Source organism: Colletes latitarsis, chromosome 10 (genome assembly GCF_051014445.1).
Source record: "Colletes latitarsis isolate SP2378_abdomen chromosome 10, iyColLati1, whole genome shotgun sequence".
NCBI lineage: Eukaryota > Metazoa > Arthropoda > Insecta > Hymenoptera > Colletidae > Colletes > Colletes latitarsis.
The window spans coordinates 8,809,796-9,963,228 of NC_135143.1; the positions used below are offsets into that span (position 1 = coordinate 8,809,796).

A 1,153,433-nucleotide genomic window follows, 5' to 3' on the forward strand; every position below is an offset into this window, starting at 1 on the left:
ATTGTTTAATACGTTCGGTGATATCCGAATGTCTCGAGGGGTTGAAATCTTTTAAAGCGACCGAAACGTTCCCCAATCTTTTCCAACATTTTCCAGAGTGAACAGAGACTTTATATTTCAATAATGTAAATTATCTATCCGTGTTCATTGATTGCTTGCGATGGAAAAACAGATTATTATCCTATTGTATCGCTTCGATTCGTAAATAGTTTCTTCATTTATTCAGTTGACTCGTTGATAGGAGTCGGTAAACATGTGATAGCCAATAATATCAATTCACAGAATATGGTGCTTGAAGCGTGATCAATAATGGTGAATTGCTATTCTAATATGGAGATGGTTGATATGTATTTTATGTATGACTGTGCTAATAGAAACGCTTTGTATCGTTTATGCGATTAAATATCCAAGACATATAATACTATTCTACAAATTTCCAAAAATCTTTCACAAACATCTAGTTATTTGTTGGTATTTATTAAGTCTATATTACTCAGGCCAAAAATTCGTTTTTATTTTGGATGGTTTAAATTACGTGGACGTCACACATAATTTAGCATGGATACAAACCCCTGATTACTCCCGATTATCCAACAATAGCGATGTTTTGTCAATGGGTTCATGCAAAATGTACTGAAAATCTGGTCTTTGTGGCTGACATTTAATTTACTAATAAATCTGGATTTACCAAAGATGGCATTGTGAATGTTCATTAGACCTTTGTACGAACAAATGGAAAGCTCGATGCCTATTATTGTATCGGAACATCAACATCGATTTTCTCTGAATGCCTGCATGGCTGTTTTAGGCGACTGGTTGATAGAATCATCTATTCCTCCGAACATACTAACAGATATATGCTATTTCCCAATGCAGTATTTTCCAAAGTCGAGATAATGTGGTGTCGTACAATCCAAGAAGGGCACAAAAGAAAATGAGAAAAATGAGAAAAAATAACCACATCAATCATCGAAGTTTAACGACTGCATAAATATATTACGTGTCTCGCCCTTAGATGAGTTTTCCAATGAAATTTTCAATGATTAATGTTATTTCCGGTATCGAAGCTTCGATTTAAAAATATCTAAAAATTTGATGATGTTTTTACGCTCCGTATTTAAATTTTGGCCTCGAGTTACTGTTTCCATATATAATGGAAACGATTTTCCTCGCATCTTTATCTCACAGAATCGATAGTTTGGACACTAATTAATGTGGCGTTGATCTTGAGACACTCTGCGTGTTTTTATAGAGGCCTACAATGGCCTCCGTGTCGAGAGATCTTTCCTTTCAGGGGGTTCCAAGCAAAGGAGGCGCGCCATTGTTGTGTTACAATGTCTTTTTACATATGAAATAAGTATCTACATGTGTCACATTTTGCTGTGATCGTACCAACAACGCATAATTCACGACGTCATCGTTTTTACGTCGTCGGTTGAGGATCTTTACTATCGTTCGCGCGACAGCCATTTAGCGTATACATGTAAATACATTCGCAAGCAATATATTAATATTTCATCGTGTAACAGAATATTCTTGCATAAGTCCAAGTAGGATTGATTATCCCTTTCTTGTATGAAATTTCACCGTCGATATCGACATATATTCATATATTCGATACATACATATATTCATTAGAATATAAAATAATGCAAGTGGCTATCTTATAATTCAGGATTTTATCTACAGCATTCTCGTGTTCTTGAATTATAATTTCAAATAACTATGTGATATATAAACTTATATGCGGTTTGAACAAACTATATGGTTTTTTTATTTGGGAAAAAATTAATTTCAAACACAGTGTAGCGTTTTATAGTATTGTTTTAGCATTTTATATTAAGTTTCACGAGTTTATTTTAATATATTTGAGTGATTGGATGTTAGTACTATGACGACACTTCCCATGTTCGCCAGCAGAGGGCTGCGCTCTCTCGCAAGCGCTCGACCAACCACCTATTTCTACATACACACTCCTCGACTGTTATAGATTCGCAGAACGTAAAGGAATCAGTAGCCACCGATCGCTCATTTATTTCCAACGTCGGTGTATTACATTTGGCACGGTTTAATAGTTGGGCTGCCCGGTGAATGCATACAAAGAGCATGGGTTGCCGACGTCCATATCCCCCCCCCCCCCCCCACGTATATCATTTATATCTCGGTTCCTCGTATCGCTTTAACGAACCTGTCCGCGGTGAAATAATTTTGAGCCGTTCCTCTTGTAAACGGGGGTTTCGCATTTCCTTCCGAGTGGAAACGATTTGACAGCACGCCGTGAAAATCTAGCATCGATGCCCGCCGCGGTGTAATAGATTATCGATACGGCGCGTCATTATTTACGAGCACGATCGGCCCCCCGATATTATTATTCGTAATTGTATTTACGAGTGGTAATAATAAGTCATAGATGGACTGCAACTGCCAGTAATTAGAGTGCAACCAATTCCAGGACGCTCGATCGCAACAAATTTTCCGCGCCCGCGCCGTCCGCTAATTACTTTCGTAGACGTCGTTACGTGGAAAATAATTGGGACGATCAAGATTGGGCGGATACGGACCTCGAAATTCGGGATAGTCCGATCGATCGTCCTGGGGTATGGAATTTCACGCACGCAAGTTCCTTTGTACGTGGATCTTCCGACATGTACCGAGCAATCGATACAATTACAGTTATCAAGGGCCAATTATCGTTATCATTTAAAGCATTGACTCGCGAGTACGCGTTACGTCCGTTGAATTTTTTCTTTCGTCGTTGCTTCGTACCGGTACGCACCGGTCTCGAAAATTATAAATAAAAAGCGTGTATCGTTGCTTTCGCAAGCTCTCGTGGTTTTGTGACTTTTTAAAAAACTATTGGTCGAATCGCTCGCCTTTGTGTCGTCGAACTTCGTTAATACGTTTTAATTTTTGGGTACGGGACACGGTAATGGTCTTGGAAACATTTTTTCTGAATTATTGAATTTGTGAACAGAAATAGAGATTGCAATAATTTTTAATTAAAAATATTGAATGAGAAGAAACCCTATACTTTATATTACCAGAGTCGATTGTTCAGGTAAGAACAATTGGAACTTTTACCCTATTATAGTCTGAAGACATTGCTCCATCGAATTATTATTAATACTTATTTTCTGCATTGTAACATTTATTATTGAATATAAAATTTAAAAATGTAAACGTACTGTGCATCAGGATTCCATGGAATTGTAACAAAAAATTAAAGAAATTTTATAGTGACGATGTTTGATTGGGTTTGTTGGAAAATTAGATGGGATGTGTCAAATAACAGAATTGAGATTTTTAACAGAATTCAATGTTTGAAATATTGTTTAAGTTGTAGTACAAAGTTTGGCACAAGCTTGTGGATTGACCTAATGTTTGTATCGTCCAAGTTCGATGTATCTCACGTTTTTTATCAAGTAAATGGAATTCGATGAACATGTTTGACAAAAGCAGTTTTTCCATTCGGTTAGGAATCGTTATTTATCGAACTGTATGGATTACAGTAAAACTATTGGAAACGTGTTAGAGGCGTGATACGTGTAAGTCCGTTTTGTCCGACGGACAACGCCGCCTAGTAACGGCATTGTCGCTTGAAAATTGCACCAAAGGCGATGCCGGTAGGAACCAGGCATCCAGGAGCACGGATGCATTAAACTAGCGAACTTGCGACAGTCGTGACAAATGGCTCTCGAGGCCATTCGCGTGAGTATACTAACATCATAATGAAACTCATTCTACCGAAACCGTCGCGCTGCATAATTAGAGTTCTTTGTAGCATCACGTCGCGCAATCATTCTTAAACTATCGCGAACTATTTGCGGTGATTCGCAGCAGCTCGCCGATGAAGAAGCGAAACGCGTCGGAATGTATTGGAACGTTTCAGTAATTCACAATTAGTAATAGTCGAATGTAACCAGGTCACACGTGACTGATAACGTCAACACGAAGCCTATTTACACTTTTCCAGATGTGAGGAACACATGCCTAACTCGCGACACGCGAACCATTATGTCTTATTATACAACATATCGCGAGGCAAGGAATTGAGTTAAATGTTATTTTTGCGTTTGCTTCATTGTTTTTGAAATGATTTTGAACTGATTTCTAGGACTATTCTTTCGCTATAAAAATTTCTCAAAAAATTAATGGTACTATTATTCGTATTTTTTTATAAAAATGTATTATATTTCTATTTCATCTTAAGTATGTAAGAGTTTATTTTTATGTCTATTTTCGTACTTTGAAGACTTTGCTTAAAGAGACAGAGAAGCTATCTAGAATGTCATTCAAAGCAGCGCATTCTGCTATAAATACAAAGGCATTATGATTAATGCTTCTTTTTACGTGGATGTCTTAAACTAATTCAACAGACTTATTAACCGAGATTTAACCAGTATCTGGACAAATTGTATATGCATCTTTTTAAAACTTTCATCAAGTTCCATACTGATAGAGACGGGAGTTATTGTTATTTAATATAATACAGTTATATTATAATAATATTCCTACACGCTGTGCGTCTGACTTTGGTCGAAATAAATCTGTCAATCTAAAAAGGTACATTGAATTATTCGCTTGAATTCAATATCCCGCGCCTTAAATTCAAAATTCATCGATACAAATACGCATAAGCTCGCCATAAATTTCAATTTATACATATCCACAATGTCAAAATATTTTATGATGAAAATTGTTGGAAATAACGAGCAGGTATGTGCCGATTTTCCCTACGCCATTTATCGTGGCATCAACGATTTATGCAAATAAATGTTATGTAAATGAATGCAATTGATATTAATTCAATTTAATTATTAGAGTACACAGTGGTGATATTTCAATATTAATAAAATTACTAAATGAAACAACCTGGGATCAAAAGACACGACACATTACATGGACACGTTCAGCGGAGCCAGGTAACAGCGCAGTCTATGCATGAAATGTGTGACTATCGAAGTGTTAACTGTATTTGCGAGTAATTAGTGATCCTAGTCGCGACAATTATAATTAAATGGAACGGTTTGATACGGCAATATCAATTTCAAATGTAAATGTATCGACGGTATCGAATCACGTCTCAGTTCCATTACTAGTTAATCTTCTGCGGTGAGTGCGTGTTGAACGATAGATACTCCAGTGGTCTATCGTGAATCTAAAGTGTTGTACTGCTGAGTACGCGGCCACCTATTAAAATTATATTACTGTCGCCGTTACAAATATCGTCTTCGTCGAATACTTCATGAAAAAATACAAGCAAAAAAGATAATAAGATAGATTAATGATATATGAACATGTAAATAAACATTTGCGAATATGTCATATTACGTATCTGATGTCTTCAAAGTATTGCAGTAGTCAAGTTTAAACTCTGATATATATTTGTTAGAAGCGTTATTTCTAATTATTCCAATATTTGATCAGTAAATTATCGTATACAAAAGCTGAACCTAACTGCTTTGAAAGCGCGAACTCAAAGAGCAGGACTGACGCTAGCTCGTTGTAGCGATCGCGAGACAATTATTCGCTTAATCTAACACGGGGAAGGTTTCGTGCATGTACCGAACTAGTTAACAATGTTGGTTATATTACGAGAATCCGAACGTGGATTATTACAAATTGCACAGAAGTCGTAGAAGCTTACTTTGTAGTCGTATTGATTAATTTTCATTCTAACGCGGCAAACCTTCACCCTTCTTGGCCAGGTAGAGTACTTGGTAATTATTCAGAATAGACTGCAACAAATTCGATGATTTTCAAATATGTTATAGAACTCGATATTCTAATCAAGTTTTTCTAATACATACAACCCCCGTTCGGCTTTAGTTTCCGAGATATTTGCAAATATTTGGTCGGTACTAGTTGAGTTATGACTATAGCAATGATTCTTAAAATGAGCCCCAGACATGATTTGTAAATTGAACATTTTTATTCTTTCCAATTTGTGGGATAGTTTAGTTTATGTCGGATATTTTATGGTCGAAGCAAAAGTCATATAAATACGTTCCAATAATAAAACTGTTCGAATTTTTTAATGTTTCCAACGATCACGATAAATCACTAGACATCTTAATTGAACAAAAGGTAATGTAAAATTTTCTTTAACTCTGTCTAATGATAGAATTTGGAACGAAATTGTAAAAATTGTATATGATCGGTCACGCTTGGTATGTGCCAGTTTAGTGTGGTTTGGAATCAATAAAGAATACAAGATCAGCGCTGAATTATTCAGAATCAGTTGTTATTGATTTGGGCGTATCGCTAGTAACATATTTGAAATTCTGCAACATTCAGTTTTGCAGAACCTTACGAAGACGTCAAAGAAATTTCCCAAAAGTTTCAAAAATAGTAAAAGTAAGAAAGATGAAGTGGAACTGATATTTAATTCGGAACAATGATGTATATTTAAATTTGTAATATTGATTTGATTAAAAATGCATTTAAACAGGTTATACCATGGTTTCAATTCGTTCAATACGTGTTCTTTTTTAGGATCCTTTTTATTTTAAAAATTCTCGCGATCTATTATACGCATCTATCACGAAATGTGATGAAAGAAGAACTATTTTACGTGTCATTATAAACGTATGCATTTTCAGTGTCGAAGTTTAGTATGTAAAACAAATTTAAATATACGGAAGTCACGATTTATTCACGTCGACGTTGTGACATTGAATTTCTTGCTTATCTTAAGTCTGTGTGATCTTCATATGTATGTACGCGCGCAGAACTTATTAATTAAAACGAGTTCCTGGCTATTATAAAGGTAAATTAAACCAATATAGTTCCATTGAATTTAAACAAAAACACTCTGGGAAATTGGTTATAATTAACTATGAAATATAAAATTTATATCGATCTGTCAACAGTTTATTATATATGTTCAATTTACGAATTACATTTGGGGCTTATTTCAAGAATCATTACTGTATTAGATTGCTATTTTTGAAATATTTTCAAGCGTTCCTACATACTTTTTTTTTACTGTTCACTTGGTAAGACAACCAGCTTATAGATAAGATATATATATATATAGATTCATTTCAAGCATCATTATTGAAGTTTTTACAAAGTTGTCCCCGTTCGTTGGGAGGAGATTTACGGTTCAACGTTCCGTTTCGAAGCGCAATTACCAAAAATCGTATCGAAAGGGGTTAGAATTGCAGGTCCCCGGTTGCGATCGACGTGTCCGACGGGGTCAGAAATCGTAATCGAACGGCGCGTTGCCGCGCGGGGCGCAACCCCAACGGCGTGTCACGTTGCGATAGCGAGTGGAAAGTGAACGACGCGGTACGTCGCGGCGCGACTCAGCAAGGCAGAAGAGACAGAGGAAACGAAACGAACGAGAAGCCAGAGGGGGTGGCGAGCGTCGGTGGCGCCTCCAAGTACCGTTGGTGGGGGATCGTGGCAGCAGGGGGCGGACAGACGCGTCGCGGCGAACCCGTCTCTCCTCAGTCGACGTCAAGCCGTCGCGACGCGTGCGTATTCTCTTTTGCCGGTTTCACGAAACTCATGAGACTCGCGTGTCCCTCGCAGCGTGACTCGTCGTCCGTGTTCGGCCACCTGTTCGCTCCAGGAAGTTGACCGGGAGCACCGCGAACAATCGGTACCCCCGGTCCGCGTGCATCGTTCCCATTGCACCCGGGTGCGATCGCGATTTTTCATTCAGTTCGCGCGTGACAATATCGCCGCGGGAACAGCACGCCTTGTACCCGCAGTTCCAGTGAATATGTTCGTCGTCGGCTAACTGAAACCAGTGCACGATCGGTGTATGTCTGTTACGAGGAAAATCATCCGAGTGTGAGGAGTCTGTGCCCCTCGTGGTAACGCCACTGAGGAAGTCTCTCGGTGATTATCAGTGCGAATACATCTTTGGATTATGACCGTTGGGTAGGTATTAAACCTGTAAACATATTACACGTTCGAGAGTCCGAGAGGTTGAAGTCGTTCGTGTTTGGATCGGTTTGTTGATCGTGAAGTGCGCGATGCCTCGGAGAGTGTTAGCGCGCTAGCGGAGCCAAAGTATCGTTTATTCGAGGAAAACGGTCAGATTCGCACGTTCCACATCGTGCAACGTTAACTAAAACGTTCGTATATATACACCAAGTGACATTCGTGCGACCCTCGAAACGCAAATCGAAGCTGGAGCAATAACTTGGATTAACGTTTGGGTAAACAACGGTTCGCTTTCCTTGACATTGGATTGGATAGAATATTCGAGGAACTTTCTGCCTTTCGAGGATCAGCTACGTTGACCGATCTTCGGTTAAGGATTCCTCGAGAGATCAATATTTCAACAGTTTTCGTTCGACGGTCGTGGAAGCGAAATGCTTTGGTTCCGACTCGAAGATATTCTCGTGGAAATTTAAACTGATCATCGGGCAACGAACGTCGAAGGTACCTCTTACGTTCAGATTACGTTACGATTACGGAGCAGATCCAGAATATCTTCGGGCAAGGAGCCGTGTCGAGTTTGCCACGGCGTGTACGCGGTCCTCGAACAAACGGTTTCGGTTTGCAGAAATTAACGCGAACCGATGTCGAGTCGTTGAATAAACAATAGGGGAACGGAAACCGTCCTCAGCGCCCGTAGCTACCCGAAGATGTCTAACGGCTGTGACCATTATATTACAATCCATCCGTGTAATACGCATTAATGATCACGGGTCTGAAACGCATAATGATCGCCGAGCAACTGTTTGCATTGACATCGACGTTGGCCTCCTCACCTTGACGTTGTTACGGACTTTCGCAATTTAACCCGCCAATGTGCCGCGTCGTGTGTCACATGTGCGCCGTAGTTTTATTGCTCCAGCTTTTCGATATCAATTCGTGCAACGTTAATTATCGATCTCCCCCCAACGTTTAATATCGACCAGCCGCGTCCGTAAACGACTCGAGCGACGCAGTTTAACGTATTACGTGATATTGGACCAGTTATCGGTATTATTAGATCGCGCGAGTACCGCTGATTCCGAACATTTCTGACAGAGACGTCGTTGGTAAGGTTTGTCAACGTTTTGCGTCGCGTCGAACTTCGTTGTCTCGTCGTTTTGTGTCATTTGGCAACACGCATGTCGGTCTCGTTAGCCTTGTTCTTCTTGCGCCATATCGATCGCGCGATATCGTTCATGCAAGATTTATAGGAAACGATCGTCTTCGGGCGTACAGGGTGTCCAGTTGAGAAACGGGTCACCTTAATATCCGGAGATATTTTAAGTACGACGGTACGTTCTTTTGTTCGAAGTTACGCGTATTATCTATCGAAGAGCTCTACTATTCGAAGGTTGTATTATACGAACATAACTTGTCCTTGTGGAATAACACTCACCCTATCGAGACGTTCTTCTAGTGGTTTGAACTAATTCCGATCGACAGAATTTCGTGTTCGCGTCTAATAATAGTATCCAAGTACGTCCCCGATGGATTACCTATCGAAACGGAACAAAAAATAATTCATAAATTTAAAAATAATACGCTAGAGCGACTCGTACAGTCTATCGTAAACTTCTTTTCGAAACCTTGGAATGAATTATTCTTTCATTCATATTCTTCTTTAATTGCCTCGTCACGACTCCGATCTTATGTCGTTGGTATGTGTGAAATATCAGTTCCAAGTTGAACGATAAAACTGATGTATGCATGCAACATGTGTTCAAACTGTACGACGGTTATGTACACTTGTAAGTTTTCTTTTCGGTTGTCTTGGTCGAACGTTTTCGACAATGTACAACGTGCAAACAGTTTTTACGTAAATTGTATTCTACGGTGACCCGAAAAAACCGAAACGTTCAAATTCTATTTGTTCTTCTCTTCGATGACAGTGAAATATCTTTAAAAGAAATTAAGGTGATGAGATATTTGCGAATGTAGGAAGATTGCAAAGTTTCGACCACGTCACACATTTCTAACTTTTTTAAAGAAATACTTAAGGAGGAAAATGAAAATTTAAATTTTATTTATTAAATAGAAATAGTTATCGTAGCTTATAATACTATAGACCACACATATTCGATCGATAATAAATTATAATTTGAATGTCATAAATATTGACACTGTATACTTTTAAAACTTATACAAGTTGGTGATTCCTTCTGACCAGAAAAGTGATTTCTTTCTTCGTTATATCTCCACAGTTGTTATTAATTAGTGTATTATTGCTTGCAATCCGCGGTTCAAGGCGAAACGCTAAACAGTAGATATTAATAAATACATTCGTCGTGAAATGTAAAATTCTTACTTTTTCCGATACGTATAGTAATTTAAACGATTATTAACGGTACCACGCATTTCGATTTTTGAAAACAGACTATTTTTCAATTTTCGACATTTTCAAGTATGAAACTTTTATTCGATTCAAACTCTTCCTCGTGTATAATATTATATTTTGGTAATCTCTAAGTTTCCAGCGAGTTTTTAAATAAAACTATAATGTAATAATGCAGTTCTACTTTGTAAAACGATTGTCTTTCACAAATCAACTATCCGTTCCAATATTATACGAGTTTTTTAATATTCATGAGAAGATGACCCAGAAATTGTTCTATATTCGTGAAGGTCTAATTCAAATCGATTTAATTCATTCGATTGGAAATTGCAGAAACAATCAAATTGTAAAAACTTACATAGATATTTTATACAGGATATTTATTGATATGTGCAATTAAACATCCCATAGACACATATTATTAGACTGCGAATGAAATAGGCGCTTTATAGAGGGTTGTCTAAACCCCTAAATATAATGATTCGTATCTTACTTTAAGTATTTCCTATATTTTTGCATATTAAATGCATTCTGCAGTTTTTTGAGAATTGGAATTTCCTATAAATGCATAGACATCCGCAGTCTACATACTATACATACTAAATTTGGCTGTAGGTTTTCTATAAATTAGGGAAAGAATATACATTACATATACGTTAAAGAAGATTTCAGAATTTAAGGAACGATCTAATTAGTCGAAAAATTACCCTTCAGAATCGAAACAGATTTCCGATTTCGATTTGCTTTCACCTGTCTGTTTTGTGCTGCGAGTGAACAACTAATTAATTTCGTTATACTCGTATGTTACGTCTATAAAGTACCAAATAACTTTGCAGTTATGTTACTTCTCAGCATCCAGTTCATAATTCATAGTTTCGAAATAAACACAAAGGTAGTTTCCAGATAACGTTCCTCTTTGACGAAACGTAAAATTTCTACCTCATTCACAATACATATAATATATGATTGACACGACACTTCACTGATCTAAAAAAAAAAATGAATTCTCAAGATCAGACGTGGAAGAAAATAAATCTAGGAGCGTCGAATTTTAACGAGGCTCTAAAAATAAGTTCTATGCCAAATCGTGGGTAGTTTGCGATCGTCTATAAACAATTTTCGGGGTTTAAAAGAAATATAGAAACTACTACAAACAATCGAGAGCAAAGATTTGTTGATTGGGTACGCGATGCGCGTGGAACGAAGAAACTAGAACGGTATCACGCCTATATAGTTGAATGAAGAGCCACTCGGTGAAAACGCGACTCTGTTCGTCTTTGTCCCAATCGGCACGTCCGTTGACGGGGCACGTGAGCCTCGTGCCAAAATCAGGGAACGAGAGAGACCCGAAGAAATCGGCATCGTGGAATCTATCGCGCGGCCAGGACGATGTAGTTCCCGGGTGTTCCCGATGGCGAGAAACGATACGGCAAAGTGGAACCGAATTGTCTTTCGCGGGAGCTTTCGACCGAGCACGGTCGGGTAACCCGGGGAGGCCAGAAAAGCTACGACGTGCTTTCGACGCCACCGGTCCTCGAAGACACGCCGTTTTTCCCTGCTTTGCAGTGCCGGGCACGAACTCGACGAGGTTTCTGTATTAGTGAAACAGCGCGAGAAACAAGCGCCTGGGCTGACTCTTGCAGCCCATTTCCTATATCTCCTTTCTTTCGAGTCCCTTCGCGTGCGAGCTTTCCTTTCGAGTTCGCCCGTGGCTCGTTATCGCGAAGCACCCGCTCTAAGTCATCGAATGGCCGAAACGTGGTCTCGTTGTTTTCGTTACATACGTATTGGCGAACTTCAATCCCGCAGCTTGTCCCTAATTAGAGCATTTCACAGCGCCCGAGCACTTTATTTAGACTAGGCAACGTCACCAAGGTCTTGTTTCATAATTCTTATCAGACGTCCGTTATTCAGTTGCCAATAACGATTGCGTACGTACATCCAGAATCGACCCGTGGAAGCGATCGAAGCGGCACGGACTTCGTAGATTACATTCGATCAGCAATATAAATCCTTCGACGTCGTTTAAGGAGAGATTCTTGCGTAACCTTTTTAATTTTTTTCGTGAAGAATTAAAAGTTCTGTTGTACTGGACTTTTAGGAACACGAAGAGAGACCCTTAAACTATATGAAAATATCTTATTAGTCCATTTTTTATTACCTTTTATTAAATATGGTGTACATAGAGATCAGAACCTAACTAACGAAAAATTTGTTTAAAGATGGTGAAATCTATTTTAAACAAAATTTTGTTTTCGGTATAAAAATTTTATATTTAACTACTATTTAATAGAAAATAATAAAAAAATTACAAGGTTACGTCTCGTATTTGGGAAAAGATAGGGCAAGCAGGAAAAAGCTGAACGATAACGTCTATCTTTCTACGATTTTATTTTCTTCTGCGTAAAAATGTACCGAGATACAATGTTTAAAAAAATCAATATTTTGTCGGATGTCTCGTACTCCAGATAAGTTGTACGTTCCGTGGAATATATTTTACGTATTGACTGTAAATATGTACTCGCGGTCAACAACAGTCGACCTCTCGAGAGCAGAAACTTTAATTGTCAACAAGATTCGCTCAGTTACTAGCAGTTTATCGCCGCGGCAAGTTAAAATTCGGTTTATCAAACGTGCGAGATATCTCACGAAATATTGATTTTTTTGAACATTATACCTTCTCAGGAATTGATACCAGTAAAAATATATACCGTTTAACTTTCTCCTTCAGAGTTTTTCTCTTATCAAATTCGAGGTATAAACCAATTGCGTGACTCATTGTGGTTTTCTTTCAAAGTAAAACTGAAAAGTTGTGTGTTTTACATTTTACTTTGTTAAAGAAGCGATTAAATCGGTTTTGTTGGAGTCGAATTTCTCAGGGACGACGAAATTGTAAAAACAACAAATATTAAACGAAACGTATTTTGATAGCGAATCAAATACTGCATTAATCATTGCTTCAACAGATGCGGTATTCCGTTGAAGAAAATGTAAATGCATGCATATACGTAATGTTATTCAATTTCTGTTTATTTATACTCGCGTCAATACACTTCGGTTCTGATAATAAGATCATCGTACAGTAAAGTAGCAAGGTTGAGTTGTACAAAATCGGTTACTCGTTCAAATCTGGCATCCATCCCAGGCTGTATCGAGACACTACACTACATGAATCCAAATCATATTACTTATGATGCAATAAAATTTACGACGCTCTTAGAGTTAAATATATTTTTTAACGATTGGAAGAAATACGGAAAATGATGTGTCATTCTTATTGAAAAGTTATGTTTCGTCACTCTTAATTGCAATTTGATTGTAGCAATCTGAAATACATCACTGCGATAAATATGAGAAACGTATCTCACGAATAAGAATTTGTTTATTTTCCGACTGAAGTATAACATTTAACACTGATACGACTAGATATAAACATTGTTGGCGATATGATTTAAATCTAGCGGAATCGTTTGGAAATAACATTTATGAATGAGGGGATATAGATTGATAATATCAATATATTATATACAGGGTGGGGCAGTAACTATTAGCACCTCAGATATCTTGGAAACTATAAATTTCACAGAAATATTTGCTAAAATAAATTGTACAGTACGAAGGGTGCTATTGGGTGGCGATAATAGTTTTTTTGCAGGTGGAGGTACTTCGGACATTTGAAGGTCACCTGCATTTTTTTAAATGGATCGGTATGTTTTTGCTTCCGTATTACGATAGAGGATCTTAAAACTAGTTCAACGACCTATTACACAAGGTCATTGAAGGTCATAGAAAGTAGAGAAAGGCGATAATACTTACGGTTTTGGTAGTAAATGAAACATGTTTATAGTAGATGTTCGAAATGATGACCATTACTGTCAATGCACCGTTGGATTCTTTTTACGATTGATTGACTTGCAAGTCTTACAGCGTCAGAACTTATTGATGCACAGGCTGCAATAATTCGCTGTTGCATATCGTGAGATGTAGTTGGTACTTCTTTGTACACTTTCTCTTTCAGTGTTCCCCACAGAAAGAAATCTAAAGGTGTTATGTCTGGTGAACGAGCTGGCCACGATATTGGACCGCCGCGTCCAATCTAACGATTTCGAAATTTTTCATCGAGTTCCCTTCGCGCAATCGATGAATAATGTGCTGGGCATCCATCATGTTGATACCACATGGTTTGTCGTGTAAATAAAAGTAACTCTTCTAGAAAAAGACCCAATGTATCCTTAATAAAATTAGCATATACGTTGCCATTCAAATTTCCATTGATAAAATAAGGTCCAATAATTTTATCACCTATGATACCGCACCATACATTCACAGACCATTGTTTTTGATGTTCAACCTATCGCAGCCAATGTGGATTTTCCGCTGCCCATAAATGCATGTTATGCAAATTAACATTCCCGTGATTTGTGAATGTTGCTTCATCAGTAAATAAGACGGTATTAAAAAAAAGCTCATTGTTTTGAATCTGACGTATAGCCCATCGACAAAACTCAACGCGATTCATGAAGTCGTTCCCATGCAATTCTTGGTGAAGACTAACGTGATACGGATGAAATTTGTGACGGTGCAAAATACGCAAAGTACGCTCCTCCTACTAATGCCAAATTCGCGTTCAATTTGTCGCGAACTAATATGAGAATTTCTAGACACACTAGCGAGCACACCGATTTCTATTTTTTTGTTAATTACTCGTTTCTGGCGTTCACTTTTACGAACACTTAAACTACCGGTTTGCCTAAGTTTATCATACACATTTTTAAATATTTGACGCGAAGGCTGAGACCGATGTGGATATCGTTCAGCATACAAGTTTTTCGCCCTTGCAGAATTTTGTTGGCATTCGCCATAAATAAGAAGCATATCAACCTGCTCTTCAACCGGATACATCGTGCCGGATTGACCGATTTATCGATACTAATCTTATGATGTTTATCTTAGTCTGCAAACTATTAAAGTGTCCTTCAAGCAGTGTTTATTCTCAGTGAAGTAAACGGTAAGCATTACGCATTCCTCTACTGTTGACAATACGTATGTTTCATTTACTACCAAAACCGTAAGTATTATCGCCTTTCTCTACTTTCTATGACCTTCAATGACCTTGTGTAATAGGTCGTTGAACTCGATTTAAGATCCTCTATCGTGATACGGAAGCAAAAACATACCGATCCATTTAAAAAAATGCATGTGACCTTCAAATGTCCGAAGTACCTCCACCTGCAAAAAAACTATTATCGCTACCCAATAGCGCCCTTCGTACTGTGCAATTTACTTTAGCAAACATTTCTGTGAAACTTATAGTTTCCAAGATATCTGAGGTGCTAATAGTTACTGCCCCACCCTGTATATATATTATATAGATAATTTTCATAATTTGTAGAGCACGTAATCACTCGTTATGGAGTATCGACAGATTTAATTTTACAGTGCATTTAACAAACACACTAACCATCAGTGTTTTTATCATTCATGCCGCTACATATTTATCAAGGCGAATTTAGAAAGGAATATTCTGCAACGTGTAAATAGTTCGCGATATACGTGTCATTTTTTACGATGACGATTATGCTGTCATTGAACTACAAGACTACAGTTGACATAAGAAAATAAGATTTATACAAACTAACTATTCTATACGAGACCGAACCTTATGTTGTCGAGAAGGATTTTCCTCTCGACAATTATGCAACACAAAAAATGTAATTATACTCTAATGATACGTCAGCGTCATCGTCATGATAATACATAACACCTAGAAAAACGTGTTTCTCGATTTGTATTTAATTCAAGGTTTTACAGTGATACTTAAATAACGAAATTTTTAAACCTGAGCCACCACAGCTGGAAAAATATCTATCTACTATTTTCGACTGCTCTACGAGTCTACGAAATTTCTTTCGAATCAGAGCCAGGCTGTCCGCGTCATTTCCTCATTAGTGCAATATTTAACACATTTTTAACTGGCCCAATTTATCATTTTCTGTTAATTTTACATCGTGGAGTCTGCATTTTACTCGGTAATATCTTGCTTAGCGTGGCTTTGAATTAAAAAACAAGGTTTGTTGAAATATTCCACAATAATTCAGCGCTTGATGAATGCGTGAATAAGCGATCCGAGCAAAAAAGAACAAAAATATGCGGCTACATCCAAAAAAAATTTCATTTGCATTTTTCATGAGCACCGTTTTATTTATGAAAAGAGCGATGCCACAGAAACATGTACAATCCTTTTCACGATATAACATGTCTCGATTGTGTGACACAGCCTATACAACAGATTACAGCATATGCATTACACTTTGATAAAATATATTACTCTATACCTACTCCCATAAATGATAAATCCTTTCTTTTCCCATATTTTAAAATAAATTATTCTAGAACTAATAATATTATGAACTCCAGCCATAGGAACATTAAAACTAATGAAAATAGTTTAGATAAAAACACAGTATTTGCGAAGGAAGTACCGAATATATCTTTTATCGAAATAAATTACGTACAAATTCACAAAAGCTTATAATGGCCATCTTCTCGCGCGATTGGTTTCTACTTCCGGATTAATCTATCGATGTTCTATAAAATTCATTGCCACGGTTTGGGTTAGGTTACGATTGCGTCGATGGTAATACTGTTCCGAGTTGTTTAATACTGTCGGGAGACGGTGTGTCGTAGAATAACGAAACAGCGTCGTCTTGCAGAAGTAATTCCAAATGTGCAAATACTCGTTCGAAGCAGCGCGTATCGGTATCGGATAGACGCCCATTCTGAAACCACGTGCGCAAACAATCGAGCGTAGAAACGTTTCTTGAATGCTTGGATGAAAACTAGAAGGCATGACCTATTTCGAACATTGAAAAACAGTCTCGCTTATTACGCGGCGAGTCTCTGTCCCGTTTATGTCAATATTAATTAAAATGTGCCTCCCGACTCTTTCTCCATCGATTCTATTCGCGGCTGTGTATATTTCCCATCCTTTTCACGTTTGAAGTCCCTTTCCCTACCGGCCATCCTGCTCGTGGCACCGTCTTTTTTTCTCGAACGTGCCACGAAGGCATATGAAAACGCTTTTCCGTGCGCACGTGCCTGCCAGCCGTTCGACATACGCCGATCGGAGCATTTACTCGCATACGTGGCCGCACGTTCGTCTCGAATTATGAATACGTTCGCCACTAGACGATGAAAAAGTTTTAGCGCCTCGGACGTACGTATTTCGATGCTGTTTTCGCTATTAAATGGCAAATAATATAAAGTTATCGTAGAATCTTTATCGTTCCAACCGATAAAAACGCAAAGTCTAACTAAATTAACTCTAAATTATAGTATCATGGAGAATCGTGAGAATCATTTGGAAAATCATGGATAATTTTTTAATCGAAACGTGCGTGGTCTCTGTCGTGGCTTTAAAAGATCCCTGGTCGATATAAAACAGGTGAACTCCGAGAAATCAAATATTTTCTGGCAATTTAACGCATGGGCGTAGGATCGGTGTATTTCCACAGCGTGTCAATGCATCAATCGTTCGAAAACAAATTCGTGATGTAACGCAACGAATGGACTAGAAATCATCAATAAATGTGGAGTGTGTGCAGTAGAGAGAGTGATAGAGAGAGAGGAGGGAAACTAACGGGTGTAAGAAAGGTAGAGAGAAGTAGCCGTGATTCATAGCCGACGAAAGAACAGCGTGTAAAGTACGATAACGCACGTAGGTACGTCTGGCTCGGTTCCAAGACGGGTCGCGATCAAATCGAAGGTTTACAAGAAACGCTGACCGGTCTATAATCAAACGCGTAACGCTGATATCCAATCGTACCGCGATTCGAATAAAAAAGATCGTTAAAGCGAGTCGTTACGTTCGTGGTATGCAGATGTAAACGCGTGTCGTATCGACTCCGCGGTAACATTATTTTGAGTTTCGCGCGGCCTCTATTTATACAGCAAAGGCGCACTTGAAAAAACAATAGCGCTATCTGAAAGCAAATTCTGAATACGAGCCAATAATGTGTATCGACGCGCCGTGTGTGCGAGCGCAATTGCATCGATACTAAAATTGGTCGCAAATATCGGCATTGAGAAAACGCTTTGTATTGGCTGTTTTATTGGAATGACCTTTGGTCGATCACGTTTCGAAGAGTTTGCGACGATGGTAGAGTAATTGGGTATTCTTACTCGGCGTGGAAAACCAGTGGGATTTATAGGATGGCCCACCAGAAACGGACCGAGCTTTTGCACTTTGGTCAGTTTTTTATTAGCGAGTCAATTTTTTTGATTATACTAAACATTCGAAATGTTCGTATTTACATTTACAACGTATCACGTTGTATTTATTTCGATCGATAAACGAAAATTGAAGATTTTCTAGAGGGATGCAACTCCATTTTTTACTCGTGATATAGTTTTCAAAAAAATCTGCATCATTTGGTGCAAGTTCCATGCAAATCCGATAATAAATGAACGACTTATTTGAAGTTGTAATTTTTTTATCGGATTAGCAACGAAAGAATTTTTCTTTGATACTATTTTGTTTTTTTATTTGTCGTGGTAATTCCGACCACCAAATATCTTGACAAAATTAGGATCGCATTTTAGCACGGGTACGTATACTATATCTAGTCAGAATTGTTTCTGTTATAACATTGGCCGTTGGAAATACCCGCGCAGCTGGTCAGAATTTCTCCATTTTCGCGTTTATTACAATTTTCATTGTGATAATTTCGACGACCCACGTGCCTCCTTTAAAGTTAACCGAACACTTTTCATTCGTAATATATTGTTCCTGCAGGTCCAATCCACATTTGTGGCAATTACAATGGCAGGGCTTTTTCAAAGGGTTACTAATTAAAAATTTAATTTCAATTTTTGTAAAGTGGTTCCAACAACCCCAAGCTACCGTAACGAGGATGTTTCAGTTGATGAATAATGTGGCAACAGAATAAAATGAAATTACAACAAAAGATTATTTTTGATACTTTATGATCCAAAGTAAGTCGTGCTTAGTCTCGTTTAAATATTACTTCGCAAAAATGTTATACGTTTTGCAAAGCAGACCAACAATAGGAAATTTCTATTGTTTCTGTTTTATTGTCGTGTGAAAGAAATGAATTTTTATATTCTAGTCTATAATACTCCCTTTAAAGCGGTACACGTCTCTCTGTCTCACATCATACTCCAATTAACCTATCAGTCATACGGATTTTCCTCGCGTCACGCAAATCGCGTGCTATTCTTAGCCCGTAATACTCTCTAGTTTTTGCTCTCTCTCTCTCTCTTTATCACTCATCTTCTAACTCCCAGATACATAAATATATTCAAAAATATTGTTCCTCTTAACAAACTGGCGACTAACAAAGTTCTATTAATGTCCAGCGATCCGTTCATTAGAGAAATAAATTTATTACTTTATGCCTATTATGCTATTATTAGTCAGATTATTTTTAAATTGTAATAAAGTTATATCTTTGCATAAATGATCCTCTCACTTAAAATTTTTCTGTTAATACCCTCTAATGAACGCATTTGAATGGTGATTCGCTTAAACCGTTTCTGACAGTTCTGATAAGCCAGCGTTCCTCCCTGTATGAATTAATCCCAACATGTGGTCAGGTCTGAGGTCAAAGTTCACTGAATTTCGCCTTACCGACGAGTCTTCCATTAACCCAGAAGGAAACGGTAAAAAATGCCCGATGCAAAGGTTACTTCGTCGCTGTGTAATAGAAAGAAATCCCCCGTTTATTATATCTTAACGAATTCAATCGGGCAGTTCTCGGGGTTCATTTTCATAATTACCGACGCGAGTACGAGTTGAAAACTGAACCTTTGTAGCACGCGGCTCGCGATAACGTAAAGTTTTATGGTGCCTTGCAGAGGTCCTGCCGGAGTAAATTTCTGGCGTCGTCGGTTATCGCTAACTGGCAAAAACCCGGTTTAAACGTTGTTTAAGGCAACATGGGAACCGGTGCGTACCAGAAGGGCCAGAAACGACGGTTAGGGAGAAGACTGTAGAAAATTAGTTAATTAGTTTTCCCTGGCTCGATGAATGGGGCGGTCCGTGTCTCGGCATGGATTTTAATGCGGTCATTTCCATACAGGGGTTACGGCGTTGTAAGCTAGAGTAATAGGACTCTCAATATAGTCGAAATGTAATTATCAATTTCGATGAGAACAATACATCGTTCGCCTCCAATTCCATGGCTTCGACGGGGCTCTTCGGTTGTATGTAATTCGATAGGAAAGTAGTTGCGGGGCTTCGATATTCAAGAAACAGCTATCAGTTGTTGGATCACTATTGTAGAATTCTCTGTTTCATCCGTTTCTGATGTACAATTAATTCAATAATATTTGATAAATAATGTTAGTTCGTTTATAAATTCTTAACGCGTTCACAGCTGTCCATTCGACTTGTTATATTTGTCCAGGTTCAAATTCGATTATGGTATTTCTACGTTTGTAATTACTTGTTATAATTTTCGAATGCAAATGTATGAAACAGTTGTTAATTAAATAATTGGTGTAATTAGTATAGATAATTAGGAAGGCCAAGGTCGATTTGAAATAATTATAATTGTTGAATAAGAGAATTTTTCGTTGGGTGGTGTGGTATAATTCCCTTATAAAAACGATCCCGAAATCGTTAACCTGGTCTCCATAATAAAAATATAACTGGAAACGTTAACGAATGTTAGGAAAATTTTATTTTATATATATATACATGTACTTGACAATTCTTATTACGTATACTTTATCAAGATCGTATTGTGAAATGCAGAGGAATTTTTTTTGTTCCATTCATAGTTAATATTCCGAACCTGCATCTATGCCAATGTCGCTCACTATGGTTGTATCTTATTCTGTCTTGACGTGATTCGTTCACGACCTTCGTCACGCGATAGAATTGTAGTTGCGATCGTCTCTGCCAATAATGACAAGAGTAGACATGATATGAGTAGAGTCTAGATCAATTTAGCCAACAAGTCACCTCTGTACGATATACTATTCGCCGCAAATTAACACGTGCTCTATTCTTTTTGACACATTTAGAGACGCGTGGAAAGTATAACATTTAATTGTATCGTGACGTTGCAATAATTCGTTGGAAAGTGTGAATTAAGTAAGATGATAACAGAGATAATGCAACGACGAGGCACTGAAAACAGATATTTATAGTTGAATAGGTATTTGATACAAGTTTTTAACTTTTAAAGACAGTTAGAAATTTGCAAATTTTTCATTAATACCATTTTAACAATTTATATAGTACCAATTATGTTTCATCCTGTAGTCCAAACTTGATTTCATTATCGTACTAAACGCGTTACGATTTATCGATCGCCACTGATGTTTCATATTACGTTTGATTAATACAGTAATTTCCCCCTTTTCCCCGTTCTCCTTCCATCGCGTTGCGAACCTATTCGAAGCTACAAATTATAAGTTATAAATCGATGTAAAACTTATTAATTAATTTGGGGAACGAAGATTTCATTTAATATTCAAATACGAGGGACCACGTTGAATGTTTCCTCTGTAATAATGTAATGTTCGATTGTTCGATGTTCATGAAATATTTTGTAACCGTTTAAATCGAACGCGAATATTATTCGCGCGTCGTTATCCTTTATGACCTTTCGCTTGGTAAATTGTATTTTGGAAAGTTCGATCGGGTGCCAATATGAAGTACAACGGCGTTTCCGTGTTTTGAGCGAAATTTTATGTCGCGTCGAACGAATATGCAAATATGATCAGAATATAATAAAACAATTTGAATTTCTCATCGAAACTAATTACGTAAAGTTTTCACGATTGTACTAATTAAAATATATTTTCTTTTAATATCGATGCTTTTAGATAGTAAAAGGTCATAGTTAACAAAATCAGACGTACATTACTAATTACACAAGTTTAACCCTTTGCACTCGAAAGGCGACTCTCAGTCGCCGCTTAGTATTCTATAGCAACTCAAGGTGTCAGTATCGTTAATCCTCCGAGTTTGTAAAAGAGCAAAGAAAGGAAAATTTTCCTTTTCTATTTGGAATTCTACAAATTACCGATCGACCGAGTACCAGGTGATTTTCGATACGTTCGTGACCGGAGACTCCGACAATGATATTCGATTGAATAGAAAGCTTCGCGTAATCTTTACCGGGTCGAAGAAGAATCGCGAAGTTTATTCCGACAGAACCAATTAAGGAACAAGGCGTGAAATTATATATTTTTGTTACACTTGCCTCGATAAAATACCTTTTTATAAAATACCGAACGATGGAAAAAACAGCCTCAATTTACTTTAGAATTTCTAACATACTTTTCGTTAACCTGCTGCTCCAAAGTTATAGACCACAGCTCCCCTTTATTCGAATTTATACAACTTCACAATGGTATGTATAATACAGTGAGGAGCAAAACTGAATACACATACGACATTTTAACAAAAATAATTTTTTACTCAGTATTTACATGTAGAATACAAAAGAAACGAAATACTTAATATTATCTATAATCTTTCGGCTTTTAAAAACAAATTTAGTATTTGTGATATCATTATTATTTCGCTTCGCACAATTTATATATTAATATATATTAATAAAAATTATTTTTGTTAAAATGTCGTATGTGTGTTTAGTTTTGCTCCTTATTGTATATAATCGATAGTCAAATATTGTGAGTTACATTAAATATAAAACCGCACGAATTTTCGGACCAACCTAATGTAGTATTTAATATTCTTCATAAACAAACACGAACAAATAATTTAACCTAGTATTTTGAGAAAGTTCCTGGACGAACATACCGAGTTGCCAGTTACTTAGAATATAAAAGTTTTCGAGTGCAAAGGGTTAGTAGGGAAACAAACAGGAACAAACTTATTGTTTAACCTAGTATTTTGGGAAAGTTCACCCCTTGGACAGTACATCGAGTTGCTAGTTACCTACGATAAGAAAGCTTCCAAGTGTAAAGGTTACACTAGTACTTAATGTTCCTCTAAATAAACAAGAAGAAACTTATTATTCCGGCTAGTATTTTAAGGAAGTTGGGCGCGAGTGAAATGCAACACGAATAGGATTTCGACGAAAGGAGGCGAAAAGAATGGAAACGCGGGAAGGAAAGTGGAAATTTCCAGTGCACATCGGCACGCTCGAATCGCTGAAGGTGCTGAAAAATGAAGGGGTGTGTATTGCGGGAGGCAAACCGGTGGTGGTGGGTTGCGGTGTGGCTGCGCGCAAATCCTGTCGCCGATGTCTGACTACAAACGCGGGCAAACCACTTGGTTTCCCACGCAAAAGTGCTTACGTTGCTTCGATGGAGAACGTTCCGGGAGGGGGGAGGGGGGGGGGGGGAACGGAGAGCAACGCGGGAGCAGCGAGTTTTTGAGTCTTCTCTGCAGTTCTTTTTTGCTTCCACGGTTTTCGGCCTTTCAACTCGCGAACGAGCAAACGAAACCGAAACTCGGTGCCTCTTTGTTTTCCACGCGAAAGCGCTCGTTATGGCGTTCCGTTGCCGCCCGCGGAACCGTTATTGTTACTAATTTCGTTCCGCCTCTTTCAATTTCAATTTTCGCCGGAGTAATTATACAACCCGAGCTGGGGCAACGGTAAGATTCCAGGCGCCAAGGAGTTCGCCTCGGAAATTCGTTTCTCTTCGAACGAAACGGGAGCATGTCAACCGCGCGCTACGCGATTATAAACGTAATACTATCGCGGAAATTTCCGAATAATGCTTCGAATCGCGGTAGCAGCCGCGCTTGATATTTCGTTACGTATGCGACCGTCTCGGGTTCTCACGCGGAACTGCTTACGAAGCTTCCACCGACACGCGAAACAACGTCTGTCCTCGCGAATTCTATTCTGTGTTTCCTGTCGTAGAATGTCGCGCACGTGCAAACCGTCGTTCCAAAAGGGTTGACGGTAACTTCGACTACGGTTTCCGTCTATTGAAATGAAGAAAAAGAAAAACGATTTGTAGAACACGTTACTTCCCTTTCGAAATACGATACAATTCCGTTTTGTCGAAATTACTTCTTACATTTTTCTATCTGTCGTTTATATATATTTATATATGAATTGTAGCTTTATATTTCATTGCCATAGTATTATAATCTAATATACAGGGTGTTCGGCCATATCTGGAAAAAATTTCAATGGGAGATTATAGAGGCCAAAATAAGACGAAAATCAACAATATCAATTTCTTGATTGAGGCTTCGTTAAAAATTCATTAAAAATTAAATTAAAAGATCTCAAATCATTCTAAAAAAATTATTTTTGGTTGCAGGGGTCAATTATAATCATTTTTTGGTGAATAAACATTCAAGAAAAAAATTTCTAATCAAAAATGTAATTTTTGTGCCCGAAAATTTCATGCAAAATGTTTAAATCACCATAACTTCTGAACGGATTGGACGATTTTAATGTTTCAAACGACAAACGACGCGTATTTTGGCGCAGAATATGTAGACATTCTAAAAACTATTCGATAAGTTGTTCCTTAACTCCGTAAAGTAACAAAAACCTCATAAAAATGGTCGATCTTCAAATGGCCATAACTCCTACAAGAGTGAACATATCTCATTAAAATTTATCCTGGAAATAGAGCTCGTGGATAACTACAAAAAAGTATTAGACAACATTTCCGTGCGGCGTCAAACAAATTTATTAAAGATGAAAAACGAATTTTTAAGAAAAATCGACAAGGGGGGTGGGTAGGTGCTTAAATTTTTCGACGAAAAAAAAATCAAATCGTTCTGAAAAAATTATTTTCGGTTTCAGGGATCAATTACAATCATTTTTGGCGAATAGACATACCCTTGAAATCCTACCCAGTTTCGAAAAAAAAATTCGAGTAGGTACTGCAATTTTTAGACGAAATTAAAAAATTTCAAATCATACTAAAAAAATTATATTTAGTTAGAGGGGTCAATTACAATCATTTGTGGTCAATAGACATACCCCGAAATTCCTACGCGTTTTCGAGAAAAAAATTCCTTACCGAAAATATAATTTCTGGCCAGAAATGTCTGCCCGAATTTTCATGCGAATCTTTAAAACGTCATAACTTCTGAACGGATTGGACGATTTTAATGTTCAAAAAGCCAAACGCCGCGTATTTTAGTGTAGAATATGTAGAAATCGCAAAAATATTCGAAAAGTTGGTCTCTTACCTCGCAAAATGAGAAAACCCCCATAAAAATGGTCCAATTTTCAAACAGTCATAACTCCTACAATTGTGAATATATTTCAATGAAACTTTTTTCCGAAGTAGAGCTCATGGGTACCTACAAGAAAGTATTAGACAACTTTTCTCTAGGGTGTCAAACAAAATTACTAAAAATGAAAAATGAATTTTTAAGAAAAATCGACAGGGGTAGGTGCCTAAATTTTTCGACGAAAAAAAAAATTTCAAATCGTTCTAAAAAAATTATTTTCCGTTGCGAGGGTCAATTACACTCACTTTTGGTCATTAGACATACCCCCGAAATCCTAACAACTTTCGAGAAAAAAATTCATTACCGGAAATATAATCTGTGGCCAAAAATAGTTGTAAAACTTTTGCGACAATCATATTATAACATTGAGTATCTATATAAAGTGACTTTAGTCGAACAACGACGTTTATTAAAAACGAAGTTCAAAATGTAGACTAAAAGTATTTCATGTAAAACTCTTCGGCGAATATCAAATTTGAAACTTAATTAAGACTTTTTGCAATTTTTATATAGATTTGTATAAAGTTTTTGTTGGTCCTTGTTTTTCTATGCATTACGAATTAAGGGTTGACAACGAATGTAAAAGGAAACCACGTTTTCTATCATTTAAATAGCTCTTGTAGCCGTAATGATTGTTGAGATATTCTCTCTCCATGTAAACGAGTTGCAACAGTGACGTTTAGAATAAATATCGAAAGTCTGCCGATAAGACGCAAAATTACGAATGCAAAAATGAATAGAAGTAGTTCAAAATTAGTTTTCTCGAAGACGAAACCTTGTGGAACAAATATTTTACACTCTCATCTGTATAGTATCCAGGAAAATTTGGTTACGTCGATGATGGAATTCTGAAAATAAAAATTCCAGTTTGCCATTTACGAGACGGTTACAATGAACGTGTAATCTTGTTCTTTAGTGTCGTGAATTAGTACCGTATTATGTGATACAGAACTTCTTAGAGGCCGCTTGTTGGTTGTAAAACGAATCGTGTAGGAAGACGATCATGGCCGAGCGAAACGAATCTAAACTCCCATTCGTATATTCGCTCTGTCTAACCGGCAGCAGGAGTCTCTAAAAATATCATTGTTACAATATGCAACGGATGTGGATTATAAACGAGGTTGCGAGCAGATAAATCTTGAAACTATACATCGCTCGGTCGAACAATGGCCGCTCGATCATCCACATTTTTATTATTTTTTTTATTTACGTTTTTATTGCACGAACGTACGAGTAAGGTTGCTCGAATATAAAAGTGAATAAAACAAGAAACACGTAAGTGCGTAAAAGATAAAGTTCAGTTATTAAAATCTATTCTGAAACATTTTATTCCTGTTAACTTTTAAATTTCCTTTTAGTGTAAATATGAAAGTACTCTATTTCTGAATACGATAAATAAATGTACGTAACTTTGCTTCCACAAGGCTATAACATTATTATATATACGATTTAATTTGTCTTTTTATCGGTTACAATAATTGAACCGTCTCAAAAATAACATTTGTTCTTTTCGGATGATGTTTACCTCTGACATGTTTCTTGGTGTCGATACAATTGGCATATTTGAGTTGAGATACTTGAGTCAGATGAAACGCGACATTCGCGGACGTTTTATAATTTCTGTCCAAAGTATCGGATGGAGAAGGGGATGAAAAAGCACCGAGTGGCGCACGAAGAACAAGAAACGGGGCCGAGCCGCTGAAGAAAGAGAGTCGCATTCGTGTTAACCTAATCACCGGCGCACGTGCAACTGCTAGGGTGTAGCGTCGCATTTTCCACAGACCATTGGCTCTGCTCTAAATGCATGCTGTGCACGGGAAATGCTCAAAGTCGCCGGCGAGTGTAATAACATTTCCATTCGTTCTGAAAAAAAGGAAGGGGAACAAAAAGAAAAAGAGAAAATTCTTCCTTGCAGCGGCTCGAATTTGAAAAGGAATATTACGTTTTCATTCGACGCGTTGCATTTAGTATGCGCAAAGGCATTTCCTTGCAAGATTCCACTCTAAAAATGCCATACGATGTTGGATATTTGGTTCAAAGGTTTTTCTTTTTCTATCCGCTTCGTGCAGCGACGCGCGTCTATGGTTCGAATTGTCGAGTTAACGTTTTTAGTTCGTAAACCGTTGCATTGAAGCGAGACCCGGCGAAGTAGTATTTTCTCTGTACATTACGGAAGCATTCGAGCACGCTTATGGCTTGAAACTTTAATAATATACGTAAATGTAAAAATTATTAACGACCTTACGAAAGATTTCTTTTTGTCATTTTTTTTTTAAGCAAAGTCATGCACTTATCTACGAGTCACATTGTAATTTGTCCTTTTGATACCATTCCTCCACAGTCGCTTCCCAAGGAATTAGTACAATGTTTAATCCAAATACGATGCATGACGTACAAGTGCATAGAATAATTAAAGCAAGCGGTAATAATGCAGTCTGAACAATGTGTACGAATGTGCTTGGTACAAACACTCGCTTGACATTATTAAATGGAAGAAACCAGTCACGTTGCTAAATATAAGCATACAATTGCTTAATGTCATTATTCCTTTCTGTTTGCATCTTGCATCGTGTACGTAGTTTGGTAGCGTTGTTATAATCCTACATTAAGTAGAATTATAAGGGTGTATCAAAACACGTGGACTGAATTTTGTAGGGAAGAATCGCCATGAATAGGACACTTCTATTTAAGACAAAATAACAAAAAAGCTAATGGGTCCCTTCTATGTTTACCTACTTTACATTAATCTTTTAAAAAAGTGCATTTTGTCCCATTCATTGTATTAAATGGGATAGTATAATAAAATAAATTCACAGGAAATTAAAATGTTAGGCATAAGTAGGGTGCTTCAGTTTAGAATTATGCTCGTCAATATTTAAAGCATATATCAAAACACAATGAAGCATTTAACAAAGTAAAATTTATACAGATATAGGTTTGATTATGAATATATAATAAAACCTCGATTTATTCGAGCTGTCTGCTTCCCGATTAAGACAGTTAATCGAGGTTCTACTGTACGTACAACTAAATATGTTTCCGTTCCATTAATAATACTATTTTTCGGATAGAACGAACAATATAATATAATTTTTTAGTTTGCCTTAGTAGCTATCATATCGATACGTGTGTTTCTTTGATGTTCGACGACCAAGTGCACATAATACGAGATACACTCGCTCATGGTGTATCGTGTTCACTCTCTTCATTGCACTATTTATGCATGGCTGAATTTCAGCACGAAATGCTAAAGGTCGACAACCCGAGCAGCTGTGATCTCGATTTCGTTGCAGTTATCCGAACATTACCGAATTTGCGCACTATGCATATTTAACGCGTCTACGCAAAGTATATTAAAACATCTGTAATAAAAAAATGTTCTATTTGACCTCGTAACCCAGGTTACAGAAGTTTTTGTACTTCGATCGTTCTAAGAGTCCTCGCGGAAGCCCTTTCTGGAAAAGGACTCTCCAAGAGATCGTCTTGAGCTGCGAAAACTTTTAACCTTTTAAGCGCGGATTTAAATACCCTACTGTAAGCACAGCTGGACGGAATTTTAATTTTACGTACACGGTCAAATAAAAAAAATTATAATGAAAAATTCACGCAACAGAAAAAAATTGGGTCGCCAAACGAGTAAAATGAGCGGGAACACTGTTCTACATAAATCATATTTTCGAGTGGAACGTCCCTCGATAATTTATTTAACTTGTAATCCCTCCTGAACTCGTTCCAACCGATCGCAGTGGATGTTCGCAGTAATAGTTCTTCTCACTTTTAAAAACTCGTGATGGATGATTCCTGCGAATAGTCGTCTGTAGATAACCGAAGATGAGATTTCTTGTTATATGCGTGCACGATTCATTTTTCATCGCGTGTTATAATTGTAAAAACGAGGAGATCGTATCGCGGTTCATTGCAATTCGATGTGGCGAACAAAATTTCTGGCAACGGAGTAAAATAATGTTGTTCGAGAAAAAACGTATATTCCATGGTTTATTAAAGTATTCTGCTTTGTGTTGGCTTCCCGAGGTTGAAGTAGCGAAGACTGACGTTATATTTTAGATACAAGCTCTTTAGTATTTGGCTTCAATGAAGTCTTAGTAAGTTATGCACTATTGTTTAGAAATGTATCTTTCGACTTCTGCTTTCAATTTTATTTATACTGGTTCTAAAGAAAAAATCTGCAAAGCTTGGATGAATTGGTTTGAATTGCAAATTACAATTACCGTAACTGTTGCAACCTTATATTTTTACATAGAATATTATCTTTATTTTTGAACTACTGAAGAAAGTTACGGCTACGATATTTTTTAAACGTTTTCCAAAAGAGCAAAATGGTTGCCACGCGAGGAGGAAGTGATCGATTTGGCATGAAATGCCTTGGATCGTACAAATAGAAATGCCATCTCTTTGCTTGGTAATCAAAGATTCCGCGAATATACATACGCTTTCAGTCTCCGAACGAACGAAAATTTCCTATAACAAGGCAAATAAGATAAATACCGAGCGAAGTCATCGCGAAGAAGAGGGAAGACGGTGTATAAAACTGAGTGAAACAGACGACAGGGAGGAAGGGTCGAGTCTCGAGTGCTCTTTTACTTCGGTAGGAATATTCGAAGCGAGAGACCTATGTAAACCTATCCAGACCTGCGTATTGCGCGACCTATGTACTTATGCGCCCTTCAGCTTGCGATCGGTTCTCTCTTTGCGTCCCGTTTCTGCGGTGATCTCGACAGAAATCAACGACAAGTGCATAAACACATCCCAAGTTACCCTATCTTTCGAAAATATTTTCAGACTGAAGCAATAAAACGATAAAAAAATACATTTATCCTATAATTCAGTGGTTTTTAAAGTGTCATTCCTCCGTGGAAGTTGCAAAATATATTTTCATGAATATTTTTTAAAGCGAACGCTACGTTCAACATTTCAGTTCTCTTTCGTAGTTTATTCAACTATATTTCAGTCGTACATTTATATTTTTCATAGAGTTTTAAATAATTGTCTGTTACTGTTATCTCGCTCTTGATGAACACTTGTTTAAAAATTGCTGGAGCTCTCAGGATGCTTTAAAACCATAAACGTGGAAAGATTCTTAATTAGCATATTTAATTACGAGATTTGACGAGAGCTAGTAATTTGTGGAACAACCTGTACAAATTATAGAAATTAAAATTTTATTAAAGTTTTGTTCACGATTTTGAATAAAAACTAAGACGATATAGAAATTTGGTCTTTCAACGCTGAGTGATTTCACCCGAGTTCCGAGTTAAAGAAATCGGAGAGAGCCGCGTGAAAAGAATTGTTCGCGGGTTTGTAAAAATACGCGAAACAATGCGAAACGAAATTGGTGTAAAAACAAATTTCACGCACAGAAATTACTCGTTCGTCATTTTCCGATCCTTTTGATGTTCATTTACGCTTTTACCGGTGCTCCATCCGAAACTTCCTGCTATTCAAAAATATACAGGTAGCATCTGTGTATGCATACCTGCGACCACATGCATGTACACGCATTGGTCGTTTTCTCTTCAACGCAGCTAATTTGTAAGCGTGTAACGAACATGCGTCACTCCTGCTCGTTATAGCTAACAAGGGATAACGACACGGGGTCACATTTCGTTTCAAGCTGTGCTTTTTCAGAAGCAAACGTTTTCACACATAGTATTAACAACGGGTGGAGAAGTAAAATTCATTCATACACCGGTAACCGAGTATTATCATGTTTTGTTAACTTGACCATTTCCATGCTCAAGCTCTCACAGTATTAAACGATCGAATTGTCAGTGCGTTACGCGAGAAGAAACGAGAGAGAAAATTCCTTACGATAGAATCAATCGAAAGGGCAGAATAATATTTAAATTGAGAGATTTGTTAAACACGATTTATTAACCTCTGGATTCTAGAAATTGGATTTGAAAGAGTACGTATGTATTTTGTCACGTGTTTGTTAGACTTAAATATAATTTTCAAATGTATACCGAAGAGAGTTAGCGATAGATTACTCGTAGAGTATTAGTTATTTTTGCTATAACCCTGCAATAAAGAATTTTTCAGTTCATTTTACTGATAAACCCATCTATTTTGAAAAGTACTGTATGAAATATTTATTGATTCAAATGGGACATCCTGCGTATAACATTTGTTTTCTCTATTCCTTTCTATATATAGAATATATTGGCACAGTTTACTCGTTTAATTCTCGGATTTCCTGTAGTTTTGCCACGGTCCCCATTCATTGTCAGTTAAAAACGCTGCCTTTGTGTAGCTTTCTACGAATAATTGAATTCGTAACAGGCAGATATAGAAAAAGAAAAGAGAATGAATGGATTTTTAAATCCACATTGTACACGAATTTCACACGGAACGTTTTGTTCGATACGCGTTGACATATTTTTTAACGAAACAAATATAGAAACTACGTACGCGAGGCGTGCGTGTAATTTTGTGTAAAATTTCGGAACAGGATCCGATTTCTATTCCTTCTATGTTCCAGAGTGTTGTTCGCACTATTATATTAAATGCACAAACAAAATTGAAACAAAAATATTCGTTGTCGTATAAAATAGTACAGTATAGATGAAATATCTACAGGTAACATATGCATTCAGACGTGTGTTATTTCGGTAGATGGGATAGAATAATGGAACGAAAGTGTGACGAAACAGAACAATACGAGAGATACGTTACATAAGTGTTCTAGAAACATATCTTCGAATTTGCATTTTAATAAAAACGTTTTCTTAATGCGAATGTGTGTAATATCTTCTCTCAATATAATTCATTGTTCCAAAAGTCTTGCAGCAAACTGATGCAATTTTCTATCTTCGTAAATACATTAATTACAACACTTTTATAGTGCACGTCATTAATGTAATTTAAGTATGCAATAGGAAATATGCGAACCTTTTGCAAGTAATAACTTTATAATTTGTCAATTCTTACAATAAAATTTCTAATGTCTTTACATTATGTACGTAATAAAAGACAATAGTTAATTCGTCATCTCATCAAAGACGTGTTTATCAAAAATTGAGGGCAATATATCGCACTGCTAAAATCTCTAAAAACATGTCCATAGCGTGTCACAAAGAAATTAGGAAAGGCTTTTAGGGAAGAATGCTGAAACAGAATATTATAATCGTATAAAAAATGTTTATTTTTCACGTAAAACTTAGTTTTGTCGCAAACGGTAATATTATTTTCACCCGTGCTGTAAATTGCACCCCGTTCTATGTATCCTATGTAGTTATCTGTACATGAAAACCGTGCAAGTATATAACGAATCGAATCTCCGCGTAAAAAATCGCACAACAGTTATCGAAGCATGTATCGTTCGCAATTCCCGCTTTATTGCAGCATATATTCGTTTTTACATGGTCGTATTGTTTACGCAAATGAACAGAAGTCGAGTGCTCTTTGCAACGCAATGCTGGACACTCGCACATCCTGGTTCATTAACGTTTCAGCCAATATAAAATTTGTGTACGCTATATGACTGATACAAGCAACATTTAATAGAAACTGTACGAATCGTAAATATAAATATTCTTTGCTTCGTTGAGTTACATTAGAACCATCGATGTTTCGAAAGAAGCATCAGGGCGTAATTCGTTATGGGGTTCGCAAGGAGTTTCCCTGATAAATGTCTTCATCACCGAGAAAACACGAAACCATATCCCTGGTCTAAGTTTCACTTAAAAGGGGAAGTCACGAACTGTGGTCAGAATTTTCTGTTTCGTTTCTTTAAATACACGGTAGAACGCATGGAATAATTTCAGAAAGTTGCAAGAAGCGTTTCTTTTTTCGTAAAATACATTTTCCAAATCCCTGGTACTCCAATTCTGTTTCTATTTTCCAGTTTAGTTTCTTTTGTTAAAACGTCGGCGTTAAGATTCCAGAATCGTTACGTGTCCCGTTTGAGTCACACGATATCCCACGTCAATAAAAAAAAAAAACTGACAAAAGCACCGCATCGTTTGTTATTGTTTGTGTGTACTAGAAATCCGCGGCTTCGTAACGGTATATTGAGCGTCACAAGAATCGTTAACACACACAGTGGTCATCTAGTAAGCACTCGCATAATAACACAGGCCGCGCGTTGGAAGTAGAACACATTCAGCATTATCTGGCGGCAGTAATAAAATACCCTTAACCCGTTTGTACTCGGGTACTCGTGTTACGTGTGCGTAGGCGTGTACACGAATATGCCTGTGCAATTCCGTGTTACAGGCCTCCGAGGGCCGCCGTAGCCCGCCTTGGATATATTTGATGTAAACACGTATGCACCCGTGCGTCACGAGTCTTCGCATAATCCTCGGTGCATATCTCTCACCCTCTCCCTCTCTCTCTCTCTCTCCCTTAACTCGTTGAATTCCCACACGAGAGAATCGTTCTTTTATTTTGCCTTTGTCTCGTGCCGTTCCAAAACCGTTTTTTTCGCTCGCATCCATTGATATTGCCTTTGACTTTCCCCGTTCTCGCGTTTCACGAGTGGAAACTTCTTTTGATTGCGAACGTGGCTCGAATATATAAATTTCGCGTTGTTTGAATTTTGCTTACGCAACGCGAACTAATTGCGGTCCGGAAATAGTCAAGTTGTTTATTTGATGTCTGACGGCATGAATATGGAAGCGCCGTTTGTATTTATAATTTTTCAGAGCAGACGTAATAGAGAACTAGGGAGGCTTTAAAAACTCTGTCCGGTCCAAGCACACAGAATATTCCCGACGAGGCGTTTACGCAAACGTCGTTTCTTCTCGGAGTACAGTTCCTTTAGAACCATCGAGACTCGTGTAAAGAACTTCGTTTATATTTACCCTTGATGATCAATTTTTTAAATACCAGAGTGATTTCGTTCGTTAAGTTGTGAATTTTCTCTTTGGTAGTATTCTTCAACTGGATGCAAAACTTTACGTTTCCTAGATTTGCGACGAGCGATGGAAAACACACTTGAGACATCTCCGGCCAAGCGCGTTCTATGCCTCGCGTGGCACATATGAAAACGCAAACCGATACCTATGATCGGAACAAAATCAATTTGCCTTTGAAGACCGCCGAAGGGGAGCCTATACTGGTCACAGGTCGTATACGCCTCTTGTCTGCTTGTCCCGCAATCGACAATTGCGTTTGACAGCAAACAAGTGCAAACCTGTAAGCAGAGACGGGGCAAACTTTATTCACGAATATCGAATAAATATTTTTAATTTGTTCATAAACTCGTCCGTGATTAGATTCTAATTTATAAATACGTGTATGAATGAAACGTACGTGGAATTTAAATTAGATTGTAAAGAAACTTAAGTGGAAATTGTCCTTAACTTAGAAATTCAAAATGAATTACTCTGAGAATAAACTGTGTCGATAGAACTGTGACACTTCCCGCTCTCGTCGCCAGAGGGCTACGCTCAACCTGTACCTTTCTCGCAAGTACTCGACCGACTCCTATATACAGGGTGTTCGGCTACCCTTGGGAAAAGTTTTAATGGGGGATTCTAGAGGCCAAAATAAAACGAAAATCAAGAATACCAATTAAATTCAAAAATTTCAAATCGTTCTGGAAAAATTATTTTCGTTTGCGGGGGTCAATTACAATATTTTTTGGTGAATAGACATACCCCCGAAATCCTGCGCATTTTCGAGAAAAAAATTCGGAACGGGCGGAACTTTAAACGTTAATAGCTTTTTAACAAAGCCTCCATCAACAAATTGGTATTCTTGATTTTCGTCTTATTTTGGCTTCTAGAATCCCCCATTAAAATTTTTCCCAGAGGTGGCCGAACACCCTGTATACACTCTCTAGCTTGTTTCTACAACAATAACAAATGATTTGCCCTCGTACATAGAAGCTATTTAAACGATTGGTAGGTCGCGTCGCGGACTCGATTGATTTCAGAACATGGGTTTCTCCTTGCTTGGCATTAACGGTTCTAATTCCAATGGGATTAGACGCGTCTGCATACGAAGGCGAGTAGGGGACGTGCTTCTGTAGATACATCGAGAACGGATTCTTGTGCACTAGCACATGCCTTTGACGCCCGTGGCGCAGTCTATAATTATTGACAGGTCTGCGAAGCCGAAGTCCGTCCGCGAAAGTTCGTTATACGGCGGGCATGTCCTACCCGTAGGCACTTCCTGTGCACACAACATACGGGCCAGGAGACGAGGCTCCGTACGGACGTTAATTATTATCGACAGTTTCGCAAAACGAACTCTCGCCTGTCGCCCTATCGGTCGTACACACGCACCGGCGAACGCTTTACCCGGGCTGCCTTGCTACGATGGTTAATTGCATCCAACCCTGTACCACCTGACGTACAAATATATACGTGTGCGCCGAAGGTGACACACCGATCGATTCGAATCGCTCTTCGACTTTGCTGCATTGACTTTTGGTTGCTTTGCAGCCTACCTTTATTGCTGTTAATTTCATAGACGTTGTCGATGCATGGGCAGAGCCAGCCGCATGGAACTTGATCAATGAAACTATCCGTTCGACACAATTGCTTTATTATAGGCGGACGTAACGAAAAGTACACGTTTTATTACACGAAATCCGCAAAACAAGCACGTGCTTGGGGCATCGTAGAGTTCTGATACGATGAAAGGCTCGCGGAAACAAATACTACTATGTTATTATAATATCGAAGAGATCAATTTTAATTTTGAAAGTTAGATTAGGTTTGCCTAACCCAGCCCAACTCATTCTTATTGTTCTGGTAATTTTAAAGTTACTGTTTTAGAATTATATTTACGAAGCACATATATATTAGTTTCAGTCACAGAACGAATCTTACATCGATCTCTCCAGAATTTAATATCAAACATCAAACTTGATTTCCTCGAATTAATTTGTGAATGTACACGCTCGTGTTTGCCAACATGCTACGTATACTAAGCCTGCTTACCATTAGATTACCAAGGTAATATGTCAGCGTATCAATGCACGTTTCATGGGCGCGTTTCTCAAAGGAAAAAGAATTGCAAACGAAAAACGTGTGTATATCGGGATCTACTACTCCGGAAGATATACTGAATTTAATGGTATAAATAATGTACTAGGAGTATCGTGTCGTGTAAACAGTAGTCCTCTAGAATTTTCTACCGTGTCGTCGAAAATAAATCGTTTCTGACGGGACACCGTGTATATTCGTCGTCGATCGATACGCGTACCAATCGTAAGTCTATAAAAGCTGATACGAGTATATTGTTAGAACGACGACGGCTTATCGATCTTCGACCTCGAGGGATTTTTCCTTTGCATTTTTTAATGTCGCGCAGCTTTATAATGCTGCAAGAAGAAACAAAGCAACGAAAACCCGGACAAGGAAGCAAACTGGGAAGCATTTTTTCTTTTTCGAAACGTCGACGTGCTCTCGAGTTGGCGTGATTTCCAACAAGGCGGTGGAACTGGTACAAGGGTCCATGTCCGGGGCTCGTTTTCGTAAACCTTCACCGACGTCGCCAGCCAGTGAGTTTACCTTAGCGGTCGTCGATCCTACCTACCGCTTGATTTCTAGAACACCGAGGAAAGCCTTTTGCCGTTACCGTTTTCAGAGAAAACAAACGAAAATGCAACGCAGTTCGTTAAAGGGGATCGGTTCTCGTTCCGCGTTACCAATGAACATTCCCGACCAGGACGAAGAAATAGAGGACGTTCGATATAATGAATACACGGATGTTTCTTTTCTCTCTCGTTCAACATCGGATCGGTCCAATTCCGCGAAAGAAACGTCCAACGAATTCGTACTGCGTACTCGCCGGAGTCCCAATCGTCCAACTTCGATTGGAGTCTGTCCTGGAAACAATGTATTAGCTCCGATCCACTTACGATAATTACTGAAATTGAATTTTCAAGTTTCATCCGGTTGAAACAGAATTATTCCTGAGTCAATAGGTAGAGAATATGGTATCGAATTTATAGTCTTCAGAATTTACGTCCAGATATCGTTTGGTTACGATTGTTTGAAAAAAATTAAAATTACTGTTTCGACAAACGGAATTTAATGATTCGGTAACCTCGGATATTTTTCAAACTTACACGTAAATCTTTCGTTTAGTAAATTCGTGTCATGTAATTTTGTAACGCGTATTTTGCATTTTAATTGAACTTGGTACAGGCTAATCAATAGACCCCTCGAAGAAAATCCTTCCTGCACAAGTCTCAATCAGATACCCCTATTAGGAGAGTACTGAGTGAAACATAATTTACAGTTTAAATTAAGTTTATTTTTTGTTTTACTGAATGAGAAATAGAAATTCAATTGTGAAACAAATTTTTGTTAAATTTGTAAAATAATACAAGATTTTGTAATACATTGACTTTCAATGAACCCATTGTCTTTTTTGACTAACATGCTCTAATGTGTTCTGATTCTTCACTCGTTAGAAGATCAATACAGTTCTTTGTTCGATCTGCAAATGATTTTAATTATTGCCTGCGTAAACCGAATGTGACTTGTAAAGTGATATATTTCTTTATATAATTCTAGATAAAAATAAAGCAATTTCTATAAGCAAATTAAGTGTACACGTACTAAACAAATCTTGGAATACTTATTGAAAATAAAGGAAAATAAATAAACATACAAACAGAAAATCGTAAAAAGGAACAATTCGTATAAAAATATGGAAAATAATGAATTGCAGATATCGCGGAGCATTTAAATGCAGAAAAAAATAACAAAAATGGTCGATTATAAAATGGAGTGTCATTAGCAATAGTGTGATCGAACCGATAAAATGTAAACAGTATCTTAAAATAATAAACGAATAGATGAGCACGTATGCTACGGGAATAACCAGAGACAAATTTATATTTTTATATTTTTATATTTCCGTGGCGTAAAAGAATACGTCCTCGATATCAATATTCGGTCTGTCGACGTTAGAAGACACACGTACCCAACCAGTTAAGAATACAGCCACCAATAGCGGATACCTATCCCTTAATCCACTTAAGCCGCTTAATTCACGTCACATCAACATGAAATATTTACGACGCTACTAATACAAAAGTACGCGTACAAGTGCACGGCCGTATAGGTGAACGTAAGCAGCCTCTCAGGTAGAGAAGAGAGGGCATGGGAAGCCTTAGCCAAGAGTTGCTAACTCCGTCGGAGCGATATAACGAACACATGTTCCAGCGCGAGTCTACATAATCCGCAACAAGCTATAGAGACCCACACAACTCCGACTAGGATCGTCCGTGTGTTCCTACACCCTCGTAACCTTCTTTTGTCCTCCATTTCTTCCCTGCTGTCACTTTCCCTTTCCTTCTATTGATTGTCTTTTCTCTTTGCCAGTTTCTTCCTATCCGTGCAAACTACAGGCTTGTTCGTTTATAATTGCACTTTGGCCAAATTGTTCCGACGGGGTATTCCGTAGATGTTTTCTATTTATTTTCATCGTTGTTCAAACTAGGGCCAAGAATTCATCGAAATAGCCCAAGCTTGGTTCGTCTCCAAAGCGTTATCTTCCTCCGGTATAGGATTCTCGAATTAACACGAAGAGTAAATATTATTATACGGCTGGTCTACGCGCATTAAAATAATTTGCCCGACCACTATTTCGTCACAGAGGCATCTAAATGCTTTGCTAGCTGCACGTTAGTGTAGAATTTAGGGGGGAAACAGACGACGAATTCATTCCCGCAATTACCTAACAACCTTCTCCTCTAATTGCGTCGAGCTGTGTATATTGACACTGGTATCCGATCGCTAAGATCTTCTTGTTGTCATATCAGAATTGCGGATAAAATAAATTGAAATATAATTGAGGCTTGGTTCTTTCACAAGGAAGGTCTAACTTTCAAAGCATATCTGATCATTTTAGATGAATAAATAAAGAACGAAAAGAATATCGAAAGACATGGACGTGTAGAAATTTCGTCTGCTCCGGTTAACTTTAAATATCCATCCACGTTCTTTCCTCCCGCTGAAGGAACTGTGTTCGTTTCCTTCCGACACGCGTCAAATAAGGTGCTCGTTAAACAAACGCACCGGGCGTCGCACGATTCAAAGGCGGGAAACGCATTTCAATCGAAGCGTGCGCCGTGGGAGGTGGACACGCACGAACAGAGGTGCTCGCACGTGACATGCAACCTAATATATGGTACGCCCCTATGCACGAGCGGTTTCGCCTGCGAAGGGGCATCCGTCCCAAGAATCGACTTCCAATCGGGCCTAATAGCTAGAACTCGTTAACGAAATTGTTTGTACTCCGTGATTCCGTTGCTAAACAAGTCCGTTCTATCGCGGCGCGGACCACTCGAAGGCTTAGAGTCGCGTGATTACTTGCTTGCTCCTTCTACGATAAGAATGGAAGGTACACATTGCGTACAGAATTCTGATACGATCGAAAAAAGTGTGTAAATTCCAGGCAACGTGCTCCAAACGTTCGAATTATATGTACGGAGTGTTGTGTTTTGAAGTTTATTCGTAAGATATTTTTCTCTTTTACTTTCACTACGGAAAATTTACAAACTACGTCGAAATTTTTTAATTTTCTTCGGATAGGAGATAAAAGGTTCTTGAAAATGAATTTTGTTTCAAATCGATACTATAGTTAGTTCCGGAGAAAAGAATTGTTTACGAAAAAATGACATAATAATTATGTAAACACCCTGTATACAAATTTAAATTCATTTTCAATTAAATAAACAATTTATAATCCAGTTTTACCGCACACGAATTGTTCAATCAATAGAAATTGCTGAAACTTTTTTCTGTGCATAGTGTCAAAGTAAATATGAAAATAAACATAGAAGACCACATAAATAATAATAGTTGATATGGGCATCGGATAGGGGATTAAATGCCCTTTAAAATGAGCGTTTGTACGAGTCAATAGCGTTACTAGTTCCGGAGATATAATGATTTTAGTTTCGCGTCGATGCGGCGGCTAGTTCCTGAGATATAAGAGTTCGAAGCGTTTGTTTACGTTTCATTGATATCAATGAACTCGCGCGCGCGTAGATAGTAAACAGTGCGTAGTAAATTCTTGGAAATACTACGCCCGGTAGCTACTACGTGACTCGGTCGCGAGTCACGTACGAAAAAGAGAGGTCCGGCGCGACGCGTAAGACGGAGACAGTGATAGTCAAATTAAGAAAAATACCCTTTTACATAAATTACGATATCTCGAAAACGGAATGTCGGATCGACAAAAACCAAAAGCCATTTTAAAAAGGAAGCTTTGCCGCTTCTAACAGTGGCTCAATTATGAATAAAAGATTAGTAGTTTCGGAACTGCACGCGTCTAAAGTTTTAGTACTTTTAATACGCATCGTTCGACTGTTCTCTAAGACAGATATCGCGAGAGCGCGAGCGAGGTTCACGCGTAAGACGGAGACACAGCTAGTTGAATTTTAAAAAATTACACTTTCCTTTACACGACGATATCTCGGAAACGGAAAGTCGGATCAACAAAAACCAAAAGCCATTTTAAAGGGGAAGCCTTGCCACTTCTAACAGTCGTTCAACTATCGATAAAACACTAGTAATTTCGGAACTGTACGCGTGTAAAGTTTAACTATTTTTAATAGGCGTTGTTAGGCTGTTCTAAGACAGTGGAAACTGGAGATTCTCTCCATTCATTTTTGCTATACAGGGTGTTCGGCCACCCCTGGGAAAAATTTTAATGGGGGATTCTCAAGCCAAAATAAGACGAAAATCAAGAATACCAATTTGTTGATGGAGGCTTCGTTAAAAAGTTATTAACAATTAAATTCAAAAATTTCAAATCGTTCTGGAAAAATTATTTTCGGTTGCGAAGGTCAATTACAATCATTTTTTATGAATACACATATCCCCGAAATCCTACCTCCCTTCGAGAAAAAAATTCGGATAGGTGGTGAAATTTTTCGACGAAAAAAAAAATATTTAATTAATTCTAAAAAAATTATTTTCGATTCCGGGGGTCAATGGTAATCATTTTTGGTGAATAGACATACCCCCGAATTCCTACTCAGTTTCGAGAAAAAAATTCCTCACCGAAAATCTAATGTGAGGCCAAGAAATGCTTCGCTGAAATTCCATGCGAATCTTTAAAATGTCATAACTCCTGAACGGATTGGCCGATTTTAAAATTTCAAAATCCAAACAACGCGTATTTTGGTGAAGAATATGTAGAAATTACAAAAATATTGGAAAACTTGTTCCTTAATCCCGTAAAGTGAGAAAAACCCCATAAAAATGGTCCAATTTTCAAACAGCCATAACTCCTACAATTGTGAATATATTTCAATGAAACTTTTTTCTGAAGTAGAGCTCATGGGTACCTACAAAGTATTAGACAACTTTTCTGTAGGGCGTCAAACAAAATTACTAAAAATGAAAAAGGAATTTTTAAGAAAAATCGACAGGGGTGCCTAAATTTTTCGACAAAAAAAAAAAAATGTCAAATCGTTCTGAAAAAATTATTTTCAATTGCAGGGGTCAATTACGATCATTTTTTGTCATTAGACATATGCCCGAAATCTTATCCACTTTCGAGAAAAAAATTCAGTATTGGCGGAACTTTAAACGTTAATAACTTCTTAACGAAGCCACCATCAACAAATTGGTATTCTTGATTTTCGTCTTATTTTGGCCTCTAGAATCTCCCATTAAAATTTTTTCCAGGGGTGGCCGAACACCCTGTATATCTCCTATTTACCAAATTTTGTCCGTAACCTTATTTCATCTAATTTTGAAAGTAATGATTGTTCGCTTGAAATAATTAAATATTCCTGGAAATAATAGATGTGTTTCGAAAATATAAATTACGAAATAACGAAAGAAAGAAAGAATTAGTCAGCCAGAATAAATCACCTGTTGGTGTTCGCCGCGTCTGGCGATAAGGTACGCAATTTTTGTCATAAAAGGTACGTTCGGCGATATAAATCTATCGCGCGTAAAGTTGTATAAATTGCCCGCAGGAATTAACACGCGTGAAATATTCAACGAATGGTAACGGGTGAGGGTCGCGCGGTAATTCTCAGTCTTCGATTGAAATTTATCGACTGGATCGTAAGATATTTAACGCGAGCGATTCCGGTTCGAGCGGGCAGAATTTCCAGAATGAATTCTCCTAGTTTTCTCTCGCGCTCTGCTTTCCAGAGCGATGATATTTCATCTATGGCATCCGGGGACGATATTTTTCGACATTTACTTTATCATCGATGCACAAAGATATTTCTCACGTGATTTTGAATGCTGGAGTGGATGAGGGTAGATCAGTTCTTTTGTAGCATAGTATCCGGTTTCAATGGGGCGCTTTTGTAACGAGCCATCGATAGGCACGACTTTTTAATACATCGGTCCATCGATTTTTTGCTAGCCGAACAAAGCCGAGTTAGAAAGCCGTAACACTGGGACGCGTGAATCTCAGCCGAATCGGCTGGAATAAAATTCGACAGGAAGTTCGATTCTATCGAGTTACACCAGTTGAATTGCCGTTAATTTCTTTTCCGCGCGATACGTTTCAAGATATCACCGATCGTGAAACCGGTAAAACTACGAAGTCGGGCGTACAGTGAAATTTCGAGCGGTCCGATCATTAATTAAATCTAATTTGTACGGGCAGTTTGCATCGCAAAAAATACCGCTCGTCGATGTATTTGCTCGATCAACACGATATATTCACCCGTATATTGTTTTACCGTGTGTTTAACGTGGAATATTCGGATTGTTGATTGCGATAGAAAGTTTTAATTCACCGTGCATTGAAATATAACTTTCTATATAAACTGGGACACTCGAAAGAATTGTAAAACGATTATCTCGTGGTTAACTTAATAACAGCACGCGTCAAAGTTTAGTATTTAACTTTGATAAATATTAAATTTACATGAAAATATCAACAATGTTACAAGTTTAAAATGACAAGAACTTTAAAGTCATTGTTGAAAGTATGCACAGAATTAAATAAGATATCAAATTTAAATTTACATATGCATACAACGAGAAGTATAGAATTCTTTTCACGAGAGTTAATTATTTTTGAGGGTGTTCAAAGGCTTCCTTGAGCCTTTAACTTCCGGTGGCGCTGGAAGGCGCTTGACAAAACCGCTCATCGCACGCTATTGACGTCTTTAGGCGCTTTATCGATTACCGCGATGAGCACAGTTGAACGCATTTGCATAAAAAGAATAAAAGTTACGTGTGAGGGCGGTTGATCGTTGGGCACGGTATAAATAACGGAACGAATAATAACAAAACAATTTATATTTACTATGGAAGCACAGAAAGATTTTAAGATGCACGCACGCTACGGATTCTTTCAACGGACTGTTCTACTAAAGTCTTGTTGCTATGGACCGGTTTTCTGGGCCACCCTTCTTTCCCTATTTCGGCCGAACTCAGGGCGCACTTAGGTCGAGAATGCACTCTGAAAACGAACGTTACTCTAGCCAAAAGTTCCATCGCGACGACAGAGTATCGATTTTCGTCGATTACGTTAATAATATACTACATCGAACTACTAAAACTTAGATTTAACCGTATAAAAAAATGCACAACACGAAAGTCGACCACATACTGTGATATGTTTAAACGATGGAAATATGTATAAAGTAAATCTATCAATAACTGAACAAATTAAGACACCCAGGCTAAGCTTTTTATATATAATACGCAGATTGTATCATTTCTTATTAAAACAATTTTCTAGTAAATTATTTTTGTGCTTGTTACATGTCGAATAAACGAAAAGTTCAGTAGGTACAATTTGTATACTAATACATAGCAAACGAATTTTACGATTAAATAATATAAATTAGTCGAAATTGTATTCTTGCTCCACGGATATGCTTAATGATAATTAATATTGGCATCGATGGCAATGGTATTTTTTTAATTCACAGCAAGATAGGAATGTTGAAATACTACCCTGGTATTTGTTATTTGAATTTTACGTGGTATTTGAAGAATAATATTGAAAAGAAAGTTGAAGCAAATAAGAAAGCATACTTCGATGTCGAACTTAAATGAAATATTAAGAAGTCGTAGTTCGAATGACGGATGAAATTTCATTCAATATAGAACTATAAGTTGGTTGTTCGCGTCGCGTGGTTTGCATCGAAGCCTTCCCCGGTTTAAGGGTTAATTCCACCGTAGTAAAGTGTGGGATTATCGGGTCCTCGCGACCGAATCGCCATTCCACTCAACTTCCATCCATTACAGAGAGCTAAACAGGCTTCCCGCGAACGAACTGTACAGTCCGTAACGGTCCACGCGAAAATCTATATCCTCGTTATTCTCATTTTCGTCATCGTCATCCGCGTCAGTTGTTTCCACCGGCCACGGAAGTGGGTCAAACTCGAAGTAGCGGCTGCACCAAAACTCTCAATCTGCGGTGCAGACCAGGATTCGGGGTAGGCCGGCATACTTCTTCGAAAGAGGATCGTACCGACGCGTATATACCGTGACCACTTATACGGAACACGACCGATGACATAGCACGGTCACAGTAGTCACTCCATCGTGCATGCATGAGACACGATATGAATTGCAAATGGTGAACGTCGCTGAGTGGGAGAACTGGCACTACGTAATATCGGCGATGCTTGTGGAATTGGTGTCTGAACGAGTAGTTTGTTGGATCGTGTTCGCCTGCGCTGAATGTTTCGAACCCCTTAAATTCACCGAATAACTCGTAATACATCGAGTCACGAATTATCGGTCAACGGAAAAATGCAAAGTTACGCGACGACAGCCGCTTATTCTACATTTCCGCGAAACGTCTTTGCTCTGGATTTATTCGCGTTCCGGAAACATTAATATCAAAATGTTAATTCGTAGTTTATCGACGTTCCATTTTAATCGTATTATTACACAGGCTATGTAAAGATTTAGTTTTCAGCGCATTGACCGTAGATGTGATCGGCAACCTATGGCCCCGCGGGTCAGATAACGATCCACGGTGTCAAAACGATTGACCCCCTAATCGAATAAGAATGTAATCAAACATGTAACATGTCGCGCGTGAAAACGCGCCTTTGCCGAATACGCGTGGTTTGGTGGTGGGGCGCGGCCAGCCTCGCGAAATTTCGCGTTGAGCGGCTTTCTTTCGCTACGAATCCATTATCGTATCAACATCACTGTCTAAGGAAAGGAAAGGGCTCGTTGAAAGGTTTCGACACGCCCGGAAAAGGATTTTCCGCCACAGGCAGCTCCAAATCCAGCTACGTGGCCTCTGCTCCAGTAATCAAGGCCACTGCTCGCCACCTCTTTAAAGAGAGTAAAACCAATTTTATTTCTTTCACAAATTTCTTCACAAAATAAATCAGAAGTAAAACGATAAATTCAGCCTCGTGGTTCTTTTCATCTTCTTGAATAATGTTACAAACAGTGTACGTAGAATTTTGATAATCAAGGAACTAAAGTATGTTCGAGTAAATGTATGTGAGTGCAATGCGTCCAATTATTTTTGTATTGAGAAATTTTGTTCTTCAGTTTTCTTCCAAATCACATTTCGATGTAGGAATTATTATAGTACGGTTATTTTTATTTTTGTCGGAATCAATAGTTCTAAAGTTGTGACGAAGTAGGCAATCGTTATATATGGAAATGTATATTTTGCATGTATTCTTATTTGGAATTTCAAATGACTGAAACCATGGTGACCACAATACAATATCTTTTCAAAGTAACTATTAGTTAGTTATTACTATTTTACTTTGAAAAAATTAGTACATATTTCACAAATCTCATTAAACGTGCATAGGATATTTCAATTTAAAAATGTTTATATTTCTTTGCCAAAAAACGTTCGAAATGGACCTAAAAATACACGTTTTACAGTAGAATACACCCATAAATGTATAACCCAATATCAATGACGCAAGAAATCTCAATTGTAATTATTCCCAGTTTAATAACGTAATGCTATCTCTGGTTTTAAATGATATATAAACATAGACCAGAATATAGTTATGGATGAAGGGAATAGTCTTACCGAAATCGTATTCTTTAAAATCACAATGTACTCCGAGCCTCGAACTAGCTCGCGGTGGAAATTCTTGTACGTAATATTGGCGGCAGTTTGTTGAATTGGCCTCTCAACAAGTAGTGCGCTGGACCAAGTACAAATGCTGAAACGGTCAGAGTTCCCTCAGTATTTCGGTACCCGGTTCGTTTCCTTCCTGCATCTCGTCTTACATTTATCCCCCGTTCCCATTCCGGAATCCATTTCCGTAGAGTTTTACTAGCCATGGCTGGAAAAACCTCGAGAGGGGTCCGTTGAGAAAGCACCGCGAACCGAGTCCGTGCCATGTTCCTGCCGGTCTTCTCCGACGGCACCAAAACCCACAATCTACGAGCCGTACAAAAGAAACGCGCTCGGCCGTTTATGGTGTATCCAAGGACTAATTTTACGACCGAATGCCAAATATTTCCAGTCCACGCCGAGCTTATAGTTTGGGCATTGCCAAACACACACACGGTGCGTTTTGTATAATACGATACATACACTCCCGTCCATAAGTCACCGAGTGCTTGACCAACGTAGAATAAAAACGAATTGACACTGTCAACCGATGTAAATTATAAAACGAAACATTTCGTTGCAAAGAAAACGTAACCACTTATTGCACACTTTAACTACACACGAGCGTTATAAAATTTGTAGCAAAGCAGTGACTTCACAAATTTTTCTACGGTAAAAATTTTCTTTTGCGCCTCAGCAGAGGTTGCACGTACTTTGTACAACACTGATTTAAAGAATATGTTGTTTAATGCAAAATAACACGTTGGCTAGTGTTTGGTAAACGGAGTCTTCATTATATTACAATACAACGTGTTTCAGGACACGTGACATAGTCGTACAGAGTTGATTCTACGTGTAGTAGTAAATCAAAAATTTGTGGAATAAATTTTGTTCGTACGAAGCAGAGTTCTCGAGATAATTGATTCAAAAACTTTACGATTTGCGCGTAAAATTCAGTGCACGCCGGCTGAAGCGTCTGACCATTACTCATTATTTCTACTTCTGTTTGTATTTATTTTTGTAAACATTGACGATAAATTAAATTCATGAATATTGCTTGCAACTTTCTCTCAAAATAGCATGCACCGCGTATTATGAATTTAAGTTTTTTAATTTTTAACACAATATGTTGCTATTTAAAAAATTGAAATGTTTATTTTTATTTAAAGCGTAATAAATAGACTTTGTATTCATATAGGTTCATGACAGTATTACACGTATACAAATAATGTGATCTCATTTAAACTACTTTATACTTAATTGGAAATTTTTCAGAAATGATTCGAATAATATACATATGATTAAAAGTGGTTCAAAGTAGGTAGTGTCTGTACCCATTTTCATCAAGGAAACCTCGCCAAATTGTTAGTAATACTTTCAAGAAAATAGGAATGGTTCCGTTTCGTTTTTGTAGTGAAAAATTGGTACTAATTGTTGTCTATTATTGTTAGTTATTATATTGGCTTACCTATAATAACGTTACAGACCGGATAATTTGTGTTAAAAATGAGAATAAAAACATTAATTTAATTCACATTAAAAGTAGTGCTAACTTTGTACTGTGGCATCTTCGAAATCGTTTTATTTAGCATGTCATCGATTGATTACACATTTATAATTTTAATAGCCATAAATTATTAAAATTTCCCAAATTATTGCCGATCGCGATCAGAGGTGAAACGCAGCCGACGCGTAAACAATTTAAATTTAATAAAGTGATATGTCTGTATTTAAGGTGATCATATAAAACAAGCAGATTAAGTTCAATTTTATACGTTTACCGATTATTATTGAAATTATCTTACCACTGGATTCGTCCTATCAAATCATTCAATTTTTAATTGGCACCATTTCGTCTTCCTTTTGACGAAATGAATGATTAAATTTCTATTCCGAGCGAACTTCTACATGGAAAAAGCACTTTTCGACTAGTTACCAACGTTGAGCAATATATTTTGCAGTATCCAGCCACGTTATTAAATACTGAGATTCAAAATCTGAATATCAAACCAAACGGCGTATAAAATAATAATTCACTTTCTAAAACAGAATCGACACAGAGAAAATAGAACTAATTTAATATTTTTCGACGGTGGTTTCTTTAAAAGTGTTTTGATGGAGTAACGTCAGATTTTGAAATAACGTTGTATAAGAAACGCGTAGGATCCTAGAGTGTAGAGGTTATTGGCCCCGGCAATAAAACGAGCGGGCCGCAATGTAAATGATAGACAGCGAAATCTTGTTACGGAGATTTACAAGCGACGAGCGCGTTTGCATCGAAATTCGTGTAAGTGGTAATTTAAGATTAGAAAACACCGGTCCGTTGAGTAAATCATTTCTATTCTGGTATATCGATCGGCCGTAGCTACGAACCGGCCCGGCAGACTGACATAATTACCGCGAATACACCCGGTGCGGATGAAGATGTCCAAAGAGAGTTATGGTCGGAGCTGTCTGCACGCAGATCATCGTTTCAATTTACATTTTCGCGATTCGGCCACGCGCCTCCCGCCGCTCGTATATCTTCGTTCTTCCGTTAAGATTCGAGGCTGCTGTACAGCCGGCCGCGCCGGGGTCCCCTCGATTCGTGACGCCGGAAGAATGGAAAAATTATTGCCCTTCCGATAGCACGATAACACGACGAAGGTTATTACTGCGACAGAAAAGGGCGAAATGAATGGAGTCCGCGTTCCACAGGCGATGGAAGTCAAATGGTCGAAAGCCTCGGTGCTCGGTACGTGTAATGCATGCACGAAACGGAAGGCATACTTCTGTAATTGGGCCATGCTCTGCTGTTCCCCGAATTATACAAGCTGATTCACGCGACCATAATATGACTGAACTTTTTAAAATCAAAACTGATGGAAAAATATGTTGGCATTTTTTTTAAACGAACTACTCTGCCTTCTTTTACACTTGTCGAGTCATTCTGTTATTTTACGTGAGAAAATATTAGTCAAAAAATAAATAGTACACGCGATATTTCGAAAAACTGTCTTTATCAAAGACAAAGAGTATTCTAGAACGCAATTTTTTAGCGTTTCTTTGGAACTTTTGACTTAAATTTTGAATTTTTAGATTTGAATTTTTGAATTTTTAGATTTATATTTGAAGAATATATACAATTTTTTCCATACTCTTTCAAAATATCTCGTAAGCTATTTGCTTTTAGGAAAGGACGAGTCTTTTTTCCTAGCATCGTTTTTCCAACTTCGACCAGGATAAAGATACAGCTTGTCACAGTCGCGTGAATCGCCCTGTACAGTGCTAGTATATTTTCGCAACGAAAACCAGCGTGTCTATTTCGCGAGAAAATTGCACGTTCGCGGCGAGACGTGTTTGCACACGGTTGGTATTAAAATTAAGTGCATGGATATTTGTCAAAAATTCCTTATCGCAATCTTGCGCGAACGAATGATCGAACGCGATGATCAGTCAAAACATTCGTATAAATAAAAGTACGTTCTGCAAGTATAAAATACATTCAACGTTGAAGAATAAATAATTAAATAATTCTAATAAACGTAAGCATACTGTGCGTAACGATTCGACCCTTTTGAAGATACTGAAACATTTCGCGGTACCGAGATTAATCTTTGAATTAAAAATAAGTAAAACTAGAAGAGTAATGACCTCCTGCTGAATCCCGACTGTTCGCAATATTCTAGCAGTCGCGTTGCATTATTTATCCCCGTTTGTTTCGTACTGTTTCACGTTAATTTGTTCGGTTGCGATTTCCAAGCACGAACGAATTCTATGTAGGTGTTTCGAGGTAAAGCAGAAACGAAACGTATATCTGATGGGGGCAAACGGAAACCCGGCAGTCGCGTACGACTTACATCAGGCATAAAATTGAACGTCTGTAGAAAGACGAATCCCTGGTATCGGGTGGCATATACCGGATGGTATCGGGTAGAACCCTCTGTAGAAATATATCATTCGACGCAAGGGGCGAACAAATTACGCACGCCACGACCTCATAATGGTAAAAACGAATTACCATGACGAGATCAAATAGCGGTGACTGTTAAATTACATTTCGTCGAACGGATTTGTGCTATTATACTTGATACAATTGTTAACTCTCCCTTATTCGTAGCGTCTAATTTATCGTGTAGGCCTAGCGAGTTATATAAAAACATTTTTTATTCTAGTTCCTATGAATGAACAGACACGGTTGCAAAATAATGATTCTAACGTTTTTACTTTATTTCCTGAATGGAAGGACCGTAGACAAAATGAGAAACAATGACCTTTAGCTTAAAACGTGAGGAATAAAATTAGATAGAACAAATTCCTTAGTTGTTAAAAAAGAGAATAAACTGTAAGCGAATCGTAAAAGGTGTTTACTGTTGAAAGGGGGGGCGTTTACAGGCCACATACCATGCATCACATGAGGGAGCCTTATCTGGAGTATATGGGCGGATTGTGCTTGGTAGATTATCATTGGAACCACGCTATTCAACACTGTATATTTCGAGCGTGACATTTCTCTCACTCTCGTCGTCTCTCTTTTTATGTGCTGGCCTCTCTCACTGTCCCTTTCTAACAGATAACGCATGAAATCCGTTGCTAATGGCACCAGGTTTGCATCAAACGATATCGATACCGTGCTTTTATTCAAGATATACTAATATATCAATAACCATTCAACTTCTAAATGGTTTCAATTACTTTAGCAAAACGTATAAGATCAATATAAATACTTCGTTTTCCGTAGTCTGTATCGTTGCTACTTCCAATCTGTATAAATTATTAAATTCTAGTTACTTAAGTATTATGTATCTTGTAATTTGCTCAACGAATAACGTTAAAGTTTCGGAAACAAGTTCCAAACATTTACAATAATAATTCTGGTTTTTGATATAGTTATGAAACAATAGTGAATGTATTTCATTAAAATGTATTTATGAAAAAGTATTAAACAACATTTCACAGAGGGTAGATGCAGAAATTTTTTGGCGAAATTGAAAACTTTCAAATCGTTATAAAAAAATTATTTTTAATTGCAGAGGTCAATTACACTCATTTTTGGTGAATAAACATACTCCCGAAATCCTACGCATTTTCAAGAAAAAAATTATATAAATTATAACTCCAACTCTTATGTTCATTTGTGTAATCTGTTGGTAATATTGCGAGTGACACGAAAACGGTCGATGAAAAATTGGCCGAAAGAGTACATTGGATGTAAGGGGTACTCGTATACCCCGTCAGTGGTTTTGCGCGTCGCTAGGAAAGTCGGTGCTCTAACAGGAGGCGTGGATTCGCGGCGTTCATCCGCAGGAACTACGGCGTAAGAGTTGATGTAGATGCTACGAGAGGTTTCTGAAGAGGACAACGGAAGGATAGGGTGAGAGAAAAGGGAGGGCAGAGTAGATTGCTACGAAGTTAGCTGGTTAACTCGATGAAACAACGGTAGCAAGTTAGCGCGAGGAGTTGGCGTCAGTTGGCACCAGCGCGTTGCAGCTGAGGAGCTCACGGACAGGGGGACCTGGTGGGGGTGTAGACCTCGAACCAGAGGTTCTAACTATTTCATTGTTTCATAATTGAAGCATTTGCGGTTTCACCGTTATGCATATATCTATTAAAGGGGCTGAGGCGTGAAAACGCAACGTTGTCATCTCCCGAAACTTGCTTCGTTATTGAAGTAGAAAGGTAGCGTCTTATGAAGTGCGTTCCTGTACCAGGGTTGATTTCTGCGCGCGTCTCCCCTGTAACTATTGTGACGGTAAATACTATGGATTGTGACGCGTTGACGGTGTCTATGTCCTATCAAACTTTGCTAAGACAGACCCCTAAACTTTACGGACATCGGCGCGCGGTTCTTTGTTTCGATTAAAGCGTTTAACGTTATCTCATATTTCGCGAGCTGTCGGCAAAGTTTCGGACGAAGCTGAATTATGTCGCCGACTGTGCGCTTGACCTACGGACAACCTCGGTTAAAGTTGTGTTTCACCGCCAAATATTGTTCTAAACAGGTATCGTTGTCAGCGTCAACTTTTTTTTTCAATTATTTATTACCAAAGTTTTTTCTGTACCAAATATAGTCAAATATAGCATAATAGGAATATTCCATTATGCGTAGAAAAATATTGACGACCTTAAAATTGAAATAACGATGACATCGATCAACATTATTAATCACGTCAGTACCTATCGAACAGTTTCTTTATACTAGGTTGTGCAATAAATCCATTGAAGTCGACGGCGATACTTTAATATTGTATTATAAAATTTTACCGCATAACCAGACGATTAATAGCGAGAGATACTATTCACGATAAATTAAAAACGATTATGCAAAAGGAACGGTCATCATTCATATTTAGAAAAGGAGTTTTAAAAATTATTCAATTGTATTCGACAGACTTTTGCCTTGTCTGATTTTTATTTATTTCATTCGCTGAAAAATTCTCTCGACGGAAAATTCTTTAGTACCGAGGTATGCAACTCGTGATAAACGGCAATGTTATGCAACGATGCTGTGCAGGAGATTAAAAGTTACAACGTTTAAACTAAACATTCATGATTATCGAATGCAGGTTAACATTTTCATAATATTGCAAAACCCGATAGATTCTGTTTCCCTCCACGGTTTTCAATCATTCATTCAAATCGAGTACAAAACGATATATATATAGGGTGTTTGGCTACACCTGGGAAAAATTTTAATGGGGGACTGTAGAGGCCAAAATAGAACGAAAATCAAGAATACCAATTTGTTGATGGAGGCTTCGTTAAAAAGTTGTTAACGTTTAAAGTTCCGCCCGTACTGAATTTTTTTCTCAAAAATGCGCAGGATTTCGGGGATATATCTATTCACCAAAAATGATTGTAATTAATCCCTGCAACTGAAAATAATTTTTCCAGAACAATTTGAAATTTTTCTTTTTTGCTGAAAAATTTCTCACCTTCTCGAATTTTTTTATCGAAAATGTGCAGGATTTCGAGGGTATGTCTATTCACCAAAAATGATTGTATTTGACCCCCGCAACTAAAAATAATTTTTTTAGAACGATTTGAAAATTTTTTTTTTCGCCGAAAAATTTAGGCACCTACCCCTGTCGATTTTTCTTAAAAATTCGTTTTTCATTTTTAATAATTTTGTTTATCGCCTAACAGAAAAGTTGTCTAATACTTTTTTGTAGGCACCAATGAGCTCTACTTCAGAAAAAAATTTCAATGAGATACGTTTACTATTATAGGAGTTATGGCCTTTTGAAAATTGGACCACTTTTATGGGGTTTTTCTCATTTTACGGAGTCAAGGAGCAACTTTTCCAATATTTTTAGAATTTCTACATATACTTCACTAAAATATGCGTTGATTGCTTTTTGAAACATTAAAATCCTTCAATCCGTTCAGAAGTTATGATGTTTTAAAGATTCGCATGAAATTTCAGGAGAGCTTTTCTGGCCTTACACTACATTTTCGGTAAACAATTTTTGTCTCGAAAATGCGTAGAATTTTGGGGATATGTTTATTCACCAAAAATGATTGTAATTAATCCCCGCAACCGAAAATAATTTTTCCAGAACGATTTGAAATTTTTTAATTATGCCGAAAAATTCTCGAATTTTTTTCTAGAAAGTGGGTAGGATTTCGGGGGTATATCTATTCACCAAAAATGATTGCAATTGACCCCCTCAACCGAAAATAATTTTTTTAGAATTAATTAAAAATTTTTTTTTTCGTCGAAAAATTTAAGCACCTACCCCCTTGTCGATTTTTCTTAAAAGTTCGTTTTTCATTTTTAGTAATTTTGTTTGACGCCCTACAGAAAAGTTGTCTAATACTTTTTTGTAGGTACCTATGAGCTCTACTTCAGAAAAAAGTTTCATTGAAATATATTCACAATTGTAGGAGTTATGGCTGTTTGAAAATTGGATCATTTCTATGGGGTTTTTCTCATTTTACGGGGTCAAGGAACGACTTTTTGAATATTTTTGTGATTTATACATATTCTCCACCAAAATACGCGTAGTTTGCTTTTTTAAACATTAAAATCGTCCAATCTGTTCAGAAGTTATGACGTTTTAAAGATTCGCATGAAAATTCGGACAGAGATTTCTGGCCAGAAATTATATTTTCGGTGAGAAATTTTTTTCTCGAAACTGAATAGGATTTCGGGGGTATGTGTATTCACCAAAAATGATTATAATTGACCCCTGCAACCGAAAATAATTTTTTCAGAATTAATTAAAAATTCTTTTTTTCGTCGAAAAATTTAGGCACCTGTCGATTTTTCTTAAAAATTCATTTTTTATTTTTGATAAATTTGGTAGGCGTTGTATGGAAAAGTTGTTTAGTACTTTTTTATAAGTATCCGTGAGCTGTATTTCAGAAAAAAATTTGAATGAGATACGTTGACTATTGTAGAGGTTATGGCCGTTTGAAAATTGGACCACTTTTATGGGGTTTTTCTCATTTTACGGAATTAAGGAGCAACTTTTCCAATATTTTTAGAATTTCTACATATACTTCACCAAAATACGCGTTGGTTGTCGTTTGAAACATTAAAATCCTCCAATCCGTTCAGGAGTTATGACATTTTAAAGATTCGTACGAAATTTCAGGGAAGCATTTCTGGCCTCAAATTAGATTTTCGGTAAGGAATTTTTTTCTCGAAAGCATGTAAGATTTCGGGGGTTATGTCTATTCACCAAAAATGATAGTAATTGACACCTGCATCCAAAAATAATTTTTTTAGAACGATTTGAAATTTTGTAATTTAATTTTGTTAATAACTTTTTAATAAAGCCTCAATCAAGAAATTGATATTCTTGATTTTCGTCTCATTTTGATCTCCAGAATCTCCCATTAAAATTTTTCCCAAGGGTGGCCGAACACCCTGTATACGTGGTTCTAAAATCGAGCATTTATCGATTAGAGTTTTGAACGCAAGACATTTATTTATTTAGTTGCGTTTCGGCGATTCTCTCCGGTTTATTAAGATTTTATTTCACCGGTTTCGGACAATGGACGGAAATTCGAACGATAATGGAGAAAATTTTTCCGCATCGTTGGTAACGCGATGCACAGCAATAAAGTGGTCAACCAGAGAATTAGTTTGTGACACGATCGCTCGATTTATGTAAATCGGTTTAACGTCGTCGGGCATCCGTATATTTCGTATTAACGTAATACCTATTCCGCGTCGAGTTTCCGACAGATTTGCATGCATTGTTGGACGGTCAATTAAAATATTCCAGTATTTATGTTCCATCTGAACAGTTGTACGAGCTAAAGGATCTGCGTGGATTTAGGCGCGGTGAGTTAATGTGCACGGATAACTCGTCCCTCGACGTTTCGCAATGCAAATTCGTCGGTGCAAGGTTAGACACACGCTGCAGGATCCTGTTACGCGGATAACGTAGATTAACTTATGCACTCTCCGCCATCGTTGCGGTTCTCTTTATACAGGAACCGATATGCGAGTTCGATGGTCATCTACATAGTTTCGCTGCTCGGATTTGTCCAGCGATTCTTCTAGCTGATAATTCGAAATTCTATTGTCGGTGTCTTTGCAACACCAAGAAATTATAAAACATCTTTGTTACTTTTAATACATTTACTGCTACATCGTGCACGGATGAATTTTCACTAAAGAGATACAAAAATTCCCGAGATTAGATATTAAAGAAAATAAATTTTTAACGAGGCTGTAAAAATAAGTTCCATAACAAATTGTGCGGCCAAAAAAGAAGTATCGTTTCCGTGGACAATTTGAGCATTTTAAATAAGAAATGAATTATTTGGGAGATTATTCGAGATTTCAAACGATTAGTCTTTAAAAAAACATGTGTTTCGTGATATGGAATGCAGATAACAGTCAATTCGATAGTGAAAAAAAAAATACAGTTTGTTTTATTTAGAAATAAATAATGGATATTTTATTCTTTGTCATAGCGAATTTTTATCCATACATTTTTGAATTCTGAAATATTTAAAGAATCGTAGAGCGTGTTTTGTAACGAAGGTATTAAAGGAACGAGACGACACGTTCTCTTTGTTTTCCGAGTATTGTGCCCGCCAACAATATCTGCGTCAGAAGTTATAAATCACCGGTTGGTCGTGTACACGTAATACGTGGATTGTATTGAAATTCGAAATTGGAGTATGTAAATAAATCGGGCCTGTCGGGGTGTTAAAATTAACGTTGCGAACAGCTGTGTGTTTTCAATGTTGTACAGAGCATGCTCGCAACGGTTTGCAGGTATAGTTATTGGCGAGCACCGTGCCTGAGATACGTAATCACCATTGTGCACCTGACTAGACTCGGTGGAATAATTTTGCGGCGAAGATCATCTGGGTAATATAGATCCAAGGAAAGCAACGTTGCTGGTTCGTGTTTCGCGCGTGGATTTCACGATCTGAAATAAAAATGATTCGCCGTAAATAAAAATGCTGTTAAAAAAAAAAGAAAAAAATAGCAATCTAAATCACAACTATATTAAATAGAACATTTAAAGTATAAATTTCTCAAAACGCGTCGCAATTGACTTACTGGCTCCCCCGTTTGCAAGATACGAACCCTTTCGGAGTTATTATTATTTAAAAGTATTAAAAACTACCGGTCCAATCGACGAAATGTAACTGTGGATAACGATATTGAAATCGAAATTGCAGACCGATATGACCGAGCCATTTATTCAATATTTTTCGAAAAATTCAATGCACGCGTAGCGCTTTCGCTAAATGGAACGGACAGAAATTCGGAAACCGAGGCTTTTTAAACAATTTTCAGAAAGATCGACGAAGCATGTGCAGAAAATCGATAGAATTAAGATTATAAATTTTATGCTGAGACAAAAATTGTTTCTGAAACTTAAAACACTTAAAATCATTATTCGATTGACGAATTATAACAGTGGGTCGATCGAACCTAATCATTTAATCAATTATAAACTTAAAAATTTCAAACTTATTCTATATAAATAATATACCACGTTCCCTGCGTGTTTTTATATAAATTTCAACGTTCAAGATTTTAGAATATGAAGTAATTAATTCTATGACAGTTACTCTTCTTAATATTTGAGTTTTATATGAATATTGAATAAAATTTAATTCTTATTAACGTTCGAAGAATATATGTAACGAATGGATTAAATTTAAAATCTAGAAGATTATAATAATTATGAAAGCGAAGTGTAATTATTGGAAAAATGAAATTATAATACTTACGACGTAGTCGTCTGTGTTTCTTAATAAAAATTCCTTAATTTATGTATTTGACTCCGTCATAATAATTGAATTGCATACACGAGGTAAAGTGAGAGATAGACAAGGAAACAGAGTAAATCTACCGGAACTCAATAGTGGTACAAACATAGGCGACTGCGAAGCCAATTATACGTAGACGTACAGTATAATCCTGAGCAATTGTCGGCAACTGTATTGCTGGGCTATAATCTGACTACCCTGATTGCGTTCTTACGTGTCACTTGATATTAATGAGTGTTTCTAATCGATTTATTTTATAAACTGCTTGTCAATACGCAGTTGCTATTAATACTCAATGGAAACAGTGTAATTAATACAACTATATCTCAGTATCGTTCCTATCGTAATTTTCACGCATTTAAAATATTAAATAGCTGCTGTATATTGACCGAGGCATCAAAAAATTCCATAAAAAATTCATTTACTATAAAAGCTGCTTCTTGTCAAGATGGTATTTTTCAATTCATTGCATAGGTTTAAAAAAACGTGAAATTACACGAAAAAAATAGAATGTAAATTTTAAATCCTATTAACATACATACGTATAATATTATGAAACATATGTATAAGCGGTGATATGTCAGTAAGGAATACTTTTTCCTTAGCAACTTCCCATAAATAATTACATTTTCCGTCTAATTAATTTTGCACGTGTTCAAAAAAGTCATGTATGCAGCACGAAGTTATAAAACATCGATTTAGCGAGTCCCGATACAAGTTGCCTTAATATTAACGCACAATAACAATGTAAATGAGTGGTAGATTAATTTTCTAGGCTACCGATTCACGTTGTATGGTGAAGATACACAGACCAACCGCAGCACAGAATGGTTAGCGTATGATCCTAAACTATCCTCGATAGCCGAACTATGCTTGCGCCATACGCAACCAAAATGGTAGTAAACAAATGGAACTGCAACATTGATGAATTAGTATTTCCAGTCAATCGATAAATAAATAATAAACTATGGACATAGTTTAATTTTGTACACGTTCCTTTTTAAAATTAATAGCAGTCGAGCAGAGTAATAATAAAGTGGAAAATTAAATTAAATACATTCATACACAAATTACATCTATGATACACCTGACTTTAATACTCGGAATGTATTTTAGTACTGGAAATAACTAAATGTTAATTGAAATTCGTCCAAAGTACGAACACTGCTCCAACATGTGCATTTCACTTTTTGATCAAAAGTATAATTTTCCTTAATTTTGTTTACGTAAGGAATCACGGCGTGGTCCAGAACTAAATTTTGATCGTCGTACGTATAAATTTCTAACTCGTCGTAGCAAGTTAGTGGCAATAAACGGGTAAAAACGAGGAACGCGTTAACTCTGTAGCCAACTGGCCCGGAACAGCATGATCGAAGATACACAAAACGACCCTGGTGCAGAATCGTTAGCGTATAATCCTAAACTATCTTCAATAGCCATGAGCTATACTCGCTCGGTACGAAACCAAAGTGGTAGTATATGAGTATGGAAGCGACGCATTAGTGAATTAGCGTTTCCTGGCGTTGCAATCAAGGTAATGCGTCGGTACGGCACGCGCGCGGCCCCTCTTCGGCTTTCGTAGGTACACCAGAGGCATACTACCGCCTTCCCTATGAGCGATGCACCCGAGACAATTAATAATTCAACATCTTGAAGGATTCGACTCGTTTAACGGAAACGAGACCTTCGAGTGATTCTCGATTGCTCTCGGATTAATAAGCGGGTTCAGACGCTGGAACGCCTTCGCAGTCGCGAGTGTCTGCTAGCTAGGAATATATATATCAATTAAGAATCTCCTCTATCGTATAATTCTACATAAAATACGTTCCTCGAAAGATTATCGTTAGACGTTTTACGGTCGAATCCAATTTTACCAGTTTTCTTTGCTTGTTCACGCTGTAAATATAAATAAAAAGGAATAACATTTTTTTGTTCGAGGCTTAAGGGGTAAGACCACTGTAGAAACCTGAAATAAAGCGTTTTTTTGCGATTTTTTTTTAGATGGATGAAAAAATAAGAGGATAATAATATTCAAGAATGTTATTAACCATGTTGTTAAGTGTTAAAAAAAAATATTTATTTAAAAATAGTGCAAAATAACGTCGCTGGAGCCATTCTGGCGAGTCGTGTTGAATTTAAAATACGCAGTGTAACTGACACAAATTTGTGTCTGGAAAAAAACAAAAAGTTTTCTCTTAATCTACATGAATACAGCTAGAGAAATGCGTAGGGGATTTTTGAAACATTAATTTCTGTGTGATTGGCGAGCATTTTTTGGAAGATCCCCTACGTATTTCCAGATACAAATTTGCGTCAGTTACACTTCAGCGTTGTCATTTTGCACTATTTTTGAATGAATATTTTTTTTGTAACATTTAACGACATGGTTAATAACATTCTTGAATATTATTATCCTCTTACTTTTCCATCCAGCCAAAAAAAACAAATCGCAAAAGAACGCTTCATTTCAGGTTTTTACAGTAGTCTTACTCCTTAATTTAAAAAGTTGTCAGATTTGTATACGTACACGCGACTCGTGGAATTTATTTCAGAAATAAAGAACCATCGATCGATAAAGTTAATGGTTAAATATCCGTCGAAGATAAGTTTTTAGCCGGCAGGAATTATGTCGCGCGCAAAAATCATGCTTTCACACCATTGACGAAACTGGACACCAATTTCGTTCGGTGGAAAAATACGTTTCGTTTCACGTTGCGCACAACCAGACACTGATTGAATTTCGCGTTTGTCAAAATGCACAATGTAGGAATTTTTTTCCCCGCCAGGAAATTCATTTTCGCGGAATACAAATTGGTTTCAAAATTCTGAGATTCCATCAGCGAACGTTTATACAGTTAAAATTGTATATTATATTCTACAAATTAGAAGATTGAAGTTTCTAAATCTGGAAAAATAAATATCGACAAAGATCGTGAATCAATTTTAACGCGATTCGTTTGGAGTAATTGGATAACGGAGGTTCTACCGTGATTAGAAACGAACATACTGCGTAGAATCTTTCGCGGAGCTTATGAATGCCATTCATTGTTTTCGATCTCTATTCTCAGTTTTACGTAAGTATTCTCAAACTCAGGATTCATTGTTATCGCTTGTCGGTTCTGTAATCACTTTGTGCGTGTCTCGTCCATCGAACGAACAGCTCTCCGTGCGAACACCACGCGCCGAGTAAAACGCGTCAAATAATTTTACCGAGTGACGCCAGTCACGGCAATGTACATCGAACGTTCCATTGTTCCTGCTATATCGAACACTCGCGACAAAACTGTTGTTCCTCCCTCAACGTGAAATCAGTCGGGAAATTGGGTTATTCGAGTGAAAAAAAAGAACAAGTTTCATGTGTTTGGCCCTGTAACTTGATCGAGCAGCCAAGTAGTCGAACGTAATATTTAAAAATTTGGATTCTTTGTTTAAATTAAGATTAGTATATAATAGAATTCTTTCTCGCAACAAACGAACCCTCAAATCTTCCTGTTCGGCGTTTTTAGCAATTTCGTGCGAGGTTAACCCATTTTGTGGCCGACAAATCGATACTGGGCACTTGAAATAAACTGCACAATCGTATCTAATTCCACGCTTCTGTTCTTTCAAGTTCATCCCACACAATTCGGTCTCGCGGTGTATACGTCGCACGAAATGCACTCAGTCAAAGAATCGCGTCAAAGTCGACAATCGAGAAGACAGAGACGGAAGGGTAGCATCCGTAGACGCCTCTGGCACTAAGGAAGAAACAGTTTTGTCCGGTTCTTTCGTCTTCCCTTTCGGCCGTTGAAAAACCTCTGGCTGTCTCGTTAAAACTTTTTGCCACCAGCATCTTGGGAGCACTCTGATCAAAAACGGTAGGAATCGCGTCCCGTGTCGTCCTAACCCTTACCTATAAAAAATGCAACGTAAAATACGCTCTGCCGCTATATATTCCGACTTACGCGTCGAGTAACAAGTATATCCAGACACCCCTTCGTTTGATGTTTTCGCATTTTCCCTCGGTTTCTTGGGCACCGTGAATATATCAGACGCGCACCTCCACGTTTTCTGCTTGCCATCGAGTTGTTTAACCCTTTCACGTTGGGGTTTAAATGCTGAGGAATTCAGTAATTGTGCTTATCGAACGTTGGGGTGGAATAAAATATAGGGGTAGTTTTTTCTTGTATAATTCGTGACTTTTAACAGTAGGTAAAAGTTGCCTTTCATAATAGTAAACATGAAATATTTTTCAAACATCAGTTTTTGTGATTCAATTTAAAGAAATAATTTTTATTTCGCAGCCCATAGTCTTCCACTCTGAGCACCAAAAAATTCACTTTGATCGATTACTAGTTTTTACAAATTTTTAAAATTGTTAAAACTCGCTCGAAATACGTTGTAATATCGCGAAACACTGCGCCACATCCTAATTTGAATAAAATTCGAAACGTTACTGCGAAAAGTGTTCGATTTCGCGTGGAATGACCGGCTAGTTATGTTCGCAACTCGAATTCGCTTCGTTCGTTACTCGTCGTTATATTTCATTAATTAAAAAACAACTCTCGATACTTTCAAGCTCTTCACGATATTTTCTGTTGAAATATAACATTTATAATATTTTGATCCTTGTTTTTTTCAGTTCATCGATTTCGTTATACATTTTAAACGTAACGTACTGCGATGAAATGATTAAATACGTCGCTTTTGCACAGTTTTAAAATATTTATTTGAATGCTCGTTGAGTCCACAGAAATTCGATTAACTTTGTTATGCAATTTTCTGATACTTATTTACAAATTTATTGCGTAGCAGATATACGCTAATTGCGCAAAACAGAAAACAAATCCATTGTTTTCAAAGTTTTTTCGAAGCTCTTTTAATTTGCGATTGTAATTCAATTACGTCGTTATTTGTGATTACTGTAATTTAATTACACGCGACTCTGCTGCACTTTCGACTTATTTTTTTGCGAGAAATCACTCTTTGTTATTGTACCACGAATAGCAGAATATTCTGCGTATCGATTCTTCTACGATGGATGTAGTTTTTTCGGTAATAATCGTTTCTTATCTTCGTAATGATCTTGCCTCGCTACTTTCAGGTCGGCTACGGTGATGCAGCGTAGATCTTTCTCCCAGTATTCTGCAACGATTGATCCAATTTTCATGATTAATGTTTGCATAATAAATAGTAAAGACCTTGCTCATCATGAAATATGCAAGTAGCGAGGTAAGCCATAATTCTTACAATGAGATCACGGTTCAACATCCATTTTAAAGCTGACCACCAGATGACAACATTCAAACTTCGATTGTTATTTTGCATCGAGTATTCAAAACAACGTTTGAATTAATCTTCTTTGCTCGAAACTTCGTAGATTTGAAATTAATGCATCTATAGCTGGTTTGGGAAGAGAAACATGTGTTCATGACGTTCTAACGCGTAAATTAATTGCTTGCATCTGGATGATGTAGCAAAGATTGAGAAATGGGAAAGGATTTTTTGATTTATATTGTTACGAGGAACTGGCCTTTAAAAAGGATCGTAGTTTTTGTAAATATCTCGTATATTAATAACGCCAGATAATAATCGGTTTCGTACGACAATATTTCACTAGGCGATACTGCTATTCGCTTAGTGCAATTCACTCAATTTATTGTTTCATCTCGTGGATAGTTTTTCCAAGCAATTCCACAATTTCTCTACATTCGAAATTATTATACGAGATATTTATGCGTATTAAAAAATAGGAAAGAAATTACATTGGAATGGAATGTTCCTTGCAACAATATTTAAAATCTCTCCAAAATCCTTCTATATTTTATTTTTTTTATTTGCTCGCTGTTTGCTCGAAATTCAGGAGGCGAAATTGCCCCGGGAATGTCGGTTTATTACACAGCGCTTGGAGTTCCCCTTCGGGGGAGGGGGGGGGGGCAGCAGCCGGGAATTATAAGAGTAAAAATCCACGTGGTGGTTTTTCATCGTATCCCGATCATGCACGCAGTAGTTCGATCGTCTTCGTGCTTCATGTAGCGGACAGGGTGGACTTGTAATCTCCCCATTGTGTCGATTCTGCGACGCGTGTACGCAGATAGGAACGATTCGGCCACCGATTCGGCAAACTCTGGCGAATATGCGTTTCCAACATACGTTGCACACGTGACCACGCACGCGGCTTCAAATTTTCTCACTCGCGCGCGAAGTCTCTGCGTTTCTCAGGGCCGATTTTTCCAAACGACGGGTCGAGAAACGCGCACCGTGACCGTTGCGTGGCGTGACACGATTGTACCGTTCGATCAAGTTTATCCGGCGGCCATTGTGTGCGCTTTGTGGGACCTCGGTGGACTCTGTCGAGGTCCTGGATAAATCTCGCTTCGTCATCGTTTTTCCTTAACAACTCCGACAACTTATTACACAGAAGTGTCTTACGTTCGATCGTCTGATTACGTGTTCTCTATTAACCTACATCGTTTTCATTCGTTTGTTGAAATTGGAAAACGAGAAGTTCGAATAATTTTCGTTTACCGAAAATAAAATATTCTTTATTTCTTTACGTATGTAAAATACGAAGTCCAGAAGCAAGATTATATTTCTACGGATCGACTGTACATAATTTCAGAACGGTGCACATATTCTACCCCTGGAATTCCTTTCTTCTGTGGCCCGTTGCGTTCCTCAGGATCGCACCCCCGTTCCAAGATTGTCGAACACGATCGCGACGAGTTTGCAGTACACGACAGACGTAAGGGGCGCGAATATTTACATGGTGGTAGTGGCTGTAGAACACGCGGATGTCTAGGCGGGCGGGACCGAAGGGAGAAGAACCGATACACCCGAGGAGGCTGGCAGGTTCGAACATCGAAAAGTATGTAGGCGCCTCGTGTTTCCAGCGAGATGCACGGCGGAATACTCGCTCGACGTACATGTATCCACGCAAGACCGTTTCTCTGTCGTTCCCGTACACACCTGCGTTCGCGTCCAAGCGTTCACGTGCCACTCATAGTCTTCCCCGTGGGTTCCGTACGCGCGTGTTTGTACGTACACGGCACCCCGGGCGAATTCACAATGCAGAGACGTCGTTGCGCCGGCCGTGGATAGGGAAGGGCAACGACGTTCTTGTGCAGCGCGTGTTATTGGATTTGTTTGAAACTTTTCAAATTCGACCGGCGAATGTGTCCAACGCGGAACGTGCCCAAGACAGCCGAGACAATTTTTGAAGAGCACCCCCCCCCCCCCCTTCAAGCTCGCGACCGCCGCCGCAGGAATACGTCTCGAAACGTCTCCCACGACTTCTCGATATATTCTGCTGTACGAATCAGTTTCGAGGAACGCGCCACGAGTGTGTTACGTACCATCGTGCAGCCAGTGCTCCTCTCGTCGACGTTATATGCACTTATCAGAGTTTGGGATGAGATTCGGGTCAAGCGAAAAGCAACCGATGACGCCGCTACCGGCTCGTACGATCGCTTGACATTATTAACTCTTTGGGCTGATAAGTTAAATCAGGAGAAAACTATTATTTATGAAAAAATGTTGGTTGGTAATTATGTAAACACCCTGTATATAAACAATTTATAATCCAGTTTTACCGCACACGAATTGTTTAATCAATAGAAATTGCTGAAACTTTTTTGTGTGCATAATGTCAAAGTAAATATGAAAATAAACATAGAAGACAGCAAAAATTATAGTAGCTGGTATAGTCATTGGATAGAGGATGAAATGCCCTTTAAAACGAGCGTTCGAACAAGTCGATAGCTTTATTAGTTCCGGAGATATAGCGATTTTAGTTTCGCGTCGATGCGGTGGCTAGTTCCTGAGATATAAGGGTTCGAAGCGTTTGTTTACGTTTCATTGAGATCAATGAACTCTCGCGCGTGACAATAGTAAACAGTGCGTAGTAAATTCTTGGAAATACTACGACTTCCTGGTCACGTGACTGCCTCGACTCACGCGCGACAAAGAGGTCCGGCGCGACGCATCAGACGGAGACAGGGATAGTCAAATTAAGAAAAATACCCTTTTACATAAATTACGATATCTCGAAAACGGAAAGTCGGATCGACAAAAACCAAAAACCATTTTAAAGGAGAGGCCTTGCCGCATCTAAAAGTGGCTCAATTATGAATAAAATACTAGTAGTTTCGGAACTGCATGTATCTAAAGTTTGACTATTTTAAAATGGACAAAACGATAATAGGAATTTAAAAAATTACACTTTTCTTTACACGACGATATTTCGATAACGGAAAGTCGGATCAACATAAACCAAAAACCATTTGCTTGTTTCCAATAGTGGCTCAGTTATGGAAAAAAAGCACGAGTGGCTTCGGAGCTTTTTTTAAAATTCATATAAACCCTTTCGTCACTTTATTAATTAAAACAAAAGATAATTGAAGAAATATTGAGACGCGTAACGTTTCTAGTGGCTGGTTCGCGACAAAAATGTTTGCAAAGTATAATGCTTGAAAAGTGGCACTGCAGGGACAAACATCCTCCCTTAAGCTTTCAAATAACATTCTTAGTTTCTTTTCCATCGTGAGTTAATTATTGTACGCGACTTGGATGGTCGGTTAAACAAGTTGAATAGCCAGTTGGCTGCAGAAGGTTTCTCCACGTGTAGTCGTATTGACACACCTTGTGTCGACAGCACGAGGATGCTTCCAAAAGAGTCCTTTCAACTCCTAACCCGCGTTGGCTAATTCTGTCATTCTGTCCGCTTCACGTAAAAAGAAAACACTATGGAGTTCCTCTTCTCCCGGAAAAAAGAAAGCGACAAAACGAGGGGAACATTGTTTTTTAAGAATTCACGTCACAATCACCCTGGTAGTTAAGTTGGAAGTCGAAGATTAACAAATAATTTAAAGGATTAAGAATGAACTGAACAAGGAATGGAATGGAATAAATACATCTTGATTAGACCATTGAAAACGAAGGTAGCGATAAAATCAAATCATCCGTTTCATTATATTTTTATTTTAGTAAAAGTTATATACAAATTATTACTTAACACATTTAATTACACAGTTAATTACAGTACAATTAATTTTGTTTTTATTTCCTCGTTTATAGTTCAGTATTTGCGCAACAAACGTACTCGAATCGCGGAAAAGATTATTTTATCTCCTAGAGTTGTTTAATAATTTTCTAATTAAATATCGCCAGCAAAAAGATTTAAAGCCCCGTCGCTACAGTTCTCCTTTCAAATAACGGTAAACTCAGACTGATTGCATTGTTAGAAAACGTGCCATTGTTTCTCTTGAAAAGTAATTTTACATTCTTATACTTTGTTTTAAATGGCTCTGTAGTTCCGTTCATATTTCTCTCTCTTGGAGTATTTGTTTGCACAGCAACGCGAGCTGAAATGCGAATAAAAATCAGCAAAGTCTATCTCATTATCGGGCTAAGTGACTTTTGTCGTGTCAGCGAGCACTTGGTTCGCTCGATACTAAGCGTTAAAGGGGCTAGCTAGAGAATTGCAGGCTTAAAGAGCGTAAAGAAGACAGGGGAGATTATTTGCCATCGAGCGATTTAATGCGCATGATTAACGGTTACTTTTTCCCGATTGTTTTAATCTATCGTCGATGTATCTTCGACAGCGACGAAAATTGAATTTTACAACGAGCCTAAACGTCAAATAATTTCTTCATTATCTCGAGTTTGTTCTAAAAGCCACGGCAAGTAAATCAAAAATCTAGAGAAATATAATTTGTAGGCCATAATAGATGGTTTATCTTCGATCATTTTTCCCCTTGATCTTTTTTATCCTAAACATCACATTCTCTGAAAACTAAATATTGAAACTCGGGAATCTAAGTTGCTCTGTTTACAAAAATCAGAATTGAACTTCTGCTAACGTTTACGATCCGAAGACTTGGTTCTTCCGGTTGAACGTGGTTGTTAGAAACGGGAAAGTCGCGCTTTTTAATCCCGTTTACTTTCGTTCGCCCCGCTGGATAATGGAAAAGTCGAATTGTGAAAAGTAAGCAACAGGGATTCGAGAATGGGATAGGATAAAAACGAAGCTACAATTGAGCAATCTCATGATTGGAGACCTTCCGTGAGAGAGCCTGCATAAGGTCTCTGTGCTTCATATTAGGGTTGCTTGCTGTCCTGCGAGATAAATCCGTCCAACTCTCCGAGGAGCAACGCCCCGGCTGTTTATTCGCCTGCTTCTTTCTTGATTTTTCACGAAGACGCGATACGGTTCGTTCCGGCTGTCCTGTATAAACTTTACCGCAATATTGATTAACAGTCCAGTTTTACATTGTATCGGAGTTAAATCTGGCTCGAAGATTCAGTAGCCACGATAATACCTTAAAAGCCACTGTATCTCAATTTTACTACGCTTTATCGTGGAATTTCGTAATAACCGTAGCCGCCGGTCGGAATGTGCGGTCGAAACTTACCGCGGATTATTGACGATAATTCTTACATTTCGGAGAATTCGATCTAAAGTTTGAACAGTGGTTGCCGGTAGCTCAATAATACGCGGTTTTGCTTGCAGTTTGATAGTTGTAATTACTTACGGTTATGTATGTACTGGGATTTTAATCTCACGATTCCGACCCCGGCGTTGTTCGTGTTAAATTGCAATTTTACACATTTTCGGACGGCTACGATCGCTTCAATCATTTTTAAATGCGCTGCTTGGAGTCGTGAATCCATCGTTTTAACAACTTCATCGTTCGGTGGGTCGTATAATATTTCAAAGAGTTATTTTACGAAGATTAGTTGCTAAAATTGTGTACTAAATAGTGTTGGCGAAAAACGCATTTTGCGATCTTAATCGTTAAGTTATTCAGTAAAAGAATAATAATGGTGTGACGTTAAAGTCCGTGACCCCGTTTCAAACATGGTTTAAAGTGAGTTTCCTTGTGATCGCATCTCTTGCGACATTGGCTCTTTTCCATGGTACCATCGCGGTACCATTACTCGCGCTTTAGACAAATAAAAAGTCGCCAGTCATCGTTACCAAAGAGAGACCAATCTTGTTATACGGACCACGGTATTCATAATAACAAAGTGCAGTAAGATTTATTATTGTCGTAAATGCTCCCGACTTCTCTTTGTTGGCATTCCACTAGACTTTTATCGTGAAAGGGCTTTGATGTCCTATTTGATATTGTGTGTTCGGTGTTTCAAGTAAATCACCGTCCATAGTTGTGCATTATTGTAAGAAATTCCAACTATAATCAGTTCGTTATGAAAGAACCTAGAAAATGCATTACTCGTGCATAGCGGAGTTTCTTCAATGTCCATTGTATAGGCTACCTTTAAAAATACCTTTCTTAGTTAATTCCGAGTATTATAGAATTAATTTTACCGTGAGAAATACACGTAAATTAGACGCCCAATTACTTTGAGTTCTTTCGCTACTATTGCGAATTAAAAAATTTTATTTGTCGATGTATCTTCGAGAGAGTGTTACAAATAAATTCAACAATTTTTTCGATTCAAATGAAACCGATACTCATTTTTCATTATACGTTCTCCAAATGATTAAAATTGTGACAGGTTAATCAATGGTACAAATTATCACTGAAAATTATTCAGTGCATCGTTTGTACAAATTCCCTTGGATTTCTAGATTCTTTCCTATTTCTATAATAATTTATATAGATTGTATAATTATATAAATTCTGAGGATGACTCGAAATGCAGGAATCAAAATAACTTATTTGCAATTGACAATCAATTCCGATTCATCGATTTTCTAATCCCGTAAAAAATTAACGGAACACATACAGATTCACTTTTCCAGTTTCTTTCTTATTTTCAGATTGTACGATTACATGAATTCTAAAATATGATTCAAAACGTAGGAATCAGAATGGCTCATTTAACACTAAACCTATCGTTATATTTTTTGATACATTAAATAACGAGAGCATTCATCGGTTTCTTTCAGTTTCGGTTAACGCGTGTATCGTTGGTATCCAAAGCATTTTCAGCGAATACGAATCGACGGATGTGGCCACTGGAAACGCGAACGGATATAATGCCGGGTTGAAACAGGTCGGAAATAGCAATTCATCGATAACCCCCGGTCTGCTTTTCAACGTTAATCAGTAATTAATTAATCCCTGCTCGGTAGCAGCGGTGCGTTCGTCGCCAAACGTTTTTCGATGTAAGCATCCTCCGTTCCGGCTCTCCGTTCGGTCGAAAAATACGCGATCGGTGTAGAATTAGCAACGTGCACACGCGGTTTCGCTCGTGTATCGCCGCGCGATATCGCAGAATGTATTCAAGCATTATACCCTCTGGTGGCCGTTCCAATGATCGCCGGGTATCATCGGGACGCGTGGTAATACATTAGCAAAGCTGCCCTCTCCCACCGTGAAACGTGCGTTTGCATGATCGCGTGCACCGCGTTTATTTGGTTTTGTAATCACTTACGGAATCGCGACGCTAATGAAATTTATCCCCGGAATTATACGATCGCGACGTTTCGGTAATACGTTCGGTTTGTACGATATCGTTTTTTTTTTTTCTTTATACTTTTTATTTTCGCTCGACGAGGATCGTCCGGTCGATTACGCGCGTCGACGGCGTCGACGATCGTTTATATGCATTCTAAGCCGCAAATGACACGTATCGATGCGGAATCTTCCGGTCGATGACGGCCAACTCGGGCAGACGCGCGGTCGGGTATAATTGTGCTCCGCTAGTAAACCGAAAACAGTAATTCATCAACACATCCGAACGAATTGGCAGCGGACCCGTCGCTAATCACTAATTAGCCAATTAGCTCACGCAATTTTGCTAATAACGACCGCGAATATCGAGCTGATGAATGACACTGCGCACCTGCAGCTACGTTAAGGGGCATTCAGCGAGGAACGATGCTGGTCCTGGTGGCGTTTTGATTATAGCTATGCTCGTAATTAGTATTGTATCGACAAACTTACCGCCTTTCGCGGTTACGCTAATCAGGCTGATCGGTGTTTTGCACCTCGTCGACGATACTCGGAACGTCCACCGTTGGTTATTTGCCTAGGCGCGTCCACGGTTCTCCATTTTTTAATTGCGCGATCGGTAAACGTCTCAATCGCTTATGTTTGCGATTAAACGCGTTCTCAGACTTCGATGGTCTTCCCTGTTTCATTATCGTGACATGATTCACGTTTTCTCGTTCAATAAGTCCTTAGAAAATCCAAGAGTTGGTGCGCGTAGCATCGAAAACTTTTGTTTTTAGTAAGCTTCATGACTTACTAGACAGCTGTCAAATTCTCAGTTATATCCACCACACGATTTCATTCTTATTGTCCATCGAAGCAAGAAACTTTTGCTTAGTGAACGTCTCAACGTTCTGATAGGCTGAATATAAATGATTCGTGCACGCTAATTTATTTGCGAGCCCTTTGTCTCAAACGCTTTTGTTTTATTTTTTTTTTATTAAGCATTTGAAACACCTTTATATGAAAAAAGAATTTCAGTTGTTGAGGCGACATCGAGAATCTTAAATAAATGGATAAAGAATAAATTTTGGAAGATATTTCAAAAACAAAATTGACGTATCTTTTTTTGTATCGATCAGAACCATTTTAAAAGAGCGAAACGAGAGTGTAAAACTGAGGGTGCTGCAAATTGAGTTTGCTATTCTGCATAAAAACACGAAATCGATGCGTGTGAAATTAATTGGAAAATGTACCGTAAAATGAGACTTTGTTGTTCGTCGAATTTTATACGGATGTGAACAACCCTGACAAATGTTTTGTCACTCTATAAAGCCACTTCATGAATTGATACCTGAAAATGCGCAGAAAAAATATAGGTATTGCGTGGATTGCCAAGAAAACGCCTGAAAACAATGTCAGACGTTTCGTTAATTCTAACTGCGTATCAATTTTTATTTGTTCTCAACTTTTTCTATTTTAAAAAGTATTTTAATGGAATATACGAAAGAGTAAAGGGAATGAAAAGTAGTGCAATTTAGGAAGCAATGATATAACCTTCTTATTTGAAACTCTGTAGTAAGATAACAGTGGGATAACGCTTTTGACAATCGCTTAGAACTTCTAAAATAAGTTACTTTCCCGTTTCATTCTGTGTTAAGCGATCATTGTAATCTTCCATTAATTCGACTCCTCGTTCAGCGATATACTTCTATCATTTACTACTTTGATACTCTTCGTAATATCTAATGTTGTTATAAAATCGTCGTCTGTGGCCCACATTGAAAAATCTTTAAAACTGAATTATAATATTTTGTAATTAATAGTTTGTATGCCAAATTGTTCAGAAAAATCCCTTTCTAAGATTTCTAATGCAATATTTATATCGCCCTAATTTTTTAAGAGAAATGGATAGCTTGTTAAAATTATTGGAATCGTTAAAAATGATAACATAACGTTTCAGTTGTTTTGATAAGAATTTATTATTGATTTAAATTTATTAAAACGATACATGTACGTGTCTCGAATTCCTACATTTTCTTTCGGGACTCGTTTCAAATTGCTCTCAAAATAAATGTTATGCATATAGCTTGAGCCATTTATCTAGCGTGGTGAAAAGCCCCAGGGATTCTGAATGAAATGCCACGAATAGGAATTCCACTAACAAGAAAAATAAGCATTAATTCTATGAATTCTTTGTAATCTTTCCTCGGCTGCACCTCCTACAAACCCTCTAACGCAAACTCGATATTTTCCTTTACGTCCGCGATATTTGTATATACATTACAAATTTTTTTGTCAATATTGTTTGGAAAATGGAACGTTCCAACGTTTATATCCTGACTAAGACATGTAAAATTATTTTACACGCGGGATGTTGATACAGTAGATAATAAATCCCTTTCAATTATTTGCTCTAGAATTACACGCGCACCTTGAAATTGCGGCTAGTATTTGATAACGCGATATCGCATAAAACCACTTGCACTTTGTTTGCTATGTCTTATCTAGCAATAATTGAACGTCATTGGTCGTTCCTACCGTTACATAAAATTCCAAAAATTCCTAGTAACTTTTCGGACGACATCGAAGCTGAAAGTGAAATTTAAACTATGTATAGAATATTCATTTTGCCAACGTTACTCGAAACGATATGAAACGGAACAATTAATAAACAGATAAAGAACGAGGGAACAGTTTCGTGATTTTCTGTAAGAATTGCAAGGATGTAGATAAAGCGTGTCAAAACTGAAAGTCATCGCGGAGGCATAATTTTCGAGAGGGAAATTCGACGTAGGAGAAGCTGCGTAAAGTTTGCGACATAATGTTGAGTTAGGCCGTGTAAATAGGAGGCACCAGCCGAGCTAGATGGATCCCTCGTTTGTACAATACCTCTTTGTCGAGTTGCAAACGGCTGTTTCGTGCCGGCAAACAACTGTTGGTGCTTAGCTATGCAATAACAATACCACTCACCGTCTGCATTGTTATTTCTACAGGAAACTAAACTCAGTTTCTTCGTCCTTATTGAATTAATGTTTCTATTTGACACTTACTTACATCTGACGCGCTTTCGCTTCGCGTACATATGATTCTCAGCGAGGGACCTTTCTCACCGTTACTCGTTAAAAAGTTACATAATTCCCGTAACGAAACAAAATCAAATATTCTTTTTCTATTTTTCGTTAGAAAAATTTCTATTTGAATAATAGTGTTTTCAGTAGGATATTCGGATACGGTAAACTAGTGTCAGCGATAATTAAAAATATTTCGATCGAGGTATTATAGCTCCAGAAGACGAACCAGTCAGAAAATCAGTAAAACTGGATATGGACATTTTATGGGGGGGGGGGGGGGGGGGGGCGGTTATTGTTGAAGAAAATGAAAAACTTAATTCGCCTAGTCCCGGAATCCACCGCCATCTGCGAAAGATGGGAAAGAACTGCAAAACAGCTGGCTTTAGTTAGGCAGCGGAGAGTTGTGTTCCGTCAAAACAGGGCGAGGGCCATACGTAGCAAAAGAAACGTTGCAACGACCGCACTATTTCAATTGGAATACCGCGAACCGTCCACCGTAATGACCGGATATTACTATGTCAGATTGTTACTTTTTCCGATGCTTGTGAAATGGTATAAACGAAAACGAATAAAAACATTGGGCAAAGCGAAAAATCTCGTTCCTGGAAGTTTGTACAATAAAATCAAACTGTGTAAAAGGGTCGTTTAAAACATAGCAGAAATACGCAGGCAATAAATATACAATACATTGTTAAATAATCGTCAATTGGAACAATTTTATTCCAGAAAACAACTTTTTATGTTTTTACGTATAGTCCGGGCCACGATATAGGGAGGTCGTAAACTAAACTCTTGAGGGTTGGGACCGACTACTGCTGCGGCACTTAGGGCCGTACATGACATCTTGATTGAGGATGCCTTTCTGAATGTCTTTCTGTGTCCGTAACTGGCACTATTTTTTTCATTTTCTACATGCATATATTATAAGCAGGTAAATTAAGATATTCAAGACTTGAGTAAGATCTTTATATACCTGTTACGATACCTCTAAAAATGTTGACACTAGATAAAACATTTCTTCGTACGGCCCTGACTATGGTCTAAGGCCCTTAGCTGCTCGTATTTCTGTCAATTTACTTGTTTCGGGAGCTGAAACGTGTAAACTTTGACACCTACTCGAGTTTACGACCTCACTATATCGTGGCCCGGACTATACTCTACAGTTATAGAATATAAAAAAATATTTTAAATCGATAACCGTAAAGTGTCAGGAAGAATCACAATGGCTGTTACGAAAACATGAGTTCAGTTTCATTTACAAAGTAAGAACGATTTCCATTAATTTGCACACGTTAAGGACACGCGATGTATAATTTATGCCCAACCGTTTATGGTCTACGCGTCTGTTTAACACTCTTCTGCACTGGTTTAGCATCTATTGTACGCACCGCCAAGTATTTGCTTATGCTGTAAACGTCAAATATGTTTCATACCGATTCGTTCGCGTTGCGGCGTGGATCTAGCAGCGTCTCGAGGACGTCGCTCGTTGTGCAAGTCAACGGTACAAAACGTTCCAACTGTTATCTAATCTCCGATAGTCGCCCCGTGTCTTTGCCTCGTCGACTGGCGTTGGGAGTGAAGAAATATTTACTCACAACCCGTCATACCTTCCATGTGCATCCGGTTTTAGGCTAAATTCGTCGCGCCTAAATGTCCAAGTGCCTATGATATCACATTTTTTCGAAGACACTAATTTCAATTTGTCTTGACTCACGGAATCGATATTACGAACCGTTTGCTGTTTCGATATTAAATTTTTAGATGTTATGACTATTATATCAATGTCTGGAATAGTAATATTTATTTGGAATATCTTCGATAAAATAGAATGAAGCAGCCCATGCTAATTATCATATAAATATACCAAGATTCAACGTTTTAAAAAAATTAATAAAATTTACCTAAGTAATATAGAAAAATTTAATTTTTAAGTCATTGAAAAATCAAATGTAATTTGTTATTTCATTTTTCGGAGTTTCGAAAGAGTACCAATGCAAATATAACAATAAATTCGAACGTTAATATGTTAAAAATCAATACGCGTCTCTTAAAAGATTTTAATTTCAATAAATACCATTGGTCTCCCGTTAAACTTATTTACGAACTCATGAAAATAAATAACAATACGTTTAATTAAAATGTTTTTCTTTGATATTTGCATTCGATTGATTCTCTCTTTTACGTGCGTTTTAACAAATTTCAATTAAGCACCGTTACACATTCGATGTTTGTACATCGCCACTGTTACTCTCAACAGTCTTCTATCATTCAGTCATTCGTTCGCGTGTATGTTCGCGTTTCACCGTTGCTTTTTAACTGATGTATGTAATATGCATTTTAATTGATAATTCAACGTACAAAAACAGAACTTACTTTCCACCGAGCGCGTTACAATTGTTTCGTTCAAATTTTCGTTACATTTTGTTTTACAACTGCTTTTAAATTTAACGTGTACGAACTCTGGAAAGGAAAATGCACATTTAGTAAATTTGTGCACGGTACAAAATATTATTTAATTACGTTTGTTACACTTTGCTTAGACTGATTTTCTATTGCGTGTAAAATTTATACAACTTCCACGATTTTCGATTATGGCATTGCATGTTAAATTAACAAGTATTCTCTTTGCAACTGTTTGCTATTAAAATTAATACACAACTTTCGTTGACAGTTATTAAATATTACTATAAGCATAAAGATACTTGGTTTCAGGTTAACTCGCATGATATTATCGTAACTGAATATTTTATTACAGTGATCTATATAACTAATTCATTTTGAACATTATCATAGTTGTACACGGTGAACATTATGCGAGGGTTCCTTTTAAAAAATCAATTTAAAAACTTCCTCTAGTATGAGAAATATGACTTTGCGTTTACGGTTTAATAGAGTACGAAATACACTTAAAATGTAATTTATTTTATTCGCTGAAAAATTAAATTTAAACAAGCTAAACTTGCTTGCTCGAGCTCCCTAATATTTTTGATCGTATTTCGTATTTTATGGACTCTTACCAACTGCAAAATAATACAGAACAATTATCTTAAGTATCATTTGATGAATCGAGTTAACTACCACGAATGTTCAAAATAAATTTCCACGTAAACGAAACATAGTATAAAAAAGTTCCATTTCAAACGTTCGATTCAGTTTTGCACGAAGAATCGCCCTCTTTTTTTCATCGTGCCACCGTTTCGTAATTGTTTCGATAAATAGTTTGAAACACGAACGACTGCAACCCGTCCTCCGACGAACCCAAAAAAACATGTCCAAGAAACTTAAGAGTGATCCTTCCTTGCAGATGACACTCGGCATGCCGCCGTCGTAAGGTCGACATGCAGCCGTCCACGCACGTGCCCACGAAAAAATGAGCACAACCACGAACGGACGCAAGAGACATTGAAATTAATGGCGGTTCGACGGGTCTCCGTGAACGCGACGCGTGAACAGTTGCAGAAAGCGTGAACGCGCACGAGGTTGGAGTTAGCGGCTGTCGAGGAGAAATAATAATAAAAAAAAAAGGAAGCACCGTAGAAAGTCGAGCGTGTAAATTCTCCGGAGATACGGTTAAGTGGGTACGGAAGCGTGCAGCCGCCGCATTGAGCTGTTCCGGCGCGAAAACGCGCTCGTAGGATCGTGAGGGATGCGGCCCATGGGCGAAGGGTGGGGTCTGTGGGCACCGATAAGGCTTATCCGAAGATACGATGGCCGCCAACTCGGCTCTTATCGTCAGTCGTAGTGTTCAGGTGGCGTCGACGAGATCGCCGTTCGGTTTAACTTACGCTGATATTGCGGGTTCGCGTCTTTTCCACGTACGAGCATCGCGATTCGATCCTGCTGACCGAGTTCGACCGGCTGGACGAGAATTAAAGGCTGCCACGGAAGTGCCGGAGGATTTCGAGGAGGTGGCGGGACACGTTTGAGCCAGGAGGAGCACCGTAGAGAAAACAGGTTGGAGAAACGACCGTCAGGATAGGAAGGATAACGAACGATCGCTGTCGCGGAAACTGTTCGTGTCCCTCCCCTTACCCGACGCTCTAATCGTCTTGTTCTCAAAGCGTCTCGAGATTTTAATTTGACGTTTTAACGCGCGAAGTGATCAGCGGCAAAGAGAAGTCGAGGAGGATAGAGAGTAGCTGGAAGGAGCTCGTGAAACGCCGCGCGAAACCTTGGGAGCCTGCAGCACCCCGGGTGCAGAGAGGGAAGGACGAAGGGAAGAAAGCAAGCGGCGCGAAGGACAAAAGCGTTAGAGGGTAATCTGAGAGAGCAAGCCTCTCTTTCCTGAACGCTTTTACCAGCCCGCGGGCGTCGCCGTTTCCCTTCCGTTCTTCGCCGTCGCTTTCTTTCGCCTTCTTGCTTCTGGAGGCCTCCGGCTCGCGCGCTAAATTATTCGTGACCCCTTTGACACTTGACAGCGGCGGCAGTTCCGGTAATTGTATCTCTATCTTCGCGCTCCAGACCCCCCGGAGTTTGACTTTCCGCGTCCTCGCTCCATCGCGTCTCGACCGACGAAGCTCGACCCCTCGTTTGCGTTTCTTCGACTGCGGGTATCGAATCCAACCGACGCGAATATCCCAATTTTAGTCTTCGATATCTATCCGTCGCTCCACGACCGTCGCGTTACACGTATTTTCGTTGCAAGCTTCCTTGGGACGCGTTTGGGAAATCTTTCGAGCCCTGCCTCGGGTCTTCGGATGGATTACTTTCGCAGTCTAGCGTTTTTGCGTTCTAAGTTTTGTCCATTTGCGCGACAGGAGGCTGAAAGATAATAATAAACACTCTTAACGCTTTGACTCTTCACTGTGGAGCTAGAACAATTAATTCTCGAGTCGAAATGTTGAATAAATTTGAATAGGATTCGTGAATTTTAGCGAGGTTACAAAAGTAAGTAAGTAAAATCAAAGTTTTGGTCTGACAGTCAACGCGTTAAGAGGCTTTGCTACTTTAAAATTAGTTAATATGAAAAGGACGAACAGGCGAATAGTATTTCCATCAAACTGAGGGAACTTAATCTAAAGGTTCTGCATGAACGTTTTATTTTCGAATTAGAAGTAAATATTGTGCAAATAGAATAAGCATTTTAAAATTTCATTTCAATAACATTCAATATCAGCAAGGTCTCGAGCAACCCCAGAATATATTCTATTTATTATAATGATTAAGAGACGCAGGCTTAGATCCGTGAGTACCTCTTCTGTAATTTCTAATTTTTCAAATGATTAATGTAGCACATTATAAACCTTGTATCGTCGCCAGATGGATTACATAACGCTCTGTTTGATACGTGTCTACAAAACGATCAAGGAAATCTTTTAAATTGATAGTTGTCCGTCGGTAGATGAGTCGTTTAAAATATTCTCAAACAAAGGAATCGTCTAGTGAAACCTGAGAAGCACATAGATCGCGCAGTTCTACTTTACCTTATTTAACCATTTTCTTTGATGAATTATGACTGTTTGACGAGTGTGTGAAAAATTCAAATACGTTGCAAAAAGTGTAATAGATGCAAACAATATGTAGACTTTATGTCATGACAAAAGACAATCAACGCGTTTTGTGTTCTACCGAGAGTTTCAAAATTATTTAATCGAGTTAAAGCGAATCCGTGTTGTAAGAGTGTCGTGTTATAGTGGAAATTTCCGCAATTCTGTAACCGTGTTAGAGCGAAATCGTGTTGCAGAAGTACCGTGTTACACAGGGACTGGTACTCGTTTTCATTGCGTCTCAATGGTGAATTGGACGCAGAAATTCGGTCCATTAAATATTTTTTGCCTAACTGATGCGTAAATCAATAATAATCTTTAGTGCATTAGTAATCTTGTGAATCGTTAAATGACGCTCGTTATCAATTATGGCCTTGAATTTATCAGTACTTGTCGTAACAGACCTTTAGACGCGAGGTGCATCTTTGATAACAAACTTCCTTCTCCAAATCTGCAGAACCACTTTCTACAGCAATGGTTCTTAAGCTAAATATTTATATTTATTTTTGTCATATACATTACAATTACATTTATAAATATTAATATTTGTATATTTATATAATATTTATAAGTATTAATATTAATATTATACATTATACATTACAATTACATTTACAAATATTAATTTCACTCTTTCGGCTCTTTAAAATTACAATAGCTGTTAGATCTTTCAATGTTTTCACGTTATTATTGTAACCTGACTCTAAAAACTTTCAAATGTTGATCAAAATGCTACCAAGTAGTAGTTGAGATTCGAAACTCCCTATTAATTTTTGCAGAAAACGAACAACCCTTTACTGTCTAACATAAACTCTCATTTAATGGAAGGATTTAGTGGAGGAGTGGTAAATTTTATATTAATACGTCTGGTTAAAAACTGGGTCCTCCTACTTCTCATTTTAATTTGGAGGTACTACAGCATATAGGAATTTACATTGCGCATAAACAATTGGGAATCATAAATGTCCCGTCATATCATTTATTTTCAAACGAGACAACAAATTTTAATATACAAATTTCTTCGTATCGAATTTAAATAATGGTTTACAAACTGACTGAGAAATATAGTAATTTCACACGATCGATGTATATGATAATATAATATTATTTAGTAAATCAATTCTAGTCGATTTACATACACAATAATTTATTTAAAACAAAACAATAACAATATTTGCTATTTTATTATTCAAGTTTAACAAGTTCGCTTGTTCGCGTCCGGTGCGAAACTAAATTCAACGGTCCAAGTTCTTAATGTCCGAGTTTAAGAAGTACAAAGTTCGTTTAATGTTCGTCGAGAATCTAAGCAATTCTAGAATCCAAACAATTCGAGAATCCAAGCAATTCTGTTCTGTCCCTGCCTCGTAGCCAAAAAGGAACCTCCGAATCTCCCTCTTGGTGTCTCCTTGGGCCTCGTCCGGCTCAATCCGAATTTTGCACAATTTTGGATTGTGCAACGCCCACAGCTTGGTTTGTTTCATCCTACAAACCAAGATCTGCAGGACGTTGCACAACCCCTGGGTTAATTTATTACCCATTCTTGTTTTTACGGTCCTAGACCTGGCGGTCAACACGTGAGGGTTTGCGTTACATCAATTGCCGTCGAGGGTGGTCTAACCGGGGACCATTTCCAAAGAAATCTAAAACCAGCATCCGGCCAGAGCTAGTCCTTTAGAAATTACATGCAGTCCGTGGAGAATTGCGATTTCCTCAAAAACGGCACTGTTCATTGTCGACTGCAGCGGAAACCCTTCACGTGGCGGCAACAAAGATAGTATCTTTTCAATATCACCCTGAACACAACCTCAAATTAATAGACTCTACGATTCCATTTGGACAATTATTTATTTAGTATAGACTCATTCACGCTTTATAGAAAAAGATTTTCATCTTTCGTCGTGCTTTTTACGTCCCCCTTTGTTCATTACGTTTAAGCATTTCGTTCGAATTTCTTCGTGTGCTCCTTGTAAATAGCTGGGCACTCTCTTCCAGCAAGCGGGATCTTTCGCGTTCGATGCTGTTGCGAGTAAATGGTCACTCGAGCCCCGAAAAAACGTTGAAATTCTCGAGCTACGAAATGTCATCGTTCCTTATCCTCGACCCATTTTCTGGTGCTTTCACGTCTGGTAAATAACCGAGGCTTGATCGCTTCGAGCTTCTGAGGGGACAAAGGAAACTAGCCGGTGAAACTGCGCGTACAGACTGAACCGGAAGTAAGAGGAAGCTTCTCGTGCAAGAGAATGAAAGATACGATGCACGAACGAAGGTAGTAGAAAGGGCGAACGAGAAGAGTAACATTAAGGAAGATCAAGCAGTGACTCGCCTGGTTGACGTATACGAGACGAGTTTCTAATTAAACTTAAACTTTTAATTGACTCGTTGGGAAGCCGTTTCGCGCGAGAAGGTGTGCTTCCCCCCCCCCCCCCCCCCCACGTACGCGTTTCAGTTATCCACGTTTCTCCGATTTCACTTGTTCCCGGAGTATTCAGTCTTCCCAGGTTTGACCTTTCCTATCTCTCTGTTACGTCCCTTTCGTTCGAAAACTGTCCGCGGAACCTTCTTTATGGCCAGTATTAGGCAAATTTTATTCATGAATAACTAATAGACATTTTCAATCGATTCGTAAACTAACTTCCGTGTCAGTTTCATTCGTAAATTCATTTCTAAGTTAGAATCTATTAACCAGTTCTTGGAACTGGTTCAGACGTGCAAAGATATGGAAAAAAGCTAGTTTACGTATGAATTTAACGTTTTTATTCGTAATTTGAGAATTAAATTTGCGATACTAATGTTTCAGATAAAAGTTAAATAATGTCTAGAGGTACGTAATTCAATGTAAGTTTTTCCTATGACACGTACAGGTCAACTTTGTTTTTTCTAGACGCAAAACATATACAGGGTGTTCGACCACTCCTAGGAACAATTTTAATGGGAGATTCTAGAGACTAAAATAAGACGAAAATCAAGAATATAAATTTCTTGACTGAAGTTTCGTTAAAAAGTTTTTAAAAAATTAAATTAAAAAATTTCAAATCATTCTGAAAAAATTATTTTTGGTTACGGGGCTGAATTACAATCATTTTTGGCGAATACACATACCCCTGAAATCCTACCCACTTTCGAGAAAAAAATTCAAAGAGGTACTGAAATTTTTAGACGAAATTAAAAAATTTCAAATCATACTAAAAAAATTATATTTAGTTACAGGGGTCAAGTACAATAATTTTTGGTCATTATACATATCCCCGAAATCCTACGCATTTTCGAGAAAAAAATTGTTTACCGAAAATCTAATTTCAGGCCAGAAATCGTTCCCCGAATTTTCATGCGAATCTTTAAAACGTCATAACTTCTGAACGGATTGGACGATTTTAATGTTTAAAAAAGCAAACTACGCGTATTTTGGTGGAGAATATGTACAAATCATAAAAATAGTCGAAAAGTTGGTCCTTGACCCCGCAAAATAAGAAAAATCCCATAAAAATGGACCAATTTTCAAACAGCCATAACTCCTACAATTGTGAATATATTTCAATGAAACTTTTTTCTGAAGTAGAGCTCATGGGTACCTACAAAAAAGTATTAGACAACTTTTCGGTAGGGCGTCAAACAAAATTACTAAAAATGAAAAACGAATTTTTAAGAAAAATCGACCAGGGGGTAGGTGTCTAAATTTTTCGGCGAAAAAAAAATTTTTCAAATCGTTCTGAAAAAATTATTTTCGGTTGCGGGGGACAATTACGATCATTTTGGTCAATAGACATACCCCCGAAATCCTAACCATTTTCAAAAAAAAAATTCCTTATCGAAAATATAATTCAGGCCAGAAATGTCACTCCAAAATTTCGTGCGTATCTTTAAAACGTCATAACTTCTGAACGGACTGAAGGATTTTAATGTTTAAAAAAGCAAACAACGCGCATTTTAATGGAAAATATGTAGAAATCGCAAAAATATTCGGAAAGTTGGTCCTTGACCCCGCAAAATGAGAAAAACCCAATAAAAATGGTCCAATTTTCAAACAGCCATAACTCTTACAATTGTGAATGTATTTCAATGATACTTTTTTCTGAAGTTGAGCTCATGGGTACCTACAAAAAAGTATTAGACAAAATTTCCGTAGGACGTCAAAAAAATTTATCAAAAATGAAAAACGGATTTTTAAGAAAAATCGACAGGGGGTAAGTGTCTAAATTTTTCGACGAAAAAAAAAAATTTCAAATCGTTCTGAAAAAATGATTTTCGGTGGCAGAAGTCGATTACAATTATTTTTGGTCGATAGACATATCCCCGAAATCTTAACCGCTTTCTAGAAAAAAATTCGAGAAGATATAAAATTTTTCGGCAAAATTAAAAAATTTCAAATCGTTCTGGAAAAATTATTTTCGGTTGCAGAAGTCGATTACAATTATTTTTGGTCAATAGACATACTCCCGAAATCCTACTCACTTTCTAGAAAAAATTCAGTACGGGCGGAACTTTGAACGTTAATAACTTTTTAACGAAACCTCTATCAACAAATTAGTATTCTTGATTTTCGTCTTATTTTGACCTCCAGAATCTTCCATTAAAATTTTTCCCAGGAGTGGCCGAACACCCTGTATTTTCTAACGCGCTAAAGCTCGCCATTCTCTGCACAGAAGCATTACTTATGGCAGAAGGTCGTTAGTCTAAACTTTCAATATAGGAAATTAGTATTTAATATCTACTGTTATCATCCAGAATATTAAAATTAAAATATCTTCTAAATTGTTAGAAAATAAAAAAATAACGTAAAAAAACAAAGTTGAAGAACTTATATCGAATTGTGTGGTTTGAAACCATTTCATATTTGTCTGAAACATTTTTTAGTATCAACACTTCCCAAGATATTTGACTGAATTGATTTAAATTGAACACTGTGTATACACTGTTTCATCTACATATACCGAAGTCTATAACTTACAATTAATCAAATGGACGCATACCCCACCGATTTGCAGCGTTGTTTTTCTCGATAACGGAATTTATCATACAGAACAATCTGATTTTTTGTACCATGATTACTGAATCATCTTGTGTAGTACCACTTTTCACGATAAAATTTTTTTACGTATTGATCGATCTCTCGTCATTTTGTCAAAAATAAAAAAAGGGCGATATTACTTCTCAAAATTGATATTACTTTTTTGGTTTGTCCTTGTCAAAATTGCTTTACAAATTAACAAACATCTAGCATAGGATTTTATATCATGTAATAGTTATAAATTTAAGGAGATTTTTGAAACAAAGAGTAAAACTTATGTACTTCCCTAACAGTACGTCATTTTCTTTACAAGCACAACTTACACGAATATAATCGTTTGAATTTGTATCAAATATAAATGACTTAAATTTTACATACATGTATTTTTATTTTATTTCGTATTAAAAATATTGGTATGTTTAAGGATAATTACCTTCCATTGTGGTCTTCGGAGTAAAATTGAACAAAGATACAAAGGATCATGCCTTCGTACAAGTCGACGATTAAGAAAACGTAGAAATGTTCGATCGAGTATTTGTTCAGTTCTGCTAAACAAAGAGTTTAATTATCTACAAGCGTACTAATATCTTCGTTAAACAGTCGAGCAGAATAATACGATCGATAAATTTCGTATACTTGATCTATCGTATGCGCCGCGCGGTCCGATCACTAGTCTAATTTCTTGTAGTAGATTTCCAAGTAACGTTCTTACGTTTCTTTTGTTTCTTTTTCTTGTAGCAAATCAAGAAACTGCGTCGTCGGTAACTGGGATTCGACAACCTTGAGAACGTTTGTCGCCATTTTGAAATATCCTCCGGAATCGATTTTCACAGTGAACGCTCGTTAGAAACAAAACAAGTGTTCGTATGTATGCGTATTGCGTGTGCCATCGTAAATAGTGTTTGCTTGTCGCGTATCGAGGAAATATTCGGACCGAGTTCAGTGATTTTGTAGATTAACCCGCGAGAAAGAAAACGAAAAAAGTGTAGAAGCGTTTCTGAGAAAGTGCATTCTGTATTTTTCGATCCCCCGGTTAAATTTTATTCGCACGCGTACGGACGAGTTTGAGGGTTGAAACCTTCAAACCGCAAACGAAGAATAATCCTGTCTTCCTCAAGGATAAACGAGCCTGAGGAAAGGCGGCACCGCGAACCGGTCGCCAGGAGGATTCCTATGAAAATGCTTCAATCGTTGAACACTCTGGCGAGTAAAATCTCGCCAGGCTCCCCGACTGACAGCAACGCAAACAAGGTGCACATTCACAACAACAATAACAATGTTGTACATCGTCATCATCCGTATTCGAAACAGGAGAACCAGCAACCGTCGCCATCCTCGCAGTCTAGCAACGGTGATCAGAAGGAAAACACGTAAGTCCAATACTGTTTTCTATCTTCGGCTAAACATGAATGCTCGACATGCATGTTGTTTTAAACGGATCTCACAATATTGTGGAGCTCGCTGAACGCAACGGAGCAGTGGAATCTTTGTATACGAAACGACGGGACGATAAAGCAAGACAAAACGGGGCAGCAAATGAAGGAAACGTTTCACGTTTATTAATCTAACAGTGCAGTATATTTTCTGACTACGTAGGTTTACATTTCGAGGACATTTATAGTATTAACATCTTGGATTTGAAAAACACTGGTCTTATGAAACTTGTATACGATATGGTCAGTGTCGCCAATTAATTAATAATAAAAAAGATAGCAATGGTAATACATAACAGTAGGTTTCTAAAAATGTAAGTTTATTTTAAAATCATACGATGTCGATAAGAACTTTTTTTTGTAAATATTCTGCTAATTATCAGGTTCAGGAAATTTACTGCATTCTTAAATTTTTCATCGATCATACGAACCGCCACATTTTCTGCTTCGTGTCTTTCAAAATTCTAATTTTTTTAAGCAAACACTATATACGATGCTGTCGTCGATATCTGTACTCCAACGATAATCTAAATCGTACAAAAAGGTAAAAGAATCGGCTGATTCGATCGTTATATTAAAATTCAAACTCGGATTGTTCGTTTCCTGGATCGTTAAACTATCCAATCGATCTATTTCGGTATTAAGAAAATAACTGTTATCAAAGACAATTCCCTATCTCTTGCTTACGTTGTAGTATTACGATAGGATAAAACTGTAGGCGATAGAAAAGAAAATATTGTAGTGCAAAGTTGGTCAGGGTCGTGCGGTGGTCTTAGACACAACCTACAAAGGATCGCCTTAGAGTAGGCTAGTCAAAGTAAGTTCAGTTTAGAATATTTTTAGACGCTAAAGTCATGAGAGTGTTGTTCCTTTTATTAGTTTTTTTTCACGAAATTCTATTCGATGAACAAAAACTGAAGGAAATATGCGTTGAACTAGAAATATTCATAGATTACAAAATATAGAAAAAAGAAATGTATTTAATTTAAAATTGAAAATAAGTTAACGAATATATTTCTCAACTATTCTTTTCTTTTACTGAACTTCACTGAAATTGTAATATTTAAATTTGTGCTACTAATACTTTTTTTGTGTAGTGCACTCATTACGTAGTGCATTCGACTGCATACAAATAAAATATATTAGATAAAGAGGTTGATTTCTCCTTTAAAGTAAAACGTTTACCACATTATTTGGTATTTTATACAAAATAAAAAACAACGACGAGATTCGTTTTACTCGTTCATTAATAATAACGCTCGTGCAAGTTGGATGTTTGAACGTTTCGCTCTCTTTGGTTAACGAGAAAGGAGACGCCAAACTCACGCATCATTGCTAGTTGAATTGCGTTGAGCACTGTCGCGATAACAATGAAAATGTCAATTTAATGCCTGTTACGGACCACTTTCCATCTACATCGGCTACATTTTCCATTATCTCGTTATTTGTAAAATCTGAGAGTAAGGCACTTCGCTTAATTGAAAGGTTGTCCCTCGGGAATATACAAAGTGAGTGGTTTTTTTTCAGGAAAAACGTCGAGTAAATAATAGCAGCTGTGACGACGCGTTATGTAATATTTTCCAGTCAAAACGGTATTTCCGAAGTTAATTAAACATTTTTAACAAAACAGAAAAATATTAACGGGATATAAATTGCAATAGAAATGGTTTTAACAAAAAAATTGTTTTAACAGCGAATCGAAAGGAAAACTAGCATCAAATGTACCTTTATGACATAGTTTTACGAAAGAGACTTATGTCTATTAGAATTATTTGTTAATTCACCGTGTGTAAATGAATTATACGCGGAAAGTTTAAGGGATGATAGAATTTATTGAGAGACATTCTGTAATCTTAATGAATATGTGTCCGGAAAATGATAGCTTCTTGTACGATTGCAGTTGCTGTGAAATAACTGATATCGCGAGAGTTCAACGTATCAGTAACTAATAGATAACCTCGGAATAGATGTGATTCGTTACGGATTATTTCAGTCTACAACTTCGGTAGTGCTGACTTTACACGACTATTATTTCGATCGTTTACCATAAAAAACACAAGTGACTATGGAATAGGATACTTTTATTACAATTTATATTTAAACGGATTGAAATGTAGGTTTTCCAATCTGTGAGACATTGGCTTCGCGGCTAATTTCGAGTTATTTTTGCTTTGTAATCTCGGACAAAGTTTTATTGGAAAAGCCACCTTTGCCTTTCAAAGAGCATCGTATTTCGGGGTTGTACTAATCCTTCAAACACATCTTTTTGGTAGACTATAGCCCGCTTTTGACGCTTTTGTCAACGCCGTTGTCCTTGTTTGGACACTAAAGATAATCATTGGCTTCCTGGTAGTAATTTGGATAGTATAAAAAGTGCCTTGAAAAAAGCAGTTTTTTTTATTCGAACACAAGCAACGTAGAATAATTTATTCATGATGTGTGCTTCATAAAAAAGTAAAATTCTTATTTGTTTATTGCGTAATTTGTAATTTAATATAGAAATTTCTAATTGACTATGTTGTTTACAAGCTTGCATCACTGTGAAAAATGGTCATTTTTAATAATATATTTTTCTTGTTTTTATTACAATAGCTCGTTATACTTGTAACAGAATTTATGGTAGAATTAGGTACATAATCTCGTAGAGGCTCGTTCTATTCCCGAGCACGAATAACATAGGGTAAGTGATTCTTGTTGAAAGTGTAGAGGCGCCAATAACGGTGAAAGGGTTAATCTCGAAAATAGCTAAAAATCGTATCGTAAATCCCACTTACTATTCGTAGTAAAATTTATGTTATCCATTCTTCCGACAATAGCCTTTAGAACTGCACTCCGCGAGAATGGGACGTTAGTTACGCGACAAGCTTCTGTCCTTCAGAATACGGAAAGTATCGAGCACCCGTAAAACTGCAATTTATAATAAACAAAACTACCTAAATAGAAGTAACACCAAACTACTTCATGGATAGAAATAATACAGTCTAATAAACAGACTGTGGCTGTTTATGCATTTCTCGGAAATTTGAATTCTCAACAAACTATAGAATGCACTTAATGTGCAAAAATATAAGGAATACTTAAAGTAAGATACGATTTATTATATTTAGGGGTTGAGATAACGATATAAAGTAAATAAAAATATGAATTTAATAAAAATATGAATTTACGTAGAGACCCACAGACTAGTGATAAACAATATTTGGTAAAAGTAAATGAAAAGAACTCGAAGGAAAGTTTCCTTTTGTTTATAGCGAATCGCTATTGTAGCGTGCGAATACGAGTAACTGTAGTTCGTTTGTTAAAAATTACAAATGGAAGCGTTCGTATATTTTCACGCGCGTGTGGGTGTACGTATACGCCGAAACGCCGTCATGCCTCTAGAATTCTCGGTTCTTGGTCCACGGACGAGGAATTCCGCCCTTCGAATATCGCGTTTTACGTTAGGCGGGTGCATATTTTAGAGAGATCCGCGCCGTGGGGGGTAGATGAAGGAGATTGTCGAGAAAAGGTGAGAATAGGAAGGAAGAGAGAGCTAGGGAGATCTAACTGGGAAGCAATGTTGCATGGAAGAACTAGAGGGATGTCGCCCTCTCCCGCATCGAGGAATGTCGCCAAGTTATTTTAGGCTTTCACTTCCTTCCCGTTCCACGATGACTATACCACGGGCCACGTTTACGCGACGTAACGAAATAATGAAGAAGGGTATGCCGCCATATCGCGACTCTATACCTTCGTTGCACACTTACTCAACTCGTACGTAACAATTTTGTCATTTTTCAGAGTTCGTACTTAAAGTTACAGAACTTTTAAATATTATTTATTAACAATTTCTGTTGAGTTTTATTAATATTACGATTATATACCCTAGTTGGGAAGAAATTCTAGACATCATGCTATCGATAGATTCTTAGAGATAAATTCAGAATTCTCCAAACGTTAAACGTTAACTTGTAACGATATAAAATTTTTTGTTTTTCTAAATTCGCGACAATTAGATTGAACGTAAAATATAATATTATTCTGTGATTCGATTTTCAATTTTTATTTATTATCGGGGATAAATAAAAAGTTGTTTACGTTTTTAATTCGTTATTCAAGATTTTTGCCCCGTCTTTAAGTGGGATTTTTCGTCTTACAAAGTTACAGCGTGAAATTGTGTGCACAAATTCTCGGATTTTATATAAGATTCGAGTGACGCAACGATCCCCACCACTGCTTGTGTTTATTCAGAGTAAATGACCCGTCAACACGCGCGAATGACGGTCCCAGTCGAGAGTGATAAGATAAATAGACGAGATCGAATATCTTCCTACTTCATTCTATTTCTTTCTACTGCTTTCTTGTCGTTGTAACTACGTGAAATTATTATAAATGGATTTTTCGAATTTCCTCAATTTTACTAGGAATACTTTTTATCATGCGTGGTGGACATTGATAGTATTCCAAACATGGTCGTTAGTGTAGTTAATACTCTTCTACAGATATTATCAAATATACAGGGCGAAAAAGGAAATTCTCGTGTCGAATTGTTTCGTTTCAAGTATTCCTGCAATAATATTTTTTTTATTAATCTTAGATCTCTTACAATCATTTCTACTTAGAAAATTCCAAGTAAAATCGATGTCGTTACAACTTGGTTCGATAAAATTTGATTTTTTCTTAAATCATACAATGTTGGAACTCGAGTTGCATCAAGCGGAGATGCATGAATCTTGTCAGAATCATTTGTGTTCGATAGTCTCTTAATTGATTATTTTTCGCTGTATCGGGCGATTTCCCGTTTCACCGTAGGTGTTTTCTGTATTAAATAAACACGAAATTATTTTGCATCGGTACATTTTAGGCGAACACGATGTTTGTCCGTCCTTCTCCGATAGGTTAATAAACGTGCAGAATTTCGCGTTTACGTTCGATTAACGACACTGTGGCGTATTAAGTTGTCGCGTAAATTCTCCTTAATGCCTAATACCGTGGAACTCGTGGAGCCGGCTCATAGAATAATAAGATACTGCCGCAATGAGTAGTTAATTACGGGAAGTGTTACACCGCGGTCTGCAAGTTGCTTCCCGAAGCGAGCGCATAAGTTTACAAAGAGGCGCTTAACGCGTGTAGGGAGCGCGATAGGTGTAAGGGTTAAGTGATATGTACGGCCCGGGGGAGGAATTCGCTGAACAAAAGGGTCACAGCGGACCCTTAAAGGTCGTACGAGGGTCCTCTTATCTAGATTCGAATGCTTCAACCCGCCGGGGAAACTACATTGAAATTAATTTCTACTTGTCGACAAGGTGAGTTTCTATCTCCATGTCGCGGGAATGGTTCTATGGCGCCAACAGTTTGCTCCGTCATGAATTACGCAAATATTTGTTGCCGCGAACCTACACGAATTGCTTCTTACGCACCGAGTTTATCGCGTTTTCGTGACGAATCTAGATTCACCGTTGATAACAATTTTTACCGATCGATACTTCGCATTACATTGAAACAGCTCTGCGCACAAAATAAGTTTTTCTTCGAACTTTAATCGTTTCAAGCGATTTCTTTATTTTTAAAAACTTTAATACGTCGATTTATAATCTCCAGAGGCGAGATTCTACAATTTTTGTTTTCTATCAATCTCCCTTTCGCACTGTTCTATTATGTAATTATATTATACAGAGCACTCACAAAAAGTGTAACTTTATCGTTATCGTGGTTTCCTCGCAGATAAGTTGTATTTCGTGCTAATCTTAAAACGTGATTATTCCCAAAAAACAACTTAACCGGAACGATAATATTTGAGACTCTAATGTTATTAACGCTAGATTTATGGACATTGATTGCATTTATTTTTATTGAAACCCTCCACGTTGACAATTCCAATCCTTCGATTACAATATACAGTGTGTCCTCTGTTTTAACAATATTTTAGGGGAATAATCTAAATGTGAAAATAAGCAAAAAGTGTTGTATGAAGTTTGTTCGTGAATACTTTATTACAAAATTATAGGTAAATATTTAGCTCGAATATGTGCGTCAAATAATATTCGAAGTTTCATAATATAAAACGTTGCCTGTGTTTACTTCCACGATAGTTCTTGTTTTCCATTGATTCATCGTGGTCGCAGCAGTCGCTTTCCGGTTATCGAACGCAGCAGTAATATCACGCGAGTCAGTGATTTCGCGTTGTCGCGTGCAATGGAATTAAAATACCGACAATTTTCGATCTAAGAGTACGCAGATATTATACACGCGTATAAATTATTCCATATCGAGTCGATATGTTCATTTTGAAACGATATAAAAATTATTAACGATATTCATATATTACTTCATATGACATTTCATTTTTTTCAATTTTCACATCGTAGAAGACAAACGTGTTAATGAAGCAATGTGTGATTTAATATAAGGTATCGTTGTTGTTGATTATTCAATATCGAGTCGATGTGATCATTTTGAAATGATATAAAAATTATTAACGATATTCATATATTACTTCATATGACATTTTTCTTTTCAATTTTCACATTGTAGGAGACAAACGTGTTAATGAAGCAATGCGTGATTTAATATAAGGTATCGTTGTTTCGATGCACAGATATCAATGGCTACAGCGAACAAACGGTTTTACGCTAGATTAGATCATATTTTTTACTACAATGCATTTAATCGTGGATACAAGAAACGTTGCGCTCGGAACGATTTGTTGCTTACCCGCTGGAACGAAAATTAAAGCCGCGACAATGACTGAATAAGCAAGCTGAGCTTCCTTTTCCAAACTTTCGACCGAACGGAATCGCGTCGCCCATTGTTGTCCCTGTCAAAAGCAGCTACGAAAAGTTGTTAAAATCCGCGCGAAGCGGCAACAATGCAATCCCATCGGAAGTCTCTGAAAGATTTAGAGAAGCCATCCTGTGAAATCGAGACACCTAGAGGGGATCTTGGTTACATTGTCGAATTTCACGCTTTTAGTATCCTTTATATATCCGTTCATTCTTAACCTTCGAGATAAAACTGTTTTTCCCTCGATTTCTCGCCGTTTCGTTCGCCCCACTGCTTTTCAAAAAAAACTGTGATCGGTCCTTAACGCGTCGACTGTCGCATGATTCTCCCAGAAAATAAATCTAGGCAGGACACTCGAGTTTTAACGAGCCTGTAAAAGTAAGTTGACAAATCGCGGATAGTTTCCAATCGTTTAGAAAGTATCGTTTCCTACGATTCGAGGGGTTCGAACGTGGAAAAAGGGTTAGCGTGGCAACGGGGGGAGGAAAAACAAAAGGGAAACGCGAGATTCGACAATCTGGAAATGAAAGACCGTGGAGCAGGTATCGTCTGAGAAATCTGACAAATCCGACAAATCCAAATGCGAAAAATCCAAGCGAAACACGCGCTTATCCGCGCGCCGGCGGACCATCTTTGCTTCGTCTGTTCCTTTCATCCTCGAGACGTTGTTGGTGTCGGTGATCCGCGTATTTGTGGGTGGCGTGCAAGCATCGACAGTGGCACGGACGAGGCACGTACTACGTAGCCGTGATATTGTCACATGCCCCTGGTGCAAAGCTCCAAATTGTATCGTCGTCGCGTGCTGCATGTGCCACCGACGATTCTCCCACCTCGTTCGTTCGCTTTTCACCCCCATGTTTTGCCACTTTCTTACCCGACCCGACACTTATACCGACGACGACAATAATATCCGACACGCTCGAGCGATCCTTTTTCTTTTCCATCTGACGCCGTGTCGAGCTTCTATGCAGCTACGTACCGTAGACACCCTATAACACACCCCCGTTTCTCACCCTGGCGATCGAGAACTGCACGTCCGACGCTTGAGAAACGAGGAACGCGGGCTTCGACTGCGATGTCAGTTCATAATCGAAGATTCCGCGGCGAAATTTAGAAATTGCGGGGAGATCGCTGGGGGAGGGTGCTTTATTGCGACTCGGGTGCGTGGGCTGCTAGTAATTCCTCGACGATTATTGCGTTCGGGGGTTGTTTTACTTGGACCGTCACACATTCGAGTATTTGCTCCGAAAGACAATTTTGTCGAAATGATTTCGGAGAAAAACAAATTGTTGTCTCTTAATTCATAGTCTTTCATTACTACAACATGGTAAGAAATATTATTTGGACCTCCTGTTTGATGCAAGTTGACATTACTGTAATAGAACAAAATTTTTTAAACCTTTCGTTATGAAAGAATACATTTTTAAACAGCCCTGATTACATTTTGTCTGTTAAGAACAGTTTTTAAAATCTGTGCCTTCTAACACGATGAAAATTTACATCGACGTTTTATATTCAAGATTTTTAGCAAAAACAATCCATAGATAATGATGGTTAACCTTTCAGAAAACTGTTTTAAATAAATCTTAGTGTGATTTAAGTTTTACGTGAAAAAGTTAAATGAAATTTATTTCATTGCATACTTGAACCACATTAATACATTATTTAAGTTTGATTTATTACATTTATTCTTTCTGCACAATATCGTTTAATAAGTACACAATAAACATTCGATTTGCTTCTTAGAAATATTAGAATTTAAGAAAATGTCGTCCATTTTAGCAACCTTCCCCTAACTAATCCATGTCCTAAGCGAAGTTACAAACATGTTACGTTATTGTAATAAAAACAAGCTACTATATGTAATAGAATAAAGATATTATTCAAAATGGCTACCATGCGCAGTGATGCAAGCTTGCAAACGACGCGGCCAATCGATTATCGCGGCACGTACGTTCTCGAAGGTTATTTCAGAAGCTACTTTTGCCAGGGCGTTCTTAAGACTACCCAAATTTCTATAAGTAACTTTGCATTACTTCTAGAAATCTGACGTCTCCAAATCTGACCACAGTTGATCATCATCGAGTGGGTTAAAATCTGGGCTTCTAGAACGCCAGTCCTCGGCCGAAATAAACTATGAGAAATTGTTCTATGGCTACTTTTGTGTTGTTTTCGTTCCACAAGCTAGAACAAAGTTAGATCGTCGAGTTTAGAAAAGAGTCGAAATTACAAGCAGAGAAGTCACTGCTTTAACAAATATTTGGTAATTATTTTCAGAAACTTACGTCCCATGGATATTGTGGAATCTTAACCCTCCATAACCCAACGTGATTTTAAAGTCACATACCCATTACGTACATAATTTAAGTTTGATTTAATTCCATTGCCAATATGTACCAATTAAAGTATCAAAGGAAATAGTATAACCTACAAGGAATTAATACAAAATAATTATTTTGTGATATCTCACACCAGGGTGAGTACAGTTGAAAATTTGTGCTTATTAAAATATATCTTCCAATTTATATCTCGTTGTTAGTATTTATCAATGATCATACTGTATAATTTTTTTTAGAGACTAAACATAATTTGGGCTATAGAGGGTTAAGTAATCTGAGTCACATATAGTTGTTGATACATGCAGCTTTGGAGTATTTGTATTCGTTATTATTGTTTTCTGAAGAAAACTGAACCAACTCTAGACATTTACAAGCAAAAGGTAGCGTTTAAAAAGTTTATAATAATTATAAGGTATTGCTCATAAAGTTACACATTCGAAATACAGGTTACTCAGGACTCTAACTTATATAATGTATCTCGAGATTCCTGGATGAAATGTAAGTTTTTGCAAATAATTACGTTTCTTGTTCGTCGTAATTATTTCTGTTAAAATTTCGTCGATATAAAAAAATCCAATGGCATTCGTAAACATGAATTTTTCCCCGATTTTCCAAAATTACTGGGAAATGAGAAAAGTAGCCCCCTGTTCGCCGCGAGTGTACCATATCATACAGCTGACAGCTTGATGGATGAGTTTGCAAAGCAGCACACGGCCTTTACTGTTTTCTAATTTATCATGGTCCGCTTGATAACTCTTGAGTTCAGAATTGGAATTGCTTTTCCCCTACAATTTCACAAAAACCAGGTAATAGTTCGTGCATGGTGCACGTGATTTGACATCATTATTTTGTTATCTTGAAGTAAAAATAATAAAGTAGAACCAACGGTACCGCGTTATAATGTTTAAACATAACGATTTAATAGTAGACGATCTTTTTATAATTTTAAGAGATCCAGAATAATCCGAGTAACGAAATGTCAAAGTTACATCACGAACCCTTACAGAGATTCGATTCAACGATTCTATTCCCGTATCAATTTTTAAAAATAGATTTCACTCTTGTCCCTTTATATATAGTTTCCGTGTCATAGAATTTTAAGCGTTTATCAAGGTCGTGACGATCGTGATTTATCAGACTGACCGTTCTAAACGCGACGGTCTTATACTGGGTATTCGGCCATCCTTGGGAAAAATAAGACGAAAATCAAGAATGCCAATTTGTTGATTGCGACTTCGTTAAAAAGTTATTAACGTTTAAAGTTCCGCCTGTAGAACGGCAATCTGCGAACAACTGCGTACACGCGATAGTGGTTCTCACCCATGAGAAACTCTACTTCGCGACGTATTGACAGTCTTACAGTTTTCTGAGTGAGGATCACTGTCACGCGTACGCAGCTGTTCGCAGATTGCCGTTCTACAGGCGGAGCTTTAAACGTTAATAACTTTTGAACGAAGTCTCAATCAACAAATTGGCATTCTTGATTTTCGTCTTATTTTGAACTCCAGAATCTGCCATTAAAATTTTTCCTAGGGGTGGTCGAACACCCTTTATAGAATAATAAGTTTAGAAAGAGGTCTATCGACGATTCGAATAGCTCGATTACGCGGAAGTCTCGACATCATATCCAAGTTTAGCGAACGTAGGTTGGATCGATTCTTTTTTTATCTACGTTAAAGTAACTTGATTATAAACGTTTTCAATCCTACAGAAGTTAGTCGCATACGGTAATCTGGCGTCGCCACGTATGGAATATTAATCGTCATGTATAATTAAGCAACATGCACAAATGGGTATCGATCTGTGTATAAAACCGACTCCATACATTCGGCACTCCTCGCATGACGAGCCAGCGTAAGGCATAAATAAATATATATTGTCGTTTGGAAATTTTTACAGACAAATCTACGTAACTTGCCAAATAAATTACAAAATATTTTTTATAAAACGATCATGTAATTTCATAAAGTGTTTACGCGTCGTCTAAAAGTGCATGCACAAAATTACAAATCAGCAAAATTGTATAAATAAAAGTTGATGGTTGCAATTAATTGTATCTTTACAAAGAGAACGTACAGGGTGTTCGGTCACCCATAGGAAAAATTTTAATGGGAGATGCTAGAGGCCAAAATGAGACGAAAATCAAGAATACCAATTTGTTGGTTGAGGCCTCGTTAAAAAGTTATTAACGTTTAAAGTTCCATACTGACCGGAAAATTTTCCGGCGAAATTAAAAAATTTCAAAACATTCTGAAAAAATTATTTTTGGTTGCGAGGATCAATTACAATCATTTTTGGTCGACAGAAATACTCCCGAAATCCTACTCAGTTTCGAGAAAAAATTCCTTACTGAAAATATAATTTCTGGCCAGAAATGTCTGCCCGAATTTTCATGCGAATCTTTAAAACATCATAACTTCCGAACGGATTGAAGGATTTTAATGTTTAAAAAAGCAAACGACGCGCATTTTAATGGTGAATATGTACAAATTGCAAAAATATTCGGAAAGTTGATGCTTGATCCCGCAAAATAAAAAAAACCCCATAAAAATGGACCAATTTTCAAACGTCCATAACTCCCACAATAGTGAATATATTTCAATGAAACTTTTTTCTGAAGTTGAGCTCATGGGTACCTACAAAAAAGTATTAGACAAAATTTCCGTGAGACGTCAAACAAATTTATTAAAAATGAAAAACGAATTTTTAAGAAAAATCGACAGGGGGTAAGTGCCTAAATTTTTCGGCGAAACAAAATTTTTTCAAATAGTTCTGAAAAAATTATATTCGGTTGCGGGGGACAATTACAATCATTTTTGGTAAATAGACATACCCCCGAAATCCTAACCATTTTCAAGAAAAAAATTCCTTACCGAAAATATAATTTCGGGCCAGAAATATCTGCTCGAATTTTCATGCGAATCTTTAAAACATCATAACTTCCGAACGGATTGAAGGATTTTAATGTTTAAAAAAGCAAACTACGCGTATTTTGGTGGAGAATATGTACAAATCGCAAAAATATTCGAAAAGTTGGTCCTTGATCTCGCAAAATGAGAAAAACCCCATAAAAATGGTCCAATTTTCAAACAGCCATAACTCCTACAATTGTGAATATATTTCAATGAAACGTTTTTCTTAAGTAGAGCTCATTGGTACTTACAAAAAAGTATTAGACAACTTTTCTGTAGGGTATCAAACAAAATTACTAAAAATGAAAAACGAATTTTTAAGAAAAATCGACAGGGGGTAGGTGCCTAAATTTTCCGGCGAAATTGAAAAGTTTCAAATCATTCTGAAAAAATTATTTTTGGTTTGCGGGGGTCAATTTCAACCATTTTTAGCCAATAGACATACCCCCGAATTCCTACGCAGTTTTGAGAAAAAAATTCGAGTAGGTGTTGAAATTTTTCGGCGAAATTAAAAAATTTAAAATCATTCTGAAAAAATTATTTTTGGTTATGGGTGTCAATTACAATCATTTTTTATGAACACGCATACCCTCGAAATCCTACACACTTTCGAGAAAAAAATTCGCATAGGTGGACAAATTTTATTAATAACTTTTTAACGAAATCTCAATCATCAAATTGGTATTCTTGATTTTCGTCTTATTTTGGCCTCTAGAATCTTTCGTTAAAATTTTTCGCAGGTGTGGCCGAACACCCTGTATAACAAGCTCGAGTAAAGTATTTTCAACGTTCGACTATCGCTCTAGGAGTATTTGTGATATTTTTATTGGGATCTTCGTACCATTTTCAGGGATCGTGTTGGGTTTTGTAATAAGCTGACACATTCGATATAAATGTCCAAAATAAATGTATATTTAGAAGTAAGTTAAAGAAACACGCGTGTATACATAGGCGACGCGTGCTCTCCGGGAAACATATTCGGACTGAACAAAAGAAATACAAAACAATATATGTTACGCGACACCCATCGACATTAAACGCTATTGTATCGATGACCATCATCGATTCTCTAACAGGTCGAAACAATCGTTCCGCGCGACAAAAATATTTCGATTTCTTCGTTGGGAAAAGTGACTGCTTAGACGTCTAATGGGACCGTTACTTCGTCTATTAACTCGGGAGCCTACGTGCGTTTAGCATAACGATGAAAATGCTTTTAACACCTGGTAATCTGTCGAAGATAATCCTTTGAGCTCGCTGTGTCACATTGTGCGATATCGCGAGGAGAAGAGGCAGGGTGGAATAGTGGCGCAATTTGTCAGATCTATAAAGCGACCGCGAAGTAGGTAGAGCCACTGATGGATGCTCAACTTAGAAACGTAGTAATATGACTCGTAACGCATTTCCAGCGCCACCGCCATCGCCATCGTCATTGTCATTGTCATCGTGACAGCGTAAAGTCGAATAATGGACGGGACTGCATGAACTCTGCGTGTGTGCGAATGATGTTAAACGGAAACGAGACACAGATCGATATTTGACGTGGGTCTGCAATACTTAGTTTGCTGAATTTGCTCGCTGATGTTCGACGTTGCGTTTATACCTGACAGAAATATAGCTTCTATTTTAAAAATTTTCACATTAAACATTATTACATTCAGGGAATCCATATATAAATTTTAAGGTCTTCGTAAAACTTTATTTGAACCACGTGGTTCAAGTTAACTAATTTGGAACCTAACATAATGTCTCAAGCATCAAGCGCAAGGATCTCACTAAATTTAAATAATAAATAATTACTAATAATTAAAATAATGTAGAAAAATCTTTTATTAAAATTATTTTGTACTTGAATTTCAATTCTCGATTATATGTTTTGAAAATTTACTTACTGTGTTTGCTCAATAATTAATGATTTCTTCCTAAAACCTATCATTCAAGTTTCTTTAGTGAACATTTCAATTTATGAAAAGCTTAGGTGGGGCATAGCACAAAAAAGGTTGGGAAACACTGATATAAACCGTCGCAATGGAATTATAAATATTTAATTCACGACTGAAGAGTGTCGATAATGTATCTTGACAAAATAATTCTATTCCGTCGTCCAGATCAATCTTTGTTCGAAGCTATTATCCAGCCGCCAATCGCGATATAAATAAATAATCAATTTTCGCCTCGAACCGATTCTTCGAAATACTTCGTCGATGACAGTAACACGCCGCGGAGTAAAATAAAAGCGTCCGTTGTAAGAGTTTTCATAATTTGAATGGTATATGAGGAAACGGTCAGAACTTTTGCAATTACCTAACATTACAATATAGCCTATCAAACGAAGTGAAAGTTACGCCGACAAAAGAGATCTGGTGTCTCTGCTCGGTATTGTTTGCGCCCGTTTGCCGATGTTTTAGCTTCGAAATTCATTCTCAACGACGCGACGTCCCCGTTGTCGCAAGGAGTTATACGAATACTAACGCTACAACCCCCCGTCGCAAGACGAAAGGGTGACGCGGGGCGGAAGACGAAAGGAAAAGTTTCTCTCCCCCAGCGACCTACTTCTCGCGTCCATCGTGTTTTGTCGCGGACTCCCGTCTCGTGTTCGTGGGCGTTGTTTACAGCGAAGGCCCTTTTGCAAACAGGCAGGAAGGTCTTTGTGAAAGGGTGATTATAATCGAGTGCCGCTCGCTCTCTCTCTCTCTCACACACACAGCAGAGTTTTTCTTCGTCGATCGGCCTACACAGTGCTGCGAATAATTATAAACTCAAACACTTTTCCTGCTATCTTCCTGTAATATTTCCAAGAAACAACCGACACGTTCATAGTTTGACAGTAAGAACTTTCGTACGTAAACGGCATTCTGTTTTTGTAAGGTAACTGTCCCAGTAACTGGTAGTTTTCTTAATGTTGAGAAAAGAGGTTGTACGGTGTCTGTGAATTTTATAATATAATACTATTATATAACTCAGTCGATAGTAATAAAGATTAAGACTATTCGCTAAATACTAGATGAAAGGTTGAGTTTACATTTTTTCACAGCCTGAAATACAATTTTAAGAGACAATCTTTGTCGTGTGTTACGATATAAAAATACACAAACGGTTATATGGTTGGTTTCATTTAATCATGCGCCGTACGTATCTTCGTTCTTCGTGGATATAGCGCGCAGCTCATAAACCTAATCAGTAATCGAAGTATTATTGTCATCGCTCATCTACAAATTATACTGTTCTAGAGTGGATATCGATGCCGGAGTTATAAATTCTCGAATAGCTTGGGGCTGATTGCAGCGCGCCATTTTGGTTGGACGATCGTATAAAACTAAGTAGTAATCAGAGTTAGACACGATCGATTACATTTGTAATTATTGCTGGATTACGATTACGATCGTTGCTGGCTGCAATGACGTTTACGATTGTAGTCGTTGCTTCGATTACATTTCCAACTGTTATTGTTGATTGCATTTTGTCAATCTCTGGCAGCAATTATCTTTGCTTCATTTTCCTTCGACCCTTTTGTCTGTGCAAGGTAGTTACCGTGCAATGTATCTTTAGTGCCCGAGTCCCGGTGAAAAACGATCGATTTAATTGCTGCGCGGTTACACAATGGAAGAAAGTAGGTTTCTTCCCTGTCGCATGCCAACTTAATGCAACGATGGTATCCGCAAGAGCGACATTGCGCAACAATTTCATCTCTATACAGGGTGTTTCAGTAATAGTGTTACAATCGGGAAAGGGACGATTCCGTGTGAAAAACAAAATCACTTTTGTACGACATTTTGTTCTTGAAACTTTGAAAATTGGCGTGCAATAGACTACGATTAGAATATTGGAGCAGATAGGATCAGTGAATTATGAACAGACAAATTTTTAAATTTAATTATCTCGAATGCAAAGTATTTTTCAACGTATTTTTTTTTTCAAATATAATTACCACTTTCTCGATTGTATCGTGAATACTGGAATACTCTGAATAATATAGTATTCCTGGGAAAAATTTTAATGGGAGATTCTAGAGGCCAAAATAAGACGAAAATCAAGAATATTAATTTCTTGACTAAGGCTTCCTTAAAAAGTTATTAAAAAATTTCAAATCATTCTGAAAAAATTACTTTTGGTTGGAGGGGTCAATTACAATCATTTTTGGTCATTACATATACCCCCGAAATCCTACGCATTTTCAAGAAAAAAATTCCTCACCGAAAATCTAATGTGAGGCCAGAAATGCTTCCCTGAAATTCCATGCGAATCTTTAAAATGTCATAACTCCTGAACGGATTGGCCGATTTTAAAATTTCAAAATCCAAACAACGCGTATTTTGGTGAAGAATATGTAGAAATTACAAAACTATTGGAAAACTTGTTCCTTAACTCCGTAAAGTGAGAAAAACCACATAAAAATGGTCCAATTTTCAAATAGCCATAACTCCTACAATAGTGAATATATTTCAATGAAACTTTTTTCTGAAGTAGAGCTCATGGGTACCTACAAAAAAGTACTAAACAACTTTTCCGTAGGGCGTCAAACAAAATTATTAAAAATCAAAAACGAACTTTTAAGAGAAATCGACAAGGGAGTAGGTACCTAAATTTTTCGACAAAATTAAAAAATTTCAAATCGTTCTAAAAAAATTATTTTTGGTTGATTAATTCTACTCTCGTAAGGATCTATTAAATAATATAGAAACCTCGAATTGACGTTCACCTTCCAATGAAAATTAAATATTTGTATTTTCGATATTATTTTTCGTGAATATTTTATCAACCAATGAAAATGATTCGGATTATTTATCACTGTGTGTAAAATGAAGTACAATATTTCTGAAATCCTCAAGTACAGGTGCCTTCGAAAATCTTGCCAATCCAATGATAATATTTTCCCAAAGGGATATCGAAAAATATAAAAAATTGAATATTGTGTTGGTGGTTGGCACACCGATACGCGTATAGCGTCTCCTTGATGTGTCAGTCGATCGCTCTCTGTCGGTGGATCTCATTTATTTTCCTAGTTGGACGGTTCGTGAGTGTGGACTCGAAATAGATAGGATTCTATACCTCTTCAATTGACGCCGCCTGTTCCCAAATTTTCGTCAAGAAGCGCGGGTGTATAACTTTTCCAACGCCTACTTTAATCAATACTAAATTATTCTTTCGTTTGTGTGATTCTTTGCCTTCCTTCGTTCATTTTAAAAATTATATATAATTATTGTCTTATAGAGTATTTATGGTATTACGTAAAATGACAATTATTTATTAACCAAAATTAATCACTTGAAAACATCGCGTGTAGTTCTAAATACCAAAGTACTGCTACTCGAAGTTATAGTCGTTTTCAACTACGTTGGCTGAGCAAAGTTATCGTGTAGTAGCCCCCAATACATATACCTCCGTCAGTGGTCTTTCTACTGCTCGCCCCGTATTTACTCCTACAGCGTTGAATCCGCCCATTGTTTGTTTTAAAGAGAGCCAAATCAACCAAACCAGCAGCACGTCGTCTCTGTCAACCAGGAAATTAGCCTCTCAAAGAAACAAAAAAGTATCGACGTCGATTCAGATAAATTTCATTAACCGTGACAAGATCGCCAAAGGTTGTACGATACTTCTACTGTATCAAACTGCTATAGCAAAATCCAACACTTCGTGTGCGTCGATATAATAGTTTAAACGTGTTTATCCTTGTCATAGAATATCGCCAAGGTCTACTACGAGAGAATAAGAGAGCAAGTAATATAGAACGATCATAGCTGGCGGGAAAAATGTATTCCACCGACTAAAATAGTTGAAATGACTATAGTCGAGATTCAATGCTATGTAAAGAGCTTATCGACGCGATGCTAACGTAAAACAAATTTTATTATTATTTGTTTATTCTCACGATTAATCAGTCAGGCGTATACAGACGTTATGATTAAAGAAATCATAGCTTCCAAGAAAAATAAACTGGACCAAAGTTTTAGGAAGATCGATGTCATATTTGATCTACATTTTTGTACAGGACAATATATTATTGAAAAATACGAAGAATATGTTAGCAACTTGTAAACTTGAACACACGAAGCAAACAATACGTTTGAGGCTTCTCTCCTAATCTATGGCTTGAAGCGTTTATCGAATAAATAATAATACAAACGATAAAGTACGTCGTTCTGGAGAGTGTAACATACTTACGCTGTTGTAAAAAATGCATCGTTCTATAGTTTACGATTTTTTCTTCGTCTATAAATGAATCTGTTGGAACGTTCTGTGAAATATTTTATCAACTGCTTCGACTTGCTGAGAAAAAATGGCATTACCTGGGCATTCTAGTTGGCACCAATAATTAAAACTGTACATACCGTACAAACAGATGATAAGAAGTGCATATACTTCGACCTAGAGGAAGAACGTACATACGTGGTCAAACGCGCTGCAAACACGTACTAACTCATTTTATCGATCTTATATCTATTCGCCTTGCCATTTATAAATTATTTTACGTGCGACCTTAATACTTCTCTTTGCTGCTAATGTGACAATCGAGCATTTTATAATAGAACAAACCTCGTTAAAAAATTTGAATTTTCAGGGGAGGAAAAAAATGTATACACTTTAGTAACCGAATGCCTTTATTTGAAAAAAGCAAAGCGGACCCAATCTTTGAATTTTTATGACATGGGTTGGTTAGTATTCGTAATTATTTGTTTCAAATTAAAAGAAGGATTTCAAAATTGTTACATGGTACGTTTGAGATATATTATTTAATTTCGAATAATTATAATATTCAATTTAACGTAACGTTTATGAAAGAAACTATACAGGGTGTTTGGCCACCCCTGGGAAAAATTTTAATGGGAGATTCTAGAGGCCAAAATAAGACGAAAATCAAGAATACCAATTTGTTGATGAAGGCTTTCTTAAATAGTTATTAACGTTTAAAGTTCTACCCGTGCTGAATTTTTTTCTCAAAAGTGGGTAGGATTTCAGGAGTATGTCTATTGATCAAAAATGATTATAATTGACCTCTGCAACCAAAAATAATTTTTTCAGAATGATTTGAAACTTTTCAATTTCGCCGAAAAATTTAGGCACCTACCCCCTGTCGATTTTTCTTAAAAATTCGTTTTTCATTTTTAGTAATTTTGTTTGATACCCTACAGAAAAGTTGTCTAATACTTTTTTGTAAGTACCCATGAGCTCTACTTAAGAAAAAAGTTTCATTGAAATATATTCACAATTATAGGAGTCATGGCTGTTTGAAAATTGGACCATTTTTATGGGGTTTTTCTCATTTTGCGAGATCAAGGACCAACTTTTCGAATATTTCTGCGATTTGTACATATTCTTCACCAAAATACGCGTAGTTTGCTTTTTTAAACATTGAAATCGTCCAATCCGTTCAGAAGTTATGACGTTTTAAAGATTCGCATGAAAATTCGGGCAGATATTTCTGGCCCAAAATTATATTTTCGGTAAGGAATTTTTTTCTCGAAGCTGAGTAGGATTTCGGGGGTATATCTGTTGACCAAAAATGCTTGCAATTGACCCCTGTAACTAAAAATAATTTTTCCAAGACGATTCGAAAGTCTTTTTTTTTACCCGAAACTTTCAGCACTTACTCGAATTTTTTTCTCGAAAGTGGGTAGGATTTCGGAAGTGTGTGTATTCACCAAAAATGATTATAATTAACCCCCGCAACCGAAAATAATTTTTCCAGAACGATTTGAAATTTTTGAATTTAATTGTTAATAACTTTTTAACGAAGCCTCCATCAACAAATTGGTATTCTTGATTTTCGTTTTATTTTGGCCTCTAGAATCCTCTATTAAAATTTTTCCCAGGGGTGGCCGAACACCCTGTATATGTAGATTTCAATTTTGATTTTAACGAGCTACAGTTGCATCTAAATTTATTTTAAATTTTTAATAGGACAAAATAATCAAACAAAAGGAGCGTGGTTGCTGTTAAGTAATAAATTGGAAAAATTTAATTAATATCAAATAATGTACACAAATGTTTTCAAAGTGAGTCAGTAATCATCATTAGATTTTAATATCAATTGATACTAAATGATCTATACGTTGCAACAGATACGTTCGAAACTTAATGAAGGCCAATGACAAGAGAAATCATCAGTGGCACTGTCTAATGCATCATGATTAACGATAACGTCGACACATTTCGTCGTGATGTATCGTGCCGAAAGTTTTCCGCTACGCCATATTGCCTCGTAATAATACATATATGGTTTCTGCGACTGTAATCATGAATGATTGGGTCATTAGACTGCTGGTTGGTCTACCTGATGCTATTTCGATCCGTTATTTTCGTGGCTTTCAATCAGCATTCAACCCTTAGTAGGCAGGTGGTTCGGGACAAATGCAATAATCATTCTAACTCAGATTTTAAGAAGGAATTGTGCATAAAATGTTACGTATATTTTAAAATTTTTACCTAACTATCTATACCTATAATACAGTAACATAAATACAACCACATATTAACAGAGCACGTAATTTTCTATATGAACATGTGACACTACTGGCATAATTATTAATATTAATAACGTAGAAAATATATACCTAATAAAAATTTGTTTTAAAATCATCTCAAGTGCGATCAAATATATCGATGAACGCTTGAAAATTATTATCTGCGCATATACCAGTTTTGAATTTGTTCTTCGTGTGATCAGGCGATTTTTAGAATAATTTAAAATAAATGTCAAGGCAAGAAAACTGAAAGAAAATTACATTGAACCATAGTAGAGCTGTAACGTAATCGTTAAGATTGCAACCATTTATTCGGGTCAAAATGACCCCGAGCCGATTACACGTTCGCGCGGTGCTGGATAATTTATCGAATTTTAACTCGATTCGCCTCGGTGAACGGTTTTTCATTCATAAAATAATCTCGAAGAGGAAACTTTACCGAAGAGGGAAACAAAATAAAAGAAAGAATTCGATTTAATTCTCGATCGCAGCTCCTTTGGTCTTATTTTCTTCTCGTCCTTCCGATGAAATCGGGGAAGAAGTTTCTTACTTGATCAATAATGCGATTAGATCGCAGCGGGGTCGTCTTTACGCGATCCGCATCGAATTTCATCTTCGATTCTCCCGCTTTTAGTTCGGGTTCTCTTACAGCCGCCTCCGCCTGACCAGGCTGCCCGCTCGCATTAGCATGTTATTGGGCGGTTGTTTACTTCGGGTTAATTATCACCTCCGGCGTAAACGATTTGATGACAAGCGAGGAACAGAACGAAGGGAAGGGTTTGGCAACTCGATTTACCCGCTAGATTTCTCGCGAATCCGACGACAGGTTGGGCCAACGTGAAAAATGACTGTGCTTTTAGTCATAGAGAACACGACAAATTTCAACACGGAATAAATGTAAGATTTAATACTGTTTCATTGAAACGCCGATGCAACTGTTTCATTTTATGGAAACATAAAAGAAATCTATACATAGATATAAGAGTAAACACTGTATTTTAATTGAAAAGGAATATTGCTACGCTTTAAAGAATAATAAAATAAAATATTGAAGAGTTTCGTATCGGAAGGAATGCTTTAGCGAAGAGAAACAAAACGTTGGAAATAAACGCGATTTGAAAAAATATGATCTGATGTGATAGATAAATACCTTCTGAAACTTTTGTTGTAAACATTTTCTGAATTATTATCTGCCCTTGTCCAAAATCATGTACCATTATCGTCGGCATTTCGAGCTCTATGTGCGAAAGCTCATTTTAATATAGGCGGTCATTAGAGAATTCTCTTTGTAAGTCTAGTGCCGATAGAAGCACGTTTTCGGAACGAGTCAGTGGCCGCGGGCGTTCGATTCTGTCGATTCTGTCGAGTATTTTCCTATTTAACAAACGTTTATTAGAGAAACATTCTATGGACAAATGTATAGCCAATATAAAATTGCAATTAGCAAAATTATACCTTAAGTGCATATCTGTCATTTCGGTATTTGTGCAACCTACTATTCTAGTTTTACATAAAAACTACTGTGGAATTATATTATTAATGGTACGTAAGTATGTTTGTTCAGAGCAAGAGTAATAAAAATTATAGAATTTGCATGCACTACATCTGAAAATATAAACTTTCTCTTTTTAATGCTCTGACATTACGATAGTCATTACATTAAAATAAATCTTTCAATACAAAGATATTACAAGCTTTCTTTATTATAATGGAAGAAAAATAATAATATTTTTTAGAAAAAAAATTTCCAAACACCTGTAAATATTACAGAATTCTCTTAACAATTATTTTTCTGTTTGACATAGAATCTATCGAAAATGCAAACCTAATGTTTATTAGAATCGAAGTTTAACTTAAAACTTGTTTAATACGTCATATCTGAGGAAGTCAGGATTGTCAACGCAGGTTGAAAAACATTGATCTAACTAATATTTAAGAACGTTGTTCCGAGAAAGGGTTCGTAAGCTTAATTAGAGGGTTCCGTGCGAAAGAAAAGGTTAAGAACCACTGTGCTAGATTCATCTGTAAGGCCCCAGTTAGATCAACGATTTTCATGCTGCGTTTCTACCCCGAGTAAAATAGACGAATATTTTTCACGTCGCGTTTTTACGATGAACAAAATAGACTCGCGTTTCCTCGACGCTAAAATACAGAGACCTGTAGTAAAATATTAAAAAGAAAAAGATTAAGAACTGCAACGAATCGTCATTATAAATCAAATTACAAAAACGTATTACAAATGTAAGAAATCAATTGATTCGGAAGGAAGTTTTTACTTGTGAAACAGTATCATCAACTTGGAACATCTAAAATATTTATTTCAACGCGTCAATAGAAATTCTATTATAGTGGATGAAGCGTAGCATATTTTGAGTACCAGTTTGTTCAATATGAATAAGAAGTTAAGGCAGAGAACGGGATCGAATTTTCATATTCGAAACTCTCGGTAATAACGGAACGCGAAAAGTACTTAAAACTTTGGTCTAATTAAAAAATGATATAAAGTAACGATTTTGTTACGGTGCAAGTGATTTAGAGTGGCGGTATTCCAATTTATTTTCACTTTATAAAATTAAAGGAACAAGCAGATAATAAAATTATTTCTATCTCGCGATCGCACGAGGTAGAGAAAACATAGGAACATCTCAGGTAATCCCAGATGCAACACATTTTACGCTCTTGAGGCGTTGCAAATTAAATAACACAAGTAGCGTTTCAGATATTTCGGTATTTCAAATATACTTATCTCGAACGACCCATTAAAAAAATTCTCTAATAATTACTTAATTACTAGTTGTCTTAATAGAAATCCCCAATTCGACAAACGAGGATGAACGTTGGCGTGCCTGTGCCGGATCGGCAAAGTGGTCAGTTTTAATTCTGGCTGGCAGTGTCGCGTGTCCCGACGGTGTTAAAATCTGTAGAATTAAAGGACAGCTCCGTCTGAAAGTTTATTGGAAGAATGGAGAGTTATATAATTAAACGAATAAATAACGTAACAAAGCCTCTCGGCGAGGAGCGTAAAGAGAGCTCGAGTCGTTGGAGGACAGGACAGTCTCACGCTGCTCCTCTTTCAGAGACATCGCTCTGCAAATATACATACGTATATTCATTGTCACCAGCTCTCCGCTACCTCCCCCTCAGCGACTGCGCTAGTACATCCTTTTGCATTCTGTTGAAAGCGCGCGAAGCTCTGCGATCCTTGCTTTCCCCCTCTTAATTTTCTCGCCGTTATTGTTTTCGCCTTTTCTTTTGCCGCTTGATACGGACTAGAAAACAACACGATATTCGAAGAACCCGCGGGTGTCGCGTTGCACGTCCGACATATTTATGAACGAGCTTCTTAATCAAAACGGTTCTCATCGCGGTGTTCAACAATTCCAGCGATCTCCGAGTAAAATAAAATATTTCGAGCAACGTACGTACTGGCGATTGTAAATGTCCATTGATAATCTGTTACGCATAATATACAATGGGCGTAATATTTTCAAAATTATCTAAATTATTTGAAACGTTTTTGCAACATCCTGTATTGTTTAATACCTATGTATAATGATCTGAATTATTCAATTTTTCTGTTCCAGGTAAGTCATCTAAAATCGACACACGTGCTCTAAACATTTTCGAAACCTTCAAAACCGTGCTGTAGTGGTAAGTCAAAGCACACCATTCTAAACACTAAATAATCAGCAGCGATTCGGGTACGAAATTAAAATAAAATTATGAGACAACTGGCAGCGATGTAATGTTCATATCGATTGGCTTTACTTAATTTTTTTTTAATATAAAAATATAAAAGTAGTTTTGCAACTGCTTCAATATACAATCGGTACTTCTTGTGGTTTTCTTATTTTTTATAACTTGGTTTTTCGATCGAAACATCTGAAAAAATTCCAAAATATGTGCCCCAAATGTTTCCAAAATGTCTCTGAATTTTTGCACATTTATTGTATTGGATAGGACAAGAGAAACATAGTTTTCTTTATCACCCCTTTACTACCCCCGTCGAGATTTCGGGTTAAAAATTGGTAGAAAGTGTTTTCTTTCGATAAGCTATCGAACGTTCGATCGCGCGTTCAATTTAGTTTGGGGGTACTTTTGACCCCCTTATTCGGCTTCGCCTTTTTCCCTCGAAAATGCAGTAGTTTTATTCGAACGTGAAAATAAAAGGGTGGGTTGGTTGAGTCTGTTGTGCGTAAATCATTAGTTTTATCAGCCTCATCCTGTTCGTACTCCTGCTTTATCTATCGGGATAACTGGCCGTTCGTCGAAAAAGCCAACAAAAAATGTATAAAACAATGGTCGAGTCGGTGCTAGGGTCAGTTTTGTCGGATGTGCCGCACTCCCGCCGAATATAGCGGCGTAACAATAGCCCCAGTGTACATATAGCCAACTCGATCACAAATGTCCATCAAGCTAACGAGAAAATGGTGGCAATTGAAGTTTTGCATCGTCTAAATTCGTTAACAGAAGAATGAAGTGTATAATGCATCAACGTGTTTCGGATTGACGAGCAAACGCTTTTTGAAATATTAAAATAATATAAACAGAGATCTAAGAAACAATCCCATGATCTTTTGTTGTTATAAGAAAAGTCTACACAAAATTCTTGGTGGAAAATCGAATCATGAGTTTATCAGTTAAAAGTTTACGTATTAGCAACCAATTTTAATTTCTTTTAATTTCTGGACTAGGATGCTTATTACTGCATGACAACACATTGTTTGCTTTTGTTTGAACGAACATACAGTGATATTTCATTACAGCAAAGTACCAATTCTGTCGAATTCGTCGCAGTTTTCATAAAAACAGATTATAAAAATGTTTTAAAAAATATGTTTGTTCTCTTTAAGTAACCTTCTTTGTCTCGACGCATCTTAAGTGATGACGGCCAAGCTTAATCTTCTCGAAACTATGCACAATGACCTGGTTTCTTTTTAAAAGATGCCAGATGGTAAAATATAACAGCGGATTCAAGATTGAAACGAATTCTCCTCGCGAATACAATACGCCGTGAGTTGAGCTTTTTTTCGATTTCATTCTTAGTTGGAACCGGTTCAGAACTATCAATAATTGCGAAGCTGGCGGTCCACGATTTTACATTTCGTGGAAAGATTCATGGCCTCGCTTCTAGCAGTAATGTACGATCTGTCAGTAACGGATAAGAATTGAATTATTTGTAGCGTTCGAGTGGACTACGGTCAAAAAACGAGACGATCAATAATTTTCCTGCAAAGTAAGTATTTCCCAGATTCGTCGTTTGCAGTGAAATTTCGAAGTTGGAAGAAACGATTTGTGGATCGAGATTGAACGATAAATAGCTCGAGTCACGCATAAAACGTTCCGTGGAACGCGGTACAGTGTATATACGATCAGTGTCGGAGAATTCGCGTGTATGTGAACTTCTTTTCCGGAGGCTCTCGTCGAGGGCAACTCTTTGTTTAAAATGCGGTTAAAAATCCGGTCAACCGGGCAAATCCTCTTTTCTCATGGTTCGGAAATGCCGTGAGCGGAAGCACTTTGGGCGAACGTGGCCGCGGACGTCGCGGTAATTACAACCTGGAGTCATCGCGGTTTTCGACTGTACTTTTACTTACTTTGTCGCCTTTGCATAGGGTTTCTACGTTTCCTCTTCCTTTAACTTACTCCTTGATTTTAACCCAAATCGAACGAATCTTCGACGCGTTGGAAAGACAAAACTGGCATTACGCCATTTTAATGTAACACAACTGGGACAACCTGTATCTTTTTCTTAACTCTGAGATAGCACACTGTCTTTTCTCATAGGAAATATCTTGTCAAATAATTATCGCGACGTTAGAAATAAAATATAATAAAACCGTAAACGTACTATTAATTTTTGAAATTATTTTTATTCGCAAATCGTGAAAAGTTACTACGTATATTTAATTTCGTTGTATCAAATTAAGTATCAAATCTGGTGTAATCGGTAGGCATCGATACGACAGTGTCTCAATAAGTCTCAGATTGTTTGAATTCCATCGAGCGGTTTGACGCAAGAGTATCAGTTTCAAACGTAAATAGAACGATAGTATTCCAACACGTTTCGGTACTATCTCTGTGTATAATACAAATTGACGCTGTCGATTCGTGTTATGATTATAATATCAGTTACCGTAAGGAGATCGAGAGAAGTGCCAGTAGGAGTTTCTACCAGACGGACCGTCCACGTCGTGCCTATTCGCTTGAATATTTGACACCGTGTTTGTCACGTCGGGGCTAAACGACAATCGCAAACACTATCGGCCAATCGAGATAGGCAGACGCACGTCTTCTTTGACCTATTCTTCAAACACAATCACTGACGTACACCATTTGACTTCGTCGATTAAAAAACATTATTAGCATTTTTAGACATGTTACATAGCGCTCATGTATGGGACCGAAACGTTTGGTGGCTTGGGCGTTGGCCTGATCATCTAGCATGCAAACCCCCGGCCCAATTTTCATTACCTTATATGGTAATGCCCCGCCACTGTAAGGGCTCAATTTGTAGTATATAAGGGCCGCGTTTTCTCACTCTAGGAGCTCAGTTTTTCTCAAAACTTCTCGAGACGACGTTACTTTGACACTCGAAGCAAGATCGGGTTAGAATCCCCTTCGAGCAACTATTCACCCTAGCGGTTTTGATTGTGAGTGTTCATTCGACTAATCGAGGAGTAGCTCTCGCGTTCGCGCTGCGTAAAAGCCGATTTAGAACTCTCGCCGTCGTGGCAACCTAGCAATAGTACTAGTTCAAATAATCGACAATTGTACTTGAGCATCGATCAGAATATATTCAAGTAGTTATCCTCACTTGCATTATTCACATAATAGAACCCTGAACCTTATTAACAGTAAGACGAGGGGTATCTCACGAACCCGGTACACCTTTACCGCTCGAGGTAAACAGACATGATTTTTTACTAAGGAGTTAAAACAATTAATTCTCAAGACCAGATGTTAAAGAAAATAAATCTATACAGGACTCTTGAATTCTAACGAGTCTGTAAAAATAAGTCCAATAACAAATTATTGGTATGCTAGTTTCGTGGACAATTTGAGGGGTTTGATCTGGCAGTCAACGTGTTAAACTTTATAAAATGAACGTAGAAATAGTACTTAAATGCTTGAAATAGGCCATGTGCTTCTTCTTGGCGCGTTCCCCCCTCTTAAAGGTGGATCGGCCAGGACACTTGGAAAAAGGCCGTACTGTCAAGGGTGCCCTCACGACCCTGGTTTTCTGTCAGGATACAGAATTGTATTGGCTTTTGCTGTGAGCACATATAAAATATAGTTTTAGAAAGTCCACCTCGTGTCGATTTTATTAAAACGCCCGACCGCTATCTTGACCATAATAGCATCTTTCTTGCAAAAGGGAATTGTATAGTACGCGTCACGATATAGCGAGGTTGTAAACTCGAGTAGGTGTCAAAGTTTACACGTTTCAGCTCCTGAAGCAAATGAATTGACAGAAATACGAGTAGCTGAGGGCCTTAGACCATAGTTAGGGCCGTACGAAGAAATGTTTTATCTAGTGTCAACATTTTTAGAGGTATCGTAACAGGTATATAAAGATCTTACTCAAGTCTTTAATATCTTAATTTACCTGCTTATAATATACGCATGTAGAAAATGAAAAAAGATAGTGCAGTTACGGACACAGAAAGGCACCCTCAATAAAGTGCCGCAACAGTAGCCGGTCCCAACCCTCAAGAGTTTAATTACGACCTCGCTGTATCATGGCTCGGACTATACTCTATATTTAAATGTTCGAATCCAATAAAATTTGATTCTGTAGGCATTTGTATCATCCAAGAGAATTCAAACCCTTTTTTCCTGAGTAGTAAATATTTACAAAGTATAATAGCAAATCACGGAAGGATATATCGATGCAAACGAACGCCGTTTAACCAATTTGAATCGCGATTAAACATTCCTCTCGTGTCGACTAACAAGCAGGAGGGAGCAGTCGCGACGAATTTGATCGGCGAATCAATAAATTAGGCGCGATTTCAAGTTGCTCGCCGTTGGAGCAGTTTATCGGTAAACTTGGAGAGTACTTGCTAAATGCGAATCAGAAATAAACGTCGAATCAACGAACCGCTACGCACAGTGATTGTCTTGCGAATCTCAGCGCGAAGGGAAGTAAAACCGGGTACGGGAGGGGCGATGAGAGGCTCGTGGGGCGGACGGGGGGAGCTCGAGTTTTGGTAAAAGTTAAATCTAAGCAAAGTTTACGTTCGCCGGGTCGTTAAAAGTTTTAAGGGATAAAGCACTCGCTTTATTGAAAGACTCGTTACGACGGAATTTCAGGCTGGAACCGTTTTGCGATTCATACCGCGGGCGTATCTTAAAGAGAACAGAGGGCGAAAGAGAAGGAACGCGGGACTGGACGAGAGAAGGGAGCAGATTGAACGAAACTCGCGGCAGGTTTGAGAAAACGGGCTTCGAATAATGGTATTTTACCGTGGTAGAGAGAAGGGAGGGATGGCGGAGGTCTCGTGTACACAATTAAAAATCCGCGGATCCGTCAATGTGGCCCAGTTTCCGACGGGTCACGGGAGTTGTCTTTCAAACGCTGAAAACGACTAACCGAATCGAAAGCGGCGCATAAACCGAAACCGTGGTCCGAGGCAGGTATACCCGGGATCTCGAGAACCCAGCTTGCGGGCGTATAAACCGAATGCACACACTTTTACGTGCATACAAATACGCTCGAAAGCGGGTAGAAAGTATCCGGTCGGGTCAGGGTGTGCTCTGGTGTCGAATGGATCTAGGGTTTTATAGGTTACAGGATCGGGTGGAAAGAGAGGCGGTGAAGTGGCCGGAATCGAAATCCTGCTGATAACGACTAATAGAACCGACGGACGTGAATAGGTAGAACCTGGCTTCGAACACCGCACCGTGGACCGGAAACATCAAAATGTGCGAACGAACGTCGCGCGAAAATGTTCGCTAATAAGCGATTTATCGTCTCTGGGGCACATTGAACTTAGCAATTTTAAAGTTTCACCGAATAGCACGAAAGTTGTTGACAGAAATACACGAATTATTCTATTTTTATTATTGCTCACTATTGAAATTGTAGGGCTATGGGTTGTATGACTGAATTAAACAACAGTATTTAACTGTAGAATATTTAGTCATTCTGAGATCGATTTCTAAACTGTACGGTACACACACAGAATATCTTATCTTTGTATAACGAACACTCTGGGTTCATAGAACCCATGGCCAAAACAGGAAAGAAACTTTAGACTATGTCGTCGATGGAGATGATTTTTGTAACATCATGTAACGGTTAGGAAATTCAACGCGACATCACACAGTGACTAATTTCATCGATCAAGATGGACAAAATGAAAATATTAATGTTATCGAAACAGCCCCAAATCCTATAAATTTATTTCATATACACTGTAAAATGCCTAACTTCATGAAAATCGTTTGATTCCTGGATTCCTGTAGTTTTTATATGTATTTTCAGGAAGCTATGTCATATCTCGTAGTACTCTTTTCGAAATATGTCTCAGCGAAAGAGAGAATTCCGACAAGAACACGAAACTCTATTCATACATTGTTAATTATTTTGACGTCGAAAATGCTGAAGAAAAAATAGTGAAAATTGTTACAAATAAAATTATAAAGTTTTGTTATAAACTTTCTGAAAGATGCACAAGATGTAACCACACAAAAGAGAGGTTCTTGAATAATAATGCGGTATGGTTAAAAAAAGAAATAGAATTTCAAAATCCTCTATCATCATCACCATAATAATAATAATATTTATTATTATTAATATCGTCATCATTATTATTATTATATTAAGATGCGTTTATGTCATCGTTAAAAACCATAAATATATATAAAAAAAAAATAGTGACAAATAATTCATGAACATGTTTCTTAAGAAATTTGTCCATCTCGTTTAAATTGCCCACTGTGCGACACAAGTAATAGTTTTAAAATTATTCAAGAAAATTTGAAATATAAATTATTTCAGACATATTAAACTCATCTTAGTTGTTAGAAGAATGAAACGAAGTTTTGTTTTTTATCATTCGAGACTTTTTAACATCTTCAAAGGTACTTTGAAAGCTTTGCGCGGTACCTGAACCTTTTGCAGCTATCTTCGTATTTATTTTTCATTTTAAGCTTTCTCTATATTAAACCAAGTTGATTTTATATCTCCTTAAAGGGGTTGTTAATATAATGAAAAGTTATATTCGCTACCATGAATTTTTTGTTTGATTCGAACGCATAAATTAAATTTATGATTTCTATCGTATTTCTCTGTACATACGTATACTGTAATGGCGATTCACTATCATTGAAAAGAAACTTGGTTCTCATGAATTGAACCGTTTTTCCTACATTGAGATATTCAAAGGTTTATGTTTGAATAAATTAAATAGAAAATATTTGAAAAAGAAAATCATTTCGTAAATAGAAGTAAGCACAGTTGCAATAAACAACATATGGTAGAAATAAATAGAAAGAATTCATAAGAAACAGGACTATGTAAATAGAAGTAAAAATTACAAAGTAAACTTTGTGAGTAGAAATGGCACAGTGTAATAAACAACGTTTGGTAAAAATAATGAAATCCATAAAAATCAAGTTTCTTTACATTTAGAGTAAATCGCCATTATAGATCCGAAATTCTTTTAAAGAAAAACTGATGTCAAAAAATGGTTTGCAGAAAACAAAAGTAATTTCCAACTTTTGTCGATACAGTTTCCTTGTTTCTCATCGAACGATATAGGCGTATATCGATTTCGGTACACGGTAGGTCACTGTGTCCCTGTTTTCATTGCCCCGACAAAATCTAGTTCGACGCTAGCCACGAGATTCTTCCATTTATTCGTTTTGCTTACGTTCAGGCTAGAATAGGATCACGTTCGGTATTACGTGCCGATAACGTCGCGATAGGGAATATTCTTTGATATTTTGGAATCGGAGAAACGGCCATAGTTGTCTTCGATCCCCGGATCGGACGCGACAAACGAACGTCGTAATAACGAGACCGATTCTTTTTGTTCCGCGTATGGTTTAATAATTATCGCCGATATTTCACGGACGAGTGATAAAATATTACCCGATGGTCGACTATTCGCGGGCGGACGCGATAAATTGAATCGTCGAGGATTTGTCACGCGATAAAACACGCCGCGGGATCGTACGGTGATCGCTAAACACATTATTGTGACATTAATTTTACACGCGACGTCCGATACGCTGTGGGCTTTCTGCCGCTTCGGGCAACGGAATCGTGGAATTCTTGGTGTCTGCAAAAAATGCACTCATAAACCGTTAGGACTTCGCTATTTTCGGAGTTGAGATCCGTGAGTCACTCGAAACACGAGACACACGGTTATTGCGTTGAAGAACTTTCTCACTTTCTCTCTCTCTCTCTTCCCCTGCCATCGTCGAGCTCTCTAGGAGGGTATGTTTAGATTCCGGAATTTGCGTGTCATCCCTACCACCCACGCGCAAAAGTTAGCGTGCCACTGTCCCCTGGACAAGTGTCAGATTACCGGACCTTCGTTGATTTAACGCTGAAATTCAACAATGCGTTTTGCACACAGGTGTTTTCCAGTCAACTTGTAGACTCGTCGAATTATACGATAACTCGATAGTACGGTAGAACGTCGATTATCAATAATAAAAAACACATGTAATACAATTATTTCTGTAGAATACATTATTATTTCTTGCGTGAAATATCAACGGGAAGGAAGATTGCATAGAACGAGTGAATTCTTAAAGAAATTGATCAGTAAACGATAATTCTTCTTCGAACATCCTTTTGCTCCTAAAACGAATAAACGTATTTTGGTTATAAAAACTTAGCCTTTAGATATTTTCAACCTCTGAAACCTAACTGTTAATAACTCTTTTGGATGGATGTAACTTTAAAAATACATGAAGTTATATTTAACAATTAATTTCGTTTACAAAATATGCTTTAGAAAATATTTTGCCTGGAATGTTCTTTTTTTTTTAAATAGAAAATACAGATGTTACGATAAGTTAGAGTGTCTAATAATTTATGGTGATTCGCTCTGTGCGTCAGATAGGATCTTAACAAGTTGGCTATCCCAGATACGAATGTATGCTATTAAGAGTGTATAAATAGGAATATTTAATCTGTAGATCGGATAGTTTGTCAGATATATCGTGTTCGTAGAAATCTGACTCATTCGAAGAACGTTCTCTCGGACTCCATCGTTCGAACCTGTGATTGCAAATTTAATGATGAGATCAGGTTAAAAGAAGAAAGTAGAGCACTCGATTGTTTTCTGTGTCGTTAATCGATTTAAAGAAGAACGTTATATCGAGGAGAATCTTTCATTTTTAAATTTTAAATCTAATTGTCGTATCATATTTGTTTTACAGAAATCAGTTGCTTCATTTCTAAATACTGCTTGTTTGAAAGCGTACCGTAGTTTTAAATATGAAGTAATGGTTTAATTTTATAGCTCGTTCCAGGAAAAAATCTGCGGTAGAAACGGTCTTAAGTTAAAGACTTTAATTTTAGAACGAGTTTTCTTTGATTGGCTGTTACAAGTTTCGTCGTAAAGGTTCTGAAAATATATCATCGTGAAATAAATATCGTGCACGGCTGACAGGAAGTCTCGCGGGACGGAACAGGAGTTCTCCGTTCGATCAATTTTCTTTGCAAACGCGAGACTTTTTGGCTGGCAAGATTTTTATAAATTTTACAATTGTATTCAATCTATAAGAAATAATTACTTAAACCAGCATTCTTTTATGCACAGTATATGCATCTTAATGTATTATTACTAGCCGCGTGTAACATAATCTCTTCGATATTGTTGCTACCAAAATAGCGTATAAATTATTCTGTTCGATTCTATTTTATTTCCAACCAACATCGATCCGTATCGATCGTTAACCGACGACCTACATTTTAGGATAGACACGAGCCACCGAAGTTTCTGGAGCAGTCGTGCACAAAATAATATGTAAATGATGTGCAAATATCTTTTTTCCAATCACTGTTTCAATTTGTTGAGAAATTACACACAACCAAACGTACATGTAGCCTTATTTCGTACCTTACCGTTGTTTAATCATTCGATTTAGCGAGAACAAATCAATAATGAAACAGCAGTTTAGTAGTTCATACACAACATTGTTTCCTTAATATAAATCACACGTGTTGTTCGATGCGTAATCATAATGTACTTTATCTTTCGATAATAAAATAGTTTTTCCATGCTTTTCGATGCATCAAAAATTTATTCCGCGCAAGTTATAGTAACGTTAAACATTTCAAAGAACTTTTTGGACTCTCGATACTTATTTTATTTTTTCACGAATAAATAAATATTCAGTCCTCTAATACGTATTGCTTTTCGAAAAACAAAATTCTAGAAATATCTATCCTTATACAGAGTGTTCCGCCACCCCTGTGAAAAATTTTAATGGGAGATTTTAGAGGACAAAATAAGACAGAAATCAATAATACTAATTTGTTGATTGAAGCTTCGTTAAAAAGTTATTAACGTTTAAAGTTCCACCTCTAGAACGGCAATCTGCGAACACAGGCGAATTCTTTTCTCGAAAGTGGGTAGGATTTCGGGGGTATGTCTATTGACTAAAAATGGTCGAAATTAACACACGCAACCGAAAATAATTTTTTCAGAACGATTTGAAATTTTTTTTTTTCGCCGAAAAATTTGTCTACCTACTGAATTTTTTTCTCTAAAGTGGATAGGATTTCGGGGGTATGTCTATTCACCAAAAATGATTATAATTGACCCTTGTAACAGAAAATAATTTTTCCAGAAGTATTTGAAAAAATTTTTTTTCGCCAAAAAATTTAGGCACCTACCCCCTATCGATTTTTCTTAAAAATTCGTTTTTGATTTTTAATAAATTTGGTTGGCGCTCTACGGGAATTTTGTTTAATATTTTTTTGTAGGTATCCATGAGCTCTACTTCAGAAAAAAGTTTCAATGAAATATATTCAGTATCGTGGGAGTTATGGCCATTTGAAAATTGGACCACTTTTATGGAGGTTTTCTCACTTTACGGGGTCAAGGAACAACTTTTCAAATATTTTTGCTATTTGTACATATTCTTCACTAAAATACGCGTTGTTTGCTTTTTTAAACATTAAAATCCTTCAATCCGTTCAGAAGTTATGACGTTTTAAAGATACATATGAAATTTTAGAGTCACATTTCTGGTATGAAATTATATTTTCGGTAAGGAATTTTTTTCTCGAAAATGGTTACGATTTCGAGGGTATGTCTATTCATAAAAAATGATTGTAATTGGCCCTTGTAACAGGAAAAAATTTTTTTACAAAAGTATTGCAATTGACCTTTGCAACTGAAAATAATTTTTCCAGAATGATTAGAAATTTTTTAATAACTTTTTAACGAAGCCTTAGTCAAGGAATTGCTATTCTTGATATTCGTCTAGAATCTCCCATTAAAATTTTTCCCAGGTGTGGCCGAACACCTTGTATATTCTTTTGCAATTACTGTTTCAATTTATTGAAAAATTACACATAACCAAACGTACATGTAACCTTATTTCTAGACAGATGTCTAAACATTAATTAGAAATATAATCACAGAATGTGTAGCTAAAGCGTTCGGTCGATTCCGACTGTCCGTTTTGTTTTTAATTCGAGCGTCGCGACATAGGCGTGGGTGGATGTTATTCTGAAATTGACACAATCGAATCCGATCCTCCGATCCTCCGAAGTACCATAGTTTAAGAGGATATACAATTGTTTTCAAAGCAGGGGCGCGCGACACGTAACTTTAATACGCCTCGATAGATTCACGGGTTTCGCGAAAATATAAAAATCTTCGCGCCCGCGTGCGTAAAATAGCGCGTCCTCGGGGATTAAATTTTTCCGTTCTCGGAACCGTCGCATCGGTCGACTGCCGTTATAAAACGCGAAAATACAAACGTTCCTCGAGAGGCGTACACATACAATCGGCATGACGACCCCGATTTTTGCGCGAACCGTTCGAATTCTCTGTACGTCCGTCTCTATGTGCGCGATTCAACCTCCGCTCGTGTAGAATATTCTGTTTTTCCTTTTTTTTTCTTTTATTTCATGGGGCTTTTTTATCGTCCGCAAAATGGTCCCAGCGTGTCATCTCCGTCGCACACCCGCGCTTCGATCCAAAATGGGTCGAGAGGACGCAACCATTGCTATTATAACGCTGTTCGCTCGTCCCAATCATTTGTAGTTGAAGTCTGGCCAAGTTTCGATATATCACGGGGCCTCTCAATGAGGTGAAGCCAGCCAGTACGAGCTGCCAAAAGGGCGGGAGTTGTGCACCGGCTTAATTAAGAATTAATAGTTCGTTCTACCAAAACAAATTAGCGTGCTTTTACCCACGAGCCTCGACGGGGGATGGTTATTTTATCGTCTGCTAATCACGGTGTTTTTGACTCAAATCCGCGGTACCCTGGTTATCGAAAGTAAAACGATACCAAAGAAACAGGAAAAATAATACGAAAGTCGCTTTTCTTATTCTAAGAAAATATTATATCGAAACGTGTAGAACGAAATCAATTTTATTACGGTATAACTCTTTTAAACTTGTCAGTTTTTCACCATATTCATAGTCACCGAATCATGACGTTGAACATTTGACGAAACTCAATAATTTTAGAGAAACTGCTACTCATACGTTTCAAAATTATAAGGTCACGTTTTTAATAAATAATTTATACGTGTAAATTTCAATTACGCTTCTAATTTTTAATCGAATTGTAGATCAGTTCTACTTAATTTCACATCGAGTATAGATCGAAAATTTAATAATTTAACCGGAAGCCATATCATGCATGTATGCATTTCGTTCATGTTATTAATATTCCTTCAGTAATTGGAGTTAATTTTATCAAACTGAATTTTGTTCGTTGTCAATGGATTTTAGTGATACGTGGCATTCAGAAATTTTTGTTCAAACGGTCCCGTACGTTTTTAACAGAAATGTTTATGAATTGAACCAGGTTTTAACGGATTTCGTAGAACGTTGGTTGTGTTCAAAAATAACTTTATCCATGGAACGTAGTCTGTTTTCTATCATTTCTACCAAGCGTAATTGAAAAATGAATTTTTTACATATAATATAATATTTCCACGAAACGTAACTTACAAATTTTTCATTATCGGAGCTTGTACCTTTATCGGACATGTGTCAGATTATCAACGTGGAAAACGTGTGGAAAATGTAGAATTTTGTACCAAATAGCGCGTTTATAAATTAAAATCGAATGAAGCTTTTAAAACAGCACGCAATCAAGGTATCGGAAAGTTTTAACATGTTTCTTTTTTCTCTTCCGTAATCTATTTCAGTTCTTTCATTTTTCTTATGGGAGCGAGATACACTAATTCATGTCGCCATTAATGCGATAAATTTTTACCTGTCGCGTAAGATCTCGTACGCTCCCGTATCATAATAAAACCTTTACCGTGTTTCAATGTTTGCTTTACACGTTGGAGTTTAAGACTTTCAGAAGAAGACGATTTTTTGTTAAGATATCGAATAGTTAAATAGAATTATTGGTCTTAAAAGGATAGAGTAAACATTCTTTCGTATCGATTTAAGATTAATAATTATGTCCATTTTATTTTAAGACTTTTTCTCTTTTTCCCAATACCCGACTCTGCCATTTCGTGATATTCGATTGATCTTCGTTTCGTCTGACCACATTATTCGTTTCCATTGATCTGTAGTTCAGACCTTGTACTTTTTGGCAAAATTTCAACGAGCCATTCCGTTTCTGTCGGACCTACAGATTTTCGCTGTTTTTCACCACATACATATTTGCGATCGTTTAATTACTACATCTTTATCCGTGTACTTATTGAAGCTTCGCCAATTTAAATAAACTCGTACCAAGTGAGTTGTCATGTTGGAACACTTTTTCTAACATTTTAAATGCTAAGAGAAATTATTTTGTTTCCATTCCGATTTTATCGGTTTGTAATCCAAAAATTGGTATCTCTGACATCGATAGCAACTCGATGATAAAATATATTGGTACAATTATGGTTGATTAACGTTCGATGAAGCGTTTATACTTACTAGTTACCACTAACAATGATTATTTTTCAATGAATAATAGCACGTTGCATTTTACGATATTTCGAACCTTTTCACACATCGATTTCATCGCTTTAAATTTATCTTTCCGTACAAATTATATCAGTCGCGATATCGCTGTGTAGTTCACGAGTGGAAATGTTACATACTTTGTATAAAAAAAATCGACAAGCCCCGCTAACGACGCGTTCCTTCCAGGTTTTTTCTTGCTCGAACGGTGCGATACACGTGAGATTGAAGTACATGCGCCTTCTGTTGCCCAGGTTCTATAATCTGTACGCGGCTTAAGATAATCCGTGCAACAAAAAGAACACGGTTCCTCCGCGGAGATGATTAATTAAGGAAGACCGAGTCGCCGAGCGATAACGCCGCTATATAAGAAGCAATTCGTTGCAGGCGTGACACATTAAAGGCTCAATCTCCACTCTCGACCGTTTAAAGAAAAACACCCCTGGAACGTTGTTTCTCCTTTCTTCTTAGTTTCCGTGTCCCCCTTCTCGGTCGATGTGCAATTTCAGGCCGCGCGTTATATCGCGACAGTACTTTCCTATTGGCAGGACCAAACCCAGCGGCATAGTAAAACGCTCCCCCGTCGGAATGAATAACCAGAAGTAAAAGAAAGACAAATGGGAAGTGTTTGTTTTATGAAGGGGTAATCCGTGGCAGCCGTGTCGCGGGAAACCTTCAAATCCACCCCCGACAAAGCAATAAGGAGGCTGCAATCTTGGTCTCCTACGCGCTTCGTCGCGCTTTGCGGCCTTTATGCCCATACGGTCGTAAAGTTATTTTCACTCCTACGTCGCGTGCCAATTGTAGCCTCTGCGTAAACGCTATTACGCGACCGCAGTGCAATTCACCGAGGCTTGTTGCTTCGCTCGTGCGCGACAAAATTTAATTAAGGCGGTATTCGAGTCCGACACATTGGAAAGATCGATTCCTTTTATTAAAATTCATCCGTCGACAACTCGAACACGCGGCTTTCGTAATAAAACGCAGTCGATGTCGATAGATATATTAAATGCATGTTAAAATACAAATTTCCAGAAACATTTTTATCGAGAAGCAAACGAAAATGTGATTATACAGGGTGTTCAGTCACCCCTGGGAAACATTTTAATGGGAGATTCTAGAGGCCAAAATAAGACGAAAATTAAGAATACCAATTTGTTGATTGAGGCTTCTTTAAGAAGTTATTAACGTTTAAAGTTCCACCCATAGAACGGCAACGTGCGAACAGCTACTTGCGCGTGATAGTGGTTCTCACTCAGCATGAGAGACTCTACTCACTGACGTATCGACATTCTTACAGTTTTCTGAATGGGAGCCACTATCCCGCGTACGCAGCTGTTCTCCAGTTGCCGTTCTACAGGCGGAACTTTAAACTTCAATAACTTTTTAACGAAGTCTCGATCAACAAATTGCTATTCTTGATTTTCGTCTTATTTTGGCCTCTAGAATCTTCCATTAAAATTTTTCCCACGGGTGTTTACTGAAAGAAATACATACAGAAAGTATCATGCTAGTTGAGATTTTTAAATTAATCGTGCCTTGAATACAGAAACACAGGAATAAGACATACGCTGAATTCATCTGTCAGCTTGTATCCAAATGTTTCGAAGCATCCTGCATACCATTGTTTTAAGAGGAGATCAGATATCTAAACTTAAGAATCGTGCTCTAGATCCAGCAACGAGCGACGACGTGAGTTTTAAACAACTTTCAAAGTGCTTAATGCATCTATAATTATATCCGTTAGCGCGTTTCGCCGTAAATTATAATCAAGTCTCTCCGAACCGTTGTAAAATCTCTTTAAACTTCCGAGCTTACGTTAGCGACAAAGCTTTCGAGCAATTTCAATGAGTTTTAGCGACTTCGTAGGATCCGAATGGGCCCAGTGGTGCCACGATAAATTTGATTCCTTGGTATCGTACCGATACTCGTCTCTAAACGATGTTTCATCCGTATTTAGTTTCGGAAATAAAATCTCTGTGAAACCTGACCGCAGGCAAAAATTTGAATTCCGGCTCGATCCACGGTTTGGCCTCCCGCAACGACCCTCGACCTTCAAGCGGAATGCTTAAATCCCTCGCGATCTTTTGAAATGTTTCACTCGCCATCCCTCGCGAATACCCGCAACTCTTTCTCCGTCTGTTCGTTAAATGATAATATGAGACTTTACCGTCGGGTTGTGAAACACACCCATTGACTTGTAAATCACAACACGCGAAACCGAGGAGGTTGATGTCTGCATTACGATACAGCAAATACAAAGATAATTTTTTAGTCGCCGTACGGTATAAATCAATAACGAAATATCTTTCGTTATTTATTACAATACTTGTTGCTACGTCTTCGAAACAAAAGAGATAACGATACAGGCGTCCTTGACAGACCAAACGTTGAATTTGTTGATACAATATCTATTAAAGATAACGCAATACGTAACAAGAAAGATTATACCTTATATTAACGCATTGGCGATCGGTAACGACAATCTTCTCGATTATATCCAAATAAAACAAGTTTCGTTTAAATATATATTAATGTCAAAAAATAATCGCTGTTTTATTGCTCGATTTTAAAAATAATTGTATACAATTAAAATCGCTAGACAGTGGACTAAAAACTTATTTTTATATTTGCTATGCCTTAAAGACACGTTCAAAAACATCGAAGATACAAATACACCAGTAATCTGTATTTTATCCAAAGTATTCAAACGATCCAAAAGACGTTGAACGTATCAACGAATATTCTTACAAAGAAACACGAACGGACTATGGTATGTATATCGACCGGGAATAAATAAACGACGAATTAGAAAAAGGAGGTAAGCGGCGTCGGCGTCGGTATCGGTCAACGACGTAAATGTTTTGTGGACTTTTTTCTATCGAAACGACGCGGCAAAATCTCGAAGCCATTCGCAGGAAAATAAAATTAAACCGAAGGGAACAAAACAAAGAGGGACGGACACCGTTTCGCGCAAAGCACTATATTCCGGTTGCACGGACGCAATCCTCGCGGAGCTTGCGCATCGCAAACAATCCTGAGTGACATTCGCGCGAACAAAAAAGAGGAGGTGAAAAAAAAATTATTTTCACAGGTAGTTTATTGGCAGATCCAATTTCCGGATCACTGGTAGACGGTCGGCGTTGTTTGCGCGACCGATCGAATCGCGTTTTTCGCCGACCACGTGTATACGCGGATTCGTTTTACGACGGATATGAGAACCGAGTGTGCACGCGTGACCCGCCCCGACTATGAATTTTTCAAGTGCTTCTTTCTCCATAAATAATCCCGACCGAGGAGCGAGGGCCCCCGGTTTCCGAGGTTTGCGTTTGCTCTTTCTGAAAAGCTAATAAACGCAAGGGGGCGGGAAGGGGAGGAGGAGGGGGGCGAGAATTGTGTACGTCTGTTGTTTATCGGTCTGGTCCAATTTCCGGATCGCAGGTGGGTGGACGTCGTACACGCTATGATAGCGGCTCCGCTTTCACCGTAAAATACGCACGATGATATTTACGATAACGAACGCCAAGCGTTGGACGTTTGGCACGCGCGCGATACGAAATCCTGTCGCACGGAAGTGCATACGTACTGTGCATTCGCGAGATGTTGGCTAGTGGGACGGTGCATCGCTTGTGCCGCCCATCCCCACTTGCGTCGTCGTCTCCACCAATCGAACCCGCGTTCCTTTCGCTTGCCAACTTCTCGCGGACGCATAGTACATTGCAGAGCTGAAAAAATCATCAGCACGACATTGGGGCAAGAGTGGATTAAAGAGGGAACTTGTTACAAACATTTTCCAAACGGTGGTCTCTATATGGTTAACAGCATTCTTAACTTTTCGGTAATAAAAAAGCAAAATACTTGACACATATTTGACGGGACACGAAAGAAATACAGAATCAAGCAAAATTTTTTACAAATAATCTTCAAAGTATATCGGTTGTGAAAATATATAGAATAAAGTTGGTTAAGATTAATTAAAGACACAATTAACGTCTCTGTTGGCAAGGAAACAATACATATTTTCATCGTCTTGTGATCTTTTAATTCTTCGAGACTCGGTATTTGCTGTCTGGCGAACGCGGAATCGCGCGTGGCTGGAAATTCGTTCGGCGGTCGGCGATTGTTTAAAAATTCATCGACGAATCTAATTTCCGTACGAGATCGGAGTTTAATGCGCGACGTGGGTGTCCAGCTCGGGTGTAATTCGACAGGATTTCGTTTCATGGACGGATATGAGAATGGCGGCGTTTCGCGGTCGAGCACGGTTCGTCTATGGCACTTTAATTATAGTTCCTTTCGCAGGACCGCCCGCAGACTTTAACTCTACAAATCTCTATTTTCTGTCAGCGGAGACGGAACGAATTTAAACTCGCGGTAATATGAAGAGCTCGAATACGCGAATGCCAGGACGCGGAAAAGTCATTGCGCCGTATTAACTCTCCTTATCAAAATGCACGAGCGCGGTAGAACGCGATTTTCTAAAGCGTTCGCGAGCCACCCGACCGCCGGTGCAACGGCTTTGGTGGTGAGGAGGTTGGGGGAAGGTGTGCAAAAATGAGAATACTTCGAATTAAAGCGAACCCCGCTTTCCTATGTCACCGTGGAGCGCTAAATATTTGCCAGATTAACATTTCCGCGCTGTGGCTGAAGCGTTCCGAGGTCTCTATTATTTTATCCAGCGAGCAATTACGTTTGGCGCAATTTTTAATGTACCCGCGGCACGACTTTACTTCCGCTAATGTCTTTGTCCTTTATTACCGGCTTTCCCTACCCATTGCCCTTTTACGGTCTCATTGCTCGCGCGGCGCAATTATTTGCGTAACAATAGGAAACTTTTGCTCGATATTTCCTTCAAACAAGTCCATCGTCGTTCCGTGTCCGTTTTTCGCGGACCGTTTCGTAACCGTAATCGCAAACTTACGCGATTAGAAAACCTCTTCCAAAGGAAACTGCTACACGTCACGAAGAACGTAGTTTCTAGCAAAATTTTGAAGATTTTAATTAAAACCGGAAAATACAAGCAAAAATTGTCTATCCGTAATAAATGTCTCGCTTTATTCCAGCGCCGACGACACGCGCCTCGTTCAAAGTGGGATAAAGCGGCGAAACAAAATTATGCCTCAACTTTTAAGGGTGTTGTTACACAGAGGAGGTTTTAATCTTCAAAGTCATGCAGATTTCAGTTGGGTAAAAAAATTTCTTTCTGAAAACGTTTGAATTTAAAGCACTTTCCAGGGATGCAAAAACACGGTCTGACTTCAAAATGACGAAGATTCTTTTCGTTTATATTCAAGTGTCCTGATACTTATAACTAACAGTGTACTATTGTTCCGTGTCGTTCTCAGTGTATTCCGTTTATCTCGTTGGGTTTTAACTCGAAATAAAAATCGTTAGTTAGACCGGTTGCGGAGGTCGTACCAACCTTGTTGCTCGAAAGGGAGAATTACCGTACACAAATAACTCGGCTGTTCGGTCAGAGTGTTAACGATCCTCCGAGGGGGGGCGGAAAGAGCTACTCTCCGTTGAAAATAATCATTAGCGAGAGAAACATCGGGGGAAAGGGGTTGTATTTTCGACCGGTTGACGGAACCGGGAACAATTTACAAGTCAGATGTTTCCGCGATTTTATCCTCGTCACCCTGTGAATTTACATTTTTCCGATGATCGCTCGTCCGAAATGGTACAGACCGTGAACGTCTTTAGCGGCGTCGCGGTTGCAGTCGCAGGGTCTGCGCCAGACGTCGCGTCGTTCTATTGAATGTATAATTCAAATTTCGTGGTATGAATAATGTGCAATGATGCAGGCGCTGGGTGGTAGGTAGACGAGAAAAGGGTGGGGAATGGAAGATCGAGCTGCAGGAGCTGGTGGGGAGTGCAGAACTTTAGCCAGTGCTGCGAGGGTAACGCAATAAATAATAGAGGCGGGGTCGTCCGTTTCTCAGTCACCCCTCAACAACCATCTCAGCATTGAAATATTCAGAGGTTGTAATGGCCTGGAACTCGCTGCAATTCTCTGATCCACCTGTCGTTTGGCCCGCAAATTCGAGTGTTCTTTCGATTTTTGCCCCCCCCCTGATCATCCCCCGTCTAGTTAAACTGGACTGGCGCCTCCGCCTTAACGTTTTCGACTATAAAAACAACGAACAAATATATAGGGTGGCTCCACGCGTCGCTATTCTGATGAATTTTTTAAATAGAATCGCATATTTTTGATTGAGTCAGACGATGCACCTTGATATTCGTTACAAAAAAGTATTAACTTGTTCACGTTGAAAAATCATTAGTTTAGGAGATATTTTAATTTTTTTTTTTTTAGTGTGGTTATATTTTATGGTAGGTGTTGGTTTCTTTTAGATATTCCAGAGTATATTCTGTATGTATCTGTGACATCAAGACTATAGGTGATATTTTAATTTTAATTCTGTTAGGAAATCAATTTATTTTTTAACTTCTTCCATTACATCAACGATATTCAATACTTTTCTATTTAAATTGTCAACATTTGCAATGGATAGTTATCTGAGTTTTATGCTTATACCGTAAACCACGTAATATTTAACAACTTCTTGAAAATCGCCACTTAACAGGACCGTTATTACGATTTAATTCATATTTTGAAATATGATGACAGAGAATTAATTTCATACTGTTCGGGATCGCAGGAAGCAATTCACGTTCGGAGATGATGAACGAATAAACGTTTAATTTGCCAATTTCGGGCGTTTTTGCATTCATTTGGAGATAACGTCAATTTGCAGTGACAGTTATGTCGACAAGAGGATCCTGTTATAAATAGCTTAAAAGAGATCCGAACGCAGACACGTGACGATCGATAACGTTTTGCAGTAGCCATCCGCGTACGCAAAGCGGGACTTCATAGTCAAAGTTTCTTTTCAATAGTGAACTTTACGACTCTTCGCTTGCCTCAAGCGTCTACAGCCACGATTTTTCCTTTAAATTCTCGACCAACGGAACTCTCTTCCTCGGGATCAGTGGCTGCCGAACTTCCGTACGTTTGCTCAACGCTGGAGCTTAATCTCACCGAAAGGTCCTGGGAAGATGAAAATTTTTGCCCTTTCGATCGATCGTAAAATCTTGATGCAAAATTGTTGACGCCTCGGTACGATCGCAGAAGAGTTTTATCGCCGTGAAACGTTTTTCTAATCGATCGGTTCCTTGTGAGTTGCATTATTTATTTCAACTTTAGCAAGTTACCATCGAACCACAATCGTTTAAAATAGAATTATATTTAAGGTAATAATAAAGCTTTAATCATAAATATTTCAAAACCTATTTAAAAAGCGTATAATGCTACATTTTAATGAATAGAATAAGTAAATTTTGAAATATCCTCATTCTTTTTAACGATAAAATGAAAAATAAGATTCCAGGGTTGCAAGGGACGAAGCGATCCGTGTTACGTTCGATACGGATTTTTATGCGTCATTTCTAAACATGACTCGCGACGGTCAATCCATTTTCTACTTTGTAGATATTCCGTTATCAACCGTGGATTAAATATTTCAAACGTTTCATCGGAGCATGATTTTTATCGCGCACGTTCGATAGCTATTCTTCTGTCAGCTTTGATGGATATCGTTCACGAGCAACTTTTTAACCCGAGGAATTTCAATCTTGTCGCTGTCAATTCTCCTCTCACGTTATTAGTTCCTTGACTCTCCTCCCATCGTATCAGCCTTGTCATCATTTATATGCGCATTCTCTTGCGAAGGTACGCTTCTTTCATCTACATCACGGAAGAACCGAATAAAGCCAAAGAAGGAATATTAAATAGCCCAGACGTTTTTCGAACACTAAAAGTCGATGTCCCGCCAGAGTAAAAAATTTATAACAATTCGGTACAAACGACAAACATACGTGCACTAGTGATTACGTGGAGAATTCATAAGTTTTTCTTCTATATCGATTGCGCAAACGTATGCTCGCGCTTCGACTAAAAAATTTCCTGTAAATCAAGCAGGTATTTTGCAGTTTTATTCTGCTTTTACGTAATCCGATTATCCTTAAAGTTACGAAGCGGAGTTATATTTAACTATCCGTAATACGACTTTCATCCTCTAATGTTGATTCTACGTTCTACGCGGTAATAAAAAGCTACGGTCGTATTTATCGCCCTTTTTGTTTCGCGCGGAAAAATTTGGATCGATAAGCTAGGACAAAGATAGAAATCACGGGATTATTTCGTCGAAATCGGCGAATCCTACGCGCCAACGATAAGTGTCGTCGCAGTTTTGACGTTGCGGAGAAAGATGGGTTGGTTTCTATGATAAATAGACGGGCAATGACATTAATCCCAAACCTACCCACAGCGGTTTCTAGGTGACAATGATAGAACTGCCACCCCAAACCACAAGGCAGAGACATAAGCTCTCAAGATATGGCACGATCATTAAACTATTTTCCGGCAGAATCGATTTACGATTATGTACAGCCACTTTGCTTACCGTACGCGAAATTCGGTGCATGCTCATTTTTCCCTCGTAATTTACGATTTCTACCCCGTCGTTTCCCTCACGAAGTAAACATACCTATTTTGGAGTTTCAAAAAAAATAAAAACAAATAAATAGAACAAATTTCTTAATTAAATTCAGGAAATAATTAAAATATAAAAAATTATGTTTTATTAAACGTTAACGTGTCCATCTTCTAAAGAGAAAGGGAATCGAAGGAGACGATCTAATCTCGAAAAATAGTTTCATATTAATGCATTTTCTTGGGAAAAATTAAGCCGGATGCGGGACCCTCGGCGCTTGGCCCTTGTTGACTGATAACGGTTTGCGCTTTTCTCGAAACAAATGAAAATCGTGAGCTTCGGCGTTATTTACGCAAGAAGCGGGGGGAAATATAACGTTTGTGCGTAAATCAAGGGAAGCGACCCTAGTCGGAGCGGCTCTATTAACCGAATCCTTTTTTATATTACTGACTCGCGTTATTACTCGGCCATTAATGCAAGCAATTTATTATTAACGTTAGTGTAGGCTCCCATTAAGTTCGTGGAGCCGTTTTATTTAGTAAATAGAAATCCAATACTATTTACAACACTTTGAATTTATTTACAAATATTTACATATGTGTTAACAGTTTAATTTTCAATGTTTTTGGTTCGATTCTAATTTGTACCGGTTCTTGTGGTGTTCTAACTTGTAAAGTGTTATGCCCCGCGATTTTATACCTATTTAAAAATAAGTGGAGATTCGGTGTCGCCAATCAAACTTAATAGTACGACAATTTGCTTTGTACTATAAGGTACTTGCCAAATTGCTAATCAAGTAGTTTAAAACTAATATTAAACTAAATGAGGTGTACGCTAACAACACGTTGGAATTCTCAACAGTTAGTTCTCAGTGTATAGTTCTCCAATCTTTTATAGAAAGACGTTTACGTTATTATAGGATATTCTAATAAAAATCACGAACAACACAATTTCGATGTACCTAGATTTCATTCTACTTCATTCTAGATTTTTGTTCCTTGCGATCCATAGTTTGTTCCACTCATTTTTTCATTCATAATCTCGTCACGGAATTGGGGTGGTTTCAGAGTCCCGTGGAAGGGAAGCCGCCGGGGTTCGAGCATTAAATATTAATATACTAAATACGCCGTGTCCTTTTGATTCTCGAGATTCGATTTGTTCTCCAAAATTGTCTGGCGACCCGATCCTTTGGTTGTCTTGAGCGACGAGCCACGCCTTGCATAATTCAGTTTCGAAACAATTTTCTCGGTCGAGTCTCGCGGGCACGCGTTTACCTTGGCTATTAAATTCCTTCGTCGGTTGAACGCGATTTAACGCGTTACGTCAAAAGAATAAACGGATTGCTCGTTGCGCTATAGAGAGAGGGAGGGAACTCCCAGTTGTTCCATGGGTGGTCACCCTCGGTCGCCTGTACCGATGCAGCGTGGAGAGAGGAGTCGCGCGATGATCGACCGAACGGAATCAAAGCAACCAAAGTATGATTGGACCGTGGCCAGCTGGCCATATAATTGAGCATCGCGTTCCCCTCGGCTTACTCCAGTGTCTCCTATCGCCTGGCCGACACGCACGACGCGCATAAATCAGAACAATTAGTTGCACGCTCGTACTTCACCCTGCCTGCGAAAATGTCGCGACGCATTTACCACGTGTGAACTTTATGCATCTCGTCGGAGATTCGTGTTTTATGAATCGCGTATCAGTCACTTTACGATTTCTTCTTTCGTCTGGCTGTCCCTGTCCGCCTCGGTCCTTCGAAATTGATTTTCCCGTGTAAACACCTTTGCAACCATTCGTTTATAACTATAGTTGATCGATACAACGAGGATTCTATGCCATTTTTATTGTCCTTTTACGAATACATTTAATACAAAAGAAAATAAGGCAAAATGTACTGTGCAAAGCTGGAAAGTTGGCGTTTGATCATACTAAATCACGCGGTTTTTTCATGGAAACTGTGGCAGATACAACAAATTTTTTAAAATAAATAATGTACAATTTTGGGTGGACTTATTATTAGATTTAATAAATCTTGAAACTAATGCATAAATAATTTTTTATTATTAAAAATTCTATATTTTTTAATGAACCAGTTGATCTAGTTCAATATTTACTATAAATCTGCATTAAACTAATAAGATGAGAAATTATTTATTTCGAAAACAATTAATAAAATTTGAGAATCCCTAACTAAAATATTTTTTCGCATTTGTCATGTAAAAGCACTAAGAATCAAAAAATATGAAGGCCCTGCTGCAAGTTGTAAATTGTGCCTTATATCTGTGCGGTATTATCTTTCGTTTTCATTTAAATTTTTTACGTATACAGGGTGTTCGGCCACCCCTGGGAAAAATTTGAATGGGAGATTCTAGAGGCCAAAATAAGACGAAAATCAAGAGTATCAATTTCTTGACTGAGGCTTCATTAAAAAGTTATTAAAAATTAAATTAAACAATTTCAAATCATTCTGAAAAAATTATTTTTGATTGCGGAGCTCAATTGCAATTATTTTTTATGAATACACATACCTCTGATATCCTACCCACTTTCTAGAAAAAAATTTAGTACGGACTGTACTTTAAATGTTAATAACTTTTTAACGAAGTCTCCATAAACAAATTAGTATTCTTGATTTTCGTTTTGGCCTCTGGAATCTCCCATTAAAATTTTGTATAACCTGTATAGCAAACAGGTGATTCCTACATTTCTTTCGCATATATGTGAGCTATATTGGAGGCGCCATTTTGTTTTTTCTAATTATGACTTTTGATTCGTAATCAGTGACCTCGAAAACCCCTACCTAAAAATTTTTAGCTAAATTGAAGAACTCCTTCATATTTTGGCCACCTTTCCGGGATTTGGGACCACTATGCACTGGTGTGATAAATTAGTAAAAGTTAAAAATTGATTTAAAATGTTAAATTTCTTTGAGATTAGAATAAAGTGACGGAACTTATATTTAGTCAAGTTGTTCAAGCATTTGATCGTATTGAATTTTCTCGAATTTGATCAAATAATCATATGCTTGACTTGGTTTGAAGAAACGAGTTTTGTTTTGATTTAAATTTTAAGTGCCTGGATAGCTCTAAGGTAGAGACCCCGCACCTTCTCCATTCCTCAATATTTCTCGTGCTGTGTCAGTGGGGATACCTCTTCGCTTGGGTTACCTGAGGGATTCCCTCAGTCGGTTTCGGGCAGTATCGGTCGAATTTGTCGCGGTAGAATTGTTTGTGAGTGACGTGAGCAAAGGAGTATCCCTACCATCACAATACAAGGAATAGTAAGGAGTGGGGAAGGTGCGAGTCACTGCCTGGCTTCTTTGGATGGGAGCTAAAAGTGCTTGGAGATTGAGTGAAACGCGTGTGGTTCTCCTCTTGTCCTTGTGCCGTCTTGCTAAGCATCTTTCCAGCTCTGTGTGGTACATAAGTAACGCAAAGTGTAGCTACCGATACATTTACCAACCCTCTATAGTTCAAATTATGTTTGGCTCCTGAATACAATTGTACGAGATGACCATTGGTAGGTACTAATAATGAAATATAATTTGAAAAGTAAATTTTAACGAATTAAAAATTAAAGTTGATACATATTGGCAATAAGATGAAATGAAATTTCAAAGATGTAGATAATAGACGTGTGATTTCAGAGTTGCATTGATTTACAGAATGTTAAAATTTCACCTCGATTGTTTAATTACGTCTTAACATGCTTCTTACTACATATAGATTGATTTCAGAGTTGCATTGATTTACAGAGCGTTAAAAATTCACCTCAATTGTTTAATTACGTCTTAACACGCTTCTTACTACATAGATTTTGTTGAAATGCGTTATTTTGAAAACAAGTGTAACATATTTTTACATCTTAGTTTGATGCATTTTTATTTTTATTAAATTCTATTATTCTTATTTCTGATCATCTTCCATTTTATTAAAGAAATCGTTTCAACTGAGTTTAAAATAAAAGCATACAAATTTTAAATAAATACAACACATAACTCCAAGTATAAATGTTATAAACATATGTTCTCCTTTGCTACCTTGCTAACTAAATTTTTTAAAATCTTTAGTGGAGTAACGTGCCACTTTTCTCGTACGGCTTACTAAAAGTTTCCTTCATTAGTCCAAGCACTCAGGGGAATTTGCTCATCTAAAATGTACCACATATTCTCAATCGGATTAAGACTCGACGATCGCGAGGGTCCACACTCGATTCTCTAAATTCTTTTCTCGACTCTTGAAACAATGGTCTAATTATTACAAATTCCTCGCGCGAATCTAACTTGATATTCTGTTATACGAATAAGCTGGAAATAGTTATTGGTTTTTAATTTCAATTTTCGAAACGGTTAAAACGTTGGGAGTAAACAAGTGGAATGCAAACACACAATCTTGATTCAATTGTCACGGCTGCGAGTTAACTGCGTCATAATATATCTAATAGAATTAAAAGAGTCTCTCGTGTCGCTTCTTTTGCAATTTTACGCTCGAGGGCGTTAAGTGACCTGTCGCGCAAATTCGCCAGACGATGAAACTGTTATTTGACGACCTGTATCAACCTAAACCATCGTGTCTCTGTCGCGCTCGTTCCCACTGGGAATCAGACGAGTTTGCTCAGTACACGCCGAATGCGCGTACGATGTTGATCGTTTGCCAGACTACTAGAAATTATCATCCCTCGAATATACTCAGTGCATAAACGATCGTCAGCCGTACGTGCGTTTACCGATGTTACACGCCAGTGAAAATAGCTTTGGTCGGGCTGCAGTGTTTGCTGCTCTTATTTGAACGCGCATGAAATTTCTTTTACCATTTTCTTCCCTGTACCGGGAGTACCTTAAATTCTGAGGCAACTCGTCTCGTTCGTCGAGTCTTTTTCCGATTGATTTCGTTAAGAATTATTTGTAATTCGATCACTAGATTTAACGTTAAATCAAGAAACCTGAAGCTTTCGAAAATTAATAAACAGAACCGAAAAACACGAGATTTTATTATTTCTTTTACCGTACAATTAATGTTTATTATATTCAAATAAATCGTAATACCAGTAAATATTTTTTTTAATGTTTTATGAATTGGATGTGGTCTGAGTCAATATTTTTATATATTCGTTGCTCCATCTTATTATAAATTAGGTAAAATAAATTATGATAAATTCAGCCTGCATGTGTGAATACATTCGCTGGAAAATCTATAAAACTGTAAAAGTATAGAAATTAAGTTTTAAAAACTCACAATGTGAGTCACACGAAAAAGAACGATGTATCGCAAAGAATGGCGTAGAAACAGTAGTGCAAAAGGCGAAGCAGAAAACGGGGGTGTGCAGTTATGGCAGAAGCGTTAACCGATAATGTGGGAAGACGTTGTCCAATATGTGCGTTCCTATTAGTGCAGATGGAATTAGGTCACGTGGTTGTTCCGCGGCAGGTTTTGAGTGTGTATATTGGATACGAGCGACCAGAGGCAGGACGAAAGGTAGTAAGACTGGCGTGAATAATAAATATGTAGCAGAGTGGGTAACTCGCAAAAGTATTTAAAAATTTGCATCGACGAAAAACTTGAATATAATCGAAATTTTACGATTTATTTTTCATGCACGCTTCCAATATTGTGTATATAGCCTCTGCTTGCACGTTGATTGCTTCTGGCAAAAATGTTTTCGTTTGTACATTTATTATAAAAATAATAAAATTTGATTCTCTGAATTCGAAAACAACCACCAATCCTTGGAAATTACGAATAGAAAGTGTCGATGATTGTTCAACATTTATCAAATTTACAGCTCCACCTTGTATCGTCAGACTCTTCGTTATTTTCAAATATTCCTTGCTTTTTCATTCGAAGAGAGAAAGGTTCGAAGGAAAGTGCAATGGTATAAAGATCTGTCGTTTATTATTCGAACGGAATAATTCCATGAATCACGTCTGGAGCGCAGTTTCCGCGCCTTTATTTTCAGTCCGTTCAATGAAGACGTTGGATGGATATCAAGATTTCGAGACGCGCGCGGTATTCCTTTTCGTGCATATTCGAGTAATTGCAAAAGTTATCGCTGTACTCACCGGGCGACTAGAAAACGTCGGTGGCCGGCATGAAAGCACGCTGCGTTATTACCAGCCGAAATATTTCCGTCGCGACGCCACTGAGCTACGTCGGCCTGGTTACGTAATTGGCCGTAGAGAACGCGACTGCGACTGCGATCTGCCAATTTCGAGTGACGGATGACCCCGTGAACGACGACTAAAGTTAGCCTCGCTCGATAGACGCGGACAGATTTGGTCTGGGGGCAACTAGGTGGGTGGAGGGTGGTGGAGAGGAATGCAACGTGCTTCTGCCATTCGATTGGTACGCGATCTCCGGGCGTTCGATCGTTTTTCCAAAACAAATCGCCTGTTTTGACGTAATTTGTTTCGCGAAATTTTCACGTACGTTTCACCCACCGGCCGTCGCGTATTTCATTTATTAATGATAATATATCCTTCACCGTGACGTCGATCAAACACGTACGCCACCATTTTGCAGTTTTAAATATTCGCGGTCTCATATCACGATCGACTCGATGCTCCGTTTCGACAATTGCTATTTTATACTCTACTTATTTGAGGTCAGATTTTAACACTTCCGGCGATGAGTGTGCAGAGACCTTGTAATCGCATTTATGAATTATGCTCGTGGAACGCTAATAGGCATTCAACGCAAACTCTGCACTAATCGAATTAGCGTTTACAAGTGTTCGGTGCGAAGCTGAAAACTTGATTGGTCGTAGTGGATTAGTCACGCCTCTGTCGTTTATTATTGGCTGAGACGGTTGTATCTACCGCCAGATTTACTTCTATCACAGAGGTTCTATGTTGAAACGTGCCGTCAGGAGTCAAGAAAACTGTGAAAGTCGAGTCAAGACGAAACGTTAGCGTATAAATTACACGGCAGATGCAATTGGCTATCGTAGTTGCTGATCAATATAATTATAGTCAAGTGTTGATGTTTAGAGACTCGACTCGTTGAACCGAGTACACCGATAGTAGCCAACAGACACCATACGCGATATATTTATTAAATTCATCCGTGACTTTGTATCGTGATAACAGCGAGCAGTGTTGGGGGGGCAGTGTTTGCCTTCCGAGAGGCGCTTTTAGCCGGTATTGAAATAAACAAACGTTTTATAGTGGCTATGAGAAAAAACATTCAGCGAATATAAATCTTGGGAACAAGCTAGCCAGGCAATAAGTCCTGCAGAACCTGCCCATCTGTTAGAAAATCGTTCGTTCAAGAATTGTCTGGCCACTCGGCTGAAATGGAACGGTATGCCGTCACACATAAATCTCAGGCGACGTACATCATCTAATAGAACTTGCGCCAATAATTCTTGCAATTAATTATTCATGAAATTGACTTAAGATTAATCTGTTAGTTTTCCATTAGGAAAAACAAGGAGTTACCGAACATTGTACGCAACCAGTTTATTATTACTTATATTAGACTAGCTCAGTCTGTTATATGTATATCCAAAAATTATTCTCTTTGTTTAGTATAACGTTCGATAGTAGCAATACCTAAATGCAGTTGCAAATTTTAAAAGAAACTTCTAAAAATTTAGTTGCAAGGAAGTCTGTGTTGAAATAGATACTTGATCACATTCTATGTATAAAAATATTTTCATACGTGCAAATATGCAAATTGTAATGACAAGAGACAAGTTTTTTTTCTATCAAATCTAAAATGTACACTTTCGTGAAAATCGTTGGAAACTGTCGATTTTATTATACTTGCTAAACAATTTCGAAAACTGAGAAACGATGACTTAAATTCTTCTTTTATGGTCCGAAGTATACTTAAATTTAATCAAAATCCCTGACATTAAGAAAAAATTTCAAATAATCCACTGTGTTTGGAAGAATGACAAATCATTGACGAAGGGATTAAGTCGATATTCTCGTTTTTGCAACGAGATTCCAGTGTTGTTCGGTTGCGTTTCGTCTTGGAACGTCGACGCATCCACGCAATTGAACAGATTGAAGAAAATCGATAAGACCGCCAACATCTCGTGCACCCCTAAAAGTCCCATAGTAATCACGTGGCGTGAGGTGCAGTCGTTAGAAGAGCTTCGTGGTATAAGCGAAACCTGGCGAGGTGGTTCTGAAATTAGGGGGCAATTCCCCCAGTGCTTTCGGTTCAACTTCCACCGAGGGGTACCTCCTTCTACCCCGAACTACCCCCGACAACTACATGCACATGTACGCGCCAGCCAAAAGTACCAACGTCGAGACAGTCGTGTCTGTACGAATCGAATGCTAACGAGTATGAAATTACGTGTATGCCCGTCGACAGTGACCCTTGTGACAGAAATTTTAAACGCTGCACAGAAAATATGTACGACAACACGACGAGTACTACCTTGGAAAAACTAGGGAGGAAACTCGACGAACCCAGAAATCATAAAAATCTTAATATGATATTGTAAAAATATTTAACAGCATATTATTGATCCATAGAGTACTCAAAATTAACGCAAGAAATGGAATATTCCTCGTCACTGAGGGTGGAATAGAGTAACCCCTACTTATAAAAAAAAACAGACATTTTTTATCTCGGACTTTGTAAAGGCCGGGACACGCATATACAATACTGTTCGACAAAAACGGTAGACGGAATATTCTGGCGGCGAGAAAGACAGAACAATAGCGTAAAGCGAGCTTATATTATACGTTCAGCAGTTGCCAGTCGAAAGTGATCCTTATCCAGGATGATTCTAATAGCAGGAGCTATAGACGTAACGATCAACTGTGCGATAAGTCGTACGTCAAGTTGCAACGATTGTCGAATGGTGCTTGCCATTCAACATGGCTGACATGCGATAGGTTGTACTGTGCAGAAATGACTTGCTGGCAAAGGCAGACTGATTGGTCGTAGCGTAATAACGACGCCTCCACTCACGTGCATTGCCATTATTGGTTGACTCGATCGTTACTACAATTCTATCGCGTGACGAAGGATGCGAACGAAACATATCGAGACAGAGTAAGCATGGAACCATAGCGACATTGGCGTAGCCACAGGCTCGGAATATCAACTATGAATGGAACGATAAAATTCCGACAAATTCTGCGTAACAACGATTGTCAAGGATTGACAAGTTTTGTGCTTTCTATTATGTATAATAACATTTTGCACTTGGAATTGTCCTATCAACTATTTATGTTATTAGGATAAATGGGTTATGCTTTTTCGCATTTCATGAAGCAATGAAGCTTTACAGGATCGTAGAGTGATCAAAAATATTCGACACGTAGTTTATTTCGTCGTTATTTTTTGATCACCTATATCCATATTAAGGGGATGAAAATCGTTCCCAAACTAGAAATGAAAAAAAATATTGTGACTTAATATCTAAAATCTATCGGGTGTGCAGATAAAGTGAAAATTGGAGGATTACATGTTTTTCAACAACGAATCCACCTGTGCAAACAGTTTTTAAAAAAAATACCTATTTGTTTAAAAAACATATCGAATAACGAAATATTTTTGTTGGCTTACCGAGTGAAATGATAATCAATTTTTTCATCAATTTACTGTGTTTTATTTCGAAACACAAAATACAGATATGTCAGAATTTTGAACTTTTACATTGTAATATAAATAAAATTAATTGGACGAAATTAAAACAAGAACGTAAAATTTAGAGATAGCCTGCATTAAAAAAATTACGAGGTGCGATATCCTGAATTGGAGTAATTAACTTAATAATTCTGAAAAGAAAAATATTCCGGAGAATATTTAAATATTTTCGACAATGAAATTGAGAAAGATTGGACGTGTTGTGAGACGACGAAGCGCGATTTTTCAGCGCGATAACGCACGTATAGTGAAAGAGTGGTTTCGTGTAACTTAAATATTATAGAAAATGTATGAGGATGGCATTTTAGACAAATTTATGGCGGTGGAAAGCAATATAAGGAACGTTCCGGTTTTATCGCCGCTATTAAGTTACCGTGGATAAATATCAAACAATCTTGCTTACGTTCAGTAGCGAATTCAATCTTTAAAAAAGTGTTTATTATTCGTTTAACATTACATTCTATACATGCTTTTATATAAATAAATAATTAATGTGAGAAATAAAATGTATCGCCTAGAAATGAAATGAAAGAGACGTTTTTATCGATCTTTTTAAATTACCCAATGTTTATTGTCAATTACGAACAGTGATTCTTCGATTAATTTGCGATCACTTGGTTTTTACGTACGCTCTCGTCAGGCGGAATCATCGATTCCTCGTGACTGAAGCATATTTCCTTTACACCGGTGATCATTCCTGTTCCAACTGATACTACAGTCCATGTGTTTTTGCATTCATTTAGATAACAATCGTTACCAGAGACATTTTATTACAAACGATCACGAAATTCACCCCTTTTTCCGTGTATTTTCTAGCGTTTCTACCGCGTTCTTTTGCGATACAAGTACACACGCGAAAGTATATTAAAAGCTTTCTTCTGCCATTCTGATATAGCCCTCTACAGTAGTATCAGCTTAAACTTTGTTGGGAAAGTTTTTCGTTGCAAAATGAAAGGGAATTGCGATTCAGAAATTATTGACCGAAACATTTATTCGAATACTAATTGCCCTAATATCTCTGTGTATTAACGAGGCACACCTGGAGAATTCTAGAAAATTTTTTTGCCGTCTTAGAAAGAAACTTTGTCTCTAAATAACGCATCTTGTTATCTTTGGTTTTCTTAATGACGGTATTCCCGCTAAATTGATTATCTTTTTTATCCGGCGCGTAATAGCATTAGAACAAGGTCATTGAAACCCAGATAGTGTATGAGATATCGTACATTTTACGTCACAAATCCACTTTATTGCAACAAGTGTTCAAATGCTCGTTGCATTTTAAATCTCTTGGGAATACATTTTTAGAATTTTTATAACGTTCTCTGGCTATTTTCTATTTGAACAGTGATTCTTTTTTTTTTATGAGGAATCATTCCGGCTGAAGCACAAATAACGGAATACTCTGTGTAAAACAAAGAAGAAGGTACATATTACATTCGCGCCGTTGCTCTTAAAAAGAAATTACATAATGGAAAGATAGTGCTCGTTAAGTCGTCCAACCTTTCCTTTCGCCAGTTTCACTTATCTTCATTTAAAAAGGCACACTTTACTAATTTCTGAGATTAACTTTATAAGATTAAGTAACATTATAACCAACGGTTCATTAAAAATATACCAGAACTAACCAAAGCGCATTAAGAAGTATATTAATTATCTTTATCACCTATCGACTTTTTCACGAAGAAAAAAGTAGCAATAGCAATACAAAATGCTTTAATAGTTAATGAAAACATTGGTCTACAACGGTGGTGATAAATTCGTATATAAACACGGGCTAATACAAAAATGTTTCAACAACAAAAATTGTAACAATCTGCAAATATTTGCTTCAAATTATATGGTTATTTTCTTTTTAATTCAATTACAAAAATTAATACATTGAAAACTCTATTAATTCTAGGCATTAGTGTCTATCGTTATAACGGGATAAAACTAAATAAAAAATCACAAATAAATTTTTAAGAAAAATCGATAGGGGTTGGGTGCAGAAATTTTTCGGAGAAAAAAAAAATTTCAAATCGTTTTGAAAAAATTATTTTTAGCTGCGAGGGCCAATTACAATAACTTTTGGTGAATATACATACCCCCGAAATCCTATGCACTTTCGAGAAAAAAATTCTTTACCAAAAATGCAATGTCTGACAATGTCTGTCTGATTCCCCTGAAATTTTATGCGTATGTTTAAAAAATCATAATTCCTGTACGGATTGAAGGATTTTAATTTGTTAAAATGCAAACAATGCGTATTTTAGTGTAGAATATGTAAAAATTCTAAAAATGTTGGAAAAATTGTTCCTGTTATTCGGTATATTTGATTTTTCTGCATTGCCTTGACCCGAGTATGCTGGATAATCGGAATTTTACTGTACAGATTTTAAATGCTTGTTTACTCACCAAATATAGAAGTTTGAATAAAATCAAATTTCAAGTTCCTAGGGTCTTGTGGATGATATGTGGTCCCATAGCGATCGAAAATGTAGGAGAGCAGGGCAACTAAACTATTTAAGCGTACATGTAGACCATCTAAATGGAAAGTAACGATCACCAGTTACTCTGACACCGGCAACAGCTTCTCTGCGCGTTGGTATAGTCCTGACTGCGTAATCATTCAAGCGTATGTGATGCCACGTCCTGCAAGACTCGAGGCTCCCAGATAGATGATTAAATTTAAATTTGTCTTGGCCGAACAAACCTCGATCTATCATGCTCTGGCGTATCCAGCGAGGACGAGTCTTGAAAAATGAGTTTGTCATTCGAGATAGGGCGTATTAGATTCTGTCCTGCCGGATTCCCAGTTTACCGCTGCAGTCTGGCGAACTAACTTCCTGTTACAAGCCGGTGGATGAAGTTCAATCTTCCCCGGTGCATTATAATCGAATGAACGATCGGATGCGAGCTGTAATATTTCTCGGGGGAGCTTTAATTTTTCCACCGAACGACCGTAAAATGTTTATTGAAGTTTTTCGTTTCATATTCGATGAAAATTAATCGGATCGATATACGTGGAGACCGTCGTGAGGACATTAAAATTTACCTTCGACCCATTTGAAGTGGCTGGTGCGACTGTTTGATTATAACTCAACGCGATTTGTATATGTTATCTCGTAGGGTGATGAAAAGAGGCAAGGTTGTACGATAATGGATGTAATAACCATTGTTGGGGTGAACTGGGGAGAATTATCTAATTAGAGGACACTGTATTTCTGCAACAAGCATTCTATGAAATTATATTCTCTATGGAACGAAACGAAATTGTTGAATACTTTATTGTTCAGCTTATTTACTGAATATTGCAACGATCGTAAGGAAATATAATTGGTAAACGTAACATTTAATTCAAAATGTTTACGGTAGAAGTAAATATCATTATAATTGTTAAAGTTCACGTGTATATCGTGATTTCTTTAATTCAGTTTCAATTATCGAGTTCCATTGAGCAAAATCCAGAAACAATGAAATTAATATTCGAGTGCCATTGTCGTTTGCACGTTAATGCTTTGTACATAAACATAATAAGAGCTTAACGAGTTAATTATTTTGTAACGAGTCAAGACCTTGACTGTGTTTGGTAAAATCATAAAATTTATTTATTTATTTCATATATTTGTTCGCGTAATGAGGAATAATGTTTGATTTTCAGGTACTAGAAGCATTTGTTTTAGTATATCCGTTAAATCATCCACTGTTGTCGTCTGTGAACGTAATTTCTTTAAAGAAATATCTTTGCTTGTGTATTTGAAACAAACTCTCGTCCTAGGGACGATCTCCAAGAATTTTTATGCAAGGCTCACGTAAATATTCATTACACTCTCCATAGGTTGGACGTATGTCATATTACAGAAATAAAAAAACGAGATAAAATGTTCGTATCAACGATTTTGTACGGTCATATTAATTTCGTCTATGCGACTACGCCGTGATCCGTTTTCAGTTCGAGTAGCATATGGTAAACGGTCTCCGAATCGATAAGATAACAGCCGTACAGTCTTATCAGAGTTGATTACATCGAATCGCGATAAAGAATAGGTTTTTTCTTAAACACGCCGTGGGAGCGTATCAATTTTTCTGTCATTTCCGAGTTCTCGGAGAGGGGAAAGTAAATGTTTCGTTTGACGGTTCGCTATAAACGAAAACACACTTTGTTTCTCATGAATTGAGCCGTTGTTTCTAAAACAGGTCATCCATTTTTTCATACATCGAGATATCGAAGGGTTTATATTTGAGTAAATTAGAAACAAAACCTGTTGATATTTTTTAACATCTACTATTGTAAATAGAAGTAACATTTGGTAAAAATAAATGGGAAAATATTCACAGGAAAGTTTGTGTTTTCATTTGTAGCGAATCACCATTATAGTGTACGAATACGAGTGGGGACGTAATTGTGTACGTACGTCGACGTGAGTTTCATCCAGAAAGAATTTCTTGACAACCGTGAAATGATTATAGCAATTAAGGCATTGCAAGAGAGAAAGAAAGAGACCGGGCACGCCAATGTCCGCCAAACGAATTAAAGAATTTGGCCCAGCACCGTTTAGAGACGCTGAAATAGACAACGGGCAAATACCCGAGGCCCAGGGGCGTATACCAAAACATAAAATATTGGTATTATAATGTCCTAAAAATAAAAGACGCAATCACGATAATTCTTGGTACATTAAACATTACAAATACGCTGAGGAAAATTTTAGAATCTCAGATTCGAAATAAAATGTTTTAAAATTGTTATATAAACGGAAAAATAATATACCCGAATTGTATTGGTTAGTTGAAGCGGTACAATACATATTATCTTCCTTTCTGGTATAATTTGCCTCCTGATATTTTTAATATCTCAATACTTGGAATCAATAAAAATGTAAATTTGTAAAGCGATAAATATATTGTTACTGTTTTTATGTATAGTTTTTCCTGGCGTAATATCGGTATAAAAATCAAGTCTGCATTAAGTCCCTGTCCTAGGCGATCTTTTTACGTCGTTGATTGAAATTCTGAATATTGCACGCTGTATCGATCGGACGTCAACATTTTTGGCACGACGCATCGGTCGCCGGTACTATTTTCATATTTAACATCTTCGCTTTTCCACGAATCTATTAATCATTTCTCTACGCGACTTTAACGGCTAACTAATATATTTTCGTCCGTAACTGAACGGGAAAAGATTAACCGAACGCTCGACGAACGTCGCTCCGGTTGTTCGAAACTACTTTGGCACTCGAATTAAAACAAAGAATTAACAGCTCATCGCTTTGACAGCCGCTGTCGCGCGTACGTGATTTCACACTTTCGACGGTTGTCACGGTACGAGCAGCTCGTGTCAGGTTTATTTCACTTTAAGCGGCGAAAGAATCGTTCTTACTACCTAGGAAATACTGAAATTCAACAAGTTAACACTATCAAAATACTCGGGTTAACCTTTGACAGCAGAATAACATGGAAAGCTCACATAGAGAACCTCAAAAATGACTGCACCAAACGTTTAAACTTTTTGAAGGTTCTTGCAGCCAATAATTGGGGTGCTGATAAAGAAATTCTAATGAAGACATACAAAGCTACTATTAGATCAAAGTTAGATTATGGCGCAATTATATATTGCTCAGCAAAACAATCTGTTCTTAAGAAACTTGATGCAATTTACCATACAGCACTAAGAATATCTGTTGGACATAACAGTATCCCTATCCTAAGTATATTAAAGGAAGCAAATGAACCTTCTCTCAGTTTCAGAAGAAAATTACTTAGCATTTCTTATGTCATAAAATCTGCTGTCTCTCTTACCAAGCCGGTTTATCAGAATGTCTTCTCAAATCGAAATTATGCCAAATTTTTACTGCGTGTAAGTGCTCCTAAACCTCCCTATCACAAAATCCGTAGTTGTGAAAACGAACTAAATATCAAATTAGGCCACCCTAACCTCAAAAGATTACCTAAATACCCTTCCTTGGACTTTGCCTCCCCTCAAAATTCGTAATGACCTCGAGATATACAAAAAGTCGGAAACATATATATACCGATGGATCAAAATTTAATTCAGGAACGGGCTGTGCAATTTTCGCCTCTTCTTCCACCCTCAAGATCAAACTACCGACTTTCGCATCAGGATACACAGCAGAATTATTAGCAATCAGGAGAGCAGTCTAACTCGCTTATGAGGCACCGAATAAAAAAGTAGCCATCTTTACAGACTCCAAAAGTGTCTTAACATCGATTCAAAACCAGTCACACACGGATGACATGTTATGTCCATCAACAAATTGGTATTTTTGATTTTCGTCTTATTTTGGCCTCTAGAATCCCCCATTAAAATTTTCCCCAGGGGTGGCCGAACACCCTGTATAATAGAAACCCACGCCGAAGCAGTCAAGCAGAATAAAGAAATAGTATTCATATGGATTCCATTGCATGTTGGAATACAAGGTAACGACACAGTTGATGCTGCAGCTAAGGAGGCAGCCACCAGTTTAATAGCAGGAATCCAAAATCTTTTTACCATGGATGACCTTCTAAAAGAAATTAAAATGAAACTAAAAATGAAATGGGAAGAGGAATGGATATGTAAAGCTCCTTTTCATATTAAAAGATTTACTGTGAGCTTTTTTGATCAATCTACTGAAGAAAGAAAATTAATGACACCTAGAAGGGAACAAGTGATAATTACACGCATAAGGATCGGACATTCTAGAATGACTCACTCTTACTTATTGTCACGGGACCCTGTACCTATATGTGATAAGTGCTCTGAGAGAATGACAATTGAACACCTCCAAATACAACAGAACCCGTATACAACATAGTTTGGAATCTGAGCTCGAAGACAACCACGTCGGTCAAAAAATGCGGAACGCACTCTCATTTCTTAGAGAAACTGGACTTTTCAATAAACTATTATAAATACTGTTAATTGAGCCGATGTCGCTAATAACCACGTTGTTGATGCGACGTTAAACCATTAAATAAAAAAAAAAAAATCTTTCTTATTCTACGTTGGTTAACATAAGTGGAATTAATATAATTCCTTTTAAAATAAATAAATTTATTCCACATTATTCCGACTGGAATCAAGATTGTCGTTTGCCGTTATTAATTCAGTTTCTTCTTTTCTGTTTCAGGTAAGTTGTGAAAACTTAACATAGACGAGTCTACAGTTAATGTCAACAGAAATGTCTTATTTCAGGTATTTATCATAATTATTCGTAACTAACTAAGAAGTATTAGGTTATCTAATAAGCACGAAGTTTCTTTCGGTATTTAAGATAAAAGTAAACAATTCTTTCCGCTAGTTCTTTTTATTATTAGGTCAGTCCATAAGTTTAATCAGTCGGTGTAAAATGATATACACTACTGTCCATAAGTCTTGGAAAATGCAAATTAAGGTACAGATACAATTTTTCCGAAACGACTTTATTATCTCGCTCTCTTGCAGCAAAACTGTACGAGGAAACAAATTTCGAAGATAAACGTGTTTAAAATTAAAGGACTCGTGGACAATGTTGCAGAAAGTTTAGGACGGTATTAACGAAAAAATTTCCAAAATATAATTGTTATAAACATTTTGAATCGTTAGTTAACAATTTGGTAAATTCATGACATTCGTTTCCTTTATAATGCAACGAATAAATAAGTGCTAGTTTCATTTTATAATTCACATCAGTTCACACTGTTAATTTATTTTTATTCTACACTTCTTAGGCGTCGACTTATGGGCGGGGGTATATGAGGAAAAGAACAACATCGACATTTTATATTTAAAATCTTAACAGTTTACCAACCTTCAACATTTCGATATCTGCTATCGAATACTTTGGTATCGAATCGATCACATATTAACACTTTAATGGCCGCTCACAGAACATGTGTGTGATGCTACCGCTGAAGATTATTGGCCAGTACCATACTCTCCGTATGATGAATTATAACGGAATTGCACATTCGGAAATGAAATTATAACGATTTTTTACTCAAATAAGGAAGTGCGTGGATTAAAACAAATAATGGCGATCCTGCTACATCTCGCGTGGTTCGTCTCGATCCAGTGGGAAGATTAGCCGGAGGAATAAAAAAACATCAATTAGTTCAACTATCAGTAATAAAAAAGGGTGTACGAAGGGATTGTCATATTTCCTATGCGAATAAAATTACAAAACCTACATATTTTATCTGTAAGACCTGTCAAGTACCGTTACATGTAGGTAATTGCTTTAATAATTATCACACAAAGGAAAAATATTAAATTTCTTGTTAAATTGTTATTGTTTTTTGTTCTATGTGTATGTTCGCACATGTATTATTTCGTGAATTTTGATAAAGCTTTTTTAAATTAATTCTTCAAAAATATTGCCGGCCCCTGGCGACGTTTGATTACGTAGACGTGCGGCCATTAAAGTGTTAACAATAAATTTAAATTTCGTAGGGGTGAAGAAAGCAAACCGCCACTGCGCATTAATATTTGCCGTTGTGTTTGCTCGTTTCTGACGGAACCTGATAGGTATAGTCTCAATAATAACCTCGAGAGCCGTAAAAATCGTCTCGTGCTCCTTTCAGCATCGGCGATGTAGATGTAGAAATATTTCTTGATAACATTGTCGCCGCGGAATTTTTCACTCGATTGCGGGTCCCCGCCCCCGCGATTCCGCAGCTCGTCGAGTAGTCGCGCGCGGTTCGCGACGAACGGGAATAACATTACCGGTGAATAAAGAACCGAAGCTAGACGTTATAACAGCGCCCGGTAGAACCGCGCCTCCGGTTCCTTCGATGGTTCTCGGGGGAACCTTTAACGATGTTGCGGCGCGAAGAAATTCGAGTGGTTCCGGCGCTGATACACATATACACGTATACAACCGACCGTTGCAGAAATACCGAGCCAAATATGCTTTTATGAACGCGGAATGGTCTCGCGCGGCGAAGGGTATTCTTAATGCCTTTGTAAGGGCAAGTCTCCTTAGCATATATTTTCATTCCCCGTTCTTCCGATCGTCCCTTTCTTTCTTCATCTTCCACCGTATTATCGCGGTACAGCCATCGGCGGGGAAATTTTATCCGCGAACAACGAACACAAATTTTAGATTCGTTCGTAGGCTTTCGTAAATTCGCACTAGAATTCATTGACTGGTTTTGGTGTTTTGTTTCGACGGCCGAAATTAGTTTACCAATAGATGTAAAGTTGAACATTGTTTATAGAATTTCCGAAAGTATTAACACTGATTTAGAAATACAATTTCGTATTATAGTAATGTTTCTTAACCCCTTGACGTACGATTCAATTTCAAATAATTTGTCGAACGTATACTATTTAATTTTGTTTAAATTTGCTCGTACGAGGAATGGCCACGAATAAGAATAGATTTGTTTTATGAATACCTCGTGAATGTAAAAATGTGTTGATTTTAACATGCAAGACTTGATGACGAGTGGGTAGCCCCATAATTTTATAACGAGTCGGATTCGTCATTGTGGGGCAAGGGGTTAAAATAAACATCTCAGTTTGGGAGGACCAGAAGCGTTCGATTTTGGAGTCGTTCGTTTTAAGAATCGTCGTCGATAGTTAACAAATAATACCTTAGTTCATTTTTACTTTTGGCGTAAGCGCTGTCGCTGAATAGAGCGAGAACAACCGCGACGGAGTTGACAACGCGGTGAGGTCTTAATCGAATAAGCAGTTCACTGTAACACCCTTATTCCCGATGTAAACGGGTTCGCTTGTATACGTGCTAAATTTTCTCCTAGTTCACCGGCAATTCTCCACCGTGTCTTAGGTCACAACATTACACTCCCCACTCCGTCGACGCCATTTTCACCGAGAACGTAGTCCTTTAACCCTTTGAATCCGACAGCACAATGTACCGATCGAAGAACCTATACTCTGGGTCGATAGTTTGCAGTATAGTTCTGTTTACAAATTAAACTCTAACGTTTAATATATAGTAACTATGTATCTGTTAGTACTTTGATAAAACAGAGACACCTTACACGGTAATTATACTTTAATAATTATCCTCACTTTGGGTTAAAACGATAAGTAACACAATAGGCTTTCTTTTTGGTCGAACGATAATATCTGCAGCAAGCAAATCGCTTTATGGTCATTATTAATAAGGGAATCTTCTAAGGGTAGTTTCTAAAACATTATGAATGTAGTGGCTTCTATTCAAGATTGTCATCGTTCTAGAGTTCGTTTAATATATAGTAATTATGTATCTGTGGTGCTTTGATAAAACAGAGGCACCTTACACGGTAATTATACTTTAATAATTATCCTCACTTTGGGTTATGACGATAAGTAACACAGTAGGCTTTCTTTTTGGTCGAACGATAATATCTCTCAGGCATCTGCAGCAAGCAAATCGCTTTATGGTCATTATTAATAAGGAAATCATCTAAGGGTAGCTTCTAAAACATTATGAATATAGTGGCTTCTATTCAAGACTATCATCGTTCTAGAGTTCGTTTAATATATAGTAATTATGTATCTGTGGTGCTTTGATAAAACAGAGGCACCTTAAGCAATTATACTTTAATAGTTATCCTCACTTTGGGTTATAACGATAAGTAACACAGTATGCTTTCTTTTTGATCGAACGATAATATCTCACAGGCATCTGCAGCAAGCAAATCGCTTTATGGTCATTATTAATAAGGAAATCATCTAAGGGTAGCTTCTAAAACATTATGAATATAGTGGCTTCTATTCAAGACTATCATCGTTCTAGAGTTCGTTTAATATATAGTAATTATGTATCTGTGGTGCTTTGATAAAACAGAGGCACCTTAAGCAATTATACTTTAATAGTTATCCTCACTTTGGGTTATAACGATAAGTAACACAGTATGCTTTCTTTTTGATCGAACGATAATATCTCACAGGCATCTGCAGCAAGCAAATCGCTTTATGGTCATTATTAATAAGGGAATCTTCTAAGGGTAGTTTCTAAAACATTATGAATGTAGTGGCTTCAATTCAAGACTATCATCGTTCTAGAGTTCGTTTAATATATAGTAATTATGTATCTGTGGTGCTTTGATAAAACAGAGGCACCTTAAGCAATTATACTTTAATAGTTATCCTCACTTTGGATTATGACGATAAGTAACACAGTAGGCTTTCTTTTTGGTCGAACGATAATATCTATCAGGCATCTGCAGGAAGCAAATCGCTTTATGGTCATTATTAATAAGGGCATCTTCTAAGGGTAGTTTCTAAAACATTATGAATGTAGTGGCTTCAATTCAAGACTATCATCGTTCTAGAGTTCGTTTAATATATAGTAATTATGTATCTGTGGTGCTTTGATAAAACAGAGGCACCTTACACGGTAATTATACTTTAATAATTATCCTCACTTTGGGTTATGACGATAAGTAACACAGTAGGCTTTCTTTTTGGTCGAACGATAATATCTCTCAGGCATCTGCAGCAAGCAAATCGCTTTATGGTCATTATTAATAAGGGAATCTTCTAAGGGTAGCTTCTAAAACATTATGAATGTAGTGATTTCTATTCAAGATTATCATCGTTCTAGAGTTCGTTTAATATATAGTAATTATGTATCTGTTGGCATTTTGATAAAACAGAGGCACCTTACACGGTAATTATACTTTAATAGTTATCCTCACTTTGGATTATGACGATAAGTAACACAGTAGGCTTTCTTTTTGGTCGAACGATAATATCTCTCAGGCATCTGCAGCAAGCAAAACGCTTTATGGTCATTATTAATAAGGGAATCTTCTAAGGGTAGTTTCTAAAACATTATGAATGTAGTGGCTTCTATTCAAGATTATCATCGTTCTAGAGTTCGTTTAATATATAGTAATTATGTATCTGTTGTGCTTTGATAAAACAGAGGCACCTTAAGCAATTATACTTTAATAGTTATCCTCACTTTGGGTTATAACGATAAGTAACACAGTATGCTTTCTTTTTGATCGAACGATAATATCTATCAGGCATCTGCAGCAAGCAAATCGCTTTATGGTCATTATTAATAAGGGAATCTTCTAAGGGTAGCTTCTAAAACATTATGAATATAGTGATTTCTATTCAGGATTATCATCGTTTTAGAGTTCGTTCAATATATAGTAATTATGTATCTGTTGTACTTTGATAAAACAGAGGCACCTTACACGGTAATTATACTTTAATAATTATCCTCACTTTGGGTTATAACGATAAGTAACACAATAGGCTTTCTTTTTGGTCGAACGATAATATCTGCAGCAAGCAAATCGCTTTATGGTCATTATTAATAAGGGAATCTTCTAAGGGTAGCTTCTAAAACATTATGAATATAGTGATTTCTATTCAGGATTATCATCGTTCTAGAGTTCGTTCAATATATAGTAATTATGTATCTGTTGTACTTTAATAAAACAGAGGCACCTTACACGGTAATTATACTTTAATAGTTATCCTCACTTTGGATTATGACGATAAGTAACACAGTAGGCTTTCTTTTTGGTCGAACGATAATATCTCTCAGGCATCTGCAGCAAGCAAATCGCTTTATGGTCATTATTAATAAGGGAATCTTCTAAGGGTAGTTTCTAAAACATTATGAATATAGTGGCTTCTATTCAAGATTATCATCGTTCTAGAGTTCGTTTAATATATAGTAATTATGTATCTGTGGTGCTTTGATAAAACAGAGGCACCTTACACGGTAATTATACTTTAATAGTTATCCTCACTTTGGGTTATAACGATAAGTAACTCAGTAGGCTTTCTTTTTGGTCGAACGATAATATCTGCAGCAAGCAAATCGCTTTATGGTCATTATTAATAAGGGAATCTTCTAAGGGTAGCTTCTAAAACATTATGAATATAGTGGCTTCTATTCAAGATTATCATCGTTCTAGAGTTCGTTCAATATATAGTAATTATGTATCTGTGGTGCTTTGATAAAACAGAGGCACCTTAAGCATTATACTTTAATAGTTATCCTCACTTTGGATTATGACGATAAGTAACACAGTAGGCTTTCTTTTTGGTCGAACGATAATATCTATCAGGCATCTGCAGCAAGCAAATCGCTTTATGGTCATTATTAATAAGGGAATCTTCTAAGGGTATCTTCTAAAACATTATGAATATAGTGGCTTCTATTCAAGATTATCATCGTTCTAGAATTCATTGTATATTTCGTAAAATTATCGAAAATAATATTTTCAATTCAGTATGTGGTATTATTATTAAAGTCATGGAATTGAAAATAATTTTAATAAATGAAATTCTAAGCTTCAAACGCGTTGTTATTGAAAGTAGTAGTTGAAAATTGTAGTTTCCAGTACCGATCAGTCATCGACGATGTTTTCGTAATCCTTTTCAATTCCCGTTCCTTATTTATACTTTTTCGCGTTTAGAGTATCGCGATCATCGGTACGATCAAAGAATGTTTTGTTAGCGTAGGTTCCGGTACGTTTCTGGAAATTGAAATCCGCTTTGGAAAGGCGTGACGTGCGAACGCGAATATAATTCTGTTCGATTTTAATTCCCTCCCCGGTTTTTAATAACGGCCACCGGGAAGCGAAGTTTGCGGGAACTTGTTAGTTTCTCGTTATTCGTGAAAATGCAGTATTAACGATCGGGACACCTTTGTACGCGCAAAAGAACTCCCGCGGCCCGAACAATTTCGTAACAATGTGACCTGAAAAGCCCGGGCGTCGGTGCGCTGGGGCGTCGCGACGCTCGCTCGTATTACGCTATATTACGATACTGCTTATCGAAGAGCCGGCTACGACTCGTTTGAGAGGAATTTTCCAGCCTCGAGTTATCAGTGATCAAACATCGATAAAAGTCGACGCGGTGTGGTGTTGTTGATCATCGAGGCAGGCATCAAAATGACAAGTATAAATATTCTTCAGTCATAAAAGCCGTAAATTACGTAGTCGCGAATTATTCAATGCAAGACGACTAAATGTTGCGCAATATAATGTTTTCATAAGAAAAGAATTTGCGGTGGTTTTCTCGCGGTAATATAATTTACTATTCACTGGGTAGTCAGAATTTTTCTTTAGAATAATCAATGTCGTCAATTTTTAACAGAGATATCTTTTAATAGAAATTAAACGATCTATTTTACATATATAATTTATTGTTAAATTCCTTTATGCTTTACAGGGAATGCTGGGGTTTCATTTTATTTTGAGACACGTTGCACGTATTGTTTATAACCGATGCTGTTCAAATGAGCATTATTCCATTCAATATATTCTATATTCGTAGACGTTATTTATGATGGATTTATAAAGTTTATCGGACGCAATGATACTGTTAATTCGCAATTAAACAACTTTAACGAGGTATTCGATAACCTGTGATAATATAACCTTGAATCTGTATATTTGTAGCAAAATGATACTAATTAATGAATTTAGTTAGACAAGATGACAGCGTTAATTATCGATTTAAACTGTTTCGACGAGGAGTTTAATGACCCGTAATGGCATCATTTCAAATTTGTACATTTACGAAAAAGTTATATCAATTTATAAATTTGATCAGGCAAAATGATAAGCTGATCGTGCAAATTACACAAATTAAATTAATGAGATTTGTTGAGTACGATACAGACGGTAGACGGAAATATTCTAGTAGTTCGTCTAATAATAAAACAGTAATAATTTGTTGAATGAGCGTATGTTTGTATATTTGTTATCATATGTTTTAATAAAGCTTCATTTTTAAGAATCATGTTATCTTAAAATCTGATTAAACTTTGATCGAAAATCAATTCACAAGATAAATGACGATGGCTCTCTTTTGTAGATTTTTGTTGATTTTTGATACATGATATATATAAAGCCTGTATCATGAATTTTGTCCTGTAGAACATACCCTAAAAGGATTGCTATTACTGATCGAACACCCTGTATGCTTCGAGTCATTCATTGATTCAGCGTTTACATAGATATTACCATATACTATTCATAAATCCCAAGGTTGTACCATTACGTATGCCATTTTACATTATTTATGTATCTATCCTATATTCACTTTGTTATTTATAGATTAATATAATAGCCTCTCCCTTCCACCGTCCTGTACACATAATTTTGCTAAATTCAAAACGCGAAGCAAATTGAAAAATTAACATGACAAAAATACGAACATCAACGTGACATGACAATTTGTTTAAAACGGAAACAACAATATTTTAGTAAATCCGTTTCAAAGGAACACGGTATAGATTTCACGTTGACACGTGTCACCGGTATCAATTTCTAATTAATTCCCAGAGTTATGTCATTAACGTAAATTAAACGTTTCGTTTGCCGGTGCCGCTGACTCACTCTTTATTGAAAGATCGTTAAATGCTCGATGAATTATCGTTCCGGAAATTTTGTCCGACGAGTGGGGTCTGTACCGACGAAAGTGCCGCCCTAAATCATTAATGGAATATTCGGTGACCACTGGGCGGTACCAGTAAATGGCAATTACTGCTTTACGCTTCGTGGCCTGGCTCCGAGTAATTTTACTCCCTGGAAATTGGACGTGATACTATCCAACTATGTGTATACCAGCCTCGTTCGGGCATATTTACAAAAACTGCCAACGACCGACTATTTTTTTTTTCTTTTTTACTTTTCCCGTTAGTAATTGCGAAAGTAACTTCGGGACAAATCGGTTTAGAAGTAGCAGATATCCGTATGAAAAAGATTCCGTTCAAAAGTACAATACGTATTAATTTGAAATAATCCCACTTTTAGCGCGCACCTTTGAAATTTTAGCAAATTAAATATTCTTTGAACGGTTTTTTTAACGGTGTGTGGCAGCTCACAGCGTTTCGTCCTGCAAATTTCACTGTGATTTAGCTCACAGGAAGCGTATCGACACGTACGTGCGAGGTTGCATCTTTTGTCGGGGGTTGCTTTCACGGCTGCTGAATGCGCATTCATCGCCAATTTCGCGCAGAACAGTTTGCGAGGCGGGAACGCGAGGAACGACAAGTTCTGCATACTCTCCATATGCAGCGCAAAACGTGCGCCCACAAAGAGGTATTCTTGTTCTCGGTTGAATTACATTTCCAGAATTTCTAATGGCGGCCGTGGCGCGAACTTGGTCGATGCATCGCGGAAGAATCGGGGGACAAGTTGCGTAAGATGTTCTGCGTTTCACGGAATTAATTTCCTCCTCGCGACACTAACTTCTGTCGCTTACGGTTCCTGATGCTACGAGTATCGTTTAATTATTTCCAAACTATTTTCACGGTAATTTACGAGGCTCGATTCGCTCGCGAAAATTTACTTTCGTCTTCTTCTTCTTCTTCTGGTTTTCTTTTACGTCGCATCGACATCTGGGTCATTAGCGACGATTAACCCTTTGCACTTCTTTGTCGAGTTTCACTCGAAATTACAAAATAGTGTAAATACAACAGATGTTTAATCGAATTTGTTTGTTCCTCTATTCGTTCAAATTGCCCTATTTTTTAGTTAACGTAAATTTCATATAAAACACTTAAAATCGTTGGAAGCTGCTGGTAATGAAATCGAAATATAATTCGGAGTGCAAAGGGTTAACGGTGCTGCTTCTCATATTTGTATCGTTAAATTTTGTGTTATAGATTTGAGTCGCCCACGAATTTTAAAGTATCCCTTATACAGGATGTTCGGCCACACCTGAGAAAAATTTTAATGGGAGATTCTAGAGGTCAAAATAAGACAAAAATCAAGAATACTAATTTGTTGATGGAGGCTTCGTTAAAAAGATATTAACGTTTAAAGTGCCGCCCGTATTGAATTTTTTTCTAGAAAATGGGTAGGATTTCGGGGGTATGTCTATTCGCCAAAAATTGTTGTAATTGACCCACGCAACCGACAACAACTTTTCCAGAACGATTTGAAATTTTGTAATTTTGTCGAAAAATTTCATACCTTTTCGAATTTTTTTCTAGAAAGTGGGTAGGATTTCGGGGGTATGTTTATTCACCAAAAATGATTGAAATTAACCCCCGCAATCGAAAATAATTTTTCCAGAACGATTTAAAACTTTTCAATTTCGCAGAAAAATTTAGGCACCTACCCCCTGTCGATTTTTCTTAAAAATTCCTTTTTCATTTTTAGTAATTTTGTTTGACGCCCTACAGAAAAGTTGTCTAATACTTTTTTATAGGTACCCATGAGCTCTACTTCAGAAAAAAGTTTCATTGAAATATATTTACAATTGTAGGAGTTATGGTTGTTTGAAAATTGGACCATTTTTATGGGGTTTTTCTCATTTTGCGGGGTCAAGAACCAACTTTTCGAATATTTTTACGATTTGTGCATGTTCTCCGCCAAAATACGCGTAGTTTGCTTTTTTAAACATTAAAATCGTCCAATCCGTTCAGAAGTTATGACGTTTTAAAGATACGCATGAAATTTTGGAGTGACATTTCTGGCCAGAAATTATATTTTCGGTAAGGAATTTTTTTCTCGAAACTGAGTAGGATTTCGGGGGTATGTTTATTTACCAAAAATGAATGAAATTAACCCCCGCAATCGAAAATAATTTTTCCAGAACGATTTAAAACTTTTCAATTTCGCAGAAAAATTTAGGCACCTACCCCCTGTCGATTTTTCTTAAAACTTCCTTTTTCATTTTTAGTAATTTTGTTTGACGCCCTACAGAAAAGTTGTCTAATACTTTTTTATAGGTACCCATGAGCTCTACTTCAGAAAAAAGTTCCATTGAAATATATTTACAATTGTAGGAGTTATGGTTGTTTGAAAATTGGACCATTTTTATGGGGTTTTTCTCATTTTGCGGGGTCAAGAACCAACTTTTCTAATATTTTTACGATTTGTGCATATTCTCCGCCAAAATACGCGTAGTTTGCTTTTTTAAACATTAAAATCGTCCAATCCGTTCAGAAGTTATGACGTTTTAAAGATACGCACGAAATTTTAGAGTGACATTTCTGGCCTGAAATTATATTTTCAGTAAGGAATTTTTTTCTCGAAAACTCGTAGGAATTCGGTGGTGTGTCTATTGACCAAAAATGATTATAATTGACCCCTGTAACTAAATATAATTTTTTCAGTATGATTTGAAATTTTTTAATTTCGTCTAAAAATTTCAGTATCTACTCGAATTCTTTCTCGAAAGTGGGTAGAATTTCAAGGATTTGTGTGTTTACCAAAAATTATTGTAATTGAGCCTCGCAACCAAAAATAATTTTTTCAGAATGATTTGAAATTTTTTAATTTAATTTTTGAATAACTTTTTAACGAAGCTTCGGGCAAGAAATTGTTATTCTTGATTTTCGTCTTATTTTGGCTTCTTATCTTATAAACCTGTCTTTGCTAGTCGAATTCTCTGCATTTGTACAGAATGTAGTTTATTGTCAGTAGTGTGTTTCCATAGGAGCTGCAGTTTGGTGGGTCTCTTTGATAGGTGGTGTTGTTTTTTAAAATTTGTTTCCATTAATATTCCATTGCATTATTTTCCCATTATTTTATAATTGTAGTCTTTACTTTGCTTTCATATTTTACATAATATCGGAGTCTGGTGAGAAGTCTGTAATATCTGTAGAGTCGTATGGTGGATTGGAGTTAGTTTTCTCTGTAATCTATTACTTTCGTCGATTCGATGGATCAACGTCTTTTAAAAACACGTTGGGCGTGAAAGAACCTTTGCTCATGATGCTGTTCCCATCGGAGGGTCTTACTTTTCATTGCGGCTCTTGAAAACACAAGTTTCCATTAGACACCGAGCATTAGCGTCGTCGACTCGGAGATTGGGGGCGACGCGATCCTTAGAGAGGGAAGGTGGATGAAATTTGATTGCTCTTATCTTCACCCGCAGCAAGATCCGCTTGGTTATGTTTACATTGTGAAACGGTTAGACCAAGTAAAACTTTGCGAGAACGACTGAGAAACGATTACGTATAATTATAGAATCATTTTTTTGTTAAATACTTAATATCAAACTTAAAACTCGTTGCTGTTGCATTCCTTATATTTTGACGAAAGTTTCTCGACGCGAGGCTTTCGTTATCTTCGTTTTCGTTATTTTCCGTGCATTAATATTTAATAAGAGTGATTAATACGCTCGCAATAACTTGACAATTATCCCCGAATTCATTAGCGCGTTTAAAAGCGTGCTTACGAGTTAATTGCGTCGGGTTGCGTTGAATTTCGAAGGCTTGCATCATTAGTAACCAATTTCTGACGAATGACAGCGCATCCATATATTTACAATCTGGCATGATGCTTCGACGTTCGATACGTCACTCCGGGTCGAACGCTGACGGTACTCCCGGCGAGCCAGTTAAATTTAACACTAACTACGCGGTCATATAGCACGAAAACATCAATAACGCGTGTGTATCGCGCCGCTGGCTGGTTCTCGTCTCTTCAAAAGTCTCGCCTCTTGGAATTTAAATCGAAAGCTTTACGAGCTGCGAAATTTGAGCGTCGTAAAACGCGGAAGGTAACCCATTTCGAGCTTTACGATTATCGCGCTCGATATTCTGTAGAAACGTATAACAGCATCCCGAAACATCTGTAGTTTCTGAATAAGAGAAAACCGGCTGGCTGACGAGTTTCCATTCGTTGTTTCGTCTCGGAACGACTTCTGCTGTGTTCGACTTTCGAGGCCATTCCGGCTGTCTCGCGTCTTAAATTTTGTCACGTTCCAATCGGGCGAATTCTTCGATTAATTCTGAAATAAACAGAATGTTCCGTCGGGGAGTTGATTCCTCGCGGGCAAAACGAGTCGAAAACGTAGCGTCGATTTTTTCTTACGATGCATCCTTTACGAGGTAATGGCATTTGAAAATTACTGAAACACTGTTACACGATTGATAAAACACCTTGTATACCGAGTAGCAAATTCACGAACGATTTTATAATAAAAACAGTTATTTTATTTGCGAATTCATCTCGAAGAACATGTTGGAAGCAATAGAATTAATTTGAAATTTGGTCTTATATTCCCAATTTTTAATAATAAATTTTATTTATTTGAGAAAATATCAGCAGACGTTGCCTGGGCGATACGAATGGGGACCGAGTATTATGATAACATATGTAGAATTCCTAATAGTGCACGGCTATTATTGGCCTAAAAAGTGACTGTTCCAAAGCGTTTAAGTACCGAAACCTCGGAATGGACCGAAATAGACGTCGCTAAATAGTTTCACCATCCGACATTGGAGAAAAATGTTCGCATAGAGCGCGATACTGCACAATGATCGTTCTCTGTGCATTGGCGCAGGGCCAGCTAACACAAGGGAACACGTGTTCAAGATTAGCCGGCTACGACAGGTGCCACGGCTCGCAAACCTTCGACCACGTTTGCATACGCTGGCTGCGTTTGCGACCCTCCTACCGCTCACAGTTACGGAAGAGCTACTACTCGAGTCGGAATTTCTTCAAAGTTTAAAACGATTCGGGGAATTATTTTTACCGGTACCGAGTTTCCAAGAATGCCGATACACCGAATTTCTCGAGTTCTCTTGGCAATCGCGACGATGCTTGTTGTTCGTTTCGGTTCGACGGAAAAAGACGTGTTTTAATGTGTATGGCTAACAACGGTTCACTTTTTACAGACTACGCCCCTGCATCGTATTCTTTTGATTCTATTTTTTTCCCAACGTGTCATGTTTTTTGGATTCCATCGCTATTGTATCAATTTTAATTTTATACGTAGTACCTTTATTAAATAATTTTTTGGTTAATACTAAACATTTTTATCCGGTTAATGAAATAAACATTCTGATTTTAGCACATTTATTACAATGAAAAACTTTAGAGATAGTTTGACAGAACTTTGTCCATGCATTCAAATGAGAGGAAAATTATGTTTGAACATTTTAAAGTACAGTAAGGAGCAAAACTGAACACACATACGACATTTTAATAAAAATAATTTTTTATTCGATATTTGCATGCTAGAATACAAGAAAGACAAAATACTTAGTATTATCTACAATCTTCTGGCTCCTCAAAGCAAATTAAAATTTGTGATACCATTATTATTTTTTTTTTTCGTGTAGTCAGTTTTGCACCGCAACTAATTTTTAGTAAACATTTCGAATTTTGGTGCACTTGATATTTTATTCATAAACCTTTAACCTTGATAATTGCTTAAGTACATTTAGACATACTTAATACAACATTTTCGTGATACTCTGGTGTAATAGAATACCATTGTTGTCGTACTCTATGCCAAAAACCAGTTGTCGTTGCTGAGAGAGTACTATATTTATTTTCCAACTTCATTTTTAAGTATGCCCAGACATTTTCAATCGTGTTTATGTCTGGGTCTTGAGCAGGCCACTCCATGGTTTTAAATAGTTGAGTTTACAGCCAATTCTTCACGTTATTCGCACAATGCCTAGGAGCATTGTCATGTTGGAATACAACATCAACTCTGATATTGGCATATTTTCAATTGTTTCTAGTAAATTTTTTTCTAAAATATCCTTATACGTACACGGGTTCACCGTACCTTCTATTCGATGTGCTGAACCTGCACCATACGCAGTAATACACCCCCATACTGTAAGTGAACTACCGCCAAATTTCATTGTTTGCTTCAGATGACGCGGTAAAAAGAGATTCGTCTTGCTTTTTCCAGTACCAACAACGTTCATCCGATAAAATTCGATTAATTCTTGATTCGTTGTAAATAATTACTTTTTTCCATTGCTCCATATTCCAGCTTAAATGTTTTTTTGAACAATTCAGTCGGGCCTCGACATTCTTTTCTGATAGGGCTGATATTTTTTCTTCTCAATTGCTGTAAAATTGGCTTCTTTTAATGCTCTTCGAGCTGTCCACTTATTAGTTCCCTTTCCAATATCACTTTCTAATAGCTTTGCAGTCATTGATGCTGTTGTTGCAATTTATGAAGTAACATATCTTGTCAATCTTCTCTTGTCCTGACAAGATAGTAATTTTGAATGGCCTTCAAAAGATGCAGGGGCTTCATTACATTTTCTCCTTATTTTATGTACAAGTCCCGGGCTAACAGCAAATTTTCTAATAATTACTTGCATTGATAAACTCAATTTTGATTGGAAAATGATATTGTTCTTTATATCTTTAGATAATGGTTTCATGATGTTTAAATATCGCGTTAATTCGACAATCGAAAAACGTCGGTTAAATCATCGCGTGATCGAGAGAAAAACGGACCATTTCTTGTACGGTGTTGTTCCTTGTTTACGCGACATTCCAGAGGCTTCTCTGAGGCGTAATACGTTACGGGAACAATACCGCATAGAAAAACTCCGTATTTACATTCGATAACAGTTCCGCGATCGGCCCAGTAACGGTTCCAAGAGAACAGGTGTTACTACGCCGAAACGAAGAGAGGATTCAAAATTAATAAGAGACAGACAGCTTAGACCAGACAGCGCCACGAGATGAAAATTTCCCCTCCCTCGTGGCCACGGTTAAGCAGGTATGTCTCAGGGGGACTCGCTATTTGGTTCTCGACGAGAGCGGACCTCATCGTCGACCTCGTCTGAAGTCGGAGACCGATTCTCGACAAGTTAGTTTTGTCTAACCTGTCGTAGAATCATGTGAACAAAGTTGCTCGGAATTGAGACTGCAGCGGATTTAAATAATCCTGCCCTTGAGTCAAAATATTCCGGCCATACGTTTACATGCAGAAATCGGTCACCGCGACGAACGAACCATTTTGGAAAGAAACAAAATCCAACTGATTTTCTTTCCACTTCGTTCAAAAAGCAACCGATGGCTAAAAGGTACCAAATTTACACTTTTATAGTGATCGGTTACCGCCATCGGTGCTGAATAAACACGTATTGCTGTAATCAGTGGTCGTGTAGAAGTGGAAATGAAACAAAATCAGCGTGATTATCTTTCCAAAGATTTAACCCGCAATCGGTGGCTGAGCATAATCAAATTTACACTAAAATAGTGCTTGATTATCGCCACCGTTGCGACGAAGAACACGGATTGCTGTAATCAGTGGTCGTGTTCGAGAACCGAGAGAATTTCTTGATTCTCTGCTTGGCTATTGCACGGTTCAGAAACCCAATCTATAGGGCAACTTTGTTGCATTCTCCCTGGGTTGGATTCGTCGTTTTCCAGGGTCGAAACAAAAGTTTGGGATAACACCCGATAGGGGCCTTATTTGGCATTCCCTGGGTAAATATCTCGGCTGGTTTCGACCTGCTCGAACGTGGGTTCCAGATCGTCAGTGGGTACGGACACTCGACGTAGAACTACGTTCAAAGGGCACCGTGGTGTTAGAACCTTAATAATCAGTCGCTTCTGCGCAGTTAAGGCTCTGCATCACACCGGTCCCGTACGGACCAGGGAACGGCGAGGGACCGCGGAGTTGACAACCTTTGGAGCCTTACAACCTCCACTTGTTGTCCTCTCCTGCAAAAACCAAGCTTGCAGCAGTGGGAAGATCGAGATTAGAATCTCGTCTTCCCCATCTGCAATTCAACGTTTCCAAAATCTGAAACGTTGAAATAATAATACAGTCCACTAACACAGTTGTGTATCGCTGTGTAAGAATCCCGCTCCTGTTTACCGTAAACGGAAGAAGGAGCGTGTGGATTAGAGCGAGTCAGACAACGCACCGAGCGTTGTCAGGTATTAACCGCCGGATTTCGGTATTTCTTTTGATTACAGAAGACCGAGACGAGAGCCGTAGGGGCCCACGGCGGCGCAGGTTTTTTTTTCCCGAGCCATCAGCTCGGGGTTTTTTCCTGCAACTTTTTTAAATAATAAATAAATTCAATTTCAATTTTATTTCCTTCATTTTTTTTGTTTATTTTCAATGTTATTTTTGTTTAAATAAACGGCCTGTGTCCGGTGGACCAGGCGAAGGAAATTTTTAAATGTACAATTCACTTTCCCACACGATTCCAATCCCTCGAAATTCGGACACCCCGTTAAAGGGTGAGAGATCGGGTCAGGGGAGAAAACCCCCCACCAGACCGACTCGCACCTATTTTAACACATGACATCATATTGATGCGATTCTATTGCACCAGAGTATTGCGAAAATGTAATATTAAGTATGGTTAACGTATTGAAGTAATTATCCAGATATAAATGTTTATGGATGAAATATTGAGTGTACCAAAATCTGAAATGTTTACTCAAAATTAGTTGAGGTGCAAAACCGACTACACGAACAAAAATTGTACGAAGCGAAATAATAATGATATCACAAATATTAAATTTGTTTTGAAAAGTCGAAAGATTGTAGATGATACTAAGTATTTTGTTTCTTTTGTATTCTACATGCAAATATTGAATAAAAAATTATTTCTGTTAAAATGTATATGTGTTCAGTTTTGCTCCTCACTGTACATTAAAATTCTTTACGCGATATATTGCATTAATAAATTTTTAAAAGTTTCTTTCGAGAAAACGTGCAATTGATGCGAAATATTTAGAGATATTTCTGTTCGCCATAGAAATACATATGAAATAAAAAAGGTAAAAATATTGGTATAAGTACTTCGTTTCGTTCATACACGTGGAATCGAAAAATATTTTACAAATGTTTGCACGGTACTTGAAAAATGAAAAAAAAAAATAATTTCTAAATTACGATGTGTCAAGTACGACGTGTTTCACCTTGTTTTGACGTTCTCTTAACTAGATGTATATAGTCTTATAATTTTTTAAAACTATAAACGTTTGAAATTACATTAAAAGTGACTAATTTGAAAGAGTTTCTATTCGTCTGCACATTAAATAGTTTCAACGAAAAGAGTTTGAGCCCAAGCTTGAAATAATTAAGTCACGAGTCAATTTATTTGCAATGCCAATTTGATGCTTACGCTTTCTCTTAGTTTGAATTTTCTTTATCTTTATCGTTCGTCGCCAGCTCGCTTCGAAACTGATCCCCTGCCATCGGAGCAAGATCAACCAACCCGATGTTTTTAACTCGACGAAAATTCGAAGCAGAACGAGCCCGGAAGCTCCAAAGCGCGGAACGCAAAGCCTCCGAAATGGCAAACGAACTACGACCGCCTCGACTCGTAATCGTAACTCGACGTAATGCGACCCTTACGTGCATCACCTAAGACGTAGTAGCAAGCTGTAACTTACGTCAGACACTGAAGCAGGTTTTAGTTCCTGCGGTTCCTATCTATTCGTCGGTAACATCTTCCATTCATTGCTCCCGAGTTTACGAACCTTCCGCTTAATATAATTCCGTTCTCCTAATTTGTAGCTCCCGGACCGACGTGGAATTTACGATCTGAGACGATTCGAACGCGTGTCCTCGGATACATTTCAAACACGCCCGCGCGACGGATCGTTCGAAAAGATGTCGACGTTTTATATTCGCTCGGAAATTGGTTGCACGAACTCTCGCGAGGAATGTTCGTCGATAAATTAATCGGTGAAATTCTCTTAAATAAATGAATAAAAATTGTGTAAAATTTTTGGCGGTTTTTTGCAACGATATTTTAGATAATTTTCACGGTGTTTCATAAAACGAGAAAACGAATCGTAAATTCGAAATAGTCCCAAAATTGTCGCTTGTATCGCAACATACGTGTCTAACGAGACATTATTGCATCTAATAGACATTATAGAAATTTCGGCTGGCTATAATTGCCATCGTACAGTAAAGTTAACTGCAAGAACCATTTGAAAAGGCTGGTAAAAGTCTCGCAGGCTTTTTCGAACAAAAGTTGAAACAACCACAGAGAATGTAAAAAGCATACTGTATGAGTTCGACAATGAAAAACTTTAAACGTTTTCCAAGAGTCTGACTAAAATTTCTGGAAAACTACTCTTTCGATTCGAGTTTTACACAGTTATTATCGCGCGTTATCGACGCGTGTAACAAACGTAAGAAATATATGCCTTTCATGCATCGAAATCGTTCAGTACGTTGCACGAAAGACTCTACGTAGAGAACGACATTTGCATTTTAAGAGAAAAGTACAAGGAAATTGTTAGCAAGCTCTTCGAGCGATGATTCTGCACGGGCTGATTCATTAAAAAATGCAATTCTGTGTCGCATAACGATTCGAGTTTGCAATTCACAGAGTGGCGACTGCGTTGCTTGGTCGACAGTGTGGAAGGGTGGACTGCTCGAGGTAATTTCCGGAAGAAAAATATTCGTGGCAGAAGTGTAGGTGAAATCGAATCAATCTCACAGGTCGGGTTCGTTGCAACGGACGGGAAATGAAATTCAGGAGGCTTGGCTGCGAGAATGATTTGTTTCGTTATGAAATTAACTTTGATGGAGCTGGACGCGGCAAGTCTGCGGAGAGCAATGGGAAAGACGCTGAGATATTGGATCTGATTTCTGTTAGTTTTTCCATTTAATAAAATTGTTGGTTTCGCTTCGAGCTTTTCAGCTTCCGGTGACATTCGATGAAATTTGCACGCGGTCGTGTTGCGTTTTAAATCGGTTGTTCGATGCCTAACTCCAACGTATGTCACGTTCGTAAACACGTTTGCGGCAAGAATGTACACACTGTTTCTCGTAAATTATTATTCTTCGCGTGCATTTTATTTTGTACGTCAATTTTATTATTATCTTATGCAATTTTATCGTAGAATGGAGGATAACACTGTTTTTTAAGGCATTATACATTACACGCGTCGAAGCGTTTGGCTCGAAAAAAAATGTTTCTCTTGACGTCAACAACGTTCGTTTTGAAGATCGCATAATAAATTTAAAATGTATTTACAGCAACGTTTCAGAAAGTTGTGCTTTAAGTGTCTTTCATGATTTATATCGTCTTGCGCTCTGCAATGAAATGCCAGAGGAGCAGAGTAATAATAAAAGCTCGCAGAAGGAAGAAAATTCACGCGAAGAACAATAATTTACAAATTGCATTTACTCGTATACTTTCCATCTTCCTACGTCGTTCACGATTTAAAATTTATCGATATTGTTTATTTCAATTGTTAAGGCTACATTTACAATATAAATCAATCTTTAAAAAATTAACGAAAATTATGTACCGAATCATTACTCGTTATTTATGACTAAACCTACGTTGAAGTTTACTCCCGAAAACAATTTTCAAATTTTCAAAACTTTAAATACACACATTTCTCTGAGTAATACGATTCAAAATACATTATTGGTTCTTTTTGATTACCTGTATTTAAAATTATAATAAACTTTAATCAATTATTTTTATTTTAAAATAAAATGTGTGTCTTCACCAAGATTTATAAGTATAAAATGAAATTATTGTAATATCATTGTTTCCTAGAACTGTAAAAACAGATTTCCAAGAAGGATAGAAATGTCGAATTTCTCAGTAAAAATTAACCTATTTAAACAATTTCTAGGGATAAATAATGTCTCAAACGAAGATCCTCAAGGATTCACAAACTTACAATTCAACACAAATTGGACTGTTTCGCGTCTAAATCGCCATTTTCGAACACTGTGCCATGAAACTAATAACGTGTGGTTACTTTTTGCGTGAAAGAAGACGATTTGCAACCCTCGATCGTACACGCTGAAAGTGTTAATACACCCCCTTAGCGTTCGAGTCGCGAGGGACGTCGGTTGTGAATCGTAACGAGGCGCGAAATTTAAGTCGGTAAGCAAACGGGGGAGGCTAGTCGGTTACAGAACCGCGAAGTTGATCCTCCCCGAGTGCAGGGATACACTGCATTGCGGGTTTCGACGAAACACAAGCATGGTGGATGGCCGCGGTGAACGTACGCGCGCGAACCAAGGACTCCCACGTAAGTACGTCTTACGTAGGCGCGTATTACGTAACCGTGAAGGGATAACCTCCCTACCCGGGGCCTGGAAGATAGATACGTCAGTGTCTCGCTGCAAGCTGGTCGTGTTAATTACATCCCTGGCTTTCCCGCCCCCTTCCTGTCCTTCCTTCACGCTGCTATACACCGCGCAACCTACGGGGTAGTCCGTCTTAGAGGTCACTGAAACGTCGCCGGCCTGGTGGCCATACTGTAATTGGAAACCGCAAGGCACAAGCCATCGCCGCACGAGAATTCAAATCATACGACCGTTTATTAGCACCGACGCCCAGCCAGCGGACTGTTGATCGCTTGATTATTATCGGCGCACGGTATCCTCGTTTCTCACGGAATTTACATTCGATCACGATTATTTATAGAGGATCGTTTTCTCCGACAATCCTTTGGAACCCTAGTATACCACTCGATTTCGTTTGGTATAGAACGATAGTACGGAGTGTCGCTTTGATTCCGTCGTCTGGCGAGGGACGAAACGGTTCATATAGCGAAATTGTATAATACGAAGTAAATCAATTGTTTTTCTATGACCTGTGTTGGGTCTCAACAAATTGTAAGGTTCAAAGAAGCTACGTAATATAATATAAATAGTACCCTTGCAAACGAACGCGTAGTGAATTTTGTCTTTTTTTTTTGTAAATGTACAATTTTTCCGAAGCACACCGGTGCAGTTCATGGAAGACGATGGCGAGCAAGTCCGGATCGAGTCGCAGAAATATATTAAACGCGTTCACCGCTCGTTGACAATTTCGTTTTAAGACGTCATCTTGCAAACAGTTAAACTCCCAGAGCACCGGTTACCAACTTTCTCCTCCATAACGCAGAATTTCCGCGAGTTCCTGCCCAACCGAAACACAGGAGCGTTCCATTGAATCGACCAGCAGTATCTGGTTCTACGTTCCCCCGATATACAACGTCGAACGTTTTACATCGGATCGCCCCGGAGGACGCAGGTGGCCAGAAAGAATGGGTATCCCGTTTGGTCTGCACGGCAGCTCGTTTCTACGTCGGGTCACCGGGTTCACCGATCATTTTCCGCCGGTGCCTAGGTACAAATGGCATTTCTACGGCCCGTCGTTTCCGCGGAGCCCCGCCGGTGAGTAATAAAGGAAGGCCAGGGGTGCGGTAATGACGCTCAGTTCGTGTAATTACCAGTTATGCGTCGATGGTATACGACCCTGGCGTAGTGACCGGCCTGCGCGGGGCCAAAGCGAGCGTAATGTGTCACTGTCGTCGGGCCACAGTATCCGAATGGTTATCACGGACCTGAATCGGTACCCTGTACGAGAAGGTTGCTCGAGACTGTTGTACACGCGAATCCTACGAATCTGATTTACGCATCCTTCGCCAGGAACTTTCCATTCATACTTGACCACGATCGTTCAAGTCTGTTCCGCGATTTTAGTCAACGAGGTTTAGAGAAAAAAGGAAACGTAGACATTTTATTGGGTTTAAACGTTAGTATTTACAAAATGGTGGGACCAGAAATTTTTTTTTAACTCATGTTTTACGTCGTATCGACCTTCGTGTGATTAGCTTGGGACTTGGTTCTGGGTTCCCTTTTGGTGTGGTTATATTTTGTGGTAGATGTTGGTTTCTTTTAGATATTTCAGGGTATTTTCTGTATGCTACTGTGACATCAAGGCTATAGGTGATGTTATCTTGTATTTTTGTCTTTGGACGATGAATCTTCTACATTTGTATAGTAGATGGTCGTTATGATTTTGTTGCATAGGTTACAGGTTGGTGGTTCGGTTTTTTTCAGTAGGTACTCGTGTGTGAGTTTGCAGTGTCCTGTTCGTAGCCTTATCATGATCATTCGGTCTTTCCTCTTCACATTATTGGCGGGTAATGGTTGATAAAAATCTTGTGTTATTTCGTGTGTTTTTGTTTTTTTTTGGACAAGATCCATAATGTGTTCCATTCTTGTTTTGAGGCGTGATTTATTGCAACAGTAAGGTCTTGATATGGGATTTGACTTGAGGTTTGTCGTTGTTGGTAAGGTCTGTGTATAGGTGTTGAATGATTGTTATGATTTCGTGCTTGGTCGTGCTGCTGGGACCAGAAATTGATAGCTAAAGCAAGTGGGCGTTTCGAAGAATGGAGCAAATATTGGTTGAGCGAGGACGAGAGAGTATATCTAGCGTGTGAAAATATATGCGGTAAAACACTTAGTGGATGGTAGGAGGAATGGGTGAGAAAAGTAGAGGAAATAAAAAAGAAAAGAAAATTTTGATACATACATAAGGTATTTAATTTTTCTATTTTAGGTCAAGTTAAACGAATTATTTTGTACGACCAAAGATAGTTTCGCTTTACGCTACTTTTGATTCGATTCTCAAGATTCCACTATGGCGTTCTGGTAGTGCTGTCGTTTCTGTTTGCACTAAAATAGTCGGTAACAAAGGCGAATCGCCGTTCGGCAATTACACGAGCATCGGTAGTTTTGGCCTTGTTGAACTCGTGAAAAAGTACCTTGACGTACCGTAGGCTGTTTGTAGTCCTGGAGAGTAGCTTTGTTCAACGGATTAATTAAATACACGCGTTGAACTCGTTACTATACGTTCCCATTAATACGCACGGTTGAGCTTGTTACCTAAGCAACGATGTTCACGGCTCGCGGATCCTGTGGAGATGTTCGAATTACTGCAATTAGTCTAGAAAAAAAAATCTAGCGAATTTTACGTGCCGACGAATCGCGGAGAGCACTGTGTGTCCCATTTCACGCGTATCGATTTCTCGTACGGTCGTGAATTATGCGCAATCTTACCTTTCTTGTGATTTTGTCGCCATATATATATATACGAGATCTCTACTGGTATCTTGAAACGAATCGATACTCGAAAATAGAACTGTTGTTCAAGGAAAACGCGAACAAACTTAAAATAGATAGTAAAGTTTATTAATTAGCATGACAATCTTTAAAACGATGACATTTGAAAACAGTTTCTCTTCTAGCTGATATTTCGGGCTATAATATTATTCAGTAATTTTCTCGTGCCAATTTCTGTTTCTAAACCTGGAAATCTCTATCTTTGTTATTGTTTTCGAACAATTACAGCAATTATTACGCAAATGGGTGAAAAATAAGGAATCTGGTACTGCTAGCAAGGTATTATTGCTTATCCTCGACATTATTAATAACGTACAAGATCAAGAATTTATGACAAACGATCCTGACGATTCGCTAGATTAAGAATTTCTTACAAGAGCGTTTGTCAGACCGATGCTTGAAATAATGCTTAAAAAATTGCGGAGTTCTCTTTTCTCGAGCGTATGCGTGCGATCAGGATGTCTGTCGCGCCAATTACGGTGGTCGTGTCCGTCGGAAAGTCGTATGTGATAACAACGCGCCGAACTGCAGGAAATATTAAGCATTCTTGTCGTAAATTCAATGTTCAAGGAAGCAGAATCCTCGTTCGACGTGTAGACGAAGAATGCGCCGTTGGGAGTTCAGTTTTCTCCGCTATCCCTCGGTCGATACTTTGTAGAAGCGTGCTTCTGGAAGGAGTTTGTCCTGATAGAGGCAGGAAGAGCGGCGAGCTTCGCGTGTCCTTCCTGATTTATAGCTGTCGATCGAGCCAACCCTCTTCTCTCGTATACCGTTGTAGTTCCGCCAACCTGCCGGCCAGCGGTTCTCATTCGTCCCGTAAAAATATTTGCGAACTTTATATCGTCCTGTAATGAAGATAAATCGCAAAACCTGCCAACAACACGGAACGTATTTGTTACGAGCCTTGCGCGAACGCCACTTGCTACTTCATATGCTCCACTTTTCGGAACGATTCGCGATCGTTCGCGAGAAAAATATTACGCGTTCCAACGATTGCTTTATGGGAGCTCAATATCCTTTGTAAGATTCGATTAATTTAAAGCTTTGTTAGAAATTTTGATTGCCTAACCAGACGATTAATAGTGGACGAAATGATCGTTGCTCGTATTTAGAAAAGGAGTTGTTTCTCACTATAATAACGTTCGATTCCATTTAACGATGGGATTCTCACTTATTTCGTACATTAAAAAATTTGTAAACGACGAAGCAAATATGCGTGTATCTGGATTTTTTAAATAAATAAACAGATGAATTATGTTGTGACGAATGGTCGCGTCTCTGTTTACTTCTCCTTCTGGTCGAGTCGTCACGTGAGCAGAACATGTGATCATACCTGCTTGATACGAACACAAACCTGCAAACAATCATTAACCGATACATTAATGTGCATAGTTAGTACTGTAACTTCGTACTAAATTTGTTAATTTTCATCGGGTGGAAAATAAAACCCACTTGAAAACGAATTTTGTTTCAGGTCGATACTGTAGTTAGTTCCAGAGAAAATAATTATTTACGAAAAAATTGCTAGCTAGTAATTACGCAAATATCCTGTATACAAATTTAAATTAATTTTCAATTAAATAATCAATTTATAATCTAGTTTTATCGCACGCAAGTCGTTTAATCGATAAGAATTGTTGAAACTTTTTTGTGTGCATAGTGTCAAAGTAAATATGAAAATAAACATAGAAGATGGCAAAAATTATAGTAGGTGATATGTTCATTAGATGGAGGATGAAATGCCCTTTAAAATGAGCGTTTGTGAGAGTCGATAGCGTAATTAGTTCCGGAGATATAGCGATTTTAGTTTCGCGTCGATGCGGTGACTAGTTCCGGAGATATAAGGGTCCGAAGCGTTTGTTTACGTTCATTGAGATCAATGAATTCGCGCGCGTGAAAATAGTAAACAGTGCGTAGTAAATTTTTGGGAACACTACGACTTCCTGGTCACGTGACTGTCTCGACTCACGCGCGAGTGAGAGGTCCAACGCGACGCGTCAGACGGAGACAGAGATAGTCAACTTAAGAAAAATACCCTTTTATATAAATTACGATATCTCGGAAACGGAAAGTCGGATCAACAAAAAACAAAAACCATTTTAAAGAGGAAGCTTTGCCGCCGCTAACAGTGGCTTAGTTATCCATAGAACATTAGTAGTTTCAAAACTGCACGCGTGTAAAGTTTAATCATTTTTAATACTCGTTGTTAGACTGTTCTAAGTCAATACAAACTGAACCTTAATCAGAATTTGACACCAAATTTTATCCAGTTTTTCATAAAAAAGTATAAATTGTTCAACCGGTTAGATGACCGGTCGTTGTAGCTTTGATTTTAAAAGATCCTTTTATGCCCTAATGTTGGTGAAAATATTCTTAAAAAGTAATCTGTAGCATTTTAGACAAGCTGTATGTTTTACAAGAAAATGTCCCAGTGTTTTCTATTGGGATTCTAGGGGCTACTTGAGCGTTGCTATCGTTTTTAACGACTCCGGATTGACAAACGGGCCCGTTTATTCTATCGACTGGCACTCTCTTTGGCAAGAAATCAATTTCCAAATCTAGAGATTAACTTGCTCCGGCAGACAGACCGACCCTCGTGGCCGGCGCCCGAGACTGGAAATCCCCTAGTACCCTATCAGTTCCACAGTACGTAGTTATGAACACGAATAAGAAGGGTCGATCGTCTTATCGAGGGCTTCGATAGGGCGTCTTTCATCCCCTTTTGTATTACATGCCTATTGCATTACGATTTTCATCAAAATACCCAGTCGGGTTACTTCCTTCTCGGCGCGATAATGGAAAGGAAGAGGAGGGCACGACAGAGGAGAGAAATAAGTAGGGGTGGATAGGTGGTGGCTGGCGCGGGGGCAGGGGCAAACCATTCTCCTCTAATTGGCGTCGTGGGGAATACCGAGAGGGGCGGTGCATCATATTTTCTCATTAAAAGCGTTTACCCGAATGGAAAGTTCTTTTATCCCTTCGAAACGCTTCGAAAGTTCCTACTCGAGAGTTTCTAAGCATTCGACTCTCAGACATGGATGAAACTTCGCCGTGAAGTTCGCGTAAACTCGGCTCTGGTAGAACTTAACGGTGGGTGGTTATAAATAGCTCTGTCTTACACGGTATTGCTCGCGAGCAATGCCAACGAAAATTTATTGTGTAAAATCGCATCCGTGTAAGATCAAGATGATCGCTGGATACCGTTCTGTTATGACACTGAGGAATCCTGTGTCTGATCCTCTGTCAAAGTATGGTTTATCAAAACCGTCGCTTCCCTAGCGTCTTGTGTATATTGTTACCATACAACGAGACAGATGCGTTCATGGATTTTAGAAAACAATTATCAGTTACTTTGAATTCAAGATATCATTAGATTTTAGATACTGATTAGATAGATTACTTGCAATTTCTTGATCTTTACACATTCGTGTATTTAATCGTGAATTTATCAAAAAGAAGTCAAGTTTTTTGACGAAAAAAGAAGTTTATCTTCTTTAATAATAAGAAAGTTAAATTAAATCTTTTCGATTTATGTGTTTATGAAAATATTTCACTTTTTCACGAATTCTAGAACGATCAGTGCCAGAGAAACGATTGCTCCGTTACTCGAATCGTCCAGTCTTCTCGCTAATTAGGATAATAAAAATCCCGGATGCAATTACCAAAATTTTTCTATACTAATAATCTACGAAACGAGTGTTTCGAGTGTACGCCTATTATGCAGGTACGTAATAGAAATTCAGGACGAGTCGGGGCGGCTCTGTAAGAATCTTATCGTTTCCATCAAATTGTCCGGAATGTCACGTGCAGCGGTTGTAAAGGAACGTACACACGAGATCCGAGAATGTTTTATCCGAGAATTTGTCAGAACACAGATGGAAGGAGCAAGAGGAGTTTCAGTTAGGGGCTGGAGAGAAAATTTACGCGACGTGCTCGCATCCAGGAAAACGACGACGAGGGGGGGGAGTCCGCGGGCGTACGCGTTCTGCTATCTCTATGAAAGTTCCGTCATCGGCTGTCTCCTTCGTCAGTATTCATATAGGAGTCTACCAAATCAGAACTTTCCGACGGCGAACCGACGTAACGTTACTTTCAGCGTGAATAGACGATTTCGTGTTAGGAATGTAACAGAGAGAACTGCTACATTTGTTGAATACGTACCCACGCGGTGCATTTTCCAGTGAAAAGAAGGAGCTGAAACGCGCGCGGATGACACATCGGGCAACGTGTACGTTTGTAATTAAACCCTGTATAAACACGGCCCACATATTCTTGCAAGAGAATCTATTAGCACGTTTTTACGCAAGAATTTTTCGCGTCGTCTTATCTCTTCCAGCGACGACTGCGAGAGCTTTTTAACCCTTGGAAAATTCGAACGTTTCGTTTCGCCTGAAAATAACGCATACAATTAGACATCGCTAAACACAAGCGGCGTTAGATAAATCAACAGGCGAAATCCACTCGACGTACGCTTTTTATTCAAAGTTATTTGCAAGCCTCGACTCCTCCTCTCGACTCGTACGCTCGCGACACAAATAATTATTACGAGGCTTTTTGTTTGATTTTTTCACTTTGGTGTTTTCTAATGAAATTCATTTTAAAAAATATGTTCATATTTGTCGCTTGTACATGTTTCATACTAATCGCGTCGCATATCTTTAAATGTGATTAATAACACGAGGAATTAAAGAATAAGACAGTTAAGTTTTGATACCAGCGTGTCGACTGTGTTTTATTTCACAATTGCAACAATATTAATTGAATCGATGATAAAAACGAACATTTTACTTTTCCTCGATTACAGAGACGCTCTCTGCAAAAATGGCTATTGTGAACCTGCTGACTGGTTCGATCACGGTTGCGTTAACGAAAGAACATTTCTGATTATCGATCATTTCTCTCGTTAGAGCGATTGGTCCGTTCGACTCGACGCACAGTGAACAATTTAAACGATCTAGATGGACAAATTTCTTAAGAAACATGTTCATGAATTTTTTGTCACTATTTGTTTTTTTAACGATAATATAAACGCATTATAATATAATAATAATAATAATAATAATAACAACGACGACATCGACAATAACAATGATAATAACAATAACAATAATTATAATGATGATGACAATGATGACAGTAAAATAATTACAATGTATGAAATTAATTAAACATCCATTCGTCTTCGAAATAGCTATTCAAGAACCCCTCTTTTGTACGGTTACATCTTGTCCATCTTTCAGAAACTTTATAACAAAAATTTATAATTTTATTTCTAACAATTTTCAATATTTTTTCTTCAGCATTTTCGACATCAAAATAATTAACAATGTATGAATAGAATTTCGTGTTCTTGTCGGAATTCTCTCTTTCGCTGAGCCATATCTCGAAAAGAGTATTATGAGGTATGACATAGCTTCCTGAAAATACATCTAAAAACTACAGGGGCAGGTAATTGAAGAATTATTACAGAATGGAACGGAAATCAAATTGTACACTTAATTAAATTAAAAATTTCACAGAATCTTCTAGCATGATAAAGATATCTTCTTTAATAGCATGTAACAAACGTATAACAAACTAGATATAGCAAAAGTTATCACAGAACACAAAAGATATTTAATATTTGATAAATGTACAATAGCTTTCGGCTTGAATAACCTATTGGCATAAAAAACTGTCCGTATGAGTACAGTGTTATTAGCAATCAAACGATTTTCATGAAGTTAGGCATTTTACAGTGTATAAGAAATAAATTTATAAGATTTGGGGCTGTTTCGATAGCATTAATATTTTCATTTTGTCCACCACGATCTATGAAATTAGCCACTGTGCTACGGTGGGGCCTGATACGTGCGTACATTTCCACGTTAACGGATTCGTGTAAGCATCAGCGTGGAGAAGTCGACGAACTGCGCGTGACAGTTGCCCGGAGCTGTTCGAATTCGTGGCGATTCAATTCTGATGGTTGATGACTTTTGCTCCACTACCTCGGATTATATTCCACCTGCAGCTTCCGAAGTCTCTCCCCGTTCTCTTCGAAGCTTGCTTGGACGATCCTCGCCGACCGACGGCTCGAGTGCTTTCGATAAATATTCACGGACCACTCCAATCTCATCATCGGTTCTGGTGTTGGTCGAATTCTGGCTCTCTATCCGATTTTACAAGTTCTTTGATCGTCGTCGTTGTTTCGCGCCGTGGTCTCTGAACGGTCTGAAACTCGTATTAGGCTTCTATCGTAGATATTAGGAAATAATAATAATTTATTGCACTGTGTAAGTCCATTTGAGTATGAGTATAATACGGTACAGGGGAGAATAAATCAATAAGAATTCTTCAATAAGAAAACTTTTTTTAATTGACTCGGTGCAAATTGTCGTAATTGGCTATCAAAATGTTGCGATAAATACTATGTGTAAATATCGTATCAAGATTTTAAATATTTTTGATAACTTTCCTGCAATTAATTGTAACCATTGAACCAGCTAGCCAATAAGCTACCGAACAGAAATTATTTCTGTTTATCATTTTCTTTGTAACTGCTTCAAATAAACGCACCCTTTTGACGCCGAGAGGCGAATTGAAAAGTGGAATGAAAATAAGAGTACAGGAAACGAGGGAAGCATTTTTTTAATAACGGGGGACAAATTAAAAAATTTTAAGAAAGAAATGAGAATACAGTTATATTTAATATCGACAGGAGTATACATCTGACTACGATTTTCGCACAAGTAAATTTAAAGTTTCGCTACTTATAAAAAGTCAGCGAGAAGGACCAATAGGTACGTATTTTTACAAATTTTTCAATTCGTTTTGACTATTAAAAAATTACGTTTAAACACGTTCTCAAAGAAAAATAATTTTCATATTTTCATTGCAAATATCGAGAAGCTCAGTCTCACTCAATTGCCAGTAGTTATAATTTCTGGAGGAAATATTAGCAATAGTTTTCGAACAACCGTACAATTAACAATTTTAAAAATATGACATAAAAATTTTAATAAAATCTGGTTCGAGAACGTGTTCAATTTCCGTGACAAGCAAATTTTTCTAAAAACGATTACAAAATGTGGATTACAGATAGCTACAAAATACAACCAACTAGAAAATGATGGTCGCTAATCGATCAATTACCTCAAAACGAGCCACGTTCGGGGTCGAATAAACGAGAATTGATGGTTACTCGTTTCGCATGCTGGGGATACGCGTGTACAGAAGTACATTTAGCCATTCCCGTTATTGATATCGGAATCGAGACCGCTCGAAAGTCGTGGCTTATGGACGGGCGTATCATGAACGACAGATTTTTCCGTGAAAATAAAGGAAAAGGCCAGGGCTCGCTGGAGAAGGAGGCAGAGGCAGAAAACTTGGGAAAGAAAAGAAAAGCCCGAAGACTTTACACACTGCCGAATCACATATTTCCAATTCAATCTGCCTTCGCCTCCCCCAACGAACGATCGAACGAGAAACCATTATTCTTCCCCGGGCGGGTGGGAAAGCGGCGGGAAAAGAAGACCAGGTTGCGCGAGAAGAACCGAGGATGAGACGATGGGTGGGAGGGGGGGAGGGGAAAGAGGAACTGAAGAATCGCGGTCGTACGGGACCAAGGCGAAGCAGAAGAAATGGAGAGTGAATCGGATCGAAAAGAGAAAAGGTGGGGGTAGGAATGGCCCAGGAGAAAAGGTCGCCCCCGATAGCATTGTCGGGGGTGGCCTCAGTCACGAAATATTACCGGTTATTCCTGGCCCACCCTATGCGAATTCAGGGGTGCAGTCATCCACCGATAATCGTACCGGATATGTCGTAGATCTTGCTGGTAATATTTACGAGCGATTTCAACCAACCACCCCCTTCTTCCTGCCTTCTCGTTCCTTGGTCACAACTGTTCTTTTATGCTGTGGTTTTATCCCCTAGGTGTCTTAACGAGGGGAAGATCGCAGGTGTCCTTCTAGTCGCGTTTAAATATTTCGCAAGGTGATCCTTATCGAAGCTACAAAGTAGCTTAGTGTGTCTCCCATTTGTAAATAAAACAGTCTTGCTGGTTACACTGTCGTGAAAAATGTTTGTTAGGGTAGTTTTAATTTATTCGGAATTAAACGGTTCTTGGTTACACGAAAGTTTCTTTAAATGAAGTGCTTGTAATATGTTTACTCATACTAGGTGTGGAAGTTAAAACTGTTTGAATAATTCGTTCATTTTTGATGATGGTCAAAATAGCTTCGGACACATTTTGTTTGATTTCAAACATTATCGAGAAATTCTTGAATACAATGTCGATATTAATAAATGAAGAACACCTGTACTTTTGTCACAGAAATGTTACCGGTGATTATCTGTTGCTAAATGTCACGTCGAATTAAAAAATATATGATTCCAAAAAAAACATTAACATAACCTTTGTATGTTCTCTATGCATTTACTTACGAAAAAGAAATTACAGCAGATTATGCACCCTTTAAAATCATTTAATTTTTGTTTCAAACATTTTTGAAGCTATTTGAGCACGCTGTCTGTAGCAAGATATCTGTAAAAATATTCTCGTTTTTCTGTGTTCAGACTAGACCACCCCCTTAAGTATATATACACATAATGTAACTACGCCCTTTTTATCGTTAAAAATACTTTTCCTCCATTTCCAGACTACGATAAAAGAGAAAATGTGTTAGTGGTCGTAGGATCTATTTTGATTATTAGATCGTTTCGATTCTTGTCAGCCGTACTCCCCATTTTTCAAGCGTTTATACACCCTTCTTTTCGCACGAGGGATATTTCGTTTCCGAAACTACCTCCAACAACCGGCCCCGTTATTCTCTCTTCGTTGAACCATAATCTGACGATCGGACGCAACTTTTCCCGACCCTTCGAACTCTATCGAAGGCGAGTAGGAATTCCTTCATTGTCTGTGACCATCCACGATCACATGGCAATTTATAAACGATAATGCACGCTTTGGTACGAGGAATTTTTATCGCTTTCAAAGATCTTTTGCAGAAAATCGTTTACAGTTCATAAATACAGTTCACAATTGATAATACTGATTGAGCTTTCTGGCAAAAAACCATGTCTTTCAATTACTTACTTTATTTTTCTTACAAACAGTCGATCTAATAGTTAAAAAAATTTACTTCATAAATTTCTCGGCACTATGACGAGTCACACGTATACACACATGAACCGCGTTTAGTTAGCAAGAGTGCATATTATGGATTTTTTAATTACGTGTATCTCTTTTTGTAACGAAATTATTCGCCAGAGTTTCGATCAAAAATTTCTTTCGATAATTGAATTGTCCCTTCCCAAGTAATTTCCATTTCCCTCCTCTCCAGACATTCCAGTTTCTGTTACCTAACTGTTTCCGATAACCTGCGTTATTCTCTTTCTTCATTAACTCCATTCGGAATATCTACTTCTTCGTATTAGACTTCTTCCGCCGCGATTACTTTTTCCGCAACTTCTTTCGCGCGATTCAATTAAGACGTCTCCTCGCTCAAATTAAAACGTTACGCAGTTTCTTATTATTGTCATATAATTCTACCGGTCGTTGAAAACGTGCAAATATGTAAATTTAGAATGTAAATGCACCAGTTGTAAAACGAAACGTGCTGTTACAAATCCGCGTCGCTTTTCCGCTCCAGCGACGCTTCTTATTTATTCGATATCGATAACTTTTACATGTTTCCGTCGCGGAGATATCTACCGGCATTAATCAGTTGCCCTCCGCTATCTATTCTCGTTAAAATTATTTTCTTCCTTCCTTCTTGCCGACCGATCTTGGAAATGATTTACGATTCGAGTGTCCTCGACAGTCCGCATTATTCCAATGTTGAATCTCTTTCTCGTGCCTCCATATCCGCGCCACCGCCTCCTCCCCCCGGTCGGCCTCCATCACGCGATACGCCAGTTTATCAATATCATCGTGAACTCCTTTTAATAGCGATCATTAGTCCCTCAATAACCGCTGGCAGCGAGCGAACGAAATTGTCGTTTCGCGTTTCCGCGCCAGCGAACCTTCTTAAAAAATTATTCACAATCTAACTGTCCCCCGATAACTACCACTCCACTCTGTGCGCTCTTTTTTGCACGTGCAGGGCTGTTTTTTCTTCACCCCTCATCCGTACCGACGTTTTCACCCGTGCTCTTTGTTTATTTTTTCGTACTCTATCTCGATCGTACGTCGTTAAACATTTTCCTGCTATTAGCCTCCGAATATTCGTAAGGGTCGTACTTTATCGAATTGTTCTACCCCAGGGATCACGAGTCGGATTTAACCAACTTAAAATAACATCGTAGGGTTTAATAATAAATTTTTGTCACGGAAGACTAGCGAAAATTGTAATTTTGAGGTTGAAACGGATATCGTAATCAAGAGAATAATGTAATATATGAGAAGACTTCATATCTGTGAAATAGTTATCTAAAATTTTGCACAAACGATCATTAGGATTTACACATAATTGGTTCGCGTTCTATTTTTAGTTTAAAATGTTTCAAGAAATTATTAAAAAATAACTGTTCAATAAATTGATTTCACTTTTTTTTTTTGTTAGAAGAGGGTTACGTTGTAGATTTCTTTTTTAAGTTAAAATGACCAATAAATTAGCTTCCGGACGTATGTTATGAACATGGCTGCGCTCTCCGCATGATTTGAGTTTTCCCAGTAGTCCGATTTCAAAATGAATGGAATTTTATTAAATCCCATCGTATTGCTATGATCTGTCGGAGGCCGATTCGTGCATTTTAAAATCGTAACAAAATCATGCTGTTTTAAAATAGAGACTAACGTTTTGAGTAAAAATTTGCTCCTTTATTCATGAATAAAAATTTGAAACACTAAAAAATTGTTTCACAGACCGAAGATAAACTTATCAGCTATATACAGGGTGTTCGGCCACCCTTGGGAAAAATTTTAATGGGGATTCTAGAGGCCAAAATAAGACGAAAATCGAGAATACCAATTTGTTGATGGAGGCTTCGATAAAAAGTTATTAACAATTATATTCAAAAATTTCAAATCGTTCTGGAAAAATTATTTTCGGTTACAGGGGTCAATTACAATCATTTTTGGTGAATACACATACCCCCGAAATCCTAACCATTTTCGAGAAAAAAATTCATTACTGAAAATATAATGTCTGACCATAACTGACTTGCTACCCTGAAAATTTAAAAGTTTCAAATTATTCTGAAAAAATTATTTTCGGTTGCAGGAGGCAATTACAATCATTTATGGTCATTAGACATACCCTCGAAATCCTACCCACTTTCGAGAAAAAAATTCCTTACCGAAAATCTAATTAGGTGCCTAAATTTTTTCGACGAAAAAAAAAAATTCAAATCATTCTGGAAAAATTATTTTCGGTTACGGGGGTCAATTACAATCATTTTTGATGAGTAGACATACCCCTGAAATATTGTGCATTTTTTAGAAAGAAATTCAGTACGGGCGGAACTTTAAACGTTAATAACTTCTTAACAAAACCTCCATCAACAAATTGGTATTCTTGATTTTCGTCTTATTTTGGCCTCTAGAATCCCCCATTAAAATTTTTCCCAGGGGTGGCTGAACACCCTGTATACGCAAAATTTGCTGGGAAAAATATCGAAAATTGACAGTTATTGCGCAGACAGTCTTCGAAAAGTTGACAGTTTGCCGTGTGTGTTACTACAATTTTTACTATAACTTCGTCAATTCTTCAAAATTTCTCGCGAAACTTTCGCAGAGTATTCTTTACGCTACATTCAATTAAACAAGCAAACAAAATACAAACGTCTATTCGTTGTTAAATCAATAGTGTTAACAGTATCAATACCCTTAGAAAAAGTTACAGTTTCTCAAAGGAGAAAGAATTTAGTTTTCGTAAAAAGATTTATTCGAGTAATTGTTTACACAGATTTTAAAATCTTCGAAAATGTAACTTTTAGAAAAAGATTTTGCCAATTGCAATCATTTTTCTCCCTCTTTCGTATCATCAACAAGATATTTTAGATGGCCAAGGTAAATAGGCTACTCTGACTAATTATACCGATAATTTTCTCAATATATCTTTTGGTCAGACATTTTTATTGCTTTTTTTTCAGAGAAAAATTTGTCCACCCCTATTGTACAGTTCGCGTGTTCGTGTGTGTATGTTTCGGTATATTTCTGCGTATCGATCGACGATCTCGTAGCTTCGTTGTCCCCGATATCGACGTCCCGACGCAGTTTTGTGCCGGTCAACCTCACTGCCAGTAAATAAATAAGTAGGATTAGACGCTACACGTTTATTTTCGCTCGCACGCCTCGGTCGTGCGTGGTCGCGGTGCTCCGAATTTCCGACTAGTTTTCCTCCTTTCCACTCGAATTTCGCCCGGTCAGGTGACCGTTGTGTTCGAAACAGCGGGGGAGGAGTCGCGTTGCTTCCCTTGTTCTTTCAAATTGCGCTCTACGTTATGCCTGTCAGAAGAAATTTAAAAGCGACCAAGATTTTTTCTCTCGCGTTACGCGAACTTTACGAGACATTCCAGAACGCTCCTTTGTGAGGGCAGAAAATAGTAGTACAGCGATAAATAGAACTGCACGAAAAGTGGAAACGAAATTCTTAACGCGTTGTAATTACAGTTCGATCTGCTGAAATTTTCGTGACATATTTTCTGTAGAATTTTTAAAAAATAACAACGATAAGTCTGACACTTTAGTTTTCATTTCAATCAACGCCAGAATTTTTTGCAGAACTTTTGTGAGAAATTAAATTTACACCGTGGTAGAAATTTTGCTCCTACTTGTGACATTCTTTCGCGTGGCAACCTTGAATTTCATACGAGTTCAAGAACGGTTGCTCGAGCCTGGATTTAACGAATCTTCCTAAATATACTTCTTGCGCCCTTTTACAAGGTTGCACTCAATTTCTTGCAGTTCCAGTTAGTCGCTACATGCTAAACTGTACTTATTAAATCGCAAATATGCGAGCTTTTTACCGACGTAATTTCAGTTTGAAACTCTCCAGACTTCAAATTTTTCCTCCTACTTTGAAACGCATATAACGCTTGCAACATTTTTTTCTTTATCGCTAACGAGCTTTTCACTCAAATTTAACGTCAAATTATCAACGTAAATAGTACTATATACAGAGTGGTCCACGCAACTTGTGCAGCTCAGTAATTTTCAAAATATGCGTTACACGAAAAAATTTTATATGTATACAAAAGTTGCATAGTTTAAAGGAATACATTACGTAGTATATTTATTTTTCTTCTGGAGACGTTTTGATGATTTAAAGATCAACTTTGTTATTTTAAATAGAATACTATATTTTTTATATCAAAATATGGAAATATCGAATTTTGAGTAAAAAAGTATTGACCCTTATTAGCCCTAAACCTAATAACTAACGAGTAATTTTACTTTATTTCTTGATAATTTTCACTATTCTGCAGAAATCTGTGATAAGGTTGAGTCTTCAATTTGATATTACGCGAAGAAAATTGTCAAGAAATGAAGTGAAATTATTCGTTAGCTATTAGATTTAGGGCTAATAAAGGTCAATACTTTTTTACTCAGAATTCGATATTCTTCCATATTTTCATACAAAAGATATAGTATTCCATTTAAAAAAACAAAGTTGACCTTCAAATCTCAGAAATACCTCCACCTACATACACTATTACTGTATAAAAAAAGTAAATGCACTACGTAATGTACCCCTTTAAACCATACAACTTTTGTATACGAAATCGTTTCGTGCAACGCATGTTTTGGAAGTTACAGAGCTGTACATGTTGCGTGGACCACCCTGTATATGCAATAACATGCTTACTTAGTTGGTATTTAGGGACTTCTAGGGGAAAACTTATTTTCAGCAAACAAATGCCAGAAACGAATCGTGTATGATTGTGAATATTATTATTCGAATAATATTTTGCCCATTTCCGGTTCCGTATTTGAATACCAAAACTACTCGAAATTTGCTGAAACTATTCCCCGCGTTTTGAACTTTCGAACTGCACTGTTTAACTCTTTGTCGTACCGGAACTAAGCTTGCAAACATCAAGTGGTTCAAACTATTTTATATTTGAGTTTGAAATTGCACATTTATTTCGTACGGTTTTTTTTCTGTGAAATATACAGGAAATAAAAATGAAACATTCCCCATCGATTTCACAATCAATTAAAAACAATCGCTCAAACAAATCAAATGACAGATCAAAGGGAGAGAGGTTTTGTTTTCGCTATAGAATTTATCGGATACGCGAAGCATATCGGTCTTTCGTTGACTATTAGATATGCATTAATATTCATGTATGTTGATAGTTCTAACTGCGAGGTTCTTCCTGCAGGTTCAGATTTAACACGAACCGTCGGGTACACGACATTGGACCGAGCGTAACACAAATTCGTGCCGATAATGCCACTTTGCATCAGAGGGTGGCGACCAAGTTAGAGACTAACTAAATTATAGATGCAAATAGCAGAGGTTGCTTCTTACAGCGATTTAAAGGATCGAATGTTAGAATAGCTCCGAGCTGCTTAGCGAGCTATTAATTTGCACACTGAGACAATGCGAATCTTGCCGATTCTACATTATCGTCTATTATGTTTTAAAATTTAAGAAATTATTCTACAAAATGTAGAAAATTTTTAGACTTAAATTACAACTGGTATCATTTTACTGGTATCATATTAATTATTTTAATAACTATTAAGATTTAACCGCATACGCTTTAATATTCCGGTGTTTGTTAGACCTACTTTTTACTGCAAAAAAAAATCAACCCTTTTATCCCTCTAGCAGAAAGTAAAACTAACAGGGCTAGAAGTGTTTCGTAAGAAATGACGTTTAGCTCTGACAGAAATTGCAAATCGTATTGGGTCGGACAATTTAGTTAGTCCTGCATAAAATTATAAGTAAAATTCACGTTCCCCTCGTACCGGAACTGGTAGAACGTTCTCCCCGCGATATATTCCAAACGTAGACGATAAAATGATGCAAGTTTCGTTAACGGTAAAACTAGCGAAGACTTGATTGTTACGCGAAAGGAAGGAGGAGGATAAAAACTTATGGACCAAGGTTCCGAAATGCAAACAAAATCGTAAAATCGAGGGCAAACCTGTTTGAAACGATCCCTTTCAGGGGGATTCGTTGGAAATATATCTCATTGCGCACATATTGCGAAGAATAATGAATATTCAACGACAGATTGAATACGATTCTGCAAATCTTGACAGCGACGGGAATGAAAATTGGGCCGTAATTAAAAAATTGAATCGACAGAGGGGGACGATGCAGCTATCAGAAATTAAATTGCTCGTCGATGGACGGTAGATCATTAAAAAAAAAATTTCGTTCTAATTAACTGAGAATAAGTGTCACAGAAAAATTCTGTTGTTTACCAAAATATAAAAATAAATATAAGAACGATGGCCTTAAAGAATTAGTTCTACCATGTCAATATTAGACACCAAAATATTCAGATTTGAATTATATTCTACGAAAAATCAAACAAAAAGAACTTCGATACGTAATCTCGATCGTAGCAAACAAGCTCGAGTCGGAGGTCTGCGTTGAATACCTTGCGTTTTTCTCTTAATTTCCGGGAAAACGACCTCAAAAACAACCAGAATACTTGCTCGATAAGAAATTCTATTACAATGAAAAGTGTATTACTTTGCATGTTCCGTAACGCGTGGTACGTTTGATCGGAATAAGAAAATGTAACCTTCACTTCCTTACGATTTGACCCCGTGGAGTTTCTCGGTAGCTGGATTCCGAAGACGCGGGTGGAAGTTTCCGTCTTCGTCGAAATTACTATCGGATACTATTGATAGCGTCGATTTCGGTAAATCGATTTTGCGGGATGTTCAGTTCGGAGGGCAGGAACACGGCCCAGTGACTTTAGTGCCGCAAACAATCGTGCTCCAGCGCCGAGCTACCAAAGATCTTCCATGACTCTTCCTTAGCTCTCTCTCCTCGGTTTACCCTCTTTGTCTCGCGTAACCTCTCCTGCTCTCTCGATGTTGTTCCATCCAAGTTTATTGCCCGGAGATAACCCCAGTTGGCGACCCTTCCATTCTTATCGAGGATTCGCTATGCGCTATCCAAGTGCTAACTAACGAGTTGCCGCAACGTTCCAGGCTGTTTGGTCCACCCCCGAAGATATTACTTTGCCCCGGCAACATCGATCTTCTTCGAACCCTTGCCCGTCTTACCGTAAATGTTTTCAAGCCTTCTAAACACCACGGAAGCGACGATGCGTGGGCTGCTCGTTCCCTCGGAAATTTACTTGTACGTTTTGTATGTTCTGCTAATCCAGACTCCTACGAGACATACAGGAATAACGTTGTAGGCTCCCACAAGATTCGTGGAACCGTGATATTTAGTAATAGATAAGTCTAATACCTAATCACGAGGGTCGTTCAATAAGTCCTCAGAAAAAGATAGAAAAACAAATTATTTTAGGTAGATTTTTTTTTATTTTTCAACAAAATCTCCTTTTAGCTCTATACACTTTTCCAAGCGTTTCTCCAACTTTGTTAAGCCATCTAAAAAGTAAGATTTCGGAAGGTCCTCAAAATAGGCATCTGTTTAAGCGGTGACCTTGTTCGACATGAACCGTTGTCCGCCGAATGATTTTAAAAAATTTGGAAATAAAAAAAAGTCACCAAATACGGTGGATGTTGTAATAATTTGAACTTTAATTCCATGATTTTGGCCATCGAAACTGCACAGGTCTGCACCCGTATTGTTTTGATGCAAGAGGATCTTTTTCTTTTTCAAATGAGGACGTTTTTTCTTGATTTCTTCGCTCAACCGGTGCAATAACGACGCATAATGCTCTCCAGTTATTGTTTTTCCTTTTTCCAAGTAATCGGTGTAGATGATTCCGCGTGCATCCCAAAAAGCTGTGGCCATCACCTTGCCAGCCGATGTCACCGTCTTCGCCTTCTTCGGAGCCCGTTTATCTTCAAAAACCCACTGTTTTGACTGTTCCTTTGTCTCTGGAGTGTAGTGGTGTATCCACGTTTCGTCCACAGTTATTTATCGACGCAGAAACTCGTCAGGATTGCGACGAAAAAGCGCCAAAACAGCTTCAGAATCGACCACACTCTGAGAGTGTGTTAACAATTAACGTTTCAATGTTCTTATGCAACTGCATTCTGTTCTCTTAAGTGTTCTGATGTAACTTGAAGTGTCCTAACTGAAACGTTGCAATGTTCTTATGACTGTGCGTAATCTAATTGTTCAATGTTCTTCCCCGTGATTATATACTTTTGTCAAAATAAGTGGAGGTTCTATTTGACCAATCCAAACTTTGCCCATCCCTCGTGGGCCAGTCTTCCCGGCATTCAAAATCCCACCCACTGAGGGGTTGTACGGGAGTGGGCGGCCGCGGTCCCCAGGGGCTGGTATGATCCCAAAGTACGGTGTGCTTAATGACTTAATAGTACGTCAGTGTCCTTTGTAACATAAGGTACTTTCCAGATTACCAAATCAAGTAATTTAAGTGATATTAAACTAAATGACGTGTTCTATAAAATGTTGGAATTCCCAACAAATGTTGAATTGTGATTTCGATGAATTATAGGCACAAATAATACACTGCTGTACTTTAATATCGAAGTAATCGTTAAAAGATATTCATAATTATATTTCCTTATGATATTTAATACATGACTAGGCGTGTGGATTAATAACAATTAAAATTTTTGTGTATTTGCAATACAGAATTCAACCATATTTAAACTATGTTAATCTGAATTAATTGCAATAGTAAAATTAAATTAGAACGTCCACGAATGTGTCTTTTTGCATAATCGTAGATCTAATCGTCCCTGTCCAAAAAAAATCTGGAGTCCTTCTCCCGAACCATTTAATTAAAAAATAAAACAAAAATGAAATCAGTATCTTTATATTAGTTTCCAGGGGAACAGCTTGTAAAACTTTATTTGGACCACATGGTACACTATCGCTCCATTACGAAATTAACGTCACGTGTTTAGATTATTGCTCGTCACCGTATATCGTAGCAATTTGTGTCAAGTAATCTCGGTACAACCAGGCGAACGTAAATATTTCCTGTTTCTTTCCTTCAATTTATTTCTTATTTTGTTTTTATTGCCTGCAATGATTTATGTTACTTCGTTCTTACAAGGAAACCGCGGAAAGTGTTATGCTCGGATTTTAATGAAACCTCGTCGTTGGCTACGGTAGCGGCTTCGTAACCCTGCCGGGGATCGAGTCACGCTGCCGTGGTTTCTTTTCATCAGTTTTTCAATTTATAGGGAAAATAAGATTTCATAACCATTTCTTTCGCAGCGATGAATTTCCTTTCTGAGAAAAAGTCAAACTCGTTAGTGTGTTTTCCTTAACGATAATAATGTACTCCTCAAATTTTAGCGTGCGGTGTTGTCGTGGAAAACATTTGATACAACAATGCTCCGTACACCATGAACATCTAACAAGTACCGAGTAAAAAAAAAGTAATTGGAATATTAACCAAAAATGGCAAAAAACGAATGAATTTTTTTTTACTCAGAAAAATATTCAAGTAATATAATTTTTGTTAATAAAATAAAATTCTATTAAAGTAATTGTCGAGATCAAAATATTTACATGGTTACTTGGACTCTATTATATCTAATAATGAAAATTAAAGTTCGTATATTTTATATAATACTTTCGTAAGACTATTATAGACCATCAAAATTTCTCCAGTCGTGATTGTATTTAAGCTCCAGTCTCACCGGGGAAATTTCGCCGATCCATTGATTATGTTCTCGTGAAAATATAACGAATAAATATGCAAATTTCCAGTCTCCAGTAGTGGATGAAATTTTCGTGCCGAATAAACTTGTCAAGATGATTCCATTATAATTACGTTGGTTTTGTATTTACTTCGTATCACTTTGAAATTTTTACAATTAACGCTTGAAGACTGAAAATTACAATTATAATAGATATTCAAGCAGAATATCTACGATCTTAAATATTTGTACGGTACACAACGGTCGTAGCGTCGGTCTGATGCGATTAAACCGAGATACCTTATAGATGATCGCATTATCCAGTGCGCAAAGCGAAGAAAGAAATAATTCTCGTAAATTCACTTTGCAAAGACCAGAAACGCGAGCTAGGCATACGACCGACGACCCTGATGGAAAACTCTTTGGATCGTATGCACATAATTCCCAGTATCGAAGAACATCGTTGAAGCCTCGAAGGATCTAGGAAAATGACGAAGAAATAATTGCGTTATTGCTGGTGGAACTACGATATATCCGCTTGAAACGTAGTATCCTGGGTTGCTCCGAGAGATTACCGTTTCACGATGCAATTCAACGGTAATTTGCGTGCTCCTTGCAGATATCTCTCGCTTTCAGCGTATCGAATATGTTTCGGAAATGGGCGCAGAACTGCGTCATACGGTCCCTGGTAGATGGATGTAGCTCTTTGCGGGTAATTTGCGGCCTAAATGTACAGCAGCGGCCAGGCCACGCCCTCGAGGAAGATCAAACTGTTAACTAATCCCGAACTAATCGTGCGACATTAGTTTCTACACATTGAGTTTATGCAACTGGTTTTCGTCTCTTGCTGGTAACGTTCCACTCGAGGACGGCCACTGGACAATATTTATTTAACAAATCTATCGGCTCAGATCAAGAAATTGGCAAGTTAATGTGTTTTCCAATGAGAACGATAGAACTTTGAACCACGAAATAAAATGAAAACCACGCTGAATAATCGGCTGACTGTTTTATTTTAATGTACTGTGCATTTCTGGGAAGTTGACTAGTGGGACGGTACTTTGCTCGCTCCGCCCATTCCCATTCTCGTCGTACGAACCAATCAGGCCCGCGTGGACGCACAGTACGTTCGATGAAATACACATTATTTGAGGCACGAAGATAAACACAATTTTCGACGATTCTGACTGTATCTTAAAATGAGAGAGTCGACGAGAGAAAGACTAATGACATCGAGTCGCTAGTTGACAGCTGCGTTTGTCGAAATAATCTTATTGAATTTGAAAATATATCGAGTACCAACGGAGTTCGGTGTAGACGGCCAGTAGAAGTAGAAACAGTGAGTAATGGACAGACGCGTCAGCCAAATCGTAAGCAACAGAGTACCCCGCTCGGACATCGGTAGAAGTAGAAACAGTGAGTAATGGACAGACACGACAGCCAGATCATATTCAATAATCGTGTACATACCTATCCAGTACATTTTTAATTTGAAGAGCTCGTTACAAACGGGAGACTTTAATTGTTAAACACATGCTTTAGACGCATAAATAATTTGTTAAACTGTTGGAGCCCGTTCAAGATTTTCTCGTTCGTTTTCTACTGTAAATCGTCAGAGAAATTCAACTTGAAAACGAGAAAGCAGAGGGTTCGGACCTTTAAAACAATCTCAGGGAGATTATCGGACGCCTTGGACTTGCAACGATTGAAATATATTTTCTTTAATAATTAAAAATTTTCGAAATTTTTCCCCGTTACGATGCCTTTCTTTATTATAGGTCGGAGAGTAGAAAATTCTAAAAGGCAAGGGCGCTGAATTATAATTTGCAGGGGTCGCCTAATACGTCAACGCCGGGCTCTGCTCTTTCTCCTTCGTCCTTTTCCCCCCTCGTTCACCGTTCGGTGAATGGCTTAATGTACATTAGACCTGTCTGCACTTCCTGACAGCGTGAGTGTGAGGCAGACGCGATCGAACTTAGGGATACCGGGTAAACGCTATTGTCACGCACTCGTAAGTCGCCCGACGTCCTGCCGGATCGATCGGTAATTTTTACGCGGAAGCGATTAAGCTTTTTCGCGGAAGTCCAACGTCCTGACTGACATCGCGTTCCCCGAATACACTCGTGTCAGACTATTCTGCCTACACGATGTATGCAGCGTGTTTCGACAATACTCTAAAAGCGTTTGGCTTTCGATCGTCGATGTGCATCCTGTCAATCTAGAGATGGAACGCGTCATACGTGCGTCTATAGTTTCATAGAAAGAATGCTTTATTTCTGTTCTTAATTAATTTTAAGAGCATATCTTGAAACTGACGGGGTTATTTATTATCAGATTTATTAACCCCTTATATATGCATATTCCTGTAACGTTGTTTCCCGAACTCGTCACGACAAGTGGAAAATTACACGTCTAACATGTGTCGCGGTTACCGATCTCAAACAACGCCCGGCAAAGACCGCTTTTGTGACTTTTATTAAGTCGTACTTTCAGCTTATAAAGCGTTGCCAACTTACCCTGCCGGTTCTTGATGGCGCGTGAAATTGTACTCGCTTCAACCTTCTCTCGCGGAACTGAATATTTCAGGGAAGACCAATTTCCTTATCCTTCTTATTACTATGTATCGTTCTTTTAACCTATTCGGGAAACCGGGTTATTTTGTCCGAAACAAACAAAAAATTAAACCGACGAATCGATCTGTACAAGAAAATTTGTCGATATTCTTCATTAATGTGTGAACAATTATTATTAAGGATCAGGGAGTCGATTACGTTTCATTAAATATATTATGATATCATTATGTAACCATTAAAAATACAATGTATACTTTCTAGTATAAAATATGATAAAAATGAGACGTATAAATCAACGTGAAGTGAAAATTACTAAGAAAACAGAGTTCTCGATTTTATGGAAAATACGTAAACAGAAACCCGTCCTCTGTTACGCTCATGTTATTTGTTTATTTGTGTTACATATATTGCTGTTACGTCACCGGTCCAATATTGATTCTGTTGGAGGGGGATTCAATTTACCCAGCAGGATTCTATATTACCACTTTTTTCTCTATGCACACTAACAGAAGATTGGGACATTGTAACGAATACAAAATGATTTGTGAATCCTGAAATTTATCATTGTGATACAATTTGTATATATGTATTTTTTTATTTATTTTGCATCTTTGCTAGACAAGCTTTACGCGCAGAAAATAGGAACATAGTACAAGAAAAAAAAAAAACAATACTAAATGACATGTTGCAACTAAAGTGCTGTCATTTTTAATTAATATTAATTCATTAATATGTACGTCCGAATAAAACCTGGTTTTACTTGCTATTTCGTAGCTGACAGATGCGATCTAATTCCGTTTAACGCGTGTTAGATATTGTCAGTGTTTGGAATTTGCGCGTCACAATATAGTTCGACGAACTGACTGTAAACGGCGTATAATCGTCGAGATTTTGAGCATCTTCGTCGTTACGCGTGGCTGTGGTGACATTAATTTTGGTACAAATTCCGGATTATTCCGAAAGAGCGAATAACAATAACCGTTTGATTCGAGCTGACCCAGATACCGACGATTTGTGGCTATACACATGTGGCGCGATATTCTCCGATAGTTGCCACCCCCGAAAACGCACTGCCATGTGTCTTTTATCGCGAACGTTGGGAAAATGAAATTTCGCGAGCGTTCGATCGTGTTTAGGAACAGCGTAACAATACCTGTGTTGCAATCAAGTTTTTAAGTTGAGAAAATCTTTATTCCACGCACGATAAATTAACTTGAATTCTTCGCTATGTATTCGCCGGTCCACAACAATAAAAAAGCCTCAATTTTGTAATCTGAACAGATCATATAAGCTTCGTTTCACTGTTTTTCGAAACTGTGGAAAAGACTAGTTTAATTCTACCATCTAATTGTTGCTTCTTTTCTCCGAACAAGAGAATCGTAAACTTCGAAATAAATTTTCCCGAGTTTACGACCCTCTTTCGAGCACGTATTATCCAGAATGTTATTAATAATTCATGTATCCGTCTAATAAAATTAAATATTTCTTCGGGTTGTCTTAAATTTCAAGTAGTCGATTCGCATAAAACGAGATTGATCGTAAAGAGCAAATACAGTTCTCGCGAGCAGTATTTCTTTTTATGTTTTTAGCTACCCTTTTCTTGGTCTTTTGCAGAAGAATATAATACACGAAGTTAAAACGTATTGCATAATTATGAGAAACATACCGAATGTTAGAGTGGAAAATAAAATTCCAAATAAATCGCGTCGCAAAAATGTACAACTATGTATAATTATGATAAACGTACCGAAACGAAAATTTAAGCTTACGTTAAAGTTGCGAGAAAGAATTCCAACATTGCGTTAGAATTCCAGGGATTCCAGTACAAACTGACAACATGTGGTCCACATAACATACGCTGGTTTTTAACCGCGGCATTCCCAGCGTGGATTTTTCATCTGATTATCTCGAAAACTGTAATACCAATTTTAATGAGACTAACGCAAAAGCATTTTCAAGGCTCTTTCCGCGCGACTAAAACTTTGCATGTAAACAGGTTCAAAAGTTGAACGTTATTTAACAAAAACTAAACGAATACTGGAAACTGAAAAGGTAAATTCTTTTACAGGTAAACTATTAATTTTTAAAAGAAAGAAAGAATCTTCTGCATCATTGTCCCCGATAGACTTCTATAGATCTCGATTATCTCTGTTAAATAAAAATTTATTCTCACTTATATTAAGCTGGACTGAAACGTAAGAAATGAAATATTTCTCTTTCGAACGTTGTAAATAAATTATTTAACCCAGTAACATTTACTCAAAATTCGGTTACAAGCTTTTGTAAGTCACTGTTGTGCGCATCGAACCATTTATATGTATAACTCATTTTCAATAAAATGGTTGGTCGATGTGTTCCCAGTAGCAAGAGAACGTTGCTTGTATGTAATACAATTGTTCGAAATTGTATTTCTCGCTTTTAAGGGGAGAATAAAAACAATTTAATAATATTTGGCGCCGATATCGCGATGTAGTTTTGCTTTTCGAGAAACGGTCGTTTCGCGCATTTGTGACGCTTTTCGTGTTTTGAACGAACTATAACATTACGTCACAGCACTGGCTTCGAGTCGTGCCACCGCGCTTTTATCACTTCGTATTTTTCAATAAAAATGGTTCTATACAAACTTGTTCTTCGCATTTGCTAAGCTTCGGTGAATTATCATGACAGAAACGAGTTTCGTAACGCGTCAGCAGTACACGGTATAACTTCTGAGCAAAGTATTGTAGTATCGTGAATGGTTCTTGGTCGAGGCACAAATTTGAAGAAAATCTTTTAAATTGTTATATTTATAACAATGGAGTGAAAGTTAACAAGTTGATATCATTAAATGGCGATTATCTTAAACTGTTCCTTTTTTTCTATTATAAACGAGTATTCCTACATATTTAAATTATTAATATGAGTCTACTAGCGACCCAGAACGAAAGTCAATTTTTGGGGGGTGAGACGTTGGGGTTGAATTATTGATCGGTTGAATTGGGTCGATTATGTTTTAAATTCCAAAAATGTCCACTAAATGTCTAGGAGGGTATAGTACCGATCAGTATTTGGAGGTTATTGGATACCTTATGTTAATCGACATTATCCGGAACCCCAATCATTTATCTCGTAAATACGTAATTCCGTGATTCGACTAGAATATTATCGTTATTACAGGTGTCGTGACTGGCGTTGCCTCGCATATTGCTCCAAGTTAAATTTCCTTTGGATTAGAGACCGTGTGCTGCTCGGAATTTTAAATCAGACGTTATTATCTAAGAGTCGTTCGCTACCGGTGGCGCAGATGTGGCCCAAAAGTATCCTAACTCGGTTTAACATCGTAATGTTCTAAACATAAATACACACGGTGCCCCGAATTTTGTATTTAAACGGAGCGTATACGAATCAGAACCAACCCCCAAACCATGGAATATTCGATTCCATCGAGATAAACTTAATTGAAATATCATTTTCCTATTTCATTCTCACTCTTTCGATTGAATTTTTATTTAGAATTTCTCCATAAGGATATCTTTTTTCTGAGATTATCAAAACAGGTAAATTCACTAAAGAGAAAATTAAAAATATGCCTCGTTAAAAAATCCAGAAATTGACGGTATATTAATTAAGAGGTTTGGTTTTCTTTTATCCGTATAATGCATTCGTGATATTACGGGTAAGGCTTTTCGCGTCAGGTGTATTTTGAAGACTGTACGTATCAATTAAGTGTACTCAGAGTATTCGACTATATTCCATCCTCGAAACATTCTGCTCTATATTTGACGGTGGTTTGGAACTCGGACAACGCGACGTGGAATTTCCTTCAGCACCCCCGTACGTGTTAAAATTAATTACTGTTTTGCTCCTCGGAAATTGCTCAGTTTATGATACGTTTGTCTACTATTGATGACGGGAGTCACGAAAATTCTAACTTCCGAACAATAAACTCTAATTACTTTCGTAAGGGTGTTCCGCACTTCTGCCGAACACACGCCGACTGCGAAGCTAAAATCCTCCGCTTCAGAAATACCAAAGTGTCCGTAATCGTGGTATAAAGCCTGTCGGGCTGCTGGCGCTAACATCGGCCGCGTTCGTAGCAAAGTTTGACTGTAACGAGCAAAGGTTTATCCGGATGCAACTTTACCCGGGAATTAAAGTTTATTCGAATAACGTGGATAGACGATACAGAAATATTTGTTCGTTTCGCGAACGATAAAATTATCTTTTACGTATCTGCGTTGCAACGAACACGCTTAATCCATCGATGGGCAAATAATGTCACGATTCTAGTCACAATAACGACAATTTTTAGTGTTTTAGAAGAACGTCAGCTTGTAGATTCGCACGTTCCACAATCGTAACCAGAGTTATAGCCGTAGATGACCGGTTAGGTATAGGAAAAACAAAATTTAGATAAGTTGCTTAGTCAGGCACAATTTTAGTTATAGGTCGGGTCTGGAATTCCTGAATAACGGGCATACTACGACTATTTTTCGGCAGATGTTACGGATTATACTGGGTGTTCGGCCACCCCTGGGAAAAATTTTAATGCGGGATTCTAGAGGTCAAAATAAGACGAAAATCAAGAATACACATTTGTTGATGAAGGCTTCGTTAAACAGTTATTAACGTTTAAAGTTCCGACCGTACTGAATTTTTTTCTCGAAAATGCGCAAGATTTTGGGGGTATGTCTATTCACCAAAAATGATTGTAATTGATCCCCGCAACCGAAAATAATTTTTCTAAAAAGATTTGAAATTTTCTTTTTCCGTCCAAAAATTTCACACCTTCTCGAATGTTTTTCTAGAAAGTGTGTAGGATTTCGGGGGTATGTGTATTCACCAAAGATGATTGTAATTGACCCCTGCAACCAAAAATAATTTTTCCAGAATGATTTGAAACTTTTCATTTTCGCCGAAAAATTTAGGCACCTACCCCCTTTCGATTTTCCTTAAAAATTCCTTTTTCATTTTTAGTAATTTTATTTGACGCCCTACAGAAAAGTTCTCTAATACTTTTTTGTAGGTACCCATGAGCTCTACTTCAGAAAAAAGTTTCAGTGAAATATATTCACAATTGTAGGAGTTATGGCTGTTTGAAAATTGGACCATTTTTATGGGGTTTTTCTCATTTTGCGGGGTCAAGGACCAACTGTTCGAATATTTTTGCGATTTGTATATATTCTCCACCAAAATACGCGTAGTTTGCTTTTTTAAACATTAAAATCCTTCAATCCGTTCGGAAGTTATGATGTTTTAAAGATTCGCATGAAAATTCGAGCAGATATTTCTGGCCCGAAATTATATTTTCGGTAAGGAATTTTTTTCTTGAAAATGGTTAGGATTTCGGGGGTATGTGTATTCACCAAAAATGATTGTAATTGACCCCTGTAACCGAAAATAATTTTTCCAGAACGATTTGAAACTTTTCATTTTCGCCGAAAAATTTAGGCACCTACCCCCTGTCGATTTTCCTTAAAAATTCCTTTTTCATTTTTAGTAATTTTGTTTGACGCCCTTCAGAAAAGTTGTCTAATACTTTTTTGTAGGTACCCATGAGCTCTACTTCAGAAAAAAGTTTCAGTGAAATATATTCACAATTGTAGGAGTTATGGCTGTTTGAAAATTGGACCATTTTTATGGGGTTTTTCTCATTTTGCGGGGTCAAGGACCAACTGTTCGAATATTTTTGCGATTTGTACATATTCTCCACCAAAATACGCATAGTTTACTTTTTTAAACATTAAAATCGTCCAATCCGTTCAGAAGTTATGACGTTTTAAAGATTTGCATGAAAATTCGGGCAAACATTTCTAGCCAAAAATTATATTCTCGGTAAGGAATTTTTTTCTCAAAACTGAGTAGGATTTCGGGGGTATGTCTGTTGACCAAAAATGATTGTAATTGACCCCTGCAACCAAAAATAATTTTTTCAGAATGATTTGAAACTTTTCATTTTCGCCGAAAAATTTAGGCACCTACCCCCCTGTCGATTTTCCTTAAAAATTCCTTTTTCATTTTTAGTAATTTTGTTTGACGCCCTACAGAAAAGTTGTCTAATACTTTTTTGTAGGTACCCATGAGCTCTACTTCAGAAAAAAGTTTCAGTGAAATATATTCACAATTGTAGGAGTTATGGCTGTTTGAAAATTGGACCATTTTTATGGGGTTTTTCTCATTTTGCGGGGTCAAGGACCAACTGTTCGAATATTTTTGCGATTTGTACATATTCTCCACCAAAATACGCATAGTTTGCTTTTTTAAACATTAAAATCGTCCAATCCGTTCAGAAGTTATGACGTTTTAAAGATTCGCATGAAAATTCGGGCAGACATTTCTGGCCAAAAATTATATTTTCGGTAAGGAATTTTTTTCTCAAAACTGAGTAGGATTTCGGGGGTATGTCTGTTGACCAAAAATGCTTGCAACTGACCCCTGCAACAAAAAATAATTTTTCCAAGACGATTCGAAAGTCTTTTTTTCACCCAAAACTTTCAGCACTTACTCGAATTTTTTTCTCGAATGTGGATAGGATTTCGGAAGTATGTGTATTCACCAAAAATGATTGTAATTGAGCCCCCCCCAACCGAAAATAATTTTTTCAGAACGATTTGAAATTTTTTAATTTATTTTTTTAATAATTTTTTAACGAAGCCTCCATCAACAAATTAGTATTCTTGATTTTCGTCTTATTCTGGCCTCCAGAATCTTCCATTAAAATTTTTCCCAGGGGTGACCGAACACCCTGTATAATTCTCGTTAGTGTCGCGCGAGAATACACGTTTTCTGTCGTTTGACGTTTCGCGTCGCGACAGTTGGGGTACCGATGGTACACGTTATTGCACGTAGCCCTCAAAATGGTGGTGATGCGGTCACGGGTCGCAAGTTTGCGTTCCTTTCGCGTACGGGAATCCAGAGCAGCACCTGATCGGCATAAAAGCCGCGGTTCGCGATATCGCGCGCGTCTAAATGCCCCCGTGCCCGTTCGCGTATTCCAGGGGCAATGCCGGGGCCGATGATTTGCAGCCGCGCTATTCGGAATGCATATGCGAGTTATGTCTCTCGCAACGCCATTACTTATCTCGCAATCGAGCACGCGTTACGAAGCTCACCGAGTAATTGAGGTCGCGCGAACGCCGCCGTGCCGAAACTCGACGCGTATTTCTCAACTGTTGTACATCGAATTACAAACACTTTGACGCATCGTTCCGTCGGTGACCGGTCGGGCGTCGGGACGCCCACCGGGCATCGATGACGAACCCAAGGCACAGATGCGGCTCCGCGGAGCTCTACGCTACCCGCGACACAGAGGGGGGCGCCTTTGCTGATTTATGGTTGTCCTACATTAGACGCGGGCATGTATTACAAGAGCGTCAGTTAATTGGAATCGCGATTAATATAGCTGCACGCGACGCCAACGTCGCGCTGTGTCTATTGCTTCCGCGAGAATAACTTGCTGTTCCTGTCTGGCTCGTCTCTCGAAAATACTGCGGGCGAGTCTTGCCACCGCGGAAATGAGTTTCTCGTTGTTCTCCCCTCCCTCCCCCTTCTACACCAGAGACGAAAGTGTATTGGCTCTACCGGGAAGTTCCGCCCGTTTTGAAGTTATAACGAACCTCGTCGTAAGGTAGGTGTCCGTTGGCGAGGCACTTAACGGGTATAGAAAAATTAGTTTATCTTTTTATTCGGTGGCTTTTAACCTAACGTGGAGTGCAATTTTTGGCATTTGGTCATGAATACGCTGGAGGACTTATCCGGTGAAGCTTTTCCAGATGATTTAGTTTAGACGAGCCGGTTGAAAACGGTCTCTGAGAAGAGGAGCCTTTGGATTAAATTCGGTGATGAAAATGATCCGCCGTCTAGTGACTAAATTGCTAATGGATGTTTGAACGATAAACCTTTAACAAAAGGTTATACGAGTTATTCAGTATTGATTGCAATAAAGGATGTACGGTCGTCGTTTGAATATGCAAGTAGTTGGACTATTTTGTGCGTGCGTTTGGAGAACTTGTCATCTTGACTGATGTCTCATGTCTACTGACCACCAGCCCCTTCATACATTTGCCAACAATCGTCAATTGATCCTTACTAAATATTGACGATTACTTGGGTTAGCGTAAACACACCTTCTCTAGGTTCTTAGAGCGTTCGTTGGAGAGGAATGTCGCCGTGTGTTTGGCGAGATTGGTGGTAGTTGTCGACGCTGGTAAATTCCTCCAGTTGCTGACCATCCAAGTCCCTTCTTTACGACGCGTCTTGCGCCATCGAGGACGAGAGGAGTGACTTTATAGGGAGCTATAGACTGCACTTACTTTCGTTACGACGTGGTTTGATGATTTAATTACATGTTAAACGTAAATGAAAATTCTTAACCTCAAAAATAGCCTTCTTTTTACGTCAACAAATTCGTTTAATCGAAATTGAAACGTTCTATCGCGCCATTCGACTCCGAATAACGCTTATCGGCGATTCTCCGGCCTCGCTAAATATTCGCAAATGCGTCAATCGTTTAGCGTCCGAGAATTTCTAAAAGGGATCAACTTGGAAAACGGTACACGAGCCTTTTCGTTCCGAGCGATGGTTTATTTTGTCATTATACGGCGTTTGAACGAGGCCCGTTGCATGCATGTGTGTACCGGCAAAAGTACAGGTGCGCATGCAATGAAAACTCGATTGCAAGCCCCCGGATCGTCGCGATACAGGGTCACCGACGGTGGAGCACGCGGTTATTTACGGCGTGCTTCGCGTGCTTTTTGCTCTTGCTTCTATCTACCTAGCCCGATAAAATTCCCTATTTCCCTTTTTCTTTGCCTCCTCTGTTTCTGCGCTGTCGCCGAACCACGGTGGTCTGCGCGCCGCCGGAAACCACCGCGTGCCTTCGGTCTTTATTCCCCATAACTTGATACCGCGAATACGACGTCAGATTAAAAACTGATCCACGCATACATTCGTCTATTCGAGAATTGCTAGCCTATTATCTATCGTGTTTTTTAAACAATGGTATTCGAAAATTGGTCTTTCAAATTTCGAACAGTTTGTTTTGTAATTAAAGTCTGACTCGATTACCTAAACAATAAATTCATTTTATTTATTCGGTACTTTCTAATTCAACGAGAAAGAATATTGTTAATTTCGACGCCTCTGTGTTTGTTTACGAATTCGATAATCGGTACGATTAAAAAGAAAGTGCCAGAGTTAGTAATAAATGTTCGATCGTAGCGTCAGCATCAGGAGCATCTCGCGCCCTCGATTATTTACGATTCGCTTAGCATTTTTCGCGGATTCCCCGGTACATGCGATAAAGCTCGCCTCGGAGCAACGCGTTTCACTTCGAAAATCCTCGGTCGAGCGGAAACCACCGCCTTTCCCGGGCGGTCATTGTTGATAACCTGTCGAATAACCCGACGAATACATCAGCCCTTAGATTAAAACATCCACGATCGCGTCGTTTCGACCCTCCTCCACCTTTTTCTGCCTCTACGACCCCTTATTTCTGATCCTGGCGTTGCAGATTAAAACATGGAGGGCGACTTACGTTATCGAAAACCGAAAAGAGAGGAAGGACAAGATTAAACCAGGCTACCTGATAGACCAGAAATGAGAGTCAAATTGCGCTGTCGTCTATACGTACAAGGCGTCTCGGAAATAAGTAGCCAAACTCTGCGTTCACCATATCTATGTGAACACTAGATTTTAATGTTCTCATAATACATTCGCAATACACTCCGGGGCAAAAAGATAGCACACTTCCAAATTATCGTAATTTCTGTTTATTAAGCATTACAAATTCAGCTTTTTGTATGCATATATTTCAGACTGCCCTTGTTGATACATATAAATGAAATTAAACGTACCCTCCTTAATCTATCTATTTTTATTTAAAGAAATACAATCATTGATAAGATATAGAGGGACAAAATGATAGCACACTCAACGAAAAACTTGTCTTTCGCGAGTACTTAAACTTCGTGGATGACCAGAACTCTTATTTTTCCCGTAATATTCGGGATTTTTTAATGAGTTCATAATAACCTTACGATTTCTATTTACGACTTTCGATATTTGTACAATTGAATATTGTTCTTTCTTTAACATCAATATCGTATGTATTTCACATTCATTTAGCTTTTTCCACGACCCATTTTTAACACTTTACTGGGTTTTTTTGTAATCAAATAAGCACGAAGAACGGGAGGACACATCATCAACCATGTTTTACAAGGAATATTCGCTATTCAGTAACTTATACACAACTGAGAAGCGCAAATCTGCTACTTGTGCTATCATTTTGTTATTAGGAGACCTGATCGTGACAATATTTATACTTCACCGTTCCAAAGCAATGTCTATAATGACATTTTCGAATACTATTGTAATGTTTACGCAATCATGGAATCCATTGTTTTGCAAACAGGACGATCTCAGAGTTTAAAATAATTCTGACGTTTAAGCGTTACTGTATTAGTAACTGTTGATGAAATTATAACACAACTTAGCTACTTTAAACATTAAACTTTTGGTTCGAAATCGTTCACAGTAACTTCACTGACACCGTTTTAAGATATTTCAAGATAGATTTTCTCGGATCAGGGAATATACTGGACGCAGGGAAGAGAATCCCTTTTGACGAGTCAAGCTCAGTCGAATGCGTGCCATTCGTTGATAACGGATTCGGCGACAGCTCGACCATGTTTCGCGAAATCCAGAGATTTGAGCTTTTCAATTTCGGTGCGAAGCCTGGTCGGAGTTAGAAAGAAGACACTAATATGTCGACAGTTCGGAAAAGCAAATGACATCGTGATAGTGAAAAAATTCTATGTTTGTATCGTTAGTTCTCAAAATTTAATTAATTTGTATATCTGCTGCGTTATAAAAGTATTATATTCGTATTTTCTCGTGAGTTTGTCATTTTTGGAAGATCGTTTTTTCGAAATACGTTAAATTCATATTTACATACGCTTTCGAATAGTTTCAATGAAATTCATATGAAACTAAACTACATTGGGTGAAAAATAATTATTATTTTATTAAAGATCTTATTTAGAATCGACGAAATTCACATCCTCCAGTGGAAAATATAAAAAATGTTAATTTTCTGTAATACAAGAAATTATTTATTGGGTGTCTTTGTTACTCTGAACTGAAATACAAAAATTTTACAAGGGAAACAATTGTACAGATTAAAAGGCAAGGCTCTTTTTTAAACTTGATCGTGGCACGAACGAAATATAAAAATTATATGAAAAGTATATGGAACATAAAAGAATTATATAATTTAAAGTGAGTGTTTCATTTTACATGATAATTAAAATTTAAAGTAAAAAAAAATGTTGTTTCTAACAGCACTGGAAATCTTTTTTCGAGACTGGTAATTAGTTTGCGTTTCAGCAAAAAATATATAATCCATTAAGGAAAGTTTGGTGGTTTGGCTGGTCAAGGCTATAAACTTTAATGTATCTGTATCTGACGATAGGCATGCTGGGTTTACGAGAGTGCTTAGCGAACCATCCCTCTTAATCCCTCCCTCAAAGCTGCTTCAAACTTTGTATATTATAATAGTTATTTGCGAATAATAATTTTGGATGGAACATTAATTATTCTACATAGTCTGGTTCTGTTCGTAAACAGATGCTATGTAGCAAAATTCTACCCCTTTACCAGTATTACCAGTATTGTAAAATAAATCAACAGTCATAATAATAATTTAATTCATAGCGACAAAGAAAATAACATAAATTATAGTAGTTAGTTATCCAGATACTCGATCGACCTATATTATTATAAATAAAATATGCGTCAGTATCTTTCTACTTCCACACTAAGTTAAAAAAAAAGTGACATTAATGCTTCATTATGACTTAAAACAGACCACAGCACGCGTATAAAATTTTGCAATAGGAGGCATTAAATTTTCTCAAGTTTGATGAAATATCTGGTTTACTAAATTGTTCAAATACTTGATTTGGTTTGAAGAAACGAGGTTTGTCTTCGTTTGAATATCAAGTTCTCGATTGTTTCAAGTACTTGGACAATTCTACCACAGATGTCCTAGTTGGATCAGTGTCGTTCACAGTTACTTAATTAATACTGTCTCTCTGTTCGTGACAATTCCTCGACCATCGATTCTTTAATAACGGCGACTTCCGAGAAATAGTCGACGTACATCGAATTAGAACTCTGCATTCACGCCAAGCAGCTTAGTGCTGGCGCTGACTAGCTACAGAATTCCATCGAGTGAGTTTCGGCTCGTCTGTTGGAGGTCTGCCTGCCGGAAAGATAGACATTGTCTGGATGTCTGGAGATCCGGGAACCGACCTTCCGGTATGTCCGGCAGCCGAGCCTTCTGACAAGCACTGGTATGCGATCAGGTGGCACAAACGGTCTTCGAAGTGTTGCGTCGGTATGCTGATAGTTTGTACAATCTTCAGAATGATCTATCACGATACAAAAAACAAAACGATGCTTTGCAAAGAGCACCTTGTTTTCGAATTTACTCTTCAAACGATATACGTCGATCGTGTAAAAAAAAAAAACGATAGTTGCTTGTTCCATTACGTTAAACAATATTTCAAACCCATCTTTGGATCATTTTTTAATTCGCTATTTCTTTTTGCAACGATTCGATAATCATTCATTTATTTTTTTATTTCAAACATGTTTGAAGCAGTCTTAAATTTAGTTAACGATCGGACACAACGTTGGTGTAGGAATCGTTAAATACTTTTCCGTGATGCGTTCTATCGTGTTAGCTGTCAGGCCAATCCTATAAAAGAACAGTTATGCACGCAACAGCGTTTTCAACAATTAATGCACGAATGAATCATTATGACAAGCAGTCGTAGCTTTATATGCTTAATCCTGAACAGATTTGCCAGGATTTACTTTAGCATAAAAAATTATTTCCCCCTCTCATGATTCTTTATTTATATTAAATAAAGCCGTGAAATATTCTGCTAGCACTCAGTTTTCCTAGAATATTCTTTTTATAATGTGATAACAGAATAATATAAGAAAACAAAAGTGAAACAAAAACAACGTCCTTAAGTATCTATTAAGTAAAATATCGGAGATTTTTTTTATATTACATAGGAAAATCAATGTAGTTTTGGTAATAGCTTTTAACATTTTTCTTTTAAATCAAGTTCTTCCAGAAAAACTGATCGCGCGAATGTTTTTGCAACGTACAGTGCCCGAACGGCGACCGTTAATTTCGTCGTAGGTACGATCGTAATAAATCTGTCTCGAGCAACTACTTTAACAGAGATATCCAGCGTTAAATGAAGACGCAAGAAGGTAGGTTAACACCTCGTGGACTATAAAAAGTTGCGGAGAAGTACACCAAGAATTATAGAGGGTGAAACACGAGAAATGTTGTTTTCTCTGATCCCATCGACGATACCGATAAAGTTCTGTTTAATATTGTGAAATTCTCCTATTTCCGTTTTTTTTTCATTTTTTTCTGCGTTCTACCACATCCTAAAACGAATACGAAACTCCCACGAATTATTAAGGTCCGTTGTAATTAACGGTTGGTCTGCCAGTTAATTAATCGTGGTACGCGGTAAATGTATCTGGGGATTAAATCTCCGAAGAGGGCGTGGAAATACGAAAGACGTTTCTGAAACGAAGCTTCTAACGCACAATATCAAAGAACTGAACATTATAAAATATCAACCACCGAACAGAAAGAATTTGTTACAAGTTTTAAGCATTCTTTCTATATAATTCACACGCAGATTCTCACGTGAGTATCAAGGTCTTAAAATGATGAAATTCGGGAGCCCATCTCGCGTCATCTTCGCCGATAAAGATGAAACGAACAACGAACTGGGGTAACCGCAGAGTCAGAAATTTCTGGTGGGTATAAGCGTGGACGGTAATCGTATTCATAAGTATGCTTAGAGAGCCAACAGGGTACTTAGCTGCAAAAGAGCTGGAGGTGCAGGTGTTTCCGATCTCACGGCTGGTGTTGGCTCGGAGAAATGCACTGCGAGAACCACGAGCGAGGATAGCATCTATGGGCAAAGACGAGTAGACGTGTTGCAGCGAACCAATGAAAGAGAAACAAGAAAGGGCATAAAACAAAGCGGCTGCACGCCGGGGGAGAGAGAACTTAACAGTGGTTGTATAAACTAGGAAATACACTTGGCAGTACATCGCGTATACAAAGGACGAAAACGAGGGTCGACGCCCGGTCCTTGATTACCGCATAAATTAGCCTCTGTTTAGTTGTAAACGGACAGCACGGCGACCGCGTGTCCGAAACAGGGGAGGAAACGCGAATTCTAAACAGCGGAATGATGTGCATCGGTCACTATGAAAGGCGCGCCCTGTTTTTGCTAGGCACGAAGGTTACATTTATTAATGGGGTTATTCACGGATGCTTGGTGTTCCTTCGGAATGACCACCTAGCTGAGAAACTGTAGGATATACAGGGTGTTACTGGACGGGTGGTATTATCGGATAGAGGGTGATTCTACGTACGAACATAAGTCGAAAAAAAGAAATAACATTTTTTTGTTTGAAGTTTCTTTTTCGAGAAAATTGAGTTTGGAAATTATTTCAAGCTCTCACGTAGCATGATCATTTTCGTTTACACTTTCATATTCATTGTCTTCTGTAATGTTTACAGTGAGTCACAGCCGAAATTGTACACCACGTATGAAAATATGTTTCATTCGAAAAAAGAAGTTTAGGAATGATTTGGGGGAAAAATAAAGCAGACATATATTGTAAATATATCTGTATTTATTGTGTAATAATGATAAAAGAAATGAATATTTAGCATGAAAGAAATAAAGTTATAATAATACGGTGCAGAAAACATCTCACAGCTAAAATCGTACGCTATTCCCTTATCTGGTAATCCCTTCCAAGAATCGAAAAGAAACAAGAAACGTTAAACAAAAGAAGATCTCATTGTTTTAGCTTGCTAGTAAACGTGGTATTGCATCGAAGCAAGAAAATAAATCGTAATAATAGTAAAAATGCAGCAGACGACACTAGAGGTCCGAGAAATTGTTGTAAAGAACTTTCAAAATGGTAAAAGCTATCGAGAAATTGTAAAAATTATTGGTAGAAGTATTAGCACTGCTCAATACAAACGCTATAGAGAAGAAAATAGAATTACAAATAAACTAAAAATAGCACCGAACAAAAAATTTAATGCGTACGATGAGTGATGGATTCTTCTCCCTTTTCTGCACTGTATTATAGTAACTTTATTTTTTTTACGTTAAGCAGGATTCATTTCTTTTCTCATTATTACACAATAAATACAGATATTTTTCCAATAATATGACTGCCTTATTTTTTTTCAAATCATTCCTAAACTTTTTTTTTAGAATGAAACATTTTCATATACATGTATATACGATTTTGGCTGTGACTCACTGTACATTCCGTCTTCAGTAGTGCGACTACCGGCTACTTTTATGGTTAGTCTGTTTGTATCGAATTGTAATTATGTCTCGCTACAGCAATCGTGACTACGTTGACATGGTAAGTATTGTGGTGTGTGTGCGTGAACTATGAGTGGTGTGAGAGAGATAAATCCATGAGTGAGCTACGAATGTTGGAATCGAATGATTGTTTATGAAAGGGAGTCGATGTTGATGTCGACAATGTTGCGTGTGGCATAGTTCGTTTGGAAGACGCACGTGGCTGACCCTGAAAAAAAGGCAGAGTCGAGCGAGCCGTCGAAGAGTCAACACTAGAGAAGCTTGCGATAGTTGAAACGTAGTGTGTGATTTTCTTTTCCTATCTTTTCTTTATGTCATGTCTAAATAAATTCAACATCTTTTTATTACATTTCAATTTTATTTCCTACGATTTCAAAATCGTCGCCATCCAAATAAAAGGGTGATACCGAAAACAGAGCAGAGATTAATTGAGTGCGGTCCATTTCATAATTACCATAAATCTGGTGATCGTAAAAGATCTGTAAATAATAATAAACGTATTATCAACACATTTTCAAATTCGATTTTCTCGAAAACGAAGCTTCAAATGAACAAATTTTATTTCTTTTCTTTGACTTATAACGATTCGCGAAGCAAAATCCTCGACAACTCGATGGAACGTGAGAGTCGTATATACCAGATTAATTTTTCTACTTCGTGTTAAAAAAATAAAATCGAAACAATTTGTTCTTAACAATTCGGTAACGATTGTGCCTGGTAATGCCTCGCTAAATGTCGCGTCCTCCGCGTCCGTTGCTTCTCATTTGTCGACCGTAACTCATTGGTTCTCATTCTTGTGCTCCTGGGGTACACACCAGCTTGCGAGCTTGAGATTAATAGCTCAATTCCAGGAACACCCACCTACCTCGCTAAATGTCGGTCGCGTTCCCAAATCTGTGACGGTTAGCGATGCTTTATTTCGCGCGACCGAGTTATTTGTTCCCGGACTGCATTATACGGTAATGATTCTTAAAATGAACATCGCCCCCGGATCCGGCGCGTTCATTTTACGTACAGCTGAGGCGAATCGGAATTTAACGGATGATACACGTTTGTAAATAATACAACGTAGCAGGTAGCATATTTTTAATATCATTCTAAAGTTAATGTGTTCTTTAAATGCCAGTGTATGGGAATAGAAACGTTCAATTTACGAATCATTGCTATAAAGCAACGGACTGATAGTCATAATACGCGCGTTAAATGCCCGTAGGTTCGAATTGCAACGATCGCGAATGGTTCGATCTGAGAAATTGGACCGCGAAAATTCGGTCGCGGTAAAAGTCGCAAAAACAATTTCGCTTCTCCATTACGAGCGCGGGGGAGGGGGGGCTCGCTTGGTTGCCAAGTGGTCTCTCTATCATTACCTCGTATGTAATATATGCGCACGTTCAGGTATATGTGTACTCTGGAGAAGTTCGGTTGTACTAACCGTACCCGTGGACAATGTAGCTGGCGATCGGCCAACGGGTACCAACCCGACAAACCTATTCTATTGTCCATGTTATGTGTACGTCTATGCAGGCCGTATCAGATTCCTCGGTGTACGGATTTTCCCACCGGAAGAGCTTCGATCCTAAAATTTCGAAAACAGGAAGATTGCGTACCGGGGCGGCCCATTCGAGTCACCGGCTCATCCGAATGAATAGCGTCGATCGAAATTCCCCCGGCGATAGATGTTGGAAAAAGACGTCTCTTTTATTCCTACATGCAATCCTCGCCGTATTGAAGCCGAACAAAAGACCGGTTGTTCCTTTGACACCTGGACATCCGATTCCCAGTTTCTCCAATGCGTGGCAATAGGTTTCACGGAGGAAATTAAGGTTTGACTCTAGGGGCTCCTGTTTCATTAAATTGGATTTTCTCGGTGACCTCGCCAATTATTGTCGTGAAACGCCAAAGGAGCTTCCTCCATTGTTATTCGCGAATCGACTCCCGCATAGCTGAATCTGATTCTTGACGCGACCGAGGATGAAGCTTATTCACCGACGCGAGATATTTTATTCGAATGGAAATGGTTTTGAAACGTTCATGATTAAAAACGCATTACGATCGTTTCGAATCTTCGAACAATTTGTACAATAACAGAATTGAAAATTGTCGTTGCGTGTCAACGTTAAAATAAATAACAAGCTATAGCCGTGTACGTATGTGATCATTCGTGGAGGAAGAGTTTTATATGATATATTTTTCGTTTTTGGGCTTTTAATGGAGAAACTTTCGTAAACTAAATAAACCCGTCGTAGCATATTTATAGTGCAGAAAAATATTCTGTGTCAAGCTGAATTCAACACGGGTCCGCGTATAAATAAATAATTCTAATTTAATTTCTAATCTAGTCGTCGGAAATCGTGATCAACGGTGAAATAATCTTAAAAAATTTTGATCGTTGAACCTGAATTTCTGAGTGTAGGAATACTAGGTAATTCTTGTAGGTATTCGAGTTGGTTAACCAAGTAATAATATTTGTAATACGAAACTTCGGTTAAACCAGGTTCGATAGGCGTCCTGGTAAAAGGGAAATTTTACGTTACATACGCTGTCAGGGTCTATTGCACGTCGTGATATGATTCGACCGGATAATTACTGTATGTTAATTTCTCGATGAGGACGGACCAGGGGGGTGTTGATGAGGACGGGATAAGGGCGTAGGTGGGATAGGAGGCGGACGTAGCCAGACAACACGTCCGTAGCTTTTTGCGAAACGTTCCGCGGGGAACGTTTTGCGCGGCTAATAGCCTTTCACGAAGCGTAACTTTATTCGGACGTTTTTGCACAGGGCGACGGCAGTTCGTTAATTAAAATTTTGTACACGCGAATGCGGCCAATCGAATTCCATCGATGAATGAGCGTTCGCGAAATTGACCGATGATCAAACGATTGTGTACATGTGCGCTCGTCAGATATTTGACAAGGCGATCACGTCCACTCGTGAATTTTCCAATGATTTATCGTAACATCGTGTAATGAAATACCTATAATAATTGGAATACGCTATCGTGCTTCTATCTTACCTTAAAAAAACACTTTAGTTAATTCTTGGAAGGGCGTGATCTGTTCAACGGCAACTTGAAACGTGTCTGAAAGAAAATAAATTTTAAATAGAATTTGGGGTGAAAAATTTTAATACGAAGAGTACTTTTAGTCGAATACAATCGACTGATAATGGAACTCATTTTTATTACCGCGATGTTGTAGCTGATATCAAGACCAATTCTGCGATAAGTCGATCAATTTGAGCAAGTAAATCGAGTTAATAGTTACGTGAAGAATCTTGCACGTCAATTTGAAAAGTGTAGCTCCAAGATAAACGCGTTTAAATATTTAGATATATATGAATCACTTTTCACAAACTTACAGTCGTTCTGTATGAATTAATTAGTTAAAAACCATCGAGCAAACCTTCTATTTTCTCGGACAATTCCAATAAAGCTACAATTTTTCACTCCACGATCCGATCGAGATTTTTATACTGTTCGAACTAGCAGTTTTTTTTACCTCTGCAACCGCCATGTGATACAATGACCAACGAATATTTTACACTGCTGCCCAGCGACGATATCCATTGTTCGCAAATTTTTTATTATCGAACAAGAACCTTCGTTAAAAACTTTGACATTTAAAAAAAGAAAATAGAAAAAAAACGACTGTTCGAACACGAAGCCGTGATTTAGTTGTTTTGGATGTCTATTAACCGAACACTCAATATTTAAATAAAAATATTTTCCAAACTAATAATATTTTGTCACATAGTACTTTTGCGTAGGGAACGATGAGCTGTAGTATTTTAGAAAATATATAATTTCACCCAAAAAAAATAAAAATAAAACTTACGCTGTTTAACAGTTGTTCGAAATATTTTTCAGGGCTGATTTAAATATGATAAGCTGTATCTGTGTTGTGGAAGAAATTAATTTTTTGAACGCGTCGAACGTATTATCTAAATGGATTCGTGTCCCGTAAGATCCCCGGTTGAATACGTATCGTTCGATTAGTTTGACGTTTCCAATTATCGCACGCCGTCAAACGCTGACGCAATTTGTGAATTAACGAGCTGTCACGAAAGAGTTCCCGAAGTATTTCGGAGCTAGACAAGCGAACCCCTTCGTACGCGGACGCGTGCATCGCGTGTGTAAGGGAGCAGAAATGCGTGCAGGTCTGCTCTCGCGTTGAATTGATTGAAACCCGAACAGACAGGTAAATTAAGATTCAAACGGACAACACTTTCATACCTGGCCCTGACAGTCGCTTTTCATCGTTTCGGAACGAAGAATCGAACCATTTAACTTCTCTGCTTTTTAATCATGCGAATGACTGCTGACGGCATCGAAAGACGTATCGACACTGCGAACCCGTTGCCAAAACTACGTAAAACGGCTACAACGTTAATAATTTTCCAACATTTCCTCGACTCTTACCATTTCTTTGGTCGTACTATCTCTGAGAAATGTAGTTTAATTTTGAGCCACGTGCTCGATGAAGTCACGAACCATCGAAACGAATATTTCTTTTGTCTTGATATCTATAGCAAGTGATCGATAATAATAATAACAGTAGTGACTTTACAGTATAATGATAGTACCGATCGAAACGCGTGATTTGTTTTTATCTCTTGTCATCGAGATAAAGTCTATATTCCCGCGAAGGGGGGCGAATCAAAATGGTGGAAATTCTAGGAACAGTTGTTGGGAAATTGCCAAACTGCAAGGCAATATCTGTTCGCCTTTGTTCTGTGGCTATTGGCTATACGAAAATCAAGGAATTAGCTGTGAATTGAAAACGATTATTATACAGGATGTCCAAAAAGGTTGGGACCAAGCTTGCACTACGCGTTACCGAAGTGAAATAGTTGAAAGAAGATCATGTAAACTTTTGTAGGAAAATGCTTTATTGAAAAGCTATGAACTTTTAAATATATTTGTGATTTATTGTGGCAGAATGCATTTACTATTATTTCCTATACAGATGGAATATTTAGAAGAGTTCGACGATCAGAGGAATTTTTAAACGTTTCTCATAACTGAAACAATAAATCATAAATATTCTTAAAAGCTTGTATCTTTTCACGAAGTATAAGTTTGGTCCCAACATTTTTGGACAACCTGTACAGATTCTCTGCGTGTCTTCGAACAATAATAGACGTTAAGGTATCTGGCCATCGGATACATCTGTATAATCTGTTGTATCCATAAACGATAACCTATTGGAGATATCGGAAATATACATAATTAACTGCACAATGTGCTAGCTATTTTGCCCCATGTCAGATGGACAATTATATCGATAGACAGTTTTCGAATAATTTTATTTTACTGTACGTGAGCCTTAATTCTCTCGTTAACTTTTATTCAATATCTTTATTTGACAAGTGAATATCTATAATATAAGTGTGTAAGAAATAAAATGAAATTCGACCACGATTGTGTTATTAAAATTAATAAAAATATAAATCTAAACGTAAAATTTTCTATTCAGTAATTTATTTGCTTCTTTTCGTCGCTAGATTTCTATTTGTGGATATTCGATGTTCGAACCTCTCCGAAAAACGAGTAACTTTGTGCAGACTGTGTGCGCCTAGAATTTTTCAAACGATACGAAATCTATTCATAGGACACTGTCAGAACGTCGAGATTGAAGAGCAACGCATGGAACACGTTTCCTAAAAATATCTACCTTGTGAAAGTCGCCCTTACGACTATTTGGTCCAAGCCTTTGGAGAAACGACAACCGTACTTAAATCTTAATTATTTAATTAATTTCGCACACATTCGTTGGAAACTTTGCTGATACGAGGCTGCCAAATACATCGATTTAGATGGGCGGTAGAATTCGAACTCGACTATTACTAGCGCACCAACTAACCACGTCGTCGTCGTACTTGTGCTAGTTCCTGACGATCTTGTTGTTGTTGCAGTCGTGGTTGCTGATGCTACCAGCGCCGAAGGCTTATGCCGCGAAACTTGGCTTACGCGAATAAAGCCGCTTTGTTGATTCCGCCTTTAATGTCAACTTCCACGATTGTTGCATTAACAGTACAACCTAACGTGTCAATGATAAACCGATGTGGAATTATCTGGTATCAAGAATAATATCAAAGATAAAATGAATGCTTGGAAAATGTGAGACAGCTATACCCTAAAATATTAGAAAATATATTGCGTAACCATGTGATAATTTAACGTTAAATTACCTTTTCCATTTCTCGTTTTATTAATAGAAAAAAGAAGCAAAAACAAACGGACTACAAATACACTATATTTAACAGTTAACATAGTAATTGTTAGGTACAGTAAGCATCGCCAGGAGGCGCTGCAAACGCACATGTCGTGCGCCGACGCCAACGCTGCGACGGGCAGTTGACCGTACTGCGAGCCACGCGGTTATACTACAGTGCAATAGGTTATAAAGAATAAATGTATCTGTGTATTAACAATCGTGCTAAACCCTAGTTCTGTACCTTCTCATATCGCGACGAACTCAACGGTAATAAACATTTATGTATTGTTTACACGAATCTTATCACTGAGAGATACGTACTCTATTCTACGTAGTTACTGTACCCTTACATTCTCAGTTACAATCGTGGAACCTAATTAGCTAGTTGAGATTACCAAAAGCGTTTTCATTATTGCGAATAATGCAAGATGCGTATTCTGATTACATTCGGTTTCCTTTGTTTCAGGTAAGTAACCTTTGCTGTCTTCGAAGCCACGAGTTTTCGAACTTGGTCCAATTACCTCCGTAAGTGCCAAATTTCCGTACAATGTCTGTGCTTGTCTGCCGACTCTCGAGAATACTGTAGTGCCCTATTGTATGCAGAGAATCGTCCTAATGCTACGTGTCTTTAAATTGGACTGGATCCATTAGTAAGATTGACGTCAAAGTGTACAGAAAGGTATGCCAATATTAAATTTTATGTAACAAAGAATTCTTTATATTTGTTGTATCGAAAATTGTTTTCGATGAAAGTGAGTGTAAACACGATTTCATGTGTTTTGAATCGTTTCTGATTCTTTCTACTATGTGCAATAAAAAGAAGCACTTTCATTTGAGAAATAATAAGTCCTATTTTTGGGCCTATTATAAGGGTCCGCTGCTACCTCGTATCAGAACTGGTGGAAGAAACAATGGGCCAATAGAGAGGCTCCTAGTTTCTCCCACCGCTCCGCGCTCGAACCCCGGTTACAGGCGAATCTCTGATTCCGATTTTTCGCATATAACCGAGCATTATTGTTACTCGATACTCTATGCTGGTCTCGCGGGATAACCGACATTTCGTGGCGCCACTGTAATCGCGCGGCCGCGGAACAGTTTCCGCGCCGGAACAGTGATTCACGGACGACCGACAGCCGCGAAACGCACGACCAATTGAAAAAGAAGAGGCGCATTAATTTTGAATTTTTACTTGACGCCCATTGTTCCACCTAGCAATGCAGTTCGCCCTCGCGGCACGGCCATTTTACGGGCTTCACTTTGCGCCGTGTTATATTCGGTCCGCGTTGAAAAATGGATTTTATCGTTGCGCGTCGGTCAAACTCGTACAGGTCCATCCAACGATCGCGTATTCTGCGTTTGGGTAAGATTTAATAAAGCTTACACGATATCTTCGGATCAATTAAGTACAATATTAATAGTAGTATAGTAACACTATACTAAATTTCGTGGAAATTCGTTCATGGATATCGAAGTTTTTATTTGGCTACTTTTTTAAGCTAGAAAAAAGTGGTACTGAGAAAAGTTAGACACTGTGTTGCACGATTGTTCCATTGTGTATACTTCGGTGATTAATTTAATCGTGTAACGAGCTTCACCCAACGCGAATAACGATTTCGATTTTTACCTGCGCGTATCGTAAACAGAAATTCGTTAGAATTGACCCTTTCTTGGTCCTGGAGCCGTTAATACCTCCCCAAAAGTCTTTACGAGTTTCTAGATTCGCACCTTGTAAGATTATTCTTGAAACAGTCGGTACGTGTGTATTACGTACATACCCTTTAGGTTTCGCACACGTTACGACTACAGAGGCTCTAAACCTAGAGGGCTATAATACTTGGAAGGTTAACGGTGAACATAACGGCGTTATCGTATCCTTGCGACGTAAACTGAAACACGCTTTAACCATCCATTAAACTGGCACGTCTTTAACTCCCTCAACGAGCGATTTTACGCGCGTTTAGATTTCCGGCTTATCTCTTGCGCCAAAGTCGTGGTTAAGGAACGATTAGTAGGACAGTTTCCTTCGAATTTCCGTGCAAGCGTGGGGAAAAAACTTGCGGTTATCTGATCATCGGCTGAACGGAGATTCGCGTGAGGAATTGCGCTTGCGATGTCATGTCGGAACCATTTTTCATTTTCTTGAACCAGCCCTTGGACAATTTTAAGCCTCGCTCTGATACTGTTCGCGGTACACTACCTAGATTATCTCGACTAAATAGCTAGCTTGTAGCCGGTAAGAAAGTATTTGGCTAGCATGTTTTTCGAAATGTCTAACAGTTCCGTTTCGACACCTTTCAAACAAATATCTAGATTACAATTGACTCTCACAACTCCATTTTAAATATCATTCGAACGATCAATCTCTTGGTTGAATGTTGTTTGAACAATCGCGATTAAATAGTAAAAATTATATATAATACTAGCTTTTATCCGTGGCTTCGCTCGCACAGGAAATCGTTTAGTTCTCTCGGAAATTGATATTGTTTCTCCATAAAACAATGGATATTGATATTGTTTCTAATGGGCCTCAACATGCAGAAAACAATTAAAAAGACACGCTTAGGTGAAATAAGGCAACTTTAAAGCGAAATAAATGTATCAGTGAGCATTCAGACCAAGTATCAGGTAAATCTGACCACGAACAAAATATGTTCCATACAAACGTTGCGACCCCCTTTCCACCCCATTAAGGGTTGAATTTCGGAATATCCCTTCTTATTCCTTGTATACATTATAAAGGAAACCTCTGTGCAAAATATCAGCTTTTTATGTCTAAGGGCTTAGTCTGGGCGTTGAGTCAGTGAGTCACGCCTTTCATTTTATACAGGGTGATCGGCCACCACTGGGAAAAATTTTAATGGGAGATTCTAGAGGCCAAAATAAGACGAAAATCAAGAATACTAATTTGTTGATGGAGATTTCGTTAAAAAGTTATTAACAATTAAATTCAAAAATTTCAAATCGTTCTGGAAAAATTATTTTTGGTTGCAGGGGTCAATTATAAGCATTTTTGGTGAATAGACATATCCCTGAAATTCTACCCACTTTCGAGAAAAAAATTCGAGTAGGTACTGAAATTTTTAGACGAAATTAAAAAATTTCAAATCATACTACAAAAATTATATTTAGTTACAGGGAGCAATTACAATCATTTTTGGTCATTATACATACCCCCGAAATCCTAACCATTTTCGAGAAAAAAATTCCTCACCGAAAATATAATTTCTGGCCAGAAATGTTATCCCGAAATTTCGTGTGAATGTTTAAAACGTCATAACTCCTGAACGGATTCGACGATTTTAATGTTTAAAAAAGCAAACTAGGCGTAGTTTGGTGTAGAATATGTACAAATCGTAAAAATATTAGAAAAGTTGGTTCTCGACCCCGCAAAATGAGAAAAACCCCATAAAAATGGTCCAGTTTTCAAACAACCATAACTCCTACAATAGCGAATACATTTCAATGAAACTTTTTTCTGAAGTAGTGCTCATGGGTATCTACAAAAAAGTATTAGACAACTTTTCTGTAGGGTGTCAACCAAAATTACTAAAAATGAAAAACGAATTTTTAAGAAAAATCGACAGGGGGTAGGTGCCTAAATTTTTCGACAAAAAAAAAAATTTCCAATCGTTCTAAAAAAAATACTTTTGGCTGCAGGGGTTAATTACAATAATTTTTGGTCATTAGACATACTTTCAAAATCCTACTCACTTTCGAGAAAAAAATTCGAGAAGGTGTGAAATTTTTCAACGGAAAAAAAAATTTCAAATCGTTTTGGAAAAATTATTTTCGGTTGCGGGAATCAATTACAATCATTTTTGGTGAATAGACATACCCCCGTAATCTTGCGCATTTTTGAGAAAAAAATTCAGTACGGACGGAACTTCAAACGTTAATAACTTTTTAACGAATTCTCCATTAACAAATTAGTATTCTTGATTTTCGTCTTATTTTGGCCTCTAGAATCTCCCATTAAAATTTTTCCCAGGGGTGGCCGAACACCCTGTAGATTCGAACCGTCCAACAGTTCCGTTTCGACACCTTTTAAACAAATGTATAGGATACAATTGACTCTTAGAACTCCATTTTAAATATTATTCGAACGATCAATCTCTTGGTTAAATGCTGTAAAAAGGAAATAAAACGGTTTCTTATATAATCCTTGACATCCGTACGTTATATTTCATAGTGTTGTTTGTGCACGGCTGATGGAAAGTAGATGTAGATTAATTCGATGGAATTGCACAACACGCGAGTAATGAAAAATGTAGAACTAATAAGCGCTACTCTGATATTTCGTATATTGATTCTTTGATTAATGGAATTGAAATTCAACTATCCTTTCAATCGTTCGAATTGCATTCGTAGTGCGCTTTAATGCGCGTTGGGATGCGCGTTTAGAACAGACGTTTCTGTCTCCCGCACCGGTACGTACACCCAGCGAGAGTTTTATTAAATTCCGATGGCTCGTCATGGAATGAGAGAAAAAGCTTTGTGCCGTTCGCATTCCCAATGATTGATCCGCGAGCGTCATAAAAATGAAAGGCACTGTGCAAATGCCCTTCGAACTGTAAAAGAATTTATACGTTCTGCAAGAGAGTCTGGTAAACGTGACTGCCGCCACGGTGAAAAATTTACGTACCCGCATTATCGATCTATTGACGCGAACGATCAACTTAATCGTCGTCCGTACTGAAATTCGCGAACGATAATAAATGGATTTTCGTTTTCCTCTTTAACATTGTTCCCCCGTCGTGTCAACCGTACGCGAACAAAATAGAGCCTGCGAACGATAAAAATCAGAATTTCCAGGATCCAGTGGACTTGATAAAGTATTATAAAATCATGAATAGAAAGAGTTATTTAAAATTAAATTCTATTTTACAGGACGTGTTGAAAAGTGCTACAACTTTTATATTTGAATTGATTTTTTAATTACGACCTAATATCGTAAAATGTTTTATTAGTTCCCTTCTTTTTAAACGATCCCGCAGTTAATTTATTGTCTTTCGAAAATTTGTTATTTTTCTCTTGTGTTTGGGACCATTGTTTTGTCGAAAAACGTATCCCCCTCCAATCCCATTCTTTTGTGCCGAGACAAATAAATTGTTTGGCAGAATTTCAATATATTTGACTGTTGTCGATTTGCCATCGATGATAACCAGGTTTCCCACACTATACCTACTAAAACCCTCCCAGGTCATAACAGGGCTCCGTGTTTAACAACTGTTTTCGCGTATTCCCTTTTAAAACGTTTCGCATAAAAAAAAAAACAAAGAAGTCTCATAAGTAAACAAATTGTTCTATTATATCGAATATCCTTGTAAGATAAAATTTGATAAAAAAATGTTTCGTACGAAAGTTCACTCTTTTTTTATATGAAATAAGAATCTGGTTACCCTTCAAACAAGCTTGAAAGCGTTCGACAAATAAAAAATAAATAAAATAGTTGTGTTTATATTAGAGTTTATATATGTGAGATATTTAAATTTTGAATAATTATATTAACTAGATTTCTGGTGTTCAAGGCTTTTCGATAATATGTAACAAAGTGTTTTATTTTATTCGGTGCATATTTGAAGTTAGAAGCTCAGGTTTCGTTTATTTTCAATTTCCGAAATGATTAATTCTGATTAGATTGGCACGACGCGTTTAGTATCGAACGAAAGGGGAAGTAATTTTGTCGTTCGACGGGGAACGTTTCCACGCGAACGCTTTGGGCTGAGATCTCGTAATATTTCGGTGGTCCTCGCGTGTTCGCCAAAACAAACACACGGGGAAACGGGAGTTAATAGTCTTAGTCGGGGCGATATTTTTCTTGGACGGCGCTTCCATCCCGAAACGTCAAGCAGAAATACTGCAATCAAGAATTGGACTCGTCCTCGTGTTGCGGATAGCCACTTCGTTGGCGAACAAGTAACGGTGCCACTTAGCCGGGGGTGGCTTTAATGTTTGCGCGTAAGAACTTCGAGAAGGTCCCAAGTTTTAAATGCTTGCTTCGTTAATGTTTCAACTAAAACGGTCATAACTTTTCACTATGCGCGCGTCGCGGTCCGCGGCCACGGTATTTCTGGTTCCCTTTCCCGAGATAAGGTCGCCAAAAATATTCGTCTGTTAAACCCGCCGCCCTAAATCTTAACGGCGCCGTTACGCAAAGAGGAATTTCTCGGTGAAAAAAAACTTTTTTAACTGTTTAATTAAAAGAGCCTCGCGGTGCCTCTAATAAACTTTGATTGTCCGAGAAATGAAAAATTTAATTCCTTATACTGTCGATGTTAGGAGCGGCGCACAGTGGGCAATTTAAACGACTTAGATGGACAAATTTCTTAAGAAACATGTTCACGAATTTTTTATCACTATTTGTTTTTTATATATATTTACGGTTTTTAACGATAATATAAACGCATCGTAATATAATAATAATGATAATGATGACGATGATGATGATAATAATAATAATTATTATAGTTATTTTATTATTTATTATAATTATAATCATTATTATTATTATCATTGTGGTGGTGATGATGACGATGATAATAGTAAAATAATTACAATGTATGAAATTACTTAAACATCTATTCGTCTTCGGATTATTATGTAGATAAGCGAAATGTAAACTCCTAAAGACGAGGGGGCATATGAGTGTTAATTTTAAGACGTGATTAGTAAATTGAACATATAGTGGCACGTCATAGAAGATCGTCATAGAAAGACGAAAGAAAGATGGATCACCAATTTCCAAAAGATGAAGGTGACGTATCAGTGCTAGTTTTAAGATCAGAATTCCGTTTCATTCGATAGTTAGAGCGAATAAAATTGTTTTAAAATCTGAAATATGCACGCCCGTAACAAGATGCGAGGTACCAAATATCGCCGTGTATGAACGTATCTGGTGTACGAGAAATGATCGCGTGACGTTCATTTTGCGAATCATTGCTGTAACGGGTATAGGGGGCGGTAAAAGATGACAATTCTTCGGTAAAAGCACAAACAACAATTACGTTGGCGCATCTACAAGCCGCTAATGTATTAGCGAAAGCAGTGATCCGAACGATGCTAGGAGGGGGGTAAGCCTTTCGCAGGAATCTAATAGAGTTACCGTCGAGGTCCGAGGATTACTGGAAAATACGTCAGACCGGCTAGAGCCGGGGCTGCATTGCGGTGCACCCTAACACACGCAAAGCATCTATGATCCGTGTGTGTAGAAACGACGCAACGACGGAAACGTGAGGGTGGTTCGCTCGTCGGTGAGGGTTTTATCGACGGATTAGCATTGCTTTACATAGTTTCGAACGGGTTTGCATAGGTTTCAGACCACCGCCTGCCACATGCCGCAGAAGCGTGTGGAAGCTCAACGAATCTACAAACCGATTTTCAGTCGTTCTAGGCGAAATCTTGTAATCTGCCATCGAAAGCTCCGATCTACGGTGCACTTCCTTATTACGCGGCACATAACAATCGTAGTGATCTCGTCGCCTCAGGTACTATTTAAGTCACATCGGGAGTCCACGGTCTGTTATAAAATATACACAAACGCCCCAAACGATGCGGCAGATCGAAAGTGCGAACGCTTCTTCTCGTTGAATAAGTATAGGTCATTTTATTTAGATACTTATATTATTATTAAGTGGTCTTGTATGAAAAAGTTACTAAATAGTAGAAGAAATTTATTTCTAATTAAATATTGTGCTTGGAAATATTTAATTTTGAATAGATTTTACGTTGTAAATTGATTTGAAGTTTTTCTTTTTTCTTGTTTCAACCGGAATCACGGGAAAGCTGTATGAAAATTATGAATCAAATATTAAATTTAGCTATCTGGTGTTTCTCAGACCACGTGTATGCAAAAGAAACTGTGAATCGTTGTTGAAATTTAAAAGAAAATAAACGAAACGGTCTCATCGATCCATCACGATGGGTCAGCAAACTGTACTCTAAAGAAAGGCTAAGCCAAACGATATGCTCAACAGGTTCCTTCAACGTGGTGTTTCGATGGTAATTTTCAGTAATACTTGAGATGAAAAATATTGGCCATTCAGAGTCACTTTCCAGAAAAGTAGATACCAACATCTACTCGTTTTTCTAAAAAATGGCTGTAATATTTGAAAATTTTTGAACTATTAGGGTACCATAGAAAATACTCGATATTAAGTGGTAATATTATTCATAATTTTTATTATTCCGTGTAATAAATTGAATTTATTTTGGAACGAGTGATCACTAGAATAGTGATAGAATAGTAAAACGAAAATTGTTATTCTTTTCTTCTAGAAGAATTTTGATGGATGGTACAACAATAAATATAAAACTTAAACCAGTGATAACTATTTTATTTGATAAGATTTACTGGTAATCGTTAGTTGCTCTGTAACTAAGTCGGTCAAGTCCGGGTCACTAATGTGATTTACAAATGCGTTCAAGCCTATTAATAAAACTTCATAATTTAATATCCGCTTACGTTTTACGATAATCTATTATAACACAAAAACAGAAAATTTTGAAAAATCAACGTTAGGAAATTGCTTTATTTTGGATGCAAAATATATGTTTATAGTAGTAAAAGTATTCTCTTATCTTAAACCTTGTTTTCTAGGTAGGCTACGTTTACATAGGATTCAAGTAACGAACCTATCGATTCGTGCTATCTATGCATAAAAATTGCTATATTTATCCTTGTAAGAATATTATTAATAGGTTTGTTAGGATTTCTCGATGAAAATTAGTCTAAACATAACCTCGTTCGAACTATTTTCAGATATACGTAGTTGGAAGTTTTCCAGGAGTGAGTCAAATGTATAATTACAAGTAATCCGTTTGAGATCATATTTAGATACACTTTAATTAGGAATAGCTTACAAATAATTCAATAATTCTCTCCGAAAGACATAACGAATAAGTAGCTACCGTTGTTGCGCAACTTTTATTATTAATTCGGAATATATAAAAATATATAAGATATTTTTTAAATCGAACTCAACTTTTGTTCGCCACCTTTAGTTTATATTTTGAATTTTTTTAAAAAATCTATCCTATTGATATCTGACGGTACTAAAAATTATACTAATTTATTTTGATTAAAATTTATCGTACATTCGTGCAGGATAATTTATTATTCACGGCTAAAATATAAAATAAAAATTATTTGCGAACGCAGGTGGTACGCACGTAGCGCTTTAGAATAGGCCAGAAACAAAAAAAAAAACAATTCTTTCGAAATATTAATCTTCCGCTTGATGAAAGTACAATTTACACACGGCCGGTATAAATCTTCTTTTTCATTACGCTTTTAGCCCTGCCCGCTCGCAAAGATAGCCCGCTCTTAAAATATAGCGCCGACCGGTTTCAATGCGAAACGAGTCCTGGAGCAATAAATATGGAGGACAATGGATAGTAATTAGAGTGTATTTTAATAGAGGAACAATTAAGAAAGTGGGTCGCATGCGGAGTAGTTGCACGAAGTGAGAAGGGGTTGGGAAACGATTTACACTGCAAAGGAGGAGGAATGGCATGCGGGAATTTTACACGTTGGCTTTCATTACCTATCTTCAGCAGTATAATAGCGGCTCCTTTAATTAGATGTGCTGCGCGATGCTTTTGTCCCCCCAAAAAAGGGAGCAGGAAGGAAGACAGGCGAAAGAGGCGAAGAAAGGATAATTCCTTCCTTGTAATCTCAACTTTGGTCAATGAACCTACGTAACTTAAAAGGAGGAGTACTTCAGTAAATCATCGACATCGCCCGTGGGTCGATTACCAAATCTTTCGCCCGGGAATTCTTCCAAAATAGAGTTTAAAATCGATTACGGTAGAAGCTTCTTTGTTCGAACGTACCGAAACATTCTTCGGAAACGGTGTATACAGGGTGAGTCACCTAACATTTGCACCTGAAATATCTTTGTTATTTTTAAAGATACGTCAAATGTTTTCAGGACAAAATTGAATGGTACAATGGGGCTCACACGATGCCAAAGATATTTTTGTTTCTATGTCTTTTTTTTAAAGAAATGAAGGTCACCTTCGGTTTTTAAAAATAGAATCACCCTTTTTGAAACACCTACAATGACAGTCCCTTTCATTAGGAATTCAGTGACTATAATTATTCAAGGTCATTTAAGGTCACGGTCGGAGAAAATGGTGTAAGATGTAAAATATAAAAGCAGAATACCTGTATTTCACAAATGTTCAAAATGATGGCCATTTACATCGATACATTGCTGTAAATGGGCTCTGAAGAAATGTTGAACTCTGACAAGTACATCCGAGGTGATATTTGCACATGTTGTGATGATCTGCTGATGCATATCTTCAACTGTTGTTGGAGACCCCACAAAACGAAATCCAGTGGATTTAACTCAGGCGAACGTGTTGGCCATGAAACAGTACCACCTCGTCCACTCCAAAAATGAAGGTGACCTTCATTTCTTAAAAAAAAATGACATAGAAACAAAAATATTTTTGGCATCGTGTGAACCCCATTGTACCTTTAAATTTTGTCCTCAAGACATTTGACGTATCTTTAAAAACAACAAAGATATTTCAGGTGCAAATGTTAGGTGACTCACCCTGTGTATTTACAATAATAACGTCAATTTTCAGCGTCCTAGCGAATCGAACAAAAACAAAAGAACCGAAATGAGAAATAAAATTGATTGAAAAGAGGGGAACAAAAGAAGGAATAATATACAAAGGAGCAAAAAGAGAGTGACGAACGAATGAAAATATTTGAATAGAGGTGTCTCCTCCGTTTGTTTCGTCGTTCTTTCTAGCATCCTTGGAGAACACTTCGATACCAGCAGTCTCGAAGTAAATTAAGACAGAAGGGATTGAAAGTTTAATTGCATGCACCTCGACCCTCCGTTTCTTCCGGCTTCCACGCCCCCGCCGTCGTCGTCCTTCTGTCTTGCTTATCCTCGTAGTCTGTCTGGGCCAAATCAACTGAATACTTAGCACAGTCGATAGACCGAATGAATGGACTCGCCAGACGGGTCATCGAAGAAACAAAGAGGAAAATGGGAGGCAAAATATCGGCTAGACGCATAGGTCGACAACTCGGAAAAGATGAAAAGAGCCTCGCAATGGATTCACCGTGCATCCACTATAGACGTTTGTTTCGTTTTACGTTTAAAATTAATGGTAGTACGCTTTATGTGATTCGTAAGTTGTACATTTATTCTGTATGATTGAATGAGACCTGCAACGCATCTATAAGATTTTTATTACTTCGTGATTATCAAGATGTAAGAGTATTTATTTCTAAAAAAAAAATTCGACGTTCCTTATAAGTTGTAAAACAAAGTAAACACATTGCAAAGGTGTAACGAAAAATTGTAATTGTTTTAAGAAATCGTAAAGGAATTGTACACGTTTTTCTTAGTAGTCAGGATCTTCTCTAAACGGTCGAATCGAACGTGAACGCGAATTCGGGGGGAAAAGAATTAGATGAAATTCGGTGCGCGAGTCGAAAAGAGAAAGAACGAGGAGCCGATAGAGCGAATACGTAATCAGAATGAAACCAGAATTATGCAGATGTCGGATATCCGGTGTAAAAGACGGGTAGTCGGGTATTCTTCGCGTAGCCGGCCCTTTAGCCAGTAGACATCTGGGATTTCCGGAATTGAATGTAAATTACCTTTTGCTCTGTTCACGAAACGGCGATCTATCGTTAAGCTTCTGCAAATAAGACCCCTTTTTCCTGCCGTCCCGATCCCGTCTTTCTTTTTCCATCGTCTCTATCGCGTAGATAGGAGGCACTCGAGTTCCTGCGAGAGAAAACGGATACAAGTAGAGAAAAGAAATAGACGGGGGAGGAAAGGGACGACGAAATACGCAGTTTGGGAATTCGAAACGAGGGCGCCTTAAACGCGAAGAAAGAGGAGAATGGAACTTTCTTTGCCACCAATGTTCTACGATGTGTTCGCTGGTACGTTGCGTGGCAAGCTTGGAAAAGAATGCCACGGGAGGTACTCCCGTTCGATTAATGTACGAAACGACGCGAGTACAATGAAATGGATTGACGAAACGTAACTCGAAGGATAATGAAGTGTCGGAATATTTTTCACCGACGCGTCAAATAATTTACCGTTAAGCAAAGTTTCTGCAGGGCGGTTGAAAAAGAAGCAAAGGACCTGTGCACAGGTCCTGAAATAAATTCTTTTTAAATTTTTAAGCCAGAAATTTTACTACAGCTTCCATCTAGTAAATTCTATATTTTGAACGATCATAGTTCAAAGAACGTTGAAAAATTTTAAACGAAATCTGGACACGGAGAGGCAAAATACGAGCGATGGGAACAACGACGATTCGAAACGCAACTGTGGCCATTGGTTACTGCTTTCGTTTGCGGAGAATTTCCCAAATGGTGACTGAGCTTCACCCTGCGGCGAATAATACGAACGTTTCCCGTTCTCCGGGACTCTCGTGTTCGCGACTTGATCGATGATCACCGATGACGAGCAGTTTCATGTGCACCGCGTTTACATACCTGACAAATTAATTGGTAAACAACGAGCGCGCGGGATACTCGTATTTACGCAAGCGGAACTCCGCATTCTGCGTGTTACGTTCATTATTACTTGAATCTATCGTTGCACACCCTCCGTGTTTTGCGTACACGCGTGATAACCCTCGCCTTTATCCCGCGCTGTCGAAAAGACCCGAGGTTGGATCAGAATTGCTCGAACAGGCATTAGTAATGCGCCTCAGTAAATAGGAGGAACATCCATGATTCGTAAAATGAATATCGCGTTCGGGGTTGGTACGTTCGTTTTTCGAATCGTGTTAAACTTCAACAATGTACTTCAACAGTTTCATTTTTTTAAAACAATTTTATTAACCCTAACTCTTCGATGAAACGGAACTCTAATCTTATAATTAGCATTGAATTTAGAAGATCGATGATTTATCTTTCTTTCGTTCTTATTGCTTGATGCATGAGTTGAATTAACTGAATAGAATAGTGATTCTTGAAATGAATTTATGGATTGATTAAATGGATTGACATGATTATTGTAATATGTGTACTATGAATGACAAATACGAGCGCACGAGATGGATATACATTGCGAAACGTGATAATTTTGTATTAAAAAAATAAAATTAACCGTGATATTTACGAACATCGAGTATGGATGAAATATTAATTGTAGTTTAAAATTGTTTCGTTATTTTAAACGCTGAATAAAGTTCTGCCATACGAAAGGTAAATTAATAAATTCTTCGTGATATTAACTATATCGCTGCGCGTATAGCAATATTTGTAGTAATTTAATGAATTGCACTGCAACAATAATCATTCGAGTGAGCATTTATTAAAAAGCCACCAATTTTTAATAAAATTCTATTTGCGAATGAAATGATTCCTGGCAACATTTAATAAACATCTTTCGCAGGATTTAATATTTGTATTTTGCAGATGAACTCGCTGTAGAGATAATCATTTGATTCAATATTTATTGAAATGTTACTGATTCAGTCTTGTATCGAACTCCAACTTTATTAATTAAAAATATGGTCTGTAAAAGTGTGCTGCAGTCGCATACATACTCCAGTAAATTCAGTCTGTTCGTGCGCTTTCATAAATTCGTACATCTATAGAACTATATTTATATTAATTTATATAATTCCACATGAAGCAGTTTTCAATAAGTCTTCCTGACACTGTACCAACATTAACGTCTTTTTCCCCCAAAATAATTGGACCTTTCCGCATAGAAAATGTTGGATTTTTAACAAAAGCATCTAAAATTTCAATAAACAGAGAACTTTTACTTTTTTCCTCAAACAGAATACAAGACTAGTTAGAACAGGAACTTCTATTTCTCCTTTGAAAAAGCGCATGTTGTACTATCTTGACAGAGATGAAATCGATATTACAAATAGTACAAAGACCTTTTTACGTTATCAGGCTGTTTACCCAAAAAGTAATCAATTACTGCTCGGTATCAAAATGTCATCCGACGCAATTGCACCGGTATAGACGCAATATCAGTGAAATAACGGTATTATTACTAACTTAAGACAAAGAAATCTCTCGGCGTATGCAACCCTAGTCGAGAAACTGGCGAAGCATTCGAGTAATAACGGATCTCGCTTTTCGTTTCGCGGCGTGGAAGTAAGCCGAGTAATGTGAAACGGTACGGATGAAACTTTCGCCGCGCTCGAAAGCCAATTTAATCTTCGCCTTTTGGCGGCGTGTTTCCTTTTGTAATAAGTTCGCATGCTGGGGCAAAAATGCGATGACGTCGACGGGAGGAGGGACGGGAAAGAAGGAACAGTTCGGGGAAAGAAAACATCGCTGCGGGAATTACAGATCGCTGGAATTTTATTCCTTACTCGCCTATCATTTATTTCGCGTTTACCTAATCGTTCCTCTCTTTTGTGTTAAATTTTTATTCCGTCAAAACGGCAAACTGCTTACGCGAACTTCTGGTTAATAATCAATGATTTACGCGACAAAATTGTTGACAGCTGTTTCGTTAAAAGAAATACCAAATCGAGACTGTATTTCTGTTTATTGTTTACGGATCAATTTCCAAAAAAGACGAACCTTCACAATTAGCGGAAAAATATGTATAACGAGAGAGGCGCGGTCCTGGTAACACGATTTGTGAAACGAAAAATTATTTATTGATACGAACGGACGAGGTATCTGACTTTTCAGCTAAAAATCTATTCTTATATTAGTCATTTTAACTTTACTGGACATTTTATAACGTGTGAAATTAAAATAAATATGCGACAAGATAAGTTGCACGATGAAGCAAATTTTCGAGATGAACGCGTTCAAAATCGAAGAAAGATTCGTGGACGATGTTAAAAAACAATTGATTGAATTCCAACAGTAATTTAAAAAATGATCGTTAGCTAACATTTTATTAAATTCACGACAGACAATACGATTTACGTTTTCTTTATAACGAAATGTATAAACGTTTCGTTTTTATCCCATCCTCGTCAAGTGTCTGCTAACTCATGGACTGTTTATTCGATCATGGAATATAAATATTCTAAGAATATAAGAATCTGTGTACGGAATGCGTAAACGAACAAACCTGTACGGCGGTGCAGGAACGCGGCGGTAAAAGAACGTAGATTTAAGAAAGAAGAAGTTACGCGACCGTAGGAAAACCGATTCTTCTCCTCTCGACTAGTCAGGAACTCGTTTTCGTCCTCCGTCTTCCGTTTCTCGCTTTCCTTCCTGCCTTTCGACTTTTGAATTCAGCCTTGCCGTTCTTAGGTGCGTTCTCCTTTCCCTCTACGGGCGGTGAAAAGCTTACTTGCTTACTCGGAAGAGACGAGGGCGTCTTTTTTGCGTTTCTTAAACTCGGGCCGTGCTTTCCTTGCCTCAGTGCTTCAAATGGAATATCAGTTTACGCGCAAAACCTCCTCGACGTTCTTTCTTCGGGCAGGAGCTTCTCTTTTGTCCCTGAAGATAGGTGCCCACTCATGTGACCTTCCAGAAATTCTTCCGCTCGTTCGCTGGACGTCGACCTGACAGGAACTGCGGATATTTCATCGGGGCACATTTTTTAACCCCAATGTCCGTTTAATTTTATCAATGATCACCTTTGCACGAACCAAACCCCTCAAATTGTCCACAGAAACTTTGTTTTCAAACGATTGGGGAAACTAGTCTCGTTAACTAGTCCTGTCTAGTCTTGAGAATTAATTTTTGTAGCTCCTTAGTGAACAAACCGTGTCACCCATACGGCATATATTAGTAAACTTGTATACCACGTGACATAATGCAACAGTGGCGTGGAAATTCTATGCAAATTAATTTTTATTTTAACGTACGAACTTTCAAGACGATTAAGAAAATTTGTAATAAATTTATTTTCCATTCTATGGACGTAAATTTACGTTATGGAACAGTGGTCATTGACCTGTGATCTGCGGACCTCGAAGAGACCATTGATAGATATCGTAAATATTTTTTCCCGTCGGATTTAAATAAATTTTTCAATTTAATGTCGATGATACGAAAGTTCCATCGTGCCTCGTTTCTGGTTTCGAACGATTACGAGAAAGGCGTATATTTATCGGTCGTTTCGCGAATGCTTCTCGTCGTGCGTTTAATTTTTTAAGAAAGCGCGCGACACGTTGCGTTAACTGAAACGGTAATGTTTCAACAGAAATAGAGCGGCGACGGTAAAACGATCGTTAACAACTGTGTCATTCGTTAAGGTAATTCCATTTCGTCTCCCAAATGGTCGGAAATGTTAACAGTTTTTAAAACTGGCGGAGGTCGGAGAACCGAGCAGACGAAACTGGGTATACGCGCGGTAATGTTACCGCGGCCACGGTCATTCTAAAATAAATGAAGTATTAAATTCATTCTCCCTGTCCGTTGCCTGGCTGCATATTAAAATTTCTGCTTGCTCCCCCCAGAGAAAAAACGAAGAAACGAAGGAGAATTCGTGCGCCCTTCGCGCGTACTTATTCTTCTGTCAAAATAATTAAAACACTAACAAGGCGGCCGTAGTACTCGCGTAACACTGGTAATAGGTAAGCTGAGACTAGATTCTGGCTGCTATATAAAATACAACAGAGGGTACATTTAATAGAAAAGTAAAACGGTTTAATTATACAATTAATGTCTGATCGGATAATATTACTTCATGGTTAAATACGTACACACGTTTATACGATTAACGTTATTAATATTCATCTAATTTCAAATAAAATTTCCGTAACTGTGCAGGCAAGTGTATTCCCAAATGATATTTGAAAGTTTTTAAATATTTTTACTAGTCTTTAATAGCGTTTTTTCTTACGTTAAGGATAATAACTAGGTTGCAGTAGTGAAAAGTAAAGTAAAAAATTCCTCAATAAAACATCGTTTAGCAATATCGAATCTTTGGTTACTTAAAGCGTTTCATAATTTCGCTAAATAGATATTTCGAAACATTATGAAACTACCTTACGATAAATGTTTAAGTTTTTAAGATTCTAAGAAGCGTCGAGAAGGCAGTTTTTTCACAAATTCCTCTTACGTGTCAGACACTGTTTACATCTAGTATTTTCGAAGGATCGTACAAGGACGACAGAAGAAATCCGTATCTACTGTGTTTTGCTTGTATTGATAGGTACAATCAGTCCCATAAGTGTTCGTACTTACAATGTTTATGAAAGATATTTGACGAAATAAAGTGATAGGTTTAAGGACTTCGTATGAATTCACTATAAAGTTCGTTTAGACAAAGTTTTAGTAAAATACATATTCGAACGAACTTCGATCAATTTTTACGGAATCTTTTATCCGTTCAAAGTCTGTGCAAACGTCAAATCTGGAGGTCCCCGGATACTCTGACAAAACAGTATCCCATTCCAGGATTAATAGTTATTTTACTTTCTCATACGCTTGTATATGATTCCTGTCAACGCATTCTTATTCAACAGCAACACACGAACAAAATTTTAAATTAAAATAGAATGGTTGATCCCAGCATGAGCTGTAGAAGTAATTTCTAGTATATGATAATACGACGGTATAAACAGAACAAAATTTACTTTATCAAGTACGAAAACTTTTATGAATTTTTATTGTGTATTATATAGGTAAAAAATTAAAATGTTTGCTAAAGTTTTGTCTGGGTAAACTGCATATGTTACACATCTATAGTGAAAGATTTATTTAAAAATCTTAGACACATCCTTTAATTTCATGTATAAAATTCTGTGTAGAATTTAAAATCTTGTACAGACACTTAGACTATTGGATATTTACGTGCCTGGCTGTATATCGAATCGGCAAGGACGTACCTGTTTATCGCAGGAACATGCGCTCCGTTGTTAGTATCACTGTAAACGTCTAACTAAGCGGTCGCGTTTCGAATCCGAGCACTCGCGTTTGGCTCCGTTTCTCTTAATTCTCTGCTACGAAAGTATTTCTATTTTACCGCACATTACTGTTTCGTGATCGTATCTGTTTTATTTTCTTAACTATATTTGCGAAGTGATAATTCACGTTCGACAAAATCAAGAAAATAGATCTACTTTCTTTAGGTGAGTCGAAAAGCTATAAAAGGAATAATAATTGAATAAGTTCGGGCTCCTCAAATTATACTTTCCAGTACGTTGCTTTATGTTTCTATTTCTTAGAATTTAGAAACGGGGACGAAGAACTTAAGGTTTCCAGTTGATTCGTGAGATTTCCCAAGTGATTCTCTTATTGCGCAATTACGATGAAAAATAGAGATGGCGAATTTTATTGTCGTACTAGAAACTTCTTTCATGTTGGAAAACTGCGATTATCTATATAGAGTGTACCACGATTAAATGGCCAATCGGTCCCGGTATTTTCAACGAGTGGAAATAAAGGAAAGAAATCCTGTAAACCTAGTCGAATAGAACGCTTCGTTAAAAAGTTAAGAAAAATATGAAATCATAACAAACTCCATTTTAGTATGTTACATAAGTCAGTGACATTTTTCTTATGTATGATTTCACATGTATTTTCTCCGATTAGCTGTTTGATCTTGCGACAACCTGTATCTATAACTTATATATTATACATTTTCAAACTATTTAAATTATAAGAAATAGAAACATATGAAACCATATCAGAAAATACAATTATAAAATACGTGAAAAATACACATAGTGTTACTTATAATATAGACAGTGTAAAATTTAAAGTAAAGTTGTGAAAATAACCAATGATCTCTTCTATGGTTTCGAAAAAGATGCTTCTCTATTCAAATGGAATTAACTCGATCTAATAATACTGTTCTACAAAATATTATTGAATTAAAACAGAATATTTTTGCTTGCGAATATTTAAAAAATATCAAAGTTATCGATCTTGCGAGCAGTATTTATATTTGTTAACGTCGGCATAAAATATTCTACGTTTAGAAACGTTTCTGTCATCTTCGAATACAACAAATCATATTAATTATCAATCGCGAACAACTGAATAAAATATTTTTAATTTGTTTCGAAGTAAATAATATAAGCAGTGAACATAATGGGTGACTTACAATATAATGTTATCGTTGTACTGATTTTAATAAATACAAATACTACTTGCGAGACCAGTTGTTATTAAATTGTCGAGCCACTCAAAGTTTTGCTTTAAGCGTTTTGCGGCGATGAATATTAAGCGCAATGAAGTTTCGTATCGATTGCAGCAATCGTTAGAAGAGAATGCTGAAATCGAATTTCCTACTTAACTATAAATTGCCCAACATGCTGCCACTTCGGTTCGATATGTATGACAACAGTGTGCAAGAGGAAACTGGGTAAGTGTGAAAAGAGCTTCTAAATTAATTTCAACATCAAACATGATTTATTTACAGCGGTTCTGGCGACGAATAAATAGCGCCATTCGTTGGAACAAATATTAAATTAAATGCTTACGCAGAGCACTTTACTTTTCATGCAATAATATAATTATTACTTTCCCTTTGATGATTCGGCCCTTGCTGTGGTTCTTTTTAGACAACAGTTTTTTTAATAATCGACAGTCTTTCGTATTAGTTTTTACAGAATTTCCAGTTAATTTTGCATCAGCGTCCATTCATATATTGTTCACAAGTTTTTTTATTATTGGAGTTCTAAATACAAAGCTAAGAAATAAAATAAGCGTAACAAAGTTTCATCTTTTTATCCCTTAACGTAAACGGTGGAAAGATGAAGTTATACACAAATTTTACAACAACGTTTTACGTATTTATGCTTATCAAATGTTTCGCAAACGTTGCAAATGGACGTTTCGAATGAACAGTAAATGCGTGAGAACGTTCCTGGTTCTGACAACGTTGCATAAACGTCTCTGGAACGCCATAGTCGAACAGCTTAAATTATAATATTATTTCAATGTTGTCGAAAGGAAATTTTGTTTAACGAATTAAACGATTTAAACGAACCGTGTATCGAAATTCATTTTTCGAGTAATACATAATTCATTAAAATTTATTTATTGATTTATCATAAAGTTAAAGTATTATGGAGTAGCTATTTCGTAAAAAGAAAGTTTACCCCCAAAAAAGAAGGAGATAGGTTTAACGTGCCAAATTACCTTAAAGTCTATCAAACGCTTTTATTCTGTTTAAAATTTTTATTCATCTCGTTGTAAATAATGTACAAGAGCACCAGCGAACCGAAGAAACAAAGTAAATAAAAATGTATATAATTAGCGACGATCGCGACATCGTTGAACTTCCTTATCGTCGTGACTCGATTTGAGAATCGATTATACGATCGTCTTTCCCGCTCAGCTTTTTTTCCTCTGTGCTCAGCTCTTTTTAATTGGTTGCCTCTCGAAGCAGTGTCTCTGCAGTCAATTAGTGCCTTGCGTAGAGTGGTCTTCTCTCGCGATTAACGATTTTTCTGCTTTGCATTTTCCACGGGCTGCTACCTGCGACGAAGGTGCTATCTGCATTCGATAAGCAAACCAACGTTGACGATTCAAAGAACCTGCGCAATTTTATCAGAAATTGAAGTCGAAACGGTCTCGAGAGAAAGAAAGTTGAAGAATCGGTATAGTAAACGTAAGACGTTTCCTTTAGTTATAAACAATCAAAGCTTCAGCTTCGTGGATTCTGTCAAGTCAGGTTTTTAGATAATCGAAGAATCGTGTGCCGTCGACAACTTAATTGTAACTTTAACTTTAAGAAAGTTATGGTTTGGTCACTCTCTAATTACATTGGCAACGATGATACGTAATCCTTAGCGAAAAACCGCCTGTTTTGAAATATCGGTGGTTTGTACGGGCTCTAATTAACCATGAAATAATTAAAAGGATCCCAGCATAAAGATTGAATATTATATTGCAATGCATGGATAGCAGCATTAACTACATTCTCCGCTCATCGCACGCCAGGGACACGCAGGGTTGAAGCTTAACTTCGGTGTTTAATTGGTTAATTAACGAGCCAGCGGGCACAGCTCGCACTACATTAACGAACTTGTCGTCCGCCACTATGAAGTCAAGAGTGGAGATATGATATCTGCTTGATTATCTCTTATTTAACACCATTGTGTCTGGTCGGGTCGAAGGGTGATAACGAATCAGTTCCTATCCCGACAGCGATCCGGGAAGGGAAGGAACAAAATTGAGCAATAGTGCTCCGGGCACCGTGAAGATCCAGTAATTGAATTACACTCTGATAACCGCTTATCGCGAGCTGCTTTTCCGCGATCTCGCTCACGGAAAATAACTTTCGCTTATAGCTCTTTATTCATTTCATCCGATTCCTAATGAAATAATTAGTTCATTTGCCCGATCCTGTCGCCGACATCGACGGATAGAAGATTAAAATTAAAATTAAATTCCTGCCTTCTGTGTATGCCAGCCACTACCGTATTCCATAAATCCTACTCGACCTTTCATTGTTTTGATCCGGGCGCTCTTCCGTCAGTAATTACTACCGATAAAGGAAAGCTCGTTTACAGACAGCTTGCCGATTTTTAACCTTTAGCTATTATCACTGGGCCATATTTAATCCGGGAACAACAAACAGTCGATCATAATTCGCATTCTCCAGTTGTTTGTACAAATTAAGATCGTTTTATAATACTTGACAAGCAACGATAATTTTCCTAGAGATAGTGGCAACTGGTGGTAATTTTTGTATGTCTGTGTCGTATGTTTTCTATATTTGCTAAATAAATCGGCTTCGCGAACTCTGCTGGAGCCATTACTCATCCATGGAATTCATTTTAAATTTAATTTAATCGATCTGCTTCGGATTCGCTTTAAATAAACTTCCAAAGATGTTCTTGGATTAATTTTTCTAATTTAACGATCGCCGGTAGAGTAATTTCGTTCAGGAAGAAAATTTGACTTCTCAGAATATGTAACTTTGTTTAAATATTCAATTATTTAATTTACATGCCCTACACCTGTCTATCATAATGTTAATATAATATCTGTTTGGTTTGATCCAATTTCATTTTGAATTATTGAACCTCTTCAGGAACGAAATATTTTATTCAAAATAATCTCATTATTATTCCATGACATCTATGAATTTTGTGAAAATGTTTGTATTAACTAATCAACGACTTCGTACAATTTCGTCGATAAATGTAGTTGAAAAATAATATTATTTTTCAGATTTCGTGACAACGGATTCGTAAAAATTATTATTCTAAGAATTCTAATGCGGTACAAAGCTGATTCCGATAAATGTAATATTATTCATTGAAAGTTGTACCTAATACAGTGTCGTTTCTTTTCTTATATTCTATCCTTAAATGTTAAATAAAATATTACACGGTTTCGATTTTGCATCTTCTGATTATAAAATTATTTAAACGTGTCCCTGGTATTAAGTATCGCGAATAAATTAGCAGGGTAAGACACGCGTCGATAAGGAAGCAATTAGTTTTCCGGTGCACACGTGTACTCGCGAAGAGCGCAGCCGACGACACAATGGCAAAAATAATCTCTCGGAGATAAAGTTTTCAACCCCGTAGCTCAAGTGATAATACCTTGGGGGTTAAACTGTTCTGGGTGTATTCTTCGCGTGGCACATTTCGCAAGTTCGTAGCAGCGGACCCTAAAACTGCGATTTCGCGGTGAAACGATTTGAGCATACATGGTTGGCGTTAGGCAACCAAATCGCTTGTACAAAACCGTGGGGGTATACTAAACGGCTGATTCGGGAGTAATCTTGAGCTATTTCAAACCGTGCTACGCCACTCGATGGCATACGTAAGTTTTAATTGAAATATACTCTTTTTTTTATCTCGACCTTTGCGCTATGACAGCTAAAGATAGCTTCAGCTGTCGTTAACTATTATAATTTCATATTTACGCGATTTTGGCGTCTTATTTTGGCTTTTAAAATCTCTCATTAAAATTTTATATGCCGGATAATTGGACTATATCTACAAACTATATCTAAAAACAAGGAATATAATCACAGATCACTGACCAAATATTATACTTGCGGTAAAGAATTTTTTTCTCAAAAGTGCGTAGGATTTCGGGGGTATGTGTAATGACCAAAAATGATTGTAATCGACCCCTGAAACCAAAAATAATTTTTACAGAACAATTTGAATTTTTTTTTTTCGTCGAAAAATTTAGCCGCCCCCTGTCGATTTTTCTTAAAAATTCATTTTTCATTTTTAGTAATTTCGTTTGACGCCCTACAGAAAAGTTGTCTAATACTTTTTTGTAGATACCCATGAGCACTACTTCAGAAAAAAGTTTCATTGAAGTATATTCGCTATTGTAGAAGTTATGGCTGTTTGAAAATTTGACCATTTTTATGGGGTTTTTTTTATTTTGCGGGGTCAAGCATCAACTTTCCGAATATTTTTGCGATTTCTACATATTCTCCATTAAAATGCGCATTGTTTGCTTTTTTAAACATTAAAATCCTTCAATCCGTTCAGAAGTTATGACGTTTTATAGATACGCACGAAATTTTGGAGTGACATTTCTGGCCTGAAATTATATTTTCAGTAAGGAATTTTTTTCTTGGAAACTCGTAGGAATTCGGGGGTGTGTCTATTGACCAAAAATGATTATAATTGACCCCTGTAACTAAATATAATTTTTTCAGGACGATTTGAAAGTCTTTTTTTTCACCCAAAACTTTCAGCACTTACTCGAATTTTTTTCTCAAAAGTGCGTAGGATTTCGGGGGTATGTGTAATGACCAAAAATGATCGTAATTGACCCCCGCAATCGAAAATAATTTTTTCAGAACTATTTGAAAAAATTTTTTTTCGTCAAAAAATTTAGGCACCTACCCCCTGTCGATTTTTTTTAAAAATTCCTTTTTCATTTTTAATAATTTTGTTTGACGCCCTACAAAAAAGATGTCTAATACTTTTTTGTAGGTACCTATGAGCTCTACTTTAGAAAAAAGTTTCATTGAAATATATTCACAATTGAAGAAGTTATGGCTGTTTGAAAATTGGACCATTTTTATGGGGTTTTTCTCATTTTGGGGGGTCAAGGACCAACTTTTCGAATATTTTTGCGATTTCTACATATTCTCCATTAAAATACTCGTTGTTTGCTTTTTTAAACATTAAAATCATCCAATCCGTTCGGAAGTTATGACATTTTAAAGATTTGCATGAAAATTCGGGCAGATATTTGTGGCCAGAAATTATATTTTCGGTAAGGAATTTTTTTCTCGAAAACCCGTAGGATTTCGGGGGTATGTCTATTCACCAAAAATGATCGTAATTGTTCCCCGCAACCGAAAATAATTTTTTCAGATCGATTTGAAATTTTTTAATGTCGCCGAAAAATTTGTCCACCTTTTATTATAGTTATTCGGATAACCGGGTGCGGGATAATTCAAACATTACTGTACTAGTTTTCTTGATTCGTAATCAAACAATATCCTATATTTTCGCGAACGCGCGTGCCAACGATTGATGGAAAAATTAACCAACAACTGTTACAAACCAACTTCGTCATAATGTAAATTATCTGAACTCCATTACACGATAGTTCGATCGCTAGTAATTGAACCAGTTTCGTGAGTCATTGTACGTCAATTATTATTAACAGTGTCTGGTGAAATCGATCCATACCGAGCGGAATAGTCCCTGGCTGCGTTCCGTCGATGCTTTGCAAAGACGGGGGGACCGATAAAAGAAAAATTGGATCGCATTTACATCAGAATTCCTCTTGCGTGCGCAAGGTCGTTCGAGTTTCCGGTAAGCAGATCGGTAATTAAGAAGCGCCGGAGCGACCTGAAGCGTAACAGCGTCACTCGCCCCCGTTCCTGCAGGAAGAGAAGAAGGTCGAGGGTTGCGCGCGGTAAAAAGGGGAAGATCTCATCTTCGGAATCGCGAGCTTAATCGGTTTAATTAACGAAGAGCAGCGAGGCAGTGTTAGCGAGTGACCGAGGCAACCCAGGGGCCGGACAGCGCCGCGGCGCGCAAATTTAAGCTCAGCAGAAATTCTGCCCCAATTACCGATCGGTAATTGGACGCCGCCAGGCGTATCGCTCCCACGAACGAGTTCCCTGCGATTATCGAATCTTCGATCGGCGCGTTTCGAATGTCCATTGGGCCTTTTCGTCCCTGCCCGTTCGGATCGTCTCTTTGTTTTCGTACAACGGACGCGACCGACTTTCGCCACGAATTTCAAGTGGATCGTCCTAGGGGATTGTACTTGACCGATGCGCCGCAAATTGAATATCCCCGACGCGTTATTTGTCGTTATCGTACGACAACCGCCATCAACGATTCTGGGTGTCCGTGGATCGTATTATACGATTTTCGTAAACAGTAACGTCGAATTTACTCGTATGAAGTAAATATTATCGCTCGCAAAACAGCGAATCTGTAAACAAATATTTAAATCGCTGTAATTTTGTTGAAACGAAACCTTCATTGGTCGAAATGCTCATTCCTGGCAGCGATTTCGCGAGCGAATTTAATTCGAAGGGAATCTGTACTTTTCAAGTTAAGGAATTCGTCGTAATTCCTTTCTTGTCTCGTTATTAAATATTTTACTTACCAAGAAATATTGTACATCACTATTAGGCGATGTTTTTTTTATGTAAAATGCTAAATTCGCGAATATTTACTATTTCAAAACGGAGTGATTTTGTAAAATTTTAAATTTCTTTGGGTTTTTCGATTCGATATTTTTCTATAAAAGAATGTATATACCTTAGGAAAATATGTATAAATAATGGTGGCGAGTTTCGAACTAGTTTTTGTTTTATAAAATTCGAAAAATGTCATTGTTTTTTCATGTTCAAATTAGATTGTTCCTTCGAGAAACGGAAGTTGGCCAAGAATTGTTATTCCTAATGACACTCCTGTCAAATGGCAGTACAAATTAGGGACATTTTTAACGTTTCGCCAGTCTCTCAGACTTTATTAAATTACAGTTTTTTTTTTCAAAAGTAAAAGTTTTGGAATGACAGGATTTCGTGGCTAGATCGTCGGAACGTCCATGGTATTAATTCTATTGTAAAACATTTTTCGTGTCAAGATGAACGGGTTTAATTATACTTTGAACGAACAAGCAGGATGGAAAGTTTGAATTCTGTTCTACGCGGGGCACGTTACGTATTATGGACAAATTAATATCTGCCGCGCGTACGAAATGTGTTTGGGTATGTACGAGTTGCTTTGATAACTTATTTTAATTGCTATTTTATAGCGATTTGTTCCATTTGTCACCAGAGTCGAGCAAATTCTGTTCAGGAATAACAAATAATGAATAAAAATTATAGATCCGTTTGTAAGTTAGCTTGCCTGAATATCAGTTTGAAATATTTGTTAATGAATTGTAATTTACAACAGTGTACGAATAAATCTAAAACTTGTATTCGTTATTCGTGAATAAAAGTTAGACAAGACAAAAAGGCTAATATTAGGGAATTTTATTTGAATAAATTCGTTCGAGCGAAGCTACGATTTAGATTTCGTTAATCGAAAGAGATAATTACCGTATTTACAACACGCTAAGAAAACATATTTCAGTGATGTTCATATTCCCGTCACACGTTTGAGGCTGAAAAGTGCTATCTGGATATACATAGAAACGACTCTGTTCCGCGAACCAACTACGATTGTTTCCGAGTCGCTGAGTTTAAAGGCGACCGCCGACACTTGTAGTTGAAAGTGAGAAACAGAGACCGAGCGGGACACAGTTACATACTGCTTACATAATATCTCACAAGGGACACTCCCAAAGAGATAATCGACTCTTTCGATGCAACTGGAGCAATTGAAACAAAAACTATTTGCTCGAATGTCTAGGAAAGTATTAATGTAGGAAAGAAATTGAAAACTCCGTACTCTTTGATGAATTATTATATACAAGATAGATCAAATACAATCATCTAAACATACACTCACTACTACCTCTATGTTACATAGTTTTACGCTAATCACATACATATTGCTTATACAATTCAAAAGTATAGGAATCTAACAATGTTTGATATCGTTTGCATCGTAAGTTTCAAAATTCAATCAAACCAAGTATACGATTACTCAAGTAGCTTGAAGGTTTGATCAAACTTGAGAAAATTCAATCTGTTCAAATGTTTCATTTCTTATCTTTTACTAACTTGCTAGGAAACCTTTACCAACATCAAACCACCTGAAAATTTTCACGATTATTCTTGATTTTATCTAAGTTAATACTTTAATGGCCGCACGTCTACGCAGTCAAACGTTGCCAGGGGCCGGCAATATTTTTGAAGAATTAATTTAATAAAGCTTTATTAAAATTGACAAAATAATGCAACATGTGCAAACATACACATAAAACAAGAAACAATAACAATTTAACAGTACTTGACAGGTCTTACACATAAAATATGTAGGTTGTCTAATTTTATTCGCTTAGCAAACATTACAATCCCTTCGTACACCCTTTTTTATTACTGATATTTGAACTAATTGTAAAAATAAAATACCGCCGGCATTTGCTCCATAATTTACATGGTACACCATTGTAGTGTAAAATCTAAAATTAAAAACAGACAATAAAACAATAATTACCTAAGATCAAAGATGTAGCGATGAAATACGAAGCCAATAGCAATATCCACACTTGTTTACATTCATAATTCATCACACAGAGAGTGTGGTATTCTATCTATGGCTATCACACACATGTTGTGTGAGCGGCCATTAAAGTGTTAAAATCAAGTTTATTTGAATAATCAAATTTGCTTGGACGCAAACGATCAAACACTTAATTTAATTCAAACAAACATGTCCAAGCACCAATTAAGCAAGAAATATTCTGTGATCGAGTGATACACATGTAAATTTCAGAGACTCGACCTTCGACCTGTCATTCGCCATTTCCCCCACGAGCAGACCCATTATTTTTTAGCCACACGTTGTAAACGATTGCTTTCTGTTCGCGTTAAATGAAAAAGGAGCGTCTCGAAACTAATGTACCGTGGAATATCAACTCTTCTTTGGCTCCTCGTCTCTTTCATTTTCTCTGTCTCTCGATCCTCGTTCTTTAGCCGTTGCAATTAGTTTAGTGATAAGGTTTCTTCGTTGAAACGTTCCCCAGTTTGCTCCTTTCCTCCGCACAATTAGGGGAATCTTTAAGGCAGATCATTTGCAAGCCCCAATTTGCCGGGTTGATTCGGCGGAAAAAGATCGCTCTTCAGAAATCGCGACGAAAAAGGACGAGTATAGCTTCGCGAAAGAGAAATGGACGCAGATAGAGAGAGAATGGAATGTCAAAAATGGGCAGAGACGGTACCAGAAATAATACGTTCTGACGATATTGGGCCATCGAGAAGACGCCGCGACGGGTATACGTGTGCTTGTCTGTCCATGGCCGTCTGAATCTCCTGAGTCTCTTTAACGATCGAAGGAAACTCGCTGCGTTGTAAACTGCGTGCTATGATCGGGACTCGTGCGTGCTCGTTTGAACGCAGTATCGAATTTCAATGTAAATTCTGGTTTGTGAGTTTCCGGAAGCCAAGTTGAACGGCAGCCGCGTGCCCATGCGAATAGAAATCCCTTTGAGTTTTGAAACACAGAAGTTGTATTACGGGAGAAGCTCTCGCGCACGATCGTCTGACAGTGCTTTGTTGCAATCAAAATAAAGACAATTTATAGAATAACAATTATTTTATCGACTAAAATGTTTTTAATTACAAACGACGTTTATAAGTTGTCAGTAATTAGAACCAAAGTCTGTATTATTGGTAATAATGAAACGTAAAACAAAATTTTTGGTTAATCAGATGCAACTGTGAAACTGTTTCCGTTGTTTTCATTACTAATTGTACTTGAGCATTCAAGTGTTCAAGCTCAGATTACATTTTCAAATCACTTGGATACGTCTACACCTTGTTCTGTCTTCATTCGTTGACTGTTAATATTGACGTTCGATGTTTGTTTCTGTTTGTCGATTTTTTACTCCGAACAAAGTCGCGTTTGGACTTATTTTCATCAAGAAAATTTTATCGAACCGCCGGTAATATTATCGCGAAAATACAATAAAGAACTACGAAAGTTTTCAGTTTGCTTTCGTGGCTGTCATCCAATACGATCCCGGCACAGTTTTTGGCTATATCCGTGATACGCTCGCTGTTGCGCTTATTCCTAGTGTTATTTCGATTCACTTTCTACGTTGGACGATTCTCTCGTGACTGTTTCGAATTTCCTTTTTCTACCCCGGAGAAGTGGAAAACTCCAGTCCCGATTTTTTGCATATATTTGGACACTACTCCATGGTCCTCGGTGCTTTTGCATGTCTCTGCAATTCGCCAAGTAGCAGGCAAAATGGATTTAGTTGACAAAGAAATACAAGAATCTGTCGAATTTGTTTAGCGAAAATGTTACAAATCTTTAATGAACTCGATTACATTCTTACATTTTTAATCGTAAACTTTATCGAAGATCTAGTTGGTGCAAATACGAACAAATGGAAAATAAATCTGAAATAATGTATATAATACGAGGGATTCATTCTTTAGCAACAACCTTGATTATTTCTTATTTCTGTCGATAACTTGCACAAGCTACAAGAATTCAAGAAAGAATATCCATTTAATATTGTGTGCGGATAATAGGGTACAGCAATTAATAAGCTTTCGAGGAGTTCATCAGTAACTCAAACGAATCGTTAAATTTTTGCATTTATGAGACCAACGACGAGTCTATATGCGACGAGAAAAGTCATTGAGCCTTATATTAATTAAAATTACCGTCAGTCGAGACATTGGTTAACGATAAATGTCATCGAATAAGAGATCAAACGGGCCACCGGAGTTCACCATCAAGATCTTTAACGTTTCCAACTATCTGTAAGCTTTACGAAGCTATTAACGGACAGCGTTTAATGGAGGAGTCAGAGAAGTTATTTGAAAAAAGGAACAAAACGTTCTTCGAACGATTCTAATGAAGTAAAGCCTGATAGACCTAGAGAGGGAATCGACAGAAACAGAATAACGGACCGTGAGAAATATAATGAATTACGAGGGGCGCAAGAATAAAGGAAGAGTGGGTGGGACAGAGAGAGAAAGAGAGAGAGAGAAACGCACGAATAAACGAGTAAGCTGACGAACGAGTAGAACTAACACGGACAAATCAGGTTGCTTGAAGTCGACGAGGATTTTCAGTAATTTCGTAGCACCATCGGCTGCTGAACGTGCTGCTTTCCAAGCGTTTTTTTTTCCTCCCTTTCCCTCTCCCACTCTCTTCATTTTCGATGTCGTTTTTTCGTCTGTCTCCTCCAATCTTCGTTCACGCTCGTTTCACGTCCTCGTAACGAACGTATTCCGCTGATCACGAATAATTTCTTTCGAGAGTCCATTAGGGGACATTTTTCCTGCCTCCTACGCCGATCCATTTGAAACCGAAAGCCTATTAAAAAACTGTTATATCCGTCGAATATTTCCGGAGATTTAAGATGTCGCGAGCAACGACGTCATCTGGCGTGGGATGCTCTCGATTTCCACGTCGAACAATCGATTTTTGGTGAACACGCTCGTCAAGGAGTTTACACTTTCCTGATAAATGTTAATTTAGAAATAGATAAACGTATCTGCTAATTGCCTTCTATTTTATAACGACGATCGAACGTTCGCTAAACGCTTCGTACTCAAGAACATTTAAATAAATTAATTTCGAGCGTAAACCAATTAATATTTACATTTAATTGTACATATTGACCATTTCTGCTTTTCACTTAAAATCAATTACTGTTTACAATTACAATTTACTTTAAGCCGGGATCGTAACTTCAAAGCGACGCTTCTCGCGTATCAGTAAACCATTGAAACAAAATAAATACATTTACATTTTCATTATTTCTTTGTAAGATTATTATTAATATATAATCAAGGGAACCTTATCGATTCGTTGTCAGTACTCTCGTGAATAAAGGTTTCTTTAACAAATATAATAGCGAGAACGATAATCTAAAATATCTAATCTTTCCTTCGAACAATTTCTATTTTTTCGAGCGACGTAAATTCAGCGCCGATTTTAAACGTTCGGTATCGTGGAACGTTTCAGAAGTTAATCAATTTTCCAACGACCCGAATAAAGGTTGTAACATCTGAAGCACGTAATGGATGTGATATCAAGTTCCAATTACACCCTATACAATTTTTCAGTTTTATTTAAGCTGCACGTGGATCGTTCCCACGACGAAAGAGAATTCCGATCGCGGTACGCTAAAATTGATCGACGTTCGACTTAAGCTGCGCGTAATCGATCAGGTTGTATTTTTCGTGTACGATCCAGTTACTCGTTACAAGACTCTCGTGGTCCAAAACACGAAACGAGTTTCTTTCGATACGACCAGCAGTTTCTTCAACTAGTCCCCACGATTTTTCAGCCCCTTTCGATGATCTGACAAAAAGAAAAAATATTTAACGGATACAAAATTACAGTTGCTTAAATTTAAAAACAAATTGATTTTCGATAAAATATTAAGGCTACTGTTATATTTTTAAACGGAACTAGGTATTTTTGACTTCATAGTATTGTAGGCGACATTGAAAGAAATATTTGAAATTATTCGGAGGTACATAACACTAAGGTCACGCATTTCGACTAAACAAATGAACGTAAACATTACCAATGTTTTATTAATAGTATAATATTTATTCAACTTCAGGACTTAACACACAAAATAAAAAAAAATTTTATACAAAACCAAACTGAAAACACGCATGTTAAAAAGGTGCATGTAATTGGTAATTAAATTTAATGTTCGAACTGCATTCCACCTTCTGCAACACAAAATTTTTATTCTTTGTAGTAAAGTTTTATATGTAGCTTTAATTAGAGAACTTTTTAATAAATAAATTTTGTATAAATTTTCCTTTTATTTTGTGTGACAAGTTCTGTAGTTGAATAAATAAGCATTCATAATGTTTACGTTCATTTATTTACGTCCAAATGCGAGGCTTTAGTGTTATGTATAGCCGAATAATTTCAAATATCGTGGCAATCAAACAATATTACATTACTATACTCTTCTACAATACTGTGAAGTTAGAAATATAACAGTGACGTAAATTTTGTATTGAAAATTAATTTGTTTTCGAATTTAAGTAACTGCAATTTCTTGTCGGTTAAATATCGATCAACATCGATAGGAAAGGGGCTGAAAAATCGTGGAGACTGGTTGGTACCACGCCCAGTATTTTCGAAAAACGACAGAAACATGGATTTTCGTCACGAAGCTTAAGAAATACGTCTCGCCGAAAACGTTCTACGGCAGATGTTTTACCGTGCACAGGCGAGGGTAGGACAGCGCCGAAGAAAGGGTCGCTATGGACGAGTCAAGTATTTCTTCTCTTTAAAGTATTGTTTGCGAAGACGATACCACGTACGTGACGGTCCTAATGCTCGCCAGGGTTTTTCTTGTTTTTTTCGGGCGACACGGGACAGCTGCCATCGTCACGAACGCTGCCGCGAACGACGGCGTTGTATGAAAGCGAGACAGAGAACCGGTAAGTGTAGCGGCCGAGTGGAGGAGCGACGGTGTGTGGGTGGATGTAGAGTATCCACGGAACATGATGGGAACGTGCACCGGAGCCAGAGGCGGAGAAACGAGAAACGTCCGTGGTGGATGCGGGGGGAGGCAGTCGCAGAGAAAGGGGTGAAAAACTTTTGTATGCGGCTTTCGTATCACCGGACACTACACGTGACCAGCGTAATCGGCCGAGGGTTTAAAACGTGGCTGGTCCGGGTTAGCTGTACGCGCGCTATACGGGGACGCAAAATCGATGGACATTTTCGATTTTGCACGTCGACGTGCCTGACAATTCGGACCACTCCTCCCTCCTCCCTCTGGTTTGCCCCGAAGATTAGTCTCCTCGTTGGCGTCTGCTCGAAATTACTCATCGCCCCTCCGCGCACAATCGCCCACACCCACGCTCTCTTGCGATTTCCTTCGGACGAAAGGAGGAATCGTTACGGCGGGCAATTCTCTCCTCGCGCGCAAACATCAGCCGGTTCGGGTCGATCGTGGAGAAAATGAATTAGAACCGGTGTACCTCGCTAGCAACGCTGGCTTCCGATCGGGTCTGTGATTTGTTAGAAACGCTTTAGAGACTCGCGTAACGAATCAGGGATTCGAACAATAAGTTGAACTTCTGTAATTCTTTCGTCTCGAGCGGAACGTTTATTGAAAATGGGTTTTTATGCGTTCCTGAATCTCGATAAGAGCGAGTATAGCGTGACAAAATTATTGGACGCTCCAAAGTTTTCGGTGTTCTTCGGAGTTAATGGGAGATGTGTGGGGAAAATCTCTTACATTCATTTTCAATAGAAAATTTATTAAATGTTTTCAGTCCACTATATTTAATCAAAAATAAATTTGTTCTATTATTCAGTAATTTCTTTAGAAATATAAAAGCACTCTGTAAAAACATATGAAAGTTACCTTTTACGTGCAATTAATAACGCGATCACTTTCTCACCTTTTTCTGTAACTATCAATATACGTTTTGGTAATGATTACATTTTTATGATATTATTATCGCTCGTTGAATTAATTTCTTTTCCATTAATTTTAAGGGATTTTCAAATTTCGACACCCGAAGTACTAACTTGAGAATTGTTAAAGGAAAGATGTTTCAACGAAGCTCGAATGATTTTTGACGTATTAGAAGAAATAATCTGAGGGAAAGTTTAAAAAAATGCGTTCTGAAATAATAGGGGGAGGGACAAGTGAAAAAATATAAGCGTTAGTTGCAAGAATATTCACGTCAGAAACATCTTTCTGTCATTGATGTGAGTCAGTTTTTGGGATTTGACCCCTCGGGGTGTGCGACATTCGACACCCTCTATCTCGATGGTTTTGGGAACGCTTGTAGGGGTGACGAAGGTGGCTCCGGCGGTTCTCGCTTAATTTCCTGTGGCTAATGAAAGCCCATACGTGTCCCCCGACGATACACTCACCTGCAAACCCCTCCTGCTTTCGCTGTCAACATTTCTTTCATCGCTAGAAGTAAGTTTATGACAGCAGGGGAACCCTAGTTAAAGTACAGGCTTTCGTTAAAATACTTCGAGCGTTTAAAAGAAATTGAAGATCAAAATCGTGGGTTGTGGCATTGGGAAAAAATTGATTTTACAATACATTTTCTAATTATGTATTTTAATTACAAAATTGTCGATGTATTGGAATATAAGGAAGGTATATATCTATTATTTTTTAAACAGTTTACATATCAACGAATAGGAATTTGAAAGAATACCTAAAGCAAAATTTCAAGTTTCCCTTTGAATATTTGTTTTAAGGTTTAGTTTTAGCTGACCTTGTTTCCAAGATATTATTACGAGACTAAGCATAACCTCATAAATCCAAGCATTTTGATCTTTCTTGATCGAAGAACACTATACAAAGAATCCTTTGATATACGTTAAAGCTCCGGGCCATAGTCGAATGACGAAAATCTCAAAAGGAATATGCAATATTCAATTCCCTATAAGATTTCGTTGAATCCCATGATACTTACGATATATTATCACGTTAAAAAAACATACCCAACAAGAGTAACGTTCCACAAGTAAATCTCACAGACTAGAAACATTTATCAGAAAATTGCACTTGTAAGAATAAACTTTCGACCATTTTTTTCAAGATAAATAGAGAATTCGTAGTCTCCACTTTTGAGTTTTAATTTCCACGAAACGATCGATGACGTTCAATGATATTTTAATCAGATTTTTTAATCTTGTCTGGCTCGTAGTCGATAAAGTCTCGTCTCTAGAAAGGTTGATTCGATCGATAGGCTCTCTCAGTGAGAAAGGTCCAAAAGAAAACACTCTTAGAAACATTACGTTCGTGTCAAACGGATTTTCAAAATATTCGTTCGTTTCGTGACTCGGATAACGAAGAAACGAATTGTTACTCCGAGTGCAGTAACCCTCTCTGGTTGTATTGGAACCAAGGGGTGGAAACAATGTCTGTAATCTACGGATTGGTAGATTACGCTACGCAGAAGTACACTCGATGGATCATAGTCGAGCGTAAGAAATTGTTCGTTTCGTTCTGTAGCATTTGTTGTTGAATATGTTAAGGTAAACGAACTCGATGCTCGATAGGTCAGCCAGAGAATAATACGTTGCCAGGTCACACCAGTAATCGCGTGTTTCACAACACAAAGACGCTTCTATCATTATTTACTAAATATTCTATTATCGTTGTTTGGAAGCAAGCCTCGTTAACGCCTACGTAGCGCATATTCTGTTAATCTGACAAATTTTTCTGATAGTTTGGCAACTTGTATTAGTATTTTAATTCTCCTGATCACGCCCTCCCCATAGTATGCTACTGTCTGAATCCCTGCACTCTTAATTAAAGGCTCGAAATTCCACTTGTATCAATTAGTTCAAGACGGTCATTTCCCAGAGTCAATTTCTGCGAATCGGTTGATCTCTCGTCGGCTCCAAAATCATTTCTATATCGATCGAACGCTGCTAATTAATGTCTGGAATGTCAGATGTTCTTTCTCTTTTGTTTGTCACTTGGTGAAACCACGTACATCATTTTAATTAAAACGAACGGTTGTCGATCTCGTTCGCCAATTTCTTTCCTCGTTCATTGATTGATATTTTTATCTCTAACGAGTACGTTTCTTTTTGTTGCAGGTAAGTTTGTGTCAAAAGTCGATATAGCTGTAAAGACCAAAGGGCTGTAAGTACTTATAACCGTGCTATTATAGTAATATTTTAGAGAATTAACGATAATTATTAGGACTAAAGAGGTTCACGAAATTTGGACGCTCCTATTTCTTTTTGACAAAGCTATTATTAACAAAGAATTTCTATGAAACGTTGCACTAAATTCTCCTGATTTAAATAAGATAGAAAAGTTGATTAGAAGCCTCGAAACAGGTATCAAAGATTCGCAGATTTCACGAGCTAGTTTGTTGCTTTTTCTTTCGTAGATTATGCAATAACGTAATTTCGTCGTCAGCAACTGATGGAAACGGCACCGCGATCATTCCGGCCATTTCTATCAGAATCAAAGATTCGATTAGCGCTCGTATTCGGAAGTTGCCAGTTCTGCTGGACATGTTTACACAGAAACTTTGATTTCAACTTTGTAATAGCCATTCCAACTGTCATCCGAATTTTGCATCGATCGGGTGTATAAGCAAACAATAGAGTAGCGGTGTATTATACACTTTGCATCCTGACATTCGTTACGACAAAAGTTCCACCAAGCATTCTGTTGGTTCTTGGCCGATAGCAAACGTTCCTCGTAAAATTTCTCGTGCTATTAAAGGCGCGTTGTTTCGGTATTTCGCAATTTCGCGAAGCTCGTTCGACGAGAATAATTAAGAACAGTATTTCTGGCGATTGGTGCTATTACTCACTATAATAAATACCATCCTAAAGCAAGAATTTGCTTCGTCCTTAATTTCAAAAATTAAATTGCATAATTGTTCTCTCGTAACTCTCTTAAAAAAGACATTCGAAGCGTCGTAAACAAGAAAGTTATTTTTGAAAACGAGCAAAAATAAATTTAAAGCGACTCGATTTATGGTGAAACGAGGGGTAAATTACGACGGGCTACCTTTTATTATATATTCTTATATGCAAGCGTAAATCGTGTAAAAGAAAGGTAAGAGTTTATTTCGCGAAAAGAAAAATTTCTAAACGTTAAAAAACTCAGCTCGAAAACAAGCGACGGAATTTTCCTCGATGAAATTCGGTTCGCCAGTTTTAAAACATATTAATGTCGAAACTTGTAACGGTATTACACGTACGATAGTAATGCATAAAATTGCAGGATCGTACAACGCGTGTACAGGGAAATACCTTGTTCAATAGTTTCTTGAGGCGGCTAATAATCCTCTGGGGTAATAGTCCATTACGTATCCAACTCATGCAGCCCGAGCATTTAAACTGCGTGTAAATGGGTTGTCAGAGGGATCGAGGATTCCGCCAAGCTAGGTTTCTCAGGCTACGAGAATCCAGAATGGCCTCCATAGCCTCCCTGCTACTCAGTGGTCAGAGTCAATGGCCCGGCTGACAATAATGACAACGTCCTTAGACCCAATTACATTCCAAATATGCAAATTACTCCGCTTTTCACTTTTCCCTTGTATTCCTTATACGTTGGAACCGGAAACCAGACCGGGTCGCAATTACATTCGCGTTAACTCGAAACTGATTAAAACCACGAAGAACAGTTTCTAATCGTTGATAACAAAAGAACCAAGACATTAGCGGTATTTCTTTCTCGGTTATTCGGATAGCGGTGTAATTGAGACGCGTTTCGTTACTGGAACTAGGCTAAATACCCAATTGCTAAAAATCTAACATAGAATTGCAGGTGTACTTAACGTTTGGTATCGTTTCTTTTTTATAAAATGACGCAGAAACGATAATTCCAAAAGAAAAGTCGAGGTACTGAAGAGAATAGTTGAGTATATTATAAATCATCTGTATTGATTTAGATATATATTTCGTTTCTGGAGGCACAGTAATATATTTTAGAAAAATTCGATCTTTATTATCGTATTATTTTTCGTCGAAAATATTTTTTTTTTAAATAGCCTCTTTCGCCCCAATGCCTTGAGGCAAAAATAAAGGCAATTTTCAAGAATTTTTTTGGGCGTAACTGTGAAATATTTTCTGTTAAATGTTTAATGTTTTCGGAAGTACATTTCTTGAGCTACTGCTTGTAAAAATTTCGTACAAAAATATTAATTATTATAGCCGTAATAGGAACCAGCGTGAGAGGCTTCCAAAAATTTGTTAGAAACGGGCGGTCAAAGGGTCATTCCTAAAATTTCGATTTTTTCAATACGTCACAGTGGTTTCTCCTCTTAATTAAATTTGTGATTATTAATTGCTCGCGCGCGATAATGATTTCGCGTCCCGGCGAACGTCGCGCGTGGGCGTTATTTGAAGGATGTTTCGAAGGAAAATAATTACTCGGAATCGCATGAAAAAATACTGCTTACGCCGGCGTTCCTCCACGATGCGTCGACGTTCTTTTGCGACGCCTGGGACGCGAAAGGCGAGGCGCATAGCCCTCCCGACTTGTTCGCAAATGAAAAAACCGACGACAAAGGGGGCGCCCGAGCATCGCGCGCGCGCTCCGGGTCCCCCTAAAAAATTACAGGGCAGGAGTGTGCTCCTACGGCGTCTAATACGGCCGTGAATCAAAGCGAAAATGGCTCGACGAGCAAGAATGAGACCGTGGGGGGATAGGAATAAAAGGTCACGGACTACGAGGAACGTAGGTGCGAAAACTAGACGACGCAGAAGGGAAAGGAGAGAGAGAGAAAAAAAAACGGGGGAAGAAATTCGAGAAATGCAGAAGCTCCATTCTTTATTCGCCGTGTCGCGCGTCATCCATCTCGAAAGTGTCGACGGGACGCGGCTGCAGGATCGTCATCCGCGCCGCTCTCTACAATATTAAGCTCTCTTATTGATGGCCCTAGCCGCGGAACCGCTTAATGGTCGACCGATCGATTAATCGAAATTCGATACCGCGTTACGACCTATACGTGATCGAACGAATAATGCAGTTGTGCCTGGTTCACGGATGCAGTCGCAAATAATGCTCGTGGTTGTTGCGCCGTCGATTTTTTTTTTTAGCGTTTTTCCCCGCCCATTCGCTATATATGACGGTTTGGGAAATTGAAAACAAATCGTCGTCTTGACGGGAGCGAAAATACAAAAACGTTCGGATTTTTGTAGCCGTAATATCGATAAGATTGCTTTGTAACGAAAAAAAATATGGTGAATGGGAGTTCTATTTATTACGCTTCGACCATTTTTCGATATTGTCCCCTGTAAGAAAAACATTTCGTTGTTTCAGCGATTTTATAGCTCGTCGATAGTGTAAATGGATTTTTAAGATTTTCATGTCAATTTTTTAGAGTATTTTACTCTCTTGTGCAGCCATTGCTGTGATGTGATTTTAAGAATGACCAAGAATACGGAAATATAAAATCAAAGGTCACCGGTGTTTCGCAAATAAATTTTGGCGACTATGCAACTACAGTGATCAATATCAGACAGTTGGGACGCTTGCATACCGGAAACTCAAGTGGATAGGTCAGTTTGACGCTATTGAGGATCAATGGGACTGTTTTGTGGCGATGGCTGAGGGACTTCTATTGTCTCTCATGAGAAGTCGTGGGCAACGTCGAACTGGAACTATTCAGTTGGGTTTTCTATATACTTCGCCAGTGGTTTCTCTCCTAACAACAACAAAAATACTAATTGATCGATCTTATACGTTCTCCAGTGATGTCCATGACATTCGATTCTTAACTTTGGATTTTTATGCCATTTTAATTTCACATGGTTATGAATAACTGAGTGCAAACGTATCTTTGTGAATGTAAAAACATCTTGAAAATCGAAAGAAACGACGCTAAGAAGAAAACTTTTTTTTATACAATATATAAATTCATCACAACAAAATTTCAGGTCTGTTATTCATTAAAATTTGAAGAGCTTTTATGAAGAATCGAATACATCTTTGAAAACAAAGTAATTTATTTTTTATTTTAACGTGATATCGAATAGTGTATCTGTGTATCTGTAAAATTCTCTTCACTCGTAACTTATAGACGCGGTCCATTGAAATTAAAATTTATCGCAAGAAAAGTAGAAATTACAAACGCGAGAATCGAAACGAACGCTCTCGCGGAAGTAAAAATTACGGATCCCCGGCAGTCGGTTTTTCTCTATCGTCGAAAACGTTCGTACGACGCCGGGTCGGTTATCTGAAAATTTGTTTCCATCTTTCCGCGAACCGGGGAAGAGGTTATGTACAAATGAGACGGCGAACGGAATCATCGCTGAAACGATTTCTCCCTGTTTCTTCTCGTGGTCGGTTATTAAATTCATTTCTCGAGTTGATTAACGCGAGCGCCGGCAAAAACGGCTGAAATATTGGAAGGTTATATAAAAACGGAACTTCTCTCCTACCCTCGCGAGCCGTAGTTAATCCTCTTACCCCGTTGGGCAGTTAGAAAAGGGGGTGGGGGGATTGAGGGGCGGTTGGAAGCCCGGCTCGGTTCTGGACTCGTGCTATATTACGGACTTACACCGTTAAATTGATGGCCACAGTACCTACCACCACTACCATTAGCCGAAAACCCCGTGTGTTCGGAATTTACATTGACCGAGCTGCTGGAGGGTTAGCTACCAACACCCTGAAATTCCACGGGCCCCAGGAGACTTGAACGGCTACTATGCGCTGCCTACCCAATTGCGTATTTTATTACTGGTGTGATCTATATTTTATTAAAGATTTTAAATTCCGGATATACCGTGCTCGAATTCGATCATTCCCGGAGTTACCAATCGACCTTACCCGAGGTTTGAACGTCCACCGATAAAATTCGATAGATCGCCGTGTGCATAGCGAATCACTGTCCGTATCGGAATTTTAATATACTGTCTCTATTGACGAAGAATTTTTACTTATCGTTTTTAGTTTCACCTATATTCACTTATACAAAAATCACATTAAGGGGGCAGTCTCGCATAAACGTTGCAAAATTTAACCATTATTTTTTTTTAAGTAAATGTTACATCTAACGCTTTAATTCATTTTCGCAGTTTACTTAACCATCCTTTGGGAATACAAAATAAATTGTTATTATTTATTATACTAGTAATTTTACCAGTCTTTGAATCTACGGCGCCAAAAATTGACAACGAACACTTCAAGTTAATAAATTTGAATGATTCGGTAGATCTCTTTGAAAAATTTAGTAATTCTGAATATTTTTTAAAACGTTTTTATAAATAACGTTGGAATTTTCAGCCGTTGTCCTATAAAATAAAAATGTTCTATATGTATAAAATTTCAATTGGAAGTTCCATAAGAGGCTCCAATCCATTGCTTTTAGGATAAAAGCCCGTTTAATTCTTTAACGCGTTGTATTTCACTTGTTTAGTCGAAACTAATAAAAATTTTTCAAAAAAATAACACTTTAATGTCGTAGTATCATTTTCAATATAGATAACATAGTTCAAAGAGGCTTTCAGAAATTAGTGCTTTTAAATATCTGTAAAGTAAACATCTAAATTAATAAATTTTCTAAGTTAGAGATATGTTCATACTAGTTCAGCTGCGTTTACACGTTGATATACACATATGGGATGGATACATTACTAAACGAAAATTTGAGATAGAACCGGTTTCTCCCTTCGAATAATATATTTTTCTTCGATGAGTGAAATTAGAATTAATTGTCTTGTTATCCAAGATTGTTGCGTTGATATTATTGGCGATACTCGCTAAACCTGGTAAAGAAGTTAGCCATTTTATGCAGAACAGGAAAAACGGTCGAGTTTGTACAGCATTTACGAATGACTGCTAATGACATGTAACGTTTTTGTCCAAATGCTGTTCCCATTAGCTAAAACCCTCGCGGTTTTCTCACCGTGTATTTAAAGCTAAAAGCGGATAATACTTTCGCACTAATTCGTTCCATTCTGCGCATCCTGGTGAGGAAGTACGTTTTGCAACACGTTGGAAATATAGTTAATACGGCTTACAAGGGGATTACAATTTTATACAGAAAAGTCATGAACTCCGTTAAGTGTATTTCATTCTTTCCGCGTGCGTTATTTTCAAAAAATACTTAAACAAAGCAAATAAATTCGCCCGTTATATTATTTTCCTTTATCTTGGATAATTTTACTCGTACGGGAGCACGAACTAATTACATTATATTTTGTAATTATATTTATCGGGTTACCTATTCCCAACGTTTTCATATTATTTTGCATTTTTATTCCATACTAGAACGCGGCTTTGCACGCGTTGAGCTCGCTTCTGCTTTCGGTCCTTTTTATACGTTTTCTTCTAGTTGTGTCTGTGCATCGAAAATTAGTATAGAACAAAAAAAGTTTTTAAATTTACCTTTCAACAAATTACCTCATGAATGCTTTTGCCGCGGAAACAAACGTAAACGAGATAACGTACGCTTTATTTTTCGATGTTGCTGATATTTCAAGCTTAATTCTTAATTTCGTTGAGTGTGGATGATAAATCCTGATGCCTGACATAGAATAGTGGTAATTTAATCAAAATCGATTCAATAGATTTTGTGTTATAAAATTATGTAATTCGATTTAGACACCTTATTACTAACTATACATTTGATAGACAAAGTTACAAGAAACATACTCATTTAACTACTGAAGACAGATAATGGCAGATACAAATATGTATTATCTGAACGTACGTTTTATTTTTCGATGTTGCATAGCTGATATTTCAAGCTTAATCCTTAATTTCGTTGAATACTGATGATAAATCCTGGTTCCTGACATAGAACAGTGGTGGTTTAATCAAAATCAATTCAATAGATTTTATGTTACAAAATTATGCAATTCGATTTAAACACTTTATATTAACACCTGATCGACTACTGAGTTGGATTTATCGACCAAAAATATGTATTATCTGAATTTTAATCGCTCACAAGCAATTTCAAAATATATTTCTATTTCAACTTATAATTTCCAAGGGTAAGATTCTCGGATTGTCCAAATTTCGAATTTTTATTTTTCCCCCCTCGATCGAGCTCTTCCAAATCCCACGGGGTACAGGAATAAACTTCGAGTCCATCGTGTTCCTAATTAGGAATTGGAGTTTCCCCCGGTGACAAATCTGCCAGTTAAAATTAACAAAGTCTGATCGTTGCCCTTGACAGCGTTCATCCGCGTGTATCTGCCTTTAAGCGCTCGCTTCACTGCCGCGTTCTCGTTCCGCGAACTTACGTAGCCAATTTCGCAGAGGCTATGAAACTGCGCCCCGGCAACTTCTTTTAAACAAAAGCTGTTCCCAACGATGCTCAATTTACATTACGCTACACTATCCGTGCACTATCTTCGAGTACAGAGATAAGCGTGGTCCGATTTAAAATCACGAGTGTTGGGGCAACGTGGCCTCGCCCCAGCGCCTCAACTTCGTCGACGTAGCAAAGTTCTCCCACGTTCAGATTATCGCAAAATTGCCTTAGTTTAGCGTTAGTTACCCCAGAGATGGAGGCTGGCGCGATCGGTACGAAATAAAAAGCTGTACGTTGATACGAGCGTAGGAGCGCGCTTATACGCCACAAGCGACGAAAAAATTTCCTGTTACAGCGAATCGAGGATAACCGCGGTCCAATATACAGAGACGGCCGTACAAGGGCACGATAGATATAAACTTTTAAATTTATACACGCGTAGAAAAAAATATGGCAAGGACGGAACTTTGCAATCTTTGAAATCCCCGATCCTAACGTAAATTCTCGAGCAAAGGTTTCCCTGGCACTCTATTTTCTTCCGTTTCGTGTTCCGGCGGTGGTGCTGTACGAGTAAAAATAAAATTAAAATGTTTCCCGTCTCTCTACGTCCTAACGCGGCTCCATCTAATTTAATTTAACCCGTGAGCACTCGCGTGGGGGTTCTAGCGAATTTCCACCGCTGTAAAATCTTATCTCCGTCTCGTTTAACGAGTGTTTTCTCCTTCGGGCTAACTTCTTACGGCGGTGTTTACATCCTAGATCTAATTTTAAATTGTTCGAGATGTAAAAGACCTGGATAATTTGTATACATTGTGATCGACGAGCGTCTACAAGCACTACACATGGTCATTTACTTTTTGGAAGTTAAGTTAATTTTAATTTAATTACTGTCTTTATATTGTACATACTACTGCGTGTTCTTGAGTAGTTCACAATTCACACTTTCATTGTTTCGCTAGACTAGAGTGGGGAACCAATCAGACTAGCATTCCTTTCGCTAGCCAACTTCTCGCGGACGCACAGTACATTCTTGGACATCGACACCATCATTATCCATGATATCTACGGTTCGTGGTACGCCGCTAACACGCTCTAAAGACTCGAGGTCAGAATTTCGATACTGTGGACGAAGTAGCGGGAAGCAGCAGGCGGGAGGATCGTCTGGTCTGCAGTGGCAGATAGAACTTGTCGAGTAGGCGATATATCTCCGACAATTACCGTGGTAACGAGAAGAATCCGGCAAGTTTGGCCATAAATCGACAATATTTTTATGTACGAAACTTTCTACGGAACCTTGTACGTGACCTATAATATCCGTAAGAGCTCCGCAGGAGTGAGGTACCAGGGACCGTCTCTCCTCGATTTACGAGCCACTCGCTGCTCGCTATCGTCTGCTCTAGACGTTGCTTGGTCACTCCTCTTCGTGATTACCTCTGGAACTTGTCCACGTGATCGAGCTTTCAAGAGGTTTAGTAACTCGTCTAGTATGGCTATCTTGTTCCTTGGTGGTCGGCGAATCGATACAAGGATTATTTCGATGATGGGAGTTCGTAAACTTTGTCAGTCGATCGTTTTTGCGCGTTCGTAACCTCGGTTATAGCTTTCCCCGTACGTATCTCGCTTACGATAACGTATTCGCAAACGAACGGTTAATCTTTTTGTAATCTTACATCGATAAAAAAATTCCAAAAGGAGTTTTTCTTTTTCTTTGGCTCGGAGAGTAACTTATGTGATTAATTTTTGTTTAATAACTTCGAAGCGTCGTTCAAATCGAAGCCTATACATTTTTGACAGAACTGTAAATATATAATTCTATACTTAAAAAGTCAGGTTTCATTTATTTTTTACTTTTTAGAACGATGATTAATTCTGATTAGATTTACTCTGTGCATTTAGTACTAAATAATGGCGTTTCCTTGTTAGTAGACAGCCACTCCCAGTTTCTAGAAATGTCAGTGCGTCATTGTTCACTCCCTCGTAAGAAAACAGAACGTTTCCATCGAGTACTTTGTAACTAGGTAATCGACTACCAGTTAAACATACTTGTTCATACAAGGTGTTCCCGGTTTATGTAAAGGAAAACAATTTTACGTAAAGATCTTTGCTGTTTGTTAAAAACTAGTAAAACTATAGGAAGATATTATGCCAAAAAATTAGTAAACCGTGAGATTCGTTGGTTAAATTGTATTAAAACATTAGTCGTTTTTCTTTTTACGCGTTAATTCGTATCGACACACAACGGCGCTACGATCGCCACCATAGCTTCCCGCCTTTTTACACTTTCTAACCTCTCATTCAACATGGCGTAGAGATTTTATTGGATTTCGGTTATTCGTTCTGCTATTTGTACATCGAAACGTTTGGTTAAACAAGTTTCATTAATTTATCAATAACCCAACTGTATGTATTTAATCGATCCAACGGTTAAACGCAAAGAGAAAAAGAGTTCTTTTCCCCAGCGTGGTGAAATAATGTTCAATATAATATTTTCTGTCATAAGTTTGCATAAAAACGTGGAAATAATTTTTAAAGGGGTAAATTTTCAATTAACCGAGGCGATTCTTGGAGGCGCGCGCGGGCAGAAAAACTAAGCCGACAAATTACCTGCAATCGGGGAGCACGCGATGACCAAGCAAGCGTGTCGACCGGGTCCTTATCAGAAGGAGAGCGATAATCTCGCCTTAAGACCGCCCTATCTCTCAGCATCGCACTTGACTTCGCAAAAAGGCAACGAGATAACATGTTTTACGGATGGCGCGAGTAGTCCGCGATCATTAAAATTCACGGCTAAAACGAAGTTGGCTGAATCCAAGGCGGCTTAACTCCGCCGCGTTTTCAACCGACACCCATCCCTTCCGGAGATGGTTCGAGGATAAGACGGGACGTGAAAAGAGCCCAAGGAAGGAGGGACAAAGTAGAAGAAGTAGATCTTCCTCGAGGCGAGCGAAGAAGCGGTGGATGTATCGTGATTTACGGACAAACTTGCTGAGCACTGCAAACCGTCGAGCGTCTGTTCGATATCAATTTCCTATCTATCTCTGCCTCCTACCGTTCCCTTTTTACCGCCTCTCAGTTTCCACGAAAGATATCGACGAGAGGACAGAAGTGCAGTCTGATGAAAAAAGGCTACCGCCTAACTTCGGTGGTGCAGGCTGAGTTACCGAATCTGACCACCTTCGCCCTTCGGTCGTCTAGCTGAAAGTTACGACATACTTCGGTCTCTTTTAAAACTAATTCAATTATTCGGATAAACGGAAATATAGATTAGAACGATTTTGATGCGCGAGAAACACTTTCTTAAATTGAAGTTAGAATTAGATGTAACGAGACCAGGAATTTATTCGGCATTTTAGGATTTTCATTATTCAGTACCGAAATTTAATTATTTTCACGAATAGCCTACCAGTGTGCATGCAGAAATATAGCAGCAATTTTTTCTTTTTGTTTGTTTCAATGTTCGTTTAAAGTTTCGACCAAATGCCTGGTGCTTTGACTCGGCTGGGTCAGTGTACGCGTGAAAGTTACTGTGCTCGCCACTAGAGGGCCACGCTCTTGTCTCTCTCACAAGCGTTCGAACGGCGACCTATTTTTACAGATTAAAGGACAGAATCTCTCGACGATCCTGATGTCTGAATTAGGTATAGCAATCAAAGAGAAATTTGAATCATCAAATAACCCGCATAAAATCGTTTTAAACGTCCTTAAACTCGTGTTGTACAACACCACGTACCAAAAATGCGAAACTTGTGTCGAAAATTATGGTCTCGCTGCGGTCGAGAGGCGCGACGATAACAAAGGGGGGAAAAATATCGGTAATGCTCGCAAACTGTGATTTCAGCGACGCGTTGGCAGCCGATTAAACGTTGCCATTCGGTTTAGCGGCAGCAGGAAGCCGGATAGATAAAGATCCTCGACTGGAATATCTGCGGGACCAAGCTTATTTGTATGTAAATGTTGCACCACCGTCCGGAATCCATAGCACATGGTCGACGCGCACGGGCCACATGAGAATCACAACACACACCCTATAGGAAACGCTTTCACCAGGAGTTCGTTTAATACAATCGCACGAGTGTACCGTCATTACCACTTCCATCTAGCGGTAATTACTTGGCGGTAACGATTATTACAGCTGATCCAGCTCAGATACGACATTTATAATCGGATATAAGACGATGAACGCTGGGGAATCACTTAGGGGAAAACCGGTTACACTCTTTGAACAGATTTTTCAGATACGGGACGAACCGTAGCTGAAAGTTTCACCGGGTTCTGTGCGATTACATTTTAGATAAAAAGTTATTTGAAGTTCAACGGGAAATCGTGCACCGTCTTGTTTAAACAATTCCCGCGGACTACTAATTCGCAAGTATGTTTAACCCCTCTTTTACAAATGTATTTTCATTTTGTTTAAATTATTTCGTTGTATCCAGTGCTCGTTGGAATTAATAATAATACTATTATTATGAATGTATGAATGTTGAAAAAGAATTTCAAAATAGATAGCGCGATATTAGCCTCGATACCATATCTTTTAACTAAGCTAGAGTCGCGCCTGTGTGGATAAAAGAACTGGATTGTTGGGACGAACCCTAGGTAAACTCTCGTCGCCATGGGCAGCCGTGGTGAACCGTGAAACTTTCGCTGTACGTTAACTTCCATGCAAGGAAGTAAGGAATGCCAATTTCCAATCCTGTGTTTAACTTTTCAACTATCCTGCACAGCTGCCGGCTATACTTAAGAGGAGAAGGCGAGGGGCGGGTCGGGCGAAGTACAGAAGCGATAGGAAAAAGTACAGAAACGTCGCAAGGAAGTCAAGACAGCAGGGATTTCAGTCTCTATAAAAGTTGCAGGAAGATCACGGGACAAGCTTTTCCCTCTTTCGCGCGTCCGTTGCTTCTTCCTGAGGATGACGAGGCTACCGCTCAGGTGACCAATCAACCTAATGCACTGGGATTCTTACATCATTCCTCGGCCGCTGATACTTGATCCTACGTTTGCTGTTCAATTTTATGAATCACTCTGGCACTCGAATTCAGAAAACTCCGTCTATATTTTGGTCAAGGCGCATTCAGTACCAAAAAAAAATTATAAAAGAGAAAATATTGTTTTATGCAGGAGCACAATGTCGCACGCCAACTTAATTTTGTGCGAACTGATTAGGGGGATGTGCTTGGAGGCTCCAGTACGATGTATCCGCTAGATGAAGTCTTTGGTTTGTTTGTTCGTGCTCTGTGTTTTTCTCGGTGCTGTTGGTTTGATTTTTTGACTCAATCTGTGTTAACTCCGTAGTTGGTTCGGGGAGTTAATTATACAGGGTGAGTCACCTAAAATATCTTTGTTATTTTTAAAGATACATCAAATGTCTTGAGGACAAAATTGAATAGTACAATGGGGCTCACACACATGCCAAAAATATTTTTGTTTCTGTGTCATTTTTTTTAAGTAGAATCACCCATTTTGAAACACCTACAATGATAGTCCATTTGATTAGGAATTTAGTGACTATAATTATTCAAGGTCATGGAAGGTGGCGGCAACAATCTGCTCTCTGGGCCAAGGTAGCCCAAAAAGCTAACCTCGCCATGGGCGTACCCAAGGCCATGGGTGGAAGTATCGGTCGCTGATTGGTTTTACATTACTAATACGTCGGTCAATCATTTTTGCGGCGAAGTTGGTCGGTGGGAAGCGGCATGTAACGGTGGTTTTAGATCATTTTTTGCGGGCCCGGGTCAGCGCTTGGTGCTTAGATGTTTCTCGCGGTACCTGAGCTGCCATAAAGCATCTGGTACCGGTTGTCGATGTTATTGCAGGTAGTAAAGTCATAGAGCGACTGGATTTAGAGGGCCATGCAGATTTTAAGCGAATTTACTAATTAAATAGCCGCCTTAGGGGCACTAGATTGTAGGCAAAAACCTTGATTGTTTATGATAAATATGACTCTATATCCGCTGGCTTTATGAATTTACTGTTGCGCTGCAACAAATATTATCGCTTATAAAAGTTAGAACCATTAACGTACAGTATGTGGTAAGAATAGCATGGATAATCGTTTTGTTTATAGAATTTTAAGATGCATATGTCGTGCAGTGGTTTACAGAATAAAATATAGTGTGGATTAGAAATTTTCTATTACCTTGGATCGTGAGTGCTGTTACTTAGAAAACAGATTTAGTTACTTAATTCTATACGAGCGAAGATAAGGATATCATTTCCTTAATACCTATGAAAATAGACCAAAAGCGCAAAAGTTCCAGAAAGGCAATTTGCATAGATACACCCGCGACTCGCAAGTTTTAATTCCTTGTAAGAGCAGCTGCGGTGTAAAGTAATCGTTTGTAATTAGAATCAGGAAGGGGATGATTCTTCATGGATTAGAAATGCGGAATAAAATTCTCTCGTATGACCTTCTGTTATCGAGGAAAGCAACTTCGAGAGTGGGTCGAATATGCGTCCAAACCAAGTTTCCAGTTTTCTATATCTTGTGTGTAAACGAGAAGGAAATATTTGAATTTTCAATGTTTCTTATTTTGTTCGGTATGTTTGAATAATAAGATTAGTCCGAATTAAATGACACACAGAACTGTGTTCAGTTTGATTCATGCAGGTCGCGCTCCGTCGTTCGAGTTCTTTAACAGGGTAATTACCCAGCAGCGTGTAAAGTACCTCTTGTTCCTTGTTAGGAGGTGAATTGAACGTGCCACAGTTTGTAACGGGCCCATTGTGTCATCGGATTCTGGTACTCAACAAAGATACAGTAATCCGGTGGAACGAACTTGCCGCTTTGTTCTCTATTACAAACACGTTGCTTCGAATCAAAATATCTCGTAGGTTTCGTTACGAAGAAAATGATATTGCACGAATCCACATTTTGTCATGCATAAGGTGATACACTAACAAACCCTCGGAAACTAGGTCGTTACCTAAGCAGCCGTTCGTACAAATTAAATCTTCCTATAGATCAGAATATAATCTTTTTACGAGATAGGAATTTTTTATTTAGATTTGTGGATAATTCTTATCTTTAAGAAATCTTAATGTGGCGCTGCTTTGCGGCAGGTTAGAACTTGTGAGAATCTTGCAGGAGGACAGAGAAGGAAAGGAGGGGGCGAGTTTCGTCCAGACTTGCTTGTGGACTCATCAGTAAGGCTCTCTAGCAGGCCCTGCCTTAGACGACTGGGATATTCGGAAGTCGGTCGAGGAATGTTATATAGGGTGTTTGGCCACCCCTGGTAAAAATTTTAATAGCAGATTCTAGAGGCCAAAATAAGACGAAAATTAAGAACATTAATTTCTTGATGGAGGCTTCGTTTTAAAGTTATTAACGTTTAAAGTTCCGTCCGTACTGAATTTTTTCCTAGAAAGTGGTTAGGATTTCGGGGGTAAGTCTATTCATCAAAAATTATTGTAATTGACCCCCGCAACCGAAAATAATTTTTTCAGAACGATTTGAAAAATTTTTTTTTCGTCGAAAAATTTGAGCACCTACCCCCTGTCGATTTTTCTCAAAAATTCGTTTTTCATTTTTGATAATTTTATTTGACGCCCTACAGAAAAGTTGTCTAATACTTTTCTGTAGGTACCCATGAGCTCTACTTCAGAAAAAAGTTCCATTGAAATATATCCACAATTGTAGGAGTTATGACTGTTTGAAAATTGGACCATCTTTATGGGGTTTTTCTCACTTTGCGAGGTCAAGGACCAACTTCTCGAATATTTTTGCGATTTGTACATATTCTCCATTAAAATACGCGTTGTTTGCTTTTTTAAACATTAAAATCCTTCAATCCGTTCAGAAGTTATGACGTTTTATAGATTCGCACGAAATTTTGGAGTGACATTTCTGGCCTGAGATTATATTTTCGGTAAGGAATTTTTTTCTCGAAAACGCGTAGGATTTCGGGGGTATGTTTATTCACCAAAAATGATTGTAATTGACTCCTGTAACTAAATATAAATTTTTTAGTATGATTTGAAATTTTTTAATTTCGTCTAAAAATTTCAGTAGCTATTCGAATTTTTTTCTCGAAAGTGTGTAGGATTTTAGGGGTATGTGTATTCACCAAAAGTGATTATAATTGAGCCTCGCAACCAAAAATAATTTTTTCAGAATGATTTGTAATATTTTAATAACTGTTTAACGAAGCCTCAATCAACAAATTGATATTTTTGATTTTCGTCTTATATTAGCTTCCGGAATCTTTCATTAAAATTTTTGCCAGGGGTGGCGGAACACACTGTATATAGCAACCGAGAGGTCGGTCAAGCGCTTGTGAGAGCGCGACCCCTCTGGTGGCGAGCATGGGAGGCGACGGCACATTAAGTTGAAATATCTATCAAAAAGAATCGTTGACGCGTTTAATAATTCACTCCTCCGTTATATTTGCAAATTTTGACTCAATTGTTTTCCCCCATATTCTTCGTAGTATAATAAATAATTTTCACTTAAAAGAAAAATGTAAGACAATCTACCTCGGTCCAGAGAATGGAAGAATCGGTATGGGAGACCTTGCTAAACTCCGCGTCTCGAGTAAACCGAGTCAACTAAGAAACTTTATAAAATAAACATTTGATCCTCGACTTCGTGGTCGCCCTCAGACCTTAGCTGGTAGCAGAGGTAAATAAAGAAAAGCCGGAAACATAGGAAAGGCTATCGGTGCAGCGAAAGGGGAGCGGAGATATTCCGAAAATTTGGATGCATAAAGCGGTCGTCGCTTCTGCGGCAAAACGAATTTCCGCGTCCGATATTTATGCAGTGTCGTGGCGTGCCATGTTTATGGTTTTTCCTCGCGCGGAGGCAGGATGCAAAGAGCGTCGTGAAACAGGAATCCAGGGACGTTGCCGGAGAATAAACGGCCTATGAGTAGCCGAGCGTATAAATTCGAAACGTGTGACGCGTATCTTTTGTTCGTTTCGCCTTGCGAATGACAAATCGAAAGGAGTCCTGACGATACAAAAATTCTGGTCCTATCTTGCATGTTACAGGGTACATTGATTGATCGTAGAAACGACGCCCTCCAGCGAGAAATATTCGATGCATATGGATAATTATTCGCAAATATATTCGTATAAACGTGGTTAGAAAAAAGAAACATATGCTACACAATTTATTCCAAGTGTTTCTTCTTTGGATAATTTTGAATCCAAATTGGCACAACTTGTTACTTGAGAATTCTCGATGGTCGCTTCTGGTTCTATCGGGATACGCGCCAAATACGAATACTTAGTGCGTAAACAAAAACTTGTTTACTCATTTCTAATAATATTTAACGAATTGATAGGGGTAGCGTAATATTTTTAGCAGGCTCGATGATTTACGCGTGCGGTGCAATCTCAACAATTTGAATTGCCTATAATGCCGAATGGAAGGCTGATAATTTAGCGTTTTGTACACCGTTCTGCGATTTATTAATGAGATATATAACACTATGTCGGTTTATACGGGCGGTTTCGTTCACGTTGACCACATAGTGTTTGTCGGCTACCACAACGTACGTAAAGGTGATTTATTTAGCAAATAGGAAAACGTATTTGCAAACGCAATATAATTTATTTAGCGACAATGTAATATAAACACGGAATTGTTAAGGGAAGACGTTTTCTGGATTTTGTTTGTTTCAAACTGATGGACAGTTTTCTTTGAACGTCATATTATTCGAGACTTCAGGGTGATTCACATTTTATTATATTATATATTTCTAATATCGTAAAAGTACGGTTCATTAAAAAATTAATTAATTTTTCTATGGTAATTTCATGTATCAATAATCTTGAATGAAAAATATTATTATGATGAAATATGAAGTATAAATTATGTCTTTCAGACAAATGTATCCTTACACATACAGTCGTGGACAAAATTAAGTGGACAGAACATAAATTCTGAATAATCTCTATTTTCATTTATTGTGTTATAAATTTATTTGGGATGTTTAACATGAAAAATGTTTACACACAACGAAAGAATATATTTAGTATGTAAAAGTATAAATATAATGTTTCTGTTAATATTTATATGTATTTGTTTGTATGGGTGTTTTTGAGACCGTGCATTTCATTAAAGTACACTTTGTTAACTTAAATGTTCTATACAATTCTGGTTTATTAAAATTATGTTTTAAATTGCATTGATTTTTTGTTGATCATTAAACCTGTCCACTTAATTTTATCCACGACTGTAATATCGTTCATCTATCCTAAGTGATAATGTCCAATTTTGAAGAAACTTTGTAGGATAGTATTTCACGTAATATCTCGGAATCTTGAAAAGTTTTCAAGCAAAGAATACAAGTAAATTAAATAAATAATTGCTCTCAAATGGTTGAACGAATCGAACACGCCAACAAGCGAGAGATTCCTTTCGATCATTTATTTTGTTGGAAAGCTTCTTCCTAGTTGCAGACACTTTTATTGTTTTATCGATCCGTCCGATAATCGGAAGGCAATTCACTTAAACGTGTTTCATCTGGCGAAGGTCTCGTTTTTCTTTTTGTTTGAATCTTGGAAATCCTAAATCACTGACTGAGATAGATCTTTTCCAGCCTGATTCATTTCCCAGGAAGTTATCACGTCTGTGATCAGTCCCAGGCACAATCGCTCGATGTAACGATAATCTACAACGGGTAGCGTGCAACGTGATCGATTAGGATACCATCGAGTCTCCAATGTACTCGTTTTTCCTTGGCGCGCTGATAATAGAAACTGGGTTCGTAGAAACACAGCGAAAACGAAACGTTTGTTGAACTTTGTGACGTGGAATATCTTACTAAATTACGGATCGAAGCGGAGTTCAAACGCTGCTGTATCAACGCAATACTGTGTTGCATGTTTGCTAGTTCTTGGAATATTCTATACTTATTAAACACGCGACGGTGAACAATCGCGTACAATACCAGATCAAAGAACTAGTTCCTCGATTTCTTAGAAACTGACTGCTGGAAAAGTAAATTTCCTGAAATGATTTAGTTAGGAAGAAAACGGCTTTCACTATTGATTATCGAGACTCTTGATGTTTAAACGTTGTCCTGCACGATACACGGGTTTCCTTCTGAGAATTTAGTGTGATTTATACTTTTGAAATGTCAATTTTTGCCCCTTAAATGACAGGAGTTTATTTTTTAACATACGTTCAAGATTACCAGAATTTCTTCTCCTCTAATAAATAATTGCCAAAGTTTTTCACAGATATCTCAATATTATTGAAATCGATGGTGCATCGTCAAAATAATAGTCGAATTTTATTGAAAAGAATATTACCGATGATCATGCTCGCGTCTACGACATCGTTCTCTAAAAATTAGCCATTCGATTCTCTAATTACTCACAGTGTCTCCCCTACGAGTAATCAAAGGAATCACTCCCACGCTATTTGAAACGTATTGAAGCTCCCGTCGAGCAAGTAGCGTGCGTTAATTGTCAAGATCCGATCGAAAAGCTGCTTACACGACGAATCGAGTGAATGATTTGAATCTAACTGGTGTCCCACAATCGGCTTTAGGTTGTAACGAAAGAGGACTACGAGGTCATGGATTAGTAACGAGACGTCTGTAGCGCGTGATTGGTTTTCGGGGTTAACGGGAATTTTTCTACGACCTCCCCCGCCCGCGTTTCAGCGTGGCTCCGCTTCTGAACTTCGTTCCGTGGAAGAACGGACGTTCGTTTCGTGTCTAAATGGCAGTTTTGCCCCGTTGGGAAATCAGGCATTCGATGGAGCGCGTCTCGTATGCCATCGCTAATTCTATTTCTACCTATTTGCTTGCCCCTCCACCCCCGACGCTAGCGATCGCAGGCTTCTCTCGTCTTTCTCCATCGCCTTCTGATTTTCGCGTTTCGCGTGTCCGTGCACCCCACCGCCCGTCCGGCAGTTTACGCCTCCCCCGGAACACTTGTAATCAGGCTATTCAAATGAAAAGCACCAGGTTGTATCCCGGGACTCCTTGGAATCGAGAGATTTTAATTGCAGATGAACACGAAAGAATCATCGTGTCGACGGCGCTGGGAGTCTTTTATCGGCGATCAGCTCGGGTCGATTGTTTAACAAGTTTCCATTTGTTTCGTGTTTCTTGTCGTTGAAATCAAACGATTCCTTTGTAAAACCAGATATACAATGTTTCAGAGAGAAACGTGCGAATACTTCGTGCGAAGGAAAATCTATTTTGTGACGTGAGTGATCTTAGTGTGCTCTTTTTTATCGCCAAAAGGCCTGTTTTAAATGAAATCTAGTTTAAATGAATCTATTTTCTCTACAATATACTTTTTTACGAAACCTTTTCTTATATGCCTATAATATAAAGTATAATAACGTTTTTTAATGCAAGTATTGGCTCTGGCACGCTATTATTTATTTTAAGTGGTTTTAACTAATTAGAACACGGTAAGATAGACACAAAAGAAATAATATACTGCACTATAATCAATGTTTCTTCATAATAAGTAAAAATAACGTGTAGTGGTCAGACACGGTAGTCAACTAGTACTCAATCATTGATAAACAAATAATATACTGCACTATAATCAATGTTTCTTCAAAGTAAGTAGAAATAACGAGTAATGGTCAGACACGATGGTACTCGATCATTTTCGAAATCAATTTTTATCGAAAACAGAGTGCCGTATAAAACAATTTTTATTGCAGTTTGTACCATCAGTTATCAGGCATTGTGTATAGAAAATTCTATTCCTATCATAATAGGGTTTTTGCCATTGTTGATACACAGGGTGTCCCAGTACAATCGAGAGAAAAGTAGTTTTACATACAAAAAAACTAAGAAATAATTTTTTCCCCACCGAGTACGCGTGCAATAGAATATGGCTTGGTCATCGGTACGAGTAGAAATGGTGATTAATGGTCAGACGCGTCAGGAAAATCGTATTCGATCGCACGCGTACCCAACAATTACTCGAATTCAATTATCTCGAAAGCGAAGTATTGTATGGACAAATTTTATTCCACATTCTCGACTTATTTTTCTACATAGTATACAAAAATCTGTTGTTTTCCGAGACACTTACGTCTATGAATTTAAAAATAATAAAATATCGAGAATATACATCGAGATACTCGTTACTTTCGTCATTATTATAGATCAATACAAAATAAATCTGTAGGATACTTACGTAATTTAATTAAAAAGGACTCGTAGAAGCAAGAGTATCTTCGTTTACACTTCTCATTCAATATAGCCGACTCCAATGCGTAAACGCAACGTGGTATTCTGGAATACTGGACGAACTTGTCATAGAAAATAAAATAAAATATAAGATTACGGATGCAGTAAGAATATATTTTTCTCTTCTACGAGCAAAACGAGCACGATCTTCAAGAATAGCTTGATGAAATCGTCTCAACACCCGCTATCACATCGCAATAAAAAACATATAGCATTCCATTTAAAAAAATGAAGATGACCTTGAAATCTCCTCTATGCCTCCACCCACACGAAAAATGTTTATATCACAATATGTCCCCCTCTGTACTGTGCACGTTTTGTATATAACATTTTTTCATATTATTACAAATAACGGAGATATTCAAGGTGGACATAGTTATCGCCCCACCCTGTATATATCGTCAATAAATTCCAATCACGTGGCGCGTGTAATCGTTAATTCGATTTGTAGCTGTTTACTTGGCTCTCCCTCGATATCGATGCCCTTTCCCTACCCTTTGATCCTCTTTCGCCCACTCGCAATCCACCTTCTGCCTTTTTCCGTTCTCTCTTTTCGTTCTTTTCCCCTATTTCTGGCCGTTTCTCGATGCTCAGAAGCCCGCGACTGCTTGGTAGCCTCGAACTACGAAACCGGGCTTCTCGAAGGAATAAGAAAGTTCTTCTCGAAGGATTCCTATCTCGATTCCCGTTCATTTTTTTCCTTCTTTTCCTTCTGTTTTCATTAGACTACGGTTCTATTCTTCCCGGCAAATGGCGGAGCTTTTTCGCTCGCGGCTCGGCTATAAAACCACTTTCCCTGGAGATTATTGACATACCGGCCGACGGAAATTGGAGGTGTCCCCGTCGCAGCAAACGATCCATTAGGACGTAACTTTGTGTCGCGGAGGTTTATGCGCGTCCCTACGTATTATTTCTACCGCGATGTATTGACCAACGATCGGTCATTTTTCGGCGACGTCTCGTCTATCTTTAGGACAGCCTCTCCAGTACTTCCTGTGTTTACGATGACCGGAGAAACTGGATGGATTATCTGCTTCCGATGCTATATTGCTGGAAAAGTTTGTGAATCATAATACGCTACGCTCCGTTTTTGCATTTCTGATCTATAGAAAAGGAAAACATTAAAATTGACGTTTTGTCTATTGAAAAAAAAATTTATTTTTAATAGTTCTTAGCCCCAATATCCAATAATATTATTATCACTAATATCTGTCTCTTTTTGTTACAGGTAAGTTGATACAAACACATTGATATATCTGTACAGAACGAAGGGTTGTAAGTATTTCAAATTGTCCTATTATAGTAACATTATACTCACTACTCGAGTATAGAATATTAATTAAAATTACTACTTTCGTACGCATCGTCCATCAGATCCCAGTGTTAGTCTCGTGTATTCTATGCATCGATTCTTACATGATCAAATATTACTGTACATAAAGCGTTGAAAGTTGTGTTTAAGATCCGAATCTTTAAGAAAATGTGAGAAATGTTCGATCTGAAATTGTCAAACCGCCTCCTCGAGTCCGAGCCGATTGCAACGCGTTAATGAACTCCGATGTCCAACGATCGGAGGAGATATTCTTTTATACGATGGAACAACGATATCTTTCGGGTACATAAGCGTCTGCGACGCAACGAGTTCTCGAGAAGCTTAAACGAGGTAGGGACGCGGGGACAATTAATTATGTTGCGACTGTAACTAATCCCAGGAGACAATGCGGAGTCGTAGCCCTGCGTCTTCGATAACAATGCATATTGAATTCAAAGCGGAGGCAATGCCAGCAATGCCGTAGTTCCACAGCCGTTCGGGAACCGGTCGGCGAACAATGCCGTGCCACCCGCAGGTCACGAGGGTTTCGCCGCCGAGTTTCCGCGATTTCCTTGTTTTGCAAGGCTTCCAGCGAGTGTGCTCGCCGGTTCTCGGCTGTTCCGCATTACATCAGCAAGGTGCATCGAGGCGTGGCATACCGGTGTCCCGCACCTGCAACCAGTTTCATGGACCCCTCCAGACACGTACAATCGGCTATAATGGTACCAAATTTACAACGCGGTTCATATAACGATATAATCATCCGGCGACGCTTGTGTCGCGGATTGTTTCGATCTACAGTACTCGCCAATGTTCGCTACTTTTTCCCTTCGATACTGCCCGCCGGAATCATATACGTCAAAATTGCAACTGCCTTGACGAGACGAGCATTCGCGTTATCTAGAATGGATACGCGTTATTTACGAATTTATACTCATTTTCGATTAGATAAACAATCTGTAATTCAGTGTTCGTCGATAGGAACTGCTGAAACTTCTTTGGGTATGTAGAGTCAAAGTAAATGTTAAAATAAACATAGAAGACAGTATAAATAATAATAGTTGATATGCACATCGGATAGGGGATGAAATGCCCTTTAAAATGAGCGTTTGTACAAGTCGATAGCTTTATTAGTTCCGGAGATATAACGATTTCAATTTCAAGTCGATGCGGTGGCTAGTTTCGAAGATAGGGTTTGTTTACGTTTCATTGTGCGCTCGCGAGTCCATTGATCTCGCGCGCAGATAGTGCGTAGTAAATTCTTGGAAATACTACGCCGAAACTAGGTCACGACAGTCACGTACGTGGGCTAGGTCAGCACTACGCACGTCCGACAAAGAGGTCCGACGCGTTAAACGGAGACAGGAATAGTGGAAATTAAAAAAATACACTTTTCTTTACACGACGATATCTCGAGAACGGGAAGTCGGATCGACAAAATTCAAAAAGCATTTTAAAGGGGAAGCTTTACCGATTCTAACAATGCTTCAAAAATGAAAAAAGCACTAATAGTTTCGGAACTACACGCGTGTAAAGTTTTAATATTTTTAATACGAGTTGCGAGACTGCCGTAAGACGGATATCGCGGGAGCGAGAGCGAGGTCCGTGCGTAAGACGGAGACAGAGATAGTGCAAATTAGAAAAATACACTTTCCTTTACACGATGATATCTCGAGAACGGAAAGTCGGATCGACAAAATTCAAAAAGCATTTTAAAGGGGAAGCCTTACCGATTCTAACAATGCTTCAAAAATGGATAAAGCGCTAATAGTCTCGGAACTACACACGCGTGAAGTTTTAATATTTTTAATACGAGTTGCGAGACTGCCGTAAGACGGATATCGCGGGAGCGAGTGCGAGGTCCGTGCGTAAGATGGAGACAGAGATAGTGCAAGTTGAAAAAATACACTTTCCTTTACACGACGATATCTTGAGAACGGAAAGTCGGATCGACATAAACAAAAAACCACTTCAAAGAGGAAGCTTCCCCGCTTCCAACAGTGGCTTAATTATAGAAAAAACATTAGTAGTTTCGGAATTGTATGTGTCTAAAATTTTATTATTTTTAATAGCCTTCTGACAGGCTCATTCGTTATATGTACATACGTGCCAGCAAAAGTATAGTTCATCGTCGGTGTAAATAATTTAATGTTGCGACACGTTAATAACTCTAGTAAAGAAACATGACGCAAGTGATAACCAACAAGTTTCTTATCCCAACGGATGCATCAGTGACCAAGCTAAACGTCGCGTATCGCCTTAACTACGGTCCTCCGACGCAAGATTTACGTATAAAAAATACTCCTCTTGACATCCTCTTTCACAGCTATTAATTCACCGGTGTTTACGCATTTTTACTATCGTTCCGTCCGTCCAGATACAAATTGCTAGCAATTATTTATAAGCTTCGTCTCATAATTCTGTAATAATATACCACTTTGATACATACAAATATTTAAAGAAAAATGAGCCTGCCAATACTCCTTTCATCCATCGAAATTATCCATAATCGAAAATGTTCCACGGCTCAAAGAAAAATTCGTTTCTCGATAACCACGTTATCTCTTAACTACGTTTTCAATCTGCGATGAACCGTTGGTAAAGAACGATTAATACAATTCGTAATACAATGGAATTCTGAAATTCTCGCGAGCTTTTGTCCCGAGTAGTGAAATTGAAACAAGTTTTCTTCGGATTAAATTTTAACGCGGTCTTTTGTCCCTCGTTAATACATCGCCTTTTTAAAAAAAAATTCTCCAGCGCGAGGTACGATCTAAAATATAATTTTTTTTTTAAAATCCCCGTCCGTAATGGCACTTTGCTCGATTCCGATTGGGGCAACCGAGCCATTTATTAAACGCTGCTTGGAAACGGGCGTCGGAAAATTCAACGAAGGATGTGTGTATTCATTCAGTAATGCGACGTATGTTGCGCGAACGCGAGCGCGCACCGCGTTATTATGTTGGCTAGAGGCGAGGTTCTTGCGAGATTGAACGCATAAAGCTAATTAACCGACTATACAACAGTGGGTAATCCGCTGGCTGCTCTTGCGCTAGAGATAGTTTAGCGGGTGTATGGACGGGGACGGAAATAAAACGAAAACCAGAGCTAGCGAAATGGGTGGTATAGAGGTAAGTTCGAACAATAGGAAGCTCCAGTTTTGCATCCCCGTACACATGTTGATGTTTATGGCTTAAAAAGTATTACGTAGAAAATGCAGGCATCGGAGGTTGACGCATCGGCTTCGTCGTTGCAGCGCTTCGACGGCGGAAAGAATTTCAAACCTCGTACGGAATCGAAATTTCAGTCTCGGCGTTTGTTCGCGGGATATTTATCGGGGATCCGTGTATCGGAAAATTAGCAGACCGTGCCGCGAGATAAACGTATACAGGAAGTTAATTAATTGATGGCCTTGGCGCGAGAGCTGCCAGCGTGTTACCTGGTTGCAGAATATAACTGGGCAACTTTTGAACGCGGTAAGAAAAGAGAACGGGAGATGGGGGATGGGGATGGCAGAGGCCGGAGGAACCGAAACAGAGGAGCATAATGAAGATATCGTTACTCCATATTGCAAGTTTTAATATGTATTACCTTCCCCCCTAGCGTTGCTAAAGCTTTTGTGATGGCGAAGTATTAATGAAACTAGTTACGCAAATAATGGCGAGCCTCTTAATTACAGGATGGTTTTGTGCGTTGTTAGCGACGATTCGAAGTATACAAAGGGTCCCGATAATTAGGGCGATGCCGGGAATAAGGCGATTCTTCGCGCAAAAACGGTTCGAAAGTGTGGAATACGATTTTTGTACGTCGCGTTGCACGCTTATTGACGAAAGCTGGAAAGGGAAGAAGCAATTTTGGAATTCTATAAATTGCGATGATTACGTCGAGTGAACTTTCTTCGGCAGTTGTAATAATATATTATACAGTATCATAAATGTACCAACCCCTTAAAATGTAAGGAATTTGATATTTTGGAAATAAATTAAGCTATAATAGTATTTTCTATTCCTAGAGAGTAACATAAAACTAAATATTCAAAAGCAGTTCCGTTAGTTTATTGTAATTAATAACTTAAATGACGGAAATACTGTTTAATTTGTGTTTCATAAATATACCAACTGTAAACTCATTTCATTTTAAATTTTATGTACGAAAACAAAAATTTAATAATTTATTACGTCTCCACCACTACGAATTACTATTTTAGGTTTTCACATAACCATTTCTATTATACACACTAAAGTATTATAATTTTGTCATTTTACTTACTTAAATAGTATTATACATTATTTTAAAATGCCGCATCATCATAATCTGTTTCTAATCTGTCAAAATATTTAAATATTGATGGGTTGGTATATTTATGATACGCATTGTAGTACCTTTAAAAACAGCTTATATTATAACTTTCATTTCAACTGTCGTTTGCGATTTATGAACGCTTAAAAAAAGGGGGAAGGCTAGAATAAAAGATTTCCCCTTCAAAGTAAAGAAATAGCAAGAATTCTTAGGTCTGACGAACATTGGTGTAAAGTTTTATAAGAAACGAGCGATAAGTTGGGAGAAAAGGGATCGTATCGTAGAATCGAAAACGCGACAGTATCTGGTTCTGGGTGGCGTAAATTTGCATAACGCGGTTAATTCCGATTCCGTGTAAGCGAAACGGACGATAAAAGTAACAGTGATCCGTCAACTGCCGTGTCCGTTTCCGCGGCCGGTCTAAACTTGGCCTGGTGTGTTGTGCGAAATCACAGCGACGATTTGCTTATTCCTGACGCGGCGTCCTAGAATATTTTCATGACAAATATCCAGCGCTATCGGGACGAGGTCCTTTCCGTGTTTATCAACGGATATCACCCAGATCGAACCATTGAAGCGGCGAACACGATGAGTCACGTTAGCATACAACCGCAGTGCCATGTTCTCCATTAGATAGTACAATGTTGTTTTAGGTGCGACCCGAATTAAGGGTAGGTGTGCGTGACTCACGCTGCGAATAGGTAACAGGAGTTTACTTCGATGGGAAATATATTATCGTTCGCTTGAGGGGGCCACTAAGTGCTACGAACATAAGGGAACTCCATGTTTCTCCATTTAGCACCTGGAAATACAGCAGACCGCCGACGTTTGATACAGTGGTGGCCGTATGATTCCTGGATTGCTAGGCGAGTGTACAGATTCCACGCGGTGCATCATACCGTACCAAAAGGCAGACAAATCGCGTGGCAAATGGGTGGACAAGATGGTTCGCTTTCCTTCGACATTAAACGACCAACACACCCACGCGACGAAATTAGAAAAAGCTTACACCGTAATTGCTCGACGTTACGCGAAACCGTTGAATATGTTCACTTCCACGCCAGAGTTTCTACTTTCCACGGAAAACTAACGTATAAACGTATCACTTCGATTTAATTGTCTTGAATATTATTAGGTCATCCCATAAGTTCGTGCCGACTTTCGTGTATACATCGATTTATAAATGCATTTAAGCTTAGCTGATCGAGATCAGTCTAGAGAAGGTTTTCATGGGTATGAGATCGTGAAATAGTGAACACAGTGACTTCTAGCAGTGACAAATCATGGGCGAAATGCGTATCCATTTACGACATCTCATGTTATATAAATTTCGAAAAGAAAGTTCGGTAACAATTGCCACGAGAAATATATGTGTTGTTTACGGAGATAATGCACTTTCATCTCGAGCTTGTAGGAAGTGGTTTCAATATTTTAGATCTGGGAATTTTTGTTTAGAAGACGAGGAACGGTTAGAAGATAAAAATCGTGATCTTTTAAAAATACTTAGGACAACAATTCACAGGTACTTAAAAAAAATGGTGATGGCTGAACATTTGGGTGTCTTCAACGAACGATAGTGTGTATGTCATTACTTGCGCGTAACAAAAGTGAACCATTCCTTAAACTCCTGATTACTGAGGATAAAAAATGGATATTATATGAAAACTATGAACGGAAATGCAGTTGGTCCCAATGAAATCAGTCACCTCAACGTTGTGCAAAACCAGGCTTACATTCACGTAAAGTTCTCCTGTGTGTATGGTGGGATTATAAGGGAATTCTTTATTTTGAACTTTTACCTGGCGGTGATACCATTAACTCAGACAAATATTGCACTCAATTAGATAAACTAAAGGGAGCATTTGCTAAAAAACGTCCAGGTTTAGTCAATAGGAACAACGTTATCTTTCATCGCGACAACGCTAGACTGCATGTCGCGAAAAGCGTCACAAAGAAATTATTTGAATTTATTTGGGAAATTTTACCACATCCTCCATGTTTCCCAGACATTGCCCCATCTGTTCAGAGCATTACAACACTTTTTGGTCGGTAAAATTTTGAAAATATTGACATCCTCAGAAATAGCTTGCAAAACTATTTTGAAGAGAAAGAAAAGAATTTTTATCGGGACGGAATAATGGCTGTACCAAAAAAATGGGAAGAAGTCGTACAACGACTTTTCATAAAACTGAAAGGTATGTTTACAAAATTAACATATGTAACCGCTTGAAAAACAGCACGAACTTATAGGATGACCTAATATCTTTTAATCGTATATAATTTTTATCGATCGAAATCATAAAATTGAATCAAGGTAGAGGAGTATTTAAAAGGCACAAAAACGAAACACAATTTTTCTTTAATTCGTTTCGTCTTTAAATTGCCCAGTTTTCGGGCACTGAACGTTGATTCATCGACAGCTTTTAATAATATAACAATAATATTTTGTTTATCCATTCAAATTGCCATAAATTTCAGCCGAAGTTGTTTCTCTTAATATCGCCTGCAAGTTCTGCGTCTCGCCCCATCAGAATTAGAGTTAAAAGCGGTTCGGATATTTGGTGGAAACGTAGGGAAGGACGTGTCATAACTTTTGATTGTTCACAGTGAATTATTCACTGTCTGCTTGAACTAAAACTATGTGCATAATTTTGGGACTATTCGACAGCAGCGAGTATTTCTCAGGGTAGCTGACCCATGAACTGCAAAGGCTCCCTTCTATTTCTGCTGCTGTTCGTTGAGAACTAGAATAAATTTCTGTCATCGGTTGGTTGCAGCCAATCTTGGCGAGTCGTCTCGCGCATTTACTTCGAACAGGAGAAGAATTCCTTCTATCGAAATTTCGGTACGGATTTTGGTACATGGAATTTTATAATATATCGCCTGGAACATCCTTCGCATACGTGGCAATTATTCATGTTCTTCGTGGTTGTCCTAACAAAGCAAATCGTCCGACACCAAGTTTGACGAAGTCTCGCGGGGATTTGTTGAGCAGCTAAAAACAACGGCTGAAATGTAAGAAATTTATATTCATAATAAAATTTCTGTCTTTCGACGGTTAAATATCACCGTGGGATCCAATTAAAGCAGCTTTGTAACAATAGAGTAAAAAGTATAAAAGTTTTACTTTCTCGTTTCGCCAAGAATTAGTGGCGATAAGCACGCGAACTTCACGGAGTGAATTATGGCAACGGTTTGACAAAATTAACTGCATTTTGCAACTAGAATCGTCCGAGTAAATATTGGTGGAACGTTTCGATGTCGGTAAGATTTATGGGCTTGCTAAACGCGAACAATATTTATTACTCGTATAGGAAAGGTCTTGCAATTTATTTCTCGCGCGTTAAGTATTTAAAGAAACGGTTGAAACGAAGATCGAAGGGGTGAAAATTCCATGAATACAACGGGGAATATCTGCTTCAAGATGGTCTATTGAAATTAAAATGAGTTTCTCATCAAGTGCGCCAGAAGAGAGCCAACAGAGACTAAAACTAATTCCATTGTATTTCATGATTTAAAAGTAATCCCTTTGGGAAGCATTTGTGCAAAGTATTATAAAAAGGTTTTTTTTACTAGATTAAATTCCTGAAGTCAAACACGAATGGGTCATTCCATGTGAAGTCGGACACCTTTTAAGTACCATGTCAGATTTTGCTCTAATTTGAATATGTTCTAGTCTTTAGTGATATATAAACGTATCTCGAAGGATTTTTAAAAATTTTATCATATCAAATAATTTTTGTGGCGTCGTAACCAATTATCATTAGTCCAACAAACAGATGACAATACACACATTTGTTGCATATTATCAGTTGGATAATTGTCTAAACCATGGCAACTTTGTAATTATTTCGGATTGTCTCGAACATGATAGCAGTGCAGTCCATTTATAGCAAAAGAAATTAGTAAAATTTTTGAAAGAAACACATGGCACAACTATCAAGAAAATTAAATATTTTTCTGACGAAGTATCATCGCAGTACAAAAATAAATACAATTTATATAACAATAGAAGGTATAGCCGCATGGCTGTTGCAAGCACAATTTCGTAAGGTCAATTTTTAAATGTCCGTATTTTTAAAACTTGGTCCGTAAAGGAGATAGACAGGACTATTAACAGGACAGGACTATAAGATTTTTAAATATTTCCCCACTATAAAAAAATGACATCTGTTGTAAACAATTGCAAAATAAATAGTCAAAAAATTTTTTTTTTAATTGAAATAAATTTTATTCGCTACTATATATCATATACTATACAGGGTGTTCGGTCACCCCTGGGAAAAATTTTAATGGGGGATTCTAGAGGCCAAAATAAGACAAAGATCAAGAATACCAATTTGTTGATAGAGGCTTCGTTAAAAAGTTATTAACAATTAAATTCAAAAATTTCAAATCGTTCTGGAAAAATTATTTTTGGTTACGGGGGTCAATTATAATCAATTTTGGTGAATAGACATACCCCCGAAATTCTACCCACTTTCTAGGAAAAAATTCAAGAAGGTGTGAAATTTTTCGACGGGAAAAAAAAATTTCAAATCGTTTTGGAAAAATTATTTTCGGTTACGGGGGTTAATTACAATCATTTTTGGTGAATAGACATACCCCCGAAATCTTGCGCATTTTCGAGAAAAAAATTCAGTATGTGCGGAACTTTAAACGTTAAGAACTTTTTAGCGAAGCCTCCATCAACAAATTGGTATTCTTAAGTTTCGTCTTATTTTGGTCTCCAGAAGCCCCCATTAAAATTTTTCCCAGAGGTGGCGGAACACCCCGTATATATCACTCAAGACTACAACATATTCAAATTAGAGCAAAATCCGACACAGTACTCCAAAAGGTGTCCCACTTCGCATGGAATAACCCGAATTAATTAAAATGCAGACAATTTTCGCTAAAGTGCACGGGACACGATTGCTTAGGAAGGAAGAGAATGAAGCTAAGAGGATTAATCAATTTTCGGGTTACGAACGACGTGAGAATAATTCGATCTTGAAATTTTTCATCTAATTTTCTAGAAATAATTTTGTAACGCGTATAGGATACTTTCGCGTTCTAATAGGTGTCTATCTTTTACTGCGTTTCGTCGCGTATTTCAGTATCTAGTTTCTACGGCGACGAGGCGGTCTGATTAATTCTGGAACTTTCAACTGAAACGGCCAGATTCATTAATTTTTTTAATCGGCGTTTCAGTTGTAATCATCAAGTTTATTCCGTGCCGTAACGACGGGAACGAAGTTCTCATAAAATGAGCGAAATATTGCTCCGCTGTATTTAATTTGCATTTGAATTTGCTGGAAAGTTAAGTGGAACGAGCAATTACGACTTTATTCTATTTTATCGTTTCATACGATAATGCGACCATCCCCGAAGCGTTACATAAACGTCAGACGACAGTTTAAATTTCTAATCGCGTATGCCACGAAATAGTAACTTACAATATAAAATACTTTGAACGTTCGTAATATTCTTGTATTATTTTAAACGACAATTTCTCACAGAAAGGGGCGCGTATTTTCGTGAGTTTCTTTTTAACGAGTATACGCTTCAAAATTTTTATAATAATAGTTTTCCAATAAGCGATTACTACGAAATTGCGAAGTCGAAGTGTCAGGGATTTCAACTGTTCGCGAAAGTGAAATTCGAAAGATCGTATAACTCCGTTCTAGAAACTAATCTATTGTTAAACGCAAGTTCTAATTCCTCCCCTTATCAAGCCGTCTTGGAGGATTATGAGTAGAGATACAAGTATTGGTACCTACTACATAGAACGTGGAGGTATGCAAGACGGAGACATTGCACACGACCTTAATTTGAGAATTCCAGTTCACAATCCAATGATCCAATTTTGTCCCAAATTGACGTTCTCACAGGTTTACGATATGCCAATCGCTATTACAAGGCGGGAGGAGATCCCAGAGTCTTCCAGCGTTTAATTAAAATTTGTCGACTTGACGAGGATTTTTACTGATACGTAAAAGTTTTTTGGGGATTATTTTTTAACGTATAAAATTGTCTTTTGGGAAGAGCCCCTCGGAAGAGCATTAAAATTTTTAGTAGTACAACTGTAAAATCCTCCTGTCAGTCCGTCTCAGTGTCGTTAACAACGATCAAATTAAAAGTTAAAATAGCTTTCGTATCTTATAAAGAACTCGTTAATCATAAACGTCAAAATTTAAAGGAAAGATTGCAACCGAATACTTCACCCCCGCGTCATGCGAGGAAATTTCAATGCCCCTTTCCCTTTTTATCTCGATGAAGACAACAGAATGGGAGCAGCTGGTTAATCAGGCACGGTCACGTAGATGCGAGAGACAGAAAGAAGAGACGATTGTTAGTACTTGTCGTGCATAATTCAAGCAGACGCGAAATCGTTAAGGAAAAGTTTTACCATTACAAGCACGAAATGTAAAGCACGCGAACCGGGTAGGACGAGAAGACGTCGAAAGGAATGGCAGAAGGATACGGAGCCTGTCTTCTTTAAATTGTATCGCAAATTGCTGGGCCCCCCGCCGGGGCAAGAGAAGCAACCCAGCCGATAACGTTGGCAGCTGTAATGGCCTGTTACGCCGACGCATGTCGAGCCCATCAACGATGAGGACTGGATTTTTTTACTCAACTCTCTGGTTGACGTTCGTATTTTCGTCTTGAGAACTTTACGAAATTCTGTGCGTCGTCTGTCTCCAAAATTCTCTAATATCTTCGATTAAAGAATTTTTTAACGTATTTTCGTTGTACATCGAAACCAGCACCGTGTTGTTCCTTTAATTCGTGCTTTGAAATTGAATATATTTATTAGTAATACGAACAGTAATCCTGGAGAGTTATTTACATTGGTATTTTAATTTTAAACTTTTTTTACAAGGACGAGCACGTTCAATTTTACTAATTACTTCAATTTAATTTTGTTCTTTTTTAATAACAATCTTTAGAATCTTTTGAGCTTTTACATTCACGATTCCGTAATGTAATCGTGGAAAGAGTAATATTAGTTTTGCTTAAAGTTCAGAAATAGAGATCATGTTTCTCCAAGCTACCATATAGATTTGACTTCTCGAAATTTGAACTTATTAAACTTTGTAAAACTAGAAGTAACAAGACGTTCCAAGTTTGTATTCTTGTACATAAGTTTCGCGAGTAAAGTTTATCTTGTTGGCAAGACCAGTGTTTCCTTTAATTTCTGTCTTGCTGCGCTTCTCGGGACCATTTATTTAGTATCATAGACGTTTCGAACGATCGAGCAACTGTTAAAGACATTTAATTAAACAGAGTTTACGATACGTTCGAGAGTACCCAACTTTGCTTTCGGAGGGATTTATTATTTCGTGCCTGGAAAATGATCAGACCGTGAACGGGATTTTCTAAAATTTTACTTGTCGGTTCGAGTATCCGAGTTTTGAGCGATAAAAATATTTTTTGCTTCTTGTGCTCGATGTCTCGTGAAAACAGCAGCGCGAGAATTCGTTCCATTTAGAAGATGACAAGGACACTAACCGTGACGAACGATTTTAACGAGATGCCTGGTACCGTGCTCTCGAATATTAGGATGGCAACGTCAATCAGTTTAATGTTCGAGGCGCTCCACTGTGAACAATTACGCGTCGTTGTGGCTGTAAAGCCACGAGGGCAAGCTAAGAAGGGGTCGCTTAATTTGAAAGCACCGTTGATAACGACGTTGTCCCGCTTTTACCTCAGACACTTCTCCGCCTTAAACGTCGAACCCATCGTGAGATTGCCAGCTGGAAACTTAAATCCGGAATTAGAATGTCCTTCCACGAGATTCGCCAATTTACCAGCGTTCTTGACGTTGCATGTATCAATTGTCTGTCCCGGGTATCTGTAAAATTAAAGGTTACCAAACGAATTCCTCTTTTCAAGCTGATTGGGTCCCCTGATGGCTCGAAAGAGAAAAGTAACAGTTGACTCGTTGCAAGTACTCGGGATGCTAACTTCTTAAGAATAAACTATTTTTTGTAAAGGATACTGTGTTTTAGAAATAACAGTATACAATGTTTGGTCCTGTCTGTTATCCATGTTCTCGGTAATATTTGTTTACTTCGAAAGTCATATACGAGATTTTCGATTCAACTCAATTTTTCAAGCTCCACGTTAGAAAATCAATTCGATCGCAGAGCAACGAGGAAACGCGAATATCGTACCGATTGAAAATTGTACTTTCGAATAGAACACGTGAAAAATGTTGAATAAAATTTACTCGTACAACGCTTCGTTTTTGAAACAATCGATGTTGAATATTCTGTGCGATCGAATACAATTTGCCTGTCGCGTCTGTCCATTATTCGGTGTTTCTACTTGCGCCGTCCTTTAAACACGAAATACACTCAACGAATGATTTAATGTTTTAGAATGGACGAGATATATCGAAAAATAGCGTCCAGAGAAATTATAGTTTAAAAAATTTCCCCCGTCGTCGAAAACTACGGGTTCGAACTGTTTTTTGGGAAAGTGCGCCGCGAACAAAACTCGACGCAATTCCTTTTCACGTTCCTATGATCACGGGGTCTCGAAATGAACGATCGTCAAAGGAATCTCGTTCGATTTCCAACGGAAGCTTGGAAGGCTTCGAAAAAGGTTGGTACGCGTAAAGGATAGCCGAACTTTGTCAGCGCATAATCGAATGGCGAACGAAAGAGAGAAAGAGAGGCGAAAGAATCGAAGGTCCCTGCGGGCAGTAGTCACTTCTATAATATTCAATACGCTTCCTGGTACAGGTGGCTATTCATCAATTCAAATCCGCAAGTTCTACCCATTCATACAAATTCCGCGCGCGCCGCGCCGCGTCCCGCCCCGTACATTAATGGATGCAGTTTCCCTTAGGGGACCAAGCTCCGGGCAGAGGAGCCAGCCGGAAAAGGGAACATACGAACGTGGCTGGTTGCTAGTCTCGGGGAAAAGCAGGGGATGATTCGAAACGTACGGCCCGATAGGGAAATCCAGCATACGTCCAACGGTCTGCCGCGATCTTCCTCCCCCTTCTCTGTATTCTCGAGGCGATAACGTTTTCGGCTGCTTTGTCTCCACCCACCTCCAAGCGTTATCGTCGTCCCTAGGCTTTTACCTGTGCCAACTATCGGAAACCTTTCCGTTCGAAGCTTTCTCTTTGTCCAAGTTAAAGTCAATGCACCCACGATCGCGCCACTTACGTTTGCATACCGCTAATTATTTAAGGATGATTAATTTTATAAGTCTGACAGGGAAGGATCCTAACCCAGATTGTTTTCAAATCTTAGATGCGTCTGGAAGCATCGAAAAATATTCGACAAGTGTTTCTTTTATTTTTGTTTTCATATTTAGATGGTGATATCACCCCTCAAAGTTCGTAAAAAGGAATACAAAATTTCCTTTTATATTATTAGCTTGAAGAATATTAAAATGTTACGTGGAATACAACTTGATATAAAGTTAATAATCAGTTTTATAAGTTTGATTCTTTATCATCTGACAAGGATCCACCCACAGATTGTTTTGAAACCTTGCATGCGTCTGAAGGCGTCGAAAAATATTCGATAAGTACTTTTTTTTTTATTTTTTGTTTTCATATTTGGATGGTGAAATCACCCCTCTAAGTTCGTAAAAAGGAATACAAAATTTCCTTTTATTTTATTAATTTGAAGAATATTAAAATGTTACGTGAAATACAACTTGATATAAAGTTAATAATCAGTTTTATAAGTTTGATTCTTTATCATCTGACAAGGATCCACCCCCAGATTGTTTTGAAACCTTGCATGCGTTTGGAAGCATCGAAAAATATTCGGCAAGTGTTCTTTTTTAGTTTTGTTTTCATATTTGGATGGTGAAATCACCCCTCTAAGTTCGTAAAAAGGAATACAAAATTTCCTTTTATATTATTAGCTTGAAGAATATTAAAATGTTACGTGGAATACAACTTGATATAAAGTTAATAATCAGTTTTATAAGTTTGATTCTTTATCATCTGTCAAGGATCCACCCCCAGATTGTTTTGAAACCTTGCATGCGTCTGAAGGCGTCGAAAAATATTCGATAAGTACTTTTTTTTTTATTTTCTGTTTTCATATTTGGATGGTGAAATCACCCCTCAAAGTTCGTAAAAAGGAATACAAAATTTCCTTTTATTTTATTAATTTGAAGAATATTAAAATGTTACGTGAAATACAACTTGATATAAAGTTAATAATCAGTTTTACAAGTTTGATTCTTCATCATCTGACAAGGATCCACCCCCAGATTATTTTCAAACCTCGCATGCGTTTGGAAGCATCGAAAAATATTCGGCAAGTGTTTTTTTTAATTTTTATTTTCATATTTAGATGATGAAATCACCCCTCAAAGTTCGTAAAAAGGAATACAAAATTTCCTTTTATATTATTAGCATGAAGAATATTAAAATGTTACGTGGAATACAACTTGATATAAAGTTAATAATCAGTTTTACAAGTTTGATTCTTTATCATCTGACAAGGATCCACCCCCAGATTGTTTTCAAACCTTAGATGCGTCTGGAAGCATTGAAAAATATTCGACAAGTGTTTTTTTTATTTTTGTTTTCATATTTAGATGGTAATATCGCTCCTCAAAGTTCGTAAAAAGGAATACAAAATTTCCTTTTATATTATTAGCTTGAAGAATATTAAAATGTTACGTGGAATACAACTTGATATAAAGTTAATAATCAGTTTTATAAGTTTGATTCTTTATCATCTGACAAGGATCCACCCCCAGATTATTTTCAAACCTTGCATGTGTTTGGAAGCATCGAAAAATATTCGATAAGTACTTTTTTTTTTATTTTTGTTTTCATATTTAGATGGTGAAATCACCCCTCAAAGTTCGTAAAAAGGAATACAAAATTTCCTTTTATTTTATTAATTTGAAGAATATTAAAATGTTACGTGAAATACAACTTGATATAAAGTTAATAATCAGTTTTACAAGTTTGATTCTTTATCATCTGACAAGGATCCACCCCCAGATTGTTTTGAAACCTTGCATGCGTTTGGAAGCATCGAAAAATATTCGGCAAGTGTTCTTTTTTAGTTTTGTTTTCATATTTGGATGGTGAAATCACCCCTCTAAGTTCGTAAAAAGGAATACAAAATTTCCTTTTATATTATTAGCTTGAAGAATATTGGAATATTGCGTGGAACACAACTTGATATAAAGTTAATTTACGCCATAAATTACTGTATGAATGATGTTCTTGTCGTTAGTCATTCTTATCATGGGGTAGTAAATCCTTAATCGTTTAAATACTATAAAAACGCGTGAAAGAATTCATAATATTTTTAGAAACCTAACAATTAGGCATAAATTACTTCACGATGACTGAATTATTAGCTGAATGATTTCTAATCACTATAGAGGGGTAAACCCAACTCTCAATGTTCATAAGATGAGGTACAAAGGTTCCTATTGTTAGCTTGGAGAATATTATTTATTATAATATATAATATTAGAACATTGAATGGAATAAAATATGATATTTTAATTTACATCATTATTTATTATACGGTTGATGTCATCCTAATCTTTAAATACAAAAAAGCTAGAAACGTGCAAAAAATTAACAGAATTCTTAAGAAAACAACGATTAGAAAGTTTCAGGCTATTTAGTTTATTACTGATTAGAAGTATGATTATTTCTAAAAATACTAATGAAAATGCTTATAAGTGAACGGGGAAGAATATCAATAGTCTCAAGTAGTAATTCTATAAAATTAAATATTTGTACGGGTATCGTGATTTTTTTGTAATATAAAAACATAAAAAATGTGGTCGACTTAAAAAGTACTGCAACTGAAAATACATAACGAGGGAAATGTAATACCGTTTTCCTAATGATCAAATTTTGTTGAGATGTTCGTTAGGTAATTTTTAATAAAGCTACGACGCACATCCGCTCTGTTTTTTAATTAAAATATGTTAAAATTATTCTCATTTCTACCATTAACGACGAACCAGTACGAAAGCGGTTTAGTGAAGAACGGATAGATAGTGTTCGGCTGCGAATTTTTATGTTTCTCTCATTCAAAAAAAGTTTCGAACAATATTGCTATTAAAAGCATGATATTTCGTATATTTATTACAATATCGATTATACTAGTATCAGCAAGAAATAATTTAATTCGCTTCTTTTGAAATCAGTTTGCACATTCGTTCATCGAACCATTTGGATCGAGAAACAAGATAAAATCAGTTAAAACACAATACGGTCTAACACCAAGGAGATCCAAAAAAGCACATTTTCAAATATCATTAGCAGACAAACTCGATAAAATCTCGAAACGATAAAACTCGTAGAAATTCAATTCTAGTTCACCGTGGATCGCAGAGCGTTACGAGCGAAGCGAACGAACGTCTATAACTTTAAACATAAACGAAACCTTGGACGCGTTCTTTCGTTCCTCTTCGAGCGTGGTCAATTTTTCCGTGTTTTCCCTTTGGAAGGTAAAGAAATCGAAAGGTAGGTTTTGCCCCGGTACCTTCTGTTGCTGGCATTTGTGCTCGTGCTTTCCCACTTGGCTGACAGTTGAATGCTTATCCGACGCTTTCTCTTCTAAAGTAGGTCCGATCCTCGGTCGTTCCACCCTTCTCTCTTTGTACGCGTCTAAGTTTACCGTCTTTCCTTTTCTCTTTCCTCGCGTCTCTTCCGGTCCGTGCCCTTTGGCGTCTCCCCCTGCCCGTGTTCTGTGACATCTTTGATTATGAACGGGCAACGCTATACGCGACCGTCGGCCATCAAAGATCTGAATGGAGATCCGATGCTTTTGATGTGTCTCGCTTATCCAACCAAGCGCTGACCACCGTCTACCATCTTCCGCCGGACTCGCTTCCGCCAGTTCGACGTCACCGTCACCGCGTCTGTCTGTGCTTTTCGTAATTTACCCCCTGTTAATGACGAGTATCCCCCAGACCTAACCCCTGTCCATACTTTTCAATCAAGTGCGTACCCAACGAGAAACCCATTCTTCCGAACGTATCGTCGTGCTTGAAGTTTTTTAATTAAGGCTCGACCATTGTTTGCCAACAAGAACACCGATCGTCAAAGACAATCTTTCGAGACGTTCTTATATTCCACGATTTCCGCGATGTCTTCCCTCAATCATCGAGCCCTTAGAAATCGTCAAAGACCTGGAAACCGGTGGTGATTCTGATAGAAACGAACGAGACGGTTGACCAGCGTGCTTCGTCTGTCTAGACAAGGTTCGCAATCCTCTTCTTTGACGTTTCAACGAATTTCGACGAATTCGTTGTCCAAGGAGACTGTTACGCTCGTCTCGCCGTGGAGGATTTCGATTTTCCTTGGCGGAATAATTTCTAGCTTTGTATTTATGGCTCACCGAGCGGTAAGATTTAAAACAAACAGAAGAAAATAGCTTTATTGAAAAATTGCATTGAAATATAGACGTACATATGGTATTCTTGCTGGAAAAAGTTTATTTAAAAGTTCGTGAAGTCTCTTCGATTACTCTAGATCCGCGTGGCAAATAAATAATAACTGCTTAGTCTGTTGAAATAAAAATACAAGTAGAAAACCTTTTCGAAAGTTACCATTTAAGATATAAAAATATATCAACGCATTATCATCAGGCATATTTTATAAACACGTACAATTTGTCTGTGTTTAAGGTATTCCAAGAAGCATAAATTAAATTAGTGGTATCTAAGAACAAGTTGGTAAAATAATTATAGCGCAAAGGATTCGTATTTTATGCGGAAATAAATTAAAGGGAATAAAACTTTACGTAATGAAAACAACGTGATAAGTTATTAAACTTCGTTGGCTGGTCCAGTGTTAATTCAATCGAAACTTGATCAAAGCCGATTTGAAGTACGATTTAACGCGATGAAATTCAATACTGACGTAATATTTGATACAACACTCTAACCCGATGGTGCACATATTCAAATAAATATTTTATATAGATAAAAAAATAAATAAATGTTCAAACTAAAGCTGTTAAAGGTTGTATTTTTATTTGTAAGCGTATCATATTCTTATAAAATATTATTGCATCATTTGGACGAAAATACAAGTTAGATTATAATTGCAATACTTGCATAGCTTTTCAAGATTTTGTGCCGCTTGTTGTGTCGCGATTGTTTCCTTCTGCCATTTTTCCATGGTAATTACTTTCTTTTTAAAATTCGAAATTATACTGTGATAAATATTCAACTCGACGCGAAAGTAAGGAGGAATTAATTTATGAAAATTAGACTTTTATTGCCTTTTTCCGCGCAGTTGAATCTTCTGCAACGAGTACAGATGGGATAAAGTGGAATAACGATAGATATGTTGAATCATATAGATTATGAGATGAAAAACTCAAATTGTACAAAATATGTTACTTACAAAGCCATGAACTGTACGATTTGTTTGCGTGGGTTTCAGTTCCAAATCGTTAAAGTTGTTAAAATCGAAACTTTAGGGCCGAAAAGGAAAACTATGTTCACTGCCAAACGATTTACTGAAATTAAATCTTTCCAAAGAGTAATTTAAACTTAAACCGAAGAACTTCTACTACACAGATTCTTCGACTTACTTTTCAATTTCAAACACAGACGATATTACGTGTAATCGTGTGCTTTCCTTTACTGGCACAATAAAGTAAAACACTATTATTTAACTTAAACTTTCCTCTAAATCCACTCGAATTTTCCAATAAAATTGATCGCGAAGTTTCGGTTTCGTACACGTTCGAAGATTATTGAAGTTACGCGAACGATATTTACAATATCCTCGTTGCTGTTTCGATGATTGCGGAAGCACGGGCGAGCAAAAGCAAAATTAATAGCGTGAGTCTAATTCATCGATTACGCGAGAATAATTTTGTAAATTATAGAACGCGAAAACCCGAACCTTTTGCGTTTCCACGATCTTGTCTAGATGCCAATGGAACCGAGAAGTCGAATATTCGAGAAGAAGCAACGAAAATAGGCAAGCAAGGTAATCCTATGAAATCTCATAGTCAGCAGGCAGATTTCGCTGTTTCCGTCTCTGGTAGGCTCCTGTTCCTTTATCGTTCCGTGCTCATCCGTAAAATTGCACACGACTTTTCAAGATGACATGCTGTTGGAAAGTGCACGATTCGTTTATCTGCACAACATTTGTGAATCAGGGTTTTCGTATAACAAATCTGACACTTCAATTTTGGTACGATCCCGTAGTTGTTCCCTTTCCAAGCAGCGAGCTTTCCATCACGTTAACTCCTCGGACAACAGACAGCAATACTCCAAGATCCAAAATAGCTTTAGATCCGATCCTTATGTTACAATTACATTATTATATTTTAGATTTTCCAAAATGCAGTGCTCCGATTCAAATTGTAATTTTTAAATTTTCTAAAAAAATCTCGATACGTCGTTCAATAAATCCTTAGAAAAAGATAGAAAAACAAATTATTTTAGGTAGATTCTTTTTATTCTTCAAAATAATCTCCTTTTAACTCTATGTGCTTTTCCAAGCGTTTCTCCAACTTTTTTTAAGCCATCTAAAAAGTAAGATTTCAGAAGGTCCTCAAAATAGGCATCTATTTGGGCGGTTTGCCGAGTGATTTAAAAAAAACTGAAAACAAAAAGAAGTCATTGAGGTGAATACGGTGGATGTTGTAATAATTCGAACTTTAATTCCATGATTTTGGCCATCGAAACTGCACAGGTCTGCACTCGCATTGTCTCGATGAAAGAGGATCTTTTTCTTTTTCAAATGAGGACGTTTTTTCTTGATTTCTTCGCTCAACCGTTGCAATAACGACGCGTAATGCTCTCCAGTTATTGTTTCTCCTTTTTCCAAGTAATCGGTGTAGATGATTCCCAGAAAACTGTGGTCATCACCTTGTCGGCCGATTTCACCATCTTCGCCTTCAAAAACCCACTGTTTTGACTATTCTTTTGTCTCTGGAGTGTAGTGGTGTATTCACGTTTCGTTCACAGTTATTTATCGATGCAGAAACTCGTCAGGATTGCGACGAAAAAGCGTCAAAACAGCCTCAGAGTCGACCACACGATTGCGTTTATTTTGCACTGAGAGCAAACGCGGCACCCATCTTGCCGAGATTTTTTTCATATCTAATTTTTCGTGCAAAATTGAAAACAGTGTACCTTGCGATATGCCTGTGGCCTCAACTATTTCGCGTACCTTGATTCGTCGATCACTCAAAACCATATCGTGGATTTTGTCAATCATTTCGGGAGTAGTCACTTCCACTGGACGTCCCGAACGACGTTCATCATTTGTGAATATACGGCCACGTTTAAACTCATCTACCCAATTGTAAATAGTTGCAAACACAGGAGCAGATGTGCCATGAACTTCGTCCAACTCAGCTTTGATCTCTTTCGGTGTTAAGCCTCTTAAATACAAGTGTTTAATCACCGCTCGAAACTCACTTTTTCCCGTTTTTCTAAATAAGCAAAAGTTTCTTGCTTCGATGGACAATAAAAATGAAATCGCGTGGTGGATATAACTGAGAATTTGACAACTATCTAGTGAGTCATGATGCTTACCAAAAACAAAAGTTTTCGATGCTACGAGCACCAGCTCTTGGATTTTCTAAGGACTTATTGAACGACCCTCGTATCCGACGAATCAAAGAACGATCAAAATAAAATGAAAACAGTAATATAAGCGCGTATGAACTTATTATACGCTGACTGTGCGAACTGACCTGATAACTATTGTCCATGAATTGGTTTAAACTCTGGATGAATCTGGTTACAAGATTTATTTATTTCCGCGAGTTAACCGTTCAAAGCGTTACAAACGAGAGAGAAAAGAGGTGAAAAGATGGGAAGACGAAATTCAATAGTACTCGTTATGCGGTCGGACTTTCGAAACTCGACGAAGGACCGTAGAAAAGTCGCGAATGTCCGCAAAGGAAATCAAGTTACGACTCGCCATGAATATAACTTCGAGTCGTTTTCAACGAACGATTCAATATCTCCTTGACAGCTCTTTCCTCCGTATTTCAATTTTTGCGTTTCCATCTTCTATGAGAACTTGCAAACTATGTTTACGCGGCGCATACTCTGTTTTCGAGACAACGCGCAACGAGGTAGATTTCATCGAAATAAAGCACACATTATTTAATATACATAGTAATAAACGTTCGAGATAACCAAATGTTCGAAACAGTTTCAACAATATCCTTTTTAATCTGGCTCTTCGCTGCCTATTCTTTCTGAAAATACAATTTTCCATTCGCGTTTATATCGCACCATTAGTTAAACCAACGACTGTATGTTTAACAACGTTTGGATAGAAAATTGAATACAATTATTTTCGCAAGAAAAATGCGAGGGAAAAGTAAGAGGGATATTTTTGTACGTTGTTACTTATATTAAATATATCACTGTAAATTCAGTTGGTATTATTACGATATGGAAAACGACGTAAGCCGTGTACGTGGAAAAAGCTGAAACGAAATATCAGAAATGCTTTGGAGAAGGTTAAGGAAGTTAAACATGTTTTTAAAAAATACCAGCAGAAACGTGGACTGACGAAAATGCAAAATGCACTCGCGACTCCAGCTTCCAAAATTTTTTCGTCATTTTTTTTGTTAACCTAAATTTTATCTCCCGCGCCAGAAACCACCCAATTTCCGTTGAAGCTTTATTTTCGTCTCTAATCATTTTGTAGTTAGAATTTGGAGGGTGAAACTTCAGACGACGGTTTCTCTATTATGTTCGTCTGTTTTGCAAGCCCAGGAAGTTTCATTAAAATTAAAACAGTTCCCGTTAATTCGAAAGCGAAAGAAGCAATAAAATCGGAACGGGAATGCGTCTGATACCGTAAACCGTGTGTCTATTTACGAAGCGAAATAAGGGGTGGCAGTCGGTAAATAACGCGAATGATGCGAGGCTGGCAAAAGACGCGCGTCACGGGCGGAAATCAAGAGGGCGACAGAGGAGGGTGACGAAGGAAAGAGAATGGTAGTCAGGGGATCACAGGATCATGAGGCATGATTTCACGGGACAGTGGTTGGGAGAGTGTCATGCCATCGGATGCCCGTGCTGTGTGCTTCATGTATCATGTATGGAGGGTGAGAGACTTGCAGGGAAGAATGTCGCTGGAAAGGGAACGGAAACTGGGAAAAGCGTTTCCATACAGTGCGACGGAGAACACTTGATTCAAAAGCAGATGTCACATCCGAAACATGCTTTGGCCTGCGTGTCCTGCATATTTATTACGCGAAAGAATTCACTGCCTTTCGCGGTGTAAACCGTGGCGAGACGGCTGGACCAAATAAACGATTTATCTTTCGGTTCGCTCTGCCTATAAGCTCAGACATGAACAACAATCGATGTATAATCAAATTTTATTCGGAGAACAGAATCTTATTTTTCTCTCCCGATTTGCCTTGTCGTTCCCAGTTCGACGTAGATTATTAGTCTTAACCAGCGGAATAAATAATTTCGAAAGGGAAATAATGTTTCACGCAATATGCTGTATCGTAATGTGAAAGTTAGTACTTGTTAAAATAGCTACTGAAATGTTCGTTATTATACTTGCATTAATACTGTATTCCACAATTAATATAATATTTAGCGAAAACGTCTGTCTGCAGGTTAAAACCAACTTGCGCAGTTCCACCCCTAATTAAACCGACTTTGTATTACCGTAGAATATATGAAATATTTTCTCTGCGTTTATGCCTACGCACGGTGAAATACGGCACCGTATAGTTGAGTAGATTTTTTTTTTCTCATTTATAACACAATTTCCGGTACAAGAATTTAATTTCGTTAATACACCCTCTATATGCGGTGCCTCGAGCGAAAGGGAAATTCCGCGATCCGCGTTTTTAACGTCAGATTCACGGGAAATGTTCTCCGTTGATTTAATTTATTTAACCATGAAATTGTTTGTTTCCCGCGCCAATGTTCATAACCATGTAATAAACGACCGTAAATAGAGGGGAAGGAACATCCGGAAAGCAGTTAAAAAGTAAATGAAGTTGTATTTAAGGATCATCGCGAAGAAGAATTGCGAAAGTAATGGAGAAACGAGTTTATTTTTCGTCGAAGACTTTGCACCGGGAACAAAGAAAAAATTGTAGCTCGTTGATGGTTCGTTAGTGACGTCGGTTCCATGGATAAATGGCGCTTTCTACGTATTCGTACGGATTTGTACCGTAATAGCAATAGCAGTTCTGAAAATAAATCCTGTTATAACTGTCTCGAGTCTCCCTTGAGGAAAGTATTATAGCGGGCACGTGAAATATCAGCTTTGTACTATCAAACTTGAAAGGCTACGAGCTTCCTTATCGGTTTAGACGAAACAAATTTGAAAAGTTTCAGATTCTCTATCGTTACCTATACAGAAACTTCCGATATTTTACCTTGTTTACCTATCGAGTAACTTTTACTCGCGAAACTTCCTATTCCAAAACGACCAATTCGCGAAACGATACTGTTAGTTTCGGAATTAGTGTCACTAACTAATTTCTCCGTCACGTGAACCGTAATTCCTTGTGAGAAGGAGGACTAAAAGGCGCTAATCTGGGAATAGGTAGCAATGCCTCCGTGCTCGAGCATCCCGCTCTTCTCCCCCCTTCGCGAAACACGTTCACGTCAATTCCAGACACCGTATGTGCGTAAGGGAGTTGCCCTAATTCCTTAGAACTATTCCGAGTGCGATCAGCATGCAAGTGCATTTCTCTGTGTCGATCAGGCACGTCTGCATTTCCTGCGGACGCGCTCACGTGTCCGCCTGAATGCAGAGTATGCGAAAGCATGCACGAATTCTTCGCAGAAGTTTCGCATACTCGCGATATTAATCGCTATAAACAAGGTCTTAATACGCGGACGCCAGAGGATCAACCGCTTCTGGGATTTAAGACGTTCGTCTTATAACTTTGCGAGTATTCTGAGTCGATAAATCTTACGGTCGAATTTTGTCCGTGCATCGAATTCCATTTTATTCTTGGCGATGGTCCATTATGTTTTGGGGATATACAATGCAATGTCTCGACCCTGGATTAATTGATTAATAAAAAAAGAAACTTCATTCGGGGAAAATAGTTAAGAGGAAATGTTCTTACGATTAAATTTTGGAATCACGATGGCGTCAAGTACTTTGAAACAGTTGGAGTATTTGTCTCGAAATATATTTGTAAAGTCGATTTTAAATACACACAGTTCTTTTGTATATCCGTATTAATATTGTCTTACAAAATTTTGTATTAAGGATTTACGTATTAATTCTCTAATAAATACATTTTCTTGTGTTGCAGGTAAGTTCATGTCAAGAAATCGATACAATTGTTCAGAGTAGAAAGGTGCAAGTAAGTAAAACAGATATTCTAATTCTTGACTTAAACTTTCTCATCTTCGAGGTCCCAGTGTACAATGACGATGTCGAGTAACAAAGATCCAGGGGGGCAACGAGTGCGATCACCTGAAAACTGGATCCATTAATTTGTTCGGTTTCTTTCCTCTCGTCGTGATACGTAACTTCTTTATTGAGTCGTTATCGATCGTTGTTTTTCAAAAGAATGGGTCTCTCGGTTCGCTCGTTAGTAACAGATATTCGAACGGACGTAATAAAAAAAGACCATGTGCAACCAAGAAAGATTCGATCTTCGTATTTCTGGTCGTTCGAAAGACATTAGATAAATCACAATTTGTAACGAAAGTACGTATCTACGGTGACGCCTAGTTTCCACGACGATGTATCACCGGTTACTGTTACTGTAATTACTGTTACTGTCAACAGTTACTGTCAACAGTTACTGTCATATTAATATCGCGTGACGAAATATTAACATCTAATCTTGAAAATTAACGTTTTTAGTCTAGTGCTGCTAGTACATAATATTAACGAGTTCTGTGACTCTGAATACGGGGTCCTGTAAGAAAGTTTTCGGAAAATTCTGATGGGTATTAAAGTCTGATAACTCAAGCTGACAGCGTTTCCGTCCGAATCCGTTTCGCATATAAAGAGAAGCCGCGGCTTGCATCGTTCATCCACTTGCGTACGTGCAGTTTACCCATTCGGCATTCCAAACACTCAAAACTCGAGTTAATCGTTTAAGCGAGGGCGGTTACTCCGGTAGGGTAAAGCGAGGAAGAAAGGAACCAACAAGGAACAAACAGAGCAGGTTGCAGAAACAAGAAGGATGACCGCGGGAAACGAACAAATTGAAGTAGGAAAGGCAACGGTTTACCATCGGCAAACTCAACGAGCTCGCAAGTTTGCTGTTTTACCAGCGATAGAATTGGGTCGAGTTTATAGACCGACGCAATTCTACAATTGTTATACACTGGTGACGACTGGAGGGAAAAAAATGTCGACTTTTGTAACATTAAAGAAAAAGCTGTCGAAAACTTTCGAGCTTATCCTACTCGCTGAAATTGGTAAAAAGTGTTGCACGACCGCGAACTCGAAAAGTAGATTTCGTTAAATATTATTTAACGAGTTGAATCGTATTATCTACGGGACTGCTACTGTAAATAATTTTTTCAACACCGAAAAGAGAATTATACTGTCACTGAAGCGCGATACAAAGCCTATATTTTCGTTTCTGCTCGTTACATAATAACAATAACTAAAGTGACTATCACTTTTCATATATACAGGGTGTTCGGCCACCCCTGGGGAAAATTTTAATAGGGGATTCCAGAGGCCAAAATAAGACGAAAATCAAGAATACCAATTTGTTGATAAAGGCTTCGTTAAACAATTATTAACGTTTAAAGTTCCGACAATACTGAATTTTTTTCTCGAAAATGCGCAAGATTTCGGGGGTATGTCTTTTCACCAAAAATGATTGTAATTGGCCCCCGCAACCGAAAATAATTTTTTCAGAATTAATTGAAAATTTTTTTTTTCATGGAAAAATTTAGGCACCTACTCCTTGTCGATTTTTCTTAAAAATTCCTTTTTCATTTTTAGTAATTTTGTTTCACGCCCTACAGAAAAGTTGTCTAATACTTTTTTGTAGGTACCTATGAGCTCTACTTCAGAAAAACGTTTCACTGAAATATATTCACTATTGTAGGAGTTATGGCTGTTTGAAAATTGAACCATTTTTATGGCGTTTTTCTCATTTTGCGGGGTCAAGGATCAACTTTTCGAATATTTTTGCGATTTCTACATATTCTTTACCAAAATACGCGTAGTTTGCTTTTTTAAACATTAAAATCGTCCAGTCCGTTCAGAAGTTATGACGTTTTAAAGATTTGCATGAAAATTCAGTGAAACATATCACGTTATGATCAGACATGAAATTTTCGGTACGGAATTTTTTTCTCGAAACTGAGTAGGATTTCGGGGGTATGTCTGTTGACCAAAAATGCTTACAATTGGCCCCTGCAACTAAAAATAATTTTTCCAAGACGATTCGAAAGTCTTTTTTTTCACCCACAACTTTCTGCACTTACTCGAATTTTTTTCTCGAAAGTGGGTAGGATTTCGGGGGTAGGTATATTCACCAAAAATTATTGTAATTGACCCCCGCAACTGAAAATAATTTTTTTAGAACAGTTTGAAAAATTTTTTTTTCGTCGATAAATTTGGGCACCTACCCCCTGTCGATTTTTCTTAAAACTTCGTTTCTGACTTTTAGTAATTTCATTTGACGCCCTACAGAAAAGTTGTGTAATACTTTTTTGTAGGTATCCATGAGCTCTACTTCAGAAAAAAGTTTCACTGAAATATGTTCACTATTGTAGGAGTATTGGGTGTTTGAAAATTAGACAATTTTTATGAGGTTTTTCTCGTTTTACGGGGTCGAGGAGCAATTTTTCGAATATTTTTGTAATTTATACATATTCTCCATTAAAATACGCGTTGTTTGCTTTTTTAAACATTAAAATCGTCCAGTCCGTTCAGGAGTTATGACGTTTTAAAGATTCACATGAAATTTTGGGCTGACATTTCTGGCCAGAAATTATATTTTCGGGAAGGAATTTTTTTCTCGAAACTGAGTAGGATTTCGGGGATATGTCTATTGACATAAAATGCTTGCAATTGACCCCTGCAACTAAAAATAATTTTTCCAAGGACGATTTGAAAAATTTTTTATTTGCCAAAAAATTTCAGCACCTATCCGAATTTTTTTCTCGACAGTGGGTAGGATTTCAGTGACCTTACAACTCATTTTAATAAAAATTGCGATTGGTAAGACGGTTCAGACAGTACGATGTTCAGAATAAAAATAGCTGTTCGAGTTAAACGGTTTGTACAGAGATTTCGTTAGCTAAACAAAATTCTAGAAACGGTCCGTCCAATCCACTCCCCCTCCCGATTGCGTATCTGGTAATCTTTATTCATCTTGATCGTGTATACACTGCCGTATCACGGACCGAACAGTTGTCGAATCGTTCGCGCAACCGATCACGCCTCTATCCGCTAGAGAAATATTCGTTTGTTTCTAAACCATGTGGAAACAACCACTCGACAGATTCGCCCCTGTATTTTCGTCTGTGGTTCAGTTTGTATGTCTAGCCGCGTGTGTGAAAAATTTAATCATAAAACCATTGGTCTGTTTATTTTCGCAGCTGCTATTTATCCGATCGATATGCAGGATAACAATCTTGGAGCAGAATACTGTTTGCAGTTGAGATTCTTGAGGCTTTAGAATGTGCTCGTAGGATCGTGATGATCGCTTCTACGTGTACTCCATAATCGTTTGCAAATTGATTTATTTCAGTATATTAGTAGTGTTGGGAATTCCAACATTTATTAGCGAACACTTCATTTAATTTAATATTAGTTTTAAACTACTTGATTAGCAATTTGGCAAGTACCTTGTGGTATAAAGCAAATTGCCGTACTATTAAGCCGTTAAGCACCGTATTTTGGGACCATACTTGCCCCTTGGGACTTTCGAATGTCTGAGGACTGGCCTACGAGGGATGGGCAGGGGTTTGATTGGCGACACCGAATCGCCACCTATTTTTAAATAGGTATAAAATCGCGGGGCATAACACTTTACAAGTTAGAACACCACAAGAACCGGTACAAATTAGAATCGAACCAAAAACATTGAAAATTAAACTGTTAACACATATGTATATATTTGTAAATAAATTCAAAGTGTCGTAAATAGTATTGGATTTCTATTTACTAAATAAAACAGCTCCACGAACCTAGTGGGAGCCTACAAGTAGACTTCGTCAAGTATGGTTGCATCAATACTGGTTTTCATACGAGAAATGCTTGAAGAATTATTTGAAATAACCAAGTTAAGAGACTCGTACTATATTTATTAGCCCAGTCAGTCGATAGGAAATGATATTTTAAAAACGTCTAACTAAACGCTCAAATTCCAAGCGAATGTTGTCTTCTGTCGTCCAAAGTGTGCGTCATCTGCACCCTCCATCATCCCTGAGTTCTTACGAGTCGTTGACTGATCGATCGGTGGATGTTTCATCGCGTCTGATCGATGGCTCTTAACATTAACATCGGTTTTCCCGCGATAATGAAAGGTAAACAGACTAATGGTAAACGTGCAATCATCCGACAAGGGTATAACGAGATTTCTGGCCGAACCGTTAGCGCGGAGTCTTGAATGTTCGTCTGGCTGTTTTGGCTTTTAAATTTAATCGAGCCGGTAGATGCGTCGCGAGCGTTATGGAAGCCCATAGGCGACAGGCGTGAAAAAATAATTAAAATCCATCGGCGAGGCAAGGTAAAAGGGTATGGCATAAGGTGCATGACGGGTAGGAGAAGCGAGAATAAATACCCACCTAACGAGCACGGAAATTGACGGACTCGTTTGAGGGTGCTTCAACCTCCAGTACTTCCCATCGGGACGTTGGAGGTCGAGCGATACCTTTGTCCCTCGTTAAATTCCAAAAGCGACGATATTTTGTCCCTCCTTGACTCCTGCCATCTTCCGTTCTTTTCAATCTCGTTTTACTGATGACATTCTACGGGTTAAAGAAGAATAAGATCTGGAAACGTGCCACGAAATCAACATAAATGTCGCCCATCCAAAGACCACGAATTAGTAGAGTATATTCGAAATACCAATCCGCTTAAGGTAAATACTTTGAAAAATTTTCACGTAAATATCAATTTTGAGGCTTGAAATTTAATTGTGGTAGTCTCTTCTCCCTATCTCACAAGCCTAAAATTTCATGTCATGCTTTAAAACCTCGAAACGATCACAAAATTGACGCGAAAGCGTAGAATTAATGAGCAACCTTGGATATAACTCCTACAATAGTGAATATAATTCAATGAAACTTTTTTCTAAAGTACAGCTCATGGGTACCTACAGAAAAGTATTAGACAACTTTTCTGTAGGGTGTCAAACAACATTACTAAAAATGAAAAAACAATTTTTAAGAAAAATCGACAGGGGGTAGGTGCCTAAATTTTTCGAAGAAAAAAAAATTTTTAATTAATTCTGAAAAAATTATTTTCGGTTGCGGGGGTCAATTACAATCATTTTTGGTCAATAGACATACCCCCGAAATCCTACTCAGTTTCAAGAAAAAAATTCCTTACCGAAAATATAATTTCTGGCTAGAAATGTCAGCCCAAAATTTCATGCGAATCTTTAAAACGTCATAACTTCTGAACGGATTGGACGATTTTAATGTTTAAAAAAGCAAACTACGCGTATTTTGGTGGGGAATATGTACAAATCGCAAAAATATTCGAAAAGTTGGTCCTTGACCCCACAAAATGAGAAAAATCCCATAAAAATGGTCCAATTTTCAAACAGCCATAACTCCTACAATAGTGAATATAATTCAATGAAACTTTTTTCTGAAGTACAGCTCATGGGTACCTACAAAAAAGTATTAGACAACTTTTCTGTAGGGTGTCAAACAAAATTACTAAAAATGAAAAACGAATTTTTAAGAAAAATCGATAGGGGGTAGCTGCTGAAATTTTTCGGCGAAATTGAAAAGTTTCAAATCATTCTGGAAAAATTATTTTTGATTGCGGGTGTCCATTACAATCCTTTTTGGTCAATAGACATAGCCCCGAAATCCTGCGCATTTTCGATAAAAAAATTCAGTACGTGCGTAACTTTAAACGTTAATAACTTTTTAACGAAGCCTCCACCAACAAATTGATGTTCTTAATTTTGGTCCTATTTTGGCCTATAGAATCTCCCATTAAAATTTTCCCCAGGGCTGACCGTACACCCTGTATTTAACACGTTTTAACCGTTAATACAACGATCGAATACGCGCTGGAAAAAATTCGCAAATTTTCGTTTTTCCACCCCGCAGATCGAATCGGAAATGCCCTCATTATTTACGACGTTACAACGTAATAAAAGCGGCGCAAAATGTTGTTCCATAATATCGAAATATAAATCGATACACAAGTCAAACGAAACTTCGAATTTTCAGCTTTTTCGCTCGCATCGTCCAGAGATTCGCGATTATTTTTCAAAAGGATTAATTACGATAGAAGTTTCCCGATTGGATTAAACGCGCGTCCTAATACTGCATCGTGGAAACAACTTGGTCCAACGAACAGGTTAAGATTTAATCTGGAGAGTACCGGGTAACGCGACTTACTCGATAATTCCCAACAAAGGGATAAAGCTGAACCACCCTCCGGGTAGGTCAAAGAAGCCGTAGTAGGGTTCATAAAGTCTCAGGGAGCGATTCGTCTCTTACGACTAGACGCCCTGGCGTTTCATAGCCCCGTAAGAGCCACGCTGACGATCATTGCCAATCTTTCTTCTCTTTTTAATCGGGCGGGAAAGCGGCTCCGATGGCCTGGGTGATGCTTTCATTGCGCCGTGGAACGAACGAAACAAGTATCGGTGCTCGTTGCGTAGTGTCTGTCTCTCTTGGGCCACGCTATCGATTCTCGAATAAACAAATGGAGGCAAAGAAGGCAAACGGCCCACCGGGACTTCAACGACGCTTTGTTGTCTTGCCTCTTACGCGCCTCGTTTCTGACAGTGCTCGACCTACATGCTTCAACTATACGGCGACTGTGACTTTCGAACACTTAAATCATGATTTTTGGCACGTCAAGACGTGTATGATGTGTCTACAACAAGGAAGGAGTTCCAAGATTGGGTCAGTAATGTTAGAAAATAATTTACAATATATTCTACATTCGACGTATTGATTTCCCTTTCTATACATTTGAAAGAGAAGAAAATTTGAAGACGGATTAATACAGAATCAATTTGTTTAAAAAAGATAACATATAGCGGAAATGAATCCAGAATGATTTGAAACTTTTCATTTTCGCTAAAAAATTTCTGCACCTACTCGAATTTTTTTCTTGAAATTGCGTAGGATTTCGGAGGTATGTCTATTGACCAAAAATGATTGTATTTGATCTCCGCAACCGAAAATAATTTTTCCAGAACGATTTGAAATTTTTTTTTCGCCGAAAAATTTCAGGGGAATTGGACAGACATTGGTCAGACATTGTATTTTCGGTAAAGAATTTTTTTCTCGAAAGTGAAAAATGATTGTAATTGCCCCTCACGACTGAAAATAATTTTTCCAGAATGATTTGAAATTTCTTTTTTCGCCAAAAAATTTGTCCACCTTCTATTATAGTTATTCGGATAACTGAGTGCCGGATAATTTGAACACTGCTGTACCAGTTTTCTCCAGCTCCCGATAAACCATTCCTGGGGTATCTAAAATAAGAAAGGTATCCAAAAATATCGAGGAATACAAAACACCGGAAGGGGAGAGACCGCGTGAACTTGATAGCTATTCAAAATTAAATTTGATTGTGTATTTCGTATTAATAATTATGAGGAGGCATAGAGATAAATATGAAACTCGAATGAGACCACGAGCCAAGTGTGGTTTCGACGCAAGAAATGCTCAGAAATTTTTGTTTCAACCCAGTGCTTCCCACTCGTTACGGATCCAAGGGTGACGATTCACGGTAGTTATGTCGCGAAAATCATCCGAGATCGGTTCACAGATTTTCCTGGTGGTTAATAACGAATTGTGCAGCAGAGGGCGGGAGAAACAGACGCAGAACTGATTACGCACACTCAGAACGGTCGTGCCAATTAGGACACTGTAAGGACGAGAACGTTGAAGCGTAGGCGCTCTGTCCTTCGGTGTCTCCCTCGGGGTCTATTCCCGTATCCTCGCTCTCTAATTAGTCTGCCCGATAAACTCGATTACGGTGTCTCCGACCGCCCTCCTCAGACCGCTTTCCTCATATCCTCTCGCAGTGTCCATTCAACGTGATGCTCAACGATGCATGCGAAACGCTTCTTTCTTTGCGAACAAACATTCTTGTGCAGTCGTATCTTCACGGGGCCTCGACAGATCCTTGTCGCCGGTTGCATTAGGTTGCACCGTGGCGGCTACGATCTAATCTAGGCTTTTGTGTGTCGCCGTTGGAACGGTTTGTCACTGAATTCCTCGATTTCTTCGTCCTTGTCGCCTTTTTCCGAGTTTTTCCGAGTAACTTTCCCGTCTTTCTTCGTTCTCACTTTTTCCGTACACGCAGCCAATTTGTGGGATTTTTCCTCGCGGAGGGGAAAGAGAATCGACTGATTGGATTGCTGCGCCGTGATTCGAGCGCAGATCCTTTGCGTGCAGACTGCTTTAACACTAGGTTTACGGTACGCGTCAATTTGACGCATTCAGATTCCAAACTTAACGTTATAGGACTCATAAATATTATTTGTTAGCAATTTATGTTGAATTGAATTGATGTAATAATATGAATGTATCCTCTAATTAAAAGAAAAACTGCATTTTAAGTGTCCGTAAACCTAGTGTTAACCAATAATTAAGCTGTCCAGACTATCAACGAATTTCTACCGTCGTCGATTTCTAGAAACTTCGTTGGTAATATTATTATTGGTATAGTCGAGAGTCTTTGTCGTTAGTCGCGACGAAGAATAACTCGATACCGTGGAAATTAACCATGCAAGAGGAGGACTTACTGTGTACTTACGCACTCGTAATGCTGCACGTTTCCCCAAAGGGGCGAGTGAAGCGAAACGAAGTCGCGAGGCAGAATGGGTAGTTGCCTTTTATTTCGCTAATACGCCGCGTACGTTAATGGCATCGGTCGTAATTAGCGTTGAATATGTTTGCGAACGTCGAACAATTAAATTGCTGCGAGTAAAACGGCTGGCATTGCCTGTGAAATAAAAAGTCTCGTTTATACGTTCTTTAGTTGAAATGTTTGTCTGTGACTTAACAGCCTGCTCCTCGTATGCGTGACAACAATCGATCAGTAATATTGTCTTCTGCACTAATTGAACTCCGAGCGCGAATTGTTTACGCCCGTAATATTGACAAATACAAAAAAGTCGCAGAACTGTAAAAGGCAAAACGGAGAGTAATTTTAGCGTAATCATCTATTGACATTATTGCAATACGTGTTTAAGTTCTCATTGACTGGCAATCTAGCATAAAATATGGTTTTCAATTTTAATAGAGTAAAGAGAGAAATGTAAATATGAAATATTCTTTAATTTATATTTGATAATACAGGACCGACGAAACAAATTCAGAATAAACGATACAAGAACGAGGTTAGGAGAGGTTTTATTTAATGCGATGGATGTGCTTGTTTGTTCTGAAGTTGGTTCAAACTTAATCAAACTTTCATAGTTCTTCGTTCTGTCTCGCGGAAGAGAGTGCTGAGGTTCCTAAAAAGATACGTAAATTTTACTTTAGGGGAATAATACGTATTCCCGTATTGCTGTCCTCGTTCTTGTATCTGATTATATTTTTATAATCACCTTAAACCTTTTTATATAAAAATATTTTTGTCGGTTTAATTAACTTTCATGTAGTCGTAATTTTGCTAGCTTCGATGTAAATCGTAGCAATGTATTGTTTGTTGATATATAATCGTTTAAAATGAATCTTAAATCAAAGATTGAAATAATTATTGTAAGTAATAGCAAGCTTCTATCAACTATGTGCTTTTTGGTTCTTTAATTAACAAGCATTAATATGCGTTATAATAATATGAAAGAAAGTATTATATTAATTTTTATCATTTTTATAATCATTGATAAAATTAAGAAGAGCATTTTCCTGAAAAATGCAGCTTGTAAGAAATATATCTGCCGGATTTGTGAAAATCAAGGAAGCAATTTCCAGGAATGGCGTGTATATAGCAGAAGAAGACTCATGGGTAAAATGTTTGAGAAGACCTTGATATACTTGATCCTCGAGGCAGGTGAATTGTTCGCAGGCAAGAGACATTAGAGAACCGTTTTAGGAAACTCGTGAGACAATTCACCCTACGACCTTTAAAATATTGGTAAAGTTTCAAAAGTGGCGGACCTCCAAACCCATGAAACGAAACTCCCGGAGACTATTGTTCGTTGAAATAGGTAACTTCACGAAATCACCACATATATTACCAGAAACAGTAGCAAAGTGCATGGTATGGATACGTTTAACTTCACGCCATTCTGCTATCTTTTAGCTGCTTATATTGCTGTAACAATTGTTTTCTGTTTCAACGACCGGTTGAACGATTTATATTTTTTTGTAAAAAGTCGGACAAAATTTGGTATCGAATTCTGGTTAGCTACCGTAGTAAATAGGAAATATATGTATATAGCAAAGATGAAAGGAGACAATCTTCAGTGTTCACTGTCTTAGAACAGTCTATCAACGAGTATTAAAAATAGTCAAACTTTACACGCGTGCAGTTCCGAAACTACTAATGTTTTTTCCATTATTTAGACACTATTAGAAGCGGTAAAGCTTCCTCTTTGAAGTGGTTTTTGATTTATGTCAATCTGGCTTTCCGTTTTGGAGATATTGTAATTTATGTGAAGGGGTATTTTTCTTAATTTGACTATCTCTTGCCAAGGTCGTAGTGAGAGTTTATTGACCTCGCGTCGTAAACAATGAAAAGTAAACAAACGCTTCGACTTGAAACAAAAATCGTTATATCTCTGGAACTAATTACGCTATCGACTTGTACGAACGCTCGTTTTAAAGGGCATTCCATCCTCTATCCGATGACTATATCAACTATTATTATTCATGCTGTTTATTTTGAAATTTATTATATTGATTAATCGACTCGTGTGCGATAAAGCTGGATTATAAATCGTTTATTTAATTGAAAATGAATTTGTCTGGGTATACGTGAAGTGTCGGTTGTTTTCGCGTTCCGAAGGTGTATTGTCCATGGTCAATTACGTTCGTCCATTGGTCACGTCGCGCCGTGTACGACACTGGCAGCAAAATTGCATCAATCTTTCACGTTAGATGAATCCGAAGATAAATTCGGGACGATCACGCGTGTTGCGCCTATCGTGGCCCTATTGTCCGGCTTTGAACGTATTATTTAGAGTCGCGTCAGCCCATCGGAATCGCCCTAAATTACGCATTATCTCTTACGTCCCCGAGGAGACTCTCTCTGGTGCTGACTCGACCCGAAATACCATTGTCTCGCACGAGTGCCAAGATTACGCGACATGCCGTTTGTTCCTAACTAACCTATACATATACATGACCGTCGCGTCGTCAAAGGTCGCATGTGTCGGAGAATTGGATGTCGACCTACCGACTTTCTTCGGTGATTGATGACAGCGCGTCGATACTAATTATCGGGAATCTGATGCAATTACTCTTAAGATGACGGGGCAGAACGTAAATTGCTACGTGTTTACGAGAATCGCTGCACAGCGAAAGCAAACATATTGCCCGAGCCATGATTCGACGATCCACCGTTTCCATTCCGAATCGATCGTCTGGAAAATCGATGGTTCTCGAAACCGAGATTTTTACGTTTACACGTTTAGTCAAGAATTGATTTACGATTTATCTAGCCTCCCTCTTTCATACAGAACGTGCTGAATATGCTCCTAAATATTTAACTATACAAAAAAATAGAACGACGTGTAATCGTTGTGTAATTTAATGGTATTAAAAGATCAATGGGAATCGTTGTCGCGAGATCAATGGAACGAGATCAACGCGGTTAATGGTGTCTCGGGGTGAATGTCTAATTGCGAGCGGCATTTTATTTCTCGTTGCTTGGATATTCCCCTTTGTGCCGAATGGTTTGTGCCACAAACATAAAACGAGTGTCGATGCGAAACTGGCTTGTCAGGGAAAGATGAAAGAGAAGTAACTGACAAATAGAAAAGGAAGTTGCCGGATAAAGACGTAAATGCGCTCCTTTGACGCGGCTCGTCTATTGGGCCAAGTCGCCATTCCCTTTTGATTTGCTACCTTCGCCATGTTCTCCTCGAGGATTCTATCTTTCGCGTCTCAACCTTCGACCTCGTCACCGTCGTAGGTAGAAGCAACAACGTTCGCTATTACCGATAAGATAAGGATCACGATGCATGTACATTCACTCGAGCTGTAATCTCCATTGTGGCCTGATAATTGAGCGTTTTGCTGCGTCGGGAACGTATACGAGCCATTATTGTCGAGACGGTATCGGTACAGGTCGTAATTTGTTGTCGCTATGCGTCTTGAATACGATTTGAGATTTAGTACGTTCTCGTTACGTGTTGCTCCAGAGTTATTGTTTATCGATCACCAACGACGACTATTCAGGCCGAATAGGCTGGATCTCGTCGACGAAACGGGCTCTAACCCTCTTATATTCGAGACTGGGGGAGTTCCGAACATTCTTTATTTTGTAATCGATGGTTTCCGTTTAAACAAAAATATATAGAAAATTAATATTTTTAATCATAGTATGCTTGTAAGCGCGTAAGAAGATTGTAAAAATGAAAAGATTCTACTTGCAAACAGATTATCTAAATAAAAAATAATCGATGTACCAACTGAAAAGAACATTTACTTAACAGGTAACTTATGGGAATAAATATTTATTTCGATAAGTCGGTATCGAAAATCCTTGTTCCTTATTTGCGAGTAACATTCAATTTGTTCTTCATCTTGGAGAGGTGATATGGAATAAAATTTTATTCCAGTAAAATCTTTATTGAAATATTATTCGAATATTGTGAACCAAAGGAAAGTACTGAGGGGACTGGTGGTTGAAATAACAACTCCACGACTTATCCTACAATTATTAAATGTTTATTCCCGCGGGTGTGGTTGTGTAGCCACACGTAGGTTAATATTACGGAACGTCTTTAGCAGACTGGCTATGTAACACGACGACGTCTTTCACAGACAGAGCGTCTTTCTTAAAACTCCCTTCAATATATACTATTCAGAGATGACTTGTTGGCTAGGCACCTACAAACTAAACGGAGCAAGAGCAAGGAGAAAAGGTCTGCGCGCCGCCTTATTCCCACCATAGAGGCCTGCTTTGGCGTCACGTTACATAATAGTAGGGTCTCCATAACCATGAGAGATACATTTTTATTCTATTCATGGCTAGTATTTTGAGCGTTACGCCAATGCCTCTCAGTCTTGTCCTATCCTACTTTGTCCCTGTACGTTTCGTTCGCGTCCTTTGTCACGCGATGGAATTGTAGTTGTGAGCAACCCAGCCAATAACGATAGTGCGTGTGAGGTCGGGCGTCGCTATTACGCTACGGCCAATCGGCGTGCCTAGCCAACAAGTCATCACTAGACAGTACATGACCTTACCCTAATAGTAAAAGGAGAGAAAAACTGGAAAATACTTAGTGTAGGGAAAGTTTAGTTACAGCGGAAGAGAGTCGTGAAAGTCAAGAGGTTCAAGCGAAACCTTGAAGGTAAACAGGCGCCTCGTACGACTCCGGTCGCCAAGTGTTTAACAGGACGACCAGGCTCGCACGAGACCTTGGGAAAATGGAAAAATAGAAAGCTTTAAAACTATCCTTACATTCCATTCCATTCGTACCATGGCAAGGGCGTAGTGGCAATACAATGGCCGCTACAGTTCTAACGCGTTATTAACTATCGGATGCACCGACTACTCGATCCGCTTGTATTATCCTTCTTACTGAATTAACCTACTCTTTGATTAGTTAATCTACTTCCGTCTCTTTGATTTCGAAAGAGCATAACCAAGCCTAGGGGAGAAGTTTCCCAAGGGAACCACGCAGTATTGTAACGGCTGCTCTTTCCTTCTGGACTCCATCATCCGTGGTATGCTCTGTAGATCAAGATGAGAGGAACCGGTCAGCTGGAAAATCGCTTTAAACCTCCCCGGCTAATACTAACTTTCCCTTATCGTTTCGTGAAATTCCCGGATTCTTTTTCGTTTCGCATACCTATCCACTCAGGGGGTGCAGGAAGAGCTATCTCTCTTGCTAGGCCTTCGCGCGTACCAAACGATACTGCGAGCTTTCGCGATTTACCGAGCCCCGGGATTAATTGCTGATAAATTTCTTTTTCAATGAAAAGCTCCACCCCTGGGGCGCTCTCGTTTTTAGCTGTAATTAATTTCGATTAGGAAACGCAGCTCGTCGGATTCTCTCCCGCTTTCATGTTGTTCGCAGCGAACAATTAATGGGGAGGGAAAAAGTTACCGGTCTTATTTTCTAATTACACACTACGGGGCTAAAGCTTTAAGAGGGATAAGCACGTTGTTGAATCGAAAAACGAAATCACCTTTGCAATTAATTTACATTGTCATTTATTAATGTTAGAAAAATGATGTGAAGTCTGAATCTTGATATCGAGAGCCCTTCACCTTCGACCTGGAAGTAGTTTACCAGAATTTGCTTTTCTAAGATGAAATTCTCTGTACGTTCATACGTATTCGCGATCATTTTTTTACGTATGTTTGGATAAACATTTCTGCTTTCTCTGGAACGTAGTAAATACTTAATTCTGATTACCATTAAACCTACCGACACTCCATGTATACCCAGTCCAACCATGACCGGTCAAACGACCAGTATTTCTTTTTCTCTTTTACGAGGCAAGGTACTTCTAATTTTTCCATTATATGTATAGAAAGTCGTGTTTTTAAGTTTATTCGTAAGATATCCTTCCCTTTCATGTCACATATTTTTTCTTAAAGCATTGAATTCTAAGAACCTGTACAAAAATATTCAATACTTTTACTCTAAACGTTTACATCTACATCTATCTACATTAGTACATTAGTACTTTAATAGTATTAGTAAATTAATAATTTTCATTGGATAGGGGATAAAACATCTTTAAAAACAAATTTTGTTTCATAAATAATCCAGTTTCATCGCACACCAGTCGTATATAATCAACAGGAATAGCTGAAACTTGTTTGGGTATGTAGCGCCAAAGTAAATTGCAAAATAAACATAGAAGACGGTATAAATTATAATAGTTGGTATAGTCATCGGATAGAGGATGAAATGCCCTTTAAAATGAGCCTTGGAACAAGCCGATTGCGTAATTAGTTCCGGAGATATAGCGATTTTAGTTTCAAGTCGACCGCGTGGCCAGTTCCGGAAGCGCGAGGTCAATGACCGCGGCCGCGCGTGCGAATAGTAAACAGTGCGTAGTAAATTCTTGGAAATACTACGCTCGAAACTAGGTCACGACAGTCACGTTCGTGGGGTAGGTCAGCACGATGCACGCGCGAGCGAGAGGCTCAACGCGACGCGTCAGACGGAGACAGAGATAGTCCAATTAAAAAAATTATCTTTTACGTAACTTACGATATCTCGAAAACGGAAAGTCGGATCGACATGAACCAAAAACCATTTTAAAAGGGTGGCCTTGCCACTTCTAACAGTGACTTAGTTATCCATAGAACATTAGTAGTTTCGAAACTGTACGCGTAAAAAGTTTTATGATTTTTAGTACGCTTTAATAGCCTTTTCTAAGGCGAAGAGCGAAATTGAAAAAATTACCTTCTACATAAATTACGATATCTCGAAAACGAAAAATCGGATCGCGAAAAACCAAAAACCATTTTAAAGGGCAAGGTTTATCGCTTCCAACGATCGTTCAGTTATGCAGAAAACCTGAGTAGTTTCGAAACTGCGCGCGTGTAAAGTTTGACTATTTTTAATACGCATTATTAGGCTGTTCTAAGATAGTGGAAACTGTAGATTCTCCCATTTTGTCGTTGCTATACATATATTACCTATTTACATCGGAGGCTAACCAGAATTTGGTATAAAATTTTGTCCAGTAATATAAATCATTCAACCGGTCAGATGACCGATCGTGATAGGCAAGACAGACTACATATTTTTCTCAGAAAACAAACAATAAGAATAGAAGTGAATATTGTAAAAATCATTGCACGTATATTATAAGAAAAGTAGTGAAGTTAAATGACGCTAAACTAATATTGTGTGTTAGAAATTCTAAACGAGATTTTAAAAACGGTCATTTGACAAAAAAGGTCAAAGGGCATACAATTTGAGAAATAATAAAAAATACTCTTTTTCGTAAAAAGGTATAAGGAGTATAATAAATTCTATTAAAACGGTTATACAGATTGTTTAAGGGATAAATTGTTAATTACGCGAGCATCGATCGAACGGTTGGTGTAACGATCACCAACACCGACGATAAACCACCAAAAACATGAAATTATTGACGCTTGGGTGTCGCGGTATTGCGGCCATTATACCAGACGATGGCAGATAATGGACACACAAGTATGAAACAAAATTATCAACGCCGTACCGTTCCAACTTTATCTCATTAATTATTATGCACTTAACGTTGCAACGCAATGGCACAGCAGCCGCAGTTGCCGAAGAACTTTTGCCTCTGCCGTTGCATGCCGTGCTACCGACGATGACTTTTAAAGTTCGGAGATTTATAGTCGTGGCTGGTAACGGGACAAGAAAGCCCCAACCCCGAATAGCAAGGGACAGGGGGAGGGGGGAGGGGCAAGACGAAGCTCCGAAAGAGTTTGCAAGTGTCAAATCGGCGCACCACCTCACTGTTTTAACGACGAACTTCATGCAAGCACGATTTTACGGGGCAACAAAACGTTGCATCCTTGTAGCGTAAAACGCTAATGCCTTCCGTTCGTACAAGTAATACTCCACGGTAAGTTTAACTCGTCCCGACCGACTAATCGACTGCGGCGAATTTCGTATTAAAACGACGGTGTCGTTTAAAATTTCAGTCGATTAAAATAAATGTAATTAATGATAAGGAATTTTATTATTACAATCGAGTCACTGATTTTATTTCGCTTGGAAATTCTTTTGCGAGAATAAATATCTTGTAAGCAACAGTCACAGAGAAAAGGATTGTTTAGAATGAACTTAAAATTATATCGTACGAAGTATTTTACGAGTTCGTTTACGATAATTTGCAAACGATTTATTTCTGTTATTGAAGATATTATGACGATGCCAAAATGGGCACGATACGTGAATATTGAAACGCTCGGCGCAGGAATGCAGTTTGTTCCACGGACGCGGGCCAAATTGCACAAATATTTCGAAAAATAAATTCTAGGCCGTACACCGATTTACACTTATTTTGTGAAACCTAAGCAGAAAATAATAGCGTGACACAAGCGTCTTATATAGAATTCAACGTTTGTCGCCTGAGGGGGAGGGGGAGGAATTGTTTGAGTTAGGTAGAAAATAAAAAATATCCATTTTCACAAATTAGAAGCCGACCGCGCAGTACCGTACTGCGTCTTTTCACGTACGGAAGCTTGTAAAGCGGCTCTCAGGATTGAACTTTAATTAAAACAAACGGGCGTTCGCGTGTTAATACAGTCAATTCACAAGACCGTATTAAACGTATAAATAGACGTTACTTGTATTAAGCGAGAAATCTTCTTCAAGAACCGATAAGAATTATTTTTTAAAAGCTCTTTAGTTTCGTACGCTTTCCTCGAAATTCGTGGCTCGGGCATACATGAATGTTGAAAAATGGGAAAAATTCATTTCTGGATGATACGTGGTGGTTTCACTGGTAGCAGTAAACTCGAATGAAGCGACTGCAATGTTACGCCAGGCAGAAAATTATGAGGAACGTGCACAGACGGGGGACAAGATAATCCGTTTGGATGAGATTGAGGGATCCTGCAAACCGTCTCCCACATGGACGATTTCAAACGCGTGTAATCCGTACGAGGTTACTGCCTGTCGGCGAAAGTAGTGCATAAGATTTAAAAGTGTCTGCGTACGAGGGGACCGCGAATAAATATGTTCGCTGGGGTAATTAAGCGCGCAGTCTTTGGCGACGCCCAAAAAGCACGGGTGAAGTGTCCGCGTGTTCTCGTCCCGAGTATGCGAACACCGTGCGTAAAATTCAATGATAACCCTCGATTGGTAGGGTAAAATCCTTGTCACATAATTGATAGGGTGGGGTAAATTCGATTATGATCACAGGAGTAGGCAGAATACACGGTTTGTACGGCCGAATATTTCCATGGCGAATTCCAAGGGAACATCGCGACCTCGAATATTCAGAAAATTGTGAACAATCATTCTTTCTTCCAGAATTCTGGTTGTAAAAGACGAAATTATCGCTCGAAAAATATGCAGTTGTTTCTCTATCGAGGAATATCTTTTTTTATACTTACGAAACTGAGAACAGTCTATGTCTTTCGAATAGTTGTTTTTTTAGTAGCTGTTTTCGATAATCATTGGTACGCAGTTTCGATATAATCAGGAATCTTTGTAATTATTAATATTCGTAATTAAGTTATTACGAACATGGTACGAGTCAGATAATTTTGTGCGTTTTTCTTCTTTTAGGTTCACCCGTTCGAATGAAACGCTTAACGTTTAAGTAATTTTATCGCTCCTATAATAAGCTCTGTATGCGGAAGCACAGAGATCGTAAAACTGATATCGTACAAACCGATTTCAAGTACACTTCGCTAAATGAAAGTGTTTGTTACTCTGACAATTTCATAAGTATTATGCTTTCCAAAGGATGCTGTAATGCGTGTAATGGCGATAATACCGTTTAATGAAAAAGCCGTGAACCGGGTGATTACACGAGCCAATGATTATATTTTCAAATTGACATTCCGAATCCAAACGAAAGAAAATGTTTCGAACACACAATTCGGGATACAAGAACTTCTTTTTATCATTAACGAAAATTAATATATAATAGTTTTTCTTAACTAAGACAAAGTAGAAAACATGTGGTGTTACATATTAATCTAACATTTATTTATAACATCAATTAATTTATTTTTACAGTTCGTACAAGTTTGACTTTCTTGCGGTACACTTTTCATATAATTGAAAAGCGTAAAATTACAATTATCTCTACGTATTTTACTGCATGAGTTTTGCAGATATTTCATAGAATGTTTGCTGTTTGTTTCAGAATGAAGAACAACAACAATGTAGAACAGCCGGACCCCGACAATATAAAAATGTTCGTTGGCCAGGTGCCACACGACATGGATGAAAATGAGCTGAGAAAGCTGTTCGAAGAGTTCGGTCGAGTGCATCAGATAAACATCCTGCGAGATAAGATCACCGGGAATCACAGAGGTAAGTGTTCGATCAGCAATGGCCACACTTTATAAATTCATGATTCGGCTATTCTTACGGCGACTCTTCAAACGAAAGGATAATAATAATAGTAACTGAGATGGAGCAGCAAATATTTTTGGCCAGCTTCTTGTTCAGTTACGTGCTAAAGGAAATCCCAAAAAGTGCCGTTAGAAAGAAATTTTTGTGAACTTTTTTCTTAACCCATTGTGTAGTGTAGTTATTTCTTTTTTTCAAGATTAATGTTTATCACTATCTAAATGTTCTGTAAATAGAACAGTGGTACACAACGAATTAATAGGTTATTGTACAAAAGTTTCGATTATCTTCTCTTCATTAATAGTATACGAATAATTACTAATACAATGAAGACGTTCTGGTACTGTTTACATTTCGCGAAATGGATTTCTTGCGCGATTACATCATTCATTGTCAAAGAATATAGCTGTTCGTGAAACATTTGGAGGAAGACGCGTTAATTCAATTATTTGATCTTTTTCACGTTTGATAATCCTTGGTATCGCAATATTCGATAACGAACCGATTTTTCATTAGTCTCCCGCGTAACGAGAAACACTTTAATCTTGCGGCAATTCTATCAACTACACCGCTCCCGATAATCGGACAAAATTGAATTGTCTCGCGACGTTTATTTTTAATCGCTGGCCAACTTTATTCACGGAAAAATTCATCGATTCACAATTAATTCAGTACTTTCGAGTCGTCGACGTATTTATTATCACGCCGATATTCAATGATCCGCGTTGCGTGGAAGGAAAATTTAGCAGCACTCAACCATTTTCAAAATTTGATACATTTCCCTTTCGATACGTAAATCAAATTCCACTTTTATTGTTCCGTATATTACAAATAGAGACGAAACATCATCAAAATGTCACGCAAGATTACTTCTAACACACGTCATTGTCAATAAACAGTCGATTGATTAAGGTGAAACATGAAAATTGATTTTCGCGTTCGTACGGGAAAGAAGATGGCGATGAGTCCTCTGCATGCGATCGGCGAAGTTGACAGCAAAATGGCGTACGTCGCTACGACCAGCGAGAATGGATGTGGAAAGGAGGAAAGAGGAGAGGGAATGGACACCATTTACGATGGTAGAAAGGACGATAGAACGTTGCGACACGATCGTAGACCGAGATTAAACCATGCTCTGTTCGTCCGCGCCGCGTGGACATAATTCGAGAATAAAATAATTCTCGCGCTCGAGGAGAAGATTGAACGATTTCAGGAAAGTCCTGGCCCGATGATGGATCGCGACAAGGTTGTCGTGGGTGTCAAACAAGGGTATTTCATTTGCGCCTTCTGGTACGCGTTGTATCCTCTTTTTGGGCACGAAAGGAATTAGTCGTCCGTAAGAAAACTGACGGGAAATGAAATATTCGATTTACGATCGAATTTTATTTCGTACAGGTATCTGATTAAACATTCTCGATGACAAAAATGATGAATACGTCGACTGATCGAGTAATCTGACGGCGTTGAAACTAGGAAAGGAACGCGTTAAATTAACAAACTATCTATGTAGTCGGTAGATAAGGTAATTGAAAAATCGTTGAACAGCGTAAGAATAGTAACGTGAGAGTATAGAATAATCCACGCGACCTGGTTATTCTTACAGGTTGTCACACATTAACCCGGTTAACTTGGACGAAGTTAATTTTAAACGGTAGTTTAAAATTAATGATTTCGAACAACGGCTGTTTCATTGCCCGCGACTAAAAGTAATTTATCGAAAGAAATAGTTTTAATTTGGTGTATGTACAGAAATACTTTTATTATGGGTCAGATCTGTTCGTTGGAGAACAAACAGATTAATGATTACGTAATGTAGATGTAATTAACCAATCTATAAGTTATCGATACGTCGACGGTTGTTAGCAGTAGCTCCGAGCTCAGACAAAAGACGATATCGGCGTCGATAACGAATATAGGAAACAGAACTAATACAGAGTAAGGAGTGGTCAGTCTGAGGGAATAGGGAGAAAATAAGGACATATTCGTACAAGTGGCACACGCGACGATCGATGCCCAGACACTGGTGTTCGCTTGTCGAACTTCCACGGTCCTTCCTCGAGCTATTGATCGAAGAGAGAACCCGTGTCCCTTGGCCTTTTATGCTGCTACGTTGAACGTATCTACGCACCTGTGCGGTCATATACGACAAACGCTCGATATATGACCGAACTGGTCTACCGCCTAAATGGCCGGTGTTCATCCCCACCACTGACGCACCGAGAAAGCCGGGACGAGACCTCCTTTCACTTTTACTCGCCCTTTTCTACGTTCGACGGTCGACTCGGGCTGCTTTTATAATTACAATCGATCCATCTACTCCATAAACGCTCTGTGTCTCAATTTTCATTGTCCAACTTTTAAAAAGAATCTTTGGACAATAATCGGAAACGTAAAGATGGAGCTTACTGTACTACTTTGTCTTATCACGGTTCGTTCGTAAATTAATTCTGGGTTATTTAAAATAGTATTATTTAAATTTGATAATTTGCTAAAATTTTGTCAGCCTTAAAGTAAAATTAAGTTGTTACTAAAATATTGTCTATAATCAGATCTCACGTTTCATGTTTTCTCAATTGAATAATAACTGGAACAGTTACCCAAAATTTATAAATGAAGAATATACATTTATTTACAATCTGCATCTCGAGAGGCAAAAAGTCAAATATTTATCTTTGTGAATTCTAACTCGTTTAATTTCGTAAATTTTTCGAGAATCGGCGAAATTTAAATGTCTGTCTATAAAAAGTTTCATGCCTAAACTCGGTAAATACTGGCGCCTATAATAATTTACTAACGATAACAAGAAAATATTAACGAGCAAATGAACCATTCTGCTCCGACGCACGAAGTATAGTTTTAATTATTCCTCGCCGCACTAGACCATATATAGAGATACAGAGGGTTATTCTGAAAACGCAACGCAACTGCTGGGTCGCTCGTAAATCAATTATTGGTTACTATTTGGGACACAGAAAATTGCTTACAATCCGGTCTGCATTAACCGAACGCCTCATTAATTATTCACGTTCAACTTCCATATGCGCGGCGCAATGGAAATTGAATTTTGCGTGCGGATTCTAGAATTCAACTTTTCGTTTCGTTTCTCTCGCCTGTCATTTTCTTATTAGTTCAACGAATATTGCTTGCTCGATGCTAAATATTTAATTTCAATTTCTTAGTATAATCGGATGTTTTTCGTTGTAGAAGCCCTACTTGTACCTTTATTTCGTACGATTAGGTATTTAAATCTTCAAATTTCATACGGGGACATTTTGCATCTATTTTTGCAGTTTTAAATATATTCGTTGCTAATGCGTCGGAATTTTCATTAATTCTGAATAACCTCTTGTCCCGCCCTCTTAATTGACAATATCTTCTAAATTTAACTGATTTGAAACCACCTTCTTCGATAAACTATGTACCTTTGGGAGATACTATGTGTACATTTACGCATGTACTAGCTAAAGTAAGGCGGAATCACCAGGATACATAGATCAGCGTGTTCTCTTAGTAGGTTGACGTTTTGTTTGTGTTTGCCTAAAGACACCAGAAATCGCGGACGAAGTCTAGAGAACGTCTTTGCCACCTGACTTTTATTGGTCGATAGTACTTGTGTCAACCAAACTTGGTGACTTCGCTTCGAACACGAAAGTTAGATCTATCTTACAGGCCTCAGTACGATGAACTCTGGGTTCAACGGTCTCTATATTCGAACGTAAGATAGTTCGTTTGCAAATGCGACCAAACACCCATTACTGTGGCTAAGGCCTTCGATTCAGACCTGCGAACAGTGGAGGGATTAGCCTCCACAGAGTCTGGTGGCACCTGGTCGTTCGAACCTATTCTGTATTCGTTCGAAGGAATTCCCACAGGTCAGGGACAGAGGATCATGTTCTTAGTATCCAGGCGGTAAGGATCATCCCGGATACGCAGAGCAGCAGCTCCAAGCAATGAGCTTAAATCCGATCGCCACGTTCCCGTGGGAGTTAGATCTCGTCAACGCTCGTCGACCAATCGTGCTACGGCTCTCCGAGATCCATACAATGCTCGATCGACAAACATTCCTATGCTCCTTTGGGATACAGTACTCGACTCTACTAGCCACCCTGTTACACAGTAAGATAACAAGGAATAAGTGTCCTAGAAAGAAAAGAAAAGCCGGATGAACTGGGCTTAATTTAATAAGACTGAGCAGAAACTGTTCTCGTCTCCAGTTACCAGAACACCTGAAACTACCACAGAACTGTTTTAACATTTACATTAACATGACGTTACGATTGAAAATACAACATCGATTTCTGAGAGAGGCTCCACAAGGAAATGGTTGAGTATATGTACATTGTTATTGTTTAATAGTTTAATAGGGAACCGTCGAATACTACCGCGAGCCACTGTAGCCAACTCGAGTCGGGCTTCCGTTTCAGACTACCCGATCTGTTTCGGGATCCGATGGTATTTTGGGCTACCCGACTGTTTCGACCACGCAAGATGTATCGGGTTCCAACCGACTCTGTCCGACTTCTCGCGGCCTAAACCTGAGCTTCGGGTACCTGCACACACCCGGGATACTTGTATCCGTGTATTTTAATACACATCAAGGATCATAAGCTCCGCGACGCGATTCAGGGCACTGTGCATTGTGTTTACGACGTTGGTTTATATGCAGTTTCATCCTACGATCCGTTTCAAATATACGTTGCATTACGAAGCAACAATAATTACGAGCATAAATACTTTATCTATATACAAGGTGTTCGGCCACTCCTGGGAAAAATTTTAATGGAAGATTCTAGAGGCCAAAACAAGACGAAAATCGAACATACTAATTTTGTTGATGAAGGCTTCGTTCAAAAGTTATTAACGTTTAAAGTTCCACCCGTATTGAATTTTTTTCTAGAAAGTGGGTAGGATTTCGGGGGTAGGTCTATTCACCGTCGCTTTTTCTTAAAAATTTGTTTTTTATTTTTAATAATTTTGTTTGACGAGCTACGGAAAAGTTATCTAATACTTTTTTGTAGGTACCTATGGGCTCTGTTTCAGAAAAAAATTTCATTTAAATATATTCACTATTGTAGGAGTTATAGACATTTGAAAATTGGACCATTTTTATGGGGGTTTTCTCACTTTACGGTGTCAAGGAACAACTTTTTCAATATTGTCAGAATTTCTAAATATTCTCCACTAAAATACACGTGTGTATTTTTAGAAATTAAAATCCTCCAATCCGTTCAGGAGTTATGATATTTTAAATATTCGCATGAAATTTCAGGGAAGCATTTCTGGCCTGAAATTATATTTTCAGTAAAGAATTTTTTTTTCAAAAGTGGGTAGAATTTCGGGGTATGTCTATTCACCAAAACTGCTTGTAAATGACCCCTGTAACTAAATATAATTTTTTTAGTATGATTTGAAATTTTTTAATTTCGTCGAAAAATTTCAGTACCTACTCAAATTTTTTTCTAGAAAGTGAGTAGGATTTCGGAGGTAGATCTATTCACCAAAAATGATTGTAATTGACCCCCGCAACCGAAAATAATTTTTCCAGAACGATTTGAAATTTTGTTTTTTCGCCGAAAAATTTAAGCACCTACCCCCCTTGTCGATTTTTCTTAAAAATTCCTTTTTCATTTTTAGTAATTTTGTTTGACGCCCTACAGAAAAGTTGTCTAATACTTTTTTGTAGGTACCCATGAGGTCTACTTCAGAAAAAAGTTTCATTGAAATATGTTCACTATAGTAAGAATTATGGACGTTTGAAAATTGCACCATTTTTATGGGGTTTTTCTCATTTTGTGGGGTCAAGAACCAACTTTTCGAATATTTTTACGATTTGTATATATGCTACACTAAAATGCGCGTAGTTGGCTTTTTTAAACATTAAAATCGTCCCATCCATTCAGAAGTTATGACGTTGTAAAGATTCGCACAAAATTTCGGGGTAACATTTCTGGCCAGAAATAATATTTTTGGTAAAGAATTTTTTTCTCGAAAGTGGGTAGGATTTCGGGGGTATGTCTATTCACCAAAAATGATTGTAAATGACCCCTGTAACTAAATATAATTTTTTCAGAATGATTTGAAATTTTTTAATTTAATTTTGTAATAACTTTTTAATGAAGCCTCAAGAAATTGATAACTCTTGATTTTCGTCTTATTTTATGATTGAATATTAAAAAGCTGCTTCGTATTACGAAGCAATACTAACAGTGAAAAATTATTTGTCAGGATAGTATTGCTACGAGAATCTGAAAGTGTCTGTTTTTTCGAAACTCGTGATTTTGTAGAAACATCTCTATTATTTATGACATAAGCAGTTGAATGTTAGAGAATACAACCGGATACAGTTATATTTTTCTATTGTACGAATAATTATAGTACAGATTCGATAGCGACAGGTTTCTTTCTTCTCGTTCGAAATGTTTTCTGTTAGGAATAGAAAAGGTTTCGATGTACGCGTACGGACGCCAAAAGTCCAACTGTACAATTTGCGCGTTGAAATTCTGAGAACTTTCGGAACGATTAATCTAAACGAATTGTAAACGTCGGGCGCAGCTGTAAAATTGATGGTGGTCCCGAGTATCGTCGAGATGAAATTCGTTTGCCATTATGAAAATTTAACTTGATTACCTTTGACGTAATGGTAAATTAATGTCCCGCCAGCGAACACGTTTCACCTATTAGCATTTTTCAATGAATTTCTACAGAGTTATTCTTAGTCGCGTGTCAACACTCGGGACACAAGAAAGTAAATTTTCGTTTTACGTTTTGAATTTGTTTTCCAAGTTTCACTCGTAAGAAAACGAGCTCTCGTTTTGTATCGTTTCAATTTTCATCCAATTTAATATCGTTTCTCATCGCATACTAACATTCAATAACGTTCGATCGTCCCCCAAATGGGACGATTTGTGTATCGTGAGTAGCTCAATCACTTAGAAGCTTCATTTCGTACGCAACGTACGCGTCATCCGAGTTGAACGAGAATGGAAAATCGATCTCATTTAACTGCCATTACTGCCAGTGAAAGCTGTAAAGTATGACGTTAAAATAGCAGGAAATGCGACGCGACTGTGCAGGCTGGCGCTGACCAAATACCCGTTAGAGACGGTAAATATTGTAATACATGAAGTGCAGGGGCCCCACTTGGCTTCCTACAGGGAATAAAACAGCGAAAGCTCCACAAATTCTAAGTTAATTAAGTTACGCCGCCTACCTAACTCAGATTACGGTGACGAAGAGCATTTCGAGCAACAGACAAATTTCAGAAGCAATTTTTAACGAAAGTGTAATGATTGCTTATGAAATTTGTGTGTTCAGAGTCGTTCAATATTGCAGTGTCGTTTGCCAAGCTCGTTAAACTATCGATGGTTAATACCAAACGAAGCACAAATCTCAATTTCAGATTACGGTGACGAAGAGCATTTCGAGCAACAGACAAATTTCAGAAGCAATTTTTAACAAAAGTGTAATGATTGCTTATGAAATTTGTGTGTTCAGAGTCGTTCAATATTGCAGTGTCGTTTCCCAAGCTCGTTAAACTATCGATAGTTAATACCAAACGAAGCACAAATCTCAATTTCAGATTACGGTGACGAAGAGCATTTCGAGCAAGAGACAAATTTCAGAAGCAATTTTTAACGAAAGTGTAATGATTGCTTATGGAATTTGTGTGTTCAGAGTCGTTCAATATTGCAGTGTCGTTTCCCAAGCTCGTTAAACTATCGATGGTTAATACCAAACGAAGCACAAATCTCAATTTCAGATTACGGTGACGAAGAGCATTTCGAGCAAGAGACAAATTTCAGAAGCAATTTTTAACGAAAGTGTAATGATTGCTTATGGAATTTGTGTGTTCAGAGTCGTTCAATATTGCAGTGTCGTTTCCCAAGCTCGTTAAACTATCGATGGTTAATACCAAACGAAGCACAAATCTCAATTTCAGATTACGGTGACGAAGAGTATTTCGACTAAGAGACAAATTTCAGAAGCAATTTTTAACGAAAGTGTAATGATTGCTTATGAAATTTGTGTATTCAGAGTCGTTCAATATTGCAGTGTCGTTTCCCAAGCTCGTTAAACTATCGATGGTTAATACCAAACGAAGCACAAATCTCAATTTCAATTGTAAATGGAGTCGAATTTGTTGGCACTACCGAAGATTTAGATCGACTGATTTAATCGTTATTGACCTGACTTCGATCTAATTGAAATCAACGGAACAAAACGATCCTAGATCTGCGTTCACTGCAAAGCACCAGCAGTCAGGAAACTATGCTTAACAAATTAATTAATTACGCCTCGATAGCCTCGAGTGATTAAAGTATTTGGTGCTCGCTTAGCTTTGCTTGCTGGAAGAGTTATTTGCAACACGAAGCTCGCTATAATTCAGAAACAAAATCAAATAGGACGCATGTTTACGCGAACAAATTTCGTTGCTTCTGAGTAGTAGATCCTTGTCTAAAGTTGGCTCCCTGTATTACGAGGTACCTTAGTATGCTGTCGTTATAATAAACTTAGGTTCACGAGTAATTTTCGATTTTATCTCCGCTTTACAACAGTTTTACACCAAGATTTACATAATATACTTTGTGGAAATAACTCGTCTTTCTGTATTCTCAGAATATTACGCGAATAAAATTTAAAAACGCGATAACGTCCATTGTCTAGCAATCCTTATGCACAAATATTCCCTAAATGATTTATCTAGATTTTTGTGCAATCAAGACGAAACGAACACGATTAATTCCTATGTTAAACTTTCTTGCGTTATTTGATAAAATCCCCGCTGGAATATTAACTGTGCCAGAGTGTAAATGATTTTCAATTGTCGTGGCGTTTAAAATGCGAGCATAAGAGGCGGAAAAGCAACGGTTGAAGCCCCGTGTCGTCGACCACACAAATTTCTTGCCTTTGTAGTTCCACGATGCGCGTCCATAAGCCACGCTAAGGTTTCTGTTTGCGTCGAAAGCTTCTTCCGCCGATGTACTCGAGTTAACCGATGGCAGGAGAAACGAGAAAAAGCAGATCTACTACAGAAAGAAATCGAGTAATCGTGGACAAAGGTCAGACATAAAAGTCACGGGCAGGGATTCTTCGTAAAACCGTAAAAACCTCCGGGATGGAAACCGCGAAATTAACTAAAATCCCGTTTCTGCAAAAACGAGACGAGCGTCGAATTTGGTATAATTTTAACTGCGTCCAGAATATAACAGAAATTTGTAACAGGGATCGCATTCGGCTTATCGGTGTTCCGGAAAAGTGATTTGTTTTGTCTGATTGCTTCTCCCAAAGTACCGGAATTCGATACTCCGTTACTTTGTGACGCAACGACAAGAGGAAGAATCTCGATCAAACGGGGAACATTCTTGTCTTCCAGATTCCCTTGCTGGTATTCGTTTATTCTTGCAAGCAGTAAAATATTCCACGATGCGATCGACTACCGAAGAATTTCCTAATTTACAATCCCTTTCGAGTAGCTGCTTTTAACGTCTCAATACCATCATACTTCCTCAAAGTAGTTATTACATATTATTACTTTCGGGCCCGTTGGTCGCGCGAAAGCACATTGGTTTCTAGTTTCTTTCACCTTATAAACATTATTAATTTTATTATAGATTTTCGTAGAAATCGTACTTAAATATGGCATTAGAACGTCTTTCGTCTTACTTTATTTAAAAATACCATTTTACATCGATTGCAAGACTGTTGCCCACATTAAGATAAAAAAGGAATTTTTTCGAATCTCCAAAGAAGAAAATTGTTATATTTTATTTTATTTTGTGTCGCAGTTCTTTTAATTTTTGTTTTAACGTTACGAAAAATGCAGAGACATCGTTGAGTTTATAATTATTATCAGAGCTTGAAACACCCTGTAAAAAAATAATTGATCGGAAATCTATTTGATATGCGTTCCACCGGGGTGAGAAATGATCCGAGAATTCAGACACGGGGGTGAAAAAAATTGTACTAAGATTAATAAACACACGGTCAGTGTTTCGAGGGATCCGAAGGGGGAAAAATGGCAATAAATACGAGACATTAGTAGGAAAATACGCGAGCACGCGGCGGACGAAGGTTTTATTGCTACCCGGAGCACTCTACCCGAGAGACCGGAAGTTTACCTTCTCCCTTCCCGCTGCCAGTACCCGCGTTCTCCAAAATAAACGGTGTTTCACGTCACGTTATTTATGCAAGTGGTGGACACGAGATAGCTTCGAAAAGTTTCGATCTCTCGGCGGGGTTAAATCGCATTTCACGTTTCAGCTGCTCGAAAATTGTGACGTTTTCCAGACCCTCGTTTCTGAATTTCACGCTTGACAGTTTTAAATGGGGTCCGCGATGGAATTCTAAATCATATTAAACCGCGACGTGTCACTTTCCTCCGCCATAGTTTGTATACGTAGCAATCAAATCCGTATAATTCTCTTGCGTTGATCGCGCGCGTTCATTTTCGGCTCTAGTTCTTCAAAAATCGTTGCTTGTGTTTGTATACGTGAAATACATCGTAGTGCAAAATGTATTGAAAAGGGGCCCAGAAAAGGGTAAGAAATCCTTAAGCAACATGGATTTAAATAAACCCAAAATAACAATTACGGGTTCAGTAATTAATTTTCATTTAAACGAAAAAAACACCTCTAAAAACTGCATAGCTAGAATCCTAATTGAGGAGCACATTTTCAAGAAGTTGAACATTAAGGAAATATAATAATCGAAAAGTCGATTATTCCAGAGTAGAATAACCGCAATGTTCGGTAGCTCTTTAAACACGCGATTAGCTTACGGAGTTATAAAGTAATTAAAGTTGCCTATCGCGTAATTATTTTTTCCAGCGCGCTCTTCTCGATCTAGAAAGAAGTTGTTCAACTCGATTTCACGGCGGGCCGCGTAATAGTACATTATCGCGACCCTCCTGGCGAAGGTTACGAAGCAGAAAAGATCAACAGACGAAAATTTTCGGTAAACTAGCCATTGTTTAAACATCAAACGGTTAACGTCTTCATTATGGCAACGGGTTTTCGTGGAGATTCGCGCTGCCGGAACGTAAAGCGCTCGAAGCTCTTCCTGGATCGTGTATCTTGTATGGAAATTGCTCCCAGGATCCCTTCAGTTCGCCCTTCCACGACGTGTTGATCGATCTTATAGCACTCGTTGTACGGAAGTACGCTTCGTCATTAATCACGAGTCGCTATTAATCGTCTTTAAGTAGAACGACGTTTCGAGGTGCAACGGGGAGTCTTGCTCCTTTCAGCGCGAAGAAAATCTCCGCCGCCCGAACTTCGACGATCGCGGGCTGTCTCAAAATGTTCCATAGAAATCCATAGAAATCGCTTTTGGGTTATTTGTCACTTCTGTAGCCTGACACGTGTCTAGGAGTTGGTTTCAAAGATCGATGCTTTCTACCAGCCATACTAAGCTCACCGTGGATTGCTATCCGCTGTACGCTTTGCCGCGAAGGAGTCGATATAGTACAGGGCGGATAAAATCGTAATACACCCTGTATAAAAGGCAGCTTTCGATTTAACGGGTATCTTTTCTGTGTACGTAACTTAAATTACTTCGTTGGTTCGTGTTTTTTTAACAAGTCGATTCGAGACTCGTATTTCTTGATAGAACGAATTGAAATGTTGTAAGAAAGTACCAGTCGTCTATATTTTCTTTCTTTATTTTTTTAACAGAATTGTCGTCCTATATATTACGATCTCATGTTTATCACATTTTCATTCTCGTTAGTTTCTCCAAACTTTTCGTCGTCTATTCGAAATAATGTTGCAACTTGTTTGTGCTCGATGCTACTCGAAGTTCGCCAGATTTGTAGAGAAGACGAGAGCCTTTTCAAACCATGCACTCAAACGGATTAGATGGAAAACTTTAAACGAAACTGCCACATGAAACGATTGGTAAGCTGTTTTCCTGCGATACTATTGGCTGAGCACATCTGTACTCGATCAAATATACCATAATCTCTGAAAACGAATTTATTCGTTTCCCGGTTAATTATTTCTGCATCTTTGATTCCTGTTATTAATACGTGAATGATAACTATAAGCTTTAAAAACTCCCTCGAATCGTGTACCGTTCTTTTGATATTTCGAAGATAAAAATTCAAAATCAAATTCAATTGTTCGAATCGAGAAAAGTATTGGGACTTGGGAAGGAAAACTGATTTGCAAAAACCAAGACGAAAGGAACGATTTGCTTTAAAGCAAAATGGTTTGTCGGTGTAACGTATTCCTGGCAGACCTCTTTATTTTATGCGCCTTTCGGTTTCTCTCTTCGACGACTTTGATGGTTACTAAGTCGTAAACTCGGTGTCGATGCACATGCATCCGCCGCATCTATCTTTATCGATCCACGACAGTTTCGGTTTGAGATAGATTCGCGCCACCAGACACGAAACTTTATCTTTGAGGACTAACTCTCGCGTACAGTTTTGTTTTTCATGGACTAGCTTGAATAAATTCGATGCCAACGGTAACAACGACAATCTCCTTGAAAATATTACCATGAGATTGATGTTTGATTCGTATTACGTACTGATTTCAGCTCAGAACTTTATCGCAGAATTGCATTAAATACTAAAACCGACAAAACTTATAAAATTGTACGAATAAATATTACACATTCATTTCTGACAGTTTCTAGATTTTTAAAAATATGTACCAAATGGTTTGTTGTTTAAAATTTTTTCAACATCCGAACTTATTTTAGATTTTCTTGCACAAATAATTTTTCGAGGCTGAGCTGAAGTTTGAATTTTCAAATTAATCTTTGAGTATCGAAATTCTGTTAAATTTACGAATTTTTTAACAAGATATTTAATTCAGCTAATTTGATTAAACTATAAATGAAAATTTGCCGCTTATGTGCCATGGGTAGTATCAAAATTGAGGTAATCGATGTTTTATTGTATCTTAATTTCCTCCACTGTGATGAATAACGAGTTGCAAAAGTAATTGTTCGTATATTAATTATAACGCGTTCGCTGGATTTTACTGTCTACCATTCGGAATCAATATCTCTCTGTAATAATCAATATACGTGCCCGGAAGCTATTAATATTTCTTACCAGTGACTTTTATTACGAAGCAGCGAGCTATAAAAATGCACATATGTATCGTCGTTGCAATTGCATTCCCGTCCAAACGAAAACTTTCCGGCCCGTATACATTATCCCAGGTTACCTTAGCTTAAGGGAACGGTTAATCCTGTCGTTTTTATTGGACGCGAGCTCCGAGGCGTTGCGCGTATTCAAATGATATTTCTTGCTACGCCGGGCGGTAAAATCAAGCTTTCGGATGCATGCGCGAAGTTATAATAGTAAATACACTTCGAGTGATAAGTTGTTGGCGATAGCGAGTGAGTTGTTACCATTGGTAACAACTTCTTATTCGACGCAGTCGATGCAAAAACCTTCGTTTCACGGAGATGTTTTGCACATGTTCCGGAGAGAGAAACTTGTTACCAATTTGCTGCGACGTTATGAGATATCCGCTGACGATATCTACCGAGGTACAAGTTTCGCGTTACGTGCAGGCGAGTGAATTTTCTTACGTCGTGGAATAAATAAAAAAAAAAAATAAACGATAAACGGAAAAGCGAAACGTTAAAATTAGACGCTCTGCATTCGCAGTTTTACTTAAAAATATAGTATTTAGTTTCTTTCAACAGTCTCGTTTGTCTTTTTTAAACGACTCCACTTGAATTACAAGACAATAGAACTATAGACGCTACTGTATACCATTTAAGTAAAATTAATTCCATTATTTTAGGCCGGTGAAATCTCTCGAGACAAAATGGATATCATGCTGGAAGAAAATCGTGTCATGATTTGTCGAGAGTGATTGAAAACGTTTCTTTTATTTTGTACGATAAATTAATTACCCGGGGACGGTTTATTCCGCTCGACGGAACAGAGGAGAGTATATTTCATTTGGGTAAAGATAAAAGCAAGAGGATCGAAAGAGCAGAGGGCGGTTTTTCACACGCATCTTTAACCTCTTACTTTCGGCCATAGCTTAAGTCGTCGAGCGGCCAGGAAACTAAGAACGCGGAACGCGAGTAAAACGAACTGCCTTAATTTAAAGTTGCGTACGGGATTTCGTACTTTTACTTTCCAGAGTTTCCGCGACGGGAAAGGACAAGCGGGGACGCTCGCGGAGGGATAGATTGTCCCCGTTTCCCCGGGAACTCGTTACGTTTTCGTCGCAGGGAATTACGGCACTTTGACTAAAACCAGTTAAAGTCTGGGTCCCGGAGTTGCGACTAACGGGCCTTGATCCTCGTAATCTCGTAGAACTGAAGACATCTTCTTGTAGTAGTTTCATAATTTCATTGATAAATGTCTGCGTCATTTAGCGACGGGCTCGCCGGTTGAAACCACGCGCGGGCAAAGTCGTATCCGTAACTTCCTTCTGTCGAAGTTTTGGAAAAATATACCGCGATCGTTTGGAATACAAAAGGCTAGTAAGTCGACGATTCGAACGGCGATTAATGAAATTCCAATAAAAATACTTTGGTAACGAGAAAAGCCGCGAACAAGACAACTATCAATTATTAATCGTCTGCAGTTAGTCGTATATCGCTGACTTTGTTATTTGAAGCTCTATATATGTGCAAAAACTCGTTGAAATTGCTTTTGAAATTGTATAAAAATAAAAGATCACGTCCACGTCTATATTTAAATTTCTCACGCAATAAATTGTCAGAATTATTAGAACATGCCGCTTGGATCTCGGAAGAATTTAATTTTCCAACGAGACGCAGCAACGCCATGTTTCGGGTAAAACTGGAACATTTTGAATAACCGTACGTAGGAGTAAAGTTGGGTTTTTATTTGTGAAAAATAGCTGACAGAAAATTATTTTGCGATACATCGAAGTTCCGTAATTTAGCAATGAAGAGATCGAGCGATACATTTTTGTAAAGTTTAACAAAATAATCCACAGAACGCGTGATACGTAATAAAGTTGATGCAGTGCTATAGCTAGTACAAAACCCACATCGAAAGACCGGATTAACCCGCGTGGAACCAAGAAATCTTTGCAACTGCTAGGTACAGAGCTTTTCCAGGACTTTGAAGAGAAAAGAAGTTTTCAGGGATAAGGCGAAGAAAACTCGAGGAAGTAACATTAGGTGTTAGGATACGCTGAAAAATGTTTCCAAGCTGTAGTAAAGACACCACTGGAGATGAAGAAGTTAAAGACGCGAAGAATAATGCAGTAGTCGAAGAAGCAAATCTAAAGGAAAATTTAAACAGTGGATTAAATGAAGCGAGTTTCGTGTTTTCTGAAAATTTTGCCATAATTCCCAAGAGAAAACGGTTCAAATGTCAAAAGCATGGATTATCTTTTCTCTTTATCCGCATAATTAGTCATTAGCTGAAAATATCACAAGTTGCATCGTCTTTTGTTTCGTGATCTAGCTCGGTTACTAAATCGAAAAGTAACCTAGGATTGTTTTATCATCGAATATAGGATCCGACGACGGTAACCGATTTATTGTAACGTCGCGTGGATGAAAGAAGCGAAGCAATTACGCCGCATGAAAATTAAAAGTCGGTTACAACGTGTGCTCGCTAAACGTTGAATAAATATAGGGGAAAAGAGGTAACGAGTTGAACGAGTGTGTGAAGTTCTCTCGAAAGAAGTACTCTCAACGGGATAAAATGAATTGTTCTGCTGTCCAGCGCGAAGATGCAAACGCTGGCAAAAATGAACCGGAAACAACGGAACGACGACACAAATAAATATTCTGATGAAATTATACGCAACGACGAATCGTCGGTTACAATAGGCTTGTAACAAGTTCCAATATTATCTTTCATTATGAAGTACATCGGGCTCTTCCGGGCAATAAGATTTATTTCTGAATTTATTGCGGTATACTTGAAACGGTGCAGCCCTGATAAAGAATTGCTTCGATTTATCAAACGCTTTTTCATCTATTTTGTCACCGCGCGCTCGATCGAAACTCTACAACCTGGTTTGTTCGACATTCTTAGCGCGGGTACTTCTTTACCTTTGTTCTTGTTTCGACTTATCTCGCTTGAACCGGTTCCTTTATCGTCGGTATTAACTATAACTGCGCGGGTCTTTTACAAATTTTAATTTTGCTGTTCTTGAAATAAAATTTAAACGCGCAGGGATTAATTTGCCCGAAACGACTTCGAACTGATAGAAAATTGATTAATAGGAAGTATTAACATTCTTGAAAAATTATTTTACTGACCAACCAGCGAAACAAATAAAAAAAATTCACGAGCAATCGTTTTCTTTTAAACAAGAGCTTTCGGTTCCGAGCGCTTCGTTGTAGAAAAATGGCGGACTCCAGGGACGACAGAATTGACCAAACGAGCGAAGCGTCGAGTATCGAAACGTTCGAACTCGCTCTCTTTTAGCCTCGTTCGACTTGTTCGAAAAAAACGCGGGTACCAAAAACTGACTATTTTCGAGCGTTGTCCGTTTCACGGAACGGTCTTATCTGCTCGCGAGAAGCGACATGTTCCTCCGAAAATGCTGACGGCCATTATACCGCGGTGGATTTAATGAATGAACAAGCGATAGGAAAAACTTCAAAGGGCAAAAGGAGAGTGCTTGTAGGAGACGTGGGAATAGTAGAAAAGAGCGGAAGTAAAGTACGACAAAAGCTCAATCCCTTTAATGGAGACAAATCCCCCTCTGCGTACACCCTCCTGCGAAGAAGCGGCAGTAGCAGCAGACAATTTGTAAGAGTATATCCCACCTAGCCTTATATTAGTACCCAACGCTAGGGGTGGCTCCAGCGGCCAATCATCCGCAGACTTTCCGCACCTTCCTTCCTTTTCTTGCTGTCCTCCATCCACCTGCGCCTCCCATTCTTTCCCGGTTTCGTTCGTTCCTTCCAGTTCTCCGACTGCATTGCCGTAAAATCGACTGGTTCGCCCGTAACCGACGCTAGTTGCTAAAATTATAAAATTAACGACTGTCATCCATCAGCCGACATAATACCAAGTATTAAGCCAACGCGGTCTCTGAAAAACTTTTTGCTGGCCACTCGATCTTGTTTAAATCTCGCCTGCGCAAATTTCCTCGTTCTCTCGTCCCTCCTTGGGTCTGACGATCGTTTTCTCTTTTAAACCGTCTGCTTTCGACGAAAAATTCAAAAATACCGATCGTTATGTCGACGATTCTTTTATACGGTTCTTTTAAATTCAGATATATTTTTTCTTCCTTGCCCTCGAGCGGCGCTGATTAGCTAAATAAACTCGACGATATAAAAATGCGTGTGGTGTTTTTAGTTTATTCATTCGGCGAAGGTTGTTGTAGTATCGCCGGGGCTCTGAAATAAAGTTTTTAATTAAACTACGAATTCTGTACGCGCGGCATAAAGCGAGAATGAGAATGTTCGCATCGCCGTCGCAAAGTTTCGCAATGAGATTCTCATTATACGGTTGCAATTGGCTTTGAATTCTGGCTGGTGGGGTTTCGTGGGCACTCTTTGGTCTTCATTACCATCCGTTGGATATCGTTCGTTTTCGATGGATTTCCTCGGCAACTCTAACCGACGTCGGGGACACTGTGATAAATTGTGATCGAAAGAGGTGTGGTCGTAAGAAACGAATCGGGTGGAAATTTCAGCGATCCCTCGAGGTCTCGAAACCCGAAAAATAAGACGGAATTCAACTTCCTTATTCGTCAGAAACGAAATGAATCCGCGTCGGATGCGCAGAAAATTAATCAAACTTTATAGTAAAATTTAGCGTGTCCCTATTAAAGGCAAACAAAAATTGTGTAGGAAAATTTTGTCGTGTTTAATGTGGTCTGTCATCGTGCAGAGCAATTGCACTCGTTTCTCAAATGAAATTGTCATTTTGCACGTTAAAGGTACAGGTAAGGTCATCGAAAATTCAATATTTTAAGAAATATTATACGTGTGCTTTGGAGTTATATCAAACTATTTATAGAAATTTTCATCCGAGACTAATTTTCTGCCATTGTACATCAATTTTAATGCAAATCGTTGAATGCAACCATATCGTGACCATCGGTTTGGATTTTGAAATTCTTCTATCAGCTTTGTAATCGACAGCCCCAAAGAACCGTTGTGTACCAATTCTTATGCAAATTCGAGAGGATCCTGTCCTATTATGCTAGGAAAGTGGGTTTCGTATTTCGTATAGTTGGACAGCAACAAGATGCTAAATGTCGTGTCTGTTCGGTCGTCGAATAATGTTATAAAAGACGTAAAGTTGTAGCACGACTCGGATACTTCGTAGGATTCTGTCGCCGCAGAAGGTCGGAAGTTGACCTTAAGTTTAAACAAGCAGCAAGATGCTGGCGCTCGAGGTTTTAGTTTCGGACAAAGTTTTGCTCGGAAGATCCTTATTTTGGCTCATTGCGCGGAAAATAAACTAAGGAATCATTTTGCACATAGAACATCGAGTCGATGAATCATTGATCCATAATGTAAATCAGTACAAAATTGTGGTAGTTGTAAATTTGTATGGCCTTTAATTTCAGCGAACAGTACAACTTTCACACTCGTACCTTGAAATTTCATACTTTATGTTATTCAATTTCATATGAATTTTTAAAGAGACATCCAAACGTTGGAAACATTTAATAAAATGCTCGGATGGGCTAACAATTTTTGATTGAATTCTGCGACCGTATTTTCTATCTTTGCGTTCGTCGAAACGAAATTTTCAACGAAAAATAAGGAATATCGAATTATCCGTGAATATTACAGACGCCAAAGAGAGATAAATTGAAATTCTAGGGACTTAGCGAACCGCTAAAAGAGATCTCATTTTTTTTTTTTTATCGTCCGTCTGAAACGTTGCTCTACACTTCGTTACAAATCACTATGACAGAATGTTTTTATATAATATCAGAAGCTCGAGCCAGACGCGGCCCTTGCGGACTACTCGATCATCCCTCTTAATCTAACGCTAGGGGTCTAAAGGACTAAAGGTAATCAAGATAAACTACTGTCCCGGGAGAATTTGAACTTTTAGTTGGCCGGGAAGACATAGAAATAATTAATTCGTATCTTTTTCCATCTTGTCGCCGGGAGGTGTCCGTCGAATAAAGTATCCAAAGAAAGTTATCTCTCCGCGGAAATGAAGCTCGTGAAATAGACGTTTCAATTAACGTAGTTCGGCTTTTCAGATGCCAGAATATTAGAATCGGCCCCCACACCGCCATGTAAATTATTCCGATGAAATTAAAAGATACCAGAAACCCCCCGTCGTCACTTTCTCATATACATCCTCTCGCAGTGAAGTACAATTCTTGTATTTCCTGCACGGGGGAAGCTCTTTCAATTATCGGAGCGAACTAATGAATTACGATTTCGTTATTTTACGCTTCGATTTTCATCTTCCATTTTACGGGCACGCAGACTTCGGTCCCTTTTGAATATTTCCATCGATATTGAAATGAAAACTTATCTAGGTTTTGCCATTTTTATTAAACCGAAGGCGAGCTGATAGATTGTTCGCAAACCCCTATGCGATATTAATATTACTGACACTTGCTGGAACATATAATACACGAATATTTACGTTCAAGTTCACCCTAATGTAGTGTCATCGTAGGAAATTAAATTTCCTTTTTGATAGGCTACGAAAAATAAAAATAACTCGAGTTTCATTATTCTAAGTGATACGAGTCAACGATAGCCCGACAGAAGCACTTTTTCACTAGCACCACTATTTTCGTTTTTCTAATGACTGTACAAATTCTGATTAATTAAAACTGATAATGTTTTTTATATTTTGAGGAAGTAGGTTGTACTTTACAAACCGATATTGACAGTATTCTCATCGTTAGTAGACAGTTCTGTTTCAACGCGAATTACTTTAAGAGGCCTTTCTACTTTGTGGGATTTAAAAAATCTAATTTTTTTGCGTTTTCCTCTAGTATGTAGTCTCGAAAATATATCTACCAAATATTAAATTGAAATTCGGAAAACTAACGAAGTTATAGCCTGCTGAAATGTAGGACGTGAAACTTTAAAGCTGTTTTTCTCGAAACTACATTTTTCGGCACTGCGAAGACGATAACATGAAAACCATTCAAGATATCAGCATCAAATTAATACAGTATCTTTAGAACTGGTCTCTCTATGACATGAACTAGGATAATTGGGATATATGCAATACTTCTTCTTTTATTAACAAAAAAGCAACCGAATATATGAAAATATTCAGTATTTCTTCGTAAAATAGCCACCATTTTGCCAATTTTTTTTTTAAAAAATATCCTAGTTCATGCTATAACCAAACTTATGTATATTCTTTTTATCTTTAGTTTTTAAATTTCGGATAACTTGTTCGCAAGGTATCACCTACGCAGTCGGGCGCCATTCGTAAAAACTGTTGTTCGTTGATCAACAAAAACAGCGTAATCAATAGATATTATGCGTTGCAAAAATTCGTAAATATAGTTAAATATATAATAAATATATCCACAAACCCCGGAATTAATCGCTCTTTAATAGCCCGCAAAAAAAAATCATAAAGAACCATGTATTTTTGGAGTATTCAATGGAGTGACTTTAAACATATGTACTTGTAAGTTCAGCGTAATTTATCGCATGTTTATTTGAAGTTTAGTAGCCTCGAATAAACGTTTATAGAAGTGTCAGAGTGGAAACGAGCGCAAAGTTAAGCGCTTTATGGTCAAGTGAGGCTAATAGGGATTTTCGCTTAGCACTGACAGTAAATGGGGCGCGTGCGCGTTGAAAAACTTTACCACAACCACCTTTGCTATTGACTAATAAACACCGAGGCAATACCGTACCTGCAAACATAGAAAAAGTTCGATCTGATTCCCAAAATTTTAGAAGTCTGCGACTGTTTGTTAGCGTACACTGATCGACGCTATCTTGGAGGAATATACAGGGTGTTCGGCCACCCCTGTGAAAAATTTTAATGGGAGATTCTAGAGGCCAAAATAAGATGAAAATCAAGAATACCAATTTGTTGATGGAGGCTTCGTTAAGAAGTTATTAACATTTAAAGTTCCGCTAATACTGAATTTTTTTCTCGAAAGTGGGTAAGATTTCGGGGGTATGTGTATTTACCAAAAATGATTGTAATTGATCCCCGCAACCGAAAATAATTTTTTCAGAACGATTTGAAACTTTTCAATTTCGCCGAAAAATTTAGGCACCTACCCCCGGTCGATTTTTCTTAAAAATTAGTTTTCCATTTTTAGTAATTTTGTTTGACGCCCTACAGAAAAGTTGTTTATTACTTTTTTGTAGGTACCTATGGGCTCTACTTCAGAAAAAAGTTTCATTGAAATATATTCATTATTGTAGGAGTTATGGCTGTTTGAAAATTGGACCATTTTTATGGGGTTTTTTTCATTTTGCGGGGACAAGGACCAACTTTTCGAATATTTTTACGATTTGTACATATTCTCCACCAAAATACCCATAGTTTGCTTTTTTAAACATTAAAATCGTCCAATCCGTTCAGAAGTTATGACGTTTTAAATATTTGCATGAAAATTCGGGCAAACATTTCTGGCCAAAAATTATATTCTCGGTTAGGAATTTTTTTCTCGAAACTGAGTAGGATTTCGGGGGTATGTCTGTTGACCAAAAATGCTTGCAATTGACCCTTGCAATCGGAAATAATTTTTTTAGAACGATTTGAAAAATTTTTTTTTTCGCTGAGAAATTTCACCACCTATCCGAATTTTTTTCTCGAAGGAGGGTAGGATTTCGGAGATATGTGTATTCATAAAAAATGATTGTAATTGACCCCCGCAACCGAAAATAATTTTTCCAAAACGATTTGAAATTTTTTAATTTAATTGTTAATAATTTTTTAACGAAGCCTCCATCAACAAATTGGTATTCTTGATCTTCGTCTTATTTTGGCCTCTAGAATCTCCCATTAAAATTTTTCCCAGAGGTAGCCGAACACCCTGTATAAACGTTATAATTTTTTCTGGGTCTGGAAGATTAACTTAAAAAGTAACAATTTAAATATTTTAAAATTACTTGAAAATTATTGCAGTAGTATATTATTATATTATTAGATGATTCAACGTGGTAAATGGCATATTTTTAAGAATATCGTATTTCACGCTTCTCCGGTTGGGAGGGATAGAAACGTTCGATCAACGAATCGCGCCTAAAATTCGTTTTAAGAATCATTGCCGTGGTCCAGCGTTCGATCGAAACAGCGGTGTTTAACAAGAACATACCGAAAACGCAAAATTGTTTTCGTTTCTACGTCAGATTTGTGTATTTTTCGTTGTTGTTGAACATCACTATTCCGACCGGACGTTGAGCTAACAGGTCCCGCCAGTGGTAACGGATCACCGCTCGAAATGACGGAATCCAATCGAGACGGCTGATCCCGGTCGATGTGGCGGGAACTCGAAACAGCCGGGTTACGTTAAAAAAAAAAAAGAAGGATTCTACTCGAGAGAACGGGCAAACGGGATCGATGACGTAACGACCGGGCCATCAATCCTGCCCGTTGCAGAACTCTATACGAAACTAACCGCGTTTCTCTCGCCGAGCACCGCGTAACAGGTATCGCTTTTCGTTCGTGCACGCTCATTTGCCATAGAACCGATTTACCGTGACAGCCATTAAGAAGGACGGGAAGGTCCACTCACCTGAACGTCTCTATCACGAAGAAGAACGAGTGATCCGCGTCCTCGTTAATATCTGTTCGAACGTGACTCTGTTCTTCTCATTGGCCATCGATTACGCGATCTAATCTCTGTCGTTCCACGCATTTCCCCGTTATTGCCTCTTCTTTCTTGATGACACATCACGTTAATTGGCTGTTATTCCACGTAGCTCACCGTTCCAAAACGATAGCTTGCAAACACTCGATCCGTAGATCATCCGATCGCGAGACTGGTTGCGTTGTTAAATCATAAACTATTTTTCTAATCAGTATACTTTCATAAAAGTAGAGTTATTTTTATTTAAATTCCTATAAATAAAATCGTCAATATTTTTCTTAATATGATTTAACATCTGTTCGTACTTTGGGGGATAATATTTGCACTAAAAAAGAGTTATTTTCGATCAAAAATCTGGCAAGTGAAATCGCCGCTATCTCTGCAACTAGTAAGGCAGAGACTATTATATTTTCGCAAAAAGAAAGCGCGGTTATTTCCACTAAAAATATCTCATAAGTAAAATTATCGGTTGTCCGCCTTAATAGGGGCCGTAGACGCTCGGAAAGCATTATATTTCGTGTCCGTACGAAAGAATGCCGGTATAAAAATTTCGTTCACGACGTACGCTATCCAGCGGCGTGTTCCCGCTGGTGGAACGACAAGCACGGTATCCTTTTGATATTTCGGTTCGGGCTCGCGCGTGCTGTGGGACGCGCCACGAGGTTTTATGGTACGTTAGAAAATCCCTGGAAGGATTAAAGAGCTCGGGGTAAAAGAATGGAGCGCTAAACGGTGCTCGACGAGGCTGGCAGGAATTCCTAGCAGCGTCCTGCAAGAATATTTATATTCTTGGCACCTAGTTCCCGTAAATCCCTGGCCAGCAATTAAGCTTGGCCGGCCTACGGGTCTCGTTTCGTCCAGTCTCGTCTCGTCTCGTTCTCGTCTCTTGCATCCAGTTTGCAGCCTTGTAACTCTCGACGGTCGTTAACGCCGGGTTATCATTGCGCAGAGTGCCGCTAACCGGCAATGTGTTCCCCGACTTTCTCCTCTTTTGCGCGGCACCTGCAACCCCTTGCGGCAGGTTTTCTCGCAAGGCCACTCGTTAACCCCCTCCCTCGTCGCCGCGAAATGTTACCGCATTATCCTTTCGCGTTTCCACCGTCTCGAATACTCGGACTGGGAAGATCGCGTGATGTCAGATTTGGCACTGGGCACTCCCCGTTCCTAATGAAGGCCGGATATGTCCGAAAACACGTTCCTTCCTTGTTCGTAAACTCGGGACACGTGCTTGGAACGAGCTCTACTGGCGATGCGTGGTTTTCTATCGAAAATGGAGATGTATATGCAGTAAGGAACAAAACTGAACGCTTGTGCGGTATTTTAGCGAGATAGCAAGAAGTATTTCGACAGGGCGTATGTGGACAAATTTTTTGGTGAAAAAAAAATTTCAAATCGTTCTAAAAAAATTATTTTCGATTGCGGGAGTCAAATCCAATCATTTTTGTTGAATAGACCTACCCCCGAAATCCTACTCAGTTTCGAGAAAAAAATTCATTACCGAAAATTTCATGTCTGACCATAGCGTTGATATGTTTCACTGAAATTTCATGCGTATCTTTAAAACATTATAACTTCTGAACGGATTGGATGATTTTAATGTTTAAAAAAGCAAACTACGCGTATTTTGGTGAAGAATATGTAGAAATTGCAAAAATATTCGAAAAGTTCATCCTTGACACCGTAAAATAAGGAAAACCCCATAAAAATGGTCCAATTTTTGAACAGCCATAACTCCTACAATTGGGAATATATTTCAATGAAACTTTTTTCTGAAGTAGAGCTCATGGCTGCCTACAGAAAAGTATTAGACAACTTTTCTGTAGAGCGTCAAACAAATTTAATAAAAATGAAAAACCAGTTTTTAAGAAACTTCAACAGGGGGTAGCTGCTGAAATTTTTCGTCGAAAAAAAGAAATTTCGAATCGTTTTAAAAAAATTATTTTCCATTGCGGGGGTCAATTCCAATCATTTTTGTTGAATACACATACCCCCGAAATCCTATGCATTTCCTAGAAAAAAATTGCTTACCGAAAATCTAATCTGAGGCCAGAAATGCTTCCCTGAAATTTCATGCGTATCTTTAAAACATCATAACTTCTGAACGAATTGGACGATTTTAATGTTTAAAAAAGCAAACTACCCGTATTTTGGCGGAGAATATGTAGAAATCGCAAAAATATTCAAAAAGTTGGTCTTTGACCCCGCAAAATGAGAAAAACCCCATAAAAATGGTCCAATTTTCAAACGTCTATAACTCCTACAATAGTGAATATATTTAAATGAAATTTTTTTCTGAAGCCGAGTCCATAGGTACCTACAAAAAAGTATTGGATAACTTTTCCGTAGCTCGTCAAACAAAATTATTAAAAATCAAAAACGAATTTTTAAGAAACATTGACAGGAGGTAGGTGCCTAAATTTTTCGGCGAAAAAAAAAATTTTTATCCAGTATGAAAAAATTATTTTCGATTCCTGGGTTCAATTACAATCACTGTTGGTGAATAGACGTACCTCCGAAATCCTAACCATTTTGGAGAAAAAAATTCGTATAAGTGCCTAAATTTTTCAACGAAATTAAAACATTTCGAATCGTTCTAAAAAAATTATTTTCAGTTGCAGTGGTCGATTACAATAATTTTTTATCAATACACATACCCTCGAAATCCTAAGTATTTTCGAGAAAAAAATTCAGTTCGGGCGAAACTTTAAACTTCAACAACTTTTTAACGAAGCCTCCATCAACAAATTGGTATTCTTGACTTTCATCCTATTTTAGCCTCTAGAATCTCCCATTGCTATTTATCCCAGGGGTGGTCGAACACCCTGTATGTGTTTATGAGCTCGTCAAATACTGTCATTCCTTTGACATGACATACAATAGTATCGTGAATACACCTCTCCTGCATATGATACAAATACATATTTGAAATATCTCAACTGTTTAATTAAAATTAGTAATACGAGTTGCTCTGGCACGTCTGTCCACTACCCACTGTATCTACTTATACTGAAGTCCAAGTCGTACTCTATGCACTCATACGCAATGAATTTTTTAACGAGTCCTCGAATGAGAATATGTTATTCTTTACCGATTTATTTTTTCGCGTAGCATCACCCCCTATCGATATTGTGATACACCGTATATCACACCATGAATGGCTCTTTAGAAGCTTTAAATAAATTCGTCCAACTTGAAGAATTGCACGATATTACGATACACCTTGTATATCCAGATACACATCCCCTAGCGGTCTAATATCACCAGTGGTTACTCCGCAAGATGGCTTCGTTCTACTCATTAACCTCCCTCGTTTGCGTGAAATGTTTCCGAGTTGCCATCCTCCGGGACGCGAAACCTGTGTATACACTTGCGTAGAGTGACGTAAGATTTGTCACGTACGCTATGCCGACAAGTTTCGAGCAAGTTTTGTTCCGTGGTTTATACCTTCCTGTAATTTGCCGCGGAACCCGCGTCTTTATGTCGTCAGACGGGTCAACTGCTCCCTCGTTAACTTCCCACGTGCCAGTAAAACCTCGTCAAATTACCCTTCCGTGCATCGTGCGCGACCCGTACGTTTCGTGACGTTGCATTCGCCGGTTGCACCGAAAATAAAACATTTCGAAATGCCCTGCGTAGCTTCTGCGGCGGCTTTGACATCGTGGTTCCACGAAAAGAAGGCGGAGAATCGCGTATGCATTTCGAAATATCAGGCGAATAAAGTGGAGCAGATGCTCCGCGTGACTATTTCTGGAACACGAATTTCGTTTGCTCGATACCCGAAAAAATTACTTCTCTGTTTCATCCTACTAAAGAAATTGTAGAGCAACATTTTCTTTGATTTTCGTGGTATATTTATCAAACCAATTCAAATACAAGATAATTTCAAATTAAACTGTGTTACTATAACAATGGAAACGTCTACAGGCTTTACAATATAATTTCCAAATTATTCACATGTGATAAAAAATACAACAAATGTCCGGAAAATTTTTCGAAAACCGGAAACATTGGAGGAGTAGAGTCGACGTCCAATTTGTAATTAAACAGACAAGGAGGCTTTTCACCCTCCCTGTCGTCGATGCTATTGTCATTTCACGGCAGCTTTGAATCATTCTTATCCAGGTGGGAATTGCGCACGATCTCCTCCGCCATATTCCGTTAATGGAATTAAAACGCGTTAAACGATACGTGAAATCGGAGGACTTTTATCGCCTGTGCCGTTTTATCGCGCATTCAAGCGAAAAGGCTTGCATCCCGCCTCTCGGTGATAAGAAAAACGAACTCGACCATAGAACGACTTCGACACCTGCACGCTGGAAGGTGGATTTATGCTATCCGACGTAGGATGGGTCGGCGCCGGATTGCTACCAGACTGATAAAGATTCTTTTAAGCAATTCGTATGCGTATACCGTAATTCTCGCTTAAGTTTCAATAGAGTTGTCTTGCCTAAATTTGCCCCTGCTGCTCGGTGAATCTTGAACCGAGCAAAAGTTGATTGTATCAGTAAAGACGGTGAACAGGCGCAACGAGAACGAGCGAGAATAGAATAGAATAGTGTGCAGAGCAACGTAGAGTCGAAGAAAAACGTGGATTTTCTACATTTTTCTTTGTATCTTTATAATAATGGTATCGATGGATAGGTGAGGTTCGCTCGATGAAAATGAATCCGAACATGACATAAATTAGGCTTATAATCATTAAAAGACATTTCTAGTATGCGTGGAAAACTAAGTCTAAAAAAATAAATCGACTGGATTCGTCAAATTTTGAACAATGTTGAAAAAGTAGGAGATTCTGGTATATTATTAAGCATAGATGATAGCTTATCTTCTATATGATAAATAAAAGAACATATAATGTACTGTTACTAAATTAACCTAATTCCTAGAGGAAAGTTAACAGCATTTCCTAACCGAAAGTAGTTATCACGTATGCAAACATAATCTTAGTATTCATTAAGTGTTTTTAATGACACACTTCTAAAGCTCTTTAATATTCGCGTTAACGTCGCGAGCAAATAGCACGATTGTAAAAGTTTCAAACTATTCCAGCGGTTTGTAAGCGCGCTCTTGGAAAACGGTCGCGATTCTATTACCCGAATACTTCAGAAAACTACCAGGATCTTTCTTTAGAGACTTCAAATACTTTAAAAGCATTTAAATTTACGATCTTTCGAGAGACTTCTCTCCGTTTTGGTGCAGCACGTCAAAACATAAATTATGCTCGATGCTCGGCACGAAGTTGCTCTGCAAAAACAACTAAAATTCCTGCTTGCTTTACGAGTCGAACGTTTAAATATAGTGGAAAGTGTCTGATTTGCATGGAACGATATAATCAAAGATTAAAATATCTCAAATGTGACTCAGATTTGTCCGAAAAATGTTGTTTAAATTCCATCTTCATTGGAAAAATAATGCAAATCCAATGGTGCCACTTTCGTAGAGATATAATAAAGAATACGAATGTTTTGCATTTATGGTTGGCACACGGATACGCGTACTATACCGCACAGTAAGCGAACTTGCCGAGAGCATCGAGTGGTCGACTACGGATGCCTTTGTGTTTGCTGCAAATACCACCTATCGATGCATCGCCGAAATTTATTCACTGCAACAGGTGACGTCGATTGTGTTGAGAACTCAAATGTTTATAAACGTAACTCAACATTGCCCGAAAGACACGAAGCTTGAGCTCACTTTCAGCAAAAAAGTATGTCTAATTCATTGACGCTACTCTCACAAAGATATATGAAATAAGAAAATTATTTTTTAGTATGTTCTGTTTGTTCGAAAGATTAATAATCATCTAAAGAATTTTGATTATCGTTGCTATATGTTACAGAATAAATTACGAAATCATAACACTTTTCTTAATGTTGTGATTATTTTATTCGCAGAAAAGATTCAATAGGACGACGTGTTCAGAAAAAAATAAGAATACACTTACAATTCAGAGATAAAGTACAAGTATATTTTGTCATGAACCTAATAATTATTAACCTCGAATAATTGACCAAACTTGAAGTTAATATTATTATTTACACGTATTTCGAGTTTCATTTTATGTAACGTTCCGAAGGGAATCTCATTGAAAGGATCAAAATCGTTTCGAACGTGTTTCCATCTACTAAAAAAGTAGCTCCACGGTTATCACAGTTTTAACATCGAATATACATTTCTTGAAAGAATAATGTATGCATTCGGAGAAGTAAGGGGATAGTAGGTTGAGAACGAGAACAAACAAGAGGAGGGAAGAGTACACTTTAAAAACCAGACAAACATCCTCCATCCCATTTTCACTGACCCTCGAATCTATTCTTCACAAGCTCTTCTCCCGTCTGTCTTGGTTTTTTTCGCAAAGCAGAAGGTTGAAGTTGACAGATCTTATGGTAGACGCGGGCAACCCATTCTCTCCGAGTAACACACTCAATTAAATACCGGATTGCAAAAAAAAAGAACTAGCTCCAATCTTCCGTATTAATCGACCCTTACGGTGAAGTTCAAAGCAATCTATTTAGAACAGTTTCAAAATTTTCATCGTGACATATACAGCAAAAAGGAAAACGATGCTTTTGAAATTATTACACGCGATGCAACGAATAAAGCAATTCTGCAAGTATAGTATAAACGTATACGCGTTGTTGTTAGAACTATGCACTCGTGATTAGTAGAACGTTTGCAACCCATCTGCGTGGAGATCGAAAAACGTAACCGTAGTACGTATCGCGATATGATTTATCGTTTCGTGTTTCATTTACCGTCATTGGGTACATCTGATGCCAGTGATCGTTACGAGGTATTACGTTAACCCGAAGTTCCGATTCGCGTTAACAGCCATAACCAACCTCCGCTTTGATTTCAACCTCCGGTGCGTCCAGCCCTCTAGGATCGTAATAGTAACCGTAGATTCCCCGAATATGAATCATTTGTTCCCATAACAAAGCCAATTAACCACACAGATACTATTTTCTAGTTTTTACTACTATTTTCTATTTAATAGTTTTAAGACTCAGAGCTTTTAATTTAGCCATCGGCGACTCTAATGATTTCAGGTTCTAATTAAAATTTTGAAATCGAATCTGTTCCCGTTCGCCCAAATAATCAAAATTCTGTTGCATAAGTGAGAAACGAATATAACCGGGAAAATGAAGAAATAGATCGTTTTTAGACAAGGAGAATACGACTCGAAGCGGGGGAGGCCGGTTGAAAGTATTTCACGAGTCGAAACGCTCGCGTTGGAAAATTCCATGCATACGCGAGTATCGCGAAAACAACCTGCTTCGTAATAATACGAAAGCGTGCACGTTTGTGTAAAATTGTGTTTAATATCTGCCGACTCTATCGGGTCTATCGGGCGCGTAAACGGCCAAGAATATTACCTACGTTAGCGTTAAGTGCGTTTATTGAAATCAACCGTCGAACGATTAGTCGAAGCGCGCGCCATTTTCAATAATAATATTCGATATTAACAATTCGAAACACGATCATACGCGGAATTTAACCTGCTTGGTTTTGCTCGTAAAGTTTCATTGGTACGAGAATAATGAAAAGTATTTATCAAACTGTTAAACTTTATTACTCGTAACTCCACCCGGAATGCTCTAATTCCCGAAGTTTGTATGGTTTATATATTTCTAATAACGATGCCAGTAATATTGAGTTTTAAACTAAGTTTTTACGTTTCTTTGGTATATTCGTATTTAAAGTACGGTTCGAATGCAACGTTTTCTGTACCACTATGCGGAATTAGTTTTACGAAAGCTTTTTGCGTCTCGAGTACAGCTTTCTATCGAATAATATATTTGTTAAGCCCAGGTATTCTCGATGATGGAATAACACAGTTTCTTATATTTATTATAATGGTATCTTGCATATAAAATAGATAGGAATAGGGATAGTAGTTTTGATTAAATGTCATTACCTTTATTTAATGTAATGTTACATTTTACACTTAACTAAAGACCAAAATTACGTTTTGTTATTATAAAATTCTGACGTTGGAGAACCATTATTGCTCTTATCGTTGATTTATCCGTGTAAATAAGGGAATTGGTCTCGTTAGCGATGGAAATAAATAAATATTCCGTGGTTCGCGTTAAATAATTCGTAGGTTGCACGTGTCTCCCCGTTTATTCAGGTGGAATGCCACGATCGAGAGACGAGATATCGGAGCGCGTCTTCTTCGCGTTGCGGAATTGCTTTTCTGCTGTCAGTTCACAGTCCCGACGAGGAAGAAGCGGGAACAACTGGAGGTAACGACATCGTTGCGCTGTCTTGAGCAATGTACCCTGATAGAAGGGAAACGCTAAGGGTGACACCGGTCCAGGAGGACAGAAAGGAGAAGTGTTAGACGACTGGAAATAGCTTGTTGCATTCAGACGAGGATAAGCCGTGGCGGGCCCCATCTTGTTTACTTTGTAGAATGGTTCGCTGGTATTTGGCTCCGCGGCCACCCTCCTGCGAACACTGTAAACGTTTGACCCCTCGTCTCGCCGTCATTGCTTTTATTCTGCCGCTGGCCTTGCAGATGGCGCGATGAAATATGTAGAAGAATGTGTATAAGGTGGAAAACGGTCACCGTGGACGAGAAAAGTGCTGAAAATACAGAATTCTGCAGTGAAAAAAGAAACGAGCACAGCGCTGCTTTGCGTACAATAAAGAGCACTCGTTCTTTCTTTAATTGACGCGCTTCTCAGCGATCGTGCGAATATTTACACTGGCTTGAAACTCTTTTTATTTCGGTTGATTTTTCCCACACTTTATAAATATTACATCGATAATAATTTTTATTAATTATCATTATAGAATATATAGATTTTGTTTCCACGTGTTCGTCGATTCTTTATTACGGACAACATTTTATACAGATTCGATAGCTGTTTTTTTTTTTTGTGATTGTATTTAGTTTTCGTAAATAACGTTTTAGCAACAATTCTCGATTACGTATTTTTTAAATTACGCGTAACTTACATACTTATTATAAGGTAATCTGTTGCACGTTTGCAAAGCAATTCCAAATTCATGAATACGTAAATTGCGCGTGCCAATCGGTCAGTGTCGCTTGCCATAGATAAGCCTGGAAGGGAAACCGAAAAGAAAAAGTAAGAAAGTTGAGGAAACTATAATTGGAAAGTAATGGTTTGTTCGCTTCTTCGATTGAGGTAAAAATCCGTCTACTGTTCTAACTAATCTTCGATCCTTCGAAAACATTTGTCACGATCAATGTTTCGTTGCAACGTATCGCTACAAAAATCGTTTTTTCTGGTCACTCTTCCCGAGCGAAGAAAATTATAAGCGATATACCGACCTCGTGGGAATTGCAGGACAGCGGTGGTTGTCGACTTATTAAATTTACCGAGCTACAAATTCCAACCCTGGGGAGACGCTGGATTTGGGGTCCAGAGCCAACCTGTATAACCGCGTGCTCGGGGTAGACGGTATAATGTACAACTTCAAGACCACCAAATTCCCTCCTAAATACCCTGCCTAACTGGCTTACTGGCTGCAGCTAGAAGCACGGCCAGTACCAGTGCCACTGGCATCGTTGGCTCTTCGCCTTTCTCAGGCTTACCATACACACGTGTATCACTGAAGGTTTCTAGGTCCGATATTACCCCGGAAAATATCTCGTAAATACGCGGGCCAGTGTCAACCTCCATGGGGGTTTCAGGAATTTTACCATTCCCCAGAAACAATTAACGCACCGATCGCGGAATAAAAGCAACCCTTCGCTGTACTCGAGTATATTAATGGTAGAGGGGACACCAGGAATTTATACAGTTATTTCGAGTTATTCGCTGGCAAAACCGGACACAAAATATTCTTATCGTGAATATCGTTTATGGTGTTAATACGAGGCTAAAGAGATTGCTTTTAAATGCTCATAATTTTAATTTTATACTACACGTTCCAAAACTCGATTGTCGTTTCTCGCGCTCGGAAGAGGGCTACGCTCGACGTGTCTTTCTCGCAAGCGATCGACCGATCATCGAATGCCCCGAGGCTACGAGCAAATCTAACATTTTTATTCGTTATTCGCCATTCTCCAGCAGACATATGCGAACGTCAGTGTAAGAGACGCGTTCCCTTCGAGACAGTTTTACAAGAAACCGGGCAGACTCTCGCGGAGACACAAGTAGGGGGACAGGTTTCTGGACTGCCCCGAGGTTTTAAGTAACGGAATCCGCCCACTTGTGCTTTCCTTAACGAACTTCGAAGGATTCGGGGAAAAGAAAAAGGAATAACACACAGACCTTGCGGACACTGGAAGGGAGGGAAAGGTTCGAGGAAAGCGACTACCTTGCCGGGGAAGGAAAGGGAAGCGGAGGTTAAACACTGCGAAGGAGAAGGAAACGAAACGATCCCGAATACGGGCAAAGTAGAGGAGAGGAAAGAGAGGAAAGACAGCTTATCATCAAACCAGCGGAGGGCCAGAGAATAGAGAGACAATACAGTCAGCAGCAGACGCGGCAAATTGCCCGTTAATAATCCGTACCAGGGAGGATGCTGAAGGGAAGATAGGAGGGAGAGTATGGGGGGTGGTGGCTTGTGCGTCCTCCCTCTCGTTTTCGTCGAATGAAGGGTGCCGGATGAAATATTCCTCTCTGATCCGATGTAATTGCGATGTCGTGCTTGAAAATTCTCCTAGCCCTGCTCTTTTCCGCCTCACCCCTTTCTCCATCCCTTACTCTCCCTTTCCGTGTACGCGCGGACATGGCTTGTCCGTCGACTACAAAAGGGTACACTATAAAACCATGATAGTATTGGTCTGTATATCTTGCCGCAATAGCTACTGGTTTCGCTAGAATTAGATTATGTTCCGCTGGCCAGATAACTACGTAAATTAACTTTCGACGGTCTAACGATTTCTCAGAGCCGGAACCGCGAACGATGCCCCTCTGGTTTTGTATTTCCTGTGCGTACCAAACCTGTCCGAGCATTTGAAATTCAAACCAAGACGAAACTCGCTTCTTTCAAACCCAATACTCGATTATCCAAGTAGCTTGAATCGAATTTATTTGCTCAAACTTGAGATAATTCAATCTGTTCGAACGCTTGAACAACTCGATTCCATTCAAGTACCATCGTTTGAAGTCAATTTTCAAATAATATGTATATTCATTACCTATAAACTTGAGAAAATTCAATTCAAACGTAAACGCTAAACATTCAACTCGACGTTCTAGAGAGCTGTTTATTCGCGTTTACGCTCTAATTAAAATCTGCCTGTGTAAAATTGTGTCAGCAGATAATTACGTTTCAGTGGATTGATTAGATATCAAGATCGATGGTAATATGTGCGAATAATTAATAACCACTCTTATCCATACGCGAGAATTCGCTGATCAATCAATCTAATCGTAACATATTTGCTATCAATTATTTTCCGGAAATATTACGAATCATTAATGTGTGCTAATATAACACATCACGCGTTAGCCAACTAGCAATTTCGGATTCGTATAACGCATGCACTGTACTGTGCCTTTGCATTGGATATAGTATTAGTGAATAAAAAATTACAAGGAGGATGGGTACAAATAAGCTAATAAACTTTTCTGTTTTAAACTCTCAATTTCAGTTTCAAGTATTTGAATTTAAAACAAGTAGACGATAATATTATTTTCTCGTTTGAAATCAAGCAACATCAGTCTAATATATTTTTTTAAAAAGCTGTAAGTAGGCAAGCAGGCAAAACAAACATTCTTTTACAACGAACGGAACAAATTGGACGTAATAAACGTTACTTGCTCCCAGCTTGATGGGTAATTATCAAATAAAAAGTTCGATAAATGTCGGTTAGTACAAACAGTAGCTCTCGACAGATACGGAAACGAATCGATACGAAATATCGCTCTGTCGTCGTAACCTCGAATGCCAAAAAGGAGAATAACGGTTTCCCGAAGAGTTGTAGCTGTTCGCCTGAAAAAAGACGCAGACGCGTAATTAAACTTTCCTAGTTCCCCTGCCCACGACCTAACCAAGTTACACAAAAGTCCTGCTGAGTCGTGGAATGAAGAAACGCGATGGCGGAGTCTTCTCTCGAACGACATCGTTCGGCCTGAAAAATCGAGAAAGACGAGAGAAACGAGGAAAGGAGAAAGAGAGAAAGAGAGAGCAAGAGGAGCCGCTTATACTTCGTGAAAGAAGTTGCACCCTCTGAAAGCGATGGCGCAAACTTTCAACAATGTCGGGAGTCAAACCGTGAAACCTCGGAAAGTTTGCATCGCAAAGGCATGTAAACTGCAGTGATTACGTTGAAACAATTTAAAGGGAAAAGTGCCAATTTCGTTAGTATTGGGTCTGGAAATAATTTAACGAAGATCTTTATGCTCGACGGCGTCGATCCATAGCAAATTAGGTTCCTCTTGCTAACAAAAGCGACTATGTACAGTTAATAAAATCATATCTTATTCATAGTTATGGTTAAACAAGAATAAATTTCCAGTGTACATTACGATTTAACGACACATTTCCACTTTCGATATTAATAAATATTTATACGGCGTTGGAACGAAGTCAGGAATTTGTTACTCTCGTGCAGTGTATGTCATTGGCAAATGCTTTGTATTTAAAACTCGTTAAGAAAAACATTGTAAAAGTATCGACCGTTAAAGAGGAGAACACTTTGGGTGACCGTTGAAACGCGTTTGTTCGTTTTTCCGGTGACAGTCGAAAAGAGTTTTCACGGTAATCGAAAAGAAGAGAGGAACGACGCTGGCCCCGCGGAACGTCGGATGGCATTCGCAGAATTTTTCGAAATTCGTACAATTTCGTTAAAAGAGAAAGAGTGGGAGGGTTACGAGCGAAGGAGGAGATAGAGCCTTTCTATCGTGTATGCTTGAAGGAAATTCGAGCGGGAAAGTTCCTTAACTCCCCGTCCTGGAGTGGCTGTAGACTTGTGAAACTTGTTCCGCGGAATTACCTCGTAAGTCGCGGCCATTCGTGTGCGCGAGGAAGACCGGCGACCGGGAAATTTTCACGTCGACCGACCAATATGCACGTGCGCGCCCGGAATTTCGTGCGCTGCGACGAATTCCCGATCGAGCAGGCACGATCAGACGATTCCCGAGATTACGGGGCATTGCCGATGCAGACGAACCGTAAAGTTGCTTCCTGGCTGCTGCGCGAGACTCAGAACTCTAATGTTGCCGAATCCCAAAAGGCAAGGAGTTCCTGTAATTCCAAAATGGATTACTAGACATTCTATAACACGCTGTCGGGCGAAACACCCGGCCGTGGCGAGCTTAGGAATAATGCCCGAACCAGTTTCGGAACAGTTTTGCTCCTTCGATACCTTCGATATCGCCTGGAATACGTTCCTACTGAGTTAAAAGATTTGGAAAAATCCGGGAACGGCTCCCTTCGACGAATTTTGGTGCATTGCTTCTTCAGCGTGCAGAAAAATTCAATTTTTAAAAATGACATAGATTTACAGAAAGGCGAATTATTATTTAAATTAACTTTGAAAAATTTGAACGGTAATACCTGTTAATATTACCTATTTTTAAAATAGGAAGAGTCCATTGGACAGAGTTGGTCAAATTTTATTCTCAAATCAAGATGTTAAATTTGCTTGTAGACTTTTATTGGTTTAAAAATTTGTTTCGATTGATTTTAATTTATAAATTCTCCTCACGCCATCTTGAACGGCAATTTAAAGAATGTGTTTCAAGAAAAACGTATTTATATTTTCAAATCAAAATGTTAGACATGCTTATAAACTTTTATTGGTTTAAAAATTTGTTTCGATTGATTTTAATTTATAAATTCTTCTCGCGCCATCTTGAACGGCAATTTAAAGAATGTGTTTCAAGAAAAACGTGTTTATATTCTCAAATCAAGATGTTAGATTTGCTTATAAACTTTTATTGGTTTAAAAATTTGTTTCGATTGATTTTAATTTATAAATTCTCCTCGCGCCATCTTGAACGGCAATTTAAAGAATGTGTTTCAAGAAAAACGTGTTTATATTCTCAAATCATGATGTTAGACATGCTTATAAACTTTTATTGGTTTAAAAATTTGTTTCGATTGATTTTAATTTATAAATTCTCCTCACGCCATCTTGAACGACAATTTAAAGAATGTTTTTCAAGAAAAACGTGTTTATATTTTCAAATCAAGATGTTAAATTTGCTTGTAGACTTTTATTGGTTTAAAAATTTGATTCGATTGATTTTAATTTATAAATTCTCCTCACGCCATCTTGAACGGCAATTTAAAGAATGTGTTTCAAGAAAAACGTATTTATATTCTCAAATCAAAATGTTAGATATGCTTATAAACTTTTATTGGTTTAAAAATTTGTTTCGATTGATTTTAATTTATAAATTCTCCTCACGCCATCTTGAACGGCAATTTAAAGAATGTGTTTCAAGAAAAACGTGTTTAAATTCTCAAATCATGATGTTAGACATGCTTATAAACTTCTATTGGTTTAAAAATTTGTTTCGATTGATTTTAATTTATAAATTCTCCTCACGCCATCTTGAACGGCAATTTAAAGAATGTGTTTCAAGAAAAACGTATTTATATTCTCAAATCAAAATGTTAGATATGCTTATAAACTTCTATTGGTTTAAAAATATGTTTCGATTGATTTTAATTTATAAATTCTCCTCACGCCATCTTGAACGACAATTTAAAGAATGTTTTTCAAGAAAAACGTGTTTATATTCTCAAATCATGATGTTAGACATGCTTATAAACTTTTATTGGTTTAAAAATTTGTTTCGATTGATTTTAATTTATAAATTCTCCTCACGCCATCTTGAACGGTAATTTAAAGAATGTGTTTCAAGAAAAACGTGTTTATATTTTCAAATCAAGATGTTAAATTTGCTTGTAGACTTTTATTGGTTTAAAAATTTGTTTCGATTGATTTTAATTTATAAATTCTCCTCACGCCATCTTGAACGGCAATTTAAAGAATGTGTTTCAAGAAAAACGTGTTTAAAATTGGGAATTTTTAAAATTTTAATAGTTTACCTTTCAAACGTGCTTTTGACACGAGAAAAATGAGAAACGAATGTTTTGACCAGCACTGCCAGTCGACGAAATTGTCGTTGCTGCATCGTAACTCAGACGCGGAAGATTAAATGCCGGAGCGTGACGGCAAATTTGACGTAATTAAGCGCCGCCACACCTCTCGATTACGGAGTCGACTTTACGTACCTGTTTAAGGGGCCCGCGATTGTGAAAATACGCGGCGATTCGAGGCTTCACGAAATTCGGAATACCCTGACAAATCTCATTTGCCGTGAAACGTTTCCGTGCCAAGCCACGGCTTCGTCGCGGAGATATTTCTTATTGCAACCGTAACCGTGCGAACGACGTGAAATATATTAAATTGATGTTTGCTCGTAGGAGTAGTTTTGAAATCATTGTTCGATCCGGAACTCAGCGGCGCGTTTTATAAGTCGTTTATTTGAAAACCAAAAAATCGAAATGTTTTGTGTACGAACGCGTGAGGCCATTTAAACTGGACTGCCCAAGTACGCCATAGTCTCGAACAAAAGTCTCAAAAATTTAAAAAAATATAGACTCTCTCAGTTATCAGTTTTCATCAATTTTTTCGAAAACTACCTTTACAAAAAAATTTTTTTCTCTAGAACTTTTTTATTTTTATAGAAAATCTCTTAACTGTAGCCTTTCTCAAATTCTCATGGACGTTTCAAAAGTGTCGCTTACATCTTTCTAGTAGATTACACGCACTCTTTTGAGCAAATGATTTCGTCAGGAATGGAGGCAAAGGAAAAGATTTTCTTCGACAACGCTTTTTGCATTATAGGAATGTCTGTAATTAAAACGAAAAGATTCGAAATTCGTATTTTTAACGTTTGCAGAAATAAAAAATGCCTTCGTAGTGGTATTTTTCGTAAAAACTACTAGCTTTAAGGGTCTCTATTTTTAGAACAATTTCGGAAACAGCGAAATGATGACTTAAATCTTTCCCTCGTACCTATCGTCACGCAAACTGCAACGTATTTCAATTTGAACAAAATCCCTGACATCGGGGAAAAAGGTGATTGATTTGACGTGGAGTGACCTATATACAATAGTTGTGATTTTTCATATCCAAAATCGTTGGTGGTAAAACGGTTTTGATTTTTCTAAACCGTGCTAACTAATTAAATGTTACCATAAAAATTTTACACTGAAATTATGTGTGTCGTGCATAACATTTTAATCGATTACTGTTATTATTATGAAAAATGTGTTTCACTTTCTTTGTAACCAAAACGACCTAAATTCTTCGGATGAATAAAGTGTTTTGTTTTTCGAAACTGAACATGTATGTAGAATTAATATTATAATTAAATGCGATAATATGTTCTTCAATGGCAAAGAATCTATACTGAAAAGTAATAATATAGAGTGATAGTATAGAAATATCAATATTTAATATTCAAATAATAATTTTAATTCCCATACACTGTGGTGAGTTAAATTAAGAACATTTAAAAACGCGCCGGAGACAAAACTTATCCATGCTGAGAGAACTCTCGTAATTAATTCCCATACTATATATTACATTTGAGGATTTCAACTAAAAGTGGTATTATATTTCAGTAAAACTTTGTCCTCATTTTAAGCCATTGACTATTCCAATATGATATTCGAATGTTAAGAGAAATGCGCGTTTCCATCGTATTGAATAACGAAGAGCCAATAAATCCACCATTTCAAAGCATTCTGATAATATCCATTTCCATCGAAAAATTGTAATGATAACCGCGCATACTCTCATATATTAGTCAATGAATATTAAAAACTGCAAGTAGTTGTTAAAATAATATTTTAAAATATTTTATACTACTGTTGACGTTGAATTTAATAGTATAAAAATTAATTTGGAACCAAATTTTTTTCAGCTTTTGTTTTTAAATAAATTTGAATCGAGAAATTCGTATCCTAGTTCGTTCAATATTCCTCAAACAGTATGTCAGTATGTAAACGAAATGTCAAACCGGAAGCTTTATGTTAGTTCGGTACTTGGAAAAAAAAACGAACTTTTATTTTACGAGTAATATTAAATCTTCGCAATTTATGATGGAACAAATAGCTTTTGAGTATAAATAAAAAGGATTCACAATAATTAACATATATGCACTAGTGTAACTTGCTTTTAAATAATTAACATATATATTACATATTATTTAAAAAACATCAAACATACTGAGATATGTTTTTTTTTTTAAACTCAACAACGAGAGAAAGATCCAATAGCCATTTAGTGTTTAAAAGGCGAAATAATGAAGCTTAATTTAGAAATAATAAAAGGAACAAATTTTAAGCTAAAAAACAATGGTTTAGAACCGATGCTCGATTCTTTAAAAATCTAATAGCGTAATAGCTTAAAATAGAAAAATTGCACGTTAGTATGTTCGATGTAAATGTTACGGTGAAGAAGAATATAAAAGGCTTTCAGGATAACTGAATTTTCGTATCGATGAATCAGAATTTTTAATTAAAAAAGTTTCCAACGTGCAATACACTTATTATTCTTCAGCTTGTTCGAAACGAAAAACGTTGTATCGAACTTTTTTATTAAAAAGCAGATTAATGGCAAGGCAAAGAATGGATAAAAGCTTCGCAAACATAAACGTGGAATTTATTACATCGAACCGATCAAACAATGCCTTTTAAATAAGAGAAAATGCGAAATAAAATGAAATACAATTCCATGAAGGTAATTATATGCATATATCTAAAGCAAATACAATGAATTTACCAGCTTCTTCATTAAACATTTCGAGCATCTGAATTTCCCATATTAATTTTAAGTAATATTAACGTAAATTATGAATTTCAAACCAGAAATAATAATTAATTAATTTTAGTAATTCAGCATCCAATTAATTTTGATATTATTTTATAACAGCACTTGCATTTATAATACTTCGATACAACAATACAAATTCATATATACACATACATACATACACACACACGCGCGCGCGCACACGCACGCACACACGGTGACCCATTTAAATCTACCCACTCGAATATCTTCGAAGCTGTAACGCTAAAAAATATTTTCGTTTTTAAAAAGAAACTATTCATTTTTTATGTTTGTCTGTGATTGAATATGCACTTAATCAGGTATTTGACATACGAGTTTAAATGTATAGATTTTCTATTAATCTATATAAATTAACAAACAATTATCGTCAAGGAATGTCAGTACCTAATTTTAGTATCTCATATTTTACTTGCAATCAAATTTACTCGAAGTTAAGTTACAAGTTATGGTCGCCAATTAACTAGTTATACAGGGTGTCCAAAATAAGACGAAAATCAAGAATACCAATTTATTGATGGAGCCTTCGTTAAAAAGTTATTAACGTTTAAAGTTCCGCTCGTATTGAATTTTTTTCTCGAAAATGCGCAAGATTTCGGGGGTATGTCTATTCACCAAAAATGATTGTAATTGCCCCCCACAACCGAAAATAATTTTTCCAAAATGATTTGAAATTTTTTTTTTCCGTCGAAATTTCACACCTTCTTGAATTTTTTCTCGAAAGTGGATAGGATTTCGGAGGTATGTGTACTCACCAAAAATGATTGTAATTGCCCCCCACAACCGAAAATAATTTTTCCAAAATGATTTGAAATTTTTTTTTTTCGTCGAAAAATTTCACACCTTCTTGAATTTTTTTCTTGAAACTGGATAGGATTTCGGAGGTATGTATACTCACCAAAAATGATTGTAATTGACCCCCGCAACCGAAAATAATTTTTCCAGAACGATTTGAAATTTTTGAATTTAATCGTTAATAACTTTTTAAGGAAGTATTCTTGATTTTTGTCTTATTTTGGCATCTAGAATCCACCATTAAAATTTTTCCCAGGGGTGGCCGAACACCCTGCATATTGTGTACAAACTTGTACAGCGTTAGGTTAGTCGCTTCCGGCTCTAAATGAATAACTTTCGCGAAAATGTTGCAGAGCATTTAGATGGAGCGAGCATAATTAAATTGACTAGCAAACGCCCGTCAAGAGTCTCAAATGATTCATGGGTATTGTTTGCAAAAGGCAATAAACGAAGGTACCGAGAAAGAGAAAGTGAGAGAGAAATGAACGAGAGAACTGAAAGCTACATACGATTTCTGCCTTCTGTCGAGTTACCGGGCTCTCATAATGGATCGACGCCCTTTGTTTAATGGGATAAGAGGAACCGGTTCATTATTGAACAACTACTTCGGAATAAAACCCATGACTATTTCGAAAGCTTGAACCAACTACGCGAAACGAGCTGGAAGCGAAATCGACTAAGACGGTACCGCTCGTTTCTGAAAGTTACCGTCTCGACGAGAATAATTACATTTCTGTTTGGCATGCCACGTTCGAAATTACACGGATAAAACGTCAGTTTGGCGAAGAAAAATGAAACCTGGTTAACGGCCAACCCCGATACGCTCGATTAATTCGCTAATTTTCGTCGCGGGACGATCATTTCTCGCGACGTTTCATTCAACATTCGTTATTTTGAAGGATCATGCGTTTCGTCCAAACGTGGTCGAATCATAACTCATATTAGTGCCAAATAAGTCGGAGGATACTTCTTTCGAACAGCGATTTCAGCTTATCATTAGCTTAAACAACGGTGGTTATTTTAATGGAGTCACAAGACGGACAGAGAAACAATGTCTAAACAATTTTCAGCCATTTTGGCATGGTTAACCGTTTGGCGTATCTTAAGATTAATTATTGACATAGTTTGTAGTAATTTATCATTCGAAGCCATTTCGAGAAATCGCGTTCTTACGTCGTGGTTTCGATTTCATCGTATTTATATTTAGCTTTCAACCTGTAAGAAAAGAAAGTGTAATCGAGGCAAATTTTTAAAAATTTTTTCTTCGAAAGAACACGTTTCGAGTTGCTTCCTTTAAATTATCGTTGCATACTAGAATGACCAAAGGGGTGAAAATAAGTCGCGGATTTTAAATCGACGGAGGGTAAGGACCGAAAGTACAGACAAATCCAAAGGGCGATTATAATTGGGGATCGTCAGTAAATCGGCAAATTTCGCTTAACGGTAACAAAAACGAGAAAGAACCGTCGACGAGGTAGGAGAACGTCGATGTCGAGGAGAAGGGAGTAGAACCGAGGGTAATAAAATTGACGACGGCTCCTCGATTAGGTTTTCCTGGTGGTTCGAGGCGTACTTCTCACGGACGGGGAACAACTTAAATTAAGAGAGAAGAGTCCGATGCCCGGGCTCTTTTTTCGTCCGTATAAACGATCATCTTTCTGGATCATCAGGAGTCCTTGTAGCAGGTTTGCGACTCGTGACTCGTTAGAGACAGATCCTACCCTCTTTTCTTCTCCAAGGCAAGGAAAGCGAAGTCACGTTCGTCAACCGCAGCAAACGATTTCTCTTTCCTTTGAGACGTCGACCCAGTTTTCTCCTTTTGCCATTCCTTTCTTACCTCCGACGTTCTCATCTACCCTTTTCTTTAAATCTACGTTTCATTTACCCTTTTTCTCCGTGAAATCACCGCCACTCCTCCTCGTGGCATTATCCGTGCGTCTTCTTTCCCGCGTCGTCTCTGGGGTCTCGTTACTCCGAACAGGAAATGCGTTTCTTTGATAGTCGATCAAGCGTGGCAGGACCGTGTCGGCAGTTCCTCGCTCACGTCCAGATTTATTTTGCCCATACGTCGGGAGATCCGTGAGTTGTTCCACGAATCCTTTAGATTCTTAAGACGAACTTCATCTTTCGTGCAGCGAAAGCGAAATATCGACGTCAGATATTTGTGCATTACTCCCAATCACGTCTTCGTTTTAAGAATCATCGGTTCTATCATTCTTTTAACTTGTTTTCTGTAAAATTCGATTTGGATCGCGCCGTAGATAGGAATCGACGATAACGAAGAATGACCATTAACAGAATTTCGATCGGATGTCTAAGTATTCCCGACGGAGATGACAACGGTGTGGTCAACCAAGTGGAAACTGAACGTCCTCGATAATTGGGAAGATTTAAGATTTTAGATTTCTCGAGGGACAATGTCTCGCGCAGAGATCCAACTGCTCAATACGCTTCCAAGTTCACTTTGAAAATAACTCGTGGTCGTAAGATATACAGGGTGTTCGGCCACCCCTGGGAAAAATTTTAATGAAAGATTCTAGAGGCCAAAATAAGACGAAAATCAAGAATATCAATTTGTTGATAGAGGCTTTGTTAAAAGGTTATTAACAATTAAATTCAACAATTTCAAATCGCTCTGGAAAAATTATTTTCGGTTACGGGGGTCAATTACAATCATTTTTGGTGAATACACATACCTTCGAAATCCTATCCACTTTCGAGAAAAAAATTCGAGTAAGTGCTGAAAGTTTCGGGTGAAAAAAAAGACTTTCGAATCGTCTTGGAAAAATTATTTTTAGTTGCAGAGGTCAATTCCAAGCATTTTTGGTCAATAGACATACCCTCGAAATCCTACTCAGTTGCGAGAAAAAAATTTATTACCGAAAATTTCATGCCTGACCATAGCGTTGATATGTTTCACTGAAATTTCATGCGTATCTTTAAAACATCATAACTTCTGAACGGATTGGACGATTTTAATGTTTAAAAAAGCAAACTACGCGTATTTTGGCGAAGAATATGTAGAAATCGCAAAAATATTCGAAAAGTTGATCCTTGACACCGTAAAATGAGGAAAACCCCATAAAAATGGTCCAATTTTCAAACGGCCATAACTCCTACAATAGTGAATATATTTCAATGAAATTTTTCTCTGATGTAGTGCTCATGGATACTTACAAAAAAGTATTAGACAACTTTTCTGTAGAGCGTCAAACAAATTTAATAAAAATGAAAAAGGAATTTTTAAGAAAATTCAACAGGAGGTAGCTGCTGAAATTTTTCGTCAAAAAAAAGAAATTTCGAATCGTTCTAAAAAAATTATTTTCTATTGCGGGGGTCAATTCCAATCATTTTTGTTGAATACACATACCCCCGAAATCCTACGCATTTTCTAGAAAAAAATTCCTTACCGAAAATCTAATCTGAGGCCAGAAATGCTTCCCTGAAATTTCATGCGTATATTTAAAACATCATAACTTCTGAACGGATTGGACGATTTTAATGTTTAAAAAAGCAAACTACGCGTATTTTGGCGGAGAATATGTAGAAATCGCAAAAATATTCAAAAAGTTGGTCTTTGACCCCGCAAAATGAGAAAAACCCCAGAAGAAACTTTTTTCTGAAGTAGAGCTCATAGGTACCTACAAAAAAGTATTAGACAACTTTTCTGTAGGGCGTCAAACAAAATTACTAAAAATGAAAAAGGAATTTTTAAGAGAAATAGACTATGAGTAGGTGCCTAGATTTTTCGACGAAAAAAGAAATTTTTAATTAATTCTGAAAAAATTATTTTCGGTTGCGGGGGTCAATTACAATCATTTTTGGTGAATACACATACCCCCGAAATTTTGCACATTTTCGAGAAAAAAATTCAGTATTGGCGGAACTTTAAACGTTAATAACTGTTCAACGAAGCCTTTATCAACAAATTGGTATTCTTGATTTTCGGCTTATTTTGGCCTCTAGAATCCCCCATTAAAATTTTTCCCCGGGGTGGCCGAACACCCTGTATAATAATTCGATTCGAATATTTGAAAGTACTTCGTTTTGTTATACAGGATTATAACGAACAGAATACCTGTGGAAACGAGTCGTTTGGTGTAATAACTCGGGTCGATTGTGCACCAAAGTTTCAGTTGGGAATCTTTATGTGAACTTTTTCCTTGGCATTAAAGTGCAAACATGGCTGGCCGTAAGGGGTTAGGTAATTCTAGCGGTATGGAAAACAAGGCAATTTTTTAAGCTACAATGAAGAGAAAGTAAGCAGTCAATTATCCTGAGACTTTGCACTGTATTTAGGTATAACAAATATTGAAAAAAACCCTTGGCAATGTTTAAAAGATATTTATAATTAAGCCTACACAGCGCCATGTTCCCGAGCCACTTCATTTTTTGATGCCTAACTGGTGTGCAGGATTATGGTAAAATGGTTGTTGTCTACAACAAAAACCGTAATATTCCATTAATTATGATAAAAGTCCTTAGCATTGACGATGAGACATTTCAATTTGTATAAAAATGAACAATATGGCAGATATTTGAAACCTAAAATCGAATTTTATCAAAAATCAAGTTTTTATTATTAATATTTTGCAGAATTATTAGACAATTTTTAAAAAAACGGATCGTCAATGCTTAATAAATATAATAGTAAAGATAACTGTAAATTTTCAAAGCAATTGATTAATTAGAACTGGAGTAATTCTGCACACCGTTTTGTAGAACACAATTCCGAGGAAAATGCATTTAAAGTTTGATATACGCAGATGCAAGCAGATATACGTCATTGTTTAAGGCTCTAAATTTTCAGCAAAAACATTGTTCCGACACTGGGACGTTTCGCATAACGATTTTAAGGCTTCAAACTATTATTTAAGCCAAAAAACAAAATATCGAGTTTTTCAAAATTTTAGTTACCTAACCCCTTAAGAGACCAATAACTGTCCATGATTCAACGTTTATGTTTGTTCGACGCGTCGTCGCTCCCTATTGGCTTCACCCTGGGACAGAGCGTCACAGTTATTCAGATATTGTACAAGCAAATTTTAAAAGCTGTTTTGCGTTCGACTCTTACTTTCATTGCAATTTCTCGTCTTTCTTATTTTATTTTCGCTCCTGAACCGTTCGAGGCGTGTAATTCGTATATTCGACCAACTTTCTCCTTAGTTAACTGCTTATTACAAACTCCGAGAATATATCAACCGGAATGCGTATGCTTGCATGTGCCAGCCAGAATTACGTTTCCGAGAAACGGGAGTTTCTCACGGCAACTTGTAGAACTTAACTTTCTGCAAGATATTCCATTAACGCTGTTGCGAATCATTTTTCGAAAACTTCTCGTATTAATACAATTTTTGTAAACTTCAGCGCAACGAAGAGATCTCTATCGTATGTAATTTATGTCTGAATGTTATTAACAAATATCTGTTCATTTGCACGTTAACGGCTTTTATGACTTGTTCAACGACTCATACTATAAAACATAATTGTTTTATTGGGCTGTAATGTACACTGCTGCTTTTTTGTTTAAACTTTAATCCACTTCTGATATCTAATGAGGTATTGTCCAAACAACAAAAATAATTTACATTGCACTATGTTTCGTTTCTTCCTTCATGGTTCAACGCTAATTCTCATATTTATTAAATATTTTATATCACAGACACTTGTTATTTAATTAGATAGTGTTATTTTCTGCATGTTTAAAATCCACGAAGAATAATAATAATGGGATCTTCGTAATCGTGCGTTTGGTATTTAAGATTTTGCAAACTTACAAGTCTTGTTCGGCCATATATGTTCTGTTGGGATGGTGTGACGAAGATGTCCTATATGTAGTGTCGTGTTGATAGTATTAATTTTTACTACGTTATTACTCAAGGTTTTGCAATAATACTCAACTTCTTCCATAACTGTTAATATATTGCTTATCATATCTTGGTAGTTTACTTATACCATGGAAGAAAACTGTTAGTCGTTTACATTGATGCTCTGCATTCTCGTTTCCTGGCTCCGTGCCATTATGGGATAACGCTGAATAATTCTCCTCTACGCTTAGTGGTGCAAATTTATTACGTGCCTCTGTAATTTGTGTTTTCGTTTTTAAATTTTTTTAGGGTTGTAATATATCCTGTTGTTTCCTCATTTTCTTTCATATTACGTGCCAAGTATGTTTATCAGTTGCTCTTTGTAGTGAAGTTATCTTTATTGTTTCTGCGGTTCGTGTATCAGTATTGTCTAAAAATCTCATGATATCTACAAAAGTTCCCTATCTTTTTATCCTCGTCTTACAACACTCTAACAATGCGTATTAAAAATAGCGAAACTTTACACGCTTGCAGTTCCGAAGCTACTCACGTTTTTCCTATAATTAATCCAGTATTGGAAGTGGCAAAACTTCCCCTTTAAATTGGTTTTTCGTTTATGTCGATCTGACTTTCCGTTTTCGAGATATCGTCGTGTAAAGAAAAATGTATTTTTTTATTTCCACTATCACTGTCTTCGTCTTACGCGTCGGACCTCTCTCTCGCACGTGAGTCGCGACAAACGTGACCGAGTGACCTACTTACTGCGAGCACGTGCGGTCAACGACCTTGACAAGGCCGTAGTGAACGTTCATTGACCTCGCGACATAAACAAACGCTTCGAACCCTTATATCTCCGGAACTAATTACGCTGTCGACTTGTTTGAACGCTCATTTTAAAGGATATTTCATCCTCTATACGGTGACTATATCAACTATTGTTATTTATGCTGTCTTCTATGTTTATTTTGAAATTTACTTTGACGCTATGCACCTAAAGAAGTTTCAACAATTCCTACTGATTATAAATTGTTTATTTAATCGAAAATGAATTTAAATTTGCACACAAGATGTTCGCGTAATTGCTAGCCGGCATTTGTTTTCGTAAATAATGGTTTCCCAAATCAATATAGTAACAACAACGTATAATTAAACAAAGTTTTATCACGTCCCGCATTAATGACTTCGTATTCATGCTGAATCCTACGATTCGTACGAGTTTAGCATTCAATTATGTTAAATTCTTCTGCTTACTCGACATATCGCGGGATACGGAAAATTATCGTAGCCGTGCTTGAATCTCACGAAGCGTAAATATTGGTCGGTTTAGAAATTTTCCCGATGCACGGGAAGACGAACCGGAAACTAGGTCATTCGTGATAGCCAGAAAGGTGCGAGAGAAAAAGCTTGGTCGATCCTCCTTTAGGCGATATCGCTTCGACACCTTTACGGATTCATGGATCGACGACCTGCATGATCGAGAGAAAGAGAGAGAAAGATGAGAGAGGACCACAGGAAGAGAAGCTTCGAAAGCGCGTTCTGCGGAAAGGTGCAAAGAACTGGTGCTCTTGTCGGGCATTCATGCGGAGTTGCGATTTATAACCGTCCTCCGTTTCCTCGGTGGTCGATTCTGTGTTTAAGAAAAATAATAAAACAACCTTTCTCCGTCTCTTAGCCTCTCTCTGTGCCATTTTTCCTTCGGTGGTTTCTGTCGCCTCTTCCTCCGTTTCGCGGGGATAAAACCTAGCATTTGTCCTCTTCGTTCCCGGCTTTCTCCAGGCTTTCGTTCAGCATTCTACTTCGTTTGGTCCTCCTTCGGAGTTCCTTCTACCGTGATCTGTAATTCGCTCGCGTAACATCGCGGAAAGACATTGGTCGAAAACGAATCCCGGATACCATGGAACTCCGGCGACAGAGACGCGCAGGATACTGCGAATAACGTCGCAGGCAAATGCAGTTGGAACGTTCGTATTTACTACTGATTCGCTGAGCATTCGGTTCGTTGCTTTGTAACGATGACATACGCTCGTAGCGCGTGACAATATACTTTTACGTCGCAGCGTTGAATTTCTGCAGTAGATAGACGCGGGCAACGTGTATTTTTTTATTTAATTTGGAAGTAATAAAAATTAGGTGGGTTAAGCGATTCTCCTTCGTTTATGTAATATCATCGTTCGCAAAAAGCGCATCAAATTCGTTTACTTTCGACACAGTCATGCCTGCATATAAGTATACAAGCACTTCAACGAAATGACCGTGCCACGCTCGACGAAGTTTTTGCCATTGGATGTTAAGTAAATTGCTACGTGAGTCGTGCTTTTCAGGCTGTGTGTTATAAAAAATAACCTCAGTTTAAAAATTATTGGAAGTTTAATATCATCGTTTCTTTGACTCTTTTGTAATACAATAATCGAATTCGACTCTGGATTTCTAAGAGAAGTTACCACTAAAATCGTTGTATAATAATTGCTGTTTAAGTAATAGCTGTTCCTAAGCAATAGGTGGTTAAGTAAAATAAAAATTATTTTCAGTGGACAGCGAGTAATCGACGAACGAAATGTCTGAAATCAGAATGTTCGATGGCTTTCGACGGGAGTATCACTGACTTGAATTCTGACGTCGCCCCTGCAATAAATAAGAATCACTCTTGACTGCGTTTTCAAATTATATCGCTATCTCCGATGTATCTCGTCCTTGTCGTTGAATTTCTACGCCCTCAAAGGCGAAATAAGGATCCGGGAGTTGCGAAAACAGTATTGCGTGACGGGAAACGGAGGAAAAAGGTAGACGAGGACGGCGAATGAATTTCCTCGACCAAGAATGTTGCGGAGAGTGTCGTTTTACCGAAACTGCTCGAATACCAGCGAGTTTCGGAAGAAATTACATCCGCAGACTTTGCGGCGAGCGATACAATTTGAAATCGCCTACGGCGGTTCCCGAGCATCTCGTGTTTATTCTATTGACACTGTTTTTATTCCTGGTTCGTTCTTAATTTAAAAGTAGAATAGTGTTCCGTTTCTGCATAGAACAAGTAACAATGGAATCTCAAGTATTTTCGTGGGGTTTTCACGACGGGCGAAAAATATTCAAGAAAAGAGATATTTCTTCCGCGGGGTATACAATGTGATATTGGATTTCTGGTGTCGATATTGCGGTTTTCTATGTTTCAAAATTCAACCGTGTAAATTTTGCTCTTAATGTTGGCAATATACATATAATAATTGACACACGAAATAAACTTCGAACCTGTCATCGAAAATTTTACTAAAGGAAAAGCGAGGAAAGTGTAGAATGTTGTAATCAATCTTTTCGCTTCAGAAGGAAACATCCTAATTTTATTTACTTATACGTAGATGTCTTTTCCTTTAAGAATGTTTTATGTGTATTGTATGGTGTTTCGAGGGCGGAGCATGAAACTCAAGGAACGCCCCGGGGGCACAAACTCTAGCTGTGCTACTGCTACTACAGAATCATATGCATCTAACCAAGTTACAATAGTTTGCTGGTTAGTCCAGGTAATTCACGATGTCGTTGGACAAAATTACAGAGCCAACTGCTTCGCCATTAAATAAGTTACTCCTATAAGTAAGTTTATATTGCTAAATTCTTTCTGAATAATACACTCGAGAGTCATTTAAATTGGAACATGATGGTATAGCATACTACAATTTCTTACTGTTTAACTAATATTACTATTTAATCGTAAATTATACACGTTATACACAAGTTATGTACCTTCAGAAAAATTTAAACTTAAATTCAACCTTTTATTACTAAAAGATATATTGTTATTTCAAGTTTAACAAATTTTTATTATGTCACGTGCATAATACTTTGCGACGTCACCGAATATTACATATTCCTTGGAAAGTCAATTTTTTAAAAATACTGCCAAAGCACAAAAGTAAAATAAAATCGACGGAATCCTTGCAGTTTCGAAACGCTTGTGCCAAATTCGCTAAACAACGATCGAAAGTCGGTACTTTATGCTCGCGGTATAAGCTTGTTAGCGACAGCTTATTTTTAAGGGATGTCGAGGTCAATTAGCTCGACGATATTTCATTTTCGAACGATTTACGATAGGGACTTGGCCTGCGTGTGGCCCAAGAGAGATGGTCGCAAGGATACAATCCAGATGCCTGTCGTTGGCTGGTGACTCGGAGTCAGAGATGCCAGATTCAGCACCCAGTGCCCTACTCACACATACCAGATCACGCGTACGTGAGCTCGTAGAGTTTCGGAAAGTCGACAAAGGCAAACTGACACATGCCCTCTTTCTCGATTATTCCGAAGCTGCCCGAAGTAATTTCGGACTGCCTCGTGGGAGTCGAGAGAGAAAGGCTCACATTTGCCTTCTGGCTCTTAACAACTGAAATCCGACCTCCCATCTACGGCATACGATTCGGAATCTCGACTGCCCAGGTATTCTTACTTGCCTTTCCTAGAGTTCATTGCTGAACTCTGCAAATTACTCCTGGTTTCTATTTGCCTCTGATGACCTCTGATGACCAGTGCTGACAAAAGTACAGAACTCCCGACAATTGTTGACACCATACAGCGACTGTTACTGACTGTTCCTGATTACTGCTTGCCTCTGCTAGACTCTGATGACCATCGCTTATATTTCTGACAACCTATAACGATTACTACTGACTTCTGCTAACCTCTGTTGGTCTTTGCTGATCTCTGTCAGCGTGTGCTTGTCTCTGCTGAACTTTCCTGGCCTCTGCCGAACGCTACTGACCAATGCGGGTATTTCTGATAATGTATAACGATTAATACTTCCTACTGCATGCCCCTACAAGTCTCTGCGTGCCTTTGCAGGTTTCTGCTTGCCTGTGCATGCCTTTGCTGGCCTCTGCTGAACACTGCTGACCACCCCTGATGCTTCTGACATCGTATAACAATTACTACATGCTACTGTTCGCCTCTGCTGATCTCTGCTTGCCACTGCATGCCTCTGCTCGACTCTGCTGACCGCTGCTGACCACCTCTGATGATTCTGACATCGTATAACAATTACTACATGCTACTGTTCGACCCTGGTGATCTCTGCTTGCCACTGCTGGCCTCTGCTGACCACCGCTTATATTTTTGGCAACGTACAACGATTACTATGACTCCTGCCTTCCTCTGTTAACCTCTGCCAGCGTCCCCTGGCCTAAGCTGACCTCTGCTGACCGCTGCTGACCACTGCTGACCGTTGCTGACAAATTGTGACACGACGTAATATAATATAGTATGTTTATATGTATTAAAGTGTTGTATAATGTAAATTTATGGCAATAAATGATATAATTTCAAAGAATTCTATGTGTTCTCATCATTTTTACCCTTCTTCTCCTATCGAAATCATTCCCTGAATTTTTCGGCAAAAATTTTAAAGAGCTATTACGTAATGTTACGTAATATTACGTAATTCTTGCCGAAAAATTCCGGCCGCGAAATATTTTAAAGAGCTATTACGTAATGTTACGTAATGTTACGTAATATTACGTAATTCTTGCCGAAAAATTCCGGCCGGAGAAATTTTGAAGAGCTGTTACGTAATATTACGTAATATTACATAATGTTACGTAATATTACGTAATTCTTGCCGAAAAATTCCGGCCGGAGAAATTTTGAAGAGCTGTTACGTAATATTACGTAATTCTTGCCGAAAAATTCCGGCCGGAGAAATTTTGAAGAGCTGTTACGTAATATTACGTAATATTACATAATGTTACGTAATATTACGTAATTCTTGCCGAAAAATTCCGGCCGGAGTAATTTTAGAGAGCTATTACGTAATATTACATAATGTTACGTAATATTACGTAATTTTTGCCGAAAAATTTTAAAGAGCTATTACGTAATGTTACGTAATATTACGTAATTCTCAGGAATTCTTAGAAATGACGTCATTTCCGGGAATTCGCAGAAATTCCTGGCGACGGGAAATTTGGAGAGGGAAAGAGGGGTAAAAAATGATGAGAACACATAGAATTCTTTGAAATTATATCATTTATTGCCATAAATTCACATTATACAAAACTTTAATTCAATTAAACATATTATATTATAATACATCATGTCATAAGTTGTCAGTAACGGTCAGCAGTGGTCAGCGATGGTCAGGTGACGTCGGAAGATGTTGGCAGTAGCCAGTAGTAATCGTTGTACGTTGCCAGAAATATAAGTGGTAGCCAGCAGTGGTCAGCAGCGGTCAGCAGAGGCCAACGGAGGCCAGCAGAGGCATGCAGAGGCAAGTAGAGTCCTGTAGGGGCAAGCAGTAACAAGTAGTAATCGTTATACGTTGTCGGAAGCATCAGGGGTGGTCAGCTGTGGTCAGCAGAGGCTAGCAATGGCAAGCAGAGTCCAGCAGGGACAGGCAGTAGCCAGTCATAATCGTTATACGTTGTCAGAAGTAACAGGAATGGTCAGTAGCGGTCAGCTGAGTCCAGTGGAGGCAAGCAGAAGTCAGTAGTAGTCGTTATACGTTGTCAGAAATATAAGCGGTGGTCAGCAGAGGCCAGCAGAGGCTGGGAGAGGCTAACAGTAGCCAGTCGTAATCGTTATACGTTGTCAGAAGTAACAAGAGTGGTCAGCAGCGGTCAGCAGAGGCCAGCGGAGGCTGGCAGACGTCAGTAGTAATCGTTATACGTTGTCAGAAATTCCAGGAGTGGTCAGCAGCGGTCAGCAGAGGCTGGGAGAGACTAACAGTAGCCAGTCGTAATCGTTATACGTTGTCAGAAATTCCAGGAGTGGTCAGCAGCGGTCAGCAGAGGCCAGTGAAGACCTGTTGACGGGAGGTCGGATATTAGTTGTTCAAGAGCGAGAAGGGAAGTGTGAGCCTTTCTCTCTCGACTCCCACGAGACGGTCCGAACTTACTTTGGGCAGCTTCGGTGAATCGAGAAAGAGGGCATATGTCATTTTGCCTTTGTCGGGTTTCCGAAACTCCGCGAGCTCAAGTACGCGTGATCTGACATAGTGTGAGAGAGCACCTTCGCTGCTTTTCTGGCATCTCTGCTCGCAGTCATGTAGCTATCGGGCGCCATAGGATTGATTGTTTGAAAGGAAACATGGGTATGTTAGGAAAAGGCAAGCGACCCGACGTTGTTTTGCTTTAAAGAATAGGAACTCTGTTCCTCGATGATCTGGCCACGGAGTGGGAAAGGCGAGGGTGCCCTCTGGTAAGAGGACTGAGGGGGCTAGGGGGTAAAATAATAATCCAACAAGCTACCCCACAATTATTATCGTTTATTAAATACGCGAGTGTATGATGTGGGGCATACGCAGCCACACGTAGGTTAAGCTATAACTCTGCACAGTGATTACGCGTCTTCACCAGACTGGTCCTCAACAGACTGTGTATTCTTTCTTACATCACCTCCTTATATACACGCCTTACCCTAATAGCAAAGGAAGAGAAAAAGAGATAAGACAGAAAGACGGAAAAACGAAATTGGAAAATATCTAGCGTAGGAAAAGTTTAGCGAGTGAAAGAGGGTAATAAAAGTCAAGAGGCTCGCCGGGCCCGGATCGGGGTGGTCCGAGGCCCAGACGAAACCTTGAAGGAAAACAGACGCCTCGTACGGCCCTGGTCGCCAAGTGTTTAATAGGACGACCAGGCTCGCACGAGACCCTGGGAAAATGGAAAAATAGAATGCTTAAAACTAGCCTTGCATTCCATTCCCATTCATACTTTGGCCGCTACAGGACTGAGCTTGACCTCTTGGCACTTACCCGAGAACCGTCGATCAGTAAAGTTCATTTATTAGAAAATTTCTAACAGGCTAGATACATTGTGTCCAGGATGCTCGATAGTTGCGGCCAGGCAATATTATAGTCAAGCAACCGTACACTCGCACATTTGTACAGCGGTTCTGATACTGTGCAGTCGTAACTTGCCAGCGCCACAGTGGTAACGTCTTTACCTCTGGTGGGTGAAACTCATCGGATTCCTATCGAATTCCTTTTCAGCTACCTTAATCGAGTAACGACCGATACACGTGCCGGTAACTCTAATAATTGGTACTTATCCGTCGTCTAGTCGGCCACCCGAGGACCGATCAATCGACCAATCGATTTCCTATCGCTGTTCCTTTCGCGCTGATGATGCCAAGCTGGCAACGAAAATGAAACGAACACGGATATACAGAGCGGTTCTTAATTGCACGTCGATACTTGAAGTGGTAAATGTAAAACAGAAAGGGCCAGGAGCAACGTTATACGTGGATTGTTTAAATACGTCGAGCACTTTTCGAGTCACGGTCGAAGAATTAACGTTGCGATGTTTTCTGACGCGTCGCCTCAATACGATTTTAATCAAAGGAAATAATTTTAAAAATAACAAAAAGAAGCTGCGTTCGAAAGTATGATCTATAAAAATAAGGTCGAAAAATATGTTTAGTAAAGATTTGTATTACCACCACTGAACTACAACTCTTGTAAAGTCGTTCGACTGTTTTTTTCCCCCGAATCGCAGTTTCTTTCCCTCCCTTCCGCCAGTCTAGAACACTTTAACTCTTTAACTCTATTGTCGAACAAACTCTCTCGAGCTCTCACGGTGCCTCGCAGACTCTTGCCAACCGAGTGAATTTTTTTAACGAGTCGCGTCCCAATAATCCGAATATATTCATGACACGTGACTTCTTGCACCCAAAACATTCCAAAAATCTCACCAGTTATGCACTCCTCGCGCAACTGACACTCGAACCTAAACATCCACTCCATCTCTTTCGCACAATTCCAAACACCTGTCGTTCATACTCACTGTCAATCACTCGATTCTGCGTTCGAAAAGTTCGTTCACGCCTGTAATATTAAACATTCCGCGGAAGATTTCGTTACGTATATCGTCGCGGGAATTAATCACGCGAGAATTTCAAACGACATAAAAAACGATTCAATTACAAACATCGTCGATTGAATTCGTTTTTCAAGTTTCTCTCAAATAAAAAGTAGACCGTTCCACTTAAAAAAACAGATTCATCACAGGCAACTTTTGAAACTTTCTCTTCTATTGTTAAAAACAAACCCAAAAGCTATTCCTAAATATAATATATTTACAAAGCTTGTAAAAAGGATCTAATTTCTCTACCTTTCTGCGCTTCTTAGGAAACTATACACGGAGTGAAAATAAAAACGTGTGGTTTTTGCGTAAGGCCACCAGTGGGAGTCTAGTTTTGTCTATCTTTGTTCTAAAGCTGCAGAGTATATACAGGGGAAAAAAGAGATATATCTAGGACCATCGTGGCCGGCCATGTTCAACCCCGACGGCAAATTCCAGTCATTCAATCGTCACGGTGGGAGGGACTGCAATTTCCTGGCAGATAACGATTTTCCACTTGAATTATGCGCCTTTTCGATAGAGATTTTTCCCCGGCGGTGTGGTTTCGGGAACAGAATGGATCCATCGAGCGACGATCGAGCGCTGAAATTCTGCCCGTTGATAAACCCGCCCGCATATACACATACGCGATATTCAGGGAGCATAATCGAGATATGTATCTTGATGATAAACGGCCAAGTAGAAACTACGATACGAGTGAAGTGACAAGCGGAATAACAGATGTCCACGCAGAGACATCCGCCGCGCGTCTAAACCTTCCTTCCGCTTCTGCAATCGCTAAGCGATCATTATCGTTTATTGCTTTCAGAGCGTCCCTATCGTCGCGAAAGTGACGTAATTAATTGTATCGTTCTATACGCGTACACAACGCTGTTTGCGCAGATGTTATTAGTAAGCATCCGTTGGTACGTGTCTATAGATTCCTACGTTTCTCAGTCTCTCCTGGTGTTGACGGAGATTAATCCGTTTATTATGCAACAGACAATCATGAGTTAACTAAACAATAATCAAAATGATAGATGGCCCGTAAGGTGTCCATACATCGTGAAATATCGCGTAACGTTTCATCGCTCAATGGATCTCCATAGTCGGTTCTGATCTTACCGAAATCAGGATTTACTCGTAATTTTCTGTCTGAGAATTATAAGATTGCTGGTCAAAGATTCAAACTCGATCCAAACCATCTTTAAAATGCTCAGAATAAATGGACTTTAAGGGAGTATTGCTGTCTAGGCTGTCATTTCTTTGGCTTTTCTTTGTGATTTTTTTTCTAACGACAGGTAGGTTGTTTTGTACTGACATTTTGCAGAAATATTTATTCGTCTTATAGGTATGTGCAGTATTTTTCCCATCAAAAAATATTAAAAATTGCGAGAGTTATAGCTCCTTGTTTTAAAAAAACGCATTTAAACTGGCTTATATGATATTTCAAGATCTAGCAGACCGATTTACTTCAAATTTGGAGAGAATATTCAGCAGACACGCCTTTATCGCTGGAACTGGAGATTTAAAAAAATATTGAGTTTTACTATTTTTTTTAATACGCTAAAGACAAGAGAACGATTAAAAAATAGAAATTCGAAACTTGAAGCGTCGCCATTCCTTTATTTATCAGGATTTTGATTTCTCCCTAGTTTCTGCTATAACTACAATCTTCCTTATGAAGATACTTTAACCCCCTCTGTTTCAAATTATCTGGAATCCTGGAAGCCACTGAAGCACCTTTTCCAGAAGTGCCATTAAATAAGAAGTTATAATTCCCACGATTTTTAATATTTTTCCATGAAAAAAATATTGTACATGCTTGTAAAATGAATAAATACATCTACAAAGTCTCAGTACAAAACAGCCTACCTATCGTTAAAAAAAAAATCACAAAAAGGACCGTAAAATTGACAGTCTAGGCAGCAATACCTCCTTAATACGTCAATACATTTAAAAATTAATTCGTTATCGCAATCTTCGCTGTCTGACGTTATCACGATAATGCATAAATATATACCATTCGCATTTTCGTTCCATTAAAATGGAGTTTTGCCGTAGTAATGATCGTAAACTTCGCACCTCGAAGAGTATTTAAAAAATATGGAAATTGACAAAGAGCAAAGGTTAATTTCGAAGAGGTTCGCGATGCTCCGCGAAACTCCGTAGCAAAGTTTATGGGTTCTTGGTTCGCCGCTGAATAATCCACAATTAACGCGCGATTACTCAAGCCCAGGAGCATCTTAACGGGACGGCTCGTTTGCTTGCCTACGATTTCGCGGACAGGACACCTGTTTCCTGGTCCCTTCTGGCGTTGACGTCGACAGATCCGTTTATTATGCCGCACAGTTGATCATCGCCGACCCAGCAGCCAGCTGGCCGCCTTAGCGGCCTACTTGATGTACTTAGTCGCACACGTTCAGCCGTAGGAAGCCGGCCACTCGACCGGCCTCCGTAGTATGCGTGCGCGCGTTCCATGCATCCAAATTAATATCGGCGAGATTAGTGGAAGCAGTGACTAACTAACTGCCTGTTGGCAATTTGAACTACCGGAACTGGACAGCACGGGAAGAGGGGGACGAGCCGGGGGCATCGGGACAGAGAGAGGCTCTCGATTAATCTCCTTAAGAGCAGGAGAAATTGAAACTCCCAGTCGCTATTAAAGGGACCAGAAGCTTTTGTGGTTACGCGAGTTATCTTCTAGGATTCTGGGAAGCAATTTCGACCGTAACGGGGGATCGGGACCGAGCCGCGTGTTTAATATCTCCCAGATTAGCGGGCGTGTGTTCATTACGAAACTCCTCGATCGACATTGATTCGTTGGAAAAATTTTGTTCCCCACCCCCCTCCCTCTCCTGGGATGGAAAATTCATATAGGAGGAAATCCGTACGCTGGGGAGCAATAGAAGTAAATTATTTCAATATATTTTAGCGAGGTATGCTTTGAGGTTTGTACAGCAATATGCGGTCGCCACGCGAATGCGATTTAATGCAAGTATAATTTTCTAGATTTGCCGGATTTTACCATAATTTTATTACGTTTATCGTAGCATTTTGTACGGACCGTATTTCGACAAAATAAATCTTGTACTATGATTACGCAAGTATTCGAACAAACATTATTTTAGTATGTACGTTGAAATAATATTTAATTTTCACGAAAAATATACCTTTATTTCTATTAGTTTTCGGAATATGCGTCCCAACGTTCTTCGTTCACTAACATTCCCTGTTCCTGTAATGACATTCCTCCTTCGTCTCCTCTAATTGATATCAGAGGGAGAATCAACTGTAATATCTCGTTTGAAGCAGGCGTTCTCATTTTATTCATGTGGATGTCCAAAAATTCCAGAATTAAAATTCCTTCTGTTCTTAAAAAATTATATTGTTCAACATTTTTATTTATTTCGTTCTCGTTACAATCTTGATTTAAATACACACGATTTTTCATCGAAATGCTCGTAGCAATAGAGCGACTTCCACGGTCCTCATTTATTACTACGAGGTCTATACAGGGTGTTTGGCCACCCCTGGGAAAAATTTTAATGGGAGATTCTAGAGGCCAAAACAAGACGAAAAACAAGAATATCAGTTTCTTGACTGAGGCTTCGTTAAAAAGTTATGAAAAAATTAAACTAAAAAAATTTCAAATCATTCTGAAAAAATTATTTTCGGTTGCAAGTGGCAATTACAATCATTTTTGGTTATTACACATACCCCCGAAATCCTACGCATTTTCGAGAAAAAAATTCCTTACCGAAAATATAATTCCTGGCCAGAAATGCTTCCCCGAAATTTCATACGAATCTTTAAAACATCGTAACTTCTGAACGGATTGCATGATTTTAATGTTTAAAAAGGCAAATGACGCGTATTTTAATTTAGAATATGTAGAAATTCTAACAATATTGAAAAAGTTATTGCTTAACCCCGTAAAGTGAAAAAAACCCATAAAAATGGTCCAATTTTCAAATGTCTATAACTCCTACAATAGTGAATATATTTAAATGAAATTTTTTTCTGAAACAGAGCCCATGAGTATCTACAAAAAAGTATTAGACAACTTTTCTATAGGGCGTTAAACAAAATTATTAAAAATGAAAAACCATTTTTTAAGAAAATTCGACAAGGGGGTAGCTGCTGAAATTTTTCGTCAAAAAAAAGAAATTTCAAATCGTTCTGGAAAAATTATTTTCGGTTACGGGGATCATTACAATCATTTTTGGTGAGTAGACTTACCCCAAAAATCCTACCCACTTTCGAGAAAAAAATTAATAACTTTTTAACGAAGCGTCCATCAACAAATTAATATTCTTAATTTTCGTCTTATTTTGGCCTCTAGAATCTCCCATTAAAATTTTTCCCAGGGGTGGTCGAACACCCTGCATATCTAGTTTGCAGACGCGAAATACATTCCTAGGGACCCGTACAATAAACTTAAAAATGTTTTTCAAACAACGGACAGCGTTTTCAAAAAATCAACAATTTAATTGGACAGCATGTTACGGGGGATTGTGAAATTTATTGCCCGATCGTGAAAATGGCGGCGCCGGCTTGTCGTTGGGAAACTAGCAACAAATAGGAACGTCATTTTCGTAGGTTCGTTCCACCAGCATGGTAAATAATCGCGACGAGAAACAAGTAGAAGTGTTATGCGAATGCAAGGACCCAAACTCCTAAGGAATATTATCCCATGAGGGAAAACCATCTTTTACGCGTTTGGAATACCAATGATGACGTTCAAACGAATAAATTTGTATTTTGTTGCTCTCCGGCCAACAAGCCGTATCTCCATACACAAAACATTGGAACATGTATACAAAGATATTTCAAAAGTGTCTGGCTTTCAGAAATTTTTAATTATAAAGTTTGGCATCGTAACAATATTTATCTTGATGTTCGTTCTGCAATCTCGACTAGCTGTGGAAGTTCCCGTGCTCGCCACCAGAGCGATACGCTCCTCAACACCTTTCTCACAAGTACTCGATCGACCAAACCGATCAATTTGACGACATAGAAACTAATCAAGAATGGTAATTTAACGTAGAGAGTTTCATTGACAGTGTCATGGAAGTGTCAATAACATCGTAATAACTCTGTAGAGATGTTCAAAACCTACACAATATTTTCGGAGACTAATTTCATGGTTTGCAAAAGAAACTACTATCAAAATGACGTCTCAACTCTGTCTACGTTGCTCTCGTTCGGATTCACAGTTCATGAAACGATCAGGTTCGGTTACGTCTCTAAAGATAAATCGATCGAGATTTGTTTACGTAAGGCCATTTCGCTGATCCTCGAAGAAGCGGTCCACGGGCTTGGTCCCTCCACTTCTTTCCATTTCTTCGTCTGTGTAAGTAAGCTACGGGACGGATCGAGAGCTTGGAATAGTCTGATCGGTTCGGTTTTGCATTGCGCCGCTCATACATGTACCGGTGCGACACACTTCGAAAGCACTCGATACACCGACTACGATTCCAAAGACGATCTCTTCCCGTAGTTTCGTTCATTTCCACGGAGGTGTATCCCCGGGATTGGCAAGGGATCGCAATCTCGGTTTTATCACGGAAATCTCCGTGCTCTCTCCGTGTCGTCTGTTCGCGTTGCTTCTGGCTACGATCTTTGACCCGAAGAGGTTCTTCTTAGCCCGCAGCTTTCATGGACGGGCGGTCCAGGAGTCAATATAGACGCTGGCGCAGCCGAGACGATCGTATCGAAAGTTGGATCGATCGACAAATCGACTTCCTGTTCCGTCTGTGTCTACCTTTTTGATCTCTCGAGGCTGTGCCTCCCGTTGCCGCCGCGGCTGATTGCGGTAAACTCCGGGCGACATTCGTCCGGAGCTTCGAAACCGGTATAGAAACGAAGACCAAACTACTTTACAGTCCTGCTGGTCAATGAGGAGGAAACTGATTCTTGCTGATGCGGCTGATTGAGAATTTCGGGTACCCTGGGAAACTTTGTTTATCGGGAGATGCGGAAAGTACGAATTAATTGTCAACGATTCGTGGCGCTCTTGCGTTCGTAATCGTAAGAAACGTTTATTAGAGAAGCCTGGAACATGGTCCTTATCGATATTTACGATAAACGTAACAGTAATTAATTTGGAGAAAATCCGTGGATCCGAGGTTAAGAATCACTGATTGGGACCACATTCATTTTTAAAGTGGGGAAGCAACCCCTAGGAGAACGAAACATTGGAATCTCTGCTGGAGTATATTTGTCTTTCATTTTAAATGTACCGCGTATAACATTTTAAAATATTGAAACAAAACAATAATACGAAAGTAACATATCGATCGAAATTAACACATTTCATCGTGCTTACCAAGCTACGTTTTAAAAATGTTTTCGAAAAATGAACGAGCAGAATGCTATTATTAATTCGAAGATCTAATTTTTCGATACATTCACGTTTCTTCCGTAACGCAAGGAATAAGTATATGTTAATTTCGTTTCAAAGTATACGTTATTCCAGAGTGTCTATTCGTTCCACGTTTATTAAACGTTTAGTGATTTATAGACAGGATCGTGTATTTCCTGACATACACGACCCCGAAGAGATTAAAGCGACCAAGTTTTGAGAATGTTTGTGAACTCTGTACAAGGTTATCGGGTAGAACGCTTCGCCGAAACGACGATCCACTCTGAAACTCGAATCCCGATATCGATCTAGTTCCAAAACAGCTGATCATGATTGAGGGCAGGTTCCTTAGAGACTTGGCTTTGTTCTGGATCTAATCAGAGAATATACGTTGCTTGATCGGTCAAAGGTATCTCTGGCTAGACGGCACTCATGCGCATCTATATATAAACACGTAAACACCTGAACTCGATAGAATACCGATTTCACTCGTGTTTGCACCTTTCAGTAACGATGCTTCTATAACAGAGGTCAAACGCTGAAAACCGATCTAGCTGACGGTGATGGACGTGAACCTTACCTCCATTTATTATCGCCTATTAATATCGTCGAGTGTGTATCAGGATCTCGTGCAACAAAACCTGAACCGACAAATGAACATTTAGAGAGCAACACTTTAAGCAGTCGCAGAAATTTTAAAAAGCTAAAGTACATTTCTATAATTTTTTTCATCGTTTTTTTAATAACAGCCACTTATTCTAGACCCACTTTCTACATGGAAAGTTAATATTTGAACCGACCGTGCTCGCGTCCACTAGCTTCTGGCTATTTTATAAACATAAAAAATGTAATTTCGTATAAACACGAGATTCGCGTTGTTAAAAAGAAAATATGTCGGTAAATAAATGCAAGTAGAAATAAAGGATGGAAATGGCTGGATGGGGACAGAGATAAGGTGGTGAGAAACGTGAAAATAAAACGGAGAAAAATATAGGATATACGATAGAGAATCTACGTCGCTCGAGAGACGGTTGCACATACGAGTTGGACACCGAATTTATGAACGCGATCGATGGTTCGCTTTGATGATATCTCTATCGATGTCTCTGTGGACTTTGGCTCATCCTTTTCGAGCTTTCTTATCGGACGCAACGTGCACGAAGAGAAAGGGCGAGAGATAGTGGCGAAAGATGACGAGAAAAAGGCGCAGCAGAACTTATATACACGGTCGTCTAGATATGCGAAGAACGACACCAATTTACGATCCAAGACGAGTTTATGTTGTCTCTTCTCGACTCGCATTCCTGCGTTTCTCGACGACGAACGCCAACTATTCGAGCACAGAACTCAATCTCCGTCCGTTGCTTTCGCTCTATAAAATCTGTCCATTCTTGGAGTCGTTGCTGTCGTACGTGAATTATGGTCATAACGTCTTCTACGATCATCTTGTTGACAGTCGTTGAGCACTCGAAATGATTATTCGTTTCCTTCAACGAAGCATTTAATTCCAGGGATTGTCACAAATTCTTCATTGGTTTTGAAACTTTTGATTAGTCTTGAGCACTTTATAAATATTTTATTAATATTTTCTTTCAAAAATATTCTAGTGATCGTTTAAATTCTAAACTGTTTACCTTTACGAAGCCAACATAAGAGAAAATCGCAACGGAGGCTCCGTTTTAAAGTTAAAAATAATTAAAGATTCGGGTCAAATACGCTTTTCGTTCAACAAACCTGCTAACAATCCGACAGCTTTGCCGCGTAGAATAAAAATTCTTTGTACGATCATTACTCGGGACTGTGCAGGATCGTACAATGTGTGCTAGATTACGAAATTTGATTGGAGCCAATGTTTATTCATTCGGTATCGTCGAGCCGCCGTGCCGCTTTTATGTTTCGCCAACAACGACAGTCAGTAGTCGAAGGAATGGAGCGAATAAGAAAGAAAGAACGACAATCAAAGAGAAAAACAGTACGTAAAAAAGAGTTAGTGAGATTAATTCTCAAAAACAAAGGAAATCCTCTAGTTTCGAACGCGAAAAATGGCGTTTTAATTCTTCAAAAATTCCCAAAACGTGTTTTCGAACATCCCAGAGTATAATCTTAACATGTATCGAAGACTCGTTGTAGGCTCCCACAAGGTTCGTGGAGCCGTTTTATTTAGTATATAGAAACTCCACAACTATTTACAACACTTTGAATTTATTTACAAATATATACACGTGTGTTAACAATTAACGTTTCAATGTTCTTCTGACTGTGCTGTTCTGAGTTTGTTCTAACTTGTAAAAGTTCTTGGTTCTGTTCTACTTCTGGTCAATGTTATACTCCGCGATTATAGGGTGTTCGACCATCCATGGGAAAAATTTTAATGGGAAATTCTAGAGGCCAAAATCAAGAATATCAATTTTATTATTGAGGCTTCATTAAAAAGTTATTGAAAAATTAAATTAGAAAATTTCAAATGATTCTGAAAATATTATTTTTGGTTGAGAAGCTCAATTACAATCATTTTTGGTGAATCCACATACCCACGAAATCCTACCCAATTGCGAGAAAAAAATTCGAGTAGGTACTGAAACTTTTAGACGAAATTAAAAAATTTCAAATCATACTAAAAAAATTATATTTAGTTACAGGGGTCAATTACAAGCATTTGTGGTGAACAAACATATCTCTGAAATCCTACCCAATTGCGTGAAAAAATTCGAGTAGGTACTGAAACTTTTAGACGAAATTAAAAAAATTCAAATCATACTAAAAAAATTATATTTAGTTACAGGGGTCAATTACAAGCATTTTTGTTTAATAGACATATGCCAAAATCCTACGCATTTTCGAGAAAAAAATTCTATAACGAAAATCTAATGTGAGGCCAAAAATGCTTCCCTGAAATTTCATGCGAGTCTTTAAAACATCATAACTTCTGAACGGATTGCACGATTTTAATGTTTAAAAAGGCAAATGACGCGTATTTTAATTTAGAATATGTAGAAATTCTAACAATATTGAAAAAGTTATTGCTTAACCCCGTAAAGTGAGAAAAACCCCATAGAAATGGTCCAATTTTCAAATGTCTATAACTCCTACAATAGTGAATATATTTAAATGAAATTTTTTTCCGAAACAGAGCCCATGGGTATCTACAAAAAAGTATTAGACAACTTTTCTATAGGGCGTTAAACAAAATTATTAACAATGAAAAACGAATTTTTAATCAAAATCGACAAGGGGTAGGTGCCTAAATTTTTCGGCGAAAACAAAAATTTCAAATCGTTCTGAAAAAATTATTGTCGGTTGCGGGGGTCTATTACAATCATTTTTGATGAATAGACATACTCTCGAAATCTTACCCACTTTCGAGAAAAAAATTCAGTATTGGCGGAACTTTAAATGTTAGTAACTTCTTAACGAAGCCTCCATCAACAAATTGGTATTCTTGATTTTCATCTTATTTTGGCCTCTAGAAATTCCCATTAAAATTTTGGCCATTAAAATATACCTATTTCAAAATAGGTGGAGATTCTTGAGACATTCGAAATCCCATCCACTGAGGGTGGTGCAGGGGTTGGTGTCCGCGGTCCCAAGGGACAGGTATGGCTCCAAAGTAGTGTTTAATAGTATGGCAATTTGCCCTGTACCACAAGGTACCTGTTAGATTAGCAATCAAGTAATTTATACTAATATTAAACTAAATGATGTGTCCGCTAATAAAATGTTGGAATTCCCAATACTCGTCCTCCGATATAAACCATTAAATTTATAAATCTACGGAAAGAAATGGCAAATTCTAACTTCCAACCCCATTTCCAACCCTCCCCATCGTTCGTCTAGGGACTCGAGCGTTGGGAAAGCAATCAAGCCGTCAATTATTAATACGAGCTGCTCGCGAAGCGGAGCGCCGAGATATTTGCGTAAAACCGCGCGATGGTTCGAGCCCGATCCGCGGACCTCACGATCGGAAATTATCGCTAATTAGATTCATCTGAATTGTCGATCGTGCATTATCGTTTGTGCGGTTGTAAGCGCCGTTACCAGAATTATCGGGATGCCTAGTCGACTGACTGGAGCGACGAATAGCAAGCGCGGCTATCGGCCGCGAGGTGTACAGACGGTGGCGTACCGGAAGTGCGGAAAGGTACGCCGGGGGCTCTGCGAGATGCGAACATTACCTCCGCAGCATGTCGCTGCTAGATTTCCCCGCGGACTCTAATCACGCATCAGCATCGAAGTAGTAACCACGTATACCTGGGATCGACACTACGACTGTCGTATAGGTACAATAGAGTGTATCAGCGATCGTTTACCAGCGGGGAATGTCGCAGGCCTTTAGGAATTCCCTTCCTCGTTGCCACGCACGTCAATCCGGGAAACATTTGTACTCTTAAGCCGCGTTTACATTAGGCAACTTTTGATCGAACTGCCTCCGTCGATCGACCTCGAATCGCTCGATTAAAAGATTCGTCTATCGACATTTCGTTATTAAATGAGGCTCGTGTAGCGAGTAAACGTCACGAAGTAAAATTAATTTATCGTATCGATTAGTAAACGTGGTTAGGTCTGGGTTAGACCAAGATTCGCATTGAGGTAGTCTCGTCGATAGATATTTCGTTATTCAATATGGCTCCTGTAGTGCGTAAACGTCACAAAGTGAAATTAATTTGTCGTATCGGTTAATAAATGCAATTTTGGTTGAACCAGTCGTTCGATCAAAAGGTTCACATTGAGTAGTCTCGTCACAAAGTAAAATTAATTTGCTACATTAGTTAATAAATGTGGTTTCACGAAAATTAAGTAGCAGAGAACGATGCTGGGTGAGATGACATAAATTTTCTAAAAAGAAACCTCATACGCAACTAAAGCCAATTATTCACGGGAATGTATAAATCTTATAAACACTGGATTTATGCAGTCCGCCATTTTGACGAGTTTTCAAATTCCATTCGTCTTCGAGATAATCGAATTTGAAAATTTGTTGGATACGCGTGCGACTGAATACGATTTGCCTGACGCGTCTGGCCATTACTCACTATTTCTACTTGCATCGATGTCCATTCTATTCCACGCATAACCGATGGTATTTCCAATGTTGATTTTCACGAGAACAAAGTCCCACGTGGAACAAAATTTGTTCTACATTTTCGATATATTCCTTCCTAATTATACTATGATTACTGGGGGCACTCTGAATATCTATCCTTTTTCGCTGAGGTTAGATATGTGTTAGGCTCGAAACACTAAACGGTGAGAATGAATTATTTAAATTCAACCTGTTGGATTGACCATACGTCCAACGAGAAATTTCTTTATAAAAATTAATCTCTCTAGAGCTAGTTGTTAGAAGTTTTATTCCAGGACAAAGGACCAGATGTTTATAGTATAATTTCTTTTCCTCATAACTGAATAATTTTTATATATAATTTTATTAAATTAAATAGTGTGCTAGGGCGTTTGAAAAGATCGTCATATATATGTTGGATTGACGAAATAACAGCAATGCATCAATGAAATATGGTCCCTGAAGAGAGGCTGTCGTTTTCTTCCTCGGCGTCCTGCAGGACTCAATGACATTCCGATGGCTTGGCTCTGTATACAGAAAGGGCAATACATAATTCGCGCCTCGAACGACGGGCGTTTCACGCGCGGCGTGTCGCGTGAGTATAATTCGGAGTCCAATTAACGATAATTACGACGTCAATTGGGAATTCCTAATGGCGGCCGTGGCCCTGCAGGCAGCCGGCAGCCTGTTCGTTCTACTCGCTCGCCATGATTTTTGCAGACGGAGTAATTCGAAGCGCAAATTAATCTCATTCCTTAGGTTATAACGACGCGCCACTGGTAAACGCGAACGTTTTGACGCTTCTCAATAGCGCGGGTCTGACTTAAACATTCCCCAGATTCTGTTCAAGTTCGACTATTCAGAGCGATCGTACGAATTGCAACAAGCTATAGATCCTATTCTAACAAGGGAAACCTCGAGTGTGACATTTGCCGATTTTAATGAGATTTGATACGGTAATAGAACCATATCTATAATAAATATAACCAAAATTATAATCGTAGATGGTAAATTATGAGAAAAGATCTTTTGTGCACGTATTTTACATTATTACGTATAAACTTAGTACATACAGGGTGGGGCAGTAACTATTAGCACCTCAGATATCTTGGAAACTATAAGTTTCACAGAAATATTTGCTAAAGTAAATTGCACAGTACGAAGGGCGCTATTGGGTGGCGATAATAGTTTTTTTGCAGGTGGAGGTACTTCGGACATTTGAAGATCACAACCATTTTTTTAAATGGATCGGTATGTTTTTGCTTCCGTATCACGATAGAGGATCTTAAAACGAGTTCAACGACCTATTACACAAGGTCATTGAAGGTCATAGAAAGTAGAGAAAGGCGATAATACTTACGGTTTTGGTAGTAAATGAAACATGTTTATAGTAGGTGTTCGAAATGATGACCATCACTGTCAATGCACCGTTGGATTCTTTTTACGATTGATAGACTTGCAAGTCTTACAGCGTCAGAACTTATTGATGCACAGGCTGCAATAATTCGCTGTTGCATATCGTGAGATGTAGTTGGTACTTCTTTGTACACTTTTTCTTTCAGTGTTCCCCACAGAAAGAAATCTAAAGGTGTTATATCTGGTGAACGAGCTGGCCACGATATTGGACCGCCGCGTCCAATCCAACGATTTCGAAATTTTTCATCGAGTTTCCTTCGCGCAATCGATGAATAATGTGCTGGGCATCCATCATGTTGATACCACATGGTTTGTCGTGTAAATAAAGGTAACTCTTCTAGCAAAAGACCCAATGTATCCTTAATAAAATTAGCATAGACGTTGCCATTCAAATTTCCATTGATAAAATAAGGTCCAATAATTTTATCACCTATGATACCGCACTATACATTCACCGACCATTGTTTTTGATGTTCAACCTGTCGTAGCCAATGTGGATTTTCCGCTGCCCATAAATGCATGTTATGCAAATTAACATTCCCGTGATTTGTGAATGTTGCTTGATCAGTAAATAAGACGGTATTAAAAAAAAGCTCATTGTTTTGAATCTGACGTATAGCCCATCGACAAAACTCAACTCGATTCATGAAGTCGTTCCCATGCAATTCTTGGTGAAGACTAACGTGATACGGATGAAATTTGTGACGGTGCAAAATGCGAAGTACGCTCCTCCTACTAATGCCAGATTCGCGTTCAATTTGTCGCGAACTAATATGAGAATTTCTAGACACACTAGCGAGCACACCGATTCCCATTTCTTCGTTAATTACTCGTTTCTGGCGTTCACTTTTACGAACACTTAAACTACCGGTTTGCCTAAGTTTATCATACACATTTTTAAATGTTTGACGCGAAGACTGAGACCGATGTGGATATCGTTCAGCATACAAGTTTTTCGCCCTTACAGAATTTTGTTGGCATTCGCCATAAATAAGAAGCATATCAACCTGCTCTTCAAACGGATACATCGTGCCGGATTGACCGATTTATCGATACTAATCTTATGATGTTTATCTTACTCTGCAAACTATTAAAGTGTTCTTCAAGCAGTGTTTATTCTCATTGAAGTAAACGGTAAGCATTACGCATTCCTCTACTGTTGACAATACGTATGTTTCATTTACTACCAAAACCGTAAGTATTATCGCCTTTCTCTACTTTCTATGACCTTCAATGACCTTGTGTAATAGGTCGTTGAACTCGTTTTAAGATCCTCTATCGTGATACGGAAGCAAAAACATACCGATCCATTTAAAAAAATGCATGTGACCTTCAAATGTCCGAAGTACCTCCACCTGCAAAAAAACTATTATCGCCACCCAATAGCGCCCTTCGTACTGTGCAATTTACTTTAGCAAATATTTCTGTGAAACTTATAGTTTCGAAGATATCTGAGGTGCTAATAGTTACTGCCCCACCCTGTATAGAGAGTTCCTTTTGAAAACTTCATATCTAAATATCTCTGAAACAAGGGGAAGATACAATAATTACTGTCTTTAATATTAAAGCAATCATGCAATACCAAATTGTTAATTGCTATTTTAATGACTGTATTGATATTACGTTAACGAGTTAATAAAATAATTGGTTTTGGTGTCACGAACAGTTGATTCCAATTTATATAACATGTTTATTCTCTGTATAAAATTAATGCATAAGCTCAGAATTTCTAATTCGAATGTTTACGTCATTATGGCTTGGCACAGTTGTCTGAATTAGTTATTATTCGCATAGATTATAACCCATCGACACGCGGAAATACATGAATACAGCACGCTAGAGATTAATAAATTACGCATTAGCTATTTACTTCAATTTGCGTATAGTACAACCGTGTGCAATAATTATACGATTGTCTAATGCATTATCTTTATAAGCAAAAAAACGTTAATTTAACTTCCAAATAATCGATAGTTTACAATCTATAAAATCCTTTACTAACATTTAAAACCTTTCGTTTGAAAAACCATTGCTTATTTTTCCATTTCTTTTTTTTTTACATTCACTTCGAATCTTTCTGTTCTATATTAATCTAGGAAACGTAATACTTGTATCCAAAGAATTCCAAGCAGCTTCTCTTAATCCCCTCGACGTCGGATTTAGGAATTTCCTATTTTGTAAGAACATTTACGAAGAGACAAATTAAATGCATACCATCGTGAATACCTTAAGCATAAAAATGGCAGAGAAAAACAGATAGGAATTTTTAATGTAGAAGAACAAAGGTGTCGGTGTCTATATCGATCTCTCAGCGCCCTAAACTTCGTTATTGCTATCCCCCCGGATAAGTGACATAGGATTTAAAAAAAAAAAGAAAAAAGAAATGCCGAAAACTCCCCGACAAATTTGTACCTGTCTACGACGTAACGTGAACGACCTACCACTCGACAAACCTGCGAATAAATCACAGTTGCTCTGACCGCCACCCTTCACGTTCCGGTTTACCCTGGCTTTCACCCTAACACCCCATGCTACTACCCTCGGCTGCTCGCACGACAGTTCACCGCGATTCGTCAATGCTCCAAGCACTGCTTGCCTACCATTCGTCAATTTAATACCGTATAGTCGATAAACCATATATGTATAACCTGAACTTTATTCAAAGACTTAACCCTTTGATCACGTTCGCGATGTTTCCGTTGACATTGAAATTATACTAACAAGAGAGCGTCGATCACTGATTTCAATGAAATACGGCATAGTTACATGGTAAGTAACTTTTTCAAGAGCGGTCGTTCGCGTCAAAATGCAAAGAATATCTCGTAATCTATCAAAGAGTAACAACAAACGTGAAAACAAACAAAAAATTCTGAAATTTAGTATAATGTAATACGATTGTCGATGACTGTATTTTGTTTACGAAAGGAATCGTTGATACGATGACGCAGAAAGTTGGTATAGGACGAGGAAAGGGTTTGTGTTGGCACCTCGACGAATGGGGCCATTTGTAGACAGGAGCATTATAGGCTGCCCAACGAGCAACTAAAGGCAGTGTGTGGGTGGTTCGCGCGATGTGATTTAAAGGTCTATCGAGCAATGATGCCTCAAGATTAGTTATCCGCCGGAACATAATTTCCCAGCTCCTGCTGAGTCCTGAAACTCAGCGTCACATCTGAAATATTTAGTTCGTTTGTTCGTTGAACAGGAATTTTCCGTTTACAATTTCATCTCAAGGATTACTCCTCTTATTACTGACTTTGAATATCACCACTCGATTAAATGTATTTCACGTTAAATGGAACAAATAAAAAGCACGTTTTAATAAGCGAATATACAGAAGCCAAATACAGGGTGTTCGGCCACCCCTGGGAAAATTTTTAATGGGAGATTCTAGAAGCCAAAATAGGACGAAAATCAAGAATACGAATTTGAAAAGTTATTAATGTTTAAAGTTAAAGTACTGAATTTTTTTCTAGAAAGTGGGTAGGATTTCGGGATAGATCTATTCACCAAAAATTATTGTAATTGACCCGCGCAACTGAAAATAATTTTTTTGGAACGATTTGAAAAATTTTTTTTTCGTCAAAAAATTTACGTACCTACTCCCTTGTCGATTTCTCTTAAAAGTTCTTTTTTGATTTTTAGTAATTTTGTTCGATGTCCTACGGAAAAGTTGTTTAGTACTTTTTTGTAGGTACCTATGAGCTCTACTTCAAAAAAAAGTTTCATTGAAATATATTCACTATTGCAGGACTTATGGCTGTTTGAAAATTGGACCATTTTTATGGGGGTTTTCTCACTTTATGGGGTTAAGGAACACCTTTTCGAATATTTTTGTAATTTCTACATATTCTGCATGAAAATACGCGTTGTTTGCCGTTTGTAACATTAAAATCCCCTAATCCGTTCAGAAGTTATGACATTTTAAAGATACGCATGAAATTTCAGGGTAGAATTTCTGCCCTTAGATTAGATTTTTGGTAAGGAATTTTTTTCTCGAAAATGCATAGGATTTCAGGAGTATGTGTAATGACCAAAAATTATTGTAATCGACTCCTGCAACCGAAAATAATTTTTCTAGAACGATTTGAAATTTTTTAATAACTTTTTAATGAAGCCTCAGTCAAGAAATTGATATTCTTAATTTTGACCTCTAGAATCTCCCATTAAAATTTTTCCCAGGGGTGGCCGAACACCCTGTATATTTCTATTTTATAGTACCTTGTATTTCTGATAATATCACGAACGCAACGAATTCGTATTTCTCGATATTTCTTCACTCAATTAATGTTAGTGAAAAGAACGGTTACAGAGTAACTTTCTCGAGTGGAATTCGATTCCATCGAAACACCTGTCTGGTATGTCCATTAGACGTTATCGGATAAAATATCAAGTTTCTCATTTTCTTGCTTACGGGAATTCTGTTGCTTTTCTCGATCGTTATCGACGAGACGAAGGTGAAAGCACGAGCAGAAGTTCAATATCGTACCGAGCTGCGGTATTAGGTTACGTGTTTTTTAATTACACGTCCGATATCTTGTTACAAAACGAGTACAAGATGCACAGAGATTACAAGTTGCCGATGAATCAAATTATTCGTACCATAGTTATTATTGTCTATTGGAACGTATCGCGTGACGAAGATAATATCGCGAAGAAAAAATAACGTGACAATGCGATAGTTACGAAACAAAGGACGGAGATTTCTGGTGGGAATTAAACGAAGCGAACGAGTTACTTGGAGAGCTGGATAACTCGAATGTGAATATCTCATTAACACTAGGTTTACGGACACTCGTTGCGCATATTTTTATTATAATTCGCTACGTTGACAGTTGCATTAAAATGCAGTTTTTTCTTTTAATTAGAGTATACATCCATATCATTACATCAATTCAATTCAACATAAATTGCTAACAAATAATATTTAGGAGTCCTATAACGTTAAGTTTAGAATCTGAATGCGTCAAATTGACGCGTACCGTAAACCTAGTGTTAAGATCGACACTAACATTACTTGTTGACAACAACGTTCAAGTACTTTGAACAATTGATCTGTTCGTTCTCACTGTTCCTTGCTCCGCTCAATATGCGAAACATGCATTCGCTGTGAGCGTTCGCGAGCTGAGAAATTCCCAATTACGGTGTCCGTGCAATCGACTGAATTGGATTCAAAATTTTGCGAATGAAAAAATCAATAAATCCACAATTTTGTGGATTTTCTTCACCATTTCCGGTGTGGCCACTTCATTTGATCGATCACTGCGTTTAAATTCTGCCAGCCAATATTTTATTGTTGTAAATAAAGGAGCAGACTCCCTTAGAGTAGAATCTAGTTCAATTTTAATATTGGTTGAACTGAGACCTTTCAAATGAAAATATTCTATCGCATAACGATGACCAATTTTTTCCATGTTTACAAATTCACTGAGAGCATTCACTATTAATGACTGTCAAACAAATCCTAAACGATGTAGCGTCTTCAAACTTGAAACTTGAACTTTGTAAGGTTGGTACTTCCGACCACAGTCATTTTTTTTTTAAACAATAACCGCCATCTATACCTCAGGCCTGATACTTCTGGGACCACCCTCGTATCTGTTAGATCGAAAAAATTGTGTTTTGTCCAGCGTCGTCGAGTATCAAACGCTTTGTAAATATCGAGGTCGATCAGTTGACTAGAAACCGTAAACCTTTATCTAGCTTTTTCCCGTTGTGCAAAGTAGAAGCAATTTGGCTTCGGTCATTCGGGTAATGCAAGTTCCTGCTAGAATTCGAAAGTTCTCGGAGCAAACGTACACACAGCCTGGAACCGTAGACTTTCTTCGACTACGTGAACGGAACGAAAGAGGCTACTATCTATCCCCCAGCTACCTTATCCGTAAACTAAACGCGGGTGGGTTGCAGCAACCCCGCCGACTAAATCCACCCCCCGTCCTCTGCCCTCTCGCAACCGCTTGGATGGCCGCCTCGCGGAGGTAACACCGATCCAAGTCGACTGTAGATGGTATATCGGCAAAGAGAACGGGGGAACCGGTAGTAATACAACGGCGTATCGAACTTTTGGCAACTCGAAACTATCGACCAATCTGGCTTGGGCGGTGTCCAGCTGCGACAGCGAAGGGATACCCGGAAACCCCTTGATGAGCTTCCCAAGAGCGACCGGTCGGGACCAACTCTTTTCTGTATCAGACGTGTCACCCATCGGTCCAAAGTCTCACTGTCTGCCGCATCGAGCAACTTCGGTAATTTTTTTATATCGCTTTTATCGAACTTCATAAATTCTTTATAATGTACTTGTGGCGATGGAACCTGTAGTGCGTACGCAAGATAACAACAGGAAAGAAAAGGAAACGAGAAGGTAACGTTTCGTCCGGGGCTTTCTAAGTGGATATACTTGATAATCTTTCGAGAAGTGTATACAGGGTGTTCGGCCACCCCTGGGAAAAATTTTAATGCGAAATTATAGAGGCCAAAATAAGACGAAAATCAAGAATTGGACCGTCTATTTTGAAAGTGGTGTAAGTCCTTTTTTTAAAAAAAATGAGATATGATGTGATTTATGCTTAATTTAGTGTAAACTTTTTGTTTATAACTAGTTAGTATTTAATATCTTAAAAAATGTTAATGCTTTGTTCAATTTAAAATTTGCCAGTAAAAGAAATTACGTAACCATTGATTATGAAAGTGGTGTAAGTCCAATTTCCATACTTATGTTATTGCATATAGTGATACGTGTACTGGGCAAAATTGAAATTTACAAATGGCGTTGATGTGGTTGAGGGTTGTCCAGTCTTTGGAAAATAACATTGAGATAATTGATCATCAATTTTTACTCTCCGGACATTCGTATCTTCCAAACGATGCAGATTTTGGTATCATAGAAATGGCATTACGAAAAAAGAATTTCCTGGACACACCACAGGATTATTATGACGTTATAAACCAATGTAGGCGACATAATAAATTTATTTTACACGAAATGAAACGAGAGAATTTCGTTTCAACAAAAAATCTACGAAACGCAATTAAAAAACAGATAAGAAGAAACACTAATGGAGGAAAAGTAAATTGGTTGCAAATATGTTGGATGAGATTCTGCAAAACTGCACCGTATACTATTTCATATAAAACATCAATGGAGGACACAGATTTGAAGACTCTAAATTTATCATCTACATGTCGGGGAAGACCGCTAAAATTTGAAAAAATCGCCCTGGCGCCTTTGTATCACGATACCAAGCCTATTACATACGAAAAATATAAGGATATGCAGCAGCTATTACCTTATATACCTCCTGTGCATCATGAATATTTCAAAACACTGCCACATGAAGAGCATAAATAATTAATAATACCAATATCTTGTGTTAAGTTTAACAATATATAAATATAATTAACGTTCAAAATAAAAAATGCTAATCCTATTTTATTTCTTGTTATTATTTATAAACAAAATTGGATTAATATGAGATATATTTTAAGTGATATTTGTTATTTCAAAATTGAAATTAAATGATATTTACAATTGACTAATTATGAAAGTGGTGTAAGTCCATTTGCAGCCTGGAAATTGTACATTATTTTAGTTAAATTCGCCTAAAAGAAATTTATATAATTAAATTACATATTGATAAATTAGTACAAACATTCCCAGACTTCACATAATTAACCTATATTTTTTAATTGTCAGATCTGCTAACATTCAATTTTCTCGAAACAAAAGTAAATGGACTTGCACCACTTTCAAAATAAACGGTCCAATTATCAATTTCTTGACTGAGGCTTCATTAAAAAGTTATTACAAAATTAAGTTAAAAAATTTCAAATCATTCTGAAAAAATTATATTTAGTTACAGGGGTCATTTACAATCATTTTTGGTGAATAGACATATCCCTGAAATCTTATCCACTTTCGAGAAAAAAATTCGAGTAGGTACTGAAATTTTTAGACAAAATTAAAAATTTTCAAATCATATTAAAAAAATTACAGTTAGTTACAGGAGGCAATTACAATCATTTTTGGTCATTATACATACCTCCGAAATCCTACGCGTTTTCGAGAAAAAAATTGTTTACCGAAAATCTAATGTGAGGCCAGAAATGCTTCCCTGAAATTTCATGCATATCTTTAAAACGTCATAACTTCTGAACGGATTGGACGATTTTAATATTTAAAAAAGCAATCAACGCGTATTTTAGTGAGGAATATATAGAAATTCTAAAAATATTGGAGAAGTTGCTCCTTGACCCCGTAAAATGCGAAAACAACCATAAAAGTGGTCCAATTTTCAAACTTCCATAACTCCTACAATAGCGAATATATTTAAATGAAACTTTTTTCTAATGTAGTGCTCATATATACTTACAAAAAAGTATTAGACAACTTTTCTGTAGAGCGTCAAACAAATTTATTAAAAATGAAAAACCATTTTTTAAGAAAATTCGACAAGGGGGTAGCTGCTGAAATTTTTCGTCAAAAAAAAGAAATTTCAAATCGTTCTGAAAAAATTATTGTCGGTTGCGGGGGTCTATTACAATCATTTTTGGTGAATAGATGTATCCCCGAAATCCTACGCACTTTCGAAAAAAAAATTCCTTACTGAAAATTTCATGTCTGACCATCGTTTAGACGTTCTACTGAAAATTTATGTGTATGTTCAAAACGTCATAACTTCTGAACGGATGGAAGAATTTTAAAGTTTCAAAAGGCAAACAACGCGTATTTAGATCGAGAATATGTAGAAATCCTAAAAATATTCAAAAAGTTGTTCCTGAACTCCATAAAGTCAGAGAAACCTCATAAAAGTGATCCAATTTTCAAACATCCATAACTTCTACAATCGTGAATATATTTCAATAACATTTTTTTGTGAAATAGTGCCTCTGGATACCAACAAAAAAGTATTGGAAAACTTTTCTATAGAGCGTCAAATAAAATTATTAAAAATGAAAAAAGAATTAAAAAAAAAATCGACAGGGGGTAGGTGTAGAAATTTTTCGGTGAAAAAAAAAATTTTTTAATTATTCTGGAAAAGTTATTTACGGTTGCGGGAGTCAATTACAAGCATCTTTGATGAATAGACATATCACCGAAATCCTACGCACTTTCGAGAGAAAAAAATTCGAGTAGGTGTGATATTTTTCGGCGAAATTAAAAAAATTCCAAATCGTTCTAAAAAAATTATTTTCAGCCGCGGGGGTGAATTACACATATCCCCGAATTCGTACACACTGTCGAGAAAAAAAATTCTTTACCAAAAATATAATGTGTGTCCACCGGAGACTATGCTAGTTTCAAACAAGGAAAAGTTAATGTTTAAAGTGCTCGTAATTTCCATTTAAAATAATAATAAAATTAGGTCGTCAAGCCCATGAAGCGAAAACCTTTTGTACGTAGAATTCGCGGCATCTTATTAATGGCCTCATTATCGTCTTTCTAATTGTTGTCCAATCGTTACTATATTTTGACAAGCATTTCCAGATTCGTTAACACAAAATATAATTATATAACATAATGAATTGCTAGAATTAATTAAAATAGGTTTGCAGGTCAAGTACGAAACTATTATGTGGTAAATATGTAACTCGTAGTATGTGTACTTTATTTAAATAATGTGTGCACATGCAGACTGCAGAGAGTGTAATATCCCTATAAAAATAAAGAAACACTGTAACCATAGGAAGTGTTTTATTGTTATTACTTACTATTATATTCTTTATAAAATTGTTCTCTAACGAAACATTATGTTCGTCTTTTATTGCAGGATGTTGCTTCGTAACATTTTACACGAGGAAGGCAGCCCTGGACGCGCAGAATGCACTGCATAATGTCAAGACCTTTACCGGGGTAAGTAAAAGAGCCTCATCTTAAGTATGTATAGTTAACTTTCCAGTAATTTTAGTAATAACTTCCTTGTTACACTGTATTTTTGTCATAAACGCGCAAAGGAAACTAAACATTTTTACAATTTTATGTATTATTGTAAAAATTTTTAAGAAAATGAGTATTCGTCTGAGATAAAATTGTCAAAAAAATTTAGAATTGCATAGAACGTAACAGTTTTATTCGCATAGATTTTCGTCTTATTTTTATAAAAAGTAAATAATTAATTATCGAAGAAAGAATTACTCCGTAGTCCTGTCGTGTCCGTTAATCTGGAAACTATAATTATCGAAAAACAGGAAAATATCGGCGTGTGTTGAATTGAAATCAATCAACGGCTACATTCGCGTGTCCGAATAATGAATGCTTACCTAGATAATTATCCAAGTACCGATGATTCGCGTAATCGAGATATTGACCGAATAATGAATATTAATATAGTTGATCATTCGAATAAATTATTCAAATCAGCACAACCAGTCGATCAATCCTTTGACTAATCGTCGATTGCCGGAGATGAGGTGTCTGATATAACGTGAATGCTCATCATTACTTATGTATTGGCAAAGCGCATTATTAAAACCGAGATTTAAATCGATTTCTTCATTTTATTGGAATTAACTGTACTTTGGTACAAGAATTTTTAACCTCAAAGACTAGAAGTAGATATTTTATTAAAACCGCGTTTAGAAAATTATTTCAAATTTTCGAAGTATTAAAAAATTGGAAAAGATTGGGTGTGCATGAATAGGGTACAACTTAAACATCAATGTAAGTAGAACAATCAAGCAATGGTCAGACGTGCCAGACAGATCGTATTAAATCGCACACGTATCCATAAATATTAAAATTCATTTATCTATAAACCAAGTATTCCACGAAAATTTTTTAAATGTTAACGTAAATTATGTATATTCGTGTATATTAACTACAATGACGTTCCGACCATGAAAAAATATAATCTTTTCCTTTAGATACGATAGAACAGCTTATAGTAAATGTTATACGAAACTGATATCAAAGAATGTAAAATAAGAAGAACGTTATATAAATAAAGTAGTCGGGCTAAGGAAAGATAAATAAAACTTACGTATCAACGTGCGTTACGAAAAGTAACACGTTTCATTCGTCTTGCGAAAAACAGCACGTTTCATTTTGCCAAGTGAAGATGCATATTTCATCGTTTCTTACGAATATGAGCATGTTTGGTCTTCCGCCACGAAAACTAACATATACATTACCCCGTTTCGCCACGAAGAAAAATTGTAGAGGATGAGTTAATACATTTAAAAATTTTCAAGTTTTGTTAATGATTTAATCATACGTATGCTAATACGTACTTTAATTTGTCCTTGTATTTCACAAATTAAATTTGAACAAAAATATAATACATTGTACATCGGAAAATGTTTATTTGGAACAAGTTGATACTGATCTGAAACGTATCATTAACTATAAAATAAAATAAAATAAAAGTAAGAAACGCTCGTGGGATATATTTTGGCTATAAAATTTATTTAATTTTTTTTTTCTTTCGACGAATGTTCTGTGGTGAATTCAAAATTATATTCGACGTATTTTCCTATGCGCATCGTTCAGAAAATTCGTCAAATTTAATTCGATTATTTTTATACGATATTCTGTCTCTTTCCCCAGTCAGATCAGCCCATTTATAGAGGCTGAAAAAACCCCTCGCTAAAGTATTTTCCGTCACGGTCGTCATTCCGTCAATTGTCGCGACGCAACCGATGGTATCGTTGAAATTGCAGCCGTGCGATAATTACAGTTTCCCCGCGAACTTTCGATGCAATTACGAGACGTCATTACGAGCATTTAACCTACCAATTCCCTTCACCCCGTTTCCACTCTAGCTACCTGCATTTATGCTTGAATTTACGAGAATAATTATCATCGACCGAGACCCAGAGTAACTCCGTTCCCTGCTCTATGTAAAGAAGCAAACAAAGAGCAAACGAATTTTAGATCGCCAAATGAATGATAATTTCAGCCTCTGCTTTGTCCTCCAAACAGGTATCGTTCATAATAAAGCATTTTATCTCAAGTTTACGCTAATACACTTCCACAGGTAGCGTACGCAAACAATTTTCGAATAAAAATTGATTTCTCTGTTTATAAATAAGCATCGGTACGTTTAAAATTTTATAAATATAAATCTGGATGCATTTATTTATTTCTATATCCTTTTTTACGTATTTCTTTACATAATGCAGTATGTAGTAATTATTCTTTCTGCGTCCTGTAATATTTTCTCGACATATTTTCTTTCGACGAACCTTGAACCTTTCGGTTGATTTGAGCTGCGATTAGAACGAAACATCTAATACGACATTTTTTTTATTATATTATATGTATACATTGGGGGGAACCCCTTTATCATTTCCGTGTCACTTCCAACGTTATCGGTTCAGTCCGGAACACGATTTCAGCACTCTTAGCGTTTGGAATTAAGACTAAACATCGCGTGAATGTAATAAATTCGAACGCGATAAAAATTAAAATCACAGAAACAACTGCAGGGTAGAACGCTTCGATTTCGAAATACATTTATTCTATTACAAATCCAATTTAAACAGCGAGCAGACCGTTTTATCAACAACTTATTTTTTCCCTCCGACGTAATAAATTTTATTCAACTATTTACGTTTCAGAATAATAATAGATATTTATATATATTCCGCTCGTTTTTAGTAATTATTTACCTGTTATTGTAGTAACTATTTATTCGATATTAATAACTATGTTTCGATTGTCATTAACAATTATTTACTCGTAATTAATAATGCTTTGCAACGTAAAAAGCGTATCGTTAACGCGACATGGGCAAAGTAGGCAATGTTTAATTCTTTGTCGCGCAAATATTCGTGCATTAAACGTATATCGATTTGACAAGTAGTATTTAAATAAATACTAGTTTCACGCGATTCGTATTGCGCGCTGATTTGTCGAGTGACGAGAGGATGAGGCGACGAGCTTTTCTTGATCATCGTACGGCGGCGGCACTGACTGTGCTCGCCTAAACCTCGGATATTTATCGCCGCACAAATTACACCCGGGGGGATTTTACGGTATGGTGTGGGTTGCTCGCCTCGCATATTGGAGACGAACGACACGTGCGGTTTTCCCTCGTCGATCCGCCCCTTTCCTATATCTGCAACTTGGCAGAATTAGGCTTCGTAAATTGAATACGCCACGCAATCGACTGGCTACACAGAACAGATACACACATATATCACGTTTCGTGGGAATAAAGCTATAGTTAGGTTCGTTCCGTTTCGACCGAGCAAACACCACCCATGTTCTACTTATTGTTAAGGTGCATTTACATACGCCGAACGACAGCTACAACAGCCCTCGTTCGGCCAAAAAAACAAACTGAATCCCACCCTTACGAACCTTTCCACTCCTCCCTCAAAAATCACTCGATATATTTATGAAAATATTCTAGTAGGCGTGTGGCTGCATATATGTATTTTTCTGAGGCACATTACTCAAAAAATTGCATTCAATTCGTAATACCAATTTGTATTTTATTTAATACTTTTCCGTATTCTTGCGAACTTAATTAACTTTGATCAACGACGCGTCAATGTACAAATCAGGACACTTTCCTCGACCTTTTGAAGTTTTCATTATAACAATATGAGAAAATGCTGTTTAAATTGAACGCGTGAAATGTAAATAAGAAAGCGCGTTGTACACCTTTTATTACAAAATGTGTAATAAAAAATATCACCGATAATTGACTCGCGAACGTTTAGAAAGTAATTGCTTTCAACTTACAACGCCGCCTGGCAGTCGCTCAAAGCTGCATAGGGCAATGTAAAAGGAAGAAATTCGCTTTCCCTTAAATGAACTTGATTACTCGAGTACAAGGAGACGTCTTTCGGACAGACACGAAATTACAAAAAAGAACTACTATTTCCGACGTCGTGAGAAATCTAGATTTTGCAACATCATCTACGTGCCGAGCCGAAATGAAATTGCTGCCAACGAAGCATAATTGAACCGGATCGCGAGACATTTATAAAGTTTCCATTAACATCCTCTAGTTAGTAATTGGAACAAAAATAGAAGAAGTCCAGCAATACTCCGTTTGCAACAATTTTGGTTCTATTACAAACGGTATTCGTTAGCGTAATGCAACATTTTATATACATATTGAGGATCTATCGTTATGAAAGATGGAACTCAATCGCTTACATACAGAAGAAATGAATAGTTTATTGAAAAAATGTAAAAAGTATATGTTGTAAATCACACTAATCGTAACATCTGTTAGTAATGAATGTAAACTCTATGTGATGTATCACGTGACTCGTTGCGTATAGTTTAAACTGCGTTAAATAAATTTCTTTGTAATAAACCAAAAATACAACAGTATAGAACAAGAACTAACTTCAAACGGAGAAAAGCCCGGTTATAATAAGTGTCGCCAAATGGTCAGCAGATCCATGGTTTTTATGACTAATCGCAATTGAGAAATATAATAATTCAAAATATATCTATTCTCAACAATACATATAGTTGGTAATATTTGTGCATCCTTTCGTAAAACGCAGACGTGATTTGAAATTTTTCTTTCGACGCAAGAATCGAGAGTGCAAAAACGACGTGATCGCGAAATAGTAAATTTATGTTTCCTCTTCGGCGGGAATATACTCGAATTACAGGCGAATTGATATTATTCACGAGCGCGGAAGGAGTCGCGAGTAAACGCGGTTTCCCTCTTTCCCGGTTCGAAGGAGGTCGCGTGCCGTGGAAAAAAAGCGACCGAAATCCTTGCCGCTGCAAGTGACTGCACGAGGTTAATTAAGAGAGTTAAACAGTCGGAAGTCGAGGTCCTGCTCTCATCAGTCGGGTACCGGGGGAATCCGATCAGGAGCGGAGCGACTCGCGGGAAAAGAATTTCCCCGGCGAAGAAACGCGAACGTGGTCTGGAGAGCAAGAGAAAGAGAGAGAGACAGAAATAAAGACAGAATTAAAGTGAGCAAGAGAGGGTTCGAGAGCGAGAGAGAGAAGGAGAGGGTTAAAATACTCGAGGAGGAGCGCGTAGGAGGGATGAAAAAAAAAAAGGGAAAGAAAGGAAAGAGTGAATTGCAGAACGACGTTTTCGCGATGAAAAGGGTTGACTGAGTATAAGTGGCTGACTGAAAGGAGCAAGGGCCGAGAACAGGAGGGAAGAAACGTGAAAGGAGTGCGAGAATAGAACGTATAAAGCGTGAGCGAGAGGGGAGACCAGAGAGCGAGAAAAACAGAGTGAGCTTGGAGAAGTTGAAGTGGAGGAGAATAAGGAGACAAGGAGGGGCGAAATAGGGGTGGCTTGTGCATTTGAAGGAGTTTAGCTTTTCTCGTATCAGATTTCGTTTCCACGAGTAGCGTCGAGTCGAGAGGTCTGTGTTGGCTCGGAGAAATGAGTCGAGTACTCCGGGGAACCCTTGTTACCCCCTGCCACACTCGACCTCCAACCCTCGTGATTCTACGAACTCCACCCCCTGTGCCCGTCCCGCGTCGCCTCTTTTCTAGGTGCTCGAAAGTAGATTTATTTCACGGGGAAAGCGACTAGGACTTTGATTCGGCGGTTCGTTTCGACATGCTTGCTACGCGACCAAAGGAACGCGTTAATACGAGCGAGACCATTCTAAAAAACTGTCCTGCGTTCGAGCTCGATGAGACGAGGAACGTCCAGGATCCTGAATCGATACGTGTTTCCCGGTTTCTTGCAGAGAAAGATTGATAGAGGTTTATATCGAGTACGATACAATTAAGGGAAGAAACAGTGGGGTACTGCAAACAAACTTTGTGTTGATAAATTTTGAGCGAATATGTAGTCCCCGCAAGAATGAACTGTCAAATTTGCCTCTTCAAACTGCAGCAAACTTTGTGTTGATAAATTTTAAGCGAATCTAGTCCCCACAAGATCAAATTGGAATTGAAGAGAGAGAGAAAGATTGGCTGCCGCTCAAACTGTCAAATTTGCCTGTTCAAAGTCATTGCCTAAAGTCTCCTATTTCGTCTGAAAATATTATATATCTCGAAAGCAGAGACAGATTGTATAATTTACAGAATGGAAGAGAGAACACGTTCGGCACACGGTGCAGCGGAATTGGTGGGAAAGCGTTGTCGAATTTATAAATGTGTTCGGTCAGCATTGCCCTAATATTATTAAAGCACGCCTGAGACAAGAGGTATTCGAACATTGCCGAGTGATATGCAAATGGGAAAACGAAACCGTTATATGACGAACGCTGCGGCGCGATCGACCGACCGTTGAATGCGTTGTCGCAACACAAAGGGAAGCAGAAATGGAAGACTGCTTTGGAGACTGATAAAGTGTCGTTGTGCTCGCCCGGTATCATTTCCTACTATCGATCATCTGTAAATACGATGGTATTGATTTCAAACGCGACCTGTATGCAATGTACGGATATCCTAGATATGGTTATCCTACCACCGCAACGACAACAATAATAAGACAATATAGATATTGAATTTCCTAACCGTCTCATGATGTTACAAAAGTCATCTCCAGTGACGGCTGAATATGTCTAAAGTTTATTTCCTGTTTTGGCCATGGGTTCTACGAACTCATGATGTTTATTATACAAAGATTAGAGTTCGTCGCTTCTGTAGGTGAACAGCAGAGTTTAGAACCGATTTCAGACCAAACGGATCTCTAAAGCCGCGTCTCCACTGCGTCGGCATTTGTCATCTAGCACGGCTTATCAGCAAAGCCAAACATTCTGAAGACCTGCATCGTCTCGGATAACATTTTTTGAAAGGTCGAATGGCATACCGATCGACTAAACTAATATTAAATTAAATGAGGTGTACGTTAATAACATGCTGGAATTCTCACCACAGACTATAAGCAGAATTTGAAAGAAGACCTCGAGCAATAACAAAGACATCGACAAGCTTTTAATTTTCGATATACCATATGACGCCACGGTGGCGTCAGTGAGATTGTTAACGCTTGATTCATCAACAAAGATATCATCGGTATGACGTCACTGGCCTGTGTAGTGTTAACAACGATTAGCGATGACCGAATGCGTAAAATAGCCAATGGTACGGAATGATCATCGATATGTATCAACGCGTATATACCTAATTAGCAATCGAAGCTAAATCGAATGCGAACTATAAAATAATATATGATATGAAATCCCTCGTATTAGATTCAATCTATTCGAAAGTTTCCATGCAAGAGTAAAGTTTGGGAACCAGTGGTATCGAAAGCGAAAATATTTTTATTTGTCACTCTAAGAAATAAAAGTAAGAAATGTCTCGACCTTCGAGTCCTTTATTTTCTTTTTTTTTTTAGAAATATAAATCCCGAGGTGTATTAAAATTTCCGTTATTCCTAAAAGCAGAAAGGACGTTCGCTTTTTTCGCGTACCGAAAGATCATCGCTGTCTCCCCGTTACAAGTGCCTCCGTTTTAATATTCCCATTTAGCAACGTCAGGCTGCACGTTTACTCTCATACATCTCCCCGGCCGGCGTCTTAACCTCGACGATCTTGCTCGTCCAGAATTTTCCCCGGTTCCTCCCTCCGCCCTATAGAAAACCGAAGCGGAGGGAAGCAGAAGTTGCGGAGGAAGACAATAAACCGTAAGGGTAAAAGAACGGCTGGCTCGTTAATTTTATTCGCGCGAGGCTCGAGCCGGGGCCCCCGCTCGCCTCGACCATTGAAGGAAACAAAACGCAGCGAAACAACGAAGATTACTCAGCTTCCGTACCGGAGGCATTCGACGAAACGACCTATATTATACGACTTCTATACTAAGCTCCGGCGTTAAGGAAAAGGGGTAAGGACGAACGGGGGTTGGCGTGCAGAGCGATACGGGGGCGGCGCGGGCGGAGGACGCTGGAAGAAGCAAAATAAAGCGATATAGCAGGTGAAAGGATACAATGAACAGCTCTTAAAATACTATGATGCGAGGTATAATGACCTCGCCCGTCGCAAACAAGGATGCGTTCGCGTACGTATCGACAACCCTCGTCCTTCGCACGAGATAAATGCACCAACTGGTTAGCTTCGAGCATCAAAATATTATAAATATTATTGTATTATTTTTGTATTGTTTCCTCGAGCTTCAAACTTTCGATAGTACAATAGTTGTTTGACGTTTGAAATTACGGAACCGTTCTCGTCGGAAAAATGAATATCGCGGTAGAAAAAAAAAAAAATGGACATTTCGTTTGTTACGATTCAATACGTAGGATTGTGATTGGTAGGGAAGAGCGTATTTAAACAAAAATCAGAAGGAAGATTGAATATCTCGATACTCGTACCCTTATTATTACTGACGTTTCAATATTCGAAACGATCCTCAGCTCCTATTCTCCCTCTCGATCAGATCCGTGATAGAAGTGACTGAATGGGTATATGATAAAATTTATGAGTTTTAGCGGATTCAATATCTCTCTATTGAACAGAATTTCGATGAAATCAATGGCAACCCCGTTGCTGTATTCACTCGCGTGTAGTCGCTCCTCCGTGCCGGGGCGTTCCATTTTTTAATTGGGGGAGTAGCTTTATATCTATCAAAATATCAGACTTACGTGTATCTGTGTTATTCGATTTGTTTCGTTTTACGTGAAAATTGAAGTGCTTGTTTTCGTAATGTCTCAAGATTCGACAAACGCGAAACCGCGTCGATACAATTATTTTAATTGCGTTTCATCCAAAAACAAATAACTGCTTACAGTAGAAACGGTGGTCGTACGAGGTATTGACGAAGCATATTCGTTATTAAAATATTGTTTTCCCCCTTGTTTTATTTCCTGTTTATTCATGCGTCGCGCATTCATATCTTCTTTTATGAAACACGAATATATCCGTACTAAATAAATAATTGCCCAAAACAAATGCACGTAGTTTCGTTAAAAAAATAAAATCTATTAATTTGTGGTTGATTTAATTTTTATTTAATGTTATGAGAGTTCTTCTTGTCGCGTGACCGAAAGAAATGAGAAATATTTGAGAAACGTGATGCCAGACAGGGTGCGAAACTGCTCCCTCGTGACGAACAGCTGGTGCTTACACGCCCGACACGTAAAACACGGCTCATTTGCGAGTCGTATTTAACCGCGAACGCAACGACAAGTGTTATCTAAATCATTGCTCTGTTATACTATTTGCACCACACGTGTCGGACGAACAGCCTTTTTGCCTGGCCGAGGAGCAACGACACTCGTTCACCTTTCGAGCACCTACAAGACCATCTTAAGTACGGGTGGATTTTCAGCCGTCGTGCCGAAAATAAATCACGTCTCATCGTCGCGGACGTGGATCATTCTGCCTGTCTCCTTTTCTTGCGCGTCCGCGAACAGAGAGGAACCGTTGTCTCCGTTTTTCTCTCGCGCCTCGCAGAAAGAGAAGGCGGGGGTGGCAGCGGTGGACGATGCGCGGGTACGAGGCATTTGACCCACATTTTCGTTTTAAATAACGCGAGTAGTCGCGCGTTTATTCTTCGGAAAACTCGCCTACGTTTTCCACGATCGTTTGTTCCGAAAGGGAGAAAGATAGTCGAGATACGCGACGACGCTTCACGCCGAGTTTAAACGAAAAAGAGTCGCTCTTTGGCGCGAATTGAATTAATTTCAATTTTCCTCTTGGTAATACAAATCGAAATTTTTTAATATTTTATTTAATAATTCGTCACCCTTAGTTTTGTTCTACCGTTATATACTGTCGAAGGGGTGGTTCTCGATCGTACCTATAATATTAAGAGACTCTTTAAAACCTAATAGTAATGGATTTACAAAATTAGTAAAAAGGATTATATTTATTTTTTACTTATAGAATTAATGAAATGGAAGCTTCGTAGAGGGTTGTTTGAACCCCTAAGTATAATAATTGCATTCTGTAGTTCTTTAGGAATTGAAATTTCCTATGAATGCATAAATATCCGAAGTTTAATTATAGTAGTTTCGTATGTCAGACAGTAAGAAACAGAGATTCATCGTTTTACTCGATAACTATACCTTATCCAAAATACGAAACAGCAGATGGATAGTTTTGTCTTTATTTATCAACTGTTAATATTGACATTCGATCCGTTTCATCACTTAGGCATTTGCTTTTGTTTGCCGTCCCGTCTCGTTGAACAAAGTATACATAGTATGTTTCTTATTTCGCCGCGATAGCGAGCGCACGATTTACTTCTTGCTACGAGTAGTATGGGCACGGTATAGCAGCAGACGAACACGATCGCTGAAGAATAGCACGCTTAGATTTTTTGAAAACAGTAACAAAGTTATGAATCCATATATTGGTAACGAAAAGTTACAAACGGATATACTTAACCTCCGACATTTATCTTAAAAAGTTAATTCAGTCTTCCTCTAATCGTTGGCTATAAATTATTGCTGTTATGATGTTAATTTTTTAGAAACACTGGATTATTCCACTTGCATTCTATTCCATTTGGGTAAAGTCCAAACTATGAACACTGTTGCGACGTCTCTCCACGAATAACCCATTGTCTTATTCTTTACGAGTTGTTACTCGGCATCTATATTTCATTTTTAGCGACGGTGTAACTTAGAAATGGTCAGCTATTTGTTTTTCTGTTAACGCGGTTGATCGTTAAGATCACTTTGCGACGCGTAATTCGCTTGGCATCGAGGATTGAAAACAGTTTAACGACGCAAACACGAAGCATAAAAATAGAAAAAAGAAAAATTGGGAAATATGTTTGCAAAGTTTGAACTACAGACATTGGAAAGAAAATTCTTAAAATTATTTCTTTTCTCACCGAATGATTTTCCCTAACACTAAAGAAGTTTACTCTCTGTCCTTTGACCTGTCATTACGCTACACGGTGCACTAACAAAAAATAATGATCGTCATTACCACGTCCAGATAATGACTACGGACAAAGAAGCGCGAAGGGTTAGGTCAGCGAAACGGTGAATCGAACCGTCTTAAAAATCGTACGATCTTCTACGAAACCAAAATTTTGATTTCAGGAAATTTTAAACTATAAAACCTAAAATTTGTCTTGGTACTTATTTTTATAACCTCGCTAAAATTTATTTCCTTTAACATCTCAACTTGAGAATCAATTTTTAGTGACTAAACTTGTCACCCAAATAATATTTAAATTTAAACAACACTGTTTGGTCTACAATTTTTATTTTCCTAATGTACTCGAGAAGAACGTGGAGCTTGTTGGTCTCGGTGCTATCTATAATTTTACGCTTGTTACGATAAACATTGTAGTTAGGTCGGAACAGAATCGACGGTCCACCGAGATTGAAGGGTATTTTTGTCGGTCTAAATTTTATATATAATAAACTGGGTTTGGGCTTTTGCACTGCCGCCAGGAACGGTCTCTGTTCATAAATATACACGACGGTTTGTGAAACCGAGTCGAATGCACGTAGAGACACGCTCAAGTTTTCCAATTACACGACCCCGGCGTTCTCGCAGGGTGCCTTACTCGTATTCTTACGAATTGTTTGTCGGCGATCGGGCGGAAATTACGAAAGACAGGCTTTGTTTCGAAGTTTGATTGGTCGGTGCCCGCGAGAATAACAAAACACGGTAAGCAAAAGAGATATTCGATTCAATAGTCTTGATTATTGCGGCCGCGGAACACCGTGGGCCGGCAACGACGGCCGCGGACTAAATTGCGTTCCATTTCTCACTAACTTTTTCAATTTGTCGCAACTCGGCCAACTAATTACCAGTCAAAATGACTTTTGCTGCCGCCGTGGCCGACGACGACGACGAGTGACGGCCCCGCGTTCCCGACCATACGCTCCGGTATTCGGAGACTTTACGTTGCGAGACGCTCGATTATGAGAACAAAGGACAGAATCGATTTAACGATTACAAAAACGGAATTGCAGTTTGCCCTGGTGATTAACTTTGTTGCATAGGCTCGAATTAAGAGTTGGGAAAAGGGGACGAGGGGACGAAGACTAATTAGCTATTTGGAGACTCATCGTAGAAGCGTGGAAACGTATCCAAATAGTTAAGTATCGTTTTTGATAAATGATAAAACCGACGATTAAGCTTTAAATAAAAATTTAGGCAGATTGTCCAAATATTCAAAATAATTAGTGTGATCTATTTATTGAATTTCCAGTTTCAATTATTAAAAATTGCGTGAGAAATATTTTTAATATAGAGTTGTTCCTTGCGTGTGCTTTATTTGGATTGCAATGTAATGAAAATTGGAAATAAATCGACTTGTATTTGTAATATTGTGCAAGAGAAATGCAATAGACGGTTTATTCGTTCATTTACAGTGAGCAATTTATTAAATATTGTTCGTTTTATTGAAATCGACGTATGTAAATTTAGATAAATATCGACATCGAATTGAAAATTGAAGTTTTCTCCTCGTTAACGAAATAATTGCTGTAAACTACGCGCGCGAGAGTTCATTTTTCGATCGCGTAAATATATCGACGTGCCATCATCTTTCGTTAATAATAAACGATGGATTTCCATGAACAAATATACCGTTAGTTTCATGGATTTCAATTGAAAAGCGCGTATTAAGCAACGTGGATCAATACACAAATATGTTTCTTTTCACGATTCGTGGGGCGATATACAATTTCCATTGACATATTCCTGTTTGCTCGTTAATATCAACGTCACTCAAGTATAATTCAAAATTAAATGTATAAGTCTATTTTAAATTTAGACATTTTATTCGATGATGTAAAAATTTAATAAGTGACTGCATTGTCAGTATATTCTGTGGTTACAAATCAACAAAAATGATGTACAGATAAGTTTAATTTTTAATGAACTTCGGTAGAACAATATCCAATTACCTCCCGTTTTTATCTCATCAATGAAATATTTCTTTCTGTATATCACTAGCTACGAAAATCGTTCAATAAGCCCTTAGAAAAAGATAGAAAAACAAATTATTTTAGGTAGATTTTTTTTGTTATTTTTCAACATAATCTCCTTTTAGCTCTATACCCTTGTCCGCCGAGCCACTTTTTAAAATTTGGAAATAAAAACAGTCACTGGGGGCCAAATTTGGTGAATACGGTAGATATTGTAATAATTCGAACTTTAATTCCATGATTTTGTCCATCGAAACTGCACAGGAGTGCACCAGTGAATTGTTTCGATGCAAGAAGTTCCTTGTTTCAATCAACAATAAAAATGAAACCATGTGATGGATATAACTGAGATTTTCACAGCTGTTTAACGAGTCAAGATGCTTACTAAAAATAAACCATTTTCGATGCTACGAACGCCAGGTCTTGGATTTTCTAAGGGCTTATTGAACGACCCTCGTATATCCAGTCTAGAAAATTAAATCATTATTTATTATATTAGTTATCGGTCGTAGAATACGGCGCTGTAAATTTTCCAACGGTTGCTTTCGACCCAGCCTATACATTTTTCATTTGAAACGTTGAAATTCGCGGAAAATGTGATCGCGACACAGATTTGCTTTTCTTTCCGACATGGTATTCATCCTTTATTTCCGCGTGCTCGAGATGCGTTGGCCCGCTGCCTCGGAGATTTCTTTTCAGAAATAGAAGAGAGAAATGCCATTAGCCCCGCGCTATTCGTCGCGTAATCTCGTCGCTGAAGTGTCGCAAGAACGATGGAATTTCTCGGATAAATTTTGCTGAAAAAAAATGCCCGCTACGAACGGAGAGATACGAGAGCGACAATGGTAAGGCGATGCGCAATCCCACTGGCAAACGCTCGCGTGTATCTGCTGGGTGGCCGATTGCATCTTGGGAATAAAACAAAAAAGATGAAACGGTCCAGCGAGAATTAAAGCGATCGTAACGATAAAAATCGAACAACGTCGCGTTTGAAAAAGTTGATTTTAAAGCTGCTCGCGGTTATAAAAGGTGTCTGGAACGTAAATGGGAATACTAGATTGCCTAGTCTAAATATCTAATTAAAAACAGATAACTGTGTAGCTCATGGGTCCTTCGGGTAACATTTCGCCACGAAGGTGGGTCAATTTTGGCCCATATTCAAGACTCATCTTTTATTCATACGGTTCACCAATTACTCTGATACGAAATATGAAAGTAACCACGTCGAACTGATCGCTGTTGGTATTCCAAGAGAAACGATCTTCCCCCATTGACATTTCGTTGTTTGAAACGGAGATATTCTGGACGCGTTAAAACAACCGCGTCGTAGAGTGCGGTTGTATTCACTTGTGCTTTTCATTTTTACGCGATATCAATTTGATGGAGGAAAAGAGGACCGAATTGGCATCCAATCTGTTTGTCACTGCGAAAATAAGTCGGACGCGTTCAATTCTTCGTGGACAGGAAAGAAATTACGACACGGCTCGCTTTGACGGGGATATTTCGGTGACAAGTGGAAAAAAGGGGAGAAAGAGAGGTACGGGGCCAGGGATGATGGAAACGGGTAAGCGGAAGAAGGATAAGGGTGACCCATGAGAGTAGGACATCAGAGGGATGACCCGATAGCGCTCAGAGAGGAACAGGCAGAGGGCGTGTTGCCAACTGCAGTTTCGCAACGGCATTCTTCAAATCGATTCCCATTTCATTGAGAAATGTGGCACGCCGGCGAAACCACCCGCCCTTGTCGAATAGAAGCGCGAAATGGAAATGGATCGCGGGAACGCATTCTTGCGAAACGACCGGGAAGCATTTCCCCTGAAAATAAACTGCCGGATAATCGGACATAATTGCCTTTATGAAACGGAATTACGTACTTTCCGAGGACGGGGGAAAAGATATCACGGATTTTGTATTTAGTTTTATTTCGACCCCTGAAAATTTGCTGGCTCATTTCGTTCCGTCCACTGTGCCAAATGGGCGTTGACTGACCGATGTTACCACGGATTGCTACAACTACGATCCTGGACGAAAAGATAGCCTTATATTTTTTCGTATTTTCTATTATAAATCGAAGAAAAGTTATCTTGTAATATCGTAATATCTTTGAGTATACTTGTAACGCCTTAAATATCATCCGCAATATTTATTTTCTAGTTAATTTTGTTTGTGGACTGTTCCTGTTCCACCGAACTCGCACTCGGTGCTCAACGAATCGATTATACCTTGAATCAATGTTGCGTTGCAAGATTTCACCATAGTAATTTCCTTATACGCTTAATGATAGTTTAGTCTCGCACACTCTCGTCTAAAAGAAGCCTAACTCGATACACGAGCGTTTATAATTCGAGATCAGCTCGCTGTTCCGCTCGATTCTAATGTATCTCGTTCGTTGTTAGATCAAATTTCATTTATCCGTCCCGGCTAAGTGAAACGCGCTGGTTTCAATCTTTTAGCAGAGGGCAATTCTACGAGGAAAAGTGAATTGAAAACGATTGATGAAACTTGTTGAAATTACTTTTCGTTCGTGAGAAAATCGATTTTTAAAATTGTCATTGCATCGACAATAGACATTACTTAGAAATTAAATACTTTTTCGTAAAAATATCACCGATAGATCGATGACCTCAGATTATTTTTAATTGCGTGCAAAACGAAATATGTACTTCTGAATTAAACGAGTACGTATGTACCTTCGTCAAGAAGATCTCACAAATTCACTGATAATACTCTTTCGAGGATAGAATAAGTAATATGGAAAAATTGATTCGATTAACCGCGCGACACTTATAAACGAGAGGAACTGAAATTTGATCGCTCTTGTCTCTTCTCGATGCAAGGCTCGTTCAATCTTAAATTACAAAAGAAATTGCGTGCCATTTTATACTGCCATCTGAGGATAACGAAAGTGCAACGTAAGATCCTAAATCTAATGGTTAATTAATTTGTACGTGTTTCTAAAGCTGTTGGTAATCTGAATAAATTTCAATGGAAATTTTAATCACACCCTTATACAAGGTGTCCGGCCACCCTTGAGAAAAATTTTAATGGGAAATTCTAAAGACGAAAATCAAGAATATCAATTTTTTAACTGAAACTTTGTTAAAAAGTTATTACAAAATTAAATTAAAAAAATTCAAATCATTCTGAAAAAATTATTTTCGGTTGCAAGGGTCGATTATAATTATTTTTGGTCATTACACATACCCCAGAAATCCTACGCATTTTTGAGAAAAAAATTCCTTACCGAAAATATAATTTCAGGCCAGAAATGCTTCCTTGAAATTTCATGCGCATCTTTAAAACACCATAACTTCTGAACGGATTGCACGATTTTGATGTTTACAAAAGTAAACGACGCGTATTTTAGTGTAGAGTATGTGAAAGTTCTAAAAATATTCGATAAGTTGTTCCTTGACCCCCTAAAATGAGAAAACCCCCATAAAAATGGTCCAATTTTCAAACAGCTATAACTCCCATGATAGTGAATATATTTCACTGAAACTTTTTTCTGAAGTAGAGCTCATAGGTACCTACAAAAAAGTATTAGACAACTTTTCTATAGGACGTCAAATAAAATTACTAAAAATGAAAAACGAGTTTTTAAGAAAATTCGATAGGGGATAAGTGCCTGAATTTTTCGTCGAAATTAAAAAGATTTAAATCGTTCTGAAAAAATTATTTTCGGTTGCAGGGGTCAATTGCAATCATTTTTGGTGAATAAATATATCCATGAAATCCTGTGCATTTTCGAGAAAAAAATTCAGTACGGGCGGAACTTTAAACATTAATAATTTCTTAACGAAGCCTCCATCAACAAATTGGTATTCTTGGTTTTCGTCTTATTTTGTCCTGTAGAATCTTCCATTAAAATTTTTCCAAAGGTGTATATACAGTGTAAAGATTCCTGTCCAGTTACAAAATAATACTTCGCTACATTTCAATAAACACTGTTTCAAATTTACTTGGTATAATTGCAGTTCTGAAATGTCTAATCGTTTTAAAAACATCCTGCAAGCGAACTAATTACGAGTCGTCTGCTCGATGATATAATTTTAGCCAGGTTAACGCTAAATCTACCGGCACTTTATGTATACACATTCCTACGATGACCGGTCAAATAACTAGTCTTTCTTGTTCTCTTTTACGAGGCAACGTACTTCTAATTTTTCCATTATATGTATAGAAAGTTGTGTGTTTGAAGTTCATTCGTAAGATATCCTTCTCTTTTATGTCGCATATTTTCACTTAAAGCATTGAATTCTAAGAACCTGTACAAAAATATTCAATACTTTTACTCTAATCATGCATTAGTACTTTAATAGCATTAGTAAATTAGTAATTTTCAACGGATAGACGATAAAACGATCTTGAAAACGAAAAAATGACATAATAATTATGCAAACACCCTGTATACAAATTTAAATTTATTTTCAATTAAATAAACAATTTATAATCCAGTTTTACTGCACACAAGTCGTTTAATCAATAGGAATTGCTGAAACTTTTTTGTGCGCATAGTGTCAAAGTAAATGTGAAAATAAACATAGAAAACAGTAAAAATTATAGTATCTGGTATAGTCATTGGATAGAGGATGAAATACCCTTTAAAATGAGCGTTCGAACAAGTCGATAGCTTTATTAGTTCCGGAGATATAGCGATTTTAGTTTCGCGTCGATGCGGTTACTAGTTCCTGAGATATAAGAGTTCGAAGCGTTTGTTTACGTTTCATTGATAACAATGAACTCGCGCGCGCGACAATAGTAAACAGTGCGTAGTAAATTCTTGGAAATACTACGACTTCCTGGTCACGTGACTGTCTCGACTCACGCGCGACAAAGAGGTCCGGCGCGACGCGTCAGACGGAGACAGAGATAGTCAAATTAAGAAAAATACTCTTTTACATAAATTACGATATCTCGAAAACGGAAAGTCCGATCGACAAAAACCAAAAACCATTTTAAAGAGGAAGGTTTGCCGCTTCTAACGATGACTCAAATATAGATACAGCACTAGTAGTTTCGGAACAGCCCGTGTGTAAAATTTAACTATATTTGATACGCGTTATTAGACTGTTTTAAGACAGTGGAAACAGAAGATTCTCTCCTTTCGTCTTTGCTATATATTTCGTATTTACTACGGAAGTTAACCAGAATTTGGTATAAAATTTTGTCCAGTAATATAAATCATTCAACCGGTCAGATGACCGGTCGTGGTAGGCAAGACAGACTACATATTTTTCTCAGAAAACAAACAATAAGAATAGAAGTGAATATTGTAAAATTCATTGCACGTATACTATAAGAAAAGTCGTGGAGTTAAATGGCGCTAAAATAATATTGCGTGTTAGAAATTCTAAACGAAATAAGTAAAAACGGTTTAGTGTTAAGATAACATTATTATGTTTAACTTATAAATGGCTGTCAAGATTCGCGAATACATTTTATGACGCGAGCCCCGTTCAATCAAGCACGATGGCGGAGGAAGTATGTAGGAAATAAACAGATGTCAGTCACGCATAAATGATCGTAACGTGCATTCGGGCAGATGAGCGCGCACACGTGTATCAATCACCCGGGTAGTTTACCGAGTGCCGGCTTGCCAAGTAATTTAATCACTTTTAGTCCCTCGTCGGTATTCCGGAAAATCCAGTCAATCGACTGCAACCGATCCGATCGTGTTCGCCAATCGTTGCGCGTTAAATTATACCTCATAACCGTGCGCGTCGTCGTCTAATATTTCCATGGAAAATCAGAGATCGCTGTTTTTCTCGCGTCCGTTGTTTTCGATGGTTTTTCCCCCCCCCCTTGGCGAGCAACGATGCATTTTTAGAAATCGCGTTAAAAAACGAAACACGAAATAGATAGATATTACACGGTCGCTGGCGATCGCCCGCTACTTCGACGAGGATTTCGTTAACAGTGCAACAGAATTGTTTTTTTTTTGTTGCTTTTCCGCTTCGCGTGTCGTTACATTTGAGGGAACGCGATTGATCGATCGGCGACGGTCAAAGCTCGTGTTTACACCGAAATTATAACTCATAACTATTCGCATAGATATTGTTGTTTTTCGTGGTATCGGCGCTCCGTTTTTCTCCAGTTTACATTTTAACGTCGACGTGGTCGTTGAATTTTAATCGTTTTTAACGAAGAAATACGCACGAATGTACGATAAGGTTGTGGCGCTCTGCTTCACTGCGGGTTGGAACTCGTGAGAATCGTAGAAGTGAGGTTTTCTTCTAGAAGGCCCTGCCTTAGACGACTGGGATATTGGGAAGTCGGTCGAGGAATGCATACATATAGCAACCGAGGGATCGGTTGAGCGCTTGTGAGAGCGCGAACCCCTCTAGTGACGAGCATGGGAGGCGACGCCACAAGGTATAGAGGAAAAATAGATACGAAACGTATTTTGTGTTTTTCTCTGACGATCAAAAATTATTGTAATATTCTTGGAAATTTGTAACGTGGTAACATAGAATTAATATATGCCTTTTACCTTTTGTTTTTAAGTGAAATTTTAAGAAAACATTTTTTAGACGTTTGATAGTTTGTTGAAGGTTCGTATTCCACCGATATCGAGGGTTCCTCTACCCTAAAACGACATTATTCTGCGTACAAGGGCGGTACAGCTTCTTTTGTTGTCGCTTTCCTACCCGATGGTGTGCAAATTTCGTTAGGTACGCGATTCGAACATCGATGAAAATCGTGCTCCGCAATTCCCGGAGACGCAATAACGTCGATTCGTTGATACCGCGTCGGGAGTACACGGGCGTAGGACTTACGTATTTCGCCAACGTAAGCGTAGGAGTGTTCAAAGTTTCCAAAGGGGGGGAAAAGGGGGGAAGGCTAGGATACGCGGGCGAGGGTGGAAGACCGTCGACGTGGCGGAAATGAAGACGAGATCGTACGGTGGATAAGCCGGCAAAAACCCTCGAGAACTCGCTGCTACATCAATAACTGAAAAAGAACTTCTTTTCGGAAGGAGCCCGCGCCGCGGAAATTGAATAACGTCGTCGCGTTTACTGATTTCACCGGAAGCGGAGGACGTTTGCGAGTAACTCTGGACACGATAACGATGACAGTGATCAGTACGTGATAAAAATTTATGTGAATGGAGCTCTGACTCGTGCGTGAGAAATTTTTATTCTAGAGAATCTATCCGGATCCCTAGAATCGTTCTATATTGCACCCACACTTCTGTTTGAGGATGTTTGATCGTCAGAGACATTGATACGAATATCTGCAGGTTCCCTGATGAAGTTATAACATTAAGAATATAAAAGACAGTGATTATTATTAAATGATTGATGTGTAACTGGAAGTCCTAAAGGTGTTTGAGTATGTTTGAACAGCAAAGATACTGGTACGAATATCTGCGGGTTCCCTGATGAAGTTATAAAATTGAGAATATAAAAGACAGTGAATATTATTACTTGAATGATGTTTAACTTGAGGATCTAAAGCTGTTTGAGGGTGTTTGAACAGCAAAGATACTGGTCAGAATATCTTCAGGTTTCCTAATGAAATTATAAGATTAAAAATATAAAAAACATGGAATATTATTAAATGATTGATGTTTAACTGGAAGACCTAAAGGTGTTTGAGGGTGTTTGATCGTCAGACACATTGATACGAATATCTGCAGGTTCCCTGATGAAGTTATAACATTAAGAATATAAAAGACAGTGATTATTATTAAATGATTGATGTGTAACTGGAAGTCCTAAAGGTGTTTGAGTATGTTTGAACAGCAAAGATACTGGTACGAATATCTGCGGGTTCCCTGATGAAGTTATAAAATTGAGAATATAAAAGACAGTGAATATTATTCCTTGAATGATGTTTAACTTGAGGACCTAAAGCTGTTTGAGGATGTTTGAACAGCAAAGATACTGGTCAGAATATCTGCAGGTTTCCTAATGAAATTATAAGATTAAAAATATAAAAAACATGGAATATTATTAAATGATTGATGTTTAACTGGAAGACCTAGACATGTTTGAGTATGTATGATCAACAAAGATGTTGGTCAGAATGTCTACAGTTTTTCTAATGAAATTATAAGATTAAAAATATAAAAGACAGTGAATACGTTGCTTAACCCAGGCCTACAAGTGTTTGAGTACGTTTGACGGAGTATGACTCAATACGATTCTTGATTCATTACAGAACGATTTCTTTTCCTTTCTCCAAAGTAACAAGTCCCCAAGTTGAAACACCGTTTTCGAAAATAGAGAAACCCGTTTGTTATCCTAGACGCGATCAACAGGTCCCAGTTTTCAGCAGGGAACGAGTTAGCCGGGACGCTTTTAGCCACATAATCCTTAATCTGGTTTAAATCTAGCAGCGCGAAGGTGTCTCGAAATGCATTCCCGTTTGTCCAATTTCATTACGTAGCGGCTCTAATTTCCAACTGAACGCGGTCGAAAGATTGGGATTCTTCAGGGGGGAGCCGGGGCTGACCGGAAACGGAATCACCGCGGCCTCGGGTTTCCCCATCCTTTCCGTTTATCTCGAAGGCGCGAAACGGCCCCCTCCGAACTCCACGCGAGGAACTCGATTTAAAGTTGCGGCCGCTGCTTACGTATTCTCGTTTTCCCGGTCGTTTCCACGGCAAGGCCACGGGCTTCTTTATTCTCCTTAGCCCGGTCGCGTCCGGACTGCTAAAGTAGCAATTCCGCTTTCGCCCGTTCGAGCGCCGCGACTCCTCGTCGTCTCGTGACTTTTAATCACGACTCCGTTTCGAACGACCCGCCGGTCGGAGGGTAATTTTTATAATCTTCGCGGAAAAAGAAAGAATGCCCGGTCGGCAGGGTCAGGCGGAAGCGACTTTAAAGTCGCCCTGGCTGCCACGCGCTCGCATTTTAAACCGACCCACCGCCCCATCTCACGGTTGGCTATCCTCCTCCGCGTTATTCTCCCTTCTCTCTCGCTCTTCGTTCTCGCCACGAGACTCTTCAATTCCCGAACCCAACCCACCCATCCACCCGCTGTCGCTTGCCTTCTGGTCCGTGGAACTACAAAAGTGCTACTTCTCACTTTCACCGTCTGCTGACTCTGACTCCGCGACTTTTAATCCCCGCGACTCGCCTTCCCGTCCGCGAGATATGCGTACTTTTATGATATTCGAGCCCGAGGATTCGAGGACGAAAGGGCGCGAATAAAAAGGACGGATAAAGGGCGGCCAGGATGGGGAAAGGGGCTGACGGAGTTAAAAGTTACACCACCGACGGATTCCGGGGTAGGCTACGCCGTCTGAGCGAACAAGGAATGCGATTCCCGTTTAGCCGTGAGAGGGACGAAGAAAAGGCCCAGCGCGAAAGTGCAACCTTCCGAGTATTGAAATCAACGAGGAAAGTTTCGTGAAATTTATCCGCGAGCCGGGGTTCGTTCGAAGGGTCTGAGGAAAGGGAAAGTGTCGGAGCTTCAACGTTTCTCGGAAAACGAAAATGTGGTTTTCGATGTAGCTTCAAATTTTCTCGTATTCGTTTCGAGGTATTTAAGGGTTGATATTAATAGATAAAAGAAAACTATCTTAGTAAATATAAAACAGAATACGAGTGGGAGTAACTGTATGTATCACAAAATGAATATTAAGTAAATAGCACGCACAGAAGCGTATGAAAGAAATATGTTTTCTTTTTTTCAATGCACCTTAATAGATGTTTGCACGGTCAAATTTTTATTTCATCTATATTTTTTTATATCGTTTGCAATTTACGATTTACGAGCATTTAAATAAAAGTGGCTAAATTATTAGATCGGTTCAACGAATGTTCACGCAAAATTTATCAAGATTCGTATCGATCATTGTTCCCTTCCCGAGTATTATACTTGATAGCTGCTATGGAAAGCTAAATGTCGTCGAGAAGTTATTGCAGGGGGGGGGGGGGAGTCGAAACATCGGGAAGTTTCTTTTTTAGGCGAACCGATATCGCCGCGGTTCGACTTCGAGAAGATCAGTGTGTACAAAATCATGGAATCGAGCGCAATATAAAGGTACGATGCAGAAACCACTAAACCCAAACGCGAGGGTCGCGTTTAGCATATATATGAATTTCATACTGGCTCACGCCACGATACGAGAAATTCCTTTTCGTCTGGAAGATCGAGAAGATTCGCAAATAGAATATCTTGAACTTCCGCTCCTGAATATTGTACGCTCTTAAGCGAGCTATTGCTCCTATCCTTCCCTACCTTCTGACCCTCTGAACGCCGACACGCTAAAGAGCTACTTTACCGTGGGTGAATAAAAAACAAAAAAAAAAAATTTCATTGTGAATTTTTAAAACTGCGCATAACGGATTTCATTCTTTCTTGCTCGTACGAATGAAATTTCTTTTCTGTTTAACATTTTAAACGCCGCAATGTTTAATATAGCCGTGGAGAGCGGCTGCATGGAAATTAATTCTTAATTAGACGACTATCGTGTTGACACGTTCTATTTCGAATTACTTCCGACTTTATCGTGGCTGGATTTTGAAAATAGTTCTTTCGGATTCAGCACGAAGCGAAGACGGAGGAAATTGTCTCGCTTCGTACAAACTGAACCCTGGTATGGCAACAATTAATACAAATTAAAAATTTTCGTTTTTCTTGTTGTATAATAAATTCAAACTCAACATTATCCAGACTATTTGTACGTAGACGCGGTTAAGAATTTTTCAAAAATGATTCGAAGATCGTATAATTAAAAATAGTCTACATATGTATCTGTTAATTTTGAAGCAGTTTGAAATTTCAACATTTGCCTGGGCAAATATAAACGATGCAGCGAAAGGATGCAGCGAGGGTTTTACTAATCATAATAAATAAATTCTCGAGCCGCGAGTTCTATGGATTACGTAGAATAGTTTGCAATTAATTTACTCTAGGATATCAGCGCTGGGAATTTTCGACGTAAGGGATCAAGTTGGTGATTTAGGGACTGGGTCAAATTCAAGCTATTAGGCAACTATCCAAACAGCATAGTCGGCCGTGCTATTTATTATCTTGAAAAAGAGTCTTTCCGTGTCTTCATGTTCAATTTATGTCCGGGTGTAATTCTTGATGGAATACTTTTCCGTTCTTATATCGGACTGAGTTATATATTATGAATCCTTCTTTAATCATCAGAGTGGATCCATAAAATATGCAATGGACGCGAAATTTGACTCGAATCGAGGAGAATCCCCCTATTCGATATGGATAGAAATGATTTTGAAACAAATCAAATCTGACGATCTTACATCTTGAAAATACTACAAATTGATTCTTTATGTACAATAATTCAAAATTAATTTCTCCATACTCGTAAACAACTCCTGACTTTGTGTAATTCTCTCTCCCTCCCACCAGCTCCTTTCTGTATTATATCTGTTCTCGATGCGGAGTCTTCAGAGAAGAGATGTCGCGAGTAACCTATTTTCGAGAATGGCAAATGAGACCTCTGCTTTAGCTATCAGCACGTTTCCTCGTTAGCATGAGACTATCGGTAGATATCTTCAGCCGAGAATAATGATCGACAACATCCTATGTCAATGAGAACCTCATCATCGACTCTGACTGATATTGCGTTTTGCTATTTCAATGTGAATACAATCTTTCCTAGCTTTCTGTTTACACTTCGGTTATTACAACCGGTTATACACGGTGTTTGGCCACCCCTGGGAAAAATTTTAATGCAAGATTCTAGAGGCCAAAATAAAACGTAAATCAAGAATACCAATCTGTTGATCGAAGCTTCGTTAAAAAGTTATTAACGTTTAAAGTTCCGCCCGTACTGAATTTTTGTTCTCGAAAATACGCTGAATTTCATGGGTATGTGTATTCACCAAAAATGATTGTAATTGACCTCTGCAACTAAATATAATTTTTTTATTATGAATTGAAATTTTTTAATTTCATCTAAAAATTTCAGTACCTACTCGAATTTTTTTCTCGAAAGCGGGTAGGATTTCGGGATTATGTCTATTCACCAAAAATGATTATAATTGACCCCCGTAACCGAAAATAATTTTTTTAAAGCGATTTGAAATTTTCTTTTTCCGCCGAAAAATTTAGGCACCTACCCCCCGTCGATTTTTCTTAAAAATTCCTTCTTCATTTTTAGTAATTTCGTTTGAAGTCCTACAGAAAAGTTGTCTAATATTTTCTTGTAGGTACCCATAAGCTCTACATCAGAAAAAAGTTTCATTGAAATATATTCACAATTGTAGGAATTATGGCTGTTTGAAAATTGGACCATTTTTATGGGGTTTTTCTCATTTTGCGGAGTGAAGGACCAACTTTTCGAATATTTTTGCGATTTGTACATATTCTCCATCAAAATACGCGTAGTTTGCTTTTTTAAACATTAAAATCGTCCAATCCGTTCAGAAGTTATGACGTTTTAAAGATTCGCTTGAAAATTCGGGCAGACATTTCTGCCCAGAAATTATATTTTCGGTAAGGAATTTTTTTCTCGAAACTGAGTAGGATTTCGGGGGTATGTCTATTGACCAAAAATGATTGCAATTGACCCCTGCAACCGAAAATAATTTTTTCAGAACGATTTAAATCTTTTCAATTTCGCCGAAAAATTCAGGCACCTACCCCCTGTCGATTTTTCTTAAAAATTCGTTTTTGATTGTTAGTAATTTTATTTGACGTCCTATAGAAAAGTTGTCTAATACTTTTTTGTAGGTACCCATGAGCTCTACTTCAGGAAAGAGTTTCATTGCAATATATTCACTATCGTAGGAGTTATGGCTGTTTCAAAATTGAATCATTTTTATGGGGTTTTTCTCATTTTGCGGGGTCGAGGACCAATTTTTCGAATATTTTTAGAATTTCCACATATTCTACACTAAAATACGCGTCGTTTGCTTTTTTAAACATCAAAATCGTGCAATCCGTTCAGAAGTTATGATGTTTTAAATATTCGCATGAAATTTCAGGGAAGCATTTCTGGCCTGGAATTATATTTTCGGTAAGGAATTTTTTTCACGAAAATCCGTAGGATTTCTGGGGTATGTGTAATGACCAAAAATGATTGTAATCGACTCTTGCAACCGAAAATAATTTTTTTAGAACGATTTGAAAAATTTTTTCTTTGCCAAAATATTCCAGCACCTACCCGAATTTTTTTCTCGAAAGTGGGTAGGATTTCGGGGGTATATGTATTCACCATAAACGATTGTAATTGATCCCCACAACCAAAAATAATTTTTTCAGAATAATTTGACATTTTTTAATTTAATTTTTTAATAATTTTGATCGAAGCCTCGGTCAAGAAATTGATATTCTTGATTTTCATTTTATTTTGGCCTCTAGAATCTCCCATTAAAATTTTTCCCAAATGTGGCCGAACACCCTGTATAATCTCGAAAGATACCAAAGGGCAGTACTTCTTTCAAGAAAACACGACCAATTGTACCAATTCTACTTTATTCTTTTCATTACACAAAATGGATATTTGCGAAATAAGAATACGATAAAGACAATTAAAATAGATACACATCGCAAGAAAAAAAATAAAAAGAAACGCTGACTCCAACCGCGTTACTTTGCAAACAGAAATTTAATTTTCTGCGCGCATTCCTTTTGTCTCGTCCGTGGGCGCTGTAGAGTATTTCTTGTTCGAGGCTCAGGAATTTTACACAAGCAAATCGATTCGAAACAATGACACTCCTCCGCCCTTCTTCAACAGCGATTACGCGTTTGTCTCTAAAAGAATGTACGCTTTGGAATTTCCTTCCATCGCTTACGTACAAATCTTAACGGCACGATAAACTCGCAGTTTGTTCTCGAAGAGAGGTTCCTCTAAATGGGACTTGCTTTCGAGGCTGAGTGGGTCCTGTACACCCCACTCTGAGGCTTTCTATTCACGGCGTTCGATATTTTCGCTATTAAGTGTAACGTTTGCATAAAATATTTTCTAAAATCGAGCCTACCGCGTTTGTACTTTTAAATCAAATAACTGTCATACCAGAATTCCTTTTCTGTTTTTGTATTTTGCAATGCCATACGGAATAATGGAATACATTTAAACCGGAAACACTGTGTAGCAGAACGTCGTATGAAATTTGTTTTAATCAGCCCGAAGTTACATAATGAAAGAGACAATTTTCTAACGCAAAGTGGAAACGATTTTGACTGGAATGGAATGCGAAGGAATCTGTAAAATAAAACTAGAATACCTCTACGGTCGTTTTCGTACGGGTAACGCGAAAACGAGCAGTAACTACGGAAAATAGAGCCGGGTCCTTGCATATTTCAAGATGTCCCGATGGCACCCCGAACGAATTTCACATGCTCGTTCTGGTACGGCTCTAACGTGGCAGTTCCAGGATGCTCTTAATAATAAACCGCTCTTTCCTGCGCGAAATTAAACATTTCTAGTCCCGGGTAACGTTAAAATTAAATTGTTACAAACGCGCGATTAAATTATTAAGTGACCCTTTATTTTTATTTTTTCGTTTCAGATGCGACATCCGATTCAAATGAAACCGGCGGACAGTGAAAACAGAAACGGTGAGTAAAAATTCAACGGTTCATTTCGAAGAACTTTACAGTATTAATTTTTCTTTTTGCTCTGTTCTCGCATCGTAAGCGTTTCATTTAAATCTAAATTGGGTAAGCATGCTTTACGTATTCTGTGGCGTCCCAATTTCACGCGTCTGTCTAATGGAAATATAGTGTAATACCGGGGGCTGGACACAATTGAAATAACAATCACCAAGTACGAGTAATACATAATTATGTAAATGAAAGTAATAAATACATTCGTTGGAAACTACGAGTCTATGAAAATAAATTTCAAAATTTGAACGATGTGTTATATCTATTTTAGACTAAACTTACTGCGACTTTCAATTAGGGTTCATTGAAATATTGTCGTGTATTTCTGTGCAACAGTTATTTATTTAATTGCAATAAACGGGAGAGAACTTCAATGCACAGGGCGCTGAAAAAGTTTTATTGCTGTGCATTGTAAAGATAAGAGACAGGATATTATTATTATTAATATATGTAGAATACAAAGAAAAAGCTTTGGTAAATCAATTCTACTAAACTCAAACGTTTCGTTACTAACCTTTACTTTAATCTCGTACCACATATTCTGTAAAAATGAGCACACGATAAATTCATACCGCCATTATAGATACGACAGCAATACTTTAACTTTAGAATACTATTTTATTGAACATGTAAAGGTATAGAAATGAAGTGTGCGAACAATATATTCAATGCGACGCTTGTACTTTCCAGTATCGTCGTTCGAAGCTACAATTTAACTAAAGCGTATGCATGCGCTTATACACAAACAATTTACTCAACAAGTTGTTACTTGGCCCCTGCTGAAAAATTTTCAGTGGAAATTGTTTATTCATTCGTCGTTTTTCTATATATTTTTGTATTCGTTTAATTCATTATTTTTTTTAAACGTTGTTTCGTATCAACAAAAGAACGTGGACGGTAGAGTTGATTTTACTCGAACTAACAGGCTAAATTGTGCAGAGTTTTGTCGACTTTGATGCGATTTGAAATTAAATTCTGCGCACATTCATCCAACGATATCGGTATAAAATTGTCTCAGACGTTACAGCGAAACCAACCCCTTGTCTCGTTCGCGTCGTCTTCCCATTCCACCTAAGCGTTTCGCTGTCTGCGTCGTGGCAACGGCGGAGAATGCAGTTCAAAGCATGTTCATTAAGTGCTAATTAATTGGCTGAATTGAGGGATTGTCGTGATTGTGTAGTCAAAGAAGACGTAATCGAGTCGCGGAGCAACGACTGAGTGACGGTGCGGAAGTCGCGACAGGGATTGTAAGGAAAGGGCAGAAAAGGAAAATTCCCAAGACGCAGGTACTGTGCAGAGATAACTTGTTGACTAGACGGACTGATTAGCTCTAGCGTTATAACGACTTCTACTATCTCCAACGAACAAAATCGAGGCAAAGTAAAGTAGAACAATTGGCGTAGACGTAAGCTCAGAATATTAACACATTCCTAAATATTACTGAATATTTCTCCATCCGTCAGGAGCTAATTATAATCGGATATTTCACGAAATTTTATCCACGATTATTTCCCCACGGAAACAGAACTATTTAAAAAATTTCATATTATCGAGCCTCGCAATCTAAAAGCTATAGAAGTTCCAATAAAGCCACGTTAATAGTTTACAAAAAGCGTCTACTTATTTAAATCTGAAAAATATCCGAACATCGAGGTTTCAAAGTACTCGATTGTATTTCTTGCACCCAGGCTAGACGTAAAAAGAAAATCCCTCGAGAAACACGGGAACTTTTCCGTGTAATTGTAGCGGCGAAACGCGTGCAACAAAAATTAAACTACCGATTTGGAAAGGGTGCGCGAACGCAAATAAAAGCGACGCATCGGTGAAGACGAAAAACGAATGCTAATGAAATATTAACGACACCCGTCACGTGCTCGCGGTCCAGCTGGACCTGGGCTTGCGCCCATATTTTTTTTTTTTTTTTTATTCCCCTTGTTTTTACCCCCGGGTGTCCAGAAATCGTAAAGGCCATAATCGATACGCGTGACGGAAGGAAAAAAAGTTTTATTATTGATTATTTGCGCGGACCAACAAACAAAAATATGACAGAAACAAGATATTCAATTTATTATAGCACGGTCAAGAGGAGTTCGAGATGTCATGGAAATCTTTTTTGTCATTTTCGTGAACTGAAAAAATATTTGGACGCAGAACATTGTACCTGTAATTGTTCTCCAAGAAAATCTGTGAAAGAAGAATGTATGTTTTGAAAGGTTCGAGATAGAATAGCCCCTTAAATTAGCGCTCGATATCGGTTCTCTCTTTCGATACCGTCTATATTTAGGAACGTAGGAAATCACGCGCTCGGAGGTAGGATGATCGATAATTCAAGTTTATCGAGGCTGGAGTTCATTGAGATGACGTAACCGTTCTTAGCGATCTTGAGAATGGGTGGAACGTGGATGAAGCGTAACAAGCGACCGAGTATGTCGTTACTTGCAAGCGAGGAGAGCGAATCCGCGATGTCAGCCAAAATAAACAGAATGTCACGGGTATAAATAAAGCTTTCACTCTCTTCGTGACTCTCTTTGCTCTTTTTTTCGCCGAATTGACATACCCAGCGTCGTGACGGAGCTCTCTTGATGGACGAGCTTCCTGTCGGAAACTGCCGCTAAAAGCGTCCGCAAGCACGCGCGCGACTGCCATTAACAAATGTAATTGTAGGCAAATGTACAAGAATCTCTCCAATTTCAAAATTGTAATATTGAGAAAATACGATGGATGACGTTCGAATATGCCTTTTTCGTCGCGTTCTCGACGCTGTGTATAAACGACGCTAGCAAACGTACAAGATTAGGCAAAAGATTAGGCAAATGTACAAGAATCTGTCCAATTTTAAAATTGTAATATTGAGAAAATACGTGGTCAAAGCTATTCCCTTTTTTCTATGGAAATTCGCGATCCGGGAGTTTTATGTCGAATATATCATATATTTGTGCAAAACAGTGGAGCATTGTACCTTTATCGAACCTGAGTCAAAATTCTCCGTTTAAAAATCAATCAAACAAAACAAACTATATGTATAAGTCTTATAGTAAATCTATATTGCTTTAAATAAAAATATAGTAAAATAATATGGATTTGATTACCAATGGTACTGTGCACAGCTGGAAAGATGATTAGCAGGACGGGGCAGGAGGACGAGGGATACTATTGACGTTCTACGCTTTGACGTTTCTCTAGTTACCATAATTCGGTCCTTAGTGGAACGCCCTGACGTAGAAGTAGGTCTGAGTTTAATAGATGAGACCGCTGGCGGCCAATAATGAACGACGACAGAAAATGTGTGTTCATAGAAGTGTGACTAATCCATTATGGCCAATCATACCCGCATTTCCACCGCTCGTCATCTTTCCAGCTGTGCACGGTACATAATCCTTTTAAAACGTGCGTCCATCGGTCGAAAATACACGTCAGCGTAGAGAAAGTGCAGCATATTTGGAATATACAAGTATAGAGAGAACTACTAATTGTTTCATCTGTAATTTCGCAAATAATAGGGACGAATCATCTGTTGCAATTTTAATTTTTGCAATTTGCAAAATTTAAATATATCTGAATTTTAATGGATAATAGTTAGGATTATTTCGAGTTACAAAGTTTCTCTTCAATAATTTAAATATTTATTTATGTATTAGCTATTTAGCGTGGCTCGACCAAATAACAATATCGTTAGCTTTTTCCAAAGATTTCTATTTTAGTAATAATGGTTTAATAGAAGATTCGCCTTGAACTTCTCAACCGTTTGTTCGCTTTTAGTTTTTCGACTGTGCGGTTAAAATTGTAACGTACACAACACGTATCCGTGAAACGTTTCAACTGTTCGAACAAAGAGAGACACTGCTATAATTTGCAGTCTGCGTCGTCTCCTGAAGTAATCACAATTACGTCATTCTCGTGCAACGTCAAGAATTGCATTACTCACAGTTCGTGAAGATTAAGTATTATGGAAATGTTCCTAATGTAACCTATCTTACAACACGAGACGAAAACGTGGTTAATGAGAGAACGTTGCTGCGGGAAAAGCAAAATGATATCGTTTCTTAAATGCAATCTCACAGAAATAGCATTGTCAAATATTTATTCCTATTAATAAATCTCAACGAATGAAATGTAAAAATGGTAACTTCATAAATAATGCTATTTATAATAAATCAAAAGAGATGTTTCTTAACAAAAATTTCCGCATTTTGCGAATTTGTAGAAAAGTGCAACCATCTGCAACGAGTCGAACTAATACCGTGCCACAGAATGAATTCTTCTTTTGTACAAAAACAAAATAAATAATACTATTTATAATAAATTAAAAGAGATATTTCTTAACAAAAATTTCCGCATTTTGCGAATTTGTAGCAAAGTGCAACCATCTGCAGTGAGTCGAACTAATACCGTGCCACAGAATGAATTCTTCTTTTGTACAAAAACAAAAAGAATTACAAGCCACCTTGTGCTATTTTTCAAGAAAATGACTACGGAAGTAAACTCTAGTTTATCTGCCTTTTAGAGTTCATATTAAAACATCAGTATTAAACAGAAATATTACGACTCATAGAGGCTCAAAGAATGTTTTTTAATAATAGATTTTATGACTTCACTGTGCTGGCTCGTAACCTCAACCATACAAAAACGTATTATGTGGCGTTATAAGTCCATTCGTGTTTCTTTATGAGAATATTAAATACTGAAAATTCAGCATAGAACTTACGTAATTAACGATATATGATATGATCATCTGCCATCTTTTAAGTGACTTAAATATTCGTTTAGCATAAAACTCTCCGTTCCTCCTTATTGAAAAATTCAGATACACGTATATTTCCTAGTATCGGTAAATATTTGCTTTAAAAGTATGTAAGATGGGTAAATTCCTTATTTAAATTTTTTAATCTGGGGTGATTATCTGTCCAAGAAGTTTGAATAAGTCGGTATTTGTTTCTGACAAGCATGCGGTTTCCGTATAAGGAAATTCGTCAAAATCTTCGAGCTTCGCTCGATAAGATAAAGCTTATCTAGCTTGCAGTCCGCAATGGCATCAAGAAACATTCTATAATACTGTGTCCGTTCTGATATTATTCCAATACGTGAATCGATATTCTTATAATTTATTTCACTGTGGTTTATACGCCGAAGACCGAAAGCGGTATTTCACGAGCCAACAACCACCAAATTAGAGTTCTATAAACAACAGGAACTACCATCGAGAAATCGATACGCGTTGGTATAAAAGAGGTCGGGGAGAGAAAGTTTTCGAAAATATTCGGTCAATGTCCCTTCCGTTTGATTAAATTTTTCGCTGCGTTATTTTCATTCCTACGCATCGAGCATTTTTAGATCTCTTTATAAAATAAACATTTCGAACGTTTCCTCCATCAATTCCGATCCGATCAAACGTATCAACTGCTTATTTTTATTAATGGTAACTCGTAATTTCTATAAAGGTACTTAATATTTTTAATATACGAATAATACGTATGCAGTCAGATCTTCTGGGTTTCTTCTTTTCAGACTTTGAGTGTTGGTCTGCGTCTTGCGAAAGTTAAGTTGCGTTTATGTTGGGTTGTTGTGACTCTTGACGAATTCGAGCATTTCATCTTTGACTTCTTCCATTTTTAGATCACTGTGAATCTCTGAACGTGGCAGTACAGTGCCTTCAACCGCTTCAAACGTTCTCCAACTTTGATTATCTCGTCTTGGTCGATGTATCGTGGGATTTTTTAACGAAACATTCGCATTGTACCACCCAGAGGATCGTCTTGGTGACTCGCACATCTCTAAACGATCTCGATTCGATGAGAGACGATACGCGATCGTTCGTTTGAGCCTCGCGACGGGACAATCTAACCCGAACGGAGCCGCGTGGTCGGTACCAGACAAGTTTTGCGTCTTGTTTCCGAAATTAGATCCGGTGTCGGAAGATTGAGTTGTGGCCACACGAATCCCTCTTCTGTATATTGGACCAGTCTACCAGTTTGGATGAATTCAACCAGCAACACCCACATTGACCAGGAAACAGACGATCCTCAGGATCGGATGAAACGTGTCTCCAAGTGTCCTGTATTTCGGAAACTTGATTTACACTGCCGGACAAAATGATAGGACATTTCATGTATTTGTATATTTCATATAATAAAATAGGATACATGTACATGTTACTCACCCTATATATTAGATATGTCCTTTAAAGTATCTATATAGAATTGCAAGTTTGTATCTTATACACGTAAGAAATTAGAGGAAGAAGTGTAAACATGGGCTGACTTTGGTCGGTCAAATTGATAGGATGCGTGTAATATTCTCAGTTATCAAGTATTCTAGCAGTAATCTATCAGCAGTGACTAAAAGCAGACGAGCAAATCTTTCATTTATTTACAACATTTGTGCCATTAAAGTTAATATGGGTCGAGGAAAGCAATTAGATAAAAGTGAAAGCGACCGAGTTCTGTTATTGCGGTCACAAAATCAAACTATCATGAAAATTGCAATGTTATTAAATAGAAACCGTCACGTTGTGTATAACTTCTTAAAAAAATCCGAAAATCTACGGAAAACACTAAAGTACTGGCAGACCTCGTTCTACAACAGAACGCGACACACGGGCCATATTACGCGTAACTTCTAATTATAAGGGAACTGCAAGAAAAATCGCCGAAGAAGCAGGTGTTTCAGCTAATGTAAGAACTGTGCGACGTATTCTCTAAAGCAGTAAACAAATTAAACGAAAAAAAACTGAAAAGAAAACCTTCTCTAAGTGAGCAACATAAGGAAGCCTGTTTAAAGTTTGCTCACGATCATGTTTTGTGGAAAAAGAAGTGGAGAAATGTGATATTTAGTGACGAAAAGAAATTTAATTTGGACGGCCCTGATGGCTGGAATTACTATTTCCTCGATTTAAGAAAAGAACAATATTTAAGCCGTCGACAAATGGGTGGCGGAAGTATCATGGTGTGGGTTGGTATTGGATATCGCGGAAAAACTGACATAAACTTTTTATCTAACCGTGTAAACAGCAAAAAATATATTGACTTAATAGACGATTAATTAAATAAGTGGAAAGAAAAGGTGGTTTTACCATACCACAGACAAAACATTTCTGTTCAATCAATTGTATTTTTTAGTAATGTTCTATCATTTTGTCCGACTAAAATCAATATATGTCTACAATATTTACTCTAATTTCTTTTGTGTACAAGATATAAACTTTCAATTCTATATGAATACTTTGAAGGACATATCTAATGTATAGGGTGAGTAATATGTACATATATTCCACTGTGTTACACTAAATATACAAATACATAAAATGTCCTATCAGTTTGTCCGGCAGTGTACTACGAAAGTAGAGTCTCTGTAAACACCTCAGATCACGCATCCATAATAGAAGGGTTCGCAAGAAGTATATTGTAACAAGTAACAATCGATAGTGTAAAAATATATCGAGGGGGAAAATGATAGTAATAATACGCTTTTCGTCCGTAATTGCACAGAAGCGAGCCCTCCTCGCGGTCAGTTAACGCGGGAATATTGTAACTCTAATCATCGTACCACGTTTCCTATCGTATCGCGCGACTTTTGTCGAACAAACCTCCCTTCGGTTCCCACAGTTTCAAAGATATTAAAGTAGTTATCGAACCATTCCATAAATATAGGAAGATAATCCTCGTTAGACCGCTCAACATTTTCCCTGCGCAATTTTCTCTGTCTCCATTCAGAAGAAACTTCTAAATCGTTCCAATTTCTGGGATCACTTAGCGTAATCATGTTCAAGTTCCTAAACCTAAAACAGCACGCACGTTCCATCCTATCGTAGGTCTGTCGTTAACGAGACTTTATTCTAGTTTCCATCTGCTTGAATATGCATCGAGTAAGTACGGATTGTGGAAAAGTGGATCATAAGGATCAGCGGGTAAATAGAACTAACTTTCGCAAGCTCACTGTTATTCCAAATTGTTCCTATGAAGAAATCAGCGTTACCATCGACCGAAAGTTTACCTGCCGGAATATAGGACTTGGAAATTAGGTTTATCCGCATTACCTATTCGCATACATTACGAGGAGAACGATTTAAAATTTTTGTTGTACCCCGACGGCTCTCTCGGTTGTACGTTCGATCGGAAATCGTATTTCGGTTTCTTTGGAAATTATTTTATATCGATAATAAACAACTTTAAAAATAAAAATATTATTTTCCATTTGAACTATAAATTATTAGCGACATATTTTGTCAACTACTCGCGTTTTCGTTTTTGTATTTACGAAAGGATTGTGTTGGGAATTCCAATATTTATTAGCGGACCTCATTTAGTTAATATTAGTTTAAATTACTTAATTAGCAATTTGGCAAGTACCTTGTGGTACAATGCAAATTACCGTGCTATAAAGCCGTTAAAGTATTGTACTTTGGGACCATACCTGCCCCTTGGGACCGCGGACACCCACCCCTGCACCACCCTCGGTGGGTGGGATTTCGATCTCCATCTACACCTATTTGGAATAGGTATAAAATCGCGGGGCATAGGACTTTACCAGTTAAAACTGCATAAGAACACCACAAGAATCGTGACAAATTAAAATCGAACCAAGAACATTAAAACGTAAACTGTTAATACACATGTAAATATTTGTAAATAAATTCAAGTGTTGTAAATAGTATTGAACCTTCTATTTACTAAATAAAACGGCTCCACGAACCTAGTGGGAGCCTACAGATTGATAATAAGGCAAAATACGTATACGAGTATTGAACAAAACATCAAGAGAGACTGGTTGAATTCGCATAATTGGGCCAACCGATTAAAGTCGATGCTTGTATTGAGCACCCCGATCCGTTACAGATCAACAATTCGTGTCTCTGCATATATTACTGGATCACGTTCGCCATTGGGTTCGCGCGAAAAAATATTTTCGTGTCACCGTGTGTGTACGATGCGATCCAATACGGTACCAAAACGATATTATATTACCGGTTATAATTATTGTATTTGCATAAAACGCATTTCAATAGAGATGCCTGATATGCAAATTATTTGAGAACTCCTTGATTATCGTATCCTGTTAGCTTTTAACCGCAATAATATTGTTGACTAACCGGTGACAAATAAAACGATGACTTCGTTAAAAGGAAACGCGGAACTTGAAACGTAAAATAAAACTCAATCGACGGTTTCTTAATTAGTTAATCGCTGTCGTTTAACGCAAATATTTTTAGAGCATAGATAAGCGATTAAATTTAGGCAGATAGAAATATAGACAATAATGATGCAAGAAAAGAAACGTGTTCTTTGTCGCTAATTCGAATTTTCCTTTTCTTTTTGTTTCAGGTAAGTCACGAAAACGTAATATAGACGGAACCGTAATTAATTTCCAAACAAATATTTATCACAATTATTTGTCGTTGACAAAACAGTATCTTCTTAAAGTGTGCTTTTAAATCCCCGGAATAGAGATTTAATTCTTCTAAAAGAGCCCTAAATCGCTCGGATATTCTAAAGGTGTTTTGTAACTAATTATTTGAACACTTTGGATCGAAGTTATCTGTTTCGATGAAACTAAATTTAATTTTCTTACGGAATGTCAGCGAACAAATGGCTACCTGTGTGCAACGGAAGTGTGTAACATACGTTTCCGATTCGCATGGCATCTATAGGTAGCATTAACAGTAGCGTGGTCGCGCATTTCTACGATATCTGGCGATCACGGCTTCGCGGATTTTATTCGAATGCATTTGCCATTCGTTCGAGACGGAATACCAAGAAACTGTGCTGTTAGGTACTTATACAGGATGGAATACGAGAGCTGGCTACCGATTGATCTCGACAAATGTCTGCGCGATAACTTCGTAATAACAATTCCGTAAACACGTTCATCCTTATTTACAGAAACTTAATAAAAATAATTTCGTCAGAAAATAGACTTGCTAGAACAAGTATCTATTATAATCTAGAGTCGATCTATACTTCACCATAAATATTCGTCTTTCTTTTAATTAATCTATTCTACATATTACTAATAAACTACAGTAACGAAATAAGATATAAAAGGCGCGAGTTTTAAAAACTTGACCCCAAACAGTTATCCGAGTAGCGTTAAACGGTCACAATAATAAATTATTGACCCAGATATAACCCAGACCCACTTTCATAATCCTTGGCACGTATTATATAGATTCGTATAGAAAATGTATACAAGAGAAATCGCGAGAGGAACGCTCTCGCCCGTGTGTCAAACGTTCTTCTTTCGCTATTACGGTTTTCCTGGACGTTTTGTTCCAGTACCGCCGTTGGAAGCGGTTGCATTCAGAAACGAGACGCGTCATCGTGGTCTTTACAAGTGGCTTTGGCGTTGGAGAAGCAGATGTATGTACGAGCACGAGCTTTGCAACTACGGGCAGATTGGAACGCCGCCAAATATTTATACACAACGCGTCCGATAGTACGTACTCTGTTGCTCCGTCGCGCACCTGCATTATATTATAGTCGGTATTTAACGCCACCCGGATAATAAAATCATCGCTCGCCGAACCACTAAATATTTCCAACCGCTGTCCGTTGTCGGCTTGTCGGCGAAAAACGTTCCTCCTCCACTCTTCGTAAACTGTGCCCCGTAACAGAAGCAACGCGTTGCCAAATTCTATTATGTCGAAGCCGAAACGAGATTCGAGCAAATTTGTGGATCCTGAATTCTTGATTCGCTCGTCATCCGGTTCGATCATCGCCCGACGGAGGTGTCGGATCGTTTTTACATTCAAGCTCGATTCTCGTCGTCTTACTAACTCAAATATACTAACTGAAATACAGTAACGATTCTTAAAACGAACTCTAAGGTTGGTGTTCATTTTTCGTTTTTTCGTTCAGCCTTCTGTTTAGAGCAGTGTTTCCCAAAGTGGGTTCCATGAAATAAATTTAGGATTCCACGAGACAAGTTGTGATATAACATTAAAATAAGATTAGCTGCAATATTTTCATAGAAACGCATTAAAATATTAATAAACTACTATTATTCAAAACAATTACATCCTTCGCACTGAACTTGTGTTTTTTAATTAAAAACATTTCTTTGCAATTTATTACAACATTTAATATAGTTACAACGTTTTGTACGAATAAATAAAATTACATAATGATTTTTGTTTTATTTAATATCTATGGTAGTATTCTAGACACTGAGTTCATGTTATCGGTGTTTTCGTTCAAAGTCACGGACTTTGTATTGGAAACGCTATGTACACAAAAATCACTCAGATGTCAACACCGATGTCAACGCTAATATTTCTGCTTAGAAGTTTAGGTATGGCAAGGGTTCCATGATCCGTAAAAAATTTCTTAAGGGTTCCGCAAGAAAAAAAGTTTGGGAAACCCTGGTTTAGAGGAAGAGAAATGTTCAGTTTACGAATCACGTATGGGGTTCGTTTTAAGAATCGTTACAGATCGATACAAATACTTTTTCTCGCGAATTTATGTACTATTGATGCAACGAATTGAAATTTTTGTAATTCTTGGTAACGATAAGATTAAAGTCTGGAGTGAGATTTTTTCTTTGCACAACAACTCGTCAATTGTTTACGAAATCTGTATCTTCGTAACGTGTGAATGACCAAAGCTGAGATTTCGTAAGTTCGTTCTTTCTTCTCGCGATGTCCGCCTTCGTCTCGATCGATCATTGCACTTAACACGGTAGATAGGTTCCTAGAAAATGCCGTGATGTGTGAAACCGTGTTATATGAGACCCAGAACCAGTATAAAAAGGGGAGTTATGTTCCGAAAACTTATTAAAAACAAATATTGTGTATTAATTCTACATAAGCATATTATTTTAATTTAACGCAACCTTAATTTAATAAATTATAATTTTTTTATACAGGATGTTCGGCCACACCTTGGAAAAATTTTAATGGGAGATACTAGAAGCCAAAATAAGACGAAAATCAAGGATATTAAATTCTTGACTGAGGCTTCGTTAAAAAATTATTAAAAAATTAAATTAAAAAATTTCAAATCATTCTGAAAAAATTATTTTTGGTTGTGGGGGTCCGTTACAATCGTTTTTGGTGAATACACATACCCCGAAATCCTACCCACTTTCGAGAAAAAAATTTGGGTAGGTGCTGAAATTTTTTGGTGAAAAAAAAATTTTTCAAAAAGTTCTAAAAAAATGATTTTCGATTGCAGAGGTCGATTATAATCATTTTTGGTCATTACATATACCCCCGAAATCCTGCGTACTTTCGGAGAAAAAAATTCCTTACCGAAAATCTAATTTGAGGCCAGAAATGCTTTCCTGAAATTTCATGCGAATCTTTAAAACATCATAACTTCTGAACGGATTACACGATTTTAATGTTTAAAAAGGCAAACGACGCGTATTTTAGTGTAGAATATGTACATATAGCAAAAATATTCGAAAAGTTGTTCCTTCACCCCGCAAAATGAGAAAAACCCCATGAAAATGGTCGAATTTTCAAATAGCCATAACTCCTATAATTGTGGATATATTTCAATGAAACTTTTTTTGAAGTAGAGCCCATAGGTACCTACAAAACGGTATTAAACAACTTTTCTGTAGGACGTCAAGCGAAATTATTAAAAATCAAAAACGAATTTTTAAGGAAAATCGACAGGAGGTAGGTGCCTGAATTTTTCGGCGAAATTGAAAAAATTCAAAACGTTCTGAAAAAATTATTTTCAGTTGCGGGGGTCAATTACAATCATTTTTGGTGAATAGGCATACCCCCGAAATCTTGCGCTTTTTCGAGAAAGAAATTCATTACGAACGGAACTTTAAACGTGAATAACTTTTTAACGTAGCCTCGATCAACAAATTGGTGTTCTTGACTTTCGTCCTATTTTGGCCTCTAGAATCTCCCATTACAATTTTTCCCAGGGGTGGTCGGAACCCCTGTATATTTTCATGTAAAACCACTATAGTTCATTATTCCTTCGCATCATTACTTTAAGGTAATTTAGTTTTTAAATATGTTAAGCAAAAATCGTGTTATCCAGTGCTGTAGAAGTGCAGTGTTGTACAAAGGTTTTTGCAATTTTCTTGTCGTGTTATAAGATGCCGTGTTGTGGAAGGGCTACCTGTATTTGGAAATGTAGGCGTCACTTTAACGCGTAACATGATTACAAAACCTATGATGCGAATATTAATGTCCAGCCCCATATAGGACGGTAACGTTACGTATAGTCAAATCCATTCTGTAGATGCGCAACGTTATTGTCAGCATATTTGTCATTTATACGAAATACCGCGAATTCGAATGCATTATTCTCCGTTACGATCGATCACAGGGAATGCCTTTCAAGCGTAATCAATTATGTTGTGCGTGGAAAATTCATTTTGCTTAACGGTGTCGGACGGACAGCTAATTATAAATACGGGCGAACTGAAGAGGTTCATTCATAGTAATCCGTTTCAATTTTATTCGACGCAAGCTACTAATGATTCCAATTGTGTTTACTTGTTTCAAACGGATCCAATAATTCGGGAGCGTCATGTATCAACAACCGCGTTAATATAGATTGCGCTTGACACTATATTTAAACAAATTATATCATTATACGGTAAATTGATATTACGGTAAAGAGCTACATTTAATTAGTATTCGACAATATTGTGTAATTTAATCATGGACACGCGATATTCGCGTTTGAATTCGGCTCTACAAAGTCTCAAAAGGATACAAATTAAAGTTGTTATATTTATCATTGTATCTTCGCAAGAGTATTACTGATTTCTAGATGTTGCATTATATTATAAAATGAGGTTTAAAAATCTTGTAAATGTGCAGTTAGTCATATAAAAGAAGAACTCGCGTCGTTAGAATTTTTAACCATGGATTGAAATTATTGACAGAATCAAATTGCGTCGACAGTGTATAACAATATTTTAAGTATAAAGTTCCTATTATAATATTAACACGTTCGCTACCGCCATTCGGTTGGAAACCATCCATCAGAGACCACGCTGCATTTGTGATAATATCGTTCAATTTAGCGCATGCTTCCAATTATGTATAAATAAAACGTATCATTCGACAAATTGGGTATTTTGAATGTGGTGTTACAGATAATGTGACAACAGTCCATATTTGTACGGATATAAAATAGGCAATCGTTGCTGTCGTATATGTGACTGGTTTCTCGTGAGAATCGTATGCGTCACATTTAATAAGTCAAAAGGAAAACGATTTAATCAATAAGTAATCTCTTGCCACAATTACGTACTTGTCTCGTCGATTTACTAATTTCTTAACCAACAGCAAAAAATTGTTTGTCTCGATGTTTGAGCATCTTGAAAAAGTTCATTAACGCGAGGTTTCGAAACTAGAGTCGAACACTTGTTCAATCACTTTTGAACCGATCGGACCACTCATTAAAATTAGAACGACTTTATTATTAATACTGTATCGTGCAAACACCTGGAATTAAATTTCAGATGGTCTTACACTAGAAACTAGAAATCTTATCGTGGTTATCCAACAGTGCAGTTCTCGAAAAAACTTGTCATCGTTGAACGAGTTATAGAAATTACGTATACTGAAATAATTATCGAACAGTAATTTATATTGATGACAGAGATGTCAATTTATGATTCTGAAAATAACGAATCTGTTATTTAGATATTTTTTTTTATCTACGGCCGTATGTCTTTTTACTTATTGAACATACACGTACATAAAAATGATTCTATTTATTTTAATTACTCAGAACATGGACACGAATATTTTACAAGGACGAGAAATTGTACACGAACAGTATAAAGGTAAAAGAGTAAAGTTCAGTAATAAAACAGTTATTTTTAAACCCGATACTGAATAATGTTTGATATATCGGTGGTAGGAAGACGGTAGTATAAGTAAAACGTAATCTTCAAGGATAATGGCACCGGTACCATTCTACGAGTATCAGTAACGTTGATATTACATAAAATTATTTCGCGACGTCAATTTATAAATAGTTCGCGTAAATGCTATTACCCTTTATGATGACAGGGTCAGTCTAAGAATATCGAACAGTTCTGTTATACGGTGAACGTGCTTGACCCAGACATATATTTATAACATACTTTGCCCGAAAGAAGCTCAATGTACGAAGTGATCTGGTTTTCTGCTCTTAGTCGCGTTTCCTCATTCGTCGTTGCAACAAGAATAGTCTCCAAGTGCGACGAAATTCTCAATTCGCCTCCTTCAAATATAAATATGGATTCTTCGAGTGTCATATAATTATAATTACCAAAGAACGTACGCTGGTATTGTAATAAACCTATTAAAGGCTATATACGAACACGATGTGATCAAAACATGCTAACAATTCGTCTTGAATTATTTATTTATAAGGTAAACATAATCTTCTTCGAACTAACCGAATGCTGATGATTTGCACTTGTTCTAAGGAAATCTTCTGGCAAAATATCGTTAAATTTCTCGAGTAACAAAAAATCAAATTTACGATGCATGTTACTATAAATGAAAACGTATTATATATTATAATTCTATGAACGTTTACTTCCAAATACCTTCCAGGCATATTCAGCTTTTACTTTTTTTATTTTCGACGCGGCGACTCGTTCGACGTTCTGTTTATTGCGATTCGTTGCTGTATTTGGGCCAATATTTATGTATCCATAAACGTAACACTGACGACATTCCTTCGTTAAACACAGCTGCAGCAATATTTGCTTCTATTGCCACAATATTCACGACGCTATGCACCGTCTTCGGAGCTGTTTTAGCGTTGCTTCGTGAATTCGTTTAGCGATTATATTGTTTTATAACAAAACAGTTTAATCTTTAAACATCTGCGTCACCAACGCAAATATATTATATAGTGTAACTGCGTAATTTTTCTTCGTATTTATCTTAAAAAGTTGCCCACGCGTTCCATTTTTATTAAAACGAACAACACACTTCCACGTTCGTTTCATTTAACACATATACTAATGAAATTTAAAATAACATGTTCGACGTTATCATGGATATTTTCATTCAACTCCGTCGCAGTTTTTAATTTAGTAACACTGTTACATTTTTGCACATGTACTCCATTTTAGGATTTAAGGGTCTTTAGTTCTTTCTCTCTGTTCCGGTTCGTATTTGTCACAACAAGAGAAAAGTAACCCTTTTATTTAATTTGCAGAATGTATCCAGCTACGTTACAATAATCACCAAGCAAACTGACATTTTACGTGTTCCTGCTTTCCCAAAATAAAATACATTTAAGCATTAAATATTTTTCATTTTTTGTATTTCATTTTTGAACGTCAGTTACAGCCTGTGCTGGATTTCATATCCGACACAATCGGATAATAACAATGTAGACTTTGCAATGACACTTTGTAAATTTGAATGAAAATAGTAGAATGAAGAAAGATTCCTTTAAATATGTATTGATTTAAAATAATTGTATATAACCAAAATTTGATAATTAACCGTGCTTTTAAATAACATTCAAAGGCGAACCGGGCGAAAATGGCCAACAGTTGGCTCGAAATCCACGAGTTTCGTCTAGGAATTTCGTCGTGCAACAATAGAAACATGATTTAATAAAAGAAATAATCGCAGGTAACTCGAGCAACGCTTGAAATTAAGGTGATATTGTCGGCGATGGTCGGGCGCGAAGATCAAACGCATTAAGCGATCGAATCACTCGAACGAGCCTGTTAATTACTGCAATTAGTCAACAGACACGACGAAAGCACAAAATTAATTCGTCGAGTTGGAAACTGTTCCAAGGTTACAATCTGTCGTCGACACATACGAGTTATTATACATCTCAGTAACTATTTACACTACAAATTACATTTCAAAAATTTTTATTTTATTTATTCTAACCCGGAGATTAAAAATTCTTTTTCTTGGATCGTATTCGCGATATACTGGCTCGCATATAATTTTAGAATTTTATCCACAGTAGTCGTCCGCGTCAAGAATGACTAGCGCCATTAGGGCAGACGTAAACTATGATAAAATCTACCTAAAAGGTTATTACCGCTTTTACTCGAGGAATACCATACTATTTCAATGGAAAGAAGTCCCCTGAAAAGATCCTCCTCAAGAAATAAATGCGCCATGAATAATGTAACGCTCCTATGCTCGTTGTCTCCCTTCGGTGCACATCTATGCTTGAGTCGTTGCTTATCGGCGATCCGCGACTGAACGTCGATAATCGGTATCGGAATATATGCATTTCATATGCGCCGATAGCACGATTGTCAATGGCAAATATCTCTCCGTGAGTGCACGGTGGCTCGCACTCAAAACCATCCGCCATTGTCGGATCTCTGTTGTCGTATGTAAGATGCGACACATATGCAAGGTCCAATGACAAAATTCAGAGACGTCGTCCATAAATCGCGAGAGAAATAATGTACGAATTTATGATTCGATAAGACGAAGTTCCTTCTGTTAGAAACTGACTGTGATTTGTTTGACACGATCTCTCGACGGTGGAGTTATCATTGTTTTGTTAGAGATTTTTAGGGTCAGAAATAGTGCAATTATTTATTAAACTAATATCAGAGAAAAAGAATAGACCCTAGGAAACATTTGTCGGAAGTTATTCTCTAAACTTGAGTTCATTAATAATTCAAAGTGTGTTGTTACTTTCACTTTTTACGACGAACGAAGACGTTTATACCCAGCTGTTTTTTGGTTGTAACTCAAAACTCGCACTTTTATAACCTATGCGCTTTATGACTGACCTTCGATGGAGGATGACCCTAGGAGTAAGGAAACGTCCGAACTATTGCGGATAGCCGCGGGAATCTCATTTGGTTTGCGATCCGTAGATCGAATTTATTCAATCTACAAGACACCAGGATTCGTAAATACGAGGAAGAGGTGAGTCGTCGTCGTAAATTCAGGTAAAAATTTATATATCGATGGTATCCGGTAGTTTGGACGTTCCTATCGACTCGCAGAGGCGCGTCGATGCGTGGAACCTCATCGATAATGCCGTCGCTCTGATGATGACGATGTATGCGATACGTGTTTTCGTGTATAAATAATGCATCGACGGCGTCGTTCGAGAGGGACAAGCCACAAATATCCATGAAACTCCGATGGCAACGATGACCCTCGTGCCCTCCGTGAATCGACCGTAGTCGTTAATATCGCGTGTACCTGAATCCGACTCTTCTAACCCCGTTACATGACGTTAAAATGTAAAACGGGTGACTCTGTAAATACACGACACTAAGGAACAATAAGCCCAGTTACCGGGAAACGCTCCTGAAAATTCTACGATCTCTTGCGAGGTCACCGAGTATAGACGCGAGGCTTCCGATTGGCAGAACGACAGTGGCGAGTTCGCCAATCGCGATCTTCGCATACTTTACAGAAAGCGAGATTTAAATAGTACAAATAACCAGGAAGAAACTTAGAAGAAATGGACTAAGAAGCATTGGAACATCCTACGTACAGTCTGGACTTTTCGTTAATTGATTTTCACCTGTTTAAAAAATAGATATAAATGGAAGATTAATTTTATTTCTACGCCGGATACGTTGTCCCGTAATAGTTTCTTTCACGATACGCTTGTTTCGCGTGTATTCGCCCGGTTTTACCGCGGAATATTCGAAAACAGATTTTTAATGAAATTTCATTTTTTATTTTTTACCACCGGGACTTACCGCAACGACAGAGCTTTCCACGGTGCAATAATTTGTTAATAAACGTCAATTTACCGAACAGCTGCGCGCATCGTGCTTCAACGAAGAATATTTAATCGAAGAGAATTCATTTGGAAAGTAACTGGTGCCCCGCGGGGAGAGGGGTAGGAAAACTAAAAAGAGAAACACTGATCGATTTATCGATGTTTTCGTATAAACCTGAGACACACAGGCGTGGAAAACCGCCAAGTGTGTTTGTGTATATTTAACGCATCAAATGTTGAACTCGTTTCACTGGTCTCGCTGATTACAACAATGAATTAATAGTGAAATCACTGTCCGTTACATGTGTCGATGTTAATACTAATATTTGATGAATTTAATTTCTTGTATTATACCGATATTAGGATAAACTGATCGTGAATAATTCTACCGGAGGAAGTTGCTTTATTAGTTCATTGGTAATCAATGGTTTCGTTGCAAATAAATTATTTCGGTTCGTACGTGGAGATATTGGTGTAGTATATTTATGTATTAACGTCGACGCGTTTTGGGAGTGTTTTGAAGGTAGTTAGCCCCTCGCTATTTGTCGTAGAATGATTTACGACAGGACGACAGTCTGCACGTGGCTTGAAAGAATGTTATGAATGGAACCCAAGACGCTCGTGGATGGCTTTTGACTCGAGGTCGCGTATCTATCTGGCGTTGAGGGATGGTTTGTTTGAAAGAATGTATGGGAAAGTTTAAAAGAGGCACTGCTAAAGAACAACGATTCTATTTTGAAGAATCTGTCCACTTACACCAAAAACCTTTGGTAAAATCAGTCTTCGATATACTGAAATAAAATAAAGTTTACCTTTATCTCTCCATAGTGATGATTCCATCAGGAACCTAAATGGACCCATCAATTTAAGAAAATAAAACACCATGATTTACTAAAATTAAATCAGTAAATATATGACGAAGTGAAAAATGTTAACGTATGTGTAGCATTGCATTTAAAAGAAAAGTACCTGGAAACTTCCATGGAAAATCTTATTGTTATCAGAAACACCAATTACGCATAAAAATTTGATAACGTGAATAGTTTTACGTTTTATTGTACATTGTATAATTGTTCGAATATCGTTGCTAAAATTTAGCAAAAGAGAATATTTCTGAGCTCGTTGTTGGCCGCATTCATTGTCACCTTAGAGAATCGTGGCCTAAATAAATGTGTACAGCCAGTTGATAATCATTGGTGCTTATGACTCATGAGTTTCGTGTCTGTTGGCACAGAGCCTTCCTCGTAAACAAGTGCAATTATATTTCTAGCCGCGTATACATATATATTTACCATGCGCAGATAATGTCACATACGTCGCGTGTATCTATTATCGTTTATCAACGTTGAGGCATATCGTTGTAACTCAACTACGATTGTCAAAATACTATTACTCATCTTCGCCTGATATAACACGGGCTATCTTTATAATGACACATTTCGAACAATCTGATAAAATTAATTAAGCATTTCGTGCATTTAATTCTTTATACAGATATGTATGAATCGTTATAGTATAGGATATTTATAGCTACTTTATATCTCGGGACTCTATCGAAGAATTTTGTAAAACTGTTTACACATTGCTGCTCATATGTATTGGGACACTTTATCAAAACGTTATCAGTCTATGGATTATTGTCATTTAGCGAAAAGAAGGAATAATCTTTCTGGAATTATTTTCACGTCTTTAAGTTGAATTTTCTATTAATGCTGTGACGGTCACTGATGGTTGTCACTTCAAACAGCAATCTGTCTCAAAATTGTCTACAATGAAAGTACACTGATATTCACAAAATTTCAAATAACGTTACCACCACTTAGAATGCTGTGAAAAGAAACAGACACATTATCAAGTCGTTAAATATTTCTATCTTTCACATTATAATATAAACAAATATCAGGGACATCTCTTGAATTTTTAATGCTATTTGGCTGTAAAGAATTCAATGTATTGTGCAAGAGAATAGGCAAAACGCAATAAAAAGTGGTAAAGGAAACGTTAATCAGTTCACTGACCTTTATTATCAGTCTTCCAGTTTCTTAATGCGGTTTGATGACAACACGTCATACCAATGGTAAAAGAAAAATCGTGCTAAAGTACGTTAATCGTTCCTGCTATTATCAACGACACAGTGTAATCCCGAGCATGTGTAGAAACGATTCGAAAATATATAAAAATACAGGGTTCTATTAAAAAGAAAATCTCTTTTCATAGAATTCGACAATACTCCTGACAAAATGTGTCTCGATATATGGCAACGAATTTATTTGCTTATGTGACTACGACCTATCCCCACTAATTTCAGGTGCTGGTGTTGAACAAATATATAAATATTATCCAAATTATGTCGCATTTGGTCTCGTTTTAATCAGAAAAATGTGACGAATCTGTTTAAAAAATTTGTTACGAGAAAATAATAAAAAATAAAAGTTTGGCCGTTGCATCAGTATTGTCTCCCAAAGATATTCGACGCTGTATCGTATTAACCTACTCGATGACGCAGCATTGTGCAATTCTCGGAACTCCACCTGTTCAGATACATGATCACGGTCCCGATCGTTGGTCATATATCCGAGCACCACTGTTTCGAACATTTCGAGGGTTTTACGAAACTAACAATTACTTATGCAAAACGTTCCAAAGCTTGTTTAACCCTCTTGACGTACGATTTAATTCCAAATAATTTTTTAAACGCATACTACTTAATTTCGTTTAAATTTGTTCGTACGAGGAATGGCCACGAAAAAGAATAGATTTGTTTCACAAGTACCTCGTGAATGTAAAAATGTGTCAATTTTATAATTGTAAAATTTGACGAGTCAGACTCGTCATTGTATGGCAAGGGATGAAAAGCTTCGAGACTCGTACAAAATTCAAGACTATTTGAATCCGAATAACAGACTCGAAAGTTTTGAATGTTTCAAGAGTCCCAAGAATCGAACGGTTATCAGCGATCGTACGAACGGGGAAGAAGCTAAGAAAGAAACGACAGACTTATATGCGCACGCAAAACACACAAGCGGAAATTGAACGACGTTTGATGCACGGGTGGGGGGGGGGGGGCGAAGGAGGTGGCAGAGAAGTAACGGATGGAAGGAGAAGCGAAGGTAGAAAGAAGGCAGAGCGAGTAGGTTCGAACGAAAACAGAAGAGGGGGCGGTGTGGGCGCGTCGGGGGCCGCGCGGGGGGTAAAGAGGACAGTCGTAATTGCACGAAGAAGCACGAAGTGACCGAGAGGCGGTGGAGGCTTGAGGCGAACGCCGGTTCTCTCACTTGTTGAGTGTCAAGCGACGAACCGAGTCCTACCGTTCGTTCATGGTAACCGGTAGACAACGGTCGCGTGTTCTGCCGCACTATACATCGACGACACACGATTGTTTACGTGTACGTGAACGTGGACTGCGCGCGCGCGTAGGTATTCCATGACCGCGCTGGTGAAATACGTGTGTCGTAACGGTGCGCCTGGTCGATCGATCGATCGATCGATCGATAGAATTCCGTTCAGTGGTATAAAAAAGTTTTACGACGAAAGGTGAATTGTGAACAGTGCGTCGTTTATTGTTCGTCGCGCGATCGTGTACGCCTTATCATTATTGTTCACGAGCACGGTGGCCAAAAGTTCCTGGAACAGCGTACGGCATCTATTTTCGAGTGCTCGAGTCACGGTATCTTCGCGTCGGCAGTCTGTTCCCGAACGATCGCTCCGGCACGTGTATTTGTTCTAAATCGAACTGCACGCGATCGCCCGGCATCGAATCACGACAGAAACGTCGCGACGATGTTCGATCGATCGGAACGTTGACTCGCCGCGGGGATCGATGGAAGAAACATTGTTTCAGTTCGCAGAGACAGGCCGTCTTATTTCCATAGCCGATTGGGACGACCGAACGAGTCGATACGTTGCCGCTGTCAGAAACAAACCTCGTCACAGTTGCCGCCGGGCTATTGTTGTTGTCACGATTGTTTTACGCGCGCATTGCATAAGCATCGCCACCGTGATTACGTAAGATCGAGTTCTTTTGCAAGGAATAATCGTTAAATCGAACACGGAACACGCAAACGTTGTATGCACGACGATCGTAACGAAAAACGAGCGTGTTTTCCGTAAGGAGTATCGTTAGTTGTCTACGGATCGATTACAATTTTATGTGGTTTCCGTTCGTAAAGATTCTATTATTTTAGTATGCTACGAAACGCGGAAGAAACGTTCGGATCGTTCGTAATCGACCGTTTGTAATCGTTGTGGGATGCTTTTACAGTGATATTTATGAAGCTTATCGCGAGGTTTTGGCGTTCGATTCGGTAACTGGAACCACCCGCGAACCGGTTCGAATTTCCCGCGCACGGGTGCACGTGTAGTGTATCGGCGACGATGGCGATGAAGAGCCGGAAACAGTATACCGGGCCCAGCTTCGGATCAAAGAGTCATTATCCTGCAATCAGTCAGGCTTACTGGGCACCGCAGCCGCAAAATGTACCTTATTCCATCCCAGGTATCGTAACACTCGTAATTAAAATGTTACCTAAGGTAATTCGGATAATTTCAGGATTAACGCAACGCGGAAGATTGATAAATGCATAAATTTCATTTAATAACCGTTTGCGAATAAAAGAAAATCGTCGTCGATCGAACGCAAAATAATGTTTTCCCGTCGTTGAAGTCTCCACAAATATATAAAATTGAAGTTTGCAATAGAAATTATTTAAATATATTTGTTCGGAAGTTTTCACTTGTTCAAAGTTTATTTCGTTTGAAATGTATGTTGTGTAAGCCGCGTGCTATAAATAATATATAATATTATACGTTTAGTTATTATCGATTCTGTCCGCGTTCTGCAAAAGTTATAATTATCGGTAGTACTTTAGGAATTGAAAAAAAAAGTATGTTGCAACGTAACATGTGCATATAATCATTTCTTTACGATCACCTCTACCGCGAAACACGTTGCGCGTATCTTCAAAGCGCTCGCATAACGCACTTAGATTGACGTCGCTGCTGTGAGTATATATGTATACAAATTCAAGTACAGTGAAACTTACGTATTTGCAGGGGTTACCAAACTACAGACAAAGAGCCAAATTTAAGCAAATTTTATTCACACATAACGAGTATCGTAAACTAATTTCTGTGTACGTTTCATTCATAAATTCATTTATAAATTACAATCTAATAACAAATTTTTTAAACCAATATTGGGATGAACAAATGAAATTTTACTTCTAAAATATAATAAGGCAACTAATAATACAATATGGAATTATCTGAATAATATATCCGACATGTAATATTGTCTGTATACAATTACTGTTCACGTAAGAATCGTTCAAAATCCTATTACTGGTTTGGTCAAACAGATATAACAGTATTCAATGAAAGAACGACGTTCCTGGAACTTCTTTTCTTCTCGAATCGATTCTTTCATCTGTCAGGCCATTGAAAGTCAAAACAAATGTTGCTGTAACGTATAATTATTTTGTATGCAAATATTCGTCTATACTACTATTTGGGTATTGCGCATTCCCGCTTTTATCGTCGGTAGCGAATTATGTAGTACTTTCAATTTACCAAGTCATTTCGAATATCTGTTACGTGCATCTATGATCGCTTGAATAATGAAGCGTACTGATTTTACGTGCTGCCATTAAGTCCATAATTTATTGTAATATTTACGTAAGAAGAAGAAGTTGTATCGTTTTACATATTATTTTAATTTATTCCGCAGGCTCTAACCTCGGATGTAATACAATGCAAACTGCAACTTGCGGATCTTATTTCTCTCGTTGAAACTATGAAAATGATCACCGTCGACTTAAAATGTAAAGTAGTTTCTACTTTATTTAAAATTAAGTGTAAATGGCAAAAATATCAAGAAATAGTTAAAATAAAATTAAATTTCTAAAAAAAAGGGAGGATTTAATTTTCGAACAAATCTCTAGAACTCTAGAAATGGAATAACATTTAATTCGACTATCTTTTAATATCTTTTGTCCACGATTTGTAGGCACTTAAATGTAAGATTTCTTCTTTAAAGTAAAGAAGTGGCACGAACCAATTACGGTTAAATTCTTAGGTACATCTAACGAACATGCGTGTAAAGTTTCATAAAATTTGGCTTGGATTTTATTATATGGTCTGAATCTTAAAGAATAATGTCGCATATATATCCAACCCTAAAAGGAGTCGAGTAATTCCTTTCCCGTTTAAGGTATCGGCTCGTTTCTGCCTTACTATTGCACATACGTATCAGTTAAAGAAATTCATAAATCGATTGGTCAAAGTGTAGGCACGTAGACGTGCATACGAGCAAGAGTAGTTCGAAGAGCATCGTTGAATAGAATGAATAAATACATATCTGCATAAATATACGTGGCAGTGTTGCGTGTACCATCTGAGACATCACTATTAATAACGGAGGTGTTCCGATTGTGGTAATTCTATGTGTCACTTTACCTGCCAATCGGTGAACCATGTTTACGTTCAACGATCCAGCGTACAAAACGCCATGGTGGAACGGATTATTGCATTACACGAGATCTTCTTATGGTATTTACGTAATTGCGTAATGTATGCCGCGAATCGAGGGCCGTTAGAACAGATACAGGGACTCGGTGATTAATTAAAATTGATTCCCATTTAGGAATTACTTCGAATACTTCATGCAATTAGATAGGGCAGACTTTGGGGTCATTTTACTCTAACGAATACAAATTTTAGATTCGCGGAACTAACTTCCGTTCGCGAATTCGTTCGTAAATTAGAACCCATTAACGGATTTTTGAAACCGACATTTAGGCGGGCGAAGTCGTGTGCGAAAGCTGCTTAACGAGTGAGTCTAAAATTCGTATTCACCGTTAACGAATAAAATTTATCCAACTCCTGTCTAGGGTCATTTCGCTCGAAGTAATGTTTCGAATTTTGCAGAAATTCGAATATACTGTAGCCTTTAGTAATATTTCATCGTATCTTCGATGTTCAAAAAATTATTGAGACATGTTTTTTTTCAACTATTTGAATAGTATCAATTTTTTTCAAATTGTAACTGCTGGACTAGTTGTGAAAATAAACTTTTGGATGCTTATACGAAAGGTCATGAAAACATAGTCTTGCTTGTTCTTTTTACAATTGTATTATATTGTATTTATTTTTAAACCGTGGTGTAAATGTCTGGAAAAATGTGTACTGGTTCCTTAAACGTTCCTCTATAAAACACGCCGTTTCTAGCGTGGATGTATCATAATTAACATCTCAATTAGCTACTAAAGATCACGGGGTGGGTTGTTTCAGATAAGTGGCCCATGCTAAGTCGCTACGATCTAGAAAGCGAACCGCGCTCACGTTATGTTTTGTTTTAATGATATCTACAATTGAAATTAGCAGGTAGTCCATATTAACTTAAGCAATGGGTGTTTCCGGAATCGTCGATTCCGTAGAATGAAACGCTTTAACGCCGGGTACATTTTGTATCTATTTTATAGTTTCCTTTGTCATCTAACATTCTCGAGTGGCGTGACTTTACCTGACCCAAGCCTTAATAAAACAATTATTTGATATCATTCAACTTTTGTTTGAAACGTAGTTTCGAATAGCAAATAATTTATGAATTATTTAGAGTCGTCTTACGAGATTCACTCTGTATATTAACAGGAATCGTTTCAGTTGCCAGTAAACTTTTACGAAATGCGTTTCTGTTTCCTGTAAATCCGCGAATGCCTTTTGCAAGATAGTGCGATACTAGCGTAGCAATCCTTGTAACCGGAAGAATCCAATGCCAGCTAATGAAAGCTTTTCAGCTTGTGTCATTGGCAATGAGATCATTTTCGATCTTTACCGATGACTGTCGCAGGAAATTACACCGTGAAAAAAAATATGGGAAACAAATCATAATTGCGTTTAATCGATCACGATTAGAAAACATTAGCGATTGCTCAACGGAATGCAATCCGACGTAAGGGCCGATCGAGTGGAGGTGGTGAGCTTCTGCGATTAGTATAATGGACAAAATTCACAGATACGTATCATCCCATGGGGAAAAATACTGAACGTAAACTATAAATTACGAATCACATAGTAAAAGATCCTATGTTGGAACTCGGATTCCGAGTACGCTTGTGGTTAAATTAATCTAACATACGAGATTTGCCGATTTCGATTGTAAACTTCATTCAAACAACATAACATGAACGCGATACGGTCTGCTGACCACAGCTGATGCGTACGGGTCAGTTACATGAAACAGGTTATTCCGTGACCTTTAACAGCTAATTGAGATGTTAATTATGATATATCTGCGCTGGACGTTATGTATTACATAGAGGAAGTTTCAAGAAACCAGAACCAGCTTTTTTTCTCTACGTTTAAATGTCGTCTTGGGTGCCAAGATTTGCAAAATAATAATTTTCTCGTTGCACAAACAACTCTGCGGCTTAACGGGACATTTATTTCGAAAGGCTGTTCCCTATCGATAAAAAAAATTAATTCGTAAAACCTGTTTTTTGAAAAAATACGCAAAAGTTGCAAACTTCGACAAACGAATGTGCAACTATTTAAAACGTAATTTCTTGTGGACTTCATAGTTCAATCTCATAAAAAAGAAATAATCGTTTAGTATCGTTTTTCCCCCCAACAATATTTTCTATCTTTATTCGGAAGAATGTTATATCTCGTCACAGTTTCTGGAACCGATCCTACATACTCGTTTCCTTCGAGCAGTCTTTAATGTTAAACGGAGAAAAAAAAGAACACGTAAGCACCATTTTAATTACAGTTTACTTAATTAATGCGTAACCAGTTCTCATTTCACGCACGTCTATTTAGACTCGCAAGGCGAAGCCATTTAACGTATTTCACAAGTTCCTAACTGAATGTGCTACTAGGCAGCTTTGTAGTTCAAATAAGACGACGCAACGAGGACACGACTTTTCCAAGTCGCTGCGTCAACGCCACTAAGCGTTTCGAAGGTTAAATCGCTTGACCATTTTAACACGTTACTCTGAAAAGTTTAGCACTCGATAGGTAGTCGTACGAGCCATCATCGGCGTTCGATAAATAAAAAATGACTGGTCCAAAGGGTCAAGTTTTTTTAGCATTTGTCAGGAAACGAAAATTAATTTCTTTCTCTAAAACTGTTTTATTGTACTTCTAATGGTATGGGACAAAATGAATAGTAATCCTGATTATAGGAGTCGCGTTAAATCCCAAAGGAAGGAACTTTATATGATTCACGTGTACCTCTATTTTAGTAATGAAACAACGTTTAATTATTTTAAACAAAGATTTTATGTTCGATATCTTTTACGACTTATTATTACGAAATTGGTATTTTCCATTTTTCACCCAATGTCATTTTTTTAGTGGTCACGATTATTCAAATTAAAAAATACGTATGTAGTTGCTTTCAGAATGTTACAAAATTCAAGAATAAACTAAAATTAGCCAGTAGAATCGACGTAAAGCGATGCCCCGCTTATTAACTTTGTTTTGCGTTCGGATATTTGCCAAAAACATTACCGTACTCTTGGGTTTCATTAAACCGAGCAGCTGTGTTCATTTGTAACATTAATAGCCGCCATTTTGATAGAACAAATTCGAAGAGATACAAGAGTTAGCTACATTGAGAATATAAAAATGACTAACAAAGTAAAATCGAGTGACTTATATAACATTATAAAGTGATTATTATACATATATTTTACATATTTCTATTTCGGTCGTAGATTAGAAGTGCGGTTTACCAAGGTTAGCCTTCTTTGTAATAATAAGTGCCTTCGTTGCTGAAAGTTTATTTGCAATCGGCGATAAAAACATCATTGAAATTGTCATCAAAATATACGACTGTAATACTTATTATATTAATAAATGTGTCGTCAGCTTTAAACGTATTCTTCTTAACGACATGTTCACACAATAATTCCGTGTTAAGCAATTCGTACACGTACTTTAATATCAATATTAGCGTTTCATTAGTAAACCGAGGAGAGAATATGCAAAAGAAACGAAGTCCTTGAATTCTTTCGCAGTTTGTTTAAACTTCTGTGCAACGTGTTTCAGTCGTCAACCAAAGAATTAACGAGACGTCATGTAGATACATATTATTGTTGCGAACGTCACGTATCTTTAAAGAAGCAGATACATATTTCAAAGACAGTTATCCGTCAAATTCGTAGAACATGCAACGCATAAATTCATCAACGCAGTTAATTAAATTTTCTTATTTATAGAAACAATTTTTTTGACGAGTTTAAAGAGTTAAATTTTCTCGATGCAAAAGCATTTAAAACGAACTATTAAATCCTATCCAAAGAATTTCAACAGAAAGAACAAAAAACTTAATTACGTACAAAATGGAAACCAATCGTGCCAGCTAATTGCTTGACCTTTTAATAGTCATTAAAAGTGTATTAATGATGACAATAATGACTAGTAGATGATATCTGTACACGAAGCACTCACTATGACGTCTAGAGACTCCCCACATAGATTTTATAACATCACTATTTCAATTCTTCAAGCGTATCGAGGCTGGCATAGCATCGGCCATAATGTTCATACTATAAACAATTTTCTTGATAGTGGTAAGCACTCGAGTGTCGCTCTAAACCAGTGTTTCTCAATTTTTGCACAGATTTTAAATTTCATATTCATAATTTTGATAATATTTTTCATGGTCCGCGCAGTAGTTTTTGCTTTCCATTTTTCAACATCTTTCGCTCGTGACCTCCAAGCAATTAGTGTGAATGGAAGACCATAATGACCTCGATTGAGAATACCTGTTCTATACAGATTATATAATAACAAAAAATAAATCAGGACTCCAGTGTGTTGTGGCACGAAAAGGTTAACGAAACAACGACTCGAAGCACGATTCTTTTAATACTGATACGAGTTCTGGTCGATCCACTTATAGATCTTCCCTCGCGAGCGTCACATATTTTTTGTGCCATTGTTTCTCTGTCTGGCTCTTCCCGAACGATGCTGATAAAGCGAATATCGCGGATAACTTATCCATTTTTCAGGCAGCATCCGTTTGCCAGGTTCGCGAATATCCTGAGTAACGTTGGGCGGCTGGTTTCCTCGTGTGTGCGCAGGATAAGCAGTGTTAAGTTTCAGTGCAACGCGAGATGATATATTGCAGCTAATCTCTCGGAACTTGGTACGTCGAGTGAGTCATCATTAGGAAATACCAGTCACGAGCCGAAGTAATTAAACGAAATATTGATGGTACACGAGTATCGATACCCAGATAATTCTTTAGGAACATGGACACTGCCGATTATAGCTTATTATATACAATGGCTCGTTCAAGAAAATTATCCGCTACGCTCGATCGCTTAGTCGCCTTTATAAAATCCGCTGAATAAACAGCAGAAGCCTTTGTAATTGATATGGAAATATTCTTTGCTTATTATTATTAAATGCGCCAGGAAAATTAAGTGCAATGGAATAATAATGTAGGAACAATAGTATTGTACAGTGGTACTATGTACAATAAGGATGTTCACACTAAAATTTTCTTGAATGTCCTTTGCTATTTTCTATAAATTCTTTCCGTAGAATCGTTTGAAATTTTTGTCTTGCATATATCTAACTCGATATTGTTGAATACTATTTTCCCTATTTCATGCTCCATAATTTTTTATCATATTTGGAGTTTCAATGCCTTTAAGATAATTATGAATACAGTAACAGTTACTTATCAGAAATAAAGTAGATTATGCAACAATAAAGACAAACACAATGATCGAATATTTTAATAATTCGCTGCAACACGGTTTACGACCGCCACTAATAGTATTCTACTTCGAGTATCATTATCATAAATATACGATAGTGGAATCTTATCTGCAATGTCATTTGCTTTACGAGCGAAAACTATCGTCTGTTAAAAACGGCCAGGAAAAGAAACGTGCCTCGCGACAGAAAAATGCTTTAGGACACTCCTTGGAGAAGAATACGTGTAAAACAATTGGCGATGAAAGAGAGTGGACAATGGGAATAAAATCGCAAAGAATGCCAAGGGAAGAGTATACTGTAACGACTACACTTTCAAACATCCTTGACTTCCTTATAAGCTGGCACGCGGGAAGTTACATAATAAATCTTTGAGTCTGTGCGGCTAAGCAGACGGACAGGTAAATACGGCACAGCAAGAATGCTTTAGGAACACGACGATCAACGGACGGGGGGATTTTAATCCGTCTCACGATTGTGTCTGTCGAGCATCATAGACACAAAGACATTAACTCGAGCGATTACGTCGGTTAAATTGATACGTTTTTCAAGATAGCATCTCCAATTTGCTACGTTGTCGATAATAAGACAGCTTGCTAAGCGATGTTTTAGCTTCTACAGGTGCATACATACTCGAATAATGCGCGGTAATTTTATGTTAAATTCTAAGCACGTGTAATGACCGTTCACGCACTGCTCGTTCGATGCGTATTTTTATAAAACCACGTAGTCGTATGGTTTCGACTCCATCCAGTGTTTTCCAAAGTTGGCGTAGGACGGTTGGATTTCAATTTGATTTTTCTTTTAATTCGAATATAGATCAATATCGTTGTAACGATCAAATTCGATAGAAATTGCTAATAAATAATATTTACGAGTTCTATAATTCTAAGTATGATAATAGAACCTACAACGACAAATGATTCTTCGATGTGTTCTTTAAAAATCTATCTTGACAGAATTCATAGCGAAAATTACAATGCGAAACATTTTCAAATTCACGAAAAGATGCTCCAAAAGTTGGACTACCTTCATTTTGCATAATAAAACCAATCGTTACGTTGTCAACAGTTCATTGCGGGGACACCTTTCGCATCCACGTCAGGAACGACCCTGCATAAAATTGTTTCGATCGAGCGAGTCTCCTTTTTTTATTACCCTACGCTGACAACGAGTCACACGACACAGTCAACGATTAGTCGTCGAAGTTCTTTCTGTGTCGGACAAGCTTATTATTTCTCGCTTCCACTGAAAAGCAAACGAAGCGAAAAGGAGATAACACCAGCGATTCCCAGAATGCCTACTTCCTCCATTAGTAGACGCACGTCGGGACTGCATCCATAGGGGCATTACTGTACTTCTCTAATCTTTTATGACGCACCACTCTATCAAAAATTTCAACAATGGAAGATCATTTTTCCGAAAAGCATCGACACTAAATTTAGAATGTAAGGGAGAAGTGATAAATATAAAATTTTAGCTACGGCCATTTAATAGTTTCCGAGATACAAATGAAAAACTATTGTACATCTTTTAAAGCTTCACAAAGGAATAATGAAGTTCGGAAAACTTATTTTAATTAAACGTCACGAGATATGCATAACAACAAAATTGCCAGCCCGTTTGTTTTCTTCGTCGAGGGATATTTGCACTCGAAGGCGTGCATCTCCTTTTCATTTCGTTCGTTTTGTTAGAGCTTCTGTCCCGCGCATAGACGGTGGTAAACGCACAGAAACGGCGTATCGTAGACTGTAAAAAATTTTTGTTGGATTATTGTAGTCACTCGGAACGTTGAAAATATTCCATGGTGGAAAATGCATGACGCATCAACGATGCTGCACGCAATCCTTCGTTGCATTCACGCGAGTCACGAACCGGCGAAACAACAATGGACTGCGAAGGAAGAGTAAAGCAACGTCAGGTGACGCGTGTTAATGGATTGCGCAAGGAAACACCGCGGTTGCACGTTGATACCGAGCTGATTGCATGTTTCTAACGCAATTTGTAAACGATGGCAGAATACTTGTAAATTGACTTTATTAACAGACCGCGGGGACCTACAGTTTCCATGATTTCGATCATTCGACGCTTTTTAATTGCAAAGAAATATTCAATTTGAATGTGTTTGGCTACATCGGGTACTGGAATGAAAGAAGCAAGTGTTTTAGTGAAGAGCTAAAAAAATTAATTCTCAAGATTAGATAATAAATAAAAATAAATTCTATGACAAATTGTGGGTAGTTTCCAATTGTTTAAAAATAAAGTTTCGTTTTCGTGGACAATTCGAGAGGTTTGGTATGGCAGTCAACGCGTTAAACTGGAATCATCGAGCATGCATCTCGTCTTCTCTATAGTTCGATTTACCCTTTCAACGACTTCTTTTTATTCTGGACTGTGAGGAACATTGGTAGTCCTATAAACCTTTCCACGTTGAAGTTGCCAAGTCCCCAATTACCGAGTCTTCCACTAAGCTTTCGATACGCGTAATGAGATGGTCGATTTCTGTTTGGATATTTTTTCGCGTACAGACGTTTCGCTTTCACAGAATTTTCCTTGCATGGAGTATAGACGTAGATTGTATCTCGCTTTTCACTATTACTAAATTTGATCGTTACGGTTACTTGCCACGTTCTCTTTTAAGGTGAAACTAATATTCGTTCGCGTAGGAATAATTTCGGTTATATTAACCATGTTCGTAACGACTTCATTTTTATGCGGGCCAACCCTGAAAAAAATTTTAATGGGAGATTCTAGAGGCCAAAATAAGATGAAAATCTAGAATATCAATTTCTTAACTGAGGCTTCGTTAAAAAGTTATTCAGAAATTAAATTAAAAAGTTTCAAATCATTCTGGAAAAATTATTTTCGGTTGCGGGGGTCAATTACAATCATTTTTGGTCAATACACATACCCCCGAAATCCTACATACTTTCGAGAAAAAAAATTCTTTACCGAAAATATACTGCGTAGCCAGAAATGTTGCAAAATTTCATGCGTAAGAGAGAGAAATTTCAAGTTTAGAAAAGATTGACGTAGAAAATTAGAAAGTAATAGACGCGAAATTATAAAACCATAATATCATTAGTAACATTAAAAAATATAAGAAAATTAATTTTAAACTCGATTCACTCCAAAATTCATATTTGTAACATAATCTACATCCTCTGATCCCTTCGTTTCTCAAGTACACCTTATTTGGTTTATTTGTAATTATACGTCGATTCGAACATGTTATAATTAAAAGGAAGCATAGTTACTTAGACGAAGACTCGTGAAACTACTTAATAAAATCATCCTTCGAGGACCGCTCTCTTACGGTGCTGAATAACGCCGATAATCCGCACGATATTTAACGTGTTAAGCAGCGTAAAATAATTAGGGGCATCTCGTGATAATTCGCGCGGCACAGATACAAATGTTCAACAAGGCAGAAGAAACCAGTCGCGTTCGACTAAGGAAAACTTCGTTCGACGGTAATGGCCGTAAAGTTTTCAAAGTGTTGCATCGTATAAAACAATTCATTAAGAACGAAAACAGTGCCGGTTTCTTTTCGTGCACGTTGGAAGAAAAAAAATAAATTGTTTTGACGTTGGATCGTCTTTTTTGGAAGTATCTTAGCTCGTTCTGAAATACCGATTGCACGAACCGGGGGCCATTTTTCTGAAAAGTGCAACGTTACGAGCGCGAGAAAGTTAAAGCATCTTGAAAAAGGTGGCACACGCGGCGGAACGCGCGTCAGTGTGTCAGTGGACCGACTAGAAAACGAGTTTTATAACCGACATTTATTGGCATCGAAAAGTCCGACGGCGCCCTTCGATGGAATTCTGCCCGCTTTCATGTGAAAAGTCAACGGCTGGAGCAATCCACCGTTGCAACACTGAGAAATTTCGATCGACAGTTTTCCATGCCTAGAAAAGTCGTCGAAAATTTCTTTTTTTTCGGTCAAATGAAACATAGTTAATGGTATTTTATATTTATTCGGTAATAAAATCCATGTTGATAAATAGTAAGTGTGTGCCTTTAATTGCTTATATTTATGCGATGATATTGCGGTTGGTAAACATCGACCACTATTATCAATTATCGACATGAATTTAATATTCAATAAATATGGCTAAATATCGCGTGCTATTTTGGACTGCATATATAGGTAGTTAGAGGTATTACGTAAAAAATTAATTTCATGGAATACTGTTTGTCTAAGAGGTAAATAATGCAAAAAGATTTCCCACCCCTGACTCACCTTGAGTTACAATTATTGTTCTTTGTCATTAACCTGGTCTTTCCTTTTTGTTTCAGGTAAGTCACGAAAACTAAACTCAGACGAATCCATAGCTAATTACGAAAGAAATTTCTCGTCACAGGTATTTATTACAATTATTGATCGTTAACAAAAAAGCGTTAGGTTTTTTCATAAGAATGCAATTTTTACTCTGCAACCTATAAGGAATTTCGAAAACAATTATGACGCATGTACACAACTTCATTCTTTACTCGATCAGATTTCAAACAAAGAAAAATTCCAAAAACATTTTCATTACGCATTTCGTACCATTTTTATATACGGACAAGTTAGAGGTTCCAAATAAAGATAAATCTGATTTCGTATCGCGATAATCGATGATTCCCAACATTATTTTTACACCGTGTGTATTTTTGCGTATACAGCGTATTCGGCCACACCTGGGTAAAATTTTAACGGGAGATTCTAGAGGCCAAAATAAGACCAAAATCAAGAATGCTAATTTGTTGATGGAAGCTTCGTTAAATAGTTATTAACATTTAAAGTTTCGCTCGTACTGAATTTTTTTCTCGAAAATGCGCAAGATTTCGGGGGTATGTTTAATCACCAAAAATCACTGCAATTGACCCCCGCAAACGGAAATAATTTTTCCAGAACGATTTGAAATTTTTTAATTTTGTCGACAAATTTCACACCTTCTCGAATTTTTTTCTCGAAAGTGGGTAGGATTTCGAGGGCATGCCTAATGATAAAAAAAGATTGTAATTAACCCCCGCAATCGACAATAATTTTTTTAGAACGATTTGAACATTTTTTTTATCGCCGAAAAATTTCAGCACCCTGTCGATTTTTCTTAAAAATTCGTTATTCATTTTTAATAAATTTATTTGACGCTATACAGAAAAGTTGTTTAATACTTTTTTGTAGGTACCCATGGACTCTACTTCAGAAAAAAGTTTCATTTAAATATATTCATTATTTTAGGAGTTATGGCTATTTGAAAATTCTACCATTTTTATGGGGTTTTTCTCATTTTGCGGGGTGAAGGAACAACTTTCCGAATATTTTTGCTATTTCTACATATTCTTCACTAAAATACGCGTTATTTGCCGTTTGAAACATTAAAATCGTCCAATCCGTTCAGAAGTTATGACGTTTTAAAGATTCGCATGAAAATTCGGGCAGACATTTCTGGCCAGAAATTATATTTTCGGTAAGGAATTTTTTTCTCGAAACTGAGTAGGATTTCGGGGGTATGTCTGTTGACCAAAAATGCTTGTAATTGACCCCTGCAACTAAATATAATTTTTTTAGTATGATTAGAAATTTTTTAATTTTGCCCAAAAATTTCAGTACCTACTCGAATTTTTTTCTCGAAAGTGGGTAAGATTTCGGGGGTATGTTTATTGACCAAAAATGACTGTAATTGACCCCCGCAATCGCAAATAATTTTTCCAGAGCGATTTGAAATTTTTTAATTTAATTTTTAATAATTTTTTAACGAAGCCTTAATCAAGAAATTGATATTCTTGATTTTCGTCTTATTTTGGCCTCTAGAATCTCCCATTAAAATTTTTCCCAGGGGTGGCCGAACATACCTCGCCTGGAAACCTGATTCTGAAAATGCGTAGTCGCGTAACTGATCGACGGTTCTTGCGTGCGAGGAATAAAAACGCGTTGCACAAAACATCGAGTACAGAGATTGCGTAAACCTATAAGGGGTTCACCTGTTCGAAAGAATTCGCGCGCGGGCGTGTATTAGCAATTTGCACAACGGCTAACGCACAGTCGCGCCGATAAACGACTTCGAACGACGGACGCCTCTAACTTATGCCATTACGAAACGATTTTGCAAGAGGAGCGTTTGCGCCCGGCGGGGCTGACGCGCTTATGCGGCGGCCACAATAAGCGTAGTTTAAAGTCGACGAATACGATGACCCGTGCCGCGGGAATCGTCGACATCGAGAGTGCAGCCTCGAATGTCAAGGACCGAGGTCAATGTTGCAACCGCCGGTTTCAACGACCGACTTTTACAGACTCGCGCGATATAACACGAGTGAGAAACAAATTGGCGATGTCGAGGCGAGCTCGCCTCCTCGAATCTTGATTTGTACGTAACACCGCGCTCAGCTGATTGCGAACGGCCATTGGCCTTTTACTGTACCAACCCGCTTCGACGACATTACCGTGCACGTTGCACGATTTAAGAACGAATAGAACAATAGAATGTTGTTGTTCTAGCTCGAGCGTTGAAACGTACCGGTAATGGTCGAACGTTGTCACGATAGAAGCCACGTTTCGCGTCGTGCCTACTTTAATCGTTAAATTCCTATGATCGAAAAATATATTTACTTTTAATCACTGACTAAAATATGCTTGTAATTAAGTCATTGGTCAGGGGGTCACTGTATCTTACGAATACGGTAGTAAAAGTTTCGTTAAATTTGGTTTTTTTCTTTCTTTTGGTGTCCTTTCTTCAGAGGTCTCCAAGTTTTCGCGTTTGTCAAAGAAATATTATGCATTCCTGTATTATTAGTAGAATACTTATTTTTAATAACTTAATTTTTAATACTTATTTAAATAACTGTTTGGACAAAGTTTTATAGAATATTTAAGGCTTACGTATGTGTTTTTTTCCTCTGAAAGTTACTCGCACTCGATGATCGTAATGATTTTAAATCGCGTTGCATATCGTCTATGCTCGAACGTGAGAAACATTCGCTTCGGTTAATTATGTCACAGAAATGCGGTTGGTAATGAGTTACGTACACCGATATCCCGCTATTAAAATTGCTTCACCGTAAAATTTTTATCTCGTTTCTGTAAAGCGTTCTACGAAGTACCTGTGAATCGAGTGGAAGCGGAATGAATCGAGGAGAGCGTACTATCGTGTTTCCTACTTTGCATTTGACCCAGTCTCAGCTGATCATAAGTGGACGTTGGCCTCTAAACGGTCCGCAGGTGTTTCTTCGACGGAGTCCTGCGCACGTACAGGGTCGTTAACATTCCTTTTATTAACAAAGAAAGAAGGACGAACGAACGATAAAGATACGATACATTATAATAGCTGTCGTCAGGGTCGTACCAACAATTTTTATAGCTGCATCCATTCCTGCATAAAACGATCTTAACTAACCGGTCAGTCTTATGGTTTCCCTGTTATGAGACGAACAATTATTTCGAATATTTTAGAGCTCATTTTTGGGGGATATACGTTCAAAAATACTGACTTTTTGTAACTAACGAATAATCAATATATTAACGATTTGTTTTATTAATTATTATCCGTACAAATTTCTGAACAAAAGTTAGATACATTACTTAACGAACGGGGAATTCAACAGTCATTTGTTTTACAATTATAACATTATATCTTATCAAGTTCACTTGTTTACAAGTAAAAAGAGCAACGCTTAATTCTTCACATCAATCATCTAGGAAACGACGGAAGAGTGAAAACGACGACCATTTTACTAGCGAAAGGGAAAACAAGATACTACTGGCTATTATTATAGTAGTCGAGGTGTAAACGTAATCACGTATGATCTTTTTTATTACATAAGTATTATAGAAAATAATAGCAGTCGTGTTACGATGATCGATGAAGTTTTTTATTTAATATGTAGGTGACAGTGAGTGTTTCATAACAAGAGTTATCACAGAACAAAAAAAATATTTGATATTTGATAAATGTATAATAGCTTTCGGCTTGAATAACCTATTGGCATAAAAAACTGTCCGTACAATATGAATGAATACAGTGTTATTTTACCTAGCAATCAAACGATTTTCATGAAGTTAGGCATTTTACAGTATATATGAAATAAATTTATGGGATTTGGGGCTGTTTCGATAACATTAATATTTCCATTTTGTCCATCTAGATCTATGAAATTAGTTACTGTGCGGTATCGCGAAATACCATGTGGATATTCGGTGCAGCGTATCGGTCGACTTTTCAGTGATTCCAGTTTGTAGGGCACATGTAGATGTCCATCGACCGTAACAAGTTACCCGACTTTTCAGAAACGACCTGTATGCGGGACGATGGTAGAAGAGAAAGCAGAACGGTTCGCGCGCGCGTGATAAAGGTATGAATTAATACGACTGTCGCTTGGGAGTTTAAAAACGGAACAATGTCGCGGTGAATTGATACTGTCCCTGGCCAGGAAAGGAAGGTCCCGTGGCGCTAGAAATATTAAATCCCTATTAGATCAACGGCCATTACTAGCGAGTCTTCCTTATTCGCGCAAACCAGGAACAGAAAAAAGGGTCGCGGACGGGCATAAATCTCCTTATCGCGCGCCCTCGTATGACATAATCGATGAATGATGTCAACGAACGTGACAACCGTTCGCAACTGTGCGTGCACGTATACTGAATTACATATAGGATCTGCTTTCCAGAATATATTAAATCGAAAGAACTCATTATCATATTAATATTGCTCTCATAAATGCACAACGATAAATACAAGTTTGAATTTGCATTAACGTTGAGATCGAATTATTAGACACCGAACCTACCCAGGACTGGTGTCGTTGCTCTATTTTACTCGCAGTGGGTGCCATTTCGTTCACTGCTTTTAATTAGATTGCAGAATGCTAACGGTCTCTCCTTTGTTTCATGAATACGATCATTAAGAAAGTGTTCCTTCGCATAAAGTACAGTATCTCCTGTGTTCCCATCAGTTTTTCACCCTTTATTTCAGTCGTTCGGGCATCCTCGCCACACCTTCGAACTGTTAGCACCCGAGCCAGGCTCTGTTTTATCTTCAACGTTCCTCGAAACTCGACACGCGACTCACATTTCGGATTACGAAGTAATCATCGAAGCGACAAATATCAAAATTTGTTATTTCGTTATCGTGAGAGTGCTTTGCACGGAAGCGCGACGTTTTTACGGTGAAAATGGTACCAAACACGATTTCATACGAACGATTTTTGTAAATAAATTGCTCAGTTTGCTCCGTTCCAAAGAACGGGGGTACGACAGCATCATCGTTAGATATCGACCCTCTTATACACGATGTTCGGCCACCCCTGGGAAAAATTTTAATGGAAGATTTTAGAGGCCAAAATAAGACGAAAATAAAGAATATCAATTTCTTGATGGAGGCTTCGTTAAAAAGTTATTAACATTTAAAGTTTCGCTCGTACTGAATTTTTTCTCGAAAGTGCGCAAGATTTCGGGGGTATGTCTATTCACCAAAAATGACTGCAATTGACCCTCGTAAATGAAAATAATTTTTCCACAACGATTTGAAATTTTTTAATTTTGTCGACAAATTTCACACCTTCTCGAATTTTTTTCTCAAAAGTGGGTAGGATTTCGAGGGTATGCCTAATGATAAAAAATGATTGTAATTAATCCCCGCAACCGAAAATAATTTTTCCAGAACGATTTGAAATATTTTTTTTTCGCCAAAGAATTTCAGCACCTACCACCTGTCGATTTTTCTTAAAAATTCGTTATTCATTTTTAATACATTTATTTGACGCTTTACAGAAAAGTTGTTTAATACTTTTTTGTAGGTACCCGTGGGCTCTACTTCAAAAAAAAGTTTCATTTAAATATATTCACTATTGTAGGAGTTATGGCTATTTGAAAATTCGACCATTTTCATGGGGTTTTTCTCATTTTGCGGGGTGAAGGAACAACTTTTCGAATATTTTTGCGATTTGTACATATTCTCCGCCAAAATACGCGTAGTTTGCTTTTTTAAACATTAAAATCGTCCAATCCGTTCAAAAGTTATGACGTTTTAAAGATTCGCATGAAAATTCGGGCAGACATTTCTGGCCTAAAATTATATTTTTGGTAAGGAATTTTTTTCTCAAAAGTGGATAGGATTTTGAGGGTATGTATAATGACCAAAAATGCTTGTAATTGACTCCTTCACCTAAATATAATTTTTTTAGTATGATTAGAAATTTTTTAATTTCGTCCAAAAATTTCAGTACCTACTCGAATTTTTTTTTCGAAAGTGGATAAGATTTCGGGGGTTTGTCTATTGACCACTGTAATTGACCCACGTAACCGAAAATAATTTTTCCAGAATGATTTGAAATTTTTTAATTTAATTTTTTTTATAACTTTTTAACGAAGCCTCAATCAAGAAATTGATATTCTTGATGTTCGTCTTATTTTGGCCTCTAGAATTTTCCATTAAAATTTTTTCCCGGTGTGGCCGAACACCCTTTATATTAAAATACAAATGTAATATCCAATAATTTGAAATGGAACTGGCTGCAAAAGTTGGTCTAGATCGGAATTTGCATGAAAATTAAAGGTTGCAAGTAACTTGGTTTAAAAAAAAAGAAAATAAGACTTCATTTCGTTATACAAATCCCTTTAAAAAAATAAATCATCGATAGTTTCGTTTTAGCGAGATCCAGCAGCCCTTTATTTAAGAATTGAAGAAACTTTTTGGACAATCTAATTCATTAAACTTATTTTAATATTTTAAGGGAGAGTTTACGAGTTATAAATTTTCAAAAGTGATCGATCGCATTTATCAACTCAAAACTGCCATAGACAAATTTCTTGTCCAGATCCAAATTTAATGTACTGCTCGTCGAATAAAAATACCAGAATTTGAATAATAGAAATAAATTAAATTTATTAAATTAATTCTATCGACGTTTCTTTCTCGTCTGTTATTCTGATATAATTCTACACGTTTCTGGAAGTGGTGTTATCCAAAAGTCTCGTGCCTGAAGGGAATACGAGTTTTATTGACTGCGATTTCGACTTCTAATGATCGACTACCGAGCCAAGTTCATGAAGTTACATCACCATTGGCCAGGTCGTTATTTTGTCTCGCACACGCGGATGACTAATAGTAGATTGTCATCGAAGCGTACACCACGGACGGAGTCGAGAAGCATGTTTCTTACGTCATGGTGCCTTCTCGCGAAGTATTATTCACGGTTCTCTATAGTGCGTGCTTGTGCTCGTTTTTCCTGGACGGTAGGCGAGAGATATGAAACCGTCGATTGCATTACGTTATTTTTCATTGTTCCGTTTCGAGGTTGACGAGGCGTGAAGTCGTGTTTGCGACATCGCCACGGCACGGATCACTGGTGGACTGAAATTACGTTTGCGTAAAACGTTGCCATTCGCGTATGAACGGTCGAGAGTCTAATCCGGAGGCCAACTACCATTCACGATTAGCTGGGGACTGGGTCACATGCAAATCGGGAGCCAAGGCGGTGGGACCTTCCACCTGTTACTGTCATTTCGTTCCTTTTGAAATAAATCGCGTTTCCCACGTGCTCGTAAATATGTACACTTGGCAACGCGTCTTCGTAAATCGTTACTTAGTTATACTTAACTTATCGCTATAAGCAATAATTCGTAGCCATCCGCGCCTGCGTTGCATACATATTTTCCAGAATTAAGAATGTTCCGTATCGACAAGTCCACGATTACCAGAATTAAATAAAGAATATTGCAAATAGATTTTTCAGAGGACGTTCCATATCGGGAAATCCACGATTACCGAAATTAAGTAAAGACTATTAACAGGAAGTGCGAATATCATCGAGCTGAAGAACATCACTGAAAGAATATAGAATGATCGAAACGCGATAAAATTAGACCAGACAATGCAGAAACGGATATTGCAAAAATAAAACTACGGTATTAAAGTAGTCTTGAAAATATTTAGAAAATTCAACTCACGAAAAATGTACTGTCTATTTTTGTTAGCTCTTTCTAAATAAGTTATGCATAATCGTGGACCAGCCACGAACAGATCTCTAACAGCGAATCGGTTTATGTATTCAGAGACTCGCCGATTCTCTTACGAAAAGGTATCTCGCTCGGAAGCAACAGCTGCCAACGAAAAAAGTTTCGTCGAGCGAACCCCCCAGGCTTGCAAATGCCATAAATCGTCGTACGACGCGTGTGTTACTTGTAATTGCGTATAGCGGCTGTTACGTGCCATTTGCTAACGTCAGAATTTCATCAATGGCGATCATTATTGAGAAACAAGCGTCTAAGAACGATAGAACTGAATGAACCTCGTGGTCTCGACTTGACTTTACTCCATTCCCAATCTACTCCAAACATGTTGTTTATTCTTTAACATTCGCTTTTTTCACATCTATCGTTAAATACATTGAATACATTTACTTGGAAGAAAATTGAATTTGAAACTTATCGCAGATTTCGTGAATAATTCAGGCATTTTCGTTATAATTTTGTAATAAAGCTTGAAAGTTTCACCGTTAAAACATGGCAGAACCTTATACAGGGTGTTGGGCCACTCCTGGGAAAAATTTTAATGGGGGATTCTAGAGGCCAAAATAAGACGAAAAACAAGAATACCAATTTGTTGATGGAGTTAGATAAAAGTTATTAACAATTAAATTCTACAATTTCAAATTGTCCTGGAAAAATTATTTTCGGTTGCGGGGGTCAATTACAATCATTTTTGGTCATTACACATACCCTCGAGATCCTACCCACTTTCTAGAAAAAAATTCGAAAAGGTGTGAAATTTTTCGACGGGGAAAAAAAATTTTAAATCGTTTTGGAAAAATTATTTTCAGTTGCGGGGGTCAATTACAATCATTTTTGGTGAATACACATACTCCCGAAATCCTACCCACTTTCGAGAAAAAATTCAGTACGAACGGAACTTTAAACGTTAATAACTTTTTAACGAAGCTTCCATCAACAAATTGGTATTCTTGGATTTTCGTCTTATTTTGGCCTCTAGAATCCCCTATTAAAATTTTTCCCAAGGGTGGCCGAACACCCTGTATATATTCTTCTGTAAATATCTAATTATACAAAAATAGGGTTAAAATTTTGCCCTGCAGTGCGAAAGAACAATATGCTCGTGTTACGCGTCTCTGCAGGCCTGGCTCGTACGAATTCCATTCTGTTCCAATATTATGTAACCGTTACTTCACGGTGTGTGCTTAAAATTAACGAGTGTACATTTCGCATAGTCTGACGGTCGTAAAATCACAAGATATCCTTGAACATCCGTAAGAGGTGTTCGATTTCAACGTGCAAAGAACACTACGTGCACGGTTACGCAATCGGCGACTAATATAAACAACTCGTGTGTTCTCCGGAACTGGAATCGCGTTATTACAGTGAAAAATAAACCTCAAGATCGGCCAGCTGACGATCGATTATCTTAAAACCGGTATCCACTTGTTGCTTATTCTCGTACTGTATCCCCTCTCCCCCCACACACCAAGTATTAAGCCCAGTATCCACTTGTTGCATATCTTTGTATCCTATCTCCGTCGCAAATCATTTAGCGATACGATTTTTTCACGTATCATCACCACCCACAATGGCCAAATCAAACGATCCAAGCGGACAAATTTATTAAAAAAACATTTCCAACAGTTTATGGTATTTTTTAATCTTTTCTGTGCACGTTCTTTTTCTATAAGTAATTTCACACACAGTACGTGGATGTAATAATAAAGCGGAACCCAATTTGTATGAATCCGACGGGGGGCGAACGGTTCGTGTAATTTTTCGTTGAAATAATCAACGTTTACATCTAGATAAACGAATTTGATCGTACAGGATGTTCTCAAACTCGAAATACGAATGTAAAATTGTAAAACAATCAAATTTTTCCTTTAGAAGCACGCTCGTAATTTGATAAAGTTTGCACAGTAGTTCAACCTAATGAAGAAACGAGAAAATGGTTGATCGAGTCCACTTGCGTATCTTTATATCTAATTTGAAATGCAACGATGCACTGTTTACTCCGTCCACACCAATACCACGATATGCAACAAGTGAATACCGAATTTTACACGTTCGAATGCCTATTCGACTATCGCAGAAGTGAAAATATTGGTTTGAAAAACAATTGTCTATTTGTTTCTGTTATGCCAGCCGTCGCTCATAAGTTTCATCGACATTTCATTCAGAACCATATTCTAAAATTCGACGAGCGGATAAAAATATTTGTTTAGTATCGTTTTTCAGTTAAAGATCGCGAATCACCGATCGTAAAAACATCGACCATCCGTTGCATGTTATTTTCACGAAATACAGAAGCAATTTCAAACGATAATAAGGAAGTTATTGCAGTTATTAAACCTCTATCGTTCGAGCCACCAATTCACGCGCGCTTTAATTACTTCGTAATGATGTTCACGTTATGTAAGTATAATTTCAGAGTGGTACTGGACATACCGTTTCCCATTTTGTGTTTTCTTTCTGACCTTCGACGTTAATACGTAATGAAATTATAGATTCACTCGGAATAATTTATTACAACTCAGGGAAAATATATCGTAATAAATTGATATTTTTAAGCAAAATGTTACGATAAGTATATTCTTCTTTATATCGGTTGAGCTCTATCGATTTTCTTGAAAATTATAGCCAATAATATGAACTTATCGTTTCTTCGCATACTGTATACTAGATATGAAAATAGAAGCAACTGTGTTCGATTTTATCGATGTCACAGATATCGATAATGAATATTCATGCTATTAAGCTACTATATGCATTGCGCAGTCAACCCTGATTAAAAATATGAATTTATCATCCTTTCTGAATATCTCATTTATGAAATGTTATTACAGAGCTGATCATTAATTTGCATTCTGTATATATACATATTGAGCAGTAGAAACTAATATATTTTATATTAGTAAATCTCTGTTACTTTTCGTAACATTTATATCATGAACTCTGTACGAAACTTTTATTATTTTTTTTTAAATGTACTTTAAGGATCTCGTCGATGAGTATTTGTTTATAAGTAAGAAAAAAGAATATCGAAAATGTATTATCGAGATTTGAAATCAGAGTTAAACGGTGGGAATTGTAGGAAGGACCGTGTCGGTTCGCGGACCAGCTTCTTTTACGGTGGAAACGTGAAAAATTTTCGCCGTGCGCCTTTACATTTTAAGCAGACAAATTGAGAAGCACGAGGGAACTGCGTCCGCAACCGGTTCTCGGCTACACTTGCCAATCTCCGTTGCATCACGCGTGTTCATCCTTCTTCCAAAGTTGGTTTGCCGTTCGACAAAGCAACAAACATGAACGAGAGACAAGTGCATGAGGAAGACCGGTCATAAGGCAGGCTTTTCACTCGGCCCCAACAACATGCTTCGACAAACAGGTGTGTCGCGTCAAGTCACGGAACGCGAAGACGTTTCTTGGCGACCAAGCGTTCCCGCTATTTCTCTTACCCGATACTCGAAAGTATTCTCGTTCCGATGCTAGTTTGTGTCATATTTCATTTCTACGTAGAGGGCCGCGCGTTAATCCATTACGCACAATAGACCATGGTGGCTGAGTGCCGGTGAAATGTCCGTTTGATTTATTTTATGGAGAACGCTGTTCGTGATTTACGTCTTTACTGTTACTTGATAGAAACATAATGATAAAGAATAATAGAGCTCGCAATAGCCATACAGGATCGAGTAATCGACACGAGAAGTTATAAGAAGCACATAATAAAAGACAATAGAGAAACAGATAAATGTAGAAAGTACTATGTATATATCAAGTAAAACTTGCAGTAAATATATTCTCCAAAAGGTCGTGGAAAACTGCACACGTGAAATATACTGGAACAGTCCCATACTCACTGACGAAACAATAATAAATAGGATTATATAGTGAAGAATACTCCTTCAAAATCACGTACATTTTGTCTGAAACATGTTTTAGTATCATCGATTCGAAGATATTTAAACGGGGCACCCTGTATAGTGCACACGTAGTGTAAACGAACATTTAACTCTCGATTTATAAATGGAACCACGATGTAGTTAACGGCTCTTAATGCTTGATTCAGAGATGACGCCGACGGTATTCAAGAGTTTTTATACTTGCTACGGTCTGTGTTTCTATGACGCGGTTTTTGCTGTTTGATTAGCGAGCCAACTCGTGTTTGCTATTTTCAGATTAAACAAGCATATCGTTTTCGTCGACTGTTCTTTTATTGCACAAATACCGATACCTTATGACTTGACTGCCGGATGTTCATGCAAATGCACAGCTCGATAGAATAAAATTACCACAATGGGAACTTGGACTGACATTCGTATTATTATTCTGATGAAAAAATGTTTTCGACAAAAGTTACTCTCCTATCGCAACGAGTTTCAATAGTAAATATTTTCCAAGAAACCTTTTATTGCATGCAGAACTAAGATCACTTTGACTTTTTTTTAACTTCGTAACATTGGTAGCTGATGAAAAAACAAGTGACCATTTATTATACAGTAATCGTGTTACGCATGTGTTGTATTTGTTATTTGTTGTGCGTCATGTGTGTTTGACGTTTGCGTGAAACGTGTGCGTGATCACGTATCTGTGCAGATTATATGCAAAACGTGCAGGATATACGTAAAGTGTGTACAGATACGCCAAACCGAGCCGACCATTAATCGATAAATTTTTCTCCACTGCCCGATCCAATCAAAAATTCATCAGAATGAATAGTGATTAATGTTAGGCAATTATTGTAATTAATTACCTGTAACGATTGACGATAGTATTAAATGTTAATCGCTCACGACGATTAACGATCGAAAATCGAATTAATCTCAAAATTTATGAATCTAAACAATTTTATGCTTGTTCGTGTTTGCGATGAATTTGTGAAACTGTGAGTTTGATTCCCGTACCTTTTATTTTCCTCGATTTCTACGTATGTACGTTACTTTAAAAAAGATAAACCATAGAAATTTCGTTTACACTTTCTCTTGCTTATTTCCTTAAAAATATAAATTAAGTTTTGTATCGGAAATAGGATTTGACTGACACGCGACGGTTTGAAATTTGTAATAGTAGATAACAATTTCAATGTGATGATTACTGACACTTTTCACCAATGCTGGAATATTCCCAGTGGTTCTCGTCGACGCATTTTAGCTAATCCTATTCATAATGCAGAGAGACCGAGAAAAATACTAGTAGGAGTTTCTACCGGACGTATCGTTCGTGTCGACTTTTGCATCTGAATATTTGACACCACCTTTGTTACGTCGAAGTTAAGCGACAATTATAAACAGTATGACCTATTGGCCGATGACAGTCTTCTCACAGACACGCATCTGCTTTGGTTCGTTCTTGAAACACAACTACTAAGGCAGTTAACTATCCCACTGTCGAGGTACGCACGACACAGACTAGCTTCCTATCTTTGACGCCACTGGAATTTCTTCCAATCCCCCTTACATTATACAATAGCGACCATTTACTTGCGTACAAGTCGCATTTTAATTTCAAAATTATGTATATTATTCTCAAAAGTTTGTGAAACCATTTAAACTACATTATTAGACAGCTTAAACCTTCCCCTGTTACCTAACAACAAAAACTATTTCGTTTCAAGAAATGTTCGAAAATGCAACTTGAGTTAAACGCAAACATTGTATCAGCGTGTCTTGTAGCAATTCCAGCGTCCACCTTTTAAACGCGGAGACACTAATTGACATTTAAAATTGAGCAATCGCAAATACGATGTCACAGTGAGCGCGTCTATCTCTTAGCAACGAAACCCTAATTAATATTTCATTTGGACGAGTACAAAGAAGCGCGTTTGAAGGCCCTTTCGATAAGGGATATATAGGCATTTGTCGATACTTCAAAATATTCGCTCTTTTAGGAGTATCTTGTAAAGAATTATTATAAATAGAAATGAAAACATGCTATTTTGTTTGATACTTTTTATATCAATTATGTATTTTTGCATTGGACGGGTATCAGCATCCATTAAGTATTTTTAATTCATATTTGTTTTACTAATATTGGTACTCTGGTTCTATATCTTAAATAATAAATTGCAGACAATTTTACGCGTATAAAATAATTGTTTCGGTTATTAAATGATTTAAGAAAGGTTCGATTTTATTGTGTGCAATTGGAAAGCCACGAATCGCTTGTAAACTCACAAAATCTTACTAAGTAAAATTATTTGCTTGTAATTATCGGCACTTCGCTATATTTGTACTATGCGATTCCATATTTCTCAGTGCCTGCTATATAGCCGTCTGGCACAATCGTGCGGATAGGTGCACATACCACAGACGAGTGAGCTATGGCAACCTACTTACCGGCTCGGTAAGCTGCACCTACTGTCGCCTCATTATTTTATAACAGTAGTATAATATCGGTTATCCCGTTGTATAAACGAATATAAGGTATCTTCGTGACCAAATCTAACGAAAATTGCTTCATAGAATTTTTTTGACCGCTCAAAAGCAAACCTAACCCAAATCTAAGAGTCCAGTCGTAATTAGCTCGTGCCACTCTTTTCTTTCAAAGGAGAATTCAACTCCGAGGAATAATTGAATTAATAATAATACAATTTCTAGAATCTTGTGAATCCTAGCGAGAAAATATTTACATAAATCTCTTAAACCGTAAGCAATATAATTTTATTGTAAACTTTTTACGAACATTCGAAGAAACATGGTCGTTTGCATGGTCGTTTAGATACAGTTGTGCATACCGCAGGGTGGAAAGGGGGTTGAAGGTTAAAGTCATCGATACGAAATATTTCTGTCTGTTATTACCGGAGCCAGGGCTGTAAACAACGCGAGAGGTTGGCCAGAGAGGGTGTTTCCAAAGGAATATGGTTTCAATTTGTTAGTGGAGAGTGGCGGACGAACCCGATACGAAATCAGGCAACCGTTAGGATTGTTGGAAGCGAGGACGAACCTGGTGCGAGACCAGGGTAGCTTCTAGGAATGGAATCACGTGCAGACGAACCTGATGCGAAATCAGGGAGCCGCATGAGGGTGTAACTTTGTAAACGAACCCGATGCGAAATCGGAGAGTCGCTAGGATGAAATTCGCAGACAAACTCGGGCGCTAGGAGGTCGGGTGTACCTGCCGCGAAAATCAGGGAACTGCCATGAGATTGGTAAATGCACGGACGAACCTGACGCGAAATCAGGGAACCGTGGAATACAAACGGACCCAGTTCGAGATCGGGCAGTCGTTAGGTTGGAAAAAATCTCGTTTGAATAGACGGGACGCGCGAACGAACTTATACTTTGCCCAACGCATGGTAGTGCAAACAAAAGCAAACATCGAACGTCGATATTAACGTCTAGTCTCGTTGGACAAGTCTTCCAAATCATCGGGAATCACACGCAGGCTGTGGAATTCTTGAAAATCTAGCGACAAGAAACAACAGGAAGTCCCATCATTTCATTTCCTATCCAATCCTTCATTGCCATTAATTTGTCGGCAAGTACGCGCGAGAGTACGAGTTATCGTGCGCGTACTTTGCCGCAACAATCAAAGCATCGTTCGCCTAAACGGATGCGCGAGGTTAGTCTTCTAGATTATAGACACGAAATTGCTATAAAATTCTTGGGACGTTTGAATTTCTAAAAATAATGTACGTAAATAGAAGAAGTATACTCGGAAGGTATTTAATAAACTCGAAGCTTGAAATATTCGAAACAAATACACGTACCGTGTTATGCAACCAAAATTTTTATGGGTTCATCGACGACAGAATAATTGTAAGGTCCTTGTATTACGCGGTTCATCCTGTACGTCATCGAACAAGCGTTATACTTAGGTATCGGTACAAGCATACGTAGTAATTAAAAGAAGTCGCTACGAAATAATTACAATGCGAATAGTATGAACTGTGGCAATTAAAAATTTAATTAAAACCGTCGTATTCATACTCGTCATGCTTTCTTGTTATCGTGGCACGGAGGAGCTTTAAATGTATAAAAAATTCCGTTCGACGGCATCATCGGTGGTCTATTTTTGTCGAAACGCGAGTCACCGTACGGAAGACAACGTATTTTAACGCGACATGTTTGTTTTTCGATAGTTTATAAATATTTAAAGCCGATGCTTTGCTGTGTTATATTATACCATTGAATTTGAACATTACAATGCACGTCTCTCGTGCAGAACAGAAAAATAGCGAGGAGAAAGTTTCCGCGTCGAAGCGACGGAGCAAAAATTCTGTCATCAAGCGAGGGATTATTGTACCGAACAGACAATCGAACTGAACTGTTACAATTTCGCTCTAATTTTCTGATTACGTTTAAAAGTTAGTTTGAATCAACGTTCTACGATTTTCAATTCTTCTTTGTGCCCTGGTAGCACGAATAAACGGTCAACTTCGCGATGTACCATGGCTTCTTGCATGTTTCAAAGTTTTGCGGTATTCCGTGCGCACCCGGGAACATATTGCGGCGCCTATTACGCTAACGATGCAACGATTACGTCTAATTGTAAGTATGTCGAGCAATTACGCGATTATCGATATTATTCCTGGTTAACTCGACTCGGACGTACGAACAACTCTCGTCAGCGAGTTTGAATTCCACGGCAATCAACGCGACGAAAGTTCGAAAATTGTTTGAAGGTCGCCAAATTCACACGAGAGTCGTTCTAACGGAAGTTGCACAATTCCGATTGCTCTTTTTTAATCTCACGGCCGACACCGAGGAATTTGCATGCAAAAGGCCATTTATACTATCGACGAGCCGTGCGCGAGCTAAACGAAACCACTGCACCATTGAAGCGCGTATCGATAGCGTTTTATCATTATTTCTATTAGGTCATCCTAAAAGTTTTCATAGTTTTTGCTACGTCCGACTTTAATGCCAGGTATCTCAAGTATTATACAAATATGGTTGGACATATTACGTGTCGTTACAGTTCACAAGAGAAAGCAAAACGCACAAAGAAGCGCTAACTCGTACAATGGGCAAAAGCGATTATCCACCCTGTTAGTTGCAGCATCAATCAAGACGGTCGTCAGAAGACAATTTGCAATTTATGACGCGGGATTATAATTAGAAAAGTGAATTTTCGTGGGTAGCCCTGATTCGATGGCGCAAGTTCTCGTCATTCGAGACAAGGCAAGACAAGACCCGAAGATTCGAAACGAAACGAGACCCGAATCGAATCAAGATCTCAAATTATTCCCTGAAGATCCCGAATGCAAACCGAGATCTCAGTTTTCCCCGAGCATCTCGGATTTTTCGCCATCGGAATCCGTCACCGTCCACGTGACTCGAGCACACGATTATCCGTATTATCCCGAGAACACGTAATGTACACGGTGATCTCAAATTTTTCTCATGCGTTTCCAATCAGCTCGAATATTTCAAGCGATATAAATATTTCGAACAGCAACGTATTGTTGCAGCAAGTTGATTCTAATTTCAATTCTTCGTTGCATAAGATGTTTAAGAAATACATGCAAATACTTAAAGAGCTGAAATTGCACTCTAAAATAACTAAATCCTATGTATGAATGTCCTAGACACAACAGGAAAAATTAATAAATATTTTATTAGTATTGGATACGAGAGCCTATTATTTAAAATAGTACATCGAAACGAATGAATATATAAGGGACTATTTTGTGGGGTAACTTTTCGTTACTGTTCTTATTAGAAAATAGGAATTTATGTCTGCGAAGAAGTGGCAGATACACAAATTTTTTTTACTGGAATACATATTTTATATTTAACCAAGTTTCTATTCCTAATTGTGGAATATATAATTGTTCACGAAGTCCAGAACCTTGACTTTAATGGTCTTTCAAAGTCAGAATGTTCGTCCCTCGTCTTTGAGGGACTCAAAATACTAAAATAATGTTGTTCTTTGTCACTAACTTCTATGTTTTCCTTTTGTTTCAGGTAAGTCGCAACTTAACACAGATCAATCTACAGTTAATGTACAAAGAAATTTCTCGTTACAGGTATTTATCATAATTAGTTAATCTTAGATAGCTTTTACTGATATTAACGTTCTTATGCAGGTTCATAAGAATTGTACTAATTCTGCTATTTTTTAGTTTAATCACGAGAGTATCATTGTCAATAATAAATAGGAAAATGCAAATTTTGAAATCGTTCGAATCAATAAAGGCCAAACCAAAGCCACGATTTAACAGTTTTGTAATCGACTTTCCCTTGTAATTTTTATTCTTTTATCATGCTTTAAAGTGTTATCTGATATTGTGACTCATTTTCATTCCAATCGAGTTGGGAACATTTGATTCTTGAATAACTGAAATGCCCTTTTAAAAAACACTGGTGGATTATGATTTACAAATAAATTGATAAACGAAACCTAAATTAGTTTACACCGTGTAACACTCGTCGAATAACCAAATGCACGATAAGCGTTCGATATTTGTCGAATAGCCGAGCGTGTAGTGCTTTCCGTGCGTAGATTCCCGTAACAATTCAATCAGCGTGTCTCAAAGAAAGCTATAAAAGGTGAGACAGACGGGAGACCGATTAAAAGAGAAGGAAAGGAAACGTACCAAGAAGAGAGCGATAAAGAAAGCGTTGGGTTGGCAAAGTCAACCGGATGGGAGTCGAAGTACCGGATCCCATACAAATATCCAATTAACGTGTGCCGCTTATGGGTGTTCGTGTTCCCGCGGGGACGGCACAAAGTCCCAGTCGAAACTGCACTTCCTCCTTTGCTGTCTCTCATCCGCCCGATTCCCCAAACGAGACGCGCATTAATAACGTTTGAGACTACTTGGGCGATTCTTGTAACTCTATTGCGATCCAAAATTTATAGCTCCATTACTACTCTGCCCCCCACCCTCTCCCACTCCTTCAACGATCGCGAGCGCAATCGTCATGTGAATGATAATTGTGAATCGCGGTGACGACAAGGGCTTTCGCGAAATATACGGACCACCGAGAGGGAATTCAGGAAATACGCTCTTCACCTGTGTCGCTTTTGAAACAGATTTTACGAAACTACCGAGCGAAATGTAGCTGGTATCGTTATACGCAAATACTCCTGCCCAGATACGCGAACGCGAAATTGATTTATCGCGAAAAACCGTCGGCTCGAGGATTCGTTCACGCACTGCGAAAATAGTATAACTCGTTGCAACGATTACTCTGTTCCCTTTGGTTCCTCGAGTGCGAGAAACGCCAGCGGATCTAACAGAGATTCGAACGCTGGAAGGGAGAAAATTAATAAAAAAATCGCAAAACCATTGAAGAAACGACGAAAAAATAAAGGCACAAAGGAAGCACTGAAATTGAATAACACGCGTTTTTTTTTTATGGATACGTATTTCGATAGGTTCGAATAAAATTTTTGCAACTTGTTTCTCCGTTTTGTTGATTCTTCTTTTAATTTCATTACTTCTGTGGGTATGCTTTCTATCTAGATCCATACTACTTGTAAGCTGTTTTCAATGTAATAAAAGCTTATTTACTTTACATAATTCGCTGTATCTTCGTCTGAGATTATTCGATGCAATTTTACATTGCATTGGCAAATATTTGTATTTTCTTCGGGACTAGATATTCGGGACCTAAATCATCCGTGCAGATGAACGAATCAGTTCCGTAGTGCAAAAGAAATATCGTCGTGCGCGGTTATGCATTCGCATATTTATGTATCGCGCGTCACGGGCACGCATCTTCGGATCGTTGTCGAGTATCGCGAAAAGAAATACAATTCCCTTCGCGTTGAATTTGTAAAAAGGGAAACTACAAGGTCCATCGGTAGGAAAAGACATTCCGCTCACGTTCGGCTTTATGAAACGAAAATTTACAGTCACGCTCGCCGTGCAGCTGAAACGTTTCACTAATCGGAATTCGTGGCTCTCTATAAATCGCTGCCTCTCCTTGACGTCACTTCCTGCGTATTCTGTCGGCGACATACTAATGACAAACCGCATACCTGTACCCAAACCGACGCTATTTACGTTGTTCGGTCTTCGTTGAGCAACAACCGTGCAATTTTTATTTGCTACGCGCGAACTAACTTCTCCTTAAGGTTCTGCACTTTCGGCGTTATGCATTCGTGCAAACGTAATTCGCAGACGCGTGTCGGGACCGAATCGAAACGATTATTTCAGTTTGACACCACAAATACTGTGCAACGATATTATTTTTATTGTTACTTTTCCCTCCAATAAAAATTCCTTCAACGTACTGGTGCGGTGCTTACGATTAATACGAAACCGAACGTGTCGTAAGTTGGACTACAAATATTTATTGAAACGTATCGAGTAACTTATTCTGTTACGTTGCACGCATCTTCAGTTACATGTAAAATGTCAAAGGCAACGTCGAGGAATGTATGCCATTCAAGGCACAGTGTCAAGAAAGGTGTACTATTCCAGGGACAATATCAAGATATATCATTCGAGGGACAGTGTCTGCGAAGGTATGCCATTTGAGGGACAATGTCAGGGAAGGTATGCCATTCGAGGGACAATGTCAAAGGAGATACATGTTTCACCGGCAATTCTTTTTTGTGTATTAATTTATGCGAAGCGACATTGAAGAAAACGAGTTGCACTGACTTCCTTACTGAGATTGTATTATTTTGTCACCAAACAATTTTTAAAAGATTTAAACACTTCTAGATAATATATTCCCAAAACCTCTGATGTTTTTTTAAATACCTTTGTTATACAGGCTATTCGGCCACTCCTGGGAAAAATTTTAATGGGAGATTCTAGAGGCCAAAATAAGACGAAAATCAAGAATACTAATTTGTTGATGGAGGCTTCGTTAAATAGTTATTAACGTTTAAAGTTTCGCCCGTACTGAATTTTTTTCTAGAAAGTGGGTAGAATTTCGGGGGTAGGTCTATTCACCAAAAATTATTGTAATTGACCCCCGCAACCGAAAATAATTTTTCCAGAACGATTTGAAATTTTTTTTTCGCCGAAAAATTTAGGCACCTACCTCCTTGTCGATTTTTCCTAAGAATTTGTTTTTCATTTTTAATCAATTTGTTTGACGCTCTACAAAAAAGTTGTTTAATACTATTTTGTAGGTACCCATGGGCTTTGCTTCAGAAAAAATTTCAATGAAATACCTTTATTATTGTAGGAGCTATGGCCGTTTGAAAATTGGACCAGTTTTAGGAGGTTTTTCTCACTTTACGGTGTCAAGAACAACTTTTTCAATATTGTTAGAATTTTTACATATTCTCCACTAAAATACGCGTTGTTTCCATTTTGAAAAATTAAAATCTTCCAATCCATTCTGGAGTTATGACATTTTAAATATTTGTATGAAATTTCAGGGAAGCATTTCTGGCCTCATATTAGATTTTCAGTAAAGAATTTTTTTCTCGAATGTGCGTAGGAATTCGGGGTATGTCTATTCATCAAAAATCCTTGTAATTTACCCTTGTAATTAAATATAATTTTTTTAGTATGATTTGAAATTTTTTAATTTCGTCTAAAAATTTCACATCTTCTCTAATTTTTTTCTCGAAAGTGAGTAGGATTTCAGGGATATGTGTATTCATTAAAAATGATTGTAATTGAGCCCCACAACCAAAAATAATTTTCTCAGAACAATTTGAAATTTTTTAATTTAATTTTTAATAACTTTGTAACGAGGCCTCAGTCAAGAAATTGATATTCTTGATTTTCGTCTTATTTTGGCCTCTAGAATCTCCCATTAAAATTATTCCCAGGGGTGGCCGAACACCCTGTATAATTATTGACACTGGGTCATGTACTGATACATATCTCTTGTAATCTTCTCTACCAAAAGATTATTTTAACGAAAATAATACAATCTACTTGTGATATACAAAAAGCTCAGAAATTTGGTGCATACCATTCGTAATATACTGCCCTGGTGTCTTAAGCTGACTAGTTATGGATTGGTGGTACATTTACCCTACTGATAACTACGGAGGACACGTGACCCCCACACCAATCCAATGTCGACCTTTTGATAGGACAGACCTGCCCCTCCCCCTCGGTCGACTCCCACGCGGGAGGGTTTCGAAACGAGCATGCGCGAGCCCTCTTAGCTACATTGCGAGCGGGAGTCAGAAGAAGTCAAGGTCATTTCCACTACGAGACTCCTCAACCGCCTGTTCTCCCACTCCATTTCGCGGCCTCCTTCTGCTGCGTTACGTGCTTGCAGAAGAAGGCCACCACTGGCTCCGCTTCTCCTTGCCGCCGAGTATGGCATGCACGATGCTCGACGACAAGTTCCACCCAATCGTGTCAATCAGGACCCGATGCTCACCCACCCACCCTCTCTAGGATGCGTTTCACCGAGTTCTGATCACCGTTGCAATAGCGAAACTAGTTCGTTCGAAACCACTCCTTAATTTAAAGAGGAGACGGACCAACGAACTTGTCATCTTCTCCAAATGATGGGGGTGGAGGTGGGCGAACTGATTAAAGCATCTTTCGAAACATCAATGACTGTCAGAGATGCTACCTTAGTAACTCTAATTAGGACGTAGCTTTAAATCGAGACTGCGGGGAAAAGCGGCTTGCAAGACATCGTCGAACGCAAAGTTCTGCAAGAGTGATCCTAAGACAAAAAGGAACTGATTCTGCGTGAAGAAAATAAGTCAAATTTTTTCGCGCGAGGCTTTCGAGAAAATTGTTAAAAATTTATCGAGTACGCGAGCAATGGAGTTTGACTTTGGTACCAACGCAAATAGAAATAGTCAGTAATGGACAGACGCACCGGGCAAATCCACCCTGCTTTTTACTCTTCCACGATCTAAAGCTTCGTTATAATACATGTATTAGGTCATCAGCAATGTCGTCTTAATTTATTTATTGACATTATAAAATTATCCAAGATATGCTTTACGATGGCTAAAAGCCTCGTCCATTGCCTTTTTGTACTTTACAATATAAAAATGTTGAAAGTATTAAATTTCCTGCAACCTAGTTGCACCAGCTACAATGAATAATTCTTTTATATACTGTAGCAAGTAACTAATAATTTTGTCACGTAAACTGATATCGAGCCGAAAGAACTGTAACATTTTAATAATTAAACGATGGAATTAATCTCGATTCGGTAATAGCTTTTACGTAATTACGTCACGAAAAATCCTTCAAAGAAACGCGAACAAAATGGAAGGGACGTTGAAGACGGGAAAGAGCTAAAATTAAATATAGAGGAAAGAAAGGGAAGGAAAGGGTTAGTGGTCGTAAATCTACTAAGCCTAAGAAGAAGAGATTATTTTAGTTGTTATGTAATTATTAATGACTGGTTTCACCTTCTATTTTAGCGAGCGTTCTAGTCGACGTGAACCTTCTGTAATTACCGAATCCTTTGCAAAAGAATAAATCACGAGTAACAATTAACTCCCTGAAACTCTTGACGTATGATTCAATTGCAAGTAATTTTCCAAAAATATACTATTTAATTTTGATTAAATTTCTTCGTGCGTACAGTGTTCACAGAGAATAACATTCGTTTTACGAATACTTCGCAAATGTGAAAATGTATTTTAATATATGAGACTTATTTATGATGAGTGTAGCTTCCTCACAGTGAATCTTGGCATAAAGAACTTTGACGAGTCATATTCTGAGGAATGTGTGCGATGAATTGATATTTCATCGTTACTTTTAGTAATGATTCTCACAGTGTCCCAAATAATTTTATCCCTCGTATAAATTTTAGACGACAAATACTGTTCGAAGGTAATCGAGAAATTAAAATCATGTTGTCAAATTTAGAACTTCGAAATCAATGAATCTAACAATCTTTTCGCGTCTGACCAATTATTAATTTTTCATATTTAGCTCGGTTTAGGTCATCCATCTTGCTCGGTTTATATTTCGGTGGCGTGGAAGTAACAATCAGAGCAATATTCGTGCATACATACATAATCGCTTAGCTGGCGGAAACGGAGTACATAGATATATTACGCATAAGCCGAGAGCAAGGCAGTAGTTCAAATTAACACCGACTGAAATTCAGTTAGTTTGAACGTGGCCAAGCCGGGAATTGAATTAACAAAGTTAATTCTCTTTTTGGCAAACGATCGCGATATCCATGAAGCCAGAGACCAAGAATATTCCTGCTACGCCACTTTCCATCTTTGTGAATACGAAACAAGGAGTAACGCAATGAAATTCGCTGAAAACGAGTGGTTGAAACGCAGGGTCATTTCGATCGTTTCGTTAAACGTTAATTGCACGACAAAAAATGATACAAATCTAACTGTGGCCTCCTTGTGCTTAACAACGTATTAAAAGAAGAAAACAGTCGACGCCCAACGGTGTCTTTTGTTAGAAAAAAAATGCAAGGGTATCGATTACGAAGGAACTAGGGTAGCTGAGTCGAAGAGAAGAAATGCGGTTTGCGGAAACAAAGGTTAAATCAAAGAGGCCCGTTCAATCGTTTTGTTTTGTCCGTTCGATTGTCCGGGAGGCTTCTATTCCAATTTATTCGAAACGAAACGCGACCGTTTAATGAACGTATCGCGATTTGATTAGGGAAACAAATACAGTATACACGTAGAACGTAAAATTGATTTACAAACATTTGCGGGTTTTCGTGCGCGGACGCTCACCGCCGCGAGAAAAGCGCAAATGAAAAACATGAAAACATCATGCGTGGCGAGGCGTTCCGTTTGCAAACATGCTACACTGCCAGATTGTAAATTAATTGGAAAATAAATAAACCGAGAAGCGAGCGTTAAAAAATTCATCGAATAGCGGAAGGAAAACTGAACCGGTAGTTTATACGATATGAATACAAGTATTAACGCGTGTACGTAAAATAAATTTATAATTTTCCTTCAATTAAAAACTTGTAAACTATTCTAAGTAATATGCATGATCCACTTCGTTATGCATGCAAAGTGATTTACATAAACTGACCCATCGAGTCATTTTAAATAAATTTAAACGATGCAAATAAAGCAGTTTCGATAGAATGTATGTTGCGTTGAATGCTGTTAGTTCATAGGTTGAGGCTTAAAAAAGAACATAATTTAATTTTTTGTTTATTCAAATATCTAGTTCTTTTATGACTTCGATACGCCAATGAATTGTACTAATAGATCAATGCTTTATATCTTTTAGTGTAAATTATAGTGGTTGGAATATCTTTTACACAAATTTTATGTGTCACTAAACATTTCGTTCGTTATTTTACATAATTTTTACACTAATTGTTGTGTTTTTTTCCCAAGTATTTTGTAGAAGAATAATTGTTTGATTGATTTTTAGCAGTGGTCATTATTCTGTGATATTCCTGATAAAATATTGTTTTTCTTTTTTGTGTAAAGTAACGTCAGCGCTTCTAATTTAAATACCAAGTTGCTTGCCAACAGCCATTTTTCTTTTCACGTGATACTCGATATTTCGTCTCTCGCGATCGCGGCCTTTACTTTGTACCTTGACGAGCAACATTGTTGGCTTTTCGTCAAGTATTTAATTCTAATTCATACAAGAGGAGCACAATATGCTCAAGAAACAACAGATAGAATCGGAAAATGTCATAAACTACTTTAAAAAGAGATCACAGTGTTCTGCATCTGAAGGATAGATATGTATTTTCAAAAAATATTAGACTTCATAGTTCGTATCCAAGTGTGAATTAATACTTGATATCCTTGCAGAATTTTTCTTTCAATAATTGCTATCAAGATTAAAACTAAGGAAGGATTTAACTTTAATATTTTTCACTGTATTTTCACGAGATCAACGTCAATAAATTGATAATATTTTCCTGATAATGTATACAATTATACAATACAAATTTTTCATTTTTACAAATCTTTCCCTTCAATTTTTAATCGATACTTGAAATAACTATCATTTTTAGTTCCAAGAGCCGAACTATAAGCATCTGGAGTCTGTGCTGGTACTTTAATTTTTTATTTAACGTTTTGAACACAAATTCTTTGAATCCTGTTCATAATTATAAAACATTCTGAGCTCATCTTTAGCACCGAAGAATATATTTCCTACGTTATATGCGAATACCATTTCTAAATTAAATTAACGATATTCGATACATTCCGTGGCGCGTTTGACTTCCCTTACTTACGAAGTTTCGTCCTGTATCCGTGATTACGTTTCACCCTCTTCTATCGATCTGTAAATGCTGAATAAATTCCGGCTCCTCACCTTTGAGCAAAGATGAAGCCCAGACTGCTGACTGGTTCTCGCTTATCTCCGTTCGGACAATTTCGGTCCACGCCACGTCGAAAGGAACGATTCCCAGCGTCTTCGGTATTTAATAAACATTCCACGAAGCCCGCAGTATTGCCGCGATCCGATACCACGGTGGACAAAGGAATAGCAGTAATCGGAGGAAGTACCACGGGCCAAGCCAGATAACTTGCAATTTTTCTCGTCGAATGTAATTGTAAGCGGAGAGAAAGAGAGAAAGGCGAGACTTTCGTTCAATTTTCACGGTGAATCGTGAAAAATCTGATCCGACGTCAACAACGATCGTTCGGTTAGGTTACGAAACTAATTAAATCATCAACGGAGGACGAAGTTTGCATCGCAGACGATGGATACGCCCCCGCTCAAAAGTCGTGGGACACTTGCTCGTTTCGACAGACTTCGCAGAATGCACACGATTGAAAATGTATTGCTTATAAAATGTTTAATTGTTTAAATGTTTCGACTGTTTTAACTAATTTTTAAAAAACTGTTTAGGTAGTTAAATGTGTCGTTAAGTAATACACAATTTTTTTCTAGACTGAATAGTTATCGAGATATCGAGGGAAATATGTTTTTTCATCCGCAATTTTGAGGGTTGTTTTTCAGAAACACAAACAGAGCTATGGAACATTTTACAGGATGAATGGAAAAATATTGATACAGAGATGATTAATAAATTGATCTTTGGGGTACAAAAATTAGTGGAAGTATTGCACACGTTTTTCATGTTACGCGTAGTAAATTATGTTTCTAAGTTTTTATGAAATTTAATATTCCATGACTTTTGTCTTATCTATTTCTTCATGTTTTTGCAGACATTTTTCCCTGTTATATTATTATTCGCGGAACACTGCGTATATCTATGTATATTTATCTCTCTCTCTCTCTCCCTCTTTCTATATCTCGTTTTCTGATTTCTGCCTTTGATGTTTAATTTTATTTCTTTTGTTTCGGAATCCTTTGATTACAATTACTACTACATTCTTTGTATCCAATCACTGCCCATACAATTTAACACTGATTAATTTGATACATGTGCGTATCGGGAAATCTCACGCGAAAAAGGCCAACGTTCATGATCGAATCCTTTGAAAGCATTCAAGTTCAAACGTCGTTTAATACAAGAGATTCCAATTAACAATTTAAAGAATTAGTCGCCTGCTGTGTGTCGCAATGAATGTATTGCATTTCGTTAAATTCGATAGCAATATGTGAAAAGGAATAAAAGAAGAATATAAAATAGATATCGATTAAACGAGAGTTTACTATTTTCTCAAATATAATAATTTTTTCACTTCTCGAAATAAATTCGTGCAACTACGCGTAAAGTATTTTTTTTCTTTCATTCAGTATTTATATTAATAAATGAATTTTAAAACTCTCTAATGAACTTGGAATATTTAATCATAATGAATATTTAATATGGCATCCCTTTGAAGAATCACTAGTCTAAATTCTCGTTTAGACGGCTTTGGAAAATCCAAAAAATTATTTTCCACTGTTTTACATTATTATCCATAATAAATATACCGAGCAAAATTGTTAACAAATGCATTTTCTTTACATGCGTGTCAAATTTCGTTAAAAGTCGGTTGATTAATGTTGGAACTTTCAAAAACACCGTCTCGAATAGAATAGTTTTAAAAAATAATATCTAAACTAATGTTCATACAAATATACACGTTTTATTTGATTTTATTCCTGGACAATTCTCGATCGCAAAGTGATTAACAACGAAGGAAACATCCTGTACAACAGTCGTGCGTCTTTCCCCGTGAGCTTTCCACGTCGAGAGGCACACGCATGAATAATAAAGAAATATGCAAAGAGGCCTCGCTTCTTATTCGTTCGAATTGTATCAATTAAACGCGGCCAGACGGGAGACAGGAAGGTCATCGACCGCCATTAGTTTCACTCCGACAACCCCGTTTTTTTTTGCATTTGCGGCAACTTTCTCCGCGAGCTAACCGAAAGATATTTTTCCAGTAAAAAGGAATACGGGCTTGAGAGTATTAATGCAGAACGGGGGTTCCATTGCAAATGTGCATCCGTCGGAGGAAAATGCGCGCGCATGGAAACGTGTGTGAAGAGTAGATCGAACAGTGGTTTCGAGGGAAGCACGATAGAGCCTGGAAGAGCAAGAGAAGCGTAGACAGAGATATTCAGAGATGCAGCCGGCTACTTTGCGTCGCTGCAAGAGACCCTATGCGACGCTGAATTTACATAAGCGGCTTTTCTCCGGGCGAAGCTTTTCTCTTGGTCCTAAACAAATATTGACCGGGCTACCTTCGCCTCTTCTCGCCACCTGTCATCGTCAAATGGTCTTTAGCTGACCAGGCACATTATAATGTGAACAATAAACCAGAAAGACAGCGTGGCAAATAGCAATGCTCTGCCCGAGACTCCCGTCCTGCTTAGGATTAATTAAGAAATTTAGAGTATTTAGATACTCACGTACGCGATAGGTACTGCAATAGAACTCTCAGGCATCCGAACCGATAGGGACTATCCTGAACTACTGGCTTCAGTTGCGACCTGTGACACCATATTAAATAAGCTTTTTAAAACTATCTTTAGATTTAATTACATTTCTCAAACGATCTGAAACATTTACAAATCAACGACTTGATATATTTTACGTCTAGAAAAATCTTACGCCTAGTTTTTACTTTTGAGAAAAAAATTCCAGGTGTGAAATTTTTCGACAAAATTAAAAAATTTCAAATCATTCTAAAAAAATTATTTTTGGTTACAGGGGTCACTTATAATCATTTTTGGTTAATAGACATAACCCCGAAATCCTACCCACTTTTGAGAAAAAAATTCCTTACAGAAAATATAATTTCAGGCCAGAAATGCTTCCCTGAAATTTCATGCGAATCTTTAAAACATCATAACTTCTAAACGGATTGCACGATTTTGATGTTTAAAAAAGCAAACGACGCGTATTTTAGTGTAGAATATGTGAAAATTCTAAAAATAATCGAAAACTTGTTCCTTGACCCCCTAAAATGAGAAAAATCCTATAAAAATGGTCCAATCTTCAAACAACCATAACTCCCACGGTAGTGAATATATTTCAATGAAACTTTTTTCTGAAGTAGAGCTCATGGGTACCTACAGAAAAGTATTGGACAACTTTTCTGTAGGGCGTCAAATAAAATTATGAAAAATGAAAAACGAATTTTTAAGAAAAATCGATAGGTGCCTGAATTTGTCGGCGAAAATGAAAAGTATCAAATCATTCTGAAAAAATTATTTTTGGTTGTGGGGGTCAATTACAATCATTTTTGGTGAACACACATACCTCCGAAATCTTACATACTTTCGAGAAAAAAATTCTTTATCGAAAATATACTGTGTGGCCGGAAATATTTGTATAACTTTTTAAGGAAGCCTCAATCAACAAACTAGTATCCTTGATTTTCGTCTTACTTTGGCCTCTAGAATCTCCCATTAAAATTTTTCCCAGTGTTGGTCGAACACCTTGTATACATATTAAGAACTTGGAATTAGAAAGATGCAGATTTGGATACAAAGACGAGGTACAACTGTATGCTATCGTTAATTTAATCGTGACTATTATTAACCTAACAGAGATCTCTGTTTCGTTGCTACGAATATACCAGAATTACACGGCAAAATTACTATTGCTGTCGTGATCTTTTTGTTTCAGAACGCAAGCTATTCGTTGGCATGTTATCGAAGAAATTCACCGAAAACGATGTTAGGAACATGTTCAGTGTCTATGGGGCTATCGAAGAGTGCTCGGTGCTAAGGGACAGCACGGGAAAAAGTAAAGCCTGTGCCTTCGTTACCTTCGCTAGTAAACAATACGCCATCAACGCCATTAAAGCTCTTCATCACTCGCAAACGATGGAGGTCAGTAGAATTGAAACATTCTCTCGTTTATTCGCGCTGCTTATTTTTTGCAACGATTCTCGATTATTGCAACAGTACAGTTGTCCTGCGATCATCGAAATTCGTCTTTCCCAAGTAATCAGTTTACTATCTAACGGTCGTAGTAAACACGTTTAAACGGCGCCAAGCTTAAAGTGGCTCGTTTGTAGCCGATGAAATAAATAAAGAAAACTCGGAACAGCAACGAAAGGTAAAGCAACCGATACGTTGGTCAAGAAGGAGAGAAACCGAAAGAGAGAGAAAAGCATGAGATTCGTTAAGTGTACGTGGCTCGTTTCTTTTCATAGCGGTTCAATGAGGTCGTCCGACATTGGCTTGGTGCCACTATCACCGGAGGAAACGTTCGTGTATTCACAACCACGGCTATACAGTCACCCCGACTCGATAATATACCAATTTAACTCAAGCTAACCGAAACCGTGCAAAGAAAAGCCCACACCTTGATGATGCGAAACGCGCACCGAGACTTTCCATGGGTTTTTTTTCTTATCCAACTCTTTACCTTTTCTTCTTCTATCCCGCTTACTTCGTTGGTTTCCCTTTGCCCCTCGAATCGTAATTATTACATGTACTGCGTGGAGCTGAAACGATGACGAGCGGGCAGAATGCGGGTACGATTAGCCACAGTCGATTAGTCACGTCTCTACACACACGCATTTTCAGTCGTCGTTTATTCTTATGCTTTTACGGTGACTCGAAATCGATCAAGTGCTTTCCTTTGTTATACTTTCCGTTTAATCAAACTGTAATCTCTGATTATATATTTTTGAAAACGCGTTCAATATACACCTTGAGGTATTTTAATAATTAAACGATAGGCGTAATGCAGGGTGCGATGAATAATGTGACTTAACATCAAGTAACTTGAATGTTTAGTATATTCATTCTCAACTTCAATAATGACTTAAACTTTTCTGAACACTCATCATCGAATTCGGAATTTGTTTAGGCGATTTTGACACAGACTTGGATTACGTATTTTTAGACTTTTTGTGTCTATATTTGTTTGTGTGTTCCCGAAATTGAAAATATTAAAGTTAGCTTCAAACTGATCCTAATACGTTAATAAGCAAACTGTGGAAAGTAAAAGCACTCAAGGCGCTATTCTATCATTACTAATGCGAAGATTGAATACTTAGATACAAACACAAATTATAAAGTAATTATTTCTTAGTATAACATTGTTCACGATATAACGAGATCGTAAAATTAGTCCAAGCGTAAACGAACAATGTATTCGATGACAGGTAACGATCTTATCCGGTCGTATATCTATCAAAACACTCTATGTCGTTACTTTACACTTGGACCGGTTTTACGATTTTGTTATATCGTGTCCCGCACTATATTTAGGCTGCGACTCAAAGTTGTTTAAATTACGAAACGTAACAAAGGACTTCGAGCAATATAAACAAATGTTGCAACTGAAATTACATCCAAAGTTCACATTGAAAAAGAATAAAGTTTTCTGTATTTTTTTCGTACTATAATTTTCAAAATATGGAAATACACAAAGCGTCACGTTACACTCTTAGCTGATAAATTCGAAATCCAGCCCCTTTCTTGCCATTTTTCAAATAAATTTTGGCAACCGCGAACTATATGTAACACGCATCTCTAAAAAATATATAAAAATACACTTTCATATTCTCATTTTTTCCCAGGGATGTTCGTCGCCGCTGGTTGTGAAATTTGCAGATACACAGAAGGAAAAAGACCAAAAGAGGATGCACCAACTTCAGACGAATCTTTGGAATATAGCAGGAGTCAACATGACGCCGCATTACCTGACCGTTTGTACCTTTAATATTTTACCACCGACCTTTTTACTGGATATCAAAGAGCTACATTTGCATCGAGAATGAGATACTTTCCCACAAATTTATTTTCCCGGAACCTTAAGAATTGCATGCGCGCCGAGGTAAAAATTCGCGTGCACAAAAGAAAAGATTGGATCCACCTTTAAAGATCCGTTCTTTCTGTACGAGAATTTCTCCCTCTAGATGCTAGAGTCTAGCAAACAAAGCCGAATTCTGCACCACCAAATCGAGGGATTGCATAGATAAAAGATAAAGAATACGTTCCCTTTTTAGATATTAGTGTTTTAGAATATGTTTTGAAAAAAGTAAAATCGATTCAGGAACGCTTCCTTAATCTCACTCGTTGATCACATAGCTTTTTAACTCGTTACATTATAGTAATTCTCAGATTTTGTGTAAACAATCGAGTTGTTCAGACTGAATTTTCTCAAGTTCGATCAAATATTCAAACTAAAAAATGAATTTTGTTTTGGTTTGATTTTCAAATACTTGGACAGCTCTAAGTCCATACATGAAAAAACTTACGAGTTGGATTTGTTATTGTACTATAAGGAGTTGATGTCCATATTCTGTAACTTCGTTGCCATTCTCCGCAGGCTTAATTGCATTTTTTCAGCGATATCGTCGACCGACGACGAACAACGAAGGAATCATGCTCACCTAGATCTCTGTTTGTTTATTTGCAGAATGATACGCCTACTCTGGCGCCCACCTCATTGCAGTTATTGCAACAACTTCATGCAACGTCGAGTGCAGCGACTCCGGTTACAGCAGGTGCCGCTGGTGCGAACGCTCTGTCGAATGTTCAGCATCAATTATTGTTACAGCAACATCTCGGTCTCGGTGCGACGACCCCGGCACACGCAGCCGCCCCTGCAGTACCCAGTCCGCCCGAAATCAACCCTGCGAATCTTCAGAGCTTAGCAACCTTGGCATCGTTGAGTAACACCGCCGGTGAGTATGGTTCGTATCAATTTTTTTTACTTTTATGTTCGTTCTTGGTCGAATCCTTGTCAATCTTTGGACTATTCTAACTCCGTAAAAAGTGTCTTACAAATTGAATTTCCTGGAAGTTCCATTTAGAAGACGAGGGTGTCTAAAAGAAACTTCAAACTCTAACGGGCCCCAAAAGTTTACCGTGGATTCAGAGATTAAAATTTACACTTTACAACGACTGTTTGTAAAGCTTGATATAAGACCTTCTTCGCCATTTTTTTTTTACTTTGAACGAGAGCTTTATCGAGTATTTTGTGTTACGAGACAGGTGAGATTTGAAAGTTGAATATTTTTATGTACAGTTGGGCAAAGGGAGATTCTTGTTGAAGTAAGTCGAAAATAAAAGATAACATTTCTTCGTACAAGGCTTCGTTTTCGAGAAAATCGAATTCGAAAATGTATCAAGTACGCTGTAATAGAGTTCGACTTGGACATCGGCAGAAGTAAAGACAGTCAGTAATGGACAGACGCGACAGCCTAGTCATATTCAATCGCGCGTGTACCCGATGTATCTTCGAATTCGATTTTCTCAAAAACGAAACTTGGAATGAAAAAATTTTATACTTTCGTTTGGATTTATTTTTTCACGAAGAATCACCCTCTGCACCACAAACAACTGAATATCCAGTAGAATAGGTTTGTTCTAATATTCACCATCATTCAAAGTGATATTAATCTTTAAATTCATAAAGAATATCTTAATAAAATAAAAGAATCTTCAAGGAAATTCAACTTGGGAATGTGAAAGTAGAAGCAACCTTTAAAATAACCACAGGGAGATTATCGAGTGACTTCTTTTTTTCGAGTTATAATGATCCAAAGATTTACAAAAGAAATTAACAACAATATAAGCAATTCCGGACAATGTTCGATAATGGCTATATTTTATACTTGTCGCTACCTTCCATACAAACACTGCTGGATATTTTTCGATAATTTACGTAAATTTATACTCATAATTGACGCATCGCTCGCTGCTAGATACTTAATACGAAATATATTTCGTTCATTGTCTCGTTGATAGTTGCACGTTTATTTTCCGTGGATTGTAAGTTATTAAGTTGATCGTGTCGCAGTTCGTTTCGTAACATTCGTGCGCGATCATGTTTAGCCATCCCGCATATTTTCCCTAGGTTGTCTCCACGATAATAAAATTCTGTGTTTAATGGGTTCGGGAAACATGCCAGTGTAATGATAGATCGATGTGGATGCCTACCATTAGAGTTTACATTAAAACGTGTGTTTACGGCCTATTGGCGAGAAACGTATGGTTATTCGGTGACACACTAGAACTTGCACAACCGTTTCGATGGGCTATCTGCAAAACGATATATCTGTCTACGTCTATAATTTTTATTGTTTTTGATAAATCACCTGACAAGTCGTCTTGTTCCATTTCAATTGCAAACGATCCGAAGGTTAGTCGCATTAAATTACTTCTGTTGTTTCTACAGTGCAGAATATTATTTCTCAAACTTTTCTAACTGCAGCCCACTTGAAAAAAACACATTACTTAGTGGCAAACTCATAATTTCTTTTTACAATTTTTTCATAGATACTTTATGAATTAAATTCATAACCATCGAGACGATGTTTACGAAAGTATAAACTCCTCAGTTTTAAATTTATACTTTTTGGATATTCGAGGTTCTACTATGGAACAAATGTATACGTTTTATAATATTACACTATATTGTATATGAATTGGAAACGTTGCAGCGAACGCAGGCGTGTCCCCAATGAGTATGCAGAACCTCGTCACCTTAGCTGCTATGACTGGCGGAAACGGAAACCTTCAGGTGTCGCCAAACAGTGAGTAACGAAACTTTTACGTCAGCGTTATGTAGAACGCCAGTAGTGTAAAAACAATCAAAATATTATTTCATGCATTTGGTGTATCCCTTTAGATTCTGTAGATAAATGTCTTACAGTGGTGTGCTTTCGGAGAGGCTAGCTTGAACGTAAACAATTGAATTTAAATAACAGCATGCATCGACGTTTATCTTGATCGGAATTCGGTAAACGTTACGCAAATTGTAACACGCGTGCACGCGTGTGTGTATGTGTATGTGACTCGTGGCAAGAAACGTTCAATGTACATTGTACTACGATCGATTTGTTTGGTGTAACCCTAGGACGACTTCTGTCGAATTTCACTCCCGGAGATCTCGAACTAGTTGCAACAGTGGCGAAACATTGAGAAACTTTTTTAAAAAAAGAAAAATACAAATCGTTGACCTTTGGACAGTTAATATTTAAATATGACCAAATAAGTTGCGATCTAAAAATCGACATAGATCGAGACTTCAGAAGACCTTCTAGGGTCAAGATATTAATGCACGGGAAGATTAACACGATTTCGTTTGTTATTGATATTTTTGTTTAATCCGGTCGCGGGATTTAACGTCGTAGACGTTAAAGCGACGCGTCGCAGTAATCTTCAAGCAATGTCCAATATAGCACGACGAATACCTTATCTCGCGCAGAGTAATGGCTAAGCAAATTTCGACGAAGTTTACGTGCTGAATATGTAAACACGTCACTAACTCCGCTTGTTAATATCGTGAACGTGTTCTGTGTTTCAGCGTTAAGCGGACTGGCGAATTCGACAGCAGGTATGTCGCTATGTACGTGTCGCATTGCCTGGTATAGTATTAACAATTACTAAATTAATTTCGATTGTTCAACGGTTTCTAATCTTATTCACGGCTCGGTATTCTCGATTCGTCACGGGAAGAGAGAAGGAATACGCATGCAACACGGTGATGAGTATTGGAATCAATCCTGTACTTATTACGTATCTACGTATACTACTATCTGTACACGCAAACCACCTCGATGTAGGTCCACTTTTTATTCACTATAGTACGCAGCAGAACATATAAATTCAATGTTCACCTCGCAAGCCACGACGATCTCTCGTCTATACGAACATTTTGTGCTTCGATTTTTACCGTTCCATCCGCCACCAAATGATTTTATAATGGGAATTATTTTCCGGATGGTGGAGTTTGTAATTTCATTAGTGTCTGTTAGATGCTTATCTATTTCCTGCGTGGATAAATTTCTGTCATCGGGTACATCAAACGTATGCACTTTCGGAAGTCTTATAAAAAGTACCTTCCATTTAGCAGCTTTATAAATGAATCTGATGCGTCACTGTGGATGATTAGCATCGTCAATATTATTTAACCACTATTTTAGTAAAAAGGAAATGTCATTACCAGTCGCAATCGTATAGGAATGTCGATATTTTTAGTTAGCAGTGCTTAAAAGTATATAGATTTAAATTTGAATATTTACTCGACTATTCACCCCTAGCATTTTTCCGTCGATATCTCGAATTATTATCTTCATCTAATTTTATTTTAATAAAGAGTTTCCTGTTGTCGTTCGCGGCACGTATAAACACTTGTAGATTTTTGCTGACATATTTAATCTCGGTTATAATCAATTCAAGGATTTCATTATATTTAGGGGACGGATATGTTATTTCTTCGTATTACACTTCTTCGAATTTTAGCGATCAGTTCTCATCGAGTCCTCAAAATTTAATTTCTACTTGTCTCTCAATTTTATTTCTCAAATTAAAGCTTCTCGGAATGGTTACGAGGGCTGCTAACTCCTTTTTTAGGTTTCCAACCCGACTAGGGCACACTTGGGATTTACGTTGATCCGCTTGATGGCTGTTGCTGCTGGTTTGAGGTATTTTCCGTTCATAATTAGGAGTTACAGATAATACTGATGAGGCCTAATAATCAACCGTGTTCACTCGAGCTGCTTGGGCGTATGATATTAGTTTCGTTGACTACTCTGGAGACGTTGGCTATTTTAATAATTAGACGTGTTCCGGTGGGTAGATAACTGTTGCTTTTTTTATGCTTTTGGCAGACTTTAGAAATGTGCAACCTTTGAAGAATGCAGGACGTACATGTTGGTTGTAGTTTGCGCACTTTAGCGAGGCTTTGTCTGTATTTTGTGTTAATGTGCACGCTCCAGAACCATGATTTTCTGCGCACTTCGCACGACGAAACCTGAATTTGAATTTATGGCTTGCATGGCCCAAATTTTGACAGCTTCTGCATCGGAAGACAGTTCTCTTTCTTAAGTGCTACCTGTGCTGATACGCTGGCAACTTAATTTTAGAAAACAGTTCTGAAACTTTTTGGATTTTTAATATATTTTCTTCTGAAAAATCCCCTTCGATTCGTTTTAATGCAAGGGATTTAGGTTTATCGTTCTTGGTTATGTGTCTGAAATACTGTATATTGTTACGTATCGAGAATATTTTTAACTGATCCCCGAAGGTGTCCATATTATATGAGGTAACTGTATAGCTCTGACAGTCGATACTGGTCGAGACTTCCGAGTATAAACCGTGTCCTTGGAGGAAATTGTTCCTTCGCTTCGTCAACATTGCAGCCAGCCTCATCAGGGATCAAATGACACGTTGATATTGATGTGTGTCATGCGGTTTGTGTATTTAAGGTGTCTGTGCTCGTGCAATTGGTTCATTAATTATCAATCATCGAGATCGCATCAGAAGCCACTGCTTTAATCGTTCGACTGAACAATTTAAAGAAAAGTAGACATTCGGAATGTTGCAACGATCGAAACACATAGACAACAAGACAGACGAAAACAGACAAACTGCTGTTTTTTCTCAAGAAACAAAATTATAAAAATTAGAACGACTCCTCACCTCCATCAAGAATCCACAACCCTTAAAACGTATGGTTAGTAGTATACGTACACGCAAATCTGTATTCCACAACATCCTTCTCATTTTCATCATTTGTCTGTCTCTATCACTTCGTACATTTTTATTTAAATATCGTTGAAGTCATATACACTGGTAACACACGATTTAACAGACAATTACTTCGATCAAAGGATACCAAAAAAAGATCGATTTCGACCATATCGATTAACACGCTAAATTTAATTCTCGAAAATTCATGAAATTATGTAATCATAATATCCGATCCAAGTATCGTCTGATGTACTAATTCTGAAAAAAGTCGAGGTAAACTTGTTAAGAAATCACATTCGGGATCGTATACGTTTTTTTTTTTTCATGTTGAACGCACATCAGCGTTTTAATGTGCACATTGTTTTTCGTGCGTAGCTGTCCTTCTTGGAAAGACCGGAAATACAGGTGAGAAGAAATAATTGAAGCTGCAGCTCATTCAGTTCGTTAATTGCGACACATTTTCATTTATTTTTTATTTTTGTCGTTTCTTTTCATCGCTATTCGGCTACCATTCTTGTTATCCCTGTACCGTATGCACCTACGCACATGCACATATTCATCACTAATTCGATTTGTAATTACTGTTGGCCGTTTAATTAATAGTACGAAGCTCACCCAAACTTGTTCGCTATGCTTTAATCGAGCTTTAATTCGTACGTTTCATAATATTGATAGTATAACGAGTCGAAATAACGAGCAATAGGAAATCCTTCTTTACGATAGTAATTGAAAACGTTAATTTCGGTGAGCTTCGAATTACGCTTTAAATAATAAACGAGTAATAATTTCATCAGTATCTATCGAACTATATCGATGAAAAATAATGCTTTGTTTAATGGTGAACGAAAATCGATTTAACAATGCGTATTCGGTTATCGAGGATCTTTATTTCTCTTTAGAAAAATTAGTGAAACAATTTTGTTATTAACCACGATTAAATGCAGCCTTGTTGTTATTAATAATTACTAATTTTTGGTTAAATACAATTGCAAAACGTTTTGATCGTACTCAAGACATTAGAGTTCTAATTTTCTAATGGGTTTCGCAATGTCTGTGTACTCTTTTAAATGGATTGTTATATTTTTCTTTTGGCCCTGTAAAAGTACAAAAAGAACAAATCAATGTGTTCACATTAGAGTCTTTAAACAGTACTTTTTTATTTTTCGACCTATAAAGAAGAAAAGTATCGCGATCGAGAAAAATTTCAAAACATTTTTATTGGAAGAACACATACTAAAACCCTTTGATCATATGTTGACCATTAAAAAAAAAATGTTTTTTTCTATAATGTACGTATCTATTTAACCATATCTTAACCATATTTGAACGACTGAATGAATTTCAATAATCTTTTATATTTAAGCAAAATTAGTCCATACATAATAGAAAATATACCAGAATATTAATACAGGATTTAATTTAAAAAATGCAACGACACCATGAAATAACCCTAAGAAAGTAGGAAGATATATTCGATAATTAGTTTTTGTAAATATGTTTTGCAAATGCTTTCTGAAATCTGTGATACGCAAAATTACGCGTTGAATAATTTATTGTATAAGATTTACAAGAAGAACTGAGCATTTATAAAAGAAAACGTATCCTTAGTTTAATAATTAATTCTTTAAAATACGCAAAACGCTTTCTTTAACTGCAACATAAACATGCGCGCATGTACTCGCCTTATTAACAAATATAATGCCATAAAAGGTTGTAGAGATTTTTTTTGCCTTTATTTTTAAGCATCGTAGCATGACGAGTGCTATGCAGATAATTATTTTTTTAAGTTGTGTGCAGGGCCGTGCCTGGCTATTTTGGAATCCGTTTGATAAACGAATAAGAATTTTAAAGAATTAATAACATGTGTCATTTTATTGTAGAAATTCATTTAGTTGTTTAAATGTTAAAAAACATAGATACGTATATTAAAAAACAGAAAATTTTCATTTTGTAGTTAATGTATAATTAGTGGGAAGTCTTAAATGTGTTCTTTTATAAAAATACATACCAGACATACGATCAAACTGTTGTAAGAAATTTCAGAAAAAGAAACCAAAGTAAAATCTTTTTCGCGAATATATACGGACGGTAAAATATTATATTAAAGCAATTGATTTAATTTTTCTAAATTGTAAAGGCGCCTGCGCTTGTCGCGATCCGGGTTATACAACTTGTTTAATCATGAGCACGGCTGTAGAAATGATGACCGATCGTCGAATAAATGTTAATGATTGCTTTGATTTCGATTTTGAAGGGTCCACTGGAGGTAGTCTTAGTCCTGTGACGTCTCTAGCGCTCAATTCCCTAACGGGGACACCTTTGAACGGATTGCACGATTCCTTGAGCAACGCCTATTCCAGTTTGCAACAATATGCTGGTAAGTGTCTCTAACGGCAGTGCTTATTCTCGTGCAGAACGAATTGCTAAATGGCAAAGTCTATTGTTTTATTTTTGCACATCGTTCGTAAAAGTGTTGTTCTAACGAGTAACTGTGCGCCCTAAAGCTCTCATTGGAAAGACGACGGTGACCATGGAAAAGAAAGAATTACATAGTGAGTAACAAAAATGGAATGCCTGAATTTAGTTCTATACGAAACGACGGATTGTATTCTACTGTACCGTTTGCACGTTACGAATGCATCAAGATGTACGAGGGTTGTTCGATAAATAAAGACGTGTAAAGAACGACGATCTTTCAATTCAGAAAAATATCGTACATTCGACGAAGTAGAAAAATATTTTTGTTCCTAACTGCACCGCTATTATGCATCGCCTGGTCGCTGCTCGATTGCAAACGCTTCGATTATATTACGTTCATTTGATTTTGTCGCGACACTCGCTTCATCGTCATCGTACAAACTTGCCAGCAACCATAAGGTCCTTGGAAATAAATGAGCGTTTACACACATGGTCGCCAGACTTGTCGACAATGTGTAACGGATCTACGTGTCGAGCTTTCGTTAATTTATTAAATGTATGTTCTGCGAACCATCTTGCACAATTCATGAAGCTCATATGCGAAGGAACAAAGAGGAACTGGATGTCGAAATTTGTTAGAATATTACTTAATTATATAATGGTTGCATCCTGTTGTACTATTGATCGAAGCAGGTTGTTAGTTTCGTGGATCTTGGAAAGTCCATAAAATCGTGCTTTACGTTCCTTCAGGAAGACGTTTTTATAGATTAATCTTTAGGTAGTCTGCTTGCTTTGACGATGGCTGCTGTCTTCTTTTCGATTGTTTCAGTCCTCAAAGGACATAGAAAAGGAGTTTCGTTAATATTAATCGATCGTGACCCTTTTTTGTTCGACCCATTGGCTATTGATCGCATGCTCTGGTCTACGGGTCTCGAGCACGTATCATGTTATTGTGTCGAGTTTTTGCACAATTACTGACTGTCCAGTCCACTGAGATGTCCGTCTTACGTCATACGGAGCAAATTAAACTGGAAAAAGAGACGAGGACCAACCAAAAATAAAAGTTTTTGCGTTTTATCCTAGATCCGCCAGAGAATAATTCAAGCGCGTCTGTCCATTACTCGCTATTTCTACTTATTATGATAACCAAATCGTATTCTATTGCTGGCGTATGCTGTAATGAGTTTTCAAAGTTGATTTTCTCGACCTGATTCTTACTTTTTGTACTTTTTTTTATTTTTCTGATATATATTCGTATTTGTAAAAAATGCTTCATGTAAATCTCTAGCTTTTCAAAGCTAATATTAGTAAAAATTGCATCTTTATTTATGAAGTAACCCTTGCATATACGAATCCCGACTCACGAATGCGCAAATCTGTGATAAAGTAGAAACAGAAATGTGTGTAATTCGTGTTTGATATTGCAGACAATTTTACCAATAAACTGAACATATTTAACGAAACTTAAATTGTTAAATAGTGTGTATTCGATTCAAACGTATACGCTCAGCTATTTCTTAAATTGTCGAAGATGTACAGATTGGTATGTTTTCAAATTTAGTTGCACAAATTTTCAAATCGTATTTTTTCATCTTTTTTATAAAAGCATGTAAATTCATGCATGCAAATTCGATCAATTAAAACACGTGCACATACATGTTTTAACTACAGTTTTCATTAATATTTTTATACAAATGAAAATTTATTCTACTTAATGAATAAAAAGTGAGTGTTTCTGAAATTTCTACATTTATTGGCCAGGAAATGGAAACTATACGAAGTAAGAGTCTTACCGACGAGCCCAAATCGATAGTCATGCCAAATTCTATTGGCCGCTCAAGGCTACTTACTTCACAGTATGTATCGCGACAGATACGCGTACCGCTTTTACCAACTTGCCTCTCTGAAAGATAGAGAAGGTTGTATAACCAAGTAGTATGATAGGATAACACCCAAGTGGCCTTGTGCAGCCATTTAATTTAGAGCCGATTATTTTATATTCGAATCGAAATGCTATCGCTTCCATACGTGTCCATCTATATTATATCAAACATTTTTACCGGCAAATATCGAATAAATATTAAAGTAACTCTTCGAGCAATTAATTTTTACTATCGTCTCGTATCTTCGGTAGTCCAAGAAACAATAAACTCTGCATAATTAAACTAGATTTTCTTTGATCACAATTTTTAGCGATCGTAATTGACCTGACGAATGCGAATCTCGCGGAATGCGAACAGAAAGGAACGCAGTAGCTCTTTTTTAGAAGAAATAAAGAATTCGTAATGACGAACGTTGTGTTTTCAGGATTCCCTGCGTTCACGGCAGCGGCGGCCGCGGCTGCGGCGGCGGCCCAAAAGGCGAAATTCATTACCACCGATAAGCAGATAGAAGGTCCCGAGGGCTGCAACCTGTTTATTTACCATCTACCGCAGGAGTTTAACGATATCGACCTCGTATCAACGTTCCTGCCATACGGGAACGTCATCTCTGCCAAGGTCTTCATCGATAAACAATCGCAACTGAGCAAATGCTTCGGTAAGTGCATCTATTCTTAACCCTTTGCGCTCCGTAGACCTTTCTTTGATCAACTACCACACAACTCGAACACACTTTCTTACAAACTACGTAGTAAACACTCCAAGAAAACATGTATCTTTTTAATTTTGCGCTTACGTAATATTGTCCTACATAATCATTTTGTGTCCCCTTAAATAAAAATATAACCAGACATCCACGTCCATCTTCTCGAAATGTAAATCGCGAATTATTTTCAGGCTTCGTGTCGTACGACAACGCAACAAGCGCGCAAGCAGCGATCCAGGCGATGAACGGTTTCCAGATCGGCATGAAACGGCTGAAGGTCCAACTGAAACGATCCAAGGATGCATCGAAACCCTATTAGCCGACGTCGCCCACCGTTTGTAGGTAGATACCCAGGACTTCTCGAATACCACGGCTCGGATCCAACGACCCTGGTGTCCTTAATCAAAACTATGTTTACGCATTTGATAAATCGCGACATAGATCGTTGGTCGAAATGTTCCTCGATCTGGTTCATAGATCTTTTCATTCGACGGGAGTATTTAGAAGGCGTTGCTTCCAAAAGGGAAAAAAGGAAAAAAAAAAGAAAACATCTCTAGTCAAACAGTATTTTCGGTGGAGGTCGAAAGTAACAGAAGTTCGTGAAACGTGTTTCTCTTCCGCGTTTTAGACGCCGAAAAGATAACGGGTACTTGTGTTACGCGTTTCATTCGAAAACCTACATTATCCTTCGAAACAAGGCTGTGATAATCTTGAAGACTTACGTTGTCAGACTTTTTCCAAATAATTGAAAGTCATCGTCCTTTCAATGTTATTTTTTCGCTTTGCGAAAATATATACGTATCTCTTTTTTCGAGTTCACGTGTTCTTCTACTTGTTAGTCCGTCCATATATTCGGATATTTTTGTACCTAGAAAGGAGACTATCTCTTCTTCGTGTCTCGTTATGCCTGTATCTCCTGGTGATACGTGTTATTGACGCGTCTGGTCTTCGAGAACGGAATATCATTCGCTGTTAAAATAAACGTTCTGCTCTTTCTGAACGCAGTGGTGACTCAAAGCATTTCAATTTCCTTTCATTAAGTTACGACGGAGAAGAGTTGTTCTAATGCTTTTCGAATTACATTTGACTGAGCACTAGAGGAAAGTTTGCAATATATGTGTTCAATTAACATACGTAGATCGTTAAGGATAGTTTTAACGTGTATTTATTTTCTTTACGGGCAAGTGTTTCTGAATAATGTCGCCACTAATTCTGTACACGAAAAAATTACGTAGCGATATATTCTATGTACACGATATTGAAAACTATTACGAGCAACTGTTGCCAGTACTAATTATTCTTTAACTACAGATATGGAACGTTCAATCAAACGCAGGTACAAATTACTATTTATACAACACTTTTTAACTAACATGATACAGGGTGGTATAAACAAAGAAGGATTACAAATTTTCCAAAACCATTAAAAAAGGAGTATCATACCTTTTTTATGTCTCGTAATTTACTAAAATTTTTTTCATTGTCTAAATAGTGAAGGGTGAAATGATAAAGAAAATTCTGCAATTTTTTTCTTAAGTCTTATTAACACTTTGCTGATTATATAGTACTAGTGAATTATGTTCTGAGAAAATTTGTATCTCTAACTTTAATGGATTTTATAAATATATACAGACACAAAACACAATGCGTAGTATTTTCAAACTCGTGTACGAATAGAAATCTGAAAAAGGTATTCTAATTTTCGCGCACACGGTTAGAAAAAAGACTAAATATTTGTTATCGTATATGAACGAGACACCTATGTAGGATGTTCCATGAAACTGATGTACATTGTGCCATAAGGACGATTCGAGATACGGAAAAAGTGATCAGGTCCGTTTCTTAAATATGTAGATAAACTGTTCGGACACACCTTTATTTTTACAGTAATAATAAAACAACAGACACAGCTCACGGAGAAAGAGTAACAATGTAAATACAAGAATCGAAGAAAATTACGAGTAAATTTGCAACTGCATGTATATGCATTAAATGTTATGCATTGTGTTAAATGTATATGCATTAAATATGCATTCAATTTTTATTCATCGCTTGTTTGGTATACTCGATCGTTTTTATAATAAAATCTGACCTATAGTCGGATCGAAATCAACAGTCTGCTCAAATCTACCGAGTGATCATTCATGTATAATTTTTATTTCTATTTTTTGATTCATAATTTAGTGGATAGTCAATCGAGTTTAATTCGACTATAGTTTCATGGGATATCCTACGCGAGGTGTCACGATTCGCCATAAACGCATGTATTTTTTTCTTGTACAGTGTCTCAGGTCGAGCATTTTGTTTTTTCAAGTACAAAGAATCTAATACGGCCTTCAACAGAGGTCTTCGCCAGAATAAGTCTCTACTCGATCGCAATGCATCGTAGCAAAACCAATATTCGCTCGCTTGCCAGTACATGTCCTTCGATTCTCGAAGACGCAAGCCTGCCCTTAGCCCTTTACCGACCCCTCCGCTCTTTCACGCCAATGGTGTAATCAAACTTCATTTCGTTGCAACGGCTGCCAAACAAGCTTTCTGTGCTAACTTTTGTACACAAAGTGGAATTACGTACGTGAAGTTTCACTAACATTTTTACCGTAGCTGCCCTTCAGACAAAGTACAAGTAGTTTCGCTTTGAGTTTTTTCACGCAACGTAAATCGTTACGTAAACTAAACTTTCCAAGATTTGCTTCAAACTTTTTTTTTTCTTGTTTCTTGTTTAACATATTTATACACACGTATATTCATACATATATGTAACTTAAACTTCGTCGGTATTGTACGTTGTCCTACCAACAGGTAGCAATGAAAACCACAACGATCTACCTCAATATTTTATTACGATTACGCCACTTATTTTATTACATAATCACGCGAGAGTCGGTCCCTCATTTATTGTTAAAGGGACAGAACAACTTGGAACGTTCTATGTTCACAGTAATATCTAAAAGTTTGATGGTTAATTACGCTATGACGCTTCATTAGATGTTAGTACTAACATCGCCGTCTTTTTTTTTTTTTTTTTTTTTTTTTGGGATATCGTCGATCGTCGGATCACGATCAACGCCACGAGCGACTCATCGATCACGTTTTCGCGAAACGCTTCAATCGAAACATGATTTACGTGTTTGTAGTTCGATGAATCGCAATGGCGCAAACGAAGTAACAAGGATTACGAAACAAAATTATTTTAAAAACGGGAGCTGTATATTATTCTATCGATCGTTACGTTTTAAGAATCAAATCCTTGGTTGCTTCCGTTAATAAACGACGAATCGGCAAAGTACCTGCGTACACGTTGTACGGTGACGTTATATTTAAGATCCTGCAAGTATTCATAAACTCGTCCGCCGTTAATGTTCATTTTTGTGCCCAATGTGCTTGAATACACTACCGATCGTACTCGGGAGAAATCATGAAAAACGCAGGCTAATTCGGAAATTTCCGGAAAGAAAGGGGAGAGAAAAGAAAAATTTCAACGACCGTCACCGCGCACGTTTGCCCGGGGAATCCTACATATCTGGTGTGTGGTGGTGACTAACCTGTCCGTGTGTTTGTTTGTGTGCCAGCAGGTGGCCTGTGACGTTGTGACCGTGTTCTCGATCGGAGTCGCCGTGCCATGTCAGTCTCAGTCAGTCAAATCGGTCAATCGTTCGATTGATCGGTCAGTCGATCAGTCGATCACTCGATCAGTCACGACTCCTTGGTCAGCCTCTTGATCAGTCATTCTGTATCTGTCGGTGCCTATGCACAACTGCCCACCCTTTCGCTCCTTTTGCAAGAAGTAGATGCTGTTAGCTCTGCTCCTAGATGTATATATATATACATATTTATGTATGCATGTATGTATACATGTTCATATGTATATATATACATGTATATGTATGTACATATATACGTACACATACACAGATCTTTCCTTGTCCCTCATGACCATCCAAAATAAATTCCTCGAACTGTATCTATCCACCTTCGAGCTACCTCTAGGTCTTGTTTCACATGTATGCGGGCCGTTTGCACAGTCGCCATTGCTCGGTCTCTTCCAATTTACCGAGATAGATGGCACTGATTGTCGATCACCGCTATGTAATAAAGCGATAGACAGAGGAATCCCCCCTCCCCCCGATGAACGTCGGCCAGCTTAGCGGACCAAGTCGGCGCGAAAAATAAATCGAGGTGCACGAAACGGAACGAGGAATCGTCGTGGGAAAAAGAACCGATCGGTTTCGTGATATCGGGAGACCAAAGGAACGACCGGTCATCGTTCAGAGAGCCTGATGAAAAAAAGTAGCGAAGCGGATATCGGATACACCGGCCTACGAGCACTGTGTGTTTATGTTCCTCGGGGCTAAACTGTGACGCTAACTTATCTCTTTGTTTCTCTGTATGTGTGTGTGTGTGTGTATATATTACGTAGCATATGCGAACGTATGCATACCCATATATCTATGCGTGTGTATGTACGACCATGTACGTGTATGCGGCAGCCATACGATCTAAAGCTGATGAGAGGAACTAATAGTTTTTGTGTCGGGACTGTCACTGCAATCTGTCGTCGGGACTGAGGAATTGAAACGAACGAGAACAGAAAGAAACGAATCAATTTTAGATCGTAATGAATTCTTTGTGGACCTTTAGCGTAAGAGATATTCACGTACAATCACTAAGTAGCCGTTAAAAAAAGGGATAAAAGTGTACTTTGATCCGTGAAACGGAACGGTACACCCTGTATCATACGAGAACACTATCGCGCATACGTTAATTTAGCGATTAAGAATCGATCGTATCGATTTAAGTTTTGGGATCGCTATCAGCGACGCGAAGCGTCTGTTCATATGTAGATACACGCACTGACGTACCGGCTAACCGAATAATAGGGAAAGTAATAGAACAATGAAGAAAATGCTAGATTGAAACGTGTAAACGAAGCGAGGAAGAACGGTCAGTTCGATTTAATGTGTAAATTAAATGGTGTAAAGATTACCAAAAAAAGAACCAAAAAATAAAAAAAGACAAAACTTGGAACAAGGAAACAAAAGAAGAGTAGGGGAAACGATACATAAGTAGCATTTTTTAATGACTTTGTGATAACGTTGTACCGTATATAGGATTGGACTAGGGTCGCTTTTTAAAGTATGTATGATAAGCGTGGCGTATGAAACTTAACGACGGAAAATTCACGATTAAAAATTTGTCATCAGTGACATCTCGGTAGCGCGGACGCGATCATTCTCTCTTTATTTTTCATCTCGGGTATCACGGAGATACATATCGTTCATTCGTATTTTATGATCTTTGTTAGGTTCGAACCTAAACGGATGTATGCCCCTAAAAAGAACGATACCCTGTACTTTTTAGTGCACGATGGGAAAAAAAGAAAATTGGAAGAATTCAATGAAAACATTTACTCGCCGGTATGGCGATCACACGGGTGTTTAATTATATGAATTAATCTTGAATTAGTAACAAATTTTGTTGTGGTATCCGAGAAATATAATGTTTTTACGAAGTATGTGTGAAAGTATATCGAACTCTAGAAGTACTAATTTCGTTTCATCTGGCTAGTATTACATTTTTAGAAATAAAATAGAAACGGCCAGGATTTGTCTGACGACTGACAGTATTGCGAAATGTTTTAACTGTTCCACTAAGATTTATAATTTATAGTTACGGACATCTATAATCGTTGTTACTGAAACAAGATTAACTCATCGCCGTCGTTTTAGGTACTTAATTTCATTATAATCCTAAATTGAAAGACATACGATTCATGTGTAGAAGAAAAGAAGAATTTCGAGAGTCCAGAAATGATAGCTGATAAATTGAAAGTAATGTTAATCCAATGTACATATTGCTTACATTTCTGTCATCATCAGTCTGTCAAAGGTTTACCTGATGCGATACATTTTTACCGTTAATTGCAAAATAATAGTCAATAGTGTTCAATGATAGTCAAACATTACGAACTCTCCTTCTGAACAAAAGACTAAAGTATAAGATAAAGGAAAAACAGTTTGAAGGAGCAACCTCTAAACGAACAACTCTGACTTAAAAAAGAATCATTGGATCCAAAACACTGTATTTAAATTTTAAATCTATTGACTTTAACTCTCGCCCAGCCATAATTGATATCCCGCAATTGGCTGAACGAGGATCACGCATCTAAAACGATCACTTATTTTACGTTATGCAATCATGAATCGTGCTTAACCGTATTAGCAAGACAAATTTCTTTGGAAAATATAATCAAATTATTTTTTATATCAAGTTGTTCAGTGACTTCTACATAAAGGAATGTAATGTAGTAATGTTAACTAAATGTGAATTACGAAGGAACTAGAAAATGGCGTCCAACACAGGATTGCAAAAGGCAGATGACCATATTTCCTGGACAAATTTGTCTTAGTGATACAGTTAAAGAAAATCTATTAACATTAAAAATGAAAACAGCTGGTGCGTATAAGTGTTCGTAGCTGGCTCTCTTTCTAATCCATTTCCATGAATCGTCCCTTTCGTCATTTTCCTTCCCCCCTTCCTCTTCACTACCAAGGGTTTGTTCAAATTTCAATTTATAGTTATAGTTTAATTTGCTTAGAATCTGTTTCATTAAATTTCACTAAATCCGCAGATTCAGTCACCATAAGAATTAAATAAATTTGTTTCAATACAGTAACACACAATTTATATACACGCGTCAAACCAAATGAACGGAGCTACAAACGGCAACCTTTTACAAACAAGTTGTGCAGATGAGTAGTGAGATATACAGGGTGGTCAACTAGAAACATATTTCTTTATGCATTGAAAACACAACAAAAATGTTACAAATGAGTAGTTCTATGAATTGTTTCATAGGGCAGCTTAAACAATTTTTTTCAGAGTAATCGCAATTATGATCATATTTTTAAATCAAAAGCAAAACAATTGTAACACAGACTATAAATCTGAACATTCAATTTGAAGTAAATGTCAATCTGAAATATAAAAGGACATGTTCTTTGTTTGAAAAATATTGATAGCTCTGTATATCCTAACAATCATAACTTTTGATAAAAAAATTCTATTCTCGCTTCTGAAACGAATGATAATATAATTTATAATTACATGGTCTTGCTCTATAAAACTGTTAAATGTCAATTGTATGTATTGTTTTCGTGGCACCACCCTGTAAATGAATTAGACGTGGTTGTGTCGTTCTCCGTGCAAATTACCAAAGACATGTCTTTAATTAAATCGATGTACTTATACACCGTTAACGATTAATTCTCACATACACGTTCAGCCGATAACAATTAAATTGTACGAGAATCAAGCATGCGTTACATGTTCTTAAGTCTTACGCGTAAATACAAATGGAGCCTAGTCAGAAGTAACATTACGATTAATGTATCACTTTTTATGTTCGTGTCAGTTTTTCACCACATTCTTTTTGGCACGTACGTTTACATCGTTGTTTAGTGCTGCTATGTTTACTATTATTATCACAATCATTACTATTATTATTATTGTTATATCCCAATTAACCGATGATTATCGTTACCCTTATTATAATTATTGCAGTTGCTATCGCTGTTGATAGATTATTAATATTATATTATGACGTAATTATCATTGTCGCTATAATTCTTGGTGGTATTGTTATTGTAAAATTTTATTATTATTACTTTTGTATCTATTATTATTATTATCATTATTATTATTTGCAATTTATAGGAATGATGATTACGATTATCCGAATTACTGTTATTAATACTATTTTATTCAATAATTGTAACGTTACGCCATTGATTTCTATCACGATAAATGGAAACTTTATTAATTTTTACAAAACCTTCAGAGTAATTAGGCGATCGGATATGGATCACTCGTATCGATGTACTTAAATCGATTGTTCTACCTCTAAAACGTATTTGAATTACAATCCTCAACAAGAGAGATAGATTTTAAATGGTAAAAGCATTGTTTATTTTGCTTGCTCAGTTATAAGTTTTGTTCGTGTAAATAGAACGTACATGTTTTCATGTAGATGGTCCATTGAACAATTACAAATATTGGAATTGCATGTTCTGATTGAATAAAGTCAAACAAATGACGTGATCCTGTTCGTCCGTAATCATCGTAACTACCATTGCTATCGATACAGTTGTAATTTATCATTACCACTAGATTATATTTTTTTGTTTTAAATGCTAGATGTACATAATCCGTATGACCACCATGTTCGTCGGATATATATATATATCATATATATATATATATATATGTCATCCTCGCAATGTTAACAGATTATAATACTTTATTTTGCTGTTTTTTCTCTCGTAGAATTTGTTTTTTTTTGTTTTCTTTCTTTTTTTTTTATTAATTTTAGATTTCTGCGTCTAACGCATTCGTTTTCCTTGGTGCTCTTAAATGTATGATCTTCTGAGATATAACACGCTAGTTTATGTTATGAATCAACTGAAAGGCGATCGTTCGATGACACAAAATAATATGTCGCTGATGAAATCGCATGATCAGCTTGCAAAGGAATGATAGAATTTATAAATAACACGACTGACTTCAATTTAATTTACACTTACTCGTGCTTAGGCATATGAAGAAAATATGTTTATAAATTGACATCTGACGAAAGACAGACTTATACAAGACAAATACAAAAGTATTTTGTAGATTTTTTAGCTACGAGTAAATGAAAATTATGTTGGGTCGGATAGGCTCGAACGGAAGTTCATAAAGCAGAACAAAACAGTTTCAATATGTGCTTACGCGTGCGTGTTTGAAATTATTTCAAAGATATAAAAATTATATTATTATGCAAAGTTAGAGTTTATTTATGGGTTATTCGAATTATCAACCAGTCATTTTTATAGAATCGTAAACACGATTCTTCATTACTTTATTCACCGGTGAATATAGTATATACAGTGAACACACTGTTCAATGGTATAATTTCAAATAAAAATATTAAGTATCTCTGAAATAATTTTTGAACACGTTTTTGTTGGAAAGTCCTTTATTTTTTGCATGAATTTTGATAATTATTTAGGTGATACGTGGTGAAGTTGTTGTAATTGTTATTAAACGTTTTTACATACAATTTAAAAGATGTCAAAAAATGTTCTTGTATAGTCACAAATTTAAATTACGTAATTAATCTCAAATATTAACATGCTTACGCAAAAGGTCACAGTTCATCCAATTTCTTTCTTTTGCCATTATTCTACGAAAAGTATTAGTGGCCAGAGAACTTTCGATAAAGTCTTAGTTCTGTAATTTTGATCTGCAGACACTTTGTATCAAACATTTTTTCACAATTTAAATCAGAGTACCAAACAAAAACACGTAAAAAATTGTAAATTTGAAAGTTCAACATTGCCCGTACCATGGAACGATCGTCTTTAACACGTTGACTCGATTGCAATAGTTATTTCCTTTCGCGTCAAGGATCGACAAACTACGACGAAAACGATCGTGAATTAAATCAAAGAGGAACCAAATTTCATCACCAAAACGCAAAGTAATACCCTCGTGCACACTACATATAGAAAATTCGCACACGCGTGTGTCATGTGTACGTGTGTGTATGCGTGTATTATAAATATATATGTACACGCGTATATCACGCTGGGCATTACGTGTGTTTTGTGTATATGTGTATACAGATACATGTACAAAATAATCAATGTATAATTTACGTGCGCTATCGTTGTTGAACGTAATTATCCGCGTCTACTATTGTTGTGTTTAGACGGCTGCATAAAAGAAAGATTTTACTTTTTTGTTTACTTCTATATTTTGTCGCCCTTTGTTCTCTATTTTAGTGCAACCTATGACCGGCTTTGAAAGACGGTCGGCGAAACAAGATAAAGAAAAGCGATTGATTTCTAATATTTTTTTTTTTTCGTTTTCTTTTTGACGTATACTGCAATCAGCATGTGGATGGTGTACGTTTAAGTAACAATACATTGTATTTATTTTGTTCGTTTAATTTCTTGTTTGCTTTTTTATCACCGTCCATTGTTCCTCTGTCCTCTCAGTTCCTTCTGTTTTTAACTGCTGTAGCGCGATTCTTTGTGTAACGCGTAGAACAATATTCTGTGTCACCTTTATCGAGGTGCATGTTTTATGTACACCGGCGATCATTGAAATTATTGCGAGATCACGAGACACTAGCGTTAGCGTCGATGCTAGAATCCCATGACTCGAGCATTGATTAGGAGGGGGGTCTAAGGGGAGGCTACAGCCCCGAGTCTCATCTTTCAAGGGGCCTCACTTTTTCAAATACAAATATACATTTTTACATACATTTAAACAAAACGTTATATTATTTCCTAATGTTTTTTTTCAACGAATTGAATCATTTTTGAAATTTTGATTTCAACGTGTATCCATGACTAGACGGAAAAGTGAAATGTGATTTTCCTTCGAATTTGAAAGTCATTTTAAATCACATAAAATTACAAACCCACCCTGTTGCGACAATCTCCCGAAACCCGCACTACAATGAGGCTAAGCGCCCAGAGAAGACTTATATCAATAGCGTGAACGACGACCGTGATGCGATTGTGTTGATACAGTAGAACCTCGATTATTGCGATAAATCGGGGTCGAAAATTCCTGCAATAATCGAGATAAGTAGCTTCACAGATCTTACGTCCACTACTTACGGTCACCGCATAGCGTCTCCAATTTCACTTGTTGCTTAGCGATCATCCACACCACTTATAAAACATCATGCAACGAGGATGGCTTTTATGGAATAATCGAGGTTCTACTGCATATCGCTATTGGTGTATGAAAGTACAACCATGTACAAATTAATATGAATGTTTTTTAATTACGAAAAATGAACAAATAAAAAAATTTGTAAAGCTTCAACTTGCAGTTTTGAGATATCAATTGACGTATTAGTGAAAAACGACCCTTCTTACCGTAATTCTCCAAAAAATTAAAACACATCGAAAACGATTTTAAAATGTGTATCGAATCGTCTGTAAATTTCCAGCAAATTTTTTTTATTGCATTCTGTAAAAAAATAAACTTTTTTCACTGCATTCAGATTTGAAACGTACAACTTTATGTTTTCAGAAGCTGATCTATATACTTTTCGTTTTGCTGAATGATTGTAATTTGATGTGTAAACGTTAAAAATGAAATTATTTTCTGCTGGCAGACTAATCAAGAAAGGCAGAAAATTTTAAACAACGGACAATAATCAAATACAAAATAATACTGTTGGTCACAAGTTTTGATAAATTAAGAAGAACGGCTCGTGTACAAATTTCGCTAAACCTGTTATAAATAACTATAAAATATTACTCAAAAAATAGTATTTCGAGGAAGAAACGTAATCTTTATCCAGATGTATTTATTTTAAATAGACATAAGAATTTCGAAATATCGATACTATGTTTTTATTTTTATTTATAATAAATTTTTATGAAATACTCTCAAAGGTGTGGCGAATATTTCAGAGTACCAAAACATCCCACTTTAAAACCTTTATTCGACCCTATCGTGACTTCGCTACAACTTCAATGATCGATGGTGTACATTGCAATTCTCAAGTGAAAGATTAAATGCGAAAGGATCAAAGACTGCACAAACGACAGACCGATGTCATGAGAAAACTACTTGTTTTCAATTTCTAAATATTTATTTTTTAATTAACCCTTTACAAGTAAGACAATTCTGCACAACATTCTTCTAAAATGTATGTACGTTGCGTTTTTAACACTAAACCTATCACGACCTTTGTATAGCAAAGGCGAAAGGAGAGAATCTTCTGTTTCCACTGTCTTAAAACAGTCTAACAACGCGTATTAAAAATAATTAAACTTTACATGCGCGCAGTTCCGAAACTACTAGGGTTTTATTAATTATTGAACCATTGTTAGCGGCGGCAAAGCTTCCCCTTTACAATGGTTTTTTGATTTTGTCGATCCGACTTTCCGTTTCCGAGATATCGTAATTTAAATGAAGGGGTAATTTTTAAAATTCCGCTCTCCGTCTTACGAAAGCCTACTAACGCGTATTAAAAATACTAAAACTTTAGACGCGTGCAGTTCCGAAACTACTAGTATTTTATTAATTATTGAACCATTGTTAGCGGCGGCAAAGCTTCCCCTTTACAATGGTTTTTTGATTTTGTCGATCCGACTTTCCGTTTCCGAGATATCGTAATTTATGTAAAAGGGTATTTTTCTTAATTTGACTATCTCTGTCTCCGTCTGACGCGTCGCGCCGGACCTTTCTTTTTCGTACGTGACTCGTGACCGTCGTGCGTGACCTAGTTTCCGGGCGTAGTATTTCCAAGAATTTACTACGCACTGTGTACTATCTACGCGCGCGCGAATTCATTGATATCAATGAAACGTAAACAAACGCTTCGAACTCTTATATCTCATGAACTAGTCACCGCATCGACGCGAAACTAAAATCGATATATCTCCGGAACTAATAACGCTATTGACTCGTACAAACGCTCATTTTAAAGGGCATTTAATCCCCTATCCGATGACCATATCAACTATTATTATTTATGTTGTCTTCTATGTTTATTTTCATATTTACTTTGACACTATGCACAAAAAGAAAGTTTCAGCTATTCCTATTGATTAAACGACTCGTGTGCGATAAAACTAGATTATAAATTGATTATTTAATTGAAAATTAATTTAAATTTGTATACAGGATGTTTGCGTAATTACTAGCCGGCATTTTTTTGTAGATAATTGTTTTCCCTGGAACTAACTACTGATTTTTTTATTTATTCTGATGAATATTACATGCTTCGAAAATTTGACACCTTCTACAATGTCTATCCTAGTCAGTATCTCAAAAAGCAGTGAGAATATTAAAAAGATGCTTTGAGATGTAAAGAACGAATCAATTATAATTGTCATCTAGTTCCAAGGTTTCATTTTACATTTCCAAGAATTTACTATTTACTACGAGCACGTACGTCAACGATCTTAGGCTGTATTATTTTTAATAAGCTTGCTGACGTCATCAATGAAAAATAAACAAATGCTTTGAACCCTTATATTTCCGGAACCAACTATCCTAACAACTTGAAATAATTTCTTTGTGGGAAAAAAATTGAAGATAAAGAAATTTTATACAATGTATGACTAGATCACACATACAAAATACTTACAACGACATAAGTGAGAGCATAACCGCGTATTTACGGGTGTGAGTAACTCGAACACCCACTGTATATTTGTAATTACATATAACAAAATTCATAATCATCGCTTCGTTAGAAAGCGATCTATCACTTTGCGAATGAATTTTCACAAGTCAGAGATGTTATTTCTTGCAGAAACGATTATCAGCGCTCATTGACGATTTCTCGGTTAAAACGCGACGAACAGCAATTGTATCAACGTACGTTTTCTAGGGAAATGGATTTCGAATGGAAACTGAAATAAGCGAATGGAGTTGCGAAAAAGTCAAGAAGAGAGTTAAGGATGAACGGGATAACTTCGATGTACCTAACCATGTATCTCTGGAAACTTGTGTATAATTCATAGGGGGTACTGAATTCTTTGACGATCTGGATTATTGGAATCGGCATAATAAATAACACAATCTCTAGTGTACGTTTATGGGTTAAGCTATGCATCACGATGTTTAAGTATAGTAACAATATAGATTTTGTATACCGCGTGCGTGAGAATGTAGAAACGAATATAACAAATGATAGTGCGTGCGAGCGCGCGTTACAGAATTTACGTTCGACAGGTTAATAAATCGTATTTTCGAAATAAGCCGTCCTGTCTATTTTCTTTCGCATTTTACAGCCTCCTTTGTAATGAGTTTAATTTATGGTTTGAATAATCAATAAAATTTATCTTTTATTTATAAATTAATAATTTAACAATTATTGATTCAGAATGAAATTAATTTTTAACGTTACCAACAATAAGAATTAAAACTAAATGTAGCCAGAGTTACAATTTGAAAAGCAAAAGAATTTCTGTAGTTTCATTTCCTACCATAGTAAGCACTATGTTCTCTTTCTATAGCCTGTTGGTAACGTTGCGAGTGATCCGGAAATGACAATGGGGCTCCAGAGGTTACAAAAATGAACACAAGAGGAAGTGAGACAGAAAATGAAATTACAAGGGTGAAATAGAATAAGACAGCAGCGCTACCAACGATGAGAATCAAAACTAATCTAGTGAAGAAACTCTGTGTTTATGATAACCTATGCAAGGCGGATCACAGCCAATTTGCTAATATTATTTAGTTTTTAATTAATAATTGCATTACCCGGCTAAGAGTGATACGATTGTTAATTAAACGCTAAATAATATTACCCAGGTCTCACCACGAGGAGGTTGCTGCGAATGGAGACCCACCCTAGCCTCGCCCCAACCACCCTTCCTTTGGCGAGGAATTCGAATACCTATCTAAGGGAGAAGCTATCGAAAAGTTAGAAATTAGCTACAAAGGGAGAATTCTTAAAAGAACTGCCCAACAAAGAGATGAAGAACCTAACAAAATGTCAATACATGTGAGATGATACACATGTTTTCTAGAAACAAAATTCAAATGTGAAACTGCAGGTACGAACTCTGACTGATGAAGAGATCAAAAACCTAACAAAATGTTGATACATGTGAGATAATCCAGCACATGTTTTCTAGAAACGAAATTGGTATATGCAACTGCACGTACGAATTCTGACTGATGAAGAGATCGAAAACCTAACAAAATGTTGATACATGTGAGATAATCCAGCACATGTTTTTTAGAAACAAAATTGGAATGTACAACTGCACGTGCGCATCCTAATTATTAAAGTACCAATATGTACTTTATTATGAATTGTTCCTTCTTAAATGGACGCTTTCATTATGACAGTGCCTAATAAGACACTGAAGATCCAACCAAAAATGTGCAACTGTTGTACGTATGGATCTTGCATATTAGAATACTAATATGTACCTTAATATTAATCATTCATACTTAAATGTACGCACACGCTTTGGTGGTATTTAATAAAACGCTGGAGAACGCTTCTTTACCTTATAATCTATATACATTTGTACTTATATTCTAACGCAATCTGTGGAAACGAAGAAATATGAGGAAATATTTTCTTCTCGGTGTCTTCGTCAATCCCACGATGTTTTTCTAAAATATACACTCATATGCAATAAATATAACCGATATAAAACGAAGATATGACAAGATATTTTCTTTTTGGTGTCTTTGTTAATCCCACGATGATTCCCTGAAACATAAATTCAAACAATAAATAGAATTGTATGAAATATTTCTCTAAGAACGATCAAGATGGAATCCGTGTACCATTCCCAATTCCATTCTTCAATGATTATATGTATATTCTGTAACAAGAACTTGTTCAAAGGATTAATAGCTGAAATGAAAGTGTATTAATGGACACAGAAAAAAAATAATTATATACCTTCAAGATAGATAAATTACATTCCACGAGTAAAAATTGATATTAAAAAGTTTAAAAACATAAATATTACGTAATTGAAATTGAATGAAATGTTAAATTCGTCACAGTGTTAAGATAATTACCAAATAGATTGAAAATTGTATTCATTTGTTACCGTAGATTTTATTTTTCGTTTCTTTTATGAAATAAAAAAATTTTCAAGACGTATACATTGCAATAATTATATTTTACTGTATTTAAAACTAAATTACGTGTTCGTACAGAAAAAGCAATAACGAACGAAAATGTCGATTCCACGCGGAAATTAACTCCCAATATGAAATATCGAATTGCAATTTGCATACCCTTTTGATGCAAGCATTCTATTTTCCATCAATTAAAACAATGATCGCGAACAAACTTTGATTAATGCAAAGAATACAGAATATTTATAAAAAAATTCACTATTTATAAATAATAATTGGGTTGCAAAGGTTATTATATCCCGTAAAAATTATCAACTCTAATGATGAATAATTAGTGATATATATATTGGAATCATGAATTCAATCTACAATAAATTTAATCGTAATATAGCATTTTTAAATGCATCACAAATCTGTAATAAAAATACATTCACATAAATTACAGATTTTAACACGTTATGAAGAATGAAACAATTGGTCTATTTACAACAGTACTTTCAAGCAGTATTTCTTTTGAGGAATATATAAAGGAAAGATAATAATATATTTCAGATAGTTGGAATAAACGTCCACTCGTCTTAAATTCAAACAACCCGTGAGTAGACCATTCTTTCTTTCGCAACGCTAATTTATAAAATAAAAAACTATATGCGAGAGGTGCTTGTTATTCGTAAAATGAACCACACAGGGCTCCTTTATTAATTAAATCGCGTGCACCCATATTCAATCATGCGCAACACTAATTTTAATAATGATGTTGAGCCATTCAAGGCTTTGCAGAATCCCAGCTTGCTCCTTGATGATCCTGGTGCAGTGGCCAGCGTTTTGGCCAGCTTTTGGGCATCGAATCGCAACTCTAATTAATAAAAAACGCGACAAGACAAGATCGCAACGCTAATTTATAATATCAAAATTCCAATCGCGATTTATAACAATAAAAGCAATCGCGAATGATGATTATTCGCAACACTACTCTGAAAAGTAAACGCGAAAAACAATAATTCGCAACGCTAAGAGCGAGCCGATCAGTTAATTCGCAATGCTATTCTTAAATAACAATAAAAGCAATCGTGTATGGAATTCGCAACGCTACCCTGAAAAGGAAACGCGAAAAATAGGAATTCGCAACTCTACAAGCAAACGCGATTATTGTATATTCGCAACTCTATCTTTAATGGAAATATATTTATGTTTCGCAACGCTAATGCAAATCGCGTTTTGCCCAAAAATGCTGGATCGTGGTGCTGGCGGCGTCCATCGTTGATGCAAATACAGATGCAATAAATAAACTAACTACTTCAAGCTACTTCAAACTACAATAGAGTGGCACATATGGGGATGAAGTTAGACGTTTTAAATATCGCAACACTACGGGGCAACAACGCGAGAAATCAACAATCGTAACGCTAATTTATAATAGAAAAAATTCCAAACGCGACTTGTAACAATAAAAGCATCCGCAAATGGTAATTATTCGCAACACTACCCTGAAAAGCAAACGCGAAAAATAGTGATTCGCAACTCTAATTCGCAATCGCGTTTACTAATAATTCGTAACGCTATTTTTAAAACAAACGCCCGGTTCTTAGGTTTGCATAAAAACAATCGCGAATCGTGTTTATAAGCACCACTAACATATCAGCGCGATAAATATTTGTTCGCAACTCTACGAACAAACGCGAACATTGTATATTATTCGCAACTCTAACTTTAATCAGGGGCTATTGGTACATGTACATACACATGTACTGGCCACAAAATAAACTAACTACTACTAGTACTACAATTTGGGTAGAATTTGGGCTTTGAAAATATCGCAACGCTAAATAAAAAATCGCACGATTAATCAAGATCGCAACGCTAATTTATAACATGAAAATTACAAACGCGGCTGACATCCATTATACAGGGTGTGCGGCCACCCCTGGGAAAAATTTTAATGGGGGATTCTAGAGGCCAAAATAAGACGAAAATTAAGAATACCAATTTGTTGATGAAGGCTTCGTTAAAAAGTTATTAACGTTTCAAGTTCCGCCCGTACTGAATTTTTTTCTAGAAAGTGAGTAGGATTTCGGGGGTAGGTCTATTCACCAAAAATGACTGCAATTGACCCTCGTAAATGAAAATAATTTTTTTAGAACGATTCGAAAATTTTTTTTTCGCTGAAAAATTTAGGCACCTACCCCCTGTCAATTTTACTTAAAAATTCCTTTTTCATTTTTAGTAATTTTGTTTGACGTCCTACAGAAAAGTTGTCTAATACTTTTTTGTAGGTACCTATGAGCTCTACTTCAGAAAAAAGTTTCATTGAAATATATTCACAATTGTAGGAGTTATGGCTGTTTCAAAATTGGACCATTTTTATGGCGTTTTTCTCATTTTGCGGAGTCAAGGACCAACTTTTCGAATATTTTTGCAATTTCTACATATTCTCCGCCAAAATACGCGTAGTTTGCTTTTTTAAACATTAAAATCGTCCAATCCATTCAGAAGTTATGATGTTTTAAAGATACGCATGAAATTTCAGTGAAACATATCAACGCTATGGTCAGACATGAAATTTTCGGTAATGAATTTTTTTCTCGAAACTGAGTAGGATTTCGGGGATATGTCTATTGACCAAAAATACTTGCAATTGACCCCTGCAACTAAAAATAATTTTTCCAAAGCGATTCAAAAGTCTTTTTTTTCACCCAAAACTTTCAGCACTTACACGAATTTTTTTCTCGAAAGTGGATAGGATTTCGGAAGTATGTATATTCACCAAAAATCATTGTAATTGACCCCCGCAACCGAAAATAATTTTTCCAGAACGATTTGAAATTTTTGAATTTAATTGTTAATAACTTTTTAACGAAGCCTCCATCAACATATTGGTATTCTTGATTTTCGTCTTATTTTGGCCTCTAGAATCCTCTATTAAAATTTTTCCCAGGGGTGGCCGAACCGTATATAAAAGAGTAAAAAAGCAACGCGAATCGTGATTGTTCGCAACACTACCCTGAAAAGCAAACGCGAAAAATATTATTTCGCAACTCTACAAGCAATCGCGTTTATCAATAATTCGCAATGCTATTTTTAAAGCAAACATTTAGTACCTAAGTTTGCATAAAACCAATCGCGTATCGTGTCAAGTCGCAACACTACCCTGAAAAGGAAACGCGAAAAACAGTGATTCGCAACTCTATAAACAAACGCGATTATTGCATATTCGCAACTCTATGTATATCATAACCGCGAGTTGCCCTGATGGCTGGCATGTATGGTGCAATCATGTACCAGGTACATTGCTTACGTGAACCAGTCAACAGAATACAGGGGAGGGATGGCTGGCATGTATGGTGCAATCATGTACGAAGTACATGCATACGTGAGCCAGCCAGAAAAATAAACTAACTACAACTACAGACGAGTTAAGTGACAAAGTAATAACAGGAATGACTTTCCATCCTCATCCAAGGATGAAGATGAAAAGCCATTTGTTGTAGCCCACTCTTGAAACAATTTGTTAGAGCCTCTTCAGCTCATATAGAGCCTTTTCTTTCTTCGGCGGTCCTGCCGAAGCCTGAAACTTACTTAAGACTTGGCTCAAGATTTTGTGCAATACGTAGTCTTCCAACAATATACGAACTGTTGGTCGAACATACGTGGTGAATCTCGAGGGGACGAGCGTTTCGAAAGGGACCTAATCACGACCGCGAACGCGAGAGAGCGACTGTAAGAGTCGCGCGATTCGAGGAGTCGAAAATAAAGCTGAAACAAACAGCATACACCGTTTGAATCAGCAAGATTTCTACCCTCGAAATCGTAACTACAGGAACAGAACTGTCACGCGAAAACGCGCCTACCCGAGTAACTAATGTGGCAGCCCTGCCCTGACCCTACCTACTTAGATTTAGCACACATACCAGAAAGTAAGTTACCTACCTACCTAACCCTATATTTAAAAAATTGCTAAACTCAATCAAACAAACAAACACTCCACGGTTCTCATTCTTAATGTCCGGGCGCGACCTAAACTAGAGAGGACTCCCCGGGGTTCCTCCGACACCCGAACATTGCAAACATTCACACTCTAATGTACATACCAATTTCTGAAATCAGCTGACAAACGCTAATGACTATTGCGTTTTTATATTTTATACGTAAACATTTATATAGACGCGTTGATATAATATACTAGTTGATAAAATATATTTTATATATGCTCTTATGTATTTGTCTACAATTTCTTGTACCCATCTCAATTGTGTCGTCAATTTGTTGTTTCTCTACTATTTTAACGATTATTATTATCAATATTATTAATTTACTTACGTAAAATTCAAAAGCTAATATTATTAAGTATTCAAGAATTATTATAAAAATAACAAACGAAAGTTTTATATTCTTATTAGATTTCATCAAAATGTAATGTTATGAAATACAATATCATTTGTAAATTATAATGAATTGTAAAACGACGCACTTCCACATCCTAACCACACACACACATGTGAAAAGTACGTCGTGCACAGTTTACTAACCAATGTCAGCCGCTAAATGTTATTAGAAATTCTTACAAACTAAATCATCGTGCTCATTGCCTTCGCTCATGCAAGTAACACCTGGGCACGTGCATGAGTTTAGGCAACGAACACGGAAAAATTAATCTGAAAATCCTGACTAAAAAAACTGGTTAATAGCTAAACGGTATTTCGTATTTCATTTTTAGTTAAAATGACTCGGTTTGTTATGTCTGATATATCAACAACAAAAGAAGCTAATATTGAAAAGTATTATTATTCAAGAAAACTGTTATTATTTAAATTTAATTATTTAAAATGAAAGACTTTATTAAGATTTTATAATAATTTACTATGAGAATTGAAATTCATTATCGAAACAAATTTAATAAATAATTATTTAAAAAATTCAAAGTCGATTCTGTTGTCAAAGTAAATTTTTAAAATATGTAACTCGTATAAAATGCATGTTACTTTGACTCAAAAATCAACCTGTCGCGAAATGCCTTCTTGCACATTAAATACATCATACGATGTATTAATTAAGTAAATGATCAATGTTTAATAATTTATATTAATGTTCTACTCGGTCGTGTGATAAATATAATGTTTTCACATTATAATAATTCATTTTCTTCTGAATCATATAATTTATATAAAGTTAATAAAAATATTTCATATATTTTATAAAAATTGTGTTATATTTATTTGTAACATTAAGAAACGCGAGTGCAAGAAGACCCTAAATCCTGCTCTAAAAAATATAACAGTTGATGTTACTACTCACGGGTATTGAAAATACCCGCGGTCACTTAACTCGTCAAAAATATTAAGTATACAACTGGTCACCCGTGTTGATTCGGATCTTTCATCCTACAACATGGTTGGGGACCAGAGGAACAAAAACATCATGCAACTCACCAGTGGTGACTGGAAATCATCAATCATCCCTCCGTTCAGGATCAGGTTCAGAAACTGTAAGAAAAATGCAAGAAAACAATTAGAATCTATTGCTAAAATTATAAAGATTTTTAATTAAAAATTTCAAAGTATAAATTTATACTTACGTTGTTCGTTTGTGGTCCACCGCCCGATATAGTCCTCTGAATACTTCTGCTGGTTTTCAGGATCAGGTTCAGTGACTGTAAGAAAACTGTAAGAAAACAATTTGAATCTATTTTTAAAACTATAGAAATTTTTAATTAAAAATTTGAAAGTATAAATTTATACTTACATTGTTCGCTCGTGGAGCACCGCCCAATAATCCTCTTCAGTAATGCACTGACTCTAATTCCGGTAACGAAGAGTTTAAATCTCAAATTGAAAAAATAATTAATTTTATTAAGAAGTATTAAATTAGATTACCGCGACCGAAGATTTAAATCGGCGAACAAATGACTCTATTATCGCGATTCAGAAAACAAGGAGAGCCACGATGCTCTGGAAGTAATTTAATACTGCGTAGGAAACACTGCTTCTATCCTCGCGTTTGCCTAACATCGTAAGCGACAAAGTACTTGGGGTCACTTTGCCCCGAGAAACAAACTTGTTGCTACGCACAATCACTGAATCTACCGGCCGCATTGCGCGCGGCCAACAAATTTCCTGGAAAGAAAGAGCTGAAAAGAAAGAGACAGGATGGAAGAAATACAACAAGTACACCAGTGCTTTGCCTACTGGTTTTCTTTTTTCTTTTTCTTACAAGAATTCGTCAACAGAAATACTGCTTTACTTAGTACTACTGTATATATAGTTTGCAACGTAAAAGTTCAATGCCACGAAGGCGAAATATTCTCAATCAATGAGAATTTCAACGATAAAATATTACCTACAAAAATAATTAAGTGCAAGCAATTATTCAATTTATAAATATTATATCACTAAGTTTCATAGTTAGAGTTGTAAGCATGATTATGTTTACTCTATCGAACGTTAGAATATCCCGTAATTTTTATAAATATTCCGAAATTTGCAACAATTAAAGTTCGTTAGTTATTTATGCTTGAACATTTTTGCATATTTCAACTATGTAGTTTCTACGTTTTTTAAAACTTGCATCGAAAATGTATGCAAATTACAATTACATAAAGAAAGAAATATAAACAATCGATTAAATAAATAACACTTGAAAATATTCAATCGCGATCCGAATACAGTTAAATATAAACTATTTCAATGTATCGTTAATATCTACCGACGCCATTTGTGTATACTTCGATATATATCGAAGTGAATAAAAAGTCTGTTAACGATTTTCATATTTTATTTTAACAGTGGCCGATTAGAAAATTATAATCATGCTTGCAATGAATGATTTAATAAAGAAATAAAAATATATAAATATTAATATGCCCGTTAACTTTTGTTATAATTGTTTAAAGGTTACCAATATTCCCTCCAAAATTTGTTGAGTTGCCTGCCATCTGTTATGGTGTCGTTTGCGTGCCAATAAAAGTTTCCATGGCGTCGAATTTCAATCAGAGACTGGAACAGAAATAAAGTACAAATTAAATCATAATTAAATAATAATTGATAATAACGAGGAAATATCAAAAGGTTAGAAATACTTACTTCGTTGGTCGCGAAACGCCGACAGGTCTCAACACGTCTTATCACACCAATTTCTACAGCAGGAATGGCGCCCCCTCGATGTACCCACCAACGCTCGCGAATTGGGGAGGAGTTCCGTTGTCAGAATAGCTTCTATTTCGAATAGAAACGAAATAAAAATGCATCAAAGTACATGAACGATAATTATAATTGAGGAATGATTAAATCCAAACTGTATTACAAGAAATCGTGATTAAATTCAGAGAGACATGTTAATAATTAACACCGGTCGAATGTTAGAGAAAAAGCGCGAAACCCGATTCAGTTTTTACCACAATTCCGGCTCAATTTGTAGTAGAAACGTATTAATATTACACGAAAGCATCGCTAGAGAGTAAACGCGTGTAGTAATAACGATGAAATATCAACAGGTTAGAAATACGTACCTCGTTGGTAGCGAAACACCGACAGGTCTCGACACGTCTTACCACGGCAATTTGTAGAATAGTAATGGCGCCCCCTCGCTGTACCCGGCAACGCTCGCGAATTCGGTGCGGGGTGGGGGGAGTCTCCGATGTTTCCCGAAGCTTCTATTTCGAAAAGGAATTCCTCGACTTCGAATTCCAGTCAAAGACTGTAACAAAAATAAAATGCAGATTAAAGTCAAATGCATTACAGTAGGCGTATCTAATAATAATTAAACAATAATTGAACTTGAAATATGTAATATGTACAAGAAACGTAATTTCGTTTAAAGAGATACAATGAACCGACGCCGGTCAAATATCAAAGAAAACATGCGAAAAACGATTCAGTTCTTCATAATACCGATTCGATTTGAGGTAGAAATGTATTAATTCCAAACGAAATCATCTTTAGAGAGTAAACACGAGTAGTAAGAACGAGGAAAGACGAATAGGTTAGAAAGACGCACCTCGCTGGTCGCGAAACGCCGACACGTCTTGCTACGTTGATTTACAGAGTACGAATGACGACCCTTCGCTGTGTCTAGTAACGTTCGCGGTAGGGGGGAGCTGCGATATCTCGCGAAGCTTGTATTTCGGAAAGGAAGGTTGAACCACGTTTTCGAGGCATCGTTAATTCACGGAACTAAGGATGCCTCAGGTAAAAACCGCGGATACAGAAAAGAAAGTACGAAGATGCTAAGCGTGCGTACTAGATCAACGTAAATATCCTGGCTTCAGAATATAATATATAAATTAAATATAACTCACATTTTTGTCGATTTACAGTAGCAGATGACGAGATTCTTTAGTTTCACAAAGTCACATTTCTTACGCATAGGATGCGTACATGAGACGACGGATTATTTGATCACCGATCGAAGAATTTTTGGTCTCCTGACAAAACGAATGAATTTCATAAAATGATTGTAAAGTTAGAATATCGCGGATCTGTCGATATTTCCCCTTTCGTAGCACTCACCATATCTATATTACACATTTTGGAATAAATATATCTTCTATGAACACTAGTTCAATCACCAATTAAGTACTGTTTACACCATTGATTGAATAAGAGGTTGTGTTCTAACGAATCGAAATACTGACCAAGTAAAAAATCAGCTGTTTCACAGCGCGCTCTGTATTTAAGAACAATGACTATAAGAATCATATTTAACCCGTTCATCGGCGTCGGTAACGTCAGCGAACTGCCGCATTTTGTCTCTGATGCGATGTTAACAAAAATTTTGATCAAAAATTATTTACACAATTAAATTAAATTAGTTAGTTTTAAACCATATGATACATCGAGGTCTGACCCTCAAATTTAGGATCTGGGAAAGTAAACGCGAAAAATTATCATCGTTCGCAATTCTAAGTGGAACTATACAACTAATGCAAATTATTTGCAACTTTAACTAGACAAAAAAACATTGTTTTATTAAACTTTGTGTTGTTTTTCGATGATCAGTTTAATTGGTAATACTTTGTGATGTCTATGAATTAAATAAGGAATGAAAAATGATCAGCGTGGTCGAACTGAGCTTGTTTGTCTTATTTAAAGTTATGAGTTTATTTAATTTTTTACTTTCAAGTCATAGAATTCATACTGTGGCGCAGAGCAGAAATTAACTAAGCCTTGAAACCACAGTCGAGGTATACGAGTAGACCTATCATCTAATGTATTTTTTCGGCCCGATTCTCTGGGGCTCTAGAGCCCCATTACCATTTCCGTGTCACTCGCAACGTTACCAACGGATTTAGAAATGAACACAAGAGGAAGTGAGACAGAAAATGAAATTTCAGAAATTTTATTATTTTGTAACGAAATGAAAGCTGTACGGTCCATAATTGGACATTAATCGATTAATTTCATTGGAGTAATCAATCGATTAAGGTTATTTAAAAATTTCAAGATTATTAAAATACCTAAGGATGTATCTCATTGATACGTACACCGCAAATCCTCTACTTTTTATTTTAAATTGTAATACATCATTTATTCAAAAAATAACCCGGCAAAAATATATTTGCGACCCGAAATCAATGTTATTAGACCGTGCATCGGGGACCCCAGAAACTCCTCACTTCACTTTCGCACACTATGCCCAATTGCGTGTACGTGAGCTCGTAGAGTTTCGGAAGAGCCGAAAGAAACAGACTGATACTCGCTTTCCTTCTCGCTCTTGCATCGCTGATGTCGCTTGCACTTCTCGAAAGCAGGCATTCTCAAATTTTTCTCTCGAAACTGAGTAGGATTTCGGAGGTATGTCTGCTGACCAAAAATGCTTGCAATTGACCCCTGCAACTAAAAATAATTTTTCCAAGACGATTCGAAAGTCTTTTTTTTCACCCAAAACCTTCAGCACTTACTCGAATTTTTTTCTCGAAAGTGGGTAGGATTTCGGAGGTATGTGTATTCACCAAAAATGATTGCAATTGACCCCCGGAACCGAAAATAATTTTTCTGGAATTAATTAAAAATTTTTTTTTCGTCGAAAAATTTAAGCACCTACCCCCTTGTCGATTTTTCTTAAAAATTCGTTTTTGATTTTTATTCATTTTGTTTGACACCCGACAGAAAAGTTGTCTAATACTTTTTTGTAGGTACGCATGACCTCTACTTCAGAAAAAAGTTTCATTGAAATATATTCACAATTGTAGGAGTTATGGCTGTTTGAAAATTGGACCATTTTTATGGGGTTTTTCTCATTTTGCGGGGTCAAGGACCAACTTTTCGAATATTTTTGCTACTTGTACATATTCTCCATCAAAATACGCGTAATTTGCTTTTTTAAACATCAAAATCGTCCAATCCGTTCAGAAGTTATGACGTTTTAAAGATCCGCATGAAAATTCGGGCAGACATTTTTGGCCAGAAATTATATTTTCGGTAAGGAATTTTTTTCTCGAAAGTGCGTAGGATTTCGGGGGTATGTGTAATGACTAAAAATGATTGTAATTGACCCCTGGAACCGAAAATAATTTTTTCAGAACGATTTGAAATTTTTGAATTTAATTGTTAATAACTTTTTAATGAAGTCTCCATCAACAAATACTCGTATACCTGGTCTGTGGTCCTACGTTCGATTGTTATCGTGGCCCGCGTCATGCATTACGTCATAATACATGCTGAAAGCAATATGCACTTTCGTTCGAGAGGATGCTACCTTCCGATAGGTTGAACTCGATCTTGCGGAGGTCCACGTACCTCGAGGAACTAGAAAGATTGCCCCTAAGTGACGTTCGCGATGCGAGAGAAATCTGTCTTTTTGCCCGTAAAACGCGATGTCGCGATGGTAATGGTATTAATCATTGATTCGTGCGATACGAAATCTTAACAAATATTAAAATAACATTACAAGAATACCAATCGCTGGATGTAAACTCCATACAGAGTACATACTCGACGATGGTGTGAATTAAACAATTATAAATAAAACTTAGCATTGTTTAACATTCCAACGCAATAGTTTAAACAATTCTTAATAATATGTGGTATATGAATAATGAAAGGGCCCATCAGTATGCGTAAATAATAATTTTTCGCGAAATTATTTGTCCACCGGACGGGTTGAGATGGCTGACACGCGCTGTGCTCTCCCCACTCCTCCGCCACTACATTAAAGGCTCGTGTGGAGACTTACATGCCTCACTCTCGCGGGGGGGTCCAAGGGTGGTGGACTTCCTGGCTCGGTGGGTATCCCGGGATCATCCTAGGCTGACCAGTGGCGACCAGGAGGGACCAGGGCTGACCACTACTGACCAGTGCTGACCAGTGCTGACCAGTGGTGAGCATACGATGACCGATACTGATCAGTTGTTGACCAGTGGTGAGTCTTGTTTAAATATCCCCTCTCTTTCTCTTATTTTTCTGATTTGAAGCTTGCTCGTTTATTTTTGACTACCGTTTGATGAAAAATTGGGTTTGTTGAATTTATCGGTTTTCGTTTCGTTACTATGAATATTTCCAACATTTCAACATACAATGAGATATTCTATTAACTGGTTCTTCTATTATTTCGGCAATTATTGCGTTACGTTGATCATGTAAGACTCTGAAAGAAAATCATTCTGTATGGGGTATTTCCTTCGATCGTTTACTGTTTCTGTTTCCAATTCTTTCCTGAACTGGTATCTGTCTTTGTCGATTAATCTGAATTTTTATCTCGATTTTGTTTGCGAAATTGCTTTGTCGATTTCATTACTTGTGGTATTAGTTGAAACTGACTTGGCAAGATATTCCTAATTTCGTAGAATATTTTTACTGGTCAGCTAAGTTCACAAGCATCGTCTATCAATTAATCCGAATTTTTATTTTGATTTTATTTGTGAAATTGTTCTGTCGTTTAGACTGAGCGTATTTAATATATTTTGACTGACATTGTTTAATTTATTAATATTTTCACTTCCTTATCAGGTGTTAATTTTGTACATTTCTTTAGGTAGGTCTACCCATCGAGTAACATTTATTCTGTGTAGGAATATTTCAGAATTTCTTAACTTGTTCGATACATCAGCTGAACAAATTATTTCTCCATTTGTCGAGTCACAGATGGATTGGTTAGGGTTTATTAAATTTTCCTTAATATGATACTAACACAAGTAGTAGTTTTTGTTTCAGGTCAGATCTATTGTAGATCAATTCCAAGGACATCGAGGGAGGACGCTACAACCGCCGAGGGATTCAACCGCCGAGGGATTCAACCATCAAGGGATTCAATCATCGAGGGATTCAACCACAGAGGGATTCATCCGCCGAGGGACCTTTAATTCCAAGTATATTAGTCTTAAGCTTCGCCGCGAATATTAAAATTAACGTCGAAGATTTCTCTATTGTCCGTGTTGCCGCGCCCTACCAAGTAATTATTGACCAAGTAGCTTCACTTTCTCTCGTCCTCTCGTTTCCCGTTTCGATCACCACTGCTTTAATGTAGAAAGCAAGTGATCGGCTGTGTAGTTGGTCCAAAAGATATAATCGCCTTCCCTTGGTAGCTCGAGATATCAAGGGCAGTAGATTCGATCCTAAGATCTGCTGCATGGTTTAGCATCGCGTCGCGTTGCGTATCCCACGATTTAGCTTCGTCCCTTCTTAAAAGAGATAATTGCTTGGCACCACTAATTTAGAAAATAGAAGGAGTCTCGTTTTCTCCTATCTTCTGAATCTTAGTTCCGAATCTGCTAGCTCAAATTTCGACGTTAATTTTAAGTCTCTAGTGTATCCGCGTATGTGCCACGCAATTGTTTACCAACTAGCTTCTCGTTCATTCGTTCTTTCGTTTCTCGCTTCGATCACCGCTGTTTCGTAGAATGAAACACGTGATCGGCCGTCCAGTTCGTCCGAAAAATCTAGTCGCCTGTCCATGATGGATCGATTTCTAGAAGTAGAAATCAATCTACCAAGGGCAGTGTCGATTCGATCCGAAGATCTGCTGCACGGTTCAGTATCGCATCGCGTCGCGTCTCCCAGAATTTAGCTTCACCCCTCTTTTTAAACAAAACAATTGCTTGGTACAATTAAACTAGACTTAAGCTTCGACGACCATTGTACGCGTCTCCGTATGCCAAGTAATTATTTAATAAGTAGCTTCACTCGATTCGTTCTCTCGTTTCTCGCTTCGATCACCGCTGTTTCGACGAACGAAACATGTGATCGGCCGTCCAGTTGGTCCGAAAGATCTTACCGCCTTCTCTTGGTAGCTCGATTGAAGGAAAATGTTTCTTCGCTGGAAGGTGTGGAGTTTCCGTATTCTACGGAAACGCACACCTTCCAGCGGAAGTCGTTCCTGTCTCAGGTACTCTCTCTTTGTCAGACAACCCAAGTCGGGTCCTTCGGGCTCCCGGCGGGTTGCGTTGGAGAAATGGAGACCTCGATTCAGGGATGCAGCATCCATTTTTCTATAGAGATCGAGTTAGCAAGTGCAGTAGGTTCGATCCCAAAGATCCGCTGTACGGTTCAGCATCGCGCCGCGTCGCGTCTCTCACAATTTAGCTTCACTCCTCTTTAAACCAAATAATTACTTGGCATAACTAAACTAGAAGACCGGAGGGACTTGGGTTCCTTCTATCTTCTTAGTTTAGTCATTCAGATTGTAAAATTGCGAAAGGGAGATCGATGGAACTTGGATTCCATCTATCTCCCTTTGGGTCTCCACTCGCAGCAACCTCCACGTGATGAGACCTGGGTAATATTATTTAGCATTTAATTAATAATCCTTATTACTCTTAACCGGGTAATGCAATTATTAATTAAAAACTAAATAATATTAGCAAATTGGCTGCGATCTGCCTTGCATAAATTATCATAAATATAGAGTTTCTTCACTAGATTAGTTTTGATTCTCATTGATTCATCAAAGATTCTAGAGTATTGTCACAGACGAGGTATACCAGTAGATCTTTCACCCAATGTATTTTTTCGACCCATTTTTATGGAGTCTGGAACCCCCATTATCATTTTCGTGCTATTTGTAATATTACCAACAGATTTAGAAATGAATTTCAATCCCTGCATAGTCCACTCACATGTATTTATGCACACACTACAGCTGTCAGCCCATCAATACTAATTCAGTGAATAGTTTGTCAACTGACCACCATCCATGAGAAGAGGACGCTAAAATCACCCCTGAATTTTCAGGTCGGTATGGCAGTCAGATTGGGCCACGAAAGTCCATAAGGTATAAGGTCTATTCGTATACATCGTCTGTGCTTTCACCCAATGTATTTTTTCGGCCCATTTTTATGGGGCTCTAGAGCCCCATTACCATTTCTCTGTCACTCGCAACGTTACCAACAGATTTAGAAATAAATACAAGAGGAAGTGAGACAGAAAATGAATGAAATGTTTAAATAATTAATTGAAAGGTATGTATGTATCTTTTTATAGTCAGATAGAACACTTCAAATTAAAATTATAGTGAGTAACACGATTGGTATTATACCGACGATTGGAAACGTTATAAACTTCTTGATACTTCGCTGCATATATAGTATTCTTCATTATCGATGCTATGTCGAAAATTCAGATTCTGTTTCAAACATAATCCATCCGTGGTTACAATATTTATACAATATGTATTATCGTTTACTTTAATAGCATGTAAATTGCCAAGTATAGCAATTATTGCGTTTCTTTCATAACAGTTGATACGATTCGTATAATCGATAATCCTTTAGAAATGACGAATGTGGTAGTTTTATACATTCTTAGACGCGTTGAATGCTATTTTTTTTAAATAATAAAGCAATTCATTTGATCTTCGTATTTTACTAAACAATTAAATGTTGATTATTTGAAAATTCCTACAGTATTTGCAATGTATAGATAAGTATTTTTATTAAGAAAGCAGTTATCTTTTACAATTTTAGAGAAAATTTTTGGTTCACTATATATGATTATGTGACTTACAGGCCAGAAGTGGATAAAGGGTCGAGATAGGTATGGAAAATAACAGAAAGGGTGAGGGTGGGAGTTGGGTGGTGGGAGGAGACTGAAATGGTTCTCGACTGCCGTTACCAGACAAAGAAGCTTGTCAAGGTCGATGATGGACGCCTTCATGAACGACCCTACGGAGCCTCGTACATCAAATTTATTACCGCTATCCTCATTTTCATATTTCATATTTACATTTCTCGACCGCTGTAAATCAACGAATTTATGGGTAATTAGACCTTTGTGCAGTATGGGCCTTCGAACAGACTTCTCTGTTTTCATTTCTTTCCCACTTTATTCGATAAATTTGTAGCATGATATTGATAGCCTGTAGACAATGGCGTTTCACGAATTCTGTTATTTATCATTTTAAACAATCTCGATGATTTGGTCATTTATTTCAAGTATTCCTAACGGGTACTGTATGGTCCTTAGGGGTCATCTTGTATTTCTTGGAGGCTCTCGAGTCGATAAAATGTAAAAAACTAGGAAGTTTTCTGACCGATTCACGGACACTATTACCAAAATATTAAAATAATTGTATTTACAGTGGAAATGAGGTAATTCTACATTAAAAAATAAATCGAAAATATGCAGTAAAATCTTTTTCATACGTTTTCTTTTCGAAAAAATTGATTTTGATAAATTGAGTAGAACTTAACTGACGTGTCTACCTATTATTCGTTAATGTTACTTGCATTGGTGTTCTTAATACGTTGACTGCAACGTCATCCATTCATAGATGACAATGAGATTCATGAATCTCGATGTGGTCAAGAAAATAAGTAGAAGCAGACTTTCGTTAAACCGTTTCCTGTGGGCCTGTTACAAAGTTCCATTATGTTTATTAATTTTTGCGACAAAAAAGAGTTTTCGAACGTCGAATTTAGTTTTGTTTGCCGTGTGTACGTCGAATAGTGGAAACATATAGCAACAGTTAATAGGAGAAAAATCCAAATATGTATGTACATAATGATCCTTTCGCAGTCCTAAGAAGTAGACATAATGTGCGTATAGCGTATATTTACTTTAGTAGCCACCTGTTGCCGTAACCCGGTTTCTTACGTATACCAACCGGAAAGTTTTTCAACTTTCCAAGAATTTCTGAAATTCTCTCGACCTTCATGCCACGTCTGCGAAAGAACGCTCGCAAAGAGTTAACCGCGTGTAAATACTCAGGCGCGACACGAAAGAAACGTTGAAAGATAGGGTAAAATCCGAAAGGTTCATAGATTGGAGTCAGAAGTGGGCAAAATTCTCATTTGGATAACAATTTCGAACAACGAAGAAAAGCTAAACTGTTCATCTGTTAACCGTCAAGTAAAAATAAAAATTTCGATTACAGAATGAAATATTTCACAAGGAATAGATACGTTGATCTCATTGATTATTTATTATTTGAATAAAGTTTTTACTATTAATTTACTATCTATTGATGAGAGGTGCTGTTTTCCTTTAGAGTATAGAAGAATGTTCATTTTTATTTTGTTTAGAATACATTCTTTTGGAAACGAAGACTCCAACTTAAATCGATTAAACAATTTATACGGTTAATTTGTTCTGATCCGTCCAAAATCAGCACACGATCCACACTTTGTAAATCTGTGGTGTAAATTGCACGAGATTCAGCGGGTCAGCAAGAGATGACGCGGCCGTGCAATAAAATCGCGCGTCAATTTTTCGGCTGCGTATTCGTACCGATTTTAAAATTCGTTGGAACCGATATTCTTCGACTATTCTCGATTAGATATATCCCGCCATAGATCGTGTACATATTTGGAACCACCGTGTGCCGGGGAGAAGCTGCCTTCGCGTCGCGTTCCTTTTGAATAGAAATTGTGTTGCTTTCGATCGGAGTCGTTGCTCTGGCATTTGCATACAATCGCTATTGCGTTCGATTTCGTGCATGCAACGAACATCTTTCAACGAGTTCTCTTTACTCTTACGCTTTTCATACCGATCGTGGTGCATGTTAATTCGTACGTTTAATATTCCGGTATATGTATGTTACACACCCTCTGCTACTTTTGATGCGTGTAGTGGTGTATATGGATAGTATCAAAGTATCACCCGGGTAATTATTAGTTGAATGTATATTATTATCGATAAGAGAAGCTTTAAGAAATGTTAAGGTAATGGTATTATGGCGGCTTTGCTGTTACGAGGAAATAATAAGCGAGATGGCAGGAGGAAAGAAAAGGAAAGGAGAGGAGAGCGTATATATGCGAATAGGTCGGTCGAGTACTTGCTTAATATCAATTTGGAGACAGACAGTTAACAGTCTGACGTCTTCTTTTTGTCAAAAAAAAAGGAATATAATTTTTCACGACATTGTTAATATATATGTATTAATGAAATTAATTGAAAGTGTCGAGGACTGGGTTGGTATTGAAATTAGTTACGTTTATTCTAGTTGTGCAAGATTGGGTCTGATTCATTGCCATTTATTTGAATGATACTGTACGTCTCGAAAAATGTGACAAAATAGGATTTGAAAAAACATTGGACGAAAAACGATAGATGGAATAGATACATGTACATGAAGAGATAGATGCGTAAACAGGCAGATTAGACACGTATACGGATGGATAGTTAGTTGGACAGACAGACTGACAGACAGGTCGACAGACGTATAGATAGATAGATAGACGGATAGATAGATGGATAGATAGATAAATAGATAAATAGACGAATAGGTGGATAGATAGATAACCAGTGGTTAAAAGAGGAAGAAACAGTGGCATGGCGCGACGCGTCATTGGACGTGCACGCGCATTGATACCGATATTTATGCCCGCCAGTTAATCATGTCAAAGTCGTTTGATTTGTCGTTGGCTTTTATGGAGGGGAATTAAAACGTTCATTTCGCCGCAGACACTCGGCAACAGTGTGCTCGTCCTGCTAGTGTTGTTGCTGCTGCTGCTGCCGTCGCGATTGCTCTATGAATTATTTTCTGGACAACCTTTGCGCGATGTAACGAAAGGGAAGAGAGGGCTTTTTGCAAAATTACATATCTCGTTTACGTCAAAATTTCGTACACGTGACGCGGTCTGCTCCTACATTCGGATTGTCGTTACTCGCGATTTGTCAAAGGATAGGCAGATCGTAAATATACGAAGCGAATCAAAATTCATAGCACGACTAGAAATAACCAGACTTTGCAACTTGGTACGAGTCAAAATAATAATGATAACATGTCGAGTCTTAGATATCCCGTTTTAGCTAACTTTTCCCTTATAAGTGGGATGAATTACGCTTTCCGAATTATAGTTTTTGATCAAACCACGTGCCACATTTTATTTTGTTGCTATAAAAAATTATATTTTTCTTATATTTATATAAAGAACACAGTTGACTAGAAATCCTACATTTAGTTAAAAATTACAATACAATGTGAAGTTCGAAACGAAATATAAAAATAACTTTTATTCTTAACTTTCACGATAAATGTCGAATAACGAAATTTGCGTATGTACGTTAAAATTATTACTCATCCAATTACATTGCGCACGTTACGCTTTGCACGTTGAATTCTTTAGTCTCTATCTTGTATATAGTACTTTCTTGCTCGAAAACATCTTGGGAAAAGAGAGGATAGATTTGACGAAAGGCTCACGTACGCGCCATATCGGTTTGCGTATGGGTTCCAGTAATATACATAAAGGTTTATTATCTGCTATCCGTGGAAACTTGGTTGATTGTATTGCCGGACGATAACCGTATCTGTCGTTCTACAATTTTCAGACCGTATTCGATTCGATCCGATCCGGGCCGGCCCACGTTCACCATTTATAATTTGGTACACGACGTATCGGTTCGCGCGAACGTAACACAATGGATAATTTAAAAATGAACGCGTTACTTTAGTACGAGACGCGATTGCCTATTATACGTATTCGAACTCTTCCAAACTACATCGTTAACAAATAAAATACACGCGTCAGGTTTAACTTTTCAAAATAAGATTCGGGTCTCGAGAATGTATAAGTGAAATTACAAAACGATCTATTTAAATCTTAATATTGCCGTTCAGAATTATTCTAATCGCGAGCACGAAATAGACAGAAACTAATAAATATGAACGTGAATTAATATTGAAGTTGCATAATGAAGATAAATATGGTGTTCACAACACAACGCAAAAGTATAAGAAGTAACATTTATTCTTTATAATTTATGGAAAAGAATCTGTTGACTCAATAAATATGACACATATAACGAATATAAGAAAAAGCAAGTCTAAATAATGTTCTCGAGCAAACCTTTGGGTCCGAAAAGACCCAGTGGTACGACCAGGATTAAATAAAGATTTAATACGGCAAACGGGTATTGTAAAACGGCGCATCTGTGAAGGCAAGCGTTGGAGAAAGAAGAGAAAAGCAAGAATTTTCTGAACATGGACAAAGTCAGTGACAGATAGGAAGATAGGGGAGGAAGGATGGTCCCTTGCGGATCGACAGCCGTCCGTCAGCCGTGGTCGTTGGCACGGCAAGTCGAAGGAAGAAAGGTAAAAGTCGGATGGACGAAATTTCTCTCGGTCTTCTTTTTCACTCTGGCGATTGGTCTATCGAGAATTCAAGGCAAAGAGGACAAGAATGCGTGGTAAAGGGGAGAAAAGAAGAAGGTATATAGGAGAAAAGAGCGGCGGCGGCGGAAAGATGGAAGGTGGAAAAGGAGGCAGTAGCAGTCGGCATCAGCTAGGTCCGCGCACTTCTATCACGTTGGGCGAACAGGCGGACAGCTCCGAGGCGATTTGTCTTTCATTTCGGGCTAATTTATTGCGCCCAAGCATCTCCCCTTCTCTCACTCTATCTATCTCCGTCTCTATCGGTTCGTAGCGTTTCTTACTTCCTTGCATTCTACCACCTACCACTCCCGGACCTTCTTTCCTTTCTCTGTGTCTTCTTTCGTCTTTCTAGCGCTATTCTCGACTCCGCACCATTCAACCACGCCCCACCCAACTAATGTCCCACATAAAACTTGGTATCAGCGATCCTCAAACGGGGATTTACAATCCCTTCAAGCGCCGCTGTCACGATAAATCCTCCAGGGCGACGTCGATATATCTCGCGCGCGAATACTTCTGTCCCTAATGGATACCCCTCGGTACATACAACTAACGTCGAACCTGAAACCAGTCTAGATCTTTCGTATGTACATCCGTTCCATTCGACTCTACGTCCCGACCATTCTTCCCTACTTTCTATCCCGCCGCGTCGCGAGAGTGTTTTCCAAGCTTCTCCGGAATCTGCTTTCTGCTTCCTTCGCGCGTGTCAGAACTTAACGCTGGTCGGTCCGTCACCGACATATTACAAACTACAATAACGAATTCCTGATAGCTTCGTCGGTATTGCGTTCGCAACTTATCGTTTAGAGGCTTACGAAACCGTTCGTTTTCATTTCGAAGCGGCCATACTGGTGGTAACCAAGAACCAAACCATTTTTTTGGTCTGCGTTTCCCGTTTCCGTAGCCGACCAAGTGCTTAGGAAGAGGACAAGAAACTGTGGAAAAGATCTGCGTGAAAACGCATTATCCGGGTTATAACGTTAACCTATTAGGGTGCTCGTTGCCGACAGTTAATAAGAGTAAAAGCGCACGTTCGCGCAATTAAGAGCAGTAATAAGCGCCTTAAGGCCAATAAGATGTTTCCTAATGGAACTAGCTAACAGTGTTGAGCCAATTATCTACGCGAGCATTAAAACGAACGTAAAGGTCCAGCTGTACGACAAACTTTAATACGTAAGCCGAATATGTTTACCCGCTCGTTTCCGATTTCGATAAAAGGTTCACCGGCGATGATCACCCCTTGGACCCATCGTTTCCCTCTTTCACGCTTATCTTTTCTGCTTCCCAACTTTGCTTTTACCTTGCCATTTTATTTCATCATTCTCTCGCACGGAAGTTACCCTCAGAAGTTATCAAAGTTTCGAAAACCAGCTACGATGATTTCTAAATTATAAACGAGGCTGAGGAAAGCTATAGTCTTATCTTTCAAGAAGCCCAAATGTTAAAATAATTTTTCATATGGAATTATTGCACGATATTGCAATATTGCATACATGGAATTTTTATTCCTGACGTGGAACAAAATCGATTAATAACGTAGACCAAGATTATTTCACATTACATTGCTTGATAAGTTTTCAGGGAATTCTGCATCGAGGGATTCGAGCAGGGGACAGTGTCAACAAATAAGGTACGCAACCAGCATAGAACGAACAGTTCCAGAAGGTGGTGAGGATAACTTTGCAACAACTTCTTAGACAAAACTCGTGGCAACTTCTCCGGGAATGTTGTATATACGGTAGTCGACAAGAGGTTAAGGCGGATGAATTGTATTTTGTATCGTAAGCACATTACGCGAATATTATCCTTCCGTTCAGGTTGTTTTCTTCGAATAATACGTCATCGAATGTAGAAATTACATCGGCTAGTTTTCTCCGAAGGTCCACAATTAGTGGGCTAGACCTTTCGAGTAGTTTGGCTTGCAATTTTTCTAGTCGGTGTTCGGTACATTTTTTGCTACCGAAAATTCTTTTTCCCCGTTTCGTCTCAATCTTTTGCCCGCTACTGTACGTTTCGTTCTGGCCGTTTTGTTGAAACGATAACCTTTTTACGAGTATTTAGTAGCTGGGAAAGGAGAGTATACATACTTGTTGCGATCAAAGAGGGCGAAAGGCAGGAAGCGTGCGAGCGATGCGCCAACGTTGGAACGGTCGAGACGATTTGCACGGCTCGAGGCGGTTGCTTTAGCATCGGCGGACGTAGAATAGGATCGGAGCGTAATGGATGCGGACAGAGACGGACAGATAGATACGATGAAAGGGTAGAAGGAGGCAGAGAAGAGACGGGGAAAGCCTAGCGGCTTCTTGTCGAAGGCTTTCGGTGTAAGTCCTCGTTATGATTCAACGCGCCTTAAGCCGGTCTTCACGGGACCGCGAGCTTTCTGTGGCCCTTTGCCTTTCTCGACTGCGTCACTAATTCTCGCCGCAAGTTACCCTGTCCTTCTCGCATCTATTCTCGAAGCAACACGCCGAGAAATATTACACGGATCAGCTTAAATCCCGCGGACGACATCGCGTCGCATAGAAATTTTACCGTTCCGTTTCGCGCGTACGACTTCACGCAGATCGAACAGGGTTCGAAAGTTTCGAGCATTTCGATCGATTCCGATGGATTACGATGCATAGGTATCATTCCTGCAAAGCGACCGCGTTAATCGCGACGATTATTAACTTGGTAATTGCACCTGATCGTGTACGGCGTAACGCTGTACGTGATACAACGCACCGGATAGAATACACGCCATCAAGTGAAACGGTGAACAAGGTGGTTACTGTAGGTGCACGGCTGGCAAACTTTCGCACTTACAACCTGCTGGAACGGGAATGAGGGATGGATAAGTGGATACACATGTAATAATGTCATTTACGAATGTAAACAAACATCATTAAAGTTTCCTCGGTCCCGAAAGGCACCTACCACCGGACAAACGTTATATTATCTCGTGAGTTCGTCCCATTCGACATTCTCAACTTGACGAGGATCGAGTTTGTAAATAGTTAGGTTTCATTTTTTTCTGAAAATCATTCTTAAACCAATCGATAACTGGAGATGAGAAGTGAATTTTATACAATGATTTGCAGGATTTATAGTGACTAAATAATTTGAAAATATCATACTGATAAAAAGGAGAGGGAGTCGTCAAAGGAGAAGGGATTTACTTATGGGACGACCTAATAATTATTTAAACTTTGCAATTGACTGTTACGTCAGCGTACTAAACGAGAGGGACAAAAATAACGATTAACGCAAACTGGCGTAGTGTTTTGTTGTTTCAAACGATATAGAAGTTCAAGCCCCTTCGTAATAAGTTACCACAGATAGATAAAGTCTATCGCGAAATATTTGTATATGTTTGATTTAGGGTAGTGCGAAATCAGCAACGTCTGAACCGATCTAGTAGAGGGTCCATTACCGGAGGCACGAGGACAAGGAAACGGAAGAAGCACGGGAATATGTTACACGGCAGGCGATAAAGTAGTTGATCCTGTCTCGGAATTCTCCAACAAACTCCGCGCCGGGGAAAAAGACGCGAACGGAAGTCGGCTGACGAATAGATAGCCTGGTTGGCTTGGAAGGAGTCGCGGGCTCTATGCTCCGACGCGACTCTCCCCCCGTTGGCCATTTTATTTTTTTTCGTTCCCCATTCAGCCTCCGCGAGGATTTGTTTCTTCCTCTGTTCGTTCCTGCGGACTCGCAGGATCGTTTCACCCTTTAAATGGCGTTTCCGCGCACGCAGATCGCCAGTGCGTATATCTAACGTGCGACGGGACCGGTGATCGAGGCTAGGAGTAGTCGCAATCGCAATCGCATTCGTAGCCGCAGTTGCAGCGGTTGCACGGTGCGAGCTGCCCACCAGAGAGGGAGAGAGCCAGCGAGTTCGCGTTGTTTTACCGTAAGGGGTTAATTGCATTGCCAATAACAGATAATGCAACAATCAATGATTTAAGGGTGGTGGGGTTGGGAACGAGGTCGGGTACGGGGAACGGGGAATAGGGGCGAGAACTGGAATGGGAATGGGAACGTGGGAGGGGGATGGGGATGGAGATCGGGACGTGGTCGAGAATGGGAATGAGAATGACGATGGGGGATGGGGGATGGGAGTCTGGTAGTAGGTAGAGGCAGGAACATCGAAGAGCAGTGCATAGAACAGGGATAACGAATAATGTGTACGGGCAAATGGAGAGGGGATGTGGTAGCGTGGCGTTGGTGCAAAGAGGAACACAGTATGGATAATGAGTAGAGAGGAAAAGGGGTGTTCTGCAACTCGTGCGTAGAGAGTCGGTAGCACTGTCGCAGAACGGAAGGTCGTGCTTGTCCCTTTCGATCGTTCAGGTAACCAAACTCGACGTGGCCTATATGCATATTGCGACGATGCTTCGCAACCGTGTCTCGCGCTTGTGTGTCCACTCTTCGATTTAAATAGTCCCAGTAGGCTTCCGGTAGATTATCCTATCGATAATTAACGTCGCGTGCGTTCCAAAGCGGGGCGAGAGTCGAGCGTCCGTTGGTCAGCAAAGTCGAGGAAATCCAAAGGTCAACGTTGGGTATTTCGCTGTATCGGTGTTTCGATATATTTGTTCCGGTCGTGTCCCGACTTTTCTTGAGTCAGCGTCTCGTGTACCAGAGAGAGTAACGCGCGTTAGGGAATTAATATGGACAAGATTTGTTGTTATTGTGGGACAGGAGGAAAGAGAGGAACGTAGGAGAAGAGATTGGCGCAGGATGGCGGCGCGCGGAGGCTTTCTCAGGGTAGAGAACAAACCCATTACTTACTATAACTGCCGTCGGCGGGGTAGGAGGCTAACCGAGGTAGGAGTTGCTGTCAGGCATCCATCATCGCGACTAATGGCTCTACTCTCCTGCCAATAACATCCGGGTGCGCACCTCCGACCGGAAACCCCTACGGTTTAGTCGCTTTGCTGGATTTTACGTCCGACTTCTTTTCAAGTACGCGTCCTTCCGAGGATGAAAGTTGAATTAGGGTATCGAGACCGCGACTGTATAGATTTTTAACTAAAGCTTAGAAAAATATTTCTTCGTATATGGTATAGTGCTATTCTGTCTGAAGAAAAGGTCGAAGAAAGATGTTCACAATGCGTAAATTAATAATGTTCATGTGTTTTTATCTTATTCGTTGTATGAAATTTTAGTTACACGTGTGACGCTTCCTGCACTCGCCAACAGAGGGAACCATTCTGTATCATTCTCACAAGTACTCGACTGACCATTGAAAGGAAAGTAAGAAAAATCGTGCTTTTGCTGAAACCACATCACTGAGCTTTATCTCTGTCATTCGATAGAGCTTGATCGTCCTGGTCGTATTGTCCAGAAGAGCATCGAATCCACGATCGTTCACCGATCGTCGTGTTCTGAATAGGTCCGAAGACATCTAAAAGACTGACGCCGGCGACAAATGATTGTCGAAGCCCGGTCAACAATGGCATCATCCTCTTGCACTCGGTGATAGGTCACCGCTGCTCGTTGTCTCAAGGAACGGTTTCAAGTTGTGGGGGTTGAAAAGTCGGGCAGGATCGGGGTAACCGAGGGTCGTCAAAACATCGGAAAAAGTATTTATGGAATTTGAGTATCCGTCAGATTGTAATCGCGGGTAGGATTGCACGGGGAGGCGCGGTTCGATTGTTGGTAAACCAGGCACGTGGCAGAGAGTCCAGGCTGCCGCCCTGTATAACAGCAACGGTCAGATAGTTATTGCTGAGCGATTTGATAGGTGGATAATGACGAGTAATGACACGCCGCGGTGGGAATCGAAGCTACACTCCCTCGATGTGCTCCGTTTCGGTCTCGCTCGTTGCACTCGATGTAACGTAGCGTTCGCGTCGTCCGCGTCGTCCGCGGTGTACGCGCTGTTTCGCGACCATTCGTCCCTCCTATTCTTCGTTCCCTCTCGCTCGTCCGAAAGCTCCCTTTTACCTTCGCCGTTCCACGCTGTCGACCACCCAACTACCACTATCCTCCCTCGCTTTCTCTGTCGCGCACGGGCTTGCGGATGTGGACACGAGATTGCGTCATGCATATGCAGCTGCATTTGGCATCGGACTATGCCCGTCCAATCACCGCCGTGAAACTTGATTGTCGCCGATTATCCTACGTCGATCGACCTAATAAAACGCGAATATTTTCCAACATTATCGACCAGCCCCACCATCGTCGCCATTATTTATTTTTTCCCTTCTTCGATTTCGATCTTTCAGCTCTTGGTAAACTATGCTGCTCGCACGCCTCATCGAGTTCGCCAGTAACGATTCTTTACGCGCTCCTCCCTAACCCGAAACGGTATCAATTGTTCCGATAACGCGCAGACACTGTACTCGATTACCTGTCGCTAATCAACTTTATCAACGAACGCTCGTGGTCATCGACTTTGCTGGCGGAAGCGTCGACCGGCGTCGTGACAAACAACGTCCTGCCAGGGCAATGAATAGATCGGTAGATTCGGTAGAGTTAATGGAATCGCTGTAGAATCAGTGTACGCAAGGATCTCCGGCCGTGTCCAGCTGAATCAGGTTTCTTGGTTCAGGCAAATTCGTTCGACCCCGGAGAAGCCGGTAGGTTTATTTTATATACGCTGACTCGTTGCCTGGCCAGCACCTACCGACGTTTACATCATAGATACGAATGTCGCTTACGTGTACACGTAGCCAATGAAAGGACAGTGGTAACGATAGTGGCAACACTTGTGGTTCGAATTAAACATTAAAGAACTCGGAGCTTGTTTATTGTCTACGACTTTGGAAAGAGAAATTTTTGTCAATGTCTATAAACAAACGAGTAATGTAATGCGAATTCGTTGGTTGGACATACCGCTAAAGCTAGTATAGCTGTTACTGCGCAAATTAAGCAGGCGGAGGCCTCGAAAACCCTCACGCCAAGGTTCAGGTTTATTGCTTGCGCACTACTGTAACCTAGGATTCTTGGGCAGTTGCACATAGCGTACGCTAGGGTCCTGACAATGGGGCAGTTCATCTATTGTTTTGCATGCTGACTTCCAGGAATCCCAGGTCAAGACTGCCTTAGTAGAAGTGAAATTGGCGTTACTCGCGTACATTAACACACACTGTCTGAACCGTTGCATCCTCGAAACCGGGGAACCAATTATGTACAGCCACGGTTACTGCCGCTATCTAAAAACACACTACTTGGAAAAATCATCACAGATTCCATGAGATTAAAACGGACGCTAAAAAAGAAATATTCAAACGGTCAGACTTAATGGTTATTTTTCCAATTACAATATTTGCTCCTTCAAATATTTTTCGCGTCATTAACAGAAACCAAGGAACAATTTCTATAGAAATGAGCAACGGAATTATGATTTTTATCATAATAGCGTGAGACGGAGAAGGAGAGATGGAATGGCGAAACGAATAAGGGAAATCTTAAGAGAGCGTGTAGCCTCTATTCTTTTTATCCTTGCTCAGCAAATTTCGAACTAGCGCTACACGGACTTGCTCGTTTGTTATTAAAGGGGTAAATCGGCGTTGAGTCGGTGATCCAAGAAACAACGACGATAAAGACGGAATCTGGTGAAATCGCGAATCCTTCTCAACGATGGTACTCAGACCCGGTGCGAAGATTCAGCAGTTGTTATCGGGTTGCGAACGGAAGAGAGCAATACCTGTTGCATACGTCAGTGATTCTTTTCGTTCTCGTGAAAAGTTTCTTGGAGGAATGTGAGATTTTACGTTATTCGACGAAACTCTCTTTTTCGGTAACATTATATTCCCGATCCGCGAACGACGCAATGTTCAGAGAAAAGGATCGGATTCTTAACGCTTAGAATGTTAGTATTCCGTCGTTATGCATGTGGTAAGCGGATGGTCGCGCCGCGTTGGAATGACGTTGCTTTCTTCGAGTTCGAACAACAGGAGGTTAAAGAATAGTCGACGATTTCGTTGTTTGTCAATCGAACGAATCGAGATGGGACCAGATGATCGATTATCAGAAAAGGGTATCGACGCGGTGGTTGGCGAGTAATGCAGCTCTGTAAGGTGGATCAGGAACGTCGGTAGTGGGCGCCGTCGAAGCAGCGGTTATCTCGGCAATTAATATGATTGAGGAGACATCTCTCACGTCTCCGTAATATCCAGCAATGGCCCAAGTTCTGATTGCTTTCCCCGTTCCACCCACGCTTTGCTTCGCTATCTCGAATGCCATAACCCTAGCGCACTTCCTCGCTCCTTCCACGATGTTCCGAGTTAACGAAACTGAGTTACGGTACTCGACGCGCCAACTACCAGCTCCCTTTGCTTTTTCACCCTAGTTTTCGATGACACGGACTAGCTTGCTAGCGGAGCGTACCCTGACGAGGTGGCGATGAGATTCGAGAGCATCGCAAAATCTCCTGTTTCTTTTCGCTTAAAATATTTTTTACTTCTCGAACGATACCTAAATAGATCCACGGTTTGCGTGATCCACACGGGGAGAGAGACCATGAGGAGGATGGTTGGTCGCGAAAGAGGTAGGAAACGTGGAAGCAGCAGGATATAAATAGATGGAGAAGCAAGAGAGAGCGAGCATCATACTCAAAGCGGTACGTGACAAACCGGCACCAGTTCTTATCTGTCGGTCCCGTTTTCCGCCCCCGCGGTACCACGGGTTCTACGGTGTTCCCGTGATAATCCGAACGTTCCACCCTAGCCCGACGTTTGCCAGCCAACCTCTTACTCCTCTTTCCTCTTTTCCCTCTCTCGTTTCGAAACGGTAGCAGCAACGGGGCGACGCGACGGTGGCGGCAGCATCAGCGACACCGCCAGCAGGAGTAATGACAACGCCGGTGGTGGCGACGCTGGCAATGGCACCTTCGTCTCCTCCTCCGTTGCTTCGATGCTCCAGCTAGGCGTAGCCAGCCTCCGGCTGGCGTCGGTTTGTATACCTTATAACCAGTATGTGACGTTATAATCGCGATCGTGCGCTACCTACCCCTGCCTCGTCCACCCTCCTCACTCTCGCTTTGCTCTGACACCTTCACCTACTATTCTACCTCTCTCTTCCGCCTGTATTTTCCCGCGCATTCTCTACCACCACCTTACATGCACGCGTGTGTGTGTATGTGTGTCGAGAGAGAGGCAAAGGCGTAGAACGTGCCTATCTGTGCTCTTACCTCAAATATAGCCACCCCTTGTGAACGAATTCGCTTCTGTAACCGCGTCTGTATCCAAGCACCGCAGTTTGCGACTACGTCACGACTGCCTCGTAAACTCGGCAGCTTGAAATCAAACGCCTCACCCTCGGAACATCCTGACTGTAGCCGCGCTGCGATTTTGGTTACCTACACCTCGTACCTACCTAGATGCTATCCGATTCTCAGTTATTTCCGCTGTAACATCTAATGTTGTAATATAACTATTTCGAAGAAAAATGTTCACGACTTTCGGATCAAGGGATCATAGACATTAAGCTTTATCACGTTATAAAACATTTTTATTCTATGAGTCAATAGTATTTAACGTTGGGAAGCATTTTTGGCTAGAAAATCAGTCGAGCTTAGGTAACATAATCTACATTGGGATCAACGCAACTTTCATAGTATTTACAAAACGTACATACTTGAATAATAGTGTACCAACGATGCAATGTATTCCTACGAACAGTTTGAATTCCAGTAGGAAAGACCGCGATAAGGTATCGCAACGTATCTATCTTTTGTACAGACCTGTCCGATAGCAAACGGAGAAGAATATCGTTTGGGCGTCCGGACGGAACGAAGACGCTGTTTTAATCAGAAGACTTTTTCTTCTGATTAACCTCGGGAAAAGAAAAGGAAGTCAAAGACGCGACGATCCTTTGTGCTATCGAACGAACGAACGAACGAACGAACGGGGGACGTTAGATTTCCTTCTGCTCTTTTCTTTCGTACCTCGAATTGGAGATTTCGCCGCGGGTATACAAGACGGAAGCAAGCAAGGAAGCCTTCCGCAACGCGGCGTCGCGTCGTTCTTTTTTTCGACCACGCGCGGAAGAATGTTTCGTCCTAATTAGAGCACGACGGAAAAGCAAAACGCGACGAACGAACGGGAACGTTCGTGAACGTACTCGAGTCCAGCGATAGCGAAGCTTGCTTGTCAAGTGTATAAAACGATAAATAGTTGCGCCACGAGCGCGATAGACGAAAAAAAAGAGACGGTAGGCAAGTTTGCGTTGGCGACAGAACGAGAGGACGAGAGAACGAACACATGTCCGTGTCACCGTCGTCTCTCCTCCCTGAATCCTAGAATTTATGTCGGTCAGTGAATCACGTCAAAATTTGATTTGTCGATGGCTTTTATAGCGGCAAGTTATTGCGCGCGCGTTAGGTACAAATTCGGTATGGTATACGTCGACGATGTTTCAAAACATTTCCACTTTGTCGGTCGCGTTGTGTTTCCGTCGAGGAAGATCGCTCGTCGGTCGACGGTCGACGAGTTGACGTTTAAATATTTTTTCCTCTCGCCTGACCCGCGATAATCTCCCTAATTTACGCGGGCACGCACGGTCGAACGAACTGCAATTGCAATTCTCTCGCGTCGATCCGTGTTGGCCGTTCTTCGCGTTGTGTCCTGTTTTGCGCGCGAATCGGAAATCATCGTCGGATCGATTCGCGCGACGAAGTGAATTTTTAATACGCGAACGCGTATTTACCTGGAAAGTACGGACGGATTTTCGAAACGTTGCCACGACTGCAGTCAGGCGGCACCGACGGGAGATACGCATATATCAAGCGCGGGCACAACGAATATATCATTCATAATTTGTTCGGAACGGTTGATTTGTAGCCCGCGACGTGTGGCGTCGAGCTGTCCCCCCATACATGTATTCTCTCTATCTATCTTATTCATTCACACGCGTACACGTACATTTCCTCTTTACCACTCTACACTCTCTTTCTCTCGCAGGCTCTCTATATCTCCCTTTCTCTCTTTCTTCTGTCTCTAACACTCCCGCTGCCACCAAACTCCTCTCCCCCGACCGTTTGATATATCCGCGTCGGGCCACGTCACGCGACATTCTATCCCCCGTGAGTGTAGATTGAAATTAATACCCAATAATGCTTGTAAATCATTAGGGAAATGCACGAGCCGTGTTAAAACCGCGCCTCCATCCACCGGTGACGGTGGTCGTCCTACGTTTGTACAGAGTTGCTTTCGTCGATCGAGAGAGGTCGTGCAATGAAACTTCGCCGCGTCCACTCTGACCGTTTCAGTCCTGGGATTTGCATAAACGAGTTTTATGGGAAAATCGATTGAAAGCGTGATTATTTCCAGCGAAAAAAATTTCACCGTTACTTTTTCATTATTTCGGAAGAAAAAAAAAACAAGGACACAGATGGGAACGACGACGAAAGGAGGGAACACGCGCAAGGGAATCCAAGTACGTAATCTGGCGTATCGTAATGGTAAAGCCGTGGTGCTTGTCTGGTTGCTTAGGCGCTCGATGTTCAGGATCGAGTATATTACAGTTTGTACTGCAGAAGTGATATCAAGCCAATGGGCAAATACGAGTAAATCAAGATTGCCAGTGATTTGTAGCGGTCTGAACGTCTCAGCGAATTCGGATTCTGAGTTTCGTCTATCCTCGTTGTGGTGTATGTAGTTGGGTGTTTCTATCCGAAGCTAAAGGCGATGTTCCCTATCGTCGAAAGAGGGAGAAATACGGCGAGGGTTGCGCGTCGTTCGTCAAGATCTTTTTTTTTATCCGTTGTCGCGGAGGATCGCAGCACGCGCCGATCGACGCGTGTTTTTCAACGAAACATCGGCCACGGAGCAGAGGGACGATCTTGTCGACCATGTTTTCTTGCGAATCCGAATGCAAAGACTAAAAGTTCGACCAGGAGATGCGCGTAGGTGCAACAGGTGGCCCATAAAGCGTGGACGTCCGTTTATCAAGAACGAACGAGTGCATTCGCATTGACTGATGGATGTTCAGGTTCATTGTAACGGTGATGCGCGGTCCATATGCATCGACTTTAAATACGAACAACGACGTATATCGGATCGTTCGAATTTCTGTCGTCTTCGAATCACAATCGTCATATTATCCGTCTTTGCACGGGAACGTCATTATTGCGCACAGTCTCTCGAGAAAAATTGATAGGATCTACCTGTTGTCCCATCGTTTATGCGTGTTGTGGCGGCTTGCTGTATGCAGGAAGCAAATAAGCGAAGGAGCATTTCGTAGTGGACTACTCGTCGCTAAGGCAACCCTAGTAGGCCTTGAATTTATTTTTTTTATAAAATGGAGACAACAATGTAACGAGGAATCCTGAAATGTATAGAAATAGGAAAGACACGACTTAGAGAAAATAAGTGCTTACAGACTAAATATGACACTATTTGAGTACGCGTCCTAAAATAAGAAAAAGTTGTTGGACTGAACCGATTTAATAATGTGTTGAGGAGTATGTATATAGAAAAAGGTGGTCGGTCGAGTACTTGTGAGAGAGCGTAGCCCTCTGCTGGTGATTGCGGGAAGCGTCTCCCCATGCGTTGACGTTCAACTTGTCGACGAGCCGCTATTACGAAACAAATGTAAGCAGTTTGGTCGGTACAATTGGAGTAGAAGGCTCTTTTAATATATTATGCGTCGGACGATATCGGTTTAACCGTACACGCATCCGATAAGAAGTTTCTGCAATTCGTTATTCGATCGAGACGAATAATCTCGACGGGGATAAGTTTAATCGCGGCGAGGCGACGCACGGAGGTCAGGGGAAAGCAACGCCACGCAAAGGTATCTTAAGTTACGAAACGTTACATCTGGCTGAATTTACAGACAAGGTGGGCCCATCGAGGCTCTGCATCATAGTCTCGCGCCTGGCTTGTCCCACGGCGATAGTAAAAACTTTTACCCTCCTTATAATTATGGGTAATTCACGGTAATTAACGAGGCTGCTCGGAGTCACGCTGGCAATTTTCTGAGTAATATTTCTGCGACGCGATAATATCGCGTTTTCCTACGCCACCGGTTTCTCGGTAAAAGAACCTGCTTCTCGGCCGCTCGCTGTTATACACCCATTCTTTGGCTTTTCGTCGCTTTTGCATCTACTAACCCTCCGATTAAAGGTTTCCAAAACAAACTCATCGGATTCTAAGGTTGAATCGTCTCGTAAGAAACATTTCTAGCGCGTATTCGGGCACCCCGTATCGCCCAGCACGTCGAATTTTGCACGAAGGACGAACCGGAAGCGTCGAATGAATTTGCAACGAGCGCAGACAGTGTTTTCCGTAAAAAGCATCGTGGCCAACTAGATTTACGATATACGAGAGCCAGACATCGTTCGGAGAGCGCACGAACGGTTCGCGCCGCGATTACCCAAGATATTCAAAGAAATTCTCTCTCCTTTTCCGGACATATCGAATACGAGGTGCGCCCGGCAGATTTGCGAGGGATTCCGGCGAACTTTGTGGACGCACGAACAGCAATCTGCAAGGATCTTCTCTTCGAATTTATTTTATCGTTCCTGCTGGAAATGACGTTGCGTAACGAGACATAAATTCGAAAAGCCCGTGGTAAACAGGGTCGTATGTAATGCGAACGCGCCGGTTCTTCCGCAGTTACGTGGTCCGCTCGAGTTTATGGCTACGACAACGAATCGGAAGTACGAATGCAAGCGCTGTCACAAACCTGTAATTTGCTTTCAATCTTTCGTCGGAAAGCCTTGACAAATTTTCGTCCAACGAGTTTTTTTATTCCTTCGACGAGTCGCCGCGGGTATTTCACCCGCCATCTTTAAACATACTGCATACGAACGTCTAGCAGGTTGTCGCGGTTTAATCAAATACAATAATTAATTTCCTATCTCTCGACTAGTTTAGCGAACGGTTAAACATTCTCACGAAGCATTTAGCAATGCGTCAAATTGGCTAGTTACTTCCATCTTTTTCCGTTCTTTCCGGCGGTGGCTCGTCCTGCTTTGATCGTCGCATACTTACTAACGCACGTGCTGAGCTGAATTCAGCTCTTGCGGGACTTGTTCCCTCTCCGTTTTCGTCGTCTCTGTTGCTCCTTTCGGCCCGTCACGCTTGCGTTCGTGCTCATACGTGCACGGATAAATACAGACGCTGAACAGAATCGGTGTAAACGTGTGCACGCATACACCTACGAGCACGAAGCAGAGACAGACAGAGAGAGGACACCGAGTCGGTGTAGAGAGTTTACGTAGGAATGGAACGGTGGTTGAGTCGAGTGTAGGGAGACGGCGGTTGGGGGTGAGTCGTGGGGGTTGTGGGGGTGGTTGCCGGCGCTACCGGTGCTGCTCGGTATAAGCCAGTGCGCGTCAATAACCGTCCATCAGATGTAATAGCTCCCCGAGACACATCGGTTGCATTTAAATGGCTGCTTAGCCGACTCTGTCTCGACGCCGACGTGGATCTATGGAATTCCATCAAGCTCTACGGGATCCCTTATCGTCCTAACCGGGTCGTCGCGTCTCGGTCCAAGCGTTCCCGGACCCACGTTATTTTCTTTGCGCGTTCCTATGGAGTACGCTGCTTCGCGGTTGCTTCTTCTCCCTAAGGAGAAGGTAACTTGGAACGGTAAGATGGCTACCTTCTCCATGACATCTTCCACTCGTGCAAAATTTCTTTCTGATTGCCCTCCGTCCGACTGTTGCGGTACATACTAAACGTTCAGAGGTTAATTTGTTTTATCGTCTCGTAAACTGGGATTTTTTGCCAAGTACGCCAGGTACGATTGAACTAATCAGTTTTTAACTTTCAACGGTTTTTCGTCTGTTGAGACTAGTGTAACAGACTAATACCACGGCACACGAATCTATTAATAACAGTACACAACGACATATTCACTTTCTACGTGTAATGTCCAACCGATGAAACAGAATTACATACTATTTGTCATATAGTGCTCGTTCAGATATCAAAAGTTGTTATATTATACATATTTGGCGTATCGTGTATTCCTTGCGAAACGAAATGCTACAGTTACCGATTTGAAATCGTTGAGAAAACTTTTGCCTCGTTGTTGCTGAAACGAGCTTCAGCATTCTGGCATGAAGAATATTACGAGGTCTCGTAGTTGGTCTGGAACAGTCACGAAGCAAAGCGTTGGAGGAGTCAGGCTAACAGCCAGCGACACGAGCAAAGTCCGCTGACTCGGAGGTTCCTTGATTGGCTCCATCCGTGGACCTACGTGCTCGTCACAACAGTTCATTCCGAGTTAACGCACCCTCGTCGGTTCTTCACCCTCCCCGCCCGCATCCTTTCTTTTCCTCGTCTTCTTTTCCCGGAGTATCATTCTTGTTCGAAGATTCAATTTAGCGTTGCGCGATATGCTGCACCCTTGCATATTTTGAAAAATAAGCATCTTTTATTCGAAACGATTGAAATGTTTTAAAGGTTTTGCCTAGTTTTCAGTTGTAAAAATTGTATAATAGTATACTTTCAGATTTATTCGAACCTATTGGATATACGTTAAAAATGTTTTATGAAATAAGGTAATTTTATCCAACAAGAAAAAAGACTTTTGCAACTATCGCGTTCTGTGTAATACGAATGACAGAGGGACAGTTACTTTATTGTATGTATGTAGAATGTCAAGTCAATCGATCCATTTATTTTTGAAATATTACGTCAACGAAACAGAAAAATGTTGTTTAGTTAAAAGCGGCTTCAAAGTTCGATGGATGTACAGTTTTAAACTATACAGGGATTAATTTCGAATCTCAAAGCCTGATCAATTTTTCGAATTTGCCCGTAGTAATTTGCTTAATTTAATTTAATTTTGTAAAAACGCAAGAAAAATCGATGTATTTTGTTTTAAAACCAGACAGTCCCCTTAATGGAGGTATTAAGGGAGTTCGTTGCTTACGCACCCCTCGTAAATTCGGTGTTCTGATTGTTTCATTGTGGTCCTTAAAATTTTATAATTTGGACAAGCGAACGTCTGTTAATTACTTCAGTCATTTTTCAATGTTCTCATGAAATTCGTATGGTGGACCAGATAATGTTCCTCAAAGTGTAGTTCACGGTCCCCTGATAGGTGAAATGAATTTCTCCAACGCTGCGTCAGAACGACACGACCGAGCGATCTTGAATTTTTGAAAAATTTATCCAGCGACTTACAGTTTTTCTTTTAGTTGAATACAAGATTTGATTCATCACCATGTGCCATAAATGTAATTCTTCATCGAAAGTATTAAAGTTCTGACGATCGTTCAACATTTGCCAGCGAACAAAGGAACCACTCGAAGCGATTCAAATTCAGATAATAGTTTCTTTATCAATCAGGAGGGAGAGGCAAAGTACTCGTAGCTTCTTCCCCTGTATTCGCCACTGTCTTTCTTCCATTTCGGTTCGTCCTGCAAGCATTCTGTTGTCGCAACGGCACACTCTCCCTCTTTGTCGGTCCCTCTCAGGCGGTGACTTAATCCTTCGCGGGTGTCGTGGCTGCGGGGGTTAGGCGTGCTCGTTTTGCCCGCGGGATTGCTGTAGAGTAGACGGAGGTGGCGGTGACGGGGTGGCGGAGGGTAGGGGTGCGAGAGGGCAGCTACAGGCAAAAGGATCTGCATGGCGGCTCTACCGCGTCGCAAATCACTTAAACTGCGGCTGGTGGAACTACGCGAGGGCAAGCTCGACTCTCGGGAAGGAGGGGTGGTGGATAGTCGAGGGTGCAGAGGATGGAGGAGGCGTACGAGGAGAAGGGGCGGGAGGAGAAGGAGGCGGAGGTGGAGGGTGATTATAAGACCGCTCGGGGTTGCTGGCTAGCGAGGTAGTACCATCCGTTATGACTATAAATCTAAGATAACAATAACGTCCCCCTCACCTCTGGGGCTCCGTTCGTTCTCTCTCTCTCTCTCTCGCTCTCTGTCTGTCCGCCCTCTTTCCCTCCCAGATTTCTCCGTCTCTATCCTCTCCCTATTTCTCCCGTTCTTCCCCGTTCTCGCCTTCTCTCGTTTCGCGTTCTGTCCATCCTTGCGGCTCTTCGTTTCTTTGTTTCTCAGTACACCCTGACTAACCAACAGCCTAACCCCTCCCCGTCACAGGCAACTGTTTGTCCAGTAGGCATTAATACCCGTTTGCGAGCAGACTTGTTCTCTGGCCATTCTACGCACGTGTCCTCGATGTTCGTTCATGTTGCATGCGCGTCACGGTATCGACGATAATGCTTCGTTATGATTTGTTTCTCGACCTGGGACCGAGGCTAACCGGTGAAATTGTCGCAGAGTCGTGCAAACGGCCTACTTGATATTAAAATAAGATAGAACTTTTCTGGGTACCTAATGTACAGACGTTACCCTTACTTTATCGTATTAAAAAAACCGTTCAATTTATATTCGATAGGTTTATTGATGTTTTAGGAAACGAGCGAGTTATTCCGGGTGATAGAGTTAGATGGGACACTCTGTATAGGCGTTAGGCTAAACCGAACGAAACCGTGCGCGCTCGCGCTCGCGCGTATGTTTTCGTCTACGTTAAGCTCTTCGAAATTGATGCACACCAGGCGCTCGACGCGCATTTGTGCAGCGCACCTGTGAATTTATCGATATTAGCTGCAACTGCCGATACAGCTGGCGCTAACCAAATGGAACCGAATCTAGACCATCATTTCGGCAAACGTACGGAGGAAAGGAGAGTCGGAAACGAGTGCGACGTCGAAAGACGCGCGCGTGCAGCGGCGTTTCGGCGAACACCACACGCCGCGTACTCACGGCGTATTAGGTGCGGTTTAGGCGATGCGATCGTTTCCCGTGCATCGTTTCGCCACTAGCGGTAATAGTAGGCGCAACGAGATAACGATTTTGGCTTTAAACGTTTGTACGGGGCGCGCTTTTAATTGGGCTTAATGCCGTAAATAGCGAGCGCGTTAATGAAAAGTCCTCGACGCGGCATTACTACAATTCGGTACATTAAGTCGGAAAATGAAATTCGCAATCGATGACCACGCTGGACCGTCCGCGAAAGAGTAATAATGCATCGCGATAAATATGTATACGAGTTTATCGTAATAATGAGTTCACTGATTTCTGAGCCAGAGCGAGAGAGAGGACACGGTATACGATGATGGGAGCGGACGCGATTGCTCGTCCGGACGGCGACAACCAAGAGAGCAAGAAGGACGGAAACGATAGACCGTACAGGGAGTAGGCCGGTTGGGTAATGAGCGTAGGCGGAGGCGGAGAGTGGCAGTGCCAACTGGTCGGCGGAGGCGACAGCAACGGCAGGGGTAGCTAAAGTTGGTTATTTTATTGGAAATTTTAGCGAGTCCCTGTTCGAATTTGTGAATCGCGACTGTTCGATTGCTTTCAAAGGTAAATTAATATCGCGCCATGAGCACGTGCCCATCCGATGCACTGATGAGGTTAATGAGAACGGAAGTAAAGAGCCGTGGATAAATGCTACTTTGATCAGCAACTAATTGGACTCCCGGGCAAAACACTAATTGTCGATGAGCTCAAAAGCCGGGGACGAACGTAATTCGTCGAATTGATTTTGTAGAAGCAATATCTGATAATTTCGAGCGATGCCTGCACGGACAATGGTTGATCTTGGTCAGACCTCCAGGCACCGGGTGTTTGCCCGTAGCTCGCGGATCGAAACGTTTCAGCGAAATCGAATCGTACCCTCCGAGTGTCCATAAACGGGACAGAGCGTGTGCTAGACGCCGGACGCGCGGAAACCTAGTGTCTGGAAATAGCAGACACTGGTTGCAACGTATCCGTCCAGCAATAAGGGAAATCGAGGAATGAAGAGCCGTTTGGGTACATCTGCCGCTGCGTCGTCTATCACACCTGCAACCGGCTTAGCTAATACACGTATAATTACTCGTGTCTAAGATTTATTTTAATTAGCCACTATATCTTCTCCTAACGAGCTCAGCTCCGATTCACTCTACGATAGTTCGTTCTTCACTTACGTTACAACGTATGAGAGACTCGGGAGGGGCGCCAACTAAACGACAAAAAGTGACCGGTATCGTTGCTTTCGTCGTCCTGATCCATGGAAATGTTATCTTTTATCGCGGAAAATCCCGTGATCCCTATCGAAGAAACGTCCAACCGATTCTGTTCATGCTCTCGATCCATCGTCGATTACTACTATAATACAGGACAAAAGGAAATTTTTGAAAATGCAACTGAATATGACTCGATTAATGTGTTGGTTCATTACTCGTAGTACAATTCATTGTAAACAGATTATAATTTACCATCATGACTGTTTACACGAAAACAAGTAGAAATAACTAGTATTGGTCGGACATAAGCACGCGTACCGGACGAAAAAACTTATTATACATTTTCGATTTATCGTTGTATAAGATGTCCTCTTATCGGCGAATCCATTGATAGGGTTGAAACGAAACCATTCGTTTTCGCATTATTAACCCTAACATTTTCACGCTTCGAGTACAACGCCAAACTTTGGCGGTGTTTGCGAGGAGTACTTCGAGCGCAAGGGGTTAATTTTCAGCCCCACGGATCCACTAAAGCAAATAAAAAGAAAAAAAAGGAACAGAAATAAAAGATAGAAGATGGGAAGGAAACGAAGGGGATAAAGGGAAAGAGAATAGGGTAAGTTGGTGGATGCCACAACTCGCTCGCTCCATTAACTCGTTCATAGGCGATCTAACGTCGTGGCGTTGTCTCACACCCTATAAGCCGGCAGTAAATCAGTTCTAGTATCCGCCTTACCACCTTCCACCCTCGCGCTTTGCCGTTCGGGCTTCTCTAGGTTGGAAACGGTGGCGGCGAACCCGAAACTCAAGCCAAACGTACGGAACCAACATCGAGCCTGGCGTAGGGTGGTGCTAGGGACGCCGACAGTGGTGGTGTAAGATCGCTCGCGAACCCGTAATCACCGTAAACCCAAGGACTTAAACGGTTAGGATCGCGGTTCCTTTATCGCGCGGCGGCGCGTGCTCGCGCGCACACAGCAATCTGTATTAGATTTCTCGCGTAGTCGGGTGAGAACGTACGAGAGGGGAATCGGTGGTCGCCTCTAGCCTAAATCTATATTTCTACCTCCTATAACCCGTATCTGTTCATCTGCTACCACCGACTGAACCGGCGGTGGAAGCATTTCGCGTAACCTTCCCACTTGTAACGCAGCCACCCCTTTCCCTCCCTTGATCCCGTTCGTTTTCTCTCCTCCTCTTTCGTTTCCCTTCACAACTCCTGCTCTACGTACTCTCGTATCTTGCCTCCCGCGTCTCGCATCTCGCATCTAGCTCGCGCCCTCGACCTCCGACGCTTCGAACTCACCTCCGCCGACGACAAATCCTCGACGCGGCGCTCCTACGGACCAGCGCAGCACGACGGCGCGAGCACATTTTCCTGAAATACGACGTCCCCGGGAGCATAAACGCCGTTACTATTCCCACAAGTTGTAACTGGTGTTAATTATTGACTCGATACGCGTGCGTGTGTACGCGTACAGAAGCGCGTGTCGCCGAGTGTTGGTGGGCGAACGCGTACACAAGTGGAACAAGGGGAGGCGCAGAAAACACAGACCTGGGATAACCGAAGATGATTCCGTGCGTGTACGGTACGCGAACTTGAATGGAGAGGGAAGACCGCGTGCGCGGGGGTGTCAGCACAGAGAGAAGAGGAGGGTCGTCGGGTGGGCGACGAACCAGGGCAGCCGAAGTCGCGCGGGTGGTGTTATTCGCGCGATGCTGCCTGCCGATATCTGATTATCGTTTGTCTTTGCCTCGATAACGCAAATAATTAAACGTTGTCCTCGTTATTTTGTTCATTGTTCCGAGGACGATTCAACGAGATCAGACTATACCTAACGTGGGCGTTCGAGAGTCTTTTGATCGCGAGTAATACCAGAATCTCGTTCAGTGCTAAATATAGACGACAAACGATAGGTCGAACGTAACAGTATTAGAAAATAAACGGTGTGTGTTTGAGTGTATTATAAGTAGAAAGGAAAAAAAGTATGATATGATTGATTTGGATATCGAAGTATAGAATTCCTGTAAAGCTCAATGAGACAATTTTGCGGGATTTAAAAGAGAATATAATATTTTTACAGTAAAGATAGAGAACAGTGTTTATAGATAAGCAATATATAGTACATAATATAAACAGAATTGATATTGAGAATTATAACTTACAAACTGTAAACCTGATTGTTCAGTTTGAGTATTAATTAATTCATGGACGTATGAACATCAAGCGACTAACTTCTCTTTATAATTTTTTAAAAATCAAATAAGATTGATATGGAACAAGAAATAGAACGTGGAAAGTGGAAAGTAATTTTGAATGATTTGATGGAAGATCAACAGATTGAATCATTAAATTGTTCGATATATTTGTTTTGGTCGTAATTTGCGAAAACCAAGGATTGTACGGCGGAAAGGTTATCGAACTTTTGAATTTAACACCGATGGGCCGGTTCGGAAAGCAACGCGTAGACCCTGCGAAACAGCGAATAGATTTGCCCTCTGAGAATCCGCAAAAGCCGATTTCATTGGACCGATCATTGAAAGCATCTCGTCCGTCGTTTCGATTTGTTTCCCGAAAGGAAAGTCCTAAGCAGACGGACCGTGTATATGGAACAGCCTCGGTTACGCGTTTCCTGCTATCGTACGAAGCATCCGACTAAATTGAAAGTTCCGTCTGAGAGGGAAATACATTTGTAAATGAAACAGTCATGAACGTATGCCCCGGTAGCCTGCGGCTATTCAATCTAACCGGGGTACAAAGCTAATAGAAATTCTACGTCTCTCGCATAAAGGAAACCGTGAAATAAAATCGAATGTGAATCCTCTTGCACGGATTACCAATAAGTTGTACGTCCGATGGTTGGACGTTTACCGAACACCGTGTCGGCATCCGTGAAATCAACTTCCGATTCTCGGCCTTACTCGCCCCGACTGACCTCTACACGCCTCGCCTCGATGCAGCATCTTTTTCCGTATTCCATGTTCGCTATTGTTTTCATAAAACTGCCAAAATGATCGAATTTATACCTATTCCGCGAAAACGTGCGAGAACTCTTCGTGGAATTCTGCGAGTCTTCCGCATCCGAACAAACGAAACTTTTTCATCGGATATAGATACCGAAAGGCTCCAGAAAATATTGCATATTTAAAACCCGCAGTTTATAAAGCGATAACCAGTACAAAGTATAATTTCAACGCTGTGTCGCTTCTGACGCTCACGTTTTATTTTATTTTATACCTTCGGTAGCTTTTGCAGCAGGAAAACTTTGGTTCTTTCATAACATATTCCTAACAATTAACGAAAGGTAAAATGAAAACTCAAACGATAATGCATTAATGCATATATGTATCTTATTTCAATAAACTGTTTGAGCGTAACGAATATTGAAGGGAGAAAAATGTGCAACATTTTGTAGAAGCCGCTAATGCAATCAATTACTTTATGATCAAGGTGAACGCAGGAAATGAAAAAGATTACGTTGTCGGGGGTTGAATTGTTCAGTTAATATCTATTGATGAGATTGGAAAATATGGGTGGAATCATCCGGTGAGCGTAAGAAGGTGATTCAAGGGAGACAACAATCTGTAAGGTGTAACAGGGCCAGGATAATAATGCGATGCTCGCTCTGAGGATAGTGGCGTGGAATTAAGATTCCGTGGAGGAAGCTCTCGAGAATCCTCGTGGTAGACTAACACGAGCTTAAGTCCTCAAGATAATTTACCGTTCAAACGTTAACCGGGAGCCAGTTCGGTTCGCCAATCCGGAGTGTTTCTAGAAGGATTCGGAGGATGGGTTGCGAGAGGTAGGGTATAGGAGCATACAAAAGGAACGAGAGACAGAGAAAGGAGGGAGAGAGAACTGGAGCAGACGAAAGACGGTGAGTCTAGGCTGGAGAAACGAGGGATGGGAGACGAAAAGAGCGAGGAGAGTAACGTTTTCCTGGCCGTGACACTGCGACGACGACGCTTGGTTCTCGACCTTTTTACCCTCGCTGCCGGTGACATATTTCTTGATTTTCAGAACAATGCGACCATAAAGCAACGAAAGCGTGTTAAAGTGCGTGGCAAGCAAAGTATATTTACCTGGTGTGCCGTAAATAGCGGGGACGCGGAGAGCAATCAGGTCATTCGAAATGCGTGTCGCGTCCGAGCAGATTTCAGGCACGCCGCGCAGGGTCTCTCGAGTTTGACTCGAGTCGAACCGAGAAGCATCGCGAAACCTCACCGGCATTGTGAGAACCAGGAATTCGTGGCGTTCGTGGCGGTCGTTCGGGGATTTGGCAAGTAGAAGGGTCCAACATTGGCTCCTGGGTCATCCAAGTATTCCTTTTGATCGCTATCCTTTTGCCACGGGGTGTATCTCACGGACTAAAACAGAGTGCAAACCTAACGATTCTATTTGCCTTTGATGAAACGGACAACTCGGAAACGTTCTTCTTAATCGTGTCTCGCCATCGAGAGCAATACGAATACTGGCACCGTTGAAATGACGGGGGATCCGGGAACAGAAAGGAGAAAAATTGGAAGGTCAGAAGATATTGGCATGGGCGAGAAAAAAAAACGGGAAAGGGGACCGACAGACATTTATCTCTGGCCAGATCGCGGTCAATTCCGCCGGTAAGAGACTTCTGTTAGCGAAGGGATGAACCACCGCGAGATGATTATTTCGTGGCTCACTGGGATTGAATCCGCGTTGAAGAGTGCTCGACGATGCGATCGGGCCAGTCTTACGAGATCGTTTAGCTTTTTATCAGACGCAACCTTCGAACAGCGTTCCCAACATCGTTCCGATCAACGAGATTGTCATCGTTGCCGCTCAAATATTTCTCAGTACAGTTTTCGCGTTATTGTACTCGCTGTCTGTACGAAAATGATAATGAACAACGCGGCGAAAAGCACACAAGGCCGAGCGAAAGGGAAGAGAAAGCAAAGAAACTTGCAATTACAGCTGTTGAATCGGCGAGTTAAAGCGTTGGTGTTCGCGCGAGAGTTTAATCGCAATGAGAAATCGTATTTCTGGTTGGCAGAATAAAGCAGCCTGTAAGATCGAGAGACACGGTGCGATTCTATTTAGCGGTGCGTCGTTTGACGGGTTTTATTGGGGGTGCAACAGGTCGGGTTAGACTAGAGTGTGTTCTCTCACCACCATCATTAGTCAATGTCACCACCCGATGCTCTCTCTCTTTCACACACACACATACACGCACACACCCATATATAGACTGAGTTACTCTCTCTCACTTTCTCTTATATTTCTTACGCACGGTTTTTCGTGTATCCGTACGTCCGCGTACCTGACTCGTTGACCGAGTGCCTACCATTTTCCGTATCCGTTGCGATCTGTAATAATTTACGGATGAAATGTAACGGGGAAACGCGAACGACGAGAGGCGATTAAAGAGTCGAGCACCAAAGTGTAAGGATATAAAGGGATTCGCGGACGTTCCGGCGATAAAAAGCGCGTGCGTGTCTCGAAAGGAGATTTCGCGGTTCAAGGGAGCCTGGAAACTGGCGGAATGTCTCGTAACGCACGGATTGTTGAACTGTACAGGGAGTATAGTTACACTCGAATACCGGTAACAAAACGGAGCCGTCGGTCTCTCCTTCGTGTCGGTTCGCGTAATCCCTGCAGGATCATCCTATTGTTGTTAGCCCGCGTGTGGATAGGGAGCTTTGTAGTTTCACGAGCAAAAGCCGTGTTGCTGCATCTTTTCCCTACCTTCTATTTCCTGTTTCTACAGTTCTGGCGGAGGGGCATTCTCTCTGTCTCGGTAAGTATAAGCTCTTTCCAACAAATCCACCACCTCGTTTAGTGCCGTACCGAGGATTAGCGGGAAAGCCTTCTTCTTGCGTCGCGTAACGCGCCTGACCACGTTTACGATGTACGGGGATACGTTTCCGCGTGCGTGTAGTGAGACGCGTTTTGTTGGCCGCTCGTAATGACCCGAGTTAACGTTTACTTTCCGCGAACGGTAGAAAAACCGGTCGGTCCGCGGACCGGACTCGGTACTCGGTCGTTTTGTTCCCGCGACTTGGAACGAGCCGCGAATCACGGTTACTCTTTTGTTCGCCAAAAGCCCCGCAGACTTTTCGCTCGCGACCGCGTAACGTCGACAAAATCTTTCCCCAGAAATGATTAGAACACGCAACGCGGCGAACGTTGGAGAAATCGAGTAATCGCAACGCGTTTAACTAGTCGTGGATTGAGCCAGCTCGAGCACGGGAAGGTTGAAAGCCGCTGTCAACATCTCTCAGTGGGCAGCGTTGTCTAGTCTGTTAACCTTGTTATCAACCACCGGCCATTAGGGGTCCAAGGCGACAAAATGCCGAGCAAAGTGCCATCTTTCCCAAACAATTACGGTCCACGTTGTCGATGCTGCCGCGCGTACCTTCCTTATCCGCTTGCTCGAATTACCGACGCGGAGAAATTAACGACTTAAATCGCGTGCGTCAGTGGACGCTTCCTCCGAGCGGATTAAAACACGTTTAAAAGAACGCGTCGTTAAAAGCGCGAACGAACCGCGTAACGACATAATGTTTCAGTGACCGAAAGAGAGGCCGAAAGAGAAGCGAATCTGCGAGGAAAGAAGCGGCGCGTACGCGTACGCGATACGATTTTTCATCGACCGTAGAATCGTTTTTGGCGCGCGGCATCAACGTCTCTACCTATCGGATAAAGTCGTAATCGGTAGAGGAGTGCCAAACGGGCATTGTTTCCGTATTAAAAAATTGGTAAACTGGAAGTACAAATCATCGAGGGACTACCGGTTATTTGGAAATGTTGAACCAACCAAAAGTGGTGGGAATCGACGAGTCAGCGCGAGTGAGGGTGTGGGGTGTGGTAGAGGGACAGTGGGTTGGGGGAACAGCATTTGCAGTAACAAAATGCGAAGCGCTGCACGCGTTAATTCCCGTCCATAAAAGCCATCGACAAATCAAACCTTCGACGTGATTCACTGCCGGCATAAATACAACTAGATCAGCGTGTGTACGAGGAACGTGGTATGAGCGATGGGTCGACAGCCGTTTACCCCTGTCTCTCCTCTTTCTCCTCTTCCTCATCCTCCATCATCGCCACCGCCACTGCCACTGCCACCGTCACCGCTACCGCCACCACCTACCGTTCCCACCCTCCACACCCCCGCCTGCTCCGCTTCTTTTCTGTCTTTCATTCGTGTTGTCGCTGCCCCCTTTTTTGGGAGCGTGCGCCGCTATTTCCACTGCCACCCTCGAACTCCGACTACCGTGAAAATGTTATATCTTCGTGTTTTCGTAGCGTTCTCACCGATACAAATAAAATCGAAACGTTTTGTACGCCACGCGATGTGAAGTAGCGATTTGCTGCGGAAAAGTCTGTGTCATTGGGTGATTTCGATCGTAAGTCGTTTTAAAAAAAAGAACCCCTTTAGTGTACACATAGTAATTTTAATAATTGACAAGACACGAATCAATTGCCTTTATTGAATCAAAATGAGACGGCGATAGTGAATACTTATTTCACACTTTTCTCTGTGAAGACAAGGCAAAATCGAACTATGGCGACACCTCTCGGACTCGACAGCAGAGGGCTAAACTCTCTCGCAAGTACTAGACCGACCACCTATTCCTATGCATTGGCCTGCTCAGAAAGAAACGTTGTTCCTTCCTCCATACAGCAAGCCTTGCCATAGAATGTATGAAGTCGAAGACACATGTCTACAAATACAATGTCCGCGTGTTCGATTTTGAGTCGTTGATTAAAAAGGCCGGTGACGACTGTGCACGGGGATAAATAAAATAATCGATGTCGCGCCAGTTTCGATCGAAACGTGCACCTATCCAACCACCTAGTGTCCGTCACCCGACACTCTGTCACCCCTTTGCTCGCAACTCGGTTTGGGCAGCCAGTGGCCCAGAATCGCGTACAGGCCACCACCGCTCCCACTCTCTCATCCGCGCTTCCAACCCACGCGAATAGTTCGGAGGTATAATATGCGGTGTTCGCGGTGATTTATAGGTGCGTGATATTTCGATACAATGGCAGCAGCGGTGGAGGCAGCGGCGTCTGTACGGAAAAGGTACGCAGAGGGTACACGGACAGCGCGGCAGGGGAGCGGTGGTGAACAGAGGGACCGCGATACACAGGGCGAAAAGGGAATATATATCGAGGGCAGGGGAGAGAGAGTAAGAGAAAAGGGGGTGGTTCCGCGAGCTGAGAAGTTAGCAATGTGTGTCGAGCCCGTGAAACGAATGTCCGCGTTTCTTGCGGCATGGACTCTATCACGATGCTCCATACACAACTCGACTGCTTCGAACCGATGTGGTGAAGCGGCTGGAGAGAGCGGGAACAGTAAAAGAGGGTGCCTGTTCACTTATCTCACGGTCCGTAAATAATAAAAATATAGACATTACGCGACCGTATATCAAACGGGCACGTTTGGTTCGCGTTTTACGTTTAAGATAAATTCACCCAGCCGCGACGTCGTCCTTTCCCGATGCTCGCCCGAAGGAACGAATTAGAAGAGAAAATTAATGGAAAAGCAGCGAGCCACGTCCGTTTCCTTTCCACGGACCGATTCCTTTACGTGCAATCGCTTTTGTCCTACCTTAAACAGGGAAACTGTGAAACGCACTCGAGATCGAGATCGCGGAGAAAATCGGGGTAGACAGGGAAGGTATCGACGAAATCATTCGATCGGCTGTTTCGCGATTTACGGACGGGCCGGACAGATTTTACAAGCGGGCGCGCAACAGTTTAGAAAACGATAGTGGAAGAAATGTAATTATTGGTCCATGCACGTTACAGCCGTATGGAATTGTCAGGATCGGCAAGGGGAGAAAGCCATTCGCAAGGGGGTATTCGCGATAGGGTAATACTGGATTCGGCCTGGTATTCGATTCTGAACGTACTCGGATTAACCTCTCTATCCTCTTTCTCCTCCTCGTTTACCGTCTCCCGACCGGGACTCGACTGTGTGCCGTTAAAAGACAAGACCGTCGGAACGTACACGCGGCAAAGGCATCGGCACTCCACGGCCGCTTTATAAACTATTCCTGTTGTCTTCTTGGGTATTATTCTGGGTGCTGATTTATAGATGCCATTAATTAACGGCCGCGCCTTTATTCGGACGAAAGGGATGGACCTATTGCTCACCGGTTAGACGCCAATTCAGTGCCATTGTTCTTGCGTCGTTTGCACACGTACGTACGCACACGGACGCGATCTCGGGAGCAAAGCGTGCGAATACGACGATAATTTTTCGCCGTTGAAATAAAGTCAGGAAAAGCGCGAGCGCCGGAGAGAACGCCGGTTTGAAGAGGGTAACAGGAAGAAGAGGGAAGAATAGAGAAGTCCGAATTGGGCGTGCTCGCGAACGCCGTGAGAAATATTTTTCCACTCGCGAAACAGACTTTTCTGCCTCACCTTGTCCTCTTTTATGCACCGCCCGCCATCGGCTTTCGTCGAGTCGCGTCCTCGCGATATTCCGCCTCTTTTCCCGCTACCTCGTACTCTTCGTCTTCGCGTAGCCGATAAACCCCTCGATCAATTTCGCCGACGCATCGAGCACCGAAATATCATTGAGTCCAAGACGGATCGAAAAAATGATCGAGGCTAGATTGTACCAACGAAACGCGAAAATGTGTTTTCCAATGAGGGCTGTTTACCAGGGAAATTTTTCACAGAACGCTCAGACTAGAATTATACTTTAGTATTTAACTATAATTTAAAATTGTTAAAAGCAATGTATAAAAAAATTAATTCTCAAAATTGGAAAAGAAAATAAATCTAGACGGGACTCTTGAACTTTAACAAGGCTGTAAAACTAAGCTCCATGACGAATTCTGGACAGTTTCCAATTGCCTAGAATTTATATCGAAATTAGGATTTTGCTTTCGTTCCGATTACACCATCCCTCGCACCTGCATAGTCGAAAACCTTTCGTTATAAATGCTTTTTGTGTTTGCTCGACAAACACCTCTCCCAGCACCCCTCCTGTTTATTCTTTCTCTTTCTGGTCAGCTTCGAAGGTAATAAAACGCGCGCGAAAACTGCGAAGCAACGCAGTTAGGTACGTTTCCGACGATATCGCGTAATGTCTCGCTACTCGTCGATCATTTTTCTGTCAACGATATGCGAGCCCACGTATCGGACGATATAATGATAGCTCACTGAAATTTTCTGCGCGCATTATTCGAGACGTAACACGTGTTCGTTGTAGCGCGTAATTTGTCCGGATCGGTGGTTGACAGATGACAGGTCTGACGCGGGTCAGCACGTGACATCTGTCAACTGTGAATGTTTCGAGCGGTGACGAGCGCCCCGCTCTGAACGCAGACTGACGTTGTTATCGAGTCGACACTGCCGGACGACGTAATGAGCTAGGACGCGCGCACCTGCACGCGGCCGCGTGTCACTGAGGGGAGGAACAGAGAAAGAGAGAACGAAAGGAGGAAAATATTACTCGGCGAATACGATTCGAAATTTAGCGCGAGATCGACCAAGATTTACGACAACGCGAACGATCCTGGTGTCCAGATGCGACGAGCGTCCACGCCGCGCAAGTCTGTCGCGAGTCGGTTTTGGCGGATGCTCGATTTCTTTGGAAACAACGCGGGGGAGGGAAATCAGTAGCCGAGTTTACGTCGATTAAGAAACGATACTTGGATACGACACCGACGGAATCTCGTAGAACCGTACGCTGGACATTGTGAACGCGTCAGAGTCAGAGTACCGAACCGTGAATAAAGAAAGGTGGAAGGAGAGACGGAGAAGAGTAAACGGGCCGGGAGGGGAGGGGGAAAGAACGAGAGACTCATTATTTGTCACGGTAAGCGGCCTTTCTCGCAGTATTATTTCCCGCAAAGTGTTATTAACTGCTCTCATATTTCGCCTTTTTCTACCGCTCGCTTGTTTTTCTTTTTTCCCTTTCGTTCTGTCGCTGCTCCCTTTTTGTTTTTAATCGTTAATAGCGCCGTTCATTTCGGCGCTTAACCGCGGTTGTCACGCGTAGTTATTTAGCTGAAACGTCAGTGGTAGGAACGTTACGTATTTCAACGGAAACGAAAGGCGGAGGGTGCGCGATAGAGATAAAACGCAGGTTTGTCCGTGAATCGATATTCTAAAATAATCCTTTAATTAGCACCCTGGTTTTCAACCACGACACAAAGAACGTTGATAAATTTCGAACGGTCGACATTTGTGAAACATTTTACCCAAAGCCATGCATTTTTTACTTCTTTTCAATCTCCTACTGTTTTAACTTCCAAGCGATATCGTTTCTTAAATGTTGTTTATCACTCTTTACTGGCTACAAGGGGGATCGTTTTAAGAATCATTACTGGAGTCGCTCGAGACACTCTGTATCGCAAGTCCTCTATCGAAGTCAGCTCGTACACGTTGATTACATCGACAAAGTAGCATGATCGGAAACCTTGGGAGGGGTCGAATATTTTCTGGGAAAATGAATTGTAATCACTGAACAAAGAAAGTTGCAGGGATTCGTATTGCTCGTGGTACAGGATGGAAAGTTCTTTTTAAGGATTTACACGGGGCACGAAGAAGAAACAGACGAGAACAAAGATGTAGGTGTAGAGGTGGAAAGGTTCGCGAAGGGTTGGACGAAGGAGGGTGAGGGAGAGAGACGAGCCGAGGAAGGGATAGGTTGGTAAGCTGATAAAGCGGAAAGAGAGGTGGTTTCTGGCTACGGATAGTCGCAAATCACTTTAACTGCGCGCAGAACAGTTCGGAGCCGCTAATGGCGTCAAGTGTCTTGGATACCGCGGCTTCGGCTTTAGCTTCCACTTCGGGTTTAGGCTGACGGTCTGCCATGCGAGGGGCAACCGAAATACACCCGAAAGTATTCTTCCCGGAAAGAAACGTCGAAAACATCACGCAATGCGTTTACAATCGCTGATTTAAAAGGACAAAAGTCGAATTTCACCCGTTGCTGATTGCTTCAACTTTGTATACGTGAAACGAACAATTTTGCTTTTGTTTAAAGGCGTAACGATGCGGCTGATGTAAAATCAGTTGTAATAAACCTGGTAGATTCATCGGAGTCTTAACGTGCTGTTTACGAGATCTTTTGGGCGTACGACTCGGTTACCAGAAACTAGCCGTTAACGCTATCGGAAAGGTGCCTAATCTTCCGCAACGCACCGCAGTTTATATCCATGATTGCGACCATGAATCTAAGACGACAGCGTTGTTGGTAACCTTCGTCGGCGTACTCACCGCTAGCAGCGGCGTTACCACGATATTACCAGCGTTACTGGTACCAGCTACTGTCACGAATGCCGCCATCGTAGCCATCCTTGCCATCCTTACCGCATCGCCCAGCATCGTCGCCAGCGTCCTCGTTCCTCCTCTCGCTCCGTCTGTAGTCGGAACTGAGGGGCGAGAAGGACAGCGAGGCCGTAATGAATGTTTGTACAACGGCCATTAGCGCTCCGCTTGGAGTAGTACATTCAGCCGGGTCTCGCAAAACCATTCCACGCATATGGGATCCACCTTCCAACGAGTACGCTCGTTTCCTGGAACGGGGAAAAGAGAGGCGTGCACTCGTCGTCTGTTCGGACGCTCGCGTTTCTTATCGTGCGCGCGAATTCGAGGGAAAATGTTACGCGCCGTTGGATAATTTTAAGTTTGAGCGAGGTGCGAGTCACGGCTGCGCGGGTTTTTCTAAATAAATGTTAAATAATTGCGCGCCGATTGCTTCCTTGCGTATCAAAACTGACGCTCCGATCGACTAATATTCGACAACCGAGGAGACCATTTTGTAGAAGTATCATAGTGTCCCGCTATAGTAGAAAAATGTGCAGAAGCTTCGTCATGTTGGAACCAAAGATGTTCTTATTAGGAGAGGAATGTCTTTAATAAGAAGTTGAAATATGTATATCCTGAACGGTAACTTAGTAAACAAAGTTATATGTACCTGCGATATACCTTGGAGTAAGAAATCTCTTTTACGCTATACCATGCCGCTCGCTGATAGAGCAGAGAAATTGTATGAATATATCAGTCTCAAATTAATCTCAAGTCAATCTCTTTTAAATCGTCTTTATTAGATGCGCCTAGAGTTAATCGTTAAATTTAATTTTCTTTTTACATCACTCTCATCTTATATTTTATATAAAATTCTGTATTTATCTGATATAACAGGACTCTATCCGTTAAATAAACGAACGTTAAACATTAAAAATGGACTAGTTGCTTTATTACCTAGAATGTCAGACTATTAGGTATCAGGTAAGATTATTATTTATATTGCAGGGAGGAGAAGACTGTAAACGACATTATATGTAAAGTAATGCGTAATCGCGTTGCTTTTGAAATTTTTGAAACTCTGGTGGTTCGATGTAATCGGCGCGAATAACGTATTTTGCGTAACTTTGTCCTGCCCTACAGGCATTTGCGTCGATGAAAAAAACGACACGTATGAAAATACTCTGTGACCGTTATACGCTGGTCGGCGTGGGCGAGGAAGAGGAGGAGGGGTCAAGGGGGGTGGGGGTGGGTGGGCAACGTAGCGAGCTGAAATCGACATGACCGGTCGGCACAAAATTTATTTATTATTTTTGTCGTGCAATTTTGTATCGTGCCCAACTGCGGTGAAATTAAATTATTATTTTGCTGGTATAAATCATCGGTTCGTTGAGTAGGAGGGGTAAAAGTGAGGGAAGTGACGCAGAGGAGGCGAGGGGGGAGGGGGTGAGACTGGAAGGGAGCGAGTGAGCGAGCAAACAGAGGGCGGAAGGGTGAGTGGGGTATAGAAAGAGAGAGAACATCCGTTCGCTTTAAATCCCCGCAAATGAATATTTATATTTTCCATTGAATTACTCTTTCGGGGAGGCATAATACGCGTGAAATTGAAATATATTCGATAAATTATTTTATCGAGTAACGGCACGACTAATCGGTGCTATATTCCACGGAAAATTCCGATACCGTTGGCAGAGTCAAATTTTGCAAAGGTTGGGTCGCGATTAATCCCCGCAGACGGCGGCCGGAGCGCCTCGAGTATCCACGACGATCGTCCACGGATCTAGATTCCTATCGCGATCCTGCTCTCGTCGTCGATAACCGTGAGCCGAACGACGAACGGAAAAAGTAACCGCGAAGACGTGTGATTTGATCGATGACAGGTGGATCCGCGCGATCGCCGGCAAAGTTTCGACGATCTACATAATCGCGGTCTCGATTGGGCGAGTTTCTAGCGGGCAAAAGTTCTCGGGGAATCGCGGCCGCATAAATCGGTAGAACGATCTTGTTTTTCCGTCGGCGGTCACCCCGATGAATCGGTCGCTCTCGAAACAATCGCGATGCGGTTCGATCGACGTTTATATACGCGAGAATGATTGCAATTCGTAACTCCGTGCAAAAGCCCATTTCGCGATTTCGTAATTCGAAATAATTATTGGTGCGCATTGCGACGGCCATTATCGCGGACAAACAGTTTTATATCGTAAACAGACGCCATTAACAAAGAAGAATTGTTCGGTGGTTTCGATGTGCTCAGCAACAAAAGCACGTTCAGATTACACGTACCACCGATGTAACTGTCGTAATAACGAACTGCGTGGATTAATTTCGCAACAAGCATTGCGGTTCGCAAAATCCACAGTTTAATCTGTAGTCACTGTTACCACGGTGAGACAATCGCGTGCTACGTTCGTTCGGTTGTCGTTGCTTCTTCACCCGGTGGTTATCAATTTCTCTAAAAGAATGCTCTTCCTGTCGAGCAACTTTCTCGATTACACTCGATATCTACATCATCGAAGCTTTGGACTATTGTACCGGACAAGAGAATTTCACTCACTGACTTTTCCTTCCCCTTTACCTCCTTGCTATTAGACTCCATTCTTTGTCTTCTTAGATATACGTATACAGTCTACCTTGAAAAGTTGCGATTACTTTTGAGTGAAATTTTCATAGTGACCTAACGCGACTTCCTGCTATTGCTGTAACACTTTGACTGCCACTTCACATATATGAGTGGCAGGATTTACCACTGTTGAACTAGGAAATTAATTCCCAAGTCGAGATGTTGAGGGAAATAAATTTGGATAGGATTTGTGAACTTCAGTAAGGTTACAAAAATAAGTACTGACTCAAATTTTAGGTTACGTAGTTTTTAGTAATTTAAAAAAAATATATTCTCAAGTTTAGATGTCTAGATAGGGCTCTTGAATTTTAACGAAGCTGTAAAAATAAGTTCTACGACAAATTGTGACTTTCCAATTGTCTAAAGACAAAGTTTCGTGTTCGTGGACAATTTGAGGAGTTTGGTCTGGCGGTCGACGCGATTATAAACACGCTGATCAATGTTGATTCACTGCGTGATGAAAAAAAAAGATAGTCGTTGGAGACGATCGGGGAAAGACGTGTACACGTACGCGTGCACAGATACAGAGAGTGCAGAAACTATCGGTTATATTTGGAAGCAATTGGATTACATTCAGCCGTATAGAAGGGAGAGAGATTGTGCAAGTGAGAAAGAGAGAAGAAAGGGGGCATAGGAAGGGTGAAACGGAAGAGAGGGAACAGCAGAGTAAGGTGAGTTAAGCGTTTAATAAGCTTAATCACGCGACAGATCTGTGAGATACAACTTGCTTCGCCTCCGTAGCGAGGCTGTAGCCAGCCGGCAACGGCAACGGCAACCCTTCCTGCCTATTCCCCTGCTCTCGATGTTTCTCCTCTATGCATACTACCCTCACCACGGCTCACCTCCTCTCTGCTGTACCATCTGCTGTTACTATTTTACCGGCGGTTCTACGAATGTACGAGTCTCGCAGCACTCGCCACCCGTTCCACCGCACGATCCACCCGATTCACCCGGCCTTCCACCCGGACCGCTCCGGTCCACCGTCCTATTAACGGAAAACTGTTTATTGCCAGCGAATAACGGATCCAGGGGCTTAAGCGTCGCTCGCCACTCTTTATCCTAGCCGACTGTCCGTGGTGGTGATCGCGCAGTGAAAATTCGAGACCAGCGAGAACCTCCATTTTCGTTGTTTCAGAAACCTTCGGAGAAACAACGTTGCAGCGCGTTCGTTTGCATACCGAGGCGATGGTGCTAAATAACGCTAGCCTAACGAGTAACCGTAGTTTGTTAACTATAAACCAAATAACATATAAAATACTCGCGACCCCCCTTTGGTTTTTTCGACTACCCTTGTAAACGTAGGGTGCCCTAACCCAGACCTCGGTAGCGATCGACGCGACTTCCGGTAAAACAAACTTGGCGAAATCTTGGCGGAATTGGTCGAGAAAGCTTTCGATAAAGCGAAGATTCGACATTAGCCATACGGTGATTCCGCGACTCACGGATACTGGCACGGAATAGTTTCGCAACATTGATCATTCGGCGATAACGTTACCGGTTCCCTTTAACGTCGTTACGTCGAACATAGAATAGAATCGTGCTGGAATTCCAGCCCCGAAATTGCATCTGAAAGCGACGGGATTTCCTTGAATGGGCGCGATCGATTCGTTTCGCAGAAACGGTGAATTATTCGAAGAATGCCGAACCACGGACACGTTCGCTCTGATAAACGGTTCTTTAAGATATAAGGCATGAACGCAATAGAGTCGTGCGATAGTCGGTGACCGGTTTGAACCGGCTTTATAACGTTCCTACTCTCTTCCGGACCGCCGTCCGGGGAAAGCAAATGAACAGAGAAGCGGAACCGGCGTTGGTATTACTGGAAAGGTGGACGTTTCAAAGGTTTTCCAAAGGTTTCGTTTAGTCGCGATGGTGCGGTACGCACGATTAGATCGTCAACCGTGTGATAATTAAGGAAGACGGTCCGACGAAAATCCCCTTCTCTCGGTTTTCCCTCAGTCTTGCCAGCCTCGTCTGGCCCTCTTCTCGGAATATGCATATTTAACGAGTTGCCAAGGCCGCGGGCGCGAAAGACGCCCTTCTTCCCGTCGCGGTTCTCCCAAGAGACGTTTCGCTTACCCGGAAATTACCGAAGTTTCTCACCGACTACCGGTAGTCTGAGCTTACCGGAAAGGGAGTCGATCTTTCGCGCGGACTCTCAGACGACACTCCGTCCCCGATGGTCGTGATTGAAATCGACTTCCCGTGACTAGTTACGAGATCAACCGGACGTTATTTCACTGCCAGTGTTCGATAGATTTCAGAACCGCGGCGCGACAGTTTCGGTTTATTATACAGCGTGTATCCCGGTGGAACCCGACTCGACGGTGAAAGCGAGCGAAAGCGTAAAAATGTGTATAATAAATATTCAAAATCGGTGAGAGCAACAATATTTACCTGGAAATCATTAAACATTGTGTTAGCACCGGTTGTATATTTTCATTCTGGACCCAAGGTAGGGTCAAAAGGGATGGAAGTATAAATAGTATCGAAGATCTCATTCGGAATCTCTATTATGGGAATTCGTTTTTATACACGTGGAACTGTAGCGGCACTTCCCGCACTCGCCAGCAGAGAGCTACGCTCTCTCGCAAGTACTCGACCGACCATCTATTTCTACGTATACATTCTTCGAGTGACCATCAAATGTCCTGGTGTCTAATGCAGGGTCCCCTAGTAAACCGCCACAGAATAATAATCTATAATTGTTCTAGCGGTAAGATTATCAGTGTTTGATATAGCTTTAGCCAGAAAGCAACAACACAGCTGTTTGGAATGTTTTAAAAAACAATGATGATATCAAAGTAACCTTTTCTCGGTACTTAATAAGTAAATGCTTACGATGCATTTCGTTTCCTGGTACCCCAAAGAAATAACGTTTAATGCATTTCGAAGGTGTAGGAAGTTTGAGGACCATTATCCTAACGCTTGCGAAATCGACAAGTTGCGAGTGATTCAGATGGGTAGACCGACGCGACGCGACGGGTCGACGAGCCTATGGTCCCGGTGGGTCGACGACGAGAATGCACGCGCACGTAAGCGTGCATCGGCCTCGTGGAAGGTGACGAGGGTGGTGGCGGACCGCGCGCACAACGGTCGAGCAACATTGATACGGCCGGATCACAGCTACCGGACCAATGTATTTTACTGCCCCGAGGCTTAGCGCTATCGAAGCACGCAGTCACCCGCCATCACTCCGTGCACGGGTATGTAGTGACGGTAATAGTCACTATATCATTGGCTCTTGGTAATACCCTGGCTGCTGGCGGTGCTGCTGATGCTTCCCTTCCCCACCCGCCCTCTGCCGTCGCTCTCCTCTTCCCCACCTAGTTACCCTTCGATCGCCACACTCGCCTCACCCTTCTCCTCCACTGGCGCGTAATGTTCGAAATGAAAATGAATGTATTTCGGATAGCGATAAATACCGTGCCGATTCGGTTGTGTCGCGCGACCCTCGCTCGCCTTCGCGCGGCTACTCTTTAAACTTTACGCGATTCTCTCTCGCGAACGAACAGGGTAATCGCATTGCGAATTTGCTTTTCAATTTTGACCTTTTCGCGGTGCCGCGCCGGGGCTAATGAAACGAGGCCGCGCGCGTACTTATACTCGCTGACTTGTCCAATTTCGAACGCCCCACCCTGTCGCTGTCGAGTTTTTCGCGCTGCGAGATTTTACGAATTTTTACAATACGTATCTATTATTTATTTATTTATGAATGTTTAGAGGTAAGTTGTGTACAACGTTGCAAAGAGTCGCTAAAGAAATTAAGAAGATCGTGTTCGTTGCGCCAAAAAATTTCCACGTGCATTTTAAGGATTCGATACTCAAATCTAACCCACCTACTTGATCCCGTTCCTTCTGTCCCATAAACACTCGTTATTCATACCCAGCCGTACAAATATTTCCAACACCTAAAAGAACGTTCCACGTTTTCCGTCCTCGTCGTCTTCTACTCTAGTTTCGTATCGTTTTGTCTCGTTTCCGTTAGTCTCGACACGCTATTTCGTCACACGGCGGCGACTCTTTCTCTTTCCGTATCGCTTGGTTCGTCCTTTCGGGACAACACTCTCGAGACGTCGTCCTCGGTTAATTTATGTGAACGGGCTACTTTCCGTTTACGAAGGGAGTCTGAGCAAGAGCAGGTCAGTGGGAGGAGAGAGAAAAAGAGGCACGTTCGTGTCACAGCGGGTAACACTCGACCGATGCGGGGGTGAGGGTGTACGCGCCTGGAAGATATCTACGTATTCGTTGCGACGTCACGATGGCTCACTAAATCTGGCGGTACGTGTCCGTAGTCCGTTGCGGCCCACCAGCGTCGCGCTAAATCAACTCCAGTTGACTCGGTCTTATCCGATGCAACGCTTCCGCCTTTGTTTCCGGTTTCATCCCCGTCGTTCATGACGAGACGTTGCGCGCGCAATTTGACCCGCACGCGTGCAAAGTCTCGAAGAAGGCTCGAAAACTTTTGCGTCGCGACCGAATCGACAAAAGAATCCTCAATTTTCGCGACGAACGCGAATAGTAGACGAACGAATCATTAGTAAGGGATCGTTTCTGCGTCTGCATCGATACCGATGTTGATCACCAGGAGCCTCAGTCTCTACCGCTTCCTTCGTTTTGGCTTTGGATTCTGGACCGAAGAGATTGATCCAAGGTAGCATTACTTCTGGTTAGCCTCCGAGCGACGCGCTGTTAGTCTTCATTCCTCTCCACCTCTCTTGTAAGTAGCAGCAAACTCCGGCTCCTCGCTTGATTGCGTCTAGTTAGAGCCACGCCAGACCCATCAGTCGCCTGCCGTCCTCGTTCCACCGCGATTATTTGTCTTTCCGTTTTAAAAGTTTGGGAAGGAAGGTGACAATCGTGAACAAGAGATTACTCTGGTCTCGTTGAGTCGATACCAGGAACATTTCGGGACGGCTGACGTTAGCGTGAAAGCGAATCTGACCGCAACTTGGTGTAGTCGAGTCTCGCGGACGAGGGTTAGATCATGGCGCGGTGAGAAGTTTTTCTTGATGCGAAGGGATGTACGGCGCCGCGGTGAACGCTGCAAAACGCACGCCAAAATGTACATACATACGCGTCTGGTCTGGGTGTACGGCACGTGAAATCCGATCGTAATTTTAGCCGCATCGCGCCTGCCGTACCTGCTAATCCATTCATACGCTCTCCAAGTCCTCTTCTCTCTTTCGCTCTACCATTCTCATTCTCATTCTCGCGTTCGCTATCTAGCTCTCCTGCATCTACTCTTTCCCTCGCCATTGGTGCGGCGATGTACACACCAGGTCGGATATATCGGCCGGTATTTCAGCCGCCATGCGGAGGTAATGGATTCAGAAACGCGGCGGACACCGCGCGCCCCGTGTTAATAACAATCCATACTTATTGCCCGCATATTTTACCGATCCCCCGCGCCCTGCCGCTTGCTACCGACTATATTACAACATATGGAGAGCATAAACTTTTATGGCTACCCTTCTACCGTCGCCCTTCCTCCTCCTACTCCTTCTCCTCCTCCACCGACCACCTTTCGCGCTACCCATCTAACGACTGCCTGTTTCTATCCCTCCCTCCGGCCCCTCCGTCCCTTCCAGCCCCCGCGAACCACTGCCACCTGTCCCTCTCTCCTCCTTTTTCCGCCTCTTTCCGTCGCTATATCCTCCCACCACTGTCCTCTTTAACGCCACTTTTTCCATTCTCCTTTCTCCGTTCCATGTCTACTTTCACTAATTACGAAGCGAAAGAGCCGGTTAAACGGTCCGCCTGCCGGATCGACATTACGATCGAATTCTCGGCTCGTGTATAAACGACAATGGTGAGGCTGCGTGCTAGCCGAATATTTCTCGAAATTAGTCAAACTCCCAGGGGTAGGCGCCATTTGTCCATAACTTGCACGGACGGAACAAATTTTCCCGCGTCGCGGGTTCCGTCGATCGTTTGGATTCCGAGGTTCGACGCACGGTAGAACGAAAATAGAATGGCTACCGTGATATCGCTGAACGATATATTACAGGGGGGGAGAAAGAGCAGTTCCAAATTAAGAAGGTAATGATAAATATTTAAACTTTCTCTGAACATATGACTGCTTTTTACTATGGAACTAAAACAATTAATTTTTAAGTTTTTTAGGCTCCCAAAATAGAAAGATAAACATGAAAAATTGGTAATCAATCTTCAAAATGCGACTACTTTTTTAATGATTGATTTTTTACACGCTTTCACATTTCAAATAAACAAAATGGCCGTAATCATAGACACTGAGGAATAACCTTCTTTAAGAGGGAGTATGTTTGAGAGGATCCAGTACGAAGAGAATGTCCAGAATGTATTCAAAGTGTCGCGTCAACGTATGATACTGAAAGTACCGTATCTCTTACTCAAATATTTTTCAGGTACACACGTTTGTCTTTTCACACGTTCGCGGAACCTTCTAGAATGTAGACAACATCGAGTAATTTTGACTCGGAAGGTCTTTTTCCCGTAAAATATCACCGGACGAGGAAGGACGAATAGCAACGTCGATCGAACAACAGATCTAGCTATCTCCCCGTCGACGCGCGAATTCTATGAAAATGCCATCGACGCTTTCTATGGGTTACGGGCAGCTGTTGAAACGATCGCGACCGTGCACCGTGCACCTTCCACGGGCGCAATCGCGCACGGATCAACGCAATTGCTCGCATATTATAATTTACATTCGCGCCTCTGAGCAAGGACTGTTCGGATGTGAACAATCGGCGGGCCAACAATGCGAGCCCTTAAATCATAATTTGGTTAATGTGGAATGTAATGTCGATGTTGGCGGAAGCGTCTCTAGAACCGTGGGCGGAGGCAAACAATGAGCGAGCGCAAACGAGAGGACAGTCGTCTGTTCGCTCGCTCGTTCGTAGCCAACTAGTTAGCTAGCCGACTCGTTCGCGTGCGACCACGTGCGCCTGTATAGTCCGCGCGAGGGATTATAAATCGTGGGCCAATGAGTGGCTTCCATTTGTTATCTCGACCGTTGGTACGCCGGTTAGGCGCTCGCCGTTGTTTTCTGCGCGAAAAATATCGAGCATTCGACGCGTGCAACATCAACCCGCTTTCCCGTTGTTTTGTGTTCGGCATGGCGACGGTAATGGGACGAAAGGTGGGCGAAATCGACGCAACGCGCGAAGAACCATCGAATACAAAGACTATAATGTTTGTTCTGACCTCTTCGACAACAGAGCAAAATATAACTTATAGTAGTGGAAGTGGACAAATTAACAATCGAAACACGTGGATTGGTTAGTTGCAAAGGTCAATGGTCACCATTATGGTTTTGACTAACAAGCATCCCTAGGTAAATATTATACACTCATAAACTGTCTGTTGAATAATAACCTTCGTGGAATCTAGTTATGTAAAAAACAATCGAATTTCTAATACTAGTCGAATTTTCTGTTGTTCAAATAGAATAGTGCGTACTCTGTTCGGATAGTAGAATATTTGTATAGAATATATTCAGATACGCGAGGTTGTATTCGATACGTCGCCAGTCTCGTCATAGAATTTGATACTACGATTAAGAGAAATCTGTTCTTTTCCCCACGTTATGAGTTTCTAAGTAGTAGAAGTCGGTTTTTGGTCAGACTATTGTAAGTGGAGCGTCCAACGCCCGACCAAAGTGTGGTTTTTTAGGCGTCTGGAGCGAATGGAATCCATTTTTCGCACATATCACACGATTATCTTTTCGAACGAGGGTTTTACCAAGAAGGTGTTGCCATTTCTGCCTAAATTATCAAAAAATTTCTGAAACTATTTATATTATATTAAGCGTATTTCTTAGTTCTAGTTTCACAATTTTTCACTTTCGTTCATGTATATGTCACAGTAAAAACATTAATTTATTCAACGTACACATTCATTGACCCTGCGAAAATACGGCAGTAATAATTTGTTTACAAGTTCAGCTTTCTTTTTAAACTTTAACCATATCCATTTTCCGAGCTCTACGAATCTTAATCGACATCGAACCCTCGAAATGTACCGTCGCGTTACAGGGATGACAAAGGGAACGTGGCATAGGACCGTATCGTGTTCCTCTAACGTTAGATGTTGTCACAGACGAGTTCGAGCGTATAGCCAGATAATAATTATAAGTTACGAACTTGCAAGGGTCGGCGTTTTGGGTTAGAAGAGGAGGTGGTCGGGCCGACTATGATAGCAAGGTTGCGAGGCGAGTGCTGGTTGCGGGTCGGCGAGCGGACACTATCGTGTTACCACGTTGCATTAATCTCCGTGCAGCTAGTATCGGCAGACACTGGTCCTCCAGTGGGTTACGGCGTTGTTCCTCTTTCCGGGAGGGGCTGGAAATTGGTGCTGCGACTGCTTTTAGCGCGTTCGATGTCATGAGACGTTGCGTTGGTTCGGTGTATTTTGCATGGATGCTCGCACGGTTCGCGACCTTAGCGACGGAGCGTAGAAAAACAAAATCGCTTGGGTTACGGTGGCGTTCAGAGCGTGCACAAGGTAAGATTACTACCGTGATCAATTTCAAAGTACTCTTCTTGGCGCGCCATGTACCAATTTAGCATCTTGTACACCCTTCGACGCAATTGGTTTTATCGAATGGTCTGTAACTATCATCCTGTTACCCTCGACTGCAATCAACCTTTGCAATACCGAGTGAGAAATCTAGGTATTTTGATAATATTTATGCATAATATATAATGATAATAAGCATAACACGTCAGCTCTGAAAACCATCTCACCATGACGAGTTCGCGAAGTTTACCGAGCTAAGGAACGCGAGATTTCGTTTTACGTAAATCGCGAAGAGGGTGTATTTCCGTATTGTGCTCAACGCACGGAACCAACGTGAAAACGAAATCAGAGAACCGAATACACACGTCAATATACAAGGGTGAATACAAAAAGGGAATAACACGACAGACGTTTAAACAGTTTCTGTCAGTCTGTTCTATCCGTCGAGGCGTGTGTCATTAGCATTCTCGCGTCCGTATGTGCACAAGAAGTATACAACACTGTATCACGGACGAGGAGGCTGACGCGTCGCGAACCTTCTAAAGGCTCTTTGCACGAGGCTCGTTTCCCTTTGTTTTGTAACAGTGTATACGACATACGACACAGATAGCGAATCGACACGTATCGACTGGCGTAATTACGCCCAGAACGCGATCTTGCCTATGCAAACTGAAATGGAAGGAGACGAACGAGGGCAATGAAACTTTAAACGTCTTTCTCGACGGTTGCAGAAAATAAAAGTACGGTAGATCTGGAAAATTATTAGTTAACGATAATGATTCTGTACGCTTCATTATGATGCTGTACATAAGAGGACGAAGTTAGTTCTCTGTATGAACATTTAATGACCAGGTTTGCAACATTCACCTCGTCGACCCAGGTCCAGGATTTGGTGGGGATGACTCCGCGAACAATATCGAGGGGAAAAGTAGCAAACGTTAACGAGGGATTACTGTAAATGTCTAGCTTATTGTAAGTAACAAATGGAGTAGAGTGTAATGGTGGAAAGTTTTCGATCTGCCCCCGTGGTTAGCGCATATGTAACGAAGGCGGTGTGAAATACTTTAGCGAATGGCGAACGACGCGAAAGATCCGCCTACCCTTGGAGTGTCTTTCTTCCGCTGTGCACTATTTCGCGCGCGAGTCGATGCTCTCATCTCGTTGTAACTCGGTGTGGCCGTTCCCGCACAGAGCTTTGAAATCGCGAAACGGTCGAGCCGCGCATAGAGTTTCATCTTGGGAGATTATCCGAATCGTGATCAAAGCGAAACGACGAAGAAACGAAGCTTGCTAACGACACGGCGGGTACGAGCCGTGGAAAGGGTGGGCGGTGAGGCATGGAGAGGAACGAAGGTGGGACGGTGGACGGGAATGGGCGAAATGGGGGAGAGGAACAGGGAAAGGCGGAACGCTTTGCGAGAGTCTCAGTTGCGGTGGCGGCAGCGGTTATTCCGGTTTTTTGATATCGGCCGGTTTTCACGGTGGTAGCAGTATCGAGCTAACAATTAATTATTGGCGGCGCTTCAGAGGGCTACCGGCAGCCGTAGTTAAACATTACGCGTTCCATATCTTACTGTGCTATCTAATCCCCACAGGGACTCGAGCGCTACTGCAGTAATCTCGTTTAATTGCCGGCTGTAGACGCGAGAGTCCCGTTCAATTAGTTTTTCAAATAAACATTAGTTTCCTTAACACGCGGTGCCATAACGTGGCGGAGGATGAGAACGAGAACGAGAACGAGAACGAGGTCGGGAACGAGGATGAGGATGAGGAGGGACTAGAAACAGCCGATAGCGGAAAGAAGATAGGAGCGGGCAAATCGACGGAGAACGAGAGACCGTCGGCGAAAAGGGACAGAGAAGCGGGAGAAGGACGACCGCGCGAGGGTGTTGGAGGGAACAGAGCGAGAAAGTTAGAGCAGGGAATCGAAGGTGGAGAGGGAGAGGAGAATAGGTGGTGCAGTCAGAAGGCAGGTCGGTGGTAGAGGTGATGGGTCTGTGGAGCAGCAGGGTGACGGTGGAGGAGGCGGTGGTACCGGAGGTAGCGGAGGTTTGTAGAGATGGTTAGAGGGTGGAGAAACGCCGGTGGAAGAGGAAGGTGGTGTCGTGGCCGCGGGGTAAGTAATTAACGACACATTTATACGATATCGCCGACGGGTGCGGCGCGGCGCGGTGGTACGGCGCGGCGCAGCGCGGAGCGGCGTGACGCGAAACGATGAAGAGACACGAAAGCGGTGGCGCGGCAAGGCAGGACGAGAACCGATCGAACTAGGATCTCGTTCGTAGGAAATGCTTCGCTAATAGGAAACTATGCGTTCACCGATAGATAGCTAACCCCGACCGACTTGCTCGCTCGGCCAACAATTCCAATTCCTAAACGCGACGATCGTTTCGTAGGGCGATCTGCTCCGTGTTCGCGCGCGTTCACGCGTCTCTCGTGCTCGAAAGAAAAACCGGCTTTTCCGTCCTGCGTCCATTTCGCGTCACGAAAATTCGACGATCGAGCCGTCGAGCGGACGAAGGGGTTGGACGCGAGGCGACGCGACTTTTGCCTTTGGTCGGAAAGCGCTCGTTGCTCGCACGTTTGGTTATGGTGATGCGGATTATTCACTAATATGATTTACGACGTATTAACCCGACGTGCTAGCGCGGGCGACTCACAATGCGCACATAATGTGAGGCATAATTTATTAATTTTACTAATGGCTCCTGCCCATTATTATTGATTTCGGGCCGCGCCTCGTTCGGACGGGCGCTGATTTATCCCGGTCGTTATCGGCCCCATGTTAAATCGTCCGCGAACCAGGAGCCGCGAGAATACAATTCGACGACTCGTGTACTTTTCCTTTTCCATTGCGCGTTGTTCGAACGCTATAGCTTATCCATGCGTGCGGCTATCGACGGGAACGAGCCAGATACCTCCCGTACCCGTGTGTTTACAGTCGAAAACTGTTGTTTCGAAGACACTTCCTCTTCGTCCGCTTGCGCTTTGTTACTCTTGTTTCAAATTCTTCCGTTTTTTTGTGTTCTCTATCGGCGGACAAGGGTTAACGAGAAATTGGACGGCGGAAAGGACGAGGAGAACATCGCGTGGAGCGCATCGATAACGATCTAGACACCACGTTGCTCGAATGACCGCGCCGACACGATATTAAAACATTAAAGTAATATATGGCCGCGGAAGAACGAGAGGCAATGGTTGACGCGGTCCTCTGGTCGTACAATCCCTGTCCCCTTCTTTCACTACTCTATTCACTGGATTTGAACGTGATCGCTTGTTTCGTCCGTCGCGCAGGGCGTTTCTTCGGGAGAAAATCATACGGTTCGTGCAATTTGTCTACTCGTACAGGCTCGTAACTTTGTATAAAGCGAATTCTTTTCACCATTAAATATGAAAGAGAGATTTATTAAATGACGCGACCAAAGAAGCTTTTCGGTGCTCAACAGTCACTACTGCCATCTGAAATCGCAAATATTCTCGAGCAAGCTGCGGACAACGCGGCAGGTCGTATCGCGTGAACTTTGTCGAAGAGAAACAAAGCGAAATAATAGAAAAAGGACTACGTTCCCCAGACAGAGAAGACGGACTCAATATCCGTACTTCCTATATTTTTCTTCTTCGTCCATTCCGCTCGAGCATGTGTCCGACGCCAATCTTCCCTTTCGGAAACGTTATTGGCTGCTACTCGTTTCCCCCATTTCCAAAGCAATAACATTTTTATTACACGATAGGCATATACTAACGGGCGTCCGATTTCCCGCGAACGCGAACGAATAGTTGGTCGATCGTTTCACCGCGCCGGAAGAACAGCCATTTTTCTAGTCGTTGAGACGTCCTCGACCTAGGTTCGGGGCTCAGGAAGCGATTCAAACTAACGAGTTATTTGAAGATAAACAGGCCCCGATGTGCCGGAGACGCGGACCGAGTTTCATGGATCAGATATACGGTAACGAGGGAATTATATTACTCTCAGCCGATGAACCTTTGATGATTCTGTTTGAAGTCGGTTTCGAGGAAACAGCAGCAACGGCGGAGGCAGGGGCAAGAGTGGAAGCAGAAGCCGAAGCAGAAGCAGAAGCGTAGCTAGCACGAGCTCCGCGTTAGGAGTACTGTCACCCTCGACTTGGCCAGGAGAGAAAAGGGTGAGCTCTCACAGAGAGATTACACGAACCTCTCGAGTACCGGGCTCCAGCTACGTTAACCGCAAGCCGGACAGCCATTATTAGCAGGTACCTTGTGCGCGGACCTCCAGTAAGCCGTACATCGCTGAATAATTAGAATGCTGCACGACTACTGCCAACCACCGCGTCTAAACACGCACGAAACGCGCTACCTCTCTCCTTCCTTCTCGTCTTCCACGCGAGATATCCTACTCGTAATTTCAAAGGTTGTATACCGTACCTCGACTAATGCTACAAGAAACACCTTCTTCCTTTCTGGTTGCTTTCATTCCTCCCTTTTTTTCATCGGTTCGGTACTTGCTGCTTATCTTTACGCTTTCCTTTAAGTCGTACGCACCCGATGAGAAACTATTTTTCAAGAATCAAGTCATCTCTATTTGGTTCGATGTCTTTTCTATGCATCGAGGACGAGGGTAAGAAATGGCAGAATTAGATAGATTGGTGTCTTTCGCTTTTCCCTATAATAACAGTTAACAATTACTAGAATAGTACACCCCCCTCGATAACGTTCGCATCGCGAGCCCGCGGGATCTCTGTACTTAGACTTAGAGGGTAATTTTTTTTATTAAGAACTGCGATGAAGCAGAATGTCCTAACAAGAATGATCATTTTGTAAGGATTTTCGATCGCGATTTCAGCGATTCGGACGACTGTGCGACGATATGCGTGGTTGTAACGATCCCAAGAGAGAAGAGTTCCCTTTGATCCTTTGACGCAAAGAGAACAAAATGGTTTCTTTTGTCGGTTGCTTGCTCGTTTCTCCCGATGACCGCTTCCCCTACGGGAAAAATTCCATTAGACTGCCAATAACTAACGAGTGCCGAGTACGGGCGCACGAAGTTTGACGATTAATTATCGCTAAGCGACGCGTGTTTGATGTCGAAGGAAACGTTAGTATAGCCCGATTGATCGGTTAATTTAAAGGGACGGTAAGACGGTGGGCAAGGGACGGAAAGGGGTATAGGGAAAATAGGGGAGTGAAAAGCGGGTTGAGGGACGTTGCGCGGACTGGGTACGAAGGGGAACGACAGCCCGCGGGGGCCTCTGTTCGAAGGTAAAGCGAGAGTGGTTGTGAGCGGAGCGGGGAAGCTGACGAGGAAGAGCACGGTACGAGTCAGAGCCAAAGCACAGAGTGGCTCTGTTTCGTGCCGTTCCCTTCTGCTCCTTTCGTTCGCCTCGACGGACTACGACAGCTCTTTCATCCGCGGATGATTACCTACTACTCTTCGTTGGTCTAAACAGACTCACCCTACTTTCCACTTTCGATTCCGCTTTGAAATTACTTACGCAAATGGAAAACAATTCTTGTCTTCTTACAAAGTGACGAACCAATTTTCGAACGTTCCTCGATTCGTTTTCGCTCGTCTATTTTCTTTCCCGGTGTCTTCCATACCGGACGAATTGTATCCGCGCGCCTTCGAGCTCGGTTAAAAACTCGCAGCAAGAACTGCGAGCAAGAGCCGGAAAAACGAGAGAGAAAGAGAGATGAGACGGTCGGGGGTCGTAGCCGGCGAAGAGAGCTTTCGCTTGGCACCTTTCGTCGTATGTCTGCTTCCGGTCGTTCTTAGCGTTTACGTCACGACGTTTCACGACCTAGTCACAATTATGCACCGGCGGAAATAACATTTACTTAGCAGAGTCGCACCCGAGTATCGTGGACGTGACACATATCACTTGGTCGCGTGACTTCCCTCGTTCTCCGCTGCATCGTCTCGCGACGGCAGCTTAAACTTGTCTCGAACTTTCCGCCGTGTTGCAGAAGGCTACAACGTGTTGCGCGATACATCGGGGCTTTTCCAAAGGAACGCTCGGGAAAACGATCGTTTGATGGATTTTCTTCTCGTTCGAGCGTGCCCCGTTTTGTTCGTTTTCGAAGATAGGTTTCGCGGTGGAAAGTCTTCGTGTCGAAAGATGCTCGACTCTTCTATAAATTAAATTAAATATCTCAAACGTAAACTATGTGTTGCCGGCAGTATTTTAAACTCATCCTTGCAATGTCTTATCAGAAACGTTCCGCAGCGATTGGAGAGGGAACGGGTAACGTTTTCTTTTTAATTTACGATTGTCTGAGAGTAGTGTTCTCCGAACGGCGTGTTCTGGTCGTCTTACATAAAAATCGGGAAACCGTACGCGGCCGACGCCAACCACAAATCATCGTCTGTCGCCCCGTGGAACGGCGACCGTCTCCTCCGGCGGGACGTGTGCCGAGCAGCACACGGAACGACGAATCTACATCATCCTGTCGAGGCAATGGACCAAAAGATGCCGGTACTCACCTTCTAGGTCCTCGAACTTGCACATGGGATACCATTTTCCGTCGATCGGGTTATATTAGAGTCTACCGTGGTACTTATGGGGTATAAACCAACGTTCAAGCTCACCTAGACAAGCTTTGAACGATGGATCAAGAATAAATTATCTTGCAAAACAGTCAATGATTTATTTTAATGTAATAACAGCGTGAACCTTAATTGGAATAGTGAATAAATCTCAACCCTCACTCACAACCCTCTAGTAGTTTTTAAGTGTTATTTACAGGGGTTAAGAGGTTGGAATGGATTTTCCTAGCCTTAGACAGGTTGGAAACCCCTATTTAATTGTTCTCCAATTCGACTTTCATGTAGCGTACCAAGCAACGATCAGTGATAGAATTTTTAACGTTAGAAGGAGAAAGAAAGGCCTTGCGTCGGATTGGCTCGGCGAGACACGAACACGCTAGATTGAAAGAAGATGGCAAAGACGGCAAAGAAGACGGCGTGGAACGTTGTTGGATCGGGGGCTTACGAAAGATGCACCATTTGAAATTCCAAAACTTTTCTGATAACGTTCCACCCAGCTAGCTATAAGTAGGTACGCGGCGAACGAACGAGACGCGCCTTGTCGGCGATCGCTGGTCTCCGTCGACCTTCATTCTCTATTTCTCCTTTTCGCGTCCGTCGGAAGTCGCGACGAACAGCGAACGGAACGAAATCACTGTCGAAATCGACCGATCGGCCGTGTGGAACTACGCGCCTGAAATATTCATTGCGCGCTCGTAAAGTTTTTCTAACGGGGCAGATATTTCTCCTTTTTGCGGGAAACTTTTTTCGATCGGCTTGACGGTTGATCGTATTTCGCGAAGATACGTACACCATATATGGAGTTTCTTCGATCGTCTTTGAAATCTGTACAACGTGCCGCGAAGGAACGACGTTATTCTCTGCGTACCTATTTTAAATTATCGAAAAAAACAACCAAAAAAAGGGATAGCGAGTGAGAGCAAATGGAAATGTTCAATTTACGAATCATTGCTGTAACTTTAAAATGGGGTCAAATGGGACGCACGTTTGTTGTTTGTTTATTGTTTTCTTGTTCAGAATACATCTCTGAAACGGATCCCACATACTATGAAACACTCTGTATACAAATTGTTGAAATTTTACCTAATTTTGGACGCTACAAGGTAGTATCCCGAGTTAAGTATGGGACTCGCAGTGTGTGGATCAGCTTAAACGGTAGAGATCCAGAAGAAAGTCACAACGGGAAGTACCGCGGAGCACAAGGGCGGAAGAAGAAAGGGATGATAGGGTCGGAAAGACAGTAGGGTGTAGTCGCGCAGGAATGGGAAACGCGAGATTCGTGAATCCCACGGACGGCAGAAGTTTCCTACTCAAATTAACCGGCCCGGGAGACGCTACGTAAACCGAGATTATTATAATCTCTACGAGGCTCGACTGCGGTAACATTAAACGAAGAGACGTGCCCTTTGTTTCGTAGTCTATAGCTCGTTGCTACGTACGTGGACTCGAAAGAGTGCGAGGAAACAGTCGTATGCATGGAGAAAAAGAGAAAGAATCGAGAACGCGAGTTTGTTGGCCACTCTCCGATAAGTTCTCCCAAAACGAATCCTAGACACGGATTAAGTCCAAGGTTTGCGATAATAGCGTACGGAAAGAATACCCGTTGCCAAGATTTTACTCGACTTTCGTTGCGTGCAGCAACGAACAATTTCTGGTAAAATGCTGGAGACGATGACGAAGACCATTCGCGCACTGTACCGTTTTCGTCGATTATTTTGGCGGTATCCAAGCGTAGAGTAACGGATAATGGGTGGCGTGTCATTGGTCGCCGCGATAATAACCATCGGCTGTGGAGGTTCAAAGGCCATCAGCAAATTTACCGAAACGGATTAGCGATTGCATTCAAAATCACATCGCTTACTATTGCATGATTCTATCGGAGGATATTTCTGCGTGCGAAATAATCGTACCTTTCTTTGGCACATTCTCAAGATATTTTTTATAGGGGAAGATTGCTTAAATTGGGCAGCATTAAGAAATAGTTGAAAAGAGTACACAGTTGAAATTCAAGAAAATGTCGAAAACAGTCCAACTTAAGCATTTTTATACTACATATTTCTCGTAATAAATAAACAGCAAAATTTATCAGCCCCAGTACGACGTCCGTGACATTTGTCAAGGTCGATAGGAGCAAGTCCGAAACCGAACTGGAAAATTCTAAATCGTCGACAAGCACACTGTGCTGGTTTTCATAAAATGTAACCGCTCGCGAGCACCTCCGCGTTCATCCCCGTCTCGCTTAATCCCACAGTATTTATTCGCATAATAATAATAGTAACGCCGTCGGAACGTTTTCAAGAATTATTGCTGTCCTTGCAACCCACGATAAACGAGTCCGGAGGATTAGCTAAACAGTGGCTCAAAAATGTTATTATATAGCGGCATGAATATTCATCAACCGGCGAGCACGCAGAGTTGCTTTTAAAACGTTTCACCTCTGCTTCTTCGTTTATTCCGCGACCGAGCCTGTTTGACGCCAACACTGAACGCTGGTTTGTTCCGTTACTTTGCGAAAGAATCACGACTCGTCTAGGCAGTAACGTCGCAGGAACGAAATGCCAGAGATCGATTTTACGCTGACCAAATCCTCGCCCACGCGAAAATCTCCAAGCGCTTCTCTTCGTGTAAAACAGCGTCGCCATAATTGGTAGACCGAATCTAGAGCCAACGAGAAGGATGGCCAATAACGAAGAGCACGTAGAAGGCGTACCCAATGTCCTTACAATTAGATCCGTCGTCGTCGGTCGATACCTAATCCTACGATCGCGTAATCGAGCATTCGTTTACTGCCAGTTGGGGCCAAAGGTGATGGAACAGTAAGTGTTATCATAAGGTATAACTCAAAAAAGTTATACATTGCAGGGACAAAACTACGTCGTTTTATACTCTGAAAATTGTTTCTCTGTTTATACTTATTCTTTGTGTGTTGCATTATTATCGCTGTATCTTGCAAGTATCACAATTTTACGATTGTACAAATTATATTTTATTTTTTTGGAAATCCCGACTTTCTTTCCCCAACCAAACTCCTCTAACGATTAATATTTTTACCGAAACGATTGATATGCATGTTAACGCGATCACCAAATTTAATTTACTTCGTATCCGATGTATTAATCGCCGTCAGCGCTTAGGCCACGAATCGATTGGGATGGACGAATAACGAGCGGTAGTAATTTCGCTGTAGATAGGTTAATTAATGTGTACTCTGGCATCACGTTCGATTCTCCTCTCTCCGCAATCGCGACCACTATTTACCGCCTTTTGAACGGATCGCCGTCATCGTCCACTTTCCTTCCTGTGATATGGATAAATTGTAACGAACGTGATCGGTCGTAGCTGCGAAAACGCGATCGAAAAAAGGATAGATGAATTTGTTGGATCGTGCGGTCGGTGGTATCAAGTCGGGTCGGTTCGTCGTTGTTGGCGAAGCATGGCCGTCGTTCGCAGCGATGGACACCGAGACACGCGTCAAAGCGTCGTGGTTGTCGCAGAGAACGCAACGGATAGACGCGATAGATGAGGCAGAAGCGGCAAAGACGGTCCAAGCAATTCGATAACGCGATAAGGCGAGGTTAAACCCATGTTTGGCGGGCAGGTTATAGGTTAAACGGTGAGCTAGGGGGTGCAACAGGTCGCGTGAACTTGGGTGAATTTTCTGTTCCAGAGCGCGCAGTCTGGCCCTCCTGCATTCCCCTCCCCCCCTCGTTCTCTCTGACCCCTTCGCTGCTCCCTCCCGTTATAGCCTCCGTCACCGTCACCGTCACCGTCACCGCCGTTGTTCCATTCCCTTGCTCGCTCCTACTCACCCTCTCCCCCCTCTTTCTCTCTCTCTCTCTTTGCCCCCCTCCACTTTTGCTCTCACTCTCCCTCTCGGTGCTATGCCGTCATTAGTCAATGTCGACGCTTGTAGCACGTGGAGTCCCGCAGAATGCACCATCTGCTTGATATCCTCCTGTATCTCTGCTACAAATCCGAGCCACGGATTTCCTGTCGCGGAGTCACGGTCGTTCGCATCCACGTGCGTCTCCTTCGCTGTTTTATACTTTAAATTTTACACAGGGGCTGTTTTCTATTCCCTGAAAAAGGTTCCGACGATCGAAATTTTTTATACCCGCTGAATCGAAGACGCGGGGCATTCGCCGTTCGAATTCCGGGCGTCGTGTTCGCGCGGGAAAACGATGTAAGCGTGTCGAACGTTAAAAATTTAAAGGATAGAAAGGGTTAAAGGGTAGGCACGGAATTTAACCAGCCCTTGCTTGCTCGCTCGAAGAACAAAGCTTGATTTATTGTAATGAGTTTGCCGGAGTTAAAAGGCCTGTCGCCCCTCTCTGCGCGACGTACCCTGGCCGCTTAGCTCGATATTCAGACTGGTGCGGTTTGATGGGGATCCTCGGATCAACCCCCGTCATAAACCTTTCTTAGCACCGGCCTCCCTCGCAGCACCCTCTGAAATATGCATGAACCTTTCGCATACTGATTGCGTTATTTGTATCGCCTACGAGAAGACAAGGCGATACAGCGTTCGATGTCTGCGTAGGTCGCGTTTCGATCTGTCCTCCTCCGTCCAACTATTTTTTTCCACGATTTTCGCTTCGTATTTCGTGCGACGATCGGCGGTTTCGCGGGCGTGAAAAAGTGCCGAAAAGCAAAGAGCAATATCGCGTGCCGTTTCGCCGTGTGCTCGTACCGTTGGAATTCGTTTTCGGGCTGGATTTCCTACCGAAAACGTTCGATTCATTGAGAACTGACGGGGGAGCCATAATTCCCGTCTCGGTTTGACATTAATGCCTCCCCTACTTCGTGCTCGGCAGATAGGCGAGGGGGTTAAGCTCGCTGCGACATATTTATGGAGAGGACGAGATGTTATCGGGCACGAGGACCCTGGGTTTGTCCGATCGCGCTGCGAAATCCGCCCTTCCTACAATCTACTTCGCAATTATCGGGCACGACGTTAATATTTGACCCACGGCCATCGCCTCCGTTCCGCTCGCCGTTCTCGAAGAAACGACACGATTTCGATTTCTCCCGCGAGCGCCGCGCAACCGAAACGTTTCGCTTTCGGTACGCCCTCGCGCTTTATCGCCCGATTTAACCCTTCAGACACGACGCCACTCTAAATCCCAATACGGTACAGAATTGGGTAAATTTCAGTCACGAATAACGAATACAAATTTTCGATCCACTCGTTTACCAGCTTTGCAGATAACTAATTCTATTTAACGAATGAATTTACGAATGAATCGAAAATTTGTATTCTTTAATCACAAATTTTAAATGAAACTAACTTGCGTTGACGTTTCGATCGTAAATTAGAATCTGTTTCGTTGACGAACAATACACTGTAAACGGTCGTAATATGCTACAAACGATTCGAGGGATGTATGTAATTCTAGCAAATTAACGTGGTTTCTTAAATATGAAGGCGATAATGTACGATTTCGAAAACTACGCTAAAAATATGTGCCCGTCTTTGTTTGCGAATTTCTGCGTTTCCTCTCGCCTCTGGCAAGCATTTTCTTCGAGTTTGCACGGAACGGATAAAGTTGTCCCGAAAGAACGATCGAAGATATTGTCTCGTAAGGGATGCGCGTCGTAACGCGTGATCTAATATACGCGTTAGAGACGAGAACGTGGAGAGGGAAAGGAAGATGAAGGTAACGGAGACTAGAAAGAGGCGTAAGGGATGAAGAGGGAAGATATCGACAGGGACAGAGGGTCGTGGTCGTTGGAAGACGGAGACGACGATGGTAGCAGCGGTGACGACGAGAGGTGGGAGCAGGAGCGGGTCGAGGTGCGTGTAAATTAAAGGCGTCATAGATTTTCGCGGTAGCCCGCAGGATCAGGGCCTTAGATTTGCGTCCGGCAGATTACCCCGGAGGTGAAATGGGACAATGGGCGTTAGTCTGGGCCGACGGCGTATAAATAAGGATCCCCAGGAAGCTTCTGGGGGTAAGGGGACAGCAGGCAGAGGAGATCCTCGGTTGGTAGCGACGTGGTAGCCGAGTAGAAAGCCCGGCTAGTGCTGAGACCGGTCGGCCGTCCATCTTGGCCGTCGCCGTGGCGGTCCTTATCTGCACTCACAGCTCCGCTGCTAGACGTCCGGTGATCTAGGGCACTTCTCCTTCCTCTCTCTGTGTCTCTCCTAGCGCTTTAGAAGAGAGAAGTTACTCTCTATCGCCTTTTTGCATTCAGTCGCGTTCGATTCTTCGTACTTTTTTTCCACCCCTTAATTACGAAAGTAGTAAGTGGACAAATACATGTACTGCAAGGAGCTACGAACAATGCCCACGAGTGACGTTAACTCTGCCTTTTTCTAATAGTAATGGGATTAAAGTTCGATTATTCTACTCCACTTACGCGTCTGTCTCTATCGTTTTCACGGTACATTTTCGAGGCAAAACAAAGCTAGAGTGTCTCTGACCAGTCAATATTATTGAATCCTACTTTAGACACTTGTCTGTGTCTTTATTTATTGGAATAATTAAAGTAAAAACATATGTAATATTATTATATTGACCGTGTGGTTTTGGTTCTCTCCAAGAATACCACCCTCGTATATCCCGAAACCTTATACATGGCAATAAGTTCTCTAATAATTTAAACGAAAGAGCGTTTCTTTGGCGTTTCCCAACAAATAAAAAGCAAGGAATGAAAAGCAGCGGCACGTGTGGAATCGATCGTCATTAGAAAAACTAGAGATTTGTTTAATGTCGTTCGTATGGATCGCCAGAAGCCGGAACGTGAGCGCATCTGCGTTCGGATTAGCATCGAGCGTAATGGTTGATATTTATGAGTTTGGAGAACACGCCGCGTGCAGCGGAATTCTCTATCTATCTATGTATCCATCTCTTCTTCTCGCTCCCCGGCAATACTCGAGAAGGCAAATTTATTCCGGATGTGAGATGATCGCAATTCGTACATCGTATCGACGAAAACTACGCTCGTGGCATCTTCGACGACAACAGGATCGTTCAAATGCCGCGAATAAGTTCGCGTCAAGGACGGAGAGGAATGATAGTCTCCTTACCGACCTCTCGAACGTTTGATCGTCGGTGTTTTAAAGGCGCATAAAACTGCCCTCGACCCTTCACCCGTATGCAATGAGCCATGACCGATCCATTATTCATAGGATGCGTCTTGTAAGTGTTTTCGCTCCGAATCCAAGCTCGTAAGTTGCACCGTACGCTCGCGCGTTTCGATGATTTGATCGAAACGTAAACGCGGTCGAAGACAGAGGCGGAAGAACGACGGTGTAAAGGCGTGTGGATCGAGGAAACGTTTCTGGACGGAATGATAAAATACGAGCGACAACGTTCGTTGTGTAACGTTGGTTTTCGGGGTACAGCGAGGCGACGAATTTCCTTTCGAGCGAGACCGTAACGGAGTCCCGTCACACAGTTGTCTGTGCATATCGGATGACCATGCTCTCCGGGATCTCGGTCGGTTCTCGTGAAATCTTAATCGCGGTGGCACGTACTTATCGCGCGTCGCCGACACGTAGAGTCGCCCTATACTCTTTGCCGCGTGTAAGGTTGCTCGGAAGACTCCCGGTCGAGGTGGCTCGGGGCATTAAATATTGGAACCATCCGCTCGGAATTATAGAGGAGAAGGCTCGCGCGTGGACGTTGGAAAGTCGAGACGCGAGCTGGTACACAGAATGAAGTTAAATAGATGGAAACCTGAGGCGTTGCTGGCGGATGGTTCGGAAAACGGAAGGGAGGTGGAAAGGTGAGGTTCTTAGGGAAAACGACAGGACGTATCTCGGAGGTTACGAGTCGGACGGCGAAGAAGGTTGCGAGAGGAGCTGGGCTGGCGTTCGGGTAGATGGGCGAAACGGCTTAAGTATATACGGACCCTTAACGTACGAATGCACCAGACAATTGAACTCCACCCGTTTATTGCTCCTAATTAAACGACCGAGATATTTCTGCTACGTTTCATTAGCGTACAACCGAATCCGAGGCAGTACGGTTCAGGTAATACATTGCCGGGGCTCTTGCTTCGCGAAGGAGCAAGAAAATTTGATATTCGACTCGTATCCGTTTCTGGATATCAAGTATTACATGCCCGTCAATGTATTTCGAGAAAAATCATTCGAGGATATACAATAATGATTCTTAAAATGAATCTCAAAGTGTAACGTTATATTCCTGTCGGTGAAAAGAACTAATAAAAAAAGTTAAAGAACACTTGTAAACATGCTAGTGTACACGACGATATCCTAATATCGGTGGCACAGTTAAGAAGAGGATAATTCAACATGAAAGAAAACAGAAAATAAAGAATAAAATTTGTTTATTCCAAGCTTCGTTTTCGTGGAAATCGACTTTGAAAGTTCATTGTGTATACGTGCAGTAAGGTACAACTCGAACTTCAACGAAAGTAGAAATAGTCAGTAATATACAGACACACCAGATCAACTCTTATTCGACCAGACGCGTATCCGACAAATTTCAAAATTCAATTGTATTAAAAACAAAGCCTTAAACGAAAAATTTAATTCTTTACTTTCGGTTTGTTTTTCACGTAGGATCGCCCCCTTTTTGGTTATACCATCGATACTGGAATACATAGTTTGTGATTTAATGTATTTCTGCATTGATTTTAATAATTCTTGGCGCACTGAAATCGTATAGTCCTTGCATTCTATGATTTCACACGTATTTCAAAATATTCTACCCTTTCATGCTTCTTTTCCCATAAAAACTATTATGAATAAAATGTATTAAAATTTTAAAGTCTAAAGGTGTTGAATGCTTAAGAAAATAAAATGAAATAAATAATTTTTATTATTGAAATTATGGTAAAATATGCTCAATGTTATGAAAGTATGCAAAGAAAACATGTAAGAGATTTCTAAAAAATAAAACTAGTTACTACCAACCTAAAATTCAGGTGGCTGTTCCTCATTTTTCAGTTACTAGTATATGAATAATTTACACTCATATCTGATAAATTAAACTGCATTTTTTGTTGGGCAACGCTCGTTTTCTCCCATTTTTAGCCTTTAACCCGACAGTACTTTTCATTTAGCAACAAATGACAACTATAATTCATTCTACCCAAAAATGGATATTCCTTGTTTTCAGCCAATAGTCTTTACATATAATATGGAAATTTGTCTTTGTCCTTTGTAGAAAAATGTACAGTAGAAATCACCACTATAATAATTTATTCAATTTAATTTGTAGCTTCGGGTTTAATTCGAAAAGATTGATCTTGCAGAAGATCAAGAGGATGAACTATTTTCTGAACCACTGTTCAAAAACAGACTATACAGGGTGTTCGGCCACACCAGGCAAAAATTTTAATGGGAGATTCTAGAGGTCAAAATAAGACGAAAATCAAGAATACTAATTTGTTGATGAAGGCTTCGTTAAACAGTTATTAACGTTTAAAGTTCCGACCGTACTGAATTTTTTTCTCGAAAATGTATAGGATTTCGGGGGTATGTGTAATGACCAAAAATGATTGTAAGCGACTCCCGCAACCGAAAATAATTTTTCCAAAATGAGTTGAAATTTTTTCTTCCCGTCAAAAAATTTCACACTTTCTCGAATTTTTTTCTCGAAAATGCGCAAGATTTCCGGGGTATATCTATTCACCAAAAACGATTGTAATTGACCCCCGCAACCAAAAATAATTTTTTCAGAACGATTTGAAATTTTTTTTTTCCGTCGAAAAATTTCACACCTCGAATGTTTTTCTAGAAAGTGTGTAGGATTTCCGGGGTATGTCTATTCACCAAAAATGATTGCAATTGACCCCCGGAACCGAAAATAATTTTTTCAGAATTAATTAAAAATTTTTTTTTTCATCGAAAAATTTAGGCACCTACCCCCTGTCGATTTTTCTTAAAAATTCCTTTTTCATTTTTAGTAATTTTGTTTGACGCCCTACAGAAAAGTTGTCTAATACTTTTTTGTAGGTACCCATGAGCTCTACTTCAGAAAAAAGTTTCATTGAAATATATTCACAATTGTAGGAGTTATGGCTGTTTGAAAATTGGACCATTTTTATGGGGTTTTTTTCATTTTGCGGGGTCAAGGATCAACTTTTCGAATATTTTTGCGATTTGTACATATTCTCCATCAAAATACGCGTAGTTTGCTTTTTTAAACATTAAAATCGTCCAATCCATTCAGAAGTTATGACGTTTTAAAGATTCGTATGAAAATTTGGGCAGACATTTCTGGCCAGAAATTATATTTTCGGTAAACAATTTTTTTCTCGAAACTGAGTAGGATTTCGGGGGTATGTCTGTTGACCAAAAATGCTTGCAATTGACCCCTGCAACTAAAAATAATTTTTCCAATACGATTCGAAAGTCTTTTTTTTCACCCAAAACTTTCAGCAGTTACTCGAATTTTTTTCTCGAAAATGCGCAAGATTTCCGGGGTATGTCTATTCACCAAAAATGATTGCAATTGACCCCCGGAACCGAAAATAATTTTTTCAGAATTAATTAAAAATTTTTTTTTTCATCGAAAAATTTAGGCACCTACCCCCTGTCGATTTTTCTTAAAAATTCCTTTTTCATTTTTAGTAATTTTGTTTGACGCCCTACAGAAAAGTTGTCTAATACTTTTTTGTTGGTACCCATGAGCTCTACTTCAGAAAAAAGTTTCATTGAAATATATTCATATTTGTAGGAGTTATGGCTGTTTGAACATTGGACCATTTTTATGGGGGTTTTCTCATTTTGCGGTGTCAAAGACCAACTTTTCGAATATTTTTGCGATTTGTACATATTCTCCATCAAAATACGCGTAGTTTGCTTTTTTAAACCTTAAAATCGTCCAATCCGTTCAGAAGTTATGACGTTTTAAAGATTCGTATGAAAATTCGGGCAGACATTTCTGGCCAGAAATTATATTTTCGGTAAACAATTTTTTTCTCGAAACTGAGTAGGATTTCGGGGGTATGTATAATGACCAAAAATGATTGTAATTGCCCACTGTAACTAAATATAATATTTTTAGTATGTTTTGAAATTTTTTAATTTCATCTAAAAATTTCAGTACCTACTCGAATTTTATTTTCGAAATTGGGTAGGATTTCAGGGATATGTGTATTCACCAACAATGATTGCAATTCAGCCCCGTAACCGGAAATAATTTTTCCAGAACGATTTGAAATTTTTGAATTTAATTGTTAATATCTTTTTAACGAAACCTCCATCAACAAATTGGTATTCTTGATTTTCGTCTTATTTTGGCCTCTAGAATCCTCTATTAAAATTTTTCCTAGAGGTGGCCGAACACCCTGTATACTAGAAAGCTGCAGTGAATATCTCTGGATGAAATTCAGATTTGATGATTGAAATTTTTGGTAAAGATTCACATAAATGAATAACTAATAGCATTACTATACGGATGCTCACTGGTAAACATTGAAAGAAGTACAAAAATGCATCGATGATCTTTTCTGGATAGTTGCCCGAAAAATGAAACAAAGTCGTCGAAATTAATGGAAAATATTAAAAATTGGTCTTTGGTAAATTAATTTCTATACCTAATATTATAGATCGTTGATCAAAGGAGTCCTCCGCGAGGATCGAGAGCATTTCAGATAATAAATGCTCGACGAACTACAAACACGATTTATGCGTTAAACTTTTTTCGAAATATCGTAAAGTATCGGACTGCGATAACGGGTGGTGGTATTTCGCGTCGAGATACACTCGCTGCTGTATTATACGCGTCGACGGAATCTCCGGGAATCTTCGTCGGCGGAAGAGGTTGTTCGCAGAGCGGTCGGAAACTTTGGAAAAATCAATTCCACCGTGGGTTTGCGAAACGCCAGTGTCAGTGCAATTCATTTGCATGGGAATTGCACTCGGCGGAGACGGCTGCAGCCCGGTATCGATTTTAAGTGGACCGGCTGTCCCGTCAGGCTGCTGTCTCGTCTTCCCTTGGACAGAAGCTATTCGAAGTCGCGCAAGCGCTTGTATGAAAACTTCTTCACGGTGAATTCGCCGTAGCTCTAAACTACGAAGGCGAAGATACGGACCGTCGGTTTCCGTGCGTTTTCTTTCGAAATTCGAGACCGGCTCGTTCGAGAGCAATTAACATTTTCACGATAGTAGACGTCGCCCAGGGTTTCGGGCGTTCTCGGGGTCGTCGAAAGCTGGGGAGAGTCGTTAAGAATTTTCCATAAACCGCTGTGGGAACGCGGCCGTATCTTTCTTCCGTGGTCGTCGGGTAATATTAAAAGGGAATGGACGTTTCGCGTTGCGCGAGTTTGGAATTGTACGCGAGTTTGAAAGTAGCTTCGGCAAGAAGCAAAGGCCGACGGTGGTGCGGAATCGACGGGAGTGCGCAGGGGTTGGCGGGTGGGTGAGATAGGTTAGGCGTGGGTCGGATATCCCCCGTGGCCAGTACGTAAGGACAATAAGCCAAAAAGTTGGTAAGGCAAGCATGGCGGGAGCCGTTAGCCGTTATGAAGCTCAAGGGTGAAGTCAAGATTGTAATTAGCTAGCGCTAAGTTTCGAGGTTTCCCTTGTATTTGCATGCGATCTCAGCTAGTCGGCAACCCTGCCATCTCAGCTAGCTCGATGCTGGCTAGAGGAGGATAGCTACCCGCTAGATAACGCGTTGCTTCTCGTATGCTCATCACGTTTCAAAATTCCGCTTTGCGCGCCGCGCCGTCCAAATTCTTAAAACCTTGCAACGTTTCATCGTATTATCGGGTCGCGCGGAATATCGTATTAGGCTTTCTTCGCGATACTCGTGAAAAATTCTGCCTCTGGGATATTTTAAAACCCTGATTTTACGGCACGGATAATTGAAACATGGTCCTTTTGTGGAAAATCTTCAAATATAGTATAACTAATCCTTTATAAACCAATGAGACTTCTAAAGTAATGTACTTGCTGTTTATATTTTTCAAGTCTGATTCAATTCTTTTGACGATATGAATTAATTGTGCTTTTCAAGTAAGCAGCTTTTGTGAAGTAAGCAAAATTGCAAAAGTAAAGTACTTGTCGAGCACTTGTGAGTAATTGGTAAGAGCAGAAACTATTGCCACAATATATTTGAAATGTGCATTATACGCGCAGAACTAAAATTCTATACAACGAATAAGATAAAAATAGCCTGACTTTGTTAATTTATACATCGTAAATATGTTTCTTTGTCCTTTCCTTCAAATTCTATAACATGCCTGGAGACAGCTTCAGCGTTCATGAACGATAGATAAAACGTTGATCCTGAAACGATATCCGCAACGCGTTCGTGTTCGCGAGGCGACGAAAGGTTGCTCACGCAATTGGACCGGTATTGCGCCAATTAAAACTATACTCGGAGAATCGTGGCCCGGCGCAGAAACGGATAGTTATGCGTGCAGATCGTGCACGCGACACGATTTCGCGATAGAAGGGCGAACATTCGTAGGAACGAGGCAAAGCTTCCCGAAACACGTACGGCAATTACAACGGCCATTCTGGAAAGTAGAGGGTTTCTATCCTGTGATTGTTATCTACACGTGTTGTTTATTGATTGTTTCGTTGTCTGGAGGCAACTGGCAACCGACAACGTACGTCGTCGGGACCGAAAGCACGGCTGCTAGTAATTGCCGCCAGCGAAAAGATACCTAACGTAAATAGCGATATGCACGAAGATCAGAAAGATCCTGTAATAATATATGATCAACAGTCTTTTGATATTCTTTTAATCGATTACTTGTCGAGGAAAACTTAATAATAGACTAGATAATAAATCCTTATCTTATTATATTAATATTTCAAAGTGCAGAGAAATAAAGATATAGATTCTCTTTTAACCTTCGGATAAGAATGTCCGGTAAACTATTTGCAGCACAGGCGCCAGCTCGGATAATCATCTAAAAAAATGTTTATTCAAAAACAGTGGTTAGCGTCCGTGACCACTTGCTTCACCACTTTGTAAAAGTATCACGTTGCCATAGAAATCTTTATTAATCGTTGTTTTTTTGAAATTGTTAGATCCTGAAGAGATTTTGGGAAGTGAACGTACATCCGCGAGATCTTATATGGTTAGAAAAGCCTCGGTGAGGGCCGAGACTTGAATCGGTCTCGTCGAATGTTCCGCATCCAATTTTCCTTGCATGATCTCGCGATGAACGGCAGGAATCGCGCGAGGACTCCTAGGAGAGCGAGAATTCCTGCGTTTCCACGAATTCCTTGGAGAAATCTTCGAACCGTTGCATCATCGAATGCGCTAGCAACAAATTTGTTTCGCATCGCGTTGCGCCGCGGTGTGCCGTATCGAATCCATTGTGTTAAAAAATTTGTGAAATACATCTCCGTTGTCTGCGCTCGACGAGTTTCCGTCGAAAGGAAACCGTTGAGACGCAACGTAAATCGCAAGACTCTGCAAAACACAGTTCTTTTTAATCTCGAGTAGTTTTGTATCCTGAGTGAAGTATTTTAAGTAGAAGTTCGGTTAATTGGCCAAAGGAATAGTCAAATCGGCGCGTGCTATCAATAGTTGACGCGAAAAGTCGCGAAAAGGCGGAAAGGGGGAAGAACTAGCGAGAGATAACGAAGACTCGAGGCTTCCAAGGTGTGTACGATGCATACGCGAACGCGTAGTACTATCGCTGGTACGCGCGGTACGGTACACTCTGTTAACGCGCTGCCATTTTCGATAAGAGACGTTGCAAGGACGACGCTGATCGCACGCGACGCGTAGGCAAGCTGCTCGTAAAGTGTTTAGCCGAGGGGAAGGTAGGCGGAGAGGAGGACTCGCCGGAATGGTATAGATGAGTTAAACTACACGAGGTCTGACGGTAGTAATTGAGTGCCGCTCTGTCTAGTTAGCACCTCGCGCCACCAGCTGACTCTCGTCACTTTATCGACTAAACGACAGCAATGCGTGACAAATCCATCTTGCCTTAACCGCGGCGACGCCTAGACGCGGTACGTCGATTATCGACATATAGCTTCCGTTCGCTTCGGATGACATCAATTATAAGATAGACGCTGATGACTAGCGATGGGATTCAAACAGGCTCAAGACTACTTGAGTCGAGTAACGAAACTCAAGCCCACCCAAGACGTCTTGCTTTATCGTTACCAGTATAAAATTTAAAAGTATCGAGTGGATTAAATGGCTCGAGTCACTCGAATGGTCTGAACATTATAAATACAGAGATTGGAAACAGTAGTAGAAGTAACAAAGAGCTGGTTAAAGCTGCCACGTCTCAGCCAAGGAGCTGGTTAAAGCTACCTTGGGAGGTTTGAGGAGCTGGTTAAAGCTACCTCTGAGAGAAAGACTAAGAAGCTGGTTAAAGCTGCCCCAGCGGTGCTTGTAGTTCAGAGTAGTCTCAAACTTATCAGAGCACTTTCGCTAGTTCTCTGATCTCCTCTGGCTCGGGGTCCTGTATTTATACTAACCAAGGATTGAATATTCGAAGAATTACAAAGAGTCGGAGTGCTGGTGGAACCGTATTCTCAAATGCTAAAGTTCGTTGGAAACCAAGTAAATTTATAGATCTGCGGTAGATTCTCAGATTCTCTATATATTCTCGGGATCGCGGTCGATTCTCGTATTCGAAGTCCGCGCGGACCGCTATGAAACGATCTGATTGGCACGCGGTTACCAGCTCTGGACCAATAGAATACGCGCACGCGATAGCAGACGATTCCGCTGTCTCGACTCTGGATTCGTACGTTGTGCGCATACGCACAATCCTTTTCACACGGCGCGAAACACGAATATGAAAACAATGATTACATTTCAATTATAATCGCTATTTACTAATAAAAATAATGCAATTACATAATATAGTACAACCTTCGTCAATAGAGGTCTTCGACTAGCGAGAACACGACATCAGTATCCTTCTTGCGTTTAAAAAAGTTAGAACGTAGATTACATAGATTATATAGAAAGGACATTGCTGCTGATAACCATGGGACTGAATCGACTGTGCTCGCCAAGTTGGTCGTGTTTGCGTCGACGCTGCGCCAGCCCGCGACGATTAAGTTCGCTAATTACCGTCGTTACAAATAAGCCGGACGCTTTGGAGAAAAACCGGCGATGGAAAAGGGGGTCGCGTAACGGTTAGGGGTGGAGGGAATGAAGCGGAACGAGGCAGCGGAGGGCGAAGATGCCGCGAGGGAAGAAGACTGCGCGCCCCGGCCGCTTTATCTGTCTGCCGAGTTGCCGGAGAACTCGTTCTTGCGACTAAGCAGCAACGAAGATTTACGTGACGCGCTACCGGCTGGAGATATCAGGCGCTACGAGGAAGCGTCTAGCTCGTTTCGTCGTACAGTTTTTTCGACGCGTCTTAGCAGTGAAATCGTAAACGCGGATCGAGATCAGGAGCCGCGCGTCGGGATCGGAATCGGAATTCAGCGACCGAGTTAACGCCAAGGATACAAGAAAGGCGGTCGAACAAACGGTAGTCAGCCAAGATCCGGCGAGTTTGGCTCTCGAGCGAGAATAATTAAATTACGCGAACGAGAGATCTCGCTAAGGGACGAAGGAAGGGAACACAACCGCTGGAAGGAACAGGAGCAGAGACGAAGTGAGAAAGAGGAACGACGGAACGGGAGATAGAAGGAAGCTTAAAGGTGGATGGGAAGAGAAGGCTCAAAGTTGAAATTTCACGCGCCATTGTTCGATTCCGCCAAAGGAATAGGAGTTAGAATCATTTAGGGACCGGCGAGCAAGCGCAGGGAGGTGAATTACGGTCGAAGATACGCCGAGACGCGGCCAAGAACCGAAGGGATGCTATGGAAGAACGGCCGAGGGTGAACGAGGCCCGGGACAAGGTAAGGGGCTGTGTCGGCGCTGAGACTTTAATTCCGAGCTACATCGACCGGCTAACGGTGCAACGATTCTTCGCCGTAAACGACTTCGATTTCGTCTCTGTGTGGCGAAACGAGATTAATCGCGGAGTCCCTTCGTACTGTTCGTCCGGTTCTTCTTTGCTTCGTTTTCGTTTTCCTTCGCTCCCTGCTTTTCGCTTGTCTCGATCACCGGTCTCTCGCTTAGCTGCGTATTCGTGAATATACGTATAAAGGTATCCGTGATTTATTGATCACGCGACCTCGAGATCGAACAGAAGGAGAACGGAGCGTGCGATGCGAGGAAAGAGGAGAAAAACAAATCGTAACGAAAGGCGCTTAAATGTCGTCTATGACGTTGACGGAGGAAACGAAGACGCGTTGTAAGAGAAAGGATACGATGGACGAAGAAGATTGAGAAGCAGAAGGAAGGGGAGGAGTAGGTGGAAGAAGACGAGAAGGAAGAAGAGGGATGGAGTCGAGGGAAAAGAGGAGGAGCCCGCATTCTCGGAGATTATCGTGCTCGCCATCAGCGTATCACAGCGTCACAGGGCAAGATTTATATGTAGAGTTTATTGTCGCTGAGTCCGCCCTACTGCGTTTTATGGATGTTTTTCGAAGGAGCGCTGCCGCCCGCGTGATCTATCGCAGCTTCCTCACCCTTCCACCTCGCCTCTACTCTTTTCCCTTCTTTCCTCTTCGGCACCCTCTCCTCTCTGTCCCACTTGCACGCCGCCCCCCCCCCTCCCCACCCGCTCCTACACTTTGTACTTTGCTCCGATTCGGCAGACGGGGGTGGCAGACCGAGGGAGTTGGAGGGATTCCTAATGAACGCCACGACGGAGTCTCTTTTCTTCTGTATCCCGTTCTCGCTTTTCCGTTCCAATCTTCCTCGTCCGACTCGCTCCTCTAGCCAATGGTGTGTCGCTCGCTCCACGCATTAACGCGAGATTTATACCGTGGACTCCTTGGACGATATCGCATTTACATTTTTGTCGCATCGCTATAAACCACCTACGGTACCGACCGACCTAAACCACCCCGCTAGCAAGCCCTTGTCCCTTTGTTTACCTTAAGTCACGATTTAATCGTCGAACGTTTCGTTCGTTTCTCGCATGGATATCGTGGACACTTTATCCCAGGCATGTTCAAACGAAGCTCCGAAGCTTAGGCATTTTCCCCCACTCTCTCCTCTTAACATGCTATCACGATGCCGATTAACCTCGTTCTATGTGTATATTTTACCACGTCCAGTGTCGAGGGAATTTTTTCTGTCTTTTGTTTCGAATTATTTCTAATATTTATTCAAATTATTATGTAAACACTAGAAATTATCAAATAATAATCCTCGAACTTCCAACCTACTACGATCGTCTCCACAATTCGAGTTATTAAAAAGTGTCGTCGACTCGCGGACTCGGACAAGACCACAGCGAGCATCTTGTCAGTCTCTTTTCCTCCGTTTCCATAGGAAGGACTTTCCGAGGGATAACGTAACTGAGGACGGGAGCTCTGTACGTCAACATACCCGCACGTGCCAGCGACTACCCCGCGACGAACCGCCTCCACACACGACGAAACTAGGTCCTGACGAAAAGATTATCCTCTGTTGCCAGTGATATCATTGTGATAGCCGCCATATACACTGCTCAACACCAAAAATTGGCCGAGGCAATTCCTGAAAAGCATCTGAAACGTGACCGTGTCTATCTCCTATGCGATAACCCGTTAAATACGATAGAAAGATTAACCTTTCGCGGACGAACATTTTGGACCACAAACTTTAGAAGAATACAGGTAAGTTAACGTACTATTAATATTAAAAATTAAGTAAAAAAAAAAAACAAGTTTAGAAAGAAGAACGTAAACACCGGACATTGACGTAAGGGTTAAGAACCACTGTAACGTAACGTTGATACGAGCAATCGTAAAATTGTGTACGACGAGTCACGTGTGGATTTTTATCCGTTGACACGCATGGTTTACCCCGAAAGTCTATTCGTCGGAACGATTCGAGCTCCGAAGGTGACCGAGTCGACGGCGCGCGCGGGACGTGCGAATTCGCCGCGACAGCCGCCGCGTCGCGACGCGCCGTCCCCGTATCCGTGCGTGTAAACGCGCCAATGGTGGAGAGAGAGATACATGGCGGCAGTATGTTACACGCGTTACCGGCTGGCACGTATGGGTTACGTCCGGCAGTCAATCGCTCTAATACTCGCGCTTGGTGCGCCACGCTGCGTATCGGTGGTTGCGCGCACTGTGGTCCGGTCCGCTAACATCCCTTCTGTTTCTCTCTCCTTTTGCAACCCTTCCCTTCTACACGCAGGAGATTTCCCTCGCTTTAACTGTCGTTCGTTCGCAACGACCGTGTCTGGGACCAAACCACCCTCACTGGACTCTAGACTCTACATTCTGGAGTCTAGATCGCTCCGTGCTACACGCTGTCTCTCGTGCCCCATCCGCGAGTGCTTTCCTCTAGTTGCCGTCGATTCCCTAATTCTCGCGAAACATTTTCCACTGCTTCTATTAAGACAATAATTTTACTCAAAGTTGGATCGTTGCCTGAAAACTTCCATTAGTCTCTCTAATTAATAGCAATATATTCGAATCGACCAGGTTCGAGATTCTATGCGTATGTATGGTTTGAATTGTAAAAAGTCTTCTATAACGAATTTCTCCATCTCCGGATAAAGAAATAAATAAAGAAAAAAATAAAAATAATAAATGGATGTTGCTTTATTTTAGACGTAGAGGCTAACTTCAGATTTATGGATCGAAAGGTTTAGGGTGCGGGAACGTTCATTGGAATTTAATTTATTCCCGCTAACCCGTCCTTATTATGCGCGTTTAACGAAGCTTGAGCTGATTATGTCGATAGGTAAAGCAATGCCGCAACGTCTCCTTAGCTTCGTCGACGTTTACGACGGTCAACCCCGGATCCACGTTGGTCGTAGAGTCCGGTACGGCGTAGTCTCGCAGCCGCTTTACCGAGACGTACATCACGGACGTCCAGGGTGCTCCGCCCTGAGTTATGCTCGACAATTATACCTATCTACCTGTGCGGTGGGCGTCGTTATCATATTATACCGTGTTACTCCCGGCTGGCGTTTACGAAACACACGTGTACTCGAAGCCAACTATGGTTGACGTTGTGGAGTACCGAGGTCGACGTCCTGATCTGCAACGGGGACGTAAACCGTCACCCTTCTCGTACCAATTGCAAATACGTACTCGTATTTCGTCGACCGCCTATCTTTGATCCTACCTTGGACGTTCGATGATCGATGGTCGCGGCATTAGCAGCGTCTAATCGTTGGCTCGATCGATGCTCGACTGTTGCGTCGATAGTATGGGGGTATTAATCGGTCCCTGTGAACATTTCTCGATCAAGGAACGATCGAATGCCACTTGGACTATTTTCTCCATAAATTAAAATCCCCTTGCAAACTGCGAATGGAGTTACGACGCGTCTATCGCTGCTCAGAGCGGCACTGTTCCCCCAGAGAAAGTTGACCGATATTTTCCAAACCGTACCAACGACGATCTGAAAAATGACATAGAATCGCTGAAATCGCGATCGAAAATCCTTACGTTCGCATTTTACCATTTATCATTAGAAAAATGGTCGTTCTTAGTATACGTCAACGTAACCCCCGTAGAGATTCCAGTATTTTCATCTTGAAGAACTGTTTCCTTAGAATATCATTCATTGCCAGGTTCCCTAGTATGTCGAACCAATAAAGTTTAAGTTTAAGCAGTTTGTTTACCTATTATTTTATTACAACACACAATATGAATAAACTAACACCATTTGTTTACGTTGTTTGAAATTAGTAACGTCATGAAACGCGGTCGTAAGGATTTTCAATCGCAATTTCAGAGATACGGACAACCGTGGGATGCTGCGTTAGGAGAACTCTTAATAACGATGACGGAATGAACTCTGCTCACGTGACCCATCGATAGGTCTTAAAGAAACCGACTAAAACGGAAGTTGGAAGTGAAGGCAGCTCGCGACGAGGCGGATCGATCGACGCGTGTCCCCCTCGGCGGGTGACCGGGCCTCGAGCCAAAGCTCGTGCGCTCTGCGGGACGGCTGTGAAAAATCCCTGAATTATGATAATGGCGCCGACATAATGCGATCCAATGAGGCAATCAAGGGGTGGCAGTGGCGTCGGCGGCATTCTGGCGGTGGCGGTAACGGTGGTGGTGGTGGTAGTGGTGGTGGTGGTAGCGGCGGAAACGACAGTGAACGTTGGTTGACGGTATCGATGGTCGATGTCGAGGCCCGTGTCGATGTTGGTGTCGGCGTCGGTGTCGGTGTCAGTGTCGGTGCCGATACCGATGCCGGTGCCGATGCCGGCGTTGCGGGGTGACGCGAGTTACGCATCCAGGGATCGTATTAGCGTTACCGGCCACCGAGCCGAGCCGGCCCGAACGAGCTCGGCGATCTATGTGTCGGGAACGATACAATGCGTGTAGCAGGTATAATTGCCGTTGGTGGGCAGCAGTTGCTCTAGAAGGACCCGTTTCCATCAATCAGCTCCGCCAAACAGTCACGCGCGAATCTCACGGCTCCACCGTTCGATACCGATTGTTCGAATGTAATTTTCGTACGTTCGCCGCTATACTTGTTCGGTACTTGTCGCAATTACATTAATTGTAAGCATTCCATCCCAAAGCGCAGTGCATAAAGTTAACGATCACAGTCGAATAAATCTGACTAATACAACTACAAGATTTGAGAACCCTATAAGTTATAGGAACAAGTTATTATTTCTACTTGTTTCACTTTGTTTGAGACCACTACGGTTAAATAAAATTCTCTTTGGAAGTTTACTAGATTATAAATTGTACTGTAAATAATGCATAAGGTTAAGGAAGCAGGGGCAATTATAGCTCGCTAGATAAAAAAAGTAAACATGTAAACTGGAAGTACTCCAAAGACTACTAGGCAAAAATTAAATAAATTTTCTTTATACAAATTAAATCGATAGTGCGATCGGTTGGATTTCCTCGAAGAATTTGATGTATACAAATTATTATCTTGCAATTGGCAATATGTACAACAAGATATAAAGAAATTTTTACGTAGAAAAGAACTTTTCTTATCTTTGGATGTCAAAGATGTTGTATCTTGTGAACGCCGATCACAGGACAAATACGAACGTATACACACACGCCTGCATGGGATGCAACACCTACGGTGATGGTCGTTGATGGAACGGGACGCCATGCGGTAGTTATGGGACCACGAGGATGTTAATGACCATAAACAAGCAATCACGGTAATCCGCCATGAGTCACTCCGACTGTCCGGCCGACGACGTTGAGATACGATGTGCCATATGCCCGGCGAAACGGGCTGCAGTTGAATATGCATCGCAGTCGCTCCACGCATCTCCCGAACCTCTGGTATTCCCGTCAAGCTGACCGGCATCGAAATCGAAGGTATTTCGCGCGTTCCCGTCTGCCCCTTTCGTTCAACTACGCCGCAAGATCGCATCGCTGGCGACGAATTGTAATTTTTCGCGTCGTTAAACCTTTGCACTCCGCGACTTTCCTTGCATTTCGTTCCAATGGCCCCCAAGGATATTGAGAGGATTTCACGGAAACAACGTACGCATTACTTTCTTCGAATGTTTAAGGAAATACGAAGAGTTAAAAGTTAAATGGTATATATGTGCCTGGATATGCAAGTACACTACGGCTCAAAAGTTTCGGGCACCCTTAGGTCCATACAGTTACGACGTGTGTTCGGACGGAAATTTTTACTCTTTCGCGTTAAAAGAACATTACTTACGAGACAGAGTCATATGTTAATTCAATTATATTGTATTTCAAATAGGCAATTTAATTGCATTGTGTTTTAATTATGTCGTAATTCAATGACATTGCAATTGACTTACGTAGTTCAATCTTTTCAGATAATTCACTTCCTGATTATGTTAACGATCAGTATAATTGAGACACGATGTAATTAAAATATAATGTAATTGAATCACACCTCGCAATGTTGAAGGATGCAATTTAATCATTTTGTAATTATAATTTCTGAAGTAAGTCAATTGTAATTCTGCACGATTCTGTTACAAGGGATGTCATACTCCAAGTCTGATGAAACTCGGTATACCGATAGAGTATTGGAAAATGTTAGACACGTATTTATATTTTGCGATTACTACCGAACGATCCTTGAACGATAATATCAAATAAAATACGAAAGTGTTCGATCTACTCCTATTGTCTATTCCACGCGAAATAATTTCATTCGTCATTTTGATTCGCTCCGCGGGTTACGGTGCTCGCTCGACTTTTAGCGAAGAAAGAAACGCGCCAGAGTGGGAGAGACACGGACGTAGCTACGGATGAAAGGAGAACAGGCTTGATATCAACGTCCTACAGCGAACCTTACCATCGAGGCTTACGACGCTCGTAAATACGTCGCCGATACGACCGTCCTTCGTCGAAGATACCGAAAGGATAGGAAAAGGTGAGGGGGGGGGGGGGTGTAGGACGCCTGACGAATAGACGAAGACAGGGAATCGACTAGTCGTAGTAAAGAGCAACCGAGACGCGGGACCGAGGCAAGCAGGAAAGCGAGCATCTAACCGTATCGAAACATTTTACGAGTATCGATCTCTGACATAAAGCGACTTCCTCCACTACGTGAAGCGTAAAGCATACATGTATCCGCGCGTGCAGAGCATGTACGCGTGCACACCTGTGTTCGGGACAGAGGTATTATTTTGCGCGTTACGTATACCTCCGCTTATAACGCGATATCCTGGTTATTTCATGAACCACCAAAAGGCCAATACTCGTTACGTTTCCAGGTATCCTAGAAAGCTCGCGATAGTCGGTGCTACTGGTTTCCTCCGTTTCTCGCGATACCGTCTCTATCGTTTCTTCGACCGTCGTTCGTCCCTATCTTTTTCTACATTTTCATACGCGAGCTCTCTATTTCTCCGTCCCGTTTCTACGTTGGTTCGGGGCGGCCGGTCGGAGCCCCCGGCGTAAACCAACGAAAGCGACGATTTTCCGTAAGAAAACTCGCGACGGTCGATTTAATTCTGTTACCGAACGAGCGATCGGACGCGTGGACGTGCCGTAGCTAGAACACCAGCGAGAGCAGGGCAAGCACGCGTGCAAGGAAGCAAGCAAGCAAGCAAGCAAGGAAGACCGCGAAAAGTTGGCGATGACGGCGGATGTTATTGGCAGCGGGGCCATTCGTCGCGATGATGGATGCTTGACAGGCGCTCGCTCGCTCGCCAGGCAGTTATAATAAGTAATGGGCTCGCTTCCGCCGCCGTCGCTGCCTGAATGCCCGACTGCCTTGCCCGCTTATGCCTCCGATGCCCTGCGAAACCTTCGTGCCTTCGCGCCGTCTCGTTCTCTTTCTCCGCGACCGGTTCTCCGTCCTTCTCCGCGAACCTCTCGCTCCGTCTCCTCCAACCCCCTTCCCATCCCTTTCTGCCCTTCTCCGCCCCTACACCCTATCTATCGGTCTCTCTTTCACCTTTTCATTCCCTGGGGCTGAGTGAGGAGGCCAGGCCACTCGTCTTCCTACTCTTTCCATCCGACCTCCGCCTCCTCCTCGTAATAACTACAAATCTGTCACGCATTAATTCTCCGTCCGGCATAAATTCGAGCACGGTACAAGCGGAGAAGGAAAAAGTTATCGCAGGGATAGGGACGGGTAACCCGACTCACCCCGTTTCGCCTTTGCTCCCCCTCTCCATTCCTTCTACTTTCCCCCTCGCTCCAGGAATTCAACTCACTACCCTTCCTACGGAAAAAGGCGAAGAATCGGAAAGAATCTTGAGAATCGAACAAAACACTGGAACGGACGCCATCGGTGCATCGAAGTCGCGATATTCAAATCGAAGCTCGTAATTGCCGCGGTATAGATCGCGAAAGATCTTTTCTTTAAGTATCAAAACTCTTGATCGAACCGCTGTAACCTTATACAAAATTTACAACAATCTTTATAGAGTCGTACGCATGAATTTACCGTTCAAATTTCGTGGTGCATCCAGTATTGCAACGCAGCAACAGATTTTCTTTTATTTACAAAAACCATCCTTATCGAATACAGTTTACATAGAAATTCGTTGATCGAGGTTTACAATTAAATTGTTGTTCTCAGTAAAGAAAGGTTCGTATAATAATATTTTTATTTATTTTTGTACGAAAAATTACGGTCCTCTCGATTGTACCAAAATGACTGGCGCACTTTGAATAAATGTGATTTGCAGTTTGTTGGCGCGTTCAACGATGACGTCATTGGGCGATCGTTTCCACGATCGCCGCGAGCCACTTCATTTTTATATTTTCCATCAACGAGAGCATAAAATTGTTGACGAATAATAAAAATATAAATATAAAAAATAATACAATGCAATACAGTCATTACACAGGGTGGCCCGCAGCAGGTGGGTCCCACTTCAGAGATGGATTCTACGCAAAAAAATAATAACAAAAGTTCATATAAACGTGTCATGTTTGACCCCATTTTCACGTATATTCCTCACCCCGCTATGGGCTCTAATTGTTACGTATCATCCGTGACCCTATCGATGGAAGAGTGTCGAACTTTCGAAAAGATTAGTAGAGAGGCACAGTCTGAGCGCCACTTGACATTAGGCTGAGTTTAATAATATTGCATCATTAACTTTTCTTCCAGTGACCCAGTCCAATAATCCGTTACATTATCTAAGTTACTAGATTTACTTTACCGTAGGCGCACAGTTTCGTTGAAAGAAATTGTCGACCACGGTAGGAAACGATCTGCCTAATAGACGCGTTACAAATAGCGGTGCGGTTAGGTTAAGCAACGAGACCGGCGCGGCGTCGACATCGATGAAAAGGGAAGCGAGCGAGACGGCGTGCATAGTGTCGGTGGTGGTCGCTGCGAAAGCCGCAGGAGCGAGAGAGACAGAAAGCGGTACATCAACGGCCGTGACAAATAACTCTCCTTCAACGGGGGTCTGCGTCATTTAATTTTCCTTAGCCCCACTGTCGGAATCGATGATCTCCTCTCTCGAGTATCTTACCGAAGACGAATGAGATGACTTAGACGGTGTTTCACCACCTTCTGGAAAGGATGGGGACGGCGCGGAGGGCTGGGGCGCGACGTAGCTCGTAGATCGATCAGCCGGATACCAATTATTCGCGGAAAATTAACCTTCGGCGTTCGACGCGATCCATCGTCGGTGATTAACGCGATAGAAATCGTACGATGGAACCGTGGAACGTCGTCGTACCGTCTACGAGTCATCGTCATGCGGTCGGTGGATTCTGCGAGCAATTACCGAGACGGCGCAACATCTTGGAAACAGAAGGTGGGGTCACGAGAACGAACTACGATGGAAAAAAATTGCTACCTTCTCTAAATCGGGGAAGAAAAAGTCTAATTTCGGGGTAGATGTGGAATACGCAGGACCATCGGCACCGTTTCGACGATCCTCTCGACATTTACAGCCTTCAATTTGCCCTTCCGAGAAGGCGACGGTGGTGGGCGAGCCAGGAATGTTAATTAAAGCCGTTCGCTCCTCGATCTCGCGCTTCGACTAATTAGTCGCGCACAATGCCATCGTGAACGGCGGTGGAAGAGAAGCCGCGTAAGCGAGAAAGAGCGAGTCACGGGCAAGGGAAGGACAAAGCCGGTCACGGAAAGGCGCGGCAAGTGCCGGTGAAGGGGCGGAGAGGGTTAAGGCTGCCAGAAGGGAACTGTTCGTGGCAGTCGGAGATCACTTCACTCGGATGCGATGTCCAGGATCTCCCGTTCAAAGGAGCCGGGCGAACGTCAAATCCGCTCGCTCGTATTCACCGTCGCGTCGCGTCGCGTCGCTCCGTTCGAAAGAAGAATGCTAATTTGCCGAAAGCTCTCTACGCGGTGGCGAACGTTGTGCAGACGGAATGGAAATTCTGAGGCGGCCGGCTGGAATTCCGGGAGGAACGCTGTCCCGCAAACACTCGACGCGTCCGCGTTGCATTTTACTTGTTAAGAACCGACTATCCTCGACTCTGTACGTCGATCCTACGAAAAAAATACCGCTTTGATCCTCGATTTAATCCTGAAACGATCAAGATGCACTTTCTGACTGGAAGAACTACTACGTGTCCGCGAGAAATTCGCTAGCGAAAGGAATGCGGATCTGATTGGTGTCTAGATCCCCACTCTGGTTGTTGCTATTGGCCGAAACGACGAAAGTGGGGATAGCTGGAGCTAGCGAAGCACTCCCCTGTCCCCTGTTCCGTCCTGCTGGTCAATTTCTCGCGGACGTACAGTAGTTGGTAGCTGTGTACGAAACGGATATAGTATACCCGATACTTACGAAGATCCTGAAAGTATCCAGCTACGTAGAAATTTTTGCTATTTTAAAACTATAATGCAACAGGAGGCATCTCGTGCCTGCTCCAGACTCTGTTCTCCGACGCGTCAATCGCGACTCTGGATGTTGATCGAGAGATCACGATCGCGGCGTCGAGAAAAAGCTGAGAAGAACGTTCGCAACGAAGAAGCAAGAATCCTCCGAAGGACTTTCCCTCGAAATCCGGCGGAAACGACGCTCGTAGGAAAATTCCTATACCGTGGTAGCGCGCGGATATGAACCGACGAAGTAATACGGTTAAAGAGGACGGGAAGAAGGAAAGAGGAAGGAGCTTCGTAGCGGGGGACCTCATCTAAAGTTACAAATCGCAATTCTTCCATGGCCGTGGTTCCGATTCTGTAAAGTTATGTTATGGCGCAAAGTAAGCGGGATTTATCAAGAAAGTTAGTATAACTTCGCTACGACTATTGATGCAATGAAACGATTGGCTTCGCCTCATTTACCACTCCTAACCCGTGCGCGCTCCTTTCTCCGCGAATTCTCCTCGGCTCGGGGAAAGGTAATCTTCGTTGTCGTTACCCCTTTACCTCCAAGAATCGAACGCCTTTGTAGTTTCGTCGATTCGTATTCTACTCGCGGGATCGCGTCGGGACGTCTTCGAAAATCTAAACGATCGAAAATCGAGGGTTCTTTCCAGCCAGACGCTCGAGCAACTAACACCACGGTCTTCTTACCCTTGCTATTTCAGCATCTGGTGGGGCGAAGCTGAACGTGTTTGCAATTAACGCGTGTCTTGTTTCAACACCGAAAGCGAATATCATTGTTTTTTTTAAGACGATGTCTTAGATTTAAAGATCCTTGTACACCTTGAATGTTGAATTTAGGTTGCGGGAGATATCATCAGTTAAACAACAGAAATCAGATTCGAGGTACAGATTTAAAGGGTGCCGAAAGCAACTTTTGATACGGAACCAATCTGTGCAACCGTACTTTTTACGATCGAATGTTGAGTATGGTTTCGTGAGACAGAGAGGCAAAGGGAAGGAGCAAGAGCGAGGAATCGTCTGTGGAAAGTAGGTTTATCTGAAAATATTATGACGGTGTCGTCCGTGTTCTCGGTGCAAGGTGGCCGCCGGTTTTGATATGTCCCCAGCGTGGCGTAGTCTCGCGCACGGTTGTATAGCCAAAGATATATGAACGGGATTGCAATCATGTCCGTGTTACCCGGGAGTGTCCTGTTGGGATAATATAAATATTGTACAGTCGTCGTCGGCGGTAGAGGTTGACCTGGTGAGGGGGTGGTCCAAGGGATGGAGCGGGAACGTCGAAGCGATAGAAGGAAAGGAACGAGAAGAGGAAAGTGCGGCGCGGTGAGGAGAAAACAGCAGCGTAAAGAGGAAGGGAGAAGAAAAGAATTCACCTGCTAGGTAGTGGTGGTCGCGATACTACGTCCCTCAGAATATTAGTTCGATATCCTTGGCTATCGGGCACGGTATTTACGAGGACGGCGTTACCGGCCGAGCTCGTCGGCGGAGAGACGCTCGTCGTTCGTTCGACGAGGAAGCCGAGGCGATCGCGTTCGCAACGAGACGTTCCCGAGACTAAAAGTGAGACCGAAAACGAATTCGTGGTCGAAGGGACAACGCGGGAGGGAACGAATGATACTGGGAAGAGAAGGGGAGGAGGGAATAAATGTCGCAAGAAGGACGCCGGATAGATGGCGAGATGGAAAAGTAGCAGTGGCTCGTATCTGGTCTAGATGGTACGCGGGTAGGAAAGGGGAGAACCTACTGGTCAGATAAGATTACGAAACCAGTGTTCCGGTCCCTGGTGTCCTTTAGCTCCTGGCTTCGGTAAGGAAGATAGCGTTGGCCGACTCCGGAAACGAAAACGGATTCGGATCCGGGAAACGGAGTTACGTATCGGTGGCGCTCGTTTCTTCTGATTTTTAGTCAGCGATCGCGATAGGTTCGTTTCAGGTTTCAGCGTGTACTTGGACTTTTTCCGACAAAAGCGTGCCGCGAGGGTCAAGAAAAACGAAAGAATAGAAGGGCTGGAGAAGGGAGAGAAAGGGTAAGACGTTATGGAACTCGAGTAAGCCAGCTAAGCAAGCTCCGTGATGTACTGGCAGGAAAAACTTTCCTAATACCGTCGTCCGTACGGGATTACGCCGGAGATTGAAACGTATATATGTATTTACGAACGTAACTATGCCTCCGGAGAGTATGCGGACCTCCCTTGAATCTGTTTCCCTTTTCCTTTCCCTTTTCATTCGCTTCTGTTCGCTACGTTCCCTGTTCTCGGTGTTTTCCCTTTTACTATCTGTACCCCTTTTGTTCCTTCTTTCCATTCCACGCTTGATGTTTCCTCATTGTCCTCGGTTCTTCGCGAATAACCAAAACGTGAAAATTACAGAAGTTTACGTGTTCCGTGGGCGGAGGTTCGACAAGACAGCCACGGGGCTTGTTAGAAATTTATCGGAGACCGGTTAACGTTACACTATGTAGATAGATAGATAAGTCATTTATTGCATGCTCTGGAGCAATGTCCTCTAAGAGCATTAAGCTACCATATAGAAACTGCTATGTAGGGTAGCGGAAACGAAGGCTACGATAAAATGCTGGTACGAGAGTTACAAGTATGAAAATACCTTGAATGGATAAAGATGAAAATTCTGAAGAAAGGATTCTAACATAAGTAGTTAAGACAAATTCAATAGCCTCGATCGTAACCACGCTAAAATTCACGAATCCTATTCAAAATTTTCTTTAACGTTTCAGCTCGAAAATTAATTGTTTTAGTGATGCGGCGGTCAAAGCGTTAAAGTTTCAAATGGTTTTCATTAACTTTTGATAAGACTTGGCAAAGTTATAAATGTTTAAAGATTAAGGGAGTTTAAAATAGTTTTTTCCAGCTTTCGAATGGTCCAGTGTGCGAGGGTCGAGAGGGAAAATAGCGGAGCAGTCCGGTGACCGAGTTGACGCAACGCGCTTGCCACGACTCGGAGCTTTTCCTCCCTCGAAACCATCACCCGTCGAGGCGTCGCGTCGGTTCTGCGGCTCTCCAAGCACCCCCGGCGCTGCCTACTACCCACCCGCCCGGCTATCCACTCGCACAGACCACGCTACAAGGGGCCAGTATTTATGCACATTGTTGACTGGCACGTGGATTTATGTACGTCCGTTATATTATGCGTCCTGTCGTCCGTCGTGTAAAGCCGGTATGCTGGTACCGTCTCGAACACGCATGCAACACGTATTTCGGTTCAATGTCTCGTTCCAGACGTCGCGAATTCACCCTCGAATCGCCGTGATGCGACGCGACGACACCGATCCCTTTCTTCGACGTTGAGTTTCGCGACTTTTCGACGGTTCGTCGAGCAAGAACCTCTCACGACCGGGATTATCGCGTCGAAATAAGCGGCCAGAGAGACGTGGCTGGAACATGTCTGTGGACCAACGGTTGTTTGTGAGACCTTCTTAGAACATACCCCGGTACAAAGCTGACTGCTGGCCGGCATTCTCGAACTGACGTGACCCCCGGCAGCGCGAGCATTGTGTCGGTGTTCTCGACTTCTCGACTCGCCGCCACTGCAGACACCGTCTTACCTCCACTACTCGAATCGCTTCACCGAATCGACCACGTGGACGGGACAGCAAGGAAATCTTCTTGCTCGGACCGTCATTCCTCCTACTCGGGGAACGCTACCGCGCTGTCTCTCGAACTAACCTTCCTGACAACAGCCAACTTTCCTACCAGTTTCGAATGTCCGTTTCGCGCGTTCGCCTCCGCCATTCTGGTCTCTACCACCGTCCGTATTCGTATTTATTAGGTTGTTGCATATGAAATGTCAGATTTTATAGGGAAACTTTAAACTTCTCTAGCTCTGCTGCAAACAAACTTTCTTAACCCTGCAGTACTTTGACTAAAAATTGTAACTTGCTTGCTCCGGCGCGATCTGCCTGACATCGAACTTAACTTTGCTAAACACAAGCGATGCGTCCATTTTGTTTTTCTGACCAACGCGTGGCTTTCACGGAATCGTTGCTAACGAAACAAATTCATTACGCCTATTTATTAGTTTTTCAAATCTTTAGCCGAGCCAGCATGTTATTCGTGAGGATGGTGTGTAAGAAGTATCTGTTTAGAATTAAGATATAGAAATCCTAGACGCGAAATTTCAATACGTCGGATACCGAAAGCAAGGCGAGAAGATAAACACGCACGCTCATATTATTATATTATAATAATCAAATAGAGAGACGACAAGAGATCGGAAGACGCTTAACCGGTGAGCTATTCGAAATCCGTGCCGGTGACTCGTGATCCATAAATCGTCGGCTCGAAATTCTCTAGTGTCCGTGCCATAGATAAGTGCGTATTGGACGGTATCTAGGAAGTATTTAGTTGGACTTTGGTGCTGATCGATTCGCCTCGCGAGAGTTCGGAAGGAGACGATGGTTGGTCATAGGAGGGCGGTTAGGATGAACTTCTGGCAACGAAGAGGTGCGGGTGTTGGTAGGCAAAAGCAACGGGAGTGGGAAAGGCGGTGGTAGCGGTTAAGCAAAACGGTGGTGGTGACGATAGTGGCGATAGCAGTATCGGTGGCGGGACGGCGTTACCATCGGAGGGATTTTAGTGTCTCGGGGAGTAATAACGTCTCGGGGTGTAGATTATACGGTGTCCGGCCAGGAACGGGCGAGTGCCCAGTTGGGTCCTCCGATGATGCAAGGTCCCCCGGTGCCACCCCCGTCCGGACATATATTAGCATTCTAACCAACCATTATTATATGCCTGGTGAGCCGCGTTGGGCCGAGAGTACCACCAACGCCCATGTTACGTACTTGGACCAAGTTTACCAACAATTCACCGGGGCTCGCGCTCTATAATGGCCCCACGGCTGCTTAATTTATCGCGGTCGTAATTAATAGCTTTGTAATTTTCATACAGGCGTACACGGGCCGCGTCGCGGAATTTATGGATACGTTTTCGCTCGCGATTATCGATTTCGCGCGACGCTCGACGATAGCCGCGCCGGGCTAATCTCCGATATATTCTTCCGTGATGCGACGCGACGCGAAATTTCTACGCGTTCAATCTCTGGATAGCCTGCCAGTCGCGCCTACCCGTAACCCCACCAGGTTTAACCCTTTGGCTGCGGATGGCGTGTATACATCGTGGAGTGAATTCGCGGTACGAGCCAAGACTAGGAGATACTACAGTTCGAGCTGAAAATTCAACCAAAGTACGCGATACTGTCGTTGGCAAATTAGCCACGATTATCAAAAAACACTATTTATCGTATTTCGACCAAGCAAATAAGAGTCTCTTTAATTATGTATGTACACGTATAGACAGCGGACAGCTTCCGATCGAAGCACGCTGATCGAATGGCTAAACTCCGTAACGTCTGGACAAAAATGGACGGAATTTTTCCTACGGTCGCTCGCGATGGGATGGATCGTCGATCCTCGTCATGGCTAAACGTTCGCGCGTCACCATTTACCAGGCCAGCCACGATATCAATTATTAAATATCCCGTCCGTCTTGTAAGTAGTTCCTTCTTTACGACGCTTAAATATAAAATAAGTAGACGGGCGTAGCGGTAAGGTGCTCGCCACGATACCTGCCTGACTTGTGGCTCCATTAGCGCTCCCGGCCGGTAACGTATAGCATAATAAGAGTTTATGTGTCAGGTTGATGCGCCAGAAGGCTACCAGACAAACTCCGCGCAGCATAGAAACCGTTATATTTTCATTAGACCGGCGAGATCGTAACGAAGGGTACCTTCGATGAATTCAAAAGGATAGCCAACCGCCCTGCGAGACGCCTTCGTAATCTGACTTTGATCAGCAGGTTAGAATACGTTTCCCTTTCGGAGTAACTCTCAGAAAACGAAAATAGAACAACGAAGAAAATTGGGGGTTGCATGGTACGATTAAGGTCTGTTTTGCCATCTAGAGCATGCGAAGACGCAATCAAGAAAAGTGTAAGGGAGACTGTGGAGCACCCAGAGGCTTGGGGTGCAATGGAGTAATCGAAAAACCCCCTTTCCTCGAGCTGCAAATATCTATTTTATTGTTTAAAAAGCATTGATTTAACTAGTACGTAAGGATGTTGTTCAGAGAAACAGTGGAAAGGGGCTGTGGAAAAAAAAGTTAAAAAAACGAAGTCTTAAAAAACTACGCAAAATTACGTACTTGTAAACTACATACTTGAAAAGACAACACGACTCGTGTAGATGAGTTTTTCGATCGCGTCAGTTAAATGGGAGAACAACTTAAAGAGACGATCGAGACTAGCGGCGACGAGTGGTTCGTTTTAGCGTATCCGAAAAGTTTCGGTGCACGATTCGCATTGCACGAAGCAGGTAGGGTGACTATAACGGTGTACATACTCGTCTATACGCAATCAAGCGGGCGAAGCATTATGCAATCTTGGGGTAAACTTAGCACTTAGAGGGGACGGGGAGTTAATGCAACGTTGTCAGGCAAGCCAGAGGGTGGCAGGGAGAGGCGATGCGAGACGGGACGGGACGCGGTGGTCAGAAAGGCGATGGAAGGATCCGATGGGCGGTACTCTATGGTTCGAACTCCCCAGGTCGGGTGGTGGGTGGCTGGTTCAGGCTTGTAAACGTCCGGATGGCTTGTGCGACCGAACCCGCAGCCCTCCTTCCGCGATCCCTACATTTCGGTCCTCGTTCGACTGCCTTGGCTCCAGAGGTACGCGAACGCGGCACGATAGCCCCTTCACTATAGACACCATAGTTGTGGCCGGTTGGACGTCACCTCTGCGTCGACGCTCCCTTGTCTCTTCGACTGATTCAATTTGCCTGCCGTGTGGCTGTTTAATTACTGGCCGGAGAGTGGACCATGGCCGCGAGAAGGAGGGAACGCCGGTTGGAACGAGACGCGCACGGAGTAGTATTCCGGACGAGGGAAGGAGGAACAGAGGAAGAAGAGGCGCAGAAGCGGAGAACGCGAGTGCACCGGATAAGAGAGAAGGAAAGACGGAGAAGCTTGGAGTATTCGCTCGAAACCGACACACCATCGGCAACCCCGTTTACCGCTGTGTTGGTGCCTGCATGGCGGTTCCGCTGCCACTAAGACACTAACGGAATAACAGCGTTTGCTGGTGGAGATTATTGTTGATGCTAAAGTAACGGGCAGCCCTGAGGGGTCGCCGCAACAGAGCACACAGGGAGAAAGAGCCAGATACACGACGAGAAAGCTGACCAGTGGGGTATTGAAAAGAGGCTGCGACAACCCCTGCGACGTGTCTTGCAAACCGAACGACTCCTCTCCTGCACCCTTCCATTCTTCCTTCTCTTCCCAGTCTTCCCACTCTTCTCGCTCTTCGTTTTCTCCCGTTTCCGCACCCATTTCCGTTCGCCTTCCATTTTGCATTCGTATTCGTACTCATTTACCTATTCGCGTCCACGTTTCCTACCCCTCCAAGTATTCTATGCCACAACGATGTTCTCCGGCATTACGTTTGGTTTGGAATACGATTTTACTGCAATCGGATAAAGAAGCTGCCGTGGGTTCCTCCAAATATCGAGAACTACGTTACTTTATCGATGAATCGTTGCTACATTTGCCTTACACTTTGTAAAAGTATAGCAGTAGACGCGAATAAGGGCGGATCGTGACTTAGCTGAGGAAGAAGAAATCACGGAAAGTAGAAAGGGTGTCGCGACTTCGTCGTTCGTGAGGGTTGTGCGCATAACTGCATCGCAGGTGCGAATCGTCGCGGCGGATCGTATAACCACGTATATGTGTGCACTCTACACGCGTACAGGTGTACACAACTGACCGTGGAGCAAACGGACGTGGGTGACGGCTACGGCGTGTGGACGACAGACGGCAGAGGAAGGTGTATAAGCTCGAACGATACAATGGCGATGGCGAGTAACGAGACTCTCTCACTCTCTCTCTTGCTCTTTATCAACCTACCTCTCTCCTCGTCGGTTAGCCTGAAAAATTTTTCGGCCCGTTTGATCGTTCGTGTTTATCGGCCCGAAAAGAAAATACGGTTGCACGTGCATCGTCGACACTTACGCGCGCGCGTATAGCACTGCCGGCAATGACAAAAGCGGTAGCGGTGGTTGCACAGAAGAAGAATACAAGTAGACTTTACACTTTACGAACTTTAAACACATCAAATATGATTTAACTTCAGCATTATGTAAAATGAAACATAACTTTCTCAGATATCAAATGAACTTTTTAACAGTAACAATACAAGAAAAAAACAATTATTGTTCCCTTACAATAAATATGAAACAAACTATAAGTGAAATATTTCTCAAATCCCAATATTAATTTATAAAATACAAAATAACAAATCTCCGCATCGTTATTCGTAACACTAATAAAATCATGTGCATTTGTGTTAAATAATGTGTAATGTTACCGATAATGGATCAGTGCAACTATTTCAAGCTACAGAAAACCACAGCTCGCACAATTAATTCAGCAGCATAGTGATTCCTGGACACTACCCTGAAAAATAAACGTGAAAAAATAATCGCAACACTAAAAACAAACGAGATTAAATTTATATTATTTGCAAATTTCCAACACGATTAGTATTCTTATTTCGCAACGCTACTGCAAACCGAGATTAAAGTTTACACGCAATGCTACTCTGAAAAGAAACCACGAAATATCGTTCGCAACTCTAAATGGAACTACACAATTAAAGCAAATTATTTACAACTTTAACTACACAAACAACGCGAATAATATTCATTTTTCGCAACTCTAATGAAAACCACGATCAGTTCTTATCCGTAACACTACTCTGAAAGCAAACACGAAAATATTTATTGTCCACAACGCTAAAAGTAATCGAGATAAGTTTAAATTATTCGCAACGCTACCTAAAAAATACTGGTTCTTTGTGGTAAAAGTAATATCTGAAAAACAACAATTACTACAACTACAGGCGAATACAGCGACTACGTAGTAAATGGAACGACTTTCCATCCTCATCCGAAGATGAAGATGAAGATGCAGAGCCATTTGTTGCAGCCCACTCTTGAGACAGTTTGTCAGGGTCTCTTCGACTCATCGAGCCTTTTCTTTCTTCGGGCGGTCCTGCCCAAGTCTGAAACTTATGTCTAGGCTCGGGATTCTGTGCAATACGCAGTCTTCCAACAATATACGAACTGTTGTCAGAGCATACGTGGAAAACCTCGAGCGGAACGAGCGTTTCGGGGAACCTACCACGACCGCGAACGCGATAAGCGACTGTAAAGTCGCCGCGCGACTCCAAGAATCGAAAGTAAAACCAAAACAAACGGTACAATCCGTTTGGATCGGCTAACGTTTCGACTCTCCAAATCGAACTACAGGTACAGGACTGCCACATGAAAACGCGCCTACCCGAAAAAAGATTGCAACAGCCCTGCCCTGACCCTACCTACTTACAATTAACACACACACACCAGAAAGTAAGTTACCTACCTACCTAATCCTATATTTAAAAAATAGCAAATCCCCATTTACGCAAACAAACACTCCACGGTTCTCACACATTATGTTCGGGCGTGACCTAAACTAGGGAGGAAGCCCCGGGGTTCCTCCGACACCCGAACATTGCAAACTACTTTCACACTCTAAGGTACGTACCGATTCCTGAAATCGACTGACAAAGCTAATGATCATTGCGTATTTCTACTATACATGTGCAGGGTGTTCGGACACTCATGGGAAAAATTGTAATGAGAGATTCTAGAGGCCAAAATAAGAGGAAAATCAAGAATACCAATTTCTAGATTCAGGTTTAGTTAAAAAGTTATTAGCGTTTAAAGTTCCGCCATTAGAACGGCAATCTGCAGCGAACAGCTGCGTGCGCACGATAGTGGTTCTCACTTACAAAACTGTATGGCTGTCAATATATCAGTAAATAGAGTTTCTCATCCTGAATGAGAACCACTGACGCATGCACGCAGCTGTTTGCAGATTGCCGTTCTACAGCCGGAACTTTAAACGTTAATAACTTTTTAACGAAGCCTCAATCAACAAGCTGGTATTCCTGATTTTCGACTTATTTTGGTCTCTAGAACCTCCCATTAAAATTTTTCCAATGGGTGGCCGAACACCCAGTATATTACCTTACTTTCACGTAATAGAATTTTGTATAAAATATACTATATAAATGATCGTAACCGATTTTCTTCATTGTGTTGTTTAAGAACAAGAAATTAATTATCGTTTATATTTCATTAAATACATTTTACTATAATCATTGTGTATGAAAAAATATGTGTAAAATGAAATAGAATTTTTATTGTAAATTATAATGCATTTTTGAAACGACGCAATTCCACAGCCTAACCATACACACACTCACACACACACATGTGGAAATTACGTCGCGCACGATACACTAGCGCAATGTCAGTCGCACATATATGTTATTAAAAATTTGTATAAACTAAGTCATCGTGTTAATTGCCTTCGCTCACCCAAGTAGCACCTGGGCACGTGGATGTGTATAGGCAACTAACACGAAAAGGTATCCTGAAAATCCTAAACTAGAAAAATGGTTATTGTAAATACCAGCGTATGACGAAACAGTATTTGTTTATTCTTTCTGATTTTATTTCTTTTACTGAAATTTCTATTTGCAATAAATAAAGAACAAAAGTTTAATATACAATAATAATGACAAATATTACTAGAAAAGGGAATTATTCCGATTTAAATTGAATTATTTAAGACGAAAGACTTTACAATAAAATAATTTACTTTCAAAATTTAAGGAAAAATGATTCAAGCAAAGTAACTAAAATATTTAAACCTTGAGCAATTCTGTCGACAAAGCGTATTTTGTAAGGATGGAAATACTACATAATGCATGTATCTTTGTCTCAAGAAATTACTCATCGCGAAACGTCTTTTTGTACATAAATTGAAACATCAAAGTCCATACAAACTCATAAAATTATATTTGACTGTGAAACATGAACAATATAAAAAACAATCGATATTCAACATCAATAATCATCATTGAATATAAAATGTAACTACAAGACAAACAATTTCCATATTCAATTTATATTAAAACCGTTACTTTATGTTTATGTTTTAGCTCTACGTTGTTTTTTCATGTCATATTAAAAATCGCGGTGTACAAAAAGACCCTAACCTGAACTACAAAATAAAACAATGTACATATGTATGTCCCTACTCACGGGTACAAAAAATACCCGCGGTCGCTATATTCGCCAAAAATACCAAGTATACAACCGGTCACTCGAGTTGATTCGGACCTTTCGTCCTACAACATGATTAAGGACCGGAGGAACAAAAATCGTAACTCACCAATCGTTGACTACGATGACGTAATACCTCTGCAACGATGACCATGATGATGCTCAATGAAATACATCAGCGAAGTCATCTGCATGGTACTGCTGGTTTCCAGGATGCAATGACAAGATCCAGCCTGTAAAGCACAAGAAAACAATTATAATTTACCGCTAAAATTGTAGATATCTCATGAATTAATATGAAACAAACTCCACGTTCAAAACAATTCACATGCTTTTGATAATTTAGAAAATTTTTAAAAAATAGCGAAATTTGGAAAATATCATTTTTGTCTAAACGCGCATAAAATAAGATAGGATGATACTTACATTTTTTTTTAATACATATTTCTCTTCAGTGGTGCACTGATTCTAACACCGGCAACGAGTAATTGTAATTTTTAAAGGAAAAATGAGAAAAAAAATATTAAAGTAAAACGACCGAAGATCAAGTTCGGCGAACTAGTGATTCTACTTCCGTGATTTATGAAATTTAGAGAGCCGCGATGCTCTGAACAAAATTTACAAACGCACAATATACACTGCCTCGACTTTCGCGTTACCCTAAACTTCAAACGATAATCTAATCGAAGCCACTGCGCTTCAAAAAACAGAAAACTATTAGACGAAACAAGCACTGATTCTATCGACCGCTTTGCGCGCGGTCATCAAAATTTCTGCAAAAAAAAACTGACATTAGAAATAAGAAATAATTAAGTAATCGCACAGACATGTCTGTTTATCGTTTTAGTATCAAATTTAATCGAAAAAATGACAAAAATATGTAAACATATATAGATACATACTCACTTGTTATAACAAAGTAGACTTTGCCGATATTCAATTGCAAATTCCCTCGATTCCAGGTTTCTAGGCATGATGGCGTGCATTGCATGCCGGTAGCGTTCCTTCCAGTCGAATTGCAACATCGAAAATCTGTAACATCAATGAGACGCAAATTACGTTCAAATGCATTAAAATCAATGTATCTATATGTTTATTAAACATCAACTGAATCCGAAATATGGTCTATGAGTTGGTAATTTCGTTTAAAGATGACACAATTGACGACGATTACACGTGGAAGAAAAGACGCCATGCAGATTCAACTTTTTTCGCAATTCCGATTGAATGTATAATAGAATCGAGTTCATATTAAACAGAAGTACTGGCACAGAGTAGCGGCGAGTAGTAATAACATTTAGAAATATTTAGATATCAATAATTAAAATGTCGTATCTCATTAGACGCGAAGCCTGTCACCGTACCTCATCACACCAGTTTCCAGGGAAGGAATGACGAACAGGAACGGACACGTTAAGCGCGGGGAGTAGTGGGGGGGAAACGGGGTGTGATAGTCACGTAGTCCAATGTCTCGATTCTCGGTGTGTGTCTCCGAAGGAAGGTTGAACCTTTTTTCTAGAATCCTGTTGTTATTGGACGTGATCGAGAATGTCGTACATAGAAACTACGGCTGTAAAATAAATATATAAAGATGTTGGACAAACTATTAGTTATTAAATGTTTTATTGTCGTTATAGTTATGCGTGGTTACAATGCGTAGCATCCGCCTTTCGATACATTCGATAGATTCAATAGTATCTCTTCGAAAGGAAATATCGATTTATTATGCTATTCATAGGTTACATTGTCGATCGAAATATACGCTTAATAACACGGAGATATATTCATCCTTGAAGTTTTCCAGATTTATGTTTCTTAAACGTAGCAGACAAAAAATATAGAATATACAAAAACGTTAATTTTTCACGATGTTTTACTGTACTTTGTAGGTTACTGACTCTCACTAAATGACTGTTCTCGTCTGTCGCTCGTCTGTTGCTCGTATGTACCTATTTCTTGTGCATTCTACAATATCTTTTAAAACTAATTTTATTCTTACAATTAGTAGCATTCCTGAGCCAGAATCAGTGGTCCGATACTCTTGTGTGTGAATGCAGGGTTATGTTTATATTCTCGGCCGCCGGCCTCTCGACTTCACGAGCTCACGAATGCTTGGCCGTGTAACACGAGATACTATTTCTTTACGCGTCTAGACTGTGCATTGTCTGTGCCATTAATCCGTGTGTTACGAAAAAAGAATTGCGTGTGACATCTATCTACTCCACACTTCGTTTATGCCTGAACCACACATTTCTTACCACACTGTCTCAAGTTCAATGTTATCGACACAGAGCCAAAAAAGATTCCTATGTAAATCTAGTGAGAATTAAAACCACTAACTTTAGATGATATAGTACACACAAAAAAAACTTTTATATGAAAAACTCATTGAAATTTAGCTTGAAAGTTAACATTTATACGTCATATGAATTAATGAATTTCAATCAATCTAGTTACTTTTCGCATAACAGATAGATATTCGATGCTTCAGCAGAGCCAATGGCTGCTTCGCATTCTGACGTCACAATAGTATAAATATAATAAATCATTAAGTAATTAATTGTTTGGCTGGTATCTTTTTGTATTTATTTTATGTATTTACTTTATTTATTTTCAGTTATCCGAGATATAAAGTTTAACTTTTCTTTCGGAAATACTCACTAAGAATCGAGACGTCGGACAACGTGACTACCTCACTCCGTCCCCCCCATTCCCTCTCCGGAAACTAGTGTGATGAGGTACGGTGACAGGCTTCGCGTCTAATGAGATACGACATTTTAATTATTGATATCTAAATATTTCTAAATGTTATTACTACTCGCCGCTACTCTGTGCCAGTACTTCTGTTTAATATGAACTCGATTCTATTATACATTCAATCGGAATTGCGAAAAAAGTTGAATCTGCATGGCGTCTTTTCTTCCACGTGTAATCGTCGTCAATTGTGTCATCTTTAAACGAAATTACCAACTCATAGACCATATTTCGGATTCAGTTGATGTTTAATAAACATATAGATACATTGATTTTAATGCATTTGAACGTAATTTGCGTCTCATTGATGTTACAGATTTTCGATGTTGCAATTCGACTGGAAGGAACGCTACCGGCATGCAATGCACGCCATCATGCCTAGAAACCTGGAATCGAGGGAATTTGCAATTGAATATCGGCAAAGTCTACTTTGTTATAACAAGTGAGTATGTATCTATATATGTTTACATATTTTTGTCATTTTTTCGATTAAATTTGATTCTAAAACGATAAACAGACATGTCTGTGCGATTACTTAATTATTTCTTATTTCTAATGTCAGTTTTTTTTTGCAGAAATTTTGATGACCGCGCGCAAAGCGGTCGATAGAATCAGTGCTTGTTTCGTCTAATAGTTTTCTGTTTTTTGAAGCGCAGTGGCTTCGATTAGATTATCGTTTGAAGTTTAGGGTAACGCGAAAGTCGAGGCAGTGTATATTGTGCGTTTGTAAATTTTGTTCAGAGCATCGCGGCTCTCTAAATTTCATAAATCACGGAAGTAGAATCACTAGTTCGCCGAACTTGATCTTCGGTCGTTTTACTTTAATATTTTTTTTCTCATTTTTCCTTTAAAAATTACAATTACTCGTTGCCGGTGTTAGAATCAGTGCACCACTGAAGAGAAATATGTATTAAAAAATAATGTAAGTATCATCCTATCTTATTTTATGCGCGTTTAGACAAAAATGATATTTTCCAAATTTCGCTATTTTTTTAAAATTTTCTAAATTATCAAAAGCATGTGAATTGTTTTGAACGTGGAGTTTGTTTCATATTAATTCATGAGATATCTACAATTTTTGCGGTAAATTATAATTGTTTTCTTGTGCTTTACAGGCTGGATCTTGTCATTGCATCCTGGAAACCAGCAGTACCATGCAGATGACTTCGCTGATGTATTTCATTGAGCATCATCATGGTCATCGTTGCAGAGGTATTACGTCATCGTAGTCAACGATTGGTGAGTTACGATTTTTGTTCCTCCGGTGCTTAATCATGTTGTAGGACGAAAGGTCCGAATCAACACGAGTGACCGGTTGTATACTTGGTATTTTTGGCGAATATAGCGACCGCGGGTATTTTTTGTACCCGTGAGTAGGAACATACATATGTACATTGTTTTATTTTGTAGTTCAGGTTAGGGTCTTTTTGTACACCGCGATTTTTAATATGACATGAAAAAACAACGTAGAGCTAAAACATAAACATAAAGTAACGGTTTTAATATAAATTGAATATGGAAATTGTTTGTCTTGTAGTTACATTTTATATTCAATGATGATTATTGATGTTGAATATCGATTGTTTTTTATATTGTTCATGTTTCACAGTCAAATATAATTTTATGAGTTTGTATGGACTTTGATGTTTCAATTTATGTACAAAAAGACGTTTCGCGATGAGTAATTTCTTGAGACAAAGATACATGCATTATGTAGTATTTCCATCCTTACAAAATACGCTTTGTCGACAGAATTGCTCAAGGTTTAAATATTTTAGTTACTTTGCTTGAATCATTTTTCCTTAAATTTTGAAAGTAAATTATTTTATTGTAAAGTCTTTCGTCTTAAATAATTCAATTTAAATTGGAATAATTCCATTTACTTGTAATATTTGCCATTATTATTGTATATTAAACTTTTGTTCTTTATTTATTGCAAATAGAAATTTCAGTAAAAGAAATAAAATCAGAAAGAATAAACAAATACTGTTTCGTCATACGCTGGTATTTACAATAACCATTTTTCTAGTTTAGGATTTTCAGGATACCTTTTCGTGTTAGTTGCCTATACACATCCACGTGCCCAGGTGCTACTTGGGTGAGCGAAGGCAATTAACACGATGACTTAGTTTATACAAATTTTTAATAACATATATGTGCGACTGACATTGCGCTAGTGTATCGTGCGCGACGTAATTTCCACATGTGTGTGTGTGAGTGTGTGTATGGTTAGGCTGTGGAATTGCGTCGTTTCAAAAATGCATTATAATTTACAATAAAAATTCTATTTCATTTTACACATATTTTTTCATACACAATGATTATAGTAAAATGTATTTAATGAAATATAAACGATAATTAATTTCTTGTTCTTAAACAACACAATGAAGAAAATCGGTTACGATCATTTATATAGTATACTTAATACAAAATTCTATTACGTGGAAGTAAGGTAATAAACAGGGTGTTCGGCCACCCATGGGAAAAATTTTAATGGGAGGTTCTAGAGACCAAAATAAGTCGAAAATCAGGAATACCAGCTTGTTGATTGAGGCTTCGTTAAAAAGTTATTAACGTTTAAAGTTCCGACTGTAGTACGGCAATCTGCAAACAGCTGCGTGCATGCGTTAGTGGTTCTCACTCAGGATGAGAAACTCTATTTACTGATATATTGACAGCCATACAGTTTTGTAAGTGAGAACCACTATCGTGCGCACGCAGCTGTTCGTCGCAGATTGCCGTTCTATAGGCGGAACTTTAAACGCTAATAACTTTTTAACTAAACCTGAATCTAGAAATTGGTATTCTTGATTTTCCTCTTATTTTGGCCTCTAGAATCTCTCATTACAATTTTTCCCATGAGTGTCCGAACACCCTGCACATGTATAGTAGAAATACGCAATGATCATTAGCTTTGTCAGTCGATTTCAGGAATCGGTACGTACCTTAGAGTGTGAAAGTAGTTTGCAATGTTCGGGTGTCGGAGGAACCCCGGGGCTTCCTCCCTAGTTTAGGTCGCGCCCGAACATAATGTGTGAGAACCGTGGAGTGTTTGTTTGCGTAAATGGGGATTTGCTATTTTTTAAATATAGGATTAGGTAGGTAGGTAACTTACTTTCTGGTGTGTGTGTGTTAGTTGTAAGTAGGTAGGGTCAGGGCAGGGCTGTTGCAATCTTTTTTCGGGTAGGCGCGTTTTCGTGTGGCAGTCCTGTACCTGTAGTTCGATTTGGAAAGTCGAAACGTTAGCCGATCCAAACGGATTGTACCGTTTGTTTTGGTTTTACTTTCGATTCTTGGAGTCGCGCGGCGACTTTACAGTCGCTTATCGCGTTCGCGGTCGTGGTAGGTTCCCCGAAACGCTCGTTCCGCTCGAGGTTTTCCACGTATGCTCTGACAACAATTCGTATATTGTTGGAAGACTGCGTATTGCACAGAATCTCGAGCCTAGATATAAGTTTCAGACTTGGGCAGGACCGCCCGAAGAAAGAAAAGGCTCGATGAGTCGAAGAGGCCCTGACAAACTGTCTCAAGAGTGGGCTGCAACAAATGGCTCTGCATCGTCATCTTCGGATGAGGATGGAAAGTCGTTCCATTTACTACGTAGTCGCTGTATTCGCCTGTAGTTGTAATAATTGTTGTTTTTCAGATGTTACTTGTACCACAAAGAACCAATATTTTTTTGGTAGCGTTGCGAATAATGTAAACTTATCGCGATTACTTTTAGCGTTTGAACAATAAATATTTTCGTGTTTGCTTTCAGAGTAGTGTTGCGAATAAGAACTGATCGTGGTTTTCATTAGAGTTGCGAAAAATGAATATTATTCGCGTTGTTTTGTCTAGATAAAAATGCATATGTTTGCATAGTTCCGTTTAGCGTTGCGAATGATGAGAACCTTTCGCCTTTTCTTTCAGAGTAGAGTTGCGTACCAGCACTGATTACGGTTTGCAGTAGTGTTGCGAATAAACAATGATCGCGACTGGTTTTATTGCTAAGTACGATAAATATTGATCGCGTATTTAGATATTGAATTATCAAGTTGATTTGAGTTAGTATTACGACATTGTCTGTTTGCGTTTATTTTGATGTAAATACTTCCTCCAGCATCAAGAAGCAGCTAAATTTGTTGCACAACCTGGAATTTCTACAACCTGAGATGGTTGTTCTAGATTATTAATCGCGACTCACTTCGACCGACTAATCGCATCCATTAATCGATTGATTATTCTAATGAAATTAATCAGTTGGTGCCCAATTGTGGACTATACTGCTTTCACTCCGTTAAAAAACAATTGAATTCCTGTCATTTCATTTCCTACTATAATAAGCGCTATGATTGCTTTCTACAGTTTGACATTAAAATAATAATGGTGCTCTAGAACTTCAGAGAAATGGGCCGAAAAAATACATTGGATGTAACGTCTACTTGTATACCTCGTCTGTGGTGGTTGTTTGCAAGGGATAGTCGGTTTCTTCGGTACTCGACGCTCGACGCTCGACGGCCGGCAATAAAGTGCGACGACGAGAAAGCTCACGTGTTCGCGTTTAGCATTTATCGAAACTCCGTGCGCGAGATCGTAACTCGAAAGTACAGGCCTGCCTGCGTGTCATGCAGATAGGTTTAAAAGCAGAACGTGCCGTATTTACAAATGCGCCGCTTCTCGCTTCTTTGCTCTTTGCCCCTTTTCTTCCGCTTCGATGTTCTACTTGCTCTTGGAACAGCCACTCGACGAGATACGGGTACGAGAGTTAAGACGGTTTCGCCGGCAAACGACCCGCGCGTTTCCCGATTTTACTGTTTCGAATCGAGGGTAAAGCGTTGCTAGGACTGTTTCCTCGAGTTTTGGGACGCGGACGAGTGAGCAATGTGCACGCGGTATCCTCCGTTTTTAACCCTTTGAGACCTAACTCAGACAATTTTGATATTTCGTACCGGTAGGGCTACGCATATTTCAGCTGTTTCCACTCACACTGAGTTACGAAAGTGTTCGAACGTCCGCAAATGAAAAGTTTTAGAAAGAAATAACAAACAAAACAATTGAAAAAATCATAATATTTTTCTCGTACTTCCTCGTTAAGTTTATTATGACAAAAACGATTGTCTTTAAACATTTTAAAAAACGAAAAAAAAGTCACTTCCTCGTCATACACGTAGTCATTTAACTAACCCTGAATAACGAGTTCCCAAGAGCGGAATGGGGATGCAGAATAAATTCGGGGAAAAGGATAAAACGAAGAATAAGGACGCGTGGGTCTTGATTTCCCAAACATAACTCAACCGATGCCCGTCGTTCGTCTCTCGGTGTCATTTGGATCGCGAATGAGAAGAAGAATGGTTAAGACGGCAAAGAAGAAAAGTGGAAGGGAGAAGAAAGGCGAGAGAAGGCCGGCGCGCGTAGCGGGTTCTCGTCTACGTCAGCGCGAGTTCTGGCTGCCTTAATGGAGACACGTTCACGCGAGCTGCCTCTTACGGCGGCAAAGCCGATTTATCTGCGCCCACGAACCCTTCTCCCTTCTAGGTTCCCGGTTCTCGGTTCTCGACTGTTGCCTCTTGGCCCTCCGCACAGCGTTCTACCTCCAACATCTTTCCTCGTTCGGTGTTCGCGCGTCCCTTATCCCCCTCTCGCTTAGACGCACTCGGGCGGCCCACCAACCCGCTTACAAAGGAGATCGTGTCTTACACGGGAATATTTCACTTTCCCGTGTTCCCGCGGCAGAGAAGTCGTCGGTATCAGCTCGACGAGCAACAGAGGTTTAGCGATAGGAATGACTGTGGGGCGTGGAATATTTTCGAATCGAATTCGGGAATTCAAGGAAAACGGATCGCTCAGTTTCTGCCTTTATCGTAGGCTCGCGCCACTGGCCAGCACCTTTCCGTACTCTTGGACCTGGCTACAGCTCGACGACTGTTCCTACGCGATTTGTTACGATGAGATTTCGTATTTATTGCGCGCGCCACGCCATCTAATTAAATTTATGGGACTGGTTGGAAGATAAATAAATGGAAATTCAGTGATTCGTCTAATCATATTACATTCTTCGTTAAGGATACCAAAATATAAATTGAATCACCTTTGCGTTAAATCATTTTGCGTGCCCCGTGCGTGCACACGTTACGTCGTCTGCGCATACTTAAACAAACTTTAACGCTAGATTTATGGACATTGATTGCACATATTTTTATCGAAAGCTTTCGTGTTAACGATTACATTAAAATACGATTTTTCTTTCGACATACATTTACGCGTTCTGTAAGTTCAGATATGGAATCTGACACCCGTGAAATTGATGGCTTCCGCAAATCTAGTGTTAAACTGTCGACATTATCCAGGCTTTGATCAAGCAGAAATACAACTATGAAATAATGACGAAAGCTAAGATGATACTCTTAAATGAAAACACTACTGTTCAGGAAATGGGGATAAAACTCGGTCGACGGGAACGGCTGATGGGGGAAGAGGCTGGACGCACGTTCTTCGACGGCAGGGATCTCTCCCAAGTTGTCGTACTGTACGCGTGTCTGTTCGTCGAACCGGATGCCGAGTGACGCGTATCCCGAATAGTCCACTTTACGAGAAGACAAAGGCAAACGGGACAGAGATATTGCGGCTTCGAAAATAGCCTCGTCGAGCGTAAAGATGCCTTCAGCTTTAAGATAAGACCAAACGGTATATCGGATCGAAATCGAATCGTAGATCACGGGGGATTCCCCTTCGGGCTTCATTGAGGGTGGACGATACCCGCGAACCTACGAGGTCACGATGCTGACCCCCTCGTAGATCTTCGACTACTTACCTTGAAATGGAGTGCGAAAAGAAATTGGAAACGTAACGTTCACGGAGGGTAAAACGGAACTCGGCAGAAGCTGGGTCCGACGGGAGCGGAGGAGTTGTCTTGGACGCCCGGCAACACGAACCAGGGAGAACAAGCGACGATGGAGGGTTGAAGGAAGGGGAAGGGAGACGTACGCGGAGAAAGAAGAAGGGAAAGACGAATGCGGTAAAACGTAGAACCGGAACGGCGGAGTTTGCCCAGGAGGCAATGAAGCACGTCAAGGGGATGATGGACGTCTCCGCATAAACCTGACGAGTGACTCGTGGCGCCTTCAGGAACGACTCTGAGGAGCCCCCTACATCACTTTTATTACGGCCGTCCTCATTTTCATATCTCGTAAAACCTCCGGGGCTCTGCTCCTCTCGTCCGCGGACGAGCTTGATATACGTATAATCCACGATCTGACTCACGTGGCGAAATTATCAGTCTCCCCTTTCTCTCCTCTGTTCCGCGGCGACATTCGCGCGTCGACGGATACTCATCCGCCCTGTTCGGTCCGGCTCGTCGCGGTCTGCGCACCGATCGGTCTTATTCCCGGACTTTGCCGAAAGTTTTTCCGTTAGGAACGCGTCTGTCTCTTCCACGCTCTTAGCTGCACGTTCCTCTCTGCTCGGCAAGGGGTTCCCCTCAGTCACCGGCAACAGGACTGTCGTGAGTGCCGGTACGCTGCCGGCGACAGTGAATGACTGTGCTGCACGTGACACGAGACTGACAGGTTTATGCGAGCGCGCGTGTGGGAACATAAAAGGGAACACGTAGCTAGCTGCATGCCCGCCTGCCTGCCTGCCTGCCTGCTTGCCTGCTTGCTTGCTTGCTTGCTTGCTTGCTTGCTCGCCGGTGGCTTGCCCGCCCGCCTGCCCGCCTGCCCGCCTCCCGTGATGTACGTCTGTTTGTGTAAGTGACAAGAGCCGAATGAGTGACGCGTCTACCCCTAGCAAGGTCCCTCTGCTCCCTTTCCGTCGCTCTTCATCCTCGATTGTCCCCATCCTCTCGATTTCGTCAACCTCCATCTCCAGGTTCGCCTATACCTTTGCCTGCGTTTCCCCGTCGACGCGTGTGCGCGCTTATCGAATATCGACTCGATCGACCGACCACTTTTTCGCTGCTCCTTCCATCATGCTAGATCACCGACCACGAGTCCTCGATTACACCCTCGATGGACCTCGTAACGGAACGTCGAACGGACCAGTTACTGACGATTACGATCCCGCTGCTCGGGAGGGGAAAAATTAGCACCGGAGCACGAGAGAGGGAGTAAGCTGGATATTTCAGGGGTTTGAAATTTACGCAACAGCAACCAGCGACCTTTCCTTTACTTCCATCTAATTCAAAACTATAAATCGAGGGCGTCTGTTGTATGTATGATGGTGGGCTGGCGCGAGCCTGCTAGCTCGGAGAACGAACGAGTGGCAGAGAGAAAGAGAAGGCGAAGAGATTCGCGGAAAGATGAAGCGAGAGCGAGTGGCAACGAAGGGTTGGGCGGAGGGAGACTGTAGAGCCAGAGTAACGTAACAGATGCTGCACAATAAACACCTCCCGTCACTTCGCTCCATAAATCGCGCGGCGGGCTCCTAGAAGAAACATTCAACCTCCATCTACTCCTCATCCTCTTTTCGAACCCAGCCACCATAGCAGCGCTTTCCGTCTTTTCGTGCCAGTGCGTCGCAGCGTGCTCGTCCGTGGATGCCACGAGGCCTCGATAATATCACCCGCGCGACCATTTAAAACCTTGACGCGCTAATTAACTTTGCCATTCTTTCGATTTCGATCTTTGTTCTTTTATCGATAAATACTACGTTCTTCCCAAATTATCTATAGGTTACATTTTCCAAATAAAACGCTTGCTGGCGCATGAAAGAATAAATGTTTTTATGTCGTCGTGGCTTCTGTTTCTTGTTTCGTGGATACAATGTTATCTCTCAATTTCTTTATATTTTTCCGCGCGCCGTCCAATAAATTATTGCTTGCTCTCGTCGAATCAGTCTAAAATTGTAACTTGAAGCGTGAAGATCTCGTTTACTAGCAGCGTTCGCCAGCGTTTTCTTACATACTGTTACGCGTTCCCTGCTCGTGTTCCTTTTTCATTTTAGTAAACTCGTTTGGCGGAACATACAGTTTTGAAACATGAACGCATATAATTTTTAAGGTTTTTAAGGCAGATAGGAAATTAAACAATTTACGAGCGTTTTTCTCGCTTTCTTTTATTCGTCGAGATGCTAATTCGAAAGTAGAACGGCGAACGCGGGGCACGCCGCGGATCCAGGAACAGCCGTCCCGAGATTTACAAGATCGAAGGCCTTGAGGGTTACGACTGGTTGTTATATGCTTTAATTGCAGCTCGCGGTAACGAACTGCGTTTAACCGTAACGCGGTAGACTTGGTAATAAATGAACGACGCGAGAAGTACTAAATCCAAGCTGTAACCGATGCTGCGGACTTGCTCGCTACCCACCTATTAGTCGCGCGGCTCCTTTCGATTGTGATTGAAACACCGTTGATCTAGGAAATCGTTTCAATGCCTAGAGTAATCTCGTTCGAAGCTCGGCCCGAACCTGTAATAGTTCAAGTTTTTCGAAAATGTACACGACGATTTACGATTTTTTCTGCTGGCACGTGACTGGAAAGGTAGCAAAACGTGACGTTGATTTTACGTGGATCGACAATAAAACTGAAGACGTATTACTACATGACTCGTCGTCGAGTAAAATATTCCTATACTACAATAGATGACGCGATTAGCATGTTTCAATAATTAATACGCGAGTTAATGTTCTTATTCGACTTAATTCAGGGCCATCGGCAGCTACCTCGGGCTGATCCTGTTTATAGGCTCACCTCTGATGTTAACGTATGACTTATCGGTCGAGGAAGGGGTTAGCGAGGCCATCGGGCCATGTAGTTTTCCCAAATGAATGCGTATGACGATCGAGTGAAAGATTGTCGTTCCCGCGACTGACCGTGTCCTGTCATTCGTCCTATCGTTTAGGCCGTTGTAGAGGATACGCGTGAAAGTGGCGCGGGGTGTATGGGGCGGTCGAGGGAGGTGGTGGTCGAGGGCACGAGAACGAGAAGTGGAAGGAGGTGGATAGGAGACGGAGGTTAGGGGCAACCGTGGCCGCGCGCGGCCGTATTGATCTTATCCCCCGACATGAGAAATGCCCGCCGGTTTAATAAACTCCCGGGACTTATGAAGCACGTCAGGGTGATTCACGGCCGCCTCATTGAGTCGTATTTATACAACCGCGACTGATAGATTTATGGAGGACAGCGCAGCGTGGTCCCTCCTGCCCCCTGCCATCCACCCCCACTACCCGCTCTCTCCCCCTACGTAACTCCCTGTCCACCGCTGCCTCCACCCACCTGCCCGCCCGTCCTACCGTCTCTCGGCCAACGGTTTCTTCGCCGTTTCTTTTTCCGCTTGGTCGGCGATAGCGCGCGGGTTCGGCTAGTTCGCCGCGGCAGCCGCGACTCCGGTCCTCTTGGCCGTGTCACGTCGACGCGACTTTGCACCCGAACCGGACGGAACGACGGAATCGACCGTAGACGGCGCGAAACGAGAACGGAGGAGAAAGGGACCCGGTGACAGAGCGGGTGCAGAGAAACGAACGCACAAGTCCGAAGGAAGGAGAAGAAGAACGAAGAAGGGGGCGGGTGGTCGTTCGACGGGCATGGTGGACCATCCATGGATGTCAGGAGGGGTCCATGGCGTCACACACGCACCTCACTTCGCCATCGAGCGAGAGCAAGCAGCCTTATAAAGTAGCCGGGCCACGATTTAATCCGAAATTTATTTCCTCCATTAGTAAGAGCTTGTCTCGGAGCCCCGAGCGTGAGCGAGAGGCTGACGAGGACGACGCTGCCTTTCCATCTCCCCTCCGTCCTTTTCTCTCTTTCGCTCGCTCTATCCCTGTCCCGTCTCGTCGCGCGGGACCATCGGAATGCACGCCGGTGGATCGGTGCATCTTAAGTACACCACTACATTATGACTCCTATATCGTCATCTTTATTATATCCGCGGCGCACCGGTGTCCGCGGTCACGTTTAACGTCGTTCCTCCATCCCTTTCACCTTGTTTCCTTTTTTCCACGGGTTTCTCCCGTTTCTGACGTCGACGATCTTACCCGCCTATTCGCGATAATTCTGGGGACCATCCGTCCGAACGCGGGACGGACCCGCTTCGAGACGCGACTCGGATCGGACAGGGTGGTCCAGGAATTCGCGCGCGCACGGGCGCCCGCTCGACGTACGGCGGACACCGTTACTTAGATCGTAGAAGAAGACGCTACCCGGCCGAGATACGCATCGCCCGTTTCCGACAAATTGCCTCCCCTCCATTTTTTTTACCGGGGTTCTCCAGTTCGGTAGGTGGCTCGGATGCTGTAGGTAGAAAGGTTACGCAGTGAGAGGCTGCGGAGTGGGGATTGACGTCTCAGTCAGCGAGAAAGGAAACCGGGGGCAGACGTGTGTTGGTGCGCGCGTTAAATCCCTCGTCCCGGACCGTCGCGATGCGGTCTTCTACGAGATTTCCGGACCTTCCGTTTTACGACACTGCTACCGCTTCATCCCCTTTCGCGTCTTTCGTCGAGACGATTTCTCACGTCTGCTAACGATCCAGCACGGAAAGAAACGTGGAAACTAGGCCCACATCGAACGATTCCGTCGTAGATTATTGCCTTTTTCAATTCTCAAGACGACTCTTTCGGAGTCTCGTGTCTCGTTAATGACCAACGTATCTACGCGCACCTTGGCAAATCCGTTTTAAAATAGATGCGTGCTGCCACTTAGCGCCGAAATAACAGTGGCGATGTCGAGTATTCGTAGGAAACTACTCCCCACAGAATTTCTTTCTTTCTCCTTAGAATACATCTGGAATCGACTCTCTAGACTCTAAGTAAGAGCGAGAAAACTATGGGCAACAAGTGGGCGATTGCTAACTCTTTCGCAAGAACTCTGCGGAACGTAATGGGCGGTGGAAACGAGACTCGTTGACCAATACGGATACTATAGTGGGAGGATAAAAGAAACAGGTCCAAAGTCGGTGCAATACATTGCATGCGCGAATCAAGCTTACGTCGTATGAATTTTTCAGAAATTTTTCCAACCATGTCCCATCGTTCGCGACGATTTAGATATTTAACTTTTCTTCCCGTCCGTTTCACGCACGATCTAGTCTCCGGTCGTCTTTAGACAATAAAATTCCGGGCACGAGAGTGAATATCTCGCGCAGGCGGCAAATACGGTTTCCTCTCTTGTACTACGCGTTACATCGGTCGCAAAGGACTCTTGTTAGTTGCTTGGCGAGCCAATAGATGGCGCGGATGGTCTGAAGGTGACCCGTTCGAGATTCGAGAACACCATTCAAACACGTTTTCGATGAATGGCACCGCGATCGGATTTCCCAGCAATTAACCGCGCTTCTTCGTTACGCGTTTCATCGAGTCTCCAATTAAAAATGTCGATGTTAAAATAGTTGGTAATCGTCAACTTCTGTAAAGATAATCACGTACAAAATTCACTATATCTAGTGAACAAAGTGAAGTAGAACATACATTTGCGTAAACAGCTTGTTTTATTTATTTGTTGAATCGGTGCAATATTCCCCGCTATTACTGTATATACCAGCGATTATTTAGCTGTGAATAAACCCTATGTAAGAGATGGGTTAAAAATGAACTAGAATCGATCGCCCAAAGGTTAAACTAATTAACCGTCGAACTCAAGTGTATCGTGTATACGTAGTTCAACGTGTTGCTGACATTGGCCACTTGGAGGATATTAATCTCGAGTGGAAACGAATTTGTTCTCAGCAGGGTCTGTGACAGAACAGCGATGATCCGCTTTGCGTTTCCGCGCGGTCTGCTTCTCGATTGGCGAACCGAAAGATCGGCTCGAATTCTGGCTCCCAAGGTGGGATACTTATGGTACCCGCGGGCTCGTTTCCCCGCGTTTACGAATAACCCGACCGCGTAGGGTCGAGCGGTTCGTCACGAGTACGAGAACACGCAACACGCGAAACCAACGAATACACGACCACGGGACTAGGCGAATACGCAAACACGTACGCGATCCATGGTTGCGCCGTACGGCCGCGCAGACAGCTACGTACACACGGTAACGCAATTGTGTGCGCGCGATGGTCACTCGCTATAAATCAGATTCCCGTGAGATAGCCGGCTAGCTGCTTCACTCCGTTGAGTTTTATCGGGCGTACCGGCGCCGCGTGCTAATTAAACTGACGTGAAATAATCGCAGCCGTTTCACGATTGATCGTTGATCGAGGCCGTCCAAGTACCGGCGTACACATTCTTTCCCTCGGCCGCGCACACTCGTGGGACACGACACATACGACTGACTTACGACTTCTCGCCGCGTCTCCCTCGATGCCGGCGACGAGCCTCCGATTTCGCTTACTGGTCTCGTAGAGAAACGGAAATATCGGGAACCGAAACCAAGGCGTACGCCAGCCATGGCCAAACGAACCAACACCTTGCTCCAATCTGTCCCGTTAGCGTGTTAACCGGAGTTCTCTCGTTGCAGTAGGTACTATACTAGAGTCACCCCTCAATCAGTCACAATAGCATCTTGTAAAGACATTGTTTTACTTTTCTTTTCATTTTTTCCACGATATACAAACTTTAAAATTATAGCGTCCCGCCGATATAGTTTATATATTGAGAAACGTGGCAAAAAGTACATATTAAATAATACTAAATTTCGTGAAGGTGATCAGTTTAGCTACACCAGAAGGTGGGAATTGCAATAACCCCACGCGAGTAATGGAAGGTTAAAATATGTCAAAATATTAGATGCAAAATAACAGTCCGTATCGTTTTCAATGATTTTCACGGATACGCGTGTCACACGTATACATGCATTATGAAACTCGTACAAGACCGAGCATATCAGCCTTTGGCTGTATAGTTCTGATTGACCGATCACAACACGTCTGCGTCTAGACTGCTCCTGGAGTAGGCGTCTGTCAGATGCAATACGTCAGACGCAATCGTGTATGTTGGAAAATGCTTTCAAGAAAACAGAAGTATGCAGCAGCATTATATTGCGTCAAAATACAAGCATCCGACAAGTGCGAAATACTTTCATTTGATGCTGATAAGTAGTCTCATCTTAAGCGAAATCTATAAATGGTATCATCTATTGACTGATGTATCGTTTTGTCTCGCGGACGCGCATTTGTTTTAATTCGATCTTGAAACACAACTAGTACGAAAGCTACACACAGATACGTCACTGTCCGTTAGCGTACTCTTTACTTCGCGATACGTCCCGAGACAGAACGCTCATGCTCCCGTCACTACATCTGACGTTAATTATTTTCAATTTGGGTCACTGGATGGCTAACTTTCTTCGCTGTTAAGTTTGTTCCGAATTCTCCGAAATAGGAGGCTGTTTGAACGATAAAGCGTGTCAAAGGCAGGATCTGTTGGTATAGTCTTACTGACGAGTAACTAGCAGATTCAGGATGAGACGTCATCTTCTCCTCGTCACGATTTATGCTCTGGAGAGATCAAGACTGGATTAGTATCAGTGACACTCTAAGCGCAGCTCAACAATATATCCTTTGATTGCTTAACTGATAAGACATTAGTACTCAATACGCCAAATAGAAACGCAGGTCTTATTTAGGAGAATGTTAACTCCTTTGTAAACGTTCATAGTTACGCGAGACGCGTAAGGATTTTTATTTAGTTGAATTTACAATAACTTGAGTTCTAATACACGATTACTGAGTCAGCCATGAAAAAATGGAGTCCCGAAGATAAATCGAGAAACATTCCCCTTACCTCGTGGCACCCCTGGGACCACTCTTTTCTGCTCCCAATTGTAATTATAGTGACGCTATGCGAATTAAGCATTCGAGAGTCTCGAAGGACTCCGAATTTATTTATTGGTCTTAACCTTGTAAATTGGGATTCTTGGACATTGGGTAAAATTTGTATCTAGTTGCTTGTTAAATGAACGATACAATGAAAGATACAGTTTCAATCATAAAATAAAATATTTTCGACGAACGGAAAAAAGCATTATCATAATTATTAATTTGCTGCAGAAACGAAATAATTAACAGTGCATTTTTGCACCAATGGCAGCTAATGAGTTAAATTTATGGACGGCAGTATATGTAATACGAAAATAATTTTTCTTTCTAAAACAAGTCACGCACAGCTTTGTGAATCTTCGTTTTTTCGTATAGATAAGTGTATCTTTAGAGTAACATTCAATACTTGTTTGTTTCACACAATTTTGATACACGTATGTAACGCGATACGTTTTAATCTTATTATAAGAGTGTAACCCGTATAATGGCACGACTACCCGCGGTAGCCGCGGCTCATCACCACTTTTGGACGTTCGTCCATTGCTCATTGAATAAACTGCTTTCATTTCGAAGAGTCTTAACGAGCGGCCAGTTAAATAAGACGCGACGAAGAACCGAGGAAGAAAGAACGTCGGATTGGCGTGTTTCGAATCTATCTCGAAAGAAAATGCCGACTAGTTTTTTCCCCCTTGTCGCTTTGCAAAATAGTTTACGCGGCAGTCGAGTTGAAAGACTAAACAGGTTTTCGAGGACGCCGGTAGCAATAAAGACTAATACCAAAGTAGCGTCTAACTCTGTCGAGATATATCCGAGGGGGACGCGCGTTATCTTGCTACGATGGGAGAATCTCGTATCTAAACGGCGCGCAAACATCCCTCGGCTTTAAAATATGAAGTGTCTTCGTGGTCCTTAGCTCGCGATCAAGGACGTTTCGCGTCTCCTTGCGGTTCATCGTACGCTGTGTTCAGCGGTGAATCGGCCGCTTATCGAATTCGATGCCGCCGTTGCCGTCGCTGTCGCCTACCTCGCAATTTACGCGCGAAGGAGTCTCACGAGCCTATTATCGCAAACGTTGTTTCTGATACTTGAGAACCGTAACGCAACGACCGATCGGTCCATGACCAATACTTTATCCAGAACCCGGTCAATTGGACCGGTAATGTTCCGAAACATAGTATATAAAAATTAAATTAATCCGTGACGATTAATTGTTTTTTGTTTTAATATGAAATAGAAATCGTGCATCTTATTGAACTCGTTAATACACTAGGAAAACGCTATGCAACTAAATCCATTATGTATTCCACATATAGTAATGATTTTTAAAATGAACCCAGACAGACGTAATTCGTTAGTTGAAAATATCTATCCCTTCCAATTGGGTGGATTTTCTAATACATCATCAGAATAAATTATTGTATTGCAACTATAGGTATTTATTTAAATTTGTTTCTCGGTCACACGTTACTTTTGTATTTAAAGGATCGATTCTCGTTTGAAATAATAACGAAGTTACCGTTGTTTCTAGATATTTTTGTTAATTTTCCAAAATTGTCCTCTCGACTGGAAACGATGGCGAGGAATAGACGGTTGCGCCAAAATTCGAAAAGTCGAGGAAATCGAGTCGTCGCGTACACGAGCCTGCTCGACGTTATTCCGCGTGATCATGTACGGAAGAGCAAAGGCGAGGAAAGATGCTGTGCGATAATTAATGGCGGAGCGAGTTCGTCACAAATCACGTGGCCCGTCCTATAACTCACCGAGCTGACGCGTATTTAAATAGAGCCCGATAGGACGAGAGAGCCTTCTCGGTGCGCGGCGAGCATGTGCCTTTTCTGCCGCGTCAGAAGCAACGCTGACTCTCAAACTTCTTTCGATTTAACGACCAACGCGGACGTCCTCGTCCGGGAACAAAGAGCGTCCGAAACAATGAGAAGCTTGGAAAGCTGAACGGGAGATCGTTCGATATGGGATGGAATGGCGATTAGGTGGGTCGTTTGTTCGATAAAAGTTCGGGGTACCAGAATCCGAACGGGGAATCGGTATGGCGCGCAGCGAGATCAACGGCCGCGTAGTATTCGATGGGCAACGTTTACGTACAGTCACAGCGTCGACAACTTCGGGGGAACGCAAGCGAGACGGGAGGAATTGTTATACATACAGTAAGTCCTCGACTTACGAGCTTAATTCGTTCTGCGGCCAGTCGAATCGTCTACACAGGATATTTCATAACATTTATTTCACAGGAGACATAACAACGACGAATAAAGTTCATACACTTAAACGTGTACTTTACTTGGTTTTGTTTTCGAGTTACAGCTATTGTATGTATAGCTACTTACCTTTGTAGAAAGTGCTTTAAATGGCTACATTCAGCTCAAACGCAGTCGTTCTATCAGAAGGTTCCTCCGTATTGAATAAACAATTGTTTCCAAGCGATTCCAGTAATAAATATCCAATGGACCGCTTAAGACAATAATCTATTAATTTCCCTACAGCCAATCAAGCCTGAATTTTCTCAATTATCAGCTTATCAGCTACGCACAGTACTTTCCAACCGTGTTCGTATTTTTATATTTTGGAGTAACCCTATGAAAGATCTACGTAGGGTCAAGTGTTTGCGATTAGACGGTTTCTATGGACACTCTGAGCACGTAACGCATCGAAATTGTACGGATTAAAACCCTTTGAAACGAGATAGGACTCTTTCTTCGAGTCCGCGATTCTCGAGACGTTGATATCGACGACGCAGCAGACTGGCTCGCGTTTCAGCGATTTCCGAAAAGTACGACGCACTGGCAAGTTACCCCTGACGCGAAATCCAGAGCTACGATCCTGGCGAGTATCGTGCACGACGAGCCATGGCATCCTCATCCTCCGCTATCGAAAAGCTAGTATTTATAGCTCCATTAAGGTCGGGACTAAATCATCGGCGCAGCCACAACTTTGTTGTATCCAGCCCGGCGCTGCCCATCCAATACCTTCCCAGCCGCGCGGACCTCTTGTCTAATATTTCGTTGCTATGGCGTGGTCTACTATACGCGCCTGTATATTTCAAGTACCGATATCGAGGTTGGAGGATGAAAATTTTACCATGCCGTATGCCGGCGAAAGGAGAAACGGCCGAACTAGGACCGGGAAAAAGAAACAGGAACAGAGAGTCGAAACGGAGAAAAGGTTGATACGAGTTGCCGTGCGAAAGAAACCGGGAAAACGCTGTCGTTCGATTGAAACTATTTCCTCTTTCCTCTGTGTTCATTTCCTAAACGGTCCTTCTTTAATGCAGCGCGTTATCATTCCTTAAACGTAAAAATCTAACATTGTTGTTATTCATTGATATCTCACTATGTATTAGATTGTAATATAAGTAAGTTCTTAGTAGAAAAAATGAGCAAAATAGCAAGAGTTTCGTCCTGGGCCTGCTAGTGGGACTCATCGATAAGGCAACCCTTGTAGGCATTGGCTTATTAATTAATCGAGAAGTTATTATATTAGGAATAGATGGTCGATCGAGTACTTGTGAGTTAGGTATAGGTTGAACGTGTCTCTCTGTTGGTGAGAGCAGAAGATGTCACCACGCTACGTTGCCTGTAAAAAGTATAGATTAGCAATGGAAGATTCCGCACTGTTCATTAAACTTCAATCTTTATTCACGAGTGTAACACAATGAAAAAAGATTGTTTTAGTTAATTTATTGGAGTAACAGAACATTTTATTTTTTTTTTAATCGTTCGATTAGTAGTTGATACAAGTAATTGAATTACTTGCATTTAGTTATTTTCAAACGAAACTCAATATTTCATCAGTATCAGAACCGTCTAAATTAAATCGTTTCTCATCAGAAAACATTATTCTTTTCTATTTTTTACGCCAATGTGATCTTTGTTCGGCAAACTCTAATTTTGCTTCTTTGAATCTTTTATTATTCTTTGAATTATTCTTACGCTTGTATCTACACCAGCTTCTGCTGCAATTTGTCATGCTGTCAATGCAGAGTTGGAAGATTTCCTTAAAATGGCTCGTCGTTCTCGCGATGTTGTAAATTTTGAACGGCCTCCTGGATTCTTATTTGAATAATTCTCACTATTTTTTAAATAATTATAAATAACACAGCAACTCCATTTTAATGTCTTAGAAATTTCTCTAATTGTACAATTCTCATCTTTTAAATTTTTAATTATGTTAATTTCGGTTTTATTTCATCTTCTTCCTCGTGGCATTTTAAATGAAAAAAAAACTTTTACGGTCACACTATTGTTTTCAGTCTTACACGATTAATATTAATCATTCTACACAATTTTCTTGCGTTGTACTATTCACGCTACCTGAGTAACAGAAACTGCCTTATAATTTAGTCACGGCTAATAGAACATATTTTCATATACTTCTGAACTTCCTACAAATACCATTTATTTATTGCACACAGGAAAAGAATTTTCTTTTTACAACGCAAATTTCCATGGACTTGTATAGTACTTTATAGTATTGTCGCGAAGTATATTGTTAAATTTAAAAGAATTTTAAGTACAGCCGAACTTATTTGTGTTACAATTCAATACATTTGCTTGATAAACATATTACTGTAAGCTAGACGGAAGAAAAACTGACTTTACGTTTACTTTTTGGAAAGCTAAAAGATCGGGTCGTCGAGTTCGAGCTTTTGTAGTTTCTATGGAAAATTCTTCCATCCCGGTACCGACGAGCGTTGATCGTCGATCGAGTTCCGCTTTCAACGGATATTTTGCGTCAGCCCGGAAGCTGTAGCCGGTACGTCGATGGATACACGTCGACGAGATACGGATCAGGACACGTTTCGTCGGAACACTCCCGACTAGACGAATTCGATCCCGTTTCTCCGTGTCCGGGCTTCGATTGGTCGCATTCGATCCGGTTCGGTCGTGGCAGAGGTAAATCTGTCCCGATGACACGTTGGTGGCGGCAAGATATCGCGACCCATCGGGTTGTTTAGTACCGCGAAGGGCGTCGAGCGGGGGGCCCCGTCAGCGGCATACATTATGAGCCACATTTACTCGGAGCTACAGCGACCAAACTCCTCGCCGTATGGGCAGCGCGTGTGTACGCACGCTCCGCGTCGACAGCCCCGAGAGAGAGCATCGAACTTCTTTTTTGGCGACGCAACGACGGACGATCAGTACAACGCGTTCGTATTCATTAGCCTGAACCTTATCTTCTCTTCTGCTCGCGCTGTCTTGCCGACGGAAGGAGCAGATCAAGTCGCCCCGCCGCGCCGCCCGGTTTCCCCACATAACCCTTGTTGCTTCGTAAACCCAGGTAGCGGATAAAACGGCTAGCTAATTTTAAGGATAAAACATGAGATTGCCAGAGCAACGCATGGCTCCGGACTTGGATGCAGCCGATGTCATAAAACGCCACTGTGCGTCGACAGCAATGTTTAGCCTTGAGAGATTTTCAACGAGTATCTTACAATGCTTGCACACCTCGACACCGACAAAATACCGATACCTGTTTTTATAACAGCAACTTGTAATTACCAAGCATCGCGAGAAACTCCATTTAAAACTCGAATCCCACGATAGCTACTTGAATCTCGAGCAACCTGTCGTTAAACGAAAATTATGAAAGTTATTAGAACCACTCGGGCAAGTAACGTCACGCAAGAATTAGTTTTCTGCATCGTTGCATTAATGAAAATATGCCGCTCGAAATTTAGCAGTAAGGCACTGGGGAAGGATCGTATATTAATTTTGCTAATTGTTGCAAAGTAAAACCGCGTTTAGTTTAATCGGTCTGTCCTTTCGGTCGAACGGAGGGTCGACGCGAAATCTAGAATCGATTTCCCGGTCGAGTGGAAGTCGGACGAGGAAGGATTCCGTTCCAAGTCAGAACATTCCGATCCGTGCGCCTCGACGAATGAAAATCGTCGTGAAATCGGGCCGCCGGATCATCCGTCTACGCCTATGCGATTGAATTGGCGCCGGTCGATCGGTCTATCGGACGATCCTCGTTGCGATTCGCAGCAACGTGTACCACGCTGGCCAGCCGCTATCGAAGAGCGACCCTTGTAACATAAAATGCTGATTTTATTTAAACGCCAGTCCTCCCCACACCCCCCCTCGGCCAGCCCGTTTCCTCTTCGTTCTCGTCCAGTTTCGTAGCCACCGGTGTATTTATCGCGGGGCATTCCGGCCGGACGTAAGTATGTCGGTCCCTGGTACACCCGTTAATAATGTCCTTAATCCTCGAGCTCCAGCTCGAGCCTGAGCCCCGAGCCCCGAGTCGAAGCTCTGCGGCGATCCTCCCACCACCGACGAGCTTTTTTGCATATATCGCGGCCGAACGTACACCGAGAACCGACCGAATTCTCGTTTTTCGAGGAGCTTTTTCGACGATACGCGACGTCTACTTTACGACCGTTTCGATCGGTGCGACACCGCGATCCCGTCGCCTCTGTCGCCCCTCCCCCGCTATACACACCGACCCCCCTCCCCCCCCCCCCCTCTTCCAACCCCCAACAAACAGAAACGATTGCCGCGCGTCCAGATTACCATCGACCGCGATGATATACGTACGCACGAACGGGAAAAACGTCCGTTCGAATTATCGACTCGGTACAATATACGACGAAGAGAAAAGGGGAACGACGTACGTCGTGTTCGACGAGAGCCGCGCATCTAAAACGGTATACGATTAACCCCTTCGGTGCGACAGAGTACGTCCGAAACATGTTGAAACCGGTAAAAAAGACTAAAGAGTGACGCTCACATTCTTACGATACGTATTCCTTTCGGCAGGTGAACAATTTACTTTCTCAAGGTGTATGCGAAACACATTTGATCGTACGAAATAGAGAACAATCGAACAGAAATAACAGGAAGTTTTGCAGTATTAACTCTGTTTCGTACATCGCAAAGTTATTTCTTGATGGCTCATCTTTTCCAAAATCCTACTACCGATACAAAGATTAATAAATCTTTTATTTAACGCGAACGTAATTTACGGTAGACTCCGATAATCCGACCAGCAGAAATGTGCGAAAACTTGACAAGCTATAGGTTCGGGCGTCGTCTACGCGTTAGAGTTGCCCTTCGTTCTCGACAGGGTCGAAGACCGCTGTCCAAGAAACGAAAAAGGTCGCGAGACTCGGAATCCTCCGCGGGTGTAGAATGGACAGGGGGACGCGAAAACGAAAAGAACGGGGGCTTCTATTCCGCGAGGAACGTATACAAATTAATTAAAAGGTCGTGTAAAACGAACCGGACCGTCTAATTACCAGCGCGGGTGAGTAGCCTCGTTTGGTGCAACTACAAAAGTTGGGAAAACCGTGAGGGGCGGTAGGGTCGATGGCGTTAGCTTCCGCGGGAACCGAGAAATGCTCGAGACTCGAGTAGCGGTAAGGAGGTTGCGGAGAAGAGAATTTCAAGCCACATCGAGACAACCGGGGCTAAACAGCCATCTAAATGCATCCGAGGTGGCGCTCGCTGCCATTACGGCTGATGGACGCTTATTGACGTGCGCCCTGCCAGCAACCGAGCCAGAGCCTCAGGCAAGCCCTCTAGGATTCCCCGATTGAGAGTTTCTCACTCTTCCTCGCTCCGTCTCTCTCCCTCTTTCTCTCTCTCTCCGTACCGGAGAACTCGGTACAAACCCTCTTTTACACCACTGTCCCACACACGGAAGCCCCACGGACAGGACCACTTTCGCCTCTACGCGGTAATGGCGGGAAAACGTCGCGCGGCTTTAGACCGTACCCAGTGTTGCTCTCTGCAACCCCGTCACGAACCTGTCCGCCATCGGTGAATCGTCTCCGTCGCGGTCGTCTCTTCTGACGAGTCCAACGAACACGGACGCGTTCCTCGGGACCGATCAGCTTCCGACGTCTAGCGTCCTAGGGCCAGAAACCGCAGAGGGTCAGCGGATACGCCCGAATCCTCGTACCTTCGTCGCCGCGACGGGATTATCGCGTTATTTATGCGGTAATAATAACGAGTTAGTGTATGCCCGGGATGTGCTTTATGTCTTCGCGAGCCATTAGGGTTAATATAGCGCTTGGGGTCTTTCCCTGCCTCGTCACAAGTCTCTCCCTTGTACCTTCGCTCTCTGCGATTATCCAAGTCACGGGCGAAGATAGGACGACCATGGAAGATAGAATTACGTAAGTCGGCGTGCCAATTTTCTTCAATTTTTTTGAAAGTCTTCGATCGCGGAGGTCAAACTCGAAAATCTAAATGACCAGTAAGACTACCCGGAGGTGTGTCCCCAGGCGGTTTTGGATATTGAACCAACACGATTTGATATTGTAAGAGAAGGAGTTAAAGAAAATAGTCTATATATTATATTGCTTAGTTAAATTTGGTAAAATTTACGCTTTTGTGTTATATGCGTTTTCTTGTTTGTTTTTGCATGCGTCGTATATTACGGTTTGGACCCTGACTCGAGGGTAGATCCTGCGACACTTTGAGCGCGCGTCAGCTTTGGAGGAAGGTTTACGCGAGTTAACGGTAAACGCGCGAAAACGATTAAAGTCGATTGGATTGAAGGGTCGAACTCGATCGTGGATACGTCGTTGCCCCTCCCCAGGCGTGCGGAACTCGAAGACGAACCTGCTGAGTCCGCCGGAGTCGAAGATCGGTCCGGTCCGGTTGGTCATCGGGGACAATACGAAGGACCAGCGGCGTCAGTTGATTGGCTCGCATCGATCCGCCGTGCTGGGAGCAATAGATCAACGGAAGACACTGCCGCCATGCTGGCCTCGGTTCTCTCCCATTTCGTTTTTCTTTCTCTCTCCCATTCGGCCATTCGCGTTCCTTCCGCTCCTTTGTCCTTCCCGCAGCTCGTGACGAGCGAGCGCGAACAAAAACGACAACGGTCGGCGAGAAGCGAAAAGAAGATGGGGCAGCTTCGCGATGTTTCGAACGTACACGGACGTCGCCTCGTCCGGGGGTCGAGGTTGTGTGTTCGACGGTGAACGGAAGAGTCGCGAAAAGTCGGAGGAAAATAGAAGGGCGCGTAGCGCGCAAATGACGGGGCGGGGGTGGAAAGAAATGAAAGAGGAGAACCGACCGGGGGGTGGAACGAAGAAGAGCGTCGAGAAGGACAACCGAACGGTTACGTAGGTGGTGCGACAGCGTGCAAGCGCGAAGGGTAGAGAGAACTCGAAGAAAAAAGGGGCAGAGGAGAGGGGAGGAAGCGTCGAAGAAGGAGGCAAACGGCAGGGGTGAAGTTAGGGATCGGGAGCGGGAGTGAGGGAGAGACGGGCGAAGAGAGAAGGCGGATAGAAGAGAGCTCGCGGTGTTCGCGGCGCGCTGTTGTTCGATTCGGGCCGCGCGGTTGCGGAGAATACGAACGGCCGAATTATGAAAATGGTCCCGTGTGACGCGGCAACCACCCTCGCCAGAAGAGATAGCTCCGAGCAATAAACATACCACCCTCGGCATCCCCGTGACACGCCTTCGATTCTCCGGCGACTCGAGTCGCTTCCAGACCAGACGGGTGGCAGGCCCGGGGAGGGGGAGGGGGGTGAGTTGCACCGATTCGGTCCGATAAAGTCTCGAAACTCGCGAACGGACGAACCGTTTCTTTATTCTCGACGGTAGATTCGTACGAGACGTCCGCGTGCAGTTTGCTCCACGGAGTAGCGAACGCTGCAGCCTCCGCGAAGATAAGAACGAGAAGACGAAGAGGGAGGATCAGGGGTAGCAAAATTGCGACTTGGTCGTCGTTGATACGACTTGGGGGAATCGTACGAACGCTACGTTAATCGCAGAATGCGGTCACGGGCAACCCAGCGCGGACGAACGCACGACCCATTGCCCTAAAAGCTGTTTGGTACGGTGCAGCATTTATTCTGAAATCTGCCTCGTAAATTTCCATTTCGACCTCCGTTCTTGGCGAATCGCCGTCGGGGTTCGACGACGCGTTTTCGGGGGTGATCGTCGGGAACGAAGCAGCAAAGTGTGAAACGTCGCGATGGATCGCGATGGTCCAACTTGCGCTATTATACTCGAGTCTTTTGGCTGATCAGAGTTATCGGCGAATGGAGGGGTAGGTGCACTCTGCGACAATAAAACGCTTCGCCGTATCTGTCTACCGCGCAGCCAATTTCTTAAGAAAATAAAAATAGATCGTGACAATTTATACGAAGAATAAACAAAGGTTGAACTGTGCAGTTATTGATTCAAGACGAAAACGTTAAGGCCCGCAGTCTTGGCGGAATTAGTATCTCAGATTGACAAAGATTCTCGAAAACAACTACTTTGATCGTGGTACGGGAATGTCGCCGTAGAATCTACGGTCGAATCCCGAACCGGCCGCTTTGGCAACTCTCGAATGCACCGATTCGATTCGGTCTGTCGGTTCGTCGTCGTAAATCTTTTTCAGTTTGACCTTGATGGACAAACTTCATACGCTAATTGGCTGGTTTTTTTTTTATTTTTTGGACGACGAGCCAGCTCTGGCCAGCGGTTCAACAGGTGTCGTGGCGGTGGGTCACGGGAAACTTTTATTTGAGCGCGCGAGCGAGGGAACCCGTGAGAGGAACAGGACGAGGAAGAGAGAGGGAACGAGGCAGGAAGGGGTGGAGAAGTAGGGTGAAAGAGGAACTAGAAAGGAGGGTGAGGGAGAAAGGGTGCACGCCGAGTTGAGCGAACGAACCAGCGAGTGGGAGTCTATTAGTTCACCCCGGAAAAACGCGACCCCACCGGATCCCGCTCTACGTTGACTCGACCCCGTTGTTTGGTATCGCTGATTTTTTTTTTTCTTTCTTTCCCCTCTTTTTTCCATTGAAACGCGTCGACCACAGTAATCGCTCTGTCGAAGCAATCCCTCACTCGGTCCGATCTCACGACTGAAGGTCCGATAATCCTGCGCGTTGTCCGCGCGGACGAGTTTTTCCAACTTTTCCACCGTTCCCGTACGGCGCGAGCCACGCAGGCACGCCCGTTAATATTTTCCCTCTTTTATCGAATCCATCTGCGTCGTACGCGCGACTGATCTCGTTACCGCGAACCGGCCGTGTCTCGTTTTCCCGTGTTTTTCCTCTGCCTATGCCCGTTTCTCGCACGCGGACAGCCACGAGCCACACACAATTTTCACAGTGTCTTCTACGCGGCCGACTCGGACACAGACTCGGAGACGGAGCAGCCAGCATGACCGTTGAACGGCTCATTGTCATCGAGGGCATTCAAGATCCACCGTGCACGATCATTCTCGTCGATCGATCTGTTCGTTGTGGCGGCACCGTTCAAGCACCGGCGATCCATTCGAAACGAGCATTATCGGATACGTACATCGCTTTCTTTTATTTCTGCTTCTCGTTACGTGTCTCTGTTTCCTTTTCTTTTCCCTTCTATCCGTCTTGTCTCTCATCACGGTCGTTGTCCGTTCGTTGCACGGGATCGAAGAAAGGAATTGATCGCGGCAGATGCGTGAACCGATTAGAAGAGACAGTCCGTGGCTCTGACCGATGGAAATCAATGCGTTTCATTTTCAAGAACAATCGACGACAAAGCGGCTCTCGCGACAATTGCGCCGATCGAGATTCCAGGGTACGACAGAGTCTACTATTTATCTATTTATTTATTTACGCAGGAAAATACACAATATACATAGGAAAGGTCCCAAATGAGAACCTTGTGAAACACCAGAGGTAGCGTTTATCTCTCTCGAATAATTGTTTTTGAATTTAACTGTTTGAACTCTGTCCGATAAGAGGAAATGAAATTGTATCGAAGAAAAGTCACGATGAAATAATGTTACGAGTCACAAAAATGGAAATTAACGCATCACTCGCTGAACGAAATTAAATCGTGCACTGTAAGCCACCACCCAATATATGGATCTCAAAATTGTATAAATAGAATCACTCGTGTATACACAAAAACAGATATAATTGAACGATCCTTAGAAAGTCTAAAACTATTCTTGCAACGTTATTGTACATTAATTATTTTGTAAAATTTTATAAGCAATATTTGCTCTATATAATCTTTATTTTATTGTTCCTTAGATATTACTTCTTTTTGTACCGAATGGTTTTGGTAACGCTTTAAACGAATCACTATTTTAAATATAAATGTAAAGTCAGTCGGCAGTGGAAGAGAGAAAGCAGTACCGGTCACGCAAGAACTGTGACGGGTGCATGGCGACGTTTCGCGAAGATGACGAGACGTATTGTAGCTCGTATTGTTGTCCGGGTCGGTGTTCCTCCGCTCGGCGATAGTTGACCTGACATCTCGAATATCGCAATAATGCTCTTGCGCCGGCTAGGTAAGGTAACGCGGCCGGGCGAAGATAATAGCAAAGAGATAAGAGTACCGAGCTCGTTACATTTGGTCGGGTACGCGACCTCGCTGTTAGTTCTCTTCTAACTTCGAGCGGGCGTTACGATACTTCTTCGGGGCTTTTTCGAATCTGGAAATCTTGATCGATCGAGCCTAGCGGCGAGTGCATTTTTATTTTTTTTTTTGTTACCGAATTCGATGTCACGCGATCGAGTCACCGATAGGTCGACGTTCCGCATGGGTAGAAATTATTCGATCGCGTATAAAATCGGCGTAAATCTATGTCCAGATTTAAAAAATGATTTCGTCGAACGACATCCCGGCCAGCCGGCCAACCGATTGGCCGACGTGCAAACATAATATTTACACAAATTACAATTCCGCGCTTAAATCCCGTTTAGTCTATCTTTATGCGTCTATGTCGAATCAATATTACGAATACATATTTACGAGCAAATTCACCTCGAAACCACCAATAAGCCGCGACCTCGTATACATTTCCCGGCGCGGCCCGAGGTTTTGATTTTCGTTCTTTGTCCATTTATTTGTTTTTCCCTTTTTACCGAAAAATCTGTCGATTTACGAGGGGAACCGTTTCCATCGCATCGACATTACCGCGCGTATCTGGTTACGCGCTTTCATTCGTTTATTTATCGCACGGAAATTTCGCTGATTAGTATCGTGCGGACTGCACTAATGCGTTGTCTCGTAATTCATCGATTTTAACGGGGCTGACCACGCCGGTCCATTGAATCTGCTCGCACCGCTCGCTGACATTTGCGTATCGTGACGAGCACCGCGAAAAAATATGGATAATTCCGTAACGTTCTCGCGATTTTCGAAAAACGACGCTGCCATAGGTCGTACCTTTCCGTGCGTGTCGCCATCCTTGTACAATTATTTCCGGTATTCCTAAAAATACGAATTAATAGAATATCTATCTGTTCGTTCGTTCGCCGTCCAGCATCTTTTTTCTTCTGTAATTACCAAACGAATTTTTGATTACCGCTCGCAGAACGGATTTTATCCTTCATCGTCGTCTTCGTTAGAATCGTCCGCAAAATGTCTCGGTGCTGGCTGAGATAAGGCGGTCGGACGGAATTCTCTCGAAATGGAAATGGACAAAGTTTCAGCGCGGCCGTAACCCAAACGAAGCCTGACTCGACTCGACCCCAACTAGACGCAACGGGACGAGCAAAATCGCCAGCCTTTTGCCTATCCGTTCCATTTTCCACGCGGTCCCCGTATTACTGCCGTCCTCTCTACGATGTACTTTTAACCCTCTGCAGCTTGGCCGACATAAATTCGCGACGATCCGATTGTTAACCGTAGTTCTGGTCGGACCGACGGTTTTTCAAGCAACGACGACGAAAGCCTTTCTCGCGTCTCGTGCTGACAGAAGGAAAACACGTTTAAAGTAGCAAGAGATCGGCGAAAGATTCATGACAAAACGAAATTTCTCTTCCAACGGAATACAGTCTAGAGCTTTGGTCGTCTGTACCGAGAGAACCGGGGAACCTGGAGCTTGGCACCCGCCGTCGAGTCGATCCCGGAAATGAGACAAACCTATGGAGCTGCAAACCTCTGTCTAAAACGGTGCAACGGATGGAAATGCTCGGTACTCGGTTCGATAGTCGTTATCCAACGATGAATCTACTCTATACTCCCTTTCTCCGCCCTCTGCGCCACCGACTCTCCCTCGATCGTTCGTTCGGTTCGTTTACTATCACCGCCTCTCCCGCTTCTATCTATTCGCGACTATCCAACTTTACCGCCAAAATAATGGGGTCGAGCCGGAGGATTCACCACTGCGTCCGGAAGGGCCGTCGTTGTACGATTACGTCCTCGAGGAACTCGCGGCCCGACCGATTCGCGATTTCGGAGAAACGTGCAGCCGCGATCGATCGCCCTCTGATTCGAAACTGCGAAACGTAAGATGAAACATTCGATGGAATCGGAAGCTCCTGCCTCCCTGTTTTTCGTGTTTTTCTTTCCGAAGCTCATCGGCATCGAGTTCCCCGCGTGGATATCAAATTTAATACGTTGCTCGCGAATAACTAGCGACTTCGAGCTAGACCGCTTTCTGTTCACGGAGCCTGGAACGCCTCCAATTCGCAAAATCATTCTCGAGATACTGCTACGAACACGACTCGATATATAGTATTGCCTATAAGGTTGTCAGGTTCAGGTTCGAGATGCGGCCTGAGAGACGGGTAGGTGAAATTTGAACGGTTTCGTATTGAACTCGCTTGGCTTTGTACGGAGACGAAACACGGCGGGTCAGATTTTAAGTTTAACGATTTCATAAAACAAACGATATGATAAACTTTAAGGTTGTCAGGTTCAGGTCCGAGATGCAGCCGGATAGACGGGTAGACGAAATTTGAACGCTTTTACGTTGACCTCGCTTGACTTTAGATTTACATTACGTGGAACACATTAATTAGAGTATTTGGTTGGTCTATTAAACACATTTAATTTATACATAGCTAATAGCGCGTATATGTTAAATAAAACTACTACAAATGTAGAGATTTCGATCAAATGGCTGCAGCAAACGCATTAAATAACATTATTTCAAAACATTAGGTCGTCCTAATATGTCCTAAAGTAAAAATCTATTAAAAAATATTCAAAAGACGTTAAATATATTTCTAAACATAAATAGTACGCGAATGAGAAAAAACTTTGCATAATAAAAAGAATAAGAATATAAAATAATGAAATAGTCACGTGGTTGCCGCACGTTTGACGCGGTTGCTAAACACGATCGTTTCGGGAGTAGGGAAAGGCTGCCGACTAACGATGAAAAATACTCGAACGTAACAAGGGTAAAATTGGCGCGTGAAGATCGAAGCGCGTATCTCCGGTCGGTCGACGACGGCACGAGGGCCAAAAGGGTGGTCGGGGTATCCGTTTAACGTAGTTTCGGGCGTTCGAGCGGCAAATCCATCAGGCGGGTGCCTCGGCATCGCATCCCCCACGGGGCGGATAAATACTTATTTAACGCGCTTATGCATGCAGCCGCGGTAGCGATACGACCCGTAAATCTGTCCGAGGAAGCACAATGCTGCTAATTATATACATTCCCGTGACGCGAGGGAGGGAAAGGGACGCGGAGAACGGTCCGGGTCGGAGCAGGGGGCGGAAGGGGTTAGCCAGTGAGAGGTCGAAAGGGAGAAAGACGGAGAAAGAGAAGGCGACCTCTGGAAACCCTCCCTCCCCCTGTTCGTGCCACGTCCCCGAACCGTGCCGTCGGCTCAAAAGACTCGCAGATTTATTGCCAAAGAGAGGAGGGAAAATGTCGACCTAAGCTCATACGTACAGGCTTGGCAGTTTGTATGCCCGCGCACTCTCCGTCCAGAAAGACTACGAATCTAGCGAGAGAGGCGGACAACAGCTGGAGTGACGGAGAAAGAGTCCCTGAAGAGCGAGCTCGCTAGGATATCGGAAGGGGTGGCTAGCAGAATGAGCGGTGTCGGAGGGTGGAGTGGGCGAGGGGCAACGCTTACCGGCGGAGAAGGGCGGTAAGAACTGGCACTAGAGGAAAGAGAACGAAGCTATAAATTCCGTCCCTCCGCGTCCCTTCCCTCGTCGTGCTATATCGTTGATTTATAAATATGACTGTAGCGAAGTATAATAATACGTACGCATCCACCAAGCCGCGGCTCCTCTCGTTCTCCGTTCCTTCGCTATCATCGTTCAACTTTTTCGCCCTGGCCGTCCAACAGTGCCCCGTAAAGAGCAAAGAAGAGAGCCGATCAACGGGACTTTACTGTTTCTCGGCGAACCATAGGAACAGCTAACACGGGACCGATCGATGGTCGATCAACCATCGACCAAGCATCAACCTGCGCCGCGCGATGGCTCGCGTTGCTGTGCTTCGTTTTGCCTTACCTCGGTGGTCCGTTACGCCGTCTTGCTTGCTTCCCCTGGCTGCCTGCAGCGTAATTGAAAATTGATTTACGCGGTCCAGGCTGTCAGTCGAGCGAGCAAAGACGGCCGGATGAGCTCCGCTCGGTCTCGTGAGGGTAGCTGCTGGTGTACACCTCACGCTGCCGATGCTGCTGACTCCGGCGATGAATGGAACGAGTTACGGAGAAAGGCCGGGGGAAGGGACGAAACGATGGACAGCAACAGCGTACGGATGGCGTGTCTGCAGGGACGCGGAACAGGGTACATGGGGGAGAACGCGGCGTCGACACCGCGGCGGTGGTGGTTGAACGCGGAAAAGCCGAAGGGCGGGGAGGCAGGCATCGGGTCGAGACGAAAAGGGAAGAAGCGACGCGGAGAAATACAAAAACCAGACTCGAACGTGGCATCGTCCCCTTACGGTATAACGTCAGTGGCAGAGTATAATCAGGATTTGTAGCGAGGCACAGAGCCGCGGCGGCAGTACGGTGCAGAGAGCATCCGGACCAGAGTCGTCCGTACGACGGGTTCCAGAGAAGAACGAGAGTCACGATAGGTTAGGGAGTGGGCTTCGTGGGGCACGAAGCGGAGGCGCGGGCGAGACGCTCGGCCATTATTAAGGCGCGACAAGAACTCCGCCGTGATGAGCGAGCCGCCGTGCCAGAAGATACCGGCAGTGATTTATGTGGCAGGGACATCTACCGAGCGCATCGAGCTTCCCGGCCGCACCGCACCGACGACCACCGCCGAACCCCGACAACGACTCTCCCTGTATCGTCTTGCAACCGGACGACCATCACCCTTTCGTGCCTCCGCGCGATTCCCTCGAACCGATCCTTGCTCGTCGCAGGCGAGAACAAATCTCTCCTATGAAGTTTGGTAATTATATATAAAAGGTCGCGTGTCACCAATTCCAGTGCCCTTGAACTATTTTCTCAAGGTCAACATTCTTGGCTACTTTCTTCCCCACATGCATCCGCTGCTTGGCTTTAGTTTCACAGATACACCCAAAAATATTTCTAATGCTATAGGTTATAGGTTTAGACCAGCCATATTCAACCTGTTTCGTTCTTGGACTACATACTGTGCGTCCGCGAGAAGTTGGCTAGCGGGACGGTACAGGGGACAGGGGAGTACTTCGCTTGCTCCACCTATCCCCACTTTCGTTGATAGGTGGTCGTACGAGTACTTGCGAGAGAGGTACAAGTTGAGCATATCCCTCTGTTGACGAGCGCAGAAAGTGTTGCCATAGTAGGACGACGGGACTCTGGGTAGATGCATATATTGAAATCTTTGTGGATCGTGTAGTTGTTGATGAAACATGATCTTGAAAAGAAAATATTTTTCAATGTAGTATTTTTAATATGAGACGTAATGTTTTCAAAACTTTTCTACTTAATTTACTTAGCACGTTTTCGGGGTTAAATTTTCTGTAAGTTCAGACAAGTTTAAGAATAATTTTCTACGGAAGTAGTTTATTTTCAATCGTAAGTTTTAATAGACGTTACAGTAGCCAGTACATTTCTCTCAATTTTATTTTCGTCTGCTGCCTCCTTTGCTAAATATGGTGTTCCTTTTATCTACATTTAAGCCAAAGTATTTAACTGTAGCTTGGTATAGATTCGTTGTTTAAGAACTAACGGGCAAATAGTTTCTTTTATCGTGAAATTCTCATGTACCGATTTAGTTTCGTTAACCTTTATATGACATTTCGACAAGTGCACTTGATCTAGACGTTCTTTGAAGCGTTAAGCGGATTTCTAGCCAAGTATCAGGTCTTCAGCATGTGACGTTCGTAAAACAATAAAACTGACCCTGGAACTTAATATTTAATTGAAGTCGGAGAAAGCATCGATCTCAATGTGGTTGTCAATTAAGTACTGGTACTGTTTACCCTACGGGTTCCTCCCTCTAGTTTCACTCTTACTACCACGCGTTCCGCGCTTTTTTCTTCACGACGTCACGAACTTGGCATGTGCTCCCATCGACGACCCATCTTTTTCTGCCATCCCAGTCCTCTCCTTCTTTTCTTTCCATCTATTCGCCTATCTATTTATCTATCTACCTCCTCTGGCTGCCGTCACCAATAAGTCAAAGTTATCCCCGGCAGAGAAAAATGCCAGACGTTTCCCAGAGCAGAGAAAGGCCGGCTTTCTCTGGCGTGATTTGTGACGACTGCTCGCTCGACTCACCGTGGCAATGAGTCGGTCAGTCGTAAATATCCTAGCAGACTCTTACTCGGCGGACGGATGGACGAACGCGGAGGACGGCCCGATGGCCCGAATGGTCCGAATGCCCGACACACGCTCCGTATCGTTGGCGAATTGCCGCCCACGCCGAAATATCGTTTCACACCGGTGGAATTAGCTTCGAAATATTTTCTTTTCTCGCCGCAGTTTCCTCGATACCCTCGTTTTCCTAGCGAGCTGTTACGACCCTGGTTCTCCGCGATTTGACATCGAGATCGAGTGCGGACAATCCTTGGCTCGACGCGCCTACCGTGCTTCTCGATTACTTTCCAATAAACGTTTGCGGTCCATTTCATAACCGAAAGTGGGGCAGAAGTTCGTGTTATCCTCCTGTAACACGGTTAATTCACGTAAGATAAATTATACGAAGAATGTACTCCAGGATGACGTTCGTTTCGTTCGATGGGTTATAAAATGCCTAGTCATCGATTTTGGACCACTCGAAACTTTCAAATATTTAGCATTCTTTTAGAAAAATTAATAAACCCGAGCAAACAGGTATATTTTCAAAATTATTTCGAAAAGAACCAGCAAAGAAGAGGTTGAAATCTTTTGGTAGCAAATTAAAATGCATTCTCTGTTCGGTCGCCGCGAGTACGAAACTATTTTCCTGTAATGCTCGCGAGCAATAGCGTGGAACGTTCGATTCGAAGCAAATTCCGCGACGAAGTACGCGTTGGTAACGAACTCTCACGAAGAAGATGCCCTTAACCGCCCGAATTGCCGATCAAATTCACGATCCTTTGGTAACCCACCCACTTCAACGGAGAAGCACGGTTCAGCTCCACCCCTCTTTAAATCACTCATTCTTTAATAATAGACAGATCCCATTATAATACCCAAGATTTATATCCATGCCCCCCTTTTCTTTTTAGCGATAAATTTCATCGCCTTCTATCCTTTTTTGCCGTCGATTAGCAAACTGTCGGCCGATGAACGGTCTCCGTGACGCCGACGTCCACCGAACATCTCGTAAAGATATCGAGGTAAATTTGATACGAGGCAATAGCCGCGAACGTCTAATTTCTCCAAAGTTTCGTCAAAGTCGACTAGCAGAACGAAACATTAGGCAGAAGAAAGTTTCTCGATGGCAGACAGGTACCCTCGACGTTCTTTACCCACGGTTTATAGGGTAGATCTTATATTTCAAGACGGAAACGCCAATTTTAGACAAAATAAAATCAATATTCAATTTTTCTATTTACGACCATTAAATACAATATCGGACACAATAGGCTATTGTCTCCCTACGCGAGTTCTTCTTCAAGAAAATTAACGTTTCAAGTTCTTTAAACATTTTTCAATCCACCTTAACGAATACAGTCGTTTGTATTTTCACATTTTTGCTGTACTTTCGTCCTTCGGTGCACGCGCGTTAGGATCGATCTCTCCCTGCTTATAATTCTGTAACTCGGTCAATTTTCAAAATATCATTTTAGAATTTCCCACAGAGCATTCTTATAAACCTCAAAAATATATGTTTAAAAAAAAAATAAAGTTACGATTTTTGAAAACGTTCGGGTGCCCTCTTGTTCGAACAACAGACAAGATCGGTGGAAGAGAAAAGAAAGGAGAAGCGGTTTCGTGGAGACGCGTCGACGGTCGCTTATGCGTGATCGGAGGGAACCAGACCTATAAATATCATTGAAACGCATCAAATAAATCCGAAGCTTTCCCATGTAACGGGCGCAAAAAGGGAACGGGGCTGAGCGATGGCCCGATGGTCGCCGCAAGGGTGACCCCTATTTATTGCCGAATTAAAGCGCGTCACCATTAATTTGCATACCGCGCACGGCACGATCGTAAAGGAACGTCAACGGCCGTCTGAAATTCCCTGTCGCTTGACGATTCTTAATCGCTCGGTACGTCACGATTCGTATTTTCGCGCGTGATAATTTCTCGCGAAGACGTCGTTCCGTCGTTGTTACGCGCGCGTCGAAACGATAGCGCGCCAAATCTTTTGATCCACGCTCCTCTGACCCGCGCATGGAAGTCACCGACGATCGGTTATAGTTGCGGGAACAAATATAGCAATCTATCAGATTGTACCGCGTCGAATCATCGTTTTCGCGTATCAAAGTTGTCGAGGTATTTATAGGTAAAATACAGCTTCTCGTTCGAAGTGCGATAACTCAAATCATGCGAAACCCCGTCATCGAAAATATTTAATTCAGGGTGGACAAAGTGGAGGCTTCGAGATTTAAAATAGACGGAGGTTCGTTCGTATACTATTTCTTGAAAGAAAGATAGTTCGAAGATTGGCAATTTCTCAAATAGGTGTATTTGCACCATCGACTATAGGAATCTTACGGTAGTAAATTCGAGAAGAGAAAAAAAAAGTAAGAGCAAGATCGAGGATCGCACGGTGTTAGAAAAGAGACAGAACGGCGGATAGACGTCGAGAGAAACAGAGTATGGATAGAAATGTGTGTCTGCATGAAGGAACGAATGGTACAGGATGAGGGGGAGAGGCGAGAGAGATTCGAAGGAGAGGTAACGAGCCGCTCGATGCGCGCCATAAATTAGCAATTATTTAATTTTCGTAGGGCTCCGGGTCCTTAGACGGCTCTAAATCAGTCTCCGTTGCAAAAAGCATAGATAACTATGACGCATGGCCCCCCGGAAGAGACAGGGGTGCGCTCACTGGATTGTGGCGCGCTGGTGACTTGGTTCGGACGGGCAGAAACGGAGGGAGCAGGATAGAGAACGAAAGAGACAGGGCAAGTAGGGGGATACAGGAGTCGTAAGGGGAGATGGTTCAAGTACGAAAGGGGATTTGAAGAAATCGAAACGGAGATGGAACGGGTTGAACGGGAAAAGGAGGGAAAAGGGGAAACGGATACGGAGAGGAAGAAGGGACATGGGAATCCGTTTCGCAGCGAAGGTAACGGACAGAAGCGGCAGAAGAAGCGGAGACGAAGTAGCGTGCTTCTGTTTCTCGCTAGCTGGAGGACCTGGCTGTTGCTGGTTCGCCGTTGCTGTCACTGTTTCGGCTAGTCGGCCGGTTGGCTGTCTGAATAGCTGGATGACTAAATGGGTGGTTGTACGATAACCGACGGTGGGTGCACGGTGCTACTGTTGCTCTCGGTTCGTTGCTGTGTATGTAAATGTGGACGTGAGAGGACGAAGGACGAAGTCGAAGGATGGGGGGTGGGTGTGGGTGCGAGGGGGTGGGAATGAGAGAGGGAGGGGGGAGAGGGAGAGTCGGAGCGAGCGAACGAGCACACGGAGCCGGGCACAATGGCAACTAGTTTTAATTACAAAGTAAGGTGAAGCGATCAATCATAATGATGTACGTGAGGCAGGCGCGGCCTCTGGGGTGTCGAGGGTGGGAAGCAGCGTCGAGGAGAAGGGAAACGAAAAGGATGAGAAACGGGGAAGAGGAGGAAGGCGGGGGCTAGCTGGCGGTGACGCGGAGGGACGAAGGGGGCTTTCGCGTACACTTTGCGTATAATTTACTGGCACTGGATATACCTGAAGTTATGCTATACCGAAGCTGCCGTTGCACCTCTTCGTTTGGTTGGCCGTTCTTCTCTCTTCTTCCAACCTCGGTTTTCGCCAGTGTCGAGCGATAGAGCAAAGGGTTCTTGCGCGTACTCCCTCCACAGTTGTTTTTCTCTCTTTGATCCTTTCGTCCCCTTTCTCCGTTCGCTTTATCCGTCTCGTTTTCTCCCTTTCTGCATTTTCATCCGCATTCTCCTCTTCTTGATCCGTCTCTCTCGTTCACCGGGTCCCTCCCTTTCTTTCGGTCTCCGTTTCTCCCTGTCTATGACTTGGTGCTACGTCTGGCAGACTGGCCGCCATAACTCTCGGTTGCTCCCTCCGAAATATCTGATGCGCCACGCGATATTTACGATCGGCAGTCGCCTGGCGAACCATGGCGCTGAAAGCCTGACGGCAGTTCTTTTTCTTGTTCCGGCCCAACGAATCGCGTCTTGCGCCTCGTGATCGTCGTCGTCGTTGTCGTCGTCGTCGTCGTCGTCGTCGTTGTCGCCGCGCGTGCTTGCAACTTTTAGCACTCAGAGTCCTCCGGGACCATGACCGCGGCTCAGACCGCGGATTTCGCTCGCGATCGACCGAGAAACGGGAAACGAACCAGGGAATGCGCGTAACACGAATTTACCAGGAGAGAAAGAACAAAAGATGGGGGGTGAGGTAGAGGACAGGAGAGAAAGAACAGGTTGACGGTCGCGGTGCGCGGTCGGACGATACGGTCGTGAATATTGCGAGCGTCGGTATTTTGAGCCAGCGTGACGAGCTGTGATGGGGATCCGCCTCGGTTTCTCCTTGTGTGGCTCGCCGCAAGAACTCGGAGTGAGTACCCTCTGCTGTAGTCTGTCTCGATCCTCGTGTTCGCGATTCCTCGCTGTCGTACGTAGCTGGTACCTACTAGGTACGTTTTACGTTCCCACTCTGCCGATGTTTCTTGCGTTCGTCCCGTCTTCCTCGTCCTCGCGTACGCTTTTCTTTCCCCTACCACGAAGCTCGTCTTTCTTAACCGTGTTCAGGCACGTAACAACACGGCAAGAACACGTGTAGGTTCGCGTGTACAAAATCTCGCCCAAAGGGCTGCAACCAGCGCGCAAAACCACACTTTTGCATCCCAAACCGGTAATCGAATGGGCAGGTTTGTCAACGCTCGATATAAACTTTTTTAATATTATAAGAAGAGTAATTTACGAAATCAATCTTACTATCCGATTTTGAAAACGTAAACCTCGAGTATGTTCTATGCTCGTTAACAACGTAGATTGCAAGCGTTGAAATATTTTTTTGTTGAAATATTCATTTGCGCGTGTTGTCGCGTTGCGTTGTCGTGGAGGAGACAGACACGGTTGCGTTTCGGGCGCTTTTCGCGGATTGCCTCGGCCAACTTTTGGAGTTGAGCAGTGTACATGGCGGCTGTCACGGTAGTGTCAGTTGAAAGCAGCTCGAAATAGAGCATTTCCTGCGAATCCCACCAGCAACAGAGGAGAATCTTCTTTTCGTGTAGACCTACATCGAGCGTGTGTAAAGGCGGTTCGTCACGGGACAGCCACTGGCGCGTGCGAGTGTGGTTGACATATAGTACCTAGCTCTCGTCCCAAGTGACGATGTTCCTCAAAAAATCCTTTCTACCGAGGTGGCCAAGAAGGGACTGACAGATGCACACGCGTGAGTCCTTGTTCGAATATATGAGTTGGCAAGAGATCCAAGTCGATAGAACTTTTCGTCAGAACTTCTGGATGACCACGTTGGAGCGTGTAGGAATCGTTGTCGATTCGCGGAAAAGTAGCCTTCGTTTGAAGGCAGTGCACAGCGAGTCTTCATCGGTGACAGGTGGGTGTCTGGAACAGGGTTGATCTTCGAACTAACGGGACAGCGTTGTCGTTAAATGTAGTGTACGTATTGTGTGAGGTGGTCGTTCTTGAGCAACCTACAGGTACTCGTAGTAGGCGATAGTCTGTGGATATGCTTGGTCGATCGATGACAGGTACTTTATACAAAATGTGTCACTAATTATTCCCCACAATTTTTCGAAGTGTTTCCTATGAAACATTAAGTCTATTCTAGTCCTTGTCAAACGTACAAACGCTAATGTCGCTATTGACACCAGTCATCCATGATCGTTGTTTTGTTGGAGAGTCGCGAGTTGTGTTATCCTCACGTGACGAGCATCCGTGGCTAGCGCCTCTGGAACCACCATGCCGTCAAAACGAAACGTAATTATTTCGCTCGATTAGCTGGACGGCGCACGTTCTTCTGACTGCTCCTAGGAGCGTAATGCGTTACGCGGCCCGAGAAGGACTCGAGTCTCCTAACCCGACCGCTGCCTGCGTGCCTCTCGACGAGACGAATCATTAATGTAAATCACCACGCCACGGTACGCCGGTTCGTGGCCGTGGCTAACGATCTCGCGGTGCGAGGTGAGGCGAGGCGAAACTCTCGGCCGTTGCGCGAGTTAACCGACAACGGCACGCATAACGACGTTTCGGTCCATTTTATTAGAGTCTCGGATAATCTTTGGATCGTAATTGGAACGATAATTACGCGAAAAGGATACTCGCCCTGTCGCGCTTACCCGCGACGAAATTACCTCCCGCAAAGTCCATCGCGTCCGTAATCGCGAAAGAAAATGCGCGCGAGCCGCATGTCGTAAAGTAAAAGAAAGATTTCTCGCGCTTTGGTGCACGTTTGGTGCCGAATCAGAGTGTTTGACACTGCTGTTGCGTCGGTGCTAAACGATAATCGGGGATCCGGGACGACGAACCTTTCGATTCCGAAACCGCTTGACAAAGTAAGAAGGTTTGCGTTTGAATACATTTGTTCGTCATTGAACCAGGCCGTCACCAAGTGTCGAACGTAATCGGGAAACGTTTCCCTTTTCCACTTCGGTGCTCTCGCGGAAAGACACTCAATCTCCCTGTAATACCTTTCTTCAAACCCGTTCGACGAAACGCGACGTCGCACGTGGAATGAAAATCTGTCGGTGGAGGAGGAAAGAAGTATCGCGGCGTGAATTGGTGAACAGTCGATGGTGACAAAGAGACGTCGTCGAACGAGGATCGGTGACGCGAAGCGTTAATCGTTTGAGCATAGAGAGCAAACGAGGCAAAACTGACACCAAGATATAGCGATCTTCGAGGAAGGATGAGGGAGATACGAGCGGAACGCGACGCGATTCGAGGGAAAACGATACGGCGTTTTCAGTGGCGCGTATGCGTGTGTCCAGCCGTGCGGCCACGTCGGTGCTTATCGCGTCCGTGAATGCGAGTAATTTCGCGCGACTAATTAGTCTCTCGTTAGCGAACGCGTCCGTCCTACAAGCGGGAACGTAAAAAGGAGATAATTTCGCAATACAAATCCGCGACTTATCGGCCCTGACGCTCCGCTCGCAACGAGCGTCCTTCCTTCGCGTTTCACCGGTATAAGTTCCTGAAGCGATTAATTAAATTCTCGGGTAATCAAATATGTCACTCAGCCGTCCAGTTTTAATTAAAGTTCGGACACTATCTATTTGCTTTATCATCGTCGAGTCGACTAGCATCAACTCCGTCGGCCGAGCGTCTAGATAGGACCTAGGGCGAAAGAACGAGTCGACGGATCGACGTCCAGAGGATCGAAAACGTCGCGTTTCTCGCGCGATTCTTCCGAGAAAGACTTTTCGTCCAACAGGGGTCATACGCGTCGCGATTCTGCTCGATACAACCGTCTGAACTAAAATCGTAACCCAGTTTTGTGGCCTGGTCTTAATATTATTGAGCAGCTCAAATCCAAAGAAAGAAAAACCTAAAATATATATATAAAATTAATTTAAAATATAAACTAAAGGATCTCTGGTATCAAGTTAATCTAATTCCCCAGGGAATCCTTTAAGAGATATTTACTAGTAGGGAGGAAGATGCAAAATGCATGTATTATTTGAAGCATAAAACCATAATGAATGACGACAGAATAAGTATGCAATAGAGTAAAGGAAGGGGATGAAAAAAAAGATTGTGTCCCTCGGAGGCCTCGAAGGACCTAATTCTGATGTTCCTCGAGCGTAGCCACGTTTGGCAAGAGCATCGCGTCGGACGATCGAACTGCATCGGAGCATATAAATTTACAATTATAACGATGTAATTGTTCCGGGAACGAAGACGCAGCCAGTGATCGGCCGGGGAGGTTGCTCGCGACTTTTCCGCTGCTCGTCTTTTTGCTCGCGTCTCGATTAGAGTTTCCGACGTCCGTTTGGAGCCGCAGCCGCAGCCGTTGCCTCCGTCGTTGGCTCCCGTCGTTGCCGTTCTCGTTGCCTGTAGCCGTGCCTGCCTCCGTCGGTAAGATGGCTTTACGTCTTATGAGTTCCCAACTGCGGCACCTCTTCTATTCCTCGCAATGATTTCGTCGCAATCACCCTCATCCTACCCGGTGCCAGAACCCTCGACGGGGCGGTAATATCGGAGAATGGCGCGACGAAACTACGAGAGGCGGAGAAGCCGACCGACACTTTTGTCAATACACGCGGAACGAAGGAGAAAGACAATCGCCGAAAGAGACGATCTCTCTCAGCCGGCGTTGCAGCTATAAAGACCACTCGTGTCATTTCGCAATGACGAAACTTTACCCCGAATTCGCTCCTTCCCTCGTTCTTCCGTTCCTTCTAACCCCCCGACACCACCCCCTCATCCTCCGATTCTAACTTCGAATCTGCTGCCTCCACCGCCGCTGCATCGTTGCTTTCTTATTCGCCCTCTCATCGAAGGTAGAACGCCGCATTCTTCCTTTGCTCTTCTCTCCGTTCGATCCGTTTTTCTTCGACCCTTCCGACCTTTTGTCGCTGATCGACTCCACCTCGTCGACCAGGCACCGATGGTAATTTGTTTCTTATTTTTAGTTCGTTTAGATAGCGATCGATTCGATGTTGCGTACCAAATTGAATGGTCGGAGCCACTCGTAACGTTTTAACTTTCGGTACCCAAGACGTTTCAGTGATCGGGCTCCTGAAATTCACATTTTACCGATAATCGAACTCGAACCAACCTAGTCTTTGGATGCAGCAAACTTAAACAAAAAAGATACGTAATAATCGTTTATTTTTTACCCGAAGGAATAAATAAAATTAAAAAGCAAATTTTAATAAAAGTCAGATAAAAACCACTTTTCGTATTAGCAATATTATATTACCTTGCAAACTATAATATTGAAGAAGAAAGATCGCAAGAAGAATTCTCGAACCGACATTTTCGAGTTCTGGCACACCCCTGGAGAAAAAGAAGGGTTTGTTCGAGTGAGTCGATCGTCGGTTAGACGGTTTAATTGCTCTCGGCAGGAATTCGTTTTCTGTCGCGAAAACAAAGGGACGGTTTTGTATGGGAACGGTCCGATAAGACGCGAAACGCATCGGTTCGAAGGACCACGGCACGAGAGACCGAGAACAGAGGAAGGAAGGGACGAGAAAAAGAAAGGGAAGGTTGGCGCAGGCTGGGACAAAGTTGGAGACGGAGCGTAAACGGAGCGCGATGGAAGGACACGGTCGCATTTGATATGGACCGTAGATAACTGGTAACGTACGCCGGGCGCGGACTCCCTCTCATGCAGCTACATACCTGCCTACGAGCTGTCCGTTGTATATATGGCTCGAAACGACGTCGGTCCGCTGCTTGATCGACCTCGAGAACGCAGAAACGTTTGGTGCGCACTTAACCCTAGAAAGACTAAGCAGGGTAGGGGCTTGTCGAGACCCACCGGTCGGGAAACCCTAAAAACCTGCCATTCCTCACGCGTAAAATACTTTCGAAAAATTATTTATCGCTCCTTGTGTCACAATTAAAAAAAAAAGACTAGTTTACGTATTAATCGGATTGTAAAATATAGGACTTACATATTTATAAAGGCAAAACGGTTCGAAAGGTAGTTCTAAATTTGTATTTCAAGTTTGCCCATTTAACCCCGGAATACCCTGTACGATCGTCTTTGGGTCTTGTTCCTAGTTGAGTTGCTGATAAATTATAGACTCAACCAGATAGAGGAGACCCAAGAGAAAACGTCCTTACTTGCAATAGTGCTCGGAGTCAAGATTGGGTCGTTCAAGTACCCTTCCTCAGTGGTACGGAGAGCGTTGAGAGGGCTGATAATTGTGGGTCATTACCCGTGGCGTGGAGCAGCCAGGGGATAGATTGATGCTTGTGATCTTTGGATCATGATGATAGAGGCCGATCGAGACTCGGAAACACCAAAGCGTCGAAACGCGAAGTAATACCTACTAACTGCATAATCGTCTTTTAAAATGATTACCATTGGAAATCGGTTTACAGCTCGATTGGTCCCGTGAGCGCAAAAATGTTCAGTACGCGCTTACCCCAATAGCAACAATCAGGGAGTTGTACGCTTGAAACCAATTCATGTGTAAAAACATATAAAAGTATCTGTTTTGTGAAACCTATATGAACATTCAAAGCTTAAACTTGAAATTCAAATAAATTCAGTATTAAATAGTGTTAAAATTTCCTTTTGCTGTGCAATTATTATTTTTTAACAAAATTAAATGTTCGTTAACTGTTGTTCAAATAAGAGAGCAAGTTTTTTAATCATTGATGCATCGGTAGTTTCATCCACAATTAATGGAAAAATAAAATAATTTAAATAAGAAGGGCATTTTGAAATATCAAAGTATTTGAAGTAAGATCAAACAAATGATCGAAAAGAGGTATTAGCAAATTATGCTGTACAATAAAAGTGCAAAGTTTTAGCTCTACTGTACTTACATTTTTGGGGTTTACAACAAAAATATGTTTAACAAACGACAAAATGATATAAAAATAGCAACGCAATGACTCTATCACGTGTACGCAACGACGTGACGGTTGGAACGACAGTAGCCGTTACATTGCTCGCGAAAATTCCAGATCGTTAAGCCATAGAGTAAATATACATAAGTTATAACCGGATCATGAGATCGCTCGAGAACCGCCCGGGCTTCTAACCAATGGAGCCCTGATCTAACGATATATTTTCACTAAAATTTCATTCAAATTCGTTTTTTTTAAATTTTACATACAGTAAAATTCCCATTATTCAGCATATTTGGGACTGCAGCAATGCCGAAATATCAAATATGCCGGATAATTGGACTATACCTACAAATGAAGTGATAAAAACGAGGAATATAATCACAGACGAGGTATACGAGTAGACTTTACATCCAATGTATTTTTTCAGGCCTTTTTTCTGGGATTCTAGTGCCCCATTACCATTTTCGTGTCACTCGCAACATTACCAACAGGTTACAGAAATGAACACAAAAGGAAGTGAGACAGCAAATGAAATTACAGAAACGTTTCTGGCCACACATTATATCTTCGATAAAGAATTTATTTCTGTGTAGGGTTTGTGTGCGTAGGATTTCGGAGGTATGACTATTGGCCACAAATGATTATAATAGATCCCTACAACCAAAAATATTTTTTCCAGAACTATTCGAAATTTGTTTTTTCGCCGAAAAATTTATTTATTCCATTCCGGATAATCGGAACTCTACTGTGTATATTCATATCATTGCATCGACCCAGTTCAACATAAATTGCTAACAAATAATACTTACGAGTTTCGTAACTTTAAATATGGAATCTGAGGCTCGTCAAATTGAAATACTTGACGTACGTTCATAACGGGGATGTCAACTAATAATTCTAAAAGTATAAGAATCGTCGTTTGAAAATTATCCGAACCAAGAGCGTTTGTCTCTTTACTTAATTAACTACTCTCGTAGCGTGTTCGTTTTGTTGTTAACTAAAGAGCTCGGTATAAATAATAATAATAATAATAAATGACTTTGGTAACTCTGTGGTTCGAGGTACGTCGACATCGGTTCTACGAAACTCGGCCTCGACCTAGGCATTCGAAGCAAGTACGTGGGTATAGTTACGAGTCGCGTCTAATCCTGAGAATCCAACCGCAGGATATTATTTATACGGGAGGAGTAGCGGATGCCTGGCTAGGACGGTGGGACGGGCAACTGTGACCGGTGGCCGAAAGGTAACCGATGGCGGTTGTGTCGTCGGTGCCGGTGCGGCGATCGCGACGACCAAGCCTCTACGGTGCTCCCGGTCACGACTCGCGGGCTCCCGTATTTGAATACAATGCATTATATTGTCCGCGTCATATCATATATCTCCCTGCTAAATAAACACCGTCTCAATATTTAGGCCCGCGAACCGCCTTGCCGAGAGCTGCCGTACGTACGAATATACCTTTACCTTCGATTAAACAGGGTTCAGGGTCGAAGGTAGAGAAAGAGCAGGAAGGAAACGGGGTCCGGATCAGAACCGTGCTCGAGAGGCTCCTGTGTCTCTGTGCTCTCGGTCAGTTAGCAAATTCAACGGAGGTTAATCGCTCTAGTTCGTTTTGTCGGCCTCTGGGACGCCAAGAATCGTCGCGACTCGTTCTCGATCACGCTTGGCGTATTTACCTAACCGTCCGAGTATCAAGCGCTAACTTCATCAAACACCCTGTGGGGTGGCTTGCTGTCGTAGGAAAAAGTAAACAAGATAGCAGGAAGAAAGAAAAGTTTCGTACATTGGGCCTGTTAGTCGACTTGATCGGTGAGACAACTCTAGCAGACGTTGTCAAAGCGGGCCCAATTATTCAGTCTTCTAAACGTAAGAATGTAAAAGTGTATATATTTCCTCACTCGAGTACTTGAGAGAGAGCGTAGCCCTCTGATGGCGAGTGCAGGAAGTATCGCTCTTTCTGAGAAAACGATCAAGAAAGTTGACCACCGATCGAGGTGGAAAGCATCGCAGCGACAAAGTCTAGAAACACAGATCGGACAGAATAAAAAGGAACGAATAAGATTCTTCCTCCGATGCACGATCGAGGGAATATTCGACGAGAAGGGAACGCGACATCTGGAAAAACGAACGACAGCGATATCGTCATTGCACAACGAAGGATATTAGCTTACGAATCCGTATCGACGCGTGTCGTGCCATCTCGCGGCCGTGTTCGTGGTAATCCGATACGTCAGACCGACGTCAATTGACATTTAACATGCAGCCACGCACTTGCCGTTATATGGATCTGTTGGCGCAGTGTATCGCCCCGGGTTTATGATCTCATCGGCCGATTGATTTATGTCGGCAATTATAGCGCAGCTAGGAGTGACGCACGGCTGCGTGTCCAGAATGAGTTATGGGTGTTAATCTCGGGAAAACCAATGAAGGGCGTCCCTTCGACGGTTACGTCGACGACCGTTCGGTTCGTTTCGTGCCCGTCGTGCTTTCTACCGTCACGATTCTTCCTCTCCGCAACGGGGTCTCTATCTTTCTTGCGTCCTCCCGTTTCACCGTGTTCCTCGTCCTCCTTTGATCGACGGAAAAAGGAGACATTGACAGTCGACGCACGAACGATCGTGCCATCCTCCTAATCCGCCGACACCCGATCGGTCGAGGCTGCGCAAGGACATTTGGGTAGTCGCCAAGCCGCTACGCCGAACGTCCAAAATATTAACGATCTTTAATGCTCCGCGCGCCCGATAACGTAGGGTCACGGACGCCTTTTCGATGTGTCGCGTCTGAACGACGTCGCGGCGATATATCTACACTGTATTTGGTTTATCTCAAAGCGGTTAGATATCTTGACAAGTGCGAACTTTCGATAAACTTTTATAAAAAAAAATGTTGTAGAAAGCACTTATAAGGTACGGTATTATGGTAATATGTACTTGATCTTGAGACCACTCTGAAATGCCCCGCAAAATTCGCGTATAGTTCTTTCAACGGGGCCCTATACTTTTTATCGCATTATATAGTACCTGACGTCAAAACATTTTCAAGACACTACTTGCACGTGCATTTTGCATAAGCCGATAGTTGTATATACATACTTGAGACCTCGATTTCAAACAGAGATCTCAAATTTCGAATTTCTAATCGCTTCTGGACTTCTCGGCACCGCACGGTGTAATTTATCGTTCGCGCGATACGATCTTTTGACCGATTCTCGTTGGTTAACCCCTATTGTTAGGCGCACGATCGGTGCCATAGTTTCTACGAGAGACCGTATCAAGAGAACTAATAAATACACCCTTTTAATTATACCTAAGCTTGATAGAAAAAATAGTATCGATATGATACTCTGTGGAACTCTTTAAAAAAACTTTTCGCTCGCGGCCATCTTTATTGCAACTAACCCTGCGTGAACATACACGCCGCCATATTCCTTTTTCTACACTTTCACTTTCACTCACAGATGTTATACTACTTGTTCTCGATCGTATAGTCAGCCTAATTCACAGTCATTCGATAAAAGCAACTTTGTATTCACGCTCACAGATTACGTTGATATTTATTTGACCTTGCGATCACCTTCGACAGCCCTAAGAATTTGATCGTCAAAATTAAAATTAGGATTTATTCGCTACATATTCTTGCGTCACGTCGAGACATTTCAACCCTCAAAGTTGACATGCCGCCAGCGTTTAGCATTACCCGATATATGTACAATACGAGACGGTTGCTCCCGACTTTGTACATCACGGTGGTACTAAAAAGAGCCGATTGCGTGTATATGACAGTGTTTCTAAAGTCCTTAGGTTAGTAAATGTCCAAATACTCGGCCGCATTACCGTGTATCTGATAATGCTGGTGCCGGCGGCATGTCAACGTTGAGAATTCATATCTCGTAAATGGTTTATACAAAGGACAAAGATTTGAACATGTCTCGATGGCAGCTATAATAATATTCGGTAAAAAGTATAGGTAACAATTTATATTTTAAGGCTATACAAGACAGTTGGTCGGGTCTACGTTACGCACTAACTGTCATTCAGGGGATAAAATATCGCAACAACGTGACGTTTAGGTTTTCACGGTGACAAACGCGACGTTCAACATCACAATGTTAAGAGTCCTGACCTTATGTTATGTAAAAACGGACCTTAACAATAAAGAATCCGCCTAGAAAGGTTTCGACTCGAAACCATATTCCGCGCGGTACAATGCTGTCCCCACCTCCGCGATAGTCGAAGAAAATCGTATGCTCGCGTGCACAAGCTTATATGGCAAAAAAGAGAACGACTGCAGACTTGGAAGTTATTACACTATCCGGCGTAAAACATAATTAGATGACGTTCGTCTGAAGCGACGCTGTTTTTCTTTCGTCAAAGCAATAACGCGGTTCTCAACCTCCGTATTGTACGATTCGCCCTTAAAATCAGTGTACTTCAGAAGATTAATTTTTTTGGCCCGAAGATAGGTTTACCTTTCGCTGCTGCGCAATTTTTACTCGAGACAATCTTTTAACACGGTAAATTCCAAAATAAAATATTGTACTACGCCACATTACATACATACCGGACGTAATATTATTTAAAATTTTCTTAGTTTCAGGCATATTTACTTATATAACATAATAAAATTAATTTAGAAATAAGTGGTGTATATTTTGGACGCGAAAATAAATACGAACGTAACTTGATATTAATGTACCATTTCTGTTTAAGTGATAATGACAATAATAATTATATTCTGTACATGTTTACGATAACTACAGTTAATATTTTGTTAATTTACCTTTTTGTTTAATAACTTGGACGCATGTTCATGGCTCAGTGCATATAAGCCGGATGCACCAATTAATATCGATATCATTTCATCGCTTCAAAATAATATCGAATAAATTCAGATTTAGTGGATTTTGAAATTTCTCTGCTTCTTCAATATCTTTCGTAACATTTACGTACTCGTTCGAAGCGTCTCATCCGTCGATGCTAATTTGATACAACCTAATCTCTAACCTGGCAAAAAAAAAAACTCGACAAAGAAATGGTTGTTCGCGATCCGTCGCGTTTCCGGCAGCGGAAGGTACGCCTGGAAGTGCCTTCGACTGCCGGCAAGGTTAGGCTTCGCGGTATCGATACGGGAGGATCCGACAGCCCCGGGAACAACAAGAAGACCAAGAAAGAGTAGAGAAAGAGGAGGAGCACGGTGAAAGCAGAAGAAGGCGAGAGGGGTATTTACATTGCTAATGTATCGCCAGCCTAACTTCTAATTAAACAAATTCGCACAACTCAGCGCGCCGCGCGGTTGCCTCGTGGAATTGCCCCGAGCAAAGAAACGGGGAGAGAGAAGTCCTCACCGTTGCTCGGGCGGGGCGACGGGGAGAAGTAGGAAACCAAGGGGAAACTCCCTTCTAGTTGGAGGGATCGCTCGTTAGCGCTCTTAACGCGACTTACCGCCCGGAGCGAAAGCCTTCCAGTCCCCCGATTCATCGAGAAGGAGAAATGAATATTTATAAGAAACTGCAAAATAGTAGTCTAATCTTTTCTCTTTTTCCTCTCGCCTCTCTGCCCCTCGTTCCCCGTACGCCAATTTCACTTCACCCCCGCTCCCTTCGTCGCGTCGTCCAGCCACCCTCCGCCTAGCAATCCCGTCTTTCGACACTCGTCGTTCGCTTTTGCGTCTAGTTTATAGTTTTTATCGTCCTCGGCGAATTCCCATCGGGGGGAGGAAGAGGAAGGGGCTGAAAGGCGATAATGTATCGATTCCGGTTCTCGAAACAGTTTCGAGGAATCGTTATGTCGATTAATAGTTACGACGAACTGGAAATTAGTGAACTTATCGGGTACTGGTTAACAAGATCGTGCCGGGACAAGGGGTATATAATAATAACTTCAGAATTTTAAATCGAAAGATTTATTGTTGTTTAGTTTGATTCTTGTAGAAACGTTTTTGAACGATCGATAAGGTATTTCAGATTTTGTACACAAGCATCATGGTCGAGACAACAGGATGTTGTTCTAAAGAGAAGATGCCGTGAGAAGCCAAGGTTGGATTACAGTTGTGACAAGTTCTGTGCATAGACCTCCCTAATTTATACACGGCGAGGCGTAGAAATTTAGATATACACTATGTAGATGCATAAAACATCGTGGATTCAGCGAGTTCTCGAGTTACGCGGATTCGTAAATACGCGGTTGTGTACCCATTCTATACATTATATTAACACACGAAATAAAGTTATCTCGAAAAATAAACGATGAAAATAGCAGCTTGATACTCGAACGATGGATCAACTAGTTTTTCAATTAAGCGTTTGCCCCGGATCTTATTGCATGCGCGCAGAAACGAATTTTATCGAGCAATTCATTGCCCTGTAACTCGATATGGACGGTCGATTTCGACGAAAACCGCTGAAAGATTATTCCCACGATACCACCCCGTTTTGAACGTTCGAGCACATTTCGCGACTGCTTCCTGCCGCGTCGATTATCTGCGGCCACTTCCGGCGTCTTTGCCGGCTCGATTACGGCGCAATAAAACACAAACCCGACACCTGCGGGCTTGACAGAGACCGCCGTCTTCTCTCCTCGATAACGAATCCACAAAGCCGACTCTGTGTCGCGACAAAGACAACTGCGTGCGAGCAAAGTTCACGTTCGTTCGTGCGAATCGTCATGAAACTCCGAACGTTCAAGAGCGTGGATTTCCGTAGAAAATGAAATAGTACGTGTTAAAAAATTTCTCATTATTATTTTTATTTACTATTGGTTTAGACAATTTCGTTTATAAGAATAGGAGAAGAAGAGTGTTATTTCAAGTACGGTAATCCCTCGGTAATGTTCGCTGGCTCGGTTCCGCGACGCGAACGTTATCGAGGGAAGTACTGTTACGGGAATCGATGACTGTTATCTCTGATCGGCTCAATCGCATTGGAAACGAAAGTGAGTGAAATGGTATGTTAAAGTATGTAGTTTTTTTTACAAATTACATCATTTTCGTTTTGTAGCTCAAGTTTAAAATAGGAAGGCTGATTTGCCAATAATGTTATGCCTCTTAATGCATCCATTTTTAATTGCTTCGCATCTTTTTAGCGTATGCAACATCTTTATGCATATTTCCTACTTTATTCTTCAAGTTCAACAACCCTGCGAGATTCTACTGCATTCTGTTGTCTACATTATTATGTGAATTTGTTCATTTCATTTCCTACGTTTCCCGTTCTTACGAGTTTCTTTCAAAGTTCTAATAGATTATTAGTATCAAATATAATGTTATGTATCTTTAAAGTATAGTCATTTTTTTATATTTACATATAATACAACTTTTTCCTTACTTTTATTGGTATTGCTCTCCTTATTTACATTACATTAAAAAGTATATATTTTATTTTGCATTCCTTTTCCAATTATTACCCGTGAGAACAAATATGACCGTGCTTGGTATAATTTAAATTGGAAAAAGCTCAGCGAACATTAGCAAGGGACAACTGTACCACTGCGAGTAAAGACGTTTTCTCTCGTTTTTTCTTCCTGGTCCGGGAATTCTTTCATCCAGGAACTAGGCTACCGAACAGTAGTCGAATCGACTGAATCCTCCGGTGTACGACCGTTTTAGCAAAGCTTGGGGCGCTGATGGGTCGCTTAGAACGAAACATTTGAACGCGTAGGTGCATAGAAGACGACTTGCGTGCGCCCCTCTCGAATCGTACGTGCCCTTGACGAGTGGCCATACAGACGCGTAAGTGCAGAGAAAAAGAGAGAGAGAGAGAGCGAACGAGCGAACGAGCGGCACTTTGTGAGGTCGTAAAACAGCGGCAGCCTTGTAAATCTGTGCCCGAGTGTGCCTGCTCTGACAGATTCTTGCCCCACCTCTTCTCTTCTTCCCGCGGTCGCACACTCGTCTCACGGCTAGAGCCCGCACCCACATCCGTATCAGCGCTACCTGCAGCCCAAGTATGCTTCGCCACTCCGCTTCGCGCTGTTTGTTCCGCCGAGAAACATCTTTGCTCCGTCCTCGTTTTTCTTTTCGTCTATCACCGTCCCCTCCACCGCTCGCCTTCCACACACCACCCACCTGAGGTGACTCGTGCTGTCGCGACAATTTTCGCAGAAGCGCGCCCGAAGCGGACGCGACAAGAAATCAAAGACACGGCGCCGTTTGATAGCGAAATTTTTACAACCCGAGATAACCTAAATATCGACGCAGATGCTAGTACCAACGAACCGAAGACGTAAAAGAATATCTACGTACGTTTATCCATGGCGTCCACAGACGATGCCGAGAATTTTACAAACCCATTTGTAACTCTTTTTCGAAAGGCCATCCTCCACTACTTGGTTTAGTAAATAGATAAAATGAAATAGAATAACATTTGTACGAGCATTAATTAAGACTGCAGGAATTTGAATTCCCGCTGAAGTAGATTTGATGTTACAAATATGACCGCTGCTTAATGTGACGTCAGGAATATTTGTTTACGGTCAAACTTACGTGGAAATCCGACGTGGTTTAGTGAGTTCTGTTCTAAAATCATCCGAATTTATAGTTAGGATGGAAGAACCACACGCAGAGAGTATGGAAACAGCTGAAATAAAATATTCCAAATATTGCTTAATAGAGCAACATTCGTTAGAACACCAGAAATCCGATATCTTTTACCAATATCTACAGTCCAAAGCCAACCAATAATAAATACAGTGCTTCGGGCTGATTAATTTCAAGTTAGACATCGATACTCAATGAAACTAAAGATATAATTAATTGAAGTTACGTACCCAGTAATGTACTATAAATATAAGTTGTAGACTCCGTAAATCGGAAATAACACGCTTCGATACCCTTCTTTTCCTTCGACTGTCCGTCTAACCCACGTGACCCACCGTTTCCCCGTCTGACGGCGATTGCTCTTCGTATGACAAGACGTAAGGTATCGCGAAGTTCTAATTTGCAATGCAAATGGCGCGCGAGATTTCGCAGAGCGCGCACACAGAATTTTTATTATTCCGACGCAGACTTAAGCCTGTTGTTCACGGTGCACGGGCCTCGTTGTAAAGTGAAGAACAAATGTAACGAGGCAGTCGCGTCTTACCCGGATAGTAGCTTACCTGATCAGGCGCGCCTTACCCTCACCCTTAAGCGGGAACTTCCTTTTCTTTTTCTTTTCCTTTTTTTGCGGTGGTCTCTTAGTATGCACGCGCGACCGCCGTAAAGTAAACGTACAGATCGCGCGTATCTTACGAAACTAAATTGGAACGAGACGAGCGGGACGGAGAAAAAAGGTTGAAACGGCGAGGATGGAAAGGGACGATGGCGTCCAGCGGGACGAGAGGCGAGCCGGCATAGCGACGAGGGAAATCCGCGGAAAGAGGACGAGAAACGTGCCAGGGGGTTGGAGAAAGGAGGACAGAAAGTCGGCGCACGGAACGCGCGAGGAGAGTGCGAACCCACCCACCGGCCAGGCGCGGCGTATCCAGCTGGCTCTCCCACGCATTCTCGGCCAACTGACATCTTCATCATCCACTGGTCGGACTCGCGTAGTAACGAAATTAAAATTCTCGCCTACCAACCGTGCCAGCTCCTGGAGCGGCTTCCTTCAACTTTTTGGAAGCCACTTGATTCTCCCGTATCCGGGCGCATTCTCGCGCGAATTTCAACGCCGCCAAGACAGAACGAGACTGTTTAAGAACAGGACTACACGGTCATTTCACGCGTCGTGTTTTAATACAATTGATTACACGGTCTATTCTAGGCCTATTCCACGATACGATCCACATCGTTTGTAATTTTTTCAATAGCTTCATCCGGATTATTATTACGTGTCGTGCCTCCCGCGCGCGCTAACAAGAAAATACATTCAACCTGCACCTCACTCGCAAGTACTCGACCGACCACCCATTTCTATAATGATTCTTAAAATGAACATCGTCCCGGGGTTGGCATGCTCATCTTTTGTACAGTGGTTTTTGCTTGTATCGTTTTTTAAATGTCGTCTTTCACGCTTCACTGGCTCCAAGGGGGATTCCCCCGGTTGGGAGGGGCAGAAATGTTCAAATTACGGATCACGTCTGGGGTTCGTTTTAAGTATCATTACTGTGTACACTCTTCAACCGACCATTGAATGTCCTGCTAGGGTTGCTTTATCGATGGAGTCCACTAGCAGACGCACGACAAAACGCTCCCCCGCTTCTTCCTACAACAGCTAGCCCCACCACAATTATTGCATAGAAGGAATAAAACAGATTTGCTATTGAGTGGGACTGGGCCCGGTACAAATGTCTACTCCGTTGCGTTAGCTCTCGTTTTCGAAAGATAGGTCGACGCGAGTGCTCGAATAGCGAACTATAGAAAAAATTGCTAAAGTGGAGACCCCAGAAGGATACCGCTGTTCGAGTCCAGCGGGAATGCTCGCTGGCGAAGGTATCGAGGACATAAAGAGATCAGTGGTAGTAGAGGTACACAGTCGCTGGAAGGAACGAGCGCGAGGGTAAAAGGAAGCGATCCCGTCGTTGGCGTAGATAGTGGCTAAAAGTCTTTATATCTTGCCTCGGCGCAGATAAAGAACGGAAAACGCCGGAATGCTTACGCGAACTCGAATTTGCCGAAGGAAGAGAGAGAGAGAGAGAGAGAGAGAGAGAGAGAGAGAGAGAGAGAGAGAGAGAGAGAGAGCTACGAAAAGCGGTCAACTAGAGGGGAAGCCATTTGTAAAAAAAGAAGCAAGAGGAATTCGAGCCGCGGACGAAAGGAACGGGACGACCAGGAGGATTTACACGGGGTCGAGTTCGTCGAAGGGTGGGTGGGATCCCCGAAGTATCACGGATTTCGAAAGTCCGTCGGTGTCGTCAAAGCTCACGACTTGGTCCACAGCGGTTCTCATCTAGAAATTATCCCTGACCCGTGTTCAAACAACGAGCCACGCTCGAACGACTTTCGACGCCCGCGAGTCCTGAGATCGCGATAAGTTTACGGGGACCTGAACCCGTTTATTTCGAGCGTCGAACGTTTTTTGCTCGGCATCGCGTTGTCGTGAATCCACGCGGACGAAAGCGTTTTCACACTGTGCGCGAGTCAACGGACGAGGAAACGAGTACAAGAGGGAAAAGAGAAAAGCGACGGACAGAGGGTAAGCCACGGGCCAATGGAGAACGCGAAAAAAAAGGAGGGATAGACGAGGAGAGAAGAAGACAAGGGCTCGTTTCTTTAAAGCGAGGGTTACTTTCAGGACCATTCGAGAATCGGTAGCCTTCTCGCCGATGCTTTATTTTATCCTCTCCGCTCCATAAGATCGCATTCTTTACGACCCATTAGACGAATTCATTACCAGCCCCGGGCAATAGGTAGGTGAGGTTCGTAAGTCTTCTTTCCTTCCTCCTTTCCTTTCGCTCCTCTTCGTCATCCCGCTTCTTTGCTCTTCCTGTCCCATCTGTCGCGCGTTTCTCCTCCTCCCTTGGATACGTCCATCCTCCAGCGTCCGTTTTCCGGTATCCAACGTTGCTTTGCTCCTGTTGCCTTTTCGACCTGTCGTGGTAATGCAGTCTTGCCTGTATGATTACAACAATTTATAAAGCTTTTTACTTCAATTTGTACATTGCTTATATTATGCACGCCTGAAGGTGACCAGCAAATGGTTGGAAACATTTGTGTAACGTTAACGTGGCAGTTGAATAATACGGATTTGATTACGCAGAAAATTAGGAAATCGTTTCTTTCACGATACTCGCAAATTTGTAATGCAAAACTCTTATCTAAGTTTCATCTATTGTATTCAACGTTGCTATTGTGTTCTTAAAATCGTCCTGAGTGCACAAAAGCACAGATCGATTCTTCAGCTTGTTACTGTTGACACATTTACTATTATATCTTGACACATACCTAACAGGGACAAAGTTCAACAACTAATACTGTTTTACAACTTAATCCATAGCAAACAAAAATTATGTCTTTGAGTACGTACCTGTGCCATGGACAATCCTCTCATTAATTCCCCCTAGCAACGTTTATCATTTGTAGAATTACAGTTTTAAAAATCGTTAAAAGAGGCGTGAAAAAAATAAATATATTCATACATCTATCCCTCAGGTCAAGTAAAATAAAGAAATGAAAATTCTCTCTTGAAAAAGTAAAAAATCATTACCTTCAGTTTGTTCAGATTAGCGATCTATTCGTTGGATCGTTGACTCGCGTACTCGTTCATCCATAGATGGATTTCGTTACGACTTCCTGGTTTACGAACAGAATCCGACGACTCGAAGTTGTTATTAATACTTAATTATTTACGGCAAACGAAGCGAAAGGGAAGAAAAAATTCGATTCGCGAAATTGGAAATTTTGTGACCGAGACGGAATGATCGCAGAATCGCTGGTAACCAAGATAGTGTAGAGGCGCAAATAGAGGATCGGGAACAAGGGACAGAAGATGGGAGACGGGAGACGGCCTTGGTGGAGATCGTATCTCGCGTAATGCAGTTCCCGGTTTATCTAGTTTATCCGCTAGTCCTGACTATTCTTCGACGATATTCTACGCGAGCCAGTGACCACGATACCGTCACGTACGTATATTCGAACCGATACCGAGCCCTATCGAGTTAACAACGTCACCCCTTTTCTTGACGTACGATCGACCGGTACTTTAGTTCGGGTAAAGTGAACGAACGCACACTGTTATACTTTATAACATATATATTTATTTGAGCTTTAATTGCATTTTAAAATACAACCGAAATAATTAAATAATGACAAATCTGGTAAAATGGTTTCAAGAGTCGCGTATACATGATGCATATCTTTGTGGTTGCGCATTTGTAAGTAGGTAGGTACTTTTCGAGCGTATTTTTCGCACGGTTGGCCATCCACGTTTTCGTATCTTTATTTATTTTTTTTTTTTTCGTTTTCTCTCGTTTCCGCGAGTGTGTACACATGCCGCGTTTATCTTGTGCGCGTAATGTCGTTCTTCGCGTCCACGTGGACCTCGTGTGTCCCGCCTTCGCCCCACTCTCAGCAATCGTATATAATTACAATAATAATATTAATATTATCGTTATATCGATAAATACTTTTAAAGTCCGCGATGGAAGAATTAGAGTTTACAAGAAATACGTATACAAGTGTGTTCCGCTCCAGATTTCAGGGGTTCCTCGTCCTCGAACGCGCGCAGTCATCGTCCCTTCGACCTATTTCCTCTCGCTCGACTCCCGACGCTTTCTGTTCGCGCTCTCGCACTTCCGATCCATTCCCTCGTGCAACAGATCCTCGCCCCGTGCATTCGCTCCATGCGCATCTTTTTCCCTTCATTCTCGTTCCTGCGTCGTGTCTCTTCTACGCTATCGCTCGACAACAACTCTTAATCATACTTTCGATCGTCCCATGCACTCGCACACGCGCACTCAGTCAAACGACGCACACACGTACACACACGGACGGACGGACGGACGTACGCACGCACGCAGATACAAGATTATTCGGTCCGATGATTGTTCGGGGCTCCGACACGCACGCTCGCACGCTGGAACACGATCGGTTTTCCGACACGCGCCGCCATTCCAAAAATTTGTCGCTCGCACTTTTTCGTCTGCTCTCTTTTATAATATAGAATAATCGTAATTGTAATCAATATACACGGTACTCGCGATAATTCGAGCGATAATAATGATAGTTATTTTTACACTTAAAATGTCGCGTTTGCTCGCACGGCGCAATAAATAGTATTTTGAACAAAGAAAATTTACAATGGTCTACTCGCACGCTACGAGTGAAGGAAAACGATATTTTTTTTTTTATCGAGGACGTCGCCGCGTAGCGAGCGCACTCTCTCTCTCTCTCTCTCTCTCTCTCTCTCTCTCTCTCTCTCTCGTACTCGTCCCGCGCGCGTTTCGAGCAACCGCGAGCCTCGCTATTGCACCGTATCTCGTAATTGCTTCTCCGCGTTTTCTACGCCTGATTCTTTAACGCTCGTTAACCCATTCGTTCGGTAATCGTAGACTTTCGAGGAGGTTTGACCTCGAACGATCTCACCGGTTTCGTAGCAATAAGTATCAACAAAGAGATTCCTATACAGGGGCAGACCCTAGCCTAACCTATGCGCTAATCAACTACGCTCTTACGTTCTAGAGGTATACATGATGATCCGACCTTACGACAGCCGTGATAGAGTAAGCTTTCCTCTCTTTCGCGTAAGAAAACTTCCAATTATTCTGTTTTTTTTTCTCTCCCTTCTTCTCATACCCTCTACCCCCACCCTAACCCCAAATTGCATTCTCATCAGTCTCTCCCGTACTCTCTCTCTCTCGTTCATAACGCCTCTCATCGCCGGTCGTAAATGTCCTTAAATATTTATAAAATCACAAACTTGGCCGCGCGCCGAGCCCCTTGACTCAGCAGTGCCGCGAGATATGGTGGCATCACAATTTAATTAACGCACGTTCGACATCCACCTCCTCGTCGGATGTATCGGCTATCTTTCTACGCCCGCGTTGCTCGACTATCCAGCGACAAGTTCCGTTATCATGGTGTGCGGCGGCCTGAGGATAAGAACCGAGCGATGACGAAGCGAAATGAGATTCTAAGATTCGAAGGCGCGAGGACAAGGATCGGCTAGGAGAGAGACGAAGAGTGTCGATATAGGAAGAAGACGGGTGAGACGCGGCCACGACGCGGAAGCTTTGCCCGGATAACGAAAATTCGCGAACGAACAGATAGACAGTCGAGGCGGAGGTTCGAAGGTCGAAAGGTTTTCTCGAACCGGTGGTCGCTAGTTTTACAGTCGTTACAGTATAGATACACTTATGTACAAGTGGCACCGCTACTTACGGGGCTCGGACTATACGTATTTGCTGGACAATTGTTTGGCCAGCTCCGTATACTTGAGAAATTTCGAGTGCGGGCTCTCCTCGAGGGGAGAGGCCGCTGACTGAGACGGGCTGCCGTTCGCCTGCGGAAGCGGCGGCGACTTGTTGCGCTGGGACGTTGGGGGCGAGGAAGAACTGTGACCGGTCGGCGGTCCCGCGGTGGTGTTTTGAGAGACCGCGGCCGCAGCAGCCGCAGCAGCAGCGGCGGCCGCAGCCGATCGGCCGATGGTCAAGGGGTCCGGGATCACGCCGTCTTTGACGAAGTGCATTTTCGACAGGTGGTGCCTGTACGCACCCTTCGAAATGAACGGCGTGTCGCAGAAGGCGCATTTCATGATCGAATCCGCGGTGACGACGGCGTCGTTGCAGGCCCAGCTGAACGCCAGAATCGCGCCTGGGGTAGTTCCGGATCCAGGCCCACCACCCGAGCCAACCCCGCTTGCGGTGGCCGCACCGTGGCTCGACGTCGACCCGGGACCACCGCCGGACCTGGCAGCGCTGCCGCTCGGACCTCGCGTCTCCGTCTTGTCGCAGAGCTTTTGCAACGCGGCCAGCGGATGACTACTGGTCTTGCGCCCCTGCGAATCGACCGCGCTGCCCGTGCCGCCTCCACCTCCACCGCCACCGCCCCCGCCGCTACCGCCGCCCGATAAACTGTCGAACATGGAAGATAGCGCGCCTAGACTGCTCGATCCCTTAGTGTCCGGCGTTCCGCGCGGGGTCACCGATCGGTCGCTGCTCGTCGGACTGCTCGTGCTGTTTCTACACGGACTGCGTGCTAACTGTTCCATTTGCCCGGTCGACCTAGGAGTCGGTGGATTCACGCGCGGCGACATAACCTCCCGGCCCTCTTCCGAACCTTCGTGCAAACTGCTCCGCCGATGGTTGAACGATCCCTGATCGTCCTCCTCTCTACAGTCCTCCATGATCTCCTTCTTCACAAACACGTCTCGGTTCGACTGAGACTGCGACTGCGGTGGCTGTTCCTCGTCGTTGGCGCCTCGTTCCTCGCTCTCCTCGTCCCTGGGCTCCTTTTTTACAACAACCGACGTTGATCCCCCCGCTGCCGCCGTCGCTGACGCGGCGGCAGCCGTTGCGGACGCGATCGACTCCTCGTCGCCGGATTCTTCCGCGGTCGGGTGGTGGCGTCCCGACGTCAAACCTTGCGGTGGTTGTTGCTTGTCGGGCGTGGCGCGATGGTGATGGGAATGCCTCTCCGAATGCCCGACCGAGGACAGTTCCAGACGCCTTTCGGGTGTCATGGAATCGGTTCTACCGCCGCTGCCCCGTTCCGATACGGAACTGGACTCGCTTCCGCTGCGTTCCCGGCGCACTGCCGTGCTCGCAGTGTAGTGTTGCTGTTGGTGGTGCTGCTGCTGCTGATACGATCGCAGGAGGTTCATCGTTTGAGGATCCACCAACGGTTTCGTGTAGTCGACGCTCTCGTCGATACCTAATCGTTTCAAGATGCTCGTTCCCATCGGTGCGCCGGGTTGAGCGTGATGCAAGCCTGGCGTGCCGTGCCTGACGCGGGAGTCGAAGCTCTTCTCGATCAGTTTCTCGATGGCGTTTAGAACGGAAGGCGAAGAACTACCAGTGGTTTCGTTGGTGGTCGGTGTCGGAGTGTCCTTGCCTGGAGTGGTCGCGTCGCTGGCCGAAGACGGCGACCGATGATGCCTAGACGACACTGGCGAACTGTCCTCGTTTACACTTTTACGACCGCTTTCGGACGGCGGTAACGTCGCGGGCAAATGGTTCGACATCAGCGCGTTCTTCAGAAAGTTCCGTTGATTCGCGCTCACCGTCCCCGCGCCGATACACTGACGTATATGATCTACGAAGATGGTTGTCTCGATCTTTTCGCCGCATTTCTCGCAGGTTATCCTACCGGCGTGTTTCCCGAGGCTGTGGCTCAGACCCGCCGCGGCGTCGCCGTTTTTGAACTCGTTCTGCGCCCGCTCCAACTCCAGCAGCTTTCTCACCGGCAGCGACTTCTTACGTTTCTCTCGCGTTTGTCGACGCCGTCCGCCGCTCTCGGTGATCGAACGCATTATGTGCTCTTTGTAATGCGAGTTCTTCACCATGTGGTTGCTGAGCTCCTTCAACGAGCTGAACGCCTGGTCGCAAACCTTGCAGGTCAGCACCGCGCTCACGTGGCTACTGGTCGTCCCGGAACCCGGACCCGCGGTGTTCCCGCCGTGGGGACCCGTGGTGCCACCCCCGCCGGGGACCGTCGTTCCACTCCCCCCACCGGCTCCAGTCACAGCCCCTGCACCGCTACCGCCGCTCCCACCGCCGCCGCCCTTGCTCTCGTCCGAGGACTTCCAAGAGATGATCTGCTCCTGCGAGATGATGTTGGTGTAATGTTGCGTTTGCTGCATGTGCGAAGTCATCTCGGCCAAGGAGCGAAAGCTCTGTCCGCACCACATGCACTTGAGAATCTGCCTGGTTTGTTCGGCCCCTTTGCCCAGCCACACGTCCTGCCCGCGCACTAACTTCCGCGGCAGGGGCATCGTCTCCTTGATCAGCAAATTCAGTTCGGATGGACTTTGCTTGCTACTAGGAGTCGCGGAACCGCCGCCACCGCCGCCGCCGCCGCTGGACCCGCTGTTACCCGACGATGTCGTCTGAGGTTGATGGGACTGCTGGGCCGTCGGAATGGTCGGAACGTTCGTCTGCTGAGGATGGAGCGCGGAACCAGCAGGCGGTACTGGCATGTTGACGCCGCAGTGTTTCGCCTCCCTCATGTGCGTCGTCAACGCCGCCAGCGTCGGAAAACTCTGCTTGCACCATACGCACTTGAGCACGTCTTTCGCCTGATCGGCTCCCTTGTTTTGCCAGTGCGACTGCCAGGCGTTGTGTCGGCTGCCGGTCGACGTCGAACCGGTCGCGTTGCTAGCGGCGGCCACGACTCCGCCAGGTCCACCGGCCGTCGCGCCCGACGACGATCTGAACAGGTCCTCTCCGCCTAGTTTGCTCAATTCGCTCATCTTCTCCAATGCCTTGGTCGCCTCGCTCGGTTGGTACGATTTCTCCAGCGCGGACGGCGGCTTCATCTTGCCGTTCCAGAGCTGATGGTGATCCATCACGCCGGCGGTGCTCTTCGGTGAGAGCTGCTGCTGACTAGTGGCCGCTGCCGCGACCGCGGCGGCGAAATAGGGAAAGTGCGAGGCTACCACGGGCGACGTCCACGGCGACACGACGGGCGGTCTGCCGAAACCGACGGCCGTCACAGCCTGCGCGGGATCCTGGTGGGCCGTCGCAGTCGCCGCGGTCCCTGCTAACCTGGAGGATTTCCGCACAGGAGGCGGCGGGGAGTCTTCCGGGCCCGGCCGCTTTCTGCTCGGCACCGACAGGTCCAGCGGCCCGTTGTTCGTTTCCGTCGAAGAAGACGGGGTCGGTGGTTTGCTCAGGTTGAGTATTTGCTCGTCTTCGTCGTCCTCGATCGACGAAGCCTTTCTCGTGCTGAAATCGAGGACCGCGGGCAAAGGTGTCGCTGACGGAGATACCTCGCCCACGCTGCTCGGTGAAACCAGCAGGCCAGGCGTAGCGGCTGGCGGCGAACACGAAGAGGAGACCAACGGCGACACCGAGCCCCGGGATAGAGGCGAGTGGCCGAGCAGCAACCTCTGGTGGGTCTGTTGCAGATACGCCGCCATCATCGCCGCGGAATGAGGCGGTAAAAGAGGATGACCGCCGAGCGGAAGGGGCACGATGCCGCTCGGGCTCACAGGACTCGCGCTGCTCCTCGTTGCGGGCGGCGGTGGACTACCAGTCGCCGGTCCGGACGATTCCCGAGAATCTCTCGAGGGACAGCGCGGACTCATTGGTTCTCTGAAATCATACAAAAGAAGAGAACGTTACGTGATGAGAACAAGAACGCTCGATTATATTTAGTCGCGAACCCGTTTGCTATCGTGCACCGATATACTCGTTTTCTGGTAATCGATAATGTTATTTTTATACATTCATTTTCCTTATCGATCTGTTTAAATAAACGGGAACTACCCTTTAGTATATATTAACTTACGAATGTTACAATGTTATATTAAAATAACTCTATAGTTAAATCTAAAGGTAGTAGGGTACCTGCGAAAGAACATATTCTCTCTCAGCATATTCTGCTGACGAAATAAGCAAAGAATAACGAAAAGTATGTGACTTTCCTTTTTGGAGTGTTCAACTAAATCTGCCGAATAATCTGTGCAATCAAAATTTTGGACAGAACAATTAACTCCGCTAAAATTCTTCTACCGACTGACTTAATAATTCTAAGTCTATTCATGATTTTGTACGAAGCATACTTGAGAAATCTATTTGAACCCTTACTAACCTATAGAAGAGTCTTTACAAATACAATATTCATTAGTTTTGGAGACAATACCGAGTGCAGTATAAAAAGATGTTACGGTCGTAGGCCCGGTGCCCTCGTCGTAAATCGTTTCCTTTAGCGTCGAACCCAAAGGAGAAGCGCGTTTAGGTGTGTTTAAGCTCGCGCGCCAGATGCGAAGACGATGCTCCAACGTACAGAAATTTCAAGCTCGATAGCGGTTTCTTTGGCACCCGACGAGCGACTTGGCGCCAGTTTGTCGCTTGTCGCGTTTGTTTTGACGTTGTCCAAGTCAGGTTGCCTGACCAGCAGCTCGTTCGCAACAAAAGGGTTGAAGATTGCGCCCGGATTGCCATCGATCCTGCGATCATTCGGCGAGAACGTTAATTTTACATTCACTGCATGCCGTTGACCCGAGAGACAAGACCAAATCCTCTACCTTTTATTACAAAACTATCGTTGTTGGTTCGTGCGTGTCGCTTCGCGCGTAAAATGGAGCGACCGGTTGGTATACAGTGAAAATGTTAACTGACAGCCCGTTTCTGCGAGAACGGTCGACGCCTGAGCGCCGAACGTCGAAACTGCGTGTCGATCGCGACGAACAATTTGCACGGGCACTGTGTCACTGCGGCCGTCAGTCATCCGGCGATAATCGGAAAAGCCGATCTTGGATAATAGCGGTGGAAAAACCGCGTGGAATCGATACCTGTCGAAAGCTCGTTAACGCGTACTCGGCGCGAGCGGAGGCCTAGGAGCGCGTGGATCGGCGAGATCCTTCCATCCATGGGTGACAAATCGGTGGCGTGAGTGCGTGCGCGGGCACGGGCATGAGCACGGGGGTCACGGGCGCGGGTGTGGGCTCGAACACAAACACGAGACGCAAATTCGAAATCGGGCGCAAGAGAACGGGCGAGAGGCTGCAGGCTTGTCGACGGCTCGCTCGTAACTGACTGCCTCTGACTGAATGCCGAATGCGTGCCGCGAGATGAAAGGGGAGCACCGGCACGCATGCAGGGGAAGTTTTCGGGGGCTGGGGGGGCGTAGCGGGGCGCGGGGGTCACGGAGGCGCCGTCGACGCAGCCCGCCACCGGCACGGCCGCTGCTGCCGCGGCCGCGGCCACCCCCGTGGCAAGCGGTGATGCGGCAAAACGGTACCGGAGCGGTGTCACCGACGGCGTTAGCGAGATCGGCCGCGCAGCCCAACGCGTAACACGTGCCTATCTCTATTAGCTCTGTGACGTCGCACGGCAGTCACCGATATCAGTCTGGCACCGGCTTATTTATCCCTTCGTACACTCCCACCCCCTCGTACGCCTCTCTATTGCTCGCGTTCTCTCCCTTTGCGCTTCCCTTCCCCCCGTCCCTCTCCTCCCTCCGCTGCGTCCCGCGTGTTTCCTTTCGCGGCCAGTTTAATAGCGTTTCGTCGCGTCTCTCGCTCGCCCGCCACGGATCCCTGACGATTCGTTGCGCTCAAACAACGAGAATACCCGTGTGTGTACACGAGGGACGCCCGAGGTCGGCGACTTCAAAGCGAAACAGCAGCATCGTTCTCGTTGATTTAGGAGGTTTACGACGAGTGCCCTGGGTAAAGCACCGGCTAATGAGTTTGAAGCGGACCGCATTCGTCGAAATATACGCCCATACTTTCCGACGTTCGCGCCTCCCGCCATTTCGCATCTACGCGCAAAACGCTTCTACGAATCGCGACTCGAACGCAATTTTTTCAGCTTCCTACGATTGGCATCGCTGGCCCATCGAGATGAAACTTGATGGCCGACAGCGAAAGGGAAGATAGACCCAAAGTAGAGTCAGTGCAGCGTATTTCGAATACTAGTTTGCATAACCTTTAATGTTTAATTACTCGCATGGGGTCGTTGCAATTGCTTCTATTGTACGTGTAAATTGTGCTCGCTAATGTCGTTTTCCGGTGTGGCTGCCTAAATCGATCTCCCTCTACGAGATTCAGTACTATTAGCTCGAATTGACGAGGTGGAAATTTGTAATATAGTAGAGAACTTACACAATTTCTCAGTTCAAGAGATTTCCTAAATTCGAAGCAACATCAACAATTCACAGAACAAAACCCTCGATTATTTTAATAAACATTTAATTCTAAATAAAACTTCGTATCGTCCTATTTAACTCCATGCGAACAATTGTTTAAAAAGCGGGATGTAACTAATTAAGAGTTAAGAACAATTTTTACCTGTCCGGAGGTCCCGTGTCCCTCAAAATCGTGGGATTCAATCTCGCGGTAGCGGAAGGCGGTGGCGTAGGCGGCGTTGCATCCTCGTCGTCCTCCTCGTCGGTTGCGTCGCCATCCTCTTCTTCTTTGGTTGCAACCGCACAACCCCTCTCGCTAGGGCTAATTGGGCCGTCATCCTCCACGCAATCGCCTTCCTCCCCTTGGAGGTCCGTGCCAGGCCCTGAGCCTTCGACTCCGTCCTCCCCTAGAACGAAAAATCCAACGATCCTTTAAGTTTGTAAGAAAATTTATCCAAATTGACAGTTAACCGAACGTTAACCCTTTAGCGCCCGATAGGACATTTTTATCCACTGATTTAGAAGCCTTCGCGAATGATCGATAATTGATAAATTAGGTGTACAAACCAGTTTAGATACCTTGAATTGTTTGGCTCGTATCTTTTTAGACGATTTTTAAGTTAGCTACTTATTCTTTTTGTCAATAATGCACCTTTGGTGTTAAAGGGTTAACGATTTATCGTACAACGTTTTTCTACAAAAATAATAGATGCCATAGATGTAACGTTAACATAACATTTTGATACTTAAATAGTTATAATCAATCGCAATCACAGTTCTAAATATAATTTATGCGATATACCGAAATTATAAATTTCATACTCTGCATTCGCCTTTAATGTGCCAGTATAAAGTTAACTGGAAAATATACAAAATCATTATTGCGAATTTAGTAAGAATAATTTCCCAATAATTTTCCATGTAATCTATTATATTTTATGTTATCGTAGCAGAATAATGGAGTGCAAGGAATTATTGCTTGCATGCACGTATTAGCTCTAGATTTAAATTATGATGCTTTTGATAATTGTTAAAATAGGTGGAAGATATTTAATATTAATTATGTACTACATGTACTGCACTGGTTGAAAAGCATAGAGTTACTAAATGTTCGAGTTTGTTACACGTTTAATTATCAAATATTGTTTACAAGGGTACAACAACGATAATTAAAACATTACTTTTATGTATTTTAACAACTCATTTATCGAAAATCATTAGCGTGAGCAAGCTTTTGCCGCTAAATTACGCTGTCGGATGTAATTTAATTGTCACTTAATAATTTTTCCTTCTTGTATAAAATGATTCTCTAATTGAAAATCAAACATACCCAATTCCAATGGAACTATCTATTTTACATTTTGCGTAGCATAGCTTCGAGTGAGAAAAGTTAGTGAACTTCAACTATGTGAAATCCAGTTACCTATACGAAGGTCTACTCCATAAAAATTATTTGCACCCCTTTACTTTGCTGGTTACATTATAATTTATTTTACGATCGATCGTGTCGAGTCTGTGACTCCTAGAAGCAATGAAAAGCAAACTGACGAGCAATCATCGAACAGACGGACGATCGAGCGGATGAAGACGGGTGCGCGGCAAAACAGGGAGAAACGAAGAAGGAAGAGTGGAAACGAAGCCATGGGGTCTAAGAGGAAGAATTTGGAAATGACGCCGTCAAGAATAGAGGAACGACGCAAAGAGCCACGGATGCCGAGCAAAACAATAGCGCTATCTGTTCATTTATCAGCCTTTCGCGGTGGCGGCAACGACGACGACGACGACAACGACGACGGCTGTGTCGACATTGCGAACGACGTGTCGATGGCGAGGATGCGTCGAGTGAGATCACGGTGGGCCATTGTCGAGCCAGCCAGAGACTTCCGTTCCTCGTATTATGACTCTTAATCAAATCGTTTCTACGTTTGAACCTACGATAACGAAGCACCGGAGTCGGCCATCGTATCGTCCCCGCCGTCGTAGCGTTTTGTCGAAGTAGGTTGTGCTTTTCTTGGTCTTCGTCGCACCCGGACAACGCTGTCGCCAGACTCTCTTCGACATCGGTTACCATTCTTCCATAGTCTTACTATTTTCATTACTTTTTGTACGCCCAATCCACCTCTGGCTATTAGATAATTGTGTTTAAATACAGTGCAGGGGCCAAATTTAATATCTTAGCAAATAGAGAACCGAGTTCAGCTTCGGGTATTCGGTTTCAGCGAGCGACGAGGAAAAATGTTTCCGCGTACGGGACGGGTGTTTCGGTCGAAGCGCGTTTCGGCAAAAGGGTTAACTCATCGAGCCGCGCGAGGATGGTTCCGATACGCGAGGAGGATCGCCATCTTGTTCCGAAGTCACGCGTTCTCGTTCGAGAAGCCGAGGATGCCGATCTTCGGACCGAAGAAAGCGAAAGAGGCGGAAAGGAGCCTGCACACCTCCCTTTTGAGAGGGTGGGGACAACCAGGACGAAGAGCACCGTCCTACTTTGCCGACTGGCCAACCAAACGATCGTTTGTTCGCCGATGGGCCGCGGAAGAAGGAGGGAAAGGAGATCGCGCATTGATCCGCGGAGGCATCGGCAACTAATTACGCAGATTTATGTCCCCATTGTCCATTGTCTCTCATCCGGAGCGGCCCTCCGAAGCCCTGCGCGACCGTGAACGATTCGATGGAAGAGCTGCTGCTGCCTGCCGCTGCCCAGCGATCCGGCCCGGGAACGGGAGGTGCTCCGACCAGGAACGACCAACGACCACGAAGACGACCACGAAGACGACCACGTCGACGCCGAGAACGAGGAAGACGACAACAAACCTGGACAAAAGGAAGAGCTCGAGAATGGTCTGGAACCGAGCTCGTACCGAGAAGGGATACGCGAGAAGTCGAGAGACCAGGGCGGACCACCGGCGGACAGCTCCGCCCGCTTCGAACATCCTCGATCTCTTTTCCCTTCCGTTTACTCCCGTTTCGCTTCGCTCCGCGTAAGAACAGACGTGTACTCTTTGCACCTTCCACTTTCTACCACCTCCACCCTTTCCTCTTTTTGCTTTTATCTTTTTATTTATATCGTAAGTAGCATTCGTCGAGCCCTTCGATACAAAAATATTAATTATCAATCCCTTGCAACGCAAATTAGATTTTTCTCGAAAGAATTATACTTTGGAACTATACGTGAGTTTGAACAACTGACAAATTAACATATTAATAGAGAAATTGTAAAACCGTTGTCTCAAATAAGTGATACACAATATTGGTAGCAGATTTAGATCAGACTTTAGAACATCGAGTAATGGGCATACGATTTCATAGACACACGGGGTTATAAGGGGTTAACTGATAACCTCTTGACCCTGTATAGTACCGTCGATTTTCAAACGTGCAACAAACGCGTCTTCTTTTAGGAAAGCGATCGCGGATTTCTCGAATTTCCTAACATTGGCCTCTTGGTCCGTGAGCGCCCGTAGGCGGCTAGAGATCGGAGAAACGGTGGCGAAACGAGCCAAAGAGAGGCCCCCGGATGGCTACGGATGGAATAGAATGCGAGTGGCTTGGCGCAAGCCAAAGATCGCGTATCCCCATTGGCGGACTGTTAACGAGGAGGCTAGCAGCGCGGGGTTGCATATTCAGACCTTGAGATAGATACGAGAGGAATAAGGAGCGTGGCGTACCGAGGTTGAAAGCGGCCAGTCCCTGACACCGACTCGAAGATCGCTGCTGCACGATATCCGCTCCTCCCGTGCTCTCGGTTCGGCCAAACGTTGCGCCTTACCAATCACTGGGATATATTAGCTACGTATCGGCGCTTTGCCCATGAAACCGGACTCTACTACGTGCACGCGCGCGTACAAACCTCGTCTCTCCTTCTAGCCTTAACCCTCTACCCACCACAATCTTGGCCGTGTTTCTTTCGATCGTCCTCCTCCGCCGCGCCAATACACCATCGGTACACGATGCACAACAATAATTAGTCTTATCGGCGAATCCTCTCCTTCTCTTCCTCTTACCTTCCTTGCTCGACTTTTTCCATTCTTCGCCGTTCCTTTTCCTCCCTCGCTCGCGTTCTTCAACCCCTCGACCCTGCGATCTTTTCTTCCCTCCCTGTCGGGCTTCCGCTAACCGTCCGATCGCGCATACCTCGTTCGATAAATAATTGGACCGAACTTCTGTTAACGGTACTTTAACCGTTATCTATTATACTAAGGGAAAATTTTAACAGAAACGTACAAGTTGTATCACAAGGATCGTTATAGATCGCCAGGAACTATATTTCTTAGAGTCTTGTCATTAATTATAGATATTTATAGACATCTACTATTTAAATAAAGGCACACGAGATCGGTGATCCCTGTACTCGAATACAAAGGAGTCGATAAAAAGGGGTAAACAACGATATGGCGATACGATATCTTAAGCGCGTAATTCATTTCTCAACGCGACTCTTCATTATTTAATTATAAATGGAATCGTCTGTGTTGGACGGCCTTACGAACCTTTACTCGAAACGAGACGAGTATTTAAGGAGTAAGAACGCTTCAGAGACGACCAATGGGATTTAAACGACGCACAGTGCGGTATTTGCCCGGAAAAGCCGGACTATCGCAAAGTTTACTTAATCTTACAGCTGCTATAACTTCGTCTGATTTTTATGAACAAATACACATTTTGCAGTTTGAACATTCTACTTTCTAACGCATTAAACAACTATTAGGTACCGGAAAATATGTTCGTGCGATTAACTGGTACCAGATTTCATGCAATAATCGAGGTACTACTGTACGACCGTTGCTCCATTTTTTACAGCGTCATTCCGGGTTATTTATCAGACGTATTGTGCATTCCTTTTACGCATCTTCAGAGGTTTGAATACGGCGATCTACCGTACGCGTACGTACACGTGTCGGTACATCGTACGGGGTAACTGGTACCATGTACTCGTGCTCGGTACCAGCGATGCCCCCGAGCCACTCGACAGCCACCATTGGTCACGCTTGCAACTCCCTCGGACGATGGGACGCGAAGATCGATGCTTTTTAATTGCCAAGAAGTCAGCTCGCCTCGACATACCCGCTGAATCGTGCGTACAACAGCGAAATGATTGGTATTTCAGTCGCTCTCGAGGTTACGGAACGATCCCAGAAGTTGACACAGACTCGGAATCGAGCTGTGACAACTCCACGGACGGCTCGACGAAATAACAATGTCAGGAAATCACCATGTATGGTACTCGTTGGAAAGGAAACATTTTACGTTCGTTCCAAACCTTCATTTCAAACGAAAGGTGCTATTGGCTGATATTTCTTTTTAATTAGTTATTCGACGTGGCAATAGTTAAATTTATTTATATATTTGGTATTTAATACGTTCGCTGCAATGAAATTTTTCATGGATCTTCGTGTTCGAAGGTGTAGACCAGTTACAGTTATTTATACTATATTTGCATACCTGGCGGTACGATAGACGTTTTTGTTATACAATGCAAATTTTGACAAAAATAGTCGAAAAATTACAAATACATTCTATTGACGTGTAACGAAAGTTCCATGCACGTGCGGAACTATACATGCAGTATATGTATACATATGTCGTAACGAAACGAACCCGTTAAAATGCTGACATTTTTAGCATCGCCTCAATTTGTTGACACGTCTGGATTCGAGACAGTACATCACTCTGCGTACTAATAATCGACAATGCGACGTTAACTGGGTCGACAACACGACCGACTATTCCATTTTTGTTTCGGTCGTAATTTTTTATTAAACTAGATATATTTCGAGGCTTTCTTAAGGGTATAATATCACAAAATGCAAGACTTTGGATTGGAAAGAACAGTTTGCCATTCCAGGCGTTAATTTTCGAAAAATCGTAGCAAAGAGGCGAGTTAGTGTCGCGAAATTATCCTACGTTTCTAGGTTCTCCTTTGACGTCACATTGCAAGAAATCTCCTCGAATCTCGTCGGCGCCCCAGTCGCGAGAAAGAGAAAATTACTCGCGGATCCTCGTCGCGCTACAAACGCGGCGAAGACGATCAGGAACGTAAATTTTAATACGGTCGAGCTTTACGGTAGCGTCGACTGCCGTCCGTTCTAAATTTATGCGCCATCGACGCACTTTAAATCAGCTGCGTTTGCCAGCAATTAAACCGGTTGTTAAAACATCGCGCGTTGCGAAAATTTCAGACGGACCCGCGGCAAGCTTAATTGTTTGCCGGGCAAACCGAGATAACAAGTTTTTCGTCGCGCGTCTGTTTGGCGTGCTATCTTCGTCTCGATCTTTTGACGTTGACGGCCGCTCACCTTGGCCCGACCTTCTGCGATTTCAAGGGAACAATCCACTCGAGTACTCGAATCGAGTAAACCGATTTTTCGGAAAATTTACGTCGACCAGAAACAATCTTCCGCCGTGGTAAAATCGCCTTTTCGCTTTTCGTTTCCTCTCTTGTTTCCCTTAACCTTCGCTGTTCTCACTAGCCCCACTTTTTCTTTCTATTAGGATATACGTTCGTATCGTTACGTCAATTAAATTCAACATAAATTGATGACAAATAATATTTATGAGTTTCGTAACGTTAAACATGGAATCTGAAACCTGTTAAATTGATACGTTCCGTAAACCTAGTGCTAATCAAGGATATTTTTGCGCGACTCTTACAGTAGAATTATACCGTAATTGTTTTTGACCCTTTCCCATGTATGATTCAATTTGTTTTGTTATAAACGAAATTTGCATCGAGCTATGGCGCGTATCATGACTGCAAAGAGTTAACGCGTTAACTGTCAGACCAAACCCTTGAAATCAGACAATTGAAAATCTAGCACACCCACAATTTGTCATAGAATTAATTTATACAGCCTCGTTAAAATTCAGGAGTCTTATCTAGATTTTCTTTCCTAATCTCGAGAATAAATTTTTTTAGCGAAGAATCGTGTGATCCATAAATGACGTGGCGGGTGAACGTGTTAGAGAATGGTCCGTCACGGATAGGCGCTATTCGGTCGGTCGCGTTATCTCCTCGGCAGACACCAGCATCGGAAACACATTGGGTTCAGCCCTCTCTAACCCTACCGATCAAAATTCTTGAAAAGCACGATAGGCGCGAGCAGCGTCGTGGGTCTGGTCGATCGAGCAAGCTCTCGAGCAACGTACCGGAAATAAAACGGCGCGTAATAACGAGTAACCGGCGTGGCGGGAGGGGCGAGGGTGTCGACGCCGCGGCGGGGCAAAGCGGGCAAACGATGAAACCGAAGAGCGGGGTGGAAGGAAAGAGCGAAGGAGTGCGGGAGGGAACAAAAGGAACAACGGAGGAGGACAAGGCAGGCCAGGCAGGACAGGAGAGGAGATGAATTCCTGATGCGAGAACCGTCGGGAGGCTGGCGAGGAGAGTGACAGGAGGCAGACGAAGAGACGAACGGATGGACAGGCGGGCAGACAGACGGACGAACGGACGAGCGGGCGGGTGGGCACGACGAACAGAGACGAAGAGCAAAGGGAGGCTCCGCATTGTGATTCTCTCGCGGTCTGCCAGAGAGTGACTGACGGGTGAATCCACTCTCCTTCCTCTGTCCTTCTTTCTGCCTTTCGCTCGTTCTCGCCATCTTCCATCCGACGCTTCTTCCTCTCGAAGCAACCGGCTCTCGAATCCTCGCTCGACCTCAAAGCCCGTTTAGGACGTACTCTCGTTTCACCAACACCGCGAGGCCTGCGACGCGTTTGTTTGCGCCATCGCCAATAATTCTCGCGTTTCGACCTTTCCGTCTTTGGGTCGGGGATGGTGGGCATCGTCGCGGTCCACCGGTTCGCCTAACACCGATCTCTAATGTATTCGCGTCTCGTCCCTCTACGGGGACCCGCGTTCGAGCGTTGATGCAAATGTTTACGATTCGGCCTAACCCTCTCTCTCTCTCTTTCTCTTCACCCCCCTCGCAGGGTCTTCTTCTTGTTCGTCGTGGTCTTTTTCGAATCGCTTTGTCTTTCCAACCGGATTGTCGGGTGGTCGTATTCGTGAGTCACTTAGCCGTCCGAACGAGACGACAGGCCCGAACCGAAGACGGAGCACCGACCTACGGTAGTCTACCTGACTGATTGACCGATGAGGCGACTGTTATCCTAAGTCAACACTCACTCCATCAGCCTGTCGAATCGTTTCCCTTCGTCCTCTGGCCGCGCCGCGTTCTTTCATTCTCGTCCGAACCGGGCCTCAGCCTACGCGTCACGATTCCACCTCTTGTATAAAAAACACGTCGTTCGTCTCGCGAATGCCCAAACCACTGTCTTTACGTCCCCTTCTTGCTCGTCGAACTTTCCTCCTCCGATTAAGACGTTCGATCGGTCGCGCCACGCGTTCTCCAACACGTTCCCAAGAATGAGAAACACCGTCCCTCCCCCTCCCCCCAGGCCAAAGGGGTACCAAAAACAATCGACGATAAACGACGTCGAGCCGTTCGACGCGAGGCGCCATCTTCTTCAATTTTCCACGGATATTCCAAAGTCGCGGCACTTGGACACGCCTCGTTCAATCTCGCACGATCGACAAGGCCTGTGAAAACTTTGAATCCGCGTCACACGATTGCTTTTCTCCGCTACCATCGTCTTCCCTCCGTTTACATCCACACTCTGCCTTTATTTTTGCCCCCTTGACTCGCGCTCGCGCTCGCGCGCATGTATTTGTCTTCCTTCTAGGGTTTTCCTCTCCTCGACCTCTCCCGCTCCGTGGCTCCGTGTTCGCTACGTCCTTCCTTCGGAACGCCAAGCCGCGAGATTTCCGTGGCTGTTTCGGTTCCAAAATTGTCACTCTGTATCGTAACAAAGTCGCGCTACGCAAGAATATTACGCAACGAAATCTAGGTAGCTCCGTTCGCACCTTTCGTTTCGTTCAGCCACAATTTCACCGTGCCCGTAAACTAGGAATTGAAACTCTTCCAAAAATAACTGTTTCAAATTGTTATATAAACGTTCTCGATGAAAAAGTTATGACGGACCAAAATAATCTTACGACTGTTATGAGCAGAAGAGGTTCCAGAAATGGCACAGATCGATTCCGGTTACGATGCTGTTATCGATTCCTGATATTGGTTCGATATTGATTTTATTAGACTGTTTCAGAAAGTATCGCACGCTTTAAAATCTTACTTTGTATCAAGTTGTAATAATTCTTATTTACTCTTCTATTTAATACTCAATATGTTTCTTTTTTTTAAATATTAAACATTGGATTTTCTACAACAATCGAATAATCAACATTGAGAAAAATCACTAAATTGCAGAATTATCTAAAAAATAATACCCATACAACGCATGTACGTCTCATAAATGCCATATACGCATTAAATACATTTAACTGTTTCTATTCCCTATTCTGGGTCATGGAAGTTTCCAAACATCGCGTTCAGCCCAGAATTTTTCGCGACGCTTCGGTCGAACAATACTATATTTGGAACAAAATCAACTGGTCGGTCAAGGCCACTGAGAACCTACCCCATCGTTCTACCTATCATCTGTTCGCGCAAACGTGCTGACAACCGCTATATCTTTCTTTTTCTCTCTTCTCCCCTCTCTCTGTTCTGACCAATTCTTTACCTTTTCGTTTTATACTTATTTACTATATACTATATCTACCACATTTTCAGCCTAATTTTTACTTGAGAATACTTTTGCTTCTAGTGTTATTTCTTATTGTTTGTTGAATTTTACACACCTTTGAGAATCTAGTAGTTTACTCTGCAAAAATCCTAATCAATAGTGAAATAACCTTTTGCAAAAATGTTGGTCATCAAATCTGAATCCAAACGTATTTTTTTCGAACCTTTGGTATTTCGAGTGGGGTATAATTTGATTAAAAGACAACTGATAAGAACGAAACTTAGATATAAATTTATTCGTGACGCTTTTATTTTTCTCTATTTTTTCAACTGCCGTACTATGTTAGGTTTGGCAACTTCTGTGTCTACGATTTGGCTAGGAGCGAGTGAACGAACTCGTCGCGCCAAGATAACGACGACGGTGTTCCGCGCGGGACGCGAGCGACAAAATGCATCGAAAGAGAATCATTTCGGCACGGATAGCGAGAAACCGACGAGGACGGCGAAGAAACGAGAAGCGAGGAGAGAGAGACAGAGACGCGTTGAACCACGTTGGCGAAGGGAGAGACGCGAAAGTGGAAGATGACGAAGCGACAGCCTCGCACAGCCGACGGTGAATGATGGACTGCTGCAACTTGGCGACGCAAAAGCCGAATCTCGCGAGAAAAGTGTCGCCGGGTCGGTCAGAAACGCTCGCTAAGTAAACATAGTTACACGCGATTAATTATCGTGCAGATTAACGCGAATAGCAACGCGAACGTCCGACACCTCGTGTTTTACTAACTCTCGAAATTTTGGCAGTCGATTTCCTGACTCGACCAGTCAAAGTAGAAATTTAATGGATTCGCATAGTTTCAAGATTCTTACAGATATAATAAAAGAATTAACGCGGTAACTGGCAATGTTACAGGACTTTTATGTTCTAGGGATGGGAGTATATTTTTTTTTTTGATCGTTTGAGCAAAAATCGTAACGCGTATGGGCCTTTCGTACCCACTTGTCCTACGATTCCTACGTACTTAGATCGTAAGTAACTCGATACAACCATCGTTGCAACTTCTCATACTACTTCTCGTATAGGAAATCGTAACGTGTATGGGCCGTTTTACTGTACTCGTAAATTCCATCACATTACTCCTCTGTTTCAACGTTCTGGTTGGCTGACTACATATGCGGCAAGGATGGATTCTTCATCTTTGCTGCCTTGTTCGCCAAGTCCTTGTCTCAAAGTATTCGATTAACCTGTATAATTTACTATTCGCATACCGATGATGCTCCAATCATCAGGTTTTGTCGATCCTGCTCGTACCTGTACTATTAAACTTCCAGGCTTCTTTTCCTATGTGTTTATCTACTAACCAGTATAACTGTCTCCCAAGCGATGGAATATGTTCCATCTATTCGTATAGCTCCTCTAGGAATTTCAAGCGCGTAGCTCGTTGCTTTATTCTTTCTTATTTTTTATCGAGAAACATAACGCAAGTACGATCGTGATCATGATCAAGTTAAATTTAATTAAGTTTGACCGTCGATACGTTTCTTCGACGATGCATGATCTGTAATTATATAACCGAGGTTTTCGAGATTTATTCTATTACAAAAAATGTTTACTGGCCTGGGTTCGGCATCCATTTAGAGAAACGGCGCGCGTAAATTGCGCTTTAACAGTGCTGCCGCCGGTGGTCTTTCGCGACACCGTCCTCGATAGGAGCCGTAGCACGGTTAAGGCGATCTACCGAGTCGCGTCACGGCGTACTTGACCGAATGGTATTAATGATCGAGCGCGCACGGTCGCGCCGTAGGTGCGTCCGTTGATGCAGGTAGGACGACTGGATGATGGATGATAGGGTACACGTCCGGTAAGACCGACCGTTCGTCCATTCCTTCGTTTGTTCATCTGCTCGTCCGTCCGTTCGCCCGATCGCGCAACAGGCGACAGTGATGATCGATGCGTGGCTGCCGTAAGGTGCTGCCGTTACTGCCGTTGCTGCCATTGCTCCCGCTTAAAAAGCGAAAATCCACAGAACCCGTTTGATGCCCATTTTGTCTCGTTGTATGCTCGGCGATGTCGTCACCGGCTAACGTCGGCGGCCGAGCGATTTGCGCGCGTCTGGAAGGCATTTCTACGAGAGCATCTGGAACCGGACGCGGCTCGCGAAGAAGCATTGGAAGCGTGGATACTGACGGAAGCGAGGAAAGGGTGTCGGCAGAGGGTCGAGATGCCGCGGGGCGACGGCCTGGCGAGGTGGAAGAGGAGAGATGACAGGAGGACGCCTTCATCACGATATCCGTCAGTCTTCTCCCCTTCTCCGTCCTCGTTCCTCGCCCCGTAACCACCGAATCTCCTCATCCGACGCGTCTCTTTCTTCCACTCTGCGTCACGCCGCCTTTCGAAGTGTCACTCCTGTTACCGACTGCCGGTGCAGAGGCCGTGACAACAATAATTGTCAGCGAAGTAACGTCACAGACGGGGTACTAGACAGACCTAATGTCTTCACGGAAGTTTGTGTCACAAAAATTGGGGTATCAACCTCATGGAAAATCGATGCTTTTCTCCCGCGATCTGCGTTCAACCTTTGCCTGACCAACAATGGCTACGCTCGCTCAGCAACAGAGATATCCGAAAACAGTAGCAGACGATAAATTGTAATTTTGGTTATAGGTACACGTATTACGCGCTAAAAGATATCAAGAACATCCTATGCTCTTTAATTTTCGAGTTACGAATAATTAAAATCTGGAGAGTTTAGTACTATAACTAAAATTCAAATTTTTAAGTAACTCGTGCCGTTTTTCGTTCGTCGTTTGAAAATTGTATCGAGATAAGAACTTTTTCCGTTTCTGTATAACGTGGAAAGACAGATGCATAGACTATCTGGCACTGGAAAGGTGTCACGGCAATAAATAATTGGGGAGTTGAACCTTGATCTGATATCTTAGTCGAAGAATTTCAGTATAATCTTTCCGCGTCCATTTCCTGATGTCATTCACGTGCCCAGGTGCTGCTTGCGTGAGCGAAGGCAATGGTCACGGTGACTTAGTCTGGATGATTTATAATAATAATAATACTTTGTGTGCGCTGCTAGCACTACGTTAGCGTATCGTGCCCAGTGTACGTGCATTCCACGCGCGTATGTGGTCGGACGGTGGAATTGCGGCGGTTCAAAACTTTATCAGTACCTATCGTTCCTATGATTATTCATTGCAATAATGAAATCAAGTTTTTCATTTATTAAATATTATTTATGCGACAACTGTTCACAGTGTTACTTGCATACCTCTTTGCAGGTACGATGAACATAATGAATATTTTATGATATATCTGGAAATAGTTTCTCAATCTCGCATAATGAAACGAACGAAATTATCGAAACGCTAGACGTATATGACCGTTAAGAAGATGAATATTATAATTATATTTGTATTCAGACATTGCATGGTATACAATACAAGCTATTGTTTAATAATGGAAGACTGTTGGTTGTCTAAAAGATAGGTTCAGGCAACGTTTCTCGAGTAAACCGCGGCCGCAAGACGAAGACGGAACTAGCGAAAAAGTGTACGGAAGGGTGGCACAGCGGTGAGGGCCGAGAAGCGAAAAGACACGGGGGTGGAAGGAAGGCAGAAAGAGCGAAACGATCGCGGGACGGATGGCGCGCGTACGCGAGAAAGAGCGAGGCGGTCCACTCTATTTATAGAACCGGCAACAAACACGGAGCAGCTGGTGTCGATCCGTCCGGTTATCGTTTCGTTTACACAGCCTCTGTGTGTCGTACCCCTCGCGAAGTGGTCGCGAGAATCGGGAATCGCTACGTTTCCCTCCGAGCGGATTCTTTCGCTGAAAATTTCCCAGCGCGTTCCGGTCCTCTCCCGCGCGATCGAACCCCATCCGATTCGATGCCCGCGAATCGACTCGACCCGGAGCGTCGAGGATAACGACCCGTCCCGCTGGCGTACGCCGCGGCGGTGTCGTCGGTCATCGTGACAGCCGTCAAAAAATATGGCGCGTGACCGGTTTGTATCTTAATCCCGAAGAAGAGTGGATATCCCGCGAGAAACGACCGACTGGCCAGACTTTGCCGCGAGAGAAGCGGTTCCCGAAATAGGCTGCCGCCTCGTACGAACGAGCGAACGACCGCCTCACCGATCCGTCCTAATAAATATTGTGTCAACGTAAATAAGTGCGATGCCGCGAGGGAAGGCCGGCTGAGTGCGTTCAACGAACGAGCGAACGGTTCGGGAGAAGACGACGCACGGAACGGACAGGGAACGATCCGTCCTCCGGATGACGGACGGCTGATGTACGGAAGGACAGGTGCGCGCAGCTCTCTATCTCTTCATCCTTCTCGCCGCTCTCGTCTCTCTTCTAGCGATTCTCGCTGCGCAGGCAATTGTCGCGACTAAAGAATTCTTTAGCGTATAAATAATCATGCCAACGCTGGGAACGCACCACCGGTAGATCCGCAATTATTCCAGGGAATTACGATTCCTCGCGATAATCAAGGTAATCAATACTGAGAAGAGTAACCCTACACACGGCGTGTCTTTGCTACTCGTGGCTAGCGTTGGGGCTCGAAGCTGCTCGCGAACTTTCAAGCAAATCAACCCGTTGGTGGGTCGAATCGGTCCAAGCTGGCTCGCAAGGTCGTTAAGTTTGACAGTCTTAAACGACTCGATTTGCTCGCGATAACGCAATATTATTCTATTCGAGCTCAAAGAAAACAACGCGGTCCGCGCCAGTCGCCTTATTATTCCTCTAGTTAATAGTAGCCGGTAGTGGTCGATGCCACTTGAAATTAAAAATCACCGTCTTTGCTTTTTTTTTATTTTTATCTATTCGTTCTGTGAAACAACGTAATCGTACATGGAAGAAATATACCGAGTAGACGCGGGGTTCAACGAATAATAAATCGCTGGTCTAGACATTCGTAATAACTTCATCTTTGAACTTGCGTTTGCCCAAACGCGCGAGTGCGAACGACAAGTGTTTGGGACCAAGCAAAAAAGATCGAGCGAGAGTTTATAGCACGGTATCGGTTTGCGAGAAGAGAGTAAACGAATTCTAAGAATGCACGTGAAGATTTTGACTGCAAGAGAACGGACGCGTCAGTCTTTAAAAGAGTCTTTGAGAAAATTTTAGCCAGTAGCGACGAGAGAGTTACAACTCGAGAAGAGAGAAAACTTTGGAGCGATGATTTAAAGAGCTTTAAGAATCAGGATTTATTTTCACATGGTTTAGTACTCTTTACGACATTCTATAAAAGCGTATCGCATATATACAAAATACTAACATTCCTACAGAGTAAATAGTTGTTCCACAATTTTAAACTTGAAATTTCGATGAATTATAATGCTTCTATTGATTTCTTTCGTTAACTTCTAATTTTTTATTTGTAACAATAAGAGTATCGTTCTCCCATGTTAATACAGAAACAAGTCTCTCTAATCCTAATTGGTAATTCAGAATTTTCATAAATCTAGTCGTCTCATAAATTTACCGCCACTCTAACGTGGCTCGCGAGAAACTGCATATCGATGACGACTATCGATCCGACGCCCGATCGAGTTTGACGTTCAAAGTGTTTTGCGAGAAACGAAAGAATGCGTTGACCGTTCTAGGAACGTGAAACAACGACTGCATATGCAGTTTGGTATCGACCGGTCATTCTGTTACAGTTGGCCAGCCAGTTAGCCGGTCGGTCAGAGCAGCAGTCAGTCAGTCAATCAGTCGTTCGGTCAGTCAATCAGTCGTCGAGTCGAATCGAGCGGCCGTTGGTGCTGAAGGAAAGTCTAGAAACTGTTCCAGCACGGTCGAAAGAGGGCCAGTACCGAGGTCGGGGCAGATTTATGCGACACACATGCGGCAAGCCGTATAACTCACTCGCTCGCCCATAATATCTTCCCCCGGCCCCTTCGGCCGCCGCTTCGCCTCGCTTCTTAGCCCCCCAAAGGCATCGAGATGAGAGACAGATACACCAATACCGCCGAACCAACCCGACGCAACGATATTTATTACGAATTGGTCGGGATTACGTTGCGTCAGTGGTTCTCATAACCAAGGGAGCGCAGCGGTTCGTCGCGAGTGTGGAAAAACTCGGTGAAAAATGGCCGGACGAATCGGAGGTAAAGAAAATCAAGAGAGGGAAAACCGAGGACAAGAGGAGGGAAGAAAAAGAAGGTACGGTCTCGCGCGGGGTTAGCCTGTGCCCATGCTGAGGCTAGTTAGGTCGGGATCGCACCACCTTTGTTTGCACGCCCCACCTTCGTCACCGACGTGACAGCACGCGCGCGCCTGTATATGTGCACGCACACCGCCGTCGCAGCGGTAGCCGTGGCATTATATCGTGAGCACAGAAGTAATTTATAGTTGCAATAATTTATTGGGTACCATGGGGTTTATACTTGCCTGACGTGTAGCCATCCGTCACCGTCAGTGACGTCACCTCCCTCCACATAATGACTACCTACGCCCTCCTCCCCGACTCCTCCCGCCTGTTCCAGTCGTCGTACCCCCTTCCTGCCTCGGTTCGCCGTACACCCTTCTGCCTAACTAACCCCCACTCTTTCCGAGCGCTCGGACGATTTCTTCGCTCGCGTCTCGAATCCGTCGACCTCTGTCCGTGCTTTCGACGATTTGCGCCTTTTCGAGCCGCGTCCCGCCATTCTCCCGCGGGACGGGTCTCGAGACGACGCTCATCCCGGCACGACCCAGAAGGACAGGGTCGAGCAAAACGGGGGCGAGTCGCGATATCGCGCGTAGGAGACGTACGCGCTGGATGTGGTCGAGACGGCGCGGCGGTAGCGGTGCAGTTCCAGTCACCAGAGGCGTCTCTTGATGGCTGGCAGAGACGACGAGTCGGTCCATAACTAGATATGCTCGTCACGTTTCTAGCTCGGCTCCCGCGAGAGGAGCGAGCAAGGAGAAACGACGGAAGGAGAAAGAGGTGGTGGCGGCGGCAGTGGTGGTGGTGGTGGTGGTGGTAGAAGAGGCGAAGGTGTCTCGTGGAGAGGGTGATATCGCGCGGTGTCGGTGCTGTCGGAGGAAGCCGACGTTGCGAGTGGAAATGACGTTGACGGGCGTTTGTCACTGTCCTCAGCAAATAATATCCAACACCGCCCGGTGTATACCCATTCTATTACCTCCACGGAGCTTTCTCGGTGTGCACAGCCGAGCGTGAAAAAGAGGCTCTCGTACGGACGAGCACGCGGCAACGTGTGTGCGTGCCGCGTCCACATGCTCGCGCGCACGCGTACGTGTGTGCAGCCGTACACGCGTATAATCGGTCGTGCACCGTCTACGAGGGATGGTCTTTCGGTGTACATTTTCCTGTTCAACGCACTCCTCCGCCTACGATCCTTTTCTTTCCGCTCGTTGACCCTCTTCTCGCCCTCCGCGTTCCCTCCTGTCTTCGGACGATTTCTTCGCCCTTTCGTTTTCGATCCTCGTACGCCTCTTTTTCTCCGGTTTTACGGTCCGATGGATGACCGAGCGAAGGGCGAAAGAAACTGTGGTTTATCGGAGGAGATCGCTGCGTCGCTAATTAAATTCGGAATCGACAACGAAATCGGACGACCTCACGGTCCAACCCATGCTAAACGCACAATCCTAATTTCTCGCAAACCCGGTAAGAACGTTCCTTTCTAGCACTCGTCGGATCCCTCTACAACAGGGGTTTTAAAAAATCGATTCTTTTCCATTTTTTTAATCAGCTTCGTCGAGTATAGAGCCTGGAAAGTGGCGACACCCTTGGGCCCTTAACGAACCGGTGAATCGTCGATCGCCAACAAAATATTAATCGTAAAGAACGTTCGAATCTCAATGACGTCAAATTTAAAGGTAAAATCTGAAGAAAGGAGCACTCGGTGGTAGGCCGTTTCGGTTTAAGTCGACAGTGTATTGTACCGGTCTGCATCATCATGGGCCGAACGCGCGGCTGGCGTCGGCTCTGCAGCCGACGAGTTTCACGATCGTGTGAAAATTAAATATGCTTGCCGCGCCTCGGTAATTTTCAACGCGCGACATTCGCTTTCCATATGACCCGACGCACGCTCTCGTGTCTCGGGCGTTCCCATTAACGGAGCGGAACGGACGAACGACAACGGTAACGAGCGAAGCGTTAATACGCCGAAATCGAACGCATCGCACCGTGACCGACCGTTGGCGTTCTTTTTCGTTTCACGAACGGAGGATAATTAAGGAAACTTATATGGGCCGGGGCGACGGAAACGGGCGGCCGGGCGGGCGTTGCGCGCGAACGAAGCTGACGGAATCGACTCGATCGGGGAGTTTTGCCGGGTTAGAAGGTGGAAAGGGTGGAGAGAGTCTTGGCGACAGCCGTCAATCGATTGTCAACCGGGTCAGGAGACCAACCTAACCCAACTCCTCCTATCCTCCTTCTCGTCCTGCTACTCGCCTACGTATCCGTTTGAACTCTGCACGAAACATCTTTGACCCCTCCACCGTCCAGGCCAACTTTCTTCGTCCCTCTATCGCCAGACGATTCGTGTATCCTTTCATCGTCCACGGTCCGTTTCTATTTTTGGCGATATCGATAAGGAAAGAAGGGACCAGAGCCTTGGCAACGTCCGAGGATTAGAACGAGTTACCACGCGGTGCTCAGACCTAACGCCAGTCGAACCATAATCGACGCGCTTTTCGGTTTCTCCTCGGTTCTCGTTGCCGGTAGCTCGAAGAGGTCGAAAATTAGGACTACTCGTGAACGACTTAGGAAAAAGAGAGTACGATTCCTTAGACTTCGAACTGGAACGTGGAAATTTAAAATCATGGAACGATACGAGGGAGAAAGAGTTAATTTTCTTCCTCTTTTCATAAATTTCCACGAAAAATGTAACTGCCAATCATCCACCGTGTGTACCTTTATCGCGTAATAATTTAGCGCAAAGTTCACGTAAAACACACATCAAAATTCGATTATATCTCGTATAACACGCGAGAACTCGATCACAGTTATTCTTTATTGGTTATTCTGCCATTGTGTATAATTTAAGTATTTGTGTATGTAAGTACGCCGATAAGTATACGGTACATAAACAAACCGATCGTTCATTAACGAAAAGCTAATACTTGGTACGTCAGAATTCTAGGTGTATCGTGTTTTGCAAGTAGTTTGTGCAAACCTACACAGACGCTACGACTCATTCTTGCGAGTCCAATTCGATTTCTTCCAAACCTATAACATTAATTTGCGATAGAGAAAGCGTAGTTATGCCAGTGTACGAGACACTACCGAGTTGCCCTAACGACGCTCAACAAGTGCAACGACTACGCTCAGAACCAACAGGAGAAATGACTGCCGACTGCGAGTCGCGTGGATCAGTGAAATCCTTCTAACGGTGGAAGGGTAGAAGATCGCCGAGGGGTGCTCGATTGAGCGTCGGGAATCGCGCGACGTTCAATTTGCCTCGATTAACGTTCGCTCGGTGACCTGCCATCGAGGGCGAACTCGAGCGCACAACCGAATTAAGAGAGAGAGTGCGAGAGCGAGAGCGAGAGAGTGTGAGAGAGAGAGAGAGAAACCTGATCCATAGCGTGTCTTGGAAGGTGAGAAGAAACTGGAATTAACGCTGATGAATCTTCCTAAATGACGGCTCGATGACCTGTCATTTCACAACAATTTACCACTTTTATCAGTGTCCCCTTTACAGTGAACTATCTTCTGCCGTGTCCTATATATGTGTAGCACCGTAAAAAAGCGTGAGAGCAAACATTTATATAAATAAAATTGTAAAATTTTAAGCTGAAATTTGATTAAACCACGACTATTCTTATTTATCGTCACACATTTATCAACGCTTTTACTAGAAAAATTAATTCTCGAGGATAGTGGTCATGTGGAGTGGACATGTCGAAGGAAATGAATGTAAAACAAATTTTCGGTTATGTAGTTATCGATGGTCTAAAATCGAAGTTTTAGTCCTGTGGAATATTATACGGTTTTGATCTGACGGTGAACGAATTAAACAAGGGCCAAGTACTAAACAATTGAAAAGGAAGCTTGTATAAATTTCTTTGCTACCATGAGAGAATGATTAGAGTATTGTACCGCGAAATTTCTGTCCAGAGGGTTAGTTAATTGAAAATATAGGATAACGTTCTACGAATAATTAGTAAAAATAACGAAAATATTTTCAAAACTATTAGAAACTTAATATTTAGTGATTATTCCCGGTCAGCGCGTGCACACTGATAATGCAAATGGAGTAACTGTGTTCGCGAGATGCGCGTGTATTTGTGTTCGCATTCGTGACGAGGAATTCCGCGAAGCGACGGAGTAGGCAGCCGTCTAGCAGCCGCCTTGCCGCCTCTCCGGACCCCCACCGTCGATATCAAGACAGCCGTCCAACAGATCAATGCCGTGAGCGGCGACGACGCCTGGGCGTCCATCGTCGTCCGCTCTTCGGACGGATTCCGGTTGACGAACGCGGCCGGACTTGTCCCAAGACGTTCGCTTCGCAGTTTGCGATCTCGGATGCGGTTGGTCGATTCGACGGTTCGCAAAAGGGGTGAAGATAACGCGAATTACTTAAAGAAAGAACGACGGGTCGCGGTACTCGCGGAAAAGGGTGGAGAAAGCAAAGCTTCGTAAACTAACAGATAGACGGACGAAACCACACCCGTAAGCTTCATTGCATATTCAGTGAGGAGGATTTTGTCTTTGAGTCGGCGGGACGAAAGGTCGAAAGGTTGGAAAACGCGTGAGATGGAACGCAGGATCGGCGGAGGGGAGGCAGGACGAGTGTCGGTGGTTCATAGAAGCAGTCAGTCCGTGTCCCTTCCAGGAGACTTCCGAATATCGTTCCCGGAGCGGTTTATTGGTTTTGTCTCTCATGAACCTCCGGTGGATTCTCGAATCTCGCCGAGCCGGACGACGATAGCGGGATGCCGGAGCGTCCTATCCGTGTTAGGGTGCCGGTTGCGATTAAAGGGGGTGACGATCCGTGACGTCGAGTTATTTCGGAGCAGACTGGAACGGTGTGCGGGTCCCCGCGGTGAAACGAGAGAATTCGTAGTAAACGTATGTAGCTACCGGGCTCCTTTCTTCGCCGGTACGACCAAGAGAACGCGAAACGCGCATTCCTCGCGTGTCCATTCTGTCGGCAGACTCGAGTACACGGACCGTGATGGAACTAACCTCCACCAAAACCTGCACTACTTCTTTTCGCGGTCGTTGCTTTCAAATTTCTACTCCCGTTCGTCTTCCATGGTTTTTTTTTCCTAATTAATTCCACCCATGTCACTACCTTACCCGATATCTATGGACAGAATCATTTAAACCGAATCTACCTCTCGAAGCCATTTCTCATAGCTGCTAATGACATTGCATTCGTGCATACATTTTTTATGTAACGAATACAATTCTACATATTCTTCACTTGGAATTCAGATTTATCACTTGCAAATTTTTGTTGACGGTTTCCAACAATATCGAGAAAGTATATATTTATTTTATACGAGGGGAGAATTATTTAATTCGTCATTTTTCGTGATAAAAAGGATCCAACCGTAAGTAAAATTGCTGTTTGAAAGCGATATTTATTTTTCTTATATTCTTTGATTCCCCTTTATAATTATAATTTATCATCCAACGATACTGTATTTTGTACTGTATCCTTCCGTTAATATTGAAAATTTTTCTATAAATAAATTGAATCCAATCAAATTTATATGCGGCAAATCAATATATTGTATTTAAATTATGCGTTTCTACACGAGGTATGAAATAAACACTTGAATTATTTTGTAAAATCACTGCAATCCGTAGAATAATTTTATAAAAATATGAATAAATGGTTCCCTTTACCTGTTATTTATTGTTCTCGGTAGACATACGTTTCTTTTTTGTTTGTAAGGTTTGGCATTCAATTTTTGTGTAAACTTCCATTCGATATCTCCAGCCGTTTTGCAGATATTCCACGGTCAGAGGGACAGCCCTACCTTTCAAAAAATGATTTTACGTTACCAAAATGCTATTCGGCTTCGCAGAATTTTACAAAAATTTTTTGAATTTCCAAATTCCCCAAGTTCTTTCGCAACAATAGATTTTTCGGTGCAGGAAGAACGGGCCGGGCTGTGCCGATCTCTTCTGCGAAGCGTCGATTAAACGACTCGTCGCGGTCCAGATCGTCCGGACATCGCCTACAAATTCGGCTCGATCGTTCGAAGAAGGGTGGAGAAGTTTCGACGTGGATCGACGTACCAAAAAGACAGCGGGGTGTGGTACGCGAATCGCGAACGCGAGCTCGTAACGACGTAAAGAGAGAAAGGCTTCGATCTTCTTTCTCCCGTGCTCGGTTCTATCGTTCCTCTCTTTCTCTCTTTCTCTCTTTCTCTCTCTCTCTCCCTCTCTCTCTCTCTGTCCCGTTTCCCGTTGGAGGTTGCCCGTGCGTGCGAGAAGAACAGAGCAGAGGAGTGGCGAAAGAAAGAGCGAAACAGAGAACCACGAGGGATCTAAAGAGGGTAAGAGGGAGAGGGTAGCTGTTTCATCTGTCACCTGCAGACGCCGCCTTCCTTTCCGTCATCGTCCCTCTCACCCGAGCGGCAGTCACCCCCAACGACTCCCCTTTAATAATAACAACAATAGAGCTGGACTAGCAGCGGTCGGTCGGCGCGGCGTGGTGGCATGTGGACTGGGGAAGCGGGGGTCGTGAGTCCTGGACCGGGAGAGGGTTGGACGGGGAAAGAGCGGTGTCGGTGGAACGGTACGGGTCACAAGACGGCCGTGTCACGTCCGCTTCCAGCCTCGACCCTTCTCCTCGACAGGTCCACCCCGCGCGTCAACTTCACCCAGGGATGTAGTGGACCACCTTGAGTTTAGCTACCGTCCGGACGTTCGATACCGTAGCGCGCGCAACTACTCGGGGACCTTACGTAGCGTTCGTGTTTCGTCGTCCGAGCGTTTATCCGTTTCTATCGCGAGCTCGTTTCCTCAACATTTTTCGCCTAAATCGCAGCCGGGAACCCTTCTTCCACTCGACGACCACGTCCCGATTTACCGATTCCCCATAACCAGAGGTTGAAAACAGTTATAGCGTCGGTTCCGGCTCCTCTAATCGTTTCGATTTAGAAACGACATGTAACTATTTCAAACCGTTATTTTCGAAACTATTTTAACCCTTAACTAAATTTAATAATATTGGGAAATAAAATGGAAACTCTATCTCTTCAAAACACAAGTTTATCTGCAAAATTTAATTAATAAAACGATGCATCAAAATGCCTCTCGGGTGAATTTTCACCCATGGTACCCCTCAACACTTTGACTGCCACCCATATATAGATGACAGAGTTTTCCCACTGTAAAACTAGAAAAATGGCGGGAAATACATTTGGATAGGATTCATGAATTTTAACAAGATTACAAAAATAAGTACCGAAACAAATTTTAACCCCTTGCACGTATAACGTCTGTCATGAGTTAGGTTATGTAGTTTACGATGGTCAATTGTACGGTTTCGACCTGGCAGTGAACGCGCTAAGGGTTAAGAATTGTAAACAGATCGTTTCCAGTCATACGAATGCTTTAAAATCGTAATAGCGGTACCTATCGATAACAGGATTAAATGAAACGTCAACGCGAGCTCGGAGTTGCGCATAGGTGTAGGGGATTAATAATTTCATCTTAGGAAAATGGGTCGCGAGTGGAAAAAGTTTAAGAACCGCTGACTCGGATCACCGATTTGGCTAGTTGAAACCCATCGAAGCGCGCTAGAGGAGTTTCCTGGAGCGTTAGGGACTGTGCTTACCAGCCCCTCCTCTCTTTTTAGCAACGTCCGTCCGTCTCTCGCGACCCTTATTACGCGTCGCAGCTCAACTTCATCAGGGAAATGTCGCGCCGCTCTCTCGGCCGGCGCGGCGGCATTAACTAACGCACACATCGGATCACCCTTGCGTTCGTGTAAGCCACGAAGCTATGCTAATCTCCAAAAATTCCCCGGTGTGCGTAGATGCATCTGCAGTATTTCGCGATAATGGTCTCCGGTATGTGGTGGGGATGGAACCCGTTTCGTCTCGTACAACGTAATACACCGCAAAAATATAATACCGCATCTCCATTTTTTAAATTCTTTCTTTCGTTCTTTTTTACCATTAGCTGCTCCCCGACGATCTTGCGGATCCAAATTTCGGAAACTCGAGTAGTCAGTGTCTTCTTTTTACTGAAATATAGTACAATAGAACCCGCGTTTTTAATAGCCTAATTACTTACTCGACGGCCCTTGGACACGCGCACTGTTTTTCAGGAGTATATTAGTGAAATCGACATGTAAATTAAATTTATGAAATTATAGTCTAAAGATGGGGGGAAAATATATACACTACATTTTTTGAACATTTGTTATATGTTTCCTGTATTATGGATCTCCTTGAATAAAAGAAATTATTTTAAATTATTAATTCGCAAATATTATAACCAGACACTGCGTTGGAGAACAGAGGAACAGAGAGGAGGAGGCGAGAGGGGAGTAACGACAGACGCAGACAATGAAATAACTGTTTTTGGAATATATTTTTTGCCGGGAACTCGGTGATTTCGCGCTGATTCGTGACCCATGAACGCGTCCAGAGCATTAATCGTTCGTAATTTCATTCGATTTAATTACCTGGTCAGCGCGCTCGAATCGATCGAAGCATTAAACCGTCCGAACCCGGAGTCGAATGTTTGCATTTTAATACGCGCCGCTGATGTTCTCCGTTCGCATACACTTTTGCGCTGCCTAATGATAGGCGCGTAACGAGCGCGACGCTGCATCAATTAACGCCCGATAATTAGCAGTCGGAAAACGCGGTACTCGCGGTCGTCGATCGGTATTTTTCGCGCATCGCGTCGCGAGTGCATTGTCTCTCGAAGCAATCGCGTTCGCAATCGTATAATTAGTTTTTCCAGCTCGGTAGTTCGCGATGAATTTCGTCCAAGGAAACGAAAATAATCGATGGGCACCGCGTTGGACAACTGCGTAGACGCGTCGAAAGTAGTCCAAGTTTCGACGTGTTGTCGGTCGATAGGTTCGAATAAACCCGAAATAATTCGATGAACGTATAGGCGCGTGCGTGTAACAACATCCTCTCGCACCCGTTGCTCCTGCTGTTCGGTTCTCCACCCGCTTTTATTTTTGTTCCCCTTTTATTTTTTTTTCCGTTCGAAAGGTAATCCAATCGAGAACGATGATTGGATTGAATTATTAATCGAATGACGCGCGTGGTCGAGGTCGCACGCGCGTTTTTGCATACGCAGCCCCTCCGCCTCCCGACCAGACGAGGCGGCAGCCTCTCGCGATTTATTCGACGACCAGCGTCTTTCGATAAGATTAGGAACAGAACCGAGCCAATTTTATTTCTGAATTACGAATAAAAATTTTATCTTTATAAAAGCGATCCTTTGGAAACCCCATCTCAACGAGGAAACGTGAAATGTGCTTGAATATTTGTGACGGAAACAAATTAGGATACTAATACAACAACGTGCAGAATTTCGTAGGAAGTTCGTAGCCCTCGATTGGCACCTCAAGAAACTCGAATGGAGCCAGCGAGAAGAAAATCTCGGTCTCCGGCGGGCTTTCATCGGGCAGAACGGATTCGTCAGCGCGTCGAAAATAATTCCAAAATGACGGTGCACGGTTCGATGCGTCGCGACGTCGCGTATGTATCTCGGCCGGTCGTGCCTCCGTGAAAGTCGTCGAGTAACCAGCGACGACGCAAGAGCACCGATTCCGTCCGATCGATGAAGATACACACGGAAAGCTTTCTCGCAGTCGATGATGAAATTAAGGCGAGCTCGTCTCCGAGTCGAAGGAAGGTTCGAAAGAAGTGGAAGACGCGAGTGAACCGCGAGAGAGAGAGATAAGGAAAAAGAACGAAAGAGAGAGGAGGAGAAGAGATACGAAAAGTAAGAGTCGACGAGGAGGGATACGCACGGCCACGAAAGGAGCTTTGTCTCGATCGTCGACGGCCTTGAATATTCTCGTCCTCGGAAATTTGATCGACACCGGTCAAACGGGTCGACCGGACTTCAAATACACAGGTACAAGCGCGGTTTCTCTTCTCGTGTTATTCATTCTCTTTCCGTCTCTTTCCGTTTCTCCACGGGTTTTATCCATTCGCGCGTCCATTTCATCGCGTCCCCGTCTCGTTTCGTGTCTCGATCTGTCGGACGAGGCCCGCGCGTCTCGTAGGTAGGTGGACGTTGGAAGACGAACATAAGTAGAAGCAGGAGCAGAGAGAAGAGCGACGGCAGCGACGAGATCCCCACTCGTTGGGAGAGAAGCGAAGTCTGAACGCCGTGAGAAAGCACGCGGCCGGAATAACTCTGAAAGTGTCAGAACGATAATCTGACGGCTGCAACGTGACTGACGGGACGGGACGTACCGTCCACTTCGCGTCCACTTGGTCTTCTCTTTCCTCTCTGTCTCTATCTAACTCTCTCCTCACCGTTTTTCTCCTCTCCGACAGCTACGGCGAGATCGCGACAGCCGATACGCGTCGATCGCTCTTCCGTGTCGCGATCGACGCAACGACGACCCGAAACGCGCACTAATGGCTTTGGGACGGGGGGTGTAACGCGTCCTCTGGACACCGCTAAGAAAATTTACCGTTCCAGGACTCCCGAGTAACCAGGGTTACGAGGATGCTCAAACATAGCTTATCGAAAACAAATATCTCGCTATGGGTGAAAATAAGTGGATTGCTAGACGAACGTTTTTAGATGGATAGTTTTGGAATAAATGACTAATTACCAAGCACCTTATCCAAAGTATCAGTTTCCATTTTCTTTTCTAACCGATACTGGCTATTAACTGGATCATACATTGTGGCGATGCTTCCCGCGCTCGCCAGCAGAGGGCTACGCTCTCTCGCAAGCTCTCGACTAACCACCTATCTCAAACCCAGGTCGAAGCGCTCCTTTTTCACCAAGATTTACAAACGGCATTCAAATCACGATCACAAAATTCGGTAAGCATTCCCGATGAAACGAATTAGACAAAAAACTATGGCTATCTGCGGTTAGTATTGTCACGGGTAGGACCCTTCGACACGTGAAACGCCGGAAATCGCAAGTGGAAAAGAATAAAGTGTCATGGTTGCTGACGGCGCGCGTGTTTCTGCTCGATCGGAGGCGAGAACGGAGACGCTTCGAGGAAGAAAATATGTACATAGACAGAGGGGAAAGGCGCGATTCCGAATCGAGACCCGGTCGAGAAATCCGAGCGGGTCCAACGCGGTGTTCGTTTCCGAATATTAATTCCAGTCCCGTCGTCTCGAGTCATCGTCCGAGTGCGCGGGACAAGACGAGAGCCAGGTGCATCGAGACGGATCGAGGTCGTCGCGGCGAGGATATTAATTGCGATGCGACGCGTACGGGAGAGGCGAAAGCGAGGTCTCTTCGATGGCTTCTTCTTGTTCCCATCGTGTTGCGCCGATTGATTCCGACAAGCATAAGCAGACTGCGTGTAATCGGAATAATTGACGTCGATGGAAACGCGTCGAACGATCGACGAAGAACCGTCGGTATCGACTAACGTATTCGATAGTCGAAACGGTCGCGGTCTCTTAACGGGTCACTTTTGACCCGGTACTTAAAATTCTCTGCGTGTATTAATCAGACCTTACGTGGAGACGATAAACGTAACTTTGTACGCATTATCGCTACTGTTAATAAATACGCTCAGTATCGATAGGATCAATAATAAAAAAGGCAGATAGAAAAAACGAATTGGAGGCGTCGAGTTTGATGCGCTTCCTTTATAGCAATTTAACCTAGTAATTAATCGTCGTATGGCGAACCGTTTTCTGCCACGTGAGGCTTCGCTCCACTCGAAAAAGGAAAGGAACGAACAAGAACCGAAGAAGGAAACGCGAAAGCAAGAGCAAAAATATCTGGAAGCTTTTGACGCGAAGCTAGGAAAGCCTATTGTGCCTTGGTTTGAAAGGCTCACCTGGAATCGTTGGTCGCGATAGCATCTAGCGAGATGGGCCACGGGGAATTAAAAATAAAGGAGACTCCTGCCGCCCGCTGGCAGGTGGAGGAGGACCGTATTATTCGGCGCGGTCTTATCACTCGTCCTCGCATAAATCCAACCGAAACAACACGCGAGTCCCTGCCACGGCCTGCCTGTGGATCGCGATCCACGATTCACGGGTGTGTTGCTGCAGCTCGTTTCACGAGTATCCCGCGTCGTCGTGCATCGTCCTGCTACTTTCACCCGTCTCGTTGGAAATTTTTCTTCCGTAACAGAGGACGGACGATTCTTCGACCCACAACAGACGCCCGCCGATCACGATTTTCTCTCTCTCTCTCTTGGCCGTACAGCTACGATTCATCATAGAAGGAATTACGCAACTGCGGCCGATAGTGTTTCAATGATAATCCAACGTTCCATCGAACATCGAAACGCATATAGAAACCGAAAAATTTGTAAAAATTTATCTTAGTAACTTACTTTCGCAATCTCGCTAAGATTTACGAAAAATTTGTCTACGTACTGAATTTTTTTCTCGAAAGTGGATAGGATTTCGGTGGTATGTCTGTTCATAAAAAATGATTCAAATTAACCCCCGTAAGCGAAAATAATTTTTTCCAGAGCGATTTGAAATTTTTTTTTTCGCCAAAAAATTTAAGCACCTACCCCCTGTCGATTTTTCTTAAAAAAATTTTAAGCACCTACCCCCTGTCAGTTTTTCATAGTTAATAAATTTGTTTGGCGCTGTACGGAAATATTGACTAATATTTTTCTGTAGGTACCCATGAGTACTACTTCAGAAAAAAATTTCAATGAGATACGTTCACTATTGTAGGAGTTATGGCCGTTTGAAAATTGGACCATTTTTATGGGGGTTTTCTTATTTTCCGGGTCAAGGAACAACTTTTCGAATATTTTTGGCATTTCTACATATCCTTCACCAAAATACGCGCCGATTGCCTCTTGAAACATTAAAATCGTCCAATCCGTTCAGGAGTTATATTTTAAACAAACGCACGAAATTTCAGGGTAAAAAGGGTCATTTCTGGCCAGAAATTATATTATTGGTAAGGAATTTTTTTTTCGAAAATGGTTAGGATTTCGAGGATATGTCTATTGACTAAAAATGATCACAATTGACCCCTGCAACCAAAAATAATTTTTTTAGAACGATTTGAAATTTCTTTTTTCGCCGAATTTAGGTACTTATTTCTGCAAAAGTGAAATGTTAAAATTTTATTTTGAAATTTAAAAGATATGGAAGGTTTGTAATATTTTCAATAGCCAAACCTATGAACTTTCGACGCGTTTTAAGGAAAACATTGTTTCTCAGAACTGTAACATGATATCTACGGAATTACTGAACCGATCGATCTAAAATTTCATGTTCATATAAAGTAGATATCTGTTTATAGCCTCAAGCAGATTTATATGTTGATATCTTTAAATCTTCGATGTTCGCAGCCTTTCCTGAGGTGAAACAAAAGTGGAATAATGTAAATAATATGCTCATAATTTTGAAATAATGGATTTAGTTTGGCAATAATAGATTGTATGCTTTCTTCTTACTCCATAACTTTCACGAACCCGTACTTTACATGTTATGCTCTGAATCATATTTTCTATACGTGCTTCATCACAGAGGAAGTAAAACTAGTCTCGTTTATTAAGAGGAACGATGATGATGTATGATTGTACTGATACGGTTAAAGAAATCATAATGCGATGTAGGAGTCGCGATAACTTTTACAAAACTGTCGATTTAATCTTCATAATAATTGTAACGCGTACGTGAAATAAATGTAAAATATTTTCTATAAACCTACGTTTATAAAAACATAATCGTGCAAAATAAAACTGCACTATTACATTTTTACAAGCTATATAATTAATTGTATTTGATTGTTGTCTGTCCTTTTCTACAAAGCCACATTTGCGTTGACGATTCTATGAGACATTTTCTACATTTCTATTAATTAAATCAATTATGCTAATAAGGAACCTTTTACGTCGATTTCGATTCAAACTTAACATGTTTTTACATCGTACGCATTTACGTATAATTATAATTATAAAAATTAAACGAACACTCAGAGGAAAAGCTTCTCACAATTTCGTAATCATATGCCTTTACTAAAGGGAACATGCGTTAAATAAATAAATAAATTGTAACGTGCATGGGGTTGTTGTACCTGTCGTATGGCGCGATTGTGTTGGTTGGCGGTACAATGCTGCTATAAAAACTGACGTACTGCAAATATGACGAACGACAGGGTGAAAGGTACACTGCCGCGCAAAAGTTTGTAGCACGCTCTGACTTTTTAAATAAATTAATTTATTTGCATAAATACGCGAACGTTTCGCTGAAAATATTTTCCTTACATATTAAGGGTGACAACAAAATCAATATTTTTTCAATTACGATTTCTTGGAGTTCAACCTTTCAAAAATGTGCTCCCAAAATATTGTTGCAACGGATTGAAGATGCATTGTTGCGGCAACATAAAGGCTGTTCCGCAACGATGTGAAGCTGCCCTTTCGAACGAGCGGAAGCGAGATCACGTGTTTTCCGGTTGCTAAAGGAACTGGGAATGATTTGAAAGAAAGTATCGCGAGAGTCCTCGAAGTGGACGGTCGTTCTATTTGTGTATCAACAAAGTTATAAGTTGTGTGTTACGTTATATTTTGTGTGTTATTATGAGTTTATTGAGAAACACCTCGTCCCGGCGTAACAATATTATACCAGAGTCAACAAAAAATAACCAAGATGTAAAAATTTGAATAGAACGGTGCACGGCTAGAAAAGTTTGCAAGAACTAGAAATTTTAAAACGTATGCCGACGATAAACGTTACGACACCATTCGATCAATATATGAAGATGTATTAGAAAGATTCTTAGACGCGTATCCACTGCGAGACGAATGTATACGGACAGATACTTATGTTGCAATACTTTGAATTGAAATAACCACGTATACATATACATGCAATGAACATCATTTTTTTTGTTATTAAACGAACAAATGGAATGAAACTGCACAAACAATTGATATTAAGTATAATGCAGAGTGCTTTCACAATTTTTTTACAATTTTATTGAAAAATCGCGCACAATACGATTACAAGTAATCCACCTACATTATAAAATAATCTGTAAAAGGAAAGCATACAGTTAATATTGTAATGACAATATAACTGATGTCTATTCGAAATAATATGGCGCGTATGTATGGGCGAATAAATTTTAACAAAAATATAGATTTTTTAATAACGCACAAAACATGAGTGACAGAAGTATTCTGTTTAAAATTGTTTGTCAGAATACATTTATCCGGTACTGTACATAAAATAATAATGAAAGTTTAAATTCATTAATTTAGATCTTCGCATCAAACCACCGGCACTGCGGAAAAGAAGCAATGGGAACTGTTCAGCAGTTTCCACACACGATGACAAACTTCATTCAATTATAAGAATATTATTTTTCATCGAAAATCAGCATTGGCTGACAAGAAACAATATTTATCAATTTAAGAAACAAGGAACACGTTTGGAAATCTATTGAAACACGTGGAAATGTTTCAAATGTTCGAATAATCTTATTTACATAAATTTTTCATAAACGAAACAAGTTCCTTTTATGGCTTAAGAGTAGTAAATAAAAAATAATTTTCATAAATACACTACACACGTTTAAAGTGCACGCAAGTTTGTTGACATAATTCTCTATGGTAGTCATTGTCATTTGACTACAGAAGAGAAAAACAAAATAATTTGTAAACTTTCCGTGCTTTTTTAAAAAATATTTAACGATATGCAATTTTCATCTTATATTATAGATCTATAGGTATCCTTTTAACACGAAAGAGTATAATGTTACTGTGCAACTTTGTTTCCATAAGGATGGGAAGGTGCTTCAAACGTTTGAATAGCAGCGTATATTTGTCCGTTTAGCGATCAATTGATACCATTATTTTCAGTTTTAAATTCGAAACAAAAGCGTCGAGTGCTGCAAAATACAAGACGGACAATCTATATCTTTTGAAAAGATACCTTTAACGTTATACAAGAGACACGAGCGCGACGATTTATCATATGATGAATTGCACGTCGAGTTGCAACGATAGTCCGTAATATGGTAACATGAATATGTCATACGCCGTGATGTACAACAACTTCATACAGATTACAATTATCGTTCCAGCAGTTGTATATAAAAAAAAAAAATTTTTACGACTTATCGTAAAATAAATCGATACGTTTTCTCGTTTTCGCTCGTTTCCGATCGAGTTTGCTTGCCAAATGTTACAAAACGTGTCGGTATTACAACGTTACCGTCAACAAAATACTTTTCGACGTCGCCGAGGTCATCGGCTAATTTGCGTCACAACGTTATCGCGGTACCTTGTCGTCGTGCGATGAATCGTTACGCCTTTGACCTGTTTAACGAACAGATTAGCTGCCAATCGCTCGACGAACGGATCGGATCGATCGATCTATCGGTCCGTCGATCATCTAGCCCAGAAGCGACAAACTATGACCCGTGGATCGGATCCGGCATGCCATCTATTTTTCTTTCACAGACCGCAAAATAAAAATAATTATTAAACAAATTTCACGTCAGAGTCATGAAATTGTTGTTTCAGTATCTACAGAATAGTATTAATGTGGCGCAGCTATGCCCATTCGTTTGCGTCGTGCCGTGGATGCATTTACGTCGATCAACCTCAATATTTGGCACTACCTACCCGTATCAAAAGTCATTTTCAAAGACGACAAACGCGAAATTTCGTTACAAGTCAGTCTCGCCCAATGTGCGTTTGTAATCAATTTTCATGACGAAAGATATTCATTCTGAAAGAAATATTTCATCGAAGATATAGGTATACAGTTACTCGTATTCGTATACTATAACGATCATTTACTATAAATCGAATACAAACCCTTAAATATCTGCTATGCCAGTTTCAGAAACAATGTCTTTATGAGAAACAAGTTTTTTTTATTTATAGTGTACCACCATTATAATGTACGAATACGAGTGGGAGTAACTGTATATACGAATCGGTAATATTACGGATAATTTCCTGTGTGATCAGATCTCGTCCCGCGAGATCGAAAATCGTTATCGTGCGGTCCGTTCTTGAAAAAAGTTGTCTGTTCCCTGAATCCGGTCGCAGGACAGAGCCATTTTGGCCGCTTTCGCGATATCGGTTACCCGTGCTTACCCGGTCCTCGTACGGTCCGTCGACAGAAATAGACGATACCCGCGGTAATAAATATCTCCGTATTATAATTAAGCCGCGTCCGAGTGAGTGGGATACGCGTTATGTATGAGAGACACGTAGATGGATGGACGGTCGAATGTACACCGCTGTCGCGACCGCGAAGGCGCTCGTGGCGGGGAGGAGACGCGGTGTTTGAGACACGACGAAGACGGAAAGACACAGAGAGTGTCGCGGAAACAGGGAAGGCTCTCTTCTCTCGTCGCGATCGCGATCGCGGCAACGATGGCGCGCTTAGCAACCGTAACTCGTCGTGGTTATCGGTAGTGGACAGTTATATCGACGCGGTTGGTTGGAAGCGTGCTTGGATGGCGCAGCATCGGCCAAGCTACGAAGCAGAGGAATGAGCGCGGCCTTGTCAACCCGTCCGCCACGTCCGTCGACTGCTCCTTGAGTGGCAGCGATTCATTCCGCTCTCCTTATTACACTCGCCGCACCGTTCCGCGCTCCTTCCACTTCGTTCCTTCGAGCCAAACCGATACCCACCGACGGAAACGCGACTTAAGGTCCATTTATATGCACGTCGACGGACCGAGCTAGGCTCAACCGCGCTCCCGGCTCGAAAAGAACCGAACAAGGTGTATTGCGCGAAGCTAAGAAATTGCAACTTGGATTGTCACAGCAACCAGAGCCCCCATTTGCTCCGTCTAACCTCGTATCTGGCTCTTCGACAGCCTCCACCTTTAGATTCTTGACAACGCGTTTCTTATTTCGTTTGTTCGTCATGCTATTCGACCAATAAGAACAAAGGAAGTAGGTCTATAAGTAAGGGTTTACGCTAGAACCAATCGAGTTGGCAATTTTTTCAGGTGGCAACTTTTCAGCTTTATGCAGTACCGGCAACGACGGTGCGTTGATAAAAAATCATTCGTTAATAGTCATCGCCAAGTTGTATATCAAAACTGATGCGCAAAATTATGTTAGTTGGTAGAGCATCGAGAACAACGACATACGGTATTTATTCGTTAAAAATCCGACTCGATCTACGTTATAAGAACTCGGCGTTTTCTCCACACATTTCTGATTCGCTTCAGTCCTGCGAAGACAAGGGTAAGATAAAGTGGGAACGAGTCAAAGGTACTAAAAACGAGGGAATAACGGTTCGAGACAGATGATGCATCTCGCTTTTAGTTCTTCTGATCGCTTTCGTTCCATCCTTGGGCAAGAAAGAATCAGGAGACGATAGCTTGGAAACTCGAAATCGTATTCTTTGTATGCTTGCGTTAGTTGTTCATTTTTTCTTCGTGGAATTGTACGCAAACGCGTTAAAATATAGAATTTTGTCGAAGTTTCGAAGGACGCAAAAAGTTCATCGACTAAACCTTCATCTTGAAAGTCGGTATCGAAGCCAAATTGAAGAGATTTGTATCTAAAGTGTGTCAAGACCTCTCGCACTCGCCAGCAGAGGGCTAGGCTCTCTCGCAAGTACTCGACCGTCCACCTATTCCTGTATATACACTCCTCGACCAACAATCGAATGTCTTGAACGTCTAACAGGCTCAGGACGAAACGTCTCCTCTTTCCTTTTTCTTTCTTCCTCGTTTACTTCTTCCTATAACAACAAGCCACCGCCACAGAGAGCAACACTCTCCCAGTGGACACGCCGAGCGCACAATAATATTGCGACGCTCCGGTGCCGTCGGCCGAACGCAAAGTGTTAATTTTCGATTTGCATATCTTACCGTAGTGACGACGCGTAATTGAAAAGACAAAAAAAGAAAAACTTGATATTTCTCGTACCGGAATGAATCAACGATTAATCAAAGTCGCGCGGTGGTGTATGCAAACGTATTTAACTAGAAAACGAGATTATTAATCGATCGGTGAGCGCGCGAGATCTCGATCGCGATAAAACAGGAGAAGAGAGATCGCGGAGGAAAAAGTGCAAGGACATCCAGTTCTCCACCAACGCGTGGCCTAATTACTTGGTCGTCTTCTTGGTCGTGGTCGTTCGCGCGGTCGTGGTCGTCGGTGGCAAGCCCGGAAGGACGAAATCAACTGCGGTCGAGGAATGTCAGCCCTAGTAGTTCCCCGCAGTCGGTCGTACACATTTTCCCCGTCTGTCCCCGGCCGCGCAGTTCGGCCAGCAGCCACAGCCGGCTAATATCTCGTTCTTTTGTTGCGTTTCGCGACAATTCGCCTGCCTACGCTCGCAACAAATTTCGGGCTGATTATTCGGGGCGGTGGAGTGACGTCGGTTCGCTGGATTAAAATGCTGCTAGTAGGACTACACGCGGAAACACCAAGGGGGGAGAGAACACCGACGGAACAGGAGAGAGAGCACGCGAAATGTTACCCTCGGGGAGTAAAGTTGCATCTTCCTTCATTCCTTCCTTCCTACTTCGCTCCCGTTCACCCTCGCATCATTCCTTCCATCGCGTTTTCACTCGCGCGCGATATTCTCTTTCTTCGTTCCCGCGTTTCGTTTACGGAATACCCGGTTCGCGGATGAGCGGGTTTCTTCTCGTGGAACGCGAAACGGTTGCGATTTTTCCGATCGAGACTATCCTACGCGTCAGGCTTTGTCCGTTATTCGAGTAACTTGAAGTTTAATCTTTGTTTATTTAACGGATCCTTTTGCATAGAAATATTAGATGTCACGTCCCTGATCTAGAGTACACGACCCTGACATTCTAAGAATGTTATCGTAATTGTAACACGTTATTAAATTTACGGAAAGTTAATCTTTTTCTGCGATTAATATCTACGGTCTTCCGCAAAAATAAGTTTTTACCTGCATGGTTATCGTACAAACCTTTAGTTTATCGTAGGACGTCGTTGCGTAACAGTGCCACTTTCGAGTTCAACTTCTAAATTACTTACTTAATTTGTACAATTTACTCAAGGAAATCGGTAGATTAAGGAAAATTGTTGTCTAATTGGACATTCAAGAGAGAGTCTAGCACACGGAAACGCAGAGTTACAGAAAAATCTGCATTAGGTGGATCCCGCGACAATTATAATGAAAGATTAATTAAAATGATAGACTAGGCGAAATCAATAGATGTCTAGTACGCTATGTGGTTTTGAAGTGGCAATGCAGAGTCGTTCCAAACCTTACTGTCATCAGTGACTCGGAAAAAAAACGTGGAGAATATGTACACCCGGTGGTAAAATATCTGGCTATACTACTTGGAGACGTATGCATAAATGTACAAGAATAGCTTCTAATTTTAACCTCTTTTATACTTATATAAAGATTCCTCTTACATATGAAATGAAAACACATGTTTTTGCGTAAGAAAATAGTTTGAGGAAGGTAAACTGTGTAATCTTAGAACATCATGAAAATAGAATTGATATCGAGAAGACGTATCAAATAATCGTGGTCTTTTTTTAGATTATGGAGTCATACTATGATACCGAAAACCACAACGAAATTAATTTGGGGAATGTTTAAAATTATTTCAAAGAAATACTAAAAATAACATGTGTGAATACCAATTTAATAAAATATTTAAATTTCTCTGAATCTAAAAATTTGTATTGGCGAGCATTCTTCGTCGTAACAAAAGAAGCCCAGTCCAGCTATACTAAATTAAAATTATATCAATGAATATAACGTAAATATTATCAAATATATTATAGTTAAATTCTTTATCGCATAAAATAGATGTCAGTCTTCCCGGCGAGACTACACGCGAGACAAATCAGTTCGGTACGCGTGGTGCGATCGACGAGATTAGCAGTTTTACGATCTAATCGAACTTGTTGCGAGAAACGTGCAGTGCACGTGCGACTAATCTCCTACTTATTTACACGAAGCTGCTGCATCAAAACAAAAACTTTGCACTTTCGTTACAAACTATAACTTCCCTACAGCTCCTTCGGATCATTTGCCTAGTCTTATTTCAAATACTTGTTCAAACTTTAAGATCCCTAAAGAGACACGGTGTAGCAAAGGAACTTTCGCATTTCAAAATGACTCTGAAATCTTTTATTTCGTTAAACTTGTTTCTCAATTAAACAGGATTAAAGTTTCGTCCACTATAGATGAAAGTACAAAGTAACTTGACCACTTTAGCTAGATATTATGACTGTCACTTAAAAAAGAAGAGCTAAATATATTATGAAATTTTTGGGAGAAAAAGTGGCTACGTCGAATCGTTTATGTTTGCCTTATTATTATTACAGGACCACCCAGTTTATAAGAAGTAAATCTAAGAAATTTATATGTTTTTTCTATGATTTGTTATTCGTCGAGCGATATTGGTACCTTGGTTGAATAGAGTTTGGCAACCAGAGAATAGAGGACGTCGAGGCGAACGTGTTGGTGGAAATGCGTGCACGCGCGCGTTCGTACAGCGAGTCATTTCGTCGTTAACCTCATTCCCATCGCGTTTACGAATACAATACGATCGTTTCGCGCCACGCACACAATAGACGCGGCTCCGGCTTATCGTCCAAGACCGCTCGCGGAAGCGCCAAGCGAAAGGTTAATCCGAATCGATCGTTCTTTGAATCGCGGAGAGAAATAAATTATGCTCGGCGCATTGTACTTTGAAATTATCCGTTCATTTGTATATCTCGACTTGTACGCGCACGGGATAACGATCTCAGCTTTTCCTTTCCGCCTTCTCTTCCTCTTCAGAACAAAACAAGACCACTCTCGCAAAATCAACGCCGATCGTACGCTCTGGTACAGTGAATCCTTTCAAACTGTCACCATTTTTCTCTTCCACGGTGTCGCTAAGTTATCCCTACCACTTCCTGGAATTGCTAGCTCGGAACGAGCCTCGGCGTTATCTTCGATACGTGGCCGGCAGTGACTCGAATATCTAATGAGAGGACTGCTGATTTTATGTATTTAGTATTTACGACGTTTACGAATATGAGAAACATACAGAATATACGCGCTCGCGTGGAATAAAATATTAATAGAATTTTATTTACTTTTTTACGTCTTCTCCGCGTTAGTATACAGGGTGTTCGACCACCCCTGGGAAAAATTTTAATGGGGGATTCTAGAGGCCAAAATAAGACGGAAATCAAGAATACTAATTTGTTGATGGAGGCTTCGTTAAAAAGTTATTAATGTTTAAAGTTTCGCCAGTACTGAATTTTTTTTTTAGAAAGTGGGTAGGATTTCGCGAGTAGGTCTATTCACCAAAAATTATTGTAATTGACCCCCGCAACTGAAAATAATTTTTCCAGAACGTTTTGAAACATTACAATTTCGCCGAAAAATTTAGGCACCTACCCCCTGTCGATTTTCCTTAAAAATTCGTTTTTGATTTTTAATAATTTCGCTTGACGTCTTACAGAAAAGTTGTTTAATACTTTTTTGTAGGTACCTATAGGCTCTACATCAGAAAAAAGTTTCATTGAAATATATTCACTATTATAGGAGTTATGGCTGTTTGAAAATTGAACCATTTTTATGGGGTTTTTCTCATTTTACGGTATTAAGGAACAACTTTTCGAATATTTTTATAATTGCTACATATTCTATACTAAAATACGCGGCGTTTGGCTTTTTGAACATTAAAATCGGCCAATCCGTTCAGAAGTTATGGTGTTTTAAAGATTCGCATGAAATATACGGGAAGTATTTCTGGACTGAAATTATATTTTCGGTAAGGAATTTTTTTCTTGAAAATCGTTAGGATTTCGAGGGTATGTCTATTGACCAAAAATGATTATAATCGACCCCCGCAACCGAAAATAATTTTTCCAGAACGTTTTGAAACATTTCAATTTCGCCGAAAAATTTAGGCACCTACCCCCTGTCGATTTTCCTTAAAAATTCGTTTTTGATTTTTAATAATTTCGCTTGGCGTCTTACAGAAAAGTTGTTTAATACTTTTTTGTAGGTACCTATGGGCTCTACATAAAAAAAAAGTTTCATTGAAATATATTCACTATTATAGGAGTTATGGCTGTTTGAAAATTGAACCATTTTTATGGGGTTTTTCTCATTTTACGGTATTAAGGAACAACTTTTCGAATATTTTTATAATTGCTACATATTTTGCACTAAAATACGCGGCGTTTGGCTTTTTGAACATTAAAATCGTCCAATCCGTTCAGAAGTTATGGTGTTTTAAAGATTCGCATGAAATATACGGGAAGCATTTCTGGCCTGAAATTACATTTTCGGTAAGGAATTTTTTTCTCGAAAATGGTTAGGATTTCGAGGGTATGTCTATTGACCAAAAATGATTATAATTGTTCCCTACAACCGAAAATAATTTTTTTAGTACGATTTGAAATTTTTTAATTTTGACGAATAATTTCACACCTACCCGAATTTTTTTCTCGTAGGAGGATAGGATTTCGGGGATATGTCTATTCACCAAAAATGATTATAATTGTTCCCCGCAACCGGAAATAATTGTTTTAGAACGATTTGAAATTTTTTAATTTAATTGTTAATAACTTTTTAACGAAGCCTCCATCAACAAATTAGTATTCTTGATTTTCGTCTTATTTTGGCCTCTAGAATGTCCCATTAAAATTTTTCCCAGGAGTGGCCAAACACTCTGTATAATATAAATTTTTATAGCTAGTTGTGAAACTAGTTTGATAGGATCGACGAAGATTTTGAAAAATTGATAATCCGATTGGTTCCGTTGTAAAGCGAACGCTATACGTTTTAGCGCATACTTTCACTAAAATTACTCTGTAACTGTAACATGTACGCTCGATGACATTGACATTTGGTCAGAATTCACCGTGCTTTATCGCGTCGAAAGGCGAACGAACGTAAATTGAAAACTGTTGGCGAAAAGGACGGGCGATTATTGCCGACGAAGACGCGATATCGCGCGACGAGGAGGTCGGTTCCGGGAGCCAAAGTACGTCGGAAGCTCGTGAAAGGCGAAGATGGGCCGAGAGGCTGCCGTTGGTGCGTTTTACGGCGGCATTAAGCATCGCTTAACGACTCACGCAAAGTGCTCCTTTCCCTCTCCTCTTCAACGTCCATGCGTGCGTGTGTCTCGCGTAACCTTTGCACCAACCCTACTGACCCACCCACGTATACCACGCCGGGAAAGGTGTTTCACACCCTACGACCAGTTACTTCACCGCAAACAGATTTTCGATTTTTCTAAAAGAATTGACTCTCAATCAATGTGACTAGAATCGATGAATTTTCACCCACACGCTACAATTATAATATTATCGTTCAACGCGTTAACCACCAGACCAAAATCGTAAAATTATTTACGAGACCAAGATTTAAGACAATTGTAATCTACATAATTTGAAATTCATCGGTCCCATTTAAATTTATTTCCTTTAATGCTTCAACTTGGAAATTAATTGGTTCAGTTCCATAGTGAAAGTGTTAAGTTGTAATATTAAAAATAAAACTATATTCTCTTTAAGACACAAATTTATCTGCAGGAAAATTAAATAAAATTTAATTAATAAAACGAAATATCAAAATTTCTGTCGATTGAATTTTCACTCATGGTACCTATTAAGGGTCGAAAAACAATTTTCGACGGTGGCAATATGGACTCCCAGTTAGGATTACCATCTCTGTCTTGTAAGAAAAAAGTACGAAAGACATTCTTTAAAAGAAGATAATGATTTGAGAAGGGCCAAAAGGAGAGCGTCTAATAAGTCGGTTTACCATCTCGAGAAGAGTAGAAGTACCCTTAAAAGAGCCCGATTAGTAATCCTACCTCTAGTGGACCACGCTGTTATTTCTCGGGGGCCACCAGTGAATGAGCTAAAAGGAAAGAGAAGGTACAAGTTCTGTGTGGAACACGCAAAATATTATGATAATACTCTAGTATTTTTCCACGTGCTTACATTATTGTGACGAATACATTTTAATGACACGATGCTAGAAAAGAGGCTACTTTCCCAGGAAATACATAGAGGCCATTGAGATACAGGCCACCGGTTTAACTCAATTTGGAGCTTCCATCTGCTAGTTTTTTAATTGCTCGGCTGATCAATTGAAAAGTAATTTGATTCGTGAGCAATGAATCGGAACTTGAATAACTACTATTGGCGAACAATGATACAGAACGCGAGCTTGACGAACGTGTCGCTTGACCTCTCGATGAAATTAGCTGGAATGTTGGGGAAGCGTTGGAATTCTTCTTCTATAAAGACACGACATACCCTCGAAAGCTTAAACGGTGGGTTTCCTTTCCGTTCGCTCGTTATCTTTTTAACCAGTTAGCCGTTGCGATTTAAATTAAGCGATGACGAGTAAACTCGTCGGATACAGAGTACGCGTGACTGTTGTAATACAAAATTACGTTGCAATGAAATTACTATTATTTATTTACTTAACTTAAACATATATATTTGAGCTTTTGCTAAAACTGCAATTTAAACAGCAAACTGTAACTAATTTTACGAGTATACTTGTAAGAGAAAACGTTGCCATTTCATCACGAGAAGTATACTCGTCAAAATTAGCTATTAGCCTTACAGAGTGCTCGTGTGTCGGACTTATCGAGGTACTAATAGGTGAAATATATGAAAATCGAAAGGAAGATCGTGATCGGGAGAAGTTTGGAAGCCGTACTCGAGACGGGCAAAGGATATCGAGCGATCGTCGCGAGCGAGTGGATAACCGTCGACAAGGTACAAGTCTGGGTGCGTGCACCGGACAAACGCGGTCGTCGAGGGACACGCGACTCCCGTCTCCGATAGTCCCTAGCAGAGGGTCGTGCCGGTCTCGACGATAACCCACGAATGACGTGACAAGCGAAATCCTGTATGCCAGGGTCCAGGCAGCCGCGGAATATCGGCGGACGTCTAAATGAACCGTTGTACTTTCTGCTTTGATTTCAAAGAGCGGGTCCCTAACAGCGGAGGAATATTCATTTAAATATCTGTCGATACTCGAGCCCGACGCGAGGATTGCGGCGATGTCAGCGGCGGACTTATGTGCCCTTCGCGCGTTCTCCGTTCCCCCTTTTCCCCTCCGCCCAGTTTCCCCTTCCCTCTTTCTATTACCGTTCCATCCTACGGGTGCACGCGTACTACCTGTCTACCTGAGCGCGTTATATATCTATACACTCTTCTTGGCTGACGTCCGATCTCTGTCGCGGATACGTTCGATCCCGTACTTTGTCCTCGACGTCCACGCTCCCTTCGATCCCCGACTGCCTCGATCGTTCCACCCCCTCGTTTCTGCTTGCCCGCTCACGCGACTTTTCGTTTTCTTCGATTCGCCAACGGCCGCGTCGCGCCGGCCAACTCTCTCCCGATTGGACATCGCGAAAAATACTCGACCACGTAACAGAGAAGGATGTTAAAAACATTCCCATTTTTTGCATAGCCTGGAAATTAAAAATTCATGCGGGATCTTTCTTCGGAGCCACCCCCCGAAAAATGATGATGATTTTTCGCAAAACTCGAGAAACGACAGTCGAAACACTAAACTTAGGAAAAAGAAAAACAAACTTAAAGCACAGACAAAATGTCAGTGAAGGTTTACATTATATATCAGGCAGTGCGTTCCAATCCGTTCGGTAATAAACTTGACGTACATTGCTTACGATTCCCTTGATCTGTTTTACGATTTGTTTCTATGCATAAAAATATTTTCAATGATAATAAATATTTCGAACAGTACTCCCGGTTCTGTACGAAAGATTTTAAAAATGTTTTGAAACATGCTATTATTGTCCAAAGTGTTAAGAAAGACCAACTTTATGTTTGAACGTTTGAGTGCTTTCAAAAATATTAAATAATAAATTCTGATTTATACTTTTAAACGCTCCTAATTATTTATACATATTTATGTCATCGTATAAATCAGGTACGAATGATATAGATCTTTTTAATGCATCGCTAGCGATCCTCGAAAGGAATCTGCAACAAAAAATGAAACTCGCAGATTACGAGGAACTTTCAGAAATTCTTTCGAGTCTTTGTTGCTCTTTACGATAAATTATACTGGACCACCAAAGATATTTTTTTTTATCTACTCCTAAAAAAGTTTGGCCATCGCTGGACTAGACGAACCGCTAATGAAACCGCACCTTTCGACGAACGATCTTCCGTCCGATTTCGATCGAAGTCGAACCATCGTCGACTTTCGTCCGCGAATCGAACTTGTCCATCGGCAACGTAAATCTTGCGCTCCTTGTCGACAAAGTGAAAGCTCGAGTCGCGTACCGTCTGCGTCGGTTCTTGTTGTTAGACCCTGGACAGCTATCGCGCGACCAGGTACCGAACATACGCGAATATAGATTATCGCGTCGAACCGAACAACGATTTCCCATCAAAACGTTTCGCTGGATATCTGCGACAGAGAAGTCGTAAATCAGTCGCGGGCACATAAGAACGCGAGGCAGGGTCGCTTCGAATGGAAAGCGAGCGAAGGAAACGGCGGCTCGGTTCGACCATTATCGTTTCGTGAGTCCAAAAGACCAGAACCAGTTGCACCGATTACGTGCTCGCGTACGTCGATCCAGTCGCAGGTGGATCGAGGTTTTCGTTGTCCTGCGACCACCGTACGACAGAACCAGGATCTCCACATTTTTTATTTCCCCTCGAAATAACAGCCACAGACTCATAGAGTCGTTCAGGATCGACACGATCGATCGATCTGTACCGAGCAACCGTTGACGAGCAAAGTTTAAGAGTCCTTTGTACTTTCTATTCCTTAGAAAACATCGACAAAATCAATTACGCGATCGATTATTACAGCTGAAGGTTAAAGGGGTACATCATCCTGATCATCCTGATAAAAATGGGTCGATTCAAGATTTCTTTCCTGAGATAATCATTAATTAGAATAAGTAAAACTACCAACAAAAATTAATCGACAAGGTTTTCGCTAGTGTAAATAATTGCCCAAGTTACTGCTACGTAAATTTTCTCACAAACACTACGGTTGCGTTCGATAGCGTGACCGGTAATAATAGTTGAAAACGATTATAAATAACGACACAGCGACAAACAAGTGCGTGCAGGAATTGGCGCGAACATCCAGAACATCAGTGTCTCTTAATATTTTTAAAAACGAAACCTGATCTAATTATTAATTCTGAATAATTAAAATTAGAAGAATTTAATAATAAATTGCTTGTAAAATTCCGTAAAGGAAAAAATTTGGTTCGCCTATCTTTCGTGGCATTGCGTTTGGGGCGCAATGGTTAAGAATCACTGATGTAGGTCAATGAAGCTCGCGTCGTGAAATATTCTCGTCCTTGTCCGTTGCAAGGATACACATGAACATCGGAATCGTTGAACAATTCAAGAATGACGTTCATTGAATTTGTCGACCGCTTGACGTTTCGACGAGTTCTCGTCTAAAGGGGCACAGACGCAACGATTATTGTACGTTCAGTGCAACTGTGTACCGACATCACGTTATTTTTCCCTCACAGACGTAACGACCTGTTGTTCGATGATTCCTACCAAAAAGTAGTTGAACTAACCTTAAGAAGAAACACTTTCGTATCTATGCTTCTGTTTCGAGGCTGAAATCATGAAGAGAATCTTTCCAACTGGCCGCCGAGCAGCTCCATACGTTCCACTCTGTCATTCATCAAACCTGCAGTGCGCCAGATTTTATGGCAGCGTTCTATGTATCCAACACGACCGCAACACTGTACAATAACCCCACATACTTCATAATTCTCGTTGAAACAGTCGTATCAACGACAAGTTAAAATAAATAATTTATGCATTCAATAACAACCAACGTCACTGATTACACATAGGTTAACAAAAAAAAAAAAAAATTAAAACATCTTCAACGGACGATTTTGTTGGAACTGAACTAATTTTAATACGATCTTACATTTTCTTTTAATTACGTTTACCCTGTTGCAAAGATGGATAGAATTTTCTTCTAATTACAACCAAAAGTAAGACCAACGCATAGCAATTTATTCGATCAAACAGTCAAATGTTTACGTATTCGTTTGCAAAACGCTATTCTATAGTTGAGATATTTTATATTTAATTAACGTGCGACGAATCCAAAATTTTTACCCGTCGTCTGATCTATCGTATGAAAAACCGTTACGTCTGTGGCCCCCGATTATAGATCGTCGATTCGGACCGCGAGTTACGATTCCATGCGAGAACGACGCTGAAAAGAGGGAAGAAAGAACGGGGATCGCGTCGTGACGCGGGAAGCGCAACAAGATACAAAATAAAAATGCGTGCGTAACATACACGCATGCGTGGTTCGTGCGTGTCGATATGTTGCGTTGGAGAATAGATATTTACCGGTAAGATTATCGCCGCGTTGCTGCGGCCACCGAAAGGAAGGCCTTGGCTGCTGCTTGCTGCGCATGTCTCCCGTCCGTTGCGGCGGCTGCTAGCCGCTCGCTTTTCAAACGATCGGAGACCACTACTTACCTGAAAGAGAAAAAGTCAGAACGGTCAGAGAAATGTCCTATTCCGACCGCGATCGTCGACGATCGATCCAAGAATTGGTTCGAGCCCCGCCCGCGTCAATCCACCGCGATTCAACGACATTCGAGAAACTGACATTTTTTCACGTACCATGCATACTAACATTCTAAACAATAGTTATTTAATCGACACGCGACGTGAAGATGCAACAAATACGTCAAACGTTTAAATATCATAGTAAACGCGACACCTAATTAGCCCTCGCACCGACGGACTCTGGGTCCATTTTTATCCGAACCTGAATTTTATTATTTCACATTCCAGTACAAAGGTTCTGATTCTTGTATTTGTAAATTCTTTAGTAAATAAAAGTAAACATTTAAGTAATAGAATGTTATATTTTAGATTAAAAAATAAAAGTTATATCTTTTCGATCGATTGAACACGATGAATAAATTGCTACACGTTGGTGTTATAGGTTTTGTTTATTATTCGAATACAATTTTGCTAATCTCTATGCTACGGTTCACGCAATGATGTTACGTATTTCTCAGAGATGCTACGAAAACAAACTATTGAACGAAAGATCTTATTATTTTCCTTTAATGAAAAGAATACATATTCAAGAATATTTTTCAATAATTCAAAGTGTCACTGGTGATGTATGGCGGGTTGCATTATGCTAAGAACAAGGCCGTGTTCTGGCGAACAACCCTGGACGGGTTGACGATTTACCAAGACCGACTTACAGAAACAGTGTAATATTTTCGTAATTTACATTAATGTTGCGATCGCGTGCTCGATGGTATTTTCGAAAATTGTGAAATGTATTAATTGTACGCGTATTTGAATACCATAAACTGATTTTATGTGTCATACATAATAGTATTTGAATAATTTCAAGTTAAATACGAACTATACAACTATCGATGGATTAGGGTGAAGTATGGATGTTATCACACATATAATATTGTCGGGAAAACGATATAGTTTTCTTTTTTTTTTTTGTAATTATACTTGTACATTATGCATTTTGTGTCAAAGAATTGTCCAACTAAGAATAATAACAATATGTTTCTTCGATAATACAAGAGAAACGAGACAAATTTAAAAATAGAATAGTAAAATAAGTATCAGAAATTTAATGTCCCCCATTTGGTAAAAATCGATACTTCAAAATTGATACCCAACATTCTCTAATAGCTCGATTTTCCGTGAGAAAGTCGCCACTTGGCGACTTCCCCCGAGGGAAGGTTCTTGGAAGAAAATTCCATATGATTGCGCGTTCTCACAGCGAAAAGTTCCCAAGTCAACTTTTTCCATTGGGAAATGTATTTTTAAACGACAAAATCAGTCACGCGAACAGCGATTAAAAAATCCATTTTCTTAAATGATACATGAAAAATTTGTAGATACACGCTACCTTCCAAAAGTATTATAGTCTATGTTTCGTTACATGCATAAGAATTTGATTATTATTTTCAAGAATATAACATTTTTAAAGATCACTCCTTAAACACAAGTTACCACTGCTAAAACAAAATACACGCATCTCACTTTTGGTTGCTTCATAAATCTGTAAGAAGATATACTAATTTAAAATTCTAATGACAGTTAAACATACTTTTCTAATTTATCGCTCCGTTTGTATTAAATATTTTCCAGTATATTGAACTTTATCAGTACATTTAGGAGACGGATTCTCGTTCCACGGGAAAACTTTTACGCAAAAATAATTGAATCGTGCATGGTCCTGCTAAAACGAAGTATCAAAAATATTTCGAACCGCGAAGGGTTAGATCAACATACGAATGCTTGTTCCCAGCAAAAATTTTTCTTTTCCATCGACCGAAACGGGGCCATTCCGAACGTTGCTCTTCCTTTTTACGTCCGGACCGTTCCGACCCGCAAAAAGATCTCCACCCTCTTGAAAGCGTTTTTCCAAAGGGTGGCTAGAGAATCGTGCATCCACGACCAATTTTCCTCCCCGCTCGTGCGTCTCGATCCCACTCTTATCCGGCCGTTAACAGCCGTCCTAACCGACCGTATATCTTTTCAGCGTACGCCCTCGAAAACGGCCGCCTTTGTTTTAGATATTTATGAGGCGTTTTAATTCGCGCGCCGCGTCACCCGGCCGTCGGTGAACGTCGGTGGACGTCGGTCGGTGTCGGCGTCGGCGTCGGCGTCGGGGCGACGGGGGGTCGCAGGGGACGCGCGCGGGTCAACCGAACGACGAACGACGAAATGCCGTGAGCGTGCGGTAAGGGGATGGCCGCATTAAAGCGCTACCACCACCGGGGGGATGGGGGATGAGGAGGCATAATAGGCATAAGGGTGCTCCGATAAAGCGGCAACCCCGCTCCGTCCCTTTCGTCCCTCTCGTACCACCTTCCAGACGCAAGCCATAAGCGCAAACAAACTCTCGCTCGTATATCTTGGCTGAATGGTTTCTACGTCGCGCTGTATCGCACCGACGCGACGCGACACGACGCCCTTCCCTTTCGTTTTCCCTAGCCTTCGGAGCCACCATACCGCCGTTCTCGGGCTCTCTTTTGCACGAGATACTCTCCTTAACCTACATTTCTTGGAAACCTATCGGCGAATCGGTTCATTTCCCGAATTCACGCGGAAATATGCTCAGCAACGTTTTACTCGGTGATCCACGAAACGGATACCGCTTATAATAACATGGCGGTTTGTTGTAGAATGTATATACCAAGCGAGATAGCAAGACGGGGGACTGCTGGTGCTTTCGTAATTACTATACGATGAATAAAATATACAATGTTACGAAAATAAGTACCGAAACAAATTTGACAAGTATTTATCTGGCAGTGAACGCGTTAAATGGCCAACGATCGGTACCGGAAGCGGCCATTTACGCGGTGAGGTTTATTTCAGGAATCGGTCGCCTATAGATCACACAGTGATACGTAAATACAGCAGTCCATCGATGCAGGTCATAGATAACGCCAAGCTAGGAATTCCAAGGAACGACGGGGATAACTCGTGGACGTTTGAGCGGACAGATTTGTGGTCATTTAAACGGGCACTACAGTATCAGATCGATCGAGCTCAGCGCGAATTACTAAGAAATGATATTTACGAGTTCCGTGGCTCGAAGAATGGTACCCGTTGAAACGGACTGATTCCGTAAATCTAGCGTTAAACGTAGATGAGCCATTTATACAGAGCAGGCTTGCCCCGCGGGCCATAGTTCGGCGAGGCCTGGGCTAGCAGAGAGCTCTGACTGGCAGCAACCGCTCTTACGTTTTACCTCTATCGTCCCGCACCCGGCACACGGCGTCGTCTCACGACACACCGGAGACGCAGCCGCACTCCCGTTCGTGTTCTTTACGTTGCAGCCGAGTTTAACGGTAACAGTACGTCACTCTGTCAGCCTCTCTTTCTCCTCGTCTCTCTTTCCGTGGTGGGTACTCTCTCGTCCCTTGGTCTTCGTTTCCTTCGCCTTTATCGTCCCCGTCGCGTCGTTTCGCTCGCGCGTCGTAGAATTTTCATGCCCGTCCTTGTTCCTCCTGCTCTTTGTTCCCTTTGCCATGCCAAGCTTTCTCGCTCTCTTTGTTTCTCTTTCTCTGTTCCGCTCTCCTTAACAGCCTTCACTCTCTAAAAGCCTGGGTGTGATCTATGGCGGGACGTTGCGTCACTCGGGGAACAGATGCAGGGCTCGTATATTACTTGGCCGTATCTACCCAGGAAAACGGAGGGGGTGGAGAAGCGGGCGACAGGGGTGCGAAGAGTAACGTTGCCTCGCGCGGGGCGGTCAGAGGAATGGCCGAACGACGCGCGAATCGCTCGGCCTTCGCTCCCCGACGTCTTTCAACGTCCAAGATTTACTCGACGGTCCTCTGGTCGCGCCATTTCGTCTGAACGCGGGGACCGGGGAAACGCGCGTGAACCGTATTAGAGCGCGCGTATCGTTTAAATTCCGCGCGGTACGACGCGAGACGCGCCGGAACAGAGAACGGAACGGATACGTCGAAAAGTGAACGCGCGCGGGTTCGTGGAAACGCCGGCCAGCTGTCTACGCTCGAACAACCCAGACCGTAGAGAAAGCGTGGGGAAGGGAGGCTCGAAAACGCGCGTCGGCAGGGTAGACACTTGGAGAATCCCATAAATCAGGTCAGGGTTGGCGACGGGGGTGGCTGCGCGGTGGCGGTTTCCGAGGGAGGTCGAGGGAGCCGAGCGAAGTTAAGGGGGATAGCTACGACTCGGAGGGATCCGTTAGGTAAAGGTCGACGCACAACAAAACCACGCCGTGAACGAGGACCGACCAAAGAGAACGTTGCGCATGCTCGTAAAATGTTTCGCGCCAATTCCATCGGCCGCGATAACCTCTTCTCGTTACCTTCTGGACCGGAAATGCTCAACATTTTTATATAAATAAACGTTTTAAATAACGAATACGAGATCAGAATATACGAAACAACCGCTTCTTCGATTATATAGGGTGTTAGTTAATTGCAACAACTTAAGGAGAGTGTCTCGTGTAAAATGGTAAAACGAGAAGCGATGTTTGACAATTTTTTTACAACATAAGGGCTTGATGAAACTTTAACATTTCAAGATACAAATACTTTTTTTTTCGTTACGTTTTATCGACTTTGGATGAAATAATAAATGTTATTCCATATGTCGATGGCGTTGATCGGCATGCAGTGTAGTAGAACAAAAAATCAAACGACATTTTGTTTATAAAATTTGGAGGTGTAGTGTATTATGCTGCGTAGAATTTAAGGTCTGCCTGACTCGAGGACTTTATGCACGAGACAACGGAGGTGTAAAATCCACCTTTGTGTCATGTCGAGACAGCCGGATTCAATGAGAAGTGGGGTGATGTGGTCGTAGTTACGAACGGCAAAAGAAAACCCAAGACACGAATTCCGTGGATATTGCACGCGGGACGAGACAGCTTGGTCAGGCAGAGACAGTATTCGCATAATCAAACAGACAGAGTACAATTGGGAGAGGATGTTTCCTAGAGTCTTAGATATTAGATAAACGTATCTGTAATAGTTAATATTTCGATGCAGATTCAATTCCAGGCAATTTGACAATCAAGGCATAAAAATAGTATAGCCAGTCTATCCGGTATTTCCTGATTTCATTTTTACATTTTCAAATATACAACCCATGGCTTTAATTTAAATATTTTCGACAACTTTTACCGACAAGTATATTTGGGAGTACTTAATTTCAAAATAAGTTCCTTTAATTACGTGGTTAAAACAGACGAAAATTTGAATAATATCGCGCGACTTGTTACAACTTAATTGAACCCAAAGGCTATCTTCTTCACCCCTCAAGAGCTTAGGTACAGGGTTCTCTAATAAGCCTTTACGTATGCAGGGTGAGTATCCGCTGGTGACAAATATTTTACAGGGGCGTTTCTAAAGGTCAAAACAAGATAAAAACGAAAAACGATGAAATTGCGTTCGAGGCTGTGGAAAATTATTATTATGGAAAAACGTAAAAATACCCTGATCACGTTTTATATATTAAAAGAAGAATATATTTATTGTACGTATGTATATAATTTTGGTTCCCCGTTCGCCTGGAAAGTTTCGTGAAGATTCGAGCGCCACGGTTCCTACGGAGCTTTCGTTCGATCGATCTCGTTGTCGATTCGCCGGTCGAGCGACTAAAAAGTTGAAAAGCTCGTGCGTACAGGTGGATCGATACTCGGGGAAACAGGAAGGCGAAAACGGGGAAAGAGCAGTCGAAGAGGAGGCGCGACAGAAAAAGAGGGAGACGTTGAAGAAGCTTCGGAGGGACCCCAGATGGAATCGGTGCAGTTTGGAATATTGGAAAACGTCGGATCGTGCGAGAAATCGAAGGGGCAGAGGGGCAAGAGAAACCCGGGCAGAGTGCGAGCAGGGCACTATTTATGACGCGTACGTGAATTCTTGGAACAACGGGGATACGGCGTGTTCGTGTCACGCCGTTGCCGAAGAAAACGAACGATCGAGGTTCACCGAGGGACTCTGGGGGCGGCTACGCCGCGGCGGCCCAGGGTGGTATCGTAAAACCGAAGCCGACAGTACTTGGAGCTCTCGTTGTGGTCCAATTTTTCGATCGCGCGAAAGAAAAAAAACAAATTTCAACGGGTCGACCGTTCCGAGCAAGTTGGTTAAAAGCATTCTTTCTCGTCCGTGCGTAGATTTTCTCTTCCGAAATTTATCGCATTGGCGGTCCGTGGCCGAAGACTCCAACGCCCAGCGAGACGATGAGATTTTCATAATAATAAACGTTCCGCTATCTTCTCTAATTACTATTCGCAACGTTGCCCTTGTAACGTAGTTACGCTCTTTAGTTTTATCTAGCATATTACTGGCGAATGGCGGAACTTAGCTATTCGACTGGGATTTTATCAAACTTTTGTAAACGATGGTTCGGCAAATGGCCGAATATTGGGTCCCCAAGGCAGGCGTTGGAGGCGCGAATTGGACGTGTCTGATCGGAAACGTGTGTCCTTCACGGACGTTAAACGTCTTCGGGAGATCAAAGCTCCGAGACACGAGGGAAAGAGCCGAGGCTTCGATTGATTCATTGGACGCGCGTGCCTGGTTTCAAATCACCAGAATAGAATCCGCTGCCTCGGAATGCCAGGCTCACGGCTAATCCATCGAGCGTCTTTATTGCCTCGCGACATTTATAAAACACGGGAGAGACGAGGGCTCCCAGCGATCGCGCTCATTCTTCACCGATTATAAATCGTCAAGTCTCCCCTAGTTTTTGCCACGTTCCTTCTTTTCTGCTCGCTCCGAGCGACCAACTTGATCACACGCGCGTCGTTCGATAACGGGCGCGGCCGTAATTTCTTCATTTTTCTGTAGATTCGTTATCGAGACATAAATATTACATAAATTTTCCTCGACGATGGAAACGAGATTGTAATATTTTTTTAAGTCTCATGGAACGAGGTTGGACTTCACCGATGTTTCCTAATCATTATTGTACCGCGTCATATTTACGAGCGATTAACGTTTACACAGTCAATTGCAAAAGTAAACAAACTTCTTCGGAGTAAAAGAAACTGTTATTGTCGTGAAATATATCTTTCGTTGATATCGTGGCCGAGTTTTATGACGCTTGGATCAGTGCAAGCTCGGTTACACCACTAAAAGTAAGAATAGTATTTATTTAAACCATCCCGTTTGATCTTGTTTTCGAGTTATAGCGAGTCTTTAACGCATCTATGCACCTTCGCAAGAGTTGTTTGAAATAACATCCTTGCATCCGAACGCAAGCTTGAAACTTAAATTAAACGCATATCTGCCGTTTCTTGATTAGAGAAACTTACCACACGACGTGTCTACAGAATTAGAATACAAGGTCCAACGTCAAATACTGAGTTCTGTTTGTAAATAGCTAGGTGGAATTAGTTCGATTACTTGTATCGACCACTGATCGAACGATTAAGAGAAAACAAAGTGTTCTGCTGCCCTAAGAAATTAACTAAAACATTCTTCTTTCTTTGTATTACTCTCACGAAGAGAGATTGAAGTTGGATAAGTACAGAATCTTCCATTGCTAGTCTATGGTTTTTACATCTGGTGCCACTGACCCGCGCTCGCCAGTAGAGGGCTACGCTCTCTCGGAAGTACTCGACGAAACGTTCCCCTTTCCCTTTCTTCCTATAACAGCAAGCTTTTGAACCATTGACTCTGTGTTTGACAAAAAGAGAGCTGCTCTCGTTTAAACCCAGGGCCTAGGGTCGCCTCTTTTCGATTGACCAATGCTGCACTATTTGCTACGAAATAAGTCTATAGCAGGGTCGAAGACGAACAGAACTCTAACCCATAGAAGAAAGACAGCCACTACCTGGCCTCCCCTAAGTTTCATCGCAGAAAGTATAGCGAAGATAAGGCACGCTCGTTGCGTGGAAACGTCCCTGGGCGGCCGTCCTGGAACGTCCCGAAACGTCCCGACGTTCCTGCTCCGAAACCACCCCTCCTCCCTCTGTAGGTCGTAACGACCACCGGTCTCGTTCTCCGGAGCATCGTCGAGTCTGGCGCAATATCGCGCCTGCTCTTCCTACCGCCGTTATGCCGAGTTTGGTGTCTATAGACGCGGAACAGGACGAAGGGAACGTCCTCGCGAAATCCTCAGCTAGCCGATCCTGTTCCCCCGTTCCTCCTTTGTCAGGAATAGTATTCGCGAGGGGAAGCCCGAGAGACGGGCTAAACCCGTGGGTGGGTAGCTCGTTTAATACTCCCCTAGATGGCCCAGTGTTTCTAGTAATTGGCAAGTTAAACACCCCTCCGGCATGCACCTCGCCCAGGCTCCCCGTCGTTACTTTCTTCACTTTGTGCCTCGACGTTACCTTCTGGCTTATCCTCTTTTCGCGGGGAATACGCTCGGTCGAAGAAGACTTCGATACGGTCGGATTTCCTCGCCTTCTGCACTCTCTTGAATACTACCGCCCTCGCGGAATCTTCTCGAGGGGTCCGAGGGCTTTAATTAAGGAGAACGAGGAGGTAGTTCAAAGGATTCGCTCTCGATTTTGACGTTCTTTCGTTCTTTGTCTTTTCGTTATCGCGAACGATTCACGTGTCCCTATCTCCGAATATTCCTTCTACGTTCTTGGTAAATTACAGTTCATCGAACCGTAAAGGCATTCGACGAGTAATTACTGTTAATAAATACTCTGTTTCCGTTGGCTCTTGTAACGAATCCTTTCAGAAATTTCGAGGTCAGGTAAACAATCTTTTAAACATGATAAATAATAATAGGCCAAGATAAGATTTAGATTTAGCCTTAGTTTCAATGTTGACTTCAACCATAGGTAAATTATTCTCATTGATCTTACATCTTCTTGCGTGCAAATGGGCACTCGGGCAGCCCGTATATTAACAACAGTATAGTTCCTTTCAGATGTTTGTTCCTCATGCTAAATAGATGACGAAACATTTTTTCCATTTTGTTCTAAGTTTGAGTTTCAGTTTTAGTCTCAGTTTCAATGTTGACTTCAGTCATTGGTACATTAATCGCGTGGATCTTGCATCTTCTCGCGTGCAAATGGGCTCCCACGCGATTCGTACGATCGCAATGATAATACAGCGTCCTTCGAGACTTTTGTTCCTCGCGCTGAATGGAGGCCGAAAGCATTTTTTCCACCCCGTACCTGGGTAGGAACAGGACTGGAAATCGAAGATGTCTCGACGCGATTCGGTAGTTCGCGCGGAAACTTGGTCGTATCGTCGCTCTCTGAGACGGTGAAGAGTATCGCGACGAACGAGCACGTATCTCTGGAAGGATGGAGAAGAAACGGACGTCGCGTCGTTTTGGTCCGGTCGCCGGCGACCGGGGGATCAGAGCGGGGGTGGAAGCAGAGAGAGGCAAGCATAGAGTACGGAGAAGGCTGCCACCCGCCGACTAATCCGTCCCCTTCGGCGTATGGTGAGTGGCCGGGACGTATCAATCGGAAGGCTGGTATAAGTTTCCGCCGCTGTGGTCCGCCAGTACCGAGGTTAGCTGTCGTGGTCAGTTTCGAATTGCGGCGATGTCAGTGACAGCTGTGCTCGAGGGCCACGTATTGAACTCGCGTCCAGTCACGCTCCTTTATACCTACTTACCTTGCCCCCACCCTGTGCCACTTTCTCCCTCCCTCCCACCCACCCACTCCCTCTCTCTCTCTCTTTTCCATCACGTTCTCTCTTCTCCCTTTTCCCCTTCAATCGTTTCTTCTTCTTGGCGTTCCTGCCAGCTAGGAGTTTCTTCGACTAGCCCAATCTCATCCGAAGGAAAGCTTCGCCACGATCCGAGTCGATCGCTCAAACGACCATCCACGTAATGGAACACGCGCACACATCCAGGCCAACCGGCGGTAATGAGGCGCAGGGTGGCACGTTCTTACCTATCTGCAACTATTAGGTTATGCAGAGAGCTCTCTCTCCCTCTCTTTATGTATCTCGAATTTGGCCAGATAGAAAAAAATATTGTACAAGGAAACGTTTAATGCTACCAGCAACGTATAAGCTGGTGGACAACATTCCAAGACACTCTGAGAGTCGTATTATCGCGTTTATATTAACCCCTTAACGTACGATTTAATTCCAAATAATTTTTCAAACGTACATTTATTTAATTTTGTTTAAATTTGTTCGTACAAGAAATGGCCACGAAAAAGAATAGATTTATTTTACGAATATCTCGTGAATGTTAAAATGTGTTGATTTTAGTATGTAAGACTTAATGACGAATGAGTAACCTCATGATTGTAAAACTTGACATCAAGAACTTGTCACGAGTCAGACTCGTCATTGTACGGTAAGGGGTTAAACAATGTTGTATAATATCTTCATAAAGCAAACGATTGCTAAAATTTTAGTTTAAACCGGAATTACAAATTCGTTGTATAACCCATCCTAATTGCACGTCGTGCCATGTATGGATACAACTTTCTAGGTGTCTTTCGCTAGTCACGGACTCGACATTTCCAGTTTTTTTGTTTTCTCGTAAAGTTTTCACGCGATCGTTATCGATCGTATGCATCGTTAATTCATTTTAGGCACATTCGGTATCGGGAGAAAGAAGTACGAAGATTCGTGTGCGCGCGGAGAAAATAAATTCAGTAAAGGTGGACGCATTATTTCATAGTTAACCCTTTGCAGTCCACTGGCGCCGCCATGTCGACAAACATAATACGTACCGTGGCTCGCTTTTATTTATGAAAAAGATTTTTTTATTTTTAGAAATCAAATTGCAAAATTGCAATTAGTATTGCTAGTTGTTCGTATTAATAAAGACTCTCGGAGTGCAAAAGGTTAAGGTGCCATTCTACTTTGTAGCTAAGAAAAATACATGTTTCTTTGTGATATTTTTTTTGCGGGTTATTAAAGAACAATTAATTCCGATTTTTGTGAATATATTTATTATATAACTAACTATATTTACGAATTTTTGCAATGCATAATATCTATTGATTATGCAATTATCGACTGCGTAAGTGATATTTTGCGAACAAGCTATCCGAAATCCAAAAATCAAAGATATTCTTAATATAGATAAGTTTGGTTATCATATGAACTAGAATCTTTTCAAGAAAACGAAAAGTAGCACAATGGCAGTTATTTTACAAAAAGATAGTGAATATTTTCATATATTCGGTTGTTTTTTGTCGATAAAAGAAAAAGTATTGCATATATTGCAATTATCCTAGTTCATGCGATAGAGAGACCAATTCTAAAGATACTGCATAAATTTGATGTTGGTATCTTGAATAGTTTTCATGTTATACGCAGTGCCGCAAATTGTAGTTTCGAGAAAAACAGCTTTAAAGTTTTACGTCCAATTGTTATACCAGCGCGTGGTACATTTCAGCAAGCTGTAACTTCGTTAGTTTTCCGAATTTCAATTTAATATTTGGTAGATATATTTTCGAGACTACATACTAAAATAGAATGCAAAAAAAAATTCGATATTTTTAATCCCACAAAGTAGAAAGGCCCCTTAAGAATCTTGTATAAAAATATAATTCTTCTGGCAGTGTACGAGTTCACGCTCCATAATCGAATGAAACTAGAATTAACAACTGCCGGAGCAAGGTACGAAACAGTTTATGAATTCTAAAAGTATAATACCGTATGATTATAACGAATACAATTACTGACATTAATAACGTCTTCGAGAAAAATCGTTAAAATACTCGTGTAATTAAAAAAGGAATAGGTTGTACGGAGCTATAAAGATTGTCCCTGAACGATGTCGAGCAAATAAGAAAAATTCACATTTCCAGTCAGTGGAAATGTACATAATCGATCGTTAGTTTACAAAAAATCTTGATCAACAGTGAAATAACATTTTCTAAAAATTCTGATACAATTTCCTAGTATGACTGTCCGAAATCAGTCTGGTCCGATATCCGGTCGAGAGAGCGTAAAAAAATGGAAGCTATCAAAGAACCATCGTCCGTCTGTTTCGAGGAATTTGGAGGCGAAAGACCAAAGCCGGCCCCAAAGAATAGCCTGGTTTTTTAATAGATGGACGTCGTAGCGCGAGGATTCGGAAAGAGCAAAGTCATCGTGGGACAGCGAGGCGGAAAGCATCGAGCGCGGTAGGTAGTCCCTTCCTGGATGAATCGAGGAACGCGAAAGGCATCGGGCTAATAAGGATCGGTACGATAATAGCGAGCAAGTAAGGAACTTGGGAGTAAAAGAGAGAAGGAACCGTGTCGTGAGACGAACGAAGAAGAAAACGGAGTTTGAGATAGTTGGAACGTAGTCGGTCGGTCGATCCTGCGTGAGAAGGGCGAAGAGATGATTGATGGAACGTCAGTCATGGTGCAGCCATCAATCTCCCGTACCTATACCTTTATTATTTATTATCCTTGCCGCCACAGATACTTTGCTTCAGGTACACCGTGTTTTCTCTCTTGCTTCTATTCGTTCCAAGCGTTTCTTCCTCGACGGCACCGGCGAGGCCCCAAAGGCCAGTGACGAAGCAACGTTCCAGGATGCACCGGGCGTCCACGATGCAGTTTGGCAGACTGTCCTCCACGGTTTGTACGCGCTCGCCGGTCGCGCGACCGTTCCAAGACTCCTCTTCCAACATCGGTGTTGGATTTCGAATCGATTCCATTCTTTTTTACGCGTTGCAAAAGCTATTTATCAACGTGTGCCCCGCGCGATACAACAAAAGAGAGAGCCGCGTATCGCCGCCCCCGTTCCTCCTTTACAAACACACTCGCAGGACGAACGAGTCTTGCGCTCACCCCTGCTGCGTCATGAAACAAATGCGCTTTCAGCCAATCATCGTGGTGTGCCGTCCGTAAGGACGACGATCACGATGACGCGGTGAAGATGACTCTTTGCAGCTGTCAATCCTTCCAGAAAGCGGCTCGTCCTTGGTTCGACGGTTTCGAGTCAGCTGCATGCGGCTCGCCTCGATCCAACAGACCGTTTTGTCCTTTCGACAACCAAAAACTTTACTTTTTTATCCCGTCGAATCGCGAATTACGAAACAGACATAAACCATTAATCCCTTGGCGTACGATTTAATTCCAAATAATTTTTTAAATCCATACTATTTAATTTTGTTGAAATCTGTTCGTACAAGGTATGACCACAAGAAAGAATAGATTTGTTTTACAAATACCACTTGATGATAAGTGAGTAGCCTCATAATTGTGAAACTTGACATAAAGAACTTGTAACGTGTCAGACTCGTCATTATACGGCAAAGGGTTAAACAACCCATATTTATATAACATTTTTTTCCTTGTCTGAATCAAGTTAGTTTCATCAGAAACAATATGGCGTACCAATTTCAAGTATACTCGACGCACTCGAGACCGTTGATCACCATTCGAGCGTTCGAAACGGTGTCTCTTCTATCGTTTAATTTTCTCTTTCCGGCGGAAACGACGTCCAGCAAACGAATCCATAACGATCCGGATCTCCGAACGAAATGTAAAAGAAGAAAGTATTGCACCGAAGCTGCTTGAACAGGCTCGCGACGTCGGTTCCCAAGAAAGCGAGGAGTAAAGGAGCGCGCGTTAAAAGAACGACGCGGGACAAGGTGAAACGCGAAAAGGGAAGGTGGGCGCATCAAGCAACAGGGGCGGAAAAGTCGACGGCTTAGACGTTTTAAATTTCTCGAGGCATTTGAGAAGACATCGAGCAACTCGATCTCTCGAGCCGGACGCCGGAGATACCTGCACCTGAGCCTCTTAGATGGTTTTTTTTTTCATTGTCCCCCCCCCCTCACCCTCCTCGAGAGTGCCGAACAGGTTGCGTACCCGCGCTCTTGGGAAGAAAAGAAGCGGATTCGACTTGGCAAAATTTCGCGACGACGATAAGCGAGACGCACATTGAGCGTGGAGAGACGCAAGGTGACGCGGTGCAGCTTGCTTTGCATCGTACAAAGCTCGTTACAATGCAGTATTCGCTTCCCTCGTCGTCTATTTTATTACCCTTGGGTATTTCATAACATCGGAAAAATTTTCGGTATCATTAAATAAAATGTGGTTAATTTACGAGATCGCTATCGGGCTGTAAAAATATTATTCTTGCTACTGGTATACATGTCCCGTAACTGGTGGTACAAGCGAGTAAGGGTTGATTTTATGTGAAAAATTGAATCGAAAATATAAAATAAAATTTTTAAAAAGAATAAGTTTGAAAATTTGTCAAGTACGTGTGTACTTGATTTAGCTTCAGTGATTGTGTACAGTGATGACATGACGAGCGTTGAACAATTAAAACAAAAAATTATTATAGCATTTGAATAATTAAAATTGCACAACACATTAGAAAACGTTCGATGCAATTTAATAAGGAGAGCACAGTTATATTTGCAACAACCTGGACATCAGTTCCAACAGTTCATAAATTAAACGAATTCTGGAAATCTGTTCATCGATCCATTGAGAACGTTTACGAACAAGAATGGAGGCGATCTATAATGAAATCCGTCGAGCTGAAGCTGGTTCAAGTGCACGCGTACTCGACAAATTTTCAAACTTATTTTTTTCGAAAATAAACAGTCATATGAAAAAATGTTATTCTACATTTTCGATTCAATTTTTCACGTAGAATCACCCTCTACTAGCTTGTACCACCAATTACGGGACACCCTGTATATAACTTGGATGAACGCGATGGAAGAATGTAATGTACATTCTGAATAATAAAGAAAGTCTTTTTGGCACTGATGTTAGTAAAATAAATGCAGTGAAAAAGAATTTTTTATTTTTTGCATTACACATTGTGCACTTTGCATTAAAGTAGTTTGTAAAAATTGTCATTGTACGTAGGAGTTACTTTTGAATTTAATTACACGTTAAACATTTTGGAAATCTCGACATCGTTTATTTTGCCTTGATTTCCGAATTCAAATTTATCGGCTACAATTTTGGACATTACCTCCTTTGACACTTCCTGTTCCCAGATTCAATCGGTATCGGCGATCGACAGCAATCAAACTCTGCGACAAGAAAAGCACAGACTTCCTCGTTTAATACGTCAAATACTACACGAGTTTAATCTACGATTATAAATACACTGATCTACATATTCGAATCTCATCGAAGAAGTTAATCTTAGTTTTTCTATATACTCTCCTACTTTTCTTTTTACAACTCTCAGAAAATCAATGAACATTGATCTACATTGTTTGACCTAAATACCACGTTTTTTATGTATACAAAACCGTCCGGCGTTTCTGATTCAGAATTTTTACGACGACGATCGATCGCAATAACGAAACGAATTGAATTCCCATCGTGAGATTTCGAGTGAAATAAATTGTTTTCCTAGTTGCGTGCCCGTTGATTGTTAATGCGGCATAATACGGCGAATCGACCGTCGATAATTAACCAACGAGTGCGCGCGGCAGGTGTGTCGGTGTTATTCGTTAATATTTTAATTATTGAAAATGCGATCGCGCGGACAGTCAGAGTTAACGATCGCGCGCAAACGGATTAGGATTTACATGATTTGAGGCAGGTCAAGACCGGGTACGCGAACGCGTGTAGTAGGTATGCGTGGAAGTGGGCGAACGGGCACGGGCCTCTGCTTCATTCATAGTTAAGCGGCGCTGTTTATGAACGGGCATACCGATTATGTAATGCATCGTCGGCAACGAGTCTTTTTATACCCGCCACGTGGTCGAACGCTGGATTACGCGTTCTTCGCGTCTGCCGAGTTACGCCCGTGGGCTAATTCCCGCTGAATCGACCTCCTCGAGTGAAATCACGTTCGTTCCCTAGGATCCTCCGTCCGTGCGTGTCCTCCTTTCGTCACGATCGAGCGATCGTGTTGCCAGGGGATCGAGAACACGGTGATTCGTCGCGCGAGGTGTTCGTAATATGTATCTGCTCCTGTCCAACTCGAGAGTTTCACTTCGGTTGCTATCGAGAATAAGAGTTCTTTCATACGAGCAACCCGCAATAGCGATGGCAGCTGCCTCCTAAACAACCATTATAATCCTAACTCTAAGCGATTTCGGTTTTCAATGTCATGGAATAAATCAAGATATCGAGGTTACATGGGTTCACCCGATTTTAACAAGTATGATTTATTCTTGGCTCTTTGTATCCTTGGAGAATGGTTAAATTCAATATACTGTTTAGTTATTTTTAATATTGTCCTATTTGCGAGTATGCAGGGTGTTTGGCCACCACTGGGAAAAATTTCAATGGGAGATTCTAGAGGCCAAAATAAGACGAAAATCAAGAATACTAATTTGTTGATGGAGATTTCATTAAAAAGTTATTAACGTTTAATTTCCGCCTGTATTGAATTTTTTTCTCGAGAGTGGGTAGGATTTCGAGGGTATGTCTAATGATCAAAAATAATCGTAATTGACCCCCACAACCGAAAATAATTTTTCCAGAACGATTTGCAACTTTTTACTTTTGCCGGAAAATTTCAGCACCTATCGATACCCCCTTATCGATTTTTCTTAAAAATTCGTTTTTGATTTTTAGTAATTTTGTTTGACGCCCTACAGAAAAGTTGTGTAATACTTTTTTCTAGGTACTCATGAGTTCTACTTCAGAAAAAAGTTTCATTGTAATATATTCAATATTGTAGGAATATTGGCTGTTTGAAAATTGGACCATTTTTATATGGTTTTTCTCATTTTATGGGGTCAAAGAACAACTTTTTCATTATTGTTAATATTTCTACATATTCTACACCAAAATACGCGTTGTTTGCCTTTTTAAACATTAAAATCGTTCAATCCGTTCAGGAGTTATGGTGTTTTAAAGATACGCATGAAATTTCAGGGAACGATTTCTGGCCTGAAATTAGATTTTCGGTAAAGAATTTTTTTCTCGAAAATGCGTAGGATTTCGGGGGTATGTGTAATGACCAAAAATGATTGTAATTGACCCCCGCAACCGAAAATAATTTTTCGAGAGCGATTTGAAAGTTTTTAATTTAATTGTTAATAACTTTTTAAGCCTCTTATTTTAGCCTCTAGAATCCCCCATTGAAATTTTTCCCAGAGGTGGCCGAACACCCTGTATAAGCATTTCGTGTAAGCTTTCAAAATAATTTAACACTATTTGATGCAGATATATTCTTCAATTTTCATCATTGCACTCGAGTAAATGTACCTATATCAATTATATTTCATTCGACTGTAAATTAGTCAAACGTTTAATTCCACTTCGCTCGAGAGTAAAAATAACAGTCGATGCGACGGAAACACCCTAAAAAGTCAACGTTTCGATTGTTTGGGATGGTAAAAGAAAGCTGTGCGACTCATCGCGATTTATCTCATCCGCGATTCGGGTCCCGTTCGCTCGCGCGACACGATTATTCTCTCCCATTCTCGTTGTTCGGTGACAGAAAACGATATTCTTCGATCGCAATTATCGATAGTCTTTTGATCGATACGTTCGAATGCACGGGGTCCTTGAATCGTTCTCGATCACCGATGCGTGGAAGCGGGTTAATTGGAATCGTACTCGCGCGATCGACGCGAATCGATCATATCGATACGACGTGAAGACCCGTCCGTCTCCCGCGTTTCCTTTCTCCGTCTCGCACGTTGATCGATAAAATTGTGACGAATGACATTTCGTGACGAGGCCGCGAGACCGTCGAAATTTCTCGACGAGAAATTGGGTTACACGGTCGCCGGAGTCGATGTCTCGGAACCGCGCGACGATCGTCGATCGTGAATTTGTCGACGAAAATTATACGTGCGCCGCGATCTACGAACGTCGACCGGTAAACTTTCGATTCGACGCGAAGAAACTCGAACGATGACAACGCTCGCGATTACTCGATATCCTTGAACGTAAGCAAGATGAGATTTCCTCATCGTTGATTACTCTTGGTTTTTCCGTGATAATTAAATCTTTAAAAACACTTGGAATAAATTTATTTTCTTTCTTTACTGTACGCGTCGTGAGAAAAACTGTTAGGTTCGACAATGTGGGGCGCACACGACGCCAGTAAGTCTTCTCAGGGTTAATGCGAACTTTCAACAGGATCGATCGGTCACAATTTCTCGTTTCGTCATACGATGCAAGCTTGTCCGAGCCATGCAAAATGAGCACAGTTTGCGGAATTTGTGCAGCCCGAAAACGGGTAAGGTTAGACGTACATTGGTCGCGGGGTGACACAGGGTGACGCAGCGCCAAGTAGCATACTTTGCAGTGGACGTCGCGTATGTTCGTCGTTTCCTAAAAATTGCATTGCTTCTAGGTGGTATTATTGCCGCCAGATAAAATCTGTTCGTCGAAAATAAATCACTTTGCATGGCATATTTTATGTCTAACAGTCTAACAATAAAAAATCGAACGACATTTTGTTCGTAATAGTACTACGCGTCGTATGTACTAAAATCCTCCTTAAAAAATGGAAAATTGTCGAAGATACACGGCTCTGAGCACAAAAAAAATGATTCTTGCAATAAATTTCTCATTTAATTATGCAATACACATAGTGTAAATAATTATTATTATGGAGGATGTTCATACGTCGCGTAGTACTATTACGAACAAAATGTTGTTCGATTTTTTATTCTAGATCAAAGGAAAGAAATGCTAGACTGCACATAAGAAATAACATTTATTATTTCATTCAAAGTCGACGAAACGTAACGAAAAAAATCTATTTACGTCGAAAGTGACGAAAAGTTTCATGAAACCCTTACGCTGTAAAAAAAATTGTCAAACATCGCTTCTCGTTTCACCATCTTACATGAGTCTCCCCCCCTAAATCGATGACGATGAAAGGTGTTGCGCCACCCTCGTTAGAATTAATCGGTGTAGCGGGGATGTCTCGCGACGGTAACTCTTCTGGTTGCGCCTATTTCGCATTTCCCGAACCCACGAACGACGGTGTAACCTGTTTTCTCGAAAGGGCAACCGCTTCGTGGCGTCGACGGCTCCACCCTGTCACGTCACCGTCAACGACAAACGTCGTGGTACACGTGGCTCGATCCACCATACGCATACTAAGGATCAGTGTCCTCCGATGGCGGTGCCGTCACCGTTCCTCTTCGGCTTGGCCCGCTCCTACCACTTTCTTCCCACGCGACGCGAAGCGCCTCGGCGAAATCATGATTCACCGGTTTACACGCGACTTCGATACTGTTAGACGCGTGTAGGCGCGCGTCCAGGTTACGCCGAAGAGCCACGATACGCCGTGGTCTTACCGACAATAGAACCGCGCGTTACGGCGCGGCGGTCGGTTGTCGTTGCGAGATCGTAGCTCCTCCTCGGAATGCAGTCCGTCGTGTCAAAAGGGGACAAGGAGTCGGGTGGTGGGATAGAAGCGGCCGCGGATAGACAGAGAGGAACGACCAACAGAGTGATCTACGCGCAAGTGGGTGGCACTCCCGGCACGTATGCATCGCGCTGACGTAACATGCACAATTATTATTCACTGTTATCACCGGCAGAACCGTGTGTCGCCTATAACATGCGCACGTTTACGTGCTGGTCGTCGTCGTCGAGGCACCGGAATGACTTCTTGCCGCGACCTTACGTTGGAAAGTCCGTGAATGAACGACGCCGCGCCGTTCTTGCCCTCCCTCGCACCAGAAATTTTACGGTTCGCGACTGCCGAGTTCGCGTTACGTAAAATTCCTTCCGAAGTATTGCACCGTCTTTGGCTATAATCTGTCAAATTAGACGGGACGAAACGAATTAACGAAAACTGCTGCTGCAATTAACGATTTCGCAACCGAGCCTTTATCTAACTAAGAAACAGGTTCGTTTCATAAATTATTAACCCTTTCGTTATTCGAGAGTTATCTCGTGTATATAGTAGTTACGAATATCATATTTTCATTCCTACTGTTCTCAACAATTTATACCTTATATCATACGATAATTTCTTCTTTAAAATAGTTTCTTAGGTGGACTTTAAATCTTAATTGAATTATTTTACTTAATGTTGATTTTTACCAAATTGATAAATGGAAATCGACTTTCCCTTAAAGCATTTAAAAAATAATGAACTAATGGACGATTACGTACATTTTCAAATAATTACATTGATATATATTAAGCAATTATTAGTTTAAACTTGCCCCAATAATCCACTTATGGGTTATATACCAAATGAAATTATTAATAATAGCAACCCTTGTACACCATGTAAGGAACGAAAGACTTTTTTAAGTTTACTAATGTCACCGATTCCAGTAGTTAAAGAGGTACAGTTTTCGGGGCAGTTTTAACCGCGTATCCTATTTAGTATCCCCAGGCAAGTGGATAGTCCGTTGTATTTTCGTCGAACGCACGATCTCGACTGAAATGATTCATCGAACGACACGTAGCTCAGAGTGACGTGGTCGAGCTGCAAGTACGTAACGTCGAAAGCTGTAAAAGTCTGTCCTGAGAAATATCACGAGGTGAGGGAGACGGTTCTCAACTGCATCTTGTATATGTGTCTACGACAAAGTAAACAAAGCCGTGACAGTGGCTGCGGTGGAAACAGTTAACTTTTCCCAATATGGCCAACATAATTGATTCGTGTTTTCTCTCCCGTTTACTCGATAAAATTTATTCTTGTACAACGAAGAATTTCAAAGTTATTATAGAGGATCGATTTACCCTCGATTTGCCCTGAGGAGAGATCGAGAAACAACGAGCAGTGGGAAGAACTAGGCGACGACTTGGAGGACAGCGGCCCGACCGAGTCGCTCGGGCTCTCGAAATCAAAGACGATCGAATCGTTGAGGAATCGCGAAACAAAGTACACGCGAAGATCACGAATGATTTACGGAGCGGAGTCGACGGGACGCGGAGACACGCGCGCGTTGCCAACGCGATTCCTCGGCCCTCGCATAGCGGAATACTTCTGTCCTGCGAAATCCGGAGAGCAACGACGCGAGTAATCTAGCCGGTGATTCACGGAGGAATTTTTCTCCGTGCGGAGGCGAGAGAGAATTTATCGTCTATCGCGAATACATAAAGTACGTCGCTCGCGTTTCCGGGCTTCCTCGGGCACTAAACGCGAGATATTATCTGTTCGAGTCGCGTTGTACATACGTATCTCGCCGCGATGGATAGTCCAGATCGAAGAAACGACGGAAAAAATCGCTCGAACGTTAAAATCGGTGACACCGTCGAGCAGTAAGACGACGCTGATCGCGTCCGGGACTGGATACATATTTAGATGGACTCGTGGCAAGTGAATTACGAGTGGTTTGCGTCAAGTTGGCAGACTCCTTTGATCGATCTGGCGCCTGAAACGCCGTCGCGCCACCGTCTACGACGGTTCGAGTCAAAAAATTTGCACCAAAGTTTAGCTTTCGCTATAAAACCTCGATTATTGCGCGAGATACACGCTCGTTGTATGGTATCGATAAAGGGAGGGGATCGGTTGCGAAGCAACAGGTAAAGTTGGGAACGCTCAGCGTAGAACACAAGCAAATACTGTGCGGTACCATTTCTCATTGGATTCCCTGTGATAATCAAAATTTTATTCTAGTTGTAAACGCGTAGAAAGCACGTAACGACATTTGAAACTTAACGTGCCGCTAAAATGCAGTTTTCGATAGACAGTTTTTCGTTACATCAAACGTCCGAGTATTTAATTCTACTCTAGGATGTACGTCAAAAGGATTCCTTCATCGAGGGAAATACGCTCCTTACTAATTCATTTTTGTAATATCGTCGATTTTTATATATGACTTATCATAACTTTTCCTCTCACTTTTCTTATACGTTTCTAGTACAATGAAGTAACAAACAGTCGCGTTCGGACGTATTTTCGTGGTGGAAAGCTCATTACCTTATTAGCGATAGTCACGAAAGGACACAATGAGAAATATAAAAATGTTAATCCGCATCGATAGTGAGAAGCCGATAACTGCGCGGCGTCGACTTTGAAGTTTAGCCAGCCGGTTTTTTTAAATCCACCAGCTGCCGGTCGGTCGAACCGAAGAAACATAAACAACGGTCGCGGCGACTGCTGATCGCGTATCCCTAACGGAAATTTCAACATTAAGCGAGGAATTATTGCAGTTCGCGGCGAATAAAAACGCTTACACGCTCGAAATAATCGTATTTCAGGCGTCTCCATTTGATAAACCATTAGCCGGGGGATCGGTTCTATCGGCGCGGTAAAGAGACAAACTGCCGTTCGCGTTAAATAGAAAATTTATGAACTCGGTGCTTACAACGGAAACGATACCGTATCGGCGAACGACCAGACCGGCTTTTCGATTATTCGTCGATGCACACTCGCGTTTCGGTCGACCTATCTTCGCGGTCAAACTCGTTATCGATAATTAAAAATTGTCAAACGCACATTGGTCGGAGTCGACGCATCACAAGCCGCGCGGAATCCAACTCGAAGTAGCCCGAGGGTGATCGCGGCTGAACCAAGGGAAAAGGGAGGAGAGGGACGGGGGAAGAGGAACAAGTCGGCTATACCACGCTGCGCGATCATTAGCCAGTGTATTATTATTCTCTGGATATTAATTGATTTCGAAAATACAATTTTCTGTGCGACCGATCAAAACCGGGTTCCTCCCATTTTCCCCCCCACCTCTCGACAACCCCTTTCCTCTCTTCGCCTATTACTCGGCCCCTCTATATACGCATGGCCGACGAGCCTCCAGCGTTTCGTTTTCCCTCTCGTCTTTGGGCTGTCCTCGCGCGCGTTTAATTGCCGACAACGCGAATGAAAGCGCATTTCAAAAATTCTCGAAAGGCCAAGGGTGAAAGTCGAGGGTACTGACGCGAGAGGAAACTCTGGTTACCAAAAGCTTCTATCGGATTAACAAATACAGTAAACGCCTCTATTGTATTTGTCTCGCATATACGCACGGAACAACCCTCGGCGTTACTTTCAACAAACGACCAAGAATAACACAAATTGCTAATAATTTACCAACGATCGTATATTAACCGTATCTGACTCTGTTCGAGAACGAAACGAAAAATTGTTCGAACGGACTGTATAGGAAAATACCGAGACAGATATTAAAGATGGTAACGTCGCGAAAAATACACTTTTAATTAGAACGAATCGCTAACGAGTCGTATAATTATGTGAAATATGAAGACAAGTAATTTTATTGGTTACTTGCATTCTTCGCTCTTATAATAAGACTTGAGATGCGGTCGATTGCCGCGCAGCGATCTGCCACTGCCAATTACATTAATTGTAAAAGAATTACGAATGCAGATGTTACGATGATAATTACAATTACTTTGCATTAATTTCAATTCAGAGTCGTCGGGATTAATACAACGCTAATTAAACACAATGGGAGTAACTCTTAAACGGCGAGCACGTGTAACAGTCGTAGCTTCGTAAAGTCGCGAGTGTTACTGGCCATGAAAAATGGCGTACACGAGGTATCGATTGCCCTAGCAGAATCTGAATTTGAAACTAATTATTTCTCCAACAGACAAGTTTAAATTCCCTAAAAATCTTACTTTTCAGCAAATGAAAAAGTGTTCTAAGAACAAAGTAAGTCTTGCTTAAAACTTTTCTACGTAACATCTGATTAATTTATTTTGAACGGAAACGAGGAAAATCCAAAGTCGATAACATCTTTCGTTTCGATGGAAAGCGTCGACGAAAAGCCCGAGGCAGAACCAGAAGCAGAAACGTCAAATCGAAAGTACGCACTGATCGTAATTCGAAGTGCAACGATAACCTTTCGTGGTCATTCGTCGTGCGGTACACGATTGCACACACGCGCAATCGATGCGTGAAAATGGAAATCGAGCGAAATGGATTCGTTCGATCGGAAAAGCGAGCGAACGAGAGAACACGAGACCAAGAGGAGAGACAGAGACGAGAGGATGGATGGATGGGTGGATAGATGGACGGAGAGGCAGAGGGAGAACAGTGACAGGGAGAAAAAAGAACAACCGAATCGCCACGGGTCGCAGCAAATTAGCGCCATCGTGGCTCGCTAATATTTTTTTGCGTTCACGAAGGGTGACTCGCTTTTTTTTTCATGTTTGTTTGTTTGTTTGTTTGAATTCGTTTCTTGTATGACGTATGTATCGCGATAAAACCGATAGTGCGTTCATCGAAAGGCATGATTTTGATCAAAGAGTTTTTCATCGTGAAATTTAACGAATAAATATTCGAAACGATCCGTTCGCCGACGTTTCCCGCGCTATTCCTGCATGAAGGTGTACTGATCGTCAGGATGCTGCCACGCAAGCGTCGACGTCGACGTTGACGTTGCTACATATGTACGTATGTGCCTACTTCCACGAGGCGTTGACTGACAACTGTACTGACTGTCTCTATTCAAGTGCCAGTGGGATACAAAGATTTCCCCGTCTGTTAAAATTTACTCCACATATTAAATTAAAATTTCTTTTTAGAGAGAATATAATTCGTAACTTTTTTTACCCGTCCAGGAGACGTCAAAAAATGTTTAACATACCGACATCACGGATTTATAAACATTTGAAACAAGTAGGAGTTTATTCGTGTTGCAATACTATAGCAATTAGGAGAATTACCGTCACCAGGGTCTAATGACGCTCACTTAGTACAATCACGTACTGAATCATACGTAAGTGTCGCGGTTTGATGTAGACTGCACGACACTTACAAACAAATCAATCTATTGCATAGTACATGCAGAAACTTACGAACTGAATTAATATCAAATTTTACGAGACATCCTGCGAATAATCGTTTGGGGTTTAATTATCTATATCTTACAAAGTATCGAGTATCTACACCTAATATTTTACATATAGTTCATGTCCCCTCGTAAGAATCTGAAAATTAGAAGGAATTGGATGAAGCTGTCGATCAATTTGCTTTCTACGTCGCTCAGTTCGCGGATGACGTTTCAACGTCTCGTCGATAGTATTTATTGCGCCGCGAAGAGTCGAGGGTCGATTCTCGGTAAGAACGTAGGCACCCCGAGGGATTGGTGGTTACGGTGACGCGTAGTTGGCCGGTTAAAAGAAACAACCGAGAGGAGGGAGCGGAACGTGTCGGATGGAGAGAAGAAACAGGAAGGGAAACGGAGGTGAGCTCGAAGGTAGGTCCAGGACTGTAAAGTCCCGCGTACGGTCGCGTTCGTTCATTGAAACGTTACGTACACCGTGGTTCGGAAGCGGCGTCCCTCGACAGTTTACAGCCACCGACCGCGTTCGTTTACCTCGTTAATAATCTCGTCTTTCTTCCCACGATCCTTCGTACCTTTCGACGGATGGATGCTCGCCGTTTACGAGATCTTTACGATCGCGCGAGATTTAAATGCGCGCGTTAAGTTCGCGCTCGCAGCAGCGCCTCCACTGCATCGGGCCACCGCGGGACGCGTACGGCAGAGGATCGTAAACGTATCCTCGAACCGTTCCTCCGGGGGCCGCGAGACGATCGACATTTTCTCCTGGCATCGAAGTCGCGGCGACGCACCTTTCCGCGGCGATTTCTCCTCGAACGGCGACGATAAGCGCGAGATAACGGAATCGACGAATCGGTCTGATCGTCAGGCTAACGTCGATAGGTCGTGAAAGCGGCGTCCGTTTCGTCGTTCGTCCAGAAAAGACAGAGCGCCGGCAAAAGCGAGGATTTACTTGGCATGGTTTCGAGTTTATTCGTAACGAGAAAATACTGGGATAGCGAGTGGAAAGAGGCTGAAGCAGAGGCGGAGGTTCGCGACAGTGCGAAAAGGGAGAACGCGGAACCGAGACAGAGAGATCAAGAGACCGGAGAGACTGGGAAGTTGAAAGAGAGCCCCCGAAGGCCCGAATATCGATCTCATACATAATTAAATACCGACCCGGCGGAGCATCACAAAGAGAGCTTACTTCGGCTTTGATCTGCTGACAGACGGGGCCCGTCATCGCAGACTTCAATAGGCGCTACTGAATCGCGGGTGTGTGTGCTATTGACGCGTTAGAACTCGAGTTCGAGGCTCGCGTCGCGTTCGCGCTCGCGCTCGCGCGTCTGGCTGCTTCGGACGGTGTCTGCGCGTTTGTTTACCGCTGTGCACTTATCCACAGGGAACGTTACACCGACCGGATACCAAAATTAATTGTTTCGCGCCCGACGCAGGTTCTTTTTAATCGTCCGCCTTTGAAGCTCGGTCACTTTTGACCCGTACTCTTTTACGTCACTTCTGCAATAAACACAAATATACAGAACGTGCTACTTAAAACTGCGATGATTCAATGATTTAAAAGTTTATCTTAATATTATTAAATAAAACTATAAAGGGCCCGAATTCACTCTAAATATAATTCTACTAAGCTAACAAAGTAAACCAAAGTATTCGTTAATTTTAATATCACATTTATGACAGTTTGAAAGAATGATTCAACCGATGAATCATGTTTATACGTACAGTGTGTCTCACGAACTATGTCTATTCAAATATCTTGAAAAGAATTGATGATATCAAAAACTGTTTGAGGTAAATATTAAATGGTTTCGAGGGGTGCATAATTTGCTGTAATGTTTTCTTTCGTAATTAAATGCGTGAACGACGTATGAAAGTTATTAATGTTTTTCTTAAATGGAATCATATATTTTGTAATGCATCATTTGATGTAACTAGTCATTTCCTGTGAAAAACTATTAAATAATTTATGATTAAAAGTAATTACTTTCGAAGATATTTCAACTGTACATATCGAAACTTTTAAATCATCAAATTGAAATATTTTTTTAAACTGATGGTTTTTCCATAAGAAATGACGAGCTGCATCGACCCTCGAAGGTATTTATTCTCGCGTGAAAGAGTTCGTGATACACCCTCTATATATTGCCATTTATCAACAATCGTTACTCGATTAAAAAATTTCTAACGACAGCAAATTAAATGTTGCTCGAGTCGTTTAAAAGTAATCTATAGATAAAGAATTTTATTGTGGGTCAAAAATGACCCGGTTCCCCCTTCCACTATACCGTCGAACTTTCCAGCGTCCAATGGTCGACGAAATCGTCGAAAATATTTGGAGACACGAACGCAAGGAATTCGAGAATGGTCGCGAGCGTTTAGTTGGCCCAACCTTCGACGAGTCGATTAATCATTCGCTCGGTTCGCGACCCGCTGTGGAAGGGAAATTCCCGTGTCGAGCGCCCGTGACAACAAATTCCTTGGACATTGTTTTTATCGCGACGAGCCATTCTTATTTTTTGCGATCGTCGTCGAACGCACGATGGATCTGGTTTCGATCCGCGAAAATTACAAAAGTCGCGACGGTACAAAAATACGTATACAATCGGTCTTTAGAACGACTGGTTTTTCCGAACACGATGACGTCAGTAGTGTCAGCCGTGCATTAAACACGAGTATCGTGCAGATCCATAATTGGTAACCGCTGAAAAACTTTTAGGTCTCCAAAACGGGCAGACGTATTAATTGCAAAGATATCGAGACAGTTGGTAATTACAGAACAATTATTGTCGAGAATCTCTAAGCATGTTTTACGCGAGTGCGCCGACGACGACGTCCACGATAGTAAATAATGCCTTCTATCGGTAATTTACTGATTTCCCATAATGCTAAGATCTATTCTCGCCGATCGAGCATCTCGTCGACGCGTTGTCCTGATCTTTGCTTCTCGAAAGAAAGGGAAGTTTTACAGCTTTTTACCGAGTATATTGTTCTGGGATTCCTGGAAGTCAGCGTGTAATTAATAATAGTTAGCATAATCGTTGGTCTGCGTAGGTGCACGCGGTACACAGCTGTCCAAGAATCCTTGTTTACGAGTCTAACGGCAACAAATAAACTCTAGTCTGTCGCGATCCTCGAAAGCCAGATTGGCGACGCAAAAAATGTCGTGCCTTTCATTCTATCCTTCCCAAGAATTCGCGACGACGCGTCACACGTGTATAATAAGCGACTCGCGGTGACAGGACGGATTTAATCGCGTTCAATGACGTCAGTCTCCTCTGTATGTGGTCGTAAGTCAGTGAATTTTAACCGACCGAATCGATTGGAAATATGTAAATGTATATTTACGACGGGTCGGTTCTATTTTCATTTCGATCGGTCTACGAATTTCTGACCGTACTTTCGTTTTCGCCAACTTTTCGCGCGGATAAAAAAAACTACTTAATAATTAATGCTCGAACGTTACTCGTTACGATAGTTATTAAGATAAACATACTAATAGTTGACCGTGTATCGATTGCGAAGAAAAATAGAACAGACAGCACCGGTTTTAATAGAATTTATACAGTAACGGCGATGGTTCATACTGAAACGTACATTTCTGCGTATCGATACGCGCATCAATATACAAGACACAATTAAATTAATAACCAACATTCTCTCGGGTATTACATAATTTTCTATCCTCTCTTGTAAATATAATATTTTATAACATGGCGAGTTAATTGTTTTATACACTATACTAGCGCTTTCAGAAACTTTGACTTCTGTCACGGGCAAGCATTTTACTTTTACTATACTAAATTTATTCTACATTTATTCTACACAAAAACTGTTGTATAATACTTTGTGTTCTATCGTACAAAATTATTTACAACTAAATATTTTTTAACTTGGAAAGCTTTGTTTATAACTTCGTACCGAAACAGGTAAAAACTAGAAATATCATTTACACACAACTATTATAAGTTTCTACACGATACAACGACAAGATACAGATTGACATACACGTTATGCACACGCGTTTCGTTCAAGTTCAATCTAACGTTCACCGTTTTATGATTAATTTTTTTTCTTTTTTTATCGAACGAAGTCACGGGCACTAGCATCTATAATAATCTAGATTGTGCTTTAGTTATTCCAACCAACACCGAGTAATTCAGCTATAAGCAAGATATACGACTTAGCGCTGTTTCGAGCAGTGTTCCGTACACGGTTCAAGTAGAACGATACTCTGCCTGTACAGACGTACCGCGCGACTCGAATCGTTTCTCGAAACAGTTCTTTCGTCCGAATAGTAATTTCGTGAAGGCAAATGTTACACGCGTTGACAGTTTTCTTCGTCGCAAGTCACGGTACACGCCACGTGGCAGTGCGTCAACCGTTTCGTAACTACGACGACACTTCTGTCATGCCACAGGCTGGACACTGTTCGACCGGAGTTTCTTTGGCTGTCTGACCACTGACGCGACGATTCCCCTTTGCGACCTACGAGCCTTCGAACGTAGACGCGATCGTGGACGGTGACGGATTCGAATACGGAGCCGTGGCGAGAAAGATCGGTCGGAAACGGCGGAAAACCGGTTGTTAACCTACACTCAAGACAAATCGAATCACTCGGCGCTGCTCTGCGTATCATCTGTCGCGGAGGAAAGGTTACGGCGTGCGTGTGTACGCGCGCGTGTATGAGCGACAGAAAGAGAGGGGGAGAAAGTGTGAACGAGGAAAAGAAGGGGAAATCTGAACGGGGCGCGTGGACCGAAATAGAAAATTGAAACACAACGCGAATCGATCCGATCCGTGAATTTCGATCGCGCGTTTCACTATTTTATCGCGAACCCGTGGCATCTGTGTTTACGACAGCCACCGGAGAAAACGCGAGTTCTCGATGATGAACCAGCGACAGTTTTCCACGTAGCGTCCGGTGGCCGTCGACGTCCACGTTTGATCGCGACACTCGCGAAAGCGAACTCACCGCGAAGTAGTGGTTCCAAAGCGCAGGAAACGTCAGTCCCGATGAATCGTCGACACCGGTGGTGCTACGTCAGGAGAGATTATCCTCGTAGCGTGTACGGCAGGAGCGACACAGCACTTGGACGCCGGGCATCGGGACGCGCGTGTCCACCGTGATTCTCTCGGCATCGTATCACCGCGTCATTCTCCAAGGATCTTCCACCCACGCAATGACGGCAAAGACGCACCACTCACTTAACTGGTATTCGGCGTTTCGGTAACCGCCTCGTGTATCACTCCTCTTTCCTTTCTCGTGGAAAACGTTTCCTTTCCTTTGGGTTTCGCGCACGTCACCGACCGTAATCTCGCATCGCTCGCGATTTTCACGGTACGAACGGGCCAGGTATCTCGCGACCGCGAAACAATGGGAACCGATGCCCCGAATGGACGAGTCACGATTTCGCGGTAACGCGATGCATGACTCGCCGACGGAACGGAGCAAAAACAAAGACCCTCCCACGACGACAGCACGTGGCGCACTGACGGCTCCGCGGTCATCTTCCCCGTCTCTGCCCCCTCCACTGTTCCGCCGCCGCCGCCGCCACCGATGCACCTCTCCGCGGCACGACGACCCCCCTCTCCCGTTTCGTTCCGTTCGCTACCCCCTCCCCCCCTTCCGACCCGCACCCCTGCCACGCTTTATCCACTGAATCTTCCCCGCCACACCGCGCTTCGTTCCGTTTCGCGCAGAGCCGCTCCTTTACTACGTATCCCTTCCCCCGCTTCCCCTCATGGGCCATTCCGAGCCCCGCGCCAAACGGACCATCCCTCCCCGCCTGACCCCTCGTCAACGCCACAGCCGCTGCCCCTCCACCCGCGGCCCTGACCTATCCCCACCGCACACGCACCGGCCCGACGTATTTCTCTCCCCACTAGCGCCTCATTCCACCCACGCCCCCATCCCACTCTTCCCAGTTTCACGTAGAGACTCTCTTCCTTGGTCTCGCGACTTCTCCGTGTCTCTCCTTTCTTCGTTTCCACCCTCACCCTCGATACCTTTTCCTTTCCCTCTCTTTTTCTCTGATACGTGCACGCACTCTTTCCTTCTAATCTTATTTCTTTCTGCATTCTAGAGTCCTGCTTCGCGCCTGCTCAACAGCGAAACAGAGCATCGTCTCGCTACAACCCGTTCGCCTAACTATTCCGTCCGTCCATCCGTTGACTTGTTTTCGCGGAACTTCTAACCTCCTTTTTAACGCAAATACCACCAATTAACCGGACAGAGAGAAAAAGAGCCACAAGGATTTCTATTACAGTATTGTCTCGTTCTAAGTCGCCGCTCTGTGTCTCGCTATAAGTCCCTGGATCCCCTCCACTGGTTTCGTAGATGCCGCGGCGAGCGCGACAGACTGCGCGTGACCGAGAGGACATACGGCGGCAAACCATAAAGTTCGCTCGAGTCTTCGATTATGATATCCTATTTTGAAGTATAAAACGCGACAATGTTTTATCTCGCTTTGTCCACGATGGTATACAGGGATGAAACTCGTCGCGTGCCCTCTGGCAAACAACAGAGGGATCGTCAAATGGAGGACTGTTTCGTTACGAGTGGTGGCTGTCCCCTGAGTGGACAACTCCTAACGAGACAACACTGTAAATAGTAAACGGCGCGCGTTCGCGAGGATGAAGAATTGCTATTTCTAGGTGAGACGCTCGACCATCGGAAAAGTCACGGTAACACAGTCGCGGTCGAAATTACGTAATCCCTTGCGACGATCTCGTTAAAGTTGCTTTCCTTAAGAGTAGAATTTATAAACGTTAATACGATTTGCTTAATAATGATTTATTACATGCTTACGATACCGTTTGTAGTCGTAAATATTTCGACGAAGACATTTATTGCTTCGGTGTAACGCGAGCCGACGCGCGCAGCTTTTCGTGTTTCGAAGATTTCTTAGCCAAAGTTTCGGTGGCCAGATTTTGTTACCTAGATGGATTAACCCTTCGGGCCTGACGTCCATACACCCCCCTTATCGACTTATAGCGTCTTCGCTGGCGGCCAGATCCCTTACGATGCGTCTATTCATTCGATTTGTTCTTCGAAACAATCTTCCTATCGACGCGTAATAATATATTCTGTTAGTGTAATATCCATAATTGAAAACTCGAATAGCGTTTAAATTAAAATTCTCATATTTCCAATAGCAATAAACTTGTAAATAAGACTAATAATGATATCGATCGAGCGATCGAGTATGTAAATAATATTTCGAACGTTATGCATTAAAGATTCGCGAACCGCTGTATCGTTATGGTATTCGATAAACGAATAACTCGACGAGAAGCAGCGGGGTTTGAGTGCAGGGTCGCGATCGTTGGGTTGCTTCGCGGATTCTTTGTCCGTTCCGGTTGGAAAATCTTCATCGGAGCGATCTCGAGCGTCCGTGGCGAAATTGCGGGTCGACGAGCGCCGAATTGGAGGCGCGTTCCACTGGCCCTTGTTAACGCAGGAATGTAAATCAACTCGTAATAGCGTGGCAGCCGGGGATTAAGCGGCGCGCGAAGACGAACTACGCCACGGCGAGAAGATACGAAATGCCGGCGAGGCAAGACCGACGACCATGACGACGACAACGACAACGACCAACGACGACGACGATGACGTCGAGGGCGACGACGGCGACGACGTTGGCGACGGTGGTGGCGGTGCCAGCGGTGCGCAGGGTGAGAGTCGATGGGTGGGAAGAGCGGCAACACCCTCTCCTCGTGCCCCGGAGCATTAGGAGTTTGGTAATAAATCTCGTTGAAAAAACACACGCGCGCACGTATAGACACGTACACGAGCGTCTTTGCTCGGTGTGCGTGTACACGTACACTCGAGCTGGGGTCTCAGACAGTTCCACTCTCTTCGTCGCGTCTATCTCGTTCGGTCCGTACATCTGTGCTCTTCGAGTACGACGAGCGCGAGAAAGAGAAAAGCTAGCGTAGCGTAAAGAAGAGCCGTTGGATGGCGGAAGGCGGGGGTCGGAGGGAGGGGGTCATACCCCTTCAAAGCTTTAGATCTTCCCCCGTCTCTTCGTCGCGGAGCACCGCGTCCGACGGCAACGAGGTCGGCATGATCTATGCACGCCGTGCAGAGGAGGCGAGTGTCACCGTTTGCTTGATGCATTGGTCCTCACCTGAGCCCTCCCCCCGGCGTCGTTTCTTGGCCGAGCCCACCGATCTATCCCCTCTGTCAGCCCCGCGGATCGCGGATCGCGGGATCGAGGATCGCTGTTCACCTCCGCCTTTTCCTCTTTGTCTCGACGCCACGGATGTCGGTGAAAGCCTCGAGGTCTCGCGGGTGATCGATCCTCGACCACGCGCGAGCATCGGGGCCTGATCCTTTCGCGAGTCCTGTCCGAGGATCGCGGCCGAAAATTCCACCACCGATAAAAACCGGAAACTGTTGAACCCTCGATGTTCCAAGGACGATCGAAGAGGAGAAAAGGGAAATCGACGGAAGAGAACGAAAACGGAATGGAGCGTGGCAGGGACGAAGAGAGGCCGGGCGGAAAGAAGGGGCCAACTTTCGAAGTAGGAGGCTCGACGCGAATAGTACGACGATGGTTACATTCTACGGATCAGAGGGTTCGATAGCGTGCCGAAGTCGAGGCGAACGGCAATAAATCCATTTTTCGTGAAGGGTCCGTCGAGGGGCGAGAGCGAGCCAGGGTCTGATTAGCAGCCTGACTCTCCGTACAGGATGACAGCCGGTGAGTTATAATATTGCCCATCCATCTATTTATCTACTCCATCGCCTCTCTTCTCCCCAACGCTCTGGCCCGCCCCCCTATAACCCCCCTCCGTCCTACCTCTTCTCGTTTCCTCGGTCACTGCTGGCTCTAGCAAGTTTCTCCGTCGTTCGCAGAATATCCGAAACTAACAAACCAAAATACCGACCGAACACGATCGAGGAAGACGATCTTCGAGTGTCCTCGGCTGCCCCGAAAACACGTGACCACGCGATTGCAGTACCGTTTCGCGCCATGATCCCATTTACATTTAAGCTGACCACGGATCGAGCGCAGGCTGACGCAGTATTTTGTAAATTATATGTACACACGTTGCCTATCGTGTTAAAAATATCCATTGTAAACATAAAAATAAAAGAATATCCTATATTTAAACGCTCTCTGTGGTCTCTGCGATATTCCTAATTTCTGACACGATTAGATCCTGTTTCACAGCGTTTCTAAAATGTCTTTTCCCCGTTCTTTATCGTCTCTAATAAAGAAACAAGGAAATATTTTCTCGAGCTCGAATATGACGAGGAAGAAAAAATGTTGGCCGCCGCTGTCGAATCGTTGTACGATAAGTCCCAGGAGCTGGTTTAGGTAGCGGAGACGTTGGTTTTCGTCGAACGGAGGAAAGAAAGAATTAAGCTCGCGTGACATCACGTTGGAGTGACCCCTCGCAAATCTTGCCGCTGAAGGCGAGCGACGGGACACCTCTCTATACATTTTGAACTGGAAAGACGCGGCGTCCCGAACTTTCGACGGGAACCAGTTCATATATCTGAAGTATGGCTGCCATAAATAAGCGACCTGTCCGTTTGTTCTGTTCACCCAACCTCTTGCAAATCTTTCCGCTCTTCTCTTTCCCGCCGTGCCGTTTCGTCCACCTTTCTCCGTCTTACCCCCGAATTTCTTTCGGTTCGTAATATCGAGGTCGTGCGTACCGAGCTACTCGCCAAAGAATCTACTTCCACGAGGAAGCACGGAGAAGGGTGAAACACGGACCTTTCTCTTCGTCCTCCTTCGCCGTTCCGGCGTCAAACTTGATAACGAATTACCTCGCGTGCTCGCGTGGACACCGTATGCAATACGGAACTCGTGTCGGAGTAAAGGCGCGAGCAATACGCTCGATGGTGACTGCTCTGCGCTATCGGGATCTCGATTCTATACCGATTCACCGAATCTGTCGCGTCGCCTGTCCTCTGCAAGCTACCGACAACATTACTTTATTCAACGTGTTCTTTGCCAAATGAAAACTGTATTATATTCTCTAAGATTAAAATTTTTATTCCAGATCAAAATTTGTTTCGATACTTGTTTTTGTAATCTTGCTTGTAATTTATTTAAAATTTATTTCCCTCGTCGTCTCAACTTGAGAATTAATTTTTCTAGTTCAATATAAACGATGTAAACAGAGAAAGAAAATTGATCAGTCATGATATGACGAAAATTCGATTCAGAGACTTTCAATTTGTAAAGGTAATGGATTTAAACAGGGCCTTGATTATTTCAGGGAAGCAGGGTTGAACATTTCTGCAATGATCGAGGTTTATGAAATAATCAAGGTAACCAATCCAATAAGAGGGAGACCCACTTACCTCCCCGTATATCTTTACTACCCATTGTCATTACTACCAGCTACATCCACTCTCCAACTTCACTCGGTGCTTAGTGACCATTCCTTCCATTTGTCAATACATTGTAACGAACGAGCCTCTCCTGTAATAATCGAGGTTCTATTCTAAATAAAAATGCGAAATAAGCCGCTTATCCCTTTTATTTCGAAATGCTCGTCTTGAGACTGATACGTTCATAAAATGAAAATTTTGATAACATCCACGAGATACGTTTCCTTCGATGAATAAATAAGTGTTAGTTGCATTATATAATTTACAATCACGGTGTTAATTCATTTTTATTCCACGTTCGTTGAGTGTCCGGTGACTTATGGACGTTAGTGTACATATTTCACGCCCCCGCTAAACACACGAGCTCCAGAACTATTATCGTTCAAGACGGAAAATTTCCATAAGAAAATGGCGTTAAAATTTGCGCGATCGGTTCTCCTCAGTGTACGTGGTACGATCGTCGAGCGATCGCACGGCAGCGTGGCGAATTAGCGGCACCGTCGTGGATCGATCCATTTTAAACCGTCGTACCGCGAAAAAATTCGCGATCGCGAGAATCGTGAACGCGACAAAACGAATCGTTTCTTTGGAAAAGGAGACGTGGCTGTGTGCACGAAGCGGTCGCGTTTCTACGGCCGGATATCGGCCGAACGAGCGAGCAAGACGGCGATTGGAGCGGAGCGGGAGTGATTTATGCTAAGTCGCTGATGCTGGTGATGCAGGGGCCCGCGTGTACGTTCCCGGGCAGCCATCTTGGGGTCCCTTCGCTTCTCCGAGGACTTGGATCGATTGACAGACCCGTGCTCGATCGCTGCTTAACGAACCTCTCCTCTCCTTCGCGACACTTCTGACATTTTATGGCTTCACTGCTCGCGTGGCCTTTCTCTTTCCTTTTCCTCTCGTTTCGCTTTTACGTCTCGGACGTGGAAAATCCCTCGTTCCCGCTAAACTCCCTGGAACCAAAGATCCCGAGACCGTACCGTACAGTCGCAAAACATCGCGTCGTTTTGTCTTTAACGCGCGCGAGCAAAAAAAGAAAGCAACGCCGTGACAGCGAATTAAACGCGCAAACGTTGATCGACGGAACTCGATCTACGAGTTTAGAAAAACTAGAACGATTGTCGACGCGACTGGAAGGCGTATATACGAGTTTAACCGTGACTCGGTTTCCTTGCAGGCTGTTAAGCTCGCGTGTCTCCGGCATTCCTTTCGTTTCGTTTAACCGTGAAAACCGCGCCACCGTTCGTTCTGATTTCTATCCGTCAGCGTTGGTCAGATTTACGACGTCGCAGAGGGGCCCCCGGTGGCCCTGCCGGTGGGCCCGGGGGTCCTCGTGTAACAATGAAACCACGCCATTTGTCACAGAGGCGCTTCCTCTGCTTCTAATAAACGTTCGTCCTACCGTCGTGGTACATATAGTCGTGCAGCACGGATCGACCTTTGCTTTTGCTCCATGGATCGTGATCTCTCGAGCAACCACGGATCCGTCTCTCTCCGACTCTACGCTTCTGCCTCTCGCTTTCTTACTTCCCCCCGTCGGAACCATACCTCCTTCTCTCTTCATCCTTTTTCACTTTTCCGTTCGCCTTTCTTTTGTGTTCCTTCTCACTCGCTTTCATGCCTCGTAGGACTGCTCTTCGGGGTCCACCCGTGGCACCGAAGAAGAGATCGAAACCAGAAGTGGGAAGGAGAGAGAATCGGAGGCAAAGAGACAACGAGCACGATGGGATACAACAACGTGCCCACGTTCATACTTTCACATGCCGACACAATGCACCGGACCATCGAGAGGAATTGTCATACAAATTGTCGCTTATTCAGCGACGATCCTCGGCGAGGATGTACACAGCCTACGGAGCCGGTAGCACGGAAACAACGTCGGTACGCCTTTTCAGAGAGATCGGGCCCTTCCTGGAAACGCGAGCACGTACGATGAAAAGCTGCACGGAATCGACGATACGTTCTGCGTTCGCGATCCCAATGACTCGCTCGAAATGCAATTACCAATGTGATCGCAGAGGCTGGAAGGGCCAAGATTGCGAACAGAAGCGTCGCGGATTGCCCCGGGACGCCATATTGGAAAGACTTAAACCAACGAGTTTATATTCTTACGTTTATTGTGGCATCGAGGGAAGTATTATTTAATTGTCGAAATAGAGAGGAGTATTCAACGTTTGTTTATTCCAAAGTACGCACGTAGCTTTTTTACAGACGATGATTATTCTCGTAAGTAAAGCTCTCGATCGGGCATCCAGAGTAAAGAGCAAGACTCTCGATCGCGTCCCACGCTCGCGAGAGGTGGTTCGTGCGAATTTAAACGATGTTTGGCGGCGGTGACGGCACCGTTCTTGTATTTGTCCGATAAATCCGCCGCGGTGAGATCCCTGATAAGCAGACTCGTTGCAAACTTCGGAGCGACGATGATGCGATCGATAGGAGAAAGAGTTATACGAGACGAGGGTTACACGACCGGAGTCGGCTCTTAATGATTCGGAGAATCAGCGTGACAAGGTTTGTTCGTCGGTCGCGCGTGGCTCGCGTCGATACGTCATCGAGAATACGTATCGACGGTCGCAGGTCGCGGGAGAACGACCAACGAGTTTCATCTCGAAGACGTATGGAGTAATGTCCCTCGAATTGGGACAAATTTTGTCCCACGAGTTGACACAAAGTTACCCCTACCGCGTCTCGAGGCTACTTTGTGCCGAACAAGTTTTCGACGTTATCTTCGAAACCGGAAACGTTGCCCAAGCGGAACATTTTTTTATTTATTTGGAAAGTATATACTTTTTATCAGAATAACGTTTAAGCATAGATTAGAAAATTAAGTTTTCCTTTCTCTCATAAAAATTTAAGAACGATTATAATTTATATTTCATTTGTTCGTTTTGTTGTTTAAAATTGATCTTGAACTGAATCGTAAAACGCAAAAAGTTAAATATTTTTCAATTTTAAAAACTCTTTTATAGCCTCGTTAATTTAATTGTCAATTATCGTGAGCAATTTTATTGTAATTTTAACGAGTACCATAGGTGAAAATTTACCCCAGTTTTATTTTAATGATATATTGTTTTGCTGATTGAATTATAAGATAAACATGTGTTCTAAAGAGGATATAGTATATTATATTTCTTATAACGTACATTATTTTATGTTCCTTTTCAATTCTTTCCTACTATTTGTCGTTCATAGTATCGCACGTTGACTGCCGGAATAAAACCGTACAATTTTTTACGAGTCCAAAACTTTGATTTTAGACATTGCATACTGCACAACTTAAAATTTCACTCGGTACAAATGTAATACTTTCAACGTTTCGACTGAAGAATTGTTTTAGCCCCAAAGCGAAAAGTCCTGTCGAAGCGTTGACAGACTACTCGAGCCCGAATCAAGCGGATCGTTATATTCGTTCGACGAGCTTGCACCACCGATCGAGAGAAGACGCGTAGATCGGGTCGGAACGGGCAAAGTCCGTTCGGTGTTTCTAGCATGAGTGGCAAGGGACTGGGGACACGACCGGTAGCTCGCCTACCGTTTCGTAAACGGAGGTCATCCACGGTTCCCAGCCGCCAGATTCTTTCTTCTCCCCAAACGTCACCGGCGATATTTATGGCGAGCCATAGAGCCGAGGGGTTCGACTACTCCGGGTCTCGCTACACGGCGAGAGCAGAAACAGGGCCCCGGCGTAATTCTGTCAGCGTCACGCTCTCGGGCCAGGCTCGACCTCGACGGAGCCTGCGAAGAAGTAACAGAAGGAACAGCCAGGACGCGGACGGGGGTAAGACGCGACCAAGAGAAGAAAAAGAAAAAAAAGAGTCACTGGAACGTTTCCAACGATATATCCCCGTGGCGGTAGCAAACGTGAAATTGCCTCTTGCTGAGACAACGTAACGCCGACCACTTGCATTACCGGTCAAGGTTATCATCCACCGACGCGATTCGTCCTACCACCTTGCCAATTCACGACGCTTTCCCTCGTCGTCGCTCGCTTGCAGAGCAGTCGATCTTTGAGAGAACCCCATGCAGAATCATCTTTGGATATTACTTTTTTATTTTAATTCGTGCAACATTGTATTCCATATATAAATCGATCATTCTCATCGTTAATCTGGCTGGGTTACCATATACAGTAGAGTTTCGGTCATCCGACATTCGGTTATTTTCGGCGAAATTAAAAAATTTCAAATCGTTCCAAAAAAAATATTTTTAGCTGTAGGGGTCAATTACAATCATTTTTGGTGAACAGACATACCCCCGAATTCCTACGCACTTTCGAGAAAAAAATTCCTTACCGAAATTATAATCAGTGGCCAGAAATACTTCCCGTAAATTTCATGCGAATCTTTAAAACACCATAACTCCTGAACGGATTGGACGATTTCAATGTTTCGAGCGGCAAACAACGCGTATTTAGGCGAAGAATATGTAGACACTGCAAAAATATTCGAGAAGTTGATCCTTGACCTCGCAAAATGAGAAAAATCCTATAAAAATGGTCCAATTTTCAAACGACCGTATCTCCTACAATAGTGAATATATTTCAATGAAACTTTTTTCTGAAGTAAAGGTCATAGGTACCTACAAAAAAGTATTAGACAACTTTTCTGTAGAGCGTCAAATAAAATTACTAAAAATCAAAAACGAATTTTTAAGAAAAATCGACAGGGGGTAGGTGCCTAAATTTTTCGGCGAAAAAAAAAAATTTCAAATCTTTCTGGAAAAATTATTTTCGACTGAGAGGGTTAATTACAATCATTTTTGGTCATTAGGCATACCCCCGAATTCCTACCCAATTTCGAGAAAAAAATTCGGGTATGTGCTGAAATTTTTCGGCGAAAAAAAAAATTTCAAATCGTTCTAAAAAAATTATTTTCAGTTGTAGCGGTCAATTACAATCATTTTTGGTGAATAGACATACTCCCGAAATCCTACGCACTTTCGAGAAAAAAATTCATAATCAAAAATATACTGTATGGTCAAAAATGTTTCTTTAATTTCATTGTCTGTCTTATTTCCTCGTGTGTTTATTTCTGTAACCTGCTGGTAATGGGGCTCTAGAGGCTCAGAGAAATGGGCCGACAAAATACATTCGATGTAAGGTCTACTCGTATACCTCGTTTGTGATTATATTCCTCGTTTTGATCACTTCATATGTAGGTATAGTTTGATTATCTGGCATGTTTAATTTTCCAGCATTGCCCCAGTCCCAAGTATGCCGGATGATAATCGTAATTTTATCAAAATGTATTACCATCTAAGTTGAATAGTTTCGAGAGCGACACGTTTCGAGGATACTAGTTTTCTTGTAGATGGACGGTTAGATAACATACGGAAGTCATTAATGTTTTTTTAATTGTAATCATATATTTTTTGTCGCATCAGTCGATGCACTTTGATATCCTATTTAAGTTAACAAATCGTTGTCAAATCAGTTTGTCTCCTAAAGCATTCCAAACGTGCCCTATTTTTTTGCGCTTCCAGGCTACACCCTTAAATTAACTCCTCAGCGTCTGGAATCCCTCGCGAGAGTCTCTGTTTCCCCCTCAACCTGTTTTCCCTCGTAAATGCGATCTCATCTCCTGCGTATGGCCGCAAAATCTTGCGTAGGAAGCATTGATACTCGATAGCGACGGTAAAAGATCAATAAAAGAGACGAAGGTAATATTAGATTTATCGGAATGTTCTGTCGGTATTCTAACGCACGATACTTTCTCAAACAGCGAATATCAATGTCATAAATGATTATCGAATCTCGTTATATTTTATGGTAGGTATCCAAGGAGAATCGCCTAATTTGACCACCACATTTATTTTCATCGTCGGCGAAGCGATGCAAAATTTGTTTGTCCGAGACTCATCGTGGAAATTATCAATGTCTCTATTTAAGAAACAAGTGCATGCGTAAACTCGATCAAAAGATTCAAATTGCTTCCGTATCAAGTGTCGAACTAACATTCAAACGCGCTGCAAATTTTCAAGCATAAAGTATCGAGAATCTGTCTTTTTTTAAACGCGCGTATTTCCCGGTACAATTAGTTCCAGTAACGCTAATTTTCCAAATCGTTCGTACCATAAATACGTCGACTGATCGCATAAATTTAATTAGCGCGCGAAGATTACGTGTTCGGAGCAGACGGTGTCCTTCGTAGCTCGGCAGAGAAAGAGCCATTTCTAACGTTAAGGGATACTGGATAGCAGCTATGTGTCACTCGACAAACAATTTCCGATCGTGTTAATCGTTCGTCTACAAACATTTTTGGCAGGTCTAGCGCGAGTCGTGTAGACAGAATTTTCAGGTAAACCGAACAGCTTTCGCGACAATGTAAACCTATCATCGATCCCCTAGAAAAAAACTCTCGCGGTCTCGCAGAGATGATGCTGTTTGGACTACAAGCTACCCAGCTTCGTACTTCGAGGAGGTCCACGAAGTTGAGAGATTTATCGCTCCTTACTTATAATAAGTCCGAAAGCCGAGTTTCACATCGTGGGTGACTCGACGGAACGACGGAATGACTGAAACGAACGATACTAGTTTACATGCTGTCAGAAACTCACGATCTAGCTGTGACAACTCGAGAAGAAGGCGAGGGAAAGGTATACTCCGACAAAAGATCAGCATTTTTAATTGTTAATGACAATGCACAAAAATAAATAGAAAATGGTTGATCCGAATTTCAACTGTCCTCTTGATCGAGATAGAGGTTTGAAACTTGAACGTTTATTGTAAAGGAACGACCCAGAGTCGGTTAAATGTTCAAGGGCCCTCTTAATGTTTTTATCTAGTGATACACGTATGTAACTACGATTAAAAAGAACAGCTATCTTAATGGGAAAGTGCAACGCAAATTCCTTCGTCGTATTGGTCTCTACGCGCATTCGTATTCCAACAACATGTTGTAATTATAAATTCATGCTGTCTCGTTTACGGTTTAATGACTATCGAGGAATTAAAAATGATATCGATATCTTGTTTATACACAAGGTGGTGCGCGGCAGTATCGCGAGCCTAGGTATTCTGAAACTAACCCTTCGAGTGTGCACCCTACTGCAGCACAATTATGAATATTTTATAAATAAATTTAAATCACTTCATTAAAACAATTGACACTTTGACTAGAATTATTCAGTACTCGAAAGATTGGAAGTTACGTTCCAGCTAACTGTACGAGACGACGCAATTTTGGGACGACGCGAGAGGCAGTATCGAGCATAATTCTCTCCTGGAGAAAATCGTTGATGCGATCGAGGACGGAGGACGGCGTTTTACAACCTGGCAGAACGTTCGAAATAACGCTGAGGCGCGTCTCTCGGTGCTCGATCGCGTAGCTGTATAGCAAGTTCAAGAGCCGTTTACGTTTCTATTCCGTGATCGTTCCGTCAACGTCGAATCGACACTGAACGCCCCCGTCCCGGAATTCGACGACGCACGGTATTATTTCTGTCGCCACGCAATAGTTTAAACCGCGGCGCGGCGTCTCACAGACAATCGCGTAAAAGTTACTGGCGCGTTAACCATCCCGAAGACAGATAGCTAAACAATGCGTAGCCGCGCCTTCTGCCTGGAGATAAAATCGCGATCGAGGAAGACGCGTCCGCTTCGCAGCATCCCGTTGAGCGTTTTCGTATCGAATCGATTCGAGGGAGCGTCCGCGCCTCCGGTTTAGCTGGTTATACGATATTATATGTAGAAAGGAAACCATGTGAGAAGGAACGCACGGATGGACGGACGGATGGACGGACGGATGGACGGACGGATGGAGGTGCGTACGGACCGATCAGGTTTGAGCAGCTGTCTGCAGCCACGTCACTCAAGTTCACTATGTCGGGTTCGCGGTGGAATGAATGCCTTTCATTATGAGTCTTATCCTTCGCCCGATCTCTCAACCCTTTTTGCCTCCTTCGTGGTGCTCCTCTTTCTTCGTTTCGTCTTTCTCTTTGCCCCGGGTCCGTTTCTCGGTAGATTCGATAGAGCAGGACACACACGCGTTCCCGGAGGATACGACGGAGAGACCGGGAGGACCCCCGATTCAAGAACGAGGGAGAAGGAAAATATTATCGTCGAACGAACCCACAGCCCTCCTTATACCTGAGTACCGCGAGATTTATCGTGGGTAAACTCGCCGACTTATTCTTTTTATTCTTTTTTTTTTTCTGTTCGTCCATCGAGCAGGGCGTCGACAGCGACGCAACGAGTGGTCCCCAGGGTTCAGCAGAAAGATAATTAGAAGGACTCGCGTCGCGATCGTTTAGACGCGCTTTCCGTCGATCCGTAGTATCGAGGGAGTCGAAACGAGCGCCCCCGATCGACCACCACGGTAGCTCCGCCCACGATTGCCTGTTTTTCGCGATCCGCGACGCTGCGCATCGGACCGTAGACGTCGCAGGCCGCTGCAACGGTTTATGTAAACGACGTACAATGGGTTGTAACGATAATGATACTGGTAATTCGTTGCACAACCCCATTTGAGTATACACGTAGTACAGTACAGAAAAATAAAAGAATAAGAATTACAAATAATATGTTTTATAATAAGGTTTACAAGTTTGTTATGAATTTGAAAAGAATGTCTAACGTAGAGGGGGGGGGGGGGTGAAGAATTTACTGGCATGCAGATTCTGAGTTGCGTAGAAATTTACCAAAAAATTATTGACATTGCTTTGTATGGTCCTCGAAATCTTTCTATTTTCTATGATTACAAGCAAATTAATTATTCGGGTGGTCTGTTTAACAACCTCGTCCTATACTGTGCGTCCGTGAGAAGTTGACTAGCGAAAGGAATGCGGGTATGATTGGTTCCCCACTCTGATTTGTGTCCTTCGAAAATGGGGATAGGTGGAGCAAGCGAAGTACTGCCCTGCCCCCTGTGCCAACTTCTCACGAACGCACAGTATGCAAGTTGAAAATGTAGGGATCAGTACACTGTACTTGTTTTCTTCTTAGCAGTATCATACATGATCGGATCAAATTAAATTTTTTTGCAATTATAGAGGTTCTACCATGTTGTCCGAAAAATAAAAACATTTGTTAGTAATAAACATTTACTACAAAACAGTTGCGAGTCGCACATTGTTGCGAGATGCAGCGAGTCGATTGTTTCACATCGTTTACGCAAAATGGTGAAAATGGGTGAAACGACCGTGCCGTGGATCACCTTCGATCGAACACAGTCGGTCGAGAGGAAAGATCAGAATCATCGTGGTGCGCGTGAACGCGTTACGCGCATGCTGCGAGGAAACAGGTTTACGCGAAGTAGGCAATTGAGCTCGTTCCGCCAGACGGCCGCTCTGATTTCAACTCACGGTCTCTCAGCGCGAATCGGTAACCTTTCGTTAACTGTTTCGACTAAAACGTTAGGATCGCGATCTTAGAATTCTTGATCGATGGTCTCGACGGCGGATTATCGCGCAGGTGGTGCTTCGGTTCGCCGCGGGCTTCGTGCTCCGCGGGCTTACAAACTGAGAAAAAAATTAATTAAAAGGTTCTGTTCCTTCGCTGACAGAATTATGCCAGATAAAATGTCGAGTATTATTTAACTTTAGCTTCTACGTAAACGATTGAACCAAAATATTGCAAATAAACTATGTCTATTTCCAAACATTCTGACGGGAAGAAGTATAGTTTAAAAATATTGATAAGAAACGCTTGTAAGATACATGTTACAAGTAACTCATGGAAAATAGTTGCGTTATTATTAAATAAAAAGATGGAAATTGTTAATATGATTGACGATTGCTGTCACGTGTACCTGATCTTATTATTTCGATCACCGTGTTATCACCTGCTCCACATATTAAATAAGTTTATTCAGGTCTGCGTTAACAGTTTCTCCTAATCATAATTCTAGTTTTCTCGGGTATCTCATTCTGGTTCATAAACGTCAGTCAAATCAGAAAGCTGTTTCAAGTCGATTAATTAATTTGAAAATGCATGCAATGTGTAAAAATGGTATTATTTATTGAAATAAAATGTTTGGACTAAAAGGATTTTGAGAGCTAGATTCCTCTAAAAACCTTTAATCCTTATATTATAATGCCAGTTTTTTAATATGCATCATTCAACGAAATTATAATACGTATTCTTCTATTAGAAAAGATCCAATTTAAAATACAACTTTTGCATATTCATAGATCCATGTGACCATTATGAACTCGTATTAATAATTATTCCCACAGATAACGGGGAAGGGAAAAATGGCGTTCAACGAAAGTTAGAGTAAACGCATAACTTTTGAGTGATCGAAGATAATTTAATCCGACTTGCGTTAAAAAATAGAGAAACGTCAATGGTTTCAGGCGATATGCGGTTCATACGGTTTACCGTTATTTTAAATGATTTATATCCAGTTTTACGATTTATTCGATCACAAAAAATTCATACTATCCATTATAGGGGGAAAAATACATATCAACTGATTGTGATGAAAGACTATCGCAATTATATTTTGTGCAACGCTATTTCGGATGACATAAGTAGGGTGTTGGAGCAATATATGATTTACGAGATATAACGTTTAATTCGTACCGCGTTTTATGTTCGCAGTAACGAACTTGTCGTGAATACGTGCTTCGACATAAGAATAATGCTGTCATCATTCTTAACACGTTTTGTACAGTATTTGTAAGATTCATTAAACTGGAAATTGTATAAATCTACTCCTTATACATTCAAATGATCCGAAAATAAAGAATAATCTTCAAGTTTTCACTTTGAAAAGTACTCTCGCGTGTATTTCTATTCGACGTCTTCTTCATCTTAATTTTCGTTAGTGAGTGTAGTACAGGGGAAATAAAAATTTAAATATTCAGTTTCGAATTGAATTTAAACTTTAAAATTTAATTTATAAAATTTCCGACGAGACCGGACAAAAAGTCTAATAAATATAAAATTTTAGGGAATTTCTCCAATTTAATTGGTTATTATATTTTGACCAAAATGAACGGTGCTTCCTCCAGGACAAAATATGCACGGACAGTTTCTCGCTAATTGAAGGGTAACGATTTACGATCGTATTGTTCCTTAAGTTAAGGAGTACTTGAATGTCCATCAATATTGCTATTCGCGCTCGAATTATGCCTCACGACTTGACTGCAAAACAATACGCAGTATTTTTCAAATTTTAATAATTAGTTTCCGTTACAATACTTTATTACGAGGTGAAAGATACACAATTACTGATAATATACGAAATTGGTAAAACACCTGACAGAAATGCTACCAGATATTCTTTAATTTGAGTTTAATAATTATAAAGAATTGAAACAAATAGTAAATCATATTGTAGTGGATGTGTCTGTGTTGTAATTGAGCTACACCATGGTGAGTATTCTGATCATACACGATGATTCTAGTAACTGAAATAGGCTACAAAGTGAAGATAGAACAAAATCATAAAGGATAATTTCTTGTGCTTTACTGACTTTTATTATTGTATGCTTACGGTGACCATATTGTTCAAGGGAAGGGGAGGAAACACAAATTTAGGTGACATTACCTTTTATTTAGCACCACTATTTTCTCTAGATGTTACTGTCTCTAGGAATATGATGAAATTTCGTTTCATACCTATAACTTTCTGTTGGATTAGATTGCAATCAAATTAGACAGATTCTAAATAATAATGAAAACGGATCTAGTTTGAATTATTTTAATAGTGTAGCTTTTTAGTAAAATTCCAAAAGGAATTCTTATATAATAGAACAAACAGAGCCCTATTATGTTTCGTAGCAGGCCTAATACGCGTGTTTATATGCAGGCACGAGCCGACGCCTCGCCACGACGTGCCGGTGAAGAAGGTTAACCGCTTGTAATAGTGCGCGGGCTGTGGCCCGTTCGGGGAAACACGTTGCGCGAAATTTACACGTTAACACTAAACCTGCCAACGTTTCGTGTACATCCATTCGTACACCATGACCGGTCAAATAACAATTTTAATACTCAAGAAAATCTAGTTTCTTTCATTTAAAAACATTCCATCTTCCTCTCTGTTGACCTGATTAACAGGATTTTCACGGCAGCGGAAGGCTTGAATTTTTTGTCATTAAAATTTCCTCGTTCAAAAGTCAATAAATCACAAGTCTCAAAATGTAAAAAACGGTCGTTCGAACGGTGACGGGTTCGTCGATTTTGTGTAATCGCGCGTGATTCGCCCCCCCTGCAACATCGAAAAAACAAAACGAAAGCAGGAAGACGCTCGGTGGGTCAAGCCGGTGGTTTGGATCGCGATCGGAAGGGTTTCGGCGATTACAAAAGTTCCCCGGGTCGACGGATCCGTTCTCTGTCCGTTGGTCAGCGTCACGGACACCTGCTATCATCGACGAGCACGAGTTCATCTTCCGGAGACAGCGCGAATCTCGCATTCCCCTTTCGAGCGTGTAAACGGCCGCGCGATAGCCGCGGCGTTGTGCACGCAGTGACAAGCGCGGACAGTTTGACACTCGGCTTCCTAACGATCGGCCAGGCCTGTCGGAGAAAAAGGAAGCTTTGAATGCCGATTCTGTGGGCCGGCTTGATCGACGCGTCGTCTCCCTGTCAAGACCGTCTCTTTCTCTCTTCCCATATCCTAGATTTTCTTCTACGAGCATGCGGCTTTGTATGCCGACCCATTCGAGTTTAACGTTTATTGTTTGTACGCGCTCGTCTTTGTCCTCCTCGTCATTCGCTCGGAGCGCGCGGTGCTTCGCATCGCGGCGTTAACGCGACTTATTTTATCAACGAAATTCACGCGACGCCGGAAACGCAGGGTCCGAGAACGACCTCCACGGAGGGTGATTCGTGCTCCAGATTCCAAATTCGGAAGCAAACTTTTTACCTAAGAACGCGTTTACCCTTCGACTACTTGTCAATTTCATCTTTTTCCAAGCAGAGGTGTAGTTTATCTATACAATTATTTCTATTTTATTTACTAAGTTATTAGTAATCTGTGTATATCAGGCTTTTAATCGAAGCCTCGCACGAAACAATTAATGAAATATAAACTCTTCGTTACAAGCAAATTTAAATATAAAAATGTATTGTCTTGTTCAAACAAATGAAATTCTATAAAATTGACAGCATTCTTACCAAGAAACGCGAATGGATCTGGTTTTAATGATGAAAACCTAATTTAAAAGGAAAGAATATACAGAATTGTATACTTTGAGAAATTTTGAAACTCGTTAAAGATAATAAAAACGCTGCTGAAATGTTCCTTTAATTTATACTCACGACTGAAAGCAACGTTACAGTATTTTTCGTCGACCATGAAAATCGCGTCCTTTGAGCCTAAGTGATAATCGGTCCTTGATAGGAGCGTGTAAATTTTAATCGGGCACGTATCGAGCGGTGGCGCGGATAACGCGCGAATGGACTTGGTCGAGAAGAGTAGCAATTGGTTTCGTTGTCTTCCTCGCGATTCTGTCACTTCGAGCAATTGACTTTGATCCGTTCGTGCACGCGTAACATTGAACGCAATTACGGTCAATTTACGATGCTTCTCGGTTACTGCCGTCTCCCTTCCGTTCCAGTAATAGCCCCGTAGGTGGAGGAATACGACCGCGTAGTATCGATCATTTCGAAAATATCGACACCGCGACTGATTCACAAACTTTTCAGGCAGACTCAAACCGATCGGTCGCGCGGAGGCGGCGCGAAGCGTTTCATACCGATCCTACGAGACAAAATTCTGCAAACCGTTTCTGAGTTTTGACTAAAATAAAACTCTTCGTGATACTTTCACTTGCGATATTACCGCTTAATAATATAAGTGAAAATAAAAATTTGCCCGTTTCTAGCTGGCAGGTTTTTCGCGAGGTGCAGACTCGTACGCCGTGAGAGGAAAGAGATTCGTACGAGGGGCGAGGATCCTTTAACGTTTCGTGCTAGTTCGCCATTAGAGCCCGCAAATTCGACTGGACGCGACTCATCGTATAATATTACATCCTATTAGAGTAAGAATAACTGCCGCATGAAACGCGACAGCGAACGATCAACGCGGGGAAGGAGCCGACTTCTCGAGATGCGTGTTAGTCGATCGTCTCGAAATCCACTCGGAATAATGCGACGTTCCGCGCTGATCTACGATCCGATCCCGATCGCTACGTTCGGCGAACATCCCGTTCGAGCGTGTTCCCGCTCGCAGGAGTATCGGTCGCCAGGGAGAACGGTACAATCAACAGTAACCTCCGCTTGTATATCAAGGATTTTTCCCCGCTTAGAAGCAACGGATCCATCCCCACTACTGTTTCCATTTAATCAGCGCGAACGACCGGTCGACCCTCACGGTCAACGACCAAGCAAATAAAAATTCGTTTCGTGATTCAGTGCAGCTCTTATCGAATTTTATTCGCTGGTTTATTAATAAATTTTTATCTATTTCTAAGAATATCTAAATGTAAGAATTTACTTATTAATCGTAGTTTTTTTAACGATTCGAATAACGTGTAACGTGCTTCGTAGCTATTCCAAGAAAATGTATTTATAATATTGCCCACCTAGATCAGGGGTCAGCAAATTACGACTCGTGATTTAGATCTGACCCGTCGTCTATTCTTGTACGGTCCGCGAAGTAAGAATGATAGTGAAATGAATTTCATGACAGAATCAGGAAATTGCTACTTTACTAGTCATAGAGTAGTATTAATGTGGCAGAACTATGCTCGTTCGTTCGCAAATTGTCATAGATTAATTTCACTGTTTGGCAGTAACGTGTAAAGAGACTTTGAAAGGTGAAATACGTTACGCCTTGTTACAAATCAGTCTAACTTGATAATCATTTACGATAGGTTTTAACGGCGGAGAAAACGAATTCTTCACCCTAATGAAAATTGATTGAGACATTTAGAGCAACGATAACAAACTCGAAAAGGTGTGCTTAAAAACGAATGCGTTTTAAACATTTATCATAAACGTTTATTTAAGAAAAGTTTCTCGTACCTTCGTAATTAGATTGTTAAAAGCGATCGCTGCGTAATAATCGCGTATGAAGCTAGACTCGTTTGCTATTGCTCTGTCCCGCTCGATCTCGATGTATCCCGTTTACCCTCATTGTCGAACGGTAGAAACAAGTCTCTGCCTTAATCAGACATAAAAAGAAGGTCGAAGCCAATAAAACTTCTACTGCACGGAGCTATAAAGATTGCTCCAGAGGGATGTCACGAGGTGAGAGAAATCTGTCTATTCGCCCATAAAATACGCTTTCATGATAGCAATGCGATGAATTATTATATCACGTGATACGAAATTTATTCTAACCTAGACAAATAACGACGTAAACGTTTCCGATCGTTTTGATCATCGAATCGATCCCCTCGTTTCCTCTGTATCGATCGTTCGATCTGGAAAAATATTATTCCTGCGAAGTAGGTTTATCTCGACGATAGTTTATCAATAAATTTTACGCGCAGAAAATGATTCGAACGGTTTCGAACTGTTGATTTATCAAGATCGGCGGCCATGATCGCTTTGAACCGTGTCAGAAAATAGAAACGAATGATTTGCAACTACTGCCTGATTAAGATTCACCGCGGAAGCAGAAAAAACTTGTGGAACAATCATTAAACGTAACTCAGGAAATAGTTCTCGATCGTTTGAATGAAGTTGTAAAAAATTTAATAGATTTCTACGCATAATGGATGCAATAATTCCAGCTTCCCCAAACGCGTACGAACGAGCTGCCTCGATTAGGATCGCGTACGAGCGGGGGGTGGCTATGTTCCCTACTCGAGGCGAAAAGTTGAGGAGACGACAGATCGAAAGGAGGCGGTTTCGCGTTCTTTCTCGTGCACGGCGGCGGCGGCGGTCGGGAAGGGTGGATCGCGCCGAAGGAAAATTTCGACTATAAATAGTAGTGTATTCTAAACGAGGTACAGAGAACGCATTGGATCTAAATTATGAATTTCATCAGCGGCAGTCTGCCGTTTCATTCCGCGTTTTAGCCTCCTATTCGACCCCTTCCCTCTGCCCCAGCCCCATCCCTAAACAGTCGTCTCTCGCGCCCCCATCCAGCGCCGTCTTTTTGCCTCCGCGCCCCGTCCTCGTTCCTCCGATCCTTCGGCTCGTTCGTGTCTCTTCTTTGTCCCCCGTTCGTTTTAGTTTTCCACGAGGTTTCCACGGATAGCCGCATCGTTCCTTGACGCCTCCTACTGCCACCTCCGACCCCTTTTCACCGAAGGGGTCGCGGGAGATGAAAAGTTCTGGCGAAGACATAAAAATGCGGCGCTGCATTTCCCTTTTAAAATAAGGCCCTCTACTCCTTTTTCAGTTTATTATTATCAAGTTGTGCAGTCTGCGCTCGTTCCTTGGGTTGTTCTCCGGCCCTCTGCTCGCTCCTCTTCTCACCCCCTCCACCCCATCGTGGCCAACCGACTCCTACGCTTCGTGTCGACTTTCTTCCGCCCGATGCGCCCAGGACGACCGTATCTTCGACTATAAAACGGCGGACTCGCCCCCTCCCCCTCCCCCCGTCAGCCCGTTTTCCTCCCACCTCATCTTGCAGCGGTTCGTGCAACTCTATTCGTAACTCCGCGTTTCGGAACTTCCCGTTATGAGAACGAACCTCCAACGTTGTTTACTTAACTACGAGGCCGTAGCGAACGCGCGCCAGGAACGCGTCTACCACCCCCTCCCCTCCCTCGATGCTAGACTCCTCGATCTCGGATCGACGAACGAATGGTCTCACCTGCGTGAAGATCAAACAACTCGCGATGATATTATATCGTCCTGTGAAACTCACCGATATCGTATGCAATCTCTTAATATTATAAAAGAAACTATAGATCGCATGTCCGATTATTTAGATGGCTACTATTGTAGTTATATTTGTACCGAATACTTTTCTATAAATTTATATGTATTTCGTAAATCTACGTATTTTAATGCGAAGATAAAAATTTGCTAAAGTTTATCCTTCGATGTCTGATAAGAGTTGTGGGTTGGAAGTACTGTGAAGAAGACGACGAGTGGAAGAAATGCGTATACCATTGGTCATAGTAGATTTATCATATCGCTACACCCACAGATTTTCAGTCGTCGTTTGTTATTGGCTGAATGTACGAAACCCAGGCCTACTTTTCTACGTCAACGTGTGCCACCAAACGCCGAATAGCGGTGGTTAGAGGAGCATCGAAGGTGGAGCATGCGGGGAACCCTTTGTGCCCCTATGCCGCCCCCCTAATTATCTTTCAAACTCTGCACAGTAGATTTTACCTCTTTCCGTTCGGTCCGCCCGTTGATGGAGAAAGTTTTGCCTCGTTTACTACGGGTTCATCAAAATCTTTCGAAATTGTTCAATCTTTCATGCAATATGTCTATTATTTTGTTTTTTCTTTTTCAAATAAATAAAGTCTGTTGTCTTTTTTACTTAAAAAATGAGGCTTCACCGACGTATTTCCCAATTCGTGCAGATAAAGTCATCTTTTAAAGTATTTATTTGCATTTCATGTTTTATTTATTTCGAGCTATATAAGACGTGCCTATTATATGCAGATAAGTTTAGCATATTGAAGAGCAAAGCAACCGGCCACTGTTTTGATTTACGTTTACACGAATAATTAACGATTGACTGATCCAATGAATCACTGATCACAGTCAACCTACTTTGATCTTAGTTTCTTCTTATCATCGTGCCAATCATCGGGGCTATAGCGTAGCGTATTTAATAACACCACACGTTTACGTTCCTTTGCTATTATTTATGTAAAATACAAGCACCTATTGTGTTTTCAGTAAACAAAAATTCTAAGCGAAACATTATATCTTTATGTGCATTATTTTTTATGGTAAATAAAGTTTTGTTTCTTCTAACAATACCAACTACAGTAATTTACATCCTTGTATCCTACTGTGCATTGCTGAGAAGGTGTCAGTCGAGACAGCGACCTTCGCTTTCTTATCACATGGTGCCGCCACCAAGCGACATCTTCTCAGCAGTGCATAGTAGAGAAGCCATTTTCTCAGACTCCGAGATCCCAACACGACACCGACAATATAACCGATCTATGAATCACAGTGATCGACGATAGAAACAGAATATGGGTAATTGACATTGACACACCTTCCGTGTTAATTTGTCGAGCAAATAATCGAGTTCGTAGCACGATCTCTCGATTTCTGCGCTTCGAACGGCGAAGCGTCCGAGGCAAGGGACAAAGGGCGAATTCGGTTTTGTTAGCGACGTGACCTTGAGTACGATGACGAGCTTGTGACGCGAGAAAGCGTTCCGGTTCGAAGCAGAAGAGAGGTACCGCGCGAGAGGCTATCCTATTTATAAGCAGCCCGGCAAAAACACGAACGATGACGGCGGGCAGCGAAGTGCCTTCTCTGAACCAGGACGGAGTGACTGGAGAATCGAGTAGAAAAGGAGGCGGCGTAGATGGCCGAGGAAAGAGCGAGGAAGGACGAAGGAACGAGGAAAGCGAGACAGGCGAAAAGGAACGTGACGCGCTGGTAGCGGGAAGCAAGACGCGAGAAGCGTGAAGCGAAAAGCGAGGAAGCGAGGAGCGAGTAGCAAGAGACGAAACGAGACGCGACGGGATGAAGCAGGGACGCGCGGAGGTGAGACGGGAGGAGCGAACGAGCTAGCTCGATCGGGAGCAACGTATGCGAAAGCAAGAAAGAACCGTCGATCAAACGTCGCGAACGTCCGAAGCGTCTGTCTGGAACGAAGACGTCTCCATCAGCCGTCAGATCGAGCCACAGCTTCGCGCTCCCCTCATTTTTATTACCGCCCCAGGGCCGTACCTACTCTCGCCGCCTCGCAGACTTAATAACCCACGGAATAACGCGATTAAGTAAAGCATCTCCTCGTCTTCCACGCGTCTCTAGCTCGCGATTCGAGCAGCTTCTCTCTTGATCCGCGTCACCGAGCGTCCGTTCAGCCACGATCCGGTCGAACAGCCGACCCAATCGAAGACATCTCGACGTGCATTCGCCGCAGAAAAATATGGATGCGTTTTTAATCGGGCTGTAAAAGTCTTTGGCTCTTTAAAAAAAATACATTTTGGAGTAGGTGGTATAGATAGCCGTATTCTTAATAATTTTTAACTAGCGTGCTCGACAAGCTTCCTCCCTGGTCTTCCAAGAGTTAATGGATTTATGTTTCTTTGCTACACGAGGTGAAATCATTAATAGAATTCGTGGCGAAACTATGTATCGCGGCGACGCTTCCCGCGCGCACCAGCAGAGGGTCACGCTCTCTCGCAAGTACTCCACGCTACGCTCCTCGACTGACCATCAAACGTCCTGGCGTCTATGGCAGGTCCAGAACGAAACAAGCCGCCAGAATATAGTAACACAATAGTAATAACGGTGGATCATTAACGAAAGCTCGAGCTTTGGGTACCTCTTTTCTTCGACACTTACACTTGGGGTCAGACGTTTGATGAGGGGTACCAACGACGATGACCGACGATGAAGAAGACAAAAAAGAGCCATCTTTTCTTCGATTGCCACGGTCCTTCGAACTGTACGCGGCTTTCGATGACCCGAAGTTCGCGGAAAGTCGAATAACGCACGGGACGAGAGAGCGAGAGAGAGAGAAAGAGAAGCGGGAATTTGTCCGGCGCTAACTGCACCGGCCGCGAACCGTTCGGAAGGTAGTTGGCGAGGCAGCGAACCGATAAAACGAAGAGATACGCGGCTGATACGGGAACGACGTATCGTCCCCAAGTGTTGCGGCTAGTTGCGACACGGTTCAACGTATGATTATCCGTTCCCCTGGGGGCCGAGGACGGTAGCAGAGAAACTACGCGGAGGTGGCGGTGGAGGTGTTGCGCGAAAGGGGCGCGAAGTGTGGCGGCAGAGGAACAGCACCAGCAGCAGCAGAGCAGCAAGCACGAGGTGGAGGAATAGGAGGACGGAGGAGAGGCGTAGGATGCAGGGACGGTTATTAGTTGCCACGCCGTTGTCGTTTTATCTTCGTGCCCAATTAGCAAATATCATTCCGTAATGCAACGTGACGGGGCCTCCTCTGAAAAGAGTGCAGCTGCATCGGCATTAAAAAAAAGGGTAGAAGAAAGCGACGCTCGAGGGCCGCGGGGCAGACAGGCGGAGGGGGGAAGGGAGCGTGAAAGAGGAAACGACAAAGATAGCGGGTCCGTTCAAGCTTTTTATTGACATTTTAAAAGGTGCCCGAATAATACCGGCCGACATGCGTAATAATTATTGCCTTGCTCGCGCTACCGATCGGTAATACATGGAACGATTCCCCGCGACCGGTACTCCGCGGGAGAAAACGACATCGATCGGGCGAGTTTAAGCCGTCCGCCGACTCGCGGCCGTCTCTTCTGGAACTTTATACGAATGGCCTTCGATTACCGGTGCATTGAAAATTATACAAGTAACGATCGATTAATTACCAACACTGATGCGCCGGAACTTGTCCAAGATTCCGTCGTTACACGAGTCCCCCGACTACCCACGTGCGGTTCTCCTGCACGGAGGGACTCGCGTCAGCCGCGAATTAATTCCCCTCTTCTCGTTTCGACCGCCGGAACCTTGTTGAATCCCACGCGCCTCGTCCACCGACGAAACGCAAACGGGGTAAAAGCGTGGCCGGGTGCTCGAGGCTGAATCTACTCTCGAAACGCTCTGTACCGCGACGCATTTAATAAGATCTCGAAACCGGTAGTCCGAGCGCGAACAACCGATCCACCGACAACGAACTGTGAATCTACGATCCCCAAGGCCTCGTGCAATCTTCGTTTATATTTTCTGAGGACTAAAATTATGTGGATTCGCAGTAAAAGCGATCGTCATGCAATTTTAATATATTGCAAGGAGCAGGAGGACAGCTAGACGCGTCGGTATTTATGTTTCCTTTCAACATTTTAGTTATTTACATAATGATTGAAACGAATGGACGAACGGGCACGTACCAGGGTAAATTTGAAGTATCGCAACAAGGAGAAGGAAAAAAAGAGGCCAAGAAAGGTGTAACCGATTTCGGAAGAAGCCCGATTTTCTGGCGAGAGGTCCGTCGAGATCGATGACGAAGATGCTGGTAGAAGGAAGGCGAAGAAGAGGCGAGGAAGGAGCCAAAGAAACGAGTGGTTGGCAGCACACGGTGGTCAGTCAGGTCGATGTCAGCCCGCTAATTGGCAGCCGTGTCGCATAGAGGTAGCTCGAAGCCGGTTTGTGTAGCTGGCTGCTCGTCGCGTAATTCGTAAGCGGTTCTTGCCCCTTCTTTCACGGACGCTCCCTCTCTCCCGGCCTATCTTCCCTTCGTCATCCTTTCTCTCCTCCTCCTCCTCCTCCGGTTCTGCCACCGCCTTCTGGCTTCTCCCGTCCACCCAAATATCCCCGCGTTCCGAATTTCGCGCTTTCGTTTTACGCCCGTGCGTCCCTCCGCCGAACACCTTTCGACTCTACTTCCATTTATGCGTTTACGCGTCGCGCGTGGGCGAGTTAAACGGAATGGACAACCTGACAGTGAGAGCGTCGAAACGAATGAGAAAGAGAGAGCCAACGCTGCGAGCGGGACAGAGAGAGGGAGAGGAAAGGAGGCGGTGAGCCAACAGAGCGATGTGTCCTCCGTTGCATACCTATGAGCTCGACCACCGCTAGCCTGGTATAGGACAACGAGACGCTCTGGGTGGTCCTATCACGTTCGTTCCTCCAGGTTGCGTACACGCGGCTCGCGGACCGTCCGTTTCTAGTCTTCCGATATTTCTGTTCGATCGCCGGGTACGTTACACCGAGCACTAGCTAAGGTTCGCGATCCACGATGTCCAGGAAATCCCTCACCGACTGGGATAAAAGGTGAGCCGAGGAAGCGTCGAAGGACGCGTGAACGACGCGATGAGAGCAAGCCCCGGGGGCGAGAGAGAATCGCCAAAGGGCGAGGAACGTCCGTCGTCGGTGGGAAGCGAGCCGACGCGACGAACGATCAAGTACACTGAAGGGAAACTGGGAGCAACGGCTGCTATCTGCACCGTGGCTGACACCTGACGGATAGCCTGGCGTCGGCAACGCGGGATATTAATTTGGTAATTTATGAGGTCCGATTAGGCAGCGCTATCTGTCGAGCTAATGCGCGAACCGTTGGCAGGTCATCGCCAAAGGGCCTGTGTTTCGAGCCGCTAGAGGCCCTTCCACCGCAGGGACCTCAACCCGAGTTTGTTCGTAACGTCATCATCCCCTAAACGTTCCGCCACCCCTTCCAGCCGCGCGTCCCTCGACGAACGACCGCGTCCAACGCGGAGGAACCAGCCACCGACGTCGAAGGAAACCGTTCCGTTCCCTTCGAAAGAAACAAACGAAACCGTTTCGAAGCTATAAAGCGGCTCTAGTTTCGAGGCACCGGAGCCACGTTACTTCTGACGCGTGATAGATGGGCGCACAATGGAAGAACACGCGTGACTGCGTGTGCGTTACCGGCTCGTAGCGTGTGGGTATCAACGTAGGTGGATGAGGATGAATGGCTCTCGTCAAACGGAAGGGACCGCCCGCCGTTTCGCGCCGTAATACGCTTCCGCGTAAGAAACACAGTAGGTCGGCTTATCGATGACCGGACCCGCTACTTACCTGCGAGAGAACAAGCCAGTTACCGGGTTCAAACTCTCGCAAGTTGTTTGTCACTCGTACCTCGACGACAAGGTTACCGTCATTCATATTTAAATACTGTCGAACGATCCGCACGCTATATCGAGACCGGCGATTCCGAAACTTTTTTTTACTCGTGACCCTTTTTCGAAACACCAAATTATTAACACCTTCTTAACCTCTTGCACTATTTTCACGAGTCTGACTCGTGATGAAAATTTTAGACCAAACTTGAATATCACGAGTCAGGCTCTATGTTCAATTTCATGTCAAACGTGAATAACTCGAGTGTGACTCGTAATCGACATTTCAACAAAACATGAATATCACGAGTCGAGCTTGTAAATATCGATATTCCATCGATCGACATATCGTGTTTCAAGTTCCGATCAATTGGGCGTATGGGTTAGGCACGGTTTCTTCCGAATTTCAGCGTAGTGTTTACGTATCTGTTCACGTATCGAACGCTACTGACGAGTTCATTCGTCTTTAACCTTTTTTATACTAACGGGCATATACAAACTGTCCCAGTGCAATCGGTAGATTCTAATAATAATGTGTTTCGAAACGATCATCATCGTTAGCGATTGAAGATTCGCAATGATTGAAAGTGTAATTTATCGTTTGTACTTTGTTTCGTTTCCGTAACTGCATCCATAATTTTTTGTAGCAGTTCATCACGCGTATTTACTGCCGTTTGGTAAACTTTTTCCTTCAAAGTTCTTTGCAGATAAAAGTCAAATTGCGCAAGATCGGACAATCTCGGCCTCCTCGGCCTGTCCATCTTTCATGGAAACGATTAACCATCGACGAGCACTAATAGTTCTGGTAGAAATTAATATCAATAGCTTCAATGACCTCAGGTAGTAAACATGATTTGTGAATACTAACCAAAAATAAATATCACTGGTCTATTCCAGTACCGGATTAGTATCGTGTCTCTTACCGTTTCCATTGAATTTCGCATTTTTGTTTAAGCATCAAACAATCCATATTTATGTAACATTTTTTTTCTTGTCCACGCTCGTAGAATCTATTAACAAAGTTTTGCATTTTATATCCGCAACATTCTGCACGCTTACGGGTTAATGTTAAAGACAAAGTGTATCTAACAATAATAAATATGCAACACGAACGTGATCGATAGAATCAATATTGCAGTCGCAGAAATTGAACGCGATTGTCAACGAAATTCGTACAGCGCTTAATTCAATTTTTCAACGGTGCCAAGCTTGCATCGAGAATTAATTGCACGCGAATACTTCTATCATAACTTTCGGACGAAGCAGTTTTCAAACCGCATTTATATAATATTTCCATCTTGTTTTCTTCGTATAGTAGAACTAAAGTTTGATCTACATTTTTTGCATTATTCGCTCTTTTCGTTCGTCTTATTTTGTACGATAATTTACCCCATTTAATAAATAATTAATTATATAAGTTTAGAAATTCGATATTCTTTAGTCTTTAGGATAACCTTTGATGTGATTATAAAACAGAAATGACTCACCAAGCATACCAGAATATTCTGGTCGTTTTTCAAGTAAAACAAAATAATACGTTCTTGTTTCGTTCATTAATTCCAAAAAATATACTGTTTTTCGCATATTATCTTGCACAGCAAAGAAAATACAAGTATATATTGTAGTAAAGTAAGTCAACCAGGTATCGAAGGCAGCTTATGGTAAACCAGTTTCTATCTTATCGTTCGATAGTTAAGACAGTCTTATTAGGATGGCTTATTTTAATATCGAGTGGGCAGGTATTCATTTTACGTATGGGCGTCTTAATGGAAACTGCAGAAAAGCTTAATCGGGATACTGTTCCATACTAGTAAGAAAACTAGATCTTCTTAGCCATGTTTATTTCTATTTTACAATATACAAACATAACGATGACAAATATTCTTTGAACGATAGAATTTCTGGGTCAATTTTCTTTATAATTAAAATACTTTACAAAAATCGTAGAACATCGTTTATAAACACGATAGATACTATAATAGTGCACATAACACAGAGTGAATTTTTAAACTTGATTATTTCGAAAACTAAGCCGAAATAAAAAGAATTTTATTCTTTTTGTTTCTTTTATTCTTCCGTTTGTGCATATTATTCGAGAACACCCTGTATGCCAAACAGGAAAAGTTTTCTTTCGACCTTACCTTCGGATAAAATAAGAAATAAATTATTTTTTTTCGGACGATACGTTGATATCTTTGTTTGACAAGCCACGACGACCGGTTGATAAACCCTCGTGGCAGTTAATTGCGAATTAACGCGTCGACGCGTGCCGTAAAAGCTTCCACATCCAAAGAAAGCGATTTCCGCGGCAACTCACGGGGTTTGCATTATCGACAAGAAAATCGACATCGCCGTCCTAAGGACTATAGTTATCCTCGACAAATTACGTGCTCGCCTCTGCTCGGCTTCGCCCCGTCGTTATCGCGTCATCTTGGGAATTTATCGATAGCCGCGAGCCAGCCGATCGAGAGATCAAAGATCGCACACGGCGGATGCGTTTCACGGGGCCGCGTGGCGGCGAATTTCCGTCCGCGGCGCGAAAACACGGAAAGAGCAACTGCGACGTTTAACGAGAGAGGTTGTACGAAATTAGAGCACGAACGCGGGAACGGATAACGGCTCGATTCGGTTTTGGCAGGTCCTTTAAACGAATCGCCCCGATGACGCACGAAACGCGCAGAAAAGCGCCGAATCGAACGGGAAAGACAATAATCGGGTGTTAAAATAAAAAAAAAAAAAAAAAGAAGGAAAAAAACAAAAAAAGGGACCGAAAAAAAAAGAAATACTTTCAGTGGAGTGGTAGCGTGAACAATGGTAGCCACAAATCAACGGGATTATGCCACTATTTCACGCATGGCTATGGCCGGCTCGCATGATAAATCAAGCTGTCGTTGGGCCACAATAAACAATAACATTTGGACGGCCGGCTGGCGGGACGGCTGGTGCGACTCTTCTTCACTTAACTCGGTCATTCGCTCGCTTCAGCGCACGCTCCGATCGCACGTGTTATTTCCTCGGCCTCGACGAGCTCCCGAACGCACCCGGTTTTCGATAATAAATCGTCCCGCGAGGACATCGACGAGCGCGTGGGCATCTCTGTCGAGACCTGTCGTTCAACTTCGCCTCCCTTTTTCTCTTTTCCTTTATCGCGATAACCACGTTATTAACCCTTTGCGCCGATATCCACGTTGTAACCGTTGCGAATTTCGATTGAAAATCTCGCTGCTTTTTTGCCCGGCCGACCCAACGAAACGATTCAATTTCAACCCTTTGCGCTCGTATTTATATTTGAGAAGGCTATCAACTCGGAATTTTCTATCGTATTCGATCAAAATGGAAACATTTTTGTGGGCACATATTACAATTTAACTGGTCGGTTTAGTAGAAACAAATTAGAGAAATGCAAAAATTTAATCTGCATCTCACCCCATCTCGTGAACAAAACCAATTAGCCAAAGCAAAAGAGAAAAAACTTTTATTTTTTATTTATATATTTTATTTTATATATACACGCACATTTGAATAGAAATTAAAAGAAAACATTGTAAAAAGTGTCCCTAAAATGAAATACTAATGTAAATATATGTATAATAATAAAATGTAAGATGGCGGCATACGACTGTAAAGGGTTAACTTTTAATTTCCTTTCCTTTCCAAAAAATGTTTTTAATGCTAGAACTAACGAAATGATCCCATTAATTACGATTCATTCGTAATTTCTAATAAAAATTGTAAAAACTTTACTGGTGTACTTATTTGCATTATACACTTATTCGAGTATCTATGGTTTTAATACCCTTAGTACAAACAAATACACCATAATTGTCGGTGCTTCGATTTGAAACGTTTCGGTTCAAGAGCTAGGATTAACAAATCTACCATAAAAGAAATTGGTTTGAATATCTGCGTGTCCGCCACTTCGTTTTTACTCGTCTTTTGAATTGATTGCTATCCTTTCCCTTCCTTTAATTCTATTTGCGTCCGTATTCATAGTTTTAATCCCGTCTGCTTCCTCGGTCGTTTCGCTGATACGCCATCTTAACTATGAAGCGTGTTGGACACGGAGTAATTTGCTACTACGCACACTGTTTTTGATGGTCCACTAAATTATTCGCTTTCGACAGAAAAATTTGTCAACAGCGCTTGTTGGTAAAAAATTTTCGAAACGAAACATACTTATATCTCGGAAAGAAAGAGTTTCCGAGCTCACGTTTGCACATCCTTTTTCATCCTTATTAATAGTGAAACACATTATGAAAATGAGTCTACTTATTTGTTTATTTCTTTATTTATTCACGGGCCTAAATACATAACAAAGATAAATAGGATAACAAAATTGAATGATATGAAGTATGAAACTGACTGTGAATAATTACAAGGAGATGCCAAGTAAAGAACGTTTAAATGGAATTGAATGGTTAAAAATATTGATCAAACCATGTGTAGTATTCGCGTGAATGAACATACGATTATAAGGGTATGGAAGTCATAAAGTGTTCGATGGTGTTCTATGTGAAATAATTCAGAACAACGTAATATTCTGGAAGGAACATTAAATCTAAACATTTCAATGATATTCGGACACGAGATCAGACCATTAGCTACTTTCTTCGGTGTTCAAGCGTGTTCAAATTTAATTTGTTTAGACGAAATCGAAATTAAGAGAAGATCTAGGCATTATCACCACTATGATAAGCATCCAAACTTATATCCATCCAAAATTGGTCTAATCAGTGTGCAGTAAAGTAATCTTAGTGTGTTCGTATCATTGAAAAGTCTAGCAATTCTAGCATATATTCTTATTTCTAAGAGACCAAAGCCATCTAGGGTGAAACGAAATCGCGAGCCATATTTAAAAATTGGTCTAATCAGTGTGCAGTAAAGTAATCTTAGTGTGTTCGTATCATTGAAAAGTCTAGCAATTCTAGCATATATTCTTATTTCTAAGAGGCCAAAGCCATCTTTGGTGAAACTAAATCGTTTATTTTTATATTTATTTTCACCACAGGGTGGCTTCGAATGAAAAACACTGCATTTTCATTGACAGTTTTACTTTCCATTTTTATTTTTATTTTCTATTAGATAACATTTTCAATAGCCTATAAAATTAATATCCTTACGTTGCGGTCGTTGCAGTTGTTTTCAGCAATATCCACAGAATATAAGCTTGTAATTAAATTTCATTTTCGTTGATTATTTTCCTCAAGAAATGTCTTTCGCAGACAATTTGCACTTCCGTTGATCACTCCTAGGACTCCCTGAACCCAGATCGTGCAACTTCCGGTCTCTCTGGTCGCTGCCAATCTTGGAGCTCGACGGAGCGTTCGGCGATTCGCGAAAAAGCATTTTGACTGCTCGCGTGTACCAATGGTACGGGCACATATTATTTTCTACGGATCGGCGTAAAACGAGTCCAAGTATTTGCTCGTCGGAGTGTATCGAGCTCTCGCGAACCGGTCGTGTATGGCGATCGACCGACTGCTCGACCATACCCGCCGACTAATTATAGCCTCCTATTTATTTTATTTTGCGCGTATGCGCGCGGGCGCACCGACGGTCTCGCATACGCACACGCGACCGAACGGTGCAGTCATAAATCAAAATTCCATTTCAACGTTCTAACGAAGGATCAAATAAAACACTTTAATTGACGTTTTTACGGCGGCCGGCAGCCGAAGTCGAACTGCTGCCTACCCGTTCGACGGCTGACCCCGCTCCGCTCCGGCTCGTTTCTTCGCTCGACTCGGCTCCACTCGGCTCGAATACGCGCAAAGGAACTCGTCGACGTCGATGAACGGAGACACGTAAGCCGTTTTGTCGCGCTTTCGTTATGCTCGAGCTCTTCGCGGATCTTTCCTCGCCCCATATTCGCTTTGATCGTTTCAAAGCTGCATCCTCCGTCGAATGTTTTCCTCGCCTCGTACGATTATTACGCGACGCATTGTATACTATTATCTGCAATACTTTCTCCGCGATTCTCTTCTATATTAGCAGCTGAGAGAGCTTTTGATTTCTCTGCAAGTTATAATCCGAGGTGACGCTTCCCGCACTCGCCAGCAGGGGGCTACGCTCTCTCGCAAGTGCTCGGCCTATTCCTATACAGGGTGTTCGGTCACCCCTGGGAAAAATTGTAATAGGAGATTCTAGAGGCCAAAATAGGACGAAAATCAATAATACCAATTTGTTGATGGAGGCTTCGTTAAAAAGTTATTAACGTTTAAAGATCCGCCCGTACTAAATTTTTTTCTTGAAAATGCGCAGGATTTCGGGGGTACGTCTATTGACCAAAAATGATTGTAATTGGCCCCCGCAAACGAAAATAATTTTTCCAGAACGATTTGACATTTTTTAATTTTGTCGAAAAATTTCACACCGTCTCGAATTTTTTTCTCGAAAGTGGATAGGATTTCGAGGGTATGTCTAATGACCAAAAATTATTGTAATTAACCCCTGCAACCGAAAATAATTTTTTTAGAACGATTTGAGAAATTTTTTTTCGCCAAAAAATTTCAGCATATACCAGAATTTTTTTCTCGAAAGTGGGTAGGATTTCAGGAGTATGTGCATTCACCAAAAATAATTATAATTGACCCCTGCAACCGAAAATAATTTTTCTAGAACGATTTGAAAAATTTTTTTTTCATCGAAAAATTTAGGCACCTACCCCCTGTCGATTTTTCTTAAAAATTCGTTTTTAATTTTTAATAATTTTGTTTGACCCCCTACAGAAAAGTTGTCTAATACTTTTTTGTAGGTACCTATGTCCTCTACTTCAGAAAAAAGTTTCATTGAAATATATTCGCTATTGTAGGAGATATGGTCATTTGAAAATTGAACCATTTTTATGGGGTTTTTCTTATTTTTCGGGGTCAAGGATCAACTTTTCGAATATTTTTACGATTTCTACATATTCTTCACTAAAATACGCGTTGATTGCTTTTTGAAACATTAAAATCGTCCAATCCGTTCAGAAGTTATGCCATTTCAAAGATACGCATTAAATTTCAGGGAAGCATTTCTGGCCTCACATTAGATTTTTGATAAGTAATTTTTTTCTCGAAAATGCGTAGGATTTCGGGGGTATGTGTAATGATCAAAAATGATTGCAATCGTCCCCTGCAATCGAAAATAATTTTTTTAGAACGATTTGAGAAATTTTTTTTCGCCAAAAAATTTCAGCATATACCAGAATTTTTTTCTCGAAAGTGGGTAGGATTTCAGGAGTATGTGCATTCACCAAAAATAATTATAATTGACCCCTGCAACCGAAAATAATTTTTCCAGAACGATTTGAAAATTTTGTTTTCGTCGAAAAATTTAGGCACCTACCCCCTGTCGACTTTTCTTAAAAATTCGTTTTTGATTTTTAATAATTTTGGTTGACCCCCGACAGAAAAGTTGTCCAATACTCTTATGTAGGTACCTATGACCTCTACTTCAGAAAAAAGTTTCATTGAAATATATTCGCTATTGTAGGAGATATGGTCGTTTGAAAATTGAACCATTTTTATGGGAGTTTTCTCATTTTTCGGGGTCAAGGATCAACTTTTCGAATATTTTTACGATTTCTACATATTCTTCACTAAAATACGCGTTGATTGCTTTTTGAAATATTAAAATCGTCCAATCCGTTCAGAAGTTATGCCATTTCAAAGATACGCATTAAATTTCAAGGAAGCATTTCTGTCTTCACATTAGATTTTTGATAAGTAATTTTTTTCTCGAAAATGCGTAGGATTTCGGAGGTATGTGTATTCACCAAAAATAATTATAATTGACCCCTCCAACCAAAAATAATTTTTTCAGAATGATTTGAAATTTTTGAATTTAATTTTTTAATAACTTTTTAACGAAGCCTCAGTCAAGGAATTGCAGGAAACACCCTATACAGGGTGTTCGGCCACTCCTGGGAAAAATTTTAATGGGAGATTCTGGAGGCCAAAATAAGACGAAAATCAAGAATACCAATTTGTTGATGGAGGCTTCGTTAAAAAGTTATTAACGTTTAAAGTTCCGCCTGTAGAACGGCAATCTGCGAACAGCTGCTAGTGAACTTTAAACGTTAGTAACTTTTTAACGAAGCCTCAATCAACAAATTGGTATTCTTGATTTTCGTCTTATTTTCGTCTCCAGAATCTTTCATTAAAATTTTCCCCAGGGTTGGCCAAACACCCTGTATATGCTCCTCGAGGGATTATCAAATGTCCCGGTGTCTACCCTGTCCTTTCCATTTCTGCCACAAATCTTAATAACTGTCATGTTAGGGATTCACCACTGAGGTATAAACATAATTTATATAGAATAACAAACAAAATTTAGACAATATCGTACTAACAAGGTACAGAATGTATTATAATTTATGGTATAAAGAAGTGCCATGAGACTCTGCTTAACTTCAAAAACTACTTCACTTCGTCCAATTAAAGGGGGCACCCGGGGTAAATAAAACCCTCATGTGACAGAATCTTATTTGGACTTCTCCGTATATCGTACCAAAGCGTCCTTCTATTACAAAATTGCTGCAAATGTCTGCTATCATACATAAACAGCAATTTGTTTAATCCATCGTATCGTGTATCTATTCGTGGTACAGTCACGATAGTTTTGTCCGCCTCGAGTTGTTTCGTAAAGTAAAATCTCCCTCCTGAGGTCCTTTTAGCGTTAAAACGAAAGCCACTGGACAGCTGTATTACGAATTACCTATTACGAATCACGTTGAAAGACGTAGTCGAATTTTTCGAACGCGAAGGACGAAGGCGAAGTTAGGACCGCGACTTTGTTCCAAGAACAAGCAGAACTGGGAGACAAAGGGGAAAAGGAAAGGGTCCCGGGAATCGGAGGGGGAAAGGGATCGGTGATTATAGCGTCGCGGTTATTGTTAAGGGTGAGTCTAGCCGCGTTACTTCCCGGCTCACGGTGATTATCAGTAATTTCACGGTTTTCGGAAGAACCACCAGTAAATATAGAGAATGCCTTCTGGCCACTTTAATATCGTTCCCCGCCGATCAATAATAATAACGGAATACGCGGCTCTTGTCCCGACCTCGATATACCCGATGTATTATAGTAATTTCGTGCCGCGATTTCTGCCCCTCTCCCTTGCGCACTTTGGCCCACTGCCCGGCCCGAACGCTAGGAGAAATACGGTAAACTTTTCGGGGGGATCGAGAAATCGCGAAACCCCAACCCTCCTCCCCCTTCCCCCCTTTCAACCCTCCCTCGAAGCTTTTACGTCCGGTGATATTTATTCGCGCTTCCCATTTAATTTTCGTAGTTTCGACGATCGGTCGCGCCGACATCGTCGACGGTGAAACGACAAGGGTGGAGAAAGAAATACCGACAAATAAAATAAAACGATCGAGAGATCGACCGGTTTCGAAGATCTGTGAGAACGCCTTAAACCATGCGCAAAGCTCACTGTGAAAACGTTGCATAATGCAAGTCCTATTCGTACAATTAATCGAATAATGGATCAATATTTTGTATGTGCACGTATTAAGTGTCTGTTTATATTTAGAAATAATCAAATGCCAACAAACTGTATTCTGCGAGTATCATAAAATTATTTTTTTGCATTGTATTCTTTAAAGAATTACCTAATTCGCGGATAATTCGAGCAGAAAGTGCTTTGAGTGACCGTTGCTGTAGATCATACAGAAACTCGGTATAACTGTCGTCGCGGCTTCTCGTGCCGTTTCTTTTATTATACGAGAAATCGTAACGTGCATGGACCGTTTAATAGTTGCTATACGCGTTACGACTTTTCATACGAGAAATAGTACGATTTCGCTTAATACATCTGGGTGTGGGCTTTTCAAACGATTTATCATGCTGTGACATTACTTAGACCATACGGAAACTCGACGGTCGTTACTATTATTATTTATTCACGGGTAGAGAAATCACACTTTGATACAAATAGAGGCAAGGTTTGACAAAATAATCGACAGATTACTTCTAAAGGCGGATAGAAAGCTAAAAAGATCAACCTTTCCAAAGTACTTGTTTACGTTAATAATTAGACACGTATGAGTGACGTGATTTTTCACTAAGGTGCTAAAGAAATTAATTCTCGTTTTCGCTTGCAATGCGGTCAAGCTTAACAGAGACGACAATCGACAATTTAATAGTACTTCCAGCGAACATTAAGGAGGGATCACTGTAATTATACTCGTGTAGCGACATTGGGTGACCAACTCGAAGAGCAGCTATACGGAAAAAACGATGTTGTACACTCTCTAACATATTACAAAGCTAAAGATGGCCGAGCAAATAGTTGAGGAAGAACTAGAGAAACATATAAATATTTAATTGTGTCGTGTTACGCCTTATGAGCGATTTCAAGTCCTACGAAGCAGCTGCAGGAAGTAGAGAAAATCGTTTCGACCGTGATCGCGACTTCCCTCGGCGAGAAATTTCAACGTCCACGGTTCGTTCGTTATACAAGTTTGAAGAAATCGTTGACGCCGAACTCTAAGGTCGCGGAACGGACGAGATGTGGGACGAAATGAAAATGACCTCTCTCCCTTCGATGCCAGGGATAATGATACTCTAGCTCGTCCACCCCCTTTAAATATAAATACACGCCCTCGTTGGTCCGCGCCTCTCGGTCCTGGCCGAGTTGTGCTCTTGCAACCGCTACTTTTTTCTCCTTTCCGTATCCCGTTTGATGCTGGATTCTAGTTGTTTTGCGGTTTACGACGGTTCGCGTTACAACTGATTATTAGTCGTCCTTCCTCCTACCTATTCCACGGTTCTTTCGCTCCTTCTCTTTCTCCATTATTATACTCGGCCATATACGGCCATTATGCCCAGGCCTCGATATACAACACAATCCGCCGTAATGCCGGCCATAAAATTAAATTAGGGTTATAACACGATTTTTCACAAAGGTTCCGTGGGCCGCACCGAGCCGAACCGAGCTGAGTCGAGACGAGACGAGACGAGCGCGCTACGCCGCACGTATTCGACCGTCATTCACTTCGGCAACTACCTGCCTCGATCGAAGCCAACCTGCCAATATATACAGGGTGATTCTAGAAACTGGGACAATGAGTGGCTCCCTTTCCACCGAAGACACGAGAAAATATAAAAATAGTCAAAACCCAGAGCCGGTCGATTTATGGAAAAAAAAAAACAAAAAGGAAATTCATGGCTCGTTCGAAAAACAAACGCGCGTCGCGCGAAAACAACGAATTACGAGATTTACCCATTGATACCTATACGAAAAATAAATAAACGACGCTACGATACGCGAAACACGTAACAACAAAATAACTGTGCATCGTTGCTGCAAATTTTCTTCCGATAGAATCAGCTTTAATATTAACAACCATATGCATTGACTGTCACGTTCGAGCGACACGACTTTTCACCGAGGCTAGTTTCTAATTGTCTCAAGACAAAGTATCGTTCTCGTGTCAAAATATTGCATATAAACACACACTTTATAAAAAATTCCAATTTGCAATTTATAGTTCCTATCAAATCGCTAATAAATTGTTTTTTTATCCACTCTTTGCAACGAGCTTGTCCCAGTTTGTACAATAATTCCGTACATGTAACCCGATCCGTCCGATCGCATCCCTGGTGCTCGAAATCCTCGATACTCTTTCAAACGTTCGAAACGAAAGAACGTTGTCCAAGAATCGAGCAAATGTAATGTACCCTTTGACGTTGAAGTTCCAATTGAATTTGTCTTTTGGAAACCTTTCCAAGATTCCGCCCTTCAATCCCCCCCCCACCCCCCACCCCGTCCCCGCGATTTCTTCCTTTTCTTCGGAACTCACATCCTGGAACGCTGTTATAATTGTACCGGGCAACCGTTTAAACGTTTGCAAGACAGTTCGTTTGTTTGTGTCCATCGGTAGTCTATTTAAGTTCACGGATAATAATTTCCAGACTGTCTGAATGGTTAGCCATGTTTAGCTTCTGCCCCGCGCCGATTATGGATTTATGAGATGCAGCAGTTTTTGATCGCGGGTCAACGGTGATCGACGGTGTATCGGTGCATCTATATACGAAGCAAAGCATATTAAGGTCAATCGGTAGAAATATCCGCGGCGTGACAAATCAACGGAGAATTGAGACGAGAAATGAAGCGACGTCTGGCGTTTATCCAGAAAAGGTTGCTTTTAAAAAAAAAACAATCGTCCGGATCCGCGATCAACTTTCAAACGACATACACGGTGTGTCGTTCAACAGCGAATTATATCTTTCCGCGGTCGCTGTAACGCGTGTTTTATTGCATACTAAACGCTCGGTCAACATTAGTCCTCGGATAAATCCTTTCAAAGTAAACACAGATTTTCTGTTTCGTTAGTGTAAGTTATCCGTCCGCGTCTATTCGCTGCTTGCGGTAGGAAAACAGGGGATTATCGGAGATTACGAGGACTTATTTCCTCGCTTTATGATTTTAACTTGTTACAAGGTCCATGGATATCATGATTTATTCAACGACGAGTCGTACTGCAAGTTGCAACCATAGTTGCGCGACAGGTATCGCCATTTATGGGACAGTGGTGTTTTTCGAATTGAAAGTAAACGTTTTTGGGGAGTTTACCGCGAGTTGATATTTAGTTTATAAGCTGAAAATAAAGTTAAGTGTCTCTTAGGACGGATGTGTACGAGTTGTGCGTCCAAGACACGGAAAATAAAATTTCTAGAGTTCGTTTTAAGTAGTATGTATGTCCCGTGTACAAAACGCGCATCACGCGAAGAGGCGTTCTCTCGCTTTCAGCGTCGGGCCCGTAAAGAGGTACGGAGGAACCGATGCACGAGCGTACGAAACTAATTAATAACTCGACCATTGTACAGGGACGATAGAATCGTTTCCAAGAACGTTCGTGTTGTCTACCCTTATGAAGAATTCAACGAAGTTGTGGATAGACGAGCGACGCTGGAGCCTCGGATAGAGAGATAGATAGATGGAAAGCGAGAGATAATAGACCTGTGGGGGGAAGCGAGAGGCAAAGAAGAGAAAAGGGGCGTCGAGTAGCGTGTGTGCGTCGGTGTACGTGGGAACGAGAGAGAAAGATAGAGAGAGGGGCAAAGTTTCGGGAAGGAGAAGCCCGCGAAGAGAATTCGAGAGGCCACAAATCACGGAACGGTAGTGTGGGGCGTTGGAAGTAGGGTTCGTCGGAAGGTGGAAGAGGGCCGGAGAGGTCGGAGGCAGCGATAACAGGGGGGTGGACGGGTGGACGGGTGGACGGGTGGACGGTTGGTCGGGTGACGGGGCAGGGTGGCGTAACCGGGTTGGGAACGGGGGCGAAGTAAGAGGTGGAGGCAGAAGCAGAGGCAGAGGCATAGGTAGGAAGCAGAGGAGGAGTGGCAGGCTGCAGACGCGGGGCGCGACATGCTTTATGACGTCTGTTCATCACATCGCCCCAGTCTCATAAATTAGAAATCACCCCTTAGATAGCTGGCACCCATCTACGATGGCGTCAGTGCCGTATCGTGGGAGGCAGGGATCGCCTCCGACTCCGACTCGTCCGATGCGCAAGAAGGCGGGGGAGCGAGACGGACGAACCGAGCAAAAGAGAGAGAGAGGAGGAGGAGGACCAGAGGGGAGCATGGACGACGGCAATAATTTTCACCGTATGTCACGACGGGAGAAGAAAAAAAAAACTGGGCACGGCTCCGAAGGATCGCGAGAACATTCCTGTTGACCCTGCCGTTCTCTTCCGCTCGCGTTTCGAACGCGTCGAAAACGCGAACCAAGATCGAGAATCGCGCTCCAGCCTGGACCAGCGTGGCTCCGTCTTCCCTTAAATCGCCGGGAAATCAACGCGACTCCCGAGAAACGACGAGCAAACTCCCTGGACGGCGAAACTTTAGTCCAACCGACGTAAGGCGGGAAATCTCGAGGAACTCGCGACGATCGACCGTCGATTGTCGATCCTCCGCATCCGGCGCGATAATCGACGCGCAACCAGGACGATCGTGGGTACACGTACGCACCTATGCGGACCGGATCGCGACGTCGACCTGTCGTTATCGTCGTCCCAGACACTCGTTGATCCACCACTTCCCGTTTCCTTCCTTTTTCCTTCCCCTTTTCTTCGTCCATCCCGGAGCGTCCACTTTCGTTCTAACAAGAAGAGCAACGAGCGCGGCGAATTGACATCGTGCCAAATATCTTCCATTCTTCCCTATGGCTGTCCTTCTTTCCGTCCTCCGCGGTTCGCTAGTTTCGCTCGCTCGCTTATTCGCTTCTCCTAGGTTGATTGTGAGTCACCGGGCCATCAAACTTACGCGGCGCTAACGCGCCAAACTTTTGCGTTCGCTTGTTTATTTTATTACGCGACTCTGCTCGCCCGTATCGATCCTCTCGATATCGAGGCTTCGATCTAAAATGCGCCCGTACCGTCGAAACGTTCTTTTAGTTTCGATTTTATTCGTGGTCGTGACAAAAGAATTGATTAACACTTTGATTGCCACGCGACTCATATGTTGGGTGACAGGATTTTCCATTATGGAACTAGGAAAATTAATTTTCAATTTGAGAAGAAAATAAATTTAAAAACGCAACATAAAGGCTTGTGAAATTATTTTCTCCCACCTCGAAAAATGTAAATTATAAATTTAAAAGCTTCGTTTTTTCCCCCGTTGTAAAGCACATGTGTCTATGATTTCAAACGCTTAATAAAGAAAATTAAGTCTTGGCTAAGAAATAAAACGAACTCTAAGTACACTAGGTTTTTCGACAACGCGGATTTTTTTCTTCAATTAAATTATGAACATTGCAAGCCAAGACCAGATTCGTTTTGAAAAATTAAATGGCGACCGATCGGTGTCATTCGACAGATTCGAGACACGAAAACGCGGTGTCGGACAAAGATCCGCGCCGGGCGATGGAGCGAATTAAAGATGGACAAAGAATGGCGGCGGGGCGGAAATTCGTGCTCGAATTCGGTAACGAAGCAAACGACGCGGACGCGAACGACGCTTCTCGAACGCCGAGGTTCGAGGAAATCAGAGAGAAAACAAATCGGAATCTTTAACGATGCTCGCGGCCAGACGGATTTGTTGTCGAGGAAACTTTAATTGGTTCTCGAATCCTAACGATTAATTAATCTTCGATTGACTCTCGACTACTAATGATTCATTACCGAGGATCTTCGGCCGCGTACGCCAGAGAGGCACTCGACGCGAATAAGGGAGAAGGATAGAGCCAGGTAATCGTCGTGACTTGTTACGTCCGCGAGGTTCGAGCAAGGCTGCTCGATAATGGGTGCTTATTCGAACGAAAGTACAAATTATTTTTCGATTTCTCTCTTCTGGTGGACAAACGTAGGAAGCACGAGGCCCGTTAGGAGTAGGGCAGAGACAGCGTTTCGTCGCAGAAACGGGAAACGGACGGTGTCTCGTTGATGTCCAGCGTACGGTGTATACTTATTGATGACAGGAGGACGGTCCCTGTCGTTCGATGCGGGAGAATACTCACGAAAAGTGTGGACTGGAGATACGGTGTCGCGAAGGGGTAGGATATGGTGCAGCAGCAGCGGCGGCGGCGGCGGCGGAGGCAGCGGCAATACAAGCACGAGAGATGGAGAAGGAGAAGGAAGGAGGAGGAGGTGGAGTTGGCATCGGTGGTAGTAGCCAAGAACTGGTAGTGGTGACGAAGAGGACGGTGGCGTTCACCAATACAGCTAGCGGGACCGTTTACGTGAACGATACAGAGGGGTGAGCGAGTTTGGAGTGCGGATTCGACGGTGAGGCGAAGCTGTCCATCTCGCGGCACGTCGCGGTAGAATGGAGTCGTGGAGTAGGTCGAGGGGTGGGTGGACGGTCGAAGGTGGAAGAGGTGGTAAAATGGGGGAGGTTGGAGGTGGGTGTTTGAATGGGGTGGGTGGTAGCTGTCGCTCGCCCGGGCAGCAGACGTCTTCTGACCCGGCCGGTGGCTCTACTCGACTCAACTAGACTCTGGTTGCTGGCAGGAGGCAGCAGCCGGAGAAGGAGCAAGAGGAGGAGAAGGTGGGTAGCTCGGGGAGGGACGCGCGGGGGTCAGGGGAAAAGGAAGGTTCGCGGAGGAGACGAGAGGCAGGGATAGAGAGCAGGGTGGGTAGGTGATGGCGATGGCGAGGGGTGCGGATGGTAGGTGCATTGCTTTTCACAGGAGAAGGTGGAGGAAGTTGGGGTCGTAAGGGTGGCAAGCGTATCGATCCGGACGGAGCTTGGCTGACGGCTGACGAGGCCGTCACGCGAGACGAGTCGAGTCGAGACGAGACGAGACGAGACGAGACGAGACGAGACGAGACGAAACGGTCGGGCGGACAGACGGACAGACGAACGGAGAAGACCCCACTCTCCGAACTTCCCTTCTACCCAGGAGTCTCGTGGAGGGTCGCGGCGTCGGGGTGGATGAAGCGGCGAGCTGTAGTAGACTCGGGGGAGAGGATGTAGGAAGATCGCGGCGACCGGAGGACGGAGGACGGTGGACGGAGGTCCGAGGGGCCACGAGGGAAACTCGAGAGATACTGCTTACTTCCCCTCCGGGGCCCTCTCGTTGCGAAACAGTACCTAGATTGTACGTGCACGGCCGAATAGCTTGGCCACTGTACCGCGATACCGTGCTTCCCTTCCTACTGCCGTACTTTTCGCACATCCGTGTGGCTGCTCCTATACGTGGAACGACGCGCTCGTGTGCGTCTTATGCTTCGCCCTCGTCCGTCTCACCCTTCGAACGCGGTTATGCACGCGTGTGCGTTTACGAGTTTTGGCTCGCTGCTCCGTCCAACCTTCTATCGAAGACTAGGCAAACTTCTGTCTTGTAACCCGGAACTCACGGTGCTTCGGACAACTTTTACGAGGACGATTATTCTTCTTAATGAGAGACGAGTTCGTCCGTTCCGACGATTCGGACCGTTACGATCGGTCTGACATTTTTCGAGACTCTCCCTCGCAGCCTGCGACGTACCATCGACTTTCCGTCACACGACAGTTTCAAGGTGGTTATAGCAATGGACCTATATCGAAGCGTCCAAACCTGGTCAACCGATCCTCGATACGACAATGCCCGCTACCACCTTTATTTATTTATTTATTTATTCACGGGATTAATCCCCTCAATCACACAACTGTTCAATAATATTCGGACACGAGATCAGACCACTATACTTTCTATTTATGTATCTAATAAAAAGTTTACTTTCATACATCATCAAACTATCGTGGAACGGAAAGTTGTCATTATGTTTTTCCAGTCAGGGGTTAATAACGATTCATATTTCAATACGAAATCGTTGCATGTGTAAAAGATCGAACGAGTATAAAATTAACGAATAAAAATACGTTTGTTTATTTTGAAAAGACAGTGGAAACCAGCGCAATTATCCATTGCTCGATCAGTTTATCGAAGATTAACGTTACGAAATTAATCTCTGAAGGAGCTTATTGATACCTTGTACTCGAGGCTTACAGAAGTTTGGACATAATTTGTAACCGAACGTGCGATACAATTACTACTCAGATGGGTTGTTGAATAAGTTTCTGCAATTTCTTTTCTCACGGGTAGTTAGAGTCAGAACAAAATTGAATGTTCGTTTTATTATAAATTCTGTGAGTTTGAATTTTCTTTAGATTTTTTTTTAAATTTAGAACTATAGAATGTCTAGTTTATAAACGCAAACATTCTCGATACCTTCTGTTATGCAAGTTTAATCAAGGTTGTACCGCGCCCCAAGCTACTCGAAACATATGTACCGTTTATGGAGAAGATTCCATTGCAAAGAGAACAGCTCGAAAATGGTTTGCGCGTTTCCAGGACGGCAATTTTGATGTCTCTGACGAGACACGTTCAGGACGACCGTCCGCGTTTAGCGAAGATTAATTGCAAGCATTAATTTTACAGGATCTTCGTCAAACAACCCGTGAATTAGGTTGGAAAGGGGTTGGAAACAGCAAAAATGACTATATAATTCATACTTGTACCTCATTTTTTAAAATAATACATAATTCGTTGATATTAATAGACGGTACGAACTTATTGAAGAACCCAATATTAAACTGTACTTTACAAATGGGATTTTGTAATTAATTGGATGATATATAAATTAACCAATACAGTACGAAACGATTCCAGAAAATTATCACGTATAAGATCTGCTTCTTCCTATGTAAATATGTCGCTTTAACGCAGTACTAAAGGAGCTATAAAACACGACAGAAGTGTAAACACCGAATGTTTACGAAGCAATAAAGTATATTGTCTAACTTGCGTTAATTTCAAACACAAATCATGAAACTAAAATATCGTCTGTTTATAAGACGCGATCCAGAGAATTTCGTCTTATAATTTTTACTTCCGACCCTTCTTTTTTTAATGTCAGTAACTATGCTACGGTTTAAAGAATAAAATGAAATTTTTTTGATTTTGTAATACGATACCAATACTATAAGTTAAATTTTTACTTTTAAATTTTTAAGCTTAATTTACGTAGGCGGACACATCGACTGATAAGCAAGTGAATGTACAGTCGATGTAGAAGGTATTCGAATTTGAAAGAAAACACTGTATGTTTGTTCAGTAGACAATTTTGACACAAAAAGACGATGAATTTTGATCGAATTCTTCAATGTTTGAAGACTAGATTAAAAAGTAATTTTTACGGACGAAAGTAAATTCCGACTATTCGGCACTAAAAACAACGTTTATTGATATTTTATAAACTGGGGAAAAAAGGAGAATTTGCGACGCACGGTGAAACACGGCGGAAGCTCCGTATTAGAGTGGGGTTGCACGAGTGCAGCTGGAGTGGGTTCTTTGCATTTCATTGACAGAGTCATGGATCGCTAAATTTCTACCGAAATATTAACACTTTGAGTGCTACAGTTTTTTTCATTATGGAATCAAAGCAATTAAATCTCGACTCGAAACGTTAAAGGCAATAAATTTAAATAGAATTCATGAATGTTATAAGCTTTTTAATTTTTATTCTACGTTCGTTAACAGTGAAACTACCGATAATTACGATTAACTTATTTGTACCAAAAATATTAGAACGATAGATACTTGAAGAAATGTATAATGCAATGGAAATAAATGTTTATTTAAGTTAATTATAAATCATTTTAACCACTTCCGGTAGAATAAAATGTCTCATTAGAAACTAACACTTATTGCTTAGTAACAACTTACCCGATTACGGGGTAAGAAGTTCCACTTCGACTAATCACAAAAAAACGAGTTTCTATGAAAACCTTGTCGCAATATATTAAGTTTAAACAATTAATTAGTCAGGAGTGAAAAAAGTAATTATATTATTTCCTAGTCATTTTTTATGTTTTCTCAAAATAGGAACTTCTAGCCCCTATTCTTCTCCCCTGTCGAACAATAACGCGCTCCGTTATCTCGTTCCACCGCAAATTGTTCTTATTCCCCGTGCGTCAAAAGTGACGCACGGAGCGTGTCGCGATGGACAACCTCCGGCTTCGATGCGCGGGACAATCGTTCGCCTTTCCTCATGCATATTCAACGCGTCGCGAGTCCTCCGGACGAAAAAACATACCGGAAAGAAACGTAGGGGCCGGTGCGCGTCGTATCGTGGGTGAAATCCAACGCGAGGTGGCCATCGTGCCCGGTCCATCGAGTTTACCTCGCGGCGGCCAGCGACGAACAGCGGCGTTCGCGGCTCCCGCTCAGAGTGAGCCACGGACCGTGTCGTCCGCCTCCCCCACCTTCCTTCTTCGAGTACGTCTTCGTTCGCCGCACCCTCGGGCGAACCTATCTTCGCCCTTTCACCCGGCCGACCCTGAGGTTCGCGTCGTTCGCGTTTCGTGCTTTGGCGTCGCGTTCATGTTAGCGATTTAGTTATCCGCACGGTCGGAGAACTCGCGGCGGTTACACAGGTAAGCAGATATCCCGAGGGAGGTCCGTGGAAGGGAAGAAAAGCAAAACCCGGCGTAGGACGGTCGGGGTTTGCCCGGTGCGTGCAGGGAATGGCCGAGAGAGAGAAAAAGAGAGAGAGAGACCGAGAGAGGGAGAAGGAGGAGGAGGAGGAAGAGGTCAAACGCACTACCGCCTCCGCCCGGCTGTCCCGCGAGCGTGGCCGCAAAGCGAGCGTTGTCGCAAAGGCAAAAGGCTCTCGCCGCGCGCAAAGGCCAAACACCGAAAGTCACTTAAGCGTGCCGGCACGTTCGACGCCGCGCGGCGCGGCGGTAGTTCGTTTTCGAGTGGCACGACGTGTCGCCGCCGCGAGGACACGCCGTTGCGCGTTCTCCAACGGCCCGATCAACGCCGTGGCGGAAAGAAAATCGAAAAAGGAATTCGTAAAAAAAAAAACCACCCGGCTCTTCCACCGCGACGAACGATTCCGATCTCGTCTCGCAGCCCCCGCGAGCCCGCAACGACGACGCTTCTTTTCTCCCTTTAACCACAGCCCCTCGCCGCCAACCCTGCCCGCGGGGAATATAAATCCGGGCGGATCCGCGTCGATATTCGAGGATCGCCACACGCTCGACGCGAACAACCGTCTTAGCTGCTATTTCGGCTGATTTATTTCGCCAGCGAGCATCGAGTCAGCGGTATCTCTATATAAGAATAGCCGCGCGGCGCGGATTTATTTCGGAGTATGGACCCGCGATATATATCTCACTCGACTGTTTGTCAGCCGAACGCGCCGTGGTGCAACAAATTCCCCCCCTCCCGACGGGTCCTGGTAAACATAAAACAACGGTACCGCATCGAGTAGACGGTACGGATACGCTTTGATGTGCTGCCACCGCCCGCTAACCTCTCTAGCCTGTTCCTTTATGGCAGCCATCGGGCATCTGTCGTACCCGCTGTCTTTTTCCCCGGTTAATTTATTAGCGCCGCTTAGAGAATGGCGCGGAGAAAGATCCGGCAGCAGGCGCTAGGTTCCGTGCACCGACGGGCCGCCTCGTCTCCCGTGTATAAATCGGGAGACGGATCAGTCGGATACAGCGACGCCGGTTTTACGAGCATCGAAAATAGGGTGAGAGGACGCGGAGCCGAGCGATGCGCGCCCGTGCTCGCCTCTAACGCGATGAAAACTATGTATGTACTCCCTTCCCGTTAAATCATTCATTCCGTGCGCGAATATGCGAATACGAGGCCCGCGTGCTCGACGATGCTTCGACGTTTCCGGTAAATCGACGCGATCCCACCTCCGGTCACACCGGGTCCCTCGATATCGTTCGCAGAGTCGTCCCCGATCTATGCCCCCAATTCCTAGAACTGCTTCGACGAGGCAATTATCTATAATTCGTAATCATTAAGGACGCAATTACGAACGAATCACCGACTAAACAAAAATAAAATGTTTTTATTTTCCAATTTATGACTATGAAATTATTTTAATCGGATTGCTGAATCTTTTCCAATAGAAATTGTACCAAGCAAGACGTTTGACGCAAAGCAATTAAAACATTATTAACCTTTTGCACTCGTATTTATATTTGAGAAGGCTACCAATCAAAATCAAAATGAAAACATTTTTATAGGAACATATTACAATTTAACTTGGCGGTTTAGTAAAAAAAATTAGAAAAATACACAAATTTACTCTGCATCTCGCCCCCTCTTGAACAGTGAAAATCTATATAATATGTGTATATAAATTTTGATTTTTCAAAACATTTAACAAATAAATAAAACTGACTTCTAAATTTGAAGGGATACATAGGACACACAGGAACTGTACTACATAAAATATGAGGCTTCAGTATATTTTTTATTACCAACCTTCATGAATGTATGAAATACAGTTCTAATATTCCCCTCGAAAACACAATCTTGTATAACAATTGTATTTTTTATTCTTTTTTGATGATTCCTTTTATGAACAAATGGCCTCGGGAACAAAACCAATTAGCCAGGACAAAAGAGGAAAAAACTTTCATCCCTAGAATGTAAAATACTAATGTAAATATGTATATAATAATAAAATGTAGGATGGCGATTATATGGTGACATACCAGTGCCAAGGGTTAAGAAATTGCCATTCTTATTTTGGACTGGTGATTAAATGTTCGTACGTAGGACTAACCAAACTTCCTCTAAAATGATACCATGTATGCAATCCAATGATGCAATGTATGAGTCCCATACATACACTTGCAAGAATTAGAAATGTAAAATAAATTATATACTTTTCATGATAGCAATGTAAATAAACTGAGAAATACCAATAAAAGAAAACAAAAGATAAGACTATAATACAAATATAAAAAATGGTTGTATACAAAAAATACATAACGTTATTTTCCATAATAATAATCTATTAAATCCTCGAAAAAGACTCTTAAGGAAATGCGTGAAACGAAATGAAAAGATTTCGGAAACAGTGCCTCCCTCGCTAACGTTCGCGTCGCGGACCCTGAATCAGCGAACATTAAGGAGGAATCGCTGAGAAAACCTGATTCTTTTCGTCGGCGCAGGTTGTCAACCAGTCTTTCCGTTAATTCTGAGTCACTGAAATATTCAACCGATGATTCGTCTCCGAGGCAGCAATCTTTCGAGCATTATTTCTCGCCGTGCTCACTTTCTCTTTCCAACAGCAATTTATTCATATTGTTGCAATTCACGCATTGCTACTGGGACCACTTTGCGCAACCACCAGTTGTACAGTGACAAATACTATTTTTGAATGCCCCTCTGTTTTTAATAAATATACATAGATTATTTTAGCGTAGATCGATGTTCCCATTCGTGCTACATTTTAATGGACACTTTGTTGCACGATTCTATTTTACCTTTTTGAACCCCTGCACTTGTTTAGTTTCTCTGGCATTGATGTATATTTTGATGTTAACGCGTCGACTGTATTTGGAATTACGAATACTACTCGAACGTCCAGGAAAACGACAAGATTTTCGTACCAATAAATATTCTATCTTTTCCAAATATTATGCATCGTTCATTTTGTTAGCTGTAAATTTTAGTTTTAAAAAATCTTTCAAATTACTGGCACGGGAAGCGTTTGGTTTGTATTTGACCCTTAACTGGTACTTCATCCACGCTCTATAGATATAATATTGGAAATAAAATGAAAATTATACTCTTTTTAAAAGACAACTTTATCTGTAGAAAAATTAAATACATCAAAATTCAACCAATAAAACGATACATTGTACCCATTAAAATTACAATAAAAAATAAGGTTATAGAACAATTTTTTAAATTGAAAAATATTTAATTAAAACATAAGTTTAAAAAAATAGAAACATTCGTGTACAGGCAACAATATATGCAAATTTCTCACGTCACGAGAAAGAAACAAAATTTCTCTCTGGTGAATTTTCACCCATGGTGCTCATTAAAGGTTAACACAGTTCTGAGTTAATCGTTCTGTCGGTGCATTTCGTACATTTGTATAATTTAGCTTTATCATATGTTATTATATTAGAATCGCTTTGTAAACTTTGTTTATTTTAAAACGACAGACTTGAAAACTTGATGGAAACTATTTATTTCGGGTACGAAACAATGGTTGGACGCGAAGAAGCTACACTGTCTTCTATCTTCGTAATATTATGGAAAAAATTTATGTCAGATCACCGAGGCATGGCCGATCATTCGTTCAACTTCCCTGCACGGTGCTCAAACGGCGTGTCTTTTAATTAATTTGTACTCTGACTTTTCTGCTTGACAGTCGACCAACGACTTCTACTTATTTTTGTGCTGTGGATGTGAACTACAAGGATATTAGAATGCGAATAAATACCTGTCATTTCTTACAAAGTGTAAGAAAATAAATTGGCAATATTAGTATACACTTTGGCGGTTATGACAGGCATACTTTGCGTAGATTATGAAAGATTAACTGGCCGTGAAAGGCGTGCTCGGAGTAGAAATGGTTAAAATTAAAAAGACATTTTTAAAGCACAGTATTAAAAATTATGAGTATTAATGTTTGCGCCGAAGTAAAAGTCGGTTCGAGCATTTCAACGATGCAGCTTGAACGTTTTAAATTTTAACGTTCCACGTTAAAATGCTTCAAAGTACTAATCTCGTCGATCTGATCATTGTTGTTGTCCCTTAATTTTTAAAAAGATATAAATTCCCCGCTCTCGCCTTAAAATTTTAGCAGTTTCTTTAATCATGGATATAGGTACATATTTCAAACGACAAAGACGTACAGGAAGAGCATTTTGTACCAGATCCAACTTACTTGTGTCGTAAGTAAAGATCCAGGTCGTCCTTGCTCCAATAAATGCTCTAGTACGTACTCGATGGTCTGTATCAGAGTTGGGCAAATTTTATTTACGGGATAATGAATAAAAATGTTAGATCCGTTCGTCAACTAACTTTCGTTTTACGTTTCGTTCGTAAACCAGAATCCATTAGCGGATTTTTAAAATCGATATCCAGGCGAGCGAGCCAGGAGCAAAAGCTAGTTTACTAATGACTCAAATTTATATTCTTTATTTGCAAAAATTGCCCAACTCTGTCCCATATATACGCACACGTATAATCGAGGAATTGAAAGGTCTGGAACAAATCCATCCATCGTCCACGGTCGTGAGACAGCCTCGACGAACGTTAGAAACGTCAAGTATCCGCGGCGTTCCAGTGACCCTACGCCGCGCGATGCAATGAAACTTGTAAAATATCTATTTCTGCAATACGTATTCTCCTAGACCCACGGCATCTATCATGCTTACCATTTGCATACGAGCGAATTCGAATGTTAGTCGAGAAATATCGTTGCGGCAAAAGATTACAAAACGTACACGTCGAGGTTCGTCCGCGAAGTCTCATTTATCTTCAGATATACTGCTTTTGGCATATTTGCTCGTCGATGCGATATCGCGTGTAAATCATGGTCACCGGAAATAATGGAAGCCGATTAGAAAGCTGATTCGATGTACAGCGAACACAACGCGGAAACCTCGGCCCCGAATCTTTCACGCATGAATAATTTGTTACGCGTCGAAGGCGATTTTACATTTGTCGTTCATCTATCACCGGTTTCGTGGAAATATTTTTTTCCCTCCCCCCCGGGCGACAGAACGATTTTCTTTTCGTGCTCGGGGCGCATCTCGGGGATCGTTCGACACTGAGAACCATCCTGGACGGTTTTCGTTGTTCAAGCATATGCAGGCACTCCGTGTTTCGTGTCCCGAAGCTTGCGTCCGAAGGTCGCGCCGCTTTTTCCACGGGGTTGAAGGATTTATGGCGGTGGGAGAGCGAGCCTTCGAGACCCAAAAATGCGTCGGCATTGTTTGAGGTGAAAGTTTTGCGCAATGGGTGTTTGCTCGCCACGGGTCACCAAAAGGTTTTTACTATGATTGCCAGCGAAATTTCTCTTTGCCAGTAGAGCAGGTATCCATCGGGCTGCACGTCCTGCAGCGTCCTTTCCCGAACGACGCAAGACGCCGTAAATTTTTTGCAGGATCTCCTGTCAGGTAAAATCGGAGGAAAAAACGTGTTTCCAGTTTCGTGTTCGTTCGAGGTCTCTTTGAAAAACAATCGTCACGGTTAAACCGGACGATTTAATGCTTCTCGACGTCCTGGACCCTGAGAGATCGTTTGCGATCTCGACGTCAACGATCTTCTAAATGTTGCAAATTTTACGGGCAACGACGCACGGTGTTCCGTAACGCTGATAAGCTGGACAACATTTAATTTTTTTGTAGCATTGAAACTAATCACGAAACTGTTAAATCGTGGCTTCGTTTTAACTTTTAGCGATTTGAGCGCTTACGCTATCGAACGCTTTTATTTTACTCCGTAAAGGCGTTTTTGTGATTAAATAAGGGGTGGATAATATTATTGTTGTACAATATTATCTCTTATGGCTATACACGAGCATGCAGAGAGCTTGAAATATACGATTTTGTGGGAGAAAGTTATTTCGACTACCTTTCATATCCAATAAACAAATAATTAATATTTGAAATTAAAACTAGTAGGGTTCCAACGATATTGCGATCGTATACTATATAAATGTAACAGATCCTGCAAGATGTGTAAGAAGTTTAAAAAGTATTGTACGTTCATTGTAAAATTAATTGTCAATTAATATCCGTGGTATCGTATGCCTCCATCTCTTTTGTCGTTTAACTGTTGATACGTGATATCAGACCTTATTTTGAAGACTATTTTAACGAACTGATAAACAACTGGATGTTTTTCGATTTGCAAAATTTTTGTTTCACAAGAAAACTTGAAACACATCGAAATTGGATAAATAGTTCGATTAAACTATTTCGTCTCCAATTTACGCCATTGCTTTTAATAATTTGTATTATAAAGTAAATGATCTTGTAGATAATCTAGCCAGTGTTAACCATCCACTTTATGCGACAATAATAGATTCGCAATATGGTGCGCAATCAATAGGCTCGATCTTAACATTTCTAAATGCCACGAGGATCACTCGCACTCGATACGCTACATGTAATTACTCTAATACATTCAATAATACGCCATTAAAATTTATCTACAGTATCTACGATCTAGGCGTAACCTAGGATAATAAATTTTCTATCGCTCTACACATTACACATATTGTTACCATTTCGATCACGTCACCCGATTCAATCAAGCACCTTTGCTTTGATTTAAAAAGAATCCTTTAGCTTTAACAACTCCTCCATACGTTTACTCGTTCTAGAATACGCGAATATAATTTCGCTTCCACAACAAATTAAATACGTTAACACTTTTAACACTTCTAACTTACAGTAATGGCTGTCGATAAAATTGTTTAACTGATCTAGATTATACTGTAAGCGATATATCGCATTGCTTATTCTGGGATCAGAAGTACAGTGGTCCCTCGCTAATGTTCGCTACTTTTACCCCCGATATTGTTCGCGATGTCATTCCTACGAATTCCTAGAACTGCTTCGACGAGGCGATTATCAATAATTCGTGATCAATAATGACGCAATTACGAGCGAAAATTTTTATATTTTCCAATTTATATCTGTGAAATTATTTTAATCGCATTGCTGAGCTTTTTCCTATAGAAATTATATCAAAACAAGACAACGTTTGATGCGAAGCAATTAAAAACGAATGTATTAAAAGGCGTATCCTAGTGTTAAGAAAGATAAGTTCCAATATAAACCTAGGAATTATAGATATCTTTGTTTCCGGTTAATGAAAATGTTTCGAAACAATAGGGTTGTTACCCTTCCGAACGAACAAATAAATAAAACCGCAGAACGGAGCGGTATAAACATCGATTCTCGCGCAGAAATCGCGTTCTAAATATAATCGAAACCGGAGAACTTTGGCATTGAATAAATGAGACTCGTCTGTCGACGAATCAATCATTTCCGTCATCCGGTTATCCCGGTTTTGCCGAATAGTCGCGACGTTCGCGGACACGGCGACGCGGCGGAGGCGCTGGCTTTATAATTCCGGACCGCCGAAAATATCCGGTAGCAAAGACGGACGGCGACCGTTTGGACACGCGTGCGCGGGCTCAAAGTACTCTTTCTGGTTTATGAATGGAGCCGTGGATCACGCATAGTCGTGGATAAACGCAACGGCGAAACGGTGGCCAACCCCCGATTCGTGTCCTCCGCGGCTATTCCAGCGATGTTTTATAATTAGCGCGCCAGTAGCTCTCTGGTGCCGTTTCGAACAGTAAATTCGCTTCCCTTCGAAAGTAATCGAACAGAAACCTATAGTTCCGGCGTTAGTGTTATCGGCGATCCACCAGGCAAATCTCCCGCCCGTACGTGGCGGCCACGGCGTCGCTGCTTTCTCCTTATCGTGCCGGAGAACGTATGCAGGAACGCGACAGCCCCGACCGCGGCCTCCGATCGACGAGATACGCGAGATCGAGTTACAGACGAGTTTGATTTTTCGGATATCGGCCCGGCGAAGATACCACCAAACTGCACCTGTTGCGCCACGGCTACGAATTTTCTGATAAATAGTCCGCGCGTTAGACTAACGCGATCTCGAAATCGCCCGTCGTTCCTCGACTCGATAGGACGAACGATAAATAATTCTCGCCGTCCGAAGTTCGATTCTTTCGACGAATCTCGTTCGGTCCGCGTTATCCAAACAGGACGTAAATTAATGCTACGCGGTTACCCAGGGACCCCGGCGGGTTAACGTTTTCCATTCGCGCGCGGATCGAATCGAATTCGACGTTTTATCCAAGAATTTTTTAGCAACGGGTAGGATCAGCCTCCAACGGCAATCTTTTCCCGGTAATATATTGCTAATTAACTTCCTCGAGGTAGCAATCACAGCACGAACGTATCCTCGATAGACGAGAGATCGATTCGTGCGAATCGGCGTGTTTCTCGGATCCTTTCACCGAGACATCATAAATTAAACAGAGAAATTAGCCCAAGCCGCGCTGCTCGATTCGCAAAGCGTAGGTTGTTGATCCGCGACCTATTCGCGTCTACTTTCGCTGATGGCTTCATCGCGCGTCGCTTTTATATATTTATTTCATTTAGAAACGCGACGCATGCTACAGTCCAGGGGGAAAAATTTATCCACCGATACGAATTTTAGAATCGTTCGTGAGCCAATTCGCGTGTATGTTTTACGTATTCGTAAACTAGAATTTACTGGCGGATTTTTAAACCGACGAAATGGCGAGCGAAAGCTAACATTTTTATCCGTTGTACGTAAATCAAATTTTCTTAGCCCTCGATGGGCACCAGGGATGAAAATTCATCCGAGAGTAATTTTTAGGTATCGTATGATTAGTCCAATTTTACTGTAATTAAACTTGTATTGTAACGCCAGATTTAAACGGGTTTTAGATTCCATACTCGAAAGTTACAGAAGCCGTAGATATTATTTGTTGACAATTTACGTTGAATTTAATTGATGCAACGATACGAACCTATATGCTAATTAAAAAAAAGCACACATTTAAATCTAACCGTCAACGTGACGGCTTTCAATAAAAATATGTGTAATTAACGTTCGTAAATCTAATGTTGAAGAGAATATAATTTTCATTTTATTTCCAATAGTACAATTTACGCAATAATGTTATAATTATAGTGTGTGGGTGAAAGGTCACAGTAAAGTATCGTACCAGTTAAGGGTTAATTTCGTACATACGAAGATATTATTATTACAATTAATAGAAATAACTTCGATCAATGCTTCGCTTTAGAAACTGAAAAGAAGTCCATGCTTTGATCACGACTAAGATCGCTATGATAGCTTGGAATAAAAGAAGACTTCCCAAGCAGCTCGGAACAAATGACCTTGCCATTTAAACATTTTAATGAAACAACCATTAACAGATCAAATGTTCACGTTTAATAAGCCTCGTTAATCTTCGGCTGACACTTAGATACCTTAGAAGAAATTCAATTTTCCACTGTCTAAATTATAAAAGTATGGATCCGATGATTCAATTAATCGTATTATTTCCTTCTCGATATTAGAATTACTTGATTACATACGTAATATCATATGTACATATTTTGCTATATCCAATTTAAATTTGTGTTATTATGGAGCTGTGTATAAAATTGAATTAGGTACAACCGATTAATTAATCGAAATATTAGGTCGTCTCATATGTTCGTGCCGAGTTTTGTACTACAATATGAAGCAATGTTTCAAATATATTATGGAATATGATAAAAAACAGTAATGCCCTCCTCGTTTGATAACTCTCACCCTTTCTTTTGGCAAAGATATCGTGATTATATCATCGGTACAAAACTTCTTTGATTTTGTATTAAAATGTAGTTCAACGCTGTTCCTTAAAACGCTGACATTTTCAAATTGTTTACTCACTAATAAGCCTGGAGATCGTTGTATACGCACCATTTCTTATTTTCAATTATTAAACAGATTAGGGAAGGTTCGGTTTTATTATACGTTAATAAAAATATTTATATTTGTTTGAAATTTCTATGAATTGTGTAAAATATTGGAAATCCCCTGAACTGACAAATTTCGTTTGTTTCCTACTAAATTACAAATTTTATTCTCGTCAATTTGAGAATGTCGAGCGGCACAAACCTATAGGACGACCCAACATATCGAAAGATTAGGTCCGAGGTTGATTTTCCGTGCCCAAGCGTATTGATTCTCAGTTTTGCTCCGACAGAGCCATAATTCTGCTCATATGAATGGGTTGACATATCACAAATATCACTGTTGTACTCTTTTCTCGGTAAATCGGATTAATTCTATAGAATTAAGCCTGGCGGAGATGACAAGACGGCCACATAATATTTCAATCGCAATTGGAACACAACCATAAATATATAAAAATTATAAAACACCCTATACAATCTGTTTAAACAAATATCGTTCAAAATGGGTACGTATTCGGTAAAAATTAAACATAGATAAATACTATTTATCTCACACGGATGTGTACACTATCGAGATGCTCAAACTGTAAACATATTTCCTGAATGAAGTAAATCTGACGTCCTACAAAATATACCAAAATACTTGAAAATTTTTCGAGTCATGATCGTTTTCCGAACAAAGCCTAGAGTTTTAAGAGTACTTGGACAATTTCTGTAACTATCGACGATCGTTGACGTGCTCCGGATAATTAAATGAAGAAGAAAACGTTCGCGCGATCGAGAAACGCGAAGTCCCGCGTTGGTTTTCGCAGTAAAAACGAGATCGTGGAGGCCGAATTCGTTCGGAAGCTCCGGCTGGTCTACCACCGCGGAAGCTGGCGAAAAACTGTGGCGTTTACGGCGCCGAAACTCCGTAGACTGCCGTGGATTTATGTACGCGGCGGGCATCCGCGCGCGCGCACAACGAGATTTATCGGCGCTTGGCCGAGTTTCGGTAGGGCAAGTTGAGTGAATTGTAAATGTTTCCGGCAGAACTTCACCAAGATGGCGTCCTCTACCAGGGCCGAGTTTGTTTACGCCTCATGGCTTCCCCACGTGGGAAAAGCAGCATGGCGCGCATCAAACTTTCAAACGCACGGAATCATCTTGCCGTTCGACGGCTGTTTTTCTGTTAGCCGTCACGAAATTCTCCCCGTCGACCACGTTTTCCCGCAGAACATTTCAAAACGTTTTTCGATCGTCAAAAATCTCGTAACGAACCAATCAATTTTTTTTCTTTTACATTCCCTTTCGTTTCTTTACAATCTCAGCGAATTAATTGAATAATCACGTCTCTTGCGCAAGCAATATTCGTTAATATTCAAACGCGTAACTAATAAATTCGAAATAAAGTCGAAAATTTTCAAGGCGCGTTTCCCCGCAATTTTTTTCCAATCCCTATCGTTCGATAACAATTTATGTCATTTCCGCGCAAATACATCCAAAGCACCCCCTCCCCCCGTGTTCCACGGATACGAGAGGTAGTTTATCGCGATAATTTCAGCGAACAGCATTCCGCAAGATCGTTGAAATTTCCTACAAACTCGATGGAAGTTGCGTTAGTTTAACCAACGCGTAAGAGAGTTTAATACGGCGCGTCGCGGATAACTTGTGTGCCCGCTGAAATCCTTTGAACCGCGTCGCGGGAATAAATAATGTTGTTGTCGATCGCGAGCAACGAGACTAGCGTAGACGCGTCTGGGAATCGATGAAATTTATCTCTTAGCGAAGTTGGTGCGCGTTGAAAATGCCGTTTCGTCGGTCGTATGGACGCGTACTCGTAAAATTCGTTAGAATTACTCGGAAAATGAAGCGTGGCCATCGAGCGCCGTGCTATACACGTGGTCCCGGCACGTTATGCAGTCGACAAAAACAACAACGATGGAAGGTCAACGTCTCGTGCCAACGAGGTGCCAAACGCATAGGATTGTAAACAGTTTGACATCTATTTTTTTTCTTTTCCGTTTCGACTATCGCGTGAAAATATTAAAACGCGACGTTACCGTTAAATCGGTCGGAGGACGATTTTCACCTCGATAACAGCGATAAATGTTGCTTGTTTCGACTCACATTTCATACGTTGCGGAGCGTGCTGTTTCCTTCGGGGCATCTGCGTCCTGCGGGGATGCTCGATTATCTGTGTGGCCTCCAGGTCTTCTCTCCTTAGACGCAGCTTTAGAACGGATCCGAAACATGTGACGGTCGTGTGTCGAAAATTCTCGGTCGAAGATCCTGCGTCAGATCTTCCGCGGGAAACTGTTTCGCAGTTTCCCACCTCCGCGCACAACAGTCACCCACTTGCACGTGTCCGACGAGCACTACCTCATCGCGATCACGGGGGATCGGTATGTCGTCGGTGTTCCAGCCATCGTCGTTATCGTCGTTCTTGTTTCTCTGGTAGGAGAGCTGCACCTACATCGGTGCACGCGCGTCAACTAACCGTGAAAACACTATTACAGGCTATCGTATACGGAATCGGGCAGAAGGTTTCGCGGTTTTCTCGATGATCGAGATTAGATTTTGCCGGTATCGCACTGATCGCACTTTAAACGGTCGCTAGAATCCTCCAGTTTTCATGATCCACGCACGGGTCGTGTGTACAACTCACTCTCGGACGATATAATCACCAATATATTTATATATATATTTATATACGTAATGCGTATCACTTTTGTATCTTTCGAGGCACGGTATGCAGGTTGCGTGAACGCTTCACTGTTTGGAAACGTAGAAACGCAGGCCCGCTCGGACGAACATCGTTTGCATCGGGTATACTGCACCTACGGATGATTCAAGAGAAAACATGAGAAACGCGTTCGCGCATGGTTTTATTTTTTTCTTTTTTAAATGAAATTCGCGCGTCGCGAGGGGGACACCGGCACGCTCCAGAGGCAATTCGTTCCTCCTAGCGCGCGTAAGCTGGGGGGGTTGGATGATCCAAGTCCCGCGGCACGGATCTCGATTCTCGACACTTTTCGGACGAAATGAAGCGCACTTTCGTGGTGATGGCCGGTGGATCTAGATCGCGCGACACTCGATTGTATACCCACGAAGATGGAGGAACGAATCGCTGATCTGGAGGATCCGATCCTCTTCCGAGGACCGAGGATCGAGGATCCCGATAATCGCGCGATAACTTGTCCGTTTGGGACGCGTGCCTCTCAACGACGCCTTGCATCCACTCGAGACGCGCGCACGACACTCCGCCGTACGTACTTACGTGCGTACGTACGGAGCTACCGAAAGCTCGCTCGAGAGAAGGAAAATGGAAGAAAGCGAGTGAAAAAGGGAGGTTAGAAGGGGGTGGGAGCGGTGCGCGACCACGTCTATGTACGCGTATACCTGGGAGACCGATTGAAACGCGCAAGGGTGAACGGGAACTGAGTTGGTACAAAAGAGATCGAGAAAGAGAGAGGCTGATAGACCGATAGACAGATAGATACGAAGGGAGAGAGGGAGCGACGGAGAGAGAGAGAGAGAGAGAGAGAGAGAGTGAGAAAGAGAGAGAGAAAGAGAGAGAGAAAGAGAAAAAAGAACGTTGGGGCAGGGGCCGAGAGAACGAGAACTTGAACAAGGTATAGAGAAAAGAAGCGGAGATGGAGGAGGAGGTGGAGGTGGAAGTGGTGGCTACCGTCGTTCGTGGATCGCGAAATCGAGCGGGCGGCGGTCCAGCGCTGACTGACTACGGACTGGCGTCGCGGCGGCAGGCCGCGTGGTGGGGGGACCGAGGAGTAGTAGTCCTCTTTCCCTCTCGACTCCTCCACTCGTTCTCGTTTCCTCGCTTGTCCGCTTCTTCCTTGCTCCGCTCTGCCTCTACCGCGCTCTTTCTATCTTCTCGGCCCGTTCCTTCTTCCACTGCACACTCGCGTTCGCGTACGCGTTCCCGACGCGTACCGAGAGCCGGTCACTTGGCGAAAACGAAGCGAATCGGTCCCCGAAAATCGCGGGTGGGGAGCGGACAGCGAACGCGACGGAATATGGGCGGGGGGAGAGGAGGTAGGGTGTCACCGGGCGAAACGGGAACAAGCGAGGTAGAGGCATGGACGAATTCGCGCGTCAGAGAACCGTTCTCCGCGACTGTCGGTTTTCTTCGAGTATTTGAGGGGGTTGGTAGCGAAGATAGCGGCGGCGCAATGCCAGCCACTCCACTGCCCGTTTCAACGCGATTGCATCGTGGTACGCGCGCACGCGTTACCCTTCATCGTCGCTCGCGCCGCTGCTAGACCTCGTAAAAAAGAATGGACCGCGAAGAGCAACGAGGCCGAAAAAGTGCGACGAAAGTTCGCCGATGGGCCCGAGGGACTGACATTGCTCTCGCGAGCGCAAGAGGTGGTCGAAAAAGGAGGCGGGGCCCCTAACCACATCGGCCCAGCTTCATCGAGCATGAAGGGGGAAGTCGCTCCGTTCGACTAACTCTACTTTCCGCCGCGTGGTGCGCTGCCGCACGGCGATATCGTTCCACCGTACTACGGCGTCACGGAGCTGCATCTACGAGTTTCTCGACATTTTCGCTCCTGCAAGGCCAACCATCGTCCCACTAGCTTGGGTAAGTCAACCATCGAACTTGTCTCTCATCCAGAAACGTGTGACATCGTTGTGAACACGCCCGTGCACTCAACGGGCTCGATATCGAGCGAAATTAGAAGATAACCTCAAAATTCGTGTTTTCGTTGTCGCAACTTTTCTTACATTTTTTCGCACCGTTTACGGAAGCTTTTCTTCCGGCGACTTCTTCCACAGTAACTATCGAGTCGACGAACGATAGAAAAAGCCTAGGTACGGTAGTTATCCTTTACGCAATGCGATCTTAACGTACGCGTTGTAATTCCTTTCTAACCCAAACCCAGTAACGATGCGCTCACAGTACACGTCGTATCTGTGATTGTGATCGTATCTTTCCGAAGAATAGGTTCGCTCTCTCGATTTCTGTTCCGCTCTTTCTCCCTGAAAGGAAGAAACTCTTGAATTCCTCAGAGGACGAGGTCGTAAGCGCCAAAAGGGTTTCCCCATCGTATCGATACGAAACACACGATTATCTTCGCAAACAGACGTTCGGAACAAAGTCTTTTACATCGTCTTCAATGACTCCGATTCGTAATTTAAAAGTACGTCGTGCTTCGAGAAGTCGAAGGTCCGTGCATCGACGACGAGGGTCTGTCAGCGATTTCGAAAACGTTCAAACCTCCGGCGGCAGATTTTTTGGTTCGTCTTCGTGACCAGAGGGACGGGGGGTCAGACTGTTTTACGAGAATTCGGGCTGGAGATTCGAGTCGGAAAAGAATCGGATAGAGGTCGAAGGATACGAGTCGGCCAGTTCGGCGTAGGTAGTCGGTGAACGGAGCTCGTTTTGGCGGGCACCGGTGGCGGCGCTGGCAAGGCTGGAGGAGCCGAGGGGAAAAGAGCACTGGCGTACCAACTACCAGGTTGTGCCCGCCTACCAGGCGGAGCCCGCATGATCTATAGCGTCATAGAACACCCCTGCCGTCGTAGTAGGAACTCGGTGGCGACGCCCACGGTGTGGAACGTGCGCGCTGCCCCCGCCGTCGCTGCCTCCGTCACCACCGCCCGCCACTGTCGCCACCGCCGCCGCCGCCACCACCACTGCCGCCGCCGGGATGTTTATGCTTTTGCCGCTGTGTCTCTATCTAGTCGCGGCCCCGGCGCTGCGCTGTTCCTCTTCTGCCGTTGCTGCTACCGATGCTGCCACCGCCGCCGCCGCCGCCGCCGCCGCTACCGTTGTCGGTCGCCGTTGTCGTTGGCGTTGGCATCGTGGTCGCCGTGGCTGTTCTACTCCTACCTCGTACTTATCCGGCTCCTTCCACCTTGCGTTCATTACCGCTAAACATTCCTGTCAATTAAAACTGCACCGACGCCCGATTTACTGCCAGCTCACCGTTCGTCCTTCGTAAGATCCCTTCCCCGGTGGATTTTGCAGCTCCGATATTAATGGCCCCGTGGAAACGTTTTGCTCTCTACTTTTTTCCCAAGTTTCACCGAACTCGCGGCTCAAGGTTCGATACGCTTTTCGATTAACACGTTTGACCGTCGCAAGACCTCCTACGATCGCTGTCTACGAAATATCTTGAACGTAAGACTCGCGAAACGATAGTCGGGACATTTTTTGGATATTTTATCGATAAGCATGTTTTTTTATAGTCGAAGCCCCTTCTCGCTAAAAGTTATGTATTTTTTTTATTTTTTAGTATTAAATAGATTCCAATCGCTCATAGAGAACCACACTTTATCGTTGTTACGCATCCGTGACGGCGGATTGAAACGAGAAGCAAATTGTTGCATAAATAATATGATAAGCTAAACGCGTGTCGTATAATTTAAACGATACAACGGTAGATGCGTGGCAACGAACGTGTTAAGTACGAGTTCATAAATTGTGCTTGTACCGTTTAAGAAATCTTGTGGGAGTACAATTTAGAAATTGTGATATCCGTTGCAAAAAATATCTATTTAATCTTCATGATAATTGCAATTTATAATTTAAAATTTTCTACGATCAACCTGGTCGGTAGCAATAGAGAAATTGAAGGTGTACGATTTAGGTAACCGACACATCAGACACTGCAATTCTCTTGGTAACGAGTCAAGTGTTCGTCGTTTGGATTCCCCTTATTTCGTTTTCAAAAACATCAATATTTTTAATATCAATAAATATTTCTAAAAACCATATCGAGTGTATCCAAAAGATAGAAATTGTCGTGAGAGATATTATCATTGTCCAACGTGTCTTGGTTATTATATTACACTAGTTACATTATTTGCAAAGGTTTAATTCTATTTTTCGGTCAGTTCTTGTTGACCTTTTTACGAATAAACGCTTAGTTCTCTGTTACATACCGACTTTTATTTTTCTTCCACTATCTATTACTCACCCCTATTTATCACGGTTATATTCGGGCTAGAAATAAGTCCGATTTCGTAAGATAACTCGTAGGCGGCATCAGGTGACAGGTTGTCAGCATCGAGTTAACACGTAGGCGGTAGTCAACGCGTAACAACGCCTGGCATTGGACCACATTCGATCCCGACTTAATCTCTTATTAACGCGTTACTATCCATTGTTACGAGCAAAAATCAGTATTTAGGTACTAGAAAATTGAAGACTTATTTGTAAAAAAAAATGGAGTATCAAGGAATCTCGTGACTTGCGTGACAACGAATGCGTTAAATTAGCTTGAATTTCGTTATTTCTTTGATCTATAATGGAAATCACAAATATAATAATTATCGTTGATACGATAATACGGTTGTGTTGGGTTGCAATATGGCGCTGGCCACTACCGTTTCGACTCGAGGCGCGACTATCGTACAATAAATTGTTTCGTTCGTGAATTCTATAAGGTCACATCGCGCGGCAAATCTGTCGAACAAAGTTCAAAGAAGCATCGATTAAAACGCATCTGTCCGTTTTCGTCGAAAAACAATGATCCGTTTCCGACGCGCCAGCGGATCCGCTTCAGCAACGTCTGCCATCAAATCGTTGAAATAAATGATTCAATTTGTAAAGACCAATGGATAGTAGTTGATTCGTTCAGACACGCCGATGATTCATCGGATTGGATAACTCACTGGGCTGCAGGACACCGGTGAACAAACACGTTGTAGTTTTTAAATCTAGTTGTACTTTATTTATCGTTTCAATTATTCCAACGTTTACGCTCTTCGCGAGCGGGACGAACGATAAATGTCGAAGAAAAATACGAATACATTACATTCTATATTATACCACAGATTTCTCGCTCGAACGCAACAGGATTGGGACGTCTTTTAAAGTCCTTTAGCTATATTATTATTGTATAATAATATAACAATTTAAATTCTATAAGAAAAATTGTCCACTAGAAACGCAACTTTTCGAGCTTTGAAAATATTTTTGTGAAAACGATCGACTACTGGGTGGCGACTAATTATCGACGAAGCGATCCTTCATTTGCATATTTTTAACTCCCGAACACGACCGGAGACAGGCATTGATTTCGTTCGTCTTTCAATTTCGAGTCGACGAGGAACGTCTCCTTCGAAAGAAATTTCTACGGTACGTCGAGCCGTATCCTTGGCGATCGTCACGCCCGAGTTTTACGCCAATGGTGCTGGGGATTCGTAGCGGCGGAGGCGACTGTCATAAAGAGTATTTTATTTCGACGATTGCGGTGCCGTTTTTGTTCTGGGGTCGCGAAGCGATCGTGTCGTTTCTACGCGCGTCAGGCCAATTCAACGTCGGCGACATTCGCGGCCCGACGTTTACGAGATCGTTTATTAGGTGACGTTCCCATCGAGTGGTTTTGCCGGGAGCTGGATCTTCCCCCCTTTTCTAGAAACCACGTTAAAGATGATTCCAACTTATCGCGACGCGCCATCGAGAACGTTACATCGCGGAGGTTTCGACAGAATTTTGGCGTGGAGGTCGCGGATCAAAGAAAACGTTCCGTCACAACGTGTGCCTATAAAATATTCCATTAATTAAGAACGCGAAAAACGAAAGTGGACCGGCAACTTTATCGTACACGAATTAATTAAACGGAAACTAATGGAATTCCTCGTCGATTACGCTTTATTCTGATCGAGATGAACGATCGGATCGGTGATTTAAAAGAGATCGTGGATTAAATAATCTTGGATTTCTCGCAACGGTTCCGATCGATTCGGCGCGTTCCCTATTTTTTGGCGAAGCTGGCCGAATCGTTGTCGGAAAATAACTTTTTTCCACGAAGGAAGAACCATCGGGGAGAGTTAAAAGAATCGAAAAACGGCGTTGCGCGCGCGTGGTACGCGTCAGTTGCGTTTGTGTCTCTGGGTAACTGCGGGGGTTCCTTTTACGAGCGTTCCCGTCGTCGGCGGACGAGACCGGAGGCATTAAACTTGCGAATATTTCGAAAGACGTCCCGTTATGCAACGACAATGTGGGTCAGTGCACAAGTCCACTGTGTACGTTTGCTCGTTTTGTACCGTCAGCTCCCCGCGGAACCCGAAATAAGTGCAGCTCGTAAAATAAAGTACTGCACACCGCTTTTCCCGGCTATCTATTGCGGTGCCACCATCGATCTTACGTACGATTCCATGACGTTCAAAAATTTGCTTATACGCCCGCTAAAACGCACGTCTCCCCCTTTTCCGCGTAACGTTGTCGCAGTAACCATCGGGTCCTTTCTAAACATCGCCTTATGAAATTAGTTTTTTACGTACGCTCCGGAACAGGATCTCTACGACTTGCACGTAACACTAGTGGCACTCTACAAATTAATTAACTACTATATTACGTGTCCCGATATTTCAGAATACATTAAGTTCTATGTTCTAATCGGAAACTTACATATTTCTCGTATTTTATATCGAACGTTTGTAAATTAATTCGCAAATTAGAATCCATTAGCGGTTATTTTAAATTGAAATTCAGGCGAGCGAAGTTACGAGCAAAGCTAGTTAACGAGTCAATCTAAAATTTGTATTCGTTAGTTATGAATAAATATTTGCCATACCGGTTTCTGTATTAATGGTAACAAATTTTCTAACTATATCGATCCTTCGTACGACCCTTTCAGACCATCTGTCGTTAACACCGTTTGCTCTAATTTGGTTATACGACCGTCTCCCAACATTTATTTCTTGGCTTGTATCCTTCGTCATTGTGTGCTCCGTTATTATTATTTTTTTTTGTTCTTTATTATTCTTTAACATTGTTTCTTACCGTATCAAAAGCTACCGTTTATATTAATTCCTTGCCTGATAATATCGAGTCAGTCTCGCGCATACTACCGGCCAAACATGGCAAACACGAGTTGCATTCGAGATATAAATTATGGCCTGGACAGGATGAAAATGAGCAACCTCGTAGTAAAATTAATTGCATTCTGTTTTATTGCTCGCCGCTTGGTGTTCTTTTAAAACAATTAATTTTTTAAACTTTCTCGTCACAATTCCGCGATCTTGCGCGCAAACCGGCAAAGACGGGTTTGGATGTTCGTTTCGGTGTACGTGAAGTTAAGTGCGTATTAAGTAAATACGACATGGAGTCGCAAATTAAATCGTAACGCAACGGGTTAATAATTATCAAAATTATGATGCTCTAATTTATACACGCGTAAATCGAAAAAGTAAATTCCTCGTTTATTTCGGAGAAAAATTTATTTTTATTTGATTTACGTAACACAGTAACGGTCAATGATAAATTTTAATTATAAGAAAGAGCAAAATGGAAGGCAGGAAGAAGATAGCGTACATGAAGTTTTGCAATAAACGGAGTGCAGGGATTACAGAACGTTTAAATGAATAACTACTTCGAAAGAGTTAATGGTACAGCGTATAGAGTTTGCTTGCTTACAAATTCTTGCAAGGGGATCTCGGTTGATTAGATTAGTCTTAAATGATCGGTAACGAGGAAACGGTATGCTAAGTAAAGGCTACGTTTTTAAGCATGTTAGGAATTAGATATAAATATAGGAAACGGTTGCAACCTGAGTTTGACTTACGCGTAAAAGTAACGATGCATCAAAGTTGGCCCCAGCGAAACAACCCCATCCATCAGGGGTAGATTCAAGGAAGGTGGCCTCTTCCACCAACAGTTATCGAATCTACAATAAATATATTTATTGTTAATATTACACTACGATCCATAAACGCAAAAGAAGGTTTAAAAGTATATTTTTGTATACTTTTAATTATTTAACCTCCCCTCCCCATTGATATTAAGTGCTTTTAACAATTTTTAATTTATTATGTATTACTTGAATACAAATCGTACTGTTTTAATATAAGGTGATTGATTCTGTTTTATTTTACGGCTATAAACGTGTTACATCGACTACACAGATACCACGAAACATTTTTACGACGGTGCATAAAATCTTCAACTTTATTTATGGGGTACAACGTTTCAAAAGTTTGTGAACCCCTATTCGAGAGATTATCATACTACATTCGGTTACGGAGACCTGCAATTTAAATAGGGGAGAGCTGCCGAGAGTTGCGTATGCCTACACCGTCTTCGAAACGAGGAACAAATTAAATAACCAGACAGCGTCGTTAAAATATTTACGACGGATTAATTTGCTCTTAATAAAAAGTGTCTGTCATTTCTTTCAAAATTAACAAGAAATATAAAGGCGACTCTTTCCTTCCTGCGTTTCGTATTTCCAAGTTTAGAATTCCTCGCGAAAAGCGTTATTTTCGTGAAGCGTAAAAATCATGAAAAAAATCTGTGATTCGAATTTGCAAGACGCGGAGTTCATATCGCCGACCACGCGATCGAAGGCCGAGCATACAATTCGTAACGAAACATTGACGAAGCAAAAAAAAAAAGAAATTGTTGAACTGATTTTTTACACTCGAAATCGTACCTGGATAAAAACGGTCGATCGTAAGGCTACGCGCGGAACATTTGCTACAACGGGCAAGCAAAATGCAGACGCTTGAAAATAGATCCACTATCGACGTTTTGTTTCCCGCGTTCGTGTTCCCATAAATTCGTAACGAAAAATCGCGTATACAAAATAGTTTTTCTAGCATCGATTGGCTTTCGTTAAATATTTCTCGTTCACTGCCGAATTGAATCGCGTCTGCAGCCGTACGGTGCCCGGGTGGCTTTTTGCATTTATTGTTTCATCGGTGCGCCGTTACTGTTTCCCTCCATCAGGCTGCTCCGCTGGCTCATCGGTTTTCGCTCATTTTCGAAACAAGTTGGATGGCCAGCGACTAAGATTTCGAGCGACGAATAAAACATGATGGTCGGTAAAGATTCTATCCGAAAATTCTGATTCCGCGCGTACGTCGATTGGCAGAAAGATTCGAGCAAAAGGGTAGGGAGAATGGACAGGGGAGATCTGCGTTCGAGGATGTAATTCGAGACGAGCCCAGCTCGAGATGACGCACAATCCACTAAAATGGGATAAATTTGGCCAAAACACCGCTTAAAGAACAACCGTGAAATTTTATACGTGCATTACTAATGTTTTAGAATAAAGTACAATATTATAAAAGGGAAGAATTATATTTTTAGTGGCAGGGAGGGTAAAGGGACGACCAAAATCTCACGTAAAAGGGATGCTCGATAACTTTACATTTTTATTATTATTGTACGGTTTGCACGAGAGCTTAATTGTACACAAGAAGATACAAAATGTAGGAACGAGAATAATACACTAATTATTAAAGCGAACATTAAAACCAAGACTAAAACTAAAACATGGAACTAAATCTTAATGAAAGCGAACGATATTGGAAATGAACATTATAACGTTCCCGAGAGTCATCGTATGTAAAGGCCCTGTTAATAGAACTTCTAAAAGAATTTTAACGACGATGATATCGATAATGATAATCTATTGTACGGTTAACCTCGTTCAAGTATACGTATAATACAGTACAGAAAAATAAATCAGTGATAGTAAGTTTAGAATGTTCTTTAAATGCAATAAAACGGAGGAATTTCTGTTGTATACTTTCTATCGTCTGTTTATGTTTGATTAGGTTGCCTAGCTATATAACCGATGTATATTCAATTTTGGAGTTTTCGATGTAGCCTTTGCGGTCTCAAAAATAGCTCGAGCCTCGGTAGTCGACGATTAGAATTCGAGACCGGATGAGAAGTCCCGCCGAACAGACTCGTACTTGTTTGAAAAGAATTTCTCCGGCGTTTTGGCGCGGACGAATAGCAGACGACCCCCCGCAGTTTATCGAATTATCGCGCGTTTACCAGGACCTGGTTTTTTCATACCGATCAAAGTCCACGGAACCGTGATGGCCGCCGATGCATTATATTTCGAGCGCGGGGGATACATCAGTCGGTATCTCTGATCTAAACCATCAACGTCTGGCGTCGCGGGGCGCGCTCTCGCGCGATCGTACTTTAACGTTCTTTCCTCGTACCGCTCGCATATTTTCGCGCTTGTTCAAACTTTACGACCTCGATAAACTTCCCGCGTTTCTAACGTAACGAAATGATTTTGGCGCGATTCGTGAATTATCGGATATCGAAGGCGTCGGGATTCCCTCGACGAACGCCCACGTAACCGTCAAATCTCCCGAACCTTCTACAGCGACCATAAACTCTGTTTCTTAGACAATATAATAATAATAATACGTCTTCATAGCACGCATTTCCATCGCTCTAAATCGTATCTTCGTCAACGTTAATAATTTTAAGGATCTATTTGATTTTTTTATTTTATTTGTACGTTTCATAACCTCATAAGGTCTCATACTTTTTAATTAATAAAATGATAATAATGAGAGGTATACGCAGAGATGGAGACAATTTTATTCGAATAACATCCGCACTTAGTAATTTTAACGAGGGATTTCCTCGTCTCCAGAGACGAAACTACAAGGGGAACCTCGTAGTCCTTTTTCTAAACAACTGCTGATACCAACAGTACCTTCTTCTTCTTGCTATTCGATCGAGATCGGTGGCGGGATTTTCCGACATCTAGATAATCCCACGATCGCTAACTCTGGGCCTCCCAATCTTTTCAATATGGCGTCGCTCGCCTGTCGTCACGGCTTAGCTTTGTCAGGGCAAGGTTTACCTGCGCGCGGTCACTATTGCGCGGGTCATGGCAGGTAACCTGTCCGACCATAACGTCCGCAAAAAATCCTCGTTTGCTATCGTACCTGCTAGGTTCCGCATCTGCTAAAGGAATCGCGACATTGATAGCCGCTAAAGTACAAATAGAAACGCATCGATACCTTTCGAAAATGAAAGTGAAAACTAAAAATTACTATACTCGGCCCGTAATAATATTTTCATCGGTTGCTTTCGGTACAGAACCTTCATTTTTCCATGTTGTATTTTAAAAATAAACGAATCGATCATTGAGAATAGAAACACGTGCAAGATATATTTTCGTAATCAGTACGGAACAAACTTCTCAATAATGTATTAATACGTGTACTATCCTCCGATAGACAGTTTAAAAATACCAGAAAGCAACGCGACTAAAACTGTGCAATATTATCTGGGACGCTGTAACGAATCCTCGAGTTCGGGATCTCTGTTAGTCTCGGAAACAAGTGGAAACGATCGAAATCGCGCGCCGTATTTAAAAGCACGGTTTAAAATCGTTTGATAATTTTGGTGGTCGAGCGTCCACGGTTGTCGTTCCAAAAGTAAGCCACGCGTTCGCAGTTTTACGCGACGCATTTTCGCGACGACAAGTACAACCGTAGGAACATAAATTCACCGACGATATATCTCGTTTTATTAGGCTATATTACGCGCAGTGTATAGTGCCGCCATATTAGTCGAAATAACTTATTTTCCTTTGACAGAGACGTCAACGTTACTTCGTCGTACGTGTTTTATCGGTTCGAAGAAAATGTTTGATTTCAGCTTGTACAACGTTCGATTAATTTTCGCGGTAAAAATTTTATCCCAGCATCGACAGAGAAACTTGTGGCTAGCTTTAGTATACTCGGCAGGAATTAACAACGAATCATGCAGAAGATCGTGCATCGGGGAAACAAACTGGCGACTTCGCGTATGCCAGCATTTTCGCAGGACATTTATAATGCATACAGGGTGTACCATAATGTGGAAGAACCGCCGTGGTTTGAGGATACAAAAGGAATTAAAAAAATTCCTACAACCATGCGTTCTGTTTGAGCTTGTTTCCAACTTGTAACCGTTTTTAAAATTTTGTAATTCATCAGAAACTAAACTCAGCTAGCGTAATTGATTCTACTAAACTGTTGCGAACAATATTCGATAATTCCTTTTCCTTTTTAATGAAAAATTTATAGAGGCCATGTCAATTTCCTAGGAAGTTTCATAATATGTACCGAGCAGAGATCGTAAGTTGTCGAGTATCCACAAACTTTTCGGTACAGAGGTAAGAAGTCACTTACTTCGCCTAATCCCTTCCAGACATCCCCACCTTCAATTTTTTAGCGATCGCACTAGTTCCGTGCTTCGTCGTCACACGATTTACTTGTGGATGCGATCTAGAAGTGGTATCTTACCTTCTCTGTACAATACGTATTGCTGAATGAAAAGAAAAATGGAATACGAGAAAACTGTATTTGACGAGCAAAATTTTGATCTAAATAAAAATTTCGAACGACGTTGATCGTTATATAAAAATTAAAATTTGAAGTATAGAATAAAATATTATTTCACATTGATCGAATAAATATTTTAAATCAGTACAAAAGTAAATTTATGACGAACAGATATGTATTGTGTAGAGATTGTACGTTTCCGAGTACCTCTACCTTTGTATTTTTAGTGAGCACGGTGGTTCGATATTTCCTCTTTCTTACTTTGTGCTCAAAGTAAATAGATATCTATATTTATTTTTAATTTTTATTTAACGACTTTACTCGCTAAATGAAACAAAGCAACGAACACAAAGGAAATACGTCAAGTAAGATGAAAAGGCAAGGTTCGACGAATGAGGCTATTTTAGAACCTACTCCAAACACAAATGTTTTTTTGGATTTATTGAAAATCCAATGAATAATTACGCGATTCGAAACGCCATCGGCTTCAATACACTTCCACATTTTATATTCACTTTCTTCCAAATTATATTACGTTCGTCTGACCCAATATTAGATTTACATCCATCGCAAGAAATATCACATTTTTAGAACAAAATTTTATTCTGTACACTGGTTTACTCTATAATTTGATCCCGAGGGACACTTTCTTGGAGAATCCTTCGACATAATTTAGGATTTACTCGTTTCTTAAATCTGTCAGCAACCACTCCAACAAGTTTTGAAACCGACATTCTTGGACCCCTTTTTTGTTTCACGGCGAATTATATTAGCTTCTCTTTTCATTAGTCACCACGACCAACCAGAATATGCTTCACCGCGAAGCAATTTTTCAGTTTTTGATTTTGTTTCGGTATCGTAGAATATCGAGGATAGAGAAGGAAGACTAACGTGACAGTCACCATGTTAATTATTAATTCGTTGTCGTTTCCATTTGTTTTCATTGTCTCTGGGCATGTTATCGACAATTTCAACCGTTTGATAATATACACAATATCGAATATATTTCACTGTTACAACGATATTTATGTTAAAAATGTTAGGTCTGGGTTAACGTATGCACTTTTAACTTATTCTGGCAATATTTAATCAAAAACCTAAATGCTCTGCAAATGTTAGATAGAGTGTATAATAGTGTGCGTTAGTCTCGATATTTGACACTTTAGGGCGTTCGTACTAAATGCAAAACCTCGGAAACGATGAAAGTCGTGGGTGGTTTGGAACGGTATTGGCATCGTTAAAGATAGAAATTTCGTTTCCGAATAAAATTAAAATTCGTGCAGTGAACGAGTTCTGTCTGTTCTGTTGGATTTGTACTTGGCGTAAGGGTAGCGAAGGGTTGTGAAAAGTTGCAGAGAAGCTAGAAGCGGAGGATAAGGTGGCCGGGGCACGGTTAACGAAGGCAGCGGAGCGTCCGAGAAAACGCGTCCGCGAGGCAACTCGTCGCCGGACGCGACGTACGGCGGGCGGCTGTCCGAGCCACGAAAACGAAACCTCCTTCGGAGTTGAAATAGGCACGATTGTTTCGGCACGGGTGGCGGAGAGACGAGTATGGGTCGAGGGTTGGCGTCAATGCGTATAGCAGCGGCAGCATTCGTAGAAGGTTCGGTGTAAGTAGGGAGCGCGGTACGGTGCGAGGGGAGGGCCGTATGGGTGGCTAGGGGTGTCGGGAGGCGGTGGTATGGGGTGGTTAGGCGAACGCGGATGGGGTGGTTGTCGACGATAGGGCGAAGAAAGAGGTGGAGGAGCGCAGAGAGAAGCCGAGGTCCGTCGGTATCGATCGGGCGTCTGCGGTAGATTGACACGTGTCATGGCCGCCTCTCGGTGTTCGAGTGAACGAGGTAGCGGGAGAAAGAGGGAGGCCGTGGCCGAGAGGAAGGCGGCGGAAAGGAGAAAAGGAAGGAGGGCGCGCGGCGGAGGTTTCGTGGTAAGAAAGAGAGGCATAAAAGGAAGAAAAGCGTGCGAGACGAGGAAGGTGGCAAGGCGAGCAAACCAGTCGAGGGGATAGCGGGCGTCGAAGGTGGAAGAGGAGGAAGAGGCGAGGGTGGTTGGGGCGGGGAGGAGGCGAGGGAAAAGGACATTAAGGTGCGTAATAGCCAGCGGGGCGAGCGCGCACCACCGCGGCATCGATTAGACAGAGGCTCCCTCGTCCCATTGCTAGGATGCAGCCCTCCCCCCTTCTCCTCTTCCTCGACCCACCGACATACTCACCCTCCGCGCTATATCCACCCGTCCACCACCCACAACCCATACTCTCGACCGAGAGGTCCCCACGACCACCCAACCACCCGCCTCCACCTACTCCGTCGAACTGGAGAGCCCCCGAGTACGTGCTCTACATACACACTCGTGCGCTTATGTCAGTTCCTGTCCTGTCGTTCCTTCTGCCTCTGCTGCTACCGTTGTTACTACATACTACCGTTGTGTGCCACCGCTGGGAAAGAGAGCGAGGGACAGAAACAGACGGCCAGACGGAAAGGGAAAGAGGCGTGAGCACACGGGGACGCCGCTTAGAAAGAGAGAACGAGAAGGAAAAGGAGGCGATACGAAAGGACGAACCGAGAGGCCGAGCGCGAGGGATAATAAGGGGGAATGAGAGACGTAGATGTAAAGGGTGAGAAGGGAGGAAGCAGAGGCTACGATAGAGGGTAGGCGAAGCCACCTAGCTATCCTGTGGCACCTACACACCTACACACGCACACACACTCTCGGGGACACCAACGTCTAACGTCGTTATAAACATTAACGGAGCGGCTCAATATTCCCCGGACCTTGCATCCCCTGCGTCTACCTTCGGTCCATCTCCCTTCTAGACCGTCCTCCACCTCTTCGCGCTCTACCTATCTCGGACGCTCGCCCCGTGGCCACCGCGTCTTCCTACGGGTTCTTCGGACCCTTCGATTCGCGAAAGTTCGGCGACGCACCTACGACCACCTTTTTCCTACCTACGCGCGTTTCGAATTGCTCCGCCAAGGTGTCCTCGATCGCTGCCAGCTATTATAAAAACAAACGATCCGAGGAAATTACTGTTCGAAAGAATCGCTCGATTTCGGGTAGAGCCGGAGCCAAACCCCCGTATACGTTCTTGGTCTCGCGGGAACCGAACGGTCGAGAAGCGGGTCAAGAAGCACGACGGGGATTGAGTCGTGGGTGCTTACGGCCTTCGATCGGGATCGTCTAATTTCGTTCGATGAGTCTCGTAAAAATCTTTTCTTTGCCCCTCGTCTTCGATCTCCCGGCTCTCCGCTATCGTCCTCTTATCCTTCCGCGTTCCTTCGTCGTTCGATGCTCGATCGTCGGGGCTACAGTAATCTCGCGCGTTATTGCCAGCAATCCGGACCAGAGATCGTAATAAATACGTAGTCGTCGTTGGGTTCGGTCAGTCGATCGTTCGCTTTAAAACCGGATTTGTTGTTGCTCCTCGAACGAAAGCTGATTCTGACGGGAGCTACGAACAAAGAGTAGGTGTACCTCGAATTCGTCCGCGAGGGTCAGAGCGCTGATTATCGTTAATTGCGGTTGATATGGAGGAGCGAAGGGGACGCGAGACCCTCGACCATATTCCGATCGGATTAGCGACACTGATCGGGGCTGTCGCGGACGAGAGCATCCCGCCCGAGATCGAGGGTCGTGGATTTGAGCATCCCGGTCGTACAGAATCCTAACGTGTACAAACAATTTCGACGATCAAAAATATTTCGCGATATCGTTCGCGTGTTTGATCGAAATTTTAAAAACTTTGGCTCGAGCCTTTTCGTTTTTTTTAGACACGATCGATCTTTTTGTTGAACATTGTCCGGTTTACTCGTAGCGTACGCTCTCGCGTTTTAGCCTCGCGTGGCATCGGAACAGAGGGAATTCGTCTAGTTCATGCGTTCAACAAGTATCCCGGCCGTCCCTCCTCTTCCTTCGGCGGTTCTCCTTCCTCGTCGTAACCGCGGCTAGATCGCGAAGTGACCTCGCGCCGCGTACCGCTTGCTTGTCCGGTTATTTTTCGTGATCGAGAACGGAGAGATAGGCCAGAACGTGGTCACCACGGTAGCAGGTGCGCCATGGTTTTTCCGTGGCACGATGGGTAATAAGGGATTAGTTGTCGGTGATCGTCGATCAACGTTAACGCGACCATCGGTTAGCTGGAAGTCTCCGGCCGCGATACGTCAGAGTTGGATATTATATTGACGTATCGACGTCTCGACGCTGTCCACGGCCTGCTGGCCAATTAACGGGCTTTCTTGTTTTTACTACGAACACTCGTAAATCTCGACGGATCTGTCTGCTCGATTTAGTCCTCTTCTTCCTATTCGTTGCTCGTCCGTGCCTCTGTCGTCGTTCCCCCCTTCGCCATGTCCTACAAAACGATACAATTAATATCGCCGCCCCGACCGATTGTCCCTGCTACGCAAATATTTAATTTACTACGGGACCGTTCTACGCGTAATTGGGTCGCGTTTGTCTAGCGCCGTCTCTGTTTGTTTGCTCGCTCGTAACAAACACTCCGTTTGCGTGATACGTCGATACTCGACGATACACGCATTGAGTCCCCTAGTAATCGTCTGCTTGACCGCCAAGACGGAACGGGAAGAAATTTTTATACTTATTTGATTCAATTATAACCAACTAACATTATTTTTGTTCGAGAAGCAATGGTTCCGAATACAAAGAGGTGTTATAGATACTTCAGTTGCTACCACGTGAAAAACTAGATAATGTTAATAATCGCAATGACTGGAAATTCCTCGCGAAAATACGCATCTTATACAGGACGAAGAGACCGAAAGAACTGGCAAAAATATGTCTCACAAGGAACGTTCGCGAACGGTCCGGTTTCGATTTTGATGAAACTTGGTACACTTATAAAGCAACCAAAAATAATCGACACGTATTTTTTTTTTTAGCTGCGGTAACTCGAATTTAAGGGGTGAAACCACTCCTTGAAGTTTTGCCTCGAAACGGCTATCTTGAAAACGGAAAGACATACGAAAAAATTGTTAATGGGCGAGGTTAATGGTTTCTTATGTACAATAACATGGTGTTAAAAAATTTAACAAAATACAATTTGTTTATAACAAAAAGAAATTTATTAACTTAATTTTTCATTTTATTGAAACTTTCATAATGACAAAAAATGACGAGCATTTTATTCCAAATTCATTGGTATGTAATTTTTTAAAATTGCCTCTTACAGTTTTGCAGATTTTGATGATTTACATCTTGCGCGGTCATCCACTATGGTAGTAGCCGTTCTAACTTTGATTTTAATGAAGCACTGTAGGCTTGCAATAAATTATACAGTAACTAGTAACAAGTAACAATAACAGTGACAAGTTTCTTAAGAGCAATGAAAAGATTAATTGTTTTTATTACTCACCTATGACATCATGGCAAAGGTGGAGCGATTTATAAATTATAAATACATACAGTGTGTATAGCAATTACTCTATGTAGTTTCGATAATAGTGGTACTCGTCGAAAAAATCTTTGAAACATAAAGATTTCTCACCATGCGCATTTAATTATTGCCACGTTATTACAAATATGGCATCTTGATTCATTTTTAACAGAATAGCAGTACTCAATAGAATTTTGGACTGCATTTGGTTTTTCATCTGTACAGGGTATTCGGCCAACCCTGGAAAAAATTTTAATAGGAGATTCTAGAGGCCAAAATAAGACGGAAATCAAGAATACTAATTTGTTGATGGAGGCTGCATTAAAAAGTTAACAAAATTAAATTAAAAAATGATAAATCATTCTGAAAAAATTATTTTTGGTTGTGGGGCTCAATTACAATTATTTTTGGTGGATATACATACCCCTGAAATCCTACCCAATTTCGAGAAAAAAATTCGAGTAGGTACTGAAATTTTTAGATGAAATTAAAAAATTTCAAATCATACTAAAAAAATTATATGTAGTTATAGGGGTCAATTACAAGCATTTTTGGTGAATAGACATACCCTGAAATCCTACGCACTTTTAAGAAAAAAATTCTTTACCGAAAATCTAATGTGAGGCCAGAAATGCTTCGCTGAAATTTCATGCATAACTTTAAAACGTCATAACTTCTAAACGGATTGAAGGATTTTAATGTTTAAAAAAGCAATCAACGCGTATTTTAGTAGAGAATATGTAGAAATTCCAAAAATATTGGAAAAGTTGCTCCTTGATCCCGTAAAATGTGAAAAACCCCATAAAAGTGGTCCAATTTTTAAACGGCCATAACTCCTACAATAGTAAAGATATCCCATTGAAATTTTTTTCTGAAGCAGAGTCCATGGGCACCTACAAAAAAGTATTAGATAATTTTTCTGTAGGTTGTCAAACAAAATTATTAAAAATTAAAAATGAATTTTTAAGAAAAATCGACAGTGTAGGTGCCTAAATTTTTCAGCGAAAAAAAATATTTCAAAACGTTCTGGAAAAATTATTTCCAGTTGCAGGGATCAATTACAATCATTTTTGGTGAATAGACATACCCTCTAATTCTTACCCACGTTGGAGAAAAAAATTCGAGAAAATGTGAAATTTTTCGACAAAATTAAAAAATTTCAAATCGTTCTGGAAAAATTATTTTCAGTTGCGGGGGTCAATTACGATAATTTTTGGTGAATAGACCTACTCGCGAAATCCTACCCACTTTCTAAAAAAAAAAATTCAGTACGGGCGAAGCTTCAAACATTAATAACTTTTTAACGAAGCCTCCATCGACAAATTAGTATTCTTGATTTCCGTCTTATTTTGGCCTCTAGAATCTCCTATTAAAATTTTTTCCAGGGTTGGCCGAATACCCTGTATAGATGAAAAACCAAATGCATTCCAGAATCCTGTTGAGTACTGCTATTCTGTTAAAAATGAATCAAGATGCCATATTTGTAATGACGTGGCAATAATTAAATGCGCATGGTGTAAGAAATCTTTATATTTCAAAGATTTTTTCGACGAGTACCACTATTATCGAAACTACATAGAGTAATTGCTATACACACTGTATGTATTTATAATTTATAAATCGCTCCACCTTTGCCATGATGTCATAGGTGGGTAATAAAAACAATTAATCTTTTCATTGCTGTTAAGAAACTTGTTACTGTTATTGTTGCTTGTTACTAGTTACTGTATAATTTATTGCAAGCCTACAGTGCTTCATTAAAATCAAAGTTAGAACGGCTACTACCATAGTGGATGCACGCGCAAGATGTAAATCATCAAAATCTGCAAAACTGTAAGAGGCAATTTTAAAAAATTACATACCAATGGATTTGGAATAAAATGCTCGTCATTTTTTGTCATTATGAAAGTTTCAATAAAATGAAAAATTAAGTTAATAAATTTCTTTTTGTTATAAACAAATTGTATTTTGTTAAATTTTTTAACACCATGTTATTGTACATAAGATACCATTAACCTCGCCCATTAACAATTTTTTCGTATGTCTTTCCGTTTTCAAGATAGCCGTTTCAAGGCAAAACTTAAAGGGGTGGTCTCACCCCTTAAACTCGAGTTACCGCAGCTAAAAAAAAAATACGTGTCGATTATTTTTGGCTGATTTATAAGTGTACGAAGTTTCATCAAAATCGAAGCCGGACCGTTCGCGAACGTTCCTTGTCAGTGTCAAGGAGGTTTTCCCGCGTGCTCAAAGCGCAGATGCCTCGTATATCGCTTGGGAAAATCTAGAGAAGGCTTTCCCAAGATAAGAGTCTCAGGAGGATGTTGCAGCTATCGATTCGACTCTCTAATATGAAGTTAAGCAACTTGGAATCGATCGTTCTAAAATATTGTGACCACGCGTGTCAATTAATATATATTAAAAAAGCGCCACGATGATAAATTGTTATCAGCAATAATGCTGAACGGTCTGCCTCCGGAATACGGTCCACTCGTCGTGACGTTACGTGGAATAAATATAGAGCTTACCTGAGAGATGGTAAAATCCAAGCTGCTACAAACTGATTTAAGGGATGCGGGCATCGCCTGGCGAGTCAGCATTCGCCATCGGAAATAAAGATCGCGAATGGAATAAAGGTGCCAGGAAGGATGAGAATACTAGATGTATCGTAACTTGCCACCGCGTTACAAACAAAATTGTCGAAAGCTTGAGATAATAGAAGGACACAGACGTTAAAGGAACTGAGCAAAAATGATAGCGATAAGTCGTCGAGGTTACCTTACGAACAACTGGTAGACTATCTAATGCACCTAACAGTTTGTACACGACTCGACTTAGCCTAGGCTGCTAGTGTGCTTGGCCAATTCGACTCATGCTACGGAGATCATTGGACGGAGGCCAAAATAGTGTTGAGATACCTGGGTGGTACAACAAAACTTTGTCTCAAATATAAAAAGGGTTAATGCAAACTAGCGACGAGAGTCCAGAAAACAAAGAACACGACCCTATCGGAAGCAGAGAAGCTATGCACCTGTGAAGATTGTTGGAAGAACCGACTGCAAGTGCACACATAATTGTAATTAATCACACGCGTCACAGGAGAATAGAAACATATAGCTGTCAGGCATCGCTTCCGTTCGAGGTGCAGTAAATGATCAATTTATAGATATTAAATCTATAAAAGCACCAACGAGACGATGGCTAATGCGCGCAGACTAACAATAAGTCACTGACTAGGGAAAAATATTTATATTTTGTACGAGGATTAAGCCAGTCACACCCAAGTTTGTAAATTCTCTTACTTCGTAAAATTATTGTGCAAATGTGTTGAATGCAAGAGTAATTTTCTTTCAGTTGTTTTCTACGATTTCTATTCTTAAACTTAAAAATTAAATTAAGCGTTAAATTTTAATAAACTTCATGAAATCTAGTTTCGTTAGTTCCCGAACAAGGGTGACTCTCGAAATGTATCAGATTCTAGACTGGTACGCGACGCGTACGACAGAGCAGTAACGAGAATTATAATATTATCAACAGTTACGAAAAGAATTCCGGGCGACGTTAAAAGTGTACGAAGAATAGATAGCGTCCGGGGCATTAGCCGCGTTTTTTTCTGTAAGTTTGCACAGAAGGGGAAACGGAAGAGAAAGGCAAGGGGAAGGGCAAGGCTTCCGTCAAAGGGCCAGATTTTGCCTGATAATTCCCGAGTTCCGCTATCTCGCTGGGAATCGACTTTTCGAGTCACGTCAAAAGTAAACGATCCGCGCGTGAAGCGATCGGGTCGCGGGTTAGCGTGTTTCGAGCCGGATGGAAATCTCATTTGGTAGTTTTCTCCGTTTAATAAGACGAGAGGTAGACAAGAGAGGCGAGAGGAAAGACGAGAGACAGGGTGTAGGGAGACGGAGCCACGAGGTCGCTGCCGGTTCGCAGACTTCGGAAAGGGGAAACGGAAAGGGCGCAACAAGGCCGGGGGTAGAGGTAGCGGAGGGCGTCCGGGCGGCATTGGGGGAGGGGTGAGGTGGCGAGCGGTGGCGGTGGCGTCGGGGTCGAGGGGTGGAGGGCGTCGGTGGATGGTTGGAAGTAAGCAGGGGTGGGTAACGGGCTGGGGAGGACGGCGGAGGGTCGGCCAGGACTGGGAGGCGAAGTGTCGTCGTCCGAATAACGGCCAAGCGGCATCGACCGATCTTCCTACCCCTAGTTCGTACGAAGCGTCAACTTGTTTCCCTTCTGTTCCGCGAATATCGGACCTTCAATTTGCCCGGTGCGGTTCGCTAATGCGGTACACTGTCCTTTTCCGCGCAATCCATACCCGCGGCCCGTCAATCGTTTCTTCGATCACGGTTGTCCGTGATCCCCGTTCCGGGCCAATTTTTTCGCGAGGAACCCATCCAAAGCTGAATGGGGCCCGCCTTCCTCTCCGTCGCGACGCAGCGGCCAAAATTCTCGCGGAGACGCGTCGAAGGCTTCGACCTTGATATAGTGTATTCTTTCGAGTGTCGCGATATTTTTTTCTCTCAGTGTCGCGCAGCTATCCCCAATGTTATCGTTACTGATCGGTCACCGAGGTGGAAATGTAAAATTTTTCTACCGTTGCTTTTTCGTTAGAAAATTACTTTGCGTCAATCGGGTCTTCGCGATGCAGACGATACCAAATATGATTCCGTCCGTCAAGGGGTTGCTTTTTAGTAGAATTATGAGTCTAGGTAGAACTCGAGAGATCGAAGAAAAACTTTACACCAGAATAAAATGATCTTTTTTAGTTCGAAAGGAACACTCTTTTTTGCATTTATGAAAAAGAAAAAGAAACACTAATTAATTATGGAGAAATGCATCTTCGTTGATTTACCACTGAAACAAAAGATAATATACAGCTTTTTAATCTTCATGAAAGAAAAATATTTGTGAGTAAAATAGCTAATTAAAAGATAGTTGCGAATTTTAAACGTAACTTTTCAATCTGACATTAAACCGATTTGCGGATATGCTGATTTAAAAAAGTTTGACATCGAACGGAGGGAGGATATTTACCTCTAAAAAGCCATGATTTCACCCATGACGTTGCATCTCCATTATAAATTAGTCGTATTTTCATTTTCTGTATAATTGTAGTGGAAGGGTGTTCTTTTGGTAGGAATTGAGTATAAAATAATCCAGGGATGCTGGGTTTCGAACCTGCTATCTTTGGATTACTGATCAGTCGTCCTACTCGTCGAGCCAACGCCGCACAAATGCTTTTTATAGCGTTAATAATTCTTTTCTATGGTATGAGTACGGAGAATTTGAATTCCACATTTTTTAACGCTAGGTGTACTGAACGTGTCGATTCGAGGATTCATTATTTATTTATTAATGATACGACTATAGATCCTAATTAAAAGAAAAACTGCGTTTTAACGTGTATGTCAATGCAACGACAATAAAAATATGTGCAACGAATATCTGTAAATCTAGTGTTAATGAAACTAAAACCATTCTACTCATATGTACATCAGTATGTAAACACTCGAGTGACTGAATTAATAAATAAATAATGAATAACTATTTCGTAATTATTTGTTGTATTCAGCTGCTGCGTTGGTTTTCGTTTATCATATTCTGAAACACAAAACAATAGCTAAATGCAACAAATAACCATGAACGCTTAATTTATCCTCTTTGAGCACAATCTAACTTCGGAATGTTATCAAATTCCACAAGTTACTGTTCGTTCGTACTCGCTGAAATTTTTGAAGAGAACCTCGGATAAGAGTCTGGGTTAGGTTCAAATAAATTATATTACAAATATAATATAGTATTTGTTCTTTAAATGGTATTATATTTGTTCTTTTTCTCGAAAACGAGCAAATTCCTGATAAAGAGAGACAAGAGTGATCAAATTGCGTGTACCTCTGAGTTCAGTTACGAGATAACGACGCTTGCAAAGAACGTAGACGTGCCTCTGTTATTATCTTTCTTTGCTCGCTCGAACGGATCAACATCGATTGAAAGATGCGTCGGCATGCGTGTTTCCAGGTCGTGTCACCGACGACGAATGATCGATGGAAAGTTACGAGGACGACGACGACACTCACTTCTGCATCAAATGTCACCTGACGGTGCATGGTCTCGAGAACTACGTACGGCATCGTCAGTCCGGATGTCGGCCACCGGACGACAAGAACGTAGTGGTTCGCGTGTCGCCCACAACCCCGACCACCGTCAGCTATCCCGAAATACTGAACGCGGACGCGTTTTTCAGCTCGTTGGAGCTGCAATCGAATCCGCGTAGGTCGGCCACATTGCTGGAGGACAGCAGAAAGTTCAAAAAGGAGGAGAAAAGGAAAAAGAGCCAGAAGACGCAGGCGGACGGCGAGGAATCAACGTCCAAGGAGAAGTTGCACGGCATGTTGCCCGGCGATTCGGAGTTGGAGGACCTCTGCATCCCGTCCCTGGTCGGGTTTCCCGATATCGTGTCTTCCGCGTCCAGCAAGCCCTCGGTCGCGGCTACTCGGAACAAATTAAGCCAATCGATGGGCCACGTCGCGACCAGCATCGAGAGCAGCGCGTTCCCCGTGAAACACGAGCCGGAAAACTCTTTGGAGAGTCTGATGACGTCTCACGAGTCCAAGCAAACGGAGAGGAAACGCCAGGAGGAAGCGCAGAGGATAGATCAGGTCCACCAGACGTGGCTGGAGGACACCATACTGGCCGAACTGGTGGCGAACAACGAGAATAAAGACTTACCCAGATACGAGTTCGAATACCAGCAGGACGAGGACGAGGACGACGATATATTGGAGGAAGATCTGGGAGATGAAGATTCCTATTCGGAGTCGGACGACGTCGAGGATCGGGAAGGTCCGCCGCACGGCCATACCGGTGGCAAATGGAAACCAGAATTGGAGGATCTCCCTCAAAATATGTCTCAACTTCACGACGACGACGACGCGGACCCCGAAGACGAACATCAAGAACATCCGCCGCCGACTTACACGGGCGGGAAATGGCGGCCCGCTGAGACCTCGCAGGTAAGGTGTCCAGACAGCTTTTCGTTCGTCGAGGAACAACCGAAAATGTCTGGCTCTTTCGCAGAAAATTGAGGAGTACGAGGCCAAGAGCAACACCGGACAACCACCGCCAGGACACACGCGAGGGAAATGGGTACCGGGGGCGCGAACGGATATCGAGTCAGGATATTGGTGCAGTCCTTGCGGCAGGAAACTAGCCTCTCGATTGGTCTACAACAGGCATCTTCTCTCCGATTTGCACGCCAGGAGGAGCATCCGTGAAATCGATGGCGTCCTTTGCCTGCCGCGTGCCGCGAATTTGCACCTCGGAAAAAAGATGTCGATCCGCAACCAAGTAAAGATCACATTCTTCTTAATTTTTCGCACAATTTTGATTCGTATGTTCTACAAAGTTTTCTTTTTCGCGGAGTACCAGAAATTAATAATTTTCGAACGTTATTCTTCGTTTCGATAGAACTGATAATCGTGTGATCGATAGGGAGCGAAAGAAGCACCGGAGACGAAGGAAGTCAAGAAAGGTTTACGCAGAAGGGAGAAGGAGATTCTCTGTTGCGAAATGTGCCATGCACGAGTGAGAAGGGCACAAATGGGCAAGCATTTGCTCTCTCATTATCACTGCCGCGTCGCGGGCGTAAATCCTCACGGGCCACGGGCGCGTCGCTTTTTACTGGAAAATATGGCGAATGTGGTTCGGCAGTGCCCTTTTCAGTGTTCCTCGTGTCGTTTTTATTGCAACACGGAGGAATCGTTTCTGCTTCATTGGCGTTCCGAGCATCACGTGAAGACACTCGAAAAGGTACGCACACGCGACGCGATCGAATAGTTTCGGATCGCTTAAATCCGTCAATTTACAATTTTTAATATCACTGTTTTTGCCAAATTTACGCCTTACATTTCACGTATCGTTCCTTTTGATTAACCTTTTGAGTCACGAATTTTTCTATTCTACCTTTCTATAAAAAAAAAATTAAGCGAGTTGAAATCGCGACATTAATCTCCTTTTTCTTCTTTGTTCGTTCAACACTAGAACTATCGAAGTGTACAAAATGACCCATTTCTAATAAAAATTGTACAAAATTTACTTGACTGGATGTTTTCACATTTACCGTGGTTTTCTATAAGAGAACGAATAAACATTTATTTCCATTGCAGTATGTATTTCTTCAAGTATCTATCGTTTCAATTTCTTTGGTACAAATACATACACCATAATTGTCGGTAGTTCCAGTGTTAAGTCGCAATAACATCTTTGATCACAGGTTTACGTACGATTCTTTTAGAGTATAAAATACACATACATTCATTTTTCACCAGGAAGACATTAAATTGAAAAATAACATTTATACGAAGGATTTCGTTACAATTTGGGCATCTTATACGAATATAAAAAGCAAAACGTGTAAATGAGCCGTAATAAAATGAAATAGAATAAAAATCGTTACGACTCAAAGGGTTGGTATTACATTTTCATAGAATTTTCATCATCGATCCTTCTTACCAGATCGCCGGCAGTTACAAATGCACCCCTTGCGATTTTTGGTGCGAGGACAACGAGAGGATGGATTCCCATTTGACGAGTACGAGCCATCGCGACGTCGTCTCGATGATGAACGGTTCGGTGCCTGTGGTGGTCGGTCGTCAACGGGCGTTACTCTGCGGTAGCTGCAATCGCCGATTTCGATATAATTTACAACTTCGGTTGCATGTCAAGGAAACCGGTCACAAGGAGAGCCCGACCGCCACGGACGCGTATCAGCAGCGAATCGGATGCAATCTGTGCTCCCAAATTGTTAGATCTTTGGTTGCCCTTCAGCGTCACCAGTTCACTTGTCACGGGGCGAGAAACGACGACAAAGAAGAGACAAACGACTCGAATCAGACGGTCCCCTATTTCTGCTCGTTTTGTTCGATGAAGTTCGCAACGGCGCGGGATGCTGTCCTGCATCGGAGAACGTCCAGTCACAAGGAAATCGTGAAGGCTCGCAAGTGCAGCGCAGAGGGTCTGTCGGTGAGCACAGTTCGGGAGTGTCCTCATTGCGAGAAGAAGCAGTCGAATTTGTCGGAATACAAGGACCATCTTCTTCAACGTCACCCGGAGCTTTGTCACAGGTAGGTGGTTCCTTGGTTAACGCTCGGTTAACCAATATCGGTTCACGTTTCACCCGTACCGGAACTATGTACAGATTTACATATTACGAATCAAATATTATCTAATAGTTCTGGTTATATTCAAATACACGTGTTACAGTACATATAATACTAATCCCTTGACGTACGTTTTAATTTTAAATAATTTGTCAAACGTATATTATTTAATTTTGTTTGAATTTATTCGTACAAAAAATGACCATGAGAAAGTATAGGTTTGTTTTACGAATACCTCGTGAATGTAAAAATGTATTGATTTTAATATACAGGATGTTCGGCCACCCCTGGGAAAAATTTTAATAGAGGATTTTAGAGGCCAAAATAAGACGAAAATCAATAATGCCAATTTGTTGATGGAGGCTTCGTTAAAAAGTTATTAACATTTAAATTCAAAAATTTCAAATCGTCTTGGAAAAATTATTTTTAGTTACAGGGGTCAATTGCAAGCATTTTTAGTCAACAGACATACCCACGAAATCCTACTCAGTTTCGAGAAAAGAATTCCTTACCGAATATATAATTTCTGGCCAGAAATGTCTGCCCGAATTTTCATGCGAATCTTTAAAACGTCATAACTTCTGAACGGATTGGACGATTTTAATGTTTAAAAAAGCAAACTACGCGCATTTTGGTGAAGAATATGTACAAATCGCAAAAATATTCGAAAAGTTGATCCTTGACCCCGCAAAATGAGAAAAACCCCATAAAAATGGTCCAATTTTCAAACAGCCATAACTCCTACAATTGTGAATATATTTCAATGAAACTTTTTTCTGAAGTAGAGCTCATGGGTACCTACGGAAAAGTATTAGACAACTTTTCGGTAGAGCGTCAAACAAAATTACTCAAAATGAAAAACCAAATTTTAAGAAAAATCGACAAGGGGGGTAGGTGCCTAAATTTTTCGGGGGGAAAAAAATATTTCAAAACGTTCTGGAAAAATTATTTTCGGTTGCAGGGGTCAATTGCAAGTATTTTTGGTCAACAGACATACCCCCGAAATCCTACTCAGTTTCGAGAAAAAAATTCCTTACCGAAAATATAATTTCTGGCCAGAAATGTCTGCCCGAAGTTTAATGCGAATCTTTAAAACGTCATAACTTCTGAACGGATTGGACGATTTTAATGTTTAAAAAAGCAAACTACGCGCATTTTAGTGGAGAATATGTATAAATCGCAAAAATATTCGAAAAGTTGGTCCTTGACCCCGCAAAATGAGAAAAACCCCATAAAAATGGTCCAATTTTCAAACAGCCATAACTCGTACAATTGTGAATATATTTCAATGAAACTTTTTTCTGAAGTAGAGCTCATGGGTACCTACAGAAAAGTATTAGACAACTTTTCTGTAAGGCGTCAAACAAAATTACTAAAAATTAAAAACGAATTTTTAAGAAAAATCGACAGGGGCCTAAATTTTTCGGCGAAAAAAAAATATTTCAAAACGTTCTGGAAAAATTATTTTCCGTTGCGGGGGTCAATTACAATCATTTTTGGTGAATAGACATACCCTCTAATTCCTACTCACGTTGGAGAAAACAATTCGAGAAAATGTGAAATTTTTCGACAAAATTAAAATATTTCAAATCGTTCTGGAAAAATTATTTTCAGTTGCGGGGGTCAATTACAATAATTTTTGGTGAATAGACCTACTCGCGAAATCCTACCCACTTTCTAAAAAAAAAATTCAGTACTGGCGAAACTTTAAACATTAATAACTTTTTAACGAAGCCTCCATCAACAAATTAGTATTCTTGATTTCCGTCTTATTTTGGCCTCTAGAATCCCCCATTAAAATTTTTCCCAGGGGTGGCCGAACACCCTGTATATGTAAAACACGATGACGAGTAATTTTGAAACTTGACATCAAGGACTTGTGTCAAACTCGTCATTGTATAGCAGGCGGTTAAAGACACTTGTACTCGTGAATTATTTCATCTGTAGTAAAAAATATTAACACAGTAATAATATTAATTCATTAAACTTTGTTTGGTTGCTTATGCTACACCGATAAGAATAAATAGACGGCGCTGCTGCTGCACTGGGCTAGAGCATCGGGTGCAGTGTGACCCGATATCGGCCGGGTTAGGGTTAATCGGTCTCCTCTTTGTTTTTCATGTCAGATGTCCGAGATGCGGCATGCTGTTCGCCCTCTCGCAAGACGTGACGAGACACACGAGGGAGAACAACTGTCGCGGCGATAATAAATTAAACGCGGCGAAAACGACAGGCGTCAAAGACGAATGGAAATGCGGCAGCTGTAGTTTCTCAACGGATTCGCGGGCGGAGTTCATCTTTCACGAGGCTCTTCACTCGGGGATCGTTCGAGGGGATAACGATAAACCGGGTAACGGCGGGAAATCGGTGCCGAAATATTCCTGTCCCGTTTGCAAGAAGACCCTGGCGAAAGTATCGTTGCGGAATCACATCAGAAGTCACACCGGCGAGCGTCCGTTTCCGTGCGCCAAATGCTTCTTGTCTTTCACGAGAAGAGCAGCCCTGAACGCCCATCAGAAAGAGTGCAGCGGTTCGCCTCCGTCGGTATGGTCGGACGAGTCTGGCCGGAAACGCAACTTCGCCTGTTCCGAGTGCAACCACGCTTTCTACACAAAGTGAGTACCATTTGTTCTGCGGCTTTACGATTCCTACCGTCGATATTGCTTGCATCCAACAGAAACCGCTCCGTCCCTGTCTCTCTCGCGAGCAGTTTCCAGCAAAATTATCGGGCGATTAATAATTTTAAACGATCGGTCCGGAGAATGGCGCGTAAAAGTAATTGCCCGGGCACGTTCTTCGTGTACGGAGCCCCCTCGATAGGCCGCCTGATGTATAGCAAACATTGTATCGTGACGACAATGGGTTTAACATAGAAAACTTGCCACGTTATACGGCTCAACAAAAGGATCGTATTTATCATAGGATTTCCAGTTAGGCAAGTACAATTATATTGCATCGATCGTTGGATCGGGGTACATCGAACGAACCGTGACCGCGCGTACAAAGTGGAGATCTTTTCGTGCCTCCGCGCCTTTCCTCGGCCCTGTTTATCTCTGCTCGAGTCGTTGCTCGGAACACGTCCAACCAACACCATTTTTACTCAGAACGAAACGAAATTGTAAGAGAGGACTTGAGAATTCCAACAGTGAAATCTAAAATGGCTAATTTCCAAACTCCAGACTGTGTAATTAATGTAATCGATGCGAATTAACCTCCAGATAATTTACATATTGCTCGTAGGCAGACTGTAAATTTATATGGGAAAATAAAAAAAGAATTCGCTGTGAAGAAAGTCGAGATCAGATGCGTAAGATACGGAATCGATTAGCGTCGCGTGAAATTTATGTACGAGAAGTTATCGTGGATCGTATCGTCCATTTTACGGTAGTTAAGTACAAATGAATTAGAAAGGACGCCAAGGACAATTAGAAGCACGTTGTGCCGCGGCGCTGAGAACACTCGGGGTGCGTTACGTCATCCTGCGAATTGTACGTCCAGCCTAAGTAAAGGGTGGCGCGTTCGAGGGATAAAAAGCGTAAGACAATAAAAGCTCGAGCGTCGTGGGCTGAAACCACGAAACGTTCGCCGCGGCCGTAGTAAATGTGTCCTCGCTGCATAACTATAAAATAAAAGACCGTGTCTGTGGGCCGGTCGGAGGGGGCAGAGAGAGCCAGAAAGAGGAGCTCGTTCGCACCGAATGTCCGAGGAAAGTACGGAGATGGAACGGAAAACTCGATGGACCGGTGCCTGATGGCGTTGAACGATAGACGGAGAAAGATAGATACTGTAGGTAGAGGGTAAGAGAGAGCGAGTAAACCGAGGAGGAAGTCGCCTCGGTGTTTTCCACCGGTCGTATTAACATCTCATAGCGGCCTGTAAGCCCACGGGTCATTCTAGTATTTAACGGGCCTGCATTATGGCCCGTGTAACTATACGTCCTACGGGTCTCTAATACTAACGTATGTAAATAGAAACCTGCAAGCGCTAATGGTCCGATATAACGGTCGAAATTACCAGCGTGGTCCCGATGTTTTCGGTCCTTTTTAAAAGAATCTGCGCCGACGCTGATCCGAGGACTGGCCAGCGCGACGACCAAGGTTCTCGAAGCGAGGACGAGGAGGGAATCGCGAAACGGCGCCAACGATCGGTAAACCGTTTAACGGATGCTCGAAACGAGCCACGGAAATACGTATTCCGTGCTTCCTCCGGCGCGAATACGCCCGACTGGAGGCGAGCATACGTGGGTGCCCGCAACTAAATAGGCGCCACGGCAGAACGCGCGGCGTTTCTCTCGCGTGTCGACCAAGCACGTCGTCGACTCAAGTATTAAACCATCGCCCGGGCGTAGAGAGCGATCACTGTAAAGTAAATGTTAACACCTATGCTCGCCTTCCACGCGGCCCCGACCTGGCTCGGCTCGATTTTCTCCTCCCTTTTTCGCTTCCCTTCTCTACCCAACCACCCGCCGTTCCAGCTACCCGTCTCGTACACGCATTACATTCTGTAACACTACCTATTCGACGTCAGACTACCGGAGTCTTCGAACCGAATGGCCGGTCAGAAGTCTCGACGTCGCTCCGGAACGACCGAGGGTTTCGCTTAATGCCACGATTTCGACCGTTTCGAAGGATTAGGCTCCGCTATCGTCGTTCCCACCGACCCTTACGATCCTTTCTGCAGTCCACCAGATAACGTTTCGATACAGAGACGACCGGGGCACCCGCGATCGCTCGCGCGATTTTCAAATTCGATCCGAACGCTAGCTAAAACCAACTATTCTCGGTAGTTGCTCCATTCGTCGGTGATTAACCCCATTGACGTACGCGCTACGTACAGGACGAACCATTTAACTCGATCAGCTTAATTTGTTCTGTTACCAGCGATCCGTTGAAAATGTTTTTTGTCGGGTGTAACATGGTTCGGAGAATGCAAATATATTCAAGACGAGTATATTACATTTTTAGGATGACCGCTTTTTTATAAAGGATTTTTTACACTTATCGTTCAATGAATATTTAAACGAATTCGGCAAACAGTACAACAAATACTTTCCTTTCTATTTAAACAAAAAAAATTGCATGTTGTCAATAAGAAATAGCAAGAAAGCAATTACCCCGGTTTTTGAACACCCCATAGGTATAGTAAAGTTCCGATTTAACTCGAGTATTCTTCAGTAAATGTAAAGGATTATATTTCACACAAAAAAGAAGTCACAGTCGCATGCGTCCAGCAGTAACGTCGATACTAAACAGTTGAAGCGTAGGAATTTTATATATTTTATTTTTTATTAGTAAATTGTATTACTACATTGCCCCTGACTGTGTTAAATTTATTCGCCGAAAAAGAGTTGTGTTCACTTCTGTAACCTGTTAATAATGTTTGGGCCGAAAATATACATTGGATGTAAGGTCTACTCGAATACCTCGTCTGTGATTATATTCTTCGTTTTTGTCACTTAATATGTAGGTATAGGCCAATTATCTAGCATATTTGATTTTCCGGCAATGCCCCAATCCCGAGTATGCCGGATAATCGGAATTTTACTATATTTTGGATATCGATGCAAGGTTTAATACGGAGGTTTCGCTCTGTTTGCACGAATGTTTGCCAACTCGTGGCTCAGAAGAAAAATCGTCGAACGGCCGGAAAAGTGGAAAAAGCCGTGCTTTTAGTGGCTAACCGACTGTCTCGATTTTCTTCCGCGAGTTTCATCCGCCCTCGAAGTTTCTATAACCGTGTCTAGGACGAGCACTCGCTCGCTTTCCTGTCTCGATGACTCCGTACCGACGTAAGTAGATACCTGGAAGTCTGCGTCATCTTTCGACCGCAGGCAGTTTAAACTTCTGGCGGGCCACCTTAATTAGGCCTTTCTCCGGCTCCATTTTCGTCAAATATCGAAGGCCACGGTTGCGCGTCAGTTGTCGACAATGTCGAAGTTTTCGAACTCCGGTCCGTTTTCTCCCCGAACCAACGGAGATGATGCGGTTTCGAAGTTTTTTTTCCTCGAATTTTCGCGTTATTCTATCGTCGAAGGCGAAACGAATGGCGCAACGGTAAATGCATCGAATAAACAACGTAAAAACGAGTAATTGTAGATTTGTTTACTCTTTAACATCGATAGATAACAGTCGAGACGAATGTTCTTTATTTTATTGGCCAATTAGAGCAACAGCATACGTAACGTTATTACGTTATTTATAACGTTATACGTTTCGAACGTTCGGTTTCGGTCCACTTCAGAAGTAGAATTTACGAGTTAATAATTCCGTGGCTTCAAATAATGAGCTTTTTAGTATCTACGCGTGTACGTTGGTTGTTACGTGTTAAGAGAAGCAATAAATGCGATAGAAAAGATACTATTTTAACTCCTCGTCTATTAAAATTATATCTCTACCTTAATTTGCATTTTTCAAGACGATCAAAATGGCGATTTACGAACGGTACTGTACATACATTAAATATTCTGATAGAAATGCACCTGTCAGAGTTGAGTTTGGCGTAGAAATGTTTGTATCTGCAAATTCGTCAATCTTTGATCGTAACATCGTTTCTTCGTCATTGACCGTGCACGAACCGTTTTGCTCGCACGCCTCTGCAGCGTTTCGATGGAGAACAGAACGAAAACGTAAGTTGGACAGATACCCGGCGACAGAGGAGAAGAAAAGGTCGAAAAATGGTAGGGAACGCGAGTGGTCGAAAAAGAAGAACAGATATCGGCAGGGGGGGGGGTAGAAGAAGAAAGGAAGGAAGGACGGAAGGAGAGAAAAGGGAGGTAATTACGAGAAGACGGGCAGCTCCCGCACATTCGATTGCCTAACCAATTCTCAGAATAAGCAGGCAATTCTCGATGTATGCGCATATTCAAGATAGTATGTTACATACGCGAGCTACTGACCGTACGTTTCGTTCGTTTCACCCCCGGCCCCTGCGTTCCTCCTCCTCGTTGTCCTGCCTCTGCTTGGTCCCTTCCAGCGTTCTACTCACCGGCAACCCTCTCGTTCCTGCCTGACGATGTGTACGCGAGTTCCCCAGAGGTATTTACATATATGGACCGCGGCGTGGCGCGCGCCTATCTTTTATCTTCCATAGCAGTAATGGCGCGACCACCTCCTCCGTAGCTGGTCAGGTAAACGCCGTAAAGATAGGCATACTGGGTGAGATTGGCGTTACCGCGCCGCTCGGTGACATCCGACCGGGATCACGGTACCCTATACTATTCGATCATCCCGCGAGCAAACCTGCTTTTTCCGCGGAACAGTTGCCTACCGAGTACCAATCGTTTAAATTTAACCGTTTCAATTTTTCTATTGTTATTAAACGTTAAGTTATCCCATAAGTGATGTCTCCTGACGCTGAGTATCAACCCAAGAAATTAATATTTACGTTTATTTTCTACCGTTGCCTTTTATGACCTCTCTTCGTTTATCGAATAAGAAATTAGAATTTTAATTATAGAATGAAATATGTTACGGTGAACGTACTAATCTATAAATCGTTATTCCAGATTCATAAAACCGAAGTTTAAGTCTTGGAACGGCATACTTAATCGTATTAGATCTTTCACAACTGCGATACTATTTATACTTCGATCTCTTTTTACTGTCTTGGGTTCAGAATTAAAATTGTTGACGTTATTGTTAGAAAAAGAGTAACGACATCTAACGATATAATTAGTCTTTGTGTCGCTCTTCACCTTGTCCAGAGTACGTCTCACTGTTTAGTTTGCTTTCAAATAGAATCCACGACAAAGCAAACATATGTATCTCAGTTGCTAGCATAGTGTATTGTAAGCGCACTGGACAATAGTATAGAAAATAACAAAAACATTCAACCGATGCTGACACAATGTTTAAGAATTTCTTTCGTAAACGTGTTCTTGCCATCTTTATCGAAGCTACTAAAATTCACGGATTCAACTGTGTCGGTTCTGCTTATATTTATTCGGAGCTAAATCCATGTGTAACTAATTTAGTAAGGAAAATTGTTAGTTTTTTAGTGGGTATGTGCTCGAAAAATAAGTGAAGACACACCTCTTATAACGATTAGTTAAACAACAAAGAAAAAGAACATTAATATATAAACGAATAATTAAATAATCAATTTTACTGCAACATAACAAGGACCTTCCAGAGTCTTCTCACGCGTATATACAGGCTGCGAGCATATGGCATCTATCCGAACGGAATTATCGAAGTTTATCCTCGAGAAAAATGTATTCGTAGATCGGTGATTCGGGGTCAAGCATCGGAAAAATGGCGCTTGGGTTGGATCGAACGCAGCCAGGTCGACGGTCGTTTCTTTGGAAAGGAAAGGTGTATCGCGGCGAGGAGAAATCGAGATCGAAAGTTTTGATCGACCGTCGATGGAAACGTTCGAGCCTAGCAACACGGTTTTAAGAATCGAGCTACTAGGCTCGAGATAACGAGAAAACCGTACGGGTCCGTGGTGCAATTAATTCGACCGCGAGGCATGTACGGGATTGAAGCGGTACATAAATCTCCGATCATCGTAAATTTAGGGGCCCGTCGGTAGTTCGTAGGACCGTTCGCGTCTCGGGCCGCCATTGTCTTGGACGGTGTGCGTGTGAGCCAGCGCGAGTGTATCGTTTTCTCTCACCTCCGGTCGGCGCTGCTAATGAGGCACGGTGTCGTCTTTACGGATCACCCCGTAGGCACCCTTAAACATCCGAGCGGCGAATCCCGCGGGGGATTGTCCGCGCTACCGAGAGCAAAACGGCCTGGGCTCTCCGGTCTGTTCTGGCCTGGCCGTAGGGGAAAAGAAAGATTTCTGCATGTCCCGTGCCCCTCGCCCCGTAGGAACAATGCGACGCTGTTGCACCGCATTCGTCGCATTGAAATGTATTGGTGAGGCGTCCTCCCCGGTGCGCGCATTGTGTCGCAAGAACGCGCGTGTGTTCGAACCGTACTTACGCGGCCATGGGTTTTCTTCGTACCGTGGTGGTGGTGGCAATGGTGGTCGGTAGCGACGGTACGCGGTGTGGTATGGTTTGGTATGGTGGCACGCGGTAAGCACGGCCCCGTATGCAGACAGTTTAGCGGTGACCGCCCCGCGAGTCCAGTTGTCGCGTGAAATATTGCGATTCATAAAATAAAACAGGCCTGCGGTCGAGGACGCGTAGATATAGCCGCCGGCCGCTAACCCAGACCTAACCCGGCCGCCATCACCCCCCTCGGTCCCCCATATCTCTCTGCCACTCCTTTTCTCTCTATCCCTTTACCGGCTCTTTTCGAAACCCAGTATCCCCCGAAGCCCCTGCTTCCATCCAACGGCGCCCCTGCCCCTCCGCAATCTTCTTTTCCGACCTTTTGCTTCGGCTCCGTGTCCGCCCGCCTAACCCGACCTAGCCTGCATCGCATCATCGACTCTTTATCCCCCGGTCCACGTTCCTCCTCGTATCGTATCGCATCGTACCGTACCGTCTCTCCGTTCCTTCTTCGCGGCGACGAGTTTCTTTACCGTCGTTCCCCGGTCGCCCCGTTCCAGTTCCCCCGTTCCCGTACGCTGAAACGTCGCCAAACCGCAGACACCGTGAACCGCGCGGCGCGGTTCGAGATCTCTCAGTGAAATTTTTCGCCGCCTAGCGCGCTTCTATTGGCCAGGCCACGTTCCTGGAATCCGTCCTCGATACGAGGAACGCGCGAAACACACGTACGCATACGTGTACATGTATAGACGATCGCTCGCGCGCGAGCGGAAAGCTCGTCCACGGCGCCGCACTACCGGGGCGAATGCGGTAACGAGGGAAGAAAGCTGCCGTATCCCAGGGCGAACGAAATAAAAAATACGACGCCGCGCTCGCGAGTCCCGACGTTGTTTTATTTAATTAAAAATTTTTTCCCGCCGTCACTGGCGCTGCTCGCGAAACGCGCGCCCGAAAGGGTAACGAATGGCCGTGGGTGAGCGCGGCTATTCCGCGCAGAAATTCGGTACGTAACCGTGCACGGCCGCCTGCGGAGGATATCCCGATAACGAAGAACTCGCGATCTTCCCCTAACGAATGATCGTCTTCGCTGAACGAGAAGGCAGAAACGTCGACGTACGTTACGGTTAAGACGCTCCTCCGTTCTGGAGATTCCTCCTTTTCCGCCGACGAAATTAGCGGAGGACATGTTTATTGTAAATGAATCCTACTCCGGGAACGGCTCGTGGAAGACTGGTACATGTTCCAGGGGTGGCGGATCGGAGAGACGAAGACGGAAGTAAAGAGAGAGAAGGACCGGGTGAGGGTAGTTTGGAGGGCGCGCGCGCTCGCTGCTCCGATTTATGCGCCCGTTACCGAGCCCTCTGGCGCAATTAAGCTCGCGTTATAATATTGTTGTTTATTCTGAGCCTCGGCTGCGAAGCGTTAACCACCCCTCCCCGCTCCCCGCCCGCGCTGGTTTTACTGGCAACAACCAACCCTGCGATCCCCTAATCTCCCTGACGCGGCAGCTAGAATCTCTCGCTCTTTCCCGTTTCCGCTACCCGCGACGTTTCCCTCTCTCTTTCTCTCTCGCCCACATACACACACACTATCTCTTTCTCTCTCTCTTTTGCTCCCACCGACTTACAGCATCAGCGCCAAATGCGGGACTAACAAACCACTCCCCAGAGATGGCCAGAAACGAAATTCCGTTTTGTTTGCCCCCGCCAGGGCCGCCTTTGATTGGGATTCGCGCGTTAATTTCAACTTATTTTGACGCGCGGTCACGTACAAACTAATCAAACCCCCGGCTTTTCGGAGTCCAAAGTATCTGACGTTTTCGGTCGTCCGATCGTTTGTCCCGATTTGCGTTCTCGTTCGCGCCAAATCCAAACGATGCCCGCCGATCGAGCCCGGTCTCTCGTCGAGAAGATTTATCGCTCGAAGGGTCGGGAGGATCGGGAATGCCGCCGATCGGTCCGTGGAACGCGATTTCTCCGCTCGCGTCAAACTTCTTCGATGGCCGATCGCGCGCGCGCTCCCCCTCCCCAGATTTATCCTTCGTTTTCCGAAAATCGGGAGAAATCTATAATTAAACGCGCGAATTCGTCTTTCGAGCTTTTATCTCGGTTGGAATCGGGCAATTTATACCGTTTAAACGACGCGTGAATCATTCGTTGAACCGGTTTTCTCGCCACGATCTCGGTATCGTTGACGAAAGAACCACGCTCGGAATTCGTATTCCACTCGAAATTCGACGTTAACGCGACGATTCACGATGCTCGATTTTATTTTAACTATCTGGGTCAGTAGTTTTTAATCTTATTAAGCTCACGACACTGTTCGGGAGATCTTTCGATATTTATGGGCGCGCTGCGCGAGTCAGAAAAGAAAACCTGACACAGGTTTTTATCGCAAACGATTATTTATTTAATCCACGTAACTGGAAGACGCGATGCTATATTTTATTCTTTGGTTTTGCATTCCTTGTTCCCCAGAACTATGAAAATGATAAAACTCTGTCAGAAACGACTGTGAATATTCCTGTTATAATTTCGTTTGTCGTTGTATCGTTCACAAAACGCATTATCGATATCAGTATTTTGCGTTTAAGACTTTTGGTCTTTCTAGGCAAAATTCGTAGGTACATTAGAACACCAGTATAATTAAGTATTTATATGTTTCTCTAGTTCATTTTCAACTTGAAGCTCGGCTGTTTGGTAGCTCTACCATCTTTATCTTTGTAATATGTTAGGAAGTGTGCAACATCGTTTCCTCCGTATAGTTGCCCATCAAATTGGTCACCTAATGTCACTGCACGAACATAATTACAGCGATCCCTCGTTAATGTTCGTTGGCTCGAGACCGTGACGCGAACGTTATCGAGGGAGGTACTATTCCAGGAATCGTCCACTCTTATCTCCGATAAAATGAGAAACACTGAGTGTGAGTGAAATAGAGGGAAACGTTCAACGTTTGTTTATTCTCTAGATTCTAATATCGCTCAGAAATTAAAGTACATATATAGTTCCTTTTACAAATTGAGCAATAATCGTATGGTAGCTCAATTTTAAAGACTGATTCAAATACTTATTAAGTATTGTAATCTTCCATAAGATTTTGCAACTCTTTAAATTAAGTATACTTTGACATGTAACACATCGACTGCTAGACCAAGCCCCTCAAATTGTCCACGAAAACGAAACTTTGCTTTTAGATAATTGGAAACTAGTGTACTCGCAATTTGTCATAGAACTTATCTTTGCAGCCTCGTTAAAATTCAAGAGTCCTATTTAGATATATTCTGTTTAACTTCTAATTTTTAAAATTAATTTTATCTATTTCCTTAGTGAAAAATTATGTTACTCGCTAAGCTGAGCAGAAGTGAGTCGATCGTCTAATTATTAATATAAATAAATACTGTGAAACGGTTGACTTTTGTAGCTCTCTATTTAGAAGCAATCTACCGAATGTTTAAACCTCGTTTAACGTTCTACTGCATTTGTTCGAAAGGATAATTTATTTGCCCGTAAATAAATGTATAATAATATTATAATTTGGTCCATGCGACAGGTTGGAACGTCGGTGGTCCCCGATTCCATGCGCGTCCTTGTGCTCGCGTGGTGAGAGCAAAAAGCTGTTTACTGGAATCGAATCAAACCTGGAATTTCGATCGATGGGTCGAGTCGGAGGACCGCTCGTTCCGATCGTTCGATATAATTTGACGTAAACACCGGCGCGTCCCGACTCAATTAACGCGCGTCGCCATTTTTTTCCTCGAGACGTTGTACGAATCAACCCTTTCGGTGCTTAACGAAACCGTCGAGAGTATAGTTAAAAAATTGCCGCGAGTCGTACAGCGTAAATAGCGAAAGGGTTTGAACGTTGAACAGAGGTAAATCTCGATGGAATCTAACGAGCAAGAAGATCTCGATGACTCTAGATCGAGAGGGTGCTTCGCCATGATCAAGATCGGGTTCCGAGTAAGACGGATAGAGAAGGAAAATCGTTGGTAAGAGAAGAGACTCGTGGAGAAAGCGAGAGGGACGCAGGTGCAACCTGCACCGGTGCGGGAAGGACGTACGGACGTACGGACGTACGAACGGACGAAGGTGGGATTGAGTTATGACAGCGTTTGCTCCAGGGGGCCGGCTCTGGACCCGACGAAGCGGATATTCTTCTTATTCTTTATTTCTTCGTCTGCGGCCCCGCCGTAGGAACCGTCGGCCATGCATCACCTTCGGTTCACTCTGGTCCAGCCTCCTCTTTGGCATCGTTCCACGACCACACCACCATCACGGCCCATCACGATCCCACCTTGGCCATCGTCCGCTGGAAACGTTGATTCCACCCACCGCGGCTGCATGAACTCGAACCTCGGACTCTCCGAGTATTTGCCTTTTAACCGTTCCAGGTCGACTCCGTATCGTCTCGAATCCGCTCTCGCGCTCCTCCGATTCTCCGGATCGACGCCGAATTTTGCTGGATAAGGAAGATTTCGATCGGTTTCGCGTGGATCGTGGACGGTGGATTTCTCGTGGAAAGCGAAAAATCGTGAAATTATGGGGGAACAGCGGTGAGTTTGTTTCGGGATGAGAAAGAGGCTAGTCCCGAGGATACGTCGGTGACAGAGTCGAAGAAAGAGCACGGCAAAGTCGCTTGTAAATCATTCGCGGTAATAAAGATCCACTTGTCGTGGCCCGATATTTATGAATCGCCCTCGGTCGCTCCGCGCCAGAAGAGAATCGGCTTTTAGCTCTCTCGTGGCTAGTCGGAATGAACGATCGTCCGATTTCGAGATAATCGAAGAGGTCAGGGGCGGAGGGGACTAGGGCGCGGAGAGGACTTAGCGCGCGCGGGGCAGGAAAGATGTCGGCCGGTGGAAGGCGAGAAAGGCGAGGAGAAGAAGACGAGACGAGAACGACGGAGACGAGAAAGCCGAGGAAGGGGGGAAAGTCGAGGCGGAGGAGGACGAAGAGAAGGAGAGACGGACGAAGAAGAAGTCCGAGTCGTCGTTCGTTGTAGAGGCCGCAGACCGACGGACCGACCGAGCGAGCGAAGGACCGCGAGGCCATAAATACCTCAGCGCGTTCAGCCAATTAAAACAAATCATTTTAATGCGCAACCTTTTTAATTAATGCCCGTGCTCGCTCGCTCCCATCCGCTTCCCTCCTCTCGGATAGTACACGATCGCTTCACCAACGGCTCCGCCATTCCCATCCCAGAACGATCGAGGCTATATTAACCTGTACGTCGCTGTATTCCGGTTGACTTTACCTTCGAACGCATACTCCCGGGCTCGATCTATGACCGACGCTGCCCCCGCTCGATCGCGAATTTTATCCAACTACGAGTCCCGCCACCGTTAACTCCTCCGTTTTAATTATACCAATTTTCGCCTCGTGATTGCCGGGGACTGCGTGTCTTATCTGCGCGTCGATCAGCCATCATCGCCGAGATTTATACCCGTCGATCGCCAACAACCGACGTTCCTCAGCCGCCATCGAAAACTAACCACGGTTGGCGTCTTCTTTTCATCCTACCTTCCGGGCGTTTATTTCACCTTCGTTAAGCAGCTCGTTCAAACGATTATTATTATTATTTATTTATTTACGAGTTAAGAAATTATCCTCCGGAGCAAATAAAATACAACTTAAACGAGGTTTGACAAAATATTCAATAGATTGCTTCTAAATAGAGAGTTACAACAATCAATCAATTCAAAGTATCTGTTATATTAAAAATTAGACACATATGGACAACATGATTTTTCACTAAGGTGCTAAAGAAATTAATTCTCAAAATTAGATTGTTTCTCTCTGTTTCACTCACTCTCAGTGTTTCCGTGGGAGTACTTAATACATATGTAGATAAAGATGGCAGAGCAACCAAATAGCCGAGCTTCAAGTTGAGAAAGAATTAGAGAAACCTAGAAATACTTAATTGCGTTGGCGTTCTGAAGTATCTAGAAGTCCTGTTTAGAAAGCCCAAAGCGTTAAATGCGACACTAGTGATATCGATAATGTATTTATCGAACGAGAGATTATCCGAAAAAGTGACTCCAAGATGAAGAATATCAATAACAGAATTTAAAATATTGTGATTTATTTCGTATCCAAGGTTCTGAATATTTGATGTTTTTCTGTGTAATTTTACGAAATAACCGAAAAAAGAATTAAAATGAATTGTTTCTATTTAAATACATAAACCTATAAATATCCAGTGGACTGGTTGACATTTCACTTCTAAAAGCTGTGTATTTTTAAATATTGCATCCACTCCTCTGTCGACAACCGGTGCATCTATAGTAATACGACCAGGTTTTTTTAAATCGAGTATACTTGGAAATGTCTCACAAACAGCTTCAACTAATATAATTAAAACTAATTCGAAGAAGATCGAGTTCGTACTCGTCGAAAGACCTCACGAATCTATTCAAATCGTTGTTTCGCTATCCATAAAGTAGTATTAATGTGACTCAGCCATTTTATTCGTATTGTTGAGAATAGATAATTTACGAGATTTAATTTAATTATTTGACGTTACTTATCCCTGCAAAACGACATTCTTAAAGGCGAAATATGTGAAATCTTGTAAGAAACCAGTTTTATCCGATAAGCGTTTCCAATCGACATTAATAATGAAGAGATATTTTATTTTACTTTTAATATAACGATAAGTACATGCTCGAACATTTCTTCGTTGCAATCTAAACGTTTTCATTGTTTATCTTCCATCCTTCTATAGCCATGACTTAAACGAAGACTGTGATAAGACTTCTTTCTTAAATGCATCGATGCACTCATAAGGTGCAATTGTATTTTTAAATTAATTCCTTCTATATTACCATTTTGCAATCTACTTTATTTTCTTTAGCATCTAATCTTGAAACTTAATTTTAATGGCTCCTTAGTAAAAAATGATGTTTACCAAAGGCTTACCCGCGACACTGGTCAATCGTCTTTCTCGATATTCTTTTTTCGCGAGTAAGACAGCCCATCAAACCCGCGGGCAAACCCACAGGAAACCTCGATCGGTTATCGGGACCGTTCGAGCTTGATCGGAAAAAAATCGCGCCACGACGAATCGTCTTCGTTATCGACGACTATAACGACGATCGTACCGACGCGGATTAGACTTTTAAATGACACCGAGCCCCGGCTCCGACACATATTTCACGAGATGACGGTGAACGTCGCGCTAAATCATCCGGAGTGACCGCATCCGCTTGCCCAATCGGCCTGAAACTCTTCTTAACGGTCTCTTGTCACGCCTGCGACATTCCACCGAAACACACGACTGGAGAACGCTCCTCTTCCCGCGTCCCTCACCTTCGTTTCGTCTCTCTTTCGTCAATGTCGTGGCCGCGAGACGCGCGTTTGCGGCCCGCCATATTAATATTGTTCTATCGGAATTCCAATCCCTCGGAATGGGACGCCGACACGGGATCTCTCGATGCCATAATTCACCGCGGTGACGCGTTCCTGACCGTACGGCCCGACGTCGTGGTCGCGATAGATTTTTAGGCAAATTAGCGTTCGATATCCCCGCGAGTGCACGAGCCTCGTTTTTCCACGAATTCGTCCTGTGCGAACGATCGCGAAACCGACCCTATATTAAGCCCCATTTGCACGCGATACGGAGCCACGATTTTTATAGCCGCGATTCAAGTCCGTGATTTCTCAACGTCACCGTTGATAAACAGACAATTTCGCGCCTTGACGTTTGCCGGATCGTTGTTATTAAGTGTTCTATTCTTTTATTAAGCAATTGAAACCATACATACAGGTTCATGTGCAACGAAATTCTTAAATTTGTAATTTATATTCTTTACAAGCCTCTGTGTTGGGTTTGTAAATAAACGTTTATTATCAATTGGAAGCCTAAAGCTACCAGAGAGTTGATTAATCATTGCTACAAAACGTGATTCAAATCTTCAAAATCATTACCACATTTGGATTTGGAAACAATTATAATGCGAGCTAAAGAAGAAGCCAAATGGGGTGGCTAAGGGAGCTACAACCCAAGGCTTGATTTTTTTTAAATACTCGAACAATCTTCGTGAATATTTGCTGAGGAAATTATTTTCGATTTGTTAATATTTTTACAATAAGTTGATACACTTAAAATATGATTTTTTTTATTTTTTAACGAAATCGAGTACCAGTTTGCGGGACCATTGGGTTGAGAGATGCTGATCCAGAGTGGTATCATGATAAATAACATTGCAAGAATGTGATTTAAACCTTCAAAATCGTTACTACATTTATATTTGGGAACAGTTCCAATGCTAAAGAAGAAGCCAAATGGGGAGGCTAGGGGGGCTGCAACCCGAAGCCAGATTTGTTTAAAATACTCAAATAATCTTCAGGAATATTTGCTCAGAAGATTAATTTGAATTTTCTACTATTTTTCCAATAAGTTAAATCACTTAAAAAATGATTTTTTAAATTTTGTAACAAGGTCTACTGTTAGGTCACGGGACCATAAGTTGAGAGACGCTGTTCCAGAGTGGTTTCATGATAGTTCCCGGTCAAATATCTTACTCTTGACCCGCGCAGGAAAAATCCACGCACGGACGCGGAGCGATTCGAACGAGAGTAACGATCATCGAGTATCACGGTCTACGGGTGACTCGGGGAAACATGCACTCTTAGAGACTACCTGGACGCAGGTGTACGAGATGGTACGTCCTAAGCTCGTGCGAGGGCGTGTATATCCTGACATTGTAAAAGTTGCCGTTACACTTGCGTAGCCAATTGGGTAGGCCGGGACTCCCTCTAGGACGGCCCAGATCTCGTAGCCTCTTCTGGTCCCGGTGTTCCTTCTCTCTGTCCTTTCCTTTCCCTTCGTTTCTTTTCTATCCTCTTTTTCTTCGATTTCCTGTCCTTCGTTCTCGCTCGGTTACTTCTTCGTCCGGTCTGTTGCGCGCTCGTGGAGTCTGTCGGTATCGTTGAGCTGCCATCTCGAAAAATCCCGATCCGTGTCCTTCGGTTCTGCTACCGCGGTAGGTTTCCCGCACGGTGACCAGCACGCTAAGATCTCGAGACAGGGCCGGGGAGATACGTACGCGAAGATCGTGGCTACCACGCTCGGAAATTTGCTGCCGATTTCGATAACATCGACGAGCTTTCGTTTAGTTTTATACTAGGCACGCCGAAGGATGCCGGCCGTTGTACGGCGTCCTTGCTGCCGTTTCCATGCTCGTTACGCGCGTCATCTACTCCTCGTAATCGAGCAACCTAACCGCAGTTTTCCGCGTTCTACCATAAGCCGTCGCCACGTCACGCCCTCGACGTTCTTACGTTTCGCAAAAAGTCAGGAGATCGGTACCGTGGAACAGGAACGCGAGCGCCGGGGATCTCGGAGAGCAGATCGACGCGCCAACAGCGAGTTCAATAACCGTATAGATCGTCACCTCTTGACAGAAACTATTTAAAGTACAGCTCTTGTGTGCGTTCGCCGGCAGGTTGATATAGGATGCAACAGCTGCGATCGGATCGTACGGCGTGCGAACAGCCGATGGTCACACGCGTACCATGCATTCGTGAGACCATTGTGCTGTCTTATTATGCGCTGAATTTAACGAAAACGCGGTTCTTTAAGCTGCAAAATCATTATTCTCGATACCGCTCGTCGAACCGCGGGCACCGGTATTCAAAAAATCAGACGAATCTCGTGATGTATTTTCAGCATGCGGACGTTGGGACCGACCAATTCGTTTACTCGAAACTCGCTAAGTATACAAGGTGTTGGTGATCAAACCTTATCAGTATATTCTATAAGACTAAATCAGAAAAAAATGTTATATAAGTATGGGTTATTTGAAGCTTTGTTAACCTGTATGTTAATAATCAAAATACTCAGGGTTGTTCAGTAACTGGGATATCTACATAAGTATCCAAAACGCTTTGTTCCAATGAGTCAGATGCAAGAAAATAGTTTTGCTACCTAGTTTTCATGTAAGGAATACTTACTTTCATCGTTTAAATATAAATATAAATATACAATTTTAATCGAACGAATATTTCGTTTTACTTAAAATTGCAGATAATAATTGTTCGTTTCTTGTACAATAATTACAACATTATAAGCAATTCTATCAAAATTTGAATTTTATAATTTCTCATTTCAAAAAGTGTGATTCTATTTAATAGATAAAATGTAAATGTTTACTATTAAAAGAGTACCGTCTCTGATTAAGTCAACGCGTTGCTCATATTTTGCGACAAAATGGCGGATCAACCTTGGGAATTCGTACTTGTATCAACGCTCGACAGAGTGTGCTGCAGTCAGTAAACGTTAAATGCACATGTAACGTAAAAGAAAAATTAGTAAACGAATTGCTGTCCTTATTTCAGTATTGTGACTTTGTTTCCTTTATTATTTCAGTTAATTTAAATTTGTAACTTATTTTTATCTATTCTTTAAGACAATTTGCATTCGTTCGAACGTTGCGAATGCATCGATTTAAGGATATTGTCTGTGAACCTTGAAAATTCTAATATCGAATTACGTGCATTGAAATGGTTATGCACTTTGTATTTCTAGTGACTTTAATTTACTTTTCTTTCGTTTCAGACACTCCTTGCGACAGCACATGTTACGGCATGCCGGGAAGAAGTTCAAGTGCGGACTTCCGGGGTGTCCAACGGTGCTTCGAACAGCCTCCGAATTGAAATCGCACAGAAGCTTGGTACATGAGAAACAAGCGCCCGACAGACCGTTCCAGTGTTCCGATTGCTCCTACTCGGCCAAAACGAAAACACAATTACGCAGGTAATTAACTTGCAAGGGTCGTAAATTTACAATAGAAAAATAGTTATGAAATTTCTATCCTTTCTATCTTTTAAACCGCATTCCAAACCATACTGGTTCTTTTGACGAACATTTGAAAGCATTTATTGCATTATTGTATTTTATTATTTGTTTAAAAATTTTAAAGAGTATTCTCGTGCGACTTAATTGTTTTTTAGAGGAACAGAAAGAGCAATAACGTTGAAGTTTGTCACGTCTGCTAGTTAGAATCATCGATAACATTTATCTAGCGCATCCTGCTTTGGACACGACGCTATTAATCGTTATTTAATAGTCTATTCGAACTAATTGTATACTAATAAACTATCAAATAATTAGAGACTTTTGATTAGATTAATAGTGTCGCGTCTAAGATAGGATCTGTTAGATACGCGTTACCGATGCGTTCAACCGGTAGATCTGGAATGAAACGCAATAATATTGTTTCCTATAATATAAATATTACGCAGTATTAATATCAATAATCCTAAGAAACTCGGTGAGAACCGAATTAGTACAAATTAAGTATCAGCCGTAGGAAATTGTTCTTTAGAGATTAAATGATACACTGATATTAAAAAAATTAGAAACATTCGATTTATGCTTGATGGCAACCCATATATAGACGACGAAAAATTAATTCTCAAGTTGAGACGTCGAGGAAAATAAATTTAAATAAGATTTGTGAATTTTTGCAAGCTTACAAAAATAAGTAAAACAAATTTCAGGTTGTATAGTTTACAATGGTCCAAAATGAAAATTTCACTCTTGCAGTGAATTGTATTGTTTTCACCCGGCAGTAAACGCATTAATATTAAAAAAAAGAGTTTTTTTTATATAGGAAAATTGAATTTTAGTTAGAAATTACCGGTTGACCAGACCATTGTGCACTATGTGGTCTCGTGATCGTTAGGCAAAGTCGAGCAAGGTGAAACGCATTACGCTCGAACGCGATCTCGATCGCGTCGACTCGGAGGAACGTTGATTCTGGCCTCGACTGCCCGTACCACCGATATTATTGACATTAATTCTAATCGAGATTCCCGACGGGAACGCCACGATCCTACGCCATTAATCGTGCTCGTGGCTCGCGTATGTAGGATGCATGATCGATGTCTTCGAGGAAGTAGAGAATTAATTGCGTTGGCCGCGGCTAGTCGGTGCGCGCGTAAGCGATCGCTCGGACGCGAATGGTCAAAGAATCTCGAGTATTATCGATATAATTTGTTTCGTCCGAGCGATAAATCGTTGACCGTGCTTAATGGGAAAGTGCTCGCGCGATTCCTTTAATCGAGGAATCCGCGCAGTGATTACGCGCGCGGGGATTTCTTATCCGCGAATGGATTGATTCTTAATTATCTATAGAGGAAAGGGGGAGGGGCGGTGAAGATGAGGGGGGCGGGGGAACGAGCGGAGTACGGGAACGTTAATACCGGAAAATATGCAACGGCCGTTTGTCGCGCGGCACGCACGAAAGCGAGAGGTTCGATTTAAATCGTGCCTTATTAAAGGCATTGTACCGTGGAAGGTCGCTAATAAATTTCATCTCGTTTGATTTGTCGTTTCGCTTTGTTTTGTTTTTCCTCGTTCTGTTTCCATTTTTCTGTTTGTTGTTTTGTTTGTTTGGTTCCGTGTGTGTGTTTGTTGTTTCTTTTTTTCTTTGTTTTTTATTACGGCCACGCGTGCGACCGTAAGGGTGGAAGGGAGGGGGAGAGAGAGAGAGAGAAAGGGAAACAAACTGCGCGGGAGTGCTGGGTGGAACAGAACGATAGAGAGAAAGTGAAACAGAGAAAGAGTACGTCGAAAGCGGAAGTTGCGTGCAGCAGCCGGCCAAGTGCGGGCAACCCGTTATGATCGTCCGCATGGCGATGGTCGGCACGATATTTCATCGCGAATTGAGTACTTACTACGTGAGTCGAACTCAACGCAGCCACAGTGTCACGGGGTTCTCTTTCTCTCCCGCCTCCGCTCTCTTTCTCCCTCCATCAACCCGGGTCCAACATCCCCCACTATCCAGCACCCTCCGACTATCTCGTTCCTTCCCCCTTTCCATCTCTGTTCAGCTCTCTTTTTCATCGGTCCACGGCACTGTCGCCGATCCCTCTTTCTCCCAGCATTGTATCTCGTTCCGTCTCTATCGTTTACACTCTGTGCGGCGGAGTAAATCACGCGGGATTTTAATTAAACGTGTCACGCATTTCGAACCTGATATACACGTAGCCATGGCCAATGGCTCCCTCGTAATATCGCGCACGCATATCGCATCGTTCATAATCACCGATCCCGCTGCGACGATGAACTCGCCCGAGAGTCGCCGCCGCGTCTTCTACCTTACAGAAATATTCCGTTGTCGGTCCCCTTCTTTTTCCTCGATTTCACGAAAAGCTGCTTGATTTCTGGTTATTTGCGCCCAGATTATGCGCGACGATTACCATACCGCAAATTCACCGTTAACGGCGTTCCCCGCTCGATCATTTTCAGCGGCTTTTCAGCCACGCTGCGTGGGACGTATGCGCCCCATGTTGCACAATGGGCTAAAACACAACAAATCCTGACGTTAAAAATAGTAAAAGAACAGCAATGATATTTGGGAAAATGATTTATATCTAGATACTAGCATTTCTAGTTAGAAAGTTTGTAAAAGTTTGTATCAACGCGGTTTGAATAAAACGTTCTGAAAGACTATGAAAAACAACCTTCACAAATCAAAATTTTATGAACGAAATTATATAGATAAAAACGTATCCGGTTTTTTAGTAAATTTTACTTCGTTCGCAATTTGTAATTATATAATATAAGTCCCGTAAAAAGATAATTGTTTAAAATTGAAACATCGTTATTATCGTGGATACTGAGAATCAAATTAATTTTAGTATTTATTTCCGTCGGGTTTAATCGTCTTTCGTTCCTAAGTTTCTACTGATTAATTCATAAGAATGTTGAGAGGTTTTAACTATAAATTATAATACACTGATGCCATAATTGTGATCTCATGCAAACAGATCACGGGTTATTGACTCTTGAGCAACATCGTACAGCTGACCTACTTGTTATATAAAATAATAAATAAGTAGATTACCTGCCCCGATATTCTACACGAAATGGGCTTTCGTATTCCGACTAAAAATTTCAGAAAACTCTCTTTCTCGTAAAGATAATTGAACGCTTTACGGCAAATTTAATTATTTAGGTCGAATCATTATGGATCGCTAATTCGTTTCGTAATACCGTCCGCTTTCTTGTGATCCTTTTCCGTTATTTAAACGTTCGGTGAACACTTCCATACATGACTTACAAATTATACGTTTTTCTTTTTGCTCGCTATTTACGATTCCTTGTATGTTTGCTTCTTGATTCCTTTCTTTCCATTTTCTTATATTATTTTGTAGCTTTTTAACATCATTTCGTATAGATATGCAGTAAAACGTCATGTTTACTGGACGAAAGAACGCATGCTTCCTTTAGATTCTCCCGAGAATGGTTATTTACTTTGATCACCTTTTTTCCAAGTTCTAATCATTTAATAATTTTCAATATTATACACGCTTAAATCAGAAACTCTCTCCAAAATTTCTTTTCCAATTTCAACATCATTCTTTTCCTTATTACGCATAACGTAAGTGGAACGAGTAATCTTACCTATCTGTTTACGTCTAATATTTGCGAGACAAATACAGATTTTAAAGTACAAACGGTATCAGAGTTGGGCTTGTGGTGGTACACACGTGTGTTCCATTTGTATACCGATAATCGGTTGTTCGCATAGTCAACATTCGAATAATCGGGATACCAATAATCGACGTTCTACTGTATACGAAAAGCAATTTGCAACACCAATGCACTCTACAGTCCATGGTCGTCGAATTAGGATCACACGCAAGAACTTTACCTTTTTAATTACACGTCGTAAATGACAAATTGTCCATGACTGTTCGTATTATTGTTGGATAATTGTGTATACTTAAGAATAAATATATTATTATTATTGTAAGAATGGTAGATTTCGCGTGGACCAGTAGGTATTCTTTAACAAGTCTACGTGCTAATTTTTATTACACGACGTAATTCATCGGTTACTAAATTATCTTAACTACAGGGTGTTTTTTTCGTGTAAGGGCATTACTTTGCCTTAGGATAACTTTTAAACCAAACATTTTTAGTTTCGTTTGCTTTTACGTATCGTTTGTTTAATTAGTGACATTATTTATGGAGTACAGTATCGTATTTCGATTATATGCTTCGTAACATTTAAGCATATTTCTGTTTTGAAGCGTTATCATTAAGCAGGCCCAGCAAAAGAATTATTATTGTTCCGTTTTTATAAAATGTTTTAATCGCTAAAGTACGTTATCGAAAACGTCAATCTCCCCATAATGAGTTGTCAATATCCAAGTTACACGGCAGACTAAATGCAATCGACAGCGAACGTTATAGAGAAAAACGGCGCCCTTACATAAAAAAAAACACCCTGTACAACAATTACTCCTCCCTGAAAAGAAGCATAATTTGTTGGTTGCAGGCATCGCGGGCAACACGAGGACACAGCGAGAGCCACGAAGTCGAAGGTGCGCATCTGCCCCCATTCCGGCTGCCATTTTAAAACGAAAATCAACTCTCATTTGAAGCGGCACATGCGGTTGCACACGGGAACGAAACCGTACAAGTGCCGGCATTGCCCTTACGCGAGTAACAACTTGGTAAGTAAGATTAAAAATTCACGTTGCCGTGGACGGTTTTCGGACGGTAGATTGTCGCGAAAGAAAACTGAGGGAAAAGGAAGGAGGAGGTTAGGAGAGTATTAGCGGCGCGAAAGGATCGGGACGGTGCGTTTTCTCTATCGCCGCGTGCACACGCGGCAGGAGCAGAGGTTGACTCGCAGTTCAATTTTTGTCCCCGCGGTGACTTGGTGGCGTAAATTAAGCAAAGTACACCTTAATGTTTGGACCATGCCGCCGCCTCTGCCGCCACCGAGACGCGATAAGATAACGAGTTAATTGTGCTCACTGGATGCCCACACACGCACGGGCCAGTCATACCGAGCGGCCGGTATGCTAATGCCCTTTGAAGCTTTAGTTAGGATGCGACTCGCATACGAGGGCTCCGTGTCTCTTTGATAGCGACATAAACTCATTCCAGTGGCTCTCAGCCGTGGATAAGTTGAGCCGTGGTAATCTCGCGGCACGGGGAATTGCGAATGTTACGTCTTGCATCGGTAATGATACAACGGTAGGCACTTCTGAACCGTACCGAGGCTGTATTCAGACCGGGCGAAAAACGCCGTCGCACACCTTACCAGGCCTCGCTTTAATCGTTTTCCCTCGTCCCGCGGCGGACGCGATCGTGCAATCGGCCGAGATAACGATTACGATCGCGTATTCGCGGATCGGGGAGGGTACGTAACGCCAGGGGGCGAAAAGAAAAGTAGGGAAGAGGTATAAGAAACGACGAGGCGGACGGGTATCGGTCTGATCCGACAGGATATCGGGATCGACGATAGCCGATCGTTTTACTCGGTAAGACTTTAATAAGGGTGGATCGCGCGTGCAACCTCGGAGGCGATTTAACGACGAAATTCCCTCCCACGTAGCGGAGCGGCTCGCCTTGCGTCAACGAGATTACATACGCCACCTTTCTTCTTTCCTTCCTTCCTCCATCCAGGTTATGATTTACCTCAGATGGTTACACGCTTCTTTCTTTTACCCGTTCGCCCTTTTTTCTTTCTCCGTCTCGGTATCTCTCCTACCCCCACCCCCATCCCTCCTCGGGTGGAAAACTTACGCTTCGGTTCTCGGAGGTTGGCGGTAATTCTCGAAGGCAACGCTAGTTACTCTCGGATCTGCTTCGCGTTTCCACGCATCTTTTCCTTCTCCCTCCTCCCTCGTCTGCCTGTTGCCGCTTTTTATCCGCCTCTTCAATTTTTTCCCCAGGCCGGATCGGCGGTAAAGTATTCGCGGGTCGCAGTAATAAGGGATTTAATAATTTCCGGCTGCCGACCGGTCTCCGGTGCGCGGCGGAACGATCGAACGGAGTCGATACATGTTCGACTTCTACGTTCGTTTCTTTAATCGAAATTTACTTTTTGAGAGATGCCTCGCGTAGCGACCGTTCACGACAATTTATTCGGTATCGCGTAAAAAGTGGAAACGCTCGCCCATTCGGTATCCCATCGATAAAATCTTGATCTGGGTTAAGGATCCCAGGCGGTTTCGCGTTTATAATTTTATAACCAGCAACGGCCCCGCGGCCGAGTACGAGAATATCGGACTTATTGCTGCTTTCGATAATTTTCATACACATGTTACGAGGGACATTTACGTTTAAGTTACGACACGGTAGCCTACAGGTAGGTAGAAAGAAATTAATATTAACCGAGTGGAATCCGTGGAAAGAAATAAACGAGAATGAAGATAAAGCGGCGAGGCTCGAGATCCTAGAATGAAGGCTCTCGTAAAACGGAATATTCCACGGCCTAGTAGCATACGCCACGGGCACAGTGTACACCCGGGATGCGTATGGAGAAATTATATTCAAAGAAATTGGAATCGATTGGATCCGCGAAACGTTTAATGCGGCACTCGCGTGACGGTGTACGCTTTCCGTGGATCCGCGTTCGACGACGGTGTGAACGGGTCTTTATTCCGAGACCGTCACGGAGCACTGCCCGTCGAAAGATTTACTTATGGGAAATTAAATTTGATGTTGCCGTTGCCATCAACGGCTCGTATAAGCCCGCCTGGTAGGAAGATGTTTACGACTACGGCCAGCTACTTAGCCCGAGAGGGTAAAGCGCCTTTAAATGCTCCATGGCATAGCCAATGAACGCGTCCGGTTTGCGGCAGACCGATTCTGCTCGCAGGTATTCACCGACGATGCCAACGAAACCCCATTCCGACTGTCCCAGCCGCTGCAACACAAACTCGCAACAGTCTTGAATGTCCCGACGCGATATCTAGTAATAACTCTACCACCAAAACTAATACCAAACCTAAAAGATCACGGTCTGTCGCTTGGCACCTCGAAGAACTGTGCTATTTCGGTGGTGTTTAACCTTTTTCTTACACGAACCCCCTAAAACTCCTTTCTATTCTCTTCAGAATATAAAAATTATGTTTACAGTTTTTAAATTCATTTTATTCGAATATTTTAACCCTTTGAGTATTAAATACTCCTGTAATATAATAGCAAACCTAAAAGATCGCAGTCTGACGCAGTCGTAGCTCGAGGGAGTGTGTTAATTCGGGGATCCTTAACCTTTTTCTTACACGACCCCCTTTATCAATCTACTGATACTCCTTTCTATGCTCCTCAGAATGCAAAAATTATGTTTACACTCTTTAAATTCATTTTACGGGGGTATTCTAACCCTTTGAATGCTGAATACTCCTGTAATACAATAACAAACCTAAAAGATTGCAGTTTAACGCTTGGTAGCTCGAGGAACTGTACTACTTCGGTGGTTCTTAACCTTTTCCTTACACGGTCCCTTTTTACTCAGAATATAAAAAGATATCTTTACACTTAGGGCACTCTTCAGTCAATTTTGATTATTTTTACTTGAAAAAAATTGTAAACATTCGTGAAACATAAATAAACAGCAAAATGTCGAAATTAAGAAACCTATACCTTTTGTTTATAAAAAAATCCCTAAAAAGCTGTGTGTTCCTAGAGCTTCAATAGTGGGGAATAGCCAACTTTCCAGCCGCGAACAGTACACGTAATTGTCCTTTTGCCTATCAGAGTAAATAGACTCGACTAATCAATAGACGTCGTTTTTCTGGTTGTCACAGGAAAATCTCCGGAAGCACGTCCTGTCCACCAGCCTGCATCCGGGGAAGACTATCTACGAGTGCGACGTGTGCCATGAAAAGAACGTGGACCCGTTCTGTACGAATTTCTCGAAAGAGCTGCGGGCCCATCTGTTGGAAACTCACCCGGACGTTTTCCCGGCGCCGAGACACGCGATCGACTACATTTCCAGGATCTTCGAGGTTCAGCGCGTCCCGTCGGTTTTCATCGACAAGGCCAGTTAACTCGCGCGAGATTGTTTCTTCCTCTCTTGGTCGTCCCGTTCGCCTCGCGATTCCGGACCGTGGAACGTCTACCTCGGGGCCCCGGCGAGTGCAAATTTACGGCGCGCGTCCGCGTTAAAATTGTCGGAACGGCGACCAGGAATCCAGGCCTGGAACCTGGTTCGCTCCGAAGAGTAACAACATCTTTCGAATATTCCTCGGATCGACGGGGACGGCCGGTCGTGAGAGCGTTCTTGAATTATCTCCGATGCATCGGGCTCACGACATAGCGCACGGATGCGTTAGCCTTGGACGTCGATGGCGTCGGTGTCGGGTACCCCGTCCTTCGTGGTCGTGCGAACCGGTAGGCCTGTACTGCGTCAGGAAATAGTTAAGGTGATGTACGGTCACGTGGCACGGTACGTACTTTCGACGCGTATACCATCGAATCTTTATGCCCTGTGCACAACGCTCTGGCGGCGATCATTCCAACGTCCGCGTCCACCTGCCGTTCCGATTTATAGACGGTCGATCAACGATTTAGAGACGCCTTTTGGTTTTTGAACGATACGCCACCGACGATTCGCCGCGAATACGAATATGGCTATTTGTAAGGATCGATTCGGAGGTACGAGTAGACGGGGGATGATCGGTTTCATATAAAAATGCCAACCACCCGGTGGTACCTAGTTGGTGTTTCGGGACGATCGAACGGAAACAAGCGCGCTAATCTCTCGGCATGTACCTTGTTGGTCGTTTCCTATTGCTCCGCGATATCAGACGCGCGGTTAAGGGGGTAAGAGAGGTGGAAGAGTAGAGGTGGACGGGGTGGACGGGGTGGACGAGGAACGGAGAGGAAACGGGACGAAACGGTCGTTGAAAAATTCATCGTGGCTGAAAGCCAACGGCGGACCACCTCGTGGATCGTCTTACAAGACGCGTTTCCGTCTTCGAGGGTCCTGATTGTGAGAAATGCATCGTGCTGTCGCTCGAGATAGGTGTCGTAAAGTATGCGGCCCTTGAGTTCTCTCGGGCAAACAGGACGAGAGCGACCGAGAGAGACGGAGAGAGCAGAGAGACTACGGACGTCGTGAGCGCGAAGGATAATTTATTGACTAATTAACGAGGATGTCCTTCATTACGGGTCGAGCAGCAGTAGTGGTCGCTTGCTCTCGCTCGGAACCGGCATTATTTGGCGCCCGAATATTTACGACCGCGTCCTCCTTCTGCCCGTGGACCGGGTCCTCCGCCCCGATACCGATGCCGATGCCGATGCTGATGCCGATGCTGATGCTGCTCCTGCCTCTGTCCCTGCTCGAGAAACAAACCCTGAGAGGGACAGAGAGAGAGAGAGAGAACGCGCGGACCCATAACGACGTGTCCCGATCTTACGGCGATTCGGGGACTTGGAATTTCCTTGCCAAGGGGGATCCTACGCCTGACTCTCCGACACGACCACGAAACTCGCGGGCGTTACTCCTCGGACAAAGGATCGCGCTTAAATCTTGCTGAACTCGTGCCGCTGGTTTCCGCAGGTTCCGCCGTCCTCTCGCAAAATATCGACGCGCCGAGGACGCAAGACGAAAAAGGAACGATCGCGAGTGCGTCTTTTGAATTGGAGATTTTTTAAAAACTACTCCGCCCTCGAAACGACGTCGATCGGTTACTTGCTGAATCCACGACTGCTTTTTGCTTGGAAAAAAGAATGTAACATTTTTATAAGTTTGCGTAATTCTGTTTAAAAAATTTAAACGATGTTTATAATGTATCCAGAATGGTAATAAAAGACAATTCCAAGCTATTTTGTTTAAGCTGGCCAACTTTTTTAAACGAAGCCGAACGGGAGGAACGAGAGGAACGATTTTCCGATGGTTCGTAAAGAGGTGAGTTTAGACAGAAGGTTGCGCCGCTAAGAAACGAAGAGAAACGGAATACCGGGGCGCGCTTGTTCTTCTGGGCGTCTTTATTGCGAGTTTATCACGGCGAACAAGGAAACCGATACGCAGAAAGAAAAAGTAACGCGAAATTAGTGTGAACTGCGAAGTGCTAAGAAGTCGCGACAGGATGGTTAGGTACACCGCTTAATGAAGATATAACGAGCCTGGCGCCCCATGGGGTTGGCACGACGACGTCGGCACCGAGACGCCCCCCACCATCGTTCCCCCAACGTGTCCTCGTCGTTTCTGCAGCAACCCCTTGCTCGCAACGAGTCTGCGGGCCTCAGGTTACGCCTGGACGCTCGTCCTCTTTACGATCGTGGCTCTGGCTCGCGAAATTCCGCGGACTTTATTCCCCTAATTACACCCGGGAACTTATGTCATTGGCAGCGGGTTTCCCTCTCGCGATGCCGGCCCGTCGCGTCATTTATTTAAACAGTTAATAACGTTCAACGGTTATAAGCGGTAATAAGCGATTTCGCAGAAACGATAATTATCTTATGGTTTCGCGCGGTTGGTCCGCGGCCCTTCGTACGGAACGGTGACGTCGCGGGACAGCCGTTCCGCGAAAAGAAGAGAACGTTTTTCGATGCAGAGTGCGGTCGTGTCACCGGGCTACGACGACGTACTTATCTTTTTCCAGAAAAAGCACTATAAATTACACGGTTCGAGTTCAATTTCGTAGGCAGTTCGGTTAATCGCAAGGTGATTGATCGTACCAAGGTTTATCCAGATGAATCCGCGCAATACTTTCTACCGTGACAGCGGAGCTCTCGCATACGGCACGGTCGGCTTCGGCACAACGCTTTGCTTCTCTTCTTTTCCCGTCGCGTCCTCTTCACGTTTCTTCCTTTTTCTTTTTTCCCTTTTTCCCCCCTTGCTCCCCTTCACCCCTTCTAACCGTTTCTTTTTTCTTTCGCTCGCGATGGAACGAGCCCTCGGGGCCCTTACCCATTACGATATTCGGTGTCCCGAAGTTCGCGAGAATCGCTGGGATTCCATCCCGCTGAAGAACCGGGAGAGAACGCGGAGAGTCGGGAGAGGGTCGACGAATGGGCCGAGGGCGGACGATATATTTTCTCCCGATGGCTCGGACGCGGCCTCGCGTGTCTACACGCGTGAGTTCGATGTCAGGTTGCGAGGAGACAGCGGGTGTCGGCCTGTACACGCACAAGCGCCGAAACGCCGTCTTAATTATCGGCCGCGATTATTTATGTCGCGTCGCAACGCGTCGACCGTGGCTGCCGCATCCCCGGGACATCCCTTCACGGACACCGAAGATCGAATGACCGCGTTACAGCATCCACGCCAAACCGATCGCGATGATCTAGGATCAGCCGCGTCAAGCTCATTTTTGCCCGGAGTACGATTTAACCCTCTATGAACCCGTGTAACTTTTAGGTCACATGCTAATATAGGGTTATCCAAATTGAGTCACATCTTTCAACAGATAGCACTGCTAAATAGTTTGATTGTTCTTTGTTATATTTCTCACACGTCAACACTAAACATAAACAAATCATCATGGGACGATACACTGTGCAACAACGTGTACAAATTGTTGAAAACTATAAACATTCAAGTTCTGTTCGAGCTTATTTTCGACGCCTGATTTCTCGAGGAGGAGACATCAACTGACTTCGACTTTTTCCTATGGGGTTTTCTAAAAAGTAAAGTTGATCTCAATAAACCACAAAAGATTGACGAGCTAACAAACAATATTATAGCCGCCATTAATGAAATAGAACCTCAATTATGTAATAGTGTAATAGAAAATTGGGTAAAACGAGTTGGGCTCGTGAAAAAAAGGCGGTCGTTTGAATGACATGGTGTTCCACAATTAATATTATGAAATAGACTTTATATTAAAATAAAGAAACCTGAAATATCTCAAATAGTCTATTGGAGATTAAGCTGGTACATCTACTGACAATTTATATATTTTATATTGTATTATTTGGATAAGAGGAATGAAACCGAACCTTCTGACCGTAGACAACTTTTCTCCAAGAAATTATTTAAAAACTAGAATTTATAACGCGTATATTAGATTGGAATAGACAATTATTATAAATACCGTATGTAATTAGCAAAAAAAAAAATGGCTGCAATTGTACCGGTACTCCGTAATATTTAAATTAAAATATCTCCTAAAGTAAAGGTTTCTCGATACAACTAGCTTTATACTTTCTGATAGAGAATGACGAGCGTAACCTATCGGTGTATCAAAAAATATGACTTTGTTTAAAAAATCAAACTTGACTTTTAAATGCATCCACAAACGAAAGTACTAATTACATCGAGCAACGACCGTCTCGAAAGTTTCTAAAATATTTCAACGTCGAATCCTGGGCGACTCATCCCGTATTTCGTCTTTCGCGAGCCATCGGCGAAAGGCTTTCTCCTTGACCCGTGACGATCGTACAAAACCAATCGAACGATCAGTTCTCATCCGTTGCGCTGGAATTTCTTTCTACTTTTTGCCCCGGTATATCGAACAAGGTAATAGAAATCTACGAGCGATAGCCGGGACCGGTGAATGATACCAATTAATACCGCGGAAGCCGTATGGCGGGGAAGGGCCGCGTGACCCGAGAGGAAGACGCGCTCTCCAGACAGAGATACCTCGAAGAAGACAGGAGAGGATAGGGAGGAGGCGAGTTGCCAGGACTGGAAAAGGGGACCCACGGGGATTGATGGCCACCACCTTTAATGCCGTTTGTATGTAGCGGCGCGCGTAAGCGCCTCGCCTTACAGTAATTAGCTCAACAAACGCGCCACCCTGTCCCATCAATTGCTACCCTACGCTTTAGCCTTCGTCTCACTCCCTCTCTCTGCCTCGCTCGCTCATACGCACGCAACTTCTGTATCTCTACTTCTCCCCCTCCCTTCCCCCTCGTCCAGTACGTTCCCGCTGTCTCTCTCTCTCTTTCTCTTTCTCTCGCTCTCCGTCTCTTTTTCTCGTTCTCGACGCCGATCTTGTTTCCGTTTTCGCTCTCTCCCACTCCGAACCTCAACACTCTCACGTATCTTGAATTAAACATTCGATGCCTCCTGTCTTGGGCGGCGTGCGCGCACCTCTTGCGTCGGGAATGCAAATGCAGAAACGTGGCCAAACCGTACGTGTGCGTGTAGCCACACGTACGATCGTGTGTACACACGACAGAGCGCACGGTCAAGAGGTGGAAAGGGGTGTTATCCTCCAGCGACGAATTAAAGGATGCGCCGAAACCCGATTGAAAAACCACGAAGCGCGCATTCGTGCGTGTATACCGGTGTCCCTCTCTCTCTCTCTTTCTCTCTTTCTCTCTTTCTTTCTTTTTCGCTCTCCGTGGAGGTTCTTTCGACTGCTCTCCGCGGTTTGTTACTCTTTTTCGGAGCGTCGTCGTCGTCGTCCCTCCGGGGATTTAAGGCCGCGTCCGCGCGAAAGACGGCGAAACTTTTCGCCGACGAGATTACTTTTCTTATTGGTCCGAGGACCAAACGTGTAAATTACGACGTATCGGCCGGTACGTTGCGGACGATTCGAAAAGGAACGGGCCCGGATGCGTTCCCGTGGCGTAGGATCGCGCGCCACCGTTTAATAATCATTCTCGCGGGAACGCGCGACGCAATTATCGCTGCCTGGCGGGATGCACCGTCGCGCCTGCATGCCTCCGCGTACGTCCTGCCACGCGGGGGCTGCATCGACACCACCTACACGCGACGGTACACCCTCCCGAGAAACAGGCAAGGGGGGGGGGCATATTGCGCGGCCTTGATATTTACGATTGAAACAAATCAAACGTTATCAAGCATTCCGGGGCGGCGATAAAGAACACAGAGGGGACGCAGAGGCATTTGCCGCTCCCGAGGGAGATGTCATCGGAAAATCTTCCTCCCGGCATTCCCAGTTAACGCGCCGTCATATTTGCTCTATATCGTATCGATCTTGCGCGTTCTCGCCGATTACATCTTTCACCGTCCACGAAGGGGACCCCCACCTAACGGGGGTAAGGGGTAAGGCGAGGCGGATGACGACGGGGGTCGATACTCGTGGTAGCATTGGCATACTTTTTCAAACGAAATACAAACTGTACGGTCAGCCGGAGTTTGTCCGATACGATTGGTATCGTAAATCTACGGGGCCGACTCGGTGGACAAGAAAGGGCCACGATCAGAACGCGGGGAGATCGGGAATAATCGATAATCGATAGCGCAAGATAGGCCCGGACGTAAGTCGCGAGTCGAGCCGAGGAGGAATCCCCGAAACCCTAGGCTGCTGATGTCGGGATCCTTATAAATCCGTCTTTTTTTTAGAGGGCCCTCTCCGAACCCCGGCCAACCTCGCGCACCTTCCACCGCTCGAAAGGGGAGGGAGAAGGAAGGAAGGACGAGGCGTTCGGGCCCGCGGTGATTTAAGGGCGTCGCTTTACGTGTATCACACCGCGGTCCGTCCGTTACGAGAGACCACGAAGAAGACGAAGGTCCGGTGTTGTCTCTGGGACGGTTCATTCGTACCTATCCGTGAACGTTCGTTTGTCTTGGTGAAGTAGCGCGAGACCGTACCTATGGTACATTCCGACAGATATAGCCTGGCTACGCCACAGACCGCTGAAACACTGGGCCCAAACGATCCAGTTGAGTTGATTTGTGACTACCAGAGAATCGCGGTCGGATGCTTTATGAACCGATCAGCTCGCTTCGGGCGACCACCGTACGGGCCCATAAACGTCACGGCTTTCGGCCAGGGGAAGTGCCAGCCGTTTCAGCTCGTGATTCGACACGGACGATCCCGCGACTTCGCCCTTCGTCGCGGACCAATTCACTTCGATAAACAAAAGAAAATAATTAAATTGACCAACGTCTAATCTTAAATTACCAACAATGGTCGCCAGGTCCCTGCGGATTTTCGCGATATAGCTAAACGTATAAAAGAGTCAACAATTGTAAAATATATATTAATAATTTTTGTATTTAGTTATGTTTCTCGCTTCTTACTTAGCGGTTACTGCTTCTCTCACTCTCCTTGTGTCCAAATTCATACGTAGAATATTGTAAATAAAATTCAATGTTCTCGTTGATAACAACAAGGATAAATAACTCGAAGCAAAGATCGTTTCGGGGAAAAAGTAGGAGCCGTGATTCCTCCGGTTAACAATTCGAACGGTTCCCATTGGCGCGCCAGCCGAATTTACGTCGCGGACGAGTCGAATATCTTTGGGTTTGAATTAGGGCCAATTTAGCATCCTGGTCTTGGTAAGTCTTCGCCACGAAGTCGATAATCTTCGCTCGAGACAATTCCACGGTTCCTGGCGGGGAACCTTCCGCGACAGTCCGTGCTCGATAATATATGCGCCAAAGATTCAGGAGACGATTCGTAGTGCGATACCAGAAGCCGAAGGGGCTGACTGTTCGAGAGCGGTTAAGTTAGGTTAGTCCAGCTCGTCGGTAGAACGCGGATTTCTACGTAAACTCGCTCGGCAGATACGATCTACGGGGGCTCTGGTGCGTCCGATCCTCGTGAACTTCGATGCTCGACCACCTTATACGTGTGCACCGTGTGCACGGTAACGTATCGGTTTAGGTCGCTCTCGCGACTTTGTACAACACCGTTGATACCAGAGCGTACCTATAACTAGGCTAATGCCTGTGTTGTACATTCGGAAAAACTCGGTCACTTTTTCTTTTTTCTTTGCTTTTCCTCCGAACACGAGACAAAAGGTCGGGCGTTTAGGGACCGAGCGATCGTTAACGACGCAAAAGGCGTTTTCCTCGATAAGGGAGGTTACTTTTCTCGACGAACGATTATTAGACGGCAACGTTGAAACGACGGTAGCGGGTGTGTGTCGAGGAACGTGGCCCCGGAGCAGGAAAGAAAGACGCTGGCGGCGAGTATGGGTGTGCGTCGTCCCGCGACAGGACGGTCACGATCTGTACGGCCACCGCCCGTTGTCCAGGATCCAGGAGCAAGGAGGTAGTATCTTATTATCCTATCCAGGCAACCGCGGTGACAACCCTTATAAGGGCTGCCTGTGCTCCTCTTGGCCGTACACGCGTGAGTTCGAGCCAGGTAGCAGCAACGCCAACGACAACGAGAGTACTACCAATGACGCTGTACTTACTACAACCTAACAAAAAATTCCGGTGTCCCCCATTAACATCGAGCGTTCCGCTCGTACGCAACGAACCGGTAACGAGCTATTATTTATTTATTCATTTTATGGGAACTCGTACCCGCGACACAATAAGTACACACAATTACAGAATTTCGTTCCGTCGATTGCGAGACGATGATTCCCATTAACACTCGGACCATCAGGCGACTCCGTGGATGTAAGTTCATATAAAATTATACATAATTGATTATTTTTACCGATTTCTATTGTCCATTAGAGTTTCGTTAGATTTTTCGATACAGTATTCGTCACTTTGATAATCTTCAATTTCACTGTTACTCTTACCTTCACTATCAGCTCGTGAAAAACTTTTTTATTTTCTGACGATTTGTTCTTTCGTCATAGTGTTACTGAATAATTGCAAAACGTTATAATACATTCGAATAACGATTCGAATACATCCTCTGAGCCGTGTTCGTTTCGTTATCGCTTTAACGTAGGCACAAGTATCGAAGAAGTGAGCGCTTGCATCTAGAGTAGAGTCTGAACTGACCCGAGTGTTAATCGGATTTTAAATACGCTCGATTCTTTTTCCAGAAATCCAAGCGATCGCAAACGCGACGATCAAGCGTTAAGCAATATTTATTTATTCATTAATAAAATTAAAAAGAAAATAAAAATTATACAAAAGACAATTTTATGGCTTATAAAAGTTAGTAAAGTAATTATTGTACAGTACCCTACAAGAATAGTTTTAGACTTCTTAAGGATTGCTCAATTATTAGTTAGAGTTAACATGGATAATTCTATTTATACAATTGTGAGACCCATATGTTATGCGATGATTTACAGAACAAAATAGAGCGTGATTCCTCAGATATTTTAATGGTACGTACGAGAGGAACGATTTAATAATACGACCTTAATAATATCCATAATTTTTCTTCTATTGTGTAATGTTTAAAAATTTGAATTGTTAAGTGCTCTTGTGCTGCACCCTTTCAATGTTATCGATATACGTTTTATAGTACGGAGGCTAAATAATGTTCCAGAATACGTTTTGTCAAAATACAATTTTGAGTGTACGTTATAGAATTAAGAAGCTCTACGAATAACTCCCAAAGAACTAGAAGAGAAATAAGTTCAAAGAGAAATTGTAAGGAACTAAGACAATTTCTGCCGGTTATAAAACCGGATAACCGTACGAAAAAGGGGCACAGATCGGTTCTTTATACCCGATTCCGTGAAAACAGGCAAATTTCCAGGGAGGCTCTCGATGAAGAGTCGACTCGAGGCGATAGCGCGATACGGCTAGATGATCGTTCAGGGGTACGCGTAATCCCGAAATTCCTTTCCCTCGTAAATCCTGGCGAAACGACTCGCGTTTTTGTCGCGTTCTTTCATCACGGTTGGTCGAACGCGTTCGCAAGTTTTCGCATAAAATACGAACCGTCGATTATTTCGCGTGTCTCGTGGGATGACCTTGAACCTGCTGCCGCCGACTCGACTCGACCTATGTGCAAGCCGGTGTTTCTACTTTCTTGGGTGTTAATCACAGCCAAGGTCACCCGGGATTCTCTGGTACAGGTGAAAGAAGCTCTTCGGGGGGAACAGAGAGGGGACCTTGGTAGAGAAGGATCGACCGAGAATATACACTGAGTGGCTCACGGTCTCGCTCTTACGACGAACGGCCGATCCGTTACGTCGAACACTCTAAAGACCCACTTTAATCATGATCGCTGGAAAGATCGGCGCGATCGTGATCCATCGATCGCCCGGCCGGGACGTGTTTACGTGCTCGTTGGCGTCGTTACCTTATGCTAATCGATGCCTACACCTGTCGGGCGACGTGCTCCGACGTTTAAACGACTCCCCCGTCTGAATTATTCGCGGCCAAAAGTGCCATCGTCGTCTTCCTTTTACCACTCGGCGCCTATCTTGTCCCTTTCTTTCGTTCTTTCCTCTTCCGTCCTCGACTCTGCCTCCCTCGTCCCCTCCGTCATCGGTATAATCGATGTTTCGCCGTATAAAATACAATGACAAATCAAACGATCGGTCGAAAACGAAAGTATCTACCCCGGGAATCGAATCTTTCGGTCTGACGACGCGACGGTTTATTTGCAAATGGTGGAGGAATGCGTCGTCAACGACGAACTATTTTCGAGTATTATCGATGTTTCGACGACGAATCGAACGATCGGTCAAGAACGAAAGTATCTGACCGGTGTATTTGCAAATGGTGGAGGAAAGCAAGGTAAGGAACGTCGCAACAAGGGATTATTTTCGGGCGAACGGACGCGCATCTTGGAGAGGACAGGCGTGTGTAGCTTATCGGCTCGTTAGTTTTCGGTAGCAGCGCCGGTATTTAAACGAACCCAGCCCCGTGGTCGGCGAGCAAGCGGCAAGAGAGAAGCACCGTGGTGCCCGTTGGCTCGGTAATGATCCTTTCGTGGGTCATCAACGTTACGCCGGTGGACGTGCATGTGCGGAGAAGGCGAGTCCTACGGCGTAGGGAGGTGGTAAGGTAGAGGGGTGGAACGGTGGCCGGTGCATTATATGCAGAACAGGGTGCACCATAGTGCGCTCGAGAGTCCAGTCAAGTGGCGAAGGGCGAGAAGGGAAAAGCGAAGAAGAAGATGGGGGCAAGAGATAGAACAGGGACGGGGAGGGGTAGACGGTGCGGCGCGGCGCTGCATTGCGATCCAGGAGAAAAAGAGAGCCGGAACGACGCGCGAAGACGGAAAGATAGAGATAGGGATGAAGATGGAGGCGGAGGATGAGAGGCGGGGGGACGAGAAGGACGGAGGTAGAGCCACTGGGCAGTCTCCTCGCGCGAGGATTTATATCACGGTGCCTCTACTCACACACGGGTACACCTGACTTATGCAAAACGAGAACCCCACGTCCCCTTGCACCCAAATAAATGTCACCGGGAAACAAAAACGTTCCTCCTCCTGTCTTTTCTGGCCGTAGGCCCGCGCGAGTTCGCCTCGCGCAGACCCGTACCAACGACGACGAGGATCCCGCGTCGCGCACGACCCCTCGCTCCCGCCGCCAGGCCTCGTGCGTTTCAGCCCGTACGAAAAAAGGGGCAACCATATTTCAATGACGTCACTGGTACAAAAGCACGCGTGTGGAGGATGCTGGCCGCGCGAGTCAGAATCTGAAAGGAGCGCTCCAGAACTCGCCGGATTTACTCGCGCGGTGACAAAGCACCTGCAGCGTCCCTTCGTGGCTAGGCACTCGCCTCCTGCGTTCTTCGTTCATTCCTCGCCGATCACAGGACCGTCTCCTGCGCCTTCGATTTCTCTGATCTCTCTTTCTTCCATTCTTTTCGCCGGGGCTTGTTCACCACCACCGGCCTCCCCGGTTCCGTCCTGTCTCTTTCAATTCGGTGTCGTGCTGTTTCGGTACGGAACCCCGGCTCGCGGTCGCTTATTTGCTCATCCATCGTATCAAACGTTTCGGGAACCTTCCTCGAGGAAAGTTACGAAACCGTTGGTCACACCGGACAGAAAAATGGCTACATGTAATGTAAATCAACCGTGGAGGAGCGAGAGAGAGAGTACCATTGGCGCCATCTTCTCGAAAGCTTGCCAACCGACGCGTTCAGTGGCTTACTCGCCTGAGCAGACCGTTCGCCTCTTCTACCGTGGGTAACTCCCACGTCGGTTTGCCCTCCGTTGCTCTTATTTTCTACCGGCTTTACCTGATTCTGACGGCCGATCGAACAACCCGCGTAAATATTGAGCATTTTTACGAAACGACTGCTAAATCCACCAGGCATCTTCTCGCTTATCGACAGATACCCCGGTATACCTTTAGGGGAGGCATCTCGTACGATTTTATATTTTAACGCCGTGAAAAATATATCGTCGCGATCGATTTCACGACTTCGACTAGCCACCGTGCCCAACCACGGACGAATACGAATTTTCGCGCGTGAACCGCGTAAAAATTGACAGGATTTGATAGAGACGGATGGACGGACGAACCTGCATTGTTTAGTATGCATATATTCTAATACGAACGACGTTGAGCATCGCGAGGGCTCATGCAGCGTTTGGTCGGGGCCAGTGCATCCTCTGATGAAGATAACGCCAACCTCCTTTGAATTACGAGCCGGACCCGGCAATAATAAATTCCAGCAAACATTCATTTTCGTACACGCAACTTTATGTCGTCCTTAGCCGGACTAAGCGCTCTCCACCGATGTCATTTAGCATCCCGGTGATGGTCCTAATAGCCGGGTCCTCCCGGTTCAATGGACGGCCCTTTAGGATTTACAGTACACCACCGACCGCCGGTACAACTTGTCGATGATACTTTGTTTGGCTTGGCTGTCCCCCTCGTTTCTACCATCCGTTCCGTCGCGCGAAAAGGACCCACCGACGGTTCCCCGTGGAATATCTTAACGATGTGGCAGGTGTTTACGCCGCGCGTATTAAATATTTTCTAAGGGATAATCCGCGCTATTTCGTGTAACCGCACGGAACCCGATGACCCTGTTTACGGAATACGCCGTACGTTTTCGCCGGCTTAAGAGATACGACGCGAACACGACGACGAACGGGCTGCGGTTTGACGTTCGGAATCGACGGTAAAACGTTCGCGGTTACGATTTCGACGAACGGCGGTTACGGGCTGCCAGCCCCGTTCCGACCAGAAACACGTTACGAGGGGTCGCGGGAGTTAGCCGAGGTCACGAAATTCTCGTTCTTAAGATCGGTATCGAATTCTGCCGGTAGTCGTGCATCCGCGGCAACAAGCAACAGAGAAATGTTTTCGCACTAATTGGAGAGCACTTATCGACCAGGCCACGGAGAATCGTTTCCACGGAATCGTGGATCTAGCAAAGAGCGGTTTAGTAGACCGGCGAAACGGATCCATGAAAAGCGCAACGACGCCTCCCAGATAATGCCGATAAACGCGAGCGCGGGGTTGGCGAGGAAGAAAGCCGGTCCCGATTTTAATTGAGCCCCCGAGAATTAAAAGAGAGATCTCGAAGGATGCCGAAGGAGGAGAACGCCAGAGGCTACGTGGAAAGAGGACGGCAGAGGAGGTAAGGTGTACAGGGGCCAGAAAGCGTCGGGAACACCCGTGGCTACGGCCAATCGCCTCCGCGGATGGAGGCCTGGCACGATGGACGGGCCAGAATTATGGGCTCCTCGCACGAGAATCACGCGCAACCACTCGCGAGACGCTTCAACTTTTGCGCCAAGTCGATTTACACTCACCGCCGGATACTTCCGCCAAGATTGATCGATTAATGTCCATCCGACGTTTATTTCTTCTCTTCTTTCCGTGTTTACACGAAACGGTACCCGATACCAAAGCCTCTTCTCACGCCACCTCGATCGCCGTTCGATTTATTTTACCCAAACTGACCGTAAGAAATATTTTTATTATCGATAATGTACGATCTTGGCCAGCAAAATTATGGGATTGATAAAAAACGAGATGGGTATCGAAGGAATAGGGTAGAAGATTGATACGAATTAACGATTATCAGTTAAATGGTCACCCAACGTAATCAAACATAAACGAATGATAGAAAGTATACAACGTTAATTTTACCCAAACTGCCCGTAAGAAACATTTTTATTATCGATAATGTACGATCTTAGCAAAATTATGTGATTGGTAACAAACGAGACAGGTATCGAAGGAATAGTGCCGCGAAATTGTTACGAATTAATGATTATCATAGGTAGACTCCAATGATGTTGCCCGTAAAATAAATTATTATTATTATGTATGGTTATAGAGACGAAGAATTGATCTTTGCATCCCGGATTGAGCTACGACAATTTTACAAACCGAGAAGAAATTTGATCATATTTACGAACTCAGCTCGAACAACGAAGGCGCAAGATTTGAATACGTTGAACGTCGAAGGTAAAACTGGAAAATAGATAGGAGAGAAATTTAAAGTGATTTTTTTCTATTACGCTCCATGAAATTTACAATCAATTCCACGAGGAGATTTTCAACAATTATGTTGACGTTGGTCTATAACGTGACTAGTATTAGTATTACATGCATTGAGTATTTATAGTAAATTGGATGATGATTGTAACTAAATAAGAAAGGAGAATCAAGGATAATAAAAGATAATAAAGTACTTGTTGTAATGCTTGGGTAAATCTATTGGCTATTTTGAGGGGATGAAACAAGATTATTTTCCTGATGAGTAAGTTGGTGTAAATATCATTTGCTGAAATTGGTGATTTCTTCTGCCACGGTTGTACAAATTCTTAACCCTTTGCGCTCCAAAAATTTATTTTAATAACTAGCCCCGGCAATTTTCTAATGCCATTTTGGGGAATAAAAATTGTCTTTCTTCCCATAAAAATGTATAAATGCCTTGTAATTTAAAAATTTGTTATTTGTTTCGTTAATTAAGTTTGCGTTATCGCGAGTGTTAATTCAAGTTGCAGTGGATATTATGCGTGGCGTAGCAGCGCTATCGAAACGCAAAGGGTTAAAGGTTCGGGTCAAGTCGAGAATTAGTGCCAAGATGTTGTAAACAGCTCGTTGAACGAATAGTAAAGTTGCAAAACTTGAGAAATATCGCAGGTACGTTGAATGTCGCGGTGTTATATAAAATTTGACGATGAAACCGACTGTACGCGTTACGGAGAATAGAGGAGGGAAGGAAAGGGTATTAAGAGTATAAAGAAATGGAATCTGAAGTTCGGCCGAAAATTAAAACGTTCTCGTACGCACGGTCGACGTTTTAAAGGCGTATTACATCGCAGAGAAGAAAATGCAAAGTCACCGAGGTAAAGTAATAAAAGAGGTCGACCCGGGGCAATCCCGTCGAAACAAACGTTTTAATCCAGAAAACACGAGGGACTCTCGAATGGAAGCACTCTCGCGCCCGTGAATATCCTGGGGTAGGTACGCGTGGGTGTTGGCGACGACGTATAATTTAAGGCTGCGAACGCAACGATTCAATTTCACAAGACCACGAAGTACGGCGCGGCGTATAAGCAAAACCAAGGTCCAGCGAGGAGGAAATAATCTCTTGATTTGTGTCGCGAATAAAATCACTCGATTCATTTTCGTCCGTGCCGGCCTTATCTTCGTGCATGCTGGGAAAACGGTCGGAAGTCTGACGTTGCGGCGCGTTTCGTATTCGCAATATTGTCAAAAATATTCGCGTTCGCTTACCGCCTACAGCAGCCTTAAATTCGTATCGATTTCGCTGTCGGGGATATTAACACGTAAGTATACGCGCGTATGCGTGCCGGTTCGCGGAATAGGGACGTCGGAATGCCACGGAATTTTTAAATAAACATGCCGTTTCTTCTCTCCGCCTTCTCTACCGGGTCCGCCATTTCTTTCTCCGCTCGGTGGAATCGCGCGTGCCCCCACGAAAAGTCGCGCGGCGGTCGCGTCGCGTCCCCGAGGCACCCGATGATAGAAAGGATCTCCGGTCCGTACGCGTAAACGGCGATCGTGAAAAATCGCACGGTTCCTTCTAACGAATCGTTCGGCGACGCGAACGAAAATAATTCGATTGGCAGCAGATTCGATTTAACGTGAGAACCGGACCAGTTGCAACCAAGGTGAGGCCGAGGTATCCGGGGCCGAAGGATGATGTCATACATACACGCACACGCGTGTGTGTATACAGACAGATACGGGATATGGGTGTATACATTCGTATACACAACGAGGCGCTCCACCTCGTCGGGGCTCATATAATTGCTGGCATCCATAACGCTGATGTATTTATGGCATTAACTCGCCTCTTTCTCGTACGCTGCCGCCCCCGACCCACCCCGCCGTGGCCATGCCCGTACCCGTCATGCAACCACAAGTAGAAATAATTGGTTGAAAACAGCGCGCTCTCAGGCGGCAATATATCCAGCTTACTCCCCGCTGTCGCATCGCTTAGATCACTTCCCCGCCACCAAAACTCGCTGCCAGCCCGCCTCCTTCGTTCTCCACCTTCTTCGACCGATTCTCTCTTCTTCCCCCCTTCCCAGGATTCTTCTTCTGCCTCTTCGACGCCTTCCTTCCCTTACTCCGCGCGCATTTCTTCTTCATCATCATCGTCATCTCTTTCTCCGTTTCTTCTTCCAACTTGTCCGTTTCTTCTTTTTCTACGCCGACTCCTCCACCTCCTCCTCATACCCCTTTGCTCTTATCCCGCTCCACCTCACCTCTCTCATTTGAATAGCTCTTATTTATGAAAATTGAATTGAATGCTTCTCATTTATGAAGGTAATTGGTACCTGTCACGAGTCCTGCCGTAGGATATCCTACTTTATACGCGGATAAGCGGCGATAATTATTCTTGCAATTGAATTTATTTCTATAAGTCTCGTTTTCTTTTCCAACGTGGTCACCGGCGTTACTGCGCGCCGATCATTCAACCCCCGTAGCGAAACGTCGCGTGTTAGAAGGGCGCGAAGAACCGGCAAACGAGGGTGTCGCGCTTTTTACCCGACGCGAAACGCTTTCGGCGGTGTTCGAGCGCGGAGGTGACGCTTCCGTTAAACAGGAATAGGATCTTGAGTAGGTTTCCCTGCGCTTTACCGACCAGGAGGGGGGAGTTAAACGAGAGCAACAGAACTAATACTAATCTCTGATAAATTATTCCCGCGTAACCTTAACGGTGCTTACCGGTGCTCGAATAATCTATGGACCGTAATCAATTTCTAATGCTATCCCGATAATTCATTGTTATCCCTGCTAGCGTCAGAGGTTCTATTCTATCGGTAACGTGACTATTTCTTACCTTGTCACAAATTAAGTAAAGCGGACTATTTTATTGATATTACTGCGTTTTATTCCCCTCTGTACGAGTAACTGACTCGAGACCGCGATGCGGCAATTAGAAAGGGAAGATAGGTGAAATTTGATCGGTCTTGTCGCTCCTCGAAACAAGGCTCGCCTACTTTATATTATTCTCCTTTTTCTGAAATAACTTTGGGCTAGCAATTCCGAGCGAACCTTACAAATTATAAACTCGTCGGTAAGGCTTATCTAACACATCCTGCCTTAAATGCGACGCTATGAATCTGTTCCAACTATTAATAACGTCACGTTCAAACGTTACTCGCGAGTTCAATTAACAGAACCGGGCAGAAACGCAATAATGTTGCACTCCGTACCAAGAACATCGCGTATCGGAAAAGAATAAGTAACTCGTGGCCCTTTCGATCTCCGAGAAGCTTTGCTCGCGTATTTCTAAAACGTCTTGTCCTCGTCCGGGTAGCGACGCGCTTCTTCAGTTTCCTCCACGATCGTCGAGACTTCTAATCTCGTTAGTCGTTTCGCGAGCGGATGTCTACGATGACAGCAGAAGAGTGGGCCAATAAGAAACAGTCCCCTGAACTTAAGCCATGCATTCGATCGTATCGTTTTCCATTCGCCAGCGGCTCCTGCCGAGGGCACGGTTAAGGCAAACACAGTTCGAGGCACGTATCACGACCGCGGTCCACGCGCGAGTTTCCTTATCGACGTCGCTATTACTGATCGTTAGACCGGGGAGGATGTTCCCCCGTTGCCGAGCAATTCCTCCGTGATTACCACCGTCCCGTGGTACGCGCATCCGTTCGAATCGAAACACGTATCGATTCGCGAATCCTTCGGTGGCCGTTTGCTAGGCCCAAGAAGGGACAAGGAAGATCGAAGACCGCGCGGATGAAGGAGAAGGTGAAAGAGCGAGGAAGTGGTACAGGAACGATCAAAGGAATCCGCATGGGACGCATGTACGTCCATAATTTTAATGCCGCGTTGCCATCGACCCTGATTACCGGCAAAGGTCCTTCGTTCCTCCGTCGACCAGGTACCAACGAAAAGAAGGGATCCAAGGTATTGGTCGAGCCGCCGACAGTGCTGGCCAATCGCTGTCACGTAACGCGAAAATTATCGTTCCCTGATTGCCGCGTAATGCGTCCCGACGATTTCGCCAACGTCCGGGCGTTCGACTTTTATCGTCCACCTTTATTAAAGCTGCCCGGTAGCGCGAACATGTACGATTATTCCATCTTCGACCGTAAAACTACCATTCGAACGTAATCGGTATCGTCTAAAAGTCCTCTTCCCTTCCGAGCCCCTCTAATCCCATCCTCTCGATTCGAATCGAGCTCGGTGGCGGCACAAAGCGATCGAGTACTTCCGATCGTGAATTTCAATACGTAATAGTCGATGTTTACAGACGGTTGACGCCGATTCGCTGCGCCGGCGAGTACGCGATCATAGAGCTTTCGATCCGCTGCGTTGGTTGGAGTATAAACTTGTTATCTCGAAAGTTGCCTGTTATCGGTAATGTATATAAGATATTCCGGCAATCGTGGTACGATTGGAAAATCGGTGATTCGAAAACAAATCGAAAGCGTAAAATAAATTTTTTTTTTAAATTATATGCATTGCGCGTAGAATTGAAAAGAAAACGATAGTTTCTTTTCGATAGATTGAATAAGGAGTGAGGACCAAAGCGTGAATGATGTTTACGAAGGGATTTCGAGCTTTTGCCAGCGATTTGGTTAACGAAGATTTCGGGTGCAAAGACGATCAAAGTGATATGTACCTCATAGGGAGACTGGCGGTCGTAGGGATAGGGCGTCAAAGGAGATCGGAGGAACGCTCCTCTTGGCGTCATCGGGACTCCCGTCATTAAGCACACCGGTCGGCCGGTGTCTAATTAAGCGGGACGTTAAGTGGGGGCGTTCGATAAAGCCAGCCCGTCCGATAAATTCGATTCGCCGGACAGCCGGTTAATACCCGATGTATACGGGGGATACCGAGGGCCAAGATAAACCGCGCGTTTTTCAGGAAGGTCTCGTTTCGCGGACAGAGGCGGAGGATGACGGACCGAGGTAAACGGAGTTCTTCTCGAGAAGGGAGGGGGGGGAGGCCGGAGGATCGTCCTTTCCTGCTCTTCTCCTCCTCTGGTTCGACTCGTCTCCCCCGGAGACGTTGGTTCGTATAGGAGAGCGGAGGAGCGGAGATATGCAAACGTCTTGCCGCGAGACGGTTGAACATAACTCAGACACACGTACGCCAGCGAACGACGCACACAAGTTCGTACCACTGAGGACACTATAAACCTCGATACCGGGCGAATAAAATCCCGGATTTACAGTCCTGATACCGAGCGAGACGGTCCTGTCCTGTCCCGGTGCTGTCCTGTTTGTCGCTGTCGTACGGTGTGGGTTGGCTCATCAGTGATGGCCACGTCCCGTAGTATCTTTTCCCTCGGCATCGAGTAGACCGGCCAATCTCGGACTCGAACACGCGCGTGCATTCGATTTACGCACACATCGACCGCAGCCAGAGTCGCACGTACGGAAATCGACGTATGTACGTTCGAGACGGTCTTTGGATCGTGCTGGTGAGTCGGTCGCTTGTGTGTCGGGCGCGTAGCTCGTGCACACACAAGGTGCACACGGTGCACGACCGATCGCGTGTGCGTGCGGTGGATTGTATGCGTGGCTTTCGCGATACTTAGAGAAACCGCTCCCTCTTATCACCCCTCCCGCGCGCTCCAGCAGAACCTTGTTCGATACCATTTGAGGACCTCCAATAACCTATCCGAGCCATTCCGATAGGAGCTGTCAGCCCGCACCCACACGCTGTGCGCGCGAGGAGCCGCTCCGCGCAGACCGGATAAGCCTGAGCGCAGGTGTGCCGCACAAAATCGTCTGATCGACGTGCCGAGTGCGCTGATCTCGATGACCTTCGCCAAGGGTTTCGATTCGACGACGCCGCGGTACACGAGGCACGCCCCGGATACCATCTCGACGAGGTGCTCCGGTACCATGGTACCACGCTACCCTCGTATCCCCCTATCCCGTACCCATTCCTTGCTCTCAGCCACTATTTGCTATTACCATCGCGGTCGATTCTTCTTTTCGTACCTTTTCGGACAGCGGAACTTCTCCGCAGCTGTCCATGATAAACCAGTATCTCGGCAACGTATATCTCCAAGCCGATTTTACCATCGAGTCCTTGTTAATTATCGTTTCCGTCGAATCGCGGAAACAATAGATGATATTCGGTACAATCCCGTCGTCCATTAATTTAACTTGCGTGCACGTAATTAACGTTAATTTCCGAGCGTCGACTATATCTCCAAACTGGAAAGGAAAAAATCACGCCCGCTCGTACATTAAACATTCTAACTTGTTCGATCGTTGGATCGTTCGAATTCTCAAGGGATTGCCAATCGCCATCAATCCTGATGCGCGAAACTACTCATCGGTCCTCTCGCGGTTCCTCCGTTGATTTTCGACACTCCCTTGATTTGTCTGTGTCTTGGGAATTGCGTGAGTCCCTTCCGTTGGTCCAGGTGATGAATCGGGTATCGTTTGTCGTCCACGACGCTGACTGTATCCGCCACCCTCGCTCGACATTAGCCACGAGACTACTCCATCAACTACGCCAGACGATACGACTGTGTCTGCGAAAGTTCTACGCTGGCTCGTTTTCTTCCCTCGGGACCGGAGTGGTCATTCCCACCTTTTCGCACCTTGGAGTTTCGGGAAAATGGCCGGAACTTCCGTGTGCTTGATCATCGTCGACATTGTCACCAAGTTTCAGAACGCGACGAATGTCATCACCGATGTCGAACGTTTTATCGATGGATACGATACACGGTCGACGCATAGTCGTGTTCGCGGCCATCGGTCGCGATACGAAACAGAATCTCGAATCGATCCATCTAAACTTTTTAAAAATCGAAGAGGGCAACGAAGAAATAGCGATTCCCCGTGCCTCGTGCTATCCCAGGATGAGGCAGTAAATGATGCACGGTGACTCTTCTCTCTTTCTCTGCGTAAACACGAAGCATTGCAGTATACACGGGCATTAGGCGAAGGAGACCCGCGTAGATTCTGAGAATGCATATAATTAAGCACGCTGCATCTCGAGAATGCTGTATACGTGCGTGCGTCCAGCTTTGTGTAGTGACTCGTTCGAAAGGCAACGTGCTCGTGTGTACCTTATATAGATACACATAAATATATGCCTAGCCATCGTTGGTCCCTCTACCCCTGCGAACCTCTCAGCCCCTGAGATCCTCATCCCCTCTGCCCCCGTCTCTCAACCCTGCTCCACTCTTCCCCCTTTTCTTGCCCCACGCTCAACGGTGATCTATGTATCAGCCTGTGCTCGCCGAACCGGGCAACGTGTGTCCGTCCCCCTCATGTGCTTACTTTATTATCGGGGCTCAAATGAGAATTTATGCAGACATAAACGCTCGTGTCAGCAGCATGTCGCGTAGGTGGGGAGACACACCATTGAACAGGCATCTGTCACCCTCTATGCTCTACCTGGTCTGCCTCCAAGTCTGTACCATACTTTTTTCAAGGGCCACGCGAAATTTAAGGAATCAAGAATGAAAAAGAGCGAACCAAAACTCGAACCTCTACCCTTCTGGACAGTATTAGTTTCCTCGATCTTCGATTCCGTGGATCGATCGGACGTGGAATTGACCTCTGCGCGTCATTTTTTCGTCGGAAATACGAAACACACGCTTTTACCGATCTGGTTAAGAAGGGCAGTACCCTCCAGATATAGCGAAGCGTGGGCTACTCGCTCCCCCTTTAGGCTCGTAAATAAATGAAACCTACGAGAATACGTCGTACTCGACTCTTATACAAATAAATAAATGTTTCGCGATGAAAAAAATCGCGTATTCTCTCTCGCAATGAATCATCGTAAAAGTGTCCGCCCGTTCGGTATATTCCAACCGAGGTATTTCGTGGAACGAAAATAATGATTGCTTCGATTGAAACACAATTTACCTCCTTATCCTTTATAGACTACTTTAATAAGCATGCCGTCGAGAAATATTAGCAGTATAGAGATAGCCTTTCTACGTGCAACGAGCCTCTCTTGCACATTCAATGTACGAACACATCGAACGAATTCAAAGCGTACCGGAATATTTGTCACCGTGACAGCCGTGACTTTAAGCTCGATTCTTGGCATAGATCGACTTCGAGAGCTTTACTTAGATTAATACGGAAGTCTTCATTGCTATGAATCGTTATTACCATATTATCGATGACACTTATCAAGGCGTTGCAGTTTCCAGTCCCTCGAATAAGATTCTCCTCGCATGTCAAAGATTGTTTCTCGTCGGCACGGTAATATTTCATTCGTTAACGGGTGAGCATAATCGCGATAAACAAACGAGTATCGAAAATAATTTTGATCGCGGAACAAACATTTAAAATGAAACGGAATAGAAATAAATTCCCTTGCGTTTAATAAATTTTCGTTTTAATCGATGTAACCGCCGTTTACTCTCTCGGTGAGTGGAAGAGAACAAAATCTGGAAACGAGAAACCATTTCGTTTATCTTTCGAATTATGTGAAATGCCGTTATTGCTCGTTATTAATTAAAAGAACAAGCGCAAATTTATTCGAGGAAGCTACGCGTCGATATTGAAATATCGGTACGGGATGATATACTTCAAAGCGTGTTTTCCTTTTTTCCGATTATCCGTTCAATATCAGCGCTGACGTAAAATGTATCATCACTGTACGGAACGGAAGGAACGGTACCGCCATCACGCATCCGAAAATTAATCGGCGTGGGCGCAGCCGATAACGAATGGTGTTCCCGCCAAACGGCCAGTATATTTTACTTTGGACTCCAGTGTCTGTTATTTTGCGCGCATTCTAGCTGTCCAGCTACACGATTTACTCCCGGACTCGATCAGAAATTCTCGGCCACAGTGGATGGACAAATATCCACTGGAATCCATTAAAAAATTGCCATGTCCTGGAGAATCGTCTTTTAATTGAAATTGATCTCCGCGGCCGCAGGATATTATATCCTTCAGTCTCCCTGCACGAGATATTGGAACGTTATAGGTTATTGCATGTTTCAACACCTGGCATACTTTCTTATGACATATCGGCAGATCATTCGAGTTTTCGTTTTACCGAGCTCTTGGTACTTACGTACGTACAATATGTATACGTCACAAGTGCGTTGCGTGTATACGTATACGTATACGTATATAGAAACACGTGCGTGCACATATACATCTACACGCTATGTGTGTAATTTACAAATAAAATATTCATAATTCAAATCCTATTCGTAATTCAGTAAGCATTTTCACGTTGTATCGAACGTTGTTTGCCAGTTGATTCTAATTTATAACCTCACATTCTGAACGAAAAATGTACTTACGAGTCGCTTATATTTAACATTTCAAATAGTGCGGATCAAAGAAATACAGAATCCACGGATAAAGAGTAAGTTTCAGTTGGACGGGATCGAGTATTCATAAGGGGTAGAAATCGATAAATACTCTCCTACGTGGAGACATCCAGCTAATGGAGGTTGCGTCGTGAGAATATAGTGAGCACCACTGCAGGCACGAGTCAGGCAGGCGACAGGTGGCGGTAGTATCGAAGGTTGCGCGTCGTTTTCCGCCATCTTTAGTTGACGGATCCGAGCGAAGACAGGCCAAGAGAGCTCCGTGCGGAGAAGAGATAGGTGGAGAAGAGCTCACTTGTCGGGGGCAAAAGGGAATTTGGTGGATCGAGCGTCGCGTTAGTGAGTCATCCGTGTCCTCGTTCGAGCACGATTCACGAAATCGCCTTCGGTCGATCCTCGCGATACGGTAAGCACTGTAGAATTTTATCGTTCGCCATTACGTACGTCGACCGATAGGGGGAAAAAACTTGTCATTTCCGTGACGGCGGTGTTTACGCTGGGTGTGTCAAAGTGTTCCTTCTCTATCTCCTTTCTCTCTTCCGCCAGCGTATATCGTAGTCAATGTATCTCTTACCCGTTCTTCCGTTTTCGCTCCCCTACCGCTCTCCGCTCTCCGTCGCCCGTGGATCCTCGGAAAATGGTGATGCATTGCATTCTAGGAGGCTTTGTTGTGCCGCACGCCCACGCGCGTCCCTCTACCTTCGGAAATCGAGCATCGTTCGTGCCTCGTGTACACCTCTAGCTCTGCAATTTTCTGCCATATTCGAGTGGACGGAAGCATCCTTCGGTATCGCGTGTGTTGTTTGAAGATAAAAACGGAAGCTGCAAGAACGCTTAGAGAGAAGAATCTTTCGATCGTAGCCACATTCCGTACGGTCTCATCTTCCTTCCATTCTTCGTGATACGGTGCACTGACCCTACGCGCGTCTTGGCGTCTTCGAATCCTCTAACAAGACGAGTAACGCTTGTGAAATTTGGAACTTGATTTTTTCTCCCTGTTATCGATACGCGATTCGAACGAGGTGCACTCCAATTCGTACGATGTGTCTTATTATTCCATTCCGCCACGTTTTTACGCTACATTGATATAGAACACGATCGTGGCATTGACGATTTAATAAATTAACGACTTTCATTTGCATGCATAATCGCGACGTGTCGGCGTTAGATTTTACAGATTATTTGAACGTGTGTCAGTATTGAAAATACGAGCATATATCACAGTGTTTCTTTACCCTAGGTGTGGATAGACTCTCCCGTAGGAGCCATGAGTTATCAAATGTCTTCGAACCAGTCCAGACCGAGTAAGTACGCTTTGCGTGAACAAATATGCTAATCCTGTTAGAAATTTATGATTCTATGTGCGATTGATCTTGTAGTGTCTCATGGAAATTATCAAGGTCTGGGTGATTTGCCCATGGGTTCTGCCAAAGAACAGACCCTGATGTGGCAGCAAAATTCATACATGGGTGATTCGGGAATACATTCTGGTGCTGTCACCCAAGCGCCGTCCTTATCTGGCAAAGAGGACGACGAAATGGAGGGTGATCAGCTGATGTTCGATTTGGATCAGGGGTTTGCTCAGGGTTTCACTCAAGACCAAGTGGACGAAATGAATCAACAGTTGAGTCACACAAGATCTCAGCGTGTCCGTGCTGCCATGTTTCCAGAAACTTTGGAAGAGGGTATTGAAATACCTTCTACGCAATTTGATCCGGCTCAACCCACCGCTGTACAGAGATTGGCAGAACCAAGTCAAATGTTGAAACATGCTGTCGTCAACTTGATAAACTATCAAGATGATGCAGATCTAGCGACTCGTGCAATACCAGAATTAATTAAGTTGTTAAACGATGAGGACCAAGTTGTTGTATCTAAAGCGGCAATGGTGGTTCACCAACTTTCAAAGAAAGAGGCTTCTCGTCATGCTATCATGAACAGTTCTCAAATGGTAGCTGCATTAGTTCGTGCAATTTCAAACAGTGACGATCTTGAATCGACAAAAGCGGCAGTCGGCACGTTGCACAATTTATCTCATCACAGACAAGGTTTGCTGGCTATTTTCAAAAGCGGTGGTATACCAGCTCTTGTGAAACTTTTGAGCTCTCCGATGGAATCTGTTCTCTTTTATGCCATAACAACGCTACATAATTTACTGTTACATCAAGATGGTTCTAAAATGGCTGTACGTCTTGCCGGAGGCTTACAAAAAATGGTTAATTTGCTTCAACGAAACAATGTAAAGTTTTTAGCTATAGTAACAGATTGTCTGCAAATTCTCGCATTTGGCAATCAGGAGAGCAAGTTAATTATATTAGCTTCGCAAGGACCAATAGAACTAGTACGCATTATGCGTTCTTACGATTACGAGAAGCTATTATGGACCACTTCGAGAGTCTTGAAAGTGTTATCAGTTTGTTCTAGCAATAAACCAGCAATAGTAGAAGCAGGTGGTATGCAAGCACTTTCGATGCACCTCGGTAATCCGAGTCAGAGACTGGTCCAGAATTGTTTGTGGACACTACGAAATTTGTCAGACGCTGGCACCAAAGTCGACGGATTAGAAGGTTTACTACAGAGTCTTGTACAAGTGCTCAGCTCAACAGATGTAAATGTTGTCACTTGTGCCGCTGGTATATTATCAAATCTTACTTGCAACAACCAACGTAACAAAGTAACAGTATGTCAAGTGGGTGGTGTCGATGCCCTTGTTCGTACCATCATTTACGCGGATAGTCGAGAGGAAATCAGCGAACCAGCAGTATGCGCACTCCGCCATTTGACGTCGCGTCACGGAGAGGCAGAAACAGCACAGAATTCTATTCGTTTAAATTATGGCATTCAGGTCATAGTAAAACTTCTACATCCACCTTCACGTTGGCCGCTCGTTAAAGCTGTAATTGGATTAATTCGTAATTTGGCACTCTGTACTGCGAATCATGGTCCGCTTCGCGATCATGGAGCGATTCATCATCTCGTTAGGCTTCTGATGCGTGCTTTCCCTGAAACACAGCGGGTAAATATTAACGTCGAACATTTTTACGCACGGATATAACGAACAAAACTGTTTTCTACGATCAAATACGTTTGAAAAACGATCGATTCTTATTCAGCAGCAACGGTCATCTGTGGCAAGCACCGGAAGTCAGCAAACATCGGGCGCGTACGCGGATGGTGGTGTACGCATGGAAGAAATAGTCGAAGGTACCGTAGGAGCGCTTCATATTCTCGCGAGAGAATCGCATAATAGGGTCATCATCAGATCTCAGAACGTAATTCCGATTTTCGTACAGGTCAGTATATTCAATGCAATACTTTTATTCGTTTGTTCGTTCGTGTTAATCTGTATATACTCCTGTTTCAGTTGCTGTTTAACGAGATCGAGAATATTCAACGCGTAGCGGCCGGAGTGCTTTGCGAACTTGCTACTGACAAAGAAAGTGCTGAAATGATCGAACGAGAAGGTGCTACTGCTCCTTTGACGGAGCTGCTTCATTCTAGAAACGAGGGCGTCGCGACTTACGCAGCAGCCGTGTTATTCCGCATGAGCGAGGACAAACCGCAAGAATACAAGAAACGACTGTCCATAGAACTTACAAACTCTTTGTTCCGCGAGGATACCAATCTCTGGAACAACGCTGACTTCGGAATGCCTCCTGATTTGCAGGTACTGTAACTCGTAATATCGATGCATGCCTCGCTTATGCCGTGGCTAAATTTATTTTTTTACAAACACTTTGTAACATAGGGTATTTTTCTTTACAATTTTTTTTTTTTTTCTTTTGTTCGTTTTCGTTTTCGTCTGGCGGCATGTGCTGCTGCGATAAGAATCAGCACCTCCGTACTTGCTATTCCGTGCTAGCTTTCGAATAGATTCCAGGAATCAGGTTTGTAGAACAGCTTGCGATAAAAGTCAACGTTTAGAGCAGAATAGAAATTTCCTTCTGCGCGATCGGTTACATCGTGTTAAGTAAATTAAGCCACGAGAACATAATAGCGATAGCGGTTATATCTGATTAGTAACAACAAGTACTTGCATACGTAATCTTCCCCGCCATGTAAGTTTAGAAGTGTAAAATTAGATAGTTTGCAAAAGTGAATGTCGTTATCCATTATTCCAGTTCGCACAACTTAGTTACGTTTGATATTGATCTTTCTTCGGGAGATAAACGTGAAAGAGAAACGAAATCGGTTAGAATGTACAGACGTAGTTTTAAGGTAGTGTATTTTACTGTCGACGATAAATTTTCAAATAGGTATTAACGCTACATTTTATCATTTGTTGCGCATACGTTCATAACTATCGTTCAAATTGATGCTTCAGCTTTGACTACGTTCCACCGTTCACTTAAAAATTCCGCATACTGTATATCCGAGTCATTAACGCGTTATTCATGAGCTGAAACCGGGCCCCCAGGGTCGTGCCTAATGGAGCAATGGAACCTGTAATAAATGTACAGCGATGACTTTATTATGATCCTCAGTTTGCAACGTTACGTTATGCATGGGAATGCGTTTCGTTCCATTCGTGTTTCACCCCTTGCAGGCTGTGTAACAAAAAACGAGCGCGATAGTACTCTTAAACGCTACGAACGCGTCACGCAACGACGCGTTATTGTCATACGTATATGTATATCATACCGTCTTTGAACACTAATTTTCTACGCGACTTATCGGCGATATTGTGACGAGTATCGTCCGACCTATACTCTCTCCGGGGTGTTAATGACACGCCTACAACAGAAGATAGGTCTTGTGTTGATCTGAGCTACCTAATCTTCAGGACATGCTTGGCCCTGATCAAGGCTATGATGGTATGTATGGACAAGGACCCCCTAGTGTACACAGCAGCCACGGAGGTCGAGGGTATCAACCGCAAGGTAAGTTACGAGCGTTATCATTTCTATTCGATTATTGCTTTCGAACGATCCGTACGCTCGGTCGTAGGTGAATCTACAAATTTCTTCTCTTCGCGATTATTAATGGTTCGACCTCGTAATCTTTGATACGGCTTATGATCTGTCAAGAACCTCTGTTTCTGTCGAAAATTAAACAACCGTCTTCCTCGTTCGTGCATCGGGAACAGATTGGTATGGGTAATGCGGGTTTTATGTGCTCGTGCCTTCTGTCTTATGTTTTACCTTGTATGATACAATTTTTTAGAAACTTTTTTCGATAACCCCATCTATTTCTTAATATTATCGACGATATGAGGAAAAAGTAAGCAATGCATTTAATCCTATGTTGTTTTAACAGCAGCTTAACCGACGGACTTATATTAAAATACAGGCTATCAACAGTATCTCGCAGTAACATAGGTGACACTCAGCTCTTACGTACTGTTCTGTGCTTTGTTATTAATCGCTTAAATGTTTATTTACGCGCTTTTCGTTGTGCATACAATTTAATATTACACTCTCGTCGTAATATACACCTTCTACTGAATTTTTGTAAATATTATATGTAATGCACGTTTTGTGAATGCTTTTGTTTCTATTTAAAAAAAAAAACAAACAAACAAACAAAAACAAAAAGAACACCATACATTTATAGCGTTTTCTGTAATTTATTATTTACGTAGGTTCATGCATGGTTGTATTTGTATTTTCATTATCTTTTCTCTAATTGAACATACTTTATGGTGGAAAGAAGCATAGAAACGTATTCGTAAGTAATTAGATAAGATGCTTTCGCGTACGTATCGAGTTGAACGCGTTCCCTAACGACTTTGATCGAGTACCGATAAAGCCGCGGAGAAAGCATCGCGATTTAATGCGAAAACATCGCACGATCAAGATCACGGATATAATTTTAGTTTTTCCAGTTCGTTCTTTCTACATTGTGCATTTCATTAGATACTTATCGTGGTTATCATTTTATTCATGCATATATTGTTTCGTATCGACCTTTGTAATCGTTAAATTCTCATATCTTTCTTTATCTCTCTCTCTTTCTCTCGACGAGTTTACTTGCTTTCACGCGTCGTTATGTTTCTGGATTCAATGATACGAAGCGATCGTTTGTCGTTGATCTTTGTTTCGTTAACGAAAAGTACCCGGAACGGTTTCTTTCCTCGTCGAGAAAAAAAAAGAAAATGTCTTTCGCGAGTATTGTGCAAAGTTGTGCTCTACTGGTTGAGGAAATTTTAGCAGAGTCTCTAGAAGTGTAGTTCCTTGTCGATTGAACGTACCACGTTGAAATGGATTATGTTATCATGAATTTTCTACCGGTACAGGTTATGGGCAGATACCAGTAGATTCAATGCAAGGATTGGAAATAGGTGGAGGGTCGACATACGGCGCAATGGACACTATGGACGTAGCGCACGAGGGTGACCTGAGTTTCGATCATTTAGAAGAGCTTCCTGCACCGCCGCAAGATAACAATCAGGTTGCAGCTTGGTACGATACCGATCTCTGAAACCGTGCCAGCGCCAATTCTCGCCGGAGAAGCGGACTAGTGAGGCTCTTAAGTAATTTTAATACAGACTAGCGTCGTCGTTTTACTCTCACCCTGTATCTATCGAGATCGAAAGAATTTTGACGAATATAATCGTGGAACGGGAGGTTCCTACGCGCGAAAGAACATCACATAGAAACGCACATACACGTACACACGTACACATGCACACAGACACGTATTGCACACGGAGAGTGCGGGGCAACTTTAAAGCTTGTTTTTACGCGAATGAGACAGGGTACGGAAATCGTGTTACGCGATCACTGCAGCATCGAGAATGACTGCATTGATTCCTAGAAATATGAAATCGGTTACGCTATATACAAATATATATACATAAAAAAATATATATATAACTTACCAATGTCGTACCTTAGATATTTATATTAAAAAAAAGAAAAAAAAAGATATAGGGGGATTTGAAACTGTTTTCGCGACGGGAGGACATCGTTGGCGATGGTCAAACACACGATGAGTGTTTAAATATACGAAACGTTGACCACGACTTTATTACTGAAGCGAGCCCCAATGGATTATAAGTAAACGGTATCGATTTTATACCTTCCCTTTTTTTTTACGTATCTTACGAAATTGTTAATGCGTCGGGAGAATGATAATGTCACGTTTAAATATCATAGATCTAAGAATCAGGGTGAGAAAATGTTGAACGTGCGAATCGAACGTAACGTATTCAATGTTCGTCAGTATTTTATTTAATGCACTGATCGTATCGCGTGCATAAGCATATCCACAAAGCTTGTTCAACACGACTGTTATTCGAATGATTTTTGTTTCTTTTTTTTTCTACCGATGTAACTTCGAGTGCGTTTTCTTGAAGACGATAATCAGTTTCGCGCACGCAGACCAAGTCGAATTGATTCTGTTTATTTTAGGGACCATTCTCTTTCGCGCGTCAAACGGCGTGTATCGTTCGATTCGTGTGAATTCATCGGTTTACTCGATGAAACTCATCACCGAAATGGCAGCTGAAATTAAACGACGAATGACGAACACCGCATTACGCATTTTTTATACATACTCGTTGCATTTCATTATTGCACTTGCGTGCATCCCGTATTCGGTATAGATCCTTTGGAATTCCTTCGTCGATCTCTGTTAAGCCGGGCTGTCGTTTATTTTGTTGACGCAACGCGTGACAGCACACATTATTGGCAAGAAACCACTTTACTGAGGGATGACGTGTCCGGAATGAAAAGAGTAGAGTTCGTAGAAAATCATTTTCTCATCGCGTATAGGTGAACTGGTGAATTTTTTCATCGAGGCTTGCTTTCTCGTTGGCAGAATGTGTGTTTCTGCGTAAAATGAATCATGAATGCGCACGTTATGGCCCAATCCACATCAAAACACACGAGTTTGCGATCCCGCGATTCTCTGTAAAAGTCGCCGTGGCCGCGAAGCGAATCGCGAAATCGTCGTTCTGCTGTCTAACGAAGAAACGACGCCGATATCATCTCGTTAGAGGAATTTTTGGATAATATTCGATCGCATAGCTCTGCTCTTGCGTGCGTGCGTGCGCATACGAACGTACACGTAAAAAGATGCGGATACTCGCGAACTTTAACGAGTGTTGAATTTAGAAGACGAAAAAGAACCGATAAATGTGCAACGATCGAAACGATCGTAAGATACTTTTGTCAGAATTCTTGCGGTCGAACCGATCTATTTATACACGAGGTGATACGCAATATCAGCAATAAAGTTTTCCACGCGTCGATGAAATACGATGATCGTTTACCCGCGCGTCGCAAGTTATCACCAATATTTTTCCTGCACGGTAAAATGTCGAACGATAATTATCGCGCGTCGACCGGAGAAAATGCAATTGCCCGATACTGTCGATCGTCTGAGTAACCAATTATATCATAGATCTCCTCCGAAACTTGTGAATCTATTGAATTGCAGAGAGCGATCACCTATTTATACCGCTAACCCCGAAACGATAGTATCATTCTCGAGTATCAGTGAATTATAATCACGAATAAATATAAACGAATATCAATGAACTTTCGCATTACGTATTTTACAGGGTAGTTATACTTAATTTTTATTATTATCATTAAACGTAGTTACGCAATCGTGGCGGGGTACTAAGTATCGCACCGATGCCGAGTACGCGCCTCCGATCGCTGTCGATGTATTAGACCTAAGAGAGAAACACGTAATTCGTACACACCATGTATATGTATCGTTTAATTGTCCATACGAATAAACTGAACGATTAAGTACTCGAGCTGCACCGGAAGTTTTATTTCCATTCGTACTTTCCTTTCCGTACTGTAGGTGACGCAAGAATTAATCGTTGCTTAATTTATCTGTATTATATTTATGATATGCTTCTTGGTAAATAATTGTTAGTAGCGAATTAAACAATTAGCATCTAGAGGTAGATCTTTATTAAGAAAACGTGAAAGATATATAAATATTTAACTGATTATTCTGATACATAATGATGTGTGTAAAATTTAACACGATGAACTTGAAAAAGTGAAAGATTATTCTTTATTCTTTTAAAGAGAAATAGAGACAAATCATAAATATATGCATGATAGTAATAGCTGGAGTGTAAAACCATGTAGTTGATGTTGAATAATTCCAGCCTTAAGTACTTCCAGGCGTCAACTGATAATTTTGTTCGATAGTTTGCCAACGTGTCACATAGGCGAAAGAACGACCTAACGCGTGCACGCAGCAACTTCCAACTTATCGTTAGCACGATACGGGGTCAGAGCCTTCTTAGGATCTCAACTAACGATCGGGGGACAATTGTATGCTCGTACGAACCTGTCCAACCGTATAAGCGTGATCCAAGCGAATTTCTCGCCACGATTTCTACGGGTATTCGCGTCGAAATTGTCGATCGATGATCGAAACACCGTATACGGGGTCTAGCTGCGTAAAGAAATAGATACAACACTCGTTTCACGGAACACTTGTCCGTCGTATATGGAAATGCGTGCTAAAGGTGTAATGCACTCGGTAAAATCTTATGCGACTCGTAAACGTTTCGAGTACCGTAATGAATTAGCGTTGCTTCGCGATTTCATACGTCAAAGAAACGGAACGTCTGTCGACGAGAGATTAGAGATTAGAGAAACAGATAAGACGCGGTGAAACTTTATGTTTTTTCATTAAATGATTATTTTTCTTCCGACACGATTTACAGAAAAAAACATTTCAGATAGCAATAACAGAAAGTTAAGAAAATACGAGCCATTTCTTTTAAAAGTAATGCAAATACAAATTCTTTTCTCTCGAAGCATTCGAAGATTTGCATTTCAATCAATATGAAATCTTGGTGAATGCTAATAAACTTAATTTATATCTTGGTTCCCTTACTCGTATGCAAATTTATTGTGCAATCACTTGTATAAGCATTATACAATAATGTTTCGGTTGATTGCAAATGGTTCTATGTGTACTTGGAATCCTGTTTGACAAATAAATTTCAATCGACCAGTTTGCAGAGATATTGAAAGATGTTGACAGTATATTGTTTAAAAATAAATAGATCGTATCAATTTGTAACCGAAATCAACTTTAATTTATATTTTCTAATTAGAACACTTTATACTACCACCGTAGAACCTCGACACTGCTTGCTCCAATTTTGTTTAATCAAATTGGTGAGACGGTATCCGTTTCAACACGTATTTAACTAAGGAGCTAAAGAAATTAATTTTCAAGATTAGATGTTAAAGAAAATAAATCTAGATAGGACTCTTAAATTTTATCGAGTCTGTAAAAATTGATTCAATGACAAATTGTGGGTAGGCTAGTTTCTAATTGTCTGAAACCACAGTTTCGTTTTTGTGGACAATTTGAGGGGTTTGGTCTAGCATTCGACGCATTTAAAGCGGACTGAGAAAGTATCGGAACTTAGTTAACCCTATCGAGTGTATTTCAGTAGGGAACGGGCGAAGGGAAGAGGTGTGTTTGCAACAGTTGTAATATATGTAAATGTAAACAATTAGTTGGCGAGAGCTGGTAAACGGGTATATACCTGGAAGCGATCTTGTGACGGAGAAGGGCGCGCGTACGTTCGCCAGGTCATTAATCGACGGTCGACTGTCGAGCGGCGCACATTCGTGCGTGCACCTCGCTCCAGGAAGGTTCAGCCATCTCGTTAACGGTTTACTTCTTTCTTGTGACACGACGAAAGAGGATCGGGGTCTCGAGGAGTGCGCTCGGTTGTTTCGTAGACTGTGAAAGGCCGCTTTACCGTTCCCTTGGTTCGACGAGGGAAACGCTTCCGGTGCGGACCAACAGCTGTCATCCAACGTAGGAATATTGTTTCGAGTGGGAACGAGACTGGGTGATGTTCCGCAAAATTTAGTGAACGTCGTGCTTTCGATATCGTCGGTAGTCCGGTATCGTTAACGATGAACATTGATTTGTGACAAGCGAAAAAAAACAAACAAACGAATCGTGCAGTGAAACAAGTATCGCGAGAAGAGTTATTCGGCGAAAAGAATTCGGCAACGAGAACAGAGAGGTAAGTTCGCAAGTAGAACGTTACCGCAGTACACGATTCGTCTTCGTGGAACAGCGCTCTGCGCATTCTTTGTCGGTCAAAACTTCCAGTCTCTCAAAACCTTTAACCGTTCACGCGCCGCGACTCATCGTTTGCTTTGCGCGTATTTTTCAAATTCCAATCCGCGTGAACGACGGATTCGTGCATCCTACGCGATACGGGTAAAAGAATCGCGAGTTTCGTAACGAAGCTGGTCGCCGGTGATCAAAATCGACACCGTTCGAAGACGCCAGTACCCTTGAAATTCGATAAGTCCACGCGTGGGAGGGGAAAAAATGTGTTACGCTCGGGACACGGTTCATTGACAGTCGACTCGCGGATAGAGAAGGCCGGTAAGCAATGTTATTCGACGAAATCCAGATTTAAACTAGTTACCCTTGACAGCTTGCCTCGATAGAGCGGTTTCGGGTGCAGCCAAATTCCTTGAAAACTGGTTAAAGCTAAAAATATTCTTTGCTCGTCGAACGTTGTTTTTGTTTTTCGCTTTCTTTCACGTTCGAAGGTGCCTTCGGGGATTCCGCATAGCGCATCGTTCGCTTCGTATCCGAGGCCCGAATAGTATTTCGTGCGACGCTCGTGCGGCAGGAAGTGCATAAAAGATACCGTGAAAACCGGTGTCGACGAGAAAGCATACGAACAACGATTTTGCGTTTTATTCGGCTCAAGATCACCGGAGCAAAGATCGAGTATGGTTTCATTTTTTATGCTTTACCGATTTCCCGTCGAACATGCCAATAACGCGCGACGCTTTCTAAAACGTGTAGCCGATCTCGCCGAGATCGTGCCTCTTCGGTACAGATGGTGTGCACAGCGAGTCCTCGATTTACACGGTTAATTCGTCCTGGAAGCTTTCCTCGTAAGTCGTATCGTACAGATCTTCTTATAACACGGCACAAAAATTGCGACAGCCCTTCGGTACCGCTGTATTCTTATAACACGTTTCTGTATAACAGGACAATAAACTAGGACAACCCTCGTGTACGGTTTCTTCCGTCACGCTGGTTTCGTTGAAATACACGGGGAACTTAACGTTTACATTGCGCGATATACAGTATATAACTGTTCTGACAAAAATAAAAAAAGTTATAGGTACGATAACAATTAGTTTTTTGACCAAAGTGTTCTTAAATGCAAGTAACTATTATGAGCAACTGATATTTGTTTTCATCAACGACAACTATGCCTGGGCAAATTTTATTTTTTGCTATTTTTGTTCTACTTTCTATCGTTTACTATTAAAAATAAAAAATCCAAAATTAACGATGTTCGGAATGAGATAAAAGAAAACTTCGGATGGCTTGATACATTCAGGAATATGTACCGATATTCTTAAGATTCTTCAGAATTCTCGAAACTCGCAACTTCCTACAATATTACTAACATAAACCTTTTCGACATACACTTTTATGTAAAATTTTTATGGAAATTTTTTATGGAAAAACATAATTTCATCGCTTAAAAATAAATGATCAAGAATGCAGATTTTGTCGAAGCATTCGTAGCCCTCGAGAGTCCTCCTCAATAAAGAACGTCCCTTCGATCGTGTTTGCACATTTTGGCACAGGAAAGCTTCGAAACGAATTAACCGCATCGATGAATGAATAGAGGATCGCGCCGCTGTTATTTTCTAGCAACGAAACGAAAAACGAGTGAATCTCGTCGTTCGTAATTTCGTCCTTGCTCGATAACCGTGCCCTCGTGCGAAGCACATAAAAGCGACGCGTAGCAGCGCGTAGCATTGCGGAGAACCGGTAATGACGTGAAAGTGCATTCAGGGAGAGAGGGAGCGAGCTAGCAAGCAGGTCTCCGTTCCCCTGGCAGTCTTTCTCGGTTCGGGACAATCTCTCAACTCAAGAGTTGGTCAGAGAAATTGTTCTTCCACAGCCACGGTGATCAAACACTGCTTATCTAGCCGAGCGCCTCGCCCGTTTCTGTCCCCTTCCTTCTATCGAGCACCTGTCGCTAGCAAACGTCCCTGTTCGACCATGATATCTCTTTGAAACAGGGACTGAATTTTTCAAACAACGAACAATTTGATTCGAACCGAGGATTTACGAAAGACGACAGCGTAAAGGGTGTGTTTTTATTTACAAAAAAAATGCATTGTTTGTTTTCTTTTCTTTGCACAGGTGCGAAGAGATCGATCGATACTAGGTTTGGACTCGCGGGAACGAAGCAGAAGTACATGGAACTAATCTCGTTGGACAAACTGTTTCGTCTAACGGGGAGAGGGAAATTATCGGTGATATTGGGTGCAACTCGTGCGGATTGAACGCGCCTATTCAAAGACTAAACGAACGAAAGAAAGTTCAGCCCCGCGATGGTGTTCGTGCGACTGCACGCGGCAAATCTACCGAAGGATCGTTGATGGAGCAGAAAGAAATCGTTTCAACGGCTCGAGGATGACCGTCACAATGGAACACAAGCGGAAGAGCTCGTGGGACTCGAAGGTGAGACGAATGTGGTGCACTTTCCCCCTGTATGCGCTTTCCTCGTTAGATTCCCGCACGAGTTTCGCGCGGTTAATTAACTGGTTGGCCCCCGTGTGAAATTAGACGCGAAACAAAACGTAAAATCGAAGGGATGCATGATAGATGTCGACAGAAATGCATTGTGTCCGACGAAAGTGTAACGCGGCGGGTCGTTCGTAGGCGATTCTGTTCTTCGATAGAAACTTTGGGAATACCGTAGACGTATTCGAAGAGAGTATCGTTTGGAAATAGACGTTCAAAAGAAATCGTAAGTCGATGCTTGAATTACTTTCGCCGTTCGGCTGATCAACTAAGGAGTCGCCATTGATTAGCGATGTAACAATGAGGTAACTGTCCCCAGCAATCGAACTCTAGAAGTAAATTAAAACAATTTTACATTGATCTTTACGTCCAGTTCGTTCACACAATAACGGAGTTACAAGTTTCCAAAGCTGCCAAAACCGCTCGAGACATTTGTGCTCGGAACACAAGCGCTCAGAAACGGTTTTCACGATTCAAGGAGGGGCAACTCGACCTCTTAGACACTTCGCATTCCGGTCGACTTGTTCGATAAAGATCATCGAAAGGCGAAGAGAAGCACGCGACGAAAGCGTACGTGTTCCTCGATTTAGCAAATTCCTCGTATCTCGAGTATCAACTAACGATATGTAAACAACATTACTTTGTAAAATGTCTGTTAAACAATGTCATTTTGCTTAATTTTGTCCGCGTTTCGAGCGTCGATAAACGCATTGACCTTATTCTCCATTAACCCCGTACGGCGTACGGTGCCGAATGCCTACGCACTCAACGGGGAACTAGGTTGACTGGAATAACGAACGATGCGTTGGGTTGGGTTGGCCCCCATCTGCTCTCCTCTCGATACCGTTACCTCGCCACTAGCCAGCCAATCACGCGATTGGCATTCCGCTCGAATACGCAAATGACATTTATCACGTGCCGTTCGCGACCGTTCGTGTCGACGTCGAGACGCGCACACGGAGTCTGTGCTCTCTTAACCGAGCCTTGGATTCGTTTTTCTCGGCTGTCGCGTGCAGGGTTCGACGCCAGTCTATAATTTTCGCCGCGGCGAAACAGTTTCCAGAGTTGCACCGTCGCGAGATAAAAGGGGAGCGAACGGGAGGCGAACGAGAGGCGAACGCGCGGGAATTCGTTCGCTGATCGGAGAAAACGATCATCGCGCTTACGGATAAGCGGTACGCCGATAACGGCTACGTTTTACGACTTTGGGCCCCTATAGTCGGGGGGCAGACACGTGCGCTCGGCCAACCGTGTGTCGGTACACCGATAATCGATTGTAATTTAAAGCGAACAGAACGAGTTCCTAGATGCCAGCTCTTTTGGAAAGGTGGTAGTCCAATAGACATTTGGAGTAACGGTAATAACGGTGAAGAAAGACACGAGGAACCGGGCGAGCAAATGGAACTGGGTAGATTCTTTCCGCGGGTCGTTGACACCGTTTCGTCGCGCGAGACGGACGTTCGACGCGTTCGTTCTTATCAAAAGCGATCGAAAAGAATTATTGGCGATAACGCGTGGACGATCGTCGAGACCAAACATCGTTCGAGAACTATTCCTTCGCGGTTCCGTGATTGTCCGTTCGATTCTATTCCACTGGAACCAGAACACATCGAACTGAACTCTCTCCGTAACGAGGGGAATCGGCAACGAACTTTCACGAAAGCACCACCAATGGAAAGCACTTTTCTAACGTGCCAAGTCTTGATTTTTCTCGGCCTTGAAGTCATTGACCGTGTCCATTAACGGAAATGCTTTCGAGGCTACAACTAGTCTGAACACGTTTTAATCTCGACGACCGATCTCCGTTTGTTTCGTCGTTTACTGACATTTAATTTAACTACGTTTAAAGAAAAACGAGGATACAAAGATCGGACGTATTTTGATTATTTTATTAAAAATAATGCTGCTACTGGTAATGCATCTAGAATCTATTACTATCTTCTTTTTTGATTGGACTCCATAATGGTGAATTATAAGGGGATGACGAGGGTTGAATAATTTCTTCCGTATACAGGGTGTTCGGCCACCCCTGGGACAAATTTTAATAGAGGATTCTAGAGGCCAAAATAAGACGAAAATCAAGAATACCAATTTGTTGATGGAGGCTTCGTTAAAAAGTTATTAACAATTAAATTGAAAAATTTAAAATCGTTCTGGAAAAATTATTTTCGGTTGCAGGGGTCAATTACAATCATTTTTGGTGAATACACATACCCCCGAAATCCTACTCACTTTCGAGAAATAAATTCGAGTAAGTGCTGAAAGTTTTGGGTGAAAAAAGACTTTCGAATCGTCTTGGAAAAATTATTTTTAGTTGCAGGGATCAATTGCAAGCATTTTTAGTCAACAGACATACCCCCGAAATCCTACTCAGTTTCGAGAAAAAAATTCCTTACCGAAAATATAATTTCTGGCCAGAAATGTCTGCCCGAATTTTCATGCGAATCTTTAAAACGTCATAACTTCTGACCGGATTGGACGATTTTAATGTTTAAAAAAGCAAACTACGCGTATTTTGGCGGAGAATATGTACAAATCGCAAAAATATTCGAAAAGTTGGTCCTTGACTCAGCAAAATGAGAAAAACCCCATAAAAATGGTCCAATTTTCAAACAGCCATAACTCCTAGAATTGTGAATATATTTCAATGAAACTTTTTTCTGAAGTAGAGCTCATGGGTACCTACAAAAAAGTATTAGACAACTTTTCTGTAGGGCGTCAAACAAAATTACTAAAAATGAAAAACGAATATTTAAGAAAAATCAACAGGGTGCCTAAATTTTTCGACGAAAAAAAAAATTTTTAATTAATTCTGAAAAAATTATTTTCGGTTGCGGGGTCCAATTACAATAATTTTTGGTGAATAGACATACCCCCAAAATCCTACCCACTTTCTAGAAAAAAATTCGAGAATGTGTGAAATTTTTCGACGGAAAAAAAAATTTCAAATTTGTTTTGGAAAAATTATTTTCGGTTGCGGGGGTCAATTACAATCATTTTTGGTGAATAGACATACCCCCAAAATCCTACCCACTTTCTAGAAAAAAATTCGAGAATGTGTGAAATTTTTCGACGGAAAAAAAAATTTCAAATTTGTTTTGGAAAAATTATTTTCGGTTGCGGGGGTCAATTACAATCATTTTTGGTGAATAGACATACCCCCGAAATCTTGCGCATTTTCGAGAAAAAAATTCAGTACGATCGGAACTTTAAACGTTAATAACTGTTTAACGAAGCCTTCATCAACAAATTGGTATTCTTGATTTTCGTCTTATTTTGGCCCCTAGAATCTCCCATTAAAATTTTTCCCAGGGGTGGCCGAACACCCTGTATGTATATCTATGGATATCTACACATCGCGACAAAACTATAAGACAAAGAGTAATGTTTTTCACAAAAAATCAACAAATTTCATAGTTTCTCAATTAGCGTGTGTCGTTACCTATATTTTCTACAACCTCTAACATTCTGTTAGGGAAAGATTTGTATAATTTCTTAATTGTTTTTTGTTTTATACTCCTCCACGTATCCTCGATACATATTTTTAAATTGCCTTCCTCCTGAATATACTTCTTTAACCAGTATCCCCCAACAATTTCGAAGTATTAAACAATAATACCGCGAACGAGAGAAGAAGAAATTTTCAAGTTACACAGAATTTTTCACAATTTCCACGGAGTGTCTTATAGTTGCATCGCGGTGTGTGCAAGCACTGCTCGACCCTGTTCGTTAAGTTTCTAACTTGGAACGTACCGTGCGAATTGCAACGTGTCACCGATTCCCATTCTCTCGTCGCGGATCATCGAGCAGTCGTCTCTCATCGGAAAGTGTTGCCGTTCCTTTTTGCGAGGAAAGATGGAGTCTTGTGACCTTTTAGGCGCCGTTGCACGGTCGAAGAAAGATTTACTTATTTTTACTGTCCCGGCGAAAGATTTTCGTTGCAACGGTATAATTTCACAGGCATGTGTCTCCCGTGATTTATCGCGTTCGATCGAAAGGAGTACGGGTATACATTGTGCAACCTCGGTGCATTAAACAAGCATTTCCTACGAAAACTCGAGCCAGAGACTGTTATCGAATTAGGTTGGAAGAACACAAAGGCTTCGTGCTCAAACTTTCATTCGACTTTCGTAATATACTCGCGCTATTGTTTGCCAAAGACACCCCTGGTGTCTCGATCGCGATCGCTTACATAACACGCGAACAAAATAGCGATTTGGTTTTAGTTTCGATCGGTGGGTTCGATTCTCCGGGAATCATTAACGCCCCGCTGGGATTCTTTTCACGATTCCCATTATAGATCGTCTATTATGAATTTTACTTGTATAGTTACATAGATAGGTAATCGCATAGAGGCGATACGAACACTGAATAATCAACTATTGACCCAATTTTTGACGACACACCCAACTCTTACGTACAACGTAGTACGGAAATAACGGAAAACGGAGTCGAAGCGAGACAATGTCTCGTCAAGTGTCGCGCCGTGCGCCACTAAGACGAGCATCATAGGTATGAGCGTAGGATGTTGCCTAGCGCCGTGAGAAAACGAAATCGATCCTCGTAGAGTTATGTACATACGTATTTCGCGAATTCACTTTTACTCGGGCATTTCAGCCTGTGACCTGTAATTTCCTTCGACGCGATATCACGGGGTAACTTCGAATAGGTGTTACAAACGAGGAAAGGTAGAGTGCAAAACAAAAGGTAACGTTTACGTAATCGATCGATTGCGCGTGTTCCGCATTGGCGCATTAAACCGTATCGTTATTTCCACGAGCGCTCGACGATCTTTTTCATTCACCGGCTTTTTAATTTCTCACGTAACCAGACGCGCGACTAGATCCAAATCCGACCTATGCTTTGGATAAAAACGACCAAAACTGTAATCCCACGTTGAAAGAGAAAACCACGACCCTCCTTACTCTTCTTTACAAATTGTTTAACGCGTTGACTGTCGGATCAAAACTTCGATTTTAGACAATTGTAATCTACGTAACTTAAAATTTGTCTTAGTACTTATTTTCGTGATCTCGCCAAAATTGACGAATCCTATTAAAATATTATTGGAAATAGGTGGTGGAATAAAAAAACAATTTGATCGATATTACTTTTAACTAAGCATTAATATTATTTGGAACACTTGGAAGGCACGTCTGCACAGTTTGAAAGAAATGAAAAGGTCAATGACCCAATCGGTCCTATACTTTGTCCAAACAAGCTAAGGATGGGACACAGCTGCACCCTCTTCACTTGTATCTCGAAACGCGAAACGCAACACACGCGTCGATGGTTTTTGTCAAGGAAAGAAAACTTTCTCTTTTGGAAGAGACAAATCAACAAATATATTTAATTTTAATTGGAACGGACCGATCATTCGCGATTATCTTAACTCTTTACAGATAAATTTATATTTAGAGATATCGTGGGACAAGATTGTACGTTTAAATGGATATAAAGAGGAAGTTTTTAACGATTCGCGGTATCGGTGAGAAAAGGTACGCCGATCCGATCGTTCTCCGTTGGAGCGTGTGCCGAGCGTAACATTTGAACGAGGGCGTAGGCCTCTCAGTGCCGCATCGTGCATTCGCGCGAACACAGACGAGGCGTGTCGGTGTTTTGCGACGAGCGTGCAAGTGCATGTGCATCGACGCCGGGATGATTACACGGACGCTTGCACACTTAGGTGCACGCGTCACAGAAGATAAGCTTATTGTACTCGACGCTGAATGCAACTGCTCGAACCGCGTCCGTACGTACACGATACACGATGTAAGTGCCAACTTACTTACATAGAAACGTATCGTGTGCCGTGTATCGTGCGATGCAAGATGAATGCACGCTCGAAATCGGCACGCAACTCGATTGGGGACCGATCGTGTGCGTGGTACCCGTGTTACGTAACGCGTTATTTCGCGCGTTACTTCGCGCGTTGCACCGATTACCATGCAATTTTAATTGTGAAACGCTTGCGATGCGTTCCTAAATCCATACGATTCGTTTTTAATTTCCATTGAAACGCTCCGGGGACAAAAGATGGCACATCTTATATTTTTTAGTAATTAGAAATCTGAGTTCAGCCGCCGGTTATTTTGCTATAACTCTAATTTATTTCATCAATGAAATTTAATTAGAAATCTGGGTTAGGTCTATAAATTGAAGAAAATAAATATTTTAATATATCAACATCGCTAATAAATATTATTTATCTCCTTACATTTCGCTAATAATTTTGTTTCTTTAAGTGAAAATAGGATGATGAAGCTTCGTTTCATTTTATTCATATATGTCAATAAAGGTAATCTGAAAACATATGTGTAAAAAAAAGTGAACTTGTAATGTTTAACTAAGAATAATATGTTAATTTAAATCCGTGCTATCTTTTTGCGAGTGTGCATAAACGTACTCCAAAAATTATAGTAACAAAAGCGACACTGTGGAACTAATTTCTAAAGGCGATATCGAGCGACGATTGATGTTTGTAATTAACGAACCTGCGTAATTATCGGGACGAGAATTCCCGCAACGAAGAAATCGTCGCAACAGTATGGTCGCTTCGTATAATCTTGGTCGTTTCATTTGGCCCGTAAGACGGAAATGCGGTGATTGTTAATACAAGTCGTGCCTCGCTGAGAAATCTCGGTAATGTTGGTTCATTCGTGCCTAGACGAATCTAGGAGAGAAGGAGAGGGAACACAGGGTTCTCAACGTTTGTTGGGGCAACAGAAGAGGCATTTACAAATATATCGAGTACTTTGATCGATGTTTCTTTCGTAACGTTGAACTTCCATTTAGAGGCGTTTGCAAGTTGACTGGTTGCACTATCCCAGCACTGTTCAGGATAGGGAATAAATGCTTGAGTGCAAAACTAGTTTTAATGTTTCCTAACATAGGGTTTTCGTTTTACTTCCTTTACGTTTGTAGAGACAGGCGTTTGAAACGATATCTCAGCTACTATTAACTATTTTTCCCTCATTTATTTTTGCCAACTTTACTTCTATTTATAAAGTTGTTTCTTTGTGTTTTTTAATGTTAATGGGCTAGTAATGCTCAATTATAAAATTGATAAAGGAGTACAATATAAACATTATACAATAATAACGTCAACAACAATACTTGGTATTCCAAATCGGTGTTTTTAACGTGACAAGTTTTATTTTTAATTTATTCGAACACAAACCCTCAAATATCTCAATATACGAAAGAATGGACCACCAGCTTCAAAAGCAATAATTCATAAGAAACAAGCTTTTCTCATTTAGCGAAGCGAATCAACGTTATAATGTACGAACACTGATGGATGTAACCGTGCATTACGTTTCGTCACAGTTTCTCCAGCAACTTTCCCGCGTCGCTGTGCAAATCTATCGATTCTTTTCGACTTTCTTGATCGGGTATTTTTATTTTTTCTTTTTCAGATCTCTGTGAGCACGGTAAGCACAAGAAGATTCAGTCGTGCCGGGACACCGAGCTCGATTCTTTCCTCGGACAGCGACATTCGTTTCACGAGGAAACTCGGCGGACAATATCGTTGCGGGTGCTGCGTGCTGGCTGCGTTTCTACTCTTCCTTCTGTTCTCCGGAGTCTCCATATACCTCGGCTGTAAGTGTAACGCGCCCGCGTTTACGGAATATTTGCCACGAGCTCCAAGTAGAACGTTTCCGGCGTTCCGAGTTCGTTCGTAATTAATAATCGCTCTGTTTGCCGAACGCTACGATCACTAGACCAAGGAATTTTCAAATGCCCTCCGGTACTAGTTTAATTTCCCGCGCTTTCTCCAGTGAATTTATGCGCGATTTTCCAGGGTTTGGTCATAAATGAAATTACGCCACGGACAACCGACGATCACGTCGGGCATGAAATTGCATGAGAAATGCATCGCGATCGTTTCGCGAGACGGACGGTTCACGGTGTCTGAATGTTTCGCGATGTGTGAAGTGTGATCGACGTCTTCCTTTGTTTTCGCGAGCGTGCTTTTTCACCGTGAACGTGTGCACTTCACCTTGAGATCGGGCTCGATCTTACGATAAACGAAGAACAGCGTGCACGATACGGCAGGAATGCTCCGATCTGTGAGCAAATTTTTTCAAAGTAGGCCAAAGAAAAAGAGAACAAATTTTGGCGGTTCAAAGCAATGAATTCTTCTTTCAAAGTCTCTATTTTTTTTTTTTTGTTTAATTGAAATATAAATGCAAATGAATAGAAGATACCCTCAAATGAATTTTTGTAATCTATGCAACTGAAGATTTAGGAAAGGATGTTGACCCAGAATTTTAGAAAATTAATGCCCGACTGTCTGTACATGAAATATTAGTAATTTCGTGTATTATCACGCCAAAGTAAAAACCAAATATCCCTACACCTTTATTCGTTCGTACGCGCGGAGGAACGAAGAGGGCGATGACGTGGCCAGGGACTCATTCAGGTCTTCCGATACGCAAACATAACGGTTCGACCGAGTTACCGACTCTTTGAGGAAAACACGCTCAGGCACCGCGATCTAACATTTTGCTCGCAGACGATTCAAACGTGATTCGATAGACTAGCAATTCGTGGATGAACTAGTTACCGTGAGAAATGCCAACAAAGTCGACTGACGACTGGGAATTCTATAATTCGTACTTTAAAGAACAGAGAGAGGCAAAGGTTGAAGATGTTGCACGATCGCGTTGGTCCAGCGAAGAGAGGCCTTGAAAGTAGCAGAGCTAACGGTCTGACCGAGTTGTCGAGCCATCGTGCCTCTGACCCCACCAACGTTCGACCTTAAAGAGGGGATCCGTGTCCTTGGATCGTTTAGATTCGTCATCGTACTAACCGAATTCTCCTTTCAAAAGTATTCCGTGTTCGTAGAAATCGCAAAATCGCGCATAGATATCGTTTGACAGGGTCGAGATTCGATGTTCTTAATATTATTTTCTCTTTTTTTCTTGTTGGTTCGTTCGTTTCTTTTGCATCACGTTCTACGTTACAAACGAGAGAACGGTTCATGAACTCGAATACTACTTTCGAATAGAAACGGTCCGTCGGGTCGCGTCGGTTTCTAGTAGTGGTTAATCTACAAGCCGCAAAAAGATCGCTTGCCGTCTGTAAGAAGTTGTATCGCGGATCGAAAAAGTACGATCTCTGCGGTAGAAAAATGATTAACCAAAGGCACGGTGAAAGGTGAGTCCCGAGCTGACTTGGCTGTAAGCGCTCGAATGGCCCGGATTTTCTCGCCACTGTTTACGTTTATTGGTACATCGAATATTGTCCGCGTCGAAAAAGTAATTACGAGAATATTTCACGAGTATGTTTTTTGGCTTCGCATCGTCGGTACCTTATAAGGCGAATGTGAAACCACCCAGTGTTATTTTTGACGGTGTTAAACACTCTTTTTCTCTGTAATTTCACTTTATCTTCAAACGTGTCTCTATAATTATTTTTCAAAATTTTATAAACGATCACATTTTCTCTATGCAATTTTATTTTGTTGTACTAGAGGGTTTATCCCGTTAATAAATGAATTAATGTTACACGATTTTTAACGCGACCTGTTCCTTAACTCAATTGATTTGTGAAACTGTATCCAAGAACATAACGAAATATATTCTTTATACATTTTGCGTATATTTTCCGTAATAGCATATGTCACGAATGCATAAATACTACAGGTTGATAACATATGTTTGTTATGCTTTCAGACACGTTCCTAACATCGGATCCTCCAGGCGACCAGATCTTCTTGGCGACTTTCCGCGTTACCGAAGGAGACTCGTTCGCTTCGGAACTAGCAGATCCCTCTACCGAAGCCTTTCGAATACGATCGCGGGAGTATAGAGATCGGCTGAATCTTATCTTTCGTCGCAGCTGGCTGAAAATCTCCTTTATTGCCGCGGAGGTATTAGCGCTCGATGGGTAAGTGGTTGGAAAATTAACGACAACAGGATAAGGACAAAGTATGGCTCTTCGCGGGAGATATCGTTGAAAGTTGAGATATCTCTTCTGAAATGATCACGACTCGAGAGAAATCCCTTTGGGTCTACCAACGACATTGAAACGGCTTTCTCGTGATTTCACGACACGTGTTCCTTTAACCGTGATACGCGATACACTGATATAACTCGTATTAAGGTATCCAATGACGGATATAAGAGAAGACTCTAACATCTCGAGCCCCCCTCCACATAGACTAAACAAATCTAGTATCTGAATTTTAATCCCTATAAATATTAGACGTTTTATATTATAAATTGAACGTACACGAAATGTAAGCAATCGAAGAATCCAATTTACTATTCATTAACACTAGATTTACGGAAGCCGTCAATTTGACGGATGTCAGGTTCCATATTTAAAATTGTAGAACACGTAAATATTATTTTTTCACAACTTATGTTGAATTTGATTGATGCATTGGCATGAATACATATTCTAATTAAAAGAAAAATCGTATTTTAAGGTAATCGTCAACATGAAAGGTATCAATAAATATACGTGCTATCAATGCCCGTAAATCTAGTGTTAATGAGGATTTTATCGTTGAATTACTCATTTTATAAAAATGTAAACTAAAAAACATTTTATATATTATTAAATATCAACCCTCAACCACTCATCCTTAATCGTACGTCGTTGATTAATTGTGCAGATCGGAGGCTGACGATTTGGTCGTGCACTTTGACGTCCGATTCGATCCAAGATACCAGACCATTACCACCGCCGACATTGTAGACATTTTGTCGCGAGAAATAAATCCCGAAACCTCTAGGTACTTGACGAACCTGACGATCGACTCGCAGAGTCTCGAGGTTCAAGAAAGTATAAAAGCGCTGACCGCTCAGGTCAGTTTGCAAACGACCGTTTCGACACCCCCGCCGACGACCGCGGCACCGCCTCCTAGAAGATGCAGCGAAGTGGATCTCTCCTATTGCAAACATCTTCCTTACAACGTCACGTCTTATCCAAACATATTGGGACATCGTTCCTTGGCCGACGTGGAGGAAGACGTGATCGCTTTCAGGTGTATATTATCACGATTTGTTGACGTTTCTGGAACCCGATCTTTACGTAAATAAAATTCGTTTGCAGTTTGCGTTTAAAAACTCGATTCCATTTATCGTTCACATTCTTCTGGGTATAATCGCGTAATTACGAATCCGTGTAACCCGAGATCTTGTAATTCGAATACTCACTCGCGTTTCACGCGCGTTATCCGACAGGGAACTGGTCGACGCGGAATGTTACCGATTGGCGTACGATTTTGTATGCCAAGTTCTGCAACCGGCTTGCGTACCAAGCCAACCGGAAGACCTACTGCAGTTACCGTGCCGAAGCTTCTGTCGAGAATTCTGGAGCGGATGCGGCAGTCGACTTCCCGAAAGAATCAAGAGGCTGTTGGACTGCTCGAATTTTCCAGAGTACGCGGACCAAGGTGGCTGCAGGGCAAAACCAGGTAAACGATCGCAACGTACGCGGAAATGATAAGCGTTTGCAGCGCGTGGGCGTTCAAATCGAACCTCTGATCGCGAGTCCATGTAATTACGAAGCGAATATTGTTGTAGGATGCGTGCAAGCACTTCAAGCGAAAGCATTGTCACCGAGAATCTGCGACGGCGTGATCGACTGCCCTGACCTTTCGGACGAGAAAAATTGCGCTTATTGTCGCGACGGTCATATGCATTGCGGCGTAGGCAGAACGTGCATTCCGCGCACCAAGAGATGCGATGGAAAAATGGACTGCGCGAATGGCAGCGACGAAAAGGATTGCCGTAAGTATACCGGAGATCCGAGGAAATGCTTAACGATCGGAATTTTTGAAGAACATTATTTCAATATTGATCAGATCTTTATATCGCGTAAGCTAATGATTAGTAGCATTGTTATCAGAATATAAACGCTTTAGATTGGGAAGTAATATCCGACACAATGGCAGCAAGTCATAATAAAATTATACTGATTGCTGTGAATTCTAATAGATGTTTACAAACAAGCTGTCATTTAAATTATTATTTATATAAAGTCTAGTGTATTTGTTTGCATTTGAGGAATGTCTCTGGTCAATCTGGTCTCGAATAGTTATGTATATAGTTTCGTTTGATCCTACTTCATCGTCTAATAAAGCGTAAAAATTCGCGAGCAGTTTATGGCTATTTGAATTATTCGGTGTGTAAATAGCATTGTAGCGATTTTCTCTTTTTTAATCTTTTATATTCTTCAGTGTCCTTAGCGCCAAGCATTCGAGCCATCAAATCTCAACCATCGGACACTCCGCATGCAGCGAAGTACAACAGCGAGGGTTTCGTGGTGTTCAACGAGAAAGGTAGCATCGGTAAACTATGCACCGCAAACCTAAACGCAACACTGCCAGAAACAGAAGTGGAAAACGTTCTTCAAACCGCCGCCAGTTCCCTGTGCAATTTGCTGACGTATATGTAAGTATTTCTACACTTTATTAGACCGACTATTCTCACACGTTTATAATATCAACGATCAGTTTTCTTTGAATTTATATAAAACATAGTAAATCGTCCTAAAACTGTAAAGTGTCAATGTACCTAGAACATGCAAATCATTTTGAGCCAACGTTACCCTAGTTCGTTCTGCGCAGAGGCGTGAAATCTGTGGAAATAAGAATCGACGACGAAGAGGACGTACAGTACGTACACATGGAGGATCCGTCAGCCACGGAAATCACTTTCGTCAGGGCGTCCTGTCCAAGCAAAGAAGTTATGTACATCCGTTGCTCTGAACTTGGTACGTGAAACTGTCGCAATGACTGATATTTACTGGAAAATTTTATTGTCAAGACTAAGACTCTCTACTGTGCACAACCAGGACCGTGGACACGTGGACGCCATATTGCAAGAGCGCCAACAAGAGCCCCTAAAATTAAACAAAATAAAACTAGCTACTTTAACGCTTCACCATCCGTACAATACTCCAAGAATTCATAATCAAAATTTACCGAAATCGATTCTTAAATTTTGGATATTCTTATTTTGATACTCTATTATTTTTTATTCTTATTTTGAATACTCTATAATTATGTGAATATTATTAATCGTAATTTCTGTTTAGAGTGCGGCATGCAGTCGTTACGCGGAAAAACTGGCACGCGGGGTCTCAGTAAAATGGCGGAGCCAGGCGATTGGCCCTGGCACGTGGCTCTATTCAAGGAAGACGTACATGTATGCGACGCAACTCTCATTGCAGAGAATTGGTTAATCACCACAGCGTCCTGTTTTCAGGGGTAAATTTCTCTGATACTCGCATTTACTATTCGGTGAATTTTATTTCTGAATAACGAATACAAATGGTAGATTTATCGATAAACCACAGCGCGTTAATTAAACAACTAAAGCGATAACTAATTTTAAAATGAATCTGAAATCGTAATCCGCTATTAAAAAATCAATCTCTAACAATTGTCGTCAGCTCTAACAATTCATTGAGCAATCGTTCTGTGGTTTCAGTCAATCGAAAGCAGAATGGTCCGCGAGAATGGGTACCGTTCGACTCTCGAGCACCTCGCCTTGGCAACAAGAACGCAGAATCGTCGGCATGACCAAATCGCCGGTAGAAGGGAGCACTACGGTATTATTGAAGCTGGATCGACCTTTGACCACGTTCTCCGATTTCGTTAGGCCGGTTTGCCTACCATCAAGTCAAGATCCACCGGCGAACGCGTCTCACTGCAACACTCTAGGCTGGGCGAGAAATCGTAAGGATTAATTTCTCGCTTTCCTCGGTCAATCGATACGCGCGTTACACGCGATCCTTCCATTCGAACTTTTAACGCGTGTCGGAACCTCAAGGTTTAGTTACATAAGAACGTAATTATGCGTGTCGTTTCCGCGCGCGCAAAATATCTGCACATTGCGTCTACCTCAAAGGGATGTTAGAGCGCGACTGCTTACACAATCTCGACGAAGGCAACTTTCTCGATCTTAAATCGAGACGAATATCCTTGAGGTTGTTATAAATAGACGCTTAGCGCGGGGGTCCGTGGAAAATACTATTACTCGATACGACAATGCAGATTGTTACGTCTGTTATGTAATCGTCGACGATGGGATGTTCCTTAGGGATGTTCGATTCTGAATCGTTTTTCTAGAAAATAAAATTGGTATTGGAATTTATTTTTTATAAGTTGAGATTTCGTTTAATGGTCTTCTCTCATGAAGAAATTTTGTTTAAGGCGATTTGCTCCAGAGGGTGCAGCTTAGACGCAGCGCGATGGAGAAATGCGAAAACATTAGTATTGCGTCAGTGAATAGCATTTGCACGGAACCTGCCTACTCCACCGACGATTGTAGCGTAAGTGTATTGAAAAAAAATATATTCATATTTCAACCCTTCTCTATGTAATGTAAATAGACTCAAAGGTTACAAATGGCTCTTAAAATGAACCCCAGACGTGATTCGTAAGTTGAACATTTCTATCCCCCCCCCCCCCCCAACCTGGGGGATCCCTCTTAGAGCGCATTGTCAGTAAAGCGTGAAACGCGCAAGATCTCGCGAACAAAAGTGATTTTCACACATAAAAAGACTTATTGTAATCATTGTCTTCTGTCCACAGGAAGAAGAGGTCGCCGGTAGTCCTATGTTATGTCTTCAATCCGACGGTCGCAGATGGTCTCTGACAGGTGTCGGTAGCTGGCGAATAGCTTGCTCGAAAGTCGGCGTTGAAAGGCCACGATTATACGACAAAGTTTCGTCGAACATCGCTTGGATAAAGTCAACGATCGAGTGATTGCTTCACGCGAAATTATCGTCGCAGAAATTTTCCACGTGAACTTTCTGTTCATAATTTGTGGTGTAGATTGCTCGCCCATACGACTGTAAAGTACACAAACATTGTAAATTACCGCGTTTAGCGCGTTGCATTGCCGTGGCATATAGTTTTTATTTTGATTCGCGCGGATCGAATGTAATTAAAGTTTGTCAGGCATTCATTGTTGTATCATTATTCGTGTAATATATATGTATATTATACGAATATATAAGAACGTTGTACAAAGAAGTGTTTCATTAAAGCCTAAGGGTTCGAGAATTTTACCGATTTATTTCCGTACGTCGCAGGGATAACGATAGTCTATCGAGTATATTGAGAAACAGGGCATGAAATCTGGACATTGAACTTTCTGTTCGCACGATGGATCATTCTCGTTAGTAGTGCGTTTCTGTTCTACGTGACAACTGTAGTTTTCTTTATATCGTGTTCCCGTTCACCAACGTTATATAAGTAAGTATAGACATTTTACAAGTTCAGATTCACTGCTGGCGTATTGCAAGTATCTTTAGTGGTATTGCGAAGGACGTACTGCGCAAACTCCGTCAACGATGGTGGGGAGGTTTCGTGTAGAGTTACTTAATAAATGTCCAACACTCGCGTACCGGCCGTTGGTTCGGCGAATGCATTGACAGAACGTATGCCGTAGTGTAAACACACATTGGATATCGGAGCCGGCTTATTGGAATCAGAGACATGGTAAGGATTATTACGTATTATACTGATTCGAAGTTTCGTTTCCAACGGCCAATTTCGTCCTAGATACAAATAACATTACGTAATTATACAATGCCATTCAATCTTGGGGATTTGAAGGGTGTCGCGTGTCATATCAGCACAAACTGTACGCGTCCTATTGTAACTTAAGACTTTTATCTTTCTCAAAAACGTACTTCGAAATAACATCTTTATTATTTGCACAAAATCAACCACAATAATCACCTTCCTGATAAGGGATTCCAAATTTAAAATATGCCATATTTAACAAAGCCAATGATACTAGCTTATACGTGAAATTTCTATTTCTTTCTTTTTTTTTACTTTTTTTTTTATTAATTATACAATTCTTAAATATTCGATCAGTTTCTACTACGGACGGTACATTCTACTCGATGTGTTTCTAAACCGGTTTCCATTCGGGAATCGTCGTCTGCGAAGGAATCAAAAGGATCGGATCTCTCGGACGTGGCAAGAATCGACGAAATCCTGGACCATCCGATCGATCTGTTCAGAATCTGGCACGACGAAGCACGGAGATACAACCCGAAAATGCCGGACGCCTGTTGCTTGGCGACTGTTTCAAAGTCGGTGCACGATCGATCGACGCTTTGAATGCACGGCCTGCTGACTCTTTAACGAAAGGACCTTTCTTTCAGAGACTGTAAGGTGTCAGCGAGGAGCGTTGTTCTTCGAGAGTTCGATAATGATGGCTTCGTGATCGTAACGGATCGTCGCAGCAAAAAAGTCGACAATATAGTAAACTATTTTTTTTTTTTATTGGAAGTCGACTTTTGCTACTGCTCTTATTTCACTGACGATGTTTCATGTTTATAGGAAAATGTTCCTCAAGTCGCCATGTGTTATCTGTGGCTTTACGTGAACGAAGAAGAACAGAATATCTCGAAACAGGTGCGTACTAAAGTTGACAGTTCGTAATAATCTACTGTGTTATTAGATTCATACGTGTGCTTGTAGGTCAGAGTGGAAGGGACCATGAAAAAATTGAAGAAGGAAGAATTTCAGCATCTGTACGACAGGGAACCATTGTATTGCAAAATTCGATCTCACTTATGCAATCAAGGACAAGAAGTAAATTGGGAGGAACTGAAGCAACGGCACGACGAAATAGTAGATTCAGTCCGTAGAAACGAAAATAATTTACCAATACCGGATCATTTGTATGTCTATTTTAATCGTAAAAGCGCGAGAACGATTTCGAATTTACTGGATTTAAATAATGTTTCAGCATTGGCTATAAATTACTCCCGACGATGATGGAGTTTTATTTCGCAAGGGATCACCTTATAGCCGATCGAATAATTTACCGGAAGGGAGAATCGAACGATTTGTGGGAATATCATCGAATAGCTGCATAATGTATACTATCGATTATGGAGATTATCGATTGTCATATTTCTTCCACGAATTTTATTTGCTCAGTAGCTAGAAAATTTAAAAACAATTGGATATATATTCTGAGCGCCGAATTTGTGTACAATGTACTATTTTTATAATCATAGAAAAGTCTTCCTTTCTTTATATCATGTACAGGGTTGCTATTGTTAACAATTTTATCCGATATTTAAAGAAATTATTTTAAATGCGAAGTCCTTTACCGCAAGTAACACCGATGACCAAGATAGGTGGAAGATAGATGGATCCACGATCCATCGATCCATTATATTGGCACTTTAGATTACTAAACTTAGGAGATAGGAAGAATCTAAGTTTCATTAATCGCCACGTTTAGTTCTACCAAGCAAGTATTTAATAAAAAAAAACTAGTCTCCAGACGACAATAATAGAAATTATTTCTCCTATACATTTTGCCGTTAAGTGCGAAGCTTTTATAAATAAATTAAATCCAAGTTTGTCAAAAAATTTTTCTTATTTCTGTTATTTCACGAATACCTACAAAGAAGTATTAGACAACATTTCCGTAGAGCGTTAAATAAATTTATTAAAAATCAACAGATTGACACTGCAACACATATTCCTAGTCTCTACGTTTCTTTGAGTAAATACATGGTTTCACAACACATCACGCATAATACACATTAACTTCAAACTATATGTACTTCAGTCTAATTAATAAACAGTATCTAAAGCTTATTATTATTGTAATAACTACAGTAGCGTCTACATAAGTGACTGCATTCTTGCCCACTTAAATGTCCGTTTAGTTTGTCCGTAATGCACCCTGTCTATAAATTAAAGAAAATGTGACCCATCGGTGGTACATGATTTGCACAGCCATTTACGGTAAAACGCCCAAGTTTGTCATGGAATAGTTCGTTATTTTCAACGATAGATGGCGCTTATTTTTCGACCTCAAACCCTCTGGTGCTAAAACGCCCAAGTTTGTCGTGGAATAGTTCGTTACCTGCAACGCTAGATGGCGCTTATTTGCCGACCTCAGGCCCTCTGGTGCTAAAACGCCCAAGTTTGTCGAGAAGTCCATCTAGCGTGGACGATACGAACTATTCCACACAAACTTGGGCGACTTTCTCAACTCCCACGAATGAGAGTATGTGTCAATTTGCCTTTGTCAACTTTCCGAAACTTTACGAGCTCATGTACATATGATCTAGCATAGCGTGAGTAGTGCATCCGGTCTCGGAGGGTCGACAAAGAGAAAATGATATATGCCCTCTTTCTCGATTCACCGAAGCTGCCCAAAGTACGTTCGGACCGTCTCGTGGGAGTCGACAGAGAAAGGCTCACACTTCCCTTCTCGCTCATGCACAACTAATATCCGACCTCCCGTCAACAGGTCTCCACTGGCCTCTGCTGACCGCTGCTGACCACTCCTGGAATTTCTGACAACGTATAACGATTACGACTGGCTACTGTTAGTCTCTCTCAGCCTCTGCTGACCGCTACTGACCACTCCTGAAATTTCTGACAACGTATAACGATTACTACTGACATCTGCCAGCCTCCGCTGGCCTCTGTTGACCGCTGCTGACCACTCCTGTTACTTCTGACAGCGTATAACGATTACAACTTGCTACTGCCTGCCCCTGCTGGACTCTACTTGCCTCTGCATGCCTCTGCTGGCCTCCGTTGGCCTCTGCTGACTGCTGCTGACCACTGCTGACCACCGCTTATATTTCTGGCAACGTACAACGATTACTACTGGCTACTGCCAGCCTCTGCTGACCTCTGCCAGCATCTTCCGACCTAAGCTGACCTCTGCCAACATCTCCCGACGTCAGCTGACCATCGCTGACCACTGCTGACCGTTGCTAACAACTTGTGACATGATGTAATAGAATATAATATGTTTATATGTATTAAAGTTTTGTATAATGTAAATCTATGACAATAAATGATATAATTTCAAAGTATTCTATGTGTTCTCATCATTTTTTACCGTCCTTTTCCTCTCCAAATCATTCTCCTACCTATAAGATGCGTACCACCTTCTTCGCAAGTTCACCAGCATTTTAGAAATGTTCCGGGAACTTTGGAAATCCGAATTTGGCCTTGACCTTGGTCCAGTTTCGAAAGTGGATCAAGGCCATTCGAATCTTAGAAAAATTCCGGGCTCTTTGGAAATCCAGATGGCCTTGACCCAATTTCGAAAGTAGGTCAAGGCCATCGAATCTTAGAAAAACTCCGGGCACTTTGAGAATCCGGATTTGGCCTTGACCCAATTTCGAAAGTAGGTCAAGGCCATCGAATCTTAGAAAAATTCCGGGCACTTTGAGAATCCGGATTTGGCCTTGACCCAATTTCGAAAGTAGGTCAAGGCCATCGAATCTTAGAAAAATTCCGGGCACTTTGAGAATCCGGATTTGGCCTTGACCCAATTTCGAAAGTAGGTCAAGGCCATCGAATCTTAGAAAAATTCCGGGCACTTTGAGAATCCGGATTTGGCCTTGACCCAATTTCGAAAGTAGGTCAAGGCCATCGAATCTCAGAAAAATTCCGGACGCTTTGGGAATCAGGATTTGGCCTTGACCCAGTTTCGAAAGTAGGTCAAGGCCATCGAATCTCAGAAAAATTCCGGACGCTTTGGGAATCAGGATTTGGCCTTGACCCAGTTTCGAAAGTGGATCAAGGTCACCGGCATTTCAGAAAACGCTTCGGGCACTTTGGAATTCCAGTTTTAAGTAGAGAAACGGTTTCTTATAACTAAGGGAATAATGGGGAGAGGAAAAGAAAGGTAAAAGTGACGAGAACACATAGAATTCTTTGAAATTATATCATTTATTGCCATAGATTTACATTATACAATACTTTAATACATATGAACATATTATATTATATTACATCGGATATATATTACGTCAGCTGACGTCGGGAGATGTTGGCAGAGGTCAGCAGAGGGTGGCAGTAACCAGTAGTAATCGTTATACGTTGTCGGAAACATCAGAGGTGGTCAGCTGTGGTCAGCAGAGGCTAACAGTGGCAAGTAGAGTCCAGCAGGGGCAGGCAGTAGCAAGTTGTAATCGTTATACGTTGTCAAAAGTATCAGGAGTGGTCAGTAGCGGTCAGCAGAGTCCAGCGGAAGCAGGCAGAAGTCAGTAGTAATCGTTATACGTTGTCAGAAATATAAGCGTTGGTCAGCAGAGGCCAGCAGAGGTTGGGAGAGGCTAACAGTAGCCAGTCAGAAGTAACAGCAGTGGTCAGCAGCGGTCGGCAGAGACGAGCAGAGGCCAGCAGTGACAAGCAGAGATCAGCAGGGGCGAACAGTAGCATGTAGTAATTGTTATACGATGTCAGAAGCATCGGGGGTGGTCAGCAGTGTTCAGCAGAGGCCAGCAAAGGCATGCACAGGCAAGCAGAAACCTGCAAAGGCAAGCAGAGACTTGTAGGGGCATGCAATAGTAAGTATTAATCGTTATACATTATCAGAAATACCTGCAGTGGTCAGTAGCGTTCGGCAGAGGCCAGGAAAGTTCAGCAGAGACAAGCACACGCTGACAGAGATCAGCAAAGACCAACAGAGGTTAGCAGAAGTCAGTAGTAATCGTTATAGGTTGTCAGAAATATAAGCGATGGTCAGCAGAGTCCAGCAGAGGCAAGCAGTAATCAGGAGCAGTCAGTAACAGTCGCTGTATGGTGTCAAAAGTTGTCGGGAGTTCTGTACTTTTGTCAGCACTGGTCATCAGAGATCATCAGAGGCAAATAGAAACCAGGAGTAATTAGCAGAGTTCAGTAATGAACTCTAGGAAAGGCAAGTAAAAATACCTGGGCAGTCGAGATTCTGAATCGTATGCCGTTGACGTGAAGTTCGGATTTCAGTTCAAGAGCCAGAAGGCAAATGTTAGTCTTTCTCTCTCGACTCCCACGAGGCGGTCCGAAATTACTTCGGGCAGCTTCGGAATAATCGAGAAAGAGGGCATGTGTCAGTTTGCCTTTGTCGACTTTCCGAAACTCTACGAGCTCACGTACGCGTGATCTGGTATGTGTGAGTAGGGCACCGGGTGCTGAATCTGGCATCTCTGGGAAACTAACGTGTCAAGCTTTTTACCTTATACCAATCAGAATCGAGAACGATGTTTGCGTCTCTCTAACAGGCCCTCTATATCTAGCAAAAGGGAATTAGACTAATCCATAGAAAGAACTTAACCTGGAAGACAGAACACACCAACAATAGTAGCGACAAAAATGGAGCTGTGGGATGAACTAACATTAAAATAGGAGTAGTCGAAAGGACTCGTTCAGAGTTATTTGGTGATTGTAATTCCATTCAGTAATTACTCGTTGAAGAAATTGTCATTTTTGAAAAAGAAAAATATGGAAGCAGAACCGTTAGAACTCGAAGAAGGCGAAGTTATCGATGATGAGGTCAGATATTTGATAATCTTATTATTTGACAGGAGTCTAACCTATTTGAGCTTAAAAGATTATATTAGAACATTAGTTTGCATTTGAATTGAAATTCTTTTAATTTTAATCATATTAATATAATTGTAAAACCGTTCCATATTCTGTGAATATTATGTTAGGATCATTAAAATTATTTTATAAAAAGTAAATATGAAATCTGTTTATTTCATAACAAATATGCATTAATTATTTAAATATATTTTTACTTAGACAAGCGACATTGAAACATATAATGTTTTGGAAAGACCTCATGCAGTTTCAAATAAAGAGGAACATGTAAAAATGGGCTACAGTGATGAATCTGACGATTCTGTGGACTCTGAAAGTGATTCTGACTCAGATTCTGGCCGTATTAGGAATAAAAGACCTAAACTGAAACTAAAACCATCAAGACAATCGGCCAAAAACTGGGGAGACAGAAGCGATAAATACAAAATATGGTGTACGCAGATACAAGAGGATTCTTTAACAGAAGATTTAGTATTGTGTGGTGTTACCAAAAAACGATATCAAGAACGTAATGTTGAGAATTATAACATTCCACACAATTATTCTGTAAATGGTGAATGGAATATGGAAAATCGTAATAATAATAGTTCTGAAGATGAAAAAGATGGTGAATGCAGATTAACAAATAAAAGAACAAATTCTGACAGAAGTAATATTAAATTAAGATTAGGAAAAAGACGTAATTCAATGGATGTAGATAATCAAAAAGGAACAGTACGAAAAATAACAGATCTAAGTACAACAATTGAATCGACTGATGCAGATGTAGCTACTGATATAACATCAAAACTTAATGAGAAAAAGGATATTCTTATAAGTAAGAAATATATGTAATCTAAACATATACATATATGCATGTGCACAATTATTTAAATAACTTCTGTATTTTATAGGGCGAATTGTAGATATAATTGGCAAAGAAAAGGCTATTGATTTCTTTCAAGAAACAAAGAAGATTGAAGAAAGAGGTGGTATGTTGATAATGAATGGATCACGAAGAAGAACTGCAGGTGGTGTTTATTTATGGTTAGTAAAAAATGACAAACATATTCCTCAAGAAAAAATAAGAGAAATTTTTTACTATGATAAAAAAGAAAATGCAGATCAAAAGAAATCTGATGCTACTGCAAGAAGGCAGAAGGCACAAGAACTAATAAAATGTCTAGAAAGTAAGTATTGTTTTGTTTTAATGGTAACAAATATTATTTCAAAATGAACATACAACACAAATATTTTTTATATAGATGGTTCAGAAAAAGATCTTCCTGCTCTATTAACAAAGGCAGAACTTTCTACAAGAGAAATAGCTGAAGAAGCGAGATTAAGACGTGGAGAAGGCATGGATAGAATGCCTATGGATTCTGATCGTACGGTGACTAATCCACCACCTAGTCCTGTAACAGATGATCCAGATCATTCGGAACATCCGCTTGTACAAAGGCATGTTCAAAACTATGAAGAAGACTTTCTTGATATTGGAGTAGATATAGACAGTATGGAAGTACTTTAAAATATTTTTATTTCATCATTTCTTTGTAAAATGTATTGCACAGATAATTTGTACAAAAAAAAGTTCTAATTTTTGCAAGAATATGCATATAGATGTATATATGATGTTACGATATTATATACATAATCTAGTAACATGATATATATGTGTGTATGTATATACATACATACATTATGTGAATACAATTTACATAATTTGTACGTTTGCTTACTATACATACAGATAAAACTGTTGGATATAATCAAATAATGATTAATCCAAATCTACAGCAACAACGTTCCATATTGTGATAATATAATTTATCAAGTGTATATATTATGGTAACGTACTTCGTCATTTTCTTAGATTTTAAAAAACAAGAAATGTTTACGTACTCTTACATACTCTTTTCTTATGTTTCATTTAACATGTTTATATTTATTATTAAGATAAATGTAAAAAATGTAAGAGACGTAACAAATATGAAATTTCATAAAAACTGCGACAACATAAATAAATACTTATATGACGACGTTTTTATGAAATTTTTATTGTTGAAGATTGTTTATGTACATAAAAGTCACTACGAAAATAAATACTAGACTATTTGTACTTTGTATAATGTATTAAATGAATTATCTCATGTACAAAAACAGTACTTAATATGTTGTATGTGTAATAATTTCTTTCCTTCAGTCACCAATCAATATCATACATAAATATTCAAAATATCAAACAAAATGTAACATTACGGAAAAAAACATTTCCTATTTCTAATCTTTTAGAAAATGAAGAATAATTAATATATCTTAAAGAATCATGTATTTCATCATTCGATTGTCAAATCAAATTAAACTTAATTACAAAATATGAATACTTAGTTACCTTAGAAGAATTAAATAACTAATCCTAAAATTGTTTACATTTTTCTCGTGTCTAAAATTTTAACTACTAGTGAACTATATTACACAAAATTTGCAATTCTTTTTAAATATAATAGTTTGCTTGTAATTTAATTAGTTTTTATCCCAATAATAGAGTATTAAATATACTTATTTCCATGATTAAAATCAATTTTATTTGCATTTTTTATTCGTTTCTATAATATTTTGCATGATTGAATTTGTTAAAAAATGATCGCTCCAAATTAAAACTTCAAAACTCTGAATACTATAAACAAAATTTCCTACCATAATTTTTATTATCGTTAGATCTACTATGTACAAATATTAATGTTTATTTTGCTTTAAAGGGTATAACCGAATAAGACGGTCAAATGTAACCCATCGCACGTTCAATTTGGTTTGGGGGTACATTTGACCCCCTTATTCGGCTATATCCTTTCGTACAAATGAAAATAAAGTTTCATCTAGAACCTTTGATCTTGTATATTTTAAACTACACGGGTAGTATACACGGATATGTATACACGGATTCACGGAGATAGGTACATATAAAAATGTACAATACACATATTTATGAATTCACGTGCAAATAACACCTTCTCTATGTTACGATATAAATAAATAAATTTAAGAACAAGTTAATAATCCTTTACAGGAGTACTTTTTTTTTAGTCCTTTATAGGTTTACTTACCTATATTCATTCAGTAAAATTTCATAAATCGGTCAATTCAATAAAATTAGAACTCCTATCAGAAAAGTATAGTTACATCATTTTTTCCAATAACGACAGAAGTGTTTCACATCTTTCGCGGACCTACAATAAAATGTTAATTAGATACATTGCATTAAAAACTGTCAAAAAATAATTTGAAAAAAAGACTTACTTGGTTAAATGTACGATTTCCTAAAGTTTTACTGACCACGGCAAGTGATTCATCGGAATATTCCTTTTTAATAGTTTGCAAAAGAATCGTGTCTTCTTGTCGTGTCCATGGTTTAATATTCGCGTCAGTGTTAGAAGTAGTAGCTTTTTTAATTTTGTCAGATAGATCAATTTTGTATGACCTACTATTTGACATTTCAGCTTCTACATCTGATGGCATTTTTTTAGTTATTTCTGTCAAGGAATTGTTAGAATCTGTACATAAAGATTCGTTCAATTTCATATGATCAACACGTGAACTTGTGCATTCTAAATGTGTTTCTTGTTTATCTGCAGTTTTTCCTCTTTTATTTTTACACTGTGTTATGCGCATCTTTTTTGTATTTACATCCATGTGATCTATACTTCCTAATCTTTTTAAATCTCTTTTTTGATCACCAACTTTTGATGGAGACTTTATACTTTTTTTAGATTTTACAATCACTTTTCCACCTTCTTCATTATCTTTAATAGGTGAATTTTTTGATATACAAGATTTTTGATATTGTTCATCAGAATTAGATTCATTCTTTGAAGATTTTCTCCGCTGTCTGGATGAAATATACGGAACAAGTTTATCAGTTGTTTTTAAAGATACACGAGCAATGTTTTCCAACTTTTCTTCATCGGCCCCAGGAAAAATAATTTTAGCAGGTCTGAGACCTTCGGATGTTTGAAGAAAAATTTTTCCATTGAGAAACTGTTTAATTAATTTGTTAATTTATGTAATCAATTTTGCATGTTATAAATATACTAGATAGTCTCAAATTTGTAATACTTGTAAAAAGGTATTAATCTTTCATACAAAAATTATTAATTATTCAGTTACACTTCTAAATAAAATCTGTTCATGTTTATTATGTTAATATAAATCTAATAATAGATTTCTATACGATTCATTATCTTGATAGTTTTACCCGACACGATTGAATTATCAGACATTGATAAAAAAAAAATAGTAACTGTGAATCATTATGCAGAATATATATATTCATTACTTATAATTCTCGTTTGTATTTTATTATAATTGTATTATATATTTGAGACCACCATAAGTAACCACATAAGTAAAAGTATCTACCCTTGTGCCACAAGACACACAGTGCTCCGAAATAGTTTTATAACTGGAGTCATCGTCATTATGACAATTACATCTACAATTTTCTCCACCATAAGGATCTTCCTGTGATGCTAACATAGGCAATTCAATATTTTCATACAATTCCGGTGCATCTTTAGTGTAAACTTTCTTTTTGTCATGTGGTCCCACTGGATATGTTAAATTCTCAAACATATGTGATGCAAACAAGCTATAAAATAACAAAACGCATATTAAAAGTAAATACATTCTTTACAAATAATATCGTTCTTTATATACAGTAAGAATCCAATTTTGTTCGTTTGATACAAAATTGCCTATTACAAACATTACCTTTCCGGTGGTTTAGCAGTAGGTAATATTTGTAGAAATAAATCCATGACTAAAGGGTGTCCCTTTAGTATAGAACCCATAATTGTATGAACGTGTTCTAATGTCGTCTGAGGATCAGACGAAAGTTGTGTGATAGCTTGCATCATTTTTGCTATTCGAGAAGGTTGTTTAGCAAAATATATTTGAGCATCATTAATAAACTCGCTCATCTTTTGAAGCATTATATATTCCATTGTTTTATTCATCATTGCGGCTTGATGTGGCTTTAAAAATAATAAAAAGTCTGTACAGAGTTCAGGATATTCATGTAACTTTTCACATACATCTTGATATAAATTTATAGCTATTGCATCTTTATCCATTGTTGTTTGTTCCGTAATTTTTCCACCCTGCGAAGGTTCTAATACATTAGAGGACAGTTCGTTCTCTATTTGATTAATACTGTCCAATTTTTCACAATAATCTAAATATAATTTGATCACAGATCTAAATATTTCTGGACTATTAGATTCTAGTGTTAAATGTAATTTCTGAAGATATGATGCTGCAAATTCTGTATAACATAACAAAAGTTAATAATATTTAATTTACATTTACTATTATTAAGTACAACATACTTGATCCTCTTTCTTCATCACTTAGTGGATTTTCGGATTCTAAAAGCCTTTTAATATTTTCTAATTCCCTAGCTTCTTTAGCTTTTTTCCTACTAAGAGAATCTTTTTTAATCGTTGTACTGGCTAACATTAATTCTGCTATTTCGTCTTCATTATCCTAGAATAACAAAATACTGTTAAAAATGTTAATTTTATTTTATTAAAATACGTGATAACTATACTTACAGTTTTTGACAAAGTTGATATTTTCTCCACATTTTTATCTAAGTCATTTTTTTCTTTAGATTTTAAAGTATTACAATTAGATGACAATCCTTTTGATCCTAAAACTTGAGCCATCAACTTCATATTTTGAGCGCTTCTGGTCTTTGCTAATCTGGGTGTAGTCTTCCGTAATTGTGGTAATTCTTGTACCATTTCAGAAGATTTTTTAGAAAACTTAGATTGTCTTGATGTAAGTGAATTTCTAGGTATATTGTTCTTAACTTGTTCTTCGACTTTATTACTTTTTGCTTCTTCCTCTATCTCTTTGTGTGTAATTGCAGTTCTTAAAGAATTACTGCAATGTGATGTAAGCCCTTTATTTATACCCAAATTATGCGATGTGATATTTGTTCTGTTCGTTACGTTTGTCAAATCTTCAGAGCCAATATTTTCGGCTAAGCAGGAAGTACTCCTTAACGTATACTTATTTGAATTCTTTTGATTCGTATTTGCGGGTAATATCTTTGGTAATACATTTACAACTGGCTTACGCAAGACATGCGTATTGGAAATAGATGTATAATTTTTGTTTATAAAATAGTCTTTTTTTACAAGCTCATTATTATATAAATTCAATATATATTTTCGTTTCAATAAATCAATTTTCTGCTCTGTCTGTGTGAACAAATGTAAATTATTATAATAGTTAAATAAACATATTAAAGTTTTTGTTCGTATAACTGTATTTCTAAAATATTAATTAAAGAAGTAAATGTATTAAATACAAATAAAAACATACAATAAATTATGTACAAATTTATTTTTTCAATCAAAACAATTTTGAAATGTCTTATAGTTGTATGTACCATATTAAGCACTCACATTGTGAAGGTAAGACTGCCACACCAAAGGTAGGAAATTTATTGGTTGATCTTTTGGTGCTTTAAGACTGCATTCTGATGTTATATAATGTATCGTTCGAGGAGGACAACCGTTTTCAAAATAATACTGCAACATTTACTTAATTAAGCTTTGTAATTGAAATAATATGCATATTACGTACTTTTATTGGATTTCTATCGTTTGCTGTTTTACGCTTTTGAATGTGATAAAATAATCCCTGAGGTTCCCTACACGGCATCAAATATTGAACGATCAATTGTACTGCATCCATTAGTAGTGTCCTATGAGTCTTAAATTTTCTTGGCTTAGATGTAACAAAAGGGAGAAATTGTTCGAGGCCCAATGCAATTAAACTAAAAAGAGACTCATAAAATATAATAGAATTTTTATAAATAAATATATACTTACGATTCTTCAGATTTTAGGTATGGAGATCGCATAAACTTATTTAATTCACTCCTGAAAGGTATCTCAGGTAAAAGTTGTGGATACATTAAAGCTTTACTTTCTATAAATAACTTTTTCAATTCTGGATGAAATTTAGAGGTATACTTCCATTTATTTGTAATATATATTTTTTTTACTGCATCTTCATCAGCAATAGTTTTTTTAAAATTCTCACAAAATGTATTATCTAAAAATTTAGCTTCCCAATCAGATATCAATTTTAAAGCATCTGATAAATTTGCTGCATTAAATGCAGAATTAGGGCCATTGCTTAAATACCTGACATAAACAACATAATAAATTCTACAGTTACTATACATTGTACACCTATAAATTACGAATCTTTTAATTACAAACTTACTTTAAGGTATTCAAATTTTGTTTGCATGATTTTGATTGAAAATGTAAATTTGGATACATGTATGACATAGCACAATGTTGTGCCATTAACTGTACATGCTGACGAAGTTGAACTGCCAACAACTGTCGCTGACTAGTACTCATTAAATTGGTAATTTCAGGTTCTTTGTAAACGGACAATAAATTTATCACAGGACAATTCTAAAATAACACAATTATATTTTTGATTAAAATTATATAAGTAACATTTAGAAATAACATCTTTTTCTCACCATAGTATTATTCTCACTCAATAAATTTGGACTTTCCGGAGATTTTTTTTTTTTTGAAATTTCCTGCTCTTGCTTCGAAAATGTATCAGCAAACTCAAATAGTTCTGCAATTAAATTATTTAATTCCTTGCGAGTAATTTTTACAGCTTTATCTGCTCGCAATTCTTCTTTATCCACTACAAACGTTTTATTTTCATTATTTCAGAATTTTGTATGTATAGAACAATTTACAATATGATGAAAATAAACATACAAAAATCCGTTTCTTCATCCTCTAATATATTATATTCTGGATCTGCTTCTGGGTCATCTTCCATTATAGGCTCTTGAGTTAATGGTTGAGTAAATTCTTTCAAAAAATTATCCCAATCTTCGTCAACTTCGCAATCCCAATCATACATATCAGTTGTAATGTCTGGTGGTACAAATGCCTGTTCAATTTGTTCCAAAGGTGTTTCACTCAAACAAAGTTTTGAACGTGTTCTTTGTCCAATACTCTCCTCTTCTGTTAAGACATGAGGAATACTGAAAAGTAATATATATTTAATTAGAATACTATAATTGTGATATTATACAAATTGTATAAATGTAATGACTTTTAAATTACCCAGGAATTTTAAAAATTCCTTCTGTATCATATTGAACATTCAGTGAGTTAGTCTGTTCAACTGAAGATGCATGACAAGTATTTGCTGATGTTGAGGGTTGGGAATCTACATCGCTGCCTATAAAATTTTCTGCTTCCCTTTCATCATCGCTTTGTTTATCTTGTTCTGGATTATATTCTTCATCCGAAGAGTCTTCTGATAGTTCCTCTTCAATTAATACCTGCACTTGTGAAGTGGTTTTTTTCAATGGTGTAATTGGCCATGGTATATTCACTTGAGATGCTCCTAATTCTCTGCGTAAAAATGTCCTCATTTAATGAAATTATTCCACATATTTATAATACATATAAAATAAATTTTATTGCACCATACTTGGCCTTTGCTCTTGTTAATTTAGGTTCAAATAGTACATCATCCTCTGTTTCCTGAAGATGATTTTTAACCATTGCCATGACATGTTCATTAGTAATAACATGTTTCAAGATATTTTTAACATTTGTGGCTGTTAAGTTAGTTTTAGCTGCTTTAGCATCAAGTTGTCTTTCAATTTCTTCTTCCATTTCATTAATGATAGAAGACGTTTCTTCGATAGCATCCCTTTTATGTTTAATGGGAGGTTCACAATTATCAATTTCAGAGACATCAATTTGCAAATCTGCAGTTTCTGAATCAGAGGATCCATCGCTAATAACATTGTTGAAATCAATATTAAATGAAAACGATAAGTTACACGTTTTTGTGCAATCATTCAAAGAAATGGAAGATGGAGATGGTTTAGCTTCTTCCTCAATAGTACCTTCCACTAAAGACGTCTCCCTAAAAATAATTTTATAAATAATATTTGAATTAAAATACAGAAAATGTATTAAAATGATTAACATGATGTGCACTAACATTTATCCTTTTAGCAGAATCGTTTTTTTACATACTTCATTGATAAATATTAGCAGATTTATCATTCTATATGGTTTGCACTGTACTTGGTTAATAAACCTTAACTATTAAACCTGCTGAAAATGCAGAGATGTATTCTAACGTACTGCATAATATTATATTGTGAACTCAACAACTAATATAAAATAAGTAATTAAGTCACTAAACCATGAATTGACAGGTTATAAATTATGTTTCATCATAATTGTGCCATTCACGATCATTCACAAACATTAAATGAACTCTAATTAATGACACCTGTCGTAAATTTGTGCGTTGAAATTGAAGATATAATATCTACAGTTTAATATTTTTCCCTGATAGGTATCCATCATTACAACTTTTCACCACAAATCGCAATCATACTTTCTATACGACAAAAATATTAAATTTCGTGTTCTAAATGAGTAAAAAATTCATTCTAAAGATGTACTAAATAATTTTAGCAATGTTTAAATTATTATTATGTTACATTATCAAAACATCGAATTCATAATTCACTACATGTATGTAAATACCTTAGCCCCGTTCAATGATTCCACTAACTCTTGTCAAAATGTCAATTCAACAATAAAATGTACTCATCTGTGTTCAGATTAATCACATACATACCTAGGTGTACAATTTGTGCATCGTAAAATGAAGTTTATTAAATGTGTATTAATATTTTAAAGAAATCGCTTTGAATATTTTAGAACCATAAAAAATCCCTTTCTAGCCGGGGTTTTGTTGCTACACATGAATATCGGTTTCAAACAAATTATTCATTATTTATGCATACATAATATATGTATATAAAATTGAAAAAATGGTCTAAACTACTAGTCATCTAAAATTTAAATACAAATTTTTGTTTAGAGTATTATACATAGATCCCAACAGTTTTATAAAAGACTTCTTACAACTTTTTCTGTTGTTGCTTTTCATTCTCCCAAAGGAAAATATAGATTGAAAAATAATGTGTATTTATGTTTTTTAGAAATTATAACAACTATCAAAACATACATTACCCTTTAGATAACCGACATAAATTAACCGACACTTCTATTAGAATTCTCCGTAAACTTACGGAAGTTACAAAATTTCAGAATCTTCAGGTGATTAGAAAATTCTGTTAGTATATGTATAGTAAAAATTTTGTAAAAAAAAGATTAGAATAAAACGTTTTACTAGTATTTTATAAACGTCTGTTTATAGTTAAAATACGATGTGAAAAGGACATCTTAACAACGATGTATGGATGATATGTTCAAGCCGTTTATAGGATCATACACATAGTTGGATAAAATTTATTCGCAAATAAATAATAAATAAGTAATTTAAGATTTAAATGTAATAGTTTTTTTACATTTCCTAAAAATGATACTTGTACCAAAACAATATTCTAGTCATACCCATTTCAAGTTTAATGTGAGACTGAAATTAAATAGTCAATAAGAAAGTTTAATGTTACCAATAATGTCATTTGTAAAAATATCAATCAGCGAAGGGAAAATTGATTTTATCTCGGCCTTTCGACAATTGATTTCCATGAACAATTAAGAAAGTGAAATTTATGAAAGCATAACAAAATATCTATTGGTTACACAACAGTTATTCTCAGAGAGGGGAGAAAATATAAAAATAAGTCCCGAAACACAAAATAGCCAGTTCTGTTCCAATTATAGATTCATAAATAGAACATAAGACTAAACCGAAAGATTCATCCAAGGAATACATACAATTTAATAGTTGCTGATTTTACAATAATTATAATTAAACATGAATGTGAAAATTAGTTTTATTTTAATTATTCTTGTATCGATAACTTTAACCGCGGCGGTAAACATTTCGAATCTCCTAACGAACAGACGTTTCGTAGAAAAACAAATCGATTGTATTTTGAATCGGGGGCACTGTGATTCCATAGGGAAAACAATTAAAGGTGAGTTTTAAAATACAATACATTGCACTATTAGGCAGAAAAGGGATGCAAATCCACATTCAATTTTAACATCATCAAAATAAAAATAATTCTTAAACAAGTTCTATAGTGTTTCCATTTATTTGCAAAATTTGTTTTTTTTTATATTTTGTTAGAAAATTTTTGATTATCTATATCAACAACTTAACTAAGAAAACATAATAATTCGAGAAGTAAACTATGTCTTCAAGACACTTGTTCATAGGATACACAGAATATTTTAATTACATTAGCGTGTAAATTTACATGTATTTCTGGACCACTTTATATAATTTTTTAATGGAATTAAATTACCGTTAAAACAGTCGTATCAAATACATGAATTGTTAAATACGTGTATGCCCCCCTTTAATGTCTTCCGCGTCGTAAGGTGATTCTGATTGCAGAAGACGTCATAAAATGCATAAGTTGACACTCCTTGTCCCACCAACAGAATTTGAAATGTATTTAATTTCAAAATTTGTTAACAAAATCCTACAACATGCAATATGATAAAACTTGCTTCGTTATACAGGGTGTTTGGCCACCCTTGGGAAAAAATTTAATAGGATATTTTAGAGGCCAAAATAAGACGAAAATCAAGAATATCAATTTGTTGATTGAGGCTTCGTTAAAAAGTTATTAAAAAATTAAATTAAAAAATTTTAAATCATTCACGGAAAAATTATTTTTGGTTGCGAGGGTCAATTGTAATCATTTTTGGTGAATAGACATACCCCCGAAATCCTACGAACTTTCAAGAAAAAAATTCCTAATCGAAAAAATAATTTCTGGCCAGAAATGTTGCCCGGAAATTTCATGCGAATCTTTAAAACATCATAACTTCTGAACGGATTGACGGATTTTAATGTTTAAAAAAGCAAACGACACGTATTTTGCTAGAGAATATGTAGAAAGTCCAAAAATATTAGAAAAGTTGATCCTTGACCCCGAAAAATGAGGAAAACCCCATAAAAATGGTCCAATTTTCAAACAGCCATAACTCCTACAATAGTGAATATATTTCAATGAAACTTTTTTCCGAAGTAGAGCTCATGGGTTCCTACAACAAAGTATTAGACAACTTTTCTATAGGGCGTCAAACAATATTATTAAAAATGAAAAACGAATTTTTAAGAAAAATCAACAGGGGGTAGGTGCCTAAATTTTTCGACGAAAAACAAAATTTTTAATTAATTCTGAAAAAATTATTTTTTGCTAGGGGGGTCAATTACAATCATTTTTGGTCAATAGACATACCCCCGAGATCCTACGCAGTTTCGAGAAAAAAATTCTTTACCGAAAATATACTGTGTGTCCGGAAATGTTTCTATAACTTTTTAACGAAGCCTGAATCAACAAATTAGTATCCTTGATTTTCGTCTTATTTTGGTCACTAGAATCTCCCATTAAAATTTTTCCCAGGGGTGGCCGAACACCCTGTGTTCTTTCTAGTTACATTAAAAAAAAACACAAATTCTATAATGGCAGAAGATCATTAAATAAAATGGTTAAATATTTCAAAAAACATCCTTTTTAAAGGAAAAAAGGAACAACAAAAAATACACTTATCAAGAATGGCTCTTGTGTGTTGCTGTCTCATAATTTGTTTCATTACACAACAGTCGAACGTATTTAGGTGTATACATATGTATATTGTTATGATTCATCGATGATGATGAGTGTTCGAATCATTTACGCACAATCAACGTTTTTTTCTTATGCATTGGTAAAATCGAATATAAATTTGAAAATCTTTATAAACTTTAGTATAATGAATTTTTACAGGATTGTTGCCAGAAGCATTGAACAACAATTGCCGACGCTGTACTCCAGAACAAACTGAACAAGCCCGAACGATGATCGAATTTATGAAACGAAATTATCCCAATGAATGGCATTCTATTGTGAGACACTACGGAAGGATGCAGAAATTATATTTGAAGAATACACGTGATAATGGAAGAACACAATGAAATAATAATAAATAATTTATATATACACAAAGTAAATAATTTCGTAAATGCGTAAAATAAAATGGTTATAATATAAATTTTTTGTTGTTTATGTTTTTAAGACATACCTGATACGTTTCATAAAACTTTTGAAAATTCTTTATCTGTGCATGAATCTGTAAGAAATTAAGATATCATTAGTAATAAATGGTATAATAATGACTTCATAGAATATACATAGTATTTATCGCATTCAATTCTCTCATTAGCGTTTGCTGATGAATAACACATTTTTTAAATCGTTTGTCAAATATGTATATATGTATAATGTTCAAACAAAATTGTCTGTGTACTACTATTAGATTTTAATTAAAAATTTGTTTACATTGTATAAAGGTATAAGATAGAAAGTTTAAATCCTACAGTCGGCTTTTCGCAATATAGTTGAATGATAAAGTGGGTTGAAGTCGCGATACGGAACGCATACTAATTACTATGATGATTCTAATGTCGAAACAAATATACACAATATAAGCAAGGTGTTCTGTAAGTCATGAATCAGTGGTTAATAGAAAATTCAGTGAAGCATGCCAACCAGAAAAATCATTACGTGCGATGTTTTCAAGAGCAATGTTAGTATAAAACTAATTTCCTTAAAGTGATATTTTCATCAACAAGGAATTATTTTATTTTTTCAGATTGTAGTTACTATATTTTATTTTTTCATATTGATATCATTTGATATTCGTTACTTGATAGTAATTATTCGAATATTTATCACACTTCCTTAAGAATACTGAACCGGAACCATTACTTGTTTAATTTCTTCCTGTACATACTACTGGCCACTGTAAATTCCAAGATCACCAAATATAGCTTTAACATTGCATTGTCATCGATGATAATCCTTGAGAAGCATGCAAATTAAATTTATGATGATCCTTGTCTAAACATGACAAAGGATGATCTCTTCATTATTCTTGATAGCACGCTATTCGCGTTATGCTATCGTACATTTGTATCGTACATACTGCTCAATATGTAAGACAACCAGCAGCGATCAAGGAAATGCAAGGTTGTTCTTTAATTTTCATAGAAACAACATTTTCCTTTAGCATTAGATTCTTTCATAGCATTTAACGTACATGTACAGGCTGTCCCGTAATACGTAATACAGTAGGAAAGTAAATAATTCCTGATCTAGAAATAAGTAATAAATGTAGAATAAAATTTGTTGCGTCTTCGTTTCGAGTATATCGATTTTGAAAATGTTCAAGGAACGCGTGTATTTAACTAAAACATGAGTCTGTAGATATCATTACTCATCGTAATTGCATTTAATATCGAAAAGAAGTAACGTGCGGTGGAAAAGTTATTTATCAAGTATAAATGTAGAAAACATTTTATAATACAAAGATAGAATTATACAAGTAATTTTAAATCAAAGATCTTCAAATCTAAACTACGAGAGCGACAGTTTATATCATCGATCTGCCTAAGTAAAAAAAGTTAAAATATTAGTTTGTTATCTTAAAAACGAAGATTAATAGAAATAAATTTTACTTCACATTTTTAATATTTTCTAGTTTCTAGGGGCGTGTAGTGTTTGTAATATTTGTGGGAATATGCGCCTCGTCGATTTAAAACAAGTTAGCAAAAGTTTATAAAGTAATAAATATTGCATTATAAGAAAGAAACAAACACTTTCTTGAGCTTTTCAGGTCACGGATAAAATCGATCGGATGTCAGCAAAATTTTCGTAAGAAGCAAAATAAGTTTAATGCGATTTATACGATTTTTGTAGTTATTTTTATTAGTTTAGCAGTTAATGTTATCTTTCTACTATAATATTCTTTTGCTTAATAATGATTTTATTTCTTTTGAACGAGAAAATAAAAACAATAATTATTTTGTAAAATGTCACCGTAGAAAGATAGTATTCGTTAAATCATTAAATTATTTTCTCAGCAAATTCTGTATTCAAACAATGAACTAGCCAATCAGTTTTACTATGCATCGTCCATATTTATCATATTCAAATAAATCTCGAATTTGTAATCTGTGAATAAGCGTCTAAGTTGTTTAAGGCCTATACATATATTACGGTGTCAAAACAACACAAAATTGAAATTGAAACATTTATTTGCTAATAAACTGTGTTTGTTAAAACTACTTATAATTTGTAAAATGAATATTTAGCCAATTTTAAGGGTACTCACATTTTTGCTATAAAATCAGTATCGGTAAGATGCATTTTTTTCGTAAAAATATCCGATAGACTAAATTCAAGACAGAGAAATGCATTTCGAACAGGGAAAAGGAAAACGTTTTAATGGAATGTATAATTATCCGGTACCTCCTCGTAGTATCCCGATACCAGAAGCTCGATACCCACTGTTCAACGTATTCACGATTCATGACGTTGCGTATAAAGGACTCGATCAACGCGTTTAAGCACTCCCTCCAATGTCCACTGCGTACGGGTATATAATTTGGTAGCTTGCCCCAACAGAGGCAAAGAGCAACTTACTTTCTGCGGCGGAGGGTGGCTATCGAAGAGGTCTCTCTTCTTGAACTCGTTGTTTCTAGCTGTATTACAAATATTACATGGAATAATTCGTGCATCCGATTCTCGCAAAAGTATTCACTTTTGTCTGTGCCGCTTTAAATTTTTCAAATTAGCAACCACACTTCGATCGCAACATGACAGCTTTTCTGTTGCTGTTCATTTTGGTCGGAATCGCTTCCGTAACGGCTGAAAAATATCCCAGCAAATACGACGATGTCGACGTAGACAGGATACTCCAGAACGGTCGTGTCCTCACCAATTACATCAAATGCTTGTTGGACGAAGGCCCGTGCACTAACGAAGGCCGAGAATTAAAAAGTGAGTATATATTAGACAACGGTCAGTAATTTGTTGAATACATCATTCATTTTTCTTGATCGCTTAAATTACAAAATTTTAAGCCACGTTACCATTTAAGGGGTAAGACCACTGTAAAAACCTGAAATAAAGCGTTTTTTTGCGATTTTTTTTTTTGGATGGATGGAAAAATAAGAGGATAATAATATTCAAGAATGTTATTAACCATGTCGTTAAGTGTTAAAATAAAAAATATTTATAAAAGTCGATTTGCTTGAAATAGTAAAATAATTTCATTCGGATGCATGACCGAATGTCACGTTGGTTTCGTTCGGAAACTTCAACGTGCATCCGCTGCGACGATTACGACAGAGTTCACTTCACTCTCCCTCTTTGTATTACATAAGTTGCTTTGAACTTTCTCGTTTGGAGTGCATCGAACTCCCTTCAATAACGTCTAAGTTGTTATTACATGTACTCAAACTATTATTATATCAAACGATAAAAGAACAGAATGAAGAAATAATCCAGATAAACTCTTGTCACTAAGTAATCACTGTTCTTATTTATTTTAAATTGTTACATATGCATGTGCAAAAACTAGGACAGAAAACTAACTGAGATAAATTTAATAACAGCTTATTGCTGAATCTCACTCTTTATGTTAAGGATATCATTTTCATTTATATTTTCGTTGTTTTATGCTTTGTATGCTTCGATATGTAAGTGTGTAAGTTTTCAAATTATGTTCAACTTTGGATATGTTGTTCTTGTTAGCGATGTTTAAACGTACCTCAAAGCATTTCTCAAAATTTTCTAAACTGTTAAAATTACAGACGTGTAAAGTTAAGTGATACCTTTTTTCAAAAAACTGTAGCTGTTGTACTAACTAACAAATTAGAACGCGCTTTTGGCTGCTTGAGGTGAAAATATTAGAGTATCAAATAAAAATTGTTTTTTATTATTTTTTTGCAATTGTGTAAAACAAATGTCTTGCTTTTGTACCGGAGGAATGTTTAAAAATCTGAAAAATGACAATATAGTCCCATTTGTCCTCTTGGCGTACATTTTTTCAAAAACACGGACGATTTAAAATTGGCCCTACGAAAATTAATTTTAGTGAACGCTGCATCGGCGCGTACAACTCTGTCATCGTTTTAGAGGATATGTGATCACTCTACCGTTCAAACCGGTTAATATTTATAATATTGTTAGAAATTTGAAATCTCACTCTTTGTCAATGGCACTAATCACTGGAAATATTTCTGTGCCACTACTTGACGAAGTTGTTAGCTGAATTATGGCCGGGGATAAAAATTTCATTTCTATTAAAAGAAGCAATTTAAAAATGCATATTCAGAACGTTTAATTTTAAATAATTTAAGGAAACTTACTCACTTTCTAGACAAGAAAATCCGTAAATAAAAATTGGATTTAGTAAATTTGTTTAGCTTCGTCGTAAAGAGTTTGTGTTAGCAGGAACCAGTATAGCGCATTCTATACAGGGTGTTCGACCACCCCTGGGAAAAATTTTAATGGGGGATTCTAGAGGCCAAAATAAGACGAAAATCAAGAATACCAATTTGTTGATGAAGGCTTCGTTAAACAGTCATTAACGTTTAAAGTTCCGACCGTACTGAATTTTTTTCTCGAAAATGCGCAAGATTTTGGGGGTATGTCTATTCACCAAAAATGATTGTAATTGACCCCCGCAACTGAAAATAATTTTTCCAAAACGATTTGAAATTTTTTTTTCCGTCGAAAAATTTCACACCTTCTCGAATTTTTTTCTAGAAAGTGGGTAGGATTTTGGGGGTATGTCTATTCACTAAAAATGATTGTAATTGACCCCCGCAACTGAAAATAATTTTTTCAGAATTAATTAAAAATTTTGTTTTTCGTCGAAAAATTTAGGCACCTACCCCCTGTTGAATTTTCTTAAAAATTCGTTTTTCATTTTTAATAATATTGTTTGACGCCCTACAGAAAAGTTGTCTAAGACTTTTTTGTAGGTACTCCTAAGCTCCACTTCAGAAAAAAGTTTCATTGAAATATATTCACTATTGTAGGAATTATGGCTGTTTGAAAATTGGTACATTTTTATAGGGTTTTCCTCATTTTTCGGGGTCAAGGATCAACTTTACGAATATTTTTGGGCTTTCTACATATTCTCTAGCAAAATACACGTCGTTTGCTTTTTTAAACATTAAAATCGTCCAATCCGTTCAAAAGTTATGACGTTTTAAAGATTCGCATGAAAATTCGAGAAAACATTTCTGGCCAGAAATTATATTTTCGGTAAGGAATTTTTTTCTCGAAACTGAGTAGGATTTCGGGAGTATGTCTGTTGACTAAAAATGCTTGCAATTGACCTCTGCAACTAAAAATAATTTTTCCAAGACGATTCGAAAGTCTTTTTTTTCACCCAAAACTTTTAGCACCTACTCGAATTTTTTTCTCGAAAGTGGATAGGATTTCGGAAGTATGTGTATTCACCAAAAATGATTGTAATTGGCTTCTGCAACCGAAAATAATTTTTCCAGAACGATTTGAAATTTTTGAATTTAATTGTTAATAACTTTTTAACGAAGCCTCCATCAACAAATTGGTATTCTTGATTTTCGTCTTATTTTGGCCTTTAGAATCCTCTATTAAAATTTTTCCCATGGGTGGCCAAACACCTTGTATGTATGTCTCACACATCGAAATGTGAAGTTAATCTAGTGCTAAATTGCAAAAGTTTATTTCACCACTTTCTGATTTTCCGTACACGCACAAGAATATGTTATCAACTATACGTTGTAATGTGTCACATGAATCTTACAACTTGAATTAGAAGGTCTATTTGAAAAACATTCCATTATATCTATCTCGTGTTGCCAATGGACAAATACCGATAAATTAAATTTAGAAACGCTAGAATATTTAACAACAGATTTTTTTGATAAATTAGAAAATTGATTACCAGAATTACAAGTTCACGATTTCATTTACAACGATTCGAGTAGTTCCTGCTAATACACACTTTCCACGACGAAGCTGAGCAAATTTCCTGAATCTAATTTTTATTTACAGATTTTCTTTTCTAAAAAATGAATAAGTTCCCTCAAATTATTTAAACGTTCAGAATATACCTTTTTAAACCGTCTCTTTTAATAGAAATGAAATCTTTATCCCCGGCCATGATTCGGCCAATAACTTCGTCAAGTAGTGACACAAAAATATTTCTAATAATTAGTACCATCGACAAAGAATGAGATCTCAAATTTCCAACCGTATTATAAATATTAACCGTCTTGAACCGTAAAGTGATCGCATATCCTCTAAAACAATGATAGAGTTGTACTGCGTGTCAGAGCAATGGTCTCGCAACGCGCTGACGCAGCGTTCACTGAAATTAATTTTCATAGGGCCAATTTTATATTATCCATGTTTTTAAAAAAATGTCCGTCAAAAGGACAAATGGGGCTATATTGTCATTTTTTCAGATTTTTAAACATTTCTCCGGTACAAAAGCAAGACATTTATTTGTTTTAAGCAATTGTAAAAAAATAATAAAAAACTATTTTTATTTGATACTCTAATATCTTCGCCTCAAGCAGCCAAAGGCGGCTACAGTTTTTTTAAAAAAGATAGCACTCAACTTTACACGTCTGTAACTTTAACAGTTTATACAATTTTGAAAACTGCTTTGAGTTACGTTCAAACATGGCTAAGGACTACAACATATCCAAAGTTGAACATAATTTGAAAACTTACAACATAAATTGTCCGATTTCGCGTGAAATGACCCAATTACAAACTTAAATATTATTTTTTAAACATGTATAAATATTAATTAATTAATGTCATTATTAACGATTGGAATTATAGTGGAATATTTGTTTTTAATTAACGTCAATTCTCAATGTACCTGTACAACTTCATTAGTTTTGTATCTGAATCTGATTACTGTGCAATCAGTATACTTTTGAAAACTTCTTGAAATAATCATATATAACCTTTATGTAACAAAATCGCAGTATATTAAACAATTAACACATGTGATTCCAGAAACATTGCCTGATGCTTTATCCACGGGTTGTAGTAAATGCAATGAGAAACAAAGAATCACTGCAGACAAGGTAATAAATCATCTCAGAACTAAAAGGCCAAACGATTGGGAGCGACTTGCCGCAAGATACGATCCGGATGGCCAGTATAAAAGCCGTTTTGAAGACACACAAATTATCAAAGAGACTTAATCCTTAAATGAAGAATAACGATAACATTTATACAATGAAAACACATAAAAACTGATAGTTTGTTAATAACCACTACAACGACGTTCAATGAAATGTATACATCTGTATGTAGACGTAATAACGTTTTGTGTACGTACAAGTCATCGAAGAAACACGAGATTTTTCAATGGTTCCATTTTATATGTTTAATCAGCATGTTTAGTCACACTTTTGCATTACTGTGTGCACTTATACTGATAAATTAACGTGTTAAAGTCTACATATGCCCAGTCTTTTTTCATGAATGTTTGTTTTCTTAAACAAGAAGAAAACATGTTTTGTAATGTTCTATTAAATATTCAGTAATAAAATTCATTTATTCAAAAGTCTTTGTGAATAATGTCCATCTTATATAAATAATAATGAAATTTTTTTATAATTGAAAATCACGAGTGTTTGGATTGTATTCGAAGTTATGATTATAATTATAGTTTTAATTCACTCAACTCGTCTCTTTTTAACGAGTGATCCAAGCTGAAAAAAATATTAATTCTAGTTTTGTGTACATATATTTAAAAAGCACAAACAAAAAATATATAAACACTTACAAGATCCGAAATTGCAGGTAAGTTATTCGTTTGATCTGTAACATTTGCCTCTGGTTCTCTAGTTTCTTTTGGTGGAGCAGCCTTTTTCATATTTCTATGTTGAGGAAATGTAGGCATAAGCTTGGGATCACATGCTGTGGATATAATTAAGACCAATGACAACGTTAATAATCTGTAGTCAATAAATTAAACAAATCGCAGAATAAATATTGTGTTATACCACTTACGTAGTGGAGCTTCTTTAAAGTAACTGCTTTGTAAACATTCTTCAGCAGTGGCTCTTTTCTTTGGATCATACATAAATAAGAAATTTAATAATCTTAAACCTGCTGCACTTAACCAAGGAAACCTTTGTTTCAAATTATTATATGGTTGTTGTTTCAATGTAAAGTTTTGTAATGCAGGAAGAGTGTTAAATTCAGGCCAAATTGCTTCACTTGGTGTACCCAACAAGTCAACAATTAGTTCTAACTGCGCAATTTCTGAACGTCCGGGTAATAAAGGCCGATGTCCAAGTAACTCTCCTGAAATGAAAATTACATTATATTTAAATATTTCAATAGTATGTACAAACAAAAAAAGGACTACTTTTCCCAATGGCATCCGAGACTGACGATATACAATTTACAGGGGATAGAGATGAGGGAGAATGGATGCCAAATATAAAATTTTAGCTTCGAGAATTAAGATTTCGAGATACTAAATTAGATGGTGCATTTATCATTGCAACACTAGACATATTTAAGTTAAATTAGGATAATATATTAGAAACTAACACTTTCTGGCCAATAAAGTTAAAATTTAACATGAAAAGAGCGAGCCCATTTCCGTAGGACACCGTATAGAATTGTTCACTAATGAACTTAAATATTTTGCTGCCGCCGAAACATTGAATATTTTTAGCGGGAATCTCAACGACGACGATACGAGGGCTACTACATAACGAAGATATTTGTGTGCATATATATATAATTTAGTCGACCGCATATATATGTCCAACATTTATTTTGTTAATATCTTAGAAACTATTTAATTCCCAAAAAGCTACAATTTTATGTTTGGCATTCAATCCCTCTTCCCTTCATCATCTCTAAATTTCATATCAATTGATTGTGGATACTATACGGAACAATATCCAAAGAAAAGAATAAAAATACTACACCTAAAATGCAACCAGCAGCCCACATATCCACAGAAGTTGTTTGAGTTTTAGCTTGTAACAATAATTCAGGGGCTCTATACCATAATGTTACTACCCTAGGTGTCATTGGTTTTAAAGGCAAACCAAACCACCTAGCTAATCCAAAATCAGCAATTTTTACACACCCTTTATCTGTCATAAGAAGATTTGAAACTTTCAAGTCTCTGTGTACAATAAAATTGTGATGCAAATAACGTAAACCCTTTAACACTTGTAAAACGATACACTTGACTTGACTTTCTGAAAATGGAGCTTGCATGTTATCCAATAAACTTGCTAAGTCTTGTTCACAATATTCCATAGCAAGGAATATGCTTTCTAGACTTCTTCCCACTACCACTTCTCTTAAATGTACAATGTTTTCATGACGACAAGATAAAAGAACAGATATTTCTCTGAGACCACTGACTGGGAGTCCATCTTTTTCATGTTCCATTCGAACTTTCTTTAATGCTACAACTTTGTCATTTTTGGTGTCTCTTGCTCGATACACAATTCCATATGTACCTTCCCCTATACGATTTAACTTTTCAAACTCTGATACAAATCTGCATTTACCTAACTATTAAAAACAAAAATTATATTATTAGCATTATTACTTATATTATAATAAATATAATCACAGTAGATATCATCAAATCATTACAATATCTTGTTCTGGTATTTCCATAGGCTTTCCAGTCAAAAATGATGTTAATACTCCTCTTCTTGTTATCGGTGCTGATGGATCAGGACCTGTTTCAGATGCAGCCTTCTTATCAGTATCATTATTTTCAACTGATTTCTTTTCCAAAGATTCGTCTATAACAAATAATTTACAACTTTCTGTAAAATTTAATAAGCTATTACAATGAAAATCCCTATTATTTTATTTTTGTACTGTTTCAAATTTACTAATTGAACCTGAAATAAAAGTAACAATAATATTCAGACACTGAAATCAGTATTTTTATTAGTAATTAAAAAATTTATCAAAAAAACATTTCACACTACTTGAATAATTACACCAAGGTAGTCAATTCACTTGTATTGTTAAAAATATTCTTAACTCATTGAAATTGTAAAAACAAACTCATTTTTAATACATAAATATCATATACTTACTCCAAAAACATACACTAAATAACAACACAATTAAACTATACAACTAGTATTTATATCACATATCATTAAACGACTTAACCTATACAACTAGTATTTATATTACGATTATTAGTGAAATGGAGCGATACCTTTCGTCATTGTGGCTTATTTTTTGAAGAGAATATTTTCGAAATTATATTTACTCTCTTCTCTAGCATTCGTATTTAAATAAATGTAGAAATATGAAAGTAGTAGAGTATCCACAAAACTTCCGGCTGCACACTACCCTCGCCAATCAACACTATATCTATCCTTCTTCTCTGTAACTTTTAACCATACGTTTATAATAGAGCTGAAATCTAACCTCAAATTAACGATTACGACGAGAATATCTTTTTTACAGCGATTAGACATGAACTGCAGGCTTTAAAGTCGAAACAACTTCCAAAATAAATTCTTTTTTCACTTTGTTTAAATTTTCCTCAACGTATATTCGTGTACACGACCCGCACTTCACCTAACCAGTTCTGGTTCAATGAGCAAAATCCATTTTTCATGTATTGAGTATAAATTCAATCAGGTCTTTATACTGAATCGTATTAATAATATACATAATATGGAATAAAATAGACACGTAAATTCAATAGATATATTAATAATTTGATAATATAATATTATTCCTACTTATCGAAAAGTAGATGCAAAATAAAAGTTACTAGTTAAGACTCTGCAAGTTAATCGAAAAAAACATATTAATAAAATATTGCTGTATACATAAAATTCATGACATGAAAGAAACGATATTTTATTATTATTTTCATGCAATGTTACAAATATCAACACAATTAAACTGATTGGAGAAATAATGCTGAAATAGAAAAAGAATCATAGATAAAGAATTAATTAACACCTAGAAATCAAATAAAATAAACAGATAAATTGTATACATATACTAATAATATGAACGAATGGACAAAAAGAAAAACCAAAAGAAATGTATAAAATAAAAATATTAATTAATCTCAGAAATAACAAAATCCAACGAAGTGTTATCTATACCTGTAGAACAACAGACAAATATTCACAAAATGAAGGTGAAAAGTGAAAATTGCAAGTTAATCGAAAAAAGTATATTAGTAAAATATTGCTGTTCAAATAAAAATCATGACACATGAAAGAAAACGATATTTCATTATTATTTTCGTGCAATATTACAAATATCAACACAATTAAACTGATTAGAGAAATAATGCTGAAATAGAAAAAGGAGTTATACATAAAGTTCAATGAAAACATAGAAATGAAACAAAATAGACATGTAAATTCAATACATATATTAATAATTTGATAATAAAATATTATTGCTACTTGTCGACAAGTAGTTACCAGTTGGCAGCACCCATCGGCAGCGTTCAGCTGTTCTCTGAAACAAAAAAACAATACTCGTGACAGATAACACGATCTCTAACGGAGAGATGCAAAATCAAAGTTAAGACTGTTTGGTCTACGAAAGGATTAGAGGAAAGGACTACGAAAGGAATATATGTTTAATATTTAATTAAATTTGTGTCAAATATATTTTTTGCCTATATAGGCAAATATAGGATGTTCAGTTTTATCCCAGAGTTATTCCGTAACAGAGATGTTCAGTCTCTGAGTTGTTCAGTTTAGTTGTTCAGTTTTCAAGTGTTGTTCCCAAAGATGGGATTTTCTTCGTCTTCAAAGAAACCAGGGTTGTTCCTTGGCCGCTGCTCGTGAAACATCTTCTTGACCATCTTCGGAAATCTTGATTCAATGCAAATGAATTAAATTCTTCATCTCGCTTCACGGTCCGTCTTGCTTTGTGGTTAAGGGATAATTTCCGCGCGCGCCCCAGGGGGCTCCCGTAGTGACTAAAAAGGACGGACCATGACGAGGGACTCAGATGAAATTTGTCAACTTTGATAGACGAATTGTCCATCAAAAGAAATTAAAGAATCATTATTTGAAATAATGGAATACTTATAGATATATAATAGAATTTCTACATAATCTCCACTAAAATACGCGTTGTTTGTCTGTGGAAACATTAAAATCCTCCAATCCGTTAAAAAGTTATAATATTTTAAACATATGCATGAAATTTCAAACGAACATTTCTGTATGTTTAAAACATTATAACTTTTGACCGGATTGGAGGATTTTAATGTTTCCAGAGACAAATAACGCATATTTTAGTGGAGAATATGTGGAAACATGTAAGAATATTCGAAAAATTGGTGCGCGCGAAGGGGCTCGGTATTCTTGCAACTTTGTTAAACTTTCGATTAAGCGGAGCCTAACTGGCTGCTGATTGGCTGAATGGCTGCAACCCATAATCCCCTCCCGGTATAAAGTTGGCCACTGCTGACCAACTCCTCAGTACCCCTGGAGCCGCCAGGGGTGCTCTGACGCGTGTTATTGGTTTCAAAGAACTTTCCTTTGGGTTCTTTGCCCAATTTAATTTCAATTTAATTTCACTAGATTACTTCGTTGGGATGTTCTGTTCTTTCTTCGTTGGGATGATATTTTTCCACTCCAATCTTAGTTTTATACTTCGTTGGGTTGTTCGTTCCATTATTTTTCATATTTAGTATTTATTTATTTTTCCATGTTATATTTATGTTCTTTTGTTTTTCGTAGGTATTTGGTGTATTTATATTTTCTTGTACAAATATTAATTGTTACTCGAGTTTTTGTTTAGATCAATTCCGAGGGTCCTACTGGAAAACGCCAGGTTCATCCGCCAACCGAGGGGTTCAACATAGGCGTGATAGTATGTAAGTGCGGTTAGATTTAAGACATTAAGATTAACGTCGAACATTTCTTTTTTCTAATTCCTTTGATTGAATTAATTTAAATTACTTCGAGCCTCGACGTTAATTTTCGGCCTCTTAGTTTATACTCAAATTGCCAATTAATTATTCAATTTACTAGATTCTCGTTTTCAGTCATTCCCTCGTTCCTGGCTTCGGTCACAGTTGTTTCATTGAAGGAAACATGTGATCGGCCGTGTGGCTAATCCGAAAGATCAAATCGTCTTCTCTTGTTGGCTGGATTCATGGAGAATGGTACTCCACTTGAAGGTGTTTCCTGCGGAAACGCATACCTTCCGGTTGGAAGTCCTTGTCACAGGTACTCTCTCTATGTTAGACAGCTTGAGTCGGGTCCTTTGGCTCCCGGCGGGTTGCCGTGGAGAAATGGAGACCAGTTTCAGGGGCGTGTATCCGTTCTCCTGTAGAAATCGAGTCATCAAGCGGAGTCAATTCGATCCCAAGATCTGTTACATGGTTCAGCATCGCGTCTTGTCGCGGCTCCCACAATTTAGATTCATCCCTTTTTTAAAATCCATTTTTTAAACAAAATAATTATTTGGCATGATTCTATCTCTTTCTCTTCTATTTCTCGCTCTCTTTCCTATATTAGTTTCTAGGTCTGTAAAGGGGAGATCGATGGAACTTTGATTTGATAGATTCCATCTATCTTCCTTCGGGTCTCCACTCGCAGCAACCTCCTCGTGGTGAGACCTGGTAATCGGAGTTATTCACAATGAAGAAGTTCTTCTTCGTGGATAACACCGAGCTAATGGCTGCGAATTTAAAACAATATAAATTTGATTTTTAATAAATTTGTTTGACGCTGTATGGAAATGTTCTACTTCTAGAAAAAATTTCAATGAGATACGTTCAGTATTGTAGAAGTTATGATCGTTTGAAAATTGATAGTTTTTCTGGTTGACAATGTCACTTTACGTGGTTAAGGAGCAACTTTTCGAATATTCTTAGAATTTCTGCATATTCTTCACCAAAATACACGTTGTTTGCATTTTGAAACATTAAAATCCTTCAATCCGGTCAGAAGTTATAATGTTTTAAACATACAGAAATGTTCGCTTGAAATTTCATACGTATGTTTAAAACATTATACAGGGTGTTCGACCACCTCTAAGAAACATTTTAATGGGAGATTCTACAGGTCAAAATAAGACGAAAATCAAGAATACTAATTTGTTGATGGTGATTTCGTTAAAAAGTTATCAACGTTTAAATTTCCGCCCGTACTGAATCTTTTTCTCGAAACTGAGTAGGATTTCGGGAGTATGTCTGTTGACCAAAAATTATTGTAATTGACCCCCGCAACTGAAAATAATTTTTTTGGAACGATTTGAAAAATTTTTTTTTCGTCGAAAAATTTAGGCACCTACCCCCTGTTGATTTTTCTTAAAAATTCGTTTTTCATTTTTAATAATATTGTTTGACGCCCTACAGAAAAGTTGTCTAAGACTTTTTTGTAGGTACTCCTAAGCTCCACTTCAGAAAAAAGTTTCATTGAAATATATTCACTATTGTAGGAATTATGGCTGTTTGAAAATTGATACATTTTTATAGGGTTTTCCTCATTTTTCGGGGTCAAGGATCAACTTTACGAATATTTTTGGGCTTTTTACATATTCTCTAGCAAAATACGCGTCGTTTGCTTTTTTAAACATTAAAATCGTCCAATCCGTTCAAAAGTTATGACATTTTAAAAATTCGCATGAAAATTCGGGAAAACATTTCTAGCCAGAAATTATATTTTCGGTAAGGAATTTTTTTCTCGAAACTGAGTAGGATTTCAGGGGTATGTGTAATGACCAAAAATGCTTATAATTGACCCCTGCAACCAAAAATAATTTTTCCAGAACTATTTAAAATTTTTTAATTTAATTTGTTAATAACTGTTTAATGAAGCCTCAGTCAAGAAATTGATATTCTTGATTTTCGCCTTATTTTGGCCTCTAGAATTTTCCATTAAAATTTTTCCCAGGAGTAGCCGAACACAGCTGTTCAAGAGCAAGAAAGAAAAGCTTCCATTCACGTTCTTTATCAAATTCCCGAAAGTGCATGACATGCTGACCTGGCATAACATGAGACTCTTACGGTAGGATATGTCGGCTTTTCCCACCACTCCGTTAAACACTAAGGAAGTTCGTCGTTACTAATGTCGACGTCAATGCATTCAATTATGCCAGATCTGGCCACACTGCATAGAGTAAATGCAGTTGCAAAGTCAACATGTTTGTTTTTGATTTTGTTCTGCTTCCTTAATGATTTATTTAAGTTTTAGTAAATTGATCTTAGTGAAAAATAATGAAGATTAAGCGTGCAATGTGTAAGTGAAATTGGAGAACAATATAAAAATATGAGTGAAACTAAAATATAAAGTTTAAAAACTGAAAGTTAACTTTATTTTTTATTATCTAGTAGTTGCTAAGTATTTATGGAACTGAAGTACTTCCACGTTTTGGTTCCTATGAATAAATAAATATTGAAAAAAGGACATTTTCGAATGTATAAAATCTTCTAAATAAAGTGCTACGAATGTCATTGGATGTTGACAAAATGTATACATCAAGAAAAGTAATCTTTTAGAAAAGAGGATAATTAAAGAAATTATAAGCAGTTTTATGCAAAACAAATCACAGCGTAAAAAAATGAGTTCTCATCATCAGTTAAATCCACCTTCCGGTGATATAGAGCATATTGATTATCTATCTCAAAATATTGGTGCTCTCTATCTTTCAGATGATTATTCAGATGTGACTTTAATTGTTGGTGATAAAAGATTAAATGGTCATAAGATCATATTAGCAGCACGTAGTGAATATTTTAGAGCTCTTCTCTTTGGAGGATTAAAGGAATCAACGCAACATGAAATTGAATTGAAGAATGCTAATTTAATTGCATTCAAAGCTTTACTTGAATACATATATACAGGACGTACATCTTTAACAGACAGACGGGATGAGGTATATGTTTTACTTTTATCTTTCATTTAATTTCATATTTTATTGTTACATCAACTATTATTGTTCTTAGGTGGTTTTAGATATTCTTGGATTAGCACATCTCTATGGGTTTTCAGAATTGGAAACCTCTATATCAGATTATCTCAGAGACATATTGAGTATAAAAAATATCTGCCTCATATTTGATGCGGCACTACTTTACCAACTAAAATTTCTTACCACGGTATGAGCATGATGTCAAAGTGACATCTAAAAGAATGTTTGAACATAGAGGAATTAATCTATTCCAGGTTTGTCATGACTACATGGACAAACATGCTTGTGAAGTGATACAGCATGAGAGCTTCTTGCAATTAAGTGCTACTGCTTTGAATGAACTTATTTCAAAAGATTCCTTTTATGCACCAGAGATTGATATCTTTTTAGCAGTAAGATCATGGGTGCAGGCAAATCCTAATGTTGATCATAAAAGTGTCCTAGGTAGGTAAATGTAAAAAAAAATAAAATCAAATAATATAATTGTTTAATAGTGTATGTTAAGATTATTTTTAAAGAAGGAAATTATTGTAATTTCCTCGATTAGTTTCTCCTAAAGTAATCTTAGACGTAAAAGCAGCAAGGAAGCAAGTCCAAGATTCATATATTAATTATCATAGTCGATTATTTATTGATGAAAATGTTGCTCATCCTACGTCTAACCGTTTTAAACTTTAGAGTGATTGCATATCCTCTAAAACAATGACAGAGTTGTACTGCACGACAAAGCACTGATGTTGCAGCGTGCCGACAGCAGCGTTCACTAAAATTAATTTTCATGGGGCCAATTTTAATTTGCCCATATTTTTGACAAGATGTCCGTTAAGAGGACAAATTGTGCTATATTGTCATTTATTTTAAGATGTTTAAACACATCCCCGGTACAAAGCAGGGCATTTGTTTCAAACAATTGCAAAAAGAATAGTGAAAACAAATTTATTTAAATAGGCACAATTTTTATTTAATATTCTAATATCTTGACCACAAGCAGGCAAAAGCGCATTTTAATCCGTTAATTACTTCAGTAGCTATAGTTTTTTGAAAAAAGATAGCACACAACTTTACACGCCTGTAACTACAACAGTTTAAAAAATTTTGAAAAAAATACGTTTAAACATCGATAAGGACTACAACATATCCAAAGTTGAACATAATTTGAAAACTTACAACATAAATTGTCCGATTTCGCGTGAAATGACCCAATTACAAACTTAAATATTATTTTTTAAACATGTATAAATATTAATTAATTAATGTCATTATTAACGATTGGAATTATAGTGGAATATTTGTTTTTAATTAACGTCAATTCTCAATGTACCTGTACAACTTCATTAGTTTTGTATCTGAATCTGATTACTGTGCAATCAGTATACTTTTGAAAACTTCTTGAAATAATCATATATAACCTTTATGTAACAAAATCGCAGTATATTAAACAATTAACACATGTGATTCCAGAAACATTGCCTGATGCTTTATCCACGGGTTGTAGTAAATGCAATGAGAAACAAAGAATCACTGCAGACAAGGTAATAAATCATCTCAGAACTAAAAGGCCAAACGATTGGGAGCGACTTGCCGCAAGATACGATCCGGATGGCCAGTATAAAAGCCGTTTTGAAGACACACAAATTATCAAAGAGACTTAATCCTTAAATGAAGAATAACGATAACATTTATACAATGAAAACACATAAAAACTGATAGTTTGTTAATAACCACTACAACGACGTTCAATGAAATGTATACATCTGTATGTAGACGTAATAACGTTTTGTGTACGTACAAGTCATCGAAGAAACACGAGATTTTTCAATGGTTCCATTTTATATGTTTAATCAGCATGTTTAGTCACACTTTTGCATTACTGTGTGCACTTATACTGATAAATTAACGTGTTAAAGTCTACATATGCCCAGTCTTTTTTCATGAATGTTTGTTTTCTTAAACAAGAAGAAAACATGTTTTGTAATGTTCTATTAAATATTCAGTAATAAAATTCATTTATTCAAAAGTCTTTGTGAATAATGTCCATCTTATATAAATAATAATGAAATTTTTTTATAATTGAAAATCACGAGTGTTTGGATTGTATTCGAAGTTATGATTATAATTATAGTTTTAATTCACTCAACTCGTCTCTTTTTAACGAGTGATCCAAGCTGAAAAAAATATTAATTCTAGTTTTGTGTACATATATTTAAAAAGCACAAACAAAAAATATATAAACACTTACAAGATCCGAAATTGCAGGTAAGTTATTCGTTTGATCTGTAACATTTGCCTCTGGTTCTCTAGTTTCTTTTGGTGGAGCAGCCTTTTTCATATTTCTATGTTGAGGAAATGTAGGCATAAGCTTGGGATCACATGCTGTGGATATAATTAAGACCAATGACAACGTTAATAATCTGTAGTCAATAAATTAAACAAATCGCAGAATAAATATTGTGTTATACCACTTACGTAGTGGAGCTTCTTTAAAGTAACTGCTTTGTAAACATTCTTCAGCAGTGGCTCTTTTCTTTGGATCATACATAAATAAGAAATTTAATAATCTTAAACCTGCTGCACTTAACCAAGGAAACCTTTGTTTCAAATTATTATATGGTTGTTGTTTCAATGTAAAGTTTTGTAATGCAGGAAGAGTGTTAAATTCAGGCCAAATTGCTTCACTTGGTGTACCCAACAAGTCAACAATTAGTTCTAACTGCGCAATTTCTGAACGTCCGGGTAATAAAGGCCGATGTCCAAGTAACTCTCCTGAAATGAAAATTACATTATATTTAAATATTTCAATAGTATGTACAAACAAAAAAAGGACTACTTTTCCCAATGGCATCCGAGACTGACGATATACAATTTACAGGGGATAGAGATGAGGGAGAATGGATGCCAAATATAAAATTTTAGCTTCGAGAATTAAGATTTCGAGATACTAAATTAGATGGTGCATTTATCATTGCAACACTAGACATATTTAAGTTAAATTAGGATAATATATTAGAAACTAACACTTTCTGGCCAATAAAGTTAAAATTTAACATGAAAAGAGCGAGCCCATTTCCGTAGGACACCGTATAGAATTGTTCACTAATGAACTTAAATATTTTGCTGCCGCCGAAACATTGAATATTTTTAGCGGGAATCTCAACGACGACGATACGAGGGCTACTACATAACGAAGATATTTGTGTGCATATATATATAATTTAGTCGACCGCATATATATGTCCAACATTTATTTTGTTAATATCTTAGAAACTATTTAATTCCCAAAAAGCTACAATTTTATGTTTGGCATTCAATCCCTCTTCCCTTCATCATCTCTAAATTTCATATCAATTGATTGTGGATACTATACGGAACAATATCCAAAGAAAAGAATAAAAATACTACACCTAAAATGCAACCAGCAGCCCACATATCCACAGAAGTTGTTTGAGTTTTAGCTTGTAACAATAATTCAGGGGCTCTATACCATAATGTTACTACCCTAGGTGTCATTGGTTTTAAAGGCAAACCAAACCACCTAGCTAATCCAAAATCAGCAATTTTTACACACCCTTTATCTGTCATAAGAAGATTTGAAACTTTCAAGTCTCTGTGTACAATAAAATTGTGATGCAAATAACGTAAACCCTTTAACACTTGTAAAACGATACACTTGACTTGACTTTCTGAAAATGGAGCTTGCATGTTATCCAATAAACTTGCTAAGTCTTGTTCACAATATTCCATAGCAAGGAATATGCTTTCTAGACTTCTTCCCACTACCACTTCTCTTAAATGTACAATGTTTTCATGACGACAAGATAAAAGAACAGATATTTCTCTGAGACCACTGACTGGGAGTCCATCTTTTTCATGTTCCATTCGAACTTTCTTTAATGCTACAACTTTGTCATTTTTGGTGTCTCTTGCTCGATACACAATTCCATATGTACCTTCCCCTATACGATTTAACTTTTCAAACTCTGATACAAATCTGCATTTACCTAACTATTAAAAACAAAAATTATATTATTAGCATTATTACTTATATTATAATAAATATAATCACAGTAGATATCATCAAATCATTACAATATCTTGTTCTGGTATTTCCATAGGCTTTCCAGTCAAAAATGATGTTAATACTCCTCTTCTTGTTATCGGTGCTGATGGATCAGGACCTGTTTCAGATGCAGCCTTCTTATCAGTATCATTATTTTCAACTGATTTCTTTTCCAAAGATTCGTCTATAACAAATAATTTACAACTTTCTGTAAAATTTAATAAGCTATTACAATGAAAATCCCTATTATTTTATTTTTGTACTGTTTCAAATTTACTAATTGAACCTGAAATAAAAGTAACAATAATATTCAGACACTGAAATCAGTATTTTTATTAGTAATTAAAAAATTTATCAAAAAAACATTTCACACTACTTGAATAATTACACCAAGGTAGTCAATTCACTTGTATTGTTAAAAATATTCTTAACTCATTGAAATTGTAAAAACAAACTCATTTTTAATACATAAATATCATATACTTACTCCAAAAACATACACTAAATAACAACACAATTAAACTATACAACTAGTATTTATATCACATATCATTAAACGACTTAACCTATACAACTAGTATTTATATTACGATTATTAGTGAAATGGAGCGATACCTTTCGTCATTGTGGCTTATTTTTTGAAGAGAATATTTTCGAAATTATATTTACTCTCTTCTCTAGCATTCGTATTTAAATAAATGTAGAAATATGAAAGTAGTAGAGTATCCACAAAACTTCCGGCTGCACACTACCCTCGCCAATCAACAATATATCTATCCTTCTTCTCTGTACTTTTAACCATACGTTTATAATAGAGCTGCTATAGTAGGTAGTGTTCCCAAATGTGAAGTAATTTTCAAAAATTGCATCAGTAAAGTACATCGATCAAGTAAAATCGATTATTATATCAGCCCATTTTGTTATTATAAAAAATTGTTTAATAATTGTTGACAAATTAATCTTATCGAAACCCACTTGACTTTGACGCCCTTAATACTATTTTCGTTCCAAAAATTGTATTACATCTAAGAACAATATGTATAAATAGAAACTTGTGTACCCAAATTCTATTGTGACTGTATCTATTCGAAAATCTTTCTGTTAATACAACTCTAATCCAGTCATAGTTTTATTTACATACATCTTATTTTTATACTCCACAGATAGTACATTTTTATTTTTAAATAAATACTAAGTTTAATATACGTATTTGTTTGTTTTTTAGATAATATTTTATACTACATACATTCTTTTTCAATTCTATCTCTCTTTTAATAGTAAAATTTCTCCTTTCTTCTTGTTGCAGTCATTATAGTTGGTAACGTGTTGTTTACCCTTCTTTACTTTTGTAGATTCATGATTCTATGATATTTATATTATGATGATTATACGTTAACTATAGGAATTGATGTGAAATTTGTTGGGCATAGAGTAAATGCAGTTACAAAGTCAAAACATCTTTATTTTTGTATTTGTTCTGCTTCCTTTATGATTTATTTAAGTTTAAGTAAGTTAATCTTAGTGAGAAATAGTGAAGATTAAGCGTGCAATGTGTAAGTGAAATTGTAGAACAATATAAAAATATGAGTGAAACTAAAGTATAAAGTTTAAAAACTGAAAGTTAACTTTATTTTTTATTATCTAGTAGTTGCTAAGTATTTATGGAACCGAAGTACTTCCACGTTTTGGTTCCTGTGAATAAATAAATATTGAAAAAAGGACATTTTCGAATGTATAAAATCTTCTAAATAAAGTGCTACGAATGTCATTGGATGTTGACAAAATGTATACATCAAGAAAAGTAATCTTTTAGAAAAGAGGATAATTAAAGAAATTATAAGCAGTTTTATGCAAAACAAATCACAGCATAAAAAAATGAGTTCTCATCATCAGTTAAATCCACCTTCCGGTGATATAGAGCATATTGGTTACCTGTCTGAAGATATTGGTGCTCTCTATCTTTCAGATGATTATTCAGATGTGACTTTAATTGTTGGTGGTCAAAGATTAAATAGTCATAAGATTATATTAGCTGCACGTAGCGAATATTTCAGAGCACTTCTCTTTGGAGGATTAAAGGAATCAACGCAACATGAAATTGAATTGAAGAATGCTAATTTAATTGCATTCAAAGCTTTACTTGAATACATATATACAGGACGTACATCTTTAACAGACAGACGGGATGAGGTATATGTTTTACTTTTATCTTTCATTTAATTTCATATTTTATTGTTACATCAACTATTATTGTTCTTAGGTGGTTTTAGATATTCTTGGATTAGCACATCTCTATGGGTTTTCAGAATTGGAAACCTCTATATCAGATTATCTCAGAGACATATTGAGTATAAAAAATATCTGCCTCATATTTGATGCGGCACTACTTTACCAACTAAAATTTCTTACCACGGTATGAGCATGATGTCAAAGTGACATCTAAAAGAATGTTTGAACATAGAGGAATTAATCTATTCCAGGTTTGTCATGACTACATGGACAAACATGCTTGTGAAGTGATACAGCATGAGAGCTTCTTGCAATTAAGTGCTACTGCTTTGAATGAACTTATTTCAAAAGATTCCTTTTATGCACCAGAGATTGATATCTTTTTAGCTGTAAGATCATGGGTGCAGGCAAATCCTGATGTTGATCACAAAAGTGTCTTAGGTAGGTAAATGTAAAAAAAAAATAAAATCAAATAAAATAATCATTTAATAGTATATGTTCAAATTAGTTTTTAAAGAAGGAAATTATTGTAATTTCATGAAAATAATATAATTAATTCTGTAGATAAGGTGCGATTAAGCTTGATTCCTATTACGGATCTTTTGCGTATTGTTCGATTGACTCGATTAGTTTCTCCTGAAGTAATCTTAGACGCAATAGCTGCAAGGACGCAAGTACGAGATTCAGATCTTAATTATCGTGGTCGATTATTTATTGATGAAAATGTTGCCCATCCTACACATGGTGCTGAAGTTCTACAGGGTGAAATGCGCTGTCACCTGTTAGATGGAGATACAAACAATTATGATATGGAGCGAGGGTAAATTATTGAATTTATTTCCAAGATTATTCATTTAAATAACTTTTCTTTTTATCAGGTATACCAGACACACCATTACAAAGACGCAGGAACATGGTATTTTGATCAAATTAGGAACTCAATGTATTATTAATCATGTCAAGATGCTACTTTGGGATAAAGATATGCGTTCATATTCTTACTATTTAGAAGTATGTTAAAGAAAAGATATCAAATGCTTAATTTTTATATGTAATTATTTCTGTTATAATTACTTTGAATTTCTTTGATAGGTGTCTACGGATCAAAGAGATTGGGTTCGAGTTATTGATCACACAGAATACTTTTGTCGTAGTTGGCAATACTTATACTTTAAGCCAAGAGTAGTTCTTTATATTCGTATTGTTGGCACAAATAATACTGTAAATAAGGTACTACAACGAAATTTTGATTGAAAATACTTTTATTCTTTGATGCTTATTTTTGATAACTTCTATTTTTAAAGATTTTCCATGTTGTGAGTTTTGAAGCTTATTATACAAATCATAATGAGAAACTCTGTAATGGTTTTGTTGTTCCAACACGAAATGTCGCTACCATGGATCATAGTGCCACTGTTACTGAAGGTGTTTGCAGGTACATATGTTATTAATTACATTTCATATTTCTCTTAAAAAAAATTATATATTTAAATTTAGATCTCGGAACGCATTATTAAATGGTGATACATCAAATTATGACTGGGATAGTGGGTACACATGTCATCAACTTGGTTCTGGTTCTATTTTAGTACAACTTGGACAACCGTATATTATAGATTCTATGCGGTATATCATTCAATTATCACGATTATTGAATTGATGCAGTTAGAAGAAAGTTTTCTGATAATTATTCATTTATTGTCTAGATTATTGCTTTGGGATTGCGACGATCGTTCATACTCTTACTACATAGAAGTGTCTGACAATTCTTGGAATTGGGTTCAAGTTGCTGATAAAACCAGAGAAGCTTGTCGTTCTTGGCAAACGATATATTTTGAACCACCCCGACCCGTCGTCTTTATACGCATTGTTGGAACACACAATACAGCAAATGAGGTTATTATTTATAAATACTGTTGAATATACACATGGCATGTTCTTTTTATACATATAAGATTACTAGAAAATGAAAGCATTTATCAACTTAAAATACATTTTATATTGATTTAAAGATATAAGTAGAAACTTTAAAATTTTTTTTTTTAGGTTTTTCACTGCGTGCATTTTGAATGCCCTGCTCAGATAAACGATAAAACTGTAACTAAATTTCCAGTGCACAAAGGAAAACAGTCAATATCCAATGATTCTGTAGTTTCATTAGAATCTCCACCTGCAGAAACAGCTACAGAAGCAGTGAATATTGATCATGAAGAAACAAATTCTGGTTATCACAGCAGTCTTTCATAATTATTCTTATTTTCTTAGTTTTTTAGAAAAACATCATTACGCAAAATTTTAATTAATACTGCTACAATTATATGTTGAGTATAGAACTTTTATTTTTCAATAGTGTTAACTTTCTGTGTTCAAACATTAATATTTGTATAATATTGGGTAAGTTATGATTGTAAAAATAATTGTACAATACATTTTTTGATTAAAATACATATTTAATTTAGTAAACCTCATACTGATCTATTTTCTTAATACTGGAAACCAGAAATACAAAAACTAAATTACTAACTAAATTATTGTAAATAGTTGTTAGTAATTGTTTACATTGAGGGTGACTTTACAGATTGCAACAGTACTAAAATTTGTTGAAGGGGATATGTTCTTCAGTATTAGAGTATAAAAAATAATAATCACTTATTCTTAGCAAGCTACAGTTATTAACTTTTTATTATCTTAGAAATAAAACCAAACCAACCCAGTTACTTTTCATTTATAATGATTTGGATTAATCTGATTTTGTCTATAAAATAATGACGGTAAATAAACAATTTTGAGTTTAAAATAAATTATAATTACCAATAGTAATTTCCATCTTGAGTTCAACGTAGCAAATGCTTTTAAAGTGTTGTAATTACTCGTGTATTTTAAAAACAACTGAATTAAGGTTAGATTTATTCGTTTGTATCTTATAATTGTCGTAAATATCTTTTTGTATAATCATGATTAATTTTCAAGACCGAATAATGCATTAAATAAACACAAAACGTATATTTCCATATTCATTTTCATGTTTTCGAGCAAACGTTGTGCACTTGCAACACTTAAGTGACTTAAGTACTTTATTTGTCTTATTCATACTTTGTATAAACCCAGAAGACCTGATGTAAACGTAATTACACGTAATTGAATTACACGCTTATTATTAGTGCGCACTATTTTAGTCTGCGTATCAAAAATAAGTACGGTGCAATGGAGCAATACAGTGTAAACTACAGTGGTCCTCTGACTTGAGTCTCGCGTGACGACACAGGGGCAAAGGGAGCCCATTTATCTATCTCGCTCCCTTGTTCTCAGTCAGTCCACATGTGTGTGTAACTGCCGCGACGAATAGCGAGCGAGAGATCGATGCATATTGGGAATACGTGTATCCCTTCTACTTCTCCGGCATTTCTTCCGCGGGATTTCAAGAGAGGCGACTACTGTACATTTTATGTAATTTTATGAAAACAAAACCACGTGACTGCAGCAGGCCAATTTTCTAATACTGCTATTCTACGGTGCACTCCTGGCCAGAGATACAGTGGACCAATGAGATTTTCTTGCAATCATGTGGTTTTGTTTACATGTAGTCCTCTTTGAATTGAACGCAATATAGATATAGGTATGCCATGGTATGCAGATGAACACATGGATACATATATGTACATGGTACAGTACCATCCTATTATGTGGTATACAGCTAGTGCGGTATATGTTTGTATAATGTAAAATAAGTTATATTGAAATAGATTGCAAATTATCAAAAACCTACATTTACGAATGTATACTTCATGATTTTTACAAAGAGACATTGAATAAAAAAAGTAGCGAGGTGACTAACCACTTTGATTACAAGAACGACCACCTAGCACGATACGATTAAAAACAATAGCGGCAGAACTAACAACACCACAAAAACAACAATAATAATGTAAAAAGCATTATTTTTAAATGTAAAAATTTTCTAAGTGACTTGAAAAATATGTAAAATTGGAATGTTTAAATTTAAATTGTAACAATCGGTAGAATATAAGGAATATTCATTAATGTTGCTAATAGTTAGGAGCAAGTTTTTAAATAATAAGTTTTTGCTTATAAGTGGCTCACATGGAATGAGAGTCTTAGTATGACTATTCCATATAATATGCCACTTTTTGGAAATGGAATACAAGACAATTACTATTATATTAAAAGGGATTCAATCAGATAAAGAAAGGTATCAGTCCCACTGCTGTTATAATTTTCCCAAAAAGGGTAAATGGCCATGGCAGAAAACTCAGAAAGTGAAAAATATCCTTTACACAAATGTATATTTCAAGGAGATGTTAAAACTTTAAGTTCTTTGATTAGAACTTATGATATTGCGGAGAAGGATAAACAAGGTTAACATTAATATTATAAGTTCTGGGCTCGTATAGATGAAATATGCATTGATAATTAATTACAATCAAATGCAGTTCAGCAATAATAAATTCAATTTTATTCTTTAGGAAATACACCTTTGCATTTAGCTGTTATGTTAGGAAGGAAAGGTGACAGGATATGTTTTAACCATTTAATGTATATTTAAACAAAAATAAATGTATTAAACAACAAACAATTTTTTAGAATCAGTCCAATTGTTACTTGCACACGGGGCACCTGTAAAAGTAAAAAATTTGGCTGGATGGAGTCCACTTGCAGAAGCAATCAGTTATGGAGATAGACAAACCAGTCTGTAGAAATAATTGCAAACTATTTACAATGGAAAAATAACATTATCATTAATTTTATGTCTTTTACAGTATCATCATTGGTGCGAAAAGTAAACCAACAAGCTAAAGAACAAATGGAAGAAAGAAGGCCAAATTTAGTTGCAACATTGCGACAGATGGGCGATTTCTACATGGAATTAAAATGGGATTTTCAAAGTTGGGGTAATAGTTGATTACTAATCCTCCTAATCGATAGTTTTATAACTTGTTATTTGAACTTTTATATTTAATTAATGTCACTCAGAATTATGATAGTGGTTCATAAATTTGTTTGATTTTTCAGTACCACTTGTTTCTCGTGTACTTCCTTCAGATGTTTGTAAGATACACAAAAGTGGGGCATCTATTAGAATGGATACTACACTAATAGATTTTAATGATATGACATGGGAAAGAGGTGACATATCCTTCATTTTTAATGGTGATCAAAAACCGAGAAAATTATTAACAGTACTTGACAACAAAGCTAAACTTTTTCAAAGAGTGAGATATGAGGTCTATTTACTTTATTATTTCTTTCCTTTCATTATCGTTATTTGATACTTGCAATTATGTAATTTTCATTATTGTTTACAAATATAAATTTATCACTACTTACTTCTTTATTGTAGGAAACAGAATTGGAAATAGAAGACGAAGTTGATATTCTTATGTCAAGTGATATTATGGCAGCACAAATGTCAACAAAAGGTATTACATTTTCAAGAGCTCAGACAGGATGGATATTTCGCGGAGATAAAAGAGTAAGACATAAACATTGTTATGTTTTGTTTATAATTCTTCTATCTCTTCTTATTAGTTTCTTAAAAATTTCTTGAGATTTATATCAAGTGTTTAATGAAGGAGATGGTAGGACCTTTCCATGCAGACTTTTATCAAATCAATGGAATGGTTTTGGAAAGTAGAAAACGACGAGAACATTTAAGCGAAGAAGATTTACAAAAAAATAAGGCTATTATGGAGTCTTTAACTAAAGGAAACTCGCAAGGATTTGCGAACGGCGAGGTAAAGAAAATAAAAGAATCTTGTTCTACTTTTGTATACTAATTTATCAACTTTTTAGCCTCATGTTAGAAGGGCTTCTCTAAATCCACCACCAGAATCAAACATTACTTGGGAAGAGTATATCATGGCTCAACCGGGTCAATGCCCACTTCTAGGAAGAAATCTTGTTTATAAAGAAAGCAGTAAATCATTTAAAGCAACAGTTGCCATGAGTCAAGATTTTCCATTGACTGTCGATATGCTACTCAATGTTTTGGAAGTAATTGCACCATTCAAGCACTTTAGCAAATTACGACAGTTCGTCCTTATGAAATTGCCACCTGGATTTCCCGTAAAAATTGATATACCTATTTTACCAACAGTGACGGCAAAAATCACTTTTCAGGAATTTGCCTTTCGCAGTGATATAGACCCACAATTATTTCAAATACCATTAGATTATTTTGAGGATCCTATGAGGTAAGTTTAAGAAACTTCTATAATTTTCCTTTATAATTCAATTTATTAACTTTAATTTTATAGCCTTTATATTCTACTTCTTTTTCTACAATTCAATTTACTTTTTAGATTTCCAGATTTATGACGGCTTCACGTTCTAAAACCAACCCAAGTCAATTATGAAACTAAAAAGAAGGCCGTTTTCTCCCTGCAAAAGTATTCGGCTTCTGAGTTTACATGGACATATTGCTGCCAGAATGGCCTCTCAAAAAGTTGCACAGTATTCTTCGAAGAAAGATTGCTCTAAGTTTAAGTACTAAGAGTAACAAGTATTTGTATTTATGAGAGTCCACATTAAGTTTAGAAGGTGGTATATTGTATTTACAAAGATGTATGCTAAATCCTAAAAAAGAAAGCAACCTAATAAGTCTATGCACGTGAAGATATGCGCTCTATTCTCCTCACAAAGAAGACACGCAAATTTTGTAGATTTGTAGATCGGCCGAAGGTGAAAAATAGGATGTATTGTACCAGTGGTAATTACTCTTCAAAGTTTTTTATAATGCTATCTTAAAAACAATTGATTATAAAAGGAAATCTTCTAAACAAATTTTGTATAGTTTTTTACAAAAAAAATATATGTACAACAATGAAAAAAACTGAATAAGAAATGGAAAAATCACTTGTAAATATTGCCATCCATGTTATGCATATAAGCTTAACAAATCTATTACCTAGAGGAGATTTCGATAAATACTTATTTTATGTTTTAAGTATCAGTACATATATAATATTAGTGTAAAATAAAAATAATTCATTACACCGATTTTTAGAAAAATGTTGAAAATAAATGTGATAAAATTGATTTTTTATATATCTATTATTAATTTGTTCATCAATGTCTCTACCATATTATCTTTAAAAAAAAAATAATTTGTTTAAAAGAGTTCCTTTTGTACCCAATAGTTTTGAAGATAGCATCAAACTATTGAAGCTTTTGGTAGTTTCATGTCTTAATTTCAGTTGCTGTATCTTTTATTTTTGGCTGTTCAACAAATCTATAAAATTTCGTTAAAATCGGGAAGGAACATTTCATGGATGTTCCTTATCAGTGCATAAAGAGTTACTATGTTGTGCACCTTGCTTTACCTCATGGAGCTTCAGTTTTGAGCTTTCCTTTTTTTGCATTTAGCAATTAATATTTGAAAAGTATTTTATTTGCGAAATAGAAATACTCGCAGTATTTATTTACAAACAGAAAAAGTTATCTCTTCTAAAGAAGTTACCTTCAATTAATAGAAAGTGTTTGGAGGTGTTTGTTACAAATAAATTCTTTTTGAAAATAATAGCCAAATGGTGCCTCCTGTTCTACTTCATCATTGTGTACCGTCATTACAAATATAATCCCTAAAATGTAGCAAATAATTAATCAATATCGTCTTTACTTTAAGCGTATCATTTTACATACATTTTACGTTTCGCTAGCTAATCTAGAATTGTAATACTTATATGTATGTGTGTTTAATTCAAAACTTTTTAAATAAAAATTATAGCAAATCATAATCTCGTGTATATTATTCTGAATCATTAAATAATAAGTTCAACTCTAGTTCGTGTAACTTAAATAATTGATCCAACATGTGAAAGAATTGTATTTCCTTCCCAATGTGTTGTTTACATTGATTTACATATCGTTTGAATATATTATTTAATAAAATATGGTAAACGTGAAAATTTTCGTTAAAGATAATTCAAAACATTGATTTATTAATAAATACATTGAAAATATCGAAAATTACCTTGTTTTTTCTTTTTCTTTCAAATATTATATATAGACATGTTAATCGTATTTATACAACTCGAAAATGAATAGAATTTAAAAAAAAAAATTACAAATTTTAAGTTTTATTGTATGATCAAATTTTATTAAAAATTAGACATCTGCGATTAATACTGTAATAATTAAACTAAATTTTATTTATTATATATTCAATTCACTCATTTGAATAACTTTGATAATCATCAGTACATATGGTTAGCTTTGTTTCATTCGATTCGGCTCAGGTCGGTTCAATTCGGAAATCGGAACTGCTCTGCTTAGCAGCATTAGCAGCAGATAGCGAATGGATCGTTGTAGGTACATGCAGAAAAGTGCAGGTTGGCGTTTATTATAAGATATAAATTAAATTAACCATTTTAGTTAAAATTTATGTTTGACGTAATTTCAATGACGTAAAGAATGATGCGTCTTATGAAATTAACTCTGTGTTTTTACATTGTTTTTTGTGCATTGAGCACCAAAGCTGATGACAATCAAGTTTCATTAACCAAACTCGGCACAAAAACAGGACCAACGTTAAAATTCTTTTATTGGTGAGTTTTAACAATTCTGCCGCGAAAATAGCTGCTTTTACTTTAGTTATTTGGTACACTTCGATTTTGTTTGCTTATATGTGAAACTGTATTAAGTACATTGATTAATTGTATATTAAAATTTGTATTGTTTTCTTTTTCAGTTATTCCTGTGGATATAGAAAAATCTTTGAAGACTATGTCAGTGTTCTTCGACAAAAATATCCAGAATTACAAATTGATGGAGAAAACTATAATCCCCCTGGATATAATATGCTTATTGCTAAAATACTAGTAACTATTATATTATTTAAAAGATATAATAGTTTATAGGATTATTTTGTATCAGGAACATTATTATGCTTCCAAAACTTTCATTAAGAATTTTACAAGTAAAGATCATACCTCAAATACATTAATTGACAAATTTGCTAACATTATCTTTATGAAATAGCAATCTTTATTCTTATAACATAATTATTTGATGTTTCAAATTAGAAAATTATTCAATAAATGTATTATAGAAATGATTTAGCTTCTGGAATTCTTGACAAAAATTTCGAAAATAAAATTGTATTTTCAATATAATTGACAATACAATTTCATTTTCTTGTAGGTAATAACAATGATTTTTGATAGTGAATTATTTATATGAATATAGTTCATTACCAGGCATCTATTTATTTTGTATATTCTTTTTCTACTTGCTATATCTAATATACAATAATTGTTAATATATCAATTGTTCTTGTTTAGGGTCTTGCTAAAATCTCACTAATAGCTCTAATAATAAGTGGATTTCATCTGGGACAACCAGTGCCATTCTTTTGGCAATGGTGTATACACAATCGATTCTATTCATGTATGGTGATATTTTTCATTTGTAATCTAATAGAAGGACATTTCATATCATCAGGAGCATTCGAAATACATTTCAATGGTAAACAATATTTTGCTTTACGATAATGATAATTACAGTTATATCAAATCTGTCATTTATATTTCAAACATTTTTTATATTTTAGATGTTCCTGTATGGTCTAAACTTGAGACTGGAAGAATACCACGGCCATTTGAACTTTTCCAAATAATAAATACTAATTTAAATATGCAATATACAGATGTAGATATAGGATAGATTAATTTTAATGAAAAATCCAATGACATTTTTATTTCTACCAAATGTTAATTACTATGGTTATAAAGCATGCGTTTTTGCATTTCTATGAATGTTAAACACATTCTCGTTTCCATGTTTCGCATATGTGTTTTATTATAAATCTTGCTATGGATATCAGATTTTAGTTGAGATGATGCATACAAAATAGAGTCCGTGCGAGCAAAACTGCAATAAAATCTTTTTACATTGCACAAGGACATTTATAATTTTCCATCCTAATTTACGAATTGGGAAAGAAAATAAACAATGCTGTGTAAAATTAAAAGTACAAATAAAACACAAATGATTCCTTTTCACACCTTAAAGTATAATTTAGTAATATATTCGAGATTTTTACTTAAAAATGTATGGGATTACAGATACTTTTTAAATATAAATTAAATAGATGTTGTTGTTCATTAATATTATTGTATCAATAAGAAATATTTTTAAAATGATAATTTCAATAATTAAATATTAAATTTATATAACAATACAATAAGTAATTATTTTCGCAAATGATTTTTGAAAGAATGGTATAAATAAAATTTATTTACGAAAAAATTCTTTTACGTTTAAATTGAATAAAATTAAGGCTAAACATGTATTTAAATTTGTATAATGCAGTTGAAGTAGAAATTTGATTAAATAAAATTTGAATACAATGTATTGACAGAATGCTTTATATAAATTTTAAAAATGTTGTGCAAAGAAGTATGTATTTTTTAATGAAATAAGTAAAGGAAACTAAATTATCGCTTAACACAAAATTTACATTAAATTTAAATATACGTTATTCTCAAGTTTACCCAAACAAACTCAAAAACATATATGGAACAAAATTATATTTAAAAATATAAATTTGTTTCCTACAGTTTAAATCCGATTTTAATAAATGCATGATTAAATTGAGGGTAACATACAATGAATTATTTATTTGCACTTTATATGTACGTATATCGAATGAAACGAGAGAAAAATAAAATATTTGAATGGTGCTGAATATTCATAAAATAAACTAAAAATCGTTCAAAATTTAGATACGTAAATAAATATATTTTTTATTTTATTTTTATAAAAACAAAATCATTATTTTGAAACTTGTAAATTTAAATGTAAGACACAGTTTATACTAGCAATTAATATTATATTTAAAAGGTGTTTATAATTATACACTATTGTAAATCGTAATAAATATATTGAAATTTGTGATTGAAAAGGCGTTCATTATAAGGACACCCTCGTTTCATACCATGGATCATACAAATTCATAGTAAGAAGAATATTATACTCTTTGTATTATTTTTTAACAAAATTATTATTTAATTTAAGAAAAAGATATCATTATATACAAATTGTTTCGTTCGTAATTATAATAAAAATTCGAATCATTTGAATGTTCGCAGTATTATTGAAAATACTCAAATGTTGCGCCTTTTGAAAGAAAGAGAGAGAGACAATGATTTTAGAAAAGGATCATTGAAGATATTACAATTCTTTTCCCTGCTTTCCCCTTTTCGATAATTTATACGGTAACTAAGTTTTACGATCCGTTCATGTATTCTTAGGTCCATGGACTCAACGAAGTCACAAGGCTACCAACAAATTTAGTGTGCTTCTTAATCACGAAAGATTTTTCCTAAGAAAGTAGAGGGATCGGACCCAAGTTCGACATACGCGTGCTTTACGATAAGAAACGATAGGGGTTCGACAGTCATTCGGAAAAATTACAACTTGCTTACAGTCAGTGATATCGTTGGAAAATCAAAAGTTACGAAATAAAACCAAGTTGCAATTTCTAACCCGGTTTCTACACGGTGGTTCAAATAGGAACTAGAAATTAAGAACACTCGAATTAGTTTCTCTACCTTGCTGTTTCATTCCCCTACTATGTATACTTTGGATTTGACAGTAATTCTTCGATAATTTTTTAAATTTGTTATTTCACTTTACGGAGCTGGAGATTGAGTGTAAAGATCTTGCGCTAAGAGCGTGTCAATTTGTGAAACAAAAATCAGCGGCAGAGTTTAAATGAAAGCTCAAATGCGGCATCTTCTCAGTTCTCGTGCCAAAAGACAGGATTTGCTATTACTGAATCTTGGAACAACAATAAAAGACATACGTTTATCTTGTGCCAAGAATTAATTATTGGTCTGCTTCGTGAACTGCACTGTTGTGTACGCTCCAATGTACTTCAATTCCTTGAATAGTGTTTCCACACAGATGCATCGACAGATATCTAGTCTGGAGGATCATGGATGTTGACTGCACGATAGTCAGTTTGAAACGATCTAGTAGCGCACCCATGATCAACAAGATTACTGCAACAATGTCTGTGACCTCACCTTCCGCCACTGCACCAAGGTATTCATTGTCAACTATTCAACTATTATACCCGTATAAGTCAATAGGAATGATTACATTGATTCCACACTCAATATGTACAAAGTTGATTAATGACTCAATGTAATCTGTATGTAAAAGTTTGTTATATTTGATTAACCAAAATATTTGCAATAGTTTTCAGAAAAATATTGATTTTAATTGTTTTTAGGGATGTTCCATCGAATTTTAATATATTTTCAAATTCACCTCGCATACGACGCTTCAGCACTAGTGTAAGAGTATACCTTTTTGTACATGTATAATACCTAGGTATATTTTAATATTTCAAAATTATTATGAAATAATCAATCACAAAACTTAATATAAGCATAATGATTATATATAATTAAAATGATTTTTAACAACAAAGTATAAAGAAAATAGATAAAATATTAAGAAGTAAAGAACAAAACTTTTTTTTATATATAGTTGTTTATATTTTGTATCATTTATTGTTTATAAAATCATGAGGTATTTATTTTTGTAGAGTTCTGGAACTGTTCCTAGGCTAACTCCACGTGTAAGTCAGTTAAGGCAAGAAGAGTGCATTGGTGTTGCTGGTCGCGAAGCAGCACATGAGAAAGAAATACACAGTGCCATGCAAATATCTCAATCTTGGGAGGATCTCACAATCGAAGCAGAAGGACTGTCCTTCAAAGATTCAGAATCAACTTCGTTACAATTTAAAATAGAATCACGGCCAATTGCAAAACGAGTTCTTGATCCACTCAGTATCAATTTATCTGTAAATGGTCAAACTACATATTCGTCTCCATCACCAACAAGATCTAATATTGGTCCAAGACAATGTTATTCACCTGGTGTTCATGCAGTTGCTTGGAAGAATAACTTATCTCCTAGCCCTACCAGGAAAGCATTTGCTACAAGGTAAATTTATTTATATATAAAAACAATATACAGAATCCGTATAAGCTAAATTCTTTGCAAATTTAATCTGGTATTCAGACGGAGTTTAAGTCCTATTGCAATACGACCAAGTTGTTTAGCTTCGGTAAAGAGAAAATTTGAATTGGATGACTCTGGAATGGATCATCAATTACAGCCACCCACGAAACGTACCTCTGGTCTACTAACTTCAGCCACGTCTAGGTAACTTTGTTACTTACAACAATAAACTTTTGAAATCATCTGTATCCATATATGTATTTTTTTTTATTCAGATTGGATGTGGCAATATCTAGTCTCCATCCAACTATTAGTTCGGTCGGGACTTCGGAATCGTGTTCCAGTCTCGATTCTCCTGGTTTCTCCTTTCGTCCTGTAGATAGTCCCTCTCCCGGTCCTGGTGTCACTTCGATTGTTAGTGATGATCCATCTTCTTCCTCTTCGTCCTCATCTTCTTTATCTTTTTCTTCTTCTTCCCCTTCCACTTCTTCCTCGTTTTCTTCTTCGATCACTTCTTTCACGGAAGGATCAGGAACGCAGGTCAAAACGTTTGAAGAAATCCGGAAGGAGCAGATCACGCGAGAAAATCACGGATAAAGAAATACATATAGATGAATTTTCAAAGAATAATGTGTATCATTTTGACGAGGAACTTTTCCTTGTGAATTGTTAAGAATGATCATTGTAGCGATCAATTGTATGTATTGATTTTGCCCTAGGGGTATTTTTTGAACTTAATGCCCAACTGTTTTCTGGTCATTCCTATTTATTAATTTTCGTGTCCTGAAAATTCTTCAGATATGTATCAATTACATCGTAAATGATCATAGACTCGTTGAGATGCTTACAAATACTACTTTATCAAATAAGGGTGATGCGATGAGATACATGTACAAACATATAAATACACATAACGTGAACGCAGTTCGAAGACCAAAGCGAGCTATTTAGGAAATACGCGTGCTTCCTACCTTTAAGACTGAATTCTGCGTTTTCTAATACATCGAATCCAAACGTTCTTTTTTTCTGTAGGGAGGGTACGTATACATGACATTCATTTTAACCCATACAACAATTAAAAATAAGTCATGACAAGTACGGCCCTATTCCTCATTAAATAACCCTGCCAACTTGTTCTCTGCGCGATTCCTGTTTTCTCAAAATAGGTAAATAGCTTATGTACGATATATGTCGATTGATGAATTCGCGCATTAATAGTATTATTGATTCCATGAATCTCCAATCCTGTATAGTGTGTAAATAAACTATCTGTAGTATGTACTTTTAATTCTGTGTATACAATATTTCTGAAAACAAATGATATCATAGAAAATGAAACTGTACGTTTTGGACGAATAAACACAAAAGATTGATTTAAATATTAATTTTCTTTTTCTTAAAATTATGAACTAATATCTTAAATTTATATAATTAGTTGTAAAAACAGAATGATTATTACATTAAATTTTTCATCAGCCTGAATTGTATGCATTCGTTAAAATTAATCTGCTAATTAATTAATAGCAACTTATGTGTAAATATTAAAGTCCATTTGAATTCACCACGGGTATTATAATTGATCTTTGATTGTATTGTAAGACAAAATCCCAGCAATATCAAAATATTTTTAACCAACACAGTAATTATAATAAGAAATACACGGTATATTTTAACTTACTTTTCTCTAATTTTTTTTGCAGAAAGATGTACAGAAAAACATTCTATGCGTATCGCAATAGAAGGATTTAATGAAAAACGTATACTTAATATTTTATATCCTAAACTGAATTTAAGTTTTATAAAATTCAAAATTCATGTTTCCATCGTGTATTGATATTTCTATCGAATATCATTATTTTTCAGTATTAAACAACCAACAATTTTTAAAAACAATTTAATAAAGAAATTGGTAACATAATATTTTTGTTACAGATGTCTTATTTGAATGAAATATTACATAAAATTATTGATATTTCTTCACGGAGACGAATTTAAAAGATCTATTATTTGTATTTGCAAGTCGGTAACAAACATAAGAAATATATTTATATGAAATAAAAGTTAATTATTATATAATTTTAATTTAATTATATTGAAACTTAATTTTTTAACGTATCTTTTCATATTATTGACTATTTGCCTCGAGATCCACATCGGACCATACGGCTTCAGTTTCACTTTCATCAGGCGCCTCATCATTATCAGTATCCGGTAAGCCATCGCCGACATCGTAAGTTGTATCTGTTTGTTCCTCACCTACAGCCATGTAATAAGCTGAATCTAGCTTATTCGAAGAGTTGTCTAGTCTGTGCATACCTTCCAATGCTCTTCTATTGTTGGGATCTAGACTAATTTGAAATATTATGTTGATTTATGTGAACTTATTATTGTATATAAGATTTTCAGACATAAATGTGAATTAAATACTGTATTACAGAAGATGTTTCAGCAATTGTAATACAACCAGAAAGAGTGATTCTTCAAATAAAAATAATATATCTACACATATGCAATAAATTTTCAGTTGTTTTTCTCGATAACAGAAAGTCATAGTCAAGGTTAAAATTTTGTTGTTCATTGTTGATTTCTGTTTAGTTGTAGAATCACCCCATTACCGGCTGCACTACAATTGTACATTAAGGCGTTCTACAAAATATTGCGAATTTTATTCACGTTACCTTTTAATTATCCTTAAATTCAGTAATATTTATAGTTTAATAGAACATTTATAAATAGATTATAAAAACCTACTTTAAAGCAATGGCATAGTGATCCAAAGCTTTCTCCTCATTATGAACTCTTGCCCAAAGATCTCCAAGCATTTGATGCAATTTGCACGTTGATTGAATTTCCACCTGTCTTTCAAGTAATGTGATTGCAGCTTCCAAGTTCATTTCTTGTTCATATATTTCAGCCAATAAATAAACAGCAGGTAAATAAACTTCATCTTGTAATAATGCCTTTTCCAAGAGATTTTTTGCTTTACCAAGAGAAACTGGATCTTTCATAAGTACGGAAGCATAAAGCTGTAGAAGAATTTGTGTTTATTCACATGTAGTAACTCGCATTCGAATCTATTCATATAATTGCATAAAAAAATGAAGTTATTAACTTTATCCTTTACATATTAAACTTAAATACCGTGAGAACTCTTGCAGTATGTCCAAGCTGTTTACAAGATCCACTTGCAATATTAAGAGCTTCTCGTAATCTGTGCTGTCCAACAAGACAATCTACTAATCCTTTATGAGGTTCATAACGATACGATTTCAGTTGTACAGCATGTCTAAAGTAGAATATTGCTTCTCTGTACTTCTTCTGCTCAATAAGAATATTTCCTCGAAGTATTATTGCTTCTATATCGTTTGAATTTAAGTTCAAAGCTTGTGTCGTTAAAGTATTTGCTCTGCTAAATTTTCCAGCTGCATAAAGAGAGTATGCCATGGCAACATATATTTCTCCAGTACATTCATTGTTTCCTGTTATTATGGGTATCAGTCTTTCAAGATCCTCAATATGATGAGTTTTGTATAATACTGCTGCATAAATATCAACCCTATTCCATAACAATAATTTTAGAAAAATATCTCTTAGAAATTTTCTGAGTTAGTTAAGTAAACTTGATTAACTAAACTAATTATATATGAACAAATACAAAATTTATTTAATAATCCTTTTAAATTGAATGATTTATTATAAAAATTAGCACTCATATTTTTGTATTGTTAATTCATTAATATACATTAGAACAATTATTTAATAACAAAAAGTTTAATTTGGAAAACATTATATTAATATGATACAATGAAATATAATATGATTCTAATGTTTTATTACCCTTTCATAACATCTGGCTCAATAATCCTGGCTCTTCGTAAGCATAACAAAGCATTTTTGTCATCTCCAGCATAATAGTAACATTCTCCCATTGTTGTCAATAAATTGAAATTATCTCTTAGTAGATTAACATTGTCTAAAGACCTTAATGTTGATACTGCATAAGTATATTCTTTATTGTGTATATGTGCATGAGCTTTGATCCAAGTATTCAACCAGTCTAAATTTGAAAGACTGGATGCACAACCTACAATTAATGAATTCACTTCAATTCCTTTTACTCCAAGAGAAAGCAGACCTTCCGCAGCTTCTAAGGCCAATGGACACTCCCTTAAAACTTCTTTATAAGTTGTAATTGCAGAGCGTTCCATTCCTTGTTCTTGAAACATTTTTGCAAGAGCCATATTTACCTTGAAAATACAAATATGTGGTCAGACATAAGTGAAAATCTAGTTTAAATGTGTTGATTACCTTTGGAGTTCTCTGTTTACCAGGAATGCTTTGCAGCACTTGAAGTGCTTCTTGAGAATTTTTTAATTTTAATAAACACAAATGAATTTGAAATTTGATGTCAACATCTGTCAAAAGATCCTTCTGACCTTCTAAAGGTTTTGTAGCACCTTTAGATTTTAATAAACATTTGCGAAATTGTAAAGATTTTTTATAAAGTGCTTCAGCCCGCTTATATTTTCCCAAGTAAAAATGAGCATCTGCATAATAAACGTAAATATGGAACTTTCCATATATAGGTAGTAAATCTGAATTATGCTCACTGAGTGACAATACTAAATTTGCCTGTAGTACAGGAACAATTGCATTAGCCTTAAGGTTTTGATATTTTTTATACGTAATTTGAATTTTAGTTATGATACGGTACAATTTTATTTCCATCACTAATAAGAAAATATTTTGAATCGGTTGTATTTACTTACGAGCGAAATAACATTCGAATATAAAGACTGTTCGTAAAGAAGCTTTATCTGGTCATACAAAGTCGACATTTTTCCTAAAATATTTTTTTAAAGTATAAAGTATAAACTTGGAGTACTAAATAGTGTCTATTATCGAGATTTCTTCTTAACCTACGAAAAATAGAGTTGTGTATAAAATGGCTTGATTAGTAATTCACATTACACGTAACGATACATTAAATATGTTACAAATAAATTATGAAACAGATAAATAAAATGTCTTTGAATAAAACCTTCATTTACAAACACCGAACACGATGATTGATATTTAAACACAGAACATTTAAGTTCCGCCATCTTATTGATCTCTTATAACTAACAAAAGTAACGGACTCTGATGTTAGAATTTGAAAGTTCCTATTTTGGAGTACCTACATAAAGTTGAACAGGTAACAAGTAATTTTAATAAAATTTGAACTAAAAATATTACTGCTAATATGTAGTTTTTGAATTCAGACATTATAATAAATTTTTAAGGAAGCAATTAATTTTTTGCAAATAAATAAGAATTTGTATTAAATTATATATATTTGTAAACAAAATAAAATTTATTTAATCATGTCATTAATTTTAAAATAGTGAAAAACATATTTCGACATTCAATTCATTGTTTATGTTAGATTATATATATTTAAATAAAGGTAATGAAATGAAAGATTAGACGAAATTTTAAGGAATGTTATATGCTAATTAGCCAAATTTAATTTTATATCCAAATATCATGCAAGGATAAATATGTTACAATTTTCAGAACTTAAACGTGTTTATTACGTTATATATTTCACAGTCCTCTTATTTTTGTTACTTATTATAAGCTTATAAACTAAAATCACGATTATCTTCAAGGTACAGTAAAAACTTATAAAGCTCTTAACCAGACGCATTTAGCATAAAATTTTGTGTATAATCGTACTCGACCGTAGGAATTACAGATTGCACAAATTTGAGGAATATTATCAAATACATATGCACACCAAGTTCGCGGCCACCTTCCATTACTGTTTCGATAATTTTCTTCATTACTTCGGCATGTCTGTAATTTTATTTCAATGAAAAAAATTTCTTATAATAATACAAACCATTTACTTAACACGTTCACTACTATACGTCATACTGAGGACCATAACTGAACCAATAATATGTTTTATAAGAATTATTATTCGTTTTATACAATAAGCAATATCAAACACGAACATAAATAATTTATTGCTACTAATCATAAAATACTTAAATAATGTTGTGACGCTGAAAATATTTGTTTATTTATCTATTGTGATGAATAATAGACTTACTTTTGCACCATGTTTTACTATATATTAATACTTTGCGGACAAGTGTCAGCAAATAACCATCTATGCACTTTCTCCGACGCCTAAATACTACGAAATCGTAGTACTTTTATAACTTAAACGTTACAAAACTTTCAATTTAGTTCCAGTTTTGACTTAATTTTAATATCGCTTCACGTTAATACAATGTGCATAATAAAATAAAATATCATGGGGGTGAATGCGGCGTAGAATGCTTCTAACAATAAGAATGTGTGGAAAGAGAAAAAGCGTATTATGTAAGAAAGAGAGGTAGAGCCTTCTGGTTGGCCAGTAAGTATCTTCAGAGTTCCCGCTATTTTTTTCCATTTTATTAATGTCCATGAATCGCAGGAGGCTCTTAATGTGTATCCAGACATTATCGCATTCGGGTAATTAAGATCCTTTACACAAGTTTCTGCAATGGACAAATATTTTACAGCATTGGAGTGATCTGCATTAGCTTTCTTTAGAAGATTCAGATACTTCATAATGGTGGTGCCTGGGACTGTCTTTAATCCTCGATGAGAATACCATTTTAATTTTATACTGACAAGTTGGGAAGAATGGAAAAGAATTTTTAAAAAGGTAAGAGTGGTTTTAAATCCCAGAGCTTTAAAGAAGCTCCGCAATTCCTTTAACGAACATTCATCTAACCGATCTGCAACTTCTTCTAATCTACTTTCCAAAAATGAGTTAATAAGAAACGAAGACTCAACAAAGACTGAAGGAAAAGGTTTAAAACAGATGGAAGTCCCAGGTCCTTGTTTCATGACCTAGAAGGATGGCTTTCGGATAGGTTGAAAGGGTGATCTCCTACCAGATAAATATTTTGATTTAGACGACTTTGGTGAAGGTCTTTTCCATTTCCGGGATTCTTTGGAGGATCCTAATTAATTCATGATGTCAAGTGTTGGACAAATAAGAACAAAAAAATTGTGCTAACAGCCTTTCTAATGACTTGGGGATAAAGATGGAGAGCGAATAGAAATAAACAAATGTACAAGTTTGAGAATAAAACTCACGAGAAAGGATGCCTAATTATATTTCTTCTCTCCGAGAAAAAGCGAATTGGAACTAATGTAAAGAGTTGCGTACTAAACCTATATGACTGATGTTTAGTATTGCAAGTACTATTGTATGTAAGAACATTTTCTCTTGGGTCCTTTCTATTTGGTTTCAGTCTATAATATTTCAGCAACTTAACCAAGGACTAGACCGGGTTCAAACAATCACAAAGGCAAACCGTAAAAAATACACAAAACACGATTATATCTGTTTTTTTCACGACAACGTTGCGTTACCATGTCGCGAAATTGCTTCGCCAATCCATTTAAACACTAGGCTTAGAAATTGTGCTTCATGTGCCATATTCACCTGACTTTGCCCTATTAGACTTCCACCTCTTTCGAGCGTTCAAACACTACTTTTGTGGGAAGAAGTACGACAATCAGTCTCAACTTAAATCTGATATCTCCAAGCTCTTTCACTTGTAGCCATCTGAGTTCTGGGCTAGGGACATTGAGTACCTATCCAACATAGGGGACATGTGATAGTTAATTGCAGCAATTATATTGTTAATTAAAATTCTAATTCAATAAAAAATAAAAGTTTAAAAACTATTGTTATAAAACTTTCTCAACAAAATATTATCATTGGTTTAATCTAAGAAAACGTGGGTTCCTTTGTGCCTGCCATTACAGGTGAACCGATAATTATGTAAAGTAGTAGTTATTGAAAATATATGTTGTTTCCGTTTATTATTCTAATCGCCTATTGTTTACGAAGATAAATAATATTTTTTAGGAAACGCGTGGTTATTGATTCAGTTATGCTTCTCACTGTATCTGTGATTCTCATGAAAGACCAACGACATATATCTGCAACAGCAATGATTTTTTACTTTATGTACTTATAAACCAGCCATGTCCAACTGCCCAGAATTCGAGCACGGGCAATTTTATCCGAGTTCAACAGTGGGAACATAATTCACAGAAAAAAATCACTGCGTTAGCGAAGAAGCAACGTGCACTCCATACACGTGATTCATATTCACAGATTCTACCACACCATGGACATGCTCAGTGAAATCTGTGCATTCGAGCGCACTAGAATTTTCCCAATTGAGCATCGAGTTGGGCATGGCAGTTGTAAACAAATAAAGTAAGAACTATAGACTAGTATTATATTATGAATGACATACTGTTTAGAATACTCAATTGGTCTATTTAGTACATTTTATTTGTGCATGATTGAAAGCACACACTACATTAAATAAACTTACTATAAATGTAGCATGGTCTGTAGCAAACAATTTACCAATTGAATCGTTGAGCAAACGTGTTAAAAAGTTTAAAAACAATTTAATTACTTAAAATTACCTGCAAGGATGAACAGAGGCCATTGGTGGTCCAGGTATATGGGGATGAATCTCCATTGTAACAGTTTTCTTGGCATGATCCTGACTAACATCCTCATACATTTCTTCCACTGTTAGAGGCTTGCGATTCTTTTGTAAAAAGAAATTGCATTAAATTTCAAAACCTCTTGAAGTATTAAAAATAATTACTCTTATACAATATAATCGAGATATATTATATTATGTATGAAATAATATAATGAACTACTATTACTGCTGAATTTATTAAGTGAGAAAACAAACCTCATCGTATCCTGAAAGCCACAATCTGGGTGTTTGATAATATTTATCGTATGTAATGTATAAATCATATGTACGTGTGTGAATGATTTCTCCTTCAGAAAATAGCTCCCATTTTTCCTTGGCAGGTTTCTTTGTGGTTTCTGCTGCAAACTTAATTTAAATATTTATTATATTAGAATATGTTATTAAGTTTAAAACAACCTATAATATAATGTATGTAAGAACTCTGTATACATAATTTATACTATAATGCTAATTGCTCTACCTATTTATGGAATATACTTTTGACACAATTAATATGTAAAGAATTACTTTATCTTGTTCATCCAGCATTCCACTGACTTCAAAAGCTTCCATATCTGCAGCATCTTCATCTTCGTCTTCATTATCGTCGTCACCTTCATTATTTTCTCCTGCACCAATTGACTGAGAAAGTTGTGTTTCTTCTAAAGTCATTTCTGTTACTCTTTCTTCAACTCCACCAAGACTAGTATCATAATGGTGTGTATCTACCCAACCACCTTCTGGATCATCTGCTTCTATAATGCATTCTTGTTCTTTACTGTATTCAATCTAAAATTTAATCACAAAACTTATGTTACATTTAATATTATACATTTATTTAAAATCTTCACTAAATATTTTAATTTTGTAATCAGCAATCTTAAAAAATGAATATTCTTTGCAGAATGTCATATAATTAGGTGCAAATGATATAAATTTGTAACTATGAAATTTTGATTGATATATTATTATACATTATTTATAATTAATTTGTAATTACATATTGTATAAGTAAATAATGTACAAAATTACAATATTTTAAATTTAAGTACACAGAGTTCCTATGAAGGAAGAAACTGTTTTGATCAAACATTTTTGTAGAAATAATGATAAAAACAATTATTTAAATTGTATTTTTTTAAATTATTTACATTTATTTTAAATATAGACATTACTCATAATATATGTTCAAATTATTTACAGGACTATTAATTTGCTAGAAAGAGTTTTTGAGACTTTAGAATGTAGTAAATCATACTTTGAACTATATAAAATTATACTAAAAATGATTTGACAATTGTTTTATTGTGTCAGAAACAATAGTACCTGTTTACATCTGCGAGTACAAGGAACATTACGAGTTAATAAAAATTGTTTGTTTTTGGGAAGATATGATTTCACTCTATCTTCATCACCAGTAGCCCACTGCCACGTTGGACAATGATGTACCAAATGATCACCTGCTGCTACAAACTCCTCTGGTGTTAATACTCCAGTTTCTCGAAATTTACTTTCCTTTAATAGCATAAATTAACATATGAACCATAATATAATATATTACTTTTTCAATGAGAATTATTCAATTTATAAATAATATGTACTTTAAAAAATATCTTAATTAAAAAACAATCTAATAAAAAAATTTAGACATCTGATCCAAGATTTTTTCAAAATACAAACATTTAAATATTGAGAAAACAAGCAATTTTTAATTAATGTAATATAATAGATTGTACAAAGTCCTTAAAGATAATCGAATTGAAGTTATAATAATATAAGAAGTAGATAAATATGTTTAAATAATAATAAGTTAACTACAAATACACACGTGCAAATAAAAAGTTTTTTGTGCTAAGCTTCATTAAAAACATTATAAAAACAACAGCTTGTATATACTAAAAAAAGTAACTTTTAAAAATTCATTTTATTTCGATTTGTCACTTTTCCTGTTACATAGAAATTAGGATATTCGTTAAATATAGTATGCTATTTCACAATTTCATTAATAAATAATATTATTCATATAATAATTTATTTATACATTGAAAACAATGAAATTATACATATATCTTTAAATTATAACTGCTTTAATTATAGCAAGAGAATAAATAAAGGTATCCATTATCTATTGCTAAAAAATATGAAAGAATTTATTACAATTAATGTTTAAAAAAATCTAGTTTATTATAGTTTAGTTTAGTGTCAAAAGCAGGTAATAGCACAATTTAAACGATTAATTAGATGCTGAACAACGATAACATATTCATTACATAAAATTATGTGTCATGTTTTAACATACTTTTACCGATTATTTATTAAGATATCTATTGCTAAGTATCATATACGCACATAACCATACCTTTAACACTGGGGTTAAGTACTCGGCAACACCAAGCGCAGTGCCTTTTACAGAATTAATAACACTCTGCATTGCAAATTTGTTCAGGAAGGTACTCAATTTTATTAAAAATGAGAAAGATCAGAAAGAACATTCACTAAGTGCAAACATTCGTATAATATCAACAGTATCCAACGTATTTAATGTTACCAGACGGCAAACCGGTGCTTAAGGAAACTGCTCCTTCACTTACGTACACAATCACCCACGCGTACGTGAGCTTCGGTGCTTCGGACAGCTTCGGGGATTCGAGAAAGAAGGCGTATGTGAGCCTTTCCTTCTCGTTTTTGAAACAGCTAAGATTCAACTCGCGTCAACCGGTAATCGGTATATGACTTTGAGTCTTCACTAACGGGACATTTTTATTTTTCGATCATGTATACCATGTATACCTCGTTTGTGGTGTATTATATAATAAATGTATTGTTTAATGGAACTTTGTAACGCATAAACTGGAATATTAACCTCGTAAAATATCAGTAGTTTTAGAACAACCTTCTCGTTTAAAGAACACTGGCTTTAGAAATTATAGTTAACCAAACTATTGAAATTGGTGAAGCTAACAAACGTAGAAAAGTCTTTCTTCCCTTAAATGACTGTACAGGATTCCTATAAGCTTTGTTGCGGCTCGCGATATTCGATGAATAAATTGCCATTCAACATCGGGCTCGCGTCTTCCGAAAATAGATTAATATTTCGGATGGAGGATAAAAGGGTTTTGTGAGACTGTGATTTGATTTTATGCATTTATTTAAGATAATCAATGCGACGGCTATGTACACTAATTTTATGTTTGATGATACGACTAAATTATAGACTTACAATTGGTAATAATGCGAGAATGATGTTTGATCGTTGACGTGCAAGAACGAAGTCAGAATGCTGTGTAATAGTTTGAGTATTAGAACAAACTGTGTTAAAGAAAACTGTGATGCTATCTCCTCCCTTCCAAGCACCCTTGCAACGATGCCCTTGGAAGGGGGTGCGTGTCACGTCGGAGCGAAGACGTCGCTTGAAGACGTTGGAGAAAGTTGCCGCTTTTTGTCGACGAGCAGGTCAACCTTCTCCAAATTTGCAGTTAGGGAGGCTCATGGTAGTGACCGTGTACGCGATCAAAGAATTTTCCCTACCATGAACCTCGTCTTGAGCGCAAATCGAGGGGATGGTCGATTCCGCGCTCAATAAACTTATTCTAATATTATTAAGCATTTTTTTATAGTCGTAAAAAACACTAAGAAATTCACTAAAGCAGTAGTACTCTAAGCATGATATTTGTTAGAAACTGCGATGGTATCTAAAAGCCATATATAATGATTTTATAATTCAAGGTTTTGGCCAGGTTTTCTCAATTTCATCCCAGCGTGTGAATCTCGAAAGTCCTCCTTTGAAGATTGTTATGTTAGACTTGAAATTGTATGTCAGTTGATGTAAGTCGGATTTCAACTGTTTCGAGAACAAGAAGTAAAAGCTTACATTCGCCTTCTTTCTCGAATCCTCGAAGCTGTCCGAAGTGCCGGAACTCACGAATATATAGCTGTACAATGTGTGCGTAAGTGGAGGGGCAGCTTCCTCTGAGCACTGGTCTGCCGTCTGGTAACACTGAACGTATTATCGATTCAGTCGAACATATGGATAATATACATATCCAGTATGTACAATGATCAGAATGATCCTTGCCGTCTAAGGAGAAAATCACCAGCGCAGGCTATCCCTTCTCCTTTTTAACATATTAGTGTCGCATATGCGTTATCACGTATTTAATTCTCTTGTTTTCAAATAAATTGATAAAACGTTATTAACGGTTCAATTTCTTTTTAGAGATTCATAGATAACTTATATTAAGAATATAATAATTAAGAATACATTTGCTTGATATTAAATGATTAAAAATGCGCCAAACGGTTTGGCCCAAACCTAATAATTACGGACTCTCTGGCTTATGGCATACATACATATAGCTCGAAACGTAAAAATACCTGGGCCGTCGAGATTCGAAATTGTATGCCGCGAAGACGAACTTCAGCTGTTCAAGAGCAAGAAGGAAAGGCTCCTGTTCACGTTCTTTATCGATTTCCCGAAGTTGCATGAAGTGCTGACCTGGTCTAACATGTGGCTCGTGCGGTAGGGTATGTTGGCTTTCCCCACCACTCCGTTAAACGCTAAGGAAGTTCGTCGTTACTAATGTCGATTTCGATCATCGAAATTCGATGCACTCAATTATGCCCGATCTGGCCATACTGGCTTGTGGTGTTCTGTGATTTGTTTGTTTTGTGTCTTGTTATATTTGAAGGTTTTTTAAAATGGAAAATATTGAGGAACAAATTGACCTTTGGCATAAAAAGAAAGCAATCCGTGAAAAACATTTTGCGGAAATGAAAGAGAAACAAATTTTAAAATATAATAATACAATGAACACTGTAAAAACTGTAAAAGGTGTTTGTTTTTATACATAAGAATATTGTTTTAAATAATTTGGAAATTTAAACCTGATTGTACGTTTATTACAGATGAGGCAAATGATTGTAAAGAAATTATTAGTAACAATCTTGATCGTTTAGCAACACATAATCACACAATATATAATTTATGTATTGATAATTCTGAAAATATTAAGGGATTGCCAATTCCACATAATTATCATAAGTATGTCAAGTTTTAAAGAATATATTTTTGTATTATTTAAAATCTCTAAAATATCTTCTTTTAGACATGCAATTGTGATGTTCTCAGAAGTAGTTCATTTCATAAATAAATTCCAGAAAGTCTATAACAATTTTGATAACAGTATCAAAAAAAGATATGTCAATTCTGTGGATCTTATTGATGAAATTGTAAGTTTACTTTTTGTGAATTAAACTAGAGAACAATGTTTAATATTTTCTGCTTTTCTCCTAGATATTTTATACACAACATATAAAAAGTGAATTGTTTAAAATAAAATCTTTACTTATTGAAGTAGATACATTACTAAGAAATATAAATATATTGCAGTATATGGTTGATAATGGTAAGTTTAATTCTATTATAAAAAAGTGGTATACATATTTTCCATATTGTTTACTAGTTAAGTTTATAACTGGTTTTTTTAAACATTTTCTTGAAATTTCTGGATAAATTTAAATACTGTTGTATGAAAGTAAATAGTCAAAAGTATTTAATTATATCATTCCTACCTGAAACTTTTGAAATGTTTGAAATAGGCTATTCAAATAAAGATCTAAATTTATTATACATTAATTATATTTAAATATTAAAATGCTCATTCTTTGTGAAATGTTTAATGACATACGAAATTATTGTAAGAATATTTCTAATTATAAATTTTTAATTCCGTATTTATAGATGAGGATATGGAATTCTGAAGAATATTGTCCTGTTTCAAATAAGGGAACTATGTTTTATCATTACACTCATTTTCTAAATATTGATGTACAATTTAACATGTTTAACATTTTATTATTAAATTTTATACATAATTTGGCATATTTATTTTGTCATAAAGTATTAATCAAAAGTTTACATGTCATCATTAGGTAATTGTATCATAATTATCATCGAGATTTAATTTTAACATAATCAGATTTGGATCTACGATCTTCTGCAAACAATATTTTTAAATAAATAATATAATGAATTTGAGAATATTAAAAAAGAAATAAGTGTTATTTTCTTACCATTAATTCTGAAGTGATTTTGGACGTTGAGTGCATAACAGAAAAAGGCAATACACCATTTTGAAAATTATGTGGAACATTTATATCTCTTTCCGGTTTTTCAGTTTCACAAGACACTGATATCATTCCTCTTTAAAATAAAGCCATGTTTAAGTATAAGTAAATATACTTAAAGACGAATAATGTTCTCAGAAATATTTTATAATTTTCAAAACAATTTCTTTAAATTTATGAACATATAATGTATATACTTACTTTGCGACATCGTATGTTTCATTTGTTATTTTTTTTTCTCTTGCCGTTATTGCCTTAAACTGCATGTGTAACAGACCAAGTTTTTCTTTATGTTGGTTTTCTAAATATTTTGCATCTTTCAAAGCTTTTGTTGCTTCTTCCTTTTTAATTAAAGTTAACTATATGATAGCAAAATAATATAACATTAATCTTTGAAAATTTAATAAAATAATTATAACTACTATAAACATATCTGGTAAACATTACTCGTGTAAGGTCTTCTAGCTCCTTGGCACGCAAAATAAGCAGATTTTCTTTGTCTTGTAGAATCTGTTTATGAGCATTAAGTTCACTAATTTTTTCCTGCCATTTTAATTTTTCTTGATTAGCACAAGCAGTTACTTCTTGTGTAGTTTTAATAGCAGCTTCCAACTATGCAAAAAAAGTATATTTTTTTTGTAGTTATAATTTTCAAGTTTTTGTGTTCCTTAAATAATTATTATTATTGTTTTATTATAAAACTTATCAATATATAGATAGAATTTTGTGAACATAATATAATAGCATTTATTAATCTACATAATACTTAATAATCTTTTGTACCTCTATTTTTGCAATATTACCACTATTAGTTTTGAATCTACTTAGAATATCTAACTGTGCTTTTTCTGCTGCTACTGTTTCTCTTTCTTCTATAAGTAATTTTAGTTGCCTCTCTTGTTCTTTCATCCAGGATTCCTTTAATGTCTACAATCATAGTATACCTATTAATAGTATAAACAAATTTTGGAATGCATGATTATTTTGTATCACTACTTATATCAATTATTAGTTTTCCACAAGAATAATAAAAATAAATGTTTTTATAAAATCACAACAAGATACATATACATATATCACTAACACTTACTATAAACTTTTCTCAATAACAAAAATTCAATTGTACCTGTAAATAATCTCGTTCCCATTTTACTTTTTCTTCAAACAATTCTCTTTCTCGTAAAAGGTTTGCTGCTCTGTTTTCAAACAATTCTTGTGACTGGTTGTTCTGTGTTGTTTGTTTTTCTAATTCAGTTACAAAGTGAGTAATACGAGTGCTGAATTTCTCTGTCATTTCAACGAATTTATTACGATGTTCTTCCAAAACACTATTCTGATTTTTTAAATTGAACTGTTGGGCTAGAAACATTTATTACATAACATATATAAAATAAAACCAAGAGTCGTTCAAAGAAATGTTAAGTATCTTTTTTTGTAACTACACTGTTAATACAGTTACTTCTTAAAAATACCTTTCATATCTTCCTCATATGTTTTCAAATAATTTTCTCGACGTTCCATTATTTCGTCATTTTTTAGCTCTATTTTTTCTTTGTTTTTCTGCATACTTTCAATAATTAAATTAGCTCTTTCCAACATATCTTCTATATCAAACTTTCGACTTGTTACAGTTTCTATTATTTGATTTTCTGTCTCCTTAGCTTTACATATACTTTCTATTATATTAGAATATTCGCTATGTATATGTTTTATGTGTTGCAAATGTAGTTTATTACATTCTTCTATACGTTGAGCATGTTCATTCTATTTAAATATTTTCAAGTTACATAAATAAATGTATATTTATTATTTTACAAATTTATATCATCTTATGCAGATATGTTAAAAGTAACTTATAAAATTGATGGGAAATTAACTTTCTGCTATTTTAAATAATAATAGAACTATATGTTGTTATAAAATATTTTACTATAAACAAATAATATAATAAACTCTGATTTCTAATGTCAATAATACAATCAAAAATACTATCAATAATAAAAAATGCTACTTAAATATATTATAGAACTATTAACCTTTAAGTTATGAATTTCTTCCTTACACAAATTTTCTATTTGCAACTTTTCACTCCTTAATTTTTCTAATTTTGCCATGTAATCTGCTTCTAAAAATTCGACTTCCTGTTTTATTCTTTCTTCTAATTTTAACATTGCTTCTTTTAAAAACGAAATTTGCCTTCTAAAAATTAAATTCTTGTATTGCATTTTACTTTATACTTACAATACATTTAAAATATATTACAAACATACTCATAGAATTCTGCTTGATATGCCACCTCGTTATTATGTTTTTCATTTATAGTGGATAATGTACTTTCTAATTTAGATATTTCTATTTGTAACATTTTTATTGTACTTTCCATTTCTTCTTTCTCATGTGTTAAACATTTTTCACTTTCTTCTGATTTACATGTCGTGTAAACAGATGTAGTACTTGATACCGAAATAGGCTGAGCCATTAATGTCTTGAAAAGAAAAATGTTGAGCATATTTTAATCTTATTTAACATTTTCCTGGTTTGTAAGAATCCAATGATAAATTTAAAAAATGTTTACTTGCATGTATTGATTAATACGTTCTTGTTGCATTTTTATTTGTTTTTCCAATAAAAGTTGCTTTTCAAGTTGTAATTTTAGGAACGAATTAAATTGTTTTTCTTGATTACATAGTATGGAACGTTGTGCATCTGATACCTTGCTCAACTGTTCATTTTGTTGAGAAAGTACAGTTGCTGTTCTCAATTCATGTTCTTGCTGTTGCATAGTCATAATTACAGCTTGTTGATTAAACTGTGTACCAAATAACAATGAGAAATTTTCTGGAAGAGACACAGCTTCTGAATCACTTACACCAGTTGTCACTGCATCTGTTGAATTTTTAATATTCTGAGATTTAATATTTTCATTAGAAGTAGATTCTTTTCCAACTTTATCAGATAATCTATCCTTTAATGGTATTCCCTCATGTATTTCGTCCTGTTTTTTTTCCTCTACTTTCTTTGTTCCACCCAACCATTCTGGTAAATTTTCTTCCAATTTTGGATTAGTATCTTTACTTGATACATTTTCACCTGTTAGCTTAAAAATTGAAAAGTAAAAAACATTGAAAATTGGAAGACATAGTTAAAATATGTTTATAAATTTTATTATAAGGGTTAACTAATATTGTGAAATACTGAAATATTTAAATGTAAACAATAAATTTTCTATTCAAAGAAAGACATCTTGTTGCAGACAATTACTTTTTTTTAAATATGCTATTATTTAAATATAATTACCAGTTCAAAATTTTGGTCAGATAATAAATCAGTGGGTAGCAAACCAAGAGGATCATTTATGATTTTTGTATTCCTTCTACCTCTACGAGATTCTCCTGCAGAAAGCTTAGGTAATTGATTGACAGGTTGTGATTTTGATTTTTGTGCAGTATTTGCAAATTCTGCAGTTTGAATTGAAACTTCTGATTCTACTTTTTTAGTATTCTTAGGAATAATAAAATCCATGGTAACAGATGAACGAGGTTTATTTTCAAATAAGTTTTCTCTTAATGATGACCTTCTTGATTTATCATTTACTGTGTCTGATTTATCAATTAAATTCGCTAAAATATCCTCATCATTTACAGGTACAGTTTTTTTCTCTTGTACATGTTTTTCTATAGATGATTCTCTTTTTAATAAAACAGGAGTACTCATAGTAGCCAGATCACTGCTTGGCTTCTGTGAATACAATTGATAAACATCTTCATGCTCAAAATTAAACTTTGATTCCAATTCATTACTTAATTTGATACTTGTTGCGGATATAACTGGTGTTTTTATCTTAAACAAATCTTCCATCAAATTACTTTTAGTACCAGTTGCAAATACATTCTTCTTTTCTTTTAAAGAAATTTCCTCGTCAGATAGCAAACCAGTTAATAAATCATCTTCATTAGCATCTGTATATCAACAATATTTTTTAATAATTTTAAAAAATTATATAAAAACTAATATAAGAAAAAATTGCATAAACAATTAAAATTATATTTGTAAAATGTAGTTATACTTATACATAATGTGTATATGAAAAAACTATTATAATTAACAAATTGCTAAAAACTATATGTATATGATAGCTTAAATATTTATGTTTCTATAAAAATAAGAGATTGTATCTTAAAACTTGCAATAGTAAAATAATGCTTAAACACAAATGTCTGTTTTATTTTTTTGTTTTATTTCAAATGTGAAATGACCTTCAAATATGACCTTCTTTTTCATTCCCCCAACCAATTGTAGATTAGAATCTTTGAAAATACTTGTAGAAGATTTTGATTTTTTAAATGAATTGTTAACTAATTCCATGTCCAAAGTATCCATATCTTCAGGCATGTGTAATTTCCTCCAAATTTGAAGTTTCACTAAACTCAACTATCTACGTGAAATTTAAAAAAATAAAAATGAATAAAATAAAGAAAGATTGTACTAAATGAGTAGTTTTTTAGTTCTTAATTAATTCATTTTTTTTTTTTAATTGCTTTATTAATATAGGAAATGAAAAATATCAATATCTTTAAAGAAATTAGTTATTCAGTTTTTTATAAAATGACAAACATTAGCAAATACTATTAGAAAATTTTGTTCTTCTAAATTTTTTTGTTTATTGTTTTCCAGTCAGGCAAATAGTTACTATAAGAACTATGAATAAAGATAAATGAATTGAATGAGAAATGAAAGAATAATTAGTATTTGATATTTTTTATATCGTTAACATACTTTTAAAAATTAAGTATAATTTCTATTATGAAACATTGAGTTAGTAAGAAATAACTTTGTTCAATGTAGTTAACCAACTTGTTTCAAATCAACACAATTTTTGTTATATGTACTACACATTTTCATTCTTTGAAACCTTTTAAGCTATACTGAAATACATTTCTATATTATTGAATACACCAAAGATAATTATATTGGACACTTGTTTTTGACAAGATACTCTGTAGTTCTATACTCTGCATAAATTTGACAGTTATTTAACATTATGAATGGCATACGATACAGACCGTGCAATCGGTGCAATGAACCGTTAAAATTTTGATCACGTGACAAGCTTTGTTTACATCCAACTAAGTTTATTGTCCCACGAATTGTACAATAATTTGGCTTCACTTAATTACTTGAACTATCTTCTTCATTATAAAATTTAACTACATTATTATGTTAATCTATTATTCTATTATTATATTTTCATAGTTATTCTATTAATAAAGGCTAAGCTTTGATAGCGACTGTATTAATACTATAAAATATTATCGTGGAAAGCTTCACGACCCTCTGACGTGAAAGGCATCTTTTTACGTTAAACAATTGTAATTGAACGTGTTGCGACCCCGTGAACGGTGGGTTAGGGAAATAAGCTCGTGGGACGGTGCCCGTGGAGCGCTGAACCGCTCTGCTCGGCAAGACGCGCGGAAATCAAACTACTCGATACGGTAAAAATACTTCAACAACTTTATTCAGTACTGTTCCTTAGATATTTCTAAATAGCGATTGGGAAACGTTCTCTAGTGCAGGACGATAGCTCGTATAGACTGAGAGAGAGCCCAGCCAAGCGGGGCTCGGTCTTATATATCCAGCGTCCCGATCGGCGTTTGTTCCTTCCTTTTGCCGGTTGCCAAGTTCTCGGCGCGTGCCATGGAATATTCCCGATCCTTCGAGCGAGAACCGGCGACATGGCCAACCGATCGATTCTTACACACACACATATGCGCGCTACAAGCATACAGCCTACCTCTAACGGTCAAAACTACATTGTATACACAAAGTATCGGTAACGGTCTACAAATGCTCGGTTTTCGCCTAGATTTCCTCGCGTTGAATTTCCTACAATAATAATACGCATTACAATACGCGAGTTAGTTTGAATCTCGCTCGCTCAAATCGCAGCCTCGATGGTAATAAAACCAGTTCCAGCAATTTCCCGTCGCGCCGCTGTATGTACATCGACCCTACGTCACGCAAATGCGTAACAAACGTATTGTAGCAACACCAGTCGAATGTACAACTGGAGATCTAGGAACAGTAGTTGATTTTTACAATTTTTTAGATAGTATCAGATTTTTATAAATGATAAAATTTGTTGTATCCAAATATCTTTTGGTATTAATGCAAAAACTATTGAAAAAATTTTTACTGATATAAATTTATTTAACCTTGAACGAAATAAAATTCCTTTTTTCCTTAATTTCTTTTCCTGTTTACAACATTATATTCAGTTACGTCATTCTAACAGTGTGTAGCGGTATGTAATTCATCACAAGATCGCTACATCATTTCGTGCACGGAGGTAGCTTTTCTGTGAAATCATTTGGGGATTGACATCGATATCTTTCGAATGCCTTTGAGTACGCAACCACGATAGTTTTTGGTCAGTTCGCGAATACTAATAATAATGTACCTAGTCATAAACAAATCTTACAATAAAGTTGAATAAAGTGAATAGTAATAAATACGTTAAGTATCACGCGTGATCATTTTCTGGTGTAGATAGTGCAAATTAACCTTATCAAGCATTTCTCTTCTATGTCATTATCGATACATAGAATTATGAGATTACAATAATTTAACCAATAAATTTGTAACTCAAGATACCATGGAGGTTTTGTTATTACTAAAATCTATTCTGTATGCTTGTCAGTGGTCAGTTTCTGCTATTAAATCATAAAATGGTAAGGCTATATAGATTTCTTTCTTAATTTTGTAAATATTAATGTCAGATATTTCATATCATACATTATAATTATAATTATTTATCATTATTCTAGGGTGCAAATATATCACAATTAGAGAGAGATATTGGCTCTGATCAATTTCCACCTAATGAACATTATTTTGGTTTAGTTAATGTAAGTATAAAGCATAAAATTTACAATTTAGTTAATGTAATATAAATTAAAAAGTATCAAAAAAGTGTTTCAACTAATAAAATGTAATTATAGGATTACAATGGAATTATTATTGTTCAATTTTAAGGTCAAAATTAATATCAATACTTGTATATTGTTGCAGTTTGGAAATACCTGTTACAGTAATTCTGTATTACAAGCTTTGTACTTTTGTCGACCATTTAGAGAAAAAGTTCTAGAATATAAAGCTAGAAATAAGAGAACTAAGGAAACATTATTAACATGTTTAGCAGACTTATTTTACAGTATTGCAACACAAAAAAAAAAGGTTGGGTCTATAGCTCCCAAAAAATTTATTGCCAGATTGAGGAAAGAAAAAGGTCAGTGTTAATATATATTTTTATTAATGTTTGTCCTATTTTATATGATTTTATTGTACTTTTAACTGTATAATTAATTCATGGATGATTGTGTAAGTTATTCATATATGATGTATATTAAATACATACAATTTTATTACAGAGGAATTTGATAACTATATGCAACAAGATGCACATGAGTTTTTGAATTTCTTGATAAATCATATAAATGAGATCATTTTGGGTAAGCACATTAATATAAATATACAGGGTGTTCGGCCACCCCTGGGAAAAATTTTAATGAGGGATTCTAGAGGCCAAAATAAGACGAAAATCAAGAATATCAATTTGTTGATGGAGGGTTTTTTAAAAATTTATAAACGTTTAAAGTTCCGTCCGTACTGAATTTTTTTCTCGAAAATGCGCACGATTTCGTGGGTATGTGTATTCACCAAAAATGATTGTAATTGACCCCCGTAACCGAAAATAATTTTTTCTGAATGATTTGAAACTTTTCAATTTTCAGGGTAACAGACAGTTATAGTCAGACATTATATTTTCAGTAATGAATTTTTTTTTCGAAAATGCGTAGGATTTCAGGGGTATGTGTATTCACCAAAAGTGATTGTAATTGACCCCCGCAATCGAAAATAATTTTTCCAGAACGATTTGAAATTTTTTAATTTAATTGTTAATAACATTTTAACGAAGCCTCCACCAACAAATTGGTATTCTTGATTTTCGTCTTATTTTGGCCTCTAGAATCTCCCATTGAAATTTTTCCCAGGGATGGCCGAACACCCTGTATATATATACTGAGTGGAGAAATATAGTAAAGTGGTAGTTCACTTGATATTGAGGATTAAGATTTCAGGGATAAAGAATAATGACATGGGTATCACTTTACACATCTTTCGAAACGGACGTAAAGCGATTACTATATTTATTCCATTGGCCATAACTACTTTACTGTACTCCTCCCACCAAATGTACATACATACATATACATAATGATATATATTTTTAAAAGTAATTGCTTTTACTTTATATATTAGCAGAGAGAAGTCAGAGTAAACCAGCTGGTGGAAAATGCGGATCAGGAGATGCTGGTTCACCGTCAGAACCGACATGGGTTCATGAAATATTTCAGGGAATCCTAACATCAGAAACTCGCTGCCTTAATTGTGAGACTGTATCTAGCAAAGATGAGGATTTTTTTGACCTACAAGTTGATGTAGATCAAAATACGTCTATCACACACTGCCTCAGATGTTTTTCTAATACTGAGACTCTTTGTAGTGACAACAAGTTTAAGTGTGATCATTGTAGCAGTTATCAAGAAGCACAGGTATATTTCTAATGAAAATTTATAAGGATAAAGTGATATTTAATAATGTATTTTCATTATTGTAGAAACGAATGAGAGTTAAAAAATTACCAATGATATTGGCATTGCATCTAAAAAGATTTAAATATGTGGAACAATATAATCGTCACATTAAAGTTTCTCACAGAGTAGTTTTTCCTTTGGAGCTTCGGCTCTTTAACACTGTAAGTTACTACTATTTCATAATTATTTATTATATATTTATAATTCTATGAAGTGTCTACCTCTATTGAAATATTTATTCTAATTAATGTTTAGAGTGACGATGCAGTGAACCCAGATCGTTTGTATGATTTGGTCGCAGTTGTGATACATTGTGGAAGTGGGCCTAATCGGGGACACTATATTTCTATAGTTAAAAGTCATGGATTATGGTTACTCTTTGATGATGATATGGTCGATGTAAGACTTCTAACTTACGTTATCACAAGTACTTGTTCATTATCATAGGAATATTTACATATATTGCGTTTTTATTACAGAAAATTGATGCGTCTGCGATAGAAGACTTTTATGGGCTTACATCAGATATTCAAAAGAGTTCTGAAACTGGTTACATCCTATTTTACCAATCAAGAGATTGCAGTTAGAAATTAATATAAATATATAGTAATTAAATTAAATAAATCCTATATAGTAATTTCATATTTTATTAAAGTACAGTATATAAGACTAGGAATGTTATATGTTAGATTATTTTTTAAAAAACGTGCATATAAATAGGTTTAATTAGATTCTGTTTGTGAAATATAGAGAAAATCATTAACTTCATGGTTATTCACTGATGTAATGTCTTAACGAAGATCAACAATCTTTGTTAAGAAAGCAGTTGGTCATGATTTATGTAAGAATTATTTATTTTAATTCTAATGAGAAACTAGTCTATCTATAAAAAAACAAATCATTTGTTTTATTTTTAGATCAACTTATCTAGTAATTGAGAAACGTTGGAAGCACTAACAGATTCTATGTGTATGTAAAAAAAGTATGATTGAAAATAAAATGATTGTTATCAGAATTTACATTATATATGTATATAAATTAACATTAATTTACTTTTCATTGGTGTAAAATAAAAAGTAACTATATACCATTTCTATTTAAAAATAAACGATATGTTTACAAATAAAAATACAAATTTTGTTGACATGTGTTTATTTAAATTTTAAGCAATAAATTCATATGGAATAGGAGCAAGTAAGACAGGTTTTTCACGTCCTGATACAATGTGCGCTTGCATTGGTTCTGCCGGTTGTCTTTTTAGTTGAACTTTAATATTCTTTTCTTTTGCTTCCTTCCGTAACCTTTCGTTTTCCTTTACACGTTTCAAGAAATCTTCTCTGCATTTAGAGTGAGTCAAGTGCTCAATGCGTACGTTAATTCTTTTAGCAATGATACGTCCACGTACTCTTTTGTTCACAATGACACCAAGAGCATGGGGAGTTACATTGAAAACACGTCCAGTTTTTCCATGATAAACTTTATAGGGCATACCCTTTTGAACAGCTCCATTGCCTTTTATGTCAACGATATCACCAACTTTGTATACTTTCATGTATGTCGACAATGGTATTGTTCCATGTTTGCGGAATTTTCGGGAAAACAAATCCCTTGTTCCTCGTCGATAACCCTTCGAATTCGTCATAGTGATACTTTAATCTAGAAAGCGTATAAATAAATACTAATTACCGGAAATGTTACTACAAAAATATAACCATTAATCAAAATTGATTATCCATGTAAGTTACAATGTTTTTTACATAGTTATTTACCGCAACATTTTGATACTAAAATTTAACGAATTTAATGAAAAAAAGCTAATAATTTGTTTATAACGTGAAACAAAATTTAACGATATATGGAAATATAACGACACGTGTGTCCATATACGAAAACAAATTTTCGAAATTACAATCTTCCTTTATTTAAAGGAATATGTTAAATATAATTAATATAATTTATATAATTTTCTTACAATATATACAAAGAGATATAAACTTAATATTGCATAGTAGTTTTAAAATTCTTTATAAATATCGTCAAACTTACAAGAACCGAGTACGGCCACTTACGACGTTGAAAAAGAGAACTCAAGATTGGCAACCTAGTATTAACATACCTGAATCGACAATAATCGATACCTATTTTACTTTTGTTTTAAACGTACATATATATTTACATTTATTGCATATGTAACCAGTTAATTATACTTTAAATATATTACCTTTACAATTATATCATTAAATACTATAATTATAAACTGTTTGTGTATAAGTATTACGGGCCAATGATTCTTACTGTTTTCGTGTAAAATGAACTAGCTAGGGACTTATTCATTAATTCGCACTCAGTGCGTGACATAATTTCGTTCAATGATTGAACTTCAATCTTCAGTACTAGTTCAATTTGTTCGATGCTAGATGACTGTCCATGGCCCACGTACTTGCTAATTTCTTTCTAAATAAGGATTAAACTATTATTTATCGTATAAAATTAAAATTAATTTCAATTTTTAAATTTCAATACACACAAGATTTAATGAGTATATTTTTGATTTTTCATGTAATCAAAAGAGAAGCATTAAACAAAAGTTGAAATATTAACCTAGCAATACCAAGTCTGCCGTGGACAAAAACTGTAATGTTTTTGCTCTTTTATTATAAAAAAAGTATATAATTAATTTGTTATTTTCTGTGATATTTTGAAATACACATGTTATTGAATGCATAATGAAATTTATGATGATACCTGTATCTTTTAAAATTTTTATTTCATGAAATTTGTTTACTTTGTAGGGGTTATGTTTATGTTTTTTGTAAATCTATTGAGAAGGGTAGAGTAAACTTCTTCAAAGCCAATTTAATGCATAATTATTAAAAATGGAACAGGTATTTTAAATAATATTATTTTTCTTACCGCGAATAAAAATTATACAGCATGTTATTATATACTATTCTACAGGATTTGAAAGCTAAAATTGATCAAGCCTGCAGAACGGCTGAAGAATTTACAAAGCTTTATTATGAAAGTTTGGACAAACGTAGATATGTGAGTGATATGAATATGTGAAATTAATAATATAAATAAGTAAATTAAGAATTATGTACATAGAAGATACATTACTAATTCTTAAATAGGTGAACAGTTAAAAATGTAATTAGTTCATGAACGAATAAAATTATGTAACCAAAACTAATTAATTGTATGTAATTATTTATAGCTTATATCGAGATTGTATTTGGATACTGCTACTTTAATATGGAATGGAAATGGTATCGAAGGCAAAGATAATATACAGAAATTTTGGACAGATTTGCCACCTTCCGATCATAATGTATCTGCCTTGGATGCTCAACCAATAACAGGTAAAAGCCATTATAATAGTAAATAATAATGAGTTTTAAACTCATTAATTAAATATCTTAAGCTTTTCATGAATATTTGTAGTGATCTACAAATTTGTATACCATAACACACTACATTCATGTCTGTTAGAAACAAATATTTTCATCATAATGTTTTAGCAAACTCAGTTTTAACAAGCCATACGGTCTTGTTATATTTATGACATAAACCATTGTTGTATTAGTGAATTTTAAAGTTCATGCATAGATTAATTTTTATTAGTTATTATAGAAATTTTGAAACCTTTTATTAATACATACGTCAATAGGTCCCGAGGTGGCAAATCAACTAACATTCCTTGTAAAAGTAGGAGGACAAGTAAAATATGATGATAAATCATCAAAACCATTTAACCAAAGCTTCTTGATTACTGCAATGGGAGATAAATGGAAAATTGTAAGCGACTGTTTTCGAGTACAAGAAATACTAGATAATGTTAATTAGAATATAAAATAAGAAGTTCGTTTTCAAAGTGTTCAAAGAACTATTTGATTCAATATTCCTTTTTATTTCTATCGTCGGTCTTATATCAATGTATAAAGCGATATTAAAATTTTCGTATTAGTGAATCAGTACGTTGGTCGATCATTTAGGAATAACTTTACACGAGAAAGAATTAAAAATAAATATAGATATAAATACTTAGACATAAATGTTACTATGATACATATCGTATAAAACATCAATTTCATATCCTTTGATGGTTCATCAACTTAAACATCCAATGATTAATAAAATTCTGAGAAGTTCTAGGTGTAAAACTTTTTTAACAAAACACCTATCAATCTATAGTTTATGATATTCATTAACACTTTAACTGCTGTGTGTATTTTATTGCCTCACATTAAACCTCGGTTATATATACGATTTTTGGCCTGCAGTTAAAGTGTTAATAAATTGTTTTAATATTGCCTATAATTACTTGAATTTTTAAGAAATCATATATAACATTTTATACTTATATTAATCACATTTTAAATTAAACTAATAAACATATTTAAGATAGGAAATAATGCAATTAAATAAGAATTTATAGTTAAATACGACATGGAGCTTTTCGATTAAAAAATTGACATATATACTTAATTCTTGATATAATAAGAATTAGAAATATATTAAGAAAATTACAAGTAATTATTAGGTTGAAAGTTCAACAAAACGTTATATACGAATTTTGAGTCATAATGTTGTGTATGATTTCTTCAAAATAATTATGTATTTACAGATAATATTTCACTGAATATATTGACTTGACAAACTAGAAATTGATCGAGATCCGAGTAAAAAATCTATACACTTAGTACTTCTCGTTTCGCAAAGATTCGTTCGTATGATTGCTCGTTTTTTCCCCTCCCACCCTCTCTTCTTCTCTAAAGTTGACAGATAAGTCGATCGGTGTATCACAGGTAGAAACGATGTAACAGAAAGGAGAAAAATTCCGGTTTGCGTAATTAGCATTCTCGATCGATGTATTCTAATAGCCGTAACGTGGGCAGTGTTAAAAGGAAAAACAGTTTCAGTGGTGAATCGAATGACATTTTCATTCTCGTTGCGTATTTCTTACTTTTATGTGGCCGAATAAAAAGAAATTTAAGATACCGGATACTTTCTATGGAAAACTATTGAAAAAGTGTGAAACTAGTACTCTTAAACTAATATTTTTAAATACAGATTGACCTTAACTATAAAGTATATTTAATTAACTAAGTTTAATTTGTTCAAATACTTTCAAGTCAAAGAAATTAAATTATAACACTACATTAAGGACTAAGTTATAAATAAATTATTTACCTCTAAAGTGATGAACGTTATCATTTTTGAAATATCAATTAATCCATTCATTCGCGACCAATGAATTAAAATGCAATTATATCGCATAGGACGATGTATGAATAATAGTAATTAAAATGTAAAATGAATTAAAAAAAATTCAAATCTATATAGAATCAACTCTTTTTAAAGTTCTTCAAAAAGTATCCGGTATCTCCCGTTTTCTATCAGTGCTCTCTGGAAGAACGGCTACGTGATAATGCAGACAAAACAAAACACTTGAAAGTTTGATTAATTACATCCACTGATTTACATAAATGTACAGTAGAACTTCGATATTATTCGACCATATAATAAAATCGATTTTTGATTATCCGAGCACTTGATCAAACTTTCGATTATTTAAGTACCGCTTAGTCGTTTTAACACAACTGTTACCATCTTGACTTAACGAGTATTACGCTTTTTTTACTCTGATAAATTTAGAGATTTTAGGATTACGTATGCTTAATGTAATTACTGCATCAAAAACGAAATTATGACGAGTATCGAAACGAAGATAAAATAGATTACTTTCAAACTGCAACATGAAAAAGACATAATTAAAAAGAAATTCAAATTTGTGTCTGATGATTCAAAATATCAATCAACTTAACGGTATTTTTTAATTAGTTTGCATAATCGAGGTTTCACTGTACTGTTTAAGCATACCTGTTATTCGACTTACTCTATATAAATACAAAAATTGTTACGTTCTCTCACGCATTAAAATGGCTTACACGCTTAAAAGTTTCGCACTTACATTTTATAATCTAGCCTAAGACTTTGCGTACGATATTACGAAGCACGGCGCAAGAAAGTTCGATGAAAGAACACCGAGACGTTTTACTCGACAACTATAATCACCACATTTATCGTATAGTGGACGAGTGTATAATTTAAGTAGAGCTTCATTAATGCAGACTAAATATTGGATCGACGTAAAAGTAATAATTTTGAATTTAAAAATCAAGTGTTCAGTATACAAAAAGTATTTTTTGCTGTATTCATACTATATATATGTATATTTATATTGTTTTGATGAACTGCGATTACTCGTCCTTTTTCTATAGGTTTAAAACTATTGTTAAAAAAATTGAAGGAACTAGTACGTTTGATCCTTATTTACTTATCGTATTTCTAGATTTACATTGTTTTTGAAAATTACCATTTGTTCTCGTAGAACTCAATAAAAAATATGAGTGAATATTTATGCGTTATACGGTCCTCCAGCTTTGTTGATATCAAAAGAATTTTTGTCATATAACAATACCAACAACCTCGAACGAAAATGGCTAATCGCAGTCTATAATAAGAAATATATCAATGGAAAATTGAATATATTTCTCTTTAATTTAGTATTGTATTTTTAGATTTTCTTTTCATTACTTTTTCATCAAACCGATATTAATCGAGGCCGTGTTCGGCTTGAGGCCTTGTCCTTAAGCATTCTTCGCTTCATGTAATTTCCAAGAGCAAAATGTCGACTCAAAACGAGTTATCTCCAGAGACATTATTAAAAAATAACACCTAAAAAATTCAATACGAAAAAATCATTTAAAAGAAATCCCAAACGAAGTGGAATAATAAATTCGGGGTATTTTGACACAGTATACAATGAAAGGTATGAAACAAGTCCAAAATATTTCCGATCGAGTGTGCACACGCGTGCTTTGTAAATTGTGCCAGATAAAAACGAGGACGAGAATAAGGGTGGAAACAGAGAAAACGGTGTTCATCTCCCTGGTTTATCTTTGCACGGCGTTGACAACATCTTTTATTGTGTTCTGGAGGTCAGTGAGAAGTCTTGTATTCTCTGTGACATTTCGAGTGCCTGCTGCGCGGAGTTGACGCGCCTGAAGCTCTAACCTTGCAAGAAGTTCGCGGAATTGAAACCGTGCGTGTGGCGCAATGCCGCTATCTGCAAGGTTTGTACACATTCCGTGTAACAGCCCTACCTTATCTGATAACTGGAGCCAACTGGTCATTACTATCGTCGAATTACTTTTTAGATTCAATACGCTACTTTCAATTAACGTCGAAAGTTCTAATACGGCTTGTTTCGCAGTCCTTGAATCTGTATTTTGCTTACTTAAGTCGTCTTCGGTACTTTGAGACTTCGTACAGTTTGGTGTTGCATAAATTGAAGAGCAAAAATGTTTTGCTGAAGAACACAGAGGTTTTAGTGGTTTTGCTGGAACAACTGGTTTCTCTGGTTCTGGCGGTGGCCACAATCTAGCATCGCTTTTGCTTCCAGAACTATGGACAAATGTGAATTTACAATGCAATTCAAACCTATTACTTGGAAATGCATAGTAACTTAATAGATATCTGAAAACATTTATATGTCGGAAATTTAAAGAATTATCGTCTAATTATTAAACATTAATTTACGAAATTTAATACTCATTAATAACATTAGATTAATGGTTTATTTACCTCTGACTGCGTGTTGAGGCTCCGCTGTGATCTTCTGGTGAATCTTCTGTTTGGTCAAAGGTATCTGGTTTACCACTATTTCCCCGTACACTAAGCTTTGGGCTATGAGGCTGGCTATCACAAGATTCCTTATTTTCCCAAAGCTTTTTCAAGCTACTGATACTACCAGTACTTCTGCGTTTATCATCTTGTTGCTCTTCTGACTCTGAAGACTGTTCTGTAACATTACTTCTTTCCTCTGAGGGTTTCTCTTTTTCTGCATTCTCAACTTTTCGTAATCTGGCCTTAAAATCAATTATTTGCCCATCAGATGTTTCTTCCTTCTGCGGGTTATTGCGTTTGTCTACCCTCTTCAGTTTGAAACCCACATTTCCACTGGAAAGAATGGAGTCAGTCACTGGAGAGGATAAAGACGAATCCTTATGAGTATTGTGAATTTGTTGTTGCTGATCTTGAGTTACTTCGTTGGTTTTTAAAGTTGATACGGCATATTCATTTTGGGCATGTCTGTGTAATCAGAAAAATATAAAATATACATACATACATACATACATATGTACATATATGTATATTAAAATATAGATTATATAGTAATATTAAGTTTGTACTATGCCATGCAAAATGTTTATAATTTCATTCATCAATTGGAAGATTAATACAACAAAATTAATTTAATTAATCCATATAAAACAAATGTAATTAACATATTAATTAAAACTAAACAGTATTGAATCGAAATTTGAATCTAAACAGTAGTGCGTGAAATTTATTAACTTAATATAATTTTATAACAGTAACTCTCCGAAATCAAATATACCACTAAATGGAACTTCAACTACCTCTGTCCAGCCTCCATATTAAAACTGGCGCAGAGTTCCGATAATAACTGCGACGCCGGATCGAGAGGGGCAGATGGAGTACTACTTGTGACTCCAGTTTTCTTCGTAGTCACACCATGCTTTGTTTCTGCACTTTGTTTAATTTCATTTATAAGTTTCAGTTCTAACATTTCTTTCATACCAGGTTTACGTTCGAAACTATCAGGAGGTGTATTTGTAGAGATTGGAGGTGGAGGTGGCGGAGGAGGAGGTGGCGCTTCCTCTGGCGGTGCAGCAGGTTCAATTGTTTCTATTCTGGATTTAAACCCCGTTCTTTTATTATTAGAGTTCCTACAAAGGCTGTCTTGAGTTTCCCTGCGTCTTAAATTAACTCCAAATCTCGAGCTAGCTTCTTTGACAGAAGGCTCTGAGTTACTAACATCGTTTCTGTCTTCCTGTTGTTCGCTTTCTTCTTCTTTTGTTCGCCAATCCGTGCTCTTCGCTTTTCTTATCGAAAGAGGACTTCTCACTTGAGAAACATCAGTACAAGAAATAGGAGGCGGAAGGTCAACTTGTTCCAGACCAGAAAAAGTTTCGTCTGGAGGAGGAGGTAAATCCGCGGGTGGAGGTGGAAATTCTAGATCGGCCAACGATGGTTGAACAGATCTTGAAGGACTCGCAGTACGGAAGTTTGAGTTACTAGATACCCGAAACGTTCTTAAACCAACACCATCGGATTGGTTACTCTTCCTTACAGCTACCACTCGACCACGAGGAGAATTTGGAGGTTGATACGTATTGACAACACCGCTTGAAGAATTGCTGCGGGTCATTTGAGGTTGACTTCGTAGATTGCTTTGACGAGGAGAGAGAGATCTATGTTGCGAACCGTCATGAGTAGTTTCGTGTTGTTCTACTGAACTGGATGCTATAGAAGAGGCAACTGACGTAGATTCTTGATTCGATGGCATGCCACTTTGACGAAGAGACTCGAGATACGCACCAATCCTAGCACCTTTTGGCAATGTACCATAACGATTAATTGCTCTTTTTACGTTCTGCACTTCTAATGCTCCCACTTGTACCAGCTAAAACAAAAGTGGAATTTCATAGACGTTATACGGAATTTAGGATATTTTATGGAACGTCTAAAAACCATTCATTTCAATTGTTTAGAACTGTACCTTCTGCGGTACTGGTTCCTTTGATGGGTATGGTCTTGGTTTGATTTGTTTTTGAGTACAGACTAGTCCAGGTATGGGTTCCGGTGATGTTGAAGGTTGAGAGATGAAATTTGGTTCCGCCGTACCCTGAGAACCCTCTCCGTCCTCCTCGATTTCACAGCCTCCTGCAGCAATCGTTCCTTGAGCCATCGTCGCGAGATCTCGCGCAATACCTGAGTTCCCATTTGACAACAAACCGTACCGGTACATATTCTCTTTCTGCTTAGAGTCCTTTCGCTGAGAGCGAACATGTTCCGTAAGCTCAAATAACGAAATAGAAACAATGTTTCTTGAAAATTAAAAGTAGAACTTTCTTGATGAATACTAAATTTTCTTTATATTAGTAGTTTATTAACCTTCATGAACACATTTATTGATTTAATCAACATAAATTTGCAAGAAAATCAAAAATGCAAATACCAAAATAAAGACATCTTTATGATCTTTACGACTGATTGAATAATTTTAATCTTCCAACTAAGTATAAGAAGAAAGATATAGATGCAGAAGAAATCGAGCAAATAAAGCTGGATACAGAGCTTACGGTAGGAAACTGAAGCAGTGCGTGCACGTATCAGTACGCTCGATTAAAGTAGAATGGAGATACCTTCGAGAATCTTATCAATACCATTTAGATCCGTGGCATCGTCGAGAGTCATGGCGTTTGTTTCAGTATTTTGAGTATCTTGTTCTTGGTACGCTGAGTCGCGGAACGAACTGCACGATGACAGCAAGCTGTTACCCAAACGTTAAATTATTGTATCATCATATGATCAACATTTATCGTTACTTTGACCAATCGAAACATCGATTATACGAACAAGTTTATATATAATAAATAATACATTCAATAGCATAATAAATGAAAGATGTTTCATATATTTATAAGGTGTCTCAGTTTAATCTTTCTATTTCGTTATCTATAAACTTGGTGGTTATTTAAAAAATGTTTCGGATCGAGCAACGTGGAAAGATTAAAACGGAATATCCTACATGTAATACTGAATTATCCTATTACTATTTGAAATAAATATAAAGAAACTAACAGATATAATGATCAAGGTTTCATGGCATCGAAAATAATAAGAAACATTGTACCTTGTTCTTTTTGGAGGCGCTGGAGCTTGTTTTCCTTTCTTATTGGTTGAGCGTCTCATTTGTACGATGTTACTGTTATTCTTACTTGATAGACCACCCGTGAATGTACTTAATTTAGTTACGGAGCTGATAGTATCTATGACAAATTGGTCAATGAATTATTTTTACCATCAAAAATTACACTGCTTTAAAGAAAAATACAATAAAATACGATTTAAAGCCGAAATCATATTTTAAAGAAAATAAAAATAATTTAAGTAAGAATTATAATACTACAAAATAATAACATTTTATAAATTTTTTGTGTATACCTGAAGAGGGTAATGGTTCAGAGACAAGAACAAGCCCATGAATATTTCCAGTACTACCAGTTTGAGATTTTTTATATGAAAGTAAAGGAATTTCTCCTCCACCTTGAAGTTGCTTTTCGACTTCTACAACAATAAATTTTCACACATGGATTAAAATCATGAACCATATTTTAGTCTATATTCTTAACTAAATCTAAATGTTACAGTTTAATTAAAGACACTCAATATTTACGTTGAAATTCAGAATATTTTACCTTCGGTAATACTGGATTCTTGAAACATATTTTCAAGAGAATGATGAATCTCTTTAAATGTAGGCCGGTCAGCAGCAGACCACTGCCAGCATTGGCGCATTAGTTCATAAACTTTCGGTGGACAACCAGGGGGGCACTCCATTCTATAGCCTTTCTCCAACATGTGATAAACATCCGTCAAATCAACGCCAGGATATGGAGACATGCCGTATGTTGCTATTTCCCATAGCAAGATGCCAAATGCCCATACATCAGACTATAAAATGAAACAAAAATAAAAAAAAATGAATACACAGTTATGAAAGAAAATATGTATGTTTATGACAATAAATTTAGATGAATGCTATAAAACAGGAAATAGTATGATGTGTTACCTTCGTAGAAAATTTATTATAAGCTAACCCCTCTGGAGCAGTCCATTTTATAGGAAATTTTGCTCCAGCATGAGCTGTGTACGTATCGTCTCTCATCAATCGGGCTAAACCAAAGTCTGCGACCTTCACCAGATGATTTTCACCCACTAGGCAGTTTCGAGCCGCTAGATCTCTGTTTCGAAAATCGCGATGTTAACGCGAAATCACGTTTTAAAAGAGGGTAATGGAAATTTAAAAATGTCTCCTAACTAACGAATGAATGTTTCATGTAAAATATAGGTATCAATATTGACACTGTAATCCACTATTACTTTTTTTCAGTAACTTTTGGGATGCTACAAATCGCTAACCTAAAAATAACTACATACCAGAGAAATATTTGAAATGTAATTACTTTTTAACATAATACATATTGTAACCTCGAAGCTAATTCCTTACCGATCTCGAAAACTATACTACATTAAAATCGGTAGTTATAGATGATGAGATAGAAAAAATTAGTTATTTATTGATATGTATTATCCAAAAATATGAGCACTATATTTTATATATTTTACTTGTTAGATGTTTGTAGTTTTTCATAAATACATTTTCTAACGATTGCGATATTATAAATTAATTTTATATTGCAATATATGATGAATGTTTAAATTTAAATTGAAGAAAATATTTCTCTGGGTATTAGGAAATAAAAATTAAACGTTTACAATAGAGGAATACTATTAACAAAAACACTTTTGTTTTTGTAGTAATCTGTGAAGGGATATAGGCAATGTAAAAGTAGTTATCTAACTTATTGCAAAATTTTGAAACATTTTACCTGTGAATGAAATTTCTGCTTTCTAGATAACTCATTCCACTGGCAATCTGTGTGGCCATGTGCATTAAAACGACAGCGTTGATTTGATGTTTGCTCTCGTTCCGTAAATAGTCTAGCAAATTTCCTTTACTCATAAATTCTGTAATGATGTAGAAAGGCGGTTCACGAGTACATACACCTAACAACTGAACTAAATTCCTGTGTTTCATCTCCTTCATGATTGCAGCTTCTTCCAAGAAATCTTTTAGAGCCATGGTGTCCTCCTATAAAATATCCACAATATCTTTTTATAATAAAATAATACTAAATTATTAATAATAATAATGATGATGATGATGATTATGATAATAACAACTACTATTATTGTTATTACTACTACTACTACTACTACTACAACTACTATAAGACTAACCTTTAACGTTTTCACGGCAACGGTCATATTGTATCGCTTCCATACAGCTTCATAGACATCCCCATATTGTCCTCCTCCTAATTTATGTCTCATAACTATATCTGTTCTATTGATTTCCCATTCATCCGGCTCTGTAATATAACATCACGTTAATAGAAAACATAATTTCTAATTATTTCTTATCTTACCTGGACTAAGTGGAAAAACAGTGGGTTTGTTGTGCTTTGGTGCTGGATAAAGTAACTGTGTGATCAGACCATCAGCTAGCATTGAATGATGATGCACTAGTTCTGCCAAAGTGTTGAATTTGCTCTCATTTGTGACATACATCTAAAATAATAATGTTTTTTAGTATTATGTTTAAATTAAAATATTATCTACTATTATCAGTTTCTACTATAATATATTGTTTTGTAGTTGGTATATACAGGGTGTCCCCTACTTTTCCGGCCAAATTGTTGGAGCATAATCTGCAAGTGAAAATAAGAAAAAAATGTTATATGAAGTTTGTTTGTAAATGCTTTGTTACAAAATTACAGACAAATATTGTATGTGTTAATAAATACTGAACGATGTGGTACTCATCTTCCTGGAAACATACGTTGATATTCTCGTACATAATATCAGCATATTTTTCATTTGAAAATTCTCTTAGCATTTTAATGTAAGTAATGACTTACAAGATACTATATACGATAACTGAAAACCAACAATGAATCATTAGAAAGCAAGAAATGAAAGTACAGGCAAAGTAAATACAGTCGACTTTTCGTATTATCAACTTGGAATATGTTGCTATACATATTCACGCTATGTTCAATATTTGTATATAACTTTGTAACAAAGTATTTACAAACAAACTTCAAATAACATTTTTTTCTTATTTTTGCTTGTAGATTATGCACCTACAGTTTGGCTGAAAAAGTAAGGGACACTCGGTAAAATCAATGTCACACCTTTCCTTCACTGTCTTCATTGATCCTATAATGGTAAACTCTACCCTCGTATCGCAGAGAAATACTGCGTTGACCAGGGCTACTTTCTGACTCACGAACCAGGAAACTGCCATTTATGCCTGACCTCAGGAGGTACTCAGTATTATTCCTTGATATCCTCCCATGATACCATGAATGCTTCTCCAGAGAATTTACAGGGGTAACATAATTTGAAGGAACCCAACCTACTTGACCAGTACTTGAATGAGCCTCACACCATTCTCCACTCTTATTATAACTCAGAATACGAACTTGCTCCCCTATATTCAAATAATTTAAAAATTATCACACAATTTCTTTTTTAGCATAATAAACATATAGTTATGTATGCTTTTCTATAACAATATTTTTGTATGTTACATTACAAAAATAATTACCTTTTTTAAGACTGAGCTGATTTTCTCCACCTGCTTGAAAATCATACAAAGCAACAAATAGTTGTGGATCATCCTCCTCTTGTGCCAATAGGTTTTCTTTACTAGTCCACCTGTGGCAAACATTTCAAGTCTCATTTATAGCTTTTTATATATTAATACTAATTTAGGCTATTGAGTATACATATATTATGTCAAGCTATTGGAAAAGATTGTTCGATAATATATAAAAAGGTTGGCAATAAAAATACATGTATAATTTTGAAATATTATATAAAATTAAAACATAACTATAAATTAGTACACTATCTTTTATATATTAATATTTGATGTTATTAAAAGAATCAATAAAATAAAGTTTATAAATAAAACATTCAATAAATATAATTAAAGTTAACCTGTTTGCAGCCTCCAAAAGCCCTGTAGAAGGAACGCCAGCATGTTGCTGAATATTCACTTGTGAAATTGGTTGAATGCTGGACCCACTTGGAGGATCACCATCTGGTAATGCCGGAATGTGAGGTAGCGGTCTGCTTTGTAAAAGAGCTTCTACACAACATTATAGTACTGTTTTATATGAATGACTACAAATTAGTGTAAGAAATAACAAACTATGCTATCAAATTTATGTGTTACAAATCATTAAATATATAATATATAAATCATTAAAGCAATTGATTTAATATAATAATTATTACAGTTTATATTATTTCCTTCACTGTTATATATGTATATCCATATGATACATAGAGTGTTTCTATGAAAAAGTAATGAAAAAAGTTCATATAAACATATGTCCTACTTAATTTTGTTCCTAACTTATAGTTATTTATTCTCAAACAAGAGTATATTTCAAAGAATATACAAATGCCTTTCAGACAGAGGTTTATTTGAAAAAACAAATACCAAATGGAGGTAGATCACTGTTAATCTTGCAAAAAGAACCCTGAATCCCATTAAAGAAAATGATAGCATTAGTATTCAAAGAATAGCAACAATAAAGACTGTCACATATAGTCAACATTTTTCATCTGTTGTATTATTTACAAACAATACTGAATTTTCCAGAAAAGGAATAGTCAATGATACTTTTTAATCAAATGAACAATAATAATTCAGTATAAATGTATGGGTATAAATAATTGGGCAATAATCTGATCAAGCATGTTTTTCTTGGGCAGTCAACTGAACGAACATGTAAGACATTGTGTTATCATATTAACCAAGTAGCCACACAATTCTTGAATGAACAATTTCACAAGAAATAAATGAGTCATGCAGAATTGGATTTCTACTTTTAGGATTGCTTGAAAATAATTGTTTAATCAATACTTATTGTCATTGTTGAAATATTTCATCAATATATATAAGGTTGCCAATAAATCCAACAAACGTCTAAAATTTTTGAATGATTAAGAAATTCTATGACACAACGATTATAAACTTGCATTAAGATTAAAGGTAACCATTTCAAGCACTTCCTATAAAGGTAAGTAACTATATATTATTAGAATATAAAACCAGCTATAACTTGGAAACAACATCAAATAAGGTACAAGTTTATATGAACTTTCTTTGTTGCTTGTTTGTTCACTGTTAACTATCAAAGTAGACACCACATGTTATGAAACACCTTGTATATTTATGTATATTTTATATATGATATAAGTAATGAAAAATTTATTTGTAATAAAATAAAGAAAGAATTATACTTAGAACAATAGAAACAAATTTACATAGCAGACAGATTAAGCATAAGAACAAGAAATTAAGTTATACTGTTAAGTTATTTTATAATTGATGCATTTATCATCAATTAAGAATTAACAACCGATTATTAATTTAATAAGAGACATACACATACATGAATATACACGTATACGCGTGTATTAATTATATAACCAAGCTATTGCATTCAACATCGTATTTTTTGTGTCTAATTTACTAAGACTCTGTTTTTAAATATTTTATAAACTTTTACATCCGAGATTTATTTCAGAGTAATATATGAGTGCAAGAGAGAACATGCAGGAGTGAGGGAAAGAAAGTATGAGAGAGAGGAGTGAAAAAAGGGGCGGAAGTAAGAAAGAAATAGAAGATAAAAAGCGATAGAGTAGGATGAAAATAAGGAAAGGAAGTTACCGCTGTGCTCGGTAAATATATTGGAGCCAACAAGACGCGATTCCTTAAGGTTCCTTGGCTGTTTACGCGTCTGTCGCGCGGTGGAACCGGTAGGAACGATTCTTTCCTTAGTCTGTTGAGCACCCATAGTTCCCGAATTGGCATGCCCTTAAATTAATCCCGGCCGCAAAACTGCCGGGGCCGTTCACTCGGCACATTCACTTTCGGCCTGTCAGTCTAGCTCCCGATCGCATCTCTCGCCGGCTTCTGCCGACGATGAGAAGACCCGAGATTCACGAATCTCACCACAACCCGAACCTTCTATTCACATTTTTGACCAGCACTCAAGATCGACATTCTCGCCATGTTTGACAGCTTCGACGTCGACGATAGCTCGATTCGCACCGTACTTGTTTACTACTTCTACTTGCCACCAGGGTCGTCTCTGCTCACGCATTGGAGAATCAATTTTCTATACAAAGATTTCATTGGCTAACTGCATCGTTAACCGATAATATCATCCAAATTATGTTCTTTGTTTGAACATTTTCTTCCTTTTTAATGAACATTACGTATTAACATTTATTATAAAAAACAATATAATTCACGCACACATGCAATCATATAAATATGAAGATTTGATTTTATACTGTTCTTTAAATAGTCTTTTTTTATACATTTATCAATGTATTCTTCTTTCTGGGAACTATTTCAATTTATCGTTACGCTTTATTGATTTTTCGATTACTAAATAAACCTTTATTAAAAAAAGAACTATTTGCAAAACTTAGTAATATTTATTAGTAATATAGCTACAGTATGATCTATAAGATGATGAAGTGAATTTAAGTAAAACCACATGATTGCAACAGGGCTGTGTAGCAGAATTGTGGAAAATTATTTAATAATCGTTAAAAAATAATTGCGTGAAACTGAAATTCGTGATACTATATATTATAACATTTTTACTCGGCTCACCCGCTTATTGGGATCTAAAATACTTTGACATCTGTAATATTAACTATCTGAGAACATTGCTTTAGTTAGAACATTATGTTGACATAGCAGACCAATAAGTTTTGGTCATGTCAAGCTTTGTTTACATTCAACTTCATTAGCTGAAGTTCATCTTCCATGGTACATATCATAGATCTACCCTAACACGTGCTTTTACAGTACGATTTTAATATAGAAATAAAAACGTATGATAATGTAGAAAAGTTCTTTAAGAAAAATGAAATTATAAGAATTAAATTTCATAGTGTCATAAAACTTTATTTTTACTGGTATATTTATTTTAAGACAGAAACTACCATGGTTTGGAGTACAGCCAACACTCACGAGATGCATCGATGACTGAAGCGACGGCAGCGCGATATCGGAAACCTGAACTGATTACGAATAATACGAAAAATTCCGAGGACTGCCGAAGCGATTTAGTGACGTCATGCTGAAGCAGAAGAGATAAGACAGTCAAAAAAGTGAAGTTCTGTTTTCTAATATATTCGCAGTTCGTATAAATATCTTTGTTAGCCACGTAATTTTTAAAATGTCGTACGCGTACCTTTTCAAATACATCATCATTGGGGATACAGGTATTTACGCAATGCTTTTTAAGAAACGAACGTTGTGAAAGTGGTACCTACATTTTCCACTACGTCGACCGTGACAGAACCCATTGTTTTCGTTTCTGTAGACGATAATATTCTTGATTCATAAACCTTAAAGTAATTCTAGAATTTATGATACGTAAATTTTATGATGATATTTACTGTTAAAAATTGTGTATTTTTTTATGAATAATTTGAATTATGCACGATTTCTTTATATGGTAATTTTTATCAACTTGAATAATTGTGCTGGTTGTATTGGTTTATTTACCTGAGTCACAGATTTTATATTGAGTTTTTTGCAGAATGAATATTATATCGCTAAGATTTGAATCGTTTGAAATTGAAATTATAAACTTTCTAAATGTAATTATTTATCACACATTATTATGATATTGTTTACTGTGATTGTTTAGCATGTTACTATAAATCACCTTTGAAATTTTTTTTATTGTCAAATAGTATTTGAATAGATAAATAGACACGTATTAAATATACATTGATATCAAATATTTGTTTTCAAAGATGTTTTTAAAATTGGTTTTATTTTTCCATTGTATTTTAATTGTATTAACATATTGACTGTCTATTGATCCACATATGGATCAAGATAATTTTTAACTCCAGTTTGAGTTCATTAAATACAGAACAAATGTTACACGCATCAGAAATTGAAAGATTTTTCAAAATTAAAAGATATTGCAATGTCACAAAGGTAATGACATATAGTACTTGAAAAAAATAGTATAATATTTATTATTATGAAAGTCTGTGGATGTTTGAGTCATATTAATGATCTCAAGTACAAACAATCAATATGTTAAAATTATAACAATTTTTATTAACTAATAGATATTAAGATATTATTCATTGTTTAAATAGGGGTTGGGAAATCTTGTCTTCTTCTTCAATTTACGGATAAGAGATTTCAACCAGTTCATGATTTAACAATAGGTGTTGAGTTTGGTGCCCGTATGATTACAATTCATGGAAAACAAATCAAGCTCCAAATTTGGGATACTGTAATTATTAATTTGTTGAATCTATGTATTCTATAAAATTTTAGTTTGCTTATTATAACTCTTAAATTATTATGCAATAGGTTAGTTTGAACAAATACAAAATCAATAATATTATTTTGATCTTGTAGGCAGGTCAAGAGGCATTCCGTTCTATTACGCGTTCATATTATCGTGGAGCAGCTGGAGCTTTATTAGTGTATGATATTACACGACGAGATACATTTAATCACCTGACAACTTGGTTAGAAGATGCACGACAGCATTCGAATTCTAATATGGTGATCATGTTAATTGGTAATAAAAGTGATCTGGAAAAAAGACGAGAAGTGAAGAGAGAAGAGGGTGAAGCTTTTGCGAGGGAACATGGACTTGTTTTTATGGAAACTAGTGCAAAGACAGCGATTAATGTAGAAGAAGCATATATTAATACAGCAAACGTAATTTATGAAAAAATTCAGGAAGGTGTATTTGACATAAATAATGAGGTAAAATGAGAGTCATAATAATTGAGACACAATGGTAATAACATACTATCTTATTTTTAATAACGTCGAAATTATAATTTTATTTAGGCAAACGGCATAAAAATCGGACCACAGCATTCGCCAACAAGTCCTGGTGGTTTAGTAGGCACTGATGGACAAGGAAATACGCAAGGTGGTGGGTGTTGCTAGGGACTGGGGGTTGCCTGTCCACCGCTTCATCCTTCTCCAGTTTAAATTAATCTTTTTACTCCTGGTCTTCATTTTATTCTCAACCAATTACTTTACATGTTTTTTTGCGCGTGTCGCATTATAAGGTAACAAGTGATTATTGGTGTATGTATTATTTAAAACCCGTATACACGTACTGAATAGGAATATAAGGTAAAGTGTTACAGTTTAAATCATAAAACTTAATAAAATTTTAATTTACAGATTTTTGCTGACATTAGTTCATTATTTTAAAATATTATTTGTTATATGCTTTGTATATTTGATTCTAAATGAAATTAATTTATTTTGTTATAGCAACATATTGATATTTACTTCTTTATATTGCATTCGTACAATAATTGTGATTTTTTAATATATAAAGATAATCCTTAAATTTAAATGCTTAAATGTGCTATTAGAAAAAAATAAATATTATTTCGTTAACACAGTACTACATTTCATTCTTCTTTATTTAGACAAAATAATTTTAAGTTCTATTATGTGTGTCAATAATAAGAGAAAAAGTTGATTACATATTGGACTTTGATAAAGCGGGAGAGGATAGGCACTTCTATTCAATGTTTTGTATTTGTTCACATTGTATATTGTATGTATTGTGCACTGATCATTGAAATTTGATTTTATTTAATAATGGATCATAGTTGGTAATATATAAATCAAAGTGATTTATCAAAGATATGATTTACACTTGACTACCTAAGGCGACACCATGTATATGTATGTATCAATGTATGAAATGACGAATATATAAAACATATAAATCAATTTTATTATGAGGCCTATCTAACCAAAAAATCTTATTATTTAATTACTTAATTATAATTGATGTTTTTTTATTACAATATATTATAGAAGTAAAATATTTTAATTACAACACGTGAATCTCTGACATTTTTATACTTTTTTTTCATTCAAGTAAACGTTTTTAGTCAATTTAATAAATATTCACTAAAGGTAAAATTTATAACTGCAATCATAAACACTAATACCTATTGAGAAAACTTAGCGATGTTAATATTATCTGTATTCAGTTTATTGATATCCAAAGATAGCGATAATGTATATTTATACTTTTATTTTACAAGTAACTTTAAAACTTGATGAATATAAAAAGAAAGATTTTGCTTATATATAAGAAAGATACTATATATTATGTATTGTGCGCATTTTATTATCTTGAACGTGAAATATAAAATATAAATGTATTTGATATAAAATGGTTTGTTATCAACTCTAACTAATATGATTTATTAATATGTAAACAATATAGGTCAGATGTGTATAATTTAATGTTAAACGGACGTAAAACTCAAACACATTTTAATGGATTGTCTTACAGTAAGTACAAAAACAAGAAGTAAACAAGTAAACTGAAATGCGCATTGACTTTCACGCCCGTCAAATATACTAATTGTACTTGCATAATGTTATGATTAAAATATGTATGTTGCTTCAAGGAATACGATCAATTCTTATTTATGAACTATTATTATTAAACGCTATGAATGCGCAGTTCACCGTCTTTCTGTACATACATTTGACATATTTTCATTAATACATGTGCATGACATTTACTTTTTTCAATTCCGAAACTTTGATTTATACATTCTGAATTAGTATTTTCGATTTCAAAGTTATAATCATGATAGGGAGTGTATTTACATACGTATGGTCGTATTTGAGATTATAAGAATTAAATTACTATAAAAACATTCGCCTTAATTATAAAAGATCTGGCGAACCTGTTTAGTGTCTCTATTAACATATTAATACATGGTAATTAAACCAGCTTCAATCCTTTCTTAACTAGTATCCATAACTAAAATTATAACTAGATAAGAAGTGTAAAATAGATCATAAGTATATTTAAAATATAATCATAATTTAATATAATTTGAATTTTTTCTTAAATTACAAATAATATTTATTATTATGCTACTGAAACACGTTCGACAAAATAAATTTCAATTATCTATTTTCTTTCAACTCGTATAATTAAGAAAGAAAAGAGCTAGAATAACGTATAAGCGGGGTAAATATACAGTTACTAGATTTAATATACGGACACTGTGGTATTTGCGTAATTATTCGAAATTTCTGGAATGTAATAGTTTAAACTACATATTTTAGTTTACAAATATGTAAAATTAATTACTTTATTTTGCATTATTTTATACATAATGAATTATAAACGAAATTAAACCCAATAGAGTATAGAGCAATAATTACGCAAGTACCACGGTGTTTGAATATCAAACCGAGTAATAAGCAGATACTTTAAAAAAAGATAAAGAATATAAAATAGAAAATTCGAATATATGGAAGCAATTCAAAAATAATATATGATTCATGAAGTTTTCTATGCTAAAAACGATACTGACATTCAATATAAATTCCTTCAGCTTTCTTCTTTTGTGTCATTTAAATTTCGAAGTACGCAGTTGTTTAGTCGTTGCTAAGTAACTACGCCACAAACTACACACGATGGCAAGTGACAAGAAGACTACATTAGCGCCATTAACGAGTTGTCTTAAAACTAAGGTGTGACCCAACTTTTATATGGGAGTGCTCTACTTTTCAATTCTTTTATTGATCTGTTTTTCTGAAAACTGCGATTTGTGTGTATCAATTTGACAATACATATGTACTATTTTTAAAGTACGTTGTTTACGAATACAAGATAACGTGTTAATACTTTAAACGATAAGCATTGTGGAATAGGTTGTTTAACGAAATACTACGTCCATTGATATTTTTGCACTACGTAAATGGTTTTATCAGTTGTCTATGACTTCACAGACGATGCGGAACAACGTTATGATATCGGTTGTGCTCATTTAATGCATCTTGAAACGAATGACAAATTGACGGATGATAATTTATCATACGGACTGATCATTAGGATTATATATTCATACGTGCTTTAATTTCTACTGCTGTTACTCTACACCCTTATCATGACGAGTGTCGTTCCACTCACTGATAAACGACTTCATCAGTTGGTAAGTGAATAAAACAATGAAAAAAAGAATACTCGAAGAAAGATATTTCTTCTTTTACTGTAATTGACAAATGTTTTCCGTGAAACTATGGAAAATATTCTAGTGTTTATTATTTATTACAGTGTAGTATTAACAAAAATTATAGTATGCATGTATAACCAGTGAATTAAAAGTATTTTTAATTTGTAGAGGATCAGTATCGGGAAAGCTGTAAACCCTACAGAGACTCCTGTAAAAGAGAAACATATGCGGAGTATCCTTTTCAATGGTGCTCAAAATGAGAAATTGTGAAATTCATATGAAAGCTTCTTTTGTATTAACTAAATCATTCATTGTAATGTATTGTGCAGTTGAGCTACTTACTGCATGGAATTCATTATCTTCGTTAAAATTATAATTGGCTGATGAATAATTATACGTGCACGCAATTATAGTTTTTACTACATTATTAATTGTAGCTTATAAATTATTCTCTTGTAAATACGCTGTATACACCTTATAGAAATATAGGTGCGATTATAGGTACATATCAAGAAAAAAGTGGAATAATCTTTTGGATGTGCATGTTAAGACAACCATTGCAAGAGAATCAGATCGTTGCATGGAAATTCTGTCACGTTTTACACAAAGTACTGCGAGAGGGTCATCCAAAAGTAATTCCAGACTCTCAACGGTATCGTGGAAGGCTAGAGGATATTGGCAAATTATGGCAACATCTTCGAGAGGGTTATGGTCAGTCGATTCAGTTGTACATAAGATTGTTGATCACCAAACTGGATTTCCACAAGCGAAATCCACGGATACCTGGAAACCTTCAAGTGACAGCAGAAGAATTAGAAGCTATTGGAGAAAATGACATCAATGTTTAGTGAGTTTTTGATTCTATACAATTGTACAATGTGTCATCCATATATTGGAAAAATGTATTATCTTTTCTTTCATTCTAGTTTCCAAATGTCAGTTGAAATGTTTGATTATATGGATGATATTTTGAATTTACAACGTGCAGGTAGGTATGGAATAAATTCTAGAGTATCATCATATTCTGTAACATTCAATTTTTCGTCTTTGGTTCGATTGGCCATAAATAATTAACTATTGCATATGTTCATCCAATAAATGCTATTACGAACGTCTTCAATGCATTTCATTAGGCATTACCTTGAGTAAATTTAGTCTATGAGCATCGTTTAATAAAATTTGCAAAACGATGGCAACGTTGATTTTAAATTATGCTGTTTAGACATGATTAATCTACTGGAATCCCGATTATCTAGGCCTGCATGTGGAATACATGAATGGAGGTGTCATTGACTATGAACTTTTCAAGGAGCTTTTAATACATTTTATATCTTTGATTGATTGTAATGATATATAAATTATATAGATAGATTACTGGATAGATTATAGTATCTTGTGATATACGAGTAATCGGTACAATTGATATGATAGTTCGGGATACATTTATTCAATTTTTTCGTATGTCGTTGATGTCAACTATACTGGTTTTACCACTTCTTGATCAATTTACTTTAAAGTTCCAATGCGTTATTAATATTATGTGTTTTGATGTATACATGTATTACTGTTATGTTAATGATTTCAGTTACTGCATCATTAAAGAATACACCGTCGAATTCTATGACCGTCAGTGGACAATGTCGACTGGCTCCTCTAATTCCGTGCGTTCTAGATGCATCACAGTTATACGATTATTGTGTGAAAATTCTGTTCAAACTTCATAACACACTACCAGCGGACACTTTAGCCGGCCATCGTGACCGATTTTCGAAACAATTCTATGAACTGAAGAAGTTTTACAATACCGTAAAACAAAGACAGTATTTTAAGCATCTTATAACTACGCCTGCGTTACCTGAGGTAAGATTTTTGGAATTAAATTTATTTTTAAACAGAATTTAGTGATTTTTTAAAACAATGATAATCTTTATAATGTTCATCCTGATGCTATAGTATCTGGTAAGATTAGCATATGTAGGATGTCAAGGAATGAGTGATATAATCAAGAAGGTGATTCTACGTGTGAAAGTAAATCGAAAACATCGAATAAAATTTGTTTGTATGTTTATTCGATTTGACATTTTCAAAATAGATTTTTTCGTTAACAAAGACTCGCGCTGAAAAATTGTATTGTAGACATTTTCGTGTTTCTAATATAAAATACTCGTATATGCTATTAAATTTCTTTATTGATTTACCATGTATAATGTTTATTGAAGAATCCACCAAACTTTTTGATACAATCCGAGTTACGAACGTACGTCACGCCGAGGGTGGTATTGCCACCAGAAGAATCTTTAGATACTGATACGGTTGTGGATAGTCTCATTGATACTTCTGATACGAGTTCATTACCAGGCGATCAATTAGATTCTACGCGAAACGGTTCAATCTCTCCTGATGCATTAGCGGAAAGGTAAACTTAAATAAAGTGCGAATAGAAAATGGTATACTAATTACAAAAATGATCGCTTATTACTTTTACACGATAGAAGATTATTAATTGATCCGAACATATGTATTTTAGAGAAAGTCTCATCGATCATTTACAGCAAGAAAATAGTCGCCAGAGACAAGAATTGCATCGTCTACTGATTGATCATCAACGAATCACGGAAGGGCTTCAGAGCCGTGTCACGCAACTTGAATCGGGTTTGCTTATTAAGGTAAAAACGTTTAATTAATCATTAACATTATGGTTTACAAAAACAGACTGTGTAACAGATTCTTTTTATTTTTTAGTGCAATGAAATTGAACAAGAAAAACAGGTAAATCAGGACTCTCTTAAACAAAAAGCAGACATGATGGTGAAAGTTCATGAAAGCGAAGGTTGGTGCATGCTATATGTATACATTTGTATTACAATTGTATTGTAATCTAATATAACTTTTTTCTTATGTTTTTCTAGAAAAGTATAAAGTTTTGGAAGAGAAATTTCAGAAATTAAAAGATGTATATGCAAAATTAAGAGAAGAACATATCAGTTTAATTAGAAAGGTAGGCATATTCTAATTTTCATACTTTTCAATATCATAAGAAAATATTAATGCTCGTTATGTGTATCCTCGTATGTAATAGAAAGCAGAAGTGGACAAGCAAATTGGGTTATTAAAAATATCACAAGAAAAATCGGAACGTCGAACCGTTGAAGTGGAACGCCGACTTGACGAGTTAATACAAAGTCAAGATATAACTGAACAGGAAGCTCGAAAAGCTATTGAAGGACAACAGGATTTGGACAATATAAAAGAACAACTAAATACCACGAAAGCTGAAAATTTGGTTAATACCTTTCTTTTACTAGATTTACGGTTATATTTTATTTTTATTTCGTTCCGGTAAAAGTGTAATATTTTAGGCGTTGATTGCCAAAAATGATTTTATAACTTCTAAAAAAACGGCTTTAGAAGGCGATCTACATGATTTATTAGCTCAGAAAGAAGAATTAGATTTAAAGATCGAAAAATTGGAAGTTGAAGCTGAACGGTGCCGTAATGAAATGAATATGCATGCCGATACTATGTTGTATGAATTATTGTGTAAGTATTTTAATTTATTCGATAATAAAATGGTGAATGGTTTATGTTCATATCTCTCATATAAAGCTGTATTTTTATTTCAGTAAATTGCATCTCTGAAGCAGAAGATATTATCCAATATTCATTAAATGCTATTGATAATCCAGCGATGTCAGACCTAACTTGTACTCCTCAATATCTGGAACGATTGGAGGAATCTACCATAAAATCGTTAGATGCTTTAGATGCAGTGTATACAGGTTATGTATGTGACACATCGAAAGGAAAGGTACTCATTAAAAGTGCAATACACGTTGCATATGTTCTGGGTCTTTATTTAATACATGCAAAATCTACATCAAACACATCTATTGACATTGCATTGGGCGATAGTAAGTTACGAAAGTCTAAAAAGTTACAAAAAAATTAAGAAAGTCATATATATTATTTTTAATTCTATTGTGTTCTAGAATTGACCGACGAATGTAAACAGTTAGGATTAATGTCTTTAACAATGTTTAACTACATAAAAGAAAAGTTACCGACGACTGTGAGTCAAATTAATGATGTGAAGCAACAATTTAAAAAAATATGTGAACTTGCTAGTACGTTGTCTAATGTTCAAGGTAATGTTGAAGTTGTTGGAAGTTTGGTAGAGGCAGAATTGTTAAGTATGGATAAAGCAATAGAAGAAGCTGCTAATCGAATACAGGTAATTGCATATTACATTTTACTGTAATATACAAATTGTTTTTATACATGTCATTACATATTTTATGATCAGGACATGTTGGACAAATCTCGCGCTGGTGATTCCGGGTTAAAATTAGAAGTGAACGGAAAAATTTTAGATTCATGTACAGAATTAATGAAATGTATAAGACAATTAGTTAAAAAATCACGATTGTTGCAAGCAGAAATTGTAGAACAAGGAAAGGTATGTTGCTTATTTTTATTGTTAATATTTGATTTATAAATATTAAATATGGAAACACATTTTGAACTGTAGGGCACAGCCTCTGCAACCGAATTTTACAAACGTAACCATCAATGGTCTGAAGGACTCATATCAGCAGCTAAGGCGGTTGCATTGGGTGCTAATCTTTTATTGTAAGTGTAGACGATTTATTTTGGTTTTTTTTATTAAACTATAAAATTTGTTTATGTGTATAGAGAAGCTGCTGATAAAGTCGTAGCCGGAAACGGCAAATTTGAACAACTAGTGGTCGCGTCACAAGGAATTGCAGCGTCTACGGCGCAACTGGTAGTTGCAAGCAGAGTAAAAGCAAATAGAAATAGCAATAACTTGGCTGCACTTTCCGAGGCATCGAGAGATGTGACACAAGCAACTGGAAGTGTCGTTGCAATTGCTAAAAACTGTAGCCATCTTGTTGAAGAAAATGGTAATTGTATTTATTACTCGTTATACACCATTTGGATAAAAATGGTAAAATAAGCATAAAAATTCTTAAGTATTACAAAGAGTGAATATTTTTAATGATTTACAGATGATTTAGACATTTCTGGATTGAGCTTACATCAAGCTAAACGATTGGAAATGGAGGCACAAGTTCGTGTATTGGAATTAGAACAAGCTTTGGAGACTGAAAGATTACGTTTAGCTGCTTTACGCCGCTATCATTATCAACTTGAAGGTGAAAAAGAATGATCAGTACGTATTATTGAAGAATATTAAATAATACACTTTTTGGTTTTTAAATAATTCAATTTAAATTCTTGTTTATAGATTTTGATTAATGTTATACGAGATTCGCATTAACATCACAATGTTTCATTGACATCAAGCAGTATTGAACAAAATGTTTACCAATGGAAAGTAAACAGATTCCATTATAAAATAATATATTACGAAAACAGATTTATTTAGGTTGCCCAAAATGAATTATTGTAATATTTGCATGTTTAATGTGTAATAAATACATTTTATTCATTTTCAATGGTAATTCAATGGCTACACAAAAAGAGAACAGTTACTGTTATTATTTCTATCTCTTGGTAACAAAATATTTATCATGACCCGGTGTATAATTAAACAAATTTGAGCGGCTCGTCTGAGTTCGATTGTAAGAAGAGAAGTGGTACTGTACATGTATTACACGTAACCTATATTTTTAGTGTACACCTTTCTTATACGTTTTAAACTTCATCTTTTCTATTACGAACCTGGTGAACACTATTCGATTGTTTCGAAACTCACGATGTCAGAGTGCTCGATCCATAGTCGAGTGTTGTTCGAATGTTTTCGTATTCGGTGTTTATTAATTTCAACAAGTGATACAGTGACGTTTCCAACTATAATTTTGTTGCTAATCTGAGAAACTCTTCCGATGCTCTTCTTATATGTATAGGGTGTTTCTTCTATCTTGCACATCTTAATATTTCCGTTATTTTTACTAGCACGAAAAAGTATGTCAGAACAAATTTGGGTAATTCCATATTTAGAAAAGGGGAGGTTTCACCGATTTCAATGATTTTTTAATATGTTCTAGAAATCAACATTTTGAACAACTTTTTCCTATACATATAACCACTGCTCGGCCTTAGTTCCCGAGATTTTTCTTCAAAAAGATTGCTCCCACTACATGAATACTGTCTACATATACATATGTACACGTTTGTAACTTTGTATGCGTCAACTCACGATCGCTGATTTTTAAATTAAAATAAGAAAATCTAACCTGAACCTAAACCATTATATTAGTTACTAGGTAGAATAGTTAGGTTTAAGTAAGGTTTGGGTTAGATTTTTATACAGTCGGCGATAATTCAAATCAAATATTCAAGCACAGACCAGGTATACGAGTAGACCTATCACCTAATGTATTTTTTCGGCCCGATTCTCTGAGGCTCTAGAGCCCCATTACCATTTCCGTGTCACACACAACGTTATCAACAGATTTAGAAATGAACACAAGAGGAAGTGAGACAGAAAATGAAATTTCAGAAATTTTATTATTTTTTAACGAAATGAAAGTTATTAACGTTTAAAGTTCCGACCGTACCGAATTTTTTTCTCGAAAATGCGCAAGATTTCGTGGGTATGTCTATTCACCAAAAATGATTGTAATTGACCCTCGCAACCGAAAATAATTTTTCTAGAACGATTTGAAATTTTTTTTTTTTCGTCGAAAAACTTCACACCTCGAATTTTTTTTTAGAAAGTAGGTAGGATTTCGGGGGTATGTCTATTCACCAAAAATGATTGCCATTGACCCCCGGAACCGAAAATAATTTTTTTAGAAATAATTAAAAATTTTTTTTTTCGTCGAAAAATTTAAGCACCTACCCCTGTCGATTTTTCTTAAAAATTCATTTTTCATTTTTAGTAATTTTGTTTGACGCCCTACAGAAAAGTTGTCTAATACTTTTTTGTAGGTACCCATGAGCTCTACTTCAGAAAAAAGTTTCATTGAAATATATTCACAATTGTAGGAGTTATGGCTGTTTGAAAATTGGATCATTTTTGTGGGGTTTTTCTCATTTTGCGGGGTCAAGGATCAACTTTCCGGATATTTTTGCGATTTGTACATATTCTCCATCAAAATATGCGTAGTTTGCTTTTTTAAACATTAAAATCGTCCAATTCGTTCAGGAGTTATGACGTTTTAAAGATCTGTATGAAATTTCGGGCAAATATTTCTGGCCAGAAATTAGATTTTCGTTGAAGAATTTTTTTCTCGAAAATGGTTAGGATTTCGAGGGCATGTCTATTGACCAAAAACGATTGTAATGGACTCTCGTAACTAAAAATAATTTTTTTAGAACGATTTGAAATTTTTTAATTTTGTCGAAAAATTTCACACCTACACGAATTTTTTTCTCAAAAGAGGTTAGGATTTCGGGGGTATGTCTCTTGACCAAAAATGATTGTAATTGATTCCTGCAACCAAAAATAAGTTTTGGACCTTTCTCGTTTGTGAAAAATTTCTGCACTTGGTCTGCCGTCTGATAATTAATATTCAATTATTCTTTGCAATCCCCCTATAGTCAATTCGCATATATTTACGCACACACTACAGCTGTTTACCTATTAATACTAATTCAGTGAATAGTTTCTCATCTAACCGCCATCCATGAGAAGAGGCCGCTAAAATCACCTCCGAATTTTCAGGTCGGTATGGCAGTCAGATTCGGCCGCGAAAGTTCATAAGGTGAAAAGTCTACTCATATACCTCGTCTGTGCTATCACCTTATGGACTTTTGGACTGAAAAAATACATTGAATGAAAGATCTACTCGCATACCTCGTCTGTGAAAATACTCTAGAATCTTTGATGAATCAATGAGTATCAAAACTAATCTAGTGAAGAAACTCTATATTTATGATGACTTATGCAAGGCGGATCGCAGCCAATTTTTCCAATATTATTTAGTTTTTAATTAATAATTGCATTACCCGGCTAAGAGTAATAAGGATTATTAATTAAATGCTAAATAATATTACCCAGGTCTCACTACGTGGAGGTTGCTGCGAGTGGAGACCCAAAGGGAGATAGATGGAATCCAAGTTCCATCGATCTCCCTTTCGCAATTTTACAATCTGAATGACTAAACTAAGAAGATAGAAGGAACCCAAGTCCCTCCGATCTTCTAGTTTAGTTGTGCCAAGTAATTGTTTGGTTCAAAGAGGAGTGAAGCTAAATCGTGAGAAACGCGACGCGACACGATGCTGAACCGTACAGCGGATCTTTGGGATCGAACCTACTGCACTTGCTAACTCGATCTCTATAGAAAAATGGATGCTGCATCCCTGAATCGAGGTCTCCATTTCTCCAACGCAACCCGCCGGGAGCCCGAAGGACCCGACTTGGGCTGTCTGACAAAGAGAGAGTACCTGAGACAGGAACGACTTCCGCTGGAAGGTGTGCGTTTCCGCAGAATACGGAAACTCCACACCTTCCAGCGAAGAAACATTTTTCTTCAATCGAGCTACCAAGAGAAGGCGGTTAGACCTATCGGACCAACTGGACGGTCGATCACATGTTTCGGTCGTCGAAACAGCGGTGATCGAAGCGAGAAACGAGAGAACGAATCGAGTGAAGCTACTTGTTAAATAATTACTTGGCATACGGAGACGCGTACAATGGTCGTCGAAGCTTAAGTCTAGTTTAATTGTACCAAGCAATTGTTTTTTTTTAAAAAGAGGGGTGAAGCTAAATTCTGGGAGACGCGACGCGGCGCGATGCTGAACCGTGCTGCAGATCTTCGGATCGAATCGACACTGCCCTTGGTAGATTGATTTCTATTTCTAGAAATCGATCTATCATGGACAGGCGACTAGATTTTTCGGACAAACTGGACGGCCGATCACATGTTTCGTTCTACGAAACAGCGGTGATCGAAGCGAGAAACGAGGGAACGAATGAACGAGAAGCTAGTTGGTAAACAATTGCGTGGCACATACGCGGATACAGTAGAGACTTAAAATTAACGTCGAAATTTGAGCTAGCAGATTCGGAACTAAAATTCAGAAGATAGGAGAAAACGAGACTCCTTTTATTTTCTAAATTAGTGGTACCAAGCAATTATCTCTTTTAAGAAGGGATGAAGCTAAATCGTGGGATACGCGACGCGACGCGATGCTAAACCATGCAGCAGATCTTAGGATCGAATCTACTGCCCTTGATATCTCGAGCTACCAAGGGAAGGCGATTATATCTTTTGGACCAACTACACGGCCGATCACTTGCTTTCTACATTAAAGCAGTGGTGATTGAAACGGGAAATGAGAGGACGAGAGAAAGTGAAGCTACTTGGTCAATAATTACTTGGTAGGGCGCGGCAACACGGACAATAGAGAAATCTTCGACGTTAATTTTAATATTCGCGACAAAGCTTAAGACTAATGTACTTGGAATTAAAGGTCCCTCGGCGGATGAATCCCTCTGTGGTTGAATCCCTTGGTAGTTGAATCCCTCGATGATTGAATCCTTCGGCGGTTGAATCCCTCGACGGTTGTAGCGTCCTCTCTCGATGTCCTTGGAATTGATCTACAATAGATCTGACCTGAAACAAAAACTGCTACTTGTGTTTGTATCATTAAAGAACACTTAATAAAGACCAATGTAGAGGAGTAATTTGTTGCGCTGATGTATCGGAGAATGTAATGGAGCAGATGAAAATCTATAAGTTGGACAACCTACGAAATTTAGAAACACTTATACCTAAAGAATTAAATGATGTATGTTAGTATGGGTCTTATTCTATTAGCAGTGTACTTAACAAAATGTCTTAAGAATATTACAAATAAAGAAAAAATAAAAATTGTAATTAATTAATAAACGATGCTGATATACCTAGCTGGAGTCAATGAATTGTACGAATTGAGAATATTTTTATCGAGTCAGAATCGGAAGAAAATGAACGAAACGTCGAAACCACATCACAAATAACATCAAAGTAAAAATTATAATTAATCAACTGACGATACTGATAATCGGAAGAAAATGAACGAAACGTCGAAACCACATTACAAATAACATCACAGTAAAAATTATAATTAATCAACTGACGATACTGATGTACGCAGGAAAGAGTCAAACGATTGTACGAAATAACAAGAAGTGAAAGCAGTATTTTATCATACATCGTCTTTCAACATCAGTTCTTGTTAGAGACAGACATGAATTCCAGAAACAATCGAAAGATAGAAACAGTAAATGACCACATATACTTAAGATACCACTAGGATTGTCAAAATTAATAATGGAAGAACAAAAATGACCAACAATTCAAGAGAATATCGATAAGGGGAAACATCCATAGAAACGAAACAGAAACTAGTAAATCAAACAAAATCAATATTTCCATCAAACGGTACTCAGAAACATACAAGTAAATTTGACATCAATAAAATAAGAGAGGGGGAAAATTTGTGCAGAGCTCACCAATGACCAGCATTTAGTCGCAATTGGTCATCACAAGCTCACCATTGGTCAGTATCGGTCAACTGGTCAGCACTGGTCAGTAGTGGTCAGTTCTGGTCACTAGTGGTCCCCCCTGGTTGCCACTGGTCAGCCTAGGATGATCCCGGGATACCCACCGAGCCAGGAAGTCCGCCACCCTTGGACCCCCCCGCGAGAGTGAGGCATGTAAGTCTCCACACGAGCCTTTAATGAAATGACGGAGGAGTGGGGAGAGCACAGCGTGCGTCAGCCATCTTTACGCGTCCGATGGACAAATTATTTCGCGAAAAATTATTATTTACGCATACTGATGGGCCCTTTCATTATTCATATACCACATATTGTTAAGAATTGTTTAAACTATTGCGTTGGAATGTTAAACAATGCTAAGTTTTATTTATAATTGTTTAATTCACACCATCGTCGAGTACGTACTCTGTATAGAGTTTACATGCAGCGATTGGTATTCTTGTAAAAAATTATTTTAATATTTGTTAAGATTTCGTATCGCACGAATCAATGATTAATACCATTACCATCGCGAAATCGCGTTTTACGAGCAAAAAGACAGATTTCTCTTGCATCGCGAGACCCCCCCTTTTCTAAATAATTACCGTAATTTTTATTACATTTCTTTCTTTTTACAGATGAAAGCAAGACGTACAGCACGTTATTTCAACAGATGTGGTATTATATGTTACACATTTCATAGATCATCTTATCATAACATAATCTTGACATAATCTTATATATCATAATGTGCGTTCGATAACTATTTTCTGTATCAGACGTTTATATATGTTAAGACAAGTGTATAACTTTCATGTTCTGCTTGTGCCTTCTTAATAAAAAACTGTCTAATGTAACAAATTTCATTTTGCTGGAACATCCTCTCATCTGTCTTTTATTCCCACTTATAATTTGTCACTCTAACGTAATACTTTGCAGTATAATCATATTTCAACTAACTAAAAATGTACAATCCCACTACCAGCATTGTTTCGTATACAATAGCTGAGCATTTCTTTACACATTCAGAATGGTATATGGCAATAGCAAGTAGTTCCTTAGGTGGAATAGTTCATTACCTACAACGCTAGATGGCGCTTGTTTACCGACCTCAGGCCCTCTGGTGCTAAAACGCCCAAGTTTGTCGAGAAGTCCATCTAGCGTGGACGATACGAACTATTCCACGACAAACTTGGACGTTTTAGCACCAGAGGGCCTGAGGTCGGTAACTAAGCGCCATCTAGCGTTGCAGGTAATGAACTATTCCACGACAAACTTGGACGTTTTAGCACCAGGGGGTTTGAGGTCAGTAAATAAGCGCCATCTATCGTTGATAATGACGAACTATTCCACGACAAACTTGGACGTTTTGCCATACGGATTTCCAAAGTGCCCGGAACATTTCCAAAATCCTGGCGGCCTTGCGAAGAGGTGGCATGTATCTTATAGCTAAGGGAATAATGGAGAGAGGAAAAGAAAGGTAAAAATGATGAGAACACATAGAATTCTTTGAAATTATATCATTTATTGTTATAGATTTACATATACATATGTACGCTCATACATAGGAATAATAAAAACAAATTTCTTTTTTTTCAATAGTTAAAGTAAGATAGGAGGGGAGTACTTTGCTTATGTTAGCCTACATAGGTCGGGAGGTAAAAATGCCTGGGCAGTCGAGATTCTAAATCGTATGCCGTTGACGTGAGTTCCGATTTCAGTTGTTCAAAACTCTCACGAGGCGGTCCGAAATTATTTCAGGCAGCTTCGGAGAATCGAGAAAGAAGGCATGCGTCAGTTTGCCTTTGTCGACTTTCCGAAACTCCATGAGCTCACGTACGCGTGATCTGGCATAGTGTGAGAGAGCACCTTCGGTGCCTTTATGGCATCTCTGAGAGACTCTTGAAGGAGAGCAGTCAGTTTACCTTTGTCGACTTTCCGAAACACTACAAGCGCACGTACATACGCATGATCTGTCATCTCTGGTACATATAAACCAGAGATGCCAGACGAAGCGTCGAGTGCACCGTGGACACGCTCATGGGAGTTAAGAGAGGCAGGCTCACATTTGTCTTCTCGCTCTTGAACAACTGAAATCCGACCTCACGTCAACGGCATACGATTCGGAATCTCGACTGCCCAGGTATTTTTGCTTGCCTTTCCTAGAGTTCATTACTGAACTCTGCAAATTACTCCTGGTTTCTATTTGCCTCTGATGACCTCTGATGACCAGTGCTGACAAAAGTACAGAACTCCCGACAACTTTTGACACCATACAGCGACTGTTACTGACTGCTCCTGATTACTGCTTGCCTCTGCTGGACTCTGCTGACCATTGCTTATATTTCTGACAACCTATAACAATTACTACTGACTTCTGCTAACCTCTGTTGGTCTTTGCTGACCTCTGTCAGCGTGTGCTTGTCTCTGCTGAACTTTCCTGACCTCTGCCAAACGCTACTGACCACTGCAGGTATTTCTGATAATGTATAACGATTAATACTTACTACTGCATGCCCCTACAAGTCTCTGCTTGCCTTTGCAGGTTTCTGCTTGCCAGTGCATGCCTTTGCTGGCCTCTGCTGAACACTACTGATCACCCCTGATGCTTCTGACATCGTATAACAATTACTACATGCTACTGTTCGCCCCTGCTGATCTCTGCTTGCCACTTCATGCCTCTGCTCGTCTCTGCTGACTGCTGCTGACCACCTCTGATGCTTCTGACAGCATATAACGCTTACTACTTGCTACTATTTGCCCCTGCTAGTCTCTGCATGCCACTGCATCCCTCTGCTGACCTCTGCTGGCCCCTGCTGACCACGCTGACCTTTGTTAATAACTTCTAACATGATGTACATGTATTAAAACTTTGTATAATGTAAATCTATGACAATAAATTATATAATTTCAAAGAATTCTATGTGTTCTCATCACTGTCACCTTTCTTTTCCTCTCCCCATTATTCCCTTAGATATAAGAAACTATTTCTCTACTTAAAACTGGAATTCCAAAGTGCCCGGAGCGTTTTCTGAAATGCCGGTGACCTTGACCTACTTTCGACATTGGGTCAAGGCCAAATCCGGATTCTCAAAGTACCCGGAATTTTTCTGAGATTCGATGGCCTTGACCTACTTTCGAAATTGGGTCAAGGCCAAATCCGGGTTCTCAAAGTGCCCGAAATTTTTCTGAGATTCGATGGCCTTGACCTACTTTCGAAATTAGGTCAAGGCCAAATCCGGATTCTCAAACTGCCCGGAATTTTTCTCAGATTCGATGGCCTTGACCTACTTTCGAAATTGGGTCAAGGCCATCCGGATTTCCAAAGTGCCCGGAATTTTTCTAAGATTCGAATGGCCTTGACCCACTTTTGAAATTGGGTCAAGGCCAAATCCGGATTCTCAAACTGCCCGGAATTTTTCTAAGATTCGAATGGCCTTGACCTACTTTCGAAACTGGGCCAAGGTCAAGGTCAAATTCGGATTTCCAAAATTCCCGGAACATTTCTAAAATGCTGGTGAACTTGCGAAGAAGGTGATACGCATCTTATAGGTAAGAGAATGATTTGGAGAGGAAAAGGACGGTAAAAAATGATGAGAACACATTAAATACTTTGAAATTATATCATTTATTGTCATAGATTTACATTATACAAAACTTTAATACATATAAACATATTATATTATATTATATCATGTCACAAGTTGTCAGCAACGGTCAGCAGTGGTCAGCGATGGTCAGCTGACGTCGGGAGATGTTGGCAGAGGCCAGCTTAGGTCGGGAGATGCTGGCAGTAGCCAGTAGTAATCGTTGTACGTTGCTAGAAGTAACAGGAGTGGTCAGCAGCGGTCAGCAGAGGCTGGGAGAGACTAACAATAGCCAGTCGTAATCGTTATACGTTGTCAGAAATTCCTAGAGTGGTCAGCAGCGGTCAGCAAAGGCCAGTGGTGACCTGTTGATGGAAGGTCGGATATTAGTTATTAAGAGCGAGAAGGCAAGTGTGAGCCTTTCTCTCTCGACTCACACGAGGCGGTCCGAAATTACTTCGGGCAACTTCGGAGAATCGAGAAAGAGGGCATGCGTCAGTTTGCCTTTGTCGACTTTCCGAAACTCCACGAGCTCACGTACGCGTGATCTGGCATAGTGTGAGAGAGCACCTTCGGTGCACTTCTGGCACCTCTGGTACAAAGTACAATCCAGTATAGTCAATATGACTATGTACAAAACTGTTATTTTTCTACTTTTGATTATTGTCAACGTCTCAAATAAATATGTAACTGCTGAAAATGACGAGGACATATCAACGGAACTATACGTAATCGAGGGAAAAGTTTTTCCATGGGAAAATGGTCCTTTAAATGGATGGCAGCTTATGACACACGTCATGGCTAACGGTGGGGAACATTATGGTTTCTTAAGGTAAATTTACGTTAAAAATTGCTAATTGTCACAAATGTAGCAGTTACTTATATACAACAAGTTATCAGCATTATAATTAAAGACTGAAATTATAGAAAATAACTTTAAATTAAATTTTATACAGGTTAGAATTCTTATTAATACTTTAATAAGTTGTGTAGTTTAGTAGAAGTAACGAAAAACCAGAAAATATTGGGAATCGCGGTATTTTCAGGAATTCCGAACATTTTCCAGGTCCTGTTCCGATTGGGACCCCGCACGCCCCTATTATAAATAATAATAATTTATAAATGAAAATATTATTTTATTTGAATAATTATTATTTTCAATTAAAATGATATTAAGATATGTCTGAAAATATATCTGTCTCTGTCACTTTCAGGGAGGATGGAACATTTGTTATTTCAAATGTACCATCTGGATCATATGTGATTGAAATTGTAAATCCAAATTCTGTGTATGAACCAGTAAGAGTAGAAATTAACTCAAAAGGGAAATTTAGAGCACGAAAAGTGAATTTAATTCAAACATCGCAAGTAATACAGGTTCCATATCCATTAAAAATGAGACCACTTACACCATTCCGTTATTTTCAAGTTAGAGAACAATGGAAAGTAATGGACTTTTTGTTTACCCCTATGGTATGGAAATTAATTTATTGTCTTATAAAAATTTAACAAAAAATAAAATTACTATTGTCACTTTCTTTATTTTGTAATAGGTTTTAATGATGATTCTACCAGTATTATTACTTATGATTATTCCAAAAATTATGAATAATCCTGAAACTAGAAAGGTTAGTAAATAACATAAATATCGTAAGTATTTTAAATTTATTACGTAAAACATGTATGTATTACATTTATGGTCTTAACATTTACTTTTATTTATTGTGTTTTATTCTTTTAGGAAATGGAACAATTTAATAATCTTACTAATTACAACTTACCAGAAATGTCAGAAGTTATAGCAACATTTTTATCTGGAGGGGAGAAACAAAAAACCAAAGCAGTAAAGGCTACAAAAAAAAGGCAGTGATCGAAAACACATTTCCACTTTTACTCTAGTCCTTTAATTCTTAACTACACTTTAGAAAAAGAAACATCAAATTTTTCTCAACAAAATTTTAAAAATTTTCATATAGTTTTATTACATTTGAAAGATTAAAAAAGTAACAGTAAATTACTTAAAGTATTATTTAATACATAAAGTATAATCCACTAAAATCATGTAAACCTAGCTTTCTATTATTTATGTAACAGAAATATTTTACTAGTAGCTGTTATGAAAAAATAAATTTTATGCAAACATAAAAATAATGTACAATTTGAACGATAATAAACTTTTTATTAAATGAACATTGTTCTGTCCACTTCCTTCGTTTCCCGCAGACAATTTATATTATTGACGTCAGGATCTTTATTGGCAAAAGTTGACATAACCAACACCTAACTGTTGGCAGCTCTTCCCATATACATATGTATTAATTTATTGACTTTATTCTCTATAATAAAACCTAAATGATTCCCAAAAATCTCGTGTCAGTTACGATCATCAAGTAAGTGAAACGTACTGTCATAAACTCACATCACCAATTCAGAAATAACGTTAATTCACGTCCCTCTTTGTATGTACAAGCATATTCAAGCAGTATTTAAGTATTTGGTAGTATTTTACAAGAAAATATTAACTTATGTTTACTTCCAAATTTCAACATACTTATTTAATGACTATAGTGATCTATGATGAGCAGTTAGTTTGTGAAACACACCTGACCTTATTAAGAAGACTAACCTTACCACAGGTACCTGTCATGGTTGCCTCTTTAGCGTCGTGCGGTTTCCTTGACAATGAAGGCGCACGAGGAACCTGTGTGTATTAACAAACACACTGCCAACTGCCATATATGAGCACATGCACGCTACTATTAAGATAAATACACACAAGATTCACAAATGCCATATGTTACACATCGCATGTAACTACATGCACCATGAAATTTATACATTTGTAAAAATATCAACTTTACTTAAATTTTTATTTTTTCAATGTATCAAAAGTATAAATTTTTATTAATATAAATGCACTAAATTACATTTTGAAAAGATTTATGTGTTACTTACATATTAATGTACATAGTGTACATATAATAAATGTTTGAATAAATATATTAGATAGTTATTACATACACATATCAATACATCACAGATTTCTTTATCCATTCAAATAATTCAAATTTCTACTAATAATCAATTATTTAAATTTAAATTTCTAACTTGTATCATACGTTCCCTAGCTGCTTTAAACTGTTCAAAAATATTTTCTATATTAGTCATTAGTTTGTCTGTACTTAATTTCTCAAAATAATTTAACTGATCATAATTTTGAATAGAAGTATGAGTCTGATAAATGACATTCATTTTTAATGTAATATAACCACTTGGTGTAACTTTTAGTTGAGATTTATTTAGTATTTTACCTTTGTGTCCTGTAGGGATACTACAATAGGTAACATCTTCTAGTTCATAAGTGCCACCTGTAAAAAATCTCCTAAGAGAATTGACAATATTTCCTGTTGGTCGCCACATGGGGATATTGAATTCATATGACCCAGGTACTGCAGGCAAAGGTAAAGCTGCATAACCTTCTGTACGACATCTAAAATAATTTAGCATATTCTTTATGTTACATATCATTAATTAATTTAAAAATAATTAATATATGTATAAATTAAATAATGATACGCATATAGTAAAACTTCAATGTCGTTTTAAAAGAGATTACCTGGACCAATTATCAAGAGATATAACTGACAGTAATAATCTAGGCCAATATGGTGAAATTTTCTTTCTATCAGATATATCAGTTGACTCAAAATTCAGTGATATTTCTGCAGCATATCCAAAATATGCTGACTTGTTCTTTAAATTACATCTCTGAGTTCTTCCAAATAATCTATCATTTTGATCTGTGTTCCAGTGCTCTGGTAAGTCAATGTAGTAAGAAACGCAAAGTCCATCAAAGAAAAAATTATGAGCAGACATAATATCAAATTTTACAAAAATTTTATGTATGTTCAGTGGTGTTAGCTGAAAGCTGTGAAATATTTCTGCCTCCTTGTATACAAGTTGCTCTTTGATTTCCTATAAAGGAAAGTTAAAATTAAAGTTAAAGGAAGTTAAAGGAAGTTAAAATAATAAAAGGAATAAAATAAAATAATAACATTATATTTAATGTAAAATACTTTTCTATAAACATTAAGTATGCGCTAAAGAAACACTAATAAAATACTGTTCATATATAATATTTTGATGTAATACATTTAATGTTTAATAAATATGGTACTTTTAAAAATAATTAAAGTTTAAGAATTGTTTAATTCTGATAACACTTGAAGTGTTACGTAATACACGGGTATGATAATGTTAGTTGAAACTTGTATAAATGTTACATCTGAATTTAAATGACAGTATTACTTTTCTTACTACAGAAACGTGTAACAGTATATGCATGTGTGTATATATATGTATACGTATATGCATATACGCAACCGACGGTACAAGCGAGGAAGACAGTGTCAAGCAGTTGTTCTCTGCCATCAGTTGGTCTTGGAAACCACACTGGTTAACTTGATTCAATCGTTCATATATTTGACATTTTTAAATAATTCGTAAAATTTTATAATTTTCCTACTGTGTAACAAAATGATTAACAATAAACTGCTAAATATGGAAATATATATGTTTCCCAAGTGTATCTTGACAAAGTGCAAAATAAAACAACTAAAATCAATTTAGTGTAAACATCTTCAATGATGAAACAATTATTAGTGTCAGTAATATATTTCTGTTAAATTTAAAAAACATGTTTTACCCGCAACGAGTGATGAGGCAGATCTCGGAAATCTCTTATGTAGGGTACGTATTTAAACTTTACGCGTTTAACAAACTAATATTACAAAACTAAACGGTTTTTCGTAACATTGTCCGACATTAATTGTAATTTCGAGTCATTGGTTGAATGTCGTTTAAATTACCGTAACTAAACTTTATTCGTGACTTTGAATACGTAGTTTGAACGGTTAATGATTGAAAATGCGCGAATTCTTGAATTGAAATGTACGCGAAATATACTTAAATTAAGAAATACTTAAAGGAAATGATTTGCATTTGACCGTACGAATCGTATTAAGTTGAAACGTACATAAATGGATTTAACGATTAACGCAAATAAGTATTTCATATATAACTCACGCGTTGCAGTTCGTTTTGTTGTTGTTGCAATTCCAATGACGACGGTTTCTCGGAAACATGCTCGATCCAATAATTAAATTCAACACCACTGGAATTCGCTATAGTATAACAGTAGTTATTTGTAAAGTCAGGATTAACAGACAAAATTTTGTGCAATTCGTCGTACGTAACAACACATAACACTGTTTCGGAATCCTTGTCGGAACTTGTTAAGGTTTTATCTCGTCGAGATAAATCAACCATGACACACATCGTAGAACGTTCCGTGTAAAGGTAGTGGTTCGTTCGAATCCTAATTTTGCTGGGTTTATCATCCACGACTGTTTTGTTATACCTTTCCGGGAACGGTTTGCGATTTTGCAAGGCCGGTAGAGCGGTTTCGTTTCTGATCGCCAATTCCGTCTTGTAGGGTTTCGTCAATAATTCATTATCTGAATAATAGGAATCCGTTTCCGTGTAACTATACAGTTGACAGCCTTGAATATTTTCCTCGTTAATTCGTTGGCAATATATTTTCTGATGTTCGGTCAAGCAATTCTTCTCCTCTCTATAAAAATTTGCTTCGAACGTGCCGAATACTTTTTCCTGCCAGCCAAAAATACGATCCTCTTCTTCAAGAAAATTCGAGTCTCTGGTATCTCCTTCGGTTTCGAGGAGTTCTGCGAGCAAAGGTCTTTGCTGTACGATTTTGACTCTGAAACAATAAACAAATGTAAGGTAAATACAATTTAGAAGGTGGAAACAATTTCTGCCAGATGGCCGGGATCTAATTTCGATCGACACGTTCGCTGGTGAACTGCGGCAGAAAAAAAAACAGTGGTGCGTTGTTTCGTTACTACCACGTTTGTTTCGACGACTAAACTTGGTCGTATATACTTCGAGTGATACGCGGGAGCAATAACACAAGGGTAACAACTTTCTCGGAATTTTCTGGTAATTTTTGTTATAATCTTACGGTAAAAACATGCATCACCTTAATTTAAAGTTACTTATAGGTTCTTGAACTCTATAATTTACAGCTATCTTTTTCTTATGTATTTTGTTTGATATTTCTTTCGCCATCGAACAAAGAAATTATTTGACGAATCGATTCGAAACTAAATACATTTGTACACTGACTTTAGTGACCAACTGATCCGAACGAATTGTCTGCAATTTCAAAATAATACATTGTTTATCGATTTTCTTGTTGCTTGGTAACCGGCGGCACGCATCACAGTGAACTTACACGTACTATGCAGAGACGACTTGTAGCTAGGCACGCTGATTGGCCGTAGCGTAATAGCGACGACCATTCTCACACGCATTATCGTTATTGGCTGGGCCACTCACAACTACAATTCCATCGCGTGACGAAGAACGCGAGCGAAATATATCGAGACAGAGTAGGATAGAACAAGAATTAGCGACAACGTAACCGCGCGCTTAGGATACTAACCATGAATACAACAAAAATCTTTCCTTACACTTTACAGTATCATTATAATTCTTCATAGTTAAGAACAAGTACCTACTTACAGGGTGGCTCGAAAGTCACGATATTATAATGAAATGATGAATATTGAAATTTCAGGTTGTAAACTGCAAATATTTACAGAAAAATTATACGGAATTATATTAAATTTGCGGAATTAGTACGAAAAGCTTTAAGAATCTATAAATTCATTTTTTTCTAAACGAGGAATGGAAAAAGAGTCTGTGACGACCTGAAAGTGTAAAAAATCGCATGAAAGTCGCCAGAAAATTCCTAATTAGTCTGCACGATTTACCTGTCAGTCAAGTTTATTATGGGCCCGATTGGTCTGAGCATCCACCATCATCGCGTAAATTAAACATTTAGCTTGCAGGTGTTGACCTACAGTCATAATTTCTCTGCAAACAGATGACTTATTTATTTGTAGCATCCCCTATCCCGCCCATAAACAAGCGAAATGAACCCCTTTTGTCACAAGTTTCTAAAAGATGAATAAACCCGATAAAATAAGCATTTATGAAATTTCCAAATGAGAAAAATGCATATACATTATTCGAATAAAAATCTTTCGTACAAATGATTACCTACTTATTCTTAAATATTTGCAAAAAGATCTCAAAGTTTATTAATAATTCTTACATTTTTTTAAATATTTCATATGAATTATACGTTTATTCAAAAGTATTATTCATGTTTTGATATGTCTAAAATTCGTTAAATATTTGAAGACTGTTCTAGGCTTCATTAAATGGATGAACTGGTATTATTTAGTAAATAGTAAGTAAAAGCAATTTCATTATATTTCTCGCAGATATCAAGGTCCTACTATTATGTAGCGTGACGTCAGAACGGACCTCTATGGTGGGAATAAGGCATAGACCTTCTCTCCTTGCCCTTACCCCCTTTACTTTGTGGGTGCCTAGCCAACAAGTCGTCTCTGTATAATACATAACACCTTTGTTCCATGCTCATTGCGTCTCTTACTGCTTACGAAGAAACCAGCCATTTCAGGTTTTTTTTTTAAATTATAAATGAAACGCAGTCGTGAGATCTCTACATCCTGTTCGACCAGGATTATGTCATATTACTAATTTCAGATTTATAATTAATCTAATGCTATATGAACTTCTCATACGAATACGAGTAAGTCGTATAATTCGTAGAAAATGATCAAAAAGTATTAACATTATATTATATTGAAATATTTGATTTGGATATATTCGATACGATACTGCATAAGAACGTCAAGTAGATAATATTACGCAAGTGGATCCCGTAGATCATCTTTATTCGAAATTTTTATTTTAATCAAGAGGCAATCGAATATGAGGAAAATGTCGACATTGTGTTTTTATTTGTTAAATTGTACGCTGACATCTGCAAAAACTTATTCGCCTATGTGATATCATAATTATCTCAGATGTCAGGAACTGAAGAATTTGTATTTCAGCAAGATAACGCACCTAGTCATACCGCTGATATAGGCAGTCGTTTGAAGAGAAACAAATCAAAATATTGAACCGAGTAGTACATTGACCAGATATCAACGTAATCGAAAATTTATGGAGGCTTCTTGAGAGAAGTGTTTACAAAAGCAACAGACGAATCTCAACAGTTAATGAACTGAAAACTGCGGTCGAGGAATCTTAGAAAGAGGCTGATCATTAAAAAGCTGTGTGATAAGATTCCAAACCAAACTTTTTAAATTAATCGTAATTCGAAATAATTCGATTAATTATTTTGAATCAGTCTATCATTTTATTGCACTAAAAGGGATTCATATTTTTGTAAAATTATCGCTAATTATCGCTATCCATAAGAACTTAAAATATATTACTCCTGTTAAACAACTTTCTGACTACGTCCTTGAAATTAACTATGAAAATAAAAGTACAAGAATACATGATGTTTTGAATAATGTATACATTTTTAAATGTCATCGTTTCTCGAAAGTTTAAATATTTAAATAAATTATATTACTATTAATAATACTATGTCTTATTGATGAATTATTTACGTCTTGTGCAACTGTAACCATGTGTGAAATTTGGACTAATACAGACATTTCGACGTTGTTCAGTTCTTTTGTAGAATACACTTACGTCATACACTACTTTAAATACTTGTTAATATAGATTGCACAGATAACTTTTGACATATCATTTTAAGATATCTAATAGCTATATACGTGATTTATGACTCATTTAAAAATTAAGAAGGCTCGACAAAGCAGAAGTTTTGGTCTTACTACGAGCGATACGTATCATTTACTATCAGATTTCGATCGTCGCATCTTGACAGATGACAATCAATTCATGTATCACATTCTAATTATTGCGTTAATTTACAATTATACTCGGTCGAAGATAAAATAATTTATTTTATCGGTAAATTGTGCAATGCAAATGGATCTGTTTTAAATATAAATGATTAACGAGTATAAACAAATAAATAGTGATCGATAGAACCGGAATACTTTGTCAACAATCGGCAAAGAGCAATTGCAACATTCTTCTGCCACACATCCGCAACACTTTGCGGCACTTTCTATTCGTGCAATGGTTGGTCGTCGAGTTCACCTGTTGCGACGCTGGCAACCAAGGCGTACAACAGTCTTTTCAAACGTATCCCGTTATACCAGATGATTCAAGTTTTTCGTTGTAATCCAATATTTGTATAGTATGTAATGGGAAATTCTATGCGAAGATAATCTGAGTCATTGTACTAACTAAGATTTCCGTTCAGTCTGCAGGTATCAAGGACAGTAATACTTCAAAAGCACATAAAACGTTCCGGTATACAATTCATAACAAACAGATTCAAAATTTCTATGCATTTTTAATCAAGTATCTGTTGCTGCGACAGTTTTCTTTATCGATTTCCTGAATAATATATCGGTTAGATAAGATAATATAGACAGTGTGTGTCATTGAAGAAAAACGTTAAATGATAACTGATCTATTTGCAAGTTAGTCGGAGTAATGATTTGACAAATCACACGAACGTCTGTTGCGTACATTCACTGAACGTCTCGGAAACCGTTTCCTGATCGATATCCGATTTATCAATTTATCGAATAACGGTATATTATATTCAAGTTTTTGTGAATTGTTTTTCTTGTAAAGTGTTATGTGTATTGTACTTGTTAATTTCGGTAAAGGCAAATTCTTTTTTAATATTTCTAAACTTGGATCAGAATAAGTATAGAAAGTATAATAATTTATAAATTGCTTTATGTAATTTTAAGAATTAGTAGCATTAACATATTTAACAAGTTTAACTCATAATTATGTTTTTACAGAGGTTTCAAACTAATCAGAATGTCAAATAATCAAGACGGAGAGCCTGGGATAACAATACCCTTGCAATATAATAATGCTGTAAGAATCAGTTTCTCATAACCTTTCTATTTTTCATTTACTTCTTTACATGCTATGTTAACTTTAATATTTTCAGCATTGGAAAGCTATATTTGAAAAGTATGATCTCGATGGCGATGGAAAAATCTCATATCAAGAATTGAAAGCTATGATTCACTGTTCTGGTTATTCCAATGATATCCCAACAAGAGTTGTTCATATAGTCATGCGTAAAGCAGATTTAGATGACTCTGGATATTTAGATTATCCAGAATTTATAGCCATGGTATGTAAATTCATTTTAGTTATTTACAATATTATTTCTGTTTTAAATTATTAAATCATGCAAGTATTATAAATGACCGATGGTTTTTTAGATTCACAGAAAGGATATGCAGGGTGTTTTTGGCCATCTTGTACAGCGATATGTACATACTATGGTACCACAAAGGCCATCCGTTTTGCAACTACGTTCTAGCGATTATACAGATGGACAGTACGAAGAGGAATATTCTTGTAAACCTCCACCGCTAGCAATGATAATAATATCAATATTAGAGATTACCTTATTTTTGTATGATGTGATTACACACAAATCCCTGTCTGTAGAAGGACCAGCAGCTACATTATTTATTTATAATCCACACAAAAGATATCAAGCATGGAGATATTTAACATACATGTTTGTACACGTGGGGTATGTATTTCATTTTACATTATATACTAAATTCAATTAGAATCATACGATAAACAAATTAAAAACCTTATTTTAAACAGTTTCCTCCATCTGGTGGTAAATCTGCTTGTACAAATAATGTTGGGAATTCCATTAGAAATGGTGCACAAATGGTGGAGAGTATTAACCATATACATAGCAGGTGTTGTAGCAGGATCTCTTGGTACGTCTGTGTCAGATCCTAATGTATTTTTGGCAGGTGCATCAGGTGGTGTATATGCATTAATTACTGCTCATGTAGCAACTATTCTAATGAACTGGTCACAAATGGAATTTGCCGTTTTGCAATTATTAGTATTTCTTGTTGTGACTTCTGTTGACATTGGTCAGGCAATATGCAACCGTTATGTATTAGGAACTAATGATCAAGTTGGGTATGTTGCTCATTTTGCGGGTGCCATTGCAGGCCTACTTGTAGGTATAAATGTTCTTCGTAATCTTGAAGTGAAAACATGGGAAAAAGTTATATGGTGGACCAGTATTATTACTTATACTGGGCTTATGACAGCTGCCATTTTATGGAATATTTTATACACATCTTATTATGAATAATTACGTCGTGCCGAATTATCATGCATTTACTTATCGGAATCGTCTTTTCTATTTGAAATAGAATTTAAAGCCTTGCCACGTTAAACACGCACAATTATGAATTTTACATTCAATAACTAAAGAAATTAAACATGTCCATTTTAATATAGTCTACATTTGAAATTACATATCTGCCGCTAAATGTATATACATATTTTTTATCTTATAAACGCATTTATTTGAAACAAATATTAATATATTACATACTGTGATATGCATTGCCTGTATGTAACATGGAAGAACTGGCTGTTAAAAAGAAGAGTAAGTAAACGCCTTTCTTTCGTATGCCCTACAAATAAAAATATTATTACTGACTTGCCGTATTACAATAATAATAAAATAAAAATAGTTTGAAAAGAGTTATTTTATTAGACGAGCGAAAGTTTAAAAATCGATACGCGTATTGTACCGGTTTAAACATTTTGACGCACATTTGAATAATATTTTATTACTCCTAGCATTTAAGTTGATGATGATAATTTTCACTGTTAAACTATAAGTATTGTTGATATAGAAAAATTGTTATCGCATGTTTCGATAATTTTTATGTTATAAGTTACTGGAATTCATTATATCATGTATTTATGTTTCATTATGTCATGTACCTGATTTGCAAATTATTGACGCGTTACTTAACTATTTTGAACGTTATATGTAAGACACATACAAAGCTCGCTATATTCAAACTGAACAAATTTATAACAAAAAAACATTTTTAGTTTAGTCGCTGTCGATTGTTTATTTCAATACAAACTTGTATTGAAATAGAATTAATTCATAAAAAAATTAACCATTTCGAGAATATATATATTTTTATATATGTGTAAATTTACAAATTAAAGAATCGAATATTTCTAAAACAGCTAGTGTGTGGACGCGTGTTTATTAAAATTTTGTTTCCTTTTTATACGCCCTAGTAGCTAGTTATATAATTCTAAAACATTTTATAATTGTATTACGTATATTACCAATGCGCAAACCTCACATAAAAATAATGTATTTTAAAGAGATTAAAGTATTTCAGTTGTTAATATGTAATTATTTCGAATTTTGACGATTATTCTTTAAAATACCAAAAAAATTAAAGCGTAGGTATTCGTAAATCGTGAAGCGAATTTCTTGGAGCAATTCAAAAAATATTGTTTAAAACAATATACAACTAACGGTTGATACTATAATTTTCTGATTCGTTTCTAGGTTTAAAAAGAAATCGTAATTAAACGAGTAATTTGTAGTAGTTTCAATCTTAGTTTTAATAAAGGCAAACGCAATTACAAGTTTCGATGTTATCGAGTAATAACAGAAAACTTAATGAGAAACCTACTCATGCGATCCTTCGCGTACAAGTGTTGCTTATGTATTATTTTGTGTAATGTATATAGGTTTTTTGTAGTAGTGTTAAATAAAACCGTGAAAATGTATAGCGTAGTATTTTGACTGAATGTATGTACGAATACTAACGTATAAAATGTGTAATTATATACCGATTCATATATCGTTCATTATTATTTGAACGACTATACACGCCGAATAAAAAATTGTAATTTAATACGAAAATATGTTTATAAATTTTTGCCATTCAACTTTACAAAAATTATACTCGGAATAACGAATAATAATAAAAAATGGTAAAGAACAAAATTATTCCTTTTATCATGAAGTATAAAAATTAAGTGTATCTGGAGAAATATAATTTCAAATATTTACAGGACTGATACTACAAATACTACTGTTTCCCATGCCGTCATAGTGTTAACTATATCTTACGTGTTCTCATGCATAGAAGGTCGAAACAGCGATTAAAGTTCACCTACCTACTTCCTGAGGTTGTCGCAGTTCGGTATCGAGCCTTAGAGACAATACTGCAGTTACACCGTCTCTTAGATTGACACAGAATTGTTTTCACTTTATTATAAATGTTTAGAAGATAGGTTGTGGCACTTGACATGACCGTATCTCATTCACGTCCCTCATGTATAGGAAGTTTGACAAGTTGGGGAGAACAGCGATCAAATTTCACCGACCTGTTTTTAAAGTTGCCACGTTGAACAGTCCATTACTCCATTTAATACTTCGAGAATAAAGTTGTCAGCTGGCAGATTACCTGTATGACAAAAGTGATATTAGAATTTGCTGTCCGCTTGAATAATTACGAGCAGTACCGTTGATATTTAACTTAAAATAGTTATTAATTCGATACAATAACGAAAAAGTTTGCTCGTATTATCTATATATTTTTTTACGCGTCTTTAGATATAAAACAGAATAAAGTAACTTGTAAATAACTCTCGCTTTAAATAGATACATTATCCACGACAGAATACAGATAGTTGGAAATATTCGTCTGTGTATGAGGGGGGAAGAGTGTGCGCGCGCGCGTGTATGTAGTCATGTCGTCCAATAAATAGTTTCGATCTTAATAACAAGTATTGGTATTTCGGACAGGTATGACTATTCGTAAATCACGTTATTTATACTATGTATATTTTTTCAGTCCTGTGTTTTTATATTTATCAGTAACAAAAGTGACATCGTTAGGTTGTACTCTAACGATTAACTGTACAATGAAACCACCATCCGAATCTCGTTACTTCGTTAAAGCATCATGTACGCTCTGCATATCCGCGCTGAAGGCGTAAATCAGAGTTAGTAGCAACAGGAGGGGGAGAATGGGGGGGGGGGGGGGGGGGAGCGGGGTTATCGTTATTATAACGGAGGTGATTTTTATTTCAACAAAAATAACAATTTACATTGAACTGTTTTGATAATAATATTATCGTGTATGCTACACCTGTAGTTTAATGTAGGCGTGGTATGCTCTCGCTCGCTATTAATTGTAGTTAATTTATCTGAATTAAATCGCATTAATAGCGGGTTCGTAGGTAATATCGCTTCTTAGCTTTTTTATTATTTTTACTTTTTTTCCATTTTCATTGTTTCTTCTTAACTTCTCGCGTTCAGCGACCTCATCGTTAATGCATTATTATGGTACAGTATTTTAGGAGGGAGCTGAGTACCTCGGCGTTTATTATTTTATCTATGTACAGACTTCTTGCATTAGAGGGATCGAACGACAGACATCGATCTTCCTTTAGGTTACAAACGAGTAGGTAGGTACATGCGACGTTTTACGATACGTTACGTCGTCTAGTCTATAGTCTAGATGATTTACCTGTCGTATCAACGATGTATTCGTTTCTTTTTTCTTTCGCTCTCTCTCTCTCTCTCTTTTTCTTTCTCTCTCTCTCTCTCTCTCTCTCTCTTTTTGTGAGTGTGTGTCGTGTGTGTATGTATTATGTGTGTGTTTCTTTTTCGTTACCTCTTACGATGCTACGAAGTACCTTAAAAGGGTTGCCATCAACGCACTCCGCTTTCTAATCGCCATCATTATAATAGAGTTCTCCCTCGACCAAGACTCTGGCATTATCGCCTTCGATCTGAGCAAAAATTTTATCCTGAAAATATTTATACGCGATCATTGTGCCGTGCTTGTATATACAAAAGTTAATGTACAGAGCAAGAGCGTTCACAATTTCTCAATGCATCTGTTTCTTACATGCATATCGAATTCAATACGATTCATTTAAAAATCTCCTCCCTTATAGAACGCGGGACCGTGGAATTTTCATGTTCCTCCAGTGTTTATTACTAGAACGGTGAAACGAAAAGTATTATTGTAGGTGTTGCAACAGGAAGAAAGCAGAGAAACGCCAAGGGCACTCTTCGAAGAGTACACAGTCAGATACACGGTGATCGCATTCAAATTGTTGTCTCGTTGCTACACCCCATCCTCTTCAATGTGTGCACGTCCACCTCCACGTTTTATTCTGGAAGCATTTAACACGGTATCTCTTCGAGACTCCGATTTTGTACAATTCGAAATTGTTTTCTTTTTCCATTTTTTTCTTTCTTTTCGAAACGCGTTACGACATATCGGTGTAGTAAGACTTCGTAACAGTACGATTGATTGTGAATCGCCCTTACAATCGGCTAAAATAAATGCTTTATATATCTTTACGCGAGGCTGCAATATTCCCATTATATCTTTGCGCGAAACTGAATCTAGTGTAAAGTACACACGTTTAACACAGTTATACGTTCGGATCGTGTGTCCTGTTTTCCCCTGAACTGCTTGTCAAATAGGACGAAACAGATTATCCAAATAATACTGGGGAGATGTCCTCCGATGTAAACTTCAAAAACATTTCGGTTATTTTAGTTCTTACACTTGTATAGAACAGCGCAAACTACTACGAAACGCTGAGATATTCGGTATAATACCATTTATCATTTCATTATTAGCGATTTCATGATCGAATTAATTAATAACTGCTTTCACGATGAGATATTGTGATGATAACGCGTCGAATATTATGACGATAATGAGAACGACAATGATGGTGACTACAGTCTGGTACGATGCTTAGGTTAACGTAATATAAATGACCGACACGATTTATGCTGATCACGATAGTGTAAAAAAGGACAATGTCGGTATGGGTCAAAATGAGATCTTTAAACGCTCCTTGTACGTTGTCGTTTAAACAGAAATGTAAGAATCCCGGTTATTGTTGAAAAAGTGTTATGAGTTTTTAGCATGACACGACTGCGAAACAAAGGTTAAGAGTTTGTTTATTTACAAGACAAGGCTTATCGAACGACGGTTTGTTGCACTCTGGAGTCTAGAGACGAATTACAACAATATGTATAAACGAAAGAAAACGATGAATTCGCAATCCTGATGTGTCCCGACATAACACTGGTTGTATTATAAACTATAGAGTATTTTTTGTGCAGAGATACGAACGTTTAGAAAAATCCCAACCTCTTTTACTTTGTTCTTAAAAAAGGTAAACGGTATATGAGAATCGAATACACGGGTGTTCGAATTGCAAATAATATTGTCGACTCGTGATCGTTAAGGAGGTTTCGTAAGATGTTTCTGTAACATCGGTTTCGAGACATTTGGACATTGTCCGTACAGTACACTGAAAATGATCGCGTCGCGTAGATGCGTAGATGCAAACGAATTCTATATTACTGACACTATGCTTGAAATATTTCTAACGGACACGTATTCGCGCGTGTGCAGTTTGTACATAAGTGGACACTCCTCCAATATGAACCCCGCGAAAGGAATAATGATATAAACGAAACAAAATGACGTTACCGTGACCTACGATATAAGACAGAACAAACTTATGTTCCTTTGACATTCCGAAAATGTATAGAGGCACTCGCGTTATCCGACCGAATGTATTTCGAACGTCCGGAGCTCAACCATATAAAAGTGCATAATGAAACGAAGTACAAGAAGCATATACACACACATATATATACGTAATTTACACACACACATATACACATATATATGCATACGTAAATATATATACATATATGTGTACACGTTATGTATAATGATATACATACATACATACGCACAGAAGATATGCAGCAGATATGTACGTACGTATATACATTATTTGTAATGTTTGGTAGAAGCGACTTACGGTGCAGCAATGGTTGCAATAAAAAGCAATCCTTATCTCGAGGACTAAGGCTCATTTTGAGTATCGCGTGACTAAATGAAGGAGCAGACCGCACGGTTGAACTTACGTTTGCATACAAATATAAAATTAGGCTATATAAAAATTCTTTACGTGTACACATGTATTCACCGATGTGTGTCGTTATGTGTGGTTGCGTAATGTATCTTTGATAGTCAGAGCGTACATTCGGGTTTTATAATTTTCAATCAATAATAAAATCATATCCATTCGCTGACGGACGATTCCATCGTTATTTAATCGCCTTGCATATTTATTAATAAGAGAACGTAGTTCGGGAAGTGTTTCCCTAGTTAGTTCATGGCGTCTATCCCCTAAATGCTAGCTATGTCACTTACGCTAAATCTAGACTCTTACAATAGCATACGATAAACTAACCATCATATACCTACTTGCACAACTTAGAAATTAATATTGTGTACTATGTACAACACTTAGAATTACACTTTTTTTCTTTTTTTAAAACCCACTTCACCAAGGAGAGAACATTTAAAGTGATCTCGTAAGAACAGTGCATTGTCCACGTGTGCGAGAATACGTTATACATGTCCTTACACATCCGAAGTAACTTCCACACAGATTGGAAGCTACTCGTCGCACTGGCATAACAGTTGAGGTTATTCATCCCAGACACATCACAGACTCATTCCAAATAAAAACACATATGCCTTTAGCGTTGCATCATCGTTTAACGATTACATATCATTCATTATGTACAAAAAAGCGTCTCCATTGTGAACTTGGGCAAGCCTGGACGTTCCACAGGTCGGTTTAGTCTTCAGACTCAACCCGCTGATCGAAAGAATTTGATCCGAAAAGGGAATGGAAATTTGCGTACGATGTATGTACACTGTATATCATGAACGTGAAACAATACTTGGTCTATAAAGGCTATTAATGCATCGAGAGTATTCAACGTATTAAAATATGGAAAAGTATTTTTTTTTTTTGACCGGCTTCATTATATATCGTTTCATATTCCTTCAAATATAATAAAAATTAAATATCACGATACGTATGATTTCGTACAGAAAATTTAATAAATTATAACTAAGTCTGTACAAATTGTTCGATATCGCTTTAAAATTAAAATTTTGCATTCCTCTACCAATGATAAGTTAGAAGCAAAACGTATTTAAAAAGCATTTCCTTAAAAAAAAAAAAAAATGGCGGTGGAAACAAGAATAATTATATTTAATCTAGCTGGTAATTATACACATTTTTAGTACACATTAACATAGAGATAAGTAATGCGTAAAAAATATTAATTATCAATTAAAATTACACTACTGTTACGTTCGAACAAAGGCTTCTCGCTGACTGTAGGGAGCACTAAAATAATGCTTTTGTAAAACGGTTATTTTACGTAATGCAGGAATGATCTTTGACTAAAAATACAATGAAAGTATGAAATTTATAAAATAAATTCTGTTTAAAACATCGTACTGTAATCTCCGTTTCGGAATATGATAAAGTTTGTGTAAAAAAAAAGACAATAAAACAGGAAGAAAAAAAATCTCTTTAATTTGATTAGAATTTGACGACCAGTAAGAACGCAATGGCTAACGCCCGAAAACATTGGTAAATTATGAAATATTCGATCGTCATCATCGTCTGAATAAAACTTTCGTCGAGATAGAACAAACAGTCATAAATACCCTAAGAAAATTGTCACAGCAAGTTGATCTGTATGTTGCTAAATTATTAGACTATCAATCCTCGTCAGAAAGTGGTTCATACTGCGCGGAAAGCAACGGTGCTGGTTCAGCTTGCATTTGTTCGGACTTCACAGAAACAGATCCCGATGTTGGAGGTGGTGGTGCTGGTGGTGGACCAGTATGCACGCCTAATGCACTGAATGGGTAAAAGGTAGTGGTAGGAGCTGGTGCAGAAGGTTGTTGAGTTTGATTTGGTGTTTCGTCAACCATCATTTCTCCACTAGAAGGACTTTCGATGTTTCCTCCCATCTTTTCGTCTTTTTCTCCGCTCGTGACATTTCCTCCGTTCCTATCACCCGTGGTGCCACCTTTATCGTCTTCAGATGTACGCATAACTTCAACAATCTTATTCTTAACGTAATCCAATGGCGAAAGATGCGGCTTATTGGAAGGAGTTCCGGAAGTTGATGTGGCAGTGGTTGTTTCGTATAAGCGACGTCCATAATGGTTGGTACCTGCTTCTGGAGGTGAAACGGGTTCAACCGAATGGAACTGTTGCTTTCCTACCGAGGATGCTGTCTGTTGGTGTTGTTGTGGGTGCTGCTGTTGCTGCTGCTGCTGCTGCTGCTGCTGTTGTTGTTGTTGCTGCTGCTGCTGCTGCTGCTGTTGCTGCGATTGTTGCTGCGTAACACGAATTATTTGACGTTCATCTCCAGCTTTAAGAGAATCAGATTCATTGGCTTTTCGTCTTTTCCATTGATCTTCCGAGATTTGATACCTACTCAAACAAAAGGTAGTTTATTTCACACATGTTTAACATTTCTAATGAAAACACGTAAGTGCAAATTGTTAAAAAACTGACCCGCTATATGATCTGTACGAGGAATGTGGAGGGCCGTAATCTTTAGAAACAATGTGATCAACGTGTTCTCCAAGTGTAATTGGTTTATTTTCACTTCTATTGCCACTCGTACTTCCTGCTCCATTATTGCCTCCATTTCCTTCACCAGCAGGACTATGGGCCATCCCATTTGGTTCTGCTGGAACCTCCCGATGAAATCCCTGAAATGTTTTCTAGCGTATAAAAAATATCCATGTGTGTGTACGTCAAATAAAGACATTACATGTCTGTAATAGGTAATGTGAAGAATTCTAACGTACCTGGAAAAGACGATCACCAGGTCGTTGTGGTTGAGAGTTTCCGCCAGTATTTTCGACACTTAGATTAATTTGGTGAGTTATAATAGCATCTATTAAACTGGCGGCGGTTAAAGTAGACGCCGTTTCATTTTGTTGTTGACTGGAGGACTGACTTTGCCTGGACGACGATTGTTGTTGTTGCTGCTGTTGCTGCTGCTGCTGCTGCTGCTGTTGTTGTTGTTGCTGCTGCTGCTGCTGCTGCTGTTGTTGTTGCTGCTGCTGCTGCTGCTGCTGTTGTTGTTGCTGCTGCTGCTGCTGCTGCTGTTGCGATTGTTGCGGTTGTTGAAGCCTCGAAGACTGAGAAAACCCACTGCTTATTAACCTGCTGGTATCCCTGTCAAGTTGTTGTTGTTGCTGATCTCTATAGAATTGAGCCAAATGTCTTCTTTCGGCCTCCATCCTTTGCTGCTGTTGAATATGTTGTTGAATTTGTTGTTGCTGCTGTTGTTGCTGATGTAAATGTAAGTCTCTTTGTTGTTGCACGGCTAAACGATGCTCTTGATGTTCCTTCTCCCGTTGAGCGGCAGCTACTGCCATGTGTTGATGAATTTCTTTTTCTCTTTGTTGATGGACGGTAAGACGGTGATCAGTATGCTGTTGTATATCTTTTTCTCGTTGTTGTATCGACAGTCTATGCTCAGCATGTTGCGCGTCTTTTTCTCTCTGTTGAACTAATCTATGTTCTTGCTGCTGAATTTCTTTCTCTCGCTGCATTCTATATTCTTCTTTCTCACGTAGATGAACCAAATCACGTTCTCTTTCTCTATCTCGCTGATGATGGTGAGCTACAGCCATTCTATGATCTGCCTGATGCATAGCTAAGCGATGCTTATCTCCGTAGCGATCAGCTAAGAGCCTATCTGCCATGGTCTTACCAAGGCCTTCGTGACTGCTACTTCCAGATGCTGGATGACTGTGATGGGGAACTGGAAGACTTGGTTGTTGCACTGCGACGTCTACTAAACTAGAAAAGGCCTCCAGTCCCGGCGGTGGAGGTGGGTAATGAATTTGTTTCTGTGTATTATGCCTCTGAATAACCCCCTGCCGAGGCTGAGCATGCGTCTGTGGTGGAGGAGTACTTGCATAATATAACGTTGACGGCGCCTCGTTCTTATTACCAGCTTCGGATGTACCGCTACTTCGACTACGTGCATGCATTTGTTGACTGGTTATATAATCATTCATGATAATTTGTCTCGAAGATAATTGCTGTTCCATTGTATAGCTAGGTGGTGGCCGACTTGAATAAGAGTTGTATTGATTGCTATGAGTCACTACTACTGCCGCTGTTCCTGCTTGAGTTTGACCTTGTCCAGGAATGTTACCCGTTGTTACAGGCGAATGTCTAATCGTTCTGTGATAGTCATATATGGGTGCGCGTTTATCCACCGCGAAAGGATGAACTGGGGTACCTTGAGTTATAGATCCTGTTTCTTTAGGTCCTTGATTGCTAGGAGCATTAACTGCATTTGCACCACTTTGAACACTCGGTGTACCAGCAACGCTGCAAGGGTTTCCAGGAGGTGTCATTTGCCTAAGAAGACCTTCGTAACGAGCACTAGGAACGGGTGTACCATGCGTAATAGAGCCGCTTTTGTGACCTGTTGTCCCTATAGCACTTAATTTAGGAGATAATTTTGGATGAGGCGGTGGTACGGCAACTTTATTCATTTTAGGTGTGAGAGGTGCTTGAGGTCGTGGCGATGACACATACACGAGCGGGCTCTTTGCACCACGTCCTTGTTCGGGATGAGCATGAGGATGATAGTAAGCACCAGGAGGTGGTTCTGGCCGATAAAGAGTAACCGTCGGAGGTTTATGAAGCGCTTGCAAGGAATGATTATATTCTTGTTGCTGCCTTGGTTTTTTAATGCTCAAATCGAGCGTGCCTTCGGTGCTCTCACGAAGTGCTTGTTGCACTTGCATAACGACCAATCCTTCTTTTGGAAGCAAATCCGACGATGAAGATTGACTGCTTGATGCTGATGCTGGGCAGGGAGTAATTGTTGCTTGCATTTGACCTGATGAATACAATAGAAAATTGTGCTCGTATAGACAATTTTCTTCGACAAAATATAAACAATCTGTATTAACAAATTTTTGTTTCTTTAACTTACCAATTTGTTGCGGACTAGGAGCAGAACGATGCACGTGATGAGGACTTGATACGACTGATAAAGTTGCCAAATTTGAATCCCTCGGCATAGTAGTGTTCGCCATAGAACCTGACGATTTATATTCTCGTACAAAAGTAATGTCATTCCGATGATCCGTTTTTAATATACTAGATATCGTTGGTGTTCCAGAATTTACAGATACCGACGATCCGCCAGTTCCGGCTGGACTGTTAGGGTTGCGTTTTAACTGCATTTCAATGACACCAAGCATAAGATCTTTAACGGTTAGAGGATTGGAATTGTTTGTAGTAGATGGTGGCGAATGAGATGGCGGTGGAACCTGTTGATGCGATTGCTGGTGTTGTTGTTGCAGTGGCGTTGAATTATTGGCAGTAGTCAAAGTCACAACAACGCTGCTATTTTCTAAATCGGCACCACCCTGACCTTCGTCCGCCGTCTCCTGAAACAATCAGCGAACCTCTATCAGACGGCTCTATCGAGAGACAAACTTCTTTCTTATCGAACAATCACAAAAGAATCAAAAAAACTAAAGGGAACCATTCAATTAATGGTTTTTACAACTAATGGTTAGAAAACTGTTTTAAACTTATTTAGTTTTCCCTTTTAACTTGGAACTGAAAAGAAACTTCGTCTTACCGTGGCAGAACTATCATAATCTTCTCTAGTGCCGCCTGAAGCAGCATTACTACCTCCGCTGGTGGAAGATTGTTGCGATGAACCAAGGCTCACCGGCGGTACTAAAGATACCACAGCGATATCTGATAGTTTTTCACCAAGCTTTTGATCTGTTGATCGCGAAAAAGATATAGGTAAAGTAGTAGATGCAGGAACACCTGGCGTTCCTGGTGTCCCACTTGTCATATTATTCGCTGGACTGCCTGCGCTGGCTGTATCGCTTGAATCATGAACCTAAACGTAAAGAAAGAACAGTAAAGTTCACTTATTTAAGACTGACGGTAATGTGTGTAATATTAATAACGAATACGATCAACTCGATAAGAAAGATAAACTGTGCGTTTTATGATATAGTTAGATTAATAACTAAATAGCTCTTTGAAAATTAGTTAATAATTACAGCCAGTTCGTCACAGCTACTTGTACTACTGCCACTTTCTTCTTCGTCTGTCAAGCAAGGTCTTCTTTCCTCGCCCAGAGACTGATAATATTCGGCAACCACTTGATCTAGACTCAGCCTTTTTCGATACGCAAAATAATAGATTTTGCATTGATGGTTTGTCTTTCCCGGTATTTGCTCGGCAACCTTCACCCAATTAGTACCATGCTCTCGCAGAGCTCTTCTAAGCTGTTCCAATTCCTCGTCTGTCCATTGTCGAGCCAAAGAATCTGCTGTGTCTTCGGACACTTCGGTACCTCCAGTAAGGTGAGGTGCTAAACGCCGAGATATTCTGTTGAAGCAAGCCGAGCAACATTTCGTAGCGCTGCTCGGTATTTCTGCAAAAGTAGAAACAAATATAAGCGGGTGGAACTAAGAGACCATTTTGCTGTAAAAATGTAAGGGTCAGACATTCGCGCGACACTTACGAAATTCTTGTATGATCGGGTCACGAATTTCAGCTGGTAAATCGAGCCATTTTACGGGCAACGCTCGCAGTCGTTTTACTCTCGTTTTCGAGTTGGCGTTGTTCAAATTCGGACAACCTGGCAACGGACACGCCGTGAACCGTCCCCTAACAGCTTTGCACCTGCAGGTATTGCACACGCGTGCCCCGGGTGCGATTTGATCCTCTCGCAAACCGTACTGAGATGCTTGACTCCGTGGCAAAGCTCGACTTTGCGTGTTACCTTCGACGATGCTTTGGCAAACCGCACATTCATGGGGACCAATCTGTCTACTTCCTTCTGAAAAATAAAACACAACATTCTCATTGTAAACGTAACACCCAAAAAGGGTTGGTGATACCATCGAACGGTGTGATACAAAGAATGGCAGTTTATAAAATTTGTTAATGCAGTCGATTTAATCATTTTTAATTTGTAGGTGCCCCTCCCGCCTCTGTTAATTTACGGTCCTGTGTACGTGTGATCGGAGCGTCAAGGATTAAAAAAGCGTGTTTCACGGACAAATACTAAACGACGAGATAGAATGATAAAGCGATTTCCCGAAAATACGAGTATTTTTACATTTTCTTCGTCATAAAGTTTAGCAGATATAGTTGATCATGACGGTAGGCTCCAGAGACGGAACTCGAGAGAAAACATTAGCGCCGCTGGCTATACAGGAGTGCTGAGGGATGAAAAAAGATGGAACGACGGTGGTGGAGAGTTAGCGTACGGAAATGGAGCGAGAAACAGAATAATTACCGAGACTTTGCTGGTTAACTAATTAAGGGTGGCCAATTAAAAAGTTCTCTCGCCCACAATCGCAAACATTGGCGTAGAGGTAAGAGACATGATAAAATCGCTTTGATGGTTTTACCGCAATGGTGCGCCGGGTGAAAAATTTAAGTTTATTCTCCCGACAATTATCGCGATTCGGGAGGTCATTTGCAGAGTAGTTGGGGCACGTGAAATCGCTCGAAAGCAAAAGAAAGGGTTCAAGTATTCGTTATGGGAACGTTTTAGTGTACGTATTATTCCGAGAGTTCTCGGTTCGAACATTATTTTTTTTCGTTTTTCATTATGCAATTATTCTCTTTCGTTCGTCAAAGCAAGCTTCTAGATTCTATACATTTCAGTTTATAAATGTTACATTGTACTGTATACAATTATGCAGTTACTCTCTGTTATGATAGATGTACGATATTTACATTAACCCTTCGTAACATACTGCATATCGAGTTTCTCAAACTCTTTTACCCCAAGGAACATTTTTCATCTCACAATATATTTACGGAACATTTAGATTCTATCTGGCTATTTGGGTTTTAAAACGAGAAACGTAACAAATTTGAACAGAAAAATCGTGATAAAAAAATATCGTGTGCGCAAAGCTTATTTACTTTATATTATTAAGAATACGGTATGGGAAATGCTAGCATATGTTAAAATGTAAGTGTTGTTTTATTATCAGCCATTGTAACTGAAAAGTTAGAATACAGTTCTTGTTTTAAATGCATGAATTACTGAAACAATTTTTAAGTTTAGAGAGAATTTTGTCAACATTTCTTTATTACATTCCTGTATGCTATTCTAGTGATTTGTTCTTTTTAGTTCTTCTAGAGGAGAAAGTTTTAACCCTATTCTAGTAATTTGTTTTTTAAATTTTTTCTAGGGAAAAACTTTTAATCCTTTACGGTCTGTTCGCCATGAAGTATTATGATAACGATGCTCACATTGTAGCGTACTCATAACCATTCTTTTCTACTTGTTGACCTATAAAGAAGAAAAGCAAAGTAAATGGCTGGATGGCTCTCACTGAAATTTTATGTTTAAGTTCCATATTCTCATAACAAGATCTGATTTGGTTTCGAGCAAAATCAGTCGGTTGTTCTTGGTTCATGAATAATTATGGTTACCACTTCTGCGTTTTGGTTGTTACTAATTAAAATAGCCTAAAGTTTACATCATGATAAGATAAAGATTAAAACTTCTAGGATACTGGTAATTGCTAATGATTTTAAACATTAGCGTAAACGATTACATGGGCAATCGTTCTTATGTCAATAACTTTCGCAACGTACAATATTACTGTAATTGCCGGAGATTGTGTAATCGTTCGATGCTTTACACACTTCACATATTGAACTTGCATGGAACATACGATGGCGTTGGTACTAATCCCTAGAGACCTGTCACACGCTACTCTCGTATCTTTCGAAATGCGGAGAAAATTATTGTTGACGCAGGACTGCCGATGGTATTGGCTGCATATAACCAAGAGAAGCAGGAGGGACGATATAACTATGCACGGTCGAGAGGAAGAATTGTATATCCAACAGTCATATAAACGCCATAGGAGAACATTCGCGACACTGATTGGCAGGTAATCCCCGGAGCGAGAGAAATTGGTTCGCATAATTTAACTGTTACGTATAATCCTTGGACTGATTTTACGCAACTTGGCTTGAATCGATCGCATTTAATTGCTACGAATCTATATGAAATTAAAATGTCATTAAAAATCGCTTGTAACATCAACAAAATCTCTCTATGTACATTTTATTTTTGTATCTTCCCCTTGACGAGTAAAGTCGTTAAACAAATAAAATAAATAAAGCGGTCCAAACGAATTTAAAATTTTCGATTTACCTTTCGAGAAATCTCAAATCGTTCGTACTTATTTAATTCGATGGATCGATACGAGAAAATCAATTTCTGACTTCGGTGTATCGATTTCATCGCTGATGCTTGTGTACGGCAAAATTAAACTTTTAGGTACATTTATTGAGTCTACGATTGGAGAAAGAAAAGGAGGTTGAGCAAATGATATTGTGGCGTCGCCTCCCATGCTCGCCAACAGAGGGGTCGCGCTCTCACAAGCGCTCGACCGACCCCTCGGATGCTATACAATGTGTTCGGCCACCCCTGGGAAAAATTTTAATGGGGAATTCTAGAGGTCAAAATAAGACGAAAATCAAGAATATTAATTTGTTGATGGAGGCTTCGTTAAAAAGTTATTAACAATTAAATTCAAAAATTTCAAATCGTTCTGGAAAAATTATTTTTAGTTGCAGGGGTCAATTGCAAGCATTTTTGGTCAACAGACATACCCCCGAAATCCTACTCAGTTTCGAGAAAAAAATTCCTTACCGAAAATCTAATTTCTGGCCAGAAATGTCTGCCCGAATTTTCATGCGAATCTTTAAAACGTCATAACTTCTGAACGGATTGGACGATTTTAATGTTTAAAAAAGAAAACTACGCGTATTTTGATGGAGAATATGTACGAATCGCAAAAATATTCGAAAAGTTGGTTCCTGACCTCGCAAAATGAGAATAACCCCATAAAAATGGTCCAATTTTCAAACAGCCATAACTCCTACAATTGTGAATATATTTTAATGAAACTTTTTTCTGAAGTAGAGCTCATGGGTACCTACAAAAAAGTATTAGACAACTTTTCTGTAGGGCGTCAAACAAAATTACTACAAATGAAAAAGTAATTTTTAAGAAAAATCGACGAAAAATTCGACGAAAAAAAAAATTTTTAATTAATTCTAAAAAAATTATTTTCGGTTCCGGGGGTCAATTGCAATCATTTTTGGTGAATACACATACCTCCGAAATCCTACCCACTTTCGAGAAAAAAATTCAGTACGGACGGAAATTTAAACGTTAATAACTTTTTAACGAAGCTTCAATAAACAAATTAGTATTCTTGATTTTCGTCTTATTTTGGTCTCTAGAATCTTCCATTAAAATTTTTTCCAGAGGTAGCCGAACACCCTGTATGTTTACTATACAATCTTCGACCGACTTCCCAATATCCCCAGTCGTCTAAGGCTGGGCCTGCTAGGAAGCCTTACTGATGCATCCACTAGCAGGCCCAGACGAAACACGCCCTCTCCTTTCTTTTTCTGTCCTCCTGCAAGATTCTCACAAGTTCTAACCCGCCGCAAAGTAGCGCCACAATATTAACAAATACGTCGCTCGGCACGAAGCAACCATGAAATCGGGGAACAACGGGGGAACGAAATTATCTAAAGTACAGCACTGCAATGCCCAAGGGAGAAAGAACATGGATTGTGCTGACATCTCCTAGAAGATATTTTTCTCCAGTATGCCGAAGCATTCAAGGCCGCGAAACAAAAGCTACAATCGTACGAACGGCGTCTAGGGACGGTTTTGTTCAAACGATAAACCGAACGGTGAAAAGAGAGACATTACTGTCGTTATGGGAGACGTTTTGCCTACGTGCTAATTAAGCTGGCTCGGACCGACGGCGAGGGGCACGAAGACTGAATATTTCACAAAAGGTATCGCGAGAGAACTTGTTCCATACAGCGTCTTCCTTCCTCTCGTTCAAGGGCTCTGAGAGTGTTATAAATTTTTGTAGAGAAAACTATTGTTAATCTGAATTGAACTTCTCTGGGAGTGCAAGGCGACATTTTTAAATTAGTGAAAATAATATTCCTATGTCGTTTCATTTTATTATTTATTAATTGACGTAATCGTTTATTTTAGACTAGCCTTGTACTTTTGAAAATAAAATATTGTACTCAGAGAAATTCTTGAAAATAGTATCTGGATAGTATTTTATTTTGAGGATACTGAAAATATTTATGTCGTAATCTTGTACGAAGTTTTACGTTGGTCAGTAAAATGCTACTCCACAAGAAACGTGCAAACAGCTGTGAACAACCAACCAAGGGTCAACTAATAAGTTAAATCAATAAGAGAACGTTATTACGCGCATCCACTTCGTATAATCCCTTGTCTCCGCATTAATAAAGTATTCCCTTTGATTCTGATCATCCAGTTGGACGCAAGGGCGAATAATGCCTGTGTTGGTAGCATAGGAAAGAGCACATGGTTATTCATTATAGCTGGGAGTTGAACATAGAAAGAAAGCCCCATTACCGTAGTCCAAACCGTGAATTATCAACTTCATGTAAGCTTCGCATGTTGTGTCGCGACCGTGTGTTAAATATTAATCTTTTTTCAACGACACAAGATACTTAATAAAAATCGTTTTAGTCAATAACGTTCAAAGCAAATGTCATAATTTTCTTGAAATGTATCCTAAACCAATACAAGTGCTTACACACTTGCGAATATAAATAAATGTGTTCCACTCGTTATCTTCATTTTTGTTACTGTGAAAAACATTAAACAAATTTACATAAAATACGTAATAGTGTGTTTCTTGTTAATTACAATGTTATATTTTACGTAGAATTTTTAACGTGGTGCAGAATACGAAGAAAAACAATGACCTTTATTCCTCAAGTAAGATTAAACAGAGATCGTTCCTAAAAGCATATCTATCGCTACTCGAGTCTAATTCGTACATTCTGACGGTAAAGGGAATAATATTACATCAAACTCTTCAAAAATTAAATTTTAACGTGCAAAGAATGAAAATCGACCGAATATCGTGCTATTAATAGATTAAAGAGATTTATACAGGGTGTTCGGCCACCCCTGGGAAAAATTTTAATGGGAGATTCTAGAGGTCAAAATAAGACGAAAATCAAGAATACCGATTTGTTGATCGAGGCTTCGTTAAAAAGTTATTAAAAAATTAAATTAAAAAATTTCAAATCATTCTGAAAAAATTATTTTTGGTTGCGGGGGTCAATTACAATCATTTTTGGTGAATAGACATACCCTCGAAATTTTACCCACTTTCTAGAAAAAAATTCGAGGTGTGAAATTTTTCGACGAAAAAAAATGAATTTCAAATCGTTTTGGAAAAATTATTTTTGGTTGCAGGGATCAATTGCAATTATTTTTGGTGAATAGACATATCCCCGAAATCCTGCGTATTTTCGAGAAAAAAATTCAGTACGGGTGAAACTTTAAATGTTAATAACTTTTCAACGAAGCCTCAATCAACAAATTGGTATTCTTGATTTTTGTCTTATTTTGGCTTCTAGAATCTCCCATTAAAATTTTTCCCAAAGGTGACCGAACACCCTGTATATTGTGCAGGATACGCTGTTTTTGTTCATTTTTATAACGGACAAACGTTAACGCAGCGCAAATGTTTTACATTCGACGAATAGATCCATTTCACCAGAAAGTATGGGAATTGAAACGAATAACCGGAAGGGGGTTTCTCCTCTTTGCGCAAGCGTTTTTTTCCTCGTGTATTTATGAGATTAACGGTCGATTCCAATAAAAATAATTAAACTCAAATATGTACCTCGGTTTTTCGTGGTCCACATATGCGGTACGCGAGAACAAGGAATCGTGATTGTCAAACATGTTATAATAAACGCGTAAAATCAATCGTGGCACGTCGACGAAGCGTGTCGTTCTTTACGTAAATAAATATAACGCTTAATGTTTCATTGATCGAGTTCTTAACCCTTTGCCTTACAATATCGAGCCTGACACGTGGTTCTTATTACCGATCTAATTATGGTAAAATTATGTACCTTCGTTCCTGTATTCTTTTGCTCGATATCGATAGCTATGTATCGCTGTATTTCATTAGTATCGCTAATTACGGTGCTTCGAGGGACGGCGTATCTGTACGATACAGAAGAACGAATCGACCGTCAGAGATTATTAAAATAAAAGATCAACATGACGGTTCCGCGTGTATACACGATCAGCGCCTAATTAATTAAATTGAACTGCTGGTGAAATTTATTACGTTTCTTACTCGTCGTAGCGACAAATGGGAAAAAGGGTCGAGCAAGCAGGGAATCGTTGAGGTGGTGGTGCTCTGGTAAACGGATTGAACCCAGTTTGAATACGATCTAGCTGTGTAAACAATGTCTTTATTCCAAGAGAAGAGTTGCGGGGGGGCATAATCGTATCGACGATGAAATGACTACTGCATTGTTGGGACTGAACATTATTCTTGAAATCAACAACTCGAGAATCGTTAGGGTGAGTTTAGACTAAACGAGCGAATGCTCATGGGTTAATTATCTCATTTTATACCTGAAACATAACATTATGAAAGTAGGAGGAATGATCGACGAAGGTATGAGTGGATGAAAGATATTTTTTAATAGTTATAGTTTACAGTAGTTATCTTTTGTGATATTTTTGTAAAATCAAGTTCCTATTTAAAGTCTAGGAGGCTGAAAATAAACAAGTATTACTACTGTTACTACTGCTATAAAATAGTGAACGTCAGAAAAGAAAGTCCTTTTATTCTAACGTCAAAAAAAGAGCGTCTAATGTTAGTTTCTCGTCCATACAGTCTCTCTATTAGTTCGAACAATGAATGTTTTACTGTAATTCCAGATTATTAAAAATACCTCTTCAGTTCTGTATCGAGAATGAAGATAAGGCGATAATTGAATGGAAATTTTCTGACGTACCAATCAACGGTAGAAGAAAAGCTGTTCAAGTGAGTGCTGTAAGAATGGTTGGATATATTATGAGCACGGAAATCGCGACTAACATATCTTTATAATGTTCAGACAAGCAGACGAAGGGTATATTAAGCGTGTGCGGTGTGTACCCACACGTGGATAATCCATTATTTGCGCAACGAAAACGCGGCCATGCTCGCGTCGAATTCAACCGCGCTTCTACCTTCTAATGCACACAGGAACGCGGGAGCTGTTGCAGGCAACGGCATTAATTGGGATTAAGTAAATCAAGACGCTAATTAGCTCGCGCCAAGAGCGCGCGCGCGAGGCTTTTCGGCTCGACGATCAGCCTCCCTCCCCCTGCCAAATGTTGCCAGCCCTTCGTGCACCGTTCTCGATATGTATTAAACTCGTTGCTGCCGTCGATTATACAAGGTGTACCGTGAAAACGGGAGATCAACGTTTTGACACCTTCATTTTTAACACTAGATTCACCTAGTCAATTTGTTTCAGATTCCATAAAGTTACAGAAGTTATATTACTTTTTTACGACGGTTGTGACACTGTAAATATCCCAAAGTATATAATAAATATTAACACGAGTCAAGAGGTACATAATACAAAATGATATTCTTGATATCATGACCCACGATAAAATAGCTGCAATTCAATAATCTCGGATAAATAGGTAACATACTTCTACAAGAATCGTCGTAAGTGCAATATTCTTGATTTTTGTCTTATTTTGGCCTCCAGAATCTCTCATTAAAATTTTTCCCAGGGGTGGCCAAATACCCTGTATAGAGGGTGTTCGGCCAGTCTTGGGAAAAATTCTAGTGGGAGATTCTGGAGGCCAAAATAAGACGAAAATCAAGAATATCAATTTCTTGACTGAGGCTACGTTAAAAAGTTATTAAAAAATTTCAAATCATTCTGAAAAAATTATTTTTGGTTGCAAGGGTCAATTACAATTATTTCTGGTGAATACACATACCCCCCAAATCCTATCCACTTTCGAGAAAAAAATTCCGGTATATGCTGACATTTTTCGGCGAAAAAAAATTTCTCAAATCGTTCTAAAAAAATTATTTTTGACTGCAGGGGTCGATTGCAATCATTTTTGGCCATTACACATACCCTCGAAATCCTACGCATTTTCGAGAAAAAAATTCCTTATCGAAAATCTAATGTGAGGCCAGAAATGCTTCCCTGAAATTTCATGCGTAACTTTAAAATGTCGTAACTCCTGAACGGATTGGACGATTTTAATGTTTAAAAAAGCAATCAACGCGTATTTTGGTAAAGAATATGTAGAAATTCCAAAAATATTCGAAAAGTTGTTCCTTGACCCCGCAAAATGAGAAAAACCCCTTAAAAACGGTCCAATTTTCAAACGGCCACAACTCCTATAATAGTGAATATATTTCAATGAAATTTTGAGGGGGAGCAGAGCCTATGGGTACCTATAAAAAAGTATTAGACAACTTTTCTGTAGGGCGACAAACAAAATTATTAAAAATTAAAAACGAATTTTTAAGAAAAATCGATAGGGGGTAGGGTGCCTAAATTTTTCGACGAAAAAAAAAAATTCAAATCGTTCTGGAAAAATTATTTTCGGTTGCGGGGGTCAATTACTATCATTTTTGGTCAATAGACATACCCCCGAAATACTGCGCATTTTCGAAAAAAAAATTCAGTATGGGCGGAACTTTAAACGTTAATAACTTTTTAACGAAGCCTCCATCAACAAATTAGTATTCTTGATTTCGTCCTATTTTGACCTCTGGAATCTTCCATTGCAATTTTTCCCAGGGATAGCCGAACACCCTGTATAATTTTGCTTGCGCGATCGCACTAATTCAACTATATTTACATCGATCAGATCGGTTCCCCGGACATTTAATTTCCCCGCCTATTTGCTACGGCTAACGCGATCACAGGCAGACAGTCTTGGTTACCTATCGTCCATTTATTCATGCGACATCATTAGCAACACCACTTCTGCCGCCCGTTCAAACGACACAGATATGTTTGCTACGTGTCGAGATTAGCTTTGAAAGAGATGCACCGCGTCAATGGAACGCGCATTAGCCATGAATATACGCTCGATTCTCTTTCAATTGAACACGAAGGTATCGTGCACCTATCGTGCATTTTAAATTAGGCATCGACGGATCGTGGCCAGCGAACAAAGGATAATTTTTAACCCCCATAGTAGCTGATGTGGCTTCGCGCGACTGTAAACCAATAACCTTTCGTATAAATAAAATTCCAACATTCGTTGTACATTTTTAGTCAATTGTTTTATCTCAATATCGCAGACCACCCGAAAATTGTAAATACGGTTTTCTTTTTTATATGCGGTAACTCAAATTTAAGGGGTGAAACCACCCACCCCAGAAGTTTGACTCCCGAATTTCTAACTTAAAAAATATTTAATTTGACTTAATACGCAAGTCTAGTTTGACGATTCAAATTTTTCACCGTCACGTCAGTGAATATGATTGATATTTCTTTATTTTCTTTTAACGATAAACATATGTGTGGTAATAGTTGAATATTATTCTGCTGTTTCGTAAAGCCTTAAATCTATAAATGCATTGGACGTTGAATTAAAATGGTAAAAAGCATAAAAAATGGTAGACAGTGTGCAAATATTTGTACCAAAGGAATTACAAGACTTGGCTTCGTTTAAAGACTATTAATCCTTACGTTATTGCGCCAAACTTCGTTCAGAATACATTTTTTAACATAATAAATAAGTCACGAAGAAATTAACTTTTATATTCTTCAACTGTATCGAATAAAGACAATTATACAAGGAACTTCACATTTTATTTTTTTGTTAATATATAAATATTTTGGGGTACCTACACGATACTAATTACGTTTTGAAAATACACGAAACGAAGATGTCGAACATTGGAGATTTTTTTAATCGCTCGAATGAAATAATCTTGAAATAATCGCGTGCGAATAACTTGACGGTAAAACTGTCGGACGAGGTTCAATCAAATATAAAGCCATCTCAGAGATTCATGAATCTCATCGCATCCCGTAGAACGTAGATTTGATTAGTTTGCCAATTACATACTGCGGTTCCATTGAAATTGGATAACGAAAAGAAAGCTATCGCTCGGATCGATGAAACGCAAAGATGGAATAACTGAATTCCTGACGAGGAAACGATCAAAAATGGAAACACCCTTTTTCAACGCTTTATCCCTTAACGCGCACATTTCTCAGTCTAATCCACGAAAAATGATCCAATATCTTTCTAGGCTACATAAAAATGTGCCCCTTGATAATTACAATATCGCATCGAACGGCACTCGCTGGGTCTTTTTAAACCCATACCTTACATTTTGCAATATTCATATATTTAGACTTCTAACCTGTAATAACGTAGAATACTTCACCCACTTGTTAGAAGACACGATGATCCTAATTTTGTCTGAAATATTTTTCAGTTTTATTAACCCCTTAACGCTCATATTTTTCGGGTTAACCAAGAATGATCAGTTTTCTTTATTAGATTTGTTTCTAAAAATGCAGTTTTTGTTAATTACAATGTTGTATCTAATGTATAATTTGAAGGAAAACAAATATTATCGTCCCTTAAACCGTTGGATTAAACAAATATCGTTTTTTAAAGCAGTCAGAGTCGGGCATGAACGTTAAGGGGTTAAAAGAGTACTTATTTTATTAAACCCATGAAATACAGAGTGCATAATGAGTACCAGGAACGTTAACGTTTTTGAAAATGGAGGAAAAGAATGGATGAAAAATAAGTGTTATCTGGGTCCAAGAAGACCCACCAACCGCCGTACGAGTGTTAAGAGACAACTGGTTCGCGTAAAATTGACAATCGAGAGTTCTTTTGGATAACACACACACACGATCCAGAAGATTGTTTCCAATTCGTATGGCTTCAGTCGTAAGATTCAACTACCCCCATCGTAGGACGTAAACTCGATGGATTTACCAATCCCCATACGGCCACAAGTCCATGCAAATCAGCGAAGGAAAGCCATCGGGGGGCGGATCGATGGAACACAAAGAGAGAACGTGAATTTTTGAGCAGGTGAGTATTTATTTCATTACAAGTGATAGAGCGAGGGGTATGGGGCGCCCGGGATGGAAGTGGGGGCGGAAGCGCGGAAGAGAAGCCGCAGAAAGCCCGCACGGATCCTGGTAATATCGCGAAAAGTGTTTGCTCAGCTTGTCTCGACCGAGCTCGGAGCATTAAACCGCGAGCGTTCTTTCGTCTCCCCGGGATCCAGGGAACGATACCGACCTCTCTACCGATGTGTACACTTCTGCTCTCGATTATACGTTGCGAGCCAGAAGGGCTATTTCCTTCCTCTCCGCCCCGGTGAATTTCGATTCCACCAATTGAAACACCGATCAGCAGTGTGTACTTGTCGTGGGTCGTGACAATTTGACTAACAGCTCGACGGGACACACGGGCGGGATCGGAATTGGATTTCGAGATGTTTAGACTTTCAAATCAACGCGTTATTTAATAATTCTGGGGTGAATTTTATTATTTTTAAAGGCGAACACTCGACAATTTCGATAAGGTTCGTTTATGTTATAGAGAAGTTCGGTTTGAGTGGGTAGGGACGACTACCGATTACTTATCCGAGCATTGTTGTTAAACTTCTTTCATTCTTTTAAAAATCGATATTTTACGATGAATAAATAAAAATTGATCCGTTCCACGGAATGAACGAATTAACGTATATTGATTTCATTGACTGTTACTCGAATACAATTTAGGGAAGAAAAATATATTTTGAGAAATGATACTTTCGAAGGCTTCTTTTTTACATCGGCGGAGTTCTTTATATCTTGTAAGATAAAAACACTACTTTATATTTGGCATTACTTATTGGTCAAACTAATAGTTTCTTTAGTTTTATTATTTTGTAAAATGTCTACTGTTCCTTGTACCTGCACAGAAATTATTTGGAGCGAACGCTACGATTTAAATATGTAACAAATTGATTGAAAATTTCATAATTTCGTACGTTGAATGTGTTGAAGATACTTATTTCATGAAATTTCGTCGCTTCTTCGTCCATTTAAATTATACTTCGTTTCAATGCGTTTAAGTTTCGTTTAATTATATTCAGTGGATTGATTCTCCACAGAAAAAACATTTTTTATTGACGCAAGAAAGTATGTTTAACATTAACGAACTAAAAGATTTGTACGTTAGAACCAGCTCGAATATCGTGGACACCAAATCGGGACTTCCCCTTTTACGACAATATAAAATATAATCATATAAAGATGAATTTGTCGGAAAAAGGAATTGCCAAATGGGTGAAATTTTGGAGTATCCTGGTGATCGTCACTATTACTCTCAACGATATCGACAATGATACTAATAGCCACGCAAACGACGATTAGGATAGTAGTTGTTGGTTTCGATTGTTGATACGAGGGGATAAAGGCTCTGCATGGAAAAGGTAACGAAGGGATAGAGGGACTGCGTTTGTTAACTCCGGTTTGAAGCTTCAGCCTCCTGGGAAATGTGCGTAATCGCCATGTCCTGTTCTGAATTGGTGGCGACGCATTCTTGCTGGCAACTGCGTCTGTTTCACGGCGCGGTATCGCATACCATGGACTACGATTAACTTAAATAACCGACTATGCACAGGGGCTGGGACTATTCGAATATTCGATACGTATACAAAGTGCTACGAATAAACTTCAAATATTATTCAAACGAGAAAATATTTGCATTCTAGTATTGACATTGCTCACATATTTTATAGTTATTCGAATATTATTAAAATAGTAAAGTATTCGTGTATAGTGATTGTACATTAGACTTGGGCGTTATTGAGAAATTTTCGAAACACGTTGTCTCAAAATTAATTTTCGGAGTCAATTGAAAAATAATACCATTATATTGGAAAACGAATTAATGTATTTCCCATTTTATAACTTGTTTGTGTCGTTAGCAAGGCCTAAATAACAGTGAACCTTGAAATATCATGGTAGTCAATTTGAAAAAAAAATGGTTTCGAAAAGAACGTGTTTAAACGTTTGCACGCATAATTTAATATATTTATGCCATTTCAACTTTGCACGAAAGACCTACGAAAAAATTCACGTAAACCCATCATTTTTTTAAAATCCACGATTCGTTCTCGCTTGTTATTTTGCGTTAAGCGTTCGTTTCTCCAATCACCAAATGCTCTCTCTGTTTCTTAAATTGGCAAATATTGATGCTTGCTAACCAATGCTGATTCCTGCCAAACATAATATTCGTACGATTAAATAAAATCCATCATTGCACGCGCAAATTGTTAAAGAGAATGCAATTTTCACCGTTTCGCTCCACGGTGATCTTTTTAAAAGCTGGAGTGCGCTCGCGGCCATTTTTTTTCGATCGATGACACGTATGTTAAAATTGAAACTAAATATGAAATTACAAAGTGTTTACATTTAGTAAATTACCAGTGGCCAACGAGAACGCGAATTGTATTATTATACGCCTTTATAAACATTCTTTTAAGTGTTTCCACATAAATGTCTTGTTTGAAAAGACTTGCTGTCCCCTGATTACTGACAAAACATTGCCCCCTACTACCAGACTGCATATAAGAATAAGAATTTCAAAAAGGAGACAGCAAATTAACCAAACAAAAAGAAAAAGTCTCCAATGTTTTATATCGCTTTTTGTGCTGTCCGGGACTGTTATATAAAAATAATATATCAAAGAATAATGTTGTTTTCAGTTTAAAATTACACCAATGTCGCCTGTTTTGTTTTATTATTGACTCTTATATTTTTTTATTTATTCAATGAAGACCTTAACTTCCCCTAACTTTTTCTGTCAAGTTTAAAGACGTACGTATTTTTAGTTTCTCTCAATTCGCGCAGTGATTCGAAACGTTTGGCGGCAACGTACATCCCTGTGCGTTGGCTGAAACTACCCGTGTTCGCGCAGAAGACGTTCTCTCTTCGTGCAGGAAAGAGAAACGAACCGCCTGGCACAGAATTTCAACGGCTGGAGGGAAAAAGCGAGAAACAGGGAGTAGAAGGGAGAGAGAACGAGTAAGATATCTCATTGATAGAAGGGTGGCCGAGGGTCGAAAGCGAAGAGAGCGAGCAAACGAGCGACCTATACGTATACGGGCCACGAGGCGGAATAAAGTGGAATTCAGCGCAATGTGAATTATAAACGATATTATGCAAACACCGCAGAGAAAGAGTACTCGTACCGCGAGTTAATTTGATGAAAAACATCAGAGAGCAGGGAGACAGAGCAAAAGAGAAGGAGAAAGAGAACCGAGGGAAACCAGCAAAAGACGCATCCCGAAAAGATCGTTCTCGAGGCGTTCACGACCCTCTCCATCTAGTCAGTTTTCGACCCTCGAGGCTCCTCTAATCGCCGACAACACCGCTAAACTTCATCGTCGATCTCTATTTCCTTTCCTTACCTGTTTCCCTTCCTTATCGTACGTCGTAGGATTTTTCAAATTTTGCCTACCCCCAGAGTCCATCGACAAAAACATTTTATTATCCCTTGGAATAAAATCTAAGAGTTTTTGTGGAAAGTAACCTAAACGTAAAAATTGAAAATAAATATTACGCGTTGCATCAAACATCGAACAACGTGTAAGTAAAAATCGCGATTAAAATTTAATTGGAACCAGATGAGACAGTTAACAAGGTAGGAATATTCGAAATTTTATAATTTATCGATCATGAACATAAAATACTTGTTTGTATATATTCAACGAAAATATTTATCTGTCACATTAATTCCATGTGAAATGGAATCTGGTATAAAGTGCAGCGACCATAATAGTCAACTTGTTAACAAAAATACAAGGACAAATCTCCGAGGATAGAAGCAATATCCCTAAACGCTGTTAAAAGGAAAATATTTTACGTCTTTGACCCAGTTAAGATGTTGTTTCAAATTTATATAAAGCGGACGTAAAAAATTTAATTCATCAGTACGTGACGTAGATTGCAAAGCATTTTCCCGTATGGCAAATAATACATCTTTAAATATTTACAAACAGGAAAGCATATTTTCGAAAACAGACTATTTAGAAAAGAACAGACGATCAAAAAGAATTTTATTAGACGTAAAATATCTCGTGATTGAATAGCTTTGGTCAAAGAATATAATATTCCTTTATATTGTGGCATTTCAGATATTTTATTTCTCTCTGTAAAAATCCAAGTTTTAACTACCACTACGGTTGATTCAGTTGTACACCCCCACTGTAGTATATTGACTCTTCGACGTTGGCCGATGGGTTACACTGACAAGCATCGATTCCAATAAGAACCATTGGTGGGGTACATCCCCTTCTCTATTTTGATGAAACTTTACAAGTATATAAAGTGGCTAAAAATAAAAGAAACAAACTTTCCTAGCACTATGAACTCAAGTTAAAGGGTTGAAACTACTTTTTAAAAGGGATCGAACGAAACATTCAACTTTTGCAAATAAAAGTTACTTGGTAAATTTTCAACCCTTTTAAAACACAAGAATAAGGATATGTATGATTTTAAACTTTACAATTTATTTTTTAAACTACGCGTTAAAGTGCTAACTTTTGAAATATGTTATACTTTGTAAGGTAAAAATATTACTTTATATTTGACATTACTTATTTGTCAAACTAATAGTTTCTTTATTTTTATTATTTTTCAAAATTTCTACTGTTTTATATCCTTGAAATTTTATCGCTTCTTCGTCTATTTAACCCTTAAGTGAACTCTCAATCTCAATTGAATTATTTTACTTAATGTTGATTTTTACCAAATTGTTAAATGGAAATCAACTTTCCTTTAAAGCATTTAAAAAACAATGAACTAATGGATGATTACATAAATTTTCAAATAATTACATTGGCATACATTAAACAATTATTAGTCTAAAGGGTTAAATTATACTTTGTTCCAATATGTTTAAGTTTTATTTAACTTTATCCAAACGACGGATTGATTCTCTATAAAAAAAAAAGAAATTTGTTATTGATGCAAGAAAGCGTGCATTTAGATTTAGAACTTCGAGAGTTTCGAAATTCAAAAATTTTCGACCTGTGCTTAAAACTCGCTTTCTCGCTTACGAGATTCGAGACTCTCGATCTTTCATAATCAGTAATTATTCTCGATAATCATAATCAGTAATTTATTCCGTTGGAAACTTCTAAGAAAAACAAATCGTCCGACTACATTTTGAAACACCGTGTAAAAAGAAACTATATACAGAATAATTTATCTGAACTAATTGAATCGACAACAATCGGTTTTCACCGAGCAATTCGCTACAATGTCCATCCCATCGGATATGGAGGGTGAAGGGCGGGGGAGAAAAAAAACAAATCTCCCACCTGATGCGAGCGGAAGAACCGTCGTGACGATGATATTTCCCTCTGTTCTTCTTATATCGCAACATGTTTTCGTTTCTTTCGTTCGCTGTTTTCCCTCTCTTTCGACATAGTGGGGGGAGAGACTGTTGCAACCGGGTTAAGGGAAGAAAAGCGAAAGAGAGATGCATCGGTGCTCGATAGAGACGAAGAAAGAGAGCAGAGGATAGGATACCAGGCGCACGTGCAGCCCTGGCCGTAATTGAGCCAGCGCCGCCAATCTGCACTCGTCGGGGGCGGTTCTCCGATGGCCGGGGGTTGGAGTGAACTGCACAGAGACTGGCTGATACGCGTCGTCTGGAGTAGGAAAACCGTAGGGCGGTAGAACCGCCGGAAAAAGCGAGCGAATCTACAAGCTCGGCCGTGATAACGGTGGTGGTGAACGAGACGACAACCGCGATCGACTCCCGGCGTTCAAATCACGGCCGAGCGCGGCATCTGATAGTTACACCGTCGCCGCTTGTGTTTCCCGCGACGCGTCTTAGCGAAATCGACCATTACCGACCACCATGGTCGCGATACCACGCGAGCACAGCTTATCGCGGGTACCAGAACGCAACGAGAACGTCGGATCGAGAAATTAAAATCTAAAGCTACGCCGTGACATCCCCCAAAATCTCGAGATTCGTCGTCGAATCAAATAATGCGCCAACCAACGAACAGAACGTAAAGATCGTAAGAGGGCTGGAACTAAACCGTTGAATGTGCAACTGGTCGAATCGGTACGATGTACAGCTTATACAGAGCTTGGTTTGGCGACAGTGTTATCGGTGACAGTTACACGCGATTCCAAGAAACTCTGTCGCCGCCAGACACAGTCGTTAGAGTCGGGAACGAAGGGGAGCATCAATTTGTCGCTCACAAAGGAGTCCTGGCTGCTCACAGCGGCTATCTCAAGGCTTTGTTGACCAGTGCTGCAACAACGCCTAACAGTGTCAATGCGAACGTTGCCTCTTGCGGCAATCTGCCAGCGACAGCTATCGCAGTCACGACCTCGAGTCTTTCGGGACAATCGACGCGACAACCGGTCACGTCTGTCTCAGTTTCATCGATTGGTAAATATTTATTGTTAACCCGACCACCTACGAACAACAGACACGGAAACGAATAACAGCGGTGCAGGCGGATTCTTGGACTTTCGGGAGAAACGCGGCCCTCTTTGGGGCAGCCATTTTGGTTGTCGTCGAGATTCGATTTATTCCTAGAGGAGCAAGAATTCGTTTGGTGCGTTGCCACTTTCGTAACACGACTCTTCTGCCTTTGTTGGTACCTTGAACCGGTTTTTTCGCGAAGTTGGTAGGACGAGAACCGGGGGTTAACGGTATCGAATCAAAGTAGTACTTGACAATTTATTTACGCTTTTTAAACGAATTTTATCGAGACATTTTAAACGAACAGACGCGCTTTCTGTATTCGAACGTCGCCTAAATGGAAAGTGACATGAAATTAGTTCCGGAAACGATGCCACGGATACTGGCAAGAGTTCGGGAACGCAGTGTTTCGCGAGGACCAATCGGAAGATTCGTTCACTTCTTAAAGTTCAAATTCCATAACGAGAAGAATCACTGCAGTTTAATTGTTCGAACCGAAGAAGTTCCATGAATTTTACTTTACTTTTCAAAAATCGTACAAGTAGTTGAATTTGCATTATCTCGGATACTTTGTCGATGTATTAGCTTCGTGTTAAACACAATATTCAACGCCAACTTGGTTTTACTTTGATACGACCGTATTGGGCTGCGATACGAGAAATTTGAGGGAGGCTGATTTAGAAAAAACAGAATATTTGATCCTATCCTGTCATCGATATTACGAGCATGAACATTCTTATCGTCAAACGCAGTGATTCTTAATCTTGTAACTCGATACTAGAAATTCGAAATCGAAAGTTTGGTGGTTCTAACGTTAAGGACGCGCGCGATGATCTTCGACTGTTCCCTACCAAATTGAACGCTCGTTTTAGGTGGAGAAGCTTTCGCGCCTCTGTTGAATTACATGTACACCGGACGGTTAGAAGTGACGTTGGACAACGTTTACAGCGTATTGTTGGCGACGCATTTGTTGCACATGCCCGGAGCTTTAGAGCAATGCAGAGCAGCGTTGCTTAGGCTGAGGGCACCGCCGCCTCTACCGACGCCGATACCAGTTCCGGTGGGACCGACCTCGACGCTCACGTCCACGCCAGGCTCTGGGAACATACTGAGACCGATACCCAACAGACTGATGATAGATCCCAACATGTGTTGGCCACCGACGACACCGCTTTATCCACCGACCGCGCCGGCACCCGCATCCATCGGTATACCGCATCTGTCTCAATTGCAACCGTCCGTCCTGATGCAATCGACTGTTCCGCTCAGCGTTACCGTTGCTTCGACCTCGAGCGTCCAAGAAACGCAAACCTCGACGCGTTTTAGGTTCGAACGTTCGCACTCCTTCCGACGAGGAACGCGCGGAGTAACAGGATACGATCGACGATCCGCGGAACAATTACTAAACTCCACGACGTTTGCTAGTGTAGCGTAGCCCGAGTCACACGCTTAAGCGTTCCTATTCTGATTTAACCTTTTACACTCCTATCTCGAGTCTTACTCGACATTTTTTCAAGTTCAAACCAAAGAGATATCATACACTTGAAAATTACAAATATCTTTTAGTTATCGTAAATTTCAAATAAAACACTTGAAAGCGTTGGAAGCTGCCGGTAACAAGATTAAAATATAATTCGGAATGCAAAGGATTAAACACTGTTATATTATGAAATGTCATTTTTCAATATGACAATATTCATACCTCGTAAGTAGCTTCTTGTCTAGAAATTCTTCGCGTATCCTGCTATTCCGGCACTCGCCGTGCAAAAGTCGCGACGATACCAACGTTTGTTTCTAACAGCAAAGTGCCATCGCCGAGGCCGACGCTGTTCCAAATCGAGCGGAACCGCGGGACCAGAGAGGCGAGAGCAAAGTCCCCGGAGAATGAGTCGTCCACCTCGTTGCCGTTCGTGGCGGCGGCGGCCGCAGCGTTTAACGCCTTCGCTGCGTCGAACGCGGCGACCGCGACCAGGGCGACGTCGCCGACGCTATCGGTCTCGCCGAGCCCGTCCACGGCGTCCCAGTCATCGCTGCCTTCCTGTCGTAGCAAGAAATCCACCTCGACGGACCAACGACGGTACAAGGAGGAACGCGATGGCGAGCATCCAAACACCAGCAGACAGACGCAAGGTCGTGCCTCGTCGTCGCCTACGGAGGAAACCGCCGCGAGTCGTCATCGCGGCAGGAACGTCGAGACGCTGTCGATCGCGGAAAACGATCGAGCTCGATCGTCCAAACGAAGGGGACGCGGATCTAGCGGCAACGAGGGCTCTTCCAGCGGTGTTTTGTCGGTGGTCTACGACATCGCCTGCTGCGACGGGCCAGTCAAGTTTCACCGTGTGCTAAACGAGAACTATTCCTCGTCCGTGGCCACCTGCGGCCCCAACTCCGCGTCGCAGCAGCGTCTGCAGAGGTCGTGCTTCGAACCGGAGAACACGTCGAGCGAGAACGACGAGAACGGTCGACCGCCAACGGTCAGGATGACTCACGATCCGACAGAGTCCGTCATCGACTCGAACACCACCACCGAGAGCTACACGTGCGGCTACTGCAAGCACACCTTCAAGTCCCAGTACTGCTACAGAAAGCACACCAAGAGACACCTGCTGCCCACCAGAGCGAACGAGTCGATCGCCGTCAGACCACGTCAAGATATACCGCGAAGCAGAAGGGAAGTGCGGTTGCTGGACCTGAACGTTCAATACTATCCCTGCAAGATCTGCGGCTGCAAGTTCCCCAGCTACTACTTCGTCCACAAGCATCGAAAGCTCTGTCACGCGAACATGGAGGAGAGACAGCAGCCCGACGAGACGATCGGCACGCCCACGGAGGACCAAGAGTCCACTACTTCGACGACCAACGACAGACAATTAGGATCCGAGAATTAAATTCTCCATCCTATTATAGAGGTACGATGTCATATGATTTTATCCAGAGAGAAAGAAACTAATTGTTTTTGCGTTTTTTTCGTTTCAAGAATTTACAATGAAGACGCTACATCGAGACGAAGATGACGTATATATATTGCTATCGGAAAATACTTGGATGGTGTCGTTGCATCTTAGCTGACCACGCATAGGAAGACTCTGCGTCGGACTTTCATCGACGATTTAACCAACATTTTAGAATTAAGAAGTTACGATATTATAAAATCAAAATAATTAAAGTGCAATGAACGAACCGTTTACATGTTTTTTCTGTGTACTTTCTTGCGAAGAAACGTTTAATTATTTAAGAACCGTTTGCAGAATATAAAGTATCGTTCTAGATTAGGATTTATATCGCTGCGTGCCGCGAAAAATATTTAGTTTGAAAAACGAAATGTTGCGTATTTAAACGTTGCCTGCTGTGTTTGCGTTGATAATGAAATATGATCTATTATTAACACATTCGCCGCGGTGACTTCTTTTTTTTCGTGGATTTTCATATTTGACGATTCGGTTACGGTCTGTATTAAATTTTTATATCTGACGGTACGTGAAAAAACGCAACGTAGATTTTTCAATTATACTCTGTAAATTTTGATGCAAATGGAACAATTGAGAAAATAAACTTTTAACATATAACGGTGTTTGAATAAAATGTAACACGAAACTGTACTTCATACGAGGCATGTACGAGGTGGTCTAGAAAGAACTAATCATTTTAAATCGAAATAGTTTTTTTTTTTTTTAATAAAATATTGATTTACCCGATAAGTAATGTCGATCGTTTTTCGTTTCTTTTCAGTAGAAAGCACTGTTTTTTATAAAATATATGAGTTGTCTGAAAGGTGAAATTTTAACGCGTAGCTTAACCTTTTAAGAACGGATTTTAATCCTCTACTGTAAACACAGTTGGAATTTAAACTTTATGTGCACAGCTAAATAAAAAAATTATAATTAAAAAACCGCCCAACAGAAAAACAGGTTGCTCAATCTCAATCACTTTGCGATGACTATAGTCATCTCACATACTTAAAAGGTTAATAGTCAAACGGCGGACGTTCGAACGACAGAGTCGAGTGAGTAAATATGCTTGACAGTTACAGCGTCGAGTAAAATTGATGTTTTTCATAAAATCATAAAAAATAGTAGATGTTGCAAATGGTAAGATAATTTGCAATTCTTAACCACAGTGTTATTCTCGAAAATATTCTCCTAACAATTGTCAAATACTATCTGGCAACGATGGATGAATAATCGTGTGTGTGTCGAAGTTCCAGCAAATTCGAAACGAACGGAAAACAATAATTCCCCATCGAGGAATCGATTTAAAAAATCGACGGTCATCTCGAAGACATCGATTCTCTGAAAAATCGTTTGAAAATCGTACATCCCTGATACGTGGTTGTAAGAACAAGCCTCTCCGAGATCAGTGTTCAAAATGTTCGTCGATCGATACGCAGAAATATCGTCCTAGAAGGTTTCTACAAATCAAACTCATGAAATATTTTTCTTTTTGGAAAACTTACCGATGGTGTCCATCGATTGGGCCTCTTCGTCGCTGGTTTCCATAGGAGTGGCGTGATTATCTTTCTTCTTCTCTTTTATTCTGCTCGCAGCTCCGACGCCAGCGACGCTGCTACTGTTTGCCTCTCTGCAACTTGGCTTCTTTTTATTAGAGTCTTTGAAATCCGACTGTATCGCCGTGGCGTTTGTCGCGTTGGCGTTCAACGACGACGACGACGACGACGACAACGTGCTCTTCCCGTCGATCCTGTAATAACAAACAAACAGAGAAAATAGTATTAATTATGTGAAGAGGAGACGTACGTATTAATCAAAATTAAAACTATAAGAAACGACACTGATCAGGCCTTAGAAAATTATGGAAGCGTAAGACAAACGCTTGAATTGGGCAAATTTTATTCACGAATAACAAATACAAATTTTAGATTCGTTAATTAAAAGCCATTAACACGAGGAATCCTAAAACTTGCATGAATATAAATTGTTTCAAAATAACAAACACACCATTGAATTACTGTATATACAGTCTCAGAGGACCCATTTCTTGCCATATAAGTTATATTATATCAAATGCTTTTTGAGTAACGTTTTAAATCGTTTCCTAAGTAATTCAATTTCAATTCTCATTTCTTTTTAAGTGAAAAGTATAGAGAAATCAGAAACACTAGTGGCAGTAATTCTTCCAACAAACTAAAGTAGTACGACTGGTTTTATCCGACTGTTTGCATAGAATATTCAATATCTTATGTACGACCTTGTCATTTCAGATAGTTCTTTTGATAAGAGCGTTACGTGGCAAAGATTCTTAACGCTCTGTGTTTAAAGTGATAGTGACCACACGCTTGCACGCATTTCCATAATGATTAGAACGCTCCCATTATTCAAAATTTGAACACGAAAGACTTGCAATAACTACAAGATTGACACAAGCGTATCCGGAAATGAATTACAGGAACCTAAACGCCCGATAAAAGTGAAACTATGTACCAGACATGAGTAATATTCTTATTCGAATACAAATTTCGAACGAATAAAAAATAAACAACTTTTATCCGTCAAAGATTGAAGAAAAATTAGAATTTCACAAATAAACAGACAGACAAAAATTCTAAAAGTATGCAATCCGGTTTAAAACCTTATAAATTAAGATAATTGTCAGAATCGAACAAACTATCAACTTTTTATAAATTGTAGTGTTTATTTTTACTAAACTTAGGCTGTTCATTAAGAAAATGATGTCCATTTATGTTTGTTTCGAGGTATGAAAAGGTTTTGCATTTCAATCGATTGGAAAGTGTCGATAAACGCTAATTAAACTTGTTGCTTGATTTTGGTGATTGTCAATAAATAAATTTAACAGATGTTCAAAAATAATAGAATAATATGCTTTTGTAATCGCTAATGGAGTACGTCATATTTACTTATTCTTGGATATTATATGATATTGTGTCAATAAATCAATATAATGAACTTTTATTTAATTTCGATATTTTGTTCAACTTTTGATAATAAAATTCATGTAAATATATGTGTTTTCATTTTTCATTTAATATGACATTGTTAAGAGAACTTAACTTATAAGAACTTCTAGACTACTTATACTTACACATAAATTAATATATTAGAAAAACAAGAAATGTAAATATTATAACGAAGTAAAAACAAATTAGAAATTACACTGTGAAGTGACGTGACACAATCAGGAATATTTTCTCCTTTGAAACGAATAATGGAAATCGTCTTCAATAATAAATAGGAAACTTTAATTATTGATTAATGAAATTGTTTGTCCCCATAAATTGTTAACATAGTAAAGGCACGTCAGAATCACTTAATAATTTATATAATTTTTAATCTGCATATAATTTCTAGACGAACGAGAAGAATCAACTTCCCAGATTTCATGCAGCTGGAATCAGATTTTCAACGATCTACGCAATCTCGATGATGAATGCCTACGTAAATATAATCCACTAACCAGTAACCATTGATTAGCATTACAATCTGCTAATAACTGCCCCACCTTCCCCCTGGAAGCTCAATTTCACCACCACATTCTATTCCTTCCTACCCGAACCGCCCACCCCCCGCTCCCCTTCCAATCAAACCCCCTCCCTTTGTTCCAACGATTTATTTTCTTTTTCAAGAACCACGACGATCGTCTGTGCAACTGAAACTAATTTCTATTGTTAAAAATTTCATTAAACAAGCGATAATTTATAGAGGGAAAACCGTAAATTGATAAAGAATATTATATTATTTCTCTTTATTTAATTTTATTGATCGCGGTATATTTGTTGAAAGTTGATTAGATTTCAAGATATCACTGAAATTATTTAAACTTTTTTGACATGAATATATGTATACAGGATGTATAGAGGATGTTCGGCCACATCTGGGAAAAATTTTAATGGGAAATTCTAGAGGCAAAAATAGGACGAAAATCAAGAATACCAATTTGTCGATGGAAGCTTCGTTAAAAAGTTATTAACGTTTAAAGTTCCGCTCATATTGAATTTTTTTTCGCAACCGAAAATAATTTTTCCAGAACGATTTGAATTTTTTTTTTTTCGTTGAAAAATTTAGGCACCTACCCACTATCGATTTTTCTTACAAATTCGTTTTTCATTTTTAATAAATTTGTTTGACACTCTACAAAAAAGTTGTATGATACATTTTTGTAGGTACCCATGGGATCTACTTCAGAAAAAAGTTTCACTAAAATATATTCAATATTATAGGAGTTATGGCCGTTTGAAAATTGGACCATTTTTATGGGGGTTTTCTAACTTTACGGGGTCAAGGAACAGCTTTTCGAATATTTTTGGAATTTTCACATATTCTTCACCAAAATACGCGTTGTTTGCCGTTTGAAACATTAAAATCGTCCAATCCGTTCAGAAATTATGACGTTTTAAAGATATGCATGAAATTCCAGGGAAGCATTTTCTGGCTTCACATTAGATTTTCGGTAAAGAATTTTTTTCTCGAAAATGCATAGGATTTCGAGGGTATGTGTAATAACCAAAAATGATTGCAATCGACCTTTGCAATCGAAAATAATTTTTTTAGAACGATTTGAGCAATTTTTTTTCGTCGAAAAATTTCAGCACCTACCCGAATTTTTTTATCGAAGGTGGGTAGGAATTCGGGGGTATGTCTATTGATAAAAAATGATTTTAATTGACCCCCGCAGCCAAAAATAATTTTTCCAGAACGATTTGAAATTTTTCTTATCGTCGAAAAATTTCAGCACCTACTCGCATTTTTTCCTCGAAGGTGGGTAGGAATTCGGGGTTATGTCTATTGACCAAAAATGATTGCAATTGACCCCCGCAACCAAAAATAATTTTTTCAGAATGATTTGAAATTTTTTAATTTAATTTTTTAATAACTTTTTAACGAAGCCTCGGGCAAGAAATTGATATTCTTGATTTTCGTCTTATTTTGGCCTCTAGAATCTCCCATTAAAATTTTTCCCAGGGGTGGTCGACCATCCTGTATAATTTTATTGGTTAATTTTGAATCACGTCACTGTTCGACGTAAGGAACCCAGATCGTCAAATTAAATTATTATCTTAGGCCTGCAATCAGCGTTGTGCACGAGTTTTTTCAAATAACCGTATAATAACTGGTAGAAATTTTGTATTAGTTATTCGAAATTTGTACCTAAATACGTTATCTTTTATGTAATTAATCATTTGTATGTTCATCTTTTGAAGAATTTCAGTTCTAGAGTATTCTAGATTATTCTCAACATCTGTTCAAATCATTATATAAAAATTACTGTAATAATATTAATATTAATGTTATTCAAATATTTATAAATATTAACGTTTATTTATGATAAGTGTTTTAAGAAAGTGGTGTATCTTGAAGTGTCAGTCACTGGTAACCTTTGCTTTGAACCAAATAAATTTGTCCTGGCACATTTTTTCGTATCAGAAAAAGAAACGAAGATATTAGGATATGCATTATAAAAGAAACCCTGCATAATGATATTTATCGAATATGTAAGGTAATATATGTATTAGATCATTGTTATAAGTTATAAAGGTTATAATAGTTTTTTATAGGTTACAAAGACTCGTTATATAACATGATTTTGTACGAATGTACTGTATATGTAGTCGCTAAATCGATTTTCATATATACGTCCGACAAAATGCATGGAACTTGCCTCGTGAAATTAATTTACACGTCGAACATCCTCCATAAGATAAACACAACTCGTTCAATCGAAATTACACGTTTTCATATCAATTGCAATGCATCAAATTCGTAGGCAATCTCTAAAATGTTTGACGCTGCAACTGTACATCCAATTCATGTTTCACACGGCAGACCTATCACTTTGACAAGCGTAAAATGTTTATATTACAATAAAAAATAACACGTTGCATCGAAGGGCTCATGTTTATTCATTTCTAACACGTAATTTTTTCAGCATATTACTAATCATTTATTCAATAATCGATTTCTTTCATTCAATAGAATGTAAATTCTCAGGCCATATGCTTTGTGTCTCATAAACGTAACTTCAAACACGTTTTATTTTTAGATCAATATCTCGCGAAGTATTCACTTTTCGGTGCCTCTGTTTTAAGGGGTAAAACCACTGTAAAAACCTGAAATAAAGCGTTTTTTTTTTTGCGATTTTTTTTTTTATGGATGGAAAAATAAGAAGATAATAATATTCAAGAATGTTATTAACATGACGCAAATTTACATCTGGAAAGAAACAAAAAAATTTCTCTTAATCTACATGAGTATAGCTAGAGAAATACGCAAGGAATTTTTTAAAAATTAATTTTTGTGTGATTGGCGAGCACTTGAAGTAGAAAGTTCAATTTTGTACAAAAAATAGGGCAATCATTTGTCAATAAATAATGTTAAAATTAACTTATCGAAGATCCCTTACGTATTTCTTTAGCTATACTCATGTAAATTAAGAGAAAATTTTTTGTTCTTTTCCAGATACACATTTGTGTCAGTTACACTGCGTGCTTTAAATTTAACACACCTCGCGAGAATGGCTCCAGCGTCGTCATTTTGCACTATATTTTTTTTGTAACACTTAACGACATGGTTAATAACATTCTTGAATATTATTATCCTCTTACTTTTTCATCCATCCAAAAAAAAAAATCGCAAAAAAACACTTTATTTCAGGTTTTTACAGTAATCTTACTCCTTAATACTTGTTATACGAAATAATAAATTTGTCATTGCTGATAGTGACAACGTCGCCACCTATTAAATCTATAACTGATTATCATCAATAAATCGATAATTATAACTATTTTATGTTTTTTATTTCTGTGTCTGTCATTTCTTGCTCATTAGCTTCACGACTGGAAAGAATCTTTACAATTATACATCATGCCTTTACCTATACATGCATCATGCATATATTTTGAAAGATATAGTGATCCAGACATAGACTGATGTTTATGAAACGATTTAGGTTGCCATAAATTATTAGTAATGCTCAATGAATATGGCATGAGAAATTTAAGCCAAGCAGATAATACAGTGTATATTTTCTCAAACACCTACATTATTAAATAAACCATCTTCAATTTGCTAAAAAATGTGTGAAAGTAAGAGAAAACAAAAGATCTAGATAACTGCTAATACAACAAAAGAAAATGCTAAATATTTCGAAATAGTACGAAAAGTTTACGCTATAGTAGAACGTCGATTAACTGAAATGTTTATTTTAGGAACGTTTAACGAATTGTTTGAAGTTTGAGGAAAATTAAATTTTTTTTTAATTTACAAAATCAAACAAAAACTGACCAGTTGAAATATTTCCGCTTTGTATACGGCATAAGGAGAGGTGTATTATGGTAACGTTAGTTTTTCGGAGGATAAGAATGTCGAAATTTCAAAATCAACTTCATTTTTTTATATGGAACCTTATACTTTGTTTATCTTTAATGTGATAGTAACTGTTTGATTGATTTCAACAAACTACAGTAAGATAGAGATGCATAACACGGGACATCGATGTCTCGTAGTAGATTTAAAAACAAAGACACGCATACTTTGCTGTAGGAAGAAACGAAAAATCAGTTTCAAGAACTGGTGGAAATAGCAACCGGCGAATTTCCAAGATATCACAGTAATACGTACTTGGTTGTACCTTTTCTACCAAGATTCTAAATGTATTCCCTATATAATTTTTTTTATTTAATATCAGTCAATATCACTACTCCATCATCTTGTATAATCTCTCGTGATTTTATATTATAGTTCGTTAAAATCATTTAAATATCTGCTATCGTACTAAAGATAAAAAAATGAATGAAAAGTACTTTTCAGAAGTACCTTTTCCCCTATTATTTCTACTAATTGACGTCTTACTGTAGTAACGTGTACTATTTTTTATCCTAAGCTGTCGTTATATCAGATAGTTTTAATTTATATAATTTGGAACATTCATAGAAGAAAAATATTACGTACATTACGTCAACATCTTTCCCTCCTTCGGAACTTAATTGCGGTTCTTCCTTCACTTCCACTTTGATAAACTCTATCTTAGGTTCCACTTTATTTTCTTTATTGGGTTCCCTAATATCCTTGGTATTTGTTGTTGCTGACGACGGCGTAACACATGTCGTCATAGTACTCAGTATGGATGTCGTTGTAGCAGTCGTTGATGTTATTACAGATTCCGTCGATGTCAAAGACATACTCGACGTTGTTGAACTTAAAGGAGTCGTTGAAGTGGTCATTATTGTTGTTGTAACAACTGTTGGTACACTCGATGTTGTTGTAGTTGTTGTCGTGGTAGTAGTTGTTGTCGCTACCGAATTATTTTGAGGATTTTCTTGCGTTTTCTGCTGTTGCTCACGTTGTAGCCTCGTCGTAACACCCGTAGTTAAAATGTCTATAGGTCCAATACTTGAACTGGTATTATTTACCTGGAACAGTTGCATAAATAAATCAATATTCTCAAATTCTAAAACTTATAATAATGTTTCCTATTATGTTTCGAAAATTTTCTATTTAGCAAAAGTATAAATTGTCTGATCAAGTAACAATAAAATCGTTTCATTAAATATTACTTAGAAGCATCGCTTGAAAACACAATGTATATTTGGATTAACAGGAATATGATTTCAAATCAACTTACTTTATTGTTAGGATTATTCCGAGAGCTACGTGTTCGTTGCCGCGACTTCCGCAATAGCTGCTTATAATTTTCTGCTTTTTTAGTGAGGTAGTAATGATGTACACAATCTGGAACGGACTTATGTTCTAACGATTGAGCTATCGTTCCAAAGTTCTTAGGATGTTGTAAATATTTTTCTTTAAACAATTCGTGCTCCACAGTACTCCACACATTAATTAACTTCCGTTCACTGTGAAGAGCGTCGAATTCTTCTGGTTGAAGCAAACCGTTTCGATTTTGAAACGCAATTCGTCTCTGTTTTGTATCCAACAACAAAGGAGGTATTACTGCATACGAACGCATCTTCTTATCTTCCAACTGTAAAAATAATTAAAGAATAAAAATTATTAGAATATACTTCAACTACACTATTCATTGATTCTGTGTATAATATATAATCCCGAGACTGTTTAGAATTAAATAATTATAACTTTTGCGGATGGATCAAATGTTCAAGTATTATACAACTCGGACTAAAAATATAATTTTACAAAAGTATACATAGAAGAGAAAATGTATATCATTAACACAGTCTAATTGTTCTTAATCTTTAAACGTTAAAAACCTATTTTAGAGAATCAATAAATCTATAGGATCAGGGAGTTAGTAATAATTAGAATAAGCAACAGAATAAACAAAACTTGTAACCGTTGAATTACACAATTTGCTCTTAATACACTAAACATGCAAAATTACATGTATATGTATTTTTGAAACTTTTGCTGGTAATAACATTTGTATTCGTATAAGAGAAATATTAATGTAGGATAAACTGTTTCCTTTGTTTTGCTTAACTTTGCAATAAATGTAAGTCAGAAGGTATATGTTAAACTTAAATACATTCTTTAATATTGAGAACAATAATAAAAATATTAGTTTTATACACATACATTTTAAAAATAAACTTAAAAAATAAGTATTAATTATGATAATTATTTGTATTAAATTGACCCAAAAGATGCATACATAATAAATAACAAAGTTATATAAAAGTTCTGGTGCATAAAAAAGTCTTTGAAACATGATGTAAAGTGTGTTTGGATCAATATTATTGCAATACAAGAAGAGAAATACAAATAATTATATTACTATCTGTTGCAAAGCAAAGGTAATGAAACTAGCGTTCTGCTGTACCAAATTGAAGAATTTAATATAATTGCGAAAACGCGTTTAAATTAGATTCGTGTGTACTCCAAATCTAGTCTCATTTAATTATATCACTTTTTACAAACATTGTAAAATTTTGTAAAAGACGTTTTGAAAGAAATGAACATAGACATTGTATAATGGTTAAACTCAAGGAATATACTCTACTCATCGTAAAAATGAAAAACAGTCGTACGAATATGGGTTTGGAAACATTTTCTTTTACTTGTGATAAATTTTAGCAAAAATACTTGTCGAATTTCGAATTTTGACTGTTCTTCCGAATGGAGTCCGCGGCCGATCGATATGAAATTCGGAGGAATTAGGGATGTGTGTGTGTGAATAGATGTCAAATATAAAATTTTAGTTTTGGAAATTTGATCGTTTCCGAGATATTAGGTTAGGTTTGACTATTTTTCATTCCGTCATATTTAGATTAAATTAGAATAGTATATTGTAAAGATTTGACATAAAAGAGAGTTAGACACCTTATAAATTCGTTTGCTTGCTAGTTAACTCAAAGACCGTGCCGCCATTGAAACATTGTATGTTTTTAGCGAGCATTTGATCGACAACGATACAAGGACTACTACATAACGAAGATATTTGTATGCGTATGTATACACATGTATGTATCCACAGGAAATCATTTTCAGCAATTTCTCAACGAAGCGATTTTACGTAACTCTGTCGTAAATAACAAGAGTTCATAATTTGGAAAAAAAGTAAAAAAAAAAACAAAAATCTTTTCTAGATCCATGTTCATGACTCTTTTTCGTACTTATGAGCAGAATAGCTCCTGATGTTAGACCACCTATTTTATAAACAATGTACCATTTCGTGATTTACGTACCATGATAACACTAATTTTAATCATAATGCAATACGTACGAAACCTTGGGAACAATATAATATATGAAATAAGAAGCTCAATTTTCATCCACTATTTGTTGCATATACAATATGTTATAAAGCTTACAATAATAAAATAGTATTTTTTGCTTTTCTTAACTTCTATGATAATATTCCCCTTTAGCTCTTTCTTTAATCTGTTGTGTAATTACTTTTGTAATATTACAAAGCATCAGCTTTATTGGTATAAAATAATAATACCTCTTGCTCTTGAAGGCCATCCATAATTTCTTCTAGATCAGCTTCACTCTTGATACGAGCACCAACTCTGTTAAAACGTTCCTTGTCTTCTCTTTGTTTCCGCAATTCTGGAAATACTTTCTCGAAGAATTCGCGATTTTTCGCTTCTTTCGACTTCCGTTTTTGCGTTGCTTCCAACCTCTCTACTTTACGATGCCACTCCTGTACCAAAATAGCGTACGTTTGCGACTGTTGTCGATGAAGAGATGCGCGTTCAGCGTGTTCTCGTCGAAGCCTCGCTATAAGCCTTGCTCTCATACATGTTTGATGCTTCGTACGATTTTCTTGGTACACACTTGTATCCGATGGCTGATTGTACAAAGGTAATTCTACTTTTGGACCCAGCCTCTCTAAGAGTCTATGAGCTTCTTCTGCTTTCCTCTGCAATTAAAATTATATACCTCTCTTTATGTCGTAGTTATGTATCATAACAATATACATATTTATATAAAATGGAAGAAATTTAGCGAGGCATACGCTGATATGATTAGTTTTTTTTCTGTATTGCTTTTTTTTTAACGATATTTGAAAATCACTTTAAATTTTTTAAACTATAAGGCAATATGGGTCCAAAATCTAATACTTACCGAGATCTTGAGTAACTTATGTTCAATAAGAGAACGATAGAATGTAAACAATAAACGAGTTCAATGCCAATGTAAGTATATCGTAATTAATTTGTCTCTCGCAACATTTTTATCAATGTAGTACATAGACGACGGATGTACGCATATTCATTAATCAGAATGGGCAATATTTTGAGCATCTTTTACACTGAACATAAGTTAATCAATATCTCAATAAGTATTGGATTTGAGCCCAATTATTTATAGTTGTTAAACATTATATAAAATTATAAATCTTATAATTATATAACTATCTTGGTAAGATTCGTATCTAATTTTACCCGATATATACTTGAGTCATATTATATATCACAGAACGATACCAACGTTTTGAATACCTGAGTAGAGTTTATTTATGAATTTTCCGACTTTCCGGAGATCTTATAAATAGGCGTGTACTAGGATATCTCGAATGTCAATAGTCCTTGTCAAGAATCTAGATCCCAGAGTCAAGTTCTGTATACTTTTTGGATATTAGGACATTATCACGTTCATTGTCGCCATAATCAGAAATGGGCGTCACTGATATGTCCCGGGAAGCGATAAGATTCCTGAATCACAGCTGTGCTAAGCCATATATGGGTCAAGGATGTCTGAGTGAGAACTGTCTTGACCCATAGTTTGGCCACATTTGACGATTTATACACAGTCATTTTACATAACACTCGAGAGTGCTTCAGGAGCCTCGCTATATCTCTTCCATCATTAGTTATAAATTTGTATTATCAAATGCAAACAAGAATTATAAAGAGATTTTCCACAAACACAAAATCTAATCAACTTTTTCAATTTTATTATAACTTACCCTATTATCAGCATAAATTTTTTGTGCCAGAGACTGATGCTTTGGTTGCTGAGATTGTTCCTCAACCTGTCGTTTAAGCCCGCTAGCTTCCAGAGGCTTGTTCGCCGTTTCCTCTAATTCCTTCAACTTTTTTCGAAGCTTATTTATTTGAGACTCTCTCTTTGCAATCTCTCTATCGACCTTGGCAATCTGTTGCAGAAGATCATCCTTGGTACTCCTAAACTGCGCGTCTTCTTGCGTATTTGGTTCCGGGAGCGTAGGCGAAATCGCTTCTGTTTGCGGCGTGTACGCACCTGCAGCTGGCTGCTCCTAGCAGAAATTTCTCATACAACACCATGGCAAATTGAACGCATCGAATTATCGTTAATAATAGTGCATTTGCCATATCTACGCGCATATACTCATACGCACGCGCATGCACGTGTATACCCACCCTAGTGTCTATCCTAAGTGGTTGCTGCAACTGCACCACGTGGTCTTGTTTCCCGCAGGGGTCAGCGGGCGACAGACTCTGACAACGAGATTGCGATTGGGACTGCAGTTGAACTTGGGTCGGTTGACCCAAGCGTATTTTCTTGAAGGGCGGCGCCGCCTCCTGCAGGTTGGCCATCTCAACGGCCGTTCGGCTGCAATACTGATCCGGCTGGACGACGGGTAAGAGGCCTATTCGTGAATTTCTTCCACTGGACACGTGCTGATAGTCTGGCGCTGTTGGTGAAGGTGTCGGCGTCACCGAAGCAGGTGGTAAAAGAGATATCCTCGGTCTATCCCCTCTTCCACCAACCATGCCACTACCTATACCGCTATTCATCGCATATTCGGCTGTAACTACTCCAACGCCAACTCCTATCTGTGACAGAGGACTACTGCTTACGCTGATGGCGATCCTCTCATTCACCTGAGAAAAAGACACTCTTGTTAAAATCTATTCTTTCTCCAAACTCTCTCCTTCCTCCGTTCGTCTTGCGGTTTCTTTTTTCTCGAGCGATTTATTCAATTTATCTTGCCTAACCTTCTCGACGTGAACCTATTTCAAGAAAATCGATGACCCCGTTCAAAAGAGCAGACGCCGGTACAATACCAAATACATCTACAACGTCGTCATACGTTTGTTGCACTCGGATTGTGACTAAATCTGTTTTTGCTTTCTCTTTCCATCTTCTATGTTTTCTACTAAACGTCTTGCTCATATACATGTACTTGTCTTGCATATAAATAAAAAAGACATTTAAAACATCTCAACTGGATTATTTATTTGACACGCTCTATACGCAGTAACGATTAGATTTTAAAATAGAGGTTTTATGTAATTAATGCTGATTAAAAATACAATTAAATCGCGGATAATGAAATTATAGAGGTTGGTAATTTTGTTTTGTGTACGTTTTTACAACTATAACTGTATTCTTGAAAGTTTCCCAAAATCAAAAATAAAATTAAAAATTATGATATTCTGGAATCCTAGATCTTTATTAAAATTTTATTAAAAAAAAATATCTGTTCCACAGTTAAATTCATAGTTAATCTTGCAATAGTTTTAAACAAGCTTTCAAAATTTATGACAGAGTGAATAATTGTTAAAGCAAAATAATATATTTCATTTATTTAAGATGAACAATTCCACGGGAACTAATGCAATTTCTATATCATGGCATCGCTGGTCTAATATCTGCGCAACCTTCGCACAAGAAGATAGGTTAGAACGTTAATCAGAAGGGAAAAGGAGGAGGGTTAATAGTGGGTGAAAGTCAAGGGCAGAACCGAGGCAACGAATACACACGTTTCATGTAACGCGTTCTAAACATTTAATCAGTCACAATACATTGCTACAACGTATATGTTAACTGTTTGTAAACATTAACTATAAACACGTATCGATCCTGTTCTTCGATTCACGGCCTGACTACATGATTCCGCAGCCAACCAGTAAAAATTATTCGAATCTAACGATCCTCGGTGAAACGAGAAACAAAACGCAACATATATCATGGGTTTTACTCGAATCGCGAACGATTTGAGGAAAATACCTACATTCGTGGTGGCGCTGCGATATGCATCTCTTGCGGCATAAGCAGTTCCCGAGAGCGATGGTGGTGGCGTTTGACTGACTGTGGGTGGATTTACAGGTGCGGCAGCGGGTGCTGGAACTGGTACAGGAGTTGGCGCCGACGAGGCCGAAGTGACCACCGTGGCTACAGCTGGCACCGACGCCGACGTTGGCGTCGGTGGATACGGATGGATGTACCGTAGACCACCAGCCATGGGTACAGCAACGTAACCTCCTGGTGCACCAGTCACCGTACCGCTGTTCCCGCCACTGTTGCTTCCCGCACCAGCACTGTTACTGGTACCGCTGCTGTTCCCACTTCCGGGTGGTGCTACGTTTGACACGGCTCCAGCACCAGCTCCAGCCCCAACAAGTCCAGTTCCGCTGTTCCCGCCACCAGCGTTGTTAACGCTACCGCCGCCGCCGCCACTGCCGCCACCACCGCTGCCGCCTCCGCCGATTGAAGGACCTCCAGCAGATCCACTTCCAGCAGTTCCTGCTGCCGCTGCTGCTGCCGCCGCCGCCGCCGCGGAAGATGCAGCTGCACCACCCTGGACGTACGTTACGCCTGCTCCTACGGTTCTTGGAGACACGGGACTACTGCTTTTGATGTTCACGTAACTTTGCGCTGACCTGAAATATAATTAAAAACGAATTCAGTTAGATAAACGGAAAAATTTAATAGATTTCTAGCAAACGTTATGGGATTTTTCGAGTTAATCGCCGAAGACGAGTCACGAGGTACCGTATTTTCACAACGCATTGCTTGTCGATTACAGAATTTAAAACAATTCAATTTGCTTAATAGATTGTTCGTTGTCAATGTCGTTTCATAACAGATGAGAAAGATACACGGGAATTAGAAGTACACAGCGTATGCACAACGTGTCAATCGAATTGTTTATATTTATAATATGTATTGTGTACCAAGTTAGATGTGTAACCGTATATAAATGTAACAAGTATTTATGTTTCTTGATAAAGTACGAAAAATATTAAATATAAAAATAGTAATTAAAATAGTAAATCACCATTAGTTAAATAGAGAAGATGAACTAGGAATATACTCGACATATTTTAAAATTATAGCGTAACAAATAGAAATATTCGAATAGTTCAATGAAGTATTCTTTTTTGTAGTATTCCTAATGTCAATGACATTATTCAAAACATTTAGAAGAATTAAGGTTCATTTATAATGACTGTTTTAAAAATACGTTGTTGGTTTGAAGCGCCGGCACTAGTGACCATCATGACAGTCAGCGTGTTAACTAATATCGTTTAGAAATAGTTGTATATATTATATTTGTGGTATTAATAGCAGTTTCAAACGACAAATATATTTACAATGAAATTAATAGTCATTTGAAAAGATATACAATAATTCCGATATTCGATTATGCTTCGTATTTTAAATCGGAAAATCGCATTAAACAATTGATAGTATACTCGATATATTATGTACCCCTTTGCTTGCAAAATAATAAAATGTTAATAATTCAAAACAAACGTTTATTTGAGCAAATCAGATTATGAACATCCTGTATGCATTTATTGCACATTAGTCTGACATAAACAAGAGGTTATAGAATCGTAAACAAATTTATTTTGGTCTTAAATGGAAACAAAAATAGTAACGAATCCTATAGACAAAATTAGATTGTAGTAAAAAGATAAGATCTCGAGAAATTAATGCATATATGTAAAAGATGACGGATGATGGTCAACCAACCAATCGCGTCACGCGGTAAAAATATGATTCACGCGAAATCCGCCATTGGCTATACATATGGTAGAACAGTAGATGGACGACCTTTCGGTAGTTTGTCACATGTGGCAAAATACGTTGCGCATGCGCTGTAGGATATAACGATATGCGGTGTCGCAGTATAGTACAGATCATGGTTCCGCGTGCCGGTGCATCGGTACCTATTCTGTGTAGAATGACTGCGCATGCGTTGAACATCACAAAGGGTGAATGTGCCTGTCTGCTTTCGTAAGGCGACGTTGCTGTTGCGACGTTGTCGGATCACCGAGGTTTGCCGAGAGTTTCTGGCATTATTTACCAGAGGAACACGACGATGAATTACTTAGCGTCGGCCAATTTTAATTTCATGCTTAACGTGGCACTTAATTTATTTAAAATACATAACAAAATATTATATAATAATGTTCATTTTTGAACGTTCAATACCATACAGAATTTTTCCAATTATTTTTCTGACAGTCTTACATGTTTCAAATATTTTACATAACAAAATATGAATGCAAAACAAAATTGCGACGTATAATTATGTATAACATGAATTTGTTTGAAAATTACTCTACCGAATTATTTCTTAAATGTCTGTTATGATATCGTTGTCTATATTAAATATAATCTTTATGTTAAGCTGTGTGTAAATTAATCTTAATATAAAAACAATTTTTTAATAAAAGCTATTATTAATATTCATTATAAAAGCAATTCCGTATGTTCATAAATTGAAAATAGTTTAAATTAAGAAATAGACGTAAATACAAAATTTAGATGATAAAATGATTAAATCTTTTATATTCGTAAAACATAAAGAATATTACTTTTTTTAGGCACAGTATCAACTCACACGTAGTTATATGTATACGTTTGTACGTGATTAATTCTGAGTATTTATTTTTGCCCTGCTCGAATCTAGCATTGCAATTGTTTGGTCGCCTTATGAATTTCCCTAGATTATGAGTTCTCGATGATGTAACGGTCAGTGACCCCCTCCTCCCACTTCTAAAATCTTCTCCCTACCATGTATCACCTATTCTTTTTCCTTTTTATGAATGACGCGCATGCGATAGAACATTATATACGTACATAGGTCACAAAGAAAACGATACCATGGCATGCACGTGTAAATGTACATACGAGTCTGGACACATTTAATAACGATGAATTTAATACGCCTGTGTACCTGGTAAACGGACTACGATATACAAAAAAGTAACCATATAACGTCAAACATATTAATGTCCGCTACATTACTAAGAAATTCCATTCCTAATATTACTTTTATATCATTTCATTTCATCTAATTTAATTGCAGTACACATGGATTTTCATCAAAGTTTTACTTGTAATTAGATTAACTAGTAAACACTAACAATAAAATATAATTATACATTCTATGAAATGTATGTAACTATATTATTATTTGTAAAATAAATATTATTTTAACTTATTCGAAGGTAAAGTGTTGTGTATTTCCGCCATCACAGCCATCTTTCATTCCCTGTCGTGCGACCTACTGTTAGCTTTCTCTTTCCTCGTTCAACAAGTCCTTATAGTTATTCTCGGTTTTCGTAAATTTAAACATACATTGATAATTCAATATTTGTCAATGTAATGGGTACAATTTTGTACTTGTAATTTTAAGTATAGTACTAGGTTAAACAAAAAAATTTCATTAATTTGGAAATTATAATTCAAAATATATTTGATAAATTCTTGTACTAGAACATCTAAATCAAGCATTGCTTTAAAAAAGAATAATGAAAAATCTTATTCTTCATTTTATTTCATTCCCACCCTTTGTATTGAGTTCCTTAATCTCATGATCAGATATCATATCCTATAGTACATATATGTATACATATACATGTATGTACATATATACACAAATATGTATACATAATGTTACTTTGCTACGATTGCCTCGTTGCTTCCTTTATTTGTACACACCTCATGCCGAACCTAACCTAACTTATTTTCCCGCGTTTCACAAATCGTTTAATTTACACTTTACACCTACGATAACAGTCATTATGAGTTTAATTCTAGAAACGTGAATTACAATTCGTTACCAGATTTTTGTTTGAAAGCAGTACAAATTCGAATTATACCAAATGAGTAAGGGACAACAAATTTGCGATAGTGTTTCTGTTTCAGGTAAGTAATTAAATATAAATCTTTTAATACAATTTTTCTTAATGCGAACAAAGCTAATGATTAATACTAATGAATAAATACTTATTCAAACAATCTTATGTGCCTAAATGTAAATAATCCAGTACTACGAATGTTTTGTTCTGATAGAAGACTGAAGTTTTTAGATACAAGGAATAGTAAATTAATGTTGCATATACGAAGAATAACGAATGTCGAAACAGAAATAACTGCGTGGACTTACTTCATCATGCAAACGTACAATCTCGAGTTTCAAAGGAATCTTTCCTTTCCATATACATTTTCCATTCACACATCTGGTACATCACGTTTCTAAAATTCACAATTTCACTTTAATATTTTCATTCAAGTACACTACACGACTACTTATGTATATATCACAATGAACTATAAATTCTAAATGTAAACCTTGCGAGGTTAAAAATCAACGTTGCACGTTGACGTTTGAGGTTAGGATCGACAGGTAGCAGTAGTGGTAAAATCGGAAGAACGCATGCGCAGCCCACTGAGCGTATATTACGCATCCAACTTCAATCTTTCATCCGCCGCGTATTTCAAGTTTGAATACTCGAATTTACCGTGAACTTACTTATAGTGTAAACACCTACATTTATATTAACTTTTAAAGTTATTTAAGAAAACACTAAAGTATAAAAATACTACAGCAATCATAAATCCATGACACAAATAAAGGAAGTTCTGTCTGTTTATTTTCACGTCACGGAAATTGGCTGGAACAATTGGAACGAAACTTGTTTACCGTTAGTAAAAGAAAAAACAGTATTTATTAATAATTGTTAATAATGAATTTGTAAATAATTGTATTATGAACAAATTTTTGGTGAAATAGATTTACTTTAAATATTTATAAGAATTTTAGTGAAATTTGTACTCTTAACAACAGCAAACGTTTTATTTATTTATTTATTTTATCCTCAATTTTTATTTAACAATTTTATTCACAAAATAAAAACAAACCGAACAACATAAAAATGTAGGTATTTAAGGCGTATTTTTAATAAAGATGAAATAGTTATTTTTCTTCTAAGACCTTGCAAAATACCGTTGAGAAACCAGTGTTTCTCAAACGACAGTAACGGCAGCAAATATTATAAGTGGAATCTTTTGATAGCCACATACGCATTAATAGACTATTATTGGTTGTATCACACGTTTGAACACTTGTTACTCATTTCTTGTAATGTCACAGGTGTTTTGTGCGCGTTGATGAAAATCTTGAATATTTTTCACAAGCATAGAGCATACTGTAGATTTAACACCACGTATAAAAATCATTTATATACTGTGTATCACATTCTTTTTAATATTTGAATTATTTATTTATACAAATGCGCATCTAAAAACATTTATAGAATACAATGTAAAACGGTATAAATATATATTTTTAAATTTCATAACTCTTGAGGAGGGGGTGGCGATCGCCCCAATCGCCCCTTCAAATTTCAAAATTTCAAATAGGTCCTTTACCCTATCTAACGTAAATAAGCATTACTGTTTTCTGCGAAGGTACTATAAGTTAGGGATGACGCAATGACGGCTTGCGAGCTAGTTGTGCTCCTTCCCCTACTTTTCTGTTCCGCGCGAGCGTAGAAGAACTGACCCCACCATGCCTCCTCTGCAGAGTTGGGTCGAAGGATCGCTGGATATCAACTATAGTAGTGAGGAACCCGATAGTGGACCGATTCTGGGCACAATTAGGCAAATTTTATTCGCAAATAACGAATAAAGAAGGAAGTTAGTTTACGAATGAATCTAAAACTTTTATTTGTTATTTATTAATAAAATTTGCCCAACTGAGGTAGTGGACTTTTGTTGCTCTTGACGGAAAAGTTCGTCACCCCTTCTTATAAGTCAAGAGTGGTAAATTGGCGGCTTGCAACCCAGTTATGGCTCCTTTCACTACTTTCCTATTTCGCTCAAGCTACCCCATCTATACCTACTGTGCAAAGCTGGGACGGAGGCTCGCTGGGCAACTAACTAGTAAGGAATCTGAGACTGTCTGATGGCGGGAGAATCAGCTGTCTTATAGTGGGGCTCTTGCTCTCGGTGGAGAAGTTCGTCACCCCTACTATAAGTGATCGGTCCACTAGAGATTTTTTTTTTCTTTTAATTGATTTTTGAATCGAATCATGAGAATCAATCCAAATTTTTTAAAATTTAGTATAAATTTTTCTAACAGAAACACTAATAAAAAAACTTCATTTTTACAATTCAAAAATAGCTGAAATGTTAAATCTCCAATATGGAAGAAAAAAAGAGTTAATACTGGTTGAAGTTTTCGGGTGTAAACCGTGTCCTTGGAGGAAATTGTTCCGACGTTTCGCCAACATTGCAGCTGGCTTCTTCAAGGATCAAATGACACATTGATATTTAATATTTAATATCAGTGTGTCACTTGATCCCTGAATAAACTTGCTGAAATGTTGGCGGAACGTTAGAACAATATCAGTGTGTCATTCGATTCCTGAAGAAGCTAGCTGCATTGTTGGTGAAACGTCGGAACAATTTTGCCTCCAAGGCCACGGCTTACACCTGAAAACCTCAATCACTATTACATACCGTTCATTGTCATAGTGGTCATTTTGTCGATTTGATACTACAAATCCTTCGTAGCTAAATTCAGTTTAAAATAAACTGAGTTTCTAAATGTAAACTGAGAGGGATAATTAAAGAATTGTAAAAATCGTAAGCCAGTTAATCGGTTAATATTTAATTATATGCTAATGGGTATGATAAAATATTTACCTAGTAATTCAAGCCCTTCATATTCCCTTCTATTTCGTAACTGTAATTATGAGTCACTAATTAGATCACATTTTATCAACTCCGTGTACATTTTTTTGCGTTAAAACTTTTCATTTGAGCCCCCATTCGATTACAAGGCGCCCTCCGCCATGGAGGTCGCGCCCCCTACTTTGAAAAACTCTGCCACAGAATGTACGAACAGAAAGCGTGATACGCCCTACTTTGAGAAAGTAGTCAGCAGAAGGTGAACGTTTTCGCTCGAAATACTCGACCAGTTGCGTGTTAAGATTCTTTTAAAAGAACGTATTTACTAAATTAGACGCCTGACTCGAGTTACCCACCGAACGCATTATGGAGGCGAATTTAAAGGACGCGGTGACTCGTCTTCCGCGCTCAACGGTGTAAGGGGAATGCGTGCCGCTTTAATTACAACATCCTATGTATACACACTCATGCAACGCGATCGCGATGGCGAACACACGTACAAGCTTACCTGTGCAGCTGTACTGGAGTAGATCTCGCGGGTAAATGTTGGTTATGCGAGACCGGTGGTTGTGCCTGACCCCTGCCAGGGGTCGACGTTACGCCGACGAGTGAGTGGCCATGGGACCCATGAGGATGACCGTGGGGGTGGACGTGTGGGTGTGGAGGATGAGAGTGGGGGTGAGGATGATGATGGTGATGCAAATCTCCCCCCACTGGACCCACAGGGCCCACCGGACCCCCCACCCCCAGTCCGCTCACTACCTGGACTTGCTTGCCCACTGTCTCCATCACCCCTAGCGCATTGTGAACTGAAACAAGTCCCGTAAAAATTCATTCGAAGTTTTCTTTATTTTTCTCCCTCTTCACTGCTTAATTTACATAATGGACATTTATTCAAGCGTAAGCGTTAAGGCAGAGTTCTGGTTTGTCCGGTGATAAAATAAGTCATTCTCAGAAACGTATACTTTGGAACCAAATTGTCGTATGAAACTCAAAGTTGACATCGTTAATATTTAAGTTGTAAATATATAACGCCGGAATACATATATTTATTTGCATAAACTGTAAAGTGTTAATTATGAAATGCAGTGTATAAGAGTCTTTAAAGAAAAAAGGTAGATGGTTGATGTTTATGAAAACGACGTTAAGATCATTACACAACAGAAAACTAAGAAAAGATTATTAATCTTTATGAATATGGCTATCATTAAAACTAGAATTACTTAAATAATCAAGAAAGTAAGAAAATAGTAGTCAAAGTTTTATTAACGCCACGTCAAAAAAAATGGCTTTAAAATTTTGAAGTTGTATTCTTTGACTTGTACAGTAATTTCTTCAAAAGACTATAACACTCTTTAAACCTTCCCAAAATCGCAACATAATTTTAAGAGCTTCAGATTTAAAAAATACGATTCACAAAAAAACCAGAACCCTGTCTTGGTGGTTTGGACAGCATGAAAATTTCGTTACGTATCTATTACACAAAAATAGGTGAAATATCATTTGTTTACTCAATATAAGTGCAGTTTAAAAAAACACTTGAACTACTGATTTCATGCCATAAAAGTAGGGAAACGAACTTCTCAAATTATTTGCTTAGAATCCGATGGTATAAAAATGTTTCTATTTTTATCTTTTGAAGGTTATTTCGAGGTCAATTTGATTTCTTTAAATAACATGTTTTACATTTTTTTGGTGTTATTTCCTTAGAAAAAACAAGATAATTCAAAGGCATATAATAATAATACTAATAACATATTTAATAGAAGAAAATACATATATAGAGTAGTGTAAAAGACAAAGCTCAACTGCGCTATTATTAAGTCTAATGTGTATGACACAATAATGTTCAAGATCATTTAAGATCAGAAATGGAACATAATGAGCACCGTTTCTATGCTAAAAGCGTGCTTCCATAGAAACAGTGACGCTTTTGACCGTTTTTTTTTATCTTACATAACCTTAAGTATCATTCCATCAAATGTAGTTAGATTTATTTTTATATACATAACGAAATTACGAGGAAAATGTATGCAGTGTCGTTTAAAGAAATCTAGTTGACCTAAAAATAACTTTCAACGTACAAAAATAAAAATATTGTCTTTATTCCATCAAATTTGTATCATTATTTCTTGAAATTAATAGTTCAGGCGTCAATTAAAATATAATGAATAAGAAGTAATGAATAGCGATGTACGTATTTAAGACTGACGAATACATGTTTATTTGAATAATAATTTGATTGACTGAACCTCAAATAATGTGCTCACTTAATATGCTAATATGGATCAATTTCAGCTCAGCCTACTAATAAACGGTTAAAACTGATTTGTTTTCCGATGAAACTGCACAATGTTCGACACGACCAACTAAATATTACCGTAAACGATTTTTTATTCACTAGAAAGCACGCACTGTATGGAAAATTGATTAAACAGAAACTGATGTTACTTAGTTTATAGCATTACAAATGTGTATCAATGAAACATAAATATTTAAGATACTTTGTACAAAGTAGCTTAAACAGTATGAAATAGTTCGTTTTGCAAATAACCTGCCTCCTCATTCTACTTCCACTTATCTATAATAGAAATTATATTTTTATCTTGCAGACAACTTACGACACGGCTTGGACAAAGAATATTTCATTTCTGTAATTAGTCGTTATCTTCATAAGGCCAGCAATACAAGGAATGTTATCCCTCTCATAAATATTACTCGTTAATATTATGGTAATATTATCTTTCTACGAATAATCTGTAATGCTTATAATTTAAGGAAACACACATTGTTATGATTTAAATAACAGTGACGTTTAACGGTTACTATTAATAAATTTACCGAACTAAAGATGCTATAGAAATCGCCTTCATTTTATTTAAATAACACTTTTTTAATACTGTAATCGATTCATCTTTTTGCTAGCTACAAAAAATTTATTGATTAATTTAATTTGAATGTTGTAATTTTAATCCTAACATTTAACTTTAATTCGTAGTTCTACAACTATACTCATGTGGATGTTTGTAAACAAACGATGTTGCGTAGAATGCTTTCAATCGATGAATTGCTTAAGAATTGCTTATCTCGCGACGCATATCAAACGTGACAGTTTCGAAGTTCATTTGTGAGATTATTAAAAATGGCAGATTACATTCTAAACGAAACAGTTGACATCATTTTAATCTCGGGAAAGTATCGCAGGGAATTACAAAGAAACAACACGGTAATATCATGAAAGGCAGCCAAATGTGTTAAAAAACACTTTCATTTGTTGGTGCTTATTTTATTTTTAAAACGAGAAATATAGATTTAATGCTCAGATCCATGTTCCCATTTTTAAATACAAAATCAAAATAAAAGTACATTAGAATAAATTTTAAATATGGATATTCATTAGATACAAAGACGAGGCACAACCATATGTTGTTATTAACCTAACCTTGGCCTACAATGGCTGTACTTTAAGCAATAATTATATTTAATAATAAAGAATTATAAGTACAGAGTTTAATCTATGAGATCAAATTGTTTATCATTTTAATTGATCAAAAAATAGTGATTGTAATTGTTAAAAATACATTTCAGCTTAATTTGAAAGTACCATTTAGTAATATAAAAATTAAAATATCTTCAAACTAACAGATTTATAGTATGTCTATAATAATGGAGAGGTTCGTAATATACGTGTAATAATTTTTATGTAAGTGGAGGGGTTATGGAAATTTCAAGGTCATCTTCAGTTTTTAAAATAACATGGTATACTGTTCCATTCCTAGTAAAATAGAATGTATTTAGACAATTTAAAAAGACTCCCCAATAAGGTAATTCGGTAACAGATAACAGAATGCAAATTGACTTACATTATAAGAGATATTCGAAGTGACGGCCATTCGCATCGATGCAACATTGCAATCGTTGGATCATTGAAGTCCGTATGCGTGCTATCATTTCCGGATTGATTGTGGCGCATGTTCTAATCAGTCTTTCGTTCATATCTTGTGCAGTTATTGGTTTCTATTGGTGCACGATAGCTTTTAACGTTTTGTGGGAAACATCCAACATCTCTTATATTGTAAGTCACTTTGCATCCTATTACCTGTTACCGAACGACCTTGTATCGGGGGTCATTGAAATTGTCTAAAGACATGCCATTTTACTAGGAATAGAATAGTATACCATGCTATTTAAAAATCTGAAGATGATCTTAAAACAAAAACAAAGTTAATTTCGAAATCTTCTATATTTCAACGTTTTACGCTATTTTTTATAAAAACAACTAATCACGAATGGCTAATATTCCAAGATCCGTTTCGATATATTGTGCCCCACATTTTAAATCCCATTTCATCCAAAAGGGGCTTATCCCATTCGAATCCTGCCCTTCTGAGTTATGACTCATCATCCGACGGCGAGAAGTTTGATCTTTCGTTCGCTCTAATTCTCTGTCGCTATCATCCGCCGGCACTATAGTCGGCTCTAGCACACACTAAGCTCAGCCAACTCCTGAAAGAGAAATTCTCCACAGGTCATTCCACGTCAAATCGGTTGCTTTTTGCGGTCGATGCCAGAGGTATCGTTAAAACTGAAATATAATGTGACTCGACTACAACCAGGATAAGTTTAAGCCATTTATTTTATTAGCTTCGAATTTGTTTGAAAAATATAGAACGTTGAATTTTGCGACATTTGTCTATTTAATTTTACTTGGTACGAAACAGAAGACAATTCACATATGACCGCAAAATGGACGCTTCGTGATTCTATTGATCACGTATCATACGAGATTATCAAATACTATAATGCAAGAGGAAGTGTAGATGTTCTGGACGAATTGATTGGCGCCTATCGATGCAAATGTAATCTGAACGGGTGGCCGATAGCAATTCCAGTAGAACTTATTAGATATTCCTATTTGTAATGCATTGGATGCATTTACATCTCTGAATCCTTCGCGTGGCATACAAATAGAAAATATCATCGATGTGTTTCCTCGATCGAAATTGGAAATTCTTTGGTAATAACCATATACAGAGAGTTCGGCCACCCCTAGGAAAAATTTTAATGGAAGATTCTAAAAGTCAAAACAGGACGAAAATAATAATACAAAGCATTTATTCGAAACATCTTTTTCATGAACACCATAGCAGTATTCAAAATACTAAATAATAATAACATATTTATAAAAAAACCGAATTTTAATATTGTGTTGCAACGACGTCTTGCAAACACTGTGACATACTGTAGATAAATATTTTAATGGTAATTTGTTCTATATTATTTTAAATTTTGTGTAACCTTTGCGTTTAGCTTTTTTTAAAAATTAAATATACAGGGTGTTCAGCCACCCCTGGGAAAAATTTTAATGGGAGATTCTAGAGGCCGAAATAAGACGAAAATCAAGAATACCAATTTGTTGATGGAGGCTTCGTTAAAAAGTTATTAATGTTTAAAGTTCCGTCGTTACTGAATTTTTTTCTCGAAAGTGGGTAAGATTTCGAGGGTATGTCTATTCATAAAAAATGATTGTACTTGACCGCTGCAACCGAAAATAATTTTTCCGAAACGATTTGAAATCTTTTTTTTTTTCAACAAAAAAGGGGACTACCCCCTGGTCGATTTTTCTTAAAAATTCGTTTTTCATTTTTAATAATTTTGTTTGACGTCCTACAGAAAAGTTGTCTAATACTTTTTTGTAGGTACCCATGGGACCTATTTCAAAAAAAAGTTTCATTGAAATATATTCAGTATTGCAGAAGTTATGGCTGCTTGAAAATTGAACCATTTTTATGTGGTTTTTCTCATTTTGCAGGGTCAAGGAGCAACTTTTCCAATATTTTTAGAATTTCTACATATTCTACACTAAAATACGCGTAGTTTGCTTTTTTAAACATTAAAATCGTGCAATCCGTTCAGGAGTTATGACGTTTTAAAGATTCGCACGAAATTTCGGGGTAACATTTTTGGCCAGAAATTATATTTTCGGTGAGGAATTTTTTTCTCGAAAATGGTTAGGATTTCGGGGGGGTGTATAAGGACCAAAAATGATTGTAATTGCCCCCTGTAACTAAATATAATTTTTTTCAGAACGATTTGAAATGTTTTAATTTCGTCTAAAAATTTCAGTACCTACACGAATTTTTTTTTTAAAAGTGGATAGGATTTCCGGGATATGTGTATTCACCAAAAATGATTGTAATTGAGTCTCGCAACCAAAAATAATTTTTTCAGAATGATTTGAAATTTTTTAATTTAATTTTTTAATAACTTTTTAACCAAGCCTCCATCAACAAATTGATATTCTTGATTTTCGTTTTATTTTGGCCTCAAGAATCTCCCATTAAAATTTTTCCCACAGGTGGCCGAACACCCTGTATATTGCATTACGTTTCTCGGGCTTTTAATACTATCTCAATTGTGCAGGAAGTTCAAGGAATATCACGAACGATTGTACCGACTTCTAGTAGTCGTTTGTCAAATCATTAAATAACAGGCTCGTTATCATACATTGCTATACATAAGTATTAGGACTCTGGACCGAGACGCCATCAATCTTTCGATCATTATAGCATTCTGAGAATAAGTCGAACAGTAATTTATTAGTATCTACAGTTAAAACATATTCATATTAAACTGCAGTTTTAAAATGTAAAAAATGAGATTGATACAAAAAATTGTATTATTATTAAATGAGATGTAGTTTATGTGTATGATCGTTGGTATGCCGTCCTTAAAAGGAACAGAAAACTTTCCAAGGTCGTCAACAGTGGACATCATCAAAGTAACGGTACTGGAATGACTCTCGCAGTAAAGGAAACCGATAGGAATTACCTATTCGGAAAAGCAAATAATATCGGATTTCTAACGAGAAATACAACGTTCAATTATATAACTGTAAATTCACAATTAATTTCCACAATAAAAATAGAAAATATTATTTAAATTTCGCATGGAAGAATTGCTAAAGATGACTTGTCACCTTACTGATACAATAAAAGTTAACCATAAAGGAATACCAATACGAATACGAAAACCAAAGTTTTTAATACAAAAAAAAAGAAAACAGTTGCATACAGAAAGAATAATATTATGCTTTTTACGTGGAAAGATAAGAGAATCGTCACAATGCTCAGCAACTACAACAATATAGAAATGCAATCTACCCTCAGAACATTGCGCGATGGAAATGTTATATCAGTCAATAAGCCTGAAATGGTTTTAGATTATACAGCAAATACGAATGGTGTGGATCATACGCCTCGACATATTGTTTTATGCAGAAAAATTATTTTTTTGGGGACTGGAAACGTAAATTATGAATTATTTGGTGAAGTTTTCTTGATTAAAATGAAACTAAATACAACCGTATTCAGGATATTTTTAATTATACGTTAATTAATCAATTTTGAAAAACTGTTAACGTATGATTAAAAATAATCCGAATAGGGTCGTGTTTGGATTCATATTTATCGAGAAAATCGCACCAACCCACTGATAGTATTCTCGTGAAGATATAATGAGGAATATTAAAATGTTTAGTTTGCATTAGTGATTGTCACGCGGATGCGCCTGCGGCACCGTTCTAAACTTGGTTACCGAGCGCCCCGTAATTATAGTCCAAGAGGCAGTGAACATTTTTTGTACATCATTTTACCAAGCCTAGCTCATAATTTTCTTTTTGTTATATCGAAGGTGACGATCAATAAAATGGCGATCCGACAGCGCACCTATTTCATAAAATAAATTACTGGTGGACATTTCCAGCGTCGCTATTATAACGCTAGTGAATTTTTTCGACAACTTTGAGAAAGTAACTAACAAAATTTCGCAACTCTCATCCTATAGTGAAAAGGCGTACGCAATATTTCGTTCGTGACCTTGCACGAATGACATTGCGTCGCAAGATATTTCGACGCATCGCACGGTACTGCGTCACGAAATATCTTGGTTGTGTGAAGCGATTAAAAAGTGTATGTCACGAAGAATTTTAGAATGCCTATGGTGGTACGAAGTTTATCTTAAAAATTTACGTCCAGGAATTGATAAAGAAATTAGAGGGAACTAGAAATCTTTGAATTGAAAATTCAGAAAAAATACAAAGACCGCCATTAGGAAAAGTTTTCTTTTATTACATACAACCAAAGATGTGCACGCTGTCGTACGATCAAGTAGGTTTAAAACTCTCGTTTCTTCTTAAATCTCTATAACTGTTAATGTTGGTATTTTAAAAATATTAGACATTCCCTGGACCGATAAATTTCATTTTCCTCCTACTAGGTTATGAATTTTATTCTTAGGAGGCGACCTAATACGATTTAGCTCTTTTATCGCAGAGATTTCGAACGCAAAGCAGACGAGACGAACAGGAAACGTACAGCATTAATCGACGTTAGGTACACACAATACTTTCACGGGGTTCTACGTACCGTCCTCGCGTTTTATAAAACCCGTTGTTGAACGTGTCATTATAGAACGACGGGTCGTAAATTCGCCGAGCACTGTAGCGTGCCGTGAGAGTGGCACGAATACGTTATCTCTATTACAAATTAATATAATAAAGCTGCGTTGAATCTACGTTACGCTCGCAACGGCGAGACTTGGAACTGTTTATAGGTTAGTTTATCGCCGACTATTACGAATTCATTAAGGTTAAGTTTTAATAACGGCATTGTAACTGCACCTCGCCTCTTACGCACTTATACGCTTCTTCTTTTATTCGATTTTACAGCATTCCTTTGTACCCTCGTATTTACGTAATAAAGCCGTGGAATAAAATAAGAATTCAAAGTGTAAGGTGCAATGTATATCTGTTCGATGTGGAAAACAGAGATACTGGTGATTCAAACGTAACTGTTCAAGTTTTTTGCATTCCATGCTAAGGAAGGATTGGTTATACAGGGTGTTCGGTCACCTCTGGGAAAAATTTTAATGGGTGATTCTAGAGGCCAAAATAAGACGAAAATCAAGAATATTTGTTGATGGAGGCTTCGTTAAAAAGTTATTAACAATTAAATTCAAAAATTTCAAATCTTTCTGGAAAAATTATTTTCGGTTGCTGGGGTCAATTACCATCATTTTTGGTGAATAGACATACCACCGAAATCCTACCCATTTTCTAGAAAAAAATTCGAGTAGGTACTGAAATTTTTAGACGAAATTAAAAAATTTCAAATCACACTAAAAAAGTTATATTTAGTTACAGCGGACAATTACAATCATTTTTGGTCATTACACATACCCCCGAAATCCTACGCACTTTCGAGAAAAAAATTCGAATAGGTATTGAAATTTTTAGACGAAATTAAAAAATTTCAAATCGTACTAAAAAAATTATATTTAGTTGCAGGGGTCAATTACAAGCATTTTTGGTCATTACACATACCCTCGAAATCCTACGCACTTTCGTGAAAAAAATTGTTTACCGAAAATCTAATGTGAGGCCAGAAATGCTTCCTTGAAATTTCATGCATATCTTTAAAACGTCGTAACTTCTGAACGGATTGAAGGATTTTAATGTTTAAAAAAGCAATCAACGCGTATTTTAGTAGAGAATATGTAGACATTCTAAAAATATTGGAAAAGTTGCTCGTTGATACCGTAAAATGTGAAAAACCCCATAAAAGTGGTCCAATTTTTAAACAGCCATAACTCCTACAATACTAAAGGTATCTCATTGAAATTTTTTTCTGAAGCAAAGCCCATGGGTACCTACAGAAAAGTATTAGACAACTTTTCTGTAGGGCGTCAAACAAAATTACTAAAAATGAAAAAGGAATTTTTAAGAAAAATCGACAAGGGGCTGCCTAAATTTTTCGACGAAAAAAAAAAATTTCAAATCGTTCTCAAAAAATTATTTTCGGTTACGGGGGTCAATTGCAATTATTTTTGGTGAATACACATACCCCTGAAATCCTATCCACTTTCTAGAAAAAAATTCGAAAAGGTGTGAAATTTTTCGATAAAATTAAAAAATTTCAAATCGTTCTGGAAAAATTATTTTCAGTTGCTGGGGTCAATTACAATCATTTTTGGTGAATAGACATACCCCCGAAATCCTACCCACTTTCTAGAAAAAAAATCGAAAATGTGTGAAATTTTTTGACGGAAAAAAAAAATTCCAAATCGTTTTGGAAAAATTATTTTCGGTTGCGGGGGTCACTTATAATCATTTTTGGTGAATAGACATACCCTCGAAATTTTGCGCATTTTCGAGAAAAAAATTCATTACAAACGGAACTTTAAACGTTAATAACTTTTTAACAAAGCCTCCATCAACAAATTGGTATTCTTGATTTTTGTCTTATTTTGGCTTCTGGAATCCGCTATTAAAATTTTTCCCAAGGGTGTTCGAACACCCTGTATATAGGCCAAGTGGAGGGGGCAAAATTCTCATCTACAAGAAATATTTCGAATAACCAACAAAAGATAATTAACTTTTAACACGTTCACTGTCAGATAAAAACCGTATAATATTCTGCAAAAGTAAAATTTTGATTTTAGACCATTGTAAGCTACATAACCTAAAATTTGTTTCAACGTTTTAACTTGAGAATTAATTTTTCTAGTATCATAATGGTAGATCCTGTTACCCATATATAGATGACGTGGCAGTGAAAGTGTGAATCACTTATTTGTTCAGTCGTAATATGAAATAAAACGATATTTTATGTTGAACGAATACATCGAGTGGATCCAAGGAAAATCCATCTTCGATTTTGGTTAGAGTGTGCGATGCTTAGTGTTCGAGGATAAGAGTAACCGTGACTGTCCTCTGAGAATGAGAGTTTATGATATTACCGGCCGAAGTCCAGGGCAATGTGCCTTACACGTGTATTCATTATACAGGGAGAGCCTGAAATACGGTTATAAAATTTCCATACGTACTCTGCGCTTTAAAAATTAATAACAAACGTTATCCGAAAATAGATCTTTTATCCGACGAATAAGGTAATTCCGAATAAATCTGTTAAACATTTTATTTTCATTCGAATGAAAGTTTCTTCCTGCATAGGAATATTAGTTTCAGAGCTTGAGGCAATCCCGAGTTGGAACTCGGGATTCTGAAGCCTTTTGAATACTTGAAGCTTTTACAAGGACTAGAAATGTTCAGCTCGGGGATGGAGAATTCGGGACTTTTGAGGTGTTCGATGTAACATTTTTTGTCAATTGATATATTTTCCTCGTTTATAAATACATCCTCGAACGATGTGTATTTCAATCTAAAATTTCTACTTCCAGTTATTAAACTCTAGGATTAATTTTTTTCAGCAACGAAAGTATTCATACAAAAATAATTACTTTTTAGTGATTAAAATTAGTTTTAGACTTATTATAATTAGTCCAGACGGACATGTATATATTAATAATTGTTTCTTAATAATACACTCTTGACAAAAACTATATTGTATTATCTTTCATTCTTTTTCAGTGAATAAGTCGAGATTAGCATACAATACACTATTTCTGTAGATCTATTTTTATCAATATCGATAGTATATCTATAAAACGTTTATCTATCGAACGTAATGGTGTTGGTGTAGCGGACGATCTTTTTTTTTTACTCGTGGCTGGTGAATGAGTAGCGTGATATGTATTTTGATATTAGCATATCTACATGTTGTAATCGAAATTGTAAATGAGTTTTTAGTCGTACAATTTTTTTACACGATATAAATTAAAACTAAAACAATAAGTCTGTCGTAAGATGGAGAACCAATTGTTGTTTTATCTGTGGTATACACACAGATATATTTGTTTCGACCATTGGATAGAACAAACAATTCAACTTGCCCGTGTCTGGCACGCTAAACAAGTTGATACTTTTTGTAAGGACCAACAAATACGGAAGGGTTACAAATCTTCAACAGTTTTATAAGACACAGATAATTCTAGTTTTACTATTTGCACTAGCGTTTCCAAAATATGACGGATAAATAAATCTGAATAACTTATATTTAAATATGAATAATATAGTTAACATATATGTGATTTGTTTATTTCCTGTGTTACTATCAAAAATGTATTGTAGTTTCATTTTCATGCATTATTCTAAGACATATTTTTATTGTGTTTAATAAAAAAAGAAATTCTTTCCCTTTCTTTTATTTTGAACAGTTCTGTTCATTTAAATAAAAGTTACTACTTTTTAGTTTTCAATAGTTTACTTTTCAGGTGTTGAAATATCTCACGATATCAGTCAGGGGTTAAAGTTTCAGGTCTTAAAAATATATTCCTAAAGTATTATATTACAATTCGCAAAATTAGCGTAGTTACGAGAATTGAAAAATAACCGCACTCAGGTAAAAATCGATGTGTTCGGCGAACGAAAGACATTTGCTTAAGGTTTTAACACAAAGGTGACTCAATTTCTGACGCATTTTACGACGGACGTAATATAATTAAACTAATCACCAAATTTCAATAGCGAATTTTATTACAGTAAATACAATTGAAAATATAATGTAGTGTGCCTCGAAACTAACTTCTTCGAGCTACTGTCTAAATAATTCTGAATAATGTATTTTTTCAGCTCATTTTTTTGGAGCTCAGAACCCCATTACCACTTTTGTATCAATCGTAAAATTACCAACAGGTTATATGAACACAAAAGGAAGCGAGACAGAAAACGAAATTACAGAAACATTTCTGGCCACACATTATGTTTTCGGTAAAGAATTTTTTTCTCAAAAGTACGTAGGATTTCGAGGATATGTCTATTCACCAAAAATGGTTGTAATTGTCTCCCGCAACCAAAAATAATTTTTCCAGAACGATTTGAAATTCTTTAATTTTGTCGAAATATTTGTCCACCTACTCGAATTTTTTTCTCGAAAGTGCGTAGGATTTCGGGGGTATGTCTATTCACTAAAAATGGTTGTAATTATCCCTCGGAACTAAAAATAATTTTTTCAGAATGATGTGAATGTTTTTAATTTTGCCTTTCTGCACGTACCGCGTGTCGATTTTTTTTTTAAATTTCTTTTTGATTTCTAGTAAACATAATGTAGTAATACAATTTATGAATAAAAAATAAAATATATAAAATTCCTGGGCTTTATTCGTCAACTATTTAGTATCGACGTCACTGCTGAAACTTTTTTCTCACATGATGCAGTTCGATTGGATCGTAAAATCGTTACGTCCGCTTTTTCCCAATTCCAACAAAACATTGAGCCAGTTTGCACTAGTCACTTATTATTTCTGTCTTTTTTACTCATTTCCTCCCGGACATGACAGTCGATTTTAAGGTTTAGATAACGAATTATATTGTTTTGTACTAGTTTCGTTCGAGACTAGACACCTTTCTAATTTAAAGCATCGATCATCAATAACAGTTAACGTGTTAAACCTTCGGTGATATTTAACGCTTAAAATAATTATTATTAAAAGTTTTTCAAAATTTCAAGCTTCGAATCATTGTTGTCCTACTGTAAAACTACGTATTAATTACGTTATAGGTGTCACTGTGTCGTCCTGAGCTGTCCTTATTTCCGTTTCCATTGTTCTGGATTAGTCGACTGGAACGTGTCATACAGCACGTGTTGGAACTTATAATTTCGCCATTTGATAAGAGGAATTCTTTGCTTACAATTTGTATGATCAAATAACCGAAGTTACTTATGTTTTTATTCAAACGAAGTTAATATTTGTTTTATTTTATTAATCATTATATGTTTGGATAATTGGACGTAATTAAATCTTCGTACCATTTCTAAAAATAAATTTATTTAATTCTTCATCTTCGATTTTAATAATAGAATGTTTTTTTATTTGTAAAAAAACCATTTAACTTTTTATCGAATACAAATATTCAATCGAAAATCCACGTTCGTTGTTTAAATTAAATCGGTGACCCAAAGGCCTTGCACTCTCCTTGTGAATATTGGACCCAACAGTTACAATTTGTGTAAAAGAATGAACGAACAAAGATCAAGTACCTCTGAGAACTTTAAAACAATTAAAAAGAAAAAAAACGCGATCGACTATTTCTGAGATTCAGAAAGATTACCGCGTGAACCTAAAATAGCTGACTGAAGGTAAAAATTTTGAAATCTTATTTTATCAAAGAAACATGTTATCTTGAAACTTTCTTTACGTTTTCTTCGAAATTATGTTTGTTGATCCAGCAGTCACGACCATACGATATTCTTCAAGCTTCGTGGAAGTATTCCAAACAAAATTATTTCCAATGTAGCGTAGGGTATTTCCAATACCTCGATTATTTAATTATAGAGGGTGTTCGGTCACTCCTGGGAAAAATTTTAATGGGGGATTCTAGAGGCCAAAATAAGACGAAAATCAAAAATAACAATTTCTTGACTGAGGCTTCGTTAAATAGTTATTAACAATTAAATTCAAAAATTTCAAATCGTTATAGAAAAATTATTTTCGGTTGCGGGGCTGAATTACAATCATTTTTGGTGAATACACATACCTCTGAAATTCTATCCACTTTCGAGAAAAAAATTCGAGTAGGTACTGAAATTTTTAGACGAAATTAAAAATTGTCAAATCATACTAAAAAAATTATATTTAGTTACAGGGGTCAATTACAATCATTTTTGATCATTATACATACCCCCGAAATCCTAACCACTTTCGAGAAAAAAATTCCTTACCGAAAATATCATTTCTGGCCAGAAATGTCTGCCCGAATTTTCATGCGAATCTTTAAAACGTCATAACTCCTGAACGGATTGGACGATTTTAATGTTTAAAAAAGCAAACTACGCGTATTTTAGTGTAGAATATGTACAAATCGTAAAAATATTAGAAAAGTTGGTGCTCGACCCCGCAAAATGAGAAAAACCCCATAAAAATGACCCAATTTTCAAACAACTATAACTCCTACAATAGCGAATATATTTCAATGAAACTTTTTTCTGAAGTAGTGTTCATGGGTACCTACAAAAAAGTATTAGACAACTTTCCTGTAGGACGTCAAACAAAATTATTAAAAATGAAAAACGAATTTTTAAGAAAAATCGACAGGGGGTGCCTAATTTTCTGGCGAAAAAAAAAATTTTTTAATTAATTCTGAAAAAATTATTTTCGGTTGCGGGGGTCAATTACAATCATTTTTGGTGAATAGACATACCCCCGAAATCTTACCCACTTTCGAGAAAAAAATTCGAGAAGGTGTGAAATTTTTCGACGAAATTAAAATATTTCGAATCGTTCTGAAAAAAATATTGTTAGCTGTGGGGATCAATTACAATCATTTTTGGTCAATAGACATAATCTCGATATCCTATCCACTTTTGAGAAAAAAATTCGAGTAGTTACTGAAATTTTTAGACGAAATTAAAAATTGTCAAATCATACTAAAAAAATTATATTTAGTTACAGGGGTCAATTACAATCATTTTTGATTATTATACATACCCTCGAAATCGTACGCATTTTCGAGAAAACAATTCAGTACGGGCGAAACTTTAAACGTTGATAACTTTGTAACAAAGCCTCCATTAATAAATTAGTATTCTTGATTTTCGTCTTATTTTGGCCTCTAAAATCCCCCATTAAAAATTTTCCCAGGGGTGGCCGAACACCCTGTATATATAACAATTTCGGACTGTTAATAATTGATGCATTATACACTATTAACTCGTTATTGTTAGCAATTAATTAGTCACCACACGGATTGTGCAAAAAGACTGCATGCACCAACAGGTTACCAAATAATACTACTTATTATTATGATGTAACAACAATACAGTGAAAGTGCAACTTTTCAAAACAAACAGAAGTAATGAACAAAAGAAAACCAGTTTAATATGTATAATTTGTTACGTACGTAGATTTCTTTTTTCTTAATACTTTGACTCTTTCATATGTACCGGAAATGCGCCCGTCTGTATGAGGTCATTGCTCTCGTGATGGTGTGGCGTGACCAAAGTTTCCACGAAAATTGATATCAGATTTAGAGCATGCATGTTCACACCATTATTTTAATACACTTTCCAAGTATAAAAAGCTAATTATGTAATATAAAAAATTACATTTACGACTATGGGTTGTAATAGAATATTGGGATAGTCAAACTGAGATTATCTGCGTTTCACGGCTCGTCTCCTAAAGCGATAAGGGACTCTCCCAAGATAAAACATCTGTTAAAGAAAATTGAAATATTTATACAGGATATCCATAATATGAAACAATAAAAATTATTAAAAAAAAAAAAAACTGATTACAAAACTATTAAATCATAGTTTTAACTTGACTTTTATGCATTCTCATGCGATTAAATGAAAAGATATCTAGCGTTAGTACAATTCTTATAAACCTCTATAAGAATGTACACAGCTTGAAAGATACGATTTTAAAAAGAAAAATTATTTTAATTAACTTGAAAAATATTTTAATAACTCTTTAACCACTCACTGATGATGAGGATGCATAACTAACATTTCTCTGGCAATGTCTCATAATATGATAATCCTGTGTTATGAGTGCATAAAGAGTAAAGACAGATAATCCGATGTTTACATGCAGCATAATAACTCCTGAAGCGAACAAATCATTCGCTTAAACGGAAACAAAATATTATTTAGAACTTTGTAAATGTTCATTCTTCGACCCATGTTTATCATTTTTACGTCTCGTTTGGAGAGTACTATCCACCCTAAAAATTGTGAACTTATTTTTTTTATTCAATTATTATTACTATTGGACATGGTCCAATTAAAAAAATGCAAGTGTACTTTGCAAGTGCACCGATGATCGCTTAAGAAAAAATCGATCGTAGAATAGTAGAAGTTATTAACCTCTTCAGATCTGTTATACACTGTAATGTACATGAATAGAAAGATTATTTTTTGAAATGAAGACACTTAATTTCTTAAAATAATAAATGTCACATACAATTGATCCCTGTTTAGATGGCAATTAATGACATCTGCCAAAAAAGATTACAAATAATTTGGCACTAATGCAACATAGCGGATCATAAGAGAGACGTTGCAACTAACATTAAGAGTATTTAAAATAATATTTTACTGGTCATACACACGCATATTTTCCAGTCAAAGAATTAAACTATAAAGTTTACAGTACCAAGACAAGTAAAAATAGTTCGATGCAATGGCGATAGTGACGACAAATTACACATTTGCAGGAAATTCGATAATACAGCGAGACAAATATTTTGTTTTTACCTTAATGAAGAAAATAAAGACTGTCTCATTAATTATGAGTATTCGTGTGAAATTTTATAACAATATATCGCATGATTCCATAGCTAAAGCAATATCTATAAATATACCATATTGACGTAGCACTAGTGCAATACTCTGGCGGCCATAAGCGAAAGTCAATCAACTAGGGCGCCGAACACTGATAGGTTAAGAAAAACAAAATTTAAAAAAGCAAAAAGCCATTATTTACATACACATTTGGTTCAGAGTCCAATTTTAAGAGTAATATACTTTCATTAATATTTGTCGTAAGGTTACTGAGAATAAATTTTCAAGCACTAGATGCACGTTCCAGGTTAACTTATGCAGATAATTTAAATACAGTTTGTCAAACCACATTATAAGAAATGATCGAGATCTAAGTTTTCTTCATTGTTATTAACAGAGATTCAATAATTTAATGTTACTAGATTTCACTAGAACATCTAATTCTGATAAAATTCTAGTAAAATTAAATTAATTATCTCTGATATAATCACATGTAGTAGAAAAAGGTCAAAAGAAAATCAAAAAGTAAAATGAAGTTTCTAATGCTGGTACAGATAAAGAAAGCCAGATTTCTAAAATTTGATGTCGAAAAAAGCAAATTGGCAACCCTGATCTAGTCGTGTCCGCAGTACCTAAGATATTTCGAAGCATTACAATGCGAGACCAGCGCCATTCCGACTCGGTGGTGGGTGTGTGAAACATCCAACTTGGTATTGCGGCAGCGTGTAGAGCTCTTGAAGGCACTGTGGCATTTAGCAATTCCGACGTTGGGCGTTCCAGACTCCCAACGTCGAGTCGGAACAGCATCGTTCCTGCGCCACAAGACTTCACTACATCTCGGGTTCTTCTTCACGGCCGAACTGGATGTCTATTAATCTTATCTTGAAAATATTTCCATCGCAACGTTGTTTGAAACAACGTATTGCCATTTTGGAACTTTAAACTTACGTGTTGCAATATTGTTTAGAACCCTGATACTTGTAAAATTATATAGTTACATAGTTAAATTATAATTGAATAGTTAAATAACGCTACTTCAATTAGGAATACTGTAAAACAGGCAATTGACGGCCCACAGGCCAATATGGCGCTGGTTCGAACGCAGGTATCTTAGAGCCTGCTTTAAATTATACCGCTCTACTGATATTGGCTATAACCCACTATATTAGTAATACTAGAGAGTACTGTAGTAATTTACACGTTATCGATAATGAATTAATTAATAATCTAGCTATAGTTAATAAATTTGAAGCTTCTAGTCAAAGTAATACAGTATACAGTAATAATTCTTAGAATGAACCCCAGACTTATTGTCTCATTCGTTCACGCTGGCTATCCTTTTCTTCGGTTGTCGACTACGGCCGTCGGCAAAAGATAAAAGCGACTCCGAGGCTCAACGATATCGTTGAGTATAAATATCTGCTGGTGTCGAATTTCGCCTCCGTTGTACGTAAGATGAACAATGTCAACCCCGGAACGATGTTCATTTTAAGAATCATTACTGTACCTAACGTCACAAACTTTTATATATTTTTATGTGTTCGGAACCATTTGAAATGAGAATAATATCCCTCTCTTCTGTCCATTAAATTCTTTATCTAAATTATTAAGTATTTAGTTTTGCTTCGAAATTCTAAGTTTAATGCAACCTGAGCATGCTGTAAATGCAATTCAATGTACACGCAGAAAACTACGAAGGACAAAAATAGCTTCGGAATCCCGGAAGAGTTCGAGGTACAGTGGCTCACACTAAAAATCGTCCAGTACAGTTTTTTTTTCATCTAATTTTGTTTATAAAATATTTGTTATATAATATTAATATAATACTAATATAAAACATTAAACTTATTGAATTTCAAATAAATTTATTTTGAAATTTATTCTCGTATAATGCACAAAATTAATTCGAATCGTAACTGGTTAGTATGAAACTTGCAGAGTACACGTTCATACGTAATGATGACATCAGTGCAGAAAAGTATAATGCTAACAATAGAAAGGAAACACGAGATAATGCAAAAGTCGAGAAGTGGCCAAAGTGTTATAAAATTATTAACAATATATACTGCTATTGGAAAAGTTACGATTATCAGAATTTAAAATATCTATTAAAAATCTTCGAAGTAGTCCTCGACTATGATTAGCGAATAGATATGTGAAAATTTTTATTTGAATTAATTGTCAAATAGATATGGAATCCGTAATTTGTTAAGGAAGTCGTTTCTTTACGCAGATTATTATTTCATCTGTGTTATTAATATTTATATTATTGTATTTAAAATATAGAAAGAACAACGTCTGAAAAATGTTAACATTCTCTGATCGAAATCGTTACATCTTCATATTGATTCGATCTACGGGGGATTCACTGTATGTAATTCCATTTTCTACATTCTACTCACGAAGCTATTGTGCGTTCATTTGACCATGAGCACTCGTAAAACACATGTTACGTGTGAAACTGTTATGATATCAGACATTAACGTCGTCGTTAGTTTTTACTAATTTCTTGAATTAGTGTTATAAATGTAACCTGCACATAAGCGTGCTGCAACTTCTAATTATGTATAATTGATTGCAATACACATCCAAGTTCGATTATCTATAAAAAATATTTTACTAGGTACAGAATTTCCATTTTATTGGTCTCGTGAAATGATTGGAAGACGAGAAGATTGTAACGAGAATTAAGAAACGACGAACACGATGGATTATGAGAAATAATTTAATTATTGTGCTGAAAATGAAGAGCAATGAAAAATAACACAACTTGGTTAATGCTACAAGAAAGTAACGGGGAATTTAAATATCCTCGTTTCTATAAAATTGTTACAGTCGAAATATAATTGCGTCGATTAAAAATTTTGTTTTGCAATATCTTTTCGAAACGTTCCTTACATCATTAGAGCATTGTCATTGTTTAAAGTCAAGTCAAGATCATTCGATATGGTCTGTGTAAAGTTACATACGTTCAAATGAACATGTAGCAGTTTCGTTTCTTCTGCACTCTTTAAACAACAGTGCGTTAGATAGAAAAAGATGACTTCGGTTGTATATGATACGATAAAGGTGAAGGCCAAACAAGATCAGAAACGACTTTAAAACCCACAATAGAAAAGATAACGATAACTACAGTTAGCTTTGGAAATATCTGTTGTTTGCCAAGTATGCATTACCATGTTCATATTAATAGTGATATAGTATTCTCTTTCTACAATAATTTCAAAACACCCATTTCCTTAGCAATCTCATCATTTACCTCTGTCTCACCCCTTACACAGATAATTCTATTTCCCTATTGCCCTATCTTTCATATACCCCGCGTCTCATTTATCCGAAGAAATATTTTTAAACAAAGACAAATCAGTCTACGAACATTTATTGCATCGTACAGTGTCATTAGCTATTTTTTCTACTTTGCCAATCAAATGGAGATACAATAATAATTTTATTTTCGTTATCCAATGAAATTCAATTTCACGAAAAAAAGTCTCACAGTCGATAAGCATCAGCAGTGGGGATAATTTTAAAACTTTTATCGAAGTAAAAATTTCGAGAAATTTTATTTAATATACGTATGCGCACAGATTATTCGTGATTGTTATTTAAGCTGTTTCAATTTTAGTTTTCATATTTGATAATTTCATTGTGTACGAACCAGTTATTATGAAAGTAGTTTAAGTCTGGCAATTAAAAAAATTGAAATTTTTGCCAGGTTGCTACAATCTGTCTCATCGCGATGGAAAAATATGTTTTGGTACGGTGAAACGTAAATGTTTAAATATCTCGAAATGGAAAATGTATGACTCAGGTCACTTTCACAATAACAGGCCACATACAGGGTGTTCCGCCATTCCTGGGAAAAATTTTAATGGGTGATTCTAAAGGCCAACATAAGAAGAAAATCAAGGATACTAGTTGGTTGATTGAGGCTTCGTTAGAAAGTTATAGAAACATTTCCGGCCACACAGTATATTTTCGGTAAAGAATTTTTTTCTCGAAAGTACGTAGAATTCCGGGAGTATGTGTATTCGCCAGAAATGATTGTAATTGACCCCTGCAACTGAAAATATTTTTTTCAGAACGATTTGAAATATTTTAATTTCATCGAAAAATTTTAGCACCTACTCGAATTTTTTTCCCCAAAATGCGTAGGATTTCGGGGGTATGTCTATCCATAAAAAATGATTGTAATTGACTCCCGCACCCGAAAATAATTTTTCTGTGAATAATTTGAAATTTTTTAATTTAGTTGTTTAATGACTTTTTAACGAAGCCTCAATCAACAAATTGATATTCTTGATTTTCGTCTTATTTTGGCCTCTAACACTCGAACACCTTGTATATTCGAGAACGTAATTTCAAGTTGTACGACGCGTATACAGGGTGTTCAGGGAAAAATTTTAATGGAGGATTCTAGAGGCTAAAATAAGACGAAAATCAAGAATACCAATTTGTTGATGGAGGCTTCGTTAAATAGTTCTTAACAATTAAATTAAAAAATTTCAAATCGTTTTGAAAAAATTATTTTCGGTTGCGGGAGTCAATTACAATCATTTGTGGCGAATAGACATACCTTCGAAATCCTAACCACTTTCGAGAAAAAAATTCGAGTAGGTACTGAAATTTTTAGACGAAATTAAAAAATTTAAAATCATACTGAAAAAATTATATTTGGTTACAGGGGTCAATTACAATCATTTTTGGTCATTATACATACCCCCGAAATCTTACGCATTTTCGAGAAAAAAATTGTTTACCGAAAATATATTTTCTGGTCAGAAATGTCTGCCCGAATTTTCATGCGAATCTTTAAAACGTCATAACTTCTGAACGGATTGAACGATTCTAATGTTTAAAAAAGCAAACTACGCGTATTTTGATGGAGAATATGTACAAATCGCAAAAATATTCGAAAAGTTGGTCCTTGACCCCGCAAAATGAGAAAAACCCCATAAAAATTGTCCAATTTTCAAACAGCCATAACTCCTACAATTGCGAATATATTTCAATGAAACTTTTTTCTGAAGTAGAGCTCATGGGTACCTACAAAAAAGTATTAGACAACTTTTCTGTAGGGCGTCAAACAAAATTACTAAAAATCAAAAAGGAATTTTTAAGAAAAATCGACAGGGTGCCTAAATTTTATGACGAAAAAAAAAAATTTCAAATCGTTTTGAAAAAATTATTTTCAGTTGCGGGAGTCAATTACAATCATTTTTGGTGAATAGACATAACCCCGAAATCTTGCGCATTTTCGAGAAAAAAATTCAGTGCGGGCGGAACTTTAAACGTTAATAACTTTTTAACGAAGCCTCGATCAACAAATTGGTATTCTTGATTTTCGTCTTAGTTTGGCCTCTAGAATCCCTCATTAAAATTTTTCCCAGGAGTGGCCGAACACCCTGTATATAAGCATCAAATATTTCAGGACTACGTTAATTTAAATATTAATTTTCATGACTGCTACACGTTTGTAACGTGATGAATCTCGAACATTATATTAATTAATATTCGTCAGTGCACACTGAACTATTTTCAGTGTTCGTGTATGTAAGCCTACTAATAACGGAAAAACAACTTACCGGTAATGACGTCAGCTTTGGAAGGTAAGCCGGATCTCGAATTTCCCCCACGAGTGGTCGATCCGCGCGAGAATAATTCACCGCTTCAGTCTCGAGTGAAAATCACGTACATGTGCGCGCGTAATCACGCACACATACGTACGCGTGCACATACGTGAGTATACCAACCGATCTATGTATAAATTCTATATCGACTTTAAAAACTTTTGCGGAACACGTTAATCCACAACATTACTGTACGTCGACGAACTTTGCTTCCCACGGGGTTACTTTAAAACCTCTTTTTTTTTCTTGATCATTTCCTTTTTACTTCACTGCTCACACTGTTTATATCTTCATGTTTCGTTACTTCCTTGATGGTCGTCGATCCCCTTACACGAACACTTTCATGCGTTCGTTTACACAACCCGTACCGCGACACTGACCGCACAACTTAACTGACTTCAAATTTCTTTCCGTTGTTGCTCCAGCGACGATTTCTGCAGATCAGAGTCGGAGAAACATGAAATTAATATTCGGTGTTGACCACCTCGCGAACCGAATATAAACAAGTATGAAGGGGCACGAGTAATACGTCGTTAGAGCTTCTAACCGATACAAAAAAAAATAAACACTGATTGTCAGGGTCGCAGGAAATTTTAATCTCAAATGTAAACATCGCATAGATATTAACACGTTGACGGTAACGATGATCCACTGGTGACCGGCGCTTCGAAACTTGTCTTTGGAACGCTTAAAATAAACGAACCTCGATACTTGTAAATTTTGATGCAAAAAAAAAAAGAAAAATTGTTTGTTTTTTTAAGAAATACCCTCACAATCACCGTTCAAATATCATAGACTGGCTTCGTAGAGAATAAACGTCTGAAAAGAATTGTCTCGATATGCGTGCGCGTTTAAGGAAAGGTATACCTTCGTTATTAAGTAGAAATATGACGCGGCTTCTGTACGACAGATTCTCGTTCGCATTATCCTTCCACCAACGTTTTAATTACGCGTCACAGTATACGATTTACGAACGTCTAAACGAAATAAAGAAAACACGTTCAACGGTCAAACACGGACGATAGAATATAAAATAAAGAAACGAGATGTTTCGGTTTGAGAAGAAGACGGGGAAACGAGGTTAAATGAAACCAAATGGGAAAGGGGAGGGGTGAAAAGGTGATCGCGAAAGGATGCCGCGTGGCCGTCGCTACGGACGCCAATTTTTATCTTCTTTTAACCGACTGACCCTATCACCGATTAGGCGGAGCGCGTTGCACTCCGCTTGTTCTCACAACTTCCGGTTCAGCTGTTCGCACAAAGATCCGCATATCTTTCGGTGCCCTGCTCTCCACGAGAGTCTTGGCTTCTATCTCTCTGTCTCCCGCTTTCTCTTTCTCTACTAGCACTCGCAATCAGTGCGGGAACACCTCGTAGAAACGCAACTGCCCCAAAATCTCATCACTGCTGCTTGGCTCGCACTCAACTTCAACACTATATTCCACTCGCGATTTCCCGTTGACGTTAGAACCATTGTCATATCTGTTTAAACTGGTAGTGACGTATATATTGCTGTTACTACTGCTCCTGCTACTGCTGCTGCTTCTGTTGCTGGTGCTGCTACCGCTACCACTACGGCGCTCGTTATCGCTCCCACAATGATGTAAAGTTATCAGCGAACTCGCTTTCATCGCTGTCCTATTGTGTTGTCGATGAACCGTTATTTCGCAGTTCCTCCCGAAGCGAGGTTCCTTTGCTCATAACCTAGCACAGTGCGTGTACGATGCACGCACTGTGCACGTTTCCCGCGCACTGAACCAGCGCCGCCAGGAGAGAGAAATTGGATGACTTTCAAGATGGTAGAACGTGAAATACACAGTTTTTGCGTGCTCACCAGAAACCAACGCTCGCGCACTTACACGCACATTCAGGTCGACCGTCGCGCCCGTAAGGACAACCGAGACAATATATTTTTTCTCTTCGAAGTTTATGCTATTCGGTTCTTTTTTTTTCGCTAGTTTCCGCTAATCTTTTTCCTTATATCCTGCGTTTCGTTTCCATCCGTTCTCAAGTAACAAGCTTCATGTCGAAGGAATACTAACTGTATTTCTTTCTCTCCTCAACGTAACGACGGGTTTCACGATGTTACACAATTTACTTTAGAGCGTCGAGGCATTTCTTCCTCGCGCATCGCTTCGTTCTCGTACGACTGTAGCGGTGGCGATGGCAGCAACGGCATTAGCCTGGCAGTGTTCCTGTAAACAAAACGTTATTCCTTAACGTTATTTCTTTTTGACACGTTTTTTACACGGCAGGGGTTGAAACGTTTCGAAAATAACTGTATTCAAACATTACATATCGACTCTGATTGAAACAGTTATGAAACATCTTTATTCCGAATAACTGTTATGCAAAGATTTAAAAGTTATGAAGAACTATTTCAAACGTAACTGTTGTTATACTTGTTTTCAACCCCTAATAAATAGCGTATATTTTATCGTTACTCTTACGATTTAGCATTAAAAAATAGTTATTTTGTCAAAACACACACACCTGTATATGTACAGTAGTTTATAAATTTTCAATATTACCATGCTACGTTAGAAAAACTTAAAAATATTACAGTGGTCCCTAGAAGTACGCAGGGGTTCGGGACGCCACACAGTGGGCTGGATCGAAGATTTTAGTGATGTTTTACAAAAAAATGAACCTTCACATATCGATTTTTAAGGGGGAAGTCTCATGTGAGACCTTAAAAAAATCAATTTTTGGAAGTATATACATATATTTCTATATAATCCAAAAACTAAATGTTTTTCAATATAAATTGTCTAAGAAAATAATATATATCAAATAAGGAATACACTTCTGGTTTATTCTGCTACATTTGTGTAAAACAATTACATTTAAAACATTCTAGAGACCAATTGGATAAACATAAATATAAAATTAATTAGACGTAGTAAAAGTAATTACAAAATATTCTATACATTATTAAAACGAGAGAATTTTGTAATATTTTTCTGTACAAACTGCACATTGATATTTTTAATGGTTCAAAAGTAATGCTAAAATGTCATTAAAATTTTTGATCTGGCCCACTGCGGTAACTAAAACTACGCGTAATTCTGAGATCATCGCTTCTTCCTCTGCCCACACTTTAAATCTCTGTTAACCGGAAACCATAAGGGTCGCGGAGAAAAAGCGTTATTTAGGAAAGCATATACGTATATTATACTAATAATTTTAATTTTTCACATCTCTTTTTGCATATATTTTTTTAAATATTTCTGTACAGTGTCAATGTTTTTCCTTCCACATTTTGTTTTAATTTTAATACATGTATCATCGAAGGATCTATGTCGTAAAAAATCATTATTTGCAGCGGCGGAAAGACCGCAGCTGCAAAGAGAACGCGGCGACTTCAAAGATCGCGAAAAAACCGCGTACTTTGAGGGACAACTGTACTCGTGAAAATATTTGTACTGCGACGTGTTTTCTGTCAATTTTAACGTCCTTACGTACATTGAATATTAAAAGAGATACTCGGAGCAGAAAACTGTAACTAAAAGAACAAAGCTAATCTTTGTTTCTCAATTATAGAGTTGCTACGAGTAAGAAAAAGTATTCTACAGATTAATGATTAACAAAATGTGATAGAATGTAGAGATTGGTCTGGTGTAAAAGTGTCACGAAATTAGAAAAAACGTACATGGCAAAATCAATATATTTCAATTAAGAATAGTATAATATTGTCTTACTATACAATCGATAACAAAGGTGCTGTACGATTTTACAAAAAAAGATATTCAAATCAGCGACCTATAATCTATAACATAATTACGCAAATAATAAGGAATCCTCGAAAGATCGCATGGACCACCGTACAAACGTAACAATGTTTATTTGGCTATGGATTCCAGTAAAGATTTTACACGATATGCGATACATTCGGTTTTGTATTTTAAAACTAAAAAAGGATGAGCCACACGCATGGATTCTTACTAATGTGCCAAAATGCATCATAATTCACAACCGTGCCTTTCATCGCTTGTAATGCGTATTCTGAATATTCACGTATATCTAAATGTATACATTTTTTATGAATGCCTATATTTTTACTGCACACTATCGCGGCTGATATTTGAACGACACATGCCACAGAAGTTGACTCTCGAAACTTTCTTCTTAAAAATGGAACATTGAATTAAATTTATATCTTAAAAATGGAACACTGAATTAAACGAAAAGAAACAAAATATTCACTTACTCCTTTATTTTTCAAACTTCATACGTTCTCCTGAACAAAGTTGAGCTTTGGCTTTTAATTGATATTAGTAATAATGTTAATGCTAAGCGAGCTTGTAAAATTAACGACATTCGTCGATAAAGAATTTATAAATACAATAATGGATAAATTAAATGAAAAACTTTGGATGTATTGGAATATGAAATAATAAAATTCGAAGTCGGGTCAAAATGGACCGGAGCCCGCCGTCCGAGGGTTGAAATCGAAATACGTACACCACGCATACAGTAGAGAGGATCGATCGTAGTGGGAAATATGTACTGCGGCAGGGGATTTTCATGCATTTGAATTACGTTCCGTCTACTTCCGTAGTATCGTCGTGCAAAAAATCACTATGATTAAAAAATAATAAGAAAGTAATATCCTATTGGATAATAATAAATAATAAATAGTATCTATCGGCGAATAATAGTTAAAATTCAAAGTACATAAGATAATATCCAAGTATCGGTTATTGACTACGTTTAACCTTTCTAGATTCTAAAGTAAGAATAGCTCGAACCAGCGAGGTCTTTTACCTTGTCATGTAAAAGTATAGGTGTTCTGTAAAGCATTTATAAATGTCTTGACTTATAAAACACGTCGAAACGACCAATATTCAGCTAAAACGATAAATTAATGCACACGTATTATACCAACATGCTTTTGCAGTTATGTATAATGATGTCTAATTTTCATTTCTTGAGAATTTTCGAATGTATGTAATTTATTTAAAGTCTGTTTGTATTTATAACACTTCCTCTTGTCTTGGACTTTAAATTCATACCTTAAAATGTCGACATACATAATTACAAAAAGCATATGCTACAGAAAGATATTAAGAATAGAATTAGCATACTACTTCACAAGGAAATTGTATTTATACGTGAGTAAATTTATGAATACATGACTATTCAATATGTAAATAAAATGATTTAATCTTTTGTACTTGAGCACAATTTTTTAAAACTTTAAACGCTGAATAAATAATAGTATTTTTTGTAACTTTTTTTTATATAGGTGCAATTCTTTACGCAAACTGATTTTTCACATCTTGAAATTTTATAGGTTGTATATTTCTTAAAACTGAACGTTTTTAAATACGATATGCGAATTCTTAATTCTGCTTTCTCTACAAATATACAGGTTTACCGAAATTGATATTTGACACTTCGCGAATGTCCATTCACCATAAATATGAAACTGATTTCTACATTTCATCGATAAAAAGAAATACGTTAAATAGTTTAAAATAAAAATTTTTGATTTATAAAAGTGACGTACATATAAGACTTTTAGTACGCAAATTGTAAATGTATTCAATTGCATTTGTAAATTAAGGTTATATTTGTATTTAACTGGAGAATAGAACTTGATATTTAGCTCATGTAATAAATCATCGAATATAGTTTAAAAGTACCCATACATAAATAATGTATCGATATTAGGAATATTATATACGCAAAAATAAGATATCATATTATATTACACGAATCTGATGCGGCACCTGAGTACATTATTTCGAAAACGAAATTGAGATTTTTTTAAACTACCAGAATCTTGAAAATAAATATTTTCTATTTATATTAATGCGGACAGTTGTTGTAAGCGAAAAGAATTTCAACTATATTGAATACCATTTAGTATTCCATTTGTGCTAAAATAGCAAGGACCATTATGTACTGCTGAAAATGGACGATAAAAATTGGATTATATTTAGAATGCTAGTTAGTCTCCCTAGTGTAACTAATAATAACTAATACAACAACGTGTGAAGCGTACAAGAATTCATTTCATTCCCGCTGAATACATTCCGTCCGAATTATTATTATCTTGCTAAACCTAGAACGGTCGATAGCTCCACAGTCGTTGTGACTCAAAGTCGAGCCGAGTCGAACCGAGAAGAGTCGAATCAAACCGAACTGGACTGTGTAGTTTTGTAGCGCGTCAATGCGTAAAAAGGGCGAGTGCGAAGCAATAGATCATTCTAACGAAAGTATGCGCTTTGTCTGAACCGTTATTTGCACTTTCCAATAATTTCTTAGTAATTATGTCATTTACCAAGCAGAAAGTTTACGATGCTATTCTTAAATCGAACTCAAAAATAAAAAAGAAGAAATAGTATAAATGTGTAGCTTACAAAATCAATTTGTCTACTATTTAGAAAGTATACTATAATACAAAATTTTATTCGCATTATGCACTGCTATTTATATTAATGACTCTCGTTGCACGAGTACAAAGTAAAATACTTTATATGTATACTACATTTATGTATGCAAAGAAATATTATATTTTATTCCAATCTTGACGTGTCTTTATCAATTATTATTATAATATCCAAAATCTATGAAATTACGAATGTGATTTCGAGAACAGTCGAAATGTTTATTAATATAGACAGCTAGAAAATTATTATTCTCAAGAATTTCAATGTACAAGGATCTTTACTTTAAGTCTATCTTAAGTCTTATGTACAGACAAATATGAATTAAGTATACTATAATTATTCATTTGTATGGCAATTAGATTTACTTTTTCTTTACTTATGAAAACACCATAGATAGCAAGTTATGTAGCTACTTAAACGAAACGAAACTAACAATATATATATGTGGTAAACAGTCATTTTATGCGAATGAATTTGTATAAAAATTAATACAAACTTTATTTAATTTTTCTACAGTTGTAAATTATATCCTGGTTGCTAAAATAACACTAGTTTTTGCAAAAATTACTAAATTTAAATGTTTATAGAATATGGAAAAATATATAAACAGTAAGAACCTACATAAAATCAATAAGTATGTATCGCTATCTATACCATTACATATACATAAATACAAAAAGAATGTTACATTTATATAAAATGAAACACATAGATTACAAAGTTACTTTCTCTAAAATGATTGAAAATAAAGGTAAAAGTTTTTATACTGTGTTTCATTGTAAAAATTTAAATTTACATTTCGTTCATCATTCGATACATAAGGCCTCGTTAATATCAACACCCTATACTTCAACATGAAATAAAATATGATTCTTATTTTCGTGTAAAATAATATATAAATTATGAAGTAAAATGAGATGAAACAGTGACGAAAAAAACTGTATAGTTATAGAGTCGAAATTTTAAGTCAAATAAAATAAAACTTGTTTCGTTTTGAAATTATCATCATCAAAATATTCTGATGTGAAATTTACTATTGAAGTGTGGAATTGACTTATTGTGGTACCAAGTAACTATCACAAATTTTGAAAAATATTACATACATCTTTTGTGGCATTTTAGATATTTCATCAATTCATTTTTCTTCGATTACTCTGATAATTTACTAATAGTTTAGAATACTTTATAGATTCAGTAACAGGATTATGTTGTGTTACGTAATTGTTATATAATTATACATGATCTTAATAATCCTTTGAAATCGCAGTTAATCATAATTGATGAATATAAATTGTTATAGGCTTTCAAACTGCTACAAAAATTTCTTGAGCACGCATAAAGTTTAATATAGTACTATAAACAATGTGTATTCAGTGTGATTTAAAAGCAATATAAATCTTCAGAAATCCTAAAATAAAAATTTCATACTTAAGATTCTACATTTAGCACAAAGTATACAATAAAGATACGGTTTCAATCGTTACTACTAATAACATAAAAATGAATATTTCATAATTATCTGTTTACAATAAGATATACGCAACTAAAATTAATTAATTGAAAAAACAATGTAAAATGACAGTTTGAAATACGTTATGAAAGAACAGACAGCTTTCTATTATGATACTTCATAAACAGGAAGAAAGTTACACATATTTTAAAAAGTTAACAAATATCAATGAACGAACAAAGAATCTAACATGAACGTAAAAATTCGAGAAATTATAGGAAACACGTAAAATTAAAATAGTTATACATATATTTCAAGAAAAATTCGATGTCTAGGTTTGTAAAATCTCTTCTATTTATCTTATGCAAATGATAAAGTGTATGGGAGAATGACATAATTTCAACGTCTACCGTAAGATTTTGTTATAGTAAATAAAATTAATAAATTTTATAAAAACACTTCGTTATATTCCCATCATAAAATATAAAAAAAAATATAATTTCAAAAATTTTGTATTCTTTTCATATGTTTGGTTTAAATATTTTTTACTATGATTATAACAAATTTCAGTAATGTTATATATAAAAATTGAAATTTTAATAAATTATTTTAACTAAAATTTGGTAAATATAAAAAGAAGTCTAACAGAACGAAATGAAAACAATGAGTTTAAATACTACGCTTTAAGTGTATATTATATTAGAAATTCTAGGCGAGTATTTATAAAATATTAATACAGCAACATCGAACTGTTTCTCTCGATCAAAGTACTTCGTAGATAAGTGATAAGGTACTCAATTCTTATGTGGTTGACTTACATAACAGTGGGCGTGCACTCAAAATTAAATAGTCGATGTCCTCAGACACGATTTTAAAAGCAATGGGAAAATAAGTCATGAATTTTCTGAACTCGTACATGACGAACTAAACGACATCATATAAGTATATACATATCTGAAGCCGAAACTAAGATAACGTAAAATGTTAAGCTTTAATTAATTTAAGAATAAAACAGTTTAGAACTCAATAACATTTAATAAAAGCGGCAATAAAACGCGACAATTAAAGGAGTTATTAAAAAAAGATATTTTACATCGCTCTCCTTGAGTACAGTGATTGAAGATGCATTAATTATCATGTAATAAAAGACCGTGACCAAGAATCTAATAGAAGGTTTGCACAATTATCGAAACAATAATAGTCTTTTTATCACCGATTACAAATTAATGATTTTGTTGCCTAACTAAAACGCAACGAGATCGTTTATGTTTAAACAGTGTAATAAGGGGAAAAAGTTGCTAATACAAAAGAGCGACACGTCACCAATGGTTCAACAGTTTCATTTGACTCTGTTATTTCCTACGAATATATTATACTTTATGGTAATGTTTAAGAATAAAAGGAATGATGACTGTGTAAATTTATCCATCTACAAGGGATAACATTTTGGACATGTAACAATTATGTAACATACGTACAATTTTTTTTTAACTAATCACACGCTGCGTTGTTATCTTCAAGTTCACACGAAAAGTGGTCGGAATAAGATATCGCCTATTATTAGATTCGCTATTTCAGGATCTTGAATACTCTCCAGCACGCTCACACTGCCTCGGATACCATATAAACGCGATTGTCGCGTACGAATAGAAAACTTTTACTAACCGGTACGGAGATCACACGATGCATCACCAAAACACAGTACGTCCGTTGAAACAACACCTTTAAAATCTTCGAGGGGAAAGGAACATGACACACAGAGTCTAAATACGCAGGCAGGCACAGCGATGTGGCACAGGAAAACAGCAGAAGTAACACTCGGTCGGTAACTCCGACACTATGGAGAGCACTTCGTAAACACGATACTTTTGATAACCTTATAACATGGTTAAATATGTGCGACGAAGACGTACAAAACTATAAGCAAAGGAACATGTAAGCGACCAAAGGGCTAAAAAAAAAACGTGAAACCAGTAAACTGCCACGACACGGATACCACGAATCAATGAACGATCGACAAACGAACAAACGACCGATCAGAACGCACTTCAAATGTTGCAAATGAATTTACATCGGCAAACACGGGCACATTTCACGGGAATCGTTTCACTACACACTCGTAAGAATAACACCGTGTAACTGTTTAGACTTGGACAGAGGTTCAGAAACGGTCGTTTTCTCTCTTTTTTTCATTACCCTTCTCCTTGTTTATCCCAATCGAAGAATAAGCAGAATAAATGGAAAGAGAAAGGGGGAATGGAGGGGGAATAGAATGCACTTTATAATGCAATTTAGTAAGGTGTGTGTATAAATGTGAGTATATATAAGAGAAAGAAAATTTGAAATTCTGTACACTTACGCATATTGTTCAAAGAAAGGAGGATGGAAGGGAAGGATCGCATGGTGTGTGTGTGTGTGTCTGTGTGTGTGTTCGCGCGCGTTCGTGTGTGTACAGTATAGGATACGCGCGTCTGTACATGAACGAAGAAAGAAAGAAAAGAACGAGGTACATATGTATGTATATGTTTTGACAATTTTTTCCGTACACCAAACGTTTCTTTATCGACACTGCCTACAGTCTAGACTCCTTGCAGGAGTTCAACACGAACGAGAACGTATCGGTTAGTTTCACCACACATTTCTCTTCTCTTACCCGAACTAGCCGTGGTATTCCTGAGCGGCGGCCACGATGATTAAAAAACACTCGCGTCTTACATTCGCGCCCCAACGAAGGGTAGTCGAAATCGTACGGTCAGTCCAACGTTTTCAGGGCCGCCAGGTTAACGTCACGAAATCCACCGACACAACCATAGATCCAAACGGTGGACGGACGGACGTAAGGACGGACGGCTGGCTGGCAGCAGGCAAGGCGGAATCACAGAGAGGTTCGGGGGAAGGGGTATTGAATGCGGCGGGGTGAGGGTAGAGTTTCTGGATACGGGGCAGGTGGGGTCATAAGGGACCGGGGACGTACGAGTTGGAGTGGGGTGAAAACGAACGAGAACGAGCGAGCAACCGAACCGACCGTCGACGTACCGTCGCGGGGGACGGAGGTCTACACTAGCTCAGGCCCGTTTTATGATGGCTCCTTTAGTGCCACTGCCAATTGCTCTCAACGCATTTTTCCCTTTTTATTCATCATTTTCGTATACATTAGTCTACTACTCATTGAATTCTGGTTTCAGTGCACGAGATACATAACGCGTCTGGTGTTGCGAAAAAATTGACAATATAGAATGCTTACCTTGCGTGTTAACGGCACGGTGAAAAGAGGAATACATGTATACGTCTTGAAAGATCTCCGCGACTTAAAGGTGATAGCTTAGAAGCCAAAATCTAGAATAAATGTTCGGAAAAAAATTACATACGGTATTTCGAATGCACAGTCATATATACTCGTAAATAAAACAGAATAGAGGGAAAGTATTTCGAACATTTATTGCATGCACATTGTATGTATTGTACATTGTACCATATATTCAATACGGTATTTAGCGCATCCACATTATTTCTGCGTAAACTTTCAAATTTCTTTCCACTTCTAGCATATTCCCTAATTTCTACTTTCACTCGAAGATTATTATTCTTTACAGAGTTCATAAAGATTTATATGTAATTCTGAATTTACCGAAAGAATGAAAAATAAGTTAACTCGTTACAGAACAAAATAAAATGGAATAATTTATTTAATTACAGCAAGCTACTTGTTTCAAAGAATTTATAATACACTTAAAGATAAATATAATGTAAAATTTGTCAACACAATAGTATAAATGATGCTTAAACAAATGAAAAGTATTACAAAGCAATTTGGAGCCAACAAAGAGATTGTAGCAAAATAGAGACAACGTTATTAACTATTTTTAAATCCCAACAAATTTAACGAATTATATTCCTTGTATTATCATCTATTTGGTAATTACTTCATATGTTTCGCTGCGTAATATATAAAATTATTAAACTTCTCTCAGTTAAATGTATTCTATATTGAACAAAAAGGAGAGAATTATTTATATTTTAGATGATTCGGGTGTGTAGATGTTTTAAGCAGTCATGGTTTATTCTATAAAATTGCTCTTTTGCAAATATACATATATAACGTGGGATAAAGTGTTGTATACGGCACTGCATCAGGCACAAGCAAACTCGCAGCTTTGCGGCCGGGTAGAAGGGACGAGAAGGGTTGGGAAGGGAAGAGTACAGAAATGAAGAGAAGGGAAGGAGGGGGTTGTGAATAGTATAGGTAGGGATGTTGGCCGTTGGTGAAGGAGGGTATATGGTTGATCCTGGCCGCGCACAGCCAAAGGTCTAAGTGAGATCGAGCAAGCACACAAAAGAGCGAAAAAGAGCGAGATAGTACGAGAGGACTCGGCAACGATGCATTACTGGCATACGCATGGCAACGTCGCAAAAGGCTTCATGGACGCCAGGCAATCCACCAACACACGAGTGTACGGAGAACGGCAGACCAGAGAAGGAAAGAATCCCGTTTTACCGAGTTGGAGGAGATAGAAAAAAGAGGAGGGGGCGAAATACACGAGAGAATGAGAGATCTACCAAGTCTTAAACAGGCTACGAAGTTTTCCACCAATCTCTTCAGATTTCAGAAAAACGTTTAGCATATTTCAAATCCATATTTCTGTGCATATGAGTAATGTATTTTTGTTCATCTAATGCATCATGCACATTCTATATACCTATATTTTTGGATGCATTACTACATTGAGTTGTGTTATTACTGTATTTCGCAATAACCAAAAATGAATATTTTTTTGCAATATTTGGGAAATAAAACTAAATTATGCAATAATTTTATGATAACACATTATGTTATGTTTATGGTTTGCACACACGTATTAAAATATTGAATGAATTATTATATACGTTTCTTGTCTTCTGGGTCTAACAAAATAAAATGAAAAATGTTAACAAAAATGGAACATTGGTATAAATTTTGTGTGAATGTAACCACAATTTCAAAAAGGTTACGGTTAGTAAATGTCTAACTTCGATTAACAACGAAGAACATTGCACAATTTACGTATGTATGTTTAGAACATAAGAAATTAATGTGGATATATTTAACCAAAGTATAATGTATACGAATGAGTCTAGGAATATTTTTGAATCTAAATAGTGATGAAATATATTTAATTACTTCTTTATTCTATAATTGTGCAACCATATTTTATGCTGCAAATTATTAATTTGCTTCAAGACGAGCAGAATATTGTGTCTGTAAAACCAAGCCCAGGCACCAAGAATCCAGAGGCGTAGACAGCACACAAATTGGTTCCTGTGTCATTCCTAGATTATCGATATATTTTAACTACTTTTACAAGAATGACGGTTTCTCTTTTGCTTAAGCAAATGTACCGCGTCACCGAGTTTGTAAATATCGCTAATCAATACATTATACTTGTTATACTGAGGAGTAATAACAGAAGTGGAACTATAAAACAATAACACTGATTACTCGATGGCGAAAGGGTGTGGCAGCGCCATTGAGTCGTTACACGCAGGAATAGAGCAAGTAGTGGGATAATACGTGCGATTCTGAGCATTTGTGTGCGCCAACGCGTATGTGTGTTTATGTTCATAAGTGAGAAAGAAAGAAAGAATGATAGACAAAGAACGAGTCAAAGTGCGAAAGAAACAGAGAGGACAAAGAGTGAGACGAATGTACAAAAAGAGAAACAAAAATGTAGAGGGAAAGAGAAAGAGGGAGAAGGCGGTAGAAGTGGCGGAAACTCGGAGCGGTGGAGTGCGGATGGGGACAAGGATGAACCACCTTAAAGGGGATAGCATGAATCATAAGTAATCAATATTATACCTGCGACCGATATAGAAAAATTTTGGGCGACATATAAATGTTGTAACACGTAGCAATTTTATTTCAAAATTTTATTTAATTTCTGAACAATACTTATGCATGCGAATCATACATATTTCTGCTACGAACAAAAATATTAACTTAAATTTATTAAATGCAGTCATTACAATTGAAATAACAGTATTCTTATTTTGGAGGAAATTATATAGATTTTATAAATATAACATAAAGTACTTTTAATATTTCTAAGTAGTCGTAAACAATAATTATAGGATTTTACAACTAGAACAATTTAATGTGAAATATTTGACTATAGAATTTGTGTTTATCAGTATTGAAATATATATATGTATAGCTAATATTGAATAAAAATTTTTGATAGGTATAATTACATATTAAATGAAAAAATGTATTTGTAACATAAACTGTAAATAATAAAAGCAATATAGGATATGAAATAATATAGATGTTAAAAATGTTTAATACAGAATATAATATGTGTTAGAAAAATAATGCACATTGCTATTCTATCAATGTTAATACATCATTAATATACTTAATAATCTCTGAATAACTAATATGTTTCTAAAAAAATATTACATAAATTATTAGTATCTGTACATTATTTTCCAGTATTAATATTTCGTTACTATCATCATTTATATTACCTTTTCAGCTTACAAACTGAAAGAATATAAAAATATGGATAAGTAAACAAATACAAACAAATCTTTAATTATAAAAATGTATTATTTATGCTAGGTATTAGATTATTGACTTTATGTTGATGCTGAAAAGCCACATTACTATTTTGGTGGGTTTTGTTGCATACAACTTTATAAAAATTATACACCAACCACAAATGTCAATCATCACGTCACGTATTACGATTATATTAATCAGTTATGCACTTTTTTATTATGTTTATATATATCGTTTATTATACATATATATGTATGTTCACAAGATGTCACTAAAGGTAGAGTCATATAACCTGTAGTGCTTAAACAGTTAGCATTTTCAACTTTGTGTGCTTATTTACTTTTGTTTTCAATGAATTTATATTTGCAATATATACTTACTCGTTATTATTTTATTGAGTACATTTCATCACTGGTTCACTAATGCGAATAATACGGGAAAATGAATTTTTTCTGTTGACATGAAAAATCACATGGACAATTTTATTTATGTACGACTTTCATTGACCTTGAATTGTAAGTTATTAAAATTCGTAAAAGTTATAATATTTTAGGTACTATCAAATCAAACATTCGATACGTGGGACATGATTATAATACAAATCACAATTTTTCATATACATAGTAAATCATTTTTAATACTTAATATTTTACAATTTTAATATACATTATGTTATGATAATTATTTTTAAGTAGACACATCTATTTTTCTATCAAATTTTAATGGTTGACTTGAATCCAATAAACCAAACATTTTGCATAATGCATTTATAGCAGCTACATCTTTTGCTTCCTTAATTGTTTGACCATAACCTAAAAATATAATCTGTTATTTATTTGACTAGCGACCGAGTTAGCGATTGTAAAATATTTATAATCATTTAACTAATTTAAGTTTCTACCTGAACCCAAAAATTGTTTATTTGAATAAACTGCAATTTGATAAGATGACAGAATAGTATTTTTTCCAGCTTGTCTAATAAGTCTTGGTTCTACAAATGCTTTTGTTTCGTTAAAAATAATATCATTTAACATTATAAATGGTTCTGTTGGGCACCATATTTCACTTAAATCTTTGCTTGCTAATCCCACTATTAGAAAATCTTGAATAAAAGTACTCGCATGATCCTCATTGACACTTACAACAAGTGCTCCTACAAGTGCTAGAAATGTTTTAGCCAATGTTTCTTCTGCTATTGGATATTCCTACATAGTAAATATGAAAAGTTTATATACTATCTAAGCAACAACTTATGTATTTATATATATGAACAATGAATCATGTATACAAACACCACTCAGAATAAGGTCCTTCGTCCCAATATGTGAAGATGCTGTGGCAAGAATTTCTTGAGACATAAGGTAATCATGGATGGCTCTAAAATATAATTATCGAATATATTAAGATTAAAAAATTGTAAAAAAAAGGCAAAATTTTATTTTACAATTTTAATATGCCTTTCTATGATCTTTACTCATTTTTACTAAAATTTAAGAGTACCTAATTAAAGTAATACATTATAATATTTCACATTCAACTTATTTTTATACATACGTAATACCATCCTCAGGAAGACGTGGCAAAGATTTACTCAAATAGTTTTTCACAACTTTAGAAGTTAAGTTTCTTCCAGTTTCTATTAAATCTTCATTATGTAGTATGTCGAACTCAGGTTTCTCTATTCCAATGGCTTTTTGTCTTCTCTCTTCCTCAAAAATATACGATTTATGAGTTAATGCTTGCTCCAATATTTCTGTTGTGAAATTTTCTGAAAGTCTTCGATTAAATGCATATATTTCTGCATCTCTATTCCAATCTATAAAATTACTTCGTCTAGGTTCTGGTTGTGGAGGTGATTCTCTTTTTCTCTTGGTTAGTGAACGTTGAGTTGGAGATACCCATCGTTTAATAAATCTACAACCTATACTTATAATAAAAACATAATGTACAGTAAATACATTAAACAATATAAAACATAATTCAAATTTTAACAAAAATTTTTACCTTCATAATTTGCAGGTTTTATGCTTGCTAAATTATTAAAACACAAACGTAATTTATTCATGTTTCAATATGAGTTTTAATTGAGCAATTCGTAAATATTACTCGTAGGAAATCAAACAATGTATAATAGGTTACTTACTAGTAACATAATTATTACCAACTGAACGTATTAACATTTCTAGATCACAATCAGAAGAATAAACGTTAAAAATGAACTAGTTTTCTGGTTATATGTATAGGTTGTTGCGAAACGCGTGGTTGGTGAGTTAGGGAATTAAGGTCGTGGGACGGTGCCCGTGGAGCGCTGAACCGCTCTGCTCGGCGAGGCGCGCGGAAATCAAACAACTCAATACTTTAAAAATACTTTAACAACTTTATTCAGTATGGTTCTTTAGATTCTCTAAGTAGCGATTGAAAACGTTCTCTAGCGCAACACGATAGCTCGTATAGACTGAGAGAGCGAGAGCCCGGCCACGCGGGCTCGGTCTTATATATCCAGCGTCCCGATCGGCGTTTGTTTCTTCCTTTCCCCGGTTGCCAAGTTCTCGGCGCGTGCCATGGAATATTCCCGATCCTTCGAGCGAGAACCGGCGACATGGCCAACCGATCGATTCTTACACACACACATATGCGCGCCACAAGCATACAGCCTATCTCTAACGGTCAAAACTACATTGTATATACAAAGTATCGGTAACGGTCTACAAATGCTCGGTTTGCGCCTAGATTTCCTCGCGTTGAATTTCCTACAATAATAATACGCATTACAATACGCGAGTTCGTTTGAATCTCCCTCGCTCAAATCGCAGCTTCGATGGTGAGAAAACCAGTTCCAGCAATTTCCCGTCGCGCCGTTGTATGTACATAAACCCTACGTCATGCAAATGCGTAACACCTTCCCCCTTATACAAAAAGGTGTTTTCATAAAACAGCTTTTAAGCAAAAGTCAATATTTATTATTACTACCCTGAGCCAGGTCGGTGGCGGTTAACAATATTTATCACGTAAAATATACACATACCTATCACGCGCTTTATGATTTCGAGATTACTTAATATTCGCAGGGAAATAGTTAATATATTCCGGTGTAGACATGTATTAAACTATACGGTTAACAAAAGTCGGTGTGGCGATTTGCAGTAAGCTATACAGAGTCAGTTGGGATATACATTATATACGGAGAACATGAATTAGAGCGTAGTCCCGGATCCGCAAAACATTACATTGAGTAACTACATCGAGTATTGCAGGTTATTTACTTTATTTAATCTCCCGCGGAGGGAGAGTCCGGTCTTATATGCGCTAGTTTTAATTTATTGGTATGCACTATCTTAAATCTATTTTCCGTTAACTCTATCTCGGCAGTTAAATCGCTAAATAATCGGTTTATCTTATAGGGGCCTAACCAAGTACAATCGAATTTGGAGGTTCTGGGCTCCTTAAGCAAGTATACCATATCGTTTAAATCAAATTTACAAGGTCTAAGTGTTTGATCATAATAATTTTTACTTTTCTGTTTCGCCTTTTCTAGATTCTGTGCAGCAGTTGTCTGAGTAGTGGTGATTTCTACAAAAAGTTCATCTAGATGTTGCGCGAATGTTCTGGGTGCTGAACCCGTGGAGAATTTTGAGGGAATATTGGCCCTTTTGCCAAAAATCAGTTCATGGGGGGTGAAGCCAGTAGCCTCATGCACAGAGGTATTGTATGAAAAAATGCAAAATCTTATCCACTCATCCCAGTCGGTCTTTGTGCAGTAATGTCTAAGGTAATTAATGAAGACACGGTGAGCTCTTTCAAGGGAGCCCAATGATTGTGGGTGAAAAGCGGTAGAGGTTATTCTCTGGATTTTAAAAATTTTACAGAAGTTCTTCATGACCTGACTAATAAAATTCCTGCCCTGGTCGGTGTGAATAGCTCCCGGACATCCAAACCTACTGATGAATTGTTCAGCAAGAGCGTGAGCAACGCTTACGGTATCTATGCTACGTAGCGGAATTGCATCTGAATACTTTGTGAGATTATCTTGCAGGGTAAGTAGGTACTGATTACCTCTTTTAGTTACGGGTAGGGGCCCGACTATATCCATTTGCACCTTTTCAAATGCGCGTTTAGGGGTGTCGGTAATTCGCATCGGCTGTTTTGTTTGCTTAGTATAATTCTTGTTCCTTTGACAGGTGGGGCACGAACGAACGAACTCTACGATTTCCTTTGCCATACCGGGCCAGTAAAACCGTTCCTGGATAAGTTGATGAAGTTTAAAGGAGCCACGGTGACCTCCGACTACCGATTCATGGTGCTCTTTAATAATCTGTGACCGGTCCGACCTTGGCGGGATTATAGCCTCCCTACTGCAGATGGTAATGCTATATTGTGGGTCGTTGAAGATTTCTCTAAGTAAGTTTAATATACGATTCCGCGCGAAGGGGTCGAATTTATCCGAGTCTATCAAGATACTGAAGGTATCCGACCGCAAAGATTCCAGTAGATTTTTAAGAGACTTCAAGGAGTTTTGAACATGATCAAAATTCAAGTCATCTTGGGGACAAGATTTGAAAAATAAAAAGAAAACCGAATATCCGTTCTGAGGGAACGCCACGGCATTCCCAACATTTAATTTATAATGCCGCACCTGGTCCATTGATAAACCTATTCGGCTTAGAAGTCCCTCGGTAGTATGGGAAATATCAGTACCGGTGAGAGGGATGAAGTGGACAAGATTATCGCGCCGTGCAAAAAGGTGCCCCTTCAGATAGAATACAGTAGGGGAGGATCGCGTCGACTCACCCATATCGGGGGTGGTGATTAAAATTCTCCTTCCGGCATCGATTCCATTTTCGTCGTGGACATTCTGTGTAATTAAAAGGGTCTCTACAGGGTCTCCCGGGTTTAATATCGAGGCCACACCACTGGATATCCCTGTGCGGTCCCGGTCATCCCCATTCATACTTCCACCTGGCATCACCCGCCAGGATTCACGCAAACCTCGGTCCACCTGACCGAGTTGCAACCATCCACCCGGTCCACCTGACCGGATGGGATACTCATTCACACCTTCTGGCATCACCCGCCAGGATTCACGCAAACCTCGGTCCACCTGACCGAGTTGCAAACATCCACCCAGTCCACCTGACTGGATGGGATACTCATTCACACGGGGCGCCCCTCTCCCCTGAGATGACACAGGTTGCACGTCGAGTACAGATTCCCTCTCACGGCCCCCGAAGCGGGTTCCTGGGGTTCGGATTATACACCCGTTAGCCAACGAAAGACCGAGTTGAGGAGACTCTGGGGTACTCGACTGGGGTGTTCCTTCAGGAAGTTCTTTCGCGACATCTACTACCGAGCATGCTTTTTCCGAATCGAAAATCTTTACTACGCCGTCGGTGACCTCGTTTACTTTCCCCTCTGTTTTCCTGCGCGCTAGGAACACAGAGGCAATGAATCTATCGTTCTCCGCGGATTGCGCGTCATCTGCCCTGTCCGTTTCGGAATCTACGATTGGTGTTTTGTCTGCGCAGACTTGCACCCTTCCCAGACGCCTCGAACAAGGACTAGAATCTGCGCCCGATTGTACCGTGGGATCGGGATTCGCGTTGGCATCTACGGGATTGCGCGAGAGTGCGTCTGCGTTCGCATTGACTCTACCAGGTTTGTATATTATGTTGTAATCGTACTCGTTTAGCCTTATTCGCCATCTCATTATTTTAGAAGTGGGGTCCTTAACACTGTGCAGCCACACTAGGGGACGATGGTCCGTGACCAAGGTGAATTGCCGGCCGTACAAATAAGGTCTGAAATGCTCTACTCCGAATAAAACTGCCAGAAGCTCCTTTTCTATCGTGGAATAATTAATTTCGGCCTCGTTCAATGTTCTAGATGCGTAAGCTACAGGGAGGTCCGTTCCTACTGTTCCTTGACTTAGAATGCCACCCACCGCAAAATCGGAGGCGTCCGTAGTGACGAGAAATGGTCGCGAAAAATCGGGAAATTGAAGCAAGGGTTCCGCACAAATGGCATCCCTTAGAATTTCGAAAGAGCTTTGAACTTCCGGAGTCCAGTAAAAAGGTACATCCTTCTTTAAAAGTTTCGTTAATGGTTTTGCGGTTTTAGCCATATCGGGGATGAATCGTCTATAGTAACCTACCAGTCCTAGAAATTGTTTAATATTTTTCCGCGTGCGGGGTACTGGGAAATTTTTTACAGCTCGAATTTTATCTGGGTCAGGCTTGACTCCCTCACTGGTAATCTTATGACCCAAGTATGCAATTTCTTTTTGCAGGAAACGACATTTCGTCGGTTGAAGGGTTAGTCCAGCATTCTGCAGCCGAGCCAGAAGGGCCCTTAGTTTACGCGCGTGTTCCGAAAGAGAAGCCGCGTAAATAACAATATCGTCCATGTAGACGAAAAGTTCGATTCCCTGCAACCCGGATAACGCGAGGTCCATAACTCGCTGAAAGGTGGCTGGCGCGTTCCTCAGGCCGAAAGGCATCCGATTGAATTCAAAGTGGCCATGGGGGGTGGAGAAAGCCGTTTTGGACTTGGACGCCGGATCTACGGGGATTTGATGAAACCCGGAGGCCAAATCTAAGGTACTAAAATATTTAGCCCCTCCTAATTGATCTAAGATCTCGGTAATGTTAGGGAGAGGATAGGCATCCGCTACGGTTTTTTCATTCAGTTTACGGTAATCGATGACCATTCGCCATCGGGGCGTTCCGGAGGGATCTGGCTTTTTAGGGACGACCCACAAGGGGGAATTATATGGGGACATTGAGGGCTGGATTATTTCACTGTCGAGCAAGGAACTTATCTGGTTTTCTATTTCACTTTTATGAACCGGTGGAAACCTGTACTGTTTTGTATTTATCGGTAATTTGTCTGCAGTATGGATGGAATGGTGGGGGACATTAGCAGCCTTTAGTTTATCGCCCAATAAATGGAATTGGTATGGAAATTTACTGATGATTTCTAATATACTCGTCCTTTCGACTTCGTGAAGGTGATTCAAGTCGAGTGCCTTAATGAGCTCGCTCAACCTTCGGGCGTGGTCTTCGGATTTGCCTGGGGTCGGGGTTTCCGTACGGGAGGATCGAGATGCCGCGGGTCTCGAATCGAATTCTTCCAAATTTACAGGGGGAATCGTTACGGTGACGTGATCGCACGTGGCATTAATCGCGTATAACTTGACGAAACCGTTTCGTTGGCTGGCTAACACCTCGCCTATGAAAATACCGGATCCGGCCTCAATCCGTTTGACATAACCCGACGCGTTGCTATTCCTTGCAGGGGCCGAGATTAGGACCTTGGTTCGCGGGGGAAGATAATGCGATGAAAAACCGGAGGCGAACGGATCCTGTTCGAATT

At 39.3% G+C, this 1,153,433-nt stretch overlaps 33 protein-coding genes and 2 long non-coding RNA genes across 97 annotated transcripts in view; 23 read left to right on the forward strand and 12 right to left on the reverse strand.

Moving 5' to 3' along the window:
• Positions 1-7,471: 7,471 nt before the first annotated feature.
• On the forward strand, positions 7,472-511,758 carry LOC143346633 (CUGBP Elav-like family member 1-A). 17 transcript variants are annotated; one of them, XR_013080457.1, is made up of 15 exons: positions 7,472-7,893; positions 84,744-84,995; positions 314,744-314,913; positions 393,474-393,556; positions 420,878-420,926; positions 485,174-485,379; positions 487,083-487,211; positions 487,925-488,201; positions 489,954-490,046; positions 490,820-490,861; positions 493,363-493,392; positions 495,242-495,364; positions 497,713-497,943; positions 498,183-502,065; positions 502,100-508,872. XR_013080457.1 is itself a non-coding variant. In XM_076774913.1 (15 exons), exons 1-14 carry the CDS (start codon positions 7,883-7,885, stop codon positions 498,308-498,310), a joined length of 1,824 nt encoding a protein of 607 aa, XP_076631028.1. In that variant the 5' UTR covers positions 7,472-7,882; the 3' UTR covers positions 498,311-498,333; positions 511,400-511,758. The 17 variants fall into 17 exon arrangements, 16 of the variants coding, with proteins under 16 accessions (XP_076631028.1, XP_076631034.1, XP_076631026.1 ...); XM_076774913.1 differs by lacking the exon at positions 502,100-508,872 and adding an exon at positions 511,400-511,758 and having other exon boundaries at positions 498,183-498,333; XM_076774919.1 differs by adding an exon at positions 76,439-77,088 and having other exon boundaries at positions 84,364-84,995; positions 498,183-508,872.
• On the forward strand, positions 446,079-473,314 carry LOC143347117 (uncharacterized). The gene is made up of 3 exons (XR_013080554.1): positions 446,079-446,170; positions 455,654-455,718; positions 473,240-473,314. It is a non-coding gene; the product is annotated as an uncharacterized LOC143347117 (long non-coding RNA).
• Positions 511,759-679,030: 167,272 nt separating the features above from the next.
• Positions 679,031-823,655, reverse strand: Tio (zinc finger domain-containing protein tiptop). Of its 5 annotated transcripts, XM_076774904.1 has the most exons (5): positions 823,538-823,655; positions 821,977-822,686; positions 732,567-732,698; positions 687,737-687,980; positions 679,031-685,034 (listed from the first exon to the last, which is right to left on the reverse strand). In XM_076774904.1, exons 3-5 carry the CDS (start codon positions 732,631-732,633, stop codon positions 681,173-681,175), a joined length of 4,173 nt encoding a protein of 1,390 aa, XP_076631019.1. In that variant the 5' UTR covers positions 732,634-732,698; positions 821,977-822,686; positions 823,538-823,655; the 3' UTR covers positions 679,031-681,172. The 5 variants fall into 5 exon arrangements, with proteins under 5 accessions (XP_076631019.1, XP_076631018.1, XP_076631021.1 ...); XM_076774903.1 differs by lacking the exons at positions 821,977-822,686; positions 823,538-823,655 and adding an exon at positions 762,220-762,721; XM_076774906.1 differs by lacking the exons at positions 732,567-732,698; positions 823,538-823,655 and having other exon boundaries at positions 821,977-823,017.
• A 698-nt stretch (positions 823,656-824,353) lies between these two features.
• Positions 824,354-878,961, forward strand: LOC143346632 (uncharacterized). The gene is made up of 9 exons (XM_076774909.1): positions 824,354-824,452; positions 846,311-847,305; positions 847,370-847,639; positions 847,784-848,101; positions 848,807-849,414; positions 851,577-852,065; positions 868,955-869,152; positions 873,690-873,867; positions 876,958-878,961. The coding sequence occupies exons 2-9, from the start codon at positions 846,337-846,339 to the stop codon at positions 877,198-877,200; spliced, it is 3,273 nt and encodes a 1,090-aa protein (XP_076631024.1). The 5' UTR covers positions 824,354-824,452; positions 846,311-846,336; the 3' UTR covers positions 877,201-878,961.
• A 21,684-nt stretch (positions 878,962-900,645) lies between these two features.
• On the forward strand, positions 900,646-909,123 carry Arm (armadillo). Of its 5 annotated transcripts, XR_013080390.1 has the most exons (8): positions 900,647-900,819; positions 901,654-901,717; positions 901,793-903,429; positions 903,527-903,706; positions 903,778-904,080; positions 905,197-905,293; positions 905,670-905,731; positions 906,649-906,788. XR_013080390.1 is itself a non-coding variant. In XM_076774250.1 (7 exons), the coding sequence occupies exons 2-7, from the start codon at positions 901,681-901,683 to the stop codon at positions 906,831-906,833; spliced, it is 2,436 nt and encodes an 811-aa protein (XP_076630365.1). In that variant the 5' UTR covers positions 900,646-900,819; positions 901,654-901,680; the 3' UTR covers positions 906,834-909,123. The 5 variants fall into 5 exon arrangements, 4 of the variants coding, with proteins under 4 accessions (XP_076630365.1, XP_076630366.1, XP_076630363.1 ...); XM_076774250.1 differs by lacking the exon at positions 905,670-905,731 and having other exon boundaries at positions 900,646-900,819; positions 903,530-903,706; positions 906,649-909,123; XM_076774248.1 differs by lacking the exon at positions 905,670-905,731 and having other exon boundaries at positions 900,648-900,819; positions 906,649-909,123.
• Positions 909,124-911,003: 1,880 nt separating this feature from the next.
• Positions 911,004-928,969, forward strand: LOC143346204 (atrial natriuretic peptide-converting enzyme). Its single transcript, XM_076774099.1, has 13 exons — positions 911,004-911,385; positions 913,554-913,874; positions 921,356-921,539; positions 923,618-923,831; positions 924,565-924,936; positions 925,136-925,368; positions 925,478-925,684; positions 926,134-926,347; positions 926,524-926,669; positions 926,994-927,165; positions 927,389-927,636; positions 928,114-928,232; positions 928,495-928,969. The coding sequence occupies exons 2-13, from the start codon at positions 913,827-913,829 to the stop codon at positions 928,666-928,668; spliced, it is 2,331 nt and encodes a 776-aa protein (XP_076630214.1). The 5' UTR covers positions 911,004-911,385; positions 913,554-913,826; the 3' UTR covers positions 928,669-928,969.
• Positions 928,970-929,269: 300 nt separating this feature from the next.
• LOC143346362 (pyridoxine/pyridoxamine 5'-phosphate oxidase) lies at positions 929,270-931,264 on the forward strand. 2 transcript variants are annotated; one of them, XM_076774404.1, is made up of 6 exons: positions 929,270-929,406; positions 929,866-930,011; positions 930,084-930,183; positions 930,262-930,336; positions 930,403-930,605; positions 930,674-931,264. In XM_076774404.1, exons 1-6 carry the CDS (start codon positions 929,404-929,406, stop codon positions 930,801-930,803), a joined length of 657 nt encoding a protein of 218 aa, XP_076630519.1. In that variant the 5' UTR covers positions 929,270-929,403; the 3' UTR covers positions 930,804-931,264. The 2 variants fall into 2 exon arrangements, with proteins under 2 accessions (XP_076630519.1, XP_076630518.1); XM_076774403.1 differs by having other exon boundaries at positions 929,280-929,406; positions 929,791-930,011.
• Positions 931,265-934,993: 3,729 nt separating this feature from the next.
• On the forward strand, positions 934,994-937,302 carry Phax (phosphorylated adaptor for RNA export). The gene is made up of 4 exons (XM_076774560.1): positions 934,994-935,226; positions 935,479-936,094; positions 936,171-936,446; positions 936,522-937,302. The coding sequence occupies exons 1-4, from the start codon at positions 935,176-935,178 to the stop codon at positions 936,785-936,787; spliced, it is 1,209 nt and encodes a 402-aa protein (XP_076630675.1). The 5' UTR covers positions 934,994-935,175; the 3' UTR covers positions 936,788-937,302.
• A 98-nt stretch (positions 937,303-937,400) lies between these two features.
• On the reverse strand, positions 937,401-944,925 carry Mute (gon-4 like protein muscle wasted). Of its 6 annotated transcripts, none has more exons than XM_076774555.1 (16): positions 944,889-944,909; positions 944,332-944,447; positions 943,810-944,253; positions 943,437-943,730; positions 943,083-943,354; positions 942,830-943,005; positions 942,559-942,758; positions 942,159-942,476; positions 941,911-942,103; positions 941,730-941,855; positions 940,869-941,522; positions 940,644-940,800; positions 940,027-940,579; positions 939,676-939,904; positions 938,557-939,294; positions 937,401-938,486 (listed from the first exon to the last, which is right to left on the reverse strand). In XM_076774555.1, coding segments are annotated over exons 2-16 (4,407 nt in total). In that variant the 5' UTR covers positions 944,334-944,447; positions 944,889-944,909; the 3' UTR covers positions 937,401-938,435. The 6 variants fall into 6 exon arrangements, with proteins under 6 accessions (XP_076630670.1, XP_076630671.1, XP_076630672.1 ...); XM_076774556.1 differs by having other exon boundaries at positions 944,332-944,444; positions 944,889-944,907; XM_076774557.1 differs by lacking the exon at positions 944,889-944,909 and having other exon boundaries at positions 940,027-940,289; positions 940,350-940,579; positions 944,332-944,881.
• Positions 944,926-946,131: 1,206 nt separating this feature from the next.
• On the forward strand, positions 946,132-948,785 carry LOC143347204 (allergen Tha p 1). Its single transcript, XM_076776201.1, has 2 exons — positions 946,132-946,294; positions 948,101-948,785. Exons 1-2 carry the CDS (start codon positions 946,132-946,134, stop codon positions 948,286-948,288), a joined length of 351 nt encoding a protein of 116 aa, XP_076632316.1. The 3' UTR covers positions 948,289-948,785.
• Positions 948,786-950,793: 2,008 nt separating this feature from the next.
• On the forward strand, positions 950,794-955,742 carry Csp6 (chemosensory protein 6). Its single transcript, XM_076774928.1, has 2 exons — positions 950,794-951,154; positions 955,187-955,742. Exons 1-2 carry the CDS (start codon positions 950,971-950,973, stop codon positions 955,375-955,377), a joined length of 375 nt encoding a protein of 124 aa, XP_076631043.1. The 5' UTR covers positions 950,794-950,970; the 3' UTR covers positions 955,378-955,742.
• An 8-nt stretch (positions 955,743-955,750) lies between these two features.
• On the reverse strand, positions 955,751-958,800 carry LOC143346635 (cyclin-dependent kinase 10-like). Its single transcript, XM_076774927.1, has 6 exons — positions 958,398-958,800; positions 957,812-957,966; positions 957,127-957,727; positions 956,192-956,488; positions 955,965-956,098; positions 955,751-955,890 (listed from the first exon to the last, which is right to left on the reverse strand). Exons 1-6 carry the CDS (start codon positions 958,405-958,407, stop codon positions 955,855-955,857), a joined length of 1,233 nt encoding a protein of 410 aa, XP_076631042.1. The 5' UTR covers positions 958,408-958,800; the 3' UTR covers positions 955,751-955,854.
• A 4,506-nt stretch (positions 958,801-963,306) lies between these two features.
• LOC143347215 (BTB/POZ domain-containing protein 9-like) lies at positions 963,307-966,107 on the forward strand. The gene is made up of 5 exons (XM_076776213.1): positions 963,307-963,417; positions 963,510-964,054; positions 964,125-964,277; positions 964,345-964,534; positions 965,552-966,107. Exons 2-5 carry the CDS (start codon positions 963,713-963,715, stop codon positions 965,740-965,742), a joined length of 876 nt encoding a protein of 291 aa, XP_076632328.1. The 5' UTR covers positions 963,307-963,417; positions 963,510-963,712; the 3' UTR covers positions 965,743-966,107.
• On the reverse strand, positions 965,026-968,907 carry Cdc10 (cyclin-dependent kinase 10). Of its 2 annotated transcripts, none has more exons than XM_076776211.1 (6): positions 968,763-968,907; positions 968,177-968,331; positions 967,492-968,092; positions 966,557-966,853; positions 966,330-966,463; positions 965,026-966,255 (listed from the first exon to the last, which is right to left on the reverse strand). In XM_076776211.1, the coding sequence occupies exons 1-6, from the start codon at positions 968,770-968,772 to the stop codon at positions 966,220-966,222; spliced, it is 1,233 nt and encodes a 410-aa protein (XP_076632326.1). In that variant the 5' UTR covers positions 968,773-968,907; the 3' UTR covers positions 965,026-966,219. The 2 variants fall into 2 exon arrangements, with proteins under 2 accessions (XP_076632326.1, XP_076632327.1); XM_076776212.1 differs by lacking the exon at positions 968,763-968,907 and adding an exon at positions 968,631-968,722.
• Positions 968,908-969,995: 1,088 nt separating this feature from the next.
• LOC143347211 (BTB/POZ domain-containing protein 9-like) lies at positions 969,996-972,844 on the forward strand. Its single transcript, XM_076776208.1, has 10 exons — positions 969,996-970,337; positions 970,408-970,560; positions 970,628-970,817; positions 970,941-971,196; positions 971,255-971,387; positions 971,469-971,606; positions 971,681-971,811; positions 971,874-972,002; positions 972,083-972,272; positions 972,423-972,844. The coding sequence occupies exons 1-10, from the start codon at positions 969,996-969,998 to the stop codon at positions 972,621-972,623; spliced, it is 1,863 nt and encodes a 620-aa protein (XP_076632323.1). The 3' UTR covers positions 972,624-972,844.
• A 1,083-nt stretch (positions 972,845-973,927) lies between these two features.
• Positions 973,928-978,092, forward strand: LOC143347212 (ankyrin repeat domain-containing protein 13C). 2 transcript variants are annotated; one of them, XM_076776210.1, is made up of 10 exons: positions 973,928-974,752; positions 974,861-974,902; positions 974,979-975,083; positions 975,155-975,286; positions 975,408-975,619; positions 975,736-975,867; positions 975,968-976,129; positions 976,188-976,388; positions 976,515-976,588; positions 976,697-978,092. In XM_076776210.1, exons 1-10 carry the CDS (start codon positions 974,629-974,631, stop codon positions 976,710-976,712), a joined length of 1,200 nt encoding a protein of 399 aa, XP_076632325.1. In that variant the 5' UTR covers positions 973,928-974,628; the 3' UTR covers positions 976,713-978,092. The 2 variants fall into 2 exon arrangements, with proteins under 2 accessions (XP_076632325.1, XP_076632324.1); XM_076776209.1 differs by having other exon boundaries at positions 973,934-974,752; positions 976,188-976,588.
• Positions 978,093-978,642: 550 nt separating this feature from the next.
• Selt (selenoprotein T) lies at positions 978,643-980,149 on the forward strand. Its single transcript, XM_076774114.1, has 4 exons — positions 978,643-978,940; positions 979,084-979,213; positions 979,676-979,859; positions 979,945-980,149. Exons 1-4 carry the CDS (start codon positions 978,807-978,809, stop codon positions 980,055-980,057), a joined length of 561 nt encoding a protein of 186 aa, XP_076630229.1. The 5' UTR covers positions 978,643-978,806; the 3' UTR covers positions 980,058-980,149.
• A 1,413-nt stretch (positions 980,150-981,562) lies between these two features.
• LOC143346594 (P2R1A-PPP2R2A-interacting phosphatase regulator 1) lies at positions 981,563-985,152 on the forward strand. 2 transcript variants are annotated; one of them, XR_013080447.1, is made up of 6 exons: positions 981,563-982,442; positions 982,633-982,696; positions 982,951-983,351; positions 983,430-983,573; positions 983,645-984,066; positions 984,168-985,152. XR_013080447.1 is itself a non-coding variant. In XM_076774825.1 (5 exons), the coding sequence occupies exons 1-5, from the start codon at positions 982,333-982,335 to the stop codon at positions 983,964-983,966; spliced, it is 1,041 nt and encodes a 346-aa protein (XP_076630940.1). In that variant the 5' UTR covers positions 981,563-982,332; the 3' UTR covers positions 983,967-985,152. The 2 variants fall into 2 exon arrangements, 1 of the variants encoding a protein (XP_076630940.1); XM_076774825.1 differs by having other exon boundaries at positions 983,645-985,152.
• A 96-nt stretch (positions 985,153-985,248) lies between these two features.
• On the reverse strand, positions 985,249-988,564 carry Apc7 (anaphase-promoting complex subunit 7). Of its 2 annotated transcripts, none has more exons than XM_076774823.1 (7): positions 988,411-988,564; positions 988,139-988,288; positions 987,678-988,001; positions 987,207-987,616; positions 986,511-986,925; positions 986,121-986,395; positions 985,249-985,717 (listed from the first exon to the last, which is right to left on the reverse strand). In XM_076774823.1, exons 2-7 carry the CDS (start codon positions 988,205-988,207, stop codon positions 985,495-985,497), a joined length of 1,716 nt encoding a protein of 571 aa, XP_076630938.1. In that variant the 5' UTR covers positions 988,208-988,288; positions 988,411-988,564; the 3' UTR covers positions 985,249-985,494. The 2 variants fall into 2 exon arrangements, with proteins under 2 accessions (XP_076630938.1, XP_076630939.1); XM_076774824.1 differs by having other exon boundaries at positions 988,139-988,212; positions 988,293-988,497.
• A 337-nt stretch (positions 988,565-988,901) lies between these two features.
• On the reverse strand, positions 988,902-994,500 carry Atg3 (Autophagy-related protein 3). Of its 4 annotated transcripts, XR_013080500.1 has the most exons (7): positions 994,290-994,500; positions 993,257-993,445; positions 992,459-992,719; positions 992,147-992,296; positions 991,866-991,993; positions 990,862-991,013; positions 989,282-989,902 (listed from the first exon to the last, which is right to left on the reverse strand). XR_013080500.1 is itself a non-coding variant. In XM_076775127.1 (6 exons), the coding sequence occupies exons 1-6, from the start codon at positions 994,359-994,361 to the stop codon at positions 989,048-989,050; spliced, it is 963 nt and encodes a 320-aa protein (XP_076631242.1). In that variant the 5' UTR covers positions 994,362-994,500; the 3' UTR covers positions 988,904-989,047. The 4 variants fall into 4 exon arrangements, 3 of the variants coding, with proteins under 3 accessions (XP_076631244.1, XP_076631242.1, XP_076631243.1); XM_076775127.1 differs by lacking the exons at positions 989,282-989,902; positions 990,862-991,013 and adding an exon at positions 988,904-989,210; XM_076775128.1 differs by having other exon boundaries at positions 989,273-991,013.
• A 1,761-nt stretch (positions 994,501-996,261) lies between these two features.
• On the forward strand, positions 996,262-998,009 carry LOC143346623 (uncharacterized). The gene is made up of 5 exons (XM_076774887.1): positions 996,262-996,761; positions 996,836-996,971; positions 997,036-997,159; positions 997,224-997,335; positions 997,671-998,009. Exons 1-5 carry the CDS (start codon positions 996,629-996,631, stop codon positions 997,688-997,690), a joined length of 525 nt encoding a protein of 174 aa, XP_076631002.1. The 5' UTR covers positions 996,262-996,628; the 3' UTR covers positions 997,691-998,009.
• Positions 997,774-1,003,443, reverse strand: Twy (fas-binding factor 1 twitchy). Of its 7 annotated transcripts, none has more exons than XM_076774884.1 (14): positions 1,003,120-1,003,443; positions 1,002,313-1,002,491; positions 1,001,354-1,002,015; positions 1,000,926-1,001,153; positions 1,000,632-1,000,829; positions 1,000,327-1,000,541; positions 1,000,093-1,000,255; positions 999,529-999,820; positions 999,183-999,415; positions 998,840-998,983; positions 998,504-998,668; positions 998,258-998,415; positions 998,003-998,132; positions 997,774-997,926 (listed from the first exon to the last, which is right to left on the reverse strand). In XM_076774884.1, the coding sequence occupies exons 2-14, from the start codon at positions 1,002,446-1,002,448 to the stop codon at positions 997,858-997,860; spliced, it is 2,793 nt and encodes a 930-aa protein (XP_076630999.1). In that variant the 5' UTR covers positions 1,002,449-1,002,491; positions 1,003,120-1,003,443; the 3' UTR covers positions 997,774-997,857. The 7 variants fall into 7 exon arrangements, with proteins under 7 accessions (XP_076630999.1, XP_076630998.1, XP_076630995.1 ...); XM_076774883.1 differs by having other exon boundaries at positions 1,000,632-1,000,865; XM_076774880.1 differs by having other exon boundaries at positions 1,000,632-1,001,153.
• A 732-nt stretch (positions 1,003,444-1,004,175) lies between these two features.
• On the forward strand, positions 1,004,176-1,007,725 carry Usp12-46 (Ubiquitin-specific protease 12/46). Of its 2 annotated transcripts, none has more exons than XM_076776100.1 (8): positions 1,004,176-1,004,784; positions 1,004,881-1,004,961; positions 1,005,125-1,005,341; positions 1,005,484-1,005,564; positions 1,006,379-1,006,668; positions 1,006,734-1,006,871; positions 1,006,966-1,007,109; positions 1,007,190-1,007,725. In XM_076776100.1, the coding sequence occupies exons 1-8, from the start codon at positions 1,004,743-1,004,745 to the stop codon at positions 1,007,295-1,007,297; spliced, it is 1,101 nt and encodes a 366-aa protein (XP_076632215.1). In that variant the 5' UTR covers positions 1,004,176-1,004,742; the 3' UTR covers positions 1,007,298-1,007,725. The 2 variants fall into 2 exon arrangements, with proteins under 2 accessions (XP_076632215.1, XP_076632214.1); XM_076776099.1 differs by having other exon boundaries at positions 1,004,180-1,004,784; positions 1,006,376-1,006,668.
• A 120-nt stretch (positions 1,007,726-1,007,845) lies between these two features.
• Positions 1,007,846-1,008,836, reverse strand: Rpl21 (ribosomal protein L21). Of its 2 annotated transcripts, none has more exons than XM_076776101.1 (2): positions 1,008,757-1,008,836; positions 1,007,846-1,008,366 (listed from the first exon to the last, which is right to left on the reverse strand). In XM_076776101.1, the coding sequence occupies exon 2, from the start codon at positions 1,008,350-1,008,352 to the stop codon at positions 1,007,873-1,007,875; it is 480 nt and encodes a 159-aa protein (XP_076632216.1). In that variant the 5' UTR covers positions 1,008,353-1,008,366; positions 1,008,757-1,008,836; the 3' UTR covers positions 1,007,846-1,007,872. The 2 variants fall into 2 exon arrangements, with proteins under 2 accessions (XP_076632216.1, XP_076632217.1); XM_076776102.1 differs by lacking the exon at positions 1,008,757-1,008,836 and adding an exon at positions 1,008,683-1,008,745.
• Positions 1,008,837-1,009,093: 257 nt separating this feature from the next.
• Nxt1 (NTF2-related export protein 1) lies at positions 1,009,094-1,010,681 on the forward strand. Of its 2 annotated transcripts, none has more exons than XM_076776106.1 (5): positions 1,009,094-1,009,344; positions 1,009,503-1,009,595; positions 1,009,669-1,009,755; positions 1,009,928-1,010,072; positions 1,010,381-1,010,681. In XM_076776106.1, the coding sequence occupies exons 2-5, from the start codon at positions 1,009,587-1,009,589 to the stop codon at positions 1,010,554-1,010,556; spliced, it is 417 nt and encodes a 138-aa protein (XP_076632221.1). In that variant the 5' UTR covers positions 1,009,094-1,009,344; positions 1,009,503-1,009,586; the 3' UTR covers positions 1,010,557-1,010,681. The 2 variants fall into 2 exon arrangements, with proteins under 2 accessions (XP_076632221.1, XP_076632220.1); XM_076776105.1 differs by having other exon boundaries at positions 1,009,095-1,009,375.
• A 2,462-nt stretch (positions 1,010,682-1,013,143) lies between these two features.
• Positions 1,013,144-1,023,571, reverse strand: Abl (tyrosine-protein kinase Abl). Of its 7 annotated transcripts, XR_013080558.1 has the most exons (19): positions 1,023,182-1,023,571; positions 1,021,438-1,021,588; positions 1,021,043-1,021,152; positions 1,020,627-1,020,925; positions 1,020,099-1,020,140; positions 1,019,859-1,020,000; positions 1,019,671-1,019,801; positions 1,019,259-1,019,521; positions 1,018,439-1,018,610; positions 1,018,065-1,018,320; positions 1,017,811-1,017,933; positions 1,017,500-1,017,635; positions 1,017,009-1,017,136; positions 1,016,363-1,016,574; positions 1,015,200-1,016,266; positions 1,014,361-1,014,867; positions 1,013,880-1,014,180; positions 1,013,311-1,013,451; positions 1,013,144-1,013,227 (listed from the first exon to the last, which is right to left on the reverse strand). XR_013080558.1 is itself a non-coding variant. In XM_076776096.1 (17 exons), exons 1-17 carry the CDS (start codon positions 1,023,306-1,023,308, stop codon positions 1,013,670-1,013,672), a joined length of 4,329 nt encoding a protein of 1,442 aa, XP_076632211.1. In that variant the 5' UTR covers positions 1,023,309-1,023,571; the 3' UTR covers positions 1,013,331-1,013,669. The 7 variants fall into 7 exon arrangements, 6 of the variants coding, with proteins under 6 accessions (XP_076632211.1, XP_076632212.1, XP_076632208.1 ...); XM_076776096.1 differs by lacking the exon at positions 1,013,144-1,013,227 and having other exon boundaries at positions 1,013,331-1,014,180; positions 1,021,438-1,021,540; XM_076776097.1 differs by lacking the exon at positions 1,013,144-1,013,227 and having other exon boundaries at positions 1,013,331-1,014,180; positions 1,016,363-1,016,526; positions 1,017,030-1,017,136; positions 1,023,182-1,023,570.
• A 1,019-nt stretch (positions 1,023,572-1,024,590) lies between these two features.
• On the forward strand, positions 1,024,591-1,027,273 carry Rab2 (RAS oncogene family member Rab2). Its single transcript, XM_076774805.1, has 4 exons — positions 1,024,591-1,024,755; positions 1,025,653-1,025,792; positions 1,025,921-1,026,277; positions 1,026,365-1,027,273. Exons 1-4 carry the CDS (start codon positions 1,024,710-1,024,712, stop codon positions 1,026,464-1,026,466), a joined length of 645 nt encoding a protein of 214 aa, XP_076630920.1. The 5' UTR covers positions 1,024,591-1,024,709; the 3' UTR covers positions 1,026,467-1,027,273.
• Positions 1,027,274-1,029,032: 1,759 nt separating this feature from the next.
• Positions 1,029,033-1,035,008, forward strand: Hip1 (Huntingtin interacting protein 1). Its single transcript, XM_076774979.1, has 19 exons — positions 1,029,033-1,029,166; positions 1,029,308-1,029,510; positions 1,029,700-1,029,763; positions 1,030,021-1,030,378; positions 1,030,458-1,030,519; positions 1,031,117-1,031,391; positions 1,031,751-1,031,947; positions 1,032,059-1,032,197; positions 1,032,274-1,032,361; positions 1,032,441-1,032,529; positions 1,032,611-1,032,814; positions 1,032,891-1,033,071; positions 1,033,155-1,033,442; positions 1,033,521-1,033,762; positions 1,033,835-1,033,987; positions 1,034,060-1,034,160; positions 1,034,224-1,034,453; positions 1,034,559-1,034,722; positions 1,034,798-1,035,008. Exons 2-18 carry the CDS (start codon positions 1,029,466-1,029,468, stop codon positions 1,034,717-1,034,719), a joined length of 2,877 nt encoding a protein of 958 aa, XP_076631094.1. The 5' UTR covers positions 1,029,033-1,029,166; positions 1,029,308-1,029,465; the 3' UTR covers positions 1,034,720-1,034,722; positions 1,034,798-1,035,008.
• A 9,107-nt stretch (positions 1,035,009-1,044,115) lies between these two features.
• Positions 1,044,116-1,045,761, forward strand: Emc7 (ER membrane protein complex subunit 7). Its single transcript, XM_076775413.1, has 4 exons — positions 1,044,116-1,044,403; positions 1,044,786-1,045,044; positions 1,045,125-1,045,199; positions 1,045,313-1,045,761. The coding sequence occupies exons 1-4, from the start codon at positions 1,044,195-1,044,197 to the stop codon at positions 1,045,439-1,045,441; spliced, it is 672 nt and encodes a 223-aa protein (XP_076631528.1). The 5' UTR covers positions 1,044,116-1,044,194; the 3' UTR covers positions 1,045,442-1,045,761.
• Positions 1,045,762-1,046,495: 734 nt separating this feature from the next.
• Mks1 (Meckel syndrome, type 1) lies at positions 1,046,496-1,057,917 on the reverse strand. Of its 2 annotated transcripts, none has more exons than XM_076775406.1 (4): positions 1,056,631-1,057,917; positions 1,048,657-1,049,350; positions 1,047,188-1,047,546; positions 1,046,496-1,047,061 (listed from the first exon to the last, which is right to left on the reverse strand). In XM_076775406.1, the coding sequence occupies exons 1-4, from the start codon at positions 1,056,762-1,056,764 to the stop codon at positions 1,046,653-1,046,655; spliced, it is 1,596 nt and encodes a 531-aa protein (XP_076631521.1). In that variant the 5' UTR covers positions 1,056,765-1,057,917; the 3' UTR covers positions 1,046,496-1,046,652. The 2 variants fall into 2 exon arrangements, with proteins under 2 accessions (XP_076631521.1, XP_076631522.1); XM_076775407.1 differs by lacking the exon at positions 1,056,631-1,057,917 and adding an exon at positions 1,049,630-1,049,746.
• Positions 1,047,982-1,055,847, forward strand: Rho-4 (rhomboid-4). Of its 4 annotated transcripts, none has more exons than XM_076775409.1 (5): positions 1,047,982-1,048,320; positions 1,053,432-1,053,510; positions 1,053,587-1,053,775; positions 1,053,867-1,054,186; positions 1,054,267-1,055,847. In XM_076775409.1, the coding sequence occupies exons 1-5, from the start codon at positions 1,048,268-1,048,270 to the stop codon at positions 1,054,775-1,054,777; spliced, it is 1,152 nt and encodes a 383-aa protein (XP_076631524.1). In that variant the 5' UTR covers positions 1,047,982-1,048,267; the 3' UTR covers positions 1,054,778-1,055,847. The 4 variants fall into 4 exon arrangements, with proteins under 4 accessions (XP_076631524.1, XP_076631525.1, XP_076631526.1 ...); XM_076775410.1 differs by lacking the exon at positions 1,047,982-1,048,320 and adding an exon at positions 1,052,376-1,052,882; XM_076775411.1 differs by lacking the exon at positions 1,047,982-1,048,320 and adding an exon at positions 1,052,907-1,053,212.
• A 1,015-nt stretch (positions 1,057,918-1,058,932) lies between the features above and the next one.
• On the reverse strand, positions 1,058,933-1,142,383 carry Smr (nuclear receptor corepressor smrter). 6 transcript variants are annotated; one of them, XM_076775401.1, is made up of 18 exons: positions 1,142,184-1,142,383; positions 1,132,872-1,133,877; positions 1,131,638-1,132,116; positions 1,109,378-1,109,678; positions 1,102,169-1,102,817; positions 1,100,571-1,101,035; positions 1,100,138-1,100,446; positions 1,098,668-1,099,087; positions 1,096,370-1,096,726; positions 1,095,697-1,096,157; positions 1,089,231-1,089,475; positions 1,066,922-1,067,239; positions 1,066,455-1,066,831; positions 1,066,016-1,066,288; positions 1,065,359-1,065,818; positions 1,063,203-1,065,262; positions 1,062,904-1,063,103; positions 1,058,933-1,062,819 (listed from the first exon to the last, which is right to left on the reverse strand). In XM_076775401.1, exons 4-18 carry the CDS (start codon positions 1,109,656-1,109,658, stop codon positions 1,062,096-1,062,098), a joined length of 7,599 nt encoding a protein of 2,532 aa, XP_076631516.1. In that variant the 5' UTR covers positions 1,109,659-1,109,678; positions 1,131,638-1,132,116; positions 1,132,872-1,133,877; positions 1,142,184-1,142,383; the 3' UTR covers positions 1,058,933-1,062,095. The 6 variants fall into 6 exon arrangements, with proteins under 6 accessions (XP_076631516.1, XP_076631519.1, XP_076631518.1 ...); XM_076775404.1 differs by having other exon boundaries at positions 1,100,138-1,100,440; positions 1,132,550-1,133,877; XM_076775403.1 differs by having other exon boundaries at positions 1,065,359-1,065,815; positions 1,132,550-1,133,877.
• Positions 1,084,347-1,087,892, forward strand: LOC143346856 (uncharacterized). Its single transcript, XM_076775405.1, has 4 exons — positions 1,084,347-1,084,741; positions 1,085,650-1,086,096; positions 1,086,548-1,087,686; positions 1,087,755-1,087,892. Exons 1-3 carry the CDS (start codon positions 1,084,414-1,084,416, stop codon positions 1,087,663-1,087,665), a joined length of 1,893 nt encoding a protein of 630 aa, XP_076631520.1. The 5' UTR covers positions 1,084,347-1,084,413; the 3' UTR covers positions 1,087,666-1,087,686; positions 1,087,755-1,087,892.
• Positions 1,142,384-1,146,673: 4,290 nt separating the features above from the next.
• Positions 1,146,674-1,148,214, reverse strand: Mrpl44 (mitochondrial ribosomal protein L44). The gene is made up of 5 exons (XM_076774691.1): positions 1,148,070-1,148,214; positions 1,147,620-1,147,986; positions 1,147,358-1,147,442; positions 1,146,967-1,147,270; positions 1,146,674-1,146,877 (listed from the first exon to the last, which is right to left on the reverse strand). The coding sequence occupies exons 1-5, from the start codon at positions 1,148,128-1,148,130 to the stop codon at positions 1,146,753-1,146,755; spliced, it is 942 nt and encodes a 313-aa protein (XP_076630806.1). The 5' UTR covers positions 1,148,131-1,148,214; the 3' UTR covers positions 1,146,674-1,146,752.
• A 3,292-nt stretch (positions 1,148,215-1,151,506) lies between these two features.
• LOC143346529 (uncharacterized) overlaps positions 1,151,507-1,153,433 on the forward strand; it is a 2,116-nt gene continuing 189 nt past the window's right edge. The window contains exons 1-5 of one of the 2 annotated variants that reach the window (XR_013080430.1): positions 1,151,507-1,151,717; positions 1,151,778-1,151,858; positions 1,151,946-1,152,134; positions 1,152,349-1,152,658; positions 1,153,356-1,153,433. The exon at positions 1,153,356-1,153,433 is cut by the window's right edge and continues 54 nt beyond it. This is a non-coding gene — a long non-coding RNA (uncharacterized LOC143346529). The remainder of the gene's footprint in view (positions 1,151,718-1,151,777; positions 1,151,859-1,151,945; positions 1,152,135-1,152,348; positions 1,152,659-1,153,355) is intronic. The other variant, XR_013080429.1, reaches the window with a different exon arrangement.

What these genes read in the sequence shown, in the direction of transcription:
- Abl (XM_076776092.1), bottom strand. Translation starts at nt 1,023,308, where the DNA reads ATGGGTGCTCAACAGACTAAGGAAAGAATCGTTCCTACCGGTTCCACC. An exon ending in ATAATAAATTTTCTACGAAG is followed by an intron (nt 1,018,321 to 1,018,438) that starts GTAACACATCAT and finishes TTCATTTTATAG; the next exon opens with TCTGATGTATGGGCATTTGG. An exon ending in GCGCCTCCAAAAAGAACAAG is followed by an intron (nt 1,017,137 to 1,017,499) that starts GTACAATGTTTC and finishes TTTGGGTAACAG; the next exon opens with CTTGCTGTCATCGTGCAGTT.
- Rpl21 (XM_076776101.1), bottom strand. Translation starts at nt 1,008,352, where the DNA reads ATGACGAATTCGAAGGGTTATCGACGAGGAACAAGGGATTTGTTTTCC.
- Csp6 (XM_076774928.1), top strand. Translation starts at nt 950,971, where the DNA reads ATGACAGCTTTTCTGTTGCTGTTCATTTTGGTCGGAATCGCTTCCGTA. An exon ending in CGAAGGCCGAGAATTAAAAA is followed by an intron (nt 951,155 to 955,186) that starts GTGAGTATATAT and finishes ATGTGATTCCAG; the next exon opens with AAACATTGCCTGATGCTTTA.
- Rab2 (XM_076774805.1), top strand. Translation starts at nt 1,024,710, where the DNA reads ATGTCGTACGCGTACCTTTTCAAATACATCATCATTGGGGATACAG. An exon ending in CATCATCATTGGGGATACAG is followed by an intron (nt 1,024,756 to 1,025,652) that starts GTATTTACGCAA and finishes TTGTTTAAATAG; the next exon opens with GGGTTGGGAAATCTTGTCTT. An exon ending in TATTTGACATAAATAATGAG is followed by an intron (nt 1,026,278 to 1,026,364) that starts GTAAAATGAGAG and finishes AATTTTATTTAG; the next exon opens with GCAAACGGCATAAAAATCGG.
- LOC143346856 (XM_076775405.1), top strand. Translation starts at nt 1,084,414, where the DNA reads ATGTACAGCTTATACAGAGCTTGGTTTGGCGACAGTGTTATCGGTGAC. An exon ending in TGTCTCAGTTTCATCGATTG is followed by an intron (nt 1,084,742 to 1,085,649) that starts GTAAATATTTAT and finishes CGCTCGTTTTAG; the next exon opens with GTGGAGAAGCTTTCGCGCCT. An exon ending in AGAAACGCAAACCTCGACGC is followed by an intron (nt 1,086,097 to 1,086,547) that starts GTTTTAGGTTCG and finishes GCCGTGCAAAAG; the next exon opens with TCGCGACGATACCAACGTTT.
- Emc7 (XM_076775413.1), top strand. Translation starts at nt 1,044,195, where the DNA reads ATGACTATGTACAAAACTGTTATTTTTCTACTTTTGATTATTGTCAAC. An exon ending in ACTTTTTGTTTACCCCTATG is followed by an intron (nt 1,045,045 to 1,045,124) that starts GTATGGAAATTA and finishes ATTTTGTAATAG; the next exon opens with GTTTTAATGATGATTCTACC. An exon ending in ATAATCCTGAAACTAGAAAG is followed by an intron (nt 1,045,200 to 1,045,312) that starts GTTAGTAAATAA and finishes TTATTCTTTTAG; the next exon opens with GAAATGGAACAATTTAATAA.
- LOC143347204 (XM_076776201.1), top strand. Translation starts at nt 946,132, where the DNA reads ATGAATGTGAAAATTAGTTTTATTTTAATTATTCTTGTATCGATAACT. An exon ending in CATAGGGAAAACAATTAAAG is followed by an intron (nt 946,295 to 948,100) that starts GTGAGTTTTAAA and finishes GAATTTTTACAG; the next exon opens with GATTGTTGCCAGAAGCATTG.
- LOC143346594 (XM_076774825.1), top strand. Translation starts at nt 982,333, where the DNA reads ATGGATGTTGACTGCACGATAGTCAGTTTGAAACGATCTAGTAGCGCA. An exon ending in CCTTCCGCCACTGCACCAAG is followed by an intron (nt 982,443 to 982,632) that starts GTATTCATTGTC and finishes AATTGTTTTTAG; the next exon opens with GGATGTTCCATCGAATTTTA. An exon ending in AGGAAAGCATTTGCTACAAG is followed by an intron (nt 983,352 to 983,429) that starts GTAAATTTATTT and finishes TCTGGTATTCAG; the next exon opens with ACGGAGTTTAAGTCCTATTG.
- LOC143347212 (XM_076776209.1), top strand. Translation starts at nt 974,629, where the DNA reads ATGGCCATGGCAGAAAACTCAGAAAGTGAAAAATATCCTTTACACAAA. An exon ending in TTATGGAGATAGACAAACCA is followed by an intron (nt 975,084 to 975,154) that starts GTCTGTAGAAAT and finishes TGTCTTTTACAG; the next exon opens with TATCATCATTGGTGCGAAAA. An exon ending in ATGGGATTTTCAAAGTTGGG is followed by an intron (nt 975,287 to 975,407) that starts GTAATAGTTGAT and finishes TTGATTTTTCAG; the next exon opens with TACCACTTGTTTCTCGTGTA.
- Phax (XM_076774560.1), top strand. Translation starts at nt 935,176, where the DNA reads ATGGAAGCAGAACCGTTAGAACTCGAAGAAGGCGAAGTTATCGATGAT. An exon ending in GCGAAGTTATCGATGATGAG is followed by an intron (nt 935,227 to 935,478) that starts GTCAGATATTTG and finishes ATTTTTACTTAG; the next exon opens with ACAAGCGACATTGAAACATA. An exon ending in GAAAAAGGATATTCTTATAA is followed by an intron (nt 936,095 to 936,170) that starts GTAAGAAATATA and finishes TGTATTTTATAG; the next exon opens with GGCGAATTGTAGATATAATT.
- Usp12-46 (XM_076776099.1), top strand. Translation starts at nt 1,004,743, where the DNA reads ATGCTTGTCAGTGGTCAGTTTCTGCTATTAAATCATAAAATG. An exon ending in CAGATTGAGGAAAGAAAAAG is followed by an intron (nt 1,005,342 to 1,005,483) that starts GTCAGTGTTAAT and finishes ATTTTATTACAG; the next exon opens with AGGAATTTGATAACTATATG. An exon ending in AGCTTCGGCTCTTTAACACT is followed by an intron (nt 1,006,872 to 1,006,965) that starts GTAAGTTACTAC and finishes ATTAATGTTTAG; the next exon opens with AGTGACGATGCAGTGAACCC.
- Nxt1 (XM_076776106.1), top strand. An exon ending in GTTTGGACAAACGTAGATAT is followed by an intron (nt 1,009,756 to 1,009,927) that starts GTGAGTGATATG and finishes AATTATTTATAG; the next exon opens with CTTATATCGAGATTGTATTT. An exon ending in GGATGCTCAACCAATAACAG is followed by an intron (nt 1,010,073 to 1,010,380) that starts GTAAAAGCCATT and finishes ATACGTCAATAG; the next exon opens with GTCCCGAGGTGGCAAATCAA.
- Mute (XM_076774555.1), bottom strand. An exon ending in TTAACAAGAGCAAAGGCCAA is followed by an intron (nt 943,731 to 943,809) that starts GTATGGTGCAAT and finishes ATTTTTACGCAG; the next exon opens with AGAATTAGGAGCATCTCAAG. An exon ending in TACCTAAAATCTGAAGAATC is followed by an intron (nt 942,104 to 942,158) that starts GTAAGTATATAT and finishes GTCTCTTTTTAG; the next exon opens with TTTAATTGCATTGGGCCTCG.
- Rho-4 (XM_076775409.1), top strand. Translation starts at nt 1,048,268, where the DNA reads ATGTTTTACCCGCAACGAGTGATGAGGCAGATCTCGGAAATCTCTTAT. An exon ending in ATCCAGAATTTATAGCCATG is followed by an intron (nt 1,053,776 to 1,053,866) that starts GTATGTAAATTC and finishes ATGGTTTTTTAG; the next exon opens with ATTCACAGAAAGGATATGCA. An exon ending in TACATGTTTGTACACGTGGG is followed by an intron (nt 1,054,187 to 1,054,266) that starts GTATGTATTTCA and finishes TATTTTAAACAG; the next exon opens with TTTCCTCCATCTGGTGGTAA.
- Selt (XM_076774114.1), top strand. Translation starts at nt 978,807, where the DNA reads ATGATGCGTCTTATGAAATTAACTCTGTGTTTTTACATTGTTTTTTGT. An exon ending in ACGTTAAAATTCTTTTATTG is followed by an intron (nt 978,941 to 979,083) that starts GTGAGTTTTAAC and finishes TTTCTTTTTCAG; the next exon opens with TTATTCCTGTGGATATAGAA. An exon ending in TGCTTATTGCTAAAATACTA is followed by an intron (nt 979,214 to 979,675) that starts GTAACTATTATA and finishes GTTCTTGTTTAG; the next exon opens with GGTCTTGCTAAAATCTCACT.
- LOC143346635 (XM_076774927.1), bottom strand. An exon ending in AAATACCAGAACAAGATATT is followed by an intron (nt 957,728 to 957,811) that starts GTAATGATTTGA and finishes TGTTTTTAATAG; the next exon opens with TTAGGTAAATGCAGATTTGT. An exon ending in TACCTGCAATTTCGGATCTT is followed by an intron (nt 955,891 to 955,964) that starts GTAAGTGTTTAT and finishes TATTTTTTTCAG; the next exon opens with CTTGGATCACTCGTTAAAAA.
- LOC143346362 (XM_076774403.1), top strand. An exon ending in TGCTTGGCGACTGTTTCAAA is followed by an intron (nt 930,012 to 930,083) that starts GTCGGTGCACGA and finishes CCTTTCTTTCAG; the next exon opens with AGACTGTAAGGTGTCAGCGA. An exon ending in AACAGAATATCTCGAAACAG is followed by an intron (nt 930,337 to 930,402) that starts GTGCGTACTAAA and finishes GTGTGCTTGTAG; the next exon opens with GTCAGAGTGGAAGGGACCAT.
- Atg3 (XM_076775127.1), bottom strand. Translation starts at nt 994,361, where the DNA reads ATGCAGAGTGTTATTAATTCTGTAAAAGGCACTGCGCTTGGTGTTGCC. An exon ending in ACTTAACCCCAGTGTTAAAG is followed by an intron (nt 993,446 to 994,289) that starts GTATGGTTATGT and finishes ATGCTATTAAAG; the next exon opens with GAAAGTAAATTTCGAGAAAC. An exon ending in TGCTGGATGAACAAGATAAA is followed by an intron (nt 992,297 to 992,458) that starts GTAATTCTTTAC and finishes ATTTAAATTAAG; the next exon opens with TTTGCAGCAGAAACCACAAA.
- LOC143346204 (XM_076774099.1), top strand. Translation starts at nt 913,827, where the DNA reads ATGACCGTCACAATGGAACACAAGCGGAAGAGCTCGTGGGACTCGAAG. An exon ending in TGCAATTTGCTGACGTATAT is followed by an intron (nt 926,348 to 926,523) that starts GTAAGTATTTCT and finishes CGTTCTGCGCAG; the next exon opens with AGGCGTGAAATCTGTGGAAA. An exon ending in TCTAGGCTGGGCGAGAAATC is followed by an intron (nt 927,637 to 928,113) that starts GTAAGGATTAAT and finishes ATTTTGTTTAAG; the next exon opens with GCGATTTGCTCCAGAGGGTG.
- Apc7 (XM_076774823.1), bottom strand. Translation starts at nt 988,207, where the DNA reads ATGTCGACTTTGTATGACCAGATAAAGCTTCTTTACGAACAGTCTTTA. An exon ending in ATTCGAATGTTATTTCGCTC is followed by an intron (nt 988,002 to 988,138) that starts GTAAGTAAATAC and finishes CCTGTACTACAG; the next exon opens with GCAAATTTAGTATTGTCACT. An exon ending in GTAAACAGAGAACTCCAAAG is followed by an intron (nt 987,617 to 987,677) that starts GTAATCAACACA and finishes TGTATTTTCAAG; the next exon opens with GTAAATATGGCTCTTGCAAA.
- LOC143346632 (XM_076774909.1), top strand. Translation starts at nt 846,337, where the DNA reads ATGGAAAGTTACGAGGACGACGACGACACTCACTTCTGCATCAAATGT. An exon ending in GGCCCGCTGAGACCTCGCAG is followed by an intron (nt 847,306 to 847,369) that starts GTAAGGTGTCCA and finishes GCTCTTTCGCAG; the next exon opens with AAAATTGAGGAGTACGAGGC. An exon ending in CACCCGGAGCTTTGTCACAG is followed by an intron (nt 849,415 to 851,576) that starts GTAGGTGGTTCC and finishes TTTTCATGTCAG; the next exon opens with ATGTCCGAGATGCGGCATGC.
- LOC143347211 (XM_076776208.1), top strand. Translation starts at nt 969,996, where the DNA reads ATGCAAAACAAATCACAGCATAAAAAAATGAGTTCTCATCATCAGTTA. An exon ending in CATATTCTTACTATTTAGAA is followed by an intron (nt 971,388 to 971,468) that starts GTATGTTAAAGA and finishes TTTCTTTGATAG; the next exon opens with GTGTCTACGGATCAAAGAGA. An exon ending in GTTACTGAAGGTGTTTGCAG is followed by an intron (nt 971,812 to 971,873) that starts GTACATATGTTA and finishes ATTTAAATTTAG; the next exon opens with ATCTCGGAACGCATTATTAA.
- Mks1 (XM_076775406.1), bottom strand. Translation starts at nt 1,056,764, where the DNA reads ATGTCAAGTGCCACAACCTATCTTCTAAACATTTATAATAAAGTGAAA. An exon ending in AACAAAACGAACTGCAACGC is followed by an intron (nt 1,047,547 to 1,048,656) that starts GTGAGTTATATA and finishes TTTCCTTTATAG; the next exon opens with GAAATCAAAGAGCAACTTGT. An exon ending in TCTCTTGATAATTGGTCCAG is followed by an intron (nt 1,047,062 to 1,047,187) that starts GTAATCTCTTTT and finishes AAATTATTTTAG; the next exon opens with ATGTCGTACAGAAGGTTATG.
- LOC143346633 (XM_076774913.1), top strand. An exon ending in GACAGCAGGTATGTCGCTAT is followed by an intron (nt 490,862 to 493,362) that starts GTACGTGTCGCA and finishes TTTCGTGCGTAG; the next exon opens with CTGTCCTTCTTGGAAAGACC. An exon ending in CAGTTTGCAACAATATGCTG is followed by an intron (nt 495,365 to 497,712) that starts GTAAGTGTCTCT and finishes TTGTGTTTTCAG; the next exon opens with GATTCCCTGCGTTCACGGCA.
- LOC143347215 (XM_076776213.1), top strand. Translation starts at nt 963,713, where the DNA reads ATGCAAAACAAATCACAGCGTAAAAAAATGAGTTCTCATCATCAGTTA. An exon ending in TAACAGACAGACGGGATGAG is followed by an intron (nt 964,055 to 964,124) that starts GTATATGTTTTA and finishes TATTGTTCTTAG; the next exon opens with GTGGTTTTAGATATTCTTGG. An exon ending in TGATCATAAAAGTGTCCTAG is followed by an intron (nt 964,535 to 965,551) that starts GTAGGTAAATGT and finishes ATGTGATTCCAG; the next exon opens with AAACATTGCCTGATGCTTTA.
- Twy (XM_076774880.1), bottom strand. Translation starts at nt 1,002,448, where the DNA reads ATGCCTGAAGATATGGATACTTTGGACATGGAATTAGTTAACAATTCA. An exon ending in AAGAAATTCATAACTTAAAG is followed by an intron (nt 999,821 to 1,000,092) that starts GTTAATAGTTCT and finishes ATATTTAAATAG; the next exon opens with AATGAACATGCTCAACGTAT. An exon ending in GTAATATTGCAAAAATAGAG is followed by an intron (nt 998,669 to 998,839) that starts GTACAAAAGATT and finishes TTTTTTGCATAG; the next exon opens with TTGGAAGCTGCTATTAAAAC.
- Mrpl44 (XM_076774691.1), bottom strand. Translation starts at nt 1,148,130, where the DNA reads ATGAATAAATTACGTTTGTGTTTTAATAATTTAGCAAGCATAAAACCT. An exon ending in AAAACCTGCAAATTATGAAG is followed by an intron (nt 1,147,987 to 1,148,069) that starts GTAAAAATTTTT and finishes TTATAAGTATAG; the next exon opens with GTTGTAGATTTATTAAACGA. An exon ending in AGGACCTTATTCTGAGTGGT is followed by an intron (nt 1,147,271 to 1,147,357) that starts GTTTGTATACAT and finishes TTTACTATGTAG; the next exon opens with GAATATCCAATAGCAGAAGA.
- LOC143346623 (XM_076774887.1), top strand. Translation starts at nt 996,629, where the DNA reads ATGGAAAATATTGAGGAACAAATTGACCTTTGGCATAAAAAGAAAGCA. An exon ending in TGGATCTTATTGATGAAATT is followed by an intron (nt 997,160 to 997,223) that starts GTAAGTTTACTT and finishes CTTTTCTCCTAG; the next exon opens with ATATTTTATACACAACATAT. An exon ending in GCAGTATATGGTTGATAATG is followed by an intron (nt 997,336 to 997,670) that starts GTAAGTTTAATT and finishes CCGTATTTATAG; the next exon opens with ATGAGGATATGGAATTCTGA.
- Cdc10 (XM_076776211.1), bottom strand. An exon ending in AAATACCAGAACAAGATATT is followed by an intron (nt 968,093 to 968,176) that starts GTAATGATTTGA and finishes TGTTTTTAATAG; the next exon opens with TTAGGTAAATGCAGATTTGT. An exon ending in TACCTGCAATTTCGGATCTT is followed by an intron (nt 966,256 to 966,329) that starts GTAAGTGTTTAT and finishes TATTTTTTTCAG; the next exon opens with CTTGGATCACTCGTTAAAAA.
- Hip1 (XM_076774979.1), top strand. Translation starts at nt 1,029,466, where the DNA reads ATGACGAGTGTCGTTCCACTCACTGATAAACGACTTCATCAGTTG. An exon ending in AATCGGGTTTGCTTATTAAG is followed by an intron (nt 1,032,198 to 1,032,273) that starts GTAAAAACGTTT and finishes TTTATTTTTTAG; the next exon opens with TGCAATGAAATTGAACAAGA. An exon ending in AAGCTGCTAATCGAATACAG is followed by an intron (nt 1,033,763 to 1,033,834) that starts GTAATTGCATAT and finishes TTTTATGATCAG; the next exon opens with GACATGTTGGACAAATCTCG.
- Arm (XM_076774248.1), top strand. Translation starts at nt 901,681, where the DNA reads ATGAGTTATCAAATGTCTTCGAACCAGTCCAGACCGA. An exon ending in TTCGAACCAGTCCAGACCGA is followed by an intron (nt 901,718 to 901,792) that starts GTAAGTACGCTT and finishes TTGATCTTGTAG; the next exon opens with TGTCTCATGGAAATTATCAA. An exon ending in CTTTCCCTGAAACACAGCGG is followed by an intron (nt 903,430 to 903,526) that starts GTAAATATTAAC and finishes ATTCTTATTCAG; the next exon opens with CAGCAACGGTCATCTGTGGC.
- Smr (XM_076775402.1), bottom strand. Translation starts at nt 1,109,658, where the DNA reads ATGGAGACAGTGGGCAAGCAAGTCCAGGTAGTGAGCGGACTGGGGGTG. An exon ending in GGAATAATCCTAACAATAAA is followed by an intron (nt 1,096,158 to 1,096,369) that starts GTAAGTTGATTT and finishes CAACTGTTCCAG; the next exon opens with GTAAATAATACCAGTTCAAG. An exon ending in CCAATCGATGGACACCATCG is followed by an intron (nt 1,067,240 to 1,089,230) that starts GTAAGTTTTCCA and finishes TTTATTTTTCAG; the next exon opens with AAGGAAGTAGACAGATTGGT.
- Tio (XM_076774904.1), bottom strand. Translation starts at nt 732,633, where the DNA reads ATGCGCAGCAAGCAGCAGCCAAGGCCTTCCTTTCGGTGGCCGCAGCAA. An exon ending in ACGCGGCGATAATCTTACCG is followed by an intron (nt 687,981 to 732,566) that starts GTAAATATCTAT and finishes TTTTCGTTCTAG; the next exon opens with GGGAGGACGGAGTCGAAGGC. An exon ending in GACACGGGACCTCCGGACAG is followed by an intron (nt 685,035 to 687,736) that starts GTAAAAATTGTT and finishes GTATGATTTCAG; the next exon opens with AGAACCAATGAGTCCGCGCT.